Source organism: Cetorhinus maximus, chromosome 18 (genome assembly GCF_964194155.1).
Source record: "Cetorhinus maximus chromosome 18, sCetMax3.hap1.1, whole genome shotgun sequence".
NCBI lineage: Eukaryota > Metazoa > Chordata > Chondrichthyes > Lamniformes > Cetorhinidae > Cetorhinus > Cetorhinus maximus.
Window position 1 is genome coordinate 51,465,282 of NC_135896.1, and position 1,153,433 is coordinate 52,618,714.

The 1,153,433-nt window shown below is 43.5% G+C and overlaps 6 protein-coding genes and 1 long non-coding RNA gene across 15 annotated transcripts in view; 5 read left to right on the forward strand and 2 right to left on the reverse strand.

Moving 5' to 3' along the window:
* Positions 1-68,302, forward strand: part of arid4a (AT-rich interactive domain 4A) — a 125,412-nt gene extending 57,110 nt beyond the window's left edge. For all 5 annotated transcript variants that reach the window (XM_078562703.1, XM_078562705.1, XM_078562704.1 and 2 more), the window contains exons 6-25: positions 841-920; positions 998-1,095; positions 3,530-3,665; positions 4,753-4,832; positions 6,798-6,874; positions 9,701-9,855; positions 28,253-28,325; positions 29,202-29,296; positions 34,343-34,440; positions 42,206-42,410; positions 45,652-45,920; positions 46,630-46,845; positions 48,237-48,321; positions 50,968-51,163; positions 51,550-51,612; positions 56,634-57,767; positions 58,981-59,085; positions 59,173-59,373; positions 63,926-64,072; positions 66,388-68,302. In XM_078562703.1, the coding sequence (XP_078418829.1) occupies positions 841-920; positions 998-1,095; positions 3,530-3,665; positions 4,753-4,832; positions 6,798-6,874; positions 9,701-9,855; positions 28,253-28,325; positions 29,202-29,296; positions 34,343-34,440; positions 42,206-42,410; positions 45,652-45,920; positions 46,630-46,845; positions 48,237-48,321; positions 50,968-51,163; positions 51,550-51,612; positions 56,634-57,767; positions 58,981-59,085; positions 59,173-59,373; positions 63,926-64,072; positions 66,388-66,491 (3,617 nt within the window). In that variant the 3' untranslated portion in view covers positions 66,492-68,302. The remainder of the gene's footprint in view (positions 1-840; positions 921-997; positions 1,096-3,529; positions 3,666-4,752; positions 4,833-6,797; positions 6,875-9,700; positions 9,856-28,252; positions 28,326-29,201; positions 29,297-34,342; positions 34,441-42,205; positions 42,411-45,651; positions 45,921-46,629; positions 46,846-48,236; positions 48,322-50,967; positions 51,164-51,549; positions 51,613-56,633; positions 57,768-58,980; positions 59,086-59,172; positions 59,374-63,925; positions 64,073-66,387) is intronic.
* LOC144693177 (uncharacterized) lies at positions 68,147-70,130 on the reverse strand. The gene is made up of 2 exons (XR_013579481.1): positions 70,038-70,130; positions 68,147-68,948 (listed from the first exon to the last, which is right to left on the reverse strand). It is a non-coding gene; the product is annotated as an uncharacterized LOC144693177 (long non-coding RNA).
* Positions 70,131-86,790: 16,660 nt separating this feature from the next.
* On the forward strand, positions 86,791-109,917 carry LOC144693173 (mitochondrial import receptor subunit TOM20 homolog). Its single transcript, XM_078562714.1, has 5 exons — positions 86,791-86,962; positions 89,977-90,026; positions 101,313-101,394; positions 104,784-104,926; positions 106,813-109,917. The coding sequence occupies exons 1-5, from the start codon at positions 86,836-86,838 to the stop codon at positions 106,864-106,866; spliced, it is 456 nt and encodes a 151-aa protein (XP_078418840.1). The 5' UTR covers positions 86,791-86,835; the 3' UTR covers positions 106,867-109,917.
* Positions 106,882-116,172, reverse strand: timm9 (translocase of inner mitochondrial membrane 9 homolog). Of its 5 annotated transcripts, none has more exons than XM_078562718.1 (4): positions 116,061-116,172; positions 109,923-109,998; positions 109,707-109,802; positions 106,882-107,306 (listed from the first exon to the last, which is right to left on the reverse strand). In XM_078562718.1, exons 2-4 carry the CDS (start codon positions 109,956-109,958, stop codon positions 107,169-107,171), a joined length of 270 nt encoding a protein of 89 aa, XP_078418844.1. In that variant the 5' UTR covers positions 109,959-109,998; positions 116,061-116,172; the 3' UTR covers positions 106,882-107,168. The 5 variants fall into 5 exon arrangements, with proteins under 5 accessions (XP_078418844.1, XP_078418841.1, XP_078418843.1 ...); XM_078562715.1 differs by lacking the exon at positions 116,061-116,172 and adding an exon at positions 113,755-114,007; XM_078562717.1 differs by lacking the exon at positions 116,061-116,172 and adding an exon at positions 113,554-113,768.
* A 12-nt stretch (positions 116,173-116,184) lies between these two features.
* kiaa0586 (KIAA0586 ortholog) lies at positions 116,185-773,560 on the forward strand. The gene is made up of 32 exons (XM_078562702.1): positions 116,185-116,409; positions 119,318-119,397; positions 138,399-138,465; positions 142,971-143,037; positions 166,731-166,911; positions 178,046-178,282; positions 183,078-183,285; positions 188,699-188,875; positions 302,113-302,233; positions 413,394-413,550; positions 415,825-415,863; positions 416,009-416,074; positions 450,457-450,683; positions 474,873-474,945; positions 495,258-495,521; positions 502,895-503,087; positions 506,036-506,239; positions 549,139-549,326; positions 553,999-554,115; positions 616,545-616,628; positions 642,971-643,176; positions 643,298-643,416; positions 645,082-645,266; positions 650,086-650,260; positions 659,303-659,552; positions 671,904-672,154; positions 682,382-682,458; positions 699,149-699,277; positions 704,312-704,495; positions 708,027-708,166; positions 712,882-712,969; positions 773,031-773,560. Exons 1-32 carry the CDS (start codon positions 116,196-116,198, stop codon positions 773,171-773,173), a joined length of 4,911 nt encoding a protein of 1,636 aa, XP_078418828.1. The 5' UTR covers positions 116,185-116,195; the 3' UTR covers positions 773,174-773,560.
* Positions 312,996-316,154, forward strand: irf2bpl (interferon regulatory factor 2 binding protein-like). The gene has a single exon (XM_078562709.1). The coding sequence runs from the start codon at positions 313,530-313,532 to the stop codon at positions 315,510-315,512; it is 1,983 nt and encodes a 660-aa protein (XP_078418835.1). The 5' UTR covers positions 312,996-313,529; the 3' UTR covers positions 315,513-316,154.
* A 58,614-nt stretch (positions 773,561-832,174) lies between the features above and the next one.
* dact1 (dishevelled-binding antagonist of beta-catenin 1) lies at positions 832,175-841,363 on the forward strand. Its single transcript, XM_078562721.1, has 4 exons — positions 832,175-832,791; positions 834,777-834,909; positions 836,682-836,837; positions 839,239-841,363. Exons 1-4 carry the CDS (start codon positions 832,450-832,452, stop codon positions 841,104-841,106), a joined length of 2,499 nt encoding a protein of 832 aa, XP_078418847.1. The 5' UTR covers positions 832,175-832,449; the 3' UTR covers positions 841,107-841,363.
* Positions 841,364-1,153,433: the final 312,070 nt, after the last annotated feature.

Below are 1,153,433 nucleotides of genomic sequence, written 5' to 3' on the forward strand. Positions count from 1 at the left end.
TACCCTAGAGGCTTTCTAGTTTACCTATTTCACTCTAAAGATTTTAGATGGATGGCTTAATTAGAACAAGGCAGGTTTAGATGTATCTTCAAAATTTGTCCAGGGCAAAGGGGAAAGAAAATAGGTAGCTCTTTATGCTGTAGAACCCACTAATACGGGAAGTGGTTAAAGCAAATAGGGTGGTATAGTTGCATTTAAGGGGAAGCTAGACAAAGGAGAGGAGAAGAGGGTTGCAATGATAGATTTGGATGATGATGGGGTGAGACTTGAATGGAACTTAAGTGCCGGCATAGACTGGTTGGGCTGAATGCCCTGTTCCTATGCCATATATCCAATGTAACCCTATGTAAATCTCAAAACAAAGCTGCCAACCAAATCTAAATTTAAATGAAGACCACCTATTGCTTATGTTTAAGTGGGGACTTGTCCCATCTCTCAGATACATGTTGCAGACATTAAAAGCAAAATACTGCAGATTCTGTTTTTATTGCAGACATAATAGTTGTTCTGGGTCCATTTTGTCTTGAAACAAGCTAGACTATTCTCTGTGAGTATGTATGCATGTGGTGTAATCAAAACAAAGATGCCAATAGCATTCTTCATTTCTGTCAGTTATACCAACAAGTAACAACAGCCTTACACATTGAGGCATGTTGGAACTCCATTGCTGTCACAAATAACAACTGTCGTATTTTCTCTACATTTTTAACGTTGTATTTGACTGACTTATGGCTGGAATTACTGTAAATCTTATCTGGTTAGCAGTTTATGACATAGTTCAGGATATAAATTTGCTGCCTAATTTCTGTATTTAATTTGGGAATTTTTTTTCCTGTCTAGTGTTTGATGACGGGGATGAGAGGACCCTTAGGCGTACGTCTCTATGCCTGAAGGGAGAGAGACATTTTGCAGAGAGTGAGGTGAGCAATTGTTGTCTAGATATTGTCATGAGGTAATCTTTATAATACAGAACAATAACTTCAATGCTTGCTTTCAGACCCTTGATCAGTTGCCACTGACAAACCCGGAACACTTTGGGACACCAGTCATTGGGAAGAAAACAAACCGAGGAAGGAGATTGTCCTCTGCTCCTGCGTAAGTACCCTCTTACCAGCATGTACGTTTTGTTTTATACTATAACATTTTGTGCAGGAATTCTTGAATTTGTCTGAGATGTAACCTAGAAAATGGTTCTTCATTCTTAATTACTTTATGGATGGAAAATTAAGTTTTCGGAGTTATTCTCTGCGTAACACTCATGAAAGCCTGTTTAGACTTCTGAGTACAACTGACATAAGTGACGATCATCAGATATAATTTTAAAAGGTAGTTGAGTGGTACTTGCAGATTTTAATGTGTTCCATGATTATGCTTATGACCACAAATGTGGTTTCACTAAAGTTCCTGCGAATATTTCTTTAATTTAAAGAGATTGTCCTCCTGGAGAGGAAAGTCAGACAGATTGAGCATGTGCTGTGTTTGGCATCCAGTTTCAAAATATCATTGATGGAATTCTTTGCACAGATTACTTGCTCACAAAGTGTTTAGACAACAAGAGAAATAAGTTTCACAGGAGAACATGGTAAACTATTTTGCATATCACTAATATTATGTACGAGTATAATGCAACCAGGTATTTTTACCATGCTTTTGATAGACAACCTCCTTAATCAGTTCTGATGTTGTGAGACTGATGGGCATCAATTTTGAGGCAAGGAATGTTCCCACTGGTATTGAGGTTTCATTCATTGCTATGTTGAAACTGCCGTACCTCATACATTCAAACCTTATTCCAAGACGTTGTCAGTAAAGTTTTACTAGTTGATGAATGTGGGTGAAATTACTCCGAGCTTGTCACCCAGAACAGTAAGAAGGTTAAATATAAATGCTGCCTATTTCTTCATGTAATGAGTTGCTTCCCAGACAGCTCCAGAGGTGTTGATGGGATAGTTGGGAATAGGTTGTCTTTTTGACTCCTATTGTTGTTTTGTCTGAAGAGCTGGGCTCTGTTTCTATGCCAGCAAAATGTTGAAGGAATTTCTGAAATTTTGTGAAGAGGAGAATTGGAGATCTCGCACTTTGAGGTATTACAGTAATTCTTTTCTATTCCAGGAAAAAAATTATCCATAATGCTTATTACTGATGGCCTCTGATATGAATGAGTGATATTGGCCAGGAACTATCAACCAGAAAAGGCCAATCTGTTTGCAACAAATAATTTTAAATTTAGAAAAATGCACCTTTGAAGAGCACATTTCAGTTTTTAAAAAGTCTGCAGGCCAACAGTCATGATTTACAGATGGGAAATGTACCCCCTTGAGAAGTATATTAGAAATTGAAGAAAGCAATGGACTATGCAAATAAAAAGGGTTCAGATATAACAACGGTTGTTGCTATGACTCAAATATAATTTAAATTCTTTAGATAACTCATTGAGATAATAGTTGCTGATCACTGTTGAATTTGGTAAAAAGCAATTTAAAAATACAACTGTTAAGTTCATTTGGTATGTTTTGGTAAACGCATAAAAATAGCACCTTGAATTAGTTGAAGTAAAGCAGGTTGTCTCAGGCCAGTAGCTGTGAATTCTGTGTTTTATGTTTCCTACTTCATCTATATAATCTATATTTCTTGGGTCAGTTCATGAACACAGTTAACTTCATCTTTTTGCTGCTGATGTTAATGGTACCATATTAATTGGAAATCATACCACTGACACCTTCATTTACTTAGTTTTAATTCTTTATTTTGTGCTGTGGCAAGTTTTTATGGCTATTCTTAATATGTAGATTATTCAAAAGAAATGAAAATCAGCACATTTATTGGTCCAAGTACCCGTTTGGCTTTGCTTCAATGTGTAATGGCTTATGAGGGAAAACCTAAATTGAACCCGGAATGAAATGTTTGGCTTGGCTCAGTTGATTATACTATGGCCTTTGAGTCAGGAGGTCGTGCGTTCAAACCTCATTCCAGGATTTGATAACATAATCTTGGCTAACACTGAAGTGCAATCCTGAAGGAGTGTAAGAGGTGGATGAGGCATTTAAACTGAGTTGCCATCTGTCCTTCAAGTGGATGTTCAAGATCGCACAGACTGATTTGAAGGACAAGTGAGTTCCCCCTGAGACCTGGTCAACAATTATCGTTCAACTAACACAACCAAAAACAAATTAACTGGTCCATCTCACTTTTGTGTTCGAATTGATTGCCACGTTTCCCTATTTTACACTAACTACACTCAAAAGTCCTTCATTGGTGCAAGTGCTTCAGGGTATCCTGAGGATGTGAAAGGCACTATCCACATACAAGTTCTTTCTCTCTCTTCAGATTCAAACAAATTCTCGCTTCAAATTACTGCTTAGTCCACAACTATGTAAATATGTTTTTGATTGTATTATGCGATATGATATTAAGTATTTTGCCCTTGTAAATATCTGCATACATGCACAAAACTGAAATATTTATTAAAGCCCTCATTATGATCATCATTAAGAACTTCATGGGATTTAAAAATATATATATTTTGCAGACCTGAGGATGAAAGGGAAGAGGAACCAAGTGAAGATGAGGATGATGACAAGCGACGTCTTAACGATGAACTTTTGGGCAAAGTAGTTTATGTAGATTGTAACGCAGACAAGAGAAAAGGCTGGTATCCAGCTTTGGTAAGTGAGATAATACCACTACAGGACCTACCTTTCAAACTCTTGATTTAAGATATGTAATTGGATCATGATTGCTTAATTTTAAATATTTGTTTTACTCTCAACCATGAGTGTGTGTTAATATGTCTGTTTTACATTGATTTAGAAATGAATGCAAATAACGTGCTGTAAGGGTATACGGTTTATTGTTGAAAGATTGGACATTAAAACCACTTTAGCAAAGAGTGCATATTAATATTAAGCATGTGCACAATCTGATGGGATTGAATTTAAACCACCTTCTCAATACTTAGAGTAAAATGGCACTACCTGGTGTAGCATGAAAGGTAATAGACTGGATAGGTCAAGACTTTGTTCTGATCTTTTCTGAGTTTGATATACTCAGGTAGTAGTTCGATTGCTGGGGTTGCCATTATTTCCCCTGGGCTTGAGAAGGAGAAAATGAGCTCAAATTTGAGATCTTGAGTACAATCCAGTGAACCCCTGTTGGAAAGTATGGCTCTGATGAGAAAAAAAATCAGGCTGTGCTGTGATAACCTTCCAGAGTCAAATTGCTTAGCAATATTTGCTGTTTAGGCTTGTATGTCAAGACACTTAGAGAGGGGGAGAGGTGTCCCTAATTGATGCACTTCATATTTGCTGTTCCTTATGAAGCTTTAAAGAAATGAGTCGGAAAATTGTACCTGTACATTTTGTATTTTACTTTAATTACAAGCTGTTCCTCCATCTTGATTTGTTTAATCAATTGAAACTGATATTTGGCATCTAATAGAGTTTTTAATTACACAAACTGTTTTCCCCCTCTTGCTATCTCGTGGCACCCTGAACTGCCCCAATGACTTTTGCTAGAAAACATCCCAATGTAGGTCTACATTTATTTTGGGCTTACCTGGTAACCAATCTTAAGGTGACCATAGTGAGATTTCAATTCCAGTTGGGTGATGTATATCTAGAGCATCTTGTTGTATTAGCAGAAATTCAAAATGACTTTAAATATTCCTAAATATTTTTCTTCTTAATCTTTTAGCGTTTTGGCTTTGGCTTTTAAATTTTTTTTTAAAGAATTGCTTGCCCCTTTTCATTTCAGGTGCTCTCTCCAAGTTGCAGTGATGAAATCACTGTGAAAAAGGACCAATGCTTAGTGCGATCCTTTGCAGACTCCAAATTGTAAGTGTAAATATGAAACGTATGGATGCAAAATAAGCTGTTTAACTTGCAAGCTGTTTGAGTATGTAAATCTGTCACCATCTCCCAAAAGATTTCTACACTGGTTGTAGGTAATGTCTAGCACTAATTTTTGAATGCTAAGCTTTATGGCAAAGTGAAGCTATACTTAAGTTTCATTCTTTGTTAAAGATGAGATATTATTTTCTACAAATGTGGTTGACTCTTAAATGTGGTTCACTCTTAGATGCCCTCTGAAATGGCCTAGCAAGCCATTCAGTTGTATCAAGCGCTAAAATGGAATTGGACGGACCACCCAGCATCGACCGAGGCACCAGAAACGACAATGGCAAACTCAGCCCTGTCGACCCTGCAAAGTCCTCCTTACTAACATCTGGGGGCTGGTGCCAAAATTGGGAGATCTGTCTCACAGACTCATCAAGCAACAGTCTGACATAGTTATATTCACGGAATCAAACCTACAGACAATGTTCCAGACACCACCATCACCATCCCTGGTATGCCCTGTCCCAGCAGCAGGACAGACCCAGCAGAGGTGGCGACACAGTGGTACTTTAGACAGCACCTTCCAAACCCACAACTGCTACCATCTCAAAGGACAAGGGCAGCAAACACATGGGAACACCACCACCTGCAAGTTCCCCTCCAAGCCATTCACCAACCTGGCTTGGAAATATATTGCTGTTCCTTCACTGGGTCAAAATCCTGGAACTCCCTTCCTAACAGCACTCTGGGTGTACCTACACCACATGGACTGCAGTGGTTCAAGAAGGCAGCTCACCACCATCTTCTCAAGGGCAATTAATGTTGGGCAATAAATGCTGGCCTAGCCAGCAATGCCCACAACCCCTGGACAAATAAAAAAAAAGATTCAGAAGTGACACTAAACCGCAAAGAAGGTTTTGGCAGGCTTCATGCTTAAACATGCAGTTCACTAGAACTGACTTTGAAGCTGCTCGCAAATGTCTATTTTACCTTTATCTTTAAACTAAGAAACAATTTGGTTCAGGTGAAATATGATAAGATCATTTAACAACTCAAGTATTTGACTATGACAGCTTTTAAATTCTGTTCCAAAACTTTTCCTGATGTTTACATGAGGTTGCTATTGTTCCAGTGCTTTCTGTGGGGTTCCAGTGCTTTCTGTGGGGTTCTCCCAATCTGCTGTCACTTCAACAGAAACCACAGAGAAACTGTATAGATTGCCACTCTGCACCATGTTGTTTAATATTAAGCTTCAGTAACCCGAATGGCCTTTTGTTGTCCTTGTCCTACATTGTTGTAAAGTGATTATTGCTGCTATCATTTGTAAATTGTTCCTTTAAAATAATCTAGGTGTGACTGGACCATTTTCTTTATGCAATCATAATTGCTAAAGTCAGAACAAAGATGATGGCACTAAAGCCGTTCAATCTCATCATGGCATATTGTTTGGCTGGCAGTTTAAATACTTAATTCTAACCAGGAATTCACTAACAAGATTGAAATGACCAAATTAAATGCAACTTCCACAAAACAGTTTCAAATGCACAGTTTTTAACTGCATTATTAACCATTGTACTCTCAAGTGTTCAGACTTATGGATATAAAACCCTTTCTTCATGAATCATTGTGTGACCATCTGCTCAGGAGAGGAGTTACTGGTGCAGCAATGTCAAGAAGGACTTGAGCAGGGTGTTTTAAGTGTTATCTTCTCATGGTTGTCTGCATTTGAAGCTCAGTTTTCAAAAGTAAATTTAGATAATTAGCTATGTAGTAACAGAGGCGGTGCATGCATGGGGACACTTCATTGAAAACGATAGGGCTGTATTTATTAATTTGGTTTTTGTTACTTGGTAAGTAGTTAGTACTAGGACTGTAAAGTCTAATAGAATATCAGGTTATATGTGACAAAGCCAGTGCTCTTTATTTTAAGCTGAACCCTGGTGTCTTTCTTTTAAAAACCAGCTATCCTATAGCAAGAAAGGATATCCGAGAGCTTGACTGGGACAAAGTTTCAAAACCAGACCCGGTTGTTAAACAAGGTAAGGAAAGGAAACTAGCATCGAAGGTGAAGTGAATTGCAAATCTTTCCCCTATCATCTAGTGCTGCCAGTTGTGACCAGCATATTTGAATCATGGCATGAATGAGGGCTTTTGCCTTGTTTCCTGCTTTTAGACAGTAAAATCTAAATGGCAGAGTCAGACAACAGGCTAGAGCTCTAGATTGTGAAACACGCACTTGTACTTGTGGTCTGTTGGGCTGTCCATGCAGGAGGTTGATTTTGTTCCATAGGGGGAATGCTGTGATAAACCATAAAATTTTTATTTTATAATGGAGTCTCTAGTTTTTACCATTGTAAAGCTTGTTATAGTGCCACTTGCATTTATTCCAACTACATAATCTTGTGATTTTGACTTGAGATGTTGGCGGGAGTGTATGGCTCAAGTAATTATCAGACTGTTTCTTTCATTTCTGGGACTTGGATCTAAATCTGTTCCACATAGGTGGACTGCAAGTCACAACTCTAATGACTGATAACTCAGTAGATGCTAATTGAAATAAGTTGGGCAGTCTTAATTCACTGTACAGCAAATTCAAGTTGCACCAGTTAGCAGCTTCACTCAGAGGCTGCAAGCATACATATAATGTGAAAAATTGATGTGATTTTGACAAGTGAAGATTTTCTCAGTAGAAAAGGGTAGGTAGAATTGCCACCTATCTTAAATTTGTGCAACGCTTGATGCTAACACTAGAAGCTTCCTTCCTTAGTGTTGATATTCTGTACCTTTGGGAACAAAATTACACCAAAAAGCATCATATCATTCCATCTGTGTGACAACTTTATTTCAGTAAGTTGTAGGGTAACCAAGCCACAGCTGTCAATTTCTCCTTTACTCTTTAATGCTGTCTTTAAGAGAGCATTCAGTGTTGTCCATCTTAACATACATGGTAATACAAAACCAAATACTGCAGATGCTGGAAACCTGCAATGAAAACGGAAAATAATGGAAATACTCAGCAGGTAAAGCAGTACCTGTGGAGAGAGAAACTGAGTTAGTGTTTCAGGTCAATGACCTTGCGTCAGAACTGAGAAAGGTTAGAAATGTAATAGGTTTTAAGCAAGTGAAAGGGGGAGGGTGGAGAAAGAACTTGTCCTTTTGGCTCTGCACCACTACTGTATTGTCATTTAATATCTCCTGTCTTCACCCTATCACTGACCTTCACTTGTGTTCTTTTTTCATTCCCCCCCTCCTTTTCACTTGCTTAAAACCTATTACATTTTTATCTTTTCCCTGTTCTTACTAAAGATCATTGACCTGAAACATTAACTTTATTTCTCGCTCCACAGATGTCCCCTGACCTGCCGAGTATTTCCATCATTTCTTTTTTTTTGTTTAACTTACATGCTATTTAATTTCAGGATTTCTAAAGTCATTATAAAAGCAAATCATTGGGGTTCATTTTTAGAGTGATAGAATTGAAAGGTAGAGAAATTATGTTAAACTTATATGGAACTTTGATTAGACTATATTTACAAGTACTGTGCACAGTTCTGTTCTCAATATAATAAAAATAGGATATAGAGGCACTGGAGGAGATGCAGTTTATTTTTACAAGGATGATAGCAGAACTTGAGGTTATACCAATCAGTAAAAATTGAACTGACTTGATGGGGGTTCTTGTCTTCAGAGAAAAGATGGTTGAGGATGACTTGACCTGTTCCTAGAATGTGAAATGGTTTGATGATTTGATAAAGTAGATGTGGAGAAAATGTGGGGAGACCTAAACAAGGGGCCACAAACATAATACTATTAAATCCAATAGGTAATTCAGGGGATAATTCTCTACCCAAAGAGTGGTTAGAATGTTGAACTTGTTCGTAGTAGTTAAGGACAATTCTTTTTAATGCATTTCAAGGGATGCTTGATAAAGACATGGGGGAGGATGGGATAGAAGGTTCTGCTGATAGTTCGATGAAGAGGTGTGGGGCATAAACATGACACAGATTAGTTAGGCTGATTGACTGGTTTCTGTGCTGTACATTGCATGTAATGCTGCATAAATGAATATACATAGGCATGTACATGTTCCTTATTAAACATATTGTATTTTAGGTAGATCCAAAATATTTTATTATGGATTATATAATCAAACAAATATGCATATATTGATTTGCTTGTTGGTCTCTAGTAAACAGCTAAATCTTTTTGGCAATTCAGCATTAGGCATCACTTCCACGTTTGGAGAAGCTGTGTTGCTTTTGTAAATATGCCTCCATTTCTATAGGTGCTCACTTTCAAAAAGCTGCATTCCTACTAAACTTATGGGTGTATGTTCCATAGGGTCCAGGGCACTTCCATATTTTCACTTCTGGGAGCATGGTGAATCTGTGCTGTAAACTTTTATCTGACTGCTACAAGTCTTTTATCAACTGAGAAGCGACCAGTGAAACTGACTTTGCCAATGTTGGCTTGCCTAACATTACAATGAAGGGTTTTGCTGGAGTGAAGGAGGAGATACTGCTTCCACTGGGTGGGTGGATTGGTAACTACAGGACATAGATTTAAGATAACTGGCAAAAGAACCAGAGGGGAGATGAGAATATTTTTAACACATCATGTTGTTATGATCTGAAATGTACTGGCTGGAAGGGCAACAGAAGCAGATTCAGTAGTGACCTACAAAAGGGAATTTTTATACACTTAAAGTAAGGATTTGCAGCACTATTTGGAAAGTGTGGGGCAGTGGGACTAATTGGCCAGTTATTTCAAAGAACTGACATAGATATGATGGCCAAATGATTCTATGTTGGTCAGATATCAACCAAATTAATAAGATCTAACTTTTGAATACTGGTTTTCTGTAGCACTTGAAGAAGCTCACAAATTCTACCAGCAACGGATTGTTCCTGAGAGCTGGAAGGTGGACATGAGTGTCATTTTAGAATCCTCAAGTAGTGATGAGGAGGAGGAGGAAGAGGAAGCAGAGAATGATGAGGACGTTGAGGAAAAGAAGCAAGAGGTAGGACATTTTTGCAATTTTCTACTTGAAAATTTGGGGTCAGAAACTATCACAAGGAATTGATTGCCTTTATAGAATAATATTAAGATACAGAGCTTGAATTTTTTTGGTTAAGCATTTTAAATAAATTTTTCTTCAGCGGGAAGCTTAATATAAATATATAAACACGAAACAAACAAATTGACCTTGTTGGGATTTTTAATTTATTGAAAAACCTGAAGGCAAATTGCTCAAAGAAGAACAATAGATTGAACAATGGAAGTTTCATTTATTTTCCAACCATAATGCAGACACCACTCCCAAAATGTCAAAGCTACCTGTTTCCAAGCTATAGCAAATGTCAGCAACTCTAGCTTATATGCAACAATGTTGCTACATTCATAAAGCTAACAGATCAACAGGTCATCACATTTTACAACAATTATTCTTTTTAGCTTCAGGTTTCTCAATGAATATCATAATGTGTATGCCACATTATTGAACATTTGTCTGATCTTTCAAAGTAAAATAAATTGAAAGCGGAGAAAATTGCATCCACAGATTTTCAGTCTCCAGTGAACTGCTAAACCCTTTAAATTCTTGACAGAACTGCTTAAAGTTTTAGAATGTATGCATATTGGCAATACAGCATTGAACTTCACTTGGATGAAACTTTGCTCCTGAGTAAATTTAGTTTCATTTCCACTGCTTGGTATGATCAAGACTGCACTGTGGATAGAATTGATTTAAAATCTGCATGTTCAAGCTGAAGTGGGTGGGTGTCCAGTCCACTTCCTACAGGGTTTCCCTAGCAACATGCTGATGGTTTTATCATGAGCATGCTCAAAAATAATTCAAGACCTTGCAGCAGCTTGGCAGACAGCCTGTGGAAGCTTGCCATATTTTCAAATCCACTTTCCATGACTTGAACGTAATGTTGGATTTTTTTTCCCAGGCCAAAAACAACACTAAAGTCAAGTAATGACACTAATCAGCTAATTAGGAAAGGGAGCGAAAAGCTTTTGTCCAGATAGATTGTGCTGCAGAATTTTGACTCCTTTATGGTTATAGATCATTTGACTTGTGAAGTAAATGTTTTGTGTCCCGATTACCTCTCCCCTTATCATACATGTGTATATAAATTTAAAAGTATCAAATCTTGGCTTTGTAATTATATAAAACAAACTTCTTTTTGATGTAACAATACTCTGGTAAATGTATTCATACCGATAAAACATTCACTTGTAGCATACACATCACACCCCAAACAGTCATACTTACACTTTACATACATTATGGTTTTAAAATATATCACACTTGCACCTGACTGGTTTAATAAATATTCATAAGGCAGCAAGGTTACAGCTGGGCGGTGAGAAAGCTATTCACTTCCTGTTGTTTTCTTCTGGCATTTCCCTAAAATAATGAATTGGGAGACTGACATGCAGTTACCAATTTGAGGAGACACTGCCCTGAGCAGGAGTAATTAGGCTCTAATTAACCTGAGGTGTACCAGCTCTTGCCTGCAGGGTACAGTTGAGCAGCTGGAGGATCAGGGATGGAATTTTCCATGCTCTGCCTGTCAGTGGTGGGCCGCGTTGCCCACCATCGGATGTCGGGAATCTCATTGTAATACATCTGCATATCGTTTTAAGTCCATCCAGCCAGAATCATCCCCCCATGCTTGATCATCTGATGTGTTTCACAGCAGCATATATAAGGCATGCACTTGGCAGGCTGCACTTTGAGAGGAGTTCGGAGGTGAATGCACAGTAATGTTGTGCAGTGCTCGCCAGGATCGCTTGTTGGACTTCAAGGTTGAGGCATGTTGTGGGGGTGGGTATGTGGGCAAGGGCTGCCCTGTGGTTGAGGCATGTTGGAGAGGGAGTACTGGCTGCCCTACAATAGAGGCATGTTGTGGGGGTGGGTGTGTGGGCAAGGGCTGCCCTGTGGTTGAGGCACGTTGGAGGGGGAGCACTGGCTGCCCTACAATTGAGGCGTGTTGGGGGGGGAGGGGGGCAAGGGAGGCGCCTGGCTGCACAGAGGGAGGAGCAGCATCCTCAGGAAGAAGGGGTGACGGGCTCCCTCACATGCTGCTGAAGAGCCACAGAAAGCCATTGCTGGTCAGCATCTAGCTAGACCCAGGGTCTATAGACACCGCCTTTCATTCCTGCAGATGACTGAGAACCAGCATCGCCAAAGGCTGTGCATCTAGGGAAGTGGTTGGTCACTACTAGAACCTGCTGCTGCAGGATTTCGCACCATGGGGACATGTAGGGCATCTACTGCCCGTGGCTGTGAAAGCGACCGCAATGCTCAATTTTTATGCCAGTGGCTCCTTTCAGTCTTCATAGGTGACCTCTGTGTGATATCACAAGTCTCTACCCGCAAGTGCATCCATGAGGTCACAGATGCCACCTTCGTGAGGGCACACAACTTTGTGCATTTCACCTGGGACCAGGAAAGCCAGGATGCAAGAGCAATTGGATTTGCCCAGCTCGCAGGCTTCCCAAAGGTGCAGGTGCAGACTGCATTCACGTGGCGCTCAGATCTCCGTTGCAAAAGCAGCCAACTATGTCAACTGCAAGGACTTCCATTTGCTGAATGTGCAGGTGATGGACGACCACCACAAATGTATCCTGTAGGTCTGCGCACGGTTCCCGGGAAGTGTCCGCGATTTCTACATTCTCAGGCGGTCACAGATCCCTGACCTCTTCCAGGGTCCATAGAGACTGCAGGGATGGCTCCTCGTGGACAAGGACTACCTGCAGAGGACATGGCTGATGACACCCATATGGTGGCTGGAGGGATGGCTCCTCAGGGGCTAGGGCTACCCACATAGGACGTGCCTGATGACATCCACGTGGCGGCCTCAGACTGCAGCAGTGTGAAGGTACAACGAGGCTTATGCTGCAACTTGAACCTTGGTAGAGCAAACCATTGGGATGCTGAAAATGAGGTTCCGGTGACTGGACCGGTCTAGTGGAACCCTGCAATACAGTCCACCAAGGATGTCATGCATCGTCGTTGCCTCCTGCGCCCTTTACAACCTGGCACTGTAATGGGGAGAGGAGCTGGCTTAGGAGAAGCTGGAGGTTTCCTCCGGTGAGGAGGCTGTTGACAGGAATAAGGGTGAGGAGATCCTCAAAGGTGAGGATGACAGTGATGAAGCCCTTGCACTGGCCAGACGAGGCAGGCGTGCTCGGGAGGCCCCCATAGCTGCTAGATTTGTGGAGGATGATGAAGATATGCATTGAGGAGACACCATAGATCTTTATGTTGCTTCTGTGAACATTTGACTCCTGTCTGGCTTAAGGCAGTGCACAAACCCTCTGTGATAAGGCTCCTGTCGTAGGGCGCAGCAGAAGCCCTAATAGTCGCTTGATTCCCGAAGGACAATGATGACATGCAATGAGGACACTCCATAGATCTTCACACAGCCTTTGTGAATGTCTGATTCCTGTCTGGCCAAGGGCAGCTCGCTTACGCTCTGTGATCAGGTTCATATCTGGAGATGTAGCTGTGAAACTTTAAATGCACCTGATCCTTTGTCAGCCTTCAGCACCTGACTCCTTCAGGAACACAGCATCACTGGTCACAGATGCTGACGAGATGGCGGCCAGCCTCACCTTAAAAGTGCTGAGAGCACACAGAGAGAATGATGGAACTCTGTGACGCCTGCCCATGACATTCTGGCAGCAATGACAGGTACCATCGAGGTGCAGGTATCACTAATGTATCCCGACAGTATGAGGCCGGACCATCACATTGGTCTGAAGGCTGCACAAAGCACAGGGAAGAGGCCCTGGACTGAGATACCTGCCTTTATCTTGTGCAGGAACTGAGATTTTACATCTGAGTGACACGAACACTGCTCATCAGAATAAGGAGCCATAGGTAGGGAAACATTCTTGGGAGTTTATTTACAATAGTGAACATTATGTAAAACTGATTAACACCTGTGCCAAGGCTGTGCAACTACATCTTCTTAACGCCCGGACACGCCCTGGCGTGCCTTGTTGCCGTCCGGCGGCGGAGGCCCCCGATGGGAGGCCCTCTACGGAGGTGTTCTCCCTCTTTCTATCGGGGACCTGGGTTGGAGGGTGTTGCATGCAGCAGTGCCCTATAATCGTAAAATGTGTAGGTTCACGGACTCCCAGGCCACTTGCCCTTTTTGCGGTCTTGTGGAGTCCGTGGACCACGTGTATATAGGGTGTCTTAGGCTGCACTCCCTTTTTAGTTATTTAAAAAATCTTTTGTTACTGTTTTGGTTGCACTTCAGTCCCACGCTCCTGATCTACGGACACCCGGTGCGGAAGGGGGTCGGGAAGGAGGAGGACCTCCTCGTGAACCTGCTCCTGGGTCTGGCCAAGTTGGCCATCAACAGGTCCAGGCAGCGGGCGATCGACGGGGGAGTCCTGCCCGATTGTTTGTCCCTCTTCCGCAGCTACGTTCGCGGCAGGATGTCCCTGGAAAGGGAGCACGCGGTGTCTGCCGGCACCATCGAGGCCTTCCGTGCCCGGTGGGCACCGCGGGGACTGGGGTGTTTTGTTGACCCCTTTAATCACATCTTAGTTTGATGTTTGTAAGGTTCCTTTAAAAGTTTTTTTCCTTGATTTTACAGCTGACCTGACTTAGGGGCTGTGCTTGATTTCTCCCTTGTTTTTGCTAATTTAGTTTATTGTTTTGACTCAAAAGAGTTACATCTTCTTAACGCCCGGACACGCCCTGGCGTGCCTTGTTGCTGTCCGGCGGCGGAGGCCCCCGATGGGAGGCCCTCTACGGAGGTGTTCTCCCTCTTTCTATCGGGGACCTGGGTTGGAGGGTGTTACATGCAGCAGTCCCCTACAATAGGAGAATGTTTAGGTTCACGGACTCCCAGGACACTTGCCCTTTTTGCGGTCTTGTGAAGTCCGTGGACCATGCATATATAGGATGTCTTAGGCTGCACTCCCTTTTTAGTTATTTAAAAAATCTTTTGTTACTATTTTGTTTGCACTTCAGTCCCACGCTCCTGATCTACGGACACCCGGTGCGGAAGGGGGTCGGGAAGGAGGAGGACCTCCTCGTGAACCTGCTCCTGGGCCTGGCCAAGTTGGCCATCAACAGGTCCAGGCAGCGGGCGATCGACGGGGGAGTCCTGCCCGATTGTTTGTCCCTCTTCCGCGGCTACGTTCGCGGCCGGGTGTCCCTGGAGAGGGAGCACGCGGTGTTTGCCGGCACCATCGAGGCCTTCCGTGCCCGGTGGGCGCCGCGGGGACTGGGGTGTTTTGTTGACCCCTTTAATCACATTTTGGTTTAATGTTTGTAAGTTTCCTTTAAACTTTGCCCTTAGTTTTACAGCTGACCTGAATTAGGGGCTGTGCTTGATTTACCCCTTGTTATTGTTACTTTAGTTAATTGTTTTGACTCGAAAAGAGTTACATCTTCTTAACCTTCCCAACCCTGCTGATACGTCTTGGTGCTTCCTGGACATCCACAGCGGAGGTGGAGGCAGCCTGTTGACTGCTATGCCCTGCCTGAGATGACCTTGGCGGGTGTCCTCTGGAGGGCCGAGACCTGGAGGGCCTTAGCCTGCTTTCAGGGTCCTGCTGTGTGGCAGTGGCACCCTCCTCGGCCTGTGGAGCTGGAGCTGCTTGAGTCACAGGAAGAGGGGATTCGGATGGGCTAGATACTCCCAGAGTCACCTGGGTGGATGGCCCTGGAGTGTGCACCTACTGATACTCCTCCCTATGGGTGCCTGACGGCCCCTGGCTGACTCCTTGAGGAGAAGGGATAGCTGGAGTGAGATCGAACTGTCCTGCACCCCTCTCGCGTACATACTGTTGGAGGCCAACTATGGTGTCAGCGATGGAGTTCAGCCCGTGCAGCAATGCAGGAGCGATATCTTGGACCAAGATCTCTGTGGCGGCCGCCATCCTACCAGTATTGACCTCAGTGTGTTGGTATGCTGGCGCTATCACCTCAGCCTGAAGGCAGACAGACTCCTTCATCGTGCCTTGCAATCTGAGGAGTGCAGCGGACATCCCTTCCTGGTGTTCCCAAGCTTGCCTTTGCAGCTCCAGCAAGTGAGGTATGATCAAATCCAGAGGCTCGTCATTTGATTTGGACTCAGCAAGTTTCTGGCCTCCAGCAGTCCTCTGTGTGCCAAAGACCTGGGAAGTCCCTGCCGCAGCCTGCTATGGATCAGACAGTGCAATGTGCTCACCAGATTGTGATCCCGTGGCTACTCTAGAGCTAGATCTCACTGAGGTGTGTTTCTCTGCGCTGATGGAGGGTGCAGGTGAGCACTGTGACGGAACTTCAGTGAAGGTACCTTCAGATCCCTCTTCAGAGGTTTCTTCGGGGCTTGATTGGAGGCCCTGGGTCGTGAACTCTGTCGGCTGTTTCCCAGATATGTTTGTGAAAGCAAGGAGAGATAATTAGTGCATGGCATGGGACTGCAGAACAGGACACATCACTCGCAGGTTGTCTGATGGATGTTGCACTGCTGGATTCTCACTTGGTCAAGCATCACCAACCTCCCCGCCAGCACAGGACCGGTCCAGATCCTCTCCGGCCAGCTGGATGGCCCTATTTTTAAAGTCTGTGAGGACCTTGATTTCAGGCATTCCTCCACCAGTCTGCGCCTCTCCCTCTTGTGTGCCAGCTTGTCCTGCATGAATAGAGATAGAGAAAGTGTAAGCAGGATGCCTGGCAGGCCAGATGATAAGTATGCCTGGCATGTGTGGTGGTGAGTGGTCCCACAGACAGAATGAGGACACTGAGGTTGTGTGAGAGAGAGTGAATGGTGATGTCCCTTGAACTGGCAGCGAGTGAGATCCCTGTGGATGTATGATGGGATGGAGAGTGATGAGAACAGTGACTTAACTTGGCGAAACGGAGGATATCATTCACCCCTTTTCGGCACTGGGTGGCTGTTCTCTTTTGTAGGGCGTTGGCAATGACCACTGCTGCTACCGCTTCCCATGCTGGATTAGTGATGTTGCTGCCCATCCTGTGGCCAGAGTGGAAGTAGATGACATCACGGTGGGCCCTCACTGCATCCAAAAGGAGCTCGAGGGACACGTCATTAAACTGGGGGGACTGCAGTCTCCTTGGCTTTTGGGACCATGTGTTCTTTGCAGCAATCCAGGGCTGGAAGCACTGAGAGGTGTGCGTGTGGCTGCACTTTAAATATAGCACCTGGTGTGATGAAGCGGCGAGATGATTGCGTGGCAACCGAATGACAGCCCGCCCACCATTGAAACGGCATGTTTCCCGGGAATGCATAATTAAGGAGGCGGGATTGGGACAATATGGCATGAAAAGCTGCCATTGTGGCCGGCACATAAAATGTCCTTTTTCTCGCCCGCTACCACATTTAGTGCAAATCTGGAATGATCCCGCCCCAGATTTCTTCTGTAGCCTAGTTAGACTTGGTATATTTAAGAGAACAGGCCAAAATAAACACTATTACATGTTTGCAGCTGAAGACTTTCCTGAAGGAAGTCCCTTTGTGCCTATTACGAAATAGCTATCAAAATGTAAATATTTAACTATTGTATAATCCATTTTATAATCCAATTTTTACAATTGATTGTGAGCTCTTTAGTACAATGCTTCTATCATGATTAAGCATCGTGATCTCCAACTTATCATGAGCAATGCCAAGGGACATCTTCTAGTAAAAATGAAACTTCTGTGATCTGTTCTTGCACCAGATAGTTACTGTTTAAACAATATTATAGAATCATATAAATTTACGGTATGCAAGGAGGCCATTCCACCCATGTCCATGCCGGCTGATGATGCTTTCCAATTTTTTAAAACAGAAGCTTTGTGGTGGGGTGTGTGTGTTTTGTGTGTGAAGATCCATTTGATCATCACATTACAAATGTTTTACTTTCTGACAAGCATGTCTATTTTGGTTAACAAATCTGCCCTCTAATAAAATACTGTTGCATCTGTCCTGTGCCCATTTGGTCGCCAAGTACATCAGCATTAAACTCCTGGCATCTGAGATAAACATTTCTCTCCAATTTCTCTTCTTTCCCCAAAACCACACCACACCTAAATAAAAGGACATTTGTACCTGCACTTGTATATTTGTACCTAGAAGGAAAAAAGAAAGACTTGCATTTATAAAGTGTCTTTCACATCCACAGGACATCCCAAAGTGTTAACTTATTTTGTGCAGTCACTGTTGTAATATCGGAATCACAGCCAATTTGAGCACAGCAAGCTCCCATAAAACAGTAATTTAATAAGGATCAGATTTTTTTTATTAATGATTTTAAGTGGCTAGGTCACGGTGTGTGTCACTGTAGCTCTTAAGGTATTTCATGAGCAGTATATAATGTGACAATTCTTTTTTATGGCTTGATTAACAGTACTGCTATACTTGAGAAATGGTTAACAATTAATAGATTTAGATTAGCAATTTTTGTAACGTGCATTTCTATTTGAATTCATTATTGCAGCTTCCATAATGAATCAACGATTCAAAACTGCAAATTGTACCGGAATTCTCTGAAGCAAATAGCATCAGTTTTTTTTCAAACTTTGGTTCATAATAAGCACAGACCAGTTGTTGTTTTTTCATTTATCTTTCACATAATATATTTATCATTTACTGCCAGCCCCTTGGGTTGATGTGGTTCAGAGTAAGTATAGTAATCATATAGTTTAGGGTTCATATTAATATTTTAGAGGTAGTTTTTACATTTGGAAAGGTTAAATTTGTACGGGTAAGGTAATTGATATGCTGGACTTTTAGAAATTGCCAGAACTCCTCAAATAATGGCAGTTCGGAAGGCTCTTTGTGTACTCATAAGGTCAGAGTTAGGAGGGTGAGAGCCATAAAAATGACAGGTGGCCTTCATTTAGCTGGGAACTGCAGTCAGTAAGTCTGAGGAGAATTGCCCTGATTTCATTAGAAATTTAAATTATTCGTACAAACCTCGGGGTCAAAAGATTTTGATTTTGAAGCCAGAAGTTAATAGATTTTTAGATTAATCGGATATCTCAACTAACCTCTTTTGCCATCAAGATGAGTAATTCAGGGTGGAGTCTTGTCTGGAATTCTAGGAAGTTGTCTGTGGATTTTTCCAGAAGGTCTTTGGGTTTGGAATTAAAGCACCTGAGTTCGTCAATGTAAGCCCTGAGTTCAGCAGGCAGAGAAAGAAAGTCTACTAAAAGCTGAAAAGTAGCTGTAGACCAGAAGCAAAAGGGAGATCAGAAGTTGGGGATATTTCTGAAGTGGAGGCACTAAGCATGAATGCAATGATGCCCATGTTTGAGCTGAAAAGTCCTTTGTGAAGTTTTAAAGAAAAATTGGAGAATCATTTATACAAAAGCTAATGGAAGAAACCCCATGAAATTTCAGACCGCAAAGAATGGCTGAACACCAAGGAGAAATCAAAGTGAATTTCAGAGAACTGTGGCATACCTTTTGGGTTAGTCCCAGGAAAAGTGAATGAATCTTCAAGAGCGTGATAAGTAGCCAGACTTTCTGCGGGGGAGGTCATAAGGAAAAAGGGGAGGTTCTGTTGGGAATTTTAGTCTAAAGTATGTGTGCTTGTGTATTAATATGCATTTCAATATATATAACGATTCGCCTAAGACTGTGTTTGCTTTACTTGTTTCTTGTATGCTAAAATTCATTTGCTTTAAACCTTGGAATCTTGTAGCATAACTTCTTTCAGTTGGTTACCTGGTGTTAGAGTTCCTTTTTAAATGTTTACAGTCCCAACCAGGATTGTAATGTAAGTAAAAGTGTGCTCACTACTTGTTTCCCATATTCATCCCCTCCTTTGCAATTTACCAGAACATATCTTCTTCAAAGTTGAATTGTAGCTTATTTAAAAATATAGAATCTGTTGGTATTTGTGATCTTGTACTTACTTGTGCTAGAACAAAGACTGTTGACTGCTTATTGCGCATGTTCTGTCTTTCACAGTGATGTCCAGCAGTGAGAACCTCCTTGGATCTCAGTTTACTTGCATTTTTGCAAATTTATTGCCAATCCCGAATTGGTGGTGGTGAGCTTCCTTCTTGAACGTCCAGAAAATTGTATCTGCAACCTTTTGCTGAAGAAGAGATTTAATTCTTTTGGAGGGGAGGAGGAGAAATGAGAAGCAGGATACAAACACACACAACTCAACAAGAACTGAAAGTTATATAGTGCATTGAAAGTAGTAAATCACATCAGAGCAATTAAGAGCGATTTCAAGAGAAACATTCAGCTGCATAAGGAGATTTCAGGACAGAAGTCAAAAAGCTTGAACAAAAAGGTAGATTTTAAGGAGCACCAGAAAAGAAGAGAGACATGGAGAGGTTTACAGAGAGAATTCCAGATCTTAGAACATAGGCTACTGAAAGCACAGCCACCAAATGGTGGAGCAATTAAATTTAGGGATGCACAAGATGCCAGAATCGGAAGAGAGCAGAAATCTTGAAGGCTTGTAGGATTGGAGGAGGCAACAGAGATCGCGAGCGAGGAGGTAATGAATCCATGTTCGAAAGCATGGATGAGGATTTTCAAGTTGAGGCATTGTTGGACTAGGATCCAATGTAGGTCAGCGAACAAAGTTTGGAGCGAGTCAAGATGTGGGCAGCAGAGTTTTAGATGAGCACAAGTTTATGTAGAGTGCAAGATGGGAGGCCAGTCAGGAGTGCATTGGAGAAGTCGGTCTGGAGGCAAATTTTGTGTATTCATTCATGGGATGTGGGCATTGCTGGCCAAGCCAGCATTTATTGCCAATCCCAAATTGGTGGTGGTGAGCTTCCTTCTTGAACCACTGCAGTCCATGTGTTGTAGGTACACCCACAGTGCTGTTAGAGAGAGAGATCCAGGAGCAAGACCTGGACAATATCCAGGCTTGGGCTAACAAGTGGCAGGTGACATTTGTGCCACACAAGGACCAGGCAAAGGCCATGTTCAACAAGAAATAATCTAACCTTTGCCCCTTGACATTCAATGGCAGCGACTCAGTGCTTGTGAAAGAACGGCGATATATTTCCAAGTCAGCATGGTGAATGGCTTGGAGGGGAACTTATATGTGGTAGTGTTCCCATGTGTCTGCTCCTCTTGTCCTTCTAGATGGCAGTGGTCGTGGGTTTGGAAGGTGCTGGCTAAAGAGCTTTGGTGAGTTCCTGCAATGCATCTTGTAGATGGTACACACTGCTGCCACTGTGCATTGGTGATGGAGGGGGTGAATGTTTGTGGATGTGGTGCCAATCAAGCAGGCTGCTTCATTCCGGATGTCAAGCTTCTTGAGTGTTGTTGGAGGCAAGTGGAGAATATTCCATCACATTCATGACTTGTGTCTTGTAGAATGGTGGACAGGCTTTTGGGAGTTAGGAGATGAGTTACTCGCTGCAGAATTCCTAGCCTCTTGACCTGTTATTGTAGCCTCAGTATTTATATAGCTAGTCTAGTTCAGTTTCTGGTCAATGGTAATCCCCAGTATGTTGATAGTAGGGGATTCAGCGATGGTAGTGCCATTGAATGTTATGGGGTGATGTTTAGGGCCTGCCTTGTTGGATATGGTCACTGCCTGGCACTTGTGTGGCACAAATGTTACTTGCCACTTGTTAACCCAAGCCTGGATCTTGCTGCATTTGGACATGGACTGCTTTAGCATCTGTGGAATCGTGAATGGTGCTGTACATTGTGCAATCATCAGCGAACATCCCCACTTCTGACCTTATGATGGAAGAGGAAGGTCACTGATGAAGCAGCTGAAGATGGGTGGGCGTATAATCCTGAAGAACTCCTGCAGTTATGTCCTGGAACCAAGATGATTGGCCTCCAGCAACCCATTCATCTTCCTTTGTGCTAGGTATGACTCCAAACAGCAGAAAGTTTTCCCCTGATTCCCCTTGACTCCAGTTTTACTTAGGGTCCTTGATGGCAAATTCGGTCAACTGTTGCCTTGATGTCAAGGGCAGTAACTGTCACCCCACCTCGGGAGTTCAGCTTTTTTGTCCATGTTTGAACCAAGGCTGTAATGAGGTCAAGAGCTGAGTGGCCCTGGCGGAACCCAAACTGAGCCTCAGTGAGCAGGTTATGGCTAAGTGCCATTTGATAGCACTGTTGAAGACCCCTTCCATCATTTTGCTGATGATCAAGAGCAGACTGATGCGGCAGTAATTGGCCGGGTTGGATTTGTCCTGCTTTTTGTGTACAGGACATAGCTGAGCAATTTTCCACATTGCTGAGTGGATGCCAGTGTTGTAGCTGTACTGGAGCAGCTTGACCAGGGGCACAGCTAGTTCTGGAGCCCAAGTCTTCAGTACTATTGCCGGAATATTGTCAGGGCCCTTAGCCTTTGCAGTATCCAGTGCCTTCAGCTGTTTCTTGATGATACGTGGAGTGAATTGAATTGGCTGAAGACTGGCATCTGTAATGCTGGGGACCTCTGGAGGAGGCCGAGATGGATCATCCACTCAGCACTTCTGGCTGAAGATTGTTGCAAATGCTTCAGCTTTATCTTTTGCACTAATGTGCTTGGCTCCCTCATCATTGAGGATGGCGATATTTGTGGAGTTTCCTCCTCCTCCAGTCAGTTGTTTAATTGTCCATCAGTTACGGCGGCATGTGCAGGACTGCAGAGCTTAGATATGATCCATTGGTTGTGGAATCGCTTAGCTCTGTCTATTACTTGCTGCTTATGCTGTTTGGCACGCAAGTAGTCTTGTGTTGTTGCTTCACCAGGTCGACACTTCTCTTCACTGAGACATGGATGAGGGTTTCAACCTCAGATGAGCTGAGGCAAGATTGTAGTCAAGTAGTTTTACGTTGGTGGAAGTAAGCAGTCTTTATGGTGCAGATATGTGATTGGAAACTCATCCCAGGATCAAAAGAACAGAGAAATGAAGACTTCGATTTACATAGTGCATTTCATTACCATAGGACATCCCAAAGCATCTTATCACCAATTAAATGTTTTTGAAATGTCTTGAAGGGTTGGGTAGATGGCTTGCTTGGAGGTTTATGTGCTCCCTCTGACACCTCAGCTGACACTGCTCAAACACAACATCAAGGCTGCTAATGGTCTTGCTCAGCTTAAAGTTGCCAATGATGGCAACTGCGGACAAGGAACTGATTTTGTGGCAGCGACCAAAGACAATGGCTTTAATCTTCCGAATATTTATTTCTACTTATCCACTATTGGATGTAAGGCAAGCAGTGAGACAAATCAGAGACAGTAAAGGGATCCAAAGAGGTGGTGGTGTGCTAGAGCTGAGTGCGTCATCTCTGCATACAGGTGGAATCTGATGTGTTTTTGGATGATATTGGGGAGGGATAGCATGTCAGTGAAAATAGATGGGGGCCAAGGGTGGATTCTTGGGAGACTCCAGCGGTTTCAGTGTGGGAATTGGAGGAGATACCATTGCAAATAATTCTCCAGCTACAATTCAACAGGTAAGAATGGAATCAAGCAAGAGTAGTTCTACCCAACAGTGGAGAGTTTTGGAGGGGGATGGTGTGGTCAACGGTGTCAAAGTCTGCAAATAGGTTGAGAAGGATGATGAGGGATAGTTTATTTGTCATCATCAGTTAGCGCCTTTGACAAGGGCTGTCAATACTTTGGCTGGACTCAAAACTTGATTGAAGGGTTTTAAACATGGAATTGTAGGAAATATGGGCACAAACTTGGAAAGTGATAACATGCTCAAGGAATTGGAGAAGAAAGGGAGGTTACAAGGACAGATGGATTGAATGTAGTTTTTTGAGGAGAGGGTGCTGACCGCGGGTTTTAAGCGGGTGGGGACCAGTGTTCCCTCTACCTCTGTGGCTATGCACAAAATCTAATAGGGGCTATGCACTTAAATTACCCACGTACTCAAAAAAAACTTAGTGGGAGGACAGTGCCTGAGGGGACAGAACTGTTAATCATGTCAGTTAACATGGGACCTAGGAAGGGAAGTTGAGTGGTCAGCAGTTTTTGTTCAGAACAGTTTCGAGGGAATGGTATGTTGCGTGTATTATCAAGGTTAAGGATACACGGGCGAACGACTTTGGGGTTAAGAACCTTGAGCACATGTAAATAAAGACTTCTGGGACACTGGGTCTTGGTTCAGGAGGAGGGAGACATTTGTAACGTGGCATTCTGTAAATAAATCTAGTATAAAGTAAAAAGATTGGTGTCTGATTTCCTATTTCACCATCTGGCATCAGAATGAATTAACATGGTAGCAGAGGATGATTGCCTAAAGGTGAAGGTTGAAAAGTAAGAAAAAAGTCTTCAGACAGATGTTTTGGTATCCAAGTTACTTTTGTGAGGAACTGTTGAAAGCACGTATAAATTGCCAGGGTATGATTATTCAGCGATGTTTTCTGAATCTGAACCTTATGACCAGTGGAAAAATGAAGTGGATGTATGGATATGAGTTACATCCTCACCAAAAAGAAAACAAGGTATGGCCTTGGCATTATTGCTTCCTAACAAAAGTAAAATCAAAAGCAAAGTATTTTGTGAGCTGGAGACCCATCAGTTGGATACCGATGAAGGTTTAGGTCTTCTATTAAGCTTCATGAATGAAATTTAGAAAGGGCAGAATTTTGCCCTTGATGGGTGTGCAGGCCCGACCGGCTCGGCGGTGGGCAGGCAGCCGATCGCAGCTGCCGGAACAGGCCCCGCCGCCATTTTAAGTGGGCGGGCCAATTAAGGCCCTCCCAGCGAGCCGCCTGATAGGAAGCGCATAGCGCTTCCTGTGTGGGGGGCGGGGGGGAGGGATTCCCCAACTGTCAGAGTGTGCTCTTTCGCATATGCGCGCGAAAGAGCGCACATCTCCCTGAGACTAAGTGCTGTCTCAGGGAGATCACTGACAGTGTTTCAAATGTCAAAAATAGAGTAATAAAAACATTATTTACATGGCCCCCTCATGTGACCATGTCACACGAGATGGGACATGTTAATAAATATCACAAAAACTTTATTAAACTTATTTAAAACCAACATGAAACCTCATCCCGCCAGTGGGTGAGGTTTCATGTTTTTTCAGAAGCCCACCAGGGGCTCCTGGCCTGCCCGCCAGCCTTAAGGTTGGACGGGCAGTGCCTTTAATTGGCTTAATTATCCTGTCAATGGCCTCAATTGGCCATTGACAGGTTGGTGGGCGGACAGCTGATCGCGCTGTCCGCCCGCCTTCCTTAATATTTAAATGGACCCCCGACGTCATCCCGTATCATTTTCACGTCGGCGAGCGGGCCCCGCCCCCAACGACGGAAAAATTCTGCCCAAAAAGTTGACCTATTAGATGCTTACAAAGCAAGGCCAGATTTTGGTAGATTTTGAAAGACGACGGTCATTCCATAGAGGAATTGCATAACAGACTACGTAAAAGATACCAGAACTTCAGTTTGGAAATTCCTGATTCAACGCTCACATTTAAGTTGTTGGATAGTGCTAAGGTGTTGATTATGGAACAGGTGTTTAGTTTTCCGGAAAGGACACCTTTTTAGAGCAAATGTCTGCTGCTTAAAAAAAAATCCTGGGTAAGCAGTCATTTCCAGCAGCATTGATGGCACAAATGGGACGTTCTGTGGTGTCTTAAATGATGGAAGATACAATGATCATGGCCTTTCAAGATCGTTGAGATGCAGGGTGCAGGTGTCAGTACGACAGAAGACAGACACGAGGAATGAGGGTGAAGGCATTTTTGGCAGATCTGGCAGATGACAGGATTGGAGTAGAAATAATAGACGAGTGAACCCCGGGATTGCCTGGGAAACTGTTAACAAGCGTTTCAGATGTGACTTGAAATATCATTATGTAATGAAATCCCCAAAGCGGTACAGCTGGGTTTTCAAAGCGACGCATAACACAGGGAATTCGGAAGTTGAAGATGCCGATAATGATCAGTCTAAGGGAATTGTACTAGTCAGAATAACCTTTAGTCTGGTAGAGAGTTTATTAGTCACAGATTCTTTAATTATGCCATTTCAGATAGCAGGTGCACCTCGACAGTGTGTGGAACAGATTGAATCTAAATAACACTTTGTAATATGGATCAAAGTAAAGTCAGGGAGAATGAAAGTTCTACATGTTTCAGGTTCAGGGATGACAACACACTGAGGTCACTGAAAAGAGCGATGATTCCATGCAAAATAGCTGGAGTAAACCACTTTATTAGTACAGATGTAGTCTCCAATGATATATACTAGCTGCTCGAGCAATATTGCATCCTCTTAACCTGGCATTTCTAATCAGAATGTTAAAGCCATCAGCTGATTAAAAATTTGAGGAAAAAAGCAAGTTGTCTTAAAGCTACATTGTCAAATTGCTCATCCTTGTCACAGATTAAAAATTCTTCTAAACGATATAGGTGTGATTGATGATGAGTACACCAGGCTCATCAAAGAGATTAGTGAAAATTGTGATATATGTAAAAAGTATCGGAGGACGCCATCACAGCCTATTGAAAGTGTCCCATTGGCATGAGACTTTCATGAAGTTATAGCCATGGATTTAAAGTGTGCATCAAGGACAGGAACATTTTCATTTTACATTTTATAGACATGACAACCAGATTTGGTCATTCTACAGAATTACACGGTAAGAACAAAAAGGTGGTTGTAGATAAATTCATGGAAAAATGGATACGGAATAGATTGTAACACCAGCTAAATTTCTGACTGACAATGGGAGGGTAATTTGCCAATTACGAGTTTAGAGATATGTGCAAAAATATGAAAATTGTGGTCATGGAACCCTGCAGCTGAAAGCCCTTTCAGCAATGAACTCTGAAAGAAATCATGCAGTGATCGATGAGATTCTCCATAAGATCTTAGCCGATCAACCAAACTGCCAGCTAACAACTGCACTGGCATGGGCAGACCATGCAAATAATTTGCTTCAGATGGTGGCGGCAATAGTCCTTATCAGTTGGCCTGTGGGAGGAACCCCAAAATACCTTCTGTGCTGTGTGATAGTCCCCCGGCCCTAGAAGGAACCACAATTACTTCTGTTGTTTCTGCGCTTGAATGCTTTACACGCAGGGAGAAGGGCATTTATCGATGCAGAAATCTTGGAGACAATTCAGAAAGCTCTACGGCATTGAGTAAGACTGTCTTTTAGGCTTGCTATTGAGCCAATCAGTAGCAAACATTGGAGAGAAACATGCTATGATTCGAGGAGCAGTGAACACTGGGAACTGCGAGTGTGTGAAGATGGAGAGACTCTGGGCATGCGGGGTCTCCGCTCACCACACTTTTCCCTGGTTCTGACCGTTTTCGTGCAGCTCCTGGTTCTCTGGCCTGGCTGTGTCTCTCCCGGCTCTCCACATGTCCCTGTCAGCTCATGGCGCTTCTCTTGGCAGGCACCAGCCTCAGGCCTCACTCCAGGTCTTCCCTCGGCTCTCACCGTACCCTCCCCACACATGCCAATTTGGTGAATGAGTGTGTGTGGGGATGGGTAGGTGTGTGAGGGGGTCTGAGAGAGTGGGTGAATAAGTGTGTGAAGGCGGGTGTGATAGGGGTGTGCATGTATGTGAGAGGGACAGGTATGTGTGTGCCTGTGTGTGAGAGGGACGGGTGTGTATGCCTGTGTGTGAGAGTGACGGCTGTGTAAAAGAGAGACGGGTGTGTGTGTGCCTGTGTGTGAGAGAGGCGGGTGTGTGTGTGCGTGAGAGTGAGGGGTGCGTGAGAGAAAGTGAGGAGTGAGAGAGAGGGGGTGCATGTGAGAAAGAAGGGGGTGCGTCTGAGAGAGAGGGGGGTCATGTGAGAGAGTGAGTAAGGGGGGTGTGCGTGTGTATGTATGTGTGAGAGAGGGAGGGGGTGGAGAGAGGGAGAGGAGAGTTTATTTCTGGCTCACTCTCAATCTCAGGGTCCTGATTCAACCTCACCCCAACACACCAACAGGTATTCTCATAGTGGGTGGAGGGTGAATGAGTTAGCACGCTGGGCCTGAGAGTTAGCTGGACACACACACTCTCACCCTTTCACACTCCAGTGGTCATCTTTATTTATTACTCATTTTTTTAATTATCAATTTATTGTTGTGATTTTTATTTTGCACAGCAAGTTGTTTCTTTTCATATGTCACCATTGTTTTTTTTTAGAAATTCATGTTTAATATTGTGCCAAACCTTATCTTTCTGTAATTTGCTCAATGGGCCCCTGAGTGTGAGAAAAATTGAAATGTGGCCCCCCACACAGCAAGGTTTGAATAGCCTGTTCTCCAGCATTCATTCCAAGGATAAAGCAGCTGCTTGCAAAAGAATGGAAAATTGGAAAATTAGAAAATTAAAATGATTTTGCTGAACTATATTCCAAAGCCAGCAGAAGTATAGCTGTGGCTTATGTTGATATTGTTGGATTTGTGAAAACCCTGTCTGCTGATGTTTGCACAGCATTTGGTCATGGTTTTTGATTGTAACTTTTATTGTGGGGCTAGATGTTTGACTATTGTTATCTTTCTTTCTCCAGTCAGAAGAGGAGCTTGATCCAGAAGAGAGAGATAACTTCTTGCAGCAACTCTACAAGTTTATGGAAGATAGGGGTATGGGCTTCTTGAAAGCTGAAGCTGGCCTTATAATTTGATCTAATAACTGGTCTGAATTTAGTGCAAGTATAAAATATATGGACAGTGGCAATACAGATGTAATCGGAAGGTTTTTTTACGTTATAAATGAAATTGACTTGTGTAACCAAGACTGAAATGTTTAGAAACAAAGCCTGAAGTGACTTCAAATGTGTCACACTGTATAGTCGTCTTGCCCAAGCGAAAGCCCTTCTGCCCCAGCGCTGCTTTATAACAGGTTACTGAGCTTGCAATTCACACACCGCAATGCTGCGAATTTCAGCTAGGATACCATCATTTTGGAGAGGTCAATTAATGCAGGATAAGTGTGTTAATGGGATGCACATCTCATTTTACCATCCATAATTTAACAAGTGCCAAAATTCACCAAAATAAATAATGCAAGCAATTCTAAACTCCTGGGTGCACAAACTTGGTTGATATATGTCCATAGCCATTGTTAACCAATGACATACATATATTTGAGTTAGTGAGTATGATATGGTTGATTGGCTTGCTGTGAATATAATTGACTTACAAAGTAAGGTAAACCACGTGAAAATTGATGCATGAAAGTGAATATGTATTTTGATGCTATGCACCCATGCTCCTAAGCTGTGTGGGTGTGCGCCCGCACAGTAGCTTGCAAGATACCATGCAGGCCTTTTTCTTTGAGAAATAATGCTTGTGCACGGCCATGCAAATAAATTTAATGGGACCGTGCACTGATGTCAACCGCAGGTAAAAGCTAATTTAAAAGGGAACATTGATGATATGGTACACTTGAGATTTTTGCATAATTCAGTGGAACTTTTTTGTGTTTTAGGAATGTAACCAATTAATTACATTTTCTAGGAACACCAATCAATAAACCACCTGTACTGGGCTATAAGGATCTGAATCTCTTCAAACTCTTCAGACTGGTATATCGACATGGTGGCTGTGACAATGTAAGTTGTCCTTATTTGGGCATGTTGTAACAGAAATGTAATATTTTCTTTAGCTCCAGGAACAAAACAGTGTCATGAGTTTGTACTTTTGGTTCAATGTAAGTTGATTTTTTTTCTATGTATTTTGTAACAAGATTTTGTATTCCAAGTTTTTTGGAATTATTTAAGCTAGCAGTTGTGGTTTAGAAGCACATTATTCAATTTTCATTGTTTTTAAAATGACACTTTTTTATGAGTGTGTAGTTGACTCCTCTTGTATTTTGTTGGAAGGTGCCTAAAGATCTAATCTATCAATTGAAACACTGAAATTAAGGATCAATACAGATAGACATCATTTAACAATATGGCCTGAATAAAAGTACCCCAGTTCATTTTGGTTGGTTTTTTGTAACCTTTTGATTAGATCTAAGGAGTTCTACTTCATAGATTGTTGGAATGATGAATGCTGAAATTTAGGAATTAGAAGTTTGATTTATTTTGTTGAGTTTCATTCGTTAAGATATCTCCCAAAGAAAAGCTTAGCGACCATTGTGGTAGAAGTTAAGATTTTTTAACATTATCAGAGGTTAAAGAAGGAATGACCATCACTGTTGTTTTATGTAGTATGCATTTACTTCAAAATTGCATGTTCTTCTCCCCCCTTTTTTTTCTCCCTTTACCACTGAAGCATTTGTTTCACCACTTGGATTCACTGGCACTGTACGCAATTGCATAAAGAATGCCTGAGCAGTGTCTAAAATATTTGCCATTCCAGTCTGGAATTTGACCAATGAGTTGTTCTAGAGTGACTTGGGGCAACGTACTTGAAGATCCTTCCTTCTCTGTAGGCTTGTACTTGGCCTTTGCTTTACACCAGCTTTGGAAAAGTTAAAACAGAGAACTCTTAAGGAAACACAACTAGTTTGTATCAGTATCAGTGCTTTTTTATTTCTTATTTTGATGCCACCATACAAAATTAAATGTTGATGCCTAAGACATAGTTAAATTTGTGTTCATTTAACATAACCTTCTGAAGTGGATAGAACAATTAAATAAAAACAGAAAACGCTGGAAAACCTTCAGGTCTGGTAGCGTTTATGGAGAGAGAAACAGAATTAACGTTTCAAGTCCGTATCACTCTTCAAAGCTGAAGAGGAGTCATATGGACTTGAAACATTAACATCTCATTGAAACATCTCTTTCCACAGATGCTGTCAGACCTGTTGAGTTTTTCTAGCATTTTCTGTTTTTATTTCAGATTTTCAGCATCTGCAGTATTTTGCTTTCATCAGAACCATTAAATAGCTCATGTTACATTTTGAAAATGTTACCAAATACAGTGATTCCTCACTTAACATTGTAGGTTGTGTTCCTGAAAAATGCAATTTTAAGTGAAACAACTTTAAGTGAATCAAATTTTGCTATTACAACCCATGTAAAAGCTGTAATTAGGTTCTGTAGGCCCTTTCTCATCAGAAAAAAAGATCAAGATGAAACACTGTATATTCCTAAATTCCAACTTGGTATTTGGTAAGATTTCCCTCTGTAGTTCTCCTCTAGGGAATTTTCACAGGAGGTGCACAATGACTTCTGTCGATGGTCGCATTAATTAAAAAAAAAGTTCAGCAGATTTGCCTGAAGATTCCATAGAGGGCATGGAGTTAAGCTATCCATGGGAGATTGTTCTTGGGAAAAGGAGTTAGGTAAAGAAGCGCATTTGAGTTTGTACAATCGGAGCTGCTGGTTGTGAAATCTTTGAGCACAGTCACTTTTGCTCTTGATGTACTGCTTATAAATATTTAATTGGGCCCATTTAAAATTTTATAGAGGCATGTCAACCTGTGGGCCATTCTTTGGTTCTGGTTCACCCTAACATTATGACCAACTTGGGAGACACTGGTATCTCGTGAGTAATTGTTTATAACAAAATGAGCTGTCCATCATTGAACTTTCTCAAGGAGGGTAATGCTTTTAGTAGTTTATGGTTCCAAGAAGCTATGCGTACTCGAGTGTGGTCTGACTAGTGTTTGGTACAGCATTTCCTTCACTGTAGTTGAGGAGTGATGGAAGTTCTGTTTCATGAACCAAAGTGCCTTGTAGCTGCTTGTTGACTTTGTACATTCCACTTTACTTTGGATTTAAATTCCTAAGTAAGGGCATCCATTAGTAACTGCAAAGGGCGAATCATGCATTGTGTAGTTGGGTACTGATTGGACATCGAATATTGCTGATTCGCATGATGTTGCATCTCTGTATGTTGAATTTCGTTCCCCATATATTGACGCATTTGACAAGATTATTTAGATCTTCCTGGACACCAGCCTCATCTGCTACTTCAGTAATGGCTTTGTAGTCGAGGCAGTCATCTGCAAAGAGTCTGATCTGGCTTGATATTCTATCCTGGATGTCACATATATTCATAAATGTAATAACCTTTAAACTAAAATAAATTTTAAAATATAAAAGAAACATGCTAACTCTTTCTACTTAACTCCCGCTTGCTGCCTCTCTCCTGCTCACCGCCTCTCTCCTGCACTTACTGCTGGCCAACCCTCCCGCTCACTGCTTATGTCGCTCCCCATTTCCCTCTCCTGAACCCACTGTGAGCGAGGGCTCAAGGGAGAGATGTCAAGAGTGGGGAAACAAGAGATGGAGCAAGAAATGCTGCAAGCAGGATGTTTGGGGCAGGAAGGAGTCAGCGAGCGGGAAAAGCTGCTCCAAAATGACGCAATTCTGGTCACATGACACCATGTTGGCCCTGGCACGAAATGACACTAAAGCAGAAATCCTGACACTAAATGCTCATGGCAGCCTTTTTCTATCTGCGACGTTAAAGCAGAACAACGCTGAATGAGGCTACTTAAAATGGGAACACAGTATTTCTTTTGTGCCCTGCATCAAGCACCAAGTGAGCCCTCCCATGAACTGAAATGTGACTTTGCAGAATATCTGATATACAGGATTGCTCATGGGTCTGACAGAATTCCTTGTTAAGAAACATAGCTTACTGGATATAACACAAGTCCTCTCATGACCTGCTATCTTTCAGAGAGAGTTTGGATGAACACACTGTTCGATCGTGGTTTTGTCTGTCAATCGTAGTACATGTTTTTGGAAAGTAATGCCTTCACCAACTAAACCTGGGTCAGCATGTGTACTATTCATGGTGGTTTATCATAGCCCATCAAACTTATTGAATCATTTCCATCATTGCAATATGTTTATACAAGAAAAACTGCTGAGTGGAAACTTACAGTATTATAATTTGACCTGTCCCCTTCTATCTCGGGAGACCTTAAAATGATTGATAAATAATGGCTATGCAGAGGAAATGTTTCCTAAAAAAAGTGTCGTCCAATAGAAATTGCTGACCAGCCAGATGCATGGCTAAGTGAAAATGTTTTGACCACGTGTACTAATCTTGGTAACCGAACCTATGTCAAATATAGGTATATATTTCATCTATATTTGCAGAACAGACATCTGCCACTATTCATTGTAAAAGTTATCATACTTTCTCTTTCACCAAAGTTTGGATTTCTAGCATGAATTTATCAGATAAAGCACATCGTAGTTCTAGGTTTATGTCCAACAGTTGCAAGTGGCACATAGACATCATCAGAATGATTGCTGAGAATGTTAATTCTCAAAACAAGATTTTCCAGACCCACCCCTGCAGTCCACAGTTAGATGCTGCTTGTTATTTGTTTGGCTTGCTTTATTCTGTTGGCCTGGAGTGGTTTTCTGGTTGGTCAAGTTGACCATGATGACAACGCCACTTTCCATACAATGGAAAAAGGACAAAAAAGTTCAAGTATTCATGCGTACACCTTGTGAGTATTGAGACCTCATACCCAGTGGCTGTCCAATCAAAATTTGCTAACCAAAATATAATTAGCCAAATTAGGACCCCTTTTTAGCCACATGTGGTAAACATATTGGACAAGTGTCCTAAAGTACACATGGATGGCTACCTTAAGGTTATGAGGTTGCCTGACATCAGAGTGTTATTGGCTTTGCTGCTGAAATATTCATATTGAAACTGTCTGAAATTCTGATCCAACTGACCGTTCACAGGACAAAGCAATAAACAAGATTGCAAATAGCATATCGATATACGAAATCTTCAGGTTAATCACAGCTGCTTTCGTTGTGTTCAGTGATTTTTGTATATTCAGTAAGGGTAGCAGCTGTAGTGAGATAAATTTAAACTAACCAGCCTAAGACTTATGATTCGTAAAGTGCTGAAATTCCCTACTTATTTTGCATACATTATGAATTGTATGTGAAATGAGCATATAGGGACATTTTACATCAAAAGCTGCTATATAAATGTAAATAATTTATTTATGCTTCACTGACTGTTGCTGCTTCATAGCTTCAACTGTAGATACTTTAATTGACTAAGTAGACTGAATATTTTCTGCTGTCTTATACTTGGCTACTTGTGTGCCTTTGTGTTCTCAAATGAATTGATATCCTGTATGTTATCATTTTTGGCAAAAAATTGTGTGGTAATCTTATTACACTACACTATTTGAAATTGTATACATTAAATAAACTTAAATACATCAAAATGTTGTCTGTCATATTCAATGGATGTGATTTAAGTGAACCTTTCTGTTAGGTGAATCATTGAAGTGAAAAATGTATAACTACTATCAATAGATGTCATTATGTTAGCGCTTGACTGAATTATTTTAGCTGGAAGTGCCTCTATGGTATATTTTTGCCAGTTGTGTATATTTAAGGCTCAAATATACTTTTTAAAAATTATTTAATGACGTCTTCTAACAATCTTTAGAAAACTCACCATTCCTGAAAATCTCCCAGTTTAATTACACAAGCAATTATGTAACTGGAAATTCTCAACCCTGAATTTCTGTAGCATGCATAAAACAATGTGGAAAATGAGTGTTTCAGTTGGCTAGAATTGATTGTGTTAACTCTTACTGGCGTAACTGTGGACCATACAAAACTGGATTGATGAATTATTTTAGAATATTGTCTGTTTTTTTCTTGTTGATTATCTGAAATTTAGTTAGTAAAACCTGCTTCTTTCTGTAGATTGACAGTGGTTCTGTGTGGAAACAAATATACATGGACCTTGGCATTCCAATTCTGAACTCTGCTGCCTCTTACAATGTAAAAACTGCTTATAAGAAGTAAGTAGCTCTGATATATTTACTTTTTATGTAAAACTCATTTTACTCATTGGCCTTTTTTTGAAAATTTTAAAGATCTTCTTGGGAAGGCAGAGGGTAAAACTTTACACCTTCATATTCGCATTTTTCCTTCAATCCTTTTCAATGGCATTTCCAATTAATTCACTATATGAACAGGGCATGCATGGCTGCAGATACTTCAAGCAAGTATTGTAACTCGAGCAAATTGTGCGTATATGATTTATTTTGCAATGTACTGATATCCTGAAACACTGAATTCTTCAGAATTTTCTTTCATTCTGGTTCTGTTCAAATTAAAACACAATGTCTCCATTTATCACTAAGCAAGATGGTCAGACTCCACAAGTTGCATAATCACAAACATTTCCCAAATTTCTTAGTTGCAGCTTGTTGATGTGGAATGTGTAAATCTTTTCAATGTCTATGTGTGGCCAGGACAGACTGAAGGACATAAATGGCCAGGTAATCTTTTTACTTAAACAAACTTGCATATAATGCCTGGAATCTGTTTTAAGAAAAATGTCACCAGACTAAATGCTGATCAGGGGTAAGTATGATAAATGGTACAATTCCCTGAGGCTATTTTTTTTCAATGGAATGAATAGAGCTACATGAGGGAACTCTCTTAACTGATGAAAGGTTAACATAGGGCAATAGGATTCTCTTGCAATTCACTGCTCATATTGGGATTGCTGTTTGAAAGGCTTCTATTTTTCTCAAGATTCTGCTTCCTACTATTGGCTGACTATTTAATTGTGCTGATACCAAATAATTGAGTAATAAGAAAGGAAAAGAAAGTAACAACGCAAGAGTAGTCTGTTTGTACTCTAGATTTTTCTCTTGTGTTAATTTATCAGGATACTTTTGTAGGTGAACATTTGCTCCCTATGATTCACGAGTGTGCCTTTACTCTTCAATTTGTACTGAACCCAGGGGGTGACCATTATATGATCTTCCTTAGCCTAAGAAGGAAGTTGAATAAATAGACCATGGCATTGTCTATAAATGCTAAACATATTTATTAGAAACAATGTGCATTTATATAGCATCTTTTATGTCTCCAGATGTCCCAAAGCGCTTTACAGCCTGAAGTGTTTGCAACCATCTTCAGCCAGAAGTGCCGAGTGGATGATCCTTCTCAGCCTCCTCCTGAGGTCCCTACCAACACAGATGCCAGTCTTCAGCCAATTCGATTCACTCCACGTGACATCAAGAAACGGCTAAGTGCACTGGACACAGCAAAGGCTATGGGCCCTGACAACATCCCGGCTGTAGTGCTGAAAACCTGTACTCCCGAACTAGCCGCGCCCCTAGCTAAGCTGTTCCAGTACAGCTACAACACTGGCATCTACCCGACAATGTGGAAAATTGCCCAGGTATGTCCTGTCCACAAAAAGCAGGACAAATCCAACCCGGCCAATTATTGCCCTATTAGCCTACTCCCAATCATCAGCAAAGAAACGGTAGGAGTTGTCAACAGCACATTCAAATAGCATTTACTCACCAATGGTCTGCTCGCTGTTGCTCTGTTTGGGTTCCACCAGGACCACTCAGTTTCAGACCTCATTACAGCCTTGGCCCAAATATGGACACGAGCTGAATTCTAGAGGTGAGGTGTGACTGCTCTTGACACCAAGACAGCAGTTGACTAAGTGTGGCATCAAGGAGGAGCCCTAATAAAATTGAAATTAGTGGGGATGAAGGGAAAAACTCTCCGATGGCTGGAGACATACCTGGCACAAAGGAAGATCACTGTGGTTGTTAGAGGCCAATCTTCTCCGCCTCAGGACACTTTGTAGTAGTCCTGAGGGCAGTGTCTGAGACCCAACTATCTCCAGTTGCTTCATCAATAACTTTACCTTAGCCATGTCAGATGTGGGGCTGAAAGTTGTTGTTTGTGCCATGTTCATCTCAGCAGATACAACTGGCACAATTCCTTAGATAATGTAGCTTACCATGCCCACATATGGCAAGGCTTGGATAACCTCCAATCTCTGGCTGATCCATGGCAGGTAGCTTTCACTCCAGGAAATGACCATCTCAAAGAAGAGAGAACCTAACCACCTCACAATGACATTCAACAACATTAACATCTTGGAGTCCCTCACCATCAGCATCCTGGGGGTTATCTTTGATCAGGCTGGGCCGGTCATTTAAATGCCATGACTGTTGAGCAGGTCAAAGGTCAATGTTGCATGCCTGAGCTCCTGATTCCCCAAGGCATCTCCACCACTACAAGGCACAAGTCAGGGATGTGATGGAATACTCTCCGCTTGCCTGGATGGTTGCAGCTGCAACAACAAACAAGAAGCTTGACACCAGCGAGGACAAAGCAGTCTGCCCGATTGGCACCTCATCTGTTAGAGTAACCATCTGCTCTGCTAGTCTGCTGTAGCTTAGTGTGTGCTATTTTTAGGATGCACTGCAGCAACTGGCCAAAACTTTTCTGAAACCTGTGACCTCCAACAGCTAAAAGGACCATGACAGCAGGTGCATGGAAATGCTATTAACTCCCCAAGATTCCCTCCACGTTGCACGCCATCCTGATGAAGACATTTATCTCCTTTCCTTAATTCTCGCTACCTCAAAATCCTGAGACTCCCTAAAGCCTTTGGGAGTATCTTCATCACAAGAACTGCAGCGGTTCAAAAAGGACCACCGCCACTTTCTTAACTGTAACAAGAAATGGGTAAAAAAAAATACCAGCCCTGCCAATGACACCCAAATCTTAAAAACAAATTTATAAAAAAAATTAACTACATTTTAAGTGTAATCAGGTTTGCTTTGTAGGCAAACCAGTCAATGGATAAGTGAACAAAAGCAATGACTTAGATTGCTTATAGTTACAGGCCAAACTGTCCACCCTTGGAATAAAGAATATATGAAAAGTTGTATCTGCTATGCTTAACTGCAATCTAAATACTGTATCGCTAAATATTAACCTTTATATAGCAGCTTGCTGTGAGCTGTGCTGATACATCCCTGGCTTAGCTATCTATCTGATTGCATCAGACAGCTGTCTCAATTTGAACATGACAAATAGAAATACTTTTTGAAAAGAAAAATGTTGAGTCAAAGGAAGTTTAAAGATTTGCCTCTTGCCTGAAAAAGATGATTTGATTTGTTTTGAATTGAATGGCTCAGACCCTCTTTTGGATAATTGACCTGGTATGAGATCTATTTCTGGAAAAGCACATCTTAACAAGCTCGGAAATTTTCTGTGAGTAAACCTGCTATTTAACCCCAAATGTTGGAAGAAGCCAGAGCTATAATATATCACAATGCTTTATTTTTATCACTGGGAACTCTTGTCTGTTTTGATTGGTCTAAGGGATATTGTCTTATGCTTTTTTTTACACTCTTCTGTGTCGCAGAGCTGCGTGTGCCTTGGTACTAATGTAAGGTTGGTAGCATTGTGGGACTCCGATGGGAATTGACAATGGAATAGAGATGGTCCATTCATTGTTCGTGGCTGATCAAAACAGTTGCACATCGCTGAGTTACTGCCATTGCAACTCCATTTCCACATCTTTATTTTTGAGTACTAGCATATAGTTAGTTGAGGTATTGTCAGGTTGCTCATGGTTCATAGCCTCCAGCTGTGAGATGTTCATTGGGTTTAATATTCTGACTATGCATACTGCAAGAGGAGGTCTGACACAGGAGTTGTGATGGTTGACCGAGTGCAGCCAGCTGCATCTCAATTTCAGTCTACTCTTAACAGGATGGTTCTGGAAAGTTGGGTGGTGAGGTCATGAGATTATTTCTTTTGTTCCTGACTATGGCTACTCTTTTATGTACGGAGGTGTAATACCCAAAAGTAGATAAAGATCATCTCCCCTGCTAGGTTTAAGGCAGCCTGTAATGCAACTGCATTAGGCATTCAGAACTGAGTTTAATTTCTTTGTATGGGAAGAATGTTTCCATATTTGACAGCAGAAAAACAGAGCTGGAATCCTGATAGTGTTTGGGTCTGTGTTCCGCTTTGAGTTGGCCAGATTTTCTGCTATACTTTTCCTAGGTTCAATTTGAGCTTTGGTCTTGATCATGCGTTCGTTGTAAGTACAGTGCGGTACCACATCAAGGTATACAGGGTGGGAACAATGATCACAATGTGGACAAAAGATTCTCTTGCAATGTATATCTCAGTAATAGTAATTCACTTTTTGAAACGCTTGTCTTCCCCAAGAATCTGATGTGTGTTTGATGCCCTGATACCAAATAATCAATGGAATAAGAAAGGAAAACAACAAAGGACAAACCATAAGCACTTGCGGCATATACTCAAATTGGACTTTTTTTCATTTTCAGCACACTCTCATATTTTGTTTACTCACCAGTATAAGATTTTAATCCTTTGTCCCTCGTTCCCATTTCCCTCTTTTATAGTGTTCCTGGTGCTTGGCTTGTTTCCTTTGATTCTCTTCTGACTAAAAATAGAATTGCCTCCTTCTACAATGCCAAATCTTCAAAATAAAATCTATTCTCAACCTCTACAATTATCATTCCATTTTTCATCTTTCCTTTCTGAAGTTCTGGAATGCACGAACACGCAACCATCTCTCTCTCTCTCACACACACACACACACACACACACACATTCACCCATACCTTGGAATCAGGACCTCCTTCAAGGGGACTGAAATTACACTGATTATCTTTGTCACTGAAATCCAAGCCCACACCTTCATCACTATCCCTCCATCTCCACCATTATCTTTCTGCTATCTTCAACACTGCTGACCACTCCATCCTTAAATGGTTCTCCTCTGCAGTCCACCTTTTGTGCCGCTCTTCTCTCCTGATGCAGTTCTTACCTAACTGTACATTGGTACTAATTCACCTTTCCTTTTGTGCTGCACTGTCACCTGTGTTGAACTTCATTGCTCACCCCTCTCCTGTTCGTCATTTGCTGCTTAGTGGCATAATTCAAAAAAGTGATTAGCTTCTATGTAGCTTCTATGTACGCCAATGACTGTTAGCTCTACCTCTGTGCCGCCTCAATCAACGTCATGGCTTTCACCCCCTTCTCCAATGCCTGAATGGCATCAAGTACTAGATGACCCATGGTTGGAAGCAGCTTAATGTCAGCAAAATTAATGCCTTCCTCTTTAACGCAACACTTGTGTTCTTTTGCCCTTATTTCCATCTTTAACACTGACGTTGTATGCCAGAGCTAGTCATCTGCTATTAATGTGTAGTGTTACATCAGTCTAGTTAAACCTAGTTGCATCACAGAAACCTGGCAGCATCATGATAAAACTGCAAATTCAGGGGTAAAAGTTCATAGCTTCATTTTGCCTCTTGTCAATTATTTTCTCAATCATAAATTCTCAAATATTATGCTATTTAAAAACAATTGATTTAAAGGGAGAATTTTCTGGAAACATTGGTCTGAGAGAAGTCTCCGGCTAGGTCCGCAGGTACAGATCGGGATGCTCTGCTAGATCTTGAGCTCAGCTTCCTTCCTTGTATCTGACCTGTAGAACTATTTATTTTCCACCTCCAGAACATTACATCACTTCACCTGACCATTCCTGCACTGCTTTTGAAACCCTAATCCACGTTTTTATCATTTTAGGGCTGGATCCTCCAATCCTCTAGTTGCTGGTATTTTTGTTTTCACACTTCATAAACTCAAAGTTAATCCAGGATGCTATGGTTTTGCCTTTCTCTGCACCAAGACATCTGTCTTCACTTAGTTTTCAGTGCTGCAGAGTATCAAAAATGACTTGCATTTATTCAATGCCTTTAGCACAGAAAAATGTGCCTGGATAACTCAGAGACATGTAGAAAACTGATGTCAAACAAAGAAGAAGCTAGAAGGATGACCAAAATCTTGCCGAAAGAGGTGAATTTTAAAGAAACTCTGGAAGGATAAAAAGAGAGAATTGAAAGGATTTAGGGAGGGCATTTCAGAGAGCGGAGCTGAGGCAGCAGAAGGCATAGCACCAATGGTGGGATTATTTTGCCCCCTCCCGATGCACAAGGATTCAGTCAGAGGGAGAGTGGGGCCTAGAGGAGGTTACAAAACACAGGGAAGGGTGCAACCAGGGAAGAATTTAAACACAATAAAAAATTTTAAATTTGAGGTGTTGAAACTTGAGCCAACGTAGGCCAGTGAGAACTAGTGTGATGGGCAAATATGACTTTGGGATAGGATACAGGCATTTCTGGATGAGCTGATGTTTATGGAGGGTGGAGGATGGGAGGTCAGCCAGGAAAGCATTGGAGTAATTGAGTGCGGATGTGACAAGCATATGAATGAGAGCTCCAGCGACAAATGGGTTTAGGCAGCAGCTAGAGAATGGATGTCTTGAAAGCCATCTGACAGTGCAGAGGAAGTTGAGAAATTGAGAGAGGTAGGGCCTTGTTGGCATACCTGTAAAAGCTGACACCATGGCTTTGGATGATTTTGCCAATGGATAACCTGTAAATGAGGAAGAAGAAGAGAAGGCCAAGGAATCTTGGAAATTGTGAAAAAGTGTGGCTGGTGAAGGTATTGGTAAAGATGGCCATAACTGAATAGTTAAAATTTGAATCAAGCAAGGGCAGATTCAGTATTGAACATGGGAAAATGGCATTGAAGGAGGATCCTGTGATCAGTTGTGTTGAAAGTTGAGGATTGGTACTGCACCATAATCAATCACTGAAAATGTTGTTCATGACTTTGGTTAAATGTTGTTTGATGCTGTGAGAGGAACAGAAACCTGATTGAAGGGATTCAAACAGCTTCAAGAATCTCATCCTCAATTGTAAAATTCTTCCACAGCATTGTCCCTCCAGATCTTTGTAATTTCCTCCAGTCATATGACCCTGCAAATTCTCTCCACTCATTTTTCACCAGTTGAGTTCTCCTTTCTCAGTCCTACCATTAGTTTAAATGGTGGAAAATTAAGAGCATTGTTGCCCGATCTTACAAGCAGGTTGGAGGTGTCTGGTTGGAAAATTACCATTTTAAAGTTGCTGAAGAAACTAAGTAAAATTCTATCTATAATTATTTGTTCAAATTTAAAATACATCAACACAATGTAATATGACTCTTTGTCTAAGACATTGGGATCAGCATGATAAAATTAGTGATAATAGTTAACTCTTCTATCCTGAACTCTTCAATCAGAAAAGCAGTTGATTTAATTAGACCAGATTATTATATATTGTACTATATTCCGTCAGAACCAGGCCTACCCCAGAATTACAGTCCAGCTTCCTAAAACCATTGCAGTATTTCCATCAAAGACAACGTCTCTTTCCCTGAAACTGCTGCCTGCTGATCTGAATTTTATCACGATCTGCTGTAACCTTTCAAGATATATATTTTTTAAATCATTATCACTACTTCAGATTTGCTGGTTACTAAAAATGTTCATGGATACTTTTAAAACCCCAAATTTGGGAATATTTGTATGAATGTTCATTGTCTGAATGTGCTTGACTATAAAACATATAAGCTTCATATAGATGAGCACATTTCCTGACTGAAATTAATACCACAAAATCATAGCACAAAATGTGTAATTTAGTTTAATTGTATATCTGTAAAAAGGTTCATAACTGAACAAAAGTTGTGTTGCAAATCTAGTTGAAATGATGCTTAAGTTGGTTTTCTTTATGATTATGAAATATTTTGGGCATTATTCTTAACTTCCTGCCCGTCAGTGTTGTATTTTCAAATCTAGTTATAGTCAGTGGCTTTGTTTAACATCAGATCTGTGCCTTTCCTTTCTCCTTCTCTGCATCCTAGGTACTTGTATGGCTTTGAGGAATACTGTCGTGCAGCTGACCTTCGCTTCAGGACCATTCACCACATAGAATCTATAGGAAAACCAGTGGAGAAGGATGAAGAGAATGGGACATGTGTTCCAAAGAAAGCACCTACAACTTTAGATGATGAGAAAAGTGATGACACTGAAAATGACAAAGAGGAAAAAGAAGTGAGATCTCCGAGAGTAAGTAATTCTCCAGCTTGAAACTAATTGCAGTGGCGCTGACAGAACAAGGTTAAACATTGAATTTTCTTTACAACTTTCTGAGCGGCATCAACATTGGTTGCTTCAGAGTCATCATCGTCCTAATGTAGAGGCACAGTTTCAAATATAAATCACAATAGTGTTGCTGCACGTAAGCAACATTTTACATTTTGCCTGTAAATGTTATGGTATTGATGTGAATTGTGTGAAATAACTTATTCGTGATCCAATCTCCAGCTGTCTTCCTGATCATAGATTTAATTTGATTAGTATGCACAGAAGGAAATAAATTCAGAGTAGATTATCTAAAATCTTTGTGTAGCACAACCCATCTTGTGGTAACTGCTTAGAAGTTTGTTTAGATGGATTCTGTAGTATCCAACGTAATAAGATCCTCTAATAAAAATCATAATTTAGAATCCATTTAGATTTTTTCCACACAATTAATGGCCAGCCAGCGTGAAACGCCTGCTGAATAGCTCAGTGCTGCCAGGGTGGGGGCAGGAGGAGGGCAGACGATGATGTTTCCGCGGGCACAGGCGAGTGCTGAATGAAAGCTCCCTGAAGGCAGAGAGCTGCCTCGGGGAGCTGCAGACCCAAAAACCATGAAATAAAGTTTTGAAAATCAGGAAAACAATGTCCAAGCATCACAATCAAGCAACAGAACATATAGATGATAAAAATGCTGTCCACAGATTTTTATTTTTATTTTTATTTTATTTAATAGCGGAAACCTCATCCCGCCCTTGGATGAGGTTTGATGAAGGATGCAAAGTCCGCCTGGCCGATTCGCCCGTCTGCCAACCGTAAGGTTGGACGGGCCATGGAAAATCAGAGACGGTTGTGCCATTTATGGGCTTAATTGCACTCTTAATTGTTGGTGGGCACACTTCTGACTTTTGCGTGCACCCACCGAATAAAATATCACGCAAGCGCGGGATGACGTCGGGACACTCGCCCGACGTCTTCTCGTGCGATTTTATGCCCGGTTAAGTCAGGCGCACGCCAGCCCATGGGACGTAAAATTCTGCCCTTCATTTTTAAGGGCAGGATACTTCAACACCACCTAGTGGCTGAATCAAGTGCTGGAGACCTGAAACACAATTATCCTTGTACCTTCAAAATAGAATGGTGCATGGCACTGAGTAGATTTTCCAATTTTCTGTACTCCTTTCCTAAGAACATAACAAATAGGAGCAGGCCAATTTGCCCCTCAAGCTTGCTTTGTCATTTGTTAAGATTATGGCTGATTTGATTGTGGCCTTAAATCTACTTTCCTACCTGCCCCCATAACCCTCGACTCCCTGGCACATCAAAAATCTGTCTAACTCAGCCTTGAACATATTTGATGACCGTACCTCCGCCTCTGTATGGAGAGAGAATCCCAAAGATTAACAACCCTCTCAGATGACATTCTTCCTCACCTCTGACTTAAATGGGAGACTGCTTATTTTTAAACTCTGTGCTGTAACTCTAGACTCCCCCATGAGGGGAAACATTCTCTTGGCATATACCCTGTCAAGCCCCTTATCAAAATCTTTCCTAATAGCGCTCACTCTTACTTGGATGCAGTTCCACAGATGGCAATTTCTCTCCATGCTCTTGCTGAGATTGCAAGTCTTCATATGTTGTTTCATTGGTGATGTGACATTACAGTTGGAATTCATCTTCTCGTTCTTAACCTCAAAATCCAACAGGAGTTAGAGCAATCAAGAGAGGAAGCTCTGATTTTTTTTTGTGTATTTCCCTTCCTAAGCCTGATTCTGAGGCCAGTTGTAGCTCTCAATTAATTCTTTACACAACCCCAGACAGATTGGGAATTTAACCTGAAATCTCATCTAGTCCCAAGGCTAGAGAGGAGTGAAAACAAAAGAAATCTTTCAATGCTTCATCTCTTGATTTCTGTTTAGTAACTTTGGTTGGAATGTGTGTTTATGGACATTGCTGGTGCACTGTGCCTTTTACCCACTTGGTTATTGGAGGAACTCTGGCACAAGGTAGATGTGAAGAAAGATTGAACTGTCAAAATCTACAGAATGTACCAACTGCAGCAAAAAATTGCTAACTTATCTAGTGTTTTTCTGTGTTAATTTAACATTTGTCATGTTATTGAGTTTTAAAATTAAGTGGAAATATACTTCTGAAGGAGGACGTTACAAATCAAAGCGATGTTGTATAATAATATTATATAATATTAATATTAATAGAATTTTCCAAAAGATATACAAAAAAAATCCCCTCCTTAATCGGTAATAATGACTTGCCCCTGACTAGTTTGCACTAATTGTCTGCAGTACTGCAAGTTAAATGATGCAGAAGAGCAAATGGTGTCTTAAAAGGTCATGTTCAGCTCTTAATTTATTTTCTGAATAAAAAGATTAAAGTCTGGGGTAAACGCTTTTGGCACAAATTTTTAGAAATCCTGTTAATTTTATTCTTGGGTAACAAACGTAACTTACTGTAAATACTTTGGGCAGGCAACATTGAGATGTGTACTATAGTCGGTTCAACAAATTCTTTGTTTTTCAGATATACTCTTCAAACTGTGCATCTATGTTTAATATGTCTGTTTGCACATCTGTGCTTGTTTCTGGAATGGCAGAACAATTAATTTGATTTTCTGCCTCTGCCAAAAACTCAGTACTTCAGATGACTGCATTTTGATCTTTGAATCACTTCCTGGGAGATAACAAATACCCATAAATGTCATCTATTTTTGTATAATATTGGATATTACATTTAACAGTATTTAATATTTGTGATGTTTTACAGGTTTTTTATATTTTTAAGATGTCTGGAATTTAATGTGAAGCTATAGCGAATGCACTTTTGTGAAGTGCTGTTAAGTTCTGCCATGTTTGTTCTCAAGCAGTATTGACGAATAGATAACCCAGTTCCTTATAACATGCTTTATAGGGGTTTAATATCATCTTCAAATGCTTAACACTTGCTAGTTCCACATCAATAGTTTTTGCATATTGTGAAACGCAAGTACCAATGGAACATAATTGCTAATCAGGATGCATATTTCAACAATACCTAACTATAGATTGAATAATGGAAATGTTTAATCGGCCACAAAAATGTCTTGGCTGAGGAGCTTTTATCATCCAGACTTACATTGCAATGATCCAGCAAGGAATAAAAAGCTGAATACTTTTGTTTAATCTATTGCAGTTTTAATTATAAACTTGAGTTTAACCAAACTATCCTGCTTTAGGGTCGGAGGAGAAATGCAACACCTGCCAAAAAAGAAGTCAAAGAATTAAAAAAAGAAAAGGTGAATGAGGAAATTAGTAAAGAAAATAAAGAGGTTAAGGAGGACTCCAAGAAACAGGGGAAGGAGACTGATACAGGTCAGCAGAAAAATGTGTCTACACCCAAAAGCAGAGCAGAGAAGAATAAGAAAGAAGAGTCTGAAAAAGATTCTGAGGAAGAGGAGGAAGGTGATGAAGACACTGAAGAGGACCATGAGGATAGACAAAAAAAGTATGTACTTCATTAAATATGCTGTTGCTTAAATATATTTACACACACACTTACACACACACACACACACACACTAGTATTGACTTTGCACGTAATGTGTAAGGCATGTATGATCTACAAAAGAGCCTCTGCGTAGCGAGAGGAACGCAGTGGTGCCACGGAGAATTTATGAACTGTGTCTTTTCAAAGCATAAAATAGTTATGTTTGTATTTTCTTATATCTGATTGGACACTTTTGCTCAGAGTAACTGGAAATGTATAGGATGGTTTCTACTGAAGGCGAAGTTTAAATGATTAGAAAATAAAGAGCTTGGTTTTCATTTTTACTGCATTTCACATCCTTCAGATATCCTGAAACATTACGTAGGCCATGAATTTCGCTTGTGCAACTAATTTATACACCAGGTCCCATAAGCAGGGGAGATAAATGACATGTAAATTTGTTTTGGGAGTGTTTGTGGAATGCATTTTTTAGGAAACAAATAAACTGAGGGCAATCCAGGGGCTGAGACCTGTTGGACAGCACACACCATGAATGAAACCTGTGCCCTTTGTGATCTACATGGCTTAGTTCCAATCTGGGTGGTGCATTTATTTATGCTGCCATTTGAGGAGATTACAACTAAACTTTATTTCTGAGAGCATTTAAAAACTGTGCTATGTCTCTTAATTTTTATTATTCATTTATTTTCTTGCTGGCTTTTCCCAGGGAAGGGAATGAAAATAAAGAGGAGGAGGAAGATGAAGAGGAGGAGGAGGAGGAGGAGGATGATGATGAATTTGAACGATTCCCTTCTGGTACCAAGGTTAAAGTAAAATATGGGCGTGGAAAAAATCAGAAAATCTATGAAGCCAATATTAGAAATTCTGAAGTTGATGATGGAGAGGTTGTCTATTTAGTACATTACTATGGTTGGAATACAAGGTAAGAAAGTTGACTTTACAAATTGTTACAATTATTCTAATCACTCCACTTATTTCTGTTGGCTACTGTAGTTTGGACTTAACTTCGAAGAACAAGCTTGATTCTAATTTTACAAAGCCATCAGAATTGCAATTTCTAAAATGTAGTATTATTTCTTTACTGAAACTATGTACTTCATTCCACCTCAAAACGTTTTTTAAAAGAAAGGTTTGGGTGTCTGTTGTCGCATTGCTGTTTTAACTTGGGGTTTATTGCAGATATTGGCCTGAAATGGTGTGGCCAGCAAGTTACGCTGAAATTTATGCCAATCTTCCTATTAGCAAGTTGCACAATATCCTCAAAATATCATTACTCGCTAGCATATAAAAAAGCAGTGTAAACCACATGTAAGCAGTTGGGGACCAAAGAAGGCACCAAACTTATTCCATGAGCCATCTCACTATTTCGTTCGGGCGCATGCCAGCCAAAATGTCAACGGCCTATTTAAGTCCATTAAGAAACTAATCGAACTAGTTAAGAACGCTGCCCATCCAACCTTAAGGTTGGCAGGCAGGCGAAGAGCCCAAGCGGCCTTTGCGTTTTTCGGGAAACCTCACCCACGGACGGGAAGAGGCTTCCTCAAGCTTTTATAAAATAAATACATTTTCCAAACTTCACAAACATGTCCCAGCTTTCACTTGAGGGGACATGTTTAAATAAATTTTTACTTCCTTTATTTAAATGTTTTATAATCTACTCAATCTCCCTGAGGCAGCTCTGTGCCTGAGGGAGATTGCTGCGCTCTTTCGCGCGCATGTGCAAAAGAGTGCAGGCCCTGACTCTCCCTCCTCCCTCCGCCCACACAGGTAGCGCTGAGCACTACCGGCCACGCATTACACTGGGTGGGCCTTAATTGGCCTGCCCGCTTAAAATGGTGGCGCACAGCCAATCGCGGGCAGCAATTGGTTCTGCACCTGCTCCGGCCCAGCCCGTCTGGCATAGGAAAAATTCTCCCCCTGATTTATATAGCTGGATCTGGTGCCTGTTACTTCTGTTTATCTTGGCTTGTGATGCCAAACCCTGACTTCAATAAGTCTCTTGTTCTGTTTCTGATTGACTTGAGATTACTTGGTTTTATTGTTTTTCGGGAGTTTTCCAGTTAAGTACTTGTTCCTAATTGTATAAGGTTAGTTTTATCTTAACCTTTTTGCAAAACCTACAGTTCTTGTTTGCCTTTGGTATTGATAGAGATATATTGCATTGTTTTCTGTTCCCTTTACATTTCTTTGTTAAATATGAAAAGGAATTCCATTCAAATAGTTTGAATAGATTTTGACATGTCCTATTTCTATGTGTTGTATTTGGTTTGAATGTTGAGCTTTTGAAAGTATAAGATGTCTTATTTCTTTCAGGTATGACGAATGGGTAAAAGGTGATAGAATTCTTTGGCCTTCAGAAAGAGGTGCACCAAAAGGGAAACATAGAAGAAAATTAAAGGTACTAGAAGATAAACGCTGTTTTCTTTAAATCACTTCTTGATATTTTTTGCATGACATCATAATGTAGGAAAATGAATCATGTTGACAAGGGAAATAACCCATTTTAACCAAATGTTCAACGGGTGTTGATGGGTGAAAAAGCGTATTCCATCGTGTAGTGCAGAGATTGCTGAACAAAATATTTGTAAGATTACTATTTTGTCTGCTACAAATTCCAGTGTTTGGGCCTTTCCTCTCCTTCATCAGCAACATGGGAATAAGAGTCGGCTATTTAATTAGATCATAAGTGAAAGGTACCTCAATTCCTTTTACCTGCCTTTGATCTATACTATATTTGTAAACTATTTGCTAAATTCTATCAAAATAAACTTTCAATTTGACCTATTCTAAGGATTTAATATAATAATTTAAAATATTTCCATCGTCGTAGGCAGTTATCTATTTCAAATCCAGATTATTCCAAAGTTGTGGTTAGATATTACTGTTAGTTGTAGAGTTATAAGGTCAAAAGAGTAAGCATTTTAAATTGACTAGTATGCTGGATTCGCACTTTGTCCTTTTGTTTGATTGCCCTTTCACATGTTCAAATTCATAACAGACTGACTGAAAATTTGCTATCAATGGAATGAAAGTCAGGTAAGTTCTATAAAGGCCATGCAGTACACCTCACAAGCATAATGCCCAAGCGTGAAAATTAAAGTCTACACCCTTGTCTCAAGCTAGTGGCATAAAATGGGTTAAAAGAACCTTATTCCAATTTTTTGTGGATGTGAGTTTCAGCACAAAACTGCTCAAATTTCAGCATAATTCAATGTGGGAATTGGAAAAATTAAAACTGATCAAGGCAAAATAAAAAGAAACTTCCCGACATATCTTACAGTTTTGTATCAAGAGCTCTAGGTTAGTGGGTTTATTAAACGCAGAACAACCAGAGATAGCAACCTATCTCTGTAACCTATGTACTGTTCCGATCTCATAACGTCTATTTGTCTATGCTCTTTTCTATTGTTTTTTCAATAGAAACCAAGAGTACTATGGGGAAGTAAGGAAATAAAAACAGAAAATACTGGAAATGCATCGCAGGTTTGTTTGCATCTTAAAAGAGACATGTATTTCCAGTGTTTTGTGTTTTAATTCCGATCTGCTAATGCCAGAAGTTGTGATGCAATCTCTTGTCTTCCACGTGCTCTAAGCATTCTTTTCCATACAATAAGAATAGATCAGTTTGATAGTATGGGACAAGAACAAGCCTCACTTTCAAGTAGTGTTCCTGGTTAATTTTAATCTTCTGTGTTCTATCTGGAAGAAGCCCATCAATTGAGAGGGATTTTGCAGGCAGGTGGACACCAGAGACATGGAGCAAACACAAGAAGATTAAGAATATAACAGAAAGCATGGAACAAATAAAGACACTTTGATCAACTTGAGCATGCTTTTTAATACTCAGCTTATACCACATTTTTTTACTCCACGTCTCCTGCTTCAAGTCAGTTGATTGTGAGTCCAGCACCACTGTCTTTGATTATATAATCTAGGCTGACACCAGTCTAATATGAAGAGAATGCTTCGTTGTTAAGGTGTTATCTTTCAGTTGAGATATTAAAGTGAGGCCGTGTCTGCCTGCTTATGTGAATGTAAAAGATCCTATGATTCTATTGGAAGAATATTGACAACTGTTGCCATTTGATCTTCTGAGGAAAAAAATCCCATTAATGATCATGGCCCCCAAAAGTAATCATGTAAATAACTCCATGCACAACTACATTTTTGTCATCTGTCTTTTTTTAGAACTACTTCTTCAGGATTTTTATTTCTTTAGGAAAGAACCCAGAATGGTTAGATTTAGAAGTCACTACCACAAAGAGTAGTTGAGGTAACTAGAATAGATGCATTTAAAGGGAAGCTGGATAAACACATGAGGGAGAAAGGAATATATGGATAAGTTAATGTAAGGTGGGAGGAGGTTCATGTGGACCATAAACATCAGCATAGACTTGTTGAGCAGAATGGTCTCTTTCAGTGCAGTAAATACTATGTAAATGATGCAAAATAGACTTTTGCTTCTGAAATCATGCTGTTTGGTGTACATGTTTTCAAACCAAGAGACTTGCTCAATTTTTATTAGTTCATCGGATAAATTGTAAAATGTTATGTCTTTTAAACAAACTGTCATCTTGGAATGCATCAACTCTGCTCACCCATGTGTTTACTTATCTACATTGGTTCCTAGTCCACCAATCCCTCGAATTTAAAATCCTTATCCTTGTTTGCAATTCCTTCCTGGGGCTCACCACCTCCGACTCTGTAACCTTCCAAGATTCCTGCACTCCTACAGTTCTGGTCGCATACGCATCCCTGATATCATTGGCAGCCATGCTTTCAGCTGTCTAAGTCCCAAACTTTGAAATTCCCTCCTGTCCCTCTACCTCTTTGTCTCCTTTAAGGTGCTCCTTAAAATCTGCCTCTTTGACTAAGATTTTGGTCACCTATCCTAACATCTCTCTATGTGACTTGGTGTCAAATTTTGTTTGCTGACTTTCCTGGGAGGCACCTTGGACGTTTTACTATATAAAAGGTGCCATATAAATATATAAATGAAAGCTGTTGTTCTGTAGGTGCTAATTTCATTATTTGTTACATGCAGAATAAACAAGATCACGAAAAGAAAGACGATGACAAACAAAACAAATCAAAACGTGGGCGCCCTAGTCTGAAATCTCCACCGACTGCCAATTCACAACGTAGTTTATCCAAAACTCCAGGTAACGAGGGGAAAAGTGGAACCAGAAGTATGAGGAATAATACATCTGATTCTTCACCTATTCTCAATGGAGTGGAAGGTATGAACTCAAATGCTACATTTTACTGTTTCTTTCTCCTCAAAGAGAAATATTTATGATAGTAAATGCTACACTGTATTGATAAGTATCCTTAAAACTGCTGTAGTATGGATTTTAGATTCTGATTTCAAACTTATGCTTTCAAAATCATCCATCTGTATTGTGCAAATGGGTAAAACTCCAAATGTATAAGTGTGGTATAAATGTTGGACTTTCTGGCAAGTTACTGTCAACTAAAAATGCACAACTTCAACGTTCCATTGAATCAATTTCACATCCTGGTCTTGCTTTTCAACTGGCAAACATGCTTTTGGATTCATGTACATTTTAATTAAATGTATAATTTCTGCTAAATGCTTATAACTCTTGATGTTTGCTTTCTCCAGGTCTTCCTCGAAGGCGCACCAGGCGTAGTTCTGGGATGTATGATTCAGACAAAGCATCAAATGGTACAGATAATTGGTTATTAACTTGAACTAATAGTTATTGTTTTATATACCAGTAAATTAAAGGACTAATGTGTGTCCCATTTATATTTTTTATTGTATGGTGCCAGTACTTGTTTTCCAAATTTCCCCCATATTTCTTCAGCATGGATTTGAAACAGCAGCGATAATACTATAACATCTGGGTCTACATAGGAATAGGAGTACGCCATTCAACCCTTTGTGCTTTATGTATCACTCAGTGAGATCATGACTGATCTATATTTTCTCCATCCAGCTGCCTTGGCTCTGTACCCTTTTATACCTTTATCTAGCAAATATCTATCAATCTTAGGTTTAAAATTATCTATTGAGCTAGTGTCTACTGTATTTTGTGCAAGAAAATTCAACACTCCTAACACCCTTTGAATTAAGAGATATTTCCTGACTCCTCTCCTGAATGGCCTAGCTCTGATTTTAGGATTATATCTCTTTGTCTTGGACTCCTCTGAGATTTGCTAAAACATATGCACTCAGAAGCGGCCCTTGTCATTATATTCTTCTGACCTATGACTTTTCCAGATGACTGTGCCAGTGCGAGGTGTCAGTGGTATGGAAATTAATGTTGCTGGCCTACGTGAAGGGGCTGACAGCTGACCAGAAGAACATGGTACCTCAGTGGTTGCTATGTACTGTATTACAGGTCTTTTTTCCCATGTAAGAAAGGAATTAGACCACATAGTAAAATTGACTTCTGTCTCTGGAAGTAATTGTGTACGTTATTTATATTGTGTTGCTACATTTGAATAGAGATATGCTTTTGGAGCCAGTGCTGTAATATAAATGACTGGTGCAACATTTAAGGTTTGTACCATTCACAAGCTAATGATTGGATTGGCATGCTTCATATTTGACTCAGTGTAGGATAAATTTGTTGTATTTACCTGTTTGGGCTTGATTGTGATGGGCTGAGGTACTTTACCATTATTTATTCCAGTAATCTAAATCTACTTTTTTGAAGGTTCAGTAAAAAATTACCTGTTTGTTTCAAAGTGATCAAAAGTGAGCTTTAAGTTCCTTCTTGCTCCAGTGTGTCATTTTAATGAAAATGTATTGTTCATCTCTAACAGCATAATGTCTTAGTCTTTGAGACTGACTCTTGATTGCTCCAGGCTGTTGGTGTGTAAATACATGCTTCAGAGCAAACACTATTGCAAGATTTTAGCCCAGGATTAAGCATTTGTCTCAAAGGCTAGTAAAGGAGTTCTCCCACCAATAAGTGGGTAGCACATTTCCACCAATGGTAAAAAGAGAAAATCTGGTTCTAGTGAATTACTCAGGTTTTCCACTTAAAAATAGACCAGGAATATATAAATGTAGATAGTACACGAAAAAGAGGACAAGAATAAGATGCCCCCTCCAAAAAAAACCAGATATAAATGTGTTTCTAATTTACACAACTGTTGATAGCCTCCATAGGTGGTCTGGCTTCTAAACGAGAAACACAACAACTTTCATTTATATAGTGTATGTAATGTAGGAGAATGTTCCAAGGGACTTCAGTGGTGTGAGGGAAAGGATGGCATGAGCCAGGAAAGGACAGATTAGGACAGACCAAAAACCTGATGAAGAGATGGATTTTATTGAGCGTCTTAAAGGAAGCCAGAGAGGGAGATGGGTGAAGTTGGAGGATGAAGAGAGTGAGTTTGGGTGGTTAGAGGAGATTAGAGATGGGGACAGGCAAGGCCCTTTTTAAGTGATACAAGCCTTGGCTCATCACTACTGAGCCATAAGATTGTGGGTTCAAGTCCCCATCCAGAGATCTGAGCACATAATCTGGGCTGGCACTTCAGTACAGTACTGAAGGAATGCTACACTCAAGATGCCACCTTTCAAATGGGATGTTAAATCAAGGCCCTGCCAGACCCTCAGATTGACTTAAAAGATCTCACTGCTCTATTCAAAAAAGTGATTGGGCGTTCCCCTAGTGTCCTCACCAGCATTTATCCCTCAAACACTTAAATGCGGATGATCTGGTCATTTATTTCATTGCAGTTTACGAGATATTGCAGTGCTTAAACAACAAAACTGGGTGCTGCGTTTCCTACATTGCAACAATGATTGCACTCCAAAACTACTTAATTGAGTGTGATGTGCTTTTGGACATCTAGATGCTATCGAGGGCCCTATTTTAACAGTAAATTGTGTTAATTTCTCTTTTGGTTGTATGGAGAACTCAGAAGTACAATCTTGCTTTAACAGAGGCAAAATACTGTAGATGCTGGAAATCGGAATTAAAAACAAAGTGCTGGAAATACTCAGCAGGTCTGACAGCATCTGCAGGGAGAGAAAAACAGAGTTAACTTTTCGAGTCGAATATGACTCTTCAGAACTATCTAGTTTTACTGGTAATACTAGGACCAAAAGAAAATTGATCAGTGTGACAATCATGTTGCACAGTAATTTTTTCTGTTGTGTTTAAATCAAAAGCATATTTTAATGTGTTTCTTTACAAAGGATTACATAGGATATATGGCTCAGAAACAGGCCATTCAGCCCAACCAGACCATGCTGTACTTTCGCCCCATTTAAGCTTCCTCCTGTCTATCCTAGTCTGAATCCCTTCTCCCTCATATGCTTGTCTAAACCACCCCTTAAATGTATCTATACCATTTGCTTCAACCACTCCCTGTGGCAGCGAGTTCCACATTTTCATTTTAGCTGTGCCTTAGGTAGCACTATCGCCACTGCATCCAGGGCTTAAGCATATGAATCAAGGCTGACACTATGATGCAGGACCGAAGAGCGCTGTACTGTCTGAGTTGTTGTCTTTTGGATGAGATGTTGAACTAATGCCTCAAGTGCCTGCTCAGGTGGATGTAAAAGATCCCACGGCACTATTTCGAGGAAAAGCAGGGAAGTTATTCCCGGTGTTCAAGTCAGTGTTCAAAAACAGGTTATCTGATCATTATTATGTTGCTGTTTGTGGGAGTTTGCTGTGCACAAATTGGCTGCTCCATTTGCTACATTACAACAGTGACTACACTTCATATTACAACAATGACTACACTTCAAAAGTACCTCAATAGCTGTAAACTGCTTTGAGAGGTCCAGTGGTCATGCAAAGCGCTGAATAAATGCAAGTCTTGTTGTTTGGATAAACTTTCTTCTGAATTCTCTGTTGGATTTCTTGGTTGACTATCTTATATTGATGGCATCCAGTTATGCTCTTCCACACAAGTAGAAATGTTCTCTCTGTATCCACTCTATCTAAACCTTTCATAATTTTAAAGATCTCTGTTAGGTCAGCCCTCCACTGCCTTTTTTTCAAGAGGAAAGAGATGTACCTTGTTCATCCTTTCCTGATATGTATATCCTCGCATTTCTGGCATAATACTTTTAAAACTTTTCTGCACTCTTTCAACTGCCTCCAAATCGTTTTTATGATTTGGTGACCAGAACCGCACATTGTACTCTTAAGTGTGGTCTTACCAAAGTTCGATACAGGTTTAGCATAATTTCTCTATTTTGAATTTTATTTTTCTAGAAACAAACCCTCGTGTTTGGTTTGCTTTTTTTAATGGCCTTGCTAACCAATGGTGCAATTTTCAGTGATTGATGTATTTGTACTCCAAGGCCAGGATTTTCCCATTGGTGAGCGGGGGGGCAGGGCCCACTCGCCGACGCGTGGTGATGTCAGGCGGAACTCCTAACATTTAAAATTTTCATGTAGGCGGGGACTCAGCAGTATCAGCTGTGCACCCGCTGACCTGTCAATGGCCAATTGAGGCCATTGATAGAGTCATTAAAGTAATTAATGGACCTGCCCGTCCAACCTTAAGGTTGGTGGGCAGGCCAGGAGCCCTGGCGGGCATTAGAAAAAGCATGAAACCCCGTCCACAGGCGGGATGAGGTTTCATGTAGGTTTTTAAAAATTTAATTAAAGTGTTTTTACAAGTTTCGGACATGTCCCAGCTCATGTGACAGTGTCACATGAGGGGACATGTCAGGGAATTTTTTTTTTCTATTTTTTAATAATTTTTAATGTACAGCCGATCTCCCTGAGGCCTGCCACGAGGCCTTAATTGGGCCGCCCACGTAAAATGGCGGTGCGCCCCTGATTGGAGGCGTGCCTCTGCGTACCGGCTCTTCAACTCCCTCCTCCCCCCCACAATGGGGGGAATAATCTGCCCCAAGTTCCCTTTGTTCTTCTACCCCATCTAGACCTACATCTTCCAAGTAATAAGTGACCTTCCTGTTCTTCCAACCAAAATGTACTACTTCACATTTAACTGTCCGTTTTGCATATTTATTAATGTACTCATGTAATTTGTTGTAGTCCCCTTCAATATTGACCATCCTTCTTTAATTTGGTATCATCTGCAAATTTAGAAATTACGTTTTTGCTTCCAAAGTCCAAATCATTCATGTAAATTGTGAACAGCAGCGTTCCCAGCACTGATTTTTGTGGAACAGCACTACCCACCCTCTGCCTCTCTGAATAGCTAGCCTTTACTCCCGCTCTCTGCGTTCTGTCTTGGAGCCAGCTAGCAATCTGTTCTGCCACTTGTCCCCTGAGTTTGCATTATCTGTTCTTATTTATTAGTCCATTAGGAGACACCTTATCAAAGATCTTTTGAAAATCCAGATGAATTACATCTAATGCATTACCATTGCCTACTCTCTGTGTCACCTCCTCAAAAATTCGATTATGTTGGTCGAGCAAGATTTTGCTTTTTGAAATCCATGCTGACTATTCATTATTATATTTTTCATTTCTAGGTTTTCTTCTATTCTCACCTTTAGTAGAGCTTCCATTATTTTCCTACCACCGAAGTTAAGCTGACTGGTCTATAATTCCCTGGACATGTTCTATCCCCCTTAAATATAGATATATGTTAGCTCTCTGCCAGTCATCTAGCATTACATTTTAACGTTTTCTGTATGTTTTAGGATAAGATATTAGTTGAGCTGCATATTATCGTTTTGCATTTTTATTTTTGCTTCATTCTCAATATTTAATTTGAAATCATGTTTTGTTATAGGGTCTACCAACTCCTCAGATGAAAGTGAAGTAGAAATTTCAGCAGACAAATCTGTGAAAGAGGAAGTTGGTTCCACAAAGACATTAGATGAAGAAGAGAAACCTGAAGGGAAAAAACTCAAAGATATTTGTATGCAAGAAATGAGGGAATTACCTTGTGAGGATGATTTGAAAACCACATCTGTAAAGCAAGAAGTAGAAAGTATAGAACAAACTGATAATAACGAGAAAATGGTAACTCAGGCTGAAGATATACGAAAAGAGATTGTGGACAAGTCTCCAAAAGGCAAAGGAAGGAGGAGTAGGACACGGGATTTTTATTCAGAAAATAGTAAGACTATCCTTGTTAATCACATAATTACTGAAAGCAGAGAAGACATGGAAAAATTGGAAAGCTCAGAGGTCAAGCAGTTACCTGTTCCCAGTGTGCCTGAAGAAGCAGTCCCAGTTATAGACACTGGCTTGTCAAATGAACTTACAAATGATGAGAAGAAACCAGGGAAAAGAAAATCTCCGGAGCAGTTAACGCCTGATAAAAGACTTCGAATAGAAAGTGAAGAAAAATTGCAAACTGTAAAAGATGTAGCTATTGAGAATGTGGAGTACTTTGCAGGTGATTTTGAAGAATCTAAAACTGTTGAAAGGTTAGAACTTGAAAATGGTGAAGCTTCTCCTTTAGAGATTGTGACAAATAGGTGTGTGAAGCAGGAATTGGAAGCGCCCTGTCTAGAAATTGAAGAGAATATTTCATTGAAAACTGATGAAGATATTATGCCTCCAATTGGACCTGAAGCTTTAGTTTGCCATGAGGTAGATTTGGATGACTTTGATGAAAAAGAGAAAAGTAGCAATGAAGATGTACGCGCTGGAAACTCTGGATCCAATTCTCCTGAATCAGTGATAGCTGTTGTATCTGGCTCAGTGCAGCAGGTTTTGCCAATTGCTTCCCCAGCACTGCTTCATCAGGATGAGGTTCGTAGCGTAAAAAGTGAAAGTGACATTACTATTGAAGTGGACAGTGTTGCTGGAGAATCGCAGGAAGGATTGTGCGAGAGTGAGTCTGCCAATGGGTTTGATGCCAGTACAAGCTCGAGCAGCAGCATTATAGTACAAGAGACTGAGAACAAGGAAAAAGGTAGACATTTGTATACATAAGCAGCATTGTTAACTATGGAATTAATTCTGAAATGTTGGATAATTTGGGTAGTATGTTTCAGGTTTTGTTGGGGGCACTTTTTATTTTGCATTTTCATTCCTTCTCACTGCTCTCTGTGCCAGACACCATTTGCTGATCAGGTGGGCAAACAAGCAACCTATTTCGAGGCTTCTGGCAAAGCCACTCTGAACACTGTTAAAAAGTTTGTAGAAAGGCGAATCTCCCTCTCTTATTAATATTCTGCATGCTATTTTTTCAAGGAAGTAGCTGCATGGATGATCTCCCAGGCCATTTAAGTGGAAAACACTGTTACTGTCCTTTTTAGTGGTTCCCAAAATACCATCCTTTTTGAAAAAAATATTATTAATTCATTTTTGCTAGTGTCTTGCATACTTGTAATCATTTTGCACACTTTTAAGAATTACATTTCTATCTCCTTCCTGTTTTGGAAATGTTCAATTACGCTTGGGTAGAACTCAAACTCTCTAGTACCTCAAGAGGGCATATTCTTGGTGTGAGCCTATGCAGTGAAAAGCCTATTTCAGTATGAGAGACATCACAGCAAAACCACATCTAAAGTCACACACCTGCTCATCTAAAATCTTGTGTAACCAGGGATCAATGGATAACATCAATCAGAAGCAATCATGTGTGGGGTGTGTAAAATTAATTCTCTGGAAACATGGCAGTCAAGTGGCCCAAATGCTTGGGAGCTTTCATGAGTAACAACAGCACCATTAGAAGCCATTCAGGGAAATAGCTAAATGGGACTAATTTATTAGACAAAACCAGGGAGCAAAAGACTTATTTTAAAGATTACTTATTGTCATATGGCTCAGCCTCCAGCAGAGAAGGTATGGCTTAACTTTTATCAGATGTATTAGGAATGATCCAAGTAAAATTCAGGTGATGTGCAAGATTTGGGTAAAGCATTTTGTGTATCCTGGGTCTATATGGGGTTTTGATTATGGCTGGACCCACAGAAGAAATTTCCATCTATAAGCACTCTAAAAACCACTTGGCATTGACCTTTATTTATACCAGTGTCTTATAGGCATGAACATGTTGATATTTAAATGAAATCCAGGAACCAGTTGGGTCTTTAATAACTATAACCTCAGTAGCTCAGCAGCTTAGTTGTTCTGCAGCAGCATGGTTTACTTTTGCATTCAATTGTTTTAATTTCATGTAGGTCAGAAAAGAATAAGTGACAACAGCAATGGGACACCAGCGAAGAAACAAAAGCGTAGCCACAAACGGTCAAATGTGTCCAGTAAGAATGAAAAGAATGGAACTGGTAGGCTCTGAAGCCAGAACTTTAAAACAAGTTTTTACCTTTTTATTAAATGCATGCATGTTTTTAATTCTGATTTTATTTATAAAGGTAATAGCAGTGACAGTGAGGACCTTGCAGTCACTGACAACTCCAATAAATGCACTCCAGTGAAGAGCTCAAATAAGTCTCAAAAACTTGGCAGATCCCCTTCAAGGACTTCTCCGAACAGTAAAGATGGGGATAAGCATAAAGAGAAAGATGGAAGTGATGGTACATCACCCAGGACTTATAAATGGAGTTTCCAGCTCAGTAAGAAAACTTTACATTTACTTGATGCATCAAACAACTTAATGTGCTAACCTACCATGTTGATATGAGAGGATGGAGTGTAAAAATAACTGATGAATTTGAAATAAATCTTCTCAGTTTATTCTACAAAGTAAATTTTTGTTTGGCCAATTACCATCTCCACCAGCAATAGCGTGCAGGTTGGTGTTAATGCAAAGTACCTGCTTTTAGATGCATCTAGAGCTATTGTGCATGAGTGCTTGGGTGAAATGCCAAAATTTGTATGACAGAACTCATTTTCTTGAATCTTTTCTGCTGGCTCAATTTTCAAGCGATGGGAGTCGGAATCTAATGTGGCTATGTTTTCTTCAGTGTTGCACACCACCTCCTTCACATTAAACTGTTAAATGATTAAACTGTTTTTGTTAATTAATGGAATGTCAAAAAAAGTATTTATGGTGCTGATTCTAATTGGACAGCTGAGGCTGATAGAAAAAAGCAATGCTGCAGAGATCTCTACTGCCCATAATGTCTAAATGTAACAATGGCTTAGAGCTACATGGAATATGTATGTAATACAATTAGTCTGATCTGCGGGTACTCGAAATAGCCAGCATGTTTATTGTGTTTGACTTCAATGGAAATGGCAAATGGTTAGCGATATTTGCTTAATTAGGTGGCTGGCCATGATGAACATGGATGGTGTAAATGGTGGAGACTATTCTTTATTTGTACCTGTAATTTGCAGTCAATTAAAATTTTGCATTGTACTATCTCAGTGTTTGTCGTTGCTGCATTTGAAAAATGAACCTTACTTGAACAGAAGGGGAAAACTTTTTTTTGCTGGTGCTGGGGAGTGAGCTGGGCCAAGTGGACTAAGTGTCTGTGGGGAATACTTGGGTGAGAAAATCATGATGTCATAAGATTTAGACATGTATTACAGTGGAGTAAGGAGCAATCTAAAGTGGAAGAGAGCTAATTTCAATGGGATGAAAAGAGATCTAGCCAAAGTAAAATGGAACAAAAGACTGACAGAAAAAAATCTGTAACAGAAAAATGGGTGATCTTTAAGGAGATGCCTTCGGTATAGGCTAGGTACATTCCAACAAGAGTGCAAGGTAGGAGAACCAAAACCAGGGCTCCTTGGATGACAAGGGAGATAGAGAATATGATGAAATAAAGAAAAGAGGATGTATGATGCATGTCTGGTAAATTCTTTAAGTGAGAGTCAGGTTAAATGCAGAAGGTTGAGAGAGGAAGTGAAGAGGGAAAGTAAGACTGGCAAAGAGACAATATAAGAATAGAATGGCACTCAACATAAAAAGGAATCCAAAAATCATCAGCTGACATGTAAATAGTAAGAGGGTAGTAGGAGGTGGCATGGTCTTATTTGGGATAAGAGGGTGATATATGCTTAGAGGCACAGGGCAAGGCTAGAATACTTAATGTGTACTTTGTAGATTGTTTACTAAGGAGGAGGAATCTGACAAAATATCAGGGGAGGTAGAGGTAATGGATAGGGTGAAAATTGAAATGCAGCATGTGCTGGAAAGGCAGTCAATGCATGGAGTGGGTAAATCACTTGGTCCAGATGGCTTGCATCCCAGGTTGCTAAAGGAAGTTGGGGTGGAGATAATGGAAGGGCTTGCCATAATCTTCTCATCATCCCTGGATACAGGGGAGATGCCAGAGGACTGGAGAATGACAAATGCCTTATTCAAGAAAGTGTGTAAGGGTATTCATAGCAGCTACAGGCCAGTTAGTTTAATGTCAGTGATAAACAAGGTATTAGAAACAATGAACAGGGGGGAAAGTCAACAGGCACTTGGAGAGATTTGGGTTAGTTAAGGATAACCAGCGCAGATTTGTAAAAGGCAGATCGTGCTTACTATTCTAATTAATTTTTTTGATGAAGTAACAGAGAAGGTTGATGAAGGGAATGCAATGGATGTTGTCTATATGGATCTCAAGAAAGAAGTCTGCTTAACAAAATTGTGACTCGTAATAGGAGGGTCAATGTCAATTTGGATTTTAAAAAAGCTGTGTTGAGGACAGAAAACAGCGAGTTTTGATTAATGGTTATTTTTCAGACTGGGGGATGGTGGACAATGCTGTTTCCCCAAGGTTCAGTGCTAGGACCACTGCTTTTTTGAGATATCATTGGAATACAGAGTAAAATTTCAAAATTTACCAATGATACCAAACTTGGAGGTGTGGCAAACAGTGAGGATGATACTAATTGACTGCAACAGGACATAGGCTAACAGAATGGGCAGCCAAGTGACAGATGGAATTTAACACAGAGAAGTGTGAGGTGCTGCATTTTGGCAGAAGGGATAGGGAGAGTCAATGTAGAATTAATGGCACACTTCTAATGAGCGTGCAGAGACTGGAGGACTTGGGGGCTGCACATGCATGGACCTTTTAAGGTGGCAGGATGTACTGAGAGAGTGGTTAGCAAAGCATAAGGGATCTTGCGTTTCATAACGGAGGCATTGAGTACATAAGTAGGGAAGTTATGCTGAATCTTAATAAAGCTCTGGTTCAGTCACAACTAGAGTATTGCCTCCAGTTATGGCCACCACACTTAAGGGAAGGATATGAGGCTCCTTGAGAGTGTGCAGAGGAAATTTACTGAAACGATATCAGACAGACGATTTTAGCCACAAGGTTAGGTTGGAAAAGCTGGCATTGCTCTCCTTGGAGCTGAGGAGATTTGATAGAGGTGTACAGATAATAACAGATTTGGATAAGGTGGACAAGGAAAATCTGTTCCCCTTAGCTGATGTTACAAGGACCAGGAGACAGAGATTTAAGATTTTGGGCAAGATGTGCAGGGGAAATGTAAAGGTGAACTTTTTTCCACATTGAGTCGTAATGATTTGGAACTCGCTGGCCACGAGGTTGGTAGAAATAGAAATGATGAATGATTTCGAAGGGAAATTGGATGGGCGGTTGAAAGAAATAAACTTGCAGAGCTACGAGGATAGAGCGGTGCAAAGGGACTGACTGGCATGACCCACAGAGAGCTGACATGGACTCGATGGGCTGAATGGCCTCCTGTGCCGTAAACAACTCTAAATTACTCTAATCATGTCATGTTGATCATTTTATTTATGTTACCAAGTTGATGCTGGAGTGAATCCAGCATGAGATTGACTGCAGAATGAGTGTGACCTAATCGAGATCTTTAAAATTATGAAAGGTTTTGATATAATAGAAAGTGTGTTTCCATTTGTGAAGAAGAGCAAAACTAGAGGCCATCAATATATGATTGTCCACCAAGAAATCAAATAGGGAATTCAGAAGGAACTTAATGAGTGGTGAGATGTCGACCTCGCTACCTCGAGAAGTAGTTGAGGCAAATAGTGTTGATGCATTTAAGGGGAAGCTAGTTAATTATATGACAAAGAAGTGATAGATTTAGATGCGGAGGCTTATGTGGTGCACTAAGTGTCAGCTTGGGCAAATGGCCTCTTGCAGTGCTGTATATTCTATGGAAAATGACTCTGGTTATCTCTAAAATGTTCAGATATGGAAATGCATGAGGTTTATGTGGTTTGTTTCGAAGTGTCCGCACATTCTAATAGGAGGCAATTGAAGTGACTTTTTTGGGAGGTGAGAGTAGCGACTAGAGGGCTGTTATACTGGGAAGGTGCTCCATATTTGTCATTTTTTTAATGCTTCTGATATGCAGCTTTTAACATGATGCTGATGTTTAAAATTAACCCACCAGATAGCCAATGCCTGAACACAAAATATTTAATTTTTGTGCTCCGAACAATCTGGCCGGTTCTGCTTTTCATGGATCCGATTAGATATCTGATGGCAGTCATATGACCTATGCCTCCATTAATCCTTTGAATTGATTGGACCATGGGAATTGAATGAACAATTATTATGTTCTTCCAGAGTTTTGATTGGTCTATTGGATCAACACACCTGTACTTCCTGTTAATTGCTTGCAGCATTCACAAGTTTACTAGAGGGGCAGCAACAATTAATGACTGTATTTTGACTAAGCATCCACACCAGAAATGTCAACTTTTTTTTCCTCCACAGACATTATCTGACCTGCCAAATGTTTCCAGCACATTGTATTTTATGTTTTAGATTTGCAGCAACTGTGGTATTTTGCATTTCTTTAGTTAGTTAACCTGTTTCAGAGCATTTCATCTATTTATACTTCATGCATTACAATCCGCCTCAAACTGAACCCCATGGTCACAACCTCAGTGTCTGACAATGTGTTGGCACTAGAAATGTGAGATGAGTTTTTGTCTAGTAAAATTGATGCATTTTTAGGTTTATCCATCCTTGTGCTGTTTGTAACCACAGAACTGACCAATAGTAGTAATGTTAATGACGCCTTGGTGTGATTGATAATGGATAAAGAAAGACATTAAAAGTTGGGTATTAAGTTGCTTTCCTGGAAATGAAATTGAAAATTAGTTTGTGTTGATGAAGAATAAATAATATACAATTCATTTGGATCCTGTCCTATTTATTGTAATTTAACTGGAAACGTTTTTAAAAATGTGTGTGTGGATTTAATCATTCATCTTTTCAACAGCTGACCTTAACAACCTGACAAGTGCTGAACGAATAGCCTTTCTACAAGATAAATTACAGGAGATCAGAAAATATTACATGTCTTTGAAATCTGAAGTAGCATCCATAGACAGGAGGAGAAAACGGTTAAAAAAGAAAGAAAGAGAAGGTAATATCCAATATAATTTATGACTTGCTCAGTAGCATGAATAACAATGTTTCATATTCTTTTTACATTGGAACAGGAGTCGGCCATTCGGCCACTCAGTCAGATTATTGCCAACCTGTACTTAAACTCCATTTATGCACTTTTTTATATATATCCCATCCCCTATGAATTTCTTTTTTGAAATTTCAATAGGCCCAGCGCCCAGAGCCTTTTGGGTTAGAGTATTCCAGTTTTCCACTATGCTTCTTGTGGAAAAAGTGCTTCTCGATTTCACTCTTGATTGGCCAAGCTCTGATTTCAAAATTATGCTTCCTTGTTCTCAATTCTCCACCAGAAGGACTAGATTCCCTGCATCAAGGCTATTGAATCTTTTGCCCATTTTTAACAGCCCAATTTCTAAACTCTCTAGAGTGATATAAACCAAGCTTATGCAACCTTTACATAAAATCTAACCCTTTCAAACCAGTATCATTCTACTGAATGTGTGCTGCACCCCCTCCAAGGTCAATGTATCCTTCCTAAGTGTGGTACCCAAACTTAACTCCAGGTGGGGTCACACTAAGGTTCTATACAATTGAAGCATCATTTCCTCCCCTTTATATTCCAGCTCTGCGATATAGCCAACATTCCATTTGAGTTTTTGATTACTTTTTGAACCTGTGCACTAACTTTTAATGGCTTGTTTACATGAACATTCTAATCCCTTGGGCAAAACATTTTCGCTCGGCGGGCAGGCGCGTGCCGACGTCAACACACAGTCGCACGATAGCTCGGTCAGCGGGCACGCGCTGGAGCTGGCAGCGCGCCCGCTGACAGTTAAAAGGTCTGTTAAGGCCATTAAGTAATCAATTAACTTAAATTTTTCACTGCCCGCCCAACCTAACAGTTGCTGGGCAGGCGAAAAGGCCAAGTGGCCTTGTGCATTTTTTTGAAAACTTCATCTGCGGGCAGGATGAGGTTTCCAAAAGCAAATAAGGGTAAAATAAAAGTTTTAAAATTGAATTAATAACATGTCCCTGCTCACATGACGGGACATGTTTTATTACATTTTTATTTTCTTTTTTAACAACGCTTCATCTCCCTGAGGCAGCACTGTGCGTCAGGGAGATTGTGAAGCGCTCAGCCGGCTCACCCTTATCTCTTCCCACCCTCCCTGCACAGGCAGTGCTGCTGCTGGTGTTTCACGCTGGGCGGGCCTTAATTGGCTAGCCAGTGTGAAATTGCAGTCCGTTCCCGATCACGGCTGGTGGTCGGCTTCCTGCCCGGCCCTGCCAAGCCTGCCCGCCAAAGGCAAAATTCTGCTCCTTTGCTCCTCTTCGTCTTTCACTATAAAGAAAATGTTCTGACTTCTCTTTCTCCGTCCAAAGTGGATGACCTTGGATTTCTGGAATTCCATCTAACTTAATTTTTCCCATTCGCTTCATCTGTTTATGTTCCTTCGTAACTTCCTTCTCTCAACTGTACAACTTACTCCTAATTTAGTGTCATTTGAAAACTTGGGTATTCAGCACTCTAGCTCCTTCAACCATCATTAATAATTATACTGAAAAGTTGAGCCCCCAGTATAGATCCCTGGGAACAAAAATGTTCCCTTTGTTTCTAGTCACATTCTCTGAGCTGCTAAACAATGACCAACCCAATCTAAATCTTACAATGAAGAGATTAATTTAAACACAAAAGAGTCTCGAACGTTCCTTCCTATTTTTCCTCAAGCTAACTGATAATATTGCTTTTTTTTCAATTGAGATCGACATTTTTTATCATTGTTACTATATAGTAATGTAATTGAAATTGATTACATAATATTCAACATGAAGCTAACCAAAATAGCATTAGTCATTCAGTCTTTATATTTAATATTTCTTCATATTGTTCATTTTCATGCTGTGGTAAGATCTAAAAATGTGTTTCTTACTCTTGTTATTTTCTGTCTTTTAATGCTCCCTCCCTAAAGAAGATGACAGACTTCCCAGATTTCATCTCATGTTGCTGGTGAGCCAGCAAAACAGCACCTGGTGACTCACCAGGTTTTATGAGCTTTTTTTCCCACCTCTCCTTGTGGGGAAGCATCTGATTTTCTGTTGGGCTCGTCTTCTGATGACATAATCTGGATTGGGCACTTAACTTGTGGAGAATCAAGTCTGAACCTGTCAGCCTTTGGGACGGCGTGTTGAAAGTTCAATGAACAAGACAACCTATTATAAACTTTGAGATCTTACAAGGACCAGTTATAATAATTATCAGTGCATATACTGACATTGTACAATATTTTATGCAGATCTGTTTGCTAATTTATATGATCTTTTACCCTATAGTTACATCTGCAGCTCCAGGCACATCGTCTGCTTCTTCAGAAACTGGAATGAGTCCTACTTCCTCTTCACCAGCCCAGAATAGTGTGGCAGTAGAGTGCAGGTGATGAAACGCCCCTCCAACCTTCACTATCCCTTTCCACAGCAGCTGCTGCCATGACACAAGTGCTATAAACCCTGGAACATTAACATAGGAAACACTCAGCTGATTGGACTTGTGCATTACCAGTGGGATTCAAGTAAATGTTTCCTACTCCACCTGGTTAACTTCCAGTTCCTTTAGCACTGCAAGGCACAGAGTTGAATGTAATTTGGAAATGCGACATGGTTCACTGATGACTACTGTCCACTCTATTACATGATAAAGCACTTTGTGGAAGCCTCTCAGTGAATTAATAAAATGAATGTGACCATTTTCTTCGGAAGACACACGCAGAACAATAACTGCGCCAGAAGAAAGCTTTGTTGGTAATGGAACGGATGATGCAAAGTATGAGCCCAGTAAGCACAGTTCATATGTTGGGTTAGTAGTTCCAATTCAGTCTTAGTTGTGGGAGCATTAGCTATGTTGAACTGCCAAAGTACACGGTGAGCAGAGTGCCCTATTTTGTGTAATTTGGAAATGGGACAAAATAGATTGTTACAGGAAATTTAGTGTATTGAAAACTGAAACTGTAATGAAAAATGTCTTCCGCTATTTTGCTGTTGGATTTTGAGCACACAGTTATGCAAATGAGATTTCTTATTTAAATTTTGTAATGTTTACAGTCATTGGAGAAGCTGGTTTTCAGTAGACTAATTTCTGTAGCAAGACTATTTTGTCTCTTTTTATATGTAATTGCAGAGTTTTTATTTTATTACAAAAAAGTTTCAAATATATCACAGCAATGAAGTTATTTAACAAAAATTTCTAGATCTGAGAATTTTGTGTAAAATAAAAAAAATTGTATTATCTTGCAACTTGTGAAGTATATTTATTCAGACAAGGCAATGGACATAATACTTGTATTTTTTATGTATTTTTAAACAAGAAAGAAAGATATTTTCAGACTTGGTTCAGTTTTCCAGGTTTGTTGGCTCTAATTTACAAGATGTTACAAACCTTGAATTACGATTTCAAATCATTTCAAAAGCAGGGTGGCCTGCCCTGAATTACGTATCCTGTAAGGTTCAGTTGTTTAGCTTTATGGTCACACTGCCTAATGGTAAAATGTGTATTATTTGCCCTGTTAAACAAGGCTGGTTGGTCCAACCTTTGAAACTATGCCAAATTATCTACAATCCAAACATTGTACAATTAAAAGCAGCATAGCACAACAAAAACTACAAGGAATTATGGTTACCATTAGGTGGCTGTGTAGAATTTTCAGTCCATGGGTACAGCCATGGTGACTCCATTGCATACTTTGTATATATTTCAACTCTTCCAGAACCATGTATTTAAAGGATACAGTTTGCACATATATTGTGTACAGATGTGATTATTTTATCAATTTTTATCCATACTTGTACTGTACATTGTAAGGAGTTGGTGTCCCTTCCCAATGTTTAATATACTGTAGAGTAATAGTGTGAATGCTCTAGACTGTTTGTATATTATGATACTGTGGTTCAGAACAGCATTGGGCCTGAGGTGGATTGTAATAGTATTCCATAGAACTGCTAACAAATCAATGTCCATTCATTTTATGTTTGAGATTTTTTTTGTATTTCTTGACAGCGTGAAATTGTAGTAGTTATTACAATGGATTTTTTTCTTCCACACTTGTAGTGGGAGAGAATAATTTGACAATGGCTAAACTTTCTAAAAGCAGAGCAAACTTTTTTTTTCTCTCTTCCACTTGCAAAGCTGGTGTATCGTAATGTGAAATAAAATGGAGCTCAGTACAGAGTTTAATAAAGGCCAAGTTTTAAGAAATCTGCTTTGAATTATTTTTGTCACATTTTGTGACATTTTCTGCATGATGCACCATTCCCTAGCTAAGAAAGTGGGCTGGCAACCTACTTCTAAGCCCCATGCCATTGCTGTTCTCAGTCTGGTTAAGTGGCACATAATAAAAGTTCAAGTGGCGTGCTCATTAACTTAGTACCTCCCTTAGTGACTCAGATGAAATTGAGAACCTGCTTTGCTGGAAAATTGGAATGTGGTGATACGAATAAGATATTGGGCTCAATCACTATTAGAAGTAGTGTGGCACATCACTTATTTCCTCGAAAAGAAAATGAAATCATTCATGTGGTATGTTCCTACAAGGAAAACATACATTCCAGCAGAAATGATCTTCTCAATTTATTTATTTTCCACTTCCAGTAATGTTTTAAATATTATCATTTCATTAACCATTTACAAAACACAAAATATGAAGAACTTAAACCATTAAGATGCTGAAATTCTCACACATCCTTGCTTAGATTTTGAAAAAGAGATAGTGTCCTGATACGTTATCCTCCTCCTCCTCATTGATCTCTGCAGCCCTAGACATGCGCATTATACTTTCCCTCTCCAATGCCTCTCCTCCATTGTCCAGCTCTGTGGTATTGCCCTTGCTTGGTTCCATTATTACCTGTCCAATTGTAACCAGAGAGCATCTTCAGCAGCGGCTTTTCTTTCCACTCCTGCACAGTTATTTCCAGAGTCCCACAAATATGTATCCTGGATTCCCCTCTGCTTCCTCACCTATATGGCAGCCCTTTGGCAAATTCAACATTAGATGGGGATCAGCATTCACATGTATGCTGCTGAAACTGCCTCTCCACCATCTCTCTCAAGCTCTCAGATAACTCTACATTTAGACTGCTTTGCTGACAGTTTTATATGAGCCATAACTTCCTTCAGTTAGATTTGGAAAGGCCAAAGCCAGAGTATTTGGCCGCCATTACAAACTCTATACCTTTGCCACTGACTTCAACCCCATCCAGGGCCACTGTTTTAGGCTGAAGCAGAATGTTCACAACCTTCGTGGCCTGTTTACTCCAAGTTGAGCATCTGACCTCGTATTTGATGAGACCACCTACTTCCACTTTAGAAACATTGCACAGCTTTTTCCCTGCCTCAGCCATGCCTTCATCACCTCAAAATTTCCCTTGCTCCAATGATTCCCTGGGACTTCCATCCTCATGCTTCAAAGTTTGCATGCCATCTCAAGCCGTCCAGCTTATATCCTATCCCAAATCAAGTCATGTTTAACCATTATGCCTGACCTCACTGACCTGTTTTGGTTCCTGGTTTCCCAATGCCTTAAGTTTAAAATTGTCATCCTCATGTTTAAAACTTAACATGGCCTTGCCTATCTCGATCTTATCCCTGCAATAACCTGCCTACCCCTCCTCCCCCTGCACCGCCCAAGTACTTTCTGGTTCTCTGACTCTTAATGCTTGTGCAGCATCCTGTCTTCACTGACAGGTAGAGATCTGAATGCTGAACAGAACAAATGCTGTTGTCATGAATAATTGTTCCTGTACTGCTGACAAGCACATTATCACTTACGTAAGGTAAGCCATAGTTGTAATTGAGCACGTTTTCCATTGAACTTAGAAGTGCTTATTTCTTTAATATATTTTATGAGGAAGCAACAAGTTCGTTACTGAGTATATTAATGCAATAAATGAGTAGCAGTAAACTTTTGAAGGAAGATTGAAGAACAGCCATGTACCTTTTTCAGAAGTCCTTGAAACTAAGAGGCAAAGTACTGCAGATGCTGGATATCTGAATTAACAGGAAAATTATGGATACACAGGTTGCATCTGTGAAGAAAGGATGTGTAGAATGAATAGTTTAGGCCAATGACTATCTGAGCCACCTTTTTACAATTTTAAGTAATGTCATCCTGGCATCAAAGCGTATTCCTTGTCGACATCGGCCAAGTCTACCTGTCATTTTAGATGTTACAGCAAATACACAATCTTTGGTTTGACATTATGTGGTCAGGAGACATGGTGATAATTTTACTCAATTGAAGAGTGCATCTTGGATCGGCCCTTAGCTTGTTATTGTATTCATAATGCCTTACATTTGATGTGATGTTGCTGTTAATTCATAATGAAAGACGGACAGTGAGCAATGAGAATAGTAACATCAAACTAGGTGCAGTATAGCTTTAAGGGTCTAGAAACTGATTGGAAGTGGGAATCTTGAATTTGAGAAAATCTGATAAATGTATTCAATTTCTGTCAGTCTCATTCATTTTACATACACCTTACCAACTAGTATTTGTGTAGAATGAATAGTTTAGGCCAATGACTATCTGAGCCACCTTTTTACAATTTTAAGTAATGTCATCCTGGCATCAAAGCGTATTCCTTGTCGACATCGGCCAAGTCTACCTGTCATTTTAGATGTTACAGCAAATACACAATCTTTGGTTTGACATTATGTGGTCAGGAGACATGGTGATAATTTTACTCAATTGAAGGGTGCATCTTGGATCGGCCCTTAGCTTGTTATTGTATTCATAATGCCTTACATTTGATGTGATGTTGCTGTTAATTCATAATGAAAGACGGACAGTGAGCAATGAGAATAGTAACATCAAACTAGGTGCAGTATAGCTTTAAGGGTCTAGAAACTGATTGGAAGTGGGAATCTTGAATTTGAGAAAATCTGATAAATGTATTCAATTTCTGTCAGTCTCATTCATTTTACATACACCTTACCAACTAGTATTTGTTGAAAATCTCCTTAAAGAAAATGGGTGAAACAATGGCTTGAGTGTTGTTTATCTTGCATCCAGTGGGCTAATCACTTAATTCAATGACTCTTGATGCTGTTGGTTCTAGTTCTGAACCCTCGCCTGGATTTCTAGTAGTATCATCTAAACAGTAACTCAGCACCTCGTTAGTTTCACACTGAAGCATTTCATACAAGCAGGTGCTGTTGTTAGGTTAATAGACAAAAATAGCAACAATTGATTGCTTTCCTTATTAAGTTATCCTAATAGATGACAGTGATGTAAGATAAAAAAGGCCATTTAGCCCACCTCAGCTGATTCACCCAGAAAGATTTGCCCTTGCAAACTACCATGTCATTTCAAATCTTATCTCCCAGTTTCTTACTATGTTCTTATTGTTCAAGTTCATGCCCCTGCTTTCCTAAAGCATGGTGTTTGGATCTCTGAAATCAAGTGCTTTCCCTGCCGCAGCACTGAAATAGCCTGAATGAAAGTTACAAATTATATCCTGTGTGACTGTGACCCTGATGGATTATTATTCCAATTTTTAAAAATTATTTATTTGTTCATGGCATGCAGGCATCGCTGGCTAGACCAGCATTTATTGTCCACCTCTAATTGCCCTTGAGAAGGTGGTGGTGAGCCACCTTCTTGAACCGCTGCAGTCAATGTGGTGTAGGTACATGCACAGTGCTGTTAGGAAGGGAGTTCAAGGATTTTGACCTAGCAACAGTGAAGTAATGGTAATATAATTCCAAGTCAGGATGATGTGTGACTTGGAAGGGAACTTGCAGGTGGTGCTGTTCCCACGCATCTGCTGCCGTTGTCCTTCCAGGTGGTAGAGGTTGCAGGTTTGGAAGGTGCTGTCGAAGCAGCTTTGGTAAGTTGCTGCAGTTCATCTTGTGGATCATACACACTGGTGGAAGCAGTGAATGTTGAAGGTATTGGACGGAGTGCCAATCAAGCAGCTGATTCATTCAACTCATGGAGTCCACGATGGTGTCAAGCTTCTTGATTGTTGTTTTAGCTGCACTCATCCAGGCAAGTGGAGAGTATTCCATCACACTCCTGACTTGTGCCTTATAGAATGGTGGACAGGCTTTGGGGATTCAGGAGGTGAGTTACTCTGCAGAATTCCCAGCCTCTGACCTGCTCTTGTAGCCACAGTATTTATACGGTTGGTGCCATTCAGTTTCTGGACAATGGTAACCCCCCAGGATGTTGAAAGTGGGGGATTCAGTGATAGTAATGCCATTGAATGTTATGGGGAGATGGTTAGATTCTCTCTTGTTGGAGCTGGTCATTGCCTGACAGTTGTATGGCGCGAATGCTACTTGCCATTTATCAGCCCAAGCCTGAATAGTCTTGCTGCATATGGACTGCTTCAGTATCTGAGGAATTGTGAATGGTGCTGAACATTGTGCAATCATCCACGAACATCCCCACTTCTGACCTTATGATGGAGGAAAGGTGAAATGAAACCGCTGAAGATGGCTGCGCCTAGGACACTACCCTGAGGAACGCCTGTAGCAATGTCCCAGGACTGAGATGATTGACCTCCAACAACGACAGCTGTCTTCCTTTGTGCTAGGTATGACACTAACCAATGGAAAGTTTTCCCCAATGCCCACTTACTTCATTTCGTCTAGGGCTCCTTGATGCCACACTCAGTCAAATGTGGCTGTGATGTCAAGGACTGTCGCTCTCACTTCACCTTTGGAGTTCAGCTCTTTTGTCGACGTTTGGGCTAAGGCTGTAATGTCAGGAGCTGAGTGGCCCTGGCGGAACCCAAATTGAGTGTCAGTGAGCAAGTTATTGCTGTGCAAGTGCCCTTTGATAACACTGTCGACGACATCTTCCATCACATTGCTGATAATCAAGAGGAGGCTGATGGGGCGATAATTGGCCGGGTTGGATTTGTCCTGTTTTTTGTGGACATAACGTACCTGGGCTAAATCCCAGCTGCAGAGATGGGGGTTGTTGGAGATGAGGTGTTGGGGACTGTCATAGGGTGGGGGGTCCGAAGTCAGGGGGGCTTTGGGAGGGTCCGAGGTTGAGGGGGTCCACAGTCCGGGGAGGGGGTGGTTATGGGGTTGTGGGGGTCTGGAGTTGGGGGTTGGGTCCGCGGTAGGGGAAGGAGGTTGGTTGGAGGTCCAGGGGTTGTGGGGGAGGGGTCCAAGGTCTGGGGGCGCTGTGTGGGAGGTCCAAGGTCCAGAGGGGGAACATGAGGGGGGGGTTCCGAAGTCTTGTGGGGTGTGGGGCCAAGGTCGTGGGGGGGGAGGGGGTGGGTGGGATTTGGAGGTCTGGGGGTGTTGGAGTTCAGGGGGGTTGGGGGGTATTGGAGTTCGAGGGGTTGGGGGCGTCGAGTCCCATGGTGGGGGCTGTCAGGGGTGTGGGGGAGTCCCGTGGGGTAGGTCTGGGCCTTTACAATAGTTAGTCAGAAGCTGCAAGAGGTTTTAATTCTAACTTTTTCTGAGTAGCTATTGGTATAACCCTGGCAGAACCATACGAAGTTTGCGATTTAAACTGCATTTTCAGATGGTTCCCAGCACAGGGCAATTGTCATGCAGACCTTTACCTGGGAACATCCCAGAGGGATTCCCTAGCGCATCTTTGGGATACCCCCCAAATCTGACACTGCTGAGCTGGGAAGTTACAGGCCAAAGTGCTTGTACTCAGTTTGCAGGAAACTTCCATATAATATATGCTGTCTGATGTTAAAGCACCATTTCAAACCACCAAGCCTGGGGATAATTATTTCTGAAATTGGAATTGATGGAATAAATTGATATGAGTTGCTATTTTGAGCACTCAAAGGGAAGTTTATTTGAAGTTTCAGGAAATAAACAAAATTTTGATTTTCAAAAAAAACTAAATGAAAAACAATCTAGGTAGTGTTATGATCCCAGCTGATGTTAATACTGGGCAAGTCAGATTCCAGAGTGAAACCTGGCTTGGTAGATCCTAACTTTGATTATTTTAGAAACCGTGGAGGTCAGTTACTGAACACAATCACAAGACTCTGCCAGTATACTTCTAACACAAAGAATAAAATGTTTATTATCAAGAAAAAATGAACTATATTACACTAGACAAAAAGGTTGGAAAGATTTCATTACAGATACCAGAAAATGATTCAAACTCACACTACTCCTTTTATCCCAGCAACCCTTACAGACACAAAAACCCAATGAAATGTTACCACTGTCTAGACACCAAAGTTTCTTGCTTGGGTTAGCTCAGTTTAAAACAGTTTTCTTCCAGCAGACTTCTGCGCATCCACTAGATGTTTTTCTTCAGCTGATATCTCTCCCTGAAACACCTGAAAACCACCATCTAAACTCATTATTACTTCAACTTCAGGGCAAACATACGAGTTCCCTAAACTCAGTACCCCAGCAGGCTCGCAGGACTTCTTATTTGAAAGGCTAGACCTTAACTGAACTCCCTCCTGTGTTTTCCTGTGTCTCTGTGTGTCTCTGGACTCCTGTCACTCGGCAACAGCACATTTTTTCCTACTTTTTGTTGTTTTTTAACTTCACTAAACTACTAACTCCTTGGTAACCTATCTCTTCACTTAAAGAGTTGTAAAACCTCATTAAAAATGCATGTATACAAACAGGGCCCCAGAGTTCCTACCACTCAGTTCACAAAAACCTCTAATTGATACTAAAACCAGGTTTCACCTTAATACCCGTTTTTTTTTTTTATTCATTCACTGGATGTGGGCTTTGCAGGCTGAGCATTTATTGCCCATCCTTAATTAGACCATAAGACATAGAAGCAGAAGCAGGCCACTCAGCCCATCGAGTCTGCTCCACTATTCAATGAGATCACGGCTGATCTGATAATGCTCAATTCCACTTTCCTGCCTTTTCCCCATAACCCTTGATTCCCTTACTGATTAAAAATTTGTCTATCTCAGCCTTGAATATACTTAAAACCCACCCTCTACAGCCCTCTGCAGTAAAGAATTCCACAGATTCACTACCCTCTGAGAGAAGAAATTCCTCCTCATTTCTGTCTTAAATGGGTGACCCCTTACTCTGACATTATGCTCTCTGGTCCCAGACTCTCCCACAAGGGAAAACAACCTCTCAGCATCTACCCTATCAAGTCCCCTAAGAACGTTATATGTTTCAATAAGGTCGCCTTTCATTCTTCTAAACTCAAATGAGCATCGGCCCAACCTACTCAACCGCTCCTCAAAAGAAAAATCCCTTCATACCCGGGATCAACCTAGTGAACCTTCTCTGGACTGCTTCCAGTGCCAGTATATCTTTCCTTAAATATTAGGGGACCAAAACTGTTCACAGTATTCCAGGTGCCCTTGAGAAGGTGGTGGTGAGCTACCTTCTTGAGCAGTTGAACTCCATGTGGTGTAGGTACACCCACAGTGCTGTTAGGAAGGGAGTTCCAGGATTTTGACCCAGTGACAGTGAAGGAATGGCATATATTTCACTCACCATCAATATGATGAATGACTTGGAGGGGAACTTCCAGGTGGTGGTGCTCCCATCTATCTGCTGCCCTTGTCCTTCTGGATGGTATTGGTTGTGGGTTTGGAAGGTGCTGTCTAAGGAGCCTTGGTGAATTCCTGCAGAGCATCTTGTAGATGGTACACACTGCTGCTACTGTGCGTTGGTGGTGGAGGGACTGAATGTTTGTGGATGTGGTGCCAATTAAGCAGGCTGCTTTGTCTTGGATGGTGTCAAGCTTCTTGAATGTTGTGGGAGCTGCACTCATCCAAGCAAGTGGGGAGTATTCCATCACACTCCTGACCTGTGCCTTGTAGGTGGTGGACAGGCTTTGGGGAGTCAGGAGATAAGTTACTCATCGCAGGATTCCTAGCCTCTGACCTGCTCTTGTAGCCACAGTATTTATATGGCTAGACCAGTTCAGTTTCAGGTCAATGGTAACCCCAAGGATGTTGATACTGAGGGATTCAGTGAAGGTAATACCATTGAATGTCATGGGGAAATGGTTGGATTCTCTCATGTTGGAGATGATCATTGCCTGGCACTTCTGTGGTGCGAATGTTACTTGCCACTTCTCAGCCCAAGCCTGGATATTGTCCAGGTCTTGCTGCATTTGGACATGGACTGCTTCAGTATCTGAGGAGTCATGAATGGTGCTGAACATTGGGCAATCATCAGTGAACATCCCCACTTCTGACTTTACAATGGAAGGAAGGTCATTGATGAAGCAGCTGAAGATGGTTGGGCTGAGGACACTAACCTCAGGAACTCCTACAGTGATCTCCTAGAGCTGAGATGACTGACCTTCAACAACCACAACCATCCTCCTTTGTGCTAGGTATGACTCCAACCAGTGGAGAGTTTTCCCCGGTTCCCATTGACTCCAGTTTTGCTAGGGCTCCTTGATGCCACACTCTGTCAAATGCGGCCTTAATGTCAAGGGCAGCCACCCTCACCTCGGAAGTTCAGCTGTTTTGTCCATGTTTGAAATAAGGTCAGGAGCTGAGTGACCCAAATTGTGCATCAGTGAGCTGATTATTGCTAAGCAAGTGCCGCTTGATAGCACTGTTGATGACTCCTTCCATTACTTTACTGATGATCGAGAGTAGACTGATGGGGGTGGCAATTGGCCAGGTTGGATTTGTCCTGCTTTTTGTGTACAGGAAATACCTGAGCAATTTTCCACGTAGCCGGGTAGATGCCAGTGTTGTAGCTGTACTGGAATAGCTTGGCTAGGGGCACAGCAAGTTCTGGAGCACAAGTCTTCAGTACTATTGCAGGAATATTGTCAGGGTCCATGGCCTTTGCACTATCCAGTGCCTTCAGCCATTTCTTGATATCACGTGGAGTGAACCAAATTGGCTGAAGACTGGCATCTGTGATGATGGGGACCTCCGGAGGAGGCCAAGATAGATCATCCGCTCAGCACTTCTGGCTGAAGATTGTAGCAAATGCTTCAGCCTTACCTTTTACTCTGATGTGCTGGACTCTCCCATCATTGAGGATGGGGATATTTGTGGAGCCTCCTCCTCCTCTGAATTGTTTATTTGTCCACCACCATTCACAATTGGATGTGGTAGGACTGCAGAGCTTAGATCTGATCCATTGGTTGTAGGACTGCTCAGCTCTATCACTTGTTTATGCTGTTTGGCACACAAGCAGTACTGTGTTAAAGCTTCACCAGGTTGACATTTCATTTTTAGGTATGCCTAGTACTGCTCCTGGCATAGCCTCCTGCACTCTTGAACCAGGGTTGATCCTCTGGCTTGATGGTAATGACGGAGTGGGGGATATGCTGGGCCATGAGGTTACATATTGTGTTCCAGTACAATTCTGCTGCTGCTGATGGCCCACAGTGCCTCATGGATGCCCAGTCTTGAGTTACTAGATCTGTTCGAAATCTATCCCATTTAGCACGGTGGTAGTGCTACACAACAGGATGAAGGGTATCCTCAGTGTGAAGGCAGGACCTCGTCTCCACAACGACTGTGTGGTGGTCACTCCTACCGATAATGTCATGGACAGATGCATCTGCGGCAGGCAGGTTGGTGAGGATGAGGTCAAGTATGTTTTTCCCTTTTGTTGGTTCCCTCACCACCTGCCACAGACCCAGTCTAGCAGCTATGTCCTTTAGGACTTGGCCAGCTCGGTCAGTAGTGGTGCTACCGAGCAACTTCTGGTGATGGACATTGAAGTCCCCCACCCAGAGTACATTATGCACCCTTGCCACCCTCAGTGCTTCCTCCAAGTGGTGTTCAACATGGGGGAGCACTGATTCATCAGCTGAGGGAGGGCAGGACATGGTAATCAGCAGGAGGTTTCCTTGCACATGTTTGACCTGACGCCATGAGACTTCATGGAGTCTGGAGTCAATGTTGAGGACTCTCAGGGCAACTCCCTCCCGATTGTAAACCATTGTGCTGCCACTCTGCTGGGTCTGTCCTGCTGCAGACCCAGTCTAGCAGCTATGTCCTTTAGGACTTGGCCAGGGATGATGATGGTGGTGTCTGGGACATTATCTGTAAAATATGATTCCGTGAGGATAACTATGTCAGACTGTTGCTTGACTAGTCTGTGAGACAGCTCTTTCAATTTTAGCATTAGCCCCCAGATGTTAGTAAGGACTTTGCAGGGTCAACAGGGCTGAGTTTGCTGTTGTAATTTCTGGTGCCTAGGTCGATGCCGGATGGTCCATCTGGTTTCATTCCTTTTTTGAGACTTTGTAGCGGTTTGATACAACTGGGTGGTTTGCTAGGCCATTTCAGAGGGCATTCAAGAGTCAAACACATTGCAGTGGGTCTGGAGTCACAAGTAGGCCAGACCAAGTAAGGACAGCAGATTTTCTTCCCTAAAGGGACATGAGTGAACCAGATGGGATTTTACAACAATCGACAATGGTTTCTTGTCATCATTAGACTTTTAATTCCAGATTTTTTTTACTGAATTCAAATTCCACCATCTGCCAGGGCGGGATTCAAACCCGGGTCCCCAGAGTATTACCCTGGGTCTCTGGATTACTAGTCCAATGACAATACCACTACTAAATTAAACTTAAAGCTATAAATTGTTCCTTACAGTGGTTTCTGGGTATTAAAAAAAAGTTTGTTTTGGGAAGAACATACTTGAACACTGACAAAGCCTGTGAGCCCAACAGCACTGTTATTTGAATTTAACAGCACTGTTATTTGAATTTGGAATAATTTTGAAATAGAAAAAGAAAGTCGGGCACAATTTAGTGGGTCATTTCGAGTGAAAAAAAAATTGTCTAAAATGAAGAACAAACAATTTGCCTTGTATCAAATGTTAGATTCTGTTTCAAGATATTTTAGGAACATTGTACTGAACAGTGAGGTCTCTCCCTGTCTCCTGAATGAGATGGAATGGTAAATATTGAGATGGCTCACTTAGAATAAAAGATAGTTAGGAAAAATTACCCAGCAACAAAAGGAAATCGGAATAACTCACCTTGGGTGTAGTTCAGTGAAGTAGGTATATCAATCTAGCATCGATGTACATCCTAGTGAAAATTAGGAAAGTGTAGATAGATGAGATTATTAAATGGCTGGTTTTCTCTTGGACATGCTTGTGTCCCTGTCTGTGAACGTCTTAAGAGAACTGAATTTGATAGTTTGGCCACTAGTGGGACCTTACAGGGGAGATAAGCAAAGATCTCAAGACAGATGCTCCTTTTGATCTTTTGATAAGATCACCTGAGAGTTGAGATTGTGTGGCATGATATTGGGATACTGGTCTGAGTGTGCAAATGTGAGTTGTTACATACAAAGCAACTAACATGTAGAAATGCATGGTGAAATGCACTGAAGAATGGGTCTCATACATGCACAATTACGTGACAAACAGCTTGACTTGAACTCGTTAATGTGGCCACTAGAATGAAACATTTTTTTAGATCATCAAGGCACTGACACATACTCTATAGTGAAACTGACTTAAAACAATGACAGAATTAAACACACTGGTATTGGTCAAAATGAGTAAAGTTGAAGTAAAAAGAACTTTTAAAAAATGATTGGGGTAATTAAGGGCTTGGGAGTAAGAATACTTAATAAGAACTATCCACAAGTTGAATACAAATAAAGGGAGAGCTGGAGAATTTATTAATGATATATTAAACTGTAGCTTTAGTCCACTCCTGCAAAAAGACAAAGGATATTTTTGGGTAAGGTGATCTATAGGTCAGGACTGATATTACAAGTAGATAGTGATCATGGGTCACACTCCACCAGAAAATAATTCACTTCATTACAAGAAATCATGGGGATTGAGCACAAATTGCAAAGTTCCACCAACCCCAGTCTTCAGGAGTATAAGAAAGGCAAAATAGGATCATCCAAACTATGTTGAAAAAGCTGTGTATAGATTGCCCCACTCAATCAAATATTTAAAGACATTGTTGTGATTGTATTTGGAAAATGCCACAAGTAACAATCAGAGAGGGTGAAGGATTGAGGACAGAGTATGAATGTCCTGATGCGCCTGGTACAAAAGAGCCTTCATTATCCCAGCTGGCACAAAAGGATTGGAATGGGAAAAGTTGGAGATGGCTCAGTGATGATTAAACTGGCTGAAGATGAATAGAAGAGACCATGGGTTGGTAGCTTGCCGCAGTGTGGGAGGAAAAGGACAGCTCATGTATGTAAAAGTGATGCTAGGAATGAGAATGCTATTTTTCAGTTGATTAAAGCACAGGGTCAGTCAGGACTATAGCAAATCCAGAAAGGGGAAATAGGACCCTCCAAACTATGTTGAAAAAGTATCAAATCTGGAAACAATTCCAATGAATGGGAGGTTTATAACCCATCAGAATCTTGGAACGGAATATTAATCTATCCTATGTGTTCCCCCAAAAATTCTAATCAACCAAAACTACACATGGGACAGCTTGGATATTGAGTGCTGTTCAGAACGAGGAGTTTAATTGTGTCGATATGATGATAGGAATCCTCAGAAGGTAGCTTGTGGTTTGTATTGGATCAGGAGTCATCCACACGTGACATGGTCATTCAGAAGTATAGAAAAACCATGCTAGACATGTATATCTCCAGTTGTGAATCTGTTGTGTAACCACCAATGCCCATGAAATGTGGTATGGGAAAGAGTCATGCCCCATTAAAAGGCCACCTGTTGTTTTAAACCAGCTCAGTCTACCCGAATAGGGAGTGATGTATCGTTCCTTCTACAGGTCCATAACATCACTGAGCAAAGGATAAACCTTTCAATGCAAGAGGAGACGCTCAAAGTGGTTGCACAGTTTGGATATTCTATACCCATCTCTCATTGGCCAGTATTTTATTCTTTCCCCCATGGTGAGTTTGGAGGTGGGCAGGGCATTTAATCAGGCAGGATGGTGGCGGGTGGAGACCCCTCAATTATGTCCGTGGTGGGAAGGCCCAGAGGTAGTTATCCTGCCCAGCTGCCAATTGAGGCCCTTAAGGGGCAATTAATGCCCAATTAAGGGTCTCTTCCTGCTGCTGCTGGCATTAACCCAACCATCAGGCGAGCCTGTCATGACACAGGGAGCATGACATGCAAATCTGTGTGGGTTGCTTGTGGACTAATGGGGGGTGGGGGGGAGAAAGGCGGGGAGGTGGGGGGAGAAAGGCAGGGGGGTGGATTCCCTCATTCTAAGACACTCAGTGTTTGCGCGAGGGACACACCATTGAGAAGGGGAGGAGGGAGGGGGGTGGGGGGAGGGCCTGCTGAAAGCCAGATCTTGGCTGCTGACAAGATCAAACCGCTAAATCTCTCGCACCATCACTCACTCTGGCCTGAGTCACTCTGCGACCCTGGGCCTCTGATGGGTGTCGTTCCGGCAATAGCCCCTGCCTCCCTGGTGGTTGATCAAAAATCTGCCAGCCTCTTCTCTGTGGACTTTCTGCCCTAGGGTCCTGATCCCGTAGGAAGCCCAATGGTGATCTCTCAACTGCTTGATTGGCACCTAATATCAGCGGACCTTCTTGGAGGAGACAGCGCATGTCCTGTGCGGGCTCTCCAGCCAGTGGCCGAAACCCCCATTGCCTCCACAAAATTCCCCACATTAATTCTGAAATCCATAATAGAAGGGTTGGCCACCTCACAGCATCATTTAGTCAAAATAAAACAGAGTAACGAACAAAGAGGTAATAAAATAAGGGAAGATCATGTTTGGAAACTGTCTATAATGCCGGGCAGCAGCCATGGCTCAGGACATTGTTGCTCTGCTATTTGTGATGCTTGGTCCACAAACTGAATAAACAACTAATAGTTTAGAGGTAGCTTCATTAACCTATGGGAAGTAGTAATTAGTGAGGGATGAGTAAGTATATTTCATCTTCAAGGCGGGAAGTTTTCTGAGAAAATTATGCCTTAGAATTATGCTTTGTAAAAGAAATAAAGCATGCGTTAAAATTATTTAGCTTTAACACATGTATCAGTTTAAACACTATAGTTTAGAATCTGACTGAACCTTTGTAACTCTTTCGAGTTATCAACAGATCACATGTAACTCTTTCGAGTACATTCACAGTTCTTGGTTTCCAGGAGTGGGAAATGAACCCACAACCTTCTGATTCAGAGGCAAGGGTGCTATGAACTGAGCCACAGCTGACACCTCCTGAACCTTTGTAACCTTGGCTTACATATGTGCCTCTAACTGCATAAAGCTGTGCTGGTCTGGTTAGAGCTAGAACTGATTGATGAAATGTTCTGGAAGCATGAGAATCTTCTTAGGGATGTATAGATTAGGAGCTAACATCAGATGCTCAGAGATAAAAACAAAAAGCTAAAAGCTACTGCGGATGCTGGAAATCCAAAACAAAAACAGAATTACCTGGAAAAACTCAGCAGGTCTACTTAGTCTACTGCATTCGTTGCTCCCAATGCGGTCTCCTCTACATTGGAGAGACCAAACGCAAACTGGGCGACTGCTTTGCAGAACACCTGCGGTCTGTCCGCAAGAAAGACCCAAACCTCCCTGTCGCTTGCCATTTTAACACTCCACCCTGTTCTCTTGCCCACATGTCTGTCCTTGGCTTGCTGCATTGTTCCAGTGAAGCCCAACGCAAACTGGAAGAACAGCACCTCATCTTCCGACTAGGCACTTTACAGCCTTCCGGACTGAATATTGAATTCAACAACTTTAGATCTAAAACTCCCCCTCCCCCCATCCCCACCCCGTTTCTCCCCCCTCCCTTTTTTTCAATAATTTATATAGATTTTTCTTTTCCCACCTATTTCCATTATTTTTAAATCTAAAACTAAAACTTTGTTAGTCTTTCCACCCCACCCCCACTAGAGTTGTACCTTGAGTATCCTGCCTTCCATTCTTAATTAGCACTTTTCTTAGACAATATCACCAACTTCAACACCTCTTTGATCCTTTTGTCTGTGAAATCTTTTGATTATCTGCTCCTATCACTGCTTGCTTATCTCCACAATCATCCCACCCTCAACTTCTCTCTCCCCCGCCCCCCCACCTTAGACCAACTTATATTTCACCTTTCTCCTAACTATACTCAGTTCTGCCAAAGGGCCATGAAGACTCGAAACGTTAACTGATTTCTTCTCCACCGATGCTGCCAGACCTACTGAGTTTTTCCAGGTAATTCTGTTTTTGTTTTGTATCAGATGCTCAGGGCCAATTAAAAATCAATTATGTGCCCTGGTAACTGGTCAGTTGGCTCAAATGGTTTGTAAAAGAGGGGACTAATTAACTGTTTAGGGTATAAGAAAGGAGGTTGAAACCATGTTCTTTGCAGTGGAGAGAAAACCGATCCAGCAAGAAGGATAATCTTTACCCAGGATCCAAGAAGTTGAAGAAGGCTGAACAGGGTGCAGAAGTCTGAAGAGATTACAAGAGTTTAAGAAGTCAGAAAGAGAAGATTACAGGATACATCCAGTCTGGGTTTTTGCATGCTCTGTTGTGCTTAGTCAAAACAGGTAAGTATATCCTGTTAAACTTTAGTTAATTAATGCCTAGTTGACAAAGACATATTATGCTTAATAAGTTTTTCTACTTTGCTATAATTTGACAGTCCAGTTGTTAAATTATTTATCACACCTGAATTCCTTAATAGGAAACAGGGTCAGGATAAACAGGTCATTTTCATGTTGGTAAACTAGCTTAACTAGTGGAGTGCCATAGGGATCTATGCTGGTAAAACAGTCTCAACTGTTTACAATCTATATTAATGGCTTGGATGAAGGGAGTGACTGTGTTGTAGCCAATTTTGCTGATGATACAAAGATAGGTCAGAAAGCAAGTAATGAGGTGGATACAAAGAGTCTGAAATGGATATAGATAGGTTAATTGGGCAGGCAAATATTTTGCAGGTGGAGCATAATCTTGGAAGTTGAGGTTATCTACTGTGATAGAAAGAATAGAAAAGCAGAATATTATTTCAATAGAGAGACTGCAGAATGCTGTGGTATAGTGAGATCTAGGTGTCTTTGTACATGAATTGTGAAAAGTTAGCATGCAGATTCAGCAAGTAGTTAAGAAGTTTCATGTTCCAGTATATTATGAGCTTTTAATTTAATACTTCAAAATTTTGAACAGACATAGACTATTAAAATGGCCACTATAAATCATGTGACCTTTGGCATTTTGAACTCCAGACAGTCCTGTGTATCAAATACCTAATTAAATGTGGACATTCATAGCCATCTGGGGAATTCACACATTCCTTTGTTTAAAGATGGACCATCAACAGAAGAACTATGACACTCTAGCTGGTCTGTCTTTCTGTTTGTGGACAAAAGAAGCATAGAAACTCAATGTTCTAGATGAATGTGAATGGATCCCATTGTATTATAATGGTCCTTCATCCAAACTAGACTGGGTGAATTTCAAGGTGCCAAACAACAACACATGATGTATAATCAACACACACCCCCTTTTTTTTTTAAGGAAAAACGTCTTTGAACTTGTACAATTCTCATGGTGAATAAAACATTTGTTGTCTGCTTTTAAAATAACAGCAAGAAACTATTCTGCAGGCAGAGTTCCAGCAGCAAGTCATCTCAGCAGTCAAGGTGATAAACAGCAATATCTTGAAAGTGGGAGAAGGATTCCCCCCAATCTGTTCCAACTCCAAGTTCACTTGCGAACCAACCTTCTGGAAATTCAACTACAAGAAGCCTTCAGCTTGCTAAGAATCCTCTGCTTACAAGGCCTTCACTTAAGATAGAATATCAACTCATCTAAGAAACCACAGGCCTGCCATGAAAGAGACTAAGGCACTCATAAATTTGTAATTTTAAAAACTTTTACCTGTATCTAACCTGAGTGTGTTTGAGTTGAGTGAGTGAGATGTTGTGTTTTAAACATCCAGGGCAAGTGTGTGATGGCAAATAACTTTTAAAAAAAAAACACTCCAAAAAGCTTTTTGTTGCTGGAATTATTTAAATTGGGACAATCACTGTATGTAAGAAATGCACACCTTTTGCATACAAACATATATTAATCACAGGCAATAGAAAGGAACACACAAAGTCTTTCCATGACAGAAGGAAATGGAGTGTTGGCCTTTATTTCAAGGGGGATGGAGTATAAAAATAGGGAAGTCTTGCTGCAACTGTACACTGGTGAGACTGCACCTAGAGTACTTTGTACAGTTTGGTCTCCTTCCTTAGGGGGGGAGAGAAACTTGCATTAAAAGTTCAGACAAGGTTCACCAGGCTATTTCCTGGATGAAGGGGTTGTCTTATGATAGATTGTGTAGCTTGAGCCTATACTCGTTTAGAAGGAAGTGAGGTGATCTTATTGAAATATAAGATTCTGAGGGGGCTTGACAGGGTAGATGCTGAGAGGATGTTTCCCCTCATGGGGGAATCTAGAACTAGGGGGCACAGTATAAAAATAATAGGTCTCCTATTTAAGACTGAAGTGAAGAGGAATTTCCTTGCTGAGGGTTGTTAGTCTTTGGAATTCTCTTCCCCAGAGTGTAGTGGAGGCTGGGCTATTGGATATATTCAGGGCTGAGGTAGACAGATTTTTGATCTACAAGGGAGTCGAGGGTTATGGTGAGCAGAGAGGAAAGCGGAGTGAAGGCCACAATCAGATCAGCCATGATCTTATTAAATGGCAGAGCAGGCTCGAGGGGACAAATGGCCTACTCATACTCCTATTTATTATGATCAGGGATAGATACTTGGGGGGCACCAGGGGTAATGCTAAAGGAGCAGGAAGAGAAACCATTGCAGGTGATATTCTGGCTAACATAAGATGGCTACAGATGAAACCAGGCAAGTGCAGTACCACCCATCTGGATAATGGAGTGTTGTTGGAGGATGATAGTGGGTTCAATCATGTGGAAGGTTGCAGAGAGGTCAAAAAGGAATAGTTTGTCTTTGTCACATAAGATGTCATTTGTGACATTGATAGGAGTGTTTGGGTACTGTGGTGGAGAGGATGGTGGTCAGAAAGCTAGTTGGTGGGATTCATGCATGGAGTTTTGGGAAAGAGGTATGGATTTCAGAGATGACAACAAGGGCTTTGGAAAGCAAAATGAGGTTGGAGTTGAGGCAGTACAACCGTGCTATTTGCTGTTGAAGTGGAGGTGTGCTAGCCTGTCCCATTGCCCTTAGGAAAGGCTGGAAGCTGGAATGAGGAAGGTCCCAGGATCTCTCCGGAGGGATCAACCTGGATGGCCTGAGTGGCTTTCCTCATTCCTGTTCTTGTTTGTCCTTTTTGAAGGTGAAGATGCCCAAGTTCAGCGTCTGGTGTGTTTGGTACGCTTGGTGGATCTGTGCCCGGAAGGTTCTGCAGCAAATAGGACAGGATTCTACTGATAATTGAATTGTTAGCTTGGGATTTCTCATTCCTAATTATCCATGTAGGGGAGGTCTTGTGGTAGCATCCCTGCCTCTCAGCCAGAAGCTCAGGGTTTAAGTCTCACTCCAAGACATGAGGCAGATGCGTTCCTAACATGGTCAAACAGGTTGAGTATCACCTTGTAAATCCTTCCAATATGCCAGTGGCAGGCGGTAAGGAGAGAAATTCCAGCCCACCTGCAGAAGGCAACGCCAAACCATTCCAGTACCTTGCCAAGCATAACCATGGACCAACACATGGAAGTCCATGGTCGCCAACCTCCTCTTAGGGCATGGAACTTTAGGAGAGAGAGAGAGAGAGATAGAATTATCCTGTGAGCCCGCCGATTGTTCCAGTCAGAAAGATGGCGTCGCCCGCCCGGGCTCTCGAACCACCGCACTTGTTGCCAGTATGTGTTAGCGGAAGCTGGGGATGAGGGTACAGGGTTCCACTTCCGGGTCGGGTTGCGGACAGGAGCTGACAGTGGGCAAGAATGCTGCTGATCGGTAAGACAGGGGCCATCGTGGCCGGCGTCTTTGGAGCAGCCTTCATCGGTTATTGTATATATTTTGACAGAAAAAGAAGAAGCGCCCCCGATTTCAGAGCAAAGTTGCGCGAAAGTAAGTGTTGCCCTCGGGCCTCGCTCGCCGTCTCCCCAGTTACCAACGACAAATGGATGTTTGTATAACTGCAGGTGGTTGTGTCCTGTTAACCAACACTCAACAACATTGCATTTAGCATGGAGGCTGCTGAGACATGCTCAGTTACAGGAATAAATGTAATTTATTTAGAATAACAGACAGCCCGCGGGGGGCCCCGGCATCGTTCCCTCAATTGATTTTTCCAGCGTGGATGAACTTGCTAAATTACAGGAGAGTGCAGCTGCTCTAAAGAACGTGGGTCAGAACTGGAATAAAAGCACCTTCCTTGCAGCACAATCTGCTTTATAACGTGAGTTTCGGCTGGTTCTAAAATTATGATTGTCTTAAGTATTTCTTCACAGATGCTGCCTGACCTGCTGAATATTTCCAGCATTTTCTGTGTTTATTTCAGATTTCCAGTATCTGCAGTAATTTGCTCAATTTGGTAATTAAACCATCAGATAGTTAAATGAGAGTGCCTCATTGGTTAACCATAGTGAACACATGGTTACAAGACTAAGGTAAAGAGAAACACATTCAACAGGATGATTTTGTAAACTGGCCTTTGTTTTAGACGTACCTTTAGTTTTTAAAGGTTGATTTGTGATCAACTTTAATATAGTAGTATTAAGTTGAAGATTGAATCATAGCATAACTACTCTTATTATTTCTCAGAATGATCTGTACACATGAAGATGCCAGTGGAGCGGCTCTTTAAGTTAAGGAAAGCATATCTTGATAATATTTGTGTTGTATATTCGAAGTTCAACACTTAACATTTGACTTATTTATACTGGGACCCTGCTATAACGTGGTTTAGGGGGTCCATATCTCTAGACTGCATTTATAGATGAGACTGTTTTATAATGGAGCCCCAGTGTATTTTGTGAGAACCACATCTGGTTGGGTATAAATTTTATTGGGGTATTTTTGTTTCCTACATCAATTAACATTTCCTCCTAGGCTAGGAAGATGTGTATGCATTGGGCCCCTCCAAGCAGTGTCTTTTGCTGGTGCCTAATACTCAGGCTTACGCATACATACGCTATCCAGCAGGAGTCACTGGATAGCCAGCAGCAGTACTAGTAAGTTTGTCTCTTTGCTAAAACAGTGGTGTTGAGGTCAACTGAAATTCCTTTGCTGCCTCAGCAGAGTTTAGTTACTTATCTGGAAGCCTTCCTGACTTGTGTGCTCTAATACCAGACTGGACAAATACTATTTAAATGAAAACTTTGGGGTCCAAGAGGGGACCCAGTTTATACTGAGTTCCACACTATAGCAGACCACAGTGTATTTTTTATAAATAAAACTAAAATTCCCTTTCTGTCCCACTTTCCATTTTTAAGCTCCACTCTCTTCCCTCATGCTGTGTGGTGTTCTCCAGTTGAGAAGGTTAAGGTGAGAAAGTTGTTTTCCTTCTAAGATTCCTTTGATACAAACTTTTGATTCTTTGATTAGACAGAGTAATTTGCCAACTTCTGTTTTCTCCCTGCTTTTTTTCTGGTTCCCATCTTTTCCTTTTCCTTGTTTTCTCAAGGTTGACAATTAATGGATGAGAGAGTGCAAACTACTACAATGCACAGTAACTTAAAATATAACTATTATATCAATGTTGAAGTTTTAATAGAAGACAATTGTTGTAATTTTGATAAATTTTAATTAACTATTATTGCTCAGCTGCAGAATTCAGTTAGAAGCTATCAAGCCCACAATATAAACTGTAAAGTGAGAATTGGTGGCATGCTGGTAACCTTTTTTGATTATCTCTAGAGTAAATCACCTATGTTTTGTAGCAGTACTGAAGTTTTATTATCACAACAGACTTTTCCTTTAGCATGACAGAGCCATTGTTATAGTGGATTCTTGTCAGTTCAAGGGTAGGAGGGGCACTAAAATAAGTTTAATTTGATTTCACTCAATAGTTCAGCGGAAGTTGCATGAATTTATCTCTCAATTTGAGACCTGGGATTTGTTAATGGAAAGAAAGAGTAGTGTTATGTACACTTTATACGTATACTACTTTTAGATCTACATTTTAATGTGTAATGCTGCATGTACCCATGAGTTCTATGTAAGTGATTATTTTTTAAAAAGTCAGTCACCAGTAAACTTTTTAAAACTAAATTACATGTCCGAACAATAGTAAAAGTAAATTGGTGATCTGGAATTTATAATTACCAAAGACTACAAAGCATTATGTGTGGCTTTGACATATTCCATTTTTTCCCCTCGAGATTTATTTGCCATGCAACTTTTCACTTGGCTGAATGTTGGATGAATGCTTATCTAATTGAAGTAAACATATACTGTTTCAGCTCTGATTACAATGTGAAATGAAACTTTGTAGTCTTGAACTGGCATCAAAATAATCTGTTTGTTTAAGGGCAAAATGTATATAATTTAATCATTAGAACCATAATGAAACATTGTGCTTTTAGATAACCACATAGTTAAATTTTAATGAACATTTGAACCAAAACTCCGGGACGTTTTGAATAACTATCGAGGTCAAAAACCACCATTTTCTTTCTGATTATTAAAATACAAGTTTGTTCAGATAAGAAATATCTTTCTTTAGTAGATAAGAATAAGATAAATTGAATATTGCCTTGCTGGCTATGCTACAGTTGTTCCTTGGCCAGAGTTTTATAATGATGTAAAGGAAGATCACAAGGTTCAAACTGTATTACAGGAGGAAAGAATAGGTTTGATCTTACTTCATGTGCTTCAAAATATATAAAATGAATTAGTGATGCTGTAATTGGCAAGTATAATTGTTCACTAATGTAAATGATCACAGTTGATTTATTTTACAATTCCAGTGAATGAATATAAACATATACAAAACTTATATTCCCAGCTCTCCAGTGGCTTAATAAGGAAGTTCCTTTAACTTCGTCTGTGTTCTACTTCGAAGTTCAGAAATTGGATTTCATTTTGCATTCTATATTTCCATGATTTTAAATGGCTATTCTGATTCTCAAAATTTACAGGAAGAAGAAAACAGAAGAAACAAGATAAAGAAAACGGTTGTATTGGCAAGGTAAGATTAACTACTCATAGTGATGTGCAGCATTATACTCTGTAAATTTTTGGGAATTGAGCGAGCAGCAGGTATTTGGACCAGGAACTTTTCCAGGTTCAATCCTTAGTGTCTGCAGAATTATCTGATATCCTCTAAAGGCAGTAAGAACTTGCTGAAATTAGAATCAGTGTCTTTGATTATAAAGTAGGTAGAGGGTGGGCACAAGGAGAATCAATCACAGTTTTTGCTTCTCATTGTTATCCAATGATACCTGTTGTCAAGTATGTGGGTGGAGGAAAGCTTGGTGTACACTGTGGTGCAGTTTATATTTTAATAGCAGCTGACACTCGTTGTCTACATTGATACATGAAGAATGATCAACTGCTTGAAGTATTAGAGAACTGTGTATAAATCTAACATGCCTCAGGAACAAATGGAAGAAAACTGGGTGGAAAAAATATTTAAGAAATATTGTAATGGCATATTATATGGCAGCAGTTGCCAAGCCAAACAAAATGTTGGAGTGTACATATCCCAGGATGTCCATTTTATTGCTATATTTAGTTATTCAAAAAGGAAAATTTAGTTCTGGATCTTAGATTTATGGACTAAGAAATTTGACTGGAGTGAAATCTGCTCTGATTGGAATTAAACAGAAAAAGGGAAACGTGTCCAAGTTTTTAAAATTATTATCCTTAATAAAATTAGCAATGATTTTATGTTCAGAAGTTAGCTTTTTTTTGCTTCGAATTAATCAATCGTAAAACAAATTGACTGATTCCTGATTCAGTAGTGAATAGGATTGGCTCATTGCCAGTGTGGAGAGAATGATCCCCTATATGTGAACCTAAGTGACAGGGAGCTGAGATACACTAAATTACAATTTCTCATCCTTTTACTCTTTCTTCTTAATAAAATATAAGACACTGTAAAACCCCAACAACTTACTTGCGGTAACTGCACTGTACTTCGAAGAGAATATAAACAATGAGCACTACCATGTTTTATAAAACGGTTACAGCAGTTTTAACTACGTGACTTTGGTTTGGACAGGACTAAAGACTTAATGGTGTGGATTTTATGGTCAGTGGTGAAGCAAGGATGCTTGCCACTGACCACTGCCACTGGTAGAATTTAGCATTCAGTTTGGAGATTGAGAAACTTGGGTCGGAAACAACTGTGCCAAACTTAAGGGTAATTACAATGGAATGAGGGCAGAGTTGGCTGGATTGGACTGGGGAAGGAGTTTAGCAGAAAAGATGGTTGATGAACAATGGCAGACGTTTAAGAAAATAGTTCATGACTCTCAACAAAGCTATATCCCAGTGAGGAAGGAGGATTCAAGGAAGGAAATAAACTAATCATGTTCTGGTCGCCTAACTACAGGAAGGATATCAGTAAGATTGAGAGAGTGCAGAGAAGATTTACTAGGATGTTGCCGGGTCTTAAGGAGTTGAGTTACAGGGAAAGATTAAACAGGTTAGGACTTTATTCCTTGGAGCGTAGAAGAATGAGGGGAGATTTGATAGAAGTTTACAAAATTATGAGGGGTATAGACAGAGTAAATGCGAGTAGGCTCTTTCCACTTAGATTAGGAGAGATAAACACGAGAGGACATGGCTTTAGGGTGAAAGGGGAAAGGTTTAGGGGGAACTTCTTCACTCAGAGAGTGGTGAGAGTGTGGAACGAGCTCCCATCTGACGTGGTAAATGTGGGCTCACTCTTAAGTTTTAAGAATAAATTGGATAGCTACGTGGATGGGGGAGGTCTGGAGGGTTATGGACTAGGTGCAGGTCAATGGGACTAGTGGAATAATATTTCGGCACAGACTAGAAGGGCCGAATGGCCTGTTTTCTGTGCTGCAGTGTTCTATGGTTCTATGGTTAACCAAGGAAGTTAAGGACAGTATCAAATTGAAAGAAAAAAAACATACAATGTGGTAATGATTAGTGGTAAGCCAGAGGATTGGGAAAGTTTTAAAAACCAACAAAAGATGACCAGAAAAAAAAGGGAGAAAATAAACTTTGAGGGTAAACTAGCAAGTAATATAAAAATGGACCGTAAGAGCTTCTTTAAATATATATAAAAAGGAAGCGAGGCCAAAGTGAACATAGGCACCTTAGAGAATGAGGCTGGAGAAATAATAATGGGGAACCAGGAAATGGCGGAGGAGTTGAATAAATACTTTGCATCAGTCTTCACAATAGAAGATACTAATAGCATTCCAAAAATACTAAACAATCAAGGGGCAAAAGTGGGGGAGGGAGAGGAAATAAATACAATAACTATCACTAGAGAAAGAGTACTAGGGAAACTAATGGGGCTAAAGGCCAATAAGTCCCCTGGACCTGATGGGTTGCAGGCCAATAAGTCCTCTGGACCTGATGGGTTGCATCTTAGGATATTAAAGGAAATAGCTACAGAGATGGTGGATGCACTGGTAGTAATCTTCTAAGAATCCTTAGATTCTGGAAAAGTCCCAGAGGATTGGAAAACTGCCAATGTAATACCTTTATTCAAAAAGGGAGGGGGACAAAAAACAGGTAACTGTAGGCCAGTTAGCTTAACATCTGTCATTGGGAAAATGTTGGAGTCTATTATAAAGGATGTAATAGCAGAGCATTAAGAAATGCATAATCTAACCAAGCAGAGTCAGCATGGCTTTATGAATGGGAAATCATGCCTGACAAATTGATCAGAATTCTTTGAGGAGGTAACAAGCAGGATAGATAAAGGGGAACCAGTAAATGTAATATATTTGGATTTCCAAAAGGCGTTCGATAAGGTACCGCACATAAAGCTACTTAAAAAGATAAGAGCCCATGGTGATGGGGGTAGTATATTAGCATGGATAGAGGATTGGCTAACTAATAGAAGACAGAGTTGGGTTAAGGGGGGCATTTTCGAGATGGCAACCTGTAACTAGTGGAGTGTTACAGGGAGCAGTGCTGGGGCCTCAATTATTTACAATATATATTAATGACTTGGATGAGGGAAGTGAATGTTCTATCGCCAAGTTTGCGGATGACACAAAAATAGGTGGGAAGGCAAGTGGTGAGGTTGACACAAGGAGTCCACAGAGGGATATAGACAGGTTATGTGAGTGGGCAAAAACTTGGCAGATGAGATATAAATGTTGGAAAGTGTGAGGGTTATGCACTTTGGCAGGATGTATAGAGGAGCTGAATATTATTTAAATGGGAGAAAGGCTGCAGCACAGAGGGATTTGGGAGTCCTTGTGCATGAATCCCAAAAAGCTAACCAACAAGTTCAACAGGTAATAGGGAAGGCAACGGGAATGTTGGCCTTTATTTCAAAGGGAATGGAGTATAAAAATAGGGAAGTCTTGCTAAAACTATACAAGGCACTAGTTGGACCACAGCTAGAATACTGTGAATAATTTTGTTTCCCTTATCTAAGCAAAGATATACTGGCATTGGAGGCAGCCCAGAAAGGTTCACGAGGTTGATCCCGGGTATGGAGGGATTTTCCTTTGAGGACAGATTAAGTAGGTTGGGCCTGTACCCACTGGAGTTTCGAAGAATGAGAGGCGATCTTATTGAAACATATAAGATTCTTAGGGGGTTTGACAGGGTAGATGCTGAGAGGTTGTTTCCCTTTGTGGGAGAGTCTAGGACCAGAGAGCATAATCTGAGTAAGGGGGTGCCCATTTAAAACAGGATGAGGAGGAATTTCTTCTCCTAAGGGTAGTCAACCTGTGGAATTCTTTACCGCAGAGGGCTGTAGAGGCTGGGTCATTAAGTATATTCAAGGCTGAGATAGATTTTTAATCAATAAGGGAATCAAGGGTTATGGGGAAAAGGCAGGAAAGTGGAGTTGAGGATTATCAGATCAGCCATGATCTCATTGAATGGTGGAGCAGATTTGATGGGCTGAATGGCCTACATCTGCTCCTATGCTTTATGGTCTTATGGACCTTGAAGAAAGCTGCCCACAGAAATCTAATGATTTCTATGGTTTGCTTTTCCTCTTTCCTGGCAGCTGTTTAAATTTGGCACCAAGTCAAGGGGAGGTCTTGGCATGCTGGAGTAGTGATGTCCGCAAACAGAGAGGGAGTAAATCACAAAAGTTAACCAGGAAATTAAAAGCAGTTAAATTCCTACCTACATTTTTAATGTAAAATTTTACCTAGTGAAAGAAATGAGCATCATTGGATTAAGAAAGAAACTAAAATAAGAAAAAACTTTTAAAAAAAAAGAAAAACACTAGTTTTTAAAAAAAAACTAAGGTAGATTTTTTCATCAGTATGGAGAAATTAGACATTCCACAAATATAAAATTAGCTTTTCAGGGCCACACTGAGTGTTTAGTAGTAATTATGAAGTTGGTATGCCATTAAAATCCCAGTTACACCTCATTCAAAAGGTGTAACTTTTTCAAGGGTTTTTACAGCAAAGCTAACAGCATAAGGGTGGAAGTTCGCATTAACTTTTTTTGAATTCCATAATTTCGTGGGGATGTGGGGGTGGAAACATGGGGGGAGAAACATAGAATTACTGACAACAACTTCTGGATTTCTGTGTTAATCTGTGCATTTGTGGACTCAGAAATTGTTGTCAGTTTCAGTGGAGTAATGATAAACACTAAAAGTTTTGCTGTCATTACTACACCAAAATCCAGGCCAATATTCCTTGTTCTAACATTTTCAACAGAGATAGAGAGTTGGTAATATTAAGGAAGCATTCTACCAGAAGACTAGAATTTAGTGAGTTTCTGGCCAATGTGTTGAGACAAAATCAATGTGCATAGAGCTGAGAACAAGAAGGGTGCTAGTACAATCATCACACATTACAGGGCACAAAATTTTGAAGATAACAGGAGAAATTTATGGACGGTTCCGAGAGATGTGCAATAATATTGGGTAACTTTGCTTTCTAGATCAGTTTTTTTAAACCAACAATGAAGGAAGCATTGATTGGTTTTGTTCTGGAAAATTAACTGAGGCAAAAAACTTGATATTACAGTAGGAGAACAATTGTGAAACTGCGACAACAAAATTATTAGGTTCAATATAAGAATAGGAAAGTATAATGAAAAGCCAGAAATAAAATGTTGAAGTGGGAAAAGCCAAAGCTCAGTGCATTAAGAACCTTGATCCAAATTAATTGGGTAAAAAAGTTAGCAAAAGGACAACCAATCAGTAGTAGGAAATCTTCAAATATGAGATGGATAGAGCGGAAGACAATTTTTTGCCTTTTAGAATACATCAAAAAGATGCATACATCAAAAAGATGAGTTCTGTGAAGATGTAGAGAGGTTAAAACCAAACCACAAAGGGAAGTGTATAATAAAATTAGGACTAACAGTGCCAAAGAAAATCACGAGGAATGTATTGTCATGGTGAATGGCAAGATTTGAATGCTTAAAAGGGAATTAAAAAGGGCTAGCAGGTAATATAAAATGAAATAGTAAGGACTTTTAAAAGCATATTAATAGCAAAAGAATGGCTAAAATGAATCCAGTTGCTTATGGATTAAGGGGAAAATTGAATCTGGATGAAAGCATGAGGTAGACATTAAATGAATATTTTGAATAACTAAAAGCAAGATATTGTGGATGCTGGAAATCTGAAACAAAAACAGAAAATGCTGAAAAAGCTCAGCAGGTCTGATAGCATCTGTGAAGAGAGAAACAGAGTTAATGTTTCGAATCCATATCACCCTTCAGAGCTGAAGAGAAGTGGAAATGTGTGAAGTTTAAACTGTTTGTGTGGTGGGGGGGGTCACAGGTGGAGCTGGATAGTAGGCCAGTGATAGGTGGGGACAAAGGAAGGATTGACAAAGATGTCACGAATTAAAGGACAAAGGGATTGTTAATGGTAGTGGTTAGTGCTAAAAAAGGTGCTGATAGTGTCATAAAGGTAAGAAAGAAGAATGTGCTAATAGCAGAACAAGGGTAGCAATGTGTGAAAGAACATAATGGAACAAGTAACATAGGGCCCTGCAGGGGATGGGATGGTGGGAGGGGGCAGTGGTGGGGGAAAAAAAAAGGCTTGAAAATGGGATAAAGAGGGGATAAAACCACGGATAAATACATAAAAATAAGTGAATAAAAAATAAAATAAATGTGAAAAAAGGGGGTGAGGATGAAGGAGAGTGTTCATGGTCTGAAGTTGTTGAACTCCATGTGCAGAATTTTGCCGTCGCGAGCAGGGGGTGTAAAATGCTCGCTGACGCGGGATGACGTCGGGGGAATCCCCGATGTCATCCCGCCCCATTTAAATTTTCAGGGAAGTGGGGGCACAGCAAAATCAACTGTGCGCCCGCCGACCTGTCAATGGCCAATTGAGGCCATTAACAGGATCATTTAAACAATTAAAGGACCTGCCCGTCCAACCTTAAGGTTGGCGGGCAGGCCAGGAGCCCCGGCGGCAAATAGAAAAAGCATGAAACCTCATCCATCGGTGGGATAAGGTTTCACGCAGGGTTCTAAAAAGTTTAATAAAGTTTTACTGTAATTTATGAACATGTTCCATCTCATGTGACATTGTCACATGAGGGGGACATGTTAGGGAATTTTTTTTTCTCTATTAATCTTTTTAAAAGTGTAAGCTATCTCCCTGAGGCAGCACTTAGCCTCAGGGAGATGTGCGCTCTTTCGCGCGCATGCGTGAAAGAGTGCACTCTCGCTTTTGGGGAATCCCCCCCCGCCCGCACAGGAAGCGCACAGCGCTTCCCGCCGGACGTCACGCTAGGTGGCCCTTAATTGGCCCGCCCACGTAAAATGGCGGTGGGGCCCACTTCTCTGGCGGGGATTGGCTCCCCGCCCGCTGGAGATTGGATCGGGCCAGCCCGCCTGGCAGGCAGAAAATTCTGCCCCATGTTAAGTCCAGAAGGTTGTCAAGTGCCTAATTGGAAGATAGGGTGCCGTTCCTCCAGTTTGCGTTGGGCTTCGCTTTAACATTGAAGCAGGCCAAGGACGGACATGTGGGCACGAACAGGATGGTGTTGAAACGGCAAACAACAGGAAGGTCTGGGTCATGCTTGTGGAGAGACCAGAGGTGTTGCGCAAAACGGTCACCCATAAAGGACTTTAAGGACTTCAACCCGTTCCCCAGTTCCTTCTCCTCTGTCGCATCTGTTCTGATGATTCCACTTTCCAAAACGGCGCTTTTGACATGTCTTTCTTAATTGAGGTTTTCCCCAACTGTGCTTGACAGGGCCCTCAGCCGTGTCCAACCCATCTCCTGTGCCTCTGCCCTCACATCTTCCCCTCCCTCCCAAAATCATGATAAGGTCCCCGATTTCCTCACTTTTCATCCCACCAGCCTCTGCATTCAAAGGATCATCCCCCACTATTTCCGCCAACTCCAGCATGATGCCCTCACCAAACACATCTTCCCCTCAACCCCCCTGTCAGCATTCCTTGGGGACCATTCCCTCCAGGACCCCCTGGTCCACTCCTCCATCACCCCCAACACCTCATCCCCTTCCCACGGCATCTTCCCTTGCAATTGCAGAAAGTGCAACACCTGCCCCTTTATTTCCTCCCTCCTCACCATCCGAGGGCCCAAACACTCCTTTCAAGTGAAGCAGCGCTTCACTTGCACTTCCTTCATTTTAATCTGCTGCATCCGCTGCTCGCAATGTGGTCTCCTCTACATTGGGGAGACCAGACGCAGGCTGGGTGACTGCGGAACACCTCTGGTCTGCCTGCAAGCATGACCCACACCTTCCAGTCGCTTGCCATTTCAACACACCATCCTGCTCTCGTGCCCACATGTCAATCCTTTGCCTGCTGCAATGTTCCAGTGAAGCCCAGCGCAAATTGGAGGAACGGCACCTCATCTTCCAATTAGACACTTGACAGCCTTCTATTTTATTTTTATTCATTTATTCATTCACTTTTTAAATTAATTTATCTGTAGTTTTATCCCCCCTTCTAACCCATTTTCTATCCTTTTTTCTTCCCCCACCCCCTCCTCATCCCCTACAGGGCCATCTGTTACTTGTTCCATGATGTTCTTTCACACATTGCTACCCTTGTTCTGCTATTATCACATTCTGCTTTCTTGCCTTTATGCCACTATCAGCACCTTTTTTAGCACTAACCACTACAATTAACAATCCCATTGTCCTTTAGTTCATGACATCTTTGTCAATCCCTCCTTTGTCCCCACCTATCACTGGCCTTCTATTCAGCTCCGCCTGCACCCCCCCCCCCCTGCCCCACAAAACAGTATAAATTTCATCACATTTCCACTTCTCTTCAGATCTGAAGGAGGGTCAAACGTTAACTCTGTTTCTCTCTCCACAGCTGCTGCTAGACCTGTTGAGTTTTTCCGGCATTTTCTGATTTTTGAATAAATAGTTCTATCAATGATAGTGGAAATGAAAATATTGATGTGCTAGAGGAGAATATGGAACATTTGTTAACAATAGCTGGAATAAAGGAATTGTTTCATTGGTTATAAAATGCTTTGTGACATCCTGAGCTTGTGAAAGACACTTTATAAATGCATGTCTTTTATTATTGGTTTAGAATTGATGTAGCTGAGGAGCATGTTGGATTTACTGTTGTTCTGAATTACATTATTATCATTTCAGTTAATTAATTCATATCCTGGGTATCTATTAATTCTGCTTACTATGAGGGATTGGTATACAATGCTGATCCTTTTTAAATGATGTTTTTATTTAGGAATAAGAAAATAAACTCAATTCAAATTGCAACAAGAAATCATGGGACATATGTGACATGCTGATGCAGAATAACCTTTGAATCATATGGACTCGAAACGTTAACTGTTTCTCTCCCCACAGATGCTGTCAGATCTGCTGAGTTTTTCCAGCGTTTTCTGTTTTTATTTCAGATTTCCAGCATCTGCAGTATTTTGCTTTAACCTTTGAATCTATAAAGACACAGACCTCATACAGCAGTATATGAAATTGACAAGCTTTATAACATGTATTACCGCTTGAATTTGAAAAGCACCTTTAAACATAGAAAATGTTCCAAGACACTTCACAAATAGGTGTTAAGGAAATGGGCATTGAACTAGAAAAAGGGATTAGGCATGAATGAAAATTAGTTGTGGTGGATTTTGAGATTTTTAAAGATGAAAAGAGAGGTCCAGAGGTAGGGTAAGCTAAGGGAAGAAGTTCCATGGAGTAGTACAGAGATAACTGAAGTTCTGCCACCACTGGTGAGATGGAAATGTACAAAAGGCCAGAGTCCGAGGAACAATGTATTCATAAAGGAATACAGCATTGAAAGAGGCAGTATTTCTGGATTTAAATATGTTTGGGACAGAAAGCCAAGGTTAGTCAAGGATGTTGAAAAACCTAATGGGCAAGTGGACATGTGAATGATGATACATGTGTGAAAGTTTTGGGACAAGTTGGAGTTCCTGGAGAGCTGAGGATGGAAGACCAGTAAGGGTTTGGTTAGAGTAGTGTGAGATGATGAGCATTTTGGTGACAGTCTGATCTAGAGTTGGTGGCAGGAACTGTTGTAGAAATGAAGGAAGTTGCCTTGGTAATGAAGAGGATATGGGAGTTAAAGCTTGGGAGTTTGTGCTGGAGCCAAAGATGATGGCTTCAGTCTGCCAGATGTAAAACTGGAAGAAGTTGTAATTCATTTGGGTCTGGGTGTCAAACAAAGTCAAGGTGGATGAGGAGGGATGATGTACCATAGATGTTGTCATGGAGGACATTCATACCTTTGGCTAGAGATGTTTGGGTGCTATGAGAAGGGGAGATGTTGAACTGGGAAAATTTGAATATGGAGTTTTGGGAGATTGGGCAGAGTTGAGAGATGACAGCATGTTTGAGGAGCTTATAAAGGAAAGGGAGATTATATTTGTGATAGAGGGAGTGGATGGGCTAAGCTGAGTTTTTAAGGAGCAGGGAGATGATGATTTTGTCGTGGAGCTTGAAGGTGCCAAAAAGAACCTTTGCTAGTGTCAGCCCGCATGGAACCAGGAAATGGAGTTGTGGGGGGTAGATTGAGGAATCAGGTGATGTGTTTCATGGAGATGAGCTTGGAGAGTGCAAGGTGGATGGAAATGGTTGAATCCTGAGCTGGTGTGTGGGCACTGGGGTCAGGGGGAAGAGATAGAGGTGAAGAAATACAATTAAATGAGGCAGCATATCCAGCTTGTGGACCTTTTATGGTAATTGAAGTAGTATACACCAGAAGGACAACAGACTACAGGAGTAAAAAGCCCATTCAGGAATAGTCATCATAGTAGACAAAGAACAATTATTTTAGTGACCAAAATAGTTATGATAGTGGAACAAGCCCACAAAGTGGCCAAAAAGCATGCTAGACATTTCAAGATGTATATTATGGTGGATTTTTTAGTTTGTTAAATCCATACACAAAAAGAGGATAGACCTTCATTTGTACATCAGACATTATGTGTTGTGTAATCACAAATGACATTAATAATCTCTCAATAACCCATCAGATCCAACACGTGTTCCTTTTCCATGGCTCCATCTCACCTGCGTTCTCTTCCACATTCCTTGATCTTTTCTCTCTTCAAATGCCTCTAATTTTCTCTTTAACAAGTTTATACTGCTTCAAAGAACTTCCCTGTTACTTATTTCACAATTGTATTTGCATTAGGTGAAAAACCTGCAACTGACTTATACTGATTTCCTCATTTTTAACGTGTGTCCCATGATGAGATTCTCAGAAGAGTTATAAAGTTTTTACGATTTTTAGAAAATATTGGAGGTCTGTAAAACCAAAAGCAATAAAAGTAATTACAGCTTTACCATGTCCTTGGGGCATTCCATAAAATTCTTCACATGCAATTAATTACTTTGGAAATGTAGTTACTGTTGTTATGCAGCAAACATGGCAGCCAGTTCGTGCACAGCAAGGTCTTGCAATACAACAAATTTAATAAATATCTGCTAAGCTGTTCTTGGTGGTGTCGCCTAGAAGGAAGAATGTAGGCCAAGATACTGAAAAACCCTTTGCTCTTCAACTAACACAATTGAACATAAGCTGAGACCCGGTCTGCTTGCTCAGATGAATGTCTCATTTGAAGGAATGCACCTCCGATAATGTAACATTTCTTATGTGCTGCACATAGTGTCAACTGATCAGTCGTAGGAATTAGTGAGCTGACATTGCAATATAGTGACATGAAGGTAATAGATTATATTGTAGGGTTAAGCTATATAAGACAAAATTATCATGTTATGTTCGTGAATAACGGTCGGAGTAAGTTATAGATTTATCTAGCCATTATCTTCATTTTGGGTTTTGAAGTAAATGTTAGAATTAAATACTGTTGTGACTCATGTTTCTCATTGGCTTGTAAATTCAGTTACCTGATCTGAAAGATGTTGAAGCAGTACAGAAATTTTTTCTCGAAGAGGTCCAGTTGGGAGAAGAATTGCTGGCAAGAGGTAAACCATCGATGTTATTGCTCATTATATATTTTTCACAACTAGACCAGATTTTGTATTGACACCAAAGTTGTACAGTAACCATGTACCAAGCTGTGCCTTCATTTTGTTAAGTATCTTTCCTCCCTCTACTTTCGTTGGCAAAATCCATTTTAAAAGTGCGAATATTTGGATCCAGCATCAGTTATGTCTAAAGATGCTGCTGTGGTATTGATCTGTAGTGCAGTTAAGCATTCTGCTTTTCAACAAATATTATGACATCCTAATTGTTGTAAAAACCAGGGCTCAATAAAAATCAGGACCTGGCTGAATTGTGGCCTCCAATTCCTATTTCTCTTTCCTGTGCTGCTGCTAGATTTTAATTCCTGCTTAATTTCACCACTGGCATTTGGCCACACAATCATTCTGGACTTGAAAATCAAAACAAATATGTCAGGGTTTTCTGTTCCTTCAGTTGAATACTGGACTTGCCTGTCTGTCTTGTCTTTCCCCAAGATCTGCTACAACACATGTGGCTCCTGTTCCCTATAGTTATAGGTGAAACCCCTCCAAAAAACTCACTGTTCAAATGTGTCCTCAACCCTTGCATTGCTCCCCTGCCCATTTCTGCTCCACAGCTTGGTTGCCATCACATTGCCTTCATCTTGGTGTCTTTCTTACTCACCATCCAATCTTCTGTCATCTCTGATCTGTTGGCCCAACATTTAGGCAACTCTGGGCTTATGTCACTAGATGTTCTGTGAAAATAATTTGTGAGTAGTAGGTACTGGCACAATATCAGTGAAGTCTGCATAGATGGGGAAGTACTCATTGACAGGAACAAGCAAACTGCCCGCTGGGTACAGCACTACTCCGAGCTATTCTCATGAAATATGGATATCTTGCTGCCTTTGCTTAATGACCTTCTGCAGCTACTCATTATGTATGAGCTTTATGTAGAACCCTCATTACTTGAGTACCAACTCCCTAGCAGCAAGGAAAGCACCTGGAAAGGATAGAATGAATATCAACTGAGTTACTCAAGTATGGAAAACCCCACCTGCTGCCATACCCCCATGACTTCTTCCTCCTCTGCTGGAGAGAAGGCCCTGTCCCACAGGCTGTGTGATGCAAACAGCATCACATTATACAAGAACACAGGCGATCGAGGGGATTGCAACAACTACCAGGGCAATGCACTCCTCACCATCACTGGGAAGGCCTTTTCCAGAATCATTCTAACAAGGCTCCATCGACTAGCCAACAGAACCAACTGGAGGCACAATGTGGCTCTATAACAGGTAGATCCATGGTAGACATGATCTTCTCCCTACATCAGCTTCGAGACATGAACAGAGCATCAAACATCTACCTTGCTTTTGTGGATTTCATAAAAGCATTTGACACCATGACTATGATAGGCCTGTACTGGATATTAGAGAAAATTGGCGGTTCTCTGAAGATTCTCACTCTGTTGTGGTGCTTTCACAATTATGTGCACCACAACAGGGCTTCCTCTTGGCTTCTACTCTGGTATCTTTTTCTGTGTCTTACTGACCTATGCTTTCCTTGCCGACATGGAAGGGGTATACTTATCAAGACTGAAAGCCAAGACAAAAGTGTGGCATGTCCTGATCAGAGAACTTCTGTATGCTGATGATGCTGCACTGGTTGCCTAGAAGACTAGCTCCAAAGGTTCATGGATGGTCTGACCCATGCTTGCGTCATGTTTTCCCTCACTATCCGTGTCAAGAAAACTGTAGTTATGGTACAGGGTATTGTGAATTCGTCTGTGATCATACTTAACATACCGCTGGAATTAGTCCACAAATTCTGCCACCTTGGATCTATGGTGACAGCCTGCCTCTCGACAAAGAGCTCAGGATATACATTGGAAAGGCAGCCACCAAATTTGGCTGACTAACAAAATGGACGTGGAAAACAACAACCTGACCCGCAGGACCAAGGTACTACAAGGCCTGTATCCTCAGCACATTGCTGTATGGCAGCAAAGCCTGGACAACTTACACCTATCAAGAAGAAAGGCTCAATAACTTTCATCTTCGGTGTCTATAATGCATCCTTGGCATCACATGGAAGGATAAAGTCACCAATGAAACAATCCTTTCTAGGGCAAACATGCTGGGAGGTAACATATGCCAAAAGACCAGCAGGGTGCCCAAAGCTTTGATTCAAGGATGCTGTCAAGAGACACGAGGGCCCTCAATATCAATCACGACAAGTGGGAAGCTCTGCTGACACCTGTGGACAGGAGATTGCCACCACAACATTTTGTTTCATAAACTCCGAAGCAGATGCCAGCCCTGCAAACAAGGTGTCAGCAGAGATTATCCTGCACTACTGCAAGGAGCAACTTCATGTGTGGCACTTGTGGCAGACTTTGCCTTTCCAGAATTGGCTTCTCCAGTAATCAAAAGAAGTACAGCAGATGATCTCATTTGGCCTTACCAGCTGTATTCCCCAAATTTTCTCTCAGATGGAAGGATGGCAATACAGTAAGTAAATTTCAGCTGTTTCAGTTCCATTGGACTGCATAAATAGGTGCAAGCAGATACAATGCAACAAAATTATTTCTGGATTGTGGGAGATCCACATGTAGCAGTCTATTGGGATTTTAGCATTTGTCAGCTGACTTTCAGAGATATATGTGCATAATAACTTGGAACATGGTAATCCTTATTTTTACATCATATGTCAGACCTACCAAGTATGTAACGCAATTAGTATCCATTTCCTGATTGATTCAGGTACTTGGCTTGCCTTATCACTGCACTATTAGTCTAACCGGGCAGTGGCTGTTGAGCAAGGTTCACAGCTGGCAAGATAGTTTATAGATTACATTCCCGCTACCAAAGGACAACTGCACACATATGCTTAGAGACCTGCAGAATGTAATGACATGTCGATACATTTTCAGTGTTTGAGTGCAGGTGTTAATAAGTTAATAATTTTACATGAAGTCCAGCGGATCCTTAAATACTCAACTTAACCCCACACAGGGATGATCCTTAAGTTGAATCAGGCCCAAGTAATGTGGTGAAGCAAATATTTCCTTTTCCAAAATGTTGAAATTTAAACCATTCCACCATTGTTCAAGTGGAGCATCATTAATGCATGTTTATCTTGCTCAATTCAGAAAATGTGTACATATCTATAATATATTAAGTTTTATGTATGGTGGACACCACCTGTAAGTGTTACATGTAATTTCTGTTAACTTTAGCCGTCATACTTTACCACATCCTTTGAAACACCTGAAGCAAATCTAAAATCAACCCACAAAATAACAAGTATTGAATTCAGTTTGACAATTTACCAAAGTGGTATTTGAACTCTCAACCTCGATGTTACTTGTCTATAGCTTTAACCACTACTTTGCTGATTTTCAGGTGATTATGAGAAAGGAGTTGACCATTTAAGCAATGCTGTATCTGTGTGTGGTCAGCCCCAGCAACTATTACAGGTTCTCCAGCAGACATTACCACACCCAGTGTTCCAAATGCTTATCCAAAGATTGCCTGCTGTTAGACAGGTATGACAATATTCATTTCTAATATTTGTAAACTTGTTCACTCTTTTTCCTTAAATATATTGCATGTACTGATTATTATTTGAAAATAAAGGAAATGTTTAATTTAAAGATACAAAAATGTTATATAGTAGACAACCTACAGATTTGCTTTTTATATTTCCAAATCTAATTACCCTAGTGTTGGCCACTAAGGAACATTTAAAAAGATTTTCAGAGGAATATGATCACTTATCAAGTCCAAATTTTAAATTTGTATTAACGTATTGAAGATTTTTTTATATAAAAAGTGAAGCACTGGCTGAGTTGCAATTTAGCTGATAGGAAAACCTGCAACAGGGCTTTGGTGAAACTACATCTGGAATGCTGTGTGCAGTTTTGGTTTCCATATTTAAGGAGCAATATAGTTACATTGGAGGCAGTACATTAAAGGTTCACTAAATTGATCTTTGGGACGATGGGGTTGTCCTATGATGAGAGGTTGTGTAAATTGGGAATATATTCTCTGGAGTTTAGAAGGTTGAGAGGCAATCTCATTGAAACATACAAGATTCTTAAGGGAGTTGATGGCTTGGACGCTGAGAGATTGTTTCCGCTGGCTGGGGAATCCAAAACATGGAGTCTCAGGATAAGGGGCTAATCATTTAGAATTAAGATGAGAAATTACTTCACTAAAAAGGTTATGAATCTTTGGAATTCTCTACCTCAGAGGGTTGTGGATGCTCCATCATTTAAGGCTGAGGTTGATTAGATTTTTTTTGTCTCTCAGGGAATTGGGGAAACAGGTGGGAAAGTAGAATTGAAACCCAAGATCAGCCATGATTGTATTGAATGGCAGAGCAGGCTCAATGGGCTGTGTGGTCTACTCTTGCTCTTATTTCTTGTATTCTGTCATAAATCTCCAAGTTCAAGACTGGTTTTGTCTAATTAGCAAAACAAAAAACATTGAACTGTTAATATTTGCCAGTTGGTAAACTCTGTAAATAGTCTAGGTTAATTTATCAGAGGTCCTACAGTTAAAAAAAAATATTTTAAAATAGCTTCATCTTCAGTGACATTGCAAAGTTGTCTGTGTAGAAGTTATTTGGAATTATATTTTTTCTCTAAGGGGCAAATAATCAATTGAAGTCACAAGTAAAACTAAGTGCTCACTTTGTTTTAAAAACTAGAGAATCCTACTTGTACCATTCAATGAGGTACAAGGCCCATTTATGTATTTATTTGAAAAGTATTTTTGCAACACTTAAGGATTGTACCAAATATATGAAACTATATTGACCATTACCCATGGAGTACATTAACCAATTCTTAACTAGTGGTTAGTATTTTTCTATAACCCTCCCATAAGACAGTATAAATCACAAATATGAATTACAGTGGAAAACATGGGTAACTAGCATGAACAAACAAGACTGGCTATACATAAGATAACCTCTCTTCAGACAAAAGATTTTTTTGTGATTAATAGCTATAAAGCATTTTGCTTAGCAAGTGGGCTGGTAATGAGACAACTGGTCTTGTTTTTAATCTATTTCTTAAAGCGGTAGGTACTTGGAAATTTGGCAAAATATGAGGGCAATGGGCAAATAGTGTGAAGATTAAAGTTAGTGTTCTTATTGCTGTGCTGTTGGTGCATTGGGTTGAATGAAAGGATTGTATTTTGAAAGCAAGTGTATTACTGAAACAGAGTCTAGAAGTTTCCAAATATATATAACTATGGTTCTAACTGGATATCTTAAACATTTTATCAGAAGTATAAAGTAAAATGAATACATGTACCATCTATTTCTTTTTAAACACAGAACAGAAAGATGTCTTGATGATTTTCTTGTTTGTTACAATAAATGTGATTTTCTCTTCCTCACACTATCCCCACCCCCCACCATCAGCGTTTTCTTGCAGGTATGAATGCACAGAATTTGGTAGAAGATGACGTTGAATAAAAGGTTTACACCATCTTCAGCTCCAATAAAGTTTATTCCATCATCATTGTGGACTTTAACCTCAGTGATTACTGTAGACTTAAGTTTACAAACAATTCAAATGTGTACCATTCACTTTCAAATAAACCAGAAGCGTTGGTCCATCAGACATAATGAATTCCTGTTTCCATCTATCTTTTCTTGATTATAAGAATGTTCATTTCATTTGCATTTTAATAGGCACCAGTGTTTGTGGCCATTCTTCTACTAGTGCAACACTGTTTTATACTCCATTTGTACCCTGACTCTCAATTGGTCCATTTTTATATCCGAGGTTGGCTAATCAGTCCTGCTTTGGCTGCTAAAGCTTCATTTTGTTGAATATGATATTCCTGAAAGCGCATTGATATTCTTTGGGTCATCTTCAAATATTTCTGTAGACAATGTTCTGAACAGGTTACCTGCATTGAAAATAAAAGCTTATACCAAAATATATTGCAAAGAAACCTAGTAAATTGAAAGTGCAGCTTCTTTTAGTATACATTTCCAGTGTAAATGTAAACCTTCATATTCCCCATCCCATGTAAACCGTTTACATATGCAAAAATATACACAACAGGTATTATCACCAGTACAAAGCAGTTTTCAGAACAGTGCCCAATATGTTTGAACATCGTGACTAGGGGACAATTCAAGAAATGTAACACATCACAAAGATATTTGTTCACACATACCAGTCAAAAAGTCAGTGTATGTGAAATGCTGGTTTGGGTGACAGAATAAATGGAGATATTTCTCCTGATAGCTAATGATTATAAGGAGACTCAAAAAGGGTAAGAGGGAGACGAGCTACTTTCAAGGTTTAGCAAATTCAATTCTTAAGTCTTATGCATTAATTACAGGAGTTGCCCTCAAGGATAATTCTCCTGCTTCTTTCTCTATTCCTGTGAGGGTCATGAAATAGGATGGCCTTTGGTTGGTGCTTCTTTTGCCTTATGACAATATTCCAGGGGTGGAATTTTATAGCCCCATTGCGGCAGGAGCAAGGTGCAAGTCCACTGACTTCAATGGGACCATAAAATCCCACCCCATGTTTCAAGAGAATGCCAACGATGATTTTGATTTAACTGGCTGGAGTGAAATCCCTACAACTTATAATGAAATACAGAAGACACTTGTTGAGTTAAAACTTAGCTACCGTGAATCATGAAGGTAAAGTTTTCACCCAAATAGATCATGGTAGTTGGAGATTTGTAATGGCTTATATTCTGTAATTGTGTGGCAGTTGGATAAGTCATGTGCCTGTCCAGAAAATAAAGTTTAACATATCACTTTATGGAAGTTTCACATTACCCTATTTTTAAAAAAAAGCAATTTTCAGTGATTGGTATAATTAATGTACTCGATGTTACATACGTTTTTGTGAACTATGTAGCATTTCACATTCATGGTGGGCTCTAGTTATTTTACTTTTTGTCCCTTAATAACCAAGATCTCATACTCAATGAGATGAATGGCCTGCAACTGTCTTTGGAAATATTAAAGGAAAATTCTGACATTTCCACAGAAAAAGTTTCCTTCTCCAATGGTACAATAAAACCATTTATGTCCGCTTGGTTTTCTATGATATTGATCCATTAGACTTTCTAGTTTTCAATTCTCCTTCTGTTTGGGGGTTGCAGAAAATAAAAAGGTTCTTGGGTTAGAGTGAAAGAGCTTCTGCTCCCCTTGAATTTGGAAGGCTGATGATGATGGTGAAATCTGTGAGGCTGATTGCCTCATGTATTCTAGCAGCAGAGGCAGAAATGAGTCAATAAATTGGCCCCTTTAGGGCCTCGATAGGCCTAAGGATGGGACGACTGTCTGACCCCTACCCGCCCCCTGTAAAAAAGAAAAAAAGTATTCAAATTCAACACTGACATCCCTGATCTTTGTGAAAACAAAAATTCAGGGAAGAAAAAGCATTAAGGACATTTGTTGTACAACTGGAAGTTCCCCCTTCAAAAAGTTGGTTGCCATCTTATCTACTTCAAATCTGGCTGCCCTGCAGTGATAATATGCTGGGGTAGCCTTAATGATTTGAAAGTGGGACTTCTGTTCTTCAGGGTCCAAACACAGCAGTGTCCACTGCTGCAACTACAAGTTGAGTCTGGGTATTTTGGTCAGGCAGGAAGGCACAAAGTGGGGTACTATCTTGTGGGAGGTGACCCTGATGAGCGCAGGGGACCCCCACGCTCAAAGGAGGTACCTTCTCACCCTTCCTTCCCACCCTTAGCCCAAGCAATGAAATCTGAGAGGCTGATTGCCATCCTCAGCCACATGTGTTCTAGTGGCAGAGGCAGAAATTAGGTCAATAAATTGGCCTCTTTAAGGGCCTCAATAAGCCTAAGGATGGGAGGACTGTCTGACCCTACCTTGTATTATGGGGGCACTGGGCTACCCACCCACTCTATTTGATGTGTCCCCCTGCTTTCAAATATGCTGACAGGGGGCTGCAAAATTCACCCCCAACCATATTCAAAAAGTTTAGAAAGAAGCATTCCCTGATTTTGAGTACCATATCACATTTGATATACAGCAACCTCATTGTACATCATGCACAGATTATTTTAAGAAGCATTTAAGGCTCACAAAATGACAACACTACCTTTCAATTGAACTACCCTAAACAAATTAATTTAAAATAAAAATGTAGTTTTGCTTAAAGATCTAATAAGTGGGGGAATATTAGAAAGCATTTGTGAAGGTACGATTCTTCAGTGCTTTCTCAAAACAAGAGTGGTTGAATAGAAGTCACATTGAGAAATAATTGTGTTGGCTTTAAACTACTTCATTGAAAATACAATTAGTACAGAATATACCTCTTCTGTTCTCACTTCCCTAGCTGTGAAGTCCTTTACACAGTCCATAAAGCAGTGCTCAGTCAGTTTGTTGTATGTGCCCAGAAATTCTTTAAACTGTGCAGGTGGAAGAAAAAAGGAACATTGTTATGGTATTAAATCTGTGTTGCCTTCTGTAGTAACACTTAAATATGTTTACTAACTTTCAATATTAAAGTAAACCTCAATGAAATTTACCTGTTTTATTTGGTCTGTTTCTGATATTTGTGCCATTACAACTATGCTTTTCTGGTCTTGGGAAGGGTTATTGTATCTGGCAATAAAACAACAATTTAGTATAGACACACATTAGAATTGAAAAGAGATGTGTTAAACTTGTATAGAATTATGATTAGACCACATTTGAAGCAGTGTGCAGTTCTGATCTCCATATAATAAAAGAAATACAGAGGCACTAGAGAAATTGCAAAAAAGATTCACAAGGATGATACCAGAACCGAGAGGTTATACCCATCAGCAAAAAACTGAAAGGACTGAAGCCCTTTGCTTTAGAAAAGAGAAGGCTGAAAGTTAACCTGATAGAAGTTTTTTGATTATTAAAGGTATTTATAAGGTAAACATAAATAAAGCGTTTCTACTTGGTGGTGGTATCAAAACGAGGGGCCATAAATATAAAAGCAAAAAACTGCGGATGCTGGAAATCCAAAACAAAAACAAAAATACCTGGAAAAACTCAGCAAGTCTGGCAGCATCTGCGGAGAGGAACACAGTTAACGTTTCAAGTCCGAATGACCCTTCAACAGAACTAAGTAAAAATAGAAGAGAGGTGAAATATAAGCTGGTTTAAGGGGGGTGGAACAAGTAGAACCAGTGATAGGTGGAGATAACCAAAAGATGTCACAGACAAAAGGACAAAGAGGTGTTGAAGGTGGTGATATTATCTAAGGAATGTGCTAATTAAGGGTAGAAAGCAGGACAAGCAAGGTACAGATAGCCCTAGTTGGGGTGGGGTGGGATGAAGGAATCGAAAAAGGCTAAAAGGTAGGGAGGTTTATGGAGGGAATTCCAGACCTTGAGGCTGAGGCAACTGAAGGCATAACTACTTGTGATGGAGCAAAAAAAAATCAGAAATGCTGAAGAGACTAGAATTAGAGGAGCACAGCTATCTTGGATAGTTATGTGGCTGGAGATGACAGAGATGGGGAGGGGTGAGGCCATGGAGGGAGAATTTTAAAATTGAGGCATTGCTTAACTGGGATCCAATGCAGATTAGTGAGCACAGCAGTAATGAGTGAATGGGACGTGCTGTGAATTAGAGCACTGGCAGTAGAGTTTTGGATGGACTCAATTTACAGAGGGTAGAATGTGGGAATCAGGAATGCATTGGAATAGTCAAGTCCAGAAATAACCAAGACATGGTTAAGGATTTCAGTGGCAGATGAGCTGAGGTGTGGAGGAGTTCAGAGATACTGAATTGGAAATAAATGGTCTTAGTAATAGCATTGATATATTGAAGCTCATTACAGGGTCAAATATGACACCAAAGTTGCGAACAGGCTGATTCAGCCTCAGTTACCATGCAGAGAGATGGAGTTGGTAGTTAGGAAATGGAGTTTGTAGCAGGGACCAAAGACAATGGTTTCAGTTTTTCCAATATTTAACTGGAGGACATTTCTGATTAGTACTGGATCTCAGCCAAGCAGCCTGGTAATTTAACAGCAAAGGAATCAAATGAGATGATGATTAAGTAGAGCTGGTCAGCGTACATGTGAAAAATGACATCATGGTTTCAGGTGATGTCGCCAAAGGGAAGCATGTAGTTGAGAAATACGAGAGGCCCAATGGTTATGGTGCGGAAGTGAGACGAGAAGACATTGCGGGTAATTTTCTGGCTATGGGTATGGCTGGAAGTTGCTGGAGAGACGTTGCAGGAGGATGCTGTGGTCAACCATGTCAAAAGCTGCAGAGCAGTCGAGGAGGGATTGTTTACCTTTCTTGTCATGGTCACATAGGATATCATTTGTGATTTTGACGAGAGCCGTTTTAGTACTGTGGCTGGAGTGGAGACCTGACGAGGGGAATTCAACACAGAGCTCCAGGAAAGATGGGCATGTACTTAGGAAGCGACAAGCTCTTTGGAGAGGAAAGGTAGGTTGGAGATGGAAGGGTAGTTTGCAAGGAGAAATTTCTTTACCTAAAGCTTGGAGCTCACTCTCATAAAGAGTTGATCTGAACTACATATATGTATTTAAGGGAAAGCTAGATAAACACAAGGGACAATAGATTATGCTGGTAGGGTGGGAGGAGGCTTATGTGAACATAAACACTGGCGTAGACCAGTCAAGCCAAATGGCTTATTTCTGTGCTGAACATTCTATGTAATATGGTTCTTTAAAAAACAATTTGTAATGTAACCAGAGATATAGAAAAGCACTAAAAAGAGCTCTGCAGTCCATTTGGGTGGTCCCAAAAATTAATATTTGTTGACTCCTTCACAGCTGTCTAATTCACCCTTGATATTGCCCCACATTATTTGGCTCCATGTCCCAAGGTAGTTAATTCCACAACTTTGCCACCTTTGCATAAAGTATGGGTCTAAACTGTACATGCTATTTAGCTTGGACAATGGCAGTGTGTGTGCGAACAGTAAAAGGAGGATAGGTAGAAAGGGAAGCATAAAAAATTGACAAAATGAAGTAGGCTTCAATGGCTGAGGCACCTGGCGGAAGAAAAACAGAAGCAACAAAACTCTGCCAACCATCAGCAGTTCTAACTGGGCTCCCCACCTTAAGTACCAACTGGCTCCTTGCCCCATCCCGTAGATGTCAGGAGAAAATTAAGAATTGTAGTTAAGGTCTGAATATAAAGTCAGTCTTAAGATCAGAGGGCTGGAAAGGGCCTAGTAGGAAGATAAGGTGTTGCTCCTCAAGCTTTGAAGTACTTCAAAAATACTTCATTAGCTCTAAAGTGCTTTGAGACAGCTGATGGTCGTGAAAGGTGATATATAAATACAAGTCTTAATTTGGAACAGTGTCAAAGGCTAGACAGGTCAGAGTAGGGTGGAGAATTAAAATGCAAGTGACAGGATGCTCAGACAGAGAGAGGAATTCAACAAAGCAAATCAGTATTTGGTTTCACTGACGTAGAGAAGATTGTACCAAGACCAGCAAAGACTAAGTATATGTGAAATTGCTTCTCACAGGATGAGTACTTTCATGGAAAGGTGTGGGAAGGACAGCAGGTGGTATGGGTGATCCAAGAATGAATCAGGACGCAATGGGATGGGGGGACCCAGGATGCAGTGGAGGAAACGGAGCCTTTGGGATGTTGAGATGGGAGGAGGTTTTTGGTGGTGAGATCATATTGTAGGTAGTGGAACTGGCAGATGATCTAACAAGTGCACAGCCTGGTGGGATGGAAAGTTAGAACAAGGGGGCCCCTATCACGGGTGGGGGAGAGGGGATAAGGCATAAGCACCAGAAAGAGCAGTCAACCATGGTGGAGCGGAATCTTCAGCTAGGGAAAAATACCATTTCAGTAACTTGAATGGAAGATCATCTGAACAGGTTTCACAGAGGCAGATAAACTGGGAGAAGGGAATAGAGTCCTTACAGGAAGCTGGTTGGAAGGAAATTAATGGCTCCCACAACGCCCTGGATTACATTTCTTCTTGAGTTGAGAAAATAATGGAGCTAAATAAAACTGCACATGGCTCCATTTCATTGCGGGGTGAGGAATGGAATAGTAACAGGCCATGTGATCCACCCGGTGGTTAACCTTCACAAAAGCAGTGCCCACAGATTCCCTATAACCAGAGAAAGAGCCAGTTTGCTGGGAACATGGACTCAACTCTAAAGGGGCCGATCACCTGTGCAGCAACCAGCGACGGATGCACTTCTAACCGTACAAAATCCTCCCACAAGGAGTTGGAGCTGTGGCTACAGTCAGTAAAAACACATCGGAGCCTTTCCAGCCACATGGGTTGTGAGTGGTTGTCAAAAAAGAGGTTGCGGCTGCTCGATCCCGTTTCACCTCTGTTCACGAAAATACCGCTGGAGCCATGACTTACCGGAGCGTCTTCCCGCCTCAAATCCGAACTCCCACTCGCACATTCACTAGCGTCATCAGTAAAGTAAAATAACCCACCACTGTACGATCATTGACCATTGATTATAGAAGTTCAAGGACCAGATTTCAGTTGAAACAGATTTTTTTTTAAAAAGAGAAAGATGTGTAAATAATGCGGGGGCAATCGAAAGCGTCAACTGGGAAATCCGGGCTAGTTTTGCTTTGTTGGAAGCGGGGAGCTGGGATTAACGGTCCAGTAATGCCCGGATGCAGCTCGAGCCCTTTTTGAATTTTAATCAAAAGTTTCGGCTCCAGAAGAAATAACAGGATAGGGGGCCCCAGCGGCACCTGCCCCCCCGACAGAAGACCCCAGCAATACCCCCCCTCCCCCTGACAGGAGACCCCAGCAATACCCCCCTCCCCCTGACAGGAGACCCCAGCAATACTCCCCCTCCCCCTGACAGGAGACCCCAGCAATACCCCACCTCCCCTTGACAGGAGACCCCAGCAATACACCCCCTCCCCCTGACAGGAGACCCCAGCAATACCCCCCTCCCCCTGACAGGAGACCCCAGCAATACTCCCCCTCCCCCTGACAGGAGACCCCAGCAATACCCCACCTCCCCTTGACAGGAGACCCCAGCAATACACCCCCTCCCCCTGACAGGAGACCCCAGCAATACCCCCCCCTCCCCTTGACAGGAGACCCCAGCAATACCCCCCCTCCCCCTGACAGGAGACCCCAGCAATACCCCCCCTCCCCCTGACAGGAGACCCCAGCAATACCCCTCCAGGGTCCCCAACATTTCTCTCTCCCCCCCCCGGGTCCCCAACATTTCTTCCCCCCCCCCCACCCCGGGTCCCCAACATTTCTTCCCCCCCCCCCACCCCGGGTCCCCAACATTTCTTCCCCCCCCCCCACCCCGGGTCCCCAACATTTCTTCCCCCCCCCCCACCCCGGGTCCCCAACATTTCTTCCCCCCCCCCCACCCCGGGTCCCCAACATTTCTTCCCCCCCCCCCACCCCGGGTCCCCAACATTTCTTCCCCCCCCCCCACCCCGGGTCCCCAACATTTCTTCCCCCCCCCCCACCCCGGGTCCCCAACATTTCTTCCCCCCCCCCCACCCCGGGTCCCCAACATTTCTTCCCCCCCCCCCACCCCGGGTCCCCAACATTTCTTCCCCCCCCCCCACCCCGGGTCCCCAACATTTCTTCCCCCCCCCCCACCCCGGGTCCCCAACATTTCTTCCCCCCCCCCCACCCCGGGTCCCCAACATTTCTTCCCCCCCCCCCACCCCGGGTCCCCAACATTTCTTCCCCCCCCCCCACCCCGGGTCCCCAACATTTCTTCCCCCCCCCCCACCCCGGGTCCCCAACATTTCTTCCCCCCCCCCCACCCCGGGTCCCCAACATTTCTTCCCCCCCCCCCACCCCGGGTCCCCAACATTTCTTCCCCCCCCCCCACCCCGGGTCCCCAACATTTCTTCCCCCCCCCCCACCCCGGGTCCCCAACATTTCTTCCCCCCCCCCACACCCCGGGTCCCCAACATTTCTTCCCCCCCCCCCACCCCGGGTCCCCAACATTTCTTCCCCCCCCCCCACCCCGGGTCCCCAACATTTCTTCCCCCCCCCCCACCCCGGGTCCCCAACATTTCTCCCCCTCTCTCCCCTCCAGGGTCCCCAACATTTCTCCCCCTCTCTCCCCTCCAGGGTCCCCAACATTTCTCCCCCTCTCTCCCCTCCAGGGTCCCCAACATTTCTCCCCTTCCCCCCTCCAGGGTCCCCAACATTTCTCCCCTTCCCCCCTTCCAGGGTCCCCAACATATCTCCCCCTCCCCCCCTTCCAGGGTCCCCAACATATCTCCCCCTCCCCCCCTTCCAGGGTCCCCAACATATCTCCCCCTCCCCCCTTCCAGGGTCCCCAACATATCTCCCCCTCCCCCTTTCCAGGGTCCCCAACATATCTCCCCCTCCCCCTTTCCAGGGTCCCCAACATTTCTCCCCCCCCAATCCCCGATAGGGGTCCCCAGCAATCACCCCCTCCCCGGAGCCGCGATTCCACCGCAGTCCGTTAAAACAGATAGAGCCCGTCCGGCCGTTGCCCCTGGAGACGCTGTTAAGCCCGCCTTCCGCGGGAACTGCAGGGCAAAGACCCGGTTTCACCCGTTTGTGTACGAGCTGCCAGAGCACTCGGCGCCGTTGAAACGGTTAACGCGTTTTTTTCTAATATTGTTTAAACTTTTTTTTGTGCCAATGGAATAAAAAAGGTGCGGCGAGGTGACCAGTGGTTAGTTTGTGTTTATTACTTTTAAACTCCTGGTGTTTGCGAAGAAGGAAGCAGCCGCTGACTGGAGGGCCTGGGCTTAGGTTGAGTGACGGCCGCAAATCTCCAAACACAGCTCATCTCCGGTAGCAAAGGAAATTGGAGGGGGAGGGCGCGAATGGAGTTACCGGTCAGTGTTGTGGAAGGGGGCCGTGCCTGCTATCCTGGGACTGCCAACAGAGACCGAATGTCGGTGCAAAAGTTGCGTGAAGTAACTTCTCTTTCCGGTGCAGAGGAATCAATTTACATTCCACCCGCTCTGCCAGTGAATAAACCACGGAGCGACAAATTAGCATCTAATGCAGATATGTCAGGAGGAGAGACTCTACCAGGTCAATGTCCATTCTTCTCCAGTGTTCAATCTGTTAACTTGAATTTAATTTGGTAAAATGCTATTTTCTATTGATTTCCAACAGCGCATGGGTGAAACTATTATTTGCAAGAAGGTACTGCCACATAGCGAGGTTGGATGTTCGAAGGAAATCTTTGAGTGATGTTGAATTAATGCATTCATAATTACAGCAGAGGCGCCCATGGGTCTACATTGCATCTCTACAAATAGTCTTCCTCACATTTTGGGGCTCTTACTTATTCTAAAGAAATACATACCCTCCAAAGACATCAGTACATTTGGTTAAAGTAGAAACACTCGATACCATAGGGAATTTAGAAGAAACTTCTTCACCCAGAGGAATGAGAATATGGAACTCGCTACCACGGGGAGTGGTTGGAGGGAATGCATTTTAATGCATTTAACAGGAGCTAGACAATCATGTGAGGGTTATTCTGATAGAATTATGTAGATGAATGAAGAGAAGAGGTTTGAGTGGAGTGCAGGTGCCAGCATAAATTACTTCGGTTGACTGGCTTGTTTCTGTATACTGGATATCCTGTGTAATAAATATATAAAATAATATTGCAACTTTTTTTCTCTCTCCAATCTTGAAGGTATACAAGGTGATTTGTGTTGGGGATAGGGCAGGGGTGGTTTCAGGGGCATGGAAACAACAGCTTGTATTTATATAGTGTCTTTAATGCATTAAAATGTCCCAATTTGTTTCACAGATGCATTGTCATTGTGGAGCTGGAGGAGATCAAAGAGATAGAGAGGGATTTGAAAATAAGGAAGGAAATTTTAAAATTGAAGCATTACTTGAAGCCAATGTAGATGGGTGAACAGACCTTGGTTGAAACAGGGTATGGACAACAGAGTTTTTGATGACTTCAAGTTTATGGAGGGTAGAAAGTGGAAGACTGGCCAGGAGCATGTTAGAATAGTCAAGAGGTAACAAAAGCAAGAATGAGGGTTTCAGCAGCAGATGAGAGATGGAGGTGGAAATAGGCAATTTTAGTGATGGTGCAGATATACAATTGGAGGCTCATCTTGGGGTCACACATGACACCAATGTTGTAAGCAATCATTTGTTTAGCTTCAGACAGTTGCCACAGAGAGGGATGGAGTTAGTGACTAGTGACTGCAGTCAATTAACCTTTTAAGGTAACCTGGGTATTTAGGAATAGGAATGGAGCATTCAGCTCCTCAAGCCTGTTTCACCATTTGATGAGATCGTGGCTGATCTGTATCCTAACTCCATCGATCTGCCTTGGCTCAATATCCCTTAATATCTTTGGCTAGCAAAAATCTATCGATTGCAAATTTAAAATGATTAATTGAGTTAGTATCTACTTTGTTTTGTGGGAAGGAGTTCCACACTTCCAGCACCTTTTGCGTGAAGAAGTATTTTCTAACTTCTCTTCTGAATGGCCTGTGATTTTTAAACTTATGTCACATTGCCCTAGACAACTCCACCAGTTTCTAACTCTACCAAATCCTTTCAAAATTCTGAAAACCTCAATGAAATCACCCCTTAACTTTCTATGTTCCAGTGAATCCAAGCCTTGTTTATGTAATCTCACCTCATAGTCCAACCCTGGAACCCCGCTAACATTCTAATGAATCTTCCAAAGCCAATGTATCATTAACTAATGTGCAATGCCTTAATGGTTCACAGAACTCAAGATGTGGTCAAACCAGGGCTTTGTGTAGCTGTAGTAAAGTTGGTCACAGCTAGTGAGCCACTCAAACCAGAGTAACTGTTCACGTTACAGTTTTTTCAGTACAGCTATACTCAGAATTTAAAATCACAATTTTGGCAGAATACCTCTATAACAGAATTGTGAATTTTTGATTTTCAGCATGATAATTTGAGATGTTGATGTGTGACAATGGCCATTGCATAAAGCACATTCTTAGCTAGTAGAAGAACCTGCAACCGGACCTCTTGTCACAAATTCCCACGTTCAAGACCTGTTTTGCCTAATCACCAAAACGAAAAGCTACACATATTAAACTGTATTCTTTATTTGCTCAGTTGGTAAATGTTGCAAATAGTATAGGTTAATTCACCAGCGGCCTTCCAAAATCTTTTAGTCAAAACAAAGATATTTGTGTCTCAACGTGGTCGCATTTCATCTCCGACGACAGTGCAAATTTAAATCATCACTGTGTTGTGAAGGAGACTGCGCAGTAGTTATTTGGAATTACATTGCTATCCATATTATTGATTCCTGAAATTAATTAAGTGATAATCAATTGAAATGACAAAATTATGTACTTATTTTCTTTCAAAGCCTGGAGAACCCTGCTTACATCATTCAAGGAGATGAGGCCATTTGTTTTATTTCTTTTTTAAAACATGTTTGCAAGTCTTAATGATTGCATCCCAGCCACACACAAGCAAAATATTGTAGGTGCTTGAAATCTGGAGGAAAATGTTGAAAATACTCCTTGAGTATTTCCAGCATTTTTATTTGTTTACCACCATGTATTTTAAAATATATATGTTGCATTACCCTAGGGATACAATGGATTAGTAATAAACAGTTCTGCAAGTTTTGTTGTATTGAAATTACTGCATTTAAAATAAAATTAAAGAGAAGCAGACCTCTTGAAAGCAAATCTGGTCTTTTTCTAAATTTGGTTATTGTCATTTTATGGAAATCAACATAGCAAATTATTTATATTTTATTAATTATGAGTACTATGGATTATATGGCTCCACTAGTTTTGTTTAATTATATCTTGGAACTTCTTAAAATAAAGAAGAAATGTGAATATTTTGAAAACATTTTCCTGTTATTTTGCATTTCATGGAAATTGTCTATTCTTGATTAAGCTTTATGTGTGGCTCTTTTGTAAGGATTATGCTTATTAATTTATTCATATTGATTTGATTTCAGCACATGTACATGATTATAGAACAAAATCAACTGGTGACCAGACTCAAAAAGAAACCAACTATAACAAGTTACCACAATGGGTAAGAAAATATTTAATTACCTATAAATTGAGTTTAGTAGCACTTTCTCCATTGAAAAATCTGTTATAATTCAGTCCAGTTTGGTTGGTTGAAAGTCTGTTCATTTGCTGGTTGTTAAGAGTCTTATGTAAAATATTCAAACCAATTACTTGTGTATGCCACAGAGCACCACAGCTTGCACACTCTGTAAGAGAAACTTTTAACAGCTCAGTCTAAAGAACATTTGTATTTGAGAATGAGAGGCAGGGGAGGGATGTACATACAAGGTTAAAGATTACATTTCCTATAATTAATTTTCGTACATCCCAAGTTATTAATCTTAAATTGCTGATACTAATGTATCTTGGTGTTCTGATTTAGAATTTATTTATTAATGAGACAACAGCTGTGTAAAGAGTTATTTCAAAATTATCAGACCCACTAAATTCAAATAGGACAAAACAGCAAAGAAAAAAATACAAGCACAAATAAGACAGAGTTGTCTGGGTTTCAAGGGCCAGATTGGCATGGCTTGGTTTGTAGGTTGGATACCTACCACTGTTTTAGCATATTTGAGTGACAAATTGCAGTGACAATAACAACATGCATTTATATAGTGCTCTGGGGGAGGTGGGACCTGTAACAGGCTGGACAGGTTGTACCTAAATAGAGCTGGGACTGAGTTCTTTGTGGGATGCTTTGCTAGTGCTATTAGGGAGGATTTAAACTAACTTGGCAGAGATGTGAGAACCAGAAGATAATATCAGAGAGGAATACCAAGGTGTACATAATACTGGGAGAGATAGATAGCATTAAAATAAGGAATAGTTAGTTAATAGGTAGGATAGAGCAAGGGACAAAATAATAAAGAATAAATCAGAGTTACTGTGCATGTATGTGAATGCGTGGAGTGTGAGATAAATAAAACTGGTGAGTTATAGGTGCAGATTGCCATGTGGACATATGATGTTGTGGTAATAACAGAGACCTGGTTCAAAGAAGGACAGTCAGGCATTAAATATTCCTGGATACTAGTTCTCAGGAAAGATAGGAAAGGGAGAAAAGGAGGAGGGGTGGTGGCATCGATTAAGGGGAACATTGCAGTGCTGGAGAAAGAGAATATCCCAGAGGGGTCAAGGATGGACCCTATTTGGCTAGAGATAAAAAACAGAAAAGGTGCAATTACATTGCCTGGTATGGTCTGTAGGCTGCCAACCACTGGGAAGGATGTAGAGGAACACATTTAGTCGTGTAAAGAGCAGAGAGGGGCAAGAGTTCCTAGAGTGTGTTCAGGAAAATTTTCTACAGCATGTTTCCAGTCCAATGACAAAGGAGGCATTGCTTGACATGGTTCTTGGGAATGAGGTGGGCCAAGTGGATCAAGTATCAGTAGGAGAATGTTTAGGGGACAGTGATCATTGTAGCACAGGGTTTAGGCTGATTATGGAAAAGGACATTCTAGAGTAAGAATAATTAACTTGGGGAAAGCCAACTTCAATGGGGTAAGAACGGACTTGGGCCAAATGAACTGGAGTCAAAGGTTGGCAGGAGAAACGATAGACAAACACTGGACTACCTTCAAATAAGAGAGAGTCAAGGTATATTCCCTCGAAAGGGGAAGGTAGGGCAAACAAAGCCAGAGCTCCCTGGATGACAAAAGAGATAGAAATTACGAAAAAGAAGAAAAGTTGTGCTTATGACAGATGTCAGGTAGAAAAGATAATTGGAAACTAGCCAGAATATAGAAGGTTCAGAGGGGAGATGGCAAAGCAAATAAGAAAAGCAGAGAAGGAATATGAAAAAAGACTGGCAGCCAACATAAAAAGGAACCCCAAAGTCTTCTGTAGGCATGTAAAAAGGTAAAAGGAGGAGTAAGGCCGATTTGGGACCAAAAGGGGATTTATACATGGAGGCAGAAGGCATAGCTGATATATTAAGTAAACACTATACATCTGTCTTTACCAAGGAAGAAGATGCTACCCAGGCCATGATGATAGAGGGGATAATTCAGACATTAGAAGGGTTTAAAATTAATAAACAGAAGGTATTGGGTAAGCTGCCTGTACTTAAAGTTGATGAGGAACCAGGACCAGATGAGATGCATCCAAGAATACTGAGGGAAGTGAGAGTGGAAATTGTGGAGGCACTGGCCATAATTTTGCAATCTTCCTTAGGCTCAGGGGTGGTGCCAAAGGACTGGACAATTGCAAATGTTACATTCTTGTTCAATAACGGTGTAAAGATAGGCCCAGCAACTACTGGCCAGTCAGTTTAATCTCAGTGATAGGGAAACTTTTAGAAACAGCAATTCAGGACAAAATGAATAGTAACTTGGACAAATGTGGGTTAATTAAGGAAAGCCAGCATGGATTTGTTAAGGGAAAATCGTGTTTAACTAACTTGCTGGAGTTTTTTGATGAGGTAACGGAGGGTTAATATGGGTAATGCTGTCATGTGTACATGAACTTCCATAAGGCATTTGATAAAGTGCCGCACAACAGACTTGTGAACAAAGTTAGAGCTCACGGAATAAAAGGGACAGTAGCAACATGGATGCAAAATTAGGTGAGTGATAGGAAACAGAGAGTAGTGGTGAACGGTTGTTTATTGAACTGGAGGAAGGTTTACAGTGGAAAACCTCAGGAGCCAGTTTTAGGGCTCCTGCTCTTCCTGAAATATGTTAAGACGTAGAACCAGATGTGCAGGGCCCAATTTCAAAATTTGTGAACGATGCAAAACTTGGAAGTATTGTGAATTTTGAGGAGGATGGTGTCGAACTTAAAAAGGACTTAGACGGGTTGGTGGACTAGACGGACAAGTGACAGATGAATCGCTTCACATTTCTCTGCATTAAATTTCATTTTGGTAGGAAAAATGCAGTGAGGCAATATAAAATAAAGGGTACAATTCTAAGGGGAGTGCAGGAGCAGAGGGACCTGGGTGTATGTATGCATAAATCATTGGAAGTGTCAAGGCAGGTTGAGAGCACAGTTAATAAAGCATACAGCATCCTGGGCTTTCTCAGTAGGGGCAATAGAGTACAAAAGCAAGGAAGCTATGTTGAACTTATATATAACACTGGCTTGGCTTCAATTGGAGTATTGGATGCTGCACTTTAGGAAGGATGTGAAGGCATTTGAGAGAGTGCAGAAAAGATTCATGAGAATGGTTCCAGGGATGAGGTATTTCAGTTTTGTGCTTAGATTGGAGGTTATGACTGTTTTCCTTGGAGAAAAGAATGCTGAGAGGGAATTTGAGATTATTTAAAATCATGAGGGATTGGGGTGGAGTAGATAGGGAGAAACTGTTCCCATTCTTGAAAGGATGAAGAATGAGAGGGCACAGATCTAAAGTAATTGGCAAAAGACGCAAAAGCAATGTGAGAAAAAACTTCTTGATGCAGTGAGTGGTTAAAGCCTGAAATGCACTGCCTGAGAGTGTGGTGGAGGCAGGTTCAATAGAAGCATTGAAAAGGAAATTAGACTGTTATCTGAAAAGGAAGAATGTGCAGGGATACACGGAGAAAGCGGGAGAATGGCACCAAGGGAATTGTTCATTTGGAAAAGTGCAGGAGTGCAGGCATGATGGGTTGAATGGCCTTCTGTGCTGTCACAATTCTTTGATTCAATGCAGATAAACTGTCTCAAAGTACATCGCAACAATGGAATTTAATGGGATGCTGAGCCAAAGAAGGAGGTATTAGGAGAGGCTGACTAAAAGCTTGGCCAAGGAGGTGGATTTTAAGGAAGGTGTTGCCAATGGTGTATCAGAAGAGAGGATGCAAAAGAGGGCAGAGTCAGAGTAGGGAGATTCGGGGTGGGGGAGTGGGGTTGAAGAGTTCTGGAGACTATGAAGGATTTAAACGGAGGGATGAATTTTAAATTGAGCCATTGGGGAATTGACAATCAATATAGATCAACATTAATGGGTGATGTGTAATCAAGTCTTGATGTGGAATAGGGTATAGGAAGCAGCCTTTTGGATGAGCTGAAATTTTGGAAGATATGGGTGGCTGGGTGGTGGACTATTGAAGTAGTCAATTCTGGTGATGGCAAAAGCTTGGATGAGGCAGATGGGCTGAGATAGGTGCAGAGCCAGATGATATGGAGGTGCAAGTAGACCATCTTTTTGATGGAATGGATGTGAGGTTAGCTTAAGGTCAAATAGGCTGTCACAGTTGCAAACAGTCTGGCTTAGCCTGAGACAGTGACAGTGACTGAGACCCTAGACTAAAATTGCTTAGGTGGCAAGGGTACAGTGTTTGGTATGAGGCCTGAAGACAATGTCTTTTGTCTTCCATTGTTTAGCTGGAGAAGTTAGGTTTTTTTCCAGGACTGGATGCCGGACAAGCAGTCTGACAACATGGGCGGACCAGAGGTCTAAAAGGTAGTCAAAGAGTAGAACTTAACCTTACAGCTTCTTACCAAACTCTCCATTCCTCTGACAAATGTGAATCCCCCCACTTGCCTTTGACTTGTTGTGACAGCTGTGCCTTTAGTTGTCTTGACCCTATGATCTGGAATTCCCTCCCTAAAACCATCTGACTTTCCAATTGCCCCTCCTTTTAAAGTACTCCTCAAAATCCAGCTCTTCAACCCAGCTTTTCGTTCTGCCTTCTAATATCTTTTCTTGGCGTACTTATATGTTTGATTATTCCTCTGTAAAGCACCTTGGGATTTTTTCTACATTAACGGTGCTTTGTAAGTGCGAAAGGTCTCATCTTCTGTGAACATTAAAACCTTTCTTCTATGTTTTCATGAGGATGTGAGTATTCCTGGAAAGGCCAGCATTTGTAACTAATTCCTAATTGCCCTTGAGAAGGTGGTGGTGAGTGACTTTCAAATGAAGGTGCATTCCCTCATGCCGTTATCCTTTTTGCAACATAAAAACATATGACCCCTTACAGTGATTTTCAAAGATTATGCTCCCCCTGCATAACTAAACACACCTTTTTTGATAAAAGAATAATCCCATACTACTTCTGGATAACATTCAAGTACCAGGAACACAGGAGGTGGTTGGCTACTTATGATCTACAGAAGTCATTTGGGACTGAGATAAAAGCAAAATACTGCGGATGCTGGAAATCTGAAACAAAAACAAAGTGCTGGAAAAACTCAGCAGGTCTAACAGCATCTGTGGAGAGAAAGACAGAGTTAACGTTTCGAATCCGTATGACTCAAAATGACCCGTATGTCTCTGAAGAAGAGTCATACAGACTTGAAACATTAACTCTGTATTTCTTTCCATAGATGCTGTTATACCTGCTGAGTTTTTCCAGCATTTTCTGTTTTTGTCACTTGGGACTAGGGTGGCTCTTTTCTCATGAAAGCCTGCCCCTGGCAGGGAAATATGGTTGACTATGATCCTGGGCTTGCTCCTGAACAACCTGGTATTGCCTCTGTGGTTTCTCTAGTGTAGTGCTCTAAGAGGAAGTGCTGGAGGTCTGCTAGGGAATGATGTTTTGAAATCTGGCAGGTGGACTCTAGTTGCTATATTCCATTTGACTCTGGATCTTTGTGCGTTCTGAATAGCAGAATGGATGGTCTAAAGACAACTATCATGATATCAGAAATGCATGGACATACATAACAGGAAAGGATTACAGGCTGGGTCTCTTTTCTCTTGAAAAAAGAAGGCTGAAGGGTGACCTAAAGAGATCTTTAAAATTATGAAACATTTTTTTAGGCTGGATACAAAGACCACGTTTCCTCTTGTGGAGAAGAGCATAACTAGAGGCCATCAATGTATACAGCCACCAAGAAATCCAATAGGGAATTCAAAAGAAACTGCTTTATTGAAAGAGGGATGACAATGTGGAACTCGCTACCACAGGGAGTGTTTGAAGTGAATAGTAGAGATGCATTTAAGGAGAAGGTAGACAAGCATATGAGAGAGAAGGGTGTGGAGGGTTACAATGATAGATTTAGATGAGGAAAAATGAGAGGAGGCTCCAGTGGAGCATAAACACTGGCATGGGCTGTTTGTGCTGAATGGCTTGTTTCTGTGCCATGTATCATAAGTAATCATTGTAGATGCTGGTATCCATGAGTTTTGGGTCCTGCAACTCCAAAACCATTGGAAGAATGAGGAGAGGCAAAATAAACTAGATGGTGGCATTTTAAAGGGGATGCAGGAACAGAAGACCTCAGGTGGATATGCACAAATATTTGAAGGTGGTAGCATAAGTGAAGAACACTGTTAGTAAGCATATGGAGCCCTTGACTTTACTAATGGAGGAATAGATTACAAAAGAAAGGAAGTCACCAGGGAATACGAAAATTTTCCCTTACAACAGTGACAAGCCACCCAAAAGTTCTCAGGACTTTTGAAACACCAGTCTCATCCAAAGACACTAGAATGAATGCTGTTTCTATATCATATCTGGAGAACGTGACACACTTAGCAGTTCCCACACAGCAACGGATCTGCACATGATTGCAGTCACATATGCAATTCCTATGTGTACTGACAGCATTCTCAAATTATATGCTGACTGCTTCACTGCTATTGGCAAATTGAAAGGTGCTAAATGCAAGCTGCAAGTAGACCCTAATGTGCCCCCAGTTGTGCATCGATGACAACAAATACCATTTCATGTCAGAAAACAAACAGGGAATGAACTTCAGCGCCCACTTGATCTTGAGATTATTGAGAAAGTTGGGGATGAGCCTACCCCTTGGCCCTCACCCATACAGGCCGTCAAGAAACCAAAGAGCGAGAACCAGATTAGAATCTTTGTTGATATGCGGTCATCTAACCAAGCCATTCGACGAGAAAGACACTTGACGCTGACAATCAGTGATATGGAGAAAGTGAACAATGCTAAACATTTCACTAAACTTGACCTTGATGCAGGCTTACCATCAAATCAAGCCCTCAGAAGAATCAAGGTATCTTATAGTATTCTCCATTCACATTGGACTTTATTGATACAAGAGGCTCAACTTTGGAACCAACTCAGCAGCTGAGGTATTTCAGTACATCATTCAGCCTGCTCTTCAAAGACTTGAAGGCACGCTGAACATCAGCAATGACATTTTCATCTATGTCACACTGAAAGAGAACTCAAGACACACCTCCATGCATGCCTACAACGTCTTGGAGAGTATAACCTCACCTTGAACAGAGACAGGTGCTTGTTCAGTGAAAGCAGAATCGGATTCTTTGGTCATGTGTTCAGCAGTGAAGGAGTATCACGGAAAGTTGAATTCATTGCAAATGCTGCAAATCCTACAAACGTGCAGAAAATCCAGAGTCTGCTGGGACCCATCATGTACTGTAGTCGCTTCATTCCTGTACTCTCTGCTCTCCTCATTGCCTACCCTCCTATATGATCTGACAAAAGGGACCACCAAGTGGTTGTGGACCACATCACAGAAACAGGCTGTACACCAGATCAAATCTCTGTTGTCAGCAAGTTGCACAAATACCTATTTTGATTCTGATAAAAGCACTTAACTAGTCCTGTATGAAAGTCCGGTTGGCTTAGGTGTGGTCTTTTGGAGAAAGACAAGACAGGTAAACCACTAGTCATTGAATGGTAAACAGATTGCTAACACCCACCAAGCAAAATCATTCGCAAATAGAGAAAGAAGCACTCTCAATCACATGGGGTATCTTACACTTTCATCTCTACTTGTATGGAAACGATTTTGAAGTAATAGCTGACCGAAGGCCACTAGTAAGCTTGTTCAACAAACCACACAGCAAGCCACCCACTCGAATTAGAGTGCTGGGTACTCCAACAACAGGAGTATGAGTTCCAAATTGAGTATCAGCCAGGCAAAGTCAACCCAGTGGACTATCTTTGGTGACATCTGTTGCCGACAGTCAGTTGTGAGGAAATGTTGCCAAACAACATCTAAACTGTGTAAGCCTAAATGTGCTAAAGTCACTAAACTAGCTAATATCAAAGTGGCAACAAAGCAAGATGAGGCATTGGAACTGTGTATGATGGCAATGGAATCATAAAGACATGAAAGACATGATCAGGCGAGTGTCTACAAATGAAATTGCTCACACAGTACAAGATCTTCACGATGTTTGAAATCAGCTGACCATTACAACCACATCTGATTTCGTGTTACGCAGCAACTGCATTTTCATTCCGCACTCATTGATGAAATGTGTTGTCAGTATAGTACATGAAGATCACCTGACAATTGTCAAAACCAAGCAACTCCTTAGGAAAAGGTATGGTTACCAGGTATTGACCGCATAGTAGAGCACAAAATTAATCAGTGTTTGCCATGTCAAGCAACCACAATGTAAAATTTTCGTGATTCTCCCAAGATGTCTGAACTACTTCCAGGAGCATGGATTGAAGTTGGTGTTGGTTTCGCAGATTTTTCCATTGATGATCACCTGTGCATCTGTGACAGCTGCAGCAGATTCCCAGTTGTGGAAATAGTTAGGTCAACTTCAACGAAAACCGGCAATCAAAAGCGTCACCAGATTTTCACCTTGTTTGGAATCGCTGAAAATGGTGAGAAGTGACAATAGATCCCCATTCAACAGTGACGAGTTTAGAAAATTTGCGAACCTGGGTTTCAGTCATTGCAAAATCACACCCAGTTGGCCAGGAGCTAATGAAGATATTGAGAGATTTATACGTACCTTGAAACAAGTGATATATATAGCTACAGCTGAGCACAAGTTGTGGAAGCAGGAGTTCTTATTGCTTTCTTTGCAATTGCAGAGCAAATCTTCACTTGACTATTGGAAAGCCTCCAGCTACACTCATCTTTGCACATCCTACACACATGTTGTCCTGAGCTACCCGCAGAGCTAATGATTAGCATGTACGCGATCAAGAACAAAAGGATTGATAGAAGTAAATGCAGAGAGAAGCATGGAATTTAGAACTGCACCGCTAAAGCCAGGACATAGTGCTTGTGAAATGTGGTGATTGTATTTGAAAGCAAACAGCCCCTTATGACATCCAGCCATTTGTTGTAACCAACACAAAAGGACCATTGATTATTGTTAAGCACAGTTCGCAAATCATCACACAAAATGCATCATTCTTCAAAGCAAAGAAAATGCATTCATCAGCATTGAATCCGATTCTGACATCAACATCTCAGATAAACAATGAGTTAAATGAGACTACACCTGATATCAGACGATACCCTACTTGTGAGTGAAAACATCTACCATACTTAAGTAACTATGAAGTGAACTATTTTTAGTTGATTAAATCTTTCATCTCTTTTTGTATATGACTGAGTGCATTGTTAAATAATAGAAAAGTTTGCATATGTAATTGTGTTGCTGGTGAAGTTGAATGTTCAAGTTATGCTTAAGTTTATTGTTTATACTTTTGGAAACAAACCATTGAAACATGCTATGCCTCTCATTCATTAAGAAGGGGAGGGATGTAGTGTGTTGAAAATTACATTGTGCATTTTGTCCACTTCAGGCTACCATACACACATGTATCGCTAGAGGGAGTCTAGAAGAAAACTAAAAATAGGCCAATGCTGGTTTAAAAATGTTCACTGATTTAAATACATTTTTTGGATAATCTGCTTTCGCGGGAATCCCAGACCAGGAAATAAACAAAGCTTGTGGTTGTTGGAGCCGCAGTTCTCAAAAGCTGTCTGATACGGGTTATGTGTGTTGACACTGAAGCAAAAGTTTCAGTGCGGATTCTTGGCACCTGTTACTGAGAGAAACACTTCTTGGTTCGAGTTCCAAGTGGAGAAAGGATTGCGCCGAGAAGCAAACGAAGGGAACTCGTAGAAGTCTGCCTCAGGTCTATTCCTGTTCCATTTAAAGACTTGGAGACCTTACTCATTGAGTCTATAAAAAGAATCCATATTTTAACAGCAAGTGCAGTTCTGATTCTGAATGCTTCTTGCTGAATATCTTACTGTCTTCCCAAGAACTTCACAGGCAGTGTGCCTTTGGCTCCCAAGGTCTAAACTCTGGAATTCCCTTCCTAATCTCTCCATCTCATTCCTCTTTTAAAGTAAAAACAGAAAATACTGGAAAAACTCAGCAGGTCTGACAGCATCTGTGGAGAAAGAAACAGAGTTAATGTTTCGAGTCTGTGAGATACTTTTTCAGAGCTTTTATCATTCCTCTCTTTCCCCCGCCTGCCTTGAAAATGCTTATTAGAACAGTGCTATATAAATACGAGTTGTTGTTGTTTGTTGTAGTGAAGCTCAATTCAAGTAAATTCTAGACCCCAGTGTTTAATAGTACTGATGGGGTTTTGCTACCCTGGAGGAATCCTTTGCTTGGTAGACCTGAGAAATGATCTTTGGTTTTAGTTGAACTGGAATGGCGTTCAGGAGTGCATTGGAGCTTCTGGAGTTTGGCAGCATTGAGAGGAAACCTGAGGTTTTGCACAACTTACTGATAGATTCCTTGTATCTCAATAGGGGAAGGGCATTAGCTGGACAGCACTGGGCGGAGGACATGTGGGTGTCCCAAACCTGGCAGCACTGGTTTGTACCTTTGTAAGGGATCTCTACAGTTGGAAAATTTGCTGCTTGTGATTGTGATTGGTTCTTGGGAATGTTTCTGGCTGTCTCTGTCTTCTCTCTTTCGCTCCCCCCCCCCCCCCTCTCTCTCTCTCTCTCTCTCTCTCTCTCTCTCCCCCCCCCCATTTTATCTGTCTGTCTCACAGGTATCTAAATTAAAATGTTTACCTCTTTCAAGTCTACAGTGTACAGGGGAAGAATCAATTGATTTAATGCCTTTCTTTCAAAACTTTTAATTTGTGTTCATAGATTTAAAGATCCCCATTTTAAAGCCATGCATTCTGTCCTACTAGTTTAATTTTCATGTTATTCATAGTTAAAAAGCAAAACTTCCCATATTTTGAAAAAAAAAACAGAAGTAGAGTTAGTTGGAGTATATAAGTTTTTCTGTAGGACGGGTTTGAGGTGAGAGATTCAATTACAGAGGCGCTGCAGCACTGCCAGTGATAGGAGGATGTAATTACAGTGTACAAAGCTAGCAAGAGCAGTTCTATTATAAAATTATAGGAATTTTAAATGGCAAGAGATGAAGAAAGGTGCACACAGATGTAAGAGATTTTGATGTGCTAAGTATTTCAAACAGTTTAGTAACCTAAGTTTAAAAAAAAATTAAACGCGATGGCCTGGATTGTAGGGAGAATAGCGGCCAGGCTATTGGCACTTACTGTTGTTATAGTACAAAGTCAGATGGCGTCTTCTGGCATTCACACATTTAAATGCAGAAATCTGGAATCTGCTGTTGGAAATATCTTGTTCCTCCATAGGGTGTGCGATAATAATCCTTGTCAATAGACTCAACACTGAAATAAATGTAATGGCTGAACTTGGGGCATTTGCTCACTAGTTGTCCAATAAACATGCCAAAAAAAATATTAGAGCTGGTGCATTCAGAAGCATGTGAATTTTTGATGACATGATTATACAAGATTAGGGCTCATGGGATTTGAAGTAATATATTAGCTTGGATTGAGAGTAAGAATAAATGGTCCATTTTCAGGTTGGCAGGTTGCAACTAGTGGGGTGTCATAAGGACCTTTGCTTGGGCCTCAGCTATTTACAGTTTATATCAATAATTTTGATAAGGGAAACAAGTATACTGTTATAGAATCATAGAATGGTAACAGCATAGAAGGAGGCCATTCAGCCCATTGTGCCCGTGATGGCCCTCTGAAGGAGCAATTCACCTAGTGCCACTGCTCAGCCGTTGCCCTGTAGCCCTGCAAATATTTCCTTTTCAGATAATGTATCCCAAGTTTTCTATCGATACAAGTCTGTGAGAAAATAAGCTGTGAGAAGTACGTAAAGGGATATAGACAAGTTAAGTGAGTGGACAAGAAGTGCACAAATGAGGAAATGTAAAATTATCCACTTTGGTAGGAATAATAGAAGCAAAGATTTATGTTCAGAGGGATTGGGTGTCCTTGTACATGAAGCACAAAGTTAATATGCATGTACAGCAAGCTATTAGGAAGGCAGATAGTGTATTAACCTTTATCGCAAGGGAGTTAGAGGATACGAATAAGGAAGTCTTGTTGTTTATAGGGCTTTGGTGAGACCACATCTGGAGTGCTGTGTACACTTTTGATCTCTGCACCTAAGGAAGCTTATACTTGCTTTCAAGGGGGTGCAATGAAGGTTCATTAGATTGATTTCTGGGATGAGCAGGTTGGCCCATGAGGAGAGATTGCACCTATATTCTCTGGATTTTTGAAGAACAATAGGTGTTCTCATTGAAACATAAAAGATTTGTCGAGGGATTGACAGAGTAGAGGCTGAGAGGCTGTTTCCCTGGCAGGAGAGTCTAGATTAGTCTCAGGATAAGGGGTCGGTCATTTAGAACTGAGGTGAGGAGAAATCACCACTCAGAGTTGTGAATCTTTATATTGTACTCCAGAGGGCTGCGGATACTCATCGTTGAGAATATTTAAGAGTGAGACCAATGGATTTTTGGACATTAAGGGAACCAAAGATATAAGAGGCAGGGTGGGAAAGTGGATTTGAGATAGAAGATCAGCTGTATTTTTACTGAATGATGGAGAAGGTTTGAGGGCCATATGGCCTACTTCTGCTCCTATTTCTTATGTTCTTATAAAGACAGATGCAAAGTACTCATTTCGTATATGAGCCATGCCTTCTGCCTCCACTAGAATATCTCCATTTTGTTCCCTAATTAGCCCCGTCCTTCCTTTGACCACTTTTTAAAAACTATTTATATGTTTATTAAAGACTTATGAGTTCCCTTTTTATGTTACCTGCTAATCCATTCTCATATAATAAAAACAGAAAATGCTGGAAATGATCAGCAGGTCTGGCAGCATCTGAAGAGAGAGCAAAACAGAGTTATCTCTGTTAAAAGGTTATCACTCTGTTCATTCTGTTTCTCGCTCCACAGATGCTGCTAGACCTGATGAACATCTCCAACATTTTCTGTTTTTATTTCAGATATCCAGCACCCACAGTGTTTTGCGTTTGTAATATTGTTTAATCCATTCCTACATTTTACCCTTCTAATTTCCTTTTTCAATTCTCTGTATATTCTATATTGACCTGGTTCTCCCTTGTATTATGGGTCTGACATTTAGCATAAGCTTTCTTTTCCTGTTTCGTTTGTATCTCATTATATCTTTAGTCATCCAGGGAGCTCCAACTTTGGGGTCCTTTCCTTTTGCCTTTGTTGGAACGTGACTAGTTGGTACCGGATCGATCTCCTCTTTGAAGGCCCCAAATGCTCATTTATTGTTTAATGTGTCAGTATTTGATTCCAATCCACCTGGACCAGAATATTTTTAAACTCACTGAAATTAGTCCTCATGTAGTTGAGCATTTTTACATTTGATCGCTCTTTGTACTTCTCCATAACTACTCAAATCCTAATATTGTGCTCACTGTAATCCAAAAACTTCACCACTGAAACATGATCCACTTGCCCCACTTCAGTACCCAGAACCAGACCCAGAACTGCTTCTTTCTCTGTTAGGCTGCAAACATGCTGATCAAGAAAGTCCCCTTGTACACATTTCAGGAATTCCTCCCCTTTGCCTTTAACACTGTCATTTTACCAGTCTATGTTACGATAATTGAATTTCCCATTTCCCCCTAATCTATAATTCTTGTATGGATTTTTCCTGCAAATTTATTCTTCTACCTCCTTCCTATTATTTGGTGACATATAGTAATCACCCAGCGCAATAATAGCTCTGTTATAGCTACTGGAGCTATAGCTCCTATTCCAACCAAATAGATTCTGTCTTTGGACATTCAAGTACATCATTCCTTTTCAATACTGCCACCCCTCCCTCACTTTCCTGACTATCTATTAACCAGGAATATTAAGTTCCCAATCCTCCCCTTGTTGGAGCCAGGTCTCAGTTATCGCTACTATTGTCATAATCCCATGTCGTCGTTTGGTAGCACAGAAGTTGAGTATTGCTGAGAAAAGAGACATGTCTAAGCGTTTTATCTTGCATTCATCAGGACGCGTGCAAGAATACTAATATAAGGGAAAACAAAAATTTATACTGTATGTGAAGAGAGAGCTAATTGGTTGGCAAATGGCGTTGCCATGGAGAATGCACTACTAATGGTGACTGACAGTTAACTGCCAAGCATTGTTTGAAATTTAAACCAGTCAGCCTGACCCTGATTGGTCAAGGCATTGCCCTGAGGAACGAGTCAGCGAATGGCTGTCACTTGTTTTGTTTAACTGAAACAGGCGCAATGTATGTACATATTTTTTCTGTCTGCAAAGGGGCCCTGTGTATTAATATATGTAGTTTCCAGTACAAGCAAATGTGCCACACTGCGAGCCCGACTGACAACCTTAAATTGGCTGTCAGCATAATTCTTGGCTCATTGAGGATTATTTAGCAAATGTTGTCCAATGTGGAATCACATCTAATGTTGGGCACTGTGTTTTGAGTTTTGCAGGCATGGGCTGGTTGGGTATGGTCTGTAGCCTGCCGATTGCAGCGGGCTGGGCCATGCTACTTTATATGTCCTGCCAGTCTTTGGGACGAATGGCTTACATACCGAACATCACACCGGCACCGAAATTAATATACCACGTTACTCATTTGTGTGATAGGCAGAACGTCTTTTTGGCCTGATGGCAGCATCCTGTTAGTGGTGAATACCTCTTGTGTTGCTACTGTATAGCAGCGTGAAACAGCTAGCTTCACCTGTTGCCCAAATTCTTGAGATACCTTGACCTTCAAGGGTAATCTGAGGTAGACTGGGCAATTGTCAGGGCCGCAAGTGACGGCCTTAGGCTCTTTCATGAGTTTGCTTGATATCAACCAGCTTGTGCTTGCAAAACTCAAAATACAGTATCGAACATTAGATGTGATTCCACAATTGGACAACATTTGCTAAATAATCCTCAATAAGCTAAGAATTGTGCTGACAACCAACTTAAAATTGTCAGTTGGGTTCGCAGTGTGGCGCATTTGCGTGTACTGGAAATTACATATATTAATACACAGGGCCCTGTTCTTTGCAGACAGAAAGAACATGTACATACATTGTGCCTGTTTCAGCTAAACAAAGTAAGTGACAGCCACTCGCTGACTCATTCCTCAGGGCAACGCCTTGACCAATCAGGGCATACAAACATACGAATTAGGAGTAGGAGTAGGTCCCTCAAGCCCTCTCCGCCATTCAATAAGACCATGGCTGATCTGAATGTAACCTCAACCCACATTCCTGCCTACCCCAATAACCTTGTTAATCAAGAATCTACCTAGCTCGATCTTGAAAATGTTTAAAGTCTCTGCTTTCACTGTCTTTTGAGACAGAGAGTTCCAAAGACTCTCAACCCTCCTTGAGAGAAAAATTTTCTCCCCATTGCTATCTTAAATGAGTGACCACTTATTTTTAAACAGTGACCCCTAGTTCTAGATTCTCCGGCATGAGGTAACATCCTCTCCACATTTACCCTGTTAAGATCCCTCCAGGATCTTGTATGTTTCAGTCAAGTCGCCTCTTACTCTTCTAAACTCCAGTGGATGCAAGCCGAGCCTGTCCAGCCTCCACTCATAAGACAACCGCCCATTCCTGGTATTAGTCTAGTAAACCTTCTCTGAACGGCTTCTAATGCATTTTCATCTTTCTTTAAATAAGGAGACCAGCACTGTACTCCAGATGTGGCCTCAACAATGCCCTGTACAATTGAAACATAACCCTCCTACTTTTGTAATCAATTCCCCTCTCAATAAATGACAACATTCTATTAGCATTCCTAATTACTTGCCATACCGGCAAACAAACCTTTTGTGATTCATGCACCAGGACACCCAGATCCCTCTGAAATCAGAGCTCCTCAATTTCTCACCATTTACATAATAAGCTTATTTTTTATTCTTCCTGCTAAAATGAACAATTTCACATTTGTCCACATTGTACTCCATTTGCCAGATCTTTGCCCACTCACTTAACCAGGGTCAAGCTGCCTGCTTTAAATTTCAAACAATGCTTGGCAGTTAACTGCCAGTCACCATCAGTGGTGCACACTCCATGGCAACTCCACTTACCAACCAATCAGCACTCTCTTCACATTCAGTATAAATTGTTGTTTTCTCCTTATATTGGTATTCTTGCGAGTGTCCTGATGAGTGCAAGATGAAAGGCTTAGGCATGTCTCTTCTTTCAGCAATAATCCCATGTGGCAATTTGTACCTGCAGCTCACCAACCTTACTGACCATGCTCTATGCATTTATTACATACTTGTACCCCATATCCACCTTGGTCTGCCTTGCACTTCTCCCCTGTCTGATCCCTTCTATTTTTCTTTATTATTCTACAGTGCTTTTTATTCTAATTCCATTTGTCTACCCTAGTGCTCTGCACTTTATTTCTCTCTAGTGCTTCAATCTGGTGTGCCTCCTCCTGACAAATTAATTTAAATCCACCTAATAAGACCATAAGACGTAGGAGCAGAAGTAGGCCATTCGCCATTGAGTCTGTGCCGCCATTCAATGAGATCATGGCTGATCTGATGATCCTCAACTCCACTTTCCTGCCTTTTCCCCATAACCCTTGATTCCCTTACTGATTAAAAATCTGTCTATCTCAGCCTTGAATATACTTAACGACCCAGCCTCAACAGCCCTCTGTGGCAAAGAATTCCACAGATTAACTACCCTCTGAGAGAAGAAATTCCTCCTCATCTCTGTCTTAAATAGGCGACCCCTTACTCTGAGATTATTCCCTCTGGTCCTAGACTGTCCCACAAGGGAAAACAACCTCTCAGCATCTACCCTGTCAAGCCCCCTAAGAATTTTGTATGTTTCAATAAGGTCACCTCTCATTCTTCTACACTCTAATGAGTACAGGCCCAGCCTACTCAACCTCTCCTCGTAAGAAAATCCCTCCATACCCAGGATCAACCTAGTGAACCTTCTCTGGACTGCCTCCAAAGACATCTTTCCTTAGATAAAGGGACCAAAATTGTCCACAGTATTCTAGGTGTGGGCTACCTAGTGCCTTGTATAGTTTTAGCAAGACTTCCCTATTTTTATATTCCATTTCCTTTACTATAAAGGCCAACATTCCATTTGCCTTCCCTATTACCTGTTGCACTTGTTTGTTAGCTTTTTGGGATTCATGCATGAAGACCCCACAAATCCCTCTCTGCTACAGCTTTCTGCAGCCTTTCTCCATTTAAATAATATTTATCTCTTCTATTCTTTCTGCCAAAGTGCACAACCTCACATTTTCCCACATTGTATTCCATCTGCCACTTTTTGCCCATTCACTTAATCTGTCTATATCCATATATAGACTCTTTGTGTCATCCTTGCCACTTGCCTTCTCATCTATTTTTGTCATCCGTAAACTTGGCGATAGTACATTCACTTCCCTCATCCAAGTCATTAATACATATTGTAAATAATTGAGGCCCCAGCACTGCTCCCTGTGGCACTCCACTAGTTACAGGTTGCCACCCTGAAAATGGCCGCCTTATCCTAACTCTCTGTCTTCTATTAGTTAGCCAATTCTCTATCCATGCTGATATACTACGCCCAACACCATGGGCTCTTACCTCATTGAGTAGCCTTATGTGCGGTACTTTATCGAACGCCTTTTGGAAATCCAAATATATTACATCTACTGGTTCCCCTTTATCTATCCTCCTTGTTATCTCCTTAAAGAATTCTAATAAATTTGTTAGGTATGATTTCCCCTTCATAAAGCCATGCTGACTCTGCTTGATTAGATAATGCATTTCTAAATGCTCTGCTATTACATCCTTTATAATAGACTCCAACATTTTCCCAATGACAGATGTTAAGCTAACTGGCCCATAGTTACCTGTTTTTTGTCTCCCTTTTTAAATAAGGGTGTTACATTGGTGGTGTTCCAATCCTCTGGGACTTTTTCAGAATCTAAAGATTCTTGGAAGATTACTACCTGTGCATCCGCTATTTGTGTCGCTATTTCCTTTAATATCCTAGGATGCAACCCATCAGGTCATGGGGACTTATCGGCCTTTAGCGCCATTAGTTTCCCTAGTATTTTTTCTCTAGTGATAGATATTATATTTATTCCTCACCCCTCTTTTGCCCTTTGATTATTTAGTATTTTTGGAACGCTATTAGTATCTTCTACCATGAAGGCTGATGCAAAGTATTTATTCAACCCCTCTGTCATTTCCTGGTTTCCCAATTATTATTTCCCCAGCCTCATTCTCTAAGGGGCCTATGTTCACTTTGGCCTCTCTCTCTTCCTTTTTCTATATTTAAAAAAGCTCTTACTGTCTGTTTTTATATCCACAACATAAGTTAACCTTGGTGCAGTGAAATTGGTTAGGTGTAACCCATCCATCTTGTACATAACCCTCCTGCACTAGAAGTAGCCTCACTGCCTCAGGAATTTCCACCTTCCTCCTGCACTATTTGTCCAGCCACCCATTAACTTGGCTTATTTTACTACTCCTCTCCTCAACAGCTTGTGACACTGAGAGTAATCCTGAGATTGCCATGTTTTGAGGATCTGCTGTTGAAAGTTTGACTGCATTACCTCAACTCTTTTCCTTCCTATGTTGTTGCTTCCAACATGGACCATGACTTCCGGCTGTTCCCTGTCCCTCCTGCAGACTGTTTGGCATTTGCCATGTGACACTGATACACTGGTATAGAAACACTAGACTCCCCAGTTAAAGAAAGTAAGTATTGGATTTATAGACCAAACTTAAAAATGTCAGGATGACCGAAGGTATTTTACAACCAATTAAGTGCTTTTTGAAATGTAGTCATTGTTGCAATGTGGGAAATAAATGCTCTCAAAGAATGGGGAAGAACAAGAAAGTAATTTGTTTTGAAAATCTTTTCTTGATTCCAGTTTTGTAGAATTGAAGAAGGGTCATATGGACTTGAAACATTCAGTCTGTTTTTCTCTCTCCACAGATGCTGCTAGGCCTGCTGAGTTTTTCCAGCATTTACAGTATTTTGCTTTTATATTATTGTAGAATTGATGCAAGTCTTTGAAAAATTTTGGAAAATTTACTGATTGTCTTTGTACTTATAAAACAGTGTTCAAGTTCAAATCATGAACAAGCAACATGCAGGACAATACCAGCAGATGGCAGCAGACACGAAGGTATGATCAAGAGCGCACACTTTCAAATTGGCTTAGTGGCATGTTCTGAGAATGTAAATATGTGGAATGGACTGGTGATTTACAGTTTTTCAGTTTAAAATGTGTCACCCACTGCTTGTGTCCTTTTTCAGTTAATAGAGCAGTATGGCACAGGTTGTGAGTTTGCTTCTGATTGCTGTAAATTCAGCTTCATGATTAGTCCACTGGAAATGCAATTTCAAGGGCAGATGATAAACTTCTCTGCTACTTTTTGGAAGAATTTTGTGCTGTAAGTCTGATATTGGTTGTGTAGCAACATTTGATTAATTTTGAAATTAAAAGCATAGGAACAAGAGTAGACTATTCAACCCCTTGAGCCTGTTCTGCCAATCAGTTACGTTAGGACTCATCTGTATCTTCATTCCATTCACCTGTCATGTATCTTTCTCCTATAATTCATGCTTAACTAAAATCTATTGATCTCAGTTTTGAAATTTTCAATTGATCTAGTCTCAGCAGCCTTTTGGAGACAATATTTTAGATTCCCACTAGCCCTGTGTGTGAAGAAATAGGGCTGAATTTTACCAGCCCTCTGGGTATGGGTTGGAGGCAGGGTCCTGTAAAATGGCAAGGGAAAGCAGGAAGTGGAGTGTCTGCCAGCTTCCGGCTACCAGACGATCTTGTCAGCACACCCCCCCCTTCCCCCAACAGGCCAATTGAGCCACTTAAGTGGCTATTTAAGGCCCTGACATCGCTGGAATTCTACAAGCAACAAATGGCCTCCACAATTTGGGGAAACCACCAGGTAAACTTTGCCAGTCTCCCAGCAGGCTTACGGGATGAGGGAACTGCTTTTCGGGCACTCCTTGGCCCAAGAAGTGACCCCCCCCCCCCCCCATGGCAATAGTTGCGCCCAAAGCAGCGGCGTCGCTTCCTCTCACCAATCTCCCTGTACCTCTCAATCCCTCACCAGGGCCTGCCTGATTGGCCCCAACATTCCCACACCCTTTTTAACTGGTTGGGAGGAAGCCGTCCTTCCATTGTGGCTGTCCTTCCAGGTGCAGCCCCAGTAGTGACAACCGTTCTGGTGGTGCTGCTCACGCTGCTATGCTGCCATCCCTCTGACTCGCCAGCAGCTTCTGGGGGCAAGCAGCCGTCCTTCATAGGGATGGTTGCCCCAGCAGCTGGCTGCCACTAACAAGATGCGGTCCTGGATCCCGCTGACAGTTGAAGTGGGGTTGTGACTCGCTTTCAGGCCTGTCTGGGGACTTCTGCTGCACTAACAAAATTCAGCCTGTTTCCTGATTTCATCCATGAACAGCCAAGCACTAATTTTAAGGTTATGTCCCTTATTCTGGATTCCCTCAGCAGTGGAAAGCATTTTCTCTCTCTACCCCATCTAATCCTTTATTTATTTTAAACACTTCAATGAGATTACTCCTTAATTGTCGAAACTCAGGAAATTTTATGTCTAAACTGTGCAATTTGCCCCCAAAGTTTTACCCTTTTAACTGTATTATTGTCCTGTGAATCTGCTCTGCATCCCCTCCAAGGGCAGTATATCGTTACTGTGGTAAGATGTCCAGAACTGAATGCAGTACTCCAGATGCAGCCTAACCAGAGCTTTATACAACTGTAGCACACCTTTTCCTCTTATGATAAAGACCACAATTTCATGAGCCTTTTAATTTTTTTGTACCTGTCCACTAGATTTTAGTGATTTCTATATATATCTAAATCCTCCACAGTTCCTAGCTTCTCACCATTTAGAAAATTCTCTGACCTATCTTACTTGTGTCCAAATGAATCTCTCACTTCCCACATTGAATTTCATCTGCCATGCTATTGCCCACTCACTTTATGTATTGATGTTCCTTTGAAACTTTCTGTTCCTGTTTATGCTACTGTGCCATCAAACTTAGTGCTGTCAGCAGACTTGGATTTATGACACCCCATTCCTTCATCTAGGTCATTGATAAATGTAGTGAAAAGTGAGGCTCCAGTAGAGATCCCTGGGAGGGACACTACTAGTCACATCTTGCCAATTGAATTACATAGAAAATTCAGCTCAGTTAGTTTGGCATGATTTTCCCTTTACAAATCTTTGCTGGCTCTGATCAGTTCAAATGCTCAGTCACCCTGCTTCTAATGAATGAATCTAGTAACTTCTGATAACAACAAACTTTTGACTAATAGATCTATAGTTTCCTGGTTTCTCTTTCCTGCTCATTCAATTTAAGGGACAAATTCCTAAACCGAGAGCCGGCTGGAAGATTATGATTAAAGCTTCTGCAATTTCTGCACCTACGTTGTTTCCACCTCAGGGTTTTAAAATATCAGGTCCTGGAAATTTGACAAACTTCAGTCTCTACTTTTAACCTACCAAATTTAGTAAATTTCACTGAGCCACAGAACCTTTACAGTGCAGAAGGAGGCCATTTGGCCCATCGAGTCTGCACTGACCCTCTGAAAGAGCATTCCACCTCTTCCCACTCCCCTGACTTATCCCCATAACCTTGCACATTATTTCTTTTCGGGTAGCAATCCAATTCCTTTTTGAATACCTCGATCAAACCTGCCTCCACCACCCTCTCAGGAAGTTTGTTCCAGATTCCAGCCACCTTTTGGGTGAAAAAATCTTTCCTCACATCACAATGTTTTTGCCAATTATTTTGAATCTGTGCCCTCTGGCTCTTGATGCTCTCCTGAGTGGGAATAGCTTCACACTATTTAGCTAGTCCATTTCTCTCAGAACCTTGAATACCTCTATCAAGTCTCCTCTTAGCCTTCTTTTCTGCAGGGAAAAGAGTCCCAACCTCTCCAATCTATCCTCATAGCTACGGTTCTTTATCCCTGGAATCACTCTTGTGAATCTCCAATGCCTTCGCATCCTTCCTCAAGTATGCCGCCCAGAACTGAACGCAGGACTCCAGATGAGGCTTAACTAGTGTCTTAAACAAGTTCAACATGACCTCCTTACTCTGTACTCAATGCCCCTATTAAAAAAGCCTAAGATGCTATGTGCTTTACTAACTGCTCTCTCAACATGCCCTGCCATCTTCAATGACCTTTGTACATTTACACTGGGGTCTCTCCTTTAGAGTGTCTCCCTTTATACTGTCTCACCATATTAATCCTGCCAAAATGGATCACCTCACACTTCTTTGCATTGAACTTCATCTGCCACTTGTCTGCCTAATCCACCAACATTTCTTTCCTTGATTTATTTTTATTTTTCCTCATCTCTCTGACACTTTATCCTTTTCTTCTACCTTTTTTCATTAATTTATGGGAGGTGGGCATTGCTGGCTAGGCCAGCATTTATTGCCCATCCCTAATTCCCCTTGAAAAGGCGGTAGTGAACTGCCTTCTTGAACTGCTGAAGTCCATGTGGTGTAGGTACATATACAGTGCTGTTCGGGAGGGTGTCCCAGGATTTTGACCCAGTGACAGTGAAGGAGCGGTGATATATTTCCAAGTCAGGATGGTGAGTGACTTGCAGGGGAACTTCCAGGTGGCGGTGTTCCTTTGCATCTTCTGCCCTTGTAACCCTGTTGGAAGAGTTAGAAGTGGTCTTAACCCTTCTAACTTTTCCTGGGTAACTATTCTGCTAATGGAACCATTCGGAACCATCCGAAGAATCTGATTTAAATCAGGGTACCAGATGGTTCCCAGTGCAGGGTCATTGCCCATCGGAATTTTAAACTTCCTGGGCAGTTGCTGTGCAGTCCTTATGTGGGGTCTTCCGGGGTGTCTCCCAGAGCATCTTCTAGGGTACCATTGGGGTATGACCACCAACACCACCATCCCCTCCCCTGAGTTCCTCGGAAATTGGAGGCTCTGGGCTAATATGTCCAGATCTACATGTAGACCCAGATTGCTATTTCCTAATTACTTCTTGGGGTGGGGTGGGGTGGGGGGTGGAGGTGGAGTGGTTGGCTCAGCTGGATGGACAGCCATTGTGGATCAGATTGTTGCCAACAGCATGGGTTTGAGCTCTATTCTGGCTGAAGTGGATTCAGGATCTGTCTCCTTGCCCTACCTGTGGTGGAGGCTGTGGCATTGTGGGTTGGACGTGCCTTTGGGCAGAGAACTCAAGAAGAAGTTGTTCCTAATTTCACCTGGATGTCCTGGTAGGAGGCAAAGGTTGTTCTCTACAATGAAGGAAACAAATTAGAATATAAAGTTGCTATCATGAATTTCCAACTGTGTGATTGCAAAGTTCTGCTCGTAGGTTATCTCATCATGTTGGTTGGGAATGGTAGGCGTTGGGATGGCAGGGAGCAGTTTAAAGAATGGAGGTAAAGAAAATATCTTGAGAGAAATGTTTTCCTCTAGCCCTTTCTTAGCACAAGCATAAGGTTAGGTGGAGAGAGGGGCACTTCTACTTTGCCCACTGATCTTGATTCTGTACAAACTTGGACATAAAATAATCTGTATTAAGGTAGCTGTTTAGGATTAATTATGCTTATGTGACTTGCTATAGTAGCTTTGCATAAAACTAATTTGAATTCTCATTTTTGTAGGAAATGATGTTTTGATTTCCCAATATACTAGAGGACAGAAAGAAGCAGTGAAAACTATTGTCAAGCGGTAAGTTGCTGGGTGCCAATTTTAATATTTTGTGATACTGTTTTTGGATGGGAGCGCTTAGGGCAAAGCAAAAATCAGAACATGATTTCATCTTCAGCTAAATCCGCGCTCAACATGGTGAATTCTACATGCAGTTTGAGAAAAAATATAAGTTACTTTAATGGGCGAAAGGTAAAATATGTTTTTGTTAGTTGTGGATGTGCTGGCTCCAAAAACTGGAGTTGTTTGAAAACTGAACATTTTTAGAATGTGTCATGCATCAATTTTAATTGAGTGAAAAAAAAATTTACCTGGACAATTTGGCCAGGTGCTACATTGGTGCGGTGTGGTGCCTGACTAGGTATCCCCTTCACTGCTTGCGCACCAGTTTATTCCTGCGCTCCGGATGACCCTTGACATTACCTGACCCAGTTTGACTGAACTGCCCATGGCCCGAACCGCTCGACCTGTAATCTGACAAAATCTGAAATCTGGCATGACCTCGGTCCTGAGGTTGCTGGTTTTGAAACATGCTACCTGTATCCTTTTCATTTGTTTACACAAATCAGATTTGACTCTTTACTGAAGTCCATCTTATTTTAATGCAATACTTGGATTTATATAATGTCTTTCATGTACTCAACCTAAAGTGTTCTGCAACCAAGGAAGTACTTTTGAAGTGTAATCACTGTTGTAGCAAACATGGCAGACACTTTTCACACAGCAAGTTCCCATAAACAGCAATGTGATAATGTCCAAATCATCTGTCGTCTTCAGTAATGTTGATTTGAGGGATAAATATTGACCGGGATACCAGGGACAACTTTTCTGCTATTCTTTGAAATAGTGTCACAGGATCTTTTATGCCCTCCCGAGAGACCTGACGGGGTCTCGATTTAATTTTTCATATGATAGGTTGTGCCTTTGACAGGGCTGCACCCCCTCAGAACTGTACAGGAGTATCAGCCTAGATTTTTGTGTTCAGGTCTTTGGAGTGGGTCTTGAATACTTGCACCTATTGATTCAGAGGCAAGTGTGCTAATAACTGAGCCATGGCTGCTAATTTTATGTAGAAAACGATCGGATTAAGATAATGGTCATTGCATCTGTGAGTTTGCCATATCCATTTTTTTCCTGGCTCTTATCGTTCAATAGTGAAACTCATTGACGTTGAAGCAGTGGCTTTTCTGTGATATTGTCCTCGGTTAGTTGTCAGGTGTGCTATTTCATAATATTAGGAGTTAGGATATTACCAATCAGCACCCTCTTCTCACACAGTACAAATTGCTGTTCCCTTTGAGATTTGGTATTATTGCGCATCTATCCTGATGAGTGCAAGATGAAAAGTTTCGTCAGCATGTCTCTTTTTTTTCAGCATTAATCAACATTAGGAGTGTTAAAGCATTAACTTGATGGCCCAGATTTTGCTGTACAAATAATGATGAAGCTGTCAGCATTCGTTCTTATTACTGAGTAAAACTGGCAGAGCTTCTGGTGCATGCACATGCACAGTTAAATGCTGAAATCTGCAAATTGCTATCAGTTAAAAGTTTTCTACAGCCTGCTCCATTGCAGTATTTGCCAATGGAACTTGCACAGAGATCACTGGTCATGGTATGAACTTAGCTGAATTACCCACCATTCTTCCCTTTAAAAACAGCTATAAAAGCTAGGGCTTGTTGAATCAAGAGTAACTCAGTTTTTAACAACATAGTAGGTGATAATTGATACTGAATGACCTCTCTAGACCTGAAAAATTAATTTGACAGAATGGAATCTTGTTCCCTCAGAAGAAAATTAATGTTACAGATTTTTAAAAATATAAAATTGGAATAAGTTTTTACAGCTTTTGTGTTTTCACTTTTGTGTATTTCCCTTAATCTCATGTACATGTCCCAATCTTTATTTCACTTTCTGTTCAGTGATTTAAATGTAAATTGGTACTTATTGCTTTGTTAATGTAAGGATGCTTCTGTCTGATTGGTTGAGAAGCCTTCATGCTGCTTTTCTTGCTCACAGACACCACAGATCATCTGTAGAGGGTGCTGAATTCAAACTGATGTCCTATAACTAGAAATCTCTGCTGCCAAGCCTGTTAAGTCTGTGGGCAACTGTACACGAGGTGAACTGCTCACAGCAAAACCTGGGCCTGTGTAAGCTTTGGAGCCATCACCATAATAGAAGCATTCTTCTGTGCATGGTGTATAATTAAAAATGCATTTTCTGTGAATTTGCTATAAGTCATTGATCTCTGACATTGTTCATGGACAGAAAAATATGGTGTCTCATAATAGTCTTTTGATCTGTAACATTCTAACATTTTTCTGCGTCATTTTTTTTTTGTTCCCCTCTGAGTGGGCCTTGCACACTGTTCTCCATCGAGCTGTTTTCAGCTTTGTTCCTGTCCATCTTCCTTTGTCAATGTTTATCACTTTTTTTTGGAGCTCTCCCATTTCCTGTGTCTTGTCTCATCTGTGTATATGTCAGTTTCTGGCTCTCAGTCAATTCACTTCACTTTGCTGATGTACTGTGGTCCTGTATCTTAACTTAGTGAATGATGATATGCAGCTGGAGTGTGCAAGACCCATGTAAAATTATGTGAACTTAGAAATGGGGATGCAAAATAAAAATTTGTAGGTGACCTAACAATGAATATGAATAAAGAAGAATCTTAAGTGACTTCAGGAACGTAAGCAGGTTAATAGATTTGGAAACTAGATGTTAGTTTAAATTTAATACAGAGAAAAGTGAGATGATATAATGAGAACTATGCATGTTCATAGTACAGGAGGCCATTTGTCCCATTTTTTCTTTGCTGGCTCTTTGCTAGAGTAATTCAAAATTAATCATACTGCCCCATGTTCTTCACATAGCCTGCTTGAAATATTTATCCAATTTTCCCTCAGAAGGTGCAATCATTCCCTGCCTCAGTCACTGCCTGTTGCAAAAGTTCATATACCAACAACCCTCTGCCTTTGCTTGCTCTCTTTGGTTACAATTTTAAATTAGTGATCCTTTATCACTGACTCCCCAACCAGAGGAAGTAGACTTTCTCTATTAAGGTTGTCAAAGCTCTTAAAAAATTTAGAAATTGTATTAAACATCCTCTTAGCCTATTCTGCTCCAGTTGCAATTGTTTAAGTACCTCATGTCTCCACTGATGAACTGACATCATTCTGTTTGAATCTCTGCTATGTGCACTGTAGCTTTAATGCCCTTTCTGGGGGACCTGAAATTGCATTCCATATGTGGCCTAAATAATAGCTTGTATAGCTTTACTTCTTTATTCTTGTACTCTATTTATAATATCTAAAATGCTATTGGCCTCTTCTTTGGCCTCATCCATCAGTGCTTGTACATTGAGGGAATAATATTGAACCCTTAAGCCCCAGATGCTTCAGCATCTTTCCATTGAATGTATATCCCCAAATCTTGTTTCTACAGCCAAAATATATTAGCTCACATTTTTATTTACATTAAATGATGTTTGCTATCTACTTGCCCATCTGTTAACTTAAAATAAAAGTAGAAAGTGCTGGAAATACTCAGCAGGTATGGTAGCACCTGTGGAGAGAGAAACAGAGTTAACGTTTCAGGTCTGTGACCTTTCATCAGAACTGGGCAAACCTGTCTGTCCCCCTGAAATTTGCTTATGGTCTTCCTGACTGACAAGCCCCTTACTTTTGTGAAATTGTGCTCCGAGGCACGGGTTCAAATCATCCATACATACCACAAAAATAACAGACCCATCTAGTATTGATCCTGGAGCACAAACTTTCGATTCTTCACTAATTTGAGCAACATCTATTTGCACTAACTTTTCGGGTGGAATCTTACCAACTTTGAAATTCTCCTGACATTGGGACCAAAAACAATTCCTGACCCCACTGGTGTTGGCTGGTTGCATGGCATCATGATCTTAAGGGAGGCGACCAATTAGGAGGCCGCCTCTGCATTCACCATCCAACTAAGGACTGTGGTGGGTTTCCGAGGCAGGAGGCCCAATCAGAGGGCCCATTGCTCTGCATGGCTGGCAGCCCATCTGGGAGAGGTGGGGGCTGATGAAGTAGGTAGGGCACTGTTAGGGCGCCATGAAATAGATTTCAGAAAATTCAAAAATAAGTAGCTACAATTGTTTGGCAGGACAGGATTCTTTATGGCCCCGGCTGTCACCTTCCTATTCCAGTGGCTCTGATGGGGGATTGGGAGGAAGCACTGTCGGCCGCCTGGCCTGCCACTGGGAGGCCACCTCCAGGCACCTGCTGGGCTCTGGTCTCAGTGGTGGCTCATCAAATGTCAGGAAGATCCCGGTGGCATCAGGAACTTGCCCCCATTTGACTTAATTGGCTACTCATCACTGCTTTGCGGGTATCTACCGTTGCATTGAGCCTGCCTCTGGCAAGATCGCTTAGGGCGGCAATTCATCGGGAGTTGAGCTGCTGTGCTATTTTCAAATTTTGTTCCTGGTCCTGCCTCTATAGAGCTGATAAGATTCTGGCCTTTGTGTTCCTGTCCATCAATCAACTTTCTATCCATGCTGCTACATTTCCTCTTATGGACCTAAATTTTTGCAACAAGCCTTTTGGGAATCACCTTATCAAAATCTACATGCACTATGGGTGGAATCGTCTCAGGTGTGCACTAAGTACGATAGTGGGCAGAAGAAAGGACGTTTTATCCGTTGGTCGCAATGGCAGCTTTTCACGCTGGATCCTTCTCATTCCGCCTCATTAATCATGCATTCCCGGGAAACACGCTGTCCCGGGAAAAGACTGTCCACCAATATCCATTACAAGCCTACTGACTCCCACAGCTACCTCGACTACAGCTCCTCACACCCCGCTTCCTGTAAGGACTCCATCCCATTCTCTCAGTTCCTTCGCCTCCGTCGCATCTGTTCTGATGATGCTACCTTCAAAAACAGTTCCTCTGACATGTCCTCCTTCTTCCTTAACCGAGGTTTTTCACCCACGGTCGTTGACAGGGCCCTCAACCATGTCCGGCCCATCTCCCGCGGATCCGCCCTCACGCCTTCTCCTCCCTCCCAGAAACATGATAGGGTCCCCCTTGTCCTCACTTATCACCCCACCAGCCTCCACATTCAAAGGATCATCCTCCGCCATTTCCACCAACTCCAGCATGATGCCACCACCTAACACATCTTCCCTTCACCCCCCCGGCGGCATTCCGTAGGGATCGTTCCCTCCGGGACACCCTGGTCCACTCCTTCATCACCCCCTACTCCTCAACCGCCACCTACGGCACCTCCCCATGCATACGCAAAAGATGCAATACCTGCCCCTTCACTTCCTCTCTCCTCACCGTCCAAGGGCCCAAACACTCCTTTCAAGTGAAGCAGCATTTCACTTGCATTTCCCCCAACTTAGTCTACTGCATTCGTTGCTCCCAATGCGGTCTCCTCTACATTGGAGAGACCAAACGTAAACTGGGTGACCGCTTTGCAGAACACCTGCGGTCTGTCCGCAAGAATGACCCAAACCTCTCTGTCGCTTGCCATTTTAACACTCCACCCTGCTCTCTTGCCCACATGTCTGTCCTTAGCTTGCTGTATTGTTCCAGTGAAGCTCAACGCAAACTGGAGGAACAGCACATCATCTTCCGACTAGGCACTTTACAGCCTTCCGGACTGAATATTGAATTCAACAACTTTAGATCTTGAACTCCCTCCTCCATCCACACCCCCTTTCCGTTTCTTCCCCCTCCCTTTTGTTTTTTCCAATAATTTATATAGATTTTTCTTTTCCCACCTATTTCCATTGTTTTTAAATTTATACCTTTTATGCCCTGTTAGTCTTATTTCACCCCACCCCCACTAGAGCTGTACCTTGTGTGTCCTGCCATCCATTCTTAATTAGCACATTCTCTTAGATAATATCACCACATTCAACACCTCTTTGATCTTTTATCTGTGACATCTTTTGATTATCTGCTCCTATCACTGCTTGCTTGTCCCTACAACCCCTCCCCCCCCCACCACCTTAAACCAGCTTATATTTCACCCCTCTCCTAATTTTACTCAGTTCTGTTGAAGGGTCATGAGGACTCAAAACGTCAACTTTATTCTTCTCCACCGATGCTGCCAGACCTGCTGAGTTTTTCCAGGTAATTCTGTTTTTGTTTTGGATTTCCAGCATCCGCAGTTTTTTGTTTTTATGTTTTGACCCCTATTTATGTTTGACAAATCTATGTTCCCTTAATTAGCCAAATTCTACCAAAGTTGGTAAATTGCTATTTTTTCACATGAGTGTAACTGATTTTTTTATATTCGTTCATGGGATGTGAGTGTCACTGGCTGGGCCAGCATTTACTGCCCACCCCTAATTGCCCTTAAGAAGGTGGTGGTGAGCTGCCTTCCAGAACCGCTGCTGTCCATGTGGCGTCGGTCCATTCACAGTGCTGTTCCAGGATTTTGACAGGAAGGAATGGTGATGTATTTCCAAGTCAGGATGGTGTGTGGCTTGGAGGGGAATTTGCAGGTGGTGGTATTACCACGTGTCTGCTGCCCTTGCCCTTCTAGATGGTGACGTTCATGGGTTTGGATTAAAAAGGAAATAAACAAGGAAAGGATAGAACTTGCATTCGGATAGCACCCTTAATAACTTCAGGATGTTTCAAAGCTGTGCCTCTGTGTTCTATATTCCCCAGCCAAACAAGCTCTATCCTTTCAAGCCCCTTCAGGATCTTGTATATTTCGATGAGAATCGCCTCTCATTCTTCTGAACACCAGAGTGTGTCGGCCCAATTTACGCAGCCTCTCATCATAGGACAATCCTCTCATCCCAGGAACCAGTCGGATCAGCATTTGCTGTATTGCCCCCAATACAAGTATATTCTTCCTTAGATGTGGAGACCAAAACTGCAGGCAGTACTCCACTTGTGGTCTCATCAAAGCCCAAAGCCATTGTAGGAGACTTTCTTAGTGTTGTACTCCATTCCCCTTGCAAAAAACATAACATAGGAACATAATAAATAGGAGCAGGAATAGGCCATTCGACCCCTCAAGCCTGCCCCACCATTCAATAAGATCATTGCTGATCTGTCCCAGGCCTCAATTCCTCTTTTGTGCCAGCTCCTCATAGCCTTCAACTCCCCGATGTTTCAAAAATCTACCTACCTCCCCTTTAAGTACTTTCAGTAATCTAGCCTCCACAACTCTCTGGGGTAGAGAATTCCAGACATTCACTACCCTCTGAGAGAAGGAATTCCTTCACATCTCAGTTTTAAATGAGTGCTCCCTTATTCTGTAACTATGTCCCCTAGTTCGAGATTCCCCCACTAGTGGAAACATCTTCACAACATCTACCCTGTCAAGCCCCCTCAGAATCTTGTACGTTTCAATAAGATCACCCCTCATCGTCTAAACTCTAATGAATAAAGGCCTAACTTGTTTAGCCGTTCTTGATAAGTCAACCCCTTCATCCCAGGAATCGGCTTGGTGAATCTCTTTTGAACTGCCTCCAACGCCAGTATATCCTTTCTTAAATACGGGACCAAAACTGTACACAGTGCTCCAGGTGCGGCCTCACCAACACCCTGTACAGTTACAACAAGACTTCCCTATTTTTAATCTCCAACCCCCCTAGCAATACAGGCCAAAATTCCATTTACCTTCTTAATTACTTACTGCACCTGCATGCGAACTTTCTGTGTTTCATGCACAAGAACACCCAGCTCCCTCTGTGCTGCACTTTTTTGGAGTCTCTCTCCATTTAAATAATAGTCTGCCTTTTGATTTTTCCTACCAAAGTGCACGACCTCACACTTTCCTACATTAAACCCCATCTGCCAGATTTTTGCCCACTCACTCAACCTCTATCTATATCCCCTTGCAGATTCCTTATGTCCTCATCACAACATGCCCTCCCACCTATTTTTGTATCATCAGCAAATTTGGGTACATCACTCTCTGCCCCCTCCTCCAAGTCATTAATATAGATAGTAAATAATTGAGGACCTAAGACTGATCCTTGTGGCACTTCACTAGTTACGTCTTTCCAACCTGAAAAAGACCCATTAATCCCGACTCTGTCTTCTGTAAACTAACCAATCCTCAATCCATGCTAATACATTATCCCCAATACCGTGAGCTCAACATTTCATTTGTCTTCCTAATTGCTTGCTGTAACTCCATGCTAACTTAGTGTTCCTTGTATGAGTACACCTAAATCTTTCTGAACATGAACATTTCAAAGTTTAATGCCTTTTAAAAATATTCTGGTACTCCATTCTTGCTCCTAAAGTGCATAACCTCACACTTCCCTACAATATATTCCCACCTGTCACCTTGTTGTCCACTCACTGAGCCTGGCTATATCTCTTTGCAGACTCTTTGTGTCCTCCTCATAGTCAGCAAACTTAATTATATTACTCGGTCTCTTCATTTAAGTCATTCATATAGATTATAAATAGCTGGAGCCTGAGCACTGATCCTTGCTGCACTCCATTAGTTATAACCAACGAACTCGAAAATGCCCGTTTATCCCTACTGTATGCTTCTTGTCTGTTAACCAATCCTACATTCCTGCTAATGTATTATTCCCAATTCCATGAGCCCTTTTGTGTGGCATCTTATTGAATGCCTTTCGGAAATCCAAGAGTAATACATCTACCGGTTCCCCTTCACCTACACTACTAGTTACATCTTCAGCAAGCTCTAATAGATTCATCAAATACAGTTTCCCGTTCACAAAACCACATTGACTTTGTCCGATCATATTATTTTGTTTGTGCATTGTTAAGACTTCCTTAATAGTACATTCAAGCATTTTGCCAGTGACTGATGTCAGGCTTAATTGGCTTGTAGTTCCCTGTTTTCTCTCTCACTCCTTTCTTGAACAGCGGTGTTACACTTGCTAACTTATAATTCATTGGGACCGTTGAAGAATCGAGGTAATTTTGGAAAATCAAAACCAACTGCATTCAATTACCCTTTTAGAATCTTAGGATGTAGGCCATCAGGCCTGGGGATTTGTTGGTTTTCAGTTCCTTAAGTTTCTCTAATACTTGTCCTCAGCTGATATTAATTACCTTAAGATCCTGACTCCTATTAGTCCCTTTGTTGCCCTTTTTTTCTGGTATGTAATTTATGTATTTTACTGTGAAGACAGACACAAAATATTTGTTTAACATCTCTGCCATTTCTTTATTCCCATGATGATTTCTCCTGTCTCTGCTGTAAGGGACCAATGTTTACTTTATCTACTCTCCTTTTTATATACTTGTGAAAGCTCTTATAGGCCTGGATTTTCACCTGAGTCGGGATTGTTCTACTCTGCCAACTGCCCTGGTGGGGTCAGTTACCTTTGTTTCAGAGTCATCTGCTGAAACCTTATACAAGTTCAACAACTTCACATGGGCATTCCGTTCATTTTGGAATCTTTTCTTTAACCGCTCCATAGACTCTTTCAATTCACTCGTTAGAGGCTCAATCTGTTTCTTAAAATTTTCCTTATTTGCTTTTAAAATTTGGATCTGCTCTTCCATATTGCACATTTCATCTTTTTTGTTCCCCAGATTGCATTGGAGTTCAAGAATTTCATTGCTTTTTTCACAACGAAGTTCCAGTAGTTCATCGGTCTTGGTTTTTATTTTGGCATTCAGCCAACTGTTCTTAATACTTAATAAAGACTTCTGATACTTAAAGCTCATTAAGTTTTAATTGAAGATCTATCTTTGTTGAATTTGCTTGTGTGGGTTTATCATTTAGACATTTCAGGTCCTCATTTACGTGTTCTGCTTCCTGTGACCGACACTCAAGCATTCTTGCCATTTCTTATTTTTCATTAGCAAACTCATCTTTTGTGCGTGAAAGTTAGTTCTCTACCCTAATCAGCTTTTCCTTAGTAGAGCCTAATTCCTCATGCAGCCTATGACATTCTTGTATTTCTGATACTAACTTTTCTTGGTCCTGGGCTAGTGGTTTTTCCACTTCGTCCTGTCTCACCTTAACGAGTTTGGGCCCTAGCTACCATGCAATTGGGAAACAGTCCAGGATGTTCCTCCTGCAAAGTCTCTGTTTCGCTCACCTCAGCTGGCTCCCTTGAAACTCTGAGGTAGTAAGAATTTCAAACTTGCCAAATCGTTCCCCAGTATAAAACCTATCCCTTCCATGGGTAAACTAGGAAAAATTCCCACCATAACAATTCAGTTTACTAAGTCACTTAGTTATTTGGTTTTAAACAAGGGAACCGGTTCATAAGTCCCATAAATAGCCCCTGTTAATACTTTTTGCACAATCTGGAACACAATTTGGATCATCAACAATGACTGATTTGTCCCAATATCCCTTAAGATGTTAATTTGTTTACTTGTTTCGTCAGAGGAGTAAGGGAATACTTCTCTCTTAGAGACAAAACCTCTAAAACCTCCAATAACCTAATTCAATTTAGCAGTTTTCAAGAAAGAATCTCCTTGACAATCTTGAGCCATATTCCCCATTCTGTTAGGTTCTGAGGGAACACGTTTCATCTGTATCACTGTTTTATCATTCAATACCTTCTGTAAATCAGTCTTTTCTGAAGACTTCTTGAGCATCTCTGCTACTGCAACTGATTTACCTCTTAGCTTCCAACAAGCCGTTTTGACATTTTCAGGTTTATGACAATGGGAATATACTACTTTCTTTGCTTCACTTCAAGGCTCTAAGTTATCACTTTCGCTAACTTAACCCACATCTGTCTTTTCCCTCAAGCCATCATTTTTCCCTTTACCAAATTTTCTATTTCTCCAGTTTCCCTGTTAGTTTCCATATGACAACTTAGGAACACACAGCATTCTGTGAGAAATATCAAATGCATAGAAACCATAGAACCATAGAAAAGTTATGGTGCAGAAAGAGGCCATTCAGCCCATCGTGTCTGTGCCGGCCAACAAGAGGGAAAAGAAACTAGCTGCTCATTTTAATCCCACGTTCCAGCACCTGGTCTGTCGCCTTGCAGGTTACAGCACTTCAGATGCAGACCCAGGTACCTTTTAAATGAGTTGGGCGTTTCAGCCTCAACCACCAACTTAGGCTGTGAATTCCGGATGCCCACCACCCTCTGGGTGAAAAGGTTTTCCTCATGTCCCCTCTAATCCTTCTACCAATCACCTTACATCTATGCCCCCTGGTAATTGACCCCTCAGCTAGGGGAAACAAGTCTTTCCTGCCTACCCTATCTTGACCCCTCATAATTCTGTACGCCTCAATTAGGTCACCCCTTAGCCTCCTCTGTTCTAAGGAAAATAACCCTAGCCTAGCCAATCTCTCCTCATAGCTGCAATTTTCAAGCTCTGGCAACATTTTTGTAAATCTCCTCTGCACTCTCTCCAGAGCAATTATGTCCTCCTTGTAATGTGGTAACCAGAACTGTACACAAAATCCCAGCTGTGGCCTAACCAGCCTTTTATACAGTTCCATCATTACATCCCCGTTTTTGTATTCAATACCTCGCCCAATAAAGGAAGGCATTCCATGCGCTTTCTTGACCACTTTGTCCACCTGTCCTGCCACCTTCAAGGACCTGTGTGGACATGCACTCCAAGGTTTCTCACTTCCTCAACCCCTCTCAATAACTTCCCCTTTATTGAGTATTCCCTTGCTTTGCCCTCCCCAAATGCATTATCTCACGCTTCTCCGGATTGAATTCCATTTGCCATTTCTCCGCCCACTCAGCCAAACCATTGATATCATTCTGGAGGTGACAGCTATCCTCTTCACTATCACCTAACCGGCCAATTTTTGTGCTGTCTGCAAATTTCACAGTCATGCCTCCCTCAATAAAGTCCAAATCATTAATATATGCAATAAACAGCAAGAGCCCCAACATTGAGCCCTGTGGAACACCACTGGCAACCACTTTCCATTTGCAAAAACATCCATTGACCATTACCTTTTGTTTCCAGTCACTGAGCTAATTTTGGATCCAACCTGCCACCTTTCCCTGTATCCCATGAGATCTCACTTTCCTGACCAGTCTGCCATGTGGAACCTTGTCAAGTGCCTTACCGAAATCCATGTAGACAACATCCACTGCACTATCCTCATCAATCCTCCCTGTTACTCCCTCAAAAAATTCTATTAAGTTAGTAAGACACGATCTTCCCCCAACAAAACCATGCCGACTATCCTTGATCAATCCGTGCCTTTCTAAGTGACAGTTTATCCTGCCTCTCAGAATTGTTTTCAATAATTCGCCCACCACTGAAGTCAGATTCACTGGCCTATAATTTTCTGGCCTATCCTTGTACCATTTTCAAATAATGGTACAACGTTCACAGACCTCCAATCCACTGGACCTTGCCTGTATCTTGTGAGGATTGGAAAATGATCCTCAGAGCATCCATTATTTCCCCCTGGCTTCCTTTAACAGCCTGGGATACAAACCATTTGGCCCTTGTGATTTATCCACCTTCAAGGATGCCAGTCCCTCCAGTACTTCATCTCTCACTATGCTTATTGTATGTAATATTCCACACTCCTCTTTAACTAGAATGTCTGCATCATCTCTCTCCTTGGTGAAGACATAGACAAAGTACTCATTGAGAACCCTGCCCACGTCTTCTGCATCAACCCACAAGTTACCATGTACATCTCTGATAGGCCCTATCTTTTCCTTAGTTATTCAATAGCTCTCAATGTACCGGTAAAACATCTTAGGGTTTGCTTTGATCTTACCTGCCAATATTTTTCTGTATCCTCCCTTTGCTTTCCTAATTTCCATTTTTACTTCATCCCAATACTTTCTATACAGTATTACGCCTTTTATGACTGTCTTAAGCTTTCTATTTCTGCTTTATCCTGTCCTGTATGTTTCTGGATAACCTGGGGGCTCTAGATTTGGCAGTACCATCCTTTTTCTTTCTGGGGACATGTCCACACTGTGCCCGTAGAATCTCGCCGTTGAATGCCTTCCACTGATTTGACACTGGTTTTCCTTCTAATAGCTGTATCCAGTCTACTCTCGCCAGCTGACCTCTCAACTTTGTAAAATTTATCTTCCCCGACTTAGAACTTTACTCCTGTCCTTTCTTTGTCCTTTTCCATAACGATGCTAAATCTAACGATGTTATTTTTACTATCTCCATAATGGCCCTCAGGGTTACTTCATCCATTTGCCTAGCTTTATTTCCTAGGACTAAATCTAGAATTGCGCCCCCTCTTGTTGGGCTTGTTATGTCCTTGCTTAAAAAAGTTATTTTGAATGCAGTTCAAGAATTTTGCACCCTCTGTGCCCTTCACACTGTTCATATCCCAATTGATATTAAGGTGGTTGAAGTCCCCAACGATTACTGCCCTATTGTTTTTGCACTCAGAAATTTGTCTACAGTTTTTTCTTCTAACTCCTTTCCATTATTTGGGGGTCTATAGTACATTCCTACAAGTGTGACTGCCCCTTTTTTATTTCTGAGCTCGATCCATATGGCCTCATGTGATGCTTCATTTAGTATATCATCCCTCCTCACCGCTATAATTGATTCTTTAACCAATTATGCTACACCCCCACCTATTTTATCCCCCTCCCTATCCTAGCTGAAAACTCCATATCCAGGGATGTTGAACTGCCATTTTTTGCCCCTACTTAAGCCAAGTTTCCATTATAACGATAATATCATGCTGCTATGTGTCTATCTGTGCTCTCAGCTCATTGGCTTTATTTACAATGCTCCTTGCATTTACATATATACACCTTTTAACACTGCCAAATGCCTGTGTTGTACACTTTTTAACCTGTGCTGCTTCTGTCTTTCAGAATCACTCACTAATTCTCCATCTCCAGTTCCCTGCTCTGGGTTTGCCCTCAGTTCCCATCCCCCTGCCAATCTAGTTTAAACCCCCCTCACAACAGCACTTGCAAATCTCCCAGCAAAGATATTCGTTCCAGTCCTGTTCAGGTTTGGACTGTCTGGCTTGTGCAGTTCCCACCTTCGCTAGACCTGGTCCCAATGCTTCAGAAATCTGTTGCCCTCCCTCCTACACCAGCTTTCCAGCCATGTGTTTATTCGCTCAATTATCCTATTTCTTGCACGTGGGACTGGGAGTAATCCTGAGTACTGCTTTTGAGGTCCTGCTTTTCAATCTCCTTCCTAGCTCCCTAAAGTCTGCTTTCAGGACCTCATCCCTTTTTCTACCTAAATCATTGGTACCAACGTGGACCACGGCCTCTGGCTGATCACCCTCCCCAGAAGAATGTCCTGCAGCTGCTCCGCTACATCCTTGACCCTGGCACCAGGGAGGCAACATACCATCCTGCAGCCATGTCTCTGGCCCAGGAACGCCTGTCTGTTCCCCTAACTAATGAATCCCCTAATACTATTGCTCTTTCCCTTTTCTTTATTTCCTCCTGTACAGCAGGGCTGCCTGTGGTGCCACAAACTTGGCTCTGACTGCACTCCTCCGAGGAACCAACGCCCTCACCAGTATCCAAAACGGAAAACTAATTGGTGAGCAGGACCTCAGGGGACTCCTCCACTACCTGCCTAGTTCTTTTGGGCTGCCTGATGGTCACCCATCCCTTTCTGCCTCCAGGATCCTAAGCTGTGTCGTGACCACCTCTCTGAACATTATTTCAATGCTCAAATGGCCGGCATTCCAGGGGAGGACAAAGAAAATGCTCCAAAGACAATCTGAAATTCTCCTTGAAGCGTGGCAACGTTGACATTAATGACTGGGAGAATCTTGCTATCAGTCTCTCAAAATGTCGACAACTTGTCCATCAAGCTGCATTATGCTTTGAATCCAAACACTTTAATAATGAGGCAGAGTGGTGGCAGGGAAGGAAAGAAAAGGAAGCAAATCCTGCACTCCAGATCTCACTACGTGGGATGTGCTGCCCCATGTGCCCAAAGATCTGCGGCTTGAGAATTCGTCTGTTCAATGACATAAAGATCCATGACAGAAACTCACGACCTGAATGGATGTCATCTTCGAATCGAGGGACAAATGATGACGATCTCAGTACAGTTTAAGCAGAGCCCATCTCAACAGAGCAACTTCCTCTTTCTCCTGGTGCAAGTAACTTATAAAAGTCTACAAAATAAATATTTCTCCTCATCAATAATTCATACATTTATTATGTAAAAATAGACTGAGTAACATTGTTCATGAAAGCTAAACCTTAATTCTCAAGAAAGGTTGCCACAATTCGTGGCATTTTTTGTGTTTAGTTTTTCTTGCTGCTTACACTAGCATTCATCGAGGATTAAAAATTATGTTTATGAAAAGCCCTTGTATGTACTGTCATGACATTGTACCTGCATGATGGTATTATAAATCTTTAAAGACCTATTTTAAAAGACTACATTTTAAAAATAAGTAAACCTGGAACTTAAGATGGCTCCTCAAAGTGATGAGACAGTTTTGTGGATGAGACCATCTTATCTCTCAAGAGGGCAAGGATATCTTTTCTGATATCTGACTCACTGTGCTTTTAGCCAGGAGATAAATGAAATTTGATCGACGCCATTGTAAAAATGCAAATTTGACTCGTCCGATCTAAAGGTTTTAAAAAATCCACAGGTAGGAAAAGACTTCCAGATATTAATTAACTTAACACAATCCCTTATTTGGGACCATGACTCAACACTGATGTAAGGTCTCATGATACCATGGCCATCTTGGTTCCCTGCTAAAGATATAGCAGAAAATTCAAACTGCTTTTTAAGTGACATCGTCAGAGATGCAGACAGAGCTCACATGAGAGAGTGTGAGAGTCCAACAGGCAAAGCCATTGAAGCTGAAGCTAGCTAAGCAGCAAAGTTTATTTTTATTCATTCGCGGGATGTGGGCTTCGCTGGCTGGGCCAGCATTTACTGCCCATCCCCAGTTGCCCTTAAGAAGATGGTGAGCTGCCTTCTTGATCCGCTGCACTCCACGTGGTGTAGGTACACCCACAGTGCTGTTAGGAAGGGAGTTCCAGGATTTTGACCCAGCGACAGCGAAGGATCAGCGATATTTTTCCAAGTCAGGATGGTGAGTGACTTGGAGGGGAATTTCCAGGTGGTGGTGTTCCCATGTGCCTGCTGCCCTTGTCCTCCTAGATGGTAGTGGTCGTTGGTTTGGAAGGTGCTGTCGAAGGAGACTTGGTGAATTCCTGCAGTGCCGCTTGTAGATGGTACACATTGCAGCTACTGTGTATCAGTGGTGGAGGAGGTGTGAATGTTTGTGGATGTGGTGCCACTCAAGCGGACAGCTTTTTCCTGGACAGTGTCAAGCTTCTTGAGTGTTCTGGGAGCTGCACTCATCCAGGCAAGTGGGGAGTATTCCATTACACGCCTGACCTGTGTCTTGTAGATGGTGGACAGGCTTTGGGGAGTCAGGAGGTGAGTTACTCATCGCAGGATTCTTAGCCTCTGACCTGCTCTTGTAGCCACAGCATTTATATGGCTAGTCCAGTTCAGTTTCTGGTCAATAGTAACCCCGAGGATGTTGATAGTGGGGGATTCAGTGATGGTAATGTCATTGAACATCAAGCGGCGATGGTTGGATTCTCTTGTGTTGGAGATGTTCATTGCCTGACACTTGTGTGGTGTGAATGTTACTTGCCACTTGTCAGCCCAAGCCTGGATATTGTCCAGGTCTTGCTGTATTTGGACATGGAGTGCTTCAGTGTCTGAGGAGTCACAAATGGTGCTGAACATTGTGCAATCATCAGCAAACATCCTCATTTCTGACCTTATGATGGAAGGAAGATCATTGATGAAGCAGCTGAAGATGATTGGCTAGAGGACACTTCCCTGAAGAACTCCTGCAGTGATATCCTGGAGCTGAGATGACTGACCTCCAACAACCACAACCATCTTCCTTTGTGTTAGATATGTCTGCCACCAGTGGAGAGTTTTCCCCTTGATTCCCATTGACTCTAGTTTTGCTAGGGCCCCTTGATGCCACACTTGGTCAAATGCGGCCTTGATGTCAAGGGCTGTCACTGTCACCTCACCTTGGGAGCTCAGCTCTTTTGTCCAAGTTTGAACCAAGGCTGTAATGAGGTTAAGAACTGAGTGGCTTGGCAGAACATAAATGGGTATCAGTGAGCAGGTTATTGCTAAGCAAGTGCCACTTGATAGCACTGTTGATGACCCCATCCATTATTTTACTGATGATCAAGAGTATACTGATGGGCGATAATTGACTGGGTTGGATTTGTCCTGCTTTTTGTGTACAGGACATAGCAGGACACAATTTTCCACGTAGCCGGGTAGATGCCAGTGTTGTAGCTGTACTGGAACAGCTTGGCTAGGGGTGTACCAAGTTCTGGAGCATAAGCCTTCAGTACTATTGCTGGAATGTTGTCAGGGCCATGGCCTTTGCAGTATCCAGTGCCTTCAGCTGTTTTTTGATATCACATGGAGTGAATCGAATTGGCTGAAGACTGGCACCTGTGATGCTGGGACCTCCAGAAGAGGCCGAGCTGGATCATCCATTCTGCACTCCTGGCTGAAGATTGTAGCAAATGCTTCAGCCTTATCTTTTGCACTGATGTGCTGGGCTCCTCCATCATTGAGGATGGGGATATTTGTGGAGCCTCCTCCTCCAGTGAGTTGTTTAATTGTCCACCACCATTCACGACTGGATGTGGCAGGACTGCAGAGCTCAGATCTGATCCGTTGGTTAGCTCTATCATTTGCTGCTTATGCTGTTTGACACGCAAGTAGTCCTGTGTTGTAGCTTCACTAGGTTGACACCTCATTTTTAGGTATGCCTGGTGCTGCTCCTGGCATGCCCTCCCACACTTTTCATTGAACCAGGGTTGATCCCCTGGCTTGATGGTAATGGTAGAGTGGGGGATATGCCAGACCATGAGGTTACAGATTATGTTCTAGTACAATTCTGCTGCTGCTGTTGGCCCACAGTGCCTCACGGATGCCCAGTCTCGAGTTGCTAGATCTGTTCGAAATCATTCAGCATGGTGGTAGTGCTGCACAACACGATGGAGGGTATCCTCAATGTGAAGGTGAGACTTCCTCTCCACAATGACTGTGCGGTGGTCACTCCTATTGATACTGTCATGGACAGTTGCATCTGTGGCAGGCAGGTTGGTGAGTATGAGGTCAAGTATGTTTTTCCCTCTTGTTGGTTCCCTCACCACCTGCCGCAGACCCAGTCTAGCAGCTATGTCTTTTAGGACTCGGCCAGCTTGGTCAGTAGTGGTGCCACCGAGCCACTCTTGGTGATGGACTTTGAAGTCCCCCACCCAGAGTACATTCTGCGCCCTTGCCACCCATGTCGAACACCACTTGGAGGAACCACTGATTCATAAGCTGAGGGAAGGCAGTACATGGTAATTAGCAGGGGGTTTCCTTGCCCACGTTTGACCTGATGCCAAGAGATTTCATGGGGTCTGGAGTCAATGTTGAGGACTCCCAGGGCAACTCCCTCCCAACAGTATACCATTGTGCCGCCACCTCTGCTGAGTCTGTCCTTGGATGGTGATGGTGATGTCTGGTGTAAGATATGATTCCGTGAGGATGACTGTCAGGCTGTGAGACAGCTCTCCCAATTTTGGCACCAGCCCCCAGATGTTAGTAAGGAGGACTTTGCAGGGTTGAGAGGGCTGAGTTTGCCGTTGTCGTTTCTGGTGCCTCGGTCGATGCCGGGTGGTCGGTCTGGTTTCATTCCTTCTTTGAGACTTTGTTAGCGGTTTGATACAACTGAGTGTAGGGCCATTTCAGAGGGCATTTAAGTGTCAACCACATTGCTGTGGGTTTTGAGTCACATGTAGGCCAGACCATGTAAGGACAACAGATTTCCTTCCCGAAAGGGCATTAGTGAACCAGATAGGTTTTTACAACAGCTGACATTGGTTTCATGGTCATCATTAAACTTTTAATTCCAGATTTTTATTGAATTCAAATTCCACCATCTGCCATGGCGTGATTCGAACCTGGGTCCCCAGAGCATTACCCTGGGTCTCTGGATTATTAGTCCAGTGACGGCAACACTACACCATCACCCGTAACTACGTACAATATCTTGCAAGATAAACTAAGCCTCTCTCTCTCTAACCTGTTCTATCTTCAAGCCTACCTGTGAAAACAACCTCTGGGCAGATCAACTCTAGGAACCATCATAACTACTGAGAAATCCCTGCATTTTTGAGACTTCCACTTCAGGAAAAGTAACAACTTAATTATGAAACATCAGGCCTGTAGCAAAATAGGGGCTGAGTTAAATTCCATTTTTATAATTACTGTTTTATGTTCAACTGTATCTCGTTTTTATGTGTGTAATAGTGTGGGTGAGTCACATTGTTAACCTCCGGGACAAGGGTGTGAGGAATAAACTAACCTTCTTCATTTTTAAAATACAAAAGCTTGCTGCTGGCTCATTTAAATTGACTCAGCCACTCCAAGGGTAAGAAAATATACACATCCACATACAAATATATTTGATTGCAGGCAATAAAAGGTAATACCTGCTAATATCGTGATTTTTCTGTCAACATTTCTTATTAAAACTGTAAAACATTTAGAAATACATAAGAACTTAAATAGAAGCTTGCTCCGTCATTCAATGGTTGGTCATGGTTGATCTTCCACTGCAACTTCACTTCCTGTTCACTTCCCATGTTTCTTGATTCTGTGAGAGACCAAAAATCTATCTTCTCAGCATTGAATATGTTCAACGATGGAGTACCACTACAATTCCAAAGATTCACAACCTTTTGAGTGAAGAAATTTTTCCTCACCTCAGTCCTAAATGATCAGTGCCTTATTCTGAGACTGTGTACCCCTCTGTGTTCAGAATTCCCCAGCTAGGGGGGGCAGCCTTTCAGTGTCTACGCTATCAAGCCTCTTCCAAATCGTTTATGTTTCAATGAGATCACCTGTCATTCTTCTAATCTCCAGCGAGGACAGACTCAATTTACTCAGCCTTTGGTCACAGGACAACCCCCTCATCTGGTGAACCTTCGTTGTATTGCCTCCAGTGCATATCCACCCTTAAATATGGAGATGTTACTTTCCTTGGCCAGATCCCAAGCTGTTGGGGGTTGATCCGGTTAGGGACCAAAATGTTTTGTTTAAAGTAGATAAACCTTAAAATTCAAGACGCTTACTAAGAGTAAAACCACAAGATTCCACAGGTTTGGAATAAACAAAAATAAACTTTACAACAAAAGTTCAGAAAGATAAAACAATTTACAATATCTGTCTTATATTCCAACATTCAGGGTAAGTATGAGGTACATGTGAATTAACAGGTGAACTGTGGCCGAACACACCACACTACAGAATAAATGACAGATGCAACCAAACCCTATTCCATGGATTTCTCAACAACCCATCCAAACATTTGTCACATTGTGAGCTGACCAATCTCACTGAAACAACTTCTTTCTCACAAGGGTTTCCAATCTCCACATTTGAACATCTCGCCTTGGAATTCTCTTCAAAAGTCACTCTCACTCGGATGTCTTCAACAATGATCCACCTCGCAGGGTTTCAGTCTCGCCTTCTGAGATTCTTTTCCCCTGGATATCCAACTACACTCGAGCTTCACACTCCACGCAGGATTTCAGATCTTCGACCATGCCAAACAGAACACCACTGCTCCAAAAGGGTACCTTTGCCCCAATGGCTTGCAGCATGGAGCCACCAACCTTCGGCTGCCTTCTCGGACCATAAGGGCTTCTCTCGTGCCCACTTTGCTTAAAGTCTGCTCCCTGCAGCTCTTTCTTTAATTCCGAGCCCATGTCTGTCCCTTTCTTTTAACTTGACTTAATGGGACCTATGTCTGGCACCTGCCTTTAGTCCCTTATCTGGGACTTCCTTTTGGGATTTCTCCCTGTCCCCATCCCTGGTTCGGGGCCTTCTCCCTGTCCTTCTCCAATGTCCTGCTCCCTGGGACATACTCACTACAATGGTACCCCGTATCAGGTCATCTGACCTGCCTCTTCATGCTGTTTTCTCTTCTCCATTCTGCGCAGGCGGGCAGGGCTGGTCCCCGGCCCGAATAAGTTAAAATAACCGAACTGTGCATGTGTGGCCAGTTCCCAGGTGGCGCTTGCACGTTAGACCCGAGGTTCGTTGGGAACTGGAGACCAAAACTGCACCCAGTACTCCAGGTGTGGTCTCATTAAAGCCCTGTACAATTGTCGCAAGTCTTTTTATTCTTTTACTTCAATCTCTTTTCAATAAAAGCCAATATTCAAGGAACTTGCTGTGTTCCTGATATGAGTACACATAATCCCTCTGAACATCAATATTTACAAGTTTTAAGCTTTTTAACAATATCCTACTTTTATGATCCCGCTGACAAAGTAAATAATCCTGCACTTCCCCATATTATACTCCATCTGCCTCCTTGTTGCCCACTCACTTAACCTGTCTATATCTCTTTGCAAATGTAAATCATGTATGTAAGCAATTGCCTAAAGATGCACTTGTTGCTCTGGACAGTAGCTTGTGCTGTGAATCAAAGCTGTGAAGTTTGTCCAATTCTGTCCTCATCGTGTACAATTAAAGATATATTCTACTCAATAATTACTGGTGGACAATATCATAGAATGATAGCACAGAACAATATAGAAGGAGGCTATAAGCCTAGCGAGTCTGTGGTCACTCTTGTGAGGAGCAATCTAGTTAGTCCCACTTCTCCCTCTTTTCCAATGTCCCTGTAATCTTTTCTACTTTAATTATTTATTCAATTCCTGTTTGAAGGCTACTAGTGAATCTGTATTCAACACCCATGCATTCTGAATCCTGCCTGCTCATTGCCTAAAAGTTATTTCTCATGTCGTCTCTTTCTTTTGTTAGACTCAGTAAATCTGTGCTCTCTGGTTATATTGACCCTTGTATTGGAAATAGACTAAGTAAATAGAAACTATCTAAATTCTTCATGATTTTAAGCAACTCCATTCCAACTCCTCTTTACCTTCACTGCTCTAAGGAGAGCAATCCAGACTTCTCCACTTTATCCACATTACTGCAATCTCTCATCCCTTGAATCATTCTAGTAAATTTCTTCTGCAACCCCTCCAAAGCCTTCACCGCCTTCCTAAAGTGTGGTGCCTAGAATTGACACTAGGAAATTTATTGGTGCAAAACATAATTGTGAATTTCTCTGCTTTATTGGCTTAGTTCTGATTTATGTTCTGCTTTATATTTAAAAGTCAAGTGTGTAAATATGAAGATATTTAGTACATTTCCTCCTTTGTTTTATTGAATTGCGTATATAAATCTAGTGCTTTGTTTTACAAACTCATATTTTAATGAGATAAATAATGTTTATTTAAGAACAGAAGCACAGACTGTACTTATGCAGTTGATTCATTCAATTCCAGCATAACCAGAATTTACTGTAGAAAGCAAAAGTTTTGAAGTGTAAAAGATTCAATGGCACAAGCTTTTTTTAATATGACATGTTGCAAAACTTTGATATTGGATTACATTGGTGAATAAAATATTGATCAGATTTTCAAAATGGCATTTTAATTGATTTGCGCTTTTAGTTTTCATTGCAGTATGCAACATATGAATGTCTTGTAAGAAAATATCACTAAATGTTTCCCAAAGTTAAAATGCTAAACGTTGACACAAAGTAGATTTAAGAGTCATACGGACTCGAAATGTTAACTCTGCTTCTCTCTCCACAGCTGCTGCCAGACCTGCTGAGTTTTTCCAGTATTTTCTTTTTTAATTTCAGATTTCCAGCATCCATGGTATTTTGCTTTTACCTACATATAAAATAATTTCTATTTCTTCCAAAAATGCTGAGCTGTGATACATTCAGTCTGATTTGGGAGAAAAATTTATTATGACAGCACCAAATTTATTATGAAAGCACATGCCACTGAACTGAGAGGCTAATTGGTTATAATCAATTAATCATTTTCGTGGGAAAAAGGAGTTTTTCTATTAATATGCCAATGAAACCTGAGACCTTACTGAATCCTGGAGGGTTAGACATTTTTTGACTTTTAAATGTTGTAAATATCTCTTTCATTTTTATTTTGAAAAGTTAGATTGACACATAATAATTGCAAATTGTTGACTGAATTGTTTTAAATAGCCTTTATCAATTTGTGCTTATGTTGTAGAACTGTCAAAGTTGTCGTCTTTTCAGATAGTCTTGTAGAAGAAAATGTTGAAGCATGTTGCATTGAACAACATACTACAGGTTTAAAATATCCATTAATTGGCACCCCTACATTAGACACTCCTGTCTTTATCAAGTCTTTTTCAACTGAACATAAATTGTGTGCTTCTGTTCTGCAAATAGGAGAAATAGGATTTGCTAGTAATTAATCCTAAACTATTTCTTAACTAACCCTGCACTTACAGCCAGTCATTAATTTTCTTGGGTTGACAATTATTAGTCACTATGTTGTAGAGAGCACAACAATGAACTACCAAGTGGCACTAATTGCAACACTTGTGTATATCTGCATTATAAAAACACTGATCACACTTGTAATAGATGCAAGTTGTTGTTGACTGAATTATTTTAAATTGCCTATGCTAATACAAATATATTGCAGAAATATTCCCATTACATGAGTGTGGGTCTCTATTTCTGCTTGTAATGGAATTGTTTGTGCAATGGGAAATATAGTGGACAGTGACAATGGAGTCAATAGATTCCACCTTCTCAAGGGAAATTAAGGATGGCCTTGCCAGCAACGCTCTCATCCCATATAAGAATAACAAAATAAAATGATTGGATACATTTCTGAATTCTGCCTAACCCAAGTTATGTTTTTCTCCACCTAACACAGAAAGGTACAGGGTGGCCATATAGGGAAAAAGGTGAAAGTACAGCTTCTGCGCAAACCCTCTGTTGAAGATAAGGAGTCTTTTACACATGATGTGAGAGAGACCCATCATCACCTCAATTCTGTCACAACTACGGCAGCTGCCACTGCAGCAGCCATTGTTGCTACTGCACCTCTCCTCAAGGTTGGTGAAATCTATATGTGGCATGTTCAGCAATATATGCTGTGTGACCAAATGGCTTGTCATTTTACCAGTAATAAGTTGTATATTGCAAATTGCAGTTATATCATTCTGCTAATGTTAACCTTTGTAGTTTTATGTGAAAACTATTATCAGTGACCAGTATTTAGCAGCACTATTTTCATACACACAAAAATGTTTCTTGGTAACTGGCCAAATATAGCATTGATCGTGACCTAGGAACTGGTTGCTTTGCCTATCCATTCATAGTGGAACTTTGTAGTAGTTTGTTTTAATCTTGTCTGAATCATTAAATATGAACATACAGGAATAGTTGGCTCGCAGTAATTCTGCAGCGGTTTGTGCAATGTCCTGTTGGGGAATCATAACCATTCTGTTGATTTTGTTTTTGCTGGATCCTATTCTTTATTGAGTAAATGGTTTGTTGGCCTTCATTGTGAGAAGACTTAAGTATAGGAGCAAGGATGTCTTACTGCAGCTGTACAGGGCCTTGGTGAAACCACACCTGAAGTATTGTGCGCAGTTTTGGTCTTCTTACCTAAGAAAGAATATACCTTCCGTAGAGGGAATGCAGTGAAGGTTCCTAGGATGGCAGGATTGTTGTATGAGGAGAGATTGGGCTGACTAGGCCTGTATTTACTGGAGTTTAGAAGAATAAGAGGAGATCTCATTGAACCATAAATTCTGACAAGGATGGATGACTGCATGCAGGGAGGATATTTCCTCTGGCTGGGTGGTGGGGGGGCGGTCTAGAACAAAGGATCACAGTCTCAGGGTATAGGGTAGACCATTTAGGACTGAGATGAGGGGAAACTTTTTCAGTCAGAGGGTGGCGAACCTATGGAATTCTCTAGCATGAAGGCTGTGGAGACCAAGTCACTGAACATATTTAAGAAGGAAACAGATTTCTGACTCTAAAGGCATCAAGGGGTATGGGGAGAGTGCAGGAGTATGGCGTTGAGATAGAGGATCAGCCATGATATTGAATTGTGGAGCAGGCTCGAAGGGCCGAATTACCTACCCTGCTTCTATTTAAAAAAAATTGCATAACAACATTGTACTTTGGTGATACCTTGCATTGTTTTTGTATTATGATTTTCCAGATGTCCTGCTACTTCCTCTTTCATAATGGATTCTAGCATTTTTCCAATGACAGATATTAGGTCATAGTTTCTTGCTTTTTGTCTCCCTCCTTTCTTGACCATGGAAAATAGAAGCAGGAGTAGGTCATTCAGCCCTTTGAGCCTGCTCCGCCATTCAAATGATCATGACTGGTCCTTTATCTCAGCGCCATACCCCTGCTCTCTCCCCCTGTACCCCTTGATTCCTTTAGAGTCAGAAATCTATCTATTTGCTCTTTAAATATATTCAGTGACTTGGCCTCCACAGCTCTCGGCCTACCCCGTATCCTGAGATTGCGATCCCTGGTTCTAGACTCCCCCAGTCAGAGGAAACATCATCCCTTCATGCAGTCTGTCTAGCCCTGTCAGAATTTTATACGTTTCAGTGAGATCTCCTCTCATTCTTCTAAACTCCAGTGAATACAGACTGCCCAGCCTCTCCTTATACAACAATCCTGCAATCCCAGGAATCTGGTGAACCTTCACTGCACTCCCCCTATGGCAAGTATACCCTTTCTAAGGTAAGGAGACCAAAACTGCACATACTACTCCAGGTGTGGTCTCACCAAGGCCCTGTATAGCTGCAGTAAGATATCCTTGCTCTTGCACTCAAGTTCTCTCACAATGAAGGCTAACATTCCATTTGCTTTCTTAACTGCTTGCTGCCACCTGCATGCTTGTTTTCAGTGATTGGTGTACAAGGACACCCTTTGTACATCATCAATTTCCCAATCTATCACCATTTACATAATACTCTGCCATTCTGCTTTTCCTACCAAAGTGGATAACTTCACACTTATCCATGTTATACTGCATCTGCCATGTATTTGCCCGCTCATTCAACTTGTCTAATTCCCCTTAAAGCCTCTTAAGATGCTCCTCACCGCTCACATTTTCACCAAGTTTTGTGTCGTCAGCAAACTTGGAAAAATTACATTTGGTTCCCTCATCCAAACCATTGATATATATTGGGAATACTGGGGCCCAAGCACTGATCCCTGCGGTACCCCACTAGTCACTGCCTGCCATTCCGAAAAAGACCCATTTATTCCTACTCTCTGTTTCCTGTCTGCTAACCAATTCTAAATTTATGCCAATATATTACCCTCAATCCTATGTGCTTTAATTTTGCACACTGAACCTCTTATGTGGGACTTTATCAAAAGCTTTCTGAAAATCCAAATACACCACATCCACTGGTTCTCCCTCATCTATTCTGCAAGTTAGGTCCTCAAAAAAACTCCAGTAGGTTTGTCAAACATGATTTCCCTTTCATAAATCCATGTTGACTTTGTCCAATCCCGTTGATATTTTCTAAGTGTCCTGTTATCACATCCTTTAGAATAGACTCTAGCATTTTCCCTACTACTGATGTTAGGCTAACTGGTCTGTGATTACCTGTTTTTTTCTCTTTCTTTTTTTAAATAGTGGGGTTACATTTGCCACCCTCTACAGAATTTTGGAAGATGACAGCTAACCCATTCACGATTCCCATGGCCACCCCTTTTAGTACCCTGGGATGTAGATTGTCAGGCCCTTGGGATTTATCCGCTTTCAGTCCCATTAATTTCTCTAGCACTTTTTTTTTGGTGATGCTAATTCCCTTCAATTCCTCCTCCTCACTGGACCCTCAATTCCCTAGCATTAGTGGGAAGTTATTTGTGTCTTCCTCTGTGAAGACCGAACTAAAGTAGTTGTTCAATTGCTCTGCCATTTTCTTGTCCTCTATTATACATTTTCCTGTTTCAGATTGTAAGGGACCTACATTTGTCTTCACCAATCTTTTTTTCTTACATACTTATAGAAGCTTTTACAGTCCTCAATATGTTGCTTGCAAGTTTACTCTTATACTCTATTTTTCCCCTCTTAATCAATCTCTTGGTCGTCCTTTGCTGAATTCTAAACTGCTCCCAATCCCCAGGTTTCCTACTTTTTCTCGCAACTTTATATGACTCCTCTTTGGATCTAATACTATCTTTAATTTCTTTTGTTAGCCATAGTTGGGCCACTTTTTCTGTTGTGATTTTGCGCCAGAAAGGAATATAAAACTGTTGCAATGCATACATTCGTTCCTTAAATATTAGCCATTGCTAATATTTTAATGAAGTTCCCCAATCTATCTTAGCCAACTCACGCTTGTAGTTTCTTTTGTTTAGATTTAAGACCCTAGTTTCGGATTGGACTGCTTCACTTTCTAGCCCAAGGAAGAATTCTATCATGTCGTGCGGGGCCCTTAAGGGAACAGTGACCATAACAAGATTATTAATTAACCCATTCTCATTGCACAAAACCTAACCTAGGATAGCCTGTTCACTAGTTGGTTCCTCGACATACTGCTCTAAGAAACTATCTCGTACACACTCCAGGAATTTATCCGCCACAGTATTATTGCTAATTTGGTTTGCCCAGTCTATATGTAGATTAAAGTCGCCCATGATTACTTTAGCACCCCTGTTACATGCATCTCTAATTTCCTGTTTAATAACGTACCCTACCTTACCATTACTGTTTGGAGGCCTATAGGCAACTCCCATTAATGTTTTCCACCCCATGTTGCTTCTTAGCTGCACCCAGACTGATTCTATATCTAGATTTTCTGATATTCTCTTTCAGTATTGCACTAATTTCATCCTGACCTAACAATGCCACACCACAACCTTTTACTTTTTGCTTGTCCTTCCTAAATATCGAATACCCTTGGATATTCAGTGCCCAGCCTTGGTCACCTTGCAGCCATGTCTCCATAATCACAATCATATCACACTCGTTTACATCTATTTGCGCTGTTAATTCGTCTACCTTGTTGTGAATGCTCCTTTCATTCAGATACAGTACCTTTAAACTTGTCTTTTTACACATTTTTTTGTACTATGGCCCTATTTGCTGCCGGTCCCTGTTTCTTCTGCCTTCCACTTTTGCTTTTTACTTTTCTGTCTTTCACTTCTATCTTTGTTTACCACTCTTGTGTCTCCCCACTCAGGTTCCCATCCCCCGCCACTCTAGTTTAAACCCTTCCCCACAGTACTAGTGAATACCCCTGCGAGGATGTTGGTCCCGGTCCTGTTGGGGTGCAACCCATCCAGCTTGTACAGGTACAATTTTCCCCAGAATTGGTCCCAATGCCTCAGGAATCAAAATTCCTCCCTCCTACATCCTCTCTCCAGCCACGCATTCACCCGGTCTATTCTCCTATTCCTGATCTTGCTAGCTTGTGGCACTGGAAATAATTCTAAGATTACTACCTTTTGAGGTCCTGCTTTTTAATTTATTTCCTAGCTCCCTATATTCTGCTTGCATGACCTGATCCCTCTTTTTACCTATGTCGTTGGTACTGATATGGACTACGACCTCTGGCTGTTCACCCTTCCCCTTCAGAATGTCCTGCAGCTGCTCAGTGACATCCTTGACCCTGGCACCAGGGAGGCAACATACCACCCTGGCTCACGTCTGCGGCCGCAGAATCATTTGTCTGTTCTCCTTACAGTAGAATCCTGTATCGCTATTGCTCACCCACTTTTTTCTCTATCCCCCGTGCAGCTGAGCCATTTACGGTGCCACAGACTCAGCTCTCGCTGCATTCCCCTGAGAAACCATCTCCCCCAGCAGTAACCAAAAATCTGTTAGAGAGGGAGATGAATCAAGGGGACTCCTGCATTACCTGCCTAGTGCCTTTACTCTGTCTGGTGGTCATTCATTCACTTTCTGCCTGTGCACTCTTTACCTGCAGTGTGACCACTTCACTGTCTGTGCTATCCATGAAGATCCCAGCCCTGCGCTTGCTCCACAGTGACTCCAGCTGCAGCTCCAGATCTGAAACGCGGATTTCAAGTAGCTGCAGCTGGAGACACTTCTTGAACACGTGGTCACCATGGATACTGAAAGTGCCCCGACTTCCCACATTGCAGGGATGTTACATTTGCAGTTTTTCAAACCATTGGGACATTTCCAGAATTGAGGGAATTTAGAAGCTTACAACCAATGCATCTCTGCAGCCACTTCTACTAAGGCACTAGGATGCAGGCCATTAGGCCCAGGGGACATGTCAGCCTTAGGCCCCAGTTTTCTAGTACTTTTCCTCCAATGGTAGTGATTGTTTTAAGTTCCTCGCTCCCTTTTGCCTCTTGATTTTCTAATATTTCTGGGATGCTTTTTGTATCTTCTACTCGAAGACGGATACAAAATACTTGTTCAAAGCCTCTGCCATTTCTTCATTTCCCTTCATTAATTTCCCGGCCTCACCATCTAAGGGACCAATGCTCATTTTAATTACACTTTTCCGTTTTAAATGCTTGCAGAAGCTTTTTGTAAACTGTCTGTTTATATATTTCTTGTTAATTTTCTCTAATACTCCATTTTTTCCCTCTTTATTTTTTTAGTCATCCTTTGCTGGTTTCTAAAATTGTCCCGATCTTCTGCCCTACTTCTAACCTTTGCAGCATTGTATGCCTTTTCTTTCAGTTTGATACCACCCTTAACTTCCTTTGTTAGCCACAGATGCTGCATCCTTCTGGTTGAGTCTTTCTTCCTCAATGGAATATGTCTTTGTTGAGGGTTATTAAATATCTCTCTAATGTCTGCTGCTGCTTCTCTACTGCCTTACCTTTGAACCTAGCTACCCATTCCACTTTGATCCAACTCTGTCTTCATACCCTTTTGGTTATGTCTATTTAAGTTTAAGCCACCAATTACTGACCCACATTTTTCACTCTCAAACTGAATGTGAAATACTGCCATGTTATGATCGCTCTTGACTTGAGGATCCTTTACTATGAGATCTTTAATTAATCCTGTTTCGTTACATCTCAGCAGGTCCAAAATAGCATGTTGCCTAGCAGGTTTGTGAATGTATTGTTCTAAGAAACTGCCCTGTATATACTCTGAGTATATACAGTGTATTCTCTGCTTAAATGCAGGCCTGACTAACGTTCATTTCCTTTGGCTCTCTCCACTCAATGAGTTGCAGCCTACACCAGACCAAATCGGCAACTACCTCTGAAATTTTAGAAGTCTCTTCTGAAATTGAACTGGTTGCTTCTGTTAGCAAATCCACACAAGATAAATTAAACAAAAAGAACCTTCTAACCAAGTTTCGACGCTGAATCATTATTTCTATGGAAACGTTAAATGCTTTGGAATGTTCTCAAATAGAAATGCAAACTATTTCACCGTCAACACAACTCTTTGACTCTGTAACCCATATGAATAATTTACATTTCTAATAGATGTAATTGCCCTCCCCTCAGACACCATGGCTCCATTTCAAGCTTATAGATGGATCATTCATTGTTTAATTGTTTTTCACTGTCAACTCTTGACCTTGCAAGATAAACACAAGGCTACCTTTTAAGTGTAATAAACCAGGCTTGTTTGAGTTACATTTACATCAGCATTATTTTTGTAGTTTCTCAACCAGTTGCCTGCAATTTCTACAGCTAAAACTTTAATTCCTATATCTGAAAGTTGTGTTCTTAAATATATGTATTATGAACTAGAAATTCACAACACATATACCCATTTATTTCTATTCGTGCTATCAATTCATCCATTTTGTTGTGTGAGCATTCAGATAAAGAGACTTTGGCCTGAATTTTTAGCTTGGCTGGTGGGTACAATCTGCAGACCCGGGATCAGCCGGGAAATGGACCGCCGACCATGATCGGCTCTGTGCCGCAAAAAGCTCAGCGCTGCCGGGGCGGGGATGGGAGCAGGGTGGGCAATGACATCAACATGGGCACAGGTGAGCACTGAGAGAAAGCTCCCTGAAGGCAGAGAGCTGCCTTAGGGAGCTGCAGGCCCAAAAATGTTCCAATAAAGTTTTAAAAAGCAGAAAAAAAAGTCTGGGCATCACAATCAGGCACCTGAAAATATAGATGATAAAAATGCTGCCCAGATTTTTATTTTTATTTTTTAGTTCATTACGGAATCCTCCTCTCGCCCTTGGATGAGGTTATATAAAACATGTAAAGTCCACCTGGCTGATTCGCCTGTCCGCCAATTGAAAGGTTGGACAGGCGACGAAAAATAGAAGACAGTTCCACTGTTAATGGGCTTAATTGCCCTCTTAATTGTCTGCGGGCGTGCTTCCAACTTTTGTGCGGGCCACAGAGTGAAATATCACGCGAGTGCGTGATGACGTCGGGCCGTTCGCCCAATGTCATCTTGCACGATTTCACGCCCAATTGGGTTGGGCATGCCCCTGCCCAATCAATCTAAAATTCAGCCCTTTAATTCTGTCTTATTACCATTTTTGCCTACTCTGACCTTATTTGCTGGTGCACTATGTTTCTACACTCTGTCCCTTGCTGTCACACTCTGGTTATCATTACCCTGCACTATTGCCTTGTGCTTTCTCTTTAACTTTTCAAATCTCCCCTCATGTGAACCTTCGCCCCCCCCCCCCCCCCACAATTTAGTTTAAAGCCCTCTCTACAGCCCTAGTTATACGATTCAACAGGACATTGGCCCCAGCGCAGTTCAGGTGAAGGCTGTCATAATGGTACAGCTCCCTCTTTCCCCAGTACTGCTGCCGGTGCCCTTGAAACAAAACCCATTTCTCCCACACTAACCTTCGAGCCATGCAATCTGATCTTATTTACCCTGTGAGAATTTGCTCGTGGCTCAGGTAGTAATCCAGAGATTACTTTTGTGGTTATGCTTTCTAATTTAGCCACTAGCTAGTCCCTTAGCAGAACCTCTTATGTTAAGGAAATATCATTTTTTTCCCTAATATTACCGTGGGATACTGAAGCAGGCGTGTGTGTGTGTGTGTGTGTGTGTGAGTGACTAATTTAATTAAACTAAAGATGGCCAGACTGCAAGGTTTGAATTATCAAAGGGGTTAAGTGTAAAACAGGCATTTTGAAATAGGGATGGGTGAGCTAAAGTGAAGTCTCAGCAGATACAGTGTGAATGGAGTTTGCGTTTTGTTGATAAGTTGAGAGGTTGTTGAATTTTCAAAGGGACATGATAAGATGTTCTCCAACTGGCAAGATTAATAAGGCAAAGTTATTATGTTTGTTTTTTGAAAGTGCTGTCCATAAGGACAACATGAAAGATATTTATATTCTGGGAAATGTAACTTCCAAAGCAAGGGTGAAACGATGGGATTTACAGACCAAAAGGGAGAAAATATATTAAAGAAAGATGGAAAGCTGTATGGTGAGTGGCCCTGTCAGACCTTGAGAGGTGGACAGTGTGAAATAGACCTGTGAAAAAGCAGCCTCTAGCCATCCCAGAGAAGTGCTGGTTTGGTCCAGAGTGCAAAGTTTTGTTAAAAGCCTTGGAGTTCATTGTTGAGTGAGAGGGAGAGAGACGCTGTGAAATACCTCCCTTATAGCAACAGTGGGTGCTTGTCGGACTGTTGCCCGAATGGGGTGTGTAGTTGGGAATCTAGTTAAGTAGAAATCTTTAGGGAACTGTTATAAGTCTAAGTTTAACTGTATAACTGTAATGTGGTGCGTTTAACTTTTCTTTTGTTAATAAATGCTTTAATTTAATCTTTAAAATATCCAAATGTGGTAGTGGACTCTTTACTTCTGACTTCAGTGTACATACCTTCTCATAATAAATACAAATTGCAGAAGCATTGTGATAGCTTGACCAAGTTTCCTTTGGGATTTGGTCAGTCTGGAAATTCCCATCTGCTGTACCTAAGTGGTTGCACCCACATGGACCACGACAACAGGATCCTTCCCCTCCCACTCTAAGTTTATCTCCAGTCACAAGGAGATGTCCTTAAGCTTGTCACTGGGCAGGCAGGTACAGCCTTCGGAATTCAGCCCTCTGCTGCAGAGAACCATATCTATTCCCTGAACTATACTGTCCTTGACTACAACTGCATTCCTTTTAACTCCCCAACCTGAGTGTCCCTCTGCACCACGGTGCCTGCTATCATCCATACAAGTTACAGGAACCTCAAACCTGTTGGACAATTGCAAGGACTGCAATTTCCAGTGCTACCTCTTGTATCCCTATACCTGCCTCAGTCGCAGTCATACGAGTCTGTCTCTGACCATGTACCAAATTCAAGGTACCTAGATTCATGCTAGATGTTGTAGTAAACTGTTTACCTTTCTTCCTCCCTTTCAAAACTTTTATCATCTCCACATCCCCATCTTAAAAAATCTAAAACAGTTTACTACAACATCTAGCATGAAGGCTAGAGAGAGAAGTTAGATGGCCAACAGTTTAGTGAGAATAAGAGAGCAGAAGATGCATCTCTTGAACCAGATGCACTTGGAATTAGCATGAAGAGACATCAGAGAGAAAGTTCAAGACTAGGTTTAGGGGAGTCCTTGGGGGAAGCTTGGCTTGAGGGCAAGGTGAAAGAAGGATGTAAAAGAGGAACTTCAACGACAGTGAAGTCAGTGAGCTCCTTGCATTTGTTGGTGGAGTGGCTGGGGAACTGCAGTTTAAGGAGAAAACTGGCAATGGAGCTAAGAGAAAAGTTTACTTTGTTTTGTGCAACCATTTATCGGTGAATTACGTTTAATCTTCAAATATTTATGAACTCTCTTTTTTAAAAAAACTGGTAATTAAGGTGATTGCAGTGCCTGATGTCATGTAAACATGTTATGCCTTAGAATGGTAGAGTCTGAATTCACAATTATGATTTCCATATGCAAAAAATTCCAAATATTGGCTGGACTTGCCACAGTGAATGCACTGAGAAGGGAGAATTATTTAGTCCACTCTTGTGCATCTTCAAAGAGTGTCAAGACAGGCACAAGAGTTGGTTACTTCTGTGTTCACTTGGTTAGAACATAATGGGTTGAGAGGAGTTGAAGGGCTTCAAGGGGGAGGAAAAATTATTTATTTTAGAAAGGGGAGTAAATAATTAAATACTAGTTGATCTACCATGTCTACTATGGCATTGCACACAGGGAATCTCTCAAATGTAGCCTCAAGGTGAAGCAGGGGAAGAGGCAGGATGATAATTATATCGGGGTATGTTAATGTAATTCAGCCACTTATGGAAAAGAGATTGTCATTGTTTCTCCATGTCCATTATAAATTTTTATGTCCACAATAATGGAAAGTGCTGTGTAAACTTGCTCGCTTGTATTTCTACTCCCCTGAAGAGAAGAGAGTGTAATTACAATATGAAATTTTTTTTATTCTTTCATGGGATGTGGGCGTTGCTGGCAAGGCCAGCATTTGTTACCTATCCCTAATTGCCCTTGAACTAGGCCATTTCGGAGGGCAGCTAAGTGTCAACTACATTGCTGTGGGCCTGGAGTCCTATGTCGGCCAGACCAGGTCAGGATAGATTTCCTTCCCTAAAGGACATTAGTGAACCAGCTGGGTTTTACGACAGTTGATGATGGGTTCATAATTACCATTACCGAGACGCGCTTTCAATTCTGGATTTATTAATTGAAGTTAAATTCCACCAGCTGCCATGGAGGGGATTTCAATCCATGTTCCCAGAGAATTACCCTGGGCCTCTGGATTGCTAGTCCAGCGACATTGTCGCTGCACCACTGTCTCCCTCATGTACATAGCAATGTATATAGCAATTTCCATTATAAGTTTTGATACAGAAGTGTATTATGGGGAAAGTTGACAGGATGCCGATGGAAATCTAAGATTTTTAATCTGTTATGGGGGCCAAACTGTAACAAATTGAGCTCAGTTGATAGAGCATGAAACTTTTACTCCTGGGTTTTGGGTTTGAGCTTCAAGTTAGGTTGTTATTTACCACACTGACGATAACGGTTTAAGAATTACGCCAACCAGCACCTTCACAGTCTAATTAAGGCTGGATAATAAATGAGGACCTTGACAGCGATGCTCACACCCCAAGAATTAACGTTTTTAAAAAAATTGCATGAATAAAATGCAAATAGCATCAAATACCACGTAAATTATTTGGGTGTGATGAGACCACCATTTGAGAAATCGATGTAATCGTGTTTGCTGTTCTCTATAATAAAATTTAAGTTTTTGAAATAGCTGTTGTAACTTTCAAGTTATTTGTAATTTGTTAAATTTAGGCCCAGAGCGATCTCGAAACCAAGCTTTCTACTGTGGCTGAGTTGGGGACTAAACTCCAGGAAATGGATCACCAGATGAAGCAGGTTATAGAACAGCAAGCAAAGGCTTGGGCTCAGGATCCAAGGTCCAAAGAACATCAAGAAAGAGTCAGAGAGCTGGAGACACAGTTGAACATGCTCTTGAACCAACGACTGTGCCATTTGGAGAAACTGCAAGAACAGCAACTAGAGCTTCAGGTATTTCTGCAGTATAAACTAATAGCTTATCCAAAAATGTATCTTCTGAATTCAACAGTTTCCAAACATGATAGCCATAAAATCTAAATTGATTGATTTCTGACAAACCACATGCTAATGCGCTGCAGTGAGCAGAACGTTGTCTGGTTTTCACCATACTGCAGGACTTGAATAGACAATGCAGACTGACACAGTACTGCAGTTTTGAGAGAATGCTGCATTATCAAAGATAATGCCTTTTGGATGACACATTAAACAGGGGCCCTGCAAGGTTGTTGAGATGGATGCAAGAAATCTCATGGTGGCTTTTCAAAGGTTTCTCAGCATCCTGGCCAGCAGTCATCCTTCAATCAACACTGCCATTTGTGGGACCTTGCTGTATGTGAATTTGCTGCCATATCTTCCTTTCAATATTCCTGCTTTGGGATCTCCTCAGGAAAGTAAGATACAAGATACTAATCTGTTCTGCCTGCGACTGCTAAAACTGCTTAAAATTTGTCCTGGAACGCAAAGATAAAACTTCCTTTCACAACTGCAAACTGTCTTCTTAAACCCCTATTCCCTGTCTCCTCCAGCCTCACCAACAAGTGCGAGGAGCTCCAGGACCCCTTTCTCGCTAACATCGAGACAATCCGATCTGCTGCCTCTGCTGCGTTCCTCCCTTCCACTAGTCCATTTGGCCAAACTTCCTTTAATGCTCCCCCCTGCCCTAGCCCTGAACTTGCATCTTTCTCTTTCTTTCCTATATCCCCCCATGCCCCTTCTGAGCTCATCCTGTCCACGAGACCTACTTCCTGTTCCCACTAAACTGCTGATCATCTAAAATCCTTCCTGGCCCCCATATTAGCCAATATTATAAACTTTTCTCCCTTTGGGTGTTGTCCATCTCTCCTTTAAACCTGGCATCATTACACCTCTCCTCAAAAAAAAAACTACTCTTGACCCCCACCGTCCTTACAATCTACCTTCCCATTTCAAACTTCCCTTTCCTCTCCAAAGTCCTCAAACATATTGTCGCCTCTCAAACCTGTTCCCATTTTTCCTGGAACTCCATATTTGAATCCCTCCAATGTGGTTTCCGTCCTTGCCACAGCACCGAACCAGCTCTTATCAATGTCTCAAATGACATCTTATGTGACTGTGACAAAGGTAAATATTCCTTTGTCCTTCCTGACCTGTCTGCAGCCTTTGACTACGGTTGACCGCACCATCTTCCTCCTACGCCTCTCCAGATGGTGAGACTGCCCTTGCCTAGTTCCATTCTTACCTTTCTAATCATAGCTGAAGAATTACTTGCAATGGCTTCTCTTGCTCCTTCACCGTTAGCCCTGGCGCCCCCAAGATCTATCCTTGGCCCCCTTCTATTTCTCAACTACATGCTACTCATTGGCAACATCATCCGAAAGCACAATATTAGTTTTCACACACATGCTGACAACACCCAGCTCTACCTCACAACCACCTCTCTTGATTCCTCCATTGTTGCTAAATTATTAGGCTATTTATCCGACAATCAGTACTGGATGAGCAGAAATTTCCCCCAATTGAACATTGGGAAGACTGAAGCCATTGTTTTTGGTCCCTGCTTCAAACTCCTTTCCCTAGCAACTGACTTCATCTGTCTCCCTGGCAACAGTCTGAGATTAAGCCAGCTTGTCGCAACCTTGATCTCACAGTTGATCCTGAGATGAGCTTCTAATCTCATATTTGTGCCATTGCTAAGATTACCTATTTCTAGCATCGCCTGACTTCACCTCTATCTCAACTCATCTGCTGCTGAAACCCTCATTCATGCCTTAGATACCTCTTGACTCGACTGTTCCAAAGCACCCCTGGCTGATCTCCCACATTCTACCCTCTGTAAACTTGAAGTCATCCAAAAATCTGCTGCTCGTGTCTCAACTTGCAGCAAGTCCTGCCCGCTGACCTATATTGCCTCCCAGTTAAGCAACATCTTGATTTTAAAATCCTCATCCTTGTCTTCATATCCCTCCATGGCCTCCCCTCTCCCTAACTCTGTAATCTCCTCCAGCCCCACAACTCTCGACTCCTTTTCTCTGGCCTCTTGTGCATGCCCAGTTTTAATTGCTCCACCATTGGTGGTCTTGCCTTCAGTTGCATAGGCCCCAAGCTCTCGAATAACCTCCTTAAATCTCTCCACATTCCTTTGTTAAGTTCTTAAAACCTACCTATTTGCCCAAGCTTTTGGTCATCTGACCTAATATCTCCTTCAGTTGCTCGGTGTCGTACTTTGTTACGTAATGCTTCTCTGAAGCGCCTTGGGACATTTAATTACACTAAAGGCACTACAGATATATAAGCTATTATTGTTATATAAATGCAAGTTTTTTCTTTGACATAGGTAGATGGTGTTGTACATGGTCTATTGCCTGGTTGTATAAGGACCTGAGTCATTTTATCTATTTCTTTCGGCCTCCTTTCTCAGTTAACGACAGCAGTAGGGTCTTTGCCATATTAAGCTTTGTTCATCTGCCTCCCTGGGTTTTTCTCATTTAGGTTGTGTTCCCATCTGCCATTCCTGCTTCTGGAATGTGTTCTTACATACTTTGTAACATTAAAACAGCATCTGTAGTCATTTGTCCCTTTCCCTACATAATATATTCATAACCTTCAGCAATTTTCTCACATTCTTTCAAACAGGAACCTACATGTAATGTGCTAATCAAGGTCCTAAGACATAACGCCGACATACAATTTTTTGCCATTATTAAATACAGATGTTGATATAAGTATTTGTCACTATAAATGCTGATTTTAAAATTATAAGATTCAAAATTGTGACATAGGAAGTATGGACTGGACATGTACATCGTATGAAAAATTTTAATATGGATGTTAGTTTGTTAAGTACGTCTAATTTTATGATTCATATGTTTTAGAAATATTACTGTTAGTTTGTGAATGAAATTTTTAAACATAAGATAATTGAAAACACCTAGCTTGAGAAGCTGGTAAACAAACTTCAAGTAATTACAAATCAATCAAAGTTGGAAGTGGAAAAACCTAAACAGTGGGCCACATTTCTGATCATCTTAGTAGAGACAGGATGTCTTCAGCTGTCTCAATAAGGGGTTTAAATTATTCATCTGGTTTCCTAGAACAAAGGGAATATTTGGAAATTGGGGATAGTCAGTTTAAGTTGCTAATGGGACACCCCAGGTGTGCCACATTGCACAGAGATAGACTGCAGGGAGTTTTTTTGGCTTTGGGTTTTTATCTGGGTGACTTTTCACAGAAACAGGCAGTCAGCTTGGGAGCAGCTTTGAGAAAGGCAGGGAGAGAAACTGCCAGGGGCTGTAAAGCAGCTGGAGTCAGTGGCAGAGGGCTATTAGAAATCAGTGGTGTTTTTGATTTGGTGTCACTAAGCAAGAATACAGTGAGGCCCATGTTTGAGCTGAGGAGTCCACAATCGTGAGATGTTGAGGGAGAGTTTGGAGGGTTCACCTATCTTGATGCTAATGGAAAGATCCAGGAAGTCTCATACTTTTGAGAATAGTGGGAACACTGAGGAGAATCAAAGTGGATTCCTGAGGACTGTGGCACACCTTAGTTTGGCCCCAGGAGAAAAGAAGGAACTCTGAAGAGCCTGTAAAGCATAGGGGAACTCTTGGGTGGAAATAAAAGTAGAATCAGAAGTGTGCTGTTGTGATGTTCAGGTTTAAAGTATAAGTGTTTACGAAATATAGCATTAAGTTAGTGGTATCTGTTTTGTTCAACTCTTGCACATATAAAATTTTTTTTGTTTAAAACGTGAAATCTTGTGGCATAAATATTTCAGTTAATAACTGGAGTTTGAATTTCTTTTAAAAGTTACTGGTCTCTACCAAGATCATAGCAGTATCCCATGGTGTTATACCTGTTGTAAGGTTGTAGTGGGGGAATAATTCGACTGGGGCATGCAGATATAATTTGATTGCTATTTTAAGCCATATGTTCTACCTTTATTTTAGTGTTTTTATTTTCATGTTCGATGCCAACATTTATAATGGAAACTAGCTATGTAACTTGTCACACTGCAGCACCTGCAGGAGGGTTTTTGTTTTTTATTATGGAATTTGGGTGTCAATTGCAAGCCAGCATTTATTGCCCACTCCTAATTTCCCTTGATAATTGTGATAAGTTTGCATAGGCACTTTCCATTATAAATGTGAATATAGGAATTTATAATCAAAGTTGATAGGACATGCATGCAGCTGTAAGTTTTTTAATAGATACATTGCAATTATTGTATAAAATGCACATTTCCTATACGTATTACTTTAACTTATGTGGTCACACTGGCGTAAATCAGTGGCCCCATTATGTTGAAACTCCTATTATTATAACATGCATGTTGCTTGACTCACCTTGAGCCATTCCACCAGAAATCTGCCAGGATATTTTTGATTTCAGTGAACATTGTTCAAGTGAGTATATGTAATACCAACAAGGGTAATTTTGATTTTCCATTTAATGATTTTTTTTTTTCTCGGTCTGTACAATGAATGTTTACCAAATGGATCAGTGGTCCCGTTCTCCTCTTTGGAAGTGCAGATTTGCAAATTGTTCACCTGAAAATTGTGTTCATTGCTTTATGATTCACCAACTACATGGCCGTAGCCAGAATTAATGTTACAATTGTATATTACTTAAGCTGTTTTAAACTGAGATGATACACATATATAATTTTCTGAACCTTGCTTCACATTTACTTGCAGTGCTTAATAATAAGTTAAAATTATGCTATATTATTGTACATTGACCATAATAGGTTATTTTTATGTTTGTCCTTTAGTCACGAATGTTGACTTCAGCATTCACAACAAGCAACATCCATCCTGTTGATGCACCTCCAACACGTTCCGACAAGATGACACAGAGTTCAGCAATACATTGTAGTGCAACACAGGCTCTGAATCAAGGGCTCCAGCAGTTGCCAAGCAACAACATCCATTATGTTTCTCTCAGAGATGTGCCATCTGACTCCTCTGCAACAGCACTGGGTGAGAAGAGCAAACAGTTTTGTGTGAGATGGAGAAATATTTTCTTGGTCTATTACAATACTGCAGAATAAAAACAAATCTTCAGTGTCATTGAAATTTTGCTCAGTGCTTGCTATGGCATAATTTATAGGAATGAGTTTTATTTTCATAAAATAAATAATAAATAATTTTGATTATTGCTGCAAAGAAGTCACAAGAATAGGAATCTTTTTATTAATATTAAATCTGGCATAAAAATTATACAAATTTTTGCAGTTGGGTTTCTTTTCAAATCTGCATTTTAAAAGAATGCATTGATATTGTAATGAATACAGTATTGTTTGGAGTTAATTTTATGCAAAACCACCAAGAAAATTCAAGAGCGTTATTTTTTGATAGCTATGTTGGTCCAGAATTTCAATGTGTACATTAGGAGCAAAATTATGGGTTCACTCAACAGTATTGTACTATTTCTACCACTGACGGCCACTACTTTAATACTCTGAGGTAAATCCTGGCTTCTAAAACAATAAAAATATGCACAACCATCATATCCCCAAACCAAATCATTGTGCAGTTACAATCCCTGGGCTTTTGACTATTAGAATTTCTAATCCTCATAGTAGGTAACATTAATGTTAAATTGATTTGATAAACTTTTATTCAGGTTTTGAAAAGCTCTTAGAAATTGTATCTATCTGTTTATTCAGAATTATGGCACAAATACTATGTTAAAATCGTTGTCTTCACAGCATTATAATGAATGTATTCACTTTTCACCATCCTGGCTGTTAGCTTATCCAAGTAAAAATTGATACACAGATGCACATGAGATGAAAAAAATAGTGTCCATTCTTTGCCAAGTAGGGTGAGGGATCAGTTATGAAGAAACAGAAAGCCGAATTCTGCCAGGAGATAACTACCCGATACTAGAATAGTCCTGGGTCAGTTTCAGTTACTCCTTCAAGCCTACATGTCTGTCATTTCCCCTTCTGGTGCAAAGTGTACTCGTTGTTCAAAAAAAAAGAATAACATTGAAACAAGTGTGTAGTCAGAAAGATGCTAGTGTTAAAGCAATTATTGATTCGTTTTCATGAAAATAAACAAGTAATGATTTAAAAACATAAATCTAACTAGTTCCAAATAATTTGAACCATCAAAGTGCAGATGACATTCATACACTATATTGATTATTTTGTGGTCATGACGAGCAAAGCACAAAATTGCAAAATTTGATCCTAAAACATCAGCAAAGATCTCATAATACTATATAATGAAAACTGAATTTCACCAAAAACCACCTTGATCATAATGACTCATGAAAATTTACTATATTATCTCTTCCTAATAATTATCCAATATTCACTTTGAAAATTGTTTTAATTTCATTTTTAATTATTATGGTTTAATGAACAGTTTATCTGACAAACCATGATCTAAATTACTTTACAGAATCATAAGCTCAACATTTGTCTTATAAGATACATATTGTTAACTCTTGCAGCAGTTATATACAGTTTCACTATTATATTCATAACATTTCTGGTAAAATTGTCTAACTGTAGCCAGTATAATTTCAGAATGTCATAGTTTGGTTTGCTCATTTATCTCAAAAATATTTGCTATTCAATTTAAAGAGTTAATAGGAAACCTTAAAAAAAAAATCAATGCTTGGCATGTTATTCTAACTTTCCTCAACAACAGAATATTTTTTGTTTTATGCAATAGAGGGCACTATGGTTCTGTCTATTGATTTAGAAAATGGAATAGTATGTCGGGTAGCTCGATTATACTGTACAATGTAGTGTAGAACACAAATATAAATCCTCAGATTACCTCTTTATTGTGTCTCCTAAATTTAATTATTTTTATTTTCTTGCTTAAGTGAATATGTGATTTGTGTTGCATCAGTATTCTGGTATTTTTGTATAGAAGCTGTGTTATGATATGGCAGGCAGTAATTGCCGGGCTGACCAAATCCCAAAGGGAAACTTGGTTAAGCTATCACAACAATTTGCAATTTGTATTTATGACGGGAAGGTATGTGTACTTAAGTCAGAAGTAAAGATTTCACCACCACTTTTGAAGATTTTAGATATTAAATTAAAACATTTATTAACATAAGAAAAGAAAACTTAAACACACAAGATTACAGTTACACAGTTAAATTTAGTCTTATAACATTTCCCAAAAGATTTTTACTTAACTAGATACCCAAATAAACACCCTTCTGAAGGCAACATTCCCCATCGATTCTTAATCTATAAAAAAAACCCAGCAATGTTACCACAAGGCCTCTGATGCCAAGGGGAGGTATTTCACAGGCTACTCTCCCCCTCTCACTCGACTATGGAAATCCAAGGCTTGTAACAAAACCTTGCTTTCTGTAACAAACAAACATTTCTCTGGGGTGGCTAAAGGCTGCTCACTTTACTGGTCTGTCCTCGCACAGCACACTCTTCAAGATCACATGGCCACACACACCTCATATAGCTTTCAATATTTCCTTAAATATGTTTTTTCTCTTTCTTCTTTAAACCCATTGTTCTTCACTTTCTTTGGAAGTTACCTTTCCCAAAATATAAAAATCTTTCATGTTGTCTTTATGGCCACTACTTTTGGGAAAAAATAAACTTAATAACTTTGCTTTATTCATTTATGATCTTTGCCAGTTATAAAACCTCCTTTTATTTTCCTTTGAAATTCAACAGCTAATTGAACAGCTAAAAATTCAACTTACCTCGTAATGCAAACTCCTATTCATGCTGTATCTACTTGTACCCCATCTTAGCTAATTCATCTTTACTTCAAAATGCCTGCTTTTACACCCAGCCTTTTGATGATTTAAACCTTGCAGTTTAACTGTCTTCAGTTTAATTAAATTAGTCACACACGCATGCACACGTGCACACACACAGACACACACCATACACACAGCCCTCACGAGCCTGCTTCACAGTATCCCACATTAATATTGGAAAAATGATATTTTCTTTCCAGCTGTCATTGTAAGATTTACGCTCTTGTAGCACTGCTTACCTGATGCTTTAAGTCTCCATGCCTACATGACTATTTGAGATGACACTTTATGAAGAGTAAGGATTTCTCAACATACTAAGGTCGCAGTGTAAATGGTTAATTAATTGAAAGATTAAAGCTTTGTGCAATTTATATGTGTTTATTTCAACTCTAAATAATAGTAGCAGCAAGGTTTAATAAAACAGGGAGAGAAGACATTTCAGTTGTTTACACTTACAATATTGCCAAAGTAGAAATTTTAATACTTGCATTTATAATTTTTCCAAAAATTCCAGCTAAGTTTTTCCCCCTTGACAATTATTGGGACCCTATGTTGAATTTTTAACTTACATTTTGTATTGCTAGAATTGCCATGCATGGTGTAAGCAGCATAAAGAGGTTAATACCAAGGATACACAGAGCATCTTCCCAACGAAAAGCACAACTTTCAAATAAGCAGTTGACTGGAATGGATTTCACATGGTGCAAGCTTTTGTATGGTCCATACAATGGGTGCCTGCCGTGTTAATTAATTAATCAACCCTGGACAATATTTCAATCATAAGCTGCTTTGCTGTAGTCAAAAATTGGATTTTCAATTAAATGTAACTATGAAAGATGTTGCCCTTTACTGCTTTTCTTCAGGCTATCTGGCAGGTGTGGCACCAAGTTACTTGCTGACAAATCAAAAAGATAGGTCTGAGCCTTAGTAATGACTTCAAGAAGGGGCAATGTCATTGGCTGGATTTCTGTTTGAGGGGCATTTCAGTCAGAAACTTCCTATTGAAGAACTGGACAGCCTAGGCCCAGTTTTCATCTAGTGTTTCAGCTCTAAGCGGGTTTCATGTAAACAAGGGGAGCTAAACTAGTTTCTGGCTAACTCAAGTAAACCTGTTCAAAAAATGTTTAGAGATAAAATGAGTGATGTCTTTATTGTTTTATGTAGCAAGGTATGCAGACAAATCTATGTTTTACTGGATAAACTATTCAGTGTTTCTGCGTCTATCTTGTATAAATAAAACAATTTGTTGCCTTAAAGGACTGAGCATGCAGTTTGGTGACGGTGAATATCAAGTTTGCTTTCAAAGAAAAAATAATCAAGTGGTGGGATGTGATGCTTTCCAATAGCCAGTGTACAGACTGTAGTTCATAAAATCTTACAGCTCAGAAAGAAGTATTCAGTTCATCATACCTATGGTGGCTGTTTTAAAGGCTATCTAATTAGTCCCACTCCATGATCTTTTCCCATATCTCTGCATGCAATTCCCTTTTCATAATTACTATTGAATCAGCTACTGCTGCTCTCTCAGGCACTGGAGATCATCATTGCAGTGTTTATTTTAAAAAAAAAATCATCTCCCCACTCCCCCCTTCCCTGGTTCTTTTGCCAGTTATCAGAAATCTATAACCTCTGGCTGCTGACCCACCTACCATTTTGAGTGCTTCAATTAAATTGCTATTTTTACCACCTTTCAAGAACTGCATTGAGATTAATTGCAGATAGAATTCTGTGCAAAATCTTGCTTTACAGATCATCTAATTGCTTTGTAGGTAAAGGAGGAAAAGGAGTCCAAATAAACTAGCAATTTGAATATGAAGCTATATGTGCGTGCCGTCCTCAATATATCTTTCCCCTTCTTCAAACCTTAATAAGTTTCAATTGGAGACTAGAGCAAGTAGTGATCTATCTTCAATCGATTAGCTACTGTTCCTTTTTTAAAGAGGAGAATGCCTTTGAATATTGAGTTCTTCTCTAGGAAGAAGATGGACTGTTTGTAAATGGTATACCCCAGATCCTATCTTTTTCAAGCCTGAAGCATGCACAGGTTTTGAAAACTGATAGTAATAAGCCCTATATGCATGAATGAGGAAAAATGGCTTCAATGTAGGTCTTATTTTAATTTCTCTTCTAGTTTTGTCATGATTTATTTTCTATTTCTTCCCTCTGAATTTCCCCTTTCCTTTTCTGAAAGTGCTGACTCATATAGGAATGCAGATCTGTTGATAGTCCCTTTGGCACCTCTCTCATGTAGGTTCTTATTGTATGCGCAATAATATTAAGTATAGGTTTAATATTTGACAACTGAGACAGGACAACCAACTTCTGTTCTCTCTGGACATTCACAATAGGCATAAAAGGATGGGGATCAGACACACAAAACCTGGATGATTTTTCCCTTTTTGTCCCAGGGCACCGAACGCAACTCTTGTACTAGCAATTACAACATTGATTGGGACCTTCTTTCTGTACTCCAGTTACAAGCTATGTTTATTAATTGCGTTATAAATGTTTTACTACCTTCATAATAAATAAATCACACCATAAGAAGTTGGAGCTTCAAATGCAAGAATACCTTTACAATAGAATTAAGTCAAAAATTAATAATTTGCCCTTAAGTATTGACTTTAATTTCAGTTTGTCGGAGTCAATCTGTTACTGCTGGATTTGGCATGAGAGGTTCTCTGCAGACGCCTGCTCCTCGTAGATGTGCCCCTGTACCAATGTCTAAGGATGTTCAAGTTCAGCAAAAGAAGACAAAGTCTGCCATTCAGAAGGCCAAAGTGAATGCAGTGATTTCTAAAGATGGACAAGGTACGGCGCAAAAAAAAAAATTAGAAATGGTAGTCGCTGAGTAAGTTATGAAAGTACATTTCATTTGAGGCCACCAAAATTTTAATAGAAAATGGAATCCGAGAAATAGTGCTGTTTGAAATTAGTCGATGTGTAGAGGGATTATACCTTCCGACCAGCATTGGTTGGTGTTGTCAGAATGATGGTAACTCAGGACTGACATGCATTTTGGTAGACACAAAGCACTAAATTATTTAATGTTGCATTGCGTAATAGTAGTAAATGTTCTAATGTGAATCATGCGAAATATCACTTCAGCTGTACACAATGTCAGGATTCCATTTCTAATGTTGAAACTCAGATTGACTAATCTGGAACAAATTCAGTTCTTGTTCATTAGGATTATGGTAAAGGGAGCGCTAAACTGAGGTAAGATTCTGAAACATCTTTGGGAAACTTGCATAACCAAGAAGAAGGAGGTGAAATTTAACCTTGAATTAGTAATGAAGTATCCAGAAGCAGCTGTGCATATGAAAGGTTTGGGAACTCAATTGTTTTATTTTTATTTCATTGGGAGGATTTTTCCCTCATTGGGCGGGCTCGGCGGGAGCTGGTGGGAGGGGTCGGGGCCGGACCGTGATTTCACGCTCTGGAGGGCCAATTAAGGCCTGTTCAGCCTGAAATGAGAGTGGCAGCGTTCAGTACTGCCTGTTTGTGGGGGGTGGGGTGCGAATAGGAAGGCGAGTGCGAACTTCGCACATTGCTGTGGGTGCACGCTTGAAAATCTCCCTGAGGCACAGAGCTGCCTCAGGGAGATTAACAGTTTAAAACATTAAAAATAAACATTTCTAAAATGTTATAAAACACGTCCCCTCATTTGACTCTGTCACATGAGCAGGGACATGTTATTAATAAATTTTAAAATTTTTGTTTTACTTTTATTTGCTGTTAAAAACCTCATCCCACCCGTGGATGAGGTTGCCTAAAAATTGTAAAGGCCGCTCGACCTTTTTGCCTGACCACCAACCACAAGGTTGGATGGGCAGTGAAAAATTTCATTCAATTACCCTTTTAACGGCCTTAATAGGCCTTTTAATTGTCGGCAGGCGCGCTGCTGACTCTGGCGCACGCCCGCTGACCGAAATATTGCGCGTCATTTTATGCTCAGTCGGGTTGGGCGCGCACCCACCCGACGAGCTAAAAATTCTCCCCCATGTATGTGCTTTGCACAATCTTTGTTTTGAGGTGAATTATAAACCTGCTGATTTGTATTTTACTGTTGGGTAAGAGAAGTTTAACGAAGGTTAAAAATGTTTTTGTTTTTCATCAGTGAGGATAGTTTATGATAGTATACTTTAGGATAGAATCATATAGCACAGAAGGTGGTCATTCAGCCCCTTCAGCCTTTGTTGGACCTTCGAAAGAGCTTTTCCAGTTAGCCCCATTCCCCTTCCATTTAGCCCTGTATTTTTTTCCTTCTCAAGTGTATAACCAGTTCTCTTTTGAAAATGTAAAGTCTGCTTCCACAACCGTTTCAGGTATTGCATTCCACACCATAACATAAAATGTTTTTTTTAAAGAAACCTCCTTTCTGGTTCTTTTATTAACTATCTTAAAAATAGGTAAAACCTGCTCGTGGATTCTTCCAGTAATACATTCCAATAAAATTAGAGATCTCTGGTTCCTATTTCAAGGTTCTTGAGTGCTGATGAGTTAGTTGCCATGTTTGTCAAATGGTTTTGTAGAATTTTTACTGGCTGCATTTTTCCGTGAAAACCACAAAGGACGAGCCTTGATTATTAAATATTCCTTTACATATGGATTTTTGTTTTTTCACATCTTTTAAGCCAAGGATACATAACATAAGAAGATAAGAAATGGGAGCAGGAGCCTGAGAGAGCCATTTGGTACCTTGAGCCTTCTCCACCATTCAGTAAGATCATAGCTAATCTAATTGTGGCCTTAAGTTCACTTTCCTGCCTGGCCCTGATAACCCATGACTCTCTTGTCAATCAAAGCCTTGAAATATATTCAATTACTCAGTCTCCACTGTTCTCTAGCAAAGAGAATTCCAAAGTCTAATGGCCTGCTGAGATAAAAATTCTTCCTCATCCCGTCTGAAATGGGAGACTCCCTATTTTTAAACTGTGTCCCCAGTTCTAGATTCCCCCATGAGGGATAGCATGCTCTCAGCATCTAGCCTGCTCAAGCCCATTCAGAATCTTAAGTGTTTCAATAAGATCACCACTCATTCTTCTAAACTCCAATGAATGTATCCTAACCTGCTCAACCTCACCTCATAAGACAAACCCCTCAGTCCAGGAATCAGCCTAGTGAACCTTTTCTGAACTGCTTCCAATGTAAGTGTGTCCCTCCTTAAGTAAGGTGACCAAAACTGTACGCATTACTTTAGGTGTGGCCTCACCAATGCCTTGCACAGTTGTGGCAAGATTCCGGACTTTTATAGTCCATCCCCCCTTGCAATAAAGGTTAACATTCTATTTACCTTCTTAATTACTTGTTGTACCTGCATGTTAACTTTTTGTAATTCATGTACAAGGACTTCCATGTCCCTCTTTCTGCAGGATCCTGCAGTCTCTCTCCTTTTGAATAATGTTTTCCTATTCTTGCTGCTGAAGTGGACAAGCTCATATTTTCCCACATTATACTCCACATGCCAAATTTTTGCCCACTCACTCAACCTATCTATACCCCTTTGCAGTTTCTTTATATACTCCTCACAACTTTCTTTCCTGTCTATCTTTGTATCGTGAGCAAATTTAGCTACAAAACCTCCGAATAACTGGATCGCAAATAGTTAAGTCCCCTGCAGTGATCCCTGCGGCACTCCACCAGGTACAGTTTGCCACCCTGAAAATTACCCATTTATCCTGACTCTCTGTTTCCTGTTAGTTAGCCAGTCCTCTATCCGTTGGCTACCCCCAACATCATAAGTTCTTATCTTGTATAGTAATCTTTGATGTCGCACCTTATTGAATGCCTTTTGGAAATCCAAAAACACTACATCTGCTGGTTCCTCTTCATCCAACATCCTCAAAGAACTGTAATAAATTTGACAAACAAGATTTCCGTTTCACAAAAACATGTTGACTCTGCCTGATTGTATTATGGTTTTCTGGATGTCCTGCTGCTTCCCCTTTAATAATGGATTCTAGCATTTTCCCAATGACAGACATTGGGCTAACTGGCCTATTGTTTCTTGCATTCTGTCTCCCTCCTTTCTCGAACAGAGGTGTTACATTTGCAGTTTTCCAATCTGCTGGGATGTTTCCAAAATCTAGACAATTTTGGAAGATTACAGAGGAAGAAATGCAACAGATTTCACGTAGAGTTTACAAATAATGGAAAGTTAAAGTTTGGGGGCTCAGAAACCGTTTTGGGAAATGATAGTATTTGATAGAACTTAAGGGGGTGAAATGGAGTGTATGGCTAACTGGGAATTTCCTTGTGTATGCCATACATGGGGAGGAAGTACCAGGTGCCAAGATATGAGACCACAGGAATGGTGCTGGACTCTGGAGTACTGGACAGGAGGTTACCTGCATGTGTAATCATCACTGGTGCATGCTTTCAGTTTTAGTAGTAGTGTGGGTCAAAGGGACCTGGCAACTGAGGAAGATTCTTGGGTTTAGGAGCAGTGGGCAGAGAGAGCCTGGGGTAATAACAGAATCCAGCTCCCTGCAGGAATAGGTGTTGCTGGCCACCTGCTCCTACTCTGCAAAAAGCTGTCCTGTTCTTTGGCTGGAAGAGATGTCTGCAGTTTGATTGCTGACAATTTTCACATGTCTTAGCAGGTAGTGCTGTTGTGCCAGGGGTTACAACATGAGCTGAGTGGGCCCAGAGACAGGAATGAGACATGGGAGAAATTACCAAATGAGAGCTAAGTATAAGAAATAGGATTTTAAAATAGGAAGCTGAAGCATGATAAGAAAGTGTTATAGGAAGTACTAATTAAACTGGCAGGAAGTATGGACGATATGCAACACTTTTAACATATTCCGAGCAGATCTCTGTCTTAATTCTTACTAAGTCAGAGTTTTCACAGCTTTATCCCATGTAACATGCAGTATGTTATCAGGGCTACTGAATTAGTGATTTGAATATGTCAAATTGTGTTTTCCTTACACAATGTTGTGATATGTTAGTGGAATTTTTGATTTGTATTCCATGATTATGTGCATGTTTGCATCAAAACATAAACCAGTAGTCTTTATTATTACCATTATGATTCCATTTAAGTAGATAGATATTTTCTTCTCTACCGTTTTAAAAACCCAGGCTTCAGAGGAAGACTGCAGGAAAGATATTGCAGTTAGGTAGGAGTGAAGGGAGTCCGTGTAGGCGGGTGAGGCATGTGACTTGGTAGTTTTATGATTGTGATTCAAGGTTTTTGAGCACTGCAAGGGGGCATATTGGGCTTGAGCATATTGTGGAGAGAATGTTTGAATTGTTGGAAGGGGATTCAGAGGTTTAAGTGTACTGTTGTTTGGGGGTGGTTGGTATAGGTTGTGACGGTGCTGGAAAGGTACTGCTGAACTGAGATGTAGATATCTAAGAGTTATAAGAGTGGGGTTGCAAAGAATTAAATGGAATGCACAGCACATAGAGGCAATTTGGCCCACCTGGTCCCTGTCAGTGTTCACGCTCCATTCGAGTCTCCTCCCATCCATCTTCATCTAAGTCTATCAGCATAACCTCCTCTTCCTTACTCACTCATTCACCTCCACTACCACTCATGGTAACAAGTTCCATCTTCTAACCATTCTCCGGGTAAAGATGTTTCTTCTAAATTCCCTATTGGATTTATTAGTGACCATTTTATATTTATTGTCTCTAATTTGTGTTGCCTTCACAGGTGGAAACATTTTCTCTCCCCAACTTATTAAACCCTTTTATAATCTTAAAATCCCGACCAGATCACCCCACCCTCCAGCCTTTTTTTTAAGGAAAAGATTCCCTCACTGTTCATCCCATTTTTGACATCATCCCTGGAAATCTTTTTTGCATCTTCCCCACAAGCTCTCCTATCCTTTTTACAGTATGGAGACCTGAACATCTCTCAATACTCCAAGTGTGGATAACAAAGATGCTATAAAAGTTCAGCATAACTTCTCTCCTTTTCACATCTAGTCCCCTAGAATTAAACCCAAATCCTTTGTTTGCTTTTCATGTCTTTAATTAGCCTGCATTACTACTTAGAAACATAGAAAATTGGAGCAAGAGTAGGCTATTCGGCCCTTCGAGCCTGCTCCGCCATTCATTATGATCATGGCTGATCATCCAATGCAATAGCCTGCTCCTGCTTTCTCCCCATATCCTTTGATCCCTTTCGCCCCAAGAGCTATATCTAACTCCTTCTTGAAAACGTACAATGTTTTGGCCTCAACTACTTTCTGTGGTACTGAATTCCACAGGCTCACCATTCTCTGGGTGAAGAAATTTCTCCTCATCTCAGTCCTAAATGGTCTACCCCGTATCCTCAGACTGTGACCCCTGATTCTGCACTTCCCCACCATCGGGAACATCCTTCCTGCATCTACCCTGCCTAGTCCTGTTAGAATTTTACAGGTTTCTATGAGATTCCCCCCTCATTCTTCTGAACTCCAGCGTATATAATCCTAACTGACTCAATCTCTCCTCATATGTCAGTCCTGCCATCCCAGGAATCAGTCTGGTAAACCTTCGCTGCACTCCCTGTATAGCAAGAACATCCTCCCTCAGATAAGGAGACCAAAACTAAACACAATATTCCAGGTGTGGTCTCACCAAGGCCCTATATAATTGCAGCAAGACATCCCTGCTCCTGTACTCGAATCCTCTTGCTATGAAGGCCAACATACCATTTCCCTTCTTTACCGCCTGCTGCACCTGCATGCTTACCTTCAGCGATTGGTGTACGAGGACACCCAGGCCTCGTTGCACATTCCCCTCTCTCAATTTATAGCTATTCAGATAATAATCTGCCTTCCTGTTTTTGCAACCAAAGTGGATAACCTCACATTTATCCCATTATACTGCATCTGCCATGCATTTGCCCACTCACTCAGCTTGTCCAAATCACACTGAAGCATCTCTGCATCCTCCTCACAGCTCACCCCCCCACCCAGCTTTGTGTCATTTGTAAATTTGGAGACATTACATTTAGTTCCCTCATCTAAATCATTAATCTATGTTGTGAATAGCTGGGGTCTCAGTACCGATCCCTGCGGTACCCCACTAGTCACTGCCATTTGGAAAAATACCTGTTTATTCCTACTCTTTGTTTCCTGTCTGTCAACCAGTTTTCTATCCATCTCAATACACTACCCCCAATCCCATGTGCTTTAATTTTACACGCTAATCTCTTATGTTACTTCTAGTAATTTCTGCGTTTGTACCCCTCGTTAATTTTGCCTCTGAAACTCATTTAGATTTTTACTTTCCAAGGAGTATGTAGCTTTCTTATTATTACTACCAAAATGCACCTTACCAACCTATGTTGAAATTCATTTATATTTACATGTTTATTCTGCAAGTTTATTAAATAGTCTTGTATTTATTCACATTCTTCCTCACTGTTAACTACACCTTCTCTTCCCCCACTCCCAATTTGGTGTCATCTGCAAATGTTGAAATTATAACTTTGGTGTATTGTGGGGGTGAGTGTGTCTGGTAGCACTACAAAATAAGTTATGGGATCTGGAAGCCCATGGAGAAAATCTTCCTCTTTGTGGAAGTACCACTTCCACTCATGATTGGGAACCAGCTCTGCTTTGTTTGAGGGCATTATATATTGAAAAGGGCTGACAGAGCTTAAAGTTAGTTAAACTAAAAGTTGGATCCAAGTTTTCATCAGGAATGCTGTATTTGTTAGTGCACGGCATTGGGGATTGCAATTGGCTGATGGAGCAGCAGTGATGAGACTAGGCTTTATTTCTAGAGGGATAGAATTGAAAAGTAGGGAAGTTTTGCTAAAGTTGTATTGAACCTTGGTTGGACCACGCTTAAGAAGAGTACTGTGTGCAGTTCGTGTGCTTATACATGTCAAGAAAGGCTCGGTTTCTTTTTCTTTGAAGAAATAAGGTGAAACGGGTGATCTAATAGAGGTCTTTAAAATTATGAAAAGCTTTGATAGGAGGATACAGAGTCAATGTTTCCTCTTGGGAGAAAGAGCATGATAGAGGTCAATAATGCAAGATAGTTACCAAAAAATCCAATAGGCATATCAGAAGAAATTTCTTCACTTAAAGAGTGGTAAGAATGTGGAATTCTCTACCACAGAGGGAGTGGTTGAAGTGAATAGTATAGATGTATTTAAGGGAAAACTAGAAAAGCATATAAGGGAGAAGGGAATAGAGGGTTACCATTATAGATATAGATGAGAAAAGATGGGAAGAGGCGCGAATGGAGCATAAAGACCAGCATGGACTGGTTGTGTTGAATGGCCTGTTTCTTTGCTGTATACTCCATGTAATTCTATGGATACTTTCAATCAAGCAAGCCACAACATAGCATGACATTCCTGACCATGAGCCTGCAGCCCAAACCCACCTGCAATCTTTTTTGCAGCATCAGATTTCTTGCCCCACTGCCATTTTCCCTATTGCCAGCTGGCTCCTGTCATCATATTCCCACCTTAAAATATTTAAGCTTAAATTTTCTCCTTTTCAAGCTAAATGGTAAAAAATCATGTGCACTAATGACATCCAGAACTTTAGCTCCAGTAACCTTTTCAACCTCTCCACAGTAACTCTGCTGCCTGACTGTTTTTTGGCACTGAGTCTTTAATGATCCTCAGTTTCCTCCAGCTAACTATCGGAAAGATCGAAACCATTGTCTTTGCTCGCTGCCATGTACTCTGCATGCTCAGTGACTCCATCTTCCTTCTTGATCATTCACTGGAGCTGAAGCTGATTCTTTTCAACCTTGATGTCATATTCAGCCCTCAGCTTAGCTCCAGGCTCTACATCCTCTCAACACATTTTTGTAACATTGTGTTCCTTTTTCCTTCTCTCCAATCCTCCAAACAGCTCAGCCCGTCTGCTGCTGAAATCCTCACCCATGATTTGCCACCTCCAAAATTGAATATGCCAGTTCTTTCCAACCTCAACTCTCTGTAAACTTTGCCTTGTCCAAAACTCTCTTACCCATATCATGGCCGCTACAAAGTTGTGTTTGCCCATTGGCCTTGTCCTCACTCACCTACGTTGATGCCTAGTACACGTCTAAATTAAAATTTACTTCCTTGTGTTTTAAATACCTCAATGGCCTTGTCTCTCCCTATCTTGGTAACGTTCAATGGTATTACAATGCCCCATTATTGAACTCTCAGCTCTTCTGACTCTGGCTTTGTGTGCTTTCTCTTTCCCCAATCCCCTTTGGTGATCATAGCTTCAATCATCCTGCCCATTATCTGTGAAATTCCCAGCTGGAACCCTGTGACTATCCTTATATTCCACGTATATGATCAAGCTTTTGGTCACCTCTCTTAATATTTCCTTCTTTGGCTCACTTTCTTTCTTTAAGGCTCAGTGAAGCTCTTTGGGATGTTTTTGTATGTTAATATGCTATATAATTGCAAGCTGTTGCTGTTGTTTCCAAAGTTGAAAGAAAAATTGTAAACATTAACATAAAAAATATTACAGGAAGTAATATTTGTGACTATGAAGTATGTGCTGGGTATAATATTTTTGATTTTTATTCTATATGATAGATTATAATGGAGTATCTCACATGTGATCTTAAATCTGTCTATTTAATTAGATTTGTGATTCAGTGAGCCCCATGCCCCAAATGGATAATATTTAGATAAGTCCGTTCACGGGCAGAATTTAATGGGGCCTGCTGGAGCGGCCATGATGCGGTGGTGGTGGAGAGAATTGGTCAGGAGTTCCTACATCTGATTCCCAGTGGTGGGAAAAGTGTCCTGCATTTCGTGGTGGGTGGGAAGGGTACAATGTGTGAATCCTGCCCACTGGTGGCAGGATGTCAATTAGACTCATTAGTGAGCTTCTTGAGAGCAATTATCCCTGAGTCCACCGGAATTTAATGGTGGCTAAGGCACTCAACGGGACTTGCCCAATTTCCATGCACCTCCCGAGAGCCATCCAGCAAATTCTGCCGGGTTTGCCTGTAGTCTTTTGGGGGGAGGGGGGGAATCCCTCGTTCACAGACACTCAGTCCCCGATCGAGAGACCCAACATTCGGAAGAGGGGAGTGCTGTTGAAAGCCACCCCCTGGCTCTTGCATCTGGTCCCCCTTGCCTGCGACCTCCACCCCACCCCACTTATCTCTCTCCAGGGATTAGGTGGTGGTCCATAAGACCATAAGATGTAGGCGCAGAAGTAGGCCATTTGGTCCATCGAATTTGCTCCGCCATTCAATGAGATCATAGCTGATCTAATGACCCTGAGTTCCACTTTCCTGCCTTTTCCCCATAACCCTTGATTCCCTTACTGATCAAAAATCTGACTCAGCCTTGAATATACTTAAACGACCCAGCCTCTACAGCCCTCTGCGGTAAAGAATTCCACAGATTGACTACCCTCTGAGAGAAGAAATTCCTCCTCATCTCTGTCTTCAATGGGCAACCCCTTACTCTGAGATTATGTGCTCTGGTCCTAGACTCACCCACAAGGGGAAACAACCTCTCATTTATCCTGTCAAGCCCCCTAAGAATCCTATATGTTTCAATAAGGTCACTTCTCATTCTTCTAAACTCCAGTGAGTTAAGGTCCAACCTACTCAACCTCTCCTCATAAGAAAATCCCTCCATACCCAGGATCAACCTAGTGGATCTTCTCTGGACTGCCGTCAATGCCAGTGTATCTTTACTTAGATAAGGGGACCAAAACTGTCCACAGTATTCCAGGTGTGGTCTAAACTAGTGCCTTGTATAGTTTTGGCAAGAATTGCCTATTTTTATACTCCATTCCCTTTGAAATAAAGGCCAACATTCCATTTGCCTTCCCTATTACTTGCTGAACTTGTATGTTAGCTTTTTGTGATTCATGCACAAGGACCCCCAAATCCCTTTGTGCTGCAGCTTTCTGCAGCCTTTCTCTATTTAAATATTATACAGTTCTTCTGTTCTTCCTGCCAAAGTGCATAACCTCACATTTTCCCACATTGTATTGCACCTGCCAAGTTTTTGCTCACTCACTTAACCTGTCTATATCCCTCTGTAGACTCTGTCATCCTCGCCACTGGCCTTCCCACCTATTTTTTGTCATCTGCAAACTTGGCGATAGTACATTCACTTCCCTCACCTAAGTCATTCATATATATTGTAAATAATTGAGGCCCCGGCATTGATCTCTGTGGCACTCCAGTTGTTATAGGTTGCCATCCTGAAAATGCCCCCCTTATCCCAACTCTCTGTCTTCTATTAGTTAGCCAATCCATTATCCTTGCTTATATACTACCCCCAACACCATGGGCTCTTACCTTATTGAGTAGCCTTATGTGCGGTACCTTGTCAAACACCTTTTGGAAGTCCAAATATGTTATATATACTGGTTCCCCTTTATCTATCCTGCTCGTTACCTCAAAGAATTCTAATAAATTTGTCAGGTATGATTTCCCCTTCATGAAGCCATGCTGACTCTGCTTGATTATGTTATGCATTTTTAAATGCTCTGCTGTTACATCCTTTATAATAGATTCTAACATTTTCCCAATGATGGATGTTAAGCTAACTGGCCTATAGCTACCTGTTTTTTTGTCTCCCTCCTTTTTTGAATAAGGGTGTTATATTGGCAGTTTTCCAATCCTCTGGGACTTTTCCAGAATCTAAGGATTCTTGGAAGATTACTACCAGTGCATCCACTATCCCTGTAGCTACTTCCTTTAATATCCTAGGATGCAACCCATCAGATCCAGGGGACTTTTCAGCCTTTAGCCCTATTAGTTTCCCTAGTACTTTTTCTCTAGTGATAGTTATTGTATTTATTTCCACCTGCCCTTTTGCCGCTTGATTATATAGTATTTTTGGAATGCTGTTAGTGTCTTTTACTGTGAAGACTGATGCAAAGTATTTATTCAACTCCTCTGCTATTCCCTGGTTCCCCATTATTATTTCCCCGGCCTCATTCTCTAAGGGGCCTATGTTCACTTTGGCCTATATATATTTAAAGAAGCTTTTACAGTCTGTTTTGATATTACTTGCTAGTTTACCCTCAAAGTTTATTTTCTCCCTCTTTATTTATTTTTGGTCTTCTTTTGTTGGTTTTTAAAACTTTCCCAATCCTCTGGCTTACCACTAATCTTTGCCACGTTGTATGTTTTTTCTTTCAATTTGATACTATCCTTAACTTCCTTGGTTAACCATGGTTGGCTTATCCCCTTCATAGAATCCTTCTTCCTCATGGGGATATATCTTTGTTGTGTGTCATGAACTATTTTTCTAAACGTCTGCCATTGTTCATCAACCGTCTTTTCTGCTAAGCTCCTTTCCCAGTCCACTCCAGCCAACTCTGCCCTCATTCCTTTTTAATTACCCTTATTTAAGTTTAGCACAGTTGTTTCCGACCCAAGTTTCTTACTCTCACATTGAATGCTAAATTCTACCATCCTATGGTCACTGTTTCCTAGCGAATCTTTTACTCTGAGATTATTTATTAAACCTGCCTCATTACACATTACCAGGTCCAAATTAGCCTGATCCCTGCTTGGATCCACAACATAGTATTTTAGGAAACTGTCCCAAATATACTGTATGAATTCTTGCTCGTGGCTACCTCTGCCAATTTGATTTTCCCAATCTACGTGAAGATTAAAGTCACCCATGATTAATGTACTGCCTTTTTTACATGCCCTCATTATCTCCTGATTTATTATTTGTCCTACAGTATAGCTACTGTTAGGGGGCTTATAGACTGCTCCCACCAGTGTCTTCTTCCCCTTCTTATTTCTTACCTCCACCCATATGGATTCTACATCTTCTGATCCAAGATCATTTCTTATGATCATACTTATTGCGCCTTGTACTAATAAAGCTACACCATCACCCTTTCATTCCTGCCTGCCCTTTCGAAAAGTCACATACCCCTGAATATTTAGTTCTCAGCTTGGATCTCCTAGTAACCATGTCTCATACCCATTATCCTCTATTTGTGCCGTTAATTCATTAATTTTGTTCCGTATACTATGTGCATTTAAGTAAAAAGCTGTTAATTTAGCCTTTTTACCATTTTTTCCCCCTTCGACCCTTTTTGCTGTTGTTTATTTATGTTTGTACACTCTGCCCTTTCCTGTCACACTCTGGGTATCATTACCGAAATAGCTGCCCTGCAATGCTGCCATCTCCTTTCGCTTTGTAAGCGTACGTATCCCCTCTCCAGAACACACACTCCCATCGCCACCACCCCCTCTATTTAGTTGAAAGCCTTCTGTACAGCCCTAGTTATTCAATTCGCCAGGATACTGGTCCCAACACAGTTCAAGTGAAGCCCAACCCACCCGAATAGCTCCCTTCCATCCCAGTACTGGTGCCAGTACCCCATGAACTGAAACCCATTTCTCCCACACCAATCTTTGAGTGACGCATTTACCTCCTCGACTTTATTTACCCTACTCCAGCTTGTCCGTGGCTCAGGTAGTAATCCCGATATTATTACCTTGGAGGATCTGCTTTTTAATTTAGTCCCTAACTGTTCAAATTCTTCCTGCAGAACCTCCTTTCTAGTCCTATCAATGTTTTTAGCACCAACGTGGACGACGACAACTGGATCCCTCCCCTCCCATTCCAAGTTCCTCTCCAGCCCTGAGGAGATGTCCTTAACCCTGGCATTGGGCAGGCATCACAGCCTTCTGGACTCATGCTCACGGCTGCAGGGAACAGTATCTATCACCCTAATTATACTGTCCCCTACCACTACTACGTTCCTATTCTTCCCCTCCCCCCAACCACTTAAAATCTCCCAGTATGATGGTACCGTCGTCATTTCGCTCATCCCCCCTGCAGTCCCTGCTCTCGTCCATGTAACTGTTGGACAATTGCCGGGGCTGAGGCTCCTCGAATGCTACCCCCTGAGTCCCCATACCTGCCTCACCTGCAGTCACATCATTCTGTCCCTGATCGCAGACCAAATTGGAATGACCTAATATGAGGGGTGTGACCGCCTCCTGGAGCAAAGTATCCAGGCAACTTTCCCCCTCCCTGATGTGTCTACAGCTCGCACTCCAGCCCCTCGACTTGGATCCAAAGTTCCTCGACCTGTAATCACTTAGTGCTGATGGGTTCGCCCTGGATCCCCTTGGTGCCCAGCAGCGCCCACATGTTGCAGTAGCAACACAGCACCATTCTCGCTCTTTTTAAAATGAAGCCTCCCTGCTGCAGTAGCAACACATCACCCATTCTTGCTCTTTTTGAAATGAAGTCTCCCCGCTCTTTTGAAACGAAGCCTCCCTGCTCTTTTTGAAATGAAGCCTCCCCGCTCTTTTTGAAATGAGGTTCTTAATACATTACCAGCAGCAGCCACCACTCTCAGTAGTGGAGAGCTGCTTGCCTCCGCCCAGTTGGGGCCTTAATTCAGTGGGAGGCCCAATGCTGCTCAGGTAAATTCCTGTTTGGAATTAAATAGTGTCGGACTTCCTGTGGAAAAGAGGTGTGGGGCTCCAACTGGTTCTCCAATCGGTGTGCAAATCCCCATCATCTTATCTAAATTCTGCCTCACGTTTCTAGTGTCACTATCACATGTTCATTGACAGTTTTTGAGCTGAAGTCCTCACCTCTTATATAATGGGCAAACACTGCTACTGGCCAAAAATGATAACCTTTAGTCATTTGCATTAACTTCAATTTCAAAGCTGCAGGTTATAAGAACTAGGAGCAGGAGTAGGCAACTCAGCCCCTCGAGCCTGCCCCGCCATTCAGTATGATCATGGCTGATCTCATTTCGGCCTCAACTCCAATTTCCCGCCCTCTCCTCATAATCTTTCAATCCGTTCCTAAGTAAAAATCTGTCTATCTCCTCATATTTATTCAGCGTCCCGGCATTCCGCAGATTCACGACCCATTGAGAAAAGTAATTCCCCCTCATCTCTGATTTAAATCTACCACCCCTTAGCCTAAAACTATGGCCTCTCGTTCTAGAATGCCCTACAAGGGGAAACATTTGCTCTACGTCTACTTTGTCAATCCCCTTTAGCATCTTATATACCTCAATTAGATCTCCTCTCATCCTTCTAAACTCTAGTGAGTATAGGCCTAAACTGCTCAATCTGTCCTCATAAGACAAGTCCTGCATCTCTGGAATCAATCTAGTGAACCTCCTCTGAACCGCCTCCAATGTAACTACATCCTTCCTCAAGTAAGTGGACCAAAACTGTGCACAGTACTCCAGGTGCGGTCTCACCAATGCCTTATACAGTTGCAACAATACTTCCCTATTTTTACACTCTATTCCTTTAGCAATAAATGCCAAAATTCCATTTGCCTTCCTTTATTACCTGCTGTACCTGCATATTAGCTTTCAGCGATTCATGCACGAGGACACCCAGATCCCTCTGCACTGAAGCATTCTGAAGTTTCTTTCTATTTAAATAATAAGTTATGGCATTGCTTATTTTGGGCAGAAATTGCTGCGCTTTACTAAACATTTGCGCCTTGAATGTAATAAAAGAGGCTTATTGTGGCAGATTTCATGTCCCTTAGTCTTTATTTCCTCTGAAATAGTCTAGATATGAACTGATATTTAACAAGGCCCTCTATAAATGTAGGGATCTCACTTCATTCCTTAGATACTATTTAAACAAATAAATTTCAGATTAAATTAGAGTTCCATAATTTTGCTGCATGATTGTTTTTCTATGCTGAAATTGAGAATGTGCTACGTTGTTTCAGATATTGCAATTTATCTTAATATATGAATCTTTGATCTGATGTTCGTACATTTGGGTTTGCCTGCAAACCACCACCAATATTACTGATTCCTATTTTCACTCTTCACCATTTCCTAGTTTGTCATTTTTATGCCATTTCACCCTTGTAAATCATTTTAATTCAATGGGAAGATGCTGGGCAAATTAATTTTAAATGGTATTGAAAAATAATATTTTTCATTTTTAATGCTACTATGTTTTCTCGACCAATGCATATAACAGGCAAGTTGTATTTGCACCAACATGCCTGCTGTAAGTACTGTGTAACAAAAGAATTATTTTTGAATTTGTGAATTCATAAAATTAAAATTTCAACATTTTGTTGTAAATTTATACTGATTATAACAGTCATGCCATGTATCTGCCATCGCAGATTTCAACTGGAAATCTTGGTAGCATGATTTGCTCAGCACCAAGAAATGGCGATTGTTGGCTTACTATCACAAAAGACATGGGATATCTCATCTACAACTCACTGTAGGCTGACACTCAGCAGTCTTAATCCATTCATGTTTCACCAGCCAGTCCAAATTTATTAACAATTTATTTGGCATTTACAATTGGCTCCTAACATGACATTGTTCTTTTGGTTGTCAAATAATACTTTGAAGGGTTAAGCCATGAACAGGTTATGTACTTTGAGAATTAAGAGAATGTAAAGCTTAAGTTATCTCATACGGTGATATGTTGGGATTTTTGTGTTGTGGCTGCTACACGTATTGGTTGTATAGATTTCTGAGGAAAATAAATTATTAAATCAAATAGCTTTAATATAATTAGAAATACATTTTGAGCATTTGCATTGCTGCCACATAGTGAGATAAACTGAAATGCATCAAATCTAAAAAATGAGTGTATAGTCAGATAGCTCTATTATCTGTGTGAACAAAATTGTTTAACAGTACTCCTGATGTTTGGAATCATCAAACCAGTAGTTGCAAATTCCAATAGTCTGGGAGTCTAGACTTGTGGAATATATCAGTGGGTGGGCCAATGTGAACTATTTAAGTATTCCACCTTTGCTTTTGATGTTATGAGTATGCTTACATTGCTTTCTAGCAATGCAGAATGCCACCACAAGAAAATATTAATTTAATCAAAAGTCTTTGAGTGGTGCATATGCAGCATATGCACGCTTGGCACGGTTTGTACTACCCACTCTTGTCTGGGTTAGAACTGCGGGTTTCAGCCCTTTAATGAGGTTTGAGATCATAATTGAATACAGGATTGATTAATTCACAAGGAAGGATTCCTGAGTTGGTTTGGTAAAAGCCTTCAAGACATAATTAACAGATCAGGGCATTGTTAGATTTCTTTTAAGGGATACTTTCTGCATGAGAACCAAGCCCTGGAATAAGCTACTCGGCATTTGATGACTGTACAGGATTTTTTTTTCTGTCTCAGAGGCAAGTTATGTTTCCATTTTATTCACCCTGCTTTCAGATGTGCTGGAGACTGACCTTAGTACTGAGAGCAAAGTGAGGTGATTTTCTTGGCTTTTGTAGTATGGTTACAAGTAGTCATTTGAGTGAAATCCAACTTTAAGTTTTCATCCAGTGTATTTCACGCTATTATATAAAATCATTTATACTGACAGTATTTTGAGCAGTTAGCTGCTTCCTCATGTTTGAACTATTATTGCCCTAAGAGGCACATTCATTACCAGGAACTTGATTTGAACCAATACAATACTGCTGCAAGAAATCCCAGTGATCCCCAAATACTTAATTTGACACGTGCAGTGTCATATATATCCTTCCAGTTTGGACTAACAAATGGGACTGCAATTGTACTCTGCCAGGGTCCATGGAAGAAAGCCGAGTCAGGTAAAATCTGTTCTACGTAAGGACTAATTTTTTCAAACTTGATCTCGGCTTCTGCAGTCTCATCGTGGATGATCTATTGGGCATCCCATCTGACCAGGATCAGGACCAGATGATCAAATGTTTTTTGGAAAGATTTAACTTCAAGGCAATGAGTATGATGCAACCTGCAATGTTTGTCCCTTTGGCTGAAGGCATCTATTTCTTCTATGCTTGTTCATCATTGAAGTTAGCGCAGATGATATAAACCATCTCTTCTGTGTATCCCTTGTATTGTTCTTAAATTAATTGACATAGCCTGAAGTTTCATACTTTTACCACCCATTGTCAAGCAGTATTGTGCTGGGTGAGAAATGGGGTGAGAATCTGTTAGACTGAAGTGTTGTCTATTTATTCTCCTTCCCAGTTTTGTGTAAAATTTCTATATGTATTTTAAATGAGGTGGTAGTGATATCTTATGTACCATATTTGTCATCACCATCTTGTTAATGTTGTATGTAAATCACATTCTTAGAAAACAGGCATCCAAGTTATTGGGAGGCAAGGCAGAAGTCAATTGAAGTGGCTCAGCAGCTGCTATGAAAGAATTTATTCATTCTCAGATGATTTTCGTCTTATGTGTCCACTGTTGACTCCTGTTTCACTATCAGCTTCTTCTGCTGAGGTGCTTAGTTTTTCTTACTCATTCCTCACCCCTCCCATCCCTCCTCATACAAGTTCTGAGGAAATGACAATGGCTCTCCCAGGATACCTTCTATCCTTTTGAAAGAAGAGAGGTGCAGTGGAGTGGGGATAGACTGGCTGAGTAGTACAAAAGAATATAAAACATTAATGTGCTCCTGGGACTTTGCTTTCAGAAGCTGTGCTTCATGAGGAAGGCTATCAATGCCACATGTTGCAACCCTACCCACATTCCACATGTGGTATATGTAATGCATTTAATTGGTTGTGAAGACCACAGCTGTCATGAAACTTTATTTTAGGGTCTTACAGACTGCCAGTGGAACAACAGTATTGTTAGCTAATCAGCTGTGCACAAATGTATAGGCCCATCACTGATGCTTTGTATGCTGGAGCAAAGTAATCCATTGAGTTCCTCATGGACAAATGGTCGTAACATCACAGAACCTTCTAATTTTGCCAAGTTTCTGAATTCCTCAAAATACAAGGATTCATAGATTGCATCCACATGGCCATACATGTTGCCATTATCAGTTACATCACTTGTGTTCTATCTTCCAATGAAAATAACCTGAGGTCATTCAATTCTCTGCTGCCAATATCCTAACTCGCACCAAATCCCATTCACCCATCACCCCTGTGCTTGCTGACCTATATTGATTCCTGGTCAGACAATGCCTTAATTTAAAAATTTTTGCTCATTTACAAATCCCTCCATGGCTTTTCTTTCCATATGTCTGTAACCTCTTCCAGCCCTCCAAGATCTCTGCATTCCTACAATTGTTGAACATCTACAAGGTACAAGTCAGGAGTTTGATGGAATATTCTCCACTTTCCTGGATGAGTGCAGCTCCAACAACACTCAAGAAGCTCGACACTATCCAGGACAAAGCAGCCTGGTTGACTGGCACTCCATCGACCACCTTAAACATTCAGTCCTTCTACCACTGATGCACAGTCGCAGCAGTGTGTACCATCTACAAAATGCATTGCAGCAACTCACCAAGTCTCCTTTGACAGCACCTTCCAACCTGCAACCTCTACCATCTAAAAGGACAAGGGCAGCAGATGCATGGGAACACCACCACTTGCAAGTTCCCCTCCAAGCCACACACCATCCTGACTTGGAACTATATCATTGTTCTTTCATTGTTGCTCAGTCAAAATCCTGGAACTTCCTTCCTAACAGCACTGTGGGTGAACCTAAACCACATGGACTGCAGTGGTTCAAGAAGGCAGCTCACCACCACCTTTTCAAGGGCAGTTAGGGATGGGTAATAAATGCTGGCCTAGCCACTGACATCCATATCGCATGAATGAATAAATAAAAAAAAATCCTGGCCTCTTCTGCATCCCTGATTTCACAATTTGCAGCTCTGCCTTCAGCTGCTAAGTCCCTAAGCTTTGGAATTTCCTCCCTAAACCTCTTGTTTTGGTAATATGCCCTCATATCTCCTTAAGTCCTTGTGAAGATGAAGTCCCATCTTCATAGTGAATATACCCTTCATTGTGTTATGTGGCACTACCACAATGCTAAATGGGATAGATTCAGAACAGATCTAGCAGCTCAAAACTGGCCACCCATGAGGTGCTGTGAACCATCAGCAGCAGAATTGTATTCCACTACAATATGTAACTTCATGGCCCAGCATATCCCTTACTCTTTGTCATCAAGCCAAAGGGCCAATCCTGGATCAATGAGGAATGTAGGAGAGCATGGCAGGAGCAGCACTTAAAAATGAGATGCCAACTTGGGCTACAACACAGGACTACACGCATGCTAAACAGTGGAAGCAGCATGTTATAGAAAGAGCTAAGTGATCCGACAGCTAATGAATCAGATGAAAGATCTGCAGTCCTGCCACACCCGGACATGAACGGTGGTGGACAATCAAACAACTAACGGGAGGAGATTCCATGAATATCCCCATCATCAATGATGGAAGAGCCCAGCATGTCAGTGCAAAAGACAAAGTGGAAGAGTTGCAGCCACCTTTGGCAAGAAGTGCCTCATGGATGATGCATCGCGTCTTCCATCTGAGGTTCCCACCATCATAGATGCTAGTTTTCAGCCAGTTCGATTCAGTCCACATAGTATTAAATGGCTAAGTGCACTGAATACTACAAAGGCTATGGAGCCTGACAACATCTCAGTTGTAATGTGCTCCTGAGCCAGTCATGTCCCTAGCCAGTTTGTTCTGGTACAGCTACAACACTGCAGTCAGATTCAAAGGTAATTTCATCTGGCTATGATGTGGAGCAAAATTTATTTGCTCAAGTTAATGGCATCCACTCAACAATGTGGAAAATTGCCCAGGCATGTCTTGTCCACAAAAAGCAAGGTAAATCCAATCCAGCCAACTACCACCTCATTAGCAGTGATGAAAGATGTCATCAGTGCTATCAATCACCACTCCGTCACCAATAACCTGGTCACTGATGCTCAGTTTGGGTTTTTCCAGGATCACTTGGCTCCAGACCTTATTTCAGCCTTGTTCCAAACATGAACAAAAGAGCTGACGTGAGAGTGACTGCCTTTGACGTTAAGGCAGCATTTGAATGAATGAACCAAGAAGCCCTAGTAAAATTGAAGCCAATGGAACTCGGGGATGGGGTCGGGGAGGAAGCTCCCCACTGGCTGGATTCATGCCTAGCACAAAGGCTCTGGTTGTTGGAAAACAATCACCCAGTACATTGCTGCAGGAGTTCCTCAGGGCAGTATCCTAAGCCCAGCCATCTTTAACTGCTTTATCAATGACCTTCCCCACCATCACAAGGTCAAAAGTGTGGATCTTCTCTGCTGATTGAAGAGTGTTCAGCTCCATTTATAACTCTTCAGATAATGAAACAGTTCCTGATGGCCTGCAGCAAGACCTGGACAAAATTCAGGCTTGAGCTGATAAATGTCAAGTAACATTCACACCATCCAAGTACCAAGCTATGGCCATCTGCAACAAGAGAGAAACTAAATTTAAAGGCTTCACTTTTTATAAGTAATTAAGGAAAGCGCTGCAGTCAGATTCAAAGGTAATTTCATCTGGCTATGATGTGGGCAAAATTTATTTGCTGATAATGGCAAGGTGGTTATGGTGCAATCACCCAAATGCCCCTTCAGGAAGGAGCCATTTTGTGTTTTAACATTTTAGACAGATTGCTGCCTCTCAGCAGTCATTTCCTGGGTTGCCAGCAATGCCTCCCATTTGTAATCAGACAGTAAAATTTTACTGATGTAGTACTTCCTTCATAAACCTGGCATTTTGATTGTGATCCATTGTAAGCCAATGAAATTTTCTTACAAAGTTGAGAACAGTAAATTATGTAGTTTTCACAAGCTCCACAGTTTGCTTCCAAATAATGTAGTGCCACAGATAACACAACATCAATAATTGTGGTGCAAGTGGAGGAGTGGATTTTTATTTTTACTGCCTAGGTGAATCACAGGAAAGTTTGGCATAGAGGAATGCATGCCAGTAACAGAATCCTTTGGATTTTCCTTCCATTGAAATTAATGGAAGAGAAACAAAACAGGCTCTGTAAAGAGCATGCAATCCTCCCTGCTAGATGATCTTGCTAGGCTGATCCATTCCACCTATGTGCTGCTTAATACCTAGCAGGTAAGGACAAAAATCTACCTCATTTTGTTCACTCTTCTCTGCCGCACTCAAAGCATTAAAATCTCAATTATTTTTTGCAACATAATTTTAGTTGAGTGCAAAAAGAGTGCAAAAGTATTTATTAACTGAAGTTGTCTAACTGATGAAGAAGAAAACGTGTGCTTATGACAGATGTCAGGTGGATAATACAACTGAGTCCCAGGCTGAATATTGAAGGTTCAGCAGGCAATTGGAAAAACAAATAAGAGAAGCAAAGAAAGAGTATGAGAAAAGACTGGCAATTAACCAAAATAAATCCAAAGTCTCCTACAGGCAAATAAATAGTTGAAGTGATTAAAGGAGGAGTGGGCTAATTAGGGACCAAAAAGGGGATTTGCCCTTGAGGGCAAGGGACATGGCTGAGGTATTAAATGAATACTTTGCCTCTGTCTTTACCAATGAAGAAGATGCTGGGCAGGTCATGATGAAAGAGGAGGTAATTCAGACTCTTGAAGGGTTTAAAATTGATAATGGAGAAGTCTTGGATAGGCTGCCTGTACTTAAAGCTGACAAGGCACAGGACCAGATGAGGTGCATCCAAGGATACTGATGAGGTGAGGGTGGAAATTGCAGAGACATTGATTTTCCAGTCTTCCTTAGACTCAATGGTATTTGGTGCCAGACGACCGGAGAATTGCAAATGTTGCGCCCTTGTTCAAAAAATGATGTAAAAATAAGCCCGGCAACTATAGACCAGGCAGTTTAACCTCAGTGTGTTGGGGGGGGTGGGGGGGGTGGGGGGGTGGGTGGTGGCGGAGGAAGCATTTAGAAATGATAATTGAGGACAAAATTAATAGTAATTTGGGAAAATGTAAATTAATTAAGGAAACCAGCATAGATTTGTTAAAGGTAAATTGTGCTTAACTAACTTGTTGGAGTTATTTTAAGGTAACAGAGAGGGTAATGCTGATGATATGGTGTACATGGGCTTCCAAAAGGCATTTGATAAAGTGCCACACGACAGACTTGTAAGCAAAGTTAGAGCTCAAGGAATAAAAGGGATAGTAGCAGCATAGATATGAAATTGGCTGAGTGACAGGAAACAGAGTAGTGGTTAATGGATGCTTTTCGGACTGGAGGAAGGTTTATAGTGGAGTTCCCCAGAGGCTGGTGTTAGGGACCCTGTTCCTGATATAAATGACCTAGACCTTGGTGTAGACGGCACAATTTCAAAATTTTCAGACACGACAAAATTTGGAAGTGAGAAAGATAGTCTAGAACTTCAAAAGGATGTAGCCAGGTTGGTGGAATGGCTGGACATGTGGCAGATGAAATTTAATGCAGAGAAGTGAGAAGTGATTCATTTTGGTACCAAGAACATGGGTAAACAAAAAAAGGTTACAACTGTAAAGGAGGTGCAGGAGCAAAGAGACCTGGGTGTATGTGTGCATAAATCATTGAACGTGGAAGGACAGGTTGAGAGAGTGGCTAATAAAGCATACAGCATCCTAGGCTTTTATTAATAGGGCATAGTGTACAAAAGCAAGGAAGTTATGTAAAACTTATATGGAACTTGTTCAGCTTCAACTGGCGTATTGTGTCCAGTTCTAGGCCCAGCACTTTAGGAAGGATGTGAAGGCATTAGAGAGAGTGTGAAAAAGATTCATGAGAATGGTTCCAGGGATGAGGAACTTCAGTTACATAAATAGATTGGAGAAGTTCGGACTGTTTTCCTCGGAGAAGAGAAGGTTGAGAGGAGATTTGATAGAGGCATTCAAAATCAACTCTGGACACAGTAGATAGGGAGAAACTGTTTCCATTGGTAGAGGGATTGAGAACCAGAGGACACAGATTTAAGGTAATTGGCAAAAGAAGCAATGGCAATATGAGGAAAAACATTTCATGCAGCAAGTCATTAGGACATGGAATGCACTGTCTGAGAGTGTGGCAGAAGCATGTTCATTCAAGAGGGAATTACATTATTATTTGAAAAGCAAGAATGTGCAAGGCTACTGGGAGAAGGCAGGTGAGTGGCGCGAGGGGAATTGCTCCTTGGGCAAGCCAGCACAGATACATTAGGCTGAATGGCCTCCTCCTGTGCAGTAACTACTCTCTGATTTTGTGATTTGTTATATAATTAATGATAACTCTCAGACTTTTATTTCAATATGGTTGTCAGCACCTCTAATACTTTAAAAGTCAGTTTGTCTGAGTTTGCCGTGGGTTTAATTTTCACTTCAGAAACCTGAGGATATAATGTAGGTTGATGGTTTAGTGCAGCAATGAGAGAATATTGAGATGCTGTCTTTCAGATGGGACATTAAACCAAGATCTGCCCTCTGAGGGGCACTCTCCCAGAGTCCTGTTCTATGCTAATCCTCAACGAACACATAAAACAATAGGTGCCCTGATCATTATCACATTGCTGGTTGGTGTGTGCAAATTGACTGTTGCGTTTCCCACATTACTTGAGAAATGGAGCAGGAGTCGGTTTTTTGAGGTTGTTCCCCATTCCATAACAGCATGGCTGATTTTCCACCTCAGCTCCTTTTTCCCATGGCTGTGAGGGCATTTTCCCATGGCTTTCTTTTTAATCATTTTCCGGGAAAAGCAGAGACTTTAACCTGACAAGCGCATAGGCAATGGAATCTTATTCATATGCTTACAGTATAAGGGAAAAAGGCATAATATATATGATTAAATCTCATGAAATGTATCCTTATTTCTATTTTTTAACCTTTTACACATGAGTTCTCACTCATCTGCCAATGTTATTTGGTAGTGTTGCAGTTAACAGTGAGATATTGTATTTGCTTGAGACTGATATGGCTCATAGAAGTGCTCTCTTTATTCCAACCAATGTTTAACATTTTTGCACTTTTTCAGTGCTTGTTTTCATTAAAATAATTTGTAATGACAGTTGCAAATTAATCCCATTACATTGCAGAATACAAATCCTAGTGACTGCTTAAGCAAATGAGTTTTTGTCTTAATTGGGCAATACAGTGGCTAGGAGCTTTTTTAGCACCAATATACAGAATGATAGTTTGATTTATTTCATTTTGATGATTTACCATTCTCAGTTGCACCCATATTGGAAGGCACTAGTCAGAACCCAGATGCTCTCTACAGAGAATGAGAAAGAGTGTGAGCTAAAATATTCTTAAGGTTGTACTTGTGAACAACTATTTCAGAGTAACATTGTGTAAATGTAAGATTGCTTGATGAAAATTCTAAATTTATTAATTTTGTTCGTCACTACCAAGCAGACATTCTGCGATTTTCAGTTGAAATGCAATCTGATTTTGTGCTTTCAGAATGGTTCTAACTGACGCCATATTCCAAAGGTCTGCTGGAAGCAAATTTAACTGAATCAGTAAATTATTTTAATAGCCTGTTCTATAATTTAAAATATTTTAAAGAGAATGGAGGCAGTGTATAGGGATTTTGGCATATGACAGACTGCCATGAAAAATAATTAAACTGTGGGACATAGTTTAAGCTATTGTTTAAGTCTCTCTCTCTCTCTCTCTCTCTCTCTCTCTGTCTCACTCTCCCTCTCATACACACACACACACACACACACACACACCCCCCCGATACTACTATTTTACCATAAATTCCAATGACATTATTATATCTTCATGACTTTCCCCTCCTTATTAAAAAATGAACCGGCATTATTTAAAAAGACGCTTCATTTTTATTAACCCATCTTATACTATCTCCTATACTTATCTATATACTTACACTATTACATTACCAGATACATGCATTAACATAATATATATATACAAATCCTTCGTATCAACGGAAGTCATTTCAGTTCAGTGTCCAGGTTTTAAATGTCTAATTTTCCCTTTAGGCGTCAACTCTTGATAATGCTTCTGCAATCAGAATTTCTCATCTCTCTACATGTACAATCTGTAGATTAAATGGTTGCAGTAATCAACTCCACCTGAACGGCCTTGCACTTTTGTCTCGAAATTTGTCCAGAGACTTAAAAGGATTGTGGTCTGTAAACAATTGTTTCTGAATTGTTTGCCACATAGATTTCAAAATGTAGCAATACTAACACCATTGAATATCTTCTCTGTTGTGCATCCAACTTCTGTGAAAAATACCGGACATGTTTTTCAATTCCAGTGTCATCTTGTAACAGTACGGCCCCAATGCCGATATCGTTTGCGTCAATGGCCAATTTAAATTGCTTGGCATAATTGGGTACTGCCAAAACTGGTTCATAGTTAATACAATTTTCAAACTATCAAACGCCTGCTGACACTCCAGTGTCCATTGAAACTTCTTGTTCCTTTTTAATAGTTCAGACAGTGGAGCAACCACACTGCTAAAATTTGGTATAAATTTCAGATAAAGCCCACTCATGCCCAGAAATCTCAAAATCTTCTAATTTTGTTGTAGGCATGAGGAAATCCATGACAGCCTTGACTTTCACATCTCTTGGAGCCATCTTACCATGCCCAATGGTATGGCCTAAATACGTAACTTGCGCTTTTGCAAATTCACTTTTAGCCAAGTTCATCACCAAATTAGCTTCTTGTAATTGAGTAAATAATTCTTCCAGATGGTGTAAATGCTCATCCCATGTCTGACTGAAAACTAAGTTTCACTGTAAACAGCACAATTGCTTAGACCTGCAATTACTTTGTCAGTCTTTGAAATGTCTCAGGTGCATTCTTCATACCAAATGGCATGACTTTAAACTGATGTAGTCAATTTGGTGTCACAAAAGCCGATATCTCCGTGGCTCTCTCCGATAACGGTACTTGCCAATATCCTTTTAGCAAGTCAATCTTTGTGATAAATTTTGATTGTCCTACTTTCTCAACCGTGGTATAGGATATGAATCCACTTTTGTCACCGCATTCATCTTTCGATAGTCCACACACAGTCTTTATGTTCCATCCGGTTTTAGTACCAGTACAATAGGTGAACTCCAGTTACTGCAACTAGACTCAGTGATATCATTTTGAAGCATGAAGTCAATTTCTTTCTGTACTTGTGATAACTTTGCTGAATTTAATCTATAAGGATGTTGCCTTATCAAAGATGAAACTTCTACAGAGACATCAGGTATAGCTAAAGCTGCCCTCTCCAACCTATTTCCACAAATAGCTTTGTGTGACTGCAATTGCTTTTCCAAATCACTTTGACGCTTGCCTAGAAGGTAACTCAATATTACATTTAAGTTTTCAAGTACCCCCTCGTTATCCAATTTGATTAGAGGAATATCAATTTCAGAACCCAGCATTTCTACCTCTTTCTCATTATCCCTGTCAAAGCACTTTTTAAGCATATTTACATGACACACCCTCTGCTTCTTTCATCTATCTGGAGTATTTATGAAATAATTTACCTCACTCAATTTTTTTCATTCCTGTAAGGCCCACTAAACCTGGCTTTAATGAGTCACCCAGTACTGGTAACAGCACTATCACTTTCTCTCCAGCAATAAAATTCCAAGCTGTAGCCTTCCTGCCTGCTTTCACTTTCATCACGTGCTGTGATATCTTTAAATGTTCCCTAGCCAACTCACATGCTCTGTCCAATCTCTCTGTGAAGTTTGATAAGTAACCCAAGAGAGTAGTTTCTGAATTTTGACCCACCGATTTCTCATAAATCAACTTCAGTGGTCCCCTTACCTCATGACCATAAGCTAGTTCAAAAGGGCTAAAACTAGTCGATGCATTAGGAACATCTTTAATAGCAAATAACAAGAATGGAATTCCCCCATCCCAATCCTGTGGATAATCCTGACAGTACATTCTCATCATAGTTTTTAAAGTTTGATGCCATCTTTCCAAAGCTCCTTGTGAGCCTGGATGGTAAGCTGTTGACTTAAACTGTTTTATCCCTAAACTGTTCATTACTCCCTTAAACTGTTTTATCCTTAAACTGTTCATTACTCCCTTAAACAGCTGTGACATAAAATTTGAACCCTGATCTGATTGTATTTCCTTAGGTAAACCAAAAAATCGTAAAAAAATTAGTTGAATCTTTTTTGTTGTAATATTTCTTAAATTTATTGCTTCAGGAAACCTTGTCGACACATCCATTATTGTCAGTAAGTACTGATTTCCACTTTTAGTCTTAGGGAGGGGTCCTACACAATCAATCATGACCCTAATCAAAGGTTCTCCAAATGCTGGAATTGGGATTAAAGGTGCTGGCTTAAACACTGCTCGTGGTTTCCCTATCACCTGACATGTGTGGGATGTTCTGCAGAATTTTACTACCTCCCTATGCAATCCAGGCCAACAAAAATGTTTCTGCACTTTTTCCTGTGTCTTTCTAATTCCTAAATGTCACCCCGTTAGAATTTCGTGGGCAATCCTCAGATTCTCATTTCTATATCCTAATGGGATAACAATCTGATGTATCTCCCTCCAGTTTTCATTTGCTGAGATATGATCCAGCCTCCATTTTCTCATTAAAATATCACCCTTAAGGTAATAACATTCTGGAATACATTTTTCCTCTGTTTCTGAGTAAGCTGTCTGGTATAAATGTTGTAGTAGAAAATCTTTTCTGTAACTCCACTAACCTCCTTGAGTTAAACACTTCAGCTGCTATTCCTCTGCTGTGTCTTTCTGACCAATGTTATCAAACACTCTGCCTGCTAATTGGATTTTAATACCTTCTTCCTGTTTTTGAACTGCTTGTCCTTCTTGTTTTTCTTGTTTCAATCTGTGAGCCAGTGGTCTCGTTATCACACAATCTGGAAACAATTCAGGATGTTCTTTTGCAACACTTCTGTTGAAAACACTTCTATAGGCTGCTCAACTACCAATGGCATCCCCGACATCTGTGATCCAGCTATATCATTACCCAGAATAAATTGGAGCCCTGCAATGGGCAATTTTTCCACTATTCCAACAATCACCTCACCTGTTTTCCACTCACTCTTTAAATTTCCCTTTTACAATGGAATAGGATTAGCATCTCCATGAACCCCCTTATTATCACCTGTCCCTGCAATACTCCCTCTGAACAACAAATGTCACTATCTCACAACATTAAGGATTGACTAGCCCGAGTCTCTTAAAATTTTAACGCCCTTACCTACTCCACCCCGTACAGATAGAAAGACTTTCCCTTCACACACAAAATCTTTAAACATTTCTGCAACCTGCTCCTCTGAATTCTTTTGGGTGAATTGTGAACATATTTCCACTTCTTTACCTATCACTGATTCTTCCTGTTTTATCTGTACACAAACCACTGGTTTTTCCTGTGCATGAACCTCAAAACCCACAATACTTTTACTTCCAGTACTTTTCTGCACCCCTATAATTCCAACAGATGTTTCCTGTAATTTCCAGCACACAGATTTTGTATGTCCATTTTTATTACAATGAAAACACCTCGATTTTCAAATATCACTTCTACCCTCAGCACTTTCCTTTTTTATTCTGAGAAAAAGCTTCCTGCGAATTTCCACCTTCTCTTTCCTGATTACCCACCTTCCCTTCACCTTACCACTTTGTGGGTAACGAAAGAAAGGTTTAACTCTATGAACTAACTCAGAACCATCAGCTAATTTTGCTACTTGTCTTACTGTTTGAACCCTCTGCTCCTCCACATGAGTTCTCACGACCGAAGGAATTGAATCTTTAAATTCTTCCAAAAAAGTTACTTCTCTAAGAGCTGCATATGTTGTCTTTATTTTTAATGCCCGTATTCATCGGTCAAAATTACTTTGTTTTACTCTTTCAAGCTCAATATAAGTTTGCCCAGATTGTTATGTCATATTCCTAAATTTCTGGCTGTATGCCCCAGGAAGCAACTCATATGCACTCAAAATAGCCCTTTTTTAACCACATCATAGTTCACCGACATTTCTTCTGACAGTGAAGCATAAACCTTGTGCTCTACCCACCAACCTGGATTGTAATAACAATGTCCAGTTTAACTGTGGTCATTTCATCTGTTTAGCTATCTTCTCAAATGAAATAAAGAATGCTTTCACATCTCTTTTCTCAAACTTTGGGAGAGCTTATACAAATTTAAACATCTCCCCACTGGGTTTTAGGTTAAAGGTTTTTTCATCATCAGAACTTTCCTCAGCATCTGATGTCTCCTTTTTAAAATCCAGCTTTTTAAGCTGATACTCTCTGTCTCTTTCCTTCATTATTTCTGCCATTGCTAATTTTTCCCTCTGGAGATCAAGTTTTCGCATTTCCTTTTCTTTTTGAAATAATCTCTCTTTTTTCCCTTTCTTTATCTCCTGCCTCTAGCTCCAGTTTTTTTTCATTTCCAATGATTTTTCCTTCTTGTTTGCCTCTAATTCAATGCAATAAAAATCTATCATTGTAATTTTACCAGTAATCTTTGGGAAAAATAAACACACTGTCTCTGAACTTCACCTGGCTAGGTGACACATTTCACCCCGAGTTGAAAACAATCTAGTCTGGTTTATTTAAAAATGCAAATGTCCGTTTCCTCCTATGTCTGCCTACTTAACATTTCACACCTAGCTCATCTTCTAAAACATCAAAGCCTTCAGACCAGCTGACTTTAATCCAACTAATTCTCTCTCTCACTCACACACACACACACACACACACACACAGACATCCCACTATTTTACAGTAAATTCCGATAACATTATATCTTTCTGACACCCGTTCACTCTTTTAAAAAAATTCTTTCATGGGATGTGGGTGTCGCTGGCTAGACTAGCATTTGTTGTGCATCCCTAATTGCCCTTGAACTGAGTGGCTTGCTAAACGCATTTCAGAGTCCAACATATTGCTGTGGGTCTGGAGTCACATGTAGGCCAGACAAGGTAAGGATGGCAGATTACGTTAAAGAGCATTAGTGAACCAGATCGTGTTAATACAACAGTAGAATCATGTTGCTACTTTGAAAGATCATGCATGAGGTTTAAGTCACATTAGTTGCAATATTAAATATAGTCCCAGGAAGACTATATCTGCCTGAAAGAAGGTGTATCTGTTTATATTATTCCAAAAACAGTATGTGGAAGCTATGTGGATTTATTTCAAACCGACTGCCACTGAACTAAGCAAGTTTTGTATTCCTCCTTAACTGGCCACCACTTTTCATTTTATTTCAGGCATAAGAATCAGTGTTTAGGGATCATGCTGTTCTCTGCTTAGCTCAATGACTGGAGGTTGATGATGTACTCTTTTTCTGAGATAATTCAGTTTTTTTAGTGGAAGAAAAACAACTGACTTGTCCGACAGAGACTATATCTGTAGTCTTTTTTATGAAGCTGTTGTTTGACTGGAAGAATTCACAACATTTTCTTAGACAGGGATTCTGACAGCACTGGGGCAGTTGAGGAATTGAGAGGTAGAAATGTGTGTCATTGTCAAATATATGGATGCAGAACCCACGTTTGTTGGAATTGGTAGGTGCCAGAGGTGACAAATGGGGCGGAAAGATAGTACTGTTGAAGTTGCTCTGAATAATTCAGATAGGTACATGTAAGGTGTGACTACCTTTGACCAGGAAGCAGTACAGCAAGGAAAATTTTTAATTTCCTTAAAATGTATAGGGAATCTGTATAATCCAAGAAAATTACAATTGATCCCTTTACAACTGATGCAAACTCTTAAAAATCCTTTCAAACGTTCTGAAAAACAATTACAAATTCCCTAGACATTTTAAAGAAATTGCAAATTTTCTTTACTGTATTGCTTCCAGGTCAGAGGTTGTTAACCCCTCCTGAAAAAAAGCTTTATCGTAGTAAAGTTAATAGCAGCAAGTTCGTGACATCACAAACACTTTAACAACTAACGTATTACATGTTACGCAGGTAACAACAATGTTACTTCGTAATTACAAAACAAGTTTCATTACAAACATTGTGTTATTTTACAATCTTATAAAACCCAATATGTTCACCTGGCTTTAAAACATTTCCACTCCTTGTTCTTTAAACTCTTGACAAAGCATCCGCAATCATATTGTTTCAGCTGGCAACATCAACAATTTTTAGTGTAAATGGCTGCAGCAAAATGCACCAAAACTGCCTTTGCTCCTTGGTCTTGAACCTTTTATGTTGCATTTTAAAAAACCTGTATTAGACTATATACAGTCAGGATCCTGGATTAGCATTCGTGATGGGCCCAAAGGTTTTGCAGTTTGTTTGGTCTGGTTAACTTCGTCAAGATCAACATTGCTGCAAAGCATCTGGCTTCTGGGTGCTGGTGGCTGTGAATTTGAATTCTAGAAGAAATTCCATGTCCATACCACTTCTTACCCTCTAGATTCAGCAATCTCCTTCATTCTTCTTTAAAGGCATTATAATACAAATACATTATCATCAGGGTTTTCACTTCTTAAAACAGACTCTACACTCTGTTCAGGTTTTGACTCCTGACCTCCATTTTCTTCCATGTCCAAACCTTGGAAAAAAGTTTTTAATCAGCCAAACATCTGAATTGTGCTTCATAATAATTAAATTCACCTCATCCAGCTTAAATTCAGGATTATTTTCAGCTTTTATTTTCAAGTTATAGTCCATGATTAAACCTTTTGGTTTTCTTTTCCAGGAAGTGCAGGTTTAACAATGCCTCTTTTTGTGCAAGATGTTCATTCTTCTGTCAAGAAAGATCCTCTTTAGCTGCTTTAAGAATTTTGTTAATGTTATGTCAATATTCAGCTAAGAAAGTTTGATAATCCTTTTTATTTAGTTCCCAAATTTTCTTAATTTCTTTTTGCTTTCTCCCACTGCAAGCTTTGTCTCATTCCTTTCTCGCAAGAATGAATGCCTCTCTATTTTGAAGTTTTAACTTAAGCTCAAGAACACGTATCCTTCCTTGCACCTCTATAGCATCAGTGCTGGACTCAGCTTTTCCACTTTCCCTCAAAGCATGTTTCCCTCTGTTTCATCATTAACTTTGAGTGCTGTTGATTCTGCTTTGCTGCCTCTTGCTCACACTTTTTCTGCAATTTTAATTCAGGTGATTTTAACTCATCTACAACTGTTATGTTTTCCTTTTCAGCTGGATGGTCCAATGTTGTTTTTAGAATAGTAGGCTAAAGGTCTGACTCTTTGGACACATCTTTAGTCGAAACATTAATTTTCATATTCTGTTTACTGAAAGTCATTGATTCTTTTAAGTCACTTGGCTTTTCCTGTACAACTTCAGTTTCAACAGCCTCAATGGGCTTTTGGGAAACCACTGGAGACAGCGATACCTTATCCCCAGCCAAGCCAATTCCTCACAAGAAATCAACACCTTCAATGGGTAAAGTAGGAATGATACCCACAGTAACAGGACCAGTGACTAAGCCACATTTTAAATTAATCTTATACAAAGGAACAGGTAAACAATTTCCATTAATATCCTGAATCAATACCTTTTAATTCAGTGAGCCTTTTGGAGAAAGCTTCATGTGACCTGCCAATATCAGTGACTGTGCTGATCCTATATCTAAGGATAGTAATCAAACTGTCTGCCTCCCCTGATCACCTGATTCATCCTCTCATTGAATGTGGGAGATATTCCTGTTTTTTGTGAATTTACTGGTCAGGACATTATCACCTGGAGGAACAACCTTTAACTGTACAAATGCGACAGACTTGGTTTTTAACTTGCAGCATTCAGCCTTTACATGAACTCTCTTGTGACAAAAGTAGCATGGTGGTCCCCTTAAATGAAACCTGCCTTCCGAAGCTTCTCTTCTGCTAACCGTGGTCTACTATTTCCACCTTTCTCAGAGAAGCCTGACCTCTTATCTCATCGACCTTCCTATTTCCAGTTTCTCTGGAAGGTTCCAAAGTGGGGCCTGTTATTAATCATCTTATGAGTTAACTCTTAATCATCTGCCATTATCAAGGCTTCCCATTGTGGCCTTTGTGGTCTTCCAGCTGAGTCCTTAACCCCAAAGGGGCACTATTTTTGAATTCCTCCAGCAGCTGCATCTCTCTAAGGATATCGAAGGTCTGTTCCACCTTCAATGACCTACACCACTTATCGAATGCCATTTCATAGAAACATAGAAAATAGGAGCAGGAGTAGGCCATTCAAAGGGCCTTTGAGCCTGCTCTGCCGTTCATCATGATCATGGCTGATCATCCAACTCAGTAGCCTGCTTCTGCTTTCTCCCCATATCTTTTGATCCCTTTCGCCCCAAGAGCTATATTTAACCTCTTCTTGAAAACATACAATGCTTTGGCCTCAACTACTTTCTGTGGTAGCGAATTCCACAGGCTCACCACTCTGGGTGAAGAAATTTCTCCTCATCTCAGTCCTAAATGGTCTACCCCGTATCCTCAGACTGTGACCCCTGGTTCTGGACTCCCCCACCATCGGGAACATCCTTCCTGGATCTACCCTGTCTAGTCCTGTTAGAATTTTACAGGTTCCTATGAGATTCCCCCCTCATTCTTCAGAACTCCAGCGAATATAATCCTAACTGACTCAATCTCTCCTCAGATGTCAGTCCTGCCATCCCAGGAATCAGTCTGGTAAACCTTCGCTGCACTCCCTGTATAGCAAGAACATCCTCCCTCAGATAAGGAGGCTAAAACTGCACACGATATTCCAGGTGTGGTCTTACCAAGGCCCTACATAATTGCAGCAAGACATCCCTGCTTCTGTACTTGAATCCTCTTGTTATGAAGGCCAACATACCATTTGCCTTCTTTACCACCTGCATGCTTACCTTCAGCGACTGGTGTACGAGGACACCCAGGCCTCGTTGCACATTCCCCTCTCTCGATTTATAGCCATTCAGATAATAACCTGCCTTTCTGTTTTGCAACCAAAGTGGATAACCTCACATTTATCCACATTATACTGCATCTGCCATGCATTTGCCCACTCACTCAGCTTGTCCACATCACACTGAAGCATCTCTGCATCCTCCTCACAGCTCACGCTCCCACCCAGCTTTGTGTGATCTGCAAATTTGGTTCACTGGTACATTTAGTTCCTTCACCTAAATCATTAATATATATTGTGAGTAGCTGGGGTCTCAGCACCGATCCCTGTGGTACCCCACTAGTCACTGCCTGCCATTTGGAAAAAGACCTGTTTATCCTACTCTTTGTTTCCTGTCTGTCTTTGTTTCCTTCCCCTGCCAAATTCTGCATAGGTCTGGCTTTTTCTCTTTCTCAAATTTCTAAATTTTTGCCTATTGGCCTCTGGCACCAACTCACAAACATTGAGTATAGCAACCTTTACTTCCTTGTAATCATGCAAGTGCTGTGCTGAAAGAGATGAGTACACCTGTAAAGCCTTGCCCATTGAAATAGTTTGTACGAACATAGTCCACTGTCCTTTCTGCCAATTCAGATTTGTGGCAATTTTCTCAAAAGAGATGAAGTACATCTCTAGTCCCTCCTCACCAAAATAACCAAATTTACCAAATGACACCCAAGTGAAGAAATTACCAACAAGATTTCACTTTTTGCAACTTTTACTTCATCAGAATCAGAATCAACATAAATAAAACATTAATTAAAAGGCAAATGATACTTCAAATTGAAAGGTAAAAATGACTTTAAATAGCTGATACAGCAAAGACATGCACTATGCAACTACTTGCACCTGCATCACTCCTTGCACAAATGTGGCACTATGTAGCTACATAATTCCACTGTATGCTGTTCTTTGTTCACACAGGGTAGATCAGGAGCCCTATCTGACAACAGCTTTTACCTTCAAGTTTCACGGTTATGATTATCATCAGCAAGGCACACCTCTACGCAGCTTTCTCCCTTGGTTCATGACAGTGCTGATGGTGTAGCTTTCCAGAGTACTTTTTCAACTCTCTAACCAGTAACACCCTGGTTTATGTAGGTTTGGCCACTTCTGGGAAAACACCCTGCACTGTCTCTGAGCTATTCACACAGCTTTCCAGGTTTTAAACCTTTTCACCCAGCTCGTACAGTGTCTCCAGGAGCCCCTGTTTCCTTTTCTGAAGAAAAACAAAAAAGTGACCTCTTTTTGACAGTGATTTGCTGCTTCTTCTCAAAAATCTGTGTGTTCGTCTTTTTTGTCTTTGTCAGCTTTATCCTTGTGTCCGCATTATCTTTGTGTCTTCACCCTCCAACTCCTCTGCTCGTAGCTATCCTTTTTTCTCTGCAGCTCTCCCTTGTGTCTGCCAGCCACTGGCTTCTGGTCTAAAGTTCCGTTCCTACCTGTTGGTACTGCATCCAGGTTAAGGGTCGCTTGGTCACATGGACCAGTGTTTCTTATTATCCAAGAAATTTATAATTGATCGCTTTACAATTGATGCAAACTCAAAAAAGACCTTATTCTTAAAAACAATTACAGATTCCCTAGATATGTGAAAGAAATTACAATTTTTCCTTACTCTACCGCTTCTGGGTCAAAGTTAGTTTCAATAGACTGCTGTAGACTCATTACTTCATCAAAGACTCTTGAATGCCTTACTCAATTAATTCACTACCTAGGGCAATCCTTCCATATCCTACCTCATTCCTTCGGCATATTTCACATTTAGAAGCTATGAATACATCCTATGAATTCCATTTTCTGGTTAATTACCTGATTAGACCAGATTTCTTGGAATGGCTGTGACTTCAGGTTTTTAAGAACTCGATGTGATCTTAGGTTGCTAAGAAAATGGAAGCCGGTTAAAACCAAAAAAAAACCCAGAGCCATGAAATGATCTTGACGGTGCAGTTCAGTGCAGGCAGGCAGTGAGGAGAAGAAAGTCGTGGTGCAACTAGAAAGAAAGACCCAAAAGGCTGGATTTTGCTTTTTATAACTTTAACAATGAAATCAAAATGAACATATGTTAAACATGAATTAACCTGCAAATTGTAGTCAATATAAACTATAAATTACACTTTAAATAGCATTTTTAAAACAAGGATTGATCCCTCGGATTTCCCAGGTAGTCTATTCAACATATTTGGCAACAATCTCAGCCACAAGTTCTTTCAAAACTCTGTCTTCCTCAGGTATAGTCCAGTTTCTTCACTTGGAGGGATTGGTGGCAAAATCCATCCAATGACAACAGCTTTACTCTCTGCGAGTTTCAGAGGTTCAATTTCCACCAAAGGCACACTTTTTCAGATTCCTCTCAGCTTTGCTCATGGGCGCAGCCTTTTGGGTCTTCCTTTCCAGCTGTGCCTTGATTTTCTTTTCCTCACAGCCTGCCCGCACTGAACTGCACCACCAGGAGCTTTCTATGGCTCTGTTTTTTTCTGGCTTCAACTGGCTTCCATTTCCCTCGCAACCTGAGGCCACATCCCAGTTCCCAGAAACCTGATGTCTTAGTTTCTCTAAGTTTGGGACTGTCTTAAAAAACAACAATCTTTGAGACCTGAATTATTACACCTGACAAAACATTTGACAAGCCACCTCTACAAATAACAGTTCGAATATGCTTTCCTACTTGTCATGGAAACCATAGATTTCATCACCCTTCCGGCTTTGTAAAGAAGAGCTTTATTATAGTCATGGTTTCTTTACAACATTTTTAAAATACAGCAGTTTCTTAACATCATAAACATGTTAGAAAACAGCTTATTGCACACTGTACAAATAATATTTTCCCTTTATCACATTTCACAATTATACATATATTTACAAAATTATAAGGGCTTTACCAATAACAAAACCAAGAAAATGTGACGTTTCGGATTTAGTGTTCAACTTCCATGAATTCTCAGAGTTGACAATTTCCTGCAAACGAGTGTGTTGTGTGTTTTACTGATGGTTGATTTATTTTCTTTCAGTCTTCTCAAAAGATTTCTCTTCTCAAAAGATTTCCCTTTTCATTTTGAATAATCTTTGTACTTCTTCCATGTTCTTCTTTAAAATGTTGCACTCCAGTTTTTTTTAATGTATTGTCACACTTCTTTAGCTGGATATTTGTATATATATTTGTAGTAATATCTATTAGTTTTCTCCTTTGGACGTGCTGTGACCTCCTTCGGATGTGCTGTGACTTTCTTGGTCCAGCATATAATACTGCTCATCCTCTTTGTGGTTGCCTTACAAAATCTTCACAGAAAAGCCTGTATTCTCTGCCCCAGGACAGCATTTGTGAGGGGCCCAAAGTTTTGAATTTGTTTGGTTTAGTTAATCTTGTTGAGAGAAACATTGCCAGTTCATCTGGCTTCTGTGTACTGGCTGCAGTAAACAGGAACCCAAGGAGAAATTCCTGGTCATGTTGCTTCTTACTCTCTGAATTCAGCAATTTCCACAGTACTTCTTTGTAGTCAGACATCAGAATGCCATCACGGCTTTCTCTGGCGATAGTCTCAGAGTTTTGAAAACAGATTCTGAACCATTTGGTTCAGGTTCTCGCTCCTGATCCCAACTTTCTTCCATGTCTGCACGTTTTTATTTGTCCATGTTTTTGAAAAATGTTTCAGCCAAACAGATGTCTGAATTGTCCTCCACAACAGCTGAATCTGCCTCATCTTGTTTAAATTCAGGAGTATTTTGAACTGTATGTTCTTCTTTATGATCGGACCATTCAGTTTGATTTTCCAGTAGACACATGTTTAATTCTGCCTCCTTTTGTGCAAGGAGTGCATTTTTCTGCATAAAAAGATGTCTTTAGCTGCCTTAAGAACTTTTTTGACTTTATTTTGATGTTCAGCTAAGAAGGCTTGATAATCTTTTCTTTAGTTAATTAATTAGTTAGTTAATAATTCTATTAATCTCTTACTTTCAGTATTCAACTGAGCTCAAACTTTTTCCAATTAAGTTTTGGAAGCTGCCGCTGCTTCTACTTGCTGAGTCCTAATTTGTGCTCAAGAACAAGTAGTTTTCCCTGCAGCTCTGTGATGTTAACACGAGACCCAGGATTCTCTGTTTCTTTCAAATCATTTTTTTCTCAATTTTGGCTTTTGAGTACTATCTTTGGCTTTTGTGTTGCTATCTGCTTTGCCACATCTTGTTCATGCTTTTCCTGCAGTTTCAGTTCAAATTACCTTAAGGCCTCCCTGACTGCCATTATTTTTCCTCCTTAACATGCTGCTCCAATGTCATTTTTAAATTAGCAAGCCAAGTTTCTACTTCTTCTGAAGCATCTCTAGTAAGAACATAAATCTTAGCAGCAGATTCAAAAAGATTAATTGATTCCTTGAAATCACCCAGCTTTTCTTGTAAAATCTTAGTTGCAGCAGCTTCAGGGGGCTTTCTTGAAACCACTGGAGACACCAATACTCTATCCCCAGCCAAGTCATTTCCTAGTAAAAAATCCATACCTTCAATAGGCAAGCTAGGAATGACACCAACAGTAATAGAACCAGTGACTAAGTCACATTTTAAATTACAAGGGAACTGGTAAATAATTTCTATCAATACCCTGAACTAATACCTTTGCATTCAGCGAACTATCTGGAGGGAAATTCATGTCACCTGCCAACATCACTGACTGTGTTGTCCCTGTATCTTTAAGGATGACAATTGACTTGCCTGCCTCACTAGAAAAATGTGGGGGCTCTTTACCCTCAAACAGAAAACTACTATAGTTTCTTGCACCCTGATTTACTTTATCAGTAAATGTGGGAGAAGCTACTGGCTTGTAGCTTCTGGAGGGACACCATGTTATTGTACAAATGCTACAGGCTTGTTTCTCCACTTTCAACCCCCAGCCTTCACGTGTCATTTTTTATGACAAGAACAGCATGTCAGTCCCTTGAACCAAACTTGTCCTCCGGACTTTTTCTTTTACTAACTTGAGCATCAGTCTCATCACCTTGGCCAATTTCCTCAATACAGCCAGATTTTCTTTTTCTATCAAACCTCATAATCTCTCTAATTTCTTTGTTTCCAAACTGAGGCCTGTCATGAATATGCCTGAGAGTCAATTCATAATTATCTGCCACTACTGCAGCTTCATGTATTTTACAAACTTTATGTTTTTCTAGGTGGGACCTTATTCCCAAAGGGCATTATTTTTCAATTCTTCCATCAGAATTACTTCCCTATGACTCTCAAAAGTTTTGTTCAACCTTCATCGATCTTTCCCACCTATCGAACACTATTTCCAACTCTCTAGCAAATTCTACCTCGGTCTTGTCCTGTTTTCTTTTCATAATTTGGAATCTCTTGAGTGTAGGCCTCTGGTACCAACTTGTAGGCATTGAGGACAGCAGTCTTTACTCTGTCATATGAATGCTGTTTTGAAAGAGATGAGTACAGCTCCAAAGCTTACCCTATGATGCAGACTGTATGAGCATAGTCCAGTTTTCTTAAGGCCATTTCAGTTTTGTGGCAATTTTCTCAAATGACACAAAGGTATCTTTCCATTGTCTCTTCAATGAATTTAGGGACCAAGCAAATTCTCTTTGCCAAATCAAACCTATGAAGAGCTTGCTCCTGGGTCATTGTCACCTTTCCCCTCCAATGCATGTACTTTGAGCCTTTCTCTTTTCTCTTTCCAATTCTAATTTCTCCTTTCTAAGTGTGCTTTTTCTCTTTCTAATTCTCTGTCTTTTACCTTACTCCCTTCCGCTCTTTCTAGCTTTTCTCTTTCGAATTCATTTTTTTTTCATTTCTGATTGAAGTCTGGCTAGTTCTACTTGACTACTAGCAGAAAGGACCTTTTCTTTTTCGAGCATCATATGATGAGCCAATTCTTTAAACATCTCTGCTTCTTCACTTTTAATTTTAAGCTAACCCCAATTTCCTCTGTTGCAGCCTTCAAATTATCTTTTGTCAACTGTTCCAAGGCACCAAAAGTTATTTCTTTTCACCAAGGCCTGAGCATTCAAAGTATTCATGTTGGTTCCCAGTGAATGCAGCCAAAGCAAATGTGAAATCTTGTTTGTTTAAATTCTGGAAAATTCCAGTGAACAAGTTTTACAGCCTAACTCGATCTATCCTGGACAAGTCCCCATGGAGACCAACCAATTTAAAAAGAACCAAATTTACCGAATGACCCCAACAAAAAAATGGACAAAATGTCACTTTTTATGGCTTTCACTTTAATAATCAAACCAAAATCAACATAAATTAAACATGAATTAACAGGCAAATTGTAGTCAATATAAGCTGTAAATTGCACTTTATAAAGTGGATATAATAAAGATGGATCTTTGATTTCTCAGGTAGTTCATTCAGCAAATATGGCAACAATTTCAGCCACAAAGTCCTTCAAAATTCTGTTTTCCGCGGTTTGAGTTCCAGTTTCTTTACTTCGAGGCTTTCGCCACCAAGTCCCATCTGACAGCAGCTTTATTCCACTGTTTTCCATGGGTACAATTTTTACCAAAAGGCACAGTTTTCCAGATCCCCTTCAGCTCTGCTCATGGGTCCAGCCTTTTTGGTCTCCTTTTCTAGCTATGCCACGACTTTCTCCTCACTGCCTGCTTGCACTGAATGGCATTGCTAAGATCATTCCATGACTTTGTCTTTTATTCTGGCTTCAGCCTGCTTCTGTTTCCCCAGCAACCTAAGGTCACACCCTAGTTTCCAAAAATCTGAAGCCTCAGTTTCTCTTTCAGTTAAGGACTGTCTTAAATAATCTTTAAGACCAGAGTTGGTGCAACCAACAAAGCATTTGACAAAACACCCACGCAGACAACAGTTTGCACAAGCTTCCCCACTGATCCCACAAACTGTGCATTTCATCACAGTTTCCCACTGTTTATTTACCCAATCAACTGCAGCCAGTTCTCCTCTCATACCTGTGGAAATGACTTTATTTGAATTTAAGATTCTTAGCTATATAATCGTAGCCTGGGTATCACTTGCAATGAGTTCCCTTGCTACTCCTGCACCATTACCTCTGGTATTCCCCAAGAATCTACCCTTAGTCCCTCCTATTTCCCATCTACTTGTTGCCCCTCAGTGACACCATCTGAAAGTACAACATTAATTTTCATACGTACGTTGACAAAACCCAGCTCTACCTCATCACCACCTCTCTCGAAAACTCTTTTGTTGCTAAATTATCAGACTGCACATCCAACACCCAGTACTGGTTGAGCAGAATTTTTTTCTCAATTAAATATTGGGAAGACCGAAATCATTGTCTTCGCTCTCTGCTCCAAACTCTGTTCCCCCGCAAGCAACTCCATCCCTCTCTCTGGCAACTGTCTGAGACTAAACCAGATTGTTCGTGGCCTTAGTGTCATATTTGACCCTGACATGAGCTTCCAACCACACACCTGTGCCATCTCTAAGACCACCTATTTTCACCTTATGGAATGTCACCCAACCTCACCCCTGTCTCAGCTTATCTGCTGCTGAATCCTCACTGATACTTTTGTTACCTTTAGACTTTACTATTCCAATGCACTTCTGGCTGGCTTCCCACATTCTACCTTTCGTAAACTTGAGGTCATTAAAAACTCTGCTCCCCACATCCTAACTTGCGCCAAGTCCCATTCATCTTTCACTGCTATGCTTGCCGATCTTCATTGGCTCCTGGTCAAGCAATGTTTTGATTTGAAAATTCTCATCCTCCTTTTCAATTCCTTCCATGGCCATGCCCTTCGCACCTCTATAATCTCATTCAGCTCCACAACCTTGAGAGATATCTGTGCTCATCAAATTCTGGTCAACTTGAGCATCACCATTATAATTGCTTCACCAATGGTAGCCGTGCTTTGCTTGCCTAGGCCCTAACCTCTTGAATACCCTTCCTAAACCTGTCTGTCTCTCTGCATCCTTCTCCTCCTTTTAAGATGCTCCTTAAAATCTACCTCTTTGATCAAGCTTTTGGTCACCTGACATAATATTTCCTTATGTAGCTTGGTGTCGTATTTTGCTTTATAATGCTTTGTGAAATACCTTGAGATGTTTTATGATGTTAAAGGTGATATGCAAGTATAATTGTTTGTTGTTGAGAACTGGAAGGGTGGCAACGCAACATCTCTGTTCAGGAAGCATGAGGTATAAATATAAAGCTAATATAAAGAATGGACCAGCTTCTAATTGCCATAATATGGAATACAATTGATCCCCACTCAGAAAATCATGGGTTAAGTAAGGACAGTGAGCACGATTTATAAAAGGGAAGTTGAGTCTGACAAATTTAATATTGTTCTTGAAGGAAATAACAGAGTGTTTAGATAAATGAAAAGCAACGGAAGCTGTGTATATAATGGTTTTTGAAGGGCATTATTTGGTAACATCTAGGCTGGAGGTTTGCTGAGCTAAAAAAGTGTGGTATCACAGGGAGTATGGTAGTATGAACAATCCAGTTGATAAAACTGCATTCTTCAAAAAAACCTAAGCATGCGAGATTCTACATTGAGTACAAAATTCAAGAAGTAATGCTAAGCTTATACAATCATTGAGAAGACACTAGAGGAAACTGAGACTCTTCATTATGTTATGATCTGGTTAGGGGCCACTAACTTTCAAGTAGACAAAATTTGAAATCCCAGTTACCCGCTAGGAGAATAAAGCCACAAGATTCTATGGTTTTAAACAAACAAATTAACTTTACTGATCAAAGTCAGAAAAGTAAACCAATTTTACAATATCTAGCTTATGCTCTAACATTCAAAATTAACTTGAGGTAAATATAAATTAGCAGGCAAATTATGGTCGAACACACCACACAGAACATTAAATGGCAGATGTGACCAAGACAGATCCCATGGATTCCTCAGCAACTCACCCAAATATCAGTGACCGCTGTGAGTCACAATATCTTGTTAAAACTCTTGTCTCCCACATGAGCAATTTCAGCTCTTCACATTTGAAGATCTAGCCTCTGAATTCTCTCAAAAACCGCTTTGACTTGGACTGCCTCAACGACTGCTCACCTCTTGATGGGTCAATCTTTTTCCCTGAGTCTGCGTTCCATAGGATGTACAAAGCTGCACTCCCACCTCTAATTACCGGCACAATTCCAACTCTTTCACAGACTGCTAGCTTCAGTAAGCTGGCCTTGCCCCTGGGTTTCTCTGAACTCTAGTCCCCTTGCTATACTTAGCTATAAATGTCTCCCAGGGCTTCCCTGAGCCCGAACTGCCTGGCATGGAACCAATGACCTTCCACCATCTTCTCAGCTCCCCAGAACTTCTCTGAGGCCCTAACTGCCTGGAGCCTGATAACAGCAGCACCTTTTCGGTATTGAGCCTCTTCCCCTGTTGCAGAACACTCAGATGAAATGAAACCAGATAACCTCCTTATGCTCCACCCATCTCCATGTTGACGTAGCCTTTCAGGGTTCACTGAATGCTTTTAAATTAATTTAGCTCTAACTTCAAAGGAAGTGCTAAGTAATTTAAAGCAAAGGACAACAGTAAATATATATTTAATCAGAATAATCAATTGGATCTAAGAGGGTAAGTTAAAATTAATTTAAGAGGACACCAACATTAAAGAGAAAATTAAAGAAAAATCTGGTTGACATAATAAATAGGAGTAAAGGGATACCTAATGAAAAACAGATATCTTTAGTAGTTAGACTTTGAGCAATTGGAGAAGAACTTGGACTGGGAAGGGGAAGGATTAAGTTGTTGTCGTCTGCATAGGGATCAAAGGTATAGGTAGAACTGCGATTGAGGTTCCATGGAGGAAGTTTGAGGAACTGGATTTTAAATTAATAAGCAGAACCTCAAGGGTCATAATCTCTGGACTACTACCTGAGCCACATGCAAATTGGCATAAAGTTAAGCAGATTAGAGCGATTAATATGTTGCTCAGAGCGGTGTGGGAAGAAGGGGTTTCGGTTCATGGGGCACTGGCACCAGTACTGGAGAAAGAGGGAATTGCTAAATTGGGATTGGCTCCACTATGGGGAGATGATGGTGCAGTGGTATTGTCGCTGGACTGGTAATCCAGAGACCCAGGGTAATGCCCTGGGGACTTGGGTTCAAATCCTGCTATGGCAGATGGTGGAATTTGATGTGTAATGATGATGAAACCATTGTCAATTGTCATTTAAAAAAAAAACTCACCTGGTTCACTAATGTCCTTTACGGATGGAAATCTGCCGTCCTTACTTGGCCTGGCCTACATGTAACTCCAGACCAATGCCCTCTGAAATGGGCAGAACCAAAAAGGAGTGAAACTGGATGAACCACCTGGCATCGACCTAGGTACTGGAAACGACAACGGCAAACTCAGCCCAATTGGCCCTGCAAAGTCCTCCTGGCTAACATCTGGACTAGTGCCAAAATTGGGAGAGCTGTCTCACAGACTAGTCAAGCAACAGCCTGATATAGTCATCTTCATGGAATCATATTGTACAGATAATGTCCCAGAGACCACCATCACAATCCCTAGGTATGTCCTGTTCCACCGGCAGGACACACCCAGCAAAGGTGGTAGCACAGTGGTATACAGTTGGGAGGGAGTTGTCCTGGGAGTCCTCAACATTGACTCTGGACTTCATGAAGCCTCATGGCATCAGGTCAAATATGGGCAAGAAACCTCCTGCTGATTACCACGTACCGCCCTCCCTCAGCTGATGAATCAGTGCTCCTGCATGTTGAACACCATTTATACTCTGGGTGAGGGATCTCAATGTCTATCACCAAGAGTAGCTTGGTAGTACCACTATTGACTGAGCTGGCTGGACATAAGCTAAAAGACATAGCTGCTAGACTGGGTCTGTGGCAGGTGGTGAGGGAACCAATAAGAGGAAAAAACATACTTAACTTCATCCTCACCCAACCTGCTTGCCGCAGATGCATCGATCCATGACAGTACTGGTAGGAGTGACCACCACATAGTCGTTGTGGAGATGAAGTCCCGCCTTCACATTGAGGATACCATCTATTGTGTTGTGTGGCACCACCACTGTACTAAATGGGATAGATTTTGAACAGATCTAGCAAGTCAAGACTGGGCATCCATGAGTTGCTGTGGGCCATCAGCAGCAGCAGAATTGTACTTGAACACAACCTGTAACCTCATGGCCGGCATATCCCCCACTCTACCATTACCATTAAGCCAGGGGATCGACCTTGGTTCAATGAAGAGTGCAGGAGGGCATGCCAGGAGCAGCTCCAGGCATACCTAAAAATGAGGTGTCAACCTGGTGAAGCTATAACACAGGACTACTTGCATGCCAAACAGCATAAGCAGCAAGTGATAGACAGAGCTAAGCGATCCCACAGCCAACAGATCAGACCTAAGCTCTGCAGTCCTGCCGCAACCAGTTGTGAATGGTGGTGGACAATTAAACAACTCGCTAGAGGAGGAGGCTCCACAAATATCCCTATTCTCAATGATGGGGGAGCCCGTCAATGTAAAAGATAGGCTGAAGCATTTGCTGCAATCTTCAGCCAGAAGTGCTGAGTGGATAATCCATCTCGGCCTCTTCCAGAGGTCCCCAGCATCACAGGTGCCAGACTCCAGCCAATTCGATTCGCTTCACGTAATATCAAGAAACTGACGGCACTGGATACTGCAAAGGCCAAGGATCCTGACAATATTCCGGTAATAGTACTGAAGACTTGTGCTCCAGAACTTGCTGCACCCCTAGCCAAGCTGTTCCAGTACAGCTAGAACACTGGCATCGACCCAGCTATGTGGAAAATTGCCCAGCTATGTCCTGTACACACACTTGATTGGGTAAATAGACTGAAAGGCATGGCGACAAATAAACATTGGGAAGAATTTAAAGAAATTATTCAACATTTTTAATGAAAATATATTTCATATAAAAACAAAAATTCAGTGGGAAGATTTGTCCCTGGCCTGTAGGGAAGTTAAGAATACTATTAGATGAAAAGAAGAGGCTTATAATTTGCAAAGAGTAGTAGTAAGCCTGAGAATTGGGAGAGTTTTAGAAACCAAAACGTTGATAAAATGAGCAAATATAGAATGTCAGAATAAATTAGACAAATATAAAACAGATTGTGAGAGCTTTTGCAAGTATATAAAAAGGAGAGTATTTAACTTGAGCTTTGGCCCGTTAGAAGCGGAGACAGGAGAAATTATCATGGGGAATTGAGGAAATGGCTGAGATGAACAAATATTTTGTGTCTTTCTTCGCAAGAGAAGACACAAATTACATACCAGAAATGGAGGGTAACCAATGGGCTAATATGGTGAGGATCTTATGGTAATTAATATCAGCAGAGAAAATAATTGGAGAAACTTAAGAGACTAAAATGCTGACAAATCCCCAGGGCCTGATGGCCTACATTCAAGGGTACTAAAAGAGGTAACTAGAGGCAGTGGATGCACAGATTATGATTTTCCCTATATTCTAGGATAGTTCCAGCGGATTAGAAATGACCAAATATAACACCACTATTCAAGAAAGGAGGGAGAGAGAAAACTGGGAACTCCAGGCCTGTTAACCTGACATGAGATGTCAGGAGAATGCATGAATCTATTATTATGGAAGCCTGAACATTAGAACATACGATCAGGAGTAGACCATTTGGCCCCTTGAGCCTCTTCTGCCGTTCAGTACTACCTGGCTGATCATCTGTCTCAGCTGCACTTTTTCTTCCCTCTCCCCCTAATCCTTGATTCCCTAAGAGATAAAAAAAATCTAAAACAAAAACAGAAATACCTGGAAAAACTCAGCAGGTCTGGCAGCATCGGCGGAGAAGAACAAAATTGATGTTTCGAGTCCTCATGGGTTTTTCCAGGTATTTCTGTTTTTGTTTTGGATTTCCAGCATCCGCAGTTTTTTGTTTTTTAAAAAAATCTATCCTAGTCTTGAATATACTCAATGATAGAGCATGGAGAATTTCAAAGGTTCACAACCCTCCGAGTGAAGAAATGTCTTTACATTGCAGTCCTAAATGATTGGCCCCTTATCCTAAGGTATGTTCTAGATTCCCCAGCAATGGGAAACAACCTCTGTGTACACTCTACCAACCCCCCGCCAGAATTCTGTATGTTTCAATGAGATCACCTCTTGTTCTTCTAAACTGCAGAGAGTATGGAACCAATTTATGCAGCCTCTTATCGTAGGAGAACTTTCTGACTCCAGCCAATTGAGTGAACCTTTGTTGTACCACCTCCAAGGCAAAAGGGTATGATAAGGTTCGACATAATTGATTTGTCAGCCAAATGAAAGCCCATGGGATTAAAAGGATAGTACAGCTTGGATTCAAAATTAGTTAAGGAACAGAAAGCAGAGGGTAATGGTGAATGTTTTGTTTCTGACTGGAGGGAAATATACAGTGGTGTCCCCAGGGGTTGGCATCAGGACCACTGACCTTTTCAATGTATGTTGATGACCTGGACTTGGGTATACAGGACATGATTTCAAAGATTGCAGATGACCCAAAACTCGGAAATGTAATATACAATGAGGAGGTTAGTAATGGAATTCAGGAGGGCACGGACTATCACAGACCAGTAAAATAGACAGACATATGGCTGATAAAATTTAGCACAGAGAAGTATATGGCATTTAACAGCAGAGGCCGAGCTAATTTTCATTATTTGCCCAACTAACACTGGGAAATATTGTTGTGAAAAGATGTCAGTGTCAAATTATCTTTTATAACACTCCTGTGAATTGCTTTGGGACATTAGAGGCACCAAATAAATACAAATTGTTGTTGAAATGGATTATCTACAGGTAAGGCTTCATGACCTTGAAAGGCAGGCTTTTTTTTTCAAACTAGCCCTTGTTTGGTGACCAGGTGGTGGTGCAGTGTGTTGGTGCTTTAATTTGCTTGATGACAAGTGGATGAACATGGGTTGTGGCCTGCTGTTAACCACAGGATAAGCTACAGGCCTAGATTCATGCAAACTTCCTAACAGTTGCTTCATGACTGACTGGAGAAATTGGAGTTAAGTTGGTTGTCTGCCTGCCTCATCACTATGAAATTTTGTGGCATGCCGAAAAAGAATAAGCAAAGAACTTTCTGTTTAAGTACTTAGAGTTATTGTATAAAGTAACTGGTAGGGGTTTAAGTTGCTGCTTTCAGCAAATTCAGCAAGTGTTAAATGAAGTATCGGCGAACATAGTTCCTTGACAGGGATGAAACACATCACAGTTTGGACTGTATTTGCACCACAATTTGCACCTTTGCTAGCAGAGGTTTGATGTGTTAATTACAAACCTGATGTTTAAAATAATAGATCGGGAATAAACAACACAATGCTGAGGTGCAGGAAGATCGCCTGGCTCCAAATTACAAAAAAATGTTTCTCAAAGCTGAAAACAGCTGAACCTAGGTGGTATAGCATTTTATGCCATATGAATAAGAAGTACAGCTCATGATCCATATCGTGAGTCATACAGGAACCTAGTTATTTCATCAGCAGCATTGAATAGTTAACTAAGGTGTGTTGAGTTAACTAAGGTGTGCTGAATTACAGTCATATTTCAATAGTTAGAAAAATTTTCCTTTTAATCTTAAAATAGATGACCCATAGGTTGAATTGATTCCTAATCATTTGCAGCTGAAAGCATTATGTTCAATAGTTGCTGAGCTGTTAATACATTTATTTATGCACTTTATTATCTTACATTGTCAAATCATACTTAAAAGATAAACTCATGCCAGCATAAACGTGAGACTGACAACTTTTAAAAAAGAGACGAATTTCCCAGCGACTAAAAGACAAGATTTCATGTTTTGAGCCTTTTACTGTAAACAAACTAAAATCAAGATAGATTAAACATCACATAACATGAAACAAGTACATCAAACTAAAGAAAAGGCACTTTTGTATCATCTAACTAATGCAATTAAGATACATCTTACAACGCCTTTTGCCCTCCACTGCACTTGTGGCAGATATGTAGCATTACAGGAACAGTTTCAAAGTATCTCCGAGCTCTCCAGCAGGCTCACTTCTCCCCACCAGGCTAAGTCAAGTGCAGTGCCCCTTGAAAATCGTTCCACTCGGCCTGAGTATTCTGGATCCAATTTTCACTTGCAAGGCCCACCTCAGCAACTTTCTGTTCCTTAATCCTTTCTGTTTCCTTTTTTTCCTTCCTTTTGAACAGAAAACAAACTCTCACTCTCCTGCTTGGCTGTTAATACAAAACATTCACTGCTTCTCCTTGGCATTTCGGTAGGTTTCTGTTTGAGTTTCTAGCCCCATTGTAACAAATCACATGGGTATGTCTCCAATCAGGTGCTTATGACTCCACCATCACCCTTTTCAGAATGTTCTGTTCACCTTAAGTTAAAGGAGACATTTTAAAGCATAACCCTCTTGTAAAGCCCAGGGTTCATGACACTACGAACGGATAAGTAACTGAAAATATCACAGCAAGCACTAAATCCCAGGATAAAACAACCCAAGAAAGTGAAGCAGAAGAGCACGGGCAAAGCTATAAAAAAGAGTCACCCAAAATAACTACAGTTCCAGCTGAGGCTGTCAGTCAGTCAGTCACTATAAGCAAAGTGGGTATTTAGCTAATTGTACTGGCCAAAGATCTGGTCTTAGGCTGCAGAAGATCTTTGCCATAAAGTCCTATTAAAGATAAGTACGTGCTTTTCCACATAGTGATGTCAGAGTTATCAATGACTGACACCACTTGTTTATTTGTTTAAGGAGTAGCCAGTGGTATTGTTGAGTGATCCTGGTCATCTTTGATTACAATAGAAATAGTAACAGTTGTCCATTCATGAAGTTATCAGGTATGCTGTTTCTGTTGGAGATTTAAAAACGATAGATGAATGCCCTGTGTTCTATGGATATGAAACAATGTCATGCCATCAGTAAGGTTGGGTCATGTCAAAACAGGGTGCCATTGATAAAAATTTTGTTGCTGCAATTTATTGTTATAGATGAAAATTAGTTCCTGTTGAATATGTCTGAAAATTACATTGCAATAAATTTAAACCAGAAGGAATTCCATGCTGTTTAAATTTAGACTGCATCAGATATCTCATTTGCTTGGTGTTTCTGTATGATGTCATACTTTACGATTATATGAGAATCCACAACCTGTATTAATTGGAGATAAATTGTAAACTGTCATTGTCAATGATAGAAAAAGGATCATAATATACATTTTTTTCAGCTCCAGCAACTGAAAAGTTTTAGCTCTAAATTTTTGCTGGGTGAATGCTTGTTTCTCCATTTTATGCAACTCAGTATTTTCAGGCTTAATTTTTCAGCAGCATTCGGGAAAAGATGGATGAATATAGTATTGGTTATACAATTTATCAAATTACAGCAGTTTAAAAACAATATTAGGTCACAGTGAAAGTTATATTAGTGCTATTACAGCTAATCTCAGTGTTATGAAAGCCCTGGTTAATAAACTTTGAGATTCACATTTGTTACATTTATTTCATCTCTGGGATTGTTCTTGCAGTCAAGTTTGCTTTGTGCCACACCAATCAGCATGTTAAGGTTCTTGCTGTATACATGTCTTTTTATTCATTATTGTCAATATGAGCTTTTTTTTCTTTATTCTTTCATGGGATTTGGGCATCGCTGGAAAGGCCAGTATTTGTTGCTCACCTCTAATTGCCCTTGAATTGAGTGGCTTGCTAGGCCATTTAAGAGGGTAGTTAAGAGTCAATCACATTACTTGTGGATCTAGAGTCACATGTCGGTCAGACCAGGTAAGGATGGCAGATTTCCTTCCTTAAAGGACATTAGTGAACCAGTTGGATTTTTATGACAATGATAGCTTCATGGTGGTCATTACTGAGAGTAGCTTTCAATTCTAGATTTTATTAATTGAGTTTAAATTCCACCAGCTGCCATGGTTTGATTTGAACCCATGCCCCCGGTCATTAGTCTGGGCCTGTGGATAACTCGTCCAGTGACACTATGCCATCACCTCTCAACCCCAGTTCCTAATCATTACAAATCTGCCTCCTTCATTTCTGTAATAACACCTGTCTCCCTGCCAACCTCAGCCCACCTGATGCTGAACCCCTCATCCATGCCTTTTTACTTCCAGACCCTCCTATTCCAATGTTCTCCTAGCTGGTCTCCCATTGTTCGCCCTCTGTAAACTGGAGCTTATCAAAATCTTTGCTACCCGTTTCCTAGCTCCCACTTATTCCCTTCTCCGTTCACCCCTATGCTTACTAACCAACTTTAACTCTCAATCCATCAACGTCTCAAATTTAAAATTCTCACCCTTGTGTTGAAATCCCTGCATGGCCTTGTCTCTACCTATCTCTGAAACCTCTTTCAGCCCTACAACCCTCTGAGAACTCTATGTTCCTCTAATTCTGACATCTTTGTATCCCCGTATTCCTTTGGACCACCATTGAAGGCTGTGCCTTCTGCTGTCTGGGCCCTTTTGAAGCTTTTGAATTTTCCTTCTACACCTCTACCCCTCACTCCTCCTTTAAGATGCTCCTTAAAACCTGAGACTGTCCCCTCTTGTTCCAGATCCCCCAACCAGGGGAAAAACTCTTTCAGAATCTACCCTGTCAAGCCCCTTCAGAATCTTGATTGTTTGGATGAGATCACCTCTCATTCTTCAAAATTCCAGAGAGTATAGGCCTAGTTTACTCAGCCCCTCATTGTAGGACAACTCTCGCATCGCAGGAAGCAATCTAGTCAACCTTAATGTACCACCTCAAATGCAAGTATATCTTTTCTTAAATGTGAAGACAAAAACTGTACACAGTACTGCAGATGTGGTATCATCAAAGCTCTGTACAATTGTAGAAAGACTTCCTCATTCTTGCATTTCAATTCTCTGTAATAAAGGCCAATGTGCCAGTTGTCTTTCTAATTGCTTGCTGTACCTGCATGTTTTCTTTGACTAAACATTTGATCAGCTGTCATAATATTTCCTTACGCAGCTCAGAGTAAACATATGTGATGACACCTCCCTGTAAGCACCTTCGGTCATTGTACTATACTAAAGTGCTATATAAATACAAGTTGTTATTTTACCATATAAACACTGTTCTTTGTTACTTACCTCAATTAATTACAAGTAAAAAGTATATTGAAAACCTAAGACCGGGATTTTCCATGCCCACCAGCGTCGGCTGCGTTTGGTGGCGTGAGCGGACAATATGGCGCAATCGGTTTCACGATGGCGTGAAACCAGTTTACAATCATCTGCTCAGCCCGTCGATGGTGGGCCGTGTTTCTTGCCATTGAACATGAGGAGCTTCATTGTCTGCATATCATTATTAGGCCAGCTTGCTGGAATTGTCCCCCACCGCTGGATCGCCTGTCCACATTGGCAGGAAAGCACTCCGACATGGTTCACAAGAGCATATAAAAGGCGTGCATTTGACGGACGGCACTTTGAGGGGAACTCAGAGGTGAGTACACAGCAACGGTGTGCAGCGTTGGCCAGGGTTGCCTATTGGACTTCAAGCTTGAGGCATGTGGTGGGTGGGTGGGGGGGGTGGTTGGGGTGGTAGGGGCAAGGGCTGCCTTGTGGTTGAATTGAGCGCACAAGCATTTGGCATGGGAGGTAGGGTGGGCAAGGGAAGTGGCCATGCATTAGGGGCACCTTATATAAAGTGACCATTCCTCTGCAACTGAGACAGTTCAAGCATAGGCATTGATATGATTGGAGTCTGGCTTCTAGTTTATCTGCCCACTCAAACAACGCAGCAATGCAGAGGCATCTAAGTGCCATCAAGTGCTCCAGAGCTTTCTTCCCCCCACCACACCCCCGGCACAGACTGCAAAGTCATGAGCATTTTAGTGTACTGCAGAACAGTTGTATGACTGCACACATTGTACAATCTCCTTGATAAAGCTAGCCATGGAGCAGTCACTGGTGGAGGCGCTCACAGCCCCTTGCAGTGTCAGCATTCCGGTTTGGACCAGTCCCCCTGATGGTTCAAGCTAACAGTGCAGCCTTGCAGTGTGGGTTAGGAGAATGCCTGAGCTGAGAGCACAGCATGCCATCCAATGGACAAAGCTGCAGCCAATCGGTTGGATGGAGTGGGGCAGAGGTGGGCGGGGTCTCAGGCAGCCATGCAGCACACTAATTTCTGGTCATCCAAGCGGTGGCCAGCACTCTCTGGGAAGCTTTAAGTGGCCTTCAGACTTAACTAGGACAGGTTCGTAGTACACCCATGCTAATCCACTCTTTCAACCTGCAGGAGGAGTACATCAAGAGCATGGAGCCTGGTGAACTAGCTGTATGCCTGATGGCCTACAGAGAGCGAAGACGACAGAGGAGAGAGCGACTGAGGCTCTTGGCTGCGCAGAGGGAGGAGCAGCAACCTCTGGAAGATGGGGCGGCTGGGGCTCTTGCACACGCTGCAGAAGAGCCATGGTGAGCCATCGCTGGTCAGTGCCTGGTCTGTAGACACCCCGTTTCATTCCTAGAGATGACTGAGAACCAGTGTTGCCGAAGACTGCGTATGTCTAGGGAACTGGTTGGTCACATCTGCCAGCTGCTGCAGGATTCGGTGCCATGGGGACATGGAGGGCATCCACTGCCAATGGTTGTGAAAGTGACCGTGGCGCACAATTTCTATGCCAGTGGCTCCTTTCAGAGCTCCACAGGTGACCGCTGTGGGATCTCACAAGCCTCCACCCACAAATGCATCCATGACATCACGAATGCCATCTTTGCAAGGGCACACAACTTTGTGCATTTTGCCCGGGACCAGGACAGCCAGGATGCAAGAGCGATTGGATTCGCCCAGATCTTGGGTTTCCCATAGGTGCAGGGTGTGATCGACTACACTCATGTGGCGTTCAGATCTCTGTCGTAACACGTGATCAGCTACACCAACTGCAAGCGATTCCATTCGCTGAATGTGCAGCTGGTGTGTGACCAAAAATGCATCCTGCAGGTGTGCGCACGGTTTCCAGGGAGTGTGCACGACTCCTACATCCTCAAGTCGGTCTCACATCCCTGAAGTCTTCCAGGGTCCACAAGCTGCAGCGATGGCTCCTTGAGGAAAAGGGCTACCCGCAGAGGCCATGGCTGACTCAGATTGCAGCACAGCGAAGGTATAATGAGGCTTAAGCTGCAACCCTCAACTTGGTGGAGCAGACCAATCGGGATGCTGAAAATGAGGTTCCGGTGTCTGGGCCGGTCTGGTGGAGCCCTGCAATATAGTCTACAGAGGGTGTCATGCATCGTCGTCGCCTGCTGCTGCAATGATGAAAGGAACTGGCTGAGGAGGAGCTGGAGGTCTCTTCCAATGAGGATGACGCCAACGGGGATGAGGGTGAGGAAGTCCTCAAAGGTGACGATGATGGGGTGAGGCCTTCCCACTGGCTAGATGAGGCAGCCATGCTCTGGAGGCCCTTATAGCTGCTAGATTTGTGGAGGATGATGACGACATGCAGTGAGGAGACCCCATAGATCCTCACATTGCATCTATGAACGTTTTACTCAAGCCTGGTTTATGGCAGCATGCATACCCTCTGTGATAATGCTCCTGTTATGGAGACGCAGTGAAGGCCCTCATATAGTCTCTCGATTGCTGGAGGATGATGACGACATGCAGTGCAGACACTCCATAGATCTTCACATAGCCTCTGATAATGTCTGGCTCCTGTCTGGCTGAGGGCAGTTCGCTTGCGCTCTGTGATCAGGGTCATATCATAGAGACACAACCTTGAAACTTTAGAACCATCTGATCCTTTGTCCGCCTTCAGCACCTGAACCCATCAGGACCACGGCATCACTGGTCACAAACGTTGAAGTGATGGGGGCCAGCCCCACCTTAAATGTGCTGAGAGCACACATAGAGAATGACCAACTCTGTGGTGCCTGCCCACGACTTTCTGGCAGCAATGATGAGCACTGTCGAGGTGCAGACATCACTAATGTGTCCAGCGAGTGTGAGGCCGGACCATCACTTTGTGCAGCCTTCAGACCAGGGAAGGGGCCCTGGACTGAGACACCTGCCTTTATCTTGTGCGGAAAGGTTTCACATCTGAGTGACACAAACATTGCTCATTAGAACAAGGAGCCATAGACAGGGAGACATTCTTGGGAGTTTATTGACAATAGTGAACATTATGTACAAGAGATTAACACCAGTGCCCGGACTGTGCAATTACATCTTCTTAACCTCCCTGACACTGTTGCTATGTCTTGGTGCTGCCACAACATCCACAGAGATGGAGGCAACTTGCTGACTGCAACGCTCTATCTGTAATGACCTTGACAGGTGTCCTCTGGAGCGCCGAGACCTGGAGGGCCCCTCCTGGTTTCAGGGTCCTGCTGTGTGGCAGTGGCACCTTCCTTGGCCTGTGGAACTGGAGTTGCTGAGGTCACAGAAAGAGTGGATGGATGGCCCCAGGGTGTGCACCTGCTGATCCACCTCCCTATGGGTATCCGAGGGCCCCAGGCTGACTCCTTGAGGAGAAGGGATAGCTGGAGTGAGATCGAGCTGCAGGCACCCCTCTTGCGTACACACTGTTGGAGGCCAACTATGGCATCAGCGATGGAGTTGAGCCCGTGCAGCAGTGCAGTAGCGACGTCCTGGACCAAGGTCTCCGTGGCAGCCGCCATCCTACCAGTGTTGACCTCGGTGCGTTCGCAAGGCGGGGCTATCACCTCAGAGTGAAGGTAGATGGACTCCTCCATCATGCCTTGCAATCTGAGGAGTGCAGCGGACATCCCTTCCTGATGTTCCTGAACTTGCCTTTGCAGCTCCAGCAACTGTGACATGACCGAGTCCAGCGGCTCGTCTATCTGGCCTCCTCTAGCGCTCCTCCGAGTGCTAGAGGCCAGGAAAGTCCCTGCCGCTGCCTGCTGTGGATCAGAAAGTGTGATTTGCTCACCAGATTGTAATCCCGAGGCTATTCTAAAGCTGGGTCCCACCGAGGCATGTGTCTCTGCACTGGTGGAGGGTGTGGGTGAACGCTGTCATGGGACATCAAGGTGGGTGCCTCCAGATTCCTCTTCACAGGTTTCTTCGGGCAATGATTGAAGACCCTGGGTCATGGACTCCTTTGGCTGTTTCCCAGATGTGCCTGCGGAAGCAAGAAAAAATGATTAGTGCATGGCAGTGGCCTGTGAAACACTGACAGCATGGTTGTCTGAGGGATGTTGCACTGCTGGACCCTCACTTGGTAGGACACTGCTAACCTCACCATCAGCACAGGACTGGTCCAGATTGTCGCCGGCCAGCTGGTGGCTGTGTTTTGAAAGTCGGTGAGGATCTTGATTTTGGGCATTCCTCCAGCAGTCAGCGACCACTCCTTGTTGTTGTGTGCTAGCTTATCATGCATGAATAGAGATGGGGAAAGTGTAAGCAGGACACCTGCCAGACCAGATGAGAAGTATGCCTGGCATGTGTGGATGGTGAGTTCCATGGACGCAATGAGGACAGTGATGGTGAGTGTGAAAGAATGAATGGTTAATGTCCCTTGAACTGGTAGTAAGTGAGATCCCTGTGGATGTGTGATGGGTTTGCGAGGGTTTGAGTTGAGAGTAATGAGAAGAGTGACTTACCCTGGCGGAACGGAGGAGATCATTCATCCTCTCCTGGCAGTGGGTCGCTGCTATCTTTTGAAGGGCATTGGCACTGACCACAGCTGCTACCGCCTCCCACGCCTGGTTGGTCATGCTGCTGCCCACTCTGCGGCCAAAGCGGGGGGTGGAGGACATCCTGGCTGGCCTCCATGGCATGCAAGAGGCGTTTTAATGACGCGTTACTAAACCTGGGGGCTGCAGTCTTTTTGCCTTTTGTGGACATCTTCCCTGCAGTCGCGGGCTGGAAGCACTCAGATGTGATGCGCACAGCTGGACTTTAAATATGGCGCCCAGTGTGATAAAGCGGTGAGGAGATGGCGGGCGGGCAAATGAGATCCCGCTTGCCATGGAAACGGCGTGTTTCCTGGGAATGTATAAATAATGTGGCAGGTTTGGGATGATATGGTGTGAAAATCAGCCGTTGCATCCGGCAGGTAAAATGACACTTTATCTGCTTGCTACCGCACTCGCTGCAAATCTGGGACGATTTCGCCCTAATTGAAATGTTTCACTGATACTTCAATCAGTTTGTGAGAACTGATGAAACTGTTCAATAAAAATGTCATCAATATAACAGTATTTGACTGGCTCAGTGAGTGGTGTATCACTGAACTGTTCAGATGTGGAAAGCTACAGATTTCATCCCTGATTTTTGCTGAGTGAACAGAATTCAGTTGGGGTAGCATGGGAACTGTGTAATTAGTCTGTCTCTCTGACCTGGGGTGAAAGGGTGGAATTAGGGCCTCCCTGTTGGTAGGTTTGATAGTCAAATAACTTGCTGCCTATTCACTTTCTAGGTTTATTCTGCTCCTTTTCTGATGACCCTGAATTTCTCTTTGCTATTCCTGTATTTTTCTTTGATAACCATGTGCCTTTTTGTCTTTTCTTCCCCGCCCTGCTTTTTACCCCTACTCTCTTCCTTACTAGTGAAGCATTCCATGCACAGTTTTGTGTACACATATTGTTTGCACTGCAATTTTTTCTCTCATTTGATTTGCTAATGACACTGCAGCTTCTGTGGGAGTGTTTGTGAGAGTTTTCAATTGCTGGGCTTCATTTGGAGATTTCCATGTGTAAAGAAGCTCAGTTCTTCCCTCTTCCTAAAATACAAGTCCATTTTCAGAGTTACCTATTTTGCTATTTTTGTTATTTTCTTAAAATCCTCGAGTCTCAGGTGTTGCCTATCAGGTGAAACAAGGTTGTACTCCAGCCTTAGCGAGCATTATTATTCAGCAGGCATCATAACAAGGAGGAATGATGCATGTCTGAATATACAGGATAATATCAAAATTAACAATTGGTCAGTTCAGCTGAAGTAGATTGTGGGATATTAGACAATGGCCTTTATTTCTTTGTGCTCTGTATGTTGAGTGTGAAATTGGATGTTTACTATTTTGGTGTGGTAAGACCATTCATACGAGCATAGGAAATAGGAGTAGAAGTAGGCCATTCGGCCCCTCGAGCCTGTTCTGCCATTCAATAAGATCGTGGCTGATCTGTTTGTGTTTCAAGTTCTACATTCCCATCTACCCCCAATAACCTTTGATTCCCTTGCCTAACAAAAATCCTTCTACTTCTGCCTTAAAAATATTCAGTCAACCCGCTTCCACCGCTTCTGAGGCAGAGTTCCAGAGTTGCACAACCATCTGAGAGAAATAAATTCTCCTCATTTCTATCCTATAAGGGTAACCCCTAATTTTCAAACAGTGTCCCCTAGTTCTGGACTCACTCACAAGAGTAAACATCCTTTCCATGTCCACCATGTCAAAATCATTCAGGATCTTACATACTTAAATCAAGTCACCCCTCACTCTTTTTAAACCCCAGTGGAAACAAGCCCAGCCTGTCCAACTTATCCTCATAAGACAGCCTGCTCATTTCAGGTATCGATCTAGTAAACCTCCTCTGAACTACCTCTAATGCATTTATATCCTTTGTTAAATAAGGAGACCAAAACTGCACACAGTATTCGAGATGCGGTCTCACCAATGCCCTGCATAACTGAAGCATAACATCCTTACTTTTCTGTTCAATTCCTCTTGTAATAAAGGATAGCATTCCATTAGCCTTCTTGATGACATGCTTTACCTGCACAATAACTTTTTGTGATTCATGCATAAGAACACCTAGATCCCCGGCACCTCGGAATTCTGCAGTCGTTCTCCGTTTAAGTAATACTCTTTTTTTATTCTTCCTGCCAAAGTGAACAACTTTGCATTTTCTCACATTATATTCCATCTGCTAGATTTTTCCCCACTCATCCAATTTATCTATATTTGTCTGCAAACTCCTTATGTCTTCTCCACAACCTACTTTCCTACATATCTTTGTGTTATCTGCAAATTTAGCTACCATGCCTTCGCTCCCCTCATCTAAGTCATTGATGTAATTTGTAAAAAGCTGAGGCCCCAGCACAGACCCTTGTGGACTCCATCCTGCCAATCAGACCCATTTATGCATGCTCTCTTATTTCTGGCAGCCAGCCGATCCTCTATCCAGGCTAATATGTTACCCTCTACTCCATGAGCCTTTATCTTCCACAATAATCTTTGATTTGGCACCTTATCAAATGCCTTCTTGAAATCCAAGTACAGTACGTTGACAAGCTCCCCTTTATCCACAGCACATGTTGCTCCTTCGAAGAACTCTAATAAATTGGTTAAGCATGATTTACCTTTCACAAAACCATGCTGACCCTTCCCGTTTACCTTGTGCTTTTTTAAGTGCCCAACTATAACATCTTCAATGATCGACTGGACAGATGTCAAGCTAACTGGTCTATAGTTTCCTGTTTTCTGCCTCCCTCCCTTCTTGAATAGGGGGGTTATAGTCTGATGGAACCTTTCAAGAATCTCGGGAATTTTGGAAAATTAACTCCCAACGCATCTAATACCTCATTAGTCACCTCTTTTAAGACCCCAGGATGAAATCCATTTGGACCCGGAGACTTGTCAGGCCGCAGCTCCATCAGTTTGCTCAGTACTGCTACCCTCGTGATTGTAATTTCGCCAAGTTCCTTTCTCCCCTCCACCTCTTGATTTACAGCTATTACTGGAATGTTTTTACATCCTCTATAGTGAAGACAGAAGCAAAATATTTTTTTATTTCATCCGCCATTTCCTTATTATCTACTGTTAACTCTCTACTGTCACTCTCCAGAGGATCAGCACTCACTTTACTGTTATAATATGGCAGGTGGTATTTGACAGGCTGATCAAATACAAAAGGGAAACTTGGTCAGGCTATTACAACGATTTTGCAATTTGTATTTATTACGAGAAGGTATGTACACTGAAGTCAGAAGTAATGTTTCCAATACCGCTTTTGGAGATTTTAAATATTAAATTAAAACACTTATTAACAAAAGAAAACTTAAACACATACTACAGTCACACAATTAAATTTAGTCTTATAACATTTCCCAAAAGATTTCTACTTAGCTGGACTCACAAATAAACATCCTTTTCAGGCAACAGTCCCTATAGATTCTAAATCTTTTAAACATCCAGTAATATTACCGCAAGGCACCCACTGTTGCTAAAAGGGAGGTACCTTACTAGCTTCTCTCTCCCTTTCACTGGACAATGGAAACCCAAGGCTTGTAACAAACTTTGCATTCTAGAATACACAAGCACTTCTCTGGGATGGCGAGAGGCTGTTTGTTCACAGGTCTGTCTTCGCACAGCTCACCCTTCAAGACCTCACATGGCCACTCATCACATACAGCTTTCAATCTTTCCTTAAGTATATTTTCTCCCATTTTATCTTTTAAACCTATTGTTCTTGACCTTCTTTTGAAAGTTACCTTTCCCAGAATCTAAAAATCTTTCATGTTGTCTTTATGGCCAGCACTTTCGGGAAAAATAAACTTAATTAACTTTGCTTTATTAACTTATGATCTTTGGCAGTTGTAAAACTTCCTTTAGGTCTCTTTGAAATTCAACAACTAAAAATTCATTCCTCATTTACCTCCTAATGCAAATATCCATTCAGGCTATGTCTACTGGGATCTCATCTTATCGTGTCCATCTCCACTTCAAAGTGCCTGCTTTTACACCTTTTCCTTTGATGATTTAAACCTTGCAGTCTGACCGTCTTCAGTTTAATTAAATTAGTCACATACGCGCACACACACACACACACACACACACACACAACATGCACATAGCCCCCACAAGCCTGCTTCACAGTATCCCATAGTAATACCGGAAAAAATGATATTTTCTTTATCAACTCTTTTCCTGTTTAAATACCTGCAGAAACTCGTGCTGTCAGTTTTTACATTTCTAGCTAGCTCCCTCTCATACATTGCGCAGTTATATGCTTTTTCCTTAAGTTTGATGCTTTCCCTAACTTTTTTAATTAACAGTGGCTCGTGGGTTCTCTCTTGAGAACTTTTGTTTATATTAGGTACATACTTATTCTGAAATATCCCCTTAAATGTCTGCCCTTATTTCTCTATTGATCTATCTCCTAGCCTAGTATCCTAGTTCACTTCAGCTAGCTCAGCTTTCATGCCCACATAGTTGCCTTTATTTAAATTTAAAATACTAGTCTTAGACCCACTCTCCTCCCTTTTGTACTGAATGTAAAACTCAGCAAATTGTGGTCACTGCTACCTAGGGGTGTCTTTACCCTGAGGTCATTAATTAATCCTGTCACATTGCACAAGCACCCAGTATTTCTCCTTGGATACTTTTCCTACATTGTCATTACTGTTAGGGGGCCTGTAGATCGCTCCCACTAGTGAATTCTTTCCCCTACTATTCTTCATCTCCACCAAACTGATTCTACATCCTGATCTCCTGAACCAAGGTCATCTTTAACTACTGCACAAATGCCATCCTTGATCAAAAGCGCAACCCCCCCACCTTAGCTTCTTATTCTTCTTGAATGTCATATACCTCTGAATGTTCAGGACTCGATCCTTGTCATCCTGCAGCCAAGTCTATGTAATGGCTATCAGATTATTTTTATTTACTTCAACGTGCGCTATCAATCGTTTATTTTGTTATGAATGTAACGCGCATTCGGATACAGAGCCTTTAGTTTTGCCTTTTTGTTATCTTTGTGACATCTAGTCTTGATTCTTGGTGCATTCTTAGCTTTTTTTTCTCTGTCCCTTCCTGCCATTCTCTGACCCTCATTTCCCATATTGCTATTTTCCTCTCTTACCTTGCCTCTACTCTTTGATATGCCACATCTTTCCACATTCGATCCCTTGTCCCCAGTATTTAATTTCAAACCCTCCCTCTTTCCCTAGTTATGCGGTTCGCAAGAACACTGGTACCAACACAGTTCAGGTATAGACCATCCCAACAGTACAGCCCCCACTTTTTCCAGTACTGCACAAACCGGAACCCGCTTCTCCCACACCAGTCTATGAGCAACATGTTCATCTCTCTAATTTTACGTATCCTATGCCAATTTGCTCATGGCTCAGCTACTATTCCAGAGATTATAACCTTTGAAGTTCAGCTTTTAAATCTAGTACAGAGCTCCTCATACTCTGTATGCAGAATCTCTTTCCTAGTTCTACCTATGTCGTTGTTACCTACATGGACCACGACAACTGGATCCTCCCCCCTCCCACTGCAAGTTCCTCTCCAGCCCTGAGCAGATGTCCCAAACCCTGGCACTGGACAGGCAACATAGCTGTCTGGACTCTCGCTCTTTTCTGCAGAGAATAATGTCAATCCCCCTCAATATACTGTCTCCTACTACCACTACATTCCTTTGTGCTCCCCCCACTTGAATGTTTTGCTGTACCATAGTGCCATGGTCAGTTTGCTCATCCATCCTGTAGTCCCCGCTCTCATCCAACCAAGCTGAGAGAACCTCAAACCTAGTGGACAATCGCAGAGGCTCACACTCCTGCATTCTGGGTCCCCTTACCTGCCTCACTCACAGTCACACCCTCCTGTCCCTGACCACTGACCAAATCAGAAGACCCTATCCTAAGTGGTGTGATTCTCTCCTGATACAAAGCATCCAGGTAACTTTCCCCCACCCTGATGTGTCGCAGAGTCTGTAGCTCAGCCTCCAGCTCATTGACTCTGAGCCGAATTTCCTCAAGCTGCAAACATTTACTGCAGACGTGTTTGCCCTGGATCACAATGTTATCCAGGAGACCCCACGTGCTGCAGCCTTGACACATCACCTGTCCCCTGCCATGCTTAATGTGTTTTAAATAATTATTTAATTATATTATTCACTTTTTAACATTTTTTTATCTGTTTTATTAACTTTACCACCAATTGTTATACTATTTTAAACCTTAGGAATAGAATAGATCTTAACCACTCACCAGATACTTGCCAAACAGCTAGCTGCTTTCCCTGTAGTAGAACAAAAACCAATTCCTACAGGGTGAGAAAGATAGAAAAAGGAAATGAATACCTCCTTCCCCCTTCACTGAACTCCCCCACTCACCAAACTCCAAGTCTCCACTCTGTTTCCTCAGCTGCACTCCGTTTGCCTTCAATTCAGATACATAGATACTGAAATAATGTTGGCTGGCCATGATTTTCTTCTCCCTTTATGATACATACAACAGGAACAATGATAAAAAAAATGTTTGCTTGTCATAAACAAAGCTTTAGAAAATACAAAAGGAAATCCTTAAGGCCAAATCTTACGTGGAGTAACAATCACCATTAGATTGCTATTCCTATCTTAGATCAGAGCTCCACATTTCCTGCCTGAACTTCCGACCGGGTCCTGCTGAAAATTGTGGGGTGTTTCCTGCTGCTGGAGTTCTTCAGTAGCAGTCATATGAAACAAAGCCACGCTTCCTTTTTACGGCACCAGCTGCCGTATGCTGGTAAATTTAAATGTCCCAAAGCCACTTTGACAAGCTGGGAGACAAGGTAAGTGTGGTAAGGTAAGTTGGTGAGCTGGTAGGATGGCTCAGAGGGGGCAGTGGTGGTTGGGCGGGTGGACGGGGGCGGGTTAGTCGGTGGGGAGTCAGGCGGTTAGGGGGCTTGTCAGGGGGGTTTGGGTGGCCGGGGTTGGGGTGGGTGTTGGGGGGCCACTAGTATAGTTACCCAGGAGTCAGAACTGGTTTTAATCCTTCTAACTTTTTCTGCTATTCTGCTAAGTAAGTTGGAACCAACCAAAGTCTCTGACTTTAAATTGGAGTTTTGGAGGGTTCCAGGCACAGGATAATTGCCCAACGGAAGTTGAAACTTCCCAGCAATTCCCTGCAGTTCTTGCATGGGGACTTCTGAGGGGTCCCCGAGCACATCTTCCGGGGTACCTCCATGGTACGACCCTCTGGAGAATGGAAGATCTGGGCCATAGTATTTGAAAGGAAATTTTGACTCGATTGCTCCAAACAAAAATTTGGGAAGGGACAGGTCTGTTGGAGATGGTGTCCCAAGTGGTGATATACTTAGCTGTTAAATTGTGGGAGATTTTAATATAGTGTGCTACATTAATTTAGTTAGATTGTCATGTGCTCCATGGGGTATGATCTTTCAAACTTTGTTCTTGTGGGGCAGAGGCGTATGACAGTCCATCTGTTGAGTAAATCACAGTTTTGACTGAACCAAACTTTTGGTATTATTGTTGGGGTTTGTGGGGGGGCGGAGTGGTGTTGGGGGAGTCATGAGTATAATTACCCAGGAGTTAGAACTGGGTTTAATCCTTCCAACCTATCCTGCTATTCTGCTAAGTAAGTCGGAACCATCCGAAGTCTCCGACTTTAAATCTGAGTTTTAATATAGTGTGATTGATTGATTGCCGCTCCACGGAAGATTTGGCCTTAGGAATTTCCTTTTGTATTTTCCAAAGCTTTGTTTATTTATTTGTTCCACAGGAATTTTTGCATATTACAATGAAATTAGTTGCATTAGTTCATAATCTAGTGCCTGTTACAATATTTCTTTGGAACGAGGTAAACACACTTGAGGCTTTATGATGATTTACAATTTGATCCCAGATTTACATAAGATTGAACAAGACATTGCAGATTTTGATAGGATAAAGTAGGTTTCGGGATCAAATATCATGCTCTGTGGGGCACTGAAGCGTATAATATAGTAACAGATAATTGATCATGCAGCTTTATATAAAAGATAAGAAATTGAGAAGGAGGGAAGTAAATAAATAAAAACAGGAGGAAAACATAGATGAACCAGAAAAATTTAGAGAAATAACAAGTTTCACACCAGATACTATGGAAAGTGCGTATAAATCACTGATTATTGCAGATGCAATTTGAACTTAATGGCTCAGATCTCCCAGCTCGCGGCGGAGCGGAAGTGCATGCTGCTGATTGACATTTAAATGATTCCCTCACTTTTTCAAGATGGAGCCTTTGGACATTCCGGGTGACACAGCTCCTTCCCCCCTCAAAAACCCCAACACCAGCCACAGTTGGCTTACCTCCGACACAGATCACCTTCAACAATACATAGCCTCACCCCACCTGACACAGCTCATCCCCCCAACACCTGCCTCAGTTCATTCTTGACACTGCATAGCCTCACCCCAACACAGCTCACCCCCGACAAAGCTCACTCCCCTCACCCCCGACACAGCCCAACCCTGGCACAGCTCAGTCGCCCTCATCCCCAACACAAGTCATCCCCTCCTCACCCCTTAAACAGCCCACCACCTTTCCCCATCACTCCTGAATACAGCTCACCTCCCCACTCAACCCCCTCTCACCCCCGACAAAGCTCACTTCTGGCAAAGCTCACCCCCCTCGTACCCAACACAACTCAACCCCCTCACGGCCCATCCCACCCCCCCCAACCTCTGCCACAGCTCACCACGTCCACCCCGACACAGCTCAGCCCCTTCACCTCCAAAACAGCTCAGCCTCCTCACCCCCGACACAACTCAGCCTCCTCACCCCGACGCAGCTGAGCCTCCTCACCCCCGACACAACTCAGCCTCCTCACCCCGACGCAGCTCAGCCTCCTCACTCCCGTCACAGCTCAGCCCTCTCACCCCCGACACAACTCAGCCCCCTTACCCCTGACACAACTCAGTCCCCTCACCCCCGACACAACTCAGCCCCCTCACCTCCAACACAACTCAGCCTCCTCACCCACCCCGACACAGCTCAGCCCCCTCACCCCCGACACAACTCAGCCCCCTCACCCCTGACACAACTCAGTCCCCTCATCCCGACACAACTCAGTCCCCTCATCCCGACACAACTCAGCCCCCTCACCCCCGACACAACTCAGCCTCCTCACCCCGACGCAGCTCAGCCTCCTCACTCCCGTCACAACTCAGCCCCCTCACCCCTGACACAGCTCAGCCCTCTCACCCCCGACACAACTCAGCCCCCTTACCCCTGACACAACTCAGCCCCCTCACCCCCAACACAACTCAGCCCCCTCACCTCCAACACAACTCAGCCTCCTCACCCACCCCGACACAGCTCAGCCCCCTCACCCCCGACACAACTCAGCCCCCTCACCCCTGACACAACTCAGTCCCCTCATCCCGACAGAACTCAGTCCCCTCATCCCGACACAACTCAGCCCCCTCATCCCCGACACAACTCAGCCCCCTCACCCCAGACACAACTCAGCCCCCTCACCCCCGACACAACTCAGCCCCCTCACCCCTGACACAACTCAGTCCCCTCATCCCGACACAACTCAGCCTCCTCACCCCGACACAGCTCAGCCCCCTCACCCCCGACACAACTCAGCCCTCTCACCCCTGACACAACTCAGTCCCCTCATCCCGACACAACTCAGCCCGCTCACCCCCGACACAACTCAGCCTCCTCACCCACCCCGACACAGCTCAGCCCCCTCACCCCTGACACCTCAGTCCCCTCATCCCGACACAACTCAGCCCGCTCACCCCCGACACAACTCAGCCTCCTCACCCCCGACACAACTCAGCCTCCTCACCCTGACGCAGCTCAGCCCCCTCACCCCGACACAACTCAGTCCCCTCACCCCCAACACAACTCAGCCCCCTCACCTCCAACACAACTCAGCCTCCTCACCCACCCCGACACAGCTCAGCCCCCTCACCCCCGACACAACTCAGTCCCCTCACCCCTGACACAACTCAGTCCCCTCATCCCGACACAACTCAGCCTCCTCACCCCGACACAGCTCAGCCCCCTCACCCCGACACAACTCAGCCCTCTCACCCCCGACACAACTCAGCCCTCTCACCCCTGACACAACCCAGTCCCCTCATCCCGACACAACTCAGCCCGCTCACCCCCGACACAACTCAGCCTCCTCACCCACCCCGACACAGCTCAGCCCCCTCACCCCTGACACCTCAGTCCCCTCATCCCGACACAACTCTGCCCGCTCACCCCCAACACAGCTCAGCCCGCTCACCCCCGACACAACTCAGCCTCCTCACCCCCGACACAGCTCAGCCTCCTCACCCGGACGCAGCTCAGCCCCCTCACCCCCGACACAACTCAGCTTCCTCACCCACCCCGACACAGCTCAGCCCCCTCACCCCCGACACAACACAGCCTCCTCACCCCGACGCAGCTCAGCCCCCTCACTCCCGACACAACTCAGCCTCCTCCCCCACCCCGACACAGCTCAGCCCCCTCACCCCCGACACAACTCAGCCTCCTCACCCCGACGCAGCTCAGCCCCCTCACTCCCGACACAACTCAGCCCCCTCACCCCCGACACAACTCAGCCCCCTCACCCCTGACACAACTCAGCCCGATCACCCGCGACACAACTCAGCCCCCTCACCTCTGACACAACTCAGCCCGCTCACCCCCGACACAACTCAGCCCGCTCACCCCCGACACAGCTCAGCCCCCTCACTCCCGACACAACTCAGCCCCCTCACCCCCGACACAACTCAGCCCCCTCACCCCTGACACAACTCAGCCCGATCACCCGCGACACAACTCAGCCCCCTCACCTCTGACACAACTCAGCCCCCTCACCCCCGACACAGCTCAGCCCCCTCACCCCCGACACAGCTCAGCCCCCTCACCCCCGACACAGCTCAGCCCCCTCACCCCCGACACAGCTCAGCCCCCTCACCCCCGACACAGCTCACCTCCCTCACCCCTGACATAGCTCACCACCCCCTCACTCCCGACACAGCTCACCCCACCCACGCCCGACACAGCTCACTCCCCTCACGCCTGACACAGCTCACTCCCCTCGCCCCTGACACACAGCTCATTCCCCTCACCAAGACAAAGCTCTCCCCCCTCACCCCAAGACAGCTCATCCCCCCCACCCCTCACAGATCACCCCCCTCACTCCCGACATAACTCAGCCCTGACACTGCTTGCCCCCTCACCCCAGACAGAGCTCATATCCGACACAGCTCAGCCCCCTCAACCCAACACTGCTCACCCCCCCCATCACCCCTGACATAGCTCAGCCCTCATCCCAGCACAGCTCACCCACCCTCACTTCCGACACAGCTCACTGCCCCCTCACTCCCAACATAGCTCACCAACCCCTCATTCCCAACACAGCTCAGCCCCTCATCTCAACACAGTTCACCCCCCTCACTCCTGACACAGCCCACCCCCCCCATTCCCGACACATTTCAACCCCCAACACACCTCACCACACCCCCTCACTCCCAACACAGCTCAACCCCCTTCCCCGACACAGCTCACCCCAACACAACTCACCCCCCTCACCCCCCAATACAGCTCACTCCCCTCGCCCCCAATACAGCTCACACCCCTCACCCCCAATACAGCTCACTCCCCTCGCCCCCAATACAGCTCACTCCCCTCATCCCTGACACAGCTCACTCCCCTCATCCCTGACACAGCTCACTCCCCTCATCCCCGACACAGCTCACCGCCCCCCCCCTCACCCCCGACACAGCTCGCCCCCCTCGCCCCCGACACAGCTCGCTCCCCTCACCCCGGACACAGTTCACTTCCGTCGCAGTTCACCCCACCTCATCTCGGTCGCAGCTCAGCCCCCTCACCCCGACGCAGCTCACCCCACTCACAGCTCATCCCCCTGACCCCTGCCACAGCTCACCTCCCCATACCCTCCTAACAGCTCACCTCACCTCCCCTGATCCATAAGACCATAAGACGTAGGAGCAGAAGTAGGCCATTTGGCTCATCGTGTCTGCTCTGCCATTCAATGAGATCATGGCTGATCTGATAATCCTCAACTCCACTTTCCTGTCTTTTCCCTATAACCCTTGATTCACTTACTGATTAAAAATCCGTCTGTCTCCGCCTTGAAAATATTTAACGATCCAGCTTCTACAGCCCTCTGCAGTAAAGAATTCCACAGATTAACTACCCTCTGAGAGAAGAAATTCCTGCTCATCTGTTTTAAATGGGTGGCCTCTTACTCTGAGATTATGCCCTCTGATCCCAGACTTCCACAAGGGGAAACAACCTCTCAGCATCTACCCTGTCAAGCCCCCTACGAATCTTTTATGTTTCAATGTCGCCTCTCATTCTTCTAAACTCCAATGAGTACAGGCCCAACTTACTCAACCTCTCCTCATAAGAAAATCCCTCCATACCCGGAATCAACCTAGTGAACCTTCCCTGGACAGCTTCCAATGCCAGTATATCTTTGCTTCGATAAGGGGACCAAAACTGTTCACAGTATTCTAGGTGTGGTCTAACTAGTGCCGTGTATAGTTTTGCAAGAATTCCCTATTTTTATACTCCATTCCCTTTGAAATAAAGGCCAACATTCCAGTTGCCTTCCCTATTACCTGTTGAACTTGTAAGTTAGCTTTTTGGGATTCATGCTAATTGGCCTATAGTTAGCTGTTTTTTGTGTGTCTCCCTATTTGAATAAGGGTGTTACATTGGCAGTTTTCCAATCCTCTGGGACTTTTTCAGAATCTAAGCATTCTTGGCAGATTACTACCAGTGCATCCACTATCTCTGTAGCTACTTCCTTGAATACCCCAGGATACAACCCATTAGATCCAGAGGACTTATGAGCCTTTAACCCCATTAATTTCCATAGTATTTTTTCTCTAGTGATAGTTATGGTGTTTATTTTGTCCCCCTCGATTATTTATGCTATTAGTGTCTTCTATCATGAAGACTGAAGCAAAGTATTTATTCAACTCCTCTGCCTTTTCCTGGTTCCCCATTATTATTTCCCCGAGCCTCATTCTGTAAGGGACCTATGTTCACTTTGGTCTCTCTCTTCCTTTTTATATACTTAAAGAAGCTCTTACTGTCTGTTTTTATATTAATTGCAGGTCTACCCTCAAAGTTTATTTTCTCTCTATTAATTTTTTGGTCATCATTTGTTGGTTTTTAAAACTTTACCAATCCTCTGGTTTACCACTAATCTTTGCCATATTGTGTGTCTTTTCTTTTAATTTAATACTATCCTTATCTACATTGGTTGGTTTATCCCCTTCCTTGAATCCTTCCTCCTCACTGGGATATATCTATGTTGTGAGTCAAGAACTATTTTCTTAAATGTCTGCCATTGTTCATCAGCCGATTTTCAGCTAAAATCCTAATCCAATCCACCCCAACCAACTCTGCCCTCATTCCTTTGTAATTACTCTTACTTGAGTTTAGCACAATTGATTCCGACCCAAGTTTCTCACTCTCAAACTGAATGCTCAATCTACCATATTATGGTCACTGTTTCCTAGGGTATCTTATACTCTGAGATCATTTATTAAACCTGCCCCATTATGCATTACCAGGTCCAAAATATTCTGATCCCTGGTTGGATCCACAACATATCCAGGAAACTGCCCCGAATACACTGTATGAATCCTTGCTCGAGGCTACCTCTGCCAATTTGATTTTCCCAATCTACATGAAGATTAACGTGATCCATGATTAATGTACTGTTTTTTACGTGCCCTCATTATCTCCTGATTTATTCTCTGTCCTAGAGTATAGCTACTGTTTGGGGGCCTATAGACTACTCCCACCAGTGTCTTCTCCCCCTCATTACTTCTTATCTCCACCCATATAGATTCTATATATTCCAATCTGAGATCCTTTGACACAGCTCACTTCCCCGCTCAGCTCCGACACAGCTCACCTCCCCGCTCAGCTCCGACACAGCTCACCTCCCCGCTCAGCTCCGACACAGCTCACCTCCCCGCTCAGCTCCGACACAGCTCACCTCCCCGCTCAGCTCCGACACAGCTCACCTCCCCGCTCAGCTCCGACACAGCTCACCTCCCCGCTCAGCTCCGACACAGCTCACCTCCCCGCTCAGCTCCGACACAGCTCACCTCCCCGCTCAGCTCCGACACAGCTCACCTCCCCGCTCAGCTCCGACACAGCTCACCTCCCCGCTCAGCTCCGACACAGCTCACCTCCCCGCTCAGCTCCGACACAGCTCACCTCCCCGCTCAGCTCCGACACAGCTCACCTCCCCGCTCAGCTCCGACACAGCTCACCTCCCCGCTCAGCTCCGACACAGCTCACCTCCCCGCTCAGCTCCGACACAGCTCACCTCCCCGCTCAGCTCCGACACAGCTCACCTCCCCGCTCGGCTCCGACACAGCTCACCTCCCCGCTCGGCTCCGACACAGCTCACCTCCCCGCTCGGCTCCGACACAGCTCACCTCCCCGCTCGGCTCAGACACAGCTCACTTCCCCGCTCACCTCCGACACAGCTCACTTCCCCGCTCACCTCCGACACAGCTCACCTCCCCGCTCAGCTCCGACACAGCTCACCTCCCCGCTCAGCTCCGACACAGCTCACCTCCCCGCTCAGCTCTGACACAGCTCACCTCCCCGCTCAGCTCCGACACAGCTGACCTCCCCGCTCAGCTCCGACACAGCTCACCTCCCTGCCCACCTCGAACTCAGCTCACTTCCCCTCATCTTTGACGCAGCTCACATCCCCTCACCCCCGACGCAGCTCACATCCCCTCACCCCCGACGCAGCACACATCCCTCACCCCCGACGCAGCACACATCCCCTCACCCCCGATGCAGCACACATCCCCTCACCCCCGACGCAGCACACATCCCCTCACCCCCGACGCAGCACACATCCCCTCACCCCCGATGCAGCTCACCTCCCTTCACCCTCAACACATCTCATCGCCCCTCACCCTCGATGCAGTTTACTTCCCCTCATCTCGACACAGCTCACCCATCTTGTCCTCGACACGGCGGCTCACACATCTTGTCCCCGACACGGCGGCTCACCCATCTTGTCCTCGACACGGCGGCTCACCCATCTTGTCCTCGACACGGCGGCTCACCCATCTTGTCCTCGACACGGCGGCTCACCCATCTTGTCCTCGACACGGCGGCTCACCCATCTTGTCCTCGACACGGCGGCTCACCCATCTTGTCCTCGACACGGCGGCTCACCCATCTTGTCCTCGACACGGCGGCTCACCCATCTTGTCCTCGACACGGCTCCTCACCCATCTTGTCCTCGACACGGCTCCTCACCCATCTTGTCCTCGACACGGCTCCTCACCCATCTTGTCCTCGACACGGCTCACCTCCCTTTACTCTCGACACAACTCACCTCCCTGCTCACCCCCCTTAACCGCACAGCTTACCTCCCTGCTCACCTCTGACACAACTCAACTCCCCTCAACTCCGACACAGCTCACCTCCCTGCTCACCCTGGACATAACTTAACCCTCCTCATTGCCGACACAGCTTACCTTCCCTCACCCCCAATACAGCTCACTGCCCCTTACCCTCGACACAGCTCACTGCCCCTTACCCTCGACACAGCTCACTTCCCTGCTCACCTCCGACACAACTCACCTCCCTTTAACTCTGACACAGCTCACCCCCTCACCACGACACAGCTCACCCCCCCACTCCTGACACAGCTCACCCCCCTCAACCCTGACACAGCTCACCTCTTCCCCCACTCCCGATACAGCTAATCCCCCTTAACCCCGACACAGCTCACCGCCCTCACCCCGGACACAGCTCACTCTCCCCCCCTAATCTCCGACACATCTCCCACTTACACAGCTCAGCCTGCTTACCCCAACACAGCTCACCCCCTCACCTCCGACACAGCTCAGCCCCCTCACCTCCGACACAGCTCAGCCCCCTCACCTCCGACACAGCTCAGCCCCCTCACCTCCGACACAGCTCAGCCCCCTCACCTCCGACACAGCTCAGCCCCCTCACCTCCGACACAGCTCAGCCCCCTCACCTCCGACACAGCTCAGCCCCCTCACCTCCGACACAGCTCAGCCCCCTCACCTCCGACACAGCTCAGCCCCCTCACCTCCGACACAGCTCAGCCCCCTCACCTCCGACACAGCTCAGCCCCCTCACCTCCGACACAGCTCAGCCCCCTCACCTCCGACACAGCTCAGCCCCCTCACCTCCGACACAGCTCAGCCCCCTCACCTCCGACACAGCTCAGCCCCCTCACCTCCGACACAGCTCAGCCCCCTCACCTCCGACACAGCTCAGCCCCCTCACCTCCGACACAGCTCAGCCCCCTCACCTCCGACACAGCTCAGCCCCCTCACCTCCGACACAGCTCAGCCCCCTCACCTCCGACACAGCTCAGCCCCCTCACCTCCGACACAGCTCACTCCCTCTCACTCCCGACACAGCGCAGCCCCCTCACCTCCGACACAGCTCATCTCCTCTCACTCCCAATACAGCTCATTCTCCTTCGCTCCCGACACAGCTCATTCCCCCCGCAATCCCAACACAGCTCACCCCCTCAACCCTGACACAGCTTGCACCCCTACACCCGACAAAGCTCACCTCCCTCATCCTCAACACAGCTGACCTCCATGCTCATCCCCGACACTGCTCACCTCCCCCCTCATCTCCAACAGAGCTCACTTCCCCTCACCCTCGATACAGCTGACCTCCCTGCTCACCTCTGACACAGCTCACCTCCCTGCTGACCCCCGATACAGCTCACCTCCTTGCTCGCCTTCGACACAACTCACCTCCCCTCACCTCCAACACATCTCACCTCCCTCACCTCCATCACAGCTCACCTCCCCTCTCATCCCCAACACAGCTTATCCCCCTCACCTCCAACACAGCTTATCCCCCCTCACCCCTGACACAGCACAGCTCCCTCACCCCGACACAGTTGACCCCCGACACAGCTCACCTACCTCACCCCAACACAGCTCACCCCTGACACAGCCCACCGCGCCCCCACCCCCCACACTTCCAGATAATAGTCAACAGCAACCCCAGCATTGCTTGCCCCCCTTCTGCACCCCTGGCACAGCTCATCTCCTTCAAACAACCTCAACAATTTCGAACCCCTGACACTGTTCAGTCTCCGCCGCCACCATCTCACCCCACCCCACCCCATCTCATCCCATCAGCCCTACATTCCTTGGCAACAATGATTGTTATTACCGATGCAGTTGGTACAGCTGAGTTATTTTAAAAATCCCAGAGGAAAACTTTAAACAACTGTCATAAGCTATAATTTTAAGTGTTACGTTTGAGATGTGACTCTAAATTCAGGAGTCAGGCCATCAGTTCTTGAGGTTTTACATTAAACTAATTAAAACATTTTATTAATTTACACAGGTTAAAATATATATACACGTGGCTACAAACTACTACTGTCATAACTTTTAATAAATTCCCAAACTAATCTCCATTAAGGCAACAGCAACCCAAAGACTTAACCAAACGCCAGGCAAAGCATTTTCACCTTACGAATTCAAAATGAGGTTCTTTTCACTGTGGAGCCAGTTGGAGGCTTGCTTTTGCCTTTTGATCTTACATTGCCTCTGCCCTGCACACCAAAAAACTACTGAAGTTATACCTACCACCACTGCTTGAATTCAAATTCTCATTGTCTCACCAGTTTCTTTGAACTTCACCTTTTAACAATGAAACCCCATCCATCGTACCAGTTTTACTAGTAATATAAACATATTGCTTGGTCGCTACTAGAAAGGTGTCAAGTTTTCATCCCGTTTGAATGCTCTATTCAAAAAATGCAAATGCACGTTATGTCTCCTTAATTTTCAGTCAGAAAGTATCTAACCTATATATTTATCCATCTTGTATTCGAATATATTCCATTGCTACAAAAGCAAAAATACTGCGGATGCTGGAAATCGGAAGTAAGAACAGAAAAAGTTGGAAAAATTCAGCAGGTCAGGCAGCTTCTATACCTTTCCGGTGAAAGGTCACTGATCTGAAATGTTAGCTCTCCTTTTTTGCACAGCTGCTGCCTGACCTGAGTTTTTCCAGATTTTTTTTGTTCTTACCTTCCATTGTTTGTTTAGTTTTTCATCCTGCTTCATTGCCCACAATCAGATCAAATACTGCGTCCCTCCTTGGAAGCTTAGCAGGATTAGAAAATTATCTTGCGTGCATTCCAAGAATCTGTCTGCTTTTTGGGAGACTTTTATTATATGTTACTGTCATGATTCTGTATGTTATGTACTCTCAGTCAATGCTTCAATTTCAAATAACACAAAAGGTTACAGCAAGATGGCTGACTGAGGATCACCTGACATTTTTGTGGATTGGAATACTTCCCTGTCTTATGGGAACAAAAGGAATTTTCCAGAGTAATGTTAACTCATTGCCTTTCCCTACAACTAATTCAAAAGGGTAATTTCAGTTTGAATGGGTTATTGAAGTACAAAGACACTAGCTGTCTCAAACTTTCAAGGTACATGTGAAAGTCATCACAGTGGATGTGTAATCGACCTGGCCATGCGCCTTATTTGGAAAAGGACTTTGGACAGGTCACATGGGTGAGTCAGCCATATTTGTTGCCTGCTTTTAAAACAGCAGGAATCAGCACAGCAGGGACAGAGACACCATCAGGAAGCCATCAAACTAACTCAGCAGCCAAGGTTATAAACGGCAATACTTTGAATGTGGGAGAAAGTCTCTCCCTAATCTGTCCCAACTTCAAGTTCACCTTAGAACTAACATCCTGGAAATTCAACTACAAGAAGCCTCGCAGTTTACTGAGAAACTTTTGCTTACAAGAGTTTCACCTCAGCTAAAAGCATCAACTCATCTAAGAAACTACAGACCTGCCATGAAAGAGAGATTGAGACAAAACAAAAACAGAATTACCTGGAAAAACTCAGCAGGTCTGGCAGCATCGGCGGAGAAGAAAAGAGTTGACGTTTCGAGTCCTCATGACCTTTCAGCAGAACTGAGTAAAGTTAGGAGAGGGGTGAAATATAAGCTGGTTTAAGGTGGGGGGTAGGGTGGGGGGAGAGAAGTTGGGGGGTGGGGTGGTAGTAGGGACAAGCAAGCAGTGATAGGAGCAGATAATCAAAAGATGTCACAGACAAAGGAACAAAGACGTGTTAAAGGTGGTGATATTATCTAAGAGAATGTGCTAATTAAGAATGGATGGCAGGACACTCAAGGTACAGCTCTAGTGGGGGTGGGGTGGAAGGACTGCCAGGGCATTACAGGTATAGATTTAAAAATAATGGAAATAGGTGGGAAAAGAAAAATCTATATAAATTATTGGAAAAAACAAAAGGGAGGGGGAAGAAACGGAAAGGGGGTGGGGATGGAGGAGGGAGTTCAAGATCTAAAGTTGTTGAATTCAATATTCAGTCTGGAAGGCTGTAAAGTGCCTAGTCGGAAGATGAGGTGCTGTTCCTCCAGTTTACATTGGGCTTCACTGGAACAATGCAGCAACCCCACTAGAGCTGTACCTTGAGTGTCCTGCCATCTATTCTTAATTAGCACATTCTCTTAGATAATATCACCACCTTTAACACGTCTTTGTTCCTTTGTCTGTGACATCTTTTGATTATCTGCTCCTATCACTGCTTGCTTGTCCCTACTACCACCCCACCCCCCAACTTCTCTCCCCCCACCCCACCCCCCACCTTAAACCAGCTTATATTTCACCCCTCTCCTAACTTTACTCAGTTCTGCTGAAGGGTCATGAGGACTCGAAACGTCAACTCTTTTCTTCTCCGCCGATGCTGCCAGACCTGCTGAGTTTTTCCAGGTAATTCTGTTTTTGTTTTTGATTTCCAGCATCCGCAGTAGTTTTTTGTTTAAGATTGAGACAAACATACTTTGTAATCGGATTTTTTTGTGTCACCTGTATCTAATTTTCTTGTGAATGATAATGTATGTGAGTCAAGTGAGTGAGATGTTGCAGTTTTTTAAACCTCAGGGGCAAGTGTGATATAATAAATAACCTTCTTTATTTTAAATGTCTCATAAATACTTGCTGCCGGGCTTATTTAAATTGGGACAACCACTCTGAAGGTGAGAAAAATACACACACCTCACATACAAAACACATTGATCACGGACAGTAAGAAAACACACAAAATTCTGTCCCATGAAAATTACAGGTGGCTTAAGACACCCATCATCCTCTTCTCTTTTCGACATTGGTGTACTTCACCGATAGCTCTCAAGCTTAGTTTCTTGATTATAAAACAAACATTATGTGATACCCAAAATGGAACATAAAGAACTTTAAACCACTAATTCCTCCGTTGTTCACATTTGCACTTTTTCTGAATTGGATCTGTATTTTTTTCTAAAGTAATTGTCAGCTTCTCCTTGGAAACACTTCCTCAAAATGCATCTTTTCAAGCAAGCTATTGAGCATCTTTGACATATTTGGCCCATTAAGTTTGTGCTGGCTCTGTTCCATTCCCCCATTCTGTCCCCATAGCCCTGCAAGTTTATTCCCTTTAAGGGCTCATCTTGTTTCCTGTAGAAATAGTTGATCGTCTCTGCTTCCACCACCCTCAAAGTTATTACCACTCACTGCATAAAAAACGTTCTTCCTGACATCCCCTCCGCAACTCTTGCCCAAAATCTTAAATCTTGTCCCCTAGTCCTTGTACTATCAGCTAACGGGAATAGCTTTATTTTGTCTAACTTATCTAAATGTGTCATAATCTTGTACCTCTATCAAATCTCCCCACAACCTCTTTTGCTGCAAGGAGAACAACCCCTGCTTTTCCAATCTAATCTTGTAGCTAAAATCCCTCATCCCTGGAACCATTCGGGTAAATCTCCTCTGCGTCCTCTCAAGAACCTTCACATCCTTCCCAATGTGTGGTGACCAGAACTGGGCACAGTACTGTAGTTGTGGCCTTGTCAGAGCTTTATAAAAGTTAAGCATAACTTCCCTGTTTTTGTACTTGATGCCTCTATTTTATACTTTGCTAATTACTCTGTCAATATGTCCTATCATCTTCAAAGATCTGTGCATATGAATTCCCAGGCCTCTCTGTCCCTACGCACTTGTTGGTACTATTTCCACTTCCCAACTCTGCTGCCAAAAATGCTTCACCTCACATTTCCCTGTATTAAATTCCATCTGCCACTTGTCTGCCCATTCTGCTAGCCTAGCTATGTCCTCTTGCAGTCAATTAGTATCATCCTCACTGTTTGCCACACCTTCAAGTTTGGTATCACTAGCAAACTTTGAAGTTTTACTCTGTATTCCATATTTATATCTTATTTTTGTCTTCACTTTCCCTCTCAACTTATTGTATTTGGAATAAAAACAAAATGATGGAAATACTCAGGTCTGGCAGCATCCGTGGAGAGAGAAACTGAGTTAACGTTTCGAGTCAAATATGACTCTTTTAGAACTTCTTTATTGTATATGGCTTGGTTCTCATTTGAAGAATTTACCTGGAATATATCATACACCCCCATTTTTTGTTTCATCATATTCTCTATCCCGCTTGCCATCCAAAGAGCCTTGGCTCTGGTTCCCTTACCTTTTGCCTTTGTTGGAATGTACCTAACCTGCATCTGAAACATCTCCCTTCAAGGTCACCCATTGTTCCATTACAATTTTTTAATCCAATTTTATCCTAACTGGGTACCCTATCATCTGATTGAAGTTAGCCATGTTCTAATTTAGAAGTTCTACTTTAGATTGTTTCTTGCTTTTTACTAATTACTAATCTAAACCTTATGACCTGATGATAACTCTCCCCAAATGTTCTCCCATAGACTCTTGCTCCAGTTGGCCCACCTAATTTCCCAGCACAAGATTCAACAATGATCCCTTCTTAGTTGGACCAAGAACATTCTAATCGATCAAGTTCTCTTGAAAGCATTTCAGAAATTCCTACTCCTTTCCGTTTACTTCACCAACTATCAATTGGAATAATGTTAAAGTCCTCCAGTACCACCACCCTATACTCTTAAACATGTCCCTGATTTTCCTGCAGATTTGCTGTTTTATTTCTCTCTTACTGTTTGGAGGCCTTTAAAGTAGCCCCCAGTAGTGTGATCATATAATTCTTGCTTCTCAATTCTAATCAAATGGATTCTGTCTTTGCCCCTCAAAGACACTAATCCCTAATGGCTTCCCTCATCAGTACAGCCACCCACCTCCCTTTTCCCCTTCCCTCCTTTTGCCCCTCTTAACACTGTATTCTTGTAATATTAAGCACCCGGTCCTCATTATTTTTAATCCATGTTTCTGTTAATGTCATTACATCATATTCCCACAAAGCAGTTTGTGCTTGTAGTTCACCAACCTTATTCATCACTTTGTGCACTTAGATACGTTGTAGATTTATCTTTATATTCCTCTTAGTCCTTCTTAACTGCTCCAATCTAATATGGTACTGCTTCCTTCTCTAGTACTATCAACATTCTCACTTTATGCACCTTATTCCTCTTTTCTACTTCTATATGCTGGTGCCCATACCCCTGTCAATTTAGTTTAAATCCTTCCCAACCATGCTCGTAACCTCCCTTGGAGGACATCGATCCCAGTCTGACTGAGGTGCAACATGTCCCTTTTGAATAGGTGCCTCCTGACCCAGAACGGGTCCCAATGCCTCCAAAAATCTGAAACCTTCTCTCTTGTAACTTGCCTCAAACCATGCTTCAAACCTCCCTATCTTCCTATTTCTGCTTTTGCTAGTGCATGTCGCTGGGTCTAATCTTGAGATTAATTACTACCTTTGAGGCTGATTTGGTTGTGGTCTCCACTTTGTTGCCCCCCCCCCCCCCCCCCGAAACCCTTGACTCCCAGCAAAAATCTGTCTAACTCTGCCTTGAATAAATTCAGTGACCCAGCCTCAACTGCTTTCTGGGGAAGAGAATTCCATTTACTAACAACCCTTTGAGGGAAAAAAATTTCTCCTCAGCTCCATCTTAAACGGTAGACCTCTTATTCTTATCTCTGTCCCCTGGTTCTAGTCTGTCCCAGAAGTGGAAACATCCTCCCTGTATCTGCCCTATCAAATCCTCTCAGGATCTTATATGTTTCAGTAAGATCACCTCTCATTCTTCTAATCTCCAATGGGTATAGGCTCAATCTGTTCAATCTTTCTTCATAAGCCCCTCATCCCAAGAATGAATGGATTGAACCTTCTCTGAACTGCTTCGAAAGCAATTATATATTTTTTCATTAAGCAGACCAAAACTTACACAGTATTCCAGATGTCTCACCAAGGCCCTGTACAGCTGCAGTAAAACTTCCCTACTTTTATATTCCATTCCCCATGCAATAAACGCCAACATTCCAATTGCCTTCCTAATCACTTGCTGTCCCTGCAAACTAACTTCTTGTGATTCATGTGCCAGAACACCCAGATCCCTCTGTACCACTGAGTTCAGCAATCTCTCTCCATTTAAATAGCACACTGCTTTCTATTCTTCCTGCTAGAGTGGACAAGTTCACATTTTCACATTATACTCCATCTGACAAATTTTTGCCCACTCATTTAACCTTTCTATATCCCTTTGCAGACTTCCTACCTCCTCTCGACAACTTACTTTCCCACCTATCTTGGTATCATCAGCAAATTTAGCTACCATACATTCGGTGCCTTCATCCAAATCATAGATGTAGATTGTAAATGGTTGAGGTCCCAGCACTGATTCCTGTGGCACTCCACTCATTACTATTTGACAATCTGAAAAAGACCCATTTATCCCTACTCACTGCTTCCTGTTAGCTAACCAGCCCTTTATCCATGCTAATATGTTATCCCCCACACCATGCAATCTTATCTTGTGTGGCATCTTATCAAATGCCTTCTGGAAATCTAAGTACACATCTACAGGTTTCTTTTTATCCACCTTGCTTGTTACTTCCTCAGAAAATCTCTAATAAATTAGTTAAATACAATCTCCCTTTCATAAACCCATGTTGACTCTGCCTGATCAAATTATGATTTTCTAAGTATTCTACTATAACCTCCTCAATAATGTATTCCAGCATTTTCCCATTGACAGATGTTAGGCTAACTGGCCTGTAGTTTCCTGCTTTTTGTCTCCCTCCTTTCTTGAATAAGGATGGTACATTAGCAATTTTCCAATCCACTGGGATCACAGAATCTCACAGTGCAGAAGAGGTCCTTCGGCCCATCGAGTCTGCACTGACACGTGAGAAACACGAACCTTCCAGAATCTAAGGAAGTTTGGAAGATTATAATCAACACATCTACTATCTCTGCAACCATTTCTTTTAAGACCAGAGGATGCAGGCCATCTGGTCCTGGGGGCTTGTCAATTTAAGGTCGAATAGTTTTCCCAGCATCTTTTCCCTAGTGATAATGATTGTTCTCAGTTCCTCCCTCCCATTCACCTCTTGATTTTGGGAAGTTTTCTAATCTTCTACAGTGAGGACAGACATAAAATGCCTGTTCAACACCTCTGCTATTTCCTTGCTTTCCATCATCAGTTCCCCATGCTCGCTCTCTAGAGGTCGAACACTATCTTTAGTTACTCTTTTCGTATTTAAATACTTATAGAACCTCTTACTATCTGCTTTTATATTACTAGTTAGCTTTCTGTCATACTCTTCTTTCTCCCTCTTTATTTTTTTTTAGGCATTCTTAGCTGGTTCTTAAAATTTGACCAATCTTCTGATTTACCGCTAATCTTTGCAGATTTGTACAGTGTTTCTTCCAATTTGATACTATCCTTAACTTCCTGATTCAGTCATGGATGATGCATCTTTCTCAAAGAATTTTTCTTTCTCACTGGGATAAATCTTTGCCGAAAGTTAGTAAATATCTCCTTAAAAGTCCGCCGCTACATCTCTACTGTCCTACCTTTTCACCTAGTTTCCTAATTCACTTTAGCTTGACCTGCTTTCATACCCTTATAATTACCTTTATTCAGGTTTAAAGCAGTAGTCTTAGATTCACATTTCTCCTAGACTCTCACTTTTCCCCTTCAAACTGAACATGAAATTCTAGTATGTTATGATCACTGACACCTAGATGCTTTTTTACTATGAGGTTATTGATTAATCCTGTCTCATTACTTATCACCAGGTCCAGAATAGCCTGCTCCCTTGTTGGCTCTAGACCATACTGCTTACTGCTCTAAGAAATTGTCCCGATACATTCTATGAGTTCATGTTCCAGGCTACCTTTGCCAATCTGATTTGCTCAATCTACATGTAGATTAAAGTCACCCATGATTATTGTGGTACCTTTCTTACATGCTCCATTTATTTCTTCCTGTGTGCCCTATCTCACCGTGTAACTACTGTTTGGGGGCCGATAAACCTCTCCCACAAGTGACTTCTTAGCTTTCCAATTTCTTAGTCTACCCAAAGTGATTCTACTCTTGCTCTTTCGAGCGAAGGTACTAATGACATCCTTAATTAACAAAGCTACCCCACCAACTTTTCCCAGCTTTCTATCTTTTCAATACCCTTCGATATTTAGGTCCCAGCCTTGGTCACCCTGCAGCTATGAGCTGAATAATACAGGGTGGGGGTGGACAGCATGACCCCAGGGAAACCATGTGGCTCCACGCTAAGCAGCCCTGGAGCCATAAAGTGCTGCAGGGCTCATTAACGAGTGCTGAGTGGGACTTCCACCCCAACCTGACTGGCTGGCAGCTTTATCAGTACCAGCAGTGCCAGAAAGGTGTCAGTGGTTGCTTCTGGGACTGCAGGTGAGGAGTGGAGCCCAAAGTGTAGGATCCCTGGAGGAGGTAAGTCCGGGGTCTTGGGCCGGGAGGCTTTATGAGTGATAAGGACAGGGGCATTTGCGGGGTGGGAGAGGATGGATTTAGGAGATGGGGTGGGTAGGAACGAAGTGAGGACCATTACGTCTGAGGGGGGCTGCCCCGCGATTGCCAAAGGGCAGCCCCTGAAAAACAACCCCCTCACCCCTTCCTTCCCGCCCTTCAACTATTTCAGGTTAAAAATCGGGCTTCCCGCTCCGGCCCTGCTGCCCACGCCAAGTGTATTATGGCATGGGCAGAATTTTATTTGGATCAATAGGCTTGATAACAAGCCTAGTTGACCCTTACTTGGTCATTTTAATATGGCAGGCAGACTGTCGATTTTGGAGTGCATTTGCCCGCTGTATTATATGGATGAGCTCCGAGGTAGGCGGGAAGGTGATGGGATGGGTGCCCATCCAATTTAACCTATGCCCCCCCCCGCCCCCCCCCTTGCGGGAATAATGCTTGCGCCAGGGGCACGTAAAATTCAGCCCCAGGTTTTTGTAATGGCTATCAGGTCATACATATTTATTTCTACCTGTGCTAACAATTCATCCATTTTGTTATGAATGCTGTGTGCATTACCATTTTTGCACTCTCCAACCTTATCTGTTGATGCACTCTTAAGTTTGTACTCTGTTGCTTTCTGCCACACTCTGGTTATCATTACCCAAATTGCTCCTTTGCTCTATTACCCCCTTGTTTCTTCTTTCATGATCCCTTCCTCCCACTATTTAATTTAAAGCCCTCTCTACCACCCTAGTTACACGACTCACCATAACACTGGCCCCAGCAAGGTTCAGGTGAAGACTGTCCCAATGATACAGCTCCTACTTTCCACAGTACTGGTGCCAGTTCCCCATGGATCGAAACCCATTTCTCCTACACTAGTCTTTGAGCCACCCATTCATCACTCTAGTCTTATTTACCCTATGTCAATTTGCTCGTGGCTCAGTTACTAATCCAGAGATTATTACCTTTGAGATTCTGCTTTTTAATTTGACCCCTTGCTTCTCATAACCACTAAGCAGAACCTCTTTCCTAGTCCTATCTATGTTGTCGGCACCTACATGGACCATGACAACTGGATCCTCCCCCTCCCACTGCAAGTTCCTCTCCAACCCTGAGCAGATGTCCTGAAATCTGGCACCAGGCAGGCAACACAGCCGTCTGGACTCGCTCTCGGCTGCAGAATACTGTTTCTATCCCACTGACTATACTGCCCTCACTACCTCTACATTCCTATTAACTCCCCCACTTGAATTGATTCCTGTAGTACAGTGCCATGGTCAGTTTGCTCATCCGCTTGCAGCTCTCGCTTTCATCCATACAGGCTGCAAGAACCTCAAACCTGTTGGACAAGTGCAAGGGCTGAGGCTCCTCTACTTCTATCTTCTGGCTCCCCATACCTGTCTCACTCCCAGTCACATCCTCCTGTCCCTGACCACTGATGACTGGCTTTGGTTGACCCTCACCACATATACCTGGCATCACAAGGGCACTGAAATTCGTATACCACATTGCTCATTTCTGTGATAGGCAGAACAGCTTTTTGGCTTGACGGCAGCATCCTGTTAGTGGAGAATACCACTTGTGTTGCTACTGCACAATAGCAGCATGAAATGGCTAGCTTCACCTGTTACTCAAATTTTTGAGACACCTAACCTTCCAGGGTAACCTGACTGGGCACTTTACAGGTCTGAAAGTGGAGACCGTAGACCCATTCATGAGTTTGTGCGATATATAGCGAACGATGATCTGATCAGGGTAGCCATTATCCGCAAGATGGCTTTGATGCACCTTATTTCAGTACCAAGCTTGCACGGAGCAAATGGCTCATGCTCTATTTACGAGGTTGCCAATGAGGCCAATCTTATAGTGCGTGGAACTGTAGGGATCCCAACGGATACATTGACCAGTAGAAGGTAGGCCATATATCCCAACGATTGGCAAATCTTATCAAACAGCACATCCCTTCGGCTGTTTGCAACAGGCAAAATGCTGACCGTACCCAACCAGCCCATGCTTGCAAACTCAAAACATAGTGTCTAACATTAGATGTAATTCTGAAATTGGACAACACCTGTTAAATAATCCTGATTGTGCTAAGAATTGCACTGAAAACCAATTTAAGATTGCCTGTTGGGCTTGCTGTGTGCTCACTTCTGCATGCTAGAAACCACATATTCACACATTAGGGCCCTGTCCTTTGCATACAGAAGGAACATATCCACACATCGTGCCTTTTTCAAATAAACTAAAGCTTAGGGAACTGTCATCCCCTGGCTCATTCCCCAAGGCAATGCCTTGACCAATCAGGGTCGACCTGCCTGGTTTGAATTTGAACAAAGCTGGGCAGTTTAAAGTGTTCCATGCTGCATTCTCCATGACAATGCTCCACTAATCAGAGTCTACTTGCCAACCAATCAGTACAGTCTTCTCATGCAGTATAAATTGTTGTTCACCCGTTACTGTTGGTAATTTCTTGTGAGCTATCCTGATGAAAGCATGATGAGAAGCTTAGATAGCACGTCTCTTTTTTCAGCAATGCTCGAGATAATTGTTGGTGATTTAAAAAGTCACTTTTAATAAACATGTTTATCTTTCTGTTTCATTTATCTCTCTCTCAAACCAATTGTTTGTTCCTTCTCTTTATTTCTGTATCTGTATCTGATTTGATGTTGAATTTATCCATGACAATTAAATGGAATTTACAGCATATAGAAACAGCCCATTTGCCCCAACCAGTCCATGTCTGCATTTACGATCTACTTGAGCCTCCTCGCATCTTTCCTAATCTAACTCTATCAGCAAATGCCTCATTCCTTCCCCCTCAGATGATTATGTAGCTCCCCTTTAATGCATCTTTGCCTCAGCTACACCTTGTGGTAGTAAGTTCTGCATTGGGTAAGTTTCTTCTAAATTCTCTACTTGATTTCTTGGTAACTATCTTGTTTTGGAAGCACCCCCTTTGCGTCCACTGTATCAAAACATTTCATAATTTTAAATACCTTTGCTAGGTCACTTCTCAGCCTTCTCTTTTTCAAGAGAGAAAATACACATCCTCTTTATCCTTTTCTGATATCATTGCCTCATTGTTCTGATATCATCCTTGTAAATCTTTTTACTATCCTCACCAGTGCTTCTATATCCTTATCAGACGGTGACCAGAATTGTACAGCTTCCTTCCTCTGTTTATTTCTCAATCCCCTAATCTCATTGAGGAAATACTCTGTTGGTCCTATCATTCACTGAGGTGCCTGATGCCTTGTTACCATCTCACATTTCCAGCAACTCAGGGGAAAAAAAAATTTGGACTGAAGAGTACAGGAAAATTTCTAACTAACTGGGTTTGGCATAAGATTCCCCATTCCAGCAAATTCAAGCCCATTATGTCTGGAACTTTCTGTATTTTAAAAATTAATTTACTTCCATCCCTCCAGCCTTAAAAGTAATACAATAGTCTTTAACGCGACAGAACATTGAACTGGTCTGTCTCTGCCCGTGGTACTTTCTAACCAGCTACAAGAGCAGCCTATGTTGATAATTGAACTCCAGTTTTTACTCGCTTGCCATTGCAAAGTGCCTGTCTTAAACTTGCTTTTCTCTTATAGCCTGGGCATGCTAAGTGGTCTACAAATACTAATTTTGAATATTGGTGATAAAAGAGACATCAGTGCTCAAGTTCTGTACTACCAAGCGACTATTTGAATATTAATTTTGTTTCAACTGCTTCACACATGAATCTTGAAAAGATGCCTGTATGATGCAATGAAACAATGCTATCAGCAATTTTAAATGACCATTTTTCTCATACCCATTGAATGTTTGCATTTTTGCTGCAAGGATTGTTTTGCCTCCTTGACCTTCAAATTCAGATGCTAATCTGCATGGTTATCTTATTCATCATCACAGGTTTAGTTATAATCTTTTAAATGTTTTCATAGTTGTTCCTTTAGTACACTGATATTTTAATTAATGTTTCTGAAATTTTACATTTGCTGTAATAGTATTAGTATCTGCTTCCATATTGTTTAGCATCTCTCCTGTTATTTTCTGGTAGACCTTTGTGTATTTTATACTTGACCCACTAACCTCTTCTATATCACAGTTTATAGGTTTTGTAATTTCTTTCCTTTGTTGCAGTTTGGAATTTGCATGTTAAGGTAGCTGGTACAATAGTTTAGGTTCCTTGTTCCAGGCCCCCTCCCACAACTCTTTCTCCGGTACATCGATGATTGCTTCGGTGCTGCTTCATGCTCTCTTCTGGACCTGGAAAAATTTATTAATTTTGCTTCTAATTTCCACCCCTCCATCATTTTCACATGGTCCATCTCTGACACTTCCCTTCCCTTCCTTGACCTCTCTGTCTCAATTTCTGGTGATAGACTGTCCACCAATATCCATTACAAGCCTACCGACGCCCACAGCTACCTCGACTACAGCTCCTCACACCCCGCTTCCTGTAAGGACTCCATCCCATTCTCTCAGTTCCTTCACCTCCGTCTCATCTGTTCTGATGATGCCACTTTCAAAAACAGTTCCTCTGACATGTCTTCCTTCTTCCTTAACCGAGGTTTTCCACCCACAGCGGTTGACAGGGCCATCAATCGTGTCCGGCTCATCTCCCGTGCATCCACCCTCACACCTTCCTCTCCCTCCCAGAACCATGATGGGGTCCCCCTTGTCCTCACTTATAACCCTACCAGCCTCCGCATTCAAAGGATCATCCTCCGCCATTTCCGCCAACTCCAGCATGATGCTACCACCAAACACATCTTCCCTTCACCCCCTGGTGGCATTCCACAGGGATCGTCCCCTCCGGGACACCCTGGTCCACTCCTCCATCACCCCCAACACCTCAACCCCCTCCCACGGCACCTTCCCATGCAACCGCAGAAGTTGCAACACCTGCCCCTTTACTTCCCCTCTCCTCACCATCCAAGGGCCCAAACACTCCTTTCAAGTGAAGCAGCATTTCACTTGCACTTCCCTCAATTTAGTCTACTGCATTTGTTGCTCCCAATGCAGTTTCCTCTACATTGGATAGACCAAATGCAGACTGGGTGACCGCTTTGCAGAACACCTTCGGTCTGTCGGCAAGCATTACCCAGACCTCTCTGTCGCTTGCCATTTCAACACTCCACCCTGCTCTCATGCCCACATGTCTGTCCTTGGCCTGCTGCATTGTTCCAGTGAAGCTCAACGCAAATTGGAGGAATAGCACCTCATCTTCCGACTAGGCACTTTACAGCCTTCCGGACTGAATATTGAGTTCAACAATTTTAGATCATGAACTCTCTCCTCCATCCCCACCCCCTTTCCGATCACCACCCCCCCCCTTTTTTATTTTATTTTTTCCCAGTAATTTATATAGATTTTTCTTATCCCACCTATTTCCATTATTTTTAAATGTATTTCCATCCATTGTTTTATCTCTACCTTTTAGCCTTTTTCGATTCCTTCACCCCACCCCCACTAGGGCTATCTGTACCTTGCTTGTCCTGCTTTCTACCCTTAATTAACACATTCCTTAGATAATATCACCACCTTCAACACCTCTTTGTTCTTTTGTCTATGACATCTTTTGGCTATCTCTACCTATCACTGGCCCTCTATCCAGCTCTACTTGTCCCACCCACCCCTTAAAGCAGCTTATATTTCACCTCTCTTCTATTTTTACTTAGTTCTGTTGAAGAGTCACACGGACTCGAAACGTTAACTGTGTTCCTCTCCGCAGATGCTGCAGACCTGCTGAGTTTTTCCAGGTATTTTTATTTTTGTTTTGGATTCCCAGCATCCGCAGTTTTTTGCTTTTACAATAGTTTAGGTATTTGTTAGCTTTAATCATTATTTTTCTCAAAGAATGGATGAGATTTCCCACAGTTTTTGGCATATTTTTGTTATTGATTGTTTAAATACATTCTTTGGATCTAAATCTCTTTTATGCTAACATCTTTTTGTTTCTGACCCCCTATACTGCTGGAGATGTACAAGTGAAAATGTGTGTCTGTATCTCCTTTACCATGGAGGTTTTGGTTTCATCACACCTCAAAATCCTTTCTCAACTATGGTTCCAGGCTGTTTCTTGTTCTCAAACATCTTTTGAGAATCAAGTTTAATAGCCTTGTCTATAATGCTCTTTTCTGTTATGATTTTCATTCATCTTCAGTGAATTTTCTCTAAACAATGTAGTAGTCTGACTGCCTTCCATTTAGTATTTGTAGAAAACTTGCTTAACTTGAAAAACATATTGACATTTATTCTGGTACCAATCTAAAGTTCTGCCCATTTTGTAAAGGCAAATACGTCAACTATACATCAATTGATTTCGCCTAGGTCTGGCAATGAATTTCCTGCTCCTGAAGTAATTTGCTTTTAAAATCTTTGCACCTGTCTGCAAGTTGCAGAATGTAGGTTTTCTGCTTCAACTGTGGTTTTGTGGGATGTAATTCATGAAAATAAAGAAAAGAAACAAACTGATAGAATCCCCATTGCTCTTTGATTTAAAAAAAAGATCCCTGGAATGTGGGCAACATTGAAAAGCATGTATTTATTGCCTATCCCCTGTTACCCTGGGAAGCTGCTGGTGAGTCTTCTAGTTGCATGTTGTTATTTACACAACTGAGTGGCATTCTGGGACATGTCAATGGCCATTGTGGGTTGATCACTGTTATGACCACAGCCGGTGTTATTTGCTACACAAACCAAATCCCAAAGGGAACTTGGCTTACGGGCCACAGACTTTTTTTTGTATTCTGACAACAAGAAGACGTAACGATCTCAGCAGTAAGAAGTCCAGTAACACTTTTGGGTTTGTAAAAATTAAAAGTAAATGTTTTATTAACAAGAAAGAAAAGAAAACTTAGCACACAAGATTACAGTTACACAATTACAGTTAGTCTTACAAAACATTCCCCAAAAACACTCTACTTGGTCAAACCCACAAGTAAACACCTTCCAGGCACCACTCCCTTATAGATGTTTAAATCTGAAACATCCAGTAATATCACACAAGGCAAACTGCTGTAGCTTCAGTAAAGGTGTACTGCATGACCTTTACACTCTTTACTTTATGGTATGGAATCCACTTCAGAATAAAACTGCTTGCTGCAGCCCAAGACTTCTCAACAGCTCAAACAGCTCCAGCCATCTCCAGCTTAACAGCTATACAGCCATCTCTCCAACTCAATAGCTAAAAACCAGCTATCCGCAGTAACTCTAATTTTCCTTTCATCTCAATCCCATTGTTCTCACACCTCTTTGAAACTCAAACCCTTCCAAATATAAGATCTTTCATGTTCCCATCTTGTTTTTGCTTTTGAGTCAATAAAAATATATCCCCACCACTGTTTACCTATGGACTGCTGCAAGTTGCAAACATTTACGTTGTGCCTCTGACTCCCTTTTGAAATTCAAACAGCCTCTCAACCTACCAAAACAATACAAACATTAGATCTAAACTATTTATGTGTGCCTCAACTTAACACCTCTACCCTTTTCATGTTTCCAATACCCCAGACAACCTGACTCCTATCAAACTCTTGCCCAGCTTAATTAAACCACACACACACACACACACACACACACACATCCAGCCTTCTTTACAGAATAACACATATTCCCCCAAAATATTAAAAGAAATAACATCTAATCTCACAATGATTTATTGAACTTAATTTCACAACTTTTTTTGTTGGCTTTAAACTCCTGACTGTCACTTTGCTCTAAAAATACTTAATTGTATGAAGCACTTTGAGGTATTTTGCGATATTTTATGAATGCCAGTAATTAGGTTTCCTTTTGTCCATTCTCAATAGATGGTCATCATAAATTCATAAAATATACCATCAAACTATGCATCAATAATTGCATCACTTGCTTCAAGTGTGTTTGGGAAGGGTTTAACCTAAATTGGTAGGGATGTGGGAACGAACATATAAAAATAAAAGAGAGGAATAAGGTGCATAAAGGAGTGTGTGTTTTGGATATTGTTAGACTTGGAAGTAGGACTATCCTAAATAGGAGCTAGGAGGAATTCAAAGACAGGTTTACAATGCATCTATGTAAACACATAAAGTGTAGTGAATAAGGTTGGTGAGTTACAAGCACAAATAGCAGTGCGGGAATGCGAAGTAGTGGCACTAATGGAAATGTGGCTTAAAAGTGGTGAGCACTGGGCCCTTAATATTTAAGGATACAAAGTGTTCTAAAAAGATAGGAAAGGGAAAAAGGGTAGTACTAATCAAGCAAGGCATTGTAGTATTGGAAGTGGAGGCTGTCTTGAAGAGACCAAAGACAGAATCCATTTAGTTAGAGTTGAGAAGCAAACAGGGGGTGATCACATGACTGGGGGCTGTTCTATAGGCCTCCAAATAGTGTGAAAGAGAGGTAGAGGAGCAAATTTGTGGGGAAATCAAAGAGATGTGCATGAACTATAGAGTGGTGATATTGGGGGGCTTGGATTACCCAAATATCGATTGGGTTAATGTTTGAGTGAAGGATAAGGAGGGGGAGGAATTTCAGAAATGTATTCAAAACTTTTTTGACCAGTATGTTCTTGGCCCAACTAGGAAAGAGGCATTGTTGGATCTTGGTGCTGGGGAATGAGGGGAGCCAAGTGGATCAAGTGATTGTGGGTATCATTTTATCATAAGTTTTAGATTAGTAATGGAAAAAAAAACAAGGAACAATCTAAGGTAGAACTTCTAAACTGGAACAAGGTTAGCTTCAATGGGATGATAGAGGAGCTAGCCAGGGTAAAATGGAACCAAATATTGACACGAAAAACTGTAGTAGAACAATGAATGATCTTTAAGGAAGTCACGTTTCAGATACTGGCCAGATAACAAGGGTGAAAGGTAAGGGGACCAAAGCGAGGGCTCCTTGGATTTCAAGGGCGATAGAGAATATGATGAAACAAAAAAGTTGGAGTATAATGCATGTCAGGTGGATTCTTCCAGGCGAGGGTCAGGCCAAATACAATTAGTTGAAAGGGGAAATGAATAGGAAAATACAACATGTCAAAGAGAAAATATGAAAATAGAATAGCAATTAACCTAAAAGGGAATCCAAAAAGCTTCTATCCACCGGCATGTAAATAGTAAAATGGCAGGTGGGACCTATCAGGGGCCAAGAGGCAGAGCAAGGCTAGAATACTTAATGAGTACTTTGTATCAGTGTTTATTACAGAAAAGGATGCTGACAAAACATCAGTAGAAGCGGAGATGGTAGAGGTAATGAATGGGATGAAAATTGATGGGCAGGATGTACTGGAAAGGCTGGCTATGCTTAGAACGGTTAAGTCACTTGGTCTGGATAGCGTGCATCCCAGTTTATTCAAGCAAATGGGGGTGGAGATAGTGGAAGAGCTTGCTGTAGTCTTCCAATCTTAACTATATAGGGGGGCAGTACCAGAGGATTGGAGACTGGCAAATGTAGCACCCTTAATCAAGAAAAGGTGTAAGGACATTTCTCATAACCACAAGCTAGTCAGTTTAACATCATTGGTGGGTAGGGTTTTAGAAACAATAATCAGGGTAAAAAATCAACAGGCACTTGGAAAGGTTTGAGTTAATTAAGGAGAGCCAGCAGAGATTTGTAAACAGCTTCTTGTGCTTGACTAATCTAATTGAATTTTTAATGACGTAATGGAGAAGGTTGATGAAGGGAAAGCAATGGATGTTGTCTGTACGGATTTTAAGAAAGTGTTTGACGAAGTACCATGTAAAGGGCTGGTTAACAAAATTGAGGCTGATAGGAGGGTCAGTGTCAGCTTGGATAAGGCTCATGGAATAGGAGGCTCAGTGTCAGCTTGGATAAAAAATTGTCTTAAGGACAGAAAACAGCAAGACGTGGTCAAAATTTGCCAATGACTCCAAGCTTGGAGATCTGGCAAACCGTGAGGATGATAACAATCAACTGCAACAGGAGATAGGTATGCTGGCAGAATGGGCAGGCAAGTGGCAGATGGAATTCAATACAGAGAAATGTGAGGTGATGCACTTTGGCAGAGGGAATAGGGAGAGGCAATATAAACTAAATGGCAAGTATAGAAGGACATGTGATTCTTGTGCAAAGATCTTTGAAGGTGGCAGGATATGTTGAGAGAGTGGTTAGCAAAGCATATGGGACCTTAGGCTTCATAAATAGAGGTATTAAGTACAAAAGGAGGGAAATTTTGCTGAACCAGTATAAAGCTCTGGTTGGGCCACCACTGGACTATTGTGTCTATTTCTGGTCACCACACTTTAGGAAGGATGGTAAGGTTCTTGAGAGGTTGCAGAGGAGATTTACCAGAATGGTTCTAGGGATGCAGGCTTTTAACTGCAATGTTATATTGGAGAATCTGGGAGTGTTCTCTTTGGAACAAAGGAGGTTGGGGGGAGATTTGTTAGAGGTGTACAAAATTTTGACAGGTTTAAATAAGGTTGACACAGAAAAGCTGTTCACATTAGCTGATAGTATAATGACTAAGGGACACAGATATATGCTTTTGGGCAAGAAATGCAAAGCTGAATCTGAGAAAAAAAATTTTTTTACGCAGCGAGTGGTAATGACTTGGATCTCACTGTCTTTGAGGGTGGTGGAAATGGAGATGAAAGATCTCAAAAGGAAATTGGATGTGCACTTGAGGGAAATAAACTTAGATGGCTGCGGGGATAGAGTGGGGCTAATGGGATTGAGTGGATTGCTCTACAGAGAGTTGGTATGGACTCGATGGGCCAAATGGCCTTCTTCATGCCATAATGATTTTATAACTAAGTTTTCCTAAAGATACTTGCAAGGACACAACACTTCCATAATAAACCAAAAAAGATAGGGCAAAAAAAGACGAGCATTGAAAAGGAAGGACTGAAAACTTAGATCTGGAATTTCCAGCATCAAGTCCCAAACAGCAGCTTGCACTTGTCTCAAAGTAGTGCATGGCACCATTGCTATTGTGTTATGGTTGGGTGTCACATAGCTACCACTACCAGTGATAGCTATTACTGTTAACCAGCTTGAGTATCTTTAGAAGGTTTACAGCAAGATTAAAGAGGTTCAGTGAGGACATATCTCAGCTAAACTAGAGGCCCACTGTTACACTGTCCCATTTATATCTGAACTGGTTCTACAACAACATATCAATAGGTACAACTCTGCCTCCTTTGGAAACACAGGCAGCAGGAGAGTGTCCCCAAGCACAGGTCAACCACCATTTTGGCAGTCTCCAATAATGCCTTAGCTTAGGTAAAACGATAGATATGAAGAATTATTAATCCTTTATTAGATTTAAGCTGGATGAGAAAATCAGTGGCTCTCCACCCTCATTATTAAAATATGCAGGTGCTCCTCCAGGAGCATCCAAATATACTCATCAACTGCTCAGTAGATTTCATGCAGTCATATCCTGATTCAGAAACCTGAGAGTCTGAAGATCCTCAATTTCCAATCTTAAACTCCTTACAGTCAAAAGGATTGATTTCTGCATAAATTATGTATTATTTGAGCCTTTTCATTCACATGTGGTTGATAGGTAGGAAAGCAGCTCATTCTACCCAGACGGTATCTACAAAGGGCTTGTACTAGATTTACCATGTTGAACTTTCAATGATTCAAGGCAGGATTTTATAATAAAGTGTGGGAATAGAAGGCCCTGAGGCAGAAGATTTCTTGGAACAAAAGCTTAAATATGCTGAAACGTTTAATGTGCATTAACAAGCTCTTGACATGTCTGTCCAGATCCAAAAATAGTGGCCTTCCTCCAAATTTTCCACAGACCAAACTCAGATGTTTTGCTAGGATTTGTCACACTAACTTCCCTCTGGAATATAGTTGCAGAGATGTGGGAGGATACAGATAATCAGACTTGGCTTCTCAGATGCACAAGACCTGCAAAATACATTATGAATCAGCTGAACAGTAATGTAGTATCCCTGGGACAAATTCTACTGTATTGTCTCAGTATTGAAACTCGATCTCTCAGAATGCCAACCTTAGTGCAAATCTCTAAGCGTCCAAATACTTTCAGGTAGGACATTCTCCTAAGGGTCGACGCATTATCTGTACACCTTGTCACCAGACTTGTTGAGCAGGATTTTGTGAACTTACAGGCACTCTAATACAGGCCACAGTAAGGCTGCTGTTTGTCCTCTTCTGGGCCAACTGTTGCCTTATCACCAAAGACCAGCTTTATGAACACTCGAAGTCCAAATCATCCTATTGCCTGGAATCCTTATGTAGATATAGAGATTCCTGCCAAAGTACAGACCTTGGGTTCTATTCAACAATGACTTTAATACAGTAAAATCTTCATTATCCGACATGCGCAGGGAACGGGTGTCAGTTAACAAAAAGTGTTGGTTAACAAAGAGTTCCATTTACCAATAGAACACAGAGCAATACTTGTGGCATGAACTAATATGCAAGTACTCAAAAAGTAAAGAACAGTATTCTTTTTACTTCTAAATCTTCAACAGTACATTAACACACAAATTAAAGTATAAAATAATACAGTATACAGGTATAGATTCCGGATAACTTCATAATTGCTTCCAGTTGGTCAAGTGAGGTTGTGCATTAGGGGAATATCAGAAATTTCAGTTAATAGAGAATTCCAGCTGGTAGACTGCCGGATGATACCAAGTTTACTGTAGTAGGGTTGGTCACTTTAGCACTGGAGATTCAGTAATTACTTTTGTCCTAAAGATGAAAGAAAATGGGTCTGTTGTTGGCATCCGTCCATCCACAAGAGACAACGGGCACGCAGCAAACAATGCATTTAGAGGCGGGGAAGGCAGGTGGGACTTCATTTTGTGCACCTTTGCTGATGGCTGTGAAGGCATCTGAGAGGCAGATTCTGCCGCAAGTGCACACATGAAGCTGCTACGTGATCTTATGAGTTATTGTTTTTTGTGTTGGTGCCTGTTGCCAAGCTGCTGTAGTCACTGGCCGCTGTGGTAGTGCATGCCAGCCCACAGGAGATGTTGCCATTTCCCGCTTTCACCAACCAGTGACTCCCAAGTGTGATAGTCAATACTTAGGGCCTTCATATCATGCTGGCAAGAATTCTTGAAGCAAAGCCTTGCGCACCCCACAGGTCATCTGGCTCCGGCTACCTCACAATCCAGAAGGTCTTTTGATATGCTAGAGTGCACAAAGTGCGAAGCTGGGAGTTTGGTGAGTGAGGGGCTCTTAAGAATTAATCTGTCTCTACATTGTTTACATTTAGCAATTAACTAAAAATTACTAAACAAAAACAGAATTACCTGGAAAAACTCAGCAGGTCTGGCAGCATCGGTGGAGAAGAAATCAGTCAACGTTTCGAGTCTTCATGACCCTTCGGCAGAACTGAAGCATAGTTAGGAGAAAGATGAAATATAAGCTGGTTTAAGGTGGGGGGGCGGGGGGAGAGAGAGAAGTTGAGGGTGTGGTGATTGTGGAGATAAGCAAGCAGTGATAGGAGCAGATAATCAAAAGATGTTACAGACAAAAGGATCAAAGAGGTGTTGAAGGTGCTAATATTGTCTAAGAAAGAATGGAAGACAGGACACTCAAGGTACAGCTCTAGTGGGGGTGGGGTGGAAAGACTAACAAAGCTTTAGTTTTAGATTTAAAAATAATGGAAATAGGTGGGAAAAGAAGAATCTATATAAATTATTGGAAAAAAAAAGGGAGGGGGGAGAAACGGGGTGGGGATGAGGGGAGGGAATTTAAGATCTAAAGTTGTTGAATTCAATATTCAGCCCGGAAGGCTGTAAAGTGCCTAGTCGGAAGATGAGGTGCTGTTCCTCCAGTTTGCGTTGGGCTTCACTGGAACAATGCAGCAAGCCAAGGACAGACATGTGGGCAAGAGAACAGGGTGGAGTGTTAAAATGGCAAGCGACAGGGAGGTTTGGGTCATTCTTGCGGACAGACCGCAGGTGTTCTGCAAAGCGGTCGCCCAGTTTGCGTTTGGTCTCTCCAATGTAGAGGAGACCGCATTGGGAGCAACGAATGCAGTAGACTAAGTTAGGGGAAATGCAAGTGAAATGCTGCTTCACTTGAAAGGAGTGTTTGGGCCCTTGGACGGTGAGGAGAGAGGAAGTGAAGGGGCAGATGTTGCATCTTCTGCGTGGGCATGGGGAGGTGCCATAGGTGGGGGTTGAGGAGTAGGGGGCGATGGAGGAGTGGACCAGGGTGTCCCGGAGGGAACGATCCCTACGGAATGCCGTCAGGGGGGGTGAAGGGAAGATGTGTTTGGTGGTGGCATCGTGCTGGAGTTGGCGGAAATGGCGGAGGATGATCCTTTGAATGCGGAGGCTGGTGGGGTGATAAGTGAGGACAAGGGGGACCCTATCATGTTTCTGGGAAGGAGGAGAAGGCGTGAGGGAGGATGCGCGGGATATGGGCCGGACACGGTTGAGGGCCCTGTCAACGACCGTGGATGGAAAACCTCGGTTAAGGAAGAAGGAGGACATGTCAGAGGAGCTGTTTTTGAAGGTAGCGTCATCAGAACAGATGCGACGGAGGCGAAGGAACTGAGAGAATGGGATGGAGTCCTTACAGGAAGCGGGGTGTGAGGAGCTGTAGTCGAGGTAGCTGTGGGAGTCGGTAGGCTTGTAATGGATATTGGTGGACAGTCTATCATCAGAAATTGAGACAGAGAGGTCAAGGAAGGGAAGGGAAGTGTCAGAGATGGACCATGTGAAAATGATGGAGGGGTGGAAATTGGAAGCAAAATTAATAAATTTTTCCAGGTCCCGACGAGAGCATGAAGCAGCACCGAAGTAATCATCGATGTACCGGAGAAAGAGTTGTGGGAGGGGGCCGGAGTAGGACTGGAACAAGGAATGTTCCACATACCCCATAAAAAGACAGGCATAGCTGGGGCCCATGCGGGTACCCATAGCCACACCTTTTATTTGGAGGAAGTGAGAGGAGTTAAAGGAGAAATTGTTCAGTGTGAGAACAAGTTCAGCCAGACGGAGGAGAGTAGTGGTGGATGGGGATTGTTGGGGCCTCTGTTCAAGGAAGAAGCTAAGGGCCCTCAGACCATCCTGGTGGGGGATGGAGGTGTAGAGGGATTGGACATCCATGGTGAAGAGGAAGCGGTTGGGGCCAGGGAACTGGAAATTGTTGATGTGACGTAAGGTATCAGAGGAATCACGGATGTAGGTGGGAAGGGACTGGACAAGGGGAGAGAGAAGGGAGTCAAGATAATGAGAAATGAGTTCCGTGGGGCAGGAACAGGCTGACACGATCGGTCTGCCAGGACAGTTCTGTTTGTGGATTTTGGGTAGGAGGTAGAAGCGGGCCGTCCGAGGTTGGGTGACTATCAAGTTGGAAGCTGTGGGAGGAAGATCTCCAGAGGAGATGAGGTCAGTGACAGTTCTGGAAACAATGGCTTGATGTTCTGTGGTGGGGTCATGGTCCAGGGAGAGGTAGGAGGAAGTGCCTGCGAGTTGACGCTCAGCCTCCGCGAGGTTGACTAAAAATTACTGTTTAAGTTAATAGGTAAGCTAAGTTTCTTCCGGTCTTAAACAGGGATATACAAGCTCTCTGAGGGCAGCTATAACAAGTTAATTAGGTAGCTATCTTAAACTGATTTCTGAGCTTTAGCAGAGCTGACTCATCATTGTTTTTCAGAGAGTATAAATACAGAAGTCCCTGTGTGTTGCTTGTCTGCACAGTGTGTGAAGCCAAGAGTTTGGTGAGTGAGGGAGTTTACTGAAGAGGACTATAAATTAAGTAAGAAAAATACATTTAATTAACACAATAATGATGGCAGGACAGGTAATGTGTCATGACTGCAGCATGTGGGAGCTCCTGGATGCCACTGCAGTCTATGGCAACCACATCTATACTAATTATCTACAGGATCTTCGGCTCAGAGTTAATGAGCTGGAGGCTGAGCTGCAGTCATTGCAATGCATCAGGGAAGGGTAAAGTTACCTGAGCACTTTGTTCCAGAAGGCACTCACACACCTTAGGTTAGCTTCATCTCATTTGGTCAGTGGTCAGGGACAGGAGGGTGTGACTGCGAGTCATGCAGGTAAGGGTATCGAGAAAGTGAGTCGTATAACTAGAGAAGTAGAGAGGGCTTTAAACTAAATAGTAGGGAGAAGGAATCATGTCGGGGAAGATTGAGTAAGTTTAAGGGAAATGACAAGACAATAGATCAAGGTAGCAATATATGTTATGATAAAACTTAAGAATGTACTGGCAGATTGGGCCAGAGTTTACCGGGGGAAAAAAACTGAATTAAGGGCTCTGTATCTGAATACCTGCAACATTCACAATAAAACAGATGGTTGTCAGCTCAAATAGAAATTCATATGTGTGACCTCATAGCCATTACAAAGACATGGCTACAAGGAAACCAAAGCTGGGACCTGAATATTCAAGGGTACGTGACATGCAGGATGGACAGGGAGCTGGGAAAAGGTGGTTAGTTAACTCTATTAATTAAAGAGGGCAGTGATTGATGATCTTAGTTCTAAAGGTCAAGATGTAGAATCAGCCTGGGCTGAACTAAGAAACACTAAGAGGCGGAAAACATTAGTGGGAGTTGTTTATAGGCCACCAAACTGCAGTGGTAATGTAAATCATAGTATAAGTCAGGAAATTAGAAGTGTGTGTATCAAGGGTAATACAGTAATCATGGGGGATTTCAATCTACAGATAGACTGGGTAAACCGAATCAGTACTAATGTTGTGGAGGACGGATTTTTGGAATGTATGCGAGGTGGTTGAGGAACCAACTAGGGAACTTGCTGTTTTAGATCTAATATTGTGCAATGGAAAAGGACTAATTAATAATCTTGTTGCAGAGGAGCCTTTAGGAAAGATTGATCATAATATATATTATTTTATATAAATTTTATATAAAATTTGAAAGTGATGTAGTTCAATCAGAAACTAGGGTCTTAAATCTAAACAAAAGAAACTATGAAGGTATGAGGGGAAAATTGGCTATTGTGGATTGGGAAACTACGTTCAAAGGTATGATGATAGACAGGCAATGGCTAATATTTAAATAACTAATACATAGTTTACAACAAAATACATTCCTTTAATGCACAAAAACCCAGCAAAGAAAGAAATCAAGGATTGTATTAAATCAAAGGAAGAGGTGTGTAAAGTTGCCCAAAAAATGGTAAGCCTGAGGATTGGGAGCATTTTAGAATCTGCAAAGGAGGACCAAGAAAAAAATTAAGAAAGGGAAAATAGAATACTAGAGTAAATTAGCGATAAACATATAAAAGGACTGTAAAAGCTTCTATAGGTATGTAAAAAGGAAAAGATTAACAAAAACAAATGTAGGTCCATTACCAGCGGAGTCAGGAGAATTTATCATGGGGAATAAGGAAATGGCGAGAAACTAAACAAATATTTTGTGTCTGTCTTCATGCAAGAAAATACTAAAAACCACCCAGAAAAATGGAGAATCAAGGGCTAGTATAAATGAGGAACTGCAAGATATTAATATTAGTGAAAAAAAGTACTAGAGAAATTAATGGGACTTAAAGTAGATGAATCCCCTGAACGTGATGATCTACAACCCAGAGTGTTGAAAGGGGTGGCTGTGTAGAAAGTAGATGCATTCATTGGTGGTTATCTTTCAAAATTCTACAGACTCTAGAATGGTTCCTGCAGATTGGAAAGTGGCAAATGTAACTCCACTGTTTAAGAAATGAGGGAGAGAGATAATGGGGAACTACAGACCTGCTAGCCTAACATCAGTTGTGGGGAAAACGCTGGAATCTATAATAAAGGATGTGATAACAGGACACTTCGAAAATAATGGTAGGATTGGGCAACGTCAACATGGATTTATGAAAGAGAAATCATATTTAACCAACCTGTTGGAGTTTTTTTGAAGATGTAACTAGCAGAATTGATAAGGGGGAACCTGTGGATGTGATATATTCAAATTTTCAGAAAGCTTTTGATAAGGACCCACACAAGAGGTTAGTAAACAAAATTAAAGCACATGGGATTGGGTGTAGTATACTGCACAGATTGAGATCTGGTTAACGGACAGAAAACAGAGTAGGAATGTATGGATCATTTTCAGGTTGGCAGGCTGTGACTAGTGGGGTACTGCAAGGACCAGTGCTGGGGCCCCAGCTATTCACAATCTATATCAATGATTTAGATGTAGGGATTAAATGTAATATTTCCAAGTTTGCAGATGACACACAACCAGGAGGAAGTGTGAGTTGTGAGGAGGATGCAAAGCTGCTTCAAGGGGATTTGGAGAAGCTAAGCGATTGGGCAAAAATTTGACAGATGGAATGTGGAGGAATGTAAGGTTATCCACTTTGGTAGGAAAAACAGAAATACAGTGTATTTCCTAAATGGTGAGAGGCTGGCAAGTGTTGATCTTCAAAGGGACTTGGGTGTCCTTGTTCATGAGTCACTAAAAGCTAACATGAAGGTACAGCAAGCAATTAAGAAGGCAAATGGTATGTTGGCCTTTATTACAAGAGGATTTGAGTATAGGAGTAAATATGTCTTACTGCAGTTAGGAACGTAGGAGCAGGAGTAGGCCATTCAGCCCATCGAGCCTGCTCCGTCATTCAGTACGATCAAGGCTGATCATCCACTTCAGTGCCTTTTCCCCCCATATCGCTTAATGTCATTGGTATTTAGAAATCTGTCAATCTCGGCTTTAAACATACTCAATGACAGACCTTCCGCAGCCCTCTGGGGTAGAGAATTCCAAAGATTCACAGCCCTCTGAATAAAAAAAATCCTTCTCATTTTGGTCCTAAGTGGCTTCCCCCTTATTTTGAAATTGTGTCCCCTGGACTCCTCAGCCAGGGGAAACATCCTACCTGTATCTATCTTTTATCCTTTTAAGTATTTTGTAGATTTCAATGAGATTACCTCTCATTCTTCAAAACTCTAGAGAATAGAGGCCCAGTTTCCCCAATCTCTCTTCATAGGACGGTCCCACCATCCCGGTGAACCTTCATTGCCTGTCTGTATGGCAATAATATACTTCCTAAGGTAAGGGGACCAAAACTGCACACAGTACTCCATGCGCGGTCTAATCAAGGTTCTCTACAATTGAAGCAAGTCTTCGCTACTCCTGTACTCAAATCCTGTTGCGATAAAGGCTAACATACTATTGGCCTTCCTAATTGCTTGCTGCACTTGCATGTTAGCTTTCAGTGAATTATTGACAAGAACACCAAGGTCCTTTTGTACATCTACACTTTCTAATCTCTTATCATTTAAGAAATACTCTGCACATCTATTCCTCCTACTAAAGTGGATAACCTCACATTTTTCCACATGATATTCCATCTGCCATGTTCTTGCCCGCTCATTAAGTCTGTCCAAATCCCCTTGAAGCTGCTTTGCATCTTCCTCACAACACACATCCAGCTTTGTGTCATCCGTGAACTTGAAAATATTACATTTGGTCCCTACATCCAAATTATTGATATATATTGTGAACAGCTGGGGCCCAAGTACTGATCCTTGCAGTACCCCATTAGTAACAGTCTGGTAACATGAGAATGACACTATTATTCCTACTATGTTTCCTGTCTGTCAACCAATCCTTAATCCATGCCAGTATATTACCTCCTATCCCTTGTGCTTTAATTTTGCTAACTGATCTGTGGGACACTTTATCAAAAGCCTTCTGAAAATTCAAATATTCTACGTCTACTGACTCCCCTTTATCAATTCTGCTGGTAACATTCTCAAAAGAACTCCAACAGGTTCATCAAACATGATTTCCCATTCATAAATCCATGTTGATTATGCTCAATCAGATCATTATTATTCAACTGTCCATTTATCACATCCTTTACAATAGATTCTAGCATTTCCCCTACTATTGATGTAAGGCTAACAGGTCTGCAATTCCCTGTTTTCATTCTCCCTCCTTTCTTGAATAACGGGGTGACATTTGCTACCTTCCAATCTGCAGGAACCATTCCAGAATCTATAGAATTATGGAAGATGATCACCAATGCATCCACCATCTCCATTGCTACCTCATTCAACACTCTGGGATGTAGAATATCAGGTTCCGTGGACTTATCAACCTTCAGTCCCATTAGTTTCTCCAATGCAACCTTCTTACTAATACTAATTTTCTTCAATTTCTCATTCTCCCTGGCCCCTTGGGTCTCTAATTCTGGGAGGTTTCTTGTATCTTCCTCAGTGAAGACAGACAGAAAGTAATCATTTAGCTTCTCTGCCATTTCACTATTCTCCATTATAAATTCTCCTGACCCTGCCTATAATAGACCCACATTTGTCTTAGTCAAACGTTTTCTTTTTACGTACCTATTGAAGCTTTTACAGTCCATTTTTATGTTTTTTGCTAGTTTACATTCATATTCTAGTCTCCCATTCTTGATCAATTTCTTGGTACTCCTTTGCTGTATCCTAACATCCTCCCAATCCTCAGGTTTGCTACTATTTCTGGGAACTTTATAGGCCTTTTTTAAAAGTCTTGTACAATTGTTAACTTTCTTTGTTAGCCACAGTTGACTGTTTTTTCCTTCTGGGTTTTTGTGCCTTGAAGGAATGTATATTTACTGTAAACTATGTACTAGTTCTTTAAAGACTATACATTGCCTATGTATAGTCTTGTAATATCTTTGAATGTATTTTCCCAATCCTGCTCAGCCAATTTGCCCCTCATACCTTCACAATTTCCTTTGTTCAAATTTAACACCCTGGCTTCAGATTGAACTACCTCACCTTCAGACATAATGTAAAATTCTATTATATTATGGTCACTCATCCCTCAGGGTTCTTTTGCAACAAGATTATTATTTGTTACATAATACTAGATCGAAAATAACCTATTCTCTAGTCAGTTCCTCAACGTACTACTCTAGAAAACCATCCCTAACACACTCCAGAAATTTGTCCTCTGCAGCATTAGCATTCATTAGGTTTACCCAGTCTATATGCAGATTGAAATCACCCATGATTACTGTATTTCCCATGCTACATGCTAATCCAGTCTCCTAGTTAATACCATGCCCCACACTACCGCTACTATTTGTGGCCTATAAACTGCTGTCACTTGCTGTTTCTTAGCTCCACCTAAACAGATTGTGCATTTTGTTCTTCAGATTTGAGATCTTTCCTTACTAATATACTGATTCCATCCTTTATTATCAGCGCAACACCATCTCTTTTTCCTTTTTGCCTGTCCTTCCTAAATGTCGAATATCCTTGAATATTCAATTCTCAGTCTTGGTCACCCTGTAGCCATGTTTCTGTAATGGCAATTAGATCATAGCATCTTTAAATCATCTACCTTGTTGTGAATGCAGTGTGCATTTAGGTAAAGTGCCTTTAATTTAGTCTTTTTGACATTATTCTACATTTTAAGCATAGTTAATGCACAACTTTGTTTCGCCTGCCTTCTGATTTAGCTTGCTACTTTTCTACTTCCTGTTACTAGATTTACTTCCTTCAAGTTCCCTCAGGTTCTCACTCCTCCCCCCTGTCAAGCTAATTTAAACACTCCCTAACAGCACTAGCAAGTCTCCCAGTGAGGATGTTAGTCCCGATTCTGTCAAGGTGCAACCCGTCCATCTTGTACACGTTCCACCTGCCCCAGAACTGGTCCCAATGCCTCAGAAATCTGATGTGCTCCCTCCTATATCAATTCTCCAGTCATGTGTTCAATCAAACAATCCTTCTATTTCTATGCTCGCTTGCACGTGACACTGGGAGTAATCCTGAGATTACTGTTCTTGAGGTCCTGCTTTTTCATTTCTTCCTAACTCGCTAAAATATGCTTTCAGGACCTCATCCCTCTTCCTACCTATGTCGTTGGTATAAATGTGAACCACGACCTCTGGCTGCTCACCCTCCCCAGAAGGATGTCCTGCAGCCGCTCCGTGACATCCTTGACCCTGGCACCAGGGAGGCAGCACATATCCTGGAGTCACGTTTACTGCCACAGAGACGCCTGCCTGATCCCCTGACTATTGCTCCTCCACTCTTCTTTCTCCCATCCTGTGCAGATGAGCCACGGACTTGGCTCTGGCTGCACTCCCCTGAGGAACCATCACCCTCACCAGTATCCAAAATGGAAAGCCAATTAGCAAGCAAGACTCAGGGGATTCCTGCACGACCTGTCAGGTTCTCTTAGACTGCCTAGCGACCACCCATTCCCCCTCTTGCCTGCACGCTCCTAACCTTTGGTGCGACCACCTCCCTAAATGTACTATCCATATAGTTCTCAGCCTCGTGAATGCACAACAGTGACTCCAGCCACTGCTCGAGTTCTGAAACCAGGAGCTCAAGCTTCTGCAGCTGGTGACACTTCCTGGTGAAGCCGGTGACCCTTCCTAAGTATATTCCAATTATATAGAACTTTGGTGAGACCACATCTGGAAGTGTGGTGTGCAGTTTTGCTCCCCTTAACTAAGGAAAGATATACTTGCCATAGAGGGAGTGCAAAAAAGGTTCACTAAACTAATTCCTGGGACAGAGGGATTGTGCTATGAGGAAGGATTAAATAGACTGGGCCTTTATTATCTGGAGTTTAGAAGAATGAGAGGTGATCTCATTCAAACATATAGGGGAGAATCACATGAGCTGGGACATGTTTATATATTTCAATAAAATTTTTAATTTAATTTATAAACCCTTCATGAAACCTCATCCCGCCCGTGGATGAGATTTCATGAGAAATGCGAAGGCTGCCTGGGCTCTTCGCCTGCCTGCCAACCTTAAGTTTGGACGGGCAGCCCAGACAATCAGCTCAATTAGTTGATAAATGGTCTTAATAGGCCTTTGACAGTTCGGTGGGCGTGCAGCCAATTCCGGTGTGCGCCCGCCGAACTGAAGATCGGAATGACACATGGTGACGTCGGGACGCATGCCCGCTGTCACTGCACATCATTTTATGCATCGGTGAGTGGGGCCCACCCCCCGCACACTGATCAGAAGATTCAGGCCATAAAAGTCTTCCATGGCTCAACAGGGTAGATTCAGGAAGGATGTTTCCCCTGGCTGAGGTGGGTTCTAGAACCAGGGACCGCAGTCTAAGAATAAAGGGCAGGCTATTTAGGACTGAGATGAGGAGGAATTTCTTCACTCAGAGAGAGGGTCTTGAATCTTTGGAATTCTTTGTCCCAGAGGACTCTGGAGGCTCAGTCGGTGAGTATGTTCAAGACTGAGATTAATAGATTTCTACATATTAAAAACATCAAGGGATACAAGGGATAGTGCAGGAAAATGGTGTTGAAGTAGAAGATCACCCATGGTCTCATTGGATTGTGGAGTGGGCTTGAAGGGCTGAATAGCCTATTCCTTCTATTTCTTATGTTCTAAGGATCATATTTATAACTTCTATTTGTACTACTACTTCATACATCTTGTTACAGATGTTGCATGCATTCAGATAAGTAGCCTTTAATTTTGTCTTCTTACTGTTTTCCCTCTACTCTCACAATTTGCTGGTGCACTCTTATGTTTGTACACCCTGTCCCATTCTGTCACACTCTGATTATCATTCCCTGTAATGCTACCCTGCACTATTGCCTTGTCCTTTCCCATTAACTTTCTAAATGTTCTCTCACGTGAATCCTTCCCCGTGACTATTACTTTAAAGCCCTCTCTGCACCCCTAGTTATAAGATTTGCTAGGCTCCAGGTCCCAGGTCCCAGTGTGGTTCAAGTGCAGGCCATCCCAATGGTACAGCTTCCTCTTTCTCCAGTGGCCCATGAATCAAAACCCATTTTTCCCACACTAGTCTTTGATCCACAAATTTTATTGTCTGATCTTATTTACCCTCTGCCAATTTGCTTGTGGCTCAGGTAGTAATCCAGGGATTATTACCTTTGTGTCTTGCTTTTACATTTAATCCCAGCAGCTCATACTCCCTTAGCAGAACAGGTTCCTTAATCCTACCTATATCACCTGTTTTTAAAATGGTAGTTCTCATACCCGTAACCATTGTGGATTCAATCTGATGCAGGCAAATAAAGTCAGCAGAAAATGTCTCCCAAAATGTAGTTCTTAGAAGCCATTTTGAATTAGCCACAAATACACTAATAAAATAAAAGAGACTAGATTTTTATCAGTTGGAGTTATTACTGCCAAAATGGGTATTGGTGAGTTTCAGGTAGATTAAAGTGTAAGTGGGCTAGCCGACTTTTTTTTCCTTCAGTCAGCTCATTTGCACAATTTACGGGCCTAGACAGACAGATCTAAAAAATTACCCTTTTTATGGGAGGGGAAAGTGCATGTAAGTTAAAATTAAAGCCAATTAGAAGTAAATGCCACAGTGTTACAATTCCCGGAGAGACCGATAACTTTTTAGAGATGTGAATTTCCTATGACAGACATGAAGAATTGCATGACATTTCTTCACATTTCAAGACTTTTCCTGTAGCAAACAAACTAAAATCAACATTGATTAAACATTACTTAGTAGACAACTAATATGCTAAGCAACAGCAAAAGTATTCCCCATTAATGTCTTAACACAACCGAAAACCCCACGCTACGTTGATACGCTACACCACACTCTCAGCAGAAATATAGTCTTGTGTATAAAGTCCTAAGTTCCTCCAGGTTTTGACAAGATCTCGTCTACCTGCTCCACCAGGCTGAATCTAACAGTGTCCTTTTTAAAAAAGGCACTTCACTCAATCTTCTGAGTATAATCAAATGGACTTTCAGTAGCAAGGCATCCTCTGGTGACTCCTTGCTCTTCAATTTTCCACAAACCCCATTTCTTTGAATAAGGGATCTGCCCTTACCAGCATTCTGCTTGGTCGTCTTCTCCAAATGTTTCTGCCTGACTGACTCTGAGAGTCAGTACTGAACAAGATCAGCTGCCTCCTCCTTTGTGTCCAGGGCCTGAATCTTCTGGTCGGCGTGCGGGGGCGTGCCCCGCTTGCCGACGCATAAAGTGATGCGCGATGACATCAGGCGTGCGTCCCCACTTCACTGCGCGTCATTCTGATCTTCAGTTCGGCCCGCGCGCACCGGAGTCGAACTGTCAAAGACCTATTAAGGCCATTTAAAAACCAATTGAAATAATTAACAGGACTGCCTGTCCAATCTTAAGGTTGGCGGGCAGCCAAAGAGCCTAGGCGGCCTCTGCATTTTTCATGGAACCTCATCCACAGGCAGGATGAGGTTTCATGAAGGGTTTGTAACTGTAATAAAATTTTTTAGTAAAATTCATTGATATGTCCCAGCTCATTTGTGACACTGCCACATGAGGGGACATGTCTGAATAATTAAAAAAATTATTTTTCAAGTTTTCCAAGTGAAATTAATCTCCATGAGGCACGGAGCTGCCTCAGGGAGATTTCTGTGCTCTTTCTCATGCACGCGCGAAAGAATGCAGGCCCCGACTCTCCCTCCTCCTCCCGCCTGCACAGATAGTGCTAAGCGCTTCTGGGTGCATGTCACGCTGGGCGGACCTTAATTGGCTGCGCGCCCGCTCCCGAACCGCCTGCCCGACGGGGAGAAAATTCTCCCGCAGGTGTTAAAACCTGCACCTTTCAATAGGTTTTGACCTGGGCTTCCATCCTCATGGCAGCCAGGTCACATGGGCTCGTCTCCAGGCAGATTGGGGATGTACAAGCGGACAGAATTAGAGTGCAGATACATCAGAGGGTTGTGGAGTTGGAGGAGATAGGGAGGGGCAAGGCCATGAAGGGATTTGAAACTAAGGAGGAGCATTTTAAAATCAAGATGTTGCTTGACCTGGAGACAATGTAGGTAGTGAGCTCATGGGTGATAGGGAAACAGAACTTGTTGCAAGTTGAGACCCCCCACAGATTGGTCCATGGGTTAATTTGGTGGTGGCGGTGGGGTGTCAGGGGTGGTTGGTGGAGAAAAAGAGCAGAAGGGAAGGGGAGCCCAAGAACACAGTTACCATGGCTGGAGTGATTAGGGAGCGGATGAACGGCATTGGAGAAATGGTTGGTGGTGGCAGTGGTAAGGTGGGTGTGGCTGTTGAACAAAGAAACAGCAGTGGATCAATAATAAGATAATAATCCTTGGCTGGGGGGATTGATGATGGGTATGTTCGGCATGGGAGGGGGTGGGGGGATGGGATGGGAGGGAATGGCATGGGAAGGATGGCATTGCATTGGATGGGGATGGCATGGGAAGGATGGACAGTCACGATTGCAGTAGGATTGACCGGGAAGATACCCCTCCACCCCTGTATTAAGGAGTGAAGCTGAGATCATCTTCCACTTTGAGAGTCAGCACTGCCTTTTGTTTAGTTTGGGCATAACTGATCCTATTGGATTTTAATTTGATAGTTTTCAGGATGAAGAGGATACTGACAAATATCAGTAGAGGTGATGGGTATGTTGAAAATTGATAGGCAGGGTGTACTGGAAAGGCTGACTATACTTAAGAGTAGATAAATTGACTGGTCCAGATTGCTCACATGCCATTTTGCTAATGGAAGTGAAAGTGGAGATAGCAGGAAGGCTTGCCATAATCTTCCGATCATCCCAAGATACGAGGGATGTGCCAGAGGATTGGAGAGTGGCAAAGGTGACTCCCTTTCTCAAGAAAGTGGGTAAGGACCTTCCTAGTAACTATAGGCTGGTCAGTTTAACATGAGTGGTGAGTATGGCTTTTGAAGCAAATGTTAGAGGAAAAATCAGTGGGCACTCAGAGGTTTGAGTTATGTAAGGGGGCCACCATGGATTTGTAAAGGGCAAAAAAAGGCAGGGGAGTCAAGTTCACTGACGACACAAAACTAGGTGGGAATGTGAGTGGTGAGAAGGATGTTAAGAAGCTTCAAGGCGATTTAGACAAGTTGAGTAAGCGGGCAAATACATGATGCAGTATAACGTGGATAAGTGTGAAGTTATCCACTTTGGTAGGAAAAACAGAATGGCGGAGTATTATTTAAATGGTGACAGATTGGGAAATGTTGGTGTACAAAGGGACCTGGGTGTCCTTATACACCAGTCACTGAAAGCAAGCATGCAAGTGCAGCAAGCAGTTAAGAAGGCAAATGGTATGTTGGCCTTCATTGCAAAAGGACTTGAGTACAGGAGCAAGGATGTCTTAATGCAGCTGTACCGGGCCTTGGTGTGACCACACCTGGAGTATTGTGTGCAGTTTTGGTCTCCTTATCTAAGATATACTTGCCATAGAGGAAGTGCAGTGAAGGTTCCCCAGACTGATTCCTGGGATGGCAGTATTGTCTTATGAGGGGAGATTGGGCCAACTAGGCCTGTATTCACTGGAGTTTAGAAGAATGAGAGGAGATCATTCTTGAAACATATAAAATTCTGACAGGGCTCGACAGACTGGATGCAGGAATAATGTTCCCTCTGGTTGGGGGTGTCTAGAAGAAGGGGTCATAATCTCAGGATATGGGGTAGGCCATTTAGGACTAATATGAGGACAAACTTCTTCACTCAGGAGAGTGGTGAACCTGTGGAATTCTGTACCACAGAGGGCTGTGGAGGCCAAGTCACTGAATATATTTAAGAAGGAAATAGATAGATTTCTAGATTCTCGAGGCGTCAAGGGGTATGGGGAGAGAGCGGGAATATAGGGTTGCGATAGAGGATAAGCCATGATGATATTGAATGACAGAGCAGCCTTGAAGGGCCAAACGACCTACTCGAGCTTCTATTTTTCTATGTTTGTATTCAGAGAGTTGCTAGTACAGACATGATGAGCCAATCGTCTTCCTACTGACATTCTACATCAGCCAAGGAGTAGCTGCTTTGCAGGGTGGTGGGTGGGAGCAAGGGTCAGGGTAATTATGGGAATGTGGTTTGATGAGGATGGTATGGGATAGGAATGACAAGGGATGTGTGGCACATGAAGGATGGAAAGCCATGGGATTGGTATGGCATGGGAGGGAGGGGACGGAATATCATGGGAAGTACTGGATGTGAAGGATTGAATGGCGTGAGAGGAAGGGGATGGCATCAGAGGTGGCATGGAAAGGATAGAATGGTGAGCAAGGTGATGGCATGGAAAGGATGGAATAGCATGACATGGAAGGGAGGGATGGTATGAAATGGGGATGGCATGGGCAGAGTAGCATGGGAAGGATGGAGTGGTGAGGGAAATGATGGCATGGCATGGGAAGGGTGAGAAGGAGGGGATGGCATCAGAGGGGATGGTATGGGTAGGATGGAATTTCCGGGGATGGGGGTTGAATGGGAGGAGTTGGAGGAAGGATGGCATCAGAGGGTTTGCATAGGAGGGATGAAATGCATGGCAAAGGAGGGATGAGCTGGGAATGGCATGGGGGTAGTGATATGGGAAGGATGGAATGGGAATGGCATGGGAGGGAGGGGATGACTTGGGGTTGGCATAACATGGGGATGGCATGGTAGGGCAAGAATGACATGGGATGACTGGGTAGGAGGAGATGGCATGTGAAAGATGGGATGGTATGGGAGGAAGGGAACAGTGTGGGAGGGTTGAATGTGATGATGAAATTGGCTAAGTATATTAATTTGTCCATAAATGTTTTGCGGCAAGGATGGAATGGCATTGGAAGGGTTTGGCAAGGGAGCAGTGGGAGGGTGGGGATGGCATAAGTGGGGTAGCATAGGAAGGGTGGAATGGCATGGGTGGGGATGGTATGGGAGAAGTAGATATGATGATGGAATTAGTTAAGTGGGAGCTGGCTGGAAAGTTTCAACGTGATGATCCGCCATGATTGTATTGATTGGGAGAACAGGCCTGAGGGGCCATATGTTCCTCCTACTTATGTTTTAAGGATACTAGTTTGACTGCAAATGTTTTGTGAGTCTCTGCTAGTTTCTATCTAATATAATGCTTCAATGTAAATGCTCAAGATTAAACTACCCAGCATGAAAATGTATTCCTTTTGACACTGACAACAGTGGCGTTGCCATCAGCTGCCAAAGCCCTAAACACTGGAAATCCATTCTTAATCCTCTCCGCCTCTCTATCTCTTTCCTCCTTTAGGTCACTTCTTAAAACCTACGTTTTTGACTATGCTTTTGGTCAACTACTCTAATATTTCCTTATGTGTATCGGTGTCAAATTATGCTTCATAATATTTTCATTCTCAGTTTCATCTGGGAAACAGATGAGCACCTGTATAATGCATTGCTACAAAACCTATATTCCATTCCCACTGGCTTCAGGCCTCTGTGTATGATGTAGCTATTTCAAGTTCCACCAAGACTTAGAAATCCAATTTACATATGTATGTCTTGTATTTGCATATTAAATTAAAACACTTTAAAATTGAGTGCATCAAATGCAGCTTTGGGTAATTACATAATTTATAATTTTATAACTTTGCATTCTTTCCAACTTTGAATCAGAACTATGCATGCAGTCTCTCAGATTGCCTTCCAAACCCCAGCATACCAGTTTTGAATGTGTGTGTGCGCAGTCAGATTTAATTTTTCTTAAATTAGTAGTTTTGTGCTTTTAAACACTAATTCAGAATTTTCAAATGGGGAGGACCAGAGCACACCCGGAACAGTTCTCTAAACTGCAGAACTATAAGGAGAGTGTACAATTTAAAAAAAAAGTAAGGAGGGTCGTGGAATCATTAAATATTGTTGCATACTGAGACTGATCTTAAAATCAAAGTGAAATTACCACAAGACAATTTTGATAGAAATATAATCATGCTACCACTGTGTGGAGCTTGTAAAGCAGACAGCTATTTGTATTGTGCCTGGAACCGAGAGCACCACAGCAGCTGCATATCATGTTGTTACTCAAATTAAAACAAAAAATACAGGAAATACTCAACAGGTCTGGCAACATCTGTGGAGAGAGAAACAGTTAACATTTCAGTTGCAACACAATCCTGATAAGGCATGTTCTGATGAAAGGTTATATATAGACCTGAAACATTAACTCTCTTTCCGTCTCCACTGATGCTTCTTGAGCTGCTGAGTATTTCCAGCATTTTCTGTTTTAATTTCAGATTTCTAATATCTGCAGTATTTTGCTTTTATATTTATGTTACACAAACCCCACATGCAAAGGGTTCTCAACACCCACAGTGCAAATAAAAATGGGAAAAATTGAGGTGCTACTTAAAAATGTTGGTGGTGATTTTATTTTGATTCTATTTTTCTACATTGCAATGCAGGCCTGCTGGACAGATAATGCTATTACCCATCGATCTCCTGCTGTGGTACCCATGGGGAGTCAATATCAATAGCAGTATTCAGGCCAAGCAGTGTTAGAGGTGATAATTGAATAAGATGGTGAAGGAGAGGACAAAGGGAAAACTGCATGGTGTGGGAGGAAGACAATTCGTTTAGGATGGGACAGTTGCCAAATCTTCTCTGTGGGAACTGTGTGCCTTATCAGGATTCTGTTCAGTAGTATGTTGGGTGGGGTGGGGAAGTCCTAGTTATCACAAAACTACTCAGTAAGGGGATGGGGGTGCCAGTTCTTGAGAAGCTGCTCAGTATGCAAGAAGAAACGGTTGTCAAATAACAGTTCAATATTGGGGATCTGGGGATGTCAGGGCGTAGTAGGTGAGATCCTAGTCCTTTGATTAATGTAATTCTGGGCTTTTCTACAGACTGTGTTTTCTTTGCTTTTCCACCTCTACTTTTGTCTTTCAGTTCAGATGTTCCTTGCTTCTCAGTCATGTAACATTAGGCAATATTAAGCTATGCTCATAGTGCCACCTACAGGTGAAATGCAATTAAAATGATGCAAGCCGATGCTGTTTTTAATATATAATTAATTATACATAATATTTATTGCTATTTTGGAAAGCATTGTACGACTCTTGGTTTAAAAGAAAGTACCTGCCTTTTTATAAGCACACTATTTCTCTCAGGTGAAATGGTGCCATTTTGAAGCTGAAGCTTATGAGCAGTGGGCAGTTAGCTCTGATCAATCTTTGGTCAATGAAAGCAGCACTCTGTACATGCTTAACTTTTTTGCGAGTGCTGCTGTGTTTAAAATTTAAGTCTAAAAAAATGGACTATTTGTAATTATTTTAACATTCGCTTTGTACTAATTGCAGTTATATTTAAGGTGGCCTTGCACAACTTTCATTGAAGTGAATTGTCATAAGATTGCTGCAGTTATATTGAAGATTCTATGTTGTTTTGATTTTCATGCCAAATTAATGTGGTCAGTGCTGCTAATTTAAACAACCTTTTAGGGTTTGTTTCCATTTAGGGTATCTCAAGTGCCCTGTCCTAGATCTACAGAAGATTGAGCAATCAGATTATTTATTTACTTCAGCAAATTTTGAGGGTAACAGGAACTTTATTTTTCTCTCTGCCACTACAGGAAATAGGAATTTTTTGGAAGAAATTCTAAATAATCAGGAAACTCCAGCAAGTGAGAGAGGTGCTGTCGAGAAGACCAGTGTTGCCATGACAACTGCAGGCAGACATCCAGACAGGTCCAGGTAAAAAAAAGACTTAGCTGCACATGCACAGCAGTAGTTTTTCCCTTAATAGGAATTAACTGAAAATATATCTTCCAGCTGCAAAGCCATTGATGCTGTCTGACTTTAAGCCTTTCTAACACTATATATAAATGTTGTGCAAACACATAATCGTAGTGGACTCAATACTTTTTTTTTCTCAAAACAAGAGACAGGAGGCTACATCACAAGGCCATTCTGATATCCTTGTGTTTCTATGGTTACCGTAACAGCATTTATCAGTTCCTTATGAGAAGAGGCAAAGCAAATCTGTATGCACATGGCAAGGTTCCAGCATTTCAATTGAAAAAGCACTTTGAACTGCTGCCAAGTTTATAAGAAGCATAGCTGTCAGGACTGCTTAATGCTGGCAGTTTGTATTTGGCAAGCTTTCATTTCCCATCATTCTTCAATTGGCTATTTTCCATGTACTTAGCGGAAGCTAAAAATTAACCCATTAAGATGATTGCACAAACAGATTTTAAATTTATATTGTTAGTGTGGTTTAGAAGATGGCTAAAAGTACACTTTTTTGAAATGAAATACTTGAGTAATGTTTAGTTCACTTTCAATAAATAGAATTCTGATCTTTAACAACCCATCCATTCTTACAGGGAAGCGTTCATTTAAAATATCCTATCCAATAATTATTTCTAGAAAGATGTATAGTGCTAAGTTTGTCTTCCTTACTGAATTAACTTGAAAATTTGAAATGTCACTATTGTAATAGGTTACAATGGAGATATGAGCATTATTTCTCTTTTGAGCTTGAAGGATTCTAGGTGGTATTTTTGTGGACAAGTGCACTATAGCTAAAAGCACAATGGGTTCATTATTGGAAAAAAAGGGCTACTCGTAGAAATATTCAGGGATTTTCAACCAACACAGAGATCAAGAGTATCTACTTTTCCCCCTCTGCTGCTCACCAGTTTCCAGTACAAATGGATTGAAAATTGTCTGTTACTCAGGCAGCTGGAAGAATTTCAGGAAAATTATGCCTGGCATGAATTGTAAAGAATGGCTTGTATAAAACCAACCCCATTATCTGTGATGGAGTGTTTGCTAGTTTGTGCTACACAATTAAAGAGTTTTTCATTGCCATTCCCTATTCCAACAAGGTAAAGCGTATTAAGCAATCCTGAATATATTTATCATATTAGTTATTCAATGAACAATGTTTTTATCCACTGTCTTTTTAATGATGAAATGCTTCTTCATCTATTGCCAAATGAGTAAAACGAGTGCTTTTTAAAAAAAATCTAAATTGTGCACTTTTAATTAAATGAAATTTGAATGTTATCTATGTTAAAAAAACAAATTAATATGTAAAAAAATCATCTTTTCAATAATTATTGTAACTGGAAAATATAATTTCTGTATTTCGAAATGCAGAATCATGCATTTTATTTTACTATTGAATAGAATCAGAATAACAATACACAGAAGGAGGCTATTCGGCACATTGCGCCTGTGCGGCTCTTTGAAAGAGCTATCCAATTAGTCCCACTCCCCAGCTCTGTCCCTATAGTACTATTTTTTTTCTCTAGTATTGAATTCCCTTTTGAAAGCTACTATTGAATCTGCTACCATTTCAGGCAATGCATTCCAGAACACAACAAATCACTGCATAAAAAATAATTTCCTTATATTGCCTCTTGTTCTTTTGCTTATCTCCTTAAATCTGTGTCCTCTAGCTACTGAACTATTTGAATGCCTCCAAGAGGAACAATCGTTAGAAACTTCTCCAGTCTCTCTACATAGCTGAAGTCCTTCCTCCCTGGTAACATAATAGTAAATCTCTTCTGTACCTACTCCAAGGCCTTGTCATCCTTCCTAAAGTATGGTGCCCAGAAATGAAAATGATACCCTAGTTGAGGCATAACCAGTATTTTATATAAGTTTAGCATAATTTCCTTGTTTTGTATCCTATACCTCTATTAATAAAGCCAATAATCCTATGTGCTTTGTTAATGGTCTTCTCAACCGGTCCTGCCACCAGCAAAGACTTGCATACACACATCCCAGGTGTCTCTGTTCTTCAGCCCCACTTAAAATTGTACGATTTAGTTTACATTCCTCCCCTTATTTTTTTCTAACAAACCGTATCACTTTGCATTTCTCTGTTAAATTTCATCAGCCATGTGCCTGCCAATTCATCTATCTTGTGCTCTTCTGAAGTCTGTTACTATCCTCCTAAATTTTACTTACATTTCCGAGTTTGTGTCATCTGCAAACTTTTGAAATTATGCCCTTTGTACCCAGTTCAGGTTATTAATATGTCCAAAATATCAGTGATCTTAATAACGACCCTGGGAAACATCACTGTGTACTTCCTTCTAGTCTGAAAACAGTCATTCATCACTACTGTCTGCTTCCAATCTCTTTAATCCCATGGGCTTTCATTTTGCTTACAAGTATGTTGTGTGGAACTTTGTCAAACCCCTTATGAAAGTCCATATACACTATGTCAACTTCACTGCCCTCATTAACTCTATCCATTACTTCAAAGTACTCAATCAAGTTAGTTAAGTACAAATGCCTTTAATGAAAGCAAAATTCTGCAGATGCTGCAAATCTGAAATAAAAACAGAAAATGCTGGAAATGCTCAGCAGGCCTGGCAGCATATGTGGAGAGAGAAACAGAGTTAATATTAAAGGTCTGTGTCCTTTTATCAGAGCTTTGCCTTTAACAAACCTTTCATAGTAGCTTAGTCCATAATTTTCCAAGTGCCATTATTTTTTCTGGATTATTTTATGCATATCTTACTGCATATTTCCTGCATTCATTTATTTTTTCCAGCCACAATGGTTGATGTACTTTGCATACCTACATGTTGTCATGAGGCTATGCCCTTTTATTTTTTGAAAGTATGATTTTTCAATTTTCAACTGATTGCAAATTTGCAATTTGAACTGAAACAGAGCTAACTGTTTAAAAATGTAAGGCCACATTCCAAGATGATGATGAGAAACAAACAAATCACCCTCAGGGGAGTGTGAAGAGAGAGACATTTCTTATAATCCAGACACTTATCGAAACTCGTAATTGTCTAAGGAAGCGACATTAAAAATGCAAAATACTGGATATTGAGAAAATGGCTGCCGCAGACAGACACACTCAAAAGCTCTTGAAAACACACAAAGTATTTCAAGATAAGGTTTCCCAGCTACCTGAGAGAGATTGCAAGTGACATGAGCGGTGTCAAAAAAGTCTTCAGCGGAGGAAACAGGCTGAAGACTGCTTTCTCCCTCTCTCTCTTTGGAATAAATGTGTTACCTGGTATGAGAAGCTAACACAACCAGAACCCTACCAGCGAACCGAGATCTCATAATAATTGCAACATCTACATCTGTCCGCAACCAAGAAACCAGCTAACCTAAATTGGCCTCAGCGTTTAAAACCTATGCCTCAAGGACCATCAAAGGACACTTAACCGTATGTTATTTTACCTTTTTTTATTCGACTCTGACTCCTGTTATTTCTGATACGTGTGTGTTTGTGTGTGTGGGCCCTAATGTTTGCATGAGAGCCGAATGCTAGACATTGCATTTTTAGTATTTTTCTTGGGTTTAGCAGTTAATAAATTTGTTCTTTCTTTGACTCAAGAAAACCTGTTTGATTGGATCTTTATTGCTCACAGCTTAAATAATTAAATACATGTTGATTTGGAAAAGGCAAATCCTTGTGAAAAAGAAACTTAAACCTGTGTTGTGACCAACCAAGGAGGTTGAATAGAGGGGGACCAGTTCACCCCTTCTCACCTGGTCATAACAATGTCTAATATATGTATTTTTAAGACATGGTTATAAACTATCTAGCAGTTTACCTCCTTTTCAGTATGAAATTTGGGCTTGTGAGTTTCCATTCTCCATATTATTATTGATTTTTCAGTCATGTCCTTCCCTGCCTATTTATTCTTCCTTGTGAATGTTGTGAAATTGTAACATAAAGCTTTGGTTGTTTTGCAAATGCCATTAATCACTGATAGAGGCCAGAAGCAGGGGTATTGCTTGGCCACATCTTTGCGAAACATTTGTTGAGTTGGGGATACAGCTTGTTTGAACTTACCATATTTTTGGCAGCCTATCAGTTAGAGTTTTCAGAGATGGAAAATTGTGCCTTTTGGCTTTGGGCGTAGAGGTGGATTGCTGTGTCTATAAGAAGCATGGATAGATGACTTTATGTAGTTACTAGAAATAAAGATACAAATAAAGTTATATTATTTTTACAGAGCATAGCGTTATTTTAAGGGTTTTTTGTATGCTTGTGGAAAAACAAAAGCTATTCACAGCAAAACTAGGTTTCTTCATTATGTGAATAGTCTGCTATGTAACAGCAAACAACCCAGTCAGACTGGTAATGAAAGTTTCTTTACAATGTTGGCTTTAGAAGTTATATGTGAAGTCAGTTTCCACACACTCAACCTAATGCTAAGTGGGCATGGGCCCACATCATAAAACTGCCCATAATTTGGCATTAAATCTACATTGGCAATCTTACCTGTCTGGCCATAAGGATGCTTGCAGTGGGGAACAGAAAATTCACACTGGTAGTGGATGCTCTTCTGATGCTGGGGTTAAGGCATATTGTTAGGGCAGATTAAAAGCTGTTTTGCTGTGCATTTGGCCCATGCTGTACTACAAAAGTGAACAAAATGCTTCATTGCTCAGCAGTGATTACTTTCACTATGGGCAGCAAATAAATTCGACTCCTTTCTCCCTAACCAAAAAGAAAGGCAAGTTTCCGCTGCTTATTAAATTATGCTTGACTTCCTGTGTAACTGCAGCTTACTGTCTCTTATTGTCTTCCTCAACTTTTCTGCCACCAGAACTGTCTCTGATCCATGATGCAGTTTTGTACCACCCAGCGCCTATGGCAGCATACTTATTTGTCCTAACAGTCTCACTCTGCCTCCTCTGTACAGTCACCTGGGATGTACAACATAATTTCATCCACTGTCCTTTTATATCATTCATCAGCATGGGATCAGCTACTATACTAATTCCTCACTTAATGTCTTAAGTTACACTTATGTTAAATGAATCAGATTTTCCCATAATTAATGTATAAACTGGAGTTAGGTTCCACAGCAAGCTTTTCCCCTGATCCCCAGCCATTCCCTCCTCTTCCCTATCCCCAGTCAGTCCACCCCCCCTTCCTGATACCCAGTCAGTCTCTCCCCAGTTTATGGTAACAGCAAATCGATAGTACTATTGACCATTTGGAGTGAGGCGGTGAGCGGGGCAGTAAGCTGGGTAGGAGTGAGGCAGTGGGCAGGATGGGAGCGGGTCAATGAGCGAGGCAAAGCAGGGTGGGAACATGGCAGCTAACAAGGCAGGATCAGGGAAAGGTGCAAGGCAGCAAACAGGGCGGAAGTAGGCCTGATCTCGGAAACTCCCAAGCCAACTCTTGAGGTTTCAGCCAAACCTCCTGACAGCACTGTTTGATTATGATGACAACGTGCAATGAGGATGTAAAAATGGAAATTGGGACGTAACTCAGAGAAACAGGCCCTAAAGAATAAACAGCTTTAAAACAAAACATCGTTCAGCAGGGCGACTTAAAGTGAGGATTTACTGTATCTACAAGCTGTTGCCTATCTCTTAACTGTGGGACTGTTGCTGTATTTCTTGACTTCTTATCCAAGATCAAGTTCTGAATGTGTTACAACTTACCATAGGTATACACCTGCAAACCCAATCTATTCTGTTTGTGTATTGCCAGTATCTACGTGCCTTGGTCTGTGACTGTCAAGCTCTCTGACTGCCTGTTGGCCTGAATGCAGTGGTGCCAACTATAATATTCTGTCTCTCAAGGTTTGTCTTCCACTCTGAACATCATCAGCAGTACTTGCAAGTCAGGTTTGCACCTCCTGTAAAGAAACATCCAGTACAGGACTGAGTCAGTTAACACCCGGAACTGTCAGTTTACCACTGACCTGAGTTATATTGCTGGTTATATTCAGTAAAATAGAAATATCTTTAGAAAAATCTAGCAGAGCAAAATATATAAATAATATGCACCATTGTGTTGGGGTTGATGTGTATTGGTCTGAAATGCTGCCAGGTGGTGGGTGATGTGCATCTCCAGCCTGTGATCAGTATCAATTCTATGTGACTATGTGATAATATTTCATGATAGAAACCAGGAGAATTAATTTTTGATATGCATGCTTTAGAGATTGCAGCCTTATTGATAGCTTTGCACTATGATTCTGCATAGAACAGTTAAAGGATGGCAATTGTGTGCACTGAACTGGAGTCAGGAATGATTACCAGTAAGGCTGAAAACATGGATTTATACTTATTTTGTATTAACTCCAGTATGTATGGAAAAGATTGTATTGCTATCAACATTCTGATTCATTGGACCTGTGTTCTGTTTATATTCAGTAAAGGTCTAAAGGATAATACAGGCCTGGATTTTGCCATAAGAATAACAGTGAGGCTATCAGCGCTTACTTATTATGGAGTAAATAGTCCACACATGCACAGTTAAACGTGAAAATGAGGACGTTGCTGTCTGATTTTACCTGGTCCTCCAAAAGAGTTATTCTAACAGTACCTCACCGAGAACTTTGGCATTTAAACACATGCAGGGCATGATGTTGTGGTGCTTACACCCTAGATGCTGCAGAAACACACCAGAAAATGTTAGGGCTTATCCATTTAAGTGTAAGTGAATTTTTAATGAGTGATGAGCTTAATTACTGCCAAACCATCTCTGTGGCACTGAAAATTTACCTTTACAAGTGTGGAGTCATATTCTTTCAGATTTTAATTACTGATGTAGATTTAAAAAGGTTTACTTTTTTAATGTTTCTATCTTCGTCCCATCTTTCTTTCCCTCTTCATTTTTTGCATGATTTTAATTACAGCTTCTGTTCAACTATCAACCATGCTCTTGTTAATAATGCTGGTGCCTCATCACCTCCAATTTAAATTTCTGATTCTCATGTTTAAATTTCTTCATGGCCTTGCCCCTTCCTACCTCTGTAACCTTCTCTGGTTCTGCAATCCACTGAAAGTGCACAGGCTTTTCAGAATCTAGCTAGAAAAAACCAGACTGTTGAAGGAAGAGAGAGATACATCTAAAAAAACTTTATTAAGAACTGCATAGCAAATCAACTAATTGGCATACAATTTGTAGTGTCACTCAGACCTCAGATAAATGGTGTGCAATGAGAGAATTGATACTGTTTCAGTAGATTTAATTTACTATGGGTTGAGATAGAATCAGGGGAACTCCACTCTTTTTTATCTAGGTTGTAAAATACCTGTTATGGGGAGTGTTTAATGCTGACACTGGGTAACAGTGAAATGTGTTGCCCAGTACAGACATAAATATTCAAAACAAATAATGTAAAGGATCCTCAATGTATTTGTAGATGGCCAAGAAAAGAAAAGACACAGAGTGGAAATAAAATCATTTTTAAGTCAAGTGGATTGACTTTGGCATTTCACTTCCCTCCACTGAGAAGTGATGCATGTCTGCATCAAATGTGTATATTCTGATTATATTATTTATAAAGTTTGTTACAAATGTGGGGAGTATCTTAATTAATAACACTAGCTTTTTACATAGGTGATCACCTTGAAAACCCCTTGTAAGAAGGAAGAATTAATGTGCAAGTTGTCTGTACCTAAAACAAAAGATACTGCAATGCTAAGTTAAGGAGCTAGCTGGATGTTTTAACTTTAACTTCATAGAAAATTAATGTATTTTGGGACCATCGAAAAAACTATTGGTTCTCTGTGACTTAAGCAATCGTTCTAATTGATTAGTGTTTTTCTGTAGTCTCTGGACCAGTAAATAATAACTATTACTTTAAACAGAGGCATTCCATGATGGACACATAATAGGAAAATAGTCCCATATGCACAGATGAATAACACAGTATTGTGCCAATTTAGTGCTGAGTCTGTTGCCTGTTGCACATTAAGAATGGGGTTTAGATTAATCTAACTCATTTTAAATTAGGACTTTGCTACTTGCATAATGAGAAAACTTCCCGTTGCAGCTGACTGGGAAGAATTTGAAACCAGTTCCGACAGTTTCTTAATGTACTTTGTGCCCAATGTCCTAACTACTATGCACCTAGTGTCTGATTCAAAGTCAAAAATGGTTTTAAAATGCACTTTTGTCTTTACATTAAGTAACAGAAACAAAATTTTCCTATGCTCTATTGTATCATTACATCAAACTTTCCAATTTGAGATGAACTACACGTTTTAATTTGACCTGTGGATTAAATTATCTACAGCTGCTAAGGGGATTTTCAATATATCTGCCAAAATCCTGCTGACTGTATGATTAAAAATAGATCCTGCTGTAGCCACAAAACAACTTTAAAAACATTTTTGGGGTTAACATAGGTGGACATTTCATTTTTTCAAGGCTAATTGCATTCCTTTCTTTCATTTATCTTCCCATATGTATTAGTTTTAAAGCCTTTATCTGTTGCACTACATAGGACATTTTAAAAATGTTTATGTAAATAATTATTAACTATTAGTCTTGGCATTTACTAATTCTACTAAAGTAGGGATTGTGCAAATGCTTCCCTAGTTTTCGTTCCGCGTCGCATTGTCAGCGTTGAACAAGGTGGCTTAAAAGGGTTCTGTGGTCCAGTAACAATGATCGTAAATAGGTATGACATAGAAAACCCAGTGTTATGCCTCGGTAGCATTCTCTGGATGATCAATCCTTAAGAATTGTGAGCGAACAGCCCAAAATAACATGTATTACTTTAAAACATTGATTTACTGTTTAAATTAGGTCATAACATCATTTTTTCCCCAAATAAATGATAATGGGTAAATGCACGTTATTGCTCCATCCTCTCGTGGGGGGCGGGAATGGAATGGTTCTAGGTAAATTTAATCTCTGGAATATCTCATGCCAAAAGTTCAGCCGCAACAATGACTTATATGTCGTAACTCTGCCCCGTTTTCAATTATGTGGAATTCTAATTCTGCATCGTGAATTGCAGTGTGTTTAAAAAAAAGTAGGCACATAAAATTGGAAAAGCGATAAATACGTCGAATGATCCACTCAATATGCTGTCGAGACAAGACCCTGCAAGGTGGGCTTTTCATTTTTGTGATGTTGTTTCAGGCCTGAGAAACATGCTTGTTTTTTATTCAGAATAGAGGACAAACAATTCTCCTCAACTTGTTAGACCCCTTTAAATCAATGTAGAACTGTATGATGCTCGCAAATATTGAAACTATGTTTTGTATATTCCTGTGAAATATTGATGGGTCGTTTTCAGAGTCCGAATTTCAATTGTACAGCTATGCTCAAAACCGCACTGTTGTAATATTTTCAAAAACTTTGCCGTTTTGTCAGTTTTTAGCGATTAAGTCCTTATCTGGTGAAGTTGTATTTACTCCGGTTAAAATATCGAGGGTCACCAGGATGGGTATGAGTGGGTGCTACACGGATCATTTCTTATTTTATGTGGAGCCCGATTGGAAAGGGGTGTATTGGGATTTAAGTTTGACTTTAGAAGCGCTACAGAAAGTAGTTTTACTTTTGGAATTATTTTAAATGAAAAAGTTGAATGCAATCTACAGCATAGTATGTTGGTCAAGTATGGCTCGATTTCAGTGTTCATGGAATTGAAATACGGTAAGGGGAAATTAGATACAATTTTTAAGATAAAATTTTCCAACTGGCATTGTTTCTGTTCATTTTTATATTCCTATATTATAGCCATTACAAGTTGCGTTAAATTTTACATTTATTAAACAGTAACCAAACGGTTATATTTATTTCATAGTGCTGACGTAGCCTCCGAAGTTGATGGCCCACATCCATATTAATGATTAAACCATACTGGAAAAACAAGCAGCACCTCCCTCACCTCAGGGCACGCACCATCGGGCACCTACTTTCATAAAAAGTAAATAGAAGCGTTCATTGGGAGAGAGCTTATCGTTTTAGATTGCCGTTTACACATAGCAAATTGCACAACAGGAAACTGACACTAGGTTGGTTAGATGTGGGTGGAAGTTGCATAATTATTTGGCTATATATTTAGCGAGTTTTTAAGCCTATGAAATGATTTAATACTTTTCTGACGTGACGATGACTCGTTTTAACCATTTTTCCCATCAAGCCTCGCCGACACTACTCAAATCGGTTGGAGTTCATTTAGTTCCAAAATGATGAGATTGTAGTACTAAGAACTTTGTATTAATTTGGGGATGATCTTAAAAATATGTCTTGTAATGAATAGATTTCTACGAATAAAGCGGGAGTCTACAAACAGATGAGCTGCTTCAGTACAGAATTAGTAGCTCGCTCTGAGTGACTTGGTGCAAAACGATGGGGAGTTGCGACATTCTGAAGGGAACTGAAATAGAACAGGCCCTGACGTCATGGGGCGGGATTGGAGCTGCAGCTGAGAGGCGGGGGAAAACCTAGTCTGATTTAACACCCACAATTTAAATATACATTTTATACAGTAACTACTTTCTATTATCATAAGTGTTGAGCCTTTATGACGGTTAAAGGAGATCCTCTTATCGCAGTTTTGTTTCTCGTCATTCTAATACTTGCCTCATGTTGCAGTTAAAGAGGCCAATTGCTCAGCAAAAGAAATGTTATTTCAGTTCTATTCGGCCCTGACTGGGGTGCTGGAATTTCGTAGTTTAATTGAAGCCTGGGATTTAAAATGCATATACTAATTGGTGTCTTTGTCTTTAAGTAAAACTTTTGTCCTTTTGCCTGTTTAGAATTACAACTGAACTATTTTATAGTTATTTTTAGTTGTATAAACTCCCATAATGTACTCTGGTAACTGAATTGTTAAAATGGGAAGTTTCTAGTATTCATCTTTGAAACATTTTTGGGCCAGGACCCATAACACGTTACTATTCCACTACTACCGCGTGAGAAATTGCTTGGTATATTCGAGTAAATAATGTTCATGATGATTCGTCTAAGTTAGTGGAGGGGGAGGGGGAGAGTGAGACTTGGATGCTTGTGTTCATACCGAAATGTATTCGGCCTTGCAGAGCCACATGCTGTGGAGGGGGAGGGAATGGTGCGTCTGCGCATTAGCCTTCTTGCGGGCTGCAGAACGGCGGCTGACGTCACGTGGTGTTCGGAGGAGCTGGGTGGCGCGAGCAGGAGGAGAAGAGAAAGCAGACAGAAGAGCAGGAGAAAGGCAAAGAAAGCAAGGGAGCCCGGGCCCGGCCATAACACCACAAGGAAGGGCCACCGCGGAGAAACCCACAATATACACTCAATCCCCACAGCTTTCACATCATGTCCGCTGCCCAGGTGTCTTCGTCCCGGAGACAGTCGTGTTACCTCTGCGATCTTCCCCGCATGCCGTGGGCCATGATCTGGGATTTTACCGAGCCCGTGTGCCGGGGCTGCGTCAACTACGAAGGGGCCGATCGCATCGAGTTTGTCATCGAGACGGCGCGGCAGCTGAAGCGGGCTCACGGCTTCCAGGAGGGCCGCTCGCCGGGGCCGCCTCCTGTCAAAGTGCAGTCCTTGGGCAGCAGCAAAGAGGCAGCTCAGCAGCTCAACCACGTCGACGGCTCGTCCAAGGCACCGCAGCCGCCTCTCGATCGCTATTCCCTGAGCGAGAGACCTCGCTTCGAGTACCCGAGCCTCGCCCACGCTGGCAGGCTTCCCAATGGCCTGAACGGACCCAATGGATTCCCTAAACCCGAAGACATCCCGCCAGAACTGAACCGACAGAGTCCTAATTCATCACGGAGAAATCACGGCATCGTGCCCCCGGGCCCGGTCACAGTGCCGCCCAACCTGCTGCCTCAGACCACCTTAAACGGTCCGTCTGCAGGAGCTCTGGCCCCGCACGGGATGCTTGGCCGGCCGTCTCCATCCAGCAGCCTGGCTGGGACATCGGTGACGGTCAGCAGCCAAGTCCTGAGCGATGTAAACAAACGGCCGGGATCGGTGTCCAGCAGCGACCAGGAGAGGGAACTGAAGGAGAAACAGCGAAACGCCGAGACCCTGGCCGAGCTGGGCGAGAGCTTGAGAAACCGCTCCGAGGACTGGGCCAACAAGCCCAAAATCGTGCGGGAGACACTTCTCACCCTGTCCAACTGCAACCCTTTTGATGTACGCTTCAAGAAGGATCACTCTCTGCTGGGCCGGGTCTTCGCCTTCGATGCCGTTTCTAAGCCCGGCATGGACTTCGAGCTGAAGATCTTCATCGAGTATCCGAGCGGCTCGGCCAATGTCTTCTCCAGCGCCTCCGGCGTAGCCAAGCAGATGTACCAGGACTGTATGAAGGATTTCAGCAGAGGCCTATCGTCCGGTTTTAAGTACTTAGAGTACGAGAAGAAACATGGCTCGGGGGACTGGCGCCTCCTGGGTGACCTGCTGCCCGAGTCGGTACGTTTCTTCAAGGAGGTAGTGGGGGCCGACATGTTGCCCCAGCCCCATATAGACGCCAATTGCCCCATCTTACCCACCGCTCTGTGCAACATGCCTCGGCCCCCGCCTAACAGCTCCAGAACTGGGATGCGCAAGCGGAAAGCGTCTCCCGAGCCCGACTCGGAAACAGGCAGCGTGAAGCTGGAAGAGCGGCAGCAGCAGTGGCTGTCCAACCAGAACGAAGCCTTAAAGCTCACTATGGCGGCATCTGGCAGCTTTGGATCAGGCGGCGTGGCGCACGGGGGATCCGCTCTGCCACCTAACCGGACCACCCCCCCCGAATGCAGCACCCAAAATGGGCAGTCCCCCATGGCCGCCCTCATGTCCGTGGCTGACACCCTTGGAAATGCCCACTCGCCAAAGGACAGCAACAATTCCGTACATTCGACCACGAGTACCAGCACCAGGAGGAACAGCAACAGTCCGGTCTCCCCGGCCTCAGGGGGCGGCCAGCGCCGCATGGTGTCCAGGAACGGGGATGCTGCTCTGTCCGTGGCCCCTCCTAACAACCATCCCAATCCCAGCATAGACCCCGTTCACCCCCCAAACATTCCAGACTCACCGATGGCCAACAACGGGCCCCTGTGCTGCACCATTTGTCATGAACGTTTGGAGGATACTCACTTTGTGCAATGTCCATCAGTGCCCAATCATAAATTCTGTTTCCCATGCTCTCGGGAGAGCATCAAGGCTCAGGGGGCGAATGGAGAAGTTTATTGCCCCAGTGGAGAAAAATGCCCTTTAGTAGGTTCAAACGTCCCTTGGGCATTCATGCAAGGAGAGATTGCTACAATCTTAGCAGGGGACGTTAAGGTCAAAAAAGAAAGAGACCCGTAATTTTTAAACTTCAGTAATTGAAGTAAAATGTGAATAAGAACTAAAAAGTTAGTCTTATGTATAGACATTTTTCATTTCCGTCGTATGTTTCTATATTTTGAAACAAGGTATGTAATCTTCTTCATTTGAAGGATGAACCTGGTTTTGTTTAAAGAATATCAGATATTATTGCTTAATACTGTTTTCACTTATTGATGGCAGTGTGTTGGCTAGGTACAAAATCATAGCACTTAGCAATTAACGCTGCTGGTGTGTTTTTGTAAATGTATGCACTTCGCTGAATTGCCAAGGCCAGTGTTGACGTCTGCAGAAATGCAAACAAATTGTTACAAAGAATGGTTACAGTTAGTTATGTTACGAGCCCTGGGGATAGTCTCCTATAAAGTGACTTTTTTTAAAAAAAGGTGAGGGGTTCTTTTTATTAGTTTCCAAGGGCAAAATATTTCATTTTATGATTCAGTGATCTGAATTTTTTATAACTTTTTTTTGCTTTATGGATGCACGAATGCTTTAAATAGTAGAGCAAAATGCTGTACTGTATATGACAAAACTGCTCTGTTTGTTCTTTATACATTTCTGTAGTAACAGAAGACTGTAATGTGCCTTGGAGCTGAATAAATTGTAATAAATTCAATGAATAAGCTCCCTGACTAGTCAATTTCTTTACAGATTGTAAGAAATGTGAACAAATTGGATGTGGATACCTGTGAGAAAATGTTTGCTTTATTGCTTTAAAAGTTACATTACTACAATCTCTGTCAGAGATGTCTTTCTTCTAATTAAATAAATACTATCATCGCAATATTTGTCTTGGCAAAGAGCCCACATTTTTATAAATCACCTGAATGCTTATCTTCAAAAACCTGCTGATTCAGGTTTTTCCATTCACTTTTTTTTAATGGTCTAAAACCTGACGAGTTCCACTGAAACAAAATATGAAATAATTGTTCTGAGATTAAAGGCACTTTAAAGTGATTGAATGTTACTGTGTGAAATCAATGGCAGTTAGTTAACTGTAGTGGTCCAGGTAATTGCAACAAGTTTGAACACAGATGTCAGACCAAAAAACAGCTGTTACACTTTGAGCTAATAAAGAAAGCAAGGGCTGTGGTGCTGGTACAGGGAACTGTATCCTGCATTCTACGCAGCAAATTCTTATTCTGAATAAAATGCTTTTTAAATTTATCTCTTCAGATCATATGCACTTTAAAACCAGCAGTTCAATATTTATTCATGTTAAAAAACATTCTTCAGATATAAAAATGAATACTATTTCCTTGCCTTTTACACATTTGCAAGGCTTACACTTCTGGTAGTTTGTCCTAATGTCTAATCACAAGGTATGTTTCCACAAAGTACATATTAAAAAAAACTTAATGCAGTGGATACTGCAACTGGACTGCTACAGTTAATGTTTTCTTAGTGTGCACAATTGAGTTTTTATATCTGAAAAATGCACTTTCCCTGAACATTGAAATATTTGAAGTACTCATTTCTCACTTTTGAAAGGTTAATGGTGAAAATTAAAGAGGAAGTTGGTGTGAAAGTAGACTTAATTAACTGGAGATGCAGTGTGATATTTTTATGTTTGTTTTGAATCACAACCTTTTTGCATCTTTAGAACATATTCCAAAGCTAACAGTCAAATGTATCACTTTTAATTGAAGGATTAGGGAAATGTGATGAGAGCTGAAATGTGCTGTTGGATTTTTTAATCAAACCCACTGTAAATGTTTTATCCGTAAATTATCAAAACCCTTGTACTGTAACCTGGCAATTTCACATTGGTATTAATAGTTCCTTATTGCTGCTAAGCTGCATATATTCCATAAATGATTAACAGCACAAAATTAAGTTCCTTAATGTGATAGCTGATACTGTTTTCAAAGAATAACTGAACCCTATTTGATCTTTAATCGAGGGCTTGTGCACTCAAGATTTATAGCTCCAGACCAGTTTGTTTACACAGCTGTTCTTCATCAGTAGGTTTTGATTCTGAAGGTACAAAGTTGGGAGTTATTTTTATATTTTAATTACAAGGATTTTTAATAGTTATTGTTGATGTTTGATAAGACATTTTGCTTATAGCCTTGATCTTGGCCTCTGCCAAATTACATGTTCTCACAATATGGTCTAGGTAATAAGTTCCAGTAAGGTTTTAAGCAACAATATAACTGAAATAATTTACCAACTAATGACCATATTTAAGTTAGTTTTTCAAATTTTCTAAGAATAATTGGATGTAGAGCAGATCCATAGAGGGTGTTACTTGTCCACTTTCTCCACCACCAATACTAAAGCTGAAATTTTCATTTTGATATACACATCATTTGAAATGGATCTTTTCAGCTTTCTAATGCCCTGGTTTTACATCATATTTAATATATTCTTGACTATTCTGATAGATTTAAATAGAAATATGATCATGTTTAACCAGAAACTGGACGCTTGAAGATTTGGATAGTAATTCTCTTAAAATTTGAAATGATGCATTAGTTTTGTGTTTTAGTTTGAACCAAGAATATTTTTGTGCTGATGTATGTTTATCCATTTGCTGTTCTGTTTCACATTTATCATGGTAAACAGAAATTCTGTAGTATTTCAAATGATGAGCCCAGTACTTCAAAGAACAAAGCATATATTACACACCATAAACTTAGTGAAGCATCAAACAAATACTGTAGAGAGGTAATAAAATTATTACTTGCTTTGAATTTATATATCTAAAAAGATGGGGTCTAATAGAAAAATACCTGAAGGAGTACTGAGTTAAAAAAGTTGGCCCAATATTTGTGCAATGAAATTTGTATATTTAATAGAATGTACTGTGTCGGTATGTGCAAGTGTATTACAAAGTCTTAAATTTTTTTAAATGACCCATGATACAAAAACAATTAATAAAAGCAATCATCAGAATAGGCAATTGCAGGGCTTGCGGGAGAAGTGGAAGATGAACAGTAAAGAGTGGATGATAGTACAGAGAGAAAGCTAGACAGTATCTGGATATATATCAAGTTGTTGTGATTTTTAAAAAAATATATACTTTTGACATTTTATGAAGAGTTTCACACCAATTCAGTGGAGAAGCAGACTTTTAGATCTGAAGTGTTTTAGGTCTGACTTGATTTAAGAGTAGAAGATAATATTTTTAGATGTTGCCAAGGATGGACTAGCTGTATCCACGTTACATGTTGTTTGCCATTGTAAAATAGAGGAATTAATATTGATGCACACTCCAGTTCTAAAGCAATGGAATGTAAACGTCAAAACTCAAAGTTCACAAACAGAATACTATATAATACTTGGGTTCATTGGAACATATTATGGATCAGTTGATTAGAAAGACAATTAATTTCTCTTGGAACTAGCAAAAAACAATGTATGAAGGCATAGTATATCTGGAGTACAGAGAGGAGCATACTGCACATATTTGCAATTGCTTACTAGAACACCTAATATTCCATGCTTGACAATTAATGTATCATTTACTTTTTCACATGTATGGAATCCACATGTAATCCATACATTAAGCTTTGGTACAATTTCTGCACTCTTTTAGGAAGTTTTATTGTGATTTTCAGACTTCCATGCTGTTGCTTAAGAATTGCAAGAAAATTATTTTATGTGCTCTCTCTTGTATGTATCCTCAGATTAATTTAATGGCATCAACTTTACTGATGTTTTATGGCATTACTTAACTCCAACTGACTTGACATCTTATGTAAGTAATTTTGCTAATTAGAGTAGATGTGCTGGGGTTACACCAGAAGTTTGCTGAGTTGGAAATGCCCATAAAGAAAATAAATTACTTTTATTCAAATTTTCAGTTCAAACAACATAGAACACTTCCCAGAAAAAGTTAAATGAATGTTCCATTTGAGATTTAAACAAAAGTTCCTATTGTCAGAAAGTTCTTTGTTTTCGACTTTATTGAAGTTAACCCCATATGATGTGTTTAACATTGAAAAAATTGCCTTGTCTGAGTAATAGTTGCTACTTGAATGCTGCATGCCATGACCTGAAATTTTCTGCAGTCCAACAAGTTTTAAATATGATCATTTAAGTGTACAGCATAATCCTATTTGGCTATATTTTGCTTTGCTGAGTTGCCATTTCTTTTATTCTGTAGTTATTCTCATCTATGTTCCCTTCCCCACTGTAGGACTCCTGATTTTTGAAGAAGCTCAACCTATAGCTATTTGTAACATAGTTTAAATATTTGCATCATGCATGCCACTGGTGGAACTGTGGAATACAAGCAGTATTATAAAGCTGCTCAGAAAGCAGATGCAAAAGGAAAAAGTACCTGCAGGTGCAGCCCTTTCTATATAAATTCATTGCCATTTTATGTCTTTCATATATTTGGGTGACTTATGAAAAATTTCCTTAGAGAAATCCCTCGGTAAAAGACTGTAGCTAAGAATGCAATGCTGTTGCTGATGTAATAGTATCTTGGTGTTTTCCAAGAAGAAGGGATATGGGTGGGTGCACTTAGTAATTCATTTATATATTGAACTTGATCAGTTCAGAGTTGTTGAGCAATAGATTTCTTTTACAACATTGAGCTAATAAATAAACACAACCTGTTGAAAGTATTCTCCTAAAGGCAGCTTTTCCTTTGACCCTGTTATTTCTGCTAATAAGTGTATATGATTATAAGTGTAAAATACTTGTATCTGTAATGTTCCTTTTTTAAAAAAATAAATGTATCACAAAAATTGTGTTGTGGATTTTTTTAGGATTGTTGCTTAGCTAGCAAACTATCCAGTGACTTACCTCTGGGGCTAACACTGACTGCAACCGTAACTCTAAATATTTAATAATTTAATTTGTTTAACAGCCCTACTGCTTTAATCCAAGCCCTTTGATTAGCCTTGTAGTGGTTCTTCCAAAATAGTGTGGAGCCAAACATTGTGGAGGAATGCACAATTTCTACAAGTGAAATAATTTCAGTCACTGTTTTTACATATTTTATACGTGACTGAATTTTTCACCTTCAGCACTTATTTTTGTCTCAATATATGTTTGGGTGTTTTTGATGCCTCTTTACTGCAGGTGGATCTAGTCAGGAGTTCCTGCATCTATGTTTAGGTTTCAAAAGACACCTGAAGGTAATAGTCTGCTGATGAAAGTTCACTGCCAAAAAAAAACTTTCCAGTGCAATTTTGGTGAGCATTTTTCTACAATGGCTGGGAATCAGCATGACCACATTTTCTCTGGATCATATTTCACAGTAAAGTTTTGCATGGACACTTATCTGTTTTTCCAAATACTTAGTGAAAAACATCAGTGAAACCAGCTAGCTGAAGGGCAGTTAGGTAGAGACTTGGGTGCAGTCTGTTCCTACACTTCCCGAGAGTGACTCATGGAGTAATGAGATTAAAAGAAAAAGGAACACATTTAATAAAAATACAGATCGGAATTGTATTACTTATATTTAGAAGTTCTAATACAATCTTGCAAAAGTAAAACATCCTGATGCAATGTTTATGAAATTAGTTGAGGAATAAACACTTGCCAAATAAGATAATTTGATCACTGGAAACATGCTGTAAAGATTTATAAACTATGTTAAGAAATCATCAATTTGCATTTTCTAAAATTTGCATTTTCCAAGAAAGTTGCATTATTAGGTCAAGTTGGTATGCTGCTTGAGCCTTTATATGTTTATAGTGTTTATATACTCTTTATGTACTATTACAATGCAGACCTATATCCTTTTAAAAACAAATATTCCTTTGGTCATTTTTTTTTGAACCTTCCACAACATTCGATAGAAGAACCCTTGATGAGGCTCATTGACTGGATCTCACTGCAATGGAGAAACCATTTAATATATCCTTAAGCTTTTGTACAATTCTGAAAGGCAAAATTCAAATAGAATGTGCTTTGACAGGAATCATACATTAAAGGTCATAAATGTCAGTACTAACTTTAGAATTATTGTATAGACAGCCTACTTGTAACATTGAATAGTTTCACCACTGGGGGACATTGTTGTTTCACCTTTGTGTAATGCATTCTGGGAAATTTCAATAACTAATTGTAGCCAGTTTGTGTCCTGTAGCAGTGCAATAAAACTTTCCAGAGACTTTGGCTCGTAAACAAAACACATATTTACTTCTTTATGAGCCAGAAATCTCTGGAAAGTTTTATAGAAATGCTACAGAACACAAGCAGCCTGGATTGAAACCAACCCAGAATTCACTACATGAACAAGGAATAATGATCTCTTCCTGGTGGTGAGAAAAAGCAGTGTGTGCTGAACACTGCAACAGCTGGTTCAGATGACAGAGATTTATGTTGGAGGTTAAAATATTGATGACTAACTCCATTTTTTTAAAGAATGTTCTTTAAAAGTTTAAATAAGCAGCACAGCCAAGTGAATATTATATTTTAAACAATGTATTAAATTGGGTTGTAACAAAGAATATTTGGACTCTCCTGGCGTAGTAGCTGTGAAAAGTAATGACTTAAATGGGATATATGTTACATCACGTTTGGGAGTATTTTTCATATACTGTTTTTTATACTATGCTGATATCTATTGCAAGCCTGCCTTCTAAATATTCTCATTTATTTATTATAGCAATTATTGCAAAAGTAGAGGGCCCTTCAATATATTCCATTAGATAACTAGATATTTTTCTGAATTTAAAAAAAAATCTGGCTTTGTGGATCTGTGACCAGTAAGTATTGAACTTTAAATAGATGTCAGTTTTTTAAAACTTCTTGGTTGAAACTTTATATTTTAAATCTCTGTGTTAGCTGCTTTGCATTCACATTGAATCCTGTTTGGCCTATATTTAGCTATGAAATACAGAGTCTTATCAATACTGCTAGTACTGCCCTATTTAATTTGATAATATGGCAGAAAATGTGTTAAAGGATAAACGAGTCACAAGAAGCATTGCAAACTAGCTATGTGACATGGGTAAAATAAAAGGGTAAAGGAGGGAAGTGGTTAGTTTCTGGGACTGAGGGTTTGGTTGGAAAACATTTCAGTAACCACAGGTGTTATGTCTTTGAAAATATGGAAAATATTTCTGGTTATTATCCACAGCTGTGGTATAAACCAGGTATTTGCAAGAAGGGAAAGGGTACAATGTGCATGCTTGCATCAATCTTGAGCTCATATGCTAACTGCAGTTATGAAAATAAGACACTTACAGGGAAAATTAATCTTGCGTGCAGAAGCACACCTTTTTATGGTCATCAGATTACTGAAGTTACCAAACAAATGGTGATTGTACATTTTCTCATTTTTGTTTTACCTGCAATGAAGTTCATGTAAAAAAAGAACTGTGCAGTGGTTAAAGAATCCCACTTTGTATAGAATAAGTTTACGTACTTAGCAAATCTTTTGAAGCAACAAGGTTTTCAAGAAGCAGAGTTTAACAGATAAGTTATCCTGAAGACAGTTGTGATGCTTGTGAAACTAATGTCTGAAAAATATGCAAGCCAGACTTATGGATGAGCCAGCAGAGCATGTTATTTTTAGTGTGGCTAACACATGTTGAGTGCCCTCTGAATTTGAAAGCATTGCATTTGTTTGTTTTTCAAACAAATGTTTAATTCAAAATCTGGAGCACACTTACAGTACTGAACACAATTTAGGATGAAAATTAAACAATTTTTAATTTTGCAGGTATTCCAATAAAGTTGTTAATTTAGTTTATTTGGAAGGCATTTTTAAACATGAGTTTTTAATATAAAATAGCATGCCATGTGCAAATTGTATGTATGCTAATCTTCATCACAACATTATTGCTGCATCATTTTAAATTTAATCACTGATAGTTGTCCTATACATTGGTCTACATTTGCTAAAGGAATTTATAAAAACATTTTAAAAGATTCAGTAGAAAGATCTTGGTTTTGGAGTGTTGAAAGCTTTTTATATCTTACAAAATATGTAAACATTCTCTTTCTCATGCAAGGCATAATTACATGGAGGTGAACATCTTTTTATGAATAGCATTCTCTAACCTATTATGAATCTGTTTTACTTTTATATGTGTACAGCTCACAGTTTGGGAATGGCTGAATCTGGATAGATAAGGAAATAGACTTTAACAAGGAGTCTTACTACTCAGTTTATATAGATTTTATGTCTCATCAATCTAAATTTTTTTTTTGACACTAAATGTTCAACTTGATAATGCCATTGTCCATAACTAGATATGTTCTGCAAGAAGAGTTGTCAAATGTACAATACTATTACCAGGAGCTATTACCAGGAGTTGAATGACATTTCAGTGCACCAGCCCTGAATTTGCTAATTGATTTTATTTGAGTGTAAATGTTCTAAGAATCCTCAAATATTTAATAGAAACAACCCAACAGTAAGCAAAACATTCCATTATCTAATTGTTTATATTATGCAAACGCTATAGGATATGTGGGAAATTGATGCCTGAGTAAATACTGTCTGTTCAAACAAAAGTGCTCTTTAAAAGAGTACCCATTAACTGACGACATCTATCCCAAAAATGGCAAGTGATGGATCTTGCTTCATGAATATTTCCCCTTTTTTTGTATTCCTACATCACATTGCTTCCAATTGAGAGAGAAGGTCTTCTGGTAGTCGCTGTTACCTTATATCCATCTATTACAAAGTGCAGAAGATTGCATAGGATAACCTATTCACTTATTTTCCTTTTTCAGTTTCTTACTAAAGTTTATAAAATATATAATTTTATATATACTGTATATGTATTTATTTAGCTGCTTGCAACAGCTGTGTGCAACCTTTCTGTTATAATCCCTGCTGTGAATAGGATTCACTTCTTGCAATTGACTCCCACCTCTACATTATGGATTATTTAAGAACAAGGAAACACTGGGAGCAAGCCAGCTTATTTCTGGTTTTCTAACTGTCTCCATCTGTGTGTGTAGCTTTATTACAGCCTTTGGCACACTTTACAAGGTGGTGTATCTGGCCAAATCATATGCTCTGCATCAAATCTGAAATTTTGATTAATTTTGATATTTCCCCACACAAAATTAATTTTGTCATGGGTATTTTAATATTTAATATTGCTGTACCAATGTTTACTATTTTGTGATCTCAAGGATCTAGCTACAACATGGAATAAAGAGGAGACTAGTCATTGTGCAGTATGTAGGACTTTGATTCATAAGATCTTCCACCAACCGATTTTTATTAGCTGAATTAAAACTGGCTGCAATAGGTTGCATTCCACTTCTGATTTGACATAATTTCAAATTGTAAGTATTAAGATAAACATTTTCAAAGATGTGTTGACATTGATGAACCTGCCTTTCTAATCTCTGGATTATTTTATACTACAATTTTATACTCTGGCTAATGATGAAATGGTGCTCAGACATGAGGTTGTGTTTTAAAATGTGCTGTAGTTTCACAGAACAAAGTAGCAAGGATTGAAAAACACAGTTTTGGCTAATCTTTTTGTGCGTTTATATGTTGATTGAAGCACATTTGTTGGAGTTTCTACAATTTGTATAAAATATTCACTAGTTTCTGCATGTGTTTAATTAGATTTTTCTTACTATTGTCCCTTGTTTTGTTGATGAACAAGTATATATTTCTATATATATTTGTGTAAATATATATATATATTTCCATAATGGCAAAGCCTCCGATATGATTGAAAACTCTGTGAGACAGTGAATGGAATGTCAAGGCATGTGGACACAGATGGAATTAACTATGCTTGACTGGTTACTGGACTAGACAGTCATGTGATGTAGCCTTCATTCCCAGTGGCGTTCCTGAAGGAACAGTTGTTATTGGTGCATGTTACACGCCTGTGCTGCTGTAAGTCAGAAACAATCCTCTACTGTCATCAAGCTCCTTTCATCGAGCAAAGATGAATGACTTCTTACAATTCCTGCATTGTACAGTAATTCACAAATGCACATCGTAATCTATTCAGTTTTCTTATTTCTAGGGGCTATTGCAATCAAGATTGATATTGGTATAAGCCTGCGATAGGGTAATCTCATGTACAGTAAGAATGGTAGTGTAATAACTACTTCAAATGCTGATTTAAGTATTTGTGTATTAGGAATAAAAAGGTTCACACTGGGGCATAGAAATGACCAATGAAAATTATGCATTTTTTCTTCTATTTAAAAGAACATTTTATTTTAGTAGTTGGTTGATCTGAAGCTTACAATCTCTTACATTTGGCTGAATACAGCTTTTATTGATACAAAAATCATTTATTAAAATACATAAACATTTGTGAATTTAAATCTTCCACATTGGTAGAAATTTAAAAATACAAAATCACTTAAGGAATCTTGTAGGAAATAATATATTTTTGGTCCTTTTTTTAGGGTGGTTTATTATTTTTACTAAATATTTCTAAGCACTTTTCTTAATTTATTGAACTTGCACATCTTTGCTCTCTATATGGATTGAAAGCTTTTCATTTGAAAGAATTGCATTTTTCCATGCAATATAAAGTGTAAATAGTTATAAAATACAAAGAAATAACATACTTTTAACTTTAAAATGTTCAGTGAAAGTTTTGGTGATTGGTCACATCGTTCCCAAATGGAATAAAAAGTCTTATTTAAAGGTGCACTCTGTTCCATTTGTAAATTATTTATAGAATAAAACCAAATAAAATGCTGCATCAAAATGCCACAAATCTAGTAGTAAGAGTACTTACCACACATTTCAGAGCAGTGTTGATGTGATCATTTTTTGATTTTGCACAAGTAAAACAGAAAAAGTTGTTTATTTGGATTCAAAGTTAGCCCTAGGTTAAAGCATTTAAAACAGGTTATCCAATTGGAAGTATTATTCGCAAATCATTTCACTGTTAATTGATGCTTCTGAGGGCTTGTGCGCCTGCATAGTGACAGAGGAGAAACCGAATAGCAGCTCCTTTGTGACTGTTGCGCTGCAAAGACTAAGTCTGTCATTGCTTTATTTTTAGCTGCTCTATATTCTGGCAGCTGCTGTGCCTCTCATTTAAGTAGGCTTGTATTACTGTGGCATGTGAGTAGAATACCGCACAGTCTAAAAAAATTGATTATTCTACAGAATGATGCAGTGGAGCTTCGTGTGTAGGATGGTTGAGTGTTGAATTTCAAAGATGGCTTTGCTGAATTGGCACACATGTTTAATGGCTGACCATCCCTGCTATTTTGTTTCTCTTTACACTAAATATATCATGTGGCAGTTGCAAATGGGTAGCTGGTTGGCAGAACGCTATACTGTTACATTTGTTCAGGAGTTGAGCAATGCTGGTAGTTATACAACACTTTTGAATGCTGTCTTGCGTATAAAGAAACAGATGAGAATATACTTACATTGCATAATGAGGATCGCTCCCAGGTTTAAATGAACAACTGCACATTATGGCAAAGAACGTTAGTGTAGTAAAAGATACTGATTGCCTGCACTAGCCACTGCGTTCATGAATATTATCCAGAATTAATTCATAAAAAACGTTGTTTTTATTCCTGTTACCAGACAGTCCCTCTTAAAAGAATTACATGGAAATACATGACCATGGTTGTTTTTGCCTGATCTGGACTTGAGAGAAAGCACCAGCTAAAAATACCAGAGCATTTCTGCTGTATCATATACCAGCTGGGGAATCTAATCTGGGAAAGTGTGATTTAATTCCCTGGGGCTTACATGGGAAACAGACTATTTCAGAGCTTTCATTTCAGTTGCCCTGTCTGAATACCTTGTAAATTCAGCAGCAGCCATTAACTTAGGGTACTCTTGCAAAAGTAATTTCTATAAATGTAATCTCTCTTCTGATCCATAATTTATTGATGGAAAAGGAAATTTAGGAGGGAACAGCCTGAATGACTTTAGTGTGGCTATTTCAGAGAATAGTCAAAGGGTTATTTCACTTTTTTCTTGACATGTTGGTTTACGTTGCTGCAGTTGTACATGATGTGTTGGTGGATTTTGCAGAAGCATGCATTGTCTGTTGCCGTTATGGGATAGCTGTGTTTCATGCTTCAGAATTGTAGTCTTTGTGTTACAAAGAAACAATGAAAGGAATTGGATAAAAACACATCTGTGGGAACTTACAGTCCCAATGTAATTATTACTTTAGGTTGTATGTTCTGTACTTTAACTCCTTCATTGGCTAAAATCTGACTCAGATTTTGTAAAAGTATTGGCATTTAGATCCGTATTCCATTCTGTATGGTTGAATATCTCATGATTTTATGTAAATTATAAATGCAGCAAATTCCTTTTTTTCCCAAAATAACTGATGTTCATATTGACCTGGATTTGATGTTGAGAAGAAGGCGAGGCTAACAATGTTCTCTGTTTATTATGGAGTAAATCAGACAACAGCTTCTGGAGCGCACACCTACACAGTGAAACAAGAACATCTGAACATTGCTGTCTGTGTCACCTTGTTCCTCTCCAGGCTGTGTGACACCAGTATTGTGTCGATAGACTCAGCATTGAAGTCCATGTAAGAGTGTGAAATTGTGGTACTTATCCATTCGTTACCCATTAAACACAGAAAGGTTAGGGCTGATGCTTTTAGGTGTAAGCAAATTTTTAATGATTTGGTAAGTCATAATTATTCCCATGGCATTGAAAATTTATTTTTCCAAATGTGGATTTTTGTTCCTTCATAATTTTGTATAGGAGATTTTTCATTTTTTAAAAACCTTCTGTCTCTTTTATCCCTCTCTTACTCCCATCTTACTTTCATTCTTTATTTTGTTTTCTATACATACTTTAATATTTCTTGGCTTAAAGCCTGGAAGAAAGCTTAACTCATTCAAAACCCATTCACTTACATAGTTAAAATTAGGCCCCATGTTTCAGCATGGATTCTTCAATCTGGTCGAAAAGCCTCACTATGTGTAGAGGGCGCTGCGTTAGATCAAATGCCCAATGGCAGGAAGTCTCTGCTCAAAAGCTTTAGTGGGCAGCTAACGGTGCAGCGAACGGCGAGCACAGTTCCTTTGTCACTGCAAAATCTGGACCAATGTGAGCCTGGAGTTGAAATTTACACTTTCCGTGAGTAACAGCCAGATAAGGCCTAAGTTTAATTATGACACCCCATACACCTCATTTGTCATTTAAGTAGTGACTGTGCCTAAAAAGCAGAAACAAGGCAATAATTTTCAAACAAGTAAAGAGTGTTTTGCTTAATTCGGTTTTTTTTGTATTGTAGTACTATTATTATTGAGTACCTAAAATCCAGCTACACAAAAACTGGCGGTGTCCGAAAACTGGACATTTTTTCCTGCGCTCCAGTGAACCTTGACCTCACCGGACCCGAGTCGGAAAAGTTTGGGGTGTTGCCAAGTACTGATCCACTTCACATGCCTGACATTTCTTGCGCTCCAGCGTATCTTGATCCCACCTGACCCAGCTCACACAAGTCTGAGGAGTTGCTCAGTACTGATTGGCTTTGTGTGCTTGATGTTTCCCGCGCTCCAGCGAGCCTTGATCCCACCCGACCAAGTGCAGGCGTGATTGAAGACATCCAGGAAGAAAAAGAGACACGCAGAATCCAGTGAGGTAGAATATTTAGCTATGTATTGTACTTGGGATCAGGATATATGCCTCCTCTTGCTACAGTACAGGGTACCTGTTCTGATGAGTCATTCAGATTCAAAACGTTAACCGTATTCCTTTCCGCAGATGCTGACAGACCTGCTGAGTTTTTCCAAGTGTTTTTGTTTTTGTTTCAGATTTCCAGCATCCGCAGTATTTTGCTTTTACCTGTATTGAGTTTTGATGCCATTAATGCCACTCAAATAGAAGACCACAAGCTTAAATTCTAACATTGCACTTGATTCCCAGAAGCCTTTAAGTTCCATGGACACTGGTTGCCTCATTGCAACTGGCCCATGTCAGTTCAAAGACAGTTATTAAAGAGTACTGTACAACTTTGTATGAATAAAAAAACAATTAGTTTTCAGCTACAACCACGGGGCATTTTTAACATTTCAGTTTGATCTTTTCTCATTTTAAACAGGTGCGCTGATGTAGGGAAGTGGGGAGGCATGAAAGAATTATTAAATCCAATGCGTGAGAAGTGAATTAATATTAGCAGCAACATGGTCATTAACCTAAAGTATTTTGCAATCATATCAGTTGGTTTTTTTGTATCCCTTATTCACTGAATTAAGGTATTATGATTTGAATTAGGATATTCTGCTTTTTTTCCTCTGGAAACCAGCAAGTTCTGAAATCTGGCACAGACTCGGTCCTGAGTTTGCCGGATTTGAGGTACTCTACCTGTAATAGAATGTAAGCTGGGAGTGAAAGAAAACAAAACTTGTTTCGTTGTTGACACCCACTCCTGGCAAGCAACAGGTGACGCTCAGTCATTTATCTCTTCTAAAATGTCAATCCTTGACCTATATTCTGTATTTATCAGCTGACTTTCCAGGAAAGGCCTGGTGGCTTGGGCTGTGGCACTTTGGGCCCAACCAGATAATCACAAACCTGAATCCTAGGCTTGGCTGATGCCCTTGATTCGAATTTGATAAGTTCTAGTCTTAGTTTCTGAGTGAACCTCAGTTCATGTCAGTAAATTGTAGGACAACTGGAATAGCGTGCACAAAGATGTCGGCATCTCAGTGTATTATTTGCTGGCTCAAGGAGGAAGTGCAGTATTGAACAATGAGAGTTGGCCAGTGTAAATGTTCAAGCATATGTAAAATAAACTTGAATTGTTGGTTGTATGTATCCCAAAGGTCTATTTTTATGCGTTATTTTGATAGTCCCCCCCATTTGCTGCCAGTGATCCAGCTTGATAACACATATCATTATGCACAAGCACAAAACAAAAAGCTGCCTACAGATAGTTGTATATATGCTGCCATCTGGGGTATTTAGTTAGTATTTATCTTTCTGAAAATTGCTGCTTTGTTTTTTTGAAGATTGCTCATAGGGGTCAGATTACACAATTGGTTGAAGAATGTTTTGAGTTTGTATTCAGTGTTGATTCAATCAAAAGAGGATGCTTGAAATTTATGAACGAAGGAACATGAACATGAGTGAATTCAGCAGTGCAGTTCTGATGCCAGAAAAATTAGTATTCCAATGGCTTACATGGTGAGTATTCTGTGAGGGAGCTTGGCTTGAGGCCAAGGAAACAGAAGATGGTGAATTTAATTTGCTATTCCAGTAAGGACAATCAAAGAGTTTTTGTCACAGGGGAAGGACTTGTCTTTCTAATTTTCAACCTTACCTTGTTTCTTAAATTCTTATTTCCACACTTTCCCACACAGCTGCCCAACAGGGAGGCGATGGCGTAGTGATATTGTCATTGGACTAGTAATCCAGAGACCCAGGGTAACGCTCTGGGTTCGAATCCCACCACGGCAGATGGTGTAATTTGAATTCAATAAAAATCTGGAATCAAAAAGTCTGATGATGACCATGAATCGATTGTTGTAAAAACCCATCTGGTTCACTAACGTCCTTCAGGGGAGGAAATCTGGCCTACATGTGACTCCAGACCAACAGCTTAAATGCCCTCTGAAATGGCCTAGCAAGCCACTCAGTTGTATCAAACTGCTGCAAAGCCTCAAAAAGGGAATGAAACCAGACGGACCACCTGGCAATGACGTAGGCACCGGAAACGACAACGGCAAAGTGAGCCCTGTCGACCCTGCTTACTAACATCTGGGGGCTAGTGCCAAAATTGGGACAGCTGTCTCAGAGACTAGTCAAGCAACAGCCTGACAGTCATCCTCACGGAATCATATCTTACAGATAAAGTCCATTACCATCCCTGGGTACGTCCTGTCCCACTGGCAGGACAGACCCAGCAGCGGTGACGGCATAGTTGGGAGGGAATTGCCCTGGGAGTCCTCAACGTCGACTCCAGTCCCCATGAAGTTTCATGGCATCAAACATGGGCAAGGATACTTCCTGCTGATTACCACACACTGCCCTCCCTCAGCTGATGAATCAGTGTTGAATGCCACTTGGAGGATGGCAAGGGTGCAGAATGTACTCTGGGTGGGGGACTTCAATGTCCATCACCAAAAATGGCTCAGTAGCACCACTACTGACCAAGCTGGCTACTAGACTGGGCCTGTGGCAGGTGGTAAGGGAACCAACAACATACTTGACCTCATCCTTACCAACCTGCCTGCCACAGATGCATCTGTCCATGACAGTATCAGTAGGAGTGACCACCGTGGAGACGAAGTCGCACCTCACATTGAGGATAATGTCTATCGTGTTGTGTAGACAACCACCGTGCTAAATTGGATAGATTTCGAACAGATCTAGCAATTCGAGACTGGGCATCCATGAGGTGCTGTGGGCCATAAGCAGCAGAATTGTACTTGAACACAATCTGTGATCTCATGGCCTGGCATACCCCTCACTCTACCAATACCATCAAGCCAGGGGATCAACCCAGGTTCAATGAAGAGTGCAGGAGGGCATGCCAGGAACAGCTCCAGGCATACCTAATAATGAGGTGTCAACCTGGTGAAGCTATAACGCAGGACTACTTGCATGCCAAACAGCATAAGCAGCAAGTGATGGACAAAGCTAAGCAATCCCACAATCGACAGATCAGATCTAAGCTCTGCAGTCCTGCCACATCTAGTCGTGAATGGTGGTGGACAATTAAACAACTCACTGGAGGAGGAGGCTGCACAAATATCCCCATCCTCAGAGATAGAGGAGCCCAATGCATCAGTGCAAAAGATAAGGCTGAAGCATTTGGTACAATCCCCAGCCAGAAGTGCCGAGTGGATGATCCATCTGGGCCTCCTTCGGAGGTCCCCAGCATCACAGATGCCAGTCTTCAGGCAATTCAATTCACTCCACATGATATCAAGAAACAGCTGAAGGCACCGGATACTGCAAAGGCTTTGGGCCCTGACAATATTCTGGCAATGGTACTGAAGACTTGTGCTCCAGAACTGACCGAACGCCTAACCAAGATGATCCAGTACAGCTACAAAACTGGCGTCTACCCGGCTATGTGGAAGATCGCTCAGGTATGTCCTGTACACAAAAAGCAGGACAAATCCAACTCAGCCAATTACCACCCCATCAGTCTCCTCTCAATCATCAGTAAAGTAATGGAAGGGGTCATCAACAGTGCTATCAAGCGGCACTTGCTTAGCAATAACATGCTCACTGACATCCAGTTTGGGTTCCACCAGGGCCACTCAGCTGCTGACCTCATTACAGCCTTGATTCAAACATGGACAAAAAAGCTGAACTCCCAAGGTGAGGTGAGTGTGACTGCCTTTGACATCAAGGCAGCATTTGACCGATTGCTAGGAGCCCTAGCAAAACTGGAGTCAATGGGAATCGGGGGGAAAACTCCACTGGTTGGAGACATACTTAGCACAAAGGAAGATGGTTGTGGTTGTTGGAGGTCAGTCATCTCAGCTCCAGGACATCACTACAGGAGGCTCTCAGGGTAGTGTCCTTTGCCCAGCCATCTTCAACTGCTTCATCAATGACCTTCCTTCCATTATTAGGTCAGAAGTGGGGATGTGTGCAATCATCAGCAAAATGTTCAGCACCATTCGCGATTCCTCAGATACTGAAGCAGTCCATGTCCAAATGCAGCTAGACCTGGACAATATCCAGGCTTGGGCTGACAAGTAGCAAGTAACATTCATGCCACACAAGTGCCAAGCAATGACTATCTCCAAAAAGAGAGAATTTAACCATCGCCCCTTGACATTCAATGGCATTACCATCACTGAATCCCCCACTATCAACATCCTGGGGTTTACCATTGAACAGAAACTGAACTGGACCAGCCATATAAATACTGTGGCTACAAGAGCAGGACAGAGGCTAGGAATCCTGCAATGAGTAACTCGCCTCCTTACTCCCCAAAGCCTATCCATCATCTACAAGGCACAAGTCAGGAGTATGATGGAATGCTCTCCACTTGCCTGCCACTTGCAGCTCCCACAACACTCAAGAAGCTTGACACCATCCAGGGCAAAGCAGCCCACTTGATTGGCACCCCTTCCACAAACTTTCACTCCCTCCACCACCGACGCACAGTAGCAGCAGTGTGTAGCATCTACAAGTTGCTGTGCAGGAATTCACCAAGGCTCCTTAGACAGCACCTTCCAAACCCACGACCACTACCATCTAGAAAGACAAGGGCAGCAGATAGATGGGAACACCACCACCTGGAAGTTCCCTTCCAAGTCACTCATCATCCTGACTTGGAAAAATATCGCCGTTCCTTCACTGTCGCTGGGTCAAAATCCTGGAACTCCCTTCCTAACAGCACTGTGGGTGTACCTACACCACATGGACTGCAGTGGTTCAAGAAGACAGCTCACCACCCCCTTCTCAAGGGCAACTAGGGCTGGGCAATAAATGTTGGCCCAGCCAGCGAAGCCCACATCCTGTGAATGACTAATATAGCCTCCCTCCCCTCAAACAAAAAACACTGAAGTGATTTAAGTGACACTCTGTCAGGTGCTTCATGAAAGAAACCTAATTCACCCTACTGTAAAATAGGAGAAAACAGTGAAATCTAAAATGAAGGAAAAATTAATAATTAAATCAACAGTTGTGCAAAACTAAAGGGAAAATATATCTGCTAGAAACTCAAAAATAAAATTTGCCTATCCTATCTCCGTTTAATGTTGGACAAATAAAATATGTAGTGGCTTCTTGTTTTCAGTTGAGATTCCTGGTTGAATTAGGTACTAGATTGAAATCCACCCAAAAGTGGCACAGAGCAACTGCGCTAAAAGAAATGGAGATGTCATAAGGTTTGAATACCAGCTTCAAGTTCAAATGTTCACTTTATTCTTGATAATTTTGCTACAAAGCCCTGGAATACCAGAATCACCTTTACTGAATTACCATCTTAAAATTAAAAGAATGCATGTATTTTTGTCATTCAGGTTCTACAGAACAGTAAAGATGGCTGAAAAAGATTGTGCGCATAATTTGTAACACTTAATATATTAACAAGTAGATAGAAAATCATGATAAGAAATTCAAAACCCAAGTCTTACCTAAAGGCAGAAGCATATTTTGGAAGAATCTGAAATATATTTGCCTTTAAATAATCTGGTTTTTTTTTGCTAAATTGCAGGATTGAAGGTTGTGTAATTTACCAATTGGTTATTTTTCTTTGCCATGCATATAAACTCTGATCAAAATGCTACAGCTTTCAAAAATGGGTTATTTATGTTTCAGGATTCAGCCATGTTTAAACTGGATCTTAATTAAGCTGGTTTAAACAGGATCTTAATTAAGGAGGCTATTATTGCTGAACCTGTCAGTGATGCGATACAAAATTAATGATGGGGCCTAGATTCCCCCGCTTCCTCCACTCCTCGTCACCACCCCCACACATCCCCCCTCCCCCCCACAATAACCCATTTCTTAACACTGTCACTGGTTAGGGCTTGAATGAGCAACAAACAGCTGTTGTTCTTATGGAAAATAGTTTTCAGGTAAACAAGTCAAGGAAGCTCAATTCCTCACTGTGAAATACAATTTTGTTTCCTCATGAAACTGAAGCTCTTAATGCATCAGTTAGTTTCATGCATTGGAAATAAAGAAACCATATTTTATGGAAAATCCTTGCGTTCCTGCTTCTTGTACTAGCTGTATCATGAGGTTTACCAAAAATACTTTGGCTTTTTAATGTTAATAAAAGCATTACAGGCTAAACTGCTGTGGCAATTTTCTACTGATTGTGGAAAATATTTACAAAATTACTACTGATGTAAATATTATTAAACTAAATTTTGGGCTTCCAGCAAAGTCTTTTCATCTGTGTGACTGTGAGCTTAAAAATAATTATAGTTAAATGGCGAGATAAATCAGGCTTTATAGTTATATTGAAAATGTATTTTATACAGTGTTATGGTCTCCAGCTGAGGTTACCACTGGACAAGCCTGATCCCAGGGTGGAACCCAGCCTAATAGATCCTGACTGTTATTTTTGTTTGTTCAGATGTGTGGAGGGAGGCTTCTGAACAGAGCCACTGGAGTCAGGTAATGAACTTTTAACAAAAGCATAAAACATTTATTAAACAAGAAGATATTAACTATATTACAATACTCCTTCACCCACAACTATACCTTTTACAGATATATACAGATTTGTAAGGGTAACACTAGCTCCAAAGCTATCTTAAACTCTAATGTTCACAGTAAATACACAGTCCATGTAAACCAATGGAAACCCTGTGGTCAGACACACCACACTCTGAAACCAAGTGACAGATGCCACCTCAACCAGATGCTATGGATCTCTGCTCAGCTCCCCCCAGATGCATGTCGCACTGTGAGTCAACTGGTCTCACTGCACTCCGTCTTTCACACGAGAGGTTCCAATCTCCACTTTCCAAGAACTTGCTTTGGAACCTTCTCCCAAACCAACACTTTCTCTCAGACGCCTTCTGCAAGGGTTCACCTCCAGGGTTTTGAACTCTCCTTCCGATGTTCCTCTCCCCTGGGTCGCCACATACATTCAAGCTGTCTTCCACGCACAGTCTCTCACCGACCAAGCTGTCAACAGTTCACCACTGCTTCACATGCTCATAGCAAAGAGTTACAGACCTTTAGTTGTCTCTTTGGACCTTCTTGCGTCTTACATGCTGTTCTCGCTTTAAATCTGCTTTCTGCAGCTTTTGTCTCTTTAAATCTGAGGCATGGAGCCTTTCTCTCTGCCCCTCACTCTTAACTTCACTTAACAGGACCTTTTCCAGGCTCCTGTCCTCCCTTTGACTAGAAGGTCTTTTTGGGACTTTCTCCTGTTCCACTTCATTAGATTTGGAGACTTTCTTCTTTAGCTTGGGACTTGCTATCTGTCCCTTTTGCTGCAGTCTCTCTCTGGCAGCTACTTTCAACCAATTTTAGCTTGGGACTAGCTATCTGTCCCTTCTAGGTGGCTTCTGTTTGGCAGCTGTCTTCAAACTGAACTTAAAAATCCTGTTTCTTTAGTTTTTCTTTGTGTGTCTGTAGGAGGGACCTTCCTCTCTGGAGCCCTGTTGTGAGGCAGCAGCCCAGCTTCTCTACTCTTGTTTGTTTAACTTAGCTGCCACAGTCGTCAAACTCATTAGAAATGCAGGCACCTGTTAAAGTGAAACTAAAACTCGATTTGACCTTTCTTAACATACAGATACAGAAATACAAATCAAACTTAAACATTAATGCTAAAACTCATTCCTAACACCCACAAGTACAAATATAACTTAGTTAAACTGTGTTTCCTAACAACAGCTGTACCCCAGTTTAAGCAGTTCCAAATAATGTTATTTCGTTATAACGTAGTTAAAAAGTTATTACCATTTTACATACTGCTTGCCCTGTTATAATGTATTTTGCCAAAACTTACAGCTTGATCAACAATCCAATTAAGCAATCAGAATAACCTGACTAATGGACCAATCAAGATAAGGGAAAGAAATAAAAAAGAAGAAAAATTTAAGTATCAAAACCACAAAAGCTTGAAATCTGAAATAAGAACAGAGAATCTAGAAAGGCCAACTGTCTTACTGAAGTAATCAAAGGGAAAACACATTTCAACAGGTTTGTGAACAGAGAGAAAGAAGCTATTTTCCAATTTTGGGAGGAGCACAATATCAATTGTGGGATAGAAATGACTTTTTGTTGGTTAAGCAGACACCAACCTAAAATATAGTAAACCAGTGATGAAACATCTTGAAGATACTTGCTGTTTTGCGCAGGTGGTTTATCTTCTTTCTGTCCTTTCCTCCATTCCCCCTTTCCTGCATAGTAGGTGTGGTCTGGCCTAGCCGGGTGCGCGTTTTAAGCTTGGAGCCGAGTGGGAGCGATGCTTGCATCGGGAGAGGAGAATTTAAATGTGTCCCATCCGAGCCCAGCGATATGGAGATTAGAAATAGAGAGCGGAGTGGAGCTTCTGACCCTGTCCGGGAGGGAGGGACGGACGGATGGGCGGGACTTGAATTTGTCGCATGGATTGGCTGTGATGGGAAAAGGAGCAGTGGCTGCGAGTCTCCCCAATTCCTCTACCTCCCTATTCTGCAATCTCCCACTCAGTGGCCCCAATGCTCTCTCATAGCCACCTCCCCCACCCTGATCTTTGTCAGCTCCAAGTCTTGCTGCCAATCCCCAGTTTCAAATCTCCCCCTGTCCCGCACTCTGCATCCTTCAATCTCCCGTCCCCAACTCAGCAACCCAGTGTGCCCCTCATACCTAACTGCTCCACCCCCTTCAACTCTAAGCCTCGCTCCTGGCAGCCACAACCCCCCCTCCTCCACCAACTTCCCAGCTCCGAATCTTCCCCATTCTCCTATTTCCTATTCCGCACTCCCCAATCTCCCATTTCCCCATCTGGTGGTCCTGAATTTACGACAAGGTTCAGCAAATCCACTCGACCATTCTTCAAAGCAAAAGGTGAGACAGAAGAGAACCCTCCATCTTTGGTCTCCCACTATATCCTTACCACCTCATTGGTGAGTTTTAATTGTTTTTCTGAATTGCAAGTTGTGTGCTTTGTGTTTTGTCTATTTTTTGGCTTATAAAAATGATGTAATTCATGTACTGGGGCCAAAAGTTTTGGCACGAATCTCCTGATATTACATCCATTTAAATGGGGAAAGCTGCTTTGATATAAATGGTTTTATTTTAAATAGTTGTTTCCAGGAATGTATCTACTCCTTAAAACAAGGTATTCCTATGCTGACTTTTTTAAACAAATATCAAACATATAATCCACGAGGAGATATATGAGCGTGGGCTTCCAGCCTTGCTTGCTTTGTGCCACCTCAACTGGGTATGTTCTAGACTTGCATAGAAAACAAAGGCAACTACAATTTAAGACTAACTTGAGAACTGCCAAAACAATGAAACCCTCAGTAATCATGCTAATTTCTGTGAAATCTGCATGCCCAGGCTGTAACACAGTTTCCTAGGTTCGCACAATTCCGGAGTGGTTCTTGGGCCGGTAAGTCATGACCCCCATTGTTTTTGAAGGAAATTCTCATGGATCCTTGCCTTCAGTGACATCAAGAAATGGTTTTACAGGAAGAGGAGGTCTGGCTTCATGTGTCTCCCAGTGGTATTGAGATTGATAGTTACAAAAGTCTTGACAGACCTTATTATATGTCGTTTTTCAGTATTAAGTGGAGACATTAGTGTCCTTCCCTGCCTTAAATTAAAATTACTTTTCACACCCTGCCTTCCTACATGTTTTAAATTATGAACTTACCAAAGCACTTATAAAATTCTGAATTCCTAAATCAATACAGCTACTCTCACTGATTTAGGATTATGTAGATGCAAGTAGGCTTATTTTTATATAAAGTTATTTGGATTATTGTAGTGAACCAATGACTATGCAAACACAACACAGCATGGTTGGTTGGTACACTGTTCTTTCATTTGAGAGACCTCGATTTAAGTTTTTTTTTAATTTGCTCATGGGATGTGGGTATTGCTATGTAAAATCTAGAATGATGGATTGAAAGACTTTCTCTGTCCACTGAAGGTTTCCTCATGAAATGAATTTGATTAATCTCAACCTCCCCAAGTGGTTGTGGACCTGCACCATGAAGCTGCCATACATTCTGACTCAAAAGTAGTGTGAGGAAAATTGATGTAGGAAATGGACATTGCCAGTTGGTACACTGAGTGGTGCTCTTCTGAGTTTGATGATAAGACACGGTGGGACAGAGGAGAGGGAAGCTTGACTACATTTCAAACAGTGATATGCTTAGCCTAGAAGTGCTTTAAGCCAAGTTCAAAATAGAAAAATAAGTGCCCCGGATTGGCAATCTCCATTTTAATGTGGATAAAAAAGCCTTAACTGTTTTTGATATACACAAACATTGAGTAATTTTGTTCAAAATTTAAGGTGAACTTGTATTGTAAAATGCATTGGTTCATTGTGACACAATGTAAAAAAAATAGCCACTTTGTACCAAAATATTCCTTAGGATGGTCCTTTTTTTGAATAATAATAATGGGTCCTGACAGATTCTTTCATGGCTTTGGAATGTCTATAGGATACTATAAGTGTTTGTACGCATCTGGTATCTGGCAGGATGTAATAAATGCCAAATAGCTTAAATTGTTTTCAAGAGGTTCAGTTTAGTCAGGAAATGGTTAATTGCTACTTGCAACAGATGGAATATAACTATACATTCTCCACTCAGTTTGGACCTATATATCCACGACTTAAAATTGCTAGAGTGTTAAACGTTGAGAAAAATGTTTTTGAGTTTGATGAATGATGCTGTTGAAGTGATCATAGAGGAGGAGTATGCTGCTACAGCCTGTAGCATTTAGAAATTAAAAATGGTAATTTCGTTTAACTGCCTCCAATGTCCTTTTCATGATGTGTCCAGTATTGTACTCCACATTCTAATGGTTTTAATTTAGCAACTATTTTTTGTCCAGATTTCTGTTTTTAAAGCACACAAAAGTAAATGTTACAAATTTGACTCCTGTATCACTGAATGTATTGTTGCTTCTGGCAACCAGTCTTTCAGAAGGGATTGATTTATCCAGGAATGCAAGGGCACTAGATAATTAACTTCTCATGTACCAAAGTTTGTTTTGAACCGTGCTACTGAAAGTACCATTTAACACTACTGTATTTATTTTCTTATATAACTTACTGTTTCTGATAATTGTACACAATAGAGCTTGAAGTAAATAGGAGTATCATTCTCCATTGGAAGGTACAAATACAACAGTGAGTTATTTCCATTCCATTTGCATTAGTTGCAGCTTTACGCTATAAGATTTGCAGACAGCGATGTCAGAAATCTCTTTCAATGCCCTGGGCTGCTTGATAATGTGTGCAATCTAAAGCATTTCATTTAGGCAGATAAGCTGCTCAGGGCTAAGGCCGTACTTCCTGGCCTCGTGTTGGCAGTTTTTCTTTATTTGTTCATGGGATGTGGGTGTCCCTGGCAAGGCCAGTCTTTATTGCCCCATCCATTTTGCCACTCAAGGTGGTGTGCACCTTTATGGACCTCTGCAGTCTGTATGGTGAGGATAATCTCACAGTGCTGTTAAGTAGAAAGTTCCAGGATTTTTACCCAGTGACTTTGAAGGAATGGCTATATATTTCCAGGGAAGGACAGCGTGTGACATGGAAGGAAACTTTCAGTTGGTGTTGATCTCTTGCATCTGCTGCTCTTGTCCTTCTAGGTGGCAGAGGTCAACCCTGGCAACAACTGCTTAATTGGCCACCACCAGGAATATGCTTCCAAGGGTCCTGCTGCTGGCCGAAGTGGGGCCTCCTCCCTCTTTAGGGCCCCGGTGGTGGGACTTAGCCTATGTCATAAAATTCAGCTCTGCGTTTCTGATCGAATGACGGAGGGAAGGTCATTGACGGTGCAACTGAAGATGGTTGTGCCAAGGACACTATCCTGAGGAACTCTTGCAGAGATGTTCTGGGGTTGAGATGATTGGCCTCCAACAACCATTGTGCTAAGTATGACTCTTGCCAGTGAAGAGTTTCCCTCCTGATTCCCATTGACTTCAATTTTACCAGGAATCCATGATGCCATACTGGGTCAAATGCTGCTTTAAGGGTAGTCACGCACACCTTTGGAATTTAGCCCTTTTGTCCATATCTGGAGGTCTGGAACCAAATGACCCTGGTGGAACACAAACTGAGCATCAATGAGCAGGTTATTAGTGAGTAAGTGCTGCTTGATAGCACTGTCTGTGACACCTTCCATCACTTTGCTAATGATTGAGAGTCAACTGATGGGATTGTAAGTGGCTAGATTGGATTTTCCCTTTTCTGGACAAGATATTCTTAGGTAATTTTCCACTTTGTTGGATAGATACTAAAGTTGCCACTGTCCTGATACAGCTTGGCTAAGGTCGTGGCTAGTTGTGGAGTACAAGTCTTTAGCACTGCAGCCAGGTTACATTTGGTGCCTATAGCCTTTGCTGTATTCAGCACCCTCAGCTGTTTCTTGATATCCTGTGGAGTGAATTGAATTGACTGAAGACTGGCATCTGTGATGGTAAGGACCTCAGGAGGTTGCTGAAATGGGTCATCCACTCGGCACTTGTGTCTGAATATAATGAAATGTTTCAACCTTTTCTTATGTACTGAATTGCTGTGCTCCACCATCAGTGAGGATAGAAATGTTTGTGGAGTCCCCTCCTCCTGTTGGTTGTTTAATTGTCCATCACCATTCATTACTGGATGTGGCAGGACTGCAGAGCGTTGATCTGATCCATTAGTTATGCGATCGCTTAGCTTTGGCTATAGTATGCTGCTTCTGTATGCATGTTGTCCTGTATTGTAGCTTCACCAGGTTGTCACTTCATTTTTAGGTATGCCTGGAGCTGTTATGCTCTTTTATACTCCTCATTGATCCCCCTGGCTTGATGGTTGTGGTAGACTGTGGGATACGGAAGGCCATGAAGTACAGATTGTGGTGGAGTACAATTCTGCCGGTAGTCTGCAGCCCCTCATCTATGACTAATTTTGAGCTGCTAGGTCTGTTCGGGAACTCAGTGGTTCAACCTCAATGGGAAGAATATGAAGGTTTTAAAATGGGTGTAGAAAAGATTTACAAGAATGGTTCTGAGGATCAATTTAGCACGGTAGTAGTTCCACACCTGATGGAGGGTATCCTCAGTATGATGACAAGGCTTTGTCAACTGTATGGTGGACATATGCATCTGCGATAGGTAGATTGGTGAGAATGTGGTAAGCTAAGTTTTTCTTTTGTGTTATTTTACTAATACCTATCACAGACCCAGTCTGGAAGCTATGTCCTTCAGGACTCTGTCAGCTTGGTCAGAGGCGGTGACGCTGAGCCACACTTGGTGGGAGACTTCAGTGTCATTACCCAAAGTACATTCTATGCCGTTGCTATTCTCAGTGCTTCTTCCAAGTGATGTTCAACATAGAGGAGCACTGACTCATCACCTGAGGGAGGGTGGTAGATGGCAACAAGTAGAAAGTTTCCTTGCCCATGTTTGATCTGATGTCTGGAGTCATCAGTGGCGTAGTGGCAAATTTTGACGTGCAGGAGCTCTAAGAAAATGTGTTGGCCACATCATTTCTAAATCTACTACTACGTTGTCTTCCTATGTATTAATCATTTGAGTCCCCAAAAGTCAGTTTTATGTGAAAAATATTAGGTCCAGTAGGCATTTTATTTTGAACCATGTGGTATTTAGAATCATTAATCTTTAGCATAGCTAGAATTTCATTATGCAACTGTTTAATTATTTAATTCAAGCCTATTTAAAAATATGAATTACAGAAAACTTCTGATGAGGGATGGTATATAGAGGGGACACTGCTTTTTTGGTTTATATTAATAACCTGGACTTGGGTGTGGAGGGCACAATTTCAAAATTTGCAGCTGATGCAAGGCTTGGAAATATTGTGAACTGTGAGGGGGATAGTGATAAACTTCAAGAGGATATAGACAGGCTGGTGAAAGGGCAGACACGTGGCAGGTGAAATTTAATGTAGGAAAGTGTGAAGTGATACATTTTGGTCAGAAGAATGAGGAAAGGTGACATAAAATAAAGGGTACAATTCTGAAGGGATTGCAGGAGCAGAGGGACCTTAGTGTATATGTGAATAAATCATTGAAGGTGACAGGGTAGGTTGGGAAAGCAATTGATACATTATACTGAATCCTGGATTTAATAAATAGGTGCATAGAGTACAAAAGCAAATAAGTTATGAACCTTCATAAAACACTGGTTCAGCCTCAATGGGAAGAATATGAAGGTTTTAAAATGGGTGCAGAAAAGATTTACAAGAATGGTTCTGAGGTTGACTTCGGTTACGTGGATAGATTGACGAAGCTGGGGCTGTTCTCCTTAGAGAAGAGAAGGTTAAGAGGAGATTTGTTAGATATGTTTGAAATCATGAAGGGTCTGTATAGAATAAATGGGGAGAAAGTGTTCCCATCGGCAGCAGGCCAAGAACCCAAAGATGATTAACAGAAAAATCAGAGACAACATGAGGAAAACTTCATGCAACAAGTGGTTTGGATCTGGAATGAGAGTGCTGCCTGAGAGTGTGGTAGAGCCAGCTTCAATTGCGGTTTTCAAAAGGGTACTGGATAATTATCTGAAGAGAAGATTTTACAAGGTTACATGGAAAAGGTGGAGGAGTGGGACTAGCTCAGTTGCTGTTGCAGAGAACTGACACAGAGACAATGTGCTGAATGGCCTCCTTCTGTGCGGTAACCATTCTATGATTCTAGTATAGATACATTCAAGGAACTTGATAAACGTGAGAAAGAGGGAATCTGAAGGTTACTCAGATAGTCTGATCAAGAAGGGTAGGAGGAGGCTAGTGTGGAACATATGCACCAACATAAATGGGTGGGCCAAATGGGCTGCTTCTCTGCTGCAAATTCGCTGTAAAGCTGCCAGCAGGGAAGACAAACATGATACTGCTTTTCACATCCTCGGGTCAGCAGGCCAAGGAATTAATGTGAAGCACACCCTCTACCAATCACCCCGCCTCCCCGGCCGTCCCCCCCACACACACACACACACACACACACACTCTCACTCTGTCTCTCTCTCTCTCTCTTTCTTTCCCCACTCCCCCCTCACCACATACACACACACACGTGCTCTCTCCCCACACATGCGCACACACACACTCATTTACCCTCCCCCCCCACACACGCGCACACACACACTCTCTCTTTCTCCCCCCAACACACACACACATGCACACACTCTCTCTTCACCCCCCCAACACATACACACACACTCTGTCTCTCTCTGCCCCCCATCACACACACTCACACTCACTCCCCCACAAACATACACTCTCTCCCCTACACACACACACTCCCTCATACGCACGCGCACTCTCCCCCACACGCACGCACGTGCACTCTGCGCCACACACGCATGCGCACACTCCCCCACACGCACGCACACATGATCTCTCTCTCCCCCCCACACACACACTCCCCCTACACACACGCACGTGCACACACCCCCACAGGCACGCACACACGCTCTCTTCCCCCCCACACACACACTCCCCCGCACACATGCACACTCTCCCCCATGCACACACACACACACACACTCCCCACACGCACACACTCTCCCCCCCCCCACCATAAACACACACATACACACACACACATACTATCTCTCTCTCTCCCTCCCTCCCCAACACACACACATACACTCTTCCCACCCCCACACACACACTCTCCTCCCACACATTCTCTCCCCCATGCACACTTTTTTTTCTCTCTCTCTCCCCCAAGCGTGCACACTCTCCCACCATGTGCACTCTCTCACTCTCGCCCCCACACACACCTCTCACTTTCTCCCCCTCCACACACACACACCTCTCACTCTCACCTCCCACACATTCTCTCTGTCTCCCCCCACACATTCTCTCTCTCCCCCCCTCACACACTCTCTCTCTCTCTTCCCCCAAACACTCTCTCTCTTCTCCCACACACACACACACACTCTCTCTCTCTCTCTCCCCACCACCTCGCAAACTCTCTCTCTCCCCATAAGACATAGGAGCAGAAATTAGGCCATTCGGCCCATCGAGTCTGCTCTACCATTCAATCATGGCTGATAAGTTTCTCAACCCCATTCTCCCGCCTTCTCCCCGTAACTTTGATCCCCTTACCAATCAAGAACCTATCTATCTTGGTCTTAAATACACTCAATGACCTGGCCTCCACAGCCTTCTGTGGCAATGAATTCCATAGATTCACCACTCTCTGGCTAAAGAAGTTTCTCCTCATCTCTGTTCTAAAAGGTCTTCCCTTTACTCTGAGGCTGTGCCCTCGGGTCCTAGTCTCTCCTACTAATGGAAACATCTTCCCCACGTCCACTCTATCCAGGCCTTTCAGTATTCTGTAAGTTTCAATCCGATCCCCCCTCATCCTTCTAAACTCCATTGAGTATAGACCCAGAGACCTCAAACGTTCCTCTGTGTTAAGCCTTTCATTCCTGGGATCATTCTCGTGAACCTCCTCTGGACCCTCTCCAGGGCCAGCACATCCTTCCTGGGGCCCAAAATTGCTCACAATATTCTAAACGTGGTCTCCTCACTTCCTCCCCATTTCCTCATACACTCTTCCTCTATACCCCACCTCCTCATGCACACTCTCTCCCCCACCTCCTCACAAAGTCTCTCTCCCCCTCCCGCACCTCCTCATGCACATTCTCTCCCTCTCTCTTTTTCCCTAACACCTCATGCACACTTCCTCACCCACTCTCTCTCCCTCCCCACCCTCTCTCACACTCTCTCTCTTTCTCCCCCACCTCCTCCATACACTCTCACTCTATCCCCCACCTCCTCACACACTCCCTCTCCCTCTTCCCCAACACCTCACACACTCTCTCCCCCCACACACTCATGCTCCCTCTCACACACACTCTCTCTCCCCCCACGCACACACTCTCTCTCCCCCACACACACTCTCTCTCTTCCCCCACGCACACTCACTCTCTTCCCCCACACACACACTCTCTCTCTCTCCCCCCAACACAAACTCTCTCTCCCCCAACACAGACTTTCTCTTTCTCCCTCCTCCCCCCACACACACATCTCGCACTCTCCCTCCCCAACACTCACACCTCTCCCTCTCCCCTCCCACACATTCTCTCTGTCTCCCCCACACACTCTCTCTCTTTCTCCCCCCTCACACACTCTCTCTCTCTTCCCTCAAACACTCTCTCTCACCCCCCACACACACTCACTCACTCTCTCTCTCTCTCCCCCCCACCTCCTCACAAACTCTCTCTCTCTCTCTCTCCCCCTCCCTACTTCCTCATACACTCTCCCTCTATACCCCACCTCCTCATGCACAATCTCTCCCCCACATCCTCACAAACTCTCTCTCCCCCTCCCCCACCTCCTCATGCACATTCTCTCTCTCTCTCTTTCTCCCCAACACCTTGTGCACACATCCTCCCCCACCCCCTCACCCACTCTCTCTCCCTCCCTACCCTCTCGCACACTCTCTCTCTCTTTCTCCCCACCTCCTCTCACACTCCCTCTCCCTCTCCCCCAACACCTCACACACTCTCTCTCCCCCCCCCACACACACTTTCTTTCCCTCCCACACACACTCTCTCTCCCCCACACACTCACTCTCTTCCCCCAACACACACACACTCTCTCTCTCCCTCCACCCCCCCCACACACACACTCTATCTCTCCCTCCCCCGCCTCCTTACACACATTCTCTCCCCCCGCCCTCCCCCAACCGCTCACACTCACTGTCTCTTCCCTCACGTCCTCATACTCTGACTCCAGCCACTCACTCACTCAGACGCTGGTGTGCCCCGCTCGGGTTGCCTCGTGCCCCACTCCGGTCCGCCTGGGCCCTACTACAGCTGCCTTGCACTCCGCTTGGGGTCACCTGGGGCTTCGTTCCAGCTGTCTCGCACTCCTGGCGCTGAGACTTACCTTTAAGACTTACCTTCCCACTCTTTGCTGCTCATCTAATCACAGGCTGTTTCCTCCCTGCATTTGCTACTAGGCTCGCTAGTAAGCCTATCAGCAGCAAATGCAGAGAGAAGCCAGCCCGTGAGTGGATGAGCAGCTTTACAGCATTTTTCAAATACAAGTCAGCTTAATGTCCAAAACGTTTGGCGAGCCGCATTGAGTTGGACAAACCTGCTTTAAATAGAAGTGCTGGAGCAGTGTGTTCTGGCACTGGGAGTCATTGTTGAGGACTCCCAAGGCCACTTCCTCGCGACTCTATACCACTGTACTACCACTTGGTGGATCAGCCCTATTGTTGGGACAAGACATATCAGGAATGATGATGAGGAGGAGTCTGTTAGGTATGAAAGGTATGTTAGGCTGTTGCTTGAATAGTCTGTGGGGCAGCTTTCCCAATTTTGGCACAAATCCCAGATGTTAGTGAGGAGGACTTTGCAAGGTTGTCTGGGATGCATGTAACTTTGTGCCTGGTGCCTGTGTTGATGAAGGTTTTATTATTGCATCTTATTGTGGTTTGATACAACAGGGTGGCTTGCTAAGCTGGTGCAAAGAGCAGTTAAGAGTCAACTACATTTGAGTCACCTGTAGGTCAGTCCAGTTAAGGAAGGTAGATTTCATTCCCTAAAGGACATGAGTAGACATGATAGATGGGTTTTTACAGCAATCTGATAGTTTCATGGTCACCATTATTGATACTAGCTTTTTGTTCCAGATTATTTTATTTAATTAACTGAATTTAAATTCCCTAGTTGCCGCAGTGGAATCTGAAATAACCCTTAGTCCAGTCCTCTGGATTAGTAAAGTAACATAACCATTATACTACCGTATCCTTACTGTATGTATTGTATCATTACTATAGTAACTCTTAAGTAACCAAAATAGAAAACACATTGTGCATGAAATTATGTTTGTATTAGTAAATATATATACAAAACAAAATGCAAGGAGAACTGAATATTTCCACACCGTTGTAAGGGCAGCTTCTGCATGCAACTGCAGTCAAATAAATCCTGCTGTATTACAGATCAGTCACTGATTTAGGATCTGGAGCTGCTCTTTATTATCAGCTTTATGACAGGATTTCATGTATCTTCTTTTAACAAAAAAAAATAAAGTCCCAAGTATGCATTAAAATATATTTTCATCGCTGAAATATTTGACCTAAATGCATGCACTTGGTTCAAGATGAATAGACGATCAGGAATGTACAGTACTAGCCTGTTTTCATACCCTTTATTTAGCCCCAAGGTGGACAAAAACAGATTCTTGGACATTAGTTTGGGTCATTGAATACTGCCAGGACAGCATTCTCGTATATTTTGTGAGTCAACTTTACAGAGGAATAACAAACTCATACTAGGACGTAGCCAAGTAGTATATTTTTTTTCAGAATGGAAATATGTATGCAATTTGGAACAGAGGATGCAACCATATCAGGTTTCTAAAGGGTATTTCATCTTTGTCCGCACTGTCCAAATGGAGAGAACCTGTTTTTTTTTTCTTTTGAAAGTCTTTCAAGTATGTTACAATCTTGGCAAATACAATTTCATTTTGTGGTTCAAGAATTTTGCTGGTCAATTGGAAGTGTAAAAGAAAGCTAAAACCCCAGGACCCTAGATTGGAATAATAGATTGTCTATTACCTAACAGTTAAATATCATGTGTTGGTTGCTATTTGTTTCTCAGTGTTGATGAAATCAAAACTACATATAACATAGTGAATTGAGGGCCACTCACACATATAATTATATATAATTGTAGGAGCAGTTCAGCAAAGGTTCATTCTGTTGATTCCTGGGATGAAGGGGCTATCTTATGAGCAGGTCAGGCCTGTATCCATTGGAGTTTAGAAGAATGAGAGGTGTTGAAACATATGAGATCCTGAGGGGACTTGACAAGATGCATGCTGAGGGGATGTTTCCATTATGGGATGGACTAGAACGAGGAAAAGAAGTATAAAAATAAGGACTCCCATTTAAGATGGAGGTGAAGAGCATTTTTTTCTTTGAGAGCCATTAGCTGTTATTCTCTTCCTCGGAGAGCGGTTGAGGCTGGGTCATTGAATATTTTTTAAGGCTGAGTTAGATTTTTGATTGACAAGGGAGTCAAGGGGTAGACAGGAAGGTAGATTTGAGGCTATAGTCAGATCAGCCATGATCTTATCAAATGACAGAACAGGCTCGAGGGGCCGAATAGCCTACTCCTGTTCCTATTTCGTACGTATGATCGTATTACAATCTGCTCTCACCATACATTACATTTCTAGATATAATTCCTTGAGAATTTGAGCATTCAAAATGCAGTTGTAAAAGAACAGAATGTTAACTCCAAATTCAATACAAAGTGAGTAATGTTTTTCCTGCGCTGTTAAGTGGAAAATGTCCTCTTTTACATAGCATCACAAACTATGAAATTCTGTAAAATTTATCAAGGTTGTAAAAAGTGACTTTCTAGTGAAATGCACTGTAATGTAGCTTTTGTTTAAATGAAGCAATGCTGTCACATTCTTTTTAAAACATTTATGATTTAGAGATTGAGATTTTTTTTGGTGAAAGCTGAAGGAAAATGGTAGCCAGTCAATCTAATTCAGCAGCTAAGTGTGGAGTGTGCCACTAATTGTGCAAGGGAAGTCTGTACTGGAGGTTAATCATTTTTCTTTAACATTCTTTGGTGTAATGTTTGCACAGGGTGTCTACTCATAGCTTTGTACTGGGTCTACAAAACTCCACTACATGAAATTGGTGTACAGTTAGCGTTGGTGTTGGATAATCATCTGTAAACTCCTGTAGTGTTTCAAAGCAGTTCTATAGAAATACAAAACAAAAACAGAATTACCAGGAAAAACTCAGCAGGTCTGGCAGCATCGGCGGAGAAGAAAAGAGTTGACGTTTCGAGTCCTCATGACCCTTATCTCTATAGAAATACTATTGGTTCCTTGAGAACACAGTAAGCAGAGGCAGAATAAGCATCACCTGCACCCCTTAAGGTACAAATTCGAACATGTTTTTTTCAGCTATTAGGTTAGGTTAAACTATCTTAATTGGACTTAACCTGGTCATTAACATAAAATCATCTTTAAGAACTATTTTTAAGCTTTATCTTACCAGTACTAATCTTTCAAAAAAATCCACTTTCTAAATGTTCTTATTAATGTTCTCTGTTTTACCGAAAGTATTATCGTCTTGCTGGAGTACAGGTATATGGCAACAAGGTATCCATCGATGCTTATGCAAATGTCTATTATTTATTTGGAAATCCAAGCACTGATTGGGAAGAGACTTTTGAACTTAGCAATGTGACCGAACCCAATTCTTCACACGTCCAGTAGGGGTCATTGAAAAGCATTCAAGATGTGGAACTCTGTCCAATTTTCCCCTCCCACTTCAGGTATGTTGAGGCTATTTACATCACTACTACTTACTCCAGAGCTAAGATCGACTGAAATCAGACTGGAAACTCTCCCAGTCTAAGAGCAAAATATCTGCGGATGCAGGAAATCTGAAATAAAAGCAGAAAATTCTGGAAAGGTCATCTGATGAAAAGTCATTGATCTGAAGCATTAACTCAGTTTCCCTCTTCACAGATGCTGCTAGACCTGCTGAGTTTTTTCAGCATTTTCTGTTTTTATTAATTCTCCAAGTCTGAATGGCTCTCACACTGGAAACACACTTGAATAACTTGCTGCACTATTGGAGTAGCCCAGAATACATTATCACAATGATGGAGAAGAACACTTCCCTGCGATGGCTCAGCTGATAGAGCAGAGGATTGTAGAGAGAGATATTAAACATGCATTTATATAGCATTTTTTACATAGAAAATCATCCCAAAGTACTTCACAACAACAACTTTGTCTTTAACATGGCAAAATGTCTCGAGGCGTTTCATAGGAGCGTATTCAAACAAAATTTGACATGGAGCTACTAATGAAGATATTAGGACAGATGGCAAAAAGCTCGGTTAAAAGAGATCGGTTTTAAGTAACGTCTTAAAGGAGGAGACAGAGGTGGTGAGTTTTGGGGAGGAAATTCCAGAGCTTAGAGCCTAAGCAGTGGAAAAGGCGGCTGCTAATTGTGGAGGGATTAAAATTGGGGATTCACAAGAGAGAGCAGATTTGGAGGAATGCAGAGTTCTTGGAGGGTTGCAGGGCTAGAGGCAGTTACAATGATAGGAAGGGGGAGGAGTCCATGGAGGAATTGCAAAGTGCTGATGAAAATTTTAACATCAAGCCATTGTCAGAACACAAGCCAATGCAAGTCAGCGAGTACAGGCGTAATATGTGAACAGAGCTTTGTGTGAATTAGGACAGGAGCAGCGTTTTGGATGACCTGAAGTTTATGCCAGGTGGAAGACAGGAGAGGCCAACCAGGAAATAATTGGAAGTGCAATCAAACAAAATTGATACCAAGCCAAGGAGGCAATATAAGCGGCTGTGGCTAAAAGCTTTGTCAAAGGTGAAATTTTGAATTAAAAAGAAACAAGTGAAAAGGGAGGAAAGTTTAGGGAGGAAATTCCAGAGTTTTGCCCTAGATAGCTAAAGGCACAGCCACCACTGGTGCACTGTTGCCAGTGAGGGAGTTTCATGAGGTCTGAGTTAGTGGAAAGAGGAGGCTACAGAGCCAAGGAGAGGACGTGGAGGGTTTTGAACAGGGGTGATGGGTGAATAGGATTTGGCACAAGCTAGTAGCTAAGGAGGTGCACAGTTTTGAAATCCTGGGTAAGAATTAGAATTCAACACGATAATCAGTACTGATTTGAATGCAGTTTTACGTGGGGGAGGGGAAGCATATAGAATGGCTTATGCCATGGACAGAATTTGTGCTCCCTTTTATTGCTGGTGATCAGTGTGTTTGTAAAAGGTGTGTGTTTTTCTACTCTGAATGATTGTACCAATTTAAATATTCCAGCAGCAAGCTTTTGTGAGTTTTAAAATAAAAGTTATTTATTATCATACACTTACCCTGGATGTTTAAAACGTGACATCTCACTCACTCGTCTGTCTGTCTCTCTCTCTCTCGCTCTCTCTCTCTCTCTCTCTCTCTCTCTCTCACACACACACACACACACAAAGATTCGATACAAATGAAGGTAAAAGAATTCAATTGCTTTTTACGATTTCTCAGCCTCTTTCGTGACAGGCCTGTTATTTCCTAGATGAGTTGATGTGAAGGTCTTGTGAAGCAGAAGATTCTCAAGCTGCAAGGCTTCTTGTAATCTAATCTAGGAGGTTGGTTCTCAGGTGAACTTGCAGTTGGAGCAGGTTGCAGGGAGTCCTTCTCCCACTTTCAAGGTATTGCTGTTTATTACCTTGGCTCTTTATCTGGTTTGATGGTTTTCAATGGAACTCTGTCTGCCAAACAGCTTCTTGCTATTATTTTAAAAGCAGACAAAATTGCTTCCTCACCATGTGACTTGTACAAGTTCAAAGTCCTTTTCCAAGAAGGGATGGTGTGTCGATTACACGTCCTATGTTGTCGTTTGAAATTCACCCAGTCTAGTTTTGATGAGGGACCACCATAATACAATGGAAGGCCATGGGGTTCATTCACATTCATTAACACACATTGAGTTTCAATGTTTCTTTTATCCGTGGTGAAACAGATGGACTGGCTAAAATGCTATAGTTCTTTTGTTGATGGTCCATCCTTAAACAGGGGGATGTGTGAATTCCCAGGTGGCTGTGATTGCCCATATTTAATTAGGCATTTGCTTGAGACTGGACTGCCTGGAGCTCAAAATGTTAAAGGTCACATAATTTGCAGTGGCCATTTTAATAGTCTGTTCAAAATTTTTAAAGTATTGACTGAAAGTTCATATATCCTGGAACAGGACATGCCTCCACCGACTGGGGGAAAAAATTGAATCTGTGATGGCATTTTTTTTTTACATGGTTTCTTTGCAAGACAAAAGAAAAATTACATATTCACTTCTTCATAAGTTGGACATTCATACTCAGTAATTTGGTACTGCTACAGTTTCTCTCATATTCCATTTTCTTAAAATCCCCAGTTATGTGTTATCTTGTGAATGTTCATTAATATCATTACACAAGGTTTTGGGAGTGGTAACTCCAACAGACATTTGATTCTCAATGCAGTTAGCAGTTGGGAGAAGTTCAAACTCCATGTTAGCTCCTAGGGAGGAGTCAGGTTTCACAAGGCTGGATTCTGTTTCGAAGCTTGTAATATGTCAATTACTGTGTTTTGTTGTGTTGCCTGTTGGGCTCTTAACCCTTTCATGGCTGCTTCAACAACCCATGAGTCTGATAATTTAGGATCTGGCTCATTGATTCTTCTTTCTCAGGTGATAGTGTTGGCATATTGTTTTTAAATCTGTGTGAGGTGTGTGGGTTCTTCCCTGGCCACCTGATCATCAGTTGCCATGGAAATTAAACTGCTGGGTTTGGGTGGATTTAAGTTTTGAACCTGACCCTGTTGTGATTTTGTGGTTAATTCTGTGTTAACTGCACCTGTATTTCCCTTTTGGCTTTCACAAGTGTGGCTCACCTTAAAGGGTACTGACTTCCCCTTTATTACTTTAGGAATGGGTTGGTCCCCAGTTTGCCTCCTATCCTTTGGGACATTACTGCCTACGGGTGGCTGGCTAGCTTCTACTGCTGTTAGACTGGGTGAGGCATCTCCTTCACCATCTGTCTGCTGGTTTGAGAACTTCCTCTGTCCCTATTTAAATTGTGAAAGAACGTGTCTGGTTCAGCCCCTTCATTCTTTTTAACTTCTATGGGCCCTACCTTAGCCTCTTTAAACTCTATTGGCCTACCTTTGGCCTCTTTAGCTTTTATGGGTCCTATCTTGATCCTATCTACCTCAGTGGCCCTGTTCTGGCCTCCAGAAAGTCCCTTGGCTTTCCTTCCATTTCCTTAATCCTCACTGGCTCTATTGCCCCCTATAGGATGTTAGGGATTTCTTCAGGGATTTGTTCTACCCCACCCCATTTGAGTTTGGATTTGGAACTTTCAAGGTTATGGACATGGTCCTGACTGCAGCTCCCCCTGTTAGTCTCTTGGCGAACCAACAGTTTTCTTTTTATGTGCTCAGGCTTGCCACTTGAAGCAAACAGGATATGTTCCTGCTGATTTACTTTCCAGGCTCATTCTTTTTGATGTTGGGGATTGATCAGTATTGCTTGAAATTCACCCAGTCTAGTTTGGATGAGGGGCCATCATATTACAATGGGAGGTCAATAGGATTCATTCACATTTGTCTAATATACATTGAGTTTTGATATTTCTTTTATGCATGGTGAAACAGAAAGATGGGCAGGCTGGAATGCTGTAGCTCTTTTTCTTGAACAAAAGGATGTGTGAATTCCATGGATGGCAATGAATGTCCATATTTTATTAGGTGTTTGCTTGAGACTCAGGACTGCCTGGAGCTTGAAATGTTAAAGGTCACGTGATTAGTAGTAGCCATTTTAATAATCTGTTTCAGTCACGACTTGAAAAATTTTGAACCCAAAGTTCATAATATACCGGACCATGACATTGTTTGAAACTTGGAAGAAATAAGAGTGGAAGCTTCTGAGCAGCACTGACCATAGTGGCAATCAAAAGACCAGGATTTTGGCATGGAAAGGTTGTTAAAAGATTAGATGTGAGAGAAGGCTTTCATATCAGATGAAAATCTTTTTCTTGTGCACTGTGCAGGAGTACAAGAGAGTTGTTAGAATGGAATCTTCATGTATTGAATCAGAAATCAAGTCTTGTAATATACTAGCCCTTCACAGAAAATTTCAAATTTGTTGAGGGTAAAGCAAGTGTTTGGCACTGAAGAAGCAACTTAACATCTTCGTGGCAGCTTTAGCAGTTGAAGACATATGGCTGTTCCACATGAGATCAAAGGGTAGTGAAGTCGAACACTAAGGATGCAGCTAGTGAAACTATAACGTTATATGTATTAGACTTGCGATGGATATGAAAAAACTAATTCAAAGAAACCAGCTTTTCCTTGCCCCATTGAAGAATATGGAGGGAGGATATCAAGCAACTCTGATTTGCATTAAAAGGCAAATGGAGGTTATGAGCAATTGAAGGTATGCTGATTAAAGGTTAAACAATATCTAGTTTATTTAGCTGCTATTTATATTGTGATTTTAATTTGGCAACAATTCAAAGTTAGTTAGCTGAAATTAAAACAAGTAGCAAACTTAAAATCCTTTGTCATAATGTAAAACAGGAACTAAGTATGTGACCAGTTCAGAAAAGTTTTGGATAACAAATTGGAAAACGCCTATTTGCATGATTCTTTCCAAGTATAATTTTGTTCATTTATTTATAAGGCAATTAACAAAACATTGAAAAATATCAGTATGTCATTGACATTTAAACAGCGAGGTGCCATTATGAAATTTCTGGCAAGTCAAACCCTGCTATTCCCAGCACACTTCTCTAAGGTGAAAGAGTAGACATAGTTTCAGGCAGCTCCAGGAAAGCCAAATACAAGCTTAATTCCTTAGTGACTCTCAAATACAATAAACAAGAGTTAGAATTCTACTGGCATAGGTTCAGATTGGAATTTGTAATTTCAGTTCAGAATGCATTTGAGAATTTAATGAGAAATAACATTGTTAGAATATTAACTCTCCACATCCTGAATTTCAGAAGCATTTTGAAGAATGTGAACATTTTTTGTCAGCTGTAAAGTACAGCCCTTTATTAAAGGGATCGTTATTCAGAAACAAAGCACAAAAATTCATTGAATAAACCAAAACAAGTATACCAGTAGCAACTTGCATTTATTATAGCACTTACAATGTAGAAAAACATCCTAAAGGATTTTACATCAGCATGAGGAAAAGCAGACAGCAGCTGAAAGGATTAAAGATTAAGAAAGGAGGTGCTGGATTTTAAGGTGGATTTTAATGGATGGCAGAGTAGCAGATGAGTTTATGGAGGGAATTCCAGAAAGTGAGACCTAAGTTGCCATTGGTATGCACAAGAAGCTGGAGTCAGAGGACTAGACAGTTGGGGCACAGTTGTAGCGCTGGAGGAGATAGGGAAGGTTGAGGTCATGGAGGGATTTTTGTGAATTTTAAATTTAAGATATATTTTGAAATGAGGTAAAATACAAAACTGGTGCTGAAATTGTTGATATGAAGACTTTGAGCATTATTCTGCAACATATCAGTAATTTTTTTCTATACTTCAGTATGTGTACATAATTTAACTCTATTTGAAAGTCTGAGGAAAAATGCTTGAAGGGAAGACCAGAACAAATGTGAGATCTGAGTTGAAGTTCCCATCATAAACCTACATTGGCTCGTTTTATCAAATAGCAAGGCTAAGATTGACCAATAATATTTTAAAATGTTTTTGGCGTAGGTTTTAGGTATTACTTTAGATTGGCATATTTAATTTTTATGTAAAGCATAATTAACCATTTTGAATGAATAACTATGTAAAAAACTTCACTTTACTTTAGAACATTAATTTATATGGCCCTCCTATGCTTTATAGGTCACCTAAGGTTCAGTTTTATTATAAAACAGTAAGTCAGCAACCATCATCATCAACAACCCAATCATATTACTGGAATTGGGAAGCTATGTCAATTTGGGCACATCTGCTCCCACCCAACTACCTCATATTGACAAAAAAATAGTCACCGAAGAATCTGTTATTTACATTTCTGTGGTTTTATGTAACCGAAAGAATATTTTAAAATAGGGTATACAAGTTTACTTTAATACATATTTACATAAGTGTTTCATTTCCATCAATGCTTTTAAAAAATATTAGCCAAAATGACAGGACTAAACTATGTGGACAATTATATAAAGTTTGGCCTATCCATTGGATTTTATGGCAATGAGATTGTGTGTCACTATTATGTGTGTGGCATCCTGTAGAATAATGTTTTCCATTCAAGACAAAATAGTTTTTCCGTTGTGAACTATTCCTTTAAGTTCAATTTAATGTTGTAACCATTTTGTTCTGAGGTTAATGAAAGCAAAGCACATAGTAGTAATCTTTTTAAAATTCATTTATGGGATGTGGGCTTCACTGGCTAGGCCAGCGTTTATTGCCCATCCCTAATTGCCCTTGAGAAGGTGGTGGTAAGCTGTCTTCTTGAACTACTGCAGTCTCTGTGATGTAGGTACACCCATAGTGCTGTTAGGGAGGGAGTTCCAGAATTTTTACCCCGTGACAGTGAAAGAACGGCGATATATTTCTAAGTTAGGATGGTGAGTGGCTTGGAGGGGAACTTCCAGATGGTGGTGTTCCCATGTATCTGTTGCTCCTTGTCTTTCTAGATGACAGTGGTCATGGGTTTGAAGCAAATCCAAGAAAAATATAAGATCCAGCATTAACCGCTGCACCTTGCTTTTTTTGACCTTCCGAAAGCCTTTGACTCTGTCAACTGTAAGGGTTATGGATTGTCCTACCTAAATTCCTCCTTGTGGTACCATGCTCTAAGAGAGTGTTGGTGACCATAGACTTCATTGGATTGATCCATGATTATGCTTGACAAAGTATTGCAGTGGTTTGACGTTGCCTTCTGCAGTAAGGCTGACCAGGAAACTCTCCCGCTCTTTACCATCTGCCAAATTGGCATATTAGAAGGATTTACAGGCTGATAATCAACCTTTTGCCATGTAATGCACACACCTTCCATGGCCATCAAGTCCAAAAGTGGAAATTGAACCCAGAGCTTCTGGCCCAGAGGTAGGGATGGTACCCACAGTGCCACAAGACCTTCCCCAAATTTGACTACCCCCAGAAGTTTGTCACCATCTGTAACCTACTTCACGAAGATATGCAAACAGTGATCCTCATCTGTGGAATCACCACAGACCCAATCTCAGTAATGACTGGGGTCAAACAAGGCTGTGGCATTGCACCAATCCTCTTCTCCATCTTCCTTGCTGCAATATTGCACCTCGATTCCAGCAAACTAACCACAGACACAGAGATAAGTTACAGAACAGACGGGAAACTGTTCAGCCAATGCTACCTTCAATCCATTACCAAAATCACTTCAACTTCAGTCATTGGGCTCCCATATGCAGATGATTCTTGTGTGTGTGCAGCCACTCAGAAACTGAGCTCTAGGTTATTGTTGATTCCTCCTCTGAAGCATATGAGAAAAGGAGTCTTTCACTTAGCGCCAAGTAAACCGAGGTCCTCTTCCAACTAGCTCTCACGGCAGAACATCTCTACCCCCCCTTGCCCGCCAGCCCCATCGATTAAGATCAACAGCAAGACCCTGGAAAATGTGGACCATTTTCCATTTTCTGGGGCCTCCTCTTGATGAAGGCAGACATAGACAACCAAATTCACTATCGCCTCCAATGTGTACGTTCAGCATTATGCCAATTGAGGAAATGAATATTTGAGAACCAGGATAGTGGTAATAGAGCCAATCCAGCTCAATGTGTGTCATTTTGTATTTGGCTATTTATCAGAAAGGCAACTGTTTTTGTTGTAGCAATTTTTCTGTGCTACAATTAAAAATTCCAGTCCAATTGACTTTTGTTTTAGTCTAAAACTGTAGTTTTTCATTCTTGAGTTCCCAGAATGTGTTTTAATTGTGCTTTATCTTTGCTCCACAAGTTTAACACCCCTCCTCAGCTAGTCTCCGGGCCACTTAAAGGAGGTACTTCTACTGGCTAAGAACCAAAATATATGCTGTTTGGAGTCTTGCCAATGTTTCAGTAGCAGTACAGAATTGCTTTGTGATATTTTCTGATTTGAGTGTAGGCTCAACTGCAACAGATTTTACTCGTTACTATGTTTACTTTAAAAACATGGTGATTGATGGGGACTGAGTCTGTGTTGCTGTGTAAGCAGCATGAATTCAATATGCTAAGCACCAGGATGTCTGATGTATCGAGTAGCATCCACAATCTGCTGACTTATACATAATGGCCAGTACAAATGTGAGGAGTGACGCATGAACCACAATTAATTCAAATAAGAGTAAATAAGAAGCACTTCATCAACATCAAGACAGGAGAATGTTTAAGAGAAGGTCTTGATGAATAAAAGTCAAAAGTAACTTAAAGCTGAAATTAATATTTGGCTTGCTTAAAAGGCATTGCCACTGTCTTAGCTTACATACGTTTATCAGTTACTGATAATACATAGCTATTTAAAGCAAAATTAATGCTAAAAGTAAAGAATGAGTAGGGAATTGGCAGTATAAAGTATATTAAAAAAAAGTAAAAGATTGCATTCTTGGAGCATAAAAAAGGGAATTAAAACACAGAGGTACACAGAAAGCCATCATCATATCACCTTATTTTGCCTGAATGCTTAGATGCCCGTACCAAAGAAACCAGTGTTTGCTTCACCAGCAGTGTTTGCCATATCGGGTATCAGACAGAAATTCCTTACTCGTTAATTCTTAAACTTGTTGCAGGACAACTGATTCATTTTTGTTTAATGGGAAAATACACAATGAACTAAGCATGTTACAAAAGGTTTGTTGAGCATTTCAACTTCAGATATTTTGAGGCACTCCCTTGATATTCCAGCTAAAAGGAATGCAGGCTCTTTTGTTATTTTAGGCTTGTTTACATCAAAGGCTGGGAGCCATCTTGGCTTAAGGCACTACAAACACATCAGAGTTACACTAGTTCCTGGCTGCATCATGTAGGCTTTAGTGCTTTATCAGTTTGAACTGGGCCTCTAATTTCTCCCTTTATCTCGCAGCATATATAATTAAAGTCAAATCCCTTTACACTGCTGCTTGTCATTCTAGTAGCTCATACCAACCCTCTGCTTTTGAATCATGTCATGTGACCACCTATGAGACAGTTCATTTGATTAATCTTTCATGAGAAGCAGGATGTGAAGCCACAGCTATGACAGGGAAAGAATTAGAATTACTTAAGGCAAGGTCAAATCTGGGGCATTCATTGTCCACATTCTGGCCCACAGCCATCACACAGAGAAAAATTATTTGCATTACAGCTACTTTACTAGTCGAGGCAGTGTAGGAAAGAACTGCTGAGTCATCATTACCTGACAATTTGGCAATAGGATGAGTGTGACATGGGTTCCTTTTATTAGTTTTAGAAAGTTGTGAAATCTTCAGGGAAATCATGTACTTTGACTTTCTAAAGAAGTTACTTGCTTTTCATGAAAAAAATATTTTGCTACTCTTTTTTTTACTTTTTACAGTTCATTTGTCTCTTTTGTAGATATATTGTACACATTATTATTTATAAGAAGAGTATTGATCTTTATTACAGAGTCCAAACTTAGTTTGTTGGAAAGCATGAAGCAGCTGTGAGGAGATACAACCACTTAAAGAAACTAAGCAGAATAGTAGCCCCAGGCAAGGGGGACTCTTTCATGTGAGTCATCTTCTATGATTGACATTGTAGTCCCTCCCAGGAAATCAAATGTGACAAAAGCCTGTGTAAACGCATGCTCAGGTTCCACAAAGCTAAGTTAAGGTGGAATTATGAGGTTTGTGTACTAACCTGTTCTGTGTGGAAGGGTCACCTTGGGTTTCTCCAGCAGCTAATAAATGAGGCCTCAAATAGAGCCACATATCCTTTGTTATGACCAAAACATAAGAAAAACAGGATGTCCATTAAAATTAAATAGACACTTGCCTTCTTTTGAAAAGCAATTTTTAAAAAAAGTTCTATGGTACAACTTCAGAAAGCTTTGGATTGATTATTGTTAACCTATTGCCAAAGTACTAATTAATGACTTGCTTGACATCATCACAAAATATTACCCAGAGTGGAATGCTATTAAAAAAAATTTATTTGTACTTAACTATTACCCTGTTTAAAAAAAAATAAGTTCAGATTTGAACGTTTGCAGCCATCACCATCCCGTACAATAGCAATTCAACACTTCAGGGAGTATTTTGAGGGAGAAATGGCAATCACTCTTAAGCTGCCAGCTTTGGCTCAGTAGTTGTACTTTCACCATTTGAGTCAGAAGTTCGTGGTTTCAAGCCCCATTCCAACTTTTATGCCAGCATAAAAGTTGCTGTACTGTACTGAGGGAGTGCAGTGCTGCTGCTGGTGCCATCTTTTAGATAAAATGTTAAGCTGCTCTCTCAGGTGAATGTAAATTATACCATGTCAATATTTGCTGAAGAGCCTGGAGATTCCTGACTAGTATCCCTTAACCAACGTCACTAAACAGATTTTACAGCCGTCTCACTGTTGTTTGTGGGACCTTTTTGTGCAAAACAATGGCTGCGCATTTCCTTATAGGCACAATAATAACTTAGAAGATTAATGGAATATTAACCTTCATCCCAAGGGTGGTGGGGGGTGGGCGTGGAAATTCTGCTACAGTTGTATCCAGCTCGGGTTAGACATCTGGAGTATTATGTTCGGTCCTGGATACTGCACCTTAGGAAGGATATATTGGCTTTGGAGGATGTGCTGAGCAGATTTACCAGAATGATATTTGGGCTAAAAGAACTAAATTTTGAAGTCAGGTTGCATAGACTATGAAATAAAAACAGAAAATGCTGGAAAAACTCAGCAGGTCTGGCAGCATCTGTGGAGAGAGAAACAGAGTTAATGTTTTGAGTCCAATTTGACTCTTCATCGGAACTGAAGAGTCATATTGGACTCAAAATCTTGGGTGGAATTCTCCATTTATGAGACTAAGTGCGTTGGTGGCACCCACCCCGCTGGCTGGAATGGCAGGAACTCTTGTGCCGGATTCCATGCTTGGAAGCTCATTAACTATGCACAGGTGAGTATCGGGTCAAATTACCTGGTGGGCTGGGAGCTGATTCATCTGCCTGCTGTCAGCTGGCGGGATTGAAGATCTGGGTGCCACAATTAAACGCCAGTCCAACACACACATCTCACTCTCTCCAGCCCATCTGTCTTCAGGATACATGCTGAAATGTCTTCTAGCCACAAGAGGAAGGCCTAAAGCTTCAAGAAGAAGGCAGCATCCCACTTCACCCACCAGGCCCTGCAAGCCTTGATTAGAGCAGTGCGGGCACACAGGCATGTCCTGTATCCCAGGGATAGCTCCAGGAGCACAACAGCCGCGCATCTACGATCTGGGAGGCCATTGTAGAGTAGGTCAGCACAGCTGGCAACCACGCTTTAAATGCCATCCAGTGCAGGAAGAGGATGAATGGTCCCATTTGCTCCGCCAGTGTACGTCATCCTTCAACACCCTCCAATATCAAACTCTCATCATGGCATCATGCACTCAAACGGCTACTCTCTTCAGGGTTCTACACAACCGTTAGTGGGGGACACATATCAACACGCATTCTCTCATGGAAACTTTCACGTCACCACCATCCCATCTGTCATGTTGCTCACATCCTATCTCCTGGCCTGGCTCACCACACAGGGCACATGTATTTTACCCAACCCCTGCTTTTTCCTTTCTCACCACATGCCTTTCTTTCTTCTTCATACAGGCCAAGCTGGCACACAACAGGCACAAAAGATTGCAGGCCCGGGGAGGGATGTCCAACATCATTGCCCTCACTGAGTTCGAGGAGGCTGCAGCCGAGCTGGCTGGGGAGGACAGGGATCGCTCCTGTGGGAAAGGGGAGGCTGGTCTTTGTCACAACCTAGTATGGATCACAGGTCCATCACCTCATCAGATCCTGACAATCACAGTGAGTCATATGCCGTTTTATCTAGCTCATGCTCATTAACTGAAACTATATTTTCTAGGCACCAGCAGATTGAGGCCCACAAAGCAGCTGAGCGCCAGTCCGAGACTCCAGATCACTTGTGTAGAGGAAGCTCTGGAAAAACCGTCATGGCGCTCACGTACCCTCCACCAGCTCAGAGAGACACGTTGGTGGGGCACTGCTACAGATTAGGCTCTGCCTCTCTTTCTGTCGGAGGCAGAGACAGCCTGGCCTCCGGCATTTGGAGGGCTGCTGGAGACCAGCCACTTGCTCAGTCCAAGTCAGATGATAAGCCTCTGGATGTGGCTACCAACTCAGTGGTGGAGATGCAATGACAGGTGGTGGAACATCAGGCAGAGATTTGGCAGTAACTCAGCAGACTAGAGCGAATGATGGAGGAGTGTGTCCGCGTTCTGTCTGATGTCGTGGCTCTGACATGCGAGCGCCTCGAGGTCACCATGGGAAGACTGGCGACCACCATGGAGACCTTGGTCCAGCAGGCGTTGTCGAATTTGTGCTTGGCCCTGCACTCCATGGCCAGACACCCTTGTGGGCTCCATCAAGATGTGGGTGACATGGGGATGAGACATCTTGACCTCCCTCCAGGTGCATCATCTCCTGCAGGAGTCAGGACGGGGCCCTTGGGCACCCACAGGGTGGATGAGCGTCATCCAGACACCCCGGAGGCCTCCTCTCAGGACACTCCAAGGGTGTGCAGCTGCTCACAGTCCCCTTTGCCTGTGACATCGTACACTCCAGCTGATCAGACCGCCAAGGGTGCATCTGCCCCGAGCAGGAGACCCTTATCAGGCTGGGGACCTCCAGGCCTCGGGCCACCAGAGAGGACATCCGCCAAAGTCATCACAGACATCAGGATGGAGCAGTTAGCAGGCTTTTTTTTTTGTAAAAATATACTTTATTCATAAAATATCTTCAATCACATTCCAAACCATTTCAAAAACAACATTACAAGGGTACAATCCAGGTTAAACTTTTACAAAATGTATCACCAGGTGCATCAGTACAAACAATATTACAATCATTTACAGCCTTTCATTTTGATCTGTACAGCCCGAGGGGCTCTAAACAGTTCCCAGTCTCTCGGTGCGCTGTGGTAGAAAGGTCTTAGACAGCGACCCTTCCCCATTGCGCCTTTGCGGCAGCTGCCCCAAGCTTTAGTGCGTCCCTCAGCACGTAGTCCTGGACTTTGGATTGTGCCAGTCCGCAACAATCGGTCGGGGACAACTCTTTGTGCTGGAAGACCAACAAGTTTCGGGCAGACCAAAGCGCCTCTTTCACCGAGTTGATGATCCTCCAGCTGCAGTCGATGTTTGTCTTGGTGTGTGTCCCTGGGAACAGCCCGTAGAGCACAGAGTCCTGTGTCACAGAACTGCTCGGGATGAACCTCGACAGCAACCACTGCATCTCTCTCCAGACTTTCTTTGCAAAGGCACAATCCACAAGGAGGTGAACAACGGTCTCTTCCCCACCACAGCCACCTCGAGGGCAACGTGCAGAGGGGGTGAGCCTCCTGGCGTGTAGGAAGGATCTGACGGGGAGGGCCTTTCTCACCACCAGCCAAGCTACGTCTTGGTGCTTGTTGGAAAGTTCTGGCGATGAGGCATTCTGCCAAATGACTTTGACAGTCTGCTCGGGGAACCATCCCACAGGGTCCACCCTCTCCTTTTCCCTCAGGGCCTCTAGGACGTTACGTGCTGACCACTGCCTGATGGACTTGTGGTCAAAGGTGTTTTTCTGTATAAATTTTTCCACCAGGGACAGGTGGTACGGCACGGTCCAACTACTTGGAGCGTTCCGCGGCAGCGTGGCCAGACCCATCCTTCGCAACACCGGGGACAGGTAGAACCTCAGCACGTAGTGACACTTGGTGTTTGCGTACTGAGGGTCTACGCACCGCTTGATGCAGCCGCACACAAAGGTGGCCATCAGTATGAGGGCGATGTTGGGCACGTTTCTTCCCCCTTTATCTAGAGGCTTGTACATCGCGTCCCTGCGGACACGATCCATTTTCGACCTCCAGATAAAGCGGAAGATGGCTCGAGTGATCGCCGTCGCGCAGGAGTCTGGAATGGGCCAGACCTGCGCCACGTACAGCAACAGCGAGAGTACCTCACACCTGATGACAAGGTTCTTACCCGCAATGGAGAGGGAGCGTCGCTCCCACATGCCCAGTTTCCTTTTCACCATAGCCACTCGCTCCTTCCAGTTTCTAACGCATGCCCCGGTCCCTCCGAACCATATCCCCAGCACCTTCAGGCCGTCAGCCCTGACAGTGAAGGGGACAAAGGATCGGTCAGCCCAGTTCCCAAAGAACATGGCCTCGCTCTTCCCACGATTTACCTTGGCTCCCGAGGCCAGTTCGAACTGGTCGCAGATGTGCATCAGTCTGCGCACCGACAGCGGATCCGAGCAGAAGACGGCGACGTCGTCCATGTACAGGGAGGCTTTTACCTGAGTGCCTCCACTGCCTGGGATCGTCACTCCTCTTATGCCCGGATCCTTCCTGATGGACTCGGCAAAGGGTTCTATGCAACACACGAAAAGGACAGGCGAGAGAGGACAGCCCTGCCTGACTCCAGATTTAATCGGAAAGCTATCTGTTTCCCACCCATTGATTGAGACTGCGCTACTGATGTTAGTGTAGAGCAGTTGGATCCAATTTCGAATTCCCTCCCCAAACCCCATTTTGGAGAGCACATCCCCCATGTAGGTGTGCGATATTCTGTCAAAGGCCTTCTCCTGATCCAAGCTGATGAGGCAGGTATCCACACCCCTGTCCTGTACATAGGCAATCGTATCCCTGAGCAGCGCCAGGCTGTCAGAGATCTTCCTGCCTGGCACAGAGCAGGTCTGGTCAGGGTGAATCACCAATTCCAGAGCGGATTTGACCCGGTTGGCGATGACCTTGGACAGAATCTTATAGTCCACATTCAACAGTGAAATGGGTCGCCAATTTCTAATTTCCTCCCTTTCCCCCTTGTGCTTGTAGATGAGGGTGATGATGCCTTTCCTCATGGATTCTGACATACTACCGGCCAGGAGCATACTCTCGTACACTCCTAGCAGGTCTGGGCCGATCAAGTCCCACAGAGCCGAATACAACTCCGCCGGCAAGCCGTCGCTTCCGGGGGTTTTAATCTTCTCGAAGGACTCGAGGGCCTTAGTCAGTTCATCAGGAGTTAGCGGTTTGTCCAGGCTCTCCCGCGTACTGTGGTCTAAGACCTCCGTGATAGAGGACAGGAAGGACTGGGAGGCCGTGCTGTCCGTGGGCTTCACGTCATACAATCCGGCATAAAAGGATTTGCTGATCCTCAGAATGTCGGACCGTGATGACTTTACTGAGCCGTCTTCTTCCTTCAGGCTGCTGATCACAGAGCGCTCTCTGTGTACCTTTTGGAAGAAGAAACGTGAGCACGTCTCATCCTGCTCCACGGAGCGGACTCTGGAACGGAAGATGATCTTGGAGGCCTCCGAGGCAAAGTGCGAGGCTTGCTGGCCCTTCACCTCTTGGAGCTCCTCCTTGACATCGACCCCCATCGACTGCAGCCGGAGCAGGTTCTGCATCTTTTTCTGGAGTCGGGACATTTCCCTCTGTTCCTTTCTAGCTTTCTGGGTGCCTTTGAGGATGAAAAACCTCTTGATGCTTCCCTTGATCGCTTCCCACCAGTGTGTCAGGGACTCAAAGAGGGGTTTCACGGTTCTCCAACCTTTGTAATCCCTCTTGAGCTCCTCAATGTTCTCTGGGGTCAGCAGTTGCACATTTAGCTTCCATGCCCCCCTGCCCACCCTCAGGTCCGTCTCCAAGTGGCAGTCCGCCAGTAGGAGGCAGTGGTCAGAGAAGAACACCGGCTTGACCTCGGTGGATCTGACTGTGAATGCACGGGACACAAACAGGAAGTCTATCCTGGAACGAATGGACCCGTCTGGCCGCGACCAGGTGTCTCTACGCTGCGCTCCGTCTGCAGGGTTGCTGAAGACGTCGTGCAGCTTGGCATCCTTAACTGTTTCCATCAGGGATCTGGACGTAGCGTCCAATCTGCTGCCGGCCCTGCCGGATCGTCCAGCCGCATCGATGATGCAGTTGAAGTCACCGCCCAGAATGACCGGCCTGGAGGTCGCCAGCAGCAGTGGGAGCTGCTGAAAAACCTCCAGCCGCTCAGCCCCTTGTGCCGGGCCATACACGTTAATTAACCGGAGTGGAGCGTTCTTGTACATTACGTCTGCTACGAGGAGTCGCCCGCCCACCACCTCCTTGACCTCGGAGACGGTGAAGTTGCCTCCCCGCAGCAGAATACCCAGGCCGGAGGAACGAGAGTCGTTTTCGCCCGACCAGATCGATGGCCCGTGGGACCACCATCGTGACCATTGCCTGTAGGAGCTGAGGTGCGGTATCGCACACTCCTGCAGAAACAACAGGTCAGCTTTGACCTTGGCTAGGTAGTCCAAGGTCGCAACACATCGCGTAGTAGATTTAATGCTACGCACATTTATGGATACAATCTTTAAACCCATTTTAAAGCATTTATTCTCCTACCAAACCCACTGTCTCTGAGAGTCCCAGACCTTTAGTCTGCTCCTTCATACCCGTAGTGAGCTCAAATTCCTTCACTTTGGATGGGCTGAGGTAGATCTCCTTGGCCGTGTTCTGCTCCGGTGGCATCTGGAGGTTCACGTAGAGAGCGGGTTTTGAGATGACCTTTGCTGGAGAAGCTTCTCCAAAACTCACCCCCTCTGGGGTGTTGCTGTTCCCGGCTTCCTGGAGCTGGGGTGCGATGATTGCCTCACTGCTCCCAGATTCCAGGGGCTGTGGTGCACTGGCCTCCTCAGGTTGCAGGCAAAGTTGGGGTGCGCTGGTCTCCTTGTTGTCTCCAATTTTCTGGAGCTCGGGTGTCTCGTCCTCCAACGCCCTGGAGCTTTGCCGCCTCTTCTGTCGGTGCCGCTCTGGCACTTCATCATCCGAAGAGCTGCTGCCCTTGTCATCCGTGTTGGATGGGAGACGCCTCTTGCCGCTTCTCTGGGAAACGCCTTTGCTTCTTCTTTGCTCCCTCTTACTTTTCTTGTTCTTCACCGTCCGCCACTCCCCCTGCTGCTTTTCCACTGCTGCCTCCTCCTCCATTGATTCGCTGTCCTGAGGACTGGGAGGTTCAGGGGGTAGTGCTGTTGATTGGCTCTCTGTTGCCTCAATCTCTTTCTCCACCTTGTCTCTCTCTGTGTCCTCCTTTGTCCCGTTGAGCTCCCTGGGGGCCTTGGTGGTTGGAGTGACACGAAACATTTCTTCTGCTTCCCCCTGGTCGGCTTTGGCTGCCTGTGCGTAAGTACGGCAGCGTTTGGGGCAGGTCCTGTAGAGGTGACTTGCCTCGCCACACAGGTTGCAGCACTTGGCCTGTTTGCAGTCTTTTGTCTGGTGCCCTTCCTGTTTGCAGATCTTGCAGAGGGAGGCGCTGCAGTTGGCCGCCACATGACCAGCCTTGCCGCATGAGCGACAATGCTTGGGTTGCCCAGCGTAGACCAGGTAGCCCCGGTTTCCCCCGATAGCGAAACTGGAGGGAGGGTGGAAAATGGCTCCCTTACCATCGGTCTTTAGCGTGACCTTAAACAGGCGTTTGCCTGTCCAGATCCCCAAGTCGTCTCAAATCTCGGTGCCGCTCCCCACCTTATCGAAGTACCTGGTGAGGAAGGTGACCACGTCGGCGACAGGGACGAAGGGGTTGTACACATGCACCATCACCTCACGTTCCCGTTGCAACGGCAGAGAAAAGTGCGGCTCCGCCGTCAGGATACCTCCACCTCTGCTGTGGATGTCAGGCTGAACCCAGGCGTACCGGTAGGAGTTAGGAAAGTTAAGCCATTTTGATGTCACTTTTGGGTCAGGGGTGTGCTATAATTGTAAAGAAATTTCACTTTTGTGAACACATTTGATGGTTTTGTGAATGTTTTGTCAAGTGAAGGCATTGTAAATTTGTATATTGGAACTCTTTTATGTTGAAGTTTAACCCTCCTCCCACTCAGTGATAGTGTCCCACTGTGAGATTCACATTCCTGTGATGTCAACCTCAGTTGAACTAGTCTCCACATCCTTGTGTGATGTCAGGGAGATGTGTTTAAGTCTTTATTTGAAGTGTATGATGTAAGTGTTTCTAACTCTTCTTCCTCGAGGAACATCACTCAGTGAGGGCAGCTCATCAGCATTGATATTCTAGCAGCATTTGTGTCTCCTCAGTGGCAGTGGCAGAAGACAAGGCATACATCGGAGGAGGAGATCCCTGGGCATATCCATATCTCAGTCGCAGCAGTGTTTGCATCATTAGATGGCGGCGAAGGCTTCAAGTCTTCTCTCGCATCGCTCCTGTTCCTCAGTGGACTCTCAGTTCCCAGAGTGAGTGCACTCACAGGGCACCATGGACTAAAGCAGAGATCATGGCCTGGCGATTAATGAGGCCAGAATGCGCAAGTGTGAATGCAGGACTCGTTCTCACTGCGAGTGTTTGGACATCCATTGAGAGGAAAGGGAGTGGCATTGAGGGCTAAGAGAGATGTAGCCATACGCCTTCACTTAACGACTCTCCATGAAACCTGTCAGCAATTAAAGTATCATGGGCACGTCTCTCTTCCTCTATGGCGTGATCATGCTCATATTGACCCTCAGCAGCCTCCTGAGGTTCCTGGGCCTCCACATCTTCATCCTCCGATGAGCTGTCATCCTCTTCCAGTTCACCCTCTGGCAGGGATTCACCTCTTTGCATTGCCAGATTCTGAAGGATGCAACAAACTACGATGGTGTGGGAAACCGTATGAGGAGTGTATTGTAGTGAGTGGTCCAAGCATCTGAAGCGCCTCTTCAGAAGCCCTATGATCTTGCTGTATCATGGAGTGTGTGAAGCTGTGAGCAGCGTTTTCCCTTCCCTCAGAAAGACTCGGAGGGTGACGTAACGGCCTCATCAGCCAGCGTTTCAGTGGGTACCCCTTATCCCCAAGCAGCCATCCCTGCAGATGTAGTGGCCCCTCGAAAATCTCAGGCATCTGGGAGTGACTCAGGATGTAGGAGTCATGGCAACTCCCAAGGTACCGTGCACAAACGTGCAGTATGTGCTTTTGATGATCACACACCAGTTGTACATTGATGGAATGGTAGCCCTTGTAGTTTATAAACATTAGCGGCTGCTGCCATGGAGCCCGTATAGCCACATGGGTGCAGTCTATTGTACCCTGCACTCTTGGGAAGCCTGAGATGGCAGCGAAGCTGTTGAATCTTGCAGCCTGGCTATCTTCGTCCAGAGCAAACCTGACATAATGATGGGCCTACCTGTAAAGGACATCTGTGACCTCCTTTATGCATCGATGTGTTGCAGACTGAGAGATCCTGTAAAAGCCCCCTGTTGATCCCTGGAAAGACGCAGAGGCAAAGAAATCGAGGGCTGTAGTCACCTTCAAAGCCACTGGCAGGAGGTACCCTCCAACTCCACATGGCGTCAGGTCTTCACAAAGAATGTGGCATATGTGATGTTCCAGAGCTTAGGACAAGTGCAGACATGCACAGCATTGTGCCTCACTCATTTGTAAATAGGAGAGCCTTCTACGGTAGACCCTAGGTCTAGCGATTTGCCTCCGTTGTCTGGGTGTCTCCTCCTGGCCCTCCTGTTCATGTTCTGGCTCCCCTTGACCATGTCCCTCAGGCTTGGCCTCCTGCTGGAGCTGCGCGCAGCATCGCCACTCCCACCTTCGCCTCCTCCATTGCATTAGGACCTTGACAAAGGATCATTGACTCCTGGATCTGAAAGGAAACATTGAAGACATTAATGATTCCAGGGGCAAGCAAATGAAGCTCAGAATATGAAACCTATGGAAACGGTAAGGGTCCATAATTTTTCCTGCCCTACTTTAATGGTGGCTAATGCCGCCTTGTCCCTGAGACACTACCACACACATCGAGGTGACCAAGATGGCAGTGCAGATATGTAACATCTTGATCCCTGCATGGGGTGCTGAGGTTTAATTGAGACGAGTGACCCAACCTAGCTTTGTGCTTTAATCTCTGATGTGGCATAATAATGACCAATCAGTTGCTCATGGTTGATTAGTGGATGCCCTTTGGCCTGTTAGGAATGTCAAATCTGGTGAACATGTGACAGGCCTTCACTGATGGAATGCCATATATTATACAGCTGTGCCTCCTTCACTATTGCCTGCATTCCCAAATTCTACATTCCCATGTGTTATTCTTGAGATGCAGCAACTGTGATGTGAAGCCACTGAGTTCTGAGTAGTCCCTTAACAGTGCTAATGAAGCCCTTGACTTTCAGGGACTTCCTCCTTTCTCTCTAAGCAGACTGCTGTTTATTCTTGTGGCAACAACAAATTAGAGGACGACCCTAGAAAGGCCCATTTATGTTCGCCCTTCCTCCTCACAGCCATTTCACAGCTTTCCCTACCCTTTGCCCCCTTGTGTTTGCCCTTTTCCGTCACTGTCATTCCACAGCCTTCCTTCCCCATTGCCCACCTTGTGTTCGTTATCTCCACCCTCGGCTCACAGCTCACTCCCGGTTGAAGTGCTAGTTTCTGAAAGTGGAGTTCTGCCTGGCTACCATTGCACAGTGGTGCCCTTTTGGACAATGGCCTCAGCCACCGGGAGTAGAAGATCACTGCACTCCTTAACCTCGGCCACAGTACTGGTCACTGTCTGAAAGTAAAGGCCTGCCTGAGTACGACAGAGCAGTGCCCTTCAGGACAACGCAGGCAAAGAGCATGAGCAGAGCAAACCCTACAGCTCCAACGGTGTGGCATTCATCGCAACAAGACCGGCGCAGCGCTATGGCAGGAAGGCTATGTATGTTGCACTGACCTTGAAGTGACAAGCGAATGGAGGTCTGACTTGTGCACGCCACTCCTTTTCAAGTGGGTTTGAGGCTGAGGTAATTTCCTGCTGACGTGATGGAAGATTGGGAAGCCTGACAAGATTCCGGCGAGCAGCTGTTTTCATGAGCATTCATGAGATGTTAATGAATGAAAATGGCGTTGATGTCACTAGTCGGTGGGATAACAGACCCGCCATTAACCTGCCATCGGGAGAATTGAAAACTGTTTTTACGCTGGCAGATTTCCGATTTTTTGCTTGCCCCTGGATTCTCCGCTCCTGCCTGCCATGAAACCCGCCGTGGGTGGGATGGGAAAATTCTGCCTGTTACCTCTCCACAGATGCTGTCAGATCTGCTGAGTTTTTCCTGTGTTTTATGTTTTTATTTTAGATTTTCAGCATCCACAGTATTTTGTCTGTATTGCATAGACTATGCTTGAATTAAGAGAAACTATTTCCTCTAGTGGGGAGTCCAGAACAATGGAGCACAACCTTAAGGTTAGAGCTAAACCGTTTAGGGTGAAATTAGGATGCATTTTTTCATTCAAAGGTAATGGGAATCTGGAAATCTTTTTCTCAAAAGGTGTTGAGACTAGGGTAGTTAAAAATTTCAAAACTGAGATTGATAGATTTATGTTAGGCAAGGTATTAAGGGTTTTAGAACCAGGGCAGATAATTGGAGTTAAGACACAGGTCAACTATGATTTAATTGAATGGCAGGACATGTCTGAGGACTGAATCACCTTCTGTTTCTATGTCACAACAGTGACTACACTGCAAAAGTGCTTTAGTTGTCCCTTTGGAGTGTCCTGAAGTTGTGAAAGGAGCCAATTAAATTCAAGTTTGTTATTTTTAATTTTAAAATGCTTAGCAGAAAATGGAATGATATTGCTAAGCGTGAAAAAACAGTTGTCGATATTTTTTACATGAAAATTGTATTTTGCCTTTTGTCAATATTGAATGGTAATGGTATTGAGATGAAAATTATGTCAACTTTGAACTGGTAAAAGTTGAAGTCCTATCAACATTTTGCTATTTTGATGTTAAAAATTTCTTGTGAGCATTACTCTTCAAAAGAAGTTGCATGGTCAACAAATGAGCTGTTAAGTCAATAAGAATCGTCATTAATAAGAACTTCTGAAATTTTTTTTGTAAAGTCTTTGTTTCCCTGGTGTTTTCTCCTGAAGCTGCTAATTGATGCCTGGGCATGATTCTACAGGTACTGCTCACCCTCCAGTACCTCACTCAAGTGGCTAATCTTCACTTGAGCTGACGCAATGTAGGCAGGTTAGTCAGTCATGGGGCGGATTTATAGCTGAGTGTTTTCCTTACATTAACCTAAGTCCACATGTATACACTCCCTAGTAAGGACTAGTAATAGAAGTCCTGAGTAACTTTTTCCTTCTATACCCAGATTTGCAGAGGGCAATTACAGCATCGTATTTTCATTTGTTAATTCAGCGCAGGCCAGGAATTTAACCTGGGATCTCCTGACCTTTATTGTTCAGCTATACAATACCATTACCAGCCAAGATAATGGTGTTATGGAAGATTTGAAAATGAGAATGGCATTCAGTTCTCAGGCTAACCTTGTTGAGAGTGCATATGGGTTTATAGCATTGAAAGAATATTCAATTTATTACGGACGTACAAACATATGAATTAGGAGCATTACCTTGAGCCTGCTCCGCCATTTGATAAGACCATTGGCTGATCTGACTGTGGCCTCTACTTTCCTGTCTACCCCATTTTCCCCTAGATTCTTGACTGACAAGTGAGTCAATCTAACTATTCTATTTATATATACGAAATAGAACATATAAAGTTTACTTCAACAATCTTTAACAAAGGTATCACCACATCAATAACAAGAAGCTAGGTAAGATTTTTTAAATTCATTCATGGGATGTGCATGTCTTGGCAATGCCAACCTTTATTGCCAGTTCCTAATTTGCCATTGAGAAGGTGGTGGTGAAATGCCTTCATGAACCACAGCAGTCCGTGTGGTGTAGGTACACCTACAATGCTGTTAGGAAAGGAATTCCAGAATTTTGACCTGGTGATGATGAAAGAATGACAATATCTTTCCAAGTTAGGATGGTATGGGAGTAGGTCGGAACTTGCAGGTGATGGTGTTCCTACATGCCTGCTGCCCTTGTTCTTCTAGGGAATAGAGGTTGTGTGTTTGGAAGGTGGTGTCAAAGACGTCTTAGTGTGATCCTGGCATATATAGTGCATTGGTGCTGGAGGGATGAATGTTTAAGGTGGTGCGTGGAGTGCTCATCAAGTGGCTGCTTTGTCCTGGATGGTGTCAGAACTGGAATAAGTTGGAGTTATAACAAGGAAAAGTGGGAGGAGAGGAAAGAACAAAAAGGATAGGGTAGAACAAAAAGATACTAAATGTATGATGATGCAAGGCAAAATAGGATGTTAATGAAACAAGTAAAGAAACAAAACATGGGTTTAGAGAAAGTTTAAATGGGAATAGCAGAATCATTACCATCAGCTGCTGCCTGAAAAATTGGGGGCAGTGGTTATGACCTGATAATGTTGAAGTAAATAGAGTGAGAGGAGGCTCTTATGGAGTATAAACACCAGAATAAACTGACTGGTTGGGCCAAATGACCTGTTTCTATTCTGTAAACTCTGAGTCTTTAACATACTATGAATTATTGTATAAGTGATTTTATCAAGTTAAAATGCGCAGGAAGAATTGTTGATTATAGTGGACGATGCTTGCCAAAACTTGAGTAGTAAACATTATTACTGGTTTATACCAAATGAGTAGGATTGGTAGAGTATGAAGGAATAGTGCCTTTTGACAGCCTTAGCTGGGTAAAAATTACAAAGCATTCTATTAACAAACTCTAAAATCTAGATGAAATTTGGTATGGAGAGATCCATTGCTTAAGCCCATCACCTTGTCGTGTAACTAAAGAATGTTATTTGCAATCTACATAAAGACATCAGCTGGCTAAGGTAGTCCATAATATCGAGGGGGCAGAAGGAAGATATCATTTAAAACTCAAAAAGAAACTGTATGAAAATGTGTGTCAAAATATGTATCATTGTAAAAAGGGATGGAACTTCAAGTCGAGTCATGCTTTCTTAGCTTTTGATTTTTTTAAGATAAAGTTTTTATATATTTTTTAGCTGTGCCTCAGTTGGTAGCACATTCACCTCTGAATCACAAGGTTCTGGGTTTGGGTCCCATTCCAGGACTTGAGCACAAAAGTCAAGGCTGACACTTCAGGGCGGCACTGAGGGAACATGCACTGTCGGAGGTGTGCCGTCTTTCAGATGAAACATTAAACCAGGGCTCCATCTGCCTGCTTGGGTGGATGTAAAAGATCCCATGGCACTACTTTGCAGAAGAGCAGAGGAGTTATCCCCAGTGTCTTGGCCAATATTTATCCCTCAATCAGCATAACAAAAAGCAGATTACCTGGTCATTTTATTGCTGTTTGTGGGAGTTTGCTGAGCGCAAATTAGTTGCTGTGTTTCCCACATTATAACACTGACTACACTTCAAAACGTACTTCATTCGCTGTAAAGCACTTTGAGATATCTGGTGGTTGTGAAAAGTGCTTTATAAATGCAAGTCTTTATAACGAGGTTATTACCAGAATTATGTACAATCAGATACTTTATCTTACAGGCTTCTGCATACTTTAAAAAAATTTGTTTGTTTGTTCAGAATAATTACAAAACTCTCAGTCATGTATTGCCAGGTGTTTGGAAGCCTTCAGGCTATGAACTTTCACTACTTTGAAGTTTAGAGCCAGCTACAGAATTCTCAATATTCCATTGTTTCCTGTTGGAGTGCCAATAAAACAGCATTGAGTTGCATGTGCTTGAAAGTGATTTTGTTTAAGTCACAGTAACTCATAACATTGTTCACAACATAATAAATAGTTGCTGCATTCAACTGTAGACGCTTTGACATATACTGTATTGTAAATGAAAGTGTTTAGCTCTTTCAAGAGATGTACAGGTAATGCAGGTTACTTGTGAATTTTTTGTTCAAAGCGTGGGGCGGAATTTTACGGCCCTGTCGTGGCAGAGGTGGGGCCGTGAAATGCGGCGAGCCGTCCAAAAGTGCATTGACTTCAGCGGGACCATTAAGTCCTGCCGGTGTAAAATTCCGCCCATGATTTACTTTGAAGATTGTTTTCAAGTCACAGAAATTGAGACTGGAAAGTGTGAAATTCCTGTCAATTGTGGAGCTGAAAGGAGAATACAAGTCAGCTGTATGAGTGTGCAGAGAATATTTTCCTTCTGTTTCCTAATCTTCACTATTGAAAAAACAATATTTTAAAAACAATTATCCACGTGGTTCAATTAAAAAAAATGATAACATATATTTCCTTGAATAGCCAAGTTTTTCAACACTTCGGAGAAATGCTTATGAAACATTAATAAATAATCAGATTTGTTATTTTTATGACAAGTAAACCCTTATGTGTTTAGCTTATTTTTTTTTGTTTGACACAGACCATGTATGCCTATTATTTGTAATGTGGCAATGTTTTTATCTGTTGAGAACCTTGTAACCCAACAGTGAATTATTGAGTGTTAAGCGAATCATTTTATTTTTGTTTCATTCTTAATTTGATAGATGTCACAGTTCCAGTTAAAAAAAATATTCTCCCTTTCTTTCGTAAAAGCTCCACGAGGAATTATGTGGCTGTTCAAAACACATGGCCAGAAAAGAATGCTCTGGATGAACGTATCACAGGAATTTTAAACGTGTTTGACAGCTAACTAAATTACAATTCAGCTTTTCTACATGTTAAAATCTTGCTCAGTTGTGTCTATTCAAGCTGAGGGTATTATATATGCTCGAGTGGCCATTTATTGAATGGAGGAGGAGGAGGGTGTTTTCTGGAAGAGGTTTGAATGTCAGTGTGATGAGAGAGCATAAATGAAGGGGGCAGAAATATCGGCTCTGATGTTCTTGTGGCTGGTCATCAGCCTGAAGAATCTCAGCTGTTCCTGCTTGTGTAAATCATGGGTATGGTTGCCTAGATACAGATGCACTTGATTAGCTTGTTCTTCCCTTGAGATTCTGCACCACCCTTTTAATGGAAGACAGCAGCATTAGAAAGTGAGAAAAATGGTCTCCCATAAATGTATTTTTGTCTGCACTGAAGCTGCAGCAATGATGAAAAACACTGATGTGCACCCCCAGGCTGTCTTTATTATTCCAGAGCTGACATTGAGCGTAAACAGAGGATGACTCATCAGTCAGACAACAAATGTCACTGTCAGGCGTTATCTTTAACTGAGAATTCTAAACACCCACTTGTCATCTGCTGCACGTACAGGTCTATGAATTCATTATCCTTTACCCTTGCATGGGGTGAATTGAGTCCAACAGTCAAATTATTTTTAAAAAATGCAGATTTATTGTGGAGTAATTACTAGCCTGTTTGAGGAAGAGGGGAAATCTTTTTAGGGAAATCATCATCATCTGTACTAGGAGCGTGCAACTTGCTTTGTAATGCAAAAATGTACGGTAGTGGTATGCACAACTGGCCTGTTGGTGTGACTATATAAACATTGATCACATGAATTACTGTAGCAGCTTTCATAATTCACACATTTTCTTCAGATTAAATGAACTTTGGTAAACTTCTAATTCCAGATGCCTTTATTAAAAAGAAAATGAAAGAATTGTGGAACAAAGGTTATGAGGGTTCAAACCTTTGGGAGTCAAGATAGCTTTTTACAAAAAGGGAAAAAACTGATAAAATAGCTTAAAAGCATCAATAAGTGTTAAATATGTTTCTGATGGGAATACGCTCAATTGTTTGTGATTATGTTAATCATTGCAATAAGGTATACAGAGGTAATGAACTTTATAGGATGCAAGTAAGAAAATAATATGTAGCTATATAATTGAATTCCATCCTGGAAAAAGATGTGTGGCTTTGAACTATAGGGCTACCTTTAAAAATAAACTATTATCTTGCAATTTAACTTTCTTAACTCTTTCCTCTATCTTATGCTTCTCTACAGCCTGATTGAAGGAGTGGATAGCTCACTTGTTTCCAGGCTTTAGTTTCTCTTGAAGTATGCTAGGCAGTGCACAAAAAGTGGCTCACTCTCACCAGCCAGTTTCCCCAAGCAGTATATTCCATATCGTGAAGTCATGTGTAAATCCATGCCAAACAATAACATAATGGCCTTGAAAATCCACAGGGCCACTTCCTGGCATAAATGTCAGGATATTCCCACCCATGACTACCATGACTGCCATCACTGACCCCTAAGGTAATTTAAATTCTGTCATTTATTTTGCTCTGTGACTGGAAAAGAGAAATTGGGGTATAAATCCATATTGGGTGGTAGCACAAAACTGTTGTTAGTAATTGTCAGTCTGTTTTAATCAATTTTCTTCTCTTGAGATCAGGAACCAGTTAGTCAAAAATATCCAGCCCACATCCTAGATCATTCATCTTGAATTCCCATATTGTTCAGAGCTTTGTTACCTTAAAATTTCATGTCCTAATTCCTTGTATCCTGACACAGTAGAAATTGGAAATTTATGCTGTACCACCAGTTGTCCATTCATTCACCGTCTTTCAACAGGGATTACTTATATGTAAAAAGGCTATATCAGATTTTAGCCTAATGTTATAAAAATGTTTATATTATACCTTCTGGATACTGGAATTGTCTTTTGCTGAAATCCTGTTTCCATGGTCACTTACTGCCCTTGTTCTTAAGCTTCAGCCCTGCCTGTTGATTCTGGTCCCTCACAGTGTTAACCCCCAATGATGGTAATTAAAGGAAAACCATCCCGTCCATGCCTCCACTGCTGCCTCTGAAACAAACCCAACATTTCGCCACAAGTTCCCCTTCCACAGTGCTGCCAAATCCCATCAACCTAACACCAATGCTGCCAAATCTCAGAATTGTTCCTCCTGTGCTACCAAAGCTGAGACTGCTATCCCTCAGTGCTGCTAAAAACCAGGTACCTATCCATAATCATGCCCTTATTGCATACCCTCTTACTTTTTATTTTCAGCTTAAAAAATGAAATATATAAGTAAAGGAAAATATATACATATAATATATATAACTAATAGCAGAATTTGATTTGTCACTGTAAATGTATTGTGTGTAATATACATAACATTGCACTTGTTACAAGACAATGCATTTCTTGATTCATTGGGCCAAATTTTTAAATGGCTGCAGAGGTGGGACTGAAGGCGGGTGGGCAGACAGTTTCCCATCACCACCCAGCATGCCTGTTCTTTGCTGTGGTCCTGCCTGTGAGCCATTTTCATTCTGGGAAGATTAGGGCAGGGATTGGTTATAGCATGCAATCCCAACATGGCCCAAGGGATGGAGGTGAAGGCCCAGTGTCAGACCAGGTGGGGACCAGTGTTCCATCCACCTAGGGAACCTCTACACCTGTCAAAGTTGTTGGACAGCAGCTGGTGCTGCTGGCTGGCTGTCCAGTGGAGGGATGCCTGGCAGCTGTGGCCTTTTCTAAATTCTTAAAATTATTAATCTCTCTTCAGAGAATGCTGCCATATTGAGTCTCTCTCTCTGCCTCTGCCTCCCTCTCTGTGCCTCCCTCTCTCTCTATGTCTCTCTCTCTATATCTCTCTCTCTCTCTGTGTCTATCTCTCTCTCTGTGTCTCTCTCTCTCTCTGTGTGTCTCTCTCTCTCTCTATGTCTCTCTCTCTCTCTCTGTCTGTCTTTCTCTCTGTCTTTCTCTCTCTCTCTTTCTGTCTCTCTCTGTCTCTCTCTCTCTCCTCTACCTGGATGTACAGCGCCCACTTCTGATAGTGGGACTGCCAACCAGAGTGTCCCAAAGGGCCTCCTGTTGGCTCTCCAGCCTCAGGAGCCCACCCTCTGCCCTTAATTGGATGGTGAGAGCACGCTCCAGCCACTAATTGGCCTGTTTTTTAAAAATCGTTTTAGGTGTCAGGTGCCGATGCGATGTAAGGTCAGGACCCAGGAAATTCACTTAAGGTTGGATGGGCAGGTCCATTAATTACTTTAATGACTCTGTCAATGGCCTCAATTGGCCATTGACAGGTCGGCGGGTGCACAGCTGATTCTGCTGAGCCCCCGCCTACCTGAAAATTTAAATGGGGCATGGTGACGTCGGGAGTTCCGCGTCGCTGACCGGAAAATCTTGGCCAAGGATTGTTTAAGGCCGTATTCAATCTCTTTTCTGTTAGGGCTTTATAAACCCCTCAAATTCTGCTCTTGTGGCTTATGACATCATCATAACTGCTCAGTTGAATTACTGCCATCCATCTGTTATACTAGCGATATTCTGTTTCAGTCTTATTTAAACAGATTAGATTTCCTGTAGTGTTGCTCATAGGTAGTTTGAGGTCACTGTCTAATGCCTGTTATTTGCATAGAGCTAATGTTGCCATCTTGTTTATCAACAAGTTGCAGTTATCACTTGAGAGCTTTTTTATGTCTGAGCAAGCATAGAAATTGGGAGTACTTTTAACTTAATTCTCAGGATGTAGGTATTGCTGATAGGGTTGGAAATTTTAGTTGCCCTGAGAAGATTGTGGACCCTCTTGTTGAAGTACTGTCCCTCGTGGCTTGATAGAACTGTCAGCTTGCTGGGTTGTGCTTCAGAGGCCCCACTGTGGTCCTGGTGTCATATGGGTAAGGACGGCAATTTCTTTCCCTAAAGGACATTATTGGACCAGCCGGGTTTAAGATAACCCTCATGGCCACTTTTTTTGGTGCCAGTTTTGTACAGTATTTCCAAATTTTAAAAATTGGAGTCAAATTGTTAAACTACAGTGGTAGGATTTGAACTCGAGTTCACTGGATTATTGGGACAGGCCTCTAAATAACTAGGTCAATAATGTAACTGTTATATTATCATATACAGTTCCTTATACTTGAGGATTGACTTTAGGCTAAAGTCCAACAGGTTTCTGGATGGTGAATGTAGGTGGTCAGAGAAGACTAGCTCACTGTGTATCTGTCCTAAAGGAGCAAATTTTTAGGTTCCAGTCAAGGATTTGGGATGAATGTGGGAGAGTTGCTTTATCATCCCCCTGGGTCAGTAACCTTTTTATGTTTCTCTCTGACTCTCTTAATGTCTCAGTTTTCTCTCTTTCTGTTTCTATCTTATGTCCTGTTTCTCTGTTACTCTCCCTTTGCTTTGTTGATTTCATCTGTGTCTATACAACTTCTCTTTCTCTGTTCTATCCCTGTCTCCTTTACTGTCTTTATCTTTGTGTTTTTGGCTCTTACTTCCTTATTTCTCTGTTACTTTTCCTCTTTTTCTGTTTGCTTTTCTCACTTTCTTGCAGCAGTGTTTTCTCTGGAGAGGAAAAAGATGAAAAGCAGCATTTTGAAGAGATTGAAGTGGTCATATGTATACAGTGGCGCTTGGAATAGGAAAAATAATTGGGGCTGAGGCTGAAAGAGGGTTTGGAATAGAAAACAATTGCTAAGTATGAAGAGTGTGATCCGGAAGAGGTAAATCACTTCAAAGTGATATGAGAAGAGTTGGAAGAGCAAGAGAGGTAAGTTTCACAAAAATAATGAGACTACAAAATAAGTTTCATAGGAACAGGAGAGGTCATTCAGCCCTTGAGCCTGTCCCATTGATCCAGGTCCACTTGATGATCAAATGGTGCAGTTGTGACAGTTCAACTAGGCATGGGAAAATTGAATGGTAAACCTTGACATATAAGATTATAATGGGAAATGTTGATATAAGAGTATGACCAAAAGTCATGACATTTGGAAATAAAGGTTTTGAATAAAAATATATATCTCACATCAGACAGTTAATATACATGGGCACAGACTTTTGAAGTTGTAATGATGGTGAGACTGTCAGTGTTCACCGATATTACAACTGTAAAATCTTGTGCGCAGTTAAACACAGAAATCCAGAGGTTGCTGTCATTGATTCCATCTTCACCCAGAGGGTGCGCTGTTGAAGACCCCACAAATCAGGCAGAATCTTATAGCCCCCCGCCGGCAGGTTTGCAGGTGGTGGGAAGGACCATGACTTTCCCCCCAGGTGTTCTTCATGCTGTCTATCTGTCTGCTCCCAACCTGTCCACAGTTTTACAGGCGGTTTGCTCCAATTTAAGCCCTTGAGCGGCCAATTATTGGTCACTTAACGGCCACTTCCTGCCCGGCTGGTGGATGGAGTTCAGGGTTTGGCGGGAGGAAACCTGATAGATTACCTGGGCCTCGACTGGGAGGGGTGGGGGAGTACTTTCCTCAAGGGCCCTCTTTCCACATTGGGCCTCCCCGCAACCACCCCCCCCCACGCCCCCTCCCTCCGGTTTGCCTGCTGGTACTCCTTGCCCCATATCTCCTCCATGGACTCTTCATCAAGAGCCCCAAACCCTTCTCCCCACTTCCCCCCCCCACCCAAAACTTCACCTCCCCTTCCCACTGTGAGAACTCCGCATTTACCTGGTCTTGGACTCCGGGATTTAGAATCTGGGGACTACTTGGCCACTGGTGCTGTTGGGACTGCAGAGTTGCCGCCCTATCAGATTGGCCAAGTGAGGGGCATAAACCCCGTCTTCAGCCAATTAACGCTTCTTGGAGCGTTAGATGGCTGTGGGGCTGCTGAGCCCTGCTGACTCTTCAGATGGCAGGTTGGGAAGCTCCACTATCCCAAAATGCCTGCTCATAGAAATCTTCTGTAATCACTTGAACTGACATGAACTTCCACTTTTACGCTATTAATCTCACTGTAAACATCCTTGAAAATGTTATGCCTTGTTGAACGAGGTGTAACTGGGTTTTTAACAGTTTACTAAATTCATAATTGCTGCTGAACAACCACTCTGGCCCTGAAAAACTAATTTTATATTTGTGGAATGTCAATTTTTCCAGTATGATGAAAATTCCATTTGTTTTTAATGTGATTTTTATGGTGATTGTTTATAATATTTCACTCTCTGTAAAACGATTGCTACAATTGAGGTTTATAAGATTATTATATTTTGGTATGTAGCTTGAAATTTAGGGTAATGAAGGGGGGGTCATGTGACCTGTTCTGAAGTCTGCCTGATGCTAGGCCTGGGTGCTTTGATTATTAGAGATCAAGGGAGGGCTAAGATTGTTTACTGAGAAGAAGGCGTAAAGTATTGACTCTAGGAGACTGTGGCAGCAGTATCTGAGTTTGCAATGAATACACTCTGAGTCTCTCGAAGTCCAGGATAGGTGGTATAGGTGAATAATTGTGCTGTGAATTGCCCATTTACTGTTAAGATGAAAGGGGAGTTGGGGTCAAATATAGCGAGTTAACATTTCTATCTGAATGCAAGGTTAATTTGTTTCACATTGCCATGGGGAAGGAGTGTAGAGGAAGCTATTTTTGAGATCAGGTTACAGGCTTCTCTAGAAACCAATGAATTTCTCAGACAGTATGCAGTTCTGTGTGATCAGAAGAGAGATGAGGCTGCTGAACTTTGTAAACTACTACAGCCTCATGTGGGAGGGAAACAGTCTCTAGTCGAGGGGATGCATCCTGCAGCCACCTAGGGATTCTGGGAGATTTGTTCTTGCATGATGAGGGGGAAGAAGACTCATCAGAACAGGCCTTACTGCTGATGGTAGATTTCCGTAACTCTCTGAAAAGTGAGGAAGGTGCCTGGAGATGGTCACTCGAAGTTACTACTTGGCAAAACAGGGATACAGGAACCCATTGGAAGCTGGGAGTAACTATAGATTGTTTGCTAAAAACTGTAATTCTGTGGAGAGTGCAATGAGTGATAAAGATACTAGGGAATGTCACTTTCTGTAGTTAAAGTATAAGCTGCCTACTCAAAAGAAATAGCGTTTAGTCAAGTAATATTGTTTTAGTTATTTGTTGCAGTAAAAGTTTCAAAACTTAAAATCTTGTCAGGCCATACTTTCAGCTAATCACTGGAAGTTTGAATATTTTTAAATGATATCGGTGTGTAACATGATTAAAAAGTGAAGGATAATCAGTTGATTCTACTTCCTTGTTTGCTGTCTGAGAGAATTCTTCAATGTAGTTGGCTGCTTAGCCTACTTGATGACATCAATATTGCTGGACAAAGACGACCCCTATAGCCTGGAATGGGAAAGGTGAGATCTATGTACAGAGATCATTAGATCTTTGTGGGCAGCTTACTTTGAGATCAATAGCAAGTGCCATGACTTCACTTCTGACCACAAAATCCAGGCTGTTATAAATGTATGTATATTTGCATTTTCATAAGTGCATTTTAATTTAAGTGTATTGGGCAGGTTCCAAACAGAACCTTTTGTGATAGTCTTCATTGTTTAGTTACAATTGTGCTGTTGTTTTGCATTGGTTTACAAGAGTATGGACTCAACATTAGTTTTGATTGCTGGCAATGTATTGTAAGGGTTATTGTGTGTAGAATTTGTAGACTAATTCAAAAATGTGAAGATATTTACATGAAATATATGATGGAATAATTTTTTTATTTAATTCCTTTGGTACCTTGGCTTGTGTTCTTGCATGTAGAAAACTGCTATTTCTGACTATATATCAGATTATATTCTCTTTTAAAGGCCAGAACTTTCAATAAAGTATTTGTACTTAGAATACTGTACTCACTGTAAAATCCTGTCCATAGTTTTCGCCACCTTATACTTTTTTTTTAACCTGCAAACTCAGGGCTTGTGACTTATGCACTGGTTTTTCCTTTTAGTATAAATTTTGCACCAATGTGACTTGCACAGTGAGGGCTGGAGTTTTGCGGTGTCAGAAAGACTCCATGGATCTTTAAAAATGGTGGGCGGGTCTTGGATGAAGAAGCCTTGCCGCTATTTCCAACAGATCCCAATTTTGCTGGTAGAAGAAAGAGGGCGGGGTGTGATTCACACATGAGGAAACCTAAACTCAGCAGGGCTTTTTGACTTTAGTACTCGGGCCAAATGGACTGCATTGTGGCTGTTGCCAAAGGCCTTAACCTATAATTTGGGAGCCATGAATTCATGGAGTAGACATAATCACTCTTAAAAGGCGGTAAGGTCTGTTTAACTGTCATGTTCTGAATCTTTTTAAATCTCCCGCTCTTGAAACTATAGAAAAAACTGTCTGTAGCTGTCAGTGATTGTTTTAAAAAAAAACTCCACTAGATTGCTTTGATTGACAGGCTGACTGGTGTAGCACCAGTTCCTGTAGTATTTGTTGACATTTCCGTAATTGCTATTATTATGTTATTATGCAAGCCTGGCTTAGTTTTAAAGCCTACAATTATCTCAGCAGGGGTTCTGAGTTCACAGTTTGAATGACAGCTTAAAGAATACTAAAGGATTAGCTGTTTTTGATGTGCGATAAGAACAGAAGTTTGCTTTTATAAGAGACTAACCACTTGAGATTTAATATGTTTGAATGGGCTTCATAAATGGTACTCTTGCACTACCAAGTGTGTATAGTGAGAGCTTTCGGAAGTTTATTTTATTTCATCTCCACAAGGCTCCTGAGGTCTGCCCATGCTGAATACTGGCTAAGTTTGTATGGAGGGTATGAGGAACCGTGGAGATGGATGGGGGGCATGAGTTGACATTGAGTTGTTATGGAGACCATGGAGGGGGCATGGGAGTGGGTGGGGAGGGGTGGTTGGTGAAGGCTAGAGGGCCTAACTCTTTTTATCACAACTGGGACAAAGTCCCAGAGAAGTCAGGCTGGCCTTCTAAATGACCCGCCTCGGCACTCAGGTATCCCTGCGGCTGCTAGGATCTGCTTCTGGGGTCAGCCAGCCTGAATCTATTCTGCATCGCACCCACCCACCGCCCCAGCCACTGCCAGAGCAAAAGTTGTGTGTGACTAGGCTGTTTAAACTCAGGCAGTTCTGCTGAATCAGGAAATTTCCTGACTCGAGTTACCTACTTCAGAAGCGAAAACCTAGCCTTGAATCTTAGACCATGGACTAATTCCTATTAACTTTGAATTCAAGACTAAAAAATTGTATTAGAGAAAGCACGATAGTCATATTGAAAGTATTACATTTGTAACAAACCCTTTTGTAGGAAATGTTCAAGATAAACTAAGTTGAATATTATAGACTAACACACTGAGAAAGGAGTACATGTAGTTACACCAAATAGTTACCTGAAATCTAATGTGTTGCCCACATTGATTGAATGATTTAAGCTCTTTATTCCATAGAACATTCTGGATTCTGCTTATTCAGGTTATAAGTCTGACCTGAGATTTTCTGTGTATGTGGAAAAACATTAAAGTCATGTCACTAAATGGGAAAAGATACTTAAAATTCAGAAAATAGGAAGAGCTGGATTCTGCTGTACCTTAAATAATCTGGCTTAAATAATCAAAAGTAGTTTTACTATTACAGGCATGTTACTACAGGTATGGTGAGAGAATTGGGATCTGATCTTTTTTTCAGTAGAGTCAGAAATTAATAAGAATAATTTCACTGTACGAAAGTTAACAATCAATTTGAGCAGCTTCTACAAGCAATATTCTTCAATTCAAGTAACATTGCAGTTACATTTGTTTATTGTAAAGCTTTAAGGGAATTGCTGGTAAGTAACCATATGCAAATTATGACTGCAAATCGTACTGTAGCTACAGTGCTTATGAAATCTAAAAATAACTGCGAATTCATTGCACTTTTTGAAATTTTTCTGGTATGAAATTATTTGTGTTTACAGTGTGAAATGAAGTGGCAAATCAATAATGCTGCCTTGAAGGCACCGTGAAATTTGCATACATTTTTATTACAAATTATTATTGCCCTTTGAGCTGTATATTTAAGCATATCTTTCAGTTATGTGCTGCTTTCTATTTGTAGGATTCCTGCAGTTTGTACTCTTGAGTGGCTTCAATATATTTTTAAAGTGAAGCTTATATACATAATTAGATATAGAATCTTGTCTTGGGTTAGATCATGGAAAAATTTGATAGTTGTGTAAGACAACTATGGTGTGAGTTTATAATTCTTTGATGTCATGTCTCCTTCAATAAAAATAGATAAATACTGGTAAAAGAAAGGAGCATATTGATCAACTGTTTCCTTATTCAAAAATGTTATTTATTTCAATAGACTTAATTTTCAAATAATCCAATTTCCAGGAAAGTAAGCTACTGACCAAACTAGAAGAGTACTTAAAATTATTTTTAGCTGTGTCTGTTTTCTGTTTTGCTGTTCATAAAAATGAAGAATGAGACACAATCAGCTGCATATTCATAGAGTAAGAGGATATTGTAAATGCTTTTTATGACTTCTGACCTCCTACTTTCACAGGGCTAGCTTTTCATGGCCCTGACCTATGCTGATCCAAATGGTTCCTTAAGTTTCCATGTCACTCGGTTGTTTTTTTTAGGCTTTGATCCTAATCAGGAGGCCTCTGAGACAGGAAAACTCAGTGCTCAACTGTTACTGAATTTTTCAGTCTCTCATGTTCCATGCTACATGAAACGTTGTGCAGGCATTGCTGCTGAAAGTTTTTGTTTTCCTGTGGACACTTTTGCCAGTCTTTGGTTTAACACTTTTAGAAGGCATCTGGTATATGGCTAATTAGTTAGGCATCCGTCCATCTTGGTATATGTCGCTTCTGTAGTGAACATAGTCTGTTGTGGCTATAGAGGCCGATTTGTGAGTAGCAGCCCCTTCTGCAGCTAGCACAGATAATAGTATTGGCCCGAAATTGACTGATGTTTTTTCCTTCTGGCGGGTGTACTTTTCTGCCATCTGGTCATTTCCTTTACCCGCTGGTTTTTCCACACCTTTCCTAACTGCTTGTCTCCAAGCATTCTGGTCAGCAGCAAGGACTTCCTATGTATCGACTCCGATCCCGGTCAGCCTCGCTTCTAGACATTCTTGTATTGCAGACGTGGGTGACTTGTTCATCTAGTGCCGATAGCAAGCTCGCCATTGAGCATGTCTTTGGGAATGCGGCCGTCATCTATTCGGCTCACATGACCGAGTCAACGGAGTCGCCGCAGACTCAAGAGGGAAAACATGCTAGAAATCACTGCACACTGGTGTACCTCCATGTTTGGCACTCTGTCTTGTCAGGAGATACCCAATATTCATCTGCGGCGGCAGAGGTGGAAGCTGTTCAGCTGTTTTTCTTGGCTTGCGTAAGTTGCCCATGCCTCACTACTGTAAAGAAGGGTGCTGAGAACACAAGCCTGGTCCATTTGGAACTTTGTATTTTCGGTTAGTTTGATTTTGGTCCGCACAAACCTTCTCAACTTTGACATGACAACTGTGACCTTGGCAATCTTGGTCCTGATCTCAGCATTAAAAGACAGGTTGCTGGTAGTGGTTGATCTAAGGTATCTGATGCTGTCGGCGACCCCCAGAGTGAGATTGTCGACATTGATGGCAGGTGGAGTCTCTACATCATGGCCCATAATTTGGTCTTCCTGAAGCTGATTCTCAGCCCAAAACTCCTTGCAGGCCCGGGAGAACCGATCTACAAACTATTGCAAGTGAAATTCATCGTGCAATGCCTGCCCGGCATCATCAGCAAACAGTAACTCATGGACTAGGACGTTACACACTTTGGTCTTAGTGCACAGTTTTGCCATGTTGAACAGCTTGTCGTCAACTCCGGCATGCAAGTAGACAGCTTTGTTTAAATCAGCGCAAGCGTACAATAGCAACACGGAGAAAAATATGCTGAAGAGAGTTGGCGCCCGGACACAGACCTGCTTTACCCTGCTGCTGATCTTGAAAGTGTCATGTCCATAAGACATGAAAGAGGTCATAAACTGTGTAAATCAAACCTTACTTTCTGCTTATTAAAATAAAAGGACTTTGCTGGACAAAAAACTTGGCTGCTACGGGTCACAAGATTTGCAAGTTGACTACAGTTCTGGAAACTTCCAGCAACAAATACAGGACAAAGCTCAACCCCCATCCTTGTGGAATCGGGAGCAGCAGACAGTCTGTCTCCCCAACCTGGACTTATAACAGGGCAAGAACCATCGAAACTTGTTATACCTGCAGAGGCATAAATAGGCACCATCTGTCTCCTAAGGAGAAAATGGATTTTGACCAGACACGTAGGGCGGAATTTTCCAGCGCCCTGTGGCGGGTTCCCCTGCAGCGGGGCTGGCGAGCCATTGAAATCCTCATCCATATCAGCAGGACCAGAAGATTCCGCCGTCATGAACGAATGGAAGAATTCCGCCCATAGAACCTGAAACTGACTCATCAATAGGGAACAGCACATGACCTAAGTTCCTTTGGCCTTTGGAAGGTCTAAATGTTACATTCCTGGATTCCCAGGGGCAGTCTGCTGTTAACATCCAGCCTGTCAACACCAAAGCAGGAATCCAGGCTGAGAACAAAGTCTGCCTCAAGCCTAACCTTCTCTAAGCCTGATTCTCTGGAAAATTCCTGCCATCGCCTGTAGAGTGGACCAAGTTTCTGTATGCTAACCTCACCTTCCTGCATCATCACCAACTTTGAAGGAATTAGCAACTCTTGCTTTCGACTAGCTGAACCCGCCTGAGCTTTAACTCCTACGTGAAGGAACCCTCACTGGACTCTGACGTTCTGGACTTTAACATTCACGTGAATTAATATTCCTATCTTTGATTTAGTTTGTTTTAGGTTATTCCTAGTTGTAAAATTATTCTTTCCTATCTCCTTCTTGTGTATTTATGTTTGTTTGTAGTTGCAATGACCATTCCCCAGGTTTGAATGTATGAATAAACAATACTTCTGATTTAAAACAAAGTCAAAAATTGCTGGAAAAACTCAACAGGTCTGACAGTAGCTGTGGAGAGAAAGACAGAGTTAACGTTTCGAGTCCGTATGACTCTTTTTCAGAACTAAAGAGAAGTAAAAATGTGGTGAAACATACTGTTTAAGGGGGTGTGGGACAGGTGAAGCTGGATAGAAGGCCAGCGATAGGTGGAGGCAAAGGAGAATTTACGAAAGATGTCATAAACAAAAGGTCGAAGGGGTGTTGATGGTGGTGATACTGGCTAAAGGAGATGCTAATGATGACATTAACAGTAGAAAGCAGGATGAGCAAGTGACAGATGGCCCTAGTGGCGGTGAAGTGGGGGGAAGGGACGGTGTGGGAAAAAAGATCAAAATAGACTAAAAGGTGAGGATAAAACATCTGATTTAACCCTAGAGAGAGTTTGCTGCAAGTCACTTTAAAACTGACTTCACAATCAAAGGGTTTGGGGAAACACGCCACAGTCTATTTCAAAAATGAAAGCAAATCTGCTTGCGGGCAGACAGTGAGAAAAATAAAGGATTTCAGTTTGCCTCTCCTTCCTGTCTGTAATGAAACCCTTCGATGATGCTCCATGCTCCATTGTAACTGATGAAACTGCATGTTCTCGCACAAAGAAGAAATAATGTCCAAGAGTCCAGCCAGGCAGCCTATTTTCCATAGCAGTTTAAGGAGTCCATCTCAGTCGACAAGGTCAAAGGCCTTGGTGAGGTCTATGAAGGCAATTAAGTGCCAAAGTGTCAATAAGTGTTGATCTGCCAGCTCTGAAGCTGCACTGAGACTCGGGGTAGATACGTGATGCTAGGATCTGTAATCTGGTCAGAACAACACGAGCAAAGAACTTCCCCACAATACTTAACAAGGAGATGCCTCAGTAATTGTTACAGTCACTGCGATCTCCTTTGTTTTTGTACAAGGTTACTATTTTTGCACCATGCATGTCTTGAGGCACAAATATTTCCTTCCAGCAGAGGCACAAAAGTTCATGGAGATGCTGTAGCAGTGCTGGTTTTCCACTTTTGATGATTTCAAATGGAATGCCTTAGTTTCCTGGGATTTTACCACTGGCAAGATGGTCAATGGCCATAAGATAAAAGCAAAATGCTGCGGATGCTGGAAATCTGAAATAAAAACAGAAAATGCTGGAAAAACTCAGCAGGCCTGACAGCATCTGTGGAGAGAGAAACAGAGTTAATGTTTCGAGTCTGTATGACCTTTCTTCAGGGCTATGTTAACTGGGCCCCACGCTTGTTGACAAGTGAAGAGTAAGAAGTTTCTCTGAGCCTTCTGGGTGGGGTTCAGTCATCATGAGTAGAGTGTTTTTTGCTGTGAAACCTACTCCGTGCTCACGTGTTGCCCCTTGTGAAGAACATGTATGTTTTTCTTTAAGAGATCCACTTTGAACAAGCCTAGATTTTTGAAGCTCATCAATGTCCTCATTGACCCAGGTAAGTTCTTCATCAATCACAACTGTATTGTATGCATCATCAACGTAGAAGGTCATCTGTATGGCCAGGACGCATGGTCCTTAGGTTCCAGTTTGCAATGTGAAGGACTGGTGTCTTTGTTGAGTTTGTCTTGCCTGGTACATAGATTAGCAACCTGCCTGGGCGAATTGTGTGGAGACTCTGAGTTGCCCAAGCATCAAGGAACTCCACCGCTCCCCAACTCCGGCAATTCTAGTATTGTCCAAAGTAAAGGATGAAACCAGTACTGTTTGGTATCTGTCCTGCTGCAGGCGTTGCTGGAAAACTGCCTGATAGATGATAGATTGGCTCTTGGCTATCCCTCGCTAGTGAGGATGATTATCTTCCATGAGTCAGAAAATGGCTGATGAGGCCGATTCTGGATTTGCAGACTTTATGGCACGTAGGGCATTTGTCGTCATGTGGGATGTCTGGTCGTGTATTATTAGTTCGGGCCATGACGTGCTCTTTTCGGCAGTCTCACTTTTCCCCTTCATTTTGTCACCATTGGGGCTCAAAATGCTAGGATCCTTCCCGTAGACTCTGCCATCATCTGGATTGATCCAAGATGAAGGTATCCCAGGAGTTGATGTCAATGTGTATTTCTTGTTGGCTTTCAGCACATCCTTGAAGTGCTTCCTCTGACCTCCTGTGGTGCATCTTTCCTGATGAGCTGGGAGAAGAGACCTACTTTGCGAGCCTGGCATTTGACATCTAAAATATATGACCAATCCACAAAGCTGATGGCGGATGATTGTAGCCTTGATGCTTGTGGTGCCTGCTTGAGAGAGGACACTGATGTTGGTGCATCTGTTTTCCCACTTAATATGTAAGATCTTCTGCAGGCAATGTTGATGATATAACTCCAAAGCTTTGAGGTGCTTCTGTACGTTGTCTATGTTTCAGCTTTGTACAGTAAGACAGGGATCCTGATAGCATGGTAGACCATGAGCTTGGTTTTAGTTTTGATGTTGCGTACATCAAGCATTCGCTTCCTCAGGTGGCCAAAGTCTGCACCAGTAGATTTCAGGCGATGCTGGATTTTTGTCACTGTCAGCTTTCTGTGTAAGATAACTTCTAAGGCACTGGAAGTGTTTCACATTTTCCAGGCACTCATCATGAATCCTAATCAATGGGGCTGGGGCGTGTGCATTTGGAGCCTGCTGGTGGAGGATTTTGTTGTTCTGAATGTTAACTGTAAGTCCCAGCTTCTCGTAGGCCTCAGTAAATACATCGACGGTTCTCTGAGATCCATTTCAGCACAGCACTTACTGCGGTGTATAGGAGCTCAATGATTAAAGTCGGGGTGGTCTTAGTTTTTAATTGGAGTCGTCTGAGATTAAATAGTTTACTGTCCATTTCATAAAGAAGCTGCACTCCAGCAGGAGGCTTGGCTCTAATCAGATGGAGCATGGCAGAAAGGAAGATATAAAGAAAATTGGGATGATAACACAAACTTGTGTGATTCCTGCCTTAACCTCAATAGGTTCTGTAATGGAGCTGTTGTTAAGGATCACCACTCGCATATCATCATGAAGTTAGTGAAGGATTGTAATGAATTTTGGAGGACATCCATACTTCAGAATCTCAGAATGTCTCACGATTTATGGAATCAAAGTCCTTTGCCAAGTCAAAGAATGCTATGTAGATAGATTGATGTTGTTTGCGACATTTTTCTTGTAGTTGATGAACTGTAAAAATCATGTTGGCTGTGCCTCTTGATGGCCGAAACCCACATTGAGATTCGGGGAGTGGCTCTTCAGCAAGTGTAATAAGTCAGATCAGAAGGGTTCTTGTAGTGATCGCTCCTACAATGGAAAGCAAGGAGATGCCTCTGTAATTTTTACAGTTGGACTTGTCCCCTTCCTTGAAGATTGTCACAATGATGGCGTACTTTGGAATACAGTAGATGACAGATTACCTTCTACAGGACTCCACTCTGGGTTTTCTGTCAGGGTTTACTCCCCCAGCTGCCTTCTCTATCAAGATACCCAAAAGGCAGTGGGGCTGTTTACCCATAGCTGGGGCAGCAGGGTAGTGTCATCACTACCCACAGTGGGCTTGTATGCCACATGCCTGGATGTCAGGGCTCCTCTTATTCCTCTGTAGCTTAGCCTGGGTCTGCAAGGTATCCAGTTTATGTATGTCACCAAAGGGAGGCACTACATAGGGCTTGCTGATGAAGAGTTTATGTACTGGCAGGAGGGGCTCTTTTTATGCAATGGTTATACTGGTAGCCAGTGGTGAGAGCTGAAAGCAAGAGGTGACAAGCAGATTGGCCACTATGCACCACCTACTACGCTAACACACTTGATGCATCGCATCAACTGGAGACGTACACATGGTTATCACGTGGTTAATAAGACTTGTAATCTGCAATTAAACTTTAACCAATTTTTGGAAACAATTTTCAGAAAAGCCATTAAGCATCCATTGTCAAGTAAAAACCATTTACTTCTTGAGTTGATGCTTATGGATTTCTGTTTGTATTTTAATTTAGGAATATATAATCATATATACTGTTAAAAAGAATCAGTATAGCAATTAGGAATGGGCTGCCTTACGGGTTACTGAGTTACTCTGTAGGATTATGGCTCTTGACCAAATGGTGACCAAATATTTCACCAGGCTTGCTGATTAAAGGCACTGCCCAATGTGATACTGAATCACTTGAACCTGAATCTCCCATGTTTGATCCCTGGTCATGACTGAATTAGCTGGGGCAGCAGTTGAGAAACTACAAGATTGGCCTTTTTAAAAAATTGTTCTTGGAATATGGTTGACACTAGCAAGGTCACATTTATTGTCCAAGTAGTAACCCTGAAAAGACGATTGTGGGACATTGTAATATAAATATATAATTGACCTGATTTGCCAGGTCACTTGTGAGGGAATTGAGAGTCAAGCAGTGTAGACTAGAGTCACAGGCATGTCATACCAGGTAAGTGGTAGGTTTCCTTTCCTGAAGAATTTTGGTTAACCAGTTAGGTTTTCATCAGAAGATCTCAACTTTTATGGTGTTTTTTTTTCTGATGATTGCCCACAAATAATCAGATTTATGGAATTTGATCTTGCAGGTGGGATTTGAACTTGTTACCTCTGGGTTCAAGGTGAAGTACCATGACCACTATAATATGAACACTATGAACCTGGATGTGAAAAATTAGGCAGAGGTCTAGTTCCTACTTATCAGATGAGGTTCTCCAAGGCTAAATAAGAAATAACCTTGCATTTATATAGCACTTTATCATGACCCCAGTATATCTTAAATTGATTCACAGCTACTGAAGCCAGCCCACTGTTCCACACACTGCACCTTGGGGTGTGACTGGCACAAGTTTTTGAATTGAAGTGGGCTCATTATACACTTGATAGTGAGGTTGATAGAGGAGCTTGTGGCTCTTCAAAGTAACGTTTGAGTAAGCTGTGGGAGCTGATGCCCCACCTAACTCTGTCAAGACCATTGCTCTTCACCCTGTATACCTGAGTTGGTGAAGGAGTAGGTTCTTAAGTTAGGGATGCATAATATTAAGTAATGCCCAAGCATCATTTATTCAGCTTGATACATTGATGTTTTATCCACATTACTTTTGAATGCTTTCACCACATATTCTTGCAGCGTTTCAAGAAGAAAGCTCACCACCACCGTTTTAGGTAAAAAACAGTTTGGACCAGTACTCTTAATTCCTAGTTTTTTCTGGTGTTCCATTTTAAGGTATACAAGACCAGTTTGGAACAGTATCCTTATTTCCCAGTTGTTACTTTTTTTTCATTCTGTGAGGACAGCTAGGGATGGGCAGTAAACGTTGACCTTGGCAACAAAGCCCATGTCCCAATAATACATTTAAAAATGTATTTTGTTAATTGTCAGCTTCTATGTTATTGGTCAGAGTTTATATTGACTGTTCCAATATATGGTTACCTCATTAGTATGCAAGAATGAACGATGAGATCAGAGCAAAAATTTTTTTTCCTGTTTATCAATTACCAATTCACAGTCATGTTTCAGTGAGATAGTAGTTCACTAATTATTGCTGTTGATTATATAGCGATTAATTTTTATTTATGAAATTCCAAAATGTGTGGAATGGAGAAAATATGGAATGTATCTGGCAAGAACTTTGAAGTAAAAAGGGACAGCAACGCCACGTCCTCCATCTTAGTTATTTTATACCCTTTTGACAATTTTCTCTGGCCCACATAGCTCCAGTGTTTCCTCACTGGAATCCTTCCTGCCCTTGCTCTAGAGGTCATTATTCATGAGTGAGCCGTAATGATAAATGTTGGCTGCTGGTTTTTATTCAGCTAGACTTATTACAACTGAACCTGGTTCTACCCTCAGCTGAGATTCACACAGGGCACATCCAGCAGATGCTGCTGGATAGCAGTAAGCAGCAGGAATCCAGGTCAATTTTGCACTCTAACCTAGGAATACTGAGGTTATTTGTAGTGGCTTACTGTTGTCCCAGTCAAGGTCAGCAACATCAGCACAGACCTAGAATTGATTTGCTTGACTGCCTTCCTATCACTTCATGTCCCCTTCACGATGGTCTGAATGGCCTCCTCCTGTGCTGTGTCATTCTACAATTCTATGATATTTGGGAGCTGTGGACAAATATTTAGCTTCCCCAATGTTGGTATTTTTGTGATGGATGGTACTTCCCATCTAGTAAAATAGTGGCAAATCATAGTTCTCATTGAATGCCTTGATCAGCAGCCAGCTTTCAAAAGGGTAATCACAGCCGTCTCAACTGTTATAACTGGAACATTGCATATACAAATTGTTTTGTAAACTGCTACGCTTTGGGCAGGATTTTCCCCTTGTTGGGTGGGCATGGCGGGTAGGCCCAGGAGCGGCTGTGAAACGGTCTGCCACCCGCAATCAGGCTCTGACCGCGATTTCATGCTGGTTGGCCAATTGACAGCCAGCCAGCTTGAAACGCACACTGAGAACCTCAGCGCTGCTGGGGTGGGGGCGGCAGGAGCGCGAGTGCTCAAGTTTACGCATGCACCCGGGTGCACTCACTGAAAGCTCCCTGAAGGCACAGAGCTACCTCAGGGAGCTGAAGATTTTTAAAATGAAAAATGAAGAATCTACAATTAATATAAACATGTCCCCATATGTGACTCAGTCGCATGAAGAGGGACATGTTAAAAATGAATTAAAAAAAATTTTTTTTTAATTCATTGCTGGAAACCTCATCCTGTCCATGGATGAGGTTTCGCAAAAAATCAAAGGCCGCCTGGCCTATTCGCCTGCCCGCCAACTGTAAGGTTGGATGGGCAGCGAAAAATTCTGCTTAATTAGCTGCTTAAGGGCCTTAATAGGCCTCAGTTATTGGTGGGCACGCTGCCGACTCTCACAAGCGCCTGCTGACCGAAATATCGTGCGAGTGTGCAATGACGAGACGCTCGCCTGACATCATCACGCGCTATTTCATGCTTGGCTTGTTGGCCATGGACCCGCATGCCGAGCTGATAATCCTGGCCTTTTTTCAAGTCATAAATGTATATAGTATTGTATCAAGACAAAACTGAAGAGCATAAGTTTAAGGTAACCAGGAAATGTTAGAAGAAAAATTAGTAAGGAAACACATCTTTGTGCAAAGGTTGGGGTTAGAATTTGGAATTTTCTGTTAGAGGTCATAATTGAAGCAGACTTCATAAATAATGTAAAAAATAAATCAAAGTTGCTGGAAAAAAAACACTAAATGGTACCAGGAATGAACATGTGAATAAAATGCAACTAGGGGGTTCATGTGGTGGAAAATACCAGCAAAGACTTGATTATGTATGCTGATATTCTATGATCTCAGAACATATATGGGTGCTTTATAACTACAGTGTTCTTTAAAAAGAATGGTATTTTTGTTTAGATATAATTATAAAATGTGCCAAAATTACTTGCATATGTATTTCTTGTGTATTCCTTGAGTTAATGCTGAAAAATAAATTTAAAAGTACCTGTTATACTTCCTGGAAAGGATCACATTGGGTATATAATAACAGCTTGAACTTATCCAACATCCTGCAACACAGTGAAATGTCGTTGGCTGCTTCACAAAAGAGAACGTTGGTCAGTGAGCAGGAGTTCAAAGTGAAAGTTAATGAAGATGACTGAAGGAGGGTTGAAAATGTCAATTTTGAATATTTATGTGAAATTGAGAAATGTACCAGGGCAGAGGGAATTTAGAAGACCATTTCCAAATGCAGGCATGTGTTGAAGATTTCCTCCTCTGGTAGTGGAAAGGAGGGAAAATGTCTTCAAAGTTAGAAGAGAGGAGTGTGCAAGCTAAGAAGTAGGGCTTGAGGAAATTGTCGAGGCAGGATGATAAAGAAGTTTGAAAATAAGGGCAAGGATGTTGAAATGAATATGAAATTACAGTCATGTCATATGTCTGTAAACTGTATTGGGAGATGGACACTAGTTTTAAAAAGCAACATGAAATATGGACACTGCACCTTTACAAAATGGACTTCCGAAAGTCAGGTGACTTCTTTTGTGGCTTTTTTGGACAGAGACAGACATGACCACGTATCTCTGGAAGTTATTTAAAATGCAGATGATTGTCCCAGATGCTAATTGAATACCCCTCAATATTTCAGTGGAAGTGATTTAAAAATGACAATAGCTGCTAGATCTGCTGCCCCATGAATATGGGATTTCAAATAAAATCATTTAGTGGGGATTGTCAAACCTGGAATGTTGATGGGATATCAAACATTTTCCCATTGTGTGTCAGTTACTTCAGCTTCGACCTATTGTGTGGTCAATGGAGTACATCTGTGCCGTGATCAACTGACTGAAACTGGCTGGAGAGGGAACTGATACCTTATTAATCCACAGGGCAGCCCAGCAAGGATTCTGGAACAAATGCCTCAAAGAGAGATCTTGCCCAGAGAAAGAAAAAAAAACCTGCCTCAAAAAGAAAGCCATCTCAGGCAGTGAAGAGACACTAATTGGATTTTCCTGCAAGATTATATTTCTTCACTACAGAGGCTGAACCACAATTTTGACTGAAAAGCCAGAAACGTCCAACCTCCATTTATCTTTAAGGAACCGGGGAGAATCCTTCAGGCTTGTAATGTTTTCAACCACTATCTTAAGGACAGTAAAGAAGTGACCTGTTTCTGTTTACCCTTCTAGTAATCTAAGTTCATGTTACATCTCTAGATATCATCTTTGTGTGTGTGTGTGTGTGTGTGTGTGTGTGTATGACTGTGTGTTTGGGGAATGGGTGCTTGTTGCATTTACATTCTGGGTATTGTGGAAATAAATGTTTACCCTTTCTTTTGATTTAAATTTACAAGAAATCCTGCTTGTGCCTGCTCTTTAAATTCACAGCATTCAAAGTTTAAAACACTCCTCTTAAAATACATCTTGTTGTGGTCTTTCAAGAGGTGAGAAAAGGGGAAAATTATCCCACATCTATCCCCGCCCATAACAATGACTAAGTCGGGGAAGTAGTGGATATCTGAAATTTTGTGTAATCGGTAAAGCAGTAGTTGGTGCAAGATAATTTGTGGATAGCAGAACCTGGATGAGTTAGAAATTATGTATGCTGGATTGGTGGGGGCAGCAATTGGGAACGTACTGGAGAAATTGAGTCTCCCAATTATTTGAGGATCTCAAACATTGACATTGGAGGGTTATTGTTATGGAATTGAATGAAGGCAAGCTGTGTGGTTATGGGATTTTAAACTGAACTTGGGGTTATATCCCAAGGTTGTGAACCATTTGATTGATCCTGAGCAAGCAGCTGGGAACAAGAATAGAATCAAGAGCTATGGGCCAGTGTTTCCAGTAGAAGGGTGTTCAGTCTTGCCATAGTTCAGATGGTGACAATCCTGTATCCCACTAAAAGCAAAGGAATATATACATTTGTCTTTGTTGTTATAGAAGAGAAATATCATACAGTCATTATGGTTCCCTTTTAAAAATCTATGTGACTGTCTATTTTCATAAAACACATATTTGTAGAAGGCTGCTCACAAGCAGCTGTTATCCAAAACTGGCCTGAACTTGGGAAAATCAAGTGGAACTTAAATTACTTTCAGACTATGGGCAAATTCTTCCAGATGTATGGGGAGCTTGTGGTCTGCAATTAGTAATAGCAGTTACATAACACGTGTTTTTATATTTTCTGTGTGCCTTCACAAATGAATGTAAAATGTAAAATTCCATAGGTATGAGTAACACAGTTAAAATTATTTTTAGTTTGAACCTTGCTGTATCTCTGCTATAAATCAGCTATATTCATGTACTACCTGTGCTGTATAGAATTTTTTCTTTCTCCATCAGCTGACATTGGATTTGGAAGAGACAGTTTAATGCTGTTTATAGTTAATAAGAATCCCAGGGGTAACATTTGTACAGCCACTGAGAGTTGCTGATGGAAGTGATGGAATTCGGACCAAGCTTGTTTTGTGAATTAAGCAGTTGATCCTTTCTTAAAGAAATTTCAAAATGCTGGACAGTCAGGTAACTCAGAAAATTATCAAAAGTAATGAAGTGTTCTCTGTATTTGTAATAATTTCCATTAAAAATTAACACCATGGGCTGAAACTCCCAAAAACAAGTTGGGGCTGCGTCAGAGATTGAGGGGCAAAGAATCGGGAGCAGAAACTAAACACACCTGGTTTTAACAAAGACAGAACAATGACCAACCCACTCGCAGGAAGCAGATTGGTCATTTAAATATTATAATGAGGGTGCATGCCTTAATTTTAACAGTTATTTCAATTTTTGTTTCCTGGCCCTCGGGAAACTTGGCAGCTCAATGAAGACAAGAAAGGCTGAATCCATGAGCTAAGTGCCATTTATGGCACTAATTGCGGACTAGGTGGAGTAAGAATGCTTCCCAAGGCACAACAAGCTACCCATTAGAACCTGCAGCAATCTGAATCCTTACTTCTGCACTGCCGCACTCACCATCATAGGACCCTCCCTTCCTCAAAACCAACCTCCCCACCCCCCCACTCCCCCCAACCTCCAATACAGAACCACTAATGAACCTATCTGCAACCACCCACCCCTACTCCCCTCCCCTATAATTGAAACCTCTGGAGCACCGTTGGAACCTACTCTCAGCATCTGGAGCACCATCAACCCCCCCAAAAACCCACACACGTGCACGCACACACACACACATACACGCACACGCGCACATACATACACTACCACAATCTCTCTCACTCCCAATATTCCCCAAATGAGATTGCTTGTGGGCTGGAAACCCACTTAAAGGGGCCCTGCAGTTATGGCAGAAAATTGGGGAAACATGTTCTTCTGGGTTTCCCAACTTCATAACAACACCACCTGCCCCTCTGCCGCCACACGTTTCCCCCGCCCCCACCCTATCCCTGTCCCTGTCCTGTTCAGAACTTTTTTCCAAGCTAAAATCCAGGGCTATATTTTTGAAGAAAATTATGCCACATATTCTAGAAAAATAAGAAGCCATCAGTGCCAGCTTATTCTATTCTTGGGGAAAAGATTCTTGACTCCTTTGTAGCTTTGAGGGAAAGAAAATCTAGATATCCATTCTTTATTGTGTGTTCCTACTTTTGGCTTTACAGGGTAGCAGTGTAGATTCTGAACAATACATCAACATCAATTTATCATACTGAATGAAATTTAAAATGTCACTTAGGATGCACAGTACTAATCAAAGAAAAATTCTTGACAATTTTTTTTTCTCTCAGTTGTTCTCCACACTCCCCTTTCCCTTACCACCCATGTATTCTCACTTTTAAACAGGAGTCACTGGATAGCGACTCGGAGCAAAATTCCTGTCCACTTGTTCCCAGCAACCTCAGCACAGGCTGGGGATTGAAACTAATTGTGCACATGTCTCTTTTGTTAAATACTTGGGTTATGTTGCTTTGTTGAAGGCACTCAAGTGCAAGCTGGTGTGTAAATGTTGGCCAGACTTTTTGCAACTTTGGCATCTTTTTGACCCTGACCTGAGCCTGTGATCCCATATTCTCTCTGTCACTGAGACTGCCTATTTCTGCCTTTGTGATATTGCCCAATTCCTTGCTGACTCAGCTCATCTGTTCCTGAAACCTTTATTCATACTTTTGTTAGCTCGAAACTCATCTATTCCATTGCTCTGTTGACCGGCCTCCCACCTTGCTCACTACATAAGCTTGAGCTCATCTAAATTTCTACTGTCTGTATATTAACTTGCACCTAGTCCCATTTCACCCACCACCCTATGCTCGCTAATCTATGTTGGCTCCTAGTCTGGCAAGGCCTTGGTTTTAAAATTTTGAAGGAATCCAGCTTAAATATTATACCTAGGTGGCTCTGTTCTTTCCTGCAGTGAATTTTGAGCAGGATGACATCACAGTGAATTAACTACATGCTGTCTGCAGTTTCAGCACAAATTTACTTTACAAAGACATTAAAATGAAATATAATAACATAATTTTGCATTGTAAGTCACAAAAACACATTTTGTTTACCTGTGGTTATTGTAGATTTTTCCCCTTTGGATACTTTCTAAACATTTCTTTTGTTTTATTGTATCAAGTCTGTCTGCTTTTGCCTTGTGCTTTACTGATTTGTGAATGCTTTCCTTAGTACTTTTTAAATGTTTGAGTTCAGCCTTTTTCCTTTGATAGTCATGACAATAGTGAAAAAAATATTGCCTCCAACCCAATGTGGTAATTTTGTTACCTTCTGTCTCAAACTTTAGTGGAGAGAGCACACGTCTGTCAAGACAAAATCAAATTCAGGTCTCAATGAATCCAGTGTGTCCAAAAAGCTCCTGAGCAGTTTCATTTTTCGTTACATTTATTTTAAATTACTTTGATTTTCCAGGTACACTGAGAACATAACAGCATATTGTTTAGTTTTGTATATTGTTACTGTCTAAATTTAGCTTATGTAGGCCAACCAAAGCGAAGAGTGTATGATGAGCGTTGCAGAGCTAATGGCTTCAACCTAACATCTGTTTGATGCCTAGGTATACAGCATATCTCAACGAAGTGTTTTCAGTGCCTGGGATAAAGTGTATTATGATATGCAGGACCTAAAACCCAGATCCACTGACTGATGAACCATTTAACATGCAGCGAGTAAATTGTGTACAGAGAATGGTGAGGCACGTTCAAGACAGTTATTGGAAGCTGCTTCTGACTCAGAATGGAAACTCCCCTGAGGCAAAAGCTGTTTACCATTTGCAGGGGAATCGAATAGCACTGGTTTCATCAGATTTCTCTAGCAATACAATGATATCGTCTGGGCTCTTGTGAACAAAAATAAATGAATGGGAAACGGAAGCAAAAATATTGCAGTTTTGAATATTTTGTTACCTGCAACTGAATTGGTAAAATCAAGTTATTTACTATTTTCAACTGTTTAAAACATGCAATTTAATCAGTCTCAAAAGAGATAATTAAGCATAATTGGAAAATAATGCAGACTAAATGCATTTTTAATATTTTTTTCTCACTTTTTTCCTCTTTAATAAAAGCATTGACTGCACACTGAATTGCTGTCCTGAGGGGACCAGACACCCTCTAGGGCCTGATCTATAAGGCCATTATTCATCTGTGAGCTTCAACAATGAATGCAAGCAAGCACTGAGGTGGGGACGAGAGGGGTGTTACGTGGGTTGTGGAGTTGGTAGTGGACATGGGGGCGTTGGTGGTGGTGGTGGTGGTGGCGGTTGGGTTGGGTGTCACTACATCTTATCCAATCTTGTTCACATTGGACAAGAAATTTAAACAAAAGTCACTTGATAGCTATCAAAGTGGAAATCATGGTAAATTTTCTCCTTTCTAACCTATGACCATGAAGGCCCCTTCTCACCATTCTGCTTTGGAGCAGCTAGCCAAGCACAAACTGAGGAATCTAACTCATATTAACTTCCTGGTCTGCATCGTGTTGGTACAGCTGGATAACCTCCCATCGCCATTGGTGCCCCATAAAATTTCAAGGTTAAGAGAAACAAATTGCACTAGTTAGGAATCTGCCTATTTAATTCAAAAACAGGCAACTGTGCTTTCTAGTTGAGTCAGAATTGAAAAAAAAAAGAAACAGCTGATTGTTTCAATAGGCACAGTTCAAAGTTCATGCGTAATCCAAGTGGTTGTTTTTTGGTACAAAACGTGACTGTAATTAAATACCACTGATGTAAATGATTCTTTTGCATTAGTGTGATAGATGGGCTTGGATCCTGAGATCAGTTGTAAACCATTGGCTTGAGAAGGAAGGAAAAACATGCATTAGTAAATTTTTATTCTGAGCAGTCAAGCATTACTAACTTGAGTACATCATAGACTTCAGGGCATTGGTATCGATGGATTGGGTTAAGGGGCTTTTGGAAAAAGGATTTGCCTTTGAAGATTTTAGCAGGAGATGGCTGCTGACATTTCCATGGCTTAAAAGGTCAATGTGTCTTCAAGAAATGCATGTGTAGTTCTGCCAACGATTAAAATGGGGGAAAAATGCTCTAATCGCAAAGTTTTTTTTTATCTGTCTGAGAACTTTTGCTTTTATGTAAAAAAAAAACCTGAGACAAACCAACATACAATGGTGGTGATTTATACTGCTAGCAGACTTGTCTGCCCATGTCTCGGCTTGATTTAAATTCTGCTGCATTCGTTTCATTTTTTTCGAAGGCAAATAATACTTTTGAAGTCTGACCTTTTGAATCCTCCAAACAGCTCAGTGTGAAAATATCCAGGTCACCCTTCTTTGGCACTGTGGGGGCACGCTGACAGAATCTATGAAATGACAATTTGTTGCTGAAGCTATCAGTCGAAACTGCCAGGAATGTTTTCATTCTGCACACATGAATCCATTTTTTTCTTTGGAATGCACACACACAGCATCCAGGGTGAAAACTGAAACGTTGTAACAAATAAATACATGCAGACAATTGGTTTGTATGTTTTTTGCAGTTATGAGCTTCATTTATATTTGTGAACATTCAGTCATATTCACATATGTAGCATTAAACAAACATCTGTATCCTTTAGCTACATAATATGAGTAGTATAGCAGAGAAGAAACAATGTTTCTGCAAAATGCAAAGTACAGTTTGGTATTTTTTTGCAAACCTATCTTTAACTTGATTTCTCCATTAAAGAAAGAGGAGGAAAAAATGTTGAAGTGAAAGACAGACGTATTTGGCCAGGCACTGTGGATGATTTCTGATGTTCTTTACACTGCTGATTGGTTTTGTAGAGTTCAAATGCTATTCTCCTTCCTCATAAATGCTTTGCTTCCCCTTGACCTCCTTACTTCTCCCCTCACCCAGCCCAACAAGAAGGTATTTGCAGTTCTCTGCAGTGCTGCTTAATTATATACCACTGGGAAATGTGCAAGAGCAGTGTAGGTTGTGAGCCATCTGGTATTTTTACTCTTTTTCCCATCTAATCCTAATTAGTGCCTTTGCCAAGGTCTTCTGCAGAGGCCAGTAACGTAGGAACAGGAGTAGGCCATTTAGCCCTTTGAACCTGTTCTGCCATTCAGTTAGGTCATGGCTGATCTGGTACCTAAGTCATCATACCTGCCTTTGCCCCATATCCTTTAATACATTTGGTTAAGATAACTTTATCAATCTCAAAGATTAAAGTTAACAATTGATCGAGCATCAATTGCTGCTTGGAGAAGAGTTCCAAACTTCTACCTTGATGTAGAAGTCTTTCCCAATTTCACTCTTCAAAGGTCTGGCCCTAATTTTTTAGACTTGTACTAGACTCTCCAACCAGCATAAATATTTTCTCTCAATTTATCATTTCTGTTCTCCTTAATATTTTGAAAACTTCAATCAAATAATTCCATAACCTTCTAAATTTCAAGGAATACAACCCTAATTTTGCGGTCTAAATATGTAAAGAAGGCTGATTGGGTGACCCAGTGGAGGTATTTAAAATTATGAAAGGTTTGAGAGAGTGGATACAGGGATAATGTTTTCTCTTGTGGGGAAGAGCATAATAGAGGCATTCAATATAAGATAGTTACCAAGAAATCCATTAGGGAATTCAGAAGAAACTTCTTTACCAAAAGAGTGGAACCCTTTGGAAGTGGGTGAAGCAAATAGTATGGATATATTCATGGGGAGGCCTGACAAACATGTGGAGAGAAGAGAATAGAGGGTTTCGATGGTAGAGTTAGAGAGGAAAGATGGGAGACGGCTCGAGTGGAGTATAAGAACCGGTAAGGACTAGTTGGGCCGTTTATCCATGTAATGCTGTGTAATCACTCCTCATAATTTAACCCTTGGAGCCCATGCATCATTCTGATAAATCTAAGTTGCACTCCCTCCAAAGTTAATATGTCTTTCCTGATGTGTGGTGCCCAGAACTACCCTCAGTACTCAAGAATGGTCTAACCAGCGTTCTGTATAGCTGTATCATATGCTCTCCTTCCTTGTATTCTAGTTCCCTAGATAGAAAGGCCAGCATTACATTAGCCTTTTTGATTATTTTCTGTGCCAGTGCATGACATTTGAACGATCTATGTCCCTGGACGGCTAAGTCTCTTTGGCCCGCCACTGCTTTTAACTTTTTGATCATTTAGAAGGTACTCTGTTCTATACTTTTAGGTTCAATGTGGATGTGACATTTGGCAACATTGAAATCCATTTGTCACAACCTTGCTCATTCGCCTAATCTATGAATATCTCTGTAATCTTATTCTTCCATCTACTTTACTTACATTCTATCATTGTATAATCTGCAAATTTGTACATGTGGCTTTTTAACCCATCATCAAAGTATTTGATAAAGACTGAAAATAGTTGAGACCACAAGGCAGATCCTTGCGGAACACCACTAGTCACATTTTGCCATTTACAGTACTATCCACTATCCCCACTCTCTTGGTGGAATCGTGCCAGATTTGCACTAAGTGCGGTAGCGGGTGGACAACGTTTTTACCCACCAGCTGCAATGGCGGCTTCCCACGCCATATTGCCCCAATCTCGCCACATTAATTATGCGTTCTCGGGAAACACGCCGTTTCGCTGGCAGTTGGGCTCTCATTTGCCAGCCATTCCATCAACTCGCTGCTTCATCATACCGGGCGCCATATTTAAAGTGCAGCCACGCACACCTCTCAGTGCTTCCAGCCCACCACTGCTGCACAGAAGACATGGCCCTGAAAGGCAAAAAGACTGCAGCCCCCAGGTTTAATGATGCGTCCCTTGAACACCTTTTGGACGCAGAGGAGGCCCACCGTGATGTCCTCTACCCCCGTTGTACCTGCAGAGGCTGTGACAGTGGCGGTCAGCGCCAATGCCCTGCAAAAGGGGGCAGCTACCCAGTGCTGCAAGAGGATGCATGATCTCCTCCATCCCGCCAGGGTAAGTCGTGCTCCTCATCGTTCTCAATTCGCGCATGCTCAAACCCATCACACATCCACAGGGACCTCACTCACTGCTAGTTCAAGGGACATCACCATTCACTCTCTCACACACACCTTTGTTGTTCTCATCCCGTCCACGGGACTACTCACCACCCCACACACGCCAGGCATACTTATCATCTGGCCTGGCAGGCATTCTGCTTACACTCTCTCCATCTCTATTCATGCAGGACAAGCTGGCACACAATCATAAGGAGAGTTCGCAGACTGGTGGAGGAATACCTGAAATCAAGGTCCTCATGGACTTTGTAAACAGAGCCATCAAGCTGGCCAGCAAGGATCTGGACAATTCCTGTGCTGATGGTGAGGTCAGCAGCGCTCTACTAAGTGAGGACCCAGCAGTGTAGCATCCATCAGACAACCATGCTGTGAGTGATGTGCCCTGTTTCCAGGCCACTGCCATGCACTAATTATTTGTCCTTGCTTTCGCAGGCACATATGGGAAATGGCCGACGGAGACCATGACCTAGGGCCTCCAATCCAGCCCCAAAGAAACCTCTGAAAAGGAATCTGAAGACACTCTCCTTGAAGGCCCGTCACAGCACTTATCTGCACCCCTCCACCAGCGCAGAGAGACACATCTTGATGGGACCTAGCTTTAGAATAGTCTTGGGAATCTCAATCTGGTGAGCACATCGCACTGCCTGATCCACAGCAATGGGTGGCAGGGACTTCCCAAGTCCCCAGCACTCGGAGGACTGTTGGAGGCCAGACTTTTGCTGAGTCTGAGTCAGATGATGAGCCTCTGGACTCGGTCATGTCTCAGTTGCTAGAGCTGCAAAGGCAAGCTTGAGAAAATCACAAAGGGATGTCCACTGCACTCCCCAGATTGCAAGGCAGGATGGAGGAGTCTGTCCGCCTTCAGGCTGAGGTGATAATGCTGACATGCCAACGCACCAAGGTCAGCACTGATGGGAAGGCAGCCGCCATGAAGACCTTGGTTCAGGACATTGCTCCTGCACTGTTGTACGGTCTTAGCTCCAGCGCTGATGCCATAGTTGGTCTCCAACAGTGTGTACGCGAGAGGGGTGCTGGGCAGCTTGATTTCAATCCAGCTTCCCCTTCTCCTCAAGGAGTCAGCCAGGGGCCCTTGGGCACCCCTAGGGAGGAGGATCAGCAGGTGAACACCCCGGGGCCATCCACTCAGATGACTCTGGGAGTGTCCAGCCCATCCGAATCCCCTCTTCATGTGACCCCAGCAGCTCCAGGTCCACAGGCTGAGGAGGGTGCCACTGCCACACAGCGGGACCCTAAAAGCAGGTCGGGGCCCTCTAGGTGTTGGCTCTCCAGAGAATGTCTGGGGAGCACCAAGAGGTAGCGGCAGGGTTAAGAAGATGTAACTCTTTCGAGTTATCAACAGATCGCATGTAACTCTTTCGAGTACATTCACAGTTCTTGGTTTTCCGGGAGTGGGACATGAACCCACAACCTTCTGATTCAAAGGCGAGGGTGCTATGAACTGAGCCACAGCTGATGTAGTTGAACAGTATGGGCATGGGTGTTAATCAATTTTAAATAATGTTCACTATTGTAAATAAACTCCCAATAATGTCTCCCTCCCTTGTTCTGATGTGCAGTGTTCATGTCACTCCGATTATCCTCCTACAATCGAGCGACTATTAGGGCCTCCACTGCATCTCCGTGACAGGAGCACTTTCACAGAGGGTATGTGCGCTGCCATAGCCAGACTGGAGTCAAATGTTTGTAGATGCAATGTGAAGATCCGTGGTGTCTCCTCACTGCATGTCGTTATAATGCTCTACAAATCTAGCAGGTATGAGGGCCTCCTGTGCACACCTGCCTCATCTGGCCTGTGTGAGGGTCTCAGCGCCGTCATCGTCACCTTCGAGGACCACCTCCACCCTCATCCCCATTGACATCCTCCTCATTGGAGGAGACCTCCAGCTAGTCCTCAGCTCTTCTCCCTGTTGCAGCAGCAGGTTGTAAATGGCGCAGCAGGCGATGACGATGTGTGACATCCTCTCTGGAGTATATTGCAGGACTCTACCAGACCGGTACAGGCACCGGAATCTCAATTTCAGCATCCCGATGGTTTGCTCCACCAAGTTGCAAGTCACCTCATTATACCTTCGCTCTGCTGCAATCTGAGGCCGCCGCATGGGTGTAATCAGCCACGTCCTCTGCAGGTAGCCCTTGTCCCCCATGGAGGCATCCCTGCAGCCCCTGTGGACCCTGCAAGACATCAGGGATCTGTGACCAACTGAGAATGTAGGATTCATGGACACTCCATGGAAATCGTGCGCAGACCTGCAGGACGCCTTTGTGGTAGTCGCACACCAGCTGCACATTCAGCAAATGGAAACCCTTGTGGTTGACATAGTTGACTGCTTGTTATGACAGAGATCTGAGTGCTACCTGAGTGCAGTCGATGGCACCCTGCACCTGTGGGAACTCTGAGATCTGGGCAAATCCAGTCACTCTTGCATTCTGGCTTTCCTGGTCCTGTGCGAAATGCACAAAATTGTAAGCCCCTGTGAAGATGGCATCCGTAACCTCATGGATGCATTTATGGGTGGAGGCTTGTGAAATCCCATATAGGTCACCTGTGGAGTCCTGGCTGGGGCCACTGGTATAAAAGTTGAGAGCCCTGGTCACTTTCACAGCCACAGGCAGTGGATGCCCTCCATGTCCCCCATGTGCCAAATCCTGCAGCAGCTAGTAAATGTGACTGACCAGGTTCCTAGACATGAGCAGTCTTCAGTGACGCTGGTTCTCAGTCATCTGCAGGAATGAAAGGTGGCATCTATGGACCCTGGGTCTAGCTAGGCGCCGACCAGTGACGGTTCGCTGTGGCTCTTCAGCGGCGTTTGCAGGAGCTCCGGTCTCCTCTTCTTCCAGAGGGTGCTGCTCCTCCCTCTGTGTAGCCAGGAACCTTCATCCCTTTCTTCCCTGTCATCTTCATTCTCCATACGCCACAAGGCATACTGCTCATTCACCAGGCTCCATGCTCCTGATGTACTGCAGGACGCAAGAGAGAGACACATGGGTTAGCTTGAATGTTCTGAGAACCTCTCTTGGTTAAGTCTGAAGACCCCTTGATGCATCCCAGAGAGTGGTGGCCACTACTTGGATGGCTAGAGTTTAGTGCGCTGCATGACTGCCCGAAACCCTACCCTCCCCTGCCCCACTCCATGTGACCGATTGGCGGTAGCTTTGCCCACTGGACTGCATGCTGTGCTCTCAGCTCAGCACAGGCATTCTCCTAACCCACACTGCAAGGCTGCACTGTTAGCTTGAACCATGGGGGAGACTGGTCCAAACTGGGATGATGACATTGCAAGGGGCTGTGAGCGCCTCCACCAGTGATTGCTCCATGGTCAGCTTTAGCAAGGAGATTGTACAATGTGCCCAGTTGTTCAACTGTTCTACAGCCCACTAAAACTCTCATTAGTTTGAGGTCTGTGCCCGAGAGGTGAAAAGCTCTGGAGCACTTGGTGGCACTTTCATGCCTCTGCATTGCTTGAGTGGGCAGAGATGCCAGAGGCCAGACTCCACACATGTCAATGTGGCTGTGCTGAACTGTTTCAGCTGCAGAGAAATGGTCACTTCATACAAGGTTTCCCTAATGTATGGCCACTTCCTTCCCCCTACCCTGCACGTGCAGGACAGCCCTTAACCCCCCCCGCCCCCCTCTCAAGCTGTCCCAACCGCAGGGCAGCCCTTTTCCCACACACATCCCCCCCATCCCAAGTTGCCTCAACTGCAGGGCAGCCCTTGCCCCTCCCACCACCCCAACTCGTCTCAACCTTGAAGTCCAACAGGCGACCCTCTCGAGTGCTGCGCACCATCATTGTGCACTCACCTCCGAGTTAACCTCAAAGTGCAGCCTGCCAAGTGCAAATCTTATGTATACCATTGTGAAACACATCACGCCGACCTGGTCGGTCGATCTACTGTGGGGGGATGATTCTGGCAGGCTGGCCTTATAATGATATACAGATGTAGTACAATGAGGTTCCCGATGTCCGACGGCGGGAGAAGAGATACTTGCCTTTATTAGCTGAAGCATAGAATATAAGAGCAGGGAGGTTATGCTGGAACTATATGAAATGCTGGTTAGGCCACAGCTGGGGTATTGCGTGCAGTCTGGAATCTGCATTATAGGAAGGATGTGATTGCACCAGAGAGAGTGCAGAGGAGATTTACCAGGATGTTGCCTGGGCTGGAGAGTTTTATTTATGAGGAGAGATTGGATAGACTAGGGTTATTTTCCCTGGATCGGAGGAGATTGAGGGGGGGACATGATTGAGGTGTATTAAATTATGAGGGGCATAGATAGGGTAGACAGGAAGGAACCTTTCCCCTTGGTGAAGGGATCAATAACGAGGGGGCATAAAATTTAAGGTAAGGGACAGGAGGTTTAGAGGGGATGTGAGGAAGAATTTTTTCACCCAGAGGGTGGTGGGAATCTGGAGCTTACTGCCTGAAAGGGTGGTAGAGGCAGAAACCCTCATAACATTTAAGGAGTATTTGGATGTGCACTTGTGATGTCATGGCATACAAGGCTATGGGCCTAGTGCTGGAAAATGGGATTAGAATAGTTAGGTACTTGTTTGACCGGCGCAGACTCGATGGGCCGAAGGGCCTTTTCCTGTGCTGTAGAGCTCTATGACTCTATGATTCTAAGCGGCCTGCCATTGACGGGCTGAGCAGACAATTGCAAACTGGCTTCTCCTCACCCCTTTTACGTTTTAAAGCCTATTGTGTTTAGCATTTACTTTGCTTTGTACAACATTTCATTCTTAACCTTATTTGCAGCAGAGCTGCTTTGAATCTATTTTGTTAAATTAACTTAATCAAAATAGATGTGAGTATTTTATGATTAGGAGCAGAAAATACTGGAAACGCATGCACAGTAGGACCTTTGTCACCTGAAAGCCAAGTAAATGTGACAAAAATGTTTTATATTGTTCACCTGTTGAAAACAAAGATCATTGTTCAGTCAAGGTTCTTAATATAGATTGTTATAATATATGAGATCAAAATGATTTTTAAGCTCCACACTTTGTGTAGTGCAATAAATTAAACTTTCACCTGCAAAAAGCTGATGTGACACAATATGAACATTTATTGATAGTAGACTGTCTTAAATGTACAATGATCCAAATTTTGAGGTTGTAATGATGGAAAAACTAACGTTCTCCATTATCACTCTGTGAAACTGACAGTAACTTCCGGAATCCTCACATGCACTGTTAACGCCTAAAGCAGAAGTTGCTGTCAGAGATTCCCTGCTCTTCGACAACTAACTGAAATCTTAAAAATCACATGAATTGATGTGAACTTTCACTTTTTGTGCTATTGCTGCTGCCTGTAGTTGCTCCTACCAGGAGATATGCTGTCAAGGTATGCCACACTCGTCTGTCTTGCGCTATCTTCACAAATCTATTGTAGCTCATCTGCAACTGCTCTGTGACATCCATCATTCAACCACACCTAGGTTGACCCCTCTTTTTGTTGCCCTCAACTATGCCCTGTAGAAGCGATCTCTAGATTTTCAGCTCTGACCAAATGGCCTAAATACTAATATTTTATTTTCTGGTTGCCATTTTTAGAGTTCTTTTTGTTCTTGCTATTTTAAGGACCTCTTCATTTGTCTTATAGTCTGTATATGGAATTTAAAGCATATGTCTTAGTATCCACATTTCAAACGCCTCTATTTTCTTTCACAGATCTTTACTTATTGTCCAGCTTCCTGAGGCATACAGGAGAGTGGATAGGATGTAGCATTTTATGAATTTTTTTCCTTGTTACAAGCTTGAGATTTCTTGTTGTTAACACATTCTTCATCTTCACAAAATTACTTCTGGCTACCTCTATTCTTCTTCTAACTTCTGTATCACATCTGCCATTTCTCATTTGTCTTAAATAGACAAACCTACTTGTTCCAGTGTGACATCCACTTTAATCTTCACCCAAGTTTCTTCTAATATGCTCCTTCTAACTACCATTGTTTTTGTCTTTTTGGTGTTCATACTGAATCCATATTCTAAACTCATAACGGTTACTTGATTCACGATATTTTGTAGGACCTCTTCTAATTCTGCAAGTAGAGCTATGTCGTCAGTGTAGCGCAAGTTTGTTATGTTCTTGCCTCCATGTTTTGGCCTGAAAGAACACCCAATTCTCTGAATATTTGTTCTGTGTACAGATTGAATAACTTTGGCAACAGTACACAGTCTTGTTGTAATCCTCTTCCGTTGAAACATATCTGATTGTCTAGCCTGATGCTTGCTATTTGGTCCCAATATCGGCTCTGGATAAATCACACAACTTTACTGTCGATGTCACATTTCAGCAACACTTCAATTAGCTTTTGGTAATAAACATGATCAAACACTTTTTTGTTGTCCATGAAGCATATGTAAATGTTCTTGTTTACTTCTAGATATTTATCAAAGATTGTTCTTAGGTTATATATTCCCTCTCTTGTTCCTACTTCAGGTCTAAATCCAGAATGCCTTTCACTTTTCTGCTATTTTTGTGCTATTAGTCTCACTGAAAAATATCCTTGAAAATGTTCTGCCTAGTTGAAGGAGTTATACCTGGATTTTAATGGTGCCATAATTACTGCTGACAACCCCCCTGACCTTGAAATCTATTTTTATATATCTGGAATGTCAAATTTCTCCATCATGATATAAAAAAATAATGGATTTAAAAATTATATATGTTTTTAAGTTTGTTTATATTATTTTATCTTCTACTTTAATCCCATGTGTATGTCCCAATCTTTATTTTGATCTCTGTGAAGTGATTAAACAGTGAAAGATAATCAGTGCTTTTTACTACTTGATCTTTTGGTCTGTGGGAATTCTTTAGTGTAATTGGCTGCATTGCCTGCTTGATGACATCATTGTTGCTTGATGTCATAGTTGACTCAAGACTGAAGTTATCATTGAAAAATGTGAAATCCATTCCACATCACTTGTTAGATCTTGTGGACAGCTTTCTTCAAGGTCAGAGATGAGCGTCATCTTTTTGCCGATGAACCCAAAATCCAGACCAAAACATTAGGAGGGTATTTAACATAGTATCTGTGTTGTATGTATGAGGACATCATTGACAAAGATTGAATTTACTAATTAGGGAAGGTAACTGTAAAAATGGTTAAAATGCTATCAAACAGTTCCAGTATTGGCAGAATGATCTTCTACTGAAGTTTTTCAATAAATATAACTACACAGGATGGTAATAATTGAATTTGGGCATCTTCATTCTGCAAGAGCACAATTATTTTTTCTCACAATAGTATTTTTTGGTCATTCACTAACTAGTGTTCACATGGTGTTTTAATTTCTTCCATATTTGCAACAGTTATAATCATGATACCATATTTAAAAATTGTCCTGATCTGTAAGCGGTTAATACATATCAGTATGCAACTGATGTCAGGTTTCAGATGGTGAATGTCATTTGCTTCTTTTTAGCTCTGGCAACCCGCTGACTGAATCGTTTACAGCCTTTGTAGCCCCCTCTAGGGGTTCTGGATCAGCGGCTAGCAAAGGTAGCCCAGCTGTACAGAAGGCCACTGATGTGCTGCATGACCTTGGTAGACTGAAGAGAGAAATGCATGGAATTCTACAGGTAATGACACATTTGCAAGCAAATTGTTAGAATTTGCAGCCCTTTACTGCAAATACAAGTTGAGGAATTTGAATTACAAATGCAAAAAGCTACATTGAAATTTTATACAGAACAATGACTGGTCAGGTACTTGTCCTGCGTATCAATAAACTGGTAAAATGAAGAAATTAAAACAAATGCTGGAAACACTCACCAAATGGGTTAGCATTTGTATAAATAAGAAAGGAAATTTAATGTTGCAGGTTGATTATCATTAATGGCAATTAACTTTAACTATACCTTGCACTCTCCACAGATGTTGCCTGAACCACTGAGTGTCTCCAGCATTCTCTGTTTTCATTTCAGATTTCCAGCATCTGCAGTAATGATTGTAGCTACAAGCCTAAAAATCCACAAAGCGCGTATTCACATCTGTAGTTTATCTCCTGGATATCTTTAATTAGGAGAAAAGAAATATTGTGTCATATTATTTGATGATAAGATTTATAATGCAGGAGAATATTTTAATTTTCATGTATAATTTATCTCCTTGAGTTTGTTTATGAAAATGGTTTACATCATGAATTGAATGCATTGGAAACAGCCGGTAACACAGAACATGAGTATATGATTGTACAAATGCTACCCTACAGTGGATGTCTGATACTTGAGGTACAGAATTATAACAAAATAATTTGCAATTTATAGGGATTACAATGACATAAAATTGGGCAGGATGGATAGGGGGTGGCCAGGGAGTGGATATCATATCTCAGCTATGAATAGACTGGTGCATAGGGAGGAGAGGAGTTCCAAAGCAGAAATAAAGTCAAGGGTCTGATAGCATCTCATATTTTGTAGCATACAAAAAACTCAGGTACGTTATTTTTATCACGTGAACTTTGGAATTATGCTTCCATTTTGAATTATACTTCTTGTCATACTTTTAAAAATAAAATCCATTATTTGATTTTTGTTTGCTTTTTGGAAACTTTAAATTTCCAGTGAAAAGGCACCCCTCACACACCTATGATACGATATAAATGAATGTACATTATAAACCATTCTGTGGTAATGCATGGTCTCAATCACATACATCGTTGGGCTTTTTTTTGCAGGTAGGTATTTAGTCATTCACAACCTTTATTAAGATCATAATCTGTTAAATTAGCTTGTGGAATAATGGGTGTGAATGTCTATGTCAGAGTCTTCCTCTGTTAACACTCTTGAGGTGTCAGTTTGTTCAGTTTGCAATATTTCTGGTTATAGACCAGATTGTGTAGATTCATTCCAATTATGGTCCAATATTATTCCTGCAAATATGTTGAATTTTATCAGTATGAAAAATTGTATTTAAAGATTTTGGACATTTGCAACACAAGTCATGCTTACCTTCTATTATACAACATAGTTACATTATAAAATGTGTCAACATCATCTTATATATTATCATTAAAAAGCGATAAAATTACAAAATGTTTTTTGGAGTATTTTGAAATTACCGATCCTCTGATGTCAAATTAGAGCCAGCTGTGAATTTTAAGGATTTATTATATTGATTAGTTCGATGTTTCTAAAAAAGGAACTCAATAAAGACTTTGAGCTAAGTGAGATTTTATAAGATATAGGAGGAGATTAATCTATTTAGTGAAACTCAAAGAATTTGTGTTCCATAAAAATAAATCACTTTACTGGATTTGGTTTTATAATCTGTAATTTACCTTCAAATCAGACCAATAATAAATGCCTCTAAGCTACCAAAATGGAAACTAAAAGTATTGAGTGCTATTATTACGTCATTAAATTTGGCCTTGTATCAAACTCATGTATTGAATACATGAAACAAATTTGGTAGGAACCCATGAAAGATTTCTAAAGTCATCATATTTCAAGACAGATGGAAATGCTAATTGTGATAGCTGCTTACTGCTACTGAATAGTGAATAGGAAATGGTTTCTGTTTATTTTTTGAGCCTAAAGACAGACTATAATTTAAAGACAGAAACCTATTAGGTTAAGAAATTTGAACTGTTTTAGGCTCTGAGAACTTACTTATTTTCAATGTGAGAATTGTAAGCAGAGATTGAGGCTTATTGTGAATGTTTGCATTTTGTGTTTGAATGCCATTGACCTTAATTGTAAGAGCCAGGACTTTAGAATCACTACACTATATTATCTACAGTCTAAATGCTCTCTGTGCTTTTTTTGTAGTAAAATCAGAAGCTGATACGGCAAATGATTCAAAATGGTTCTGTTTTACAGGAGATTTAACAGTTATCATGCTATCTCTTTCAGGAGACAGAGCACTGGCAATCTTGCATGCAAGACATTAAGGTTTGTCTTTTGACTTGCCTTAAATATTCTCAGTGTGTTCAACACTTTGGTAGAACATTGAGACAGGAATAAAATTCATAAAAAGCCTGGTTATAAGATATGACTCTTTACTTATTCTTCTCTTGATTCCCTTTCTTTCAAATAGAGTGTGAGTGCCAATCAGAGCAACAACCATAAGCCTATTGGCTCAGCGCTTCTGCAACATCATCTGGTGAGTTGCCATGGAGATTACTATCCTGTTCACTGCCACTGTACGTTGAATCCTGAATTCTTCCCCACTGCCACCTCCCCCCTCCCCATGTTTGTCACATGTCATATTGGTAGTTCTTCAGTACATTTCACTTTCTCTGTGCCATGTGAAACAATTTAAAATTACAGCAAAGAATTCTCATGATTGCTTTTCAACACTTACACTGTGTAGCATCTACGGCTTTATCATTCAGCTGAAAAACAAGATCAAAAATGCAAGCTGCTTGCTTTGAGGAATACACCTCTCTCCATATCGCTAATGTAAACAGTGCAGTCAGTTTTAAAAGTAAAACAAGCGATTTTTTTTTCACTTTGACAATTCACCCCCCCTCTTGAAAGGGCTTTGACTCTGCGTTGGAGTACTCTGAACCTGCCTCCTCCAAAATGTCTGTGCCGGGGACAATGCAAAGAAACTGGTATGCTGGTTGGCACCAGTATTTTTGAACCCATTGGCCTCTGATCCCCCACCTTGGCAGGGCCAAATCCTGTCCTATAGTTTGGATCAGTACCAGCACTATGTAGCAGATGCACATGCTTCTACTTACTGATATCATAAGTTAAACTTGCAGCAATAAAAATGTATGCTTTCTCCACCATAAGGCTGAGTCCAAAATCCCAGGGGAAAGCTTCAGTGCTGTTTTTATTGATGGAATGAAGGAAATAATACAATGGGGGAAGATTTCATCTATGTGAAAAGTGTGGTGGAACCGTAAGTCTATTTATAAAGAACAGGTTTAGGACTTTGTTATGCAGAGGGCAGAGAAAAAAAATTGTTCCCTCCTGCCTATGGCCAAACATACATATCTGGTCAGAGTGGATAATTATGAACTAGCAGGAAAAACCAAGAAAGCAGGAGTAACAATTAATCTGAGCAATAAAATTAGTTAATTGAAAATGATTTGCAAATAAAGGAGGTCACAGAAACTTTTCATAACGTTGTTACAAAATGCTTCATGATTGTATCTCTGCTCAGCAGCCATCTCTTCACCTTGAATATTACCAATTGCGTTCAAGTGTACCAAAATCTCTACGAGGAGATAAGAATGATTATGGGATACAAACCCAAATAAATTGCCTCAGTTTGCAAGGCTGCAGATTTTCTCAATCTAGAAAATAACAAAGGAGCAAGTAGGTATTGATATTCCCACAAGAGTCTAAATCCCTTTAATCTTTTGACACCTTTAATTGGCTTCCAAAATAGTGGAGGGATTAGGTGCATTGCAAGAACTATATGAACTGCAGATAGCTATCTCACAATGCGATTTTATCATCAACCTGATAAACGCTGAGGGTATCAGCTAAAATGGCCTAGTTTGAACATTCTCCAGACTTTGCTTTGGTAGCAGCCTGCAGGATACATTGGCCTATACTTTGTTGAGGTTTATTTTCATTGGCCAGGACATTGAGGTGGGTGAGCGGGGGGCAGGGCCCGCTCGCCAACGGGTAAAATAACACAGGATGACGTAGGGCAGAGCTCCCGACGTCACCCCACGTCATTTCAATTTTCAGGTTGGCGGGGGCGCAGCCGAATCAGCTGTACGCCCGCCAACCTGTCAACGGCCTATTGAGGCTATTTAAAAACTAATTCAAGTAATTAATGGACCTGCATGTCCAACCTTAGGGTTGGCGGGCAGGCCGGGAGCCTGACAGGCTTCAGAAAAAGCATGAAACCTCATCCACGGGTGGGATGAGGTTTCATGAGGGTTTTTAAAAATTTAATAAAAGTTTGATTAAAAGTGATGGACATGTCCCAACTCATGTGACAGTGTACATTGACCATTTTTAAATTTGGCGCCGATCTCCCTGAGGCAGCACTTAGCCTCAGGGAGATGAGTGCGCTCGTTCACGCGCATGCACGAAAGAGCGCACTCTTGGCTAAGGGAATCCCCCACCCCCGCCCGCACAGGGTGTGCATAGTGCTTCCTGGCGGACGTCACGCTGGTGGGCCTTAATTGGCCTGCCCATGTAAAATGGCGGCGCCAATCAGAGGCGCGCCTGCACGTGCCCGCTCCTGCATTTGCCCACTCCTGCACTTCCCCCACAATGGGAGGAAAATTCTTCCCATTGTGTAAGAAAAATTGTGCACCAAATTTTATTGCTGCAGTTACTTGGTTATAGTTACAGTTGATTCAATTTAATTGGATCTGCATCTGTGTAGTTACCAGTTAGATGTCAAATAGCTCCATACATTGAGATATGAGTTTTACTATTCCTTGCTGAGCATATGCTGGGCACTGAACTGGCAGTGGGTGGAATTTTACACCCCTGGGAGAGAGCTGGCTGGTGGGCGGGGCATTAAATTGGGTGGGATGGTGACGATGCTTTGCCTGTCACCTACCTGCCTCTGCTGGGATTTTACCACCAGCAGGGGAAGCGTTGGGCACCCCGGCCATCCTTGAGCCAATTGGGTGGTTAAGGACTTCTCTCACTGCCTCTAGTATTGTACCAGCGAAAGCCCATGCCACCTGGTGTTGCTGCCAGGTGAAAATTACTTGTCTTGTTGCTGGTTGTGGGGGCGATGGGGTGGGTGTTCCTCCTGCTTGGGCATCCTTTGCCCAACTGATGCCTCCCCAAAGCACCCTCCCAAACCCTGTGTGATCCACCAACTGCCCTTTTGAACCTGACCACCAACCCCCCCTTGCTGGGGCTTGCCAGCCTGGCCTAGGCAAAACCACTGATTTACCTTTGCATCCAGTTCCATGGTTCCTTGGCATTTGGGACTCCCTGTAGTCTCAGCAGTGGTCGCTGCTCCCAGTGGCACTGCTGGTACTAGAGAGCTGCCGATCATTTGACTGGTCAGCACCTCTTGGATGTGGGACTTCCTCCCAGGTGGATGCAGAAGTCCCGCTCTGAGCTAATTGACAGCCCAATGGCCGTTAGATCATTTTGGGCTTCCCGACAAAACAGAGGCAGGCTCAACCCCATATTTTAAGCTGGGGGATCTGGGGGCAGGCCACTGCCTCAGAGTAAAATTCAGCCCAATGTACTAGAGGTACATTGTGCAGGGAGGAGTGTGTTGAATTGCACTGTCTCCCAGCATAGGCCACCTCCCTGGAAGAATCTTGCACTGGAATCGAAGGGCATGCCTGGGGAGTAGCAGTTGGATGGAGTCGAGGTCCAAAGATTGATGGTGGGGAAGGGAGGATAACAATCTTTTTTAATCTGTTGGGACCTTTCCAGATGACTAGGCACAAGCCCCACCGCCAACCTTTTTTGGGAACCCACCATTTAGCCGTCCCAGAGAGCATAGCAAGGAAAGCGATGAAGTGCCTTTGGATGTTGTACTATGTCAAAGACACTTTATAACTGTACGTTGTTGTTCCTACTGCAAGCACTAACTTGCTTTGTAGAAGATCTGGAAATATCAGTGGCAGCGTAATGAGTGTGGGAAAACTCATCTGATTGCTCTCCAATCCCTGTTTTCAGTTTGCTGCACATGGAAATTGCACATTTTTCTAGATACAATTGAGAGAAACATTGTCTCTTCATTTTTCTCCCTTAATGAACTAAATAACTAAATACCAACCAAGCTTTTTTCCTCATACACAATGTGCAATAAATACCAAATCAGCAAAAGTAAAACATAGTTTGTGAAAAATGCATAAAATGTTGGTGATTCATGCCCATGCTTCCGAGCATGAGTCAAGTTCTCCTATAATTTAATGCTTGTGCTAAGGAGCATGGTGTAAAACTAGTGCCATCCTGATTAGCATATTGCAATGTCACATTGCGTTATTAAGTCTGAATTTGGCCATATTGAACCCGAGGTAGGTTTCAAGAAATACAGCGCAATAGTACAATTAACATTGCATATTATTTGCTCTTTACTGGTAGGTTGGCATTCTGTCTATTCAGTTATGTAATTTCAGGCAACCTTTGTACCAGTGGCTGTTGATGATTGTTAAATGTTCATAGAAAATACAGCAGAGAAGGAGGGCATTCAGCCCATTGAGACTATGCAGGCCTTTTTGAAGAAGAATCCAGTTAGCCCCACTCCCCTGCTCTTTCCCCATATTCCTGCAATTTTTTTCTCCATCAAGTATGTAGAAACATGCTCTGGGAGGCTTCTTAAACAAACAAAACAAACTTTATTTACACAAGAACTTCCGTGGCTGCATATATACAGCCACACGTTCATACAGCCATTTTTTCCAAGAAACCCCTTCCTAGAATTTATTCCCCCGTGCTAGCCACACATTGGTTGAACAAATCACGTGACCCCTACTCAATTGAACTGATCTTAAAGTGACAGTCATCACATCCCTCCCCCCTTCTTTGTACATCTTTTCAGTTAACAATTGCTTTATACAATTGAACCAAGAATTTTCTGAATTCTAGAAATAACTACATATGTCGTTAGCCTGGACTTCAATTACACAATACACACGATAGACCCATAGTTATAAATTAAGTCTTTGGGGTGGTTTTCAAATTCGCGTCGAGTGGCATAGATCGACAGGTTGTGAGGTTTCTACTGCATCAACATTTTCCGGAATTGTACGAATGGGTACCTCCTGGAGGACCACCAGCTCCTGCTCAGTCCTGGCCCTTTTGAGTGGGTCTTTAGGCTCTGCTCCCCCCTGCTCAGAGCTCCTACCCTTGCAGGCACAGGGACAGTTTGTCTCCTGCTCCCTAGCAGTCCTCCGCTCCAGCCGCCCTGGGCTCACAGCCGCATTTGGTATGGACAATTCATCATCATTAACTTCCACAGGGATGCGCTTGATGTTTATTACAGGTCAACCCAGAATTTTCGGTGTACACAGGTTCATCAACACTTGGTGGTAACGCTGAATGCGCGAGTGCCTCTCTACCCCTCAAATGGTCAACGTGCTTCCAAGCGATCCGTCTCTATATCCTTACTTGATAAGAAAGAGGTCGGGTCACAGAGATTATCCTTCCAAGAATCCACCCAGGACCGTGACCGAAGTTTGTCATGTACATATTTTCATTAGTTGGGAACTTCCTAGCTCTACTGTGAGAATCATGACTTGTCTTCTGTTTGCACTGACTTGACTCTACCCTCCCCTGCAAATTTGGAAACACAAGACTTAACCTTGTCCTGAAATGACATTTCATTACAGTTCAGCAGGAGGAACATGTGTCGTTGTGTGTGGGATGGTATGGTAACTCAACAGAAAACGTGAGACTCTTAGACCATAAGACGTAGGAGCAGAAGTAGGCCATTCGAGTCTACTCTGCCATTCCATGAGATCATGGCTGATCTGATAATCCTCAACTCCACTTTCCTGCCTTTTCCCCATAACCCTTGATTCCCTGACAGATTAAAAATCTGCCTATCTCAGTCTTGAATATACTTAATGACCCAGCCTCTACAGTCCTCTACAGTAAAGAATTCCACAGATTGACTACCCGCTGAGAGAAGAAATCCCTCCTCATCTCTGTTTTAAATGGGCACCCCCTTACCCTGAGAATATGCCCTCTGGTCCTAGACTCTCCCACAAGGGGTGCCTTTCAGCATCTACCCTGTCAAGCCCCCTAAGAATCCTATATGTTTCAATAAGGTCACCTCTCATTCTCCTAAACTCCAATGAGTACAGGCCCAACCTACTCAACCTGCCCTCATAAGAAAACCCCTCCATCCATGGGATCAACCCAGAGAACCTTCTCTGGACTGCCTCCAATGCCAGTGTATCTTTCCTTAGATAAGGGGACCAAAATTATTCAAAGTATTCTAGGTGTGGTCTAACTAGTGCCTTGTATAGTTTTAGCAAGACTTCCCTATTTTTATACTCCATTCCCTTTAAAATAAGGACCAACATTCCAGTTGCCTTACCTATTACCTGCTGAACTTGTATGCTAGTTTTTTGGGATTCATGTACGATGAACCCCAAATCCTTCTGTGCTGCAGCTTTTTTCAGTCTTTCTCCATTTAAGTAATATTCAGCTCCTCTATTCTTCCTGCCAAAGTGCATAACCTCACATTTTCCCACATTATATTCCATCTGCCATGTTTTTGCCCACTCACTTAACCTGTCTATATCCCTCTGTTGGCTCTTTGTTTCATCCTCACCACTTGCCTTCCCATCTATTTTTCTGTCATCCACAAACTTGGCGATAGTACATTCATTTCCCTCATCCAAGTTATTAATATATACTGTAAATAATTGAGGCCCCAGCACTGATCCCTGTGGCACTCCAGTAGTTACAGGTTGCCATCCTGAAAATGCCCACCATCCTCACCCCCTGTATCCCAACTCTGTCTTCTATCCATGCTAATATACTGCCCCCAACACCTTGGGCTCTTGTCTTATTAAGTAGCCTTAAGTGCGGTACCTTATTGAGCGCCTTTTGGAAATCCAAATATATTACATCTACTGGCCCCCCTTTATCTATCCTGCTTGTTACCTCCTCAAAGAATTCTAATAAATTTGTCAGGCATGATTTCCCCTTCATGAAGCCTTGCTGACCATGCTTGATTATATTATGCATTCCTAAATGCTCTGCTATTACATCCTTTATAATAGACTCTAACATTTTTCCCAATGACAGATGTTAAGCTAACTGGCCTATAGTTACCTGTTTTTTGTCTCCCTCCCTTTTTGAATAAGGGTGTTACATTGGCAGTTTTCCAATCCTCTGGGACTTTTCCAGAATCTAAATCTAAGGATTCTTGGAAGATTACTACTAGTGCATCCACTATCTCTTAAGCTATTTCCTTTAATATCTTAGGATGCAACCCATCAGGTTCAGGGGACTTATTGGCCTCTAGCCTCATTAGTTTCCCTAGTACTTTCTCTCTTGTGATAGTTATTGTATTTATTTCTTCCCCCTCTTTTGTCCCATGATTATTTAGTATTTTTGGTATGCTATTAGTGTCTTCTACCCTAAAGACTTTGCAATTTATTCAACTGCTTTGCCATTTCCCGGTTCCCCATTATTATTTCCCCAGCCTCATTCTCTAAGGGGCCAATGTTCACTTTGGCCTCTCTCTTCCTTTTCATATATTTAAAGAAGCTTTTACAGCCTGTTTTTATATTACTTGCTAGTTTACCCTCAAAGTTTATTTTCTCCCTCTTCATTTATTTTTGGTCATCTTCTGTTGGTTTTTAAAACTTTCCCAAACCTCTGGCTTACCACTAATCTTTGCCACATTGTATGTTTTTTCTTTCACTTTGATACTATCCTTAACTTCCTTGGTTAACCATAGTTGGTGTATCACCTTCCTTGAATCCTTCTTCCTCACTGGGATATATCTTTGTTATGAGTCATGAACTATTTTCTTAAACGTTTGCCATTGTTCATTAACCGTCTTTTCTGCTAAACCCCTCTCCCAGTCCACTCCAGCTAACTCTGCCCTCATTCCTTTGTAATTACCCTTATTTAAGTTTAGCGCAGTTGTTTCCAAACTAAGTTTCTCACTCTCAAATTGAATGCTAAATTGCACTATGTTATGGTCGCTGTTTCCTCGGGTATCTTTTACATTCTGCTCATTTATTAAACCTACCTCCTTACACGTTACCAGATCCAAAATAACCTGATCCCTGGTTGGATCCACAACATATTGGTCTAGGAAACAGTCTCAAATGCACTCTATGAATTCTTGCTCATGGTTACCTCTGCCAATTTGATTTTCCCAATCTACATGAAGATTAAAGTCACCCATGATTAATGTAGTGCATTTTTTTACATGCCCTCATTATCGTGTGATTTATTCTCTGTCCTACAGCATAGCTACTGCTAGGGGCCTATAGACTACTCCCACCAGTGCCTTCTTCCCCTTGTTACTTCTTAGCTCCACCCATATGGATTTCACATCTTCCAATCCAAGATCATTTCTTGCTATCGTACTTATTCCATCTCGTACTAACAAAGCTACCCCACCACTCTTTCCTTCCTGCCTGTCCTTTCGAAAAGTCACAGACCCCTGAATATTTAGTCCCAGCTTTGATCTCCTTGTAACCATGTCTCTGTAATGGCTATAAGATCATACCCATTAACCTCTACTTGTGCCGTTAATTCATTTATTTTGTTCAGAATACTATATGTATTTAAGTAAAGAGCCATTAATTTTGCCTTTTTACCATTTTTTTTTCCCCCTTTGACCCTATTTGCTGCTGTTTTTTTATGTTTTTACATTCTGTCCTTTCCTGTCACACTCTGGGTATCTTTACCTAAGTAGTTGCCCTGCGATGCTGCCATCTCCTTTTGCTTTGTAAGCATACTTATACCCCCTCCAGAACCCCCCCCCACCCCCCTTATTTAGTTTAAAGCCTTCTCTACCGCCCTAGTTATTCAATTCGCCAGGACACTGGTCCCAGCATGGTTCAAGCGAAGCCCATCCCACTGGTATAGCTCCCTTCTACCCCAGTACTGATGCCAGTGCCCCATGAACTGAAACCCATTCCTCCCACACCAATCTTTGAGCCACTCCTTGACTTAATTTACCCTATGCCAGTTTGCCTGTGGTTCAGGTAGTAATCCCAAGATTATTACCTTGGAGGTTCTGCTTTTTAATTTAGCTCCTAACTGTTCACATTCTTTCAGCAGAACCTCTTTTCTAGTCCTTTCAACATCGTTGGTACCAATGTGGAGGATGACAACTAGACCTCTCCCCTCCCACTCCAAGTTCCTCTCCTTTAAAAAGTACCTGGATGAGCACTTGGCACGTCATAACATTCAAGGCTATGGGCCAAGTGCTGGTAAATGGGATTAGGTAGGTAGATCGGGTGTTTCTCACGTGTCGGTGCAGACTCGATGGGCCGATGGGGCCTCTTCTGCACTCTGTGATTCTGTGATTCCAGCCCTGAGAAGATGTCCTTAACCTTGGCACTGGGCAGGCAATACAGCCTTTGGGACTCACGCTCACGGCTGCAGAGAACAGTATCTATTCCCCTAATTATACTGTCCCCTCCCCTTACTATATTTGTATTTCCTCCCCCTTCTTGAATGGTTCCATGTACCACTGTGCTGCGGTCAGCTTGCTCATCCTCCCTCCAATCCCTGCTCTCGTCCACACAGCTTGCAAGAACCTCGTAACTGTTGGATAATTGCAGGGGCTGAGGCTCCTTGAAGCTACCCCTTGGGTCCCCATACCTGCCTCACCTGCAGTCACACCCTCCTGTCCCTGATCACAGACCAAATTTGAATTATCTAACCCGTGGGGTGTGACTGCCTCCTGGAGCAAAGTGTCCAGGTAACTTTCCTCTCCCTGACGCAATAGCGCAATGTCTGCAGCTCCTTAACTCGGATCCCATGTTCCTCGAGCTGCAAACACTTAGTACAGATGTGTTTCCTCCGGATCTTGGTGCTAAAGATCCACCTGATAGTTTTTTCGTGCCGGATTTAAAAGTTTGGATGGCTCTCTCGGCTGTGCCGTTCGATGCTGAGTGGTAGAGCGCTGTCTTTGTGTTTTATATCATTGAGAGTGGTGAAGTTTTGAAACTCCACACTCGTGAACGCTGCCCCATTATCGGACACGATTACATCAGGCAAGCCATGATTTGCAAAACAGTGCCAGAGCTTTTATCGGGGACCATATCGGGGACAGTGATCACAATCAGTTAGATTTAGCAATACCATGGAAAAGGACAGAGAAAAGGCAGGAGTAAAAGTTTTGAACTGGGGGAAGGCAAATTTTGCAGAAATGAGAAGGGACTTGGCTGAGGTGGACTGGACAGCACTGCTGGAGGATAAAACAGTGGAAAACCAGTGGGAAGCACTAAAAAGCGAGATCCTAATTGTACAAAGTAGACATGTCCCCTACAAAAATAAGAGTGGTACTGCCAAGTATAGACCCCCCTGGTTGTCTAGAGGAATACAGGGGAAGATCAAACAGAAAAAGAAAGCGTACGAGAGGCACAAAGAACTAAGCACTGCAGATAGCCTAGACGAATATAGGAAGTGCAGGGATGAAGTAAAAAAGGAAATAAGGAAATCAAAGAGAGGGCATAAAAAAGATTAGCAAGTAAAGTTAAAGATAACCCAAAGATGTTTTACCAATACATTAATGCTAAAAGGTTAGTTAAGGAAAAAGTGGGACCTATCAGAGATGAAGATGGAAACTTGTGTGTAGATGCAGAGGCTGCGGTAAGGGTTTTGAATGAATATTTTGCCTCCGTGTTTACAAAGGAAAGGGAAGATGTAGCTATAGTAGTCCAGGAGGAACACTGCGAGATATTGGATTGGATAGTCATTAAGAGAGAGGAAGTACTCGAAGGGTTGAAATCCTTGAAAGTTGATAAGTCACCAGGGCCAGATGAATTGTTTCCGAGGCTGCTGAAGGAAGTCAGGGAGGAAATAGCAGATGCTTGGAGGATGATTTTCCAATCTTCACTAGATACAGGGGAGGTACCGGAGGACTGGAGAAACGCAAACGTAGTTCCATTGTTTAAAAAGAGATCAAAGGAAATGCCAAACAATTATAGGCCAGTTAGTCTTACATTGGTGGTGAGCAAATTAGTAGAATCAATCCTGAGAGATAGGATTAACTGTCATGTGGAAAGGCATGGACTAGTCAGAGATGGTCAGCATGGATTTGTTAAAGGAAGGTCTTGCCTCACAAATTTGATTGAATTCTTTGAGGAAGTGACAAGAAGGGTTGATGAAGGTAGTGCAGTGGATGTTGTGTACATGGATTTTAGCAAGGCATTTAACAAGGTCCCACATGGCAGATTGGTCAGGAAAGTAAAAGCCCATGGGATTCAGAGTAATGTGGCAAACTGGATAAAAGGTTGGCTTTGTAACAGGAAACAAAGGGTAATGGTCGATGGATGCCCTTGAGAATGGAAAGTTGACTCAAGTGGTGTTCCACAGGGCTCGGTGTTGGGACCCTCGCTGTTTGTGTTATATATTAATGATTTGGACATGAACGTGGGGGGCACGATTGGGAAATTTGCAGATGACACAAAGATTGGCTGAGTAGTGGATAGTGTAGAGGATAGCCATAATCTCCAAAACGATATAGATGGGTTGGTGGAGTGGGTGGTAAAGTGGCAGATGGATTTTAACATAGAGAAGTGTGAGGTCATACATTTAGGGAGGCCAAACAGTTACAGGGATTACACAATAAATGGGAATACACTAAGAGGGGTAGATGAAGTGAGAGATCTTGGCGTACAAGTACACAGGTCCCTGAAGGCAGCAGTTCAAGTAGACAAGGTTGTAAAGAAGGCATATGGAATGCTCTCCTTCATTGGCAGAGGTATAGAATATAAAAGTAAGGGTATAATGTTGGAATTGTATAAAACACTGGTGAGGCCACAACTGGAGTATTGTGTGCAGTTCTGGTCACCACATTACAGGAAGGACGTAATAGCTCTGGAGAGAGTGCAGAGGAGGTTTACAAGAATGTTGCCAGGGTTAGAAAAGTGTAGCTACGAGGAGAGATTGGATAGGTTGGGGTTATTTTCCTTGGAACAAAGAAGGCTGAGAGGTGACTTGATTGAGGTGTACAAAATTATGAGGGGAATAGATAGAGTGGACAGGATAAAATTGTTTCCCTTGGTGGAGAATTCTAGAACCAGGGGACATAGATTCAAATAAGAGGCAGAAGGTGTCGGGGGTACATGAGGAAGAACTTTTTTACTCAAAGGGTAGTGGGTGTCTGGAATTCGGTGCCCAAGTTGGTGGTAGAGGCAGAAACTCTAAACTCTTTTAAAAAGTACCTGGTTCTGCACCTTAACTGCTGTAAGCTGCAGGGCTATGGGCCGGGTGCAGGAAGGTGGGATTAGAAAGGGCACATGGGTGTCCTTGGGCTGGCATGGACAAGATGGGCCGAATGGCCTCCTTCTGTGCTGTAATTTTTCTCTGGTTCTATGGTATTGTCGTATGCAGCCAGGATCAATGCCCACCTCTGAATCCTCGCAAAGGCTATTGGTGCAATGGCCTTATTTTTAAAAGTGGCTTGTGGTCTGAAACAATAATGAAGGGCCTCCCATGTAGATATTGATGGAACTTCTTGAAGCCGAAAGCTATTGATAGGCCTTCTTTTTCGATTTGTGAATAGCCTCTTTCAGCTACTGATAGGATATGTGTCAAAGGGTCTATTATGATGCAGCTGATGGTATAGGCTGAGTTGTTCAAATCCCAAAGGAAAACTTGAAACAATTGTCATAACCCCTTTTTGCAATTTGTATATTTCGAGATGCAGGCTTTGAATTCAGTAGTAATAAGACCACCGAATCACAAGTGGATTTTTACAAAACTAAATTAAATATTTATTAATACAAGAAAGATTGTAAACACATACATATGTCTACAAAATTACTACTATAATTACTACGAAAATCCCCTACTTAATCTGACTCTCAGTTATACCCCCGTAAAACTCATAGATTTAACAGACCTCTAGCAAAGCACACCCTGGCCAGTAAAATTCAAAATGAGTTTCTTTCAGCTCTGGGTCCTTGCAGACAGACTTGAGGCTTACAGGCTGGAGGCTTCGCACACTTGTTGGATCTTAAAATGCCTCTACCTTACACACAATTTCCGTTCTCCATTATATATATCATTCCCTTTGAATGTAAATTTTCCATTGTATCACTAGGCTTTTAACTTTTTCTCTCCTAACAATAACATCCTTTCATCCCACCAATTTTATTAGTAATCTGAAAAAAAACCACATTGCTTGGCGTCTCCTAGCTAGATGTAAGATTTCACCCGCAGCCTTGAGTGGTTTCTTTTAACAAATGCAAATTTACACTTTACCATCTACCCTCCTTACGTTTACCTAATTACCATCTCAAAACCACTATACATCAAAGCACCCAGACTAGCTGGCTTTAATCCAATTAAAACACAGAGAGACACACAGACATAGACCCTATTAGAACTCTATTTTTAAAAAAAATTCCGATAACATTATTATATCTTATTGACAGGGTTGAAGTGTACACGTAGGCTTGAAGACTGCATTAATTGCTTCACCTTGTTGAAAGCTGTTTCCTGAGGAATTCCCCAAAACCAGCAGTGATACTTCTTTAGTAGGGCATGTAAGGGGGCCAGCACAGTGGTTAGATTTGGCAAAAACTGCCCATAATAATTGACTATTTCTAGAAACGATTTAAGTTCAGACACATTCGTGGAGGAAGGCGCGTCTTTTATGGCTCTGACTTTCCCTGCGACAGTGTGTAGCCCTTGAGCATTGATCCTGTGTGCCAGATAAGTCACCTCCCTGGCTTGAAAAGTGCGCTTTTCTTTCTTGAGGCAAACTCCAGCCTCCTGAAATCTTTGTAACACCTCTTCTAAATTTACCAGATGTTCGGCCACCATGGGGCCCTTGTGATGAGTATATCAGCAAGGTATACCACAGCCTGTGGCAATCCCTGTAGTAGACTCTCCATTGTGCGTTTGAATATTGCACATGCCAACGAAACACCAAAAGGCAGGCACGTGTACTGAAAAAGCCCTTTGTGGGTATTTATCATGACATATCCTCGGGAACCGTCATGCAGTTCAAGCTGTTGATAAGCGTGACTCATGTCCAACTTGGTATATGACTGGTTCCCGGCCAGTTTTGCATAAATATCTTCGATTCATGGAAGAGGATACTTGTCCAGCTTTGCGGCCTGATTGATGATTTGTTTGTAATCACTGCAAATGCTGATAGTTATGTCGGGCTTCAAATGGGGTGCAGCCCATTCTGAGAACTGAACCGGCTGGATAATACCTAGTTCTTCTAACCTCTTTAGTTCAGCCTCCACTTTCTTATGCAGGGCATATGATACGGTTCTTGCTCTGAAAAATCGATGGGTGGCTTCCAGATTCACGTAAAATTTGGCTTATAAGCCCTTAATTTTGCCTAACTATCATAGTTAGGCACTATCATATTTTTAACAATTCTGGAAATCCTCCTGTCCTCAGCTGGAAAATGTCATCCCAATTTAACTTTATTTTCTTGAGCCAGTCACAGCTCAGAAGGCTTGATCTTTCACTCATTACTACTATGATAGGTAGCTGGGCAGACTGCTGTCCATAGCTTACTGGTACAATGGTGGTACCCCTCACTTTTACTTCATCTCCGGTGTATGTTTTCAGCTTGGCTGAAATGTTCTCTAAATTTAAAGGCTGCGCACTCCTTCTCAAATACTGGAATGTATGCTCGCCCATCACAATGACTGATGCGCCTGTATCTGCTTCCATATTTAGAGGCCTCCCAATTACATAGAGTGTTATGGTGATTGCGTCTGGCTTAACATCCTTGAGGTTGGAAGGAGAGTAAATATCAGACTTACTGGTATCAGGGTCTTCCACACTGTGTACTTGTAACATCTTGCTGGATTGGCTATTCGACTGCCTGGACCTAGCCCTGCATTGTCTTTTAGGTGCCCTTTTTTCCACAATAATGGCACTTAGCCTCCTTAAATTAACAAGAATCAGGAGTGTGGTTAGTTCCACATTGAAAACATTGGACCTTAGGAATCACTGCCTTACTGTCTCCGCTGTATTTTTTAGTTCTATAGCTTACTGGAACTGTTTCCCTTTTTCCAGTGGCCTTGGCCGATTTGGCGTCATGGCTGGCTGCTGGTTCCTGCCCTAATTGGTGTACAAGCTCACTTTGCACGCCCTGCAGTTCCAATGCAGCTTCCTCAGTGCTTTCCATAGCGAGCGCATTTTCCATCGCATGTTTGAAATCGATATCAACTTCTGCTAACAACCGACATTGTATGGTGTCATTACACACGCCATACTCGATCGTGCAGCATATCACTTATGTATGTACCAAAATTGCAATGCTGTGATAATTGTTTGAATTTCGCAATGTATGTTGCAATCAACTCCCCTGGGGCTCTCACTCATGAATTAAACTTAAAGCGTTGCATTATGACTGAAAGTTTCAGTTGGACATGACCCCACTTCTCTGCAGAAGAGTCGATATCGGTCTATCCAGCTGCAAAAAGGCATCTCAGTGAGTAATATAATTTCCTATTCACAGTCATTGATTAAAAAGAATACCCACAGAGGCAGGCGGGAGACAGTGCCAGGATAGTTTTTTTCCTCATCGCTAAATGTGGAAACATGCTTTGGAAGGCTTCTTAGTCGAACAAAATGAACTTCATTTACACGAGAGCTTCCATTGTTGCTTGTATCCAGCCAGCCCCTCATGTAGCCATTCTTTCCTAGGAGACCCCTCCTAGAGTTTATTCCCCCGCACTAGCCACACATTGGTTGAACAAATCACATGACCCATACTCAGTTGAACTGGGCTTAAAGTGACAGTCATCACAAAGTATTTATCCAGTTTCCTTTCAAAAGCTACCATTCAATCTGTTATGATTTCCTTAATTTCCTTGTTTCCTTATTCCATAATTTTCAAGCTTTCGTAAATTGATTTTTAGTAACCATGCTTTTTTCAAGTAAAATTATGGGTGGCCTGAATTCTGTCCCGTTGCATTTTGGCATATAATTTGCAGTATTTTCACAATTAAGAAAAGGCAAATTGACATTTTAAAAAGTGGTGAGTCAGTACATCTTTGTCCAGTGTCTACCCACAAATAAATACTATAATTGATTAGAATAATTGATATGAAGTGGAAAAAAAATTCTTAAATTTGGCCCTTTAAAATTGTGATGCTTTAAATGCTATCATGGATGCTGAGGATGCTGTAGGTATTTAATTACCTACATTTTCTGGCTTTTGCTACTTCGAGGCTTCAGTCAACAGTAACTTGCATTTAAATACTGCCTTTAACAGAATGTGAGACTAGACAGCTGAAACCATGGCTACCAATGCTGGGATAAAGGGAAGGGGAGGAGGGGAAATACATGAGGCTAGATTCAGTTGAACGAAGTTCACGTAGATTGTAGGAGTTGTAGTGTGACGATCTGGCACATATAGGGTTAATATGGGACTGAGTACAGCACCGCCACACAGTGATGTAAGAAAGCACATGACCCACATCTAGGGTCAGTCTCATGTTGGACAGAGTTGTATGTACTAGCAAGCATGGAGACAGTTCCTAGCTTGTACCCTTTACTATATATTTCTAAGAGTCAGTAATGACTTACAGTTAACTCACTTGTAATTACGAAGACTTCTTCAGACATACTGAACTATAACCAACTCCTATAACATGGGGGCAGTTGTGGAAAAGCCCAAGACCTTACAGAAAATGTAGTGAAAAACTAAAATGCTGGAAGACTGAGATAAAATTCAGCAAAGCAGTCTGACCTGAATAGAAGCTCTAGCCGCAGAGGTGCATGGCAAAGTCGCCTGGAAAAAGCTCCAAAGAAAGGCCTGGAAGCTGAGGGCAGAAATTTAAAGTTCCTTATTGCAGTAGATGACTCCATTGAATTTCCTTTGGAAGTACAGCTTCTAATCCTTGAGTGCAGCGTCAGCAGACCTAGCAGGGGTGAGCTATATCTTTCAAAACTCCAGGCTATAAATAATTCAGAGTCAAAAGTGCAGTTTGATAAAACCCATTGCTAAAACCTGATCCCCAAGTCAGCGCCTGAACACTCGCTCCAAAATGGAAAAAAATAATGAATTAAACAATCCAGGAGGATCGTGATTTCTAAACTCCGCTGAGGGAAAGCAAAATCCAGGATTCGACAAATTTGCGACTTAAAGTAAACTGGTGAGCAAGAGAACTCTGCAGGCAGTCGATCAGGCAGCCATTGTTCAAATTATTTTTCAAGCAGAGTACGATTGCCATAGTAGCAGAGCCTGCCAAAACCAGCAAGCGCAGTAAATTCCTTTGTCTCCAAGTGAATGGTCACATCATCTTGAAATTTGGTAAACTCTTAAAGCTGAACCTACACTTTTTAAAATGTAACCATGGATCAGAATTCCACACTTCCAAATCAATGCGGATGAATCCAAGGCCCAGATCAATCACATAATTGGGGACTTTGGAGGAAAAGATTCCTAAGAGACAGCATAGCTTCAGGTTTAAACAAAAAGTCAGAAGCAAAGCAGGTTAACCCACTGCTTTACTCGGTAGGCCCGATTGCAGATGACATTATTGCAAGACGGAACCAGCGAATCACCTGCTAAATTTGAAGAAGTATGAAATCTTTCAACGTTTATTTTAATATAAGATTCAATAAAACATTTGAGCTAAACTTAATAAGCAAGTCCAGCACCCAGGAGAACCTGTCGATTCATTCATCAGTGATCTGTACAAGATGACAAAAGGTTGCGAATTCAGAGACTTAAAATCTGAATTCATCAGAGACAGAATATTGGTAGGAGCAGTAGATGACACACTCTCTGGCCTCATGCAAGGAAAGGAAGATCTAACCCTGGAAAAGGCAACCCACATAGTTAGACAGTCAGAACTCCATCAGCAGCACAGAACCATTTTCGTTGCTATGGATGTGAAAAATTCTGATCGAAGGGATTCAATTAGAGGAATTGTAGGAGAGGTAAAAAATAGGTGTTTACAAGAGGTGTTTGTTTAGGAGACAGTCTTCTGAGTTGAGGGTCTGGTAAATAAATATATTTTAACTTAGAAAGCTATAATTTAAGTTTTGAACAGCTAAGTTTTTCCAACCATTTTGAGACCTAGTGACAACTGATATCTGTGAGAAATTTCATTGCTGTATGTTGTTAAAATGAGACAGTAATTCTTTGTGACAGGCAGAGATGTGAACATCAGCTGTCGGATTACTCTTTAGAGCAGACTAAATATGATGCAATTTTATGTTGGTGCTTTATCAATGCAATAGGTGTTGCAACGATTCTTCATGATTGGCAGAAATATTGTTTTTTTGAGTTTCTTAATGAACCTGACACACATGAAAATAAGGTTTAATCCTTATGCATCAATAATGTATTATCTGTAATATAAATATACCAATCAATTTCTTTTCAACTTTCTCCATGGAGGAGATTTTGGATAATTTTTCCTCTTTGATGTAATTTTGCCCCTTTCTTTATTAACACGGCTTAATATCATCCTGTTCAAATCCAATAAACTCAGGGGGTGTTCCATGGTGCTGTAACCATGCTAAATGGGATAGACTCAGAACAGATCCAGCAGAGGAAAACTGTGTATCCATGATGTGCTGTGGGCCATCAGCAGAAGCAGAATTATCATTTTCTTCTCCTTGAGTTCTCTGCCTGAAGGCAGGTCCTTGGCAAATTATCGCCAACCATTTTACTACGGGGAGGGCAAGGAGGAAGGTGCCGAGTCTGCCTCAGCTGGAACAGGGATTGAACCCCATGCTGTTGGTGTTAATCCGATCTACATGCTAGCCATCGAGCCAACTGAGCTAATCAGTCCCCCAGCAAAATTGTAATCAACCACAATTGTTAACCTCATGGCCTGGCCTATTCCTCACTCTACCATTACCATTAAGCCAGGATACCAAATCTGGCTCAATGGGGAGTGCAGGCGAAACAATGCCAGGAGCAGCATCAGGCGTACCTAAAAAAAATGAGGTGCCAATCTGGTGAAACTACAATATAGACTACATGCACACTAAACAGTGGAAGCAACATGCTATAGACAGAGCAAAGCAATCCCACAACTAACGGATCAGGTCAAAGTTTTGCAGTCCTGCCACAGATAGTTGTGTTTGGACAATTAAACAACTAACTGGAGGAGGAGGAGAAGGCTCCACAAACGTCCCCATATTCAAAGATGGCAGCACCCTACCATAAAATTTTGACACAAGTTTACATTTAAATGTACTCAATGCACTTAAAAATGATCAATGATCACTTGACATCAAATGTTCTAATTAGGAATGATTTTATCATGGTACAGCAGCATTTTGCTCATCCTTGACATCAAATGCAATCAAAGACACTCGAAGGCATCAAAATTAAAGCACCCAAAGGTATCAAATGTGATCAGCAACCTAATGCATTGAAAAATACAAGGAAATTAATTAATTAAATAATATCTGAATTTATGAAGTTTCTTCATTTAGAGAACATGTGGGATGATAGGCATAAATTTCAGTGTCCCTGGTTGCTCCCCCCAACCGCCTCTGATCTCCTCTTAGCGTTCCTCAATGCTACCACCCACTGCCCAATCTCCTCTTGCCATTCCCTGGTGATTCCCTTTCCCCCCAGCCAATCTCCTTTCGCCATTCCCTGCTGGTTCCCTCCCACCCCGCCCTGATCTCCTCTCAGCGTTCCTCGGTGCTCCCACCCACCCACCCACCCTCCGCTGTCCTAAAGTTAGCACAACTTTAGAATGTTTGAAGCTATAGTAATTCAGAAATATGGGCAAGGATTTTTAGGATTGCGGAGTTTCCCTTCCTGCCAGCCTGCCCCTCAGCCATTTGATTCTTTAGCCCCCTCAGTCGGGACGAAATCCTGCCTCAGGGAGCTACCAGGCAATCTGATGGGCTGGGAGCTCTCTAGATCCTTCAGTGCTAGACGCTGCATTGGACAGCACTGGGATTGCAGACAGTCCCCAGAGCCTAAGCCCCAGGAGTCTAGGACCAGGTAAATTTTGGGATTTTCAGGGCAGGGAAAGTATGTGAGGCCTGGAAGAGTGGACTAGAGGGGGTTGGGTTTCAGTGGAGCAGTGAAGAGGCCGGGAAGGGGGGGGAGCCCCCTCAGGGGTCAGGCCTTTTGGAGTGAGGTGCACCTAGTGTTAAAATGAGGTTACTAATGGAGGTGCCCCATTCTCCCTCCCCATTTCCCACCTGAGGCCCAAACACAGCTAATTTTCAGGCTTCCTCCTGCCCCTGAACTCCTCCCGCCAGCCTGGAAATTGAGGCTGGGCAGGAAATGGCCCTTAAGTGGTCAATAATTGGCCACTTAAAGGCCTTAATTGAGACAAGGGAGGGCTAGGCCAGCCTGACCCAGCGTAAAATTGCAGAGAGGTCAGGGTGAGTAGGAACGCGGTGGGACGGCCCTCTGGGTATGTCCTACCCACAACAAGCAGGATAAATCCAATCCAGCCAATTACCACCCCATCATTGACTCTCAATCATCAGCGAAGTGATGTAAGGTGCCATCAATGGTGCTATCAAGCAGCACTTACTCAGCAACACCCGACTCACTGATGCCCAATTTGGATTCTGCCAGAACCACTTAGCTTTAGGCCTCATTGCAGCCTTGGTGCAAACATGGACAATAGAGCAGAATTCCAGTGAGGTGAGAGCGACTACCCTTGACATCAAGGCAGCATTTGTCCAAGTGTGACATTATGGAGTCCTAGCCAAATTAAAGTCAGTGGGAATCAGGAGGAAAGCTCTTCACTGGTTGGATTCATACCTAGCATAAAGGAAGATGTTTGTGGTTGTTGGTGGCCAATCATCTCAGCCCCAGGATGTTGCTGCCAGAGTTCCTCAGGGTAGTGTCCTAGGTCCAGTCATCTTCAGCTGCTTCATTAATGACCTATCCTCCATCAGAAGGTCAGAAGTGGGGACGTTCACTGATAATTGCACAGTGTTCAGCACCATTGACAACTCCTCAGGTACTGAATGAGCCTGTGCACACATGCAGCAAGACCTGGACAACATTCAGGCTGGGACTGATAAGTGGCAAGTAACATGCATGTCACACAAATGCCAGGCAATGACCATCTCCAACAAAGGAGAATCTAACCAACTCAACAGCTTTACCATCGCTGAATCCTCCACCAACAACATTCTGGGGTTTAATTGATCAGGGACTGAACTGTACCAGCCATATAAATACTGTGGCCAGAAGAGTGGGTCAGAGACTTAGAATTCTGTGGCGAGTAACTCACCATCAGACCTCTCGAACCCTGTCCACCATCTTCAAGGCACAAGTCAGGAGCATATTGGAAACTCTTCACTTGCCTGGATGCATACAGCTACATCAGCAATCACAAAGCTCAACACCTTCCAAGACAAAGCAGCTCATTTGAATGTAATGCCATGCTATACCTTAAACATTCACTCCCTCCACCACTGGCGCAAAGTTGCAGCAGAGACTATGGGCAGGATTTTACCGTCGGCGAGTGGGGCAGGCTCGCCGACGAGTAAAATGACATGGGATGACGTCAGGGGGATCTCCTGACATCACCCCACCCCATTTAAATTTTCTGAAAGGCGGGGGCGCAGCAAAATCAGCTGCGCGTCCATCGACTTGTCAATGGCCAATTGAGGCCATTGACAGGTCAATTAAAGTAATTAGTGGACCTGCCTGTTCAACCTTAAGGTTGGCGGGCAGGCCAGGAGCCCCAGCGAGAAGTAGAAAAAACGTGAAACCTCATCCACAGGCGGGATGAGGTTTCATGTAGGGTTTTATAAATTTTAATGGAGATTTGTTGGAAATTATGAACATGTCCCAACTCATGTGACATTGCCACATGAGGGGACATGTAAGGGAATTTTTTTTTTCTATTTTTAATATTTTTGCATGTAGAGCCGATCTCCCTGAGGCAGCACTTAGCCTCAGGGAGATGAGTGCGCTCTTTCGTGCGCATGCGTGAAAGAGCACACTCTCGATTTTGGGAATCCCACCCCCCCTGCCCGCACAGGGAGTGCATAGCGCTTCCCTGCGGACGTCGCACTGGGCGGGCCTTAATTGGCCCGCTCACGTAAAATGGTGCCGCGCCTCCAATTGGGAGCGCCGATCGGAAGCATGCCTGTTCGCGCCCGCCCATCAACTTCCCCCCTGACGGGGGGAAAATTCAGCTCTATGTATACGGCGGTTTTCACTATGCGCCCCTTGGGCTGTTTGTGGCCCTCACTTGTCTCCTCTGTGGCCGGTTCACTGACCTTCCCAATTAGCTGCATCCCTCCCACTCACTGATCCTCCTGCTTGCTGCTGCCCTCACTGACCCTCCAACTTGCTCCCTCCCTCTCGCTGCCTCTCTCCTGAGCCCTTGCTCACAATGAGGGTTCAGGAGAGAGAAGCGGTGAGCGAGAGGGGGGATCTGCAAGCGATAGGGTCAGAGAGGGAAGTGGCAAGCAAGAGCGGGTGGTGAGCAGGAGGTCGGGAAGCAATCAGCAAGCGGGAGTAGCGGTGAGCAAGAACATAGGATTTATGAGCAGGAGTAGGCCATTCAGCCCTTTGAGCCTGTTCCATCATTCAATAAGATCATGGCTGATCTGGTTATGGTCTCAACTCCACTTTGCTATCTGCCCCTATTGCCTTTAACTCCCTTGTCCATCAAAAATCTGTTTAACCCTGCCTTGAATAAATTCAATGGCCCAGCCTCCACTGCTTTCTGGGGAGATAATTCCACATACTAAAGGAGGTATGCTATTAAGAGTTAGTAAGCTATTAAGAGTCAGTAAGCTATTAAGAGTTAGTAAGCTATTAAGGGTTAGTAAGCTATTAAGAGTTAGTAAACTATTAAACACACGAGTAACTGTGCACATGGTGTATTGTGTACAATTGCTAATGTGTGTTTTTCTTATATAATCATTTTTGTGTTTTACCTATCAAGATACTTTTTGAAGAAATAAATTGCACTGAATCTGTAAGTATTTTTTAGATTCTACTTGTGGCCCAATTAAAATTTTCCAATATCCCAATTGGCCCTCTCTATTTTTCTAGTGAATACCACTGATATACATGATGCACTGCAGCAACTCATCAAGGCTCCTTCACTGCTATCTTTCAAATCTGCGACTTGTTCTACCTTGAAGAATAAGGGTAGCAGACGTATGAGTACACCGCCACTTGCAAATTTTTCTTCAGATCACTTATCATCCTGACTTGGAATTCTATCACTGTTCATCATTGTTGCTGGGCCAAATTCCTGTAACTCCCTAACAGCACTGTGGGTGTACCCACCCAACATGGACTGTAGTGGTTCAAGAAGGCAGCTCATTTCCACCTGATCAAGGGCAAATAGGGATCAGCAATTAATGCTGGCCTTGCCAGCGACACTCGCATCCCAAGAATGAGTAAAGAAAAGAAATTGCTAGTGAAGAAAGTAATACATAATAGCCATGGTTGTGCGTAATCAGGGAACACTTGTACACACTAATTTGGTAAAGCTGTATAATCTCTTATACTTGTAATTGGCAGAATAAATGACTTCTCTTGTCTAAATGCCTCCATCCTGCTCTCATCCTTGAGACAATCCCATAACTCGACAATATCTCACCCATTTCTACAATGGTTGTTATTACAGTTATCTCCTATATGAAGCCCAGTACTCACTTCAACAGTCACCCTCATCAAAGTTCTGACCACCTGAATTCTGCTGCTCAGTCAAAGTATTAGAAAGTGGTGTCTTCCAAATGCATTCTTTTTGGTGTCTGTCCAACCCAGAGAATTGAAACTGTACTGTCAAAGTCACAAATGACATCCTTTGTAACAATGCCTAGAAGTCTTGCTTCATTCTACTCAATTTCCCTGCTACCTTTGACATCATCGACTAAAAGAAGCGAGAATGTAAGACTTGCATTTATATAGCTCTTTTCATGATCTCAGGAAGCCACAATAGGAAATGTGCAGCAAGGCCCCACAAACAGCAGTGAACTGAATGACTCGATATTCTGTTTCCTTTCATCTGTTGGTTCCAACTTATCTCTTATGCAGTATACCCCTGAGCAGGTGCTCTTTCTTGATTCCACTCATGGGTATAACCAGGACTTACTTAATACAGTGGAAATTCATTTGCTCCAGAAAAAAATGCTAGTATGAGGACCCCACGGTGTCAGTCTTCAGCCTAACAGGGTTCTATATTTCACATTGAATATACAGCACAGAAACAGTCCATTTGGCCTAACCATTCTGTGCTGGTGCTTTTATTCCATCGCCAGCCATGGCTAGGTGAGTAGCACTTCCACCCTGAGTCAGAGGGTTGTGATTCAAGTACCACTCTTAGAGATTTGAGCACAGAAATCAAGTACTGAGGGAGTGCTGCACTGTCACAAGTGTCAACTTACAGATGACACATTAAATTGAGGCCCCGAGGCTTTGTCTACCCTCTCAGCTCAATATAAAAGATCCCATGGCACTATTTGAAGAAGAGCAGGGAAGTTATCCCTAGAACTCTGGTCAAAATTTATCTCTGAATGAACATCACCAAAAATTAACACAAATCTGATCTTTGTTGCATTGCAGTTTGTGGGATCTTGCTGTGTGCAAATTGGCTGCTGCGTTTCATACATTACAACAGTGACTTCAGAAAGTGCTTAATTGGCTATTAAGTCTTTCTTTCTGCAAGTCTTTCTTTCTTTCACTACAACACAAGTATCTAACTCATCTCAGTCTTTTCGCATGTCTTTCTATTCTCTTTTCACTCATGTACTTATCTAGTTTCCCCTTTAAAGCATCTAAGCTATTTGCTCAACCACTCCCTGTGGTACTGAGTTCCACATTCCAACCATTCTGAATAAAGACATTTTTCCTTATTTACCTATTAGATTTATTATTAACTATCTTGTATTTACGGTCCCAAGTTTTGAATTGTCCCACAATTGGAAACACTGGGGAGAATTTTAACCTAAAAAAGGGCCAGGGGTTTAAAGCCAGAGACATTTGTTTCACGACAAAATCCTCTTCCAACTCTTCCATTTCTGGCTGCCTGGTTGCTTCATCAAGGTTGAGGGTGTGGCGAATTCAGATGAGGCCTTTTCACATACCTCCTGGAAATAAGGGACTGCCTGAGGAGCTTCTGCGATTGGTCACCACCTCGACCCAATGACCTTCCACCCTGTCCCACAACCTTAGCCCCTGCCAATGACTCAACCCCACCACCCTCGCCAAGGCCTCTGATCCCATCACATCCCTCCATCATCAGGCCAGATCACCCAGATTCCAACCTCCAATCCCCCCACCATGCCTGCAGTTACCCCGCCCCCAATTCCTGAGGCCTGTGATTTTTACTCCCTCCCTACCCCACCCACCATGGTCTCCAGGCTTCATCCCCCTAATGCCTGCATTTCCCCTCCTGGATTCCCCCCTCAGTCCTGCAATGTCTCCAGGCCCCTGATTCTTTTTAACCACAAAGCATCCTGCCTCATCCCCCTCAATCAACAGTTCAGCCGATCAACCACCTCCCTTATTAACACCCTGCCCTCTTTCCTAGTTGACCCCCTTCCCTCCCCCACTCTATCCTAACTGCCACTCCCCACTGTGGCTTTCCCTACTCCTGTGGCCTTCACCAACTGGCTTCCCACCCGAGTGGAGGCAAGCTTGTTCATCAGGCTGGCTTCTAGGCAAAGAATTGTTCGCTAATGTTACCGACATGCTATGAAGTTAAAGCTCTACAGTGTGTGGGAAATTTACAAATTGGAGGTTTCCCATGACTTTCTGACTGACCCACACCCCGCAGGTCAGGTAAGTAAAATTTCCCCCTCTATTCTCTCCACATCTAGCCTGCCTTAATGATTCATAATTTATCAGATAACCTCTTGAGTTTTCTATTTTCTAAAGGAAAACCCCCCAACCTGTGCGATTCTTCCTGACAGCTGTAATCTCTCATTTCTGTTGCCATCCTTGTAAATTGTTTTTATACTTTCTCTAGTGCTTCTATGTCCTTTTTATAGTATGGAGGCCAGAAATTGTACACAGCACTCTTAAGTGCAGCCTACACAAATTTAACATAATTTCACTACTTTTAAATTCTTTACCCCAGAAATAAATCTCAGTACTTTGTTAACAGTATTAATTGTTTTGCTAACCGACAATGCTGCTTTTAATGATTTGTTCACATGTATCCATAGGTCCCTTTGCTCTTTGGTGTAGCTGATAATTCTATTTTCTCCACCAAAGCGTATCACCTTACATTTGTTTATGTTAAAGTTCGTTTCTCACTTAACTGTTCAATCTGCAAGTTTTCTAATGTCGTATATGTTCCATTCTTTCTCAAAGTAAGCTATACTATGCCATCTTCAACCAGTTTGTAATCGTTTGTGTTATGCATTCCCTCGTCTAAATCATTGATGCAAATTATTAATAACAGAGACCCCTGTGCTGATCCTATGGGAACACTGCTTTCTACCTTAATCCAATCTGAATAACTATCGATCCCCCTATTCTCTGTATTCTATTTTTCTTACCCCATTCACTATCCATTCAGCTGATTGTCACATGATTCCACGTGCCATAACCTTTGTCATGAATGGTACTGTTGTATGGTACTTTATCAAAGGTCTTTTGAAAATAACTTTTTTTTGAAGGTTTTTGTGCCTTGGTGCTCAACTTTCTGCTGGCATCCCTCTGTACTTGCTGGGATGGTTGTTTTGTCTGAATCTTGAGCTCTGGCATGCCTGTTGTCAGTGCTGTTGCTTTCTTGATGGGTTGAGAATTATCTGCCAATGACAGCAACACTGAGAACAAATCAACCAGGCCTTCAAATTTCAAATTTGTGAACCGAACAGAAGGAACAACCTACCTACAGAAACTGTCTGTTACTTCTTAAATCTACATTAGCTAGGCCAAAACCATAACTAGCTGGTCTATTAAAAAGGCCAGATTCTTAAATTCATGAAATCTTTGTAAATCTGTTCTTTGAGAAATCAACCTGTAAGACAGTGGTGCTAAATTGAAAAATAGACAGCAGTCTCCATAACATATACAAAAAAAAGCATGCCAAAGGCCATTTCTGGTTCTTGACATGTACTATCTTTATCAGGTTTATCCCAATTATGTGGGTGAGAAATTAGTCAGTTAGCATGCAGTGCTGAATTGATGCCAGTTGTGCCATTTTGGAACTCCATGCTCCAGCCAACCCCCTCTTTACTCTCACACAGCTGAACACCCATTAAGCAATATGAAAGACTTCCCATCAGCATTATTAGTAGGGAAGAGTAACTACTTACAGGTTATTTACCTGCTAATTTTGTCTGGTCGTTCCCACGTTTATACACATTTTTGGTGTTTTCCATAGTTATTTCAAGTTGCAGAAGTCTACAGGGAGTGAAGTGTGGCAGGTGCTAAAGTACTTGTTACTGAATTTAAGGCTTTTGCGTAAACCAGTTGCTCCCACACGAGTGCACTAGTTCACCTTCCTGTTGGATTCGGGCATAACTTGGAGAATGAACAGTGGCCACAACAGCTGGAAGGAGGAGGAGGAGGAAGGGGATAAGGACTTTTAGCAGGAGACCATATCTGCCCACAGCATACAGGGAGCAATTATCCTGCCTGAATTTCAATGAGGAAAAATGCTTCAGATGATTGCAGTTCACTAAGGGTGTGGTCAATGAAACCTGCTGCCTGCTGCAACCACAATTCCAACCTCAGAGGAGGGCAAGGACCACAATGCCAGTGGCTGCAAAGATGATCATCGCGATGAACTTTTATGTGTCTAGTTCTCTCCAGACTGGTGCTAGAGATATTAGCAGCATTTCCCAGTTTGCCGTCCACTGTTGCCTAAAAGAGGTTTCTGTTCAAAGAGAGAAAACTTAATTTCATTCCTTTTTACCCGAGAGAAGCAGACAGTATTAGCATGGGAGACTGCAAGGTTTGCAGACTTTCCCATGGTGAAAGTGTGCCATTGACTGCTCTCACAGTGAATTGTGGGCAGTGCATGACAACTGTGCCATGTACTAGAATTGAAAGGGATTTCACTCCCTCAATGTGCAGTTGGTGTATGAATTTATACAGCGCATCATGCAGATATCCTGGCAGCAATAATGATGCCATTATTCTACACAGTCTGCCATGCCAGCTGTATTGAAGCAAAACGCAAACCAAAGGGTCTTTGCGTGGGTGACAACAGCTATCCACAGGCAACATGGCTCATGACTCGGGTTTGCAACCCCCACACATGTGCTCACCAAACATACAGTGAGAGCCATGCTACCACAAGAAATATGATAACAGACCATTGGCATGCTGAAACATCAAGTCAGTTGAACTGAACTTCTAGACGAGCTGGACTGCTTTAGAAGAGCTCTGCAGTGGGTTGCAAGATTTGTGTTAGTATTTATGCTGCATAAGTTCTCATCAGGGAACAGCCCTTGCCACCATCAGCAGGAGAGAAGCTAAGGAACACGAGCATGAAGAAGAGGACGAGGAGAAGGAAGATAAGCTTTAAGCTAGAGAGCCCTTTTCTGAGCATCGACCGTGAAGAATGAATACAAGTGTGATTCCAGTAACCTTAACCCAATTTTACCGTTCACCAACAATGCAAAAATAATAACCAACATTACATAAACATTGCAAACCAAATTTAAATCATACCATATTGCATACAAAATAAAACTAATCGCCCCTGTGCATTCTCTTAGTGCCTGTCTTCTATGTATCTTTACCTACCCTAGTGATCCCATGGAATGCCACCCCAGTGGCTGCAGCATATTGGAAGGTTGCTGAATTTCAGTGGGGGAGATTGCAGCTAGCCTTGGAGGGTGAGCAACTGTGAGTCTAGTAGGCTTGGCTTCAGGCTGCACCTTGTCAGCATGGGCAGCACAGTCTGGACTGGCTGGCTGACACATAACTATAAGCACGATGGTGGTGTGGCAAGGATAGGAGGATGGATGATATCCTGAGAGAGGATGGCAGGTTTGTGCTCCAAGGAACCACTCCCCCAAAGTGGTGCTTCAGCAATCCCAGTGATCTGTTGAAGGGCAGATTGCTTGACCACTGTGCCACCCTGCAGACCCATTTGTACACTGGTATCCACAGCCTTTTTTTAATTCATTCATGGAATGTGGGAATCACTGACAAGGCCAACATTTTTTGCCCATCCCTAATTGCCCTTAAGAAGGTGGCGATGAAACCCCTTCTTGAACTGCTGTAATCGTGTAGTGAAGGTACTCTCTCAGTGCATAACGGGTGAACTTCCAGGATTTTGACCCAGCTACAATGAAGGAGTGATGATATATTTCCAAGTCAGGAAAGCACATGACTTGGAAGTGAACCTGGAACTTTGCACCTACTGCTCTTGTCCTTTTAGGGGTAGACTTGCAGGTGTGCCTTTCCCCCCTCTGGTTAGTTCCTGTTGCCTCCAGCTATTCACTACCTCCTCTGACAAAGGAGAGGGAAGTGCCAGTGAGAATCATGCAATATGCTTGAATGCAAGAGGGAGCAGAGGCAAGTGTTATGCTCCTTATATACAAATGCTAATGGCTTAATGTGGCTTATAACATGGATAAAGAACACCTCTCGTTTGGTCCCAAAATAGTGGCTGGTGCACTTGCACCAGAATTATACATGCAAAGCGTAGATGCCCCATTTTGGACACTTTTTCCCTTCACTGCTATTTAATTTTTTCTAATTCTTCCTTTCCTTTGTACGTGCCAGGCATGACTCATTTGGCAGCACTTTGCCTCTGAGTCAGAAGATTGTAGGTTCAATTCCCACTTCAAGAATTGAGCAAAAATATCAAGGTTGACACTCCAGTGCAAAACTGATGGAGTGCTGCACTGTCAGAGGTGTCATCTCTCAGATGAGACGTTAAACAGTGGCCCTGTCTGCCCCAGATCTGTCTCAGATGGCTTAATAGATCCCATGGCACAATTTTGAATAAGAGCAGGTAAGCTATTCTTGGTATCCTGACCAATATTTATCTATGAATCAACATTGCAAAAACAGATTTATGTAGTAATTATCACATTACTGTTTATGGGAGTTTGCTGTGTGCAAATTGACTGCCATATTTCCTACATTACAACAGTGACTACATTTCAAAAATACTTATTTGGCTGTAACGTGCTTTGGGATGTCCTGAGATCTTGAAAGGCACTATATAAATGCAAGTCTTTTTTTTTGAATGGCATTCCCACTTAAGTGGTGTTGCTAATGGAAGTGTTGGCAGCAAGTCCTATTCTTAAGAGAATTCCTACTCTCTGTGCATCAGCTGGAATTGCTTCCATGCAGGACATGGAAATGAACAATTGCTAAATAGAGAAAGGCATGGTGGTGCTGATTTTTATCAGTAAAAGCTGACGCATGAAATGGGTTCTCAAAACAGTAATAGTCAGCATGAAATGCTGATAATTAACATGTAACTCATTTGATCCCACTCAGTATGGAAAGTGGATCCTTCAGTTATGAATCCTTCGGTGTGGAATTGTAAAATTTTACTCACAATCTAGTCCCAGATGACAAATGGTATGAGAAAATTACTGGAGGACTGTACCAAGATTAGGTGATCTGTTCGGGTTCTGATTATAATTACAGCTTTAATTGAAGAGTGTCTTATCTGCTGTCGGTAGCAACGGTACAATTATTTCCTCTGTGTCTATGTGGTACATTTATCCATTTTTTACTCTTGGTATTCAGAATTGCATACTTCATAATTCCTTGTTGAGGCAGTGTATTTCCCGTAAGTGCTGCTGATCGATATATTTGATATTCATTACTCTTAGGGTCCCTTTATACTGCTAGTTTCAGACTGGTGCATGTATCGTGCAATGCTTAAACAGCAGGGCCAAGTTACTATAAGTGTACAACGCACAGAACTTTCTTTGCCAAGATTGAAATAAGATGACCATCGACTGTATTGGAGTATTTGACATCCACCTGCAACCTTTTACGTCTGTGGTAAGGCTTTTAGTTATATTGGCATGCTTTTATAGAGTTCTGTAATATACAGAACAAAGCCTGGTGACTTATCCCCTTGCATATTCTTGATTAGTCTTTCCATCTCAGCTTGCTTAATGGACCAGTCCAATTTATCCAGTGGGGATTGATCTCGCTTTGGAATCAAGACTGGAAAAAAGCAGCCATACTCAGGGACGGCTACCTGGGATTCGGATTGTTGCTGAAGTCCATAAAATTTATTAAATTTCTTTCTGGTTTTAAGGGACGTGTCTGCAGCTTTCCTATTTGCAATTGATGGGATTGTTACCTCCGCCACTGAGGGTGGGCAGAGGTAATGTTTTCGTCCCCGTTTGTCTGTAAACAATATATCTCAAAAATTAGTGGATGGATTTCAGTGAATTCTGGCACAGAGGGCATGGCCCAAGGAAGAACTGATTAGTTTTGGACAAAGATGAGGATCTAAATTTGGATCCTGGAATTTTTAAAGGATCTGTTAACATTGGGAGATAGGACAAATTGACATTTTTATAAGAATATTGTGGGTTGTGCATTTCAAGTATTGTTGATTGTTTTAAAATGTTATGGTTTGTCTCAGCTGCTATGGTGAAATTTGTCACAGCTGTCAAAATGTGAGCAGAGTTTTCAGAACAGGCTGTTGACAGCCACCAGCATAAGGAGGAGGAGGAGCAGAACCATGAGGAAGGCAGGAGGCAATATAGATATCCCCTTCCTGGCCAAGCTGGCCATGAAGAACTCATCTGAATATGATACCAGTAACCACAGCCCCAATTCCCAATCACGAACAGTCTGACACCTTACCTTCCCTCTGTCGCTGACCATCACAATGTCTGAAGGACCAAATTGTAAAAATAAAAAGGAACACAAAATAAACATTCCAAACCAAATTTATCAATTAAATTATTCCATACATATACAAAAGTCACCCATGTGCATTCCCTTAGTGCCTGTCTTCTGTCTGCCTTTATTATCCTTGGCGCTTCTACACAGTGGCTGTAACATGGCTGATGAAAAGCTGCTGATGTTCAATGGAGGAGATTGCAGGTAGGCTTAGAGGATGACCTCGAGCAACTCCAGCTTAGAAGGCCCTGTCTTGCCATAGGCAGCAGCAGTCTGGGCTGACTAGCTGACCTGAAACAGCAAGGGCACTGGCAGAGTGGCAGGAATGGGAGGAAGAACGTTGCCTCCCTGAGAGAGGACAGATAGTATTATTCTCCATGGAGTTACTCCCAATCCTGCAGTGGCTCAGAAATCCTTGTTAACTGTTGGAGGGCAGATTGCTGGTCTGCTGAGATGCCCAGCAAGCTCCCTTGCATGCTTGTTATGATTTCAGTAGAGACCAGTAATTTTTTTTTGGAAAAAATCCAAAATCCCAGTTACCTACTGAAAGAATGAGACTTCAAGATTCTACAGTTTAAATTAGAAGAATTTTTACTTTACAAGAGTCAAACAGAGCAAACACTAAATCATATCTTGGCTAACCACCTATACTCTAAAACCCTAAATCAACATAAGTTAAAAATGAAATGACAGGCAATTATGGTTGATTATAAACTGCAAATTACACATAAAATGGCAGATACAACTAAGACTGATTTTATGAATTGGCTTGGCAGCCACCCAGCATGTCATCAATCTGTTACAATGCCCTTCAAAACTCTGACTTCCTCACAAAGAATTTCAGCTTCTCTTCTAGATTTTAGCCTGATCTCCAGTTGGCAGCAATGCAAATCCAACCCGAGTTCCACGGGCATGATCTTCACTGAAAATGGTACACGTCTGAAGAAGCTCCTCAACTCTGCTTATCATGGTCTGGATGCTGTAGATCCACCAATGTGATCTTCAATTAACAGAAACGGCTGCAGCAGTTATGTCTTTGCTTATTCTCAGTTTCTGGATCTAACCTCTGTCTTCTTCAGCCTGCCTGTACTGCACTGGAATCATCATCATCATCTACTGAGCTCAGAGCTCTGTGTCTTTTTAAATTATTTCAAACAGGAGTTTTGGTTTCCAATCTCAACTTAAATCTTACTCTCCATCGAAACTGGAAGAGCCAGTTTCCTTTCTCAGTTTCCCTTTTCAATTTCCCTTTTCAATTAGGGTCTATTTCAAAAAAATACAAGCTTTGAAACCACGGATTCCATCGCACACTGTAATTCATAGATTGCAGTCTGAGCTTTCTTGGCAGCAAGCTTGATCATTCATGACTTCAGTCTGGGTTTCCTCTGCAACATTCAGACTTCTGGTGGAAATTGCTTGTGCTGCAGTAGAAGCTGAGACATTGGCCATCAGACACTGTAGAGTGGTTGCATCCACAAGTGTGCTGATGGAATTGGCCACAGCTTCGATGCTAGAAAGGATGAGTTTCAAGCTCTGTGCAAAGCCCTGTGTCAAGTTGTTGCTAGACTCTTCCGTGCCCCTTCACATTGACTGCAGGTTTTCTGGCAGGTCTTCCAATGCACCAAGCATTTCATTGTGCACATCCATCAATCTTATATAGGCTGCCCCATCAAAGTTCTCATCCGACTCCTCTGCAGCAGAATTCGTGTGCGTCCTTGCCTCCATTGAGATAGCACTTGTGTTACTGCTTCTTTGCTATCTTTTAAATTACATATATTGTCGGTATCTGAGCTGGTGGCTGCAAGTGTGAAATCACTGGTGTTGTGTCTTCATCTTCACTCTCTTCTTGCTGTTCTTCCGCTAATTGTCCAGGTTACATTTCTTGAGTATCTGAAAGGGGAAAAGCCACAAAGGTAGAGTTGTGGTGCAGGAAGGATAGAGGTGTTGGGGGAAGTGGGAACTGGAAAGCAAGAGGTCCATGGTTATACCATCTGCGGCTTGTAATTCTCAAGAGAGCATCGATTGAGGGGAAAAAGGGATGTGAGATGGAAGATTAGATATGAGGATACCATTACCTTCTATGGGCCTCTCAGGAATGGGGCATCCCAATAATGGGTAGCAACGTCTTCTCCATGGGGGTTAGAACATGCAGGTATCTCTCTGGTTACTTCCTGCTGCCACCAGTAGTACGCTAGCTTGTCCTGAAAGAGAGAGGGAAGTGTGTCATTGAGTGTCAGTTTTGGGGGGCTATTAAATTTAGTCCCCAGAATTATCATCAGTAACATGTGTGGAATAAAAATATATTCATATGAGAGATTGGCTTACTTAATTTACTTTGATCTTTTCATCCTTGCTCAAGATCGTTGTAGGCTCTTGTTAGTTCAAAACTCACCAACTCACCGTGTCTCTCTGTACTCTCTGTTGTGTCAGCAATCTATGTGGTTCCTTTCCTAATGCTTCAAGTGTGCTTCTGTTCATACCATTGAAAAGAATTTTATCAGTGATACTTAATAGAAAACGTAAGTGAAAGTATGGTACATTTATGTTTAAAGTTTATTGGGAGGAAAGAGATTTATGAGCATTTAAATATTTAATGCAATAGATAATTCACAGCAAATGTATTACATTTATTCTGAGTTCAATATTTTTCTACCAAATAATTGGGGAAAAAACTGTTCCCAATAAACTTCATTATGTTTCTTCATACTTTTCACCATTTATCGAAGGTTTGAAATACAGTTGAATGTCACCATAACACAGGACCAAATATTTGCTATGCAATCATGCTGAGTGTACTTTCTTACCTATAGAATATCAAATAATGGTGAGATTAAAGTCAGTTTGGTTTTTTAAAGGAATATTAATAGTGTTATATATAAGATGATATGTGCTGTTTGGTCATACAGATTACTGACAGTAACCTTTACATTTCATCAATGGGGCTGTATATAGTTAGTTTTACATCTGTTTATTTTGCCACTGAAAATAGCATTGTAGTTACTTCTTTATGCATGATGGCTAGCTTTTCTTTACTTGTAAAAAGTAGATCTGCATAAATTTGGAAGCATTTAATAGACATGTGAATGTATTTCTGAACATTTTATCAATATTTGAATGTGCCTAAAGTATTCCATTCTATCTTTTTTCTTTAATTCCATTTTTATTTACCAAAGCATAATCTAAAGTATTTTCAATTCTAGCTCAAGCAGCCTACCTGTATTGGCGAACAGATAAACCCAAGTCTCTCACAGAAGCCTTCACTGATTCAGTCAGTAAAAGCATCAAAATCAATGTTTGAAGATGCTGAAAGAATCCTGCGTGAGGTGCAAACCAATAAGAAATTCATTGAAGAAAATCTGGAAGCAATTGTTCGAGCAAAAGACAGTGCTTCTATATATTCGTTAATTGACTCCCTGGCTGCAAACAGGTAAAGAAATAATTCCTAAGAGGAAAATTGGTTAGCCAGACAAATCCTGTTATTAATGCTTTTAGGGAGGAAGATATTTTGTGTGCATATGAGAGATATTGGCGAATGCCCAGTGTCACCCTAAAAGTGGACCAGATAAACCATTTTGTTGCAGTACTGCCATTACTCTTCCCCAGCAATTTACTTGTAGAAAAGCACGAGTGTGATATTTTACTGCTTCCCACATCAGTCATCAGACTCTGTGTTTTTGCCAAATTGGAGGCAGTTTTATTCTGCTTTTCATGCTCATCAGAAACTGGATTGTAATTGCCCAAACTAATTTCAGCCAGCATTCTTACAGCAGGCAGGAGACTTTTCTGTCAAGTCTTAACCCAGGATCTCAGAGGTGAAAGACTGGTCTCTAATGTTGAGCATCCCCCAATTTAACTTTTTTGACACACAAAAATGAAAAGATGATGTTACTGCTTTCTTTGGGTTTGAATATAACATAACAGCTTTTGCCTGTGATCTACGTTTGCTTTTTACTTAATGTTCTTCTATGCCATTTAAAATTGTAACCAAATGGAGTGTTTTTGTTCTTTTCTCCCAAAATATACTACTCCACATTGTTGTGCATTAACCTCATTAGCCACACATTTGCCTACTTCCCTAACCTACGAATGTAGCACCCTCCATTTTCCCTTCAATTTTTTTATGTCACTTAATTAGTTTTGTCAGCAGATTGTGATATTGTTCTCTTAATGCCCATGTTCAGATAATTTATATAAATATCACTCATAAAGTCAAGAAAAGCAGTTAATGGCAGAGAACAGCTATGTAATATGCTAATTGGTTTCCGTGATGAGTAACAACTGAAACCATTAAACAATGCACCTTTTAATTGTGCAAAATGAGGGGGAGAGAATTAGCAAGGTGAACCGTAGAGCTGATACAATCTGATAAACTATAACCTCTCCAGTATGGAAATCTATTGTTTGGAAAAACCAGTTGCCTAGACATTTTTCTGAGTAGATCCAAACAACTCATGGCATTATTTTAGTACAGTACTTTGAGAGCAGAAATATGGAAGATACAGTATTTGGATAAGTGAAACAATTTTTATTGCTGCTCTATAATGTTTCATCACTTTTATATTTCAGGCAAATATTTATATTTATGATGTTTTCCAGTTCACAAACTTGTGGTTAGACATTCTAATGTCATTCTATAATCCAGAAAATTCTAAAATCCAGAAATGGCTTGGTCTGAAGCATTCTAGACTGGAGAGATTATTTTGCTTTGGAAGAAATTGCATGGATTTTTTTTGTATTTGATAACATTTTTTAAAAAATTATTTTCTTTACACATTCACCCTTCTTCTAAACATCCAAATTGTCTTTAGTTGGGGATGGTAGATATTCCAGATCACGGGTATGTCTAAATACTGTCATAACTGATCCTTGAATAGCCAGAATGCTGACTGTTAACAGATAGTCTTGCTCTCCCGAAAAAAAATTAAAAATGCATAGCAATTAAGCATTGCAGTACTTTAATATGACAGCTCTTGACAGTTTATTGCTTGCTCCTTCATTTTATATTTGACTTTTCTTAAGTAAAAATAACACTATTGTGGTAAAAGTGTTCCGTGTGATTGTTCAAGAACTAACACGGAAATTTTAGACTTAGCAACAGAAAATGTTGGAGATGCTCAGCACGTCATGAAGTATCTGTGGAGAGAAAAACCAAGTTAAGCTTTCAGGTCATTGATCTTTCATCAGAACCGGGAGAAGTTAGGAATGTAATAGGTTTTAAACAAGTGAAAGGGGGCACATTGAAAAACAAATGACAACTGGGTCTGTAATAGGGTGGAAGACAGGACAGATTAAATGACAAAGGGGTTGGTGTTGCAAGGCCAAAGGGAGTAGTAATGGGACAAGTAAAGAAGGAAAAGATGTGTCGAGAGGATGTGATTTCTTTCTATCTTGATTCTATTTTCTTCTCCGCTTGTATAGCCTTTTCCCACCTACATCCACAATTCTTTTGGTGCCCTCTGTCAGTTTAACAGTTCCAAGCTTCCTGGCCCTAACCATCTCCTCCACACCATGGATGCCCAATCTCTGTACTCCACCATCCCCCACCTGGATGGTGTGGGGATTCTCTGCTCCTTTCCTGAGCGGAGGCCCAACCAGTCTTGGTCTACCATCCTCTGCCATTTCTGTCGTTTCAAGCATAATGCCAACACCAAACACACCTTTCCCTCCCTTCCCCTTTCAGTATTCTGAATGGACTTTTCCCTTTGCGACACTCTGGTCCAACCCTCAATCACCTGCAACATCCGCACCCTCCACCAGCACCTTTCTATGAATATGCAGGAGATGCAACACCTGCCCTTCCACCTCCTCTCTCCTCAGTGTCCAATACCCCAAATACTCCTTCCATGTATTTCTTTCAATTTAGTATATACTGTATTCGTTGCTCACAGTGCAGTTTGATTTACATTGGGGTGACTAAACGCAGATTGGGTGACCACTTTGGGGAACATCTCCGTTCGGTCTGCAAGCATGACCCTGAGCTTCTGGCCGCCTGTCATTTTAATTTATCACCTTGCTTTTATGCTGATGCCCCTTTCCTCAGCCTCCTGTAGTGTTCCAACAAAGCTCAATGTAAGTTCAAGGCATAACATAATCATTTGATTAGGTACTTTTACAGCCTTGCAGACTCAACATTGAGTTCAATCATTTCAGACTGTAACCTCTGCCCTCATTTTGTTTCCCTTTTCTTTGCAGGCTTTACTCTTGTTTTTGCTTTCTGACAGCATGTGTTCATCATTCTGACATTCACACCTCCTTTAGACACATCTTTTCTTTTTTACTTTTTCCGTTACCAGTCATTTGGCCTTGCATTGCCAACTCTTTTGACTTCAAACCTATCACACACCTATTTTGTTCTTTTTCCCATCTTCTCCCTGTCACTTGCTCAAAATCTATTCCACTTATAACCTTTCCCAGTTTTGGGGAAAGGTAATTGACTTGAAATGTTAAGTCTGTGGGCTGGATTTTCCTGTTGGAGGCAGGAAATCGGAGACAGGACTAATCCCGCTGCCGCGAAACCCCTCCATCTCAAAACTTCTGGAAGGGGGCCCAGACCCTGAGTGACCTGGAGGCAGGTCTGCTGCCTTGAGTTGCAAATGGAAGGGGGCCTAGTCCAGAGCGGGCAGGTAAAAAGGCCTGTTTCCGTTCCCCAAAAACCCTTGGCCCAGGGTGCTTCCAAATGCAATCAGTGGCTCACCTACATACAGTTGAAACTTCTGACCATTTTAAGATCCCCCAATCCCTCACCCTGCTTCCTCACCCCCACTGTGCCATCTCAACCCTTAACTCCCTTACTCTCTGCCCTGCCCTCTCATCCTTCTCACCCTCACCCTCTCGCCCTCACCCATTATATGAACAGAGCTCTCAAGCTCAATAATAACAGTTGCAAGCTATTGAATAGCCCATAAAACTCCCTGAGTAAATAAACATACTCTTCAAACCATCTATGCGAACAAAGTGAAGCACTTGTAAAATAATTAGGCAGTTGAATTGCGGCCAAGAGCCCTTAAAACTCCCCAAGTAAATAAACAGGCTTCAGAACTGCTATCTCATCGGCTGTTTAGACTGAATACATAAAAGCCATGAGACATTTACACACAGACTAGTGTGAAGTGTACTCTACCTTTTTATCTATCAGATGAGTTAATAAAGTTCATCTAAAGACTTTTACACATTTACTATGTTAATCTTTTACTTGGCAGCTTGCCAGTTGACAGAAATAACAATCTGGCAAACATATCGTTTCATGGGTAATTACACCTTCCAATCACAGCACTGCCATAACCCACCCAAATGAACACCGATACAACTCATGCTACAGCATGTAATGATGAAGTGTAAAGAAGGCAAAACCATTTTACTTACCTTTTAAACTCTTGCCATTTCCAAACCATGGTTCATGGCTCAGTGCAGTTGGTGTAACCTGATAGCTGCTAAGGTCTGGCTGCCTCCATGAAAATTAAAAATCTTACTGGAGATGGAATCTTAATGAATCCACAATGCTGTCAATTGCCTCCTTAATAGGAGTAGGTGAGTTCCAGGGCCCTCCTCCTTTAGACTTCTCTCATTTTACTTTTTTTTATTCAGTCATGGGATGTGAGCGTTGCTGGCTAGGCCAGCGTTTATTGCCTGCCCTTCATTGCCTTGAGAAGGTGGTGGTGAGCTGCCTTCTTGAACTGCTGCAACCCATGTGGTGTAGATATACCCACAGTGTTGTTTGGGAGGGGCATTCCTGTTTTTTAGACTTTTTAGCAGTTTGATACAACTGAGTGGCTTGCTAGGCTGTTTCAGAGGGCGTTTAAAAGTCAATCACATTATAGATCAGGTGTAGGCCAGACCAGGTAAGGACAGCAGATTTCCTTCCCTAAAGGACATTAGTGAACCTTACGAGTTTTTATGACAATAGTTTTATGGTTGTCATTAGACTTTTAATTCCAGATTTTTAAAATTGAATTCAAATTCCACCACCCTCTGTAGTGGGATTTGAACCCAAGTCACAGGAACATTACTAGTCCAGTGACAATACCACTGCACCACTACCTCCCCAACATGATAGTAGCATCAGTGGGCACTTGTGGTCAGGAGTTGGGATCAGATCAGTGGGAGATCTCCCAACTCCTGATTCCTGCCTCCAAGGTGAAAATTCGACCCATAGTCTCCCGCTTGGAATATAACTTTCAATCATTTTTGTGGTATAATGTTAAAGATGCCTGCCAGTTAGTGTTCAGGAAAAATTATGAGACAAATCTCTCAAGTTGAGCTTGCTGAACATTAACTTTTTGAACCAAACCTCCAAATTCAGCTTAAGTCCAAGTTATTGCAGCAAAAATACAGCTTAGAATTTCTGCATACCATTCTAAAGAGGTGATTAGGAACCAGTACTATAAAAGATAGAAAATAGCTATCACGTGATAGAAATTGAATTGTACTAACTCTGAGTATGCAATTTTTTTGCTTCTTATAGCACTAAATATTATCTTCATTCATTGTCCTTCAATTTTATGGCTGTTTAGTAAAATCAACACAACTCATTACGATGTGCAGTTTTCAAATTCCAGTTATTTTAACTGCAATTTATCTTCCAAATGTTACTTCAAATGCAACACCTTCTATTTTAAGTTATTTTTCTCATATATGGTGAAATTATACTTTTATGTAGCTGTACTAAAAGAAAGGTAGCCGTAATGATTATTGTATTCATTTAGCCTGTCGGTACATGTTTTGGAGGGGGAGTCCACAGGGTAGGCGGGGTGGAATTTCAATGGGGGAAGGAGTCTGGAGGGGGGGATGGAGCTCCAAGGAGGGAAGGAGTCCGAAGGGGAGAAGGCGTTCCAAGGGGGGGGAGGAGTGCAGAGGGGAGGATGTCCAGATGAACGTGCAAGGGAGGGCTCTGTTGAGTCTATGACTGCCTCCTGGGGAGTGAACTGAAAGGTGGGCGTGGTAAGCTGGGTGAGAATGACCAAAGGTAGAATGAGGCAGTAGGATGGGAGGGTTAGGGCACGACGGTATTGGTAGAAGGGACGGCAAGGGTGATTGGTGGTGTATTGGAGGCAGACACGGACCCTGGAGGTGGGAAGGAGGAGGTCGGGGAGGTTTGTGTGGATGAAGGTGGGATTTTCGGGAAGGAAGAGAATATGCATGTTCACCAGGACATCCCCGAAAGAAAAAAGTTGTGGCTGGTCGGTCAGGGTGGGTGGTGAAGGGTGATGCTGGGGGCTCGACAGTGATAGAGGAAAGGAAATGGGTGAGTGGGGGAGGGGAAAGGACGGGGCGCGCAAGAAAATCTGTAACACTACCATGCTGGCTGAATCTAAAGTGAAACGAGAGTCGTGGTGGGCAGGAACAGGTGCTGCATGGGAGTGTGATTGGTGGGTGGGTGGAGACGCAGGTCAGCTCAGATGGACACCTGAAAGCAAACTTCAGCAGGCAGCATTGAAAATGCTTAAGACATTGAGATGAGTGTAATGCTGGAAGGATCTGCTTGCGTGGGAGAGCTCTTGCACGAGGCTCCTAAAGGTCCTGCCATACACACACTTCTACCTCCAGAATCCAGTTGGCTGCATGCAGCTGAGCTGCTAGCTGATGGGGTTTGGGCTGCGGGGTGTTGCAGGGGGTAGGAGGACTTGCGAAGCCCGTTAATGAAGCTGAAAGACACCATTAATCATTATTCAGTCAAAGTGAACATATTTTCAGATTGTAAAGTCACAAAATGTGTCCGCCCGTGCAACTCACTGTGATCAGAATTTCTTAACTTTTGAACACCGTAGACTTCCAGGTGCTGCCCTGACATCTGCAGCAGGGGTGGAGACAGCCTCTTCAGTGGTTGGCCCTGTGGCCTCTGATGACTTCAGCAGGGTCCCCTGGAGAGCCAAGGCTTTGAGGCCCCGGCTTGCTTTGGCTGTCCTCCAGTAGGCCAGCTGCTCCCTCTGTGGCGACAGAGGACGAGGTTGAGGGGGTCACAAGCAAAGGGGACTCGGAGGGAGAGGACCTTGAGATTTCTGAGTGAATGACCCAGGAGTATCCAGCTCCTGCTGCTCCTCCATTCGGGTGTCCAAGGGCCCTGACCTGACTCCTTGAGGGGAGGGAGCACCTGGGGGGACGTCGAGGTGCCCCGTTTCCCTCTCGTATTGCCACTGCAAGAACTCACCCATGGCTACCTCAATGGAGTGCAGGTCTGCGCTCATCTCTGTGTTCTGCTGGACCTAACCCTCCATGGTGTCCACTTCCATCCGCATGGAGATCTCCATACATGCACATATGAGCATCACTTTGTCATAGAGCAGACGGACGCACTCATCTGACTTGCAAGCCACTCTGGGGGCTTCCAACAGCTCTGCGTGATGTCTCCCCGCCTTCTGCTGACTCTCTAGGATGAATCGTATAGCCAAATCCAGAGGCTCGTCATCTGACACGGACCTCACACAAGCCTCTTCCCCAGCAGTCCTCTGAGTGCTAGGAGCTCGATTAAAGCTGCCTCTTCCTGTTGCGGACACGTGAACATAAGGTGACCACCAGATTGTGAACCCAAGCCTGATCTAGGTCCCACCAAGGTATGTGTTTCTGTGCTGGTGGAGGGTGTTGTTAAGTGCTGTGATGGGTCTTCCAGGCTGCTTATTTCCAGCTCTTCATTGGAGGAGGTGTACTCTTGGCTGGAGGTGAGGACGTGGATGGAGCTGAGGGACAGGCTGGCTGACAGTGTCGGTCGCTTGGCAGAGCTCCCTGTGAACCCAAGTAGAGATAATTAGCAGGGTCAAAAGCAGGAGAGAGAGCACTCAGTTGCATTGAGGGAGGGATGCTGTGGTGCAGGATCCTCACGAGGGTGTTCGTCGCCGACCTCACCGTCACCGCAGGCACGATCACAAACTCACCAGTCAGACCATTGGCAAGCTCCTTAAATTGAGTGAGGGGCCTAATGTGGGCCACTCCATCCCTGATCTGGAACAGATGAGACCATTCGTCCTGTTGCGGCACTGGTGGCTGTCCTCTTTTGCAGGGCACTGGTGCTGACCACAGCTGCCACTGCCTCCCATGCTGGATTAGTGATGTTGCTGCCCATCCTGCAGCAGGAGTGGGGTTGGAGGACATCACGACAAGAGGGAAAGGCATACTTGATCTCATCCTCCCCAATCTGCCTGCCACAGATGCATCTGTCCATGACAATATTGGTAGGAGTGACCACTGCATGTTCCTTGTGGAGACGAAGTCCTGCCTTCACATTGAGGATACCCTCCATTGTGTTGTATGGCACCATCACCATGCTAAATGGGATAGATTTTGAACAGATTGAGCAACTCAAGACTGGGCAACCTTGAGGCACTGTGGGCCATCAGCAGCAGCAGAATTGCACTCAATCACAATCTGTAACCTCATGACCCAGTATATCCCCCACTCTACCATTACGACCAAACCAGGGGACCAACCCTCGTTCAATGAAGAGTGCAGAAGGGCATGCCAGGAGCAGCACCAGGCATAACTAAAAAAGGGGCATCATCCTGGTGAAGCTACAAGTGATAGACAGAGCTAAGTGATTCCACAAACAACGGATCAGATTTAAGCTCTGCAATCCTGCCACATCCAGTTGTGAATTGTGGTGGACGATTAAACAACTCACTGGAGGAGGAGGCTCCACAGATTTCCCCATCTTCAATGATGGCAGAGTCCAGCATATCAGTGCAAAAGTCAGGGCTGGAATCTTTGCAATAATCTTCAGCCAGAAGTGTCGAGTGCATGATCCATCTCGGCCTCCTCTGGAAGTCTCCAGCATCACAGATGCCAGTCTTCAGCCAATTTGATTCACTCCACGTGATATTAAGAAATAGATGAAGTCACTGGATGTTGCAAAGGCTATGGGCCCTGACAATATTCCGGCAATAGTGCTGAAGACTTGTGCTCCAGAACATGCTGCGCCCGAGGCCAAGCTCTTTCAATACAGCTACTACACTGGCATTTACCCAGCAATGTGGAAGATTGCCCAGGTGTGCGCTGTGCACACAAAGCAGGACAAATCCAACCCGGCCAATTGCTGCCCCATCAGTCTACCCTCCATCATCAGTAAAGTGATGGAAGGGGTCATCGACAGTGCTATCAAGTGGCACTTGCTTAGCAATAACCTGCTCACTGATGCTCAGTTTGGGTTCCTCCAGGGCCACTCAGCTCCTGACTTCATTATAGCCATAGTTCAAACATGGACAAAAAGGCTGAACTCCGGAGGGGAGGTAAGAGTGACTGCCCTGGATATCAAGGCAGCATTTGGCTGAATGTGGCATCAAGGAGTCCCAGCAAAACTGGAGTCAATGGGAATCAGAGAAAAACTCTCTGCTGGTTGGACTCATACAAAGGAAGATGGTTGTGGTTGTTTGGATGTCAATCATCTCAGTTCCAGGATATCACTGCAGGAGCTCATCTGGGAAGTGCCCTAGACCCAACCATCTTCAACTGCTTCATCAGTGACCTTCCTTCCATTATAAGATCAGGAGTGGAGATGTTCGCTTATGATTGCACAATGTTCAGCACCATTTGCAGCTCATCAGCTACTGAAGCTGCCCATGTTCAAATGCAGCAAGACATGGACAAAATCCAGGCTTGGGCTGACAAGTAGACCATAAGGCGTAGGAGGAGAAGCAGGCCATTCAGCCCATTCAATGAGATCATGGCTGACCTGATAATCCTCAACTCCACTTTGCTGCCTTTTCCCCATAACCCTTGATTCCTTTACTGATTAAAAATCTGCCTATCTCAGCCTTTACAGCCCTCTATGGTAAAGAATTCCACAGATTGTCTGCCCTCTGAGAGAAGAAATTCCTCCTCATCTCTGTTTTAAATGGGCGCCCCCTTACTCTGAGATTACGCTCTCTGGTCCTAGACTCTCCCACAAGGGGAAATAACCTCTCAGCATTACCCTGTCAAGCTCCCTAAGAATCTTATATGTTTCAATAAGGTCACCTCTCATTCTTCTAAATTCCAATGGGTGCAGGTCTAACCTACTCAACCTCTCCACATAAGAAAATCCCTCCATACCCGGGATCAACCTAGTAAACCTTCTCTGGACTGCCTCCAATGCCAGTATATCTTTCCTTAGATAAGGAGACCAAATTTGTTCACAGTATTCCAAGTGTGGTCTGATTAGTGTCTTGTATAGTTTTAGCAAGTCTTCCCTATTTTTATACTCCATTACCTTTGATATAAAGGCCAACATTCCATTTGCCTTCCCTATCACCTGTTGCACTTGTATATTAGTTTTTTGGGATTCATGCACAAGGACTCCCAAATCCCCCTGTGCTGCAGCCTTCTGCAGTCTTTTTCCATTTAAATATTATTCAGCTCCTCTATTCTTCCTGCCAAAGTGCAGGACCTCACATTTTCCCACATTATATTCCATCTGCCAAGTTTTAACCTGTCTATATTCCCCTGTAGACTCCTTATGTCATTCTCACCATTTGCTTTCCCACCTATTTTTGTGTCATCTGCAAACTTGGCGACAGTACATTCACTTCCCTCATCTAAGTCATTAATGTATATTGTAAATAATTGAAGTCCCAGCACTGATCCTTGTGGCACGCCATTAGTTACAGGTTGCCACCCCAAAAATGCTCCCCTTATCCCAACTCTCTTCTATTAGTTAGCCAATCCTCAATCTATGCTGATATACTACCCCCAACACCATGGGCTCTTATTGAGTAGCCTTATGTGCTGTCGCTTATCGAACGCCTTTTGGAAACCCAAATATATTACATCTACTAGTGCCCCTTTATCTATCCAGCTAGTTACCTCCTCAAAGAATTTGAATAAATTTGTTATGCATGATTTCCCCTTCATGAAGCCATGCTGACTCTGCTTGATTCTATTATGCATTTCCAAATGCTCTGCTATTACATCCTTTATAATAGACTCCAACATTTTCCCAATGACAGACTGGCTTACAGTTACCTGTTTTTTGTCTGTCTCCCTTTTTGAATAAGAGTGTTACATTGGCAGCTTGCCAATCCTCTGGGACTTTTCCAGAATGTAAGGATTCTTGGAAGATTGCTATCAATGCATCCACTATCTCTTAAGCTATTTCCTTTAATATCCTAGGATGCAACCCATCAGGTCCAGGGGACTTATCAGCCTTTAGCCCCATTAATTTCCCTAGTATTTTTTCTCTAGTGATAACTATTGTATTTATTTCCTCCCCCTTTTGCCCCTTGATTATTTAGTATTTATGGAATTCTAGTGGTAGCTTCTGCCGTGACGACTGAAACAAAGTATTTATTCAACTCCTCTGCCATTTCCTGGTTCCCCATTATTATTTCCCCAGTCTCATACTCTAAGGTGCCTATGTTCACTTTGGCCTCGCTCTTCCTTTTTATATATTTAAAGAAACTCTTACTGTCCGTTTTTACATTACTTGCTAGTTTACACTCAAAGTTTATTTTCTCCCTCTTTATTTTTTATTTGGTCATCTTTTGTTGGTTTTTAAAACTTTGCCAATCCTCTGGTTTACCATTAATCATTGCCACATTGTATGTTTTTTCTTTCAATTTGATACTGCCCTTAACTTCCTTGGTCAACCATGGTTGGTTTATCCCCTTCCTTGAATACTTCTTCCTTACTGGGATGTAACTTTGTTGTGAGTCATGAACTACTTTCTTAAACCATCTGCCATTGTTCATCAACCATCTTTTCTGCTAAACTGCTTTCCCAGCCCAATCTAGCCAACTCTGCCCTCATTCCATTGTAATTACCCTAATTTAAGTTTAACACAGTTGTTTCCAACCGAAGTTTCTCACTCTCAAACTGAATGCTAAATTCTACTGTATTATGGTCACTGTTTCCTTGGGGATCCTTTATCCTGAGATCAAAGTGACATGTAACATTCCTGCCAACAAGTGCCAGTCAATGACCATCTCCAACAAGAGAGAATCTAACCATCGCCCCTTGCATTCAATGGCATCACCATCGCTGAATCCCCCAGTGTTAGCATGCTGGGGATTACCATTGACCAGAAACTAAACTGGACCAGCCATATGAACACTGGCTCCAAGAGCAGGCAGTGGCTAGAAATCCTGTGGCTTGTAACTCACCACCTGATTCCCCTAAGCCTGTCCACCATCTACAAGGCACAAGTCAGGAGTGTAATGGAATACTCTCCACTTGCCTGGGTGAATGCAGCTCCAACAGCACTCAAGAAGCTTGACACCATTCAGCAAAAAGCAGCCCAGTTGATTGGCACCCCATCCACAAACATTCACTCCGTCCACCACTGACACAGTGGCAACAGTGGGTGTCATCTGCAAGGTGCACTGCAGGAACTTGCCAAGGCTCCTTAGACATCACCTACCAAACCCAGGACCACTACCAATTAGAAGGACAAGGGCAGCAGACACAAGGGAACACCACCACCTGGAAGTTCCCCTCCAAGCCACTCACTATCCTGACTTGGAAATATATCGCCGTTCCTTCACTGTCGCTGGGTCAAAATCCTGTAACTCCCTTCCTAACAGCACTGAGGGTTTACCTACACCACATGGACTGCAGTAGTTCAGGAAGGCAGCTCACCCCCACTTTCTCAAGAGCAATGGGCATAAATGCTGGCCTAGCCTGTGACGTGCACATGAATGAAAAAACACTGATCAGAGATTTTGGGCCTAAGTGTTTCGAAAAGACAGGGAAGGAATTAAAGGGAACAAAAACGAAAATAGCTGGAAAAACTCAGCAGGTCTGACAGCATCTGCGGAGAGGAATACAGTTAATGTTTCGAGTCCGTATGACTCTTCATCAGGAATTAAAAGGAGGTGGGGTGGCAGTACCGATTAGGGAAAACGTTGCAGTGTTCGAAGGGGAGTTTGTCCTTGAGTGGGAAAGATGGAATCTGTTTAGCTAGAATTGACAAGCAATAAGAATATGTTCCATAGTCTCCAGGTTCAAGCTAATTACAAATATGTTGGTGAGTTTCTGGCATGCTAAACATCTCTGGGAACTCATTATTTTGGGGTAGGAACTAATGTGCTGCTCCAGGATTTAAGTGGCCTGATGTAGCTTAAAGGGTACTCTACATCCAAAATTATTAAAGAACAGATTAAAAAGTTGTTCAATTATAGGAGGGCCTGCAGGGGGGCAGGGTCCCATAAAACATTGATAATGCTGCCGAAGTACTTTTGCAAGAAGCTGGGTAAATGAAGGTGGCACTATTCAACGCAGAACAATGCAGACCCCCAATGAGAGCAGCACAGAAACAGTGACAGGAACAACCAGGGCAATGAAAGTAATTGTCACCAATTCTTGCATGGTACTTTTTGCCTGAAAATATTTTAATTACTTTACCAGGGTAGAAAGGTTAGATGTGCCAGATTGGAGAGGGCTTTTGCTTTCAGTTTCCACATAAATTGGGCTGGGTGTAGACAGGTATTTCATAGAGCGGCACTGAACTCATTGGTATCTTTAGCTCTGCCTGTCCACAGATCAGTCGTCAAGCTGAGACAATGCCCAGTAGTTGACATGTTGAGAACAGCAACACAAAGCTAGGCGGCCTTCTAGCCATTTTAATCGCCTGAATTTTTGACTGAAAGGGGGCAGGGCCAGAATGTCCATGTAATAGCAGCCTACAGCAGATGCATTTGAGAATTTAGCTTCCATCAGATAAGAGGTACATCAGTCCCATGATACTCCTATGGGAATTTGCAATACTCTTGCCGCTCGGGTTGTGTAATATAGAGGTACCAAGGTTAGTAGGAAGAACTAACTGCACAGGAAGTTGTGGTTATAATTACAAATATTATAGTAAAGTTGTTCTGCATGTAGGCATAATGCTCTTTGTTTTTGTGATGGCTTTCATTAGACAACATGAATGGGAGTTATAAGAATTGATGTGCATAGGGACAGGAACATGAATGATGGTGTACTTGTGGGAATTAAGTAAATTGGCACGAGATTTAAGACAGATATTGTAGTCAGGAAAATATCTCTTATTTCAGTTTATCCCGAGCATATCTTGTAAGTGGCAAGAGTCTTCAGGCTGGAGCTGTTGTTGATGTACTGATTGGAATTGTTATCCTTCCGGGAAAGGCAGTGTTGTGCAACATGCAGCACACAACAGTGATCCTTGAGACTTCTGCTGGACTGTATTGCAGGAGGCCCCCACATTGGCTTATGTACTTGAAATGTGCCTTCTCAGTGGTAACTCCCTTTGATGAATGAGCCTCATTATAGTGTTGCTCAGTTGGAGTCCTAGGAAAGCACACAAGTGGCATCAACCTAGACTGTAAAGCATAGCCTTGATCTCTGTGGATCCACCCGGAAACATATTTTCCTGGTGTAAAAAGTGATAGCTCCCAAGCAAGCAATCACTTGCGTGCTGATGTGCTGCTGGTTGCAGTAGACCTACACATTGAGAGAGTAGAATATTTTCCTATTGGGCCTTGATAAATGAAGTACTTAAAGCCATGGAGATGCAAATTATGAATACTAGGACCTTTCCTTTTCTTGCACATGGTCAGTTTTCATTACCTGATCATGCTGGTGTTGAGTGTCCACAGGAAAACTGATGAATTGGCTAGCTCTAGAAATTAGTAAATCCCTGACTTACTTAATGCATCCATGTTTGCCTTATATTACAGATTACCTATTTCAGATATCCAAAGTGGGTGTCTGAAATGACTCCGTCACATAGAATTTAAGGCTAGTTGTAACTTTAATGGCAACTGGCAAGTAATGGAGGTGGACTGCCGGTCAGCTCATTCCAATATTCTAACAGTTGCCTTTGAAAAGTAAAGCCTCATATCATTGCTGCTTTGTCAAATGCAAGTAAAATTGTCCCTGTCTATTTACTTGTATGGGGACATAGGCAGTTCTCTGTGTCCATGATGTAGCCCCACTGGGTTGGTGTCTGTCCATTGCTGCTGTTCTTCTAAGAAACAAAAATAGAGAGGAATTTCCAATGGGCATGCCTTTATGCATTTAATTTTTGAAAGGGGAGATGCTGGGGAGATATAAATGCTAGTGGCTCAACTAATGGTACAAAGACAGATGATAAAGTGGATGTGGATGTCAACAAAAACAACAAAAAAAAGCAACAGAAGTAATGTAATAATAAGCTTTAACAGCACCTGTAAATTTCACCCATCTGCTAGTATCCCCATCCAAATATATAGACAGAGGCTCTCTTCCCTCCATTTGATTTGAAAAGTTAGATGGTTTAAACCAGTTCCACCTTTAGAATAGTGTATAGGAAACTGGATGCCATTTTTATACTGACATTGATCATGACTGTGGAAAAAAAGCAGAACTGATGGAAAATGGGATTGATGATATAGCTAAATCATTACTACCTCATTTGAATGCAGCTGCCAAAATACGGGTGAATATTTCCACCAGCTGCCAGGAACAACAGTGGAAAATGGAGCTGATACAAGAGTAGGCAGGGATCCAAAAGACTAATCTTTGCTCCATTTCCTGCAGCTGCCCACCCGATTAGCATCACAAAATCTGCAGTGCACCAGTGAACCTCTAGGTACTGTCTTTGAACCCCATGAGAATGCCATAGCTTACCTTGGTAAATGTTGATTTTTTATGCACAGTAAATTATGGAAAATAGACTCTATAAAACTGTTTCCATCTGTAACGATAAATAATTGTAGTACCTGCTGGAACTTCTGGTTGCTCACCCTTGAATGGTTGAGGTTAGGTTAAAGCTGACAACACACCAGTGTGTAAACTGGTAGTGCATAATGTAAAACATTCCTTTAAAATGTAATGCAATTTTTGGTGTCCATGCTTTTTGAATAGCACAGCAATATGGGTGCCAATCTAAATAGGAAAACATTTTAAAGGGATTGAGGACAAGCTACTTGGCAGAATCATCCTTTCAACATTTGAATTTTCAACTCAGATGGCTGGTGAAGAATTTGCGTACTTGGAAATAATGTGAGTTTTTGATGGAAAAATGTATCGTCAACCAAATCAAACAGCTAATCAAATCGCCCTATGTTTCAAACTGTTTATATTAAGATTTCCTAAAAATGGTTAAGGATCCCTAGTATACTTTATTAATTCTGTGCTATGTACATATGTAATATGTGGATGTCGTTTTCCCACCTGGCTGGTAACTCCTGGTCACCAAAAGGATTACATTTCTTTTATTTATTTGCTCCTGGGATGTGGGCATTACTGGCAAGGCCAGCATTTATTGCTCATCCCTAATTTCCCATGAGAAGGTGATGGTGAGCTGCCTTCTTGAACTGCTGCAGTTCACATGATGAAGGTACACCTACAGTGCTGTTAGGAAGGGAGTTTCTTGCCATGAGACATCATGGGATCTGGAGTCAATGTTGAGGACTTCAAAGGTAATTTCTTCAAGACTGTACACCCCTGTGCTGCCACCTCTGGTGGTATGGACCTACCTAGGGATAGTGATGGAGGAATCTGGGAAGGTGGTTAAAAGGTATGATTCTGTGAATATGACCACATCAGTCTGTCACTTGACTAAAGTCTGTGAGACAGCTCTCTCAATTTTGGCCTGTCCCCAAGATGTTAGTGAGGAGGACTTTGCATATTTGATTGGGTTGGGTATGCCTTTGTTGTGCCTGCTGCCTAGGTCAATGCTAGATGGTTTGTTTGGCTTTATTCTTATTGTTTCTTGTAGTAGTTCAATAAAACTGAAATGCTGTTTCAGAGAGCAGTTAAGAGTCAATCACATTGCTGTGGGTCTGGAGTCACATATAAGCCAGACCCGGTTAGAGCATTAATGAACCAGATGGGTTTTTACAACAGTCTGGTACTTTTATGGTTACTGTTACTGATATGAGCTTTTTATTCCAGATTTTATTTAATTAACTGAATTTAAATTCCGCAGAACTCATGTCTCTGCATTATTTATTCAAGACTCTGGATTACAAATCCAGTAACATAACCACTATGCCACTGTACCTGTTACATTGTTACTCATTACCGAGCGAGTGCCTCACCTTTAAGCCATAATAGAATCTTCACCCAAAAATAATGGATCGGTGCAATTCTTGAAATTTTGGGGCTGCACAGAAATGTGGAGGAGTCTGATTCAGCCTTTTTTTTGATGCAATTGTACTTTACTGTCCAATCCTAACAATTAAGATTTGGGGAGAGACTGGGTGAAAGGAGAAAAAGTAGAAATCAGTGTCATCAGAGTCTCTTTGTATAGTGAAACTCATGCAATCCAATACCAACCACTAAATAGAGCTTAAGATTTTGAATAAAACAAATTCAGATTTTTTGTAAAGCGATGGATGTTGGCATTTGGATATTTTGAGCATGTTTAGATATAAAATATTGTCAGAAAAGGTGCATACTACCATTGTTAGAATTAATGACCCTTTGGATCCAAGAGTTTTCATTATGGATTTATCTTATTCACGAACTTCTCTCACATGGATAGGCAACTACAAATGATGTTTCCAGATTGTAGAAGCATTATGGTTTTGTGCCTGAAGATAAACAGTGTCTATGCGGAGGTGTTTGTTATGGGATACTAGGGTTATGGAGTACATTACAAATTTTAGATTTATTTTAAACAGTGTGAAATCCCCTATAGCTCTTGTATGCGAGTTGGAGTGGTCTGTTTTGTTAGTGAGATTGTGAATGCAGCTTTGAAATTAAGAAAACTGTTTAATAGACAAAATAGACAAAGAAAATGTACTCAAGATATTACTATGATTTTTAATAATAACAGATAAGGCGAATTATAGATATCGATAGCACTTTATCATTCCTCTATGTCAGTTAGTGCTTTTTTTCAGACAGCTACTTCTGCAATATGAAGATTTAGAGTTTGAACTCAGATTGGAATTGAACTTGATCAGTAACCCCCACTTACTAAGATGTTATATGATACAGTATCTGATACTTAGTTTATAAATAATAATACATGTCATATGGTAATTTATTTGGTGTCATGTGCCACACCCAGTCATGAATAATTGTGGACAATTTGACCAACTAACCCGAGGAGGAGGCTCCACAAATATCCCCATCTTCAATGATTGGAGAGCCCAGCACATCAGTGCAAAAGACAAGGTTGAAGCTTTGGCAACCATCCTTAGCCAGAAATACCAAATAGATGACCCATCTCGGCCTCCTCCTGAGGTCTCCAGCATCACAGATGCTAGTCTTCAGCCAATTCAATTTACTCCATGTGATATCAAGAAATAGCTGAAGGTACTGGATACTTCAAAGGCTAGGGTCCTGACCACATATGCAGTAGCACTGAAGACTTGTGCTCTAGAACTAGCCATGTCCCTAGCCAAACTGTTCCATTACGGCTATTGTACAACACTGGCATCTACCCGACAATGTAGAAAATTTCCCAAGTACGTCCTATCCTCAAAAAGCAGTACAAATCCAACCCAGCCCATTACAGCCCCATCAGTCTACTATGATTATCAGCAAAGTGATGGAAGGTGTCTTCACAGTGCTATCAAGTAGCATTTACACATCAACAACCTTTGGTTTAGATTTTAGACAGGCTGAGTGAGTGGGCAAGAACATAGCAGATGGAATATAATGTTTAAAAAATGTGAAGTTATCCAGGGTTAGAAAAAAGGAAATGCAGAGTATTTCTTAAATGGTGAGAGACTGGGAAGTGTTGATGTCCAAACAGACTACGGTGTTACGAACTAGAGATAGAAAAAAAAATGTCCCAGGAAGCCCTTCTGTTAAAGGAAAAGAACAGGAATCTGGAAAAGGTCCTGTTAAGTGAACTTGAGAGTGAGGAGCAGAGAGGAAGGCTCCAAGCTTAAAGGGAGAAAGCTGCAGGACGTAGACCTAAAGCAAAATAGGCTTGTGAGAAACCAGAAGATCCAAGGAGACAGCCAAATGTTGGTGACTCCTTACTATGGGCATGTGAAGCAGTGGTGTTGTGTTAGCACAGCTGAGCATCTGAGAGAGTGTGTGTGGAAGGCGAAGCTTGAATACACGTGGCGATTCAGGGGAGAGAATCCAGAGGGGGAGTTTGAAACCCTGGAGGTGGGCTGGGAGAAATAAACAAAAACTGAGAGAAAGTTTTGTTTGGGAGAAGATTCAAAGTGGGTTCTTCGAGAGTGGAGATTGGAAACCCTCATGTGAAAGATGGAGTCCAGTGAGACTCGTTGGTTCATGGTATGACAAATGTCTGGGGGGAGTTGATTAAGGATTCAGACCACCTGTTTGGGGTGGCACCTGTCACTTGGTTTCAGAGGTGCGGCGTGCTTGACCACAGGTTGCCTATTGGTTTACATGGGCTGTGTGCTTACGGTGAACATGAGAGTGTAAGATAACTTTTGTGACTTGTGTTATCCTTACGAATCTGTATATATCTGTAAAAATATAGTTGTGGGTGAAGGAATGTTGTAATATAGTTCATCTTTTCTTGTTTAATAAATGTCTTATTCTTTTGTTAAAAAGTTTATCAGCTGACTCCTGTGACTCTGCTCAGTAGCTGTCCTCCATGTTTCTAAACAAAAAGTAAAAGTTAGGATCTATCAAGCTGGGTTCCACTCTGGAATCTGGCTTGTCCAGTAGTAACATCAGTTGGAATCATAACAATTGTGTCCTTGTTCATAAATCATTGAAAGCAAACATGGAGGTTCAACAAGCAATTAAAAAGCCAAATAGTATGTTTGCCTTTATTGCAAGAGGATTTAAGCATGAGAGTAAGGCAATCTTGCTGCAGCTGTATCAAGCATTGGTGAGACCACACCTGGAGTATTATGTACAGTCTTAGTCTCCCTACCTAAGAGGGAGTGCAATGAAGGTTTACTAGACTGATTTCTGGGATGGTGGGATTGTCCTATGAGGAGAGATTAAAGAAATTGGAGATGTTCTCTCGATTTTAGAACAATGAGAGGTGTTCTCATTGAAGTTTACAAAGTTCTTACAGGGCTCTACAGGGTAGATGCAGGAAGGATGTTTCCCCTGGCTGGAGGGGTTAAGGCCCAGGGGACAGAGTCTCAGAATAAGAGGTAGGCCACTTAAGACTGAGATGAGGAGGAATTTCTTTAGTCAGAGGGCAATGAACCTTTGGAATGTGTTACCCAAATGGGTTGTGGAGGCTCAGTCATTGAGTATATTCAAGAAAGAGATTTATAGATTTCTTGATTTTAAAGATACTGAGGGTTATGGGGATAGTGCAGGAAAATGGCATTAAAGTAGAAGATCAGCCATGATCTATTTGAATAGTGGAGTAGGCTTGAGGGGCTGAATGGCCTACTCCTGCTCCTATGCTCCTAACCTACTCACTGATGCTCAATTTGGGTTGCGCCAGGGCCACTTAGTTCCTGACCTCATTACAGCCTTGGTGCAAATATGGACAAAAGATCTGAACGCAAGAGGGGAGGTGAGACTGACTGCTCTTGACATCAAGGTAACATTAGACAAAGTGTGGCATCAAGGAGTCCTAGCAAAACTTAAATGAGTGGGAATCAAGGGGAAAACTTTCCACTGGTTGGAGACATATCTAGCACAAAGGAAGATGGTTGTGGTTGTTCGAGGCCAGTCATCTCAGTCCCAGGACACTTGTGTAGGAGTTCTTCAGGGTAGTGTCCTAGGCCCAACCATCTTCCGCTGCTTCATTGTTGACTTTCCCTCCATCATAAGGCCATGAGTGGGGATGTTTGCTGGTGATTGCACAATGTTCAGTACCATTCGTGACCCCTCAGATACTGAAGCAGTCCTTATCAATATACAGCAATACCTGGACAACCATCAGGCTCGGGCTGGTAAGTGCCAAGTAACATTCACACCAGGCAATGACCATCTCCAACAAGAGAGAATCCAGTCATCTCCCCTTGACATTCAATGATATTACCATTGCTGAATCAACATCTTGCAGTTACTATTGACCAGAAACTGAATTGGACTAGCCGTATAAATGGCTCCAAAAGCAGGTCAGAGTCTGGGAATTAAGCAGTGAGTAACTCAACTCCTGACTTCCAAAAGCCAGTCCTCCATCTACAAGGCACAAGTCAGGAGTGTGACGGAATACTTGCCTGGATGAGTGCAGCTTCAATAATGCTCAGGAAGCTCAACACCATCGCAAGACACAGCAGCCCTCTTGATTGGCACCCCATCCGCACCCTTAAGCATTCACTCCCTCCACCACTGACGCACATTGACTGCAACTGTGGCAACTTGTCAAGCCTCCTTTAACAGCTTCTTACAAACCCGCGATCTCTACCACTTAGAAAGACAAGGGCAGTAGATGCATGGGAACACCACCGCCTGCAAGTTCCCCTTCAAGCCACACATCATCCTGATTTGGATTTGTATTGTTATTCCCGCCCTGTCACTGGGTCAATATTCTGGAATTCCCTTCCTAACAGCACTGTGGGTGTACTTATACCATAAGGACTACAGTGGTTCAAGAAGGTGGTTCACCACCACCTTCTCAAGGGCAATTAGGGATGGGCAACAAATATTGGCCTAGTCAGTAGCGCCCACAACCTGTGAAAGAATGAATCAAAAATAACCATATTGTCACTATTTTATTGCTGAAGTATACTTGTTCATTTCATTTTTTAAAAAAGTAAAGCTTTCCTTGAAATCTGTTGATTGTTTCTCATGATCTTGGCTTCATTGTTGTGAGGAGTAATTCATTGGAAGCTGGGAACTGCCTATAAGATTTATCGCTGCCCCAAAAATTGAATGGTAAATTGCACCCAGCCAATGTGTGTACTTCCCAGTAGGCGTTCATAGTAGCATTGGCAGATGCCAACCTCTACAGTGCAGTTACTGGACAAGGAAGTGAGAAACTTGATACTGTTGTTTCAATAACAGTCTAGTTGATCATTTTTGGAAGATAAAATTAATGACTGTACTTGATTGAAAAAAAAATTAAATATACTTTTTTTACGCCGCAAGTGGTTGATAAATCACTCCCCTTTCTTGTTAATTTTAATTTCTCTTGATTGCGCATGTGCTAGGTGGCATGGAATTAGATGCTGGGAAGAAATCCTTTTTTTAATTAAATTATAAAGTCTGTCATGAAATGCTGATGTAATTTCCTGCTGTACTGCATTTTCATGAAGCAAACCTTCCTCAGAGGCTCTACTTAGAGCAAATGCACCCCCAGTTAGGTTGCCAAAGCAGACTGAGCCATCATGCGACGCGCATGAATTTTTATCTGCTGCTTAGTGACCTCAGCTCAGCTACCTCTTAGATAATTGCCTGAACAGCACGAAAACATCTAATACAGTATAAAATATGACCTAAACTGGATCCAGTGCTTAGTGTGAATAAAAATGATAATTAGGGCTGCATGGTTAGTTGAACAACCTATCTGGCAATTTTTCACATCTGTCTAAGAAACCATTTATGTTTTTTGTCTGGTCTGATGTTGGAGTTCAAATACATTCTTGAGAAAACATGTATTACTTAAAGGCTGCCAAGAATAGATCAAAGATTTATTGTACTGTACAAAGTACAGTAACCTTAAATTCTTCCCCAAGCAGGAAAAATAAGGTAATGTATTGTATTTTTCTTCTGTCCAGACTAGTCATTACCATGCTTATGCTGTATTTCAAATGGGTCACTTTGACTTGCAACAATTTATTTATATAAGCCTTGTTGTTAGTTTCATCTGAAAGTGTATCAGATTCTTCTTTGTAATAGTAGCTGGGCTGATGCCAATATTCCTGTTAGATATTACTGCCCACTTTCAGAAACCCTGAAGTCAATAGTTGACGTGACAAAGCTTGCTGTTTAAAAATAACCCATATTCAGATATGCTGCTCATTTCGGACATGTGTACCAGGCCACATTTCTGCAATTTTAGGTTGTTCCATCAGGATCACATTGGGGAAAAAATATGATACAATCAGAAATTCTATTTAAACTTCCTAACATGTGGTTTGTTCCATAGACTGCTGATAACAGATCCCCAGGGAAAAAAATCTGTGGAGTTGCACACATTTTGAACTGCTCTTGGTAGTCAGATTTCACTGCTTTAAATTATCAGGTAAAGACAATGATAATAACAAGAGAATGAGGTCAAATGCCAGATCAGAACTCTGATGCTAAAATAATATTTGGGAAGGGTGAACCTGAGACAAATGACTTGTCTGGGTTTAGTAAGATTATGGCTGGGTCAGAGGCACCACTATATTGCTAAACAAGAACCTGCATCCGGAACAGATGCCTTGCCAAGTAAGCTTGCTGAGCCAGACAGGACCAGCATGCAGTCTTTCATCTGTTAATAACTATTTGGCCAATCAGAATCCTGCTGCCCATAAAGTGGAGGCTAGAAAAGATGACTGTGGAATTCAATTCAACAGTTAGAAGTAAAACGTAGTTACGTAGCATAATCCCCTACTAACTTCTGCAGATTTCTCTTTGGATGCCGCCTTTAGTCAGAAAATGCAAAAATGCATTCGCTTTGTTCTTCTTGCTAGACATATCTGAATAAATTCAGTTCCGCAGCAATCTTGCAGTTTACTGTGCACATTAACATGTGGAAATAATTTAGTTTGATTCTGCTGTCAGAAATCGGAAAGTCATAGTAGTTTAAAAAATGTATCCTTCTGGTTTATGCATTCGGACAAAGACACAGTTGCAGATCATTTCTGTCTTGAAAATTAGTAGGAGTAAAATCCCTGCCCTAGATTACCTGGAGTTTCGTACAACTCTATTGTAGATGGCAATTATTTTGCTGTTGCTCTGTAACATTTTTGTGAAATATACTGTGTGACTTGTGTGGAAGCTATATGCAATTAATGAAGATGTCATGTTGGAATTGTGGATTGAGAAGAAATTTTCTTGCAAAATTAAGTTAATTAAGAAATTAAGTTGCTCCAACTTAGCAAATATTATGCAGCTAATAATTCAAAGTACTTTGACGAGCCCAATAGCCATTGTGAAAGAAAGAATGAACTTGCACTGACATAACACTTTGCCCCCTTGAGCATCACAAATGTTTCAAAGCCAATGAAATGTAATGGAAAAATGTGTGGCAGCCAATTTATACACAGCATGATCTCACAAAAGGGAATGAGATAAATGACTTAACAATCTGTTTTGATAGTGTTGGCTCAGGGATAGAAATTGACCAGGACAGCAAGAGAGCTCACCCCCCACCTTCTCCACTCTGAATAATGCCACAAGAAATGTTACATTCCTGAAGAAGCAGACAGAGCTTCTCACCTGGAAAGTAGCTCCTCAGGCAGCACATGCCCCTCAATACTACATTATAAAGTCAGCTGGATTATGTGCTCAAGTCTGTGGAATGAGGCTTGAATCCTCGACCATCTGGCTCAGAGGTGATGTAACTAGTGAGCTGAAGCTAACCCTGAAAAATGTGTTGCCCTCTCAATTCTGATCTTCTGCAGTTACATTGAACGCAAAATTGTTTTAATATATAATATTGTCTGCAAAGGGAGTTGTGCAATATATCCTCTCTGCTTTGAAATTCAAAGTGATTTTCAAATGCAATGATAGCTTTAGTTGAAATAGTACTAAGAACTGAAACTCTACAATGCTGTTTAATTTGTAGGAAAAAATCATTGAGGCGATTCACAAATTGGATGGAAAAATAATAGTAACAATATAATCTTCATGTACTTTCAAATTATGATTTTGACAGACTATTAGACATGGAAATGACTGATATAAAAGATTAATAATTAATTGAATTATATTGCAGTGATGAAGCTGAGAAGATTCGTATTGGGAAAACTGTTGATGCCTGGATCACTGTTATTAACCAGGACATACAGGTATGCTTAGAGGAAATGTTGCCAATCTTCTATAATTAACATATTTTAATCCTTTGACAGCTGAGTATTTGTTTTGATTTGATCTGTAAATTAATTGTTGTTGGTCTTTGAAACATTTTTGCAAGAACTTTTGGGAAGACCGTGTGAAAGAATTTTCAGCTTTGTGATTAGAAATGATTATACAATGCTGCGTACATTGTCCTTTTACTTGGCACTGACTTAACCTAGCAGTGATGTGGAAACAATTGTGTTACATAATTAGATAATTTAAAATGATGAATACTTATTATATGAAATAATATAAATACCTTTTTGAATCTAATCAAATTAAGCTTGGAACAAGACATACAACATAAGGGATCGGATTCGTAACTGCTTCAGGTCCTATTTAGCAGTGCTTGTATTAGCACTAAAGTTCCCAACTGTGCTAGCCTTGCTCTTATACGCGAATGGTCTCAGACAAGTATACCCTATATAAAGGTTGCCTGGAGAGAATATGATATCCCAGATCCTACAAAATAGTTTTGGTTAATATTTCTCCTTTAGCCAACACAACTAAAACTGATAGGCTAACCATTGATCTCATTGCTATTTGTTGAATCTTACCGTCTGAAAAATAACTGATAAATTTGCCTTCATAATTATTATTACATTGAAAAGTAATTATTCAAATATAAAGCATTTGAAAAAAATCAGAGGCATAATAAAGCTCGATGTAGTTTCTTGCTGTTTCTTGCTTTCAATTTGTTTTATTTTGTGCAGCTTAGGTTGCACATTGTTTACTTGTAGTTGATGCCATTCTGAATTTGAGAGTCACACCTAAGCTGTTTTTATATTAATTTCAATGGGGTATTTTCATTGGTAGTTCCCAAAGAATGGATCTTGCACCGTAGGTGATAACCCAAAAGCTGTCAGATTCACTAAGTCTAGTTTAAAAAAATCAGTTAATGTCAGGTGGACAGACAGCCTACTGACACCAATGTAAAAGCATCTTCAGTCTCAACACGCAAGAGCTAGTTTCAGTGCCATCAGCTTTACAAAATTTATTCCATTGTGTGCCCAAACCTCTACTGCTCATAATACCCAAAAACCTACTTGTATAAACCCATCGCTAGTTTTCTCATGTCTTCCAAAATTTTAAAAAGTAGTTTGTATGAAATAGGAAGTTACGATAAATAATGAATAAAAACAAAATGAAGTAGGCCCATCTGCATCACAAATGTTAATCAACCTTTCTATTTTAGGTAGAGACCCTTTATTGAGCTGATCTCCAGTGAAAGCATCAGCCTGACTGCGTGACTTATCACAATTATATCACTGTTAATGTTTTCACCTTTAATGTCATTGATATTTCACAAAAATGGCAATAAAATTGGTATGTCACACATTTAAAGGATCACGTACTGTTCTTTGTTTGAACTGCACTCGAAAAAAAGGGAACAGTAAAACAGCAGAACAGATTTTTCACTTACATCACCATTGAATAGTCCTCACCAAAATATTAACCTGCCTTTTCTGTTTCCGATGCTGATGAACCTGCTTTCATTTCAGATTTCCTTTGTGTTAATCTTTTCTTTGTAAAACTTCTGCCTGAATGGTACAGATAGTAATAGCAGACACTAGCAGTAAAATTGTGGGAAGGAGCCATCTCTCCTGTATTTCTAATGTGTGAAAATAACAGAGCAGCATTGATTCTTTGCATCTCGACCAGCCACATTTTATTGATCTGTTTTGCATTTTGTGAAATAATACCATAGTTTCCATGGTGATAGTGTTGAATGATCTAACCTCCTATCGATACCTTTTTCGAGTGCACCCCATGCAGGCATCTTTGACTGATGTTTTTACTGATTTCATTATCATTTCTGTGAAATACCCCAACACTGAAAGTGAAAATAATTGTAAGGAATGTTTGATAAAACACAATAATTCATGTATGTGAAATAATACATAATGGTCAGCAGCACTAGTATTACAAAACTAATTTAAAGATTAGCTTTAGGTGTTATCTTTAGTTCCAAAGCAACAAAATTAAGGTTAATGTTCAGAAATTTGGTGGCACTGAATGGTGGCTTTCAGGTGAGACTCCGTAACAGTGGATGCCACTGTCATATTGATGGATCACGCAGTCCACATTGGACAGAATGTTCTCCATGTAGCCTGGAAACAAATTTTAGCTGGATTCCTCCACGCTCTGCGATATTTTACGCAAGCTCTCTAGCAGGCTTCGTAATGTACCTCACATTTCCAAGTATATGCCTACCAGCCTTCTTCGGTAGTCTGGACACTGGGAGACAGTATTTGAGTTCTCTGCAGCAGAGCTGGTATACAGTCTCACCCTCCAGTGAGCTGAGGTGTTCCATACCCCTGCCCAGCTCCTGAATATTGGAGTTATGGATGAGCTTCTCCTGCAAGAAAGAAGTGAGTGTGCCACTGACGAGCTTGAATTGGTTAGAGAATGTCCCTGTCATGTTGGAATTGCTGCTATGCTGTGCTTCAGCTCTGAGGTGTGGGGAAGTGGGAGTTGCAAATGTGATGAGTGTGTGCATATATGAGGAAAAGGAGGTGTAACAAAGTATGGTGCAGTGATTGCAGGCTAGAAGCAGGGAAAGAGAGTATTGTGTGTCGTGGGGAAGGACGTGTGAGCGAGTAAGAGAGAGCAATATTGTTACTTTGGCAACTCTGGTGAGATCATTGAACTTGTTTCAACATTGCAGCCATGCCCTGACAGTTAGGCAGCAGACATTTATGCCCTCTGTGATGTTTCCCAGTAGTGGCGATATTGTTCTGAATTTCATTCAGCAGATTTCTGACCAATGAGGGCCTCATTTAAGCATAGTTTTGTCATACACCATTGGTCCTGCTTCATCAATGTGTTGTTGAGCATTAGTAGTTCATGCTGGGATAGCTTTGAGGTTGATTCTGAGAAACCACTTACTTTACTGTGTCTTCTAACTCTCAAGCATGCAGGTCACCTTATAGAAGTGGAATCCTGGAGCACAATAAATCCAGAGAGCAAAATCTGGCAATACTTTAACTGTTAACCCAGTTCTGTGCAAGTGACCATGTCCCCAAAATTTGGAGCAATGGCTTCTGCATCAGGCATAGATGGATGGGATGCAGTAGAGTAGTTCCCAGAAATTTCTTGTTCTTTCTGTGCCCCTTTACCCTTCAGCGTCTTTTCATTCAGCTTGTACTCTTATTGCTTGCATTTTTACCAAACCACATTGCATCACATTTATCCATATTAATTTGCAGCTGTTACCAATCTGCCTATTCCATTAACCTTTCGATACTCACTTGGTAGTACAGAACTTGAGTATTGCTGAGAAAAAGAAACATGCTGTTGGATCTTTTCACCTTTTCACTACAGATGCAAGAATGCCAAATTTCAAAGGGAACAACAGTACTGCATGAGAAATGGGGTGCAGGTTTGTTCACAAGTTGCCTCTGATTGGTCAATGCATTGCTATGGCGAATGCACCAGGGAGCTATTGTCCCCTGTGCTTCTGTTTCTTCAAAAAGATGCAATGTCTTGACGTATTCCTACTTGCTAGAAGCTACATATATTCATATGCAGAGACCTCTTCCCTGCAGGTTTGCGAAACTCATAACTTTTGTGTCATCAGCAAATGTTAATATAATGGTCTTTACATCTGAATTATCTATATTTATAAGAAGAAAAATGGAACCAGCATTCACCCTGGGATACATCTCTTACCCTTCTCCAATCTAAGCAACATAGATTAACCCTTTCACTTTGCTTCCTGTTTGTCAGCCAGCATTCTGTCTATGGAATTGCATTACTACTTACACCATACACCAGGATTTTTTATTGATTTTTTATTTGTTCATGGCATTTGGTTATTGTCCATTCCTGGCATACTGCCTTCTTGAACTGGTGCAGTCCTTGTGGTGCACATACACTCAGAGCTGTTAGCTGGGGAGTTTCAGGATTTTGACCCAGCTACGATGAAGGAACAATGCTACATTTCCAAGTCAGCATGGTGTATTACTTTGAGGGGACCTTGCAGGTGGTGGTTTTCCCGCGCTGCTTCTGCCCTTATACTTCAAGGCAGTAGAGGCCGTGGTGTTTGGACAATGCTGTTGAAGAAGCCTTGGCAGGTTGCTGCAGTGCACCTTGTGCACAGGAAGATAGGAATAAGAGTAGGCCATTTAACCCCTTGAGCTTGTTCCACCATTCCATGAGATCATGGCTGATCTGTGACCTATTTCATATACTTCCCTTTGTCCCATATCCTTTAATATGTTTGGTCAACAAAAATCTATCAATCTCAGTCAATCAATCTATCAATCAATTTTAATCTTAAAATTAACATTGTTCCTGCATCAATTGCTGTTTGTGGAAGAGGGTTCCAAATTTCTACCATCCTCTGTGTGTAAAAGTATTTGTTAATTTCGCTCCTGAAAGTTCTGTCAAATTTTTATTTTTGCCCCTAGTTCTGGATTCCCCAACCAGTGGAAATATTTTCTCTCTACCTACCTTATTTGTTCCGTGTAATATCTTGAAAAGTTCAATAAATTACTCCTTAATCTAGTAAATTCCAGGGAATGCAATGTGTAATCTGTCTTCAGTTGGCCCTTATAGTTCAAGGGCAGCATTTAATGAAGGCAACAGGGGTCTTGCCCGCTGCCTGGAGACCGGCGAGAGCCCCACATCGCCTCTTTTAGGGAAGGCACTTAACTGTGCAGCAGTGGGCCTTCCCCAGGATCAAGGATCCTATGTGTAGAAGTCCTGCCCACTGAGAGCTACTGGCCAATCAGACTGCATCAGCTCTATTGAACTGCAGCGCCACCCGGGAGACGGTGACTGCTGCTGGTAGAGTATCCACCCGAGGCCTAATATCGTCACTGGATCCCACACCACAGATGAGTGATGGCGGGTGGGGGTCGTGGAGGAGAGAGGTGTCAGCAGCAAGGGCAGTGGGTGGCCCCCAGCGGCTTCCCCCTTTCCTAGTGCCAGGTCCTTCAATCAGGCACTGAGTGCCTTGGAATGAAGGAGACCCCTGGGAGCTGGCAAGCAACCCCGCATGGGTTTGCTTGTGTGCTCCCCTCTTGGCCATCCCTATCCCATTAATTGCCCACTTAAGGGCCTCAATTGGCGATGAGGCCGGAAGGCCCTCCCAGACTTAATGGTGTCCCCACCTGCTACCCTCTCGCCTGATTAAATTCCGCCCCACCCCCCACCACCACCAAACTCACCGCAAGGGAGGATATTAAATTCTTGCCCAAGTATCATCATTCTGGTTAACTTATGTTGCTGTCCCTCCAAGGACAATGTATCCTTCCTAAGGATTGGTACCCAGAGTTGCTTGCAATTCTGCAGGTGTGGTCTAACCAGGCTTTTGTATAACTGAAGCATGACTTCTATCCCCTTGTATTCTCATCCTCTAGATATAAAAGTCAGCATTCCATAGCCTTTTTAATTATTTTCCATTCCTGTTCATGTCATTTTAAAGATCCATGTACCTGGACTCCCAACTCTCTTTGGACTTCCACTGTTTCTAGCTTTTCACCATTTCTAAAGTACCCTCTTCTATACTTTTTTGATCCAATGTGGATGACCTCACATTTACTGACCTTGAAATCCATTTTCCACAGTTTTGTCCATTCACTTAAGCTATTAATATTGGTTTGTAATTTTATACTTCCATCCTCAGTGCTGCCTAAATTCCTGAAGCTCTGGTCACAATCTTCCAATCCTTCTTTGATATGGAATGGTTCAGGAGAACTGGAGCATTGCAGATATTACATCTCTTTACTCCATTCTCCAACTTGGGTCTGTCCTCATTCCAATTGTAGCCAGAGAACCTCCTGCAATGGTTTCTCTTCCCACCCGTACACCCTTAGGAGTTCCCCAGAAACCTGTGTTTGTCTCCCTCCTGTTCTTCATCTACATGTTTCCTCTTGACGACATTACGGGAAAACAGAGTGTCAGTTACACATTATATGCTGATGACACTGACCTATACCTCATCCCCAACTCTTGACCCACAGCTGCCTCTGTGTTGTTTTAACCTGTGTCTTAACTTCCAACTGTAAAGGGTTAACATCAGAAGCACATGATGCTAATGTTATGATGATGTAACTCCACAAGATTAAGTAACAGAGATCTGGAGGGAGCAGAAGTTCCAACCTTGTGCAAAGGTCCCGATACTCACATAGTAGCTGTAAATAAAGAGTAATGGTTTCAACAAACAACTGTCTCGAGCAGCCTACTTTGGGAGAATAGACAAGCCCCAAAGAGCCCTATCTAGACCCTGAACACCTGATGAAACAAGGTGGCAGCAGATAGCGAGTAAAAGACCCAGAAAACTTTAACAAGCAGTTACAGGCCTGGCAAGTCAAGAGATCCTTGAAAGAAGGACAAAAGGAACAGATTCAAAACTCACCAAACAGTTGGAGTATTGTAAGTGCAGCAGAAGCAAGCTGAGACAGAGGACGGAATTTTCCGTTCCCACAGGCGGCGTGAGTGGACAATATGGCGAGAAGGCCAAAAATTGGTTTCACTGCAACGTGAAACCAGTTTACAATTGTCCGCTCTGCCCGTCAACGGCGGGCTGCGTTTCCTGCTGTCGGACTTTGGGAACATAATTGTAGTATATTTGCTTATAATTATAAGCCCATCCCACCAGAATCCTTGCCCCATGCTGGATCATCCACTCACGTAGGCGGGAAAACACGCCGGGGCAGAACACGTCTTGACAAGTATGAGGTGCAGAAGTCAGGACTTAACATCAGCTTGCTCACATCGCGGACTTCCAAGGATCGGAAGATGTTGGAGCTCAACAGCAATGGGACCCTGGAGGAATGTCCATTGCATGCCAGGTGGATTCTCATGGACATGGCTCTACCGTGAAGTAGCCCATGGAAGGTGGAAAGTCACCATTGAGGGTCTGCTCACAATGGATGATCATCGAGGGGGTTGAGAGGAAGGCTGGGAGAGGAAGATGTACTGGGAGGTGGGAGAGGAAAGTCTAGGATTGACTGGGAGAGGAAGGTACCTTGGGTGAGATTGGGAGGGGGGAACAAAGGTGTCGGGGTATATTTTCATAACGTTGTTGGAGTTTATTGTAAGGTAGGAGTAGTGTGTCTGTGTGTGTGTGTGTGTGTGTGTGGGACTTAATTGAATTAAATACAGCTGGTCTGAAGGCTTTGATATATCAGAAGAGAAGCTAGATTTGAAATGTTAAATAGATAAGCATGGCTGAAGTTTTAGAATGTGAAGTGTAAAGGGCAAATTTGCATTTTTAGATAAACCAGAGTAATTTGAATTTCAAAAGAGGTGGTGAAATGTTACACTTTGCCAGAAGAAGCCAAACAGTGTGTTTATTTTTCCTAAAGCTTACTGATAAAATTGGTACTATGAAAGATTTTTATTATTAGAAAAGTAGAGTTGAAAAGACATATTGAAGGATGGGATTTACATTAAAAAGGGAGAAACCTGTATAAAGGGAATGAGGTTATGTGTAAGAGGAAGACATTCTAAGATCTCACAAGTGTGAAAAGCTCCAGCCTCTTAGCCTCAAGTTGCTGCCTACACGGAATGAAGTGAAGAAAACTCACTTTGAATTTGACTGTTCAGGGTATGGTGCTACTTTGACTCGGCCTTTTAAAATCTATATGTTTTACTGTTGCCTTGACAGAGGTGTAACTGGGAGTTAGGTTAACTAGGGGAGCTAGGAATTATAGTGTTAATTTGTAAACCTATGTATGTGATTAAAATCATTTTTTATTAATAAATGTTTAATTTATTTTTGTAAGAAAGCTATAAGACAATGTGGTCTTATTACTACTGAATTCAAGGCATGTATCTCGAAATAAATACAAATTGTAAAATAGATGTGTTTCAAGTTTCCTTCTGGGATTTGAACAACTCAGGATTTACCACCCGCTGTGCCATAATAAAATTGGTGGCTCTTTGCAGGATATATTTGAAATTCCTTGATTGGTTTGGAGTTGGTGAATCTTAAGGCTATGAGTGTGAGGAGCACTTTGAATTCAGGAGTTGGTGTGAGGCTTTTTTTTAAGTTGAGAGAACTACAATATGGCTTTGGCAGTTGCTAAGATTTGTCCGGGAGTTGAAGTGATAACTTTGGTTGGTTTACAAATGGCAAATAAAGCCAAGTTAATGGAATTGCCAGATAAGTTACAATTAGAGATTTTCCATCACCCTTTTAAATCAGGGAAGGATAGAAAGTGGGAATGTGAAAGGAAGGTGGGTAGTCAGGGAAGAAAAGGAGCCAGTGGAAATTCACAGTAAGTTTTATTTTCAGAATAAAAAGGAAGGTGCTGAGGGTAGAAGTGACATTCAAAAATTGAGGTGTTTCCATTGTAATAAAGTTGGACATAGAAGTTGGTGTGTTGGAAATTGCAGGGAAAATCTGTTGGACTTATTGGGATGCAGAAAAGTTCTGGAAGTAAAAGTTCTGTAGGTTCTGAGGTTCAGGCACAGGAAAAACTTGTGGTTAGTGTACAGGTAAAACAGGAAGAATCAATAATAGGTAAGGAAGTGGGAATGTGTTCACAATTAACCCAAGAGAATTCTGAGGAGCAGGTTGCAGAAATGTTTAAAGATTTTGTATGTGAAGGGGAAGTCTTTCCATGTGTACAGGGTGAAGACGGTAAAGATGTTAAAATTTAAAGAGACATGGGGCTTATCAATTCTTAATGTTGTGGGATAGTGACATTTGTTGTCCAGAGGGAGTATTGCAGGAACTGGTGATAATAAATGGGGTTCATGGAGATGCTAAACCTATTCCATTGTGGAAAGTAATTTAAGGAGTAAGTGGAAAACAGGTGAAGAAATTGTTGGAGTAGTGGAAAAATTGCCCATTGCAGGGGTTCAATTTATTTTGGGTAATGTTATAGCTGGGTGATGCCTATGGTAGTTGAGCAGCCTGTAGAAGTGTTTTCAATAGAGGTGCCGCAAAGAGAGCATCCTGGATTGTTTACAGGTTGTGTGATAACAAGATCGCAAGCTCATTGGTTGAAAATAGAAGAACAGAAAGTTCAAAGGCAGGGTGAAGGCATGGAAGTCCAATTAGCTGGCACTGTGTGTAATAACATTGCTCAGGAGGAAAGAACAGAGTACAGTGCCGCTGAGGTGTTTAACTCAAGGCAGCTAGTGGAGTTACAGAAAAAGGATTCGCAGATAAAAGTTATATCAGACAGCTTCCTCAGAAACAGAGGCAAAATGTATTCCAGAATGTTATTACATTAAGGGTAATATTTTAATGATAAAATGGTGGCCTTATGCTTCAGCAAATGAAAGCTGGAGAGAGGTGGATCATATTGTAACACCATTTGCATATTTGGATTTGTTTCAAGTTTCCCTCTGGGATTTGCTCAGTATTTACCACCCGCTGTGCTGTAACAGGGTGGGGGAAAACAAAGGTGAGAGGAGGGTGAGGTTGAGGGGGGTGGAACGAAGGTGTCGGGCTGAGGTTTGGGATGGGACAGTAGATGTGTTGGGGTGTGAGGTTGGGAAAAGGTGTTGGGGGGGCGCGAAGCTGTTGGGGCAGTGAGATTGTGGGGAGGAGAGGGTATGGGGGGAGAAGATGGCAACTGGGGAAGTAGGTGAAGAGGGAGAGGGAAGGAGTTTGGAGGGGAAAACATGTCCAGAGAGGGGAAGGATTACATGGGAGGAAGGAGTCTGGAGAAGGGAAGGAGTAAGGGTGGAGGAAGGAGTCATGAATGTGGAACGACTATGGGGCGGGGGTTAGGATTACCAAGGAGGAAAGGTGTCCAGAGGGCGAGGGATGTCCAGGTGAATGTGCAAGGGAGGGCTTTTTTGAGTTCATGACTGCCTCTTGGGGAGTGAACTGAGGGTGGGCGTGATAAGAGTGAATGGTAAGAATGGCCAAGGGCAGAGTGAGGTGGCAGATGGGAGGGTTAGGGTGTGACGGTATCAGTAGAAGGGGCTGCAAGGGTGATTGTTGGGGTATCGAAGGCAGACACAGACCTTGGGGGTGGGAAGGAGGAGGTCAAGGGGGTTAATCTGGATGGGGGTGGGATTATTAGGAAGGAAGGGAAGGTGCATGTTCACCAGGATAACCCGCAAGAAAAGGGTTGTGGCTGGTAGGTCCTGGTGAGGAGGTGGAAGGTGATGCCAGGGGTGTCGACAGTGATGGGGAAAGGAAATGGGTGACTGGGGGAGGGGAAACGACAGGGGAGCGCAAGAAAAACTGTAGCAATACCATGCTGGCTAAATCAAAAGTGAAACGAGAGGCTTGGTGGGCGAGAACACGTGCTGCAAGGGAGTGTAATTCATGTGTCGGCAGAGATGCAGGTACACTCAGATAGTCAAATGAAAGCGAAGTCCAGCAGGCAGCATTGCAAATGCTCAGGACATTGAGATGAGTGAGATGCGGGAAGGATCCGCATGCATGGGAAAGTGTTTACATGAGCCTCTGAAAGGCCCTGCCACACACGCACCTCTCCCTCCAGAATCACACATGCGCCGGTTGAGTGCAGCTGAACTGCTAGTTGGTGCAGCGGGGGAGATGGGGATGCTGTTGGGAGGACTCGCGAAGCCTGTCAATGAAGCTGAAAAACACCATTGTACATAATTCAGTGAAAGTGAATATATTTTCAGATCATAACGTGACAAAATGTGTTCACTCATGCAACCAACTGTGATCAGAATTTTGTAACTTTTGAATGCCTTAGACTTCCAGGTGTTGCCCTGACATCCGCAGCAAGGGTGGAGACAGCATGAGCAATGGTTGGTCCTGTTGCCTTTGAGGACTTTGGCGTGGGTACTCTGGAGAGCCGAGGCCTTGGAGGCCTCAGCTTGATTTAGCTGTCCTCCGGTGGGCCAGTTGCTTCCTCTGTGATGACAGAAGACAAGGTTGAGGGGTCATAGGCATAGGCCACTCGGAGGGAGAGAACAGCCTCTTAGATTCCTGAGTGGATGACCGAGGGTTGTCCAGCTGCTGCTGCTCCTCCCTTCGGGTGCCTGTGGGCTCTGGCCTGACTCCTTGAGGGGAAGGAGCACTTGGGGGGATGTTGAGGTGCCCCATTTACCTATTGCGTTGCCGCTGCACGGATTTGCCTATGAGAATCTAACGATCGCTCCTTAACTTTCAATGCCATTACCATCGCTGAACCCCCCATTATCAATATCCTGGGGATTACCATTGACAAAAATTGAATTGGACTAGCCATATAAATACTGTGGCTACAAGGGCAGGTCAGAGGCTAGGAATCGTGCAACGAGGTACTCACCTCTTGACTCCCCAGAGCCTGTCCACCATCTACAAGGCACAAGTCAGGAGTGTGATGGAATACTCCCCACTTGCCTGGATGAGTGCAGCTCCCACAACTCTCAAGAAGCTTGACACAGCCCAGGACAAAGCACCCTGCTTGATTGGCACTCCTTCCACAAACATTCACTCCCTCCACCACCAACGCAAAGTGGCAGCAGTGTGTGCCATATACAAGATTCACTGCAGGAATTCACCAAGGCTTCTTAGACAGCGCCTTCCAAATCCCCGCTGGGGGAGGAATTAGATGGGGAGGAGTTAACTGAAGAGGCGGGGAGGGTGTGGAGGCTTAGAGGGGGTCGGGGGAGGTTGGGAGTGGTAAGGGAAAGAGAGAGATGCTGCGAGGGTCATAGAATGGATGGGCTGGTGTGGAGCGGGAGATGGGAAGGGCCATGGTAGAATGTGGACGGGGGAGGTGGCATGTGCAGATGTGAACGGGCATGTGGGGGAGGAGGGGATGTGTGTTCAGAGGGAGGGGTCCATGGTGTCAACTGATGAGTCCTGGGGGGATACTGAGGGAATTGTTAATAGGGAGGGGTGGTGAGGGTTAAAGGGGGCAGTGGAAGCCAGTAGGGTGAGAAGATGAGTGTTCGTCAATGACGGGTGAAGGGACGCTGACGGTTGTTGGAGGGGAGATGGAAGTAAAAGTGGATTCTGGGAGTCCACAGAATGAGAGGGGCAGATTTACTGTCATGGGAGTAGGGTGACGAGGGTGGGTTGAAGGGTAACTGTGGGACAGTCATATTTTACACCTGGAGGAGTCAATGGTTATGGTGGGGAAGGGTGTGTGTTACAGGGGGAGGCGTAACTGTGTTGGACTGCACATCAAATGTAACATGAACCATGGCCGTTCACAACTATCCAGAACCTCATGGTGGAGATCTCATGAGTTGGAGTTGGGTCACCAGTGGTGGGCGGAGATGCAGATCACCTCAACTGGCCAACTGAAGGGAAACCCCAGCATGTAGTCACATGCAATGCTTGGACATTGGAACAGATGATTGTGTGAAGGGCAAAGGCTCAGCATGCACGGGAGACTTCTTGCACATGGCTTGAAAGGGCCCTGGCAATGAACTTTGCCTCCCTGCAGATGCGTGATTCTGGGGGACATAGATCCAGCCTGGGGTGTCCCTCTGAAGATGTGGTTGGGGGGCACACAGGCTTAAGGACTACAAAATGCAAATAAACCACATCTGATCTCATTCAAGCTTAAGTGTACTCTATATACAGAAGTGTCATACCAAAATCAAAACTTTTTAATCGAGTTCCCTACCACTTCTTCTAGGTGCTCCCCTGACATCCACAGCAGGGGCAGAAGCAGACTGCTGACCAGCTTGCCCTCTTGTTAGATGACCATGGCGGCTGAACCCTGGAGACCCGAGGCCTGGAGGGCCCCGGCTTACTTTGGCTGTCCTGCTTTTGGGCAGCTGCTCCACCAGCAGTCACAGAGGGCAAAGCTGAAGGGGTCACAGGCAAGAGGGCTTCCGAAGGGCCAGACACCCTCAGAGAGTCCTGAGTGGAGGTCCCAGGCGTGTCCAAAAGCCGCTCTTCCTCCCTTTGGGTGCCCAAGGGCCCCTGCCTGATTCTTTAAGGAGAAGAGGCACCTGGAGGGAATTCGAGGTGCCCCATTCCCCTTCTCGTGAAGCCACAGTGAGATCTCACCGATGGCTACAGTGATGGAGTGCAGGTCTGCGCTCACTGACAGAAACTGGGTGTTCTGCTGGACCAGGTTCTACATGACATCTGCCACCCTCCCCATGGAGATCTCGATGTGCACACATGTTGGCACCATTTCATCAGCCAGCAGGCGGATGGACTCCTCCGACTCATGTACCACTCTGTTGAGGGCCTCGGACGCGTCTGCCTGATGTTTCCCCGCCTCTCTCAGCATCCCCCGTACCTTGGGCAGGTCCAATCCCAGACGCCTGTCATCAACCTTGGACATCGCAGCTGCCTCTTCCCCAGCAGTCTTTCGAGTGCCGGTGAGCTTGGGTGACCCTTCTTCCTCCTGCTGTGGACACGTAACCATGCAATGATCATCAGATTGTGAGACCCTGCCTGAACTACATTTAATACCCTCCGAGGTATGTGCCTGCGCTGGTGGAGGGTGCAGGTGACTACTGTGACTTCTCTACAGATGCACTTTCTTCCTCTTCCCCAATACCCTGGGTACTCTGTGGGCTGGAAGACCTGCTGGACAGGGCTTGCTTTTCTTCCCTTCCCCTCTTCCTGCTGGAACCTGTAAATCAGAGAGGAAAGCGTGAGTGACTGCATGAGCTGCCTCCAGCACGGAGGAATTCATGAATCTTACGTTTTTATGTGACTACATTATACATGGATCCTTACTAGATGGAGGCCACCCACCGACCTCTCCATCTGCGCAGGCCTGGTCTGTTTCATCCCCTACCAGCTGGGGTGCCTGCTCCTCAATCTCAATGAGGTCCTTGAGGTCAGTCTGACTCCCTCCTGTCTTCCTTTTCCTGCACAAAGAGAGAAGATGGGGTTGAGAGCACACTCGGGACAGGAAGCATGTGTTTCTGTTCTATCAGACAAAGTAAAGTAGGCAGAATACATTGTGCCCCATATCTATCAAATTACAGGGTCCTGGTGGGACTACATTGAAAGTCAAAGACCAACTCATGGCAATGTTAAATTACAAAGATAGAGAAATCTTCGAACCTCTCTATGTAATATAAAATCAAGAAGAAAGGCATGCTTAAAATTGAGCTAACCCATAAAGTGGACGAAGTTGTTGATGAGTATTACAGTACTACATTCAGGAATGAATTTCCAAAATTATTTTTAGACCAGGGGACCTAAAGACTGAGTAGCATATCACTGAGTAATGGTTTTAACAAACTACAGTCTTGAGCAGCTTACTTAGGAAGAATAGACAAGCCCCCAAAGAACCCAAACTAGGCCCCAAACACACGTCAAACCAGCAACAAGTTCCGTTCCCCTATCACCCCTGTGCTCACTTACCTACACTGACTCCCAGTCAAGCAACGTCTCGTTTTTAAAATTTTCATCCTTGTTTTCAAATCCCTCTGTGGCCTTTCCCCTCCCTAAACCTGTAATCTCCTCCAGCTCCACAATCCTCCAAGATTTCCGTACTCCTCTGATTTGGCCTCTTGTGCATTCCCAATTATAATTGATCCACAAATGGTGGCTATACCTTCATGTTGCCTAGGTTCCAGGCTCCTGAATTTCTTCCCTACACCTGTCCACCTCTCTACCTTGGTTTCCTCCTTTAAGACACTCCTTAAAGCCTACCTCTTTGACCAAACTTTTGGTCATCTGTTCTAATATCTCCTTATGTGACTCAGTGTCACATTTTGTTTTATAATGCTGTTGTGAAAGGCTTTGGGATATTTCTTTATGTTAAAGGCACTGTATAAATATAAGTTGTTGTGGTTGACAGCTGCAATTGCGTATGCTGCAATTTCTTCACCCACCCCAACAAACTCCATTCCCATGTCACCGATTCTGTCCTCTTCCTCGGGAGTTTCTCTGGCAGAAGCAGACCTTTTACAAACTTAACATTCTATTTAACCCCGAATTGAAATTCCAACCCCATATCCTCATCACCACAAAGACTGCCTGCTCACACTTTTGTAATATCACCTGTCTCTGCCCCTAATTTAACTTATCTGATGCTGACACTCTCATTTCTGCAGTTGTCACCTCCAGACTAGACTATTGCAATGCTCTCCTGGCTGGCCTCCAATACGTCACCTACCATAATCTTAAGCACATCCAAATTTCTGCTTCTTGCATCCTAATTCACACCAAGTCTCAATCTGTCTTCCTGTAAAGCTCATGAAATTGAAATACCCTATCAAATCTAAGTAGAGTGTCTATTTGGAAATGAAGCATCAAAATTTTATTTTTTAAAAAATTAATTGACCGCTAGAAGAGCTTTGTAAGTCCATGACTCAGCACTGCAAAATGTTCTCATGCTGTCCAAAACAGTAGCTTCTATTTTCCATCCTTGCCAAGGAGATTGTTCAGATTATAGCTACTCACTTGTGTAGAAAGATGATGTCAAGTTACTTAAATGTAATTTGTTGAGGATTATTCAAATGCTCCCCATGTATCTGTATTTATAGACAGATCTTTTGAAAACTCACTTGTGGAAATAATTTTATATTCCTCCATTCATTTTGACTATTCTGTCTTTATCGACTTTAGAGATTTCAGACGCAGGTGCTGCTGTTTACCTGCTGTTAATAATTAGTATGCAGAAAGGATCCTGCAAGTTATTGTTCCACGGTGCATTAGTTGAAAGCAAGGCCATGCTTCTCTAGTAGTGCTTGATCAAAAAATTGTTTTAATAGGGCAGTAAAACAAAATACATATTTTAAAAGTAAATTGGAAATATTATGTTTTTTATTCTTTTGCGAGGTGTTGGTGTCACTGGCTAGGCCAGCATTTATTGCCCATATTTGTAATTGCCCTTGAGAAAGTGGTGAGTTGCCTTCTTGAGTCACTGCAGGCCATGTAGTGTAGGTACACCCACAGTGCTGTTAAGAAGGGAGAGTGGAATAAGATGGATTCATCAGTGCATTCATTGGCACTTGTGACATTCCACTTCTGCATACCTGTTTTTAGTCAATCAAGCAGCACTAAATCATAAAAATCCTAAAACATGGCAACTGATGGCGATTGGGAGATTGGTAATTTTCCAGGCTAAGTGGAAGTGGAGGGATGGGGTGCCATTAGTTCAGTTGGCTAGAGTAATACCAATAGTGCATTTGATTTCCATTCCAGCTGAGGTAGACTTGGAGCCTGCCTCCTCCCTTGCCGGTTGTAAAATCATGGCATAAGCCGTGGCTCACTGACCCTCAAATAATCGAGGATGCTATCTAGAGAAGAAGGTGGGAGTGGTGCAGAAGTAGGGAGAAGGATTGGCTATGTCTATATGTATGTGTCTTAACTGAATTTGAAAAACGTTTTTAACTTATCCATATTTGAATCTTCCATTGAAAGGAGATAACCTTACAAGAGAGGAAGTGTCCTTCACACACTATATATATTCTGATAGTAACACTATTGAATGAATGTGAGCTTTAACACTTGCAGGTGTTAACACACACAGACTGTGACCTCCCCTGCCTGAATTCCTAATAATTTATACAATTCACTTCAAAGCTCCTACAGATTTCCCCATTGCACCCAAAAAACACCTACAATTTTTTTTAGTGAGCATGAAAAGCATAATTTTCTAACTTCGTACGTTTTAAAACACCTTTGAGCCAGATGTGCTTCAAGCCCACCTCAGAGACTAGGCCAGCACTTCACTACAGCACTGAAGGAGTCCTGCACTGTCAGCAGTGTTGTCTTCCAGATGAGATCATTAAATTGACCCCATCTGTGTGTTCAGGTGGATGTAAAAGAGCCCATGTCACTGTTCGAAGAAGATTGGAGCTCTCCTGGTGTCCTAGTTGACTCTTAATCCCTCAACCAACACAACTAAAATAGATTATCTGATCACTTATTTCATTCCTGTGTGTATGATGTAACTGAGCGCAAGATGGTTGCCATCTTTCCCTTCATTACAATGGTGACTACACTTCAAAAGTTTGCCTTGTCTGGGAAGAAATTTGGAACATTCAAAGATATCGAAAGCCATTGCAAAAACACAAGTTTGTTCTTTCTCACTTGCAATGTTTCCTCTCAGTTGTTATGCTTTTAAAATCTTTTCACTCTATGGGGATGGATGCAGACTTATGGAAATTCACTTTGAACTAACAGAAGTTCAGCAGTATGTTTTAGTTTTCTTTCTGCTTGATTTCACACCTGAAAACAAAGGCAGGAGTAGCTGGGTTAACTGTTAACTAAGGTTAACTAAGAGACTTTGTTCTCTGAATTTCTGGACAGAAAGAGAGAAGGGTGTTACGGGGGAAACAGCCTCACAGAGACAAAAGACTGCAGCTGTTGTGGTCAGGAGGAAAATTGGCCATGAGTTCTCTGTGAGCTACCAGGCAGAACACAGAAGGGAGGACGGTTGCTGATCAAAGACGCGTGTCCTATGGCAATCTAAAGACCCTAGAAGATTTGCCCTGGTGAAGCTGGGAAGAAAAATCACCAGAATGGCCTTACTGCTGGTAGTCAGTTTGGATATTCACCAAAACCTGAGGAAAGCACCCTTGTTTTCAGTTGTGTACATTTTGTACCTTGGTCCCCGTAAGACTTAGCCTGGGCCCCCTGTTCCCATGGTAACCAAGCCACTGAGACTTCTTGTCCATGCAGCAGATAGCCCAAGGGATGCTTTAGTAAATCCTGCACTGTTCTATTCAGGGAAGAAGTGCAGAAAACAAGATGAAATCCATTCTGTCAATTATGTTTTCTACATACATTTCAATAAAGTCCAAATTGACAGTGTATACAAAACATTACTGTCCAGATTTAGTGGCAGTGTACAATAATCCTTTAACAGATTGATCCTAACAGCTGCTGTTATGGTTGCCATGGAGGACGTTTCCTCTCCTAAATTTGCACTGCTTTGCTAGACTGCTAAAGTTTGTGAAAGGTGGCGAATTAAGAAGCAATATGGCATAATTCCACCCATCTGTCCCAGCAGCCCCTGCAGGAGTATAGATTTGGATGATTAATGCCACATTCCCAGGCAGTGTAATAGGTTAAGTGATTTTCTGTGCGAGTCGAGATTATATTCAGCACGATCTATTAAGAAAGTATTATTACTTTAAGACAGATCAATGAATGCAAATCTGATGTGGGTAGACTTGAATTTCTGAGCTATTTGTTGTTAGTTCATTCTTTTGATGTGATGGGAGAAAAAGCATCCATCAACTGGATAAAAAGTCTGAGTGCAAAAATTAAGGTTTATGGAATTAGGGTGAGAATAGCAAACTGGATTGGTGAAAATGAAGAAAAACAGAGAGAATTAAGTGCAGCTTTTCAGAGTGGTTGAAGTGGATGGTAATGTTCCATCTCTGAGGCCACTTCTGTTCAATTTGTGCATCAATGATTTGGATATACTGTAGCCTAGAGGGAGCGGTGTCAAAAATTTCAAATGATACCAAAAAAGAGCTCTAGTTAATTCTTTAGAAGACCGAAGGGAGTTTTTATGATGAAACATGGATTAGGGTTAGGGTAGCAGATGGTTTAAAAATGTTAAATATGAGTTGATGCATTTGGTAAAAGATAAGTAACAGCAGTAATTGTGCTATGAATGGAAATAGGCTTGGTACTGTGCAAGAGCAGAGGAATTTATAGGACGGTATTACAGACAAAGGATGTACGCTTTCCCTTACTGTCCATAATAAGTATGTTTTTGGAAAGAGGGATGTGTATGCTTCTCAACCCCTGAGTGTGTGATCAATTTTTAAACTATCAGCAGCAAGCTTTCATGGGTTTAAATAAAGAGGACTATTTATTCATGCATTCACCCTGAAAATCTAAACACCACACCACGTCACTCACTCTCATACATGCATGCACGCACCCGCACACGCATGCACACTTGAGAAAGATACAGTTCAAAAGGATAGTATACTTTTACAAGGTGGAAACAAAAGAATAGGTCATAGTTCACATGTTTGGCTCATCGTAGGAAGAACGGTTGTTGTGGCCCTGTTTAGGAAGGTGGTTCATTCCGTAAAGGTAGTCTGGGTGGCTTCCATAGCTGGGGTCATATATCAACATTGTTGCAGCATTTCTTTGAGGGGATGGCTTTTTCAGAATATCGCAAAATTGGTTACTTGTGGTGTTTTTTTACTAGGAGGTCAAATTTCTGTTCTGGTGAACTCCGAAAAGGAATGGCTGGGGAGACCTTTAAGATGTAACATCTTCAGGCCTTTTAAAAAAGCATGGGTGCTACTATCATGGTCTGCAGCTGGTGTTCTGCAAGTTGGTGTTCTTTGCAGACTGCCCAGGTTCTCTCTGCTTCTTAGATAATAAATTTCTTATCTGCACCCGATTTCATTCACATGATGACAAGTTTCAGTGCCTTCCATTGTTCACATATTGGTTTAAAGCCAGGGTGATTGATATACAATGGGAGACTGATTAATAACCCATTAATGTATCAGCTACAATTAGTTCACTGGAAGACCTTATTTGATATTCCATCCTCACGGTTCCGGCACATCTGGCAGCCATTATTTGTTAGATCTCTTTCATTGAGCTGGTAAGGATGGTCACTTTGCACTTGAAAAACCCATTTGCATTTGAGAACTTTCCAGGGGCATTTTTTAGACATGAGTTAATCCTTTGTCAGTGCAGAAATTGCAAAAGTCACCTGACCCTTGGCAGCCATCTTAGTAGCCTGTTTAGTGTTCATTTTTGAAAGAAAGACAGTTACACAAAATTATATACTGAATGTAGTCAACGTTTAAAGTGATGAACAGGACATGTCTTCACTGGGCATGACAGACTGTTTCATAGGGCATTAAAGGCAACACCTCAAGTTGGTACGGCTGCATAAAAAAAGCTTATGGAATTCTAGGTTTTATCTGGACAGAATATAAAAGACAAGAGGTAATGATGAACCTATATAAAACCTCAATTAGAGTACCAAATGCATTCTTCTGTTCCATGCTAAAAGAAGGATATTGAAGGTTTAGAAAAAATACAAATAAGAAGAAAGACTTGGAAAAGTTAGATTAGAATTATTTACTGGTGTAGAGGGTAAGTAATATGAAATAGTTTTTCAAACATTACACTGTTTGTAACATTACTAATCGATAATGTTACTGTCTGTAAACTATAATGGTGCTTTACCACTTTTTAAAAAGGCACTTTACAGTACCCTAGTTATCAAAAATATTCATGGCACTAACTTAGTCCCAGACCCTTTTTTGAAAGCACGACTTTTATTGTTTAAATTTCATTCTTGATAGAAAATTGAAAAATGCACATCGAAATATTTAAATACTTTGTACAGGATCATTGTTGTGTTAGAAATAAGACTGAAATTCTGAATGGTTATCTTTTTGTTTTTATTTGTGTTTTTGTCCTAACATTTATCTCTCATCCATAAATAAACAATTTTTTATTTAGGATGAAATTGCAAAGCAGAATTTTCTTCAGAAAGTTTCATCAAAGCGAAAAGAACAGGAGCTGAAGAAAGGAGGTGATGTCAAGGCTATCAAATTTAACAAAGATGTGAAGGATAAAAGCCAAAATAAACCAGAGTTAACAGCAAACAGGTCCTTGAGCACAGCAAGAAATCTGCCGAAGCAGTTTAAGGAGCCTTGTGGAAGTAAAAACCTGAGAAGCAAGGCTGTCATGCAGTCATCGCAGCAGAAGGAGCAGAGGTCAAAGGTAAAGGTTATAACTATTATGAGGCGTTGTCATTCAATTTTGCACCCTTATGTTAAGAAACTTTAATTCAAAGATCCAGTTTAATGATATGTTTTTATAGAAACACAGCATGAAAATAGTCATATTAAGTATGAGTACCTTATCATGATTTGTTACAAAATATTTTTAAGACATATAATTAAAAGAAATACTGAATATAATGGTGAAAAATATAATTTAAATGAATTATTTTGGAAAACTTCTGTTTTAAATTTCCAATTATCGGTAACTGTTGCATGGTTCCATAAATTCCATCCTTTATTCAAAAAGGGAGGGAGACAGAAAGCAGGAGGCTACAGGCCAGTTAGCTTAATATCTGTCAAAGGGAAAATGTTAGAAACTATTATTAAAAATGTTATAGCAGGGCACTTAAGAGTTTAAGGCAATCAGGAATGGTTTTGTGAAAGGAAAACCATGTTTAACAAACCTATTGGAGTTCTTTGAAGGAATCACTGGGGAACCAGTGAATATACTGTACTTAGATCTCCAGAAGGCATTTGATAAAGTGCCACATCAAAGGTTACTGCAGAAAATAAAAGCTCATGGTGTAGGAGTAACACATTGGCATAGATAGAAGATTGGCTAGCTAACAGGAAACGAAGGGTAGCCATAAATGGTTCTTTTTCTGGTTGGTGGAATGTAACGAGTGGTGTGCCACAGGGATCAGTGCTGGGGCCTCAACTTATTACAATTTATATAAATGACCTGGATGAAGGGATGGATGGTATGGTTGCCAAATTTGCTGACGACATAATGATAGGTCGGAAAGTAAGTTTTGAAGAGGATGTTAGAAGGCTACAAAGTGACACAGATAGGTGAAGTGAGTGGGCAAAGACCTGGCAAATGGAGTATAATGTGGGCAAATGTGAGATTGTCCATTTTGGCAGGAAGAATGTAAAAGAAGTATATCTAAATGGTGAGAGATTGCAGAGCTCTGAGATTCAGAGGGATCTGGATGTCCTAGTGCATGAATCACAGAAGGTTAGTATGCAGGTACAGCAAGTACTTAGGAAAGCTAATAGAATGTTATTGTTTATTGCGAGGGGAATTGAATACAAAAGTAGGGAGATTAGTTGTACAGAGCACTGGTGAGACCACATCTGGAGTGCTGTGTACAGAATTGGTCTCCTTATTTAAGGAAAGATGTAAATGCATTGGAAGCAAAGAAGGTTTACTAGGCTAATACCAGGAATGGGTGGGTTGTCTTATGAGGAAAGGTTGGACAGACAGGTTAGGCTTGTATCCAATGGAATTTAGAAGAGTAAGAGACGACTTGATCGAAATCTTTAAGACCCTGAGAGGTCTTGGAAGAGTGGAGAGGATGTTTCCTCTTGTGGGAGAATCTAGAACTAGGGGTTACGGTTTAAAAATAAGGTGTCACTCATTTAAGACAGAGATGAAGAGAAATTTTTTCTCTCAGAGAGTCGTGAGTCTTTGGAACTCTCTTCCTCAAAAGGCAGTGGAAGCAGGGTCTTTGAATATTTTTAAGGCAGAGCTGGATTGATTCTTGATTAACAAGGGGGTGAAAAGTTATCTGGGGTAGGAGGGAGGTTACAATCAGATCAGCCATGATCTTATTGAACGTCAGAGCAGGCTTGAAGGGCCAAGTGGCTAACTCCTGCTCCTAATTTATATGTTTGTATGTACGTTTATCACCTAATTAATGATTGAGCCTAGAGAGTTGGCAAGATTTTCAACCCAGATGGGGGAGAGTACATAGGCTGGTGTGCATGCACAAAAATTCATGCCACTGGTTGGCATGCTGGTTTGCCAACACTCCTGTAGCCAGGCCATATTGCTGGAGGTGGGGTTGGGGTCAGCAGGGCTGCCCACCAACAGGCAGCGGGTGGCTAATTAAGCTGGGTAAATCGTCTTTTCAGGCCTATTGTCAGAGGCCAACCGGAATTTTCATCAGGAACTCGGCCAGCTGCCTAGCAGATAAGGTGGCCGAAGCTCCAGGCGGGCATTGAAGTCCTCCATGCTTGCCTGACTACACCTGTGGCTGCAGGTTGCGCTGTGCAGGTGTTCCCCCTCCACAATGGTGGCCAGGATGCTGAGGGTATTTTTTAATTACAAAGTTTTAAAATTTGAAGAGAGGGTGCCTCAGGATAGAGGTGTCCTCTCTCTTACCTGAACTGCAACTTCTGATCTGGATGGCCTCCTATTGGCGCTCCAGCTTTGAGAGCCTGCCTCCATTCTTAAGTGGATGGTGAGCCTGCCCCCTGGCCACTAATTGGTTAATTTGGGGAAAGTCACTGCTAGATGACTCTTTCTCATGCAGTGTGGTGTTTGACCTAATTTGATCCTAGCATCAGTGTCTAGACCCAAAACCCAAAATCTTGCCCTGATGTCAGCAGACTATTTAATCAAGGGGAGCATTACAATTGAGCCTATTGCTGATCTCACCTGAATCACTGAAGGATTTACACACTTAATTCAACCAGAGACTTCAGTGCAGTACTAAGGGAGTGCTGGACTGCCATAGGTATTGTCCTTTGAATGAGACTTTGAACTGAGTTCCCGTTGTTTTCTCCCAGCAATTCATGTGGATATTCAAGATCCTATAGTATAAGCACAGCAGAGAATATTTGGCCTATTCACCAAACAAAAATAGATTATTTGATTATTCATCATATTAGTGTGGGAATTTGTTGTGCCACAATGTTACTACCTTTGCATAAATCACTGCACTTCAAAGTAATTTGCTGAGAGACTCGATAAAGCACTATGTAAATGAAAGTCTTTTTAATGCTCACAAATGCCCTTCCCAGCAAAGGTGAACCCTGGCTGATTTTTTTCTCCTGGGGCAGAGACACTGTGATAAACTGTAGAGCCCTACTTATTGTCAGCTGAGTTAAGCACTGGTTGAGGACCCAACCTTGGTTCAGTTTAATACTGGGCATGCTTACTAATGGCTTCAATGAAATATTCTTATTCAAATTTTACATTATTGAATAAGATTTTAAATTGACCCATTCCAGAAACAAATCATAGATTTACACTTTCAGATGAAATTGGGGACATTCATCACTGTTACTTGCATTGGCAGACAATGAGAGTTTTCAGTTGAAAAATTGACTTTATATTACAAATCTATTAGTATAGATGATGGGGAGAAATATACGGGGATTTAAAAAAAAGCTAGGGATTTGACTGGATATGCATTTCACAGAAATATACTAAGTGAAGAAAATCTTCCAGTCTCTCACTCTGTTACTTGCTGCTGCTGCTTGTAGCTACTCCTATCAGGAGTTCTGCTGTCATGCTATGTCATGCTTGTCTGTCTCTTGCCATCCTCACATGTCCATTGTAGCTCGTCTGCAACCACTTTTTGACATTCATCATCCAACCACACCCAAGTCAACCCCTCTTTCTGCTGCCTTCCACTTTGCACTCTAGAAGGGATCTCAAGATTTTCAGCTCTGACTAAATGGCCTAAATACTGACACTTTATTTTCTGTATGTCACTTCTTAGAGTTCCTTTTGCTCTTCATTTGTCTTAGTCTGTATATGGAATTTTAAGCATACGTCTTAGTATCCACATTTCAAAGGCCTCTATTTTCTTCCACAAATCTTTGTTTATTGTCCAGGTTTCTGAAGCATACAGGAAAGTGGATCAAATGTAGCATTTTATGGATTTTTTCTTTGTTAAAAGCTTGAATTTTCTTGTTGTTAACAAATCCTTCATCTTCACAAAATTACTTCAGGCTACCTCTATCCTTCTCCTAACTTCTACATCACACCTGCCATCTTCTGTTCTCATTTGTCCTAAATAGACAAACTTATCTACTTGTTCCAGTGTGACACCATCCACTTCAATCTTCACTCTAGTTTCTTCTAATGTGTTCCTTCTGACTACCATTGCTTTTGTCTTTTTGGTGTTCATACTCAATCCATATTCTAAACTTATGGATATTACTTGACCTATGATATTTTGTAGGGCCTCTTCTGATTCTGCAAGCTGCACTGTGTCGTCAGTGAAGCGCAAGTTAGTTATGTTCTTGCCCCCAATTTTTACCCTGGAAGTACATCTAACTCTCTGGGCAGAATTTTCTGCCTGTCGGGCGGGCGGGCCCGACCCAATCTCTGGTGCACGGGGAGCTGATTCCCGCCAATGAAGCGGGCCGCGCCCCCATTTTACGTAGGCGGGCCAATTAAGGCCTGCCCAGCTTGACATCCAGCAGGAAGCGCAGTGTTCTTCCTGTGTGGGCGGGGGGTTTCCCTAAAAGTGAGAGTGCACTCTTTCACGCATGCGCACGAAAGAGCGTACATCTCCCTGAGGCTAAGTGCAGCCTCAGGCAGATCGCTTCCAATTTGAACAATATTAAAAATAGAAAAAGAAAATTCCCTAACATGTCCCCCTCATGAGACAATGTCACATGAGATGGGACATGTTCATAATTTACAGATTAACTTTATTAAAATTTTTAACACCCTGCATAAAACCTCATCCCACCTGTGGATGAGGTTTCATGTTTTCTCTATTTGCCGCTGGGGCTCCTGGCCTGCCCGCCAACCTTAAGGTTGGAGGCAGGTCCTTTAATTGTTTAAATGATCCTGTCAATGGCCTCAATTGGCCATTGACAGGTCGGTGGGCCCGCAGCTGATTTTGCTGTGCCCCCGCCTTCCTGAAAATTTAAACGAGGCGGGATGATGTCGGGGGTTCCGCCCGGCGTCATTCCGCGTCGGCGAGCGGGCCTCGCCCCCTGCTCGCCGACAGCAAAATTCTGCCCTCTGAATATTTGTTCTGTGTACAGATTGAGTAATTTTGGCAACAGTACACAGCCTTGTCATACTCCTCTCTTTACTTGAAACATATCTGATTGTCCATCTTCTAGCCTGATGCTCACTATTTGGTTCCAATATAGGCCCTGGATAGATCTCACAACTTTACTGTCAGTGTCACACGTCAGCAATGCGTCTATTAGCTTTTGGTGATAAACACGATCGAACACTTTTTCATCGTCAATGAAACAACTTTACTACCAATGGACCTTATTATCTTATATATCTGTAATATAACTAGTGATTTTGCTCCATACTGATTTTTAAAAATAATTTACAATTAATTCACCTATTTACTCAAAACATTAGCAATCATGAAAGACTGAACAGATTGGGGGACTTTCCTTAATGGTACCATTGCTGCAAGAAGTGGTTTGAGGTCGAATGGGACTTCTACCAAACAACCCAACCCAATTCCATTTTTGGAGTGTTGCATTTTTCTGGGTCATGGTCAGCTAATTATGCTTTTGCATTGGGGATCTGCCACTGCGAGGAGGAAAATGACTTGCTGCTTCAGGGGAGCACTTGCAGCACATGAAATGGTCAAGAAAATTGATAAAGCGGACAGATGTTCTCAAAATTTACTGTATTCTAAATTGCCCATGGAGAGAATTCCAAAGCCAAAAAATAGGCAGTTGTAGAAGTTTTGGAAGGGTGTTGTGGTCAGGCCTCTCACCTGCTCCTGCCTCCCACAATTACTGCCCTCTTATATTCTCCTTCTGTCAATCTTTTCTTTTAGTGGTCCAGTGGTAGCGACAGAAGGAAATTAGTCATATTCCCAATCTGCTCCCTTGGCATCATTTACCTTCCTCGGGTGGGTGGGCAGCCAACTTCATTGGTGGTGGTGAAGAGGAGGAAAATGGGAGACAGTTTTAGGAATGGCTATTTAATCAGATCAACCTACATCAACCATCCTGCATTCACCCATGCATACATATTTGGAATTAGAAATGGGGGCTTGATTGGTTAACTTCCGAGCTTATGCCCGGATTTTCATGTGGGCTGTGGAAAACCTGACCTGCACACTTTTCCACCTTCCGAAATGCACACCCAACCCATGTGCGATTTTGCACAGGATATTTGTCTTTTCATAAAGGGTTCGGGTTTGCATTACATTTTGCAAGTCGTGATGGAGTGGAGGAGGAGTATGTTCCCTCTGTTTTTAGAGACAGCAGCCTAGCTTCCAACATCATTTAAAGGCCTCCTAAAACTTATCCATCGCCCCCTGCACTCATCCCTTACGCCACCTCATGCACCCTCAGTTCCCATGCCACCCCATATCCCCTCAGATCCCCCATGCTCCTCATATCTCTTTGCCACTTCCATACTCACTCTATGTCCCCCATGTATCCTCCATAGCCATTCATGCAGTATCCATTGTACATTCCACACAAGCCAGGCAAAGCAATGGGATTCTTTTGAAGACAGTTGAAAAAAATTAAACCCATGACAATTTAATAAAACTATCATTCAAATACACTGCCATTGATACTGCAAATAAACTTTTTCCATCGAAAATAAGTTAATCCTTTAAGTAGATGTTATGTTATGTTAGCAAATGGCCAATACGCCGAAATCACATCAAAAGCAGAGTGTGTTATTAGAACCTTGTAAAAATGTCAGTCATCCCCCTGAACAGCTCTGTTAATGGACCATTAGCTTTTGGAATTCAGCCAAGCATTCATAATGACACAGCTATCAAAACATTAGCTGTCCAACTCCAAAAACTGAAATTGAAAGAACAGATGGTGTTGTTTGCATTTCAAAGCAATCAATGGAAGGGAGCCGGTGCAGAGATTACTTTAAACTTTCAAAAGCAGGGGATTTTTTTCATAGTCAGAGCTGTCTGTACATTTAAGTCCAGTGCCAAACATGACGAGGAGGGTTTTACCACTCATTTTCCCATATTTTTGAATGCATAATGGTACTTTTACCATTGGATAAAGTTCATTGTGGCATTTCCTCCAATAGAAAAAGTACCATAATACATGTCAACAGTTACACCTTGATGGTCAATATAATGGTCAACTTATGATTGCAGGACAGAGCCCTATGATGTATCACTCCTTTAAAAACACATCTACATTATACTACAGCATCTAATAGTGACATTTGAAGGCGTTAAAACATTTTACACTTACCTTTCAGAACGTTCCTGACTCCTTAGCAGGCTTCCCCCGGTGATCATGAACTCTCCAAGGTTGTGCATTTTTTAGGGCTTCTGAAACCTATACCAGCACTTGAAAATTGTGTGGGGGAGTAAATACAATTTTCCTTTGGTGCCCCCAATGGGGACCCTGACCTTTGAAGAGATGGCTGTGCATTTTGCACCCAGGGCCTTCCTGACCTACGAAAGGGCCACACAAAAATGGCGAGGAATTCGCTGGGCAGAGGAAAATTGTTTTTCCTGCAAAACAAAACTAAGTTCAGTGTATTGAAACCCTATTCGTACCTCCTTTGGAGATGGAAATTCAGCCCGACGTGTGTGAATAATTAAACCTTGAAGTTGACAAACATGCATAAAGTTAATTTTGTGTTTTCTGATACAGATATCTGCTGATCTGGATGGGATTACTTCGACAGACCCAGTGTTGCAAAGTGAAGATTATCTCAGAAGAGTATATGGAAAGGCAGTTTATCAGGGACATTGCAGCACTTATAAAAAAGGCCCTTATCTGAGGGTGAACTCTCCTATACCTAAATCCAAACCTCAGAGGCCTAAAATGATTGAGAATATTAAGGGTGAGTGATTTGTATCATTGTAAATTGTGTTTCATGTTTTACCAGTTACGTTGTTCCTCACATTTGTTCTGCTGTTCTGGCTTTAGGAAATGCCTCACAAGTCTGGTTCTGTTTAATCAGTCAGGCAAGACTTGCACATTTTAATCTGATTTTCCCTCCAATTTGAATCTGCATTTAATTAAATGAAGAGACCATAATGATGCTGATTTACCATCAAGTAGGTCATTACCAGATGTGTTTGATTACAGCAACAATGAATGGCTTGGTAATACATGAAGATGTCTGCAATAATTTATTCATTTTATTCCTAATCATGTATATATTTGTGTTTTCAGGGGAGAAAACTTACCAAGCTCACTTCAAAGGAAGCTTAATCAGATGCAAGCTATTTTTGCTGAGCTTCATAAGATCTAGTTGTAGTTGACTTCTTAGCATTTTTAATTTTAATAAAATTAGGTTGGGCTTTTTTGATGATAGAAGTAGCCTTTAAATTTTTGTAAACTGAACAAGCTAAAGTAAGAAACATGGAGGAAAGGAAGATGACATAAAACAGACTAAGTATTTGAGTCACTTCTTACCAATTTGTGGTTGAAACAATTTGCAGACAACCTCCTCCCAGACTTCTATGCATAACAACAACTTGCATTTGTGCAGCAGTTTTAATGTAGCATTTAGAAACTCAACAGTAGGAAGACTTAGAAATCAACTAAGTTTCATCACTTTAGCGCGTCTGTGCATTTGACGAGCAAATCTCCAAAAACAGTTGATTTAACTGTTTCACAACTACTGTAAGAATGCTATGCACTATTTTCATTTGAGAAACAAATTTATTTTAAAACATTTTATATGAATATTTTTGAGTGAAATATGATTCTGCAGCAGCAGAGGAAGAGCAGTGCAAGTGTTCTGGGCTCTGAGATAAATGTTCAATCTTCCAGTCATAAAGGAAAATAGATGGAACATTAAGTGTGAGATCAGACTGTGTGGCTTTATATACTCCTGTGCTTAGATAGTTTTAGTGAGAAATTGAGCTCATTAGCACCCATTTTTTGGGCACTACGAGTGTCCTTGGAGCTTCAAAACGCATTCATGCCACACACGCACACTTGTCGGGCGAATTTCTCTGGAAGATATATTGGTGCGTGCACAGTGGACATCTACCAGTATTATACAGAACGGACAGATCATGATGTCAATAAGCATGCTAGCTGATTTGACACTAGTGATGCCCTTTTAGAGCTGTATGCTCCAATTAATGCCACCTCTTAACCCCACATTATTGAACACACATTGAAAAGCAGAAAGGAACCCCAACTAGTGCTATTTAAAAGGATCATCAATCACTTACAGTTTAGTTACTGGTTGATTTCTTCTGGCTATTGCTATGATTCAAGAAGTTTTTGATGCTTTCTATTATTGTTTCAAGTTGGAAAAAAACTACAGGGAGTGATGTGGCAGGTGCTAAAGGAGCTTTTGCTGACTTCAGGGCCCCTCATAAGCCAGTTGCTGCTAGACATGGAATGGAGCATTACTGGAGAATAAGCATTGGTCATGCAGAGAAAAACAAGCAGCTGGAAGAGGGAGGAGGGGGAGAAGGGCACTCTGCAGGGGCCATCCATTCAAGATTTTCAAGGACCAATTCTCCTACCTGAGCCTCAAGCAATATGTGAGATGTCCGTGCTTGATCATGGACTTCCTCACTGAAAACTGCCACTGTTGCAGCCACAACTGCAATCTCAGAGCAGGGAAAGGATTATATTGCCATTGGCTATGAAGGTGATTGTGGCGATGAACTTTTATGTGTCTGGCTCCTCCCAGGCTGAAGCTAGAGATATTTATAAAATATCACAGTCTACCGTTGCATGTCACTAAGGCTGTCTATTTAAAGGTAGCTATCTAAGCTCTGCGCAGTGCCCTATGCCAAATTGGTACAGGACTCCTCCATGTCCCATAGTATTAACCACAGACTTTCTCACAAGCTTCTCAATGCACCAAGCATTTCAGTCTGCAGAAAATGCTGGAAAAACTCAGCAGGTCTAACAGCATCTGTGGAGAGAAAGAGAAAGTTAACGTTTTGAGTCCTTATAACTCCCTCAGAACCATCCAGCATTTCCTGTTTTTGTTTCAGATTTCTAGCTTCCGCAGTATTTTGCTTTTATTTCATCCTGCATACCAGCAGTGTTCTTTACAGGCTACTCCATTGAAGTCTTCGTCTGAGCCCTGATGACATCATTGAAGAACGTCATGTGAGCTGCACTGCCTCCAGCACTGCCTGCCCTTAGGAAATCTACATTGTCTGATTTGCACCTTTACAAATAGCACTACATGATTTTCTTCCCCCCTGGCGGATACAGAATATCTCTCCAATCCACCTTCTCCACTGAGGCTTCCAGTGCATCATTGGGAAAACCTTGGAGCTCGGCTTCTCCTCTGTCATGCCATTTCTCACTCTTTCCTAGGCCAGATTCTCTTCTATCATGAGTGTTACCACCTGTTCCAGCCATAATGCACCTCCCTTCTAAATATTCAAGCTGACATTAGGCAATCAGGCTAACTTTAAGTGGTGCTAGCCACTCACAATATTGGCTTCTTGCCAAGAATAACACAGTTAAAGCAGACTGGTTGCAGAGATCATGGAAATGAGCAGGCAGCAAGAAGTTGATTTGCTCCCTGCAGTGCAAACAATAGGTACAGATTAATTGCAAATTGTAGTCCCCACTCCTGCTTTTGGGAGCTACCCAATTTATCCACTAGCTTGTCTAAGTTTGAAACTGCATGCTGGACCCTCTGGAATACAGCACTCCAAATATAGGGAAATTTTTCTTGGGAATTATAGGCTCACTGATTTTAATGATTGAGCAGCTATGACCTTCAGTGAAAAGGTTTCTCTATATCTAATGCCATAAATTTATTGCTGATGTCTCATAACCTTTTTGCTATTTTAATAGGTGTCAAGGTGAAATCTGCTAGAACACAAACCACTCTGTTTGCACTCAAGACAGCCGTAACCAGCCCAGAGGGAAAGCGGCATATTCCTGTTCCAAATTTTCAGAACAACCAATACTTGTTTAGTCCATCACATCGTATAACATCTACATCACCCATTTCAGGCCCAGTTGAAGGACATCTTGTCCCAATGGCAATTGCCCTCGGTAGGTTCAAAATGAAACTTGATTATAAGGTGTGGGTATTGCTGTTCCAAAATGGTAAAGTTTAGATTTGGTCACTGTGTTGTCTTGTGTATTCTTCCTGCAAAAGATTGGTTCTCTATTTTTCAGGACAATTTGGTCAGTTGATGAACTTATTTATAGATAAGATGAAGATGGAGTTGGAAAGGAGACTTCAGAAACTCACACCTCTCCTGAGCCAATATCTCTAGATGATCACAGACAAATAGTACAAATAGACAGAATTTCCATGTTTATGGATTATGTGAAATGTTGACATAAAAACATGACCAAAAATCATAACAGGAAATTGCTCAGGGAGTGGCATACACAACATTTTAAATAATATACTAGAAACTGCCCTATGACATTACTAACAGTTGATCCTTAATAAGGTGCAATTGCCGCTCCATCTCATGATGGTCCCATTTAATATTCTTCCACGGGTTGTGCTGCATGTCTGAGCAGGCCACTGAAATGAGAGAACTGGAGTTGTTCATGCTGTAGCAGTGTAAGCACATGTGAATTTGAGTGCACTACTTTTGACTGTTTGCTAGTGTCTTGAAGGAGGTTCCATCGCCTCCACTCTCTAGCTGAGTGCAACAGCATTGCTTTTCTTTCCTGTTTATATCAAAATAGTGCACTCCAAAAACCAGTTAGTAACATTTTACTCAGACTTGATCTTTGGAATGTCAGTGCATTGTCTGATAGTTGGTTTGCATGCGAGCAATGGTGTAACGTAGAATGGATTATTCTAAAATGTAGAGAAAAATTGGTTCCAATGAAATAAATTGCTTTGCTATGTGGAGACAACAACAAGGTTACCATGTGGAAGTAACTAAAAATTGAGTATTGCTGAAAAAGAGACATGCTGTCAAAGCTTTTGATCTTGCGCTCATCAGGACAGAATTCACAAGAATACCAATTGTAAAGGGAACAGGAATTTATACTGCATGAGAAGAAAGTGCTGATTGGTTGGCAAGTGGACTCTGATTGGTAGAGACATTGTCAAAGAGAGAATGCACCTGGTTCATTACCATTGCTTTTTCCTACAAAAACAATCAAATTTGTGTAAAGAAAGACATTGCTTGTGTTGGCCTGACTCAGTAGTCGCGCTCTCGCCTCTAAGACAGAAGATTGTGGTTCATACACTCACTCCAGAAATTTCAGCACATCATCTAGACTGACACTTCAGGGCAGTACTGAAGGCATGGTGCTGCCTTTTGGATGAGACATTAAACTGATGCCTTGTCAAGTGGACGTAAAGGATCCCATGATGCAGTTAACATAAAAGGGAACTCAAAATCTACTAGTATTTAATAGTAAGTGGATACTAAGAGGTGATGCTATTAGGGGCAAAGAGGCACAGGAAAAGGCTAGAAAACTTAATGAGTGCATTGTATCAATATTTACCAAGGAAGAGGGTGCTGACAAAATAGCGGTAGAAGCAGAGATGGTAGAGTTAATGAATGAAATGAAAATTAATGGGCAGTATGTACTAGAAAGGTTGGCTATGCTTAGTGGATAAGTCACCCAGCCTGGATGGCTTGGCATCCTAGTTTGCTAGGGAAAATGGGGGGTGGCGATAGTGGAAAGACTTGCCATAATTTTCCAATCTTCCAGATAAGTGAGAGTGCCAGAGGACTGGAAAGTGGCATGTGTGACACCCTTTTCATTAAGCATGTATGGATATGCCTAGTAACTATAGGCTGGTGGGTTTAACATCAGTGGTGGAAAAGGTTTTAGAAACAATAATGAGGGAAAAAATTAACAAGCACTTAGAGAGGTTTGAATTAATTAAGGAGAGCCAGCTCAGGTTTGTAAAGGGAGATTGCGTTTGACTATTCCAAGTGAATTTTTTGATGGAGTAACAGAAAAGATTGATGAGGGGAATGTGGTGGGTGTTGGCTGTATGGATTTTAAGAAAGTGTTTGATGAAGTATCACATAAAAGGCTGGTTAATAAAATTGAAGCTCATAACATAGGAGGGTCAGTGTCAGCTTGGATAAAATTTTGGCTTAAGGACAGAAAACAAGAAGTCAAGACTGGAAGTAGTTAGACAGTGATGTTCCCCAAGGATCATTGCTAGGACCGCTGCAGTTTTGATATATAAATATAAATGAGATGGATTTTGGAATACAGAGTAAAATTTCAAAAGTTGCCAATGATTTCAAACTTGAAGGTGCAGTAAACATTGAGGTTGACACCAATAAACTGCAGGTTGATAGATAGGCTAGCAGAATGGCAGATGGAAACTAATAGAGAGAAGTGTGAGGTGATGCATTTTGGCACAAGAGATAGGAAGAGGCAATATAGATTTAATGGCACAGTTCTAAAAGTGTGCAGGGACAGAGAGAACTGGGAGTTCATGTAAATAGATCTTTGAAGGTAGCAGGACGTATTGAGGGAGAATTTAGCAAAGTATGTGGGATCTTGAGCTTTATAAATGGAGGTATTGAGCACAAAAGCAAGGAAGTTATGCTGAACCTTTACAAAGCTCTAGTTAGGCTACAACTAACATATTGCATCCAGTTCTGGTCACCACACCTTAGGAACGATGTAAGAGTCCTTAAAGGGGGTGCAGAGGAGATTTACCAGAATGGCTCCAGGGATGAGGGATTTTAGTTGCAAGGTTATGTTGGAGAATCTGGAGTTGTTATTCTTGGAGCAATGGAGATTGAATGGAGAAATGATTGAGGATACAAGATTATGACAGGTTTAAATATAATAGACAAAGGAAAGCTGTTCCCATTAGCTGATGGTGCAAGGACTTGGTGACACAGATTTATAGTTTTGGGAAGGGAATAGAGAGGGATGTGAGAAAGAACTTTTTTATGCAACGAATGGTAATAACCTGGAACTTGCTGCCTAAGAGGGTGGTGGAAACAAAGATGACCAATGATTCCGAGAGGAAATTGGATGGTCAATTTAGGAAAATAAACTTGCAGCACTACAGTGGTAGAGTGGGGAATGAGACTAACTGGATTTCTCTGTAGAGAACTGGCTTGGATTTGGTAGGCTGCAAGGCCTCCTTCTGTGCTGTTATGATTTTATGATTCTGTGACCATTTGAAGGAAAATGTGAGCATTTTCCTGGCGTTCTGGCCAGCATTTATCCTTGAACCAACATTACTAAAAAGGAAAGACTTGCTTCCCCTAGCTGAGGGGTCAATTACCAGGGGGCATAGACGTAAGGTGATTGGTAGAAGGATTAGAGGGGACATGAGGAAAACTTTTTCACCCAGAGGGTGGTGGGCATCTGGAATTCATTGCCTAAGCTGGTGGTTGAGGCTGAAATGCTCAACTCAGTTAAAAGTACCGGGACCTGCACCTGAAGTTCTATAACCTGCAAGGCTACGGACCAGGTGCTGGAAAGTGGGATTAAAATGAGCAGCTAGTTTCTTTTTTCTCTTTTTTGGCAGGCACAGATACGATGGGCTGAATGGCCTCTTTCTGCACCATAACTTTTCTATGGTTCTATGATTATCCAGTCATTAGCTCATTGCTAATTCCGAGACCTTATTGTGCACAAATTGACTGCAGTATTTGCCTATGCTATAAACAGATCTACACTTGAGGTGTACTTCATTGGCTCTTAAACAGTCTGTGATGTCCTGTTATGATAAGTGCTATATTTATGTGTTATTCCTTCTATGTTTCTTCTGATTCTCTTCCTCTCACCTTAATGCTTTCTTAAGTTACTCGAGAAATTAATTTTAACACCAACTAAAGCTACAACTGGTTTGTAATCAGTACAGTTTGTCATCTCTCACTTTCCCTTTTGCTGTCACTGGCACAAACAGCTTCTCAGATTAGAAAATACATTGACACGAATTCTACTGAATAAAACTTTTGAAATTTCTCCTCTTGTTGTTTTCAAATAATTTTGAAAAACAAATATATTTTGTCAGAGATTGAAAGAGAATTATTTATAATTTGGCTAGGTTGAATGCTACTGAAGCCATTTCAGAAATTGTGGACACTTCACATACTCAGATTGCAGAATCTGCTTTCAACTAACAGTGAAATTCTAGATAAAATTGTTGTGCTGAAGTCTTTCCATGAGTTGCCCATTGAGAGTTAGTTTCTAGACTGATGGCTAAATATGCTGAAATTTGAAATGTACAGGAAATGATTCCTAGTAGTGATTATCATATTTACACTGGACTGACTAGCTAGACAGGTGATGTGGTCTGTGGTGCTACAGAGGAAATTGTACCGATTGGTGTTTTTCTGTCATGACTGAAGATATATAGACTGAGAAGGAAGTGTTTGTTATGGTAGAACAATGTGGGACACACAGGGCGCAAGATAAGGTGACTTGTTTATGTTACTATATAGTGTTTTGTCTGGAAATTTGTGGCTATCTTGCACACAGCAATTGCAGGTCGTACTGATTTGTGACACTTCCATGCAAGCTTAAAGTACAAGGAGTTATGATAGTTACAGCTGTAACTTTCTGCCCATCCTGCCCATCTAGTCTCCACGTGAGCTACTTAGCCTAATACCATTCTCACAGATAGAAATAAAGATTTGCAGCACAAAAAGAGGCTATTTGGCCCATCATCTCAGCACTGGCAGAGAAAGAGCTTTCCAGTCGAATCCCACCTTCCAGCCCTTGGTCCGTAGCCCTGTAGGCCACAGCACCTCAAGTGCAAGCGTGTTTTTTTTAAATGCAATGAGGGTTTCTGTCTCTACTGTCTTGTTAAACAGTGAGTTCCACACCTGTGCTACCTTCTATGTGAGAAATTAACTCCTCAACTCCCTTCTAATCCTTCCACCAATTACTTAAATCTATGTCCCCTGGTTATTGACTTCTTTGCGAATGAAAATAGATCTTCCAATCTACTCTTTTGGGGTACTTAGTGACTTTATACACCTCAACTAAATCTCCCCTCTGCTTCCTCTGTCCCAAAGAAAACAAGTCCAACCTAACCAATCTTTCCTCACAGCTAAAATTCTCCAATCCTGGCAACATCCTCATAAATCTCTTCTGTACCCTCTCTCATGTGATCACATCTTTCCTGTAATGCACTGACCAGAACTGTATGCAGTACTGTAACTGCAGCCTAATTCACATTTTATACAGTTCTAGAATAACCTCCCTGCTCTTATACCCTAGGCCTTGGCCATTAAAGAAATGTATCCTATATGCTTTCTCAACCACCTTATCTTCCTGCACTACTTTAAGGACCTATCGACACACACTGTAAGGTCCCTCTGTTCCTCTGCACTTTTCAGAATCTGACCATTTATTGTGCATTCCCTTACCTTGTTTGCCTTCCCCAGATGCAATACCTCACATTTTCTGGATTGAATCCCATTTGCCACTTTTCTGTCCACCTGACCAGTCTATTGATACCTTCCTACAGTTTACAGCTTTCTTTGTCACTATCACCACATGGCCAATTTTCATAACATCTGCAAATACCTTAATTATGCCCCCCTACATTTAAGTCTAAATCATTGATATATACCACAAGCAGCAAGGGATTCAGTACTGAGCCCTGCAGGTCCCCACTAGAAACAGCCTATCAACCACAAAAACACCCATTGACCATAACCCTTTAGTTCCTGCCCCTGAGCCAAATTTAAATGCAACTTGCCGGTATCCCTTGGATCCCACGAGCTTTTAATTTATGATCAGTTTGTCATGTGGAACCTTGCCAAAAGCTTTCCTATCCATGTGAACTACATCTAACAATATCTAAGGATATTGGAGAGGGAGGGGGAGGATCCAGTTGTTGTGGTCCACGTCGGGACAAATAACATAGGTAAGACTAGGAAAGAGGACCTGTTTGGGGATTATCAGGAACTAGGAACTAAATTAAAGAACAGGTCCTCAAGGGTTATAATCTCCGGATTACTACCCGAGCCACGTGCAAATTGGCATAGGGACGCGAGAATAAGGGAAGTAAACACGTGGCTAAAGGAGTGGTGCGGGAAAGAGGGGTTCCATTTCGTGGGGCACTAGCATCAGCATTGGAATAGGAGGGATCTGTACCGTTGGGACGGTCTCCACCTGAACCGATCTGGGACCAATGTTCTATTGAAAAGGGTAAATAGGGTGGCCAACAGGACTTTAAACTAGAAAGTGGTGGGGGAGGGAAAGGTAAAACTCCAAGAAGTATGACTAATGGGAAACAAAGCAGCAGTGTGGGGGGGTGGATTCAACTTCATGGAAAATTATGAAAAAACTGAAAAGAATGGAGAGCCCAGGAGAGGCTATTAAAGTCTCCAGAACACAAAATAGGACAGAGTGTTTGGAAAGGGCTAGGAATCTAACTTCAAGCACATCAGATAAAGGGACGACAATGAGAAAGGGGACGGGAAATACAGGACTGAAGGTGTTGTACCTGAATGCACGCAGTATACGAAATAAGGTAAATGAGCTTGTGGCGCAGATTGGAATTGGCGGGTATGATGTGGTGGGCATCACGGAGACATGGCTGCAAGGGGATCAGGACTAGGAGCTAAATATCCAAGGATATACATCCTATCGAAAAGATAGGCAGGTTGGCAGAGGGGGTGGGGTTGCTTTGTTAGTAAGAAATGAAATTAAATCGATAGCAAGAAAATGACGTAGGGTCAGATGATGTAGAATCTGTGTGGGTAGAGTTGAGGAACCGCAAAGGTTAAAAAACCATAATGGGAGTTATGTACAGGCCTCTGAACAGTAGTCAGGATGTGGGGCACAAGATACACCAGGAGACAGAAAAGGCGTGTAAGAAAGGCAAGGTTACAGTGATCATGGGGGATTTCAATATGCAGGTAGTCTGGGAAAATCAGGTTGGTAATGGATCCCAAGAAAAGGAATTTGTGGAATGTCTACGAGATGGCTTTTTGGAGCAGCTTGTGGTGGAGCCCACTAGTGAACAGGCAATTCCAGATTTAGTGATGTGTAATGAGGCAGATTTGATAAGGGAGCTTAAGGTGAAGGAACCCTTAGGAGGAAGTGACCATAATATGATAGAATTTACCCTGCAATTTGAGAGGAAAAAGCTGGAATCAGATGTAACGGTATTACAGTTGAATAAAGGCAACTAAAGAGGCATGAGGGAGGAGCTGGCCAGAATTGACTGGGAGATGAGCCTAGCAGGAAAGACAGTGGAACAGCAATGGCAGGAGTTTCTGGGAGTAATTTGGGAGACACAGCAAAAATTCATCCCTAGGAAGAAGAAGCATACTAAAGGGAGGACGAGGCAACCATGGCTGACAAGGGAAGACAGGGACAGCATAAAAGCTAAAGAGAAAGCATACAATGCAGCGAAGAGCAGGGGATTGGGAAGCCTACAAAGACCAACAGAGGACAACTAAAAAAGAAATAAGGAGGGAGAAGATTAAGTATGAGGGTAAACTAGCCAGTAATATAAAAGAAGATTGCAAGAGCTTTTTTAGATATATAAAGGGTAAGAGAGAGGCAAAAGTGGACATTGGGCCACTGGAAATGACACTGGAGAAGTAGTAGTGGGGAACAAAGAAATGGCGGAGGAACTGAATAGGTACTTTGCGTCAGTCTTCACAGTGGAAGACACGAGTAACATCCCCAAAGTTCAAGAGGGTCAGGGGGCAGAGGTGAGTATGGTGTCCATTACCAAGGAGAAGGTGCTAGGAAAACTGAAAGGTCTGAAGGTGGATAAATCACCTGGACCAGATGGATTACACCCCAGAGTTCTGAAGGAGATAGCTGAAGAGATAGTGGAGGCGTTAGTGGTGATCTTTCAGGAATCACTGGAGTCAGGGAGGGTCCCAGAGGACTGGAAAATCGCTAATGTAACCCCCCTGTTTAAGAAGGGAGTGAGGCAAAAGACGGGAAATTACAGGCCAATTAGCCTGACCTCGGTCGTTGGTAAGATTTTAGAGTCCATTATTAAGGATGAGATTTCAGAATACCTGGAAGTGCATGGTAAAATAGGGCAAAGTCAGCATGGTTTCATCAAGGGGAGGTCATGCCTGACAAATCTGTTAGAATTCTTTGAGGAGGTAACGAGTAGGTTAGACAAAGGAGAGCCAATGGATGTTATCTACTTGGACTTCCAGAAGGCCTTTGACAAGGTGCCACACAGGAGACTGCTCAGTAAGATAAGAGCTCGTGGTGTTAGAGGCAAGGTACTAGCATGGATAGAAGATTGGCTGTCTGACAGGAGGCAGAGAGTGGGGATAAGGGGGTCCTTCTCAGGATGGCGGCTGGTGACTAGTGGAGTTCCGCAGGGGTCAGTGTTGGGACACAACTTTTCACTTTATACATTAATGATCTAGATGAAGGAACTGAGGGCATTCTGGCTAAGTTTGCAGATGATACAAAGATAGGTGGAGGGACAGGTAGCATTGAGGAGGTGGTGAGGCTGCAGAAGGAATTGGACAGGTTAGGAGAATGGGCAAAGAAGTGGCAGATGGAATACTACATGGGGAAGTGTGAGGTCATGCACTTTGGTAGGAAGAATAGAGGCATAGACTATTTTCTAAATGGGGAGAGAATTCAGAAACCTGGAGTGCAAAGGGACTTGGGAGTCCTAGTCCAGGATTCTCTTAAGGTTAACTTGCAGGTTGAGTCAGTAGTTAGGAAGGCAAATGCAATGTTGGCATTTATTTCGAGAGGACTAGAATATAAAAGCAAGGATGTGCTGCTGAGGCTTTACAAGGCTCTGTTCAGACCACATTTAGAATATTGTGAGCAATTCTGGGCCCCGTATCTCAGGAAGGATGTCCTGGCCCTGGAGAGGGTCCAGAGGAGGTTCACGAGATCGATCCCAGGAATGAAAGGCTTAACATATGAGGAACATTTGAGGACTCTGGGTCTATACTCGATGGAGTTTAGAAGGATATGGGGGGGATCTGATTGAAACTTACAGAATACTGAAAGGCCTGGATAGAGTGGACGTGGGAAAGATGTTTCCATTAGTAGGAGAGACTAGGACCCGAGGGCACAGCCTCAGAGTAAAGGGAAGACCTTTTAGAACAGAGATGAAGAGAAACTTCTTTAGCCAGAGAGTGGTGAATCTATGGAATTCATTGCCACAGAAGGCTGTGGAGGCCAGGTCATTGAGTGTATTTAAGACCGAGATGGATAGGTTCTTGATTGGTAAGGGGATCAAAGGTTACGGGGAGAAGGCGGGAGAATGGGGTTGAGAAACTTATCAGCCATGATTGAATGGCGGAGCAGACTCGATGGGCCGAATGGCCTAATTTCTGCTCCTATGTCTTATGGTCTCATGGTCTAACGCACAACCATCATCAGCCATTCTTGCTACTTCCTTAAAAAAAAATCAGTCAGCTTAGTCGGACATGACCTTCCCTTAAGAAATCCATGCTGACTGTTCTTGATTAATTCATGTGTTTCTAAATTAGGATTTATATCAGTCCCTTTTCACTTATGATGCTGTTTAATAATCTTCTATTAGAGTTTTTTGAGAATGTAGCTAGTAAGATAGATAAAGGGAACCAGTAGCTGTAGTATACCTGGATTTCCGAAAGGCATTTGATAAGGTGCCAAACAAAAAGTTAATAGGCATGATAAGGGCTCATCAAGTTGGGGGTAATATATTAGAATGGATAGAGGATTGCTTAACATGTAAAAAGCAGAGACTGGGCATAAAAAAGGGCTTTTTCAAGTTGGCAGGCAGTGATTAATGGAGTGCTGCAAATCAGTGCTGCGGCCTCAGCTATTTACAATCTATATTAATGACTTAGATGAAGAGACAGAGAGTAATGCATCTAAGTTTGCTCACATACCAAGTTAGGTGGAAAGGATACAGAGGTTACAGGTATAGACAGGTTAAGTGAGTGGGCAACAAAGATGGCAGATGGAGTATAATATAGGGAAGTGTGAATTTATTTACTTTGGTCGTAAGAATAAAAAAGCACAATATTTTTAAAAAGGTGTGAAACTTCTAAATGTTGATGTTCAAAGAGACTTGGGTGTGCTCATACAAGGAGTGGAAAAAGTTAGCATGCAAATGCAGCAAGCAGTTAGGAGGGCAGTTGACATGTTGGCCTTTATTGCAAGGGGATTGGAGTACAAGAATAAATAAGTCTTGCTTCAAGGGTTTTGGTGGGATCATATCTGGAATACTGTGTGCAGTTTTGGTCTCCACATTTAAGAAAAGATAGACTTGCATTGGACACGGTGCAGCAGAGGTTCATTGAATTGGTCCCTGGAATGAGAAGGGTGCCCTCTGATCAGATACTGAGTAAATTGGGCTTATATTCGCTGAAGTTCAGAAGAATGAGGGGCGATCTCATTGAAACCTACAAAATTCTGATGGGGCTTGCTACTTCCTTGAAAAAATTCAGTGTATTTAGTCAGACATGACCTTTCTTTAACAAATCCATTCTGGCTGTTCTTGATTAATTCATGTCTTTCTAAATAGCAATTTATACCAGTCCCCTTTCACTCATAGGGCAGAATTTTTTGCTGAGCGAGCGGGCACATGCTTGACCTGCTTGAGTGCAAAATAGCGCGTGATGACGTCAGGTGAGTGTCCTGATGTCATCGTGCACTTGTGCGATATTTTGGTTGGCGGGCGTGCGCAGGAGTTGGAGCCGTGCCCACCATCAATTACGGGGCCAGCTAAGGCCATTAAGAAGACAATAAAGCTGTATTTTACGTTGCCTGTGCGATTTCGCGCTTATCGCTTTGGCAGGCGGGCAACCGACAATTTGCTAAACCTCATCCAAGGGCGGGGTAAAAAAGGTCAGCAGCATTGCCAGTGTGAGATAGTTTGCTGCTGGTTGCTCATTGGTACTTGGCAGCTTCATCTCTGTTCGGGGCTTCATTGTTAGCATTTCCAGGCTTCATTTCAGGACTTATTGCTGCCTCCAAGACCCCTGGAGCATTTTGACAGTGTGGACCCTTCCAGGTATTGGACAGCTTTCCCTTACCCTGGTAATGGGGATTGTGCTCTCCACTGGTGGCACCTCCTCTGAGGAGGAAGAGAGGGGCAGAAGGGAGAGGAGGCCAGGTACCCCAATGCAGCTTCCAGGGGAGGGTCCTGTGGGGAGGAGAGATGCAGACACAAGGGGCGCAAGACCAGCAGGAAGTCCAAGGCGGAAGGAGCTGCAGAAGATGCCACTATCTTGCTGCCAGGGTTTACGGGCGGTGATGCAGCTACCTCAATATGTCTGAGCTGCAATGCTGAAGGAGGCTCCAACTCTCAAGGGAGACCGTGACCTCCATTTGTCAGATGATTGGGCCCGAGATCAGCTCCGACTGTGTGGGTGGACACCCCATACCGGTGGCTCTGAAGGACACAGTGGCCCTCAACTTCTATGCCTCCGGCTCTTTTCAGGGGTCAGTGGGGGATTTGATTGGCGTCTCCCAGTCAGCTGTCCACAGTTGCATGAAGCTGGTGACAGAAGCTCTGTTCAGGCGGGTACTGACCTTTATTCATTTCTGTAGACGAGGCCAGCCAGGCTGAGCTGCCAGATGGCTTTGCAGCGATTGCTGGGTTCCCCCGCTTCCAGGGTGCCATCGACTGCAAACGTGGCCATCAATGCACCAGCGGGTCAGCCGGGTGGAAGGGATTCCACTCCATGAACGTGCAGATAGTGTGCGACCACAGGATGCATATTCTGCAAGTCTGTGCAAGGTACCCTGGCAGCTCCCATGATGCTTACATCCTGAGACAATCCCAGGTGCCGAGGCTCTTCAGCGCTCCAGTCCAACTGGATGGATGGCTGCTGAGTGACAAAGGCTATCCCTTGAAAAGGTGGCTTATGGCGCCTCTCCGCCACCCAAGAACAGAGGCAGAGCAGTGTTACAATAGGAATCATGCCCCCATAAGGGCAGTGGTAGAGAGGACCATAGGTCTTCTCAAGATGCACTTCCAATGCCTAGACTGTTCAAGGGGTGCACTATAATACCCCCCAAAGTGGGTGTCACTGATAGTGGTTACATGCTGCGCTCTCCACAATCTGGCAGTGGCAAGGGGGGACCCACTGGAGGAAGAGGACCTTGAGGCAGCTGCACAGGCCACAGATGATGAATCCAGTAGTGAGCCTGAAGAGGAGCACAGTGAGGAGAATGCTGAGGGTGTGGAGGCAGACCTCGGTAACCTCCAGGGAGGCAGGGACACCTTGATCCTTCAGTTAGGCCGCCAAAGATCTGCTTCCACCTCATGCCAGGACTGCTGCCTCCATCCAGGATGTCTGAAATGACCCTTTCATTTGCACTTAATGCCTGTGCAATAAAGTATTGAGCCACTCATGCCCAGCATTACATACTGGTGTACCCTGCACCAGAAAGAAAAAAGGTGAAGCATACTCAGGCCATCAGAACCAAAGCAAATTTAATGTCATTGTCACAGTGAATGCATAGTGACATTACCATTACTGGTGTCGATGTCCACACCACCAGACTTATAAACCAAAAATAAATGAATAGAAAATCACCCGTGAACTGTCCCTCTTGTGCTCGTGGTGCCTTTAACTTACATTTCTGAGTGCCAAGTCCTGGTGCTCCTCTCCTCACTGGCGCCGGCATTGGAGACAGCTTGCTGACTCTGCTGTCTTGTTGGCATTGATGACCATGGTGGTCATCCTCTAGACAGTGGAGCCAGTGCTGGCCCCACCTGTGAGGGAGTGGCCAGTGCCATGGCTGGCATTTCCCAGTCATCACAGCCTCATCAGATGCGACAGTCACTGGTGGAGGGGTGGAGGAGCTGCTGCTGTCATCCAGAGCGCCGTGAGAGGAGCCCGCAGAGACAACAAGCAGCTCATGCGCCAACGTGAGGTCACTCTGGAGCTCCCTGTTCAGCATTGATGGACGGGCACCTAGCTGGGATACTGGGTGCCTCATCCATCTCCCACACTGGCACTGACCATCTGAGGTCATTGCCTGTGTGAGGGCTTGCAGGAACCCCTGATTCTGTCATTGGAGCTCCATGAAAGTTGCCACTCTCTCAATGGAAGAGGCAGTGCGCTCGGCCATGAGGGTCAACGCAGTGCTCATGCTCCACATGGACTCTTTCGTAACGGAGACCCTCATGGACCTCTGCCAGATCTTCCCACACACCCCGCTGGACATCCAGCATCTAGCGCTAATGGATGACTCCAGAGGCTCATCATCTGCCTTCGACTGAGTATCCTCCTGGTCTCCAGCAGTCCACCCACTGACTGCTGGCGCCCTGGGTACTCCCTGCCTCCCCATGCATCTCAAGCGAGTGTGAAGTGCCCTCACCAATGTGCACCGACATTCTAGCCGCCAATCTAATGCACACCCAGGTGCTGGTATCTGGGCTGGTGCCTGGTTCAGAGAGCAGGTGTGACGCAGGTGCAAATGAAGCTCGGTGGTTCTCCAGCATCAGGGGTGGCCATTCGGGGTGCAAAGAGAGAGTACATGCTGGCGAATCTAAAAGGGAGAACAAGGACATGTCCCTCCTGGCAGCCACCTCCTCCAGGAGGACCGCAAGGCAATCATCCAGAAAGCGAGGGGCTGCGTGCCCACCCCACCTGCCCTCCCGCCTGTCATCTTCGGGCGCACTCGACTCCATCACTTTTCTAATGCAGAACTGATGTTTTTCCAGCCTTCCAGGGGCTGCGTGGACCTTTTTTAAACCGGCCACCGGGTCGCCATTAGATCTGATGGCTGACAGGTCCCCACCCCCGCTCGGTCCTTCCTGACCAGTGAAGAGCCACATTTCACGCTGGGTGGGCCTTAATTGGCTCGCCAGCGTGAAATCGTGGTTGGGGGCCGAACGCATCCACGGCTCGTTTCCTGGTCAGCTCTGGGCCCACTGACCACGCCGCCTGCCGAACTCAAAATACTGTAGGCTCTGAGAGATTGTTTCTGTTGGTCGGGGAATCTAAAACACGGAGGCACAGTGCCAGGATGAAGGGATGACCATTTAGGACTGAGATGACGAAAGTACTTCACTCAAAATGTTGTGAATCTTTGGAACTCTCTACCCCAAAGGGATGTCGATGCTCCATCGTTGAATACACTTAAGGCTGGGATTGACAGCTGCTTGATCTCTCAGGGAATTAAAGGGTATGGGGAACAGATGGGAAAACGGATTTGAAGGCCTAGATCAGCCATGATGGTGTGGAATGGCATTGCAGTCTCGACAGTCCATATGGTCTACTCCAATTTCTTATGCTCTTGTGTTCTCTTCTTGAAACAACTAGCCAATCCCCATTTAAAATAATTTATGGATGCTATGTTGTGGCAGAGGATTCCATATCCTAACCATCCTCTGCACAAATAATTTTTTTCTAACTTTCCCCTAATTCTTTTTGTGATCATCTTAAGTTGTTACTGTACTGCCAAGCAGTGAAAACAAACAATCACTATTTATCATAATCTTCATCTTGAAAATCTGTATCAGGTGATGCCGTAACAGTCTCTGCTGCCATGCCAAAGCCTCAACTTTTTAAGCTTCCCTTCATCTCTGCTAACATCTTAATGGGCAGATTTTGTGTTTTGGGTCAGGATGCTGATATCGGGCTCAAATGAGGGCCCCGACCCTGCACTGTGAAGAGAGCAGGCACCCAACAGAGATTTTGCTTCACTTGGCCAATTAGTGGCTAGAGAATCACTTGCCATCTAATTTGGGATGGCGGGGTGGCTCTCAAAGCTGGAGCACCAATGGACGCTCATCCGGCATGAAAGGTGCTGCAGTCTGCCATTGCAGTTAAGGGAGAGAGAGGGCACATCCATCTTGAGATGCTTGCCTAGCAACTTGAACAAATCTTAATTAAAAATTTGCCACAGTTGCCAGGCCACCTCCAATTGGTGCCCTGTTGCCACAGCTGTATCCAGTTAGGCAGGGGGAGGGGTCCTCAAAGGAACTCTTGAGTGCTGGCCTCTCTGGTCTGGCGTTGAAAAATTCCAGTTGGCCTTTGATAATAGGCCTTAATTTTCCCTTAAATTATCTAAATTAGTTACCCAGTGCTTCTAGGTGGGTAGCTACTCTGCCCACGGACCAGCCTCCAGCAAAATGGCTCGGGGTGGGATGGAGCCAGTAAAACTGGCAGGCCGGTTGGCAGTGAAAAATTAAGCACCTGCCGCTCTCAAGGGCAAGAAAATGAACCTACGTTGCAATCTTTGCTTTTGCATCCTTCCTATACAGAGTATCCTAAACCTGACACAATGATCCAATCTTGTGTAAGTTAATATTACGTTTTTGGGTTTCTTTGCTCCCTTCAGTTTTTTGTAGCTTCCATGTCTCAAACTCATGCACCCCTTAGCTCTCTCTGTTCCAAATACTATTTTCACTTGCCTTGTTAACTTGATCCATGTGTCACAGGCGCAGGAAACAAATAAGGAAATTCCTTCAATTTATTTCAGCGACTAGTTTTACCTTGATCTTCAAATGACAGCAGAATGACACTGTACTAAAAGTTAACTTTGGCTAGAACTTCCAAACAAATTTAACAAACGGAAATAGAAAAGCCTTTGTTCATCCAAAGGTTTAAGATATATATTGAGCTTTGAGTAAACCAGAAGCATAAATACAAAATCAAAATACTGTGGACGCTGGAAATCTGAAATAAAAACAGAAAATGCTGGAAATACTCAACAACTTAGACAGCATCTGTGGAAAGAGGAATAGAGAGAACTTTTTAGGTTGATGACCTTTCATCAGAACTGGCAAAAGTTAGAAATCTAAGAGGTTTTAAGCAAGAGTTAGGGAAAAGGGAGAACAAAAGGGAAGATCTGTGATAGGGTGGAAGGCAGGAGTGATTAAATGACAAAAGTAATGATGGCGTAAATCAAAAAGGATTGGTAATAAAAAAAAAGATGCATCTAGACTAACAACAGGATCATTACCATCTGTCCAAAAAATTGTGAGCAGTAGTTATGATGAATAATTGCCTTCATCGAAGAACCAAGACTGAGCAGATTTAAATTAAAAAATATTTCTTTTAAAAAAAGAATGGGTGCCAACCTGAAACATAATTGAACAAATTCCAGAGGACATATGCAATTGAATTGAATGGTATGGCTTCCCACCTGGACACCAGGTATCAATAAACAAATTCAAATCTGTAAAATCAAGTTAGCCTGGAACATGGCTCCTGTGAGTGAAGCCGTTTTGTACACTTAATGTATACAGGATTAAAGAAGTCAATATCGTACAAAACCTTTGATAAAACTGCACTGTTTTCCTCACATCACTATTTTTAGTATCCTAACCTGCATACCACTATAAAATTTATTCACATTCCCAGTGTCTTAATGAATTTTACACTGAGCCATGCAGACCAGTAAATTCGCAGTTATGACCCTTGTACAGTGCTAGCTTGGCTGACCTCAACAGAAATTGTGACACAGGTACTACTATTGCCTCATCATAATGGGTCAGTAATGAAATTATGCTTTTCCAAGTCATAAATTACAGCCTATGTGATTGTGACCATTGTAAACTATCATAATTTGTTCATCTCAACGTTTCTGTGTTCTTTTGAATGGTTAACCACATCGCTGTCCTGCAATGCCTGTCCCCTATTGTCCAGCTGGTTGGGACTGTCCATGCAGGTCTCATTCTTATTTATCCAGTTGTAGCCAGAAATAAAACACCTGTGATGGGCTTCACTTTCTACACTCGCACTGTTATCTCTGGAGTCCCCAAAGGATCCAAACTATTTCCCATCTACATGTTGCACCTCAGTGACTTCATCCAAAAACATTATGTCAGGTCTCACATGTATGTAAGTGTTATCCACCTCATCCCTTGAGCCACCCACTGCCTCTAAATCTTCACACTGCTTGTCCAACATCCAGTACTGGATGAGTAAAAATTTGAGAAGACTAAAGCCATTGTCTTCACCTCTCTAACTTTGTCTCCTCAAAACCTTTCTCTTTGACCAAACTTTTGGCCCCTTGTTCTAATATCTCCTTATGTGGCACCGCTTGTGTTTGATAACACTTTTGTGTGAAGCAACTTTGGACATTTTGCAACATTAAAGACACTATAAAAATGCAAGTTGCTATTGCTGTTATCGCCTTCATAACCACATCACAGGGGCAGCTAAAGAAGAAAGCGGAGGCCTGAAGTTAGGTTAGCTCCTATAAAGGTAAGATATATGTTGATGTTGACAGATGGGTTGCTCACTGATGGTTTAGTGGGTGAACAGACAATTCATTACACTGAGCCACGCATACAGAATTATATAATCCAAAGGTAGCTAAGCCTGATGGGAAGTGCGCAGCGCATTAGTCATTTCGAGTTGTGGAAAGCCAGCCATGTGGTACCTTGGCATATATCTGACTCAGACAAATAAAGTGGAACTGCAGTGTATTTAAGGAGAGCCCTGTTGAGGCTGTGACCTCATTAAATATACTAGTAAAATGCTGCTAGTTCCGGCTAATGCTGTGCCATTGAAGGTCATTCAGCTACCCTGCTGGCGAGCATCATTGAAGAGGCATTGAACTTTAGTCCTCGCATTAATAAGAAGGCTCCCTGTACATACACTCGAAATTTATAAAGGGCATTGGAAGCAAATGAAGCTTTAAGTGAAGGATGTTGGAGGAGGCAAGTTGAAATGCCAAATGAGATACTAATGGCAGATGTTTTGAGTAAGAAATCCTTACATTATTAATTTCTTTTGTACTTAAGAATTTTGTTGCAGATGAGTGCATAGTAAATTGTACTACTGTAGCTCAGTATCAACTAAAATCTTTGGAAAAGAGACTATTTTCTTTAGTTTCCATAGTTCATTTCATTTTCCTGAAGTAGAAGCTTGAGTAAAGATTCATATTCAGAAAATTCATTTTGGTTTGCCATAACTCAGACTCCAGGACAAGCTGCTATTACATTTTTGCATGGTATAATCTGCACTAAATGTGCAGACTAATTGTAGAGCTTTCTGCAAATGCAACAGTACAACTGCAGTTGTTCACTTATTCATAGCATACAAGTAGACTCAGAAAAGGAATTAAATTAAACAATTCTGGATGATTACTTTAAAAAAAATTCATGGAGTATTGGGAAAAAGCAGGAAAGTAAGAATCGTTGGGAGAAAGCAGGAAATCGTTTCTCTAAAGGCAGCCCCTTAGAGGAGACTAAATTCAGCGCAGGCAAGAAGGACCACCCTCCTGTGCTAAATATTTCTAAGTTGAATGTCTTTAAAAGAAATTGGTTGCCTTTTGTGAAAAAGAAACTGACCATAGTGCTCTTAGCTATTGGACTGGGCAATTACTATTATTTTGTACAATGACATAGTCAACAGCATTCTCTACTTTTTACTAGCGAGTGTTTATGTTTTACTTGACTCATGAAGCATCAATGGTTTTTTTCTATTTAGAATGGCCAAGATAGCATTTTGGATTGTTTTTCAGTAGATTTAAGTTTTAATAGGCACACCTTTGGCACAATGCAAATAGAACCAACCTTTGTAATCTTCGGAGTTTTAAAAAAAATAACATATGACCCACTGTAATTGTGTAATATCCATTGTAGACTTTTCATTAAGTAATGCTGTGTTGCCTGTAGAAGCTTGGCGTGGCAAAGCTACACAAAACGTAACATAAAGATTGAGATTTTAACCAATTAAAATCAGTTGTGGTAGTAGCCCATTGCCAGCCTGTAATTATATCTGCAATGCAGTCAGGATATCATTAGTTTGCAGTTGCCACAGTGTCACTGTTGACAGTTCTGTGGTTAATGGCGTTGACAGCTTTCAGGCAGCCATCTCCTGGCATAATGAAACACTTCATTTATTATATTGTGTTGGGTTATATTTAGATATTAAAGCAATGCTCTGCCTACATAGAAACCTAGGAAATGACCATTATGAAACATGATCTATTACTATTAGATAGCTGTGTTGCATTAAATGCAGCTAGTTATCATACAGAGCAGAGGATGTCGAAACATGTCCAAGAAAAAGCAGTATTATAATTATTATAAAATAAATAATTGTATTCTGATAAAGCCTGTTGGCCATTGTACCTCAGTTATGTGCAATCACTCCTTCCATTGGCGCGTCCGGTGCAATAAAGTGTAGCTTCACTCAAGGGCATTTTGTTCTGGCTTTGTTGTAGGCGTGATTATGGATACCATTGTTTTAAATCAGGAAAAAGGGACTTATCTTGACAGTATTACATCAACTGATTGACAGTATTACTTCATCCAATTGTTTTTCAACTTATTCTCTTCAACATTTATAAGTGTTCCAGCGAAATTGCAGAATTGGTTTATCAGGTGGTAGAAACCAAGGCATTTTATATTTATTAAATATAAACGCATGAGAGCATTGTTGCCATTCATTTTTAGATCTGAGTGAAAAATAAACAGTTACATTATTGGTCAAGATTTAAAGATCAAACTTTTCTTTAGTTGGCACCAATGTCTTCATGGGGAGGTTAACTAGTGCTGTCAAGCAGGGTTTAAATGAATTTAGCAGGGGGATGCACCAGAATGAAACATTTGAGAGGAGAAGCCAGGTGCACTGAGAGATGAAAATAGCACTAGAATAAAGAATAGTTCAGAAATAGGAGGGACCAGACTGTGGTCAAATGCAAACAATCTGAGATACGTTTGGAGTGCATGTGTGTAAATGCACTTGGTGTGGTAATTAAGGTCGGTGAGCTGCAGGCACAAGTTTCCTGCAACTTAAAGTGGCAATAATTGAGGCCTGGATCATAGAAGGGCAAGACTAGGCACTTAAAAGGTATTGACGGAAAGGGAAAAAGAGAGTGGCATGATTACTCAAAAACTATGGGCAGAATCTTCTGCTTGTTGGGTGGGTGTGTGCCTGATCTGAACGAGTGTAAAATAACGTGCAGTATTTCAGTCGGCGGGCACGTGAGGGAGTTGGCAGCATGCCTGCTGACAATTAACAGGCCTATTAAGGCCATTAAAGCAGCAATTGAATTAAATTTTTCACTGCCCGTCCAACCATACAGTTGGCGGGCAGGTGAAAAGGCCAAATGGCCTTTGGATTTTTTGAGAATCCTCATCCACTGCCAGGATGAGGTTTCATTCAGTGATTAAAAAAAATTAAAAATTTTCAAACTAATGACTAACATGTCCCTGCTCATGTGACAGAGTCAAATGAGGGGACATGTTATAAACGTTTTTAAATTCTTTATTTTCACTGTTCAAAATCTTCATCTCCTTGAGGCAACTCTGTGCTTCAGGGAGCTTCTCCTGCACGCTCATGCACGAACTTGTGCGCTCGCCCTCCTCCTCGTGCTCGCCCTCCTCCCCCCACACACAGGCAACACTGCAGCGTGCAATTCAAGCTGGGCGGGCCTTAATTGGCCAGGATGGGCCAGTGTGAAATTGCGGTCGGGCCCTGATTGCCGGCAGTGGTTGGCTTCCCGACCGCTCCCGCTCGCCTCTGCCAAGCCCGCTCGACGAGGGCAAAATTCTGCCCTATTTTAGCGTTGGAGAAGGATGTAGTTGAGGGAACGGAAAATTAGTGCTGAAGTTACTGGACTAGTAATCCAGAGGCCTGGACCAATTATCTAGAAACATGAATTTAAATGACACCAAGGCAGCTGCGGGAATTTAAATTCAATTAATCAATAAAAAGCTAATTTCAGTAATGAAGATCATGAAGCAGTAGTGTCCTAGGACGAACATAGCACGTTCAGAGAGGTGGTCACACTGAAGTTTAGGAATCTGGAAGCAGAAAGAGAATGGGTGGCCACACAGTCCAAAAAAATTGGGCAGGAGTGCAGGAGTACCCTAGTGTCCTGCTCACCAATCGGTTTTTCGTTTTGGATACTGGTGAGGATGTTGGTTCCTCAGAGGTGTGCAGTTAGAGCAAAGTTTGTGGCTCCACAGGCAGCTCTGCTGTACAGGAGGGGATAAAGAAGAGGTGAAGAGTGGCGGTAGTAATAGGAGATTCGTTAGTTTGTTAGGGAAATAGACTGGCGCTTCTGTGGCCGTATATGTGAATCCAGGGTGGTATGTTGCCCCCCTCGTGCCAGGGTCATCTCATGGAGCGGCTGCAGGGCATTCTTCTGCGATAGGGTGATCAGCTGGAAGTTATGGTCCACATTGGTACCAATGACTTAGGTAGGAAAGGGGACGAGTTCCTGAAAGCAGACTTTAGGGAGCTAGGAAGGAGATTGAAAAGCAGGACCTCTAAAGCAGTAATCTCCGGATTACTTCCAGTCCCACATGCAAGTGGGTAGAGAAATAGGAGAATTGAGCGAATAAACATGTGGCTGGAAAGCTGGTGTAGGAGGGAGGGCATCAGATTTCTGAGGCATTAGGACCGGTTCTGGGGAAGGTGGAACCTGTTCAAGCCAGGCAATCTACACCTGAACAGGACTGGGACAAATGTCCTTGCAGGGAGATTTGCTAATGCTGCTGGTTTGGAGGGATTTAAACTAGATTGGCACGGGGATGGGAACCTGAGGGAAAATTCAGAGCTGGGAACTGGAGATGGAGAATTAGTGAGTGACTCTGAAAGGCAGAAGTACAGGTTAAAAAATATACAGCACAGGAAGTTGGCAGTGTTAAAAGGTATATATGTAAATGCAAGGAACGTAGTAAATAAAGCCAATGAGCTGAGGGCACAGATAGACACATGGCAACATGATCCCATTGCTATAACGATAACGTGGCTTAAGGAGGGGCAAAAATGACAGCTCAACATCCCTGGACATGAGTTTTCAGGCAGGATAGGGAAGATGATAAAAAAAGGTGGTGGTGTAGCATTGTCGGTTAAAGAATCAATCACAGCTGTGAGGAGGGATGATATACTAAATGAAGCATCAAATGAGGCCATTTGGATTGAGCTCAGAAATAAAGAAGGGGCAGCCACAGTGCTAGAAGTGCAATATAGACCCCCAAATGGTGGAAGGGGGTTCGAAGAACAAATATGTAGACAGATTTCTGAGTGCAAAAACAATAGGACAGTAATCATTGGGGACTTCAACTATTCTAATATTAATTGGGATACGAACAGTGTGAAGGGCACAGAGAGCACAAAATTCTTGAACTGCATTCAGGAGAACTTTTTTAGCCAGCATGTAACAAGCCCAACAAGAGGGGGCACAATTCTAGATATAGTCTTCGGAAATGAAGCTGGGCAACTGGATGAAGTAACATTGGAGGACCATTTTGGAGATAGTGACCATAATATAGTTAGATTTAGCGTCATTACGGAAAAGGACAAAGATAGAACAGGAATATAAGTTCTAAATTGAGGGTAGACAAATTTTACAAAGCTGAGAGGCCAGCTGGCGAGCGTGGACTGGATACAGCTATTAGAAGGAAAAACTGTTAAATCAGTGGGAGGCATTCAAAGGTGAAATTCTACGGCACAGTATAGACATGCCCCCAGAAAAAAAAATGGTTGTACTGCCAAATCTAGAGCCCCCTAGTTATCCAGAAGCATACAGGCCAAGATAAAGCAGAAAAAGAAAGCTTATGATGGTCACAGAAGACTTAATATTGTAAAAAACTTAGAGGAGTATAGAAAGTACAGGGGTGAAGTAAAAATGGAAACTAGGAATTGCTTTCTCGAGGATGCAAAAAAATATTGGCAGGTCAGATCAAAGAAAATCCTAAGATGTTTTACCAGTACATTAAGAGCAAAAGAATAACTAAGGAAAAGGTAGGGCCTATCAGAGATGTACATGGTAACTTGTGGATTGATGCAGAAGATGTGGGCAGGTTTCTCAATGAGTACTTTGTCTCTGTCTTCACTAAGGAGAGGGATGCTGCAGACATTCTAGTTAAAGAGGAGGAGTGTGAAATATTACAATAAGCATAGTGAGAGAGGAAGTATTGGAGGGACTGGCATCCTTGAAGGTGGATCAATCACAAGGGCCAGATGGTTTGTATCCCAGGCTGTTGAAGGAAGCCAGGGGGGAAATAGCGGATGCTCTGAGGATTATTTTTCAATCCTCACGAGATACAGGTGAGGTCCCAGAGGTTTGGAGGTCTGTGAACGTTATATCATTATTTTTAAAAATGTGCAAGGAATAGGCCAGAAAATTATAGGCTGGTTAGCCTGACTTCGGTGGTGGGCAAGTTATTGGAAACAATTCTGAGAGACAGGATGAACTGTCACTTAGAAAGGCACGGATTGATCAGGGATAGTCAGCATGGTTTTGTTAGGGGAAGGTCGTGTCTTAGTAACTTAATAGAATGTTTTGAAGAAGTAACAAGGAGGATTGATGAGGGTAGAGCAGTGGATATTGTCTACATGGATTTCAGTAAGGCATTTGACAAGGTCCCACATGGCAGACTGGTCAGGAAAGTGAGATCTCATGGGATACAGGGGACTGTGGCAAGTTGAGTCCAAAATTGGCTCAGTACAGGAAACAAAGGGTAATGGCCAATGAATTTTTTTGCGAATGAAAATGGATTCCAGTGGTGTTCCACAGGGCTCAGCGTTGGGGCCCTTGCTATTTGTTGTATATATTAATAATTTAGACTTAAATGTGGGAGGCATGATTGGGAAATTTGCAGATGAAGCAAAATTAGACCTTGTAGTTGATAGTGAAGAGGATAGTTGTCGACTCCAGGATGATATCAATGGTTTGGTTAAGTGGGTGGAGAAGTGGCAAATGGAATTCAATCCAGAAAAGTCTGAGGGAATGCATTTGGGGAAGGCAAACAAAGTAAGGGAATACTCAATAAACGGGAAGTTATTGAGAGGGGTTGAGGAAGTGAGAGACCTTGGAGTGCATGCCCACAGGTCCTTGAAGGTGGCAGGACAGTTGGACAAGGTGGTCAAGAAAGCATATGGAATGCTTTCCTTTATTGGACGAGGTATTGAATACAAAAATGGATGTAATGATGGAACTATATAAAACGCTGGTTAGGCTACAGCCGGAATTTTGTGTACAGTTCTAGTCACTGCAATTCAGAAAGGACATAATTGCACTGGAGAGAGTGTAGAGGAGATTTACAGGAATATTGTCAGGGCTTGAAAATTGCAGCCAAGAGGAGAGATTGGATAGGCTAGGGTTGTTTTCCTTAGAACAGAGGAAGCTAAGGGGTGACTGATTGAGGTGTACAAAATTTTAGGGGTCTAGATAGGGTAGACAGGAAAGACTTGTTTCCCCTAGCTGAGGGGTCAGTTACCAGGGGGCATAGATTTAAGGTGATTGGTAGAAGGCTTAGAGGGAACATGAGGAAAAACGTTTTCACGCAGATGGTGGTGGAAGTCTGGAATTCACTGCCTAAGTTGGTGGTTGAGGCTGAAATGCTCAACTCAGTTAAAAGGTATCTGGATCTCATCTGAAGTGCTATAACCTGCAAGGCTACGGACTAGGTATTGGAAAGTGGGATTAAAATGAGTGACTAGCTTTTTTCTCTTTTTGGCTGGCGGAGACATGATCAGCTGAATGGCCTCTTTCTGCACTGTAACCTTTCTATGGTCCTATCTTCATCTGCTTCATCAATGACCTTCCTTCCATCATAAGGTCAGAAGTGGGGATGTTCACTGAAGATTGCACAATATTCAGCACCATTCGTGACTCCTTAGATACTGAAGCAGTCCATGTCCAAATGCAGCAAGATCTGGGAAAATTCCAGGCGTGGGTTGACAAGTGGCAAGTAAAATTCGTGCCAGGCAATGACCATCTCCAACAAGTGAGAATCTAACTGTCGCCCCTTGACATTCAATGGCATTACCATCGCTGAACCCCCCACTGTCAACATCCTGGGGATTATATTGACCAGAAAATGAACTGGACTATCCATTTAAATATTGTGGCTACAAGAGCAGGTCAGAGGCTAGGAATCCTGCGGCGAGCAACTTGCTCCCTAACTCCCCAAAGACTGTCCACCATCTACAAGGCACAAGTTAGGAGTGTGATGGAATATTCTCCACTTGCCAACAACACTCAAGAAGCTGGACACCATCCAGGACAAAGCAGCCCACTTGATTGACACCCCTTCCACAAACATTCACTCCTTCCACAACCGATGAAGTGTGCACCATCTACAAGATTCACTGCAGGAACTCAGCAAGGCTCCTTAGGCAGCACCTTCCAAACTCTCAACCGCTACCATCTAGAAAGCCAAGAGCAGTAGATACATGGGAACACCACCACCTGGAAGTTCGCCTCCAAGCCACTAACCATCCTGACTTGGAAACATATCATCGTTCCTTCACTGTCACTGGGTCAAAATCCTGGAACTCCCTACCTAACAACACTGTGGGTGTACCTACACCACATGGACTGCAGCGGTTCAAGAAGGCAGCTCGCCACCACCTTCTCGAGGACAGTTAGGGATGGGCAATAAATGCTGGCCTAGCCAGTAACGGCCACATGTCATAAATGAATTTAAGTGAAGCTACCAGGTTGTTGTAATCATTCATCTATTGGATGTCCTATAGGGAAGGAAATCTGTCGTCCTGACCCAGTCAGACCCACAGCAATGTGGTTGACTGTTAACTGCAACCCACTTATTTGTATGAAACTACTACAGAAACGGTCAGTTCCCTCCCTACAGCACTGTGGATGTCCTTCAGAGTGCAACATGACCTATGTAGATAATTTGAATATCATTGCACTTTGTGATGCCATTTTGAAATGTTTCGTAATGTTCTTTTAGATATTTTATGAATAAAGTATATTTTTCCAAAAAAAAAGCAACATGAGTTTACCTGTACCATATGCACTGTAGTGGTTCAAGAAGATGGCTCACCTCCACTTTCTTAAGGGCAGTTAGGGTTCAAAGGCAGGGTCTATTTGATTAGAATTAAGGAACAATAGACGAACTATCATGCTGCAGGATGAAAACTCTAGGCCACAAAATAGTAGAAAGGGGATACAGAAGGAAATTTGCAACCAAGCTACAGAAAAATGCAAGGATTATAGAGTAATGATAGGAGGGAATTTCATTTACCCTAATATAGAATGGGATAGTAACAGTGTAAACGGCAAAGTGGGAAAGGAATTGTTAAATTACGTACACGAGAACTTTCTAGATCAGTATGTTTCCAACCCAACGAGGAAGAAAGCAGTGCTGGATCTATTTCTAGGGAATGAAGTGTGTCAAGCGGAGTGTGCCTCGATGAGGAAGCATTTGGAAAGTGGGGATCATAATATTATCAGTTTAGAATAATTACAGGAAAGGATGAGGAATGGAGGAGGAATACTTAAATGGAGGAGAGCTAGTTTCTGTGAGTTAAGGGGCCTAGGTTGGTTATTATCAAAAATTGGTAGGCAAAAGAGTAAATGAGCAATGAGAGGCCTTCAAAGAGGAAATGGTTTGGGTACAGAGTAAACTCTGGGTACAAAGTGGGAAAGAAAGTTCAGAAAGCTCAAGCTCCTGGAGCTATAAGGAGCCAAAATAAACATGAAAAGTACAGAGATCATCTAAAATATGGAAATAAGAGTGGCAAAGAGAAAGTATAAGAATAGATTAACTCAAAAAGCTTTTATAAATATATAAACAGTAAAATGGTAGCTGAAGGAAGGATGGGCTTGATTCGGTATCAAAGAGAAGGTCATCTTATGGAGGCAGAGCTCATGGTTGAGTTACAAAATGAGTACATCTGTCTGCACCAGAAAAGCGAATGTCTCCAATATAACAGTAAAGGAGGATGTAGTAGTAATATTGGATAGGATCAAAATAGAAAAGAGGAGGTATTTAAAAGATTTGCAGTATTGAAAAAAAAATCATACATTCCAGATAGGATGCATCCTGTTTTACTGAGGGAAATAAGGGTGGAAATTGCTGTGGGCACAATCTTATAATCCTCCTCAATTATGAGGATGATGCTGGAGGACTGGCAGATTCCAAATGTTACAACCCTTTCAAAAAAGGGGAAAGGGATTAACCTGGCAACTTTTGACCTCAGTCAACCTAATGGTTGTGGCAGGGAAACATTTTAGAGAGATTAATCTGAGACAAAAATAATTGATACCTTGTACTGGAGAGGGTTGATGAGGATAGTGCAGGTGATTTTGTCTTTCAAAAGGTGTTTGACAAAGTATTGTATCATGGACTTGTAAGCAAAATGAAAGCCCATGGGATTAAAGGGACAGTAACAGCATGGATACAAAATGGACTAGGTTACAGAAAATGGAGATTAATGGTGAAGTATGTGGTGGTGTTCCCCAAGGCCTGGATATTAGGGCCACTCCTCATTTTGATATTTATGTTAATGATGGACTGGTGCAAAGAATTAAGAAGTGAATACGTTTTGGTGGGAAAAATGAGGGAGGCAATATAAACTAAAGGGTGCAATTTTAAAGAAGTGCAGAAACAGAGGCCTGGGGCCATGTGTACAGAGGTCATTGAAGATGACAGGACAAGTTAAGAGTGCCACTAAAAATGTGAATGAGGTCCAAACCTATTCGCTTGTCACTCATCAGAGAACATATGTTTAGCTGCAAGAGGGACTCCGCCATAGTGATGGTTAAAAGACCAGGTACCCAACAATTTAGAATAGCTTCTGCGATGCAATGTCTCTGGAAGTACTGTGGAGTGTTTTTGGAAGCGTTGTGTTGAGTTCCTGCTTTGGCAGCGAGTGTTGCTGCATTCTCATAGGAAGGGCAGAGGATTTGGTGACCTACCTGCACAAAGGCTGCAACAGATATGGAGGCTGAGGTTGCAGGTCTTCTGGGTCTGCAACAAGACAGGCAATGGTGCAGAGGCTGCAGAGAGTGCAAGCTCTGAACCATGTCCTCTGCCAACTTGGAGCCAGACTCCTCCATGATCCTTAACAGTGATAGGCTGTCTAGCAGGCCTGCCAATGCACAAAGCATCTTCAAAAGCATTCTCCTGTAGGCTGCCCCATTGAAGTCCTCATCTGAGTCCCGTATAGCAGAACTTGTTTGCAGTCTCATCCTCTGGTGACTCCTAGCCTGGCTGTAGCTACCTAGTGGCTTGCCTTGTGCACATCCAATTTGATGCTTGCTTCTAAGGTACCCACACAGCCAATATCTGAGCTGGTGGCTGCGAATGCCTGGGTCTCTTCATCAATGCTATGCTGTTGTTTTTGCTCTTCCTCCTGTGCATGCTACAGCTGTGTAAGTGGCAGTTTCTGGATGTCTCAGAGCAGGAAATCAGGAGCGGAATATTGCAATGAAGAAGGTGTTGGGGTGGAAAGTGAGAGGTCCACGATAACACCATTAGCAGCTTGCTCATCAAGCCAGATAGCAAGCTATGGGTGAGCTGAGAGTTAAGAAAGGGCATAAGGCAGTAACATACCATCATCTTCAGTGTTCTCAACAATGCCAGATGCTGTGAGCTCTGTCACAACTGGGCCCATGCTACAGGGAACCACCTCTATAGACCTCAAGAGATGCAGCTGAACGTTAGGCCTGAGTCCTGACCACTAGGGACTGCTGATGGGTGAGTGATGGGGTTATGGTGCTATGAGCAGCGTGAAAGTTTGTTGGTATGGTGGATAGGAGATGTTATGTGAAGATGTATTCATTGACCTTGATGTCATTGCATTTCTTGTGGCATTGCTGCCAGCTCCTTGGGGACATCTGTTTTCACGTCCTTTTGTAGGTGGTCCTTGAGGGCCTTCTGGTCTCCCACAAAAACATGGCCTCTCTCCTCCTATCCACCTATGTCAATCAGGCCTCCAGTGCCACACCCATGGACCATTGAGCACTCTCTCAGTCCCAGTGCTCCATTTCCCTTGTTTCAAATTGCAGCAATAACATTCAACAGCAGTAAGCTGTGATTCAGTACAGTTTCCCTATAAGAGGCGCGGACTGCCTTAAGGCTGTCTGCACGATATGTTCTCTGCAAATGCTACTCAGCCCCCGCATGGTGTTGAGTCAGCCAGCAACACAGGTCCCACTCAGACTAGTGCTAGACTCATTTAAATGAGGAAGCTGCACAAAATTGTATGTAACCTAAATCTATAGCAATAGACTCAGGCAGGTTGCAATTTCAGACCATGACACCCACAAAACAGCTGAGACCATTTTCTAATCCCTAATTGCCCTTGAGAAGTGGCATGGAACTGTCTTTTTTGAACTGCTGAAGTCCATGTGGTAGAGGTACATCCACAGGTGGGATTAGGGATGGGCAGCAAATGCTGGCATTTCCAGCGATGCTCACATCCCATGAAAGAAAGTTTTAAAAAGGCCCATACCGTCTTTGCTGTATCCAGTGTCTTCAGCTGTTTCTTGATATCACATAGGGTGAATCGAATTCCCTGAAGACTGGCATCTGTAATGGTGAGAACCTTAGGAGGAGGTAAAGATGGACCATCCACTCAACGCTTCTGGCTGAAGATGATTGCAAATGTTTCAGCCTTGACATGAGAATGGGATGTTTGTGATACCTCCTGCTCTGGTTGGTTCTTTAATTGTCCACCACCATTCACAACTCGATGTGGTAGGACTACAGAGCTTGACCTGATCAGTTCGATGTGGGATCGCTTGGCTCTGTCTATCGTATGCCGCTTTCGCTTTTAGCATGCATGTAGCCAGTCTTGTCTTGTAGCTCACCAGGTTGGCACCTCATTTATTGGTATGCCTGGTGCTGCTCCTGGCATGCTCTCCACATTGAACCAGGGTTGATCAGTTGATGCCCTGGTTTGATGGTAATGCTAGAGTGAGGGATATACCAGCCATGAGATTACGGATTGTGATTTAACGCAATCCTGCTGCTGCTGATGCCTCACAGTACCTCATGGATGGCCAGTTTTGAGCTGCTAGATCTGTTCTGAACCTATTCCATTTAACTCGGTGGTAGTGTCACACAGCATGAGGGAAAATATCCTCAGTTTGGAGATGGGACTTCGTCTCCACAAGACTGTGTGGTGGGTAGCCTTACCAATACTGTCATAGACAGATGCCTCTACAAAGGGTAGATTGATGAAGAGGAGGTCATGTAGGTTCCTCCTTCTTGTTGGTCCCCTCACCACCTGCTGCAGGCCCAGTCTGGCAGATATTCGTTCAGGACTCAGCCAGCTTGCACAGTAGTAGTGCTACCGAGCAACTCTTGGGGATGGTCATTAAAATCCATCACCCAGAGGACATTCTGTGCCCTTGCCATCCTCAGTGCTCCTTCAATTTGGTGCTTAACATGAGGAGTACTGATTCACCAGCTGAGGGAGGGCAGTGGTAGTAATCAACAGTAAATTTCCTTGCCCATATTTGACTTGATGCCATGGGCCTTCATGGGGCCATTCCTTGCTGACTGTATATCTCTGTGAGGACACTTGTGTGTTTGTATTGCCAATGGGAAAGGACACACCTTGGGATGGTGAGGGAAGAATCTGAGAATGGCTGTAAGGTATGCTTTAGTGAGCATGACTGTATCTTTTGTTGCTTGACTAGTCTGTGGGACAACTCTCCCAATTTTGCCATATGTGAGTGAGGAGAACTTTGCAGGGTCGACTGGGCAGGTTTACCTTTGTTATTTCTGGTGCCCAGTTTGATGCTGTGTAGTCTGTCCGATTTTATTCTTATTTGACATTTCTGTCGTGGTTTGATACAACTGAGTGGCTTGCTAGGCCATTTCTGAGGCCAGTTAAGAGTCAACCACGTTGCTTTGGGTCTGGTGTCAAATGAAGGCCAGGCGAGGTAAAGGGGACAGATTTCCTTCCTGAAAGGACATTCATGAACCAGGTGGGTTTTTATGATAATCTGGTAGTTTATGGTCACTATTACTGAGACTAGCATTTTATTTCAGATTCATTAATTAATCGAATTTAAATACCATGAGCTGCCATGTTGGGATTTGAATTCATGGCTCCAGAACATTAGTCCAGGCGCATGCATTACTAAGATAAAAGCAAAAGACTGTGGATGCTACAAATTTGAAACAAAAACAGAAAATGCTGGAAAAACTCAGCAGGCCTAACAGCATCTGTGGAGAGTAAGACAGAGTTAATGCTTCAAGTCCGTATGACTCTTCTTCAGAGCCCTGCTGAGTTTTTCCAGCATTTTCTGTTTTTGCCTCTGCATTACTAGTTTATTTGTCTTATGAGAAGTGAACAATGCTGGCAACAGCAGCATTTGTTGCCCATCCCTAATTGCCCATGAGAAGGTGGTGGTGAACTGCCTCCTTGAAGTGCTGCAGTCTATCTTTGGTATTTTTGACTCTTAGAATATGTTAAGCATAAGCTTTCTGCAGTCACTGTCCGCTAGAGTCACATGACTTCCATCTTTTGTAATTTAGGCCATTTAATACATCAGGTTGAGATGCACAATACTACTAGTGACTTCAATTATGCCTGAACTATGAAGCAGTCTTGCCTTTAAATGAACAGGCCTGACTCTAGACAATTTGGTTTTTCTCAATTTATATCAGGTTGTTTGAAGTTTCCCCTGAAAATTATTCTTCTGGTTACCTGTCCTCCCACTTAATAGAATAAGCTACCTTTTTTTGTACTGATATGAATCTAGAGCCTGGGCCTGGTGCTTAGTTGGATTTGTTCATGTTAGAGATGTCAACATGGAGTTGCTATTGTATTTTTTTTCCTCACACTTGAATAACCTCTTTTACCTACCAGATGTCAAGTATGGCTACACCACCTCCTATTTTGTTGTATATTTTCTGATCATTTGATATGCATGAATATATTAATTCCCATCCACTGGGGTTGTTCAAGTTTCTGATCGTCTAATACATAGTAGCTCTTTGTTGCTCCTGTTGTCTCCAGTTCCAGCATCTTATTGTTAATTCTTCTGGCATTCATATTTATACATCATAATTTAGATTTTCCCACTTTCATGTGAGAATAGGTTCAAAGTATCTGGTTCCTTTTCATTAGAGAACAGAAGAATGAAGGATATGATTGAGATTTTCAAATTGAAAGTCTCATGGTTGCAGAGAATCGGTCATAGAATTACAAAATCAGACCCTTTGGTCTGCGACTTCATGTAGCTGTATTGTCCACACATTAGTCTGATCCCATATTCCCACCGTGCTCCCATTCTAACCCCTCTCTCCTTCAACCACTTATTTACTTGATTCTTAATATTGACATGGGGCAAAATTTTTTGCTCAGCATGTGGGTGCACACCTGACACGCTCGAGTGTCAAATAGGCTTGGCAGGCGGGCGTGCGTGGGTACCGGAGCCGTGCCACCGTTAATTAAGAGGCCAGTTAAGGCCATTAAAAAGCCAATTGATGCTGATTTTTTGTTGCTCATATGATTTCACGCTCATCGCATGGCCAAAATGGCAGGTGGCCAGCTGACATTTTCAAAAACCTCCTCCACTGGCAGAATGAAAAGAGTCAGCAGCATTGCCAGTGTGAGTAGTGAGGAGTTTGGTGGATAATTTGCTGCTGGTAACTTATTGGTATATGGCAGTTTCATCTCTGTTCAGGGCTTCATTGTTAGCATTTCCAGGCTTCATTTCAGGACTCCTTGGTGTCTCCAAGAACCCCGGAGAATTCAGACTGTGTGGATCCTTCTAGGTATCAGACAGCCTTCTGTTACCCTAGTAATGGGGATTGTGGCCTCCGCTGGTGGCACCTCCTCTGAGGAGGAAGAGAAGGGCAGAAGGACGAGGAGGCCAGGTGTCCCCATGCAGCTTCCAGGGGAGTAACCTGGGGAGGAGAGGTGCAGGTGCGGAGCCAGCTGGCAGTCCAAGGCAGGAAGGGCCGCAGAAGACGCCACTATCCTGCTGCCAGGGTTTATAGGCAGTGATGCAGCTACCTCAATATGTCTGAGGTGCAATGCTGAAGGAGGTTCAGTTCTCAAGGGAGACCGTGATCTCTATTTGTCAGATAATTGGGCCTGAGATCAGCTCCGACTGTGTGGGTGGACACCCCATGCCAGTGGCTCGGAAGGTCACAATGGCCCTCAACTTCTATGCCTCCAGCTCTTTCCAGGGCCCAGTGGGGGATCTGTGTGGAGTGTCCCAGCGTGAAGCTGGTGACAGAATATCTGTTCAGGTGGGTACTGACTTTCATTCATTTTCATATGGACGAGGCCAGCCAGACAGAGCAAGCTAGAGGCTTTGTAGCGATTGCTGGGTTCACCCATGTCCAGGGTGCAATCGACTGCATACATGTGGCCATCAAGATGCCAGCGGGGTCATCGGATGCCTTCATCAACAGGAAGGGATTCCGTTCCATGAATGTGCAGATAGTGTGTGACCATAGGGTGCATGTTCTGCAAGCCTATGCAAGGTACCCTGGCAGCTCCCATGACGCGTACATCCTGAGACACTTCCAGGTGCTGAGACTTTTCAGCGCTGCAGCCCAACTGGATGGATGGCTGCTGGGTGACAGGGGCTATCCCTTGAAAAGGTGGCTTATGATGCTCTCCACCACCCAAGAACAGAGGCAGAGCAGCATTACAATAGGAGTCATGCCACAAGGGCAGTGGTAGAGAGGACCATAGATGTGCTTCCGATGCCTGGACTGTTTAGGGGCTGCACTACAGTACCCCCCAGAGCAGGTGTCACTGATAGTAGTGGTTGCATGCTGCGCTCTCCACAATCTGGCACTGGCAAGGGGGGACTCACTGTAGGAAGAGGATGTTGATGCAGCTGCAAAGGCCACAGATGATTAACCCAGTCATGAGCAAGAAGAAGAGCATGGTGAGGAGAATGCTGAGGGTGTGGAGGCAGACCTCTGTAACCTCCAGGGAGGCAGGGACACCAGGGACACCTTGATCCAATGCTCCTTCAGCTAGGCTGCCAATTAAGCGTGACCACCACATGCCAGGACTGCCGCCTCTATCTTGGATGTCTGAAATTGCCCTTTCCTTTGACCCCAAAGTCCTCTCAATGCCTGTGCAATAAAGGTTTGAGCCACCCATGTCCAGCATTACACACTGGCATACTCTGCACCACATTAAATAAAAAAGTTGAAGCATACTCAGGCCATTACGACAAAAGGAAATTTATCTCACGTTGACAGTCAAAACAAATTAACAAAACCTTCTCTGGTCTTCAACCCCAGACCAGTTAAATTAAACAAAACATTGCACAACAGAAGATCACCCATGACCAGTCCCTCTTGTGCTCATGGTGTCTTAAACTTACGTTTGCTAGTGCTACATCTTGGTGTCGTTCCCCTCCGCCTCACTGGCACTAGCATTGGAGACAGCCTGATGATTCTGATGTCATGTTAGTCTTGATGACCTTGGCAGTCGTCCTCTGTCCTCTGGAGCCTGTGCTGGCCCCATCTGGGAGGGACTGGCATCTCCACAGTCGCCACAGCCTCATCAGATGCCATGGTCACTAGCAGAGGGGCGGAGGAGCTGCTGCCGTCATCCAGAGTGCCCTGAGAGGAGCCCGCAGAGACGACAGGCAGCTCATGCGCTAGTGTGAGGTCGCTCTGGACCTCCTTGCTTACCATTGATGGACGGGCACCCAGCTGGAATACTGGGTGCCTCATCCATCTCCCACAGGGATACTGACCACCTGATGTCAGTGCCTTTGTGAGGGCTGCAGGTCAGAGCGCAACCCTAGGAATCCCTGATTCTGTTCCTGGAGCTGCCTCTCCATGAGAGTCGCCACTCTCTCAATGGAAGAGGCAATGTGCTCGGGGATGAGGGTCAACACAGTGCTCGTGCTGTGCATGGGCACCTCCATAACGGAGACCATGGCACGCATACCCTCATGGATCTCTGCCAGATCCTCCTGCACATCTTGTTGGACATCCAGCATCTGCCGCCTGATGGACAACTCCAGGGGCTCATCATCTGCCCTCGTCTGAGCATCGTCCTGGTCTCCAGCCAGCCTCCGACTGCCGGTGCCCTAGGCACTCTCTGCCTCTGCCTGCACCTCAAGCGAGTGTGAAGTGCCCTCACCGCTCTGCACCGACGTTCTAGCCAAAGACCTAATGGCCGCTGAGGTACTGGTATATATGTTGGTGCCTGGTTCAGAGAGCGGGTATGACGCAGATGCATCTGGAGCCTGGTCCTTTGACATCAGCGATGGGTCTCCGGGGTCCTGCGATTGGTTCTGTCACTGTGCATGCCAGGCACCATGGAGATCTGTATCATGGTGCCATCGTCTTTCAATGATCAGTGGGGAATCCAGTTTTGGATTGATGATGAGACTCCACAAGAATGTTTGCACCATCCGAAACTCTCACCCCTGTGCACTGCACTATTACCTTCATCTGACACCCCAGCCTCTTTGCGGCCGATTGACCGAGGAACATGCCGGCTCTTCAGCTCAAGGGCGTCCTGCTCGTACCTGGTTAGGATTAGGAGGTTTGGGGGACCTCCGCCTGTCCGCGACCTTTCAATGCTGTTATGGGCCATCTTCTCCTGTAAGGATAGAGGAGCATTGATTAGTCCGCTCTCTACCTGCAGCACCATTGCAGCCTGGCCAACCCACCTGAGGAGCACCTTGATGGGCACATGTGAGTCGTGGCCCTCGAGCTGCAAGGCACTGGGGCCAAGCAGTGGGGGCTCACTCCCTTGGCCAGTTCCAGCGTCATTGACAATTGGCACTTAGACTCTTAACACTCCTGAGCTCCCCAGGGGGACGGCCACACCTTAACACTTCAACATGCTGATCCATGCCAACACGGTACTCACCCTTCCTGAGTGCAGCAGGTCATTAAACCTCTTGCGGCTCTGACCCATGTGCGCCACATCACATCATGGCTGCTGACCAGCACTGTCACCTCCTCCCAAGCTCTTTATGTTAGGTTCAGTGGCCTCCTCCTTCCATTCTTGGGGACAAGGATGTCCCTCCTGGCAGCCACCTCCTCCAGAAGGACCGCGAGGCACTCATCAGAAAAACAGGGGGCCAAGTGCTCATCCGACCTGCCTGGTGTCTGCAGCCGTATTTATATCCATAGTTTTTACTTTCCTGCTGACAACACCAAAGATGCCCTCATCGCCAGCAGCCGTCCAGGGCCTGACTCTGTCAGTTTTAAACCGGCCGCAAGGTCGCCATTGGACCCGGCAGCCGACAGATCCCCGCTGGACTCTTCCCGACCATTGGGGAGCTGGTGTTCGTGCTCGGCAGGCCTTAATTGGCCAGCCAGCGTGAAATCGCAGCCAGGGGCTGATCACGGGCGGTGGGCCATTTCCTGGCTGTGCCCGCCCGCCAATCTCAAAATTCTGGCCATGATTTCTGCTTCATTCACTAACTCCGGTTTCTTTTTTCTCTGTGTGTTGCTTCAAAGACGTTCCTGCTCCAACTCCTGTCATGCATTTTGTGATGCTATCCTTGTGGCTTGTTTCTTAAGAGTGTCAAATATGGCTCTGGTAATCTTTCCACTGAAGCATCAGTAAACTTTGAGACACACTGTCATGATCAAAATCATGAGGTGTCTGGATAGAGTAGGTAGGGAAAATGTTCCCATTGGTGGAAGGATCGCAGCAAGAAGTCACAGATTTAAGGTAATTGGAAAAAGAATCAATGGCATGAGGAAAAACATTTTCACACAGCGAATGGTTAGAATCTGAAATGCACTGCCTGAGTGAGGTGGAAGCAGGTTCAATCAAGGCACTCAGGAAGGATTTGGATTATTATCTGAAAAGGAAGAATGTGTGGGGCTGTGAGAAGAAGGTGGGAAGGAGCACTAGTTAAATTGCTCCTGTGGAGAGCCAACGCAGACACGATGGGCTGAATGGCCTCGTTCTGTGCTGTAACAATTCTGTGATTTAACCATACTTAGTGATTTTATAATCTGCAGCTCTTGCCTTAAAACCCAGGGTTTTCCATTAACTTTTCTTTTAATGCCCGTAACCACTTGGGGTGCCGATTTTAATGTCTTGTAACCTGAATTCCCAAATCTCTTTGCTCTTCCACATTAATCCAGCCTTCCCATTTAAAGTGTAATATATTTTTTACAACATGTACTTCATCATCCTTCGTGACGGTGAATGCCACCTGCTCAATTTTTTGCCTATTCCACCTTTATACCAATACTCCTTGCAGCTTCCTTTTATCCTCTGCATTATTTACCAAACCTTCTGTTTTAGTAACCTGTGCAAATTCGGGCAAATAATCCCTTCAGGCCTTTACACAAATTGTTAATGTAAGAGATGAACAGAAACGGTTCAGATCAAACAAAACCTCATGCATCACTATCCATTTCCAATCAGCCTGAGAAGCTACCCTTAATTCTTAATCTCTGTTTCCTTGCTCTAATCATTTTAAAATCAATTTACCATCCCTCTCCTAATTCCATAGCCCTTATTTTTCACCAATACTCCCCTGTGTCAAACCTTGTCAATGGCTTTCTGAAAGTCTATATTGACCACATGTATTTCATTTCCTCCATCAACCATATCTGTCACCTCCTGATATGAAAACAGCTGGAATTTAAGGACTAAATTTTCGCTCCTGAATCAGGTATGCAGAGTCAGGAAATTTTACAACTCCGCAAACACGACTCAGAAGCAACTTTCCCAAACTGGATTTTGTTTTGGTGGGGGATGGGCTCTAACTGGATTTGGGTACTAGCTTGTTTCAGGCCCGCCAACCCCAGAAACAGTGCTGGTTAAAAGGCTCGCCTCGTCACAGTTGTAATAAAAATAATAAAGGAAAAAACAGCCCTCAGGCCCTCACCTCTCTTATCCCCTCACCCTCTCACACTTCCCATGCTGCATCCATGTCAACTCATGCCACCTCATGTTCCCCACCCATACCGCCCATGGCCCCTCATACCCTCCATTCCATCCTACCCCCTTCTACCCATCCCCTATGGCCTTTTATAGCCCCTATGCCAACTCATGCCAACCTGTGCCCTTACCCAGCACCCTTTGCTCTTACACCTTCCATGCCAACTCACCCAGTATCTACCTTTGGCAATCTCAAGAACCATGCTGAGATGAAATAAAATAAAGTTTGAAATATCTATTACAGACTTCACAATATTTAAAAAAAACACTCCAATTGATAAAAGCCCATTCAATAATTTTAAATCCCTTCAAAATACTTAATCCCTTATTAAAAAAAGCAAACATTTGTATTCACAGCTCCACACCATGGCAGCTAATCTTTTTATTATCACTTGAAGCTGCCAATCAAACTGTGAACTTACAGGCCCCCCTGTGGTAATGATAGGTTGAAGAAGCAATCAAGCAGCACTAATCCTGTAATGATAACCCTCAGGCTAATGTCAACAAATGGCTAGTGAAATTAAAAGCCCCTTTTTATCAACTGCAAGCTTTTTTTCCAAAAATTTAAAGAGCATTTAAATGACGACAGCTTGATGACCATATCCACTTTTTATGCGCATTCATATCTACTCGTCACACTTTTTAATACGCAGCTGCCTCCGTGAACCATTGCTGGGCAAAATTCATTCCGCCCCCATTTCTTGCAACCCCCCTGCCTGAGTGAAAATGGTGGGTGTTACTTTGAAATTTTTGGGGTGGTGGGACTTCCGGATTTGGGGCCCCAGCGCCATTTTGGCCAAGGCATGGAGCCCTTCCAACTTGGTGACAATTCAAGCCTGATATTTGCACCTTTAATTAAAAGTTCTAAAACTTTCCTTATATTAGATGCTAAACTAACTGACCTGTAATTACTTGGGTTAGCTCTGTCTTCTTTTTTAAAAATTGGTATTCTACTCAGCACTCGCATCGTCCAGCATAACTCTATAATCAGTATAATTTCTCAGACATCCGCTTTTTCTTCATCCACGGAATGTGCTGAGAGGTTGAAAAAATGCATTTGTAGAGGTTCATTATGAGGGATGGCTTTGGCACGGTAATAGGTAAGGGTGAGTGTGAGTGGTTGCTGATCAGTTGGAGATGTGAGGTGGTGCCTTGATTGAGAGGGATGGATGGAGCTGCTAGGTATGTTGGTCAAAGTAGTTTTGTGCAAGAGAGGACTGGAGAAGCCAGAGTGAAGGGTTTGGAACTTGAACATTGTCACTCACTTTTCCTGTCCTGATAAAGTTGAAATTTTAAATTTAATTTAATTTAAATTTGAAAAAAAATTGAACCTCTAGTGGCACAGTATCCTGGACCTGCAACTCACCTTTCCTACCACTTCCAGCCATCCCTCCCAGCTGCTGGGAACAGAATCTCTCTGAGGTCCGCTATAACTCAGCTTGGTGTACAAGAATGCCTCAGAGAACCCTGGGGCAGCCTTCCTTCATAGAATCACAGAATGGTTACAGCATAGAAGGAGACCATTGGCCCTTTGAGTTTGTGCCATCTCTCTGCAAAACCAATTCACCTGGTCCCACTCACCCGCCCTTTGCAAATAATGCTGCATCTATTTTTGTCTTCAGTTGCTTATCCAATTCCCTTCTGAAAGCGACAATTGCATCTGCCTTCACTACCCTCTCAGACAGTGCATTCCAGATCCTAACCAGTAACTAGGTACAAAAATGTTTTCTCATATTGCCTTTGGTTCTTTTGCCAATCACCTTTTTAAAAAGAAATTGAATTTTGGTTGGAAATGGCTGAAAGGATCACACAAGATTTGAAGTTTTAAAACTTTTACTGTAACACACAAACTAAAACTAATAACAACTAAACACTATTTCAGTAGGCAGCTTATACTTTAAACTACAGAACAGATCCACCATTTAACATTAAATTTCTATGGTTCTCCTACGGTTATACCTTACTCTATCCCTTAAGTAAACACTTCGTTCTCCAGGAACCAGTCCAAAGTGATTCTTGGCTCCTTTTTTCTTTTTCAGTTAGATAATTTCTAATCCATGAACTGATTTTCACAGTGTGGACTACACTGGAGATCCCACCCTCTAACCAAAGCTAGGCAAATCTTCCAGCTTCATTTAAACCCTCATGTGTTTAGTCTCTTCAATCTGAGTGTGAGCTCTCATCTACGTTTTGAGTGGTGAATAATAGGGACTTGCTGCCTCTGTCCCTCTGCTATCTGTCTCCCTTGGATTTTTGCAGACTGGCATTGCCTGTTAGGTTCACTGATGTTTTAGGAAAGTCTGTTACCCAGTCCTGCATTGGCTTCCCAAGGACTCTTCCCCTCTCAAAGCCCATCTCCATGGCTTTGTATCCAGGTAGAAATGCTAATTAGCTATCCTGTAGACACCACCCCCCAAACTTCATTCTATCTTGAAATTCAATAGACATATGAAAGTATAACCATTTCCAAAACTTAATATTCCTAACATCTCTCTGGAACTTAGAGAGTAATAATTGATCCACAGTCAGCACAGCCGCTCTGGTCATTGTTTATAGGTGTGAATATCTTGCACCTTCTTCCCAGTGAAACAACTTGGGCCCACCTTTAACAACCAAGCCACCCAGGCTTGGAACAGGTCACACAATCCCTTTCATTCCTCTATTTTACTCTAAATTGAAGACACATTCTCGAAACATAAGCATTTGTAATGCAAGGTACTCTGTCTCAACTCCTCATGACTTTGAACACCACTATCAAATCTCCTCTCAACCTCCTCTTCTCTAAGGAGAACAACCGCTGATTCTCCAATTTATCATCGTAACTGAAGACCCTCATCCCTGGAATCATTCTCATAAATCTGTTCTGCACCATCTCTAAAACCTTCACCTCCTTTCTAAGTGCAGTGTCCTGAATTTGACACAGTACTCCAAATGAGACTGAACCTGTGTTTTGTAAAGGTTCATTGTATATTCTGCGCTTTTGTGTTCTATGCCTCAGTGTATAACGCCCAGGATCCTATATGCCTTTTTAAACACTTTTTCAACCTGTGCGCAATTTGTGCACATCTACCCCCAGGTGTCTCTGTTCCTGCACCCCCTTTACAATTACACCGTTTATTTTATATTGCCTCTCCTTGCTTTCCTCACCAAAAATATGTATCATTTCACATTTCCCAGCATGTTTCCACCCAATCCACAATTCTCTTGAAGTCCATCACTAACATCCTCACAGCGCTTCCAAGTTTTATGTCATCTGCAAATTTTGAAGTCGTGACCTGCACACCCAAGTCTAAGTCATTAATACATGTCAAAAAAAGCAGTGGCCCAAATATTGACCCTGGGGAACACCACTGTATACCTTCCTCCAGTCTAAAAAACAACCATTCACCACTACTCTGTTTCCTATTGCTCATCCAACTTTGTATCCATGCTGCCACTGTCCCTTTTATTCCATGGACATCAGCTTTGGCAACAAGCATATTATGTGACACTTTATCAAATGGCTTTTAGAAGCCCATGTATACCACATCAACTGCATTACCCTTCTTTACACACCATCACTCGAGTACCTGGCTCTATCTTGACAGTTGCATGATGAATATATTCTTATGCTCACCGAGTTCCTTTAAATGATGAAGCTCCAACAGTCAAGTGCAGGTCATCAACATCCCTGCCCACTCTAATTGGTTGGGAAACTCGGAAGCAGGATGCTAATGCTGTGGCTCAGTTAAAACATACAGTAAAACTCACTCCTTGAACTTGAGGTTCCTGACCTGCTGCCAACCACCCCCATTGCTTAGGGGCTAGAATGTTAAAATTCAGCTCCCAGTTTCTCTGCTTGATATATTTCATTATACAAAACTTGGCCTGGTGATATTTCTCCCCTTTTGATATATAAGCATGATAAAGGAGCCTTGTACACATTTTAAGAATTCTATTCCATTTGCTCCTTCCCTGTCCCAATCAATGAATGGGTAATTAAAAACTTCCGCAACAGTAATTTTGTTTTTCCTACTCATTTCCCTGAGCTGTGTACAGATTTCCTCTTCTATTTCACTCATAATTATGGAGCCTATAGTACAGCCCCACTAATGTAATAATCCCTTTATTTTTGACCTCTAACCCTATCAGCACAGTCTGAACCACTTATGAAATGTACATTATCACTCTTCTCAAAGCCATGTACTCCATCCATCATTATTATCACCTGTTTCCTTTCTTACCTCTCTAGCCCAAAAATATCATAACTTAATATCTGTATTTCCAAACCATATTTGCACACAATGCATATTTGAATATTTGAATATGATTTGGATCATTTGGTTAAAAATAGTTCCAATAGTGTGTAGTCAAATTTCTTTCTTTGAACCTCTGATATAAGCAGATTCTTGATTAAGTAGAAGTTAATATGATAAGTTTCAATTTTCTACTCTCTGTAATAATAGTGTTCCTCATTGTGTGAATCTGATAATGTACAATGTTCTTCCCAGCCTTTACATATAACACAATTCACAATATTCCTGTCTCAAACCATTTAAGTGGTAATTTTAAAACTTTCTAGAAACTAGATGAGATGTAAAACAAGCGGCAAGTTTGTTAACTCTCGTTTTGCATTCAATGATAAAAGTTAAAAATAATTCCTTTTCCAGCACATTGTTGTGTAAATACACAAACATAGTCAATGTTTATCACTAATTATATTCAGCAAAGCACATGAGAATTTTCTTTTATTTTATTCATTTAGATTGAATTTCTACTCTCATCCATGCCTAAATGCATAGTGTAGTATTGAGTCATTTGGACTTGTCCAGTATCCACAATGTGCATTTTCTGACATATCATTGCTTAGTAAATGGGAATCCCTGCTGAATTTTCCCTATCTGTCTTGTCCAGTGAAGCTGAGCCTAATGATAGTCTCCTTCATGTAATACAGCCAAAATTCACTTTCTCATCGCAAATATGGACCTTTCTTTCTGTGCGATTTAGCAGGGTGGTTTACATTTTAAATTCAAAGTTGGCCCTTAGAACAAGCGTGTAAGCACCAACAGCTTCCCAGACTATGTTGCCCTAGCTATCAGTTTGTCTTTAAAGTTTTCCCGTTTTAAAAAGTGATTTTTAAAAATCAGAAACTGCTATATTGCTACTGGGTAATATGTTGAGATGCCTATTTTGGACCTGAGGAGCAGTTAAACAGTTATCATCGCATTACTGTAATTAATGAAAGTGTGGCGGTAAGTTCACATGTTCGTTCCTAATCTGATGCTGGGGTGTACTAAAGCAAAGCAATATGAGACTCTCTCTAAGAGATTGTCTCAGACTGCTACAATAGAGCTCCATCCTAAATTGTGACAACTTGATCTTTGGTATTCTAACTAAATATTTCCCAATACTGTTACCTATGAGCTTAACAACCATTTTAGGGGTACAATTCGCTATCCAAAGTAATCAGTGTAGTCATTTTCTTATCACCCTCATCAATAAATTTTCTTTTTCTAGGTGAGCCACGGATTGATAGTGGTGTTCCACAAGCTGCAAGTTTGATTATCAACAGTGCACATCCTATCACCATGTCAACCTCAGTTTGTCCGTCTCCTCCAAAACCACAGCCTCAGGTGAAAAAACCCAATGTAGCAGTAGTACAAATGAAATCTGAAAAGAGGGACCCAATCAAGCTAACAGTACAGGTATGGTGCTATACAAGACGGGTAGTGACTTTGGCACCCAATGGGAAACCCTGCAATACAGCTTCCAGGGTGCGCTGCTAAAATTAATCACAGGGTGGGAAAGTAGGAAATGGTGGGATATCTGGTGCACTGTGTAAGCTAGGTGCAAGGAGTGGGAGATCGGGTGGGGGCTTGAGTCAGTAGGAGACCAGAACTGTTTTCAGTACCCATGTGGTCTAACCAAAATTCTATACAGGCTTAACATAACTTCTCAACTTTACAAATTGTATCCTTCTGGAAATGAACCCCAATGCTTAGCTTGCTTTTTTTATAACCTTCTTAAACTGTGCTGCTACTTTAAGGGATATGTGTATCTGTACCCGCAAATCCCTCTCTTCCTCTAGCCCAGTTAGCCACTTATTTTTCAAGGAGTGTGTGGCCTCCTGATTCTTCTACCAAAATGTATCACCTCACACTTATTTATATTGATGACTCTGTCAATTACATGCCCACTCTGCAAGCTTATTAATGTTTTCCTGTATTTTGTTGTAGCCTTCCTCTGCATTAAGTGCTCCCTCTAATGTGATGTCATCTGCAAACTTTCAAGCTGTAAGTGTATTTACCTCAGGAGTTCAGCCCTTTCCAGCCTTTTTACCAATAACATTGCCCAAGTTCCAGAAAACATGGCCTCAATGGGTTAAGAATAAAAATCTTGTTAAAATGGATGCAAGAAGTCTCATTAAAATATTTTACTAACCCGAACCTGCCTCCTGAGAGTGGTTTACTTGCCCTCCCCTCTCCATTAAACTGGAAGTGGGCGGGTTGTGGTCAGAATTGAGACTTTTAAAATTTTTACCTTGTACCTGCCTCCAACTCACCCACCCTTGGAGATTGTAATTTCCCCTATATGTCAGTAAGACTGGAAAAATCATTAGTATCTCATCTATTCTGACTTCCTTTTAACTGAACACTTTTGCTTTGGTCATGTGGTTTAGAATGTTACACCAAATCAGTGAAGTTGGGACATCCTGAATTCGATAACATTTAATTATTAATTAGCTTTATGTCTGAGCTTTTTCAAATTTTTTAATTCCATGAATTTTTAATCAGGTGGTGATGAATGTTGATACTGTCCATAAAGCTGTTTATTTATGGAAGCATAAAAAAGGATTTGGGAAAATCTGAACAAATGCACATCACATGGGCTTTCATGACTTCCCTTCCAGTGTTTCATCTTCCACAGATGTTAACTTTTACAGGATGGCTGTGACTTGGCCACGTGAATATAAGAGAGCTGCAACTTTGTTGTTTAGTCAGAGAATAATATGCATAAACAAGCATTCTTTATTTCTGTAGATTTCCTTAAATGGACCTTATTAAGTTATTTTCCCTTCTTTTATTTTCCCTCCACATGTACCAATCCTCAAAGAAGTGGATGGTAGGCAACCTTCACTGTTCATCTAATGTCAGTGTCAAACTGTAGCCAGCTACTCAGAGCAGCTCAGGGCAACTTGATTCCCTTCCTTCCTCTTTATGAAGGAGAGCCCAACTTCCCTTAATTGCTTATTTAGTCTGATAGAGATTTGAAATTTTTGAGGGCAATAACTGTGGACAAATATTCACACCCTGCACCCTACAGCACAAGCTGTTGGCCTGTTGAGCACCAGGAGATTGTAAATAGCTAAGGCCCCAGCAGTGACCCCTCTGCCACTCCACTAGTTACAGTTGCCAATCATAAAATTTCCCATTTATCCCTGTTTCCTGTTAGTTAGCCAATCATCTATTAATGCTAATAAAGTATACCCAACATTATGACTACATATCTTGTGTAGTATCCTTTTATGCAGCACCTTATCAAATGCCCATTGTAAATCTAAATACAGTACATCTACTGGTTCTCCTTTATCTACCCTGCTTGTTACATCTTCACCAAACTCTAATAACTATGTCAAACACGATTTATCTTTCGTAAAGTCATGGTGACTCTGCATGACTGTATTTTTATTTTCTAAATATCCTGTTAAGAATTCCTTAGTAATGGATTCCAGCATTTTCCCAATGACAGATGTTAAGCTAAATAGCCTATGGTTTCCTGCTTTCTGTGTCTCTCCTTTCTTGAAGAGGCGAGTTACATTTGTGCTTTTCCAATCCACTGGGATCTTTTCAGAACCCAGGGAATTTTGGAAGATTACAAACAATGAATCCACTGTCTCTGCAGCACTTCTTTAAGACAGTAGTATGAAAGTCATCAGGTTCAGTATACTTAACAGTCCTTAGCCCCCTTAGTTTTGTAGTACTTTTTCTCTAGTGATAGCGATTGTTTTAAGTTCCTCCCTCCCTTTTGCCCCTCGATTTTCTACTATTATTGAGATGCTTCTAGTGTCTTCAACTGTGAAAACAGATACAAATTACTTGTTCGAAGTCTCTGAAATTTCCTTGTTTCTCATTATCATCATCCTCTAAGGGCCCGATGTTTACTTTTACTACCCACTTCCTTTTTATATAATTGTAGGAATTCTCACTACCTGTTTTTATGTTAGCATAGAAACATAGAAAATAGGAGTAGGTCATTTGGCCCTTCAAGCCTGTGCCGCCATTCAATGTGATGATCATGGCTGATCCTCTATCTCAACGCCATACTCCCACTCTCTCCCCATACCCTTAACGCCTTTAGAGTTTAGAAATCTATCTATTTCTTTCTTAAATATATTTAGTGACTTGGCCTTCTGTGGCAGAGAGGTCCACAGGTTCACCACTCTCTGGGTGAAGAAGTTTCTCCTCATCTCAGTCTTAAATGGCCTACCCCGTATCCTGAGACTGTGACCCCTTTTTCAGACCCTCCTGGATAGAGGAAACATCATCCTGCATCCAGCCTGTCCAGCCCTGTCAGAATTTTACACGTTTCAATGAGATCTTCTCTCATTCCTCTAAACTCCAGTGAATACAGGCCTAGTCGAAACAATCTCCCCTCGTACAACAATCCTGCTATCCCAGGAATCAGTCTGGTGAACCTTCGCTGCACTACCCCTATGGCAAATATATCCTTTCTTAGGTAAGGAGACCAGACTGCACACAGTACTCCAGGTGCGGTCTCACCAAGGCCCTGTACAGCTGCACGAAGACATCCTTGCTCCTGTACTCAAGTCCTGTCACAATGAAGACCAGTATACCATTTTCTGCCTTAACTGCTTGCTGCACTTGCATGCTTGCTTTCAGCGATTGGTGTACAAGGACACCCAGGTCCCTTTGTACATCAACATTTCCCAATCTATCACCATTTAAATAATATTCTGCCATTCTGTTTTTCCTACTGAAGTGGATAACTTCACACTTATCCATATTATACAGCATCTGCCATGTTTTTGCCCACTCACTCAACTTGTCTAAATTGCCTTGAAGCCTATTAACACCCTCCTCATCACTCACGTTCTCACCAAGTTCTGTGTCATCAGCAAACTTGGAAATATTACATTTGGCTCCCTCATCTGAATCACTGATATATATTGTGAATAGCTGGGGCCCAAACACCAACGGTACCCCACTAGTCACCGCCTGCCACTCCGAAAAAGACCCATTTATTCCTACTCTGTTTCCCGTCTGCTAACCCATCCTCAATCCATGCCAATACCTTACCCCCAACCCCATGTGCTTTAATTTTATACACTAACCTCTTATGTGGGACTTTATCAAAAGTTTTCTGAAAACCACATCCATTGGTTCTCCCTTAACTATTCTGCTAGTTATGTCCTAAAAAAACTCCAGTAGGTTTGTCAAACATGATTTCCCTTTCATAAATCCAAGCTTACTTTGTATAATCCTGTTGATATTTTCTAAGTGTCCTGTTATCACATCCTTTATAACAGCATCTCACATTTTCCCTACTACTAATGTTAGGTTAACCGGTCTGTATTTCCCTGTTTTCACCCTCCTTCCTTTTTTAAATAGTGGGGTTGTAAAGATGCATTTAAGGGGACACTATACAAGCATGTAAGATAGAGGGAATTGAGGATTATGCTGATAAAGCTAAATGAGGAAGGATAGGAGAGGTTTAAGTATAGCGTAAATGCTGGCATGGACCTTTTGGGCTGAAAGGCCATTTTCTGTGCTGGATGTTCTTTGTAATTATATGTGTAATTGTGGGTTTGCAACATAAAAGACCATGAAAGCTGCAAAAAAGCTTGCAACATCAGCCTTGTCTAGTCTACATCTGACTCCAGTCACTCAATATGTGGTTGTCTCTCAATGCTTTTGGGCAACGAAGGATGGGCAATAAATACTACATTGCCAGTGTTACCCACATCCTAAACACACATAAAAGAAAAACAATTTTGTTGTTTAAATCTGCATTAGTCAGCCAGTGGTTTAGAACTAGTTATGATTCAATAGTAACTCTGGACTTTTCCAACTGGTAAACAACTGCACTCTAATAGACCATATATTGTAGGTACGAACCACAAATCAACTTTATTAAGAAACAAAATATGCAGAAACCAAGTCAAATAACAAAGATCAATCACTGTGGGTTTGTTTAACTTAAGAAAGTATTTTCAATGTAACAAAACTTTCAGTAATTCTCATAACTTGGAACACATATCTTCAAGAAAAATCTTACTTGTGAAATCAGACATTCACGGACTGTAATTTAAAAAAATTCTTATAATTCATAGTGATAAATAATTTTGTTTGTCTTCAGGTACTGCCAAGTGTAGATATTGATAGCCTTCCCAGTATCAGTCCTGCAGTAAGCCAGAGATCATCAAGCCCTGAACAGCAGCAAATTATGTACCATCCCGCACAAACTCCGATACAGGTATCTTCTTTGTCATTATGTTTAGATGTTTTTCTTTCTGTTTCAAGGAATAACCTGGGTCAGCTTGTATAATATGAGTGTCCTGTGTTTTTTTTCCCCTCTTGCCTTTTATAAATATTTCATTAGAAACCATATTTGGATGACATTTCACTTAAGGTCACGAGCAGTCACTGATAACATTTGGAAGTTGCCACTTAGAAGGCATGCTTAAGCAAGCAGGAGGGAGTGATTTAAAACTTCAGTAGCACCGAATGCAAGAGGCAAAAGTGTAGCTTGAAGTTTTGAGTAACATTTTGGTGGGCAACTTTGGTCAGCTGGCCAAATCCATGAAACCCATCACCATGCTTAAAGGAATGCTATACCAAGCTACTGAATTTCTGTTAGCTCAATATAGACTGCAGACACACTTCCCATAGACACCCACTAATCAAAACCTACAGAAGCCTCGGTACAGGTTGGGAAGCAGCAAGTCTTGGGAATCCCATCCCCCAAGTGTATTCTGGAATAATGCTGAAGTTAACCAGTTAAAATTCTGCAACTTACAATCACAGATAGATCTATCCTACTCATTAGAACATTGTCTTGAAGACTTATATGAAACCAAAGGGGACAAATCCCCCAGTGATAGATCTGCTCCTTTAAGCCCCATTAATAAGTCAGATTAGATAGTCAATCATTAGTCATGCCCTAGAATCCTGCAGACCTAGCTGGCTCTGGTATTGGATGAGTATAGCTACTAGTTGGCCATTAGTCAACTGACAGGTGCAGGTTGGAGCCAAGAACTCTTCACAAGTGCCGAGGTGAGCAACGAGCTATTAAAACAAGTGAATATACTGTTGCCATCCTCATGAACAAACACCATACCTCTTTGAATGGTAATTCTAGGAATGAGAGGTATCAAGGTTTAGCAGCAACTGCTTACTGTTCTGCAGCCGTTACTGTACACATGAACCATACACGTGTATGGTTTCATATCCAGCCATCAGGCACTGCGTCCCATCAGTTGCCACATGGAGCTTCTTTGTATCACACCGTGGGGTGAAAGAATTAGCACAGGACGGTCACCTTGATGTGCCAACCAGCTTCATGCTCTAGAAGCCCACATTCAATGTCGTAGGCCAGGCTTAACCATCACCATATGTTTAATCCATGTCCTCATGTGGAGGACTTTAGTAAAGAAGTGCACCTTCCTTGAAGCCAATTCCTCCTCCAAGATTCTGAATGAGCGACTGGTGTAGATCAGAGCCACCCTCCTCCACAATTGTTGTCTTTCTGCCACCAAACCATTTCACATTTTTCCCTACATATAGGCCAAGGAAGCTCTTCTGTTTAATTATTCTGAACCATGAAGCAGAACAGCTTTAAACCAGGCTTATACAACACATAGTTAACTTCATTGAGATTTTGCTGTTTTGATGGAAGGTAAGAAAACCAAAGCACCTTTCATCTGCTCTTATTAGGACCCCAAAGAGCTATGTCCAATCTAAAGTTGACATCTACCAAATCCCCAAGTACCAATCTGTATCAACTTTTGAAACAGATATTTCCTGAATAGGCACTGCAAAACTGAAAACTTTCTGCCCTTCTGTCGATCACAACTTTCTGAGGTTAGGAGTGAAAGGAAGGTGTTTGAATTGCTGGGCAAACAATAAGGAAAGCAAGATTTTTTTGACTGTTGCCAATTTTAGGCATAGGCCTTGCATTTCAGTCCATATTGTTATGTTACAGAGGAGTTACTTCCAACGCTTACTATTTGTGAGGGGCAGGATTAGCTTAAACTGCAGTTGGGAACTCTATTACCCTATTTGCTATAGATAACCCATACACAATCCCCTGAGACCAGTCATAGTCTCAGTAACAAAAGACAAGGAAGTCTCACCTAACTCACTTTTCAGAAAGGGGTACTTAAAATGGAGCATTTAGCCTTGGGATAGGAAAAAAATATCAAATCGTGACATCACAAGAAAGCCTCAAGTCGATTGGCTGGTGAGTAACAGCTCTTAGGGAGCATGTATAATTAGAAAAGACGTAAGTTTTTAAATATTTCCTTTTAAGTGGTAAAGGTCTATTCTGTTACTAAGGTTTAAATTAGTACAGTAAGTGGTGGTAAGAAGAGGCACTAAAGGAAACATTAAAAAAAAAGAAAAATTAATAATTAAATAACTAGTTAACTAAAACACATTCAGGGTGATAGGTGATTTGTTGCGATTGCAGAATGTGGGAACTCCTGGATGCCAGTGTGATCCAGGGCACGCGTGTCTGCAGTAAGTGTCTGCAGCTTGACGAGCTTTGGCTCAGAGTCATTGAGTTGGAGGCCGAGCTGCAACCACTGCAATACATCAGGGATGGGCAAGTTACCAGGATACTTTATTCCAGAAGGCAATCACACCCCTTAGGATAGGGTCTTCTGATTTGGTCAGTGGTCAGGGACAGGAGGTGTGACTGCAAACGAGGCAGGTAAGGGGATCCAGAAGGCAGGAGTGCAGGAGACTCAACCCTTGCAAATGTCCAACAGGATTGAGGTTTTTTTCAACTTGTTTGGATGAGAGTGGGGCCTGCAAAGTGGATGAGCAAAATGACCATGGCATGGTGATACAGAAAGCTATTCAAGCAGAGGGAGTAAATAGGAATGCAGTGGTAGTAGGGGATAGTATAGTCATGGGGATAGGCACAGTTCTCTGCAGCCAAGAGCAAGAGCCCAGATAGCTGTATTGCCTGCACGGTGCCAGGGTTCAGTCTTGTCAGTCTCTCCAGCTGAGAAGGATGAACTGGCTCTTCTGTATTCAGCCTCCTTGTTTGGTCACAACAAAGGTTTCTGAGTTTCATTTTCACAAGAATATGCTTTTTTCCAATTCAGAGTATATTTAACTGTTGATGCAGTGAACAATAAGGAGCCAACTATACAAGGTTTTCTTGAGTTAAAGAAAAAGCAAATTTATTAACCACTATGCCCGAGAAAAAAATAATAAAAACACGATGTCACACAGACAGGCCTCAGAAATAAAGGAAGTTAGAGTCTAGTTAAGAGAATAAATGGTTAAGTGTCCTTTGCTTGTCCTTGAGGTGTAGATTGTTAAACATTGCGGCCACTTTGGATTAGCTGGTTTCGTGGATGTGGTCAGATGTAGATGATGTTGCAATCATTATGAGATCTTGGTTCGCTGGTAGATTTCTAGTAATGTTGTCTTTTAACCTGGTTTATACACTTGTTTCAAAAGACAGAGGAGAGAGAGAGCTTTCAGCCTGACTCTTCTGCTGAAATATTTCCTCCAATCTCTCTGCAGTGACTGCAGCCTGGCCTGTTATACTTCACCCATTGTGTATTCCCAAGGGGTTTTGGGTGGGTCTGCCTGTGGCAGCCATTGTTTCAATATCCAGTACTTTGAATTTTAATGTCTCTTGCTTAGACAGTGACGAGTTTTAATGGATCTTTGAATTATCGGAAACGTCCCTCTCTTCACACTACCCTGAGGGTGTCTTGTTTGCTTTTTCACCTTCAGCTTGGAAGATGGCTTTGCATTTTTAAGTAGTGTGTTCTGTTTCATTTCAAATTGCAAAATTTCCGGTTGATTGAAAGTTGAAAAGTCATATTTTCAAAAATAAAGGGGCATTTCTTCGTTATAGTCTGCTCAGGGCTGGAGAGGAACTGGCCGTGGGAGGGGGAAGATCCAGTTGGCGTGGTTCATGTGGATATCAATTACACGTAGATCTAGTAAAGAGGTTTTGCTGAGGGAGTATGAGCAGCTAGGAGCTAAATTAAAAAACAGAACTTCAAGGGTAATAATCTCTGCATTGTTACCTGAGCCACAAGCAAATTGGCATAGGGTGAATAAGAATAGAGAGATGAATACATGACTCAAAGACTGGTGTGGGAGAAATGGGTTTCTATTCATGGGCACTGTCACCAGTAATGGGGAAAATGGGAGCTGCACTGTTGGGACGGTCTACTTCTGAACCATGCTGGTACCACTGTTCTGGCGAATCATATAACTAGGTCAGTAGAGAGAGCTTTAAACTAAAAAGTGGGGGGAATGGATTATGTGAGAGGAGATATAGTAAAGGAAACAACAGGGCAGCAATTTGTGTAATGAGTACAAGAATATGACAGGAAGACGGTAAGAGGCCAAAGATTGCAAAAATGGTAAACGAAACAGAGTTTAAGGCCCTGTGTCTGATTGGACACAGTATTTGTAACAAAAAGGGATGAATGTTAGCACAGAAAGAGATAAATATGTATGACGTGATAGGCATTACAAAAACGTGTTTGAAAGGTGACCAAGGCTGGGTCCTGAATTTTGAAGGGTATTTGACATATTGGAAAGACAGGAAGCTAGAAAAAGGTGGCAGGGTAGCTCTGTAATTAAGGATGACATTAATTCAGTACTGAGAGATAATCTTAGCTTGAAAGAGGAAGGTGTAGAATCAGTTTGGGTAGACACAAGAAATAGTAAAGGTAAGAGGTGACTTCTGGGAGTAGTTTACAGGCCCTCTAACAGCAATTACACTGTAGGACAGAACACACAGGAAGGAAGAAATGGGACGTGTAAAAAAAGGTACCCTAATAATCATGGGTGACTTTAATCAACAGGTAGATTGGGCAAATCAAATTAGCAAAGGTAGCCTGGAAAATGAGTTTGTAGAGTGTTTTCAGGAAAACTCCTTAGAGAAGTAGGTTCTAGAGCCAACTAAGAAGCAGGCTATCCTATACTTTATAATGTGCAATGAGTCAGGATTTATCAATAGCCTTAGGGCAAAGGAGCCCCTAGGTGAGGTTTGTCCAGCCTTTTCTCTTTGGACATTGGGGGAGGACACATTTCCATTTTTTTCTCACTCAAGGGGCCGAAGAGCAAATTGCGGAAAGATAAGCTTTGGCACAATATTAAACTAAATTTCAAAAAAAGTTGAGGAATGAAGAAGAGAAACAACTGACACACACAATCCAGGATACTGCAGTTAACATAGATACTAGACTAGGCCTGTGGCAAGTGGTGAGAAAACCAATAAGAGGGAAAAAAGCTACTTGACTTCGTCCTCACCAATCTACCTGTCACAATACATTGGTCCATGACAGTATTGGTATGAGCGATTACTGCACAGTCCTTCTGGAAGTCCCACCTACACATTGAGAACACCCTCCATTGTGTTATGTGGCACCACAACCATGCTAAATGGGATAGATTCAGCATAGATCTAGCAACTCAAAACTGGGCAGCCATGAACCACTGTGGGCCATCAAGAGCAACAGAATTGTGTGGAAAATAGCCCAGTTATGTCCTGTCCACAAAAAGTAGGACAAATCCAACCTAGCCAATTACCACTCCACAATCTACTCTCAATCAACAGCAGAGTGAGGGAATGTGTTGACGATAGTGCTATCAAGCAACACTTACACTGCAATAACCTGCTCCCTGATGGTCAGTTTGAGTTGAGTCAGGGCCACTGAGTTCCAGTGTTGGTCCAAATATGGACAAAAGAGCTGAACTCCAGAGGTGAGGTGAGGGTGACTGTCCTTGACAGCATTTGACCAAGTGTGGCATCAAGGAGCCCTAGGAAAACTGAAGTAAATGGGAGCCAGGGAAAACCTTTCCACTGGGTGGAGCCATGCTTAGCCCAAAGAAAGATGGTTGTGGTTGTTGGAGGTCAATCATTGTAGTACCAGGACATCGCTGCAGGAGTTCCTCAGGGTAGTGGCCTAGGCCCAAATATTTTTAACTGCTTCATCAGTGACCTTCCCTCCATCATAAGATCATAAGTGGGGATGTTCAGTGATGACTGCACAATGTTCAGTACCATTCACAACTCCTTAGATACTGAAGCAGTTTGTATTACTTGCAGCAAGACCTGGCAAGATTCAGGCTTGGACTGATAAGTGGCAAGTAACATTTGCATCATACAAGTGCCGGGCAATAACCATCATCAACAAGAGAGAATCTAACTATCTCCCCTTGGCATTCAATAGCATTACCATCGCTGAATCCCCCACGATCAACATCCTGGGGGGTTACCATTGACCAGAAACTGAACTGGACCACCTATATAAACACTGTGGTTACAAGAGCAGGTCAGAGGCTAGGAATCCTGCGATGAGTAACTCACTTCCTGACTCCCCAAAGCCTGTCCACCATGCACAGGGCATAAGTCAGAAGTTTGATGGAATTTTCTCTACTTGCCTGGATGAGTGCAGCTCCAACAGCACTCAAGAAGCTCAACACCATCCAGGACAAAGCAGTCCGCTTGATTGACACTCATCCACCACTTTGAACATTCATTCCCTCCACCACTTATGCACAGTGGCAGCAATGGGTACCATATACAAGATGACCTGCAGAAAGTCACCAAGGCCCCTTCAACAGCACTGTTTCATATGCTGGTTGCATGGCCTGTCTTATCTGGAGAGACTGTAGTCTAACTCAGGTCATTACTTCAAACTGGTTTATTAACACTATATGTGATAGATTACAGAGTAGGTATGTCTCTAGTGAGTACGGACTGTTCCATCCTCTCTCCCGAATATTTGATACATAACCGCCAATGTCACTGTTACATCATGGTCTGCATCACTCATTATCATAGCTATTCTATTAACCTATTATGCTACATCTCCCCCGAGTATACTATCAACTTCTTAATAGCGATGATAAACTGTTTTTAAAACTATTTACATTGCATTTCTGTAACTCCCTTTTACTGCTACAGATTCTATCCAACTTCTGCTCCCACTCTTTCTCACCTCCCCCCGCCCCAATCACAGCTATGAGGGATTCAATCTCTCACAGTTTTCTCGGCACACTGGGAAGAAGTCTTGGAGACATCCGGGTGTTTCTCTCTTCCTTGGGGGACAGCATCATCAGCAAAATGGGACAGTAGCTTTGCTGGTAATCAGAATGTAAAGTTTAGGATCACTAAACTGTAAGGACAGTGGAACCTTTTCAAAGAAAGACTGATCCAAGAGAAAAGACTGAAGGACATCAACATTTGGAATCTCTTGAACTGGAAGAGAAAAAATTAGGACTTGCTCAGGAATCTTCTGCTCCTTCAAATCATACGAGGGAAAGACCTGAAAAGACGAAGCATCTTCAACCCCAACAAAGACTTTCACAGCCATATCATTAGTGCTGCACTGAGGACAAAAAAATGTATCAAAGATCTGAGATTCAAATAAACCTAGACAATGAGAAGAATGAAGAACAAAATTCCAGTGGCATTGCAGGAAATGAAGAAGAGATAATTTCCTGTGGGCATTTTGGAAAAGACGTTTGCATTCTGTAGGCATTGGTACCATTGTCACACTTTCCTCAATGCGAGTCTGCTCTACCATGGAAGAGGTATTGAGCTAAGAAAGTAAGACAACACCATTTTCAACAATGGGAGGAATCTCTAAAACTGTATGAAGGTGAAATTCCCGTAGAGAATTCCTCAAAGAAGTAGAAGTGGAAGCACTGTAGATACGGCCTTGGCTTCTGTGCCGAAGGACAGGTTTAGTGGGAAGAAGATTTTCAGATGAGACTAAACGTGGGTGTCACTTTACTTTCACCCAAATTAATAGGTTCCACCAGCATTCTGGCATGGTGATTCTCTGTGGAATCAAGCATGGAATCAAGCATTTTGTTCTCCCTGGACTCTTCATGGTTAACCAGCGACATGCAAGGCATTGCATTGGTGGGCTCAGTGGGGATAAGATCTGAATGCTGCCCTGCTGCAGTAAACACAGCTGACTCCTCAAAAAAAGAGACTTCATATGAGTTGGTAGTAGATTCGAGTGGCATACCAACTTCTAGAACCTCATCTTCCAACAGATCACTCATTGCTATAACGACTTCTTCCTCATTACCTTCTTCAGGAAAGAAGCAACGCAGGTCCAAAAGCTCTTCTTGCAGGTGGCCACTGTCTGTCGCAGTGTCTTCTGTATCGACATCCACTGGCCTAGCTTTGAAAAAAGTTGAGAGATCCACAATCTCATCTCTGCCTGGGGCCTAATGGGTGGTGTCTCTGTGATGGAGAGTGAACCACTGCTCAATGAATAAACCTCACCAGCTGCTGTAGGATGAAAATCCACTGGTTCTACACATGACTTCAGAAATTCCGCCATGAAAGGTAACCAGTTGTCCAGTTGCAGGTCGTCTTACACTTTTTCCAGAATACCCAGTAGTATTCTGACATCTCCACTCATTAAGGATGTGTGTTGATTGTACACAACATAGAGAGAGTCAATGATCTGACACCCCTTGTAGCAAAGAAGGGCAATTAGCTGACTTTTTATTGGAGGTTTGTGCCACCTGGACCTTGCAATTCAATATCTGATGGATGGAAGGCTGAAGCCAGTCCAAGGATCAACTGGTATTGTAACACCTGCTCCAGTATCTATCTTAAAGTCGGTATCAAAGCCTTTAATTTTTACTTTGACCAATAGTTCTGAATAAGACTGTTTACTTCCCTTAGGAACCCTGTAATTTTGTCACTTATTATTTGCAATTTCTTGGGTAGTGTGCATTTCATTAATATTCTCCTTTCTTCATCCTTTATGAAAGTTGTTAGACTTACAGAAGCGCTTGAAGTGTCCAGTCTTCCTGCACTGGCATCTTGGCATCTGTGTTGCTTCTTTGCGCTGCAGAGTAAGCACCTCGAGATGTTTGCTGTGGGGTTTCCCACTCTTAAGCCCATTTTGGCAGGCTTTTGAGTAGGTGGGGCCACCACCCTTGGCCTGCCCAGCTAACAGAGTCATCTAGAGCCTTCGTGTTGCAACGGATTATAGCCTTATATATCTCTTGAGTTCAGCCTGCCTCATTTATTGAACCGCTTGATCAGAATGAGGTTGTCTTTGATCTGTAAAAAATCCGAGAGCTTTTCATCACAGATCCGATGACAATGTGGTTGCAAATAAGTTCACCTTTCAATGCACTGTTTCCAGAAGAGCTAGCTGGGCGATATAGGTTGGTAAGAAATAATTCAACAGATTCTCCTGGTCTTTGAGAAGTTTCATTAAAACATGATCCCCCAATCAAGAGGTTTCGTTTCAGGCTAAAATACATGTCAAAGCTTTAAGGACAGTCTCAAAGTCTGCAGAGGTCTCTTCCACCCCCTGTTTCAAGAGGACATCAGGCAAAATTCTGCACCCAGCTGCCTTCATGCATGCCCCCCCCCCTTGGGGGCTAGAAATTCTCCCCATGATTTTACATTTAATCATCTGATCCTCGCCTTTTATGTATGCTATTATTTTCCTGAGCTTTGGCTTTGTTAAGAGTATTTCTGCCAACATAGACTTTGATAAAGAGAACAGAAAAACAATGCTTCAGGCAAATAATTCAAGGTTTTTTTTAGTTGTTGCCATGCATTCAAAACTGTTTGAAAACATGTAGTTGTGTCTAGAGAGGAATAAATTTAATAAAGCATATTTCCCCCTTTTTCTACATACCTGTGTGCTACTTTTAATGATGTGTGAATATGTGGCTTTCCATGCATTTTTTTTTAACTGATGCAAGAATGTTTTGGTTTGAAAGCTGGATGGTTGCTGGTAGTTTTTACTGCTCTAATATAATTTGGGCTAAAGAAGGTCATTCTTAATTGTGTATTTTTTCTCTTTTGGACTAATATATAATTTTAAACCATAGTAGTACAAATGAACAGTATGCAGGTAATTAAAATTTGTTTACCATGGCATTTTCAATGCACCAGAGGCTTGTTGAATGTGAGGTATAAGAACCACTATGCTTGAATCAAATGCAGGACACAATGTTCCATTGAAATTTCAAGAGAAAAGACACTTGAGACAACTGAATAAAAAATCCCAAGAGAGCTTACAATTCTTTCTTTAATAAAATGCAGTTTCCAGTTATTTGCTGAGATAAAACAATTTGAATAAAAAGCAAAATAAACAATGTGCAGTTGTTGGAAATTTGAAGCTGAAACAGAAAATGCTAGAAACACTCAGCAGGTTAATCAGCATCAATAGAAAGAATAAACAAGGTAACATTTCAACTGTAAACGTTCAACACAACTTGAAAACATTACAGAAGAAGCTATAGTACAAAGGGAAAGGCAAATATATATACACGCGGAAGTGGTTAAATTAAAACAGGAGATGGTTAAATGGTTTACCTAATATTAGCATTTGACAGGTTTAATGAGAGATTTGCCTTTAATTTCTCTCGTTTTGCCTTCTGTTGTGTTATGCTATAATTACTTGAAACATTAAACATTTTGTTTTGTATTTAACTTCTTTACAGGTAATTCTATTTCTTTGTGTTTGTGTGTTTTTATCTCTCCCCCTTCCTTTGTTCTGTTCCTGTTTGTTCTGTTCCTTTTTATATGTTGCTCATCTGTATTTATTCCAATTCTGATGGCGGGTCTACACATGAAATGTTATATATTATCTGTTCCCTTCACAGAAACTGTTCGACCTGCTGAGTACTTCCACTCTTATTTGCTTTTATTTGAAAGTAATTTGAAGTTAGCCAGGGAGCCTGGTCCTATTTATTTACTTCCAGATTGATCAGTCAATCATTTGGGTGTGACTAGAGCCAGAGCATATTGTCTGACTAGAGTCAGTTGCTCTTGTCATACCTGTAGGTCAGGATTCCAATGAGAAACTGACTGCAGGCTTCATCGAAAGATTACTAACCCGGCATGGCTATTTCCTATAACCAAACTACGGTAGAATGGAAACTTCTGCAAAGTACCATTATATGATTCAGGGAGTTTACCCTTTATAATGTTCAAGTTTATGACTGCAGGCACTGGTCATTGACCTGCTATGGAGACCCATGTGGCTTCTAGTTTTGCCTGCCTTTTCCTGGGATATGTGGAACATATCTTACTTAGGACTTGACCCTCACCTCTTTTTTTGGTTCATTGATGACTGCAACGGTACCATTTCCCGCTCTCGTCTGAACTGGAAAATTTCATCTACTTTGCTAGCAATTTCCACCGTTCCCTTTACCGACTGACCCCTTCCCTTTCTTGACTTCTCCATCTCCATTGCAGGGGATAAGCTATCAACTAATATCCATCATAAGTCCACTGAATCCCGTGGCTACCTTGACCATACTTTTTCGCCTCCCCATTTCCTGAAAAGACTCCATTCCATTTTTCCAGTTTCTTCATCTTCATCGTATCTGTCCTGACAATGCCAGCTTTCATGCCAGTCCTTCTGATATACAGCACAGAAAGAGGACATTTGATCCATCATGCCTGTGCCGTAAATTGTAGCACCTGCATTGCTAACCTGCAGGATCTTGGCTAAAAGAGCACCAAAGAGCACAAGGCCCATTGGAATCTTTTGTTATCAAAAAGGAAAACATATTTATTTTTCTCGATTGAGTTTACTGAGAAATTCATGAGGAATGCAGAAGAAGAAATGTACCTTAGGGCACTGAATAAAAATATGTTAGATGTGAACTATGAGCTGTAAGAGGAAAAAGGTTAGCCATATCAAATCAGAGAGCAACACACAAATGATATTTGCCTTGTAATTCAATCGCGTGCGATGAACCATAGGGGATTATTCCAGTATCTCATGACATCTTGTGTTGTACAACTCCAACTGGAATGCTGATTCAGCATTCTCGCTTCCTGTCAATAATTTGTGGCCACAAATCAGAAATATAATGGAGTGATGAGAAAGGAAAGCATACTGGAAAGCTATAGTTTCTTTTTCTTGGTTAGGATTTCTAATAATGGTTTGTGAAGGGTATACAATGCAGTTATCAACTGAGCGATCAGGTGAAATTAGTGGTAATGTAAATGATCCAGAATATTATTTAGATTTTTGAAATTAATGCAATAATAACTTAATTTATGAGAGTCAACTCTTTGTTGAAATTATTTTATCCCATATGCAGACAGAAAGTCAATCATTAATATTTATTTTACTCATATACTGTTAAGGTGTTTATGAACGTAAAGAATGGTTGCTGCACTCTTATCCACAGCATGTGTTTCTAATGCCGTACAGAGATTTTATCATAATCCCCAAAAGATTAACTCTTCTTTTTTGTGGTAAAGCTAGATATTAATTTGATAGAAATTCATTAAACTGATGAGAACAAAAAAGCAGAGCAGATCAGCCATTTTTAAAATTTAAGAGAAAACTTTGAGTCAGGTTTAGAAAGGAGTGACCCTATTATGTTTTGAATTCTCTGTGGCATTTTTTTCTTGTTTTAGTGGATTTCAGTTTTTTTACGAGGCACTGTTGGACCAGATGTTTGGCTGTGTACCATACTGCAACCGTCACTACCTGTGGGTGTATGTGGCTCTTTGATTCTATAAACTGTAACCCACAACACATTCCCTGTGTTGCTCAAGTAACTTGCAAGATCACAAATACAAATGCACCCAATCTTTTCATTGCCCTAGGATTAATGAAAAGATGCTTATTACATTCCTCAAGTGGTTTATCATGAAATGTGTTCATAAATTTTTCACATAAGTATGTATCATAACTATAGAATAAAAAATGCATATATTTGATGAATGCATACAAAGCTATTCAAATGCCTTAATAGTTAAAAATATGAAAAAAACTGCATACATATTCTTGTGCAATAGAAGTGCTTTGTTATATGTATTTATATATGCTTTGCTTTGGATGTGTAAATCTGAATCACTTCTGGCGAGAACACAACTGTTACCATGGCAATTAACCACATGGTATAGTTCCATATTTCCAATCAATGCTCAATGAATCACATGACATAATAAGCATGGACAATAATAGGCTGGTGAGATTTGGTCATTTGTATGTCAGTTTGTAGTGGTGATTCAGCACATGAAGAAAGTGACATTGCCAAACCCTTAACTCTTGATTGCCTCCCATAAATACATAACTAATCATTGTATGTATCTTTTTATCTCGACAGCATAATGCTGACTCTCAATCTGTCTGAGAGTTTTCTTTTGTCAGTAGTTTGAATATTCTTGTTCCTGTTCACTAAATGTGTTGTTACTGTGCTCTTTGAATCAGTCTTAGTCATTAATGAACTGGATCAACACCAACATTTTCAGACATTCAACTTTTATTGTTGAGAAGCAATTAATAGCCCAAGTACAAACATGCTTTTTGAATTTGGTATTGGTGGATTATGCATAATTAATCCTTCACTTCATTGCCTGCCGTGCACAAGATGTTTCCCATCATGGCATATCTGTAGGAACAAACTTTGTATCCATTAAGTTATTTCTCTAGCAGGCTGTAGCTAACTGAGCATCCCTGTGTAAATGCATTGCTTGTTCTTTATGTGTCAGTGAGGGACCGTCCAGGATGGACATTTCAAAAGAAAAGCCACCAAACTGGTTCTTGCAGTTCTTTGCCAATACTGCAAGAAAGCATGGAACATTTTCATGCAAATGTTATTTGACCAAAGCTAAGGAAATATAGGTATTGAACAAATAAGCAGTTCCCGAATAATGGTGGAATGGAATAAGCTGGGAGATTCATATATATGGCCCTTATTTTCCAGCCGAGCAATTTTTTCTGCATGTTTTTGAGTGTTATGTTCATCAGCCTGAAAGATTTAAAGTACCAGGAAATGAAACATTTTCCGCTTCTCACATTTCAGATAGCCACTGTGCACCTTAAGTATTACCAGGTCAGATAGAGAACGTTTCGCTACAGAATTAGGCTCCCTTTGCAGCAAAAAGATGCCTCAACTACAACCTCCAACCTGAGCCTTAATACACTATTGTGGCATTTTCCCTTTTACAAAGCAGCCAGCCCTATGAGCTCTCTGGATGAGATTCTCTTTTTATATCAAGCTTGGGGAATCTTGCACTGTGGGACCATGCCCTACAAGGCTGTGGTTAAAACTGCCCAATTCCTTTCATAAGCCAACTGAGTAAACTGTTAACTGTTGACTTTAAGAGGTACATTAGTCACCCTGGACATTCCCTTCCCATGTTATTTTTATTTTTCTCAGTAAAGTAGCACACTCTTGCAATATTGTCACCAGGGTTTTATTCAAAGTTTTTTTTTAGCTTTATTTCATGTTTGGAAAAATTTAGGGCAAGTGTTAATTCTTTTAGCATTGGAAGTCCTTTGCAGCTTTTTAAATATCCATGGGCATTTCTGTCAAGTAACATAAGTGAAAATCAGGCCGGAATTTTCCTCTCCCACTCCGCTCCCTTGGGCGTGTTTGGAACATAAGCAGATAATACGGTGAGAAGGCCAAAAATCAGCTTCATGCCACCGTAAAACCAGTTTGTGATCGTCTGCTCCACCCATCAATGGCGGGCTGCATTTCCCGCTGCCGCATGTCGGGAACCTAATCTCAATACCGTAGCATCTCATTGTAAGCCCTGCTTGCTGAAATCATCCCCCCCACGCTGGATCATCTGGGCATCGTACAAACATGTTTCACAACTGTACATAAGCGATGTGCACCTGGTGGGCTGCACTACGCTCAGGACTTCGAGATTTGTTTGCCTACCTTGCTTCGGGCAGCACTTGCAGTCATCAGTGCCAGGCTTTGCAGGTAGCACCACATCACTTTTAGGGGGGCTCACGGCAGGTCTCTACCTACCAGACCAGCCATATGGTGGGGATGGCTTTCCAATGGCTACAGGCTTGCTTGGGGAAGGGGGAGAAGTGGGCTCAGGCAAGGGAAGAGGCTGCACGGCAAAGGCTGTACTGGAGAAGGGGGTTATCCCAGGGTGTGTGTGGGGGCACATGTTGATTTGTGCAAGTGGCCTCAAGATGTTGAGGACTGAGGAGGCAGTCTCCAGAGGAAATGAGGCCAGATGGAGATGTGAGGGTGCATGTGAGAGAGTGAGTGATAATGTCCCTTGAGCTGGCAGTGAGCAAGATTCCTATGAATGTGTGATGGCCTTGTGAGTGTGAGAGTTTAGAGTGATGAGATATTTGCCTTACCCTGGTGGCACAGATGACGTCATTTATTCTCTTTCTGCATTGGATGAACAACCTCTTCTGTGCAGCGTTGGCACTGACCACCACTGCCACTGCCTCCCAAACCGGAGTGGTGAGATTGATGGACCCCCTGCGGCCAGAGCAGGGTTGAAGGACATCACGGCAGGCCTCCAAAAGGCACTCCAGTGACAGGTCACAACTCTGCTTTCAGGGCCATGTCTTCACTGGAGCAGTCCTGGGCTCAAGCACTATGTACACGGCTGCAGTTTAGATATGGCACCCAGAGTGAGGAAACGGCAAGGTAACAGCATGGCGGGCGATTCAAAGGCCACCCACCAGCGAGACGGCATATTTCCTGTGGCTGCATAATTAATGAAGTGGGAAGCAGACGATATGGTGTGAAAGCCTGCCATTGGTGATTAAAATGCCGCTTTTCACACCTACTACCTCACTGAGTGCAATTCTGGGACAATTCCACCCTCAATCTCTGTACACCTTATTAAACTTAATGTAGGCTTCAACCAATATAGGGAGGATGCCATAGATGGCCTCTAAGGCCACTCAGTGTCGAAAAATTAGGTGCTATGCATCCAAATCTTTGTCCAAATGCCTGAACCTTTGTTCCTGACTTTACTTGAAATGTTGAAAGCTGAAATCCGTTAATTCTTCCCATATCTCTCTTCCTCTTTTGAAAGTGTACAGTTTCACAAGAGATGGTAGCCCCCTGCTGCTGTTATTAATGTACGAGTCTTGATAGTGAAAGCCTGTATCCTATTTGAATGGGAGGGGAGCAAAACACCTTAGCCCAGTACTATTGTTACCTGTACGAAAGTTATCTAACAGAAATGAGTGACTGAAGAGTGATTAGGAATGAGAACCTCAGTTGATTTTCCCCTTGCTCAACCAGCAAAGTTGTGGCTCTTTTTTCCTCAGTTCAATCCACCGAACATCACAGACTGGCAATTGAACTGCATGTTTCAATACCAATTAACCATCCACGCCATTGAAAGAGCTATTTGGAATGTTTTGTTAATTTTGTTCTGTTTCTAAAGAGCTGTCCTGTCAAATGCAATTATCTAATTGCTATCACTGACAATTAACCATGCTGTATTGAAGATGTGGACCAAAAGAGAAACTCTGAAAATCCAAAGTCTATGGGTTTATGGCTACTGTTGTAATTATAGAAGTGTTTGGTGGTTTCTAGAGTTCTGTAAAGTTGCAGGTAGTGATGAGACATATGTTGAAGGACTTTATCCTGTCTCAAAAGATTCTGCACAAACCTGTTGTTCCTATACAGGGGAATTCATTTTGGAATAAAGCATGACAAGGAGAATGTGCAGAGATGACACAGAGTTGAAAAAAGGAGGGGAGAAGGGCACTCAGCACGAGACCATATCCACCCAGGGTGTTCAGGAGATTTCAACTATTTGGACATTTGTGAGAAACAATGGCCCAGATTTTCCAGACCAGTCATGGCAGGTCCCACCGCAGGAGATTTGGCAACCCATCTAAAAGCCCATCAACTTTTGGCGGGACCGGGTGATCCAGGCGGCAGGCAGCTTTTGAAAATCCCTCCCAATGTGTCAGACTTCTGCACTTCTTTAAGGATGCCCTCAGTGAAATCTGCCATCTGATACAGCCACAACTGTAGCCTCAGAGCAGGACTGAGTCCTAAATGACCTGCCCCGTATCCTGTGACTGTGGCCCCTGATTCTAGACTCCCCAACCAGATGAAACATCGTCCCTGCATCCAGCCAGTCTAGCCCTGTTAGAATTTTATACGTTTCAATCAGATCCCCTCTCATTCTTCTAAACTCTAATGAATACAGGCTCAGTCGAACCAATCTCTCATACGACAGTCCTGCCATTCCCGGTATCAACCTAGTGAACCTTCGCTGCACTCCCTCTATGGCAAGAATATCCTTTCATAGGTAAGGAGACCAAAACTGCATGAAATGCTCCAGGTGTTGTCTCACCAAGGCCTTGTATAACTGCAGTAAGACATCCCTACTTCTGAACTCAAATCCTATTGCAATGAAGGCCAACGTACCATTTGCCTTCCTAATTGCTTGCTGCACCTGCCTATTTACTTTCATTGACTGGTGTACAAGGACACCCAGATCCCTTTGTACACCCACATTTCCCAATATAATCACCATTTAAATAATACTCTGCATTTCTGTTTTTCACACTGAAGGGTATAACTTCACATTTACCCACATTATACTGCATCTGCCATGTGTTTGCCCACACACACAACTTGTCTAAATTGCTCTGAAGCCTCCTTGCATCCTCCTCACAACCCCACCCAGCTTTGTGTCGTCAGCAGACTTGTAAATATTATATTTGGTTCCCTTCTCCAAGTCATTTATATGTATCTGATTAGCTGGGGCCCAAGCACTGATCCCTGCGGTACACCACGAGTCACCGCCTGCCACCCGGAAAAAGACCCATTTATTCCCACACTCTGTTTCCAGTCTGATAGCCGACTCTCAACCCATGCCAGTATATTACCCTGATCCCATGTGCTTTAATTTTTCCCACTAGCCTCTTATGTGGGACCTTATCAAAAGCCTTCTTGAGATCCAAATACACCACATCCACTGGCTCTCCCTTATCTATTCTACTAGTTACAACCTCAAAAACTCCAGCATTCTGTTTGGGTGATGTGGCTGTCATGGTTAAACAGCTGTCAGTGCGTGCAAGCTGTGAAATATGGATGTGAGACTTACTGTAGAGATTATTGGTAGGTAAGTGATGGGGGTGGAGTGCATTGAGCATAGTGTGCAGCCCAGTGAAGCTAGTGGTCCAGTTGGTGGGATATGAAACATGAAATTTGAAGATGCATTCACTGATGTAGTTGGTGGGATGAGGAATTTGAAGATACATTCACTTCTTCACCACTCATATGAGATCACTGAATGTTTTGCAGAACTGTACACAAGTCCTCGGGCTTGATTCCTGGTGTTGACCGCCATGGCTATCTGACCCCACTGCCTTAGCAGTTGGTCTGGAGGGCGACCGTTACAAAAGCACCAATGCAGCATCAAAGAATCATGCTCTCTTCCTTGTTGCACTATAATTCGCTCTTATTCCTGCTGAGACTTTCTTCCAGAAACAGTTCCAGCGCTTCCCCTTTGAGTAATTCAGGTTGGCTTTAAGTAGTGCAGGGTGGCTTTAAATGTTGCTATTCTCACACAGACTTGGCCCTCTGCTGAAGATTAGTGACTCAATTGTATGTTTAGTGCTGGCTGCATCCAAGAGCCATGCAAGTTAGCCCACACCAAGAATTTGGTGTACTGCCTGAATTGGAAGCAAACGACACAGGTTAACCTCGCTTTGCAAATCCCATACCCAATTTTTTTCCCCCCACTGTGTTCCAACCTCGTGTGATCCATTTGTTATTCCAGACTTAGTACATTGTACAGGGTAAATATACAGACTTCTTACTATATCTGATCATGAAGCCTTAACTATATATACTTCATACACAACAACTCCATTCAAAAACTGGAATTATTGTAGCATACTGCACAATGAAATAATAAATTTCAGTTTCTCTTTGAATTTCTACCTCTAATTCAAACCAGAAGTGACTTTGCATATGGTGGCAGTAAATGTTTTGTAGGGACTAGTAATAAGAACATTCAGTTAGCTACTTACTTGCTTAAGAAAATTTAAAGTGATGGAGAATAGTTGATTTCACCAGATGGATTGTTTTTATATGCTATGGGAATTCATTTTACACAACACCTTGTGTCTTTGGACACAGATTGAAATTATACGATTGCACGGTGGATCTGACATTGATCTTTTTTTCCTTTTATTCGCTTTTGAGGTATCTAAATACATCAAGTGGGAGCAGTTTAATGCAAATAGAAACCTTCATTACCTGTGACCTATTTTTGTAAATTGTTTTATTCCCTGATTGTATTTACTTCATAAGAAGAGGTTGCTTAGGTTTTGTCCCTCCCCACACCTCCCCCACCCCCACCCAATTAAGTCCACAGCTCCCATGCCAATCCTATGCTTTTGATACCAGTAGGGCAGGTTGGCAACATATATTGGAATCTCTTCTAATTCCTAATTTGGAAAGCTGCCAAGAGGCATACAACGTGATCCAGTGAGACTCCCACCCCTTTATGGGAAGGCTGTTTTACCCAGCATCTCTCCATTTGATGCAACACAAATTGAATATTGAGCATGGCACTGCATGTCCCTGCTCTAACTGGACTCATATGAGGATGTATTTTATTCTTCAACAGTATTCTTTATCTTTCAAATAAATACTAAGTGCTATCAGAACTCTACAAATTCTGTAATGGGTGTGCTTTCAAAAATTAATTTTTAAAATATGCTTTAGAGTTAGCTGTAAACTTTGACACAAAATCTTACTGTTCAAAATTAGCAGTAATATTATTAATTTGTTAAATGGCCCCAATGTAACAGTTCTGGAGCTAATGATTTATCCATAGTGGTTAGTAGAATTAATATCTAGGTCGATAAGTAGAAAGCAATTGCCTCTGACTGAGTGCAACTACCCAAATAAAAACATGTAAGCCAGAATTACTGAATGTAGTTACCGCAACAACAAATCAGATAGTTTAGCATGAGCTGTGTACCATTTTGAGGATAATAGCATTGTTAACTGAGCCACTATGTGTCAACACTTTATAGTTTGAAAATACACATGGCTTATCAAAAATGCATTCTGTAGATTACAGTGAAAATGAAGGTCAATTGTGAATATCATGTGTTAGAGCTATTTTCTTTTTAGCTTTTTGTAGATAAATACAAATATGCCCTGTTGAAAATTCTGCATAGTGGGCAGTTTAGTGATGTAGCCTGTAACTATTTTCCCCTTCATGTGTTGGAATCAGACGGCTGGCAGCTGTGTTCAATTATCTTTATACAGCAGGCTGGTGCACTTCAGCAGATCTGAAATGCACCACATCACACAGCAGCAACAGCCTATGGCATTTTTTTTTGGAACTGTAACACTAGTAAAACAGCATGCAGCACAAATTAGATATTTAAAAGTCGAACCCTGCTCCAAAAGAGCTCAATTCCAGAGGTGAGGTGAGAGCAACTGCCCTTGACATCAAGGCAGCATTTGACCAAGTGTGGCATCAAGAAGCTTGAGTAAAATTGCATCATTGGGAATTGGGGAAAAGCTCTCCACTGGCTGGAATTATACCTAACATAAAGGAAGATGGGTGTGGTTATTGGAGGTCAAGCATCTCAGCCACAGGACATTGCTGCAGGAGTTCCTCAGGACAGTGCCCTAGGCCCAATCACCTTCAGCTGCTTCATCAATTACTTCCCCTGAATGATAAGGTCAGAAGTGAGGTGCTCGCTGATGATTGCACAATGTTTGGTTTCATTCACAAGTTGCAAGCAGTAAGACCTGGATAATGTTCTGGCTTGGGCTGATGTGTGACAGGTAACATTTGGCCACACAAGTGCCAATCAATGACCATCTCCAACAAGAGAAGATCTAACTACCTCCCCTTCCCAACTCAAATCCACCATCATCAACATCCTGGGGGGCTTACAGTTGACCAGAACTTAAACTGGAGCGGCCACATAAATGGTGTGGCTACAAGAACTGGTCAGAGGCTAGGCATAGTGAGTGGCTCAACTCCTGATTCCCCAAAGCCTGTTCACCATCTACAAGGCACAAGGCAGGAGTGCAATGGAATACTCTCCACTTGCCTGGATGAGTGCAGCTCCAATAACACTCAAGAAGTTTGATACCATTCAGGACAAAACAGATTGCTTGACTAGCAACCCTCCATCCACCACTTTAAATATTCACTCACTCTAAAATCAGTGCACCATTGCTGCAATGTACCATTTACAAAATGCGCTGCAGCAACTTTCCAAGGATTTTTCAACAACACATGCCAAACTTGTTACCTCTACCACCTAGAAGAACAAGGGCAGCAGGTGCATGGAAACACCATAGAACCATAAAAAGGTTGCGGCTCAGAAAGAAACCATTCAGCCCATCATGTCTGCGCTAGCCATAAAAAGAGAAAAAAGAAACTAGTTGCTCATTTTTAATTCCACTTTCCAGCACCTGGTTCATAGCATTGCGTGTTACAGCACTTCAGGTGCATATCCAGGTACCTTTTGAATGAGTTGAGCATTTCAGCCACCAATTTAGGCAGTGAATTCCAGATGCCCACCATACCTGCAAGTTCCCCTGAAGTCAGACACCTTCCTGACTTGGAAGTATAGCGCCGTTCCTTCACTGCCGCAGAGTCAAAATCCTGGAACTCCTTACCTAATAGCTCTGTGGGTGTACCTACACCAAATGGACTGCAACGGTTTGAGAAGCCAATTCACCACCACTCCAGGGCAATTGGGGATGGACTATAAATGCTGGTCTTGCTAGGGATGCCTATATCCCATCAACAAATTAAAAAAATTAAAAATGAGGATGATTCTTAGCAACATGGCATCTGAGTGCACAGAAGACATCTTTGCAGAGATTATAATAAATGGAATGATGTTGCAGTTTTTTTTAGGTATCAGCATTCTTCAGGAATAAATGTGCATAAGCTCTAAATAATTCTAGGAAGTCACACCATCTTATAAAAGATCTGGCACAATAAGTTATAACATTTGTTATGTACTTAGGTGTACAGAATAAAAACTTAAAACTTATGATTACTTTGAGAACCCCATTATGAATTTCACTGAGTCACTTTTTTTCTCCATATTCACAGCTTTACCTCAGCACCACCTCCCTTGACACCTCCATTGCCTCTAAATTATTAGACTACTTGTCTGACATCCAGTTCCAGATCAGCAGAAATCTTCTCTAACTAAATATTGGGAAAACCGAAGCCATTGTCTTTTGTCCCCACCACAAACTCTGTTCCCTAGCCACAGACTCCACCCTTCTCCCTGACAACTGTGAGACGGCATCAGACTGTTTGCAACCTCAGTGTCATATTTGATCCTGAGAAGAGCTTCCAACCACATATCACGCCATCACTAAGACTGCCTACTTCCACCTCTGTATCATCAACCGACTCTACCCCTGCATCAGCTCATCTGCTGAAATCCTCATCCATGCTTTTGTTATCTCTAGACTGTATTATTCTAATGCATTGCTAGCTGGCTTCTTATCTGCCATTCCCCATAAACTTGCTCATCCAAAGCTCTACTGCCCATATCCTAACTTCCACCAAGTCTCGTTCACCTATCACCTCTGTATTCGCTGACCTACAGTGGCTCTTGGTTAAGCAATGCCTCTATTTTAGAATTCTCATCTTTATTTTCAAATCTCTCCATGCCTTTCCCCTTCATATCAATGTAACCTTCTCTAGCCCTGCAACCCTCCGAGATAGCTATGTTTCTTAAATTGCTATCTCTTGTGCATCTTCAATTTTAATTGCTCCACCATTGGTAACCATGCCTTCAGCTCATGAGGCCACAAAGTGTGGAATTCCTTTCTTAAAACTTTTCACTTCCCTACCTTTCCTCCTTTAAGAGGCTCCTTAAAACCTACCTCTTTCCCCTATTAGCTCCTCATGTGTCAAATTTTGTTTGATAATTCTCCTGTGAAGTGCCTTGGGATGTTTTACGGCGTTAACAAGGTTGTATAATATACCTTTGTAATGAGGACCACTACTTGTATTTTAATGCTATTCCTCAGGTAGCAGCAAGGTTAAATGCTTCAAACAGAGTTCAAAATGCAAAGGGGCGGTGGGCAAATTTGCCCTGGACAGCTCCCAAAAAGCCTGTGAAAAATTAATGTCATTGGCGACAAATGAGAGAAAAGTCAACCCATATGCGGGAGAGACAGAACTTATAAGTAGCTATCCTCCCATCACTGGTCTGCCTCTCCCATGCTCACTGCTCCAGCCCCTCCAATCACAGATGCCCCCCACCCAGCCTTGCTGCCCTTCAAGAGGCAGAATCTATGATTGGAGGAGCAACAAGGCCAGGAAGAGGGAACCTGTGATTGGAGACACTGAACAGTTATTCTGGCTGTTGTCGCTGCCATCAACACCAATCACTTCGAGAGGAAGCCATTTTGAAGGGAGGTAAGAAATGTTTTCTGCCCACCAAAACCTAGACTTGGGCCTTCAAATGCAGATCCCCAAAATCCTTCCTTGGGCACCCAAAATCAGGACCCTGTAACTAAACCCTGATTCAGGACAACCAAAACTCAAACATCTCTAAAACTTGGACACGGACCATGCTAAAACCCGGACCCAAACCCCACAAAATCTAGACTCAGAGCCCACAAAATATGGACCCAATCTCCTCACAGCCTGGACCTGGACCCGGACCATTGGGTACATAGAACCCCCAAAACCCAGACTCCTATTCAGAGCTCAGAAAACCCAGACATGGAGCACCCAAAACACAGACCTGGAGCACCTAAAACATGGACCTGAACCACCCAAAAATAGAACCCCAAAACAAGCCCCTGGAACCTCCAAAAGCTGGACCTGAAACTGCCAAATCTTGAATGCCCAAAATATGGACCTCCAAAACCCAGGCACAGGCTGCCTGAATCCAGGCACAGGCTGCCCAAAACCAGACCCAGACCATCCAAAACCCAGACACCAAAAGCTGAATTCCCAAAACCTGGACTCAGACTTCCCCAATCCAGATCCCTTAAAACCTAGGCTCAGACATACAACACTCAGGCCCCCAAAAACCGGACCACCACAAATCGCAACCAACCAAAATTCAGACGCTGACTTGGAGCTGTTGAAACCAGGACTCAGACCTCCAAATCCCAGACCCAGTCCCAGACCCACAATATCCGCCAACTTAAAACCACTGGATCCAGACCCTCAAAACCCAGACCAACCAAAACCTGGACCCAGAACCCCTCAAAACACAGATCCACAGGCTGAGGAAATTTATTGAAGATATTTCAGACAGGCAGCATACCTCTGTTTCTATATTTGTATACAGACTTCCAATGTCCATTGTAAAAAAAAATATGACATTGGGGGTATGTTTAGTGAGTTAACCACCTTTATAAAGTGATATATGTCTTTAATATAACCAGGGTGCTTCTGTGCTAAAGGTTCCCTCATTAAAGCATGGATGACCATGTGAGGAGGTGTATTAGCATGGAAAAATCACTGAAATGTGAAGTATATGTGAATTATACTATTTGTTATCAGATGGTTAGCTTGGTGCTGCAGAATTAATTTATGTGTATTCCCCTTGCACAGTTTGACCGTTGGAAGTCAGTATTGTGACGTGTTTGTCAGCACTCGCTTTAAACAGAAGTAGTGAGGAAAAGAAACTTGAAATCCGCAGAACAAAACCAAAGAATGCTAGGGAGTACTAATTGCTTGCAATTAATTTTTGAAAGGGGCTGTAGATGTGAAACTCATTTCCAATAAGTTACCTTGTGTCAGGTAGTTAGAATTTCAATTTGGAATTGGAGTATGGGAGATTTATTTACAATAAATTAACAAAAACATCTTATTTATAGATTCCAAGTTAAAAGATTTTATAAGTGTGGTATTTGTGCTATCTTATCTGTCTAAAGAAGGAATTCCTAAAAGAAATTCAACACAAATACGGAAGGTAGTGTTACTACCTGACTGCATCGCCTAGTGAAAGAGTTAGTGAGAATGAAAAAGGAGCTCCTGAAAACCAAAAGGTAGCCCCCAAAAACCAAAAAGTAGCCACCGATAAAATCTCAAGAAGAGTCCATGAAAAGAACGTATTTTGACACCAGCTTCAAAATGTTGGACAGTATTTCATGCTGTTTAAATCAGACTTTGTTATCTAACGTATTTTCTGAAAAAATTATAGAAATGTTTTCTATTGTGCTATATAATTTCTTTCATATAAATCTTTAGGTTACAGAAATCATTGCAATGATAAATAATTAAACAGTAATTATAAGCCTTAGCTTTAAATCTCATTATAAATTGTTGAACATAGACCAGTTCACTATTTTAAAATATTTAATCTTAATACTAATAATACTTAAAATTATATGTTATGCATTTATATATATAAAAATATCGAAAGTGCTGCATTCATCGATTACAACTAAAACTAGTTTAATGTAAAAAAAAATCCAATACAGCTGATCCAAAGCATGCTTAGCCATGCTAATGTGGAGAACCAGAATTACAGCATCACACAGTATCGCAGTTACCATAGAAACTAAAATCTGTGCCTAATTGTGCCTTGAGGCATAAATTGCTCAGTTGCTTATAACAGACAAAGTGTCCACGCACAAAACTGTATGTTATAAGCAATTTATATTGGCTTCTGGCCTCTTACACGTGATTGCTATTGTATGATTTGTTCATGTACTTTGTTTTTAAAGATTTTCTATGTTTGTATATGCATTATAATATCTGTTTATATTGATATTGGAAATGTTGAATTTAGAAAGGGAGGCTGGAAGAAACCATTGATCCATTTATAGCTGCTTTCCTGTTGTTCTTGCAGTTGTATTCAATAATCTTCAAAATGCTTGTTCATTTGAAGATATTTAAGCTACTTTTGCACGTGCAACCCTCATTACCAAGCTGTTCTAAAAAATTGACCACCATCTCAATGATGTTTCTATATATCCCACCTGAATCTAACTCTTTTTAGTTTATATTCGCATTCCTTCATCCCGTTGTGTCATATCAGTACAAATGGCCTTGACTGATCTTGTATATCACTGACACAAAAACAAAAATACCTGGAAAAACTCAGCAGGTCTGACAGCATCTACGGAGAGGAACACAGTTAACCTTTCGAGTCCGTATGACTCTTCAACAGAACTAAGGAAAAATAGAAAAGAGGTGAAATATAAGTTGGTTTAAGGAGGGGTGGGACAAATAGAGCTGGATAGGGGGCCAGTGATAGCTGGAGATAACCAAAAGATGTCATAAACAAAAGGACAAAGAGGTGTTGAAGGTGGTGATAATGTGATAATAGGTGACATTAAGGGTAGAAAGCAGGATGAGCAAGGTACAGATAACCCTAGTGGGGGTGGGGTGGGGGGAAGGGATCGAAATAGGCTAAAAGGTAGAGATAAAACAATGGGTGGAAGTACATTTAAAAATATTGGAAATAGGTGGGAAAAGAAAAATCTATATAAATTATTGGAAAAAAGGGGGATCGGAAAGGGCGTGGGGGTGGAGGAGAGAGTTCATGATCTAAAATTGTTTAACTCAATATTCAGACCGGAAGGCTGTAAAGTGCCTAATAGGAAGATGAGGTGCTGTTCCTTCAGTTTGCGTTGGGCTTCACTGGAACATTGCAGCAGGCCAAGGCCAGACATGTGGACCTGGGAGCAGGATGGGGTGTTGAAATGGCAAGCAACAGGAAGGTCTGGGTCATGCTTGCGGACAGAACGAAGGTATTCCGCAAAGTAGTCACCCAGTCTGCGTTTGGTCACCCCAATGAAGAGGAGATCGCATTGGGAGCAGTGAATGCAGTAGACCAAATTGAAGGACGTGCAAGTGAAGCGCTGCTTCACCTGAAAGGAATATTTGGGCCCTTGGACGGTGAGGAGGGAGGAGGCAAAGGGGCAGGTGTTGTACCTTATGCAATTGCATGGGAAGGTGCTGTGGGAAGGGTATAAGTTGTTGGGGGTGATGGAGGAGTGGATCAGGCTGTCCTGGAGGGAACGGTCCCTACAGAATGCTGACAGAGGTGGTGAGGGGGAGATGTGTTTGGTGGTGGCATCATGCTGGAGTTGGCAGAAATGGCAGAGGATGATCCTTTGAATGCGGAAGCTGGTGAAAAGTGAGGTCAAGGGAGACCCTATCATGGTTCTGGGAGGGAGAGGAAGATGTGAGGGCAGAGGCGTGGGAGATGGGTCGGACACGGTTGAGGGCCCTGTCCACCACAATGTGTGGGAAACCTCGGTTAAGGAAAAAGGAAAACATGTTGGAAGCGCCGTTTTGGAAAGTGGCTTTGCAGCTCCAGCAACTGTGATGACCGAGCCCAGAGGCTCGTCATCTGATTCGGACTCAGCAAATTTCTGGCCTTCAGCAGTCCTCCAAGTGCCGTACACCTGGGAAGTCCCTGCCGCCATCTGCTGTGGATTAGACAGCGCGATGTGCTCACCAGATTGTGATCCCGAGGCTGCTCTAAAACTGGATCCCACCAAGGTGTATGTGTCTGTGCTGATGGAGGGTGTGGGTGAGCGCTGTGAAGGGACTTCAAGCAGGGTGCCTTTGGATTCCTCTTCCGAGGTGTCTTAGGGGCTTGACTGGAGGCTCTGGGACATGGACTCTCTTGGCTGTTTCCCAGATGTGCCTGTGGAAGCAAAGGGAGTTACTTAGTGCATGGCAGTGCCTGTGAAACAAGACACATTACGGTTGTCTGATCTATGTTGCACTGCTGGATCCTCACTTGGTAGAGCACCGCCGACCTCACCGTCAGCACAGGTCTGGTCCAGATCGTCGCCGGCCAGCTGAATGACTCTGTTTCAAAGTCGTTGAGGACCTTGAACTCAAACATTCCTCTACCATTCTGCAACCTCGCCCTGTTGTTGTGTGCCAGCTTGTCCTGCATGATTAGAGATGGAGGGAGTGTAAGCAGGACGCCTGCCAGGCCAGATGATAAGTGTGCCTGGTGTGTGTAGGTGGTGAGTGGTCCCATGGACGGGTTGAGGACAATGAAGGTGTGTGTGAGAGAGTGAATGTGTGATGGGTTTGTGAGTGTGAGAGTTGAGAGCGATGAGAAGAGTGACTTACCCTGGCAGAACGGAGGAGATCATTCATTCTGTTGCGGCACTGGGTGCCTGTCCTCTTTTGAAAGGCGTTGGTGCTGACCATCGCACCCCAAGCCTGGGTGGTGATGCCGCTGCCCATCCTGCAGCCAGACCAGGGGTATAGGACATCCCCGTGGGGCTCCACTGCATCCAAAAGGCATTCCAGAGATGCATTGCTGAGGTGGGGGGCTGCAGTCTTTTTCCCTTTCTGGGCCATCCTGTCTTTCATGCAGCAGGTGTGGTCTGGAAGCACTGAGATGTTTGCTTGCAGCTGGACTTTAAATATGGCGCCCGGCATGATGAAGTGGCGAGGTGATGGTGGACGGGCAAATGAGATCCCGCCCGCCACCAAAACAGCGTGTTTCCCGGAGTGCATAAATAATGTGGCGAGTTTGAGACGATATGGTGTAAAAACTCGCCATTGCGGCCCTAACAACGTTTTACCCGCCACTACTGAACTTAGTGCAAATCAGGGACAATTCCGCCCATTGTCTCTCAGGTATGATTCTGTGAGTATGACAATGTCAGGCTGTTGCTTGACTAGTCTGTGGGATAGCTCTCCCAATTTTGGCACATGTCCCCATGTTAAGGAGGACTTTGCAGGGTTGACAGGGCTGGGTTTGCAGTTGTCGTTTCTGGTGCCCAGCTGCCATGGTGGTACATCTGGTTTTATTCCTTTTAGATTTTGTAGTGATATTTATACAACTGAGTGGCTTGCTGGGCCATTTCAAAGGGCATTTAAGAGTCAACCACATTACTGTGGATCTGGACTTATATGTATGCCAGACCAGGTAAGGACGACAGGTTTCTCTCCCTAAATGACATTAATGAACCAGATGGGTTTTTATGACAATTGACAATGGTTTCATAGTCATCATTACTGATTAGCTTTCTTTTTAATTCTAAATTTATTAATTGTATTTAAATTCCACCAGCTGCCATGGTGGGATTTGATCCCTTGTCCCTAGAGTATCAGCATGGGCCCCTGGATTATTAGCCCAGTGACATTACCACTATGCCACCGCCTCTCCCAAAATAAAAAAAAATGACTTAAAATGGCAGGCAAGAGAGCATGTCCTATGTTGCCTGCTGGGGTAAGAACCCACTGTGAACTGGCACTAATCAATTTGGGGGAGTAGAGGGGGTGGATTTCCTCTCCGCCAACATCACTGGCAACTGCAGCACTACATCAACTCATCCTACATCTCTACACCAAATTATATTTTCATTTCTTGCTAGTAGGAAAAAACAAATGGCCAATTACAGGTCTCATTTTTTGCAATAAATAGGGTACCACAGATACTGGTAGTGATTTGTCTCGTTTGCAAATTGGGATTTTTATTCAAATTTAATTATTGGATGATGCTGATTTGGCGGACCTCTTGAAAACTTCTCGTGAGCCCACGGTGGAGAACCCATGTTCTATATACTGTCAGAAATAGTTATTCTTTGAAAACAGCAGCATAAGTTCAATACCTTGAGGGATCCACCCACATTGCCTCCCTAATCCAGGTTTTCCTTTTAATACAGTAACCTCACTTTGTGTTCTGCATCCCTAAGTGCATTAAATCTCCATTAAACTTTATCTGCCAATTGGTTGCCGGCCTCCCGAAGCTATTAAAATCCTTTGTAGCCTGTAATCATCCATCACATCAGCCCTGCTATTTTGGTGTCATCTGTAAATATTGATATGAAGTTCCAGGTGTCCTCTTTCAGATTATTGATGAAATATGAAAGTATCAACAACCTGTGGTACTCCATTCAGACGTGACATTCACGCAGAATGTTATGCTGCTGAAAACCAATTGGTGAAGGGTAGAACTGAAGCCAATGCACACTTTTATAAGCATTTTATTACTGAGTTACACATTACAAGCATGTACTCCCCAACCCAATAACGATCCATGCCCACCACCTGCATACAATTAACAGTTTGTTTCCTTTTGTCCAGCCATAATTCTATCTATTTTAAGATGCTTTCATCAGTACTTTAATTTTTGAACTATTTTCTCTAAGTTACCTTAGAAAAAGTCTTCCTAAAAGCCAAATATATCACATATATTCTTACGCTTGTGTCCACATTTTGTTACTCCATTTAAAATTCTATCAAATGGCTTTCGGTCAGTGTAGTTCAATTTTTAATGTTTCAGTTATGTAGCAGGAAAACCAAGAATTTGTGATGGCTTTACTGAGTCTGGCAAAGATTTATTTGCTAATAGTTCAAATGATTCCATTGCATGCAAGCTCCTCCATCAGTGGGAAGTACTTTATTTGACAATTACGGTTTAGTGGTGTATGCAGGAAGTATTGTTGATAGTAGATAATTTGTGACCTTATTTATCCTCAAGATAAAGGAACAAGTACCAGCTGCTGATCAAACAGAGCAAATAAACTTTAATCAGCAACATAAGATGAATGCAAAATTAGGATTTGGCGCAGAAGTGCAGTCAGACTTTGAATTATGACAACATTTGACATGGGCAACTTGCACTGGCACATACCAAAAGGTAGCTTGACTAGTCTGTGGGATAGCTCTCACAATTTTGGCACATACCAAAAGGTGCAGCTTGAAAGGAATTTGTCTTTTTAATAGATTGGACTTTTAAAAAAACGTTGCATCAGTGATTGTGTTCCCATTACAGTCACAGAGCTATACAACCATGGTATCCAATTTTGTGTTGGTTTAGCTAGTTAATTATAAGAATGAAGTACTGTAGGACTACTAGTATTCTAACTTATGCCTTGTAAATTACCCGTCCTCTATCAGTTCTAAATTTGGCCATTGTAGACTACTGCAGACTAGTCTGTTCTACTTTAATGGCAACATCACTAGCATGCCTGCTCAGGTTGTTTTCTCTTGATTTTCATTATGTTTGGCATTACGAAAAGAACTCATAGGTCTGCCTTTGATTTATAAGGCAATAGTTTTTTTTGGCATTGTCTGAATTCAAGAAATAATACTGATAAGAGGTTTTGTCTGCACATTTTCCAAATTCAGACTGATCTTGACTGCCATTTTTTTTCATAAGAAATCAACACATGTAGAATGAGAAAAGGCTTGCAACCCATCAACTCAGTACCTTGGTCAACTTTTAACTTGAGTTCTACCTAACTGATTCAATCTGAAGAGAAAGTGCCTTACTGCACTAATAAGTATATCAATCATACTCAAGAATATTAGCCTTACATTCTACATTATTCATTCGTTACTGATTAGCTTTCCCGTCACAACATTTCTACAAAACCAGCAGCTCAGGAACAATAATGTCCCACACATCATTCAGTCATCTCAAGCTGTAATTATTCTTACCACACTCAATCAGGTTTCAGGGTATTCAACCAGCTCATTATAAAAGGTGTTAACTGCATCAAATTGGAGTCTGTTCCATGTATTCACTTCTTGGCATACACGCCAACCATCAATGTTTGCAGGCGGTCAACATTTTGGGAATCCAATCTACCAATAAAAATCAATGCAGAACTGGTTACTTTTCCCTTTGTGCCTCTCCAATCCAACTCCTGCTGTTAATGGAAGTGGCTCCATCCTCTGCATATTGTGCACAACTCCTATCTACACTATCCAGTGACTAGAATAATTTCAAGTAATAGCAGCAATTGGGTAGAAAAGGTGGAGGAATTGGAAAAGAAGAACAGTCTGGAGTAGTGTCTTGAGGGAGGAGAATTGGGTGTGGTGCTTTGGTGTGCTCTGTGACAGCCTGGTCAGTCTTTTGAAAAACTAATGTCACCTAGATTTTAATCTGAAGTGAAAAAGACTGTGAAGTATTAATATGCTTAAAACTGACCTGAATGCACCATTTTGATGGAAAAAAGAATGAGGAAGCATGCTCCCCCAGACCCTTCTAGAAATGTACCACTAATTTTCATTTAACATTTGAATTGTCCTCTTCACGCTGTTATGTGCTTACTTTTTTTCCTCCAATTAAGAAATGTTCTATAAAATTTCAGCTTGTCATGAAAACCCACACAACCACTGTTTTCACAAATCATAAACTCACAAGTAGAGCTGTTTTTCTGCTGTCAGTGTTTCTAAACTTTTAGCTAGGTCTTGCGAGCTTTCCAGTTTGGCGTGTGAAGAAGAAATTCCTGCTGATCTCAGGTCTTGCATGATGTGTGTAAGTATTTTGTGAAGGGTTCTTCAAGCTCTTAAATTTCTGAACCTAATTCCATGAGAAGGCGATTTATAAAATCAAACCACATATTCAGGCAGTGTGGAATTTCTGTATTTACCCTAATAATTAATGACTGTGCACGTGACCCTGGTATGGCACTACTGATCTTGAAAACTAGAGTTTATCAGTCTTCTGTGCCACAGCTGTCAACCTTTGTTAGGAAGCTGCATTGTTGTACCCTGTTCAAAATATGACTGAAACCTAGAAGTATCAGCCTCACCTCTTTGAGAGACTTGTCATCAGCTGCAGACCTCCTGTCCATAACCTGATCTATTTTAAAACAAGGGAATATATTTCACTGAAGGGATATCTGTTCCTCTGGGATTTTTTTTTTCCTTTCGGGGCATGTTGATAGTGAAAGAGCAGCTGACGCATTAAGTTTGGCTGAGACTATTGGAGCTATGGACTGTGAAATTACATTGACGTGTTAACATTTGTGTTGACCACAGTCTCAAAGAAACATGGCAACTTCATTCCCAGAAATGATATTCAGATACACATGATACATCAATGATGGAACTACTAAAAGGAAATAGACACATTATTACAAACACATGTAGCTGATAACATCTGGGTCTTCAGAAGCACTGAGAATGGCAACTCAAACTATTATCTTTTTGCAGCTCTGAAGTTGATTAAAAATTCTGATCTCCCCAGAGGCTCAGTCATCAAAAGTTGTGATGTTGAGAAGCTTAAATCACTCTCAGTAAAATAGAACAATAAATTGCATAATATGGTACCTTTAATCTTGTAAAACATCCCAAGGTGCTTCACATAGCATTATCAAACAAAACTTGATGCTGAGATATTAAAGTTGGTGACCAAAAGCTTGATCAAAGAGGCAAGTTTAAAGGAGAGCCTTAAAATGCTCTTTTAAGCCTTTTAAGGGAGGGAATTTAGGAAGGGAATTTCAGAGCTTAGGGTCTCAACAGCTGAAGGCACAGCCTCCAGTGATGGAGCGGTTAGAAAAGGGATGTGCAAGAGGTAAGAATTGGAGTAGCACAGATTCCTCAGGAGCTCGTCAATAGAACCAAAATGCAATGATTGGTATTGATATCGAGCAAGGGCCCCACTCTTGCTGAGATTAAAGAAACTTTATCCAAATTGAAGAATTGAAAACCGCCCAGGATTTAAAAAAAAATTTGTTCATGGGATGTGGGAGTCGCTGGCTAGGCCAACATTTATTGCCCATCCCTAATTGCCCTTGAGAAGGTGGTGGTGGTGAGCTGCCTTCTTGAATTGCCGCAGTCCATGTGAGGCATTGCATATTAACTCCCGCAGGATGCTGACAAAAGCATTATCAATTGCCTGTACCAGTGATTTCTATAAGTATGGACTGATGAAAATATTTGATGTTATTGGCCTTAAGGCACCATTATGTATTTTTACAAAGGCAAGGGATCCAATACAGTCTACAACAACTATCCTACTGTCAACAGTAGCTCAAATATTTGCTTGAGTCAAGAACTCTCTAAGAGACGATTGCTGTGAACAACAGGCCTGCTTCACAGAGCAGAGTTCCACCTTTGGGCAGATATTTTACACTGTGGTAGGTGACAACCAAACAATGTAAGTACAATGGGCACTAAATGTCACGTACATTGATTCGAAAGAAAGCTTTTAACTGAGTAGAAAATGCCAATGGCTCCTAGTACAATTTCTAGAGATTTTCCTACTAACATTATAGCATTAATCAGACAGCTTTTTGCCCACACTAGTGGGTGTGTATTGATGGAAAGCTTTCTGAGCTGTTCCAGTTTAATATAGGAGTATGTCAGGGCTGTGCTCTTGCCCCCCCCAACTGATTCTTGCCAGGTTTTTGACGACATCACAAAGTCAACAACATAAAATAGTGCATGTGGAACTTGCCTAGGCAATAACTATATCTGGACAGATCTGGACTTTGCGACAACATAGTGACCTTGGCTGAAACTGTGGACAACCTTACCAAAGCTCCAGCATTTTATAACCAAGGTGCATCTAGCCTTCAGATCAGCAGGAATAAGACAAAAATGTAATTGTAGGCTTTATTAATAGTGTCTTTGAGTACAAGAGTAAGGAGGTCATGTTGAACTTGTATAAGGTACTAGTTCGGCCTCATCTGGAGTACTGTGTCCAGTTCTGGGTGCCATACTTGAGGAAGGATGTGAAAGCTTTGGAGAGAGTACAGAGGAGAGACACAAAAATGATTCCAGGGATAAAGAACTGTAGCTATGAGGATAGATTGGAGAGGTTGGGACTCTTCCTTGGAGAAAAGAAGGCTGAATGGAGACTTGATAGAGATATTCAAGATCCTGAGGTGTATAGACAGGGTAAATAGTGAGAAACTTCCTATTCAAGAGAACATCAAGAACTAGAGGGCACAGATTCAAAATAATTGGCAAAAGGAGTAAATGTGATGTGAGGAAAAATTTTTTCACCCAAGGGGTGGTTGGAATCTGGAGCAAATTCCTGAAAGGACGGCAGAGGCAGGTTTGATCCTGGTATTCAAAAGGGAATTGGATTGCAACCTGAAAAGAAAGACTGCAAGGTTACATGAATAAGGCAAGGGAGTGGGACTAGGCAGACTGCTCTTTCAGAGAGCCAGTGCAGACTTGTTGGGCTGAATGGCTTCCTTCTGTACTGTAAAGATATTGTGATACTGTTATGGTGTAATATAATTCCAATTTCCTTGGTAAGAAATGATAATCTATCCAAGACAGTGCAATCAATGAATCAGTACACTTAGGTAGCATGACTTCCTCCAAAGGGGATTGTTTTACTGAGCTGTAGATACATTATGGAAATTGAAGATAACATTAAAGTGCTCTTTAACAGAATGGGCCTAGCTGCCAAAGAGCTACAAGAGAGGACACAGAACCACAATGGGTGGAGAATCAGGGTTATAATGGTATTGTCACTGGGCAAGTAATCCAGAAACCCAGGATAATGCTCTGGGGACCTGGGTTCTAATCCCACCATGAAAATGGTGAAATTTGAGTTCAATAAAAAAATGTGGTGTTAAAAGTCTAATGATGACCATTGTGGTCTCATGATGAACCCATCTGGTTTACTTCACTGATGCCCTTTAGGGATGGCAGATTCTAGACTCCCGATCACAGCAATGTTGACTCTTAAATGCCCTCACTCAGTTGTATCAAACTGCTACAAAATGTAAAAGGAATGAAACCAGACAGACCACCGGCATCAACCTACGCCTGTCGACTCTGCAAAGACCTTGCTAACATCTGGGAGGCTGTCTCATAGCCTGGTTAAGCAACAACCTGACATAGTCATACTCTTCAAATCATACCTTACAGAGAATATCCCAGACACCACCATTACCATGCCTGAGGTGACAGTACAGTGGTATGCAGTTGGGCGAGAGACCCTGGAAGCCCTCAACATCAACTCCAGGCCCCATGAAGTTTCATGACATCAATTCAAACATCGGCAAGGAAACCTCCTGCCGATTACCAACTACTGCATCTCCCCCCCAATCAGCTGATGAATTAGTACTCTTGCATATTGAACAGCACTTGGAGGAAGCACTGAATGTACTCTGGGTGGGGAACTTGAGTGGCTTGCGAGCACCAATACATACCCAGCTGGGAGAGTCCTAGACGACATAGCTGCTAGACTGGGTCTGCGGCAGATAGTGAGGAAATCAACAAGAGGGAAGAACATACTTGACCTCATCCTCACCAACCTGCCAGATGCACCTGTCCATGACAGTATCGGCAGGAGTGACCACTACACAGTCCTTGTGGAGAAGAAGTCCTGTCTTCACATTGAGGATACCCTCCATCGTGTTGTATGGCACTACCACCGTGCTAAATGTGATAGATTTAGCTAAGATCTAGCAACTGAAGACTGGGCAATCATGAGGCGCTGTGGGCCATCAGCAGTCGTAGAATTGTACTCAACCACAATCTGTAACCTCATGGCCCAGCATATCCCCCACTTTATCATTACGACCAAGCCAAGGGATCAACCCTGGTTCAATGAAGAGTACAGGAGAGCATGCCAGGAGCAGCACCAGACAAACCTGAAAATGAGGTGTCAGCCTGGTGAAGCTACAACAGAGGACTACTTCTGTGCCAAAAATATAAGCAGCAAGCAATAGACAGAGCTAAGCGATTCCACAGCCAACATATCAGATCTAAGCTTTGCAGTGCTGCCACATCCAGTCATGAATAGTGATGGACAATTAAACAACTCACTGGAGGAGGTGGCTCCAGAAATATCCCCATCTTCAATGATGGGGGAGCCCAGCACATCAATGGAAAAGATAAGGCCGAAGCACTTGCAACAATCTTCAGCCAGAAGTGCCGAGTGGATGATCCATCTCGGCCTTCTCCATAGCATCACCGATATCAGTCTTCAGCCAATTCGATTCATTCCATGTGATATCAAGAAACGGCTGAAGGTACTGGATACTGCAAAGGTTATAGGCCCTAACAACATTCTGGCAATAGTACCAAAGACTTGTGCTTCAGAACTTGCAACCATCTAAAAGGACAAGGGTAGCAGGCACATGGGAACACTACCACCTGGAAGTTCCCCTCCAAGCCACTCACCAACCTGACTTCGAAAGATATTGTCGTTCCTTCACTGTCACTGGGTCAAAATCCGGGAACTCCCTCCCTAACAACACTGTACTAAACCACATGAATTTCAGTGATTCAAGAAGGCACCTCACCACCACCTTCTCAAGGGCAATTAAGGATGGGCAATAAATGCTGGCCTAGCCAAGCAGCACCCACATCCCATGAATTAATTTTTAAAAATTTTTAAAAATAAACTGCTAGAGGCATTGTTCTGTTGGAAATAACGACCAACAACAATAAGTCTGTTGCACCATTTGAAAACTAGAATCAGTTAAATGGGACAATAGTTAGGTTGGAGTAAAGGCCAATTTTGGTACCTTTCCAAACAACTCGGACTTTACCCGCTTTCAGACTCTAATGAGTATGAGTGACGGTTTGCAACACAGTTCAGAAGATTGGATTTGTTTGTGTCTGATCCAGAAACCTTTATGCACATCATTAAAATTATCATTATATCTATTGATTACTTTCTGTTAATTAACTGCAACTCACTCAAAAGATTTTAAATAATGTTGCAACTGGAAATCTTGAATGCAAAGATATAGTATTATTTTATAGGGAAACCTAGGTGTGATTTCAAGGCAGTGATCTGTTGCGATATGTGTTCTTCTATCTCAGACACTAGGCATAAGACGGTTCTTAGACTGAAGAAACACTCTGGTATTTGCTTAACACTTGCTTATTGGCTCTGCTCTAAACAAGTTACAGAGTAGGCACGTTGCACCTCGGCATGATTCTAACCTTTCTCTCAAGAATTGAGCGCATGACTGACTAGTGTCAGTGGTACATCATCATCCATGTCATACATTAGCATATCCCATCTGTGAACCCTTACACTAAACTCCCCCCCAGTATGTTATCTACCTTTTAATAATAACATGAAACTATGGGCAGAGTCATACCAGATCCACACTAAGTGCAGTAGCGGGTGGGAAAAAGGACCTTTTACCCGCTAGCTGCAATGTTGGGTCTTCGTGCTGTATGGTCCCAATCCAGCCTCATTAATCATGCATTCCCAGGAGGCAGGCTGGGTCGCTGGTGGGACGACTTTGGAAGACCAGTTCTGTATCCATCACCTGGAATTTATGTCATTTTGTCAACAGCCAAAATAATCCATTTTATTAGTCATTGCAGAGAAAAGGGTGCCTATGATGATTTTTCAAAAACAGAGTTGGCAAAGAGATTTGCCAAATTAGTGATTGCATCTACTCCAATAAACGCATTTCAGCAAGATCTGCTGGACAAACCCAAAGGCTGCAGCATTACTCAAAGTTTGGGCAGGATTTTCCCTTTGTCCGGTGGGCGGGTGTGGGGACAGCTGCAAAATGGACCGCTGCCCGCAATTGGGCTCTGACTATGATTTCACGCTGGCTGACCAATTAACGGCCAGCCAGCGTGAAACGCGCGCTGAGAGCCTCAGCGCTGCCGAGGTGGGGGCGGGGGAGCGCAAGCACTGAAGTCTGCGCATGCACGGGGGAGCTTGCACTGAACGCTCTCTGAAGACACAGAGCTGCCTCAGGGAGCTGAAGAATTTTAAAATGAAAAATAAAGATTTTAAAAATAAGGGAAACGTCCCCACATGTGACTTAGTCACATGAACAGGAACATATTAAAAATGATGTTTTAAAATTTTTTAAAAAATTACTGTTGGAAACCTCATCCCGCCTGTGGATGAGGTTTCCTAAAAATGCAAAGGCCGCCTGGCCTATTCGCCCGCCCGCCAACCATAAGGTTGGACAGGCAGCAAAAAATAGGATTAAATTAGTTGATTAATGGCCTTAATTGGCCTCTTAATTGTTGGCGGGCGCGCTGCTGGCTCTCGCGCACACCTGCCCATCCAAGTATCGCGCAAGTGTGTGATGACGTCAGGACACTCACCCGAAGTCATCACGCACTAATTTACTCTCGATCGGGTTGAGTGCGTGTCCACCCTTGGGATGTAAAATTCTGCCCTATGCAATCATTGTCGGCTGACAAAGTTTGCAGGTCTTGTGTGCAACCCCAACCTTCGACACATTGACCAGATTAGCCAAACCCAGGAAGACGTGTAGAAGGTGCAGACTTCTACACGCACCAAAGAGTTGCCTAGCATTTCATGATTTCTGCATGGCATGTGGCACAGAGGGTTGCTGGCAGTGGCAATTCAGAAGAGCAATGGACGAAACAGCAAGAAGTTATGCAAAGGCTCAAGCAGACCTTAAACAAACAATACCTTCGAGTGGCAACAAAGACCGTACCAGATCCCTTAGGGAAAGCATATAAAAGGTAAGGGGCAAACAGACAATGACTGAGGATCAAGACACTGCGAGGCATGGTGAACGTTCGTTCCACACCATCCATGTCACAGAACGCATGGATGCCATTACACTGTCAGAAGTATTTGCCTTGATTCAGATCACCTGTCCTCAGAATATTGGTAAACACTTGCTGTTGGCAAAAATAAACACAGAGGCAGGTGCCAACATACTCTGAGAGTTCTGCAAGCAATGACCCACAGAAGTGGAAGGCCAAGGCGATTCCCACTGCTGTGAAACTTTCAGCATATAATGGTTCAGTAATCCCACGTTTAGGATCTGTCGTGCTTGAGTGTAAGTACAACCAGTCAGCCTGAACATCGCAGACATTCCACATAGTAGAAACCAAAGGTCCAGTGATTGCGGGTCTACTGGCATGTCAAGATCCTACATTGGTAATGGTGCATGGAATAAGCCAGTTACTGAAAGGCAGATCAGCATCATTAAATATACCCATCATTTCGATTAGCGATCTGACATTGCAATATCCTGAGTGTTTTGATAGGATTGGCAGTTTTCAGGGTTTTTTTAAGTATCCTTTCATCTGTCAATTGTACAGTACATCAAGCACTACAGTGCACATGCTAAGTGCTATTTCCAGTTTATTTGGGGCACCGAAGTAGGTGATCTCAGATAATGGACCACTCTGGCACATGTGTGAGAAGTGGGGAATCGATCACACTACTTCACCGCGGCACTACCCCAAAGCTAACGGCACGACCATAAGGATGGTTTGTACGGTGAAATCTTTAATTCTGAAGTGCAGAAAGACCAAAGATCAACATTTGCAATGCTATACCTTATGGCAACACCTCTAAGTGCAACCATTCCATCACCGGCGGAACTCATGTTTGGCAGGCCAGTGCCAACAAATATATCTAGTTTCATCAATCTACCCTTCTAGAAGCTAGGGAAGAAATTGTTTTTTTTAAAAGGAAAAGATGGAAGACCTGCATGACAGGAATGCAAAGCATTGCCAAATTTGAAGGTAGGAAAACGGGTTCAAATTCAGCATCCACAGAACTTGTTGAAGTGATAAGTGGAGCCGAGGTCGTACAAAGTCACCAGATGCCATGGTGCAACCGTGAGATGAACAGAGAACAAATCAGGGAAGTACCTAACCCTCAATCACCATGTAATTCCATTGCACCCAGGACAAGATCCAAGATAAAATCCGAGCGTGATACTCCCACAGACCATTGTCAGAAAATTCAACAGCCTCAAACTAACATTACAGTCACTAAGTTGGGCATATAAGTTTGACCACCACCACCCTTCAGGGACTTACAAGTTTATGGATAGAATCGTCCCAGATTTTCACGAAGTGCAGTAGCGGGCTGGAAACATTACACTTTACCCGCTGGCCACAATGGTGGCTTTTGATGAGCATTTTCAGTGCTGCCTGCAGGGGTTCTCTTTCAGTTGTCCATCTGAGCTGACCTGCATCTTCGCCCACCCACTGATCGGACTCTCATGCAGCACTTGTGCCTGTCCAACATGAGGCTCCTTTCACTTTCGATTTTGCAAGATGGTTGTAGTGAAGTATGTCTTCAGCTCCCCCATTCTTTCCCCTCCCTCAGTCGCCCATGTCCTTACCCCCATCACTGTTAACCCCCCTGGCTTCACCTTCCACCTCCCCACCGTCACCTACTAGCCAGAACCCATTTCTTTCCAGGATGTCTAGGTAAACAGGCACCTTTCCTAACTTCCCAAGAATCCCACCCCCATCCACATTGACCTCTTCCTTCCTACCCACAGGATCTGTGTCTGCCTCCGAGTCCCCATCAACCACCCTTGTTGTTCTTTCTACCGCTATCGTCACACCCTCACCCACCATACCGGCTCACTCTGTACTTGCTCATTCTCACCATTCCCCCATACCACGCCCACTCTCAGGAGGCAGTCATCGACTCCACAAACCCCTCCCTTGCGCGTTCACCTGGCCATTCCCTCCCCTTACTCCTTCCTCCCCCCTTTACTCCTTCGTCCCCCCCTTTACTCCTTCCACCCACTTACTCCTTCCTTCCAACTAATTCCTTCCTCCCCCTGGACCCCTTCCCTGTCTGAACTCCTTCTCCCCCACTAAAGTCTTGCCCCCCTCCCCACCCCTGAACTCCTTTCCTTACACTTTCCTCCCCCTTACATCTACCTCCTCAGTTGCCGCATTGTACTCCCTCCTCCCCCTCCCAACCTCACCCCCCTGACACCATCGTTCCATTCCCTCCCCCCGCCCACAACCTCACCCTCCCCGGGCACACCTTCCTCTCCCTGTCAAGTCTAGATCTTCCTCTCCCACCCCCTTGACGATCATCCGTAGCAGACAATGGCCAAGACGCTGATGTCCCGAAGCTGACCCCAGACATCAACAGCGACCTTCCACCTTCTGTGAGTTGCTTCGTGGCAGAGCCATATCCTTCAGAAACTGGTTTCACAAAGACATGAAACTGATTTTTGGCCTTCCTGCCACATTGTTCGCTTTTGCCCACCATGACGCCTGATGCCAACAAGGATGGAAAATTCTACCACATGTCTTTAACTATTTACACTGCATTTCTGTAACTCCTTTTTTACAACTACAGATTCCAGCCAACTCTAACTCCTACTCTTCCCCTCCCCAAGTCACAGTCCTGGGGATTCAGTCTCCCACAGTATTCTCGACCCTTAAGGAAGACATGGTGGAGACATGAGAGCTTTCTTTTGCATCTGGTAGGACATCACCATCTGCAGAATAGAACAACATTTTTGCAGCTTTGCTGTCAGCATTGTGGGGAAGCAGAGTGTAGGTTGCAGAATGACTGAACTGCAAGGACAATGGAGACTTTTCACCAAAAGATTGATTGAAAGAAGACTGAAGAGAATCAACGTTTGGGCCCTCTGGGGCTAGAAGAGTAGAACTCATGACACTCTGAGGAACTTGTTGCTCCCTCAAAGGACTCTGAGAAGTAGCATCAGAAGAGGAATGATCTTCAACTTCAGGGAAGGCTGTCACAGCTGTATTATGCCTTGCTGTATCAAAGACTGAAAAGACATTGAAGATTTGAGATTGCAATGAACTTAGACACCAAAGGAAAAAACAACAACTTCCTGTAAGACTGTCAGGAAAAGAAGAAGCAATAATTTCCCAACGATATATCTAGAGAACTGTCTACTTTCTGTAGGCAGTGGTAAGAGAAAGACACCACTGCATGTTGGCCTACCCAATCTACAGAGTCATATGAAGCCTCATAGTCACCACAAATGATAGGCCAATTAAGCACTCTAAGCTCAGCCTGCCTTGCAAACTGGACTGCTTGATCCAAAGTGGCATCATCTTTTGTCTGCAGAAAGTCAGAGTTTTTCATCCCAGACACTGTCAATTATGCGATTGTGGATTAGCTCCTCCTTCAGTGCCCCATATCTGCAAGAACTAACTAGGCGGTGTAGATCAGTTAGGAATAAATCAGTCGTTTCCCCAGGTCACTGTGAGGGTTGGTTAAAACGTGCTCATTCTATGACTAAATTTTACTTTGAGCTAAAATAGGTGTCAAAAGCTTTAATAATGCTATCAAAATCCACGGTGTGCTCCTGTATACCTTCCCTTAGGAGAATGTCACCTGCTTTTTGCATAAGAAAAGGAACTAACTCGAAATTTTGGCTGTTGTTCGTGAAGATCTTATGCTGCTTGGTACTGGAGAAAATTATATTTCCATATATTCCACTGCTGGCGCCTCTGTGGGCCCTTGAGGCAGTCAAACAGGCAGGGCAATGGCAGGGACCACTCTCTAGGTATGGTCATTGTTACCGCTCTCCGTCCGGTGTGCCTCTTTCTGCTGCTAACTTTCTTCGAGCTGCTTTCAAAGGTCTCTTCACTCTATGATTCCTTCTTTAGTACCGGATGTGTTGTTCTACATTGATATCTCCATTGCCACCATGTTGCGAGATGCATTCTTCTCTATGAGACTCTAGGCAGACAGACTGCAGACATACTCTGGTATGACATAATCTACTTAACACTTGTTTATTGGCAGTACACTAAACAGGGTACAGAGTAGGCACGTTGCACCTCGGCATGATTCCAATCTCTCTCACGAGTCGAACGCATGATTAACTAGTGTCACTGGTACATCATCATCTATGTCACACATTAGCATATCCCATCTGTTAACTCTTACACTACATGATCTTATCTTGGGGTGTAGCTGAGCTGTAAACTGCATGAGCTTTGCTGTGATTGTCTATGATCTCATCTGAACGGCTTGATAAAAATACTTTCTTGTAACCACTCATGCTGTCTATTACTCTATTAGTTTGTCAGAATTGATATTGATGCATAAATTAAAGGGAGCAACCAAGGACATTTTTAATTAGAAGTTAGCCAAGAAAAATGTATATTTCCCACTCCCCCACCCACCACACTGCATCACTGCGCCCCTCCCCCCACCCTCCCCCCACAACCCCAGCCAAAAAGAAATTGAATAAAGTAAGAGTTTAACATTCCTTGTATTGAAATAGGGAAAATGTATGGTCAGCATTAGGATATCAAGTTACTATGTGATTCCTCTCAGACAGAATGGTAAAGAGGGCAAGGCTCCATTCTGTAAAGTGGCACAGGTTACATGACTTTATTCTATGTTCATTTGCAATTATGACTGTTTTGATCTATTGATTGATGCTTAATAATTTTCTCCCTTAAAACGTAATTCTCAAGGGCAACTAGGGATGGGCAATAAATGCTGGCCCAGCCAGCGAAGCCCACACCCCATGAATGAATAAAAAAAAATTATTATTTTTGCTGAAACCAAATGGAATATTCATGCAAAAAATTTGTTTATAGATTGTACTGCAGCTTTGATACATAATCAGTATTTCAGAAAGTATTTTTATATAACTGGCTAAATGACTGAAATATATATAAAGAAGCAGTATGATTCTGTTCCTTCTCAACAGAATAACATGTTCTCCCAAATACAGGCATGCTGATTTAAGTACAGTGGAAATCTATTTTTCTTTTTCTGCTGGCTTTGTTCCAGATAGCCCTTGGGGTGGTCTCTCATCTGCAGTGCATTCATCACAACCGCTGCATAGAAAAAAAAGGGGTGTGGGCCAGACTGGTTTCCTGTACTTGGGACAAGCATAATTAACAACTGAAGGGTTTGCGTTTTAGCTTGAAAATGCATTGATTGTGGAATCAGGCTATTGTGCTTTGAAATGTGTTGTTAATTGAAAAAAATAGTGTATGTAGCTGTTAGTATGATGACTCATTAGTTTTTTGTAACTTGTGTTGATATGCCATTTTTTTAAACGGGTTATCTAAGGTTTAACTCATTAGGTACATGTTTCAACATGACAACTGGTAAGACTTTCCAAAGAGCTCTGGCATGCAGCTGTGTGGTGATAATTACAAGTCTGCCAGAATTAAGTGCATAGTGAGTTCAATTAGCAGTCCCAATTATTACTTCATCACAATGTGCAGAGTCCCCCTTATTAACATGTGGGCGTCAATCCAATGCGCAACCCATGCTTTAGTGAAGGCACAGTTGACAATGCAAAAATACATAATCCCAAGTGTAAATTAGAGGAAGTTGAAAAAGAAACCAGTTTTAAACAGGAATGTCCAAGCAAAGAGTGGCATTTCGTCGGTTAATTAAGATTTATGTGATGAACTCTTTTAACATTTCTTTTCTCATTTTTTTACATTTACCTTTCTTCCTTTTTGAGACCACCACTACCCCTCCATTCTGCTGCCCATCTAGTTTTCTCTTTTTCCTTCTAGAAAAATGCCTTCCTTTTCACACCACCATTGTGGAGATGTGTATCTTATATGGCCAATCAAACTACATTTAAATGTATTTCATAAAATTGGCAGTGCTGAGTGAATAAGCTGAAGCCCACCTCTTTTCTACAAACACAGATCATTTCCCTTTTCCTTTGCTGAAGCCTGGAGTAATGCCAAAATGCATGAGCTAACAATCTACTTCAGTCTGCAACTCAGCCATTGGGGAAAGGAGCTTATATTTAATATTCCGTTTTGCAACATTTCTAATTTCATGAATCAATGGCTGCTTTATATATATCACCCATCATAACAAGTACTTTGAGCAAAAGTTTTAGCGTTTGAGAGGAATTGTTATTCAACTTAGCACAGATTTGATTTCATAGCTTGACTAAAATGTTTAAAATGGAAAAAAAACAGGCCTCTATTGCCAGGTAAAGCTTTAGTAAATGGAGAGCATTGACTAAATGCTTCAAATGAAATGCGGCGCAATTATTATTGTTTTTAAATGATTTGGAAGTAGATGATTAGGTTATGCAGGCTCTCCCGATAGTTAAGAGAGTTTATCAAAAAATTGTGATTGTGAAAAATTGGGAAAGCAGCAGGTACAATAGTGTGCTGAGAATTAGCTGACATCAGCCAGGCAAAGGTAGGGGAATGCTGCAATTGATCACTGTGTATCTGAGATGGTGAAGGGAAATTTGCGGATTTCCTGCTCTAGATTGCTCGCAGGCTTTGCTGGAAGTACATGTGAGAACAGGAGAAGCCTCTGCTCCGATGCTCCTACAATAGGGTTGCCTGCCAGTACACACTATTGAAGCTTATTCATGAATATTGGCCACTTGGGCAAGGCGTGAGAAGGTATCCGATGCCTATAGCTGTGTGTCTCAGCAATAGATCAACAACGCCTGCAGGATGGAATGGGAAGGGCTAAACTACTGATAGTAGAGAAAAAAAAATGGGCTCTTTGCATTGCACCAACTGTAACAAAACTGGGTAAGGTAGTGACGGGAGTTGTCCTGATTCACTATTTAACAACAAAAAAATCTTCCTGAGAGCATCTTTCAAGAAAACAAAAGAAAGTTGACTCAGTTATTCTCTGTAGGCATCCAAGGTCAATTGTGGTGAGAAACACGATAGCAAGCCTATGACATCTGCGAATTGAAAATAATGGCCCTCAAAATCCACAGGCTGTGACTGTGGCAGTAACATCTGCCAGCATCTTGCAGTGCAGTCTTCTTCAGAGTCCATAAGATCATTTAGAGGGCACCTAATTTGTGTGCAGCATGTTGGTGCTTGTGCTATAGCAGATGCATTTCCAATAGCTGCCTGTCCATGCAGCCAGAAGATCTGGTGGCTACCTGTCATTTTGAGATGGGGTTGCCCAGGTTCACAAATCCAGCCGTGCCCCCTTTGTTCACTGTCCTCATCCTATATAAGGATCAATTTTTTAAATGTCCATTTTTTGGGTGCTTTCCTTGCCTGGGCTCTCTGACGGGATGGTCGTCTGAGTTCTTTACACTCATTTTATTGGATGTACCCACCTCCAGTAATATGCTAAGCCATTTTGAGTTCAGAAAATGGGAACTTCAGGTGTAAGGAGTCTGCACTCCCAAAGCAGCTCTGATGGCATTTTCGTTGTAAGGCCAAGCAAAGATTCCGGCCCTTACAAAGAAGCCTGGACCAGGAAAATGTTGGAACCGCCAGAGATCTTTCACAATTGCCAATCAGAGGCTGACAGCACCAGTGAATGGCAGCTCCACCAGGGAGGCCTGTTGCCGGCACTACACTCACCCGAAGCCAAGGATAGTCGCAGGATCTCAAGCCACTGTTAAGTGATGGCAGGAGGGAGATTGTGGGGTGGAGGGAGAGGTTCGCTGCGGAGGAGCATCAGCAGCAAAGGCAGACATGGTTTTCAGTGGGCACTCCCTCTTCCCAATGCTGGGTCCCTTGATCAGGCACTGAGTACCTTTGAATAAAGGATAGCTCCTCTGTAGACCTCTTCTTTTAGTTCTGAAGAACAGCCATACAGACCCGAAATGTTAACTCTATTTCTCTCTCCACAGCTGCTGCCAGGCCTGATGAGTTTTTCCAGATTTTCTGTTTTTATTTCAGATTTCCAGCATCCACAGTACTTTGTTTTTATCACTTGGGATAACTCCTTAGCCTTTCTTCAAAATAGTGCCATGGGATCTTTTACACCCACTTGACAGGGTAGATGGGGCTTCAGTTTGATATGTCATCTGAAAGACAGCACCATCAGCAGTGCAACATTCCCTCAGTACTGCACTTGAGCCTCAAATTTGACTTTTATACCCAAACCCTGAAGTGCGACATGAACCCTTAGCCTTATGACTCAGAAGCAAGAGTGCTGCCAACTGCGCCTTGGCTAACACATACAACACTGTAACCTTTGATTCACTCTGGCGGTACTTCTCCAGTGCTTTGAGGTGCCTGCTGTAGTTGTCCAAGTCTCTGAAGCATATAGAAGTGACTTTACTGCTGCCCAGTAAACCTTAGCTTTGGGTTTGAGATCCTGGTCCTCAAATACTTTTTTCCTCAGTTGGCTGAAGACTAAGCTGGCACATTGGAGGCAGTGATGAATTTCGTCATTTATGCCTGCCTTTCATCAAGGGGAGGCTCCCAAGTTATGGAAAGATCAAGAATCACACCGTTGATCTTAATTAACGGGAGGAGGTGTTTTGCTGTGAGCTGGTTGGAAGAGGACATTCGTTTTCCGGATTTTTAGTGAATGGCCCATTTTCCCATATGTTTTGGAGGGGTCAGTCATAACCTATAGCTCAGATTCTGAGTGAACACGCACACAAAACGTCATCTGCATGCTGAAGCTCTATGACTGGGGTTGGAGTGGTTTTGGTTTAGGCTTTGGATTGAAGGCAATGTTTTCGCAAATCTTCCAAATCCAGTAGCAAGAAAGATGGTCCAACAGCAGCGTTCTCTCTCAAGCCAACTTGCTAATCAAGGCGCTAATCACTCAAAACCAGCTCCGCTGTCAGGACACCGGACTCCTGAAGCAACTGCTCGGCTCAGAACTTGGTCGCAGGATACTCCCAGGAGGACTGTGAAATGCTTTAGGGATGAAGAGTTTAAACATACCCATCAACTCATGGTAGACCCTGGTTTGTGACTGACCAAAATGGAGAAGGCTCATTCAGAAAGGCACTGAACACATTGAGAGACTTTGTCGGCAATGTGCAGTGGTGAAGTAGAGCACACGACCTCCAAACAACCTATCTATCCAACCCTTCAAACATCACCTGCCCCACGTGTGGCAGATTCTGTAGTTCATACATTGGACTTATCAGCCAATGCTGAACCCATTGAACCAGAGTGGAAGCAAGTCATCCTTAATCCCGAGGAACTGCCAAAGAAGAAAGATTCACATTCATAAACATTGCCATCGGACAATGTTCAAAGACATTTATGTAAAAAATGGAGCTAAAGAACCTGTATATTGTTTTATTTTTCTCCTGGAATTTGATGTCATGATAGACATGACCAAGCACACCCCATGCACCACCTCCTTAAGATTGCTGAAATGTTAGCAGTTGCAACATAATCATTGCAAGTTTATTAAGTGATAATCTGCAGTTAAGTCAGCATTTATTAAATAGGTGATATTATGTAGAGGATAATGAATATCAGGGAGCGATTATGAGACAGTAATCTTATCAAGAGGTTCAGATGGTATCATAAATCACAAGGGTGAAAGATAACGGCAATCTCTTGAAATGAAGATCCATTCCATGATACTCTTATTGTTTCTAATATGAGATTTTAATGTGTGGGTGTGCAGGCATATGTGCAGTTGTGGGTGGAGGGAGGTGGTGTTTAATCTAGAGTTAATTTCTGTGCTTACACTGGCTGTTCCTGTGGATAGTAATTGTCTATGTCCATATACTTGGTGACAAATGGTGCTGATCTGGCAGCATCTGTGGTGAGAGAAACGGAGTTAACATTTCAGGACAAGGACCTTTCTTCAGGACTGCCAGTCCTCTTATGAATACTTGTTTCTTTGACATGTGCCTTTTATGAATTCTGCCTTTGATCCACACTTGCTAGCCTTCAGCCACTTCCATCCTAATCTCTGCTTTTCATCCCCAAAAACTCTCTATTTCCATCTCCTCATTTATAAGCCTCTCAGAACACACCTGAGCTTTTGTCCACCCCTCCTAATCATGCTATTCCTGTTTTGTGTTTGTTTTCCTCATGCCAGCCTGTGAAGCACTTTTTAAGATTTTTTGTCTGTTAAAGATGCTATATAAGTACAAGTTATTGTTGTATGTTCTCACAGTAAATTCTCAGGCCAACACCTTTGAGCTTCCCTGGAAATGTAGGCCATCACACAGAATGTTGCATGTTGAAGCAGAAGATTTGCAAAAGCATGGTTATGTACAATTTTTACAACTGACTTTTACCATTGGAAACAACATATTTATTTAGTCATTTCTATTATATTATTAATGAGAAAAGGCTGAAATGTTTTCATGAGCTGAATTCTTACTGGAGTAAGGGATTAAGAACCATGGTCAAATCTTCCGATCAGTGTTGGAACCGCTGTGTCTGATACTGATCAGTCAGAAAACTGCACACTCACCTGGTTACATTTAATAAGGTCTGACTTCCGATGCAGCAGTCAGAAGTCCCTCAGTGCAGAGGACCAGTGAAGAGAAGCAGCGCAGAAGACACCTACCATTTTTATGGCCCTAGCTAGCGTATGGTAAGATTAATTGTTCAGTGTCAATGTTAGTGAATGGGTGAGTGGATGAACTCCATACTAAACACCATCTCCCTCCACCCACAACTGTGCATATGTATGCACACGCACATATTAAAACCTTATATTAGAAACAATAAGAATGCCATTGAATGGATCTTCATTTCAAGAGGTGGTTTTAAACTGCTTATCTTTCATCCCCATGATTTATAATACCATCTGAACTTCTTGATAAGATTACTGTCTCATTATCACTCCCTGAATGGGTAGGGTGGGTAAGATGGCAGGTGGGCGAGTTGGCACATGGGTGAGGTTACAGGTGGATAGGGTGGCAGGCGGTTCCGGTAGTTGGGTTGAGTCAGGGTGTGGACCAGGGGAATAGTCAGGGGTCGGGTGGTCGGGCCTTAGTGTGGTCGGGAGAGGTTGTCTGGTTGGGGGTTTAAGGGGGGTCAGAAGTCAGTCAGTGGTAGTTGGGGGTCAATGGGGTAGTCGTGGGGGAGGTCAATATGAGTGATCGGATGGTCAATTCTGTAGTTACTCAGTTAGACTAGGATTTTTCTGGGACAAGGGTAGCAGACACATGGAAACACCATCACCTGCAAGTTCCCCTCCAAGCCGCTCACCACGCTGATTTGGAAATATATCACCGTTCCTTCACTGTCGCTGGGTCAAAAGCTTGGATCTCTCTACCTAACAGTACTGTGGGTGTATCCACAGCACATGGACAGCAGCGGTTCAAGAAGGCAGATCACCATCACCTTCTCATGGGCAATTAGAGATGGGCAATAAATACTGGCCTAGCCAGCGACGCCCATATCCCATGAATGAATTTTTAAAAATTTCCTGGGAATTTATCCAGGTAAGTATGTCGTAATTGTTCAAGTCTCTGACTCTAACTCAGAGTTGGAGACTTTTGCAGAGGGTCCCTGGGAGCAGGGGAATTGCCCATCGGAGGTTCAAACTCCCTATGCTAATCCCACAGCGGTCAGTGCATCAGGACATCTGCAGGGTTCCAACACTCACCTTGGGCCATACATCCAGTCTATGATGATCCGGAGACCAAAAGATCTGGTCCAATGTTTTAAGCTGTGTGCCATCCAGTAGCATCTCCCAGCCAAACATAACTGATTAAAAAAGCAATAGCAACATCAGTATTTACCTACATAACATCTTGACTTCAGTAACTATAGTTGAGTCCAATATAAGTGTTCCAAAGTAAGTAGGAAACTTCTTGTTCCATATTCACTGCATGTTTTATAAGCAAAGGTTACCTAGTGGTTACTCTCTTGCCAGATCAGAATATATGAAAACAATTGTTGATTATTTAAAGTCAGCTGCTGGTGTTTGTGACTATCAGTAAAATGTTTGAATCCTATTGGTGAAACATATCAGATCACAGTACATATAGCCCCTAGAGTAAGCAAAACCCTACTTGCTCTATTGCTGCCAGCAACATGTCAAAACAGCACATTGCCTTTCTTAATATAAAGGAGTTTAAAAACTCCTGTATTCCACAGTGCTGTCAACTTAGCTAGAGTTTGAACATGTATCCAGCATGCAGTACAAATATATTACCCCTTTGAAATATGGTTAGAACTCAAGCTTGCTAGTTAGAAAACAGTGTACTCTTAATTGCAAATTGGGTTTTAGAAATATTAAATTTTAGGTAATACTCATCAGAGAAGGAAAATTAAGAGAAAGGTTATTACAGTTGGTCTGAAAACATACTGATCACATATTTTGAGAACCTGGCACATTTATATTGTTTTATTATTATAGAGATTGGAACTAATTGTTATGTGAATATCATGTCCCAGGGTCCCACATTTCATTGCCGCTGTGCTGTCATGTGGCAAGTAACAATGTATCAGTCTTCAGTGCTCCAGCCACACAGAGAGCTGAAAGAAATACACTCAATGAAGCTCCAGCATAATTTTTGAGTCTGTAATGTGATTAATTCTAACTTATGAGAATCAGAAAGCATAACATGGTGACAGTGGGATTGGCTATGAGTAAAAACCCAAACTTTTTAAACTAATTTAGTGCTAAATTAGATTGAAAAATCAACCCAAATTAGTGGCAGAGAGAGAAAAACTGAGTGAATCATGCAGAAGTGAAATGGCCGCCACAGCAATAAACACACAGCTCCAGCTCATGATGAATCAAGAGGCTGATGATATTTTAGAGGCATTAGAGAAGTTGAAACAAAAAATGCGGACTGACATTCAGTAGGTTTTTAAAAGGCTGTAGCGAAAAGGAACGGGTCACCTGTATCCTTTTGTGGGTAGGAGAGAAAAGGTCATATTGTTTAATAGCTGGAAGCTCAGTAAAGATGACAGTAGAAACACAGTCACAATTTATGAAAAATTCACATATCTTCAACCAATGTCAAATCATCGGTTATACTGATTGAATTTCAAGGCCTGAGGCAAGAATCAGGAGAGCCTGTTGACAATTTCATAACAAGATTGAAAAAAGCAGCCAGAAAATGTAAATTTATGGGCACAGCTGAAAAGCTGCTACATCAATTCATTTTGGGGCTCTGCACACCTTGAAGTACAAAAAGAATTGATTTGAAAGGATAAGCTCAAAATATCGCAGGCTGTAGACACTGCCTGAGCACATGAGTAGACAGATGAAGACGCTGACTACCCAAATAGCTAACTTTCAGTTGTGAAGAGAAAGGCAGTAGGTTGATGCGGTGAAACAGCAACTAAAGAATGCACGCCAGACAGAGAGAAAGACGTGCAAGAGCTGCGGATGACAACATGAGTTCAGAGGCAGAAGGTAATATCTCACGTATGGATCAAATTCCAGAGCTTGTGGAAAGCACAATCACTGGGAAAAGATGCGCAGAACAAAGATAGAAGATGGTAAATGAGTTCTCAGTGACAGACCAACAGGGCGAGTGTGAAGTAAAAGAAACCAACCATCCATACCCTGGAAGATGACGATGAGTTTGAGGACACAATAGGCATAGGAGCTATACAACTACATGAAATGGCTGGATGCGGCAGTTCCCAGAGAAAGAAATTCATACTAAGATAAAAGCAAAAAACTGCGGATGCTGGAAATCCAAAACAAAAATAAAAATACCTGGAAAAACTCAGCAGGTCTGGCAGCATCTGCGGAGAGGAACACAGTTAATGTTTCGAGTCCGTATGACTCTTCAACAGAACTAAGTAAAAATAGAAAAGAGGTGAAATATAAGCTGGTTTAAGGGGGGAGTAGAGCTGGATAGAGGGCCCTCTATCTAGCTCTACACCCCCACCCCCTTTAAACCAGCTTATATTTCACCTCTTTTCTATTTTTACTTAGTTCTGTTGAAGAGTCATACGGACTCGAAACATTAACTGTGTTCCTCTCCGCAGATGCTGCCAGACCTGCTGAGTTTTTCCAGGTATTTTTATTTTTGTTAAAGAAATTCATACAACCAGTTAGATTAGGAGGAGGGTGAGAAATAAAGCTTGATAACAGAGCAGGGAGTAACATCATCCCGCTTAGACAATACCAGAAGATTTTTCTTGAAAGAAAATGGGCATTCAAAAAATAGCTCTCTGAAACAGAGCAACGTAATGCTAATGACATACAGTGAAACTGAGATTTGATAGCTAGGAAAAGATGTTTATTGTATAGAACATACAGACCCGGAACCAGATTTTCCTGCTATTCTGTCCTTGAGCAGTTGCGAAGAGTTTCAGCTTATTGCAGCAAACCATGAGATGAAGCAGGCGACACTTGAAGTTGAAGGTAGTACACCCCTTAAAAGGCGCCCTCCAATCAGGAGCAAGGAAAATCTGGTTCAAATGTACCCAGACTGTTTTGATGGGATGGTTGGCTGCTTTGAAAATTTTGAGTATCACTTCACTGTTTATCCAGCCATGAAACCAGTGATTCACCCCACAAGTAAAACGCCAATAGAACTAAAAGGAAAGCTTGAAGGAGAACTCCAAGAGAAGGAAGCAAAGAAGGTGGCCACTTGAGTCATAAAGCCTACTGGTTTGGTAAATTCCATCATTGTGAGAGAGAAGCCAAACGGACAGCTAAGAATTTGCCTGGATCCCAAAGATCTTAATCAAACAATAAAGAAGAATTACTACTGTTGGGAATATTTTGTTCATAATTCATATGTTTTAGAATATAACTTTGTTTAAGAATTAAAGTTTTAACATAGAAAATGGGGGTGTATCTAGTTGAGAAACTAGTAATAATCCTGAAGTAAATGTATTTCAAACAAGCTTGGGGTTTATTACACTTAAAAGGTTGGAACCATTTGACTTAAGGTGTTAACATCTAGAAAGATAACATCATAAAATGACAAGTGGGCTTATTTAGATAAAAAGAATTAGAGATATGACTTCTGCAGTTATTCTAGTAAAATAATAAGTTATTTGTGAGGTTTCCCAGAATTAAGGTAAGTGTTGGAATTAAAAGGTAATTAATTTGTATTTCTACTTGGGAACAGGTCATGTGTGTCACATTGCCAGGGAAATGGGTGGAGCTTGGTGAGATTCTTTGTTTTGAGTTATCTTTGTGAATTCAGTGTGGCCAGCAGGCAAGACTGGTTGAGAGAAGCATCTAAGAGATGCATCAATTTTGGGTATTATGCAGCTTGTCACAGCTTGCAAGCTGAGAGATAAAGCCAGATGTACACCTGAAGTAGAGTAAATGCCAGATCTGTCATCCATGACACAACCTGTGATTGGGAACTGGGTATTCCGTATTAGACAAAGTTGGAAAGGAGAAAAATGACTGGAAGATTTTTTTAGCTGGAAGCTAAAGGAAGAAGTAATCATCAGTGAAAGCCAGTTAACCTCATTACAGTTGAAGTCCTGTAAATAATCAGCTTGGTTGCAGTTTGAAACCATAGCAGTGCTATTGGAAACCAAGGGTGTTTTCTGATGTTTTAAGCCACAACTTAGGAGATGCAGGGAGGTCCATGCTTGAGCTGTAGAATCCAGAGTCGTGAGGTTGGTAAAGAAATTGGAGGGTTGCTCAGCCGAAAGCTAATGGAAGGATCCCCATAAAACCTTATACCTTGGCGAATAGCTGGAATACTGAAGAGAAATCAGATTGAATTCTGGAGAGGGGTGATATACCTTTTGAGTTTGTCCCCGGAAAAATGAATGAATCTTAAAGGTTTCGTAAGGTAAGGGAGCACTTGAGTGGAAATAGAAAGTAGAACTGAGTTTATAGCATAAGTCTTTATAAACTACAGTGTTAAGTTAATAGTGCCTACTTTGTTTAATTCTTTATTGATATACAATAAATTTCCTTTTGTTTAAAAATGTGAAATCTTGTGGTATAGTTCTGCCAGTTAATAGCTGATTGTTCAGATTTCTTCTTTAAACGTGAACATTCCCTAACCAGATCGTAACACGACCTCATTCCAACTCTGGTTGAGATCACATCCGCTCTGGTAGGGGCAAAAATTTTCAGCAAGCTTGATGCCTGAAATGGTTACTGGAACATGAATCTTGACAAGGAATCTTCACTGTTAACAACATTCAGTGCACCCTTTGTTTGCTATAAATTTCTGTGTCTGCTTTTTGGCCTTAAAATGAGCCAGGATTTGTTCCAGCAGAAAGTAAACGAGACATAAAAGGATGTAAAGGAGCAGTTGGCATAGCTGATGATATCCAGATCTATGGTGTGGATGAATAAGATCTGCCCACCATCAACATGAAGCCGTGGAGAGAACCAGGAAAGCTGGGATCAAGCTAAACGCAGACAAATGCATTGTGAAGGTGACAAAATGCCAGTTCTTCAGAATGGTGTACACACTTGACGGAGTTAAGCCAATTCCAGGAAACGTCACAGTAATATCTAAGATGGAAGCTTCAAGAAACAAGAAAGAGTTGAGAAGTTTCCTTGGCTTGATCTAGTACATGAGTTCTTTCATATCTCAAATGTCTGAACACGCAGCAAACCTACAAGAGCTGATGAAAAAGGATGTTAATTACCAGTGGTCAGTCATACGAGAGGAGTTTCAACAAACTCAGAGAAGTAGTATGCAAGGAGACAGGCCTGTCATACTGCAACAGATCACCTGTCACTGTGCAGGTGGATGCTTCTACAAAAGGACTGGGAGCAGACGTGGAGAAGTCAGATATGCCAACATAGAAAGAGAGCTTTTGGCAGTCATGTATGGATGTGAGAAATTCCATACATATCTCTTTGGGTGATCATCGTCCATTCGAGCAGATCTACAAGAATAATCTGTGTGGGGCTCCAAGACTGCAGAGGTTACTCTTGAGGCTTCAGATTTACGATTTCATTCTGAAATACAAGCCAGGGAGAGAAATAATACTCGGTTGTCGCCACAGGAGAAATATGAGATAAAAGTTCTAGGTATAAAGATCCATCACCTAGTGAATGTTGCATCACCAAAACTGTGTCATTTTAGAGATGATAGCAGCAAAGGCGAAGAAGGACAGATACTCTGCAAGTGATCCAGGGATAGCCTAATAAGATACAGCAAGCACAGCCAGCAATCCGGCAATACTGGTCTCTCAGAGATGGCATTCTACTAGCCGGATCCAGAATGATCATACCCAAAACGATGCAGGAAGAGCTTCTCCAAAAGGTACATGAAGGTCACATGGAAATGGAGAAGTGTAAGCTCAGAGCCAGGTCAGCTCTGAACTGGACCGGCTTTTACAGACATTGAAAGAATGTTGTCTACGTGCAATATATGCTAGAAGTATAGACATATACAGGAGAAAAAGAGATGGTAGCTACTGAAGTACCACACAGACAATGGCATACTGCGTGAGCTGATTCACACACGCACACAATCAAGAATGGTATCATATTTGCAGACGACTACTCAAAAGTTCCCTTTTATTGGAAAAATGAAAGAATTGAGAGCTACAGCAATCATCTCAAAAGTATGAGTTCTGTTCGCTGAGCAAGAAATGCCTGAAAGAATAATATGTGACAAAGGAACCCAATTCACCTCCAGAGAATTCAAGAAGTTCCTTGAACTCCATGGGTCAACATTATTTACAGGAAAGTTGCAGGGAAGGCCAAATCTGTAGAACCTAACAAGGCCAGGGTCAGAGAGGTGCTGCTGGCCAAACTAACAGCTGGACCTGCAGCTGGGTGGGGAAACCATTGGTAGGCAGCCTTAGCTGGTGACCCTTGAGGATGTTCTCTGGCGATCAGGAGGGTTGGAGGTTGATGATTATGGAGGGAAGGAGGAAGAGAAGACACTGTGATGGGATAGGTTGGGGGTGGGTTGGGGGGGTGGGTAAGAGAGAATATTGCAGCGGGGTAAAGGTAAGAGAGGACATTTTCGGTAGGGTAAGACAGGACATTGCCATGGGGTAAGAGAAGGCATTGCGGGTCTATGCTAAGAGTAAGCGAGAACATTGCATTGGGGCGGTAAGAGAGAACATTGTGGTGGCAGTGAGAGAAGATTGTGACAGAGTAAGAGAGGAAGTTGCAACGGGGTAAGAGAGGACATTGTGGCGGGGGCTGAGAGGGTATTGCAGTGGTGGTAAGAGAAGACGGATTAAGAGAGGGCATTGCAGTGGAGGGGGTGGGGTATGAGAAAATATTGTGGCTGGAGGATGGCAGTCAGCAACTGGGCTCAGATGGGGAGAAAGCGGCTGCAATCAGCAGACGGGATGCTGAAGGCTTCCTTAAGTGGCTTAGGAGCATTCCTGGGAAACTTGCTCAGCCACATTTGATCTTGGATCAGGCTCACAATTGAACTATAATAGCCCGATTTAAGTTATGTTATTTAAGTGTCCCATCTCTCCATGGCAGGACATTTGGATCCACAAAACCTTCAGCCATGTGTGGCACGTTAGGGTCGTGTTGCACATATTTGATGGTCTAAACTCCCAAGCCTCTCTTGCTTGTTGTGTGAGGTTTAGTATTTAGGTCAGACAACATTTCAGTGACTCAGTTAATTCGTCCAACAACTATATGGATTAAGTTTCCTGTTATTGATATTACTAGCTATTTTTGTTTTTTTTTACCATGGGATGTGGGCATCGCTGGCAAGGCCAGCGTTTGTTGCCTATTGCTAATTCACCCTGAGAAGGTGGTGCTGAGCCACCTTTTTGAACCACTGCAGTCCCTGTGGTGCAGTTAGCCCCATAGTGCTACTGGGAAGGGAGTTTCAGAATTTTGATCATATGACAGTGAAGGCATGCCGATATAGTTCCAAGTCAAGATGGTACGTGGCTTGGAGGGGAACTTGCAGGTAATGGTGTTCCCATGCATCTGCTGCCCTTGTCCTTCTAGGTGGTAGAGGTTGTGGGTTTGGAAGGTGTTGTCAAAGGAGCATTGGTGAGTTACTCCAGTGTACCTTGTATATTGTATGTACTGCTGCCACTGTACAATGGTGGAGGCAGTGGATGTTTTAAGTTGATGGATGGGATGTTGAACAAGTGGGCTGCTTTGTCCTGGAATGATGTTGAGCTTCTTGAGTGTTGGAGCAATTGCAGACAATCATCCAGGCAATTGGAGAGTGTTCCATCACACTCTTGACTTGTGCCTTGTAATTGGTGGACAGGCACAGGCTTCGGGGAGTCAGTAGGTGAGCTACTTGCCTCAGATTTCCAGCCTCTGACCTGCTCTTGTAGCTACAGTATTTATATGGCTGGTCCAGTTCAGTTTCTTGTCAATGGTAACCTCCAGATGTTGACAGTGTGGGATTCAGTGATGGTAATGCCTTTGAATGTCAAAAATAGCTGTTTAGATTCTCTTTTTTGGAGATGGTCATTGCCTGGCACTTGTGTGGCATGAATGTTACTTGTCATTTATCAGCCCAAGCCTCAATGTTATCCATATTTTGCTGCATATCAACACAGACTGCTTCAGTATCTGAGGAATTGTGAATGGTGCTCAACATGTGAAATCCTCAGCGAACATCCACACTTCTGACATTATGATGGATGGAAGGTCATTTTTGAAGCAGCTAAAGTCGGTTGGGCCTACCCTAATGAAGTCCTGCAGCAGTGCCCTGGGACTGAGATGACTGACCTCCAACATCCACCTTCATCTCCCTTTGTGCTAGATGTGACTGCAACCAGGAGAGAGTTTTCCCCGATTCCCTTTGAGTTAAATGTTGCCAGGGCTCCTAGACGCCACACTCGGTCAAATGCTATGTTGATGTCAAGAGCGGTCACTCTCACCTCCCCTCTTGGGTTCAGGTCTCTTGTCCATATTGTTATGATCTGAACTGATGTTAATACTGGACAAGTCAGATCCCAGAGTAGAATCTGATTTGATAGATCCTAACTTTTTTTTGAAACCGTGGAGAAAAGCTACTGAACAAATTCACAGGAGCCTGAGATTAACTTTTAACACAAAGAGTAAAACATTATTAAACAAGAGAAATGAACCATAATCACACCAAACAAAAAGGTTGGAAAGATCTTGATACAAACACAAGAAGATGATTCAAATTTTTACTATTCCTTTTACCCAGCAATATCTCTACAGACACATTTAAATTCAGAAAGATAAAACCATTTACAATATTTATCTTATACTCTAATATTTAGGGTATGTATGTGGTACATGTGAGTTAACAGGTGAACTGTGGTCAGACACATCCAGAGTAAATAACTAATGCAACCATGGACATCTCAACCGCCTACCCAGACATTTGTCACATTGTGAGCCACCCAGCCTCACTGAAGCATTGTCTTTCTCGTGAGTGTCTCCAATCTCCACGTTTGAAGCTCGCACCTCAGAACTCTCCAAACATCACCCCCACTTGGGTGACTTCAACAAGGACCCACCTCAAAGGTTTCACTCTTGCCTCCTGAGATTCCTTTCCCAGGATCTCTGAGTACACTCAAGCCACACCTTCTAAGTACACTTTGGGCAGGATTTTTGGGTCGTTGGGCGGGCGTGGTGGGTGAGCCCAGCTGAGGCCGGGAAATGGCCTGGCGCCTGTGATCGGCCTACGACCGTGATTTCACACTGGCTGGTCAATTAACAACCAGCCGGTATGAAAGGTGCGCTGAGAAGCTCAGCGCTGCCGGGGCAGGGGCAGGAGAAGGGCGAGTGCAAAAGTCTGCATGTGCGCCAGGGAGCGTGCAGTGAAAGCTCCCTGAAGGCAAGGGAGCTACCTCGGAGCTGAAGAATTTTAATATCAAAAATAAAGCTTTTGAAATTGCATAAAGATGTCCCCACATAGGACTCACTCACATGAACACAAACATAATGGGCAGAATTTTCCCCCTGTTGGGGGGGAAGTTCAACAGTGGGTGCGTGGAGGCGCCACCCGATTGGGGGCGCGCCACCATTTTATGTGGGCAGGACAATTAAGGCCCACCCAGCGTGACGTCCGCAAGGAAGCGCTATGTGCTCCCTGTGTGGGTGGGGGAAGGATTCCCTGAGCCGAGAGTGCGCTCTTTCGCACGAAAGAGTGCACTCATCTCCCTGAGGCTAAGTGCTGCCTCGGAGATCAGCTCCACATTAAAAAATATTGAAAACAGAGAAGAAGAATTTTCCTGACATGACTCCTCATGTGACACTGTCACGTGAGTTGGGACATGTCCATCACTTTCAGTTTCACTTTTATTAAAAATTTATAAACATACGTGAAACCTCATCCCGCCCGTGGATGAGGTTTCATGCTTTTTCCAATGCAAGGCAGGGCTCCTGGCCTGCCCTTAAGGTTGGACATGCAGGTCCAATAATTACATTAATTACTTTGTCAATGGCCTCAATGGCTCGCTGACCGGGAAATGCTGGCCAATAAAAATTATGTCAAAACATTTTTTTTAAATTAATGTCGGAAACCTCATCCTGCCTGTAGTGCTGTGTTGTAGCTTCACCAGGTATTTTTAGCTATGCCTGGTGCTGCTTTCTCAGCTGTAGCCAAATTGATTCTGTCCTTGAACTCTCTGGGACATCCGTTTCTCCAACACTGCAATATTCTCCTTAACCAATATAGCCACCCCTCCTCCTTTTCTTCCTGCCCCATCTTTGCTGAACACCTTGTACTCAGGAATATTTAACATCCAGTGCTGCCCTATCTTGAACCAGGCCTCTATTATCGCCATAACATCATAATTCCGCATGGCGTTCTGTGCCTGTAACCCATCAATCCTATTTACTATATTTCATGCATTCACATACATGCAGTATAACCCTGATTTAGACTTCATTACTTTACCCTCATTCCAATTCCACCTAGTAACAAACTGTTCTCTATTTGAGTGCTATTTGTCTCTCTCAATACTTTGTGCACCTTGGTATTGGTCTTCAGTATTCTCTCCTGGTTTCCACACCCCTGCCAAGTTAGTTTAAAGCCCACTCAGTACCACTAGCAAAACGCCCTGCAAGGAACTCAGTCCCAGCTCTGTTCAGGTGCAACCCGTCCGGCTTGTACAGGTGCCAACTCCCCCAGAGCCAGTCTCAGTGTCCCAGGAATCTAAAGCCCTCCCTCCTGCACCATCTTTCCAGCCACACATTCATCTGCCTTATCCTCCTATTTCTGCATTCACTTGTACATGGCACTGAGAGTAATCCGGAGATTACTACTTTTGAGGTCTTACTTGCTAATTTTCTGACTAGCCCCCTAAACTCTGATTGCAGGACCACATCCCCTTTCCTACCTAAATCATTGGTACCAACGTGGACCACAACCTCTGGCTGTTCACGCTCCCCCAGAAGAATGTCCTGCAGCTGCTTGGTGACATCCTTGACCCTGGCACCAGGGAGGCAACATACCATCCTGGAGTCACATCTATGGCCACAGAAACACCTGTCTGTTCCCCTAACTATTGAATACCTATCACTATTGACCTACCTTTCTTCTTCCTCCCCTCCTGTACAGCCGAGCTGCTCGTGGTGCCACAAACTTTGCTCTGACTGCACTCCTCTGAGGAACCAACGCCCACACCAATATCCAAAATGGAAAATCTATTAGCTAGTTGGGCCCCAGGGGACTCCTGCGCTACCTGCCTGGTTCTCTTTGACTCTCTGGCGGTCACCCATTCCCTTTCTGCCTCTTTGCTCCTAACCTGCGGTGTGCCCAGCTCTCTGAACGTGCTATCCATGTAGCTCTCAGCCTCACGGATGCGCCACAGTGACTCCAACCGCTAATCGAGCTCCGAAACCCAGAGCTCAAGTTTCTACAGCTAGCAGCACTTCCTGCACATGCGGACGTCTACGTCACCAGTAGTGTCCACGACTTCTCACATATTACATGACATGCATTCCACACAACCGAGCTGCCCTGATATGTCTTAACTTTACTTCCTTCACGTTAACTTTATTTTACTTTGTTTTATTTATATTTCTTTACGTTACTGGCCCTGACTTCTCCTTATTCCTAGTGTTTCTTACGCAAATCCAAGTAGCTACTTCTTTAAAAAAAATCACGCTTTTCTAATTTACAGCTATTTAAAGATTCTCCCTAGCAGTTTCTTACCAACCAATGAACTTATGGTTTTCCTGTGATTTCACTGTTCGTTTTTTTTTCAAACTCAGCACTGAAGGTGAGGTTTACACCCTGGTCCGTTTCTGCTCAGCTGTTCCTGTTCCAGACTTAGAATAATTCCTACGTACACCACACCTCTTTCCCCTGTGCACTGAATTCCCACGTGACCCTAATTCGCTACTCACTCAGTCTCGGTCTCACTCCGGTGTAGTCGCCTGTCTCCTCGTGCAGCCCTTACTGACCTCAGGGATGTCCAGCTTTGAGTTGCTAGGTCTGTTCTGAATCCAGCCCTTTTTGTGGAAATCTAAATAACTAGAATACTAACTTTTGTTGGCTGAGGAGTAGGAATGTGGTGTGTGTAAGTTCTAATGTCAACTGTTAAAATGTTTAGCAAGATAATGGAAGAAAAGAAGGAGGGGCAATTAAATCTAAATCTAATTTTGCTCTTTTTGTGCCCATGATCTCATGTCTACTTAGAAGTGAACTGGAAACTGCCCATGTTACTTTCACTCACAATCCTGAATGGCAGTCAGAAACGAGGAAACTAACCTCTCCTTCATCTGGCTGAAATTGAACCCAGTTCCCAGAAGTGAAAGATGATGTTCTAAAGCTCTGCTAGTCCATCAAGCCCCGGGAGCCACATATATTGTGGTTTTGTGCATATCTGCAAGCCCTTAGTATGTCATTGGATCCATAAAAGCGGGCAAAATGGATTGGATTAATTTTGGTAACTACTAAAGAGTAATTAAGTGACAATGTATTTTGTAAATATTTGAAAGCAGTGGACAGAAATAGGCTTTTCTTTGTGCAACATTCGTCGCTCTTTCTCAGATAAGTTCAGTGATTCTGATCTATACTTTCCATTTTTTCTAGTCAAAAGAAGCAGTCCAAAATGAAGAAGAAGATGGCATTGGTTTTCCAGGGGCCAGTTACATTGCTGTTGTAGATTTACCAAAGGTAATATGTACTTGCCATTATGTAAATCTAAATTGCCTGTTTAAAGGAAATTATTAAATAAATATAACTTTAATTATATCATTTCTGTTGAAATAGTATAATGCTGATTAGAATTGAAAAGAATATTCCTTATTTCTGCACTGTGGAAATGTTCTGGCATCATTGAATTCTGTGCTGTTAGAAGAATCCAGAATAATAGCTTATCAACTTCTGACCACACTGTAAGCAATCAGTGAAATTGTGCAGAATGCATCCTAACTCAATACTAGGAATGCTTTCCAAATGTGCATTTCTCTTTTAATTGATGTTACTTGTTACCTTGTGGGGAAGTAAATGTTCATATCGTAGTATGTATACAAGGCAATGTGTAGTCAAGCCCCTCAGTAAGCAGAATAAGAGACTATATTGTACGTTTAGAAAATAAGTTTCAAACAATAAGTTAAGTTCTGACTAGGTTCACATGTCTGGATGCAGTACAGACCTGCAGTTCTACTAAATAAAACAGCTTACCATTTCAAGTATAAAAATATTTCTCTCATGGGAGAGTTGAAATATAAGTAACAGTATACTACACTTGTGGGGATTACCACAACGTGATGTAAATGTTATTTCATACACAGGAGATGTGGAGGTGCTTCCACCTGAGTTAATAAGCTGAATGGAACTAGCTTCCCATGCGTTACCGGTAGTTGAAAATAAATTCAAACAGCTGCGACAGCTTTCAGCAGCAGCGAGTGCCAGTGGTAACCGTAGCAACCATCATCTGCTAACTGCTGCTGAGCTTTCTGCAGCACTAGACAAACAAAGCTTGCTCGTGTGGAATACAGATTCATGGCTGTTGTTAGAATACTCAAGCATCCTACCTGTTACATGGCAATCATATATAACACTACCTCATAGGGCTTTGTTTCAACCACAAAAAAATCCACCAAATTATTAGAAAAGGGAATTCATTTCATATTAAAATATACTGACTTTAAAAGTGTTCATTATAATGATTGCTTCATTCTGAGGAAAAAAAAACCTGGGTATTTAACTTTAGACTATTGATGGTCAGTTACATAGTCTCCTTGATATGTGGAATAAATATCATTTGAACAATGTCCCAAACAGGATTATCTTTCTCTTCAATATAATTCCATGATGTATGTAATGTCCAACAATTAAAGACATTGTTTATTTGTAATTGTTCCATTATGAGAACAGAGTTTGATTGGAATTGGATCAGGCACATAACTGCAGTATGTTCAGTAAAATTTTGAATTCTACCCATAGTAGGAATGCTACTCTGCTATAGTTTAACAACGATAAAAAATACAAGTTCAGTCATCAAAATGTTGATTGGTTGTTTAACTTTCTCTGTTTCAGGGTAATTTGCATTAATTTGGTTCAAAGCACACCACCACTTTATATGTGAACTGAAAACTTTAGATTGCAAATGCTCAGGTGCTATTTTCCTTTTCCATGTTTAGTATGCACAAACTGTAAGGAACTTAGAGGTTAGAAGAAAAGGCAGAGGGAAAATGGTGATCAAAGGGTAAACACTATTAGATTTGTTAGGTAATATTTTATAACTAGAATGTCAGTTTTAGTCCTGCTGCTATAGATAGCCACTAGACATGGCCTTGATATTTTTATTTCCCTGGTTATAATAATGCCTCAGTCATTGCATGCAAGGAATACTTGAATGGAATTTAGTGGTAGCCAGATGGTTATTTGTAACAATTGATGGTGTAGGGGAAAAGGAACTCTTAAGTTGTCGTACAGTACGGAACTCTTAAACACAAATAACACATTGTTCTTAGGCTAATCATACAGTGCAGAGTTTTAGGCCAACCATATAGCGTGAAGCTCTCAGACCAATCAAATGATGTGTAGCTTTTAGGTCAATCACGGTGCTGATCTCTTGGGCCAATCGTACAGTACATGTACTGCACCTAAGTTCATCATGTTCCTCTTATTCCTGAAAAATAGGATAATGTAGTAGCAGCATTATGCTGTATTAAAACATTTACTCAGTGTTACCATGGTTACAGATGTTACAATCCCCGTGGAGACTGATAACTTAAAAAAGTGATGAATTTTCCAAATGACTAACAGAAATAAACCAGCAGGATTTCACTTTTTAAAACTTTTACTGTAACAAACAAACTAAAATCAACATAGATCAAACATTAATTAACAAGAAACTAATACATCAAACTAAAGAAAAAGGTAAGTTTCATATCGCTAACTAACATAACCAAAATGTGTGTTGAGGAAAGTCTTTAAGCAATGCCATGCTTCTAGCCGATATGAAGCATTGCATGAACAGTCACTCCTAGCTCACCAGCAGAGGTTCACTTTTTGCCGCTATGCCAGGTCGAACTTTCCAGTGTCTTTCAACAATCATTCCACTCGGCCTGAATTTTCCTGGATACAATTACTGTTAGCGAGGCACACATTGGCAGCTCTCCATTCCTTAAATCTTCAAGAACCCCATTTGTTCTGTTCCCTTACTTTTGAATAGCAACCGAACTTTCAAAGGCATCCTGCATGGTTGTTAACCCAAAACAGCTCACCCTGATTCTCCACAGCAGTAGCTTCTTTGCCTTTCGATCTCAACAGCAGCTTTCCTTTTTCTGAGATACTGTAAGAAGGTGTTAAAATGACATTTCAGTTGGTTTCTGTTTGAGTTTCTCTCTCCATGGCAACCAGAACACATGGACATTTCTCCGAGCTGTGAATTCTCTGTTTTACGTTGAGTTAAAGTTCATTTCAAAACATAACCATCTTGTAAAGGTCAGCGTTCATGACACAGACTTAAGCTGAAAATATGGGGAATAAGTCTAACTACTGCCTCCATGCCTCCCCATTGCACCACCACCCAACCAAACTGATCCTAGCATTTGGGACCCTTTAGTTTGTAATGGTCATACCTACATGTATTGTATTCTTTCTCTTACACTTTTTTCTCAACGGAATTTTGGAAATTACATCCATGGGGCACAGCAGTTACCTTTGTCAGACATGGCAATGGACTCAAGTGCTAATTTTTAAAAACTTTTAATTTCTCCTCCCTTTCTTTCTCCTGAAGATGTCAATTCCTTACTCGGTAAGGCTACACTGTGGTAGGCAGCCTCTATAACTTGCTATTCTTCACAGATGAGCCAAGGTAGCAGGTAACAGCAGTCTGATTGATCATTGAGACATTGGAACCAAGTCTTACCACAGCATTCACGTTCCAGTAGAAATTGCTGGATATGGATCAGGAGAGAGAACCCTAGTCGATTTTCCCCTCAAAACATAGGGCAGGATTTTCCCTTCGTCGGGCGGGCGCAGCGGGTGGGCCTGTTGGAACTGGCTGAGAAACGGACCGCTGCTCACGATCAGGCTCCGACCACGATTTCACACTGACCAATTAACGGATATCTTTGAAATTTCAGAAACAAAGCTAATTTAAAAAAAACTTGATTTAGTTATATTTAAATATTCTGGTATGAATTATTCAGCCATTGATTGTGTGTCAGATCCATTGCTGTGTGAAGTAAAACAAAGAACTCATATTAAGGTTCCTCCTGGAATGGCAAAGGTTTGACTGTATGTGATCTGGTCTAAAGGTCTACGATAAGCTAATTAAACCCAGTCCTAGGATGTTACAACAATGTTTCTAAGGGTAGAATTTTGGGTCGTGAGGGGGGGGGCTCGTGCCCGACCCGATCAGGAGTGAAATAGCCCACGATGACATTAGGTTAGTGTCCCAACGGCATTGTGTGAAACGCGCACTGAGAACCTTAGCACTGCCAGAGTGGGGGCAGGAGGAGCACAAACGTTAAAGACTGCGCATGCACTGGGGAGCGTACACTGAAAGCTCCCTGATGGCACAGAGCTTCCCCAGGCAGCTGAAGACTTTTACAATGAAAAATGAAGATTTTAAAAGAAGGGAAACATGTCCCCACATGTGACTTAGTCACATGAACAGGGACATATTAAAATGGTATTTAAAAATTTTAATTTTTAAAAAATTACTGTTGGATACCTCATCCCGCCCGTAGATGAGGTTTCCTGAAAAATGCAAAGGCCACCTGGCCTATTCGCACGCCCATCAACTGTAAGATTGGACGGGCAGAGAAAAATGCAAATCAATTGCTAGTGTAATGGCCTTAATGGGCCTCTTAATTGTCAGCGGACGCGCTGCCAACTCTCATGCGTGCCCGCCAACCAAAATATCATGCGAGTGCGCAATGACGTCAGGATGCGAGCCTGACATCATCATGCGCTATTTCACTCCTGATCGGGTCGGGCACAAGCCCCCCACTGCAGGATGCAAAATTCTGTGCGTAGAAACATTGTTGTAACATCCTAAGGCTGAGCTTAATTAGCTCATCGTAGGCCTTTGGACCAGATCTCTCACAGTCAAACCTTTGCCATTCCAGGAGGAACCTTAATATGAGTTCTTTGTTTTACTTCACACAGCAATGGATCTGACAGAACAATCAATGGCAGAATAATTCATACCAGTATATTTAAATACAATTAAATCCAGTTTTTTTTAAATTAGCTTTGTTTCTGAAATTTCAAAAATGTTTGACAATAAATTGACAACTTTCTTCATGCCCTAATGGACAAAGGCATTTGACTGATGTATACTAAGGTGTACAGATGAAGAGATTATCTGCTTCATTGTTAATCTGTTATGAGTTCGCTGATCTCAGTTGGGACAGTCGTTCGGCTCTACAAATTGGTCTCGATGCCATGGGCTAGGGAGAAGAAAATTAACCGAAGTCCCTGCTTTTGATCACTATCCAGTAACACTTGCTGGAACTGCACATATGTGAAATGTGGTTAAGTACAGCCTTCCATGGTTGAGTAGCCTATAAACACTCCCTTTCTAGGCTTACTTGTGAAAAACATCAACAGGGCTGCTGGTGCACGTGGAAGTACATACCACAGCAAACATATCTAGATGAATTTAGATAGACTGTTTATGATTTGATTTGATTTTAGTTGATGCACCCTGTTAATCTACTATGAAATAAAGTCATTCTAAAGCCATACTAATTTTATACAAAAGAATATTAATAGAACAAAATATTCAAACGAAAATGTAAAATTGACGTGGCAAACAGACTGGACACCAACTTTATACCACTTTAACCCAAAGACATTCAATCATACTATAAGTTCATCCAGATGACAGTATGTGGAAAATTTCCTAAAGAACATGGAAGAGGCTCTACAGGTGAGGCCGATACTATTTCCACAGATAAAGTTGGCAGCCCAGGATTCATGTCCTGGGACTGTCTGTATCATAGACTCAGAAGCTGATGCCCATTGTGACTTTAATGCTGTTATTATGTTGGGTTCAGTGGGTTGCACAGACCATAGGGACTGAGGCTAGGATCTCAGTCAGCCAATGATGTCACCAAAGATTCACTCTGACTAGTGGCCAAGATGTCCCAATAACAACAGATCTTCTCAAGACTAGCCTACTTGAATCTGTCAGATTTTCTCTGGAATTCTTGTTGGTTGCATAGACCCACATATCAGATGAAGTAAACCCAGTATGAAGGAAGCAGATGACTTAGGCGCTGTAATAAAGCTCATTGCAATACAGACAATCTTGTGCAGGTGGTCCACAATTTTCAAATGCTGGTTATTTGTAAGTGTTAGTCAGCTGCAAAACAAAACATGTAATCTCTCACGTGTATTGGAGGAAACTAAGGTAGACAATAATTCCATTTTCGTGAATGTTTTTTTTTCAATGGGAGTTAGATTGCTGAATTTGCCAATCTTGTTGAAGGGTACTGACCTTCATTCACTGGTTTTTAAAATGAATTAAGAAGCCTTTCCTGCCTTACGTACAGTACCAGTTTTTTAATGTCTGAATGAACCGAGCAGTACAGAACACAGCCTCAAGCAGTGAATGGCTTGCTGTGCACCGTCTTAGTCAGATCTATATACACCAGGGGATGCATTCTTAATGCTTTAACGTTAGAGCAATAAAACCACTTAATTGTGCACACTTGCATAATTCAGCCGTATGTTAGGAAATGTCTCAAAAACTTCAAATATTTCAGGCAAGAAATTGAACTCATTAGCGCCTGTGTTTTGGGTGATGCAAACGTTTTTAGAGCTCCAAAATGGGATCCACGGGTGTGCATGCATACTTGTGGGGCAAATGAAACTGGACACCATATTGGTACAGACCTTAGCAAGAGCAGTGAACGTGTACTGGAATTATGCAGAGCAGTAAGATCAGGATGTCAATCAGCCTGTAATATGGATTTGATGACAGCAGTGCCATTTTGGAGGTCAAATATGCACCAGCTTACACCTCTGTTAACTTGCACAGCTGAACATGCATTCAACAGCAGGAAGACCCCCATCAGCACTATTTAAAAGGATTGTCAACTACTTACAGTTTAGTTGCTGGTTAATTTCTTCAGACATCGCTACAATTCTATAAGTTTTTTCTATAGCCGTTTCCAATTGCACTGAACCACTGTAGTCCATCTGGTCTGCTACACCCATGGTGCTGTTAGGGAGGAAGATCCAGGGTTTTGACCCAGTGACACTGAGGGAATGTCAATATAATTCCAATTTCAGGATGGTGAGTGACTTGGAGGGGAACTTGCAGGTGGTGGTGTTCCCATGCGCCTGCTGGGCTTGTCCTTCTAGCTGATGGAGGTTGTGAGATTGGAAGATACTGCTGAATGAGTCATGGCAATTTGCTGCAGTACATGTTATAGATGGTACAAACTGCTGCCACTATGCACCATTGGTGGAGGGAATGAAAGTGTACTGCTTTGTCCTGGATGGTCTTGAGCTTTTTGAGTGATATTGGAGCTGCACTCATCCAGGCTGCTATGAAAGACAAACTTACCTTAAAGTTGAGAGAGGATGTTGGGAACTTCAACTCGCAATAAACTTCGGTCTTTCTGTGCATGTGCAGACCTGGGAGCAGGCTACATGTGCGCAGTTCTGCTGTATAAGTTCTTCGGGCCCAGGACAGGCCCAGCGCTCCTGCACGTAAAGAAAGAAAGGGAAAACAGCAGGAAAACCCAGGTCAGGAGCAGAGTGCCATAGAAGGCAAGTGTCCCAGGCAGGGGACAGGCAAAGGGGACAGGGAGAGGTCCCAAAGGCGATAGGGGACAGGGGGAGATCCCAAAAGAAGAGTCCCAGATAGGGGACAGGGATAGGAAAATATTCCAGTTAGTTAAAAGAGATGAGCATAGAAAAAGGGCTATGAATGAAGAAGGCAGTGAAAGTTGGTAACTCCATGCTGCGAGTTGTTAGGGCAAAGGTACCCCTTTGGTTCAGCATGGCCAAAGAACTGAAGTTGTGCTTGTGAGTTGGTACTTGAATGCAGGCCCGGGAATCCAGGGGAACAGAAACTCGGGAGATGAGATTGAAACTCTGCGAGGTGGGCCAATGTTGATGCCGTCTGAGTTGGAGTGACTTTTAGAAAGAATTCCCGGCTTATATCTTTCAAGGTAAAGACTGGAATCCCTTGTGAGAGTAACAGAGTTTCAGTGAGATTGGTGATTTAGTGTTACTGACACATGGTGGGTTGTTGAGAAATCTGTGGGCTCTGTCTTGGTCGCATCTGCATTTATTGTTTAGCATTGTGTGTTCAACCACAGTTTGCTTGTTAATTCATATGTACCTCATATTAGCCCTGAATGTTAGAATATAAGATATTGTAAATTGTTTTATCTTTCTGACCCTGTATAGTAAAGTTTATTTATTTTTTGTTCAAAACCCGTGGAATCCTGTGGCTTTATTCTATTAGCAAGTGTCTTGAAGCTCAAACTTCGTCTACTTTAAACAAAACTTTATTGGTCCCTAACTGGATCTTACCAACCATGTGGGTGTCTGGTCAAGGATCATAACAAGGCAAACTGACAGTATTCCATCATGCTGCTGATTTGAGCCTTGGTGGACAGGCTTTTTAGAGTCAGGGGGTGAGTTACTCACCATAGAATTCCCAGCCCTTGACCTGCCATTGAAGCCGTAGCATTTATATGGCTGGTCCAGTTAATTTTCTAGTCAGTGGTAACCTCCATGGTGATCATGGTGGGGGATTCAACAATGGCAATACCGTTGAATGTCAGTGGGATGTGGTTAGATTCCTTCTTGTTGGAGATGGTCATTGCCTGGCACTTGAGTTGTACGAATGTTATTTGCCACTTATCAGCCCAAGCCTGAATGTTGCCTGGACTTGCTGTATGTAGGCACATATTGCGTCATTGTCTGAGGAGTTGCAAATGGTATTAACATTGTGCAATCAACGATGATCATTTCCACATCTGACCTTATGCTGGAGGGAAGATTATTAATGAAGCAACTGAAGATGGTTTAGGCTAAGACACTGCCCTGAGGAACGCCTGAGCAATGTATGGAGGCTGAGATGATTGGCTTCCAACTACTACAAAAATATTCCTTTGTGCTAGCTATGACTCCAACGAGTGTAAAGTTTTCCCCCTGATTTCCATTAACTTAATTTTATTAGTACTCCTTGATGCCACACTCTGTCAAATGCTGCCTTTACGTCAAAGGCAGGTAATCTCTCCTCCTCTCTAGTTCTGCTCATTTGTCCATTTTTGGACCAAAGCTGTAATTAGGTAAGGAGTTGAATGCCCCTGGTGGGACCCAAATTGAGCATCAGTAATCAAATTATTGCTGAGTAAGTGCCACTTGAAAGCACCATCAACAATACCATCCGTCACCATTAGTGATTATCCACTGCGCCTCATGGATGCCCAATCTTAAGTTGCTAGATCTGTTCTGAAACTACCTCATTTAGCATGATGGTAGTGCCACACAACATGATGAAGGGTATGCTCAATGTGAAGATGGGATTTCATTTTCACAAGGACTGTCCTACCTATGCTATCATGGATAAATGCATCTGCAGCAGGCAGATTAGTGAGAACAGGGTCAGGTGCGTTTTTCCTTCTTGTTCTCGCCTGCCACAGGTCCAGTCTGCCAGATATGTCCCTCATGACTCAGTGAGCTTGATCAGTTGTGGCGCTACTGAGCCGCTCTAACTTTAAGTGGTGCTTGTCATTCAATACCTGGCAGTATAAAGTTGGCATACTGCCTGCAATTAGTGGCACTATTAGTGCAATTAGGTTAATCATACATCACGATCCTTGTTTTCGGAGGATCTCCAATTTAGCCCCCAGAGTATATAATACTGGTTCACAGCGGAGATTTTCTTGAAAAAACGCAATAGGTTATGCATTAAAATCTGAAAATACAATTTGTTCCAGCAATTTACATCAATTTCTCTATTAATATCATACTATAAAGAAATATAAATCAAAATACTACAACATGTAATAAATTATATCAAGGCTAATGGACTTGAGAATTCCTTCCATCATGATTATTCCAAAAATGTATTTGACAGAACTTTGCCACCAACACTGAGGGGTAACCAAACATATTGGATAGAATATCCCTTTCTAATTCTCTGGAATATATTGGGAAATTATACAAGCTTCTACTCCTGGGGTGGAGCCTCAATAGGCGGGAATGCAAATCAAAAATGGGGTGGTGATGTACAGACTTGAAACGTTAACTTTGTTTCTCCCTCCACAGATGCTGCCAGACCTGCTGAGTTTTTCCAGCATTTTCTATTTTTATTTTAGGGCTATTGGGTTTCCATGCAACAATGTTTCACATCAAAATGGAGCCTCGCAGGATAACCCCTATATTGATCACCTCATACTTTGCTGAAGAGAATCAGTTAGAACATTTCAAAGTGTAGAACAAGTAGTTTCAAGATGTTTCTTAGAAAAGCGCATTGATCGTGATGCATGTGCAACACCTTAGCTGGCGTTCTTCTTTGCCAAGGCCCACCAGATATTCCTTTCAGTCAGTGAATGTACAAAACATAGTTTCCTTTCATGCAATGTGACGCTTTCACTAGATAAGGGATAAGGCAGGTACATCTCACTAAGGAGTGGTGGTACATGTTGTCATGCTTCTGACAGTACTGGGAATGAGTCATCAGTCACTAAGCTATGCAGTAAGCTTTTAATAGGCGTGCAAATGTTTTAAAATATTCCCCTTAAATCATGTGGACTTGTTATTTCTAGAAAACAGCTCTGCTTACCACAATCCTCTTATTGTACACTGCCCTCTAATGGACATTTGCTACAGCATTTTCTTTATACATAATTTCTTTAAGCATTCTGAAAATGGGCTTTTTTTTTCAGGAATTTAGCTACGTCAAAGTTAAAGATTAGATCCTTATGATTTATTTAAATATTTCCTAGAAGACAAACCTGTAAGTTCAATTAACAGAAATTTATTTCAATAACGTGACTGCAAATAGTATTTACTTATCAGTTATTGTATTCATTCAGAAAGCGTTCAAAGGGTGAAATCTCTCACTGGTAAACCATGTGGAAGTTAATTTGTAATAAGTTCCTGTAATATTAAAACAAATGTCAGGAGATGCATGAACAGTGTAATCCTTCCATCTTTTGCCCTGATTATTTTTCCATCTATTTAAGGTTCGCCTGTGCTTCTGGGTGAGTTGATCTCATCTCAGACTTGCCAACAGTGCTGCATAATGAGGTCTGCAACTGCAGTTCAGATTTTCTCACTCACTGACTTCTTCCTCCCCCCACCTCTGCCACCCCCAACCCCATCCCCACCCCCTCCAGTGTGAATAGGAAACCATTTAAAAATACTTGAGAGCCGTGTGGCTTAGCACATTGAACAAAAATTATAGCATATATTTATTTCTATTAATTTTGCTTTGGAATCGAGGAACAATAAATCTCAGTGGCGATTGTTTCCATTTATTTTCCTGGCTGCTGGCCACAAGTAAGTGCAGTTACATTCAATTGCTTCAAACTGTATTGCTAACAAAGCTAAAACTGAGCGAGTACAAAAAAATGGTGCAATTTTAAGATTTGCAGCTATTTTTATTCCAATTTGTCATAATTATCATCAGTACCATCTAAAAACTGAAAGAAAGATGAAAGAAAGAACCAGAATTTACTTATTGCTTTTCATGTCCTTAGGTTGTCTCAATGTGCTTTAAGATTAGCAAGTTACTTTTGAAGTGTAGTTACTAATGTGTTGTAAACAAATATGGCAAGCAATTTATGGTTCCACAATCAGCAGGTGAGATTAGTGTCTAACTAATCTTTTTTTTGGTGGCGTTGGTAGAGGATAAATGTTGACCAGAACACCAGGAGAACTCCCCTGCTCTTCTTTGGATAAAGTCATGGGATCTTCTACATCCATCTGAGAGGACAGATGGGGTCTCATTTAACAGCTCATCCAAAGGATGGCACTTCCAACATTGCGCTACTCTCTTAGTACCATGATGAAGCGTCAACCTCGACTGTACATTCAAATCTTGGAGTGAAACTTGAACCCACAAATGTCTAACTCAGAGACAAGGGTACTTTACTCCTTGTCCCAGTGAATTGATCATATCCTGCCTTTTTCTTTCTCCCCCATACTTTCTACGTAACTGAGACATAGGGCAGAATTTTCAGGTCGGCGTGCGGATGTGTGCCCGATGCGCTCGAGTGTAAAATAGCGCGTGATGACATCAGGCGAGCGTCCCAACTTCACCCCGCGCTCGTGCAATATATTGGTTGACGGGCATGTGCATAAGTCGGAAGTGTGCCCACTGATAATTAAGAAGGCAGTTAAGCCCATTGAAGTTGTAATTGTCCCCGATTTTTCGTGGTCTGTCCAGCCTCAAGGTTGGCGGGTAGGCGAATCAGCCAGACAGCCTTTGCACTTTTCATGAAACCCCATCCAGGGGCGGGATGAGGTTTCCATTATTAAATAAAAATCTGTGGACAGAATTTTTATAATGTGTATGTTCAGGTGACTGTGATGCTTGGACATTTTTGTTTTGATTTTAAAATCTTTATTTAATAGTTTTGAAGTCTTCAGCAGCTCTCTGCCTTCAGGGAGTTTTCATTCCATGCTCACCCGCGCCTGCGTTTATGTCAGTGCTCGCCCTCCTCCTTCCCCCACTGCAGTAGCACTGAGCATTTCAGCGCGCGCTTCATGCTGGCTGGCCATTAATTGGCCAGCCAGTGTGAAATTGTGGTCGGGGGCCGATTGCGGTTGGCGGTCCGTTCCCCAGCCGCTCCCGGACCCGCCAATCGCGCCCGCACGCCATCCTGAAAATTCTGCCCATAGTGTCTGGAAAACAATCACCAGTAATAACAGAATTTTAGATTAAACTAAAATATTCTATATCACTAACAATATTGCAAGTACTTGTTCCAAAGCACCCAGTACCCTATATTCTTTGGCCATCTAATATTTTAAATCATATTTTTATTCTTTTCATTGAATTGATTATTTTTAAATGCCCTAAAATCATTAACCTATACAACATTGGTTCATATTATTGCTAAAAGTCTCAAAAATCAGCAGGACACAAAAACAAAATGTATCAACTGCTTTAGTGTGATTTCTGTTTATACTACAACTTTGACTCTGCTCTACATCAAGTCACATGTCTCTCATATGCTTTGGGTCAGCTCACATAGAAAGTGCAAATGTCTGTCGGTGGTGTCAATTTAAACATCTGTCTTATATATCTCAGCAATTCAGAATTATGTCATTGTAGAGGGCAAATGTGTAGAATTGTAGAGTTCTCAGATCGTATAGTCAGCACAGACCAATCACATCTCTATGGTTAATTCCAAAGGAACATGCAAAGCAACCATTTCTATTTTTATTTGCCATCTGCTTATAGTTCCTATCATATTTCATGTTACCTTCCATTTTAAACACATGCATTTCACACATTACTAGCTTTCTATTTTCCTTTGCAATGGTAAAATGAAAATCTCCAATATGACCAAGTCTCAACAACAACTTATATTCATATAGTACCTTTAACATTATAAAACGTCTCAAGATGCTTCACAGGAGCATTATGAAGCAAAGATTGGATACTGGGCCATGTAAGGCAATTTCTAGTAGATGGCCAAAAGCTTGATCAAAGAGATAGATTTAAGGAGTGTTGTGGAGGAAAGAGAGGTTGAGAGGAGGATAGAATTAGGGAGGGAATTCCAAAGCTTGGAGCCAAGGGACCTGAAAGAAAGGGATACTTAAGAGGCCAGGATTATACATGATTGCAGAAATCTTGGAGGGTTGTGGGGCTGGAGGAGATTACAGAGATGGGGATGGGGTGCATGGAGGAACGTGAAAACAAGAATGAAAATTTTAAAACCTGAATGCTTCCTTTACTTAAATTTCCCTTCCAAATGCAGCCACACAATGAAGCATCAGCATTTGGTCTTATTGCTTTCCCTGACCCGAGTTTGCCCTTCCACACAGGGTCCTGACCAACCTTGCTATTCTATCAGACACAACATTGTTGATAGCTTTCCCTGTCTACAATCATGGCCACAAAAGCAGGGCAGTGAAAATAAACATAAGGAGTGACCTTAAGTGGCAGTGGGTTCACTAAAAAAAGGCATAGTGAAGGAGAAATGAAGCAAACATTCAATAGGTGAAAAAATATATAGAAAATGAGAGAGATGAATAAAAGAATGGTGTGACAGGAAAAAAAACCTGGCAGACATAAAGAAAGAGAGAAAGAGGAAAAACCAGGTGGACCCTGAGAGACAAATTGTGTTTTACGTGGTCACACAGAATGGGAGACGTACAAGAGAGAGAAAAAGATGGACTTGGAGGATAAGAGAAACAGGAAAAAGTGAGAAAACCTCAGAGACAAACACCACAAGAGAAAACGGGGAGAAATAATTTCACACAGCTTCAGAAACTGGGGCAAAATATGCACCCAAAGCCCACAGCCTGAGGCTTGCTGAAAGCTGGGCCTCAGGCCTCACCTGCATAAGACCAGCTGATGCCTGTCAGGCATCCTGGAGCTTTAGGAAATTCAGCTGCCCATGCAGCCTGCAGCTATAGGCCAAGGTGGGCGGGGGGGGGGTGGAGTTGGGGAAGGTGAACTGAGTTCCCAGTAGGAAAATCCAGTAAAAGCTGGGCAATAAGAATACTGGAATGAACTGGTCTTGTATACCTTAAAATGGAACACCAGTAAAAACTGGGGAATAAGAGTACTGGTCCGAACTGTTTTTTCCTTCCGTGCTGGGGGCAAGCACAGGCTGACGCAGCATTTTTATAGAGTGAGGAGTAGAAACAGAAACTCCAACAATCTCTTTAAGGACGACTGGTTTTGACCAGCAAAAACTGAACAAAGCCTGCAAAGTTCAAGTATGGCCCTAAAACATTTGTTGGGATTCTGAGTGCTTCTGGACATTTCGAAATTGCCAGCATCGCCTCACTCCTCCCCCACTCATCCACCTTCCCAAGGAACATCTGACAGTGCGGGTAGCTGACCTGTTAAGTTTCTGTCAGTGCTGCCATTGGACTAGCTGGTAAAAGGTGAATGCAAACTTGCCTAATGTTTCCCACTTCCAATCTCCCCCCACCCCCCCATTCACAGCATAAAAAGAAAGACTTGCATTTACGTAACACCTTCCTTGCCCTCAGGACTTTTTAAAGCAATTTACAGCCAATTAAGTACTTTTGAAATATCAGTGAGAATTTAATGCCTTCTGCTGTGGCAAGTTTGATGGTGGGGGTAAGTCTACAATTAAATCTGTAGTGGGAAGACTCATGGACGGCCTCTCTGCCCTGTTGTCAATTGAGGCCCTTAAGTGGCCAATTAATGCCCACTTAATGGCCTTATCCCATCACCGCTGGTATTCACCCAGTGGTGGACAGGGGATTCACCGTTCAAGAAGCCTGAAAAGCAAACACTGTCGGGGTTGCTTGCTACTGGGGCACCCCTCGTTGAAAAGCACTCAGTGCCTGATTGAGGGACCTGGCATTGGGAATGGGGTGTCCCCACCCCCTGCCCCTGTTGCTAACCCTGCTCCCCTGCAACCCCCACCCTGCCATCACTCACCTGCGACCTGGGTCCCTCAGTGATCCTGGGCCTTGTGGGTGCATTACCGGCAGTAACTACCGCCTTCCTGGTGGTGCTACCAAGTAATAAAGATTGGCCGGCAGCTCTTAGCAAGCAGAACTTCCGCCCCCAGGGTCCTTGATCCTGGAGAAGGCCCACTGCTGCCCAATTAAGTACTTGATTGACACTTAATGCGGTGGACCTTCCTGAAAAGAGGAGATGTGGGACTCATGCTGGCTCTCTAGCTAACGGCTACATTAAATTCGGCCCTTTGTCAATGCTGAAACATTGGAAACTGTTGTCATGTAATAAACAAAATCGGGACTAATTACATGTATCTCATGGTTGGGAATCCTACCACTCAGTGGCGTGATGAGGTGATGCCAGCATGCAGCAGCATTTTGCACTCCTTAAAGAGGAGCATTTTAAAAATTTGTTGTACTGTAATAGTAGGAAAATCATAATTGGGCCAGGTTTTGTTTAAACTATACATGTGGTGGAGAAATACTATTCCTGACCTCAATGGGTTACGTATTTTAATTGGTTCAGTATGCCACATCTCTCTTCCAGTAGATGTAACAGATGTGACTCCGTATGACTTAAGTTATGTTCAAGTTTATTGTTGCAAGTGTGTTGCACCATGTGATCAGTTTTTGCCACATACTTGATAAAAATAATGCGTTCTTCTTCTGTTCCTTTCATTTTTTCAATTTCTGTAATTTCAATTTACATTTCTGAATGAAATGGACCTGATTAATTTCAAACGTTAAACCAAGTACTCCTATCCCAAAACAAAATCAAAAGCATTTCAGTGTGTTCTAGCAACACGTATAAATTTTATTTTCCATAGCACTGCAGTGTATTTCATAAACTTTAATAAGACTGTTCTATGGATTACATTTTCCTCTTAAAAACATTTATTAATCTGTAGCTCATGCCTCTGGCTCAATGCCTTTTTTCCATTGCCAGGCCAATAAAGTATAATGCTGATTCCAAAAAGTACGACACGCATCTGACCAGAAAAAAACAAAATGCTACACTAGAACCTGGGCTGCCTTTTCCATTTCTGAGCCAGTTGAAACCACTCAGGTTTCCAGCACAAAATACAACAGATGCCCTTTCAGTTCACTTCGTAACTTCAAAAGCAGTGTGCTTGGCACAAAAATGTTTGTCTGGAAGTCTGCCTTGGCAAGAGGCCACAGTATAAAAATTGTGCAGACCTCAAGAAAATCCACAGCCTTTGCCAGGAAGTTGATCTCTGGGTTTCACATGAGCCATTTAGTGTTTTTGAGTGGTGTTACTTTGGCAGTTATTTTTTTTGCAGAAATGTCTGTTAAAGTTAAGTTTAAAAAGTATAATACTAGCTTTGAGAAAACTGTAAATTTTAAACAGCTTCTCTCAGTTTAGCTCATGGACTGCAACTGTGTTTATGAACAAAGAATTTGGCACTGCGTAAATCTGGAATGTACTGAGATCACGTGATGCCGACTTTCAGCAGATTGAGAGTAGTCCACATGATCACAGGGTGAGATCAATGTTTCAGTCCATCATCATTCATCCAGCTTGACCTCAGCCCAGCAAGATGGGGTGTGTTACACACACGTCACTACTCAGCCACTGCTTTAAAGATCTTTGCTTCAGTTCCCTATTTTTTGTAGTATTCTTTAGCTCTTTTGCCAATTACAGTGCTGTTTGTACAATTGCTTTTCCTCTACCCTAATATGTTAAATGTGCACAGGCAGCCACTGGATGAATCCATCCTGTAACCAGTTAAAATGACCTATAATGAAGCTATGATGTACATAGCAAATATAGCTTAATTAAACACGCAAAAAAAAATTCTGATTGCACTTTCCCTCCTGTCACATGTTTCAGTGTAGGTGCTTTCAGCACAAAGGTTCCCAATCTCCCTATGATCATGTGGTGTGAATATTACAACAGAGCATTTCAAACTTTAGGGAAGAAGACAGTAGGAAAGTGAAGTTGTATTACATTTAAAGGAAAAGGAACACCACCATCTTGTAAAGTGCTTTGTATAACCATTTACTCTTTCTAATCCTTAGTTTGCCAATTTTATATTTTATACAATCAGGTTAAAAAACAACTAATAGTATCTGTTTGAGCACAGGATCCTTTGAGCAATCCCGTTATAATTTTCATAGAACTACTTCCAATCCATGTAAAGGCACCACAGAATATGCTAAATTATCAGATTCCTAAACAGCATGACTCACAAAAACCCTGTGTGAAAAAGCAAATGTTTCCGTAGCAACCCAACTGTTAACAAAGAATAGGAGATCTGGACCAACCAATCAGAATTCTCCTGCAGTCACAGCTAGACCAGGAGGACAGAGCCACGATATTGTTTTGCTGCATTAAGTAAGTAGATGTACGTCATGTACTCATCACAAGTTTCTGAATGTCACTTTTCTGCAGTAAGTCTTCACAAATCCTATGTGGTGATCAATCCTACCACTGCTGTCATGGACAGATGCGTTTGCGACAGGTAGATCGGTGAGGGAGAGATCAAGTTTTCCCTCTTGTTGGTTCCCTCACCACCTGCTGCAGGCCCAGGCTGACAGATATGTCTTTCAGGAATCAGCCAGCTGAGTCTGTGGTCTTGCTTCCGAGCCACTCTTGGGCCAGAATTTTACCTTCGGTGTGCGGGCGCGCGCCCGACATGCTGAGACATAATATGACGCGCGATGACGTCAGGTGTGCATCCCAACGTCACCGTGCACCGTCGCAATATTTTGCTAGGCGGGCGTGCGACGAAAGCGGATGTGTGCCTGCCATTAATTAACAAGCCATTTAAGGCCCTTGAGGCACCAAATGTCTGTGATTTTACATAGCCCATGTGATTTTCAGGGCATTGCACGGGTGCAGCGGGCAGGCGGGTAGGCCACGTTTTCAAAAACCTTATCCATGAGCGGGATAAGAGAGGTGAGTGGGGCTAATGCGAGTTGTTTGTACTTGAGCTTATAAGTTGCTGCTGCTTGCTTGTGTGAACAGGACAACTTCATTTCGCTTCAGAGCTGCTTTGACAGAAATAAGAGGCTTCAGTTCAGGACCCCGGAAAAGTGATATCACTCGGGGCCTTCCAGGTATCAGACACCCTTCCCTTACCCTGGGAATGGAGATTGTGGTCTCCGCTGGAGGCATTTCCTCTGAGGAGGAAGAGAGGGCCAGAAGGGGATGGAGGCCAGGTGTCCCTTTTCAGGTCCAGGGAAGAAACCTATGGGAGGACAGGTGCAGGCACAAGGGGCGCAGGGCCAACAGGAGGTCCAAGACAGAAGGGGCCGCATAAGACGCCACTATCCTGCTGCCAGGGTTTACAGGCAGTGATGCAGCTACCTCAATGTGTCTGAGGTGCAATGCCGAAGGAGGCTCTGCCTCTCAAGGGAGACAGTGGCCTACATCTGTCAGATGATTGGCCTTGAGATCAGCTCCAACTGTGTGGTGGACACTCCATGCCAGTGACGCTGAAGGTCACGGTGGCCCTCAACTTCTGTACCTCCGGCTCTTTCCAGGGGTTGGTGGGGGATCTGTGTGGAGTCTCCCAACCAGCTGTCCACAGTTCAGGCGTGCATTGACTTGCATTCACTACCGCACGGACGAGGCCAGCCAAGCAGAGCGAGCCAGTGGCTTTGCAGCGATTGCTGAGTTCTCCCGCATCCAAGGTGCAATTGACTGCACACATGTGGCCATCAAGGCGCCAGTGGGTGAGCCCGGTGCCTTCGTCAACAGGAAGGGATTCCACTCCATGAACGTGCAGATAGTGTGTGATCACAGGATGCAGATTCTGCAAGTCTGTGCCAGGTACCCAGGCAGCTCTCATGACGCTTACATCCTGAGACATTCCCAGATGCCGAGGCTCTTCAGTCCTCCAGCCCGGCTGGATGGTTGGCTGCTGGGTGACAAGGGCTGTCCCCTCAAAAGGTGGCTCATGACGCCTCTCCGGCATCCAAGAACAGAGGCCGAGCAGTGGTACAATAGGAGCCACGGCACCACAAGGGCAGTGGTAGAGAGAGCCTTAGGTCTTCTCAAGTGTGCCATTTCAATAAAATTTGGTGACAAACACGTCACTCATACCATCATGGGTTACCCTGCATCTGCAGAACTAATGAAGCACCCCCAGAGGCTTGTTGAACAGAAACACAATTAATGCTGTGGTGCCTGGCATACATAATACAAATTAAATTGAAAGGTGTTATCCATCTCATAACGTAAAACTGGGGGGGAAAAGATATCACTGGTGATAAGCCTGTATTGTGCCTAAGACGCTTTTAAGTTTTCGCTTGCGGGTGCTACGTCTAGGTGCTCCCCCCTTGCTGGCACTGGCATTGGAGACAGCCTGCTCACTCTGCTGTCCTGTTGGCCTTGATGACTTGTCTGACCCGTGGAGCCTGTGCTGGCCCTGCCTGGGAAAGAGCAGCCAGTGCCACAGCTGGGATTTCCCCAGCCGCCGCAGCCTCATCGGATGCCACGATCACTGGCAGAGTGGTGGAGGAGCTGCTGCCATCATCTGGAGTGCCCTGAGAGGAGCCCGCAGAGACAACAAGCAGCTCGTGTGCCAACGTCAGGTCGCTTTGGACCTCCCTGCTCACCAATGATGGATGGGCACCTGGCTGGGATACTGGGTACCCAATCCATCTCCCACACTGACAGTGACCACCTGAGGTCATTGCTGGTGTGAGGACTTGCAGGTCCGAGCGCATCCCCAGGAACCCCTGATTCAGCTCCTGGAGGAACCTCTCTTTGAGAGTCACCGCTCTCTCCATGGAGGAGGTAGTGTGCATGGACATGAGGATCATTGCATTGCTCATGCTCCGCAACGACTCCTCCACAACGGACACCATGGCACGCATTCCCTCATGTATCTCTGTCAGATCCTCCCACATACCCTGCTGGACTTCCAGCATCTGCTGCCCCAAGGACGACTCCAGAGGCACATCAGTCATCGACTGAGCATGTTCCTGGTCCCTAGCAGTCCTCCAACTGCTGGCACCCTGGGCACTCACTTCCTCCGCCTGCACCTCAAGTGAGTGTGAAGTGCCATCACCGCTGTGCACCAAGATACTATCCGCTGATGTAATGCCCACCGAGGTGCTGGTATCTGTGCTGGTGCCTGCTTGGCTGAGAGGGTGTGATGGTGTTTCCATGGTTGCTGTCCTCTGGGGTCAGTGGTGGGCCTTCAGGCTCCTCATCCCAATGGGCTGCTGGTGAGCCTGAAAGGAAGAACAAGAATATGTCATTAGTTGAAGTCATTACACTGTTACCATGCATGCCTGGCACCCGGATCAGGCTGCCCTCGTCTTCACATTATCAATGGGGATTCCATGTTCAAGGCTCACGTCAATATAGAGACAACAGTGGAATGGTTGCTATGACAGACATTCTGACCTCAGTGCACTGCAGTCTTACCTCCCTGTAGCACCCCAACCTCACCCCAGCCTATTGACCTAGGCATTTGGTGCCTCTCCAGCTCCAGGGCCTCCTGCTCATATCTACTTAGGATTAGAAGGTGGGATGATCCTCTGTCAATCCGCAACCGCTCTACATTATTGTGGGCTGTCTTCTCCTAAAAGTGCAGAGGAGCATTGATTAGCCCACCGTGTACCTGCATTGCCATTGCAGTCTGGTCAACCCCACCTGAGGAACACCTCGCAGGGCTCAGCCAATTTGTGACCCTGGAGCCGCAAGACACTCATTCCAAGCAGCCAGGGCTCACCCCCTTACCCAGATGCTGCCTCATTGACATTTGCCACTCACATTCTAAGAGCTCTGAGGTCTGGGGTGTGGGGGGGTGGGTGCCGCTCCTAACAGCTGTACTCAGTGACCCATGTCAACATGGTACTCACCCTTCCTGATCGCAGGAGATCAATGAACCGCTTACGGCACTGCATCCATGTGCGCTTCACCACATCATGGGAGCTCACCCTGGATGCCACCACCTCCCAGGCAATTTTGGTGAGATGGGGGGCTTCCCCTCCTGTCCCTGGGGACAAGGATCTCTCTGCGTGCTGCCACCTCCTCCAGGAGGGTAGTGAGAAAAACGTGGAGCCGACTGCCCTGCCAACCTGCCCTCCCGCCTGCCGTGTTCAGCATTTATGAGCTCCATGATGAGGTGCATCTGCTTCACTGGCAGCCTTCGCATGGTTGCCGTGGCCACTATTGAATTGGCTGCCAGGTCGCCATTGGACCTGACGGACATTGAGCTCCCAACCCCGCCTGCCCCTTCTCCCTGTTGCTGCTGTCGCATCTTATGCTGGGTTGGCCTTAATTGGCCCGCCCGCGTAAAATGGCAGCGCGGAGCCGATCACGGGTGGCGGCTGGCTTCCCAACCGCCCCCGCCCGCTCCTGCCGAGCCCGCATGCCGACTGTAAAATTCTAGCCTTGGTGATAGACATTGAAGTCCCCCCTGCAGAGTACACTCTTTTCCATTGCTACCCTCCATGCTCCTTCCAAGCGGTGCTTGTCATTAAGGAGTATTGATTCATCAGCAGCAGGAGCTCTCCTTGCCTGTTGTTACAAGATCCAAACTTACCTTATTGTCACCGGGAACTACAACTCCCAGTATTCCTCGGGGGTTTTGGGCGTGTGCAGGCCAGGAGCAGGGGGTTCATGTGCAATCCGGCATTTCGTAGTTCTTCGGTCGGAGGATGGGCCCAGTGCGCCTGGGCAAAAAGAAAATGGCACGAAAACGGGGTCATGTTACCAGGATTGGAGCACCATAATCGAGAAGTGTCCCAGACAGGGGACAGGGAGAGTTCCCAAAGAAGGTTCCCATGCAGGGGACAGGAAGAAGCCCCAAAAGAGTGTCCCAGATGTGGGACAGGGAGAGGTCCCAGTTAAGAAGAAAGAAAGAGAGGAGCAGAGAAAGGGCTCAAAGCAGAAGAAGGGCTGCGGCTGGTGAGGGCTTGGGAGAAGCCCTGAAGATCTAAGAAGGCAGCAGAAGGTTGATGACTCCATGCTGCGTGCAGTTGGGGCAAAGGTAACCCTTTGGAGCTGTAGTATTTTGCTCGGTGCAGCTAAAAAACTGAAGTTGCACTTGTGAGTTAGTGCTGGAGTGCAGACTTATGAATCCAGGGGAACAGAGCCTTGGGAGATGAGATTTAAACCCTGCGAGGTGGGCCGTCATTCAGGTCATCTGAGTTGGAGTCACTTTTGGAGAGAATTCCAAGGTGAGATCTACAAATGTGAAGACTGAAATCCTTCATGAGAGTGACAGGGTTTCAACAAGATTTGTTGCCTCACCGTTTTTACTGACGTCTGGGTGGGTTGTTGAGAAAACCGTGGAATCTGTCTTGGTTGCATCTGCCATTTATTGTGCAGTGTGGTGTGTTCAACCGCAGTTTGACTGTTAATTCACATGTACCTCATATTAACTCTGAATGTTAGAGTATAAGATAGACACTGTAAATTGTTTTATCTTCCTAACTTTGTAAAATAAAGTTTATTCTTGTTTGTTTAAAACCCGTGGAATCTTGCGGCTTTATTCTCTTAGCGAGTGTCTTGAATCTCAAATTTTGTCTACTTTAAACAAAATGTTACTGCTCCCTAACTGGATCGTACCAAAAACTTGGGGGCCTGGTCCAGGATCATAACACTGTGTCTGACCTGACACCATGAGACTTCATGGGGTGTGCAGTTAACATTGAAGATTCCCTGGGCCACTCCTTCCCAACTGTATACCACTGTGCTGCCACCTCTGGTGAATCTGTCCTGCCGATGGGACAGGATACACCCTGTTGCCTGACTCGTCTGTGGACAGTTCTTCCAATTTTGGAGTATTTCCAGCATTTCCTGTTTTTATTTCAGGCCTGGATGTTAATAAGAAGAACTTTACAGGGTCAACTGGACAGGCTGTGTCTTTGTCGTTTCTGGTGCATAGGTCATTGCTGGGTAGTCTGACCAGTTTTATCCTTATTTGACTTTTCTTCCATGTTTTGATTCAACTGAATACTTTGCTGGGCCATTTCAGAGGAAAGTTAAGAATCAACTACAATGTTCTGGGTCTGGAGTCACACGTAGGCCAGACCAGGTAAATACAGCAGATTTCCTTTCCTAGAGGACATTAGTTAATCAGATGAGTTTTTATGACAATTCAGTAGTTCCATGGTTACCATTACTGAAACAAGCTTTTTATTCCATATTTAAGTACGAACAGGACAGATTTGACAATGAGGAAACTGATGCAATTACTGAACCACTTTCAATCTGGTGAATGTGATTTGGTGATTTAAAAGCTATAAAAGAATGTCAGAAAGTCACTAAGTCCACGAGCAGAATTTTCCCCACTGGTTACAAAATTCTGCCTCATGGTCAAAGGAGTCGGAAGACTGCACTGTGTGGAGAACCCATTAATCTCTAGGCCCAAGGACGAGTAGGCCAACCATACCTCCACCACCCTGGTTTCTGTAAAATGGAAGACAGGTTGGGGATGCAGGAAGGTGGTAGGCTGGCCATGCGCTGTATTTTAAGAGCCCCCCCTCATTCTGCACAAATGCTGCCATAAGCTACTGAGTATTTCCAGCATTTTCTGTTTTTATTTCAGGCCAGGATGTTTCCTAGTTCGACTGCTGAGCCATGTTGAGTTAGTTGATCTCAGCCAAAGCAGTGATCTGCTAATATACTTGGCCTCAGAACCTCTGGTTTAGGGAGGTGAGAGCTAAGGCTCCTGGCCTAATTGATATCTAGTGACTTTTTCCAGAAATGCATTTGTGTGATGTCAGGTGAAGAAGACATGATTGAGCTTAGCTGTCATGCTCTCCACAGTTGAATTGACTGCCACTATTCTGGCAAGGCTTACACATTAATGAAGTCACATCAGGCCCTGAATCTGCAACTGCCATCTACTCTACAAAGTAGCATTTATTCTGTTGTTCTAAGAAACTGTGTACGTACACCTCAATAACAAAGTTGCCTACAGATCAAATAAAGAATTTGGAAGTCATCTCTTTACACAGTGGGATATGAATTTGAAACACACTGCCACGTGAAGGACTGAATGTTTGGGCTCTGCTGAGGCCAGAAATCAAGGTCGATACAGCTGGAAAATACTGACGTCAGCTGGATGCTGTCTCCCTGACCCCACTCCCGGCATCAGCCATTTTTGCATAGGCAGGGCTTCCCACCCCCAAAAGGCAGGTAGCCATATGGCACCTTCAGAACCTTGTTAATCTCATTTAAAGAAGGCCGACCGGAAACAGTTTAACTGCCTGGAGATGGGCATCCAGCATCAGGCTTACAGGGCCAGCACTCCAGGCAGGCTTAGAGGCCCTCCCTGCCTGGGGACTTTGACCTCCCATCCCCGCAGTGGCGGCCTGACTGCTATATCCTTTTTTATTTAAACTTTTAAAAACTTGATGAAAAAGAGCCTCCATGTTGAAGTACTAACTCAGAAACTCACCATTCATTGCAACCTGTGGCTCCTTTTAAGCTGGAAGGCCTCTGATTGGCCCTTCAACCTCAAGAGCCCATCCTTGGACAAGGAACCTATCTCCATGCCAATTAAGGGGCGCCTCCAAAAGAATCCCAAAATATGACTGTATTTCCCCAGGACGGGTTCGGTACCTGAACAGTCCCAACTCTTGTTTCCCATCCCTGGAGGGAAACAGAGAGCATTGATGCATTTAACTGGAGGCTTGATGCACACATGAGGGAGAAATGAATAAAGGGATGCAGGCAGTGTGGGAAAAAGAAACCAGAGTGGATGGAGTCTTGTGTGGTGTTTGAACTCCAGCATGTCTCTGTGTTGTAGATTCTATATAATTCTGTGTAAATTGAGTGAGGTTACCTGACTCTTGTGTATCCCTCAAGAAATCAAATACTTTTAGGGGAGGGGTGAAATTAGTGAGTAAAAGTTTATACTTTTTAAAAGATATTTAATTGATGGGGACCTGTTTGATTCCAATTCTGATTTTAATCTTTCCCAAAATGATATTCAAGATGGTGGATAAAATACTGAAAATGAGATACAGAATGCATAAACAGACCATATTTAGAAAAAATATGTGATGTAGAATGGTATTTTAAAACATTTCCTGTTTTGCTCTTTGTACCACACTTACGGTACAAACTTATTGATAGTAATAAGACAATGAATCCAAAAAGAATCCTGCTCATTAGTTTATTGAGGAAATGCATTCTTTGTCCAGAGGCTTACTCTGCAATGTTCCTTATATAAATGTATATGTTGTGATGACTTTTGACTAATAAGCAGTACAGTAAAGAAAATTTGTAATTTCTTTAAAATGCCAGTGGAATCTGTAATTGTTTTTAAGAATGTTTGAAAATAACTTTTAGGAGTCTTGTAAAGGGATCAATTGTAATTTTCTTGGATGATAAGAAATACTGGTCCATGTGACCTGACAATCCTTGATCTGGAAGCAGGTACCAACAGGAAGGAAATTAACATATGAAAGCCATGTGGTCAGACATAAAGGGAGCTGGAGACAAATGGGAGCTGGATCAGAGGGGAGAACAGAGAAGGCATATTTATATGGTGCTGTTAAACAGAACAGAAAGGTGAAGACATGGGTAGATCAGGGATTGTGAATTGAACAGTTTTATTGCTGCTCCTTCAGTTTTGCCAGCACCGGCCAGCCTGTTTAATGGGGTTTATTAAAACAATCGGATAAAGGAGTCGCTGGGGATTCTGTGCCTTCAAGAATGCCAAGAACCTAGCTAAAAAGGTGCTTAAGGAGTTTGCCATTCAGGTGATAACTGTCGCTAGGGGCCTAGGTTGGAAGACAGCTGCTGGTAAATGCAACTCGAGGGCTGAATTGCTTGTGTTGAAAGTGAGAGATCCTACGTACCAGTGGCCAGGTTAGAGAACTTTGAAACTGCACATGGTGTCACATGTCTGTGGGGAGTGATGTTGGTGCTTGTGGTTTTTTAAAGACATATCTTTGTTGTTTCGACTATTTGAAGTGCAATTTGTCTTTTTCTTTGAAGCATCATTTGCCTGTTAATTCATGTTTAATTTGTGTTGGTTCTGATATGGGTTAAAGTAAAAGCTACAAAAAAGTGGAATCTTATTGGTAATTTCTTCATTTGGGGGGCATTCAGTAAATTTGCTTCTTTTGGTTCATGGTTCCCCAAGGGATTGTAACAATACGCATATATTCCCCGTATATGTATATATAAACAGATTTAGTAAAAGAGCTGAAAGTACAAAAGGATACAACAATAAAAATGTAAATTTGATCAGAACTAAACCATTACAGAAATTTAGACTGTTAGAATATACTTTATATTTAAACCTAGATTTCAGTTTAGACATCAAAGATCTAGATAGAGTAAGAACTTCATTAAGTTATACTCTCCTGGATGAAACTGAGCAACTATGCTGTGATGTAACAGAATTGTGTTTATTATCTGATGTTTTTCCATTTACCCTCTGCCTGTTTTGTGTATTTAGGATCCAGAGACAGATGCAGAGACAGATGATGAACTTCAAGAATCACCCGAGCCCGGTATAGAGTTGGAGGGCTTTGCTGAGTCCATCCCTGTTGCCTGCAATGGTCCACCATTCTCTCCCTCTGCTCCTGCCCCTCAACCAGCTGTTGACATTGTAGACAGAATGATAAAACCTAAGGAATCCATAGAAAACCAGTTGATCGAGTGGTAGGTAAAATTCCTGAAACACTAAAACCCTCTGAATTGCAGACTTGTTACATTTTCAAGATTTACCTGCATAATATAATTTTCTTTATGTCATTGAAAATTGAAAACCTTATTCTAATAGGGTTGAACAAGAGCTCATGTCCCGGATCATTAGTGAGATGTATCCCTTTCAGCAACAGCCTGTGCCACATGTCAGCCAGTGTGAAGATGAAGAGAATGTGCCATTAGACTCAGATATTGGTGAGTATCCAGCTTATTCTACTCCATATTTCTCAATGCAAAGCTATATCGGTTTAGAATGCCTTTTGTCATATTGTAAAATATCGAGTTTTAATTCAAAGTTCCACTTCAATCCAGGTTTAAATTTACCTTTGATAAGTCTTGATAACACTCCTGCAAACTTATTTTAGTTGAACAAGATTGTATTCTTTACCCCTTTCTGCACACTATTTTTTACCATACGGGCAAAATTTTTCACTCGGCATACAGGTGCGTGCCTGACCCGCTTGAGTGTGAAATAGCACGTGATGATATCAGGCAAGTGTCCTGATGTCATCGCGCAATCGCGTGATATTTCGGTCAGCGGGAGCGTGCGAGAGTTGGCAGTGGCCCATCAACAATTAAGAGGCCTATTAATTAATGAACATTTTTCGTTGCCCGCCCAACATTACGGTTGGTGGGAGGGCAAATCGGCCAGACGGCCTTTGCCTTTTTGAGGAAACCACATCCAAGGGCAGAATGAGGTTTCCGATATTAATTTTTTTTAAAAAATGTTTGGACAGAATTTTCATCATCCATGTGTTCAGGCAACTGATTCTGATGCCATTTTTTTCAGCATTTTAAAATCTTTATTTATTGCTTTTGAATTCTTCAGCTTCCCTGAGGCAGCTCTCTGCCTTCAGGGAGCTTTCATTCCATGCTCCCCCATGCCCGTGCTGACTTCAGCACTCGTTCACCTCCGCCTCCACCCCGGCAGCACTGAGCATTTCAGCACGCATTTCATGCTAGCTGGCCGGTAATTGACCAGCGTGAAATCGCAGTTGGGGGTTCGTTTCCAGCCCCTCCTGGACCTACCGATCGCGGGCACCCACCGCACTAAAAATCCTGCCCCATGGCTATATGGTTTGGGATTTTATAAGTTAGCTTTTTTCCCATTTTTTTTCTCTGAAGATTCCTTGTGACACATGCTTTCTTTGACAGGATGACAGAATGCAGCAATGCCTGTCTGCAAACCAGCCACTGTGACTGGGAGGTACAAGAGAGTAGCCTCTACATCTCAGCCTCTGGTTTTGCACTTCTCCCTTTGGGGAATTCTTTCCTTTCCAATCTGTAGCATGACTGAAATTGGTAATTGCACCTTGTGGGATCGGAACTTCAAATCCACATCCCACTGATTGTGCTGCAGGAATTTAGTGTGCTGGTGCACATTCAGTCACACTTCTCAGCATTTAACATGCAATTATATCAATTAATAAATGTGATCTTAATCTGACTTGGGACTGTAAACGATACTTACAGGTTTTTGAATCAGTATTTCTGAAAAAGATACCAAGACATTGCATGTTTCTTGGGTAAAAAGCAACATAATTTTTCTTATGATATTTCTGATAGATTATAGTACCAAATAAGGATTATTTATGGAAAATGTTTAAATTCTTTTCGTGAATTTTCACAAAAAATCATTCATTTTGATGAAATCAGCTTTTCTCTTCCTCTCCAAGTGATAGCAAAGGGCTAACATGTAAAACTAGCACTGGCAGTTGTTAAAGGTGCACTTATTTTCCATGCAGGTTTTATTGAAAAACAGAAAATGAGATTTATGCAGCATTATACATGAATATTTATTCAGTTATGAAAATAGTAAGAGCTAAGTGGGCTGAATGTTATTATTTGCTTCCAAAATAGTTGAAGCTGCTGGTGGAGGAGGCTTCCAGCTGTTTGTGGATGCAGGCGTTCCTGTGGACTCTCAAATGGTTCGACAGTTTGTAGATGAAGCACTTGCTGAGATTATTGCCATCATGCTGGGTCAGAACCAGACTGAAAGCAGAACTCCTATACGAGAACTTCCTCAACATGAAACACCTTCACCAGTAAGAATGCATCTTCTACAAAATACTTGGAGCACTGAGCAGATTTATATTAATAATATATGAAAATAACATTTGGTACTGTGTCTAAATTCTAATCAAAACATAAATAGTATAGGCTGGAAATAGAGTGTGGTATAATCATACCACAGGTACTGAAGCAGTCCGTGTCTATATGCAGCAAGATGTGGACAATATTCAGGCTTAAGCCGATAAGTAGCAAGTAAAATTCGCGCCTCACAGGTGAGAGAATCTAACCATCTCTCCTTGACATTCAATGGCGTTACCTTCACTGAATCCCCCAGTATCAACACCCTGGGGGTTATCATTGACCAGAAACTGAACTGGACCAGCCATATAAATACTGTGGCTACAAGAGCAGATTAGAGGCTAGGAATTCTGCAGAGAGTAACTCACTTCCTGACTTCCCAAAGCCAGTTCATCATCTACAAGGCACAAGTCAGGAGTGTGACGGAATACTCTCCACTTGCCTGGAGGAATGCGTCTCCAACAATACTCAAGAAGCTCAACACCATCCAGGTTAAAGCAATCCAGTTGATTTGCACACACACACACACACCCCCCCCGCCCCATCCACCACCTTAAACATTCAGTGCATCCATCACTGACACATAGTGTCAACAGTATGTACCATCTACAAGATGCACTGCAGGACCTTACTAAGGCTCTTCGACAGCACCTACCAAACCACCTGGAAGGACAAGGGCAGCAGCTGCATGGGAACACCACCACCTGTAAGTTCCCCGCCAAGCCACACACCATCCTGACTTGGAACTATATTGCTGTTCCTTCACTGATGCTGGGTCAAAATCCTGGAACTCCCTCCTTAACAGCGCTGTAAGTGTACCTACACCATATGGACTGCAGCAGTTCAAGAAGGCAGCTCACCACCACCTTCTCAAGGGGAATTAGGGATGGGCAATAAGTGCTGGCCTAGCCAGCGACGCCCACATCCCATGAAAGAATAGATAAGAATAAATCAGCTCATCACTTGATTTGTCAGACTTGCATTGTGCTGGTATATAATGAAAGCATTTATCGTCTGAAATAAGCTGCAGCATCAGTGGCGCCATGTTTACTGCAAGACGATGACTAAAGTTATGCAGGTGTTTCAGAATAAGCATCTACTCCCCAAGCTATCTAGATAGTTAGATTCACAAGTAAGACATGATTTATGCTTAGTACTAAGTTCAGCGCAGTGCAGGGCTCGTTATTTGTATCATATCACAGGGAAAATGCACGCCTAGCATTCATTCACTAATGCTTGTTTCTTTAGGAATGAATTTGAAATTGCTCTGATTCATTTGCTTAATATGCTTAAAGTAACAGCACAATTAAGCATTCTTATTAAAAGAATTCCTTTGGGTAAATCTCCTCAAGGTCATGTTTGTGAATTGTACTAAAATTGTCTCAGGAAAAAAGAGAGGTTTGACTTAACTTTGTATTTTTGATATTCAGTCAGATAAGGAGCATTTGTATGTCATTCCAGCCTCTCAGTATTCTCTTTAAAAGTATTATTACAGTCAAAAATTATGCGGTTGCACAGGACATGGAGTTCTGGTCCAGGAGTTGAACTGAAATGCATTATTAGAACAAAACACTGCTGTACTTCGGGCAATCCATTCACCGGTTTATGGCCTGCCATGTTTATTAGCGCCAATGGTAAATTTCGGTGAATTTAATTGGAGCCTCCAACCGAGAATATACCTTTAACAACCGTTAGAAAATTTGCACTATATTTGGATTTGGATGCAATGCATTACACAGTCTCCATTTGCATCTTCTAGTCTTTAGTTTATGAGATTCAGTTAGATTTCACTCTTAATTTGTAGATTTGATTGGTCAATTAGTCCCACATGAATAGCATGTTAGGAGTACATTTCTATAGACTGCATAACTGATTATCAACAGATATTTTAATTTTTTTTGGGTGCAGGTTTACAATTTTTTTATACAAATTTCCTACGCCTTAATTGCGGACCAGGCTTGAGGGGCCAAGTGGCCTAGTCCTGCTCCTAATTTGAATGTTCGTACTATCTCTATTTGCTCAGTTCATGACTGTCTAGTATGGTTACTACTGAATTTGCACTCCCTGCCTCAGGGAAACCTATTGACCTTCACTTGGCACTTTCCCTGACAACCTGGCTGTAATTGATAATGTGTCATGAGGAAAACTATGACCTTAGCACTCCATGCTGCAATATATTGGATAGGTGATAGGCCTGCACACAGGGAAACCTAAACCCTAATTTATTTAGATATGTATCAGTTTGTTTTCAACCATAAAATGTTAGAAATTTCATGAAGTGGCTAGAATATATGATTTAAAATGGCTAGACTCAACATACACATCAGTGGAGTAGATGTTACTTTTTTAAAAAGCTGGCACTGGAAGCTTCTGACATCCTTACTATGAGTTTAAATCATATATGTGCTTTTTACTTGAGAACTTTTTTAATGTTAAATTCAAGCAGATTGTATGCATTTTCTTGTTTCTTAAATAAAAAATCCCAAGGACAATCTGATCACAGTTACAAAAACAAAAATACCTGGAAAAACTCAGCAGGTCTGACAGCATCTGCGGAGAGGAACACAGTTAACGTTGCGAGTCCGAATGACTCTTCATCAGAACTAAGAAAAAATAGAAAAGAGGTGAAATATAAGCTGGTTTAAGGGGGGATGGGACAGATAGAGCTGGATAGAGGGCCGGGTAGAGATTGCCAAAAGATGTCATAGACAAAAGGCCAAAGAGGTGCTGACGGTGGTGATATTAGCTAAGAAATGTGCTAATGGTGACATTAAGGGTAGAAAGCAGGACGAGCAAGGTACAGATAGCCCTAGAAGGGATCGAAATAGGTTAAAAGGTAGAGATGAAACAATGGATGGAAATACATTTAAAATTAATGGAAATAGGTGGGAAAAGAAAAAAAAAAATATATATAAATTTATTGGAAAAAGGGGGATCAGAAAGGGGGTGGGGATGGGGGAGAGAGTTCATGATCTAAAGTTGTTGAACTCAATATTCAGTCCGGAAGGCTGTAAAGTGCCTAGTTGGAAGATGAGGTGCTATTCCTCCAGTTTGCATTGAGCTTCACTGGGACGTTGCAGCAGGCCAAGGACAGACATGTGGGCATGAGAGCAGGGTGGTGTGTTGAAATGGTAAGCGACAGGGAGGTATGGGTCATGCTTGTGGACAGACCGAAGGTGTTCTGCAAAGCGGTCACCCAGTCTGCGTTTGGTCTCTCCGATGTAGAGGAAATCGCATTGGGAGCAGCGAATGCAATAGACTAAATTGAGGGAAGTGCAAGTGAAATGCTGCTTCACTTGAAAGGAGTGTTTGGGCCCTTGGACGGTGAGGAGGGAGGAAGTAAAGGGGCAGGTGTTGCACCTTCTGCGGTTGCACCCCCCCCCTTAAACCAGCTTATATTTCACCTCTTCTATTTTTCCTTAGTTCTGATGAAGAGTCATTCGGACTCGAAATGTTAAATGTATTCCTCTCCGCAGATGTCAGACCTGCTGAGTTTTTCCAGGTATTTTTTTTTTGTTTTGGGTTTCCAGCATCTGCAGTTTTTTGCTTTTTGCTTTTATCTGATCACAGTTAATTAGTTTGGGTTCATTTCTTGTCTAAAAATAGCATTTTGAATTTAATAGATAAAAGATTTACATATCAAAGCTGAAACACTTTAACCAAAAAATTTCATCTTTCTGATACTTGTTCAACATCTTGGCCACTAAAGACCGAAGACTGAAGACCTTATATTGCATAACCCAAAATGTGGTAGGGTCATGATTAGTTAGTATGTTTCGTGATTAACCTTTATTTGTTGAAACATAAAGGATTAGGAGACTTCTCCTGTGGCTTGAATGCTTACCATTCAGGCTCACAGATTTGCCATGATGCAACATAATGTATTTTCAATGTTAAATAGACCTTTATTTCTTTATGAAATTGGTTTTAAATTATTTTTGAAAGTGTTCTGTTTGCTTTGCATAATTTTTCTTTGTAATTGCAACTTGATAATTCAACAGTTGAATATATTCATTGAATTATACTGAACCACACATACCCCACTGGCCCCTGGTTTGATCCAGGGTTTGTGATGAGTTATCAGTTCTTAGTAAGTGTGGCAATGGCATGCGAAATGGGCTTCAGTATCCCAGGCTAAAGGAAGAAAGAAATTGACAAGGGTATTCGCTCCTATTTAGGTTTGGCTCTGATGTTCCCTCACAACTGTAAAAAAATTGCCAACACTCTCTGGCCAGGGTCATACCTGAAGAATGGTTGTTTGGATGTGGGACTAGAGGATTGTTACATCTTCAAAATATCTCAATATGAATCATCATCTTCAAGAGAGGAGGACAAGAATATAAAATTAGAGGAGAAAGAAAATGCTCTTTGCACTATTTTGTTATCAGTAAGCTTTTAAGTTGAATGAACCACATTTTAAGATTACAGAGTAAAGTCTTGCCTGCATTATAAGAAGATATTTATGAATATGATCCATTGTTTTTCAGTGATATTACTTACTATTCTACAGAATTGAGCAACACGTAGATCACCAAAACTGGGTAGATGTGACTAAAGAGGCAACATTTTTATATCGTTTGTGAAAATGTAAATTATCTATAATTTATGCAGTGATTAAGGAAATGGCAGAGTCAGGATCTTGGCTCTCTAAACACTCTGCCAGCTAATAACTTGTTTGAGAATCTATTCTCACATATTATTTGGAGGTTTCTGGTTATGCTCACATTAAATCTCTATGTATCTAATTTGTTTGATACATTACCATTCTTGCAGACGATATTGATCCCAACACCAGACGCAACCCCACCACACACTCCATCACCTCCTGTTGGATGTTCATCTCTGATCCAAACACCAGATGTCACACCCCAAGATTCTGTAGCAGTAATAGAAGAAAAAGAATCAGAGCCTGAACCAGAATTAGAACCTTTATTGAAGCCATCGCCAGGTGAGTAGGAATTTCTTTAAAAAAAAATGTCTGAAAATGTGTTCCATAGAGTGTAAGATTGTATTGAATTTTCTTGGTATCAAAATGCACAAGAAGGCTTTAATTTATATAAACTTTAGAACAAATTCCATCACATTTTATTATATAAAAGATAAACTTGAACAATTGTTATACTAACTACTAAACAAGATGTATTTATGCTGCGCCTTTAAAAAAAAAAGTCCCATGGTGCTTCACAGGAGCTTTGTAAAGCAAAATTTGACACTGAACCGCACAAAGCAATATAGGATAGGTGGCCAAAAGCTTGGTCAGAGAGGTAGTTTTTAGAAGCATGTTACAGAAGGATAGACAGGAATTCCAGAGCTTAGGGCATAGGCAGCTGAAGGCATGATCAATCCATGGAGCAATTAAAATCAGGAATGTTCAAGTGACCTGAATTAGATGATTCCTGCTAGAGAATGGAGTTTGTCATGGGGACTGAAAAAAATGGCTTTGGTCTTTCCACAAGTTAATTGGAAGAAATTTTTGATCTCATACTGGTTGTCGGATGAACAATCTGATAATTTGGCAACAGGAAGCTCTCAAGAAACAGTCTAGAAAGCTGGTGGGGAGGTCGAGCTGGATGTCGTCAGCTTACATTTGAAAACTAACGCTGTGTTTTCAGATAACATTGCCAAGGGGCACCAGGTGGGTGAGAAATAGGAGAGGGCCAAGGTTAGATCCTTGGGGGACAGATAATGTGCAGGAATTGGATGAGAAGCTATTGCAAATGATTCTCTGGCTCTGATAAGATAGATAAGAATGGAACCAGATGAGAGCATCCCCACAGAGTTAGATGACAGTGGAGAGGTGTTGGAGGAAGATGGTGTGGCCAACCTTTTCAAAGGCTGCAGATTAGTCGAGAAGGATGAGAAGGGAAAATTTACCTTTGTCATAGTCACATAGGATGTGATCTGTGACTTTGATAAGAGCTGTTTTGGAAATGATGGCAGGAGCGGAAACCAGATTGAAGGGATTAAAACATGGAGTTCAGAAAAGATGGAGGACCACATGTTCAAAAACTTTGGAGACGAGAGGGAGGTTGGTGGTGAGGCAAGTGTTTGCAAACTCAAAGGGGTCAAGCTTTGTTTTATTTTAGGGTGGGTGATGACAGCAGTTTTGAAGGAGAGAGAGGGGGAGAGAAGTTCTTGGGAAGAGAGAACCATTAACAATATCAGTTAACATGGGGACCAAGAAGGGAAGTTACATGGTCGGCAGTTTAGTGAGATAGGATTAATTATTGGATAATAATGCCTTGTTGTGTCAGTCTACTGTCTCTTGGTGCCATTGTTAAGTCTCCTTTTAATTGCTTCCTGTCATTGTGAAGGCATAATTTCCCATATGACAAGAAGAGATTTTTTCAAAGGTGCTTGTTTTTCTGAAACTAATGGCAATTTTTTTTCCCAAAAAAGAAAACGCTGAGCCTGAAATTTCACTGTGCCAGTCTCCTACTGTAATTCCAGTGGGAGGCTATTGTGCCACTTGCATGCAGTCTCCCGCCAAAGCTACAGCATATGCATACATGCTGAGAATTGAAGTCAAATCAGTTTGTTGAAACAAAGGTGGTTGACATTACATTCAACAGTAAAGAAAAGCCGACGCATAAACTTTGTTTGCCAATCTAATTATGTTTCTCAACATTTATTCAAGGAAGGGCACATTTAACACAGCATAAGTTTTAACACGCAAAGACCAATAAGTTCAATATTCCTGCCTATTTTTATTATCATCAGTCCATTTGCCATGTTTTTCATATAGATTACCCTGTATTGCAACTAAGGGTAAAGGGCAATTTCCAGCTGATGAGGTTTTAAAGAGGTGCAAGGTTGAATTATTTTCCCTTTTGCCCTTCAGAAAGTGACCAGCAACTCTGCTTCTTTATTCTCCTTCATTGTCCAGCTTAGATCTTGTTGTGGGGTTGAAGTGTCTAAGCACTTCATAACAAAGCTTTTAGAACAGTCAGCCAAATCATAGCAATGTACACTTTAGGGAATCTTGTTCTGAGATGATTAAGGGATGGATGACCAGAGAGTAATGTTATGTTTCTTTCCACACATCCATAAGATAATGAAAAGATGAGCACAATTTGAAGATAAACACAAAAAGAATTAGTGAGGAAGTTAGAAAATAGCTGCATGCACAGAACATGTTAAAAATGTGGAATTCTCCAGCACAAATCATTGGTGAAGCAGAGTTCATAAATAATTTTAAAATGTCTTAAAGAGGATCATTAAAAGAAATGACAAATAAACAGGAGAAGGGGTTTAGACTATGTGGCCCTTCCAGAGAAAATCACTGGCATAAAATTGGGTTGAATGACCTACATATGTCCTGTTACATTTTATGAGTCTGTGTGCAGAGGAATTAAATTGAATTGAAGGCAGGTCTTTTAGTTTTAACATAATTTTTTGCAAAAAAATTTATACACCAATATATTACTTTAGATATTGGGGAGGGTAATCTAGAAACGTAGTGTATTAGTATGGTAACTAGCTACTCCATCAAGGAGGCTCGTAAGCATTCACACCAGTGGGTTCTCTTCATGCTACTTTCCCCAGCAAGCTTGTGAGGTCATCTGACCTGTCAAGCACTGGGTTAAGTAAAGACACTTCGAAGGAAATAAACGAGTGATGTGGGCATGCTGTCACTGAGAGAGAGAGAGGCAGAAGCATGGGAGCAAGGCCAGCTGTCTGCCCTCCACTAGAGCTGCAAGAGAAGTAAGTTAATAATTTCAAAATTTAGAATTAAATAAATGGAAGGGATGAAAGTATTCCTTTACCAGTTACTTAAATGGGTTACTGTCTCCTTCTGTTGAACTATCTCTGATTTCTTAAGAGAAGAATCTAAAAGAATGTAATAAGCTAGTGAATAGACCGTTGGTATTAATTTTGGGTACTCCATTTTAGGAAGGATTTACTGGCCTTGGGGGACAAAATGGCAATTGTTATGCACAGCTGATTGTAAATGCTGAGTTGCTCAAATCCCAAAGGGAAACTTGAAACAACTGCCACAACTATTTTGCAATTTGTATGAATTTCGAGATGTGTGCCCTGAATTCAGTAGTAATAAGACCACTGAGTCTTGTAGGTTTCTTACAAAACTAAATTAAACCCTTATTAATAGAAGAAATTATTTTAAGCCCACACATAGAACTACAAATTACTATTATGATAGCTTCTAAATCCCCTAATTAATCTAACTCCCAGTTACACTTTTGTGAAGGCAAAGTAAGACACATAGGCCAGAATTTTGATGTCGGCGTGTGGGGGCGGGCCCAACATGCCAACGCGTAAAATGACGCGCGGTGATGTTAAAAATGTGGAATTCTCCAGCACAAAGCATTGGCGAAGCAGAGTACATAAATAATTTTAAAATGTCTTGAAGAGGAACATTAAAAGAAATGACAAGTGAACAGGAGAAGGGGTTTAGACTATGTGGCTCTTCCAGAGAAAATCAGTGGCATAGAATTGGGTTGAAGGACCTACATATGTCCTGTTACATTTTATGAGTCTGTGTGCAGAGGAATTCAATTGAATTGAAGACAGGTCTTCTAGTATTAACATAATTTTTTGCAAAAAATTTTATACACCAATATATTACTTTAGATATTGGGGAGGTAATCACCGCGAGACATTGCACTATTTTGGTGGGTGGGCACGCTATGAGCTCCAATGTGCACCCGCCATTAATTAACGGGCCAGTTAAGGCCTTTGAGGCATTAATAGATACAGATTTTTCGGAGCCCGTGCGATCTTCAGAGCGTCACAAGGGTGCAATGGGCAGGCGGGTAGGCCACATTTTTAAAAACCTCATCCATGAGCGGGATTAGAGGGGTGAGTAGGCTTGCGAGTGGTATTTGTTAGACATTTACTTTTTAAACTAACTGCTACTTGCTTGTGTGAACAGGAGAACTTCAGGTCTCTTCAGGGTTGCTTGTACAGGAATTACAGACTTCAGGTCAGGACCCTGGAGCAAACACCATTCTTGGGGCCTTGCTGGTTTCTGGCATCCTTCCTTTACCCTGGGAATGGGAGTTGTGCTCTGCAATGGAGGCATCTCCTCTGAGGAGGAAGAGAGGGCCAGAGGGGGGAGGAGGCCAGGAGTCCATATTCAGCTGCCAGAGGAGCCACTTTTGGGAGGACAGGTGCAGGCACAAGGGGCGCAGGGCCATCAGGAAGTGCAAGGCAGAAGGGGCCGGAGAAGATGCCACTATCCTGCTGCCAGAGTTTACAGGCAGCGAAGCAGCCAGCTCAATATGTCTGAGGTGCAGTGCTGAAGGAGGTTTCGTCTCTCAAGGGAGACAGTGACCTCCATTTGTCAGGTGATTGGCCCTGAGATCAGCTCCAACTGTGTGGGTGGACACCCCATGCCAGTGGCGTTGAAGGTCACGGCTGCCCTCAACCTTTATGCCTCCGGCTCTTTCCAGATGTTGGTGGAAGATCTTTGTGGAGTCTCTCAATCAGCTGTCCACAGTTGTGTCAAGCAGGTGACAGACGCTCTGTTCAGGTATGCATTGACTTTCATTCACTACCACTGAGACGAGGCCAGCCAGGTGGAGCGAGTCAGAGGCTACGCAGCGATTGCTGGGTTCCTCCGCGCCCAGGGTATGATAGACTGCACACATGTGGCCATCAAGGCGCCAGCGGGTGAGCCCGGTGCCTTTGTCAACAGGAAGAGATTCCACTCCATGAACGTGCAGATAGTGTGTGACCACAGATGCAGATTCTGCAACTCTGTGCAAGGTACCCAGGCAGCTCCAATGATGCCTACATCCTCAGACACTCCCAGGTGCCAAGGCTCTTTGATGCTCCAGCTCGGCTGGATGGATGGCTGCTGGGTGACAAGGGCTATCCCCTCAAAAGGTGGCTCAGGATGCCTCTCCGCCATCCAAGAACAGAGGCTGAGCAGCGGTACAATAGGAACCACGGCACCACAAGGGCTGTGGTGGAGAGAACCATCAGTCTTCTCATGTTGCGCTTCCGATGCCTGGACCGCTCAGGGGGCGCACTCCAGTACCCCGCAGATCGTGTATCGCTGATAGTGGTTGCATGCTGCACTCTCTACAATCTGAGGCTGGAAAGGGGGGACACAGTGGAGGAAGAAGATATAGATGCAGATGCTCTGGCTGCACACGATGAGTCCAGTAGTGAGTCTGAGGATGAGCACGCACAGGAGAATGCTGAGGGGATAGATGCTGACCTGGGCAACCTCCGGAGAGGCAGGGACACCCAGGAGGCTTTGATCCAACAATCCTTTAGCTAGCCCACTACAGATGGACCTCCAACACATGCAAGGGCTGCAGGCTCCATACTCGATACCTGAGAGCAACATCTGCCTGGTTAGGAACATTAACTATGTGCCTTGTCAATAAAGCTCAATGACAAACAACTCATTCATAACATCATGGGTTCCCGTGCACATACAGAAGTAAAGAAACACCCTGAGCCTTGTTCACAACTAAAGCATTTAATGATTTCACGAAACAAAAAGAAAAGAAACTTCATTCACGGGTGTTGAGCTGCACATCGACTAATAATCAACTAATACTGGGGCAACAGAAAACCACCATTGAGAAGCCTTTGTTGTGCCTAAGGTGCTTTATGCTTACATTTTCAGGTGCTACATCTAGGTGCTCCCCCCTTGCTGGCACTGGCATCTGAGACAGCCTGCTCACTGTGCTGTCCTGTTGGCCTTGATGACCTTGGCAAGCATCCTGTGGCCCGTGGAGCCTGTGATGGCCCCGCCTGGGAGGGAGTAGCCAGTGGCATGGCTTGCATCTCCCCAGTCATTGCAGCCTCATCGGATCCCACGGTCACTGGCAGAGGGGTGGAGGAGTTGCTGGCTGCATCCGGAGCACCCTGAGAGGAGCCTGCAGAAATGACAGGCAGCTCGTGCACCAACGTGAGGTCACTTCAGACCTCCCTGCTCACCATTAATGGACAGACACCTAGCTGGGATACTGGGTGCCCAATGCATCTCCCACGCTGACACTGACCAGCTGAGGTCAATGCCGTTGTGAGGGCTTGCATGTCGGAGCGCATCCCCAGGAAGCCCTGGTTGTTCTGCTGGAGGAGCCTCTCCATAAGAGTCACCACTTTCTCCATGGAGGAAGCATTGCTCTCGGCCATGAGGGTCAATGCATTGCTGATGCTCTGCATGGACCCCTCCATCACAGAGACCATGCCACACATTGCCTCATGTATCTCCACCAGATCCTCCCGTACAGCCCGCTGGACTTCCAGTTTCCGCTGCCTCATGGATGACTCCAGAGGCACATCATCAGCCACTGACTGAGTATGTTCCTGGTCCTCTGCAATCCTCCAACTGCCGGTGCCATGGGCACTTTCTGTCTCCGCCTGCACCTCAAGTGAGTGTGAAGTACCCTCAACACTGTGCCCTGGGACACTAGCCAACGATCTTATCCCCACCGAGATGCTAGTATCTGTGCTGGTGCGAGTATATTTTCAGGGCCCTCAGGTATCAGCGGCAGGCCCTCTGCCTCCTCGTTCCGGGCCTGCTCCGGTGACGCTGAAAGGAAGAACAAGGACATTTGATTAGTTGAAGTCGTGACTCTGTTAATGTGCATGCCTGGCCCCCGGATCATGATGCGCTCCTCCTTCCATAATCAATGGGAAACCCATGATGGATGCTGAATTCACTGAATAGTGAACAGTGGAATGGTTGCAATGACAGACATTGTGACCTCAGTGCACGGCACTCTTACCTCCCACTGGCACCCCAACCTCACTGCTACCGGTTGACCTGGGCGCATGGCACCTCTCCAGTACAAGAGCCTCCTGCTCATATCTGGTGAGAATCGCCAACTGTACCTGCCCTCCGCCAGCCTGCATCCACTCAGAGTTATTGTGGGCTGTCTTCTCCTGAAAAGGAAAGAGGAGCATTGATTAGTCCATCTGTACCTGGATTGCCATTGCAGCCCTGCCACCCCCACCTGAGTGAAACATTGCAGGGCTCAGGTGAATTGTGACCCTGGAGCCGCCATACACTCACACCAAGCAGCCAGGGCTGACCCCCTTGCCCCGATGCTGTCTCCATCACATTTGCCACCCACACTGTATCACCTTCCAAAGCAAGGAAGCACTACCCCGTAGAACGCCATGGGCAGCAGATGGATGGCTGCCCCAACACCTGGAAGTTCCCCTCCCAGTCAGTCAGCATCCTGACTTTGAAATGTTTTAGGCATTCCAGCACCGTGCCTAGGTACAGATCCTTGAGGTCGTCCCCAAAACAGTACTGTAGGTGTACGTGTACCACATGCAGCGGATACAGAAGCCAGCTCAGCATCACCCTCTCAGGGTCAACTAGGCACAGGCAATAAATGCTGGCCCACCCAGCAAAGGCCACATGCCGTGAATGATTCAATGCAGTAACTACACTCAGAGTTGGGGGGTGGGGCCAGGGGGGCCAACCTAACTGCTGTGCTAAGTGACCCATGCCAACATGGTACTCACCCTTCCTGATCGCAACAGGTCGTTGAAGTGTTTGCAGCACTGAACCCAGGTGCGTTGCACCACATCGTGTGCACTGACCCTTTCTGCTACCTCCTTCCAGGCACGTTTCGTCATGTGGGGGGGCCTTCTCCCATCCCTCAGCATGAGGATTTCACACCATGATGCCACCTCCTCGAGGAGGGCAGCAAGTCACTCATCTGAGAATCGAGGGGCACAGTGCCCCGCCGACCTGCCCTCCTGTCTGGCCTGCTCTCCGACAGCGCTGTTGGGAGCCCTTCTGGTTGCCATTGTTGCCAGCCTTTAGAAGGCTGTCTGCACGCTCTTTAAACAGGTCGCCATTGGACCCGGTGGTCGTTGTAGTCCCGCCTCCGCCCGCCCCCTCCTGCTGTCTTCGGGAGCTGCGATTCACGCTGGGTGGGCCTTAATTGGCCCGCTCGCATAAAACGGCGGCGCAGAGCTCCACGCCTGCCCGCTCCCACTCCCGACCAGGCTGCCTGAGAAGCAGAAAATACTCCCCATAGATTTTAAAAGACCCAAGCAAAGAAACATTATCCCCTGAACAATCCAATTCAAAGTGAGTTTTCTTAACTCCAGTTCTTTGTAGATAGCAGCTTAAGGCTTAGATTCTGGAGACTTTTCACACTTGTTTTTGATCTTAGAATGCCTACCCTTACACACAGCCTTCTCGCCTTTATCCATATTTTCCCCTTTGAATGCAAATTCCCATTGTTTCATCGTGCCTTTGGACTTTACCTCTCTAATAATAAAAATCTCTCATAGTACCAATGTTACCAGTAATCTTTGGAAAAAATAAACACACTGTTTCTTAACTTCTCCTGGCTAGGTGAAACATTTCACCCCTCCTTTGAATTCAAACTAGCCTGGTTTATTTAAAAAGGCAAATGTTCCCTCTACACCTATGTTTATCTACTTTACATTATCTTCTGATATATCAAAGCCTTTAGACCGGCTGCCTTTAATTCAATAAGTTACACACACAGACATACAAACACAGACCCCACTATTACTCTACTTTACAATAAATTCCAGTAACATTATGAGAATTACATCTTCCTGACACATTTCACCAGCATGATATTGGGGTATGGGTACTTAACAAGGAAGAGAAACTGGATAAACCTGAGCCATATTCCCTGGACGATGATCTGACTGAAATGTTAATAAGGGATTGAAAAGGCAGATGAGGAATGGCACTTCATTCTGGTCATTAGAAACAAGGGAACATTATCTTAAATTTAGAACTAGATCTGATAAATGTGAACTTTGGGAACATTTTTTCACAACAGTTGTCATAATGTAGAAAGTATTGACTCAGAAAAACATGGAAGAAGATTTAATTAAGGTATTTAAAGATGATAGATACTTATTTGGTATAAGTTTGGATCAAAAAATTGAATAGTAGATACCGTATATTAATAAACTGACAGAGCAGGTTTGATGGTTCAAATGTTTATTTTCCTGTTCACTTGTATTGTGACTTATCATAAATAACTGTAATATTTTAACTTAGTCATAGATGCTGCAGGACTGGCGTCTCCAGGAAAATCAAGTCCTGTTAGTACTCCTGTTATCACGCCAATTCCTACTCCTTCAAGAGTGTCAACACCATCACCAGTAACAGAACCCAGCTCTGAGAAGACGAAGAGTACAAGCTCAGTGCCTTCACAACAACTTCTAAACCCCTGGGGAAATGCAGAGCTCCCTCTGGAGGAAGAAAATCCCAGCTCAATACAAGAAGCAGCACCACAGCCAAGGGCTATGTAAGTGATCAGTTACAAGGTGAAAATATAGGCCCAGATGTTTCATTCCCTAGTTGGAGTTGTACCCTGGAAGATGAGCTCGGGAACCCACCCAAAGGCCCCCACACAAGGGCTGCGTGAGAATTTCCCGGGAAGTTTCAATTTCCATTGGTCATCTGACCTGCGTCTGGAACCATCCGAAACTGCGATTTAAATTGGAGACTTTGGATGGTTCTGACTCTCTTAACAGAATAGTACCCAGGAAGGGTTAGAAGTATTAAAACCACTCCTGGGTAACAATGGGTCTGACCACCCAAACCCTGCCCACCCCTCCCCCACCAACCCCGAAAACCTAACTTACACCCCTGACTACCCCCACCCTCCTTCATCATCCCAACTACCCTCTGACCACCCAACTACCCCCCCCCCAACCACCTGACTACCCCCTACCCCTCCAATCACCTGACTACCCTCCCACCCCCTCCAATTGCCTGACTACCCCCCACTCCTGATTTCTCCCCGCCACCGACTAACCCCCAACCCTTAATCACCTGATCCCACCCCCTAGCTATACCCCAACCCTCCCAAGCACCTGACCTCTCCACCCTCCTCTGGCTGACTACTCCCGGACTACCCCTCCTCATCCCGACTACCGCCCAGCCACCTCCGACTCCCACCCGATCTCCTCCTGACCAACTGTTCTCCCCGCAACCATACCCCAACCACCCTAACCCCCCCACCCACTTAACTTAACACTTACCTACTCTCCTGTCAAAGTGGCTGGGACCTTTAAACTTAGCAGTTAATGGCAGATAGTGCTGTAAATAGGGGGTGTGGCTTCACTTGCACCGATGATCCTGCAGTGCACGGAAGGGACTCCAGGGGCAACTGCGCTGCACATTTCTCAGCAGGGCTGGGTCGGTCGTCCAGATGAGGAATGTGCAACTGAAGTCTAGGGTGAGTTAAAAGGTGCAGAGTGGCAATCTGACGGTGATTGCTACTGCACAGAAGATTCGGCCCATAATGTCAGCTACCTGCAGTTTCCAATATACGTAATCAGTATCCCAAATCTTATACCTGTCCAGTTGACTTTTCCATTTGTTCTGTGTACACCTTGTGCTAGTACCATCAAATCATCTAGAATGGCATGCAGTCTATAAAGAGTTTCAGTATAGGCAGTTGCCCCAAAATATTACAATAAAAATAAACTAAGCATAGTAAAGCATGAGAGCGGGAAACTAATATTACAATCAGTATACTACAACCATGATGACCAGTGCTGCCACAGCATGCATTTTTATGGTACCATTAATGTAGGAAAACGTCTTCTGTTGCTTCATAGAAAAATAGAAAATTTACAGCACAGAAAGAGGCCATTTTGACCCAGCACAAAATAGTTATCTAACCTAATTGCAATTTCCAGCTTAGTCCCTAGTCCTGTAGGTTACGGCACTTGAAGTGCATATACAAGTGTTTTTAAATGTGGTGAAGGCTTCTGACTCTACCACCTTTTCAGGCAGTGAGTGCAGCCTCTGGGTGAAAAAAATTCCTCAACTCCCTCTAGCCTTGTACTAATTGCTTTAAATCTATGTCCCCTTTATATTGACCTCTCTGCTAATGGAAATAGATCCTTCCTATCCACTCTATCTAGGCCCCCCATAATCTTTTACACTTCATTTAAATATCCCTCAGCTCCCTTTTGTTCCAAAGAAAACAACCTCAGCCTATCCAATCTTTCCATATAACTAAAATTCTCCATTCCTGGCAGCATCGCATAAATCTCCTCTGTACCCTCTCTCATGGGATCACATCCTTCCTGTAATGCAGTAACCAGAACTGTACACGGTATTCTAGCTTCAGAGAACCAAAAGAAAGAATAACGATCTGAGCAAAAGAAGGAGAGATTGGGAGGACTTATCTGAAACCTGGTCAATGAGTTGTGTTTTAAGGATGGCTCTAAAGGAAGGAGAAAGGTGGACGGGTTAGTAAGGGAAATCCTCAGCATAAATGGTAGATGCTTGCTTGCATGGCCAGGTGTGATGAACAGGGTGGTAAACCCAAAGAGGCCAGAATTAGAAAAACAGAGAGCTTGGGGTGGGGCTGAGGGAAGTGGATGGCTGGAAAAGGTTACAGAGATGGGAAGGACTGAGCCACTAATGGAATTAAACACACGGATGAGAATCTGAAATTGGCTGCTTTGGGGCAAACAGGACTTGGTGTGGGATGACATATAGGCAGCAGAGTTTTGGGTAGGCTAAAGTTTATGGAGAGTGGAAGGTGGAAGGCTGGTCAGGGGAGCATATGAACAGCTGAATCTGAAGGTGACAGACATGGATGAGTATTTCAGCAGCAGATAGACTGAGATAGGGCAGATAGGGTAGATACGCTATGTGACCAAGTTGGAAGTAGGCAGTATTAGTGTTGTAAAGGATGTATAATTGGAAGCACAGTTTGAGATTGAATAGGACACCAAGATTACTAGCAACCTGGTTCAGCCTGGCATGGTGGGTGGGGAGGAGATTGAATCGGTACAAAGGGTTTGGAATTTGGGCTAGGGGTCAAAGATGGAAGTTTTGGTGTTCTCCATATTAAGTTGGTGGAAATTTTGTTTAATCTAAATCTGAAAACTAGATGAAAAATACAAGAAAAAAATAATACCATACCTTATGCATGTAAACTGCCAGAAGGGTCATTAATCAGTGCTTAAGTTTATACCTTTTAAATAAACTTTGCAAAAGCAAATCTCAGTTTCCTTTGAGGATAAATCTGAAATGTTTATTTGCTGCTTGTACAAAATTCCCACATTCCTTGTGATTTCCTTCAACAAACCAGAGTATTGAGTGTACAGAATGTTAATGTGTTAAAACTACTAGTGTTGGCCAAAGCCAAGAAAAATTTACAGATAAATATTGCCTCTTATTAAGTTTAAGCTTTTAATGAACCGTCTTTACCTTAACTTGTAGCATTTCCCATTCATCCAACGCCCTCTTACAGTGAATGACATTGACTCCAAGTCGAGCAATGTACAATTTTAAAACTCTCATCCTTGTTTTCAAATCCTTCCATGGCTATGCCCATCTTAACCCTGTAACTGCCTCCAACTCTACACATCTCCAAGATTTCTGTGCACCTCCAATTTTGCCTAGTTATCACCGTCCCAACCATGCCTTCAACTACTTGGGCCCTGAGCTCTGGAATTCCCTCCCAGAACCTCTCCACATCTTTACCTCTCTTCCTCATTTAAGACACTCCTTCAAACCTATCTATTTGATTAAGCTTTTGGTCAATTTTCCTTATATCTCCCAATGTGGATGAGTGTCGAAACTTGTTTGATAATGCTCATGTGAAGAGTTTAGGACATTTTGTTATGTTAAAGGCACTATGTAAATGCAAGCTGATGTTGCCATTGTGATTACATTTCTCTTCTTTTCCTAGCTGTTTTCTTCCCATTTCTTTTTTCCTCTTTTGAAGATACTGGGGTGGGGTAAGGATCAAGTTCAGCTTTGCAGGAGTGTAAAATGAATGTTAATGGATTGGCCACTCAGTTTATACCCTGCCCAATTTTCCTTTCCATTATAATCAGTGGAAACGAAAATCACTCAAGGTGTTTGATGGGTGACCTAGCCGATATCACACATTTTACACCGTCATCAGAAGCTAAATTCACCTCTGGTATCTCCAGTTTAACTTTATAAAGCAGAAGTCACAAGGAAATCATTTTTCCAAGAACTTTATATTCTAACAGGTCACTATCTTAAGGCTTCCCTGCAGGAATTGTCTGGTTTATATTAAAGCTGCCGGTAGTTGAAAGTCATGTCGCCATTTGACAGGGGAATGCCGTTGTTATTACATACTTGGTAAACAATGAAAACAAGGCACGAACAGCTTGGTATCTGACTGTAAATCAGTTTGTTTCGGCCTGTAAAACAAGTATGAGTCACCATGTTATTGCTTTACTTATGCTGTTGCAGAACTGTGATGGCAGCAACTTGCATGTGACAGCTGGTATGCCATCCAATCAACTAATGTTCAGCATTGAATTCCACCCAGATTTTCCACTACTCTCAGCAAAATGAAAGTAGAACGCTCTTCCAAGCCCTGTATTTTGTTATATATGTAAATGTTTTGGAGTATAGTTTGAGAATTTTTGGCATCATCCAAACCCTTTGATGTATTATGGGTTTATAATATATAGTCTGCTTGTTGTCCTCCTGTGGCTTGTAGTGAAATGAAATCCAATATAACTACAATTCAAACCATATGTCACAAAGCACTTCAGTTCATATCATGTGATTCAATCACAGAAAGCCTTCTGGCCATCATTGCACACCATCTATAAAAATTGAATGGAATTGTCCACAAACTGTAACTTAAAAATCATATTGAATGGCACAATTTGGAATGTGTTTCAGACTGAACACATTTTGGCATTCAAATGATACTGATGATCTTTTGTGTCACTATCAGTTTGTGATATCTGAAAACCTTGAGGTGTTACTGTGTTGTATGTATTTTAACCTGTATGTAATGGTCATGAAAAACATAGCAGCTGCTGTGATTTCACAACAACAGCAACTTGTGTACACCTGTATTGGGCTAATTCATAGCCCATAGATCAACGGAACGTAGCTTGGAGATGAAGATAACAGATCTGGAAATTACTAGCTAACCAGACAGAAAGACAAGGGGGTGAATTTTATGTTGAGAAATTGGGACTGCTGCAATTAACACGCATGCATAAAATCCAGTGTGTTGACATTGTCGCCAATAATACGAAAGTTGTTAACAAGGCAATAGACTTGAATCTTTTGTTGCCCTCGCCATTTTTCTGTGAGTGCACGTGAAAAAACTTGGGAGGGAGTCACACCAGGTATTAGGATTATGTTACACCTTATGTTACAAAGGCGGATATGAAGGCTCAAAGTGGGACCGTGGCTGCATTCAGCAGAAGACCGCTGCTGAAGGTGGGAGAGTTTCATAGTGGTATAGCTTTTACTTTTTATAGTTTCAGCCTGCATTAGGACATTTTTTCAGGGAAGGGGGCATACAGGAAGTACTACAATCAAGTTTGTGCATCCAGCATTGGACTTTTAGACTGCTGTCCCCATGGGAATTGTTCATTCGATAGGAGGCTTCTCAGGGAGCTGCAGACATTCAAATGATTAAATAAAAGTGTAAAAAGCTGAAAAAAATGTCCATGCATCACAACCAAGCACCTGAAAATATACCTCATAAAAATGCTGTCTACAGATATTTATTTTAATTTTATTTTCTAATGGAGATTTCATCCCGCCATTTGATGATATTGATGAAAAATTTAAAGGCCGCCTGGCCGATTCGCCCGCCTGCCAACTGTAAGGTTGGATGGGCCGCGAAAAATCAGAGTCAGTTGCGCTGTTAAGGGGCTCTTAATTGTTGTCGGGTGCACTTCCAACTTTCATGCATGCGCGCTGAGTGAAATGTTGCGTGAGTGCACAAGGACTTTTTACGCCCCATTGGGTTGGGCGCACGTCCATTCGCGAGATGTAAAGTTCGAGCGTGCGTGTATGTGAGTGAATGTATGTGTGTGAGTAAGTGCAAGTGTGCGTGTTTGTGTCAGAGAGAATGAGTGAGTGTGGTGTGTTTGAGAGTGAGTGAGTGTGTATGAGAGAGTGTGGTGTGTGTATGAGAGAGAGAGTGTGTGTGTATGAGAGAGAGTGTGTGTGTGAGAGAGTGTGTGAGAGAAAGTGGGTGTGTGTGTGAGAGAGAGAGTAAGTGTATGTGGGACAGAGTGTAGTGTGTTTGAGTGTGTGTGTTTGTGTGTGAGTTTCTGTGTGCCTGTGAGTGTGCCTGTGTGTGTGAGAGAGAGAGAGCGTGAGAGTGACAATGTGTGTGTGTGAGAGAGAGACTGTGCGTTTGTGAGAGAGTGCGTGTGTGCGTGACAGTGTGTGAGCGAGAGAGTGTGTATGGTGTTTTTGAGTAAGTGTGTGTGAGAGAGAGAGTGTGTGGTGTGAGAGAGAGTGTGTGTTTATGAGTGTGTGTGTGAGAGAGTTTGTGTGTGAGAGAGAGAGACAGTGTGTGTGTGCGAGCGAGAGAGAGTGTGTGTGAACGAGGGAGAGTGGGTGTGTGTGTGTTTGGGCGCTGGCCCGAGGTCATCGCGCACTATTTTACACCCATTCATGTCAGATGCGTGCCCACTCGACGAGGGAAAAATTCTGCCCAGTGTGTGCGAGAGGGAGTGAGTATATGTGCGTGTGTGAGAGAGTGAGTGAGTGTGTGTGTGTGAGAGAGAGAGAGTGTGTGTGTGTGAGAGAGAGCGAGAATGTGTGTGAGAGAGAGTGTTTGTGTGAGAGTGTGTGTGTGAGAGAGAGAGTGTGTGTGTGTGTGTGTGAGAGAGAGAGTGTGTGTGTGAGCGAGAAAGAGTGTGTGTGTGAGAGAGTGAATGTGTGTGTGTGAGAGAGTGAATGTATGTGTGAGAGAGTGAATGTGTGTGTGTGATAGTGAATGCGCGTGTGTGAGATAGTGAGAGTGCGGTGTGTTTGAGTGAGAGTGTGTGTGCGTGTGAGTGAGTGTGTGTGAGTGAGAGTATGTGTGAGTGTCTGCGTGTGAGTGAGAGTGTATGTGTGTGTGAATGTGTGTGTATGTGAGAGAGTGAATGTGTGTGTGTGCGAGAGAGTGAATGTGTGTGTGCAAGAGAGTGAATGTGTGTGTGTGTGTGTGCGAGAGAGTGAATGTGTGTGTGTACATGTATGAGAGTGAATGTGTGCGTGTGTGTGCTGTATGAGAGTGAATGTGTGCGTGTATGAGAGTGAATGTGTGCGTGTATGAGAGTGAATGTGTGTGTGCATGTATGAGAATGAATGTGTGTGTGTGCGTATGAGTGTGTGTACGTATGAGAGTGTGCATGTGAGAGTGTGTGTGCGTGTAAGAAAGAGAGTGTGCGTGTGAGAGAGAGTGTGTGCGTGTGAGAGAGAGTGTGTGCGTGTGAGCGAGAGTGTGTGCGTGTGAGCGAGAGTGTGTGTGCGTGTGTGGAGAGAGTGTGTGTATGAGAGAGTGTGTATGTATGACAGTGTGTGTGTGTGTATGAGTGCACACGCATGTGTGTGTGTGAGTGTGGTGTGTTTGTGAGTGAATGTGTGGGTGCGAGAGAGAGTGAGTATGTGGGTGAGAGAGTGAGTATGTGGGTGAGAGAGTGAGTATGTGGTGTGAGTGGGTGTGTGTGTGAGTTTGTGTGTGTGTATGTGAGAGAGAAAGAGTGTGAGAGAGTGACAATGTGTGTGAGAGGGAGAGCCTGAGTGTGTGCATGACAGTGTGAGTGTGCATGAGAGAGTGTGTGTGTGAATGAGACAGTGTGGGGGTGTGTGTGAGTGAGAGAGAGTGTGTCTGTGTGTGTGTGAGAGAGTGAGTGTGTGTGGTGTGTTTGTGAGTGTATATGTGTGAGGGAGTTTGTGTGTGTGTCTGTCTGTGAATTTGCATGTGTGTGTCTGTGTGAGCATGCATGTGAGTGTGCATGTGTATGTGTCTGTGTGAATATGCATATGTGTGTGTGTGCATGTGAATGTGTGTGTGAGTGTGCATGTGTGTGAGTGTGCATGTGTGTGTGTGTGTGCATGTGTGTGTGCATGTGAGAGAGTGTGTGTGAGTGTGACAATGTGTGTGTGAGAGGGAGAGACTGAGTGTGTGTGTGAGAGAGAGACAGAGTGCGTGTGTGAGAGAGAGAGTGTGTGTGAGAGAGAGTGTGTGAGAGAGAGAGTGTGTGAGAGAGAGTGTGTGTGAGAGAGAGTGTGTGTTTAACAGAGTGTGAGTATGTGTGTGAGAGAGAAGAGTGTGTGTGAGAGAGTGTGTGAGATAGAAGAGAGTGTGTGAGATAGAAGAGTGTGTGTGAGAGAGAAGAGTGTGTGAGAGAGAAGAATGTGTGTGTGAGGGAGCGTGTGTGAGAGAGAGTGTGTGTGTGTTTAACAGAGTGTGAGTATATGTGTGAGAGCAAAGAGTGTGTGTGAGAGAGAGTGTGTAAGAGAGAGAGAGTGTGTGAGAGAGAGTGTGTGTAAGAGAGAGAGAGTGTGTGAGAGTGTGTGTGAGAGAGAGTGTGTGTGAGAGAGCGTGTGTGTGTGTGAGAGAGCGTGTGTGTGTGTGAGAGAGAGCGTGTGTGTGTGTGAGAGAGAGCGTGTGTGTGAGAGAGCGTGAGAGAGAGCGCGTGTGTGTGTGAGAGAAAGAGAGTGTGTGTGAGAGAGCATGTGTGTGTGAGAGAGAGCGTGTGTGAGAGCGTGTGTGAGAGAGAGCACGTGTGTATGTGAGAGAAAGAGTGTGTGTGTGTGAGAGAGCATGTGTGTGTGAGACCGTGTGTGTGTGTGAGTGTGGTGTGTTTGTGAGTGAGTGTGGGTGTGAGAGAGAGTGAGTGTGAGAGAGTGACAATGTGTGTGTGAGGGAGAGCCTGAGTGTGTGCATGACAGTGTGAGTGTGCATGAGAGAGTGAGAGAGAGTGTGTCCGTGTGTGTGTGAGAGAGTGAGTGTGTGTGGTGTGTTTGTGAGTGTATATGTGTGGGAGTTTGTGTGTGTGTCTGTGTGTGAATTTGCATGTGTGTGTCTGTGTGAGCATGCATGTGAGTGTGCATGTGTGTGTGTCTGTGTGAGTATGCATGTGTGTGTGTGTGCATGTGAGAGAGTGTGAGTGTGACAATGTGTGTGTGAGAGGGAGAGACTGAGTGTGTGTGTGTGCGTGACAGAGATTATGTGTGTGTGTGAGAGAGAGACAGAGTGCGTGTGTGAGAGAGTGTGAGAGAGATTGTGTTTGTGTGTGAGAGAGTGTGTGTTTGTGTGAAGTGGGTGTGTGTGTGAGAGGGAGTGTGTGAGAGAGAAGAGTGTGTGTGAGAGAGAAGAGTGTGTGTGTGTGTGAGAGGGAGCGTGTGTGAGAGTGTGTGTGTGTTTAACAGAATGTGAGTATGTGTGTGAGAGCAAAGAGTGTGTGTGAGAGAGAGAGTGTGTGAGAGAGAGAGTGTGTTTGTGAGAGACAGTGTGTGAGTGGATGTGTGTGTGCATGTGAGAGAGTGTGTGAATGTGACAATGTGTGTGTGAGAGGGAGAGACTGAGTGTGTGTGTGTGCGTGACAGAGATTATGTGTGTGTGTGAGAGAGACAGAGTGCATGTGTGAGAGAGAGTGTGTGAGAGAGATTGTGTTTGTGAGAGAGTGTGTGTTTCTGTGAAGTGGGTGTGTGTGTGAGAGAGAAGAGTGTGTGAGAGAGAAGAGTGTGTGTGAGAGAGAAGAGTGTGTGTGAGAGAGAAGAGTGTGTGTGTGTGTGAGAGGGAGCGTGTGTGAGAGAGAGTGTGTGTGTGTTTAACAGAGTGTGAGTATGTGTGTGAGAGCAAAGAGTGTGTGTGAGAGAGTGTTTGTGAGAGACAGTGTGTGAGAGTGGATGTGTGTGCACGTGAGAGTGTGTGTTTGTGACTGTGTGTGTGTGTGAGAGAGAGTGGGTGTGTATGTGTTTGGGCGCTTGCCCGATATCGCGCACTATTTTACACCCATTCGTGTCGGGCGCATGCCCACCCGACAAGGGAAAAATTCTGCCGTGTGTGTGTGAGAGAGTGAGTATGTGTGTGTGTGTATGAGGGAGTGTGTGTGTGTGAAAGAGAGAGTGAGTATATGTGTGTGTGAGAGAGAGAGTACATGTTTGTGTGAGAGAGAGAGAGAGAGTGAGTGTATGTGTGTGTGTCTGAGAGAGAGTGAGTGTATATGTGTGTGAGAGAGAGAGTGAGTGTGTGTGTGTGTGAGAGTGTTTGTGTGTGTTTATGAGGGAGAAAGTGTGTGTGTATGAGAGTGAGAGAATGTGTGTATGAGAGAGACTGATGAACTTTTAACAGAAGAATAAAACATTTATTTTACAAAAGATGTACTATATTACAATACTCCTTCACCCACAACTATACCTTTGCAGATATATACAGATTTGTAAGGATAACACAAGTTAGAAAAGCTATCTTATGCTGTAATGTTCACAGTAAATACACAGTCCATGTAAACCTATGGTGACCTGTGGTCAGACACACCACACTCTGCAACCAAGTGACAGATACCACCCCACACAGATGCTATGGATTTCTCCTCAACTCCCCCCAGACGCTTGTCGTGCCATGAGCCAATCAGTCTCGCTGAACTCCATCTTTCACACAAGGGTTCCCAATCTCCCATCTCCAAGAACTCACTTTGGAATTTTCTCCCAAGCTGACGCTTTCTCTCAGATGCCTTCTGCAAGGGTTTCGAACTCTCCTTCCGATGTTCCTCTCCCCGGGTCACCACATGCATTCAAGCTGTCTTCCATGCACTCTCACTGACTCAGCTGTTAACAATACACTACTGCTTCACATGCCCATAGCAAAGAGTTACAGACCTTCAGCCGTCTCTTTGGATATTCTTGCCGCATGCATGCTGTTCTCGCTTTAAATCTACTTTCTGCAGCTTCTGCCTCTTTAAGTTTGAAGCTTGGAGTCTTCCTCTCTGTCCCTCACTCTTATTTTCACCTAACAGGACCTTTTCCAGGTTCCTGTCCTTCCCTTTACTAGAAGGTCTTCTTGGGACTTTCTCCTGTTCCTCACCCCTGGACTTTGGGGTATCTTCTTTAGCTTGGGACTAGCTATCTGTCCCCTTTGCTCCAGTCTCTCCTGGCAGCTTCTTTCAACCAATTTTAGCTTGGGACTGGCTATCTGTCCCCTATAGGTGGCTTCAGTTTGGCAGCTGTCTTCAAACTGAACTCAAAACTGCTGTTTCTTCAGTTTTTCTGTGTGTGGCTGTAGGAGGGACCTGTCTCTCTGGACCTCCGTTGCTAGGCAACAGCCCAGTTCCTCTGCTTACGGTCGTCAAACTCTCATTAGAAATGCAGGCACCTTTCAAAGTGAAACTAAAACTCACTTTTCTTAACACAGATACAGAAATACAAATCAAATTTAAACATTAAAGCTAAAACTCATTCCTAACACACAAAAATACAAATATAACTTACTTAAACTATCTCTATTTCCTAACAAGTAGTACTTTAACAAATGTGTCCTCGTTGTACAACAGTGACTACACTTCCAAAGTACTTCATTTTCTGTAAAGTGCTTTGAGATGTCCGAAGGTTGTGAAAAGCGCTATATAAATGTGAGCCTTACTTTTTTTGCCTGTATATGCAAAATAGACTTTTTTGGTAATGACCTGTCAATCATCCATGCACACAAGCCTTCGGTAATGCCCTGATTACTAATCCTTCAGTGAGGATATCATGATGCACCAACTGCATGGGGTGTCCTAGCTGTCAGCATCTGTCATGTCACCAGCAACTGACAAAAAAATCTTGGCACAAATGTGCTCCTGATAGTCCCACTTCCAAAACAAAGCCGCAAAGATTATTTTAAAAATAGCTTGATGTACATCAGTATGCTAGGATCCGTGCAGCTTACACTGCATTTTCAGAAGTCCTGGGCGCAGAGATATTGATGTGAATATCACACACAAATGTTGTTCATGTCATTATCCCACAAAAATCGAAAGTCTGTACTTGCTTTTTGAATAATCAATATAATGATTGTGAAAGTAAACATTTTAGGTCTGAACTAAGGCGTGTTCAGCACATGCACCATTACACAATTGCAACTGCAACCAATAAATATTGAGTCCATTTAGATGACCTAGGAGTCTTCCCTTGTGTGGACTGCTTTTATAAGATCTTTAGTTTATACTTAGTCTGCTACTGGATGTCAATTTTATCCTGAGTCCAATGTCTATATCGGCACATGGTGAAACCATTCTACTTACGCTAAACTTGGTTTTGAAATAATGAGCTAGCAACTGAGAAGAAAATGTCAGCTAAATGTGCCTGACCTTTCCTGCTGCCAATTGCTTTTCCTGCACCATCTATTTTGGTAGGTGTAAGGGGTGTTACAAATTAGAAAACATGCAGCTAAAGAGAAGTTTAAAAAACCATAATGCTTGTGTCTATGCATCTATTTTCCCTTTTACTTAAAAATAAAGTGCAGCTTCTTTTCCACACAAATAAACTGAGTAGGTGCAACGTGGGATGGTGAGCTGCAACACTAAGAGTAATTAGGCCCATCAGTGTTTCATAATTACATTCTTAATGTTTCAGATTTAGGCCCTGAAGTTGTGCCTATTTCTCCTCTAGTTTTAAAATGAGTACATCCTCGGGGGCTATGGAGAATCTGCACAAATTTGGGCTTTGGTAGTTCAGTGGGTATAGTTTATAAAGTGGATATTAGATTGATTCATTACTTTTCCTATGATTCCATGTTCCTTTTTGATTTTTTTTAGATTTCTGGATCAGACAGTTTCTAATGTAAAGTAATATGGCATATTTAACTATTTATTAATTTCTACCTATTTCTATTTATCTTTTTTATATTAAGCGTTATGTCAGTAGCCAAGGATGAAGAACCTGAGAGTTTGGTTCTACCACCATGTGCTGTTATACTTGTAGTCCCAACTCCAGTTGAGCCTCAAGTGCAAACTCCAACACTCCCTGCTCAATCGCTGACTCCACCACCATCTACCGAAGAAAGTTGCTCAACCATCTCCGTCACTGAAACTGAGACTGCTGACCGAAACATCTCTGAAGGAGAGATCCTAATAAGCTATGGGCAGCTGACTGCAGCAAAAGGTATAGCTACACAAGACCACTTACTTAGCAATTAATCAGTAAATGTACAACATGTGGACTGTTGCACAGAACTGTAGATACAAAACAATGGGATATAGAGCAAGTCTGAGAAATGCAAACTAGTTACTCAAAAGCAATTGCATTGGAGAACTAAACAGTGCAATACACATACTATCCTTGCACCTTGACATGAGTTTGAACCCAGCCTAAACTAATGAATAAATGTTTCTCTTCTGTCCTGGCTGTGAGGTCCTTTGTGAAATGAGTGTGGGTAATTTCACACAATTGTTAGTGGTACACAGGTTTGTCAGGTACACAGCCTAAAACTGCCCACAGATAAGAAATTCCATTAAATTAACACAGTCAATGAAATAAATCAATATGATGGCTGACATAGGATGTACAAAAAGGCACATTGAAGAAGTAGGATGAACTTTTCTGAATTTGGGATTCAAATACATTGGGTGTAAATTTATTACAACAGACTCACTTGCAGCTGTGGTGGGGGGTGGAGATGGGGTCTGGTAGTCAGTTGTGAACCCATTTGCCTGTGAAGAGGCCTTTAATGTGGTTCTTTAAGTCAGCGACAGCATTAGCTTCCCACCACCGGGTTTCCCAACCAATCATAGCGATTAGGTGTTTGACGACCCGCATCTGTCAAAGGAAGGATTTCTAGTAAAGGGATCCTGACAGGGGTCATTGTGGCTATACCATCTGTTACTTCCTTGAACTTCAGCAACCACAGGAATGGAAAGCAGAAGTGGGAAAGCTGTCCTCCTGGACACTGACTCTTCCCTCAATATTCTGCTCCGGGATCTGAAGGACTGCAGTGAAGCGCTGTTTCTTGCAGACAAGAAGAAGAGGCCAGCCTCTCAACCCAAGCAAGCATGGGTGGAAGTAGTGTAGGAAGTGAGCAGCAGAAGTGTGGTCCCTTGAACCTGGGCTCAGTGGACCAGGAGATTCAATAACCTCAAGAGGGTAGAAAAGTTGAGTGGCATCTCTGTACTCTGACTTCTGCAGCATTTTCTTGTGCAGCACTCCTCGGACCAACACATTTTGCAGGTCCGCTCATTCCTCAAACTTACTCTCATCATATTGACATCTTACACCTATCCCTCACAGTCACCCTTCACAATTGGTCTCATTCTCTCCTCTCCCCATAATCCTTTCCTCTCACTCTGCTTTCTCTCCTTGTAGGTAAAGAAAGTGCAGAACTCCAGGGAGACAGCGAAATGGGGTTGCCTTCAGTGATAGCCACCTTGACAACCACTGGCAATGCATGCCCACCTGGCCCACAGTGTAAGGGGCCTTGTTCCAGGGGGATGCAAGTGTCAGTACCAACCTGCCATAAAAGCCTGAGTCTCATGAGGCACTGGTGCTCAGACATGTTGATTTCCTGCTTGTAGATATACTGTAGGGGTGTTACTTCCTTCGAGCTGGATCCCTGTGTCCATCCCCTCTGTCCTGTGGAGCAATTTATGGCTAAGGAGAAGGCAGCTAGTGTTGCTCCTGATGCTGCTGACATTGGTGTTGCTGCTCCCCTTGTTCCTCATCAAAGGTCCAATGTAGAGCTGCATAAGCTGCTCCCATGTGCAGTGAAGTCTGTCAGCATGGAATGTCAGTTTAAGATGAATAATGTCCAAGCTAGGTAAAATGAGTCCCAAAAGGTTGGAAATCCCCTGTGAAGTGGTGAAATTTGGCTCTCTGAACAAATTCTGTGAGCACAAGCCTTTCACATAGGCAGCTCAGCAGCTATGCAGTTTCACTGTTTGAAGGTTTTCCGGCCTGTCAGTTTCATTGAACAATGGCTCCTAGTTGTGCTGTTGCCTTGTTGACCCTGGCGAGTTCCACACACCTCAGGAAAGCATTTCACTGCTGGCCAAAGCCAAAATCCTGTGTTAAATTCACAATTAATCAACTATTTAAATATTAGAGTCATAGAGGTCTACAGCACTGAAAAAGGCCCCTCGGCCCATCGAGTCTGCACCGGTCAAACAAGTACCTAACTATTCTAATCCCATTTTCCTGCACTAGGCTCATAGCCTTGTATGCCATGGCATCGTAAGTGCACATCCAAATACTTCTTAAATGTTATGAGGGTTTCTGCCTCTACCACCCTTTCAGGCAGAGTTCCAGATTCCCACCACCCTCTGGGTGAAAAAATTATTTCTCACATCCCCTCTAAACCTCCTTCCCCTTACCTTAACTCTATGCCCCCTGGTTTTTGATCCCTCCACCAAGGGGAAAAGTTCCTTCCTGCCTACCCTATCTATGCCCCTCATAATTTTATGCACCTCAATCATGTCCCCCCTCAATTTCCTCTGCTCCAGGGAAAATAACCCCAGTCTATCCAATCTCTCCTCATAACTAAAACTCTCCAGCCCAGGCAACATCCTGGTAAATCTCCTCTGCACTCTAGTGCAATCACATCTTTACTATAATGCGGATTCCAGAACTGCATGCAATACTCCAGCTGTGGCCTAACTAGCGTTTTATACAGTTCCAGCATAACCTCTCTGCTCTTATACCCTATGCCTTGGCTAATAAAGGCAAGTATCCCATATGCCTTCTTAACCACCTTATCTACCTGTCCCGTTACCTTAAGAGACTGGTGGACATGTATACCAAGGTCTCTCTGATCCTCGGTACTTCCCAGGGTCCTACCATTCACCATGTGTTCTCGTGCCTTGTTTGTCCTGCCCAAGTGCGTCACCTCACACTTATCCGGATTAAATTCCATTTGCCACTGATCAGCCCATCTGATCAGCCTGTCTATATCCTCTTGTAATCTAAGGCTATCCTCCTCACTGTTTACCACCCCACCAATTTTCGTGTCATCCACAAACTTACTGATCAGCCCTCTTACATTAAAGTCTAAATCGTTTATATATACCACAAACAGCAAGGGATCCAACACCGATCCCTGTGGAACCCCACAGGACACAGGCATCCAGTCACAAAAACACCCCTCAACCATCACCCTCTGCTTCCTGCCACTCAGCCAGTTCTGGATCTAATTTGCCAAATTGCCTTGGATCCCATGGGCTCTTACCTTCATTATCAGTCTCCCATGCGGGACCTTATCAATTCCAAGTAGACTACGTCAACTGCATTGCCCTCATCTGGTCACCTCTTCGAAAAATTCAATCAAATAGGTCAGACATGACCTCCCCTTAACAAAACCATGCCAACTGCCTTTGATTAATCCCTGCCTCTCCAAGTGTAGATTCATTCTGTCCCTCAGAATTGCTTCCAATAGTTTCCCCAGCACTGAGGTTAGACTGACTGGCCTGTAGTTCCCTGGTTTATCCCTTCCTCCCTTCTTGAATAATGGTACTACACTGGCTGTCCTTTAGGCCTCTGGCACCTCTCCTGTGGCCAGAGAGGTATTGAAAATTATTGCCAGCACCCCTGCTATCTCCTCCCTTGCCTCACTCAACAGCAACATTCTTGTAAATCTCCTCTGTACTCTCTCCAGAGCAATTATGTCCTTCCTGTAATGTGGTGACCAGAACTGTACACAAAATTGCAGTTGTGGCCTAACCAGCGTTTGTTACAGTTCCAGCATTACACCCTGCTTTTGTGTTCTATACCTCACCCAATAAAGGAGAGCATTCCATCTGCCTTCTTTACCACCTTATCTGGCGCTTTCAGGGACCTGTGGACATGCACTCCAAGGTCTCTCACTTCCTCTACCTCTCTCAATATCCTCCCATTTATTGTGTATTCCCTTGCTCTGTTTGCCCTCGCAAAATGCATTACCTCACACTTCTCTGGATTCTCCCTAGTGTTCTCACCAATATTTATCCTTCAGCCATATAACTAGAATAGGTTATCTGATCCTTTACCCATCACTCTTTGTGGGACATTGCTGCTTGCAAATTAGTTGCTATGTTTCCCATATTACAACAGTGACTACATTTCAAAAATGGATGTCAGAAAGCATTCTGACAACACAGGCAACTGAGAGGAGCGATGTAGAGACAGTGCTTGCTGTCATCAGCATACATATGGAATCTACAGCCAGAATTTTACGTTGAATGAGCAGGCATGTGCCCGCCCCGAAATCGCATGAAATAATGCAAGAAGACATTGGGCGTGCGTCCCGATGTCTTCGTGCTTGCGCATAACATTACAGTCAGTGGGCGCACAGAAGTCAGAAGCACACTGCATGCCTGCTGACAATTAAATGGACAATTAAATCCATTGACCACCTAATTGATCGAAATTTTACATTGCCCGTGCAATTTAGCGCTCATTGCATGGCAATACAGGAAGGCGGCCAATCTGTTTTTTCTTGTTTCTCGTCCAAGGGCAGGATAAAAAGGGACCGGAGCATTGGCTGTGTAAGTTGTTAGAAGTTCAGGTGAGAGGTTGCTGCTGCTGTAGTGCTGAGATTTCATGGTTTCTACTGGAGTATTTGCTTTGTTAGCTTTGTTTTGAGGACTCTTTTGTTTTGTCAACTCTCTTGGAGGATTTCTGCATTCAGTACATGAGATAGAGCTATCTGCATTTCAGCAGATGGGGATTGTTTACTCTGTTGGTGGGGCCTCCTCTGAAGAGGAAGAGAGGGGCAGAAGGGAGAGGAGGCCAGGTGTCCACAGCAGTGTCCCAGGGAGAGATCTGTAGGAGGAGAGGTGCAGGCACAGGGGGTGCAGAGTCAGCAGGGAGAGCAAGGCGGAAGGCACCGCAGAAGACGCCACAATCCTGCTGCCAGAGTGTATAGGCAGCAATCCAGCTACCTCAACATGTCTGACGTCCAGTGCCGCAGGAGTCTCCGTCTCTAGGGTCACCGTGACATCCATATGCCAGATGGTTGGGCCGGAGATGGCCTCCAACTCTGTGGGGGAACCCAATGCCAGTGGCTCCAAATGTCATAGTAGCGCTCAATTTTTTTTCATCTGGATCCTTCCAGGGGTCAGTGGGGGATCTGTGTGGAGTGTCCCAATCATCTGTCCACAGATGCATCAAGCTGGTCACTGAGGCTCCCTTCAGATGGGTCATGACATTCATTCATTACTGGATGGATGAAGCCAGCCAGAGCGAGCCAGAGGCTTCGCAGCATGCTGTGTTCCCCCGCATCCAGGGTGCCATAGACTGTACTCATGTGGCCATCAAGATGTCAGAGGGTCAGCCGGATGCCTTCGTGAACAGAAAGGGCTTCCACTCCGTGAACAGAAAGGGCTTCCACTCCATGAACATACAGGTAGTATGCGACCACAATACACAGATTCTGCAAGTCTGTGCAAGGTACCCTGGCAGCTCCCATGATGCACACATCCTGCGACACTCTCAAGTGCCAAGGCTCTTCGTGGCTCCAGCTTGGCTGGATGGTTGGCTGCTGGGTGACAAAGGATATCCTTTGAAAAGGTGGCTCATGATGCCACTCCGGCACCCAAGGACAGAGACAGAAGAGAGGTACAGTAGGAGTCATGCCTCCACAAGGGCGGTGGTTGAGAGGACCAATGGTCTGCTGAAGATGAGATTCCACTGCCTGGACTGATCAGGGGGTGCACTGCAATCCTCCAGCGTGTGTGTCGCTTATAATCGTCGTCTGCTGCGCTCTGCACAATCTGGCTCTGGCAAGGGGGGGACCCACTGGAGGATGAGGATAGCAAGGCAGCTCCACAGGCCTCAGAGGATGATCCTACAGATGGATCTGATGAGTAGCCGGGCAGGCACAGGGTGGGGAAATGGAGGCAGACGAGGAACCTTCAGGGAGGCAGGGACACCAGGGAGGCCTTGATTCAATGCACCTTCAGCTAGGCTGTCAAGGCACGGCTTCGATCTCATGGCAAGGGCGCCGCCTCCTTCACACACATTTCTGAGAAGGCAATCCCATGATCCCAATGTTGCTTCCCAACTCTGTAATAAGGTTTGCTGCCCCTGCCATCTAAAATAAGGCATTGATGAACCCTGCATAGATGGAAAAATGAAGGACACTCAGGGCATTGAAACAAATTCTAGATTTATATCTTTTCCAGAGTTGCAAAAAAGGAACCTAATATAATTTTGTTGTCACTGTCACACAAAAACAATACATAACACTGTTGAAAAGAAAGAATGTTACCCATGATAACCCCATCCTGTGCTCACGGTGCCTTAAACTTACGCTTGCAAGTGCTGCATCTTGGTGTCCCCTCCTCACTAGCAGCAGCTTTGGAGGCAGATTGCCGACTATGATGTCCTGTCGGCCCTAATGATCTTGGCAGTTATCCTCTGGTTGGCGGGGCCTGAACATGCTCCACCTGGGAGGGTGCGACCAGCAACATGGCTGGGCACTCCTTAGTCGTCATGGCTTCATCAGATGCCATGGTCACTGGCAGAGGGGCAGAGGAGCTGCCACCTTCATCTGGAGCGCCGTGAGAGGAGCCCACAGAGGTGACAGGCAGCTTGTCCGCAAGTGTGAGGTAGGTCTGGACCTTCCTGCTTATCACTGATAGATGGGCGCCCTGCAGGGTGACGAGTTGCCTCATTCATCTCTCACACTGGCTGTGACCTCCTGAGGACAGTGCCTGTGTGAGGGCTTGCAGGTGTGAGCGCAACCCCAGGAACTCCTGATTCTGTTCCTGGAGCTGCCTCTCCATGAGAGTCGCTACTCTCTCAGTGGAGGAGGATGTGCGCTCAGTGCTCTGTGCCAATGCAGGGCTCAAGCTCCTCATGGACTCCTCCGTGACAAACACCATGACATGCAGACCCTCAGGGATCTCTGCCAGATCTCTCCACGCATTGACTTCCAGCATTTGCTGCATGATGGACGACTCCAGAGGCTCATCATCTGCCTCGGAATCATCATCATTCTGATCTCCAGCAGTCTTCTAACAGCTGGTGCCCTGGGCACTCTCTGCCAGTTCCTCATTGCGAGTGTGCTGTGCCTTCTCCACGGTGCACTACCATTTGAGCCGTCGAGTTAATGCCCGCCAACGTGCTTGTATCTGCCGTGGTGCCTGGCAGCGAGAGAGGGTGTGACGCTGGTGGATCTGTCAGCAGCTCCTCCTCAGGTGTCAAGGCAGGGTCCTCAGCATCCTGACAGCCTCTGGAGGATGGCTCATCTGAGGGAGGAAGACAATATGTTAGTATTGTCAATCATCACATAGTCAATGTGCAAGCTAGGCGGGTGGGTGGATAACAGCATCATGGTGGCATTGTGATTGCTGGATCATTGGGGACTCTTGCTCAGAAGTCTTCTATATTGACCCTACATTGTTTGCACTTTCCACCAGTCTTGCATGTGTCCACTAGACTCTTACTTTCCTCTGACACCCCTGCTTCTCTGAGACCTGAGGACCTTGCTCCTCGCTGGCACTCTAGCTCGAGGGTGTCCATCTCAAATTTGGTCAGTTGGTTGGTCACCCCACCGCCCGTTCGTCTGTACTCCACAGCATTATTGCTTCTCTTCTCCTGTTCGGAACATTAGTCCACCCTCTGCCTTCAAAACCATACCAGTTTTGCCCGCCCTCCCCAAAGGACCAGGTTGAGGAGCCCATCAAATTTGCACATCCCACCCTTCTATGCCCCCAAGGCTAGCGGCCACATTTCCAAGCCTTGGATGGCATAGGTATATGTGCCATTTGTCACTCTGATTCTTAGACCCCTAAGTGTGGCAAAGGATGACCACCCTTCACAACATCTCCACACAGTACCATGCCAACTTGGTACTCACCCTTGCCGAGCGCAGAAGATCATTAAACCGTTTGCGGCACTGGATCCAGGAGCAACACACTATGTCATGCCTATTGACCTGGGTTGCCACCTCTGACCAAGCCTTCTTTGTCTGTTGTGTTGGCCTCCCCTTGCCACCCTGTGGCATCAGAATGTCCCACCTGCCACTCACTGCCTCCACTAGAGTGCACGGGCACTTGTCTGAGAACCGGGGGACAGAGTGCCTACCAGCATTGCCCTCCCGCCTTGCGTGTCCAGCAGGTGCTGAGGCCACAACTCCTGCAAATTTCAAAAGTCTTTCCAAGACAGCTCCCTGAGGCTCCTCAAAACTTCCTGAGAGCCTTCAGGGAGCTGCCTCTGCAGTTTATAAATACCCTGCCGGGCCCCCATTGGACCCAGTGCCCCCACCCCTGCTGCCGCGGATCGCCAGTGTCGGGCGCGTTTCATGTTGGCTGCCTCTTAATCGGCCAGCCAACACGAAATCATGTTTGGGGTCCGATCGCTGTCAGAAACAGAAATCACAGCCGCTTCCGGGACTGCCAATCAAGCATGCCCAACAAGCACAAAACTCAGGCCTTCGTGTCTGCAGACAATGTCAGCAATGGGCAGCTTCTAGTTGTGATACCTACTAGATATCAAGCACACCTTATATTTAACTATTGGGAGAGTTGGATATTTAACAGATTGAAAGCCTTAAACCTGCCTTTTGGGATCAGAATATATATAGAAATAAATATATAAAACCAAAACAGAAATCACATAGGGAGCGGTACAGGTCAGGTGTCATGCTCCAAAGTGCTCCTACAAAGGCAAATAGTGAGTGTTTTGCTAATGAAAGCTAACTAAACAAGATACTTCAGTAACTTATGTGGAGAAAACCATTATTTTCATTTTAGTACATCATTATAATTCTGAATTGCAATGCAATTGTTCATGTCTATGTGAAATTTATATCTGTGCATAACAACAATTGAATGGCAACTCTGTTTTCACTTTTTATTTATTATTTCATGGGACATGAACATTGTTGGCAAGGCCAGCATTTGTTGCCCTTCCCTAAGTGCCCTTGAGAATGTGGTGGTGAGCAACCTTTTTGAACAGCTGCAGTCCATGCCGTGTGGATAGGTGTACTCCCGCAGTGCAGTTGGGAAGGGAGTTCCAGGATTTTGACCCCACGGCAGTGAAGGAATGGTAATATAATTCAAAGAAAGGATGGTCTGTGGTTTGGAGGGAAACTTGCAACTGGTGGAGTTCCCAGACATCTACTGTCCTTGTCCTTCTAGGTGGTAAAGGTCTCAGGTTTGGAAGAATGCTGTTGAAAGAGGCTTGGCATGTTGCATCTTGTATATGGCACACATGACTACTCATGTGCATTGGTGGAGGAGGGAGTGAATGATTAAAGTTGTGGACTGGGGGGGTGGTGGTAAGGCAGTCATGCAGGCTGCTTTGTCCTAGATGGTGTTGTTGGAGCTGCACTCATGCTGGCAAGTGGAGAGTATGCCTGACTTGTGCCTTACACGGGGGAACAGGTTTTGGGAAGTCAGGTGATGAGTTGCAAAATTCCCAGCCTCTGACATGCTCTTGTAGCCACAGTACCTATATAGTTAGTCTAGTTAAGTTTCTGCTCAATGGTAAGCCCCCAGTATGTTGATAGTGGGGGAATTCAGCGATGGTAATGCCATTGAATGTCAAGGGGAGATGATTAGATTCTCTCTTGTTGGAGATGGTTGTAGGATGGTACTTGTCTGGGGCAAATGTTACTTGCCACTTAACAGCCCAAGCCTGAATTTTGTTATGCTTGTTGCATATGGAGACGAACTGCTTCAGTATCTGAGGAACACTCTGCAATCATTAGCAAACAACTCCACATCTGACCTTATGATGAGGGAAAGTCATTGATGAAGCAGCTGAAGATTGTTGGACCTTGGATACTACCCTGAGGAATTCCTGCAGTGATGTCCTGATGTTGGGGCAACCATTACCATCTTCCTTTGTGCTAGGTATGACACCAACCAGAGGAGAGTTTTCCCCCTGATTCCTATTGACTTCAATTTTGGTAGGGCTCCTTGATGCCACCCTTAGTCAAATGCTGCCTTGATGTCAAAGGCAGTCGCTCTCACCTCACCTCTTGAATTTAGCTCTTTAGTCCATATTTGCACCAAGGCTGTAATGAAGTCAGGAGCCGTGTGGCCCTGGTGGAACCCAAACTGAGCATCAGTGAGCAGATGATTGCTGTGTAAGTGCCGCTTGAAAGCACTGTTGATGACATCTTCCATCACTTTGCTGATAATTGAAAGTAGGCTGATGGTAATTGGCTGGATTGGATTTATCCTGCTTTTTGTGGACAGAATGTACTTGGGCAATTTTACACATTGTCAGGTAGATGCCAGTGTTGTAGTTGCACTGGAACAGCTAAGCTAGAGGTGTAGCTAGTTCTGGAGCACATGTCTTCAGTACTACTGCTAGGTTATTGTTAAGGGCCAAAGCCTTTGCTGTATCCGATGCCTTCATAATTTCTTGATAACATTTTCTGGTGCGTAACTGAATATGTCTTTTCTTTTTCAGCTTTAGTAGAAGAAGGTATATCCTTTCCAAACCTCAATATTAGTCTGTCCAGTACACTCCAAGATGCTCAAGAAATGGTAAGTTTATGAAAGATGTGGCTTTGCAAACTCATCCAACAAACTCTTTGAATTCAAATTCACTGTTATCCCTGGCTTTGCATTTTATAAGCTGTATTTCATTTCAATTTTGCTGCTAAAAAGACAGTTTTGTGAATGTAATTTTATCTGTGAGAGTGACAACTCTGATATATAACAATAGTTAATGCCCAAGCAACATTTCCCATAGCGGACCAAGTATAATATCTGATTGCAGTAACTCTTATCTCTCCCTCATAATTGAAGAATTACTTAAATGCCATTGATTAAGTTTGACTCTTTGTGCGGCACGATTCGGTGGGTGCTGGTTCTGGATGGCCCCTCACTTGAGTTGTCACTATTATACATATGTAGAATCGCGGCCCGCCATGTCCATGCCGTCTCTCTGCAAGAGTAACTCAGCTGAAATAAGTCCCCTGCCTTTTCCCTGCAGCCCAGCAATTTCTTTTCTATTCAGATAATTATCCATGTCACTTTTGAAACCAATGATCAAATCTCCCTCCGCCACTCTCTCAGGCAGTGGATTCCAGATCCTAATCTCTTGCTGTGTAAAATAGTTTTTCCTTATTCACCTTTGGTTCTTTTGTCACTCACATTAAATCTGTGTCCTCTAGTTCTCGGCCCCCTCGCCAATTGGGACAGTTCCTCCCTGACTACTCTGTTAGACTTCTCATGATTTTGAACCCCTCCATCATATCACTGTCAACCTTCTCTTCTCTGAGGAGAACAGCCCCAGCTTCTCTTATCTATTCACGTAACTGAAGTCCCCCATCCCTGGAACCATTCTCATAAATCTTCTCTGCGTTCTCTCCAATTCCTTCATTAAGTGTGGTGCCCACAGTTGGACACAGTACTCCAGCTGAGGCCAAACCAGTATCTTATAAAGGTTCACCATAATTTCCTTGCTTTTTGAGTCTTATGCCTGTATTTATAAAGCCCAGGATTCCATATGCCTTATTAATCATATTCTCAACCTGCCCTGCCTGATTTGTGCATACATATCCCCAGTTTCCTCAGCTCTTGCACCCCCTTTAGAATTGAACCTTTTAATTTATATTGCCTCTCATTGTTCTTCCTACAAAAATTCATCATTTTTTTGCATTAAATTTCATCTGCCCATTTCACCAGCCTGTCTTATGTCTCTTGAAGTCTATCACTATCCTCCTGACAGTTCGCAATACTTCCAAGATTTATGTCACCTGCAAATTTTAAAGTGATTTCCTGCACACTCAAGTCAAGGTCATTAATATAGATCAAGAAAAGTACTGACCCTAATACCAACCTCTGGAGAACTCCACTGTATACCTTCCCCCAATCTAAAAAAGCAACTGTTCACCACAACTCTCTATTTCCGTCATTTAGCCAACTTCATATCCATGCTGCCACTATCTCTTTTTCCCTTTTATTCTATGGACTTTAACATTCCTTACAAGCTTGTTATGTGGCACTTTATCAAACACGTTTTGGAAGTACATGTGCACCTCATCAACCCTCAGTTATGTCATCAAAAAACTTAAGCAGCTTAGTTAAACTTGATTTGTCTTTAACAAACCTGTACTGACTTTCCTTAATTAATGGACAATTGTCCAAGTCACTTCTAATTTTGTCCCAGATTATCATTTTGAAACACATCCCCACCACTGAGGTTAACCTGACTGACCTGTAGTTGTTGGGCTTATCATAAGAACATAAAATTAGGAGCAGGAGTAGGCCATATGACTCCTTGAGCCTGCTCCGCCATTCAATAATATCATGGCTGATCGGATTGTGGCCTTAACTCCACTTTCCTGCCTCACCCCCATAACCCTTAACCCCCTTGTAGATCTAAATCTGTCTAACTCTGCCTTGAATATATTCAATGAGCCAGTCTCCACTGCTCTCTGGGCTGGCGAATTCTAAAGATTAGCAACCCTCTGAGAGAAGAAATTCTCCCTCATCTCCATCTTAAATGGGGAATTCCTTATTTTCAAACTGTGGCCCCTAGTTCTAGTTTCCCCCATGAGAGGAAACATCCTCTCAGCATCTACCCTGTCAAGACCCCTCAGAATCTTATATGTTTCAATAAGGTCAGCTCTCATTCTTTTAAACTCTACTGGGTACAGGCCCAGCCTGCTCAACCTTTCTTCAAGAGAAGTGCTTCATCCCAGGAATCAGTCTAGTGAACCTTCTCTGAACTGCTTCCAAAGCAAGTATCTTAAGGAGACAAAAACTGTACACAGTACTCTAGGTGAGGTCTCACCATTGCCCTGGACAGTTGTACCAAGACTTCCCAACATTTATACTCCATCCCTTTTTTAATAAAGGCCAACATTACATTTGTCTTCCTAATTATTTGTTGTACCTGCATGCTAACTTTTTCTGATTCATGTACGAGGACACCCAGTTCCCTCTGTACTTCAACATTCTGCACTTTCTCTCTATTTGAATAATATTCTGCTTTTCTATTCTCCTCACCAAGTGGACACCTTTTTCCACATTATAGTCCCATTTGCCAATTTTTTGCTCGCTCACTTAACCTATCTCTATTCCTTTTGAAGACTCTTTGTATCCTTCTTACAACTCGCTTTCCTTCCTACCTTTGTATCATGAGCAAATTTGGCTACAGTGCAGTCGATCCCTTCATCCAAGTAATTAATATATAAATATTTGAGGCCCCAGCACAGATCCCTGTAGTACTCCACTAGTTACAGTTTGCCAACCTGAAAGTGACCAATTTATCCCTTCTTTGAACAAGAGCATAACATTTGCAATTCTCCAATCCTCTGACACCACCCCTGTATCGAAGGAGGATTGAAAGATTTTGACTAGTGCCTCAGCAATTTCCAGCCTTACTTCCTTCAGCATCTTGGGATGCATCTCATCTGGTCCTGGTGACTTATCAATCTTAAGTACAGCCAGCATTTCTAAGGCCTTCCCTTTATCAATTTTTAGTCAATCCAATATCTCAATTACCTTCTCTTTCACTATGACTTTGGCAAAATGTTACAAAAGTGGAATTCGTTACCACAAGGAGTGGTTAGCAAATAGTACAGATGCATTTTAGTGGAAACTAGACAAGCAGATGGGGGAGAAAGGAATAGATGGTAACAATGGTAGATTTAAATGAGAAAAAATGGGAGGAGGCTCTAGTGAAGCATAAACAATCGCATAGACTGGTTGGACTAAATGGCCTGTTTCTGTGTCCTATATAACCCCATGTGAGCATCTTCTTCCTTGTTAAAGACAAGTGCATTTGTGAGCCTCACACTGAGTGTCAGCAGACTTATTTGACCACAGTGGTATTACCACCAAGTTCAATTTTGACCTCACCAGTGGCAGATTTATAGTTAGTGGGGCCTGTGCTCAGCTTCATTTTTTGGGACCCCCCAAGACCAAGAAAATACACAAATTGATCAGTGCTTCTCACACACTCACTCTCCTCCCCCACCCACCACCCTGTCACTCTCTCTCACCTCAGTTGGAGTTCACTGCTCCCTGTTGCCTTGCCTGGGGGCTGTCCGCTGCCTTGTCTGGGGTCTATTCCCATACCCACACACTTCCACACCCACACATTCACTCACTCCCACTCCCACACTCTCTCACACAGGGCAGAATTTTCCTGTTGGCGTGTGGGGGCAGGCACTGCACGCCAATGCGTAAAACGACGCACGATGACGTCGGGCGAGTATCCCGACATCACCGCGCGCTATTGCGATTTTTCAGTGGGCGGGCGCATGATGATCTCCGTTGTGCCCCCGCCATTAATTAACGGGCCACTTAAGGCCCTTGAGGCACCAAGTGATGGCGATTTTTCAGGGCCTGTGCGATCTTCAGGTCGTCGCATGGGCACAATGGGCAGGCGGGTAGGAGACATTTGTATAAACCTTGTCAACGGGCAGGATAAGACGGGTCAGTGGGGTCACGAATGTGCTCAGTCAGATATTTATTTTTGAAAGCTACTGATACTTGCCTGTGTGAGCAGAAATACTTCAAAACTCATACCAGCTGCTTGGACAGAATTCACAACCTCCAGGTCAGTACTCTGCAGTGAAGAACCTTTTTGGGGCCTGCAGGTTTCAGGAAGCCTTCCCTTAGCCTGGAAATTGGAGTTGTGCTCTCCACTGGAGGCGCCTCCTCTGGGGAGGAAAGGAGGGCCAGAAGGGGGAGGAGGCCGGGAGTGCACATTCAGCCTCCAGGGGAGCCACCTATGGGAGGAGAGGCGCAGGCACAAGGGGCGTAGGGCCAACAGGAAGTCCAAGGCAGAAGGGGCTGCAGAGGACGCCAGTATCCTGCTGCCAGGGTACACGGTCGGCGAAGCAGCTACCTCAATATGTCTGAGGTGCGGTGCCAAGGAGGCTCCGTCTCTCAAGGGAGACAGTCAACTCTATCTGTCAGCTGATAGGCCCTGAGATCGCCGCTAACTATGTGGGTGGGCACCCCATGCCAATGGCTCTAAAGGTCACAGCTGCCCTCAACTTCTATGCTTCTGGCTCTTTCCAGGGCTCGGTGGGTGATCTTTGCACTGTCTCCCAATCAGCTGTCCACGCTTGTGTCAAGCAGGTGACAGACGCTCTGTTCAGGCATGCATTGATGTTCATCCACTTCCACTGGGACAAGGTCAGCCAGACAGAGCGAGCCAGAGGCTTCGCGGCCATTGCTGGCTTCCCCCGCGTCCAGGGTGCTATAGACTGTACACATGTGGCCATCAAGGCGCCAGCAGGTGAGCCCGGTGCCTTCGTCAACAGGAAGGGCTTCCACTCCTTGAACATGCAGATAGTGTGTGATCACAGGATGCTGATTCTACAAGTCTGTGCAAGGTACCCAGGCAGTTCCCACATCACCTACATCCTCAGACACTCCCAGGTGCTGGAGCTCTTTAGTGCTCCAGCCCGGCTGGATGGATGGCTGCTGGGTGACAAGGGCTATCCCCTCAGCAGGTGGCTCATGACGCCTCTCCGCCATCCAAGAACAGAAGCTGAGCAGCAGTTGAATAGGAGCCATGGCACCACAAGGGCTGTGGTGGAGAGAACCATCGGTCTTCTCAAGATGCGCTTCTGATGCCTGGACCGTTCAGGGAGCGCACTCCAGTACTCCCCAGATCGTGTGTTGCTGATAGTGGTTGCATGCTGCGCTCTCCACAATCTTGCACTGGAAATGGGAGATGCTGTGGACAAAGAAGATGTCGACACAGTTGCTGCGGCTGCACACGATGTGAGTCCGAGGATGCTCACGCACAGGGAAATGCTGAGGGGGTAGATGCTGACCCAGGCATACTTCAGGGAGGCAGGGACACCTGGGAGGCTTTAATCCAATGAACCTTCAGCTAGAAGACCACAGAGGGACCTCCAACAAAAGCCTGTGCTGCAGGCTCCATACTCGACACCTGAGTGCTAAATCTACTTGGAAAGGAACATTAACTAAGGGCCAAGTCAATAAAGCTCAATGTGACACAACTCACTCATAACATCATGGGTAACCATCCACCTGGAGAGGAAAAGAGGCACCCTCAGCCTGGTCACATGTCTAAATTTAATGATATAACAAAATGATCTTAAGGAAACAAAATGACAAACGTGTTAAACAACACGCCAACTAATCATGACCTCATTGCGAGGCAACACAAAAGCACCAGTGAGAAACCCGTGGTGTGCCCAAGGTGCCTTAAATTTACACTTTTGGGTGCTGTCCCCTTGCCTGTACTGGCATCTGAGACAGCCTGCTCACTGTGCTGTCCTGTTGGCCTCAATGACCTTGGCGGATGTCCTCTGGCCCGTGGAGCCTGTGCTGACCCTGCCTGGGAGGGAGCAGCCAGTGCCATGGTTGACATCTTCCCAGTCTTCGCAGCCTCACCAGATGCAACGGTCACTGGCAGAGGGGCAGAGGAGCAGCTGCCTTCACCCAGAGCGCCCTGCGAGGAGCCCGCAGAGACGACAGGCAGCTGCTGCGCCGACGTGAGGTCGCTTCGGACCTCCCTGCTCACCATAGATGGATGGGCACCGAACTGGGAAACTTGGTGTCCAGACCATCTCCCACACTGGCACTGACCATCTGAGGTCAATGCCGATGTGAGGGCTTGCTGGTCCGCGCGCATCCCCAGGAAGCCCTGACTGGTCTCCTAGAGGAGCCTCTCCAAGAGAATCGCCACTCTCTCCATGAAGGAAGCATGGCGTTCAGACAAGTGGCTCATTGCATTGGCGAGGGTCCGCGTGGACTCCTCTACCACGGAGACCAAGCCAAGCATAGCCTCATGTATCTCCGCCAGATCTTCGCGCACACTCTGCTGGACTTTCAGCGTTTGCTGCCTCATGGACGACTCCAGAGGCACATCATCAGCCACCGATTGAGCATGTGCCTGGTCCCCTGCAGTCCTCCGACTGCTGGCACCCTGGGCACTTTCTGTCTCCACCAGCTTCTCCAGCGACTGTGAAATGCCCTCATCGCTCTGCCCCAGGACACTAGCCGATGATCTAATTCCCACCGAGGTGCTAATATCTGCGCTGGTGCCTGCCTGGCAGAAACGGTATGATGCTGGTGGGTCAGAGACTTCAGGACCCTCAGGTGTGAGAGGGGGCCCCTGTGCTGCCTCCTCCTGGTCCTAATCCACTGATGCTGAAAGGAAGAACAAGGACATTTGATTATTTAACGTGGAGACAATGTCAATGTGCACCCCTGTCCCTTGGATCTTTATGCACTTATCCTTCCATAAGCAATGGTCAAGCTGTGTTGCAAACTTCAATCACTGATCAGTTAGCAGTGTAATGGCTGCTGGGACACTAATGGTGATCTCAGCGCTGGGCTAATATACCTGCCCATGGCACCCCAGCCTCACCGACACCGGTGGACCTGGGTGCATGGCGCTTCTTCAGATTGAGGATCTCCTGCTCGAACCTGGAAATGATGGCCAACCGGGCCGGCCCTCCATCAGTCCTCAACCACTCGGCAGCATTATGAGTATTCTTCTCCCGAAAAGAAGAAAAGAGCATTGATTAGTGCAACTTGTACCTGGAATCTCTTCGCTGCCGTCCCACCCCAACCAAACTGGAACATTGCAGGGCTCCAGTGCCTCCTCACCCAACAACTACCGCACACTCACACAAAGATGCCAGGGCTGTCCCCCCACTTGCCAAATGCAGCCTACATCACATTTGGCACCACACGGTCCAACCTTGCAAAGCAAGGGGGCGCAAGCACGTGGAACGCAAAGGGCAGCAGATGGACCGATGGTCCCCTCCCAGCATGTCAGCATCCTGACTTTGACACATTTTGCAGTTGCAGCACTGCACCTCGGTGCAGATCCTCCAGGTTGCCTCCAAAACAGTAATGTGGGTGTCCCTGTACCGCATGCTGAGGGTGCAGAACCCATCTCATCACCACCCTCTCAGGGTGACCTCGGCATGGCCAATATCTGCTGGCCCACCCAGTGAAGGACACAAGCCGTCAATGATTCAATGCAGTAACTGCACTCAGAGCCGTGGTGGTGGGGGCCAGGGGGGAAAGCCTATCTGCTGCGTTCACTGACCAATGGCAACATGGCACCCACCAGAGCGCAAAAGGTCGTTAAAACGCTTGCGGCACTGGATCCAGGTGCGCCGCACCACATCGCGGGAGCTGCCACCTCCTCCCAGGCATGTTTGGTCATGTGGGGGGGCCTCCTCCTCCTGTCCCTCGGAACGAGGACCTCCTGCCATGCTGCCACCTCCTCGAGGAGGGCAGCAAGGCAATTGTCTGAGAAATGAGGGGCGCAGTGGCCCCTTGCCTTACCCTCCTGCCTGGCCTGCTCACCAGCAGGACTCAGGGGAGCCCTTCTGTTGGCCGTGTTTGGCAGCCTTTGCAAGATTGCAGGAGCACTTTTAAACAGGTCACCGGGTCGTCATTGGACCCGGCGGTCATAGCAGTCCCGCCGCTGCCCGCCCACTCCCGCTCTCCTCGGGAGTCACGTTTCATGCTGGGCAGGCCTTAATTAGCCGACCTGCATAAAATGGCAGCACGGACCCAATCGCGGCCTGTCCAACAGGCAGAAAATTCTGCCCACTGTCCCACTCCCACAACACACACGCTCCCCCATCCACACACACGCTCCCACACCCATACACACACACACACACACACATACACTCCCACATCCACACTCTCACACCCACAGTCACTCCCACATCCACACCCACTCCCACATCCACACCCACACTCAGCCCCACACCCATACTCACTACCACAGGCACACTCCCACACCCATACTCAGTCCCACACAGTCACTCCCACATCCACACCCACTCCCACTCGCACTCCCACACCCGCATTCATTCCCACACCCACACCCACAGACAATCACTCGCTCACTCCCACACCCACACTAAATCACACTCTCTCCCTCTCATACCCTTGGGCAGTGAGTCTTTTCATCCTCATCACCACCACTATCCACTTGAAATATTGCATCCAGCTTCTTCCGGCCTGGAGCAATTTCCCCTCCCACCCCCCCTTGGCCCAGCAGCCTTTCCTCTCTGCCCCCCACCGGCCCGACAGTCTCTCCCCTCCCAACCTCTCAGGTCCAGCAATCGCTTCCCCATTCCTTCTCCCCGCATCACCAAACCCAGCAGTCTCTCCCCACTCCCCCTCCTCCTCCATCCCTCCCTCCCTCCTCCATCCCCCTCTCTTCCTCCATCCCTCTCCTCCTCCATCCCTCTCCTCCTCCATCCCTCTCCTCCTCCATCCCCCCTCCTCTATCCCCTTCCTCCATCCCCTCCATCTTCCCTTCCTCCTCCACCCCTCTCTTCTCCAACAGTCTCTCCCCTCCACAACCTCTCAGGCTCAACAGTCTCTTCCCCACTCCCTCGCCTCCATCCCCCTTTCCTCCTCCATCCCCCTTTCCTCCTCCATCCCCCTTTCCTCCTCCATCCCCCCCTTCTCTATCCCCCTCCTCCATCCCCCCACTCCCCCTCCATCTTTCCCTCCTCCTCCATCCCCCCTCCATCTTCCCCTCCCCTCCAACCCCTGCTCCATCCTCCCTCTCCCTCCATCCCCCTCTCCCTCCATCCCCCTCTCCCTCCATCCCCCTCTCCCTCCATTCTCCTCCATCCTCCGCTCCTCCTCCATCCCCCTCTCCCCCTCCATCTCCCTCCTCCCCATCCCCTCTCCTCTTCCATCCCCCCTCCATCTTCACCTCCTCCTCCATCCCCTGCTCTTTCTCCATCCTCCTCTCCTCCTCCATCCCACCTCTTTCATCCCCCCCCTTCCTCCATCACACCCCCCACCCCCGCCCAAGGCCCAGCAGTCTCTCCCCTCTCCACAAGTGAGCCTATCTGCAGCAAATGCAGAGGAGCAACAGGCTGTGATTGGAGGAGCACTTTCTTTAAGAATCTTCCACTGCACTTACCTCAGGGTGGGTGCTACGTTGGGGGGGCTTGGCTTGCAGGCCGGAGGTTGGACAAGCCTGTTTTATATTATCTCATACCAGTCTTAAATCTACATTCAAACTAAAAATGCAGCAGTCATCAGGCTGTATTATCTTACAACGCGTTCAGGTTTATAATGCATCCTGCATTTTGGGGCCCCCTGTCTTTTGAGGTCCGTGCGCCACGGCACAGTGTATTTCTTTGTAAATCTGCCCTTGGTCCCCACCCAACCACCACACATGCCCATCGAATAGATATCAGGAATATCTATTACTAGTCCAGTGACATTACCACTGATGGTGGCGTAGTGGCAATGTCACTTGGCTAGTAATCCTGAGCCCCCGGCTAATACTCTGGGGACATGGATTCAACTCTCGACACAGCATCTGTGGAATTTAAAATAAATTAATAAAATTTGGAATTAAAAGCTAGTCTCTGTAATAGTCACCATGAAACTATTGTCAATTGTCGTAAAAACCCATCTGGTTCACTAATGTCCTTTAGGGAAGGAAATCTGCCATCCTTACATGTGACTCCAGACCCACAGCAATGTGGTTGACTCTTAACTCTCCTCTGAAATGGCCGAGCAAACCACTCAAATCAAGGACAATTAGGGATGGGCAACAAATGCTGGCTTTGCCAGCAATACCCACATCCCATGAAAGAATTAATTAATAAATGGCAAGCCTAACTGATTTTCTGTCTTTCCTAAACTAGCAAAGTTGCAATAAATCACCAAACCAAAACCTGCAAGCAAAATGTCAAGTGAAGCTCTCTGCTGAAATTTCCATAGCATATTGCTAACTAAAAAAAATAAGTTAGCTACCCTGGAGGCTATTCAAGCTTATTCAACAAATGCTGTTCCGGGTTTAATTCCCATTCTCCCATTCTGTTCTGAATTAACTGGCAGCTTTGCAATCTACATTAATGTCTTTGGGTTAAGGAAGAGAAATTCGGCAAGTGTTCCTGCTTCTGATTGCTACCCAGTGAGGATAGAATCAAGCTCTACAGTGACTAATAGCAACTTAGCTGAAGTATTGAGGAGCAAGCAACGGTATAGAATTGTACCCCAGCTTGAAGCCATGTAACCAGGAAAGGAGGAAGGCAGAAAATTGACAAGAGAACTAGGAAAGGGATAAAATAAGACAACCATTATCTGAAACCTTAACACCATGTCCTGTATTTACACAAAAAGTACAAAACTTGGGTGCTAGACATTCTTTACTTTCTGTACTAGCTGAATAATGGAAAATATAATGTAGTGTCATTTAGAGAGATAAACAGTTGGAGATTTCTTTGCTGTAGACTAAACGTAATTGAGCCTATTTTTGAAGTGTTAATGTTTAACAGACAGTAGGAGTTTTATTTTGGACAGTAACTTAATGTCACCAGTAAATTAATTCATCATCAGTAAGATGCTAAAGTTAATAGAATTATCCTAAGAGTGTAAATTATTAAAGAGGCTGTTGCATTGCCCAAAATTTGATCATTCACAATATTAAAAACTAAAAAATCAATTCAGATATGTATTGCTATCATTTAACTGATTGCACTCTCATTCCTCAAATAAGATATGTTATAGACTGCAAGTTTATGTAAATGCAATGGATGTAGAAGATTGCCTGGAGGGAGCGGATAGAGAATAATCAGGCAGAGAGGTTCACATGCATTTAATTTTAACTCAGTTGATGTTCATTAGTGGAAAGACAACAGGTGGGTTATTTTACAGGCTGCAGTCCCCCCTCACCCAGTTTTCCTCTGTATTGCATACTAGTGATCCTATACACCCAAACAATAAGAGGAAAAGCTGCCTCACTAATGTGGTGAGGTCAAAACATGCACCACATGCTAATGATTGAAGCTTAATGACCACCACAAACATATTCGCAAACTGATACCTGTGTCACATTGACATGGTTTATATCACAATATCTTTTACACCATCTCAGAATATAATTTATGTTAATTTTTAAAAAAAAACAAAATGATTAGATAATTTCAAGGATGAGAAATTCCCACCATATGACAGAATTCTGACTTTTAGATCACAGAATTGTGCCCTTTTAATTTTTTTCTCAACCTCTACCTGGCCTGGGGGAACTGCCACTCCCCTCCCCTCCTCTTTAATCTGCCATCAATCTGATTGGCTTTCTGTGATTGGGAGATGCAGAGGCTGTGCCCCCAGTAGCTGCTGCTCCCATGTGCAGCCTGCAGAGCACTTTCCTGTGCTGGGCCATCTTCCTGGTGCTGCCTCCACTGTAGGATTCACTGCTGGTGGTGCAGGACAACTGGATCTTCTCGCTCAGTCTGCGGCCTCGCTACTGATGGAGCGACTCGATCCTAACCCAACCACAGCCCACCGCTCGCTTCAGTCTCTAGCTCCAGGAGGGAGGGAAAGAGATTTCAGCCAACCATGGTCTCAACCACATCCCACCCTCGGCAGCAGTCACTACTTTGCACCTCCTCTGGCTCGGCCTACTTGGGACCCCAGTACTACTTAAGTGCCCAGTGATGGAATAGGCTGCCCTCCCTGGCCTGCTGGTGTCTGATCCCCCAGGGCCCAATCTCCTATCTCCCAGGGATGCAGCTCACCCTTCCCCAGCAGAGCGGATCTAAATGGTGTCGGTTGAGGAGGAGCCACAACTGCCCACTGACAGCGGGGTGGGGGTGAGGAAGAGGAGGTGGAACAGCGGCTGAAGGAGTTGTTGTTCTGGCACAAGAAGGCACTGCTGGAGTGTTGCAGGTCTGGGGGAAGTGGTGCCAGGGTGGGGTGGGAGAGTGGGGCTGAGGCGTTGGAGGCTGGGATCTGGGGCTGGTGGTGGGGTTGATGGTGGGTGGGGCTAGATGCTGGGGAGGCAGGGCTGTAGGGGGAAGCGGGGCTGGGGGGAGGGGGAGAGTGGTGCTGAGGGCTGGGATCCAGGGCCAGTAGGCAGTGATGGGTGGTGGGGGTGAGTTGGGCTGATATCTGGGGCCTGGGGTTTGGGCCTTGATAGCTGCTTCTCTCTCACATTAACGTTTTATAAAGGTTTAGGATTTGAGTCTAATTCTGTAAAATGTTTCCCTTTTATTCCTTTTATCCACCATCATTATGCCTGCTTTTCCACTCCAGCTCCCCCACATCCAGGCAAGGTGGAGAAATCCAGGCAGACGGGAGGGTGGTGCAGGAGGGGGGATGAATGAGTGGGAGCTGAGTAGGCTAGGAGGGATGGCATGGACAAGTGAGTGGGGGCTGTGTGGGGTTGGGAGGGGTGAGTGGGGTTGAGAGGGAGGGCACGAATGAGTGAACTGAGGATGGGAGGGAGGACATGAGTTAGTATGTGGGGGGGAGGTGGGTTGTGAAGAGATATGTGTGTGTGTGTGATGGGGGAAAGAGGGGCTTCACTGAGTTTTCTGCCACCATAGAATATGGAGAGTTTGACTGAAACCTACATGAGAACATAAAAAAATAACATTTTTACAAAGTACTTTAAAAACACAGATTTTCATATTTATATGATGTATTATTATATGTTGATCTATAATATATGAACTTTAATAATATCAAACCAAATATTACTTTGCTGCTTTATTGCTGTTTTGTTTTTGCTGATGCCTGGTGTCACGTTAATTTTCAAGAGTTATCTTTTTCTGTGTGTGTATATATATATTCATATATATATAAATTCATGGGATGTGGGCATTGCTGGCAAGGCCAGCCTTTGTTGCCCACCCCTAATTGTCTTTGAGATGGTGGTGTTCAGTTAAAATGGTGTCACATTGGGAAATAGTTTGTGAAGCACTGCCGTTGCCCTTTGCTTCACCTCGCATGTACATAATCCAGCAAGGCCATTTTCTTTTGTTTGTATGGCTTTCATTCTGTATTATATGCACTAACTACTCTGAATGCTGAAACGCTGAGGTCACTTAGGTGATTTAATACTAATGCAATGGTGCACAGTCTTGATGGTAATCCAAAGAAAAGGCCGGGATTTTCCGCCCCCATCTGCCGCTGAGATCTTCCGGTCCATGGGAAGTCAATGAACTTTTGGCTGGGCTGCTGAACCTCCCATGGCGGGTCCCGCCACGACGGGGCTGGAAAATCCCAGTCAAACAAAGGGGAAACTAATGTTTCTGCCCACTTGAAGCCTGATAATTCCGCCCATTTGACGTGACCTAGAAGCATTTGCATTTCACTATAGATCAGAAAAAAATGCTGTCATTACATAATTCCCTGTCACAAAAAATTTTCAGGCCTTTTTGTCTTCGGCTACTCTTATTTCTGTAATTTATAATAGCTTTGCAAAGGATTAAAGCATTACTAATAATTTTAGACTAATTAAATTATTCCTATAATTTCTCGCATCTCAAATTATTTATAATTTGATGTACCCAGAACTTCAAAGCCTTTTGTTTTTACTTTCATTTCAGTTTATACTTCAAGCAATTTTACTTGCTTAAGTTTTAAATCTAATTCTCACTATATACAGCGGATAGAACGTACAAATTCTCTGAACAGATTCTGATATTGCCAGGTGGTTCTTTGGTCATTCAACTTGGATAGCCAGAAGCCTAAAAAGGCTGCAAGCCAAATAAGATGCCATTAAACTGAGCTTAATTACTTCTGCCAATTTTCTGCTCCAGTGTGGCATCCACCACCTCCCACCTCCTTGAAATACATTGGCCTAGACTTTCTGTCCAATGTTTCAAAAGGTCATGGGAGGAACATTGCTCAGTTGTCCAACACCACCTCTGTGTGCTTCCCCCACCATCATTCCACAGGAACCAGTCTCATTGGCATGTATGTTAACTGTATGCCAGTGAGAAAAACATAGGGTTCGATTTTTATGCTCCACCGGGTCTGGGATCGGAGGCTCAGATGGGGTTGGGGTTAGCCCCGCAGGCCATGTGCTGGCTCCTTCACCCCATCCAGCCCCCAGGTCATTTATATACAGGCAGGATGGGGAGATGGCAGTGCTACAAGCCATACATGGTGGGTGACCGACGAGGCTCATTAAGGGCCACTTAAGGCCAATTAAAGGAGACAACTGGGATTTTCCAGTCATCCATCAGGTTCCCACAGGTGGCAGGGGCCAGTTTACGTGCTTGGAAGTGGCCACCCGATGGTAGATCGGACGGGGGTGGGTGGGGGCTGCACTCCAGACAGGCCGGGAGGCCCTTGCTGCCTGCCTGAGTGCTGCATCCCACACCTCAACCCCCACAATGGTGGCCTAGCTGCAAAAGTTATTTTTTAGTTCAAAATTTAAAAAGTTTTGAGAAAGCTCCTCCATTTTCAAGTGCCCTCTTCCTTAGCTCTCCTCGCAGCCTGCTGCTCCTTCAAGCTGGGCAGCCTCTGATTGTCTTCCATCTTCAAGAACCTCACCCACCTTCCTTAATTGGATGGCGAACCAGTCCTCTGGCCATTAATTGGGGAAAATCAAAACAAGTGACTGTTTCCCACATAGTACAGGCTTTGTAACCTCCATTTCAGCCTGATGAGCGGGTTTCAGATGCCCAGAGGGAAAATTCTGCCCCATGATCTCTGCTGTTTGAATGCTGGACGTAATAGCCAATTACTCATACCAGATATCCAACATGCTGTGGTCAGCAGAAGGAGGAAAATATCCTCCTGGCATACAGGACCTGCGTGGGTCTAAGGGAGTGCCGCCTCGGGACCCGCGAAGAGGTGGAAGGGGGAGGGTGGGGGCGATTTATAAAAGAAAATATTTTGTACGCTGTGTGGATGGGCCATTTTCATTGCATGTCGAAGTCTTCCCCTCCTCACCTTTGTCTCTCTCAGTGCACCCCAAAATAAAGGTGACTTTTCATTGATGTACATACTGTTTCACAGGTATATTGTCCATATGTGAGTCAGGCAGTGAACCTCAATCCTGCCATTACCCACATTTAAGCAGACCGGTATCGGACAACAATTAGGAGTAGGAACCAAAATTTGTTTTCTAATACGTTGTTGAGGCCAACTGTAATTAGCTGTACTACTACTCTAGCACATATTAACTAACTACTCACAGGGAATTAAACCTGCAATATTCTCAGGGCTGTATGGCTTACCTTTTCATTGGATAAACTAATTGAGTCATGAAGAATCCTGAATACTTTAGGGACACACCTGCATAAGCCATAAGACATCAATAAATTATGGGACGTGATTCTGAAAAGACTTCAGCTGCACATCCTGTCACAAATTTTTGATGATTAAATTGCAAATTTGTGATGTCTAAATCCAGTGGTTATAGAGCCAGATGGATAAATTACAATTCCAAAATACTGGGAACCAGGACAGCAAGAAAGAGATACACAAAAGGAAAGGAACTGCAAGAGACAAAAAGGAAACTTAGTACAGGGAAAGGAATAGAAAGCAGCTGACAGGAAGAAGGAGAGTGAGTGACAGATAAAAGGAGTGTCGGAGGCAGAGACGGAAGGGAAGAGGAGAGTAAAAGAAGGGAAACAGGAGAAAAAGACAGAAGGGAAGAGAGCTAAAAAAAAAAAAGAACCGGCATTTATATAGTGCCTTTCACATCCTCATGGCCAATTGATTACTTTTCAAAATGTAGTCACTTGTTATGTAGGCACTTGTATGTTATGTGATGCTTGAGAGATAAAAGCTTGCCAAGGCCATGGGAGAACTTTACTACACTTCTTTGAATTATGCATTAGGATTTTTTACATCAACCTGATAGGTGTACAGGGCCTCAATTTAAGACTCATCTGAAAATCATATTTTCCACAGTGGAGCACTCCCTTGGTACTGCGCCAAAATTTCATCTTACATTTCATGCTCAAGTCCCAAAATGGGCCTTGAACCCATGAATTCCTGACTTAGAGTGAGAGAGTTACCACAGAGTCACATTTATGGAGGGGAAGGGAGAGCCTGACAGAAGGGAGACAGACAGGCATGTAGAAGGGACGGAAGAAGAGATATAGAGGCAGAATCAGCATCCTGTGCGGGAAGGCATTAGAATTTGTGTTTTTACATGGATCCAGTTATTAAAAATAGTCAAGCTGTTGGGAATTACTAAATCAGATGGTTTTGATTTATTTTCAAGATTAATATTGTGTGAGCGAGCCCTCAGTAACTATTGCTAAAAATATAAAAGTAATAAATCATTTTGCTCCAGCAAAATTAGGATGTCCACCCCTGTACTTTGTTCAGTAACTCAGAAATTGTGACTCAGTAGATGGATATTATCCTGAAAATATGGTGTAAAAATGAAACAGTATGTTACTAAAGATTTTAAAAATTCTAAACGCTTTCAATTTATTTGCTCATTTCTCTTTTACATTGAACTGTTTTATTTATTTAGGACGAAGAACCCCCCAGTGAGGGACAAGTAATCTCAAAGCCAACCAAAGGACTACAAAAATACTCACTTGGCACAATGTTAGCTGAAGTCAGTCAAGTCTATGCTCCACAAGAAGTACATCATCCTGAGGTAAAAGCAAGTTGTGAATTTTATTAATAAGCTTTATTGTTTTAGGTAAATTATCAAAAAACTTCAAGACTGCAGCAAACTAAAACCAAGAAACTATAGACTCATGGGCTGGAATTTTACGTTCCCCCAGGGGTGTGTTGGCAGGCAGGGAGGGCATCATGGCAGCAGTGCTGTGCTCGCTGCCTACCCGACCACTCCTGCCCCATGGGTATTTTATCCACATCGGGAGAGATGCAGGGGGTGAGCCAATTAATGGCCACTTAAGAGCCTCCCTGCGCCACCACTGTACTTTTACTCATAGTGGGGTATGCCAGCACTATGTCCTGGCCGCCCACTAAAACTTGGCGAGGCTTGTGGCCAAGTGTCATGTATATGGACAACACCATTGTAGAATGTACTTATCATTTACAGGGGAGGGTACTGAAAGAAGATCAGAGAAAAAAAGATCTAGGTGTTGTTGTGCACAGATCATTGAAGGTTCATGACCAATGTAGAGAAGTTGTAGCTAAAGCTAATAGCATTTTGAATTGTATTAATAGAACCATTCAGTAAAATCAAAGGACTCCATTCTGTCATTATACAGGTCACTGGTTAGATTGCATCTGGAGTACTGCACTTAGTTTTGATCTCCTCAAATGGTGGATGATATAATGGCCTTGGAAACAGTTCAGAGGAGAGCTACCAGAACAATTCCTGGCTTAAAGAACTTAAGTCAGATAGACTTAAGGATATGAATTTATTTACTTTCCATTAGCACATAAGAAATAGGAGCAGGAATTGACCATTTGGCACTTTGAGCCTGATCCTCCATTCAACAAGATCATGGCAGATCTTCTGCCTCAAACCCGCCTTCCCACAGTATCCCCATTTCCTTTAATTCCCTTAGTATGATGTATTATAATTCTAGCTCCCTGATAGGCACACCTCTCAGATGGTTCCTCTCAACTTCAGGTTGAGAAAGACAGCTCCCAGGGAAGCTTAAATGGGTCTGAAGGACTGATCCATCTTTCCACTAAGGAAAAGAGCCAGCCCAGATTATTACTGTATTCCAGATAGCCTTTTAGTAAATTAAAGCTAGATTATAATTTTTCCAGATATTATAAGGATCCTGGCAAAAGCTCCTCAGTAATGTACTCCCCCAATGAAGGGAGTATGGAATCGGGTTCTCGAGTAGTGATACAGAAGACCATGTGAGACAATATAAATTCTAAAATATACAAAAGCACACAGTACTCCGGGTGTGGCCTCACCAATGTCCTGTATAATTGTAGTAAGACTTATTTACTCTCTTGCCCCAATCTTTTTGTAACATAAGCTTCAAAACAGTATAGATTTAGAAGTAATCTGATCAAGGTTTCTATTCCTGAAGAGTAGTGAGCCTCTGGAATGCATTGCCAACTGATGCTCTGGGTGCTTACTCTTTGCTCATATTCAAGAGGGAGCTGGACCAGTTCTTGACTGGGGCATGGATTCAGGGATGAGAAATTTCCGCATTTGGCAGATTTCTGACATTGATGTTTCGGAAATCCACCATCTTAAATTTGTGTTCCAACCTTCGGGGCTAGTCCAATGTACAGGGGCTTAATAGTCTCTGCTGTCAGTCAGTGAGTGGAAACTGACTGCAGAGCTCTGATTGGAGGAGCAGCAAGCGTGAGAGAGCGATAGATAGTGAGCAACCGGCAACATTGCTCATTTTCACACTTACAGCTTATTTTATTTATGTATATATATGATTTCCCAACTCTTTGCTTGGACCTGCTTTCAAGTTTACAAGCTACTGCTATTTGCCTGTTGGAGACTTCCTCCCACCACTCCGACAACCCCCCTATTCCTCTTGCCCAATCTTTTTCTCCTCCTTCCTCCCCCCACCCCCACTACCGACTGCTCCTCTTCCTCTCTCGGGTATCACTGATACTTTGGTAGGGTTCATATATTGTTCCTTTATAATGAAGTAACTGAAAAGTCAGCATCCCAGCCAGATCAGGTGGCTGTTAGATTTAGACTCCAAAAATGAGCCCAACTGCATTCATCTCTCAGTACTTCTACAATTCCACCCATCTGAAATGGCCGAGAAGCATTTGCTTTTCACTACAGATGATAAAAAGTGCTATAATTTTCTGGCCCCTTACACTGCAGTGACTTTGCCTCTTTGCACTATATTGTGTATATGGTTCCTTGTCACAGGATATTTTCAAACCTTTTTGTCTTTGGCCACTGTCATCCCTGCAGATTGCATCATACAGAAGGTAAGTGATTTAACAGATAATATATGGTCCATGTGACCTCCTGGGCTGGTTTTGATTGCATAAAGAACTGGAAAGGCATTGTCCAGAGTATTTCTTATTGGCTTTGTTTTTTTGCCCCTGCCAGGAGATTACATGACTGCTGGGGGGTAGGAATCAATAACTGTCTGGATTCAAGGAAATTTGAGTTTCACACATCTTCATTGCAACAGGGTAACCCCCACTGTGGCAAATAAATTAATTAATTTTGTCTAGTTTTGCTTTGGTGCTTGTCCTTTAAATCCTGTCATCGGCCTGGAATTTTGTTTGTTGGGATGGCAAAGAAACAAAGAAATAAGTGAAGACTTTAGTAGTATGATATATAAATTGGGAACAATGCTTTGGCTTCTTTGCAACGTTTGTGAGACTGCACTGTGCAGAGTTCTTGGGGTGATGAAGGTTTCACTAACTGAGCCTGGAATATCCCTGCATAATGCCCTGAGTCAGCCTTTCCTGGGGCTTCCTGACTTTAATGACCAAAAGACAATCTTTTCTCTCTTAAGCTCCAATGAACAATATCTCCATGGATGCATCTGTGAATCTGAAAGCCCTTTATCGGGGGTAGGTGGGAATGTGGAGTTGAGGTTACAATCAGATCACCCATGATCTTATTGAATGGCAGAGCAGGCTTGAGGAGCCAAGTGGCCTATTCCTGCTCCTAGTTCATTCCTTCCCCCTCATAGTACAATACTGAAACATTGGCCAGGATTTTCCGGCACCGTCATGGCGGCCCACCCAAAAGTCCATTGACTTTCAGCAGGACTGGACGATCCCAGAGGCAGGAAAGGCTGGAAAATCCCGCCCTTTGTCAGGGGTGCCAAACGTTATTTGAGATATCAATTCATGTAATTTGGTGGCCATTAAATAGCCTGTGGGAACGGGCGTGGGCGGGTGCAGAGCCGATTGCTGCCCACGATCGGCTGCGTGCCACCATTTTGTGTGGCTGGGCCAATTAAGGCCCACCCAGCATGATGCACGCCCGGTAGCGCTCAGCGCTACCTGTGCGGGCGGGGGAAGGAGAGAGAGTCGGGGCCTGTGCTCTTTCGCGCATGCGCGCAAAAGAGTGCAGAAATCTCCCTGAGGCAGCTCTGTGCCTCAGGGAGATTAAGTGCAGTTGTAAAGTTGCAAAAAAAAGAAAATTATTCAGACATGTCCCCTCATGTGACAGTGTCACATGAGTTGGGACATGTTTGTGAATTTTGATAATTTTTATTTCATTAATCCTTCATGAAACCTCATCCCGCCCGTGGATGAACTTTCATGAAAAATGCGAAAGCCGCCTGGGCTCTTCGCCTGCCCGCCAACCTTAAGGTTGGACGGGCAACATTCTCATTTGGGTTAATTGTATTATTAATGGCCTAAACAGCCCTTTGACAGTTCGGCGGGCGCACAGCTGACTCTGGTGCACGCTCGCTGAATGGAAGATCAGAATGATGCGCGGTGATATCGGGACGCACGCCTGATGACACCGTGCATCATTTTACGCGTCGGTGTGCAAGGCCTGGCCCCACATGCCGAACAGAAGATTCTGCCCTCGATTTCCCATAAGAGCAAACAGTAAAAGATACACTGACTGAATAAGTAGTTTATGGTTAATTCCAGATTCTCCTCATTAGTAAACTTTCACTTATTAACAATAAATTTCACAATTGTCCATTGTTTAGAATACAGTCAACATCATATTTTGCATGGCCTATATTTTTGTTTTGAGAATTCCATGTAACTTTATAAATGCACTTACAGTTGAAGAGTGTAATTCCTGCCGCTAAACTGTCAGAGTACATGACTCAATCGCCTGTGGCATTGCTGATGTTGACTTAACACTCATCCGTGAGAAAGTGCTTCCTTCCTATCTCAGCGCATTTACAATAATGTCAAAGCGTAAAGCTTGTAAAGCAATGTTGACTGTAATGTTCAAAGTTTGCAATAGAAAATGCACAATGTCTGAATGCTCCCACAGATAGGAGAATTCTTCTTTTAATTCTGGGTTTCAGATAGCAAGGCAAATTTTCATCTTCACCACATGAACGGTAACCTGGTAGAGTAGGTTGTCTGCCTGTTGTTGAACCTTCCCAGTGTTCATTCCATTGTTTTCAATGGGATGAAAATCAGGTGTGTTCTATAATGGTGGGGAATCTGCTCCATCAGATTACCATTCACCGTGAAGATGTAAGTTTACTCCATTGATTGCCAGATAAAAGATGTTCCTTTGAGTGTAGATGCATTTTCTGAATTAACATCATTGGTGTTATTTGCTGTTGTTGTGAAGATTGTGCTATGAACATAGAACCATTTAATCCTTTTATAATTGACTATATAGGCCAACACCAACAAATACATTTCCTAAAATGTGGTGCAGTTGACAACTAAAGACTAAATGCGCAAACTAATTTGGTAAAGTCACTAGTGTAGCTAATTTGGGAACAGGATGATCACACTAGTATAATGTAGATATTTCTTCTGGGGTTAGGATTTAGGCTTATTACTCTGACAGTGTGTACGAGAATCCATAATGGCAAATGATGTGTGTGTTAACTGATCAGAGAATACATGATAAAGTCAATAATGAACATTTTTCATATTCTACCTTGATTGATATAGAACTCCTTCAGCTAATTGAAAAAGTAAGATATCACCTTTTTATACTAAAACAACATAATGTACAATGGTCACTCAAGCTCTGAAACTTTGTATCACTTGGTATATCCCCTCTGAATTTTACATGTACACCATTTCTTTTTCTACCAAATAGGACTCCGATGATGATAGCAGCACTGGGCAGATTAGTGAAGGCCAGATGCCCAGATTTACTGCAGCAGCAGAAAGCATCCTGACTGGAAAGTCACAATACATAAATTCTTTATCAGTGAATAGAGGCACAAGCTTACTGCAAAGAAGACGTTCACCATCACCAGGGCAGTTTGATACTCGAACAGGTAATAAGTGTGATATAGTTACCTCTTGAGCACAGAGAACTGAATTATGTCTACTTATTTAAGGAAGTTTTTAAATGTGTTAGAAGCAGTTCAGAGAAGGTTTACTAGACTAATACCAGGAATGGGCGGGTTGTCCAATGAGGTAAGGTTGGATAGGCTAGGCTTTAAGAATTTAGAAAAGTAAAAGATAACTTGATTGAAACCTTTAAGATCCTGAGGAGTATTGACAGGGTGAATGTGGAGAAGATGTTTCCTCTTGTGGGAGAATCTAAAACTAGGGGTCATGGTTTAAAATTAAGGGGTCGCTCATTTAAGACAGAGATGAGGAGAAATTTGTTCTCTCAGATGGTCATCTTTAGAGTCTAGAAATCTATCTATTTCCTTCTTAAATATATTCAGTGACTTGGACTCCATGGCCTTCTGTGGTAGGGAATTCCATAGGTTCACCATCTCTGAGTGAAGAAGTTTCTCCTCACCTCAGCCCTACATCGTCTAACCCGTATCCTGAGACTGTTACCCCTTGTTCTAGACACCCTTGCCAGAGGAAACTTCATCCCTGCATCCAGTCTGTTCAGCCCTGTCAGAATTTTATACATTACAATGAGATCCCCTCTCATTCTTCTAAACTGCAGTGAATACAGATCTAGTCGGCCCAATCTCTCCTCAATCTCCACAATCGTGCCATCCCAGGAATGAGTCAGATGAACCTTTGCTGCACTCCCTCTATGGCAAGTATATCCTTTTTTAGGTAAAGTATCCTTTCTTAGGTAAGGACAAGCCAATTTTAGTAAATTTTATACTGTCCTCATCCAATATCCACACTGGCACATTTGTATTTAAGTCATTATATCGCAGTCAGGAGCACAAACCATGCCTATTTTTGTTTTCTCTTCCAGCACTTACATCCAAGCTCTGTAACACATATGATGTATGATAGCATTGAGTGTGAAACTCCTCATTCCCCCTTCATGATCCTAACTGTAGGAAAGCTTGTTATTGCAATGTTATCACACTTTGACAATCTGTATGAAATCCCTTTTACAAGGTTGATCAGATCATAAAATCATAAGAAATAGGAGCAGGAGCAGGCTATTTGGCCCATCGAGCCTGCTGCACCATTCAATAAGGACATAGCTGATCTGATTGTTGCCTTAGCTCTGCGTTCCTCCCTGTAACCCTTTACTCACTTGTCGGACAAAAATCTGTCAAACTCAGTGGTGAATAGATTCAGTGACCCAGCTTCCACTGCTTTCTGTGAAAGAGAATTTCAAAGACTCTAAGAGAAGAAATTCTCCTCAACTCTCTCTTAAATGGACGATCCCTAGCTCTAGATTTCCCCACAAGAGGAAACATTCTCTCAGCATCTACCCTGTCAAGCCACCTCAGAATCTTAAATGTATCAATCAGAATCACTTCTCGTTCTTCAAAATAACAATGAGCATAGGCCCAACCTGTTCTGTCTTTCCTCATAAGACAGCCCCTTTATCCAGGAATCAGCCTAGTGAACCTTCTCCAATGCAAATGCATCCCTTATTAAGGAGTCCAAAACTGTACACAGTACTCCAGGTGTGGTCTCACCAATGCCCTGTATGGTTGTAGAAAGTCTTTCCTACTTTTATACTCAATACCCCTTGTAGTAAAGGCCAACAATCCATTTGCCTTCCTGATTACTTGATGTACCTATGTGCTAACTTTTTATGATACATGGACAAGGGTACTCAGAAGAATGATTTTTTTTTTGTACAATGGTTTAATTTATAAACTATTTTTATTTAATTTGTGTTTACAAGTCACATACTTACATTTTCATTCTGTTTTTCTAACATTGAGGAAAGCTGTACTGTCTTGTATCAATTCTCCATCAGTTGAATACTTTATCCCTGTTAGCAGATTTTCATAGTGACAGTCAAGAGTTAGCCTTGAGAGGTGAGAAGAACCTTACATGTTGTAATGGGGAATATTAAAATGCTCTCTATGCTTGTGGTAATTCCTATTTTTTAAAGAAATAGCTGTCCCTATGCATGTTGTATAAGCAGGATGTACAACGAGGAACTACACTTATGAGGAAACTAAACCACTTCACCATTCTCATTTATTTTATACATCCTCAGTACAATTATGAAACTAAGGTAATGTTTGCATTTGTGTGTCTACTCAGATTCCTTTAAGAGGAAGCTGTTCTTTTATAGGATAGCCACTTTTATTCACAATACCCAACTTTAACATCTCATAATAAATGTTTTTATAAAAAGAATCAGCAGAATGAATTAACTCAGATTTCAAATAAGTTCATTTGGAGTCCAAACCCATACATTGCACTAATACTGTTGGAACCAATTAGCTGCACCACTGCCAATAAGTCTGTTATAGTGTTATTAAGACTGAGACTTTCATAAGCTGCATTCTGTCTTTTGCAAAATGAGTCAGAATTTCCTCAATCTGTGTTACACTGAAATCTGTGATAGTTTTCTAAATTGATCTTGCTGATGGCAATGCATACGAAAATTTGTTAAGAATCTCATCAGTATAACATAAAAACTAATGTGAAATAAGTGCAAATCAGCATAAACAATCTGGGCCTGAGGAAAGCATGGAATATACACCATCTATCTTCTTGTGGTCCCTATTTATCTTCTTGATGTTACGGAAATAAAATTTGAAGCTGTCAAGCCATCATTTATGTATGTTAAGCATACCATGTTAATAGAATGCATTTGTGGAAGCAATTCTCTTTTTAATTTAACAGAATCTAATATCATTAAAAAAACATTCAAATATACAGAAAATGCATTGTCCATCTCAAAAAGACGTTAAAAAAATGGATATAAGACACCAGAAATGGTGACTTTAGGACCTCCTGTACTTAATATTTTGGGGTGTAAACTTACATCCATTTAGAACTGGTGTAAATGCAGGAAAATTGTACTCTCTGATCACTTGTTTGTGGGTGGAGTTATATGAAAAAGCTAAGTGGGATTTTGGCTGATGTAACTCGGAAGTGGCACAAATGATAGAAGAAATTTGTTTACCCTGATGTTTTGGTGTAAAATTGACACAAATCAGAAATAAGTGGATTTTCTCAGAAGAAAACAGAAGATCTCTGCTCTTACACCATAATTACGTCAAAACCTTCCTGGAAATTCCAGGCCTAAGTTATGTTTTCCTTCCGTTACCATCATTGCTTTTATCAATGTAATTTTGGTGAATTTTACTTTTGAAACGTTCATTTCAGGTAAACTTTGATTAAAATTTCAGCAACATTTTAATTTCACCTTCTTTGCAGGAATAGCAGGAATGTTGCTTGTTTCTTCTGATCATGATATTGGCGACAAACACCATAAATTAGACCATTTTGCTACCCGATCTTCAGTGCTGAATTTATGTCACAATTTGTTGGAAATAATTGCAACAAGTATAGGAGCAGATCAGGAGAGCCGCATTCTTTGGTGTTTCTGCAGTTCACAATGTTTTTATAATATATCATTTTTAATGCTTTGAATGATTATAATACTATTGGTTGTGTATTCTTAGAGAGGAATGGAAGAGAGTTTGGTGCCAGCTATGGACCCATGACCCTGGCAGATCTTGAAATATTTCCACTCCCAGGACTTCATACCAGTCGAATGAAAGGGGTGCACCAGAAGACTCCAATGGCAGAGGATAGGGGACAGGTAAACACCTGTGAGGTCCAGTCTGCTTGAACAGTTATTTTTAGAATAGTGTTTTCTGTTGTAACTGAATACCTTGCAATCAAAATTAACCACAAATAATCAGAAAGGAGACTGTGTACATTGTATTTTGGAGCAATTCGAAAGCCAGTCAAAGTTTTAGGATTTATAATTTTGTCTGCTGCAAAGAAACACAGCAAGCTCCCCAGACTATACAAATTGTGGCTGTTACACTAAGATGATAGCAAACAGAAATTTATCTATTCCCCTTAACCTTGCTTGTGCAGAGGACTGAGTGTTGGGACAAAGGTTACAAACTATAAGTGGACTGGGATAGAAAATGGAAAGACTTTGAAATTTAGAACTTGGACTTTAAGACTCTTTTTTTAGGACACAAAATGTTTCAGCATTTTGGATATGAACCTGTCTTAATCAGACGTGTCAGTGCTCCTAGATTTCACGGTCACTGTCTGATATTGTTGGACTGCCAATGAAGTCCCAGAAATGATGGTTTGTTCATAGATACTGTAATTATCAAACTTTAGGCAAAAACTCCAGACATGTTACTACATGACAGGAGGGGAACTTAGCACTAATTTATCAGATAATATGAATTAACTAAAGGTGTGTCTCCATTGTAAGTGCCATATGGACTAGAAAATGGGGGTTAAACCTGGTGCTGCTGGAAATTCATCCCTTAGAACGAAGGCCAGAGAATTCTGATGAGGGGAGAGATAGGAATTTTGGCACCTGAAATTGTTATGTAGGCATCCTTTGTGGTTAAAGGCTAGCTGTATTCTTTTCTGATCTAAAAAATGCATGTCGATAGTTGATGATAACAGTTGTTGTTTACTTACTGTAACTTAAAGCTGCCATAGGCAAAATAAAGATAATGGCCTGGAGTCTTTGTTTTGGGCACAATCAGAGGCCCGGAGTGCAAATTGAACTTAAAATTGTGCTAGTTTTGAGAAGTTTTTTTTAACTCAAGTTTCTGCTCAAACTCATTTGCGTATCGCCAAACATAAACATTTCCAGGAACCAGCAGATTCAGGCAGTGTTTTAGCATCTGTCTTTTTTAAATCCATTAAAAATATTCCATGATTATATTTGAGTGTTAATCTGGTGCATTTTTATTAATATAGCTGAAAGCAGGGTTATCACTAAAAATAATCAGTGTGTAGTCCACCACGTGTAGGTAATACAATCTGAAATTACTGCAAATTATTCAGAACAAACTATACTTTTACTAGTTACATTTGTATCCTGTAGTCAGTTTCATAGTAAATTAAGGAAATTAAAACATGTCTATTTGTGTCCTTACAACTACAATAAAAGCTAATTTTTAAGAGCCTCCTCGAAGGCCCACAGGCTAGCACAATTAGCAGAAGCTTTCAATGGTGAATAATTCAATCTGGGGACGTGATCAACCTAATCAGATTTGTGGCCGTGGCTGGTTTTTGGTGCAAACTTTTTTTAACTAGTGCAATAACACCCCAGAGCTCATATTTGCACTGGACTTCATTTGTGCATGAAATTCTTCAATCTTTTGCACTGGTTTGGTTGATTTCAGATTAACTACATTGTAAAAGGCCGCCCAATCTAGCAGAAACTAATGAGTGTATGCACTGTAAGACTGCATGAGCTTTCATCACAGAGTTTTTGCAAAATTTTGTGAACAAATGATCTTCATGACTCACTACCATTTCAAATATCTGCTCATTGTTTTAATTAATTGAGTGTGAAAAATAAAGTTCAGTTCAGAATAGTTATTGAATTTTCAACATCCAATTATGATCATGCTGAAAAAAATTATTTTGCCTCTATATTGAAGGGATAAGAAAGTTCCAGGCAGCAGTTAAGGCAAAAGATCCTGTATCATCCTTAGCCAGTGTGAGATATTTACAATGCTGTTGGAACAAATTGGAATGCCCAAGGCTGGTTCTCATCATAGCGGCCTATTTTTGAGGCATGCTATATTGTGATTTAGATGCTCAAGTGTTAAGGGGTTGGATTTTCACCTTCACCACCTGAGCACTAATCTGGCAGAAAGAATCACCTGCCCTTTATAGAATCAAAGGAATGAAAATCAAACTGGTTCTATAATTGGCAGGTGATTCTTTCTGCCAGATTAGCGTTTAGGTGGTGAAGGTGAAAATCTATCCCCTTAACACTGCCAGAATATCACCCAAAGCAGTGAAGGTGGAAATCTACCCAAAATTGGCTCATGAGGAAATGGACCATGCTTACAATTTAGCCTTTAAAGTTTCAGATAGAAAAGGGTTATACTGCTGAACAAAAATGAATGTCAAAGGCTTGAATTATTTATTCTAGCTACATATTTTAGTTTTGTAACCCAAAGTTGTTACTTTTTCCTTCACATTGTACCTACTCTTAACATCAATAGAATGCTCATTACTGTGCCACTTAATCTCCAACTATCCTTGTGGCCGTTCAGCTGAGATCTCCAATTTGGATCCAATTACACTGAATATGGGCACTCTGTGGTGTATGTTCACATGCACTAGGGCCTCAGTTGGAACTACACAAACTTGTTTTCCATTGGAGCATTACAGCCCATTGTTTTGGGAAGGATTTGAACTAAGACTCCTAAACTAAAAGTGCAGTGTGCCAATTCAGTGTGCTACCCAGTCTCAGAACGTGTGCTATACATGTTTACTTTGCTTTTTAACTGTGAATTTGAAATAGTGTAATCCAAAGAAGCAGCAATCATTGCATACACTAAACTAATATCAGAATATCAAATTATTGAATAAACTTAATTTTACATAGAACAAGTCACAACAAACTCTCATATAATTCCTTCATTACACACCACTCCAATTTGACTTCAGATAAACCTCCAGGGGATTTATCTCCTTGAAAATACTTAGGTATTGATTCAATTAAATGTAAAACAGTACTTTGGCTTCACTGATGTAAAAGTGACTGTAGTTCAATGAAAACTGTTACATCGTATGTAGCAAGATTTTCTTGTGTAATTATATCACATCCATAGTTTAAGTACATTTTATTACAGCACTTGTTTTATTTATGATGATTTTATCAGTGTGAATATCAGCAACCCTGCCCATCTGAATCCACTGCAATACCAGTAGAACCTTAATTGTTTAACTTGACTGGAACTTTATGGCGTTCTGGTAATGAACTTATTCAGATAGTCAAGCAGTACACCAGGTTTTCCATTCATTATGTATTGTACTGTGTGCACCTTGTTCATAGCACCCTCGCCTTTGAATCAGAGGGTTGTGGGTTCATGTCCCACTCCCGGAAACCAAGAACTGTGATTGTACTCGAAAGAGTTGCAATCTGTGACTGTTGATAACTCGAAAGAATTTTTAAAGTGATTTTCAGAACTTGTAAGAAAGGGCATTGGGTGATTGAACAGTCCAGATGAATGACATATAGATAATTGATTCACCACTGTTCCTGCTGTACAGTTTTTAAAAGGAATTTGACTTCACTGGTCTGTGGTGAAAATTGACAAAGTTGTTCTTCATGCCTTTATAGGATGACTATGTTTTCTGCTACCATCTATATATAAGTGAAAATTAAAATCGAGTATCTCTCAGATTTCCAAAAATACTTCCGAAGATCTTGTCAAACTCCCTGCCAACAAACTCTGAAAATAAATTGTAATATTAGTTCCTAGACCAGCTACCTACGCCATTCTCAATGAGGAGGTCAGACACAACACCACATCAGCATCTGCCTCTGGTCCCATAACTGTAACCCTAACTTATCCAGATAGGAGATACACTTGAGTGATACAAAAACCGCTTCTGTAAGTAGTTTTCTCATTTCTTATTAGTTTCTTATGACAAAGCCATGAGCAGGATTATTCCCATGGGCTTCAGGATCCTGCTGTCAGGCTAAAATGGAGTCAGAAGCCTGCACTATGTGGGAACAGTCACCCAATGGTGATTTTCCCTGAATTGGCCAATTACTACCCAGAGGGTAGGCTGTTGGTCCAACTAAGGGTGGCAGGTGGGCTCTCAAAGCTGAAGAACCATTAGGAAGCTCTCCATCTTGAAAGAAACAATTGAGTGCCTTTACAGGTAAGTGAAGGAGAGCCATCCCAAGGTGGAGGCATCCATACTCCAACTTTTTTTGAAATTTAAAGTAAAAAATACAATCAGCAGCCCGACCACCAGTGTGGGTGCCAGGTTGATGCAAGGGGAAACCCTTCCATAGGGCAACCTGTTGCTGCAGCTCAAGCTAGGCAGGCAGGAAGGATCTCTAAGGCGCCTGGAAACTGCCTCCTAGCAAATTCTAGTTAGCCTTCCACAATGGGCTTAATAGCCTCTTTTAAAAGGTGAATTAGGTATCTGATGTTTGCGGGCGGATATATCTGCCTCCACGCCCCCCATTACATCCCCCCCTCCAACCATCCCACTTACAGGAAAATGGCTGAAATCCCGTGCCTGCCCGCATCCAGCCCGACCTCATCAGGGGCTAAAAATTCAAATTTTGCTTAATTTTCTAATACGTTAACTTTCATCTACACCAACATTACGTTGGATGATCTAAAGTAATTCATGCAAATGGCTATTAAAAAATAATTTCGGTAAATTATTTAGTAGTTTAAAAAGAACATACTTTAGGGTTAGGATCACATTCCTGACTAAGGCATCAGTACTTGTTGAAAATCTTGTGAAAAGTGACTTAGACTTCATATGACTTATTGCAAGTTTCTTTAGGGCGATGACATATCAGCGATGGAGCAAAAACCAGCAACTGCACTAGTGATAAAAGTTGAAAGTAGAACCACGGATACCATACAGCCAAGTAAGTCAGCTTCAGTATATCTCTTATACCTAGAGCCTGGTTGCTGTGTTGTGTCTGTCTACCCAACAGCAGCAGTGCCATAGTTGGATGCAGTTATTCAAAGCTTTTCAAAAATTTAAGAACTTTCAAAGCCTTTCAAATTTAAGAACTTTCCTCTGGGAATATATGGTGCAAGTATGTTTTCTTCTCGGGAGCAAAAACTTCATCTTGAAATAAATGAAGCTGTTTCAGTGTACAATCCAATTTGCAAAATCATAAAACATTTGTTAATGTTTCACAGTTAATTCAAACTTGAAATGGGAACAAAAGCATTTTCAGTATTTTAAGGAATCAAATCCCTACATTATCATGTATTTGTTTCCTTTTTACAGCATTTATCATTTTTCATTGACTCAATAATAGTAACAAATTATTTCATATTGTGCAGAAATGCCAGTAGAAATTCTAGAAGTAACATACAATCTCCAGCCTAGTGTGAAAAGATCATGAATTTATTCATCACTGAGATTGAGAACGTCTATATAACTGCCTGTGCTGCATCATTTCTTTCTCTTTTCCACAAGATCCCCATGCAACCCAATATCCCATCTCTCTGTAATTTCTTACAGGAGGTACCAGTGGTGTTGAACCTGAGGTAATATCTAGCACAAACCCAGAAATTATAAGAGGCACATTGGATCATAGACTGTATAGCCTAGATTTTCATCCCCAGGTCAGGTTTGCAGAGTCAGGAGAACCTGACCTTTAAAAATGGCTGCCCACAGGTGGGTTTTTCAATTGGGCGGGTGGGGCAGGCTGAAAAAGGAGTCAGGGCAGTTGACCCCTGAATGAATGCACAGGCTGCCTGGTGTGGAGGCTGGCTGGGCAGAAGGCTTGCCTCTGTGCTGCTGCACTGTGCTGAAATAAAAAAAACAATAAAACCAAAACATCCCTCCAGCCTTCACCTCTCAACCCCCCACACACTCCCTATGCCCCATCCATGCCAACCTATGCCAACCCATGGCCCCTCACACCCCTATGGCAACTTAGTGCCCCTCTACCCACTCCATATTACCCCCATGCTAACTTAGTGCCAACTCATGCCAACCCATGCCCCCCCATCCACCACCACCTCCATGCCAATTCACCTAGTAATCCTTGGACAGTTCCTTGACAGCTTTGACACTTCCTGAACAGGTTTGACAACTTTGACACTACCTGGACAGCTTTGACCCTGGACAGCTTTTACAGGTTTGACAGCTGGACAGCTCTTTAAGACTTCCTTGATAGCTGGACAGTTCCAATAAGCTTGTGCATAAAAAGTGCACAGTCATGTTAACTTTTAAGAATCCCAAAGGGTGCCTTACCGCTCCAAAAGAGTGCCTTATCTCTCCAAAAGGTGTCCCGGGACATTATCCAAAGTGGGTACCCTGGCTTTCCAAATGCATCCTCCGAGTTCAGACCTCCTCTTACCTGTTCTAATCTGCACATTCCAGATTTCACACTCCTGGCCTTCCAAAATCCCACTTCAGTGGAGGCAACTGTTGATTTAAATGACCAGCTGCCTCCACGAATCGCAAATGCGCAAAACCTGGTCCAACTCCAGTCCCACCCCTGTGAAGATAGGAATTGCCAGATTCGGGATGGGACTTAGCATTTTCGGCCATTTCTGGGATTTTCACCATGACAGAGAGCCTCTCAATCATGGCAAAAATCCGGGCCTTTGTGTCTCTAGGTGCCTGCAAGCAATGTTTTTTCGAAGCTGTGTGGCCCTACAGCAACACGAGAGTCTCCGCACAGGCCAGGCGCAAGTCTGTCCCTTTAAATTCCCATGGTGTGCAGCCAAGCAAAATAATTTCAAGTAGCTGCATATTTAAATAAATTGCTCATGCACTTTGAAAAAAGTTAGAAGGAATGTTGCCAGCACAGCTTTTAAAAATCACTATGTGATCTCCCCCACTGTTACAGTCCCTGAATTATGCTGGGGTACAGTCCAACAGTTGCCAAACACTCTCAGGTACCTCATCCCAAATGTACGTGATTTCTCACCAGCACAGAGATGTATTTTCCAGTATAAGCCACTTGGGAAACAGTAGCTAATTGTTTTTTATTTCCCTCTCTAGTCTAGGACATGAGATCAATTTGAGTGCCCCCATCCCCACACCATTCTGGCTGAAATGACTAAACAGCAGAGGCCTGAGATTGAACTGGATTCTTTCTGCCTTTCTATATCCTCAGTGCTGCAGCTGATGGAGAATTTACTTACTGATCCAGCTAAAGGCTCAATCTATTTTCGAATAGGAATGTAAGAGCTGCATTCTTGGATGGGAAAGTCAGTTAACCTTTTCTCTCCCTCAGCATAGTGTAATGCTGAGTGAATTCCTGCAGTGAGATTTGGTGCCGTATGCAGCCTGGGCAGGATTCCCTGAACTCATAAGATTGCCTAGTTATTCAAATCTTTGCGGGTCTCCACCATGCTGTATGAGCAGAATCCTAACACCATTTAAAATGAACAAAGGAGGAGCTGAAACTGGTAATGGCAGGATAGAAGGTACAAATTAGCAAATTTTGTAGAGGGCAGTTGGGATAGGAGATGCAGAGGAAAGCAAACATTCCTAAAGTGTCATTGCCCCGATACATGTAACACCATTGTAAATCTCACATAGAAAGATCATCATTACTGCTCAGAGTACTTGAGATTAAACAGGCCAAAGAAAAATAGTGTATAGCAATAGTTTTGAGCAGTGGGTAAAATTCTCTTACATATAGCGTAGGAAAGAAGACCATTGCAATTTTACAAATAGGAAAAGGGGCCTTTGCTGGAAAAATGTTGGGAGAGTTTAAGAATCTGTGCAGTCTCAGCAAAACATTATCTCTGGGGTGCGGGCAGGACCCACAAATACATGACTCAGGAAACATGGGGCTGGATTTTACCAGCTCTCTGTGGATGGGCTGGGACTCAGGGGGGCTGTAAAATGACATGACATGACAGGTCTGGTGGGTGGAGTACCTGTAATTTTTCCGCTGCCATTTTATCAGTGGCGAGGAAGGTGGAGGACAGTTCTTCCACCCATAAGCCAATTGAGCCATTTGACTGGTCATTTGAGGGCTTCTTCCCGCCTCCCCTGACATCTAGCCGGCAGTGGGTGGGCCCTCTGCCATGTGGGGAGACGGCCTGACAGCTTCCGCAATGGGGGGCCCTCCATTTTGGGCAGACTTTGGCCCAAGGATGGCCTCCTCCCAGTGGCTGTGGCTGCCTTTATCAGCCCAAACCACACACCCCCCCACCCCCATTGCTGGGGCCTGTCTGACCCGCTCTGACCCTCAGACATCACTTACCTGGTTGTGAGGGCACATGTCCATCGATGTGTCCTCCTACCCCAGGCTCAGCCCAACACTGGCCACTGCTCCTGGTGGCGCTGATGAGCTGCACGCCTTCTGGTTGACTGACGGCCCTTGGGGGCAGGTAGCTATCCTTAATAGGGATGACAAGATGCAACCCTGGGTCCCGCTGCCATCACTAAATTCTGGCCATGCAGTCCACAAAGTACAATATAGAAGATAATGGAAAGCTGTAGGACCATATGCAATGAGCTTTTTAAAAATATTCTGGTTTTTGAGTTTTATGTTTTGTATGATTTGAATTCATTTTGTTTAAGGAACAAGGAATGATGAAGAACATTATGTAGTGCTCCATGTATATGCTTTGTAGGAAATAATTTCATTTCAGTCCTGTCCTCCACCCACACACAGCAGTGGAGGTGACATGCTTTAGGTAGCAGTCTGTGGATTACAGAGTAGCTCCCTTTATTTATTATAATGTGTAGGGAACCTTAAGACATGGCAAAATGCATACTACTGGGTGGTTGAAAACTTCCTGTCTGTAATGGGACTATTTGTTAAAATGTTTATAATGTGTCAATAACCAGTTGAGGTGCATTAATATATTGCAAAGCAGAATAAATCACTGTGCAAAGCACAAATTTAGCTGACTTCTTTGGTTATATTTTCTCTTTTAAAGCAAACCTATTTATACATTGATACTACTTAGGTTAAATTATTCTTAATTAATGATAGCATTCTTGATGCAAAATATTTTCCATTCAAGAAAATGCCCTGGCACTGAAAATCATAGACTGCATCTGTCAGTAACCTCCACCACTGACCCTGGCAGACATTCCAGGATTAAGGGGATTTTCCCTTATTTGCATACCCACGGTAGGCACAATACTGCATCTGGTGCATCGTTCCTAACAGGAAGGCCAGAAAATCCAGCATAAAAATTCCTGAATCAGGGCTCTGCCAGTTTTCCTTCCCTGCAGAGATTTATAAGTTACCCTCTCAGCTGCTATGTAAGGGACCACTTCAATGTTTTATATTTAGCCCAATGAATCTTTAGGGGTTTGAGCCCACAGGTGGACCTCACTTCTGCTAGGACTGAATACCCCTGATTTGATCCACCAATCCTACGCTGGGTCCCTCTAACATGTGAACTCCCAGTGCAGGGAATCCCAGGCCTAGCCCTGACCCTTTATGACGATAGCTATTTTTGGGACATGCAAAAGCTCCCCTCCCTCAACAGTCTGCACACGGCTTGGACCCAAGGTACCTGGATCCCAGCTTTGTTTTCTGGTGCACCAGTTGTTGGATTGGGGAAAAGGAAGATAAATAGAATATAGATCTAGATTAAGCCATGATCTAATTGAACAGATACAAGGGGCTGAATAGCCTACTCCTGTTCAGATGTTTAGGGACAGACTCCTGTCACATGTATTGAGAAATTATGTTGGATCAGCTGTGAATGTTCAGGACTATTATCTCAATCATTTTTCCTAATGCTCACATGAAAATTTTCAAGTTTATATATTGCTCATTAGTATTCTTCCTTGATAATTGTTTTACAGGCAGCACATACAAAGATAAGTCTATTGTAATAACCAGCTTTGTTCACTGGAGAGCAGTCTGCAGAAGATATTATTTTCAATTGCTATATTCTGCATCACCACAAGATGGCAGCTGTAGTCAACTATACCATGGCTTACAGTAAAAACAGCAAATATGCTGCACTGTGGGACAGGAAAGGGGTTTTAAAAACTGCTGCTGAAGAAATCTGATATTTAACTGCTGACACTCCAGCTTTCTGTGGTTTTCCAAATGCTTGTCATTTGTATGTTGTGTCTCTGTTCACTGATTGCGATTTCCTGTCAGCAGCATATCCCCAAGGTGACATCTGGTGTAAAGCACATTACTCCAAACAACTGACTGCTCCACAGCTCATCTGCCACATCACTTCAATTTTTATCAAAGTAATATTTCTTATCAACAATTGTGAAAATAGAGGATATGCCTGGTAGGTCACAGGTTCTTGCCTGTGATTCCCAGCACTGCCGGGCTAGGTCTTAGCTGTGCTCTTGAAATGAGGAGTTGAGTACAAGTTGAAAGGGGGAAAGCTGCTTAAAAGTCAGCCTGATCAGTCTCATGGGCCTCCTTGTGTTTGGCTCTAGAGTGCAGTTCGTAGAAGTCTGGGAGCATGTACGCCACTTCTCATCTTAGTTGTGGAATGGCTGAGAAGAGATATAAATGGAGGGTTAATACACAACGTTATGAATCAAAAAGCATAATATTTGTGAACATATAGTGCAATGCAGTTTGTATTTTTACTAATTACATTAGAAAATGTTCAGTATATGTTGGCAAATTGAAGCTTGAGATTTATAAAAGTAATCCCATCTCTTAATACACAGTTTTAATCCATTGCAGCATATTTTTCAAACTACTGTATTTAATACATTGCACTGTTTCATTAGTTTTGGGTAAAGGCTTTATCATATCTCATTGAAGAGTTTCAAATCACTTTGACATGCATGACTGTCATATTGGTAAACTCAGCAGCCATATTGTGCACAGTAAGATTCCTTAAACACCAATTAAATGAGTGATAGTTAATCTGTTTTTGTTGGTATTGGCTGGGGGAGGAATGTAAGTTAGGGCATTGGGAAAATTTCCTGCTTTTCTTTGAATAAAGACATGGGATTTTCATTGTCCACTTGAATCACCAAAGCAGTCAGATGAAGGCATGGTTTAAGAACCATCCAGCTGACAGCACCTCTGACAATACAGCACACCCTCAGTATTGTATTGGAATGTTAGCCTATATGACATGTTCACATTTCAGAACTCAAAGGTGAGAGAGCTACACACTGGGCTAAGTTAACTCAAGAATTGTATTCTTCTTACTCTATTTGCCGCTGGAACAATTTTATCCTTTCTCTTAAGATAAAATCATAGCTTTTGTAATTCTACCCTACTTTATATTCTTGCCCTGCCTTCCTGCCACCACATAACCCTGCAGGTGAGAGATTAATATATTCTCAGTCTAAATGTCTCCATGGATACTGTCAGTGCCATTTCATTAGTTCCTGTGGCAGGTAATGTGCTTAAGAAGACAGAAAAGGGCTCCTTACATTTGCTACCATGAGCTGCTCCATTTTGCAGCCCACAAAATATCTGTAATACTCACTCATTGGGAGTATCAGAGTTTGAATCTGTATCAAGGCTGTGAGTGCCATAGTTGGAGTACTGGGCTACTCCCAGGATAAAGCTATAACAAAGCATGCGTTACCATCTTCTTACTTCTGTGCTATTAATAAAATATGACCTCTGTGAGCAATTTAAATTGCAAGCAGTGATTCACAACTTTGATTTCATGGTTTTAAAATATAAGTTGAAACTATAAGGGAAATTCACCATTATTGCATCCCCAACAGGGAACCTCTCCTGAAGGGAATGTGAATCATGGAACCAGGGCCACAATGATGTGGCCTTATCTCCAACCTATTCTAACTATCAGTGGAACTCTCACTGGGAGCACAGCATCAGTAAATTTACTTTTATGTCAACAAACGCAACAGTTAAAATACTTTGAAGGGACTCTTCAGTTTAGATTAAAGACATTAAACTCTGCAACTAGACAGGCTGTCTTCTAAATTATAACAGTGACGACAATTCAATAATGCTCCATTGGCTGTGTCACTTTGGGATATCCTGAGGTTTTGAAAGGCACTATGTAAATGCTAGTCATTTTCCTTTTCTTCCAGACCCAGTGTCTGCAATTTCTGCATCTATTTTTGTAATGGGAGATAGTTTCATATTATCTTTCTTTTCTATGGGCTGAAATTTTCACTTGGTGGGCGGGCGCGCACCCGACCCGCTCGAGCATGAAATGACGCACGTTGATGTCAGCTGAGCGTGCCGACGTCAACACACAGTCGCACGATAGTTCGGCCGGCGGGCACGCGCCAGAGTCGGCAGCACGCCCACCGACAGTTAAAAGGCCTGTTAAGGCCATTAAATAATCAATTAAGCTAAATTTTTCACTGCCCGTCCAACCTAACTGTTGGCGGGCAGGTGAAAAGGCTAAGCAGCCTTTGCAATTTTTTTGGAAACCTCATCCATGGGCAGGATGAGGTTTCCAAAAGCAAATAAATATAAAATAAAAGTTTTACAATTGAATTAATAACATGTCCCTGCTCATGTCACAGAGTCACATGAGGACATTTTTATTTTCTTTATTTTTTTTATATATCTCTTCACCTCCCTGGGGCAGCTCTGTGCCTCAGGGAGATTATGAAGCGCTCACACGCATGCATGCACGAAGCTCGTCACTGCCCGCTCGCGCCCTCACCCCCGCCGCCGTACAGGTAGCGCTGAGGGCCTTAATTGGCCCGCCAGCATGAAATTGTGGTGCGGTGCCGATCGCAGGCAGCGGTCGGCTTCCCGACCATCCCGCCCGCCCACCAAGGACAAAATTCTGCCCTATATTTGCGATGGGAGATAGTTTATATTATCTTTCTTTTAAATTTAAGAATAGCTCAGTGTGATCAAAAACAAAAGTTAAAATAATAATTAAATGAAAGTTAAAATAATAAACTGACTTAAAATCAAAATATTTTAAATTCAGGTGTGATGTTCCATTGCTAATTGTCATATCCATTTGCAGTATATATTGGTGCCATAATAAAAATCATTCACATTTTAAAATGGAGGTGGCTGATGTTGCAAGATATCTGCAGAGCAGAAACTTGGAGAAGGTTGTGAAGAAATGTGCAGGCTAGCACTTTCCACATCTTTGCATTACCTTTTAACCACTAAACCTCATGGAACAAATGAAAAGGTTTTTGGAGCTAGCAGGATGCATAACACACTGACCCTGTAGTGCCTGGATCGATGGACAATAGCAGTGGTATTGCATAAGATGATATCTAACGTCTTTTTAACCAGGTAATTTTTGCGTTTGTTGTATGAAAATTATTGAGGACAGTCACATGCACTGCAGGCTTTATTGTTGAAAAAAGATATTATGAGAATCATGCAATTTTAAGAAGGATTACAAAAATCTCCTCACTAGGGGCGGACTTTTACGACCCTGTCGCGGTGGGGGCGGGGCTGTAAATTGCTGTGAGCTGTTCAAAAGTCCATTGACTTTGGCATGAGTAGAAAATCTCGCCAGCGGGTGGAAAATCTCGCCAGCGGGTGGAAAATCTCGCGAGTGGGTGGAAAATCTCGCCAGCGGGTGGGGCTGTAAAATTCCACCCTAGGTTTTCCGATTATAAGATTTTCATTAATAGAGAAAGTTTATTGGAATCTGCCCAGGGCTTACCCATCAGTATCCTATTTAAACTCAGGTTCTTTGACAGCTATAAGTGTGTATGTGGGTGTATATTTTTAATACATATTTATTTATATTTATATAATATATAGAGAGAGATTGTGGAGGATGTAAACAAGTGCAGCTCTTCCTGAAAAAGGTCTACCCTGCTTATTCTGACAGTAACAAATCCAAAACTCATAGCGACATGAGCGCCTTTTGTTTGAAGTATTAAGAATTGATACTATAATTGTCTGCATTCAATTCACTGAGGTGGCTAGCTAGCCGTGTTGAATGGCCTGATTGTTTCTTTGTATTGGCCTTCATCTAAGCCCCATCTGTTTTACATCAGTCAGACTTCACAGCCAAACGTCCCTGCCCTTCCTCTATCCTGACACTTGTAGGCCCCCCTATTATCAAAGTAAGCACAAAGAACTGTCTGGGTTGGCCTTACAGCTGTACTTTGCAGCTTGGAACTATTACCAGAAAACAAGTAACATAGAACTTGAACCAGTGTATATGCCTATTAGTTCCATATGTACTGTGAACTGTTCCATTAACAGTTTTGACATTAAACATGATGTACTTAGATCAGCATATAAAATTATTCAATAACTTAGATTCTTGTATAATAGTTTGTAAGAGATTTAGTTCCATGTATTTCTTTAACATTTGTTAACTACCTCCTTTTCTGGCTATATCACTTTTTTCATTTTCCGGATTGGTATCCAGAGCATGATGTGCAGGCTGACTGCCATCATCACAGGTCTACTGAGCTCAGCAACAAAGTAGTCCGTCGCATTGCATGTGTGCTTAAACATTTGAGCAGAGCATGTTAGTGCATTCTTATAACATGAAAAAAGATTAATAATTTACTTTTCATAGTTCACAGGTGATCCAATCATGTGAGTGGGTGTTATACATCAGCCATCTTTAATGTGCTTGGGAGTTGGATCATTAAACTTTACTGCTGAGTTTTACAGCTACTTTTGCATCGATATACAGAAAACCCACTTTGGATTGAAACACTCAGTCCTTCTTGACATTTTGGACATTTTGTGGGTGAAATTGGTCCGCATCAGCAGTGTGAAATGGACTTGTAGTGAGACAGCAGCAAATTTTTTTATTGCATCAGTTTTCATTTTCTGTTGATTTGGAAAATATATCTCAAAACAGATAAAAACAATTGTGAGACTATGAAACCAGTTTCCAACAAGAGTTTGAACGAACATTCTGTAAACTTCAGTGGAAAGAAGATCAGGCACAAAACCTCAGCTGCCGCTTCACTATGAGCTCGTTTCACCCCCCTTTTGTAATTTTTAATTTCACAATTACCAAATATATTGGGAGTAACTTTTGAACTCTTGACAAATTCCATTAATCTGTTAACTCAGTCATGTTAAAATTCAATCCTTTCCCTACTGCTTTCATCTTTGTCATTGAAAAGCATACTTCTCTAACTTTGGGCTATTACAAAGGCCTAGTCATTGGATAATGTTGCTCCCATTTTACGACATAAAACATGTGTAAAAGCATCAAACATGGTGGGTGGGGGTATGCACAAATTCTGTGCTGTAAGTGCATCAGCTGCAATATTGGTATAGGCATCAAAACAGCCTCCAGGGCCTGGGCCTGAAGTAAGTATTATGTCATTTGCATATGCAAGAAAGGGGCCTAACACCATTTTTCAAACTACCTTTCCAAATAGGTTTGTTCTGAATGCAGCCGGCACAGGCCTGGCTATGCATGGTAAAATCTGTGATATGTCCAATCTAACTTGAAGGAACCACAGGAAGCCAGCCACCATAAAGGTAAGTTTTGTAAAATATCTACCTGAACGTGGGACTCAAATTTAACTCTGTGCAAGCGGGTGGGTTTTGAATTAGCTAAAATCAGGCCTGTGGAGTCAGCAAGAGCAGGTGTGCTTCTCTCAACTTGTTTGCAGCTCAAGCCTGAAAATTGCTAGCTGCAACTTGGTTGCATCCCAATCTTGCCCTCAACACCTTCCAAGACCTACCTGAGGTCTACTGCAGCAACACAGCAGCCTGGAATCTGATCACATTTCACTGGTGAGCCACCTTGGGGCGGTGGGGTGGGGGGCAGGGGGAGGGGGAGGGTGGTGGTGGTGGTGGTGCACAACATGTGTTTGCAGATTGCCAGCCTCATTTAAATCATGCCGAATATTGCATGTCCCTTGGGTTTACCCATTATAATGCAGAGATGGAGTTTCTAATACTACATTTCAGCAGCACCTTAAAAAGGATAAAAGTTATCTTACAATTAAACGAGCTTCGGTGCTCACAACATTTTACTTCACCACTCTTCTACTTTTTTCAATGTTAGGTGAACAACCTTACTGCTGAAATGAGTTTATTTGCAATGCTTAGGTAATCACAGATTTCTTCAAGCATATTTGCCATGTACTATTTTGTTCTTATTTTACCTGAATCAAACATTTTAATCTGAAAAAGTAAAATGCATTATACAGTGTAAACAAACACCCACCCTGGATTTCCATGGGGATTCTCTCCATTTCCTTGCATTACTTCAATGGGTGGAGCATCTGAACAAATGGAATAAGCAATTGAAAACGGCATTTGCAGCTTTCTCGGAGAGCTCTGCCAAAGTTATGGCAGGAGATCGAGAGAACCCTTGTGGAAATTTAGAGCCACTGCGTTTAAAGAATAGTTCAAAGAATGTGAGACCAATGACACCTTTAAAGAAAAAATAGAATAAAGCAGGCATGAGAAATGTCATAGCCCACAAATGGAAGGCAAAAAAGAAATAATCAAGAAATGTACAAAGAGCAAAAAGAAGTCTAAAACATTGTGCAAATGATGTAGAGGAAAAGCTTTTTAGGAAACGGAAGTCATTGAAGAGGAGCTAGAGAAACTCAAAACCATTTATGATTATAGCTAAAATAAGGAAATGGAAAAGTTTCTCAATGAGTACTTTGCTACCATATTTACAATAATTAAAGGAAATATTCAAAGGTTTGTGAATGAGGAAATAAAATAGCAAATATGCATTAGTAAGAAAACTATTCTTAGGGGTTTTAAGAAAAATCCCAGGATTGGATATTATGAGGAGATGGCAGAAGGGCCAACTACAATGGCCAAAATTCAGCTGCTAGAGCTGTGCAAAAGAACTTAAATAAGGGTAATTATGAGGGTATGAAGACAGAGTTGGCTAAAGTAACTGGGAAATCAGGTTAAAGGATAAGTCAGCAGAGGTGCAGTGGCAGACATTTAAGTAGATATTTAGTCACACTTAGCAAAGATACATTCCAGTGAGAAAGAAAGACTAGGGGAAGGATGTACCATCCTTAGCTAACTCAGGAAGTTCAAGACAGTATCAAATTGAAATAAAAAGCGTTCAATTCCACGAAGATTTAGTGGCAGGTCAGAAGATTGGACAGAATATGAAAAACAGAAAAGAATGGCTAGAAAAAAATTAGGAGGGAGAAGTTAGAGTATGAGAGAAAGCTAGCTAGAAATATAAAAACAGATAATAAGAGTTTCTACAGGTATTCAAAAAGGAAAAGGGTAAGTATAATGAATGTTGATCCTCTACAGAGTGAGCCTGGGGAATTAATAATGGAAAATAAGGAAATGGCAAATGAATTGAACAAATATTTTGCATCTGTCTTTACTGTAGAGGATACAAGTAACATCCTAGAAATAAGTGTGCATCGAGAGGGGAAAGGGAAGGAGGAATGCAAATCACCAGGGAAAGGGTACTGAGAAAATTATTAGAACTAAAAGCTGACTATTCCCCAGATCCTGATGTACTTCATCCAAGGGCCTGAAAACAAGTAGCTGCTGAGATAATAGATGCATTGGTTTTGATTTTCCAAAATTCCCTAGATTCTGGAAAGGTCCCATCACATTGGAAAATATTGAATGTACCTCTTCTATTCAAGATGGGAGAGAGAGAGAGAAAGCAGGAAAAGGCCAGTTAGCTTAACATCTGTCGTAGGGAAATTGCTGGAATTTATTATTAAGGAGATTATAACAGGGCACTTAGAAAATCTCAATCAGGTGGAGCCAACATGGTTTTGTGAAAGGGAAATTGTGCTGACTAATTTATTGGAATTCTTTGAGGAACTAACAAGCAGAGTGGATAAAGGGGAACCTGTGGATGTGGTGTACTTAGCTTTCCAGAAGGCATTTGACAAGGCGCCACATCAAAGGTAACTACACAAAATAAGAGCTCATCGTGTAGGGGGTAACTTATTAGCACGGATAGAAGATTGGTTAGCTAACAGGAAACAGAGAATAGGCATAAATCGGTCTTTATCGGTTTGGAAAGATGTAATGAGTGGAGTGCCCCAGCTTCAACTGCGGCTTCAACTATTTACAATCTGTATCAATGACTTGGATGATGGGACCCAAATGTATGGTTGCGAAATTTGGTGATGACACAAAGAAAGGTAGGAAAGTAAGTTGTGAAGAGGGCATAAGGGACAGAATTTTCCATTCAGGAGACTAAGTCTAATGGCAGTTGGGAAAGTCGGCATGATTCTAGCTGAGCAGCAGGGCAGATGAGCACGTGCAATCTTCTACTTTTCAGCTCATTAATTATGCATCCATGAGGAGTTTGGCGAATCTCATGGTGGGGCGGGCAGGAGGTAACCCACCCGGCTGTTACCTCATGGGGTCGAAGGTCCTGCCGCCATATTTAAAAGGCACCCAGGCAGACATTCACTCATTGCAGGCCAGGAGTTCTGCACTACTCCTACGGTGTCCTTGCAGCTGCAGCTCCTACTGGAGAAGCTGGCAGATGTGAGTAAACACATCCTGGGGCCATCTGTAAGTAACATTCACGCCACACAAGTGTCAGGCAATGACCATCTCCAACAAGAGAGAATTCAACCATCGCCCCTCGACGTTCAATGGCATTGCCATCATTGAATCCCCCACTATCAACATCCTTGGGGTTACCATTGGCCAGAAACTGAACTAGACTAGCCATATGAATACTGTGGCTACAACAGCAGGTCAGAGGCTAGGAATCGTGCAATGAGCAACTCACCTCCTGACTCCCCAAAGCCTGTCCTCCATCTACAAGGGACAAGTGAGGAGTGGGATGGAATATTCCCCACTTGTCTGGATGAGTGCAGCTCCCACAACACTGAAGAAGCTTGACACTGCCCAGGACAAAGCAGCCTGCTTGATTGGCACTACATCCACAAACATTCACTCCCTCCACCCACCAACGCACAGTGGCAGCAGTGTGTACCATCTACAAGATGCACTGCAGGAATTCACCACGGCTCCTGAGACCCTTCCAAACACCTTCCAAACCCGTGACCACTACCATCTAGAAGGACAAGGGAAGCAGATAGATGGGAACACCACCACCTGGAAGTTCCCTTCCAAGTGACTCACCATCCTGACTTGGAAATATATCACCGTTCCTTCACTGTCGATGGGTCAAAATCCTGGAACTCCCTTCCTAACAGCACTGTGGGTGTACCTACACCACATGGACTGCAGCGCAGTCCACATCCCATGAATGAATAATAAAAAAAACCTACGAGGGAGCCTCTGGCATTGCCTTTCACTTATCTGCAGATAAGTACATCGCCCGTGATACACACATTGTCGGGCCAATGCTTGCTGTTGCAGTGTTCCATGTTCACCAGCGTCTTGACCTTACAGAGATCCTGCTGCCTCTTGCTGCTCAGGCCCTTGCCCCTCCTGGCTGCCTGTGCCAACCTGTGATGTGCCCTCCTTCTCTTCTGGATGAGAGCTATTACCAAGGCCGGGTTGCCTGTAACCTGTATTTTTGACGCATCAGTAGGTGTGTGAATGCATTGAAGTGATACGTTAAATGAGCACATCCTTTACAGGTTTCCTTCCACCTCAAAGCCAGCAGGCAAGTGCTAAGCCCCTGGCCTCCGTCTAGGCATGGCATCCCCACTCCACCCCTTCCAGGTAAAGGACATCCTGGAGGACAAGAGATGGTGTTACTCCTGTTCATACATGAATGTGTATGGAGACATTGCTCTTTGACCAGGGTAATGACAGCCATGTGCAAGAAGCCTCAAGCAGACACACTTCCACTTGTCTCCACTACCCTTGAAACTTTAGAGAGAGACCATTGCCTTGGCAATACAGAAAGACTAACCGCTTGATACCTTGTCAGCCACGACCACTAACCCAGGAGGATTGAAGTTTAGAGTCGCAAGTTGGTTGCCCTCCATAGTCATATCCCTTGGAGGCATTCCACCTCCATCCTTCCCTTCACCCCTGTCTCTGACTGCAGCTGATAACAAATGGCACAGAATGAATGGCAGCTTCACACCTTGCTGGGATCTCGATGTTTTCAGACCCATGAGTCAGGAACAAACCTGCTGCAACGTGGGCTTCACCATAGAGAGGAGAACACAACTGAGCATCTTTGACATTCAGTTGCCTCACAATTATTAGCGTGTCTCTTTAGATGGCCCCCCCTTGTGCTGACCTTGAATTCCACCCACCCGAAAATACCCTCCTCCTACTTTGAGGGATCTCACTGACTGACAAACTGTATGGTCAAGGTCAGTTTGGAAAAATGGTGCACGTCACCTTTCATACTCCACCACCTTCTACTCTCCCCCTGTCACCTAACAACTCCCCCCGCCCATCACCATAGGCCCACCCAATATCACCATTCCACTCCCCTCTATCACCCTGGACCCTATCACGAACCATCTCCACATATCTTTTCCCCCTTCAGAGCCGACACCCATTACTATTGCCATGCCCAACCTAACCCTGCTCCCTCCCTTTATCTGAGCCACCTATCTTGTCCCCTGCCATGACCCACTGGATGAGATTTTCAGCTACCAGACCCTCACCTTGGACCTTGCACCGTACACAACTGTGACTGCTCTCTCCTATCACCAGTACCCTGAGTTCTCTCCCCAGGACCCACTGTCTACACCACTGACTCCTCCCTCTAAGACGCACTCAGCCCCCCCCTCCCCCAGACATTCTCCCCCCAACCTTCCCCTGACATTGCCCCCTCCCCTTCCCCAGGCACTCTCCCCACCCTTCCCCTGTAAGCCTGCCTCCTCTGTCCAGCCTTCATTCCATCCTTCCACCTTACCCCTCCCACCCCCTTCCAGCCTTCACCTGCCCCTATTTCCAGCCCTCTAAATTCTCGCCGGTGGGGAACTTAATTTGCAAGGGGGGCTTAATTCCAGCGAGGTGGCCTTTTAATGAATGTGCATGAGATGCTAATGCTTGCAAATGGGGTTCTCAGCATTGCTCATCGGGAAGCTCAACCCATCTTGAAATTCGGGAGAACAAAGTTCCAAAAGTTTATCCCGCCATCGGGATACATTTTTGTTTTACCTCCTGTCAAATTAAGTGCCTCCGCCCACCACGACGACTCCTGCTGGCAGGAGTGAAAAATTCCACCCAAGGAGTCTGCAAAGGTCCATATATGTGTGAAGTGAGTGGGCAAAAAATTAGCAGATGGAGTATTATGTGAGAAAATGTGAACTTGTCCAATTTGGCAGGAAGAATAAAAAAGCAGCATATTATTTAAATGGGGAGAGTTTGCAGAACTCTGAGGTACAGAGGGATCTAGGTGTTCTGGTACATGAATCACAAAAAGTTTATTGCAAGAGGAATGGAATATAAAAGGAGGGATGTTTTGCTAAAGTCGTACAGTATAGGGTATTGGTGAGTCCACATCTAGAGTACTCTGCACAGTTTTGGCCTCCTTATTTAAGAAAGGACATAATTGCATGAGAAGCAGTTCAGAGAAGATTCACTCCACTGATTCCTGGGATGAAGGGGTTATCTTATGAGGAAGCTTGGACAGGTTGGGCCTATATCCATTGGAGTTTAGAAGAATGAGGGGTGATCTTATTGAAACATAAGATCCTGAGGGGACTTGATAGGGTGAATGCTGAAAGAACGTTTCCCCTTGTGGGAGAGACTAGAACTAGGGGACACAGTTTAAAAATAAGGGGTCTTCCATTTAACACAGAGATGTGAATTTTTTTCTTTCTGAGGGTCGTAAGTCGGTAGAACTCTCTTCCCCAGAGAGTAGTGGAGGCAGGGTCATTGAATGTATTTAAGGCTGATTTTGATAGATTCTTGATTGATAAGGGAGTCAAAAATATAGGAGGCAGGAAGGAAAGTGGAATTGAGGCCAGAATCAGATCAGCCATGATCTTATTGAATGGCAGAGCAGGCTTGAGGGGCCGAATAAGAACCAATGAACATACATGCAAAATAGGAGCAGAAGTAGGCCATTCAGCCCCTCAACCCTTCTGACTTTTCCCAATAACCTTGAGTTTCTCTAAGTGCCCAGCTATAACCTCTTTAATGATCGATTCTAGCACCTTCCCCAAAACAGACGTCAAGTTTCCTGTTTTCTGCCTCCCTTCCTTCTTGAATAGAGGGGTTATATTTTCTACTTTCCAGTCTGATGGAACCTTCCCAGAATCTAGCACATTTTGGAAAATTAACACCAATGCATCTACTACCTCATTAGCTACCTCTTTTAAGACCCTAGGATGAAGTCCATCTGGACCCGGAGACTTGTCAGCCCGCAGATCCATTAGTTTACTCAGTACTGCTTCTCTAGTGATTGTAATTTCACCAAGATCCCCCTCTCTTCCACCTCCTGCTTCACAGCTAGTACTGGAGTGTTTTTTGTATCTTCCAAAGTGAAAACGAAAGCAAAATATTTGTTCATTTCATCTGCCATTTCCTTATTATCTACTATTAACTCCCCACTGTCACTCTCTAGAGGCCAAACATTCATTTTACTTACTCTTTTCCTTTTTTAAATACCTATCCATTTTTACTTTTCGAGCTAGTTTCCTCCTTTACTCTAATTTCTTTCTCCTGATTAACCTTTTAGTCATTCTCTGCTGTTCTTTATATTCTGTCCAATCATCTGTCCTGCCACTCGTATTTGTGCAATTAAACATTTTTTCCTAAAGTTTGATGCTTTCCCTAACTTCTTTAGTTAACCAAGGATGGTGGGTCCTCCTTTTAGAATTTTTCTTTAGAGTAGGAATATACTTTCTCTGAGTATTCTGAAATGTCCCCTTAAATGTCAGCCACTGCTTCTGCATTGATCTATCTCCTTGCCTAGTATCCTAGTTTACTTCAGCTAGCTCAACTTTCATGCCCACATAGTTACCCTTATTTAAGTTTAAAATACTAGTCTTAGACCCACTCTTCTCCCTTTAAAACGGGATGTAAAATCTAATCATATTGTGGTTGCTGCACCTCGGGGTGCCTTCACTCTGAGGTCATTAATTAATCCTGTCACATTACACAATACCAAGTCTAATATAACCTGCCCTCAGTTTGCTACCAGAATGTGCTGCTCTAAAAAAAAACTATCTCAAAAGCATTCTATGAACTCCTCATTCTACTACTGCCAATCAGATTTTTCCAGTTTATATGTAGATTAGAATCACTCGTGATTATTGCTGTCCCTTTATCACAAGCACCCAATATTTCTTCTCGTATACTTTGTCCTACATTGTGGTTACTGTTAGGGGGCCTGCAGACTTCTTCCACTAGTGACTTCTTTCTACTATTCCTCATCTCCACCCAAACCGATTCTACATCCTGATCTCCTGAACCAAGATCATCTCTAACTATTGCACCAATGCCATTCTTGGTCAACAGTGCTATCCCTCCACCCTTACCTAACTTCCTATTCTTCTTCAATATCATATACCCCTCAATATTCAGGACCCAATCCTTGTCATCCTGCAGACACGTCTCCGTAATGGCTGTCAGAGCATATCTATTTACTTCAATGTGTACTATCAATTCCTTTACTTTGTTATACAGAGCCTTTCATTTTGTCTTTTTGTTATCTTTGTAACATCTAGGGGAGAATCATCCCAGGCTTGCACTAAGTGTGGTAGCAGGCGGGTAAAACTTAGTATTGTCCCAAACCCACCACATTATTTATGTACCCCTGGGAAACACGCCATTTCCATGGTGGGCGGGCTCTCATTCGCCTGCCTGTCATCACCCCGCAGCTGCATCGCGCCAGGTGCCATATTTAAAGTCCAGCCACAAGCACACAAATCAGTGCTTCCAGACCACCACTGCTGCACGGAAGACATGGCCCTGAAACTGAAGAAGACTGCAGCCTCCAGGTTCAGCGACGCGTCCCTCGAGCGCCTTTTGGATGCCATGAAGGCCTGATGGGATGTTCTCTACCCCCGGTCTGGCCATAGGATGGGCAGCAACAGTACTAACCCAGCTTGGGAGGAGGTGGCAGTGGTGGTCAGAACCAACACCCTTCTAGAGAGGACAGCCACCCAGTGCCGCAAGAGGATGAATGATCTCCACCAGGGTAAGTCACTCTTCTCATCACTCTCAGCGCTCACACTCACAAACCCATCACACATCCACAGTGAACCAGCAATCACTGCCGGTTCAAGGGACATCACCATTTACTCTCTCACACTCACCTTCATTGTCCCCATCCCATCCATGGGACCACTCACCACCTACACAGGCCAAGCATACTTATCACCTGGGTCCTACTTACACTTTCTTCATCTCTATCCATGCAGGACAAACTGGCACACAACAAGAGGGTGAGGTTGCGGACTGGTAGCGGAATGCCCGAAATCAAGGTCCTTACAGACTTTTAAAACAGAGCCATCCAGTTGGCCGGCGAGGATCGCAACTGGTCCTGTGCTGACGGTGAGGTTGGCGGTGCTCTACCAAGTGAGGGTCCAGCAATGCAACATCCACCAGACAACTATGTTCTGAGTGATGTGTCCTGTTTCACAGGCCACTGCCATGCACTACTTATCTCCCCTTGCCTCCACAGGCACATCTGCCAAACAGCTAACAGAGTCCACGACCCAGGGCCTCCAATCAATCCTCGAAGAAAACTCTGAAGAGGAATCTGAAGGCACCCTCCCTGAAGTCCCATCACAGCACTCACCCACACCCTCCAACAGTGCAGAGACACACACCTCAGTGGGACCAAGATTTAGAATAGCCCCAGGATCACAATCTGGTGAGCACATTGCACCGTCCGATCCACAGCAGGTGGAGGCAAGGACTTCCCAGGTTTCTGGCACTTGGAGGACTGTTGGAGGCCAGAACTTTGCTGAGCCCGAGTCAGATGATGAGCCTCTGGACTTGGTCATGTCACAGTTGCTGGAGCTGCAAAGGCAAGCTAGGGAACATCAGGAAGGGATGTCCGCTGCACTCCTCAGATTGTAAGGCGTGATGGAGGAGTCCGTCCGCCGCAGTCTCAGGTGATAGCATCGGCATGCCAACGCACCAGGGTCAACACTGGTAGGATGGCAGCCGCCATGGAGACCTTGGTCCTGGACTTAGCTTCTGCACTGCTGCATGGGCTCAACTCCATTGCTGATGCCATATTTAGCCTCCAACAGTGTGTACACGAAAGGGGTGCCGGGCAACTCGATCTCACTCCAGTTACCCCTGCTTCTCGAGGAGTCAGCCTGGGGCCCCTGGCACCCATAGGGAGGAGGATCAGCAGGTGCACACTCTGCGCCCGTCCATCCAGGTGACTCTGAGAGTGTCCGGCCAATCTGACTCCCCTCTGCCTGTAACCTCAGCAGCTCCAGCTCCACAGGCCGAGGAGGGTGCGACTGCCACACAGCAGGACCCCGAAAGCAGGCCAGGACCCTCCAAGTCTCGGCCCTCCAGAGGACACCTGCCAAAGTCATCACAGACAGGGTTGTAGCAGTCAGCAGGCTGCCTGCACCTCCGCTGCTGATGTCCGGGGAGCACCAAGAGCAGGGTTAGGAAAGTTAAGGAGAATTTGTTGCACAGCCTGGGCACGAGTGTTAATCACTTGTACATACTGTTCACTATTGTCAATAAACTCCCTATGGCTCCTTGTTCTGATGAGCAGTGTTCGTGTCACTCAGATGCAAAACCTTTCTGCGCAAGATAAAGGCAGATGTCTCATTCCAGGTCCTCTTCCCTATGCTTTCTGCAGCTTTCAGACCAAGGTGATAGTCCAGCCTCACACTCCCTGGAAACATTATTGATGACTGCACCTCGGTGGTGCTTGTCATTGCTGTCAGAATGTAGTGGCCAGGTGCCACAGAGGTCTCTCATTTTCTTGATGTGCTCTCAACACCTTTTAAGGAGGGTCTGGTCCCCATCTCTTCAGCATCTGTGACCACTGATGCTGTGCTCCAGAAAGGCTCAGGTGCTGAAGGTGGACAAAGAATCAGATGCTTCTAAAGGTTCATGGCTGCGTCACTATGATATGGCCCTGATCACAGAGTGTAAGCGAGCTGCCCTTGGCCAGACAGAAATCAGACATTCTCAGAGGCTATGTGAAGATTTATGGCATGTCCTCATTGCATGTCGCCATCATCCTCCTGCAATTGAGTGACTATTAGGGCTTCCACTGTGTCTCCATGACAAGAGCATTCTCACAGAGGGTAGTTGCGCTGCCATAAGCCAGACTGGAGTCAAACGTTCACAGATGCGATGTGAGGATCTATGGGGTCACCTCACTGCATGTCGTCATCATCCTCCACAAATCTAGCAGCCTCCCAAGTGCGCCTGCTTCGTCTAGCCAGTATGATGGCCTCACCCCCATCATCGTTGCCTCTGAGGACCTCCTCACCTTCATCCCTGTTGTTGTCCTCCTCATCGCAGGAGATGTGTAGCTCCTCCATCTCCTCCTCAGCCAGCTCATCTCCCCGTTGCAGCGCCAGGTTGTGTAGGGTGCAGCAGGCGACGACGATGTGTGACACCCTCTGCGGACTGTATTGCAGGGCCCGACCGGTCCAGGCACCGGAACCTTATCTTCAGTATCCCGATGGTCTACTCCACCAAGTTGCGAGCTGTAGCACGAGCCTCATTATGCTGTCGCTCTGCTGCAGCCTGAGGCTGCCGCATGGGTGTCATCAGCCACGGCCTCTGCGGGTAGTCCTTGTCCCTGCGGAGCCAACCCTGCAGCTTCTGTGGACCCTGGAAGACCCCAGGGACCTGTGACCGACTGAGGATGTAGGCGTCGTGCACATGCCCTGGAAACTGTGCACACACCTGTAGGATGTTTCTGGTGGTCGCACACCAACTGCACATTCAGCAAATGGAACCCCTTACTGTTGATGCAGTTCACCGTGTGTTGTGATGGAGATCTGAGCGTCACATGAATGTAGTCGATCACACCCTGCACCTATGGGAAACCCGAAATCTGGGCGAATCCAATTGCTTTTGCATCCTGGCTGTCCGGGTCCCGGGCGAAATGCACAAAGTTGTTGCCCTTGCAAGGATGGCATCCACGACCTCATGGATGCATTTGTCGGTGGAGGCTTGTGAGATCCCACAGAGGTCACCTGTCGAGCCCTGAAAGGAGCCACTGGCATAGAAATTGAGTGCCACTGTCACTTTCACGGTCACTGGAGGTGGATGACCTCCATGCCCCGCAGCACCAAATCCTGCAGTAGCTGGCAGATGTGAGCGACCAGTTCCCTAGACACGTGCAGTCTTTGGCGACACTGGTTCTTGGTCATCTGCAGGAATGAAAGGAGGTGTCTATAGACCCTGGGTGTCATTAGGTGCTGAACAGTGACAGCTTGCTGTGGCTCTTGGGCGGCGTCTGTAGGAGCCCCAGCTGTCCCTTCTTCTTCCTGAGGTTGTTGCTCCTGCCGCTGCACAGCCAGGAGCCTCAGTCACTCTCTGCTCCGTCGTCTTCGTGCTCTGTAGGCCATCAGGCGTACAGCAAGTTCACCAGGCTCCATGATCCTGATGTACTCCTCCTGCAGGACGAAAGAGATAGACATGTGGTTAGCACGGGTGTACTAAGAACCTGTCCTGGTTAAGTGTGACGGCCCCTTAACACTTCCCAGAGAGTACTGGCCACCACTTGGATGGCCAGAGATTAGTGTGCTGTATGGCTGCCCTGTTAGCTTGAACCATGGGGGAGACTGGTCCAAACCGGGATGCTGACATTGCAAGGGACTGTGAGCACCTCCAGCAGTGATCTCTCCATGGCCAGCTTTAGCAAGGAGATTTTACAACGTGTGCAGTTGTCCAACTGTTCTGCCGTTCACTAAAACACTCATGAATTTGGAGTCTGTGCTGGGTGGTTGAAAAGCTTTGGAGCACTTGGTGGCACTTTGATGCCTCTGCATTGCTTGGGTAGGCAGATAAGCTATGAATCCGTCCCCAATCACATCAATGTGGCTGTGCCTGAACTGTCTCAGTTGCAAAGGAATGGTCACTTTATTCAGGTTTCCTTAATGCGTGGCCACTTCCCTTGCCCATCGTACTCCCCACCCTGAACGCTCGTGTGCTATATTTAATGGTAGGGCTGCCCTTAACCCCACCCCCAACCACCAGTTGCCTCAACGGCAGGGCTGCCCTTAACCCCGACCCCCCCAATGCTCCTGAAGCTTGAAGTCCAACAGGCGACCCTGGCGAGCGCTGCACAACATTACTGTGCTCTTCAAATTCCCCTCAAAGTGCAGCCCGCCAAGTGCACGCCTTTTATGTGCTATTGCGAAACACGTCAGCATGCTTTCCCACTGACGTGGATGGATGATCCAGCGAGGTGGGGGGTGTGGGAAACGATTCCGGAGGACTAGCCTGATTATGATATATTACAATGAGGTTCCTGACGTCCGGTGGCAGGAAACACGTCCTGCCATTGGAGGGCTGAGCAGACAATGACGAACTGGTTTCCTGTTGTCGTAAAACCGATCGCTCCATATTGTCCGCTCATGTCACTGATCACTCTCGACACCAGCGGGCACGGAAAATTCCGCCCCTAATCTTGACTATTGGTGTATTTTTAGATTTTATCTCTCTGTCCCTTCCTGTTATTCCATGACCCTCGTTTCCCATGTTACTATTATGGTCTCCTGCTTTGAATCCACCCCTTGATTTGCCACAGCTACCCAAGCTTGATCCCTTATCCCCCTTTAGTTTAAAGTCCTCTCTACTTTCCTAGTTATGCGATTCATGAGAACACATGTCCCAGCAAGGTTCAGGTGTAGACCATCCCAATGGTACAGCCCCCACTTTTCCCAGTACTGGTGCCAGTGCCCCACGAACCAGAACATACTTCTTCCAGACCAGTCCTTCAGCCACGCATTCATCTCTCTAATCTAATCTGATCTGTCCTGTGCCAATTTGCACTTGGCTCAGTTAAGAATCCAGAGATTATTATCTTTGAGGTTCTGCTTCTTAATTTGGTACCTAGTTTCTCATACTGACTATGCAGAACCTCCTTCCTTGTCCTGCTTATGTCATTGGTACCTACAGAATGACCTACTCCTGCTCCTAATTTGTATGTTTGTAGTGGCAATTGTCATACATCAGTTCAAAAAGAAAGAAAGCAATACATCCTGTGTCTGATTTGGTTTGCTGTATTCAAAAATAGGAAAATTACAGCTAGAAAATGATTGATAAAGTACTGCTTAAGAAATTATTGAGAAAATTTGGACCTACGAGAAAATGGGGAAGGTGGTAGTATAGATAGAGTAATGACTGAAAGATACACAAAGGATTGTGCTGAATGAATGTTTCTCAGCCAAGCCATGATAACTCAGCTCTAGTGTAAGCTTTGAAATACTATTAGAACATTTCTGTTTCACACTGTCATAAGGCAAGAGACATTACTAGAGTGACCACAACAACAACTTGCATTTATATAGCATACTTAACATAGTAAAATGTCTCAAGGTGCATTACAAGAGTATTATCAAATACAATTTGATGCTAAGCCACATAAGGAGATATTAGTACAGATGACCAAAAGCTTGGCCAAAGAGTAGGTTTTATGGCATCGTAAAGTAGGAGAGAGAGGTAGAGTTGCAGAGGTTTAGGGAGGATTGCTGAGGTCTCTGGAGGAGGTTACAAGGATAGGGAAGACTGAAGCCCTGGAGGGATTTGAAAATTAGGATAGGATTTTTAAAATTTAGGCATTGCCACACCAGGAGCAAATGTAGGCCAGCGAGCGGGTGATGGGTGAATGAGACTTGGTGCAAATTAGAATATAGGCACAGAGGTTTGGATGAACTCAAGTAAGATGAGAGGCTGGCCAGGAGAGCTTTGGAATAGTCAAGTCTAGAGGTGGCAAAGGCATGGGTGACAGCAGATGAGCTGAGGCAGGGCATAACCTGGGCAATGTTACAGAATTGGAAGTAGGCGGTGTTAATGATGTAGCAGATATATGGTAGGAAGCTCATCTCAGGGTCAAGGTTGCAAACGATCTGGTTCAGCCTCAGTCAGTTGCCAGGGAGAGGAATGCAATCGGCAGCTAGGGAACTAAGTTTGTAGTGGAGACTGAAGACAATTAGCAGAGTTGTCCCAGGTTTGCACTAATTGTGGTAGCGGGCGGGAAAAAGAATGGTTTACCCGCCAGCTGCAATGGCAACTTTTCATGCCGTATCGTCCCAATCCCGCCTCATTAATCATACATTCCCAGGAAACACACTAGGTCACTGGAGGGCAGCCTCTCATTTGCCCACCACGCTTTCACCTCATCGCTTCCTCACGGGCGAGTGCCATATATAAAGTGCAGCTGCGTGCACACCTCTCTGTGCTTCCAGCCCAGGACTGCTGCAAGGAAGACAGCCCCAAAAGGTAAGAAGACTGCAGCCCCCTGATTCAGTGACGTGTCTATGGAATGCCTTTTGGACACCGTGGAGACCCGCCGTGATGTCCTCTACCCCCACTCTGAGCGATGGCCAGCAAGCAAGATGACAAATCCAGCATGGGAGGCGGTGGTCAGCGCCAACGCCCTGCAAAAGAGGACAGCCACCCAGTGCCGCAAAAGGATGGATGGTCTCATCCGTTCTGCCAGGGTAAGTCACCCTTCTCATCACTCTCAACTCACACACTCACAAACCCATCACACATCCACAGGGATCTCACCTCAAGGGGCAACACCACTCACTCTCACACACACCCTTACATCTCCATCAGGCTCATATCCTCTGGAACTCACATCCTCATCCCATCCATGGCTCTGCTCAACACACAAACATTCCATGCAGTGCCATGCTTCCTGCTCACACTCACTCCATCTGTTTTCATGCAGGAGAAGCTGGCTGACAACAGCAGGAAGAGGGGGTAGATGGAAATGCGGAAATCAAAATACAAGAAGATCAGCCATGATCTTATTGAATGGCAGAGCAGGCTCAAGGGGCCTAATGGTCTACTCCTGTTCCTAATTCTTATGCTCTTAGGTCCCAGATGGGAGGGTGGAGTGGCCCACATTAGGCCCCTTGCTCACTTTGAGGAGCGTGCCATCACGCTAACTGGTGAGGATTTGAACCATGCCTATGGCGCTGGTGAGGTCAGTAGCAAACAACCATGTAAGGATCCTACACCACATCATCCCTCTCTCAACGCAAATGTGAGTGCTCCCTCTCCTGCTTCTGACTCTGCTGCCATGCATTAGTTACCTCTACTTGGTTCACAGGGAGCTCTGCCAAGCAACCAACACCCCCAGCCAGCCAGTCCCTCAGCTCCATCCAGGTCCTCATCTCCAGCCAAGAGGACACCTCCTCCATTGAATAGCTGGAAATAAGCATCGTGGAAGATCGATCACAGCGTTTACCCACACCCTCCACCAGTGCAGAGACACACACCTCAGTGGGACCTAGATCTAGAGCAGGCTCAGGTTCATAATCTGGTGGTCACCGTATGGACACGTGTCCTCAGCAGGAGGAGCCAGGGTCAGCTGAGCTCCCCGGCACGCGGAGGACTCCTGGGGAAGAGGTATCTGTGAGGTCCGAGTCAGATAACAAGCCTCTGGATTCGGTTTTCCAACTCATCGTGGAGAGTCAGCAGAAGGCAGGGGGACATCACATAGAGCTGTTGGAAGCCCTCAGCAGAGTGGTATGCAAGTCAGAGGAGCGCATCCACCTGCTCTCTGATGAAGTGATGCCCACACATGTGTGTATGTAGGTCTCCATGGGAAGGATGGCCATGGAGACCCTAGTCCAGCAGAACATGGAGATGCGTGCAGGCCTACACTCCATCGCGGTAGCCATGAATTCCTGCAGCGGCAAAGCGAGAGGGAAATGGGGCACCTCGACCTCCAGGTGCTCCTTCCCCTCAAGGCGTCAGGCGGGGTCGCCGGGCACCCAAAGGGAGGAGGAGCGGCAGCTGGACACCCCTGGGTCATCCATTCAGGAATCTTAGTGGCTGTCCTCTCCCTCCAAGTCCCCTTTGCCTGTGACCCCCCTCAACCTTGTCCTCTGTCACCACAGAGGGAGCAGCTGGCCCGTAGGAGGACAGCCAAAGCAAGCTGGGGCCCCTAGAGCCTCAGCTCTCCAGAGGACCAATGCCGAAGTCATCAGAGGCAACAGGGCCAACCATTGCACAGGCTGTCTCCACCCCTGCTGCAGATGTCAGGGCAGCACCTAGAAGTGTTAGGCCTAGAAAAGTTAAGACATTCTGATCACAATTGATTGCAATTGTGGCATAGTGGTATTGTAACTGACCTAGTAATTTGCTGGCCATCACAGTTCGAATCCTGGCACAGCAAGTGGTGAAATTTCAACTTAAAAGTCTAATGATGAACACATCTTGTCACTTTATAATCTTAAATTATATTCACTTTTACTGAATAATGTGTGTTGGTGTCTTTTAGCTTCATTGACAGGCTTCGTAAGTCCTCCCACTGCATCCCCCAGCCCCCCCACTAGCAGTTCAGCTGCACGCAGCCGGCCCATGAGTGATTCTGGAGGGAGAAGTGTGTGTGTGACAGGGCCTTTTGGAGCCTCAGGCAAGCATTCTCTCACACACATAGATCCTTCCTCCACCACACTCATCTCAATGTGCTGAGCATTTTCAATGCTGCCTGCTGGAGTTCTCTTTCAGTTGTCCATCTGAGCTGACCTGCATCTCCACCCACCCACTGGCCACACAGCCATGCAGCACCTGTTCCCACCCAACACGAGTCTCCTTTCACTTCCAGATTTAGAAGCATCGTGGGCATAACATTCGTCTTTAGCTCCCCTGTCCTTTCCCGTCACCCATGTCCTTTCCCCCATCACTGTCGACCCCCCTGGCATCACCTTCCACCTCCCCACTGTCACCTACCAGCCACAACCCTTTTCTTTCAGGGATGTCTAGGTGAACATCCACGTTCCCTTCCTTTCCTAAAATCCCATCCCCATCCACATTAACATCCCAACCTCCTCCTTCCCACCCCAGGGACCTTCCTCGACCCTTACTCCTTCCTCCACCCTTACTCCTTCCTCCCCCTGGGGTCCTTCCCCCCCTTGGAACTTCTTCCTCCCTCTGGACTCCTACCCCCTCCTAACTCCTTCACCCCTCCGAGCTCCTTCCCTTACACCTCCCTCCCCAGTTGTCATATTCTCCCGCATTACCCCCTCCTACCCGGTACTGCCTCCCCCCTCCCAACTTCATGCCCCCGAAAGCTTCATTTCCCCCCTCCCAACCTCACCCAATTCCCCCCCACCCACCCCCCCAGCTCCTTCATTCGGCCCCTCTGAATCTCACCCCCTGCGACATATCTTCCTCTTCCAATTAAACCTAGACATTCCTCTCCCATCCCCCAGTACACCCTCTTCTCCCAGTCAAACTTACACCTTCCTCTCCACGCCCTCGATGACCATCCATAGCAGACCATGGCCAAGACACTGAAGCCCTGAAGCAGACCTTCATTGGTGACATTCCACCTTCTGTGAGCTGTTTCGCAGCAGAGCCATGTCCATGAGAACCCACCTAGCATGCGATGCACATTCCTCCACGGTCCCGTTGCTGTCGGGCTCTAGTACCTTCTGCTCCTCGGATGTCTGTGATCTGAACAAGACCCTGACAGTAAGTCCTGACTTCTGCACATTACACTTGTCAAGACCGGTGTGTTTTCCCATTTACATGGGCTGTAAATTTGACATGGTAGGATAAATCCGGCGAGCTAGGCTTATAATGATATGCAGGTGTATTACAATGAAGCTCCCGACATGCGGCAGTGGGAAACACAGATTGCCGTTGACAGGCGGAGTGGACAATTGCAAACTGGTTTCATGACGTCATGAAACTGATTTTTGGCCTTCCCACCATATTGTCCGCTCATGATGCCCGACGCTAGCAGGCACAGAAAATTCCGCCCAATGCTTTGGTGAATAGTTTGGTTTTGTGTATATTATTGGAAGTGTTCGTGGATAAAGTCGCTATGGATTGATTTTTTTTGTTAGTGGTTTTTATTTCAGGATTTTCGCCAAAAGGACACAGTGATGATATGTAGCAGAAAGGTGGGGAATTGTGGAACAGCTGTAACCTTAAGGGGACTGGTAACTCAGTGTCCACTCATGAACAGCCTGGCCATAGCAAAAGGGTCCTTGTGCCTCCTCTTCCTCCTTATGATAGTGAGATTATGGAGGACACATACTCTGGTAAGTGGTGGAAGGCGTCCTGTCAGCAAACCAGGCAGCGGAACCATTGCTTCAGAACACCAATGATTTGCTTTACAACTTTCCTGGTTGCTGCATGCCTTTCATTATAGACACACTATCCTGTTGTGGTCAGGTGGCAGAGGGGAGACATTAGCCAAGTGTGTAGTGAGTATCTCAAATCACCCTGCATCTGGACTCTGAATCATCGTGGTAACCTAAAGAGCTGACTGCCACTGAATGAAGGTGTTGCTGCTGCCAGGATAGCGGCCATTCATCGAGACAATCTTCTGATCATGGTTGCACACTAACTGGAACTTGATAGTGATAGCCCATGTGGTTAGGGCAGAACCATGGGCAGCATTTTTAGGTTGCCGTGCTGGCGCAATCAGCAGGCCCGGGAGCAGCCGGGGAATGGACCGTGGCCCGTGGTCAGACCACGACCGCAATTTCACGCTGGCTGGCCAATTATCAGCCAGCCAGCGTGAAACGTGTGCTGAAATGCTCAGCGCGGCTGGGAGGAGGGCAGGCACTGACGTAAGCATGGGCACGGGGGAGCGCGGAATGAAAGCTCCCTGAAGAATTTAAAACCAATAAATAAAGATTTTTAAATCTGGGAAAAAATGTCCATGCATCAGAATCAGTCACCTGAACATATACCTGATGAAAAATCTGTCCATACGTTTTTGTTTTTTTAAATTTAATAACAGAAACCTCATCCTGCCCTTGGATGAAATTTCATCAAAAATGCAAAGCATACCTGGCAGCTTCGCCCGTCCACCAATAAAAAGTTAAAAGAACATAGGATTAAGTCCTTTGCTTGCCTTTGAGGTGTAGATTGTTGAACATTGAACGTTGTGGCTGTTTGAAGTCGGTTCATTTCCTGTGGAATCCTGGAGTTGACTTGGTTCAGGTCTGCACTTTGTTGAAGACACTCTTTTAGCTTGAGAGAGAGAGAGATATCTTTATAGCTGTCTTCCAGCAGTGCTTTCAGATGAATGTCATGTTTCTTTCTCCTCTTCCCTCCTGATTCTGCTTGGCTGAACCAGTTTGTTATGATGCGGCAGATGATGTGTGCCAGGTAGATTAAATCCACAAGGGAAACTTGATCACACAGTCACAACGGTTTTGCAATTTGTATTTTATTTTGTGATGCGTAACCTGAATTCAATAGTAATAAGTCCACCAAGACCCTATAGATTTTTTTAGAAAACTAAATTAACATTTATTAACTAAAGAGATTTTAAGCACATACATAGGCCTACAAATTACTACCAAAAGAACTCTTAAAACCTCTAATTTATCTAGCTTCCAGTTACACCCCCATTAAGGCAACATTAAAAACAAATAGATTTAAACAGACTCAGGCAAGTCAACACAATACCCTGGACAATAGAATTCAAAGTGGCTTTTCCCAGCTTCGGTTTCTGTAGACAGCTTAGTGCACTAATACTGGAGGCTTTTCACACTTCTGGTAGATCTTACAATGCCTTCCATTTCCCTTTATACATGTTTCTTCCTTTTAATGCAAATTCCATTGTTCCCATATGTCTTTGGAACTTTACTTTTCTCATAATATAAATCTTTTCATGGTGCTAATATTATCAGTAACCTTTGGGGAAAAAATAAACACACTGCTTGGCCTAGCTTCTCTGGCTAGGTGTAACTTCCTACCATCTCTGAAATTCAAATTACCTTGATTTATCTAAAACTGCAAATTCTCCTCACCTCACATTCTAACTTCAGCCATGTTTATGTATTTAGCATTTAAAACCTAATTTCTTTTGATGAGTCAAGGCCTTCAGACTAGCTGTCTACAATTCAATTAAATCCTCCACACACACACACGGAGAGAAACTATCCAAACCCCACTATTAACCCACTTTTACAATAAATCACAATAATATTATGAGAATTATTATACTTTCGTGACACCACTTTTTAAAACTCCTGTTTGCATATATTCAGAAAGGAATTCGATTAGCATGTCTTGCAGACATTGTTGCAGACCAAGTAATCCAATTTTTTGATCATTTTATCTCTGAAACTTTTGACACATTTTAAGATAAAAATCACCAGGAAATGGGGTTATTTTGTCCTCCACAGGGGTTTTGAATGGCTATCTGACTTGTTAGCAGTTCCCGTTGTCTTGATAGAACTACAGCTGATCAATGTCCAGCACTTTGCATTTTTAATGCCTCCCTTGCAAGAGAATCCATGTTTGAAGTGGACTTTGATACACTTCCGAGGTGTGAAATTCCAAACAACAGGCCTGCAGTGCAATTCATATAGAAACTTTCCAGAGAAATGGCCATCTTACAGTATCAGACATCAGGTAACTTGTGGTAGTCATTTTTGATCAGTATCTTTTCTTGTATTTTGTGAAAAAACATGTTCTTTAAACATTTCAATATGATTGTGGTTAGCTGGAGAAGTTGTAGTTAGGCCTCACTCAGTCACAGCTTCCCATCATCGTCACAAAGTGCATAAGGTGAAATTTACCATCTCCTGAAAGTTCTCAGTAATGATGATGTCACAGCTGGCCGCTTGATATGGGGCATCTCCAGAGGGCTCAGGTGATGGAGATGTCTGTGTCTTGCCAGTTATGTGCTGCTCCCTACTAATATGGGCCATTTTTCCAGCAAGAGAGAGGCAAGTATGTCAGTGAGTACGTTGCAATGCATTCGGGTTATGTACCTGCCACAACTGAATAGCTGGAGGAACGTGAAAGCAGTGAAAGATGAGTGTGAGGCTGGCAACATTGGTACATTTATGGGGGTGAGATGGGATATCTGAATGTTGGACATGAGTTCTGATTACTTAAGATTGCTGATGGGTGAGTGATGGGGGAAGTGGTGGATTGGACAGCATGAGTGGTTGGTGGCATGGTGGGTAGGAAATGTCATATTAAGATGCATTCAATTACTTTGACCACGCAATATTGAACTTACAGCACTGCAAGGCAGGTTCTTGGAACCAGACTCCAGGAATTGATCTCCTTGGCCACTTGCTCCCTTCCAGTTCTCAGATTATGCCTTGAGGGCCTCCTGGCCCCCTGTAGAAACATGCCATCTATTCTCATCCTCCTCCTGGACTAATGCCACCAGTGCCACGTCAGGAAACCCTGGAGCCCCTCTCCCTTATCTGTTGCTCCATTTTCAGTGCCTTTCTATCCAGGTCTTCGACAGACAGTCTGCTGCATGAATCTACTGTACAATGAGTGCAGCTCCCTTTTTAGAGTGGCAGGCTGCCTTAAAGAAGTGCACACTAGTCGTGCAACATGCTTGCTCTACACTCTGCTTGGCTTCCCTGTTGAACATGCAGCCAGGCAGCAATTAAAATAATTTAGATAAGGAAGCAGCATAAAGTTGAAATGTTGCCTGCCTCAACTGGAGTGACCACGGGTTTCACACGCCCCCATTCCCTCACTCAAAAGCAGGCCTGCACAAATTTTCCACCAAAGTTTCAGTTACACATCGGGATGTACCTTTCTGTTTCAAAAAGATAATTCTACCTATTTAAATAGCTGTTGTTTCCATTTCATTTTTAAAATTTGCTTTCCTCTTTCATGTTTTCTTTTTGAATTTTATTTTCAAGCTCTCTTTAGTGTATTTATTTTATTTTCCTACCTATTTTCTCTGTTTACTTTCTTTTACCAAATATAACACGTTATATGTTTTGTTTGGAATGACAGGAATAGCAGGAGAAACTACAGAGAAGTAGCAGCCAAGGCAGCTGTTGACCCTTTGAGGCTCAATATGAAAAGCCATGAAGAGGCTGCGAAGGGTGTTTGGAGCAGGGCCAAAAGTACAGGAGGCAGTGGGAGACATTCCAAGAAGCAGGCAGGAAAGCCTCGGGCTACATATTGGGCCTACAGTGAAAGCCTTTGTACACATTCAAGATGTTGCACAGACCCTAGCGTGCTCATTGTTAATTTCTGCCTGCATAAATACTTCAGCCAACATAAGTAGGGTATTTTGTGGCCCTAACTACTCCCTATCCCCATGGATACTAGGAATGTGAGTGCCTAATGTTATTACTGGATATGGGTTAGGCCAAGAATTTATTATTGGAACAGGCCCATAGTAAATCAGAGCTAATTTCATGTTAAAACAACAAGATCATTCCTGATTATTTCAGCTGCCACCTGGATGGATATGGTGGAAATGCATTTTCACCGGGGATAAATTTCTAACAAATTCAGCCAGTTTATATATGTAATGAAATTCAGTAGCAATATTGTTAATAACCTAGCTTTTCCACAGAAAAATACAGAAAATGTTTTGAATTAAAAAATCTAGGCTTCCCTTCCACAGTAAACCCCCCCCCCCCCCCCCCGGCTCCGCAAACAGCTCCAATATTCATAAGAGCTGTCAACATTGGGTAAATCCTACAGGTGAGATTATCAGAAACAAGCTGCCATAACTGAGACATCTACTCATTCAATAACATCAAATTATATCTCACATTTGCCCAGTTGTTTTATTTAAAATGCAAAGAATCAAAAGTTTATCAGTTATTTTGTTATGAGATCCAGAGGTCTTTTGCCCCGCTCCTTGTGGAGGTTAGCTTTTATGTTTAAAAAAAGCTAATTTTTATCAGGTGAGCACTTAGCTAAAGAAGTGTCTTCTTTAAATATTTGCTGCAGCACCTTTTATGTTTGGACAAATTCATTCTCAAAGAATGAAATCGGACAGAATGTGGACTGGAATTATGCTCCTCTTTATCCGGTAACATAATGTAGTTTAAAATTTAATGAGAAGGGGGAAAAAATATTAAAGTAGACTGAAAGTACCTCTTCTCTACCTACATGTTTTGCAGAAAAAGACGTAAGCATATAAGGGATAATTTATTTTACAATCCTATTGAAGAGGCTCACCCACTTCAGGGATAGAGTGGAAATTCAGCCACAACAGTTGGAAATTACTCATTGAAATCAATGAAATAATGACAGATTCAAAAACGATCACTAATTCACTGCTCCAGATTATTGCCGCAGCAGTGTAGACAACAAAATACTTCTGTGTAACAAACGTTTGTTTTTACTGGTAGGAAATATTCATTCTGATTCTAAAATGGAGGATTCATGTCATAGCCTAGTCTCAATTTGCAGATTTAAAATTCCCAAACTGGTAACAGCTGGTTAGAAAGTCTAACATGACTTGGGTCTCACCCATGGCTGAACTTGACACCAAGGGCTGGATTTTCTTGTGGACTTGGGAAAACCCGACCTGCGTACTTTTGTGCCTTCTAAAATGCACATCTGATCCATGTGTGACTTTGCCCAGGATTTTTGTCTTTGCACGCAGGGCCCAGGTTTGTAGTGCATTTTGTGAGCCGCAGTGGAGTTCGTGAGGAGTAAGAGTGCAGAGGCAGGTCAGTTAGGCCTGCCTCGGTTCTCCAACACAGCAGCCTAGGTCCCAACATAGCCTAAAGGCTCCTGAACCTCATCCCCACCCACCCCCATACCAACCCATGCCCCTTCAGGTCACCCATGCCACCCATCCACCTCAATCTCCCATGCCACTTCCATGCCCCCTCACCCACCCACCCACTGTGCCACCCCATGCCCCATCAGATTACCCATGCCCCCTCAGATTCCCATACCACTCTATGTCCCCTCATCCCTCATACAACTTCCATGCCCCACCATAGCTACTCACTCAATATGCACTTATGTACAGTCCTCAAGAGCCATGCAATAGCACTGGGAATTATTTTAAAATTATTGGAAAAAAATTAAATCTCTAACAATCGAATAAAACCCTAAATTCAAATACACTGTTATTGATACTGGAAAGAAAAAGAAACAACTCCAGTGCAAAGAAAAATAATCCTTTAAATGCCCATTAGGTTTGTAAACAAACAGGAAACCACATCAAAGTCATATTTTGTTGTTACAGCCTCTTAAAAGTTTAAATCATTCTTGGATCAATAGATCACCTGCTGAGCTGAATCCTTAACATCTTTTGAAACCCAGCCAAACATTCACAAGGGCTATATCAAAAGCTTCAAGCTACATTGCCTGAAATCTGACACACTCACAACATCTATCATGTGCAAGTTTTTTTTTCGGTTTTCTCCTTTCACCCCCATGGAATTGACTGCTTGCTGAAGTACTGTTCCATAGGTGTCGAATACCCTCCAATACTTTGCACATTCCCATTTTTAAGGTGTGAGCTTAGGTGTCAAGTGTTGCCCCCTCCCCCCATCGCAAAACCCTCTCCCAGAAGAGATCAGCTAGATCAACACAACCCAGGAATTGCCCTTGGTTCCTTCCTGATTTGTAATGGCTTAGCTGAACCCTTGTGAGAGCCACAGGTAGATTTTAACAAGATGAGAATTCAGTGGTACTACCCAGCAGTAACAGGCAGCTCCCCAGAATCAAGCTGCAAGCATTTTAATATTCGTCCCTAGCTATGCAACCTAGACCGAGTATTCAGAATTATTACTCCCTGTTTCAGTGAAGATGTCCTATCTGCACAGCAATAAAATAAATCAAGAAAATGTCTCTAATAAGCTTCTGTTGTTTCTGCTTTACAATTGCTGGCATCTCCTTCAATTATCACCACTGTCTGACCTGGCCTGAATGCTAAAATAAAGGTATAAGCTTTATGCTTATGCGCAAGAACAGGTCAGGACAAAAACATTGAATAGCAGCTCCAGCTTCCATTATATATCATCAGGCATCTGGATGTAGCAGGCCTGATTTAAGTTTCCAGCATGCTGCATTGGCAATGGAATTGTTCCTAATGGGAGTAGAATAGGGCACATTAACAGAGACATAGGGGAGAATTTTCTGTTCGGCATGCGGGGCTTACCCCCGCACGCCGATGTGTAAAATGACTGCGGTGATGTCGGGCATGCATCCCTATGTCACCGCGCGTCATTCCGATCTTCCGTTTGGCGGGAGCACACCAGAGTCGGCTGCACGCCCGCCTAACTGTCAAAGGCCTATCAAGGCCATTAATAAATCAATTAAAGACATTCACAGTGCTGCCCGTCCAACCATAAGGTTGTCGGGCAGGCGAAGAGCCCAAGCTGCCTTCATATTTTTCATGAAACCTCATCCATGGGTGGGATGAGGTTTCATGAAGGGTTTATAAATTAATAAATATTTTTGGAACATTTGAAAAACATGTCCCAGCTCATGTGAGGGGACATGTGTAAATGATTTTTTAGCTTCTTTATTAAAATTCAAGTTATGAAAATAATCTCCCTGAGGCAGTTCCGCACACAGGCACAAAAGAGCACAGACCCAGACTCTCCCTCTTGCCCCCACCTGCAGAGGTAGCGCTGAGCACTTCCGGGTGCATGTCATGCTAGGCGGGCCTTAATTGGCCCGCCCATGCAAAATGGCGGCGTGCCTGCCCACTCCCAACTGGCCTGCCCGACAGGAAGAAAATCCTCCCCATAAATAGCCTTGGTTTTTGCACATAAAAGACTACAGCTAAAAGGAGTCCAGTTCTTCAAAATTTTAAAAAAGCCATTCCTCCAAACCTTTCTACTCTTGAACCTGTTAATGTGTCTTCAAGTGTGAACATCAAAATATGTTATGCATGCATGCTCAACCATGTGAGGCAGAGTTCCTGTTCCTGTATCTGAATATATTGGATCATGTAGCACATCGAGGAAAATTGGGCATGGAGGATCACACACTAAGGGAGTCTGACTGATTTTAAATTATTGGATAGAAACTTAGTTATGTGATGCTCCATTGCCTGTTTATCACGGTGCATTGCACCCAGATGAGCCAGTACATGAATGCAGGATCAGGACAAACTGCTCACATGTGTTTACTTCATGTTGCCAGTATCTATACTAGGCCTTTTGTAAAATGATAGCTGCCTGGATAGCACAAACATAGAAGAATATGAAACTGAAAAGCCATCATAGATTGTAAAATTATCACCTGGTGGAACAATTGTAACAGCCAAGATCTTTTCCAATGTGCTCATTCATTGTTGTAAACCTTGACCATTATCCTAGAGTCTCAGCCATTAGTTTCAATCAAATGTTGTTTGTAAAGAGTGAAGATTTCTATCTGGTGATTTATCGAAACTGTTTTTATCACATGAGTTTAATGCTATCCTTTAAACATCCTGGTCCCCTTAGTATAGAGATATTTATAAAGGTAACTTGTGCCTTTAGGCAAAGAGTGTAGGATAAAGATGTTCGGCAGAGTAAGGGTTAATGTGGGACTGGAAAACAGTCCTGTCCGCAGTATGATGTAGCGAGTCACATGAGAGTAGACTGTGGAGTAGAGTCTGGAAAAAGCCGGCATGGAGACGGCATGGCAATACCTTGGATGTGTATATAGTTATGGGCTTTCAATAAATGGTTTATGTTCAACCATACAAGCCTCCAGAGCTCTCTGTGAAACACCAAACAACCTTTACAATATGGTGGCAGCAAAATGAATGAACCCAGAACCTCAAAGCATCTGGAGAAGGACCCCGCAATCCCAAGGTTTGAAAAAATGAAGAAACCGAAGCCTGACCTGAGAGAAGTGCACTTAAATTGGATGCACAGTTGGAGATTGCCTAAAAAGAAAATTTGTAGAAACAATTGGTGATTGCCCAAGTAGAAAGCTCCATTACTGACATGGAGGCTGAAGGACTCCACCAGAGCACGTGGAGATCCATTGCCAGACCTGATCAAAAAAAGCAAGAGTCAAGGAATCTAGTCTGATCATTAATAAAGGCTGAGCAATTTTTTAAAAAACAAATGAAAAAAAAGGCGTATCAAGAAGAATCCACTGTCTAGATGATGAGACAGACCTGAGTGAAGGCAGAGCCCAGAGAGCTGAGTGAAGGCATGATCCAGAGACATGGCCAAATCTCAAGACAGGTGAGAAAAATATAGTAGAAACCTAAAAAAATTGAACTTACCTTTTAAAATAAGCAGCCATCAGGGCAGCTGCGAGAAATCTGCAGTGCCAGGTGGCACCATAACATGAGGTGGGCCAAGCTGAGCCGAAATAAAATGAAAAGTTTAGAAAACAGCAGGCAGAGAAAAAAAGAATCACCCTGAAATTGACTTTCAGAGCTCAGAGGAGCAAATTGCTGCAGTTTTCAAAGTAAAAAAAAAACTAATGGCTCACGATCAAAGCAGGAGCCAGATGAAGTGCGGGAAGTTCACATGATTAAAAACTGGCAGTTGCAGAGGCATATTGAAGAGAGAAAAAAATGGTTACTGTAAAGACATTCTTAAAAGGGCAATGACATTTAAAGCAGTAACTACAGGAAAAATCAAACAGCCATGGCAGAAAATTAAAACTTCCAGGCCAATTTAGGCTAAGACAAGGGACTACAAGGCCTAAAATTGGGAGTCTTGGAGAAGAAATGTTTTAAATTATCAGAGTACATCTGGATTAAGTAATAAATCAGAAGAAGTACAAGTTAATACGCTTTTATACTTGTTTGGTGTATTTGCGGATGAAGTAATCCTAAACCAAGGTATAGATCAATCCTCAACCACATTTGGTGAGATATTAAAAGCCTTTGACAAATATTTAAAATTCAAATTTGTGGAGAGTGCAGACCTTAAAAGGTCTAGAACATCCCCAAAAAAGCACTGTGGGAAATGGAAGACACCAGAGCAAAGGAGACAAAAGACCTCAAAGCGAGGAAGACAAAAAACCCCAGAGCGAGGGAGACAGAAGACTCCAGAGCAAGGAAGACAGGAGACTCCAGGCCGAGGAAGACATCACTCAAGCAAACAACAAGATGGTCGCAAACCATGTCAGCGTAATGAAGTGCATGAGCCGAAGTGTTTAGTGCTGAAGGAAGAAGGTGAGAAGCAGCTGAAAGGCTTAAAAATAGGGTTTTTTTAGAAATGCTGACAGAGTACCCAAGCTGCAACAACAGGTAGCAGGAGCGAGCAGCTGGCTGTGAATGAAGAAAAGCTATCTGAGATAACCCAAAAGAAACAAAACCTGCAAAAATTAAATGAAACAATTCCACAGGAAAATGCTCATGTCAGAGCTGAGTTGAAAGACCTCAACCAGAAGTACAGCCAAGCACAACAGCAGGTGGAAAAGGTACTCAAAAAGGTTGCAGCCCTGAAAGACTCTTTGAAGAATCAGTATGTAGCCCTGCAGAAACATGAGAAGCTAAAAACATGTTGAATACTACTTCAGCATTGGAGCCATCAGTAGCAACAAAACAATGCACTGAAGTACAGTGTGAGTTGACAAAAAGTTAACAAGAAAATAAACAGTTGAAAGAACAGCTGATTGTCCTCCAAGATCAAATGTAAAAGGAGAACATAACCCCTCAGCAGCATGAAGAAATGAAGACTGTCTTGAACAGCAGGATGGAAGAACAGCAGAGCCTCAAGGAGGCTCTGTTGAATTACAAGAAAACTCAAGATGAAGCAATTGAGCTTCACAAAGAAAAAGAAAACCTGTTGAAGGACCTTCACACACTACAAGGATCTCTCAGGTCAAAGTTTGTTCCTCTGGAAAATTGCAAAGAGAAGCAAAGTGAATTGAATTCTCTGAACAAACTGAAGAACCAGTTGGCAGAGAAGACTCAACAATGTTGAATATTCCTGGAGGAAGCCAAGAGGTACAAGAAAGAAACTGAAGAACCATCTGAATGGAAAAGAAGAGTAATTGAAAGGAAAAGCATTAGAACTTTCCAAGCTGCAAGCGGATAATGAAACCAAGAGTAGCACGATTATAGAACTGAAACAAGTTAAGACTTCGCCAGAGATAGACCTGGCCAACAGTGAAACCAAAATGAAGGACAAAGACAAAGCTTTGGCACAGACAAAAAAATAAAAGACTGGAAAATGTAAGTTTGATGCTGAAGTTTAAGGAACTAGAAGGAAAAGCACTGGATGGCCTCAAACTTACTGAGAACCTTTTGAGTTGCTCAAAAATGAAATGGCTGAAATTGTGCAACAAGTGGAAATAAAGGTTCCATTTTTGAAATTTCAACGCCCAGGATGGATACGGCTGACCCCACGGAAAGAGAAAATCCAAGTCCACTCTAAGGGCAGAATATTACGCTCGGCGTGTAGGCACATGCCCGAGTGTAAAAAATGGCGCGCGATATCATTGCGTAGCCTTGCGATATTTCATTCGGCAGGCGTGCGCCGGATTCAGCTACGCAACCACCAATAATTAAAAGGCCTATTAATGCCATTAACAATCTAAATTCAAATTTACGCTGCCCATCCAACCTTACAGTTGGTGAGCAGGCGAAAAGGCCAAGCGGCCTTTACATTTTTTAGGAAACCTCATCCACGAGAGGGATGAGGTTTCCTACAGCAAATAAACATCAAATAAAAATGTTGTTTTTGAATTAAAAACATGTCCCAGCTCACGTGACAGAGTAATGTGACAGAGTCACATGAGGGGACATATTTTATGACAATTTTATTTCCTTTATATTTTTTTAAACAGCACTTCATCTTGCCTCAGGGAGATTGAAGCGCTCTTTCGCACGCATGTGCAAAGATCGCGCTAGGCCCACTCGCCCTCCTCACCCCGCTCGCATAGGCAGCACTGAGCGCTGCCACTTGCGTTCTGCACTGGGCAGGCCTTAATTGGCCCACCAGCGTGAAATCGTGGTGCAAACCTGATCGTGGGCGGCAGTCAGCTTCCCAACTGTCCCCACCCGCCCCGCAGTGTAGCCCCGCCCAAGGGCAAAATCCTGCCCCAGGAATGAACAGAGCGCACATTCCCTTCAGAAGGAACAAGACAAACCCATGATGTCCAACCAAAGCAGACGGGTTGTTGATAAAGAGAAACGCAACTTGAAGGAGCATAAGAACCAAATCAAATGGAGACAACCAAGCACCAAAAACATAGAGTACTACAATTTCAATGCCAAACCGACAAAGTCAACCCAAAGCAACTGAGAGTATAATTCCTCCAAACGTGACAGAATGAGATCTGGAAGAATTGTCAAGCCTCCAGACCGTCTGCATTTATGAAGCCAGAGACTTGAGGTGGAGAGAGGGGATAGCAAGGAAACTAAAAATTACGTGTTAAATGTGTTTGCGTAAGGACTTGGCGGGGGCAGGGGAAGGTGTGGGATAAGGGTGTTAAGCAGAGTAAGGGTTAATGCAGGACTGGAGAACATTACAGCCACAGTATGATGTAAGGAGTCACATGAATGTAGAGTCTGTGGAGTAGAGTCTGGAAGGAGCCAGCATGGAGACAGCATCCATGCATGGCAGTACCTTGGATATGACATAGCTATGGGTTACCAATAAACAATTTATGTTCAACCATACAATCCTCCAGATTGCTCCATGTAACACCAAACAACCTTTACAAAAAGTGGAGCTGAGAATGGGGAGGGAAATACTGGCGGAAGAGCAATCAGACATCAAGAGAAATAATGATTACGTGCTGGCTAATGATTCAACATATCTAAGCATGAGTCTTATTTACACAATTAGCAGAAAACGTTTTGATACCTGAGCCATGACAATACACCAAACTCTATTGGCTGGATTTTCAATTGCCCATGGGGATGAGAGTGGGTGCGGGTGCGGGTGCGGATGAGACTGCTGGCTTCTGTTCTCCTGCCTGCTCCTGGGCAATGACAAGCCCAGTCGTGGCTGCTGCCTGCCTTTCAGCGTTGCACAACAGAACCAGTTCCCGCCTCCCAGCATTAAACTGCTGCAGAACAGCCATTGAGATCATGGGCAGGCTTTCCCCACCCCCCAATCCTGACATTTTAACAGGGGTGGCATGGATGGTAGCACCCCTTAAAATCCGGTCCATAGAGATTAATTGCCACGATTAGTCAACAGCTGCATTATTATTGTATCATGCAACTACCAAGATGGTAGATGGTGAACTACGTGGGCCTTGGTCTTTTATCATCTGGCAATTTTTATATCACTATGCAAATATATATCACAGCACCACCACGACAAAAGTAACATGTACTTATGGATTTTCAGTGAATCATGAACCTCATAGACCACATTTAATATATAGATTTGATGATAATTCAGAAAATCATGAAACATGGAAAATTGAAAATTATATCGCAGATGGTAGAATACATTTTACACACACCAGGATCCAGATTGTAAAACGAGCATTTGTCTAGGATGACATTTCTCATATTAACAGACGACAAAGATCAAATGGCTCACCACACAGCTTCCAGGTAAGATGATGATCAGATCACCAAAGTAACATGGATTAGATTGAGAGACTTGTTTTGAGATGACTTCTGTCTACCATCTATTTTAACGTGCTATAATACCATCTGGCTTTCAAAACTAAGTTATAATGATGAGCCACACATGAGCTAGCCTTTGTATGCTCAAGAAACTGTTAGAAGGAAAACCTGTCAGTGATCCTTGAAAGTTTGATTATGTTGTATAAAATAGCCCCAGGTGTTCCATTCAAGCACATTGGGATAACATTTGTGCTTAGAGAACACCATCTGTGACAACAGGTTTGGTGGGAAAAATAGTGTTTAAAGTGTGCAGCTGGAAGTCATTGATGTCAAAGTAGCTGGAATCTAGTATTAAGAGAAAACATGTAAATAATATTATCCCAAGTCTTTCAGAATGGGAAAAATGTGCCTCTTCTCGCAGGTGCTGGTAGTTTGGCTATTTGTTTCCAGGAAGCTGTAGACTTGTTAAGTATTTTTTCATTTGTGAAACATCTAAGCAGTGACAGCAGTGTGTAGAATAACTGCCTATATGTAGAACTGTTCATGTTATTGAGGTTCTGTAGATTTTTATACATCAAGCAGTGATATGAGCTTCATAAATACTGTGATCAAACTCCATAGAAAGTGATTGCAGTCTACTCCTGATAATTAAAACTCATTAGCACTCCACCTCAAAAAAATGAATCCAATAATTTGAATTAGGCAATGCAAGTAATAATACAAAGCGGGAATTTAGTGCAAAAAATGTCATTAAGAGTAGACTGTTGGCCAGATTGTCCTTTTCTCCCACCTGAACATAAACGACTGCCTGGGCACAGCACCTAAAGGAACATCAGGTTGCATTATATATCTGTAAGGGAGCCCACCTAGTTTTCCTCTGTTGCTGTACCAAGATAATTCAATAAGGCTAGGTGCTAGAACAAGGAAATTTTCACCTATGTACCATATATACCCACATATCTGTTTAAGGAGACCATGCTGAGAGTTCTTTCACTGTCTCTGTTTTTGGTGGGTTATTGTAGGTTTGTGAGACAAATCCCCTCTGGATATTAGTGCCCTTCCAAGGGCTGTGAAACAGATTAATAAAGAGTGCATTCATGGTCAAGAGGAATGACTTGAGTTACCGAAAACAAGACATAGAGCAATGTTTTCCTACAAGAAATAGCGTGACCGGCATCTTGTTTTGAACTTGTTATCTGGTTTCAGATGAAATTGTGATTACATTAAAAGTTTGATTTTCAAATGCTACATAAAACGCTCTTTAACATGTATGTGTGGACCCAAACATGGCTTATTTTAAAAAGAAAAATGAGTTATGATGAAGTGTTGCAGACCTGAAACGTTAACTCTGTTTTCTCTCCACAGATGCTACCTGACCTACTGAGTATTTCCAATATTTTCTATTTTATCACAGCATATATTCATGTTTGCACATGCTGGCCATTTTGCAAATATGCAATGTGGGCACCATTTTGCATATGCACACTTGTGTTTTTTCTATTCCAATATTCTCCTCATGTCTTAAAGCAAAATACTGCGGATGCTGGAAATCTGAAACAAAAATAGAAAATGCTGGAAAAATTCAGCAGGTCTAACAGCTGCTGTTAGCTGTTGTGGAGAGAAAGACAGAGTTAACGTTTCGAGTCCAAATGACTTCACAGAAGTCATCTCAAAACAAATCACTCAATCTAATCCATGTTACTCTGGTGATCTGATCATCATCTTACCTGGAAGCTGTATGATGAGCTTGACATTTGACTCATCATGCATTTGACCTTTGTCATCTGTTAATATGAGAAATATCATCCTACACGAATGCTGGTTTTACAATCTGTATCCTGGCGAGTGTGAAATGTATTCTACCATCTGTGATACCCTGAAGAGTCATGTTGCCTTGAAACGTTAACTCTGCCTTTCTCTCCACAGATGCTGTTCGATCTGCTGTTAGTTTTTCCAGCATTTTCTGTTTTTGTTTCCCCTCTTGTCTTTTCTCTTAAATGTGTTAATCTTGCTGGGGTTCAATTCCATGGGCAATAGGTACTTCACCCAATTGGCTACTATTCGTGTGATGGTGAGCATTAGCAGGCATTCAATAGCAGCAGGCATCAGTCAAGTTGATGCTGTCTTTGCCCTATATATATGTATATATGTGTGTGTATTTTATACATATAGACTTGGGGCTTGCCTACTCCCCTACCCATTGTAAAAAAAAACCACAGCACTTTACTGTGGTGAATAATCGTCAAGGACCTGCCTTCAGGCAGAGAACTCAAGATGAAGAAGAACCTAGGCAGCACTTCCTTTCTTTAGCTAAGATAGCTGAAACAACTATTACCCAAGCCGAAATCAGCCAATGTGGAACAGACAAGAATTAAACCTGCAGACTTTGCTATTCCCCATGACTCAGCTGCACACTGGACAAACTTGCTATGCCATCAGGCATGCTCTTTTGAAATCATTAATTAGGTTTGAACTTAGTAAAAGTTGGTCATCCTAACAAAAAGATCAGTAATGTAAGAAGTAACAAGGGGAATGAGGATAGTGTGGTTGAAATTGTGTCTATGGACTTTTAAAAGGCAACAGATAAAGTACCATATAATAGACTTGTTAGCAACTTGAAGCCCAAGGCATTATAAGAACAATGGCTGTGTGGATACAAAATTGGCGGAAGGACAAAATGCAGAGAGTAATGGTGAACAGTTTTTTGCCCAATTTGGAAGGAAGTATGGAATGGTGTTCCCCAGGGGTTGATCATAGGGCTACAGCTTTTTTGACATATATTAATGTTTTGGACACGGGTATACAGGGCATAATTTCAAAGTTTGCAGATGATACAAAACTCGGAGATGTAGTAGAAAATGAGAAGGATATTAGCAGACCATTCTTCATTTCCATTCGCAACTCCTCAGGTACTGAAACAGTTGATGGCTGCTTGCAGCAAGACCTGGACAACATTTAGGCTTCGGCTGACAAGTGGCAAGCCAACATTTGTGCTAGGCAAGTGGCAGGCAATGACCTTCTCCAATGAGAGAGTCTAACCACCTCCCTTTGATATTCAATCACCTTACCATCACTGAATCCCCCATCATCAACATCCTGTGAGTCATTATAGAACAGAAACTTAACTGGACTGGTCACATAATTAGTGGGTGGCATAAAACTAAGTGCAGTGGTGGGCAGTTTCGGCAGTGCCCACCCTGCTGTCTGGAATGGTGGGAACTCACGCCTGATTCTGTGCTTGGAACCTCATTAATTATGCAAAGCTGCGTATTGGTCTGAATCACCTGGCGGGTCGGAAGTTGATTCATGTGCTTGCCGTCAGCTATCGAGTTTGCAGGTCCGGGTGCCATTTTTAAAGGCCAGTCCAACACAATCTCACTCTCTCCAGCCCACCAGAGATGTCTGGCAGCCGGAAGAGGAAGCCAAGAGGCTGAAGAACAAGGCAGCACCCAGCTTCATGCACCAAGCCCTCCAGGCCTTAATCAGAGGGGTGCAGGCGCACAGGCATGCGCTCTATTCTAGGGATGGCTGCAGGAAGCACAGCAGCCTCACCTCTCTGGCCTGAGAGGGGTTGTGGAGCAGGTCAGCGCGGCTGGCATCAGCTCCCAAAATGTCACCCAGTCAGGAACAGGATAAATGATTTCATCCGCTCCACCAGGGTAAGTCATCCTTCAACACCCTCCAATATTAACTCTCACCATGACGTCATGCACTCAAATGGCTACTCTCTTCAGGGGTCTCACGCAACCATTAGCACGGGACACATATCAACACTCATTCTCTCACCGAGACTTTCACATCACCACTGTCCCATCTATCATGTTGCTCACTCTGGCCCTCCTGGGGAGGGCTCACCACACAGGGGACATGCATCTCACCCAACCTCTGCTCCATCCCACCTCCTCACACAAGTTGTACATTGATGGAATGATAGTCCTTGCTGTTTATAAACATCAGGGTCTGCTGCCATGGAGCCCATATAGTCACATGGGTGCAGTCTATTGCACCCTGCACTTTTGGGAAGCCTGAGATGGTGGCAAAGCCGGTGAATCTCGCAGCCTGGCTATCTTCATCCAGAGCAAACCTGACATAATGATAGGCCTTCCTCTAAAGGGCATCTGTAATCTCCTTTATGCATCATTGTATAGTGGACTGAGAAATACCACACAGGTTGCCTGTTGACCCTTGAAAAGAACCAGAGGCCAAGAAATTGAGTGCTGCATTCACCTTAAAAGCCACTGGCAGGGGATACCCTCCAACTCCACGTGGCGTCAGGTCTTCATGAAGAATGTGGCATATGTGACGTACCAGATCTCGGGACAAGCGCAGACATGCACGGCATTGCCTCTCACTCATTTGTAAATAGGAGACTCTTGGACGGTAAACCCTATGTCTAGCAAGTCGCCCCCTTGTCTGGGCCTCTCGTTCTGACCCTCTTGTTCATGCTCTGGCTCCGCTTGACCATGTCCTTTCTGACGGAGCTGCATGGGGAGTCGGTCTCCCTCCTTCACCACCTCCATTGCATTAGGACCCTGACAAAGACAGCATTGAGCCCTGGATCCATATGTTCTTTTGTCTTCTCTCTGAAAGGAAACATTGAAGACATTAGTGATTCTAGGGGCAAGAAAGTGAAGCTCAGAAGATGACACGTTTGCAGACTGTAAGTGTCCATAGTTTTTCCTGCCTACTTGCATGGTGGCTGATGTCGCCTTGTCTCTGAGACACTAGCACACACATCGAGGTGACCAAGATGGCATTGCAGATATGTAACATCTTGAACCCTGCATGGGATGATAAAATTTAAGTGAGATGAGTAACCCAACCCAACTCTGTGCTCCAATCTCTAATATGGCATATTAATGACCAATCAACTGCTCATGGTCAATGAGTGGATGCCCTTTGGCCCATTAGGAGTGTCACATCTGGTGAACACATAACAGGCCTTCATTGATGGAATGCCATATGATACAGCTGTGCCTCCTTCACTATTGCCTACATTCCCAAATTCTACATTCTTACATGTTACTCTTGAGATGCAATAACTGTGATCTGTAGCCACTGAGTTTTGATTAGGCCTTTAACAGTGCTAATGAAGCCATTGGCTTTAAGTGGCTTTCATCGCAAGGAGGTATTCCTTCTTTCTTTCTAAGCAGACTCCTCATTCCTGCAGCAACAAGAGGTTAGAGGGTGACCCCAGAAAGGCCCCCATCGTGTTCGCCCTTCCCTCTTATTGCCATTCCACCACCTTCCCTCCCCATTGCCCCCATCGTATTCGTCAACCTGACCCTCGCCTCACAGCCCACCCCCAGTTGAAGTGCTAGGCTCTGAAAGTGAAGGCCTGCATGAGTACCACAACACAGTGGTGTTCCTCCGGACAGTGAAAGCAAAGAGAAGGAGCAATGTTATAGAAACATACATAGAAACATAGAAAATAGGAGCAGGAGTAGGCCATTTGGCCCTTCGAGCCTGCTCCGCCATTCACTATGATCATGGCTGACCATCCAACTCAATAGCCTGCTCCCGCTTTCTCCCCATATCCTTTGATCCCTTTCGCCCCAAGAGCTATATCTAACTCCTTCTTGAAAGCATACAATGTTTTGGCCTCGACTACTTTCTGTGGTAGCGAATTCCACAGGTTCACCACCCTCTGGGTGAAGAAATTTCTCCTCATTTCAGTCCTAAATGGTCTATCCCGTATCCTCAGACTGTGACCCCTGGTTCTGGACTCCCCCACCATCGGGAACATCCTTCCTGCATCTACCCTGTCTAGTCCTGTTCGAATTTTATAGGTTTCATGAGATCTCCCCTTATTCTTCTGAACTCCAGCGAATATAATCCTAACCGACTCAATCTCTCCTCATATATCAGTCCCGCCATCCCAGGAATCAGTCTGGTAAACCTTCGCTGCACACCCTCTATAGCAAGAACATCCTTCTTCAGATAAGGAGACCAAAACTGCACACAATATTCCAGGTGTGGTCTCACCAAGGCCCTGTATAATTGCAGCAAGACATCCCTGCTCCTGTACTCGAATCCTCTCGCGATGAAGGCCAACATATCGCCTGCTGCACCTGCATGCTTACCTTCAACGACTGGTGTAGGAGGACACCCAGGTCTCTTTGCACATTCCCCTCTCTCAACTTATAGCCATTCAGATAATAATCTGCCTGCCTGTTTTTGCTACCAAAGTGGATAACCTCACATTTATCCACATTATATTGCATCTGCCATGCATTTGCCCACTCACTCAGCTTGTCCAAATCACCCTGAAGCGTCTCTGCATCCTCCTCACAGCTCATCCTCCCACCCAGCTTTGTATCATCTGAAATTTGGAGATATTTCATTTAGCTCCCTCATCTAAATCATTAATATATATTGTGAATAGCTGGGGTCCCAGCACCGATCGCTGTGGTACCCCACTAGTCACTGCCTGCCATTCAGAAAAGACCCGTTTATTCCTACTCTTTGTTTCCTGTCTGCCAACCAGTTTTCTATCCATCTCAATACACTACCCCCAATCCCATGCGCTTTAATTTTACATGCTAATCTCTTATGTGGGACTTTGTCGAAAGTCTTCTGAAAGTCCAAATGAACCACATCCACTGGCTCCCCCTCATCGACTCTACTAGTTACATTCTCGAAAAATTCCAGTAGATTTGTCAAACATGATTTCCCTTTCGTAAATCCAGGCTGACTCTGTCCGATTCTGCCACTGTTTTCCAAGTGCTCAGCTATTAAATCTTTTATAATGAACTCTAGAATTTTCCCCATTACCGACATCAGGCTGACTGGTCTATAATTCTCTGTTTTCTCTCTACCTCCCTTTTTAAATAGTGGGGTTACATTAGCTACCCTCCAATCTGTAGGAACTGTTCCAGAGTCTATAGAATCTCGGAAGATGACCACCAATGCATCCACTATTTCTAGGGCCACTTCCTTAAGTACTCTGGGATGTAGATTATCAGGCCGTGGGGATTTATCGGCCTTCAATCCCATCAATTTCCCCAACACCATTTCCCTACTAATACTGATTTCTTTCAGTTCCTCCCTCTCACTTATGACACAGCTGATGGTAAATGCTGAGTTGTTCAAATCCCAAAGGGAAAATTGAAACAACTGCCACAACTTGTTTTGAAGTTCGTATAAATTTTGAGATGCGTGCCTTGAATTCAGTAGTAATAAGACCACCAAGTCTTATAGATTTTTTAAAAACTAAATTAAACGTTTATTAATAAGAGAAATGATTTTAAATATATACATAGATCTATAAATTACTACAATGACAACTTCTAAATCCCCTAATCAATCTAACTCCCAGTTACACTTTCGTTAAGGCAACAGTAAGACACATAGATTTTAAAAGACCCAGGCAAAGAAACATGATACCCTGAAGAAGTCAAATTCAAAGTGAGTTCTCTTCACTTCAGTCCCTGGAGACAGCAGCTTGAGGCATAGATGCTGAAGGCTTTTTCACACTTGTAAGATTTTAAAAATTCCTTTCCTTACAGTCTTCTCTTCTTAATACATATCGTCCTATTTGAATGCAAATACCCATTGTGTCACTATGTCTTTGGACTTTATCTCCCCGTTTATAAAAAAATTAGCACTAAGTTTTACCAGTAATCATTGGGAAAAATAAACACACTGTTTCTAAAATTCACCTGGCTAGGTGACACATTTCATCCCTCCTTTGAAAACAATCTAGCCTGGCTTTCAAACCTAACCTCTCTTCTTAAATCAAAGCACCCAGACTAATTCAATTAAGTCACACACACACACAGACACATAGACACACCCCACTATTACTATATTTTACAATAAATTCCAATAACATTATGAGAATTATTTTATCTTCTTGACAGCAGTCCAACCCTACAGCCTCAACAGAGTGACGTTCATTGCAACTAGACCAGCACAGCGCTACGGCAGATATATTTCACTCACCTCGAAGTTACCAGTGAACTGAGGTCCAACTTGTGCATGCCACCCTTTTTCAAATGGATTTGAGGCTGACGTAATTTCCTGCTGGTGTGGAAGGCGTGGCAAGATTGGAAGGTGTGGCAAGATTCCGGCAAGCAGCTGTTTTAATGAGCATTCATGACTTGCTAATGAATGCACATTGCGTTCACACCACTAGTCGGTGGGATAACCTATCTGCCATGGACACACCATCAGGAGAATTGCGACTTGCTTTCATGACAGCGGATTTGCAACCTTTTGTCTGCAGCTGGATTCTCCACTCCTGCCTGTCACAAAACCCACTGTAGGCGGGATGGGAGAATTCCGGCCAGTGTGTCTACAAGAGCAGATCCAAACTGGCCATACTGCAGTGAGTGAATCAACTCCTGACTCCTCAAAGCCTGTCCAACACCTACAAGGCACAAGTCAGGAATGCAATAGAATACTCCCCACTTGCCTGGATATCCGCAACTCCAAAAGTATTCGAGAAGCTCAACACCATCCAGAACAAAGCATCCCACTCAATTACTACCCCATCCACCACCTTAAGCATTCACTCCTTTCACCACCAGTGCACCATAACTGCAATATGTACCATATACACTATGCACTACAGTCACTTGCCAAGGCTCCCTCAACAGCACCTCACAAACCTGCAACCTCTAATACCTAGAAGACAAGGGCGGCAGGCTAATGGTATACCAAGTTCCCCTCCAACTCACCAATTATCCACCTACCAATGCACAATTTGGGTTCCACCAGGACAACCTGACTGCAGACCTCATTACAACCTGGGTCCAAACATGGGCAAAAGAGTTGAATTCCAGGGGTAAGTGAGAATGACTGTCCTTTACATCAGGTAGCATTTGACTGAAAGTGGCAAAAAGGAGCCTAGCAAAACTGAAGTCAATGGAAATCGGTGGGGGTGGGGGAGCTCTCCATAGGCTGGAGTCACACCTAGCACAAAGGAAGATGGTTGTAGTTGTTGCAGGCCAATAGTTTCAGTCCTAAGACATTGCTACAGAAATTCCTCAGGGCAGTGTCCTAGGACCAGCCATCTTCAGCTGCTTCATCAATGATCTTCCCTCCATTATAAGGTCAAAAGTGGGGATGTTCATTGCTGATTGCACAGTGCTCAGTTCTATTTGCATCTCCTCAGATAAGGAAGCTCTCCATGCCTGCATCCAACAAAACCTGGATGACATCAAGCTTGGGTTTACCATTTACAAAACACAAATGCCAAGCAATGACCATCTCCAATAAGAGAGAATTTAGCCACCTGTCCTTGATATTCAATGGCATTAGCATCACTGAATCCCCCACCATCAACATCCTGGGGGGGGTCACAGTTGACCAGAAACTTAACCGGACCAGCCACATGAATATTGTGGCTACAAGATCAGGTCAGAGGCTGGGAATTCTGTGGCAAGCAAGTCACCTCCTGACTCCCCAGAGCCTATCCAAAGCTGGTGGTGTGCATGTCACAAGCCACAAGTCAGACATGTGATGGAATACTTCCCACTTGCCTGGATGATTGCAGCTGTAACAACACTCAAAAACCTCATCACCATCAAGAATAGAGCAGCCCGTGTAACTGGCACCCTATCCACAACTTTAAACATGCACTCCTGCCATCACCAGCACACAGTGGCTGCAGTGTCATCTACAAGTTGCACTACAGCAACTTCCCTAGGCTCCCAAGCCTGTTATCTCTATCAGCTGGAAGAACAAGGGCAGCAGGTATTTTGGAATACCACCACCTGCAATTTCTTGCAAAATCCTGACTTGGAAGTATATTGCTGTTCTTTCACTGATGCTGGCTCAGAAACCTGGAACTCCCTCCCCAACAGCACTGCGGATATACCAACACCACATGGACTGCAATGGTTCAAGGCTCACCACATCTTCTCAAAGGAAATTAGGGATTGGCAATATATGTTGGCCCTGGCAGCAATGCCCACATCCTATGAATACATTTTAAAAAGACTTTACAAGGACATGGTGAAATGGACAAACGCACAATAGAAGACATTTAACAGAGAAGTGTGAAGTGATTCAATTTAGTAGAAAGAAAAAATATGAACTAAATGGTAAAATTTGAAAGGGAGTGCAGGAACAGAAAGTCTTGGAGTGTGCATACACAAGCCTTTGAAGGTGGCAGCACAAGTAAAAAGGCTGTTTAAAAGGCATGTGATCCTTAGCTTTATAAATAGAAGCATAGAGTACAAACGTTTGCTCACATTTACTTCAATTACTTAGAAAGATTAGAGAAGCTGGGACTGTTCCTTTCTCCTTGGAGAAAAGAAGGTTAAGAGGAGATTTGATAGAGGTTCAAAAATCATGGGTCTGGATAGAGTAGACAGGGAGAAACTGTTCCCATTGGTGGAAGGATCGAGAAGCAGATGACACAGATTTAAGATAAAAACAGAATTACCTGGAAAAACTCAGCAGGTCTGGCAGCTTCGGTGGAGAAGAAAAGAGTCGACGTTTCGAGTCCACATGACCCTTCAACAGAACTGAGTATAGTTAGGAGAGGGGTGAAATATAAGCTGGTTTAAGGTAGGGGGCGGGGGGAGAGAGAAGTTGAGGGTGGGGTGTTTGTAGGGACAAGCAAGCAGTGATAGGAGCAGATAATCAAAAGATGTCACAGACAAAAGGATCAAAGAGGTGTTGAAGGTGGTGATATTATCTAAGAAAAGTGCTAATTAATAATGGATGGCAGGACACTCAAGGTACAGCTCTAGCGGGGGTGGGGTGGAAAGACTGACAAGGTATTAGTTGTAGATTTAAAAATAATGGAAATAGGTGGGAAAAGAAAAATCTATATTAATTATTGAAGAAAACAAAAGGGAGGGGGAAGCAACGGGGTGGGGATGGGGGGAGGGAGTTTAAGATCTAAAGTTGTTGAATTCAATATTCAGTCCGGAAGGCTGTAAAGTGCCTAGTCGGAAGATGAGGTGCTGTTCCTCCAGTTTGCGTTGGGCTTCACTGGAACAATGCAGCAAGCCAAGGACAGACATGTGGGCAAGAGAACAGGGTGGAGTGTTAAAATGGCAAGCGACAGGGAGGTTTGGGTCTTTCTTGCGGACAGACCGCAGGTGTTCTGCAAAGCGGTCGCCCAGTTTGCGTTTGGTCTCTCCAATGTAGAGGAGACCGCATTGGGAGCAACGAATGCAGTAGACTAAGTTAGGGGAAATGCAAGTGAAATGCTGCTTCACTTGAAAGGAGTGTTTGGGCCCTTGGACGGTGAGGAGAGAGGAAGTGAAGGGGCAGGTGTTGCATCTTCTGCGTGGGCATGGGGAGGTGCCATCGGTGGGTGTTGAGGAGTAGGGGGTGACAGAGGAGTGGACCAGAGTGTCCCGGAGGGAACGATCCCTACGGAATGCCGCCAAGGGGGGTGAAGGGAAGATGTGTTTGGTGGTGGCATCATGCTGGAGTTGGCGGAAATGGCGGAGGATGATCCTTTGAATGCAGAGGCTGGTGGGGTGATAAGTGAGGACAAGGGGGACCCTATCATGTTTCTGGGAGGGAGGAGAAGGCGTGAGGGCGGATGCGCGGGAGATGGGCCGGACACGGTTGAGGGCCCTGTCAACGACCGTGGGTGGAAAACCTCGGTTAAGGAAGAAGGAGGACATGTCAGAGGAACTGTTTTTGAAGGTAGCGTCATCAGAACAGATGCGACGGAGGCGAAGGAACTGAGAGAATGGGATGGAGTCCTTACAGGAAGCGGGGTGTGAGGAGCTGTAGTCGAGGTAGCTGTGGGAGTCGGTAGGCTTGTAATGGATATTGGTGGACAGTTTATCATCAGAAATTGAGACAGAGAGGTTAAGGAAGGGAAGAGAAGTGTCAGAGATGGACCATGTGAAAATGACGGAGGGGTGGAGATTGGAAGCAAAATTAATAAATTTTTCCAGGTCCCGACGAGAGCATGAAGCAGCACCGAAGTAATCATCGTTGTACCGGAGAAAGAGTTGTGGGAGGGGGCCGGAGTAGGACTGGAACAAGGAATGTTCCACATACCCCATAAAGAGACAGGCATAGCTGGGGCCCATGCGGGTACCCATAGCCACACCTTTTATTTGGAGGAAGTAAGAGGAGTTAAAGGAGAAATTGTTCAGTGTGAGAACAAGTTCAGCCAGGTAATTCTGTTTTTGTTTTGGATTTCCAGAATCCGCAGTAGTTTTTTGTTTTTATCTCAGATTTAAGATAATTGGCAAACGAAGCAATGGTGTCATGAGGAAAAACTTTTTCATGCAACAAGTGATTCTGGAATGCACTGCCTGTATGTTGTGGAGGCAGGTTCAATCAAGGCTTTCAAAAGGGAATTCGTTTCATTACCTGAAAAGGAAACATTTGCAGGATTGCGGGAAAAGACAGGAGAGTGGAACTAGGTGAAATGTTCGTTCAGAGGCCCAGCACAGACATAATAGGCCAAATGGCCTCCTTCTGTGCTGTAACTATTCTATGATTCTACATAAAAGGACCCTGTGAGAGTCAGAATTGAGTTATTCTACATCTAGAAAGAGAGCCTGAACAAGGGGACACTACCATGCAGTTATCTGATGCATCCCTAAATGTTATGCTGCGGGCTATAAGAATCTGCAGAGATTCTGTTCCCAGTGGACAGGAGGAAGAACCCTGTATCAGAGACAAGTAGACATGGCAAGAAGTGGCAGAGGAGATGAGCAGCAGGGGTGTAATCTCTTGGTCATTGATAGAGTGTGAAAGAGATTCACTGACTTCATCAGTGCAGGAAAGGTGAGTGCATCTCACATTCAAGTGTCAACCCCCTCACTCTGACTTCACAACCTTCTCCTGCACAGCAAGCTGCAGGCCAACACACCTTGCAGGTGCATGCCTACTTCTCTGTCAAGGTACCTCCTCACGCCTATGTCTAACCAGCCACCACTGACACTCACCTTCATCTTATTACAATGTCACACCCATCCCCCACAGTGATCCTCCATAAATGTGTCCCTCCATCCTCAATTTATTCCTTTTCTCACGCTCATAACACTCTTTTTTCTCTCTTTGCACAAAACAGGGAGAGGTAGGCAATGTGACTTTGTAACGGGGGCTGGTGTGGGTACAGTGGGTTCAACATTGGTATGCCAGATGGGTGCATTGTCTCAGATTAGCTGAAGTATGCCTGAATGAGTCCATCCCGAGAACCCTTGGCAGCTAATTGAGTAGTTGCAGGTATTCTGGCCACATCAGGCTTCTCTTTTTCGTCCTGCCCTCCTCCTCTTTCTCCTCCTCCTCCTCCAGAGATACAGGCCGGGATTTTCCGGCCCCGTCGCGAGTGAGACCCGCCGTGGGTGAGGTGGTGCCCCAGCCAGAAGTCCATTGACTTGCGGCAGGACTGGAAGACCGGGTGTGGAAAATCCTGCCCACAGAGTGCTCATCATCTTCCTCCCCCTTCAGCTCCAGTCCTTGCAGCAGCTCAATGCTGTGAAAGGTATAGCGTACCACTATCATTCTGGGCACCCTTTCTGGTGATACTAAAAGGTGCCTCAGATCTGTCCAGACACATGAATTGCACCTTCAGCATCCCAGTGGTTTTCCAGTGACGATCCTTGTGCTTGAGGACATCATTTGGACCTTTCCTGGACATCACATGCGTGCCAATCTTTTAGTGGTTGCAGACCAGCTGAACATTGACGGAGTGCAATCTCTTTTGATTGATGAATACTGCTGATTGATCTGAGGGTACCTTGATTGCTATGTGTGTGCAATCTATGACTCCCTGGTCTTGTGGGAAAACAGCCAGAGCAGCAAATCCTGGAGTCCTCTTATTTTGACTGTCTAACCAGTAGCAAGTGGACATGGTGGCCCTGGGAAAATATGACATCTTATTATTTAGGAAATGCAGATGCACCAGATTGTGAGATTTTACAGGTATCACGAGCAAATCCTTGGAAGGAGCCAGAGGCGAAGAAATTTAAGGCTGTATTGACTTGACTGTCACTGGCAATGCATGCCCACCTGGTCCATCTGACAGGAAGTCTCGTTTAGGAGGCTGCCAATATCAGCAACAGCCTGATGTGAAATTTGAGCCTCCCGAAAGCTAAATCTCTGCCTGTCTTGTGTTGGGGGTATCGCCTCCTGGAGACTGGAGCTCTGTGTCCATCCCCTCTGTCCTGAGGTGGCTGAGGGGTCGGCTGCTTCTCCTTCTTCTGTTGCTACCCTGCTGTTGCTGGTGTTGTTCCTCTTCTTCCTTATCAGAGGTCCAAGTTAGGGCTGGATATGTGGCACCCATATGCAGTGAAGGCTGACAGGCTAGAGGTTCAGATCAAAGTCAAAAAAACTCCAAGGTAGCGTAAATAGCCTCCAAAGTTTTGGAAATCACCTCCAAAGCAGTGTAAGTACAATCTCAGACAAGCAAAAGCCTTTCATTTAGGCAAACAAGCAGCTGTCATACCTGGAATACTGGGTACAGTTTTGGTATACTTATTTGAAAAAATATATAACTGTTTTGGAAGCAGTTTAGAAAAGGCTCGTGCAATTCATTCCTGGGATGAGGGGCTTATCTTATGAACAAAGGTTTAACAGCTTGGGGCTATACCCATAAGTTCCTGAGGGGATTTGACAAGATGGATGCTGAAAGGATGCTTCCACTTGTGGGGAGACTAGAACGAGGGGACACAGTTTAAGAATAAGAGGTCTCCCTTGTAAGACAGAGATGAGCAGAATTTCTTTCTCTGAGGGTCGTTAGCATGTGGAATTCTCTTCCCCAGAGGTTAGGTCATTGAATTTATTCAAGGCAGAGTTAGACAGATTTTTGATAGACAAGGGAGTCAAGGGTTATGGGGTAAGACAGGAAAGTGGAGTTGAGATGACAACCAGATCAACCATGATCTTGTTGAATGGTGAAGAGGCTCAAAGGCCTGAATGCCCTACTACTGCTTCCAAATCCTATATTCCAATGTTCTTATCTCTATTTAAAAGCTTTCTAGCCTGCCAATTGCTCAGCCTCGTCAATCCCCACTGTCCTCTCACCTTGTTCAACCTGGCAAGTTCAAGGAAGCCTGGGAAATCTGTGCACTGATAGTCAAAGCTAGAATTCAATGTTAAAGATGCAGTCCATCGGCTTTTAGCAAATGTTAATGGTAGACCTGTCCCACAGGGGTTTCCTGTATGCTAACACACAAACTCAAGTTAAATGCAGAAGTCAGCAGGTTCCTGCCAACTTCCCGACATGCCTGCATTTTTTTGCTCTTTTAACCTCCTGCACACACCGAGAGGTTAAAATTGAACTCTCTCCCCACCACCCTCCCCAGGAGTCGGTTCACCTATTGGGCCCCTTTGAGAATTAATGTTCAAGTCTAAATGAAGGGGTGTAACTCGATGAGAAATAGGACAAGTGCATACATTTTTTCATCAGCTAAAACAAATCAAATTTATTTACAACTATATCAATTTGCCAGTTCTTCACATTTTTTAAGTAGACTCTTGAGATATCACAGCTTCATGTACAGTAGAAGACAATTCCTCAAAGGTCACTTCATCCTGAACAAACATCAGCAATGTAAAAACTAATTAAAGGACTCAGCAGGTTTCATTTTCTTAAGTAATCCCTCTGAAGTTGTGGGTTGTCAACTCAATAATAGTATTTTGACATGGGGCAATACTCAGATTTTCTTTGATATTTAAAAAAAATGCAAATAACAACTTGGGAATTGTGGAACCTGAAAATCGCATGAAATCCAAATATTTAAAACTAATGCTGAGTATCACTATGCTTTGTTCCATCTTTTTATGAGTAAAATCTAGTCAGTTTTATTACAAATATTGACTTTGCATTGCAGCATAGTATATTTTTATCATAGCCTTCAACTCAACAGAAACTTAATGAATACAAATGCATAAGACTATATGTAGACTGTATATTTTCATGGGTGATGTATTCAGCAACATTAGATTTTTAATGAAAATATGCCATTATCACTCCTAATAAACAACACTTCACCGATCAATGTTTCACTATATTTCAGTAAAAATCTATCAAGATGAATTTTCACCACCCTTGCAAGAAACCACCAAAGAGCCAGGTGCTGTCACAAGATAACACCACTCTTTCTGCTTGGCTACCTATAGTTCTACGTCATCCAGCTATAGTTCATCAGTGTTGGAAAGAGCAAAAAAAATATTTTGTACAGAGGACAATGCCAACCTTAAAGAAAACAACTATTATAGAACTCCATCTATTAGAAATAGCTGAGTTCATAGTTAGAAGTATTGGACTGTTGATGGAAAATAATTGAATTATACTTCTGGCATGTGAACTAATTTTATTTATCAAAAATCATGTGATGGTGAAACGAATACTTACTGGCATAGAATTGAAAGCTTTTTTTATGGATGTGACTATTACTTGCGATGAAGTAAAATATTCCATCTAAATAACTTACGTCTGAGTATATGTTTTCCTCTAGGGGAGAAAAAACACAGGTATTTGTCACACCAATATGATTTTTGAAAAAAATGAGCCTTAGTGATCTATAGAATATCAAACCTGAATTATCTTAACACTTTTTAAAGTTTCTTTTCAGAATATATTTTATGGTTTTAGGTTTAGTAATATATTTGTACATGAAATGAGGATGTTTAGAACTGTTAGGCTTGAGAAAGTCCTGCATTAAATTATTTACTACTTGCAGTAAAATTTAATAGTAATACATTAAACAGTAGAAGGACCAAAAATTAATTTACGTTTATTGCCAAAGAGAATATTTAGACCAGGGTTGCTTAACCCCTTAGATGTAGTATTTATCAAGTATTAATGTATTTTTAAAAAATCTGGTCCCTGTTCCTGGCCCACTGTGAACACATCAACAGCAGCTTCATGCTAAGCACCTAGACCATGCTACAGCCCACCAGATTTGAGTAACTGTCAAACAAAGCCATCACCTACTGGGCATTGGCACAGCATGCCAGTACATCAATGTATAGGAGCACCTGTGTTACCACCAGGAATTCATCCCCAAGGTAACCCACAATCCCAACCACTCAGTAAAATCCACTCACTACCAATCAAGTGATCAGTGTATACACTACATATACACTGTATGCTATGAATCTTAATTTGTTGTAACCAAAGAAAGTATTACTTGAAGTATTAATTACTCAGTTGTCATAGTTAAATATGTTCATTCAGTCCTGTAAACGAACTGATTAACATGTATTAGCATCTTTAAGGAGGATATTCTGATGATCCAGAAGGACTATAGCAGTTATGAGGTTGATGTTTCTGTTGCTAATTTTTGAAATGCATCTATGAAGGTCGGTAATAATCCACTTCTGCTTTTGATCAGTGAACAAAATGAAAGCAATTGGTTTTACTCCTTGCTACTTTTCCGCTGTATTTCACAACTTTGATAGTAGGGCGTATGACCACTGTCAACAGTGGCAATCAATTACAAAGATAAAAACAAAAAGCTAAAAGCTACTGCGGATGCTGGAAATCCAAAATAAAACAAAAACAGAATTACCTGGAAAAACTCAGCAAGTCTGGCAGCATCGGCGGAGAAGAAATCAATCAACGTTTCGAGCCCTCATGGCCCTTCGGCAGAACTGCCAGTTCTGCCGAAGGGCCATGAGGGCTCGAAACGTTGAATGATTTCTTCTCCGCCGATGCTGCCAGACTTGCTGAGTTTTTCCAGGTAATTCTGTTTTTGTTTTGTTTTGCAATCAATTACAATGTTGGTTATTTCATTTCAGATATTTGATTGGTTGTTACCAAATGTGGTGGTAAAATGGCCTAGATATCCTTCTGTGAATCATAATGGGTTGCAATTTAAAGTGAATGTTCTCCCCATATCAGTAGACGAAACAATATTGGTACCACAAATAAGTCTCATTTATTTCGCTTATGGAAAATCTTCCCTGACCTTAAAGTTACAGATATTTTCATAATTTTGGAATCTGACTTCATGGCAATGTACTTCCGTTATTCTTAAGGTACCCAGGTTGAAAGGTCTCGTGAACTTCAAACAACTCCTTTGAAAATGTCTGTAACTCTACCTTCCATGAATGAAGAGGACCAGTCTGGCAGCATCAGCACTATAGATGCTGATGATACTTCTGGGGCTGAGATCTTCTAAACCTACCAATCACAACCTTACAAAAGACTCTTAATATGCATTTTTTTCCGCAAGTGTTTCAGAACATTGTTATTTTAATGTTTTTGATAATTTTGTTTATATTTACAGTAACAATTGATAACCATAGTTCAAAAGCCTTTTTTAAAAACATTATTGATTGCAATTGTAATAAATCTGATATGTTATTGATTGTGCTTTAGTCGCCAATGAACAATAAATTTGAAGTTTCTCTTCTTGATATTGAAATAATGATTATCTTGTCTTTTTCAGAAAAGCATTAAACCCTGATGCATAGTTAGCATCAGTTCTTTTAGTTTCTCTCCAAAATCAATGTTTCTGGAGTAGAAAAATGCCAATTACCATTAAAAGATGGAGTGATTAAACAAAGTGAAATGTGTGGCTGCTGACAGTTATTATTTGTAATCAGAACAAGCTGACACAAATTTAACCAAGAAGTTTGCTCCTTATTTCAAATATTTTCACACTCATCAATTTACACTGAATTCTGCAGAGATCATTATTAGGTTTTGTTGACATTGTCCAAATGCCTGACTGTTTTCCCTCTACTCATTAAAAACGCTATTCTTTGATTTTCCATTTTTTTTTAATCAGAAAAGGCTTTTAAGCATTGGTATAAACAATAGACAATTGTACTTAACATTGTCATCCTTGTGAAACCTTCGATTTAGGTGCACTTAAATCTTACGACAATGAGAAAATTCCACATCCTTGTGTATTTTCTTTCATTCTCTGTCTCTCTTTCTATAAGTCATATTCCCTATTCCAACACTGGCTTTTGACCCCTATCAGCCATTAGGATTTGGGAGGCAGTGGTGTAATGATAGTCACTGGACTAGTAATTCAGAGATCCAGGCTAATGCTATGGGGACATGGGTTCAAATCCCACCAAGGCAACTGGTGGAATTTAAATTCAATGAATAAATCTGGAAATAAAAGCTAGTCTAATGGTGATAGCAAAACCTTTGTCAATTGTCATAAAAACCCACCTGGGTTATTAATGTCCTTTAGGGAGGGAAATCTGCCATTCTTACCTGGTTTGGCCTGCATGTGACACCAGACACGCAGCAATGTGGTTGATGTTTAACTGTCCTCTGAAATGCTGCTTAGTTGATTCAACCCCGATAAAGTCTACCAAAAGGAATGAAACCAGACGGATCACCTGGCATCAACCTAGGCACCAGAAATGACCACGGCAAACCCAACCCCATCAACCCTGCAAAGTCCTCCTTACTAACATCTGGGGACTTGCGCCAAAATTGGGACAGCTGTCCCAAAGACTAATTAGGCAACAGCCTGACAGTCATATTCACAGAATCAAAGTTTACAGACAGTGACCCAGACACCAGCATCAGAGGTGGTGGCACAGTGATATACAGTCAGGAGGGAGTTGTCCTGGGAGTCCTCAAGATCGACTCTGGACCCTCCTGAAGTCTCATACCATCAGGTCAAACATGTGTAAGGAAACCTGCACCTACCACCGCACTCCCCCACCCCACCCCCCCCCCACCTCCCACTGCCTCAGTTGATGAATCAGTACTCTTCCATGTTGAACACCACTGGAGGAAGCACAGAGGGTGGCAAGGGCACAGAATGTACTCTGGCTGGGGCACTTCATTGTCCATCACCAAGAGTCGCTCGGTAGCATCACTACTGACCGAGTTGGCCGAGCCCTAGACTGGGTTTGTGGCAGGTGGCGAGGGAGCCAACAAGAGGGAAAAACTGACTTGATCTCGTCCTCACCAATCTACCTGTTGCAGATGCATCTGTCCATGACAGTAACCACAGCACAGCCCTTGTGGAGACGAAGTCCCGTCTTCACATTGAGGATACCCTCCATTGTGTTGTATGACACTACCACCGTGCTAAATGAGATAGATTTTGAACAGATCTAGCAACTCAAAATTGGGCATCCAAGAGGCGCTGTGGACCATCAGCAGCAACAGAATTGTTACAGCCACAATCTGTAACCTGACAGCCCAGCATATCCCCCATTCTAGCATTACCATCAAGCCGAGGGATCAACTCTCGTTCAATGAAGAGTGCAGGAGGACATGCCAGAAGCAGCACGAGGCATACCTAAAAATGAGGTGTCAACGTAGGACTACTTACATGCCAAACTGCAGAAACAGCATGCAATTGCAGAGCTGAGCGATCCCACAACCAACATATCAAATCTAAACTCTGCAGTCCTGCCACATCCAGTCATGAATAGTGCTGGACAATTAAACAACTAACTGGAGGAGGTGTCTCCACAAATATTCCCATCCTCAATGATGGGGGAGCCCAGTACATCAGTTCAAAAGACAAAGCTGAAGCATTTACAACCATCTTCAGCCAAAAGTGTCAATTAGATGATCCATCTTGGCCTCCTCCTGAGGTCCCCAGCATTACAGATGCCGGTCTTCAGCCAATTCGACTCACTCCACATAATATCAAGAAATGGCTGAAGGCACTGAATACTGCAAAGGCTATGGGTCCTGACAGCATTCCAGCAATAGTACTGAAGACTTGTGCTCCAGGATCAGCCACGCCTGCAGCCAAGCTGTTCCAAAACAGCCACAACATACCACACTGGCATCTACCCAGCAATGTGGAAAATAGCCCAGGTATGCCCTGTCCACTAAAAGCAGGACAAATCCAACCCAGCCAATTACCGCTCATCAGTCTACTCTCAGTCATCAGCAAAGTGATGAAAGGTGTCATTGACAGTGCGATCAAGCAGCACTTACCAAAACCCTGCCCGCTGACACTTAGTTTGGGTTCCACCGTGACCACTCAGCTCCTGACCTCATTATAGCCTTGGTCCAAACATGGACAAAACAGCTGAACTCAAGAGGTGAGGTGAGAGTGAGTGCCTTTGACACCAAGGCAGCATTTGACTTATTATGGCATCAAAGAACTCTAGCAAAACCAAAGTCAATGGAAATTGTCGGAGGGGGGATATTCTCCACTGGTTGGAGTCATACCTAGCACAAAGGAACATGGTTGTGGTTGTTGGAAGTCAATATTCTCAGTCCCAGGACGTCACTGCAGGAGTTCCTCAGAGTGGTGTCCTAGGCCCAACTATTTTCAGCTGCGTTATTAATGACATTCCCTCCATCATAAGGTCAGGAGTGGGGACATTCGCTGATGATTGCACAAAGTTCAGCACCATTTGAAACTCCACAGACACTGAAACAGTCCGTACCTATATGCAGCAAGACCTGGACAACATTCAGGCTTGGACTGATACGTGGAAAATAACATTTGCGCCATACAAGTGCCAGACAATGACCATCTTTAACAAAAGAGAATCCAACCATCTTCCCTTGACATTCAATGGCATTACTGAATCCCCCACTATCAACATCCTGGGGTTATCATTGACCAGAAACTGAACTGGACCAGCCATATAAATACTGAGGCTACAAGAGCAGGTCAGAGGCTGGGAATTCTGTGGAGAGTAGCTCACCACCTGACTTCCCAAAGCCTGCCCACCATCTACAAGGCTTAAGTCAAGAGTGTGATGGAATACTCTCTACTTGCCTGGATGAGTGCAGCTCCAACAACACTCAAGAAGTTCAACACCATCCAGGACAAAGCAGGTTGCTTGATTGGCGCCCCATCCACCAACTTAAACATGCACTCCCTCCACCACTGACACACCGTGTGTACTACCTACAACAGGGGTAGGGAACCTATGGACCATGGGCTGGATCCGACCGGTTGCTCAATTTCATCTGGCTTGCAGCAAGATTTCTAAAAATGTAGACCCATGAAGTAGCACCTTCAAAATAGCTTTTATCATCATCGTTACAAATTTGCTTTAGATAAGTGTCAGCTAAATTACTATAATAATATTTAACAATATAGTATTCAAATTTAGCAATCACATTAAAACAGTGGGTGAATTGAATGTTTATGTATTCTCTCTAAAAAGTTGATTTTTACGTCTGTGTGACCCGCGACTGTTTTTGTCTATGTGCGAATGGCCTGTGATAAGAAAAAGGCTCCCGGAGCCCCTGATCTACGAGATGCATTGCAGCAACTCACCAAGGATCCTTTGACAGCACCTTCCAAACTCATGACCTCTACCAGAAGAAGGACAAGAATAGCAGATGCAAGGAAACACCAGCACCTCTAAGTTCCCCTTCAAACCACACACACCATCCTGACATGGAAATATATCGCTGTTCCTTCACTGTCACTGGGTCAAAATCCTGGAACTCCCTAACAGCACTGTGGGTGTACCTACACCAGACGGACAGCACCGGTTCAAGAAGGCAGCTCATTACTACCTTCTTGAGAGCAACTAAGGATGGGCTATAAATGCTGGCCTAGCCAGTGACACTCACATCCTTTGAAGAAATAATTTTTAAAAAGCACAGACTCATTTACTGCCTGATTATTTTCGTTTGGCTCACTCAGAGCATTTTTGTCTCTGAGTCAAAGTGCCTTGTGTTCAAGCCCCACATCACAGACTTGAGAAGATGACCTAGGCTGGCATTTAAGTGCAGTTATGAGAAAGTGCTATATTGCAGAAGATGTCATTTTTCAGATGAGAAGTTAAACTGAGGTCTTATTGCATGTTCAGGTGAATTTAAGAGATTAATACAACTATTTGAAGAAGAGCAGAGAAGTTCTTCTGGTGTCCTGGTCAACATGTATCTCTCAACCAACACCACCAAAAACAGATTATGTGGTAATTTATCTTATTGCTGTTTGTGGGACCTTTGCCTACATTACAACAATGACTACACTTCAAAAATACCCCATTAGCAGTGAATACCTCATTTTAGGATGCCCTGATATGTGAAAGTCACCATATTAGTGCATTCCTTTTTCTTTCTTTGTTCCCTTTGGCACTGTTTCCTGCAAGAGAGAAGTTGCACCTGCCACTATGTTACAAGCATCAGTACATGAAGGCAACCAGTTGTCTTTATTCTGTTTGAGCATCACTGAATTTCAAATCAAGCACAGATGAAAATAGGATTGGAGAGGTCAACAATGATTGACGTAGCAGATGATCCCAGTGTAACTCTGTGCTGACACTTTTTTTAAATGATATGGATTCAAACAGTGAAATATTCTTTCTCAGTTGTTCCACTGCAACAGGAAGGTAACTAGAAATATGATTTGCTATCGAGTGACAGGCTGCATCCACAAACTCATACTACAGTAAATGTTTTCTAGCAAGGATTTGGACAGTCCAAAGTCATTGTCGCAGAGATAGCAGATATATGATTCAGTGCACGTTGACGTTAAATCAAAAGATTAAATAGAAGAGGTGAGAATGTGGATTTTATATTAAATGGCAATATGCTTGAGGTAATAGAACAGGAAATAGATCCGCATTTTGGTGGAAAGGTCATCAGTTCTATGTTTGCAAGCAGTTAATAAGATTTGAAAAGTTAGCGCGATATGAATCTAATGATCATCTCTGCCAAGATGTCACTGTATGTTACTCTGTTTTAGTCATACTGGGACTAGGTGTTTCTTCACATTGACTAAGTGAAAATCACAGGAAAAGTTACCAGATCCCTCTCACTCACAACATTACATTGACATTGCCAGAAGAGGGAAACAGATTGGCTGCCTGTATTCTCTCAGCTGGTGAAGGGGAAAGAATAAAAGACTGAGGAACATCAAAAATATACTGATTATGTATTCAACGTGTTTTGAAAATCTGCCTGAAATTATGTATTTTGTTTGAGGAATTTGGCAATTGTATTGTTTATTATTCCAGGCCAGTATAAAAACTTGAGCTATGCAGCTTATAATTCTTTTTATATTGACCCAAAAGCAGTACAAAGAATAAGCTCCACTTCTGGCATGTCTTGGTTAAAGACCATCCCTGCAATTCATATTTAGGGCAGAATCGTCCCAGATTTGCAATAAGCGCAGTAGTGGACGAGATAGAGAAGTTTTATCCATCGACCGCAATGGCGGTTTTTCATGCCGTATCATCCCAATCCCACCTCATTAATCTTCCATTCCCGGGAAACACACAGTTTTGATGGTGGGTGGGCTCTCATTCGCCCACCACACTGTCACCTCGCCGCTTCCTCACGCCGGGCGCCATACTTAAAGTGCAGCTGCACACACACTTCTCAGGGCTTCCAGCCCAGGACTGCTGCACAGAAGATATGGCCCTGAAAGGCAAGAAGACTGCAGCCCCCCGTTTAGTGACACGTCCCTGGAACACCTTTGGGACGACATGGAGACCCACCGTGATAACCTCTACCTCCGCTTTGGACAAAGACCAGCAAGCAAGGTCACCAATTCAGCATGAGAGGCAGTGACAACAGTGGTCAGCGCCAACACCCTGCAAAAGAGGACAGCCACCCAGTGCCGCAAGTGATTGAATGATCTCATCCGTTCTGCCAGGGTAAGTCACTCTTCTCATCACTCTCAACTCACACAATCACAAACCCATCTCACATCCACAGGGATCTCACACTTCAAGGGACAACACCGCTAACTCTCACACACACCCTTACGTCTCCATTAGGCTCATATCCTCTCGAGTTTGCCTCCTCATATCTTCCATGGCTCCACTCCCCGCACAAATATTCCATGAGTGCTGCTCAGACTCTCTCCATCTGTTTTCACGCAGGAGAAGCTAGCTCACAACAGCAGGGAAAGACCCCAGACAGGCTGGAGTGGCCCACATTAGGCTCCTTGCTCACATTGAGGAGCGTGCCATCACGCTGACTGGTGAGGACTTGGACCCTGCCTGTAGTGACGGTGAGGTCGGCGGCGAATACCCACGTGAGGATCCTGCACCATGTCATCCTTCTCTCAATGCAACCGTGAGTGCTCTCTCCTACTTTTGACTCTGCTGCCACGCATTAATTATTTCTACTTTGGTTCACAGGGAGCTCTGCCAAGTGACCGACACCCTCAGCCAACCGGCCCCTCAGCTTCACCTGTGTCCTCACCTCCAGCCAAGAGGACACCTTCTCCTTTGAAGAGCTGGAAATAAGTATCCTGGAAGACCCCATCACAGCGCTTACCCACACCCTGCACCAGCGCAGAGACACTTCAGTGGGACCTAGATCTATAGCAGGCTCGGGTTCACAAGCTAATGGTCACCGCACGGACACGTGTCTGGAGCAGGAGGAGGCAGGTTCAGCCGGGCACCCTGGCACTCGGAGGACTGCTGGGGAAGAGACATCTGTGAGGTCCAAGTCAGATGATGAGCCTCTGGATTTGGCCTTCCAACTCATCCTGGAGAGTCAGCAGGAGGTGGGAGAACATCACTCAGTGTTGTTGGCAGCCCTCAACAGAGTGGCACGTGAGTCAAAGCAGTGCGTCCGCCTGCTCTCTGATGAAGTGGTGCCCACATGTGCATGTATAGAGTTCTCCACGGGACGATGGCGGACGCCATGGAGACTCTGGTCCAGCTGAATGTGGAGATGCGTACAGACCTGCACTCCATTGCAGTGGCCATGGGTGAGTTCCTGCAGTGGCAACGCAAGAGGGAAACCTCGACATCCCTCCAGGTGCTCCTTCCCCTCAAGGAGCCAGGCCAGGGCCTTTGAGCACCCGTAGGGAGGAGGACCGGCAACTGGACACCCCCTGGATCATCCACTCAGGACTCTCAGAGGCTGTCCACTCCCTCCCAATCCCCTTTGCCTGTGACCCCCCTCTACCTCATCCTCTGTCACCGCAGAGGGACTAGCTGGCAAATGAGTGATTCTGGAAGGTGAAATGTGTATGTGGCAGGACCTATTGGAGCCTCGGGCAAAGACTCTCCCACACACGCAGATCTTTCCCCTATAACACTCATCTCAATGTCCTGAGCATTTTCACTGCTGCCTGCTGGGGTTCACTTTCAGTTGTCCATCTGAGCTGACCTACATCTCTGGCCACCCACTGAGCACACTCCCATGCAGCACCTGTTCCCGCCCACCACGAGTCTCCTTTCACTTTTGGATTTGCAAGCATGGTGCGTCAAACATTTTTTTCAGCTCCTTTCTCCTCCCGCAGTCACCCATGTCCTTTCCCCCATCACTGTCAACCCCCCTGGTATCACCTTCCACCTCCCTAGCAGCCACAACCCTTTTCTCTTAGGGACATCCAGGTGAACATGCATGTTTCCTACCTTCCCGGAAATCCCACCCTCATCCACATTAACCGCCCCAGCCCCCTCCTTCCCACCCCAGGGTCCTTGTCTGAGTCCCCAACAACCACACTTGCCATCCCGTCTACCTATAGTGTTGCACACTAGCCCTCCCACCCTACTGCCACACTCTGCCCTCTGTCATTCTCACCATTCCCTCCCGCCATGCTTACCCTCAGTTCGCTCCCCAGGAGGCAGTCATCAACTCCAAAGACCCCTCCCTTGCACATTCACCTGGACCTCCCCCCTTCCAGACTTCTTCCTGTCTCAGAACTCCATCCCCCCTTTGGAGCTCCTTCACCCCATGGAACTCCTTCCTCTCCTGGAACTCCTTCTCCTCCTAGAACTCCTTCCCCCCCCACCACCCCGCCCCCCCGGACTCCGCCCTCCAACCTCACCCTCGCCCCACCGACACCTTCATTCCTCCCCGCAACCTCACCACGCCCCTCCACCCCAAAACACCTCTCCCCATCAAATCTTTCCTGCCCCCCAGTACACCTTCCTCTAGCACTCATGGACCTCCCTCTCCATCCCCTTGATGATCATCCGTGACAAACCATAGCCAAGACACTGAGGTCCCAAAGCAGGCCCTCAATTGTGATTTTCCACCTTCCGTAAGCTGCTTCGCGGTCCATCAGAATCCACCCAGCATGCAATGCACATTCCTACAGGGTCACATTGCTGTCGGGCTCCAGCATCTTCTGCTCCTTGAATATCCATGATGTGAGCAAGGCCTTGACAGTAAGTCCTGACTTCTGCACATCACAGTTGTCAAGATGTGTTGTGTACCGGCATGTTTTCCCGCCAACATGGTGGTAAATTTGATGCGGGGGGATGATTCCAGTTAGGTGGGCTTATAATGATATGCAGATGTTTTACAATGAAGTTCCTGATGTCTGACCTCGGGTAGTGCGGCCCACCATTGATGGGCGGAGTGCACGATTACAAACTGGTTTCACAATGGTGTGAAGTCGATTTCTGGCCTTCCCGCCAAATTGTCCATTGACGCCCATCAGCGGGCACGGAAAATTCCGCCCTTACTCTTTCTTTGGCTGTTTTTTGCATCTGTTTTTATCGTTTTTGGCTATTTCCACATTAATTTTGCTTTAATCTTAACACTCCTTCACCCCTATCTGCTTGATCTGAAATTTCTGTCACTGTGATCTTTAGGCATTGAGTCAACCAACAGCATAGGCATAATCACATTGCTCGATATATTAAAACATTACAACTTTCTGAAGTCCCCACCATCATAAATGTCAATCATCAGCCTCTTTTATTTACTCCATATTATTTCAGGAAATGGCTGAGTGCACTAGATACAACAAAGGTTATGGGCCCGATTGCGATACTGAAGACTTGTCCTCCAGAACTAGCCCTGCCGTTAGCCAAACAGTTGCATACAGCTATAACACTGGCATCTATATAATAAAAAAGTAGAAATTTGCCCAAGTACATACTGTCCATAAAAGCCAGGACAAATAATTGTGGCCAATTATGACCCCGTAGGTTTGTTCTCAATCATCAACAAAGTGATGGAAGGTGTCGTTGATAGTGCTATCCAGCGGCACTTATCACCAATAGTCTTCTCAACAATGCTCAGTTTGGATTTTGCCAGGACCACTCAGCTTCATACCTCAATACACCCTTGGTCTAAACATAGAAGAGCTGAATTCCAGGGGTTTGTGAGAGTGACTGCCCTTGAAATCAAGGCAACATTTATCCAAGTGTAGCATCCAGGAGCCCTGGAAAAATTGAAGTCAATGGGAATCAGGGGGAAATCTCTCCAATGACTGGAGTCCTATCTAGCACAAAGAAAGATGGTTATGATTGACGGAGAACAATCATCTGAGCCCCAGACCACCACTGCTGGATTTCTCAGGGCAGCGTCCTCAGCCCAACCATCTTCAGCTGCTTCATCAATGACCTTTCCTCCATCATAAAATCAGTAGTGGTCAATTGCAATCGCAACTCCTCAGATACTGAAGCAATATCTGCATGCAGCACGACCTGAACAACATTCAGACTTGGGCTGCCAAGTGGCTAGGCATCACCAGTGAATAGAAACTTAACAGGAACATAAGTACATAAATACTGTGACTACAAGAGCAGGTCAGAGGCTGGGAGTTCGGCGGAGAATAACTCACCTCCTGATTCCCAAAAGTCTGTCAACCACCTACAAGCATATGCCAGGATGGAATACTCTCCATTTGCCTGGAGGGTGGCAAACGTAACCTTACTATTTAAAAAAGGAGAGAGGGAGAAAACAGCGAATAACAGACCAGTTAGCCTAACATCAGTAATAGATGCTAGGGTCTATTACAAATGATGTGATAACAGGACACTTGGAAAATATCAACAGAATTAGACAAAGTCAACATGGATTTATGAAGGGTAAATTATGTTTGACAAACCTACTGGAGTTTTTTGAGGACGTAACTAGCAGAATAGATAAGGGAGAACCAATGGATGTGGTGTATTTCGATTTTCAGAAAGCTTTTGATAAAGTTCCCATAAGAGGTTACTGTGTAAAATTAAAGCACATGGGATTGGGGAAATATATTGACATGAATTGAGAATTGGTTAGCAGACAAGAAGCAGAGAGTAAGAATAAAAGGGTCTTTTTCGGAGTGGCAGGCAGTCACTAATGGGGTACTGCAGGAATCAGTGGTTGGGTCCCAGCTATTCACAATATATATCAATGATTTGGATGAGGGAACCAAATGTAATATTTCCAAGTTTGCTGATGACATGAAACTTGGTGGGAATGTGAGCAATGAGGAGGGTGCTAACCGGACTGTAATTCGCTGCTTTCTCCCTCCCTCCCTTTTGTAAATAGTGGGGTTACATTTGGCACCCTTCAATCGGCTGGGACTGTTATAGAATCTACAGAATTTTGGATGATGACAACCAACGCATCCACTATTTCTCCATGGCCACCTCCTTTAGTATCCTGGGATGTAGATTATCAGGCCCTCAGTCCAATCAATTTCCTCAGCATTATTGTTTTAATAATACTAATTTCCTTCAATTCCTCCTTCTTACTAGACCCTTGGTTCCCTAGCATTTCTGGGAAGTTATTTGTATATTCCTCTGTGAAGACAGAACTAAAGTAGTTGCTCAATTGCTCTGCCATTTTCTTGCTCTCTATTATAAATTCTCCTGTTTTGAACTGTAAGGGACCTATATTTGTTTTCACTAATCTTTTTCTTTTCACATACTTATAGAAGCCTTTGCAGTCCATTTTTATGTTCTTTGCAAGTTTATTCTCATACTCTATTTTTCCCCTCTTAATCAATCTCTTGGTCCCCCTTTGCTGAATTCTAAACTGCTCCCAGTCCTCAGGCTTGCTACTTTTTCTAGCAACTTTTTATGACTCCTCTTTGGATCTAATACTATCCTTAATTTATATTGTTAGCCATGGTTGGGCTGCTTTTCCTGTTGTGTTTTTGCACCAGAAAGGAATGTATAACTGTTGCAATGCATACATTCGTGCCTCTGCTGAGTAACGGTGTGCTAAAATCACTCCAGCTGATGTAATTAAAATGTAGTTATTTCTGTTCTTCATCTGTAAAATAAAAAGTTCTTCAGAGGTTGGCTTGCATGAAATAATCATAATAAACACAAAACACAGAAAAGAAGCTACTTAACATTCAATTACTAGCTGGCAGAACTGACTGTATAATTTATTTGAAGATTTTCCTGTTCATAAAGGAGTATCTGAAAACTTTTTGGCTGTGAGATTATCTGTTTAAATGGAACGGATTCAGTTTTAGGAGTTGACTCTTCTTACTGAATCGGAAGTCGCAAGTTTTTTTTAAAAATTGGGCATTTACTATCAGGCTGTTTTAATTAATATCTCATAACCATGATAGCACACTGACTTATGAGTTCTGATAATCTCTGAAAGCTTGTGTTTTTACTCCAGTAACTGGAGAAGAGGATGGAACTGATGTCTGGATGAAGAGAGGTCAGGGGATCAAAGCAAGCCCATTGACTGCCTTTACTTCAAACTAAAGAGATGTTTAGCCCAGAGATCAGATTTTACTGCTCCCCACTTAGGGAATTTCAAGACAGCAGCTAAATACATCTGAAAAGCAGCACAAGATGCCTCATGTGATTTGTGTAACTTACATAGAACACTAATGTCACATATTAAACTTGTATAAATATTCAGGAAGTAACAATCAATGCCATTTTTATCAGTTCATTATGAGAAAGGTTTCATTATGAGGAAGGTTTTATTACTCATACAGCTTTGACAACAAATCAGTCGCGTAGTTTTGCTGGTGGGTCTCTATATAAGTAGCTTTGAATTGTGTGGAGAAATATTACTGGAGACTTAAATAAGATCAGCTACGTTTTCCATTTTTGCACTCGCAGTTAATAGAAATGAAAAATATCAGCAGCATTGAAGCCACCATAATCAACCAGAACTGAGAGATTATAACTATCAGGAAAGATTGAATGGGTTGAGAAAAAAAGAGATGGATGAGGGACGGTTTATAAAAGCTTTCAAAATTGTGAAGAATCTAACACCACCGGGTCATTAATATAAGATAGTCACCAATAAATCCAATAAGGAATTCAGGAGAGTGATGAGAATGTGGAATTTGCTACCTAGAAAAGCTCCTGAGGTCTCCATAATAGCCCCTTTCTCAGTTCATCTGCTGCTGAAATCCTCCATCCATGCCTCCATTACCTCTAGGCTTGATTATAATAGCTCCCTATTTACAAATAATTGAGTAGTTTCTGTTGTACAAAACAATTTGTAATTTCTCTTTTGGATTGATTGAAACACGTCTGTGTGAAATTAGGGCTTTTTTCTGCAGAGCTGTTGCTGAAATTAAATTCTCTATGTTTATGTATTATTTTCTCTTAGAAGAATCCATTATTTGTATAAAGTACATTCAATCAATTTATCTGCACAAAAAAGCTCTATAAGATGCCCATTTTCTTCCAATAGATCATAGGAGATAGCAAAGGGCTGACAGCTGCATGAAAATAAAATTCTTAGAGGCCTTGACAGGGTAGATGCTGAAAGGCTGCTTGTCCTGCCTAGACAGTCTAGAACAAGGGGTCATGGATCAGAGGTCAGCCATTTAGGACTGAGATGAGGAGAAATTTCTTCAGTCAGAAGGTTGTGAATGTTTAGAATTCTCTACTGTGAATGGTCAGTTGTTGAGTGTAATCATGATTTCTTTTTATATTCATTCAAGGTATGTGGGCTTCACTGGCTAGGCCAGCATTTGTTGCCCATCCCTAATTGCCCTTGAGAAGGTAGTGTTGAGCTGCCTTCTTGAACTGCTGTAGTCCATGTGGTGCAGGTACACCTACAGTGTTGTTAGGGAGGGAGTTCCAGGATTTTGACCCAGTGACAGTGAAGGAACGGCGATATATTTCCAAGTCAGGATGGTGAGTGGGTTGGAGGGGAACTTCCAGGTGGTGGTGTTCCCATGTGTCTGCTACCCTGGTTCATCTAGATGGTAGTGGTCGTGGGTTTGGAAGGTGCTATCTGAGGAGCCTTGGTGTGTTTCTGCAGTGCATCTTGTAGATGGTACACACTGCTGACACTGTGCATCAGTAGCAGAGAGAGTGAATATTTGTGAATGGGGTGCCAGTCAAGCAGGCCGCTTTGTCCTGGATGGTGTCAAGCTCCTTGAGCGTTGTTGGAGCTGCATCATCCAGACAAGTGGAGAATATTCCATCACACTCCTGAATTGTGCCTTGTAGATTGTGGACAGCTTTGGGGAGTCAGGAGGTGAGTTACTCGCCGCAGGATTCCTAGCCTCTGACCTACTCTTGTAGCCACAGTATTTATTTGGGTAGTCCAGTTCAGTTTCTGGTCAATGGTAACCCCCAAGATGTTGATAGTGGGGGATTCAGTGATGGTAATGCCATTGATTATCAAGGGGCAATGGTTAGATTCTCCCTTCTTTAGATGGTCATTGCCTGGCACTTGTGTGGCGTGAATGTTACTTGCCACTTGTCAGCCCAAGCCTGGATGTTGTCCAGGTCTTACTGCATTTGTACATGGACTGCTTCAGTATCTGAGGAGTTGCGAATGGTGCTGAACATCATGCAATCATTAGCGAACATCCCCACTTCTGACTTTATGATGGAAGGAAGGTCAATGATGAAACAATTGAGGAACTCCTGCAGTGATGTCCTGGAACTGAGATGACTTACCTCCAACAACCACAAACATCTTCCTTTCTGCTAGGTATGACTTAACCAGCGGAGAGTTTTCCCCTAATTCCCATTGGCTCCAGTTTTGCTAGGCCTTTTTGATGTCACACTTGGTCAAATGCGGCCTTTATGTTAAAGGCAGTCACTGTTACCTGACCTCTGGAGTTCAGCCCTTTTGTCCATGTTTGAACCAATGATTAAAATTGTTAGATTTTTGGTTACTCGAGGAATCGAAGAAAATAAACAATATGGCAGAAAAGTGGGGTTGAAATATAATTAAGATCAGTCATGACCTTATTCAGTGGATCAAGGGGTTGAACCTGCTCCTTTTTCTTATGTTGTCAAGTCTTGGAACTTTACATTTATTGTGACAAAGGCATTTTTTACTTTTGTTTTCTACAACACTATAACCTCTCCAGTATGGAATTCTTGGGACCAAGTCATTTCTGGATTTTGGAATTTTCTGGATTATAGAATGATATTATAAAATTATAATTTATAAGATTATAAAATGGGAGACAGGTCGGGAGCAGGAAGGCCAGGCACTGCATTTTACAAGCCTTCAAACCCACTGGCAGGGAAATGTAAAATCCAGTCCATTGTTTAAGTGGATAGAGTGCGAATCAAGCAGATCCCTTTGTCCTGGATGGTGTCGAGCTTCTTGAGTTTGGTTAGAGTGCCTAACCACAAGTGTGTGAACCAGAAATGACCATAGATATAAATATTTACTTGAAACATAAAACAACGATAAAAAGCAGTAATAAAAATTGTTTTACTCGCCCAAATACTGTACTGTTTTATTCTATCATGAGATGTGGGCGTCACTGGCAAGTCCAGTGTTTGTTGCCCACCCGTAATTGCCCTTGAGAAGGAGTTGGTGAGCTGCCTTCTTGAACCACTGCATTCCATCTGCATAGGTACACCCACAAAGCTGCTGGGAAGGGAGGTCCAGGGTTTTGATCCTGTGACAGTGAAGGAATGGCGATATAGTTCCAAGTCAGGATGGTGTACGGCTTGGAGGGGAACTTGCAGGTGGCAGTGTTCCCATGCATCTGCTGCCCATGTCCTTCTAAGTGATAGAGGTCACGGGCTTGGAAGGTACTGTTGAAGGAGCCTTGGTAAGTTGCTGTTGTGCATCTTATAGAGGACACACACTGCTGCCACAGTGCATCAGTGGTGGAGGGAGTGGTTGGGCTGGATTTTACGGGACATAGTGTTGCCTACACACATGCAACCATCCCCCTGCCCCCTCAACCATCCCCCCCACCCCCCCACCACAATGCAGATTATAAGATGGGTTGGGTGCCCACCCACGAAAAAGCCATTCTAGCTCAGCTAATTGCCACAGGACAAGACTTCTGCCCCATTCTAGGGAGGAAGTCCCACCTTAGAGAGCTGCTGGCCAATCCGATTGGCCAGAAATTCTGTAGTGCCGACGGTGCTATGTTTCAGAGGTGGCCACTTCTGTGGCTACAGCCATTCCCTGAAGAAGAGGAGGCTACGGAGTCCGGACTGAAGGTAAATCCAGGCTATCAGAGGGGCCTGGCTAGCAGGCCCCAGTGAGATGGGTGAGGGGTGGGGGAGCTGGATTTGAGAGGCCAGTGGGGGGAGGGTTAAAGGGGGAGGGGGTGGTATGAACTTGTGGGCTGCCTGCAATGGGCTCAGGGGAACACCAAAGAAGGTTCCCCCCAACTTGGTCAACACCAACCCACCCAGTAAAAACAGCTGGGCTACCCACTTAGTATGGGCCTCCCACTGCCATGGATAAAATAGTGGTTGGGGGGGGAATGAGGTACTTAAGTGACTATTAATTGGCTACTTAGGTCTCAATATACCCAAGGGCAGGTGGGCTGCCGCCACTTCCACTGTCCCCGAAAAATGGGAGACAGGTCTGGAGCAGGTGGGTGGGCAGCGGGAACGCCACAAACTGCATTTTACAAGCCCCTCCTGCCTTCAAATCCACCAGTGAGGAAATGTAAAATCCAGTCCAATGTTTAGGTTAGTGGATGGGATACCAATCAAATGGGCTGCTTTGTCCTGGATGCTGTCGAGCTTCTTGAGTGCTGTTAGAGTTGCAATCATCTAGGCAAGTGGAGAGTGTTCTAGCACATTCCTATAGATGGTGGACAGGCTTTTGGGGATCAAAAGATATGTTACTCATTACAGAATTCCCAGCCTTTGACCTGCTGTTGTAGGCATGATATTTATATGGTTGGTCCAGTTCAGTTTCTGGTCAATGGTAACCTCCAGGATGTTGATAGTGAGGGATTCAGCAATGGTATTGTCATTGAATGTCAGGGAGGATGCTTAGGTTCTCCTTTGTTGAAGATGGTCATTCCTTGTGCAGCATGATTATTACTTACCACTTATCAGCCCAAGCCTGAATGTTTACCCGGTCTTGCTGCATATGGACACGGACTGCTTTAGTATCTGAGAAGTTGGTAATGGTGCTGAACATCGTGAGATCAACAAACATCCACACTTCTGAACTTATGATGGCACAAAGGTCATTGATGAAGCAGCTGGAGATGGTTGGGCCTAAGACACTACCCTGAAGAATCCCTGCAATGATATCCTGGGACTGAAATGATTGACCTCCAACAACCACAACCATCATCCTTTGTGCTAGGTATGACTCCAGCCAACTGAGAGTTTTCTGCTTGATTCCCATTGACTTCAGTTTTGCTAGGGCTCCTTGATGCAATACTGGGGGTCAAATGCTGCCTTGATGTCAATGTCAGTCACTCTCACCTCATCTCTTGAGTTTAGCTCTTTTGTCTGTGTTTGGACCAAGGCCATTATGAGATCAGGATTTGAGTGGCCCTGGCAGAACCCAAACTGAGCATTACTGAGCAGGTTATAGCTGTGTAAGTGCCACTTGATAGCACTGTCTATGACAGCTTCCATGAAGAAAGGAGGGAGACAGAAAGGAGGAAACTACAGACCAGTTAGCCTATCATCTGTCATAGGGAAAATGCTAAAATCCATTATTAAGGAGGTAACAGCAGGACATTTAGAAAATCAGAATACACTCAGGCAGAGTTAACATTATTTTGTGAGAGGGAAATCATGTTTGACTAATTTATTGGAGTTCTTTGAGGAAGTAACAAACAAGATGGATAAAGAGGAATCTGTAGATGTGGTGTACTTGGATTTCCAAAAGACATTCAATGAGGTGTCATGTCTAAGTTTACTTCACCAAGTATGAACTCAGGGCATAGGGGGTAACTAATTGGCACGGATATAAAATTGGCAGGAAGCAGAGAGTAGGGATAAATGGGTAATTTTCAGGTTGGCTAGCTGTAACTAGTGGAGTGTCACAGGGATCAGTGCTGGGGCCTTAACTGTTTACAATCCTATTGAATGACTTGGATGAAGGAACTGAGTGTATGGCAGATAAATTTGTTGATGACACAACGATAGGTAGGAAAGTAAATTGTCAAGAGGACATAGAGTCTACAAGGGATTTAGATAGGTTAAGGGAATGGGCAAAAATTTGACATATGGATTATAATGTGGGGAAATTTGAACTTGCCCATTTTGGCAGGAAGAATGGAAAAGCAGAATATTATTTAAATTGAGAGACTGCAGAACTCTATTTTATAGAGGGATCTGGGTGTCCTGGTATGTGAATCCCAGAATGTTAGTATACAGGTGTAGCAAGTGATCAGGAAGGTAAATGGAATGTTGGCATCTATTGCAAGGGGAATGGAGTATATAAGTAGGGAAGTGCTGCCACAACTGTACAGGGCCTTAGTTGGACTGCATCTGGTGTACTATGTACAGCTTTGGTCTCCTTACTTAGGAAAGGATATAATTGCATTGGAGGATGTTCAGAGAAGGCTCACTCAATTGATTCCTGGGATGAAGAGGTTAGCTTATGAGAAAAGGTTGAGCAGATAGGGCCTATACTCATTGGCGTTTAGAAGAATGAAATATGATCTTATTGAAACATATAAGTTCCTGATGGGATTTGATAGGGTGGATGCTGAGAGAATGTTTCCCTTTGTGGGGAAATCTAGAACTAGGGGACACATTTAAAAATCAGGGGTCTCCCATTTCAGACTGAGATGAGAACATTTCTTTCTCAGAGGGTCATTATTCTCTTCCCCAGGGAGCAGTAGAGGCTGCATCATTGAATATATTCAAGGCTGAGTTAGATCGATTCTTGATTGACAATGGAGTCAAGGGTTATGTGGAGCAAAAAGAAAGTGGAGTTGAGACCGCAATCAGATCAGCCATGATCTTATTGAATGGCGGAGCAGGCTCGAGGGGCTGAATGGCCTACTCCTGCTCCTAATTCTTGTGTTCTTTTTTATCACTTTGCTGATGATCAAGAGGAGGCTGGTGAGGGTTGGGTATGTTGGGGGTGGGGGTGGGGGAAGTGTAATGTGCCAGATTGGATTTGTCCTGCTGCACAGGACATACCTGGGCTATTTTCCACATTGTCGGGTAGAGGCCAGTGTTGTAGCTGTACTGGAACAGCTTGGCTAGGGGCGTGGCAAGTTCTGGACCACAAGTCTTCAGTACTATTGCTGGAATGTTTTTAGGGCCCATAGCCTTTGCAGTATCCAGTGCCTTCAGCCATATCTTGATATCACGTGGAGTGAATTGAATTGGCTGAAGATTGACATCTGTGATGCTGGAGACTTCAGGAGGAGGCTGAGGTGGATTATCCACTGGGCAATTCTGACTGAAGATGGTTACTAAATGTGTCTTCCCTCTTTTCACGCCTCTTTTGGTGTTGTAAACTGTTGGGACACCCACACTATAAGCCTCACACAAAATTTTCACAGGAGTGCCTTCATTTGGTTCTTTATAATTTCCTCCTTTTCTGATATTGTAAGCATAACTGTGGTAATTATTGGTTTTATGTAATGTGTAGTATACCTTTAAGAAGGATGTTATAAAGGAAGATCACATGATCTTATGTAAAGAGGAGTAGCGTGGGCTACCTCTGTAGTCAGTAGTCTATAGCTAAGAGTCAGTAGTATGGAGATAAGGTTTGAGTTGGAAGCACACAAGTGTAGCTGCTGAGTACTTTTGTAAATAAACAGAATGTGTTCCACCTAAGAAGTGACTGTTGATCAACTCTATCGTACCAACTCGGCCATCCCACAACAAGTGTGCAACCAGGATCCATAAGTCCCAATGAACTAGTGACTAGGACACAACAGTAACATGCTTCTGTTTTGCTGCACGTTTCTTAGATGCCATGGTGAGGGTTTTAAAAAAACAAATTATACCCCGGGAATGCTTGGGTCTCCTCAAAAACACCACTGAAAAAGGAGAGGAGGGGAAAGAGAAAGAGACAGTGAAAGAGACAGAGAGAGAGAAAAATTGTGCGAGAGAGTCAGAGAGAGAAACCAAGTGAGCGAGATGGAGAAATAAACTGAGAGAGAGACAGATCAACAGAGAGAGAGATGGGCAAATAGATTGACAGAGCTAGAAATAGATATGGAGAAATAGACTGACAGAGATAGATAGAGACAGCATAGAGAGAGAAATAAGTGCCTCTGTAACCTCGTGCTGTGTTTTCCTGCGCTATACAGTAATAGCATCGGGTGAGCTGATGCTTTCCCAATTTGTTGCAGCGCCTGAACAATCAAGTGGCAAGTTGAGTGGCGAGTCAAATGGCGAGTTGGTGGGTCTGCTCAAAAAGTTGAATGGTGGAGCAGGCTTGATGGGGCGAATGGCCTACTCCTGCTCCTAAATGGTAAATTTGTATGAAGTGCACTGGGGGAGGGTGTGGATGTTCTGTCCAGAAAAAAGGTACCATTATCTGTACCTAATCCAGTCATGCACCTCCTGTTAGACACTACCTCACCAAGCCCACTGATTGGGCAGCAGACCTGATGCCACCAATGCTATCGGTGAACCCCTTCAGCCATTGCATATCCTGAAGCTATCCCATACAGTGCTTATACTGATTTGAATGCTTGTGCAGACATCCCCCACCTACAATGGGAAATTAGTATTGATTCTATATATTCTCTATAGTTCTTTTGGACATTCTAATGTGGGTTTTGTTCTTTCAACACCAACACACCACCCCACCATCTCAAGTTAGCAGTTCTTGAGTGCCAGAGCACTGCAGTAAGTCACTGATTTGTCCGGTCTCTCAGCTGTTGTCAGTGTATAGCCAGGAGACACTCGGGTGGACTGAAGAATTAATACCGCCAACAACAACAAAAAAAAACTGCTAATGCTGTCAATCAGATGCTATTCAGCCTGATGCAAATTAGCAACTAATCTCAAAATAACACCTTTTTGCCATTGTTAGTGTGACTGCCACTGAATTTCCAAATAGACATTTAGGTCAAGACGTCACCAATTCTGAGTCCATCAGGCATACACATCATTAGTGATTGTTAGGGCTAATTTAGAGCACTTTGAGAGTAAAATCAGCCTCTGGGATTACCCTGTGAAATTCACTCATATGTTGGCCGAACCTTGCATTTAGCCTATTGAGAATCCTACTCTCTAAAAATGTGCTGTTGGGATATCAGCATACTTATTACGCCCTCCCCAAAAAAATAATCAATTTTCTATTTGCATGGTAAAGCAAATGAATGAGCATTGGGGTGGAGGATAATACATCATATCAGATGTCACAGTGTACTTTCCAGTCCCCACAGATCAGAAATTAATTCTTATTTTGACACGTTTACAGTAAATGAGAGATAATTTCCATCTGTTTCCTTGCAGTTTAAATGTCAATTTAGTTAATCTAGAGAACATTGCACTTCAGACAACAATTAGTAAATGTATCCTTCTGAGCTGGGTCATTTACTGGTGTGCTAACCAGAATGCTTGACAAAACATTTCTAAATTTAGATTATAAAATCTTTGTGTCTGTCACTGGGCTTTTATCCAAATCATTGGCTTTTTCCCTCAAGCTAAATCCTATTATAATTGCTACAATTTACAAGCAATTACACTGGCTGAATCTAATTAATGGTTTTCAATCTCTGTCAGAGTCAGTTTGAAAAGATACTTAAATTCTGCATGCCATACTATATTTATATGCACCAAACTGTGTCAGACTTTTGAAACAATAACTACCCCTGTAGTTGTTAAGTGGAACTGCTTTACCTGGGAGAGAGATAAAGCATTGATGTGTGGGAAGCCTTGAAGCAACAGCTATGCCCAATGGTAATTTTGAGGGTCTGGTGTGCCCCCAATTCAGTGGTCTGTGTTTCATTGGGTTGAAAAGGTTTGGGGCTGAACTTATCCGTCCCTGTCGGGCTGTTTCCTGTAGAGGGGCATGTAAAATAGGGCAGGCCCTCATCCCACCACCTTCCCACCCATCCCCGACCTTCGCCACCCACCCACCATATTTAACTGAATAATCAAGGGTCAATTAGGCTTGTTATCAAGCCAATTGACCCTGACAATACGCTGCCCATGCTATAAAACATTTGGCGTGGGCAGCCGGGCAGGAGCGAGAAGCCCGGTTTTAAAAAATCAAATGCTTCAAGGGCAGGAACGAAGGACAGGGGGAGGTCGCTCTCCAGGGACTGCCCTTTGCTGATCACGAGGCGGTCCCCCCCGCCCACTTAGTTCGATCCCCCCCCTTCTGGGGTTGCATGCTATCCACACGACCATTGCACCACCACCCCTCCCCCGTATTATTCAGACAATGGTGTGGGTTTGTGACCCTTAAAGTTAACTAACAAATTTTCAAATAGGCCCTTTTCCAATTAATATTTATGTTCATGCAATACTAAAAGAATACAGGATACAGAATCACAGAATAGTTATGGTATAGAAGGAGGCCATTTGGCCCATCGTGTCTGCACCGGCTCTCTGAACATTTTAACTTAGTGCCAATCTCCTGCCTTTTCCCAGTAACCCTGCACATTGTTTCTACTTAAATAATCATCCAATGCCCCCTTGAATGCCTCAACCACACTTTCAGGCAGTGCATTCCAGACCCTAACTACTCGCTGTGTGAAAAAGTTTTTTTTCACCTCGCATTTGCTTCTTTTGCAAAACACTTAAAAACTGTGTCCCCGGTTCTCGATCCATTTACGGGCGGGAACAGTTTCCCCCTATCTAGTCTGTCCAGACCCCTCATGATTTTGAAAACTTCTATCAAGTCTCCTCTTAGCCTTCTCCTCTTTAAGGAAAACAGCCCCAAGTTCTCCAATCTTTCCTCATAACTGAAGTGTCTCATCCCTGGAACCATTCTCGTAAACCTCTTCTGCACTCTCTCCAATGCGTTCACATCCTTTCTATCATAATCTAGATTTGCTTATGTCATTTATCAGAGCTCTTTTGTGCTGATGTCAATGCAGCATGAGCGTGATGTTATGAGGCTTTCCCCCTTTATTTTTGAAAATATGATTTTTTCAAGTTTCAACTGACTAGAAATTTTGCAATTTGAACTGAGACAGAGCAAACTGCTTAAAAATGCAAGGCCACATTCCAAAGTGAAGGAAACCAAAAAATCATCCTCAGGGGAGTGTGAAGAGAAAGATGTTTCCTATAATCCAGACACCCATCAGAACTTGTAACTGTCTAAGGAAGACACATTAAAAATGCAAAGTACTTGATATTGAAACAATGGCTGCCACAGAGAGACCCACCCAAAACCTCTTAGAAATATACAATGGGTGAAGTATTTCAAGGTAAGGCTGCCCAGCCACTAGAGAGAGATTGCAAGTGACATAGGCGGTGTCAAGGAAGTCTTCAGCATAGGAAACAAGATGAGGGCTGCTCTCTCTCCCCCTCTTTTGGAATAAACGTGTTGCACAGTTCGAGAAGCCAACTCTACCGGAATACTACCAGCGAACCGAGATCTTGTACTAATTGCAATAGCTTCTACATCTGACCACATCCAAGAAACCAGCTAATCTAAGTCGGCTGCAACATTTTAAATCTACACTTCAAGAATAACAAAGGACATTTAACCATATATTCTTTTACATTTTTTATTGGACTTTATCTCTCCTAATTTCTGAGACGTGTGTGTGCCCAAATGATTGCCTGAGAGTCAAATACTTGACGTTGCGTTTTATTATTCTTCTCAGGTTTAGTGGTTAATAAATTTGCTCTTTCTTTGATTCAAGAAAACTTTGCTTGATTGGCTCCTTATCGCTCACAGCTTAAATATTTAAATACATTCTGATTTGGAAAAGTCATATCCTAATAAAAAAGAAACTTAAACCTTCATTGTGACCAACCGAGGAGGTTGAATAGAGGGGAGCCAATTCACCCCTTCTCACCTGGTTTTAACAGTGACACACTTCCTTCTTTAGTTTAATTTAACGTTACTAATGTCAAAGTCCTACCCACTACCAATGCTATTAGGTTTGGTGACTTAAAGGTTGTAAGACTAGCAACTCAGGATTTGTCAATTCGAAACCTAACGTGGTAAATTGGGAAAATGAATTCAGCAAATCTAGCAACTAGTGGGCTTTTTATCTAAATCAAGAAAATGACCAGGAAAACTGATGAAGTGTCTTAAAAACCCAACTAATCCACCGGGTGTCCTTCAGTGAAGAGAACCTGCTACCCATACCTGGTCTGGCCTACATGTGACTAGAGTACGACACTATATGATTGACTCTTTATGCTCTCAGGACAACCATGAATGGGCAAAATTGCTGCTTTGTCGATATTGCCCATATCCCAAGACCAAAAGAAAACTTCTACATTCTCCCAGCAATATAAGTTGTGGTTGAATACCTACAGAGCTTTTATATTCTGTTATAGCTCTGTCCAATTTTCAACACTACTTCAAAACTGAGCATAACCTCCGCTTGAAAGCTTCAAGGTACTTAAAGGAGAAACATACAGCAAGCACTTGCGAGAAAGTTGACTGAAAAATTGGTTGAAAAGATAGATGTCAAGAAAGGTTTTAAAGGCAGGTAGAGTGAAGCAAGGCGGGCGGATGTTAGGAGGCTCTTCCAGACAGTTGAATGATGGCAGGTCAGTGCTGCACTGAGAAACAATACAAAAAATAAGGTGAAGGTTGCCTGAGACCTGCTTCCCCGATGTTGCATGCAAGTCCATGATTTGAGATGATAACAATTTAGGAGACAGTCAATGTTTTCTGCTTGTTTAACACATAGTGTTGGGACAATGCCTTTTCAAGCATTCCTGTGCTGTAAAATCCTTTCCTATTCTGATGGGAACACCAATGTGATTTACTAGATCCAAATAAATATGGTTTATACCACAGAATATTTCTAACATCTTCAGGAGACTGATATCAACATTTTCTTTCTAGATTTTCTACTTGACACTCAAATTAATCTGAAATTAATTAAAGATTTTATATACTGTAGTGCAATGTTAAAAAATACAAGTGGAGATACTGCTAAAGGTACATTCATAAGACCATAAGACATAGAAGCAGAAATTAGGCCATTCGGCCCATCAAGTCTGCTCCGCCATTCAATCATGGCTGATAAGTTTCTCAACCCCATTCTCCCGCCTTCTCCCTGTAACCTTTGATCCCCTTACCAATCAAGAACCTATCTATCTCGGTCTTAAATACACTCAATGATCTGGCCTCCACAGCCCTCTGTGGCAATGAATTCCATAGATTCACCACTCTCTGGCTAAAGAAGGTTCTCCTCATCTCTGTTCTAAAAGGTCTTCCCTTTACTCTGAGGCTGTGCCCTCGGGTCCTAGTCTCTCCTACTAATGGAAACATCTTTCCCACGTCCACTCTATCCAGGCCTTTCAGTATTCTGTAAGTTTCAATCAGATCCCCCCTCATCCTTCTAAACTCCATTGAGTATAGACACAGAGTCCTCAAACGTTCCTCATATGTTAAGCCTTTCATTCCTGGGATCATTCTCGTGAACCTCCTCTGGACCCTCTCCAGGGCCAGCACATCGTTCCTGAGATATGGGGGCCAAAATTGCTCACTATATTCTAAATGTGGTCTGACCAGAGCCTTATAAAGCCTCAGCAATACAGCCCTGCTTTTATATTCTAGTCCTCTCAAAATAAATTCCAACATTGCATTTGCCTTACTAACTACCGACTCAACCTGCAAGTTAACCTTAAGAGAATCCTGGACTAGGACTCCCAAGTCCCTTTGCACTCCATATTTCTGAATTCTCTCCCCATTTAGAAAATAGTCTATGCCTCTATTCTTCCTACCAAAATGCATGACCTCACACTTGCCCACGTTGTATTCCATCTGCCACTTCTTTGCCCATTCTCCTAACCTGTCCAAATCCTTCTGCAGCCTCCCCGCCTCCTCAATACTACCTGTCCCTCCACCAATCTTTGTATCATCTGCAAATTTAGCCAGGATGCCCTCAGTTCCTTCATCTAGATCATTAACGTATAAAGTGAAAAGTTGTGGTCCCAACACTGACCCCTGCGGAACTCCACTAGTCACCGGCCGCCATCCTGAGAAGGACTCCCTTATCCCCACTCTCTGCCTCCTGCCAGACAGCCAATCTTCTATCCATGCTAGTACCTTGCCTCTAACACCATGGGCTCTTATCTTACTGAGCAACCTCCTGTGCGGCACCTTGTCAAAGGCCTTCTGGAAGTCCAAGTAGATAACATCTATTGGCTCTCCTTTGTCTAACCTACTCGTTACCTCCTCAAAGAATTCTAACAGATTTGTCAGGCATGACTTCCCCTTGATGAAACCATGCCTACTTTGCCTGATTTTACCATGCACTTCCAAGTATTCTGAAATCTCATCCTTAATAATGGACTCTAAAACTTTACCAACGACCGAGGTCAGGCTAATCGGCCTGTAGTTTCCTGTCTTTTGCCTCACTCCCTTCTTAAACAGTGGGGTTACATTAGTGATTTTCCAGTCCTCTGGGACCCTCCCTGACTCCAGTGATTCCTGAAAGATCACCACTAACACCTCCACTATCTCTTCAGCTATCTCCTTCAGAACTCTGGGGTGTAATCCATTTGGTCCAGGTGATTTATCCACCTTCAGACCTTTCAGTTTTCCTAACACTTTCTCCTTGGTAATGGCCACCATACTCACCCCTGCCCCTCGACTCTCTTGAACTTCCACTGTGAAGACTGACGCAAAGTACCTATTCAGTTCCTCCGCCATTTCTTTGTTCCCCACTACTACTTCTCCAGCGTCATTTTCCAGCAGCCTAATGTCCACTTTTGCCTCTCTCTTACCCTTTATATATCTAAAAAAACTCTTGCAATCTTCTTTTATATTACTGGCTAGTTTACCCTCATACTTAATCTTCTCCCTCCTTATTTCTTTTTTAGTTGTCCTCTGTTGGTCTTTGTAGGCTTCCCAATTCCTTGGTTTCTCACTGCTCTTCGCCGCATTGTATGCTTTCTCTTTAGCTTTTATGCTGTCCCTGTCTTCCCTTGTCAGCCATGGTTGCCTCGTCCTCCCTTTAGTATGCTTCTTCTTCCTAGGGATGAATTTTTGCTGTGTCTCCCAAATTACTCCCAGAGACTCCTGCCATTGCTGTTCCACTGTCTTTCCTGCTAGGCTCATCTCCCAGTCAATTCTGGCCAGCTCCTCCCTCATGTCTCTGTAGTTGCCTTTATTCAACTGTAATACCGTTACATCTGATTCCAGCTTTTTCCTCTCAAATTGCAGGGTAAATTCTATCATATTATGGTCACTTCCTCCTAAGGGTTCCTTCACCTTAAGCTCCCTTATCAAATCTGCCTCATTACACATCACTAAATCTAGAATTGCCTGTTCCCTAGTGGGCTCCACCACAAGCTGCTCCAAAAAGCCATCTCGTAGACATTCCACAAATTCCTTTTCTTGGGATCCACTACCAACCTGATTTTCCCAGTCTACCTGCATATTGAAATCCCTCATGATCACTGTAACCTTGCCTTTCTTACACGCCTTTTCTATCTCCTGGTGTATCTTGTGCCCCACATCCTGACTACTGTTCGGAGGCCTGTACATAACTCCCATTATGGCTTTTTCACCTTTGCGGTTCCTCATCTCTACCCACACAGATTCTACATCATCTGACCCTACATCATATCTTGCTATCGATTTAGTTTCATTTCTTACTAACAAAGCAACCCCACCCCCTCTGCCAACCTGCCTATCTTTTCGATAGGATGTATATCCTTGGATATTTAGCTCCCAGTTCTGATCCCCTTGCAGCCATGTCTCCGTAATGCCCACCACATCATACCTGCCAATTTCAATCTGCGCCACAAGCTCATTTACCTTATTTCGTATACTGCGTGCATTCAGATACAACACCTTCAGTCCTGTATTTCCCATCCTCTTTCTCATTGTCGTCCCTTTATCTGATGTGCTTGAAGTTAGATTCCTAGCCCTTTCCAAACACTCTGTCCTATTTTGTGTTCTGGAGACTTTAATAGCCTCTCCTGGGCTCTCCTTTCTTTTCAGTTTTTTCATAATTTTCCATGAAGTTGAATCCACCCCCCCAACATGCTAACCTACTGCTCTGTTTCCCATTAGTCATACTTCTTGGAGTTTTGCCCTTCCCTCCCCCCCCCACTTTCTAGTTTAAAGTCCTGTTGACCACCCTATTTACCCTTTTCGCTAGAACATTGGTCCCAGATCAGTTCAGGTGGAGACCGTCCCAACAGTACAGATCCCTCCTGTTCAGAAGTGATGGAAAAATGGCTTCAAATTGAAATTAAAATAAAAGATGCTAGAAGTGCTCAGTGAATCAGTGAATATTTGCTCCAGGGATATAAGGCTGCTGGAACGCACCAGAGCATCATTCCAGCATTTCCTATTTAAAGGCTTTAATATTCACGGCTGGATGGCAAACTCTCCTTTGCTGATTGCCCATCCATTATATGCCTCACCTGATTTTTCATTCCACTGATCTCAGTGGAATCCACTTCATTAATTGTCTGACTGGATTTTAATTCTCACTACCTCCAATATTGAAGCTACTACTTGTTTCAGGACTAACACATGCAGGGGAATTTGGCTCATTGATGCAACAATCAGAACTGGAGGGAAATCCTCTCGCAACCACATGGGCTGCGTGGTGTGTGACACAGAGGCAGTGGGCGTGGGGACCATACTGAGTGAGATTTCTATCTGCGGTATTATGTGGGGCACAAGGGCAAGTTTGGCCACAAGTTCCTGGAATTTGAGTTTAGGCCGGATAGTCAGAGTTGACCAGAATGTCCAGAGCTGGTGGTGTGGCTGTGAATCTGGAGCTTGGGGAAGTTAAAAGGTGGCAGAGAGAAGGCCAGGCCCAGGGTTCTGGGCCTCACATTGCTGCTGCCGAATGTCTCTGAGTCAATTTGCAGCAGCAGCAACAGCAGTAACCCTCCTGAACAGGTCCCTGACCGTAAAAAATACAGATCTTACAACTCCCTGCACACAGATTTCTCATACACAAGCATTTCAGGGTCTTTGAAGCTCAAGGTTCCTGGGATCTAAAGCAGCATCAATATCCCCAAACTCCCTACTGGGTTTGCCTACTGAACATTAATTCCTTGGCTTTGATGCCTGAGGATGTGAAACATGATATAGTGTTTGTATTCCCCGCTGGCAGCTTTAAATGGAATTTACAGCACAGAAACAGGCCATTTGGCCCATCTCATCTATGTTGGTATTTATGTTCCACACACACCTCCTCCCACCCTTCTTGATCATGCTATCAGGTTAACATTCAGCTTCTTTTCTCATGTGTTTATCAACTTCATTAAATGTATCTATACTAGAATCGTAGAATGGTTACAGCACAGAAGGAGGCCATTCAGCACATTGTCTCTGTGTCAGTTCTCTGCAACAACAACTCAGCTAGTCCTGCTCCTCAACCTTTTCCTTATAGCCTTGTAATATCTTTTCTCTTCAGATAATTATCCAGTTCCCTTTTGAAAACTGTAATAGAATCTGCCTCCCCCACACGCCCAGGCAGTGCATTCCAGATCCAAACCATTTGTTGCATAAAAAAGTCTTACCTCTTGTTGCCTCTGATTTTTTTTGTTAATCACCTTAGGGTTCTTGACCTTCTGCTGATGGGAACAGTTTCCCCATTTACGCTATCCAGACCCCTTAGGATTTTGAACATGTCTAACAAATCTCCTCTCAACATTCTCTCCTCCAAGGAGAACAGCCCCAACTTCGCCAATATATCCACACAACTGAAGTCTCTCACCCTTGGAACCATTCTTGTAAATCTTTTCTGCACCTTCACATCCTTCTAAAACCTTCACATCCTTCTGATTGAGGCTGAACCAGTGTTTTATGAAGGTTCATAGCTTACTTGCTTTTGCACTCTGTGCTACTATTTATAAAACCCAGGATTCAGTATAATTTATAACTGATTCTCAACCTTCCCTGCCATCTTCATGATTTATGCACGGTATACACCCAGGTCCCTCTGCTCCTGCGTTTCCTTTAGAATTGTACCCTTTATTTTATGTCACCTCTCCTTGTTCTTCTGACCAAAATGTATCACTTCACATTTCTCTACATTAAATTTCATCTGCCATTCCACCAGCCTGTCTATATCCTCTTGAAGTCTATCACTGTCCTCCTCACAGTTCACAATACTTCCAAATCTTGCATCATCTTCAAATTTTGAAATTTTGTGCCCTGCCTGCCCAGGTTTAGGTTATTAATATAAATAAAAAAAAGCAGTGTTCCCTCTATATACCAAACCCCAATCAGAAGTATAGTTTTTTGTAATTCATGTTTTTAATAGGCTTGAATTAAATAATTAAGCTGTTGCAAAATGAAATTCTAGCTATGCTAAAGACTAATGATTCAAAATACCACATGGTTCGAAATAAAATGCCCACTGGCACTAATATTTTTCACTTAAAAAGCAGTTTTACTGATATTTGGGGACTCAAATGATTAATACATAGGAAAACAACATAATAATATATTTAGAAATTATATGGCCAAAACATTTTCTTGGAGCTCCCGCATCTCAAAATGTAGCACTACACTCCTGGTTTGCTCCACCCCACTGACTTCCACAGCTATCTCAACTACAATTCCTCACACCCTGATTCCTGTAAGTATTCCATTCTATTCTCTCAGTTTCTCCATCTCCATCACATCTGTTCTGATCATGTGACCTTCCATAGCTTATATGTCTTCCTCTTTCCTCAACCGAGGATTCCCCCCACCATGTTTGGCAGGACCCTTGGGTGACCACTTTGAGGAACATCTTTGTTTTGTCCACAATCATGACTATAAGCATCCAGTTGCCTGATATTTTAATTCTACACCTTGCTTCCATGCCATCCTCTCTGGCACACTGCGGGAAGCCGAGGACAATGAAGCTCAACGTAAGCTCAAGGAGCAGCACATCACCTTTTAATTAAGCATTTTACAGCCTTCTGGACTCAATATTGAGTTCAACAATTTCAGACCCTGATCTATGCCCCATTTTGTTTTGGCAGCTGTTTGTGATTTGGCCATTCACACCTCCTCTAGACACATGTTTTGTTTCTTACATCTCCCATTACCACTCCCATTGTTTCTGCACCATCAACTCTTTTGTCATTTACTCTCTTTTGTCTTCCACCCTATCTCAGACCTTCCCTTCTGTTCTTTTTCCTCCCTCCTCCCTTGCATTTGCTCAAAACTTATTACGTTTCTAACGTTTCCCAATTCTGATGAAAGGTTCCAGAACTGAAATGTTAACACTTTCTCTCTCCACAGATGCTGCCAACCTGCTGAGCTTTCCCACCATTTTCTGTTTTTATTTTAGCCCAAATTTCAATCCTGAAGGAGGGTGAGCTGCTTGCTGAGCTGTGACAGGTGCTCACCCAGATTATTTCGATGGCCCCAATTTTGGACCACCTCAGCCACCCCCGCTGCTAATGGAATGGAAGGCAGCATGGACACGATGGGCCAAATGGGCTGCTTCTGTGCCGTAACATTAACATTAACGTAATATTAAAAAGTATCAAAGGATACAGGGATAGTGCAGGAAAATGGTGTTGAAGTAGAAGATAAGCCATGATCTCATTGAATGGTGGAGTGGGCTCGAAGGGCTGAATGGGAAGTATTTATTGGTAAAAGTTTTTCAAACTTGCCTGTGTGATATGCAGTACTTCAGAACGCATCCCAGCTGCTTTTTCTGGACTCTTAATCTTCAGGTCAGCACTCTCCAGTGAGGAATCTTTTCTGGGCCTGCAGGCTTCAGGAAGCCTTCCCTTAGCCTGGGTATGGGATCAGATTTATCCACTGAAGGCAGCTCCTCTGAGGAGGAAGAGAGGGCTAGAAGGGGGAGGAGGCCAGGAGTGCACATTCAGCCTCCAGGCGAGCTATCTTTAGGAGGATAGGCACAGGCACAAGGGGCGCAGGGCCAAGAGGTAGTCCAAGGCAGAAAGGGCCATAGAAGACGCTGTTATCCTGCTGCCAAGGTATACAGGTGGCGAAGCAGTTACCTCAATATGTCTGAGGTGCAGAGCCGAAGGAGGCTCTGACTCTCAAGGGAGACAGTCAACTATATCTGTCAGGTGATTGGGCCTGAGATCTCCCCTAACTGTGTGGGTGGACACCCCATGCCGGCTTCTCTGAAGGTCATAGCTGCCCTCAACTTCTATGCCTCAGGCTCCTTCCAGGGCTAGGTGGGTGATCTTTGCGGTGTCTCCCAATCAGCTGTACACACTTGTGTCAAGCAGGTCACAGATGCTCTGTTCAGGCATGCATTGACCTTCATCCACTTTTGTTGGGACCAGGCAAGTCAGGCACAGCGAACCAGAGGCTTTGGGGCCATTGCTGGCTTCCCCCATGTCCAGGGTGCAATAGACTGTACACATGTGGCCATCAAGGCGCCAGCAGGTGAGCCCGGTGCCTTCGTCAACAGGACGGGCTTCCACTCCATGAACGTGCAGATAGTGTGTGACCATAGGATGCAGATTTTACAAGTCTGTGCAAGGTACCCAGGCAGCTCCCACGATGCCTACATCCTCAGACACTCCCAGATGCTGGGGCTCTTCAGTGCTCCAGCCCGGCTTGATGGATGGCTGCTGGGTGACAAGGGCTATCCCCTCAGAAGTTGGCTCATGACGCCTCTCCGCCATCCAAGAACAGAAGCTGAGCAGCGATACAATCAGAGCCATGACACCACAAGGGCTGTGGTGGAGAGAACCATCGGTCTTCTCAAGATGCGCTTCCGATGCCTGGACCACTCCGGAGGCGCACTCCAGTACCTTCCAGGTCGTGTGTCAGTGAAAGTGGTTGCATGCTGTGCTCTCCACAATCTTGCGCTGGAAAGGGGGGACGCAGTGGACGATGAAGGCGTTGACGCAGTGTCTGCGGCTGCACATGATGAGTCCAGCAGTGATTCTGAGGATAAGCACGCACAGGGAAATGCTGAGGGGGTAGACGCTGACTCGGGACTACTCCAGGGAGGCAGGGACACCCGGGAGACTTTAATGCAATAAGCCTTCAGCTAGCACAACACAAATGGACCTCCAGGACAAGCCTGGGCTGCCGCCTTGATACTCGACACCTAAGTGCAAAATCTGCCAGGTTAGCAGCACTAACTAAGAGCCTTGTAAATAAAGCTGAATGTCGAACAAATCACTCATTACATTTTTCTTAAATATACACATGCAGAAGAAACGAGGCATTCTCAGCCATGGTCACACATCTGGCATTAAATGTGTGAAGCAGAAGTTATCACAAGTGGAAAACAATAGTGTAAAAATCAAAAAGAAATCATAAGGACCTAATCTCGGGCCAACACAAAAGCACCAGTGACAAACCCGTGATGTGCCTAAGGTGCCTTGTGCTTTCGTTTACGGGTGCTAGGTCTTGGTGCTGCCCCATCACTCGGAGTGGCATTTGAGCCAGCCTGCTGACTCTGCTGTCCTGTTGGCCTCGATGACCTTGGCGGTCGTCCTCTGGCCTGTGGAGCCTGTGCTGGCCTCGCCTGGGAGCGAGCTGCCTGTTCCACAGCTGCTATCTCCCCAGTCCTCGCAGCCTCACCGGATGATATGGTCACTGGGAGAGAGGCAGAGTAGCTGCCACACTCATCCGGAGAGCTGTGAGAGAAGCTCGCAGAGACAACAGGCAGCTGCTGCACCGACATAAGGTCACTGCGGACCTCCCTGCTCACCGTGGATGGATGTGCAATGAGCTGGGAACCTTGATGCCCACACTGCTTCCCACACTGGCAGTGAGCAGCTGAGGTCATTGCCGATGTGAGGGCTTGCTGGTCTGAGCGCATCCCCAGGATGCCCTTGCGGGTCTCCTGGAGTAGGTTTTCCAAGAGAGTCACCACTCTCTCTATGGGGGACGCTTGGCGCTCGGACATGTGGCTCGTTGCTTTGGCGAGCGTCTGCGTAGACTCCTCTGCCACGGACATCAAACCAAGCCTAGCCTCATGTATCTCCCCCAGATGCTCCCGCACCCGGCCACGTTTCTTGCAGCTGCTGCGTCGCAGACAACTCCAGAGGCACACCATCAGGTACCGACTGAGCATGTGCCTGGTCCCCTGCAGTCCTCCTACTGCTGGTGCCATGGGCACTCTCTGTCTCTGCCAGCTCCTCCAGGGACTGTGAAGTGCCCTCACCGCTGCGCCCTGGGACACTAGCCGTTGTTTTAATTCCCACGGAGGTGCTAGTATCTGCGCTGGTGCCTGCCTGGCAGAAATGGTATGACGCTTGTGAGACTTCAGGCCCCTCAGTTGTGAGAGGGGGCCTCTGCTGCTTCTCCTCCCGGCCCTGCTCTGATGATGCTGAAAGGAAGAACAAGGACAGTGGATCAGTGAACGTGGAGACAATGACAAAGCTCATCCCTGTCCCCCCATTATGCGCTCAACCTTCAATAACCAATGGCCCAGCAATGTTGCAACAATAACTAATTGAACAATCATCAGTGCTATGGCTGTTGGGAGAACAATGCTGACCTCACTGTTGGGCATAAATACCTAGATGTGGCATCCCAGCCTCACCGACACCAGTAGACCTGGGTGCATGGCACCTCTCCAGTTCAAGGGCCTCCTGCTCAAAGCGGCTTAGTATTGGAGAGCTGTGCCTGGCCGCCTCCAGTCCTCACACGCTCGGCCGTGTTCTGCGTATTCTTCTCCTGAAAAAGAGAGAAGAGCATTGATTAGTGCAAATTGTATATGGACTCTCTTCGCGCACGGCCCAGCCCAACCAGGGTGGGACATATCAGGGCTCCAGTGCCTCCTCACCCCGCTGCTGCCGAACACTCACACAAAGATGCTAGGCCAGCTCCCCACCCCCCCACCGCCCCCTTGGACACATGCTGTCGACATTACATTAGGAACCACACGGTATTTCCTCCCATAGCAAGGAGACGCAACCACGTGCAGCGTAAAGGGCAGCAGATGGTTCATTCCCATGCCACCTTGAGACCCCCCCTTCCACCATCTCATCACCCTGACTAGGACGTGTCCTGGAGTTCTGAGTCTGAGCCTATGTGCAGCTCCTCCAGGTTGTCCCCAAACCAGTCATGTGGGACTAAGATCAACACATGCTGCAGAGGAAAACTCATCTCCTCTTGGCCCACTCAGGCTGACCTCAGCATGGGCACTATCTGCTTGCCCACCCAGCAAAGGAAAAATGCCCTCAATGATTCAATGCAGTCACGACACTAAGATTGGGGTTGGGGTTGGGGGGGGTGGGGGGGGGGGGGGGGGGGGGGTGGCGCAGAGGGTAAATCTACCTGCTGGGTTAATTGCCCAATGCCAACATGGTACTCCTCCTGCCAGAATGTAACAAATTGCTGAAGCGCTTGCAGCACTGGATCCAGGCGCGCCACACAACATCACAGGAGCTCACCACCCCTGCCACTTCCTCCCAGGCATGTTTCATCATGTGGGAGGGCCTCCTCCTCCCATCATGGAAGACCAACACCTACCACCGCGCTGCCACCTCCTCGAGGAGGGCAGCAAGGCAGTCATCAGAAAAGCGAGGGGCGCATTGGCCTACCCTGCAGCCTGGCCTGCTCACCTGAACCCCTCTGCTGCAGCCTGGAAGTGGCCATTGCGAGCAGCCTACAGGAGGCTGCCAGGCCTTCTTTTAAACAGACTGCCGGGTCGCCATTGGACCCAGGGATCTGTGCACACCCGCTGCCGCCTGCACACTCCCGCTGTCCACAGGAGTCAGGAAATACTCTGGGCAGTCCTTAGTTGGCCCGCCCACGTAAAATGGTGGCACAGACCCGCTTGCGGGCGGTGATCGGGTCTGCCTCCGCCTGCTCCTGCCCAGCTCCTGCTCCCCATCCCCCCCGCCAAATGGAAAATCCTGGCCTTGAAGGAGAGCAGTTTGAAATGTAGCACCATTTTTACTCATTATTATAAATGTTAATGATTTTAAACAACATCTTATTTTCACCCAATCATTGTGTTTCTTGTTAAAATAAAGAAGTAATCTATGCAGGTGGCATTACATCATTTCTAGTTTTACACAATTCCATTCAGAAGGTGAAGTTGGAACTGCAACTATGCAAAACAACTGGATAGATCAACAAAAAAGAAACACTGCGACGTTGAAATAAATAAACGTTGCAACAAGGAGAGAAAGAAAGCTATGTCTAAGATACAATTGTTTGCATACCTGTGACTTAACAACTGGAATATTTCTATTTTTTTAAGCAGATTCATTCAAGACATAAACACATTCGGGTTACTTCTACTCCAGGTGAAAGAAACAGCAGCATGTGACTATCTGAAAACATTTGCAAGGTTATTTACTCTGCAAAAGCTTTTTGATTCCTTTACTTCACAACAGAAATATTCAGCAATTGTAAAAGCAGAGCTGACATTGGGAAGAGCTGAATGATCAGGTCAAGGGTCAACATAGTAAAGCAGCACGGTACAAATACATGTTCTTTTGTAGCACAATATATTTACAGATAAGAAAATTAAAGTAGAACCAGATTTCTATACAATTTAATGATTACCTCCTCTGAATTATATTCTAGTGTTTTGACTATTTGGTTTTTTTCTTCCAATTGATGTTGATTGCTGCTTTACACTGGTTGGATGTTTTTAATGTTAAGTTTACTAAGGCTGCTATGCCTTTTCTCAGCTTCATCCTTTGCTAGTTCAACACTATTCAAGGAGTACGCATGTAAACAATTTTACCTTCCTAGGTTTTGTATTTTACATTTATCTGCATTAAATTTCATATACCAACATTGGTTCTGCCCAATTACATGTCATGTGTGCTCTGCCTGAAGGCAGGTCTTTGGCTTATTATCTTTGACTTATTGGCTTAATCCTGAGCTGTTTTCATGGCAGTTTTTGTCAGTGATGGTTTGCAATTGCCTTCCACTGTCAGGGGCAGGGCAAAGAGGCAGGTCTGAAGTCCACCTCAACCAGATTGGGAATCAAATGCCCACTGTTGCTGTTATTCTGAACCACATGCTGGCCATCCAGCCAACTGAACAAACCACTGCTCCACCACCACCCCTGCCCACCCCCACCCCCACCCTCCCCCTCCCTCTCCCCCCCCACAACTAAAATTACATTTGGGCCCGAATTTGACCTTGTGTAAGTGAATGGGTTTTTTGGATGTGTTAAAATTGGACCTAATTGGGTCTAATTTCTAAGCTGCCTTTTCTGATTCCACTGCCCCCACCCTGAGTTTGGTCCAAATTTAACTGATTTACATTGAATTTGTCATGAAGAGTTACATAAAATAAGGTCAGAAGAGCCTTATACTCTTTTTTGTGAGGAGATGTGAAATGGACCCAGGGTTATTGTATACTGGTCTCAATTTCTGGTGAATTGTTTGAATAATTCTCAATTTGTACATTTTCAAGCTCATGCAAGGGCATCCAATCAGCTTGCATGGTTCATTCAGCCTGTGGAAAGATGAAGCAAGCTGTAATTACCCAGTAACTCTTTGTAAGCTTGTACACTCAGAAACTTAAATTTTGCCGGTGACTTCAGTAATAACTAATTTGCAAATAACTACTTATAAATAAGTAAGAAAAACCCTATGATTTAATTAACTGATGATTATAAGGAAGATGCAAAGGACCAATTACACTAATACTTGATAATTCTCACTTCCATTATAACAATTTCAAGAGTTTATTAATTATAATGCCTGTCCAGCAGAGAGATAATTTAACCATTCTGCACACCCATTTGAATAATAAGTTAAAAATATAACAGTCATTCTGGCATCTGAACATTTGTAGCCATCTGCACTGCATGCTGAAAGGATACAAGGTTAGTCAGCTGTGTAAAAAGTAGCGGGAACCATTCTGTCATTCTCGTGAGTATAATACACAGAGAACAATTTGTATTCTAAGGATGTGTGCATTTTAAATATTCAAGAATTGCACGCACAACTTAGCAGAACACGACTGCATTTAATTACACCACTTGCTTCTGCTGTTCCACATTATTGATATTTCCAGTGCTCATGTAAATTAACAATCATGACTTCCAAAATGCTCAATACTAACATTGCTAATTAAAGCCTATCCTTTATCTTTCATCATTTTCTCTGCATTGCAGGTTGTTAATTACAATACATCCTTTCCCTTTTTGGAAACTAGATTGAGAGGAAATGGAAAAGTGGGCTTCCACATCATTGCTGTCATTGCCAATTCTTACTCCTTCAAAATAATTGACTGCACTTTGCCTTTTATGCAGATATAGTTCCAGTGAGGCCTTCATTTCCATTTTGCAGTACTGCATAACATATATCACAGAGCATTAACCATTTCATAATGCAATTTTGAAAGTATAACCAAGAATGCAGATTGTTGCTTTTTTAAATCCTTTTTTTCTGTCTGTTGAGAGTACAAAACCAGGGGCCCTAAATAAAAGGCAGTCATTAATAAATCCAGTAAGGAACTCATGAGAAACCTGTTAACCCAGCAAGTGTATTTTTTTTAATTCATTCATGGGATGTGGGCTTTCCTGGCTGGGTCAGCATTTATTGCCCATCCCTAGTTGCCCTTGAGAAGGTGGTGGTGAGCTGCCTTCTTGAACCACTGCAGTCCATGTGGTGTAGGTACAGGCACAGTGCTGTTAGGAAGGGAGTTCCAGGATTTTGACCCAGCGACAGGGAAGGAACGGCGAGATATTCCAAGTCAGGATGGTGTGTGACTTGGAGAAGAACTTGCAGGTGGTATTCCCATCTATCTGCTGCCCTTGTCTTTCTAGGTGGTAGTGGTCATGGGTTTGGAAGGTGCTGTCTAAGGAGGTTTGATGAGTTCCTGCAGTGCATCTTGTAGAGGGTACACACTGCTGCTACTGTGTGTCGGTGGTGGTGGGAGTGAATGTTTGTGGATGTGGTGCCAATCAAGTGGACAGTTTTGTCCTGGACGGTGTCCAGCTTCTTTAATGTTGTAGGAGCTGCACTCATCCAGGCAAGTGGGGAGTATTCGATCACATTCCTGACTTGTGCCTTGTAGATGGTGGACAGGCTTTGGGGAGTCAGGAGGTGAGTTACTTGTCGCATGATTTCTAGCCTCTGACCTGCTCTTGTAGCCACAGTATTTATATGACTAGTCCAGCTCAGTTTCTGGTCAATGGTAACCCCCAGGATGTTGATAGTGGGGAATTCAGTGATGGTAATGCCATTGAACATCAAGGGGTGATGGTTGGATTCTCTCTTGTTGGAGATGGTCATTGCCTGGCACTTGTGTGGCGTGAATGTTACTTGCCAATTGTCAGCCCAAGCCTGAATATTGTCCAGGTCTTGCTGCATTTGGACATGGACTGCTTCAGTACCTGAGGAGTCGCGAATGGTGCTGAACATTGTGCAATCATCACCGAACATCCCCACTTCTGACCTTATGATGGAAGGAAGGTCATTGATGAAGTAGCTGAAGATGGTTGGGCCTAGGACACTGCCCTGAGGAACTCCTGCAGTGATGTCCTGGAGCTGAGATGACTGACCTCCAACACCCACAACCATCTTCCTTTGTGCTAGGTATGACTCCAGCCAATGGAGCATTTTCCCCCTGATTCCCGTTGACTCTAGTTTTGCTAGGGCTCCTTGATGCCACACTCGGTCAAATGCTGCCTTGATGTCAAGGATAGTCACTCTCACCTCACCTCAGGTGTTCAACTCTTTTGTCCATATTTGAACCAAAGCTGTAATGAGGTCAGGAGCTGAGTGGCCCTGGCGGAACCTAAACTGGGCGTCGGTGAGCAGGTTATTGCTAAGCAAGTACTGCTTGATAGCACTGTTGATGACACTTTCCATCACTTTACTGATGATCGAGAGTAGACTGATGGGGTGGTAATTGGCTGGGTTGGATTTGTCCTGATTTTTGTATACAGGACATACCTGGGCAATTTTCCACGTAGCCGGGTAGATGCCAGTGTTGTAGCTGTACTGGAACAGCTTGGCTAGGGGCACTGCAAGTTCTGGAGTACAAGTCTTCAGTACTATTCCCAGAATGTTGTCAGGGCCCATAGCCTTTACAGTATCCAGTGCCTTCAGCCGTTTCTTGATATCATGTGGAGTGAATCAAATTGGCTGAAGACTGACATCTGTGATGCTGGGGACCTCCAGAGGAGGCCGAAATGGATCAACCACTCGGCATTTCTGGCTGAAGGTTGTTGCGAATGCTTCAGCCTTATCTTTTGCACTGCTGTGCTGTGCTCCCCATCATTGAGGATGGGGATATTTGTGGAGCCACCTCTCCAGTGAGTTATTTAATTATCCACCACCGTTCATGATTGGATGTGGCAGGACTGTAGAGCTTAGATCTGATCTGTTGGTTGTGGCATCGCTTAGCTCTGTCTATCACATGCTGCTTATGCTGTTTGGCACCAAGTAGTCCTGTGTTATAACTTCACCAAGTTGATACCTCATTTTTAGGTATGCCTGGTGCTGCTCCTGGCATGCACTCCTGCACTCTTCATTGAACCAGAATTGATCCCCTGGCTTGATGGTAACGGTAGAGTGGGAGATATGTCGGGCCATGAGGTTACAGATTGTGCTCGAGTACAATTCTGCTGCTGCTGATGGCCCACAGCGTCTCATGGTTGCCCAGTCTTGAGTTGCTAGATCTGTTCGAAATCTATCCCATTTGGCACAGTGGTAGTGCCATACAACACGATGCAGGGTATCCTCAATGTGAAGGTAGGACTTTGTCTCCACAATAACTGTGCAGTTGTCACCCCTACCGATACTGTCATGGACAGATGCATATGTGGCAGGCAGGTTGGTGACGATGAGGTCAAGTATGTTTTTCCCCCTTGTTGGTTCCCTCACCACCTGCCACAGACCCAGTCTAGCAGCTGTGTCATTTAGGACTCAGCCAGCTCAGTCAGTAGTGGTGCTACCGAGCCATTCTTGGTGATGGACATTGAAGTCCCCCACCCAGATTACATCCTGTGCTCTTGCCACCTTCAGTGCTTCCATCAAGTGATGTTCAACATGGAGGAGCACTGATTCATCAGCTGAGGGTGGGGGGGGGAGGGGGTACGTGGTAATCAGCTGGAGGTTTGAATCTCAAACTTGCTGTCACAAGGAGTAGTTGAGGCAAAAAACATAGATGCCTTTAATAGAAAGCTAGATGAACAAATGACAGAGAAAGGAATAGAAGGGTATGTTCATAGGGTGAGGTAAGTTGGAAGGAGGCTCACGCAGAGCATAAACATCGACATAGACCAGTTGGTCTGAATAGCCTGTTTCTGTACTGTAAATTCAATACAATTGCTACTTATTATGCAGTCATTAAAACCAAATTTGCATTTATACATAAATTACTTGTATTTATTTGCCCATAAATAATTAACATAATACATTAAAATGTCCTCAAACACTTCATAAATGAGAATGAACTAAGGACTAGTAGTAGAATTAGGAATATTGATGAAAAATGCAATTGGAAATAGTCGGTTTTAGGGAGTCTTTTAAAGGCAGGGATGGAAATAGTAAACTAGTATAAATTCACCCCATTCATTGTTGGGACACATCAGAAATGTTGGTCTGGAAGGTTGCATCATCAGTGCCATCTGTGTTGCTGACTTCATGTTGGGAGACTTTAAATTCCTGGCAGGGAACTGTACAATAATTCCACAAAGCATGCAAATTACCATTTGGAACAAGGAGATACAATGACAGCTAATCACTGACTCAAATGCTAAGGATTTTGTCTGGTGTGGCACTGCACCATAAAGACTAGGAACATCTGATTTTTCTGCTGAGTTAACTGAGGTAGCTGATCCACCTCCAGGATGGGATGGGATGCCACCACTAGCTTTCATTTCCACAGGATATAGAAAATAAAATTCAGCTAGAGTGACCACTTCTGAGCATCCAGAGTCCCCCTGCTGAAAGTGTATCTGGTGAGGGACAGGCCATGTGAAAATGATTATTTGGCAGAGCTGCTGGAGGATGTGTACTGTTCATGGAAGCATAACCCAGCCACTGCCTTTGATGAAGGGAGAAGGAAGGAGGAAAATTGTGATGAATCAATGCCATTAAACAAACAGAGAACATTTTTCAATGCTGCTCAGAAGGTTTGCAGTTCAAAGAGTTGAATTTCCATTTTTCTAACCAAAGGAGACAGAATGCTTACAGAAGTGACTGCTTTTAAAAGGGTTGTTAATTTGTAGCTTCCTACTTCGTAAAAATCTTTCTTAAGGCTGCAAGTTGTTATGATGCCAGCTGATGTTACTACTGGACATGTCAGATCCCAGCATGGAATCTGGCTTGATAGACCCTAACTTTTATTTGTTATTTAGAAACATGGAGAGTACATACTGAACAGAGTCACAGGAGTCAGCTGATGAACTTTTAACAAAAGAATAAAACATGTATTAAACAAGAAAATGTGAACTATATGACCACTCCTTCACCCACAACTATAGCTTTACAGATTTATACAGATTTTTAAGGATAACACATGTTAAAAAAAAGCTATTTTATATTCTAATGTTCACAGTAAGTACGTAGTCCATGTAAATCAATAGGCGACCTGTGATCAGGCACACCACACTCTGAAACCAAGTGACAGATGCCACCCTAAACAGATACTATGGATTTCTGATCAACTCACCTCCAGATGCTTGTCATACCATGAGCCAACTGGTCTCACTGAACCCCGTCTTTCACACAAGGGTTTCCAATCTCCACTCTTGAAGAGCCCGCTTTGGAATCTTCTCCCAAAAGACGTTTTCTCTCAGATACCTTCCACAAGGATCCATCTCCAGGGTTTCAAACTCTCCTTCCGATGTTCCTGTGCCCTTTCTTCCATGCACTATCTCTCAGATACTCAGCCATGCCAACAGAACACCACTGCTTCACATGCCCATAGTAAAGAGTTATAGACCTTTGGCTGTCTCTTTGGATCTTCTGGCTTCTCGCAAGCCAATTTTGCTTCTGTGTCCTGCAGCTTTCCCCCTTTAAAGTTGGAGCCTCCCTCTCTGCTCCTTACTTTCACTTCCACTGAACAGGATCTTGTTCCAGATTCCTGTCCTTGTCCTTTGACTTAACTTAAAGGACTTCTTGGGCTGTTTCATTTAGGACTTGCTCCATGCAACTTCCTCTCCCAGTAGACTGCTGACAACTTCATATCTCCCTTGAGGTACAGAACTCACTCGACATTCACTGTTACTTTAGCTTTATAACAACTCACCTGAGATTCTTAGACTTATTTTCCTCAGCAATGTGCTAGTATGTCGAGCTAGAGAGAGACTTAAACTGCTTCCTCCGCCTTAGAGCATAGTCACCAACTGAACTCAAACTGTTTTTGGTTCATCTGTGTCTGTATGGGTCCCCTTTCTGGATGCCTGTTACTAGGCAACAGCACAGCTTTTTCTACCTTGTGCTTGTTTTAACTTCCCTTCAAGAGTCATAAAACCTCATTAGAATGTAGGCATCTTTTAAAGTGAAACCAAAACTCAAGGTTCCCCCTTCCTTAACACACAAATATAGAAATACAAATTAAACTTAAACATAAAGCTAAAACTCATTCCTAAAACCCACAAATGTCAATATAACTTACTTAAACTATCTTTAGTTCCTAAAAAAGTACATTGTCGTTTAGTAGTATGTATTGCATCAACCAATATAGCAGCTTGCCTTTACATAGTGCCCCACAGAAGCACAAGAAAAAAATGGATGCCAGGCCAAGGAAGGAGAGATTAGGGGAGATGGCCAAGGTCAAAGAAATGGGTTTTAAGGGGGGTCTTAAAGGGAGAGAGGGAGTTGGAGAGGCATCTGAATTTAAGGAGGGGATGCAGAGAGTGGGGACTAGGCAATTGAAGATATAGTGAAGACCAGAGGAGGAGAGATATTGGAGGAGGGGTTTATAAGGCTGAAGGAGAGTACAGAGGTTGGAACAGGTGAGGCTATGGAGTTGAATCACAAAAATGAGAATTTTAAATGTGAGCTATCAGGGGACATTTTTTGTTAATGAAGATAGGGGTGATGAATAAATAAGGCTTAGTGCTGGAAAGGATACAGGCAACAGAGATTTGAATGACCTAATGTTTACAGAGGTTGGGGCATTGGAGTCCAACCATGAGAGCTTTGAAGTAATTGGCTCTGGAGTTGACAAAGGCATGGATAAAATTTTTAGTGACAGAGTGGAAAATGACAATGTTCTATAGGTGGAAGTAAGTGGTGCTTGTGTTAGAATCATATCTCTCAACACTGAAGTTTTCTTTTTACAAAATGGAAGGACTTGGCATGATATGGACATCTGGGGGAGAATTTTTCCGATGGTGGGCAGGCTGGGCGGGAGTGGTCGGGGGTGGGCGTGGAGCCAATCATCGACAATTAAGGCCCGCCCAGCGTAACACTACCTGTGCGGGTGGGGGGAAGAGGGAGAGTCGGGGATTGCGCTCTTTCGTGCTTGTACTGCTTATATCTTAAACTCATAAGATAAGCTGTCTCCAGGCCCAACCAATGGTATAGAGCTTCCTATCAGCAGGTTCATGATGCTGAATTCCAGTTCTCATAACTGAGATCAGAAATTCAATGCATGATGGACTCGGATCCCGAACTCCATGACATAGTGTACTTGTGGATCAACATGATGGGCTGTTAGCTAACCTGAGAGTTAATGTTTTATGACGCTTCAAGTGTGGAGTTTTCAAAAATATCTACATTTCCTAGACTGGATAACTGGTTTAAAAATAAAGTATGCATGTTGAATTTTTCTACTAAAATTAATACTAAAATGACTATGAAGATGTTTGTGAAATAAGTGGTGTAACATTAGAAACTGTTTTACTGTCATGCAGAATATTTTCAGAGTAATGTCCTGTGCTGCTGATGGTTCTGTTTCAGACACATTAAAAGTTGTGCATCTGATCTACTTGTAATGGCCACATCCATACTTCATTTTCCTTTTTTCTTACTGTCATCAGGAACCTTGCTTGTGCAATTGATGGTGACTGTGGGTTTTCTGAGAAGGCAGCTGGTTCAAATTAAAATGCACTATTTAAGTGGTGCAAATTTGTTTACTCCAATCTTAGTTACGAATAAAGTCCCCACATCTGGTTACCATTTTAAACCTGCTCGAAAATAAAAGATGCAAATCAATCTAGTGTAAACAGATTAGGATCCCTGCTTTTCTAAAGCTCAGAGACCTGGTGTTTCACAGAATGTGGTGGAATTGTAACTTGAGACAGTGCCTTGTGACTTTTCAACTCCTTTAAGGCAAGGGTGTAGACTGCTGAGAATATTACACTCACATAGGCTCATCATTATCATCCAAACTTACTTAATTCCTCCTGGAAGCTATACAAAAGGGGAACTTTTGACTCTCATTCACAATTGTTAACATCGATCCAGCTGCTACAGAAAATGCCCTGAAATATCAGGAGTGGGACCAAGAGCAGACGAAGGCAAACATTTCAGGAAAGGACTGTTTGATTTAAATAAATATGCGGAGCTCTGAAGAAGAGTCATACGGACTCAACACGTTAGCTGGTTTTCTCTTTCCGCAGGTGCTGCCAGACCTGCTGAGTTTTTCCGGCATTTTCTATTTTTTATTATAGTTTGATTTAAATACCTCAATAGAGAGACACAAAAGTGAAGTAGGGCTTTTATCTTCTGGCAGAACAATTGGGATTTCATCAGCTGACCAAAAATAAGGGGGAGAATTAATTTCAAAAGGCCAAAATGGAAGGTGACCATTGTAATAGTTCATCACATAATGGAAACACAATTTCCATTCTATAGTAAAATTGGTAAGTTCCAATAAATCATATCTGGTGTTGCACATGTGCAGCCAAGAGCAAATGCAGTCTTTCAGTGAAGTGGGATTTGAAGATGAGGGATAATTGAACCATGGCATGCAGACGTAACTCAATTTAAAGCAGTACATTATAACCTTATTTTGGGTTAGCTTAATTTTATTTGATAAGTTCTAGTTTTAAAATAGCAGAACTAAGGGTCATTTGAGAAGTAGAGTCGAGTTGAACATAGGCCAGGATTTTACGGCCCCTCCCATCTGGTGGGATATTACAGGTCCCGCCGAACTGAATGGAGATTTAATGGTTCACCGCATCCGCCGGGGGGGAGACGCGCCGTGGCAGAGCCTTAAAATCCTGGCCATAACTTCCCTGCCGTACAGGCCGAGGAGTTGGAAGGTGCAAAAAAAAAGTGATGCTACACTGCCACCAATGGCAGGATGCTGTAATTTGCTGTGTGACAAAATTACGCTGGCAGTTTCTATTATAAATGTATGTGTAGGAATTTACAATAACAGAAGTTGACAACAGAAAATGATGCTTCTTGGATGGAACTTAAGTACGCTAACAGCAACTTAGAGTTAGTTAGCCCCTGTCAGGTTAAAAAATGTTTATTCCAGAGGGTATTTCAGAGCTTGGGCCTAGGCAGAACATACAATTCTTAAAACTATATTAATAGATGTAAGGTAGTAAAAAGTATAGGGAAGATACATCTGGAACAGTAATTCAAGATAACCCATTGACAGCAGGACAAGGAGGCACAGGTTCAGACTTGCCAAAGAGCAACTTTAGGACTCATGTCAGGATGTTCTTTGCAGGAAATGTGCTGAATTTCCAGGGAGGTTGTGAAGGCAAGGATTCTGGAATCATTAAGAAACAGTTGTATGGTGTGATATGAAGATCACAGTTTTCTTTTGAATGGATAAATTAAGATTGAATGAATAGTTTTCCTCAGCCCGGCTGCATGACGCTGTGATCTGAAGTACCTTATGAAATTTGGTGTTAACCTCTGTGTTTCAGAAGAATTTCTTGTACTTCAACAAACCAAGTGAAAGGATATCTTAATGTGAATTAGTTGAATCTCAGTTTCAATAAAGCAGCACTTTCCATAATTCCGAACGTGATTACAAGATGCCTCAGCAGAGTTCAGTCAGACATGTTATCCTACATAGGAAACCATACATATCAACTCTCAGACTCCAGGGAAAGTTGCCACGACACAGCGTTGTGTGCAGAAATCAGATTCTTGTCATGTAGCTTCAATGATAATAATGTTTCTGGAAACTGAAACATGCTTCATTAAGAGCTGACAAAGAGGTGTTGTAGAAAAGTTTCCAAAAAGTGACATATCCTTTATAGTAATTAAACCCCTTTATGTGTGTTCCCTTTTAACAAGTGGCTTTGTTAACTAATGATGGTATTAGCACAATAGAGGGGGATGACCTAAGTTCGGGAAACCAGGATGTAGAAGCGGTTTGGGTTGAGATGAGGAATGAAATAGGCAAGAAATCACTTGTGGGAGTGGTGTACAGGCCCCCTAATTGTAACTATACAGTAGGACAAAGTATAAAAGAGATAATGGGAGCTTGCCAGAAAAGTACACAGCAATAATCAAGGGAGATTTTAATCTACATATAGACTGGAAAAATCAGATTGGCAAAGATAGTGTAGATGAAGAGTTCATAGAATGTTTTCAGGATAGTTTCTTAGAACAGCATGTTCTGGAGCCATCCAGAGAGCAGGCTATACTATACCTGGTATTGAGCAACAAGATAGGATTAACTGATAACCTGCTAGTGAAGGCACCCTGAGGTAGCAGCGATCATAATATAATTGAATTTTACGTTCGTTTTGAGGGAGAAACGAATGCATCCAAGACTAGTATTTTAAACATATATAAGGGCAATTATGAAGGCATGAAAGCAGAGCTAGCTAAAGTGAATTGGTAAATGAGGTTAATGGATATGTCAATAGAAGTTCAGTGGCTGACATTTAAAGGGATATTTCAGAAAACACAGATTATATGCATTCCAATGAGAAAGAAAACTTACAAGGGAAGGGCCCACCATCCGTGGTTAACTAAAAAAGTTAAAGACAGTATCAAACTGAAAGATAAACCATATAACTAAGCTAAGATGGGTGGCAGGTCAGAATATTGGAAAGAATATAAAGAACAGCAAGAATGACAAAAAGATTAATAAGAAGGGAAAAATTAGAGTATGAGAGAAAGCTAGCCAGTAATATAAAGATGGATAGTAAGAGTTTCTATAGATATTTGAATACGAAGAGTTAACCAAGTGAGCATTGGTCCTACAGAGAGTGCATCTGGGGAATTGATAATGGAAAGTAGGGAGATGGCGGATGAATTAAACAGACATTTTGCTTCAGTCTTCACTATAGGGGACACAAGTAACATCCTGGAAATAGCTGTAAATCAGGAAATGGAAGGGAGGGAGGAACTGGGGAAAATTACAATCACAAGGGAAGTGGTATTGAGCAAATTGTCGTGGCTGCGGGCTGACAAATCTCCAGGTCCAGATGGACTTCACCCTAAGGCCTTGAAAGAAGTGGCTAGTGAGATAGTGATGCACTGATTTTAATTTTCCAAAATTCCCTAGATTCGGGGAATGTTCCATTAGATTGGAAACTAGCAATTATGTGCAGAATTTTCCTGTTGGTGTGTGGGGGCGGGCCCTGCATGCCGACGTGTAAAATGATGCGCAGTGATGTCGGGCGAGCGTCCCAATGTCACCACACACCATCGTGATAGTTAGGCGGGCGGGCACGCGATGATCTCTGATGCGCCCCTGTCATTAATTAATGGGCCACTTAAGGTCCTTGAGGTGCCAATTGATGCCGATTTTTCGGGGCCCGTGCGATCTTCAGGTCATCGCACCGGCGCAACGGTGTAGGGTAGGAGACATTTGTATAAACTTCATCCACAGGCGGGATAAGAGGGGTCAGTGGGGTCACGAATGTGCTCAGTCAAATATTTACTTTGGAAAGTTACTGATACTTGCCTGTGTGAGCAGAAATACTTCAAAACACATTCCAGCTTCTTGGACAGGACTCACAACCTTCAGGTCAGTACTCTGCAGTGAAGATCCTTTTTGGGGCCTGCAGGTTTCAGGAAGCCTTACCTTATCCTGGGAATGGGAGTTGTGCTCTCCACTGGAGGCACCTCCTCTGAGGAGGAAGGGAGGGCCAGAAGGGGGAGGTGGCAAGGAATCCACATTCAGCCTTCAGGGGAGCCACCTTTGGGAGGACAGCTGCAGGCACAAAGGGCGCAGGGCCAAGAGGTTGTCCAAGGCGGAAGGGACCGCAGAAGATGCCACTATCCTGCTGCCAGGGTATACAGGCGGTGAGGCAGGTACCTCAATATGTCTGAGGTGCAGTGGCAAAGGAGGCTCTGTCTCTCCAGGGATACAGTCAACTCTATCCATCAGATGATAGGCCCTGAGATCTCCCCTAACTGTATGGGTGGACACCACATGCCAGTGGCTGTAAAGGTCACAGCTGCCCTCAACTTCTATGCCTCTGGCTCTTTCCAGGGCTCAGTGGGTGATCTTTGCACTGTCTCCCAATCAGCTGTCCAAGCAGGTAACAGATGCTCTGTTCAGGTGTGCATTGATGTTCATCCACTACCGCTGGGACCAGGTCAGCCAGACAGAGTGAGCCAGAGGCTTCGCAGCCATTGCTGGCTTCCCCCGCGTCCAGGGTGCAATAGACTACACATGTGGCCATCAAGGCGCCAGCAGGTGAGCCCAGTGCCTTCGTCAACAGGAAGGGCTTCCACTCCATGAACGTGCAGATAATGTGTGATCATAGGATGCAGATTCTACAAGTCTGTGCAAGGTACCCAGGCAGCTCCCACAACGCCTACATTCTTAGATACTCCCAGATGCCGGAGCTCTTCAGTGCTCCGGCTCGGCTGGATGGATGGCTGGCGGGTGACAAGGGCTGTCCTCTCAGAAGTGGCTCATGATGCTTCTCCGCCATCCAAGATCAGAAGCTGAGCAGCGGTACAATAGGAGCCACGCGTCCACAAGGGCTGTGGTGGAGAGAGCCATCGGTCTTCTCAAGATGTGCTTCTGATGCCTGGACCATTCAGGGGATGCACTCCAGCAACCCCCAGATCGTGTGTTGCTGATAGTGGTTGCATGCTGCGCTCTCCACAATCTTGCACTGGAAAGGGGGGATGCTGTGGATGATGAAGATGTCGACGCAGTTGCTGCAGCCGCACACGATGAGTCCAGTAGTGAGTCCGAGGATGATCACGCACAGGGAAATGCTGAGGGGGTAGACGCTGACCCGGGCATACTGCAGGGAGGCAGGGACACCCGGGAGGCTTTAATCCAATGAACCGTCAGCTAGAAGACCACAGAGGGACCTCCAACAAAAGCCTGTGCTGCAGGCTCCATACTCAATACCTGAGTGCTAAATCTGCCTGGATAGGAACATTAACTAAGGGCCTTGCCAATAAAGCTCAAAGTGACACAACTCACTCATAACATCATGGGTAACCATCCACCTGGAGAGGAAAAGAGGCACCCTCAGCCATGGTGACATGTCTAAATTTAATGATATAACAAAATGAACTTAAGGAAGTAAAATGATAAAGGTGTTAAACACCACACTAACTAATCATGACCTCATTGCCACAAAAGCACCAGCGAGAAACCCGTGGTGTGCCTAAGGTGCCTTAAATTATCGCTTATGGGTGCTATGCCTAGGTGCTGCCTCCTCACTGACACTGGCATCTGAGACAGCCTGCTCACTGTGTTGTCCTGTTGGCTTCGATGACCTTGGCGGCAGTCCTCTGGCCCGTGGAGCCTGTGTTGGCCCCGTCTGGGAGGGAGCGGCCAGTTCCACAGCTGTCATATCCCCAGTCATTGCAGCCTCATCGGATGCCACGGTCACTGGCAGAGGTGCAGAGGGGCTGCTGCCCTCATCAGGAGCACCCTGCGAGGAGCCCGCAGAGACGACAGGCAGCTGCTGCGCCGATGTGGGGTCGCTTCAGACCTCCCTGCTCACCGTAGATGGATGGGCACCAATCTGGGAAACTTGGTACCTACACCATTTCCCACACTGGCACTGACCAGCTGAGGTCAATGCCGCTGTGAGGGCTTGCTGGTCAGAGTGCAGCCCCAGGTCTCCTGGAGGAGCCTCTCCATGAGAGTCACCACTCTCTCCATGGAGGAAGCATGGCGCTTGGCCATGAGACTCATTGCATTGGCGAGGGTTCCTCCACCACATGGATTCCTCCACCACGGAGACCAAGCCAAGCATAGCCTCATGTATCTCCGCCAGATCCTCCTACACACCCTGCTGGACCTCCAGCAGTTTGTTGCCTAATGGACAACTCCAGAGGCACATCATCAGCCACCGACTGAGCATGTGCCTGGTCCCCTGCAGTCCTCCAACTGCTGGCACCATTGGCACTCTCTGTCTCCGCCAGCTCCTCCAGCGACTGTGGAGTGCCCTCACCGGTGTGCCCCCGGACACTAGCCAATGATCTAATTCCCACCTAGGTGCTAGTATCTGTGCTAGTGCCTGCCTGACAGAGATGGTGTGACGCTGGTGGGTCAGAGACTTCAGGACCCTCAGGTGTGAGAGGGGGCCCCTGTGCCTCCTCTTCCCAGCTCTGATCTGCTGATTTTGAAAGGAGGAACAAGGGCATTTGATTAGTTAACGTGGAGACAATATCAATGTGCATCCCTGTCCCCCGGATCATTGTGCGCTTATCCTTCCGTAAGTAATGGTCAATCCATGTTGCAAACTTCAATCACTGATCATTTAGCAGTGTAATGGTGGAACACAAAGGGCAGCAGATGGATCGGTGCCCCGCCACCTGGAAGCTCCCCTCCCAGCATGTCAGCAGCCTGACTTTGACATGTTTTGCAGTTGCAGCACTGCACCTCGGTACAGATCCTCCAGGTTGCCCACAAAACAGTAATGTGGGTGTCCCTGCACCACATACTGCGGGTGCAGAGCCCATCTCATCACCACCCCCTCAGGGTGACCTTGGCATGGGCAATATCTGCTGGCCCACCCAGCGAAGGACACATGCCGTCAATGATTCAATGTAGTAACTGCACTCAGAGTTTGGTGGGGGGGGGGGGGGGGGGGGGGGGCGGAAATCCTACCTACTGGGTTAAGTGACCAATGTCAATATGGTACTCACCCTTCCAGAGCGCAAAAGGTCATTGAAATGCTTGCGGCATTGGATCCAGGTGCATCGCACCACACCGCGGGAGACCACTAGCTCCACCACCTCCTCCCAGGCATGTTTGGTCATGTGGGAGGGGTCTCCTCCTCCTCCTGTCCCTGGGAACGAGGACCTCCCACCATGCTGCCACCTCCTCGAGGAGGGCAGCAAGGCAATCATCTGAGAAATGAGGGGCACAGTGCCTTCCTGCCCTACCCTCCTCTGGGGAGCCCTTCTGCTGGCCGTGTTTGGCAGCCTTTGCAAGATTGCAGGAGCACTTTTAAACAGGCCACTGGGTTGCAATTGGACCTGGCGGTCATAGCAGTCCTGCCGCTGCCCGCCCACTCCCACTCTCCTCGGGAGCTGCATTTCATGCTGGGCGGCCTTAATTGGCCCGCCTGCGTAAAATGACGGCGCGGACCTGATCGTGGGCAGTGATCAGGTCCGTGCTTGCTCGGGCACAGTCTGCCCAACAGGCAGAAAATTCTGCCCTATAACTCCTTTATTCAAAAAGGGAGACAGAAAGCAGGAAACTATAGGCCAGTTAGCCTAACATCTGCCATAGGGAAAATGTTAGAAGCTATTATGCAAGATGTTATAGAAGGGCACTTAGAAAAATTCAAGGCAATCACTCAGAGTCAACATGGTTTTGTAAAAGGGAAATCATGTTTAACCAATTTATTGGCGTTCTTTGAAGGGGTCATATGTGCTGTGGATAAAGGGGAACTGCTGGATGTACTGTACTTAGATCTCCAGAAGGCACTTGATAAAGTGCCATATCAAAGGTTATTGGAGAAAATAAAAGCTCATGGTGTAGGGGGTAACATATTGGCATGGATAGAAGATTGGCTAGCTAACAGAAAGCAGAGAATTGGCATAAATGGGTCCTTTTCTGGTTGGCAGGATGTGACGAGTGGTGTGCCACAGGGATCAGTGCTGGGGCCTCAAATTTTTACAACTTATATAAATAACTTGGATGAAGGGACCAAAGGAATGGTTGTTAAATTTGCTGACGACACAAAGATAGGTAGGAAAGTAAATTGTGAAGAGGACGTAAGGAGGTTACAAAGGGATATAGATAGGTTAAGTGAGTGGGCAAAGATCTGGCAAATGGAGAATAACGTGGGCAAATTGAAATCATTCATTTTGGCAGGAACAATAAAAAATAAGCTTATTATCTAAATGGTGAGAGATTGCAGAGCTCTGAGATTCAGAGGGATCTGGGTGTCCTGGTGCATGAATCAAAAAAGGTTAGTATGCAGGTACAGCAAGTAATTAGGAAAGCTAATAGAATGTTATTATTTATTCTGAGGGGAGTTGATTACAAAAGTGGGGAGGTTATGCTTCAGTTGTACAGGGCATTGTTGAGCCCACATTTGGAGTATTGTGTACAGTACTAGTCTCCTTATTTAAAGAAAGATGTAAATGTGTTAGAAGCAGTTCAGAGACTATTGCTAGACTAATACCAGGATTGAGTGGGTTGCCTTATGAGGAAAGGCTGGACAGGTTAGGCTTGTATCCACTGGAATTTAGAAGGGTAAGAGGCAACTTAATTAAAAGCCTTTAAGGTCCTGAGGGTCTTGATAGTGTGGATGCGGAGATGATGTTTCCTCTTGTGGGAGAATCTAGAACTAGGGGTCACTGTTTAAAAATAAGAGGTCACCCATTTAAGATAGAGATGATGTGAATTTTTTTCTCCCAGAGGGTTGTGGGTCTTTGGAACCCCCTTCCTGAAAAGGTGGTGGAAGTAAAGTCTTTGAATATTTTTAGGGCAGAGGTGGATAGATTCTTGATTAACAAGGGGGTGGAGGGTTATTGGGGGTAGGTGGGAATGTGGGGTTGAGGTTACATTCAGATCAGCCATAATCTTATTGAATGGCAGAGCAGGCTGGAGGGGCAGAGTGGCCTACTCCTGCTCCTAATTCCTATGTTCTTATTAATCAGAATCCAATCTCCCAATAAACTTCAGTGTTCAGATTCTTATCAACGACATTAGGGTTTAATAAAGACCAAGTCGATCTCCCAGCAGAATCCAGAACTCGATGGTCCTCAAATATGTTGTATTAAATTACTACTTGCAAAATATCGTTTCTACTTATTTCTCCTTTCGAATCATTTAATGTAACATTTTTACACTCCAAATTTGCAAACGACATTCGGACGATGCTAAAGCTGTGCTAGTTTTTTAAAGAAACGTTTTTGTCAGTTTAGCAAAAAGTTGACACCTTTTTTTACCTTAGAAAATGTGAAGTAAATTGACGCTAATGAGACATTTTCGGGGTTTAAAAGCGCACATTTTCCAGTAAAATGCTGTGGGGTGTTATTTCCGCGGGGAATTGCAGAATGATGAGTAGCAGAGGGACCCAAGTTCTCAAAGAGGGAGATTCATGTCGGTATCTCACTCCATTAAATTATACTGACTGAACGAAAACCCAGGAGATGAGACGAATCATTGCTGATGCTTGCTGTTCACTTGGCTAATGGGACGCAACGTCGGCTGGATTTTGTCTGGGATATGGGGCCTCCAGTCTTTAACATTCCCATTCCCATGTTGTAATTTGGAAAGAAAATTTGGCGGAGTTCGTGCAGGCGACCCTCCCCGGTTGGAGAGGCGGCCTGAATACTGGATTAAACTTTAATTGGTGTAATCTCGATGGTGCTTCTGAAGAGTCCAAAGTAGGAAAATGCCGCTCACAATTTTCTGACTGTTTACCTGTTGGAAATAAATCCAAAGTCCCTGCTAAAAACCCTTTTAACAGATTGAACCATTGCAAATCTCCGGCTGTCACTTAAAAAAAAAATCAGTGTCCATCATGAATTTGAGTGAATTTACAATAACTCATGGGGGAGGGGAGGGGAGTAGCTCTGGTCGCTCACTGAAGCTAAATCGTTGATTTCTTTTTTTTGAAGGCTGCCCTTCGAGCAGTTCTCCCTCCTCCTAGTCGTGGCGATTGGCAGGAAACGGAAGGCCCTTTGGGAGAAAGATGACATGTAGAGAGAGAGAGAGAGGGAGAATAGTTTCTCTTTTATTCCTCTCAATTTGGCCAAATCTTTTCCAATCAGAGCCCTGATCAGTTTCAGAAAATCTGTAACTTCAGTTTATCCAATGCCACTTTTCAAACAGGCCCCGTTAAACCCACGTCCAGCCTTCGTTCAGAACCTTGCTGAGGTCTTTGAAATCGGTACATACGTTCGGAGGAAGGGTCCGTCTAACAGTTCCACATTTTAATCTATTTTAACAATAATTTATTACCTACACACACACACACACACTTTGCAGTGTGCGAGGGCACGGATTCTTGGTTAAGCCTCTGGTACTGGACACGGGGCGAAAAAACGTGAATACAAGCGGTTGCTGCTCACTTTAATTTTTGTTTGACCACAGCGTTAAAGGGAGGGATATTTGTGAAGGATATTTTTGTAGGGTGCAGCCAGGAATACCTGAAGTAAGGTCGCACGGGCAACTAAAGACTGAAATAAAGACAGAAGATGCTGGAAATGCTCAGCAGGTCCGGCAGCATCTCTGGAGAGAGAAAGTAAACTAACGTTTCATGTCTGTGACCTTTCCGTTTGTCAATATCCTCAGTCATTTGCTTTTAAACCAAAAACCAGTGGCTGTGATAAATCACATTTTCCATCTATGGAGAACTGACCCAGATTATTTCGTTATGATTTCGACCTAATCCGATAGGCATTAATGAGGATTTATTGCAGAGTTGAACTATAAAAGAAAGGATGTGCATCTATATAGTGCCTGTCATGATCTTTCAGGTCGTCCCAAAGCGCCATAGTGTACAGCCCAGGAAATGGTTTTAAAGTGGAGTCACTGTTAAAATGTAGGATAGTGTAATTGGAGATATGCAAATTACAGGTGCTTAGCATCAGAAGAGCAAATGGCAAATTGCAACTACAGTTGGATTATACTGTAATTCATAAACAAACTATAGTATGGTGCAAAGTAAATATTTTGGAAGAGGGCTCGAAGGGTTTAAATTCTCACCGCGATTTCACTTTATAAAGGACAGTGTCGCACATACTTCTGACCAATAGCATCCATTCGCTACAATTTATTTTGAGGGCTTTCACAAAAATAGATTAAAGAATCGTTACAGCAGAGGAGGAGGCCATTCAGCCCATAGTGTCAATGCTGACTCTCAAAGGAACTCAGCTGGTCCCTCTCCCTGTAGCCCTGAATTTTTTCTCTCTTTAGGCAATTATCCAATTCCATTTTGAATACTACGACTGAACCTACCTCTACCACTCTCTCAGGCCCTGCACTCCAGACCCTAACCACTCACTGTGTAAAAAAGCTTTTCCTCATGTGGTCCCTGGCTCTAGAGGACCCCACTATAAACCATGCTTCAGATTGAAAAACGACCCTTCTCCATTAATTTCTGTCTCAACTCATGGGCTGCTGAAAACCTCATACATGCCATTGTTTCCTCTAGACTTGACTATTCCATGCACTCTGCCTCTCTCCCAAAATCTATCCCTCATAAACATGAGATCATCTGAAACTCTGCTGCTCGTGTTTTAACACACACCAAGCCCACTTCACTCATTACCCCTGTGCTCGCTGACCTACATTGGCTCCTGGTCAAGAAACTCCTTCATTTTAAAATTCTCTTTATTTTCAATTCCCTCCAAGTCCTCATCCCCTCCATATTTCTGTAATCTCACCCAGCTCTACAACCCTACAGAATATGTGTTCCTCTAATTCTGGCCTATTGACCACCCTGATTTTAATCACTCTATCATTGGTGGTTGCACCTCCATTTGCCTAGGCCCTAAGCTCTGAATACACTTGCTACACTTCTGCTCCTCTATCTTGCTCTCCTCCTTTAAGACACTCTTTAAAATCTACCACTTCATAAGCTTTTGGTCATCTGCTCTAATATTATCTTTTGTGTCTTAGTGTCATATTTTGTTTTGTAATGCTTCTGTGAAGTACCTTGCAATAATTTATTACATTAAAGGCTCTATACAAATATAAATTGTAGTTGTTGTTATTTACTCTCTATTTCCTGTCACTCAGCCAACTTTGCATCCATGTTGCCACTGTCCCTTTTATTCCATAGGCTTGAACTTTGCTGATAAGCCTGTTATGTGGCATGTTATCAAATGCCTTTTGAAACTAGATGGACACCACATCAACTGCATTACTCTTATCAATCTTCTCTATTAACTTATCAAAAAAACTCAATCAAACTATTTAAACCCCTTTTAACCTCCTCTGTTCGGTGGAACTCTTAACAAATCTATGCTGGCTTTCCTTAATGTGTCCCCTTTGTCCATATGACTGTTAATTATTTCTGGATTACTATTTCTAAAATTTTCCCACCACTGAGGTTAAACTGACTGGCGTGTCATTGCTGGGTTTATCCTTACACCCATTTTTGAACAAGGATGTAGGATTTGCAAGCTCCAGGTGCCACTCCTGTATCTAAGAAGGATTGGTAAATTATGGCCAGTGCCTCTTCAATTTCTATCCTTACTTCCCTCATCTGACCTGGCCCTGGCACTTATCAACTCTAAGTACAACCAGCCTTTTTAATACCTCTCTATTGATTTTTAGCCCACCCAGTATCTCAACTGCCTCCTTTTTCACTACAACTTTGGTAACTTCATCTGCCTTGGTTAAAGATAGTTGCAAAATACTCGTTTAGTATGTCAGCCTTGCCCTCTGCCTCCATGCATAAATCCCTTTTTGGTCAGTAATCAGCATCACTCCTCCTTTTACCATCTTTTTACTATTTATGGCGATATCTTTGGATTCCCTTTTAGGTTGGCTGCCAACCTCTTCTCAGACTCTCTCTTTACCGTTCTTATTTCTCTTTTCAGTCCCTCCCCGAACTTTCTTTATTCAGACTGATTCTCGATATTCTCTGGCATTTGTCATATGGACATATTTTTCTGCTTCATCTTACTCTCTTTCTCTTTCATCATCCAGGGAGCTCTCGCTTTGCTTGTCCCACCTTCCCCTCTGGTGGGAATGTTCCTTCACCGCATCTGAACTACCTCCTATTTAAAGGCAGCCGATTGTTCCTTCACAGTTTTGCCTGTCAATCTTTGATTCCAATTTACCAGCCGTCGAAATTGGCACTCCCCCAAGTAATTTTTTAAAAACTCTGTATTGTTCCTTGTTCTTCTTCCATAACTAACCTAAGCCTTATGATACTATAGCCACTGTACCCTGAATGTTCCCCTGTTGCTATTTGATCCGCTTGTCCCACCTCATTCTGCAGAAGCAGATCCAGCAATATCTCCTTTCATGAAGCATATTGATGTAGAAAATTCTCCTGACCACACTTTAGAAATTCTTCCTCCTTCCTCCTCGCTATTACTATCCCAGTCTATATTAGGATAATTGAAGTTCCCCATTATGTTCAATGGCTTATGCACTTCTCTGTAATTCGCCGATTTGTATTTTAGGTGAAGATTTCAATGGGTACAGACGACAATGTCAAATCCGGCCATCATTTTCTCCTGGATTCCGTACGGGCTTATCTGTCAGCATGCTTCGTGCCAACTTCAAAAAGATTTAAGTTTGGAAAAGGTTAACATCGCAGTTTGACATCGAATATTCAACTTCTTTATCGGGAACAGTCTGCTGTGAATGTTTATTCTTTCCCTTCGCAACGCCGATCTGTTTTTCTTTAAAGAAAGGACATGCCCTTTATCAAGATCGCGGAGAATGAACTCAAATCAAACTTCCCGCTTTACTCATTAATACATTCGAGTTGGCAATGATGCTCAGATCATCCATGCAACTGAGAAAGCAGCTGTCCTACATCCCAGAATGACCCTTGTACGCTAATATTGATAAAACCAAGTTACAGGATAATACAATAAAGGAGCCAGAAGACCAATACATATTGTTAACAAAATGAATTACTGTTCTGTACAAGGCATCTTGACTTTATTTTGATGAAACTTCGACATGTGTAACACTGTTTCAAACAATCCGAATCTGAATGTTAAAATTTGCATGTGCATAAAATGTGTATATTTGACCCGATGCTGAGTCCAAGTGCAACCATTAGCAGCTGCATAATCATCCCCGGTCATGTGGCAGGTTTGATCTAATATCATTTTGAAAGTTGCACCTCCCAAATATTGATGATGAATTTTTAATGTGACAGTTCGGGTGAGAGTTTCAATTCCTCGATTAATTCATTTCACTGCATTTAAAATGCCAAGAACTTCTTTGTTGGGGGAAAAAAAAACGATATTGTGGGTATATGCAGTTATAATTTTAAACGTTGACAGTTTTTTTTCTTGAATCTACAGCAGAGGCGCTATCTCTTTAACAAAGGTGGCGTCCCTTGATGCTGTTTGAGGTAGCCGCGCTGCTCTGCTGGAGTCCATCACATTTTGATTAGTCGATTAGATCAGTGGCAGTGTCGGGGCGGCGGGACGCAAGTTGCGGGCTCACGCATCGACGCGCCCGACTGCCTCTGCATTTGAGTCAAGAGAAGTAGGTACAGTGGAGCTGTCAACGGCGGACGCTGCTGCAGCATTCTGGACAAGGAGTGCAGTTTTGCATTCTCCATTCTCCCTGGCCCCGATCTGTCACCCCGGGAAAACTGTCACCCCGGCGGAGTGGGTTAAACAGGACACTTTTTAAATCACTGAACCAAAAAAGACATTGGGGGCGGTGAGCGTTTATTATTGGGAAGTGTTCGTGTGACCCGATACAATGCTGAAGCAGACGTCCACTCTCTTAACGCTGCCTGTTAACGGCGATCGGCATCCGATCAGGCTCGAAGTGGAGATCCGAAGCCGGGAGAAGGCTGAGGCTGACAGCGATCGTTGCCGAACCCGGGACAGGCTCGAAGCGACCTTGGCCGGGCTGGGGGAGCTGGATTTCCTGAAGCACAGGCAGGAACACTTGGTTCGGGGCGCAATGGAATTACTGAAACCTTCGCAACACACTCCAATGCTCAAAGACGAACAGAGAAAGGGATCTCAAGGGGAACTTTATCTGACCCCTGAGGAAAAGCAATTAGAAGATAACATTCTCATGTTAAGGAAACAATTGGTGAGACATTAAAACAAATTCTATGCTAAGGAAACCTTAAATATTATAAATTGTACCAAGGCAAGATTTTTGATGTTTTCTGTAGTCGTGAGATTTACCACGGCCGTAATTTTTCCAAATTGATGTCCTAAATGTTAATGAATTCTTTAACATCACACTGTTTTGTGACGTTTGAGGGCAGAAACAAAGTAAGAATTGTGTTTAACTTTTGTGAAAAAGCCTGTCCTGTTCAGAAACCATTTAAATTCTGTCCGCACGAGGGTCCTCAATAATTTCCCTATTCGCTTTGAGTGACCTCCCTGCCATTTGAATTGATGGCGCAACATGTTCTGTCCACTGGCTTCGCTGGTTCAGGAATTCCAGACTTCAGTCGGTGAATAGGGGGTAAAAAGTGGTCCGAGCTGAATTAACTTTCATTTGTCATGGATGAACAACCGAACGATGCGTTACTGTATATAAGGTGTAAGATAGGGGGAGCTGGTCGGTAATGGGAAATGCAGCTGCTGCATTTAACAGCCTTGAGTGGGTTCGATTAGAGCGCTTTTGAATAGCTGAGAGGAAGGAGACGTGACTTTTTTTAACCAAAAAAATAGAATGCAGCAAAGTAACTTCCTGCGAACGAAATAACAGCAAAAATATTAATCTCTTCTTCAGAGGAGGTCCAGCTGCAGGTTTTAAAGCCCTTGGTCTGTTACAATAGACACAGAGTGACTGAAATTAACTTTACAAGCAATCCACGGCTCTCCTGCAGAGCTGGGGGCGGGACCTCTGTTTATATTAACTGATCAGCTGACTGAAATGAATCATTCTGGGCGCTTTTCTGTACAGTGTTTCTGCACCAAGTATAGAACAATAGAAATGGGGTATAACGGAGCGAAACGGGGTCATTGGTCACCCCTGTGTCTCCGAATTACTATTCCGCTTGTTGATAAAATCGGAAGAGTTCTTGAGCCTGTTGTTTTAGGGTCTGCAAAGCGATCTTGATATTTTAAAGTAAATCCGGGAACCGAATGGCTCACTCTCCCACCTTGGGCAATTTTTTTCTCTCCGTTAAGGTTGCGTTCCAGCCCATCTCCGCGCGTTTGGATACAATGGCTCGTTAACGCTTTTTAAAGTGAGTTTAATTCGATCATATTTAATACCCGAGACATATGGTCAGAAATGATCCGCGAGCCCATTGCCAACGTTGAGCCCCGAGGTCATCAATCACATTGAACTTTCTGTCACGCCAGATTCACAGGGGATCGAGTTCATTACGGATGGAGGTCTGAGCATGGGCTTTGCTCTTTAAAAAAAATACCTTTTTAATAAAAGCTCATATTGATATTACCTCTGGAATATCCACATAATAAAGCTCTGTTTAAAACCGGGGAACAGTTACCGTTAGCCATTACCTCCCATAATCTTGTGGATAAATCACTCACCGAAGTGGCAAATTGCCAAAAAAAAGAAACATGTTCCTTTACAAAGAATTTCAACTTGTGTCTTTGACTCAAATAACCTTAAAAGAGTATTTTCATTTTACTCAGTGGCTGCTTTATGCAGGAATTTTTTCTGCATTCAATAATTCTCCGGTGGGACTGCAACAACATTATGACATTTTTCAAAAATATCCTATTACTGGCTTTGTGTTCACGCAGCCAACAGTTTTATAGTAAAATATATTGCAGCAGTAATAAACAAAGTATAACTTAGCTGATGTAACTAAAATGAAATAATTCATAATTGAAGCTCATGTTAAATCAGCGCTGAGTCCTGTGTCATTTCTGCAGGAAGCACACTTGTGGTTTCATGGTGTGACTGGAATGGTGGAAGTCAAACACAGGCTTATATAGCACAATAAATGAACAGAATCAATAGCATGTCTTAGCATTCTCTGAAAAGTGTGGCAAGGCCAAGCTTTTCTGGAGGTCCTAAAGAGAATGCAGTCTGACTGCGGTGAGCTCTGCTATTGATTAAAATGTGTTGCGCCTCAATCTTTTCAGAACTGTTTGAGGAGGAGAGATGCTGGCCTCATAAATCAGCTGCAGGAGCTCGATCGACAGATCAGTGACCTTCAGTTGGATGCAGAAAAGGCTCCAAATGACAACTTGGAAACAGACAGCCGACCCAGCTCAGGTCAGTATGTTTATGGCAAATAGCTAGATGTACATTTCAAAGGACAATTCATGTGAATAGGGACAGTAAGTACTGGCTAAACCCTTGAAATACTATAAGTCCTTTGCAGTTCTCAAATTTGTTTCCTAACTCAGATGCTCATTCAGCTTTAAAATCCTGAGATCCAGAATCAGCCAGAGCAGTATTTGCTGAATAAAGTGAGACATTTTGTATTGCCACTATTTCTCTTTTCTGTGCTCACAGGCATCGAAGGGTTAAAAGCTGACAAGCTAATATTCTGCATAAGACCATCATTGGAGGATATAGTTAATTGTTTTATAACTACTTTTTAGCAAAATATTTTGTATTGCCCAAATGATGGTATATTTGTAATCTTTATACATTGACAGAGATTTTCCCTAAAGAAAGAATATAACACCTTTCACCTTATCAGGAAATCCTTCAAGCATTGAATTACTTTTGAAGCATAGTCACTATTGTTATATAGAGAAATGCAGCACTACAAGGTCCCACAAACAGTGATGAGATAATTGACCAGTTAATGTGTTTTGGGGAGTTGGTTGAGGGGTAAATATTGGCTAGCACACTGAGAGAACTCCCTACTCTTTCTCAAATTGTGTCATATGGGATCTTTCACATCCAATGAGAAGGTAGATGGAGCCTCTGTTTAAACATCTGACCTGAAAAACAGCGATTCTAATGATGCAGCACTGAATTGCCAACCCAGATTATGTGCTCAAGTCCTGGGGTGGGGCTTGAACCCATGATGTTCTAACTTGGAGGCTACCCTAAATTACGTTTTCCCCTTTTCTCCCTCCAGTTTTCACAGGATATTCCTCTTTTTTTAATGTGCTACTTTGAGTTTTCCAATGGCTTAGTAGGTAAGTGCATTATTCCGTGTCTTACTAACCCACCCAGAGCTAGACATCTCAAAGCTTCCACATTTGATGCCCTGGTTTATTTTCAATAACTGAGTTTCACCAAACATTGTTGTAAATGTGCTACTGTTGGTGACAGCAAACCCTGCAGTGGGGGAAATCTGGTCAGCTTTCCCGGTCCTGATCACTGTCATGCTGACAAGAACACAAGTGTTGACATCAAGTGAGGACAGAAAAAGGCTTGGTTGTCATGCTTCGAGGTTCAGAAAGCCTGTTGGCACTAAATATCAAGGTCCGCAAATGAAGAATAGTCACTTAGTTGAGATACCAGTGCTTTGCCATTACCCCATGGATCTGTATCCCAGCATGTCTCTGTGCTTTAAGGAGAGAAGGAAAGTAGTTAGGGAAGGTTGTGGAAATCCAATAGATGGAAAAACAACTGTGCAGATTTACATAATGAATTATTGTGCAAATTATAAGGTGAAAGCATATTTTGAATATATTTAGTTTGCTTTAGAGATTAAACCTCCTTTGACAAAAACTTGTGTTTGTCCAAAGTAAATGTGAGTGTTTTGAAGGTTGCAACAAGATTTGTACACATGAGATACCTGCTAGTATTCATGCTTAAGATAAATGTAGTTTGTAAGAAGGCATTCTACAAATATAGAGAATAACTTTGTGAATCTTCTTTCTTTGCCACATTCAGCATTTTTAAAGGTTAAGCTAAAGAAGCTTAGTCTTATTTTTCCAAAAATAAATCCTATTTGGATATGGACTGTAAACCAAATGATAGTTTTTGTATGTCAGTGAGCCATTCAAAATCTAGTGATTTTAATTAATGTTTGTTAGTGAACTTGTATATTGAAAATGCCAACCTGCTTTCTGTCTTAACAGGTTTTTATGAATTAAGTGATGGAGCATCTGGATCACTTTCGAACTCCTCTAATTCTGTTTTCAGTGAATGTTTATCCAGTTGTCACTCCAGCACCTGCTCCTGTGGTCCACCGGATGCATCACTGAGCATCACAGATGGACGACCAAAGTCAGCAGGTAAGAGGCACATTAGAGGAATTCAAGCTGAACTGATGAGAGTAGTATGATTGAAAATCTGTTGCTAAATTTATAATCTGACTTGATACAACTGAAATGGAATTGTCTGTGTCTTTGGTTATGCGACAATCTCCTCCTCGTTATATTATATGCTCATCAACTGCTCATTGCCAATCATTAATTTTGCCAAAAGTTAATCTCAGTGAGTAATTTGATTGCTTTTTAGAAATAAAACCAAAACTATTGGATGAATTCATATTTTTCAAGGTATAATTTCACACAGATTTGTGTTTGGAAACAAATGATGATGTCAGTTTTTTATCCCCATCAATAAATTGCACATTAGTGAGAATAACTACCCAGTTGCCAACACTTAACAATTCAGATTTATATACCCTCAAAGATCAACAGTTGAACAGTTGACTGCTGAGCAGGACAGGTGGTTTTGTCTAACTCGAGTCCTGCATTTGGGTGAACAAGTCATGAAGAAGCTTGTAACTCAAACTGTTCTAACCTTTTGATTCGAAGAATCTGCCTATTGCTATGTGGATGTGCAAAGGTAAAACAATCCCGGCAATTAATACTAATTCAGAATAAACAAAGATGTGGAATGAAATAGCATAATTGTGTTTGGAAAGAAAATCTTTCTAGCCATCCAGGAGAACTCAGAGCTGGATTTAATGTTCTAGTTGTGTCACTCGCCGGTGGGACTGGAAGTATTCAGGGATTTGGCACTTGTTCATGGCGGCTGGCTGACCTTAATCATGTAATGGCTGGCTGAACCCAATCATGGGATGTGGGTGTTGCTGACAAGACCAGCATTTGTTGTTTATCCCTAATTGCTCCTAAACTGAATGGTTTCCCAGGCTATTTCAGAGGGCAGTGAAGAGTCAACCACATCATTGTGGATCTGGAATCACACGTAGGTCAGACTGGGTAAGGACAGAAGATTTCCTTCCCTAGAAGGCATTAGTGAACCAAATGGGTTTTTACAACAATCGATGATAATTTCATGGTCACCATTACTGACTCTAGCTTTCAATTCCAGATTTTATTAATTGAATTTAAGTTCCACCAGCTGCTGTGTCCCCAGAGCATTAGCCTGGAATTCTGGAATACTAGTCCAGTGACATTACCACTATGCCACCATCTCCCCAATGAAGTGATTAAGTGATTGCACAATTAAGTGTACTCAGCTGCTGTCTTTCCCACTGCAATGGGGTGGATTAAATTCTGCCCTTAGTCACTGAAAGGTTACACTAATTATCTTTTGATGTGTAGTTATGATAAGATAATGCTTTAATATATTGGGAGACATCCTGCACATGTCGAAGTGCAGAAACTATGTGCAAAATTCAAACCTGTATTCAAAACTTTCAAATGAATAATGAAAACTCAGGTGCTTTACAAAACTCCCGAACAGTGCAAGATGGCAGATAATATTTCATTGTAGGAGACTTTTCATATTTTGGGAACAGTTTCTATTAAAAAATGTCAAAATATAACATGTTAATAATAATAGATCTTTTATATTTCCTAACATGGATAGTTTATCATATCAGTGCCATTTAGAAGGAGCTTGAGTTGAGGCCTTTGGATCCAGTATCTAGATTGATGATATTTTATATATCCGTTCTTAAGCAATGTGAATATGCAGGCTAAAGAACATATTTTTCATTTTAAAAATGGCTCTAAGCTTAAGTACTAATTAAATCTCACACTGTGGTGTGGTAATAAGCTTCACAGTACCACAATACCATTCAATCACTGCTTTTTGGTTAGCTGATCAGATGAAGATATTATCAACCTCAGCTGTTATTCATCCCATAGTTGAATAGCTTACGACTATTCTTTGTCTCACTTACCATATGAAAAAGGGGGAATTCACTGAGGCACCTGAAGGTCATTGGCACCATGATGCCATTATCAACACCTTTAGGAGAAAAGATGAGAAAAATGGAGCAAATTAAGAAGAGAAACTGCTTTAAATATTTTGTCACCTCTGGCAACTGGTTTCCCAACAGCAAAAGCAGCTGCTCTCTTATTTTATTAATGAATTCAACATTGAACTTCTTTTCACTTTAAACTGAAGAATCTGTAAGATTTTTTGTTTTTGCTTTTAATACAACATTTTATAATGTATTTACCAGATTTCCAGTCACTGGACCTAAACCCAGTATACCATGAAATAAATCTAGCATCTCCAATAAGAATAAAAGGAAGTGGCTTCTTAGCAAAAATTTAACACCTGCTTCTGGGCAGATTCTTCACTGGCAGTCTATTTGTAAAAAATAATGTCAAATCTGTAAACATCCATAGATTCTGCAAAGCTGAAGACTCGCAAGTACATTCATTGAATTAAACAAAGTGAGAATTCTGACTGCTACTTTCTTGTTTACAGAGGATTTCATTGGCTGGAGGGATCATGGAGAGGGACTGCTTGATTGCCAGTATACAGGTGTTGTTCGGCGTTCCTTCTCTGCACCTTATTCTAGCTCAATTGATGTTGCTGCTGATGTCCATCCCAAGTATCAGTGTGACTTGGTTTCCAAGAATGGTAATGATGTGTATCGATATCCAAGTCCTCTACATGCAGTTGCAGTCCAAAGTCCAATGTTTTTTCATCCTACGACTGGGAGTGTTAAAGAAGAGGAGAAATCCCAGTATGGTGTAGGTGACTTGTCAGTGGCACCTCAGTTGGAGCCTGTAAACATTGAGTCCGCTGTTCCAGCCCCCCAGAGCAGTTCCTGCACAGCTGTACATCCTTCAACAATGAAAAGACTGGATAATTACATATTTGGCCTTATTCAGAAGAAAATCCAGCCAGTAAGGCCAAATAAGCCAAGGACCAGCCTGAATACAGATCCACTAAAGGGAATCTTGAGGCAAGGTAGTATCTGTGTCAGACAAATTGCATGTATCTCGCCATGTAGTACTGAATTGAAAGTGTTCAGAAATGTCTATACACATCCTCCCACTGCTTCTGAAATCAGCGCAATGTCCCCACAGAGGCAACATCTGAGCAATGACAACAAAAATACGCAAACATCTAAAATTGAATCAACAAATAACCGAATAACTGTTCTTCAGAATAATATTAATGAATTGCAGACTGGTAGCCTTTCGAAGAAAAAGGCTAATGTGGCAAGTGGACTATCTAAATGCACTGTGGCTGCAGATTATCAAGAAGAGAATGGTGAGTGTGGTGCTTGTGCACCTAAAGATAATTCATATCAGTGTGTGACAGTACATGAAGAGATCAATGTTGTGCAACCTCCTAAAGTGGTGTCTCCTAAAAGACCCACAAGGTCACCTCCAACATCGCTTTCTGCAGAGGAGAAACCACCACTAGATCTTAGGAGTGAAGAATCCTCAGGGCAGAGCTTAGAGGATAGTGGGCAGTTAGTGAATGCCCAATTCATTCCAGCACAGCAACAAATGATAAAGTCTCGTAAAGGTACTAAAAATATAAAAATCGGCAAAGTTAAGAACTCTACATTGAAGTCCAGACCACACTGTGACATGGCTCCTGAAACAAACATTCAAACCTTAAAACAAAAATCTAAAGCTGTTCCAAAAAAATGTCATTTCTCCAACGATGTTGTCCATGTAAAACGCAATGTAAGGAGGCCGGCCTCCAAAGCAAAGAAAGCATTCCACACTATATCTGAGAACAGCACCCTGGGAAGACAGACTGGGGCTAGATCTGCTAAATGTGGTGGGCAAGGAAGGGAAACTGTTCTGGTCAAGTCCAGATACAAACCAAGGGTTGATTACCGAAAGTGGAAATCCCCCGTTGAGGTTTCTCATGAAGAAGCAATGAGACGATTTAGAAGACGCAATAGGAGAGTAGCACTCTGTCATGTGCCCACTGTCTACACAAAGACCAATCTGCGGAACAATGGTGTATATGCCTTCAGAGGAAGTGATTCAGAATATTCAGCTGAATGTGAATCTTTATTCCACTCCACCGTGGCAGACACTAGTGAGGATGAGCAGAGCAATTACACCACCAATTGCTTTGGAGACAGTGAGTCTAGTTTGAGTGAGGTAGATTTTGTAGGGGAAACTACTAGCTCTAGTGACTCTGATGAAAGTGGTGCACTAGTCTGGACTCAGTTTGCCCAGAATCGACCCATGCAAGCATCTACTGCTGAGCTAAAGAAGCCTCCACCAAAGGCCTTTGTCAAAATCAAAGCATCACACAACTTAAAGAAGAAGATTCTACGTTTCAGATCTGGTTCACTAAAACTAATGACAACTGTATAAAAGGATATCTGACATTTGTTGCATTGAAAATGAAGGTGATGTAGGTATATTCTAAGATGGATATTTTAAAAGGAAGATTCATTTTTTGTCAAAACTAAGCATGTAATAATTTTTTAAACTATCAGTATTCTATGTGCATGACTGTCTAATTGTTTCAATACTGGCACCAAACTGTACACTGCTAACTGTATATAGTACTTGTATATGAATACAATTTGTTTTATGCTCTAATAAATTGTCTACCTTGAATCTTTAAACTGTTTTGAAATTTGACTTCACCTTTCTTAACATCATGACGCTCGCATATTGTAGCTTGCAATCAGGGATATATGAAAATGTAGCATAATGAGATGGTTCATGTTGATAATTAAAGTGTATCTAAAACAGCTTATTTAAATTATGAATAATGTCATTCGGAGAGCTAAAATAGTTCTCACCTCGGGTCATACAAGGCAGAGCAGATGGTTATCCATAATTGGTCTCATTGGCATCAATGCATCACTCCTGCAATTAATGTAACCACTAAAAAAAGGTCAATTAATGTTAGAACACAAAAACAGGACATTTCGCCAAGCAAGTTTACGCTGATATTTTTTCTCCCTGAATAAGTCACCTAGTTTAATCCCACATTGACGTAAGAAGGATTTACGATCTGACCTCATCTGAGGAGGGTACCAGGTGTTATGTGGTATTAAATTTGCATATCTGACCTTTCAGGTTGAGATATCAAACCAAGGTCTGATTTACTCCCTGAAGTGGATTTAAAATATTCAGTGGCACTATTTGAAGAAGAGCAGGGGAGTTCTCCCCAGTTTCTTTATCAATGTTTATCCCTCAAACAACATCCCTCAGGCAGACTATCTGGTCATTATCTCAATGCTCTTTTTGGAAGAGTGCTGTATACAAATTGGCTGCTGCGTTCTCAACATTACAGCAGTGCCTATACTGTACATACAAAAGTATCTAATTGGCTATAAATGGCTTTAGAATGGCATACAAATATAAGACTTAGGAGCAGGAATAGGTAATTCAGCCTCTCATGCCTGCTCCACTATTTGAAAAGATCATGGCTGATCTGATTGTGGCCTCGACTTTCCTGTGTACAACCTATACCCTTTGACCCCCTTGTCAGTCAAGAATCTATCTAACTCAGCCTTGAAAGTATTCAATGAGTCTGCCTCCACCGCTCTCTGGGGAAGAGAGTTCCACAGACTAGTGACCCTCTGAGAGAAAAAAATTCTCCATCTTGAATGGGAGACACCTTATTTTTAATCTGCGACCCTTAGCTGTAGTTACTAGAAACATCCTTTCAGAATCCACCATGTCCTGAGATCTCTGCCATAGAACATGCAAAATCAGTGTTACTGCCCTGACTCCTTTGAAGGTGCGGAAAAATATAGAGCTGTTTCTTCCAACAGACCCCAAAAGCATTTACATCATTCAAGACTCAATCTCATGCCAACAGTCACAACACATATATCTTGGGAAGTTGGCTGTAAGCCAAAAGCAAAGCTACTTTTACACTGAGTGACACCCACTAGAGTGCACCTAGATAATGAGCCTTCCTGGCTGTTAATCTTTACAAACCCTAGCAGGTTTGGATTCAGCTTACAATATCCCCACCTTGGGAGCCTAGGGCATCAGCATGAGTCTCACACATGTTAAAACAGCTAAAAGATGCCAGTTATTGCCAATGTCAGCAGTCCAGAGCAACCAAAAAATAGGTCTTCCAATCAAATTTTCTTAAGTGAACCCCAACAGATTTATAAAACAAAAACAGAATTACCTGGAAAAACTCAGCAAGTCTGGCAGCATCGGCGGAGAAGATTTCCAGGTAATTCTGTTTTTGTTTTGGATTTCCAGCATCCGCAGTAGTTTTTTGTTTTTAACCCAACAGATTTATCTTTGACTTGCAGCTGACTACAGTACGCTAGACCCACAATTCAAGAAAAGGGAACATTTGCACATTACTTGTGTACTGTAAAACCATCAGTATGCTGATAAGAGATACTTAGCAATCACTGGCCTCGGTAGCACTGTAACATACCGAGCTGACTGAGTCCTGGAGGGTCTGTGAGACCCAACACACAAGTAGGGAAAAACCTATGAGACCTCACCCTTAATAATTTTCCTGTTAAAAATGCATTTGTCCAATGACAGCATTGGAGCAGTGATCATTGCACAATCCTTGTGAAGATCAAGTCCAGCCTTCACTCTGAGGGTACCATCCTTCATCGTATTGTGTTGCACTACCACCGTGATAAATGGGATAGATTCACAACAGATCTAGCAGCTCAAAATTGGACATCCATGAGGCATGTGGGCCATCAAAGGAAGAAATGTACTCTGCCACAATCTGTAACCTCATGGCCCAGCATAACCCTCACTCTACAATTACCAACAAGCTAGGGGACCAAAACTGATTAAGAGTGAGAGCATGCCAGGAGCAGCACCATGCATACCTAAAGATGAGGTGCCAACCTGGTAAATTACAATGAAGGATGACACTGCATGCAAAACAGCAGAAGCAGCATGTTTTAGACAGAGCTAAGTAATCCCATAACCAACAGATTAGATCAAAGCTCTGCAGTCCGGCTACACCCAGTCATGAATGCTGGTGGACAATTAAACAACTAACCAGAGGAACAGGCTCCATAAACATCCCCATCCTCGATGATGGCAGAGCCCAGCAAATCAGTGCAATGGACAAGGCTGAAGGTTTTGCAACCATCTGCAGCTAGCTTTGCAGAGTTGATGATCCACCTCCTCCCAAGATGTCAGTCTTTAGCCAATTTAATTCACTTCACATGATAGAAAAATGGATGAGCACTTTGAATACAACAAAGGCTGTGGTCCCTGACAACATTCCAGCTGTTATGCTGAAGACTTTTGCTTCAGAACGAGCCACACCCTAGTCAAGCTGTTCCAGTACAGCTGAAACACTTGACTTGACAATGTGGAAAATTGCCCAGGTATGCTCTGTCCAAAAAATGCAGGAAAAATCCAATCCAGCCATTTACTGTCCCATTATTGTCAATCAGCAAACTGATGGAAGATGTCATTGACAGTGCAATCAAGTGGCTCAAACTGATGATAATGTGCTCACCAATGCTCAGTTTGGGTTCCACCAGGACCACTTGGCTGCAGGTCTCATTACAACCTTGGTCCAAACATGGACAAAAGAGCTGAATTTCTGAGGCAAGGTGAGACTGACTGCCCTTGACATCAAGACAGCATTTGGCCAAGAGTGGCATCAAATAAGGAGTCAATGAGAATCACGAGGAAATCTCTCCACTGGCTGAAAAGAGGTCATGAAAGATATTTCATAAATACAAGTTCTTTGCTTTATTTTTGATTGAGTCTACCTGTAAAATATTTAAAGCTGAGTTATAAATTGATGTTAGAGATACTGTCTCATGAACAGAAGAAACAGGATGCGGAGCACATTGGTTAGCCCCATTCAATAAGATCTTGATGGAACTTTGACCTCAATCCCACTTTCCTACCCAGTCCCCATATCCCTTGATTCCCTTGTGCCCAACATGATTGACGTTCTTTCCTAATTTGCATGTGAACGAGAATTTCACATCATTTTCAACAACTTGAGCGAAATTGTCCGAAATTTGCATAAAGTGCAGTAGCAGGCGGGAAAAAGGACAATTTACCCATTGACGGCAATGGCGGCTTTTCATGCTGTATCTTCCCATTTCCAGCCGCCTCCTTAATAATGCATTCATGGGAACACACCAGATCAATGGTGGGTGGGCTCGGATTTGCCTGCCACGTCGTGACCTCAGTGCTTCCTCGCTCTGGGCGCCATATTTAAAGTGCACCAGAGTGCAGCCTACTTCATTCCACAGACCAGGACTGCTCCAGGCGGCCGATGGCCCTGAAAGCAAAGAAGCCAGTAGCCCCCAGATTGAGTGACGCCCCTCTGGGGCACATGCTGGACTCAGTGGAAGGCTGCCAGGATGTCCCCTACTTCCCGGTTTGGCTACAGGAGGTCCACCAGAGTCACCAATCTGGCCTGGGAGGGGGTGGCAGTGGTGGTCTGCACCACCGGAGCAGAGGGGAGGTCAGCCACCCAGTGCAGGAAGAGGATGAATGCTCTCATCCGTTCCACTAGGGAAAGTCAACCGCCTCATCACTCTGAACCCACACACTCCCAAACCCATCACACATCCACAGGGATCTTACACCTCAAGGGACAACACCACTAACTCTCACACACACCCTCACATCTCCATCAGACACATATCCTCTGGATCTCAAGTCCTCATTCTGTCCATGGCTCCGCTCACCACACAAACATTCCACGCAGTGCCATGTGTCCTGCTCACACACTCTCCATCTATTTTCATGCATGAGAAGCTGGCTCACAACAATATGGAGAGGCCCCAGACTGGGGGTGGAGAAGCCCACATTAGGCCCCTCACTCACTTTGAGGAGTGTGTAGAGATGTGTGCAGGCCTGCACACCATCATGGTGGCCATGGGTGAGTTCCTGCAGTGGCAACGCGAGGGGGAAATGGGGCTCCTCAACATCCTTCCAGGTGCTCCTTCCCCTCAAGGAGTCAGGCCAGGGTCATTGGGCACCCAAAGGAAGGAGGACTGGCAGCTGGGCACCCCTGGGTCATCCATTCATGAACCTCAGAGGCTGTCCTCTCCCTCCAAGTCCCCTTTGTCTGTGACCCCCTTAACCTCATCCTCTGTCACCGCAGAGGGAGCAGCTGGCCTACAGGTGGACAGCCAAAGCAAGCCGGGGTCCTCTAGGCCTCGCCTCTCCAGAGGATACATGCTGAAGTCATCAGAGGCAACAGGGCCAACCACTGTACAGGCTGTCTCCACCCCTGCTGCAGATGTCAGGGCAGCACCTAGAAGAAGTGGTAGGTCTGGAAAAGTTCAGAAATTCTGATCACAAGTAGTTGCATGGGTGAACACATATTGTCACTTTATAATCTGAAAATCTATTCATTTTCACCGAATAATGTATAATGGTGTCTTTCAGCTTCATTGACAGGCTTCACAAGTCCTCCTCCTGCATCCTCCTCCACCAGCAGTTCAGCTGCGTGCACTGGACCACAAGTGATTCTGGAGTGTGAAGCGTGTGTGACAGAGCCTTGTACAAGCACTCTCCCACGTGCATGGAGCCTTCCTCCATCTCAATGTCCTGAGCATTTTCAATGCTGCCTGCTGGGGTTCTCTTTCAGTGTCCATCTGAGCTGATCTGCATCTCCGCCCACCCACTGATCACACTCCCATGCAGCAACTGTGCCCATCCAACACGAGGTTCTGCTCGCTTCTGATTTGAAAAACATGATTGGCATCAAGTTTCTCATAAGCTTCCCCATCATTTACCCTCCCCAAGTAACCCATTCCTTTCCCTCATCACTGTTGGCTCCCCTGGAATCACCTTCCACCTCCTCACTATCGCCTACCGACCCAAACTCTTTTCTTTCCAGGATGTCCAGGTGAACGTTTCCTGCCTTCTTGAGAATCCCACCCACATTGACCTACCTGACCTCCTCCCTCCCACCCTCAGGGTCCGTGTCCGCCTCCGAGTCCCCGCCAACCAGCCTCACCATCCCTTCTACAGCTACCATTGCATCCTCACCCTTCTGGCTCACTCTGCCCCCACTCATACTCACCATCCCCTCCTACCACGCCCAACATCAGTTCATTCCCCAGGAGGCAGTCATTGACTCCACAGACCCCTCTCCTGCAGGTTCACCTGGACATCCCTCACCCCCGGCGTACTCCCTCCTCCCATGGACTCCTTCTCCCGCTGAACTCCTTCTCCCCTCCGAACTCCTTCCACACACCAAACTCCTTCCACGTCCCAGAATCCTTCCTCCCCCGGACTCCTTCTCCCCTCTGAACTTCTTCACCACTCCGAGTTCCTTACTCCCCCTGGACTCCTTCCGCCCCCTGGAATCCTTCCTCCCCCTAGACTCCTTCCCCCCTCTGAGCTCCTTCCCCCTCTGAACTCCTTCCTCCCTCTGAATTCCTTCCTCCCCCAAGATTCCTTCCCCCCTCCAAACTCCTTCCCCCCTCCAAACTCCTTCTCTTACACCTTCCTCCCCCCACACCTCTTTCCCCACTTGCCACATTCTCCCCGTTACACCCTCCTCCCCCCGTACTTCCTCTTCACCCCTCCCAACCTCATTCCCCCGACACCTTCATCTCCCCCATCCCAGCCTCACCCCGCCCCCCGGCACACCTTCCTAGACCATAAGACCATAAGACATAGGAGCAGAAATTAGGCCATTCAGCCCATCGAGTCTGCTCCACCATTCAATCATAGCTGATAAGTTTCTCAACCCCATTCTCCTGCATTCTCCCCACTCCCTTCCTCTCCCACTCACAGCTGGACCTTCCTCTCTCCACCTCGCCGATCATCCATAGCAGCCCATTACCAAGACCGTGACGTTTCGAAGCAGACCAAGCATCAACAGAGACCTCCCACCTTCCATGAGCTGCTTCACGGTGAAGCCATGTCCGTGAGGATCCACTCAACATGCAATGCACGTGTTCCTCCAGGGTCTGGTAGCTGTAGGACTCCAGCATCTTCTGCTCCTCGGATGTCCACGACCTGAGCAAGGCCCTAACAGTAAGTCCTGACTTCTGCATGTCGCACTTGTCCAGATGTGTTCTGGGCCGACGTGTATTCCCGCCGGCGTAACAGAAAATCTGGCATGGGGCAAGATTCCAGTCTGGCCTTACTTTGCATCCCATTAGCGGGATGCAAAGTGGGTTCATGCCAGCCTCCAGCGGGATTGGCATTCCGCCATGGCGGACACCAACTGTTGATCCTGCTGTGCTTTCACGGCGGTGTGAAACTGATTTTTGGCCTTCTCGCCATAACGTCTGCCCTGCCCACTATGACACCTGATGCCAACGGGGCCGGACAAGTCCGGCCATTGACATTAGCACAGTCAAGGCAATATGTTTTGATACCATTTACATTTTTGCGTCAACATGTTTGCCAAACCTTTTATCACTGACAATGTCAAGTTTCACATACAAGGGGGCTGGATTATCCTCAGTGATCTCACCTGAAGTGGGATAGAATAGCAGCAGAGAAAAAGGTAAAATCAGGTGTTGAGCCTAATGCCACCAGTTTACCTTAACTTCAGTTTCCCTCCCTCTGTCTACACTGGGACTGCTTCTGGAAATGCTTTCCCTACTAGTCATGTGGAAATGCTGGCAGGGGGCCAGAACCTGAATTCCCTGCCCATTTCCCTCCAGTCTGCCTGTTATCATTGATTTCTGGGTCTGGCTTATGGAAAGTGTCAATTGCCTTGAGATAGTGGCTATAACAGCCCTAAACCTGCATCCACATTTTTATCTGGTTTTTCTCCTACCTTCTTTCATGCCCTCTCAATCCTCATGCTTATCTTGTCTATGAGACCCAATCCTTGCTCTCATGACACTATTCCCTCTAAACTAACCACCACCCAACTTCCCTTCCTGGCCTCCACGCTAACTAAATAATCCTATCTCCTCGGATACTACCCCCCGTTTTTTCAAATCTACCGCCATCAGCCCTTCCTCAAAAAAATGCACTTGTGCCCTCAGCCCTTGTAAACTACAACCCAGCTACAACATATTTTTCCACTCCATCGTCCTTGAATGTTTTGCTAGCTCCAAAGTTAAGGCTTATGATTCCCAAATGTTTGAACATTCCAATCTGGCTTCCATCCCCTGCTACGGCACTGAAATGGCACTTACCAAAGTGTGACTGTGACTGTCATCGTGGTGCCTCATCTGTCACACCCTGTCTGCAGCTTTTGACGAGGTTGATCACACCATCCTCCTGAAATGCCTCTTTGCTGTTGTCCAGCTAAGTCCAGTTTTACCTGGCTCTACTCTTACCATATCAAGTTGTAGTCAGAGAATCTTTTGCAATGGCTTCTCTTTACTCCTCTGCACTGTTACCTCTGGAGTCCCCCAAGGATCTAATGTTGGCCAACTCTTATATCACATTCACACACATGGTATTGTTGGCAAAAGAGATGACATCAGGTTCCATAATTGTACTGACAGCACTTAGTTCTACCTCACCATTGTCATATTTGGCACTTACATTGTCTCCTAAAGAAATTTATATAGGAAAAAGAACTGTGAATGGACATAAGGTTTTTACAATATTTCTTATGTGTCTTTATTTATATATCATAGTTCACTAATAATTTCTAAGTGAAGCTAAGCAGTCGTGTGAATTGTAGCTCAGCATATACAAGGATTTAGTAAACTTTGAGATGGCAACCTAAACTGATGCGATAACTTTGAGGAAAAGTTTGAGATGAAATGTGATTATAATATATTTGTTATTGACTAGTTTGTCTAAAACATTTGCGATGAGAGAAAATATTGCAACAAAACGAACAAAAATAGGTACTGAAATATAGAAATAGGGCAGAATCATCCCAGATTTGCACTGTGCGGTAGTGGGTGTGTAAAACGATGTTTTACCCGCCGTCCGCAATGTGGCTTTTCACACTGTATTGTCCCAAACCCACCGCATTATTTATGCATTCCCAGGAAACATGAATTTCCATGACGGGTGGGCTCCCTTTTGCCCGCCATGCCATCACCTCGCCACTTTATCACACCGGGCACCATATTTAAAGTCCAGCCGCACACGCCTCTCAGCGTTTCCAGCCCATGACTGCTGCACAGAAGACAGGATGGCTGCAAAAGGCAAAAAGACTGCAGCCCCCAGGTTCAATGGCACTTCCCTTCAGTGCCTTTTGGACACAGTGGAGGCCAGCCCTGATGTCCTCTACCCCAGCTCTGGCCGCAGAATGGGCAGCAACCTCACTAATCCGGCTTGGGGGGCGGTGGCAGTGGACGTCAGCACCAACGCCCCACAAAAGAGGACAGTCACCCAGTGCCGCAAGAGGATGAATGATCTCCTCTTTTCTGCCAGGGTAAGTCACTCTTCTCATCACTCTCAACTGACACACTCACAAACCCAACACACATTCACAGGGCCCTCACTCACTGCCAGTTAAGGGACATCACCATTCACTGTCTTACACACACCTTCATTGTCCTCATCCCACAATTTGGTGGGCACATCACACTGTCTGATACACAGCAAGTGGCGGCAAGGACTTTCTAGATGTTTGACACTCGGAGGACTGCTGGAGGCCAGAACGTTGCTGAGTCTGAGTCAGATGACAAACCTCTGGACTCAGTCATGTCACAGTTGCTGGAGCTGCAAAGGCAAGCTAGGGAACAACAGGAAGGGAAAGGGATGTCCACTACACTCCTCAGATTGTACGGCACGATGGAGGAGTATGTCCGCCTTCAGGTTGATAGCGCTGACATGCCAATGCATCAAGGTCGACACTGGTAGGATGGCAGCTGCCATGGAGACCTTGGTTCAGGACATCGCCCCTGCACTGCTGCGCGGGCTGAACTCCATCGTTGACACCATAGCTGGGCTCCAACAGTGTGCACGTGAGAGGGGTGCGAGGCAGCTCGATCTCACTCCAGCTACCCCTTCTCATCAACGAATCAGCCAACGGCCCTCAAGCACCCATAGGGAGGACGATCAGCAGGTGTGCCCCTCATTTCCATCCACCCTGGTGAAACTGGGAGTGTCCAGCCCATCCGAATCCCTTCTTCCTGTGACCTCAGCAGCTCCAGCTCCACAGGCTGAGGAGGGTGTCACTGCCACACAGCAGGACACCAAAAGCAGGCCAGGGCCCTCCAGATCTTGGCCCTCCAGAGGACGCCTGTCAAGATCATAACAGCAGGGCAAAGCAGACAGCAGGCTGCCTCCACCCCCACTATGGATGTCGGGGAGATGTAGCGGCAGGGTTAGAAGGGTTAAGAAGATGTCGTTGCACAGCCTGGGCACGGGTGTTAATCACTTATACATAATGTTCATTATTGTCAATAAACTCCCAAGAATGTCTCCCTGCCTATGGCTCCTTGTTCTGATGAGCAGTGTTCGTGTCACTCAGATGTGAAACCTTGGCTCCTGCACAAGATAAAGGCAGGTGTCTCATTCCAGGGCCTCTTCCCTGTGCTTTGTGCAGCCTTCAGACCAAAGTGATGGTCTGGCCTCACATTTCCTGGACATATTAGTGATGCCTGCACCTCGATGGTGTTTGTCATTGCTGCCAGAATGTCGTGGGCAGGCGTCATAGAGTTTCGTCATTCTCTCTGTGCTCTCAGCACCTTTAAGGTGGGGCTGGCCCCCAGCTCTTCAGCATCTGTGACCAGTGACATTGTGCTCCTGAAGGTGTCAGGTGCTGAAGACAGACAAAGAAACAGGTTCTTTTAAAGTTTCAAGGCTGCATCTCTATGATATGACCCTGATCGCAGAGCACAAACAAGCTGCCCTCGGCCATACAGGATTCAGACATTCTCAGAGGTTATGTGAAGATCCATGGAGTGTCCTCACTACATGTTGTCATCATCCTCCTGCAATCGAGCAACTATTAGAGTCTCCAATGCATCTCCATGACAGGAGAATTCTCACAGAGGGTAGTCGCGCTGCCATAAGCCAGACTGGAGTCAAATGTTCACAGATGCAATGTGAGGATTTTATGGTGTCTTCTCTGGCCAGTGCGAGGGCCTCATCCTGTCATCATCGCCTTCGAGGACCTCCTCACCCTCATCACTGTCAACATCCTCCTCTTCAGGACCTTCAGCTCCTGCATCTCCTCCTCAGCCAGCTCCTCTCCCCGTTGCAGCACCAGATTGTAAAGGGTGCAACAGGCGACGACGATGCAGGCGACACCCTCTGTGGACTATATTGCAGGGCTCCACCAGATCAGTCCAGGCACCGGAACCTCATTTTCACCAACCCGATGGTTTGCTCCAGCAAGTTGCAGGTTGCAGCATGAGCCTCGTTATACCTTCACCCTGCTGCAGTCTGAGGCCACCGCACGGGTATCATCAGCCACATCCTCTGAGGGTAGCCCTTGTCTCCGAGGCACCAACTCTGCAGCCCCTGTGGACCCTGGAAGATGTCAGGGATAATTGACCGACTGAGAATGTAGGAGTCGTGGACACTCCCTGGAAACCATGCGCAGACCTGCAGGATGCGTTTCTGGTGGTGGCACACCAGCTGCACATTCACCAATGGAGTCCCTTGCGGTCGACATAGTTGACCGTGTGTTGCGACGGAGACCTGAGCGCCACATGATAGCAACCTGCACCTGTGGGAACCCTGAGACCTGGGCAAATCCAATTGCTCTTGAATCCTGGATCTCCCGGTGCCGGGCGAATTTCACAAAGTTGTTGCCCTCACGAAGCTGTCATCCATGACATCATAGATGCATTTGTGGGTGGAGGCTTGTGATATCCCACAGAGGTCACCTGTCAAGCCCTGAAAGCCACTGGCGTAGAAATTGAGCGCTGTTTTCACTTTCATGGCCATTGGCAGTGGATGCCCTCCATGTCCCCGTGGCATCAAATCCTGCTGTAGCTGGCAGGTGTGACCGACCGGTTCCCTAGACATGCGCAATCTTCGGCGACACTGGTTCTTGGTCATCTGTAGGAATGAAAGGCGGCGTCTATAGACCCTGGGTCTAGCTAGGCGCCGACCAGCGACGGCTTCCTGTGAATCCTCAGTGCCGTGTGCGGGGGCCCCGGTCATCCTTTTCTTCCAGGGGGTGCTGCTCTTCCCTCTGCGCAGCCAGGCACCTCAGTCACTCTCTTCTCCATCATCTCCGCTCTCTGTACGCCATGAGGCACACAGCTAGTTCACCAGCTCCATGCTCCTGATGTACTCCTCCTGCAGGATGAAAGAGAGAGATGCGAGGGTTAGCATGGGTGTACTAAGGACCTCTCTTGGTTAAGTCTGAAGGCCCCTTAAGGCATCCTGGAGCGTGCTGGCTACCACTTGGATGGTCCAGAGATTAGTGCGCTGCATGGCAGCCCAAAACTCCACCCATCTCTGCCCCACTCCACTTGACCAATTGGCGGCAATCTTGCCCACTGGACTGCATGCTGTGCTCTCAGCTCAGGCACAGGCATTCTCCTAACCCGCACTGCAAGGGTGCACTGTTAGCTTGAACCATGGGGGAGACCCGTCCAAACCGGGATGATGACATTGCAAGGGTCTGTGAGAGCCTCCAGCAGTGACTGATCCACGGCCAACTTTAGCAAGGATATTGTACAACGTGCCCAGTCTTCCAACTGTTCTGCGGTCCACTAAAACATTCATTAGTTTGCATTCTGTGCCAGAGGGGTGAAAAACTCTGGAGTCCTTGGTGGCGCTTTGATGCCTCTCCGTTGCCTGAGTGGGCAGATAAACTAGAGGCCCGACTCCAATCATATCAATGTGGCTGCATCTGAACTGTCTCAGCTGTACAGGAATGGTCACTTTATACAAGGTGTCCTTAACGTGTGGCCGCTTCCCTCCCCGCATCACTCCGCATGTACTTGTGTATTACCTTCAGCCACAGTGCAGCCTTTGCACCCCCCCCACCATGCGCCTCAACCTTCAAGTCCGACAGGCGTCCCTCGCGAGCGCTCTGCAATGTTACTGTGCACTCACCTCCGAGTTCCCCTCAAAGTGCAGCCTGCCAAATGCACACCTTTCATTTGCTGTTGCGAAACACACTGGCGTATAATCACGCCGACGTGGGCGGACGATCCAGCTGGGCGGTGGGGATGAGTCTGGCAGGCTGGTCTGATAAGGATATGCTGATGTATTACAATCAGGTTCCCAATGTCCGAGTCGGCAAATGTGGCCCGCCATTGGCAGACTGAGCGGACAATCACAAACTGGTTACATGATGCCGGCCTCCTCACCATATTGTCCGCTCACGCCACTGAACACATCTAGCGCCAGCGGGCACGGATGATTCCGCCCATAGAAATATTAGCAGGCACATAGATATTTTATCATATTAAGATTAATTTTTAAAAATACTGAACAGTATCAAGTTCAAATTCTTTGCTCTCCAGGTATCATCAATGAAGGAGTTTCTTAAAGAGAATCTTAATTTGTTGCAGATATGTTGTATGAAATTGAGATTCAAGGATTTTAATATCTCCTATTTTATTACTTACTTTATTTTACATTTGTGAAGCTTTTTGTGACAACATCCTTTGGGGAGGTGGGGTTGGAGTGCACGGGCTAGAAAAGGAGGCCAGGTAAAAACATTGCTTTTGAATCAGATATCTTTTTAAACCAGGTAAGTATGATAGTATGTACATAGTTACTTGATTCGTGTCAAACACGCTGAAGATGCAAATGTAATATATTTAATTGTATATACCAGTATTGTTGCAGGGCCCCGAATGGTTATTGGCGCAGTACTGTGCTGCTTGGAAGGTCCCACATTTGTCTGTTGTGTCTTAGTTGATCTCACTTCAGGCACTTCCCTTCTGAAGATGCTGAGTCTTCTTGAAATAGCAGCAGACGTCTGCCATTCTTCATGTGTGTTTAAACAGGATGGTAACACAACCAAGTGCAGCGCTGCCCTCACATGTTTACGCAAACACAAGTACTTTCCAAATTCAGGTAACAATAGGGAATATTCTGCCTTGTTTATGAGCACAATATTTGCCTTAATGCGTTTTTGCTGAAGTCATTAAATTGGTGACAAATGAAACAAAGTTTCAAGGCTTCACAGGCTCCTTCCATTGGTGCCATAAAGCCATTTTTTGTTTGTTAAGTTTCTCTGATTGAGCAAAGGCAATCAGCTATCATACCATTACTGGATAGTTATGTTACTGAACTAGTAATCCAGAGACCTGAACTAATAATCTGGAAATGTAATTCCAAATCTTTCCATGGAAGTTTTTACATTTTAATTCAACTAATTAAATGATTGCCATGAAAATCAAAACGATTGCCCTTTAGGGAAGGAAACCTACTGTACTTGTCTGGTATTGCCTACATGTGACTCCAGGTCCACTAACTGCCCTCTGAACTGGACTAGCAAGCCAGTCAGTTGTATTAAACTGCTACATAAAAAGTACAATAAGAATATAGCTGTATGGATTACTAGGCATCAAATTCAGACACAGCAAGTCACACTCTGCAAAGTCCTCCTCACTAACATCTGAGGACTTGTGCCAAAATTGAAAGAGCTATCATTGGCCCTCTATCCAGCTCTACTTGTCCCCCCGCCCCACCTTTAACCAGCTTATATTTCACCTCTCTTCTATTTTTCCTTAGTTCTGTTGAAGAGTCATACGGACTCAAAACGTTAACTGTGTTCCTCTCCGCAGATGCTGTCAGACCTGCTGAGTTTTCCCAGGTATTTTTATTTTTGAATAGGAACCCTGGTTGATTCATTACCTTCCTTGATGATGGGTACTCAGGCCAAGTTTAATGCCCAAACCAAAGTCCTTGTTGATTTAGCAGAGACTTAAAATTGTTCCTTGAATTCTCAGGATTGTATGGCGCAATACTGCATACTTTTACCTACGAATTATTAGGGAGCAGGAAAAACCTAACAAGAAATTTGCTTCAGGTGTGGTATCAAAATACAGGGTTGACATTTTTTCCTCCATTGTGAACAGTATCACAGTGGGAATGCCACCTCTGGTCATTTTAAAAAATGTTTTCTTACTGAGAGTTAATGGGTGTCCAGTTGTCTAGTTTAGTGTCCAGTTACCTACTGCAAATCTAGGTTTTCAATTTTTTTTTAACTTACCACAGACGTTAGTCAATTATATATATAATTGCTAGACTAAGCACAGAAGGCAGCCCTCATTATCTTTCACAATAATGGGGAAATGATAGATTGGAGTTAGTTGACTGATCTAAAAGCAGTTCAGCTGTTTTAAGTTTAAGAGAATCTGTGAGTGCAACAGCAGAAGGCTGACCTGAAAGGTCAATGATGTGGTCAGCTTGTGGCCAGGTGGACAAACTTAATACCTGAACAACTGCTCTGGAGCTGCACTAAGCTGTTGCTTGTTCCCTAAAGGAAGATGATGTCAAGGGATTTGATCAGCAAAGACCTACAGTAAAAACATTGTGCAGATTACTATCAACATGCCTGTGGGACTGGGATTAGACCTGATTGGTTTACAGGTAGAGAGGTTGGTTCCGCTGTTAAATAATTACTTACTGTGAAGCTGTGTGTACCTTGTGAGCTTCTGAAAACTGGAATTGGATTTTTCATCATCAGAAATGCATTTCCAGAACATTCTCTTGTCCATACCCCTACCTATCTGGCCTTAAAGTTCAAAGAGGTATTTTAGTTGAATAGCTGGTTTGAATTGTTTTATTCTGCCCTGTTTATGAGCACAATATTTACCTTAATGCGTTTTTGCTGAAGTCATTAAATTGGTGACAAATGAAACAAAGTTTCAAGGCTTCATAGGCTCCTTCCATTGGTGGCATAAAGCCATTTTTTGTTTGTTTGTTAAGTTTCCCTGATTGAGCAAAGGCAATCAGCTATCATACCATTACTGGATGGTTATGTTACTGAACTAGTAATCCAGAGACTTGAACTAATAATATGGAAATGTAATTCCAAATCTTTCCATGGAAGTTTTTACATTTTAATTCAACTAATTAAATGATTGCCATGAAAATCAAAATGGTTGCCCTTTAGGGAAGGAAACCTACTGTACTTATCTGGTATTGCCTACATGTGACTCCAGGTCCACTAACTGCCCTCTGAACTGGACTAGCAAGCCAGTCAGTTGTATTAAACTGCTACAAAAAAAGTACAATAAGAATATAGCTGTATGGATTACTAGGCATCAAATTCAGACACAGCAAGGCACACTCTGCAAAGTCCTCCTCACTAACATCTGAGGACTTGTGCCAACATTGAAAGAGCTGTGCCACAGGTGAATCAAGTAACAAACAGACATACTTATTCTGTAAGTATGACTATTTCCTGTTGGACTGGCAGGACCAGGAGTGGTGATGGTACAGTGGTATATAGTCAGGAGGATGTGGCCGTGGGATCCTTCAACATTGACTTGGGACCCCATGAAGTCAAATGATGCCATGGGCAAGGAAACCTGCTAATTACCACCTACCACCCAGCTATAACTGATGAATCGGTACACTTCCGTGTTGAGGATCACTTGGAAGAAGTACTGTGAGTGGTAGGATATACTCTGGGTGGGGGGCTTCAACGTTCATCACTAAGAGTAGCACCACTAGTGACCAAGCTGGCTGAATCCTCACTTACATAATGATGAGGGAACCACACAAGGGAAAAGCCTACTTGACCTCATCCTTGCCTGTCCATGATGCAATTTGGAGTGATCGCCTTGTGGAGGCAAAATCCTGTCTTCATCGTGTTGTGCAGCATGCCATAGGGGATAAATTCAGAACAGATCTAGAAGCTGAAAACCAGGTATCCATGAGGCACAGAACTGTATTCCACCACAAAATGGGTCACATGATCTGGCAGATCCTGATATAACCATCAAGGTAGGTGACTAGCACCTGGTTCAATGAAGAGCATGCCAGGAGCAACATCAGGCCAACACACTATTGTCCATCATGAAGATGAAATTGGTAACTTGGAGGTTGAGATAACTTGTCACTTGCAAGAAAATCAGGAGCTATTAACCATAAAGATGGCTCTATGTATTGAGATTACAACTTTGACATTATTTGCGTTCTTCCATTTCGTACAACTGACATTCAAGACATTCATTCATTCCCTTAAATGAGGTACCAACCTAATGAAACTACAGCACAAAATACTAAACAGAGGAAGGAGAATGTTAAGGAATACTACAACCAACAGATAAGATCAAGGCCCTGCAGTCCTGCCAAATCCAACCATAAATGGTGATTTAAAAGGATTGAATTGGCTTTTATCAATGAGAGTGGTTGAAGGTCTTTGATGCAGTGGTAGCATTCTCTACCTCTGGACCAGAAGCTTGAGGTTCAAGTCCCTCACCAGGACTTGTTGTCCCCAAAAGAAGTGTTCGTGATGCAATTCAATAGGCTGTTAATCAGACTGAGAACCCTTTTACCACCTCCCCACTATTCGCCAAAGGGGAAAAAGTGTGTTGATGATATGCTTAAAAAATGGGTGTTTCTTTTAATATAGTGAAACCTGTAATATATATTTTATTTCATCTCATCCTGAGCTCTTCCCATGGTGGATGCAGGGTGAGTTGGCATGGAATGCGTAGGGGCAAAGGGTGGTGAGTGGAGGGAATTTTCACGACTCTGCACTCCCAACTCAGGAGTGAGAATTTGGCTCAGTGTTGCAAAGAGGTGTAAGCAGTTGTGTGACTGGTTAAATGTTTACCAAATTGAGAGGATTAAAAATATATATATATTTAGGAAAGAAAACTACTTCAGGATGATTTTGGTTACTCTTTTTGGTTTTGATACTTTTGTAACTTGTTCAAATATGATTTCAATGTATTTCCAAAACCTTTAGAAAGTAAAGTGCTTTAGAGATGTTGCAGCCGTGTAGTTATAAGCTAATATGCACATGTATGGATTTTTATGCTGAGAACTAATTGTGCTGTAATGTTATATTGAGACTCTGGTATGCTCTGGGCCCAGTATTTGAACCTGTGTAGATGGATTGATTTGAGCTGCTGTGATAAACTGCTGGCTCTCAGCAGGACAGCTCCACAACTACAATATGCATTTTTTCTTCTTTGTGCCAGTATGCTGCACATGTCTACATCATAAATCAGTTTATGGCAATTTTCTTTCTTGAGAGGGAAAATAACGGGAGGTTAATATTAATGCGACGTTTTCCTTCTTTGAAAAAAAACACTTTACAAATCTTTATGACTGGGAGGGGTACTGCCACTTTGTCACAATGGCATTATACACAAGTGAATCAATAAAACTTTTTGGTGTGAGTTCAGTAATCACACCTTGTGTTTGTCAAATCTTTTGTCATTTGTCAGCAAACATTTTTATGGACATTGTGCCCCTTGAAGCAATAATTGCCATGGATTCCAGCTGGCATTTTTTTTGATGGTGGGTAGACAGGGATGGGTGCAGTAGAGAAGTGCATCTGAAGTGGTAATACGGGTTTGCAGAATAGTGATAAAAATCCCTTGCTGCTGATTGTATTTTGCTATTCCTCCTGGCTGAGGATACCAACTATATTGTCCGACTAGTAGCCTGCTTGAAATTAGCTCATGGCAGACAAAAGATACTGAATCTGTTGTTTCCTGGTCTGGACAATGTGGTGTGAAATACTGCAGTGGGATTCAAACACTTTTTTAAAAAAAAAATTGAGTATGATTCATATGGAAGTTTGTTAAGTTTGTTAACGTTTTCCCTTGATTAGTATAATTAAACATACAGAAAAACTGGTCATTCATCTCACTTGCTATTTATGGCAAATTGCTGTTTGCAAATTTGGCTAAGGTGTTTGCTTATTTATATAGCACCTTTCAGAACCTCAGGATGTTACAAAGCACTTTACAGCCAATGAAGTGCTTCTGATATGTAGTCACCATTGTAATTTAGGGACAATAATTGCTCTTCCGAAATAGCTTATGTGATGTGAAGCATTTGGATCATCCCAAGAGCTGACAAGGTGCTGCAGATGCAAGTTCCTTCTGTTCTTTGTTACATGGTTACTCCTATCTAATTCACAAACAGCTCTTATAGGCATAGTATGTTTGTGGAATTGTCCTGTTAGTAAATACCGTCGCAAATCAAGGAGTTAATGGTCTTTTATGAAAACAAATGAATGATCAGATAATTTAAATATAACAAATTTGAATTACAAGTAGACTGTATAAATTGGGAATGCAAATGGCTCACAGTCTAAAGTTAGTAAATGTAGTTCAAAATTGCTGCATCATCTAGTGTGCAAAGGAGCCTTGAGAGACAGCTCATATTTTAACTGGTAGTGCTAAGTGACTCAGATGGCATATGGTGAATGGAAGTTGAAGCATTCCTGAATGTAATCAATTTTGATATGATCTGATATTCAGTTGAGTGAGGGCCAGATACACAATTCTAGCAAATCAACTTATATGGAGTCTGAGAAAAATTTAAACAAACTGGCTGGGAGGACACATGGGATGCTTTTAAAAGGCTTCTTGTGAAATATGTTGATTAAATATATATTAATCCTTGGTAATAAGTATAAATTTATTTTATAAGAAGTCCCTGAATGCATCGAGAAAACAGCTTAACGTGAAATAACGAAGGAAAACTAATGACACAGCCTTCGGTAAAGAGGTGAGAGAGTCCATTGGGAAGAATATATCAACCTTTGGAAATGAGGAGCCAAGAGGAATCTGGAAATGAGCATAGCAGCTGCTGTTAAATATAGCAGCAAGAGATTCTTCCAGTATTCAGACTTGTTAGAGACTGTCAGAAAAGAACTGAGAAACTAAAGAATGCAATTGAGATTGAAACTGAGAACAGACATGAGATTGTTCATATAGAGTGAAGATTCGTCCAAGGACAGCTCATTTCTCCACGCCTGGTGCTCCTGCACTTTCCTCTTCAGTTGCTTGTAAGAGCCTCTCATTTTTAACTTCAATGAGCAATAAGAATAGGGAAAAGAATGTGTGAGGTGGTTTTCCCTTGTCTGCCTCATGTGTGCTCAAATGACACAGAGGTCCTCTTCCCAAAGGATCCTATGCCTGTAAGCAGCCGTTGTCTCTCGAGGTTCTTGTTTGTTTGCCAATCCACCAAAAATTAGCTGATTCTGCCATTGGCTATGGGCCGTAACCCTGACAATGGACCCTTACCTGGACCAACTCTCATAAAGGCAGAGAAGATTACCCCCTGAGATCTCAAATGACACTGCTACCTGGATTGTTCATATTTTCAGTGAGAAAATATTAGCAGTATACTCCACATAATCAGATAATGATTGCCAACATCAATGGGATTTAAATTTTGTCCTCTGAGGTGACTGATGATGTTCTCAAGGTACCAGGAAAGAGACCTATGGGCCTGAATTTCACACTATCCTGCTGGCGGGTTTTTAAGCGGGGGTGAGCATGAAATAGCACAAATGGGCTTCCCACTGGGTTCCTAACCACCTCGACCTCTTAGTGATCTTACGCTGGAGCGGGTGAAGCCTCAGACAGGCTGCTTGCTCTTACCCCCAATTGAGGCCCTTAAGTGGCCAACTATTGACCACAAGGGCTGGTGGGAGGACTTCCCGGGTATGGGGGTAACCTGAAAATGTTGGGGTTAGGCCTTGTGTGTGTGTGTGGAGGGGGGGCGGTAGGGCAGCGGGGCGGGGAGGGCGGGGGTGTGCCTCCATCAGAAGCCCCCTTCCAACTTTGGCCGACCCCCCCTTAAGGTCAGGCGGTCGCTGGACCTCCCCCCACCCTGGCACCACAATCCCCCGCTATCTACCCCTCCAGGCCTTCGCTACCCTCCCTGCCCTGAGACCCCGGAAACTCAACTTTCTGAGCACTCTCGGGACTTAGGCTCCGTGGACTTCATGCAGTGGACTTCTGTCCACTGCAGCTTCAGTTGCCATTATCGTCAACTGCCCCTCGATACGAGGATAAGGTCTACTTGAGTTTCTGCCATGGCTCTTCATGTCACTGAACAGGCTGGTTCTCAACCCACATTATCTTTGAGCACATGCGGCAGGATGCCCCACGAGGTCGTGGGACCTGGAGTGCAGCATTTGCTTCCTTTTCTTTTTCTCTGCCGCCAATCTGCCTCATCATAAAGATGTTGTGCTTAAAACGTGATGGATAAGCTGTCACCATTCTGAACAATCGGTAACAAGCTCCCCCCAGTCATTAATGTCAAAGCTGCTGTGCTTCAAGGAGAGTTTCAGAGTGTCTTTGAAGTGTTTTCTTTGTCCTCGCCTGGAACGTTGGCCATTTGAGAGTTGAAAAAACAGGTCCTGACAGGGGAAAAGGTCTTTGGCCACGTGGACACAGTGTCTGGTCCTTTGAAGTTGATTTTGCAGAAGTTTTGCCTGAATGTTTATGGAGCTGGTTTCAAGAAAGTCGCTAGCGTTTGTTCAATGGTCCTCCCATTGAATCCAGTGGTTGCGGCAGAGGCATTGCTGATGGAGTTTCTCTCACACTCTAATATGTCGCTGATACATAGGCCAGGTCTCACTGCAGTACAGGAGTGTGGTGACAGCAACTGCTCTGTACACTAGGATTTTTGTTAACTTGCAAAGGTCTTTGTTGTCAATCACTAACTGCTATAGTTTGAAGAAGGCTGACCTGGTGTTGGATCTCCTCATCAATGGTGGCCTTTTGAGAGAGGTGGCTGCCAATGTATGGGAAGTGCTCAACATATTCCAAAGTCTCTCCTTAAACACATGTGGGTTGTGGGGCGGGGGGGGAATATTTGACTGACCAAGTGTGGGTTGATATGAGAGTTTTGTCTGGCAACATTCAAAGACAGGCCAAGTTTCTTGTATGCAGAATTGAAGAGATCGAGAGTGGCTTGCAAATCTGGTGCAGAGTGGGCAACAGCACTGCAGTCATTTGTAAACTGTAGCTCATGTATGCTTGGTGGTAAGCTTAGTTTTGGCATGGAGGTAACTGAGGTTAAAAAGTTTTCCATCTGGATGGTGTTTAACACCATCATGAGAGGGCAGTTGATCTCTGATGAGGTGAATAGCCACTGTCAAGTTTTGTAAATATCACACAGCCTTGCTTGACCCTGGTACGAATCTCATCTTTTCAGCTACCATGCTTGGCTCTATACTGTCAGGTTGCCTATCAGATATCAAGTCGTGGATGAGCCAGAAGTATATCCGACTAGACAAGACCAAATTGATCCTGTTCAGTTCTTGCTGGAAACTCCAGCCTGAAATGTCACCCAGCCTGCCTGATGCAAATGGAGCAGACAGTGAGTTAAAATGGATGAGGGGAGGGGGTTTTGCGCCGTGTTCCTGACACATATCTGTCGTACACCAATTTAAAACTTTCAAAAGTTGCAGCCTGGTGTTGCCATTGGCAGTACAATGCAATTTTAACTCTTTGAAACAGTCAGCCCTTTGGAGGAACTGGAGTAAGAGCTGCAGACCTTGTTGGACAAGGAGGGGAGGAGACAGAGGAGGCAGCATCAGATGTGGGGCTACCTCAATGTCGCACAGCAAGAGATATGAATGGTCAGCTTGTTGCTCAGTGATTCTGGTGACCTGCTCAGCCAAGTCCTATCACACTGAAATAATGAGAATGTGGACTCAAAATCTGCTAAGTAACCAACATGTCAAAATTAATAAAGGTGACCAATTTAAAATAAAACAATCATTGCATTGAATTCACCTTGCATCCAAGTGCTCAACTCATCCTGCTTTTCTTAAAAAAAAGGTTTCTTGAGTCTGCCACTTCTACAAGGTATTCCATGGTGGCCTTAGCAAAGTTGGTGGAAGGTTGTTGTTGCTCATGTTGGAATCTTTCAGATGCTTGTGACTGGTGACTTATGGGTCCTTGAATCTGTCAAAGCTTGGATACAGAGGGCTCCTGTGACAGCCTGTGCATGTTTCTATTATATTTATATTTAACTTGTGAGTATCTCGCTCACCCAATTATCTTAGTTCATTAGGAATTGCAAAGGCATTCTTCTACCTGTCTTGACACCTGGACAATATATTTTTCTACTTTCTGTTGAGGATATATTGGAGTATTCATGCATTTGGGATTTCTCTCTTCCTTTAACCATGAGTTCCCATTCTCATTGTTTCAGTGTGGAAGTACTGAGCAGAGGTCAGGAACATTTAGATTGCTGGAGATATCAGAGGATCATGGCCTCCCTGGCAGCTCCTGCACACATCATTGCCGATTTCAGAGCATCATTGGAGAAGCTATACTAGCAGATCACTTTATTAATGGATTGTATGTGGCATGGACAGATCCAGTTGAAAAAGAGGCAAGAAAATAATTTAGTGCTGCAGCGACACCCAATAAAAGGAAAAAGGATTTTTTTTCCTTTGCTTTGAATGCTTCAACCAAGTCTACTTTCACAATGTTGAATGAATCCTGTTACTTGCTGGAATTCTCATTATTTCATCTGCAGAATATCTTCTTGTTATGGATGCTTTGTAAATGTGACCTGAGAGTGACCATGGTGTAAATAGCACTTGTCTTCAATTGGCAGTCTCATGGTGTGATTTATAGCACCCTGTTGTCTTTGTTTGTATGGCTAGATTTTGGAGACACATTGTGATCAGGGTTTCATATTTATACACATGGAAAATATTATCTGGAAACAAAAATGAATCAGCACCAAATCTGAAAAAAAAATTAATTCTGTTTAATTTTCAAATCAAAAATGATTGCCAGCAATTCTGACAATTTGGACTGTGGATACACATATTTGGTTTATCCTAATCATAGAATGGATATTCTGTAGTTGTGCTTCAGGTAACACCTTAAAACTCTTTACATCACATCATAGCTGTCTGCTGTTCAGGCGATGGACCCGGGAAGGCCGGACCCGGGAAGCGGGAGCCAAATCCCTGGACAGTACTGGAAAATACGGGATGGTTGGTCACCCTGGTCTGGAGTCACATATATGCTCAGCCTATTCCTGATTGGGTAACATGCTAAAGAGCAGCACCCATCATTGACTTTCTGTCTCCTTTTGCTAGAAATCTTATCCAGTGACAGGTTATCATAGTCACAAAGATTCCCTTCTACAATCTGCTCAATGAAGAGGCTACAATTTGTTGGGTGCTGTAGAGCAATGGTTATGTTACCGGATTAATAATCCAGTCACATGAGTTTAAATCCCACTTTGGCAACTGGGGAATTTCACTTAAGTTAATTAAACAAAAATCTGGAATAAAAAGATAGCATTCCTGATCCAAGGGCATCGGTGCGGAGGGGGGCTGGGAGGGAGGAGGACCTCCTCGTGAACCTGCTCCTGGGCCTGGCCAAATTGGCCATTAACAAGTCCAGGCAGCGGGTGATCAAGGGGGTCGTCCGACCTGACTGTCTGCCCCTCTTCTGTGGCTATGTTCACGGCCGGGTGTCCCTGGAGAGGGAGCACGCGGTGTCTGCCGGCACCATCAAGGCCTTCCATGTTTGGTGGGCACCGCGGGGACTGGGGTGTTTTATTGACCCTGTTAATCACATTTTGGTTTAATGTTAGTTTCCTTTAAATTTTGTCTTTATTTTTGCAGTTTCCCTTTAAGAGGCTGTTTTTCACTTTATCCCTAATTTTGTTAATTTAGTTTACTTGGTTGACTCAAAAGAATTAAAAAGATAGCATGTTGTGGTGAAAACCTGGTTCACTAATAACCTTTAGAGAACAAAATCTGTGGTCCTTCACTGGCCTAGCCTATATGTGACTCCAGACCAGGGTGACCAACCATCCCAGATTTTCTGGTACTGTCCAGGGATTTGGCTCCCACTTCCCAGGTCAGGCCTTCCTGGGTTCTGGAACAGGCCTTCCCAAGTCAGGCCTTCCCAAGTCCCAGGTCAGGCCTTCCCGTGTCAGGCCTTCCCGTGTCAGGCCTTCCCATGTCAGGCCTTCCCGGGTCAGGCCTTCCCGAGTCAGGCCTTCCCGGGTCCCGGGTCAGGCCTTCCCGAATCAGGCCTTCCCGGGTCCCGGGTCAGGCCTTCCCAAGTCAGGCCTTCCTGGGTCCCGGGTCAGGCCTTCCCAGGTCGGGCCTTCCCGTGTCAGGCCTTCCCGAGTCAGGCCTTCCCGAGTCAGGCCGTCCCGAGTCCCAGGTCAGGCCTTTCCGTGATAGGCCTTCCCGGTTCCCGGGTCAGGCCTTCCCAAAACGCATTCTCCTGTCTCCATCTTTAGTGTCTGTGCATGTGCACTGAGCTGCTTCACATGCTCAGATAAGGGAGCACTCAGCGGTGCTCTCCTCTGAGAGTTTGCTGATTCAGCAGATTTGGGTTCCAGGCTGTTCAGCGGTCTCTGCGGGGTGGAGTCCTCGCTGGCGGCAGCAGTATCAGACTCAGGGCAGGCAGCATGATGGCAATGTCAGATTCATACGCAGGTGAAGGCCTGATATCCCTCGCTCCCAACAGCAAACCCCTCCCTGCTCCCATGGTCTCACCAGCACTCCCACCCATAGTGAAATGCACCTTATTGGTTTCGCCCAGGATTGGTCACGCTGCTCCAGACCCACAACAATAGCAACTCTGAAACGATCTAGCAAACCACTCAGTTGTACCAAACTGCTATGCTTGTAGTGGTTCAAGCAGATGGCTCACCTCCACCTTTTAAATGCTAATTTGGACTGGGCAATAAATGTTGGCTGGCCTTACCAGAGATGGCCATATCCTGTGAAGGAATAAAAAAAATTAGAGTTTTAGATAAACTTAATGGAAGCCTTTAAACATCCAAAATCTACTGTATTGTTAATATGGAAACCTTGAAAATGATTCTTATTAGCTCGTCAGCAACATGTAAGCTTCTGGTGAGCTGTTAATTTAAAAAATGGAAGTGGACTCCTCCATACCCACATGTTAATTTATTCTCTGCTTTCCTGATGCACCCTTTTGTGATCGACAACAACCCCTGTCTGAAGATGCTAACCAGCTTCCCTCTATTTTTTAAACCTTTTATGAGTTCATTCCTCCGAGTATAACTCAAGTGATAGTTTTTGTTCAGTAAAACATTAGTCTGGGTAATCCTTCTGTACCAGTGATGAATACATTTTCACCAACACTTTCCCAGAATTGTACATCAGGTCGTAACAATTAAAAACTACCCAAATGTTGCTGTTTTTAAGTATCAAAACATAAGTTTAAAAGCTGTGCAATGACCTTTTAATCAAAAGTGCAGTGTCTCAGTAACATCAGGAGCTGACTGCATTGGAGATATGATCTGTTATTAACGTAATTATGCTAGTGAATCCTGTTTCTCATTTTTGCCCATTGCACACTTTTCCGTACCACAATCATGTTTTACACCACAACATTTCAAGCTAAGTTGCATTGTGAAATGCTGCATTTAAATAAAAGAGGGTGAGAGTAAATATTGCTACATTTTAACATGTGATTGGGATGGGAGAGAACCTGAACCTTGATGTATATTTTTAAAAGTACAACTATGTTGTCATAGTACTCCAAAGATAATCCCAAATTTGTTTTCGGAAAAAATAGATAAAGAGACCTTTCAACACTGTACCATATGGTAGCACTGGCAGGCACATTAAGTCAGCAACTTGATATTACCATTGTTCATGGATGATCATGCATCACAAGATACAGAACTTGAACAACAAAGACTTGAATGTTGACAGCTGGAAACCCAGCTACTTGTTGCTCCAGAATAGAGTGAATCAGTAGACTGATGATATAGGATCTCAGAAATGCTGAGTGCTGGGTAAAATAGGAAAAATGTAACTCGTTTGGATTCTCCTTTTGCATTAATCCTAGCTGACCTATCTCTTGTTGTGGTGCATAGTTAGTCGAGTCATAGCTAGTATTTGAATAGCAGCTGCAGTATGTAAAATGTTTATCAATAGCGGTTTCGCAATAAATCTGTGAACACCTAGGTGAGTTAATATGTTTTGGTTCCCATTTAATACTTAAGAAACTAACCTTCTTGTTTCAATCTGGTTCACTTGCCTATTGTGTTATTTTTCTAAAGTGTTTTCTGGGTTTTTTCTGCCCTCTCCTAAAGGTGCAAATGAAGTCAGCACTTTTAGGAAAGGAGGAGAAGGAAGAAGAAAAACTTTCAGTGTGAGCCTCTGGAATGAATTTTGGCAGCTGGAGCTGTTGCTATGCAAAAGGCTGGAAACGGTGTGGGCCCCACTTCTGGCTGTTTTGGTGGGGACCATATAATGCCTCATGATGGGATGGGCGCTCGCAATGACAGGTCGTGCGTACACCAGAAGCATCAGGAAAGATCCTATCATGATTCCATCCTCCTGTTCCAGCTGATTTGACACACGTTTCAGAAACTTGGTCTGTGCATGTGCCCTGAACACCAGTGCTAATCACTCTCAGCTGAACAGCAGCACGAGGAACATTCCACCCCACCTCCACTGCCGCCCATAGCTTTATGTAAAGGACCAGGCAGCCAACTTCCATGTAAGGTCCTTTTGATTTACTTCCACCATTGTAAAGTTAGAGGAAATGCTGTGACTTTTTATGGAGGTTTTGTGGTGAGCTACTGCATACATTCAGGGAGGCCAGACAATCTGATGACCCAGCTCTGCATAAGGTATGGGGGCTGTGGTTGCACTGCCTCTGGATCTGTAACATGACTTAGACATGAAGCAGAGACAATAGAGAGGGGAAGCTCTGTGAAGACTGAGGGGGAGCAAAGCTCTGCACAAAAGGCCCTACCCACCACCAAGTTTCCGAGAGTACTCCTCTTACTTCAAGTTAACCCAAGAGCAGTGGCTGAGATAACTCGGGTTCAATAAGTGCATGTTCACTGAACTGTGCCACCTCCTTCAACACGTGTTGGAGTCTCAGACCGAGGTGAGGATGGTGTTGCGAGTGGTTTTAAAGTGACATTGAACATCTTGGCATCCAAATTTTTCATTGTGTCCTCAGCAAGAAGAAGCAGGATCAGAGGGCATATGGCTTTGTCAGGTTACCAGGATTCCAGATGCTGCGGGGTGCCATCGACTGCATGTACGTAACTCTGTGGGTTCCCCATGTCAGTCCAAAAAGGTACAGGACAAGGGCTACCAATCTGTTAATGTGCAGTTAGTGTGCAACCATTGCACAGTACATCAAGTTGGTGAACTCCCACTAACCTGGCAGCAGCTAGTATTCCTTCATTCTGAGGCAATCTGCTGTCCCCATTACCTTTGTGCCTTCGCAGAGCTAAGGGTTGGCTACTCAGGGACAAACACTACTCCCTGTACATTCCTTTCCCCTCTGCCACTCAGCAATATGAAGACATCTGGCGTATAACCAGCTATGGAACAATCAGGAACAGACTATTAATGCTTCCGATGCCTGCACCACTCAGCGGCAGATCTCCTGTATATGCCAGCGTGTGTCTCTAAGATCGTGGTACCTGTTGTGTCCTCCATAACATTGTCATCTTGAGGGGACAGCCATTGCCATCAGGAATCTGGAGGCTATCTCAGGAGGAGCAAAAGGCAGGAAGGATGCATCCTGGACTCATTTGTTCCTTATAGGCTGTTTCAGAATGCCTGCTCAGGCTCCAATTCCCATAGGACAATTTCCCTTTTCCATGATGGATCCACCATTCTCCATCAGTTCATCCATCTGAGGCAGCCCATCACAACATCCCCTTTAGCCAACATCCTACAATAAAAGCCACCATCAAAAACCTTTACATTAATATCTCTTTTTTATCTATTTACTTATTTATTATTCATTCTTGGGATGTGAGTGCTGTTGGTAAGGCCAGAATTTATTGTCCATCCATAACTGCCCTTGAGAAGTTGGTGGTGAGCTTCCTTCTTGAGCTGCTGCAGTCCATGTTGCATAGATACACCCAGAATGTTATTGGGGATCCCAGGATTTTGATCCAGCGATGGTGAAGGAGGGGCGATACAAGCCCGGGCCGGGGGTGGGGTGGGGGGGGTGGTGGTGTGGTGAGTGACTTGGAGAGGAGCTTGCAGCTGGTGGTGTCCGATGCGTATCCTGTCCCTATTCTTCTAGTTGATAGTAGTTGCATTTTGGAAGGTGCTATCGAAGGACCCTTAAAAGTTCCCTCCCTCTACAACTGGCACGCTGCAGCAGTGCATCTTGTAGATGGTACGCACTGCTGCAGTGCATCTTGTAGATGGTACACACTGCTGCAGTGCATCTTGTAGATGGTACACACTGCTGCAGTGCATCTTGTAGATGGTACACGCTGCTGCAGTGCACCAGTGGTAGAGGGAAGGAATTTTTAAGTTGGTGGATGAGGTATCGATAAAGCGGGTTGCTTTGTCTTGGATAGTGTTGAGCTTCTTAAGTGTTGTTGGAGCTGCACTCCAGGCAAATGCAGAGTGCTGCATCACACTCCTGGCATGTGCCTTTTAGATAGTTGACAGGCTTTGGGCAGTCAGGAGGTGAGTTACTTGACACAGGATTCCCAGCCTCTGACCTGCTCTTACAGCCACAGTATTTATATGGTTGTTCTAATGCAGTTTCTTATCAATGGAGTTTACAGCTTCGACTGGGCAGGTCTTTTGTCATTTCCAATGACTAGATCAATGCTGGGCACTCTATCTGGTTTTATTCTTACTTGATTTCTCTGTACTGGTTTGGTGCGATTGAATGGTTTGCTAGGACATTTCAGAGAGCAGTTAAGAATTAACCATATTGCTGTGGGTCTGGAATCACGTGTAGATCAGCCCTATGAGGATGGCAGATTTTCTCTCCTAAAGGACATTGGTGAATCAGATGGTTTTATTGACAATCCAGGAGTTTCATGATTATTATTTATGAGGCTAGCATTTATTCCAGATTTATTAATTAATTGAATTTAAGTTCTCCCAGCTGCTGTGGTGGTGTTTGAACTTATAACACCGGAGCATTAGGCCTGGTCTCTGATTTATGGGGCCAGTAACATTGCCACAACGTTACTACCCCTTATTCCAACAGCACATCCAGTTATATGAGCAAAACCAAACTATTCACCCTTGTGCATTCCCTTCATGCCTGTCATAAGGATGCCTTTGCCTGTCCTAGCGCTTCTTGTTATGACTGGTCCCCAGGCAAGGTCCCTGCTGGATTCAGTGCTCTGGTTTGCTGGGGCTAAAGGATCCAGGTTGCACATTTGTTTTGGGGTGACCAAGTTGGTACCAAGACACAGAAGATCAGTGGGCCATTCTTAGAGAAACACATTCTATTTATTTACAAAAGAAACTCAGTAGCTAGAGTTGTGTGCTTACAACTCAAAACTCTGAATTTACTCTTCAGACTCTAACTCAAGACTGACTATAAAGGTAGCCTTCGCTACTCTGCTATTGGGTATCAAGATCATGTGATCTTACATTACAACATTTGTCTTAAAGGTATATTACACATAGATGACAGTCCCCCAATCTGTTATGATGCCAGATGAGATACTCCAGATTATTAACTTCCTGAATAGGGCCCCAATTTTGTCATGCTCCAGGGTGAGGAGGTATGAGCTGGCTCCCCTTCTTTATTCAACATCTTCAGATGGTCACAACAAGGTTAATATAATAGGGATCCCTTCCCTCGTAGATACCTTTTCTCAGTCTAAATATATTTATGTTTTAGAAGGATACAATTTAATCAGGTTTTCTTGAGTCAATGAAAGAGTAAGTTTATTAGTTACTGAAACCCAATAAAAAATAATAAAAATGCAACACACATACACACAGATCAGAAATGAGAAGTTGAGTCCAAAAATAAAAGTTGAAAAAGATATACAAATCAGTCTTTGGCTTGTCCATGAAGAGTAGATGGCGATACTTTACAGCCGTTAAGTTGGGCGATTCTGGTAGAGCTGACTTTGTCAGTCATGCAGTTGATTTGGACACCCTTGGTACTGCAGGTTAGCTGAAGGAGTTGTCCTGTTTTCTTTTTGACTCTGGCTTTGCTGACTTTTCTCTAGCTACAGAGTGAGAAGAGGGAGAGACTTTTACCTGCAAGCTGCAGGGATGCTTAGTTACTGTTCTTATGCCGTGACCTTCACAGCACACATGTCATCAGACCAGAAGTAGAACACACCGATCAGGTTTTCAGCTGGCTTTTTAACCCCTTTTCTTGTGTATTCCTGGAAGGGAAAAACAAACGTGTCTGTCACCCACAATCTTCTTTCTTTCAACTCAGGGTCATTTCCACATTCTGAGATATCGCTCAACAGGAGATGGTTTCTGCTTAGATGTGGTAATCACTCTCCACTTCCTCCACAACTCCAGTAGATTAAAGTTTAGTCTTTTGCAATGCATCTCTTCCTTTCACGTGTTAGTCTGGCGTAGGCCTTGATACCTTTTCAGGTGTGACATTCCATGCTGGCACTCTGGACTAGTCAGTCAAATATAATCCACGTAGGAAGTTTCCAGAAGGTAGTTACTTTACATTCCCGGTCAGATTTTGCTAGTAGGTCTTTTTAAAAAAACACACATCTTACTTAAATTTGTACAACATGTCCATAAGTAAGTCAGGGCTATGAATCCGCTGTCATGACATTCTACATAATGCTGCTCCAGTGGCTGAAGCATGGCTGGTGAAAGACTGCTAACTTTCACTAGGGGAGACTGCAGATGGCCTTGAGAAGCTTTGGGGTCCTTGAGGCCCAGCTTTGGACTGCACCACCTTGGCATGGGTGGCGGAAGTCTGGGCTTGCTGGCTGAGAGGCAAAAGCAAGGGCATTGGCAGAGTGACAGTGGTGGGATGAGCACAAATGCTGTCATCCTGAGAGAGGACAGCAGGTTCATGCTGCAGGGAACCACTGTTACTCCCATGTGGTGGGATTTCAGTAATCAGCTAATAAGCAGCAGTTAGTTACGTAGGTAACTAATTAGAAATTGTTCCCTAGCCAGCAGTGGGTGATTCAGCTCTCTGGAACCTGAGCAAGTATAAAAACAGAAGGTTTTATACTTCTGTATAAAAACAAGTATAAAGCAAGTCACACAAAGGTGGCAGCTTGAGACTGAGTGCAGCAAGACTCAGTGCTTAACTCTGGGAATCTGGTAAGTAATGAGTTTGGTTCAGTAAGTGAGGAGGTGCTGCTCTGGCCTTTTACAAAAAGGAGTGGTGCAAGAGAGGGAACCGGATACAGTAAGACTCAAGGGCTGAAGCCTGGGGGCATTAATTAGGTGAGCAGATAGGCGATTTTCCCCCCACTCTAAACTGGGACATTAGGTTAAACTGGAACTGGGAGACATAAGTGTTGTATTAAATGTATAGCGTAACTAGTTAAACTTCATAATATAACTGTGGATAATAGTTGAGTGATATTCTAAATTTGAAACCTAATTAGTTAAATAAAACACAATACAGGTGGCAGGTCAGGTGATGTGTTGCAGCTGTAGCACATGTGGTGATTAGACACCTGTGTGATCCACGTCAACCACATCTGCAGTAAGTGTCTGCAGTTTGAGGAGCTACACCTCAGGGTTGATGAGCTGGAGCTCAGGCTTTGGACACTGCGATGTATCAGGGAAGGGGAAAGTTACTTGGGCATGTTGTTCCAGGAGGCAGTCACAGCCCTCAGGACAGGTATTTCAGATTTGGTTCCTGATCAGGGAGAGGAGAGTGTGACTGTAAGGGAGACAGGTATGGGATCCAAAAGGTAGCAGTACAAGACCTTCAGCCCTTGCAATTGTCCAACAGATTTGATGTTCTTGCAGTTTGTGTGGACAAGAGTAGGGATTGCAGGGAGGGTGACCAAACTGACCACAGCACTGTGATGCAGGGGGGCCATTCAAGTGGGGGGGAGTAAAAAAGGAACACAGTTGTGGTAGTGGACAATTTAGTCATGGGGACAGCTACTGTTCTCTGCTGAGAGCATGAGTCCCGAAGGTTATGCTGCTTGCCTGGTGCCAGGGTTAGGGACATCTCCTCGGGGCCGGAGAGGAACTTGGAGTGAGAAGGATAGGATCCAGTCATGGTGCTCCATTTGGGTACCAATGACATAGGTAGGACTAAGGAAGATGTTCTGCTGAGGGTGTATAAGCAGCTCTGGATTAAATTAAAAAGCAAAACTACGAAGATAATAACCTCTGGATTAATACCTGAACCATGAGCAACTTGGCATATGGTAAATAAGATCAGAGTTGAATGCATGGTTCAAGGATTCGTGTGGGAGGAATGGGGCTCTGGCACTAGTATAGGAGAAAGAGGGAGCTGTAGCATTGGTACGGCCTTCACCCGAACAGGGCTGGGACCAGTGTCCCGGTGAATCGTATAACGAGGGCTGTAGAAAGGGCTCTCAATTAAATGGTGGGGGTGGGATGTGGTGGGGTGGTTTTCACATGAGGGGAGATTTGGACAGTTAAAGAGAAATGCAAGGCAATAATGCAGTGTAATGGTTACCAGAGTGTGACAGAAATAAACAGAGCATAATAGTGAACCAGCAAATATGGTCATAGTAAGTAAAAGTGGTTAAAAAAAGACAGATTAAAAGCTCTTTACCTGAATGCATGCAGTATTCATAACAAGATGGATGAATTAATAGTACAAGTAGGAATAAATGAGCATGATATGATAGCCATTACAGAGACTTGCTGGGACCTGAATATTAAAAGGGTTTGACATTTCAGAAGGACAAGAAGAAATTAAAAGGAGGTGGGGTATCTCTGTTAATAAAGGATAAGATCAGTACAATAATGAGAAATGATCTTGGTTCATAGGATCAAAACGTAGAATCAGTTTGGGTGGAGATAGGAAATAGCAAAGCAAAGAAGTCACCAGTGGGAGTAGCTTACAGACCCCCTGATAGAGGCCACACTGTGGGACAGAGTATAAATCAAGAAATAATGGGGGCTTGTATGAAATAATACTGCAATAATTATGGGAGATTTTAATCTTCATATAGATTGGACAAATCAAGTTGACAAAGGTGGCTTGGAGGATGAGTTCATGGAGTGTATTTTACAGTTTCTTAGAACAATACAATCTGGAAACAACCAAGGAATGGGTTAGTTTAGACCTGGTAATGTGTAAATGACAGAATTAATTAATGACCTCACAGTAAAGAAACTTATATCTAAGAGTGATCAATGCATGAAAGAATTTCACATTCAGTTTGAGGGTGAGAAATTTGAGTCTGAAACTAATGTCTTAAACTTAAATAAAGGCAATTACAATGCTATGAAGACAGATTTGGCTAAAGGGGAATGGGAAAATAGGTTAAAAAGGTGGCAGACATTTTAGGAGCTATTTCATAACTCAACAAAGATATATTCCATTGAGAAAGAAAGACGCTTTGAGAAGGACGCAACATCCAGGGCTAACTAAGGAAGTTAAGGATGGTATTAAAATGAAAGAAAAGATGTACAATGCTGCAAAGATTAGTGGTAGCCCAGAAGATTGGGAAAACTTTAGAAACCAGAAAAGGATGACTAAAAATAGTAATAAAGATGGAGAAGTTGAAGTATGAACATATGGACATACATATGAGGAAGAAATTGGAGAATGAGAAAAAACTAGCAAGAAATATAAAAACAGATAGTAAAGGTTTCTGCAAGTATATAAAAAGGAAATGAGTAGCTAAAGTGAGCATTGGTGCCTTTGAGGATGAGACTGGGAGATTAATAATGGGAAACAAGGAAATGGCAGAGACTTTGAACAAATATTTTATATCTGTCTTCACAAATATCTGACACAAAAATCATCCCAAGAACAGTGGAAAGGCAGGGAGCAAAAGGTTGGGAGGAACTTCAAGCAATCATGATTGCTAGAGAAAAAGTACTAGGAAAACTAATGGGATTAAAGGCTGACATGTCTGCTGGGCCTGATGAGCTGCATCATGGGATCATAAAGGAATTGGCTGCATAGATAGTGGATGCATTGCTCGCAATCTTCCAAAATTCCCTAGATTTTGGAAAGATGTCAGCAGATTGGAAAACCACAAATGTAACACTGTCATTCAAGAAAGAGGGAGACGGAATCTATAGGCCAGTTAGTTAGTCTAATGTCTGCATTGGGAAAATACTAGGATCCATTATTAAGGAGGCAGTAGCAGGACATTTAGAAAATCATAATACAATCAGGCAGAATCAACATGGTTCTGTGAAAGGGAAATTGTGTTTGACAAATTTATCAGAGTTCTTTGAGGAATTAACAAGCAATGTGGATAAAGGGGAACTAGTAGATGTAGTATTTTTGGATTTCCTAAAGGCATTTGATAAAGTGCAATATTAAAGGTTACTGCACAAGATAAAAGCTCATGGTGTTGGGGATGATATGGAAGCACGGATAGAGGATTGGCTAGCTAACAGGAAACAAAGAGTCGGGATAAGTGGGTCATTTTCAGGTAGGCAAACTGTAACTAGGGAATTGCCGTAGGGATCAATGCTGGGCCTTCAACTATTTACGATCTATTAATGACTTGGATGGAGGGATTGACTGTATTGTAGCCAAATTTGCTGTTGATACAAATATAGGTAGGAAAGCAAGTTGTGAGGAAGATACAAACTGTCTCTGAATATAGATAGGTTAAGTGACTAGTCAAAAATTTGGCAGATGGTGAAAGGGGAAAGGTTTAGGGGGAACATTAGGGGGAACTTTTTCACTCTGAGAGTGTGGAACGAGCTAACATCTGACATGGTAAATGCAGGCTCACTCTTAAGTTTTAAGAATAAATTAGATAGATACATGGATGGGAGAGGTCTGGAGGGTTATGGACTAGGTGCAGGTCAATGGGACTAGCGGAATAATATTTTGGCACAGACTAGAAGGGCCGAATGGCCTGTTTTCTGTTCTGTAGTGTTCTATGGTTCTATGGAGTATAATGTGGGAAAATGTGAGGTTGTCCATTGTAGCAGGAAGAATAGAAAAACAGAATACTATTTAAAAGAAGAGAGACTGCAGAATGCTGCAGTACAGTGGGATCTGGGTGTCCTTGTACATGAATCACAAAAAAGTTAGCATGCAGGTACAGCAAGTGTAGGCTGTGCCATTGAATATGTACAAGGCTGAGTTAGGCAGAATTTTGACAAACAAGGGAGTTAAGGGCTATTGGGGTCAGACAGGAAAGTGGAGTTAAGGCCACAATCAGATCACCCATGATCTTATTGAATGGTGGAGTAGGGTCAGTGTGCCGAATGGTTGACTTAATTCTGCTCCTATTTCTTATCATCTTATGAATTTAGTAGCTCTCTCCCTTCCCTGGTGCTTCATTTGTGTATCTTCTACATGCAGCCAGTGTCAGCACAGGCAGCCAGCAGCAGCCTTCTCCCACTGAGTACAGCTCTGCTTTAAGAAGAGCATGTTGGCTGCACTCCATTCTATTAGTGCTCGATGCTGGGCCTCTTGCTTACCACTCAGCCAGCAGCAGCAGCGTGGGCCCTGATCAGTACAATGCTACAATCACTTAAATGAGGAGTTTGCACCAAGTTAGCATGATGCCTGCCTCAACAGACATGGGCGCAGGCAGGTAACGAATCGCAAACCCCCTCCCTCACCCAAGAGTTAAATTCACAAATTTTTAGCCCTTCAACTGCACAATGCAGCACCCTTGAGCCTAATGTTGTTCTTACTTACTGTCCACACACACAATTCTCAGCAAGCGCTATTTGATAGCATTCAGGAGTGAGAACTAACATTTCTTTCTCCCTCTTCTCCAATTTAGGGGTGCCACAGCCATTTGGAGTGCCCCTACTGCTACTTCAGCTGATTGGTTATCTCGTCACAGATTTGAATTGAGACCTGGGTGGGGAGGCAGGGAGGGAATCTGTGATGATGCAACAGGACGGTTATTTAAAGAAATTTGGTGAACTTCTTAAAATGGATTCAAAATTGAGAAGTTGGAATGTGCACACAGTAGTTTTGAACAGTGGCACGTTACAGATACAGAAACAAAATAAATGTTTTGATATGTATGCTTAAATTGTGCTTCAGGATTCAACAGAAATAGTCAAAACTGGCTTTTAAAAATGCTCCATTCCAGTGAAGAGATGCACAGTACATTTATATTGAATGTTATTATTAAAAAAAAGGCCTTGGGTAGAGATGAAAGCATAGATTTTCTTTCCTAAGATTAAATTTTAAATATTGCCATAAGGCAAAAAGCACCAGATTTTAATGCCTAACAATTCAGAGCCTTTCAATTTGTGTTTCATACATTTTATACACAAATATATTTATAGAATGTGTGTGTGTGCATGAATGTACTAAAAGATTTTAGTGGAACTTTATTAGGAAGTCAAAAGTGTTTCATTTTCCTATGCTTCTTAAGTTGTGTACACTGCACATACCAATAATACAAAGATTCTACACACTGTGCCCTATTTTTCATGTCTTTGAATGACTGAAGAATTGGAATGATGTTGTTTGCACAGGTACATATCTATAGCTTCAGATCTGAGATCATAGCATAGTTCAGAGACATATTGCAATTTGCAATCCATTGTGCAGCCTTTTTTGACTTCAGAGAAATGGAAACTTCATCTTAAAATTGCAGAAAACTTTAGACTTCTATAAACACAGCTTTTAATTTAACAATCATTTCAGGTACGATAATAAAGCCCAGCACCAGTATAATTGCTTCATACTATACAATATGGGCCAGGATATTTTGGATGGCGGGGTAGGAAACCACCATCTGAAGAGTTGGCGGGGAACGCATTCCCACCGACACTGCCTGCTCTGCAGCCATTTCACCGCTCGAATGAATGTTAACTGTCTGCGGACAGGACTTCTGCCCTTCACTTGGGAGGAAATCCCGCCTTAGAGAGCTGCCGATCAATCTGATTGGCTGGCAGTTCTCAAGCCCCTGCAGCGACAGAATCTGCAGTGGACGGAAGTGGAAATTCATGAAGCCCATGGAGCCGAAGTCCTGGGAGTGCACAGAAAGGTGTTTTTTTTGGGGTCTCAGGACAGGAGGGATGGTGGGGGATTTGGGGTGTTGGGGTAAGGCCAGGGGAGGGAGGGAGGTCTAGTGGCGGCTGAACTTTAAGGGGTGGCGCCCAAAGTTAGAAAGGGGCTTCTGATGGAGGCACCCTCCACTTCCCGCCTGGGGCCTAAACCCAATCATTGTCGGACTTTCCCCACGCCTGGGAAATCCTCCTGCCAGCCTAAAAGTTGAGGCTGGGCAGGAAACAGCCCGTAAGAGGTCAATAATTGGCCACTTAAGGGCCTCAATTAGGGCAAGGCCTCGTCCGCCCCAGCGTAAAATCGCTGAGTGACCAGGGCAGGTGGGATCCCAGTGGGAAGCCCATGTGTGCTATTTCATGCTCCCCCCACCTAAAAACCCAACAGTGGGGGAGCATGAAATTCAGGCCATGATTTTATAAGAATAACAGTCTGATTTGCTTTGACAGCCTTTTATAATTATATGTGTGTTGTAGGGGCTCTTTTTTGCGATAGATCAGCAGTGTTCACAATGACATGAAGTATAGCAACCTGATCTTTTAAAACACTAAAAATGGACTGTACTTTGCAATGTTATTATTAAAGACTTTGTTTGGATGGGTTTGAATTTTTATTTGGTTACTCAAACTTTGAATCATCATTGTCTGCTGCAAAGAACAACTACCTAAGTGCTCACAAGTGAAGAACATTATCATTTGGCACAAGAACCTTTGAGGTTGGTTTCATGTCTGATTATCCATGCAAACAAACTTTGGCGCCTTTTTGTGTTGGATGTCAATTCTTAAATAGTTTGTATCATATAAAGCCTTTGAATATGCTTGCCCAAAAGCCTACTGCATAAGGGCACTGCCTACAGTGCAATAATAAGTGTTTGCCAACAAAACAGCAGTGAATACACTTCAAAAAGTTGTAAAATGCTTTGGGGCATCCTGACTTCCTCTTCCTCTTTGACCCCTCCCCCTTTGAAGATTCCTGGTTTTATTTGTTGCTGTGTGCTGGGTTAGGTAACCTCAGCCAGACACCAGTTACGGAGCGACAATTGGCTTTAATACACGTGGACTATAGAGAGGAGAAATGTCAGTTGGGGTTCCCTCTCTGTGAAATTGTACTCTAGCAACTGTTAATGTCTTTATGAAAGGAACCGAGATAGAACTGTTCAGTGGACAAAATGGATGCTTTGTTATTTTCATGAAAAGATGGCTTGATACCTGACCTCAAATGCCTTTCCTGTTTCTTGCATATGCAAGTGGCAGATCCAGTGTTGGGTCAAGGGGTTATGACCCCTAATGCCCTCTGTCCCCCAGCCTACCACCCCCATCGCTCTGAAGTTGGGCGATTTTGCATGTCAGGACTTGGCCAAAACTGGAAATAATTTACTCACCTAACTTTTAAATTCCTGATTGTGTTATCATTGTCATTTTTGAGTTTGAGGCAAACAACATATGTGCCATTGGAAAACATCATTGTGGCAGTGCTTTGTCAAATCTGGACTTCAATCCCCCACCACCTACCCTCCAATTCCTTAAATCCTTCAGTTTAAGCACTGCCCCTGAATGTGTGTTATACAGCTTTTCTTCCTACAGTGAAAAATTGATTTTTCTTCATTTTCACCTCCGAAACATCTGACTGTCCCACCTCAGCTCATTATCTACTCATACCCTCATCCATGCCTTTGTTAGCTTTAGCCTTGACTATTCCAATGCACTCCAGGCCGATCTCCCATGTCCTACCCTCTGTAACCTTGAGGTCATCTAAAACTCTGCTGACCATATTCTAACTCACACCAAGTACCTCACACCCACCACCCCTTTGCTTGCTGATCTACATTCATTCCCATTGAAGCAATGCCTCAATTTTAGAATTCCTATCCTTATTTTTGAATTCCTCCTTCGCCTCACTCTTCCCTATCTCTGTAATCTCCGCTAGCCCCAGAAGCCTCTGAGAAATTTGATCTCCTCCAATTCTGCCCCTTGTACCTGACTGATTGAAATTGATGCCTCAGTGGTGGTCGCGCATTTAACTGCCTAAGCCCTGGAATTACATCCCTAAAACTCTCTGATTCTCTTCTTCGCTATCCTCCTTTAAGACATGCCTTAAAAGCTATCTCTTTGACCAAATCAAATTCTGTGAAGCACCATGAAGTTTTCTACTATGTTAAATGTGCTGTATGAATACAAGTTATTGGGACAAGTCTTCCGAGGAGTGGCAATTACCTGAGGATTGCCACTCAGCTCCTATTTTCTCACCCTAGATTGGAGCTCCACATTTCTTGCCTGTACTTCCAACTCGGGCATGCTGAGAAATGTGAAGTGTACCTGCTCCTGAGGTTCTTCCCTTATAGTATAGGAGTGTCAGGAGAAATGAAGCCATGTCCCCTTTTAATGGCACTAGCTGCCATATACCGGTAAGTTTAAATGTCCCAAAACCACGATGACAAGCTACAGAGAGAATGTAAATGTGTAAGGAATGTGGGTGAGGGGTTAGGATGGGTCGGGGTGGTTTGGGGGCCAGTCGGGTGGTCGTGGGGGGGATCGAGTGTTTGGGGGGGGTGAGGGTATTCTGGGGAGTGGGCTTTGTTGGGGGGGTTAGGTGGTCGGTGGGGTGGGGGTTAGTCAGTGGTTGGGAGAGTAGTCAGGGAAAGGTGGGGGTTATTGGGGGTGAAGAGGGTAGTTGGGGGTTTGGGGGATAGTCGGGTCAGGAGGGTAGTCAGAGTTGAGGAGGGCAGTCGAGGGCAGGGGCTAATTGGGGAGTCAGCAGGGTAGTTGGTGCTTGGGGCATTATTCAAGTGGTCGGGAGGGGGTTAGTTGGAGGGGTCCAGTGGGGAGTCAGTGGGTGGGTAGTCAGTAGCATAGTTACCCAGGAGTTAGAATTGGTTTTAATGCTTTTAACTTTTCCTGGATGACTATTCTGGTAATTAAGTCAGAACCATCTGAAGTCTCTGGCTTTAAATTGGAGTTTCGGAGGGTTCCAGATGCAGGGTAATTGTCCAACAGAAGTTGAAACTTCCCAGGCAATTCCCACATAGTCAGTGTGTTGGGACTTCTGAGGGTTCCCAGCACATCTTCTGGGATACCTCAGGGGTATGACCATCCGGAGAACAGAAGATTTGGACCATTGTTTTTGTTAACTAAAGGGCCATTGAGCAACAAGAGACAACATTAGATGAACTGCTGCAGACTCATTGCTCACTGGCCCTAGAAGAGCAGTGAGTGTTTTAGCTTGATCTGATAGTGTTAAACAGCTTAAATTGAAAGTTGCTTGAAGGTTTGAATGATAAAAGCCTCGAGTGTGTTATTGACTGAATTCTGCCAGTTAATGTAAATGCTTTTTGGTTTTAAAATTCTGCTGCCCTTGCAGGAGAGGATGGTAGAACAAGAGGAGGAAGGCACAGGGCTCGACAGTTTGAGAGAAGTGCAGATTGCTGCAGGCGTTGGAGCTAGTACTGTATCCCAAATCACGCAACAAATCTCTCAATAATGAGTGAATGCAAAATGTTGCAGCAGATAGCAGCGGAACTGAACTCTGGCTACATTGTCCAACACACATGGGTACACATTTTTGTCACTTATTAGCCCCCGTCTTGCATGGACTTCTCTAATGCTACCCCTTAGTATGTTACCACAGGCAGAATAGTATGAACTGAAAACAGGCCTGTCCCGTGCATTCCCGACGTCATCACGCCTGAACGCTGTAACACGGTCAGTGGGCAGCCTAGAAATCGGGTAAAACAAAAACAGAATTACCTGGAAAAACTCAGCAAGTCTGGCAGCATCGGTGGAGAAGAAATCAGTTAACGTTTCGAGCCTCCATGGCCCTTCGGCAGAACTGCAGCATAGTTTCAACAAGGGAGAAATATAAATTGGTTTAAGGTGGCGGGGGGGGGGGTGTGGGGAAGAGACACATTGAGGGTGTGGTGTGAGCAGATAATCCAAAGATGTCACAGACAAAAGGGTCAAAGAGGTGTTGAAGGTGGTGGTCTTTGTCTGAGAAAAGTGCTAATTAAGAATGGAAAACAGGATATTCAAAGTACAGCTCTAGTGGGGGTGGGGTGGAAAGACTAAAGGTTTTAGTTTTAAATTTAAAAATAATGGAAATAGGTGGGGAAAGAAGAATCTATATAAATTATTGAAAAAAAAACGGGTGGGGGGGGAAAAGAAACGGGGTGGGGATGGGGGGAGGGGGAGTTTAAGATCTGAAGTTGTTGAATTCAATATTCAGTCCGGAAGGCTGTAAAGTGCCTAGTCGGAAGATGAGGTGCTGTTCCTCCAGTTTGCGTTGGGCTTCACTGGAACAATGCAGCAAGCCAAGGACAGACATGTTGGCAAGAGAACAGGGTGGAGTGTTAAAATGGCAAGCGACAGGGAGGTTTGGGTCTTTCTTGCGGACAGACCGCAGGTGTTCCGCAAAACGGTCGCCCAGTTTGCGTTTGGTCTCTCCAATGTAGAGGAGACCGCATTGGGAGCAACGAATGCAGTAGACTAAGTTAGGGGAAATGCAAGTGAAATGCTGCTTCACTTGAAAGGAGTGTTTGGGCCCTTGGACGGTGAGGAGAGAGGAAGTGAAGGGGCAGGTGTTGCATCTTCTGCGTGGGCATGGGGAGGTGCCATAAGTGGGGGTTGAGGAGTAGGGGGTGATGGAGGAGTGGACCAGGATGTCCCGGAGGGAACGATCCCTACGGAATGCCGTCAAGGGGGATGAAGGGAAGATGTGTTTGGTGGTGGCATCATGCTGGAGTTGGCGGAAATGGCGGAGGATGATCCTTTGAATGCGGAGGCTGGTGGGCTGATAAGTGAGGACAAGGGGGACCCTATCATGTTTCTGGGAAGGAGGAGAAGGCGTGAGGGAGGATGCGCGGGATATGGGCCGGACACGGTTGAGGGCCCTGTCAACGACCGTGGATGGAAAACCTCGGTTAAGGAAGAAGGAGGACTTGTCAGAGGAGCTGTTTTTGAAGGTAGCGTCATCAGAACAGATGCGACGGAGGCGAAGGAACTGAGAGAATGGGATGGAGTCTTTACAGGAAGCGGGGTGTGAGGAGCGGTAGTCGAGGTAGCTGTGGGAGTCGGTAGGCTTGTAATGGATATTGGTGGACAGTCTATCATCAGAAATTGAGACAGAGAGGTCAAGGAAGGGAAGAGAAGTGTCAGAGATGGACCATGTGAAGATGATGGAGGGGTGGAGATTGGAAGCAAAATTAATAAATTTTTCCAGGTCCCGACGAGAGCATGAAGCAGCACCGAAGTAATCATCGATGTACCGGAGAACATTCCTTGTTCCAGTCCTACTCCTGCCCCCTCCCACAACTCTTTCTCCGGTACACCCTCAATGTGTCTCTTTCCCCCCCCCCCCCCCCCACCTTAAACCAATTTATATTTCTCCCTTGTTGAAACTATGCTGCAGTTCTGCCGAAGGGCCATGGAGGCTCGAAACGTTAACTGATTTCTTCTCCACCGATGCTGCCAGACTTGCTGAGTTTTTCCAGGTAATTCTGTTTTTGTTTTGTTTTGGATTTCCAGCATCCGCAGTAGCTTTTAGCTTTTTGTTTTTATCTTTGTGTTTGATTGACTGCCACCTCTCTTCAAAAAAATGCCCTCTTGGAAGAAGTATGGCTCTGTCCTCCGACAGGATTTCCGACTGTCTCTTCTGCCCTGCTCACCTTCATTGCTTTCCATTTCTCTCCTGGTGTTTGACAAGGTGTTTACTAAAACCCGCTTTCACAGCCATATCTCCTTTCTCAGTGACTGTCTCTGTCTCCGACTCACCCCACGTGGATTTCAACTGAAATTCCATCCCTCTTGTTTCGAACCCACCCAGGATTACAGGTATCTCCGGGACATAAAACGTTTCTCGGACTGCTGTTCCCGTCGCATTCTGAGATCCACACTCAGTGCCATGCGCCACCATATGAACACACTCGACCTCTCCCTCCAGCAGCACCGCCGCACCCTTTTTCAAAGCTGCCCGTGCCCCCAGTTTCATTTTATTCTTCGCCTCATCCGTCGCCTCAACAAGAAACTTTTTCTCTTTCTCTCAAGTGCTAAGGAACGCAAGCTCCAACAACTCATCGACTCCAACACCCATCTGGGACCCTCCACCCCTGCTTGTCCCTCCGTCCTCACCCCATCTTCCAATCCCAGCCCCAGCCGCATATTCACTATACCCCCTGACCTTCCCCTCTCCGATGCTGAACGTTCAGTGCTCAACAAAGGACTTAGTTTCATACCCTTACACCCTCATCTCAATGAATTTCGGGCTCGGCATGATGCTGAACTCTTCTTCCGCCGTCTTTGTCTCTGTGCTCACTTCTTTGGGCAGGAGTCCTCTCCCCGTTCAACGGATCTTTTTACCCACCTCCAATATTCTCCCTCCACTTGGACCCCTCCCTCTGGATTCTTACCTTCTCTTGATCTTTTCATTGAGAACTGTCGGCGTGACATTAGCCGTCTCAATTTCTCTGCTCCTCTCACCCATTCTAACCTGTCTCTCTCTGAACTCACTGCACTCCGTTCTCTCAGGTCCAACCCCAACATTGTCATCAAACCCGCTGACAAGGGTGGTACTGTTGTTGTCTGGCACATTGACCTCTACCTCGCGGAGGCTGAGCGTCAACTCGCAGACGTTTCCTCCTACCTCTCCCTGGACCATGACCCCACCACAGAACATCAAGCCATTGTTTCCAGGACTATCACTGACCTCATCTCCTCTGGAGATCTTCCTCCCACAGCTTCCAACTTGATAGTCGCCCAACCTCGGACGGCCCGCTTCTACCTCCTACCCAAAATCCACAAACAGAACTGTCCTGGCAGACCGATCGTGTCAGCCTGTTCCTGCCCCACGGAACTCATTTCTCGTTATCTTGACTCCCTTCTCTCTCCCCTTGTCCAGTCCCTTCCCACCTACATCCGTGATTCCTCTGACACCTTACGTCACATCAACAATTTCCAGTTCCCTGGCCCCAACCGCTTCCTCTTCACCATGGATGTCCAATCCCTCTACACCTCCATCCCCCACCAGGATGGTCTGAGGGCCCTTAGCTTCTTCCTTGAACAGAGGCCCCAACAATCCCCATCCACCACTACTCTCCTCCGTCTGGCTGAACTTGTTCTCACACTGAACAATTTCTCCTTTAACTCCTCTTACTTCCTCCAAATAAAAGGTGTGGCTATGGGTACCCGCATGGGCCCCAGCTATGCCTGCCTCTTTATGGGGTATGTGGAACATTCCTTGTTCCAGTCCTTCTCCGGCCCCCTCCCACAACTCTTTCTCCGGTACATCGATGATTACTTCGGTGCTGCTTCATGCTCTCGTCGGGACCTGGAAAAATTTATTAATTTTGCTTCCAATCTCCACCCCTCCATCATTTTCACATGGTCCATCTCTGACACTTCTCTTCCCTTCCTTGACCTCTCTGTCTCAATTTCTGATGATAGACTGTCCACCAATATCCATTACAAGCCTACCGACTCCCACAGCTACCTCGACTACAGCTCCTCACACCCCGCTTCCTGTAAAGACTCCATCCCATTCTCTCAGTTCCTTCGCCTCCGTCGCATCTGTTCTGATGACGCTACCTTCAAAAACAGCTCCTCTGACATGTCCTCCTTCTTCCTTAACCGAGGTTTTCCATCCACGGTCGTTGACAGGGCCCTCAACCGTGTCCGGCCCATATCCCGCGCATCCTCCCTCACGCCTTCTCCTCCTTCCCAGAAACATGATAGGGTCCCCCTTGTCCTCACTTATCAGCCCACCAGCCTCCGCATTCAAAGGATCATCCTCCGCCATTTCCGCCAACTCCAGCATGATGCCACCACCAAACACATCTTCCCTTCACCCCCCTTGACAGCATTCCGTAGGGATCGTTCCCTCCGGGACACCCTGGTCCACTCCTCCATCACCCCCTACTCCTCAACCCCCACTTATGGCACCTCCCCATGCCCACGCAGAAGATGCAACACCTGCCCCTTCACTTCCTCTCTCCTCACCGTCCAAGGGCCCAAACACTCCTTTCAAGTGAAGCAGCATTTCACTTGCATTTCCCCTAACTTAGTCTACTGCATTCGTTGCTCCCAATGCGGTCTCCTCTACATTGGAGAGACCAAACGCAAACTGGGCGACCGTTTTGCGGAACACCTGCGGTCTGTCCGCAAGAAAGACCCAAACCTCCCTGTTGCTTGCCATTTTAACACTCCACCCTGTTCTCTTGCCAACATGTCTGTCCTTGGCTTGCTGCATTGTTCCAGTGAAGCCCAACGCAAACTGGAGGAACAGCACCTCATCTTCCGACTAGGCACTTTACAGCCCTCTGGGCTGAATATTGAATTCAACAACTTCAGATCTTAAACTCCCCCTCCCCCCATCCCCACCCCGTTTCTTTTCCCCCCCCACCCGTTTTTTTTTCAATAATTTATATAGATTCTTCTTTCCCCACCTATTTCCATTATTTTTAAATCTAAAACTAAAACCTTTAGTCTTTCCACCCCACCCCCACTAGAGCTGTACTTTGAATATCCTGTTTTCCATTCTTAATTAGCACTTTTCTCAGACAAAGACCACCACCTTCAACACCTCTTTGACCCTTTTGTCTGTGACATCTTTGGATTATCTGCTCACACCACACCCTCAATGTGTCTCTTCCCCACACCGCCCCCCACCCCCCCCCCCCCGCCACCACCTTAAACCAATTTATATTTCTCCCTTGTTGAAACTATGCTGCAGTTCTGCCGAAGGGCCGTGAAGACTCGAAACGTTAACTGATTTCTTCTCCGCCGATGCTGCCAGACTTGCTGAGTTTTTCCAGGTAATTCTGTTTTTGTTTTGTTTTGGATTTCCAGCATCCGCGGTAGCTTTTAGCTTTTTGTTTTTATCTAGAAATCGGGTGCCCATCCACCTTATTCAAATTCAAATAAATTGCATATTTTGCTTTTTAATTTCCCAATTGCCTGGAATAATACGTGCTGGGAGCAATAAAACTTGGAGCTTGGAGGGTGTGATTCAGCAGTTCAGTGTGCTGTAGCTGCTGGCAGTTCTTGATATTGAAAGCTGTGTTTCCAGGGTGATACATTTGCTCTTTTGAGGCCTCATCTTTCCTGCTGAGAGGTGAATTTAGACCCTCAACTGCACCTCAGCCTTCTTGGTGGGGAAAGGATTGGAATAGCGGTCTCGGTAGGAGTCACATCCTCCAGAGAGGAGGAGGAAGAGGAGGAGATTGAGAGGGAGAGGAAGAAGGGCAGAAGGTGAGGTTCAGGATGCACTGATGGTGCATGAGGGTGGTAGGCCTCTGCCAGGGCAAGTAGCTGAGAAAATGATGCATCAATGGTGGTGCAGGAGGACTTATGCTGCCAATTGAGTACATAGGCAGAGAATGAACTACCTTCAGATGCCCGAGACACTGTGCTGGAGGAGACCTGGGCTCTCCAGAGCCACAGTGACCTATCTTTGTGAGATGTTGGCAGGGGAGATCTCTTCCAACTGCATTGGTGGTCACCCAACGTTAGTGGCCATAAAGGTGACTGTTGTGCTGAATTTCTTTGCTGCTGGATCTTTTCAGGCTACCAGTGGAGACCTAAGTGGCATTACGCAGGCACATTACACAGCTGCATACCACTGCGTTAAGGTATTTACAGATGCAATGTTCCAAAGGGCAGGTCAGTACATAGCATTTTCAATAAACCACCAAAGTCAACTGATAAAAGCCAGAGGATTTGCCACAATCGCAGGGTTTCCTCAGGGTCCAGGGAGCAATGGACTGCACTCACCTCACCATAAAGGCTCCAGCAGGCCAGCCCTATACAGGAAGGGATATCACTCCTGGAATGCCCAGTTGGTCTGTAACAACAAATGATGGATTATGCAGGCATGCGCCAAGTACACGAGCAGCAGCCATGACTCATATATTCTTGGAACTCCCAGGTGCCAGACATGTTCAATGGACCTGATTCCCTGGACGGTTGGCTTCTGGGTGACAAGGGTTGGCTCATGACTCCAGAGATGGCTCTTGACTCCAGTGAGGGCCCTGAGAACAGTCGCGGAGAGGAGCTATGACGACAGCCACGGAACCCCAGGGCCATCGTGGAGCAGACAATTGGGCTGCCAAAGATGACGTTCCGGTGCCTTAACAAATCAGGAGGAGCATTGAACTGTGTCCATCCAGTCTGTCACTCATGGCCATTGTGTGCTGTGCTCTCCATAACCTTGCCATGCAGAGAGGGGATGCCCTGGAGGAAGATGAGATGCTAGATTGTGGGCTTCCTCTGATGATGAGGGCAAAGAGAAGGTGAGGGAACCCCCAATAGAGAGGTGCAAGGCCCTGCACAGGAGCACATGAATAGCTGTGACACAGGGATGCTTTGATAGGACAGAGGTTCCAATAAGTCAGGAATTCTCAGCTTCAGAGATGAGTCATGAGCTCACTGCATGAGAACGTCCTGTCAGCACACTAACTGTTTCAATTCCTTAGGCATTGTTGCATCTTGACCAGTGATCACTACTGACTATATTTTCCCAATAAACATTCAACAGCACTTATACATTGAATGAACCTCTGAATGAGGGATAGTGAATTTGAGGTTCATTTAACATTTTGCCTTTGGCACATCTAATGATCACATATGCAATACACATCCATGTGACCCGCTTTGTGACTAGTGTGGTTTTTTTCTTAAATCTTTTTCTTGTGCTCCTGCCTCACTTGCTGCTGCGCTGGAGAGAAGCTGCTGATCTGCTTGTCCCCTTGCCCTAGATGACTTTGGTGGGTGTCCTCCATGCGGCTGAGGCATTGAGGAACCCGCCATGTCAGAAGACTCCTGCAGAATGGCAGGAGGAGCTTCTGCTGTCATGGCAATTGATGAGGACTGCCCCCATCAGAAGTGCCCTGAGAGGTGCTTCAAAATGGTGGCAGCAGCTGCTCATCCTCTGCCACGATGATCAAATGGTCCTCCCTGTCTTCCGGTGAGGTCCCAGGAGCTGGCTGGGTGTCCAGGCTCCCAGTGCCCCTGTTACCCTCACTCTGGACCCCTGAGCTCAGAGCCAGGGTGATGGTGTGCAGGTCGGAGTACATACCCACACTAGCATCAGCAATACGATGGGGTTGCCCCTCCAGGAGAGTCGCCAATCTATGGAGGAAGGCATGCTAGATCTAAACAGCTCTTCTAAGTTAAGATCTTGACATTATGTTTATGATCAGATTTTATGCCATCTGTGTGCACTGGCAAGAATCAACTCAAAACCTCTGCAGAATGTAACACACTTTACATAAGAAAAATACTCGCCTCAAACAAAGACTGATACTTTCTCTGAGAAAAGAAGATTGCTTTTGCCTTTCAGATTCACACATTCACAGGGCCACCTCACCCTGCACTGTGACAGGTGGCCCTTTAAATGAGTGGCCGTGACCTCCATCCAGGTCATGGCTAATGATTGTGGATGCTGGACATTCCGCCCTCCAGCTGGGATTGGGCAGATGACTGATAGACATCCAATGTCACGAGCTTGAAACCTGCCCTCAAGTCCTCAATTTGTTAATTACCGTTTTTTATGGCATGCAGCGATGGCAGGGGTGTGAGTCGGAAATCCACCCACTTCCGGGTGCGAGTCCCATCCAGCTCAACATATTATTTAGCCTCATCTCTTTTTGAATTGAATTCTGGTGAAAGATCATCAACCGGAAGTGTTTACTCTGTTTCTGTCTCCACAGATGCTCCGTGGCCTGCTGGATATTCCTTTTTTGTTTTTGTTTTTTGTTTTTATTTCAGATTTCCAGCACCCACATTATTTTGCTTTTTCAACAATATATATCTGGGAAACATCACCATTTTATTGTCTTACTTGAGAGTGCAATGGAGGTGGAATTGCTCTCCAATTGACGACCTTCCTTATCTGCAGGAGATTTCACAGGGCCAAGATTGGCAGGAGCCACCTGATGGATTTTCCAAATATTTGTTGTATGATGTTGTTATGTGCCTGCGTGCCATTGTAAGGTAAAGGTGCTCGGCAGAGCAAGGCTTAATGTGGGACTGGAGAATAGCACCGCCCACAGTATGATGCATAGAGTCACATGGGTAATAGACTGAAAGAATAGTCTAGAGGGAAAATATTGTGGAACCAGCCTGCATGGAGGTAACAGCACTATGCATGACCATACCTTGAATCTCTAAATAGTTAAAGATTAACAATAAAGAGTTCATGTTTAAATATACATATCTCAAGATCCCATCATTGAGACAATAAAAGAACCCATATTACAACATGATCGGCAGTGATGGGAGCTCCTAAAAGATATCAGCACTATCAGCATAGTATAACACGGCTGACAGAGATGGTCGCTTTTACTAGATATCACATCAGAGATAGTACCATAATCCGACATGGTGATCCGCGGTGATATGAAAGGAAGCAGCTAAATGCATGAACCCAGACAGCATCCCAAAGTACGAAATGCTAAAAGCAACTGAAGCAGAACTAGAAAGACGTGCACCCAAGAAGAAAACTTGAAGAAAAAGTTGAAGAAGCTTCACTTCAGCCTTGGAAGTGAGGAATCCACCAGAGTGAATGGAAGTCCATTACAGAAAATTACAAGAACTTGAGTGACACAGTTCATGAAATGGTGAGCAAAAGTACAAAAAAGTAGCTGTACTTATATTTTAGAATAGGTGGCAATCCTAAGGGCTCAGCATTCACAGGGAAGCTGAAAGAGAGCTGCAAGTAAAAAACAGTCTTAAAGAGGCAATGTGAGAGAGGGCATCTCCACTGAGGGCAACAAGAGACCCCAGAACTGAGGGCAACAAAAGATCCCAGAAAGAGGGCAACTCTCACAATAAAGTGCCCAGGGCAACAAAAGACCTCAGAGAGAGGGCAATAAATGGCCTCAGAGAGAAGATAACAAATTTAAAGCACAAGCTGAGTATATACCTTTGGAAATGCATGATAAACTGAACTCTTCAATGAACTAAGCTGTTTGAGTTCTGAACAAACAAATTTCAGAGATGGCACAAAAGTGTCAGAAGGAAATAACGACCCCCAATTCCACAGTTGGCAAATCAAAGCAGGAGTTGGGAAAACTTAACCAGATGTACAGCCAGGCAAAAGAGCAGGCAGAAACAGCACGCAAAAAAAAGTTGCAACCTTGACGGACTCCTTGAAGAATCAATGTGTAGCCATGGAAAAACATGAAGAGCTAAAAAGGACTTTGAATATTACTTCTAGGGGGAGAATTTCCCCCCCCCGTTGGGGGGGGGTGTTGTGTGGGGGCGGGCCGGGGGCAGGCGCGAACCCAATCGACACCCCGATCGGATCCTGGCCGCCATTTTACGTGAGCGGGCCAATTAAGGCCCGCCCAGTGTGACGCTCGCCTGGAAGCACTGAGCACTCTCTGTGCGGGACGAGGGCGGGGTGGGGGGATGGGGGGGTTCCCTGAGTTGGGGCTTGCACTCTTTCACGCATGTGCACGAAAGAGCGCAGAAATCTCCCTGAGGCACAGAGCTCACTTCATTGGTTTAACTAGTTTTTAAATGGCCTTAATAGGCCTTTGACAGTTCGGCGGGCACACAGCCGAGTCAAACTGAAAATCTTAATGACGAGTGGTGACGTCGGGATGCGCACCCGACGTCACTGCGCATCATTTTACGCGTCGGCGAGCGGGCCCTGCCCCCGCTTGCCAACCCGAAAATTCTGCCCCAGAAAAATCTGCATTGGAACTATCAGCAGCAATGAAATGAAACAATGCGCTAAAGCCCAGAGTGAGTGGGCAAGAGGTCAACAAGAAAATAAACAGTTGAATGAACAGTTGATTGTCCTACAAGATTAAATGCAAAAGAAATGTGTAACCATTCAGCAACATGAAGAAATGGAAAACTGTCTTAAACAGCAGAATGGAAGCACAGCAGAAGAAACTCGAGGAGACTATACAGAATTGCAGGAAAGTTCAAAATGAAACGGGCAAGCTTCGCAAAGAAAAAGAAAACCTGTTGACAGACCTTCACATCCTATAAGAATTCCTTAGGACAAAGTTTATTGCTCTGGAAAAGTACAAAGAGAAGGAAAATGAATTTAACGTCACTCTGAACAAACCAAAGAAACAGCTGGCGGAGAAGACTCAACAATGTTTTATATTCCAGGAGGAAGCTGAAAGCTACAAGAAACAGACTAAAGAGCTGAAGAAGCAGTTGAATGGAAAAGAGGAGGCATTGAAAGAAAAGCCATCGAAATTTCCAAACTGTGAATGGATAATGAAGCCGTGAATTGCACAATTACAGAACTGAAACGGGTTAAGACTTTGCCGGTGACAGACCTGGCTAACAGTGAAGCCAAAACGAAAGACAATGAGATTGGAAAATGTAAATCCATCACTGAAGCGCAAAGCACCAGAAGAAAAAATAACCGAGCTGAATGAAAAGATTGATAAGCTTGTAAAATGATTTAAAATTAAAACAGCAAACAAATGTTTGGCTGAAATTGTGAGATAAGTGGAAATGAAGATTCCATCTGTGAAATGTATACGTCCAGCAAGAACATGGCGGACACCATGGAAAAAGAAAACTCGAGTCTGCTCTAGGAATGAATGGAGTGCACATTCCCTGCGGAAGGAATGGGACAAACCCAGTGTCTGAAGAAAGCAGATGGGTTGTTCATGAGGAGCACAAAATATGAATCAAATTGAGATAGCCATGTACTGGGCTCAGAGCCTACTGGGACTGGGTAATAGTAATAGCCCACAGTATAATGCATAGAGTCACATGGTAATAGACTGGGAGAACAGTCTAGAGAGAACATTCTGGAACAGCTCCATGCATGACCATCCCTTGGATCTGTAAATAGTTAAAGATTATCAAAAAAGAGTTCTTGTTTAAAAATAAAAATCTCAAGGTCTCATGTTTGAGACATCTAAAGAACCCATATTACAACAATAATGTTGCAATTGTTATTGTTATTATATTTGTCTTCATTCTCATGGTTAAAGTTTCAATGTGGAAGGATCAAAATTTAGGGATTTTTAAAATCTGCCAATCCCCTTTACTCGTCAGTTCCTTGTTGAAAGCATGAATCTAGAGTTTTCTTTAATGTAAAATGTTGTGCGCAAGATAAAAAATAAACTTGACCACAATTTTGTAAATTGGTGGGTAGCTGTCATGAGTAGATTCAATGAGGAGTGTAGTAGTCCAATAACAAATAGAATAATAAGGGGTCAATGTTTCTGCAATTTATATTGAAATGTATGGCAGGAGAAGGCAGGGGCAAAGTGGGTAGCCCGAAAGCTTTCACTGTGTAGGTTGCTGTTGGGCTTCTTTGGGGGGAGGTCCCCTGTGCCCATCAGAGTTACTACCCCCAAGATCGTACCCACCTTTAAGTCTCCCCCACTGCCCCCCTCCCATTTTGTTATGGCCAGTCAAACAGACCTGTCCAAAATCCCTGGATCTCCCTGAAGTCCATGATTCATCATTCTTCTTCTTCAGAGGCTACTTGTAGTCCTAAAAGTGGACTCTATTCGATCCTGGTGCTGCTGGCACTACAGAGCTCTCTATGGCAGGACTCCCTCCTATGGGGATGGAGAGCACTCTGACTCAATTAAGGCTGCCCCAGCATAATATCACCATGGGACAGCCGGGTTTTGGGTGGCCACAGATTTTTTGGCTGGTGGTGTGGGGAATACAATCCCCCTGTAAAATCCACCCCATAGATGGGCGGTAAGGTTTACAGAGGAAATTCTGGAGCTTAGTGCTCAGCAGCTAAAGGCAAAGCGACTAATGGTAAACTGATTAAAATCAGGGATGCTCACGAGGCAGAATTGAAGCAGTGCAGATGCCTTGAAGCCAATGTTCCTTCTAATTTTTATTTTGTGCAAGATCTGTTCGTTTAAGTGCGCAGATCCTTTACAATCTTGCATGGCCGTGCATGTGCTGTAATCTAAAGGAGCTGATTTATGCTCAGCCTGTGCAGGAATTTCCAGGTTGCTGAGCGGCTGCACAGCCACGCAACTTAAAGGGAGGTTTGTGGGGCTGGATGAGATTACAGAGATAGGGAGGGGCAAGACAACAGATGGATTTGAAAACAAGGGTGGGAATTTTAAAATTGAGGTATTGCTTAATTGGGAGCTACTGTAAGTCAGTTACTACAGGGGTGATTTTAATAACGTTTAATGAAGCAGTTAATAAAGCATATAGTATCTTAGGCTTTATTAATAGGGGCATTGAGTACAATAGTAAGGAGCTCATGTTGAAATTGTATAACGCTAGTTAGTCCTCATCTGGAGTACTGCGCCCAGTTTTGGGCACCATACTTGAGGAAGGATGTGAAGGCATTGGAGAGAATACAGAGGAGATTCACAAGAATGATTCCAGGGATAAAGAACTGTAGCTATGAGGATAGATTGGAGAGGTTGGGCCTGTTTTCCTTGGAGAAAAGAAGGCTGAGAGGAAACTTGACAGAGTTATTCAAGATCCTGAGGGGTATGGACTGGGTAAATAGTGAGAAACTGTTCCCACTCAAAAGAGCATCAAGAACTAGAGGGCACAGGTTCAAAATAATTGGCAAAAGGAGTAAAGGGTCTGTGATTCTGTGATAGTGGAGCAGACTTGGTGCAAGTTAGGACACGGGCAGCAAAGTTTTAAATGATGCCAATTTTAGGGATTTTATGGAGGTTGGCCTGGAGTGCATTGCAATAATTGAGTTTAGAGATAACAAAGACATGGATGAGAGTTTAACCAGCAGAGGACGTGAGTCTGGAGTGGAATTGGGTGATGTAATGGAAGTTCAAATAGGCTGTCCTGATGATGACATGGATATGTGGTCGGAAGCTTATCTCAGATTCAAACATGACACCAAGATTGTGAACAGTCTGGTTCAGCCTCAGATAGTTGCCAGGCAGAGGGATGGAGTCGATGGCTAGGAAATGGAATTTGCAGTGAGGTCAGAAGACAATGATTTTGGTTTTCCAATATTTAACTGGAGGAAGTTTTGTTCATCCAGTTCTGGTGTTCAGAGAAGCTGTGTGACCATTTAACAACATAGAGATGTTGAGAGAGGTGGTAGGCATGTAGAACTGGGAGCCATCAGTGTACATGTGGAAACTGAAGTTACGTTTTCAGAGTACGTTGCCAAAGGGAAGTATGTAGATAAGAAATGCTGCAAAGATTAGTGGTAGGCCAGAAGATTGGAAAATTTTAGAAGCCAAGAAAGGAGAGCTAAAAAAAATGAAGAGAGAGAAATTGGAATATGAACATATGAACATACATACAAATATATGAATTAGGAGCAGGAGTAGACCATTTGTCTCCTCGAGTCTGCTCCACCATTTGATAAGATCATGGCTGACCTGATTGTTGCCTCAACTCTACTTTACTGTCTACCTCCTACAACCCTTGACTCTCTTGGTAATCAAGAATCTATTTAACTCAGCTTTAAAAGTATTCAATGACCCTCCCTCCACATCTCACTGGGAAAGAGAATTCCACATACTAACGATGCTCTGACAGAAAGAAATTCTCCCCATCTCAGTCTTAAATGGGAGACCCCTTATTTTTAAACTGTGTTCCCTAGTTCTAGTCTCTCCCACAAAGGGAAGCAGCCTCTCAGCATCCACTCTTGTCAAGTCCCCTCAGTATGAGAGAAAACTAATAAGAAATATAAAAAATACAGTAAAAGCTTCTACAAATATACATAAAAAGGAAAGGAGTAGTGACATAGAACTAATGATGGGAAAAAAGGAAATGGCAGAGGCTTTGAACAAGTATTTTGTATCTGTCTTCACATTAGAAGACGCAAAAAGCATCCCAAAGATATTCAAAAAGCTAGGGCAAAAAGGAGAGAAGAACTTAAACAATCACAAGAAAAAAACTACTGGGAAAACAATGAGACTAAAGGCTGACAAGTCCCCTGGACCTGATGTCCTGCATCCTAGGCCCTAAAGGAATTGGCTGCAGAGATGCATTGGTTGTAATCTTCCAAAATTCCCTAGATTCTTGAAAGGTGCCAATGTATTGGAAAGGCACTATTCAAGAAATGAAGGGAGACAGAAAGCAGGAAACTATAGGCCAGTTAATTTAATGTCTGTCACAGGGAAATGCTAGAATTTCTTATTTAATATAATCTTAACTAGAAGGGGGGCTAAGGGTGGATCCTTCAATTGTTTATGAAAAAATGATATTTCCAGTCATTCTAAACAGCGTAGATTTGAAGTAGCAGTACCAATACAGTTTTATTAGAAGCAATTCAGCAAATTATCATTATTCTTCTATTATCTTAAAGCTTGCAACATATTGTGAACCAAGTCAACATCTATAATAGTTTTTGGATTCTGTGTCAGTGCTGGATCACTTTGCTAATACTTCATTGTCATTTGATGACAACACTATTATGTGGGCTCTAGCCAAACCCAACAATGAGCTATGGTACTGTGTATACAAAATTATTTTAAAAGAAAATGAAATAATTAAACCTATTATACAATCTAGTTTCACTCGGGATTTCCTTGGAGGTGGAGATAGATAAGATTTGCAAGACAATTAGCCAGTGATGTCGGGATGGTGCTTGTTACAGGCAATGAGGCCACAACTTTGGAGTCATTCACTAAGTGCAGAGTAGGAGGGGCTGTACACAGTCAGCCCATGCTGAGCTTGTCAAAAGTCCTGAACAGATGTCAGCATAAATGGGGACCTTATATTGTGACAAGAAGCCCTTATTCTCATTGCCTCCTGAACTATTGCTCCATTTGGAGCTTTCATTTTTTTTATATACATAGGCCAGATATTTTTAAATAGAGGCTTTTCAGTGCACAATATTGTAATGATATACTGTCTGACAAGATACAGTTTCTTGCAAAATGAGTATGTATGCTTTCAAAATCATAATCAACTCAGCAGTTCAAGTGATCAAATGCTTGTCAGAACTGTTGACTCTCAATCAGAAGACGGGTATATTAGACTGAACAGTTCTGGAGTTATGAACAAAGTATTCAGGAGGATAACATGGGAAACTAGAACTTAGAAACTAACTAGAATAAAAAATGTTTTAGTTTAAAGATTACTTTGATGCATGTGCTAAGAAAGTGCTTTGGTGATCAGGAGAAGCATAGGAAGGTCCAGGCTACAATAGCTAAGAGATCAATATAGAGGGAAGACAGAAACATTAGAAAATTACAAGAAAACAAAAATATTGTGGGGCCTGGAATTTGTACAAACATTAATTGAGTGTATTATCATTATTAGAAGAAGTAACAGCAATAAGAATGCAGGCCCCAAAATTCTACAGACAGAGCAAATGTGGGGTGCCTGCTCAGCTTGGGGGGAGGGGAAAGAAACTCACTGCAGTACAGTGTAGTTTGGCCAGTTGCTTTTAAAAAGGTCAGATTTTGAAATTGATGCGTTCTCTACTGTAATCAATAGCTTTGTCATCAAGTGGTGTAGGAAAACCAGCTATTTAAACTGGAAGCCCATCGAGGCCCATAACTACCAAGGTGTTCCCTGTGGCCAGATGTCTGGGCAATGTGGGATATACCTCGGAATTCTCAAGGAAATGCGAAAGGAAATGCATCAAGCTGTAATTGATGTTTTCAGAGCTCCTTAAACACGAATAGGAGCTAAACCCTGAAGGAGTGAGGCACAAAAAAGGAAATTATGAACAAACAAACATATGGATTAGGAGCAGGAATGGGCCACTCGGCCTCTCAAGCCTGCTCTGCCATTCAATTGATCATGGCTAATCTGTTTGTAACCTCAACTCCACATTCCCGCCGACGTCTGATAACCTTTCACCCCCTTGCTTATCAAGAATCTACCTACTTCTGTCTTAAAATATTCAAGGACTCTGCTTCCACTGCCTTTTGAGGAAGAGAGTTCCAAAGACTCACGACCTTCTGAGAGAAAAAGTTTTCTCCTCATCTCTGTCTTAAATGGATGACCCCTTATTTTTAAACAGTGATCCTTAGTTCTAGATTCTCCCACAAGAGGAAACATCCTTTCCGCATCCACCCTGTCAAGACCTCTCAGGATCTTATGTTTCAATCGAATCCCCTCCTATTCTTCTAAACTTCAGCGAATACAAGGCTAGTCTGTGCAACCTGCCCATTCCAGGTATTAGTCTAGTTAACCTTCTCTGAAATGCTTCCAATGCATTTACATCCTTCCTTAAATAAGGAGACCAGTAGTGTACATAGTACATCAGATGTGTTCTCACCAATGCCCTGTATTACTGAAACATAACCTCCCTACTTTTGTATTCAATTTCCCTCACAAAAAATGATAACATTCTATTAATTTTCTTAATTACTTGCTATACCTGCATATTAACCCTTTGCGATTCATGCACTAGGACACCCAGATCCCTCTGCATTTCAGAAAATCTGCAATCCCTTACCATTTATATAATATGTTTCTTTTTTATTCTTCCTGCCAAAATGAATAATTTTGCATTTTCCCACATCATACCCACATGTGGGAAAATGCAAAATTGTTCATTTTTGCAGGAAGAATAAAAAAGAAGCATATTATATAAATGGCAAGAGATTGCAGAACTCTGAAATGCAGAGGGACCTGGGTGTCCTAGTGTATGAATCGCAAAGGGTTAGTATGCAAGGAAAATTCTCAAACATTATATGGAATGCTAAACATGCTCACCCAAAGCATGAAGAGGGCATCTGTTGTAGCAACAAATGGAATGAAAGGCAAATTTTATATTTCTGATACAACTGATTTGATATTAACTGTTTTATTACTTAACTAGTGATATTGCAAAATATTGAAATTCAGATGGAAATATTTATACAGATGAAGCAGTATTTTTTCAATTAAAGGAAGACTATAGACTTAATTTTAACTTCTGTGTTGGAATGTGGCAAAGTGAGGGGTGTGCTTGTCTGGAATGGCAGCAGGAGACTTAGCCAATTTTTAATGGCTGGGTCTCATTAGCCTGCCGCTTGCCGTCTTCCTGATCAAAGCACATGGAAGATGTCACCACTGAAATGAAGATCAATTTAATTGAATTATTTCTGTTTGTCTTACATTTCCTACTGTCACTTTGCTTTTAAAATTCCAGTAAAAAATGTTGAGAATATTTGACATCACAAAATACACTCAAGGCAAAAGATGGCTATTAATAGCTTCTAAATCAATCTACATTGATCAACAAAGACATGACTTGCAGCTCTAATGTCTTAAATTTTCTACTAGAAGATGGACAAGCTATTTGCATTGAAAGTCCGTTATTACAGAATGTTCTAGTTTCTATGGAGTGGAAATCGCAGGCACAAAGTGCAGTGGCTTTTGCCTCCATCACTAATTCCTCCAGGTTAACGATATCATCGATTACACAAACTGACCACCCAGTTAGATTCATAAATGGGAAGGGCTTCCACTCACTCAACATCCAACTAGCCTGTGACCACAACAAACTCCCCCTCCATGTGTGTGCTTACTTTCCTGGCAGCTGCTATGCCTCCTATATTCTCTGGCAGCCCAGGCTTTTGCAGCTCTTCACTCAACACCCCAAACTCTATGCGTGGATTTTAGGAGACATGGGATATTGTTGAGATGGCTACTGATCCCTCTACAAGAACTCAACACAGACGCACAGAGGAAATACAACTGCAGCCACCTGCTCACTATGAACGACCATTGAGCAAACCATCGGGCTCCTGAAGATGCTATGCCAGCGCTTGGACTGGTCAGGTGGCACACTGCAGTACACTCATGCAAGGGTCTCACACATATAGTGGTGGTCTGCTACACTCTCCATAACATGGCTCTCCCAAGATGTGTGAACCTTGAAGAGGGTGAAGTGCTGGATGGATGCAGCTCATCGGGAGGAAGAGGAGGAGCAGGATGTGGAGGAGAAGGAAGAAACAGGGGCAGGGGAGGAAGAGGTCCCAGCTGCAGAGGGAGGTGTATACCCAGCACAGGGCTCAAGAGTTTTGTCAGGACACTATCAATGTCAGGGATTATCTGACCCAGGCTCGTTTCAGCTGAGCTCCTCTACCCATTATGAATATCATGTTATGTGGCTTGAGCTGCTTGTGAGAACACTTTCATTGAAGTTGCAGCCTGGAACAGCTCAACTCTTACCGCTAATGAAGGATGCACATCTGTCCAGAGGTTTCACTTCATTGTTCACAGACCTACTTCATCCCTCTTTTCCTGGATGGTCATTAATAAAAGGAGGCTCACAGGTCTGGCTTTATATGTCAATGCTGTATTTACAGGGTTCTCAAAAAGGCAAAAAGTGCACAGTTACAGCTAGGGAACAACTGGCATCCCCTTCAAGTATCTCTGCACCATCAGCACCATTGAGCAGTCAAGGTTACATAACGTGGAATGCATCCTGTGTATGTCAGTGCAGGTTCTGCAAACATTCCAAGTGCGGCTGCATATGACTCTCCATGAGGTTGGCCACTCTCTCAATGGAGAAGCTTATGTGTTCAAAGCCCTGAGCCATCATGGTGCACATGAGCTGTTAGACTCCTCCATTCTCAGCCCATGACTGTGAACTGCATCAGGGAACACTGACACGTGAAAGCATCTGTAGCTGCTGATGCAAATAGAGCTTCCTTTTCTTTGACTCCCGAGGCCTTGCATTTGTCTAGCTGAGCAGGGCTGTACCTGTCCTTCACCTTCCGAGGGAGACCACCCATAGCTGTCTTTGCCTCTGTCACCTCTTCCTGCATAGTTGTGACCTACTTATCACCCAGTCACCTTATTCAATTGAGGGAAAGGACTGAAATAACCGTACCTGCCTGGGTGAAGGGTTTGCTTGGCAGATGTGACAATGCTTGGCCTAAGCCCAGCTCTGGCATCACTTGATGCAGTGATGATGTAGGAGTTGGTTTTAGCGCCTTGACATTAGCACCCGTGGGAGACACAAGAAGAGATTGCTTCTTGGAAAGCAAAACTTGTACAGCGCTGAGGCTTCCCAATGCATGCTGTCAGATAAGCTGGAGTGCATTGCAGCCCCTTAATGTATGCATTGCAGCTTCTAATCACCATCTCCATCAGGGTTGCCCATCTTGTCTTCCCGACTTGCTCTTTGACGATCTCCGAGGCTTCCTCTTTCACTATGGTGATAATATGCAGGAATGGAACCTCCATCTGTCTGGGCCTTCTTGTGGGTCTGTTTCTCCTGCCAAGGACAAAGGAGAGAGAGATCAAGAGAATAATCAAGAGCAGCATGCACACTCAGGCTCCTCAGCTGGTGTGTCTGCAGTAGGCTGAATTCCCAGAGGCCTGTCCTAAGGGTTCAGCATTGCACTCACCTTGCCAAGAGCAAAAAAGGTCACTTTGTCCTGCATTGGACTAAACACCAGCTGTTCACTATGTCAGGAACCTCATTCCAGGTCTGCTTGGCCTCGACCCTCAGGGAAGAGGACTTCCCTTCTCTCCCTCACTGCGTGGGCTGAATCAGGGCCCAGGAAACAGTCTTTGCAGAGATAATTCAAGGTTTACATTAGGGATTTGTAATGTACAAATAAAGGTGATCTGTGTAATTTCATACTTCAATGGAACATAAAACTCCTTGGGGAATATTTATGCAAATAAATATGGAGGAGATTAAATGGATTAGGTTGAATCTATGATGCCGTACGTTGTACATGGTCCATGTAAAGGAATGGTCTTAACAGCCAAATGCCATTTCAAGGTCCCTGACTTCTATTCTTTTGGAGAATTGCAGTGCACATAGGTATAAATTAATTATAATTTGTCAAATTCTTAAAGGGCAGTACAGTTTTCAATGACTATAAGAAGCTGCTTCTATTTTGGTTAATCTTTCTTTTCTTTCTCTACCAATTTTCTCCCTCCTGCCATTGAATACAAAAATCAGATCTACCTGCCTCTGGTTGGCTCTACATTAAAAAAAGGGAAACTAATTGTGGACACGTGGAATTGAATGGCTGACCTTCTGGCTTTTATTAGATAAACAGCACATCTACCCATATTCATTGACTGAGTGGAGGCATTCCTGTTCTCCGATATCTATGGGTGGAATTTGGTGAAGCTCCCAGGATCAGGGAATGAAGCGGCTGGGGGCAATTAAGTGTGCGGGATGCAAAATGTCAGCTACCCGATGTTGGGATGAAAGTTGGGAATTAAGTAGGCAGCGGATTTAAAGGTAGAGGATGGTTTCCTACGGCAAGCGATGGGAAACTATTTTTAATGTATTGGCGTGTCAGGCGTACTCATTTAAATACATGGCCACCAGATTAAATTGCACCTTTATGATTAAGTTGGCAGCAAATAAGAAAAGTGCCTTCAGATTTGTGACTGGTTAAAGGTGGCATGCAGCAGTCGAGGTAGTCTTACTGGTGGATTTGGAGTGAGTAGGACCAAAGGAGAGGAGGCTAAGTTGTTGCAATGAGCTCGGGTGGCGCTGTCCAAGGAGATCAAGCATGGCTGTCTGAGGGAAGGACGGAGGTTGGGTCGTGGCAGCCCTAAGAAGAGGGATGGGGGTGCGACAGAGGGAGGGAGCTGGACGAGAGAGGGAAGGTCAGTCTCTATCGAATGCAGCTCAAGCATGATAAAGGGATGATAAAGGAGGGCAGGTCAATGGTGAAGCTGGGAGAGTCGACGGTAACCGAATAGAGGTCAAGGGTGATAGAGGGACGGCCAAGGATAACTATTGGCAGTTCAATGGCGACGGGGGCAGGTCAACATTGACAGGGGGAGGGCAGCTCTAGGTTGACAGTTGCACAGTTGATCAAGCGTGATTGTGGGTTGTTTGAAGGTCACAGAAGGTAGGGCTAGGGTGATGGAGGGAGTGTCGAGGATGATGGATGGAAGGTCAAAGGTGACATTAGGGTGATGGCTTGCAGCTCCAGTGCCAGAGTGGGAGTGTCCAGGGACACAGCTGCAACAGCTGGAAGAGGTGGCCAGAGACCAGGTCGAGGAGGAAATAGGTCACGGTGGGGTGGGTGGAGACCAGTGTGTGATTGGTGCACAGCAGTGGGCTCCTCATTGATCGACTGTCATCAAGTCAGGAAGGAGGATCAATTAGAATGTGTTGTCCTCAGTTCACTTCAGGCAGACAGGATGGGTCACGTGCACCCAGTGCTTTTTGATGCTGCGGTGGAAGAAGTGAGGAACTGGCAGAGGATAGCCCAGGGGCAGGTGCAGCAATGGCCAAAGGGATGACATGAGGCAGCAGCAGAGGGTCAAGCAGCTCAGGATGCTGGCAACCAAGAGCCACCGCAACGCCGAGCAATGGTATGTAACCAAATATACTGCACACGGAGTTACTACCGGCAAATGTCAAAGATGATTGAGGATGCCATGGCAGTCAGTCACTGACCTATGTCAGCTCCTACAGGAAGTCCTATGGTCCCATGGAATGGGGGCCAATCATCTGCCAGTTGCCTTAAAGGTTACTGCCACCTTGAATTTCTATGTCACTAGGTTGTTCCAAGGCATCAGGGGGGCCATGTGTGACATCTCCTACACAGATGCATTACAGAATTCACCAATGCCATGTTCAAAGGGGCTGATGATTTTGTGCGAATCACCACAGATCTTGAGAGAAAGGCAGCCTGAGCTACTGGATTTGGCTCCATAGCTGGATTTCCACAAGTACAAGGAGCAATTGATTGCACACATGTGATGCTGAGAACTCTCTGCGGACAGCCAAAAGCATTCATAATCCAAAAGAAATTTCATTCCATCAATGTGCAACTGGCTTGTTACCAAATGAATCTTGCAGGTCTGTGCCTGCTTCCCAGGGAGCTCTCATGATTCCTCCATTCTCACTCACTCTCAGGTGCCAGAGCTGTTTGCGCCCCCTCAGCAAACTACAGGGGTGGCTCCTGGGTGACAGGAGATATCCACAGAAGACCTGGCTCATGACACCTGTGCAGAACCCACAAAGTTCAGTAGATGAGAGGTACAGTGCCGCCCATGCCTCAACAAGGGCAACAATAGAACAGGCCATGGGACTGCTGAAGCTGAGGGTCCACTGCCTGGACCGTTCAAGTGGAGTGCTGCGGTATGCGCCATAAGAGACTGTCTCGAATCAATGTGTTCTGCTGTGCCCTACATGATGTAATGAAGCATAAAGAGGTGAGGAATTGTCAGCAGGGGAGAAAGAGAAATTGGATTCATCCTCCGATGAGGATGAAGGGGAAGAATCAGAAGACTCTGAGGTGATGCATGGTGCTGTCCCAGTTTCAGATGCCAGGACTATGGAGCGACCCACCAAATAGGCCCGGGAGACCCTCATTGCATCATGATTTCAACCAGAGTGAGGCCCCTGCAGGATCTCTTGATTTCTGCCTCAAGAAATGTCACTGCAGAAGTGCCAACACATCTGGCACACTCTCTCCAGACCAACAGACCCACGACTTCAGGCACCTAGAAGGGAAAAGGTTTCAGGCCCTTGACATGAACAAGACCATGTGCATGGTCCTGTTGAAGCCTCACAACACTTCTGACTTGGATGGAGGTTGCACATGACTCAGTCCCACACATTCTAATCCAGGCAAGGCCTTGTTTAAAAACTCTATTTGTTCACCTGAAAAATATGGAATGTCTCAGATGCAGATACTGCTGAGATAACAGCTTCTGAGAGGTAATAAGGGTAGAGCAACACATGTTGGCTTGCCAGCAAGGTTCCAATCCCCAGCTTAACAAAAGTTGACAAATCTAGGAACCACCAATGTCAAGAAGCTCAGATTTGCCACTACCTCCGAGGCTCCACAATAAATAGTGTGTCCATAACCCCACATCAGCCATCATTGAGTTTCAATGAATCACCAAGTCCTTAAAAGCCCCCATTGGCTTCAAAAGTCCCAACAACATGATCATTTAACACACAAATAAAGTCAATATACTTACACATAAACTTACAATGCCGTAGAATGATTGGCACCCATGCCACCTTTGTGCCTTTAGGAGGTTTTGCGCTTATGTTTTCTAACACTATGCCTTGGTGTGACCTTGACAGCCGCAGCTGAGGTGGAGGCAGCCTACTGAGTGCTATGCCCGATGCCTGAGGTGACCTTGGCAGCTGTCCTCTGGTGCTTGGAGGCCTAGAGGTCTCTGTCCTGCTAAGGGTCTCCTGCACAGTTGCAGGTGTGCCCTCCTCAGCCTGACAACTGGAGGTGATGGGGTCGCTGACAGGAGGGAGGAGGAGTGGCAACTCATTCTTGGAGCGGCCTGTGGATATTTCCCCGAGGTGGATTGCTGGCGCTCATCCTCTCTGTCGGTGTGTGATGGCAACTCCCTGATTCCAGGAGGATAAGGGGCACCTGGAGGGAGATTGGAGTGCCTTGTTCCCCCTTTTGTCTAGCCAATCATGTATAAAGCCCATGGCCAGAGTGACAGAATGCAGGTCTGAGCACATACCCTACAGCTACTGAATGCCCTGCTGGACCTGGTTCTTCATGGCAGTCCCCAACCTCTCCATGGGCGAGGCTATGTGCTTACATGCCAAAGGCATGGCAGAACTCATGACTTGCATGGACTCCTCCACTTTTTGCTCCAAGCTGTGCATATCCTCTGGCATCCCTGCCAGATGTTTCCCTGCCTGTCTCTGCATTTCCAGTAGATTTCTTGTGGTTGTTCCCAGAGGCACATTATCAACATGGGGCTCAACATGGGCCTGGTCTGCAGCCATCCTCCAACAGGGACCTTGGCTGTCACATCCTCCATCTGCGCTGAGACATGTCTGTGATGCATTCACCAGTATGTCACCCTGAGCCTAATCATGAATGCATTCCTACCGAAGTGACTGTCTCTGTGCTGGTGGAGGATGCAAGGGAATGATGTGACGGCGCATGCTCTGAGTGTCCTGTGTCATCATCCTCAGAGGTTGAGTTCTGGCTTTCTGCAATGTGTCTCCTGACTGCGAAGACCTGTAATGGGGACACAAAGAATTAGCTTGAGGTTATGCACAACCCTTTTCCCAGTGCAATGTCACATGTGTCTCCTGTATGCCCAGTTCTCAGCACTAGGTTGGAAACATCCTCACTCTGCTGTCTTGACACTCCAGCCTCACCACCTGCTCCCTAGCCAGTCTGACCACCTTCTCATCTGCAGGGGTCAATATGCAGAGGTCAGGACACCGCCACCTGTCTTCAAGTGCTCCCTGATGTTATACGCTCTTTTGCACTGCAGGCACACAGAATGATTGAGTATCATCTCAATGGACAGTAAACCCTTTTAAGAGCATGCAGACCTATGACAGCTAATGTCACCTCCCTAATTAGTGTTCCACACATGCACTCTCCTGCAACTGGTACAACTTTCACAGCATGAACCGTCTCCCACACATACAGACCATGTTCCATCTGGTGCTGAGACTGCCTGCCTGCCATACCTCTCCACTTGCACATTTACATTGTTTGATGCCATCATGAGTGCCAGTGACTACACTGTGCCACTTACCCTTGCAGAGCAGGAGGTCGTTGACCCTTTTGCAGATTGGACCCATTTTCGGTTGTGGACCCCCATAGCTACTAACCTCTGCTGCAACCTCCATCCAGGTTGCCTTGGTCAGGTGAGAGGATCTCTTGCTGCCGTGGCTGGGAAATAGGAACTCCCACTGTTCCCAGACAGCCTGGAGGAGAGCCTGCAGGGAGGCATCACTGAACTGTGGGGCCACTCGTTCCCTGCACTGAGACATTACTCAAAAACAGCAGGAGGTTGCAGCAGCAGTTGCAGCTTTGCAGGGGGTCAGATCAGCAGTTTGTAGCAGCAGTTGAACTTTAAAAATGTCCACTCACACAGCCAGACTGATGCTACTGAATTGCAGGGAGTATCTGCCTCTCTGGTTGCCTCTTAAACGTGGCACCCGGACCTCCGACCCCGTGAGATAACGATGGGGTCGTTGTTCTGCTGCATGATTTAATTGGCTGGCCAGCTGTCTTGCCTCCGAGTGGAAGGCTTGTGCACTTCCAGTTCTGGCATCAGGATACTTGACACAACCACAAGATTCCACCCTATTTGAGCAAGGGCCACCGGATCATGATCAGGAGTGAGAACTCTGGTTGATTTTCCCCTCCCCCAAATCCAGGCATGCAAAGGCTAATTATAGCAACATTCCAAGCAGTACTCCACAGGCTGGGGATCAAACCTGAGATCTCCCTGATCTTTATGGATCAGCCTCAAAAGTTTTATCCAACCAGTCAACTGAGTGCACTTAACAGCCAAGGAAAATAATTCAACTAAATTGGGAAACATAAAAGACAAAAAAAATCACACTGTCCAGTTAATTAGATCTGGAAAGATTTGAACATTAACGCAGACATATATCTTGCATTCAGTTTGCTTTTCATGCCTTTAAAAAAAAATTCATTTGAAGCATTTCTTAAACATTTTTTTATATTATACATAACATTTTTTTAATTCAAGGTTTCATAGTGTTGTACATTTGTAGTTAAATGACTTGCCTGCCTATTATACTCATTATTTTCTTGATATGTGATGGTGGTGGTTGTATGGAAACTAATTTGCCTGCATAAAGATCACCTGACAAAACAAAAGCCCTTCATGCAGGCTCCCGACGTCTGGCTGAGAATGGTTCAGAGGCCCAGCTGGCCTGATAGGCAGCCTCACAGTTAGCAGAGGATGTCCCTCACCGTGTCTGGGGGAGGGATTGTTTGCTCTGGCCATATGACAGGGAAGAAAATAAGAGGTAACAGATGTCTCTTTCAAGAATGAAAGCCTAGAAAGTGTGAAAATACTTTGAACTGACAGCACCCACAACGTTTTTTTGTCAAAACAATTAGCTTTCTAAATATTTCAAAATTGGTAGCTTCTATAGTGAGATAATTCTAAACCTGGCCCTCTATTGTATTGGCTTTCATTTTTTGTAATGCTAGCAATAAACAGGTCAAGAATAATTAATATTTTAAAGGAAATCATTTGAAGCAGTATCAGTCATCTTATATGCTCTTTAATAGACTGCACTCCAATGGGACTGCAGGTGTATGAACAATTGGGGCAGCTTTTCCTTGGGACAGTTGTACAGGAGAGCACACTGCCCCGTCCCCTATGCCTTCACAGGTCAACGTTAGTTTACAGAACCAGAGCTAGTACCACAGATACTGTCTGTTGTGGGTCCAAGTTAGGACTCAGCATTCCGGGGTGGAGGGCCACCTCTACCCCAAGAGGTTCATTAAAAAAGGTCAGGAACTATCCACATCTGACGCCAGGCCCTCAGCTGGTGCTTAGAAGTTTTAGAAGGCTAGGGAAAGTGTCGCATGGGCACCACCAGGAATATGATTAAATTCTTCCATAGTCTCCCTCCTCCCCATCTTTGTAACCTCCAACCTGCTCAAGCCTATAACCTCCCTTCACCCCTGAACTCTGACTCTAACCACTATGTGCAATCACCTGGCCCCCTTCACCCTGTCAGTAGCAGCTATTCATTCAATGGCCTAGGCCTCATGTTGTGGCAAATCCTACACTCCACTCTCTTCCTTAACACCCACTTTCCTGACCAAATTTTTGGCTACCCCTTGTAATACATCTATTTTTGACTTGGTGTTCATTTATATTTAGGCATTGTAGCTCCTTGGAATGCTTTCCCTATGTTAAAAGTATTATATAAATGCAAGTTGCTGCATAGACTAGTAAAGAGCATTTTGGGTATCAGAGATGTAGGCCTGGATTTTCATCCTTGAGGCGGGTAGGGAAGTCAGGAAAATTCCTGGCTAAGCCCGACCACCTCAGGAGAAAATACCCATAAAGACGGAATCTTCATGTTGCCAAGGCTTGGAAATTGCGGCTATGAGGAGAGATTGGATAGGCTAAGGTTGTTTTCCTTGGAACAGAGGAGGCTAAGTGGTGACCTAATTGAGGTGTATAAAATTATGAGGGCTTAGATAGAGTAGACAGGGATGCCCTGTTTCCTCTAGCTGATGGTCAATTACCAGGGGGCAAAGATTTGAAGTGATTGGTAGAAGGATTAGAGGGGACATGAGGGAAATCTTTTTCACCTAGAGGGTGGTGGGCACCTGGAATTCACTGCCTAAGTTGGTGGTTGAGGCTGAAAGGTACCTGGATCTGCACCTGAAGTGCTGTTACCTATAAGGCTACGGACCAGGTGCTGAAAAGTGAGATTAAGATGAACGGCTAGTTTCTTTTTTCTCATTTTGGCTGGCGCAGATGTGATGGGCCGAATGGCCTCTTTCTGCACTGTAATTTTCCTATGGTTCTATGGTTCATTGCTGGGGGCCAGGTGCAGGCTGGAGTCGGGCCAGCTGATCCGGGAAGAAGTTCGGAGGCAATCACAGGGGCTGCCGGGTTTGGAGGTGGGTTGTTTAAAAGGCACTCCTCGGTGCCATGTTAATTGTCCCAGTTAAAATAAAAACACAAAGGCTCTCCATCCCTCACCCCTCACACCCCTTCACCCTCCGGACACTCCCCATGCCCTATCTATGCCACTGCTATCTTAAAACTAATAGGACCTGGAAGATAAGTTATTGGTAGAGGGTTGGGGGGTCAATAATATGACAGCATGTTTAAGAACTTTGGAGAGGAAAGGGAGGTTGGAGATGGGATAGAAATACACTTGTGCAGAGAGATCAAAACCGCCAAATGTCAAACAGGAGCAGTCTCAGAGTTATTTGTCTCTCATCTTTCTCGGGTCAGAAGTTTCAAAGGTTAGGCAATGGGTCAGCATTGCCATTTCTTTTTTTTCTCTATTCAAACAAGGTGACCTATAGAGACAGATTCATTTAATGAACAAATAGGATTAGGCAACAAAATTGTTTCGAGATGACTAATTAGGCAGCATTGATTCCTTTATATAAATGAGCCCAGTGTGATTTGAGTTACGCTGGCATAATTACTAAAATCTATGGGATGTTTCCTGTCTTTTACAGTATCTGTAATATCAAGTCAGTAACTTGCCCTGTGGAGTATGAACTTGGTCAGGCCAAAAGTGAATAGAAGTACGTTTGGTTCAAACTAACATGATTCAAACTAGCCATGCTTTTCTAGTGTATATGGCATTTTAATGAGTCTGCAAACTATTCAGATACACAATTTAAAGAAAATAATTCAGCATTATTCTGTTTCCCTGATGTATATTGATTGACAATCAAATGTAATGGAGAAAATCAATTTGTTCTTAACACAAGGGTTTAACAGATGAAGTGCTCTGAAAACCAAAGTAGTTTTCACAACTCAGGATGTCCTAAATTATTTCACCATCAATGAAATACTTTTGAAATGCTTAAAACCTACTTTATGTCCAAGCTTCTGGTCATCTATCTATCTCTGTGTTTGGCTTTGTGTCAAATATTGTCTGATAAGCAATGGAAGCTATGTTAAACCTGTATAAAACACTGGTTCAGCATCAACTGGGGTATTGTGTCCAGTTCTGGGCACCACACTTTAGGATGGATATGAAGGCATTAGAGAGGATGCAGAAAGGATTCACAAGAAGGGTTCCATGAGGAACCTCAGTTATGTGGGTAGAGAAGTTCTCCTTGGAGAAGAGAAGGTTAAGAAGGGATTTGATAGTGGTATTCAAAATCATAAGGTATCTGGACAGAGTAGATAGGGAGAAACTGTTCCCATTGGTGGAAAGATCGAGAACCAGAGGGCACAAATTTAAGGCAATTGGCAAAAGGAGCAATGGCAATGTGAGGAAAAACTTTTTCATGCAGCGAGTGGTTAGGATCTGGAATGCATTGCTGAGAGTGTGGTGGAGACAGGGTCAACTGAGGCTTTCAAAAAGAAATTCATTTCATTATCTGAAAAGGAAAAATTTGCAGGATTATGGGGAAAGGCAAGAGAGTGGTACGAGGTGAATTTCTCCTTCAGGGGCCCAGCAGACATGATACACTGAATGGCCTCCTTCTGTGCTGTAACTATTCTATGATAATGCTTCTGTGAAATGTCTTGGGAATTTTTCGCTATATTAAAGGTGTCATATAATAACAAGTTGTTGTTGTAATTGTTGAGGGGCTGACACTGCTGAAAGATAGGGGGGCAGAATTACGAGTTCAGCAGGTGAGCACAGTTGGCGGGCCCGGGAGTGGCTGGGAAACAGGCCACCGCCCGCGATTGGCCCCTGACTGCGGTTTCATGCTGGCGGGCCAATTACGGCCTGCCCAGCGTGAAACGTGGCTTCTCACTGGTCGGGAAGGGTTGAGTGGGGCTGGGGGGCCTGTTGGCTGCTTGGTTCAATGGCGACCTTGCGGCTGGTTTAAATATGGCCCAGGCAGTCCCTGGAAGGCTACCAGAGAAGAACGTCTTCTGCGTCAGCAAGGTGATGGAGTCGAGTGCAGCTGGAGATGCCAGGTGGGAGGGCAGGTCGGGTGGGCACTTGGCCCCCTCGCTTTTCGGATGAGTGCCTTGCAGTCCTCCTGGAGGAGGTGGCTGCCAGGAGGGACACCGTTGTCCCCAGAGATGGGGGGAGGAGGCCAACGCACCTCACAAACAGGGCATGGGAGGTGGTGGCAGCGCTGGTGAGCAGCCATGACGTGGTGTGACGCACATGGGTGCAGTGCTGGAAGAAGTTCAATGATCTGCTGCTCAGGAAGGGTGAGTACCATGTTGTCATGGGTCAGTGTGCAGAAGTATTAAGGTCTGGCCATCCCCCCCATGGACCTCAGGGGTGCTAGAGTCTGAGTGCCAACTGTCAATGACTCCGAAGCTGGCCAAGTGGGTGAGCCCTGGCTGCTTGGACTGAGCGCCTTGAGGCTCGAGGGCCACAACTCAGATGTGCCCTGTGTTGTGTTCCTCAGCTGGGGTTGGCCAGGCTGCAATGGCGCTGCAGTGGACTAATCAATGCTCCTCTGTTCTTTCAGGAGAAGATGAGCCATAACCAAGCAGAGAGGGCACTTACAGGTGGAGGCCCGCCCAACCTGCTGCTGCTCAGCAGGTTCAAGCAGGATGCCCTTGAGCTGGAGAGCTGGCACGCTCGCCATACAAATGGGTGTGGAGAGGCCGGGGTGCCAGACGAAGGTAAGAGTGCAGTGCACAGAGGTGAGAGTTTTGGATTGTGCAGCCATTCTAGTGTAGTCCCTTCATTGATGGGAGCCTCAAACCCGGAGTTCCCATTGATCATTGAAAAACGATAGCACCATGATGGCAGCATTGTCACCAGGGTGCCTGGCATGCACAGTGACAGTGTGATGACTTTAACTAATGGTATGACCTTGTCCTCTCTTTTAAATTCGCCAGCATGCACTCGCTCTCTGGACCCTGAAGGGCCACCCTGACACCGGAGGACCACCGGGCTTCATTTGCACCTACGTCATACCCACTCTCTGAACCAGGCAACAGTGCAGATATCACCACCTCGGTGGGCATTAGATTGGCGGCGAGAATGTTGGTGCACATTGGTGAGGGCACTTCACGCTCGCTTGAGGTGCAGGTGGAGGCAGAGGGTGCCCAGGGCTCCGGCAATCAGGACAATGCTCAGTCAAAGGCAGATGATGAGCCTCTGGAGTTGTCCATTAGGCAGCAGATGCTGGATATCCAGCAGGATGTGTGGGAGGATCTGGCGGAGATCCATGAGGGTCTGCATGCCATGGTCTCTGTTGTGGAGGAGTCCATGCAGAACATGGGCACTGCGTTGACCCTCATGGCTGAGCATACTGCCTCCTCCATTGAGAGAGTGGTGACTCTCATGGAGAGGCAGCTCCAAGGACAGAGTCAGGGGTTCCTGGGGTTGCGCTCGGACCTGCAAGCCCTCACACAGGCAATGACCTCAGGAGGTCAGTGCCAATGTGGGAGATGGATGAGGCACCCAACATCCCAGCTAGGTGCCTGTCCATTAATGGTGAGCAGGGAGGCCCAGAATGACCTCATGTTGGCACACGAGCTGCTTGTCATCTCTGCGGGCTCCTCTCAGGGCACACTGGATGACGGCAGCAGCTCCTCCGCCCCTCTGCCAGTGACCGTCGCCTCTGATGAAGCTGCGATAACTGGGGAGATGTCAGGCGTGGCACCGGCCGCTCTCTCCCAGGCGGGGCCAGCACAGGCTTCACTGGCCAGAGGACGAGCACCAAGGTCATCAAGGCCAACAAGACAGTAGAGTTAGCAGGCTGTCTCCAATGTCGGTGCCAGCGAGGGGGTGGCACCAAGATGTAGCACTCGGAAACGTAAGTTAAAGGCACCATGAGCATTAGAGGGACAGTTCACGGATGAATTTCTATTCATTTATGTTTGGTTTATATGTCTGCTGGTGTGCACCTGAACACCAGTAATGGTAATGTCATTACGCTTTCAATGTGACAATAACATTAAATTTGCTTTGGTTCTGATGGCCTGAGTATGCTTCACCTTTTTTCTTTCTGGTGCAGGGTACGTCAGTCTGTAATGCTGGATGTGAGTGGCTGGATACTTTATTGCACAGGCACTGAGTGGACTTTGGGTGCAAATGAAAGGGTAATTTCAGACATCCTGGATGGAGGCAGCAGCCCTGGCATGAGGTGGGAGCAGATCTTTGGCAACCTAGCTGAAGGAGCGTTGGATCAAGGCATCCCTGCCTCCCTGGAGGTTACAGAGGTCTGCCTCCACACCCTCAGCATTCTCTTCACCGTGCTCCACTTCTGACTCACTACTGGATTCATCCTCTGTGACCTGTGCAGCTGCGTCAAGATCCTCTTGCTCCAGTGGGTCCCCTCTTGCCAGTGCCAGATTGTGGAGAGCGCAGCATGCAATCACTATCAGTGATACCTGCTCTGGAGGGGTATTATAGTACACCCTATGAATAATCCAGGCATCGGAAGCGCATCTTGAGAAGACCTATGGTCCTCTCTACCACTGCCCTTGTGGCATGACTCCTATTATAATGCTGCTCTGCCTCTGTTCTTGGTTGGCGGAGAGGCGTCATAAGCCATCTTTTCAATGGATAGCCCTTGTCACCCAGCAGCCATCCATCCAGTCGGGCTGGAGCACTGAAGACCCTCGGCACCTGGGAGTGTCTCAGGATGTAAGCGTCATGGGAGCAGCTAGGGTACCTTGCACAGACTTGCAGAATCTGCATCCTGTGGTCACACACTATCTGCACGTTCATGGAGTGGAAGCCCTTCCTGTTGATGAAGGCACCCGGCTGACCCACTGGTGCCTTGATGGCCCCATGTGTGCGGTCAATGGCACCCTGGATCTGGGGCAACACAGCAATCACTGCAAAGCCTCTGGCTCGCTCAGCCTGGCTGGCCTCATCTGTGCGGTAAAGAATAAAGGTCATTACCCACCTGAACAGAGCTTCTGTCACCAGCTTCATGCAACTGTGGACAGCTGACTGGGAGACTTCACACAGATTCCCCACTGACCCCTGGAAAGAGCCGGAGGCATAGAAGTTGAGGGCCACTGTGACCTTCAGAGCCACTGGCATGGGGTGTCCACCTACACAGTTAGGAGAGATCTCAGTCCCAATCATCTGACAAATGGAGGTCATGGTCTCCCTTGAGAGGCAGAGCCTCCTTCGGCATTGCATCTCAGACATATTGAGGTAGCTGCACTGCCGCCTGTAAACCCTCTCAGCAGGATAGTGGCGTCTTCTGCGGCCCCTTCGACCTTGGATTTCCTGCTGGCCCTGCGCCCCTTGTGCCTGCGCCTGTCCTCCCACAGGTCGCTCCCCTGGAAGCTGCATTGGGACACCTGGCCTCCTCTTCCTTCTGCCCCTCTTTTCCTCCTCAGAGGAGGTGCCACCAGTGGAGGCCACAATCCCCATTACCAGGGTAACAGAAGGCTGTCTGATACCTGGAAGAGTCCACACAGTCTGAATCCTCCGGGGGCCTTGGAGACACGAATAAGTCTTGAAATGGAGCCTGGAAATGCTATTAATGAAGCCCTGAACAGAGATGAAGCTGCCAAGTGCCAATAAGCAACCAGCAGCAAACTCTCCAAAACTCCTCACTACTCACACTGGTAATGCTGTTGACCCTTTTTAATCTCACCCTTGGATGAGGTTTAGCAAATTGTCAGCTGCCGCCTGCCCATTTTGCCTGTGCAACAAAACCTGGACAACATTCAAACTTGGGCTGATAAATGGCAAGTATTCATGCCACACAATGGCCAGGCAATAACCATCTCCAACAAGAGAGAATCTAACCATATCCCCTTGACATTCAATGGCATTACCATTGCTGAATCCCCCTCTATCAACATCCTGGGGGTTGCCATTGACCGGAAACTAAACTGGACCAGCCATATAAATACTGTGGCTACAAGAGCAGGTTGGAGACTGGGAATTCTGAGCTGAGTAATTCACCTTCTGACTCACCAAAGCCTGTCTACCATCTACAAGGTACAGATCAGGAGAGTGTTGGAATACTCTCCACTTGCCTGGGTGAGTGCAGCTCCAACAACATTTAAGAAACTCGACACCATCCAGGACAAAGTAGTCTGCTTGATCAGCACCCCATCCACCAACTTAAACATTCAGTCCCTCCACTACTGATGCATAGTGGCAGCAGCCTGTACAATAAAGATGTACTGCAGCAACACGCTCTTTCAACAGCACCTTCCAAACTCCCAACCTCTACCACCTAGAAGGACAAGGGCAGCAGATGCATGGTAACACCAGCACTTGCAAGCACCGCTCCAAACCACACACCATCCTCATTTGGAGCTATATCGTTGTTACTTCGCTGTTGTTGGACCAAAATCCTGGAATTCCCTTCCTAATAGCACTCTAGGTGTATCTGCCCCAGATGGACTGCAGTGGTTCAAGAAGGCGGCTCACCACCAACTTCTTAAGGGCAGTTAGGGATGGGCAACAAATGTTGGCCTTGATGGTGATGTCCACATCCCATGAAAGAATAACAAAAATTAAAATTCTTATCCTTGTGTTTATGTCTCTTCACGGTCTCACACATCCCTAACCCTGTAATAGCATCCAGCCCTACAACTACGCAAAGCATTTCATTTTTTTCACTCCTGACTCTTGTATAACTCCACACCCTCTCATTGCCTTCAGCCACCTATAACTCACACTTTGAAATTCCCTTCCTAAATCTTTGCCCTCTCCATCTCCTTTAAACCCCTCCTAAAATCCACTTCTTTTATTGTGATATCGGTCACCCTTCCAAATACATGCTTTGGCTTGTATTTGTTTCTTTCATTCTATATCTGTTAAATGCCTTGCGCCATTTTCTTTCATACGGCAGAGGTGCTATGTAAATACAAGTTGTTCTTCATCCTCCTAATCAAGCTATTCTTATCTTACGTTACAAAGTTTTCATGTCCAGGCATTATGATTACGGAGTCTGCACTAGCTGCTGTAGTCCCATAGATAACAGCTATCTGTCTTTCAACAAGATTTTTTTTAAAAAGCATGTTTCACAACTCAGGATTCCCCAAATTGCTTTACAACCAATAAAATGCTTTTGAAGTATTGTTCACTGTTGTAATATAGGAAACACACTAGCCAATTTATGCACAGCAAACTCCCCAAAATCAGTAATGGTGAATCATCCTGCTGGAGTTGCACTGTTAGAAAATTATCCCTGAAATCTTATTGATACAAAACTGAGTAATGCTGGGAAATTGCAAACGAAGAATAATAGAAGGCAAATGCTAGGAAATAAAACTATATCTGCGAGATGTTTTCCTGAGACTGAAAATAATCAGATAATCTGTTTTTAGGTATTTGTTGATGGATAAAAATTGGCCAGGTAACCAGAAGAGTTTCCTAAAATAGTGGCATGGGGTCTTTTACACCCACCCGAGAGGGCTGACAAAGCCTCAGCTTAAGATTTCATCTGAAAGATGGCACCTGCACCAGCACATCATTCCCTAACCACTGTATTAGACAGCATAGATTTCCTACTGAAGTCCTTGGAGTGGGACTTGAAGCCACATTCTGTCATTGACATGCACATCCATATATTTGTCATCTCCAGATTTCGTTACTCCAACACTCTGCTGGCTGATCTCACATTCTCCACACTCTGCAAACTTCAAAAGGCAAGAATGCTACCGACATATGTGTACATTTCATGTTTGCATTTAAAAGTCATTGCAAAGCTTGGACTAATTCCCCATAAACATCCATGCTCCTGTTTGGAGACATTACTTGGAACACACTGGAATGCTTTTGAAATGTGTTTGCATCATGTGACTATGCAGCCAGGCACAGGAATTGTGCTGGAGGAAGATTAAAAAGGGGTTCCGATAGATACACCAGGTGTGGAAAAAGTATAAAGATAATCGTTACTATTTGTATTATTATTCAGTTACTTTTTTTTCTCTCCTGGTGCATGGAGGTGTTTGTCATGGTGTATTTATCATGTACATTTTAGCAACACATAAGTTTCTGCTGCAAAACAATGAAAAGAATTTCACACATCTGAGAACAATTTTGCAAAAGCTTAAGGGTACTTTTCTAATTTTGTGCTCTCGGTTTGGATCCTTGTCCATTAGGACTGCATGTCGAATTGTGCTGCAGAATTTTCCAACCATTAATTTCAGTGATCATAATGACATGCTCAGCACACACACGCCCAAGCTTCCAATGTGCATTCCCAATGGCTGAAGTACCATGCTGGAATTGCATAGTCAGAAAACTACCCCTGTAATCTTGTTGATATAGAATTGGGTTGCGATGGGAAATCACAGAGAATAAATAAAGAATAATTGAAGGAAACTGCTAGGAAAGAAACCTGTGTCTGCCAGAATAAGGCCAGACAGCTAGGTGCCCTCTCACACAGCAATGGTGTTAAGCAAGTGTGTGTTCTGGCACTGACCTTTTCTATCTTCTTCAGTATGATGCTTCAAGAGGCAAAGACAGGCTTGAAGGAGGGCATAAATATTGTCTTAGGAATAAACGGCAGTCTCTTCAACCTGGCAACTACTATTGGCACATACCAAAACCACAGAAGAGCTTATCATGGAGCTTCTGTTTGCTGACGATTGCACCCTCCTGGTACACACGGGAGACAATGCAGCTCATTGTAAACTTTCACTGAGGTAGAAAATATCTCTGACCTTACTTTCAGCCTAAAGAAAACAGAAGTGCAGTACCAGCCACGGCCCTGAGGAAATTATGGACCACCGCATGTCAGCATTGACAGCAGTAACCTCAGTGCAGTAGAACAGTTTATCTATCTAGGTAGCGTTATCTCAAATGATGTCATTGTCAACAAGGAGATAGACAATCGATGGTCCACAGCTAACAGCTCCATTGGCCGCCTCTAGAAACATGTCTGGCGAAACCATTCACTATGCATTTCTACCAAAATTTAAATGTACAGAGCAGTTGTCATCACCACCCTCTTTGTATATGACTGAATCCTAGGTTCTGTAGGAGGCAAATTCAACTGTTTGTGAATTTCCATCTTTGATCCATCATGAATATTGGATGGCAGGACTACATCACAAACAATGTAATCCTCAGCAGAACCAATCTGCCCAGTAGATTACATTCATTTACAAATAGTCATTTGGTGGCACAGAACTTGAGTATTGCTGAAAAAAAGATTTTTTTGTCGAAGTTATCATCTGGCACTCATCAGGACATTTTGCAAAAATACAAACCCAAGGGAGATAACAAATTTATACTGTATGAGAAGAGGGTGCTGATTAGTTGGCAAGTGGACTCTGATTGGTAGAGGCGTGCCCTGGAGAATGCACCACTTGATGGTGACTGCTAGGTAACTGCCAAGCATTGTTTGGGTGAATTGTTACAATCAGTTTTGACCAAGTTTTCCACAAACATGGTGAAAGACACCTTCACATTTGCGAAGACCATACAGAACATGCATATCGATAGCAATGCTGTGTCCATGTGCTCATTTGACATTGCAAGCCTATTCACCAATGTTCCACTTAAGGAAGCCATAGATATTTGCGCTGCAGCACTATATCATGGCGATCTAGACCCACCACCATTGCGTGGATCAGTATTCATTGAACTTATGAACTCGGCATCTCGCGCAGCTGAGTTCAGTTTCAATTACACCATGTATGCCCAAATAGATGGTGTTGCCATGGGATGCCCTCTAGGCCCAGCTCTCGTAAACATCTTCACTGGGTTCCATGAGAAATGTGTTTTCGATGGATTGACACCTAACTTTCTACCTCTTGTATATTTCCGAAATGTGAATGATACATTTGCTATATTTAAATCCACAGCTGCATATAATAATTTCCTTACATGTCTTAATGGGCTCCATCCTGCGCTTACATTCACCTTTGAAATGGAGCAGTTAAATGAACTCCCTTTCTTTGAGTACTAGTTGAGAAATCTTCCAGGGGTTCTCTACCACGGTCTACTGCAAGCCTACCTTCACTGGTTAACATATGCGTTGGGATTCTTGCAGTTCCACATGCTATAAGATTGGCCTTCTCCGTAACCTTGTAAATAGGGCCTGAGCCATTTGCTCACCAAGCAAGCTTGATGCTGAAATAGGGCACATCAGAGGCATCCTGATGGATCATTTCGCATTGCATATCACACAAACTCATGAACAGGCCTAAGGCCATCACTTTCGACTCTGAAAAGTACCCAGTCTACCTCAGATTAGCCTGGAAGGGCAAGGTATCTCAAAAACTGGAGCACCATGTGAATCTAGCTGTTTCATGCTGCTACTATGCAGTAGCAACATGAGTGACATCCACCACCAACAGGATGCTGCCGTCAAGCCAAAAAGACATTCTGCCTATCACACAAATGTGTAATGTGGTGTATGAACTTCAGTTCCAGTGTGATGCTAGGTATGTAGGCCATACATCCCAAAGACTGATGGATCATATCAAACACCATGTCCCTGCCACTATTCACAACGGGCAAGGTACAGACTGTACTCAACCAGCCCATGCTTGCAAAACTCAAAACACAGTGCCCAACATTAGATGTGATTCTGCGATTGCACAGCATTTGCCAAATAATCCTCAGTGTGCTAAGAATTACACCAACAACCAATTTAATATTGTCAGTCGGGCTGGCAGTGTGGCGCATTTGCGTGTACTGGAAGCTACATATATTAATACACAGGGCTCTGTTCTTTGCAGACAGAAAGAACATGTACACACATTGTGCCGGTTTCAACTAAACAAAATAAGTGACAGCCATTTGTTGGTTCATTCCTCAGGGCAATGTGTTGACCAATCAGAGTCAAGCTGCCTTATTTAAATTTTAAACAATGCTTGGCTGTTAACTGGCAGTCACCATAAACTGATGCAGTCTCCATGGCATGCCTCTACCAATCAGAGACAATTGCCAACCATTCAGCATTCCCTTCTTATACAGTATAAATTTGTAGACTCTCTTGGATTTATATTCTTGCTAAATGTCCTGATGAGTGCAAGATGAAAAGCTTTGACAAAAAAAAGTCTCTTTTTTCAGCAATACATTCATTTATAATGCCAATTGTGCTGGGCAGGAAATTCATTACACATGGAGGATTCCAGATTGCCAAAAACAGTGCTTTATGGTCAACTTTGCCTCTCTCGTCCCAGATTTGCACTAAGTGCAGTAGCAGGCGGGAAAAATGACATTTTATCTGCTGGTCTTAATGGTGGCATCTCACTCCAGATCATCTCAAATCCGTCGCACTATTTATGCATTCTCGGGAAACACGCCATTTCCATGGCGGGCAGGCTCTCATTCACCATCTCGCATCTTCATCACGACGGGTGCCATATTTAAGGTGCAGCTGACAGCACACCTCTCAGAGCTCCCAACCCAGGACTGCAGCACAGAAGACAGGAATGCCCCGAAAGGCAAAAAGACTGCAGCCCCCAGTTTAGTAACGCGTCCCTCGAGTGCCTTTTGGACATCGTGGAGGCCCGCCGTGATGCCCACTACCCCAGCTCTAGCCGCAGGAGGGGCAGCTGCGTCATCAATCCAGCATGGGAGGCTGTGGCAGCGGTGGTCAGCACCAACGCCCTACAAAAGAGGACAGCCACCCAGTGCCTTAAGAGGCACATCACCATTTACTGTCTCACACACATCATGGGACAACTCACCACCCACACATGCCAGGCATACTTATCATCTAGCCTGGTATACGTCCTGCTTACACTCTCTCCATCTCTATTTATGTAGGACAAACTGGTGCACATAAACAGGGAGAGGTCACAGGAGGAATGTCTGGCATCAAGGTTCTCACGGACTTCGAAGATAGAGGCATTCAGCAGGCCAGTGAGGATCTGAACCATTCCTGTGCTGACGGTGAGATTGGCGGTGCTCTACCAAGTGAGGATCCAGCAGTGCAACATCCATCAGACAGCCATGCTGTGAGTGATGTGTCCTGTTTCACAGGCCACTGCCATGCTCTAGTTATCTCTCCCTGTTTTCGCAGGCACATCTGCCAAACAGCCAAGAGAGTGCACGGCCCCAGGCCTCCAAACAAGCTCCGAGGGAAGCTAAGAGGAACCCGCTGAAACCCCTCCTGAAGTCCCATCATAGCACTCACCCACACCCTCCACCAGTGCAGAGACACACATCTCGGTGGGACCTAGCTTCAGAGTAGCCTCGGGATCATAATCTGGTGAGTACATTGCACTTTCTGATCCACAGCAGGTGGCGGCAGGGACTTCTCAGGTGTCCAGCACTCGGAGGACTGCTGGAGGATAGAACATTGCTGAGTCCGAGTCAGATGGTGAGCCTCTGGACTTGGTCATGTCTCAGTTGTTGGAGCTGCAAAGACAAGCTAGGGAACATCAGGAAGGGATGTCTGAGGCACATCTCAGATTGCAAGGCATGATGGAGGAGTCCATCTGCCTTCAGGCTGAGGTATTAGTGCCAGCATGCCAATGCACCGAGGTCAACACTGGTAGGATGGTGGCTGCCATGGAGACCTTGGTCCAGGACGCCGCTCCTGCGCTGCCGCGTGGGCTGAACTCCATCATCGACGCCATAGTTGGCCTCCAAAAGTGTGTATGTAAGGAGGGTGAGGGGTAGCCCGATCTCAACCCAGCTACCCCTTCTCCTCAGGGAGCCACCCATAGGGACGAGGTTCAGCAGGTGTACCCCCCCCTCACCCCCCACCCCCAGGGCCATCCATCCAGGTGATTCCAGGAGTGTGTGGTCCATCAGAATCTCCTCTCCTGTGACCTCAACAGCACCAGCTCCACAGGCCGAGGAGGGTGCCACTCTCACACGGCAGAACCCCGAAAGCAGGATGGGGCCCTCCAGGTCTCAGCCCTCCAGAGGACGCCCACCAAGGTCACCACAAACAGGGTGTAGCAGTCAGCAGGCTGCCTCCACCTCCACTGTGGATATCTGGGGAGCACCAAGACGTAGCAGCAGGGTTAGGACAGTTATGGAGAATTAGTTGTGCAGCCTGGGCATGGGTGTTAATCAGTTGTACATACTGCTCACTATTGTCAATAAACTCCCAAGAATGTCTCCCTGCCTATGGCTCCATGTTCTGATGAGCAGTGTTTGTGTCACTCAGATGTGAAACCTTGATTCCTGCACAAGATAAAGGCAGGTGTCTCAGTCCGGGGCCTCTTCCCTGTGCTTTGTGCAGCCTTCAGATCAAAACGATGGTCCAGCCTCACACTCCCTGGACATATTAGTGATGCCTGCACCTCGACGGTGCTTGTCATTGCTGCCAGACAGTTGTGGACTTTCGTCACAGGGTTCTGTCATACTCTCTGTGAGCTCTCAGCAACTTTTAAGATGGACTGGGCCCCATCTCTTCAGCATCTGTGACCAGTGACGCTGTGCTCCTGAAGGGGTCAGGTGCTGAAGGTGGACAAAGGATCAGGTGCTTTTAAAGTTTCATGGCTGCGTCTCCATGATATGACACTGATCACAGAACACAAAAGAGCTGCCCTCAGATAGACAGGAGCCAGACATTCTCAGAGGGCATGTGAAGATCTATGGAGTATCCACACTGCATGTCTTCATCATTCTTCTGCAATTGAGCGACTATTAGGGCTCCACTGTATCTCAATGACAGGAGCATTCTCACAGAGGATATGTGCACTGCCCATAAGCCAGGCTGGAGACAAACATTCATAGATGCAATGTGAGGGTCCATGGCATCTACTCACTGCATGTCGTCATCATTCTCCACAAACCTAGCAGCTATGAGGGCCTCTCGAGCAAGCCTGTCTTGTCCGGTCAGTGCGAGGCCCCCATTGCTGTCATCGTCGCCTTCAAGGACCTCCTGACCCTCATCACTGTTGACGTCCTCCTCATCGGAGGAGACCTCTAGCTCCTTCATCTCGTGCTCAGCCAGCTCCTCTCCCTGTTGCAGCGCCAGGTTGTAAATGGTTCAGCAGGTGATGATGCCCTCTGAGGACTATATCGCATTGCTCCACCAGACCAGTCCAGGCGTGGAACCTCATTTTCCACATCCCGATGGTTTGCCCCACCAAGTTGCGAGTTGTAGCATGAGCTTCGTTATACTGTCGCTCTGCTGCAGTCTGAGTTGTCATGAGGTGCACGGGTGTCATGAGCCATGTCCTCTGCGTGTAGCCCTTGTCCCCTAGGAGCCAGCCCTGCAGCCTCTATGGGTCTTGGAAGACATCAGGGATCTGTGAAAGATTGAGAATGTAGGAGTCGTGGACACTCCTTTGAAACCGTGTACAGACCTGCAGGGTGCATTTGTGGTGGTCACACACCAGCTGCACATTCAGTGAATGGAAGCCCTTGTGGTTGACATAGTTGACCCCTTGTTGTGATGGAGATCTGAGCACCATGTGAGCGCAGTCAATCACACCCTGCACCTGTGGGAAACCTGAGATCTGGGCAAATCCAATCGCTCTTGCATCCTGGCTCTCTTGGCCCCAGGCGAAATGTACATAGTTGTGTGCCCTCACGAAGATGGCATCCATGGCCTCATGGATGCATTTGTGGGTGGAGGCTTGTGATATTCCACAGAGGTCAACTGTGGAGCTCTGAAAGGAGCCATTGGCGTAAAAATTGAGCGTGATAGTCCCTTTCATGGCCATTGACAGTGGATGCCCTCCATGAACCTGTGGCACCAAATCCTGCAGCAGCCCGAAGATGTGACCAACCAGATCCCTAGACATGCGCAGTTTTCGGTGACACTGGTTCTCAGTTATCTGCAGGAATGAAAGGCAATGTTTATAGACCCTGGGCCTTGCTAGGTGCTGACCAATGACGGCTCCCTCTGGCTCTTCAGGCGTGTGCAGGAGCCCCAGCTGCCCCTTCTTCCTAAAGGTGCTGCTCCTCCCTCTGCGCAACCAGGCACCCCAGTCGCTCTCTTCTCCGTCGTCTCCGCTATCTATACGCCATAAGGCACACAACTAGTTCACCACGCTCCTTGCTCCCGATGTATTCCTCCTGCAGGATGAAAGAGAGAGATATGTGTGTTAGCCTGGGTGTTCTATGAATCTCTCTTGGTTAAGTCTGAAGGCCCATTAATACATCCCAGAGAGTGCTGGCCACGGCTTAAATGGCCAGAATTTACTGTGCTGAATGGCAGCCCGAAACCCACCTCCGCCCCACTTTACCTGACCGATTGGTGGCAGCCTTGCCACTGGGCTGCATGTTGTACTCTCAGCTCAGGCGCAGGCATTCTCCTAACCCGCACTGTACGGCTACACTGTTAGCTTGAACCATGCGGGGAACTGGTCCAAACCAGGGTGATGACATTGCAAAGGCTGTGAGCACCTCCAGCAGTGACAGCTCCACGGCCAGCTTTCGCAAGGAGATTGTACAATGTGCCCAGTCGTCCAACTGTTTTGCAGTCCACTAAAACTCTCATTACTTTGCAGTCTGTGCTCGAGGGGTGAAAAGCTCTGAGCACTTGGTGGCAATTTCTTGTCTTTGCATTGCTTGAGTGGGCATATAAGCTAGAGGCCCAACTCCATGCATATCAATATGGCTGCGTCTGAACTGTCTCAGCTGCAGGGGAATGGTCACTTTATACAAGGTTTTCCTAATGTGTGACTGCTTCGCTCCCCTCCCACCTGCCCGTGCTTGTGCATTACTTTCAACTACAGGGCCGCCCTTGCCCCCCTCCATTGCACCTCAGACTTGATGTTCAAAAGGGCAAGTACTGCACAACGTTACTGTGTACTCACCTCCAAGTTCCTCTCAAAGTGCAACCCGCCAAGTGCACACCTTTTATATGCTGTTGTGCAACATATCGGCGTGGCGGCCGGATGATCCAACGTGGGGGGCTGTCCTTATAATAATATGCAGATGTATTACAACGAGGCTCCTGATGTCTGATGGCGGGGAACATGGCCTGCCAATGACGGGCTGAGTGGACGATCACTAACCGATTTCTGGCCTTCTCGCCGTATTGTCCGCTCACGCCGCCAAGGATGCCTGACGCCAGTGGGCACAGAAAATTTCTCCCTGAGGTGCACTTCACCAATGCTTCTGGCTGACATTGACCAACAGATGTGAGAGATGCAGACACAGGTGCAGAACAACCAGGAAAGCAATCTATAAGTTCAAAACAAACAGATGTGAGGCTGCTGAAGAAAAGCACTGACAACGGAAGGAGACTGCTTAAACCAGCGCCCCTTTAAACCAGGAGTTCATGTGCCCCAACTGCTCAAAATTGACCTCTTGCAGGGACAATCATTTCAACTACCACAGAGACAAACATTCCTAGGATCCTGGCTTGAGAAGAATCATTTTTCCATTCATCCCAAGCTGCAGCATTGTACACTGACAACAAAACTAGCAGCCCCGATGGTATTCCAGCTGAGATTTTCAAAGCTGGTGGGCCTTTGCTCGCATTAAGACTCCATGCACTCATCCTACAGACATGGGTGGAACAAGAATTCCTCCCCCGGCTTCAGGAATGTGACAACTGTAACTACCTCCAGGAAGGGAGATAAATCAGGCTGTGGAAACTATCAAAGTATTTCCCTCCTGTCCACAGCAGGGAAAATCCTGACACCCTACTTCCTGTGGTTGAGGAAACCCTCCAAGAGACACAGTGTGGCTTTACATCTTCCAGAAGAACCTCTGACATGCTCTTCTTTTGTCAGCCAAATCCAAGAAAAATATTGAGAACAACACCAGGAACTCTCCATGACATTCATGGGCCTAAACAAAGCATTTTGCTTAGTAAATCATGAAGCTCTATGGATTGTACTCCAAAGATTTGAATGTCCAAGAAACTTCATCACAATCCTGCAGTTGTCATCACCATACTCCTGCACTGCAGTGAGACCTGGACTGTGTATCAGTGACACATAAGAGTACTAGAGAAATTCCATCAGCAATGCCTCTGCCGCATACCCTGGATTCAATGGGAGGGCTGTTGAACAAATGCCCTTTTAGTGCCCTTTTTGAAGCCAGCTCCACAAGCATTCAAGCAAAATAAACTTTGATGGACTGGACACGGTGTCTGGATGGTCAAAAACCTTCTCCCCCAACAGGTCCTGTTTTCTCAACTCACAAATGGCCAATGTTCCAGGGGAGGACAAAGAAAATGCTTCAAAGACATTCTGTAGCTCTCCTTGAAGCACAGCATAATGTCTGGGAGGGGTTTGCTACCAATCGTTTCAAGTGGTGACAACTTGTCTATCAAGTCGCATCTCTGTCTGAGTCACAACGTCTTAATGATGAGGCAGCGCAGTGCCAGAGTAGGAAAGAAAAGGAAGCAAATCCTGCACTCCGGATCCCACTACCTGACGGGATGTCCTGCCCCATGTACCAAAGATCTGCGGGTTGATAATTGGCCTGTTCAGTCACATGAAGACCCATGGCAGAAATTCGTGACCGGGAGTAGACGTCATCCTTGAATTGAGGGACAACTGACAGTGTGTACTGACAATATTGGAGACTTGTGGGCTGATTTTTGTCTCTGCTACTGTGCCTGTATATGTGAGTAGTATGATAGTGTGATGAAAATTGCAAAATAGCCCCGCTGACTTGCTGCTGGATATTTAGCTGTTCAGAATTTCAGATAGCCCTCAATTCACATTCAGCATTCCTGCTGGAAATAGGGCAGGACATGTGAATATATGTAGACAAGAGTGAAAGGATGCAGCCAAGACACAATGCCTTTCTTGTTATAACCCATGTTGCTGCCATTAGTTCCTAAACCCAAAAACAAACCATGGGGGTACAAATCAGGAGGTGACCATTTCCAGTGGGATTGTAAGAATATGACAATAAGATCTCTCAGCTAAAATGCAGCAAAAGTGTGGGAAAGATGTTGTATTATAGATTGTGGTTTTTGACTGTGTGGACAATTTTTAAATGCCTGTAATGGTTAATGGTTGTACAATCCTCTAAACTGTAAAACAGCTCCTGGCACTTCCACTCTAGCTAGAGGAGGAGGAGGAGCATTAGCAGAAGGTAGTCGCAAACAGTGCTGTAGCTGCAGGAAGAGCAAACAGAAGGAGTCATGTTCACAGGAATCTTTATCCTCCCGGCAGAGTTTATGGGCCCAGGACAACATACCAACAGTTCTTTGGGGAACATTGCATAAGGAGGTTGCACCTCTTTAGGGAGGCTGTAAGTGAGTTGAGCACCTCAAGATTTAGAACTAACAGCCACAGCTAGCACAGCATTGCTTTTTTGTATTCCAGGTCACCACAGCCATGAACTTCCTTGCTTTCTGCTTCATTCAAGATGCCACACAAGCTATCAGTGACAGCAGTTAGGCTGGGGGTCATGCTAGCATTAAGCACCTGGCTGATGCTGTGTTTGCTAGAGGAAACACTTTTCATACAGACATTTGGAAACAGCCAGTTAGGGCTCTGAGGTTCACACAGATTGCAGGATTTTTCTAGATCATTAATTTCATCCACATTACCCTGTAGGCTCCTTTAGACAAGCCCACTGCCCTCATGAAATACAAAAGAGACCATACCTGAAACACTGTTTGCAATTTTGGCCTCCATATTTAAGAAAGGATATACAATGCATTAGAGGCAGTACAATGAGTTCATGAGATTGATCCCTGCGCTGAGGGGATTGCCTAATGATGAGAGGATGATAAATTGGGTCTATATTCACTGCAGTTTAGAAGAATTAAAGGTGATCTTATTGAAACATTCAAGATTATGAAGGGGCTTGACAGGGCAGGTACTGAGATGTTGTTTCCCCTGGCTGGGGAATCTAAAACATGGGGACACAGTTTCAGGATAAGGGACTGATCATTTAGGGCTGACATGAGGAGAAATTTCTTCACTCAAAGCAGTGTGAATCTTCGGAATTCTCCACCCCAGAGGATTGTGGATGTGCCATCACTGAATATACTTAATGCTGGGATAGTTAGATTTTTGATCTCTCAGGTAATCAATGCAGGGAGCAGGCGGAAAAGTGGATTTGAACCCCAAGATCAGCCATGATCATATTGAATGGCGGAGCATACTCGACGAACCGTATGGCCTTCTCCTTCTCCTATTGTTTGTGTTCTTATGTAGCCACCCACTCCCTTGTTAGGGCCAGTCAGGCAGGACCTGGCAACCCCAGACCCCACTCAATGATTTGCGGGGGTGGCATCCATCACTGTACGTCTCAGTTGGGTGCAATTCCAGCAGTGGCCACTGCTCTGAGTGACGCTGCTGGGACTGCTGAATGCCAGCCCTCCAATTGGCCAGCAGCCCTGAGAGGTGGTCTCCTGTCCTTTAAAGGGATAGGAGCACTGATGGCAATTGATTAGTTGTCGGATGGGCCTAAAATGCAGCTGGCGATTTGGCAAGTGGCCAAGGTGGGGTTTCCTCTGGCTTTCGGGCATGTTGTTTGGGCCTCCTGACTAAATTCAGCCCCTGATATGTGATCATCATCTGTGCATCATTCAGGTCTGTGCCTGCTTTTCCTGGCAACTGCAATAATCCTTTTATATTACACCAATCCCTCATCCTTCCCACTCTGCTCTGGAACATTGATCTGTGACAGACAAAACTATAGGGACGTGTGGTATGATTGAAGAGCCATCTATTTAGTCTTCCAGACTGGAGGAGATGGTGTATTCCAGAGTTTGCATGGCCCAAATTAAACATCCCTGATAGATAAAACACTGGGACAACAGTGCATGGAGGGCGTCCATTGAGATGACCACATGCTCCATGGTTATCGCAGAGTGTTGGTGCACTGCACCAGAACGAGACACAAGTTGAAAGTAGACTCCTCCACACTCGCTGACTTTGTAGCTGCTCCCTGGTAGGCAGTTCAATACATTTAAGGTATTGCTGGTACACCAAGATATGTTTCTTTTAAAGATTGGACTCCTAATGCCTGGTTCATTTCCCCCTTCAATAGACTAGGATTAGGGTTGCCAACTGTGATTATGTATATTCCTGGAGGTTTCATCACATGGCTTGCTCTCATGCTCCAGCCATTAGTTGACCAACACATCCATCCTTGTGATGTACTGCCTCCCTACATCAATTGGAAAGCTAAAAGACTCTACCCAATTGGATGATGCTTGACTGTCAGCCAAACAGCCTTTTTTTCCCCACTTTCAATAATTTTATATCTGATAAAGAGAAATGTTCAAAGAAAATGACAAAAACTAATCTTTTTAATGTTCCTATGATTTTTCTCCAGAGTTACATAGAACTGTGCCCTTGAGATTGACCTTCAATTCCTGGAGACTCCAGGCCAATCCTGGAGGGTTGGCAACCCTAACTAGGTTTCAAGTTTGTTCCTGCCGACTTGTGACCTGTGAACCATCCTGTGCAGACCCCTTGAGCTCGCTCTCTCCGTACCATGCAATATGTTGATTTCAGTGCTGGTGCTTGGAAGAGTAAGGGGCAATAATTATTCAAAAGAGTTGTTTATTCCTGTGTCAATGCAGGGCTTGAGTTACTTGAAGGAGCTAGGAAAAGGGCGAGGGACAATGGTCAGCATATAATGGCAAGAGGAAAATGTAGCACATGAGTGGAAAGATTTTGCAGCACCAGGTTTTCATGCTGTGTGTGTGAGCATGCATGCAAGAGAGTTAAGTAGAACAGGAAGGGAAAATGCCTAAAGGCACTGCTGTTCATGGCCTCCAGCCTGATCATCTTCATTCTGTGTGCACTCTTTTTGTCAATCATGTTGATGGCTGTGTCCTCCATTGATGTCAGAGTTTACAATGTATCAGTAGCTTCACCAGCTCTTGAAGATTCCCTTTAACTGTGTGTCAGCTTCTCCTGCAAGAGAAGTGGGAGGGGGCTGGTGTGTGCCCTGTTGCAGGATTCTGAAGGTGTGTGAAACAGTTTAGCATAGTGTACCAGTTCCAGAGAGAAGTAGTAATTGTGGGTAAGAGAGGAGAATAGCACGTGTTGAACATATGAGTGCAAGCAGAAGGAGCTTAATAAGGGTAATATGACATTAGCAACTAAGGTGATATCAGGGGAAATGGTTAAAGTTGAATGTAAGAAGCTTTAGAAGCAAAATCGAGGAATTAATAGCACCAAAGGAAGCAAATGGAAAAGCAAATGCGGATGCTGGAAATCAGAAATAAAAACAGAAAATGCTGGAAATACTCAGCAGGTCTGGCAGCATCTGTGAAGAGATATACACAGTTGAAATTTTAAGTCAATGGCCTTTCATTAGAACTGGGAAAAGTTAGTGATGTAATAGGACAGAAAAAAAAGAACACCAAGGAAGGTCTGTGACAGGATGGAAGGCAGGAGAGATTAAATGACAAAAGGATTTATGGTGCAAGGCCAAAGTGAGATGTAACAAATAAAGAGATGTGAATGGCAGAATCATGAACAGCTGCCAACCGAAAGTAAAAATAAAAGAAAGAGTGCCAAGCAAGAGAGAAAAACCAAAACCAGCAGAGGTTACAATCTGAAATTGTTGAATTCAATGTTGAGTCTGAAGGCTCTAAAGGGCATAATGGAAAGGCAAGCTGCTGTTCCTCTAGCTTCACTTCACTGGAACACTGCACGAGGCCAGGTACAGGGAGGTTAGCGTGAGTGAAAGGTGGAGATTTAAAACGACAAGTGACTGGAAGCTCAGGGTCATGCTTGCAGACAGAATGGAGGTGCTACACAAAGCAGTCGCCGAATCTGCATTTAGTCTCCCCAATATAGAGGAGATCACATTATGTGCAGCAAATACAAGTAAATCACTGTTTCACCTAGGAGAGTATTTGGATCCTTGGACAGTGAGAACAGAGGAAGTAGAAGGGCTGGTGTTGCCTCTCCTGCACTTGCATGAAAAAGTGCTGTGGGAAGGGAAGGGACTGTTGGTGTTGTTTGAGGAATGGATCAGAAGGTCATGGAGGGGATATTCCCTTAGGAATGCAGAGAGGGGAGAGGGGGGGGAAATGTGTTTGTTGGTGGCATCATGCTGGAGGTGGTCGAAATTAAGTAGGATGATTTGTTGAATACAGGTGCTGGTGGGGTGGTAAGTGGGGACAAGGGGGAACCCCTTCATGGTCCGAGGAAGCAGGGGAAGAGATGGCGCAGAAGTGTATGAAATGGAATGGACACAGTTGAGAGTCCTGCCAACTATGGTGGGTAGAATCCTTGGTTGAGAAAAAAGGAGGACATATCAGAAGCACTGACATGGAATGTCACATCATCTGAACAGGTGGGATGGATTTGAAGAAACAGAAAAACAGAGAGAATGGAATAGAGTCCTTGCAGGAAGCAGGTTGTGCTCAAGGTAGCTGTGGAAGTCGATGAGGTTACAGTGAATATTGGTTGATAGCCTATACCCAGAAATAGAGACAGAAAAGTCAAGGAAGGGAAGGGAAGAGTCAAAGGTAGACCATGTGAAAGTGAGAGAAGGGAGGAAATTATAAGCTAAGTTGATGAAATTTTCCAGTTCAGGTCAAGAGCAGGAATCAGCACCAATACAGTCATCAATATACAAGGAAAAGAAGTTGCAGAGGAGGGCCTGGGTAGGATTAAAATAGAATGTTCCACATATCCCACAGAAAGGCTAGGAATAGCTAGGATCCATGTGGGTTTCCGTTGTGATATATTTTATTGGGAGGAAGTGAGTGAGTTGAAGTGAGAGTTGTTCAATGTGAGAATAAGTTCAGCCAGGCAGAAGAGGGTGGTGGTGAAATGTGGACTGGTTGGGCCTCCGTCCAAGGAAGAAGCAGAGAGCCCTCAAACTGCCCTGGCTGGGGATGGAGGTGTAGAGAAATTAGGTATCTGTAATGAAGAGGAGATGGTTAGGGCCAGAAAATTAGAGAGTGTTAAAATGATGGAAGAATCACAGATGTGGCTGGGAATAGACTGAATAAGGGGAGAAAAATTAGAGTCAAGATAGGAAGAAATCAATTCAGTGGGGCAGGAAATGAATGCTTTTGATCCAATTGTCATTACATGGACATTGTTGCAGAGTGACCATATATTCCAGATTCTTGACTTTTGAAAGGCAAACAAAATGGAAAAGGGTGGGGGCGTCTGTTGTGGATGGTAGCCCTGATAATACAAGATGGAATAAAAATAGTATTGAGAAAGGATCCTAACTCAGAAAATCAAGATGCAGAATCAGTTTGGATGGATCTAAGAATCAACAACAGATAGATAACACCAGTGGCAATAGCTTATAGGCTAACAGTAGTTTAATGTCAGGCAGAGTATAATTCAGGAAATCAGAGGTGCATGCAGCAAGGGTAATACAATAATCATGGGGGACTTTAATCTTCATGTGGACTGGGCAAACCAAATTAGCTGTAGTAGTGTGGAGGACGAGTTCATGGAATGTACTCAAGATAATTTTCTAGATCAGTATGTCGAGAAACTAATTAGGGAACAGGCTAATTTAGATCTAGCATTGGGCAATGTGTCAAGGTTAGAATTTTATACTGAGTTTGAAGTGATTTAGTTAAGTATAAGAATAAGGTTTAAACCTGAACAAAGCAAGCTATGTGGGTATGAGGGGAAATTTGGCTAACGTCGATTGGGAAACTAAATTATAATATCAGACCGTAGATAAACAATGGCAAACATTGAACAAATTCATTCATAATTCATGACAAACATACTTTTCCTTAAAGAATTAAAAACCCCATGGGAAAAGTGGCCCAACTCTGGCGAGCAGCAGAAGTCAAAGCATTAGATTAAAAGAAGAAGCTTATAATATTGCTTTTCTAATTTTTCCAGCGAAATGAATAAGTTCACATTTCTCTACATTATATATCACCTTCCGTGCTCTTGCCTACTCACGTCTCTGGATTATCATTTTTTTTGATAAAGCCACATGTCAATCATGCATTTTGGAACTGTACTTTATTGTCCTTGTGATATTCATGGATAGTATTGGATTGAAAAATGTTGGGAAATTTTCACAACAGAAATTTTGTAGTTGGTGACTTGATGCAGCACATTATTCTTTTTTATTGTTATTATTCTTTGCACACATTATTGAAATTCAATGGATTTTATAACAACAGCAACTCGCATTATATAGTGTATTTGGTATATTAAAACTATCCCAGTGCATTTCAGACAAAATTTGACGCCATGCCATATGAAAAGATTTTAGGACAGATCATTAAAAGCTTGGTCAGAGAGCAAGGTAATCTCAATGATTATTTTGGAAATGCTGAAAAACATCACATTAAAGAAGCAGTTGAGGAAATTTCGCTTTCACCTAATGATTGTTTGCTGTCATACTTGTGTGTTTTCAGACTCTATGCAGTGAAACAAATAGGAGGTTTAGTTTATTATTTGTCCAGATGGCATTTTAGCTCATTTGCAGCACGAGATAAACTATCATTTGTGTTACTCACAAAGCAGGAGAGATTCCACCATCAGATAATGGTACCAACAAATCAGTTGCTATCAATATTGGGCTAGGGGTAGCATGAGTGCAATTATCTTCCAAAAAACTTATGAAAATAATTCACAGGGCCACATTTTTGTTTGGTGGGTGAATTTTCCGGAGCCCGCCATCCTGTCTCCATTGTGGAGGTGCCCACCTGCCCTATTTTTATGCCAGAGAGATAGGATTGTGATAGACAGGCTCGCCAACTCTGAAAGCTCTGTGGAACCAGAAATGGGTCGGGATGCAGAGGCAGGTAAATTGTGTTGTGGGTTCATTATAAGGTGCACCTCTGACGCCATTGCTGGGAGGTGAGACTGACGTGGAGACAGTTGACCCAGTATTGTGAAGTCATCTCTAACTCTTGTGATGTAAGCAGTGAACATTCCTCTGAGTGTGTGTGATGGCCAAAAGCTTTTTAACTGTGGTAAAGCTGGCCCAGCATGAACCTACCCTTTGAAAACTGTGAATCCCTTACTGGCTGCCTCCATTTCTCATGTAACTGCTGCACACGGCATTGGGCTCACTGCTGGTACTTGTCTCTGCTCTCCCATCAAATGTCTGCACCCTGCAGCAATTGTGATCAGAAGCATAGTTTAGGGTCTGCTCTCTGCTCTCAGCCTTCAGTCGGAAGACCCCTAATCCTAGCAGCTCACTAGAGGCTTAAACCAAATGTACACCAAGCCATGGCACCCCAAGCCACCTGGCACCTCTCAGCCGCTGTCGTGCTCCTGAGCACCTCAGGGTCCAATGGATTGCTGGGTGATGGTCACTGATTATCCGCTCTTACCATACGAACATATGAATTAGGGGCAAGAGTAGGCCGTTGGTGCCCATCGAGCTTGCTCCGCCATTCAGTAAGATCATGGCTGATCAGATTGCGGCCTCAGCTCCATATTCCGCCTACTCCGATAACTTTTGACTCCCTTGTTAGTCAAGAATCTACCTACCTCTGCCTTAAAAATATTCAATGATACTGCCTCCACTGCTCTGTGGGCAAGAGAGTTCCAAAGATTCACAAGCTTCTAAGAGAAAAAAAAACTTCTCTCCGTCTTAAATGGGAGCCCCCTTATTTTTAAAATTTGTCTCCTAGTTCTAGCTTGTCCCACAGGAGGAAACATCTTTTCAGAATTCACCTTGTAAAGTCCCCTCAGGATACAGGCCCAACCTGCTCAACCTTTCCTCGTAAGATAATCCCCTCAGCCCAGGTGTCAGTCGAGTGAATCTTCTCTGAACTGCTTCTAATGCATTTATATCCCTGCTTTTATATTCCATTCCCTTCCCAATGCACAACAACATTCAACTTGCCTTCCTAATCACTTGCTGCACCTGCATACTAACCTTTCTTGATTCAAGCACCAGGACACCCAGAATCTTCTGTACCTCAGGGTTCAGCAATCTCTATCCATTTAAATAATATGCTGCTTTTCTATTCTGCCACCAAAGTGGGCAAGTTCACATTTCCCCAGATTATCTTCCATCTGCCAAGTTTTTGCCGACTCACTTAACCTATCTTTGACCCTTTGCAGACTCCTTATGTCATCTTTACTACTTACTTTCCTACCTATCTTTGTGTCATCGGCAAATTTAGCAACCATACATTTAGTCTCTTCATCCAATCATTGATATAAATTGTAAATAGTTGAGCCCCCAGCACTGATCCCTGTGGTGCTCCACTCGTCACATCTTGCCAACCTAAAAAGACCCATTTATCGCTACTCTCTGTTTCCTGTTAGCTAACCAATCCTCTATCCATGCTAATATGTTACCCCCTACACCATGAGTTCTTATTTTGCGTAGTGACCTTTGATGTGGCACCTTGTCAAATGCTTTCTGGAAATCTAAGCAGAACACATCCACAGGTTTCCCTTTATCGATGTTGCTTGTTACTTCCTTAAATAATTCCAATAAGTTAGTCAAACATGATTTCCCTTTCACAAAACCATGTTGACTCTGCTTGATTGCATTGAGATTTTCTAAGTGCCCCGCTGTAACCTCCTTCATAATAGATTCTATCAATTTCCCTACAGCAGACGTTAAGCTAATTGACCTGTAGCTTCCTGCTTTCTGTATCTTTTATTTCTTGAATAGAGGAGTCACATTCACTATTTTCCAATCTGGTGGGACTTTTCCAGAATGTAGGGAATTTTGGAAATTTTAAAAAATTCATTTACGGGATGTGGGCATTGCAGGCTCGGCCAGCATTTATTGGCCATCCCTAATGGTCCTTGAGAAGGTGGTGGTTGAGCTGCCCTCTTGGACCGCAGCAGGCCATGTGGTGTAGGTACCCTGACAGTGCTGTTAGGAAGGGAGTTCCAGGATTTTGACCCAGCGACAGTGAATGATTGGCAATATATTTTCAAGCCAGGATGGTGAGTGACTTGGAGGGGAACTTCCAGGTGGTGGTATTCCCATGTGTCTGCTGCCCTTGTCCTTCTAGATGGTAGTGGTAGTGGGTTTAGAAGGTGCTGTCTAAGGAGTCTTGGTGAGTTCCTGAAGCGCATCTTGTAGATAGCACATACTACAGCCACTGTGTGTCGGTGGTAGAAAGAGTGAATATTTGTGGATGGGGTGCCAATCAAGTGGGTTGCTTTGTCCTGGATGGTATCAAGCTTTTTGAGTGTTGCTGCATTCATCCAGGCAAGCGGAGAGTATTCCATCACACTCCTGACTGGTGCCTTGTAGATGGTGGACAGGCTTTAGGGAGTCAGGAGTGAGTTACTTGCCACAGGATTCCCTAGCCTCTGACCTTCTCTTGTAGCCACAGTATTTGTATGGCTAGTCAGTTTCTGGTCAATGATAACCCCCAGGATGTTGATGTGTGATGCTGGGGACCTCTGGAGGAGGCTGAGATGGATCATCCACTCGGCACTTCTGGCTGAAGATTGTTGCAAGTGCTTCAGCTTTATCTTTTGCACTGATATGCTGGGCTCTCCCACCATTGAGGATGGGATATTTGTGGAGGCTCCTCCTCCAGTGAGTTGTTTAATTGTCCACCACCATTCATGACTGGATGTGGCTGGCCTGCGGAACTTAGACCTGATCTGTTGATTTGGAATCGCTTAGCCCTGTCTATCACTTGCTGCTTATGCTGTTTGGCACGCAGGTAGCCCTGAGCCCAAATCAGGTTGACACCTCATTTTTAGACATGCCTGGTACTGCTCCTGGCATGCCCTTCTGTATTCTTCATTGAACCAGAGTTGATCCCCTGGCTTAGTGGTCATGGTAGAGTGGGGGATATGCCGGGCCATGAGGTTACAGATTGTGGTTGAGTACAATTCTGCTGCTGATGATGGCCCGCAGCTGGTTGCCCAGACTTGAGTTGCTACATCTGTTTGAAGTCTATCCCATTTAGCACGGTGGTAGTGCTACACAACATGATGGAGGGTGTCCACAATGTGAAGATGGGATTTCATCTCCACAAGGACTGTGCGAAGGTACCTCCTACCGATGCCATCATGGACAGATTCATCTGTGGCAGTCAGGTTGGTGAGGATGAGGTCAAGTATGTTTTTCACTCTTGATGATTCCCTCACCACCTGCTGCAGACCCAGTATAGCAGCTATGTCCTTTAAGGACAGGCCAGCTCAGTCTATAGTGGCACTTCCGAGCCACTTTTATAATGGACATTAAAGTCCCCCACCCAGAGTACACTCTGCACCCTTGCCACCCTCAGTGTTTCCTCCAAGTGGTGTTCAACATGAAGGAGCACTGATTCATCAGCTGAGGGGTGTGGTATGTGGTAATCAGCAGGAGGTTTCCTTGCCCATGTTTGACCTGATGCCATGAGACTTCATGGGGTCTGGAGTCGATGTTGAGGACTCCCTCTGCCATCTCTGCTGATGGTGGTGTCTGGGATATTGTCTGTAAGATCTGTTTCTGTGAATATGACTATGTCAGGCTCTTGCTTGGCTAGTCTGTGAGACAGCTCTCCTGTCCCAGTTTTGACACTACCCCCAGATGTTATTAAGGACTTTGCAGGGTTGACAAGATTGAGTTTGCCGTTGCTGTCTCTGGTGCCTAGGTCAATGCCAGGTGGTTTGTCCGGTTTATTCCTTTTAGACTTCGTAGCGGTTTGATACAACTGAGTGGCTTGTTAGGCCATTTCAGAGGGCATTTAGAGTTAACCACATTGCTGTGGGTCTGGCAGATTTCCTTCCCCTAAAGGGAATTAGTGATCCAGATGGGTTTTTACAACAATTGACAATGGTTATCATTAGACTTTTAATTCCAGATTTTTATTGAATTCAAACTTCACCATCTGCTGTGGTAGAATTCAAACCCAGGTCCCCAGAGCATTACCATGAGTTTCTGGATTACTAGTCCAGTGACAATACCACTGCACCGACTCCACCGCTCCGCAGCCGCCGCCTCCCCCATTAATTAAAACCAATGTATCTACTACCTCAGCAGCCACGTCGTTCATGACCCTCGGATGAAGTTCATCAGGACCTGGGGATTTGTCAGCTTTTAGTTCTAATCATTTTTTCAGTGGTGTTTGTAATTTTTTAAGTTCCTCCCTCCTTTTCACCTCATGATTCACAATTATTTCTGGGATGTTATTTGTACATTCTACAGTGAAGACAGATGCAAAATATCTGTTCAATTCATCCACCATGTCCTTATTTTCTATTATTATTTCCCCATTCTCACTCTCTATAGGACCAACACTCACTTTACTCACTCTTTTTCTTTTTAAATACCTGTAGAAACTCTTACTATCTGTTTTTATATTTCTAACTAAGGTTTTGCTCATACTCTAATTTCTCCCTTCTTATTAATCTTTTAGTCATTCTTTGCTGTTCTTTATATTCTGTCCAATCCTCTGACCTGCCACTCATTAGCCATGGATTATGTGTCCTTCCCTTAGAATCTTTCTTTGTATCTTTTCTGAGTATTCTGAAATATCTCCTTCAATGCCTGCCACTGCATCTCTACTGACCTACCCCTTAACCTAATTTCCCAGTTCACTTTAGCCAGCTCTGTCTTCATGCCCTCACGATTGCCCTTATTTAAGTTTAAAACACTAGTCTTTGATCCACTCCGCACTCCCTCAAACTAAATGTGGAATTCAAACATATTATGATCACTGTTACCTAGGTGCGCCTTCACTATGAGGTCATTAATTAATCCTGTCTCATTGTACATTAACAGATCTAGGCCGGGATTTTCCGTGCCCGCCGGTGTCGGGCGTGTTCGGTGGCATGAGCAGTCAATATGGTGAGAAGGCCAAAAATCAGCTTCGTGACTTTGTGAAACCACTTTGCGATCATCCGCGCCCACTGATGGCAGGCCACGTTCATTGGACGTCAGGAGCCTCATTATGATACATCAGCGTATTATTATAAGGCCTACCTGCTGGACTCATCCCAACCCCACTGTATCGTCTGCCTAAGTAAGTAGGAAAACTCGCTGAAGTGTTTCACAACAGCATATATAAGGCGTGCACTTGGAGGGCTACACTTCGCTCAGGACTTCAAAATGTGTTTGTCTACCTTGCTTCGGTCAGCACTCGCAGACATCAGTGCCAGGCTTCACAGACAGCACCACAGCACTTTTAGACGGGCTCACAGATAGGTCTCTACCTACCAGGCCTGCCATATGTGGCTGCAGGACAAGGTCTTGGTTGGAGGAGGGGGAGAAGTGGCCTCAGGCAAGGGAAGAGGCTGCAGGAAGAGAGCTGCATTGGGGAAGGAGTGTATCCCAGGGCGTGTGTGGGGGTATGTATCAATCTGTGCAAGTGGCCTCAAGATGGTGAGGGCTGAGGAGACAGTCTTCGGAGGAGATGAGGCCAGATGGACATGTGAGGGTGTGTGTGTGAGAATGGGTGGTGATGTCCCTTGAGCTGGCAGTGAGTGAGATGCCAGTGAATGTGTGATGGGGTTGTGAGTGTGTGAGTTTAGAGTGATGAGATGGTTGCCATACCCTGGCTGCATGGATGAGATCATTCATCCTCCATCTGCATTGGATGGCGAACCTCTTCTATGCAACATTGGCACTGACCACCACTGCAATCGCCTACCAAGCTGGAGTGGTAATGTAGCTTCCCCTCCTGCGGCCACAGCAGGGTAGAGGACATGACAGCGGGCTTCTACGGCACCCAAAAGGCGCTTGAAGGGCTGCAGTTTTCTTGCCTTTTGGGGCCATGTCTTCTTTGCTGCAGTCCTGGGCTGGAAGTACTGTGCGCGGCTGAACTTTAAATGTGGTGGCTGGTGTGATGAAGCAGCGAAGTGACAGTGTGGCAGGCCCTGTCACGGGTGGGACCTGCCACGGGCAAGGCGACGTCCCAGCCAGAAGTCCATTGACTTGCGGCGGGACTGGAAGATCCTGGCGGTGGGCAGGTGGGGAAAATCCCGCCTGGCGTGTTTACCAGGAATGCATAAGCAATGTGGCAGGTTTGGAATGATACGGCGTGAAAACCCGCCATCACGGCTGATGGGTAAAACGTCATTGATAGTCACGGGTGATTTTAATCTACGTATAGATTGGACAAGTCAGATTGGTAAAGGTAGCCGCCTGCTACCGCACTTAGTGCAAACCTGGGACAATTCTGCCCTGAGTGCTGCTCTCAGAAACTGTCCTGAACACACTCTATGAACTCATCATCCAGGCTACCTTTGCCAATCTAACTTGTCCAATCAATATGTAGATTAAAATCACCCAAGACTATCACCGTACCTTTCTCACAAGCCCCTAGTATTTCTTCCCGTATACCCCGTAGTACAGTGTGGTTACTGTTGGGGGGGCCCATAAACCACTCCCACAAGTGACTTCTTAACTTTATTGTTTCTCACCTCTACCCAAACTGATTCTACATCTTGATCTCCAGAACTAAGGTCACCTCTCTCTCTATGCTGCCATGCAGACAGCAACTGTGATGCCACTCACCCTGCACACAGCTAGCCCAGCATCTCTTGTCAGCGCCCACTCAATAGAATAATGGGTGACAACCCATTATCCAACCAGACCCATAGACTATGTGACTTTTCACACAAGGTAAGCTTGCATAATGACCCGTGTGCTTTGTTTGTTGCCATGCCAGAATGTCGCAGAAGAGACCATCAAGGAAGAGTCAGTCATCGAGTGTACCTCGATTCAATTACCAGGCCTTGAAGCTCCTGGCGCATTCAGTGAGCGGCAAGAGGGACATCCTGTACCCAGCGGGCAGAAATTTTCCTCAACCATCACAAAACTAGCATTGCTGAAGTTTGTATCCATTGTGAGCACCTCGGGTGAACACAAGTGCACCTGGATTCAGTGCTGCAAGTGCTTCCATAACCTTCTGCAGTTTGTCAAGGTGAGTGGGTCTTTCTGTAGAACAGCGATGGCCATTAATGGTCTCTAAGAGGCATGCTAGTGTGGCGGGGGGGCACAATGGTGCATGCATGTCCTGTAGCCAGGAGTACTATGTGGACATGAGACAATTGAAAGGAAGATCTCTCATGTTTTAACATGTGTGGACCACTATCAGTTTAGGCCACATTGGTGAGGAGCATATATCCATGCAAGAGTACTTTCACATCTCTTCCTCTTGTCCTCATAGGAAAAGATGATGCATAATGCCAGGGAGTTGGCCCAGACCCGGGGTGGGGGACGGGGTAGGTGATTGGGTGGGGGGAAACACTGCAGCTGAGGGCATTATGTGCCATAGAGGAGAAGGCCATGGAGAGTGTGTGTGTATCAGCAAAGCATTGGAAGTGGAGAGTCTCCCACCCCAGGTGCAATTGGCCGTGGATAAATCATACAATAGCATGTTTTCATTGGTTGGGATGATGGCCTTAAGGGTCGGGGTAGTGGGGAACGATCTGCTGGGGATGATGTAGGCAAGGGGAGGAAGTGGGTTGGGAGCCAGCAGACCTGGTTGGCACATAGGGCTACAAGAAAAGGGCATTGTATCAATGCATACTGAGCACTGGTGATGTGGATGGTGCCATGATATTGGGCCTGCACATCCACGAAGTGGCGATCAGAGTCAGATTGTCACTCTGCTCCTACCTTCTTACCTGGAAATCTTCTCGATCCTTTTGGGCTTGTCCTACTGACTCAGGCCGGGTGGAACTATGCAGGGCAGTACACTCTTGGGACGTTGAGTCGAGTGCTGCAGAATTGGATGGAAGGAGGCCATGCCTCCTTTTTTATGGCACTGGATCGGACTGTCAAGGGGGGTGTTGGAAAGTCAGTTGTGGTGGGGGGCGGTTGGAAAGCTGGGAAGTTCAGACATTTGGGGGAGTTTGGACAGTTGGACAGTTAGTGGGGGCTCCAATGGTTAGGGTGGAGTTGGGCAGTCATGGGCGGGGTTGGTCACTCAGGCGGACGGTTGGGGCAGTTGGAAAGTCTGGGTGTCGGGGGGGTGTTGTTGGACAGTCCAGAGGTTCAGACAGTTGGGGGATTTGGACAGTTGGGGTGGGGTTGGACAGTCAGAAAATCAGGGGGGATCAGACAGCCGGCAGTGGGGAGTTGGACAGTTGGTGCGGCGCATTGGCCGGGGGTCGGACAGTCGGGGCAGGGAGGGGTCGAACAGTTGGAGGGTCCAACAGTCGTTGCTGGGGCAACTGTTGGGGGGAAGGCCTGCAGCCTGGGCGAAGGGGTCGGACTGTCGGGTTTGGGGTCAGACAGTCACAGGGCGGGGTCGAACAGTTGGGAGGTGGTTGGATGGTCAGGTGGGGGAGTCCCATATGTGAGTTGGGGGAAGTCCCGGGGGGATGGAGTCCCATGGCGGGGGGTGCTTGGGGAGGCAAGGGGAGTCCGCTGGGCGTAGTTGGGGGATTGGGGGAGTCGCCTGAGTGTAGCCAGGGGTTGGTGGGGGAGTCCCCTGGGGGTTTGGGTGGGTGGGGGAGTCATGTGGGGGTCGGTGTTGGTCTGTACAATAGTTATCCAGAAGCTAGAAGTGCTTTTAATTCTTCTAACTTTTTCCGGGTAATTATTTCTGGAACAGTCAGAACCATCAGAACTTTGCAATTTAAATCGCATTTTCGGATGGTTCCCAATGCAGGGTAATTGTTCATCGGAAACTTGCACTTCCTGGGCAATTGCCGTGCAATCCTTACCTGGGAACATCCAGGGGGGGTTCGTCCACTTATCTTTGGGATACCCTCCATTACACTGCCCTGGAGCTCGGAAGTTATGGCTCTACTTAACCATTCATCTGTTAAAGGATAACGCTCATTACCAGATCTTGTGTCTCACACAGACCCTGGTGGTGTGTGCCCACTCCCATGAGATGGATCATCCCTCAGGTATCAGGAGGAGGAAGAAATGTCCAAGGATACAGTGTTGCATCAGAAAGGATGTTGTCTCACCATTGCAGGTTCGTGCATTTGAGTGAGTTCACAAGTGTTATTAGAGTGCGGGTCATTGGCTGAGGTACACAGCACTGGAAAGCAGAAGGAGGTGTCAGAGTCAGAAGTATTCGTGGGCAGCTCCCCTTGGAGGTGGGAGGGAAGCCACAATGATGCTCTGGCACACACTGAGGAAGAGGCTGAGGTGTCACTGTATGGAGCTCGGTACTTGGAACAGCTACAGCAGATGTGCAGGCCCTGAGGCAATGTAAGCTCATGATCCGTGAGCAGAGGAGTCCATGGCATGGATGGGGCTCAAGCACAGGAGCTTCTCCCATGAGAGATTGGCCAACCTCATGGAGACCGCATGTGGCAGAACTGGAGTGCATGCATGAGCAGTATGCGATTCTGTACAGGGTTGAAGGCACACTTAATAACAATCCATTCATAACATGAACATTATCCCCATGGAGTAACGCCAGGAGCTGCAGACTCAAAACAAAGCACTTGCACTGGTGCAGAATGGTGGCTGGAGGGAGCGGCTGCTGCTCTCCAGCAGCTGACTCCCTCCAGGCTACCTGAGAGCCAACCCAGGGCTGAGGAGTTTGAGGAGGAGGATGAAGGTCCTTAGCAGTGCCCTCATCTCCCATGGCTTTCCTGACCTTTCTAGATCTAGCATCTGTGGTACATGTCTCAGTGCAGAGATGCAGGAAGCACAGCCACAGGAGACCATGCTGAGTCCCTGCACACTAAGAGAGCCAGAGAGGTGAGCAGCCTGCCTCCACCTCCTCTGAGGCAACACAGGCACCGCGTAGGAGTGTGCACATTTGCAAGGCGCCATGTTACCATAAACACTAAGTGGGTCACTGTTATGTTAGATAGCTTTTCACTGTAATTGTAATTTTGGATAGATACTGTAAATATGTGCCCTATCTGCTCTAATGGTTGTCAATGTTCATTCATTTAGCACAACAGGTTGATGGTACTTCCTCAATGACAAAATTAGGTTCTTACTGGTTCCAATTGAGACTAAAGACTGTAGCCTATCTCTCAGTAATGGTAGGAATGTGAAGGATGTTGGCATGGATGTCCTCCACTTGAAGTCTTTGTTCCTCGCCATGCATGTGCTGTGCTGTGAGCCCCTCATGGTCACACTGGTGAATCTCCGTTGCATTAGGAGGTCCTTGGTAACAAGGCCATCTGCATGGAACCCACCAATGACATCCAGGCTTGCCGTCCACTGATCCTGCCTCGCCCTTTGCTTCTGATGGCTCGCCTTCTGACACCCCTGGCTGTTCCTCTCCCTCCTCTGCCTCCTCCTCTTCCTACTCCTCTGGCGATGACATGGGGCTTTCCTCAGCACCTACCCCCTCAAGGTCAAGGTGCACCCTCACTTCCCTGCACCATATCATGTAGGATGCAGCAGACAACTACTATCCTGGAGATCCTGACCGGTGAATATTGAAGGGCTCTGCTGAAGTGGTCAAGGCACCAAAAGCCCATCTTCAACAGTCCGGTTGCTTGTTCAGTAATGATCTGTGCCTGAATACGGCTCATATTAGAATGCTGTGGGCCTCCTTCTGTGGGGTTCTCAGGGGAGTTGAAAAGCCACTGCCTTAAAAGGTAGCCCTTGTTGCCAAGTAGCCAGCCATGCACCTAGAGAATGAGATGGAATAATTGAGGCAGGCATGACTCCTGTGGATTGAAAGCAATGTGACAACTGCCCGGAATCGAGAGCACACGTGCAGGAATCTTTCCCTGTGGTCACACACCACCTGTACGTTGATAGGATGGAATGCCTTCTGAGTGATGAATCTCTCAGGCCTGTTGGTGGCTGCCCTGTTGGCCACATGTGTGCAGCCAATTACTCCTTGCACCTGGGAGAAGTCAGCTATCGTAGCAAAGCCCATTGCCCTCTGCACCTGGGAGTCTATGTCTGTGGGAAAGGTGATGAAGTCAGTCACCTGCACAGAGTAACTGTGGCCAATGCAGTGGTAGGCTGCCGCTTGTAAAATGCTACACAGGTCTGCAGCAGAGCCCTAGAAGGAGCTAGGAGCAAAAAGATTTAGGGCTGCTATAACCTTGACTTCTTCTGGCAGGGCCTGTCGACGATTGGTTCAAGGTGCCTGACCTTCCTGCACAACGGTACAGGTGCCTGTGACTGGAAATTCTCAACCTGCTGCTACACTGGTGCTCCGAAATGTCCTGATAGCTGGGGCTAACGCGATACATCCTGTGCTTAGGTAATAGCATGTCCTCCTTCTGGGTCGTGCTTTCTTGAGGCTCTCCTCCTGCTGCCCGCGGACCTTTGCTCTTGTAGCAATCATCTGCTGCTGGCCTGTCTCAATGACCTGGATGTTTGAGGGAGCTGCACCCATTTTTGTAATTGGAAACCTCCTTCAGAGAAATACAACTGTTGTGATAGCCTGGCAGGACTGCTATAAGTTCAGTACTTTGAACAGTGATATCCAAGTGACTTAAACATACTATTAACAGCTTGGAACCACGTGGAGGAGGAGGCTCCACATGGCATTGATATAGGCTCTGGAAATGACAAAGGCAAACTCAGCCCTGTCAACCTTGCAAAGTCCTCCTTACTAACATCAGGGGGCTAGTGACAACATTGGGAGAGCTGTCTCACAGGCTAGTCAAGCGACAGCCTGACAGTCATACTCTTGGAAGCATACCTTACAGACAATGTCCCAGACATCACCATCACCATCCCTGGGTATGTCCTGTCCCATCGGACGGACAGACCCAGCAGAAGTGGCAGCACAGTGGTATACTGTCGTGGGGGAGTTGCCCTAGGAGTCCTTAATATGGAATCTGGACCCCATGAGGTCTCATTGCATCAGGTCAAACATGGGCAAGGAAACCTCCTGCTGATTATCACTTACTGCTTCTCCTCAGCTGATGAATCAGTGCTCCTCCATGTTGAACACCACTTGGCGGAAGCACTGAGGGTGGCAAAGGTGCAGAATGTACTCTGGGTGGGGGACTTCAATGTCCATCACCAACAGTGGCTTGGTAGCACCAATACTGACCAAGCTGGTCAAGTCCTAAATGACATAGCTGCTAGACTGGGTCTTGCAGCAGGTGGTGAGGGAACCAAAAAGAGGGAAAAACATTCTTGACTTCATCCTCACCAACCTGCCTGCCGCAGATGCATCTGTCCATGACAGTATTTGTAGGAGTGACCTCAGTCTGCTCAGTCTTTGTGGAGACGAAGTCCCGCCTTCACATTGAGGATACCCTTCATCATGTTGTGTAGCACTACCACCGTGCTAAATGGGATAGATTTCAAACAGATGTAACAACTCAAGACTGGGCAACCATGAAGTGCTGTGGGCCATCAGCAGCAGCAGAATTGCACTTGAACACAATTTGTAACCTCATGGCCCGGTATGTCCCCCACTCTACCATCATCACCAAGCCAGGGATCAACCCTGCTTCAATGAAGAGTGCAGGAGGACATGCCATGAAATGCACCAGGCATGCCTAAGAATGAAGCGTTGACCTGGTGAAGCTACAACACAGGACTAATTGCGTGCCAAACAGCACAAGCAGCAAGTGATAGACAGAGCTACGCGATTCCACAAATAATGGATCAGATCTAAGCTCTGCAGTCCTGCCGCATCTAGTTGTGAATGGTGTGAACAATTAACTCACTGGAGGAGGAAGCTTCACAAATATCCCTATCCTCAATGATGGGGAGCCCAGCAGGTCAGTGCAAAAAATAAGGCTAAAGTGCTTGCAACAATACTTCAGCTAGAAGTGCCGAGTGGATGATCCATCTCGGCCTCCTCCAGAAACCCCCAGCATCACAGATGTCAGTCTTCAGCTAATTCAAGTCACTCCACATGATATCAAGAAACGGCTGAAGGCACTGGATACTGCAAAGGCTATGGGCCCTGACAATGTTCCAACAATAGCACTGAAGAGTTGTACTCCAGAACTTGCCACGCCCCTAGCCAAGCTGTTCCAGTAGATCTAGAACACTGGCATCTACCCAGCAATGTGGAACCTGTTTGCTGACGTTCAGTTTAGGTTCCGCCATGGCCACTTAGCTCCTGACCTCATTACAGCCTTGGTTCAAACATGGACAAAAAAGCTGAACTCCAGTGATGAGGTGAGAGTGACTGACCTTGACATCAAGGCCGCATTTGACTGAGTGTAGCATCAAGGAGCCCTAGCAAAATTGGACTCAGTGGGAATCAGGGGAAACTCTCCGTTAGTTGGAGTTAAACCTAGCACAAAGGAAAGGACAGAATCTAACCATCACCCCTTGATATTCAGTAGCGTTACCCCACTATCAACATCCTGGATGCTACCATTGACCAGAAACTGAACTGGACTAGCCTTATAAATACTGTGGCTACAAGAGCAGGCCAGAGGCTAGGAATCCTGCGGTGAGTAACACACCTCCTGACTCCCCAAGGCCTGTCCACAATCTACAAGGCAGAAGTCAGGAGTGTGGTGAAATACTCTCCCCTTGCCCGGATGAGTGCAGCTCCAACAACACTCAAGAAGCTTTACACCATCCAGGACAAAGCAGCCCACTTGATTGGCACCTCATCCACAAACATTCACTCCCTCCACCACCGATGCACAGTAGCAGCAGTGTGTACTGTCTACAAGATGCGCTGCAGAAACTCACAAATGCTCATAAAACAGCACCTTCCAAGTCCAAGACCACTACCACCTAGAAGGACAAGGGCAGCAGACACATGGGAACACCACCACCTGGAAGTTCCTCTCCAAGCTGCTCACCATCTTGACTTGGAAATATATTGCCGATCCTTCACTGTCACTGGGTCAAAATCCTGGAACTCTGTCCCTAACAGCACTGTGGGTGTACCTGCACCACATGGACTGCAGTGGTTCAAGAAGGCAGCTCACCACCACCTTCTCAAGAACAATTAGGGATGGGCAATTAATGCTGGCCTAGACAGTGAAACCCACATATCTTGAATGAATAAAAAAAAATTTCCACCTTCAGTCCGCCCTCCAGCATTCATGACTTCTTGCTAAGGACATGCTTCCAAAGTCCTTCACTACAGTGTAGGGAATGAAGAAAATGGGGTCTGAAAACTTTTCCATTACAAGTAATGGCTTCTGTAACTTCTCTCCAAACACATACAGCTGCACCCTTTCTCACTCCTACAAAAATATGCAGGGTGACCTTTTGTTTTCTATTTTTGTTCTCTCATAACATTTAATGCCATATTAGGTTAAAATCCCCGTTCAGATCCTTAGGATAAAACTGCTTCTAAGTAACCATAACTGTTGCTTAACCAACTATATATGCTAATTATTCTTGTTTAACCCAATCAATCTGCATTCAGACTCATTGCTGTGTTGTCCATTGCTCAACGTGGAAATTCAATAACAAAATGGAAGGTCAGGCATGCTCACCTGGCGACCTCATGTGCCCTTTACTGCAAATCATTGACTGGATTTAGGAAGGATCTGGGAATTCTGATGCAATTTGCTCTTAATAATTCTGTTAAATTATTATCAGGTGCGAGATTGAAGCCACCTCCTACAGTAAAGGCACCACTTCTAGAGACTGATGAGATGTATCCTAGCCACATCAACTCTGATGGACATGACAAACATTCTCTCAGTTCTTGCAATCTGTCTGAAGCTACATTGCAGCTTTTAGATTTTTGTAAAACGCATGTCAGCCAGCTGCTTCAATCTTGCTGATGGCTGTCTCTCCCCAAACTGCTCCACCCACTTTCCATCTTTTCAAAACTTTCTTAATGAGATCCTGCTGTTATTTTTGGCAGGTTCTCTGCGTCTCCAGGGTTTCTAGGTTCCCCTCCACTCCACTACTGTACTCCGCTCCTCCGCTCCCTCTCTGCCTACCAGGAAATATTGGGGCCATTGTATTTGCTACAGTATAACTGTCTTCTGTCTTCCCTATTTTCAAAGATAAAAATATTTATTGGACTCTTCTCTGATTTTACTTGCTGCCAGGCACAACAAAACTATTTTGAAATAACCACATCCCAACAATTTATGTTAACAGGTTGCCAGTAAAGCTAACTTGTCAAATGTCATTTGGTTGTATTGTTCAATAATAACTGATTTCTCACACTAACTTCAAGCAATATCTTTGTCAATGACAAGATTTTGTCCACTTTCAATTTGCAATGCAAACCCTTATTCTGTTTAAAGAGAAATCCAAAGATCATTATTTCTGGATTAGAATCCTTTTGTGTAGCCAAACAGCATATTGTCCCTAGCTGAAGTAGATAATTTGCACTGGAGTTAAATTACCAAACCAAAGACCAGTAAAGCTTAACGATCTCAAAGGGCTCTAGTTCTAATCCATCAAAGCCTTAAAATTTCTAACGCATTTTGTTCCCTGTGCTAATTCTCTGTGATGCTGATGTTGCCGCAGCCATTTGTTGTGCAAACCTTTTGAGATCTGAGGTTTCCACTTGTGGGAGCTGATAATGACTTTGGCCACCAACTGGCTTGACTGGTGACGCTCCCTCTTGAGAAGAAAGAGAATGACTCATGCTTTCCCTGGTAAAGGAAATAAAAAGCTAAACGTAAACGAATGTGGAATCCAAACAACACAGCCTGCCTTTCATCTTCACGCACCCTAATGATCCGCTCCTAATGAAGGCTTCTTTTTAAACATTTACCATGGAGATGTTTCTGATTGTCCCTACTGTACTGTTATATTGACTCCGAAGGGGACATTTTACAAATGAAAGCTACACCTACCCTGGCACATTTGTGAGATAGGCCCAGTAAATGTCCAGTGCAAAGTCTGATAAAAGTCCAACTTTTCTCAAGGTTATTACAACAAACAAAAATCCAACAGCTGAGATTGTGGTCAATTTAATTAGCTTTGTTTAAAAATTAGTACATTGAGTGCTGGCTAACTGCAGAGATAAGAGTTTGGTGATTAATCTGTCTGTTTGACGCCTGTCTTAATCTGTTAACTGCTTCTAAAGAAGGAATAAATTAAAAGCATGTATTCAGCCATCTCCAAATTTCAGACACATCTGAACCTAAAGTGAAACTCCAGGCATCTATGCAATACAGATAGCCTTGGAGTTTTCCTCACTCACTGGTTAAGGACCAAGGGGTAATGATGGAGAAGTGGGATGCAATGGAGATGTGAATTTTATTGCGGAGCACATATCTCACTGTCAAAAAATATGGAATTCATTTCAAAATTTGTTAATTCTTTGCTTGGCAGAACAGAGCAAGGGAATGCTTGTAGATAATTCAAATTACTAAATAATAGTTTTGCGCTAGCCTGGTGGGGAAAGGCATTGATCTGTGTAGTGATATAACCCTAGAAACCCAAGAGGCCATGGGCGGAATCATCCTGGATTTGCACTAAGTGCGTTAGCAGGCAGGTAAAATGACGTTTTACCCGCCAACCGCGATGATGGGTTTTCATGCGGTATCGTACCAAACTCGGCACATTATTTATGCATTCCTGGGAAACATACCATTTCCATGGCAGGCGGGCGGGCTGTCATTCACCCGTCTGCCATCACCTCGCAGCTTCAATACGCCGGGGTGCCAGCCGCATGCACATATCTCAGTGCTTCCAGCTCACGATTACTGCAGGGGAGATGTCCATGAAAGGCAAAAAGACTGCAGACCCCAGGTTTAATGATGTGTCACTGGAATGCCATTTGGACGCCACGGAGGCCCGCAATGATGTCCTCTGCCCCCAGTCTGGCCGCAGGACAGGCAGCTGCATCACCAATCCAGCATGGCAGGTGGTGGCAGCAGTGGTCAGTGCCAATGCTGCACAGAAGAGGTTGGCCGTCCAAAGCAGATAGAGGATGAATGATCCCATCCATGCAGCCAGGGTAAGGCAACCATCTCATCACTCTAAACTCTCACACTCAAGCCCATCACACATTCACTGGCATCTCATTCACTGCCAGCTCAAGGGACATCTGCACCCATTCTCACACACACGCCCTCACATGTCCATCTGGCCTCACCTCCTCTGGATACTGTCTCATCAGTCCTCACCATCTTGAGGCCACTTGCACAGATCAACATGTGCCCCCACACATACCATGGGGTACCTTCCTTCCCCAGTACAGCTCTCGTCCTGCAGACTCTTCCCTTGCCTGAGGCCACTTCTCCCCCTTCGCCAAGCAAGATCTTGCTCTGCAGCCATTGAAAAGCCACTCACATACGGCTGATCTGGTAGGTAGAAACCTACCTGTGAGCCCCCCTAAAAGTGACGTGGTGCTGTCTGTGAAGCCAGGCACTGATGACTGCGAGTGCTGCCTGAAGCAATGTAGGCAAACAAACCTTGAAGTCCTGAGCGAAGTGCAGCCCACCAGGTGCTGTTGTGAAACATATCAGCGTGTTTTCCCGCCGACGTGGATGGACGATCCAGTTGAGGGGGGGGTGCTGCGATGGGTCCGGCGGGCTGGCCTCATAAAGATATGCTGATATATTTCGATGAGGGTCCCAACGTCCCAACATCCGATGGCGGGAAACGCAGCCTGCCATAGGCGGTGGGCGATTGCAAACTGGTTTCACCAATGCCGTGAAACCGACTTTTGGCCTTCACGCCAATGTTGTGCACTCACGCCTCCGAATATGCCTGACGCTGGCAGGCATGGAAGATCTTGGCCTCAAGCCTAATTTGTGGAGTTAGCTGATATCAGCCTGAGTATTATAATTTGGCAGTCGCATGCTCCAACAATAATGGATTTAGTGACTAATCATGGCAACCAATCTCTATCAATTAGTTTACAACAGACTTAGACACGGGGCTGCTGATGAAAAGCTTCGTGAACTCTGATTCAAAGTTTCCTGGTTCTCTCAATTGTGCTACACTTAACATATTTCATGTTGCAGATTACTGGTATAAAGTATCCCGAAGTAATTTTTACGAAAGAAAATCGACCTACTTTGCATTTGAACGAATCAATACCTCTTGTTTCCACCACTTCCCCTGGGAGCCTGTCCCGTAGATTCACTATTCACTCTTGGAAATGATTATGTATGTTAGTTTTATATTTATCCTTCGAGCACAGGACTTGCCTCTATACTTCTACTGCTCTGGGCAAAATGGAAGTGTTGCCATGATATACATTATCCTGTCCCATTTAAAAATTCAAAAACATTAGTCATGTCACCTCAGCCTTTTCTTTTCTGGCGAGAACATATCCAGTCTATATAATTGCTTCTCATTTTGCAGTCCCTCAGTTATTCTGGTTAGTGTCTTCTATATCCTTTCCATCACTGGATTTTTTTTTTAACTGTGTTCCAAGTAGATTGATTCTCAACAGCCTTCAGGTCATTCAGTGATTTTTTTTTCCACCTACGACCTTTGGTGATTTTTCTTGAAGGACATGATTGAGCATATGGTTGAGATGTACATCCTTTTTGTTATTGCAATAGTGTGTGTATTTGTATTTTTAATTAACTACAGATAAGAAAGAACAATCTTTATGAACCATTTTTCAGAATTTCAATAACCCAAGGATTGTTGGATGAGGCATTTAATGCTGAACGCTGTGATGGATTTTTTATCTCACCCTTCAGCTTGTATTATTTGTCTGCTGCAAATTGCTGGAAGTGCGAGTGGAAAACAGCTTGGTGAGGTCAACAGGCATCTGGGCCCTTAGTCTGACAGTTTATCTCCTTAACCAATGAAACTTAAGGATAGAGAAAGGAATAGATTGAATGATGAAGAATAAAATGGGGTGAATTAGAGTCAAGTTAGAAAAAGCAAGAGAAATAAAGAGATGGAAAGAAAGATTGGATTAAGAGATAGAAAAGGGCCAGAGAGGAAAAGTAAGAAAAATGTTTTAAAAAGCTCTCTGAACAATTTACTACCTGCACCCGCGAAATTCCACAGTTTCAATTGTTCCCTTTCTGGGCCTTCAAAGTTGGCTAGCATTGCAAGAACATAAATCTCATCATTGAAAGGGTCCTTACAATACTAAATACTGCCCCCATCAAAATTGATTCATATTTATGTCGCAAATTCAGCACTTACTTGACACACATGGGGAGGCAGAGTGATGAGCTCCCATTTTTGTAAAACTAACAGCGATTCACAACTTGTATTCATATCCCCTCACCACCATGAATTGCTGTTTCTCCTCCATGTTGTGAACTCATCATTATTGTTTCGGCAATCTCTTGGGAGGCCATTGGGAGGAATTTTTACTTACCTGACCTAAAGGGAGCCGGTCAGTCAGAAAGTTGTGGGGAACCAGCAGTTTGGGATTCCCCACACAGTGCTCCAATCAGGCAGGAGCTGGCCAGTGAAGGCCACAGAAGCCAGTCTGTCTGCGCCAGGGAAGAGAGAGGAAGGGGGTCAATTGGGGGTGTGGTGGAGTTGGGGGGGAGGTGTTCAGTCGGTAGGGGGGAGGGAAGAAAGGTGGATCGGAGGGAGTTTGAACAGAGAGAAGGGGAGAAAGGGAGGTTGATGCAGGGGATGGGTTGACCAGGGATGGTGGAGATGGGTCAACTTGAAAGGGGGGAGATGGGGCAATTGAGGAGGGGAGGAGATGGCTAGATGTGGGAGGGAGGAGATGGGCTGGTTGGGAGGTGAGATGGGTCAATTAGGGAGGTGGAGATGGATTTCTCAGAGAGGGAGAAGATGGATCAATCATGGACGGAGGAGATGGATTGATCAGGAAGGGAGGAAATGTATTGATCAGGGAAGGAAGTTATGAGTCATCAAGGGAGGAGGAGATGGATTGATCAGGGAGGGAGAAGTGTTAATTGGAGCAGAGGAGATAGAGGGAGGAAGGATTGGCTGCCAGTTCCAGGGGGGTTGGGGGGTAAAGTTGCAGAGCTAACGGGGCATTGGAGGCCTCAGAAGTGGTGGGGTGGGATGACAAGATGGGGGCAGGTGTGTGATCGGTGCCTGTTGGCTGTAGGAGGGCAATTCACAGGCTGTCTGTTCCTCACCACAAGTTGTTGGCTGATTTGCATGTTCATGATGGCATGTTGTTCAAACACATATTTTTTACAGCAAATATCAGCCCAATATTTCCATGCAGATATGATTAACAGGAACAAGGATGAAGCAACATGAGTACTTGGGGACTGATTTTATTTTAACATAGGGCATAATTTTCCATTCTGGAGACTAAGTGTGGTGGCGGGCAGGAAAGCTGGCGTGATTCCTGCTGGGTGGCGGGGCGGGTGAACACGTGCGATCTTCCGCTTTTCAGCTCATTAATTATGCATCAGCAAGGAGCTCAGTGAATCTCGTGACAGGGCAGGCAGGAAGTTACCAGCCCTGCAATTAGCTCATGGGGTTATAGGTCCTGGTGCCATTTCAAAGGTCATCCGGACGCACATTCACTCATTGCAGGCCAGGAGCTCTGCACTACTCAGGAGTGCTTGTGGCAGCAGCTTGTACTGGAGGAGCTGGCAGATGTGAGCAACCATATCTTGGGACATATGGGGGAGCCTCAGACATCGTCTTTCGCTCATCTCTAGATAAGAGCACCCCTGGCAATGCCCCCATGGTCGGGCCAATACTCGCCATTGCAGTGGTCCATTGATCCTATAGAGGCCCCACTGCCTCTTGCTGTTCAGGCCGTTGCTCCTTATGGCCCTGTGTCAACCGGCGATGGGCCCTCCTCCTCACTTGGATGAGAGCCATTACCAAGGCAGGCTTGCCTGCAGCCTGCATCATCGACGCCTCAGTGGATGTGCGAACAAATTGAAATGGTAGATTAAGTGAGCATGTCCTTTACAGGTTTCCCTCCATCTCAAAACCAGCAGGCCCTCAGTCTAGACATGTCATCCCATCTCACCCTTTCCAGGGAAAGGGCCTCCTGGAGGGCCAGAGATGGGTGTTCCTCCTGTTCATACATGAATGTGTATGGAGACATTGCTCTTTGACCAGGGTAATGAAAGCCACGTGCAAAAAGCTTCACTTGGACACTTTTCTGTTTGTCTCCACTACCCTCGAAACTCCAGAAAGAGACCATTGCCTTGGGAGCATAGAAAGACTAACCACATGATCCCTTGTCAGCCATGACCGCTCACCCAGCAGGATGGATGTTTGGAGTTGCGAGTTGGCTGCCCTCCATTAGCATGTTCCCTCCCTCCCTTCATTCCTGCCTCTGACAGCAGATGGTGGCAAATGGCACAGAATGAACGGCAGCTTCATGTTGTGATTGTTCATCTTGATGTTGTGAGACCCATGAGTTGGGAACAAACCTGCTGCAATGCAGGTTTCACCACAGAGAGGGGAGCACAAGTGAGCATCTTTGACAACCTGCTGCCTTATACTTATTAGGAGGTCCCTTTAATCAGCCACTTGTGTTGACCTTGAACTTCACCCACCCGAAAAAACCCTCCTCCCACTTCAAGGGATCTCACTGACTGAGTAACTGCGTGGTGAAGCTGCATGGTACATGTCACATTCCAGACTTTCTCCACCATCTTCTACTGTCCCCCTGTCACCCACCAACTTCCTCCCCATCACCCTTGGCCCACCCAATATCACCATTCCTCTCCCCTCTGCCAGGCTTGAACCTACCCCATTATCCTAGACCCTACCTTGATCCACCTCCACATGTCTTTCCTCCCCTCAGAGTTGACGCCCATTACTGTGCCCATGCCCACCATGACCCTGGCCCATGCTGGTATCCGAGTCATCAGTCTTGTCCCCCTCTGTGACCCACCTGGTGAGACCTTTACCTACCAGACTCTCACCCTGGACCTGTCACCGTACCGCACCCCACTCCCCCCTCTGACTGTGACAGTTCCCTCCTATCACCAGTACCTGAGTTCTCTGTCCAGGACTTCATCATTGACATCACCATGCCCGCCTTTGAAGACACTACCTTCCCCCGACTTCCCTGGACACTTTGTCCCCTGCCGCTTCCCTGGACATTCCTCCCCCTCCCTTCCCAGGACACTCTCTCCCCACCCCTCCCCTGTAAGGCTGCCTCCCCTGTCCAGCCTTCGTTCCACCCTATTCCACGTTCCACAGCCTTCACTTGCCTCCCTTGTCCAGCCTTGGTGCTGTGTTTGCTAACAGCGCTCGAGTGAAAATTTGCGAGGTCCCCAAAAAGGAGAAGACAATATCTACAGACCTCCAAGCTGTGGAGGAAGTGAAGCTTGCCAGGAGCACGCCACTTCTATACAGATGTAAAATGGAATATTCTAAATTCTTGCTGACAGGGATGGAAGGTGAACTTAGGGTTGAATCAAAGTGCGGTAGCAGGCGGGAAAAAGGACGCTTTACCCGCTGGCTGCAGTGGCGGGTTTTCGTGCGTATGATCTGCTTCCCACCACATTAATTATGCAGCCACAGGAAACATGCCATCTCGCTGGCGGGCGGCCTCTGAATCGCCCACCACACTGCTACATCACTATTTCCTCACTCCAGGTGTCATATCTAAACTGCAGCCGTGCACACAATTTTCAATGCTTGCAGCCCAAGACTGCTCTGGTGTAAACCAAGAGGTGTTCAGTGACCCGTCATTGGAATGCCTTTTGGAGGCTGCCTTGATGTTCTCCACCCCCCGCTCTGGCCGCTGGAGGTCCAGCAATTTCAGCACTCCGGCTTGGGAGGCGGTGGCAGTGGTGGTCGGTGCCAACGGTGCACAGAGGAAGTTGGCCATCCAGTGCAGAAAGAGGATGAATAGTTGTGAAACACGTTGGCATGATGTGCCTGGATGATCCAGCGAGGGGTAATGATTCCGGCGAACAGGGCTTATAATGAGATGCTAAAGTATTGAAATTAGGTTCCCAAAATGCAGCGGAGGGAAATGCGATCCGCCATTGATGGGTGCAGTGAACGATCACAAACTGGTTTCACGACGGCGTAAAACTGGTTTTTGGCCTCCTCGCCATATTGACCACACATGCCCGCCATGAAGTCCACCGCCAATGGTGCTGGACCGTTCAACCCTAAATTCCGGCAAGGTGGCCTTTTAATGAGCATGCATGATATGCTAATGCATGCAAATGGGGTTCCCAACATTGATCATCGTGAAGCTTGACCTACCTTTAGGACACCTTGAAAGTTGGGGGGCACAAAAATTCCAACAGTTCATCCCGCGGTGGGAAACAGATTTTTTGCCTCCTGTCAAAGTAAGTGCCCCTGCCCATCATGATTCCACTCGGAGAAGAAGGAATTATGGGCTGATTGACCTTTTCTCTTTCTCCCTCCTTCTATGCACCATATCACGGGTGCTAACCATATTCTCAATCTTCTGAGGGAACAGTTTGTTCTAAGGTAGTCTAACAAAATATAAATGCTTTACTGAGGAGTTCAAATGGGAGGTTGGACTTTTGGAGATAATTTTGTAGCCAAATGATTATATGGTAAAGCTTTGCAACTTTCTTCTCTTATATTATTTGAAGTTAAAGGCATTCAAATTACAGCTTGTAAGCTGTTTTTAGCAAACCAGTGCTGAATAATAACTGTTTAATGTTGTTAATGATGCTTTTAATGTGTGCAGTAGCCATTTGGTTAGATGTGATTCACGCCTTCAAATGGTGTTTCATGCTGTTGAATAAATATTTATAACCTTGTAATTATTTCAGATTTCTGCTGCACTTTTCAATCAGAGAGCTGGAATTCCATCTGGGAAAAGAGTTGGCCTATATGATGTTACACAGATGTTGCTGCTACTTCTTTCCCGAGGTTAAAATTGTAATTTTAAAAATAATCAAGTCAAACCTCTCCCCAAAAATTAGTGTTGCAATATCAATACCTGCTGTATGTAAATTAAAGTAGGGAGGAATGGCAGCCATCTCCCAGGAATCTTACTAAATTAATACTAGATTTCTCTAAGAAAACACCACCACTATAAAGGTGACTGTTTTGGAATCAGTACATTCCTAAAGGCAGGGAAGCATAGTGGAGGCCATTACTGACAGCTATCAGCAATTGTTTAAGACATTAAAGCCTAAAAGCATTTTCCAAACTCCAAGTCTCTTGGAAAATAAGGGATTAGAAGTAGTATTTACATTCTACACAGATTTTTCAAAGTTATATTAATGTTAGGCAAATAGTGACTTACTTTCTTGGAATTCCGTTGTTCCTGTGCAGATGTTGGGACTAGATCCTGAATACTCATTTTTTTTTGGAAAAATATACTTTATTCATAAAATATCTGAAAGAACATTACAAAATTTCTAAATGGCCATCACAAAAAGTGCAATCATATTCAACTTTTACACATGGATTACGAGGTGCTTCAATACAATCAATGAATATTACAGTCACTTCAATATGGTCATTACAGACAGTCAGACAGTGCAATGATATTGGAGTTATCGACGTACATCATGTTGCACTCTGAGGTGCTTCAATACAATTATAATACATTTAGTTTTCACTACATACATTTATTGTGAGTCGTGCAACCCGAGGGATCTATACAATCCCCAGCCCCTCGGTGCACTATGGCAGAACGGTCTTGTGGCGGCTGCCACAAGCTTTAGTGCATCCCTCAGCACATAGTCCTGGACCTTGGAATGTGCCAGTCTGCAACACTCGGTCAGGGACAACTCTTTGCACTGGAAGACCAACAAATTTCGGGCAGACCAAAGAGCGTCTTTCACCGAGTTGATGATCCTCCAGCTGCAGTTGATGTTTGTTTCGGTGTGTGTCCCTGGGAACAGCCCGTAGAGCACAGAGTCCTGTGTCACAGCACTGCTCGGGATGAACCTCGACAGAAACCACTGCATCTCTCTCCAGACCTTCTTTGCAAAGGCACATTTCACAAAGAGGTGAACAACGGTTTCTTCCCCTCCACAGCCATCTCAAGGGCCATAGGCAGAGGGGGTGAGACTCCTGACAGTCTGCTCAGGGAACCATCCGACAGGATCTACCATCTCCTTTTCCCGCAGGGCATCTAGGACGTTACGTGCTGACCACTCCCTGACGGACTTGTGGCCAAAGGTGTCTCTCTGCATAAAGTTTTCCACGAGGAACAGGTGGTATGGCTCAGTCCAACTACTTGGAGTGTTCCGCGGCAGCGTGACCAGACCCATCCTTCGCAACACTGGGGACAGTAGAACCTCAACACGTAGTAACACTTGGTGTTTGCATACCGAGGGTCTATGCACAGCTTGATGCAGCCACACACAAAGGTGGCCATTGAGTTGAGGGTGATGTTGGGCACGTTTTTTTCCCCTTTATCTAAAGGCTTGTATATTACATCCCCGTGAACATAATCCAATTTTGACCTCCAGATAAAGCGAAAGATGGCTCAGGTGATCGCCATCATGCAGGAGTGAGGAATGGGCCAGGCCTGTGCCACGTACAGCAACAGCGAGAGTGCCTCACACCTGATGACCAGGCTCTTACCCGCAATGGAGAGGGAGTGTCGCTCCCACATGCTGAGTTTCCTTTCCACCATAGCCACTCGCTCCTTCCAGTTTCTAATGCAAGCCCCGGTCCCTCTGAACCATATCCCCAGCACCTTCAGGCCGCCTGACCTGATGGTGAAGGGGACAAGGGAGCGGTCAGCCCAGTTCCCAAAGAACATGGCCTCGTTCTTGTCACGATTTACCTTGGCTCCCGAGGCCAGTTCGAACTGGTCGCAGATGTGGATCAGTCTGCGCATCGACAGTGGATCTGAGCAGAGGATGGTGACATCGCCCATGTACAGGGAGGCTTTGACCTGAGTGCCTCCACTGCCTAGGATCATCACTCCTCCTATGCCCGGATCCTTCCTGATGGAATCAGCAAAGGGTTCTATGCAACACACAAACAGGACAGAGGGGAGAGGGCAGCCTTGCCTGACTCCAGATTTAATTGGAAAGCTATCAGATTCCCACCCATTGATTGAGACTGTGCTACTGATGTTAGTGTAGAGCAGTTGGATCCAGTTGCGGATTCCCTCCCCAAACCCCATTTTGGAGAGCACATCCACCATGTAGGCATGCGATATTCTGTCAAAGGCCTTCTCCTGATCCAGGATACTCTTTTTACCAGAGGCACAGCCATTTCAATGGCTGCAATGTTAACAGTAAGTCTCAATTTTTAGTCAGTTGATGTTTCCAGGTAGCCTTAAGGTGAGATGAGCCTCATAGTTGATCATTGCCCATAGATACCTCATTTAGGTGGGCCAAGATTTCCCATATCGACAGACCAGAGTAGAGACAGTGAGCACTGGGATTTAATTGAGCGCCTGGATTTCCCCAAGCACAGAATGTCACTGCCACTTATATAACAGCAAAGCCCTCAACTGTAGACACCATGGCCTAGAAACTGGATTGTGCTACACCTGTTTTACAGGCATGAAACAGGTGTCAAGAGGACAAAAATGGCCTATGAGCACTCAATTTGGGCCAGAAGCGCATCACCAATGGTTAGAGCTGCTCAATAGCCGTCTAGGAGCACATTGCTGAAACTAGCATTAAGGCCCACTGTATACTCTAACCTGGGGCCTAATGCCTACCTCAGTCCCCTTTGCGCTGTGCATGCTGCCGTTAGTTTTGTCAGGAGGCAATCACCTGAAGGGCAAGTTAAAAGTCTGAATGATTTTACTGTGGATCCAAGAGGACTCCTTCCGGCTCCACATTAAAACTACAAAGTGCTGAGAACCACTGCTTGTGTTCCTTCTGACAGACTTCCCTGCCCTCCAGAGCTCCTCTGAGATGCTCAGCTGCCATTCAAGCCAGGTGATTGTATTGCAGCCAGTGAGCTGTGTTTGGGGCTGCAATCGCAGCTGCAGCTAGCAGTATTATCCTAAAGAGGCTATCGGACCAGTTTGCTGTGGCCCTGCACTGACCTCATTAATTGTGTGCTGTGGGTACTGCACCAAAATTGTGCCCCGATTTGGGTTTGGTCTAATTTTTAGGCCCCTAAATTTCATCAATGTGAAGGGTGTTTAATCCTGTGGATCTGCAGCATATAAGAGATGCCAGTCACATCTTTCTGCATGTAAATCCATGTTACTCTGGAAGCTGCTAAGATTCTTTTGTTGTCCAACAATCCAAGATACTTAATGTCACTCAGCCAAATCAATGTGTCAGACTGGTTGCTTAGAGACCAAGGTTACCCACTTTAACCAGGGCTGATGACGCTATTGCATCATCTGCTGACCAAGAACAATGAAACCTTTAGTGATGCATTGCATAATTATTGATCAGACCATTGCTTTTCCACAGTCCCACTTCCACTGTTGGATCTGTGAGGGTGCTATAGAACAGCCCAGCAGGAGTTGTATATTCATAATTCTGGACTTTTCATTTACAGAACATGAAGAAGAAGATCATGACTAGGAGACCCAGGAGAAAGAAGAGGTTACACAGGACAGTGTATTTCCAGCAGCATGTGAGATTCAGCAGTAAAGGAACAAAAACTCTCTTCCAGTAGAAAGGATATGTTACACTTTGTTACCATAATGAGATTGATAAAGTTTTGTATTACAGATGGATAACATAGGAACAGGAGTAGGCCATTCAGCCTCTTAGTTGTTCTGCTATTCTTCAGCTTCATATACCTAGCACAGTATCTTTACAGTGCAGAAGGAGGCCATTCAGCCCATTGAGTCTGCACTGGCTCTCTGAAAGAGAATTCCACCTAGTCCCACTCCCCTGCCTTATCCCTGTCACCTTGCACATTCTCTCTTTCCACTGTCTTTGATTTGTATTGAAACATGAAAAGATAGAAAGATTTATGGCACAGAAGGAGGCCATTTGGCCTATTGTGTCTGCAGTGGCTGACAATAAGCAATCCAAGTCTAATCCCACCTTCTAGGTCTTGGTCCATACCCCTGTAGGTTATAGCACCTTAACTACATATCCTTGATAAACTTACTGAATAAAATCTGTCAATATTGGTCTTGAGCCATTGTTCAAATCTGCTATGTATTTCACATCATTTCAGAGAAAAGACATTTACAAACCTCGGTCACCAAACGAAAGGGAACAGAAAGCCTACATATATATTAAAATCAACCCACTAAAGATTTCCGCATTTTCTGACTGTTCCTTCATTGCCATTTCTTATCATCGTGCTTATCCTTCATGCCAGGGGTTTTCACATCTGAAACTAAGCTCTTGCTTATACATATTACCTCAGTGTCAAGAGGCTGGGGCTGTGCTGATAGCGTCCTTGAGGTGGTATTCATCTCAGTGATGCTGATGTCCTTGCAGATGCTGCTTATGGTATCATGCCAATTGTACGTCAAATGCCTGTTGGACCCAGGCCAGAAGCTCCCCCCTGTGCTGGCATTGGAGGCAATGAATTCTTGGAACAGCATTGCAACTCTTTTGAGAAACAATGACATCTGGGACCAAAACATGTTTGTGATGGCCCCAGGAAAAGCCAGGCTAGAAATTCAGAGTAAAAGAAAATTGGATTTCTTCACTTATAAAAATGACTGCAACTGAACAGGAATTAATAGTTTTAAAATAATGTAAAGCTAAAGTCAATAATAGGCAGGAAATTGGGTAAAACAGAAGCATTTTACATGACCCCAAACCATGGTGACCCCAAATCAGAGAAGAGAAAGCATTGATGAAGAATAGTAAACCGCCCCCACCCCGCCGAAGCCTGTACTTGTAGTATCGTACAGAGAATGGAGGGGGGAGGAATATAGCTGAGTGCACCAACAATGGCAGAAAATGTGGAAGCAAGCAATGTTGGTGACTGAGATTAATATTAAATAATTTATAGCTCAGATTCTGTTCAAAACTTTCATGTAAGATTTCAGATACTAACTGCTGTCTACTGAGAACTTTAGGCTGTGATTGTTGTAGCAATTATTTATAAGCCTTCATCTAAATTGGCTCTTGCTTTAGATTCTAATCAACAATGAATTGCTCTATAAAGTAATGGTAGTCTGCAAAAAGTGGTTTCTGTTTCATTCGAAATTCTCCAAACCCTTTGTACCTAACTCTTTCTGTTTTCAATCGCTCCTTAATTGAATACCGGAATATTCTTTATACTACTATGTAAGTAATGTGAGTGCAACCTTTGCCAGCTCTTTATCCACTACCCTGAACACCCTAGAGATCAGAAAACATTTTTGCTTATCCCTGAATCCATGCTGGATGCCAATGAATACCAGATTTTGCACTATATTAGAAAGGAAGTCAGATCATTTTTACTGTGAGAAAGCTATTGGTTTCCTGCCAAGTAAATCTCATTGCTGATCAGCAAGAGGCAGCTGCTTCTATTCCATCTATGTGATGGGAAAATATCTCCTCAGCACTGCTATTGACCAACAAAGACTCCAAAAACATCCTTGAATCCAGGGTGGTGGGACTTATCACAGGAATTATCAAAACAGACCTCCAAACTCCAGTGCATTGTTTATTTATGCTAGCTGTGGTAACCCATGTCTCCATTCAGGCAGGATTACTATGGGAAGTGAACTGGTTTTAGTAATTATACTCAGGTCACCTTCTCCTTGCTCCTCAGTTTAAGCATTATAATTATTGGCAGATTCTGCCAAAGAGTTCAGGGGTTCAATGTTAAATTGGCAGTATCTATAATTAATATAGAATGTTGCATCTTTATGTGGCATACATGATAAACTGGACTGCAATGCGTTCATTTTTCTTTCAATTTTACAGTGATAGAATCTAGGCAAAAACAGATCGAAAAGTGGATTTTTGACATTGGAAGGAGTCTTCCATTCTGAAGTCTAATTTTGGTGGTGATTGGGAAAGTCAGTGTGATTCCTGCTGGGTGGCTGGACGGCTGAACACACGTGATCATCTGCTGGTCAGTTCATTAATTATGCATCCGTGAGGAACAGAGCGAATCTCGAGGTGGGGCAGGCAGGAAGTTGCCCATCCCATTGTTACCTCATGGGGTCGAAGGTCCTGACACCATATTTAAATGAGACCCGGACAGCTATTCACTGAATGCAGGCTAAGAGCTCCTCATTACTCCCCCAGAGTCCTTGCAGCTGTAGCTCGTGCTGGAAAAGCTGGCAGATGTGAGCAACTACATCCAGGACATATGGAGGCGCCTCCTACATTGGCTTTCACTCATTTCTAGATAAGAACACCTTCTGTGATGCACCCATGGTCAGGCTAATGTGCACCATTGCAGTGGACTCTGTTCGCCAACATCTTGACCTTCTTAAGGCCCCCCGGCCTCTTGCTGCTCAGGTTCTTGCTCCTCCTAGCCCTAAGCCAACATGTGCTGAGTCCTCCTCATCATCATCTGGATGACAGCCATATCCAAAAAGCCTTCCCCTGACACTTTTCTGTTTGCCTCCACTGTCCTTGAGACTCTATAGAGAGACCATTGCCCTCACAGCATAGAAAGCCTAACCACATGAGCCCCTGTCAGCCATGACCATTCACCCAGGGGGATGGAGGTTTGGAGCCAGGAGTTTGCTGCCGAACACCAGCCGTGCCCCTTGGAGACACCCACCTCCCTCCCTCCCTTCATCCCTGCCTCTGACTGCAGCTGATGGTAAATGGCACAGAATGAACAGCAGCTCCAGTCCTTGCTGGGATCTCGATGTTATGAGACCCATGAGTCGGGAACAAACCTGCTGCAATGTGGGCTGCACCATACAGAGGAGGACACAACTGAGCATCTTTGACATCCAGTTGCCTCATAATTATTAGGGTGTCCCTTTAGTCAACCACTTGTGCTGACTTTGAACTCCATCCACCTGAAAAGACTCTCCTCTCACCTCGAGGGATCTCACTGCCTGACTAACTGCATGGCCAAGGTCAGATTTGAAAAATGTTGCACGTCACATTCCAGACTCACGCTACCATCTTCTACCTTCCCTCTGTCACCCACCAACTTCCTCTTGTCATCCTTGACCTACCCAATATCGCCATTCCTCTCCCCTCTGTCAGACTTGAACCTCCCCCCCCTTACCCTAGACCTACTACAATCCGCCTCCACATGCCTTCCCTCCCCTCAGAGCCAACACCTGTTACCGTCTCCATGTCCACCCTGACCCTGCCCCCTCCCGTTATCTGAGCCACCTGTGAAAGTCGCTCTCTGTGACCCCCCCCACCCCCCATGAGACTTCATCTCGGAAACTCTCACCCTGGACCTGCCGGCTGAATGCATCCCACTCCCCACTCTGACTGTGACTGTTCCCTCCTATCATCAGTACTCTGAGATAACCCCCCAGCACCCCAGCAGTGACATCAACAACTCCATCCTCTAAGACACTCTCTTCCCCCTTCCCCAGACCATCCCTCCCACCCATTCCCCAGGCACCCTCTCCCCCTCACTTCCCCGGACACTCTCCCTCCCCTTCCTTGCTTAGCCTGCCTCCCTTGTCTGGCCTAGGCACAGCTTTTGCTATCAGCACTCGATATGAGTGAAGTTATGTGAGGTCCCCAAAAAGGCTGAAGCAACATCTGCTGACCACAAAGTTGTGGAAAAGGTGAAGCTCACCAGGTGCACACCGCTTATTTACAGTCGCAAAAGTAAACTTTCTAAATTCTCGCTGGCGGGGAACATAATTTGGAGGTGAAATTAATTCTGGTGAGGTGGCCTTTTAATGAACATGCAAGAGATGCTAGTGCATGCAAATTGGGTTCCTGACATTGTTTCTCGTAAAGCTTGATCTGCCTTTGACCCAGCTTCAGAGTCAGGAGGACAAAATCCAAACAGTTTATCTTGCTGTTGAGAAACAGAATTTTTGCCTCCCGCCAAATGAAGTGCCCCCGCCCACCATGATTCCCGTTGCTGGAGGGACCGGAAGATTCCACTCATTGTGTGTGAGCTACGATTGCAGGATATGTTTATCATATGTGTTACATGTTTGAACTACTACAAAGATACGATAACATGTTAAAAACATTTACATTGTGAGGAAGGCTTACCATGTTGCTGTTTTGATTCTCTAGAATTGTTTCTGTTTTTTAAAATTAATTAATTTGCTTTGGTTTGCATTCTTGTTTATCTGCCATCTCTGGTAATGGGGAAAGCTGACCATCTGTAGCAGGATAAGGTGCAAGTGTTTTGGAGCAGCTGGATTCTGCAGCAAAGTTTCCAGTTAAAGTCAGTTGCTGCTCTTTTCAGTACTAGTTAAATTGTGCTCTGTAAAATGCTAAGGTCTGTTTACACTGGGTTGTGAATTGGATTTGAACCTTGTTCAACTAACTGATGTAAATTTTAACTATGGGAGAATTCCCAGCTCCACGAACCTAACCTTTAAAAATGGCTGCCCAGATGTCAGAATTTCGGTCTGGGGGAGCAGGGTCGAACAGGAATCGGGGAGCCTGACCTGGAAGAAGTGAGGAGGCTGCCAGGGGTGGAGGCTCTGTGTCCAAAAATAAAGATTAAAACATAAAACATCCCCCCAGCCCTCAACCCTCACACTCCCCTCAACCTCACACACTCCCCATGTCCCATCCATGCCAACCCATGCCACCTCATGCTCTGTACCCACGCTCATGGCCCCTCATATCATCCATGCCAACCTATGTTCCTGTATCCAGCCCCATGGCCCTTTATAGCTGAATGCTATCTTAGTGCCAACTCATGCCAACCCATGCTTCCCCACCCATCACACTTTGCCTTACACTTACCATGCCAACTAACCTAATCTCCACCATGGGACCCATGCAGAGATGAGATAAAATAAAGTTCTACAAAATGAAGTGCTAAGTGTCTAAAACAAACTTCACTATATTGAAAAAACACTCATTCATAAAAACGCATTTACTACATTTACAATCCTTCAACTAAATAAAGCCCTATAACAACAAACATTGAATTTAATTGCGCAATCCCTTGTAACAACAAGCATTGGAATTCATAGTCCCACATCAAAGAGTCAAGGACCACTTGTAGCTGTCAATCAAATTGTTAAATAGCAGACGCCCTACAGTGATAATGGATGATTGTGAAATCAGTTATGCAGCACTAACCCAGTAATGGAAGCCCTCAGGTTTATGTCAACAGGCAGGGTGAAATAGTAGGAATCATTTTTTTTAACACTCCTGATGTGGTTTTCAAAGAGTTAAAGGGCTGGACTTTTAAATGCCTTGACAGCTCCTCTGACAGCTCTCTTTGACAAAATCTCCTGACAGTTTCTACAGGTCCTTTTGACATCTGCTTCCGACAGTTTTGATAGTTGATTTTGACAGGTCTGTTGACAGTTCCAATGAGCTTGACAGTAATGCGTTTATGCACTTTTTATGCACGTTTATGTCTATGTTTAACACTTCCAAAGGATGACGACCAACCCCAAAGGGCACCTGATCTCCACCAAAGGACACTTAACCTCCCCCAAAGGTGTCGTGGGACCAAATCCAAAGGGTATGTTACCTCCCCAAAGGGGTACCCTACCTATTCAAAAAAATCCACCAAGTTCAGACCTGCTCTTACCTGGTCTAATCTGCACACTTTGGGTTTCATGTTCCTGGCCTACCAAAATCCCACTTCAGTGGAGGCAGTTGATGATTTAAATGACCAGCTGCCTTGGTAAACTGCATATGCGTGAAATGTGCTCTGCCCCCAATTCCACCCCTCATGAAAATGGGGATTGCCATGTTCAGGGGTGAGATTTAGGATTTTTGGCTGTTTCTGCTATTTTTGCCATGATGGAGAGCCACTCTGTTATGACAATAATATGGACCATTGTATCATTTGGGCAGCTTAACTGACTTCACAGCATTCACAGTAATCTATGGTAAGAAGAGGCAAAAGAAACTATAAAATGGAAGGGAAGGAATTTGGTCTGCGCTGAACATAATGGCGGGTGAGTGGGGGATGGTGCAGTGGAACCTGGTCCTCTGAAGTTGGGCAGTGTCTGATTGGGAAAGTACAGTGCTGAGGCCTACTACTACCTCACTGCCCCACGGAGAATATTCTGTTCCCACCAGGATTGCTCCTCCCCACCCAGCACACCTAACTGCTGGAAGGTCTAAGGTCCATCTGAGCTCCCCGCCTCTTCAGCTGCGCTGCACTCACTTCCCAGGGCTGCCATGGGGAAGTAGTGATGGGATTTGGAAAGTGGCAGTAACTGAGCTTAGGTGGCCCCCTGGAGGGGTGGGATTTCACAGTGGCCTCCTCTCTCTCTCTGCCCTGTCTCACTATTGGAAGACCTTGGTCTCCACCAATGCCTTCAATGGGTTTTGGTTTCCAACTTTCAGAGTATTTCTTTCTTAACATGGTCTCTTGCATGGAAATTTTGGTGTTGTAAAGATGTTTCTGCTGCAGGATTCTCCACCTTTTCACTGAGAGTGAAAATTCCACCTAATGCCCACCATGTATGCTCAATAAGCCTTTGCTGAAGACATTGGGTAGTGCAGCGGGTTAGCATACTTTCCAGTATTGGGAGCTGGGTTTCAATCACATTCAGACTCATTTCTCTCTTTTGGCAATAAGGATCTTATATAAGAAACATTTGGGCAGCCTTGACCATGGGCTGCATTTTACCTGCCCCCACTGGGCATGTTTCCAGTGGGGAAGGCATGTAAAATAGGGTGGGTGTCAACCCCATAAAACGTTTGGCGTGGGCACTTGGGTGGGAATGGGCGGCATAATTTTTCAACTACCTTCTTCAAGGCATGGGAAAGAAGGGGGTGTTTGATCTTCAGGGGCTGCCCTCCTAAGATGGAGCACCCACTTTTCTTCATAACCCCCCACAGCCTTAAACCCAAACCCCCAACCCCCTACCTGCCATGCCCAAACCCTCCCTGTCCAAGACCCTGGATTTACTTGCTCCGGGTATTCATTGGCCTTCTCCACCTTCTGCTTGCTGTCCGGCCGCGCCTGCTAATGCCCCCTTGGCACTGCTGGAGTTGGCTGGCAGCTCCAGAGGGCAAGGCTTCCTCCCCAGTGAGGGGTGGAAGTCCCACACTGCCCCTCTTTTGTCTGCCTGCTGTGCATTATGGCTGTGGCATGGAGAGGGCTGACCTTGGGGTACTTCTGGGGTAGTAAGCTGTCTGCTGCCTCATAATATTCGGCCCCCAGTTCCTGGTGAGTGTGATCACCACTGTGTTGTTCCATGCTACCACTTTATGATATGAAATTTGTGTAAATCATAGTCCAACATCACTGAATCTCTTTCTCACTGATCCACTTCTACTGAGGCCCACTGAAACTGGTGATGGCCAATGATGGAGTAACATTGGGCTGGATTTTCCTGCAGGCTTCGGGACCCTGATGTCAGGACCCAAACCTACACTTGCCGGCTGCAAGACCAGCTCAGCTGTATTCAAGGAGGCGGCCTCCTAATTGGCTGTCGCCAATTTTGCCATCAAATTAAGGATAGAGGAGGCCTTTTGATGACCCAGGCCTAATCAGAGGGTGAGCAGTTCTGGAGCCTTGGCATCCTCACCATGGGAGGTGGGTGGTGCTTAGGCAGTCGGGGACTGCAAGGGCACCTCATTGTGACGGTGGTCTCTGGAGAATTGAACTTTCAACAAAATAAACTGTGTCCACAGCTGCCGGCCATCATTGTAGAAGAGAGACAGTGGATTCATGCTGTGCTGTTTTGCAGCATGTGCCACTAGCCCACCGCCCGCCCCCCAACTCCTTCCTGCTGCCAGGAGGTCACCATCTTCCTGCACGGAGCCACACTGGGGTTCCTTCCCCATCTGGAAATTCCAAAAGCATGTGAAGTATGCCCTCAACTGACACTGTATTAGCCTAATTGGCACCCCTTGCTGGCAAGCAGGCACTTGTCAACACCCTCCCACCTCAGAAATCACCTCCTTGAAAATAGGCCAGAAACGGAACATGCCGGCAGACCGACATACTGGCCAGGTAGCAAAATCCAGTCCATTGTGTCAGCGTCTGTCGAGAAACACCATAAACCAGTTTATGTTATGGAGTCATTGGTCCTGAAATTCTCAGGGCTGGTTTTGTAGGATTGTAGCAATGCGGACAGGGGAAAGTGGGACTGGGGATTGAGCCAGAACTCTGATCTGGCAGACTTTGACCCCATTTGAAATCCTAACACCGTGAGGGACACCTAAGATTTGATCCTGCAATTTAATGTCACTTTTCAATCCTGTTGGAGATCTAAGCACTCTTGGGTGCCATTATATGCAAAAAATGGACTTGCATATCATAATGCAGTGTAAATTAAGGATAAACGTACTGTAGGCTGTTTCCTTCATGTATACTGTTAACAACAGTGGAATCCAGGGTGTCATTGAACCTCTGGCAACTATGCTGCTATGGTAGTGGGAAGGGAGGGAATTTCTAAATTCAAAGGCAGAACAAAACTGGCAGAAGCAGGGAACAGGCTATTGAAAACATTTTATGGATCTAAGCCTTGCCAGTCCACTAATGCTGCGGCAAGGTGTCACAGTGCAATTCCTCTTGCCCACCTCAAGTTGGCACCCCAGTTGTGCTGGAACCAGCAAGAATCCTTGCCTACAGTTTTTAAATTAACCTCACCTCAGGATTCAATCACTTCATGAATGGGTGGATGGAAGTTCCGCTCTGCATTGGACCTGACCAACAAGGCTTTTCTCAGCATTTCAAGGCCATGTTGTACATTGCAGCAGCTTGATTGCTCACTAGCGCAATTCTGCTTTGTGTCAGCAGAGGATTCAGAGGCATGGCCTGCACATTCATTGTCTAAAGCTTTACAGACACGTGTGCGATGGTGCTCTGTATTTTGTATAAAGGCCAACCAATCTTAGAATATCGAGGCAGTGGTATTTAATGCACTGCACTCTCATGGTCAAATTGGCTTAACAAAATTCATAGAAAGGTCATGAGGTGGTTGATATGGAAATGGCAATGACACACGGGTATAGAAGAAGGTTATCACTCTTCTGAGCCTGGGATCAACATACTGCATGACAAGAGCACAGGATTAACGTAATAAGTAACTGTTGATGTGCCTGGCCTGAGAGTGCTTTACCCAAAATTCTCTTTTATTCTCCTAATATTCCAATATTTTTATTGTATGAGTCCACCCAAAAACCAATATTTCGGAATTGGTTGATGGATCACTATTTAAAAAGAAACATAAGCAAAAAGTTACTTTGTTCTTCAGAGCACTATATTGTCAGCCATGGAGCACTAACTCCTTATGTGGGCTCCCTGTGATGTGCCATCTGAGTAAAAAGTAAAAATCAAACCTTTAAATTTTAATTATCTATACATATTCCACTGATCAAGTTATCTCTCTGGTGTGTTGCTTATCCTGTCAGCTTGTGCTGGACCCATGATTTTGCACGTGGGCCTTCTTATTTTAAAGAGTAAAATAAATTATTGGTATCAGAAATGCATGCTAGTGACCAGATTAATCTTCATCAGGTATCTTTGATGTTCTGGCTGATGTGCCGAAAGAAGAGTGCAGAATCATGAATATAAATGTTAAGCTAAGTTGCCTCTGAACCAGTTAGTACTGCTAATGTCTCAAGCCTGAATTACTTATTGGAAGCGATATCTAGATTTTCTTGCAGTTTGAAGCAAATCAGAACTGCTTCTATAGAATGTGCCTATTTGATGTGAGATTCTATTAAAAATTACCTGTGATGAGATTGCAATGATTCACATTGCAATATATATGCAATCTGAATATCCAAATCAACATATGAGTTAACAGCATGTGGACTCAATATTCTGAGTTAGTTTTTAAACATAGCCAATAACCACATTTACATTATAAAGTTTGTGCCAGAACAAATGTAGTAGAACCTGCATTCTGGAACAAACATTTTAATGCAGGCCTTCTAACAGATACAAATACAATTGCTCTGGGCATGGGCTTTATCCCAGTCATTCCGATATTTTGCCTGAGTTTGAGACTGGAATCAAACTTTCCCTCCAGATAAGGAGCATACAGTGGTGTTTTTGGTCATTGCGTTCCATCATGTGGTCATCCAGGGATGCATTTACTCAATAATACTACAAATATTATGAACACGAGCCTAATGTCAGCCAGTAGTCTATACTCTGCTTTGTTGTGTTAAGACTGAGGATGTTATTCCTCTTATTTCATCATGTTGTGCATCAAGTGGTGTCCATGGCAGGGTGCACAGCCTGGGCTCAGTTACTAGCCAATGGCAATTGAAGTCCAACATCTAGAAACTGACTATTCCTTTTTATTATTTCTTGCCTATGCTAGGAAAAGGGATTGTCTTTGATTGGAAACTTCCTATTTTACAGAGTAGTTGAATGTCTCTCTTGGGACTGAATTTTCCCTCTGTCGGGGGGTTGTGCGGGGGTGAGCAGGAGCAAGCGTGAACCTGATCGGCGCCTCCGATCATAGAATATTACAACACAGAAGGAGGACATTTAGCCCAATTAAGGCCCACCCAGCGTGATGCACACCTGGAAGCGCTGTGCGCTCCCTGTGCGGGTGGGGGTTTCCCTGAGCTGGGGCCTGCATGTGTGCAATAGAGTGCAGAAATCTCCCTGAGGCACAGAGATGCCTCAGGGAGATTAGTTTATGTCTTGAAAAATGTAATAAAGGTGAAAAATTTTTTAAGGGCATGTCCCCTCATGTGAAACTGTCACATAAGCTGGGACATGTCCATTAATTTTTTGAAAATTTTTATTTAATTAATGAACCCTTCATGAAAACTCATTCCGCTCGTGGATGAGGTTTCATGAATAATGCGAAGGCCGCCTGGGCTTTTTGCCTGCCCGCCAACCTTAAGGTTGGACGGGCAGCATTCTTAACAGCTTTAATGACTTTGTTATTGGCCATAATAGGCCTTTGACAGTTTGGTGGGCGCGCAGCTGATGGGCCCCACCCCCGCTCACTGACGGGAAAATTCTTCCCTGGATGACTGGAACTGGACTCTTTATTCAAGGTGCAGTCTGACCAAAGCAGTATAATGTTTAATCACTCCTTCCAGAGCTAATATGCTTCAACTGTGAGTGGGATTTTCCAGCCCCACCCACCTCCGGGATTGTCTGGTCTTCTTATTGAAAGTCAATGGACTTTTGGCTGGGCTGCCGAATCTCCTGTGGCAGGTCCCGTCATGACGGAGCCAGAAAAACCCGTTTGTTTTGTTGATTGCTGCCCAACAATGGTTGGATATTTTTAAGCCTTTTTCAATTTCATCCTTAGCAAGTGCCAGCACAGGCATGAAGGACTGAATGGCCTCCTCCTGTGCTGTAATATTCTGATTCTCTGATTTGACACCATTCATGTGCGCATCATCTATGTTTTTTCCCTAATGTGGCACCTAACATTTATCTATATTAATTTAATTTTCCATTGTCCATTCACTTACATATCTTGCCCAGCTACATCTTTAATTTCCAAGTTGCCTCTTTTAATCTCACTGCCACCCCAACTTGGTATCATCTGAAAATTTGACCACTTTGCATTGAGTTTCTGAATCAGGTCTGATGACTATATGTATATTTGTAGTTTGGCTTGCTGAATACCGCCTGTGTGTGAATCTTGGCTGATGTTTCTTTCCACCTTCTGCTTAACACGGAGTGCAGAAATTTTGTCTGTGGCAACTGGAGTTTTGCATGAGTTTATTCTTTTTACATTTTATAATTTTGTAAAGGGAGGATCAGCCATATAAGGCGACACTGTATTCTTGTCTTCCATTTGAACTAGTACACTTGTTTACTAGATGTTCCTCCATGTATAAATTTGTTTTGGTCCACACACAATGATTGCAAATAATTCAGAACCATTCGTGGCACCTCAGATACTGAAGCAGTCTGTGTCCAAATGCAGGAAAACCTGGACAACATCCATCGCCCCTTGACATTCAATAGCATTACTATCACTGAATCCCCCACTATCAACATCCTGGGGGTTACCATTGACCAGAAACTGAACTGGACCAGCCTTATAAATGCTGTGGCTACATGAGCAATCCAGGGGCTGGGAATTCTGTGGCGAGTAACTCACCTCCTGGCTCTCCAAAGCCCATCCACAATCTACAAGGCACAAGTCAGGAGTGTGATGGAATACTCTCCACTTGCCTGGATGAGTGCAGCTCCAACAACACCCAAGAAGCTTGACACCATCCAGGACAGAGCTGCCCACTTGATTGGCACCTCATCCACAAACTTTCACTCCCTCCACCACTGACACACAGTGACAGCAGGTAGCACCATCTACAAGATGCACTGCAGGAACTCACCAAACCTCTCTAGTCAGCACCTTCCAAACCCATGACCACTACCATCGAGAAGAACAAGGGCAGCAGACACATGAGAACACCACACATGGGAGTTCCCCTCCAAGCCACTCACCATCCTGACTTGGAAATATATTGTCATTCCTTCACTGTCATTGGGTCAAAATCCTGCAATTCCCTCCCTAACAGTACTGTGGGTGTACCTACACCACATGGACTGCAGCAGTGCAAGCTCACCACCACATTCTCAAGGGCAATTAGAGATGGGAAATAAATGCTGGCCTAGCCAGCGACACCCATATCCCATGAATGATTAAATAAAACAATTAGGGGCTGATGTGTTCATTGATTAATCAGCCAAGGGAACTGTTCATGATCATTACAAACACCTTGCGGTATTCTTAAAGGTGGTCCCATTGTCCCTCATTGTGACACTGGGCTATTTAAGGTGTTATTCTATTCAATTTTTACAGCAGACTATTGTTAGGAGTTCAAAGACTACAGTCTTTCTAGTGTAATGTCTTTATTGAACTGAATGTAACATGGCTGCTTCCAGCCCTGTGCCTTGTGGCAGAGGTCACATGGCTACAACAAGCCAGATAGAACATGTAGTAATGATTGCATTTCAAAACCCAAAGATTCACCTTTCATAACAAACAAAAGATACAAGCATCCCCCTTTCCCTAATGAACAAAATACAAATTTGCATGCATTATCATGGTTAACTGCAAGTTACCCAAGTTACTCTTAGATCGCAACTGTTCCCATTCATTAATAAACTGTTGGGTAGTTCGCTTGATTTGAGCAAGGCGCTTGTCTGTCAGATTCAATGTCTCTGCTGGGTTGATGACTTCCAGGGCATGTTGAACTGCTGCTTCATCTTGAATCTGGAAGATTTCACACTTTATTGTGGCATCTGCAACTTTCTCCATAGGGACTACTGCTCTCGACAGCATGTCAGTGATCTGCATCTGTTTCCCTTGCTTGTATGTCACGACCAGATGATATCTCTGTAAATGAAGTAACATTCTTTGCAGACACTTTGGAGCAAATAGTAGTGGTTTGAGAAAAATGCTTTGAAGTGGCTTGTAGTTAGACTCCACTATTACTTTATGTCCCCCAAGCAGCTATTGATGAAAATGCTCACAAGCAAAAACAATAGCCAGGCACTCTTTCTTGATCTGAGCGTAGCGTCATTCAGTTTGTATTAACACTCTGGATGCAAATGCGACTGTTTGTCCTTTCTGCATTAGACTTGTTCCGAGACCTGTCTCGCTGGCATCACACTGCAAGGTGACTTCATCATCGACATCATAGTACTTCAGCACTGGCGTTGTTGTCACTAGTTGTTTGATTTTGGTGAACGCTGCCTCTTGTTCTGTGCACCAATACCACTGTGCACCCTTGGCCTTGAGCTTGCATAATGGTTCACACTCTGATGACAAATTAGGTAAAAAGTTTGCTAGGTAGCTCACGAATCCAACAAATTGTTGTACTGCTTTCACGTCTGTTGGTCATTGCATTGCTGCTACAGCTCTCACCTTGTCAGGGTCCAGGCGAAGGCCCTTCGCTGTCAATACATGACCTATGTACTTGACGTCAGTCATTTTCAGTTGCAATTGTTTCTTGTTTAGCTCAGGTTCATCTGATGAGCTCTCTCCAGCAGTCACACTAGATTCTGATCATGGTCAGCTATGGCTTCTTCCATTGTGTCTCCACAGCCATAGACTAGCAGATCATCTACTATGGCTTCCACTCCGGGAAGATCACTGACTTTCTCATGCTGTCTGTGTTGATACTCTTCTGGAGCAGTGGAAATGGCAAACCACATGTGCAGCCACCTGTATCTCCTGAACAGCATCCAGAATGCCAATAGAAAGCTGATGCTTTCATCCAGCTTCACTTGCCAGTAACCATTCTTTGCATCCTGTGTAGCAAAGATCTTTGCCTTGGCAAGTTTTGGCAAAATTTCTTTGATGGTTGTCATGGGGTAGTGAGATCTCTTTGAAGCTTTATTTAGATCCTTTGGGTCTAAGCATACTGTTAGCTTTCCAGGTTATTTCACTGTTAAAATGCTGCTAATCCAGTCAGTAGGAGTTGTTACTTTCTTGATTACTTCCTTATTTTCCAACTCTTCTATCTTGTTTTTTAGGCTGGACTTGAGGGCAGCTGAAACTCTTCTCGGCTGACGCTGAATTGGCCTTACACTCTCGTCTACTTCAAGACGATATTCACCAGCTAGATATCCAAACCCTGTAATCAAATCTTTGTGCTCTAGGATCTGTTCAGCAGCAGTGGTTTACTATGCTGTGACACATTGTAAATCTCTGTTGGCACGTTTAGGGTTACTAGTCCAAGCTTTAGGCTTGCTCTGACTGAGATGAATTGCTTTTGTGTACCATCTATAACCTGGAACTCCAGATCTTCATTCTTGCCATTGCATGGAGCTCTCAGACTAATTTGTCCTCTTGTTATGAGTATCATGTCATCATATAGGCTCAACCTTACTTTCCAGGGCTTCATTTTGCCTTGCCATTTTGAGCCACCTCACACAGGTCTGTGAGGTCATGATGCTGCATGACACACCAGTGTCTATTTGATGCTTCATGTTCACTTGATGCTCTCCTTCTGTGCTTATCATTCCAAAAGCCACAAACCATTTATCACCTACAGACCTGACAGAACCAACCTGTGCTTTGGCGTATAGTGATTCATCAGAATCTTCGGCTGATATCTCTCCAGTGGCCATCTGTATAGGCTTGTTTTGCTTCTTTCTAGCCAAACACTTGTGTGTGAAATGCTTCGGCTTCTTGCAGATAAAACACTACCTTCCCCACACTGGACAATCCTTCTTTTCCTTTGTATGATGTCCTCTGAAGTATTTGCATCCTTTGTCTATGATTATTCTGTTCTTTTGGCCTGGAATGTCTATCGGCACAATGTAACTCCTGGTCTGTTCTGCTATACATGTGCTCCAGCTGATATTTTACAACCTCCACACTTCTGCACACGTGTATCACTTTCTTGAGATAAGTTTCTCCTCTCCCAGTAGACTTGCTCTCACTGCAGGATCTCTTATGCCTGAGACAATTTTATCTTTAATGAGATCATCTTTTAGTTGCCCGAATTCACAGGATTCTGCGAGCTGTCTTACTGCAGTCATGTACTGATCAATGGATTTTTTTTCACCTTAAGCCCTTAGGCGGAATCATCTGGTCCCATTGGCGGCAGGCCTCCATGGCACCCAGAAGACGTCCCAGGGATGTGTCACTGAATCAGGGAGCTGCACTCTTCTTGGCTTTTGGGGCCATGTCTTCACGAGAAAAGTCCTGGGCTGCAAACATTGAGAACTGTGCGTGCGGCTGCAGTTTAAATATGGTGCCTGGCATGAAGAAATGGTGATGTAAAGGCATGGTGGGCAGATCGAAAGCCACCTGCCAGCGATCCATTGTGTTTCTCGTGACTGCATAATTTATGAGGGGCGAAAGGGATGATATGGCACGAAAACCCGTCATTGCAGCCGGCAGGTAAAACGGCTTTTTTCACGCCCCCTACCACACTTAGTGCAAATCTGAGATGATTCTGCCCCTAGCGTTGAATACATAGTGTCCTTAAGTTATTTTCACTTGGGATTCAAAGCATGCCTTCAAGGCTTTCAAAACCTTTGCTGTCTGTTTTTCTCTGTTCTTTGGAGAGATTTAGGGTGGAATGCAATTTGTAGCAGTCTCTTCCCAACAGTGTTATAAGCGTTGCTACTTGTATTGGCTCTGACTTGTTTATTAAATCTATTGCAATCTCATAGTTTTGCCATTGCAAGTGGAAAAATTGCCAGTTCTGCTGCATATTGCCTTTCAATTTGACAGGAGCGTGGAGAGGAAAATTTACTAGTGACACTCATGGAGTGATTACTTAGCAGCCTTCACCTTGTATTTGCTTTTCCTTCTTAGTGGCTTTTTTCAGCAGCTATTAGCAGCTCCTAACATTTCTGAGTTCCCTTTTTATTAGCTGTGGCTTCTCTCCAGCTTTTTCAGATTTCAAAAACTCAATCTCAGCCCCACTTCTGACACCACGTTATGAGTTCAAAGACTACAGTCTTTCTAGAATAATATCTTTATTGAACTAAATGTAACATAGCTGCCTCCAGCTCTGTGCCTCATGGCAGAGATCGCATGTCATGGTCACATGAGTAATGGGCACGTGAGGAAACAGGCAACTATGCCTGAGTGAGACAGAGACTGAGTGAGTGATGAATGTGAGTAATTCACATGGTTCTTTTAAGACCTTTTCAGGTTTTAACGATAGATTAAGAATCAAGATCTGACATAGTACTAACCTTCAAGAAGGTTAGGTTAGTTGTTAAACAGAGAACTGCCCAGCGTGGCAGTTATCTGTCAATCACCTGAAAGCAGTTTGTTCAAGTGGTGTTAATTACTGTAATAGGAAGCTAAACTAGCTAGTGACTCATCAGGGGGTCTATAAAGAGACAGGCTTTTCAAACTGCATGGTCAGTAAGGAGTGCGTGAGGAGACAGGCGACTACGCTAGTGTGAGACAGAGACTGAATGAGTAGCAAATTAGGTTCATGTGGGAATTCAATGTATGGGGGAAAGAGGTGTAGCATACATAGGGATTATTTTAAATTAATTAAGTGGGTAATTAAATTAAGTTAACTAAATAACATAAGTAACAATGGCAGGCCAGGTGTTATGTTGCAGCTGTGGAATGTGGGAAATTTTGGACGCCAAGGCGATCCATGACAAACACATTTTCAGGAAGTGTAAGCAGCTAGAGGAATTCCAGATCAGGAAACAGGAAACAGAGAGTATGCATAAATGTGTCTTTTTCTGATTGGCAGGCTGTGACAAGTGGAGTCCCGCAGGGGTCTGTGCTGGGGCCTCAACTTTTTTACAATTTATATCAATTACTTAGATGAGGGGAGAGAAGGCATGGTAGCTAAATTTGCGGATGACACAAAGGTAGGTAGGAAAGTTTGTTGTGAAGAATACATAAAAAGGTTGCAGATGAATATAAAGAGGTTGAGCGAGTGGGCAAAATTCTGGTAGATGGAATATAATGTGGGAAAATATGAAGTTGTTCACTTTGGCAGGAAGAATAAAAAAGCAGAGTGTTACTTAAATGGAGAACGGCTGCAGAATTCCGAGGTGCAAAGGGATCTAGGTGTTCTAGTCCATGAGTCACAAAATGTTTGTATGCAGGTACAGCAAATAATTAAGAAGGCTAATGGAATGCTATCCTTTATTATGAGAGGAATTGAACATAAAAGTAAGAATATTATGCTTCAGTTATACAGGGCATTGGTGAGACCACATCTTGAATACTGTGTGCAGTTTTGGTCTCCTTGTTTAAGGAAGGATGTAAATACATTGGAGGCAGTTCAGAGGAGGTTTACTAGATTGATAGCTGGAATGAGGAAAGGTTAGAAAGACTGGGCTTGTTTCCACTGGAGTTTAGAGTGAGGGGTGACTTGATTGAAGTATGTAAGATCCTAAACAGTATTGACAAGGTGGACGTGGAAAGGATGTTTCCTCTGGTGGGTGACTCCAGAACTAGGGGGCACTGTTTTAAAATTAGGGGTCGCCCTTTTAGGACAGAGTGGGGAGAAAATTTTTCCTTCAGTGAGTAATGTGACTTTGGAACTCTCTGCCTCTGAAAACAGTAGAGGCGGGGGTCATTGAATATTTTTAAGGCAGAGAGAAGTAGATGGATTCTTGCTAGGCAAGGGAATCAAAGGGTATCAGGGTAGATAGGAATGTGGAACTTGAAACATAAACAGATCAGCCATGAACTTATTGAATGGTGGAACAGGCTTGAGAGGCTACTTCTACTCCTATTTCATATGTTCATGTGTATGTTAAGCCAGATAAGACATGTAGTAATGATTGCAACTATATAGGCAAGCTCCTTGAGGCTCCCTGGCTAGACATCAAAGGGTGGGTCCTCAATCTGGGCTGTAAAGACAGAAGAGTTTGCATGGTGGTCAGAGATGCATTGCAGTAGCTTGTATACAGAGTTGGGGCTCATTGTTACAATATCTGCGCTGCGTTATTGTTTATCTAGATAGTGGGCTGTGAAAACTACAAACTGCACATTTGAAGCAATTAACTGAATGGGGGAGCCAAAAATCCACTGAGTCCACCATAGAGCTCAATCTGTCCAAGTAAGTTAAAGGGAAGAAAGCAATCCTCGATGAGGGCCATGGAGAGTCGAGCATTGGAAAGTCAATGTATTAAAGCTTTTCTTGACACAATTGTATACAAACCATTTGAAGCTTCTTTTGAGTGTCCATTGATATTTTCAAATTATATTGGGGTCCTAATGATGTCATAGGACCCAGTTTGCATGAGTTAGTGAGGCTCCATCCTGGTCCCAGCAGGCACCTGGGCTGCTCATTTGTAGGCCTTAAGCAAAATGGTGGACTTCTTGATGTCGACAAAAACAGAGCGATACCTGCTTCAATGTTACTTTACTTGTGTTTGAAACTTGGGGCGGAATCATCCCAGATTTGCACTAAGTGCGTTAGTGAGCGGGGAAATCGATGTTTTGCTTGCTGGCCGCAATGACAGCTTCTTACACATTATTGTCCCAAATCCACTGCATTAATTATGCATTCCTGGGAAAAAAGCCGTTTCGATGGCGGGCAAGCTCTCAATGGCTTGCTACGCCATCATCTCGCTGCTTCATTATGCCAAGCATCACATTTAAAATGTGACCACATGCACATCTCTCTGTTTCCAGCCCAGGACTGCTGCACAGAAGACAGGATGGCCCCAAAATGCAAAAAGACTGCAATCACCCCAGTTTAGTGTCCCTCGAGCACCTTTTGGTCACCATGGAGGCCCACTATGATGTCCTCTACCCCCGCTCTGGCTGCAGGAGTGGCATCACCAATCCAGCATGGGAGGCGGTGGCAGCAGTGGTCAGCGCAAACACTCTGCAAAAGAGGACAGCCTCCCAGGGCCACAAGAGGACGAATGATCTCCTCTGTCCCACCAGGGTAAGTCACTCTTCTCATCACTCTCAACTCACACACCCACAAACCCATCACACCTCCACAAGTCCATCACTGACTGCCAGTTCAAAGGATATCACTATTCACTCTCTCACACACACCTTCATTGTCCTCATCCCATCAATGGGACCACTCACCACCCACACATGCCAGGCATACTTATCATCTATCCCGGCAGGCGCCTGCTTACACTCTCTCCATCTCTATTCATGCAGGACAAACTGGCTCACAACAACAGGGAGAGGTGGCTCTCCGATGGAGAAATGCGTGATATCAAGGTCCTCACGGATTTCAAAACAGAGCCGTCCAGCTGGCTGGCAAGGATCTGGAGTGGTCCTGTGCTGACGGTGAGGTCGGCACTGCTCTAACAAGTGAGGATCCAGCAGTGCAACATCTATCAGGCAACCACGCTGTGAGTGATGTGTCCTGTTTCACAGGCCACTGTCATGCACTAATGTTCTCTCCTTGCTTTCACAGGTACATCTGCCAAACAACCAAGAGAGTCCACGACCCAGGGCCTCCAATCAAGCCAAGAGGGAAGCTCAGAGAGGAATCCACTGAAACCCTCCCTGAAGAGCTGTCACAGCACTCACCCACACCCTCCACCAGCGCAGAGACACACACCTCGGTGGGACCTAGCTTTAGAGTAGCCTTGGGGTCACAACCTGGTGAGCACATCACACTTTCTGATCCACAGCAGGTGGAACCAGGGACTTCCCAGGTGTCCTGCACTCGGAGGACAGTTGAGGCCAGAAATTTGCTGAGTCCAAGTCAGATGACGAGCCTCTGGACTCGGTCATGTCACAGTTGCTGGAGCTGCAAAGGCAAGCTCAGGAACATCAGGAAAGGATGTCTGCTGCGCTCCTCAGAATGCAAAGCATGATGGAGGAGTCTGTCTGCCTTCAGGCTGAGGTGATGGTTCCGGCATGCCAATGCACCGAGGTCAACACTGGTAGGATGGTGGCCGCCATGGAGACCTTGGTCCAGGACATCGCTCCTGCACTGCTGAGTGGGCTGAACTCCATTGCTGATGCCATAGTTGGCCCCCAACAGTGTCAACACAAGAGTGGTGTGGGGCAACACAATCTCAGTCTAGCTACCCCTTCTCCGCAAGAAGTCAGCCAGGGGCCCATGGACACCCAACAGCAGGTGCACACCCTGAGGCCATCCATCCAGGTGACTCTGGGAGTGTCCAGCCCATCTGAATCCCCTCTTCCTGTGACCTCAGCAGCTCCAGCTCCACAGGCTGAGGAGGATGCCACTGGGCAGAAGATCCAGCGGGGGGACATGATACCGGAGGGGTGACCTTATAATGATATCCAGATGTATTACAATGAGATTCCTGATGGTGGGAAACATGTCCCGCCATTGATGGGCTGAGCGGACGATCGCAAACTGGTTTCACAACGTTGTGAAGCTGATTGTTGGCCTTCTCGCCAATTGGTCCACTCATGCTGCCAAACACACCCGACGCCAGTGGGCACGGAAAATTCTGCCCTCGGCCTCAACTTTTCCCTTCCACGTTGTGGGAATGCTGAAGCATGAAGTCCATCCAAAGTCTTGTATTTTTAAACTTTGCCCAGAGAATAACTAAAATGACTGCTGTATACTGAAAGTGCTCTGTATGAAACATCTGCACAATCCTGCTGTTCTTCTGCTTGATTTGGCAATATTCAATGTTCATTTTGGTGGTCTCTAACTACAATTTGAGTATTATGGCTCTATGATGATATTGACTTTTAAAACAAAAAAATCCCTGTTTAAGCTCTTGTCCTTTTAAATCTCTATGTACTGAATGCCGTTCTTCAGCTAAGATGTTGGCAGCTGATCCACTCCCAGGTGTCTGCAAAGCCACAATCCAGTGACCAACTAAAAAGCTCATAATAATATGAAAATGTCTGTCTGATTTATACCTCTCTTCCTTCTGAAAGCTCTTAGCCAGCGTTCTGTCTTAAAACATATTTGTGATGGTCTGCACCTTTATGTTTCCCACTGATCTATATCCAGTGCATTGTGATACCAACACAGCTTACTGTTTGTTTGTGTCTCTGCTTATGTACAGATGTATTGTATGCAATTTAATACTAGATGGAGTATTAGGCTTGTTAACTGTCACACATAATGTGACCTTTCATATCACTAACCAGTTAATCATCTGACTGGATCAGTCATATGTGAGAAAGTAGACTGGATCATGCAACTTAATCTAATGCATATGAATTTAATTTGGACTTGATTCATTTTTAAATCAATTTAATCCAACTCAAATACAGATTGGAACTGAAACAAATTCTTTTGCCAGCTGTTCAAAACTAACTTAACAAAGGATTAATCTCCGAACATTTAAACTTCAGTAGATTTTTAAAAACTTACACAGCATACAAAAAGTATGTAATTGTATGGTTGAATGCACCATGTTCAGCCATTTTGCTAGGCTCAGCTGTATGTGCATAGTTACACTGTTGGCATTGGCTATGTTCTTTCTGCTTGATGCTGCTGTTCTACACATAGATTCCATTACAAGTGGGAAAAATGAGCTTTGCAACAGACTCAAAACAATCATTATTGGGACAGCTGTGAGAATGGTGATGTTGTTTTTGAGCAGCTGCTTTTTATTGCTGTTAAAAAATTAGGAAGCATTTTGGGTCAAATCCTACTTACCACCCAGTATTGCATCTGTAAAACAAGATTATATGAGATAACATTCATTTTGGGATTAATTTCCCTCATTGTGCATAAATTGTCTTTTTAGCAATTTTTAACCTCAGAGCAATCTACAAACGTTCTCTGCATTATAACTTTTCCCTTCCATTTAATTTTTCTTCCCTGCATAAAATCAGATCCTTATATAGGAACACAGGAATATAGGAGTAGGAGTAGGCCTTTCAGCCCTTCAAAACTGCTCTGCCTTTCAATAAGATCATGTGTGAACTGATTGTGGTCTTTCTTCCCAGCGGCCCCCATAACCCCTGACTCCCTTTGTCAACAGAAATCTATTTAACTGAGTCTTGAATGATCCAGCCTCCACTGTTTCCTGAGGAAGAAAATTCCACAGACTAATGATCCTCTCCTCATCTACATCTTAAAAAGGAGATCTCTTATTTTTCAACTGTGTCCCCTAGTTCTAGCCTCCCCCACATGAGGAAACACCTTCCTGGTATCCATCCTATCAAGGCCCCTCAGGATCTTATATGTTTCACTAAGATCACCTCTCATTTTTCTAAACTCCAATGGGTAAAGGCCCAACCTATTTAACCTTTCTTCATAAAATAAGTCCTTCATCCCAGGAATAAGTCAAATGAACCTCCTCTGAATTGCTTCAAATGCAATTATATCCTTTTTCAAATAAGGAGGCCAAAACTATACGCAGTACTCCAGATGTGGACTCACCAAGGCCTTGCATGGCTGTATTTCTCCAGCCAATAAGGCAATGTGGGTTATTTGTTCACACGCATCTTCCACAAGTGGCTTACAAGCTGGACATTCAGAGTTGCACAAAATGTGTCCCAATATGACTTAAGCCATAAGAGTACTGCACCAGTGAGTTACCAATCTTGGCCATATGATTGGGGGAGGTCAAACCATGTCTTGCCACTTCACAGTGTATAATGCACTTCCAGTGTACAAGTGGTTTTGTTTTTGCAAAATTCTCTGAACAAAGCTGGAAATTTTGACTTAAATAATATTTTCCTTAATTTTATAAAGTGAGCTTCCTAGGTAATTGCATTTTCTCTTTCATTAAATGATTATGCAACTTTTTCATGACAATGAAAATGACCATGAATCAATAATTTAAAACAATAGCACAAATGAGTTCATTATAAGAATAAAACAAAAAGCAAAATACTGCAGATTCTGGAAAGCTGAAATAAAAACAGAAAATACTGGAAACGCTCAGCAGGTCGGGTAGCATTTGTGGAGAGAGAAACAGATAATTTAGTGACTTTAGGAGATAGAGAGGGAAAACTGGGGGAGGGCAAATTGGAATTTGAGCATGGTTTTATAATATGTTATTATTGGGGTGTAAGGGTACTAATCCTCAGTGCCAAGTGCCAACTCTGCTCACAAAAAAAAACAAAAGTCTAGAAAGATGCGCAGAGAACTTTAACCAAATCCTCAATCACCCTTCATCTATGAAGAAACAATCAACAGGATACTTCAGGTTCCATCAGCTGCTTGCTTGATGACCCTCCCACACTGTTAAACAGGATGAATGCAGCAAACTCATGTGTAGTGGCAAAGCCTCCAGGAGCTGATGCTATCCCACCTAAGGGTAGAAGGCTGGAGGTCAATGCCTTTCAGCCTATGTGGGAGCAAGGAACCATCCCGCAATAATACAAAAAGATGCCTTCATTGTCGGCCGGTACAAGCAGAAAGGAGCTCAACAAACCTGTGACACTCATAGAAGAATCTCACCCCTCTCCATTGTCAGCAAAACCTGTGCCAGATTCATTCTGAATCGCTTAGTGCAACATCTCGACCAGGATCTGCTGCCGGAGAGTCAGTGCAGTTTCAGAAAAGGTTAAGGAACCATTGCTATGTTGTTTGCAGTTAGACAGCTCCAGGATAAATGCTAAGTACAGAACATGGGCCTCTACACCTTGTTTATTGACCTGACCAAGGCCTTTGACACAGACAGTCATGAGAGCCTTTGGAAGATAATGGAGAAACTCAACTGCCCTGAGAAATTCATCATAATGGTTTGACAGTTCCATTTTGGCATGCTCACACGTGCCTGGATGATGGTACTTCTTCTAACCCATTTCCAGTCACTAATAGAGTTAAAAAAGACTGTGTGCTAGTGTTTTTCTCCGTCATGATCTTTTATGTCTTCCATGATGGTGATCCTGGCATCAAAATCAGATATTACATGGACGGGAAGCTGCTCAATCTGAGACAACTCCAAACAAAGACCAAGGTCTCCAAAGACATACTTTGTGATTTCCTGTTTGCTGATGACTGTGCAATAGGAACATAGACTTGTACTCCAGTGTATGTAACAACTTTAGCCTTACAGTCAACACAAAGAAAACTGAAGTAATGGCCGGAATTTTCCAGCCTCACTGGCGAGCGGGGATGGATCAGTATGGCGAGAAGGCCAAAAATTGGTTTCACACCATCGTGAAGCCAGTTTGCAATCATCCGCTCTACCCATCAATGACGGGCTACATTTTCCCCCGCCACATGTTGGGAACCTAATTTCAATACTTTAGCATCTTATTATAAGCCCTGCCCACCAGAATCATCCACTCACACTGGATTATCTAGGCACATCGGCGTCATTGCATGTTGGCGTGTTTCACAACTGTACATAAGCGATGTGCACCTGGCGAACTGCACTTCACTTGGGACTTTGAGGTTTGTTTGCCTACCTTGCTTCGGGCAGCACTCATAGTCATCAGCGCCAGGATTTGCAGGCAGCACCTCATCATTTTTATGGGCGCTCACGGGCAGGTCTCTACCTACCAGACCAGCCGTAAGGAAGGGGTGCCTTTTCAATGGCTACAGGGCTAGGGCTTGCTTGGTGAAGGAGTAGAAGTGGCCTCAGGCAAGGGAAGAGGCTGCATGGCAAGGGCTGCACTGTGGGATATCCCCGGGTGTGCATGGGGACATAGGTTGATCTGTGCAAGTGGCCTCAAGGTGGTGAGGGCTGAGGAGGCAGTGTCCAGAGGAGATGAGATGTGAGGGTGTGTGTAAGAGAGTGCGTGATGATGTCGCTTGAGCTGGCAGTGAGTGAAATGCCTGTGAAAATGGGATGGCCTTGTGAGTGTGTGAGGTTAGATGATAAGATGGTTGCCCTACATCAGTCTGAGAATGAAGAGGAGTAGGTCTGCCTATAAAACTGAAAGTCTACAGAACAATATTCTGCTTATTCTGCTCTACGCACACGAGACTTGGACTGTGTACCAGCATCATGCCAAGAAGCTCAACCACTTTCACTTGAGCTGCCTTCAAAAGCCTCTGTAGATCAGATGGCAGGACAAGATACCAGACAATGAGATGTTCAGCCGAGCTGGAATGCCAAGCCTCCTCACCATCTTGAGATAGTTACAACTGTGATGGGCTGGTAGAGTTGCCAGAATGCCTGACGCTCACTTATCAAGGTGAATCTTCTGTGGGGAACTTGAGTCTGGGGTGCACTCTCATGACGATCAAAGGAAGTGCTACAATGACACTCTGAATATTTAACTTAAGAGTTTTAATATCAACTTCGAGGCCTGGGAGAAGCTTTCCCAGAATCACTGCACCTGGTGCAAACTCATGAAAAAAGATGCGGCCTCCTTCAAAAACTAGCGCAAATAAGAGGCAGAGAGACAACACAAGGAGAGGAAAAGCTGAGCAAGCAACTCACCCAAAATTCAATTGTCTGCAGTAGCCTGTCCTATTTGCAGCAGAACCTTCCAGATGTAAATCAGCTTTAGCAGTCACTTCCGTACCCACCGGAACCCTACCAACACTCTAGATGATGAATATGGTTATCTTCGCCTTGAAGTATGAAGCATCAGTGGACTGTTGTGATTTGATGAGCGGCTCATCCCAGTCCTTTTGCATTTATTTTAAATATTTAATAGAGCTCTGACATACTTAGCAGATTCATAGCTGAATGCATTGAAGCCAGATACAAATTTCTGAAGGCATCAAGCAATTTCCCTAAATAATAAATCTTGGCCTGTAACAGAGACATGATTCTCTATTACAAAAATGAAGAACGTGCATTCATATTGTACCTTCAAGCCCTCAGTATGTTACAAAGAGCTTCACAGCAAATTAAGTATTTTTACTAAGCTAAAAGCAAAAAACTGCGGATGCTGGAAATCCAAAACAAAAATAAATGGATGGAAATACATTTAAAAATATTGGAAATAGGTGGGAAAAGAAAAATCTATATAAATTATTGGAAAAAAGGGGGATCGAAAAGGGGGTGGGGATGGAGGAGAGAGTTCATGATCTAAAATTGTTGAACTCAATATTCAGTCCGGAAGGCTGTAAAGTGCCCAGTCGGAAGATGAGGTGCTGTTCCTCCAGTTTGCATTGAGCTTCACTGGAACAATGCAGCAGGCCAAGGACGGACATGTGGGCATGAGAGCAGGGTGGAGTGTTGAAATGGCAAGCGACATGGAGGTCTGGGTCATGCTTGCTGACAGACCGAAGGTGTTCCGCAAAGCGATCACCCAGTCTGCGTTTGGTCTCTCCAATGTAGAGGAAACTGCATTGGGAGCAGCGAATGCAGTAGACTAAATTGAGGGAAGTGCAAGTGAAATGCTGCTTCACTTGAAAGGAGTGTTTGGGCCCTTGGACGGTGAGGAGAGGGGAAGCAAAGGGGCAGGTGTTGCACCTTCTGCGGTTGCATGGGAAGGTGCCATGGGAGGGGGTTGAGGTGTAGGGGGTGATGGAGGAGTGGACCAGGGTGTCCCGGAGGGAACGATCCCTACGGAATGCCGCCAGGGGGGGTGAAGGGAAAATGTGTTTGGTGGTGGCATCATGCTGAAGTTGGCGGAAATGGTGGAGGATGATCCTTTGAATGCGGAGGCTGGTGGGGTGATAAGTGAGGACAAGGGGGACCCTTTCATGGTCTGGGAGGGAGAGGAAGGTGTGAGGGCGGATGCGCGGGAGATGGGCCGGACACGGTTCAGGGCCCTGTCACCCACCGTGGGTGGAAAACCTCAGTTAAGGAAAAGGAAGACATGTCAGAGGAACTGTTTTTGAAAGTGGCATCATCAGAACAGATGTGGTGAAGGCGAAGGAACTGAGAGAGTGGGATGGAGTCCTTACAGGAAGCGGGGTGTGAGGAGCTGTAGTCGAGGTAGCTATGGGAGTCGGTAGGCTTGTAATGAATATTAGTGGACAGTCTATCACCAGAAATTGAGACAGAGAGGTCAAGGAAGGGAAGGGAAGGGAAGTGTCAGAGATGGACCATGTGAAAATGATGGAGGGGTGGAAATTGGAAGCAAAATTAATAAATTTTTCCAGGTCCAGAAGAGAGCATGAAGCAGCACCGAAGCAATCATCGATGTACCGGAGAAAGAGTTGTGGAAGGGGGCCGGAGTAGGACTTGAACAAGGAATGTTCCGCATACCCCATAAAGAGACAGGCATAGCTGGGGCCCATGCGGGTACCATAGCCACACCTTTTATTTGGAGGAAGTGAGCCGAGTTTAAGGAGAAATTGTTCAGTGTGAGAACAAGTTCAGCCAGACGGAGGAGAGTTGTGATGGATGGGGATTGTTCGGGCCTCTGTTCGAGGAAGAAGCGGAGAGCCCTCAGACCATCCCGGTGTGGGATGGAGGTGTAGAGGGATTGGACGTCCATGGTGAAGAGGAGACGGTTGGGGCCAGGGAACTGGAAATTGTCGATATGATGCAGGGTGTCAGAGGAATCACAGATGTAGGTGGGGAGAGACTGGACAAGGGGAGAGAGAATGGAGTCAAGATAGCAAGAAATGAGTTCTGTGGGGCAGGGACAGGCTGACACAATCGGTCTGCTGGGACAGTCCTGTTTGTGGATTTTGGGTAGGAAGTAGAAGCGGGCCGTCCGAGGTTGGGAGACTATGAGGTTGGAAGCTGTGGAAGGAAGATCTCCAGAGGAGATGAGGTCAGTAACAGTCCTGGAAGCAATGGCTTGATGTTCAGTGATGGGGTCATGGTCCAGGGGGAGGTAGGAGGAAGTATCTGCAAGTTGACGCTCAGCCTCTGCGTGGTAGAGGTCAGTGCACCAGACAACAACAGCACCACCCTTGTCAGCAGGTTTGATGACTCTCAGTTCTCTCAGGTCCAACCCTGACATTGTCATCAAACCTGCTGACAGGTTGTCCTCACTTATCACCCCAACAGCCTCCGCATTCAAAGGATCATCCTCGCCATTTCCGCCAACTTCAGCATGATGCCACCACCAAACACATCTTCCCTTCACCGCCCCCCGGCGGCATTCCGCAGGGATCGTTCCCTCTGGGACACCCTGGTCCACTCCTCCATCACCCCCTACACCTCAACCCCATCCCATGGCACCTTCCCATGCAACCGCAGAAGGTGCAACACCTGCCCCTTTACTTCCCCTCTCCTCACCGTCCAAGGGCCCAAACACTCCTTTCAAGTGAAGCAGTATTTCACTTGCACTTCCCTCAATTTAGTCTACTGCATTCGCTGTTCCCAATGCAGTTTCCTCTACATTGGAGAGACCAAACGCAGACTGGGTGACCGCTTTGTGGAACACCTTCGGTCTGTCCGCAAGAATGACCCAGACTTCCATGTCGCTTGCCATTTCAACACTCCACCCTGCTCTCTTGCCCACACGTTCGTCCTTGGCCTGCTGCATTGTTCCAGTGAAACTCAATGCAAACTGGAGGAACAGCACCTCATCTTCCGACTGGGCACTTTACAGCCTTCCGGACTGAATATTGAGTTCAACAATTTTAGATCATGAACTCTCTCCTCCATCCCCACCCCCTTTCCGATCCCCCTTTTCTCCAATAATTTATATAGATTTTTCTTTTCCCACCTATTTCCATTATTTTTAAATGTATTTCCATCCATTGTTTTATCTCTACCTTTTAGCCTATTTCGATCCCTTCCCCTCACCCCACCCCCACTAAGGCTATCTGTACCTTGCTCATCCTGCTTTCTACCCTTAATTAGCACATTCCTTAGATAATATCACCACCTTCAACACCTCTTTGTCCTTTTGTCTATGACATCTTTTGGCTATCTCCACTTATAACTGGCCCTCTATCCGGCTCTACCTGTCCCATCCCCCCTTAAACCAGCTTATATTTCACCTCTTTTCTATTTTTCCTTAGTTCTGTTGAAGAGTCATACGGGCTCGAACAGTTAACTGTGTTCCTCTCCGCAGATGCTGTCAGACCTGCTGAGTTTTTCCAGGTATTTTTATTTTTGTTAAGTATTTTCACTATTGTACTGTAGGCAAACACTGCAGCCAAGTTGTATTTCAAGGTCTGATAAATGCCAATGGCTAAATGACTAATTAATTTATTATGTCAGATGAGAGAGAACTATTAGCCTGGACACCAGGAGAATTTCCCTGCTCTTTCACTGATACCATAGGATCTTTCATGCTCACCTGTGCTGACAAGTAGGGTTTCAGTTTAACATCTCAACTGAGAGATGGCTTCTCTAGCAATGCAGCACTCTGGTTAGTTAGTACTGAACTGAAGTGTCAGCATAGGTTATGTGACCAAGCCCTGGAGTGGGGTTTAAATCCAGGACCATTTGGGATATGAAATAGTGCTGGACAGTCATGCAAAATAGGTGAGGGGGTATCAACGGCTTGTTTACCACTTCACCTGATTTCCTTTTTTCATTGAAGTCAGTGCAACATGGGCTGCTGATTCACTCTCGCCTGTTTTGCGTGACTGTCCAAGGTGAATTTATACCTCTCTGACTCAGAAGTTAAAGTGCTGCCACTAAGCCAAGGCTGAAATTTATGAGTCTTATGAAACACTGTTTGTTTAACACATTATTCATTATCATTTGGATTTCGTGTATCTCCCAGAGACAATATTTATAGCTAAGGCCCACTGTGCTTTCCAAATTACCACTTTGCTACGTATAATCATTTTTAATGTAATTCGGAATCTACCAGCCTGTTGGAGTAAAATGAAACACTGGCTGGTTCTTGTTGCTTTGAGCCCTGGAATGATTAACTGGAACGTACAATGAGATTAACATCTGCAAAGTTCACTGTTCCTACAGTGGAGAAAGGATGATTATTTTTCCTGGAATGGAAGCCTGGTATTAGCACTCTCTAGAGGTGGAGGCTCTATAAATCCATGACTGCTCGCAACACATAGTGCTGCATTTGCAAAGCAGCTGCATTTGATGAATAACCTCTTGGAAATGCGAGTGTGCAAAAAAGAAACGCAATCATTCCAAGAGGAGAGAAACATGGGCTGCAAATATGATGCCATTAATTTTATTCTCATTTCATTATTCTCCTAAACTAACATCTGTAATTTTACTAAGAATGCAGCAGTGTAACAGGGTCAAAATTCAATAGCCCCCAATAAAGGGGGCTGTAGAATTGTTCCTTGCCGAGGTTCAGATAGGAGAATTTCTCCCTGAACACCCTGGGCAGATATGGCCTCCTGCTGAGTGTCTTTCTCCCCCTCTTCTTCCTCCTACTTCCAGCAGCTTGTCCTGTTTTGCCTGCCCTCTGCTCATTCTCCCCTTCATGCTATATACCAACAGTAATATTTACTATTGCACCCATGCATAGGAGAAACTGGTTTGTTTAGAAGCTTTGAAGTAAAGGACCAAGTCTTTCAGAACCTGCCACACCATTCTCTGCAGACTTTAGTAGCTTTGAAGAACTCAAAAACACCAAAAACTTGTACAATCGTACCAACAACTAATAGAATTCAACTAGCAACTAACCTGAAAAGTAGTTAATTACCTTTTTAAATAGTACTGGTGGGGATCCTTCCTGTTGTTGAACATGTGTTTAGCCACATGTGATTGAGAGAAGACATCGGTTTGAGCCCCAGAATGGAAGTCCTGGTGCCAATTGACTTGTAATCTGTCTCCTTCTCCACCTCTGACAGATGTCAACTACACTTGCCAACTGCATGCGCTAACGCCAGCACCAATGTGCCAGCTGAGCATTTCATGATGCCATTTCAGACCTCCAAAGCCACTCGTAGCATCTAAAAAAAAGGGTCCTGTGCATCTAAATTTTGCACCAAATAAAGGTTCATCTTTCAAATATGTTGAAGGCTAGTATTTTATTTTCCAATATGCCATGCTTATTTAATCTTTCATGGTATCTGGGTGTCACTGCCAAGGCCAGCATTTATTGCCTATCCCTAATTGCCCTTGAAGTGTTACAGATTATTTAATTTTATGGTCAAATGCCTCACTTTGCTTGTTCAGCACCTGGATTATTGCTGACTCCAACTGAGGTTGATGAGTTTAACTGTAATTTCAGTGAATAAAAACATGATGTTAAGATAAGCTTGCTCTAGAACTATGTCCCACCAAGGTTTGTGTCTCTGCGGTGGTGGAATGTGTGGATTTTATGTTTTTGATTATCAGGTTTGCTTTGTCTGGCGAACGCTAGCTGCGCCCTTGACATTAACACATTAGTTGGTGCTTGAAACAATATAGGCAGAGAGACCGATTAACTGAACAAACATTGGTAGTTTATTGGAACTAAGAACAGACCACTAACACCATGTGTGCTCCTTCCATCACCTCCAGCTTTAGACATACAGTTACCCAAGAAGCCCCTACTGTGTAGTGATTGGTCAATACACTCACATGGTTAGCTAACTACATTCTCTTAAAGGTACATAGCACTCCACCATACCACAGTGGGTGAGCGCTGTAAGAACATATAAACATGCGAATTAGGAGCAGGAGTAGGCCATTCAGACCTCAAACCTGCTCCACCATTTAATAAGATCATGGTTGATCTGATTGTAACTTCAACCACACATTCCTGCCTACCTCTGATAACCTTTCACCCCCTTGTTAATTAAGAATCTATCTAGCTTTGCCTTAAAAATATTCAAAGACTCTGCTTCCACCACCTTTTGAAGAAGAGTTCCAAAGACTCTCGGCCTTCTGAGTGAAAAGAGTTCCCTCATCTCTGTTTTAAATGAGCGACCCCTTGTTTTTAAATAGTGAACCCGAGTTCTAGATTCTCCCACAAGAGGTATCACCCACTCCAAATCTACCCTCCCAAGACCCCTCAGGATCTTAAAGGTTTCAATTACTCTTCTAAACACCAGTGGATACAGGCCTAACCTGTCCAACCTTTCCTCATAAGACAACCCGTCCATTCCTGTAAAACTCTCTTCACTGCTTCCAACACATTGACATCTTTCCTTAAATAAGGAGACCAATACTGTCAGATGTCATCTCACCAGTGCCCTGTACAACGGAAGCATAACCTCTCTACTTTTGTAATCAATTCCCCTCACAACAAATGATAACATTTTATTAGCTTTCCTAGTTACTTGCTGTACCTGCAGACAAACCTTTTTTGATTCATGCACCAGGACACCCAGATCCCTCTGAATCTCAGGGCTCTGCAATCTCTCACCATTTAGATAATGAACTTCTTTTTTATTCTTGCTGCCAAAATGGACAATTTCACATTTGCCCACGTTATTCTCCATTTGTCAGATTTTTGCCAACTCACTTAACCTATCTATGTTCCCTTGTAGCCTCCTTATGTCCTCTTCACAATTTACTTTCCTACCTGCCTTTGTGTCATCAGCAAATTTAACAACCATTCCTTCGGTCCCTTCATCCAAGCCATTTATATAAGTTGCAAAAGGTTGAGGCCCCAGCACTGATCCCTGTGGCACACCATTCGTCACATCCTGCCAACCAGAAAAAGACTCATTTATGCCAACTCCCTGCTTCCTGCTGGCTAGTCAATCATCTATCCATGCCAATATGTTACCCCCTACACATGAACTTTTATTTTCTGCAATAACATTTGATGTGGCACTTTATCAAATGCCTTCTGGAAATCTAAGTCGGTGAAATCCACCAGTTCTCCTTTATCCACAGCACATGTGACTCCTTCAAAGAACTCTAATAAATTGGTTAAACATGATTTCCCTTTCACAAAACCTTGTTGACTCTACCTGATTGCCTTGAATTTTTCTAAGTGCCCTGTTGTAACGTCTTGAATAATAGCTTCTAACATTTTCCCTATGACATAAGTTAGACTAACTGGCCTGTCGTTCCCTGCTTTCTGTCTCCCTCCCTTTTTGAATAAAGGAGTTATATTTGCTATTTACCAATCTAATGGCACTTCCCAGAATCTAGGGAATTTTGGAAAATTAAAACCAGTGCATCAACTATCTCACCAGCCACTTCTTTTTCTTTCAAGGCCTTAGGTCAGCCCACAGCCCCGACAATTTGCTCAATACCACTTCCCTGGTGATTGTAATTTTCCTGAGTTCTTCCTTCCCTTCCATTTCCTGATTTTCAGCTGCTGTGGATCAGGTTGTGTTCTGTGCTTGCCAGGTTCTGACCCCAAGCCTGCTCTAGAACTAGGTCCCAACGAGGTGTGTGTCTCTGTGCTTGGGGAGGGTGTGGGTGAGTGCTGTTATGGGTCTTCTGTGGTGTCCTCAGGGTTCTCATCCAAGATGTCATTGGGGCTCAAGCTAAGGGCCTTCCTATGAAAGAGATAATTAGTGCATGGCAGGTGACTCTAAAACAGGACAATGCACTCACAGTATGGTTGGCTGAGAGTTGAGCTAGTACAGGTCCCTCACCTGGCTGTTTGCTGCCGACATCACCATCACCACAGGCACAGTCCACGTCCTCTCCGGCCAGCTCAATGGCTTAGTTTTCAAAATGAGAGGGGACCTTGAGTTCAGGCAATCCAACCCCGGTCTGGGAACTCTCCCTGTGATTGTGTGCGATCTTGTCCTGCATAAAGACAGATGGAGAGAGTATGAGCAAAACGCATGTCAGGGCCCCACAAAAGTGTCAGGCAATCACCATCTCCAACAAGAGAGAATCCAACCATCGCCCCTTGATACTTAATGGCATTGCCATCACTGAATCCTCCGCTATCAACATTCTGGGGGTTACCATTGATCAGAAACTGAATTGGACTAGCCATATAAATACTGTGGTTACAAGAGCAGGTCAGAGGCTAGGAATAGTGCGATGAGTAACCCACCTCCTGACTCCTAAAGCCTACCTACCATCTACAAGGCACAAATCAGGCGTGTGATGGAATACTTCCCACTCACCTGGATGAGTGCAGCTCCCACAACACTGAAGAAGCTTGACACCATCCAGAACAAAGCGTCCTAATTGATTGGCACCAGATCCACAAACATTCATTCCCTCCACCACTGACACACAGTAGCAGCAGTGTGTACCATCTACAAGATGCACTATAGGAATTCACCAAGGCTGCTTCGACAGCACCTTTCAAATCCATGACCACTACCATCTAAAAGGACAAGGGCAGCAGATAGATGGGAAAACCACCACCTAGAAGTTCCCCTCCAAGTCACTCACCATTCTGACTTGGAAATATATTGCTGTTCCTTCAGTGCCACTGGGTCAACATCCTGGAATTCCCTTCCTAACAGCACTGTGGGGGCTGCCGTCTTCTTGGCTTTCAGGGCCATGTCTTCAGAAGAGCAGTCCTGGGCTACAGACATTGAGAACGCTGTGCACGGCTGCACTTTAAATATGGCGCCTGGAGTGAGGAAGTCGTGAGCTCACGGGGAGCGGGGGAGGTGCGAATCAGAGGCTGCTCATCAGTGAACTGGCGTGTTTCCCGTGCATGCATTTTTAAGGAGGTGGGAAGTGGATGATGTGTCACAAAGATCCGTCATTGTGGCCGGTGGGTAAAATGCCCACCACCACAACTAGTGCACTGAGGAGAATTCCCAAGCAATTTTGGCAAACTGGGGCCTGTGTATTGGTGGGGACTATGGTAGAGGGAGGGAGGTAAAGAGAGACAGACTGAGCAAAGGAAATTATGTTGGCATTGTATTTCCTGGCATGGTAGTTTCGAATGCCCTAAAATTCTAGCCCTTTATCAAGCCACACACAATGTACTGTGACTTTGAGCAATAAAGGTGAATATCATTATTTCAAACCAAGGATATCTTATGGGACACATGCATTTTAAAATTGTATACACAGGAGTACAATGACAAAAAACTTACTTTCATATTAAAAACATGTTGCCTATAGATTTATTGTAAGATTAAATCAAGCAATGCCCTCAATAGCTCAGTTGTAAAATTAATGTGTAATTGAGTCATACCAGACTTGAAGACCCCAGGCTTTAATATCTGTCTGTGCTGAGTTAGCTAAGCTCATCTGTTATGGCAGTTGGGGTGCTATAATTGGTCTTAGCACACTGAAAGAGAAGCAATATTGGCTCTGTTCCTTCTCCTGATCACTATCCTGTGACCCCTGCTGAAAAATGCGAGTATGTGGATGTTAGATGAGAGCGGAGTCAAGCTCAACAGGGATATCCACCCTCACCACACTCAAAGAACCTGCCACTGCTCACGCATGTACGCTCACACATAACGAATGTCCTCGTTCACATGGTACCAGAGGGCAACAGGTGTCTATGGAACCAGGAGGGAAGAGTAAAACAAATATCTAAAATTGCTATTCGTAAATTAAGCTTCAAAACATGTGGTTTGTATTCATCAGCCATGTCAGTACAGTTCCTGTAGCTGTCAATTATAAAAACATTTCCAGCTCATTGAAAATGGCCGGGAACCCTCCTGTAGATAATTATGGACACAAAGTATCCCCAGTGGCAGATGGGAATATAATCTAAATAGGAAACCACTGAAGGGGTTTAGGAATCAGGTCCACAGTCATTAAAGATTAGTGCACAGTTGCAAAATTGTTTTTTGTAAAATAACTCATGGAATGCTGGATTTCATCATAAGGTTTAAAACATAAAAGTAAGGAAGCGTTCCTGCAATCATACAGATCAATGGGCAGATTTCATATGTAATATTGTCCTTAGTTTTGAATGGTTCACACTAGGCCAAATATGCTGGCTAACAAAAGTAGCCAAACAATTTTTTTGGTGCAAATCATATGTTCCTGTTCTTGTATTCATATCAGTCTAGCTTTTTTTTGCTAATTTTCCTCTCTTGTCCTCCTTTCTCTCTCACATGGACTAATTCTTCAGAATTGGCAGCCGTTCAGTGTTTCTGCAGAACAAGATGTTTCCATGAGGTCTATCCATGTTGCGATTCTAATCTTGTGACTGTGGTTTCGTAGTCAATCAGTTTATAGGCAAATTTTCTGTTTAGTAAATTTCCTGTGATATAAAACCAGCAGCAGCTGTCAAATAATGATGGTCAATGCGTTGCATGTTGTTTGTGCATTATAATGTTCATAGTGATGCATTATTGATTTGTGATGGTACCATTGCCACTTATTAAGTGATAATCAGCCACTGACGAGTAGGAAATAACTGTCAGTACAAATTCTAATCAGTTAAAAAATATATGTTGTATTATGAAAAGTAATAATGTTACTGAATATTAGTTTATGCCAATTAACTTTTGAGTGACTGAATTAATTAGGTGCAGCAAATATCCACTTGTATCAAACTGCTGGCAATCTGGATTTGTCAGATTGCTAAGGGTGAGAAATTGGGCTCGTTTGCGCTTTTGTTTGGGTGTTACAAGTACTCTTAGAGCTGCATAATGATGTCTGCAGAACACACCTTTGAAATGAATTAGCACGTGGGCAGTAAATAGCCGCTGGGACTATGCAGCACAGGTAGGTTGTGACTTCAATCAGTGAGTATTTTGTGTTCAGTACTTCAGCCAACACCTTCTCTTAAACTGGCATAGCTGAACATGTATCCAGCAGCAGGTGAATGACCCCCCCAGCAGCGCTATTTAAAGGCTCATCAACTACTTACAGATTAGTTGCTGGAAGAATGCTTCTGACTTTGGTACAGTTCTAAAACGTTTGATTTTATCTTTTATTGGTTCAAGTTGCAAACGTTTACAGGGAGTGGTGTAGCAGGTGCTGATGGACTTTGTCCTGACTTCAAGGATTTTGTACAAGTCAGTTGCTCCCAGACCTTGGTGTAATAGTAGGCATCCCACTTGGAATACAGCATGGAGAATTACAGTGGCCATGTAGAGCAGGGGAAGCTGCTAGAAGAAGGAGAAGGGGTAGAAGGGCCCACAGCAGAAGACAAAAAGTCCAGGGTGCTCAGGCAGCAATTCTTCTACCTGAGCCTCAGTATAGAATGATATGCACTTCTGTAAGGATGTTCTTACTGAATTTGCCACCTGCTGCAACCAAAACTGCATTCTCAGGGCAAGGCAAGGACCATGTTGCCAGTGGCTGTGAAGGTGGCATTGGTCATGAACCTATAAGCATCTAGTCCCAGGCTGGAGCTGGAGATATTCACAACATCTAACATATAGAGAGGCCTTGCCTACTGGCTGGGTGTGCAGGAGCAGAAAGACCTGGGTGTAAATGTACATAAGTAATTAAAGGCGCCAGGACAAGTAGAAAATGCTGTTTTTAAAGCATATAGTATTCTAGGCTTCATTAATAGGGGCACAGAATACTAGAGCAGGGAGGCATGATGCACTTATTTAAGACACTGGTTAGACCTCAGCTGGAGTATTGTGTACAGTTCTGAGCGCCACACTATAGGAAAGATGTGAACGCATTGGAGAGAGTGCAGAAGAGCTTTACGAGAATGGTTCCAGGGATGAGACACTTCAGCTATGAGGAAAGATTGGAGAAATTGGGACTGTTTTGCTTGGAGAGGAGAAGGCTAAGAGGAGACTTGATAGAAGTTTCCAAAATCATGAGGGTTCTGGACGGACTAGATAGGGGGAAACTGTTCCCGCTTGTAAACAGATCGAGAACTAGAGGGCACAGTTTTAAAGTGTTTTGCAAAAGAAGCAATTGCGAGGTGAGAAAAAAACTTTTTCTCACAGCAAGTGGCTAGGGTTCGGAATGCATTGCCTGGAAGTGTGGTGGAGGCAGGCTCAATTGAGGCGTTCAAGAGTGCATTGGATGATTATTTAAATAGAAACAATGTGCAGGGTTATGGGGGAAAGGCAGGAGATTGGTACAAGGTTAAAATGCTCAGAGAGCCGGTGCAGACATGATGGGCCGAATGACCTCCTTCTAAACCGTAACAATTCTGTGATTCAGTGATTCTGTGGCGAGTTGGCAAGAGCCCTGTGTCTCTTCTTTTTGGGAAGGCCTGTCAAATTAAATGCCAATCAGGCAATTAACTGGGCAGCGGTGCGCCTTCCCTGGGATCAAGGAGGTGTCAGCTGTGGCTCAGTTCATAGCACCCTCGCCTTTGAATCAGAGGGTTGTGGGTTCATGCCCCACTCCCGGAAACCAAGAACTGTGATTGTACTCGAAAGAGTTGCAATCTGTGACTGTTGATAACTCGAAAGAGTTTCCCTGGGATCAAATAACTTGGGACAGAATTCCTGCCCCCAAAAGCTGCTTGCTAATTAGTTACCTACAGCTCTTCACTGCTCGGCAGCATCACTGGGGAGGCAGTGGCTGTGCCAGTTCTACAGCCACCTGAGGCCCAGAATCATTGATGGACCCAGGCAAAGTTGAGCGATGGCTGGAGAGGAGAGTTACAGGATGGGGTCATGGGGAGTAGGATGGGAGGGTTCTGGCAGCAAGGGCAGGCATGTTGCTTTCACCAGGCCTCCACTTCCTGATGCTGTGTCTTTTGATTCGGCACTGAGTGCCTTTGAATGAAGAACCTCCCTCCACACCCGGGAAGCCTGCAAGCAACCCCAAAATGGTTTACTTTTCAGGCTTGCCGCATGGTGAGTCCCCTGCCTGTCAGTGGGTGAATATGAACATATGAACATACGAACAAGGAGCAGGAGTAGGCCATTCAGCCCATCGAGCTTGCTCTGCTATTCAATAAGGTCATGGCTGATCTGATAGAAACTCGAAATCTGCATCCCATCTACTGCTGATAACCTATCACTCCCTTGCTTACCAAGAATCTATCCACCCCGCCTTAAAAATATTCAAAGACTCTGCTTCCACCACCTTTTCAGGAAGACAGTTCTAAAGACTCACGACCCTCTGAGTAAAAATGTGCCTCATTTCTGTTTTAAACAATGACCCCTAGTTCTAGATTCTTCCACAAGAGGAAACACCCTCTCTACATCCACCCTGTCAAGACCCCTCAGGGCCTTATATGTTTCAACCAAGTCACCTCTTACTCTTCTAAATTCCAGCGGATACAAACCTAGTTTGTCCAACCTTTCTTCATAAGACAACCCGCCCATTCCAGGCATTAGCCTGGTAAACCTTTTCAGAACTGCTTCCTATGGATTTACATCCTTCCTTAAATAAGGAGTCCAATACTGTACACAGTACTCCAAATGTGGTCTCACCAGTGCCCTGTACAACTGAAGCATAACCTCCCTACTTTTGTATTCAATTCCCCTCGCAATAAATAATAACATTCCATTAGCTTTCTTAATTACTTGCTGTACTTGCATACTGGCCTTTTGTGATTCATACACTAGGACACCCAGGATCCCTCTGCACCTCAGAGCTCTGCAATCTCTCACCATTTAGATAATATGCTTTTCTTTTATTCTTCCTGCCAAAGTGGACAATTTCACATTTTCCCACATTATACTCCATCTACCAGATCTTTGCCCACCCACTTAACTTATCTATATTTTTTGTAGCCTCCTTATGTCCTCTTCAGAACTTACTTTCCCACCTATCTTTGTGTCATTAGCAAATTTGACAACCATCCTTTCAATTGCTTCTTCCAATTAATTTATATAAATTGTAAACAATTGAGGTCCCAGCACTGATCCCTGTGGCACGCCACTCATTACATCATGCCAACCTGAAAAATACCCATTTATGTCTACTCTCTGCTTTTGTTAGCCAACCAATCTTCTATATGTGCCAATGTGTTAATTCTTATACCATGAGCTTTTATTTTCTGCAATAACCTTTAATGTGGCACTTTATCAAATGCCTTCAGGAAATCTAAGTACAGTACATCCACCAGTTCCCCTTTATCCATAGCACATGTTACTTCTTCAAATGACTCCAATAAGTTGGTTAAACACAATTTTCCTTTCACAAAACCATGTTGACTCTGCCTAATGACCTTGAGCTTATCCAAATGCCCTGCGATAACTTCTTTAATAATAGCTTCTAACATTTTCCCTACGACAGATGTAAAGCTAACTGGCCTGTAGTTTCCTGCTTTCTGTTTCTCTCTCCTTTTGAATAATAGAGATACATTTGCTACCTTCCAACCTAATGGGACTTTCCCGAGTCTAGTGAGTTTTGGAAAATTAAAACCAAAGCATCAACTATCTCACCAGACACTTCTTTTAAGACCCTAGGATGAAGTCCATCAGGACCCAGGCACTTGGCAGCCCATAGCTCCAACAATTTACTCGGTACCACTTCTCTGGTGCCTGTAATTTTCCTGACTTCCTTCCCCACTTCTATTTCTTGGTTTATAGCTGCTTCTGGGATGTTACTTGGATCCTCTATAGTGAAAACTGATGCAAAATTCATCTGCCATCTCTTTATTTTCCCTTATCAATTCTCCAGTCTCACTTTCTATAGGACTAATGCTCACTTTGTTAACTCTTTTCTTTTTTAAATATTTATAAAAACTCTAACTATCTGTTCTTACATTTCTGGCTAGCTTTCTCTCCTACTCTTATTTTTACCTCCTTATTCCCTCCTAATTAGTGGAGTAGCAGTAGTGGGAGATAGGAGAGCAGGTTCATGCTCCATTGACACACTGCTAATTCCCTGAGGCAGAGACTCAGCAATTCTCATAATCTGTTGGAGGAGAGATTGCTGAACTGCTGTGAACCCCTGCAAGCTCTTTGCACTGTAATCCTCAGGCATGATGGTAGCCTCCACTGTAGCACTCAGATATTGGGTAGCTGCTTCTTGTGCTACAATGAAAGCTGTGATATCAGGTATCAGACATTGCATCATAGTTTGGTCCACAAATATGTGAGTGGAGTAGGCCACCACTCCTTTTCTTGAATTGATGGGACAAGCTCTGTACAAAGACCTGTACTAGGTTGGTGGACCCTCCATTACTCTTGACATTGACCGCAGGCTTTCTGACAGGCTTCCCAATGCATCAAACATTTTGTTGTACACATCCATCAGTGGCAAGCTGGCACTTGTGTTAACTTTATCCCCTGCCCTGGCAGCAGACCACTCTTGTACCTTTGTCTCACTATATCTCTATGTTATTCTCTAAGGTATGCACAAAGCCCATATCTGAGCTAGTGGCTGTGAGTGTGAAATCAAATGACAATAATCGTTTCCATGTTTTTGCAGTCCTTGCTCTGCCTGGCCAGGTTGCACTTCATAGGCATCTGAAAGGAGAAAGGAAAATATCAAAGGTCATAGTGCGGGAAGGGGGAACAGTAAGAGGTGCATGCTTATACCTTCTGTAAGTTCTAAATTAGAAGGCCGTGCAGGGCAAGTGGGTGGTGCAATGTGTGATGGAAGATTAGTTATAAGGAGGCAGTGAGCTTTGATGTTTTCAGCCCTGCAGCTGGCCATAGGCACATCAGTTGATGCCCTAATAATGGCTGGCACTGCCTCCTCCATAGGGATATGCAGCCATGTCTGTCTCTCTCCAGTGAACTCCGGATGCTTCTGGTTGTGTGCCACCTTGTCCTGCAAGAGGAAGTGAAATGCGCCAGTGAAAGTTGTTTGGATGTGGCTATCAAAGCTGAATAGCTGCCAGTGTAAGCAAACTGTGACACATGGGTGTGAAGCTTGCAGCATTGCTGTGTGTGAGGTGAAGCATATGAATGCTAGGTATGTGGCCTGATTGATAGAGATTATTGGTAGATGAGTATGGAGTTGTGGTGCATTAAGCACCCAGAGGCTAGTAATGCAGTTAGTGGGGTACGGTAGGATGAATTTACTGACCTTGTCAATTATGTGAGGTCATTGGACAACTTTTGCCTCCTGCTTTCAGGCCCTTGAAGTGAGACCCTTGGCATTGACCACCACGGTTATCTGCTCTCGCTGCCTTCTGAGTATATGTCTGGAGGACCTCCTGGCCTCCTGCAGATATAAGCCATGACTCCTCTTTTCCACCTCCTCAATTAAAGTCTCCAGTGCAGTACCTGGAAACATTGGAGCCCACTCTCTCCTATGTTGTGCCATTCTCAATGTTTCCCAGCTTAGAGTCACTTTCTGCATGATATAGGTGCTTTTACCTCTTTCTTTAATTCAGAGATGAGAATTACGATTGAATAGTCGTTTGGTGGTACAGACCTTGAGTATTGCTGAAAAAGAGTCAGGTCAAAGCTTTTTGTCTTGCACTGATCATGATTGACACAATCTCACACTAAATCCAACACCTTTTTTGAGAATTTTTAAACAAAACAGTTTCAACTAAATCACACAGTTACCCCTCAGGTGGTCAGTTTGAAATAACCGTATGTCACTTAGGAGTGATCTTTGACTGGGATCTTCCTACTTGGTTCACCAGGACTCTTCCCATTGATAGTTGTATAGTTTAAAATTAACTCATACAGTTACCCCTCAGGTGGTCGATCTGAGATGATTGTGATTACCTTCTCGCTTTGATCAGCTTGTTGTGGTTAGCTGTTCTGAGGTGTCAGCTGTGGCTCAGTTCATAGCACCCTCGCCTTTGAACCAGAGGGTTGTGGGTTCATGTCCCACTCCCGGAAACCAAGAACTGTGATTGTACTCGAAAGAGTTGCAATCTGTGACTGTTGATAACTCGAAAGAATTTTCAATGTAAATTGCCCTATTCAGTTCAGCAGTGTCATAGCTATTGATAAGTATCAATTTAATTAGCCGGTATTACACCCATCCAATTTCCACATAACAAGCACTGCTCTGAACTCATAGTCAGTCATTAATCCTTTCCTTGCAATGATGACCGGCACCTTTTCCATCCACAATCCCCCTTAAGAGAATGGTGCTGGTCACTCAATATTGGCCCACGGCTGTTGCGTGCAGCCAATCAGTAGTGTGGTTAACACTAGCTGCACGCTGAAATCATTCAAACCAGCAGGCAGCACGAGTTTGGCATACTGGTTACATTGCAACATACGGGTAATGGGATAACCATACATCATGATCTCCTTGATTGTTTAAGGGCGCTATCGAATTTAGCCCCTTAAATGTTCAGCAGCTTTAAGCTCGATTGGCTCCCTGATTGTAAAATCATTTCATTTAATTCAAGAGGTATCTTTTTTAAAAGGAAATGTTATTTGTTGAAGTACACTATAAATGTAAAAGGCCTTTGAAGAACCAGGGAAATGAGACCTACAGTAGGCATATCTGATGAGATCAACAAAGCATTATACAGCAAAGTAACAGCAAAGCTGCCTGTATTGGGTATTTATTGGAAATATATCAATTACTGTGAATTAGCAACATTTGTATTTCAGGTAGGATGAAAAACTAGAAGAGTATTACTTTAATTTTAATCTCCCTATGAGTAACAGCATTGCAACAATACATCAAGAGTGGATAGGAAAGAAAGAAATCTTTATTTGTTTTTAACTGTCTTCTTTTTGTTCTTTTGGAATGGACCCTAGGTTTGTTACCCACCTGAGTATGTGTTCATTTTCTGAATAGTGAGTTTGGAACATTTCTAAAATGAAAACTAGATTTTGAAACAATTTTCCAAGCCTCAGCTCATGATTTTTCTCATCATGTGGAGACATTAGTTTAAAGGCTATCAATAAATTGTAATCACCAGCTAAGCGAACATCAGAGGAATATTGCTGCTGGTTGCAAGCCTCAGCCATTGTCTCAGTTTATTAGAAATTCTTGTCTGCACTGCCCATGGTTTCCTGATGAGAATTGATGGGCAGATAATTATGAACAATTGAGGTTGCTGACTGGCAGCTCAGACTAATAAACTTATCCCTCACAACTCAATATATCCACTCAGCTATTTGAGACCAATTCTCAGAAGTGGTATTAAAATCACCACAGCTGTAGTGTAAATCCAACAAACTGTTTGTTAACCATGTGAACTGATTCCTGTATGACTCTACCCTACTTCCTCAAGAAATAAGATGCAGTGTGTGCTTTCCCCATTATAGTTTTTCCACTTGCTGGTGACACAATGGGCCGGAATCTTCCATTCTGAAGTCTAAGTTTGGTGGTGGGAGCGGAAGTGCCAGTGACCTCATCACCTCCAGCAGGCGAGGCCAAGGAGGATGCACCTGCGCCTGTGCAAGAGACCCTTAGCAGGCCAGGGCCCTCTAGGCCTCGGGCCACCAGGGTATGCTCACCAAAGTCATCCCAGTCAACAGGGCATAGCAGTCAGCAGGCTGCCTCCACCTCAGCTGTGGATCTCGGGCTGCACCTAGATGTATTAATAGGAAAAGAAAGATAAAGAGATTTTGAGAGCACACAGTTTGGCATGGGTGTACAACTATTGTATATAGTTTTGGCATTTGTAAATATTTGTTCATTTGCACTGTTTGGAAGCTTCCTGGATTCCATCTTGCTGCTGGTTGCTTCAATGGTTGCGGGCATTTAAGGGTGTGGAATTTGGACCCAATCAGATTCCGATAATGAACTCCTATGGATTCACTTCTCCCACATTATCAACATTGTGAATACTCAAAAATCCCACATGTGCATGATTAAGCACTGGCCATCATTTTTGAGTGTGCGGCCCGGGCGCGTTTCATGCAAGCCAGTACTTGCAGCTCATCATATTCTGAACTCTAAAAATGTGTTCAGCGAGGTCATTGCAGCTCCTGCTGCTGTTGCTCTGATGTACGATGTGGGTGGATTCCACGGGTACTCGAGGGGAGTTAAACATGCTACGCGAATGGCAAGGAACTGTAGAAGCAATTTCAAGCTTGAAAGAGTGAAGCTCTACACTGTGCTTTTAACAATAGCAAACCAGGTGCTTTCTTACATGTTAGGAGAATGCTGTGGTGGGCATGTCCAATCATTACTGGCCGTTCTTGGCATATCTGTAATTTAGAGCTACCATGCAGGTGAAGGCAAACATGCAGGAAAGGAGGCAAAGGGAAAGTTAACCTTGACGGTAAGAGTGATTGAGTGTAGGAATTAAAAGGTGTGTGTGCGCAGTTGATTTAAGCCTTTGTCAGACCTCACATGGAGATTTGTTTGGCCTGTTCGTCTCCTTATCAAAGGTGGCAGTTGACCTCGCGTAAAGAGTTTTCAACCAAAGTGCATTGGACATCATTGAAGATCTGGAGGTTTGGCGCATGAGCTGAGAGAGAGAGAGAGAGTGAATGGGCTTGTGCGCTGGACTGTGCTGTGGACTGTGAGGTTATCCACGTGAAGCAACAGCAGCTCTAATAGGCTTCTGCAGGGTCCATGCAGGAAAGGTGTTTAACTTCGCTGGAGTGTCCAGAATGATGGGTCACAGTCTTACAAAAATATTAAGGCCACCTAGGACTGAGACTTGTAGAGTCTCTGCAATTGGAGAGTCCGGAGTGATTGCTACTCAATAACCCATAGTGCAGGTGAGGGTCTCTCTGTGAGTGGACTCCAGAGTAACCTTGAAATTTTTTTGGATGATAAAAATGTCAAGGGATACGGGGTTACTATGGGTGAATGGTGATTGGGGAGGGCAGAAACATGAACTTCTCTGATCAATCTGCATGGAGGTGCAATCGCGAGGGTACAAATGCTGTTCTCTTGCTGCTCCTCCCTATGGACCCATATATCTGGTTCTGCCCCTTTGGGAGCAGATGTGAAGGTAACATGAGTGCATCCCTACTCAGGTAAGATGTCATGTTGTTTCCAAGGTGCCATGCATATGGACTTTGTGAGGGCATGGAAAAAAAATCCCATTTCTACTTGCAGGTGCACATGGTCACGGGAGAACGGAGTGCTGTGCAGGTTCCAGTGTGAATAGCTAGCACCAGGGCTCTGTATGACATTACAATCTGAAGCATGCAAAGGTTCAAACCACCAGCAGGGCAGACGTTAAGTAGTGCAATTCAATTCAGCCATCATAAATCAAAGATACATGAGAGCAAGTATAATGTCTCTTACCAAAAACGAACTGCAGCCTGCCAGCCAGCAGATGATAGACAACCAGATAGTAAAGCAAATGTCTTGGCAGCTTACTCTGCCTGGATTCTGTTTAATATCAGATTGTCATGGGCCTCTCTGCTGCACCGTACCCTTGCTATGGCCTCTGCATGTGCCTCTGCGACATCCTGGCCCCTCATCGTCACCATCTCCTTCACTGCCCTCATTGTCAGAGGGGACTTCCCGGTCCACCATGTCTCCCTCAACCAACACATCCTCCTCTTTGTAGCACGAGGTTGTGCAGGGTGCAGCAGGCAATGATGAACAAGGGCACTTTCTGTAGCAAGTATTGGAGTACCTCGCCTGAGCAGTCCAAACTTTGAACCTCATCTTTAGGAGGCCTATCCTCTGCTCAGTCATGGCCCTTGTGAAGGCAAGTGCGGCATTGTAGCTCTCCTCAGCAGCACTTTGCAGACGTGAACTGGCATCATCATCCAGGTCTTCTTGGGGTATCTCTTGTTCCTAAGGAGCCACCTCTGCACTTGCTAATGTCCTTCTAAAACTTGTGGCACCTGTGAGTGAGTCAGAATGCAGGCATTGTGAGAGCTCTCTGGGAACTCTCATGTAAAACATGCAGGATTTGTCTTCTGTGATCACATATCAGCTGCATGTTCAAACCTTCCCTATTGATGAATGTGACTGGCCGAAGCCAGGGAGCTCTCAAGGCTACATGTGTGTAATCAATAGCCCCTTGCTTTTGTGGGAAACCTGTGTTTGCTGCAAAACCCAATGCTCTTGTAGCCTGGCTTTCAGGATCTAGACAGAATTGGACAAATTGCGCACTCTCCTGAAGAGGGCATCTGTCACCTTATGGATAAACTGGTGTGTCTCTGACTGGGAGGTGCTGCACAGGTCCCGAGCGGAGCCCTGAAGGAGCCACGGGCAAAAAAGTTTAGGGCTCCAGTGACCTTTAATGCTACTGGCACGGGATTGCCTCCAAGTCCTTGCGGCTGCATGTCCTCATGGAGAAGCTGACAGATGTGAGCAACCACATTCTGGGACATCCTGAGATGCCTCCAACATTGCCTTTCACTTATCTATAGACAGCTGCACCACCTGCAATACACCCAAGGTCAGGTCAATGCTCACCATCACACTGGCCCCTGGTCACCAGCATCCTGACCTTCTTGGGGCCCTGCTGCATCTTGCTGCTCAGGCTGGTACTCCCCCTGGCCCTGTGCCAACCTACACCAGCCCCTTCTTCTCCTCATCTGGATGCGAGTTAGTAGAAAGGTAGGGTTGTCAGGAGCCTGCATCCTCTAGGTCTCAGTGGATCTGTCAATGAATGGCAGTAATCTATCTAGTGAGCATATTTTTTTGTCGATTAGCCTCCATTTCTCAGCCACCAAGTCAGTGCTAAACTTTGTGTCTGGCTTCCATCTAGACATGGCATCTCCACACCAGCACCAACCCTCCCAGGTGAAGACATCCTGGAGGAGCAGAGATGAGTGTTCCTCCCCTTCATACATGACTGTGCATAGAGACATTGCTCTTTGTACAAAGTGATGACAGCCATGTGTGAGAAGCCTCCCTCAGACAGTATTCAGTTTGTCTCCATTGCTCTCAAGAATCTATAGACACACCATTGGCTTGACATTGTAGAAAGACTTACCACAAAAGCCCTTGTCAACTATGACCATTTTCCAGGGAGGATGGAGGTTTGGAGCCGGGAGTTTGCTGCTGTCCACCACACATGCCCCTTGGAGGCATCCACCTCCCTCCCTTCATCCCTACCCCTGACAGCAGCAGATGGCAAATTATACAGAATGAATGGCAGCTCTACACCTTGATGGGTTTCCGCTGGCCTGCTGATTTACTGAGCATTGCAACCTCGAGAGCAGAACACAGCTGAGCCTGATTCTCCATGGAGTGGGCCAATAATTAATAGGGTACCCCTCCACTCAGCCCAAACACCAGGTATCAACTCCTCCCACCCGTTCTGAGACCCCTCCCATATTGAATGTGTGAGAGGTTTTACAAACTGTGCAACAACCTTGAGAGCTTCAGCCTGGTGCTTGTGAGGTTTGTCAGTGCATCAAGCACCCTCCCCCTGTTACCTACAAAGATCCTCCCATCCTCCTTGCGATTCCTCTCCTTCCTGTAACCATTCAGCCTCCCCACCCCCATTACCCTGGATCCAATTATCATTTATGTTGACAGACCTGCCCTCTCCCCTGTTCCCTTCACTGTCAACCTGCCTGTGCCCCCCGCTGACCCTGACCCTTCCTGTTTTCGAGGCAGCTGTACTCTGCTTTTCCATGACCACCCTCCCCATGAGACCACCCACTATCCTTCATGAGTCTAGCACTTCCGCCCTACCCGATGCAACTCCCTCCTCTGACCGTGACTGTATCCTCTGAGTCCCAGTACCCTCCTTCAAACCCCCAAAATCCAGAACACACAGACCACGCCCTTTAGACACATCTCTCTATGACACTCACTGCTCAGAGAGGCCTTCCACGCCCTACAACGGGACCAAGACATGCGTGACATGCTGACCCTTCTAACAAGTCCCAGACTGTCTGTCTTCCTCCCCAGGACACCCTTCTACTGGGTCTGTCTTCCTCCCTTGCTTCCTCGCTGGTCCTCCCTACCCCGTTCAGCCTCTCTCCACCCTTCCCCCCATAGCCTGCGCCTTGTGTCCAGCCTCCAAACTTCCCCGCTGGCTGTCACTCCCCTGTTCAGCCTCTGCTCGACCTTTAGCTTGCATCCTGTGTTCAGCCTCAGCCCCATCCTTCCCCGCTAGTCTTCACTCCCCTGTCCAGCCTCCGCTACACCCTTGCCCGCCGGTCCTGCTTCCCGTGCCCAGCCATGTGCAGCTTGCCAGGCTGGCACCCGATCTCAATCAGGGGGCTGACATTTCTGAGAGGTCCCCAAGGAGGACAAAGCAGTGGCTGCTCAATTCAAAGTCCTGGAAGATGTCAGCCTTGCCAGGTGCACACCACTTATATTCGGTAGTAAATGTCAAAGTTCGAATCTCTGACTGGCAGGGAACTTAATTTGAGGAGGTACTTAAATCTGGCGAGCTGGCCTTTACTGAGCATGCATGCCATGCTAAAGCATGCAAAGGGCTTCCCAAAATTATTTGTCGGGAAGCTCGGTCTGCCTTTAAAGTCCCGAAAACATAATTGCAAAAGTTTATCCCGCTGTCAGGAAACTGATATTTGGCCTCCTACCAAATTAAGATCCCCTGCCCGCCAAGTTCCCCACTGCATGTGGGACCAGAAGATTCCAGCCAATATTCCTGAAATCTGATCAACTTTGTAACTGAAACAATTCTGATTTTCTCTTGTGTTGGTTGGAAGGCTGGTATTAGTAATGAAAGCAGCATGCATGAGAGACAGTTACAGACACTGATCGCCATAGTTTTTGTCTATATCTTGAAACACCACATACTGCGGCATTCCAAATTTCACATAGAAGGCTCAACCTACTTTGTATCCCATGCACTTGCAAAGAAAGTACCACTGTTTTAAGTCTCACTTCAGCCTCCTATAGCTAACTGTTGTAGTGCAAGAGCAGAAATAGATGGCTAGAACCATTGTAAACCTTTTTTGCTGTAGGAGTTTACTTTGTTGTTTTCAGGAAGGACGGTCAGGCTATAAACAAGCACTTTCCAGTTAAGGAGGCAGGATGTACTGATTGACTTAAAAGTGTTGCTGGAGGGAGTCAGCAGAGGTATGAACAAGAAACAGCAAGAACACTTCAGTTGTACCATTTATAAAGCAGGATTGTCCTGAGGGTGTGTCACCCCAGAGACTAACTAATGACTGAATGCTTGCCCAGTTTGTTAACCGCCTATTGTTTCTTTTTTTCAATGTTTGTCTTTTCGAGCATTGATTTGATTCATGTTTTGTGTTTTGATCTTTATTTCATCTTTCTAATATTTCTTTCTTCCTGTTGTCAGTCTGGTTGCCTTTCTGTCTTTTAATATCTTGTCTTTATTTCCACTTCTTTGTTCCTTAGGCGTGACTTCATGATTGGTTTTTCTGTCTCTTTTCCCTTTTTCAATGTCGTTGGAACACCTCCCAATTCTCACTCTTCCCCTCGTGAAGTTGCTAATCCCTGCTGTGGTACAGTTCCACCATCTGCTCTCTGGTGCCCAAATATCCATTCATCACGTGTAAAGCTTTAATGCCATCCTCCCATCTCTGAGTAATGCTGTTTCCTGAAGAAGGCACAAAACAGAAAATAGAATAAATATGTAGCCAATTCAGTAAAAACTCTAGTGAAATTTCTCTCTTGCTTTTCAAGGTAATGAAGCAAACTCCAGGAGAAACTTTTCAACAAGAGTCACTGGATAACATTCGGCAGGGGGCCTGGTTGACTTCCCATTTTCACTTTAGCTCCAAGAGGCCAATACAATTCCCTAAACGATGTCCTGCGGCAATAAGCTGACTCAGCACCGATCAGGCATGTTTCTATTGCTCAATCAGGTACAGACTCCTAGGTGTAGACTCCTGGGTGACTAAGTCGCCTAAAATTATCAGTTGTACCATCTGGAGGGAGGGGACATTGACAAACCTCTCACTCCCAGGACTGCAGAACAGTACCACATCCTCAGCAGGTTTAACACACTGCATCCCTTTCCCTTATATTCCCTGGGTCCTTGGTGTCTTCGGGCTCCCATCCAAATTCACACATTTGCTTGCAGTTCCTGATGGCTCTCCCATCATTTTTTGAGTGGAAGATAGAGACACCAAAAGCTAATGAGGCGAAGGAGTAAAATGGGTGGGTCCTCACATTCAACTCTACATCAACCTCTATATTTCTGGTCCTTTTCCTCACCCTTGCCAGTGAAAAAACATTCCTCACTTCAGATTGGACTGTGAAAAAGGATTCCACATGTGGGATTTCTTAAGATGAACTGCTTAGACTCCCTTTGCTGTGACACGATGATGGGGTGATTAGTCAAAATTTATAGGGTTATACAACTACTGTTACGCAAGCAGTTCTGCTTTTTTCATCATTAAGATAGCTAACTAATGAGGAAGGAAACTGGCTGAATGACACCACTGTAGCATTCCCCACGCTTATCCAAGAGGTGAGTGAGGAGAGGGACTCACATCTTAAGGACAAAAATCTTGTTTTTTTTTCTTTTTCTCTCCTCCCCTGCTCCTTTTCTGAAAGTAACAAGGCTTACAACCTCTTCTCCCAAGTGACCATTATTCACTTGCAAGTCTAGACACTGAGCGTGTGTGGACTTTTTGACATGGTGAACTGGGGGCATTTAAGTGGGATCCCAGCCAAGTCAAGTTCTATTGTTAACATGCACTTCCAGCATGGGAGCTGATGAAGAGTGGGAACCTTGCTCTCTTTCCTCTCCTTTTCTGGCTCAGGAACACTTGAGCCAATTCTAGTGCCCCCAGATCAGCACAGGCCATGAATCAAATATAGGATTTTTCTGATCTTCGTGGCACAGAACCATAGCACTCAGTGCATTTACCTACCTCAAGCACTGAGTAATTCGTACCAGTACCTGGGGATTGATTCATGGCATAAAGGATGCTTTTGTCTTTCTCGCCTTGCTTTACTAATTGCAAAGCTGTAGCACTTGTTAAACATAATGTGTAAGACGTGGCTTCAAATATTTCTGTTTCATGAGTCCGAATGTCTAGCCATGACATGGAAAGCCTCCTTTACCCACTGTTCAAGACCCAGACTGAAGGTGCAAAAGGAGGAAATGGTTGCAATGGTGAAAGGTCTGACTTATACCAATCTGTCACTGAGTACCCTAGTGGGACAATCAGTTTCAAGTAGGACAGGCCTCTTTGCCAACTAGTAGCCAATGAGCAGCCTAATATGTAGCATTGGCCTTGGACCTTTAGAACATCAAAATGGCTGGAAAATTGCAAGTTATCCTTCAACAGGGCCTCTATTATGCCGAAAGTAGAGGCCTCGCTGATGAGGAAATTCTGAGGTTTGGACAACAACTGCTGAAAGGCAGGGCCTACAGATTGGGTATGAGCATATGCTCTTCAGAGCTTCAGTGCCCAACATACTGTGACTGGGTCACACCTTCAAGTGATGAAAGCACGATGGATCAGACAAATTTTCAGTTGTGGTTTTCATGAGGCAAGCAGAGTCTGTTTGGGATTAACCTGACTACAAGATATGCACCTGATGTTGGAAGATTGGAACTGAGTCATCCTTCCATGGCAGATTTTATAAGTCAATATTAGGGGAAGATTTATCTGCAGCCCTCCAGGATACTGATGATAATTGACCAGCTGGCTTGGTTCATAAATAGAGGGGTACATCTCTTCCTGGGAGCTGGGACTTGTTTCCACTCAGGATTTAGACCAGACCAGAAGCTATTACTCCAATGGGTTCAGTGGTCCTACCTGGATCAAGGACTTGAATCCCTGTAATGTGGAACTGCATGGCATTGGCTGGCTGTGCTCCATCAAATCTCCTAAATACACTGGGGTTCCTAAAACACTGGCTCTTATCACTCTCAGCTCCCACACTTAGGCCAATCAGATGTGTCACTCTCGGGAGAATATGTGCCAGTTCAAGGGACATCACCATTCACTCACTCACACACATCTTCATCTGCCTCGGCGCCATTCACCTAGGTGACACTGGGAGTGTCCAGCCGATCCAAATCCCTTCTTCCTGTAACCCCCCCCGCAGCTCCAGCTCCACAGGCCGAGGTAGGTGCCGCTGGCCCACAGCAGGGCACCCAAAGCAGGCAGGGGCCCTCCTGGTCTCGGCCCTCCAGAGGATGCCCACCAAGAACATCACAGACAGGGTGTAGCAGTCAGCCGGCTGCCTCCACCTCTGCTGTGAATGTTGGGGGAGCACCAAGACAGGGTTAGGAAGGTTAAGAAGATGTAGTTGCACCACATGGGCATGCACATTAATCACTTATACATAATGTTCACTTTTGTAAATAAACTGCTAAGAATGTCTCCTTGCCTAAGGCTCCTTGTTATGATGAGCAGTGTTTGTGTCGCTCAGATGTGAAACCTTGGTTTCTGCACTAGATAATGACAGGTGTCTCAGTCCAGGGCCTCTTCCCTGTGCAGTGTGTAACCTTCAGACCAAAGTCATGGTCTGGCTTCACACTCACTGGACACATCAGTGATGCCTGCACCTCGACAGTGCTTGTCATTGCTGCCAGAATGTCGTGGTCAAACGTCACGAGTCCCATCATTCTCTCTGTGTGCTCTCAGCACCTTTAAGGTGGGCTGCCCCCCCCCATCTCTTCAGCATCTGTGACCAGTGACGGTGTGCTTCTGAAGGGGTCAGGTGCTGAAGATGGACAAAGGATCAGGTACATTTAAAGTTTCATGGCTGCATCTCCATGGTATGAGCCTGATTACAGGGCTACCCTCTGCCAGACAGGAGTCAGACATTCATAGGGGCAATGTGAAGATCTATGGAGTGCCCTCCCTGCATGTTGTCATCATCCTCTTGGAATCTAGTGACTTTCAGGGCCTCCACTGCATCTCCATGACATGAGTCTGAACACAGAAAGTATGTGCGCTGCTATCAGCCACAGAGGAGTCAAACGTTCACAGATGCAAGAAGAGGACGTCAGGACTGTCCTCACTGCATCTCATCATTATTCTTTACGAATCTTGCAGCTATGAGGGCCTCCAGAGCACACCTGTCTCGTCTGGCTGGTGCGATGGCCTCATCGCTGTCATCCCCTTCGATGTCCTCCTCATTGAAGGAGATGCGCAGCTCTTCTGTCTCCTCCTCAGCCAGGTCCTCCCCCCTATTGCAGTGCCAGGTGCACACAGCAAATGATGATGATCATGACACCCTCTGGGGATTGTATTGCAGTGCTCCAGCAGACCTACCGAGGCACGAGAACCTCATTTTCAATATGTCTATTGTTTGCTCCACCAAAGTCCGTGTCCCGGCATGAGCCTCGTTATACCGTTGCTCTGCTGCAGTCTCAGACTGCTGCACGGGCTGCATCAGCCATGTCCTTTGTGCATAGCCCTTGACCCTGAAGAGCCAACCCTGCAGCCTCTCTGGACCCTGGAAGATGTCAGGGACCTGAGATCTGCTAAGAATGTAGGAGTCATGGACACTCCCTGGGAATTGTGCACAGATCTGTTGGATGTGTTTGTGGTGCTCACACACCAGCTGAACATTCAGTAAGTTGAAGCCCTTGTGGTTGATGTAGTTGACTGCTTGTTGCCATGGAGACCTAAGCACCACATGCATGCAGTCGACAACACCCTGCACCTGTGGAAAGCCTGAGATCTGCGCAAACCCCAGAGCTCTTGCTTCCTGGCTTTCCTGATCGCGGGCGAAATGCACAAAGTTCTGAGCCTTCGTGGATATGGCATCCATGACCTGGAGCCCTGGAAGGAGCCACTGGCATAAAAATTGAGTGCCATGGCCACTGGCAGTGGATGCCCTCCATGTCCCATGACGCCAAGTCCTGCAGCATGTGGCATATGTGACTGACCAGTTCCCTAGACATAAGCAGTCTTTGGCGACACTGGTTCTCAGTCATCTGCAGGAATGATGCATGGGTTAGCATAGCGTCCTCAGAATATCTGTTGGTTAAGTCTGAAGGTCCCTTCATGCATGCAGGAGAGCGCTGGCCACCAATTGGCCAGTGTGTAGTGTGTTCATTGGCTGTCCAAAAACTCACCTATCTCCGCCCCACTCCACTTGACCGATTGGTGGCAGCTTTGGCCACTGGACTGCATGCTGTGCTCTCAGCTCAGGCGCAGGCATTCTCCTAACCCACACTGTTAGCTTGAGCCATGAGGGATACTGGTCCAAACCTGAATAAAGACATTGCAAGGAGCTGTGAGCACCTCCGCCAGTGACTGCGCCATGGCCACCTTTCACAAGGGGGTTGTACAACTTGCCCAGTCGTCCAATTGCTCTGCTGCCCTTAAACGCACATTGATCTGCAGTCTGCACCCGAGGGGTGAAATGCTCTGGAGTATTTGATGGCACTTTCATGCTTTTCCGTTGCTTGAGTCGGCAGAAAAGTTTCAGAGGCTCTAAGCCTGTCAATGGAGCTGCTGCTGAATGGTCTCAGCTGCGGAAGAATGCTCACTTTTGACAAGCTTTTCCAAGTGCTTGGCCGCTTCCCTCAACCCACCTCCCCCTAATCCAGCATGTGTTTGTGTACTACCTTCAGTCTGTGCTACCTTGACACACCCACCCCCACCCCCACCCCCGCAACCCCCCTCAGCCTGACCCGCACCGGAGCCCTTGCCCTGCACCGGACTGAAAGCCAGCAGGGAAAACGTGACTTGCCTGTGCCCTCACCGTGAATGTGTGGCGCCTTTTCCTTGATGCCCCACAGGCGATGCTTGCGAGCGCTGTGTAAGGTTGTGTGCATTCACTTGAGAGTCCCCCTCAAGTTCAAGTCGCCAGGTGCATGCCTTTTGAGAGCGTTCATGAAGCAGGCTGTTCTGAAGTCACAGTGACGTGGGTGGTAAATTTGACAATGGGGGGAAGATACCATCAAGCAGGGCTTATAATTAGATGATAAAGTATTGAAATTAAGTCCCAAATGTGTGGCGGTGGCAGAAAAGGGCCCGGAGAGTGGTGGGGACTTCAGTTTGAAAAAGGTGTGGAGGGCAGCAGGGACTTCAGTTTAAAAGGAGCGCAGAGAGTGGATAGGACTTTAGTTTAACTTTGGGAGAGAGAGATTAAAACAGCGTGGCTTCGGGACAGAGAGGTTAAAACAATGAGACTTTGGACAGAGAGGTTAAAACAGCGAGAGTTCGGGAGAGAGAGATTAAAACAGCGAGATAAAAGCAAAGAACTGCGGATGCTAGAAATCCAAAACAAAAACAGAAACAGAAATACCTGGAAAAACTCAGCAGGTCTGGCAGCATCGGTGGAGAAGAGCACAGTTGACGTTTCGAGTCCTCATGACCCTTCAACAGAAGGTTCTCCACCGATGCTGCCAGACCTGCTGAGTTTTTCCAGGTATTTCTGTTTCTGTTTTTGTTTTAAAACAGCGAGACTTTGGGACAGAGAGGTTAAAACAGTGAGACTTTGGACAGAGAGGTTAAAACAGTGAGACTTTGGACAGAGAGGTTAAAACAGCGAGACTTCGGGACAGAAAGTTTAAAACAGCAAGAGTTCGGGAGAGAGAGGTTAAAACAGAGAGACTTCAGGGCAGAGAGGTTAAAACAGCAAGACCCAAGTAGGGGGTAAGAGTAAAATAAAAGCAAGGATCCATATTCTATTTAGTTAATATATGTCTGGGGAGCTCAGTCCTGTGATTTGCTCATCATGCGCTCTGTGGGAAATCCTAGATGCTCCTGGCGGCCTGGATGACCATGTGTTCAGGAGGTGCCTGCAACTGGAGCAACTTGAGCTCTGGGTTTTGGAACTTGAGCGGCAGCTGGAGGCACTGCGGTGCATTGATGAGGCTGAAAGGTCCATGGATAGCATAGTCACCCCAGAGCTTAAGGAAGTGCAAGCAGAGAGGGAATGGGTGACTGCCAGACAGAAAAAGGGGACCAGGCAGGAAATGATGGAATCCCCCTAGTGCATCTCACTCGCAAACCGTTTTTCAGCCTTGGGAAACAGTGAGAGTGACGATTCCTCTGTGGAGACCAACCCGGGCCAGGGTCCTGGCACTGTGGGTGGCCCAGCTGCTCAGGTGGGTGAGGAAGAATTGTGGAAGAGCAATAGTGGTAGGGGATTCGCTAATGAGGGGAGTAGACAGGCGCTTCTGCAGCTGTAGACGTGACTCCAGGATGGTATGTTGCCTCCCGGGTGCCAGGGTCAAGGATGTCATGGAAAGGCTACAGGGCATTCTGAAGGGGGAGGGTGAACAGCCAGAGGTCATGGTCCATGTTGGGACCAATGACATAGGAAGAAACAGAAATGAGGTCCTGTAAGCAGACTTTAGGGAGTAGTAGGAAATTGAAAAGCAGGACTTCAAAGGTAGTAATCTCCGGATTACTCCCATATATTTGAATGCAAGAAGCCTGAGGAATAAGACAGGCAAGCTGAGGGCACAGATAGCCACATGGGAGTATGATATCATAGCTATGAATGAGACTTGGCTTTAAGGAGGGTAGGATTGGCAGCTTAATGTTCCTGGTTATAGGGTATCAGAGGAGATGGAGAGGGGGATAGAAGAGAGGGGGGTTGCAATATTGATCAAGCAATCAATTATAGCAGTAAGGGGGGATGATATCGGAAGGATCATCAAATGAGGCCATGTGGGTAGAAGTAAAAAACACAGAAGTGGCAAACACACTTTTGGGTGTGTACTATAGGCTCCCAAACAGTCAGGGAGAGATAGAGGATCAAATATGTATCAAATTTCAGAGAAGTGTAAGAATAACAAGGCAGTAATAGTGAGGGATTTTAACTACCCAAATGTTAACTGGGATTGTTTTAGTGTGCAAGGTAGGGAGGGAGCAAAATTCTTAAGTTGCATCCAGGAGAACCTTTTTAGCCAGTATGTAGAAAGCCCAACAAGGGAGGGGGCAGTCCTGGACCTAATATTCGGAAATGAGCCTGAGCAGGTGGAAGGCGTATCAATAGGGGACCATTTTGGAGATAGTGACCATAACTCAGTTATATTTAGGATAGTTATGGAAAAGGATAAGGTTGGGTCAGGAATAAAAGTCCTAAACTGAGGAAAGACTAATTTTATTAAGATGAGATAAGATTTGGCCCAAGTGGACTGGGAGCAGCTACTTGCAGATAAAACTGTGTCAGAGCAGTGGGAGGCATTCAAAGAGGAAATAGTGAGATTACAGAGCCAATATGTTCCTGTAAAGACAAAGGGGGGGGGCCAAGTCCGGAGAACCCTGGATGTCAAGGGACATAAAGGTTAGGATTAAGAAAAAAAGAGAGGCTTATGGCAGATACTGAGTGCTCAATACGGCCCTGTCCCTAATGGAGTATAAAAAGTGCAGGGGGGAACTTAAAAAAGAAATTAGGAAAGCTAAGAGAGTGCATGAAAAAACATTGGTGGGTAGAATAAAGGAAAACCCAAAGGGTTTTTTTAAATATATAAAGAGCAAGAGAATAACTAGGGAAAGAGTAGGGCCAATCAGAGACCATGGAGGTAATCTGTGTGTGGACTGGGAAGACGTGGGTACAATCCTCAATGAATACTTTGCATCCATCTTCACAATGGAAAAGGACGACGCAGGTATAGAGATCAGGGTGGAAGACTGTGAAATAGTAGAGGAAATTAACATAGAGAGAGAGGAGGTACTAGCGGATTTAGTGGCCTTAAAAGTGGATAAATCCGCAGGCCTGGATGAGATGCATCTCAGGCTGTTGAGAGAGGCAAGGGACGAGATACCAGGGGCCCTGGCAATAATTTTCAAACCTTCTTTGGCCACAGGCGAGGTGCCAGAGGACTGGAGGACTGCTAACATTGTCCCATTATTAAAAAAGGAGGAAGGGATAGACCAGGAAATTACAGGCCAGTCAGTCTAACCTCAGTGGTAGGGAAGTTAGCAGAAAAAATTCGGAGGGACAGAATATATCTGCACTTGGAGAAGTATGGATTAATCAGGGATAGTCAGCATGGATTTGTTAAGGGAAGGTTGTGTTTGACAAATTTGATCGAATTTTTTGAGGAGGTAACCAGGAGTGTTGATGAGGGTAATGCATTTGATGTGGTCTACATTGACTTTAGCAAGGCTTTTGATAAGGTCCCTCATGGCAGACTGATCAAGAAAGTAAGAGCCCGTGGGATCCAAGGCAAAGTAGCGTGTTGGATCCAAAATTGGCTGAGAGACAGGGAGCAGAGGGTGATGATACAGGGATGTTTCTGTGACAGGAAGTCTATTTCTATTGGGGTTCCACAGGGCTCGGTGCTGGGGCCATTGCTATTTGTGGTGTACATAAATGATTTGGACTTAAATGTAGGGTACGATCAAGAAGTTTGTGGATGACACGGAAATTGGTAGGGTGGTAAATAGTGAAGAGGGTAGCCGTAAACTGCAGGAGAATATCAGTGGACTGGTCAGGTGGGCAGAGCAGTGGCAAATGGAATTCAACCTGGAAAAGTGTGAGGTAATGCACTTGCAGAGGGTTAACAAGGCAAGAGATTACACTATGAAGGGTAGGACCCTGGAAAGTACTGAAGATCAGAGGGAACTTAGCATGCATATCCACAAATCCCTGAGGGTAGCAGGGCAGGTAGATAAGGTGTTTAGGAAGGCATATGCGGTACTTGCCTTTATTAGCTGAGGCATAGAATACAAGAGCAGGGAGGTTATGCTGGAACTGTATAAGATGCTGGTTAGGCCACAACTGAAGCACTGCATGCAGTTCTGGCCATCACATTATAAGAAGGATGTGATCACACTGGAGAGGGAGCAGAGGAGATTTACCAGGGTCCTGCCTGGCCTGGAGGGTCTAATCTATGAGGAAAGATTGGATAGGCTGGTGTTGTTTTCCTTGGAGCAGCGAAGGTTGAGAGGGGACCTGATTGAGGTGTATAAGATTATGAGCGGCATAGATAGGGTGGATAGGAAGGCACTTTTTCCACTAGTAAAGGGATCAATAACCAGGGGCATAGGTTTAAGAGGTAGAAGGCTAAGAGGGGAGTTGAGGAGAAATTTTTTCACCAAGAGGGTGTTGGGAGTATGGAACTCACTGCCTGAAAGGGTGGTTGACTCAGAAACTCTCGTGACATTTAAGAAATATTTAGATATTCACTTGCATTGCCATAGACTCCAGGGCTATGGGCCAAGCGCTAGAAAATGGAATTAGTGTAGTCAGATCTTTGTTGACCAGCGCAGACACAATGGGCAGAATGGCCTCCTTCTGTGCTGTAAATGTCTATGAGTCTATGAGTCTACCATTGATAATGGGTGGAATGGACAATCACAAGCCAGTTTCATGAAGGCATGAAACCAATTTTTGGCCTTCTCACCATATTGTCTACCCCCGCACCCACCATGATGCCCGATGCCAATGGGACTGGGTGATTCTGCGTATAAGCTCATCATTCTTTCACTTGTGCTTACGTTTCTTTCCCCTCCAACAAATGAAAGCACAAAGGAGAAATTCGATTGTTGAAGGCATCACATTTATTTTCTTGGAGGAAAAGTCTGATGGGGTGTGCCATCCTCGAAATTCTTGGCATTTTGTGAAATTTGCAGTATTTGGAAATAAAATAAACATTCACATGGTGCATTTTTGATCTCAAGAGGGAATGATGTTTTGCTGACTTTTTGTAAAAGCTGATTGCAATCCATCATTTGGGCATGAATGGTATTCTTTTATACTTATAATCTTCTTGCTCCCAGTGGCAGCAGCAGTCGCTCCACTCCCAGGTTAAAGAGCTGTAGCTGCAAATTTCCTGCAATTACATTGGTTCAAAACAGATGTAAAATTATTACAAACATTTTAGTTACAGAAGGAATTAAAGTCACTTCTCTGCTTTTGTTGCCATTTTTAAAGTATGTTTTCAAAATTTATCCTCACTGAGACCACCATTTTTGTGAATTTGAATGCATTTCTATAGCATCAGAATGAGTCACATGCAAAATGAAAGACGCTTATGTGGCTTGAAAATGTGGGTGGATTTTTCCAGCAGGTTTCAGAACCTCAACGAAGGATCAAATGGGAGTTCTGAGCCAGCATTTGCCCACAGCAAGGCTGGCCCACAGTTTTCCAGGAGGCAGCCATTTAATTCGCTGCCTCTGAGCTAGCCATCCTTTTAAGGAAAGCAGGCGGGCTTTCGAGGGACAGCAGTGCTGGGGCTTGGCAGCTCACTGAGGCAGTTCGGCATCTGCGAGGGTGCCTCAACATGGCCTTTGCTGGCCTGCAGGTCAAAACTTAAATAACCAGGAGATAGGTCAGCTGATGAATCAGGTTGGAGGGGAAACTCCACTGCTGGATCGGGCCTGGCATTGGGAACGCATCAGGGAGCTGTCCCGGTGCAGTTGACCACACCATCCTCCTGCAATACATACCTCTCCACCATCCCCCAGCTGGGTGGGACTATACTCATGTGGTTCCATTCTTATCTAACTAATCGTAGTCAGAGATCCACTTGCAATGGTTTCTCTTCCTGTTCCTGTGCCATTACCTTTGCTTTCCCCCAAGGACCTCTCCTTCTCCCCTTCTCTTTCTCATCTACATGCTTCCCCTCAGGGACATCATCCGAAAACATATACAAACAAAAGAAATAGGAGCCTTGAGACTTCTCTGCCATCCAATGAGATCATGGCTGATCTGAAAGTGGCCTTAACTCCACTTTCTTGCCAACCTCCAATCACCTTTGACTCCTTTGTAGATCAAAATCTATCTAACTTCATCAACCTTTAATATATTTAATGACCCAGCCTCCACTGCTCTCTGAGATTGTGAATTCCAAAGATTAATGGCCTTCTGAGAAAATAAATTCCTCCTCATTTCCATCCTAAATGGGAGGTGCCTAATTTAAACCCTTTTACAGTGTTATGTAGTAACACTTACTCAGCAATAGCTCACAATGCTCAGTTTGGGTTTTGCTAAGGGCACTCATCTCTGGATCCCATTGCAGCCTTGGTCCAAACATGGATTTAAAAGCTGTATTCCTGAGGTGAGATGAGAGTGACTTTGTTTGACATTAAGGCTGCATTTAACCAAGTGTGACATCAAGGAGCCCTAGCAAAACTGAAATCAATGGGAATCATGGGAAAAACTTACCACTGGTTAGAGTCAAACTTAGCATAAAGGAAGATAATTGTCATTGTTAGAGACCAATCATCTCAACCCCAGGACATCCCTGCAGGAGTTCCTTGTGGCAGCGCCCTAGGTCCAACTGCTTCATCAATAACCTTGTCTGCTTACTGATGATATCACAGTCTTCAGTTCCATTCACAACTCCACAGATAACGAAGCCATCTGTGGTCACATGCAGCAAGACCAGAACAACATTCAGGCTTGAGCTGATAAGTGGCAAATAACTTTCATGCCACAGAAGTGCCAGGCAATGGCCGGCTTCAATAAGAGAGTGTAACCACCTCACCTTGACATTCAACAGCATTATCATTGCTGTAATCTCTCATTAACAACATACTGAGGGTCACCATTGATCAGAAACTTAACTGAAGTAGCCACATAAATACAGTGACCATATGAGCAGGTCAAAGCCTGGGAATTCTGTGGCAAGTAACTGACCTCTTGATTCCTGAAAGCCTTTCCACTATCTGTAAGGCACAAGTCAGAAGTGTGATGGAATACTCTCCACTTGTCTGGAAGCATACAGCTCCAACAACACTCAAGAAACTTGACACTATTCAGGACAAAGCAGCCTGATTGGCATCCATAACCTCCAACACTGGCGTATCATAGCTACAGTTTGTATGATCTCCACAATGCTCAGCAGCAACTTGCCAAGGCTTTTGCAACAGCGCTTTCCAAACCTGCGACCTCTACCGTATAGAAACACATGTCTATCAGCAAGCACATGGGAATAACACCAGTGCATGATCCCCTCCAAGTTACACCATCCCGACTTGGAAATATATCACCGTTCCTTCATTGTCACTAGTTTGAAATCCTACCTATCTACACCACAAGGATTGTAGTGATTCAAGAATGTGGCTCACCACCATCTTTTTGAGGACTATAGGGAAGGGCAATAAATGTTGGCTTTACCAATGATGCCCACATCCAATGAGTGAATAAAAAAAATCTGCGCTCCTCCAGTTCTGACCTCTTGAACATCCCCAATTTTAATCAGTCCACCATTGGTGACTGTGCCTTCAGCTCTGGAATTCCCTCCCTAAACCTCTCCGCCTCACTACCTCTCTCTGCTCCTTTAAGACAATCATTAAAACCTAATTCTGCTGAATCTTTTGGTCAGCTGCCCTAATATCTTTTTAATTTGGTGGTGTCAAATTTTGCTTGACAACACTCCTGAGAAGTGCCATGGGGTGTTTTACTATGTTACAGGCACTATATAAAGGCAAGCTATTGTTTTTCTTGTGTGTCGTAGCATCTGGTAATCTAAACAACATAAAAGGTGAGAATTAAGACTAAACCTCCCAGATGATATTATTATTTAATATGTTTGTCCCATGTATATGCATTGCAATTCCATGGGCATACTTATCTTTTAAATTGGTATGTAGTAAGTTAATCACTAATCTTAGCATCTTACTCCAGATAGCTCTGTAGTGACTTGTGAAGCAGACATGTGGAGATCTGTACTTGGTAAACACAGCCTCCTGAGGAAAGGCTACTTCAACCTTACATTCTGCCACTTCAAAGCATAGGGTGAAGGTAAGGGCAGCAAAACTTATCTTTGATAGGCGAAAGTGGGCATGTGTTCTCAGCTTTTTGTCCTGAGCCGCCTCTTTAGTCTGAACTGCCTTAATTCAGTCAAATAATAAAGCATTTAGAGAGTATGGCTGATGAGAGCCTTGACCTGTATCCCCGTCAGATATAATTGCCATTTCCCAGAGATATGTGCACAAATTTTAAAAAGCTGAAGATGTGTATAATTCTAATTCGTTACGGCCTGGAAATTGTACATCCTTCTAAATCAAGAAGTTTCCATTTAGCCATTTAATCCTTTGATTGCTGCTAAGAGGGGAGGGATCATAGAGTGCAGATATGGTCATAGAAATTAATAAGTAGTCTTCATTAATTAAATCATTTTTCCTACCTCATTGTTACACTTAATTTGTTGTGCAACAGATATGAAGTTCTGACGGTTGATGTTTTCTCTTTATGCTATGTGCTCTCATATAAGAGTGCAGCCCAAGCATTATCCCTGCTTATTTTCTTTATCCATCTTTCTGAACCAGGTAATAAGGGCTAGCCAGACTGTGTGGCTCCAGACTGCAAAGCTTTGCTTCTAGCATCCTAGCCTCATAAATGCAAAGCTGTCAGCGGGAGAGTTGAGGAGCTGGAATCCATAAACAGCTGATGTGGATCTTTTTTCTTTAAGCTGTGACTTAAATGTGGTTTCTCTTTGAGATGAAAGGGACTGTGTCCCCTCTCTGTTGGCCTTGCTGGGCTGTGTTTCAAAAGTACAAAATATCCACCACATTATTATTATAAATCTATTCCTGCTGCTTCTTAAAAAGCTTTTCTATGGCTTTCAAAATCATTTTTTCAGCTTAATTTACAATGAACCGTACAAAAATTTCATTCTCTCAGTGCAGGAATATAGCACAATACATAAGCAGGTGTTCGATATACATAAGGAATGAGTTGCTGGTCAGAAAGGAGAAAAAATTGAGAAAAAGGTGAAATTTTAATGAAACATTAGAAGATCTGCCAAGGCATTACTTGTTTTTTCACGGTGTTATCAACAAGCTGTGATGTGAAAAGTCAGATGGTTGGTAAATACAAAAGTTGTTGGAAGTGCATACATTGCAAAAACTTTTAATATATTGCACATAACGTGCACAATTCGGGCTAATTGTTTCTAAGGAATCTGTCATTTCAGCATTTTACAATTTTCTACTTTGATAACTTTTGATAACAGTTTCAGTCCATTTCAATATTTAACATAGGAGACCAAAACTGCTGTCAAAATAATGGTGAAACTAATAGCACTCATCATTATTCATGTGCAAATGCCATAGTAAATTCTTGCAGAATTCCAGAATTTGCTGTCTGAGATGTGCTGCTCCATTGTTAGCCTCACGAAAAAGGCACCCCTCTGTCTGGCTCCCCATTCAAATCTCCTGAACAAAGTTCCTGTACATGTACTTTAGATATGAACTAAACTCACTACAGAAAGTTAGCATTTGCTCATTGGTTACTGCCAGTCAAGCTCATTGACACTGAAAATTAGGATGCTTCTAGAGTTTAATGACAGGCAAGAAGTCTGACAGCAAGGAGCTAGTTACAGAATTAAGAAAAGAGGTGAATAGGCAGCCATGGGTATCATAAACATACATGTGGAAGATCACCTCAGACTTTTGTGTCTTCCCAGTTTCCATCCTCCATAAATTCCAGCTTGTCTAAACTCTGCTACTTACATCTTTCCCTGTACCAAGTTTGGCTATCTTTACCTCATCCTTAACATTAGCTCCCCACCTCCCATTGCCTTGTATATAAAATCCTTGTCCTCATTTCTAAAGCCTTCTAAGGCCTAACCCCACCCTGGCTTTATCACCTCATCCAGCCCTGTATTCTTACTCTGGAGGACACGGTGGTGTAATGGTAATGTCACTGGACTAGAAATCCAGAGGCATAGGCACATCCTCTGGGGACATGGGTTCAAATCCTGCCATGGAAGCAGGGGGAATTTAAATTCAATTAATAAAATCTGGAATATAAACCTAGTCTCAGTAATGGTGACCATGAAACTATCATTGATTGTTGTAAAACCTTATCTGCTCATTAATGTCCTTTAAGGAAGGTTATCTGCTGTCCTTACCTCGTGGCCTAAATGTGACTCCAGACCCACAGTAATGATGTTGACTCTTAACTTCCCTCTGAAATATCCTTGCAAGCCACCCAGTTCAAGGGCAATTAGGGATGGATGACAAATGCTGGCCTTGCAGTGATGGCCACATCCCATGAACAAATATAAAAAAATGCTCTGGAAAATGACAGCACCATGATTTCAACACTATAATATTGATAAACCCTTTGTTCCCTGCTAAATCCTAGAGATCATGAAGAATTGAGATCTCAATATGCTATAGCTCATGAGCAGTAACCTCAGCCAACCACCCCAAGACAAAACATTCCATCTAGAGTACATTAATCTAATGGAAGTTGAGGAAAACAGCACTCAGATGAAGGGATGCAAACTCTAAGAACCACTGGTCAATTTTACTGCTCTATGTGGCTCCATTTCTGGTTGGAGGTCCAATTAAAGCAGGCTTTTGTTTTTTGTGCTTCTGACCTCTGTATCTTTGGAATAGTTTAAAATTTCGATTCCGTTGTCACTAGAGGTACAGGGTTCACTTTCTTTGCATTCGGAAGTATACTTGATTGTGGTGTAATGATCCCATGGGAAAACTGTAAACCGAGATAACCAAATTTACTGAATAAGTCCCAAGTGAAGAAATGGCCAGGAAGATTTCACTTTTTGTAACGTGTATTTTAATACGAATCAGAACCAATGTAAGTTAAACATGAATTAATAGATAAATGATACTTCAAATTAAAAAGTAAACTTCACTTTAAATAGTCAATACAACAAAGATACAGCTTATAAAACCACAAACATTCCCCTCCAGCATGTATGCCATTACATAGCTACTCAATTCCACAATATGTTGTCCTTTATTCATGCAGGGCAGGTCAGGGGTCCTATCCGACAACAACTTTCATCTTCGCGTTTCACGGGTATGATTAAAATCAGCAAGGCACATTTCTACAAACCCTCTCTCCATTGGGTCATGACAGTCCTAATGATGCTCTCCAGAATTCCATTACAACCACCCAACCAATAATACCGTTCTTCACCGTTTGGCCACTTCAGGTAAAACCTGCAGCTCTTTAGCATCTCTGAGCTACTCCAGATTTCCAGGTTTTAGACATTTTCAGCCAGCTCGCAAAGTGCGTCCAAGAGCTCCTGTCTCCTTTTCTGCCAAACTAAAAAACTGACCTCTCCCTGAGAGGGATTTATGTCTTCTCCTCACAAGGATCCTGTGTGTTACTCTTTCTGTCTCAGTCCACTTTCTCTTTGTGTCAGCATCTGTGTGCTGATCACCTTCAACCTCCAGCTCTCTTTATCTTGCAACTCTCCTTTGTGTCTGGCCAAACATCTTCAGTCTTAATTTCCTTCCTTCCTGATGGTATTGCTTCTAGACCAAGGGTGGCTAGTTCACATGGACCAGTATTTTTTTATTATTCAAGAAAATTATGATCGATCCCTTAACAATTGATGCCAACTCTTAAAAGGCTTTCAAACATTCTTAAAAACAACTACAGATTCTGGGTCAAAGGTCATCACAGTGGGAGTGTAGCACGCCTGCAGTCAGTGGTACTTATCAGTGTAAAAGTCCTTTAGGTTATTGATTGCAGACATCAGCCCCCTATTCATTCTACTCGTAGTTACTAGATTTTTCATTGGTGCAGCATGATTTGGGGATTTTGGAGAGACAGAATGGAACAATGTAGGGACATGGGATGAAAGGATCAATATTTGAATGCATGCTCGTGTGTTCTGGTTCAGTTTAAACACTGGCTGCTAGAGGGGACAGAATTTTAAATATCAGTGCACCTATGGCCACAGATAAAAGTATGGTACACTGACCACTGTTCTAGTTCAGCTTAAGTCTAAGGGCGGAATTGTCCCAGATTTGCACTGAGTGTAGGAGCGGGCGGGAAAAAGAATGTTTTACCCGCCAGCTGCAATGGTGGCTTTTCACGCCGTATCACCCCAATCCCGCGTCATTAATTATGCATTCCCGGGAAACACAGCGTTTTGCTGGCAGGCAGCCTCCGATTCAGCTGCCATGCTGTCACCTCGCCATTTCCTCACGCCGGGCGCCATATTTAAAGTGCAGCCATGCACACACCTCTCAGTGCTTCCAGCCCAGGACTGCTGCACAGAAGACATGGCCTCGAGAAGCAAGAAGACTGCAGCCCCTGATTCAGTGACGTGTCCCTGAAATGCCTTTTGGAAGCTGTGGAGGCCTGCCATGATGTCCTCCAGCATGTTATTGGTCTCATGGTGGCCTGTTCCTACTTTGTAGCATATTGTAAGGTTCATTCCTTTAGGATAAATGTAAAAAAATATGAACAGTTTGTTTCCAGTCTATCTTCTTGTGAATATAAATCACAAGTGCACATATAGGCTCAATGTTTCCAGGAAACTTGGTGTTTCCACATCAGAGGGTCTGTTTCTCGGTGCAAAAGTTCCAGGAAATGATGAGATCATTTCCTGGGATTTTTTGTGTGACTCCGCCAATTCCTTCCTTTGATTTTGTGTAAAATGGACAGATATTTAAAAGAAAAATTGTGATTTTTTTTTTTACATATCCAAGTGAGTATGTTAAGAGTAAATTAAATAATTAGCTTTTGCAAATATTGTTATTCCTTGCTGATTTCTGAATTTTTGCATAATCTCAGAACTCAAAGGTGTTTGACTGTTACAGTTCTGAGGAATAAACCTTAAAGCTGGAGCATGTTAAATTTGAAATAATGAATGCTAACATTGTTGTTGTACTGAGGGAATGCTGCACTGTCAGATATGTTGTCTTACAGATCAGTCATTAAACAGAGGCCCTGTTTGCTTTCTCAGGTGCACAGAAAAGGTCCCATGGCCTTATTCGAAGAAGACTAGGAGAGTTCCTCCCAGTGTCATGGCTAACATTTATTCCTCAGCCAACAACAATAAAATAGATTCTCTGGTCATTTATCTCATTGCTGTGTATGGGACCTAGCTATGAGTAAATTGGCTGTTGTATTTACTACATTACAATAGCAACTACGCATAGGCCCAACCACCTTCAGCTGCTTCATCAATTACCTTCCTTCCATCATAAGGTCAGAAGTGGGATGTTCGTTGATGAGTGCACAATGTTCAGCACCATTTGTGACTCCACAGATACTGAAGCAGTCCATGTCTAAATGCAACAAGACCTGGACAATGTCCAGGCTTGGGCAGACAAGTGGCAAGCAACATTCAAACCATACAAGTGCTGGGCAATGAACACCTCCAACAAGAGAGAATCTAACCATTGTCCCTTGACATTCAATGGCATTACCATCTATCAACATCCTGGGGGGTTACCATTGGCCAGAAACTGAACTGGACTACCAATATAAATACTGTGGCTACAGGAGCAAGTCAGGGGCTAGGAATCCTGCAGCGAGTAACTCACCTCCTGACTTCCCAAAGCCTGTACACCATCTACAAGGCACAAGTCAGGAGTATGATGTAACACTCTCCACTTGCCTGGATGAGTGTAGCTCCAACGACACTGGAGAAGCTTGACACCATCCACGACAAAGCAGCCTACTTGATTGACACTCCGTCCACAAACGTTCACTCCCTCCACCACCGGCGCACCATGACAGCAGTGTGTACCATCTACAAGGTGCACTGCAGGAACTCACCAAGGCTTCTTAGACAGCATCTTCCAAACCCATGACTGCTAACATCTAGAAGGACAAGGGCAGCAGACACATGGGAACACCACCACCTGGAAATTCCCCTCCAAGTCACTCACCATTCTGACTTGGATATATATCATCGTTCCTTCACTGTCACTGGGTGAAAATCCTGGAACTCACTCCCTAACAGCACTGTGGATGCACCTACACCACATGGACTGCAGCAGTTCAAGAAGGCAGCTCACCATCGCCTTCTCAACGGCAATTATGGATGTGCAATAAATGTTGGCCTAGCCAGTGATGCCCACATTCCATGAATGCATAAAAAAAACATAGGCCTGAATTTTGCGCTTGTCGGGCACCCGCGATTGGTGGGCCTGGGAGCAGACGGGAAACCATCCCCTGACCGCAATTAATGGCCAGCCAGTGCGAAACGCGCCGGAGAAAGGCTCAGCCACTACCAGTGGAGGCAGGAAGAGGGTGGGCATCGATGTCACCACAGGCGTGGGTGAGCACTTCCCCTGAGCTCCCTGAAGGCAGACAAATGCCTCAAGGAGCAGAAGACTCCTGCACACCCCTCATGCCTGTTCAAAAAATGTCCATGCAGCACAATCAAGCACCTGAAAGCATACCTCATAAAAAAAATTCCCCAGATATTTCTTATTATTTTAAATCCTAATGGAGATTTCATCCAGCCCTTGGATGAGGTTTCAGCAAAAATGTAAAACTCGCCTGGCTGATTGGCCGGTCCGCCAACTGTAAGGTTGGACAGGCCACGAAAAATCACTTACAATTGGGCTGTTAATGAGCTCAGTTGCATGTTTAATTGTCGATGGGCAATCTTCTGACTTTTGGGTGTGCCCGCCGAGCGAAATATTGCGCAAGTGCGCGATGACATCGGGGCACTTGCCTGACGTCATCTCGCATGATTTTATGCCCATTAGAGACAGGCACCTGCCCACACGTGGGACGTAAAATTCTGGCCATAGAAACCTATGGGTCATGTGTTCCTCCGTGTTGGAGGCTACTCATGCACACTCGCTCTCTCCTCTCTCACTTACAGGTGCCAGCAGGAACAGGGGAAAGGCCAGAAGAAGAAGCCCTGTTCGACATTATTTCTAGGCCCAGAGGACCAAAGACACTGGGGAGGAGGAGGAAAGTGCACCTGTAGAGCTGTGCCAGCAATCACTTACACCCTTTACCAACCCAGAGACACACAACTTGGTGGTTACTAGATCTAGTTTAGGCAGGATCTCATATTCAAGTGGTCACATGTCCGCAGCAGGAGGAGGCAGGGTCAGCCAAGATCACCGGCACTCGGAGGACTGCTGTGGAAGGGGCATCTGTGGCGTCCGAGTCAGATGAGGTACCTCTGGGATCAGCCCTGCCCGAGATACTGGGGATCCTGTGAGAGCAGGGGAACATCAGGTAGAGGTGTCAGAGGCCCTCAACAGAGTGGCACATGAGGCGGAGGAGTCCATCCACCTGCTCTCTGATGAAGTGGTGCCGATCTGTGTGTGCACGGAGGTCTCCATGGGGAGGATAGTGAATGGCATGGAGAACTTCGTCCACCAGAACATCTAGTTTCTGTTGGAAATGATGCAGACCTGTGCTCCATCGTGGGTGAGCTTTTGCAGTGGCCACATGAGAGGATGTGGTTTAATTGTGATTCGTAGTCGTTAAGCCCTCCTTTTCTTCAGGGGGACACACCAGGCTGGGTGTATGTCCCCTGGAATCATGCATGTGCAGGGAGGCAAGGATCTTTGCCAAGGCCTTTGCGAGCCATGTGTAAGAAGTCTCCCACGCACACTGAGCCTTTGCCCTTCACAGGCTCATCTCTTGTAATGCCGTAGCATTGTAAATACTACATCCTGGGGTTCCCCTTCAGTTGTCCAGTTGAGCTGACCTGCCGCTCCACCCACTCCCGATGAGCCAACTCCCATGCAGCATCTTGAAGTCTCCACCTCGAGGCTCTGGATAGTTGCAAGTGGCCGTGGTGCATGTGACTTTTCAGGTAGAGTCCAATAACTTCCAAACTCCCCATGTGTCCCACATCCTCCTTCCTCTTAACCATTGACCTTCCTGGTGTGGCCTTTGACCTCCCCAACCACCCTCCCCCATCACTCTCCGTCCCACGCAGGTGAATGTCCACGTCCCCTACCTTCTTGAGGAGCCCACCCCATGACAATAGGCATGCCCTCCCCTCATCCAGCCAGCCCTCAAAATCCGGATTTACTTCCTTGGCCCCTCCAACATCCCCCTACACCCCGTCACTCATCATCACAGGACTCTCAACCTCCCACCCTACCGGCTCCCACAGCTCCCTTTAACTCTTGCCATCCCTTCCTATCAACAATTCCCTCAGTATTCCCCACAGGACTCATCAGTTGTCACCACAGACCGCTCCCTCTGAACCCATTAACCCTCTTCCCCCCCCATGCTCGTTCACACCTACACATCCCTCATGCCCGTTCACACCTACACACCACCCATGTCCATTCACACCCGCATACCCCCCTCACACTCTTTCACACCTACATAACCCCCTCATGCTCATTCACACCTGAACATGATCCCATGTCCATTCACACCTGCACATCCCTCATGCCCGTTCACACCTGTACACCACCCCATGTCCGTTCACACCTGCACACCCCTCATGCCTGTTCACACCTACACATCCCCTTCATACTCGTTCACACCTGCACACCCCTCATGCCTGTTCACATCTAAATATCCCCCTCATACTCGTTCACACCTGCTCACCCCCCATGCCTGTTCACACCTGCACACACCCCCATGCCTGTTCACACCTGCATACACCCCCATGCCTGTTCACACCTGCACACATCCCCATGCCTCCTGCCCACACTCCACCAAGGCCTTTCCCACCCTGCCACTCCATAAACCACCTCCATGGCTCCGCAGCATTTCTCTCTTTCCTCTACCACCTTCAATCTCCCCCGAACCCCCTCTAGGTATCCACACCTGCCCCAACTTTTCATTCCTCGCCTCCCCATCCAAGCCCAACAGTACCTCATGCAGCCGACCACCTGCAGTGCGAAGCTCCACGTCCTGGAAGCTCCAACAGCGCGAAGATCCATGTGGTTGATGCTCCATCCACCCACTGTTGCACATGGCTTTCCAGGGTCCACGGTAACTGGAGGCCTTCATCTTCCACACTCCGCAAGCTGCCCTAGGCTTTCTTCCAGGTCAGTCCTGACATGTCCACGCCATGTTGGTCTGGATGTGTTCTGGACCGGTGTGATATCCCGCTGGCGGCGTGGATAATTGGACAGCGGGGGGACAATTCCGGTTAAGGCTTCATCTGCATTCCATTAACGGGATGCGAAACGGCTTCACACCAGCTTCTGGTGGGAATGTCAACTGGCCATGATGGTGGGCGCACTTATTTCCGCCATCATTTCATGCCAGCGGGAAACTAACTTTTCAGCTCCCACCGTATTGTCCCCCTGCCCACCATTACATCCACCGCTGTTGGGACTGGAAACCCACGGCCATTTTTTTAATAAAGGAGCCTACTTAGGCATCCACTAAATCTTTCTTTCCTCCATTCCGGGCACCAGCAAAAAACAGAGAGGCAAACATGGGAGATCAGCCACCAAACCAGCCCCAACCCCGCCTCCGAGGATGATGCATCGGCAGAGGATGCACAGTCACAACGTTCACCTGCACCCTCCACCAGCACATAGACATTCACCTCGGGGGGTGCACATTCTAGAATAGACTCGGGGTCACACTGTAGTGAGCATATCACTGACACGGGTCCACAGCTAACGGAGGAAGTAACAGCAGAGGTTTCTGACACTCGGAGCACTGCTAGAGACCAGGGCCCTGCTCAGTCCCATGCAGCTGATGAGCCCCTGGACTTGGCCATAAGAGATCTGATGGAGATGCAGAGACAGGCAGGGAACATCAGGCAGAGATGCCGGAGGCCATGCGCAGACTGGACAGAGGACTGGAGGAGTTTGTCCTTTCAATCATCATGGGCATTTAAGGGTGTGGAATTTGCTCCCCCATCAGAGTTCAATAATGAACTCCTATAGATTCACTTCTCTCACATTATTAACATCATGATTATTCAATAATTCCACATGTGCACAATTAAGCACTGGCCATCATTTGTGAGTGTGCGGCCTGGGCACGCATTATGCAAACCAGTACTTGCAGCTCATCATGTTCTGAGCAGGTAAAATGATATCTGCACAGAGTGTTCAGCGAGATAATTGCAGCTTCTGCTGCTGTTGCCCTGATATCAGATGTGGATTGATGCAAAGAGTACTCGAGAGAGTTAAACAGACTGTGTGAGTGGCAATGGGGCACTGTAGATGTAGTTTCAGGGTTGAAGGATGGAAGCTCCAAACTGTGTGCTTAATAAAAGAAAAAACAGAGGCTTCCCTACATATTAGGAGAATGCTATGGTGGGCATGTCCAATCATTGATGATTTGTAATTTTGAACTATCTTGCAGGTGAAGGCTGCAAGTAAGGAGGCTAAGGGCAAGTTAACCTTGACTCCAAGAGGGATTGAGTGTAGGATTAAGGAGGTACGTGTGCAGTTGACTGAAGTCTTTGTGAGACCTGACATGGAGAATTGTTTGGCCTGCTTGTCTCCTTATCAAGGGTTGGAATAGACCTCACATAAAGGGATTGCAACCAAAGTGCACCGGACCTCATTGAAAGACCAGGTAGTGGAGTATTATCTCATGAGGTGAGAGCAAATAGAATGGGCCTGTGTGCTGGACCATGCTGAGGACTGAGAGGCTATCCATGTGAAGCATCAAGAGATTTTTCATGGCTCTGAGGGGTCCATGCAGGAAAGATGCTTAATTTGGCTGGGGCGTCCAGAATGACAGATCACAGTATTGCACTAATACAAAGGCCATTTAGGACTGAGACTTGTAGGAGTCTGAAGTTGCTGCACAACAACCAATTGGCGCTGTCATTGAGAGGACTTCAAAGTGACCTTGAAACTTTTCAGGATGATAAATATGTCAAGGGATATGGGTTTACTATGGGTGAGTGGCAATCAGGGGGCACGAACTTCCCCGATCAATCTACATGGAGAACAAATCTCGAGGGGACAAATGGTGATCTCATGCTGCTTCTCCCTGTGGACCCATATATCTGGTTCCACCTGAAAGAGCTCTTTGCCAGATCTGTGGCCTCCATTGGGAGCAGGTGGTGATCTGCCAAGATAAGATTTCATGTTGCTTTCAAGGTGTCATGCATATGGACTGTGTGAGGGCATGGGAAAAATCTCATTTCTACTTACAGGTGCCTGAGCTCGTGAGAGAACAGAGTGCTGTGCGTGTATTTAGCATTAGGGCTCTGTATATCTGCACAGTTTGTTGCATGCAGAGCATCATAACACTAGCAGGGCAAGCATTAAGTAATGCAGCTATCATAAATCAAGGTACATTAGGGAAAAGTATAATGTCTTTTACCAGAAAGAAGCTGCAGTCTGTCTGATAGAAAACCAAATAGTAAAAGAAATCTCTCGGCAGCTTACTCTGCCTGGAATCTGTTAGCTATCAGATTTTCATGGGCCTTGTTGTACTCTTGAAGTGCCTCCATGACATCATGGCCTTCACCATTACCATCCACCTCACCATTAGTATTGTTGGAGGAGACACCTCCCTCCTCTATGTCTCCCTCAGCCAAGAAACACCCACTTTGTAACATGAGGTTGTGCAGGGCGCAGCAGACAGCGATGATCCGGGACACTCTCTGTGGGCAGTATTGGAGAGCATTGCCTGAGCCATCCAAACATCTGAACCTCTTCTTTAGGAGGCCTATTGTCTGCTCAATTTTGGCCCTTGTGGGGGCATGTATGGCATTGTAGCTCTCCTTAGAAGCATACTGCGGACAGTGAACTGGCATCATCAGCCAGATTTTCTGGGGATATCCCGCTGTCCCCAAGAAGCCAGCCCGGCAATCATTGAGGTCCTTCAAAAACCTCTGGCACCTGTGAGTAGGTCAGAATGTAGACATTGTGAGAGCTCGCTGGGTGCTCTCACTGAAACATTCAGGGTTTGCCTTCTATGATCACATATCAGCTGCACGTTCAAAGAGCGGAAACCTTTCCTAGGGATGAAGGTTGCTGGTTTATTTCAGGGAGTGCTCAAAGCCACGTATGTGCGGTCAACAGCTCCTTGAAATTGCAGGAAACCTGAGATTTCTGCAATCTCAACCCTCAACTGGCTTTCAGGATCCAGGCAGAATTGGACAAATTAGTGTCCCCTCCTGAACAGGACATCTATCACCTCCTGGATGCACTTGTGTGTTGCTGACTGGGAGATGCTGCACAGATCCCCAGTGGAGCCCTGGAAGGAGGCACTGGCAAAGAAGTTTAGAGCTGTAGTGACCTATGATGCCATCGACATGGGATTGTCTCCAAGTTCTGGCCACAGATCCTCATGGAGAGGCTGGCAGATGTGAGCAACCACATTCTGAGACATCCTAAGGACAGTCTGGCTTCCTTTCCCAAACACCCTTCTAACATGCCCAGGACAGCCTGGTTTCCTTCCCAGGACAGCCTCCTAACATAACCTGGAGTCTGTCTTACATATGAACATACATACATATGATCAAGAAACAGGAATAGATTATTCGGCCCCTTGAGCCTGCTCCGCCATTCAATAAGATCATGGCTGATATGATAGTAACCTCAAATCTGCATCCCGCCTACCCCTGATAACCTATCACCCCCTTGCTCCAAGCACCTAGAAGAATCAATCCACCTCTGCCTTAAAAATATTCAAAGACTCTGCTTCCACTGCCTTTTCAGGAAGAGAGTTCCAAAGACTCATGACCCTCTGAGAGAAATCTTTTGCCTCATCTCAATTTTAAATGGGCGACCCCTTATTTTTAAACAGTGACTCCTAGTTCTAGATTCTCCCACAAGAGGAAACATCTTCTTCACATCCACCCTGTCAAGACCCCTCAGGATCTTAAACCTTTCAATCAAGTCATCTCTTACTCTTCCAAACTCCAGTGGATACAATCCTAGCCTGTCCAACCTTTCGTCACAACACATCCATTCTAGGTATTAGCCTGGTAAACCTCTGATCTGCTTCCAATGCATTTACATCCTTCCTTAAATAAGATGACCAATATTGTACACAGTAATCCAGATGTGGTCTCACTAGTGCCCTGTATAACTGAAGTAAAACCTCCCTACTTTTGTATTCCAACCCCCCTCGCAATATATAACATTATATAGCTTTCCTAATTACTTGCTGTAGCTGCATATTAACCTTTTGTGATTCATGCACTAAGACACCCAGATCCCTCTGCGTTTCAGAGGTCTGCAATCTCTCACCATTTAGATAATGTGCTTCTCTTTTATTCTTCCTGTCAAAATGGACAATTTCACATTTTCCCACATTATACTCCATTTGCCAGATTTTTGCCTATCACTTAACCTATCTATATCTTATTGTAGCCTCCTTCTGTCTTCTTCACAATTTATTTTCCTACCTAACTTTGTGTCATCAGCAAGTTTGGCAACCAACCCATCCATCACTTCATCCAAGTCATTTATATAAATTGTAAACAGTTGAGGTCCCAGCACTGCCACTGTGGCACACCACTTGTTACATCTTGCCAACCTGAAAAAGGCCCATTTATGCCTACTCTCTGCTTCCTGTTAGCTAGCCAATCTTCTATGCATGCCAATATGTTACCACTATACCACAGCCACCGTCTCCCAAGCCAGGTTGGTGATGTTGCTGCCCATCCTGTGGCCAGAGCGGGGGTAGAGGACATCACAGCGAGCCTCCACTGTGTTGAAATGGTGCTTGAGGAACCCACTATTGAACCTGGAGGCTGCAGTCTTCTTGCATTTTGGGGCCATGTCTTCCATGCAGCAGTTGTGGGCTGTAAGCCCTGAGAGGTGTGCGTGCGTTGTTTTACCCATCCGCTACTGCACTTAGTGCAAATCTGGGATGATTCCGGCCTATGTTGACTCTGCCTGATTACCTTGAACTTATCCAAGTGCCCTATTAGATCTTCTTTACTAATAGCTTCTAACATTTTCTGCAGGACAGATGTTAAGCCAATTGGCCAGTAGTTTCTAGTCTCCCTCCGTTTTTGAATAATGGAGTTACATTTGCTATCTTCCAATCTAATGGGATCTTCCCCAAATCTAGGGAGCTTAGGAAAATTAAAACCAATGCATCAACTATCTCACTAGCCACTTCTTTTAAGACCCTAAGATGAAGTCCATCAGGACCTGAGCACTTGTCAGCCCTCAGCTCCAATAATTTACTCAGTACCATTTCTCCGATGCTTGTAATTTTCCTGAGGTCCTTCCTCCCCTCCATTTCCTGGCTGATAGCTGCCTCTGGGATGTTACTTGTATCCTTAAAAGTGAAGATTGATGCAAAACACCTGTTCAATTCATCTGCTATTTCCTTTTTTTGCATTATCAATTCTCCAGACCCACTTTCTACAGGGCTAACACTCACTTCGTTAAGTCTTTTCTTTTGTAAATATTTATAGAAACTCATACTATTCGTTTTTATATTTCTGGCTAGTTTTCTCTCGTATTCTAATTTTTCCCTTGTTATTAATCTTTTCGTCACCCTTTGCTGTCCCTTATATTCTGTCTAATCTTCTGGCCTTCCACCTATCTTAGCACAATTATATGCTTTTTCTTTAAGTTTGATACTTTCTTTAACCTTTCTAGTTAACCATGGATGGTGTGTCCATCCCTTGGATTTTTCTTACTCATTGGAATGTATCTATTCTGTGCATTCTGATACAATCCCTTAAATATTAGCCACTGCATCTCTATTCACCTATCCCTTAACCTAATTTGCCAGTTCACTTTAGCCAACTCTGTTTTCATGTCCTCATAATTGCCCTTATTTAAGTTTAAAAACATAGGGCAGGATTGTCCCAGATTTGCACTATGAGCAGCAGCAGGCAGGCAGGTTTTCACGCCGTCCCAAACCCGCCACATTATTTATGCTTTCCCAGGAAACACGCCATTTCCATGGCGGGTGGGTTCTCATTCGCCCGTCATGCCATCACCTCACTGCTTCATCAAGGCAGGCGCAATATTTAAAGTCCAGCCGCGTGCACACATCTCGGTGCTTCCAGCCCATGACTGCTACAGGGAAGATATCCATGAAAAGCAACAAGACTGCAGCCCCCAGGTTTAGCAACGCGTCACTGGAATGCATTTCAGATGCTGCGGAGCGGAGTCCCGCCGGGATATCCTCTACCCCAGCTCAGGCCGCAGAATGGGCAGCGGCGTGACTAACCAGGCTTGGGAGGCGGAGACAGCAGTGGTCAGTGCCAACGCCCTTCAAAAAAGGACAGCCACCCAGTGCCGCAAGAGAATGAATGATCTCCTCTGTTCTGCCAGGGTAAGTCACTCTACTCATCACTCTCAACTCACACATTCACAAAACCAGTACACATCCACAGGGCCCTCACTTACTGCCGGTTTAAGGGATATCACCATTCACTCTCTCACACTGACAAATATTACCCTCATCCCATCCATGGGACCACTCACCACCCACACATGCCAGGCATACTTATCATCTGGCCTGGCAGACATCCTCTCCACACTCTCTCCATCTCTATTCATGCAGGACAAGCTGGCAACAACAAGACGGAGAGGTCACAGGCCGGCGGAGGAACGCCTGAAATCAAGGTGCTCATGGACTTTGAAAACTGAGCCATCCAGCTGGCCAGCTATGATCTAGACCGTTCCTGTGCTGATGGTGAGGTCAGCGGTGCTCTACCAAGTGAGGGCCCAGCAGTGCAACATCCTTCAGGCAACCATGCTGTGAGTGATGTGTCCTCTTTCACAGGCCACTGCCATGCACTAATTATCTGATCTTGCTTTCACGGGCGCATCTGGGAAACAGGTGATGGAGGACATCCAATGAAGCCCCGAAGAAACCTTCTTTGGTTGCTTGGAGGAACCAACTCTCCTTGAAGTCCCATCACAGCGCTCAGCCACATCCTCCACCTGATCAGAGACACACACATCGGTGGGACCTAGCCTTAGAGTAGCCTCGGGATCACAATCTGGTGGGCACATTGCATTGTCTGATCCACAGCAGGTGGCGGCAGGGACTTCCCAGGTTTCCGGCACTCAGAGGACTGCTGGAGGCCAGAACATTGCTGTGTCCGAGTCAAATGACGAGCCTCTGGACTCGGTCATGTCACAGTTGCTGGAGCCGCAAAGGCAAACTCAGGAACATAAGGAAGGGATGTCCACTGCACTCCTCAGATTGCAAGGCACTATGGAGGAGTCAGTCCACCTTCAGGCTGAGGTGATAGCGCCAGCATGCCAATGCACCGAGGTCAACACTGGTAGGATGGTGGCCGCCATGGAGACCTTGGCCCAGAACGTCGCTCCTACACTGCTGCACGGGCTGAACTCCATCACTGACGCCGTAGTTGGCCTCCAACAACGTGTATGCAAGAGGGGTGTGGGGCAGCCCGATCTCACTCCAGCTACTCCTTCTCCTCAAGGAGTCAGCCAGGGGTCACCGGGCACCCATAGGGAGGAGGATCAGCAGGTGCACAATCTGGGCCCATCCACCCAGGTGACTCTGGGAGTGACCGGCCCTTCCAAATCCCCTCTTCCTGTGACCTCAGCAGCTCCAGCTCCACAGGCCAAGGAGGGTGCCACTGCCACACAGCAGGACCCCGAAAGCAGGCCGGGGCCCTCCAAGTCTCAGCCCTCCAGAGGACATCCGCCAAAGTCATCACAGACAAGACATGGCAGTCAGCAGGCTGCCTCCACCTCCGCTGTGGATGTCCAGGGAGCAACAAGACGTAGCGGCAGGGTTAGGAAAGTTAAGGAGAATTATTTGCACAGCCTGGGCAAGGGTGTTAATCACTTGTACATACTGTTCACTGTTGTTAATAAACTCCTGAGAATATCTAAGATAAAAGCAAAATACTGCGGATGCTGGAAATCTGAAACAAAAACAGAAAATGCTGGAAAAACTCAACAGGTAAAGCAGCATCTGTGGAGCGAGAAACAGAGTTAACGTTTCGAGTCTGTATGACCCTTCTTCAGAGCTTTCTTCAGCTCTGAAGAAGGGTCACATGGACTCGAAATGTTAACCCTGTTTCTCTCCACAGATGCTGCTATACCTGCTGAGTTTTTCCAGCATTTTCTGTTTTTGTCCCAAGAATGTCTCCCTGCCCATGGCTCCTTGTTCTGATGAGCAGTGTTCTTGTCACTCAGATGTGAAACCTTTCTGCACAAGATAAAGGCAGGTGTCTCAGTCCAGGGTCTCTTCCCTGTGCTCTGTGCAGCCTTTAGACCAAAGTGATGGTCCGACCTCACACTTCCTGGACACATTAGTGATGCCTGCACCTCGATGGTGCATGTCATTGCTACCAGAATGTCGTGGGCAGGCGTCACAGAGTTCTCTCATTCTCTCTGTGTGCTCTCAGCACCTTTAAGGTGGGGCTGGCCCCCATCACGTCAGCATCTCTGACCACTGATGCTGTGCTCCTGAAGGGCTCAGGTGCTAAAATCAGTAAAAGGATCAGATGCTTCGAACATTGCATGGCTGTGTCTCTATGGTATTACCTAGATCACAGAGCGCAAGCGAGCTGCCCTCGGCCAGACAGGAGTCGGACATTCTCAGAGGCTATGTGAAGATCTATGAAGTGTCCTCACTGCATGTCATCATCATCCTCCTGCAATCGAGTGACTGTCAGGGCCTCCGCTGCATCTCCATGACAGGAGCATTATCACAGAGGGTATTTGCGCTGCCAAAAGCCAGACTGGAGTCAAACGTTCATAGATGCAATGTGAGGATCTATGGGTTCCCCTCAGTGCATGTCAGCATCATGCTCCACAAATCTAAAAGCTAGGTGGGCCTCCTAAGAGCACCTGGCTCATCTGGCCAGTGCGGGGATCTCGTCCCCGTCATTGTCACCTTCGAGGACCTCCTCGCCTTCATCCCCATCTTCGGAGGAGACATGCAGCTCCTCCATCTCCTCCTCAGCCAGCTAGTCTCCCCACTGGGAGGTTGGAAAGGGCGTAGCAGACAACGACGATGTGTGACACCCTATGCGGACTGTATTGCAGGTCTCCACCAGACCAGTCCAGGCACTGGAACTTCACCTTCAGCATCCTGATGGTCTGCTCCACCAAGGTGCAAGCTGCAGCATGAGTCTTATTATACCATCGCTCTGCTGCAGTCTGAGGGCACTGCACGAGTTTCATCAGCCACTATCCCCGAGGAGCTGTCCCTGCAGCTTCTGTGGGACCAGGAAGATGTCAGGGATCTGTGGCTGACTGAGGATGTAGGCATCATGCACACTTCCTGGAAACCGTGTGCACATCTGCAGAATGCATTTCTGGTGGTCGCACAATAACTGCACATTCAACGAGTGGAACCCTTTGCGGTTGATGTAGTTCACCCCATGCTGTGATGGAGATCTGAGCACCGCATGAGTGCAGTCGATCACACCCTGAAACTGTGAGAAACCCGAGATCTGGGCGAATCCAATCGCTCTTGCATCCTGGCTGTTCTGGTCCCAGGCGAAATGCACAAAGTTGTTGCCCTCGTCAAGATGGCATCTGTGACCTCGTGGATGCATTTGTGGGTGGCGGATTGTGAGATCCCACAGAGGTCACCTGTGGAGGCCTGAAAGGAGCCACTGGCGTAGGAATTGAGCACCACGGTCACTTTCACAGCCACTGGCAGTGGATGCCCTCCATGTCCTTGTGGCGCCAAATCCTGCAGTAAACGGCAGATATGAGTGAGCGGTTTCCTAAACACGCGCAGTCTTTGCCGACAATGGTTCTTGGTCATCTACAGGAATGGAAGGCGGCGTCTATAGACTCTAGGCATTGGCCAGCAGCGAATCGCTGTGGCTCTTCAGCAACATGTGCGGGTGCCCCAGCCGCCCCTTCTTCCTGAGGTCGCTGCTTCTGCCTCTGTGCAGCCTGGAGCCTCAGTCGCTCTCTCCTCTGTCATCTTCGCTCTCTGTGGGCCATCAGGCATGCAGCTAGGTCACCAGTCTCCATGACCCTGATGTACTCCTCCTCCAGGATGAAAGAGAGAGACATGTGGTTAACATGGGTGTACTGAGAACCTGTCCTGGTTAAATGTGAAGGCCCCTTAACGCTTCCCAGAGAATCCTGGGTACCACTTGGATTTCCAGAAATTAGTGCACTGCATGGCTGCCTGAAATCTCACCCACCTCCACCGACCAATTGGCGGCAGTTTTGCCCACTGGACTGCATGCTGTGCTGTCAGTTCAGGCACAGGCATTCTCCTAACCCGTTATGCAAGGCTGCACTATTAGCTTGAACCATGGGGGAGACTGGTCCAAACCAGAATGCTGACATTGCGAGTGGCTGTGAGCACCTCCAGCAGTGACTGCTCCATGATCAGCTTTAGGGAGGAGATTGTACAATATGTGCAGTCGTTCAACTGTTTTGCAGTCCACTAAAATGCTCATGACTTTGCAGTCTGTGCCGGGGGAGTAAAAAGCTTTGGAGCACTTGGTTGCACATTGATGCCCCTGTGTTGCTTGAGTGGGCAGATAAGCTAGAAGCCCGACTCCAATCATGTCAATGTGGCTGTGCCTGAACTGTCCCGGCTGCAGAGGAATGATCACTTTATATAGATTTCCCTGATAGGTGGACACTTCCCTTGCCCACCTCCTCCTAGCCTGAATGCTTGTGCGCCTATATTCAACAGCAGGGCTGCCATTGACCCCCTCCCCAACGCTCCTCAAGCCTGAAGTCCAACAGGCCACCCTGGCGAGTGCTGCACATCGTTGCTGTGTACTCACCTCTGAGTTCCCCTCAAAGTGCAGCCCGATAGTGCATGCCTTTTATGTGCTGATGTGAAATTTTCCCGCTGACGTGGATGGACAATCCAATGGGGCAGAGGGGGTGCGATTCCGCCGGGCTGGCCTGTTAATTATATGCAGATGTATTACAGTGAGGTTCCCGATGTCCGATGGGCGAGCTGAGTGGATGATCACGAACTTTTTTCACGCCATCGTGAAGCCGATCGTGCCATATTGTCCACTTACGCTACCGAACACTCCTGACGCCAGCGGGGACGGAAAAGCCCGGCCATAGTCTCGGACCGACTCCTCTCTCACTCAAGCTGAATGTAAAACTCAATCATATTATGGTTGCTGCTACCTTGGGGTGCCTTCACTATGAGATTATTAATTAACCCCCTCTCATTGCATAATATCAGGTCTAGTATAGCCTGCTGTCTGGTTGGCTCCAGAACATGTTGTTCTAAGAAACCACCCCAGAAACGTTCCACGAATTCTTCATCTAAGCTACCTTTACCCAGCTGACTTTTCCAGCTTGTGTAAATTAAAATCTCCCATGATTATCGCCGTGCCTTTCTAACAAGCTCCCATTACTTCTTCCTTTATGCTCCATTCTACTATGTGTTTTCTATTAGGGGGCCTGTGCACAACTCCCACAAGTGACTTCTTGCCTTTACCATTTCTGATCTCTACCCAAACCATTTCCACATCCTGGTTTCCTGAATTTAGATAATCCCTCTCTATTGTGCTAATACCATCATTAACTAACAGACGCACCCTCCGACCTTTTCCTCACTTCCTGTCCTTCCTAAATGTCCTATACTTTTTAAGATTCAAGCCCCAACCCATGTCCTCCTGCAGCCATGTCTCTGTAATGGCCATCAAATCGTACTTATTTATTCCTATGTGCGCTCTCAGTTCATCTGTTTTGTTTCAAGTGCTTTGTGCATTCAGATACAGAGCCTTTAGTTTTTTTCCTTTTATTCTTTTTATAACCTCTAGTCTCATCTGTTGATTTACTGTTAGATTTGTACTCTCTATCCCTTCCTGTCATGGTCTGTTTTTCATTTCCTATAATAATACCTTTCTCTTTTGCCTTGTCTCTGCTCTTTGACTTACTTTGTTGTTCAACAGTTCTGTTGAAGGGTCATGAGGACCCGAAACGTCAACTCTTTTCTTCTCTGCCGATGCTGCCAGACATGCTGAGTTTTTCCAGGTAATTCAATAATTGTGGCTTGCTGTGCACCGCACAACTTGGAGTTGTGGAAAGGGCTATACCTCATCTTACCTGGGGAGGAGTCCATGGAACTGAAAGGCCCTGTGCTCTGGGCCCAGGAGCCAAGGGGTCACCATGCTCAGATGGGTCAATACTTGGTGCTGTTGGGGCATTAGGATGACAATGGTTGGCGGAGGTGTCCACCAGCTGATTGTCTCCACCAAGAATGAACCTGTCGTATGGACTGTCTCCCCATGGACTGCATCTTAGAGAGTGACAGACCAGACAGTAGAAATAGAGCTTGAATGCAGTGAGTAACATAACATAAACCAGTTTCCAAAATCAACAGGGCACTTTGAAAATGTGACCTTTTAACCACTGGGGACGAACAGCAAGATCCAGACCTTTTCCATAAAACTATATTGGTGACCAATGATGGAATAAGTGAACAGTCACGGTACATCTGGGAGTTAAAATGGTCCAGGCTCAGATGTCTGCAGAGGTTACCAGCCTAAGTTTAAATTGGATTTGTAGCTGTAGCAGAATAACAGTGATAGGATTCCGCGCATGGATGAACTTTTGGTATTGTGTAGTGAAGCTATATTGAAATCAGAAAAATAAAGAGAGCTTATGTAAGTTCATTTTCTATCATTATACCAGCATTTTCTGTGATCTCATGTGAAACATATTAAAATATTATTAAAATAAGCATTTGAAAATATGATTAAAATAGCAAAGTAAAATATCATGAATACATCGGGCCTGAACTTCCGTGGAGTGGCAGAGTCAGATTGCCACTCCGCTCCTACTCACTTACCTGGAAATCTTCTTGACCCTGTCTCTCCCGACCTTCCAACTCAGGCTGGGCGAGAATTGTGCAGGGCAGCACATTCCTGAGGCCTTCAGTCAAGCGCTGTAGAATCAGGCGGAAGGAGGCAACACCCATTTTTTATGGCACTGGCTGCCATAAATCAAGTAGGTTTAAAGGTCCAGCCACTTTCAAGCCAGGGAGAAGGTAGGTCTGTCAGGTAAGTGGTTAGAATTTGGGGTGTAGATGTGGGAATTGGACAGACAGGGGGAAGGAGGGGTCGAACAATCAGGGGTGGAATTGGACAGTTGGGGGGAAGGTCAGGCAATCGGTGGGGATGTGGTTGGATGGGGCCTTTTTGGGGGATAATCAGGCGTTGGGGTAGTTACCTGCGTGTTCGGGTGTTGAGGAAAGTCCCATGGGGGGGGGGAGTACTATGGGGTGGAGGGAGAGAAACCCGTGGGGGTGTTACTCGGGTGTGGGGGGAGACCCCTGGTGGTTCTGGGGTTGGGAGGAGTTCTGTGTAGGGGGGTGTCCTGTTGCGGGGTGGGAGAAGTCCCGTGGAGTTCAGGGGTTGGGGAAGATCCGTGGGGGGTTGGGGGGAGTCCAGTGGGTGAGGCGGGGGGGAGTCCTGTGGAAGGGATGTAGTTGGGGTGTGGGGGAAGTCGGGAGTTTGGGGGTATGGGGGGCGCCCGTGGAGGGGATTGTTGGCATTGGTCTGTACCCAGAAGCTAGAAGTGGTTTCAATTCTTGCAACTTTTTGTTAGGTAACTATTGATGTAGCACAGTCGGAACCACCTGAAGTTTATGATTTAAATCGCATTTTCGGATGGTTCCCACTGCAGAGCAATTGGCCATGAGAAGTTTGCACTTTTCGGGTTATTGCCGTGCAATACTTATCTGGGAACCTCCAGGGGAATTCCCCAGCTCAACTTTGGGGTACCATCCAGTTACACTGACTTGGAGCTTGGAAGTTACAGCCCAATTATCTCTATTAGATGTAACTGATATGCTCTTTACTGTAACTTAACGTGCAAATATGCAGGCTATATTTAGTCCTGTAATTATTGCCAGTCAAAGCTTCTATGAAGAAAATTTATGTATTTTCAGAGCCTTCCAGTGGTCTGACTTCAGGGGTTATCATGCCAACTATTGCTACAGATCACACCTAAATTGTCAGGAAAGGAGAATGAGAGGTTAGGAAGTACTTGTGGAAAAATAAACTTGAAAAATCCTCAGCTAGTTATTTATACACTCAAACTCTTCAAAGATTAAATTATGGTTTTTGTGGTTCTTATTTTATAAACTGTAATTAAACAAATATAATTAAGATTACAGACCTATAGAAAATAATAACAGATACAACATAAATTTATTTGGAAAGTTGTCCTTCATATTCTTTTCATGTTAATCTGCCCATGTTTCAGAAAGTAAGTCTCTTTGTTTATGCTGTTGCCAGCAGTTTCTTTATTTGCACACTGGCTGCTGCACCAGCTTATGACTTCATTTATGTGGCTTTTTGACATACAATTTGGGAAATAATCACTTGTTTGAAAGCAATCTTACTTCTGAGGCAAGAACAAAGGCATAAAATGTGCCAATGATTTTTATTCTGCATGTGTGTAAAAACAGTATTGCATGTGATTATGGAAAATCATTCTTCAATTCACTCTTAACAGAGTGCTGAAATTAAGATCCAATCCAAATAATGAAGGACCCGTATCACTCCCTTGATTGAAATCTGGATCAAACTGCAAAATGGCAAATACCCTCCAGGTAAAATAGAGCCAGTTGTAGTTTGGATTCAGTGCTTGATATATCAGTGATTTCACTGTATATAGTGCATGCTCTACATTTCTTTAGTTTGGATTACTCCTTTTCCGATGTTCCCATGTTTGCAAAATGATTCAATCTGATTTTTAACAGAGGTATCAAATTCAAAAGCAGTTGTATCATGGCTCTAGTGTTCTCATCTCGGAACACATTTCTCAATGAACTACCCATATGAACAGGAGCTGCACTGGTGAATGTAGGTCAAGAGCTGGCAAACTCCTTGCAATCCCTTGTCAACATCATAGCATAAGTATTTCACATTTTAGAATTAAAAATGTACCCTTCACTTAGCAGAGCTCACTGGTTGACAGGCAGCCAAGCTGGCTGCTTTACAAAAGCACCAATTAAGCGCGAGTAGCTTATATAAACTTCTATTTTCAGGAATACGATTGTAGCAAGATGGCATTAGGAGGGCTGGCCCACTTGTTGCTCAAAACCAAGGAGATCACTTGCAATTAGTTTGCCTGGTCATTCACCCTAGTGCCATGATAATTTGCTGTAATTTGGAGTCATTCCCATGAACACACTAAATATTCTTTCAAGTGAGCAGCCAATTTTGTTGATGCTACAGCAATAGAACCTGGACTGCGTGGAGCCAGTATGTTGACGAGAAGCACTGTGACCCCAGTCAGAATTAGAGAGGGATAATGAAAGGTTAGTGACCTTCGCTTTACAAGCTGGGAAGATGAGCAGAGAATTCAGCTGATACAACCAGTCTGAACCAATGCTTTTAATGTACTGTGGTGACATAAATTGGATTTTGTTTGAAAAACTTGGTAGAAGTTGCTCACTTAAAATGTAACCCTCGTACAGTATTAGGTTGTCAGCTGGGAACAATTAGTTTTCCTTATTCTAGTTATCTATTTTTGAAATGTTGAAACACATGCTTTACTGCCAATTTAATCTAAGTGCAGCAGTCCACTATAATGTCTTAGCTAGAAAAGTGAACATGTTAACCCTGTTCTATACTCCCTTCTAAGATCTTTTTTTTAACCCAGTTTTCCTTCTTTTCCTCTCCTCCGTTGGTGTTGTACCCACAACCAAGCATTGTTATCTTTATTGTACACATGGAATAAGGGTTTGTGTTCAAGCATTTTCACTTGTATTTACAAGTTTAAAGGATGTACTTATATTGCAAGTATAGCACCAAAGTGGCTAAGATTGCAGTTTATTGCAATCAAATCTTGATTGAATTTTATTTTGATTGAATGAAGTCAGGGAAGCTGAAGGAGTTTTACAATAGTTGAAGGCCTATAACTTCTGAGTACTGGGGCAGTTTATCTGGAGGGTGCACCCAGGTAGAGATTGCACAGTAATTGCCTGCGAAGTTCAAACTTCCTTTGGGCAATTGCCCTCACTGGGAATCATCCAAAAATGCAATTTAAATCGCAAACTTCAGATGGCTCCAACTGTGTCACATCAATAGTTACCCAGAAAAAGTTGAAAGAATTAAAACTACTTCTAGCTTCTGGGTAACTATAACACTGACTCACCCTGAACCCCCATGTGACACTCCCACCTCTCACCCCGCAGGACTCCCACCACATCCCTACTGTTACACCAACGACTACCCCCAACCCCCACGGGACTCCCTCACTCCCCTCTGACTCCCCAAGGGACTCCACCCACCCCATCAGCCCCCTGACTACCCTTGAACCCTCCAGGACACCCTCCCACTAGCTCCCCCACCCGATCACCCTCCTCCCCCACCGACCAAACATGACCTCAACCTGTTGGCCCAGCCTGACCCAACCCAGCCCCCTCCCAGTCCCGACTTGACATCCCCCACCCCCCAGGCCCGACCCAACCCGACCCACTCCAGGTACGGTCCGACCCGATTCCGCCCCCCTCACCACAGTCTGGTATGACCCGACCTGACCTGACCCCCACCCCACCACCCCACCGACCTAACCCTGCCCAACCTGACTCTCCCCCAAAAGGCCTGACATCACCTTCCACCCCCAAGCCCGACCTGACCACCCCCCCAATCCAATCCTATCTACTTACCTTATATACTTACCTTCTCCCTGGCTTATCGAAGTGGCTGTACCTTTAACTTACCTGGTTTATGGCAACTAGTGCTGTTACAAAAGGGGGCGTAGTTTACTTATGTTTGACTGAGCTGCCCTTGACTGTAGGCCTCGGGAACCCACTGCACTGAAGTGATCTCGCCTGGCCTGAGTCAGAAGGCCGGGCAGGGTAGGAGCAGCTTCATTTTGAGGTAAGAAACTAGGAGTGAAGTGGCAATCTGACTCAATTGCCACTTCGCCGAAGTACGAGCCTTGATGTTGAAACTGTATGAAACTCCAAAGTGTTTGGGTAGTTCCTTGGACCGCTTGAGCACTTTGAATCTTATTTAAATGTATTGGGTGTGTGAACACTCCTGCCCATTCTCTCTAGTCATTCTGCAATTTTCTTTGTAGTGACTGGAAACCTTTGTTTCCCTGGAACTCCAAAGAGGAAAGTGCGTGGAAATCCATTGGACCAGGACCCCTTTATGATGTCATGGAATTTCTAGAACTTATCCAAATATTTGGAACAGCTAAGAGCCTGTGCCCACAAGAGTCACAGACCTGACACTGTGATGTTAATGACAGGAGAGGATGTATTCCACCCAATCTTAATTTCTTCCCATTGTGACCAGGCACCTGGCATCCCAGGAAGCCAGAGATGGGCTTTGTTTCTTGTTCATCACATTGGAATGTCTCAGAATAACAATGTAATGAGGATCTAAAAGGTAAATTTTTACAAATTCTTTCCTGGGCTGTGGGCGTCGCTGGCATGGCCAACATTTGTTGCCCATCCCTAATTGTCCTTGACCAATCAGCACTCTCTTCTCATGCAGTATAAATTGTTGTTCCCTTTACTGTTGGTTTATCTTGCATTGTTGTCCTGATGAGTGCAAGCCAAAAGCTTCAATGGTATGTCTTTTTTCAGCAATATTCAAGTTCTGTACTACAAATGACTATTTCCTGTACTACAAGCTACTATTTCCTTCATTAGTGAATCAGATGGGTTTTATGGGAACAACAATTTATAAAGCATGAAAAGAGAGTGCTAATTGGTTGGAAAGTGGCCTCGATTGGTAGGCATTGCCATGGAGAATGTAGCAGAGAACAGTTAACTGTTAACTGCCAAGCTTTTATTTCAAATTCACCACACAGTCCTTGTGAAGACAACCAATGATATTTTCATGATCACCATTACTGAGACTAGCTTTCAATTCCAGTTTTATTAATTAATTGAATTTAAATTCCACCAGCTGCCGTGGTGGGGCTTGAACCCATGTACCCAGGGCATTAGACTGAGTCTCTGGATTATTGGCCCAGTGACATTACTACTATGTCACCTCATTCCTTCTAACAGGGACCCTTTAGGCCCTTTGCCTGCTGTTAGGTGACCCGGTGGCCAAGCCGACAGGCATTGATTTTGCCTTTAATTTATCAGCAGAAGCCCTGCTAGGGAACAGTGTCATGCCAGGTGTGCACCAGGCCACGTTAATTGCCTGACCCCCTAAATTTAGGTGCGTGGCTTGGATAGGTGGCATGCATTTTCAAAGTACCTTGCTGACCTGCAGCAATTGGGGAGGAATATCAGGGACTAAAATTTTAACCAATGTTGGTGGAGCTCTGCAAATGCATATGGCCATTGTAGTATATTCTAAATAAACTTAATGTTTCCACCCAAGTCTGCAGATCAACTCTATCATTAATAGTACAACTCAGCCACCATACAACAAACTGGCGACGAGGATGGGATAGGTTTGAACAGAATAAATCAAGTTAAAAAGAAATCGACACTGTACCTCGCCCAGTGATTGTAAATAGTAAGCTGTGTTAGAATTGAAGAATTTACCCCCTCTCAAAATGCCACAGTTTGGGAAAATTGATCCTTTTGAACCAGCCACAGATGATTGGTCTCAATACATAGAATGCCTCACCTTTTTTTAAGTGAACAAGATTATGGGGGAAGAGAAGAGGTGGGAGGTCCTCTTGAGTACTTGTGGCAGCAAAACCTACAGTCTGATTCAAAGTTTTATGGCACCCAGTACCCCAGATTCTAAAAATTTTGATGAATTGGTGGACATCGTGAAGGGTCATGTTCCTGGGGCGAAATTGGTTGAGTTAGAATGGGCTGAAATTTTCCAGTTGAGAGCAAGTGGGCTGCCAGGGCTACTTAGAAAGTACACCACCATCTTCAAGGATGAACTGGAGAAAATCTAGGGCCTGCAGCCAAGATTCATGTGGATTCGGAAGCAGCCCCTCACTTCATGAAGGCAAGACTGGTGCCATATGCCCTGTAAGAAAAAGTTGACATTGAACTGAACAGACTAGAGAAACTGGGAGTTATACAACCTGTTCAGTTCTTAGATAGGGCAGCATAGTCCCATAGTCCATAGTCCCTGTCCTTAAACCCGACAAAAGTGTCCAAATTTGTGGAAACTATAAACTGATGGTTAATAAAGCAGCTAAGCTAGACAGGCACCCCATTCCAAAAATCAAAGACCTGTATGCCAAGCTGCCAGGAGGGGGAACATACACAAAGCTTGACATGAGTCATGGTTATCATCAACTCACTATTTACTCTGTCCATACCCCTCAGGATCTTGAATAACTCTATCAAGTCTCCTCTCAGCCTTCTTTTCTCCAAGGAAGAGAGTCCCAACCTATCCAATCTATCTATATTGGCCAACACTAGATATAATTCCCCTGCTGCTTTTCAATGCCACAGGGTCTCTTACATCCACTTGGGAAAGCAAACAGGTCCTCGGCTTAACATCTCATCTGAAAGATGATACCTCTGACAATGTAGCACTCCCTCAGTACTGCACTGCAGTGTCAGCGTAGACTTTTGAGTTCAAGTTCTCTGGAGTGGGACTTGAACTCACAACTTTGACTCGGAGGTGAGTGCGACCTACTGAGCCATGGCTGACATTGTGTTTAGACTCAGTCATAGACAAATATAGCTATTAATACTAATTGAAAATAGTTGTGAAATTTTGGAAATGTAAAATAAAAACAATGGTTTGAAATCAATAAATTTTAAAAAAAGAAAAGGAAACCAGAGAGGACTGTATGGATGCTGGGAATGATCTTCATAGGAATTTATTTGCATAATTTTATTAGAAAACATTTTGTTGGAATCCTAGACTATTCTTGATTTAGTTATTCAGGTTTAAATAGGTTGGTCTATTTACTTAGAGCAATGCAGTACTGAAGGGAAACCTGATATAGGTTAAATAAATAATGAAAGGGCTGGATTACATACATAGTGTGATAGCTTGGGGAGGACCAGGGATATGCATTTAAATTATGCAAAAATTGAGACAGACTAAATGTTAGGAAGTTAATCCTTTCTAAGTAGTGAGCCTCTGGATTGTGTTACTGGCTTTTGCGGTGCATGCTACCTCTCTGCACATCTTCAAGAGGGAGATGGACTGGTTCTTGGCTGAAACAGAGATTGCGTCTCATAAAAGATAACTGGATGAATAGTTAATATATGTGGTCAATAAGATCTCTTGGACTGATTTTGATCACATATGGGTCGAATAGTAATTGATATTCTACAACTTGGCGCTCCATTCCAATTGAAAATTAGGCACTGGCTAGGATTTGAGCCAAAATTGTGAAGCTATTAGAACAGGAGTACAATAAGTATTTGCCCAATTTGACAGATGTGTGTGTATCAACACCTTTTGACATCTGGAATCACTAGAATTGGATAATGCCTCCCGGGAATTTGTCATAATTAACACCCACAAAGAGTTGTACCAATATACACGATTGCCTTTCGGTGTCTCCTCCACTTGTGCCATCTTTCAGAGAACAATGGAAAGCTTTTGGCAGGGACTGCCCCAGGTTGTAGTCTATTATTTATTGGTGACAGGATTCACTGACAAAGAGCATTTGGCAAACTTAGAAGAAGTCTTAAAATGTTCTTGCAAGTTGGAGTTTGTTTAAAAAAGAAAAGTGCATGTTCCAAGTGAGGGAGGTAATCTATTTGGGTCACTGGGTAGATTCACTGGGCCTCCACCCGGTTGAGGAGAAAGTGAGAGCCATAAGAGAGGCACCTGTGCCAAAGAACGCCTCAGAGCTCAAACCATTCCTGGGAATGATCAATTATTATTGGCGGTTCTTACCCAATTTGTCTACAGTGCTGGTCCCCCTGCATTCTCTACTCAAAAAGAACCAACGTTGGTCTTGGGGGGCACCCCAGAAAGAAGCTTTCATAAAGGTGAAGCAATTGTTGCACTCGTCCAATCTATTTCTGCATTATGACTAGATGAAAGAATTGGTGCTGACATGTGACGCATCACCCTACGGAGTGGGAGCAGTGCTCTCTCATCGGATGGACGGCAGCACGGAACGGCCAATAGGTTACGTATCAAGAACGCTCACCACAGTGGAAAAGGGATTCGCAGATAGAGAAAGAAGGCCTGTCTATCATCTTTGGTGTCAAGAAATTTCACCAGTACGTACATGGCTGCCATTTTACAATGCTTTCAGACCACAAACCATTGGTAGGATTGCTTAGTGAGGACAAGGCTATACCACCCAAAGCCCCAGCAAGAATACAACAATGGGCTTTAATTCTGGCAGCATACGAATACACTTTCGTACATAGGCCTAGCAATCAAATCGCAAACACGGATGCACTTAGCCGTTTGACTTTACAAGAAAATGATGAGCACATCCCAGTTCCATAGGAACTTGTTTTACTGAGATTTTTTCTTAGATTCCTCGCCGGTATGTACTCGACAGATCAGAGACTGGACAAGTCGGGACCCAGTCCTATCTCAGGTACGAGAGCAAGTGCTACATGTTTGGTCACGAAAGCACAAGTGATAGTTCCTCCAAATGGAAGGGAGCTACTTTTAATTGAACTACACAGTGCCCATCCAGGAATTTCCCGAATGAAGACCTTAGCACGCAGCTATCTATGGTGGCCCGGGATGGATGGTAAAATAGAGAGTTTAGTGAAGAACTGTGTGCAATGTCAGCAACTGCAAAAGTTGCCAGTGACAGCTCCATTACACCCTTGGGAGTGGTCAGGTAGACCCTGTGTGCGGTTACACATTGACTACGTTGGACCTTTCCTGGGAACAATGTTTCTGCTCATTGTCGATGCCCATTCAAAATGGTTGGACGTATATGAGGTGAAGTCACCAATGTCAGCTGCTACAATTGAGAAACTACGTCAGAGTCTTGCCATTCACAGACAACCAGAAATAATCATTTCCGATAATGGCATGGCATTTACGAGTGCTCAGTTTCAATGGTTTATCAGCCTCAATGGTATCACTCATGTAAAAACTGCGCCGTGCCACCCTTCCTCAAACGGACTGGCTGAAAGGGCAGTTCAAACATTCTAGGCAGGCATGAAGAAGCTAACTGGTGATTCCTTGGCAACCAAGCTAGCACGCTTTCTTTTTCACTAATGGATTATCCCTCACACAACAACAGGTGATACATCTGAGGAGTTATTGTTGAAACACCATCTCAGGACGAGATTGAGCTTAATAATGCCGAATTTAGAGGGAAAGGTGGAAAGGATTCAGGGAAGCCAGAAAACTAGACACGACTTGCATAGTTGCGAGAGGAAATTTACCGTGGGAGAGCAGGTATATGTGAAAAACTTCGGGGAAGGGTCAAAGTGGTTACTGGGTGAAATGAGTGCAGTGACTGGACCTCTATCTTACCATGTAGAGGTGGAAGCCCGGAGCATCTATAAACATGTGGACCATATAAGGAAGAGAGAGGCAAATCACCAAGATGTGATTCCACCAGTGATCGTGTTTCCTGTTGAGGATACTCAACTATCCCTGATGTTCCTGTAAGAGTTGAGGATACAGAACTGCAAGTGCCCACTGAAGCACCTGATGTTCAGGCAACTCCAGAAAAGGAGGTTCCTGACAAAGGATCTGAAGTTGTGGAGCTGCGACGTTCCACATGTACCAGGAAACCACCTGAAAGATTGAACTTGTAACTTGCTTACCCAGTGTAAATATTATGCTGTCTTTAAAAATATGTACTTGTAAATATAATATGTATAGCCAAGTTAAAGGGGGAGGAATGTAGTAATTATGGTTTTATTTAGGGTAATGTACCTTTAAGAATAATACTTGTTAAGGAAGATCACATGAGCTGTAGTAACCAATAGGAGGGTAGTGCGGACTACCTCTGCAGCCAATGTAGAGATAGAGGGCAGAATTTTCCCAGATTTGCACTGAGTGCGGTTGCGGGCAAGTAAAATGACGTTTTACAAGGCGACCGTGATGGCGAGTTTTCATGCTGTATCATCCCAAATCCGTGTCATTATTTCTGCACCCCGGGGAAACATGTCATTTCCACCCCGCTGCTGCATTATGCCGGGCACCATGTTTAAAGTCCAGCCACAAGCAAAAATCTCAGTGCTTCCAGCTCACCACTGCTTTATGGAGGACATGGTCCTGAAAGTGAAAAAGTCTGCAGCCCCCTGGTTCAGTGACACGTCTCTTGAGCAACTTTTGGATGACATGGAGGCCCGCCAGGATGTCCTCTACCCCCGGTCTGGCCGCAGGATGGGCAGCAGCAGCACCAACGTGGCTTGGGGTGAGGTGGCCAGTGCCAACGCACTGCAAAATATGACAGCCACCCAGTGCCACAAGAGGATGAATGATCTCCTCCATTCTGCCAGGGTAAGTCACTCATCTCACCACTCAACTCACACACTCACAAACCCATCACACATCCACAGGGCCCTCACTCACTGCCAGTGCAAAGGACATCACCATTCACTTTCTCACACTCACCTTCATTATCCTCAGCCCATCCATGGGACCACTCAACACCCACACAGGCCAGACATGCTTATCATCTGGCCTGGCAGGCTTCCCGCTTACACTCTCTCCATTTCTATCCATGCAGGACAAGCTGGTACACAACAAGAGAGAGAAGTCACAGATTGGTGGTGGAATGCCCAAAATCAGAGTTGTCACGGACGTTGAAAACAGAGCCATCCAGCTGGCCGGCGAGGATCTGGACCAGTCCTGTGCTGACGGTGAGGTTGGCGGTGCTCTACCAAGTGAGGATCCAGCAGTCATCATCCATCAGACAACCATGCTGTGAGTGATGTGTCCTGTTTCACAGGCCACTGCCATGCACGACTTATCTCTCCTTGCTTTCGCAGGCACATCTGCCAAACAGCTGACAGAGTCCATGACCCAGGGCCTCCAATCAAGCCCTGAAGAAACCCCTGAAGAGGAATCTGTTGGCACCCTCCCTGAAGTCCCATCACAGCGCTCACTCACACCCTCCACCAGTGCAGAGACACACACCTCGGTGGGACCTAGCGTTAGAGTAGCCCCGGGATCACAATCTGGTGAGAACATCGCACTGTCTGATCCTCAGCAGGCGGCGGCAGGGACTTCCCAGGTGTCCGGCTCTCGAAGGACTACAGGAGGCCAGAAATGTGCTGAGTCCAAGTCAGATGATGAGCCTCTGTACTTGGTCATGTCACAGTTGCTGGTGCTGCAAAGGTAAGCTCAGGAACACCAGCAATTGATGTCCGCTGCACTTCTCAGATTGCAAGGCATGATGGAGGAGTCCGTCGGCCTTCAGGCTGAGGTGATAGCGCCGGCATTGCAACACACTGAGGTCAACACTGGTAGGATGATGGCCACCATGGAGACCTTGGTCCAGGACTTCGCTCCTGCACTGCTGCACGGGCTCAACTCCATCACTGATGCCATAGTTGTCCTCCAACAGTGTGTACGCGAGAGGGATGCCGGGCAGCTCGATCTCACTCCAGCTACTCCTGCTTCTCAAGGAGTCAGCTTGGGGCCCCCGGGCACCCATAGGGAGGAAAATCCACAGGGCCATCCACCCAGGTGACTCCGAGAGTGTCCGGCCCATCCGGCTCCCTTCTTCCTGTGACTTCAGCAGCTCTAGGTCCACATGCTGGGGAGGTTGCCACTGCCACACAGCAGGGCCCTGAAAGCAGGCAGGGGCCCTTCAAGGCTTGGCCCTCCAGAGGACACCCTCCAAATTCATCTCAGACAGGGTGTCGCAGTCAGCAGGCTGCATGCACCTCTGCTGTTGATGTCCGGGGAGCACAAAGGCATAGAGGCAGGGTTAGGAAAGTTAAGGAGAATTAGTTGCACAGCCTGGGCATGGGTGTTAATCACTTGTACATACTGTTTACTATTGTCAATAAACTCCCAAGAATGTCACCCTGCCTGTGGCTCCTTGTTCTGATGAGCAGTGTTCTTGTCACTCAGATATGAAACCTTTCTGCACGATAAAGGCAGTTGTGTCAGTCCAGGGCCTCTTCCCTGTGCTCTGTGCAGCCTTCAGGCCAAAGTGATGGTCCAGCCTCATACTCCCTGGAAACATTACTGATGCCTGCAGCTTGTCAGTGCTTGTCATTGCTGCCAGAATGTAGTGGGCAGGCGCCACAGAATTCTCTCATTCTCTCGGTGTACTCTCAGCACCTTTAAGAAGGGGCTGTCCCCCATCTCTTCAGCACCTGTGACCACTGAAGCTGTGCTCCAGAAAGGCTCAGATGCTGAAGGTGGACAAAGCATCAGGTGCTTCTAAAATTTCATGGCTTCGTCTCTATGATATGACCCTGATCACAGAGCGCAAGCGAGCTGCCCTCGGCCAGATAAGAGTCAGACATTCTCAGAGGCTGTGTGAAGATTTAAGAGTGAGCTCAATGTATGTCATCATCATCATCCTGCAATTGAGCGACTATTACTGCCTCCACCACCTTTCCATGACAGGAGCATTCTCACAGAGGGTATTTGCGCTGCCATAAGCCAGACTGGAGTCAAAAGTTCACAAATGCGATGTGAGGAACTGTGGGGTCACCTCACTGCATGTCGTCATCATCCTCCACAAATCTAGCAGCTATGAGGGCCTCCTGAGTGTGCCTGCCTTATCTAGCCAGTGTGAGTGCCTCATCTCTGTCATCGTTGCCTCTGAGGACCTCCTCAGCCTCATCCCCATCGCCCTCCTCCTCATCAGAGGAGACGTGCAGCTCCACCATCTCCTCCTCAGCCAGCTCATCTCCCTGTTGCAGTGCCAGGTTGTGTAGGGTGCAGCAGGTGATGACGATGTGTGGCACCCTCTGCGGACTGTATTGCAGGGCTCCCCCAGACCGGCCCAGGCACTGGAACCTCATCTTCAGCATCCTGATGATCTGCTCCACCAAGTTGCAAGCTGGTACATGAGCCTCATTATACCGTTGCTCTGCTGCAGTCTGAGACCGCTTCACAGGTATCATCAGCCATGGCCCCTACCCTTGTCCCTGAGGAGCCATCCCTGCAGCTTCTGTGGACCCTGGAAGACTGCAGGGATCTGTGACCGACTGAGGATGTAGGCGTCATGCACAGTCCCTGGAAACCGTGTGCACAACTGAAGGATGCGTTTCTGGTGGTCTCACACCAACTGCATATTCAGCAAATGGAAGCCCTTGTGGTTGATGAAGTTCACCATGTGTTGCAATGGAGATCTGAGTGCCACGTGAGTGCAGTTGATGACACCCTGTGGAAACCCGAGATCTGGGCGAATCCAATCGCTCTTGCATCCTGGCTCTCCTGGTCCTGCGCGAAATGCACAAAGTTGTTGCCCTTGCAAAGATGGTATCCGTGACCCCATGGATGCATTTGTGGGTGGAGGCTTGTGAGATCCCACAGAGGTCACCTGTGGAGCCCCGAAAGGAGCCACTGGCATTGAAATTGAGCACTGCAGTCACTTTCACAGCCACTAGCAGTGGATGTCCTCCATGTCCCTGTGGCGCCAAATCCTGCAGTAAGTGGCAGATGTGAGAAACCAGTTCCCTAGACATTTGCCGTCTTTGGCGACACTGGTTCTCGGTCATCTACAGGAATGAAAGGGTGTCACCAGGTGCTGAACTGCGATGGCTCGCTATGGCTCTTGGACAACGTCTGCAGGAGCCCCAGCCGCCACATCTTCCTGAGGTTGTTGCTCCTGCCTCTGCACAGCCAGGAGCCTCAGTCACTCTCTCCTCCATCTTCTTCGTGCTCTGTAGGCCATCAGGCATACAGCAAGTTCACCAGGCTCCATGATCCTGATGTACTCCTCCTGCAGGATGAAAGAGAGAGGCACGTGGTTAGCATGAGTGTACTAAGAAACTGTCCTGGTAAAGTGTGACGGCCCATTAATGCTTCCCGGAGAATACTGGCCACCACTTGGATGGCCAGAGATTAGTGTGTTGTATGGCTGCCCTGTTAGCTTGAACCATGGGGGAGACTGGTCCAAACCAGGGTGCTGAGATTGCAAGAGGCTATGAGCGCTTCCAGCAGTGACTGTTACATGGCTAGCTTCAGCGAGGAGATTGTACAACGTGCACAGTCCAATTGCTCTGCAGTCCACTAAAGCGCTTATGAATTTGCAGTCTGTGCCAGACGGGGGATGGGGGGGTCGGGTGTGGGGGGGAGTTATGGAGAACTTGGTGGCACTTTGATGCCTCTGCATTGCTTGTGTGGGCAGATAAGCTAGGAGCCCGACCCTAATCATATCAATGTGGCTGCACCTGAACTGTCTCAGTTGCAGAGAAATGGTCACTTTCTACAGGTTTCCCCAATGTGTGGACACTTCCCTCGCCCACCCTACCCTAAATGCTTGTGCACTATATTCAATGGCAGAGCTGCCCTTGCCACTCCCATCCCCAGTCACCTCAATGGCAAGGCTGCATTTGCCCCCCACTGCCCCTCATCCTCAAAAGTCGCCTCCAAAACAGCGCTGCATTTGCACCTATTTTCCCTCACCCTCAAAAGTTGCCTCTGAAGCCGGGCGGCACTTAAACCCAACCCGCTGGTGCCCCTGAAGCCTGCAAAGCAAAAGGCGACCCTGGCGAGCTCTGCAGAACGTTGCTGTGCATTCACCTCCAGTTCACCCAAAGTGCAGGCCGCCAAGTGCACGATGCCTCTGTGCTGTTGTGAAACACGTCGGCGCGCTTTCCTGCTGACGTGGATGGGTGATCCAGCAGTGGTGCAAGAGTCAGGCGGGATGTCCTGAAAATGATATGCTGATGTACTGCAATGAGGTTCCCGACGACTGTTGGCAGGAAACAAGGCCTGCCATCGGGGGGCTGAGCGGACAATTGCGGCCTGGCTTCCTGCCGTTGTGAAACCGATCGCGCCATATTGTCCGCTCACCTATCACGCCTGCCAACAGCGGGCACGGAAAATTCCACCCAGAGTTGGAGTGAAAGCACGCGTGTAGTTGCCGATGAGTGTATTTTAAATGAACTTAATGTTTCCAACCACGAAGTGTCTGCAGATCAACTCTATCATTAATAGTGCAACTCAGCCACATACAACAACCATACAAGTTTAAGCTCTGTTTGAGGCAGGATAATTACAGTTTGAGATCGGGAGTATGCATGGATACTGAAAGAGATGCCATAACTGCAATTGTACTTACCACATCTAAAACTATCTATTTACAGAAACCACAAGGAATCATTGCTGTCCTCTCTTTAACTATTCCTTGCCTCATATCAACAATATATAATAATGTGCAGTAGTTTTTACCTTCTTTGGTGCAAGGAGACCGGCAAATTTGATTTTTTTCCTTCAAAAAGCAATGCTTGAGTAAACGAACAGATGCATTAATGATACTTGAATAAGTGTGGATTACTGTGGACAGAATGTCTTTGCATTATTACTTTCTGTGTATCTGCTGGGGTTCAAGAGGTCGTCACACATATTCAGAACACAACAGGATTGCGCCAGTTTTCATACATAATAGCCTAAACTTTTTGATGGGTAAAATAAATTGGTTTATTTTGGGATTAAAGTAATACTCATTGGAGATTAGGCTAATATTGAGATTGTATTTTTTTAAAGAAGTAAAGGAGCCTTTGGGTATTGAGTAAGCAGTGAATTGGAGACATCATTATACACACATATGTAGTGCTTACAGCTGCACTGATGTGAAAATTAGAGTGCTTATGTACTCTGACAGTTTACATACTATTAAACTTTATTTTCTTCTGATTTTCTCAAACAAAATGAGCTGGTTGCAGGAGGGGTGTGGGAGAGAGAAACTGCCACATGGGAAAGCAAACTGGCTGTGACAGCGTCATGATGTCTATTAGGTTTTGGAACTGAGGCAACTCCACACTTCGGTGCACTTATATCATTTAAGACTTCAATGGCATATTACATTAGAGGAGTGCAGCTGATGACAAATGAATAGCTCTTCTACTTCATTAGTGTAAACAGCCTGATGTTCAGGGAATTAGCAACATTGTAAACTCATGGTAGGGTGTGCCAATGAATCTGCCATCAGACTAAGAGGATCTGATCCAGCCGTTGCACTTCTGCGTCTCCTTATTAGCATTGCGGCCCAACATGGCTGACAGCAACACTGTGCACAGTGCACAGAGGCTGTTCCTGTTAAATATTAAAGTATCTTTGAGGGTAGTTCCAAACGTGATAATACCGTGTAAGACTAGCATTCCATTGCAATTCTAAGCAGAGTGGGAAAAAAATTTCCTGTTCCTATTACTATTCATTGATCTGGGCGTATTGGATCATTTATACTCAGGACTTAGAGAAGAATCTGCTGGAGAGGATCATATATCCATAAGTTTATCCATTTGAATTGATGTTTTAAAAACTAAGCAGGCTCCTTTACAAGCACATGATCCTCCTTTCCTGATTTTCCTCCATGAGCTGCACCAAATCCATCCATTAAAGTCAGACAGAAAACTTGCCCCAGTTTCAGGCCAGATTCAGTGCCTCCCTTTGCACAAGCAGATGTTGAATTACCCTGAATCTATGCCTAACCCTTAGGCTTCAGCTCTGTTCCAGTGACTTTCATCCATTATGCCATCTAGCTGCTGCCTGATCGAGTGATTTACTGCCTGAAGATTGGGCTGCATTGTCTATATCTCCTAAGTTACAAAGGGTAAATAGGTGAGAGGAGCAATATGTATCAATATTGTGAGAAGTGGATAGATAGGCACCGAGGTAGGTGTCTGAAGTGAGGCCGCAATAGTTGAAGTCACATATAACCCATTCCATTTTAGGCATATTTAGTGGTTTAGAGAGTACAGTATTAAAACCTCATTCTGCAAGACTCCTGTCCAAAGGATTGTTAATCCTTTGGCAATGAAGGATTTTGGGATTATTTTTACACTACAGCTATCAAGATTGGTTATTGTATAATCCCAGATAAGGACCTTTTTCCAGCAAGAAGCAGTGTCAAGCTGTTTGTAAAAATATCCTTCACACCTGCTGGATGATTTGTTGAAATTTTAGATAAAGTCAATGCAGCCACTGGGAATCACTAAACATTTAAATAGAACCTCTGGGGGAAGAGTTCTGTTCCCGTAAAGGTTGCAGAAGATTTGAAATTTCACCCAGACATGCAAATAGGAGGTTGATTGGCCGAAACCTGAGGTGGTAGCTGCAGTCTAAATGCATCCTGAATAAAGAATTCTTTATGTAGCAAAAAAAGATCCAACCCAGTCAGTCCATTTAAGCTGCTTCTACATTGCTGCTTGTTTGGGTCCAATTCTGGGAGCTCACATTATCACATCTGTCTCTTAATCCATCCTAGAGCCAGATTTTTATGGGATTATGATGCTGTCACTCAGATCTAAATTGGAGTTAGCAGTGTAAATGTCAGTACAGGCCCTCAGATGCACGGATTGTACAACCTGACATAAATACTAACTTAATAAAGACTGAAAATCTTACTATTTTCCCCTCCCTAGGAGAAAAACACCCTATCGTGCAACATATTTGGGGCATTCAGGATAAATGCTGCTAATCGTTACCCAGTGAGATCTGCTTAGACTGCCCAAGTGTATACACCAGGAGTGGGATTGTCTCAGATTGACTCAGAAGTGCGGTAGCGGGTTGTTTTACTCACTGGCCACAATGGCGGCTTGTCACACTGTATCATCCCAAACCCGCCGCATGAATTATGCATTCCCAGGAACCTTCTGTTTCCATGGTGGGCGGGCCCTCATTTGCCCGCCATGTTATCACTTTTCCGCTTAATCACCCCGGGTGTCATGTTTAAAGTGCAGCCGCGCGCAAACCTCTCAGTGCTTCCAGCCAAGGACTGCTGCACAGAAGATGTGGCCCCAAAAGGCAAGAAGGCTGCTGCCCCCAGGTTCAATGACACATCCCTCAAACACCTTTTGGACACAGTGGAGGCTCGCCATGATGTCCTCTACCCCTGCTCTGGCCGCAGGATGGGCAGCAACATCACTAATCCAGCTTGGGAGGCGATGACAGTGGTGGTCAGTACCAACACCCTACAAAAGAGCACAGCCACCCAGTGCAGCTAGAGGATGAATGGTCTCTTCCATTCCGCTAGGGTAAGCCACTCTACTCATCACTCTCAACTCACACACTCACAAACCTACCACACATCCACAGGGACCTCCCTCATTGCTAGTTCAAGGGACATCACCATTCACTCTCTCACACGCACCTTCGTTGTTCTCATTCCATCCATGGGACCACTCACCACCTAAATATGCCAGGCATACTTATCATCTGGCCTGGCAGGCATCCTGCTTATACTCTCTCCATCTCTATTCATGCAGGACATGCTGGCACACAACAAGAGAGAGAGGTCGCAGACTGGTGGAGGAATGCCTGAAATCAAGGTCCTCACGGACTTTGAAAAGTGGGCCATCCAGCTGGACCCATTCTTGTGCTAACAGTGAAGCTGGCACTGCTCTACCAAGTGAGGAGCCAGCAGTGCAACATCCATTAGACAACCATACTGTGAGTGGCATGTCCAGTTTCACATGGCACCGCCATGCGCTTATTATCTCTCCTTGCTTCCACAGGCATATCTGGGAAACAACCAAGGGGGTCCATGAACCCAAGGGAAGCTCAGAAGAGGAAATCATTGAAACCCTTCCTGAAGACCCGTCACAGCATCACCCACACCCTCCATGCAGAGACACACACCTCGGTGGGACCCAGCTTTAGAATAGCCTCGGGATCACAACCTGGTGAGCACATCGCACTGTCTGATCCACAGAAGGCGGCGGCAGGGACTTCCCAGGTCTCCAGCACTCGGAAGACTGCTGGAGGCCAGGCTTTTGCTGAGTCCGAGTCAGATGATGAGCCTCTGGACTTGGTCACATCTCAATTGCTGGACCTGCAAAGGCAAGCTCGGGAACAACAGAAAGGGATGTCCGCTGCACTCCTCAGATTGCAAGACACAATGGAGGAGTCCGTTTGCCTTTAGGCTGTGGTGATAGTGCTGGCATGCCAATGCACTGAGGTCAACACTGGCAGGATAGTGGCCACCATGGAGACATTGGTTCAAGACATCACTCCTGCACTGCTGCGCGGCTCAACTCCATCGCTGATACCATAGCTGGCCTCCAACAATGTGTATGCGAGAGGGGTGCGGAGCAGCCCGATCTCACTCCAGCTTACCCTTCTCCTCCAGAGGACGCCCACCAAGGTCATCATAGTCGGCAGGTTGCCTCCACTTCTGCTAAGGATGTCCGGGGAGCACCAAGACGTGGTGGCAGGGTTAGGAAAGTTAAGAAGATGTAGTTACACAGCTGGGCATGGGTGTTAATCACTTGTACATACTTGTAAATTAACTCCCAAGAATGTCTCCCTGCCTTTGCCTTCTTGTTCTGATGAGCAATGTTCTTGTCACTCAGATGTGAAACCTTTCTGCACAAGATAAAGGCAGGTGTCTCAGTCCAGGGCCTCTTCCCTGTGCTTTGTGCAGCCTTCGACCAAAGTGATGGTCCAGCCTCACACTCACTGGACACATTACTGATGCCTGCACCTCGATGGTGCTTGTCATTGCTGCCAGAATGTTGTGGACAGGTGTCACAGTGTTCTGTCATTCTCTCTGTGTGTTCTCAGCACCATTAAGATGGGGCTGGCCCCCATCTCTTCAGCATCTGTGACCAGTGATGCTGTGCTCCTGAAGGGGTCAGCTGCTGAAGGCGGACAAAGGATCAGATGCTTTTAAAGTTTCATGGCTGTGTCTCCATGATATGACCCTGATCACAGAGGGCAAGTGAGCTGCTCGTGGCCAGACAGGAGTCAGACATTCTCAGAGGCTATGTGAAGTTCTATGGAGTGTCCTCACTGCATGTTGTTATCATCCTCCTGCAACTGAGCAACTATTAGGGCTTCCACTGCATCTCCATGACAGGAGCATTATCATATAGGGTATGTGCGCTGCCATAAGCCAGACTGGAGTCAAACGTTCATAGGTGCAATGTGAGGATCTATGGTGTCTGCTCACTGCATGTCATTATCTTTCACAAACCTAGCAGCTATGAGAGCCTGCTGAGCACGCCTGCCTCGCCTGGCCAGTGCGAGGGACTCATTGCCATCCTTGTTGCCTTCGAGGACCTCCTCACACTTATCACCCTTGACATCCTCCTCATCGGAGGAGACCTCCAGCTCCTGCATCTCCTCTGTTGCAGCACCGGTTGTAAAGGGTGCAGCAGGAAACGATGAAGCATAACGCCCTCTGTGGACTATACGCAGGGCTCCAGCAGGCCTGCCCAGGTATTGGAACCTCATTTTCAGCATCCCGATGGTTTTCTCCACCAAGGTGCAAGCTGCGGCATGAGCCTCGTCACACCTTCGCTCTGCTGCAGTCTGAGGCCATGTCCTCTGGGGGTAGCCCTTGTCCCCGAGGGGCCAACCCTGCAGCCCCTGGAAAACGTCAGGGACCTGAGACCTACTGAGAATGTAGGAGTCATAGACACTCCCTGGGAACTGTGCACAGACCTGCAGGATGAGTTTGTGGCGGTCACACACTAGCTGCACATTCAGTGAATGGAAGCCCTTGCGGTTGACAAAGTTGACCGCTTGCTGGGACAGAGATCTGAGCGCCAGGTGAGCGCAGTCAATCGCACCCTGCACCTGTAGGAAACCCAGGATCTGGGCAAATCCAATCGCTCTTGCATCCTGGCTCTCTTGGTCCCAGATGAAATGTACGAAGTTGTGTGCCCTTGTGAAAATGGCATCCATGATCTCATGGGTGCATTTGTGGATGGAGGTTTGCAATATCCCACAGAGTCACCTGTGGAGCCCTGAATGGAGCCACTGATGTAAAAATTGAGCGCTATGGTCACTTTCATGGCCACTGGCATTGGATGCCCTCCATGTCCCCACAGTAGCTGGCAGATGCAACCAACCAGTTCCCTAGACTTGCACAGTCATCAGCGACATGGTGATCTGCAGGAATGAAAGGCGGTGTCTATAGACCCTGGATCTGGCTAGGCGCCAACCAATCATTGGGATATCGCAAACCTCCATCCACAAATGCACCCATGAGATCATGGATGCCATCTTCACAAGGGCACATAACTTCGTGCAGTTTGTCTGGGACCAAGAGAGCCAGGATGCAAGAGCGATTGGATTTGCCCAGATCTCGGGTTTCCCACAGGTGACAGTGGCTCTTCATTGGTGTGTGCGGGGACCCTTGAGCACTTCTCCTTGAGCATTTTGCTCCTCCCTCTGCACAATCAGGCACCTTTGTCACTCTTTTCTCCATCATCTCAGCTCTCTGTACTCCACGAGGCATACAGCTAGCTCACCAGGCTCCATGCTCCTGATGTACCTCTCTTGCAGGACGAAGGAGAGAGACACGTGGGTTAGCTTGGGTATACTAAGAACCTCTCTTGGTTAAATCTGAAGGCCCCTTAATGCATCCTGGGAGTACTGGCCACCACTTGGATGGTCAGAGTTTAGTGCGCTGAATGGCTGCCCAAAACCTCACCCACCTCTGCCCCAGTCCACCTGACCGATTGGCGGCAGCTTTGCCCATAGGACTGCATACTGTGCTCTCAGCTCAGGCCCGGGCATTCTCCTAACCTGTGCTGCAAGGCTGCACTGTTAGCTTGAACCATGGGGGAGACTCGTCCAAACCAGGGTGATGACATTGCAAAGGGGCTGTGAGCGCCTCCACCAGTGACTGCTCCACAGCCAGCTTTAGTAAGGAGATTGTACAATGTGCCCAGTCATCCAACTATTGTGCAGTTCACTAAAATGCTCATTTGTTTGCAGTCTGTGCCCAAGGGATGAAAAGCTCTGGAGCATTTGATGGCACTTTCGTAGCTCTGCGTTGCTCGAGTGGGCAGATAAGCTAGAGACCCGACTCCACCCATGTCAATGTGGCTGTGTCTGAACAGTCTCAACTGTAGAGGGATTGTCACTGTATACAAGGTTTCCCTAATGTGTGGCCACTTCACTCTCCCACACCCCGCACATGCTTGTGCACTAGCTTCAACCACAGGACCACTCTTGCCACCACGCCTCCAACACATCTCAACCTTGAAGTCCAACAGGTGACCTGGGCGATTGCTGCGCAATGTTGCTTTGTACCCACCTCTGAGCTCCCCTCAAAGTGCAGTCTGCCAAGTGCATGCCTAATATATGCTGTTGTGAAACATGTCAGCGTGAGTGGGCGGACGATCCAGCGAAGGGGATGGTTCCGGTGGGCTGGGCTTAAAATGATCTGCAGATGTATTATAAAGAGTTTCCCCATGCCGGCTGGCGGGAAATGTGGCACACCATTGACAGGCTGAGTGGACGATCGTAAACTGGTTTCACGACGTTGTGAAATCGATATTATCCGCTCACACCACCGAGCATGTGTGAGTCCAGTGGGTATGGACAATTCTGCCCCATGTTACAAAATGAATGAGTTGGTAATTAGTTCCAGTGCCAGTTATGGCCTTGCCACTCTTGCTAAATGCATTATGCATTCACTCTAACTTGGGTAAATGGTCCATAGGAGTTGCCAGTTCTCTAGGTATTCAGTGGGGGAAGTTAGTCAGAGGGTCATCACAGCTAAGCACTTAGCAACTATAGGTGGGATGCTTCAGTAGAAATTAGCAGCAGTTATCATGTGTGACCTTTTTTTGTCTTTCACCCCCATCCACCACCCACCCCCCGTTCCCCCGCACCCCCCCACCCCACTTCATTACACCATGGCTACCATTGCCTTATTCAACATAGCATTTCAGTAGAATGAACTCAGGATGATCTGTATGACTCAATAGCACATTTTTGCATTGAGCAATGGTAGGAAGAGCTTTCGGATGTTATGAAAGCTTTTAAATTATGTAGCTAGTTTTTAAAGGTTTGTTTATACAAAGAAAATTACCATGATTTGCTAGAAAATGGTATAAGCAGTTTAGAAAATTCCAGAGTCAACTTTTGTTTATTGTGGAAGGGCCACTGTGACTTGGAATGGAATTTACTTTTTGTTTATAGAATGAATACAGTGCCCTGTGTAAGACTTTTATTTCAAAGTGGGAAAGCTCAGCATACAAACCCGCTCTTTCTCTTAGAATTACAAAATGAGGCTGTTTGACTGCAAGGCCGCACCTCCATGTTGCGATCTAGAACATACCCTATATTTAGTCTATAAATGTGAGTTTTATTTCCACAGCCTTGAGCCCCCATTTTTCACACCAGTGAAAATCGATAGAAGTAATGTAATATGTACAGGGGAAAATTAAAGTTCACAGTTGCTTTACAGGGCTCATTCTGTCTCACAAAGGGTGCTTTTGTATTATGCCAATGCTGTCATTCAGCTAGTGGTAATACTAGAGATAAATATCCCTGGCTTTGTATGTACATGAAGACTCAGGATTAGAAATTCATCTTGGTAACGTGAAACAGTTATTGCACTGGCTGTCCTGCGCCGGTCTGACACTCAGCTGCTGGATCTTGGAAGAATGGAAGAAAAAAGTTATCACTTGACACTTTTGGGTGGGGGAGTGGATTTAGAAAATTTATTATCACAAGTCATTACAGTGAAATTTAAACTGGGGCATGAGCGTGAGAGCAGTAGGGTGAATGTCAGGCATCCCGTTTCCACAATGTGAGGCCCAGGCCTTATATGGACCAGGTCTGGCTCCTGCCTGAAGTGGACATTAATGACATGAGGCCGGTGGGCAGGAGGCCGCAGCAGAAGACCTATGGGAACTATCCTCAGCAGTGAGACAAGTGGTTTGGGTGGGGTGCCAGGGATTGCAGTTGGGGGAAGGGAAGCAAAGCCCAAAGCAGGGCTGTCCCAGTGCTTCCTTGTGGGGCTTCAAGGAGCAATAAGAAACTTAAATATTTTAAATGAATTCAACTTCTCTGCCCTCTTTTAAGCTGGTTTCCTCATGGCATCTGCTTTTCTTGGTGAGACTGCTGCCTGGTGGCAACCTTGTGACATAAAATAAAAATAGTGTCGACGTTTGATTGCCTGGGGCAACAGCCTCACATAAGGCCTGTTTAAAATGGCGTCATGAACGTATGCAGTGCAGATGTGATCAGTGTCACACTTCTAATATTGGGCTTTGTTCTCATTGGTTAAAGGGTGTGGCAGAGGAGAAGCTTTGTTAAGATCAGAGCTTTGTTTTTAAACACTATAATTGTGCAGACTTCTATTATTGTACTTGTTTTGGATTTTATTGATTAATTAACCATCCTGTCCTCCCCCACGCCCCAGGAGCACTGTTAATAGTTTTCTGCAACTCGAAGCTGTTATCATAATCTTGCTGTTTTCCTTCCTTTCCATGGGGTGCCAGATGGATGTTAAACAAACAAAAGAAAGAATCCTCTCCCCTTCAAACAGTAAACAAATGTTAATAATTCTTTTTTTCTCCCCAGGTTTGGTGAGCATTTCTTAACTACACGTCTAGCCCATGAGCTGGAGAAACATTCCTTACTGTTACAGAAGATTTGAAAATTAAACTAACCATGTAATAAGATTACACTGCACGCCGGGTGTCCTTGCAATACCTTACCGCTACTAGAATTTTATTGGCCACTTGGGGAATTACTCACTCTGCACCTCGCCACGAGACACAGAACTGCAATGTTCAAACGATCTTGATATAATCATGTCTGACAGAAACAGCACTTGCATTTTACTCTGTGTGTAGCAAGACTACCTTACTTAAATGTTATGTTGCTTCTCCTGCTTGCTCTTTCGATTGCAGAATTAAAATGGTACAAATGTAGACGAATACACAAGTGATGGTGTTGCCGGTTGAAGATCGTACAATTCCCTTTCTGCCTCAGTGCAATCTCATTTGTATTCAGCTGTTTAGTTCATGTTATTTCTGCATCTTGTTAGGAATGCTGCAATTGCATTTCAACGGATGCCTTAATATTCAGAGATGGAGTTCATTCCTTACATGCATTGCAGCAAATGAGCATTTTTCAGTGAGACGTGGCGATCGAAACCAGCAGCAATGCTCAGAGATTGTGATTATCTATTTATTTTATTGATCCGTAACAATTTTTTAATCTGAAACAATTTTTTAAACTATGATAAATCCTTCAGGATATTTTGTTCCAGTTTAACAGCTTAATACAAAGATAAAAGGAATTAGTTTACTTGCAGTTTGTACAGACTGTCTCTTTTGAAACATAACCTGTCTCACTTCTCTGAAATTTATACTGAATTGAAAGGAAGATTCTACTTGACACCAACCTCCTCTCCCCCACCGCCTAGTCTGGTTGCATTTAAAACTGACATGTTTTAATTCAAAACTAAAGGACTGTCACAGCATGGTAATGTTTCCTACCAAACAAATATGCATCTTCATGTGCAGATAATATAGCAAGCAAGTTAATTGTGCTATTGATTATTTGCTATCAATTGATTTTTAGTTTACATTTAATGAAAATGAAGTGATGCACATCATCTGCTGCAATACAAACTTGGTGCAGTGGCACAGCTGCAGCAGATTTTAAAGAACTGCGTCTCCTTGAAGTGCTCCAGTATGGTGACAAAGATGGCTTAGTGGGGAAACAGTTTTAGCTGCCAATGGTCATGGTTCTCCAAATTGATCCCAGCTCTGTGTTTGATTACGATTCTTCGACCTGAATTTCTGCAGAGATGAAAGAGCTCTGCACCTTTGCTAAAATGGTACCGGAGCCCCCACTCTGGAAGTCCTGTCCCCAAACCTGGCAACCACTAATTTTTGTCATTGGGATTGGGGGAGGGGCATTGGTTGGAAGCAGGGGCAGGTTGTAGTTTGCCCAGTTCACAGAGGCAGCTGTACATGTAAAAGTCCAGCTGCCTTCAAACAGATCCAATTTTCATTACTGGGATTTCCAAAATGCAGCTTGTGGGCTTTAGACATTTGGGGGAAAGGTCTAAAGCTGCCAGAGTTATTTGGAGAGATAAGGTATCCTTTTGGAGATGCCAGGTGTCCTTTATGAGAGGTCAGGTATATCTTTTGGAGAGGTAAGATACCCATTGGGAGAGGTCAGGTACCCCTTTTGGATTGTTAAGGTTAAACATGAATGTGCACAAAAAATGGATCAGCTCTGTGGAACTGTCAAGCTATTAATTCATTTAAATCTTCAAGTCCTTTAATTTTTTGAAAAAAATGATTCAGCTTGCAGTTTAAAATAATCAGTGCTTGCTATTTCACTGCCCGTTGATATAAAGATTAGTGCGGCTTGACTGCTTCCACAACCTACTATTATGATTGTGAGGGTCCTGTAAGTTCACAGTTTGATTGGCAGCTCCATGTGATTATAAGATTAGCTGCCTTTGATGTGGGGCTCTGAATAAAATGTTTGTTTTATAATGGATTAAGTACTTGAAGGAAATGATTGTTTTAAAAAGGGATTAAGTACTTGAAGGGGTTTAAATGTTATCAATGAGAGTGTTTTTTTTAATATAGTGAAGTCGGCAATAGATACATTAGAACTTGATTTTATTTCATCTCACCATGTCTCCTGAGGTCTGCCCATGGTGGATAGTAGGTAGGTGAACATGGAGGGTGTAAGGGAAAAGGGTTCCTGGGGTTCATGGTTTGCCTGAGTTGGAACTAAGTTGGCATGGGGCTATAAAGGGCCATGGGGATGAATGGTGGGCATATGTTGGCATGGAGGGTGTGAGGGGTCATGGGGTTGAGTGGGAGGCATGAACTTAACTCTCCAAATAACTCTGGCAGCTTTAGACCTTTTCCCCAAATGTCTAAAGCCCACAAGTCATGTTTTTGAAACCCCAGTAATGAAAATTGAATCTGTTTGAAGGCAGCCGCAATCTTACATGTACAGTTGCTTCCGTGAACAATGGATATGCAAACTATAACCTGCCCTTGTTTCCAACCACCAACCCCCCCAACTTCCTCCCACCGACGCTGAAAATGGTGGGTGCAGGGTTTGGGGGAGGGCTTCAAGCATGGAGGCCATTTTAGCTAAGGTGCAGAGCTCTTCCATTCCCTAAAAAAATCAGGGGCAAGATTCATATTCTTGGCATGATTGGCAGGAATGCAGCATGGGGAGTGTGTGTGGTGTGAGGGATGAGGGCTGTTTTTTTAGTTTTACTGTTTCTTTTTAAAAACTGGGACAATGTCCCAGAGCACTGAGCACGGACCTTTTAAACAGCCTGCCTCGGCACCCAGCAGCCCCTTTGGCTGCCTTTGAACACTTTCCAGGGTCGGCGGGCCCGAATCCTGTTAGCAACCGCCACTCCCCAGAATGAAAATCTGAAGATTCAGAGCACTTTCTACTGAGTTGGGTTTCCGGTGTCGGGAATTTTCCAGATGCTGCACCCTGCACTCAGGAGTGAAAGTTCAGTTTCGGCCCTTGGAGTAGCACTGAAGTGAAGCCAAAGGAGCCATTGATTTTACTGTACCTAAGTAACATCTCTTAAGGTGTCAGCTGTGGCTCAGTGGGTAACATTCACATATCTGTGTTAGAAAGTTGTGAGTTCATGTCCCAGTCCGGAAACTTGTAACCCAGAAAGCCTGTAACCAAGGTGCAGTACTGAGGGAGTGCTACATCAGTGAAGTGTCCTCTCAGGTGGATATAAATGATCCCATGTCATCATGCGAAGAAGAGCATCGGATGTCTCTTGATCTCCTGGCCAACATTTATTCCTTAACTAATACCTAAAACAGATGATCTGCTCATTGCTTTTAATGTTGTTTATGGAGGCCTGCTGTGTCCAAATTGGCTGCCATGTTTCCTACATTACAACAGCATTTACACTTCAAAAATACTTTATTAACTGCAAAAGACTTTGGGACATTCTGAGTATGTGCAAAATATATGAAAGAACGTCTTTGCTTCATCTCAAAATTCCCACTTGGATCCTGCATTGGGACCACCTTTGATGAATCCTGAGTGTCACCAAAACTGGTGCCGATTAAGAAGGCCCAAAGTCTGATATTGGTTTGCGCTGAGTTCAGTGATTGCAGCCGATGGAGGGAATGGTGTTACAGTTGGACTCAATGACCTTGAACTGTTGGGCGAGGGGTGTTGAAGGTGGAATCAACCCAGGATGAATCCGAATTAATAGGTTTTGTTTTCGTCAGGTTGTAAAATGCAGCCCTTTACTCAGGCAAGTCTGCCGTATCTATTTTATGCAAAGTCACCATCTAGAGTAGACTTCTGCTGTTTTTGGGGAAAAAAAGATCAATGCCAAATAGTTCTTGCACTGATTTTATAACATGAAAGAACAAAAATACAAAAACTGGTTTTCTTAAGGAGTATTTTTCTGTTATCACTTTCCCTTCACTTTTGCTGCTTTAGTTAATATGAGCTACAGTCATTGCCAGCTCTTGGCATATCTTGACTGGTTGAAACCACATGACAATTAATCATTACAAAGTAGGATATTTCCGGAATCATCTAAATAATTGTAGGATTCATAATTCTGCTGCAGTATTTGATTACTTTTGGTATATTTATTTTGGGAAAATGTCACACACCAAATCATCTTGTTTCAAAACATCCCCCCCACCAGAGGCTCAACAAAAGACCTCTCAAAGATCAATGAGTTCTAAACAAAGTTGAGGTGTACAGTGCAGTGAGTTTAATTTTTTCTATGTTAAGAATGAATCGGATGTCATAAAATACATGCATTGCATTGCAGAACCTTCATTTACACTTTAACTGGCTATGGACCTCAGCTGCCCACAACAGTGTAGCTATTACTCATTTATCCTGAGTATTGTGTTTTAAAGCCAAAAGCAGTCATAAGACTTAAAATGTTTGGGTATATTTAGTCAAAATATTTTGAATATGAAAAACTGCTACATTCATTCAGAGGGGCTAAACAATGACCTTGTTCAAGGCTTCGAAACAGTGAACTCCTGCTTTGGTCAGAAAATAGATGTCCCTGATTACACCACAGCCACCTAACCTCTCAAGGGATCGCGTCTCCAGCCCGTGTAATATTAAACAGCTCTTGCTGCAGGCAAATGTCAAATTCCACTCACATTCTGAGGCCCTTTAAAGAAACAGTATCCCCTTTATGTTAGCTTATGCAAGCCATATTTCAAAAATTGTAAAAATAAACCACATGCAACATTCCCATCAATATTCCTCAACCTTCAAAAAACAAAGATTTGGTTGATCAAAACAAAGTACTAGCATTTTTAACTTTAAAATGTGTGCTTATTCTAATTTGATGCAAACTTAGGAAGAAGATAGAAAAAGAAAAACTGTTGTGACAAAAATATTAACTTTTTTAAGAAAAATAGGAACAACACTTATAAGCATGAGAGGGCTCATGGACACTTAAAGATTTCATCACCCAGTGCTAAAAATAGCAATTTTTTATTCGGCAGAGTGTATCAATTATATTCAAGGTCATCATCAGCAGAAAGAGACAACTGAAGTTTTTATCCTGTGCTATGTTGTTTTTGGCATTAGATATTGTGTATGTTTCTGACTTGTGTTTTGATTAGAAGACATAACATAAAGGTGTCATGAAATTATCATACCACAGTTGTTAGCAAGCTGCTGTTTTACTTGTACCAGAAAAATATTAAGAAATGTCTCTACCTTGCTAATTTACCTTCTTTCATTTTTATATTTAAAATATGTTGACGTCAAAAGTATTTATTTTCATAAAACTGAAATAAACATAGCACCAATGTATGCAGACTGCCAGGAGAGACTTTTAACTTCCTTTGCAACCTGGAAACAGGGCAGAAGGAAATTAAAAGGGACACTGTGGACTTACCCACCCATTCACACTTCTCCACCATATAACAGAAGAGTCCTCAAAAGTAGTTGTTAAATTTATTTTTGAGAAGGTGCAGGGAAACCTCTCTGGGCTCCACAAGGATAGGATACTGCTGCTCCAGGCCCCCACCTCCCTGATCGTGCACACCCTCTCCTGTGCCAACTTTGTTAGCGGATTGCTTGGTACTCATAATCCACCCTATAGGAGATAATTTACTGGTTGAACAATAATGTGTCAGAGCTGATCACACAGCCCTTGCAGAAACTGTCTGATTTTCAATGGAACCAATGGGAGTAGTATTGAATGGGTTCTAGAGTGGGTAGGTGAATGGCTTTGCCACATTACCACTCACCCAGCAGGGTTGGAAATTATTCCCATGCTGTTACAGTGTTCCTTGCAGGCACTAGATGCATATCACAAGGTAATTTATTTAGCTGCTGTGACATCGAATGCAGTGAGATGTTAGGGCTGTTGGTTCCTGATAACATCCTGCACACGCCACAGCAAACACACGGGATTCACTGAAGTTTGTGCTTAGCAGGTCATCCCCATAGCTGGCCTGAGCAAATTTGTTTATCCTGGAATGCTGCTAGCTGATCAAGAGCTGATTCCTGACTCCTCAGACACCCTTACTTCTTCCTTCAGCTTTACTCCTTCCCCCTTCTCAACTCCTTCCTCCACCCTTACTTCTTTATTTACCTTTATTCCCCCACCTACACATACCTTCCTCCCCCCAGATTCCCTCCCCTCTCCACATTCCTTCTTCCTCCTGGACATCTTTCTCTCTCCGCACTCCTCCCTCCCAATGGGCTCCCTCCCATTTCTGCACTCCTTCCTACCCCTGGATTCCCTTCCCTCTCTGCACTCCTTCCCCCTGGACTCCCTTCCCTCTCCGCACTCCTTCCCCCTGGACTCCCTTCCCTCTCCGCACTCCTTCCCCCTGGACTCCCTTCCCTCTGGACTCTCTCCCCTCTCCTCACTCCTTCCCCCCTCTGAACACCTTCCCTTAAATCTTCTACCACCCCTCTTCCAACTACCTCCCCAGTTGCCATCTTCTCCCCCATTACCCCCTCGTTTGCCCCTATTCCCTTCCCACCTCTCCCTGACAACTTCATTTCCCCCCTCCTAACCTCCCCCACCTGACACCTTCATTCTAACCCTCCCATCCTCACCGCCCCGACACCTCTTCCTCTCCCAGTCAATCCTAGACCTTCCTCTCCCATCCCCTTGACCACCATCTGTTTGTGAGCATCAACGGTGACTTTCCAACTTCCGTGAGCTGTTTTGCAGCAGAGCCATGTCCATGAGAAGCCACCCAGCATGCCACGGACATAGTGTGCCATTGCTGTCGGGCTCCAGCAGCTTCTGCTCCTCAGACGTCGCGATGTGAGCAAGGCTCTAGCAGTAAGTCCCAACTTCTGCAATCACACTTGTCAAGATGTGTCCTGCACCGGTGTGCTTTCCCACCGACATAGGTGGACGATCCAATGGTCGGGGGGCGGGAGGTGATGATTCCAGCGGGCTGGTCTTATAATGATATGCCAATGTATTACAGTGAGGTTTCTGAAGTCTGATGGCTGGGAATGTGGCCTGCCATTGACGGGCTGAGTGGACGATCACAAACTGCTTTCACGAAGTCGTGAAACAGATTTTTGGCCTTCTTGCCAAATTGTCTGCTCATGCTGCTGAACATGCCCGACGCCAGTGGACATGCATGATTCCACACATGATGTTAAGATATTAAAATTAAGCAGCTGCATAGTTCTAGCATGTTTTCCTCCATAGGTGGCCGAGACAAGGGAGTGAAGGGAGAGGCAGGGAAGAAGGGTCAGGATCGCCTCACGTTTTGATGATGAATCCCTCCATGCCCTTCTCCAAGCTGTGTCCACCAGGTGTGAGGTCCAGATGCCTGCTGATGGGAAGAGGAGATCTCCCTCTATAACCCAACCAGCCTGCACCAAGGTGGCTGCAAAGATCAGCAGCATGCGGGTCTTGCCTCAAAACCGGAGGCAATGCAGGAAGAGGCTGAATGACCTCTTGAGATTGGCAGGGGTGAGTAAGCCCTCACTATGTGCGTTGTTATGCATGGAAGATACAGTGAAGGTTGGAATATGCTGCAGCCTTGTGTGTACCTCTGAGGTCCAAGGCAGCATTATGCACCACTTGCCTCTGTGGAGGTGTCATTGTGGTTCTGGGGTGGGGCAAGGTTTCGTGCATAAGGAAGGTGCACAGCATCCTGACTGCCCACTATTGTGCAGATCGTCGTTTGGTAGTACAGAACTTGAGTATTGCTGAAAAAAGAGACTTTTTTGTCGAAGATTTGTGTCTTGCATTCATCAGCACAATTTGCAAGAAAACACCAAGGTCAGTGGAAACATTTTTATACTGTATGAGAAGAGAATTCTGATTGGTTGGTAAATGGACTCTGTTTGGTAGGGGCATTGCCATGGCAAATGCACCAGTTGATGGTGATTGACAGTTAACTGCCAAAGATTGTTTGAAATTTAAACCAGGCAGCTTGACTCTGCTTGGTCAAAATATTGCCCTGGGAAATGAGAAACAGGTGAAGCTAGCTGTTTCATGCTGCTACTGTGCAGTAACAATGAGAGTGGTATTCACCACCAACAGGATGCTGCTGTCAAGCCAAAAAGACGTTCTGCCTATCACACAAATAATAATGTGGTGTATTAATTTCAGTGCCAGTGTGATGCTAGGTATGTAGGTCATACATCCCAAAGACTGGCAGATCATATCAAACAGCATGTCCCTTCTGCTGTTCGCAATGGGCAAGGTATGAATTGTAGCCAACCAGACTGTGTTTGCAAAACTCAAAACACAGTGTCCAACATTAGATGTGATTCCACAATTGGACAACTTTTGCTAAGTAATCCTCAGTGTGCAAAGAATAATGCTGACAACCAATTTAAGATTGTCAGTCAGGCTCCCAGAGTGGTGCATTTACATGTACTGGAAACTACACATATTAATACACAGGACTCTGTCCTTTACAGACAGAAAGAACATGTACCCACATTGCGCCTGTTTCAGCTAAACAAAATAAGTGACAGCCATTCGTTGGTTTATTCCCCAGGGCAATGTCTTGGCCAATCAGAGTCAAGCTGCCTGGTTTAAATTTCAAACTACGCTTGGCGGTTAACTGTCAGTCACCATAAACTGGTACATTCACCATGGCAACACCTCTACCAACCAGTGTCCACTTTCCAACCAATCGGCATTCTATTCTCATATGGTATAAATATGTTGTTTCCCTCACATTGACATTTTTTTTGCTAATTGTCCTGATGAGTGCAAGACAAAAAGCTTCGACAAAACAGGACTCTTTTTTCAGCAATTATGCAGATCATGCATTCCTCTCTTACCTTAGACGCGTGCTGAAACGAAGTTACCTGAGAGTAATCATCATTGCAATGTGACACCTCAGCTCAGGAAAAATGGGCCCACAATGCCTGTGAAAGAAACAGGACTGAAGGTGGAGTTCCTGATCTGGCAATCCTCACTCCTCCAATCCTCACCTCCTCATTTTTTGCCTGTAATCAGATCTGCGACACAGAGGGGGAACGAGCTGGTGGGGTGGTTGCGGCGGAGGAAGGTGGTGACTGAGGCCTGGCATGCTTATATGAATCATACATGTGTGGTTTATGTGTTCAATGGCAGGGAAGCTTAAACTGGTAGAAACATTGTGAGTTTGCTGTAAGTGTGGTTTAATGGTTTCAAGGTGTCAGATCTCCTTATCCACATGCTGCTGATGGTGTTGAACCTTGCACAACCCATGAAAGCTCTGAAATGCCAATTAATTCTGTTTTTCCTGGATGTCCTGCGCAGGGGATCCTTCTTCTGCTGAGCCGCTTGTTTCCTCCTCCGAGGAAGACGAATCCTCAGAGGATGCAGCGTCACGTCCTCTCCCTGCACCAAGCACTGGTGCTGATACTTGGCACCTCGGCAGGGATTAGTGAGTCAGGACAAGGACAGGCACAATCTGGTGAGGGAACTTCACATTCGCAAGTGCAGTTGCCGGAGAGTGTGGTGGAGCAGGCCTTAGGCAGTTGGAGGAGTCTCCGGGATGATCCAGAGAATGATTCCGAGTCGGATGATGAGTCTCTGGAGTCGTCTGTGAGGGGTCAGATGCTGAATGTCCAGTGTGAGCTGTTTGGAGATTTGGTAGATATATCAGAGTGGTTACATGCTCTGACCCGGACTGTGGAGATGTCCATCCAGGCCATGTGCACTGTGATCACCCACTCTTCGGGGTGCCAAGTTTCCTTCATGGACAGACTGGTGACTGTCCTGGAGGGGCAAACCCATCATATTGCTGACATTATTGTGGGTCCGTGCTCCGACCTGAACACCATCGCCCTGGCTCTGAGCTCAGAGGTCTAGAGTCAGGACAACACAGGGACTGGGAGCCTAGATAGTCAGCCAGCTCCTGGGACCCCACGGGAAGTCAGGGAGGACCAATTGGTCCTCGTGGTGGAGGATAAGCAGCTGCTGTCGCCACCTGGAAGCACCTCTCAGGGCACTGCTGATGGGAGCAGCCTCTCCTCCGCCCATCCATCATTGGCACAGTCCTCGTCGATTGCTGCAGTGAAAGTAGCTGCTCCTGTGACTCAGTCTTTTAACTTGGCGGGGCCCTCAACAGCTTAGCCACACAGTGGACGCCTGCCAAATTCATCCAGAGCAAGAGGACAAGCAGACCACCAGCCCTTCTCCAGCACAGCAGCAAGCAATGGGGAGGCATAGTGCCGGAGCACACAGAGAAGAATTAAGAAAACTCGACGCTCGTCACAAAGCGTGTGTTTTGTAGATGCGATCATTAGGTGTGTTTTGTAGATGCGATCATTAGGTGTGTTTTGTAGATGCGATCATTAGGTGTGCCACAGGCAAGATGTCAATGCCTGGATGGATCAGGAGTTCAATTCAATGGTTCAATTCACTATCCCTCATGCAGAGGTTCATTTTATTTGTAAGCGCTCTAGGAATTTTATTGGGAACAGGTTCCTGAATTGTCAGAAGTGAATGTTGGTCAAGATGCAACAATGGCTAAGGAATTGAAATGATGAGTATGTTGGCAGGAAGTTCTCAGTGAGCTTACATTCTAGATGGAATGACGTTGAGAAACAGGCAGCTCATGCATCACTGAGGCCAAGAATTCCTGACCTATTGGAATCTTTGTCTTATTAAGGCATCCCTTGTGTCATGGCCATTCATGCACTCCCGTGCAGGGCCTTGCACTTCTCTGTCAGGGGTTCTCTCACCTTGTCTTTGCCCTCATCATCAGAGGAATGCCACTTTCTTGAGTCTCCTCTTCCTCCAGGGCATCTTCTCCCTGAATGGCAAGGTTATGGAGAGTGCAGCACACTGTGACCATCATGAAACTCTGGATGGCGCATACTGCAATGGTCCTCCTGATCCACCCAGGCATTGGGACCTCATCATTAGCAGCCCAACTGTCTGCTTGATGATGACCCTGGTGATTCCGTAACTGTCGTTGTAGCTCCTCTCCATGTCTGTTCTGGGGGCCCATGCAGGCGTCATGAGCCATTTCTTCAAAGGGTAACCCTTGTCACCCAAAAGCCAACCATCCAGGGCACCAGGCCCATTGAATATGTCTGGCACCTGGGAGTTCCACAGAATGTATGAATCATGACTGCTGCTTGGGTACCTCGCGCATGCCTGCATAATTCTTCGAGTGTGGTCATAGACCAACTGGACATTTAGGGACTGATAGCTCTTCCTATTAATAAATGTACATGACTGGCCCATTGGAGCCTTTATGGTGATGTGAGTGCAGTCCATTGCTCCCTGGACCCTGGGGAAACAATGCGATTGCCGCAAAGCCTCTGGCTCTTTCAAGTTGACTGTGGCGGTCTATTGAAAATGTTATGTGCTAACCTGTCCTTTGGAACATTGCATCTGTGAATACCTTAATACAGTGGCATGCAGCAGGTTTCGTAATGCCATTTAGGTCTCCAGAGGCACCCTGAAAGGAGCTAGTGACAAAGAAATTCAGGGCAACAGTCTCCTTGACGCTACTAACATTGGATGACATCAATGCAGTTGGAAGAGATCTCCCGTGCCAGCATCTCACACAGAGAGGTCACTGTGGCTCTGGAGAACATAAGAAATAGGAGCAGGAGTAGGCCATTTGACCCCTCAAGCCTGCCCCGCCATTCAATTAGATCATGGCTGATCTGCCCCAGTCCTCAACCCCTTTTTCATGCCAGCTCCTCATAGCCCTCAACTCCCTGATATTTCAAAAATCTATCTAGCTCCTCTTTAAATACTTTCAGCGATCTAGCCTCCACAACTCCCTGCAGTGGAAATATCTTCTTAACATCTACCATGTCAAGCCTCCTCAGAATCTTGTATGTTTCAATAAGATCACCCTTCATTCTTCTAAACTCTAATGAATAAAGGCCTAACCTGTTTAGCCGTTCATGATAATTCAATGCCTTCATCCCAGGAATCAGCCTTGTGAATATCTTTGGAACTGCCTCCAATGCCAGTAAATCCTTTCTTAAATACGGGGATCAAAACTGTACACAGTACTCCAGGTGCGGCCTCACCAACACCCTGTACAGTTATAACAAGACTTCTCTATTTTTAAACTCCAACCCCCTAGCAATATAGGCCAAAATTCCATTTGCCTTCTTAATTACTTACTGTACCTGCATGCGAACTTTTTGTGTTTCATGCACAAGAACACCCAGATCCCTCTGTGTTGCACTTTTTTGGAGTCTCTCTCCATTTAAATAATAGTCTGCCTTTTGATTCTTCCTACCAAGGCACCCGACCTCACACTATCTATATCTTCTTGCAGATTCTTTATGTCCTCATCACAACATGCCCTCCCACCTATTTTTGTATCATCCAGAGGCGGGATGAGGTTTCCGGCATTAGTTAAAAAAAATCAAAAATGTTTTGACACAATTTTTATAACGTTCCTGGTCATGTGAGTGAGTCCTAAGTGGAGACATTTTTTCAGATTTTCAAAATCTTTATTCTTGATTTTAAAATTCTTCAGGGGGCTTTTATTGTGTGCTCCCCTGCGCCTGCGCAGACCTCAGTGCTGGCCCTCCACCTGCCCCACCCTGGCAGCACTGAGCCTTTCAGCATGTGTTTCACCCTGGCTAGCCGTTAATTGGCCAGCCAACGTGAAATTGCGGCAAGGGGGCCGATTGTGAGCTGCGGACCGTTTCCCAGCCGCTCCCGGGTCCGCCCGCCAGGCGACCTGAAAATCAAGCCCCGGGAGACACAGCTTTTAATCACAAATACTGGCAGCGCTCACATCACCCTGAACAGCTGATGTCAAACTCAGAACCCAGCTGGTGATTTTCAATCCTCACTTACAATCTTTTACTGAAAAAATGAGATTTTCCCACCTGGTGTGACTCACTCTCTAAGTGTTTTATTGCTCTCAGCATGTATTATTCCAGTCAATTGGGACATTAACAAGTTTAACTAAGCAGTTACATTGAATTTGAATAAGGTGGGGGCGGGCTCCTGATTTCTAGGCCCGTCTGCCTACCGTACTATCGTGTTCGGGTGTGATGACATTGGGAATGTAACCCGATGGCATTGCGCATGATAATACGTTGGCTCAGGTGCAGTATAGGCCTGTTTTAGCCTCGTATTATTCAGCCCTAGGTTTTTTGTCCTTAGAGTATGAAGTACCTGAAAAGGAGCATTTCTGCTTCTGCTCTAGGTATTTCTGATTCATTTGGTGTACCTGCTTAACACCCTGGTGTCATTATTCTATGTGGATCTTAACTGATAAGATGATATCTATCTGTGAATAGATAATGACTGATGGATTCACAAGCTTGGTTTGCTTTCAGTGTCATCTTAAACTGGTGTCTCATAATATGTTTAATATATGCACCTCTTATATATGTCTGCGAATAGTTAGATTTCTGTTATTTTTAATGTCATGGACTAACTAGAACAAGCTGGAGACTTGGCACTTCAAGGGTGAGGGGCAGAGAGGTGCTAAATAGGCCATTATACTTGCATTTTGATTGCCTGCTTTGTGAATGTAACATTTTGTGACCTGGCATCTCTACGTCTTCTGCATATTAATGTCTAAGATTAGAACTCTACTCAGATAATGGTTGTCTGTCAGATCATTGCAAGAGAAATAATCGTTTTCTGTAGCTTGATTGATTTTTGCCCTTGTAAAGTAGTGGCACATTAGCAATAAGAGTGTCTGGGAAAGCTTTATTTTTAAATTTGTCACAGCAAATTACAAGAATAAAAAAAAAGTCTGTAGTTGGCCATCTGTTATCTGATGTAGCTGGCTAACTGTAAAACCACTAGTTTTAAAAGACAGTCTATGTATGCTAACCAATATTACCCAGTGTTTTCTAATTAAACAAAAAGGCAACTATCCCCAGTTTCTCCTTGTCTGAATGATAATGAAGAGATTCATAATGAATCTGATTTCTGCAGTGCACCATGTGGAAAATTGTCAGTAATGGAAATCAGCCTAAAGAGTTAAGGACATTTTTCAAATAGATGCTGACAGTTGACATGATGGTGATGTACTGTGTTAATGTTATAGCTGCCACACACAGCTGCTGTATTTCCATATTCAGACTTGGTTGAAAAGTGCAGGCCAAGGCAATGGGTCATTGCTGGTTCTGTGTTTGGATAGATGACTGCTATTGTTTACCAGGATCTTCAAGAAGCCGCTAGGTAAACATAGTGTCTGGGAAAATAATGTAATCGGGATTCATTTGTGAAACAATCATGTTAAAGCCTTTTCTAAACAAAGAGCTTTTTGTTACGGTTTTGGTATTTAACCCTCTGGTTCCCATGAGGTTGTGATTGTATTTTGCTTTCAATTTGCAGCATTTTTTGTATTAATATTGGCAAGGCTCTTAGTTTGTGGTTTGGAGGAAAAGTGGACAGAGCACAATGCCCAAATCACTGGTTAAAAATCCTCTAATTCCACGTAATAAAGGAATTTATCTTGTACAGTTGCCATAAACCCATTGGCCTGAATACTTTTCATAGCTTTGCCTTTTAAGGTTTACCTTTTGTTTTAAATAAATGGTACTTCTCGCCATCACCAGATTTGATGTTGTCAGTTTTTAACATCATCATTAAAATATGATGTTTTTTTGCATTTTTCCTGGCTTGTGAAAAAAGGCTTTACTTAGTGGAATAATTACATTAATTTCTCTTGCTGTTCTACAGTGATGGTGCAGTGATGTGGTGTCCCTACTGTGGTACTTGCTAGCTGAATCAGTATGGACTAAAAATTTTTACCTGCAATCGTGCTTTGTGTTCAACACCACACCACACATCACATTTGGTCACTAAGCTAATCAAGAAACTCAGTATCCTTTTAAGAAAAAGTTAACTCATCTAAAAACATTGGAGTAATCACACTGTGGCCTGGATTTTTCCTATGGCAGGCAGGCTGGCGGGAGTGGGCGGGGCCAGGCGATGAGCTGATCGCCGCCCACGATCGGCTGTGTGCCACCATTTTACACGGGCGGGCCAATTAAGGCCCACCTACTGTAACACGCGGCCAGCAGTGCTCAGCGCTACCTGTGCGGGCAGGGGGGAGGGGGGAGAGTCGGGGCTTGTGCTCTTTCGCGCATGCATGCGAAAGAGCGCAGCAATCTTCCTGAGGCATGGAGCTGCCTCGGGGAGATTGAATAGATAATAAAACAGTTTAATAAATGATGTAAACATTCATTTAAACATGTCCTCTCATGTGACAATGAGTTGGGATATGTTTGTTAAGGTTGGAAAATGTATTCATTTATTTTATAAAAGCTTCAAGAAACCTCATCCTGCCCATGGGTGAGGTTTCCAGAAAACCGCGAAGGCCACTTGGGCTTTTCGCTTGCCCGCCAACCTTAAGGTTGGATGGGCAGGGTTCGTAAATATTTTAATTAATCTCCTAAAGGCCTTAATAGTCCGTTGACATTTTGGCGGGCGCGCAGCCGATTCCGCTGAACGAAATATCGCGATGGCGTGTGATGACATTGGGACGTACGTCTGATGTCATCACGCGTCATTTTACGTGTTGGCATGTCGGGCCTTCCCTGCGCGCTGGCCGGAAGCTTCTGCTCTGTGAATAGTGGTTATACAACCAAAGAAAATTGTTGGGAGAAAGTGCTAATGGTGACAGTGGCCTGGATTTTCACTGAATCAGATGAGTTGGGAACCATTTAAAAATGGCGGGCAGGTCCCGATTCCGGGATTCCTGATCCAATTGCTGGCTGTCTAACTTTTGGGGGTGCCTTCAAAGGGTGCGGGCTGGTTCCTGTCAAAAGCCCGCATCCAGCGCTCTTGCCCTGGCTGACTTCATTGCAGAGGCAGGCATGTCCTACTCCTCCGCAATTTTCATGGAGTTGGGCCAAGTTTTTAAACAGTCATGATTCAAAGCCCCTTAGAGTAGTTGTGAACCCTAGTCTGCAGGAGGGGACCCTTTAAAAGACAAGTTCAACAGGTCCTCCTCATGCCTCTTTTGCCAAGCTGTGCCTTTCCAACCACCTCCCATGATCTGTCATGCTACCTATGCCAAGCTATGGTGCTTTAATGCCCATTGACCCTCACAATACACTAACTAGAACCAATGAACTCTGTTCTGACAATGTTTTCACTGGAGGGCAAGAGTTATAGTTGCCTGGGCTTTCAGCCAAGTCTCATCATGTATGCTTGGCTGAGAGCCCAGACAACCATTAATCTTGTTGAAACACCTGCCCCCCAGAGGAAACATTGTTTGATTGACAGCTCAGGCTCTCTGATCTCTGCTGTCAGTTTCAGAATATTTGTTCACACAACAGTTAAGTGGTTTCAAGGGGTTGTGGTTTTTGTTATTGATACATTAAAGGGTCTGGATGATTAACACTTTTATTAACTTGTAGTGAAAGGACATTTTTTCACCACAGAAGAAAGTAATGAATGAATTACTTTTTTTCAAAGCTTTTTTTTAACACATACTACTGTCACTACAGGATTCATTGGTTCAATATAGTCTATAGTGGGTCAATAGTCATGGAATTGTGATAGCTTGGCATAAGGATCAGGAGGGGCCATAAAGGGTAGGTGGAAGGAAACAGCTTGGCATGGGGGCACAAGGGGCCATGAGGTGGCATGGATGGGGAGAGTTTGGGGAGTGTGAGGGGTGATAGCTGGAGGGCCTTTGCGTTTTTATTTTAACTGAGACAAATTCCCACTGCACCAAGGCTGGCCTTTTAAACTGCCCTCTTCCACACCCAGCAGCCCCTGTGCTTGCCTCCAAACTTCTTCAGCTGGCCCAAATCTAGCCCACACCCTCCCTTAGCAATGAAGATCCCATTTTTGTGGGAACTTTGTCCCGAGGCGGGCAGGCCAAGCTGGGAATTTTCCAAATGCCTGCCATAAGCCTCAAGGATGAGAATCCAGGGTTTTACAGTAATATTACCAATTGTAACATGCATGTTAAGTCAGCTCTCTTGACATCTTTGGCAATCTCTTCTTTGCCTCCACCTATCACTGGCCCTCTATCCAGTTCTACCTGTCCCACCCCCCTTCAACCAGCTTATATTCCACCTCATTTCTTTATTTCTTAGTTCTGATGAAGAGTCATACAGACTCGAAACGTTAACTGTGTTCCTCTCCGCAGATGCTGTCAGACCTGCTGAGTTTTTCCAGGTATTTTTGTTTTAGTTTCAGCGCTCTCATCATGTTGGATTCAGTAATTTCTATGATCCCTGTCCTCCAATGATGCAGCTAATCACTGTTTAAACAAAAATATTCAAATAAATGAAGATTAACATTCTCCTTAACTGTTTCATCTGGCATTGAGGCTCCTCTTAAAAGGCTAAATTTAAAAACTGGTTTAAGGTTGATCTTTTTGGAACTTAATGGGACAAGTTCCCTTGTTGAATTTATTTTTCTTGCAACCTTTTCTATCTTCAATTTTCTTCTGTCCTGTCCCGAATGAGCTAAATTAGTTAAGATATGGCTCCACTGCCCTCATTTACTTTGTCCACTAACTGTTTATTTGAACCTACAGAGTGAGTGTAGGCAGATTGTTTGACCATAGAGGACATCGCAACTAAGCTCAGTGCTGTTCTTGCTTGACATGTGTATGAACTTACTTCCCAGTTGAGTCACTAGTATCAGGAAGGTGAATCCTGGTGGAGATTTCCCTTCAATAGCCCAAGGAAGCTAATGCCAATTGTAGAATCCCAATTGAACCCAAGCTGAGATTTTACTTGGGGGTTTGGTCTGTGTATCTCCATAGTCCCAGGTTTCTTTTCTCTGTGAACATGTAAGTTCAACCATACAAATTTATGGAAGTAACATAGTAACAGTAGACATTCAGCCCAATTACTCATTATCCACATTACTCCCTTGGTGCCTTTTGAATAATCCTGAATGCATTTGTTGACAAGAACCTGTTTAGTTCCTTCTTGAAACCTGCAACTGTTTCTTGTTCCACTGCCTCTGATGATAATCTGTCCACACATTTCCTACCCTTTTAGTTAAAAGAGTTTCTCCAGCATTTCCTATTTTCTTTTAAGTCTGTCCAAGCTGTAGAAGAAAAGTTATTGCACACTGTAGCTCAAAGCTGCTAAGACACGACTCTAAGCATTCATGAAAGATGCTATTACTGGCCTTAGTAGCTCTTTCACATGGGACTCATTCCAAATGTATCTGGATTTTCCATATACTTCATGGTCAACTTCAAGGTTTCACACTTATCCTCTTGGCCAAATTCTTGAAATGAAAGCCATTACAAAACAACCATTCCGTATCAACTTTATTCAACAAAATATCCAATAATTATACAAGACTCAATTAATCACCCTTGTGCATTCTGTTTGGATCTGTCTTGTAGATACCTTTGCCTGTCCTGTTGAAAGGTGGTGCTATACCCAGTAGCTGCAGCATTGCTGTTGGAAGGATGCTGACCTTCTATAGGGGAGATTGCATATGGCCTTGCAGGACAACCTTGAGTGGCTCTGGCCCTTGAGGACAGGCTTTGAACTGCACCACCTTGGCATTGGTGCCAGCAGTCTGGGCTGGCTGGTTGACAGGGAATAGCGAGGGCACTGGCAAAGTGGTGGTGGTGGGAGCACAAATATTATCATCCTGAGAAAATAAGCAGGTTTGAGCTGTACAGAGCACTGCAATGCCTCAGAAATCTGAGTAATCTGCTAGAGGACAGTTACTGGACTGTTGTAAGACAAGTGCCAGGCAATGACCATCTCCAACAAGAGAGAATCTAACCATCACCCTTTGTCGTCAATGGCATTACCAAAGCTGAATCCCCCACTATTAACATCCTGGGGGTTACCATTAACCAGAAACTGAACTGGACTCGCCATATAAATATTGTGGCTACAAGGGCAGGTCAGAGACTAGGAATCCTGCAGTGAGGAACTCACCTCCTGAATCTCCAAAGCCTGTCCACCATCTACAAGGCATAAGTCAAAAGTTTGATGGAATACTCTCCACTTGCCTGGATGATTGAAGCTCCCACAACACTCAAGAAGCTTGACACCATCCAGGACAAAACAGCCCAGTTGATTGGCACCCCATCCACAAACAATCATTCCCTCCACCACCGACGCAGAGTGGCAGCAGTGTGTATCATCTACAAGATGCACTGCAGGGACTCACAAGCTTCCTGAGATATCACCTTCCAAACCCACTACCATTACCATCTAGAAGGACAAGGGCAGCAGCACATGGCAACACCATCACCTGGAAGTTCCCCTCCAAGTCACTCATCATCCTGACTTGGAAATATATCACCGTTCCTTCACTGTTGCTGGGTCAAAATCCTGGAACTCCCTTCCTAACAGCACTTCCTACACCACATGGACTGCAACAGTTCAAGACAGCAGCTCACCACCACCTTCTCAAGGACAATTAGGAAAGGGCAATAAATGCTGGCCTAGCCAGCAAGGCCCACATCCCATGAATGAATGAAAAAAATCCTTCAAAGCCCTTTTGAAAACTGGTATCAGCACCGGTGATGGTCTAATTCTGCATTTGCATGGCAACAGCCTGAGATTTCCTGACCTCAGTTTAAGCTTACACTGCAGCGCTCAGACATTGGGTGACTTCTGTCATCAGATATCATGGTCGGCTTCACAAGTGTTCTTATGGAGTTGGCCACCACTTCCATGCTGGAAAGGATGAGCTCCAAGACCTGTACAAAGCCCTATGCCAAGTTGGAGCTGGACTCCCCCATGATCCTTGACAGTGACAGCAGGCTTTCTGCCAAGCTTCTCGCATTTCTGTGGGCATGCCTACCGGCCTTTCATGTACACTGTTCCATTAAAGTCCTCACGTGTGGCCATGTCCTCCAGGGAGCTGGTATGCCTGTGATCCTTTCTCCCTGTCCTGGCTGCAGTCACTCATGCCTGATGACTTACTACGTCCAGATCTCACCTCAATGCTACCCTGTAAATTGTGCACAGTGCCAGTATCTGAGCTGGTGGCTGTGAGTCTCAGATTGAGTGATGGCGTTTTTCCCTCATCAATCTCTCCATCATCTAAGCCTTCAGATTTCCATGCCACATACCTGTCTAGGCGGCAATTCTTAGGTATCTGAAATGTAATGATACAAGGGGAAGGTTGGGTGAGGGGAGTGGGGGAAAGTAAGATTGTGAATCATAAGAGATTGTGGGATGAGGGTGAAGTGGGATCTGAGAATGTGCATTATGTAAGGCATACCCTCATCCATGATGATTTCTGCCCTGCCACTGGTCACTGGCTCCAATGATGGTCAGCACTATCTCCTCCATTGTGGGGGGGCCGGGGGGGTGGGGGTGGGGGGGTGGGGCGGGGTGCGGTGAGCACATGCAACTGTGCCTGCAATCTGCCGGTTAGACACTAGTCTGGCCTATTATGGGCCATCTTGCCCTGTGAGAGAGAAGTGTGTCAATAGCTGTGCTGCAATGTGTTTGGGTGATGTGCCTGTTATGGTTGAATAGCTAGCAGTGTGTACAAAGTGTGAGATGTATCTGTAAGACTTGTAGCAGTGCTAAGCATATGAAGGTGAGGTAAAGCTATGAATGTGAGGTATGAGTCATGGTTGATCAAGAGCGTTGTTAGGCAAGTCAAAGGGTGCAGGTGAATGGAGTAGCGTGAGAGGCTAGTGGTTCATTTGGAAGGATATGGTATTTAAAGCTGCATTCGCTGATCTTAACCACTCATATGAGGTCCTTAATCTTCTGTAGGCACTGCCTCCAGGTGCTCTGGGCTAGACTGCTGGCATTGACCATATGGTTACCTGATCCCACTGCTTTTTCAGTATCTGTCTGGAGAGGCTCCTGAAGAAGATGCAACTCATGTACATCTCCTGAAGCAAGGCCTCTAGTACAGCATCTGGGAACCTTGGGGCACACTCTCTGGGCTATTCAGCCATTTTTTATAGGTTCTGCCTGCTCTTCAACTTAATCTTGATCAGTTTCAGCCCCAGCTGCAGCCAGAATGCACTTCACCTTTAAGCGATACATGCTTACTTTAAGTAATGTAGGCTAGTTTTAGGTGATGCTAGCCTTGCATGAACTTGGGCTCTCTACTGAGGTATGCTGCCACTCAACAGTGCATTCAGAGCAGGGCTGCTCATCACAATCATTATAATTGCCGGGCAGCACAAAATCTGTGTGCTGCCTGTATCACTTTGAATGGGTGTGGGTTAACCGTGCAGCGCGTTCCCCCCATCCAATTTTGTGGGTTATCCATTTGAGATCTTCCCTCTTCCCCACTTCCCAAGTTTGTGCTCGGCTCCTTACTTTGCCATCTGCAGTTACCTTAATTGTGTCTCTGCCAAAGATGTCCTTGGTTGACTCCCCAAAGTTCAGGGATGTCCTCCCTGCAAGTGGAGTAGAACAGAGGTGGAATTGAAATTGCCAGAACTGGTTACAGAGATAAACTTACAGGGATAAACATGTGACAATATGCAGCCCATAGAGGATGCGACTACAGGAGTGTTCATCACATAGGTAAGGTAGATGAATAGATTTGTCATGTGGAAAAGTATCTACAGGAGAAGATGGTTCTACAAATGCATTATTGTGCAGAATGGGCATTTAGAGGAAGCAATCAAAGTGCCATAAAATTATGTGAAGACAAGGTAACTCCAGGCACCATGCATGCTTAGGATGCAAAAGTAGGGGTATAAATACAGCCTGGGCTCAAACATGGACATAAGAGTTGAATTCAAGAGGTGAGATAACAGAGTCTACCTTGACATTAATGCAACATTTGACTGAGTGTGGCATTAAGGGTTGAAAGTTGAAGTCAATGGGCATTGGGGGAAAGTTTTCACGCGTTGGAGTCAAACCTAGCACAAAGGAAGATGGTTGTGGTTGTTGGAGGCCATATATCTCATCCGCTAGACATTGCTCCAGGAGTTCCTCAAGGTAATCTCCTAGGTCCAACTATCTTCAGCTACTTCATCAATGACTTTCCCTCCAGAAGTGGAGAGGTTTGCTAATAATTACACTTTGTTCAGTTCCATTTGCAACTCATCAGATACTGAAGCACTCTGTGCTTGCATACAGCAAGTCCTGCACACACTTCAGGCACGTAACATTCACATAAAACAAGTGCCATCTGCAATAATAGAGAATCTAACCATCACCCCTTAACATTCAACCACATTACCATTGCTAAATCCACCCACCATCAACATCCTGTGGCTACCACGGATTAGAAATTCAAATGGACCAGCCATATAAATACTGTGGCTACTACACAAGCAGGTCAGGAATTGGGAATTCTGAGGTGAGTAACTCACCTCCTGACCCCTCAAAGCCTATCTACCATCCAGAAGTTACAAGTTAGGGGTGTTCAGGAATACCCTCCACTTGCCTGGATGAATGCAGCTCCAACAACACTCAAGATGCTTGACACCATCCAGTATCAGATCCACTACCTTAAACATTAACTTCCTCAATCACCAGTGCAAGGTAGCAGCAGTATGAACCATCTATAAGATGAAGTGCAGCAATCTGCCAAGGCTTCTTCAACAGCATTGATGCACTTATCTGTCAAATGTGGATCAGGCTGACCTTGAAAATAAATAGCGTTAACACTTACAACTTGCATAGTGTTCCAAAGAACCAGGGTAATGATCTGGGGACCAGGGTTCGAATCCCATCATAACGTATGGTGAAATTTGAATTCAATAAAAATCTGGAATTAAAAGTCTAATATTGACCATGAAACCATTGCTGATTGTTGTTAAAAACCCATCTGGCTCACTAATGTCCTTTAGGGAAGGAAATCTGCTGTCCTTACCTGGTCTGGCCTACATGTGACTCCAGACCCACAGCAATGTGGTTGACTCTTAAATGCCCTCCGAACAAGGGCAATTAGGGATGGGCAATAAATGCCAGCAACGCCCACATCCCAAGAACGAATAAAAAGAAAATATCTAAGATTCCTTCAAATGAGGGCTTCAAACAGAAATTTGACATTGAACCACGTAAAGAGATATTAAGACCAAAAGCTTGTTCAAAGAAATATGTTTTAAGGAAAAAATAAAGGGTCATAACTTCAGACTAACGTCGGAAAGTGCTGACCTGCAGAAATGAGAAGAAATAAATACCTACTTATCTGGTCTTGAAAATTACATTGGGGGGCATCCGAGGTCAGGAAGGTCTAAGGTCAGTGGGGTGTTGGGGGGCTCTGAGGTTGAGGGAGGGTTCCGATGTCGGGGGCAGAGGTTGGTCGGAGGTCAGGGGGCATTGTGTGGGGTTCCGAGGTCCATGGGGTTGTAGTGGGATCCGAGGTCTGGAGGGGTGGGTATGAGTGGAAGGTCCGGGGGTGTCAGCGCTTGGGAGGGGTGGGGGGTGTCGTAACTCAGGGTGGTTGGGGTGTTTGGGGTGCGTGGGGTGAGCCCTATGGAGGGTGGTGGTCGGGGGTGTGGGAGAACCCCATGGGGTCGGTCTGGGTCTTTACAATAGTTACTCAGAAGTTAGAAGAGGTTTTAATTCTTCTAACCTTTTCTGAGTAATTATTAGTATAATCCTGGGGGAACCATCCAAAGTTTGCGATCTAAACCACATTTTCGGATGGTTCCCAGCATGGTGCAATTGTCCAGAGGAAGCGTGCACTTCTGGGCACCTTACCTGGGAACATCCCAGAGGGATTCCTCAGCGCATCTTTGGGTTACCCCCCAAATCCAATGCTGGGGAGCTCGGAAGTTATGGTCCAAAGTATCAGGTGATGCACTGCCCAGCTTTCACCAAAACTGAGGCTTCATTTGAACATTATGGCTCATGCCTGGGAGGAGTTGATGATGTTTTTCACCTTACCATCAAGTGGTCGTTAAGGAAAGTCAATCCATATTGTCAAATATATCAACAGCAATTCTTGTACTGTCTGCAGGTCAATAACTGGAAATTGAAGCTCCTGTAATTTTAGTCTGAAAGTGCCACTTTGCAGATTTACAGTGCTTATTGAATAGTGTTTGCTTGGTAGTTTACTACTGCATGCTTCTGTGAATTATTTATACGTGGGTGCAACCATGTATAAAATAGAGGCCAATACCTCTATTTGAATGGATACTGCTTACAGCAGGAAACCTTGCAACAAGAGACTTTGCTGAATGCTGAAAAATTCATGGAGGCATAAGCAAAGTGTTTCTTTGTGTCCACTGTTATTAATTTGGGGATACCGTAGATATGTTCACCAGATCAATTGCTCCTTTGGGCAGGCTGCTTTTTGAAGCAGAAGTTGATTCCCACTGCCCCAAATCTACTAGTTTGGTAGTGGCACCTGGTCCAGAACACAAGCTTCATTGTGTGACAGCCTTTGTGTACTGCACTGGTTTTCTGTGCATTCCTTTAATCTCTCTAATGACAGGCCAAATTAACACTGATGGAGTTTCATTCGAATCATAAGCTTCTTTGTTCCACAGTAGGTGAAACACAAAGAGGTTGATCAGAGCCACTTAATACAATTGCACCACTTCTGTTCACTTAATGTTACAATAATATGCAAGCAATTGCCCACAGTGGTGTGTGGTCCAACTCAACTTAAAAGCATAACCTCTTACCTTGGGCTTGTCAACCAGGAAAGTGGTTTGTTCCTTTGCAGCCTTTCACTGCTCAACCATACCCACCCCCAATGCCTCTTGATGCCTTCATTCTGAATGTTAAAAGCCTCTCTCGCATCTTACACAAAGCTCACACAATGTTCCCAACAGCAAAGTGCAAAGTGCCTGCTTCATTAACTAAATATGGCTAATGAACTGTCCATTGTTCAGGTCTTGGAGAAACATCTTCCCATCTGCATTCCACTACTCAATGGTCTGCCTACAAATCCAGAATGCAGCCACAGCTGTCATTGGAAGCTAACCCCATTTAGGCAAATGTTTTATTGCAAAATAAGGTACTTTAACATAGCTCATAGCTCACATCCAAATCTGTGACAAAATGGCCAACGAATACTTAGCTGTGATAACCATTCTAAGTTCTCTTCTCTCCCTCAAGCATCTAACTATTATGAATGACTAATTAATAGTAAAACTCTTCAACATCTTAATGGTGCATAGAGCATGCCCGAACGTTTGCCTTCCACTGTCAGTGGGTGAGGCTTGCACCAGCAATATACACTAGAAAAATTGCCCTCATTGAGTTATTTTGACAGTGTCAGGAATTAAAACAAAGTTGGCTTGAATGAGCTATTAGTTTTGTGGAGAGATGGCCTGTTGTGGGCTCACTATAAGTGGAGAGTCATTGAAGTAAGTGATGTCATGTCTTACATGACTGGAGGTAGCAGCAACAGCAGTAGCAACAGCATCCGTATCCATATCCAGGACGGTCTCAAGCTTGAAAAAAAGTGTGGGGGAGAAAATTCAAACAGTGACATTACAGGAAAGCTGTGAGGTGATTGGCTGCTGAGCATTGCTGCTGTGCTTCCCTTTCTCCAAAGTTAGAGACTGAGGCTAAGCCAACAGAAGGAAAGGGAGTAGCTGGTGATCTTATCTTTTATTTTTAAGTAGAGTATTGGTAAGGTTTATTAATAGTAGTGAGGTTTATTAGCAGCAGTAAAGTTTAGAAGCAGTAGTAAGGTTTATTATTAGTAGCAATATTTATTATCTAATAGGTAGAGTAATGACAGGGCTGCTCCAAGCTCTAGAGTGCATATCCTGTGGGAATCCAGGATGCTTCCCATACCCTGGATAACCATTTGCGCAGGAAGTGTCATTAGTTGCAGCAGCTTGAGCTCCAGGTTTTGGAGCTTGAGCAGTAACTGTTATCACTGTGATGCATCAGTGAGGTTGAGAGTTGCGTGGATAGCATGTTTATGGATGTGGTCAACCTGCAGCATGAGGGTATTCAGGAAGGGAGGGAATGGGTGACCACCAGACTGTCAAGAAGAAACCAGCAGGTAGTGCAGGAGTTCGCTGGGTGCATTCCACCCTCCAACCAGTATTCAGTTCTGAATACTGATGAGATTGATAGTTCACCTGGGAAGTGCAGCCAGAGTCAAGTCCATGGCATCATGGGTGACTTAACCGGGATGGTATGGGGGGCACTGGGGTACAAAGAAGACTGGAAGAGCAATAGTGATAGGAGATTCGATAGTTTGGGGAATAGATAGGCATTTCTACGGCTGAATCCAGGATGATGTGCTGCCTCCCTGGTCCCAGGGTCAAGGATGCCACTGAATGGCTGCAAAGCACTCTGATGGGGAGGGTGTACAGTGAGCAGTCATGGTCCAGATTGGTACCAATAAGCAAAAAATTGGGGTGTGGTCCTGCAGTCAGAATTTAGGGAACTAGGTAGGAAATTAGCAAGCAGGACCTCAAAAGTAGTAATTTCTGGATTACTCTCAGTACCACACACAAGTGAGCATAGAAATAGAAGGATAAAGCAGATGAATGCATGGCTGGAAAGATGGTGTAGGAACAGAGCCGGGACTGAGTTCCTTGTGGGGCGATTTGCTATTGGGGAAGATTTAAACTAACTTGGCAGGGGTGTGGGAAACAAGAGGTAATATCAGAGAAGAATAATAATGTGCACAGAATACTGAGAGGGTGCACTAGAATAGGGAATCGTAAGTCATTAGGTGGGTCCAGAGTAAGGGGGAAAGTAATAAAGTCTAAATCAGGTTTACACTGCGTGTATGTGAATGCACAGTGTGGTAAATAAAACTGGTGGAAATATGATGTTGTGGTTATAACAGTGACCTGGCTTAAAGAAGAGCAGGACTGTGTATTAAATATTTTTGGATACAAGGTGTTCAGGAAAGATAGAAAAGGAAGAAAAGGGGGAGGGGTGGCGATATTGATTAAGAAGAGCATTGCAATGCTGGAGAGAGAGTATGTCCCAGACGTGTCAAGGACAGAATCTATTTGGCTAGAGATAAGGAACAAAAAATGTGCAATTAGTTTGCTGTACTCTATAGGGCACCTACCAGTGGGAAAGATGTAGAAGAACAAGGAAATTACAGAGAAGTGCAAGAATTATAGAGTAGTTATGATGGGGGACTTTAATTATTCAAATATAGATTGGGATAGTCATAATGTAAAGGGCATAGAGGAGCTAGAGTTCCAATAGTGTGTTCAGGAGAATGTTCTACAGCAGTATATGTCCAGTTCAATGGGGACTGCTAGACCTGGTTATTGGGAATGAGGTGGGACAAATAGATCAAGTGTCAGTAGGAGAACATTTAGGGGACAGTGATCATTATATCATAAGGTTCAGTTGGCTAGGGAAAAGGACAAAGAATAATCCAGAGTAAGATTAATTAACTGGGGGTTAGCCAACTTCAATGGGATAAGAATGGATCTGGGCCAAATAAATTGCAATCAAAGGTTGACAGGAAAAGTGGTAATGGAACAATGGACTACTTTCAAAGAAGGGATAGTTCAGGGACAGTCAAGGTATATTCCCATGAAGGGGAAAGGTAGGCCAGAACTCCCTGAATGGCGAAAGTGATAGACATTAAGACGAAGAAGAAAAAGTGTGCTTATGGCAGATGTCAGGTGAGCAATACAACTGAGAACCAGGCTTAATATAGATTGGTCAAAGGGGTTGAGAAAAAGCAAATAAGAGAAGCAAAGAGATAGAATGAAAAGAGACTGGCAGCTAACATAAAAGGAAGTCCAAAGTTTTCTATAGTCATCTAAATAGTAAAAGGGTGTTAAAGGGGAGTGGAGCTGATTAAGGATCGAAAAGGGAAGGCAGGGGGCATAGCTGAGGTATTAAATGAATGCTTTGCATCTGTCTTTACCAAGGAAGAAGATGCTGCCCATGTCATGGTGAAAGAGGAGGTAATTTAATGCTTGAAGGGTTTAAAATTGCTAAGGAAGAGATATTGGATAGACTGTCTGTATCTAATTATGATAAGGCAGCAGGACCAAATGAGATGCATCCAAGCATACTGAGGGGAGTGAGAGTGGAAATTGTGGAGGCACTGGCCATAATTTTCTAATCTTTCTTAGAATCAGGGGCGGTGCCAGAGGACTGGAGAATTGCAAATGTTACATTCTTGTTCATAAAAGGGTATAAAGATAAACCCAACAACTACAGGCCAGTCAGTTTAACTTTGGTGGTGAGAAGCTACTAGAAACAATAATTTGGGACATTTGGGCAAATGAGCATTAATTAAGGAAAGCCAGCCTGGAATTGTTAAGGGAAAATTGTGTTTAAAAACTTGCTGGAATTTTTTGAAGAGATAACAGAGACCGTTGATGAGAGTAATGCTGTTGATGTGGTGTACATGGACTTCCAAAAGGCATTTGATAGAGTGCCGCACAACAGATTTGTGAGCAAATTTATAGATCATGGAATAAATGGGACCGCAACATGGATACAAAATTGGTTGAGTGACAGGAAACAGGGAATAGTCGTTAATGAATGGTTTTTGGACTGGAGGAAAGTTTGTAGTGGATTTCCCCAGGGGTTGGTTTTGGGATCCTTGCACTTCCTGATATATACTAAAGACCTGTACCTTGGTGTACAAGGCACAATTTCAACATTTGTGAATGTTATGAAACTTGGAAGCATTGTGAACTGTGAGGAGGAAAGTGTAGAACTTCAAAAGGACATTGACAAGTTGGTGGAATGGGCAGACAAGTGGCAGATGAAATTTAATGCAGAGAAGGGTGAAGTGATTCATTTTGGTAGGAAGAATGCAGAGAAACAATAAAAAAATAAAGGGTACAATTCTAAAGGGAGTGCAGGAGGAGAAGGACCTTAGTGTATATGTGCATAAGTCATTGAAGGTGGCAGGACAGGTCGAGGGAATTGTTAATAAAGCATACCTTATAATAGGAGCATAGAATACAAGAGCGAGGAGGTTATGTTAAACTTGTATAAAACATTCATTTGGCCTCAACTGAAATATTGCATCCAGTTCTGGGCACCACACTTTAGGAAAGATGTGAAGGCATTAGAGAGAGTGCAGAAAAGATTAATGAGAATGGTTCCAGGATTGAGGAACTTCAGTTACTTAAATAGATTGGAGAAGTTGGGACTGTTTTCCTTGGAGAAGAGAAAGTTGAGGAGATTTGATAGAGATATTCAAAATCATGAGGGGCCTTGACTGTTCCCACTGGTACTAGGATCGAGAACCAGAGGACACTGATTTAAAATGATTTGCAAAAGAAGCAACATTGATCTGAGGGGAAGTGGTGGCACAGCGGTATTGCCACTGGACTGGTAATCCAGAGACCCAGGGTAATGCTTGGGGGACCCGGATTTGAATCCCACCACAGCAGATCATTCAATAAATACCTGGAATTAAAAGTCTAATAATGACGATGGTCAATTGTTGTAAAAACCCATCTGGTTCACGAATGGAATTCCATTTCACGAATGGAAATCTGCCATCGTCACCTCACCTGGTCTGGCCTACATGTGACTCTAGATCCACAGTTGACTCTTAGCAAACCACTAGTTGTATCAACAAAAAGGAATTAAATTGGCTGGATCAACTGGCAATGACCTAGAAATGGCAAACCCTGCCTTGTTGACCCTGCAAAGTCCTCCTTACTAACATCTGGGGGCTGATGCTATCTCACAGACTAGTCAAGCAACATAGTCATACTCACAGAATCATACCTTACAGATCATGCCCCAGACACCACCATCACCTATCCCACCAGCAGGACAGGCCCAACATTCAGGAGGGAGTTGCCCTGGGAGTCCTCAACATGGGCTCTGGACCCCATGAAGCCAGGTCAAACATGGGCAAGGAAAGTTCCTGCTGATTTCTATGTACTGTGCACCCCTGCTCAGCTCCTCCATGTTGAACATCACTTGGAAGAAGCACTGAGGGTGGCAAGGGTGCAGAATGTACTCTGGGTGGGAGACTTCAATGTCCATCACCAAGAGTGGCTCGGTAGCACCACTACTGACTGAGCTGGCTGGGTCCTAAATGACATAGCTGCTAGACTGGGTCTGTGGCAGGTGGTGAGGGAACCAACAAGAAGGAAAAATATATTTGACCACATCTTCACCAACCTGCCTGGTGCAGATGCATCTGTCCATGACAGTATCGGTAGGTGTGACCACCGTTTAGTCCTTGTGGAGACGAAGTCCCATCTTCACATTGAGGATACCCTCCAACATATTGTGTGGCAACACCATTGTGCTAAATGGGACAGATTTCAAACAGATGTAGCAACTCAAGATTGGACGTCCATGAGGCACCGTGGGCTATCAGCAGTAGAAGATTTGTATGCAACCACAATCTGTAACCTCATGGCCTGGCATATGCCCCACTCTACCATTACAACTAAGCCAGGGGATCAACCCTGTTTCAATGAAGAGTGCAGGAAGGCAAGCCAGGAGCAGCACCAGGCATACCTAATAATGAGTCTCAACCTGCTACAACACAGGACTACTTGCATGTCAAACAGCACAAGCAGCAAGTGATAGACAGAGATAAGCGATTCCCCAACCAACGGATCATATCTAAGCTCTGCAGTCCTGCCACGTCTAGTCGTGAATGGTGGTGGAGACAATTAAACAACTCACTGGAGGATGGGGCTCCACAAATATCCCCATCCTCAACGATGGAGGAGCCCAGCACATCTGTGCAAAAGATAAGGCTGAAGCGTTCACAACAATCATCAGCCAAAAGTGCCGAGGGGATGATCCAACTCAGCCTCCTCCAGAGGTCCCCAACATCACAGATGCTAGTCTTCAGCCAATTCAATTCATTCCACATGATATCAAGAAACGACTGAAGGCACTGGATACTGCAAAGGCTGTGGGCCCTGACAATATTCTGGCAATAGTACTGAAGACTTGTGCTCCAGAACTTACTGCGCCCCTAGCCAACCTGTTCTAGTACAGCAACAACACTGGCATCTACCCAGCTATGTGGAAAATAGCCCAGCTATGTCCTGTACACAAAAAGCAGGACAAATCCAACCTGGCCAATTACCGCCCCATTAGACTACTCTCCTTTAGCATGTCATCAACAGTGCTATCAAGCAACACTTGCTTAGCAATAACCTGCTCCCTGACATCCAGTTTGGGTTTTGCCAAGCCACTCAGCTCCTGACCTGGCATCAAGGAGCCCTAGCAAACCGGAGTCAATGGGGAATCAAGGAGAAAATGCTCCGCTGGCTGGAGTCATACCTAGCACAAAGGAAGATGGTTGTGGGTGTTGGAGTTCAGTCATCTCAGCTCCAGGACGTCACTGCAGGAGTTCCTCAGGGTAGTGTCCTTGGCCCAACCACTTTCAGCTGCTTTAGCAATGACCTTCCTTCCATCATAAGGTCAGAAGTGGGGATGTTCGCTGATGATTACATGATGTTCAGCACTATTCATGACTCCTCAGATACCGAAGCAGTCCATGTCCAAACGCAGCAAGACCTGGACAATATCCAGGCTTGGGCTGACAAGTGGCAAGTGACATTCGCGCCACACAAGTGCCAGGCAACGACCATCTCCAACAAGAGGGAATCCAATCATCACCCCTTGATGTTCAATAACATTACCATCACTGAATCCCCCGCTATCAACATCCTGGGGGTTACCATTGACCAGAAACTGAACTGGGCTGGCCATATAAATACTGTGGCTACAAGAGCAGGTCAGAGACTAGGAATCGTGCGACGAGTAACTAACCTCCTGAGTCCCCAAAGCCTGTTCACCAACGACAAGGCACAAGTCAGGAGTATGATGGAATACTCCCCACTTGCCTGGATGAGTGCAGCTCCCACAACACTCAAGAAGCTTGATACCACCCAGGACAAAGCAGCCTGCTTGATTGGCATCCCATCAACAAATATTCACCCCCTCAACCACCAAAGCGCAGTAGCAGCAGTGTGTACCATCTACAAGATGCACTGGAGGGATTCACCAAGGCTTTTCAGACAGCACCTTCCAAACCCATGACCACCTAGAAGGACGAGGGCAGCAGGTAGATGGGCACGCCACCACCTGGGAGTTCCCTTCCAAGTCACTCACCATCCTGACTTGGAAATATATCGCCATTTCTTCACTGTTGCTGGGTCAAAATACATGGTTTACCAGAGATAGTAGTGTCTGATAATGGAACAGCATTCACAAGTGGGGAATTCCACAGATTTACAAGTCTCAATGGCATAACACATCTTTAGACCTCACCATACCGCCATGCATCCAATGAGTTGGCCGAGAGGGCAGTGCAGACCTTCAAGGCCAGAATGAAAAAACTAGATGGGGACTCTATAGCAACGAAGATACCACGTTTCCTGCTCAGCTATAGGACGAGGCCACATACAACCACCAATATTTCCCCCGCAGAGTTATTAATGAAGAGAGATCGCAGGATCATAAGGCCAAATTTAGTGGGGAGGGTAGTGGGAAGTCAGGAGGCCCAGAAAAATGAATACGATTACCACAGTCATGAAAGAAACTTCACTGTAGGAGAAGCAGTTTTTACAAAGATCTTTGGAGATGGCCCCAAATGGCTATCAGGTGAAGTCAGTGCAGTGACAGGACCCCTGTCCTACCATACACCGTTTGAAGGTCAGATAATCAGGCGACATGTAGCTCACCTCAGGAAAAGGGAAACAGATCCACAAGGAAAGGCGTGCCAAACATTCCCGTTGGAGTCGACACCACAGGTAGAAGGAACTCCTCTTGCTTTGGAAGTACCTGTAGGGCCCGTTGAGCCTGAGAGTCGACGAGGCAAACGTATTGGTTCCTACAGGGGAGCCTAGTGGTTAGATAAATCCTGAGAGGGAGGCCTCAGATAAACCATCCAAAGTCGTAGAACTACAATGGTCGACACGTTTGAAAAAGCCTCCTGAGAGACTGAATTTGTAAATAGTCCACTTTTGTAAATAGTTAATATATTGTAAAATGCATTTTCAAGTAAAGGGGGAGGGATGTGGTAATCTGAGATGTAATACACCTTTAAGAGAATGTGAGCAGATTGACCATGTGACTGTAAGACCCAATAGCTGTGTAGCGCGGGCTACTGGGTTAATGTTAGTCTAGAATAGGGTCTGGCTGGAGAAGCACACATCATGTTAGTGCGCTGTTGTCTATGTAAATAAATAGCATATGCTTCATTTCATATTGGTCTCTGTGTCTGCAGTATATTGTAATCGACTTGCCTGCCAACAGATAAACAAGCAACCAGTTCGCGAGCAAAGTGACCCTGTAGTAGAACATAATTTCCCAACTTTCCCAACACCATAGTTGATTCCCGGCCAGTAAACTGTCTCTCTAGCAAGACCTCTGGTACATTCAATCCCTAAGTGACCTTGATGTTATTGGGTTAGAATATCAGAACAGAGCTTCGGGTATCAGGACTTGCTTCCCTTTAAAAATCGCCCCTCAGAATATAAAAGCTTGTCTCAATATGGCCATAGACAGCATAAATGTTTGGTTACTCCCCTGTATGGTGTCAGCCCATCCTTCCACAATCACCTTTCATTACAACAATAGGGAAGGGTCACATGCTGTCTCATCTCTTAATTGCTCACATTTGTGGGGTCCAAAACTCATGAGGTCGATCTTTAAGACATCTTCCATCTCAGTAGCCATACTGTGGACATGCAAATCTAGTGAGACATTTATATCTATATTTGGGTTAGGGTGTCTGATTTGACCATTTTGCTGCCTGGTTTATATTGGACATCACAATTGTAACTGTCAACCTTCATCAAAAGCCTCTGCAACTGCAGAGGAGCTCTCAAAAGTGATTTTTTAAAAATTCATTCATGGGATGTGGGCTTCGCTGGCTGGGCCAGCATTTATTGTCCATCCCTAGTTGCCCTTGGTGATGAACTGCCTTCTTGAACCGCTGCAGTCCATGTGGTGTAGGTACACCCATGCCGTTGTTAGGAAGGGAGTTCCAGGATTTTGACCTAGTGACAGTGAAGAATTGGCGACATATTTCTAAGTCAAGATGGTGAGTGAGTTGGAGAGGAACTTCCAGGTAGTGGTGTTTCCATCTACCTGCTGCCCTTGTCCTTCTAGGTGGTAGTGGTCATGGTTTTGGAAGGTGCTATCTCAGAAGCCTTGGTGAATTCCTGTGGTGCACATTGTAGATGGTACACACTGCTGCTACTGTGCTTCGATGACAGAGGGAGTGAATGTTTGTGGATGGGGTGCCAATCAAGCAGGTTGCTTTGTCCTGGATGGTGTCAAGCTTCTTGAGTGTTGTGGGAGCTGCACTCATCCAGGCAAGTGGGGAGCATTCCATCACACTCCTGACTTGTGCCTTGTAGATGATGGACAGGCTTTGGGGACTCAGGAGGTGGGTTACTCATCACACAATTCCTAGCTCCTGACCTACTCTTGTAGCCACAGTGTTTATATGGGTAGTCCAGTTCAGTTTCTGGTCAATGGTAACCCCCAGGATGTTGATAGTGGGGGATTCAGTGATGGTAATGCCATTGAACATCAAGGGGCGATGGTTAGATTCTCTCTTGTTGGAGATGGTCATTGCGTGACACTTGTGTGGCATGGATGTTACTTGCCACTTGCCAGCCCAAGGATATTGTCCAGGTCTTGCTGCATTTGGACATGGACTGCTTCAATATCTGAGGAGTCGCAAATGGTGCTGAACATCGTGCAATCATCAGCGAACATCCCCACTTCTGACCTTATGATGGAAGGAAGGTCATTGATGAAGCAGCTGAAGATGGTTGGGCCGAGGACACTGGCGTGAGGAACTCCTGCGGTGATGTCCTGGAGCTGAGATGACTGGCCTCCAACAACCACAACCATCTTTGTTTGTGCTAGGTATGACTCCAACCAGTGGAGAGTTTTCCCCCTGTTTCCCATTGACTCCAGTTTTGTTAGGGCTCCTTGATGCCACACTTGGTCAAATGCAACCTTGATGTCAAGGGAAGTCACTCACACCTCACCTCGGGAGTTCAGCTCTTTTGTCCAAGTTTGAACCAAGGTTGTAATGAGGTCAGGAGCTGAGTGGCCCTGGTTGAATCTAAACTGGCGTCAGTGAGCAAGTTACTGCTAAGCAAGTGCCGCTTGATAGCACTGTTGATGACCCCTTCCATTACTTTACTGATGATGGAGAGTAAGTCGGCTGATGGGGCAGTAATTGGTCAGGTTGGATTTGTCCTGCTTTTTGTGTACGGGACATATCTGGGCAATTTTCCACATAGCCAGGTAGATGCCAGTGTTGTAGTTGTACTGGAACAGCTTGGCTAGGGGCGCGGCACGTTCTGGAGCACAAATCTTCAATACTATTGCCGGAATATTGTCAGGCCTCATAGCCTTTGCAGTATCCAGTGCCTTCAGCCGTTCCTTGATATCATGTGGAGTGAATCGAACTGACTGAAGACTGGCATCTGTGATGTTGGGGACCTCTGGAGGAGGCTGAGATGGGTCAATCACTCGGCACTTCTGGCTGAAGATTGTAGCAAATGCTTCAGCCTTATCTTTTGCACAGATATGCTGGGCTCCCCATCATTGAGGATGGGAATATTTGTGGAACCTCCTCCTCTAGTGAGTTGTTCAGTTGTCCACCACCATTCATGACTGGGTGTGGCAGGACTGCAGAGCTTAGATCTGATCCGTTGGTTGTGGGATTGCTTAGCCCTGTCTATCACTTGTTGCTTATGCTATTTGGCCCGCAAGTAGTCCTGTGTTATAGCTTCACCATTTTTAGGTATGCCTGGTGCTGTTCCTGGCATGCCCTCCTGCGCTCTTTATTGAGCCAGGGTTGATCCCCTGGCTTGATGGTGATGGTAGAGTGGGGATATGCCGGGTTATGAGGTTACAGATTGTGTTCGAGTACAATTCTGCTGCTGCCGATGGCCCACAGCGCCTCATGGATGCTCAGCCTTGAGCTGCTAGATCTGTTTGAAATCTATCCCATTTAGCACGGTGATAGTGCTACACAACACAATGGAGTGTATCCTCAATGTGAAGGCGGGATTTTGTCTGCACAATGTGTGATGGTCACTCCTACCAATAATGTCATGGACAGATCCATCTGCGGTAGGCAGGTTGGCGAGGATGAGATCAAGTGTGTTTTTCTCTCTTGTTGGTTCCCTCCCACCTGCCGCAGACCCAGTCTAGCAGCTATGTCCTTTAGGACTCGGCCAACTGAGTCAGTCATGCTACTACCGAGCCACTCTTGGTGATGGACATTGAAATCCCCCAGCCAGAATACATTCTGCGCCCTTGCCACCCTCAGTGCTTCATCCAAGTGGTGTTCAAATGATTTGTACCATATGGTTTCCAATGGCCTGTGGTCAGTCTCCACAGTGAAGTGCTTTCCGAAGAGGTAGGTGTGAAACCTGGTTATGCTAAAGGTCTAAGGTCTCACGCTCAATGTTGGAATAGGTAGCTTGGACCTGTGACAAATGTATCAACATGAAGCTTCCCTTCCTGAAAGATGCACGTGCCCAATCCCTTCTGGGATGCATCGAATTCTAGAATGGTCTATTTAGTAGGATTGTAGTATTGTCGTAGGGTATCCTGGTTCAATAATGCAGATTTTTAGTGACTCAGACAGTTGATGGTGGTCTTCCTGCGCCAGGAAAATGTATCTTTGTGCAGCAGTTCTCTAAGCAGAGATGCTCATTCAGCGAAATTAGGAATATACGTAACCAAAAAGTTGAACAACCATCGGGAGTGTTGTAAGTCCACCCAGTCCTGGGAGATTGATGTGGTTCTGACATCCTCTATTTTGTCTGGGTCTGGCCTTATTCCTGTGGCAGAATATATCAATCCAAAAAAGTTGATGTGCCCGACGCTGACTTCACATTTTTTGCTATTTAATACGAGGCACTCACAATGACCAGCTAGCATTAGCAAATGCAAGCTCTGGCATATTCTGTCTTGATCTAGCCCATCACCACAATGTCGTCGCCTGAACAGATACAGCCTGGGACATTTTCCGTTATCTTGTCCATGTAGTTTTGGAATGTGTCTTGGCTGACACACCGTCCAAATGGTAACTATCTGAAACAGTGGGCAGAATCGTCCCAGATTTGCATGAAGTGCGGTAGTGGGTGGGTAAAAGGACATTTTACCCACCGACCGCAATGATGGCTTCTCACGCCGTATCGTCCCAAACCCACCTCATTATTATGCATTCCCGGGAAACACACCATTTCGATGGCGGGTGGCCTCCAATTGGCCCGCCATGCCATCATCTCGCTGCTTCATCACGCCGGGCGCCATATTTAATGTGCAGCCACATGTGCACATCTCAGTACTTCCAGCCCAGGATTGCTGCAAAGAAGATATGGCCCCGAAAGACAAGAAAACTGCAGTCCCCTGGTTTAGTGACGTGTTCCTCAAGTGCCTTTTGGACGCCGGGGAGACCCGCCATGATATCCTCTAACCCCCCCACTCTGGCCACAGGAGGGGCAGCAAAATTACCACTCTGGCTTCTTAGGCGATGGCAGTGGTGACCAGTGCCAGTGCTGCACGGAAGAGTTTGGCCATCCAATGCAGATAGAGAATGAATGATCTTATCCTTGCAGCCAGGGTAAGGCAACTATCTCATCACTCTAAACTCACACACTCAAGCTCAGCACACATTCACTGGCAATCTCGCTCACTGCCAGCTCAAGGGACATCAGCACTCACTCTCTCACACACACCCTCACATTTCCATCTCGCCTCATCTCTTCTGGAGACTGACTCCTCAGCCCTCACCATCTTGAGTCCACTTGCACAGATCAACTTGTGCTCCCACGCACACCCTGGGATACTTTCTAGTACAGCCCTCGTCCTGCAGCCTCATCCCTTGCCTGAAGCCATTTCTCCCACTTCCCCAAGCAAGCCCCAATGGTAGAGATCTGCCTTGAGCCCTCTTAAAAGTGATGTGATGCTGTCTGCAAAGCCTGGCGCTGATGACTGCGAGTGCTGCCCAAAACAAGGTAGACAAACAAACCTCAATGTCTCAAGCGAAGTGCAGCTCGCCAGGTGCATGTCGCTTATGTACAGTTGTGAAACGTAACTGAGGGTGGACGATCCAGCTTGGTGGGTTAAGTTCAATCATCGCAGGTCTAAGCAAATCGTGAGATAGACATCATTTTTTAGCACTCAGGCGATGGAGCTACAGCAATCTGTATATTGGTGCACCTGACATATGACTCCATTGCGTTCCCTCTTGTTGATCTCCACTTCAAGCTTCTGTCGAATGTGCATGCTGCATTTCTTTGGTGCATCGTTAGTAGGAGCTACATCCTCCCTTACATGCAACATGGCACCTCCCTTGAAGTCACCAATTATGTCAAACCTGTCCAGATAGAGCAATTGTAAGTCTCTAACTGACTCAATGCACTCTGTGCTGCAACCTCCCGTACCTTTTCACGTGGAGCAGATCTCATGTATTGTGCCAATCCATAAATCTCGGCACATTGGGAATCTTGCTACAGCTGGTTCATCTACAATATAAAACAGCTGTGGTACCCATTCTGACTTCCCATAGCTGCATTGCAAGGTTATTGTTCTACTACACTTCATTGGTGAGCAATTGTAGACAATCAGCCTAGCTGTGGTGGGTTGTGCCATAGATTCCCATTTCTCTACATAAATAGCCTTCAACATACAAAGAGGCAAGATATTAGTACCTGCACCTGAATCGATTTTGACCTTCAGCGAATGTTCACCACTCTTCTGTGGACATACAATCCCAATCATAGTGAATGCCTCAGATTGTGTACTAGCATTGACATGTCATTCCACATTCACACTATGGACCATTCGTTCAACGGGCATCTTAACATTGTTCTCGTTCAGATCCTCTTCTCATTTCACTTCCTTACCAACCTGGGGTGCCTTCTTAAACTTCTGCTCCGTGTTAGCATATCTTTGATTGCGGCTGAGGCTGTGTCTTGCATTTGTTTTTGGTTTATCATCATTTTTAGATGCATGCTTTAAGCTTGGCCTTCGTGTTGCCTTGCCCAATGTCCATGCACGCCACACTCTTTATACAGTTCTGTATGGATAGGCCTGTACTGGGGCAGGCATGATGACTAGTTCCAAAATCTGTTCCCACAATTCAATATCTAATAAGTCACACTCCTGGGCTTTGTTTAGGCACCTCACAACAAACTGATCGCTGGGCTCACCTTGATGTTGCCAGTATGTCATCAGCTCTAACCTACGGACCTAGAAGTTGATCTTCATTTTGAGTTGATCTTCCAGTAGCATTCATATCTTGCTAGGGTCCTTCTGATCCTCAACCATCAATATTGATGTGTTGACCTGGTCTAGTCCCTCCTTGCCCAGTACGTACTTGATTTTTGCAGCCCATTTCTCTGGTTCACTCATTCCTTGATCCAGGAAACACTGTTCCATCCATTGGAGAAATAATTTGAACCTCATGCACTTTATCTGATGCCTTCTGATTCACAAGTGGGTATTTAAGTGCCATTTTCTCAATGTTCCTGCTTCCTTAAAAATACAGGTTTCATCACAGATTTTCCTTTTATAGGCACAGTACTTCAACAGGTTTGTCTCTTTATCTTATTTTTGGGGCGTCTTCTGCACAGGTTTTTTTTTTCAGGCTCCATTTTTTTGGATTTGTTTTCTTTTCAGGTGCTTTTTTTTTTAAAGAGTGCTGCAGCCACAACTTCTCTGATGATGCTGTGGGGCCGTTCCTATACTTTCAGAGTAAGGTGCACATGCAAAGCGATTCGGTGCAGGAATTCATCATCAGCAATGGTGCAGTGCTGTTGTTTCCGATTTCTGGTCCACTGCCAGAACAGTTGAGGGCAGTGATCTCATGGCTATTACTTTGCCCCTTTGACCACCGATCTGGCTATCTGTGGTGGGGTCTCCTGTACTGTTGAACTCTTGAGGTATCTCCAGCCAGCCCAGGTGAGCAACCAACTATCACATACTCATGCTTGGGGATCAGAATTCCTCCAGCTCTGTCACTCTGTTGTACATTGTGTTCTTCAAAATTTCTCAACTCCTGCCACCATGTTAGATTATTTGCTCCTTCAATGTGTGACTGATATAGGTGTCACAAGAATATAAACAATATATAATAAGCACTTAGGTTCTTTATTGTAACTTGAACTGGAACCTATATACACACCATCAGTACAGGAGCATGTTTATACACCTCCTACTCTGTTAGTTTATGCCAACAACCCTCGGATCACAGAATCACAGAATTGTTACAACACAGAAGGAGGCTGCTTGGCCTGTCATATCTATGCCGGCTTTCTGAGTGAACAATTCACCTTGTGCCATTCCCTCGCCTTCTCCTTGTAACCCTGCATATTCTTCCTTTTCAGGTAATAACTCAATTCCTTCTTAAATGTGTTACAGACCGGAGGGGGGTTAATTTAAACAGCCCTGATTTCTCGTCTTACTACCTGTCCGTAAACAGAAAGATATTTTTGATTCTTGATTTCCACCTTTATAAGTGGTGGTGTATTTTCCCCAACCCTTCAGTTTCGGAGTTATCCCATCCTCTGTTAATAACCCCACAGCAAACTGAAGATAAAGCGAAATAAGAGGGCAGTTTATTTTAGACACACACACAAAATGTGGGAAGGGGTTTCACAACATTGCCCCTTTTTGTATTCATGCACTAAAAGAGGGATACAGGAAAGAAAGGGGTTCAGGGCAAAGACCATGACAAAAATAAGAATTATGGTCTCATGTGAGTCCAGAGTCCAATAAGTCAATGTCCAATGAAAGTACTTTTAGGTGGCTTTGTCTGGCAGAATTCCTGGACTTTGTCATAGGAACTCGGTTGCAGACTGAGTCTGTTGAAGATGCAGCAAAATATTCATGTATCCTGGGTATTAGTTCACTCTGTAGGCGAAATACAAGGTTTTTTCTGGAAATCAGACTTGGAGAGAGATGGAGCTCAAAGGCAGGCTGCTATCCCAGGGTCCGGTTGTCTTTGGAGCTTAAACAGCAACTGCAGATAAAATTCAAGAGCTATATAATTAAAGGAATTCAAACAGCTCAAGTCTCGGTCATGTGGCAGGGTGGTTTTGGGTCGAGATATTCAGCTAACGCGGTGCCTGGTTGAAACCCATTATGTTTTAGAGCAGGTAATGGTGGGGCCATTAGAACAATGTTGGAGATTAAGAGTCACAAATAGCTCTACATTTGCCCATAGCTGGCTGGTAATTGTCCATTTTGAAAAACAAGAAAGCAATGTTATAAAGTAGCCAGGCTGACATAGATGTATGTATAGATTTTAATTCCTGTCTCCGGGACAGGACAAATGCCTCAATTGAACCTGACTCCACTCCATTCTCAGACAGTGCATTCTAGATCTTAACCATTTGTTGCATGAAAAAGTTTCTTCTCATGTCTCCATTGCTTCTTTTGCCAATTACCTTAAATCTTTGCACCTAGTGGTACTGCTCTGCCTTTTCCCTGTAGCCCTGCAAATCATTCCTCTTCAGATAATGATCCAAGTCTCTTTTGAAAGCCATCATTGAATCTGCCTCCACCCTCAGGCAGTGCATTCCAGATCCTAACAACTCGCTCTATAGAAAGTCTTTTTTAAAATTCATTTTAAGGCATCACCAGCTAGGCCAGCATTTATTGCTCATCCCTAATTGCCCTTGAGAAGGTGGTGGTGAGCTGCCTTCTTGAACCGCTACAGTCCATGTGGTGTAGGTACACCCACAGTGTCATTAGGGAAGGAGTCCCAGGATTTTGATCCAATAACAGTGAAGGAATGGCAATATGTTTCCAAGTCAGGATGGTGAGTGGCTTCGAGGGGAATGACCAGGTGGTGGTGTTCCCATCTGTCTGCTGCCCTTGCCCTTCTAGATGGTAGCTGTCGTGAGATTGGCAGGTGCTGCATAAGGAGCATTGGTGAGTTTCTGCAGTGCATCTTGCAGATGGTACACACTGCTGCTACTGTTCGTCAGTGGTGGAGGGAGTGAATGTTTGTGGAAGTGGTACCAATTAAGCGGGCTGCTTTGTCCTGGATGGTGTCCAGTTTCTTCAGTATTGTTGTAGCGGCACTCAATCAGACAAGTGGAGGGTATTCCATCACACTCCTGACTTGTGGCTTGTAGGTGGAGGACAGGCTTTGGGGAGTTGGGAGATGAGTTAACTTACTACAGGATTCCTAGCCTCTGACCTGCTCTTGTAGCCACAGTATTTATATTGGTAGTCCAGTTCAGTTTCTGGTCAATGGTAACCCCCCAGGATGTTGATAGTGGGGGATTCAGCAATGGTAATGCCATTGAATGTTAAACGGCAATTATTGGATTCTCTCTTGTTGGACGTGGTCATTGCCTGGCATTTGTGTGGCGTGAATGTTACTTGCCGCTTGCCACTTGTCAGCCCAAGCCTGGATATTGTCCAAGTCTTGCTGCATTTGGATGTGGACTGCTTCAGTATCTGAGGAGTCATAAATGGTGCTGAACATTGTGCAATCATCAACAAACTTCACCACCTCTGACCTTATAATGGAAGGAAGGTCATTGATGAAACAGCTGATGATGGTTAAGCCAGGGCCACTATCCTGAGGAACACTTGCAGTAATTTCCTGGAACGGAGATGATTGATTTCCAACAACCACAACCATCTTCCTTTGTGCTGGTATGACTCCAGCCAGTGGAGAGTTTTCCCCCTGATTCCCATTGACTCCAGTTTTGTTAGGGCTCTTTGATGCCACACTCAGTCAAATGCAGCCTTAATGTCAAGAGCAGTCACTCTCACCTCACCTCTAGACTTCAGCTCTTCTGTTCACATTTGGACCAAGGCTGTAGTCAGCAGCTGAGTGACCCTGTCGGAACCCAAACTGAGCATCAGTGAGCAGGTTATTGCTAAGCAAGTGCTGCTTGATATTACTGTTGAGCCCTTCCATTACTGTACTGATGATGGAGAGTAGATTGATGGGGCGGTAATTGGCCAGGTTGGATTTGTCCTGCTTTTTGTGCACGGGACATACCTGGGCTATTTTTCACATTGCTGGGTAGATGCTAGTGTTGTACCTCTGCTGTAACAGCTTGGCCAGGGGCGCAGTAAGGTCTGGGGACCTCTGGAGGAGGCTGAGATGGATCATCCACTTGGCACTTCTGGCTGATGATTGCTGTGAATGCTTCAGCCTTATCTTTTGCACTGATGTGCTGGGCTCCTCTACCATTGAAGATGGCAATATTTGTGAAGCCTCCTCCTCCAGTGAGTTGTTTAATTGTCCGCCACCATCCTTGACTGGATTTGGCAGGACTGCGGAGCTTAGATCTGATCCGTTGGTTGTGGGATCCCTTAGCCCTGTCTATCACTTGCTGCTTATGCTGTTTGGGATGCAAGTAGTCCTGTATTATAGCTTCACCAAGTTGACACCTCATTTTTAGGTATGCCTGCTGCTGCTCCTAGCATGCCCTCTTGCACTCTTCATCGAGCCTGGGTTGTTCCCCTGGCTTGACGGTATTGGTAGGGTGGGGAATATGCCGGGCCATGAGGTTATAGATAGTGTTCAAGTACAATTCTGCTGCTACTGATGGCCCACAGCACCTCATGGATGCCCAGTCTTGAGTTGCTAGATCTGTTTGAAATCTATCCCATTTAGCATAGTGGTAGTGTCTCACAACACAATGGGATTCAAACCCAGGTCCCCAGAGCATTTCCCTGGATCTCTGGATTACTAGTCCAGTGACATACCACTATGCCACTGCTTCCCCTTAAAGTGAATGATAAAGACTAGCAGTGATAGGCAGCCCTATGGAATCACTGTACAAAATGTTGTGGTAACAGGGTAATTATTAGTCCCATGCCTATTATTTTTTATGTAATGCACAAGTGTGCAGGTTTCCAATCATCGAAGACATAGGTGTATTCATGAAAGTTGCCATGAGTTTACTGCTGGGTCAAAACCTGAAGTATGACAGTAATTGTTTTGAGGAATGTAAAAACATTTTTAGGTCTTTAATATGGTCCACAGAAGGCATCTAACTCAGTACAAAGTGTAATGCAAAGAATAACCAGATCTTGATTCTATTCTCTGTGGAGAGGGTGTATTTGAGATCAGTGTTGCTATAGCTGTTTTTAAGTTATTCTTTCTGACTCCAGCAGAGAGTACACCAACTATAAACAAACATAACTGAAAGGGGCCAGAGGAAGCACAAAATATTGTGACTTGGGGTGATAGCCCATGGGAGTGGATGGGATGGGTGTGGATTGCTATGAGTATTCATGCTTTTTGAATAAACCCGAATAATTTTATTCAGTACTTTTCCTATTTTTTGATTTGTAATTAGCAGTTGTTCCTGCATGTCTAAACTTGAGTAAACCACAATGGCTAACATAACAAATCAATAATCGCATCAGCAAATAGTAACATTGTAATAGTTTAAAACAGAAGAAAACTATTTCTCCATCTAGCCCATTTACCTAAAATATTCTCTTGGTGTATTTAGAACAACCCTGAAACTCATTTGTTGAGAGGAACCTGTTTGGGAACATAGCAAGAAGAATAGTCCCTCAAGCCTGTTCTACCATTCAAAAAGATCATGGTTGATCTGTATCCTATCTCTATCCACCCATCTTGGCTCCATATCCCTTAATACACTTGGCTAGCAAAACTCTAACAATCTCAGATTTTAAATTATTAATTGAGCTAGCAACTACTCCTTTCTGTGGGAGAGAGTACATGGGCCAGATTTTCGTATTCCAAAAATGTTGGGAAGGGTGCATGAGTTGGCAAAAATGAGGCTGTGGGACTGGAAAATTGAATTTCCCCCTCAAAAAGAATCCCATACAAACTTCCCATTGGTGGAAAGAGGTTTGGGTTAGGTTCAGATTGTGACCTGCATACACAGGCTGTGACATTGCAATTGACAGGCCTAGGGGAAATTTGTAGTTAAATGTCTGACAATATTTTCATTGAGACAGTTACATTTTGGAAACCTTTGGAAAACATGCCAGAGAGTTCAGGAACCTTGGGGGAAATCTGCTGAGGAGTCGGGAACATTCTGACAGGTAAATGTTAAATGTTTTGATGACTTTAACTGTCATTATTAGATGCTTTCTTATAAGTTAGATGTGTTTTTACTGCAGTCATTGTTTATATCACTGTGTCTTTCAAAGGTAAGACCATTTCATTGACCAGCTTTTTGTAAGTGTTGAGATGCTTTAGAGTACTTTTCCCATGGAAAAAGTACTATTCTGCATTCAACACTCCTGCCATGATCGGAACAATAATTGAAAGGTTCAGAGAGCCTTAACTTAGAAAAAAATGGCCTGCTGCTTAAACTCAGAAGAAAAAAAACAGCCATCTGCTCCACTCCTTTGATTGACAGGCCATCTGATTTGAAATTCTAAAAAATCCATTCTTTCAGTTTTAAGGTGCTTCATTGTCTGGAGCTGTAATCGTTTGTTTTGACAGTTGAGCCCGTGATGAATGCTTAGCTAAGTTTCAAAAGCTGATAAAACACTTAGTTCAGTAGGTGGGTTGTTCACCCAGTTATGCAGGGGACTGAGAACATAGTTTGATTGACAATTTTAAGAGGTTATAATAGGATTTTCTGTCTGATGTGGTTTCTGAATAGATGTTTGTTTTCACAAGTTAATGACCGCTTAAGGGGATTTAATAGGACCAGCGTTTTTTCTGTAAAGTATGAATAGTTGTATGTTTGACTGGCAGTTTTGTTGGATTATTTGAGGGTTAATATTTTTCAAATTCATTCCAAAGACTTCCCATTGCTATTACATGACTCCTGAGGTCTGTGCATAGTGGGTACTGAGGCCCAGATTTTTGTGGAGTTGTGGAGACTCCACGGACCTTCCAAAATAGCAGATGGGACCCGGATGTGGAAGTCCCACTCCCATTTCCGACAGCTCCCATTCTTGACGGTAGAGGAAAGGGTGCAGGACATGATTCACACACGAGGGAAATCAAACTCAGCAGGGCCTTTTGGTCTAGGTGCTGAGTTCAATCAGATCCTATTTGTGCTGTAGCAAGGGCCTTAATTCATAGTATGGGAGTATGAAATTTTAGAGTAGGCATAAGTGCTCTTGAAGAATAGATGAGGTCTGCAGAATTGTAAAGTTGTGAAGTTGTTTAAAATCCCAGCTCTTTAAAAGTTTAAAAAACTCAGCCTGCATGATGAGGTGAAAAAACAACTACATTCTAGCAGTTACAATAGCTGTTTTTCGACATTACTCTAAGGACTGTTTATGGGTGCTTGACTGATTTTGACAGCCTATACTTATCTCAGCAAGCGAGTTGTAAGTTCACAGTTTGATTGACAGCTCAAAGAGGATATTAAAGGATTAACTATCTTTGATGTGGAGTTATGAAGAGGAGTTTTCTTGTTTTTATAAGGGGTTAGCATTTGAGAGGATGTAAGTTTTAAATGGGCTTTCATGAATGGGAGTTTTTAAAAAATATAATGAAGGCTGTAATAGATATTTAGACCTTTATATTATTTCATCTCAAAATGACTCTGGAGGTATGACCATGGTGGAAATTAGGTGTGTTGGAATGGTGGATGTAAGGGTGGTGGTGGGTTGGCATGGGTTGACATGTGTTGGCCTTAAGTTTACATCGTGAGATGTAAGGGGCCATGCGGGTGGGTGGGCTGGAATGGATTGACATGAGTTGGCATTAAGTTGGCATGGAAGGTATGAGGGGTCATTAGTAGTGAGGGAAAAGGTTGGCAAGGGAGGTATGAGAGACCTTTGAGGGTGGGGGCATTAGTTGGCTTGAAGGGTAAGAGGGGCCATTGGTGGTGGTTGGGGGGCATGAGTTGCCATGGATAGGGTTTGGGGAGTGGGTGAGGGAGTGAGGGAGGATGTGGGATGAGGAATAGAGGGCCTAAAACAAGCAAACAACTGGGATAAAGTTTCAGAGAACTGAGGCGGGTCTTTTGAACAGCCTGCTTTGGCATTCAACAATCCCTCTGGCTGCTTCCAATCTGTGTCTGAGGGCGACGGGCCCGATTCTATCCCTCACACACTCCCGCGGAATGAAGATCCCGCCATTCGGGGGAGTTTCTCCTAATGTGGATGTGGCGAACCCGGAAATTTTCCAACGCACGCTTCCTGCCTCATAAACAAAAAATCTGGGCCTGTGTGCGTGGCTATGGAGGATACATGGGGAGCATCGAGGGGGCATAGGAGGTATGAGGGGGCATGGATGATATGAGAGGGTGCAGAGGAGACATGGGGGTAGGTGGAGGTGAAGGGGTGAAGGTTAGGGTGCTTAAGAAAGATGTGGTGAGCTCATGGGCTGATGTCTTCTGGAACAGAGGCGGGCCCTCTAATCAGCTCGCCTTAGCACCTGCACTCCTCCAACACTGCCTCAGGCCTGCCTAGGGAAGGGGCAGACCCAAACCTCGACTCCCAAATCTCAAGGAGACGAAAATATGGTGGGCATGGGAGAAGGTGACAGGTTCAGATTGGCAAAGACAGGAACTGTTCTGACTCGTGTTTCCTGAACCCGAGATGAAAATCCAGCTCTTTTGTGCGCGGTAGTGTTTCCTAGCTTTAGTCTCCTGAATGCCCTTGGTCTGATCTTAAGATTATGTCCCCTTGTTCCAGACTAAACTCCGTCTCCTCTGTTAATCCCTTTCAAAATCCAAAAGGCCACAATAAATGCACCACTTAGCCTCCTAGATTCCTTCTAATTCCTTCTTGAAACTCATGAAGTTTCTTATACCACCATCCATGCCAGTGATCTGTTCCACATATTTCCCAGCCTTTAGTTAAAAAAGTTCCTCCTGCATCTCTGTTTTTCCTTTTATCCTTAATTGTGGCAAATGTAACATTTTCTATGTGTAATATTTTTTGAGTGGATACTTTGAGATATGATGGACATATGTTCGACACCAGCCTATGTTATAGATATATGAATAGATAACCAATGTTATTTTTTTTCAACAGGATGTCATCTAAAGAATAACACAGTGAGTCATGTGGGCCTGGAATCTTATGTATTTGTATGCAGAGACACGTGCAATTGGATGCAAATTAAGTACTTGGGCTAAAATATTGTGTAATTTTGGGTGTAAGCAAGTTACATGCAATGGCCTTAAATCTCCTCAATATTTTACGATCCTCTATTGATCCGTCAGCACGAAAGAATCTCCATCCATTATAATGGCCTTGCTGCCAAGTTACAAAATCTTACACTGGAGTTTCTGGCATATGCTCAGATGCTCTTCAAATTACACTCAGATTTTCAGATACAACAGGAAACAGATAATTTATATGTCCTTTCATTGCAATTTTTGAGCGTTTTTTACTCTATCCTCATTGAAATCTGCTTCCATAGAAGTGAGTGGGTTGGGTGTGGATTGGTACCTATGAATGTTCACATGATTTGAGTAAAGCTGAATGATTTTATTCAGTAGCTTTTCCTATTTGTCTAATAACTTGAATGAATTTCCTAATTCTTTGAATGCATTTTTATGGTATAAGTTACATTAAATATTGAAAAGCTACCCTGATTGCAGGTTCTTAATTGTGCTGTGCCTGATGTGCATGCATGACGTTTAAATGAGTTGAAGCATTAACTTTCGTTCTTAAGGGAGGAATATATGGTGAGTTCAGCACATTGCTTGGGTCCCAATTGCTTATGCTGATTTCTACTCATGATTAAATTCTGGACTGTTCTAATAAGTGTGGCAGGAAATTTAAGCCTAACTTGATATCGGCAGAATGGACATGAAAATGTGTGCACTTTCAGATCCCACTTCCAGATTGTACCAATGGTGGAAACTTCAGGCCCTGATCTGTGCTGAACAGGGATTGTCATTGAAACAGATGTAATGGAGCTCTGCTGTGTAAACAACTTATTCATAACTATAAATTCTTACTGTGAACCCTGTCTTGCTTCCAAGTTCCTGATGCAACCCACTCTTTTAGAATGGGATTTACTAATTTCACCACAAATGTCTGGAGACAATGATCTCAATGTTTACCTAAAAAAAATAATTTTCATTTTTAATCTTTGCACTTCTCCTTTATCCCTCTCTTTTCATCCCGGATCATTTATTTGGGAACTTGATTTTTAGCCATGCAATATCCTTACTATAATCCTGCAATAAATCATTCTAGATCAAGGTACCCACAGATGGATAAAATTAGGCAAGATAATGTGACAGGAACTGAAAATCATAGAAGCAGTAATAGCTAAAGTCATACTGAAATGGGAGGAAATCATAAATATAGTTTTGTTTTGAACCAGCCACCGTTAAAATGAAAGTTGCCTGCCATGTTTAACTCTTAAAAAGCAAACTGAGACAAATAACTCTTGCTCACAAAGGTGTATATGTGAAGGGCTAAAAATGACTTTCAGGTAGATACATCATCAGTATAGCCTATAAACTTAACAGGATCCTGACTCATTTCAATTTCCAGCACAATAATTTAGCAAACCGCAATAGTCATTTTGGTCTATAAAATATCAGACAGACTGTAAAGTTACCACAATCAAGGCAATTGGGAAGATTGAGGGAACTGCCGTGTGAAAGTAAGAAGCCTTTATGTTCAGTCCGCAGACAAATATTCAGACTAGGATAAACTAAGGAGATATATGACCCTTTGGAAGAAATCCAAGGAAAACAATATGGAAACATTAGGATCATTATGGGTGGTATTTTATCTGTGGCGCACCATTCTGGATGGCGGAACTGGAAGTGGTCATTTCTGATCTCGTGCCTGGAGCTGGATCCCATGCAATTCTAATTAAAATTTAAAGTGCCAGCAGCGAAGACATGTGCGATCACAGGGTGGGGATAGCTTTTCAGTGGTCAGCTGAACCTGCTGTCAGCTGACAATGCAGCAGATATGAGCGGCTATAAAAGAGTTCCCTGGACAAACAGGGAGTCACTGCATCACGCCACAACTTTCCTGTCAAACTCTATTGCCTCAGTTATTTTCTGAGTTCAACAGGTGGTGACCCTTACACCTCAACCCCCCACAAATCTCTCCTCACATCATTCTCTATCTTATTATTTACTGTCATTCATCTCCTCCTCACCACACCCAGCTTGTCAGACCATCCCCACTTCACTCTTCCACACCCCCAAACCCACACTCTGTCCTCCCTTGAATCCCTCTTCCACTCCTCAATGCCCATGACCACAAACCCCTCCCCCTTGAAAATCTCAGCTCAGCCTTGACTTGCCCTTGCTGTTCCTGAGCCTCCAAGTCAGCTGCCATTCTCCTGCTACCCCCACTTTGTTCTACAGAGTTCAACAAGGAAAACCGCTGACCTCAGACAGAACTGCACAAAGCCAACTGTAGTTGTAATATGCCTTTAAGGGATAGCAGCATGCCACCACTTTAAGGGAAGTGTGACTTGTGATCCAGACTCGAAACATCAACTCTGTTTCTCTCTCCACAGATTCTGTCAGACCTGCTGCGTTTTTCCAGTGGTTTGTGTTTTTGTTTCAGTTTCAGTTTGTCCTGGAGCAGACCACAGCAGACAGTTCAGCAGCCCTGATGTCTTCAAACTTTTTATCCATGTATACATGTCCACAAGTGCCTGTTCTTAATAAGTAACCCACAGTGCGTGGAATTTTCCATGCCTGCCGGCATCGGGCGTGTTTGGCAGCACGAGCAGACAATATGGTGAGAAGGCCAAAAATCAGTTTCATGACGTTGTGAAACCAGTTTGTAATCATCAATTCTGCCCTTCAATGGCTGTTGGATGTCAGGAACTTTATTGTCATACATCTACATGTCATTATAAGGCCAGTCTGCTAGAATCATCCCTCATGCTGGATTGTCCACCCACGTCGGCGTGATTGCAGTCATCAGAGCCAGGCTTCGCAGACAGCACCACATTATTCTTAGGGGGGTTCACAGGCAGGACTCTGCCTACCAGACCAGCCATAAAGGTTTCTCAATGGTTGCAGGGTTAGGGCTTGCTTGTGGAAGGGGGAGAAGTGGCCTCAGGCAAGGGAAAAGGCTACAGCGCTAGGGTTAAACGAGGAAGAGGGTATCCCAGGCTGTGTGTGAGAGCACACTGTGCTAGTGGCCTCAAGATGGTGAGGGCTGGGGAGGCAGTCTCCAGAGCAGATGAGGCCAGATGGAGATGTGAGGGTGTATGTGAGAAAGTGAGTGCTGATGTCCCTTGAGCAGGTAGTGAGTGAGATGCCAGTGAATGTGTGATGGGCTCGAGTCTGTGAGTTTAAAGTGATGAAGTGGTTGCCTTACCCTGGCAGCATGGATGAGATCATTCGTTCTCTATCTGCATTGGATGGCCAAACTCTTCTGTGCAGCATTGCCACTGATCACCATTGCCATCGCCTACCAAGCCAGAATAGTAATGTTGCTGCCCCCTCCTGCAGCCAGAGTGGGGGGTAGAGGATATCATGGCATCCAAAAGACACTCGAGGGATGCGTCACTAAACTGGGGGGCTACAGTCTTTTGCCTTTCGGGGCCATGTCTTCCACGAAGCAGTCCTGGACTGGAAGCCCTGAGAGGTTTGTGCATGGCTGCGCTTTAAATATGGTGCCTGGTGTGATGGAATGGCAAGGTGATGGTGTGGTGGGCAAATTGGAGCCCGCCAGCCATCAAAATGGCGTGTTTCCCAGGAATGCATGATTAATGAGGCGGGATTGGCAGAATACGGCGTGAGAAGCTGCTATTGCCACTGGCAGGTAAAATGTCCTTTTTCCCACCCACTACCGCACTTTGTGCAAATCTGAGATGGATCCGCCAATGTGTTTGCACAGTCCCTTATGAGCAATTGGTGCCTTTATATCATTATAACACACATGGCATGGTGTTCAGTGGTGGTCAAACAGCGTGGCTGCAAGATTAACTACAGGTGCACTCTGGTTTATAGTCTTAGATCACGCTACACGGTATGAACGACCTCCGGTGTCTTGGTAAGACTGCAACAAAGCTGGAACATCGGCGAGTGTTGAAATTGCAGTGTGGTGACTGCACAGAAAAGCTTTGAAGACACAGTGCTGCTACAGTGCTCAAACAAAGAGCTGATAAGCAGACAATTACCTCGTGATGAGTAGGGCAGCACGTTGAAAGGACCAGCTTTGGGTTAGTTCAGTCGGGAAAGGTGAGTGACCAAGGTGTGGGCTGGATCGATAGTGAGCGGGGGAGAGTCAAACAAAAAAAAAATACAAACAAAACTGTCATAAAAATCGGACACTCATCCAAGCTACTATAGGAGAAGAAAGGTCAAAGGGATATTGTCAAAATGTCCACAACATTCCTCAGTTTAAATTGGGATGCCGCTGACCTACTATTCAAATTCAAAATGTTTAAACAATGCACAGAGCTATGGTTTCTTGATTCAGGTGTGTCTGAACCAGACAAGCAGGCATTAAACATTTGCCTAGCAATTGGGAATGAAGATCTACACAGGCTGAATATGTCAGGATTAACAGCAGAAGAGCTAAAGGATCCTCAAAAAATATGGACTACATTAAACTTCCATATTCATCTACTAAAGTTCATGTAATTTTGACAACAGCCTACAGAATCCATAGACCACTGCCAGGAGATGCAGTGAAAAGGGTACGTACTGTGATTTTTCAAATGCAGAACTAGCAGACAGAATTGTTGAGTTAATGATCACATCCACTTCCAGGGAAGACTTCCAAAAAGATCCGCTCGGCAAGCCCAAAACAAACAGCATTGAAGAGCTACTCAAGGATGGATGTAAGTATGAAGTGATCCTTGTAGCTCAATGAAGATCACACGTCCTAAGCACAACCTCAATTCTTGACACACTCACTAGAACACTTAAATGTAGCCAGACATGTGAAAGGTGTGGTCTTCTACATGCATCGAGAAAATTCCCAGCTTTCCATCAATTCTGCAAAGCATGTGGCAGAAAAGGCCATTGGCAGTGGCAGTGCACTAGAGCAAAGGCTAATGGAGCTACAAAGAGCCGGGCACTGATTAAAACAGACTGTACACAATGGGTATCTTCAAGCAATAAGAATGGCAATCTGGTGTCCCGAAAGAAAGACATACATGGGGTGATTGACAAACCAGAAAATGAAGATGATGTGCACGACAAGACAAAGAGCGGTGAACACATGTTTCACACCATCAATCTCATTGCAAACATAAATACAGGCACACCATCTGAAGTGTTTGCCACGATTCAAAGTATTTGCCCAAAGAAAGTTTTCAACTGCACGTTATTGGCCAAAATTGATACGGGGGCAAGTGCCAACATATTACTGCTGTGAATTCTAAAAGACAAGTATCCACAGACATGGAAGGCTATGGCAAAACCCACTGCTGTGAAATTTTCAGCATACAATGGTTCACTAATTCCATGCCCATAGTCCTGGTGTGCAAGTACAATCCATCCTTCTGGGTGTCACAATGTTCTACATCATGGAGCCTAATGGCCCATCAATTGCAGGTCTACCAACATGCTGTAAACTCACACTAGTGACAATTCATAGAATTAGTCAGACTTCATACAGCAGACCAACCTCAGAAACTACTCCTATCACCTCAGTGCATGACCTAACATTGAAATATCCAGAATGTTTTGACAAAATTGGAAATTTCAAGGCAGCTGCAATGCTATGCTTGCAGGAGAATGCAAGTCCATCAATTGATCTGGTACACTTTGTGTTATGCAAGTGCCAGCAGCTACAAGAAGAAAAGGCAAAAGATTCCATGCTCCATAAACTATGGAAAACCACCACTGAAGGATGGGCTGATTCAATTCAGCATGTCCATGAACACGTGAGACCATTTTGGCCTTACCAGCACAAGCTAGGTATCTCCAAGGGAGTCATTTTTAAAGGGAGGCAGGTCATCATATTGGAATCTTTGTGGCTATTCTTCAGCAACTTCATCACTCACACATGGACATAGATTGGATGAGAAGGCTCGCAAGAGAGACAGGCACCCAGTGGTTGATTGAAGAGCCTGGCAGCGGGAAGGAGGGGCCTACTGAAAGTCACACCCATTTCCTTGCTGCTGACCCCCCAAAACCCCGTCTCCCACCACTGCCAACCAGCAAACCACCTCCGCCCCATCCCCCCGCCATCATTCACCTCTGATTGGCCAGCAGCTCTCAGCCAGCACAACTTCCACTCTTGGGGTCCTTGATCCTAGGAGAAGGCCTGCTGCTAGCCTGTCAAGTGCCTGATTGGTACAAGATATGGTGGGCCTTCTCGAAAAGAGGCGATGCAGAGGTCTTGCCGGCTTCCCATTAGGTGCTATTCCTTACGCCTCAGAAGATTCTGGCTTATGAGTCTGTCTGATCTTTGTAAAACACTATAAAATGGCTATAGCAGCAGTAAAAATGACAAATGTAACAAATATCCATGTCCTTTTCATGATTTCACATGTATACATTCTTTTTAAACTAGCCAATCCCTAGTGGCATTGCACAGTCTCCTGGTGATCGTGGTGATGGAGAGATAACAAGGTGGAGCACAGAAAATAAAGGGGGTGGTATAAAAGACATAAACAGCCAAACAGAAATATAAAACTAATGCACAAACACACATTAATATTTCTTGAGCCAACAGCAAAAATATTTTCAAACAGACACCAACATACAAAATATTAATTTATTGCTCTCATTCCTAGGTATAAAGGATCCATTGTGAAACTATTAAATTTCATGCTATATGAAGTCATAAAGGGCTCAATTTACAAAGTATTCAACTGGCAGTAATGGGCTTAAAATAAGGTTGGTAGCCTTACCACCACGTTTACACTGCCAAAGCAACCAGTTCCATTTTGAAAGTCTACACCACCAGTTGCCCACCTATTTCAGGCGATAGGCTCTTTTAATATGGAAATCGGGGTCCTATGACAGAAGTAGGACACTTTATTTTTTATTGCAACTCCTTGGAGCCTGCAATGATGGAATCAAAGCGACCCATCAATGGTAAGTTCTGGAGTTTTTATATGGACCCAGGAGAGCAGGAGTGCTCCTCTCGGGACTGCAGAAATAATCACATTCTCGGTTGCTGCCGCCTGCAGAGCCCTGTTCTTCTCGATTTTCTCTTCCATCGCACCTAGTTTGTTGGCAGCTGGCCTGGCCCAATCTTGCTGGGAGTCCACCTTGGGCTCAAGAGGAGTAGGATGCAGACCACCACCAGCTGTTGCAGGAGAGAGGGGCAGGAGAGCAAAGTGATTTCCTTCCTCCCACAGGTACAGGATACCTTTCCTTTTCAGGACCTCCTCTATCAAGACCTCCAGTGCCACATCCAAGAACCTGGAACCTTTTTCCTTGGTTCCTGATTCATCCTGCAACATTACTACTGTGTGCCAGCCAGCACACGCCACATCTTTAGTGGAAATGGACACAAGAAATCCCATATACCACTTCATGAAAATTGCCTCTAATCAGCGCTTAAGTGTGAAACCTACAGGCAAATTCAGATTAGGACCAAAAATTGTGTGCTAAATCTTCACAAGGGCTTGTCTTTTTAGTACTGCCCCTAGTTAGCACCTGCTTTCACCCTTTGGCCAAAATAACCCCCTAAAAGTCATACTGCTACATTTGGACTGATTTACATTCTAACCTTGGATCAACTACAACAGATGTAGTGTTTTTGAATTTTTACTACATCCTTTTTTATACACAAGTCCCCACTATACACACATCCAAAATTCGCAACCTGTGAACATTGTTCCACTGAAACACAAAAGCTACCCAACTAGATCATATTCTGGCTGGAATATCCTAATTATAGCTATGATATTTACATTCTGAAATAAAATGCCTTCATTTTCCTTTCATTCAGGTATACATACTAGCCCAGTTTTTAAACAGCGCCTTTGTGTCCAATCTATATTCTTAATTTATTTTGTGTTCTTCATGCTAAGAGATGTCAGTGTTGGAGGATGCAACACATCACCACTTTCATCACCATACCCACACTGAGCAATCCAAAATCACATTAGCATAACCTGATGTATAGCTCCTTCAACAATGTAGCTTAATCCCACTATCAGAAAAGTGCCCGTACTGCAGCAGTGTGAATATTTTCAGTCTTCCCACCACAACAATCCACTTAACCGCTCTTGAGTGGGATTGCCAATTGGTGCCTTATTATAGGTCATGTTTTGTGGTTTCATTTCCACCAGAACCTTTGTTGAGACTGATCAAAATCATTGCATGTAAGGGTCTTGCAGTCAACAGACAAAGCAGACTTTCATTTTATTGGTCCAGGCCACATTCAAACCCAGGACTCTGACGTGTTGACCCACTGTGTCACTCTGTCCCTGAATATTTATTATATTCAATTTTCTTACAAATATAAACATACAAATATATATTGCTGTCATGCATTTCCGAAGTTGCACATAAACAGACAATAATTTTGGGATTATAAAAGGACCAAGGGTCATTTTCAAGACTGAGGTGAGACAGGCAGCCTCTGGAATGGAACAAGATGGAAATTGATATCTTGGGACCACATGTAAAAGAGGCAGAAGGAAAAACCAAATCCCCTTGTATTCTACAATGAGCTACAGGGAACATGACATTGAATTTGAAAATGAACAAGGTACTGCTGTTTCTCGATTTGAGACTTGAAAGTGCCATCAATAATTGTGGTAAAGTGAGGTCCCTGTCCCTTTAAGAGAATGCAAGTGTACTGATCAGGTGACAGCACTGACGAATAACTGTACAGCGTGGGCACCTGGGAACTGTAAGTCTAGCTCTAGAGGTTTCTGTGTGAGCACATATGATCTGGTGCTCTGCCCTATGTCTCAATAAACCATCACTGTTTATTTCTACTTCAGTCTCTCCCTATTATTGATTGTAAGCAGCAATTGAGAGAACGTAGGAAGGCATGTAGTTAGAGTTCGGTTGGCCGAATTGAAGGCAGTAGTTTAAAGCCTGCAATAGCAGAGCCATAGTTAAGCAATCCCAACTGAAACTCCTGACTTGGTTTGAATTCCCCGACATGGAATAAACTCTGCAATGTGGAATCACAAGAGAAAAGAAGATGAGCATATCTAAGGAAAGCTCCCCCCTCACTGCTAATTTAAAATTGGCCATGCATGCTATGATTTGTATTTTCAGGCATTTGGCAACCATACCACAGATCCTTAAGGTAACTGCTGCCTCCAGAAAATATTTTTGTTTTATTTACACATTAAATTGAGAGGCCACTGCAGATTGTAGGTCATCCCTCTCTTGATTACCTTCTCTCTTCCCCCTGTTCCAGGCTGGCTCAGGATCCAAGCCGGTTTAATCTTTATTAATTCTGGGACTGGTAAACTGTTTGAGGCTGCGAAAGGTACCCACGGCTTACCAGAAGCAATTTCTCATGGTCCTGCCGCTGGCCACTTTAGGTACATGCACTGCACCTGGATCACAACCCAATCCAAGCTGATCAAGTTTCTATCCTTCTAGATCTTGGGGCAGAAGTCAATATTTAAAACATTTTATTGTAGATTCTTTGAGTTTGATTTTGCTCTTGCATGACCAACTGGTGAGCTACTTATTCAGGCAGCGAAGAGACTCCAATGATTCTGAGGACCCCAGCCTCATTCAAGCTTGGCAGGCATACTATGGAGGTATAGGTGTCATAACACTAGGGATACTCATGGCCAAGCACTCCTTTTCTCCTGGTGACTCCCATGAGATGGAAAATCACAGCACTGACTCCTTTAGGTGAAATTCTCAGGGGTCAGAATTTTTACCTCGTCGGGTGGGCTTGGAGGGGGTGGGCAGGAGCAGTTGGGAAGCTGACCACTGCCCGCAATCAGGGTTTGACTGCCATTTTATGCTAGCGGGCCAATTAAGGCCCGCCCAGTGTGAAACGTGTGGCGGCAGCACTTAGCGCTGCCTGTGTGGAGGGTGGGGAAGGAGGGCGAGTGCGCAAATTCATGCATAGGCGCAGGTGCATGCTGGAAAAGCTCCCTGAGGCACAGAGCTGCCTTAGGGAGCTGAAGATATGAAAAATGAAAAGTAAAGAATTGTAAAATGGTAAAAAACATGTCCCCTCATGTGACTCTGTCATCAGGGGCATATTCTGAATGAAATGTTAAATTTTTTATTTTATTTGCCATTGGAAAACTCATCCCGCCCGTGGATGAGGTTTCCTAAAAAGTGCAAAGGCCGCTTGGCCTTTTCACCTGCCTGCCAACTGTAAGGTTGGATGAGCAGCAAAAAATAACATTTAATTGGCACTTTAAAGGCCTTGATAGGCCTTTTAATTGTCAGAGGGAGCGTTGCCAACTCCCACTCACGCCCACTGACCGAAATACCGTGCGAGTGCACATTGACGCTAGGACGCTCGCTCAACGTCATCACGCGTCATTTTATGCTCATTTGGATCATGCAGGCACCTGCCTGATGAGCGTTATATTCTGGCCTGGGAATTCCTGGAATAAATGATGCTCCAGTGTTAGTGTAGTCTTGACAAAGTGTTCCAGGAAGTCTCCTAATGTGTTTCAGCGGTCCTCTTCATAGCAATGAACACGAAATGATGAATATTCCGTTAAGTAGTACTTGAAATTGACATCAATGGCATGTTTACTCCCAAACAGCTGGTCACTGTTAGGATACAACATTAGTTGAGACACTAGTCAAAATACCTTGCAACCTCTTTAATGATCTCTATAGACATTTTAAGCAGCAATCAGCTGTTTAACAAGCCTCCATGTGGCCGTTCCTAGCACAGCCCTCAACTCCTTTACCAAGATGCCATCTTGAGTTAAATGCTGGTTAAACCAGCATTGCAGCTTAAGTACTCTATCTTGACCGCCTTGAAGGCTCTTTAATGCCTAAAGTAACTGCCTCCTTAAAGTGATGTTTTAAGATATTGCAACATTTGTTTAAATTGGTACATAATTTGTTCTAAGTCTTAAGATTCTAGTGCTTAAATAAATGTAATTGTCTCAATTGCACCCACTACTGGGAGCTCTTTTTGGAGTAAGTATTAATGTCACACTTAAGTGTCACCTCTAACTACTACCTAATGTTACAAAAGTGTTAGAAGTGACGCTGAAAATAGTCATCCCCTAGAAGAAAGCACAACCATTTCAATATATTATTGATAGCGAGGCATATTCATAAGTATTTTTCTTCATTCCTATGCATTGCAGCTCACTGTTATGAGCTCGAGCTCCATTATCGGAACAGGAGTAGGCCAATTCCATGCAATTAAAAAAGAAAAGAAAGACTTGCAATTATACAGTGCTTTTCACAACCACTGGGCATCTCAAAGCACGATCATAGCTGATATGCACCTCAACTCCATTTACCCACGTTTGTTCTAGATCCCTCAATATAATTACCAACCAAAAATCTGTCAATTGCAGTCTTGAAAATTTCAAGTGACCCAGCCATTTGTGGGGGATAGTTCCAGATTTCCACTACCCTTGTGTGAAACGCCTGCATCAGATTAATTGTGCCAATTCTCAGCCAGGCACTAGCAGGGATTTATTTTGATGGGAAGTAAAATGCAAACTTGCCCAGTTCACTAGATTTCACTTCTTGCCCATTAGTACTTACATTTTTATTGACATTCAACAATGACATAACTAAAGATGAAGAGCTGGTAGTTTGAGTGCAAGAAAATGGATGCGTTTCCATTTTTTTCCTGGTGGATAAGCAGGTGGGCAATTTTCATTGCCCCTTAAGCACCTCGTCTCTTCATGCTCTTTTTTCCCTTTTCCCAAATTTACCTGTTGATGAATTCTTTTTAAAATTCTCTCTTTCATCTGAGATCATTTCAATGGCAGGTTAGGGGACTCGGTTTCCTGATTAGAGATTTTTAAAATCTCTCATTGTGAAGACATCAGTGGCACAGAATGCTCCATGTTCCTAGTTAAGTATCAATTTTCAATAGCAAGAAAGAGAGAAGCCTTTTTTTTAGGCCTGAGTATGCTGAGTTACTTTCTCATGCCAGTGGAAATTGAATGCTGAGCTGGCTGTTCAATTACTATTATGGGACACTTCACATTTTTGGTCACAGTAGCAAGTCTACCTGCTTTTTACTTACTGTGTGAAATATAAGTCAGTTTGTGGGTCTATAAATCACACACTGGGTCATTAGTTTCTCATTCATGGTCAACTCCACACTTTAAATATACAACCGCTGCCTCAAGACCATTCCACTGCAGACAGAGTTTCCCTTGATGTACAGTAACCAGCCAGACATTTTGACCAGACTCACATCCTTTCTGTAACACAATCCATTTCCCAGATGAACATCTGCAGTGTAATAAAGTTCATGATGAGGAAGAGTGGATTTGGGCTGGCAGCTTTTTCTCTAAAGTGTATGCATAGCTTTGCTAAGGGCTCAGAAAAAGAAATTATGATATTATTAGAAGACCTTGCATTCAATTTGTATGTGCTCTACTTAAATAATTGCATTGTTGCAACAATGAAAACTGTTTACACTGAACTGTGATGATTTGAATAATTTTCCTGGTGCATATTTCAACAAGAATAGCAGAAGTATTTTTACCTCTTTATTGGAATAGACTGGTACTGAAGCTAGGCAAAGGGGTTATTGTCCTAGACAATGGTCTTTGTCACTTTTTTGTGAATCTTGCCACTTAATTAAAAGGGCATTGCTCTCATTTTCTCCCTCACTGCCTGCAGGGAATATTTGGATCAGTACTCACACAATTCAACCCCAATTCACTGGCAGAAGGGTGTAATCAGAGGATGACAAGTTTATATAGGTAAGTCTCCATTATAAATATTGACGTAAGAATTAATAATGTGTAAAATTGACAGGAAGTGCATGCAGACCAAAAATGTATACATAACAACAGTAACTTGCATTTATATGATGGTGTTAATGTAGTAAAACATCCTAAGGCACTTCACAGGGTTACAAGAATGATTACCAAACAAAATATAACACCAAGGTCTGGGTTTTCACCATGAAGCTCAAGTTGGGAAATTTCCTGACCCCGCTGATCTGTCTGCTTTAAAAGGGCCCATGCCTGCCATATCTTCATTCTGGGGAGGCAGTGGGGTGGAGTGCGATCGGCTGGAGTTAGGCCCGCTGCCGAAAGAGGTGGTTTGGAGGTGGCTACAGAGGTGGGTGAGTGCTGAGGCAGGCTGGCTAAAAGGCCCACCTTGGTTCTCTGAGATTTCACCTCAGTTATTTTAAAGGTTCTCTAGCCTTCACCCCTCCTCAAACCCCTCCGACTCCCGATGCTACTTCCATGCCCCACATGCCACCTCTATGACCCCATGCTGCCTCCACTCCCCTTCCATGGCTACCCTACATTCTCCATGCCCATTCACCCATTATAGAACCAATGAGTCACATAATGACAATGGCAAGTCTTGAAATGCACTCAAAAGAACTTCACAAACCTGCTTTGATAAAAACTGCTGCTCTTACAACATATAAAAGTGTCAAACAGAACCATTTAGTTTCAATAACAGAAGCTTTACCTTGCTTCAAGCCTTTTGATCTTGTCCAAATAGACATATAGACATTGAAAGAAAGAGTTAAAAAATAACATAGTATAACCTCATAAAGATATCCCTCAATCAAAGCAACCACTCCACTTCCATCTGTGAAAACAGACTCCTGCTGAGCTAATCCATTACTGAGTCTTGGAGCTCAGCCAAGCATTCATAACCTTGAGAAACAGATGTCTGACCATGGAAGGGACATGGGGGTGGGGGGAGGTGGGGGGTGGTGGGTGGTGGTGGTATGAGTAAGACCTTTTGAACATACTTTCAAAAGGTTCCTAAATCCAGACTATGGCTCACAGATCCTCTGAGGGGCTGTGAACCATGTGTCCTCGAGAAGCTGGCCTGATTTCATGAAAATTGCAGGGGGACTGGGTATGAAAGCCTACCCCCACAATGTAGCTGGCCAGGCCAGGGCTGCTGCACCCTTATCCTGCGCCGGCTATAACTGCCAGTGCTGGGAATGGGGACAGGAATCCCAGAATCTGGTCAGCCTGCCAATTGCCCAAGTCACATGAAGAGATATTAGGGCAGGTAACCAAAAATTTGGTCCAAGGAATAGCTTTAAGAAGCATCTTAAAGGAGGAGAGAGAAGCGGGACGGCAGAAAGGTTTACGGAGAGAAAACCAGAGTTTAAAATAGGGAGATTACATGATGTAACAGATTTTGTGTCAAACAGCAGTGAAGTAGACACAGTAGAATATTTTTGGGGAGAAGAAAACCCCACATTAAAAATGAATATAATCACCTTGGAACTGCATTTTCATTCACTCTCCAATTGATGCTAAGAAATAGAAACCAAACAACAGAGGCCCTTTAAAATCTGTGCCATTAAATAACTCTAACAATTTCGCCTAATATTGTGCTCTAGTGTCGAATTGCTTTTGAGTTAATGTCAATTTAGATGAAAAGTAAGTGCTCATGCCTTAAAGTAGTTCAGAATTCCTTACAAATGTTACATTGCAGTGAATTAGGATACAATGGAATCCATTTATAAAGCTTCCTTTGGGAAGCATATAAAAGCCATGTTGTGGAGGAAAACTTTATGAAGGAGTCTACTGTACTTTAATTCAGAGACTGTAACAAGAGGTACCATTGGAAAGAAAAATTCTATTTTCAATAATATATCACACTGATAGAGACTATGCCAGAAGGTTCCTATAAATATATTTAAAACAATTTATTTTCCAGTTAGAAATGTGCTTACACTGTTGCAGATCTGATATGTCATGACCAGCTGTGAGATAGGAAAATATCTCCACTTAGGAGACTAACCATAACTGACTTATGATTTTGTCTTTCATTAATTATCCAGTCAGCCTCATTTATGCAATATGATATCTCACTGCTGGCTATGCACCTTCTATGTATAACAGCATATTTAAGAAAACAAATGTAGAAGGGATGGCATCACCCTGGTAATCTGTCTCCCTACACATTCTATAGATAAGGTGTGGAGTGATGGAATCAGTCACGTCACAATGTTTTATTTATTTTGCAACTTCTGTAATTTGAGATTTAAAAAAATAATTTAATAACTGATTCTGCAACAGTTTGAATTTGACGCATAGTCGAGTGTAAATTTGTTTTCATTCAACATGATGATGGCTCCATTGTGAAATTTTTACATAAACCCATGGCAGAAATTGAGCAGCTTTTTTTATAGTGAAGGTTCCGTGTAGTCTGTCATCAGCAAAAAACAGCATTAAAATTATTTTTTATTGACTGATAATTATACCTTGAACTAAGTTGTAACATTTGTAAAATGCCATTAGTTTTATTTTTTCTCATGGGCAGCATTCTCTGGTCAGTGAGCAGGGGTGAGGCCCGCTCGCCAATGCGTAAAAGGACGCGGGGTGACGTCGAGTGTGCGTCCTGACATCATCTCGCGCCATTTAGATTCTCAGTGCGGCGGGTGCGCAGCCGACTCGGCTGCATGCTCACTGACCTGTGAAAAGCCTATTAAGGCCATTAAAAAAGTAATTGAAATCATTAATGGACCTGCCCATCCATCCTTAAGGTTGGCGGGCAGGCGAAGAGCCCAGGCAGCCTTCCGAAAAAGCATGAAACCTCATCCACGGGCGGGATGAGGTTTCATGAGGGATTTAAAATGTTCGGAAACTTTTTAAATAAAAGTAATGGACGTGACCCAGCTCATGTGACCGTGTCACATGAGGGGACATGTCAGGAAAATTTTTTCTTACCTTTAATAAATTTTTAAAGGTTCAACCAATCTCCCTGATCACCACAGAGGGAGCACCCAGCCAGCGAGTGATTCTGGAGGGAGAAATGTGTGTGTATTAGGGCCTTTTGGAGACTTGTGCAAGCATTCTCCCATGCACGAGGTCCCCTCACCTATCACACTCACCTCAGTGTCCTGAGCATTTTGAGTGCTGCCTGCTGGGGTTCTGTTTCAGTTGTCCATCTGAGCTGACCTGCATCTCCGCCCACCCAATTATCACACTCCCATGCAGACCTGATATCTCCCACCACGACTGTCATTTCACTTTTGATTTAGACAGCATGGTCTGGATTCGCTTTTTCGTAAGTTTCCCTGTCTTTTCTCCTCCCCCAAACACCCATTTCTTTCCCCCAATGCTGTTGACCCCCTTGGCATCACCTTCCACCTCCCCTCCATGACCTGCCAGCCACAACCCTTTTCCATCGGGGATGCCCAGGTGAATGTACACATTCCCTTCCTTCCTGAAAATTCCACCCCCATCCACATTCACCTCTCTGATGTCCTCCCTCAGGGTCCATGTCCACCTCCGAGCCCCCACCAACTACGCTCACCTTCCCTTCTACTACTACCGTCGAACACTCAGCCTTCCACCCTACCGTCTCACTCTGCCCTTGGTCATTCTAATGATTCCCTTGTTCCACACCCACCCGCAGTTCACTCCCTGGGAGGCAGTCATGGACTGAGCCCCTCCCTTGCATGTTCACCCAGACATCCCCCCCCTCCTGACCCCTTACCCCTTTGGAATCCCTTCTCCCTTGGACACCCCCACCCTGGTCCTCCCCTCCGCTGGAATCCATCCCTGCTTACTCTTTCCTCATTCCTGACTCCTTCAGACACCCTTACTTCTTCCTCTGACCTTACTCCTTCCTCCCCACTGACTCCCTCCACTCTCTGCACTCCGTCCCCCCTCTGAATTCGTTCCCTTACACCAATCATCCTCCTTACACTTATCCCCCCAGTTACCAGCTTCTCCCCTGATCCCCCCTCCTTCCCCTGTGCTCCCTCACCCCCCCACCTCCCACTGACACCTTCATTTCCCCCCTCCCAACCTCACCCCATCCTGACACCTTCATTCTCCCTTCCCAATCCCAGCCCATCCTGACACCTTCATTCCCCCCTCCCAACCTCACCCCATCCTGACACCCCTTCCTCTCCCACTCGATCCTAGACCTTCCTCCCCCGCCTCCTGGTACATCTTCCTCTCCCGAACACAGCTGGACCTTCCTCTCCACACCCTTGATCATCATCCGTTGTGAGCAGACCCTCAAAGGTGACTTTCCAATTTCTGTGAGCTGCTTTGCAGCAGAGCCATGTCCATGAGAATCCACCTAGCATGCCACGGATGTTCCTCCAGTGTGCCGTTGCTGTCGGGCTCCAGCATCTTCTGCTCCTCGGATGTCCGCGATGCGAGTAAGGCCTGGGTGGTAATTCCCGACTTCTGCACATAATAGTTGTCAAGACAAGTTCTACACCAGCGTGTTTTCCTGTTGACGTAGGCAGACAATCCAGGGTAGGGGGGATGATTCCGGCAGGCTGTCCTTATAATGATATGCACATATATTACAATGAAGTTCCTGACGTCTGACGGTGGGAAGCGAGGCCAACCATCGACGGCTGAGAGGACGATCGCAAACTGTTTTCACAACGTTGTGAAACTGATTTTTGACCTTCTCGCCATATTGTCCGTTCAGGCCGCCCAGCATGCCCAACGCCAGCAGGCACAGAAAATTCCACTCATAGGGCGAGCTTGATTCTGCCCTTACCCAATGTCCATGCACAAGCCCTTTAGCAAGTGATCAGGAATGGAAATTGTGGCTAATTTTCTTCTCTTTAACCAAGATTATTGTAACAGTTTTATGGTCACAACAATAACAGCGTTTTGATTTACATAGCGCTTTTAATGTAGTAAAATGTCCCAAGGTACTTCGCACGAGGTTTCGCAAACAAAATTTGGCCCCAAGCCACATAAGGAAATATTAGGAAAGATGATCAAATGTTTGGTCATAAAGGTAAGCCTTAAGGAGCATCTTAAAGGTGGAGAGTGAGGCAGAGTGGTGCGGAAAGCAAATCCAGAACTTAGGTCCGAGGCAGCTGGAAGTGTGGCCACTCCAAATGGGAATGGTTAACTGAACAAAAACTGGGTATTTAACCTCGGAACTTCAAGCGTGGGTGGCTCAGACAACCTGCTGAGTCAGCAGCACTGTCTGTTCTTTATTTCTGTTATTTTCTTTCATATCCTGTGTGTGGTCTATATGCTAATGGCTTCTTTCCAGTTGTTTTGTTTTTGTTCCTAGAAATAGTTCACATCTGCTTAGTTCATGATTGTCACTAAAAAACAAGTTTCTAAATTATTTATACTTTCCCCTCGAGCCACATTGGTGTGGAATGCACAATCCAGGTGCTACACCGCAGAGTAATTCTGTTCATAGCCACAGAGCTTATGTGTGCAAAGTTTGGGTGCCGCTACAGAAGGTGATTCCACATTGTGGGGGTGCATGCTGGGCCGCCAGCTGCTTCTACCATGCCATATTGAGCAGGGTGCTCGTGCATGTATTGCTTGCATGTACCAGATGCAGGTGAACAGGGCCGGTGTTGGCTTATTTGAGGCTTACTGTTCTAATTTGATTCACGCAGGTCCATTCAACAAATTTGTACATCACTCACTGGAAACCAGACATTCAGCTGCAAGAGGGGCCCAGTACTAATGTTATTTAAAGTGCATGTCACCCACTTGCAGGTAAGATAAACTGATCGAGGGACCTGATATCGGGAAGGGGGTTGAGCTGGCTGGGAAACATCCCCTTGCCCTTGCATGTGACTCCCTCCCTTCCCCCCACTCGCTGGCAATCCCCTCCCTGTGACATGGTCCTTGGGGGCTCCAGTGTGTTACCAGTAACAGCTACTGCTGCTGGTGATCCTGCTGGTAATGGAGAACTGCAGGCCTCTGGTTGGCCAGCAGTTCGAGGGCGGGATTTCTGTCCTACTGGGGACTTAATCCGATGGGAGGCCCGATGTTGTCCAGGTACTTATCTTGCGTTGGGCCTCCAGAAGAAAAGCAATGCCAGCTTCCCACTGGTTCTCCAACCGTTGGATGGAACCTTGTCTCCAAATCTAAATTTTGTCTAAGGACTTTGGAGAAGATAGGGAGGTTGGAGCTAGGGCTTAGCTTTTCAAAGATAAATGAGTCAAGGATGTTTTTCCTTAGAAGAGGAATTGTTACATTAGATTTGAAGGAGAGTGGGAAAGTATCTGAGGAAAGGGAACTGTTAACAGTTTGGTTTGGAAGGACTAGGATTGAATAAGCAGGAAGATGGACAAGGTGAGCTTGGAGAGGGCATGAGGGGAGATAGGAGGGAAACTAGAGAAAGATGAGCGTTAAGGACTAGGGCAGTCTGGTACAGACCAAAATAATGACATAGGAGGGGAATGGAATTAATGGAAGTTGTATCATCTTTGTCTTGGGGCTCAAGGTGTTGGCTTCAGTCTTCATATCATATGGTGAATAGTGAGCCAAAGGTGAGGCAGTTGGGAGTTTGAAGGTGAGAGTATGTTTTATTTTCACAAGACACAACACATTCCAATACTGTTTTACATAGTTTTCATTTGATGCAAAGTATGCAGAATCTTCAAGAAGTTCAGCATGTGCTTCAAATTACAATACTGTGAAACAATTTGAAGGCAATATGCTAATCTTAGGTACAGATAATAATTACAAAACACTTGCCTTCATGATTCATAATTTCATCTGATTTACTTCATAACTATTCCCAAGCATCTGATATTTTACATAAAATAGTAGATTCACACTGAGTTGAAAAGGGACCTGCTGCAGTGAATTTTCCATGCACCATTTAGCATTCAAATCACTTTCTATTCACTTTGATTTTATGGCAGTGAGAATTTACAACATCATTGGCATCACGATAAAGGGAAGAATACACAAAACAAAGAACATTTCAATCAAGGGATTTACTGCATCATCCATTATGTATTCTTGATGCAGATGTGAATAGATAATTAACATCCTATGAGGGATAATTTACGGCAGCTGTTTTAATTATTCATACCATGTCCCCTGCATTAATTTATTAGCTGAGATATTGCCTATTAGTAGAGCCACACATGGCTGCTGCTAACATGAATATTCATTTACATTTGCACTTTAAATCCAAGGAGGAACATTCAGCCAATCATACTCCCAAATCCAAGATGTCCACTGTAACACAATTGATACATTATCATTAGATACATATGGACAATGTTATGTTTTTATCGTGAATGATTGCAAGCTAAATTCACTAGTGTTTGAGAAAGTTAGCTTTAGGTAATATATTAATGTTTATTTAGATTATAATTTTCTACCTTAAAATTCTTGAATGCAAGCTTTTTACATTGAAGATTGCTGAAAAAAGAGATATGTCTTGCACTCATCAAGACAAACATAAGAATGCCAAATTTCAAATGATCATAACAATTCATCCCTTAATATGGCTTGGCGCCAAATTTTGTTTTCTAATGCTGCTATGAAGTGCCTTGCGGCATTTTACTATAGTAAAGGCACTCTATAAATGCAAGTTGTCCTTCTTTGCAACATCAGCATCCTATTCTGTCCTGAGCTGAGGTTTGGACCCCATAATCCTCTCCATTATAAGGGTCACCTACCTTGCTCCCTCTTTTAATCTTCCTCCTATGCTACAATATCACTGCCACTCTGTTTTACTGATCCTATCAAACACAGGTAAGCCCATCTCTGATCAATTCCTTTGAACACTCTCAACCTATATCCCCCTTCCCCATCCAACCCTACTTTCTTTTGTTTGTGCTCCTCAAAAAAAGTCTCTCCCAATTCATTTACAACTGCGCTTTCAAAATATCTCAACTATCTAGCCTTTGGCCTTCTGTCCAGCACATGTTTCTGCAGGTTGATATGCTAAATCTTACCCTCACCTCCACATTTGATGCCACAGCCCCATTAAAACCATTAGTCTCTCTCTCTCACCTTGACTTTTCTGCCTGGCACAACCCTCATCTCCAATCCTTTGAGTCCAACAGACACAGAGTTGAAATGATGATAGACAACTGGTTTAGCCATTCACCGCCAGGTCTGACTAAACTGTTAAGTTTCAAAAAGTTTAAACTTTAAGCTTTAAAAAAAACTTTAAAGCACTTTCAGATATTGGTTTCATTTGCCAAAACCCTGTATGAGATCAGGATCATCCTGGAATTAGGGTTGCCAACCCTCCCGGATTGTCCTGGAGTCTCCAGAAACTGAAGATCAATCTCTAGGGCATTGCTGTGTGCAGAGTGGGACTTGCACCCCTCACTGGAGATGAAGTCCAACCCTTGGGAGCTGACGGCCAATTCAATTGGCTGGCGGCTCCATCAGTCCCAGCAGCTCCATCAGTCCCAGAAGCTCCATCAGTCCCAGCAGCACCAAGAACACATTAGTGGGCACTGCCAGGACTGCATCAAGGAAGCAGAAGTAGGCCCAATGGATCCCTGGAAATAGGAAAGTCTGGGGTCTTGGCCAGGGAGAGTTTGGGCAGGTCAGAGAGGGGCCCAGGGGTTGGGATTGGTGGTTTTAAGGCAGCAGGTAAGGAGGAAGAAAGGTGGGGTTCTATCTTAGGGGTAACCCCCGATCCGCAAAGGGCAGCCTCAAAATATAGAAACCTCCCCTTCCTTCTTGCCCTTTGAAGAATTTAAAAAAATATTGGGCTGCCAACTCCCACCCGACAGCCCATGCTAACCGTTTTATGGCACGGGTAGCATATTATTGGGGTCAATTAGCTTGGTAACAAGCCTAATTGACCCTCAATTATCTATTTAAATATAGCAGGCAGGCTGCAAAATTTGGGGGTGAGCGAGAAAATGGTGGGATGGACACCCACCTTATTTTACTTGCCCCCCACCCCGCATCAAAAACATGCCCCGTGGGGGCACATAACATGCAGCCCCAAGTGTCATTCACCCATCACTTCAGTAGTCACTGATCTACATTGACTCCTGGTTCAACAACGCCTAGATTTAAAATTCTCATATTTGTTTACTAATCACTCCAATGCCTCATCCCAACCTTTCTCTAATCCCCTCCAGCCCCACGCCCTACAAGCTATCTACACTCCTCTAATTCAGGTCTCTTGAGCATCCCCGATTTTAATCACTCCATTGGGTGTGCCTTCAGCTGCCTAGGCCCTGCATGTTGTATGATGTGCCTTCATACCATTGTAATGTAAAGGTGCTTGTCAGAGCAAGGATTAATGTGGGACTGGAGAGTAGCACCGTCCATGGTATGATGTATAGACTCACATGGTAACAGGCTGAGAGAACAGTCTAAAGAGAACACTCTGGAACCAGCCTGCACAGAGATAATAGCACTACGCATGAGAGTAACCTGGGATCTGTAAATGTAGTTAAAGATTAACAAAAAAAGGTTCATGTTTAAATATGCATTGAGACATCTAGGCCAGAATATAACACTTGTCGTGTGGGTGAGGGCCTGGCCCGACTGAAAGTAAAATGACGCGCAATGACGTTGGGCAAGCGTCCTGATGTCATCGCTCATGCGTGATATTTCGGTCGGCGGATGCACACAGGGGTCGGCAGCCACGCCCTCTGATGATTAAAAAGCCTATTAAGGCCATTAAAGTTATAATTGAAAGAAATTTTTCGCTGCCTGTCCAACCTTACGGTTGACGGGCAGGCGAAAAGGCCAAGTGGCCTTTGCATTTTTTTAGGAAACCTCATCAATGGGCAGGTGACAGCAAATAAAAATAAAGTAAAAATTTTAACATTTCATTAATAACATGTCCTGGCTCATGTGACAGAGTCCCATGAGGGGACATGTTTGATAACATTTTAGAAATCTTTATTTTTAATGTTCAAAACTCTTCATCTCCTGGAGGCAGCTCTGTGCCTCAGGGAGCTTTTCCAGTGCACAACTGCACACATGCACGAACTTGAGCTCTCACCCTCCTCCCCTGCCCCCACACCGACAGCACTGAGTGCTGCCGCGTGTTTCATGCTGGGTGGGCCGTAATTGACTCGCCAGCATGAAATCGTGGTCCGGCCCCAATTGCGGGTGGTGGTTGGCTTCCTGACAGCTCCCACCCGCCCCCGCCGAGCCCGCCTGACAAGGGAAAAATCCTCCCCCTAAAGAACCCATATTACAGCATGGTTGGCAGCGGTGGGATATCAATGCTATCAGCATAGAACAACATGGTTCACAGCGGTGGGAGCTCCTAAAAGATATCACATCAGCGGTGATCTGAAAAGTGACAGCATTTTAAAGGATGAACCCAGGAGAGTATCCCAAGGCGAGAAAATCTAAAAGCAGCTGAAGCCAAGCTAGAGAGACGTGCACCTAAGAGGAAATCTTGAAGAAATAGTTGAAGGAGTTTCACTACAGACTTAGAAGGTGAGGAATCCACCGGAGTGAGTGGAAGTTTATTGCAAGACCCCCCCTCCCTCCCCGAGTGACACAGAGTTAAAAGGATTAAAAAAAACCTGGTCAGATCACAGAGATCAATGAGCATAGAAACATAGAAAGTAGGAGCAGGAGTAGGTCATTTGACCCTTGAGGTTGCTCCGCCATTCAATATGATGATGGCTGATCCTCTATCTCAACACCATACACCCGCTTCTCTCCCCATATTCTTTGACGCCTTTAGAATCCAGAAATCTATCTATTTCCTTCTTAAATATATTCAGTGACTTGACCTCCACAACCTTCTGTGGTAGAGAATTCCAAAGGTTCACCACCCTCTGAGTGAAGACGTTCCTCCTCATTTCTGTCCTAAATGGCCTACCTCATGTCCTGAAACTGTGATCCCTTGTTCTAGACCTCCCTGCTAGTGGAAGCATCAGCCCTGCATCCAATCTGTCCAGCCCTGTCAGAATTTTATACGTTTCAATGAGATCTCCTCTCATTCTTCTAAACTCCAGTGAATATATGCCTAGTTGGCCCAATCTCTCCTCATACGACAATCCTGCCATCTCAGGAATCAGTCTGATGAACCTTAGCTGCACTCCCTCTATTCCAATTATTTCCTTTCTTAGGTGAAGAGACCAAAACTGCACATAATACTCCAGGTGTGGTCTCACCAAGGCCCTGTACTGCTGCAATAAGACATCCTTGCTCCTGTACTCAAGTCCTCTCGCAATGAAGGCCAACATACCATTTGCCTTCTTAACTGCTTGCTGCACTTGCATGCTTGCTTTCAATGGTTGATGGACAAGGACACCCAGGTCCCTTTGTACATCAACATTTCCCAGTCTATCGCCATTTAAATAATACTTTGCCTTTCTGTTTTTCCTACCAAAGTGGATAACTTCACACTTAGCCACATTATACTGAATCTGCCATGTATTTGCCCACTCACTCAACCTGTCTAAATCTCCTTGAAGCCTCTTAACACCCTCTTCACCACTCACATTCCCACCAAGTTTCATGTCATCGCACAATTAGAAATATTACATTTGGTTCCCTCAACTAAATCATTGATATATATTGTGAATACTGGGGCCCAAGCACTGATCCCTGCGGTCACCCACTAGTCACCGCCTGCCACTCCGAAAAAGACCCATTTATTCCTATTTTCTGTTTCCTGTCTGCAAACCAATTCTCAAGCCATGCCAATGTATTACCCTAATCCCATGTATTTTGATTTTACACACCAACCTCTTACGTGAGACTTTATCAAAAGCTTTCTGAAAATCCAAATACACTGGTTCTCCTTTATCTATCCTGCTAGTTGCACCCTCAAAAAACTCCAGTGGGTTTGTCAAACATGATTTCCCTTTCACAAATCCGTGTTAACTTTGTCTAATCCTGTTGATATTTTCTAAGTGTTCTGTTATCATATTATTCATAAGAGGTTCTAGCATTTTTTTCTGCTACCGATGTTAGGCTAACCTGTCTGTATTTTGCTGTTTTCTCTCTCCCACCTTTTTGAAATAGTGGGGTTACATTTGCCACCCTCCAATCTGCCGGGACTGTTCCAGAATCTACAGAATTTTGGAAGATGACAATCAATGCATCCAATATTTCCATGGCCACCTCCTTTAGTACCCTGGGATGTAGATTATTGAGCCCTGGGGATTTATTGGCTTTCAGTCCTATTCATTTCTCTAGCACTCTTTTTCAGTAATACTGATTTCCTTCAATTCCTCCTTCTCACTAGACTATTGGTTCCCGAGCATTTCTTGGAAGTTATTTGCGCCTTCCTCCATAAAGACAGAACCAAAGTAGTCGTTTAATTGCTCTGCCATTTCCTTGTTCTCTGTTATAAAATAAATTCTCCCATTTCAGACTGTAAGCGACCTACATTTGTCTTCATTAATCTTTTGCTTTTTACATTCTTGTAGAAGCTTTTATAGTTTACTTTTATGTTCCTTCCAAATTTACTTTCATACTCTTCTTCCCCCTCTTAATCAATCTCTTTGTCCTCCTTTGCTGAATTCTAAACTGCTCCCACTTTTCTAACAGCTTTATATGACTCCTTTTTGGATCTAATACTATCCTTAATTTCTTTTGTTAGCGATGGTTAGGCCACTTTCCTGTTGTGTTTTTGTGCCAGAAAGGAATATATGCATGCATTCGTTCCTTAAATATTAGCCATTGCCTATCCACCAATAGAAGCTTTTTAATGAAGTTCCCCAATCTATATTAGCCAACTTACATCTGATATCTTCGTAGTTTCCTTCGGTTAGATTTCGGTTAGGACCCTAGTTTCAGATCGAACTACTTCACTTTCCATCCTGATGAAGAATTCTATCATGCTATGGTCACTGTTCCCTGAAGGACCCCATACAACAAGATTATTAATTAACCCCTTCTCATTGCACAATACCAAATCTAGAATAGCCTGTTCCCTAGTCAGTTCATCGACATACTGGTCTAAAAAAACAACTCGTACACACTCCTGGAATTCATCTGCCAGTATTATTGCTAATTTGGTTTGCCTAGTCTATATGTAGGTAAGAGTCATCCATGATTACTGTAGCACTCTTGGTACATGCATCTCTAATTTCCTGTTTAATGCCATCCCCTACCTTACCACTACTGTTTGGAAGCCTATAAACAACTCCCACTAATGTTTTCCGTCCCTTGTTGCTTCTTAGCTCCACTCAGACTGATTCTATATCTAGATTTTCTGAGCCAATATCCTCTCTCAGTATTGCACTGATTTCATCCTTAACTAACAATGCCACACCCTTTTCATTTTTGCCTGTCCTCCCTAAATATTGAATACCCTTCGATATTCAGTTCCCAGCCTTGGTCACCCTGCAGCCAATCATATCGTACCTGTTTATATCTATTTGCACTGTTAATTTGTCTACTTTATTGCAAACACTCCGTGCATTCAAATACAGTGCCTTCAGAATTGAATTTACAGGAGTATTATAAAACAAAATTGACATGGACAAAATTGACATAAGGAGATATGAGGCCAGATAGTCAAAACATTTTATAAAGGCAGAGAGATATAGGGAGGGAATTCCAGAGCATAGTGTTGTAATGAGTTCTTTAGATGTCTCAATGGTGAGATCTTGTGACTTGTATACCTAAACATGAACCCTTTATTATTCATTTTTAACAATTTACAGATCCCAGGTTACTGTCATGCGTGGTGCTGTTTCCTCCATGCAAGCTGAACCCTTTGAAGAATCTCTGTATTCTTCATAGTATAGAACCTGCTTATGCTGGAAATGGTCATTCCACAACAAATAGTGAAGAATTTCTGTATCATAAATATTATTCTGAATTTAGATAGTTTAACGTGAATTAAGATCACCTACAGTAGCTGAAAAAGAGTCTCTATGTCAGGGAACCTACAAAACACAAAGCTGTCCATAAAGGTCCACAATGTTAATGAGAGGCAGTTGGCTTAAACTGTTATCTCACTGCCTGTAATGAGTAACTGAATAGGTCAAAGTTTGTTTGTTGGCAACCTTTGTTTGAAATATATATGTAGCTATGCAGATTCATCAGGTGAATGCTTGATTGAAAAATACTTGATAGGAATATTTTGTGATTGGGTTTGCCCAATTTGCACACATGGGCTGGAATCTTGTGCCCTCCTACATGGCAAGTTTGGTGGGGAAATTTAATTGGGCAGAAGGTGATGGGTGAGGCCCACGCCACCTTCCTGCCTCCACCCCGATTAAGTCTGTAGTGGGAAGGCCCATGGACAGTCTTCCTGATTTGCCATCAATTGAGGCCCTTGAATAGGCAATTAATGCCCTCTTAAGGGCCTCATCCCACTGCCACTGGTATTAACCCAGTGGATGAGGGGGCTCACCATACGGGTAGCACAACAAGCAATCCCTGGCATGTTTGCTTGTGGGGTATGGGGAGCTGTGGGGAAGTGGGAGGGGGGTGGTGGGGGGAACTCAGTGCCTGATAGAGGGACCCGATATCAGGGGGGTGCACTGAGAAGCATACCCCTGCCCGTGCTGCTGACTCCCCTCACGACCCCCTTCTTGCCTTATATATTCTGTGATAAAAACAAAAAACTACTGCGGATGCAGGAAATCCAAAACAAAGATCGAATTACCTGGAAAAACTCAGCAGGTCTGGCAGCATCGGTGGATAAGAAAAGAGTCGACGTTTCGGGTCCATACGACCCTTCAGCAGAACTGAAGTATAGTTAGGAGAGGGGTGAAATATAAGCTGGTTTAAGGTGGGGGGGGCAGGGGGAGAGAAGTTGAGGGTGGGGTGGTTGTAGGGACAAGCAAGCAGTGATAGGAGCAGATAATCAAAAGATGTCACAGACAAAAGGATCAAAGAGGTGTTGAAGGTGGTGATATTATCTAAGAAAAGTGCTAATTAAGAATGGATGGCAGGATACTCAAGGTACAGCTCTAGTGGGGGTGGGGTGGAAAGACTGACAAGGTATTAGTTGTAGATTTAAAAATAATGGAAATAGGTGGGAAAACATCATCCCCTACTCCTCAACCCCCACCTATGGCACCTCCCCATGCCCACGCAGAAGATGCAACACCTGCCCCTTCACTTCCTCTCTCCTCACCGTCCAAGGGCCCAAACACTCCTTTCAAGTGAAGCAGCATTTCACTTGCATTTCCCCTAACTTAGTCTACTGCATTCGTTGCTCCCAATGCGGTCTCCTCTACATTGGAGAGACCGAACGCAAACTGGGTGACCGCTTTGCAGAACACCTGCGGTCTGTCTGCAAGAAAGACCCAAACCTCCCTGTCGCTTGCCATTTTAACACTCCACCCTGCTCTCTTGCCCACATGTCTGTCCTTGGCTTGCTGCATTGTTCCAGTGAAGCCCAGCGCAAACTGGAGGAACAACACCTCATCTTCCGACTAGGCACTTTACAGCCTTCCGAGCTGAATATTGAATTCAACAACTTTAGATCTTAAACTCCCCCTCCCCCCATCCCCACCCCATTTCCTCCCCCTCCCTTTTGTTTTTTTTTGTTTTCAATAATTTATATAGATTTTTCTTTTCCCACCTATTTCCATTATTTTTAAATCTACAACTAATACCTTGTCAATCTTTCCACCCCACCCCCACTAGAGCTGTACCTTGAGTGTCCTGCCATCCATTCTTAATTAGCACTTTTCTTAGATAATATCACCACCTTCAACACCTCTTTGATCCTTTTGTCTGTGACATCTTTTGATTATCTGCTCCTATCACTGCTTGCTTGTCCCTACAACCACCCCACCCTCAACTTCTCTCCCCCCGCCCCCCACCTTAAACCAGCTTATATTTCACCCCTCTCCAAACTATACTTCAGTTCTGCTGAAGGGTTGTATGGACCCGAAACGTCGACTCTTTTCTTCTCCACCGATGCTGCCAGACCTGCTGAGTTTTTCCAGGTAATTCGATTTTTGTCTTATATATTCTGTGCCCGTTTCCTTCCTTGATCTCAGGCCTCTGGTAAGTGCAGTACCAGCAGCAGCCACCGTCACCCCAGTGGAGCTGTGAGTACAGAACTGCTGGCCTCTGATTGGCCAGCAGCATGTGGTGGTGCATTCGCCTCCTGGCTCCTTGATCCTGGGGAAGGCCCGCTGCTGGCCTGTCAAGTGCCTGACTCATAAATGCAATGGGCCTTCTCAAAGAGAGGTGACGTGTCTATCTCACTGGCTCTCCAGCCAGTGGCTGAGACCCTCATCAGCTCTACAAGATTCCACCCGTGAATTAGGAACCCTCATCACAAAAAGAAGCAGTGATAGTAATACCAGATCTTCACTTTCCATTCCATAAAATATCAAGGGCAGAAATGCACATGCAAAACAGACAGAATCTTGTCAATAACTTTGTAGGCAATTTCCCAGTGTTTGCATTTCCAGGTAGCTCATTCATCATACCCATGTGAAATGGCCATTCAGAGTTGTGAGGTCATTGTAAGTTCATTTACATAGCACGCAAATGTTAAATATTTATCAGCCACATTTCTTTATTTAGTGTCTAATCTTTCTCCTCTTGCACTTGGATCCTCATGTATAATTTGCCGAATGATGCGCTGCATTTTCATTTTGCTCATAGTTCCATTACTGCCACTGAATAAGGTTTCCCAGTGGGAATCACTTGGACTGTTCTTTCTGGAGGAACACTATCACAATGGTCGGAAAATTGCCAGACAGATCAGGCTGCATTAGAGATGCTCTCTGCCTATCTGCTGGAGATGTATGTGCCACATTTATGGAAAGTATTAGCACTAGTGAAGGCTCATCTTCCTGAAGGAAGCTGAACAGCTAAAATAAGAAACCTGAATGCCCTGACTAATTGTGATGCAGGATGATTCCTCAGAACCACTCCAACCACAATATATAATTCAGTGGCACTCCATGAAAGAACGTGTGTCAGAGTAATCAACAGGCAGTATAGTCTGAATGGGCATGCCACTGATGAAATATGCTATTATTTTCTGATCTTTTCAGTGAAAAAGGTAGAAGTGACATAACAGGATGACTCCTCAGAATGAAACAAATTTCAGAGTTGTATTTCTTCAAAACATAATACAACATGAAGAAAAGTACAGGAATTGTACCATTCTTGAAATTACCACCTACCCATTCACTATGAATAGCAGTTTTCTAGCTAGATTTTGTCACTTTGGAATTAAATCCCAATTTAATGTCAGAAATGAAGCAAGCCAGTATTTGAAGTATTTTGTTTGTACTACATGAGGTAAAATACATCAGTGCATTAAAGTAGTTATACTTCCTTAATTCTTTCCATAACAATTTAATTGTTGGAAACTGAATAAAAAGCTGCTTGTGCAAATTCTTCAGTTATGAATACAATTGATAAAGCAATTCCTTTACTTGGCTAGGATATTTTTAAATGGTGTATTTTTGAGGAATGTTGGCTTTTTAAATCTGTATAACTGCCCTTGTCATCCTCTGCTTCACTGTGATATACTTGCCTGTGGTTTCTTTATCCTGTGGGATGTTTGTTACTGATAGCTCTCTATCACCAGATCTGATCCAGAGTAACATATCAACTTGCAATTTTTGTAATCTTATGCAAGGTCAACAACATTAATAAGGCTTTCACAGGCAAAAATTCACATGTCCTCCAAATATTTTGCTAAAACATGTTAATCCATTGATGGAAGAATCCTCATGGTGGAACAGTTTATCACTGCTTTCTACAAATGTCATATATCATTCTAATTATTTTGACCTTGAAATTATTGAGTGGAGGAAATTAAAACCCAGGATGTATGAGAGAAGTAAACATAAGAATATGGCCTACCCAATCCTTGGGTTCCCTCAAATATTGACCCCATTGTCTGACCAATCTTCTAGAAACTTATGCAGAACAAAAACAAACTGCCAGTTGGACTATTTTACTGTCTTCTCAATAGTGAATGCTTGTGGTCACACATTCAAGCTAACTTTTAAAATATTGTCTCTAAGTAAGAGATTATAATACAGAGAGCGAAGGACCACAGGATATTTCAGAGTCAATGACTTTGTTTTGAAATGCAGCAGCCAATTGATTGAACCCAGCTGGATTCAAGAAACAGCCAAAGAGATAAAGGACTGTTAACTTCTTTTTGTAGTATTGGTAGAGGGAAGAATTTTCCCAGTGTATCAAGAGAACACACTTCTCTTCTTCACATGGTGCCACAACAACTTTAACATACATCAGAGTAGGTAAGCATAGCTTCAGTTTAACATCTTATGTGAAACAATGCAGCTCTCCCTCAATACTGTACTAAAGTGTTATCATAGATGTGTTCCAGTCCTGGGGCTGGATTTTATACACCCCCACCTGGCATGGCATGGGTGGCTAGCCCATCCCATTCCTGCCCACCCTGAGCTGACCCCCATAATATGCTTGGTAGGCAGGTGCTGAAATCGGCAGCCCACCCACCATATGCAAGTAAATGATTAAAGATGTCACCCACCCCTTCCTTCTGTGGCACCTGCCCTCCAAAACCCAGCCCTCCCACCACTGGTCTCTCCCTCCTCCCTGGTCTCCAGGTGCACTTCCTGCCCTAAATCCCCAGGACTTAATTTTCTGCGGCACCCATCCATTTTCTTCATGCTCCTTCTTGCGCTCCCAGCAGTGCCCACGACTGAGCTCTGGCACTGCCAGGACTGCTGGAGCTGCTGACCCATCAGATTGGCCAGCAGCTCCCAAGGGCGAGACATTGTCCCACTGAGGGGCAGAAGATACTCACAACCATTTTAGCCTGCCCGCAGCATGTCATGGGTGCAGGGCGGGCTTCTTCCAGGTCTGCTGGCTCCTGGCTGCCTTTCCTTCTGGAGGATAAGCAGTCTGCCCACTGCCCCACCCCCTCTCCCACATCCCCTGTAAAAAGCAGCTCCTGGAGTGGGGTTTAAACCCAAAACCTTCTGACTCTCCAAGGTAAGTGTGCTGCAACAACTATATTGACATTTTAGATACACGTCAGGTGGAATTTTCCATTCTGGACACAAAGTCCACTGACAGACAGGAAAATTGGTGTGATTCCCACTGGGTGGCGGGATGGCTGAACATGTGCGATCTTCAGCTTTTCAGCTCATTAATTATGCAAGGCAAGGAGCTTGGTGAAACTCGTGGCAGAATGGGCAGGAATTCACTCGCCCCATCATCACGCCATAGGGCCGAAAGCCCTGTTGCCATATTTTAAGATCACCTGGACAGCCCTTCACTCATTGCAGGCCAGGAGCTCTGAACTGTTCCTCCAGAGTTGCTGCTGCTGCCGTTCGTACTGAAGAAGCTGAGCAGCCACATCCCGGGACATACATGGGCATCTCTGGCATTGCCTTTCGCTCATGTCCAGATAAGAACACTGCCTGCGATCCACCCATGGTCGGGCCAATGCTCGCTTTTGCAGTGGTCCATGTTTGCCAGCATCTTGACCTTCTAGAGGCCTTGCTGCTTCTTGCTGCTCAGGGATATACTTACTCCTCCTGGCCTATGCCAACCCGTGATGGGCCCTCCTTCACCTCATCTGGATGAGAGCCATTACCAAGGTAGGGTTGTCTGCAGCCTGCATCTTTGAGGCTGCAGCGGATATGTGAACGAATTGAAGTGATACATTTAGGGAGCATTTCCTTTACAGGTTTAAGAACATAAGAACCCTGCTCTGCCATTCAATACAATCATGGCTGGTATTGGCCTTCGACTCCATTTTCCCACCTGTTCCCCATACCCCTCAATTCCGTGAGAGACCAAAAATCTATCTATCCCTGCCTTAAATGTATTCAACAATGGAGCATTGACAACGCCTGGGGTAGAGAATTCTAAATATTCAGAACCCTTTGAGTGAAGCAATTTCTCCACATCTCAGTCCTAAACGATTGGCCCCTTGTCCTGAGACTGTGCCTCTGTGTTTTAGATTCCCTGACCAATGAAAACAATCATGCATCCACCCTATTGAGCCCCTTCAGAATCTGTAGGTTTCAATGAGATCACCTAATTCTTCTGAACTCAAGAAACTATAGGCTCAATTTACTCAGCCTCTCATCATAGGACAACCCCCTTCTCCCAGGTAAGAATTTAGTGAACCTTCGCTGTACTGCCTCCAATGCAAGTATATCCTTTCTTAAATGTTTTTTTAAATTTATTGGTGGGATGTGGGCTTTGCTGGCTGGGCCAGCATTTATTGTCCACCCCTAATTGCCCTTGAGAAGGCAGTGGTGAACTGCCTTCTTGAACTGCTGAAGTCCTGTGGTGTAGGTACAGCCCCAGTGCTGTTAGGAAGGGAGTTCCAGGATTTTGACCCAGCGACAGTGAAGGAACGGCGATATATTTCCAAGTCAGGATGGTGAGTGGCTTGGAGGGGAACTTCCAGTGGTGGTGTTCCCATCTATCTGCTGCCCTCGTCCTTCTAGATGGTAGAGTTTGGGGTTTGGAAGGTGCTGCCTAAGGAGCCTTGGTGAGTTTCTGTTGTGCATCTTGTAGATGATACACACTGCTGCCACTGTTCATCGGTGGTGGGTGGAGTGAATGTTTGTAGTATTGATGCCAATAAAATGGGCTGCTTTATCCTGGAAGGTGACAAGCTTCTTAAGTGTTGTTGGAACTGCACTCATCCAGGCAAGTGGACAGTATTCCGTCAGAAACCAAAACTGCACACAGTATTCCAGATGTGGTCCCATCAAAACCCTGTACAATTGTAGCAAGGTTTATTTATTTTTGTACTCCAATTCCCTTGCAATAAAGGCCAACATGCCATTTGCCTTCCTAATTGCTTGCTGCACCTTTATGTTATCTTTCTGCGTTCCTTGTACAGCACACCAAAGTCTCTTTGAACATCAACATTTACAAGTTTCTCACCTTTTAAAAAAAAAATCTGCTTTTTTATTCTTAAGACCAAAGTGAATAACTTCACACTTCCCTATAGTATACCCTATCTGCCATATTGTTGCCTACTCACCTAACCTGTCTATATCACTTTGCAGCCTCTCTGTGTCCTCCCCACAGCTTACCTTTCCACCTAGGTTGGTGTCATCAGCAAACTTAGATTCATTAGTCTCTGTCTCTTCATCTAAGTTATTAATATAGATTGTTAATAGCTGAAGCCCCAGCACTGACTCTTGCGGCACTCCACTATTCACTGCCTCCCAACTTGAAAAAGCCCCGTTTTTGCCCACTCTCTCTTTCCTATCCGTTAACCAAACCTCTATCCATGCTAATATACCACCACCAGCTTCGTGAGCCTACACATTTGTCAAACAGGATTTCCCTTTAGTAAAACCATGTTGACTAGTTCTGATTATTCTATGCTTTTTTTAAAGTGCATTGTTAAGACTTCCTTAATAATAGGTTCCAGCATTTTCCCAACAATTGATGTTAGACTAACTGGCCTGTAGTTCATTGTTTTCGCTCTCCTTCCTTTCTTGAAAAGCGGTGTGACATTTGCCAACTTTCAGGCAAGCGGGACCATTCTTGAATTTAAGGAATTTTGGAAAATCATAGCTAGCACATCCACTATCTCTGCAGCTATGTGCTTTAGAACCATAGGGTGGAAGCCGTCAGATCCTAGGGATTTGTTGGATTTTAGCCCCTTAAGTTTCTCCGATACTTTATCTCTGCTAATATTAATTTCCCTAATTTCCTCAATCTTTTTAGCCTGTAGCTTATTTTTTATTTATGGTATGGATCTTGTATCTTCTACTTTGAAGACAGACACAAATATTTATTCAATGCTTATGCCATTTCCTCGTTTCCCATGATAATTTCTCCTGCCTCTGCTTCCAACATTTACTTTAGCTACTCTCTTCCTTTTTATATACTTACAAAAGCTCTTACAATTTGTTTTTATATTCCTGACTAGTATATTCTCTTTCTATATTTTCCCTTTGTATCAACTTTTTGGTGACCCTTTGCTGGTTTTTAAAACATTCCCAGTCTTGCTACTTCTTTTACCCTCTTCTTTTAATCTAACATGAACATACATACAAAGCAGGAGCAGAAGTAGGCCATTTGGCCTCTTGAACCTGCTCTGCTCATGGCCGATCTGTTTGTATTTTGAATTCCACATCTACCCCTGATAACCCTTGATTCCCTTGCCTAACAAGAATCTATCTACCTCCACCTTAAAAATATTCAATGACCCCACTTCCACTGCATCCTGAGGAGGAGAGTTCCAAAGTCGCGCAGCCTTCTGAGAGAAAAAATTTCTCCTCATCTCTGTC

Excerpts from the sequence above, each read along its gene's own strand:
- LOC144693173 (XM_078562714.1), top strand. The coding sequence starts at position 86,836 with ATGCTGCTGATCGGTAAGACAGGGGCCATCGTGGCCGGCGTCTTTGGA. Across the intron at positions 86,963-89,976 it reads CAGAGCAAAGTTGCGCGAAA|GAAGAAGAAAACAGAAGAAA; the intron begins GTAAGTGTTGCC and ends CAAAATTTACAG. Across the intron at positions 104,927-106,812 it reads GATTGCCTGCTGTTAGACAG|CGTTTTCTTGCAGGTATGAA; the intron begins GTATGACAATAT and ends CCCCACCATCAG.
- timm9 (XM_078562718.1), bottom strand. The coding sequence starts at position 109,958 with ATGGCACAAATATCAGAAACAGACCAAATAAAACAG. Across the intron at positions 109,803-109,922 it reads AAACAGACCAAATAAAACAG|TTTAAAGAATTTCTGGGCAC; the intron begins GTAAATTTCATT and ends CCACCTGCACAG. Across the intron at positions 107,307-109,706 it reads GGGAAGTGAGAACAGAAGAG|GTAACCTGTTCAGAACATTG; the intron begins GTATATTCTGTA and ends TTTTCAATGCAG.
- kiaa0586 (XM_078562702.1), top strand. The coding sequence starts at position 116,196 with ATGGAGTTACCGGTCAGTGTTGTGGAAGGGGGCCGTGCCTGCTATCCT. Across the intron at positions 549,327-553,998 it reads CAATCAAGCTAACAGTACAG|GTACTGCCAAGTGTAGATAT; the intron begins GTATGGTGCTAT and ends GTTTGTCTTCAG. Across the intron at positions 659,553-671,903 it reads GCACCACAGCCAAGGGCTAT|CGTTATGTCAGTAGCCAAGG; the intron begins GTAAGTGATCAG and ends TTTTATATTAAG.
- irf2bpl (XM_078562709.1), top strand. The coding sequence starts at position 313,530 with ATGTCCGCTGCCCAGGTGTCTTCGTCCCGGAGACAGTCGTGTTACCTC.
- dact1 (XM_078562721.1), top strand. The coding sequence starts at position 832,450 with ATGCTGAAGCAGACGTCCACTCTCTTAACGCTGCCTGTTAACGGCGAT. Across the intron at positions 832,792-834,776 it reads TCATGTTAAGGAAACAATTG|AACTGTTTGAGGAGGAGAGA; the intron begins GTGAGACATTAA and ends CAATCTTTTCAG. Across the intron at positions 836,838-839,238 it reads TGGACGACCAAAGTCAGCAG|AGGATTTCATTGGCTGGAGG; the intron begins GTAAGAGGCACA and ends TCTTGTTTACAG.